General features: G+C 36.1%; 1 protein-coding gene, 1 long non-coding RNA gene, 1 other non-coding gene and 1 pseudogene across 7 annotated transcripts in view; 2 read left to right on the forward strand and 2 right to left on the reverse strand.

Moving 5' to 3' along the window:
* Positions 1 to 132,580: 132,580 nt before the first annotated feature.
* Positions 132,581 to 147,905, forward strand: LOC118896353 (annotated as a pseudogene).
* A 138,769-nt stretch (positions 147,906 to 286,674) lies between these two features.
* On the reverse strand, positions 286,675 to 286,747 carry TRNAE-UUC. Its single transcript has one exon. It is a non-coding gene; the product is annotated as a tRNA-Glu (tRNA).
* Positions 286,748 to 901,780: 615,033 nt separating this feature from the next.
* On the reverse strand, positions 901,781 to 906,905 carry DMRTA1 (DMRT like family A1). The gene is made up of 2 exons (XM_036856842.1): positions 905,983 to 906,905; positions 901,781 to 902,694 (listed from the first exon to the last, which is right to left on the reverse strand). The coding sequence occupies exons 1-2, from the start codon at positions 906,629 to 906,631 to the stop codon at positions 901,847 to 901,849; spliced, it is 1,497 nt and encodes a 498-aa protein (XP_036712737.1). The 5' UTR covers positions 906,632 to 906,905; the 3' UTR covers positions 901,781 to 901,846.
* A 209,892-nt stretch (positions 906,906 to 1,116,797) lies between these two features.
* Positions 1,116,798 to 1,153,433, forward strand: part of LOC118896650 — a 127,638-nt gene continuing 91,002 nt past the window's right edge. For 3 of the 5 annotated variants that reach the window (XR_005020232.1, XR_005020230.1, XR_005020229.1), the window contains exons 1-3: positions 1,116,798 to 1,117,029; positions 1,133,586 to 1,133,630; positions 1,135,850 to 1,135,961. This is a non-coding gene — a long non-coding RNA (uncharacterized LOC118896650). Of the gene's footprint in view, positions 1,117,030 to 1,133,585; positions 1,133,631 to 1,135,849; positions 1,135,962 to 1,151,296; positions 1,151,338 to 1,153,053 lie in introns of those variants that run through there. The other 2 variants (XR_005020233.1, XR_005020231.1) reach the window with 2 other exon arrangements.

Below are 1,153,433 nucleotides of genomic sequence, written 5' to 3' on the forward strand. Positions count from 1 at the left end.
TGGCATTATTTATTATTTCACAGTGTGGCTGGGAAATTTAATGAAGGGAAAAATATGTAACAGTGCTGAGCATATTGCCTGGTAGATAACATATACTAAATCAGAGGTTGGTAAAGTTTTTCTCTCAAGGGCCAGATCATAAATATTTTAGGCTTTGCTGGCCTAACTACTCAAGTTAGTCATCATAGCGTGAAAGCAGCCAGACGCGATGTGTACGGGAATAAGCATAGCTGTGTAACAATAAAACTTTATTTTAAAAGACAAGTGGGCTAGTTTTGGCCTGTGATCTGTAGTTTGCAAATCCCAGCATTTAACCAATATTAGTTTCTACCCCTTTCCCCAATCTATCTTCTCTGAAATTTAGGTTTTTCGTGTATATAATGTTGAAAATAGCACCTACCTAAAGTTTAATTTATTTATTGAGCATCTGTTGTGTACAAAGGACTGAGTCAACTGGAATGAACAACAGAGTGAATAAAATTTCCTTCTACCCTTGAGGGGCTTAAAGGGTAACAGAAGGTGATTAACTCATCTAAGCTTGGTTTTCTTAGCCAGAAACTGGTTTAAGAGTATTTACTTCTTTGAGTTGTTGGAGGATGAAATAAAGCATCATATTTAAGTGTAGATGCAGTACCAAACATTATGGAGAAATGGTATTGGACTTAACTTTTTTTTTCTATGAAGAACTGTAAAACTGGGCAAAATGTATGAAGAAACTGTTTTTAGACATTGGACAACAGAAAGCACAGGTCTGTGATGCCTGAGATAAGGAAAATACCATATTTCATTCCAGTTTTCTGCCTGCGACCACTATCCAAACTTCAGCCCAGAGAAGTGGAGCCCAATTTTTAAAAAGTTGAGCCCAATTTTTTAAAAAGCATTTTTGTTTCTTTTTAAAGCAGTGGTTTCACTGGGTAGAGACAAGAGAGGTTAGAGTTTGGGGCTGCTGATGTAGCTGGAAGTTACAGATCAGGTAACTGAATAAAAGACAGATGCACAGATAAGATGGCCTCAGAAATCTGCATAGGAGTCCCCTTGAGTTTTGGGGTGAATAGAAAGCTGTGTATGCACAGATCAAGATTCAGTGAGTGTAGGTAGTGGATACTTATTGGGTAACTGTGAACTGAACAGAATCTTGAAGGTTGCACAGGACAATGGAGTTATATCCATCTAAAGTAGAGGGACCTCAGAAACACCCAAGATATTCAAATGAGACCCTAGAAAAGTTACAATTTAAGAGTAGGGCTGGGGGCGGGGGGGTCAAGACGGCTGAGTAGGAGGATGTGGAGCTCACCTCCCCTCACAAACACATCAAAAATACATCTACAGGGTGGGAGGGAGGGAGACGCAAGAGGGAAGAGATATGGGGATATATGTATATGTATAGCTGATTCACTAAGTTACAAAGCAGAAACTAACACACCACTGTAAAGCAATTATACTCCAATAAAGATGTTAAAAAAAAAAAAATCTACATATGGAACAATTCTCACAGAAAACCAAGTGGAAACTGGCAGAAGATGACCAGAGCTGCAAGAAAGATCTCCACGTAACCAGTTAGGAGGGGAAAAAAAAAAACATCAGGATGGGACTGGTGCCCCTGGGAGGGGTCTTTAAGGGAGAGAAGGTCCCCGTGGGCATACCCTCGACCTGGGGAGCCTCCTTCTTTGCTGGGGACAGATAGAGGGGCTAGAGAAGCCTAGAATCTACTTGTGAGGAGTGCACACGTGCTGGCTTGCTAACAGGGCAGAGAGACGCCTGCACTGGCAGCTGCCAACTCACCACATTTCCCAGTCTGAAGGGGCGAATACCTCAGCCCCACTTCCTCCACACCACAGCCTGGGGCAAGAGCAGGGCAGAGGTTCAGTAGAGCTGCACAGAGACAGACTGGGGCACCCGAAGTGTGGTCCGGGCCAAACTGCAGAAACCATTGTCAGCACGTGCACAGGGGCAGCAGATGGAAACTGGGCTGACATTGTCAGTGCGTGCATGCACTGGGGAGAGCTAGGCAGATGTTGTCAGTGTGTGCACCAGGTGGTGCCACAAATACGTGCAGAGGCTAAGTGCCGAATCTCGGGCAGACAGGCCCTGGGAGAGGACTCAATCTAGCTGCACAGAAATAGCCTGGAGGGCCTGGGGTGTGATCAGGGGGAGCTCACTGTCAGTGCACACAGGGCAGGGGGAGGGTCTGGCTACGGCAGACATTGATGGTATGCACACCAGGCAGTGCCACAGAGATGCACAGTGGCTGGGCACTGAATCACAGGTGGACAGGCCCTGGGCAGGAGTATTTGGGGTTTGTTTTCCAGCAGGAACGCTCTGGCTCTGCCCACTCCGCACTGCAGCTTGTAGCTTTATCTGGGCAGGACGGGCCCTGGGAGGGTTCCGCCACAGAGGCAAGAGGCAACCCAGGTGGCAGCACAGCCACCTCACTTCCTATAGCCACAGTGCCCCAGCCACCACCCCCAGCCTACTCCATGCCACAGCCTAGCACTAGGTCTGGGATGAACACAATGGAGAAAGTGATCAAAAATGTATCTGAAGAAATTATGGCTGAAAACTTCTCAAACCTTAAGGAAAAATATGTCCAGTACAGGAAGCATAGAGGGTCCCGAACAAGATCAACCCAAATAGACCCACACCAAGATATATCATAATTAAAATGGCAAAAGTTAAACAGAGGATTCTACAGGCAGCAAGAGAAAAACAAAGAGTCAGTTACAAGGGGACCCCCCCCCCCATAAGGCTACCAGCTGATTTCTCTGTAGAAACTTTGCAGGCCAGAAGGAAGTGTCATGATATGTTCAAAGTCGTGAAAGGGGAAAACCTGCAACCTAGGATACTCTACCCAGTAAGATTATTATTTAGAAAAGAAAGAGCAATAAAGAATTTCTCAGATAAAAACTAAAAGAATTTAGAAATTCTAAACCTGCCCTGAAAGAAATATTGAAAGGTCTTCTCTAAAAAGAAAAGAAGCAAGAATCTATAGGAAAGGGGGAAATTACAATAGAAAAGGCAAATATATAAAAGGATTGAAGTTCACTTAAATAAGCCAGTACATAGATTAAAAAACAATTTAAAAGTTCTTATAAAAGTAATTATAATTCAATTAACAAAAGGACAAACATGAAGATGTAAAATAGGACATCAAAATCACAAAATGTGGGGGAGGGGAGTATAAAAATGTAGATCTTTTAGAATGTGTTTGAACTTGTATGACCTTCAATTTAAAGCAAGTAGATATAGTTATGGGTCAACATACTTGAAAACCAGGGTAACCACAAATCAAAAACATACAATAGATTCACAAGAACCAAAAAGAAAGGAATTCAAGCATACAAAAGAAAATCAAATCACACACACACAAAAAAAGAAGAAATGAACAAAGAACTACAAAAGCAACTGGGAAATGAAGTTCAAAATGGCAATGAGTACATTCCTACTAATTATTACTTTAAATGTCAATGGATTAGATGCTCCAATCAAAAGACACAGAGCAGCAGGTTGGATATATAAACAAGAACCTACAAGAGGCTCACTTTAGGGCAAAAGACCCACACACTGAAGGTGAGAGGTTGGAAAAAGATATTTCATGCAAATGGAAAAAACAAAAAAGTGGGGGTAGCAATCAGACAAAATAGACTTTAAAACAAAGTCTATAATGAAAGACAAGGAAGGGCATTATATAATGATAAAGGGATCAACACAAGAAGAGGATATTATATTCATTAATATATATACACCCAATATAGGAGCACCTAAATGTATAAAACAAATACTGAGACATAAAGGGAGAAATGGACAGGAACACAATAACAATAGGAGATTTTAACACTGCACTGACATCAATGAACAGATCTTCCACACAGAAAATCAATAAGGCAAGAGCGGTCCTAAGTGACACAACAGACCAGTTGAACTTAATTGATACCTACAGCAGGACACTATATTAAAAAAAGAAGAAGAAGAAGAACCAGAATATACATTATTTTCAAGCACTCATGGAACATTCTCTAGGATAGACCACATACAAGGTCACAAAACAAGCCTCAACAAATTGGATAGAAATTATTTCAAGCATCTTTTCTGACAACAAAGGCATGAAACTAGAAATCAATCAGAGAAAGAAAAACAGGAAAAGAACGAACACATGGAGACTACACAACATGCTACTGAAAAACCAGTGGGTCAATGATGAAATCAAAGAAGAAATCAGAAAAGATCTCGAGACAAATGAAAATGAAAACACAACCTTATAAAATCTATGGGATGCAGCAATAGACGTTCTAAGAGGGAAGTTCATAGTGATACAGGCCTTCCTCAAGAAACAAAAAAAAAGTTCAGATAAACAACTTAACCTACCACCTAAAAGAATTGGAAAAAGAAGAATGAAAAAAACCCAAAGTCAGCAGAAGGAAGGAAATATTAAGATCAGAGAGGAAATAAATAATATAGAGATAAAAAACAATAGAACAGATCAATAAAACCAAGAGCTGGTTTTTTGAAAAGATAAAAGACAAACCTCTAGCCAGGCTCACCAGGAAGAAAAGAGAAAGGATCCAAACAAAATAAGAAACTAAAGAAGAGAAATAACAACCAATATCACAGAAATACAAAAAAAATCATAAGAATACTGTGAAAAGACGCCAACAAATTGGACAACCTAGAAGAAATGGACAAGTTTTTAGAAACATACAGCCTGCCAAAACTGAGTTAAGAAACAGGTAATTTGAACAGACTAATCACTAGAAGTGAAATAGAGTCTGTAATTAAAAAAAAAAAAAAAACCCAAAAAACAAAAACAAACAAAAAAACTCCCTGCAAACAAAAGTCCAGGACTGGATGACGTCACTGGGGAATTCTACCAAACATACAAAGAAGAATGTATACCTATCCTCAAACTCATCCAAAAGACTGAAGAGGAGGGAACACTCCCAAATTCATTCTATGAAGCCACCATCACCCTAATACACAAACCAGGTAGACACTACAGAAGAAGAAAATTACAGGCCAATATCTGATGAATATAGACGCAAAAATCCTCAACAGAATATGAGCAAACTGAATCCAGCAATACATAAAAAGGATCATACACCATGATCAAGGTGGATTCATTCCGGGGTCACAAGGATGGTTCAACATATACAAATCAATCAATGTGATATACCACATTAACAAAAGGAAAGACAACAACCACATGATCATTACAAGAGATGCAGAAAAAGCACTTGACAAAATTCAACATCTCTTTATAAAAACTCTTACCAAAATGGGTATAGAGGTACCATATCTCAACATAATAAAAGCCATTTATGACAAACCCACAGCCAACAAAATACTCAATGGTGAAAAGCTAAAAGCCTTCCCACTAAATTCAGGGACAAGACAAGGATGCCCACTATCACCACTTCTATTCAACATAGTATTGGAAGTCCTAGCCACAGCAATCAACATGAAAAAGAAATTAAAGTTATCCAAATTGAAAAGGAAGAGGAAAACTGTCACTATTTGCAGATGACATGATATTCTATATAGAGAACACTAAAGTCTCCATGCGAAAACGATTAGAAGTAATAAATGAATTCAGCAAGGTAGTAGGCTACAAGATTAATATACAGAAATCTATTGCATACAATGAAATATCAGAAAGAGAAAGTAAAAAAGCAATCTTATTTAAAATTGCATCAAAAAAATAAAATATATAGGAATAAACTTAACCAAGGAGGTGAAAGACCTACACACTGAAAACTGTAAAACACTGATAAAGGAAATTGAAGATGATTCAAAGAAATTGAAAGACAGCCTATGCTCTTGGATTGGAAGAATTAATATTGTTAAAATGGCCATACTATCCAAAACAATATATAGATTTAATGCAATCCCTATCAAAATACCAGTGACATTTTTCACAGAACTAGAACAAATAATCCTGAAATTTATATGGAACCACAAAAGACCCAGAATTGCTAAATCAACACTAAGGAAAAAGAACAAAGCTGGAAGCATAACGCTTCCAGACTTCAGACTATACTACAAAGATATAGTAGTCAAAATTGTCTGGTATTGGCACAAAAACAGAAATATAGATCAATGGAACAGAATAGAGAGCCCAGAAACAAACCCACACACCTAAGGTCAGTTAATCTATGACAAAGGAGGCAAGAATGTACAATGGAGAAGACAGTTTCTTCAACAAGTAGTGTTGGGAAAGCTGGACAGCTACACGCAAATCAGTGAAATTAGAACACTACCTCACACCATATACAAAAATAAACTCAAAATTGTTTAAAGACCTAAATATAATATATGACACAGTAAAACTCCTAGAAGAAAATACAGGCAAAACATTCTCAGATAGTAGATTGTAGCAATATTTTCTGAGATCAGTCTCTCAAGGCAAAAGAAATAAAACCAAAAATAAACAAATGGGACCTAATCAAAATGAAAAGCTTTTGCACAGCAAAGGAAACCATCAGCAAAACAAAAGACAACCTGTGGAATGGGAGAAAATATTTGCAAATGATGTGACCGACGGGTTAATATCTAAAATATACAAACAGCTCATACAACTCAATATCGAAAAAACAAACAACCCAATCAAAAAATGGGCAGAAGACCTAAATAGACATTTCTCCAAAGAAGACATACAGACGGCCACAGGAACATGAAAAGATGCTCAACATCACTAATTATTAGAGAAGCAGAAATCAAAATCACAATGAGGTATATCACCTCACACCTGTTAGAATGTCCATCATCAAAGAGTCTACAAATAATAAATGCTGAAGAGGGTGTGAAGAAAAGGGAACCCTCCTACACTATTAGTGGGAATGTAAATTTGTACAGCCACTATGGAGAACAGTATGGAGGTTCCTAAAAAAACTAAAAATAGAGCTCCATGTGATCTTGCACTCCTACTCCTGGGTATATATCTAGAAAAGATGAAAACGCAAATTCAAAAAGACACATGCACCCTAATGTTCATAGCAGTACTATTTATAACAGCCAAGAAATGGAAGCAACCCAAGTGGCTTAAGAAGATGTGGTCAATGTATACAATAGAATATTACTCAGCCATAAGAAAGAATGAAGTATTGCCATTTGCAGCAACATGGATGGACCTAGAGAGTATTATACCTAGTGAAGTGAGACAGAGAAAGACAAATATTATATGATATCACTTATATGTGGAATCAAAAAATAATACAAATGAATCTATATACAAAACAGAAACAGACTCTTAGACATAGAAAACAAACTTATGGTTGCCAAAGGGGAAAGCAGCGTGGATAAATTAGGAATTTGGGATTAACAGATACACACTACGATACATACAATAGACAAACAACAAGGATTTACTGTATAACACAGGGAACCATATTTAGTATCTTGTAATAACCTATAATAGAAAATAATCTGAAAAAATATATATATACTATATAACTGAATCTCTTTGAAGTACACCTGAAACTAACACAATACTGTAAACCAACTCTACTTCATTTTTAAAAAAAGGAATAGAGAAAATAATAGAATATTAATGTGACAAGAATGAGGGATAAAAATAAGGGAAAGAAATAGAGACTGAGGAGGTTGTTATGAGTTCAAAAGACCCACTGAGGGGATGTTCGGGTCAAAATCAGAGAGAAGGAAAGAGTCATGCCGCTATCTAGGCTAATAGTTTTCCAGGTAGAGGGTGTAGCAACTGCAAAGGCCTAACACAGTGCCTGCTTTTTATGTTTGCAGAGTGAGGAAACTGGTTTATTGAGTCGAAATGTAAAGGCGAGGAAGTGATAGGGAAGGAAGTCTGAGAGGTTGGAGTAAACCTTGTGAGACCTCCAATCTCACAACAAGAATTCTGCTTTTACCTGGTGTAAGATGGGAAGCCAGCAGGGTTCTGAGCGGGGGATAGATGCATTTGACTTGTTTTATCAGCATCTCTCTCACTGCTGTGCTGAGAGTATTTTGAAGAGAGATAAAAGTGGAAGCTGGAGCACCGAGTAGGAAGCGATTGCAAGAATTCAGTGAGAGATGACGGCTTAGAGAGCCATGCTAGCATTAGAGGTTATCACAAATGACACCAGTGCCCCGCCCATATACCCTGGATCTTATATTTCAGTCCATGCTGTCCAACTTCTGCCAACATCTACATGTTTTTGTTGGAGGGCTGTCTGGGGTTGGAGCTAACTTTTACCACCCATGCAGAAGCCCAGAAATACCCAGTTTGTCCTCCTGGATAAACCCTTCCCCAGTGATAGGAAGAGTTGGTTTCTAAACACCATAGCTTTCTCAGTAGAGTCAGATGAATCTGAGGCATGTGTTTTTACAGGGGCTCCCGAGTTCCCCAGTGTGATTTAGAACCAGTTGCCTACTGTGGAAACTGGCTTGATAATGCACCTTTTACCAGCTGTCTTCCCTTTCTTGTCTCATTTCCCCACTCACTACTGGAGTTTCCTGGAATTGCATCCAAAATAAGCTACTAGCACTCAAATTGTCTCAGGATCTTATTGAGGAAGAAATCCAAACTAAGATAGACGTTGTCCTGGGAAGCAGAACTTCGGGATGGAATTCTAGAATTTGACAACTCTCTGGTTGGCAAAAAGGATCCTGATGCTGGCAGTAGGTGGGGTGGTGATAAACCCTGGATTGTTACAGGATACGGGTTCCTGAGACCCTCACTTGCAGTGAATTGGGAAGGAAAGTGAAAGTGGATGCACTTGCTTTTACAAATAACGCCAGCATTTCAGATGTGGGGTCAATGGTAATTACAAGGTCTAGGTGGTTGATTGATTATTAAGTGAACCAAAGGGCTAAAAGAAGAACAGCGGGCTCATGTCAGTTGCCTATTAATTCAGGCACCATATGTAAGCCAGAAGACCTTTTTAAAAGCAATGAAGTGACTTTCATCTCCCATAGCTGATGGTAGACTGCTGAAAATCAGAAGCAAGGCTTGATTACAAGAGTAGTATAATTACAAGAGTAGTATAATTACAAAGTAGGCTGAAATCACAACACTAGCAAGTCTCTGTACTGGAAGCAGGATCCTGATAGGGGAGAATTTGTACTCTGATGATAGGAATGGGAACACCTGACAGGATGCATCTATGAACCTAGAAAACTCAGCTTCCCATGAATCCCCAGGACTAGTAGAAATGGCCTACAACCTACTTCTTGCTAGAGGATAATAGCCTCCACTTGTCTGAAGCCATGCAAAATCCTCACCTGAAGCAGATGCTAAACAAGATGATGCTTACCTGCTTACCTTAAGATCTTTCATACCTTCTCTCATTTCTTCTAGATCTAGACCAATAAATAAATATTGGTTTATTTATAGACCAATAAATATAAGCTAAGTTGCATCATGGACCAATTGTGGAAGTCCTATCTCTGCTATGGGAGGAAAGAGACTATTACCAAAAAAGCTGCAGGATATGGATAATGTATTTGACACGAACTGGGAGAACATTCTAGGGATTGTATCTTGAAGGTGCTGGACCAGTGGAGACAGACTATCAAGCAGGATAGGGAACACTTACTGACAGGAAGTCACTCTTCTACGACTCGGGAATTAATGACTTGTCAAGAACACTTTGGAGCCAGTCCTAATAGGCAGGTGGGACAGTTCCTTTAAACTTGATAAAAAATGACCAATAGTTACTGGCACAAAAACAGAAACATAGATCAATGGAACAGGATAGAAAGCCCAGAGATAAACCCACGCACATATGGTCACCTTATCTTTGATAAAGGAGGCAAGCATATACAGTGGAGAAAAGACAGCCTCTTCAATAAGTGGTGCTGGGAAAACTGGACAGGTACATGTAAAAGTATGAAATTAGAACACTCCCTGACACCATACACAAAAATAAACTCAAAATGGATTAAAGACCTAAGTGTAAGGCCAGACACTATCAAACTCTTAGAGGAAAACATAGGCAGAACACTCTATGACATAAATCACAGCAAGATTCTTTTTGACCCAGCTCCTAGTGAAATGGAAATAAAAACAAAAATAAACAAATGGGACCTAATGAAACTTAAAAGCTTTTGCACAGCAAAGGAAACCATAAACAAGACCAAAAGACAACCCTCAGAATGGGAGAAAATATTTGCAAATGAAGCAACTGACAAAGGATTAATCTCCAAGATTTACAAGCAGCTCATGCAGCTCTATAACAAAAAAACAAACAACCCAATCCAAAAATGGGCAGAAGACCTAAATAGACATTTCTCCAAAGAAAATATACAGATTGCCATCAACATCATTAATCATTAGAGAAATGCAAATCAAAACTACAATGAGATATCATCTCACACCGGTCAGAATGGCCATCATCAAAAAATCTAGAAACAATAAATGCTGGAGAGGGTGTGGAGAAAAGGGAACACTCTTGCACTGTTGGTGGGAATGTAAATTGATACAGCCACTATGGAGAACAGTATGGAGGTTCCTTAAAAAACTACAAATAGAACTACCATACGACCCAGCAATCCCACTACTGGGCATATACCCTGAGAAAACCATAATTCAAAAAGAGTCATGTACCAAAATGTTCATTGCAGCTCTATTTACAATAGCCAGGACACGGAAGCAACCTAAGTGTCCATCATCAGATGAATGGATAAAGAAGATGTGGCACATATATACAATGGAATATTACGCAGCCATAAAAAGAAATGAAATGGAGGTATTTGTAGTGAGGTGGATGGAGTTAGAGTCTGTCATACAGAGTGAAGTAAGTCAGAAAGAGAAAAACAAATACAGTATGCTAACACATATATATGGAATCTAAGGAAAAAAAAAAAAAAGGTCATGAAGAACCTAGTGGCAAGACGGGAATAAAGACACAGACCTACTAGAGAAGGGACTTGAGGATATGGGGAGGGGGAGGGGTAAGATGTGACAGGGTGAGAGAGTGGCATGGACATATATACACTACCAAATGTAAAATAGCTAGTGGGAAGCAGCCGCATAGCACAGGGAGATCAGCTTGGTGCTTTGTGACCACCTAGAGGGGTGGGATAGGGAGGGTGGGAGGGAGTGAGACACAAGAGGGAAGAGATATGGGAACATATGTATATGTATAACTGATTCACTTTGTTATAAAGCAGAAACTAACACACCATTGTAAAGCAATTATACTCCAATAAAGATGTTTAAAAAAAAAAAGACCAATAGTTAATAAAGTGGAGAGGCTAAAACTGCCTTGGCAGAACATGGAGAAAAAAATAATAGAGGCTCAAAGATCAGGCATGCTAGAATGTCTATATTATATAGGGATATAGAAAACATCAGGTGACTGTATTAACTAGAAAGGCTCAGAAGATATTCTCTTTACTACAATGAGCAATGTGAGGGGGCCACCGGCATCACTGAGAAGCTCAATAGTGGCTCTTCCCTGTGGGCCAAGGTTGAAACCTAAGGGAAACTTTTATGGAAATAGGCTTTCTAGTGTCAGTGACTATGATAGGATTACAGAATAATAGAGGTCAGGAGATAACACTTAACTGTCAGAGGCCAGGTGGGTGCGATTACATATGAGCTTGAAAAAAAAAAGTCCTAAACGGCAACTAGGAAGTTCTGACCCATAGGGATGTGTGGTGATGGCTGAGACCATGGAGTTCCCAAGGGTGAGATGGCTGGGTAGCCAGTGAGGGCGTTGTTAATATACATAACAGATAAAGATCAAAAGTGGGTGAGCAGAAAGCAGATGATGTCAGTCAGAGCAGCAATAGAGAATCATAATCTGTTGCTCAATTTTCAGTCTTGAGCCTGTTCCAGATCCAAAGTCCACCAATTAAAAGGGAGGGTAGGACCTCCTGAGGAAAGATTTTGCAATGCCACTGCAAGTAGATATAGTAATGATTGTCCCAATTCTTTCCCAAAGGACTATGGCCATTTATCAGAGTAACTGTACACTGTAGAGAAACGAATATCCAAATCATTTAGGGGACGTGGGATATAGTGTATGAACAAACACTGGTACCAAAAAAACTCAAATCACCCACCCTTCTTAGAATGGGGGTGTGCAGAAGACAACTGGAAAATGAAGTCCTGGTCCAGATTTATCTCACAATGTGACCAATGGGTCCCTGAACTCACTTGTTATTTCCCCAGTCCATGAGTACACAGTCAAGATGGACATATTTGGCAGCTCATATTCTGTGGTAGATTAGGTTATCATTCAAAGAGATTTACCACTTCCTTTTCTCACCTCCATAGCAAAGTATAGTTGCCTTTGCCATAAGACTTGCTTTGGCAAGTGGGATATTAGCCAGCATGATACAAGCAGAGACTTGAAATGTTATTATGCAGTTGGACTTGTTCTCTTTCGCTTCTGCCATCACCCGGAGAAGAGGTTTTTCTATGTTGCTTCTGCCACTTCAGCCAGAGCAAAAGAATGAACACATGTGGAACAGAACCAAACCCAAGCCCAGCCAGACACACAGAGCTTGATGCACAGCTGCCCAACTCAGCCCAGCCTAAATCAGCTGACCCCCAGCCAACTCACAGACAAATAAGCAAAAATAAACAATTGCTATTTTAAGGTACTGAATTTTGTGGTGTCTTGTTGGATAGTGATAGACATAAGATTCCTAAAAATAGATTCCTAATATTAGTTTTATAATGTGACAATGGGCAGTAAATAAACTGTGGGAAAAAATGCTGATTAAACTGTCATATGAGGCTCAAAAAATGGTAACCTATGTTATGTGGCAGCAACATTTAAAACTGTTGCCTACAAAATATGTGCACAATGAGTAAGTATAACTAGAAGGAGAAATCAATGGAAATTTTTTAAAGAACGGGTGGTTGCTACTAGCACATTTGATAAGGTACTATAAGAATGAGATATGCTTAGAAAAGAATTGGCTACTTTGCAAACTGTCTTAGGGAGGCTACTGAAACCCATAAACTGCAGCATTGAAAATTTTAACTATTTTCCAACAAATAAAGGCTTTGTTATAATATCCTTTATAACACAACTGCACCAAATCCAGGAGTTTCCAGACAGACATACTTTCAGAGTAGTACCCTTTGTTAAGACTTGTGATAGAATTAGATTGGAGCCTTGTTGATTCTCTCAGCTCGATGAAAGAATTTCTAGAATGATTTAGGCAAGATCTCACAAAATCATGACGTGTCTAATAAATACATAATTGACTCTAGGAGGAGAATTATGTCCCCAAACAGAATTGTATGAGTCAATGTAACTCAAATATATTGAAAAAGTATAAAATTCTTGAGAAATCTGTATTTATTAAAACACTGCCAACATGGACTAAATGTTATTGACTGTTTGAAATGTAAAAAGACCTTTCAGTCTACAACTTTCTGTAGTCAAGAGGGAGGTTGAGAAAGTTGCCTAGCCACAAAAAAGGCATATTCTACAATGCTTTCTTCAGAAATGATAGATGAGGACACTAGAAAATAGCTTTAGAAATCTGAGCTAATAAGAGCCATGGAGAATAAAAGACTTGGAAGCCACTTCCAGGAAATAAAATCACAGACTAAACAAGCCACATCCTTATCCTAGGGAAAGGGTCCTGACAAGTTTTGTTCAGAGGGATATCAAAAATACTATGAACTAGTTAATTTGTGTTCCTATTTTTCCCTTTTCAAATGGGGATGTTTCTTGGGTCTTTCCTGCCCCTGTTTCACCCACTGTGTATTGAGTATATGTGGGTCACACAATTTTTTAGTTCATGATTCTCCAGATCAAGAGGAGCAACATCTGGATCATAAATTCCTGGTGACCCTGATGCCATGATTAACCAAGAGTTTGGGGAGTATTAAATGGGGGTAACTGTATTTATGAACAAGAAAACAGATTGTGGTAGATTCATTTATTCTGCCCCTTGACTTGTGGCACAGCTATGGGATTAGCTTGGCCAATGGGATATTATCAAACATGAAACTAGCAGAGGATGAAAATGTGCTTGCACAGATGAGCTTTCCTTCTTGCACTCTGCCATTGCCATGAGAGGAAGACTCTGTAGGGAAGCTGCTACCCCTCAGCCTGGCCTAGGTTAAAAAGACACATGAAAGAGACCTCAGCCCAACCAGCAGTGAGGGGCTAGAAACCCTACCCAAGAGCTCACAGAGTGTCTGCTTTATTTTCATGAGCTCTCACATAATATTGCCTCTAATAAGCCACTCACTTTCTGGTGAAGGAAGTTCAACAATACGGTCATGAATACAGAGTCCACTGGTTCTTCCATTAGTTAAAAAAAACCCTGCCACCTGATTAAAATTTTTAATAATCTCATAGAGGTATGATTAAGGGATTAGATTGGGCATAACAGCTTGTACATTTCTTGTGCTATCCTTTAAGATGTATTATATGCTTTGAACAAAAAGTCATTATATCTTGAGCCATCCCTGAAAATTAAGAATCAAGGCATACAAGTAGGAGTGCACCTCTCACCATCAGTCTCAGAGACCCAGTAGGAGAAATATGTTTCCATGCCCACAAATTTGGCTCTTCTAAATCCTTCTTGCCAGCAAGAGATGTGAAGGGACTTTTATCAGGGAACAGAATAAGCATTCCACTGACCTTAAAGCTATGACTACCACATGATCATTGGGTAGACCCCCATGACAGGGAACTATATCCAATCTCCTGGGATAAACCATAATGGAAAATAATATAAAAAGAGAATGTATATATGCGTGTAAAACTGAGTCACTTTTCTGTACAGCAGAGATTGGCACAGCAATGTAAATCAACTCTACTTCAACTAAAAAATCAATTTAAAAACAGATCATATCATGTGCAAACAGTGACAGTGTTAAGTCTTCCTCTCTGATTTAGATGTCTTTTATTTCTTTTTCTTGCCTAATTGCTCTGGCTAGAACTTTCAGTACTATGTTGAATAGAAATGACAAGAGTGGGCATCTTTGCCTTGTTAAAAGTCAAAGATTGTATGGTAGCTGGCCCTCAAGATGGCCTCCAGTAATTCTTGTTTCTGGTATTCACAACCCTTGAGTGTAGACTGATTTAGTGATTCACATCCCTCCCACTTGGAAAATGCACTTATCTACTCCCAAGGCTCTTATAAGTCTTTTATCATCAGCTCAGAATCCTGAATCTTTTTATCTAAATTGGGTTCAGGTGCAGATGAGGCAGCCAAAGTATAGCTCCTCTGGGTATGTGGACCTGTGAAACTAAAAAGACAAATTATCTGCCCCACATACACCCAACATCCAATAGCAAGACAGGCATAGAATAACTGTTTATGTTAGCTTTCTATTGCTGTATAACACATTACCACAACTTAGCTACTTAAAAGAACACACATTTATTATTTCAGCCTCTGCAGGTGAGGAGTCCAAGTATGGCTTAGTGGGACCCTCTTCAAGGCTGCTAACAAGGTATTGACCAGGGCTGAGTTCTCATCTGGTAGCTCAACTAGGGAGGGATCTGCTACCAAGCTCAGTCAGCTACTGGCAGAATTCATTTCCTTGCAGCTATATGACCTTAGGACTTACTTCTTGCTGGTTAACAGCAGGAGGTCACCCACAGCTCCTAGAGACTGCCCACTGTTCCCTATTACATGGCCCACTACATAGGCAGCTCAAAACAGGACAGGCTGCTTCTTCAAAGCCAGATGAAGAGCAAGAGATAATCTACTAGCAATATAGAGTTTTTAAAATATAACTTAATCACAGGAGTGATATCCCATAAATTTTTCATATTCTGTTGATTGTGACAAGTTCTGCTCACACTCTAGGGTCGAGTTTACAAAAAGGTATAAATACCCAGGAGTTAGGGATCATGGGACCATCTTTGAGTCTGTTCATTACAACAGCTATAGACATTTCTGTTCAAAAATGGGGGGAATGGTAGCTCAAAGCAGTCACTGGTTCATAGCAATTCCAAGTCCGCTAGGAAAATGTTGGTTAGGTCTCATGGCCTGGAAATAATTCTCCATGGCATTCAGCTCCACCGTCTGGGCTCTTGGTTCTACACTATGAGTTATCCTTCCTTTTTAATGAAAGGTAGGACAAGTTTGCAGCTGAGTAATTTTCTCTGCCTTCCTCCTACCAGTAGAGTTTCGAGATCCAGTGGCCTCTCTTTTATACTGTCTATTTTATACTGTCTCTGTCCCTGTTAGTCCAAGCTGGCAGCATTTATATAGATACATCATACAAGAGTTATGAGGGTTCACTGCATTACAAAAAGCCACACCCCAAATCTCTAACTTTGAAATAATTTGTACATAAAGCTAAGTCCATAGACCTTATTTTCATTTTACACATGGGTCAGTGATCTAAACTAGCAGGATTATCAGATGTTAGATTACATGGATTTTTCCATGTGTTTAATCATGGTTCCGGACTACCTCAAAGGTAGAGGGAGTAACTAGCACTTCAAGGATTTGTCTATTAGTTAAAGGAATAAGAATAGGACAATGTCTCACATACTGGTATAGTGATAATTTGTTCATCTCAATTTGTGGAATCATCTATTCCTAATCTTAATCAAATGTGTTTATAATTAGAGCAAAGACCATCTTGGTCATAGGGGAAAGGAGAGAATTGCAGATAAACAGTTGACCTTTGAATACTGTGGGTTTGAATTGCACCGGTCCACTTATATGTGGATATTTTTCAACAGTAAATACTATGGTACTACATGGTCCATGTTCGCTGAATCCGCGGATGCAGAGGAACTGCAGATAGAGAGGGCCGAGTATAAGTTGTATGCAGATTAACCACAGCATTGTTCAAAGGTCAATTATAGTGTGATACAGGGTTAGGCTTGGGCTCAAGATGCTTTGCGTTTTCATCAAAGACCTTGATACCATAATCTGGTCATGAGGTTTGGATCAGGATTTGAAACTGTTCCATAGGAGGCTATAAGGAGAAGGCACAGAATGAAATTCATCAGGGTTGAGCATGAGGACAGAATAATTCACTCGGGGGGTTTAAACCAATTGGGAATCAAAGTTAGCACTTCTGTTAGAAATGATTTAACATAATCCTACCTGAAGGCAGGAGCTTTTCTAATTCTTTGATACTAAGATCTAATGGGAAAGGGAAACTCTGAAAAAAAATTGGGGTTATAACTTGAAAGACTGTACATTTGGATTGATATAAAATTTTACCAATTCATTTCAAATGTACAAGTGTTTAAAATGTAGTATTAATAGGATTTGTGAGTATCTAAATTCTCAAATACCTGCAAATTAATTTTATAATATAACCGTTCATGTAAGTTAAAAATTTTTGAGGGATACAGGAAATTTTTGGAGGTGAGAGATATATTTATTACCTTCATTGTGGTGATAGTCCAAACTCAGCAAATTGTACACATTAAACATGTACAGTTTTTTGTGTATCAATTATACCTCAATAAATCTGTTAAAATTTTTCTAATGGACCCACACATAAAATTTTCCTCTACTCTTCTTGCATTTCCTTCTTCCTTCCTGAATGTCACAGACTTATCAGAGATCAAGGAAGTGGGGAAACCGTGGCATGCCAAACATGACCAGTGTTCAATGGTCTATTTAAAATTTTTGGATACATTTCATAAAGCACAGAAACATCTCTATTTTCTTATTTATTTTATCAGGAGGGCTTTGATCCAAGTAAGTTCAGTTTAGTCCAACTCACCAAGCATTAATCATCAGGCAGGCTCTGGTGAAGATCATAAGGATTGGAAGTTCCCTGTCCTCAGAAAGCTCAAAGTTCAGAAAAATGTTATTTTTTTAAAAAAACCTTATATTTCTTCTTTATTTGATGCCATAAGTCATTTCAGATGAATTATAAAATACCAACATAAAAGAGAAATTTAAAGTCACATTTAAAACCCCACCACTCAGAGGACTTCCCTGGTGGCACAGTGGTTAAGAATCTGCCTGCTAATGCAGGGGACACGGGTTCGATCCCTGGTCCAGCAAGATCCCACATGCCGTGGAGTAACTAAGCCCGCGTGCCACAACTACTGAGCCTGCGCTCTAGAGCCCACGTGCCACAACTACTGAAGCCCGCGCGCCTAGAGCCCGTGCTCCGCAACCAGAGAAGCCACTGCAGTGAGAAGGCCGCGCACCACAACGAAGAGTAGTTCCCGCTCGCCGTAACTAGAGAAAGCCCGCACGCAGCAACGAAGACCCAACGCAGCCAAAAATAAATAAATATAAATAAATTAATAAAAATAAAATAAAACCCCACCACTCAGAGAAACTACCATGATCAATTTATTATGTTTCTCATTTTTTCTATGCATGTATATATTTACAAAAAATCATTTTGTAGATACTATTTTATAACCTGCCTATGTCTATAATATTTTGGAATCATTTTTCATATCAATAAACATCTTTTCTACATTGATGTGGCTGCATACTATTTCATGCTGTATATTATAATGAGACAATCTATTGAACTGTTATTTTTTAAATCTAGCTACAGTCAGCGTTTTACTATCATAAACAAGCATCCTTCATTAGCCCTACTTTTTAATAAAACTGAAATCCTGGTTTTTAAAAAATGTATCATGTTGTTAAAGCTTTTACTATATCTTCCCAAATGCACTATTTTTCTAGTAATATTTGTAAAATTATCCAATCCTAGTATACTCATCATTACAAAGAAAAATGCTCAGAGTAGTATTTTCTGTAGGATGTTGGACAATCTCATCTGCTCTCACTCGGTGCTGCCCAGGAAAAGACTTTGGTTCAAAGAAGTTTGGGAAACATGATATTATTTCCCACACTGATATTCACAGCCCATATTAGCATTTCAAAGACTCTGAGAAGTCCAGCACTAAAGAAACACGTTCAATTCTGTTTAAGTCAACATTATTAGCCAGGGCACACTGTTTGGTGTAAAATTCACTGGCATGCTTTGGAACATCCCTTGCTGCTTTAGAAAATAATTTGAAAGTGCCCAGGTTTAAGCAAACTGAAAACACACTCAGATTTTTACTCAAAACAAGCATAATTTATATGATTTATTTAGTGATTAGCATTTGAAAGACAATTCAAATGGCAACCTTGGATAACAGTATTATTGGAATGTCTTTGTCTAATATTGTTTCACGTTTTATTGACTGCCTTATTTTAGAACAGCATTTTATTTTTACTATGTCTGAATCCGTATGGTAGCAAGTTGTATTACAATGAGATCCTATAGTATATCTAAAAATTAGATTGAGATCAAGTCTGGTAGCATGAATACTTCAATGGCTAAGTATAGTTCTCATATATGATACTTAGAAGATGCTCTAAAATAAATCCTAAAGTAAAATTAATTTCATGACCATTATATATTAACGCCCCAAAAAAGAAACAAGACATTAAAGCATAATCAAATGCTTGCTTACCATCTTCCACTTTGCTTTTGGATAACAACTTTTAGATGGAAATATAAGGATATATTGATCTTTTTTATATGTCAATCAAATATCTAGTTAAACATGAGTAGAACATCACATCCATATGTAAAAAACTGCCTTGCCAATCAATGTCTTCTTATACACAGGTCTGACATCAGATTTAAATATAATAAGGTATAAGACTGACAACTAATTAGTCAAAAGTGAAAAATAAATTGTCCTTTGTTTTCCTTTTCTTTTTTCAATGAGATATTCTTAGTTTTTCATTCACTCACTGCTAGTCCAATTTGTAACATTTCACTTTTACTGCAGTGCCTATGCCATAATTCCCTTTAATTTTTCGTGCCATTTTTCTTTTATTGGCATGCAGGTATATTGATGACTATGGTAGGAAACAAGGGTAAAATATCAGTGGATATACAGTTATATCAAGAGAATTTTTAAAAAGGAGAAAGGTAGTGCTTCACAGATTATGCTGAGGAATAACAACAATAACCAAAAAAATGAACCCCAGAAGAATATACAAACTTCGAATTTTTTGACATTTACTACTAAGACCCATAGCAGTCCCATGTGCCAACAAATGCCATTAAACTCCAGGATCTAGGACTTTCCTGGACCTAGCAGGATGGATCTAATCTACAGTGGAATTTAGTATTCTGTTATGACTTAAAACTGTCCTAGCAGTAAGACCTAGCAAAGGGACACTGAGTAGTCACATCAGTTCAGCAGTTCTGTGACTGGGAGCCATTCGGTGACAGTTCTTTAGGTTTGAAGAAATTGTGAGAAAAGTTCAGTAGTCTGGGAAGAGATCAAAACTGTCCCATCACCTTGGTCTTATAACACTCCCAGGGTTTAAAGGCAGCCATCAGGAGTTTTTCTGGAAACAGAAGCATTAAGTGATATGAACTCAATGTCACTGATATAGGACAGAGTCAGGGCAGTTTAATTCACATAACAGTGTATTGAGTTCTCTCCTAGTGCAAGGCACAGCACTAACCGAAGAAGATACAAACAACAGTTGGTAGTTGACACAATGCCTGACTTCAAACTGTTTAGTAGGAGGTTGGGACAAAAGATGAAGGAATTATTTTTTTTAAAAAAGCAAAACCTGGGCTTCCCTGGTGGCGCAGTGGTTGAGAATCTGCCTGCCAATGCAGGGAACACAGGTTCGAGCCCTGGTCTGGGAAGATCCCACATGCCGCGGAGCAGCTGGGTCCGTGAGCCACAACTACTGAGCCTGCGCGTCTGGAGCCTGTGCTCCGCATCAAGAGAGGCCACGATAGTGAGAGGCCCGCGCACCGCGATGAAGAGTGGCCCCCGCTTGCCACAACTGGAGGAAGCCCTCGCACAGAAACGAAGACCCAACACAGCCATAAAAATAAATTAATTAATTAATTTAAAAAAAAAAAAAGCAAAACCTTACATATGCCTTCAGAGAGGAACAACAGATATTGTGAGAGATTGAAGAAGGAAGAGTCCATATTTATGGCAGATCATGAAAATTTATTACTTGAGCTAGGCCTTGTAAGCAAGAGTATATATAATTTTGACTCAGAAAAAATGGGAAGACAGTATATAATGGTTTGGAAGTTCCAATGTACTGACTTAGGGGGAACAGGGAGAAGTTCAACTAGAGAGAAAAGGAGTTGAAAAATTGAAAGATAAGTTGTTCTACCCTTGTGAAGGGACTGAATGAAAGCTGACTGAAGGCTGACGGCTGCCCAGTTCAATAGGTATTCAGTAATAAAGTAAAAGGGTTTTTCCTATTGATTTTAGTTTGTTTTGCTTTGGGCAAAGACAATAAGACTATCTGGGAGGCTACTGCATCATTCTCAGCAAATAGTAATGAAAATATAAATCAGAACAGCCGAAAGGAAGTCAAGGAGAGAACAGAGATGAGAGGTATTTCAGATACATTATACTAGATTCAGCAAATAATTGGATGTGAGAAATGGGAGAGGGAGACACCAAAGATTGTCTTCACCTATTGTAGTGAATAATAGAAAATGGATGTTGAACGGAGAGCTGGAGAAGGAATGTAAGTTAAGACTAGGAGAAGATGGAGAATTCAAAAATAAGTTAGAGAAGGTGATTGTGCAGGTGATGAAAGAGAAACTTAGAAAGGTTAAGAGACAAACAGACTGGAGACAGAAAAGTTGGAAGGAAAGAAAGCAAAATACCATACATGATTGAACATATGACATATGATGGACACAGAAATGGAATAAAAATAAAACCCTTCACAATCCACTAGCATTTTTTGCACCTCTTGCTAAGGCACCACAGGCCTTAATCTAGAGGTAAATGGCTGCCTGCAGATAGAGGTGCCTCCCAGCTCCATCAAAGGGTATCATACCCCACCATCCACTTCCTTTTTCCCCTTCCTTTTAAAGTTCCGAATGCAAACCCACAGTGTGTGAACGACAGAACCAATCCCTCAATTCAGCCATATTCATTTTCCTCTGGCAAGATTTTAAAGCTGAAAATAGAAGCTTTCAATGGAATCATGGAATAAAAAGCTAATCTCTATGGCATCTTGTGAGCATGACACGCAGACTGTATTATGGTCATGAAAGACCTTTTCATACTGAACAAAGATGTGTTTTCTCAGCCACACTTATTGTGACGTCCTGAGACTGCATGCCACAAGAATATTTTTTGGTAGAACCTAATCATTTTCTAACAGCTGTGTGCTCTAAACACGTTTTGAAGGTTAGTACCTAAAAGAAAAGTTTTCACTTAAGTCTGGTAAATGTTACATTTTAGCAAAAATATCTTTAAATGTACATAATCATTTATTCTGGTTTACCCTGTATTAACCTTTCCTCAAACTAGGTGGCATTCCTTAAAGAACTAAATTATATTTATTAGATATTAGATAAATGCATGACATGGTCACGTAGGGTTATTCTGGCAATATAAATATGGAGAAAGAGAGAGAACTGAAAACTGGCAGAAAGCAATTCTGACGTGAGCTTATCAAGTTTATAAGTGTCATCAATGCCATTTACATGTTCTGTGGAAGAGATGGTCTGTTGTTTTAGGAGGCTGATTCTATTTATTAATTGAAAAAGCTTTTGATGGACTAGTAGAAAAGAGAACTTATAGAAATAGGAAAGGAACACACACAGAGGTATTTCAACAGAGCTACAAATTGAACCTTGAAATCCAAGTGCTTAATTGGCATTTAGTCTACCTGAATACATATTGAGGGCATGCAATCACCGAATATAATTCTAGCTTCAAGAAACTGTATATCCAAATGTTAAACACATACTCCCACTTACTTCTTTATATTTTTTACACTAATATTTTTGTTTGAATCAAATAATTTGAGTAGAAAGATTAAAATAAAATTATTTCTCCTGTTTGATCAAAAGTAACAATCTTGCTTTTCCTGTATTACTATACACACTAAGTAATATTACATTCAGGTTAAAAGAAGCCGTTTGTCCAAGGCTTTACAAAATACATTTTGCATATGGGAACATGAAGTTAACTCAATATTTGCATTTACTCAAAAATGCTATTATTGCATGGAATTTTATAATTCTGGTAAAAAGTACCCCAAATTCCACTCACTATTTCATATCATTTTCCACCTGAAGGCACTTCAATGTTACAAATCTACATTGGTCAGATAAATACTTTGAGTTGCTGAGCTGAAGAACTTCTGCTGAGGTCCATCAAACAACAGTACATCTGTTTTGTTTGCATGGAATAAAAAATTTTAATATGCATATATCTACCAAAGGTATTTGTATATTATATATTATATAATATAATAGGATATATATGAAAGGGTCTGGTTCCAGATTTATACAAGTATTCACAGAATATTTATCTGCCAGACCCTCTTCCAGGCAACGGGAACACATTTGTGAAAAAAATAATCTAAAATTCCTGTCCGCGTTGAAGATGATCAAGAGTCGACGTGGAAGTGGGGACTAGAAAAGAGTTAGGGATGGGACATGCTGGGGGTGGGGCTTGGAGAGTTCCATTTTAAAGGTGGGTCAGGACCATCTTGGGAAGGTTATTACTGGACACAGACTTGAGGATTGTGAGAGAGAGAGAGGAAACAGCCAGTGTAAAATTCCCATGATAGGAACATGTCTGGCATATTCAGCAGACAGTAATGAGTGGTTAAAGGAAAATGAGAAAGGGAGGGAGAAGTGGGAGAACACAAAGAGAGAATGGGGTGCCAGATCCTGTAGACTCTTTTAGGCCACTGTATTCTAAATAAAATGGGTGGGGGGCATGGCAGAGTGTTAGAAGAGGGGTGACATGATTTGACTTACATTTTTAAAGTTTCACTCTGGCTGCTATTTGATGAATTGTGTGGAAAAAAGCTAGTTTGCAGACAATTACTTGAGTGTGGATAAAAGATGATGGGAGCTTAGAAGAAGGTAGAATCAATGGAGAGTTGATAAGGGTGGGTTTGTGGATCTATTTGGTATGGTAGAACTTGCTGAAGGATTGGGTGGGAGGTGTTGGGGAAAGAGAAGATTTAAGGATAATATTAAGGCTTTTGTCCTTGGACCTTGGAAGGATGTAGTTGCCATTTACTTTCTTCGGGAAGATCTGCTTTCAGCATGTACATGACAAAACAAGTTTAATACATAAGAAAATGATACTTCGTTGAGGCTATTTATTGAAAATATATTAATTCAGCCTCAATTGATTCAGAATTTATGATGACCCATCAGTATTAGACTGGCCAGAGACTTCCTTTTTATCCTCTATAAAGGAAAGATTTGCAGAGAATGTTAATATTGCCTATAAAATTTTAGGAAAGGAAGAGGGAAACATTAAATTAACTTGGAAACTTTTTTAGAAGTACCCATTTATATAGGAAGATTTTTGTCTGAATGGAAATCCTTCAAGAAAGGCTCTGTGAAACCTGAGCTTGGAAGCACATATTTTTGTGTAGCTGTGAACAGCTGCTTTGCCTGAGTCAGCCATGGAGCTAATCTGCCTCCCCTAAAATCTAATACATACATAGGAAGACTAAATTAATAAAAAAAAATGTTCAGCCTCTCTAGTAATCAAAGCCATGTGAATTTAATCAATAACGCGATTCCATTTGACATCCATCAAATTAGTAAAAGTCTGACTTGTTCAAAAGAACATCTGATTATCAGGTTCAGGATTAATTGAGTGCATGCATTTGTCCATCCTCTCAGCCAAAATCCCACTGAAATTAGAGTTGAGATGTAAACACAGATATATAATGGCAATACCAAGGGTAGTGAGGGCCGTAAGCAGATACGAGATTTGACAAACTTCTAGAGGATGAATTTCAGATGGGATCATTTTTAAAGATATCCCATAATATAGAAAGCAGAAGTTCAGAATGTGCACATGAGAAGACATGAAGGTGAAAGACACCGTTTCCGTCAATGCCCTGGAGAGGTACCAACCTTGTAGTTGGCAGATTTATAGAGCAGCCATGAGCTGCGGAGCTGAAAGCAGTGTAATTAGTAATGAGCCTGTCTGCAGAACAGCTGGAAGAGCCCTGTCCACAATACCACCCTCTGTACAGAATGCTAGCCCGATGACATTTGGCCTCTGAGCAGAAACTAGAGAGCTCTTCTCCAAAGAAATGTGACAATACTGGGAGATAGTGAGGAAGAGGGAGTATGAATAAATTTAAAACAAAGTCCTATTATTTATTGAAAAATGGCATCCATGAGAGGGTATTTTATCAAACAGTGTATACTCATCTCAGAAATACCTAACCTAGTGGTTATCGAACTTAATACTCATAGAAAACATTAGGGGATTGAAGATTCTCAAACTTAAGGTGTTCATAAGATTACTGAAGGATCAAATTAAAAAGTTAACTACAAGCTCCAGAAAGTCGAATTCAGTAGGTTGGCAGTGGGACCTAGGAATATGCATTTTATTTTATTTATCTTTTAAATTTTATTTTATTTATTTTTGGCTGCGTTGGGTCTTCATTGCTGCTCGCGGGCTTTCTCTAGTTGCAGCGAGCGGGGGCTACTCTTCATTGCAGTGCATGGGCTTCTCATTGCAGTGGCTTCTCTTGTTGCGGAGCACGGGCTCTAGGCGTGCGGGCTTCAGTAGTTGTGGCTCGCAGGCTCTAGAACACAGGCTCAGTAGTTGTGGTGCACGGGCTTAGTTGCTCCACGGCATGTGGGATCTTGCCGGACCAGGGCTCGAACCTGTGTCCCCTGCATCGGCAGGCAGATTCTTAACCACTGCGCCACCAGGGAAGCCCCGGAAGGAAGGTGCATTTCAAATAAATACTCCTAGTTGACTATGATGAAGGTAGTGGAGAAAGAATACAAGGGAAACAAATAGCACGCATATTTTGCATGCTTTTTGTATGAGCATCTGCGTCCTCATCATTCTCTCTTTGTAGAAGGCATTCCCTATTACTCTGTATTTATTCATCTACCCATACATCAAGTCTTCACTTGCCTCCACTGAAAATCTCTCTCCTCTGAATGCCTATACTGCTTTCTTTTCTTTCCACCCAGACAGCAACTATGCACTTTTTAAACATGACCTGTATTATTTCATTGAAAGGTTGATACACTCCCATGTTTATTAGTATAGTCCCATGTTTCTCTTTTGCTCACTATATAGTGTAACTTAGCCAAGTGCTTTGAATACATTAGCAGTACCAATATTTATTCATAAATGATTAACTTATTGTCTTTATAGTCTAAATTAAGTTGCTACTTCACCCTTCCGATGCTATACTTTCCATCATATCACTTCACACCAAAAAAAAGAAAAAAAGGAAAAACAAATTCTGGAACCATGTTAAAATTTTTAAATATATCATTTTTAACATCTCCATTTATCATCTTTTAATGAATTTTAAATTAAGTAGCAAAGATGTTGAAAGATAAATCCTCGGAACCCATGAACCATAGTGATCCACATGTTTTTCCAAAGTACCTACTATGTATAGATATACAGAATACAACAAATTACCTATGCCCTCCCCAAACTTATAATCTAATATGAGAAAAAAAAAAACATCAAAAGATAAAATCCAACATTTAGCTCACTAATGAGAATTTAGAAACCTAAAGAAAAGCATTGGTGTATTTTTAATACAAATCTCATCTTATGAAGCCTGCTTTATTAGATTTTTAGATCATTTATAACCATAATGATCTTAAATTTGAAAATGTTTTATTTTGGTTTTTAAAAAGTTGATTGTTTAAATTGCAAAAGCAAAACATACTCATGTTACAGAACAGAGACCTTGAAGTCTAATAAGTAAAAGTGTTCCTCAAATTCCTCATCCTCTTCTACTCATTACACCCCTCTTCCCAGGGCAAACTACTATTAATAGTTCATGTAAATTATCCCAAAGTAGGTTTCTATACAGTCACAAAATAATGGTGATGACATTTATGGAGTGTTTGCTTTGTGCAGAACACCTGGCTATGTGTTTTTCCTTGAAGTATCTCATTGACTCTCATAACTACCCTGTGAAATAGAGACCATTAATATCTCCATTTTGCCAGTAAAGAAACTGAGACTTGGAGAAACTAAATAACTTGTCCATAAGCATGAAGCTAATAACCAGTGAAACCAAAATTAAAATCAAAATAGAATGGTTCCAACCTCTGACATCTCCACACCATTATGTAACTGCCAACATATATATCAGATCACATATAGGAAATAGATTAATGAAATATGCTTAAATGTATATAACTTTTGTTACACACATGAGATCATGTTATTTGTATTTTGCTATGGTTTGTGAGGATTAAATGGATGGGCTAAGTAAGTGCCAGGCATGGTACATGGCGTATAGTCTCAAATGGTCTCCCTTCTAACTTCTAAATACAAGGCATTTGACCTGAAGTTATTTCTGTTCGCTACAGCACCTGTCACTTACTAAGTGCTCAACAAATATTTCTTTCAGCTTTGCTTCACTGTTAAGACAGTCTTCAATTTAGGTTTTAAGGAAAACATTTTTCCTTCTCACTTCTATGACAGTTATTGATTTTGTTTGTGTACATTTACTTTTAGAAAATAAGTTAATCTAGGATCTCATGTTCTGAGTGTTAGCCTTGAAGCCAATTTACCACACACACACACACACACACACACACAGATATGGCAAGGAACTTAATGATAACATCAAGAAATGAGAACTGATGGCACCATGGTAATATATTTTTGATATACACATTTTAGCAAAAAATATATATATATATTCCAATATATATATTGGAATGAAAGCAGGAAGTTAAATGCCCATATGTTCTTCCAGGCTTTATTTTTTAGAGAGAAGGGGTAGATGAAGAAAAATTACAAAAATTGGAAATGGGTCAAAGTATTAAGTGAGATACAGGAATGGTTTCTATTTGTAGTACACAAAGAATTTGTAATTTTGAACAAAATAAAATAAATATTGGTGACCATGCTATCATATTACATCTTTTCAAACAAGTTTTGGCTAAGAACATTTTTTATATAAATTAAGATAAAACTGATCTGATCAAAGCTACAGTAAATGGTTGGTGGGAAGATGGGTGATAGGAACCTGCCCCTTTCGATACATCTCTAATGGAAGCTAAAGAGGTTTCTGGAAGACCACACTTCTATCCCATTTTCAGGAGATCATTTTTAATAATAGTCACTGCTATAACTGAGGAACAATCTGGTATTTAATAAAGGATGATTTTTCTTCAGTAAGATCCAGGGGTCTTAAATTTACTCACATGTATTATAGGGAATTTAGCCTGTCTCAAAGCGTGGTTCATGCACAACCTACAGCAGGATCACCTGCAGTGGTTGTTAAAAAGTGTCATTTCCTGGGCAGATGCAGAATATCTCAAGTGTGATCTAGAAACTTGCATTTTTAATAAGCATTCCATTTGAAGCTTATGTTCCTGAAATTTTAAGAAGCATTGACTCAGATTTTACAGTAGGATTCTGTTGCTAGAAGCCTCAAAATGCATTGAAAAAATGTTTAAATTAGGTCACATTTTTCTAATTTTTAATGCAAAAATAATAGAAATATGACTTTTGCCAGGAGTCTTCCTTTTGAATGAATGACTTCATTGAAATGCCTTTGTGTATGGATATAAAAGGGCGTTAATATACATTTTGATGCAACATGTCACAACTCCTCATGTCTGGATAATTTTGCCAGCAAAAGCAAGTATAGCCTTCCTTGAAGAAATTAAATGTTAGATTTTTCACACTTTGTTTTGGTTTCCATAACAGGCATCTTCTCTGCGCAGGGCAAATTATCAAGTCTTCACTGGTTTGTGTTTTCCTCTATGATAAGAAATTGCAGTTTTTGCCTCTCTTACTTTAGAATGTGTTAAATCAAGTCCAAATTTTTTGAGGAAACAGTATACAGAATGAATTTGAACTGAGTCTACCAGCAGAGAGGAAGCCCAAATTGAAGCAGAACTGAAATTATACTTTGATTTAGTTATCTCACTCTCCCCAGAAAAAGTGTTCCACAAATGGTGAGAAACAATGTGTCTAACTTAATTTTATTTCCTATTTAAGTTTCAGTTTGGTGGCATATGGGTTCACTGAAGGTTTGAACTACATTAAATATCCATATTAATTGCAGACATACAGACACTGTACTGGATGATGTTCAGGAGGTAAGGCATGATCTCTACTCTCTAGGGGTCAACAATCCATAACTGGAGGAAAAGCAGGACACAACATAGATAGTGAGAAAGCTTATAAAGGAGGCATGGGTAGAATGAGAGGGGATTTCATACAAAAGCAAGATTAGTTTTTGAATGCAAAAGGATTATCAAAGTCTTCAAGTAAAGTTGACATTTGAAATTTATTTCGAACAATTAGAAAATGGAATGAGAATCCAAAGTGTAGGGCTTTAGCAACTCTGCCTCCCCTGTAACATTTTTGGTTGTGCCATAGTCTCCTTGGTGGAAGAAAAGAGCCAAGCAAATAGAAAATTGCCACAATATTTTGCAACTCAAGGCAGTTACAAAAATTCTTAGACTAGGAGAATAAATTATACTATTGATCACTCATGGGGCCTCTTCCCATGTATCAATAGGCAGTAAGTAGAAAAGGTAAGGTAATATGGATAAAGCAGCATCTAGATGTTTACACTATCAGTGGGAGACACCGTAAGGTCTACAGAAAATCTATAAGCTCATAGGGAATCACTATTACAGATGCTCTCCTGTAAGTTCATCCTTTGCCTAATACAGGCCTCTCCTGAAGTCCTCCCAGACCTTTACGGAAGCAGGGCTTTTTTGATCATGTGTTTCTCCTCCCTGATTACTGTTTACTTTATATACATATGGTTTAGGTCATTATAAAAAACAATGACAAAAAAAGTAACCTGGAAAGGGGTTCTATCACCAGACAATGCTGGTGTAACTCAGTTTAAGCTGGTCAAACTCCAACTAAGATCTTGGCCTATCAAGCTCTCTTGGTAATATGACTGTAAACATTTTTCAGACTCCTCCTCCAGGTCTTGTCTTTTCTCCTACAGTATCTTTCTGACCTTACATTATCTCCTTAACTCACTGATTTGACATAATAATGCTAAATAACAACAACCAACTATAAAACCTTAGTAGCATAGGACAATATTCATTTATTTTGCTTATTCATCTGTGAGTCACATAGGTGTTGTACGATCTAGGCTGGGCTCAGCTGAGTAGCTGCTTTTAGCTAAACTTGCTTACACATCTCTCATCCCCCTCCTGGAACCAACAGGCCTAACTAGGGCACGTATTACTCACGGAATGGCAGAGGTACATGAGAGCAGGAGCAGGTAGAAACATGCAAGGCTCCTTAAGTCTGAGACTTGAAACTGGCATTCTGGCACTTCTAACTCATTCTCTTATTGAAAACAAGTCTCATTCTGTTATCCAAAGCAAATCGCAAGGCCAAACCCAAATCCAAGAGTCAAAGAAATATGCACTGTCCCTTTAGTAAGAGGAACTGTAAAGTCAGATGGCAAAATGTACAGATATACCCCACACATGAATGAGGTTTTCCACTTATACTGCCTTAACACACCATGCTTACTGGTAACCCATCGTATAGTTTGCTTCCTCCCAAAGAGAATGATCTTCTTCAGGGCCAAGTACTCTGCCATATTCGTCATCACAGTACCTCTAGAACCTCAAATAAAATCTGACATGTAGACACTAACATTTCCTGATAGACAGATGGCAGGCAGGGAGGAAGAAAGCTAGATTATCCCAAGCACAAGATATAATTGCCATTAAACAACTACCCTAAAGGTATAACATGATTCTATTTGCCAAGGTTTTTTTTGGTCTGGTACCACTTATTTTTTTGTTTTTACTTCCCCCAAAATATCTGAAAACAAGTTCTTAATAATACCTGAGATGATTAGAGATGAACAGACTGTACCAATAAAATTTTTCCCCTTAATTTCCTCCATGAAAACTTGGATTAAAATACTTCCTCACTCCGTAAGTCTTTTCCAGATCTTGGAAAGAGTAATTTCGATAGTCATTGCCAATGTCATTGGATATGAGGTATGGCAAGGAAAGGCACTCACTTTATCACTTGGCAGTGGTAAGAAATTATATATTTTTAAAGGCCACTAATGTAACTAGGTTTGGTGTATTCAAAGGTCAGGATTTGTTAAGAGAGTAGGACATTTAGGATTAAGAAATACGGATTTCTTTACAGGTCTATTTGAGTAAGCTTCTTAAAATTAAACCTCCTTAAGGCTCCTCCAAGCTTCGGTTGATTCCATATGTACAGATTTTATACCTAACGATGGTCAGTTCTTTGTATTTGTAGGGTAATTTTTTTAACCCAAAGAGTTCCAATTACTTAAAATTAGTAGTAATTACCAGATAATCAATACTACTACTGCCCAAGTTTAGAGTGTTGATGGTGTACCTGGCAAAGTGCTAGGGGATTTATATATATTATTTTTTTAATCCTTAAAGTAACATATTGAAGAAACATCTTTTATCCATCTTTATAGAAAAGGAAACTGAGACTTAGAGAACTTGTGACATGCTCAAAGTAACAGAAAGAAATACTAGAGCCAGAATTTAGACACAGATCAATATGATTTTAAAATTTGTAGGTTTTCTTTATAATACCTGGTTATATCTACATTTTAAAGCATTATTAATTATTTTAAAAATAAATGCCTTTTTTAAACCTATAGAATAAATCCTTGAAGTTGCAGGTAATGCTGAAGTTTCTAACTTGCTTCCTGTCTGACAACCTGTGGGTGCTAAGCTCACACATATTTGTTGGTATTCAAACAAAATGATAACTGCTTCAAAGTATTTGGGGTGAGACATACTGGCAAGGCAAAGCACACTGACAATACAAAATCCCCTGAACTCTATATATTAGACCACATATACTTTAGACACAATCTCAGGATTTCAGGTCACATGTTTTTCATGCCTTTATTTTTAAAGTTCTATTTATGTTTATTAGGAAAATAAGGGAAGGTATAACAGAATGAAACAGATCTGGAGAATATGATTTTATTTTAAATGGCAGATTAAGAAATCAAATGAATCATGACTCATCAATTCCCAGAATTCCCAGATGTCAAAAAAATTCTTTCTTTTTCTATTACTCTCTGTCCCCTTCCTTCCTTCTGTCCTTTTACTTTTTCTTTTAAGAGAGGAAGGGAGAGCAATCATTTGATTTTTAAAGTTCATTTATTTTAACAACATGGAGTTTTAAATAAATGCTGAAAATCATCACACACAATCCCTTTTTTTTCTCTCCCAACCCCTATTAAAGGTGAGGTGAAAATGAGATGACACAGGTAGACTGGAATAAACACCAAATAATTATCCTTATAATGAATTGTTAAAGTGCACAGAAAGGACCGTGCAAGTCAATGAATATGTCTTATCAACACAGTAAAAAGGCATTTAAAATTGAACTGTGATCTTTAGCCACTCTTGCTTCAGAATTGCAAATAGCAAAATCAAAAACACAGGGCAGGGAATGGCATTAAATTGGAATAAAGAGACAGATTGGCACTAACTATGTTCTTGTTTGTTTGTTTTTACTTGCATCAGGGCTGCCCTAGTAAGCATTTAATTTGTGTAAATACACACATTGGATTCAAAATAGGATTAATTAACGTGTAATCAATGGTGTTACAAGTGCCTGAGCCCACACATAAAATCAGGAATCTACACATAAAATGCAAACTGGAAAGGACCCAGATGGGAAATCTGAGTGGCAGAGCAGTCAGTGACTAGACAAAGGTTGCTTTGCTACACAGTGATGGAACCATCATCACATACCATCAAGATGGAGAAAAAATCCAAGCAGCAAATAAGCACACATTTTTTTCCTATGTGTTACTTTAATCCTAAATACAACTCCCAATGACACATATTACTAAGCAAAAAAAAAAATTCTATTTCTCCAAAGAGACAGTGAGTATGCATCAAAGATAGGATTTCAGCTATGTCTGTCTGACTTAGACTGCCATACCTCTCCAACATCATAATTCTTTTGGAACTTTATTCTCATCTTCCATTGTATTAGCAACCCCTTTTAAGTGGTTACTTTCTGCCAACTTGATGGCTGAAGTCTTAATTCCTTTATCTAGGATCCTATCGTGGATGTTGCATATGGAGAATTTCTGACCTGAATACTTAGTATCATCGTTCCTGGTTGCCTGATTTGCTTCCTATAATTGCTACTTTTATGCTGCCTATAAAAATTGAGTGTAATCAGCATTATACTTCTTGAATATGAGACTAGAAAACAGACTGGAACCTGAAATACAAAAAAACCAGATTCTTAAATGGGTGGTTATAGAAGTAATGATGAAAACAATAGGAGATGAAGAAGAAGTAAGCTACTTGAATGCATGACATGAGCTATGTAGGTATCACTTGCCTGAAATTCAAAGGGTAACTTTTCCGTTTACAAGTAGAAAAAAAAAACCCACTGTGTCAGGAATTTTCGAGATACGAAAATTCTCTGCTAGCAGATTCAGCTGTCCCCCATACCTCTGTAGAAGGTGATATTATCCCATTAACAGGTGAGGAAAATGAGGATGAGAGAGCTTAGTTAAATTGCCAAGGTTATGGGGCTAATAAGATAGAGAATGAGGATTTCTGAAACAAAAGTGTGTGCTCTAAACACCACAAACTGCCTCTCAACCAGTCACTTCTGTTGCCCAGTTTCAGGTTTCTTTTGGTCATGTATGCTACATTCAGATATGAAAATTAAATATAGCCACACCAAAATGAGAAAATAGCTTCTTACACCCAAATAAGAATCACAGAAACAAAAAGTTGGAAAGTTGGGATAATCATATCCTTTGTGATGCCCTTCTTTAATCTCCAAATTGTAGTTAAGTACCCTTCCTCTATTTATTCCTTTCTTACAGCATTCACCACTTTACACTCAGATTATCTGGATTTTGCCTTTCTCATTTTACCAAACTGTAGGAATCCAGAGACCAGTGAATTTAGGGTCTTATTCACCTAAAATTGTTTCTAGTAAATGAGCATCACTGCATAAATGCTCACTGACTGAACTAGTTGAATCACCCCCATTGGGATCTGTCTCTCTCTTCCATGGTTATCCTCTCATAAAAAAAAAGGCAAGGAAGTTAGGAAATTGTCATGCATACTAAGGTCCCCTTGACCAGAACAAAAGGGTATTTCTGCACGGCTTGGACAATGGGGCATGGGTACCCTGGGCCTGCCATCATCAAATATAACCTCTGCACATCTCACATAATCTCTGCAAAGGCTCTTCGAAAACCACAGAAGATACAGAGCCTCAAGGCTCACCGTCACATCACAGACAGATGTGAAATTTAACTACCAGCCCCCTGAAATAAGTTCATCAGCTCAGAAAAGAACAAATGAGACTTGACAACATTCTTGTCAAGAGAATTGATAGGAAAGGCCAGGGCTTTGCCACATGAGTACACACTGATTGCTGCTCGGGGCTTAGAGAACGATGAGCAAGTGCAGGCTCTTTGCTGGGAATGTTAGCATCGAACATTCAGAGAAAGAAAAGGGTGATTAGAGGAGAAAAGTTGTGCCCTCTTGGATGCCATTGTACCTGAAAACAAACTAACTTTTCTGATTATTTTCTGATGCTCATCTAAAATGAAAAAGAAAAAACCTGCACATTTTTTTTCCATTTGTGATAATGTTTCAGTGCCAAAGAGAAAATGTGATGAAAATGCCAAAGAAAAGAACTGTGGAATCTATAGCATTCATTGTGTTTATATAGAGATTATGCTTCTGGTTGTTAACAGTCTCCAGAAGGTAAGCAAGTACTGTATCCACGCATTTAAAATAGAGGAGAGCAGGCGCCATTCCCATTTTTCAGTAGGGCAGAATGATTTGGGGGTTGAATATAATTTCCTTTTCCATACAATAAAAACTTTACAAGAAGTTACTCTCTGAGTTCCTTTAATTTTTGTCTCTCTCCTTTCTAAAAAGCCTTCATTACAAAAAGCCACAGCCAAGCAATTTTGGTATTTCACTGCAAGATTTCAACCTGAAACTGTGATGCAATTAGAATCTTGGAAAGGATTAGCACAAATATATTCTTGCTTTTGTCTGTCTGCTCTGATTATGGCCACAAGTTACTCCCAACCTCTCCGACCCTCACCACACACACGTGCGCATATTGGAACATACACACACATCCATTATTTCAGGCTTGAGTATGAGTTTATGCTTGATGCACTCAGAGCAAAACATAATGTGTTCCATTTCTCAGGGCTGCAAATAAATCAAGTTGAGAAACACAGAGTAAATGCAGATATCAATAAATTATTTCAAGTAACTCCATTTACAATATCCCCAATATTATTGCATCAGGAATGCACCAGCTGTACTGGTTAAATGAATTATGGCACGGTCATGCAATGGGCTACTATTGAGGCTGTTAATAATGGTGTCTTAGAAGAATATATAATAACTTTCAAAGATGTCCATGATATATTGTTGGATGAATAAAGCAGACTACAAAACACCACCTGAAGTTTATTCCCAATTTTGAAACTACAAAATATGATTATTTTACTACTAGTCTCATTGGCAACTAATAGCAAAGAAAAAACATAGTCTAACCTGAAGCTCTAGAAAGTATGTACTTTGACAAAGGTTTGAAACACAAAAATACGTGTTTTTTTTCTTTGGGTGGTAGAATTCTCTTCTTTTTGCTTATCTAGTAAGCTAAAAATGACAAATGACAAACAGATGACAAACAGTAAGACTGCCTTTTTCCAAAATCAGTGAGTTTGAAGATTTTTTAAAATAACCTGACAACAAATAAGCTATATTGCGTTTTTTTTAATTGAGCTATCTTTCAGTTACTCAAGAGAAATTTCTTATTGATCTCATCTGCCTTAAATAGTAAAGTGATAAAATACATAACCTAGCCAAAGTCCTATTAAGCACCATCAATATGATTGTTAAAACAGACAACAAAATGCAGAATTTTCTATAATTTGGAGTGGTGAGAAGTAGGAAAGGAAATATGAGGCAAATGGAAATCAGTAAAAAATTTATCCCCCGACAACCTATTTTCCAAGTTTCAACTTCTCTGTGGATATTTTATTTTTTTTGTAATTTTTTTTAACATCTTTATTGGAGTATAATTGCTTTACAATGGTGTTTAGTTTCTGCTTTATAATAAAGTGAATCAGCTATACATAAACACATATCCCCATATCTCTTCCCTCTTGCGTCTCCCTCCCTCCCACCCTCCCTATCCCACCCCTCTAGGTGGTCACAAAGCACCGAGCTGACCTCCCTGTGCTATGCGCTGCTTCCCACTAGCTATCTATTTTATGTTTGGTAGTGTATATATGCCCATGCCACTCTCTCACTTTGTCCCAGCTTACCCTCCCCGCCTCCCTGTATCCTCAAGTCCATTCTCTAGTAGGTCTGCATCTTTATTCCCGTCTTGCCCCTAGGTTCTTCATGACCATTTTTGTTTGTTTGTTTTTTAGATTCCATATATATGTGTTAGCATAAGGTATCTGTTCTTCTCTTTCTGACTTACTTGTGGCACATGTATACAAGGGAATATTACTCAGCCATAAAAAGAAACGAAATTGAGTTATTTGTAGTGAGGTGGATGGACCTAGAGTCTGTCTGTGGAAATTTTAAAATGAAATTATTTCAAAAATTACATGAAAGACAACATGTAAAGATAAATCATTTATGGTTCATAATGTTTCTACTTTCATCTTTTGTGAGCAGGCTGAATTCTCATCTACTATGCTTTTCCATTGTCCACTTCATAATAACTAAAAATGACTAATACAGCTAGAGGGGAGTACTATCTGACACTAAATTCTCTAATTTTTTTTTTTCCTTCAGTAAATCTGAGTCTGGGTTTAAGTTAGTGCTCATGCTTATCTCGTATTCAATGGGCACTAAAAGCCAACCAAATAACGATGATAAATCATCAAAGCAACAAGAATAATCAAAGCTGCCATGACTTTACTCTGGGCTAGGCACATATATGTGTGTGTGTATACACACACACATATGTGTATATGTGTGTATAGGTATGTATATGCATATATATGTATATGCATACATATGTATAATCTTTATAATACTGCTGAGATATTTTTATACCTAGTAAAGATTAAAAAAAAAAACCAAAAAAAAAAAAAAAACTTGAGGCTGAGACTCATTCCAATTTACCCAAGGTCAACTAGCAACCCAGAAGTGGGACCTGAATCAAGTGGAAGTTTGTCTGATTCAGAATCTGTGCACCACACATTGATTTTCTACCTCACTTCAGGCTAGCTCTTTGAAAACAGAGACCTGGTCAATCACTAATTCTCCAAAGTGTCCTGTAAGTTTAATTAATGATTCTCCCTTAATGTGAAAATGAAGTTACACAGAAGATGTGATTGGATGTACATTCAAATTATAATAAACAGCTAAACTTGAGGAGGTCACAGTGATCATCAACCTAATTTTGCTGGTCCTAATCCATCATAACTTGGTTCAAAATAAGACCAATAGTCCTGTCCTGGAAATAGAATACATGCCGCAAGTGGATACTGAATGAAGCCATTCTAATTAGCAATTTAAATTGTGCATCTCTGTGAACATTTGCATTTAAGGTGGTTGAAATATAAATACAGCTGTTTGTGCTTTGGGAGGAAGAAAAGTAGAAAAAAGAAGATGAGGCAGGAAAAGAAAAGAAAACGGAGATTCATTTTTATTGTTTCCCTCTGCTTACAGCATCCAATTCATTAAAGTTTCTGAGACATAATCAGTTTTTTAAAAAATTCAGATTGTCAAAAGTGCAAAATAAATCAATGCTGATGTAACAAAACAAGTCAGAAAACGAGAAAAAAATGACATCTTTCAAGATCAACTGTTCCACAGAGTACAGAACAAGCTGGCAGTCTGCTGAACATCATACATTAACTAGCATAAGCACTCAAAAATATCTGACAGTCAATGCATATCAGAGTTAGGAGGCAAAAGAATCAGTCCTCCCTGGGGACTGATGTGTTGTGATAGCTCTGACGGTAGGAATTTCTTAGCCACATCGAAGGTCTTATTTTACTGTATCTACCATAGTGCACATTTTGTGTGTCTCTCCCAGAACAGTATCCACAGCCATAACCAGAAAAAAAAAAGAAAAAAAGAAAAAAAAATCACATAGAAGACTATGAATAAGAGTTCAAGATATCCAGAAAACCTGAAAATGCAAATCACTTTTGTCCATTTATGGATACTTTCCAGAATAATTCAACAGCAGGTATTATGGGCAGGGAAAAAAATTCTTAGAAACTAGATTAAACTTAAAGAAATGATCACTTTACATAATGTTTATTCAGAAGGCCATCATTTCTTTCTTTCCTACTATAAATCTATTATTTGCATTAATTAATTCTTTTTGGTTGTTTTTTCAATAAATCTGCATCAATCATCTATTAAATGTTAAACACTTTGATAGGCTCTAAAGCACTAGTGATGCAGTGATAAACGAGATTTTAACTATAAGGGACTCAGCCAAGTAAGATTTTTGATGCAAAACGTTGATTAATGTTGTAAGAAAAATGGTATCTTAGAAATTTGGGGTCAATAGCTACTGAATGAGGGTCAAGAAGAAAGAGCAAAGAATGAAATGGAATGTCCTCCTTGGGGACAGGAGGGAAGGAAAGAAAAGAATAAGGAATGGGAAATAGGACTATACAGAGGAATAGGAAGGGCCTAGCTCAGATAGCACTGATTAAGAGAAAAATCACATGTTGGAAACTAAAACAAGGGACACAAGAAGAGATGTCAGTGAGAGATAAAGGAAAGATATAAGAATGAGAAAACAAAAGAGGCAAGAGAGGGGACATGAAAGACACTTAATAAGGGAATAAAAGAGTCATGGTAAATATGGTAGAAGAAATTAAGAAGAAAGAAGAGTGTGAGATAAAGGAAAAGTTGAAGAAAAGGGACTGTTGATTGGGAATGAGACATTATGAGACAAAAAACATCCTGCAAAGATGTTGAACTAACAACATTACTGGCTCCTGTTCCCAAGGTTAACTGCAGAGAAATATAGAGAGAAATCCAGTTTAGGAAGAAAAGTTGTGTTAATTGGTTTTCTGAAGCTGTGACTCTCCGTTGGAGTAAAGGCAGCCCAGCATGGATATGGGCGGGTAATACAGGAGTTGTTGGCATTCTTTCTTGCTTTTCCTCCACCATTGCCTTGGGATAACTAGTAATTGTTTCCACAATAGAATTTCAGACCTATAGTGCAAATGTCAGCAAGAGAAAAATCAGGGAGAAGAAGAGCCCTATGTTTACTAACAAGTTCAAGGAATCAAGGGACAGAATGGCCTAGGGCAGTTGCTTCCCCATTTAGTACTCTTCAAATCTCCGGAGATGAGAATTCCCATTTAAGAATTTCCTTCTAACAGTGCTTCTGCCTGATGGGGCTGGGGATAAAGTACTGACCTGAGGAGTAGTTCTGTGGGAAGCGGAGTGATTGAAAGTGTTTTCCAAGGCCAGGTCTCTCTTAGGATCTCTCTTTCCAAGGTCCTAGGTCTCTCTTAAGGCACATTTGACACCTCCCCCTGCCCAGCTCATCTGTTTGAAAAATGAGCCCCCAATTTCTGCCCCGCCCACACACATTGCCTGCCATAGGGGACAATGACCTCAGGAGAAGATGGGCTCACAGATCTAAAAGCTAAGACATTTGAGGGAACAACAGTTTTGAAAGAAACACCATAAACTGGATTAGAGATTAGAGATTAGAGATATCAAAGCCTAAAATTAGAACAGGTGCATCAGAATTTAAAATAAGCTTAATAAGCATGCTAAAAATGATAAAAGATGATATTAAAGTTATGAAGAAAAATATATTTTAACAGAACCAGATAGAAATATTTGCTCTGGAGAAAGTATTGTTGATATAAGAAATACAACAGATAGCATTTTACTACTTATCCTACAAATGAGGAACAAATTAGAAATTTGGAGATAAAATTGTAAAACTCTCCAAGAAGGAAAATGTGAAAGAAAAAGAAATAGAAGATATAAAAATAAGGTTAAGAGATAGGAAGATAGAACAAAAGTGCTAGGATCCAGAAGACAAGAGATTCAGAAAAAAAGAATATAAAAGCAGAGAGAAAGAAATATTTGAAAAAATAAGAGAGTAAATTTCTCATAATTAAAAAAAGATAAGAAGACAGATTTGATGAGCCCATAGAGTGCCAGAGCATAAATCAAAGTTTTCTTTTTTAAACTCACTTGTAAAGTATAGAACACTTAAAACTATGACAAAATTTAGAATTATCTTAATAATTTCAAGAATGAAAAAACAGAGCACATACAAGGAATCAAAACACTGGAGGCAATAAGACAATGGGGTAATGTTTTCAAAATACTGAGAATAAAGAATTTGAATCAAGAATTTTATATTTGGCCAAACTGTCATTCAAACAGAGGGCAATGATAAAAAAAAAATTCTCAGCCATACAAGACTTCAAAATTTTGCCACATAAACACCCACTTGTAAAATAGTCTTGGATAAAGTACTTAAGAAGGAGGAAAAATAAATACAAATGATGCAGGAGATACATGAAGCAAAAGTGAATAAACATCTAGGTAATGTTTGTTGTGGTCTTTTAAAAGTAGATAAGACCAAGTGAAAGAAAAAAAATAGAAAATATAGTCATAAAAATTCCAAATCAAAACATAATTATCAGTACAATGGGATGGGAAAGAAGACCAAGAAATGTGAGAGCTTTCTAAAATTCTTGTCTTATTATTGAGAGGTTATAGATTTTAATTTTTTTTAATGCATGTGTGTGTGTAGAGATTTAAAAGAAATAAAGTGGGTCACTTCCTCTAAAAATTGACTGGGTGAGGTGAAGTGATGTCTCATTGAGAACCACCAAAGAACTTGGTCAAAATATATTTAAAATCTGTTAAAAGATACGGCAGAGTTGAAAAGGTAATTAGGAATTAGAAGATGAAGATCTGGGAAAAGAAAGAAACACAGAAAGATGAAGTAGGCATTTGGCACCATTTTTACCCCTGGAAATATCTGCCTACTTGAGAAGAGAGATCTGAAGGCTGAGAAGCACAGCAGAGCTTTCAGTAAATTTGGGCCCAACAGACCAAAGACTACAGAGTTCAGAGCCCACCAAGGAAGGTAAGGTAAAACCCATGCTTTGAGTTGGGAACTAAAAGAACTTGAGTTTAAGAGTGAATTGAAATAGACTGGACCACAGAGGGACAAAAGCCCTCAAATAATTTTCAATACCTACTTGAAATGAGGTAATCCATGCTTAGAATAACATAATCCCAACCAAAAAAAAGAGCTAATTTCTAGTCCTATTTGCCTTTGGTCAAAAGTAAACAAATTTCTCTGATGAAAGATAAAATGAACGTAGGATTTAAATTGTCTCTACATGTTTTATATGCAATATCCAGCACACAATATAAATAATCAAATGTGAAATTAGAGCTCAACAAGATCATAAAACAAGAGGAACACAGACAATAGAAAATCACCCAGAGGGGATCCAGACCATTATAAGACACATGATGATTAAAAGGATAGATTTAAAAGAATGCTGTCTGTAGAAGACCATAATAATAATAAATAATAATATGTGTGATTAAAACATAAATAAAATGGAATAGACTAGAACAGAGTTATAGTGTTTTCAAGTCCTTATGTTTTCTAGGGAAATGTAAAAGTATGCATTTATATTGAAGTAAGTATGCAGGCTGTGATATAATTATTGAAATAATTAAAGAGTACTAATTATAAAGATGATAAAGGACAATTGGAATAATAAAAATAATCAACCCTAAAGGAAATATGAAAAGAGAAAAAGTAACAAAAAGGAAGTGAAACAAATAGGTAGGTAATAATGAGATGATAGGTATAAACCCATCATATCACTACTCACATTGATAATGGTGATTACATTATATGTAAATGAACTAAATGCTCCAAACAAAAGGAAGGAATTGTCTGATGGTTTGTTTTTTTAAAAGAGTGTAACAACTTCTAATTATAGGAAAACATTAAATCTAAAGTTTAGAAACTTTTAAAGGAAAACTTTACATACCATGCAATCATTAGCCAAAAGAAAAATGGTATAATTGTGTCAATGTTATAATAGTGTTTAAAGTAAAAATTATTACTACAGATAAAGTGGAAAACGTGACTGAATACAATTCTAAACTTATTTGTACTTAATTATGTAGGCTTGAAATATATTAAGCAAAAGTTATAAAGTTAAAAGGGAAAATAGGTAAATATACAATGTGTAAATTTGAAATCAAATCAGAGATACATGAAATGAGAAATGTGTAAATACACAATCCCAATGGGAGACTTTAAAACACATTTGTCAGTAACTGCAGTTATAAGCAGACAAAAAATCAGTATGGATACAAAAGATTTGAATAATATAATTAACAAAATTGACCTAATCAACTTAAGTAAAACACTGCACCCAACAACTACAGAATTTATGTTTCTTTTCAAGCATAAGTATACCATTTACCAAAATTAACCACCTATTGGTCCATAAAGCCTCAATGATATTAAAAAATGAAATCATGCACATTATGTTCTCTTCACAATAGATCAAAACTAGAAATCAGTATCAAAAAGATCATTAGAAAATCCCCAAATGTTTAGAATACATTTTTAAATAACCAACCAAAGAAGAAGTCACAGTGGAAATCAGAAAAAAATTTTAACTGAATTAAAATGAAAATGTGACACATCAAATTTTTGAGATGGAATTATAGGAATAGAAGAAAATATAAAGCTTTAGACATATATAAATATATATATATAAGTTTCTGGAAAATATCCGTAATCAACTTAATTAAGTTTGCTTCTATTAGTTTGCTAAGAGATTTTTAATGGAAGCATTGCTGAATGTCAAAAAATTTCAGCATCATCAGACACATAATTGTATTTTCTCACCATTCTGTTGATTATATTCACAGGTTACTTAATGCTGACCATTACTTGTATTCCTAGGATAAACACTAAATGTAATCATTTTTAATATACTATTGTATTTGAGTTTTCAATATTTTATTTAAAATTTCTCATAAGTGAGACTAGCCTGCAATATTATTTCCTCTTTGTGTATTCTCTTTTATTTATTTTAAATTGTCCTTTCACCAGTTTGTGATTAAGATGACAATGTTCTCTTAGAATGACTTAGGGAAGTTTCTCATTTTTCTTTATGTTCTGGAATAACTCTGGAGCATTTCAATATCTTCTTTCAAGGACTGTTAGGGCTTCCCTGGTGGCGCAGTGGTTGAGGGTCTGCCTGCCAGTGCAGGGGACACGGGTTCGGGCCCTGGTCTGGGAAGATCCCACATGCCGCGGAGCAACTGGGCCCGTGAGCCACGGCTGCTGAGCCTGCGCGTCTGGAGCCTGTGCTCCGCAGCAGGAGAGGCCGCGATGGTGAGAGGCCCGCGCACCGCGATGAGGAGTGGCCCCCGCTTGCCGCAGCTAGAGAAAGCCCTCGCACAGAAACGAAGACCCAACACAGCCAAAAATAATAAATAAATAAATAAATAAAAAATTAAAAAAAAAACAAAAAAAAAAACTTATGATCTACTCTTAAAAAAAAAAAAAAAAAAAAAAAAAGGACTGTTATACCTTTCACATTTGGCTGCCTTTGGTGACAGTGAGAGGTGTCATATATTCAAATGTCATTATGTATCTATGTCTGTTTCTGGATCCTATATTGTTCTATTTGCCTATCTGTATACTCCTGTGTAACTATTGGGTTCACCAAAAAGTTCGTTCAGGTTTTTCTGTTACATCTTTTAGAAAAACCCCCGAATGGAATGAACTTTTTGGTCAACCCAATATTTTTATTGTCTTAAGGCACCTAACTGGAATGCAGTCTTCTAATCCATGAACATAGTGTGAACACAGTATCTTCCCATTTATTTAGACTTCTTTGTTTTGCCTAGTAATGCGGAGTCTCGTACATCTTTCATTAATTCCTAGATATTGGCTATTTTTAATAATATTTTAAATGCCATTATTATCTACTATTTCATTTCTGATCCTATATTCCTGGTATATAGAGAAATAATTGTTTGTCTATATTGGCCTTATATATAGCAATCTAAATTTACTTAATTCTAACATTTTATTGGATTTTCTATGTACCTTTTTTGCAAATAAAAATTTTGATTCTCTCATTGTAATACTTTTCGTTCCTTCTCTCTCTCCCTCTCTCCCTCTTTATCTCTGTCTTTCTTAACGCACTTCCTCAGATCTTCAGTATAATATTGAATAAAAGGGATCGTAATGGACATCCTTACCTTGTTAGTGACCTCAGAGGGAAGAGTGCTCGATATTTTACTGTGATGTTAGATATCAGGGTTTCTTTTTTTTTTTTAGGGTTTCTTTTTTAATAGACATGCTTTATTAGATCATTCCTTTCTATTCCTAGTTTACTGAGAGTTTTACCATGAATGGATACTGAATTTTATCAGATGCCTTTTGGTCTCTATTGAGATGACATTTTTTCTCTTTATTCTGTTAATGCAGTGAATTACATTGGTTAATTTTTGCATGTTAAACCGAACTTGCATTCCTGGATAAACCCCAGTTGTCATGATGTCTCCTTTACATGCATCTCTGGACTTAATTTTGTAATATTTGATTTACAGTGCTTCTATACTCATGGAAGATATTGGTTTAAAATTTTTCTTATAATGTTTGGAAGAATTAAATCAGTAGTCATCTGGATCTGATGATTTCCTTGAGCAGAGGTTTTAAGTTACAAATATTATGTTTTTCTTTAATCAGATATAATGCAATTCAGAATCTCCTCTTGTCAGTTTTGATACTTTTTTTCAAGAAAATTTACTTACGTCACCTAAGTTGTGAAATTTATTTTTATTTATGTGATCTGAATTGGTGCCACTCTTTGATGTAATTTGTGTATTTTTGTCAGCAGTCTTGCTAAGCGTTTACCAATTTTATTAATCTCTGTAATGAACCAAATTGAGGGAATTTAAAGTTTTATTTAAGTTGTATATGCTTTCTATTTAGTTGAGTCCTGATTTTATTTTTACAATTTCCTTTCTTACAGTGTCTTTGGTTTTGATTTGCTTCTTAAAAAATAAGCTAGATAGTTAATTCTCAACTTTTCTTCTTTTTAATATAGCCATTGAAAGCTATATATTTTTCTGTAAATGCAGATATAGGTACATCTACAAATATTGATTTGAAATATTTTATCACTTGTTCAAAATAGTATTTGAATTTTCATTGTGATTTCTTCTTTGAGCCATGATTTGTTTAGGGAATATATTTCTTAACTTCCAAACATTTGAGAATTTTCAGTTATCTTTTAGTTGTTATTTCCAGCTCAATTCTGTGGGCAAAGATCATATTTTGTAATTCCAAGCCTTGGAAATTAAGACTTGTTTCATTGCCACATATATGATCTATTAAAAAAATATGTTCCAATTGTGCTATAAAAAACCATATGTTCTATAATTGTTTGAGCAGTATTTTATATATACAACTGTGTATACTTTACTACTTATCATTTCTATAGTTTATGCTTACTGATTTTTGTGTGATTATTCATTCAGTCACTGGGCATGTATGTGTGTGTATATGTATACACACACATATGTATGTTACAATATACATATAAACAATAAAATCGACTTTAACATGTTTTTCAAATCTTATCCATCCTTCCTAAGTTTTGTCTGTGTATTCTATTAGTTAGTGTGTGCAAAGATAAATCTCTGACTATGACTGTGGATTTATCTATTTTTCTTTATGTCCTGTCAAGTTTTGTTTTATATATTTTAATACTATATTAATATTTGCATATATATTAATGTTTTGTTTCATCTTTGGTAGACACTGTTATCATTATGATACATCCCTCTTTATTTCTACTGCCTCATATTTGAAATACACTCTACTCTGATAACAGAAATACTTTCTTTTGTTTGCTGTTTTCATGGTATGTCTTTATTACATTTATTGATTCTTACACTTGAAATAGGTCTTATAAGCAGCAAGTGAGATTTTTCTTTTTTTAATTTGGGCTGACAAATTTTGGGTTTTAAATTAAACATTCTTTTACATTTAATGTAATTATTAATATATTTATGTTTAAATTTACCATCTTACTATTTGTCCCATTAGCTTAGCTGTCTTTCCCATTTTTTTCTTATATCTTGGTATTAATCAAGTATTCTTTTAATGATAACTTTTGCCCTCCCCAATCAATTAGGAGTACCTTAGAGATTACAACATGAATGCCTCATTTATTTGTGTCAAACATAAACATACAAAAATAACAATTTGTTTTTCTTCTCTGGAAATGTTGAAATTCATCTATGGTGTTTTTATAGTTCTGAATATCTTGGCATTTTGTTTTGGTTTGATTTTCTTTCACAGTAACCATTGGGCCCTTTTAATAGTTCCTAAAGATTTCCCTTTCAATATCACAACCAAAGATTTATATCTGGAGATTTAAATAATCTGCTTAAAAAATATTAGAAATACTGAAAATTTATATAGCATATCCACAGAATGGAATATTATACAGCTATTAAAATTATGAATCCTAATTAACATAGGAAAAGTTTTATAATGTAAAATTAAAGAATGTGTATGTGTATGTGTGTGTGTATTTGTCTGTATGTGCATAGATAGATATATGTAATAAAGTGAAAAATTGGAAGTAAATACCAAAAACATGAACATGATTATGTCTGCAAAGTATATATTTTCTTGTTAAAACTTTTCTGTATTTTTTATTCTGGGAATAGTCCATTATTTTATGTATACATATATTTATACATATACAGAGAGAGAGAGAGAGAAGGAGCAAATGAGAAACAGAATGAGAACTCAAGGAATTATTTTCCAGTCCCTAGCACTGAATCCACCAAATTTTTCTAAATTCACAACGCTGTTTTAAACTTTGCCCTTTTACCCACAAATATGGAGTTAGGTGTTTGGAGAAGAGCTCTAATTCACTCTTATACACATTTAGAACACTTGCTAAGACATCTTTGTGTGGCCATCACAGTCCAGCCTAATTTCCTTTCATAAGATCAAAAGCTTCCTCCCAGAAAGAAATCAAGCATTTACTGCAAAGCCCTTTTCCTCAGTAGCACTGAGAATGAGGTCTATGTAAGAGCACCTATTCAGCAGCCCCAGCAAGTAGGAGCGGTCCTGGAACTACAGCAGGCAGAGCTGAGATTTACGCAAGAGACTTAATCACATTCCAAGTTCATTAAAGAATCTGAGGCAAGTACAGGGTTACAAGAAGAAACACTGTACAAAAGAAAGTATCAATCTTTCCGTTCTATGGAAGAATCAAGGAATAAATAACTTTGGTTCATAACATCTAAAATGTGAAACAAATAATCATTTCCATTTAATAGTTCAAGCTATATAGATGTCCAAGTACATATTCTGACTCTTGGAAGTAAAGCCATATCTAAAGGGTTATTTGTTGTTGTTTTATTTATACCTTTCTTGAAATAAATCTCAGAAATATCTACAAAACCCCAAATCGACATCATAAACTTTAGTTCTCTTACAGCCTCTGCATATAGCTTGACAGTCCTTCAACTTCTAAATTTGCAGAACCAGCACTTCAAAATGATAGGTAAATAGAGCCACCAGTGACCCTCTGTGACAAGCCCATCCTTCACCCAAAGCATAGCTAAGGGAAGTATCATTGTGCCCCAAGTTTATGTATGCCAGTTGAGACATACATCAGAAACAAACGTCTTTCTCACATACTAGTTTTAGAAGAACAAGTATCAATTTAAAAGAAAAGAAAAAGCAAGAAATGAAGCAACCATCCAACTAATCTCAGTAAAAAAGCTATTTGGGATAATTTTTTAAGTTGAGGCTTGCATTTCCTTTAGCCTGGGTTTTCCAGATGACCATCTCATTCATTCACCTATTTGTAATGATAGTGCTAGATTAAAACCATATTAAGAAAGGACCCACTAATACAGGATAAACAGACACACCAATGGATGATAATAATGAAAATATGGAAATGTATAAAATACAAGTGGCAAGAATCAGTTTAGAAAAGACATATTATTCACACAGTGGGGAAAAGACAATTGGATAATTATTTGGAAAACAAACTTGAATTCCTGTATTATAAAATATTTTAAAAGGAATTCTAGCTGGATAAAAAATCTAATTATGAAATACATAAAGTATTAAAAGAAAATGTAGGTTATTCGTCTTGTAATTGTGACATAAAGGAGGACTATCTAACTATGACACCAAACATTTAGTGATAATATTGATAGGTTTGACTCTACAAAAATACACAATATTCTCTAGGACAAAATCCCCTTCATAAATAAACAAGTCATTTAGTAAGTTAGCTAACTATTCAGTTAGATATATCTTTCTACCAAGTGACATTTGAGGTGACTCAAAAATATATAAACATCTATGAATATTTGACTGTTTTAAAAATACACACATGAAAAATTATAGAAATAAAAAAAATGAGGCTGGAAAATAAGATGATTTAACAAAGTCACAAAACACACCAAAGATACTAATTCCTTATGGGCTAGGTACACTGCGCTGTCCTAAACTGTCCATTTCCTGAACAACATCTACTCCCATATATTTCAAATGATCCCAAATCTCTATTTGACTTAAAAGAACTCACACTTAAAAGAGGTCCAAGATGACACATAGTTAAAACACTGATGTCTACATCCTTACAATGCATTCTGTTTTGGCTAAGATAGTAACATGGTTTCGAAACATATTTCATGTAGGTTTAAATCTATATAGGGTTCTTCTAAAACTAATATCCGCTGGGGAAAAAGTGAGTGTTTTTATCATTTGTTTTGAGAAAAATTATTGCAATATTTTCAACCGTATGAGATAGAGTAAGAAAAATTGCTATAATAGATGAGAATAGCTTTCAATGCATATTTCAATTGTCTGCAGATAACTCGATGGTCCAAAGATACTTTAGAATACCCCAAAGTTCTGAGTATTTTGTTTTTCTTTGTCCATGTATTTGCATTATGAAATAATGCAAACACATTATATAAAAATGGGGAAAATAAAGGGAATTACATATAATTCTACGACATAAACACAACCAATTTCACTTCTTCTCTTCCAATATTTTTTCCCCTTTTTATCTGCTTGGATTTAAGAATTCCAGCACTTTACAAGCTTGTTTATAGTTACCTTTATGAGAGAAAGGATTTTCTGAATTAGCACCAGCTCCGTTAGAATGACCACGAATTCTAAATTAGAAAAAGTCCAAGGTAGTAAGGTTTTACAGCATCATTGAGAAAATCTTTGGCCCCCCAATGTATAATACTTTTGTACAGAAAACAGCTTATAGGATATGCTGAACTTACAACATAGAGGTTAAAATAGTTAACAAGAAATGTAATTAAGGTTTCCTGTCACATGACTTTTCCCCTCACTTCTTCTGCATGTTAGTGCTATCTGGACTAATTTTTAAAGAAACTTATTTTTTTATCAGGCAGCATGACAGATTAGTCACTTATCCAGGGCTAATCCAAAAAAATAATTTTTATGTTTTAAGTTCAGTTTCTTTTTCCTGTTTGCCTAGTTTGGGTGATATGATATGTGAAGAAAGCGAATCTTTTAAAAATGTGTATAGGCAGGAAAATCCAAGATACTACACTACAAAGCTTCTGAAACTTTTGGGCACTTAAACAGAATTCAGTCATCTGTGTGTGAGATCTGCATATAACTAGTAGTGACATTTTACGAATGCAACATGGTCCAAATGTTATAAAAACTGATTGTAAGGCTGTGTTAGTAAAATATTCAACTTGGTGTGAGTGAAATAACATGTTTTTTTCCCACAGAAGACAGTTATATTTTTTCCAATACATGAGGAACTGTATGCAATTTCTGACTTTGAATAGAAAAATATATATTTCTTATAAAATTGTTACTATCTTTTACCTTTCCAACATAATTTCACATGCACAGACACATGGGAATTGGGTAAACTGCATTACATTGTATGGGTATTTCCTAGAAATTTGACTCCCCCCAATTTTACAAGATAAGTTTCCTAGTGTTACCAACAAATTAGCTGAAATTTTTGTTTTTCTATTAAGAATTAACAATTCTAAAATATAGCCAATATTTTGTAACTATAAATGGAATATAAAGTGAATCACTATATTGTACACCTGTAACTTATATAATATTGTACATCAACTATACCTCAATATTAAAAAGAACAGTTCATTCGAACCGTCCTGTCATATCTTAGACATCAACCCTAATTGATTTGAAAACTCAATCAACTGAAAACCCAAAGACTGAGTTAGAACACCAAACCATGCATAAGTATGCAAATGCAAATTTGTCTTACTGACATCTTCTCACAATTCCTTATTCATAATCACTGGGAACCTGGCATCAGAGGGTACAGAGAAGCCCTGGCAAGAGCTGGTATGCACACTTCACATGGAGTTGCTGGGAAAAAGACATCAGTCCACTGTGGCAATGGCATCACAGGAGTTAGTACCCCTGGTTCCACCAGTGACTATCTGTAAATCTGATCTTGGACTAGTTCTTTCACTTTCTGAGCTGTGAGTCTATGAAAAAGTGTTAATGCAACACAGACTCAGGAACTATTCAAGCAAAAGAAAACAATAAAATATTAATGGCATCAAAAATTTTGAAAAATGAGAAGTCTTACCCCAAAATGCTTTTGGGGTAAGCTCTTTCTCAAGTAATAATAGATAGAGCTTGCTATTTTGGGATCTGTGAGCAGCTCTTGAAATGAAATGGCTTGACAGTATCTTTCTGGGCTGGTGGGCGGGGGGGGGGGGGGCGGTGTGGGCGGGGGAGGAGTTAATTGTCTTCCAAGTCCAAGAAGGTGAAAATCTTTCCAGAAATTATTTCCATAGCTCTTCTTTATCTTGACTCAGGCTCTTTCTCCCATTTTCCCTTTCTTTCTTTCTCTTTTCAAAAATCACTTTTACTTCAACTTATTTTCCTCTAATTCTTCCTAGTAAAAACATCCGTTAAATCCCTATTCTTCTCTCAAGCCTGACCTTGCACCCCTGATCCCACCCCTGCCCCACATTTTCCTGCATGATGAGGGGGCTGAAGTTCTAATTCTGGCCCATCTGCAAAAGCAAAGGAGGTGGGAGAGCGGATGTGGGATACAGAGAGTGAATCCTTCTATAATGATCCCTACCTTACGTACTGTCTGGATATTTTCCTGATATTTCTGTTATTCTACTTGACAAGCAACTATCCCCCCCAAAAAAGAAAAAAAAAAAAAGCTGTGTGAAGCAGTTAGTCAGAGTTTGAAGAATTATTAGTGACAGAAATGGAAAAGCCACCTACCCAGTTTTCTATTCTTCTTTCACTGAGATTCTGTGGGCAGTAGTGTTTCTCAGAACATACCTCAGAAAATCATGCAGGTAATTTCTTCACATTTAATACCATCAATTAGCTTCTATTTCAAAATGGATTTTCCTGCTTTCCAAAAAAGTCAATGCTCATTTACTTTGATCTCTTTATAGCTGTCCTTCCTCCTTAGCTAGAAAGTCTTTCCTTCTTGTGAAGTATCTGCCAACTTGGAAAGCTAAAGTACCCGAAACTGGCAGAGATACATTATTGTCATCCCTATGTTTCATTTTCCCAGAACTAGCATAGGGAAAAAAAAACAACAACCCTATTTTCACATGCAACTGACACTAGCTCAGTTGCTGAGATTAGCTCATGAGGGTGGGGGAAACGCGTACCAGTTCCCTTTCATATATGTATCCTTTTTATCCTCTTCCATCTGCAACTCAATGGTTAGAAAATGTGATGGGTTAGAGAAATCTGTTCATTCTGGTAAACTGTTTGGAGGTGTCAAGGCTAAGAATAGTCATGGGCTGACATTAAATAGTAGGGACACATGCTGAACTGGCTCACCCAAAGCTGGTGTCTACAGCAGCACACCAAATTAGAATTTAGATGGGAGACCTTTTTTAGAATATTCTTGGATCTGATTGCTCCAAGACATTTTAATTTAGAGATGCAATGTGACCCTGGGGGCATGAATTCCCATGGACAAGACTGATTCAGGTGCTCCTAAAAACTGTCTTTAAGCCAGAACATAGAGGAGAAAACGATCACAATAACCTCCCCTCTATCAGGAGGACAATTTCCACTGAATACAGAGCTCATTTAACGACAAGCAGGTTAAGCATCAAAGCCAATGCAGAAGAAATGATAATGCTTTCTAAAATTATGGAACAATCCTGTTCTTTGAAGTTGTCTAACTTGCAGATCTGTCTGAGAGTTTAGCTGATTCACATCTTGGCAACATCCATATTCAGCCTAGGTTAAATATATGTCTTAATCTATGTCACTATGATTGTCACGATTATGGTAAAAATATCAATTTCCTTTGGAAGCCATGCTTCACTTCCAGTCATTGCTCCTTTAAATCACTTGCACGTGTTTAAACTTAGATGGCCAAGTGGTTAAGCTGGTAGATTTAGAAAAGAACAGGTCATGCTCTAGATCACATTTGGGAAACTATTTGTCTGTGGATGTAACCGTTCTTCTACTCTGGAGATTTTCCTGACTTCTCTATTAAAAAATGAATCTTTCTCATGTGTTCAGATTTAACCAAACTGCTCTTTAAGTCTGTTTTCCTTCACAAACTATCAAACAAGTGTGTTCAAAGAGATGAGCTAACTCACAGACTCGCAGGGCAAGGAGCCTTAGGCTTGAGAGCTCATGTGGCATTCGAGTACATAACCCTGCCTCCAGGCAGGACCCTGCCAAAAACCTGTCAAGAGAACTGAAAGTGTAACCCACCTTCTAGAGCTGGAGGGAAGAAATTTTCAGTGATTCTAACGTTTAGACACCCTGTGCTGCCTGCCTACATGCCTAAGAGGGATCCCCCATTTGTCATTTAAAACTATTTCTTCACATTTTGTTCACCACAGAGTTAGAACACATAAACTTCTGATAATAATGCTATTTCACACATATTAGGTCAAATAACCCCCACTGCTTTTCCCCTTTTCCTCATAGCTCCACAGATTAATATTTTAGTCAACAGCATTGCTTTTTGCCCTTACATTGCTATGGTAAGAATTAGAAAAAGTACATTCCTCTAAGCAAAAAAAGTACATTCTGGATTCATCTATTCATTCTACAAACATTGCTTGAAAGTTCCTATGAGTTGGAGTAGTTTTAGGGACTGATATTACAGAGGTAAACAAAGAGAGAATTCCTGCTCTCTTGAAATGTAGAGTCAATCTAGTGAAAGGAGATAGACAATCAACAAAGTATACAAGTGAAAGAAAATAAACATGGCTATAGATGATAGCTTTTCTTAACGAGAAGGGAAAGCCCACGGCAAGTACAGGTTTAGGAGACAAAATCAGGATTTGGGGTTTGGACATATTGTTTGAAATGCCTGTTAGATTTCCATTAGATTTGTCAAGTAAACAACTGGATACAGGAATCCAGAGTTGAAGGAAGATATCTAGGAGATACAAATTTTGGAGTCAACTGTTGACTAAAATTTCACTTAGGATTAATTTACTTCTATCATTTATTTTGTAATAAGGAGCCTGTCATTTCCATTTCAACCAATCTCCCCATTCCGTACTTCATTTTTCAATCAGAACTAGTTAATTTCATTGTTTTATTCTAATTTTCTAATAAAATTTGACAAGCATCTACTGACTATATTTCATTTCTAAGCTTAATGAGAAATTTCACCTTCTGCCACATTATATTTTTACCAAAAGTTATTAAGTGTTGACTCTGTGTCTTGTATTTTATTAAGCATTTCCTATGTATCATGTCATTTAATTCTCCAAAACCTTTATAAAATAGGTATTACCACGATCTATGTTTTGTTATCAAAGAAACAGAGACATTAAGCAAGTTGCCTCGGGTGACACGGCCAGTGTCTTAAACACAATGTTATACCAGTTCTATAGTCTCCCAACAAGTGGCTATGTTACCTGACACCAGATCATCCCACTCTTTAGAGATATGTATTTTAAGTCTACGAATATCCACTGAGGGCTCTTTCAATGTAATGCAACATCTATAGAACTGAGCTCAAGATGAGCAGGCATCCAGAAAAGCACTTCACTGTCTACTGAAATGAAGAGGGGTAAAAAATTGTGCACTGCTAAGTGTCTTCACAGAATTATCTTATTTAGTCTTCACATTAAACTGGAAAGAGAGGTAATATGATCCCGAAGGCTCAAATCAGGTAATCAAACCAGCCCAATTCTTAGAAAATGTGAAAGCCTGGATTTGACTACCAGCATGTCCAACTCCACTGCCATATTCTTCCCACTGTGATAAGCTACTGAAATAACAGTTGGTCTTTTTAGTCTTCTACTGGAAGAATCTAAACACTGAGGTTGGTTGAGTGTGAAGATTAAAATGTTTTTCCCCACTACTATCATGAATTTATAATTAGCACCTGTGAGATAATAGAAAATATATATATATTGGTCTCTGTCCCTGGTTCCTGGCACAGAGCTCCTACAATTCTTGAAGTGATTAGAGCATCTTTTGTTCTAGTATTTAGTCTATGACTCTGTCCCTGACACAGGGCTCTAAACCCTTATAAATTCCTAAGGGTTAAGAGAACTAGGAACATCTTTTGTTCTACTGACGTGACTCTGGGTGGGTTCCTGGATGGCTCCTAGATGGGAGCTGCTCACCAGAAAGACCAAGCTGTGATTAGAAACTTGGAATTTTCAGCCCCACTCCTCATTCTCCAGAAGGGGGAGAGGGGCTGGAAATGAAGTTAATAATTGATCATGCCTGCATGAGGAAGTTTCCATAAAATCTCAACAGTATGGTAAGCTCCCAAGTGGGTGAACACATCTACATACCTGGAGGTGATGCCTCCCAACTCCATGGGGGCAGAATCTCCTGCGCTCAGGACTCTCCCAGACCTCATCTTATTTATTTTTTCGTCTGTATCCTTTAACATACCCTTTAATAAAGTACAAACATGTTTCCTTGAGTTCTATGAGCCCCTCTAGCAAATTAATCAGATCGGAGGAAAGAGTCATGGGAATCTTAGATTTACAGTCAGTCAGCCAGAAGCATAGGTGACAACCTGGACTTGTGATTGGCATCTGAAGTGGAGTGGAGCAGTATAGTGGGACTGAGCCCTTGACATGTGGGATCCAGTGCTATCACTAAGTGGACGGTGTCAGAATTGAGTTAAATTGTAAGACACCTAGCTGGTCACAGAATTGCTTGGTGTGGGAAAAAAATCCACACATTTGGTGACCAGATGTATCAGAAGTGAAGTTGTCTGTGAAAGTAAAGGAGGGGAAAAACTAAGGTTTTCCTACAAAGCACCATTTCTCTGCGGATGATGGAAAATAGCTACCACTTATTGAGGAGATAAGATATATATATTCAACTAGAAAGAAATCTCAAATGAAGAACAATTAAGTGATTTACCCAGTGTTGCACATAAAATTAAGGGCAGGACTTGGAATAAACACAGGTGTTTTGCCTCCAATCTTGTTTTCAACGCTGCCATATATGTGTATAAAAGAGCCATTTAACTCAGGTTGTACAGTGAAACAGAAAACCATGAGAACTAAATTAACCTTATTCTCTCAAAACCAACATTAACCTCTCTGCTCCTTTCCTCAGTTAGGTCCTGAAAGAAGCCTAGAAAATAGGTTCATTTCTAAAATGGATTAATTTGTGAAATTTATACCATATAATAAAATTATTTGGAATAGAAAGTGACTGTTTCTTCTTCCCCCACTTCTTAAACTTTCTTTCTAAAATAAATATACATATTATGCAATTCCACTAAATTATGATAATGCTTAGAATTGCTCTATTGCTGGGCTTTCTACTGTGAGGACCACTTCCAGGGAGGTTTATTTATAATGGGGTCATTTTGAAATCTCAGTAGCTAATCCCCTTGGATGGGTTCCAAGAAACACCTGCCTTATGATGAATTTTTCTCTCATGAATAGAATCCCAAAATATGCCAAGGTTGGGTCTAATACATCATTATTTCAAGATATAGAAACAGATGAATTGAGACTGAACTTTCATATGATAACTAGGACCAAAATTTTTTCCCCAGGCTGTGAGGAAGCAAAAGGAAACTGATTGTGGGAACAAAGTCTCTTGTAGAGAAAAGAAGTTATGAAAGTAGTCTAGAATAATTTATAGCAATATATAACTGCAAGTGCTTTTATTACACATTCTAATATTTGGTTCTGACAATAACCTGGTGAGATAAGCAGGTGAGGTACCATTACGTTCAAACCACAAATGAGGAAACGGAAGCTAAAAGAGATTAAGTGGTTTACCAAGAAGACCCCAAGATAGGATTAGAATTTATAAGAGATTTGATGGCAGAGGACACAGCAGACGTGAGATGAGCCTTCAGACTTCAATGTAGGTCTATCACTTATGGAAAGAGAATGAAGGAAGGAGGATTGGGTAGATAGACTCTTGAACTACAGCACAATTTCAAGAAAGTTTCAGCCGAAGACCTTCGATGGAAGAGCAAGCTCACTGTCTTGGGAGAATGGGTTGCCTTATCCTCTGTCTTTGGCTGAGAGCAACCCATAGAAAGCATGGCCACAAAGTGAAGACAGTGGTGGGTCCAGAGGGGCAGGAGCCGGAAATATTAATCAATTATGTTCCTCACAGCTGGAGATCTGACCAGCACACTTTCATGACTGCCACAATCCCCTATGCTCACCCAAACAGCAATTAGAAATGGTGGTCCCAGAAGTCTCCTGACATCTAGTAGAGTATTTTATAGTCTTTTTTTTTCAATTGAAGTATGATTGATTTACAATACTGTGTTAGTTTCAGGTGTATCACACAGTGATTTGATATTTTATACATTACAAAATGATCACCCAGTCTAGTTACCATACAGCGTTATTACAATATTATTGGCTATGTTCCCTATGCTGTACATTATACCCAAACGACATTATTTTAGAACTGGAAGTTTGTACCTCTTAATCTCCATCACCTATTAGACTCATCCCCTACCCCTTCCCCCCCCCCCCACCATTGACCACCAGTTTGTTCTCTATATCTATGTTTGTTTTCTTATATTTGTTTGTTTTGTGTTTTTGGATCCTACATGTAAGTGAAATCATATGATTATTGTCCTGCTCTATCTGATTTATTTCACTTAGCATAATACCCTCTAGGACCATTCATGCTGTCACAACTTTCAAGATTTCATTCTTTTTTATGGTGGAGTAATATTCCATTATATATACATGCCACATCTTTTATATCCATTCGTCTTTCGTTGGACACTTAAGTTGCTTATATATGTTGGCTATTGAAAGTAATGCTTCAATGAACATAAGGTGCACATATCTTTTCATTAGTGTTTTTTTCCTTCAGAAAAATACCCAGAAGTGAAATTTCTGGATCGTATAGTAGTTCTATTTATAACTTTCTGAGGAGCCTGAATATCATTTTCCATAGTAGCTGCACCAATATACATTCCCACCTACAGTGTATGAGGGTTCTCTTTTCTCCACATCCTTGCCAATGCTTGTTATTTGTTGTCTTTTTGATGATAGCCATTCTGACAGGTTTGAGGTGGCATCTCATTGTGGTTTTGATTTGCATTTCCCTGATGATTAGTGATGTTGAGCATCTTTTCATGTGTCTATTCACCATCTGTATATCTTCTTTAAAAAATAAAGTTTATTAAGGTTCTCTGCCCATTTTTAAATTGAGTCTTTTTTTTTTTTTTTTCTTGAGGTTGAGTTGTATGAGTTCTTTGTATAGTTTGGACATTAACCCTTATCAGATATATCATTTACAAATATCTTCTCCCATTCAGTAGGCTACCTTTTCATTCCGTTGAATATTTCCTTTGCTGTGCAAAACCTTTTCAGTTTGGTGTAGTCTGATTTGTTTATTTTTGCTTTTGTCACCCTTGCCTGAGGAGGTAGCTAAAAAAATATTTTAAAAACTGATGTCAAAGACTGTACTCTGTATGTTTTGTTCCAGGAATTTTAGAGTTTCAGGTACTACATTTAAGTCTTTAATCCATTTTGAGTTTTTTTTTTTTTAAATATATGAGAAAATAGTCCAGTTTGATTCTTTTGCATGTAGCTGTCCAATTTTCCCAAGACCATTTATTGAAGGGACTGTCTTTTCCCCATTGTGTATTCTTCCCTCCTTTGTGGTATATTAATTGAATACAAGTGTGGATTCATATCTGGTCCCTCCACTGTGTTCCATTGATCTATGTGTCTGTTTTTGTGCCAGTACCATACAGTTTTGATTACTGTAGCTTTGTTGTATAGTATGAAATCAGGAAGCAAGATACCTCCAGCTTTGTCTTTATCAAGATTGTTTTGGCTACTCAGAGTCTTTTGTGTTTCCACAGAAATATCAAAATTATTTGTTCTAGTTCTGTGAAAAATGCCATTGGCATTTTGATAGGGATTGCAATGAATCTGTAGATTGCCTTGGGTAGTATGGTCATTTTAATAATATTAATTCTTCCAATCCATAAGCATGGTATATCCTTCCAATTGTTTGTCATATTCAATTTTCTTTCATCAATGTTTTAGTTTTTACAGTACAAACCTTTACTTCCAAGGTCAGATTTATTTCTATTTTATACTTTTTGATACAGTTATAAATGGGATTATTTCCTTAATTTCTCTTATTGATAGTTTGCTGTTAGTGTATAGAAACACATTTTGTATATTAATTTTGCATTATGCAACTTAACTGAATTTATTAGTTCTAATAGTTTTTTGGTAGCATCTTTAGTATTATCTATATATATTATCATATTTTTCCTTTCCAATTGGATTCATTTTATATCTTTTTCTTATCTGATTTCTGTGGCTAGGATTTCCAATACTATATTGAATAAAAGTGGTGAGAGTGGGCATCCTTGTCTTGTTCTTCATCTTAGAGTAAATGCTTTCAAGGTTTTTTACCATTATATGATGTTGGTTGTATAATTATCATATTAATACATGGCTTTTTTATGTTGAGGTATGTTTCCTCTATACCCACTTTGGTGAGTTTTTATCATAAATGGATGTTGAATTTTTTCAAATGCTTTTTCTGCATCTATTGAGATGTTCATATGATTTTTATTTCTTCAATTTGTTAATATGGTGTATCACACTGACTGATTTGCAGATATTGAATCATCTTTCATCCATGGGATAAACCCCACTTGATCATGGTGTATGACCCTTTTAATAAGTCAGTTTGCTAATATTTTGTTGAATATTTTTGCATCTGTGTTCATCAGTGACATTGGCCTGTAATTTTTTTTTTGGTGGCATCTTTGTCTGGTTTTGGTATCAGGGCAATGCTGGCCTTGTAGAGTGAGTTCAAAAGTGTTTCTTCCTCTTCAGTATTTTAGAATAGTTTGAGAAGGATAAGTGTTAACTCTAAATTTTTGGTAGCATTCACCAGTGAAGCTGTCTGGCCTTGGGCTTTTGTTTGTTGGGAGTTTTTTGATTACTAATTCCATTTTATAACTAGTAATCAGTCTATTCAGATTTTCTGTTTTTTCCTGATTCAGTACTGGATGATTGTACATTTCTAGGTATTTATCCATTTCTCCTAGGTTGTCCATTTTATTGGCATATAATTCTTTGTAGTAATCTCTTATAATCCTTTGTATTAATATTTCTGTGGTGCCGGTTCTAACATCTCCTCTTTCATACATGATTTTATTTATTTGGGCCCTCTTGTTCCTTGGGTAAAGGTTTATCTTTTTTTTTTTTTAATCTTTTAAAAGAACTAGCTCAGTTTCATTGATCTTTTCTAAATTTTTTGTCTCTATTTCATTTATTTCTGCTCTGATATTATTTCTTTCTTCTACTAACTTTGGGTTTTGTTTGTTCTTCTTCTGCTAGTTTCTTTAGGTGTAAAGTTAGACCGATTTTTGTTTGTTTGTTTTCTGGGGTAGGCTTGTATTGCTATAAACCTTCCTCTTAGAACTGCAGTTGCTGTGTCACATAGATTTGTGTTTTGTTTTTTTTTTTTGGCCACACTGCACAGCTTGTGGGATCTTAGTTCCCCAACCAGGGATGGAACCTGCGCCCCCAGCAGTGGAAGTGCAGAGTCCTAGCCACTGGACTGCCAGGGAATTCCCAGGATCCTTGTGTTTCTATTTTCATTCGTCTCCAGGTATGTTTTTATTTCTTCTATGATTTCTTCAGTGACCCATTGTTTGTTTAATAGCATATCATTTAGCCTCCATGTATTTATGTTTTTTTGCAGTTTTTTTCTAGTGGTTGATATCTAGTCTCAACCAGTGTGGTTGGAAAAGAAGCTTGATATGATTTCAATCTTCTTAAATTTATTGAGACTTGTTTTGTAGCCTAACATGGGATCTATCTTGGAGAACATTTCATGTGCATTTGAAACTAATGTGTATTCTGCTTTCAGATTTAATGTTTTATATATACTTATTAAGTCCATTTGGTGTAATGTTTCCTTTAAGGCCAGTGTTTCCTTATTGATTTTCTGTCTGAATGATCTGTCCATTGACGTAATTTGTGTGTTAAAGTCTCCAGTTATTATTGTGTTACTGTCAATTTCTCCCTTTATGTTTGTTAATATTTTTAAAATGTATTTAGGGGCTTCTATGTTGGGGGCCATAGATATTTACAAATGTTCTATCCTCTTGTTGGATTTTTCCCTTTATCATTATGTAATACCTTGCTTTGTCTCTTGTTAAAGGTTTGTTTCAAAGTCTATTTTGTCTTATGTAAGTATTGCTACCCAGCATTCTTTTTGCTTCCATTTGCATGGAATTCTTTTTCCATCTCCTCACCTTTACTCTCTGTGTTTTTAGATCTGAAGTGAAATCCTTGTAGGCAGCATATATATGGGTCTTCTTTTTGTATCCATTCAGCCACAATATATCTTTTGATTGGAGCATTTAGTACATTTACATTTAAAGTAATTATTGATAGGTATGTACTTATTGCCATTTTGTTAATTGTTTTCTGGTTGTTTTTGTAGGTTTTTGTTGTTCTTTTTTTCTTCTCTTGCTCTCTTCCCTTGTGATTTGATAACTATCTTGAGTGTTATGTTTGGATTTCTTATCTTTTTCTGGTGTGTCTATTATAGATTTTTGAGTTTTGGTTACCATGAGGTTCATATATGATTATTTTAAGTTAATAATCTCTTAAGATCAAATACATTCTAATATCCATGCAGTTTACTACTCCCCCCCACACATATTTAATGTTTTCAATGTTATATTTCACATCATTTTGTTTTGTGTATCCCTTAAATACTTGTTGTGAATATAGATGATTTTACTACTTTTGTCTTTTAACCTTCCTACTAGCTCTGTAAAAATGATTGATCTACTACCTTCTCTGTAATTTTGCCTTTACCAATGAGATTCTTCCTTTCATAATTTTCATATTTCTAGTTGTGGTCTTTTCTTTTCCATTTAGATAAATCCTTTTAACATTTCTTGTAAAGCCAGTTTAGTGGTGCTGAACTCTTAGCTTTTCCTTGTCTGTAAGACTATCCCTCCTTCAAATAGCAATGGTAGTCTTGCTGAGGAGAGTTTCTTTGTTGTAGATTTTCTCCTTTCACTACTTTGAATGCAGTGTGCCACTCCCTTCTGGCCTGCAAAGTACTATTGAAAAGCCAGCTGATTGTCTTCTGGGAGTTCCCCTGTATGTAACTAGTTGCCTTTCTCTTTCTGCTTTAAATATTCTCTCTTTATTTTAAATTTTTGCCATTTTAATTACATGTCTTTGTATAGACCTCTTTGGATTCATCTTGTTTGGGAATCCCTGTGCTTCCTAGACTTGGATGTCTGCTTCCTTTCCCAGGTTAAGGAAGCTTTCAGCTATTCTTTCTTCAGATAAGTTCTCTGCCCCTTGATTTCTCTCTTCTCTTCCTGGGATACCTATAATATTAAAGTTAGTATGCTTGATGTTGTCCCAGAGGTCTCTTAAATGATCCTTAAAAAAATTTTTTTTTTATGTTCAGCTTGGATATTTTCCACTGCTTGGATATTTTCAGTCTTCCAGTTCATTGATCCATTTCTCTGTGTCATCTAATCTACTGTTGATTCCTTCTACTGTATTTTTTATTTCAGTTATTGTACTCTTCAGCTCTGTTTGGTTCTTTTATTTCTAAATCTTTGTTAAACTTCTCGCTATATTCATTCATTCTTCTCCTGGGTTTGTTGAGCATCTTTATGATCATTACCTTAAATTCTTTATCTGGTAGTTTGCATATCTCTACTTTGCTTAGTTCTTCTGAAGTTTTGTCTTGTTCCTTCATTTGGAACATATTCCTCCGTCTTCTCATTTTGCCTAATGCTGTTTTTATTTCTATGTATTAGGTAGGTCAGTTAATTTTCCAATCTAGGAGAAGTGTCCTTATGTAGATGTCCAGTGGGGCCCAGAAGCTCACTCTTCTCTGGTTACTACAGCTATACGCTTTAGTGGTGCCTCTATGTGGACTGTGTGGGCCCTTCTGTTGTGGTGGGCCCAAGTACTGTGGGCATCCTGGTAGGCAGGGCTGGCTTCTGGCCTGGTTGGTTGCCAGGTCCTGCCTCATGTGGTGGCTGACAGCCCTCTGGTGGGCAGTACTGTGTTCTGGCATGGTTGCCTGTGGGGCCCTGAGTGTCCCAGGACTGTTGCAGACCCACTATTGGGCAGGGCCAGGTTCTTTTGTGGTAGTTGGCTGCTCAACCTGGAGAGTCCTGGGACTGGTGCCAGCCTGCTAGTAGGAAGGTATGCTCCCAGTGCTAATAGGCTAGAGGGAGGACTCCAAAATGGCACTTGTAAGCACCAGTGTCCTTCTGGTAAAAAGAGCTTCCAAAAATGGCTGCTGCCCGTGTTTCCATCCCCAGGGGGAGTCTCAGTTGCCTCCTACTTCTCCAGGAGGCTCTCCAAGATTAGCAAGTTGGTTGACCCAGGCTCTTATGAAACTACTGTCTTTGTGCTGGGACTCAGAGCATGTGAGATTTTGTGTGTGCCCTTTAGGAGCTGGATCTCTGTTTCCTATAGCTTCCTGGCTTTCCTGAACATAAGCTGTGCTGGTTTTCAAAGACAGACATCTTGTATAGGTCCCCGGGGCTGGGGAGCCTGATGTGGGGCTCAGTTCCCTTGCTCCTTGGGGAGAACTTCTGAAATTGTGATTATCCTCCCACTTGTGACTTGCCTATCCAGGGTTGTGGATCTTGGCTATATTACGTCTCCATCCCTCCCGCTCATCTCATTGTGGTTCCTTCTTTAGGAAGGAAAATATTTTCTGCTAGGCTTGTGGAAAATATTTTCTGCTAGTTGTGGAAAATATTTTCTGCTAGGCTTCAGGTCATTCTCATAGATAGTTTTTCTGTAAATAGTTGGAATTCTGGTGTATCCATGGGAGGATGTGAGCTCAGGGTCTTCCTACTCTACCGTCTTGGCCACGCCTCTATCTCTAGAGTCTTTAATGTGAATGATACATGATACTAATAAATATTTTTGCTACTACAATCATGATTGTGAATACCGTCATGTAAGTTGTCAGATTCTGTTATTTTTTTAAAGCCAAGTCTATAATAGTTATGCATACATGCACCAAGTTGTAGAGTGGATCTACTGAAAAGTTTCAGATGTACAAAAACTATCTCAAATACAAGGGGAAAAAAATCATCTCCCATCATAGATTACTTTTGCCACCTCCCACTATAAATTGTGATTCAAATGTATTCTACTTGCTAGGTGAAAATTTTGATGGATACGTAACACTCTAGAGCCTATTTACTTTTGCTCATATATCTGTTTAAGTGAATTTATGTAACTGAGTTATTTAAAATGAAAGGTCATTCCTCATAAAAAATAGAAGGTATATTTATATTTACCAAGCACCACCTATTTTGGCATTGCAAGGAAACCCTTGTTTTGTCCTAAAAACAAGTCTGTAGACATATACATCATTCCTTCAAAATACACAGGAAGAAATCAAGGCTCAGAGACATTAACAACTTACTTAAGGTCTAACAGAGAATGCCAAAGTCTTAATTTGAATTTGATTTCACTGCCTGTCAAAAAGAGTGGCATTGTAGCCAATAAAATACAGATTAAAATACTATAGCTTTAAACATATCCATTTGATTGCTTAATGTTCTTTGTTACCTGCCTGATACAGATTTTTTTTTTAAGTGGACCATCAAGAGATGGAAATGGTTTAGAAGTGATACATTACCATGACTGCCTTTATAACATGGAAGAATCATTCTCCCTTCCCCACCTATCCCCACTTCTGACAAAAGGTCCTGATAGGAATTCTTCTTGGTATTATGGATCAAAAAGAATCCTACTGAATTATATTTTTGCTTGGACCTGGTTTTTGGAGATTCCAGAAGAAATCAGATAATTTTTTTAGTCTAATGGAATAAAAATTTTCTATAACCACAAACATTAGAAAGTTGGACAAAAGAAATCAAATATAATTTTCAGCTTTTCTCCCATGTCACAATATCCATGTCATTGGATGTGCTTGTTTTTGTGCCTATAATACCCTTTTCAATTTCTCTGCCATTAAAATCAGTCTCTAAGATTCAGTTTAAATCTATCTTTTTTCTTTCCTGTGAAGCCTCTGCACCATTCCTCAGTCCACCCTTCCTTATCACACCTGGAAGATGGCTGACTTTCTCTGTACAATACCCCAACTCTTCGTACAATACCTCAATTATAGCTGTCATCATACTTCTGTGCACTTACTTGTCTGCCTTAAGTGGCAGCCAAAGAATCCCATGGGGCCTGAAATTCACTTTTGCTCAGTTTTGTGTTTTTGGTGCCAAACATTGAACAAATATTTCTTCATTGAAGGCAAGACTACATGGTAGAAAGCAAACGACATGGAGAAATTCACTATAGATCTTAAGAATCTTAATAAAGTGATGCCCATTTATACCTAATCTTCTAATTTCCTTTTTACAAGTGTAATCATATGATTCTTTCAAGGAAAATTTGATGTTAAACTTTCATTCATTTTTATGTTATTATTATCAAAACATACCATAGAAAATAAATCATAATTACATTATATTCTCAAGATAACATTCAATATAATACATAGGTGATAGAATGATAGGTATCTAGATGGTAAAGTATTCCAAAAGTAAGGAATTAAATATTTTAGTAATTTCTAATACCCCCAAAATAACCAAAATTTTGAAAAATATTGACTCATATTTCATGTAAATAGAAACAACAGAAATGGTATACTGAGCATGGCTTTAGTATTAAGGAAACTTTCCTCTTTGCACTAACCTTGAACTTGTGTTGTCTTAATGTTTCCAAATATAGTATTCCATTAGAATTTTGCCTATGGAATAAAACTGACTAAATGCATCATAAATCTTCCATAAATTATAATACAGTGGTTTTAATTTTGTAGGAGATTCAATAGAACAATGTAAGTAACCATGTTTCATTCATCTTAGTATTATATAATTTATGCATCAGCATCTCTTCCTTAGAATTTAAACTTCTTGATTTCAGCCCTCCTTATAAATTTCCCAAAGGGTTTCCCAATATCTTGCACCTAACAGACACTAATATATGTTAACAAAACTCAATTACAGCAAAAATGAAAATTGAAAGAGAAAATAAATATCTTGAAAACAAATGAAAAAAAATCAATTTGTGGGTTCTCTTCTGCCAAATAAAAGCCACCATGTGTCTTAATATAGCCATAGAATGGTTTCATCACTTCTGCCCATCACTAAAAAGTCTGCATTAAGAGCATTAAGCCCATCTGAGTATTATCTTATAAATCTAGAGACATAGTTTAGAAAATTGCAGTGTCTTGCATTCTGATAACATCTTTGCAGAAGAACAAAACAAACTGGTCATTAGGAAAAATGAAATCATAAATCTTTCTGGGAATTAAAAGAAGGAAAATGTTTTATATTAATTCTTGAGAAAACATGACTCAGTGTAGTTATAAGTTTATGCATTCTAAATGTATTTGTATGGAAAACAGATTGTTATATGGTAAAAACAGATTGCTGTATAGTAGAAAAGCAACAGAGTTGGATAAGGCAAGTCTATCCATCACTATTTACCTATGTGATCTCACACATGTCCCTTAATCTCTCAGGTCCAGTTTCCTTTTCCATGGGTCTCTACCTCACAGAGTTTTCATATGGAACAAATGAGATAATGCATGTTAAACTCATGTGAACGCTAAACTAGAATACTCAGACGCTATTATTATATCGTGTTTATAAATCCCACATAAAGACAAAGACACACAGTATTCATAGAGAATTAAAATATATCCATTGCATGAGCATACGTGCATTCCACAAGTAGCACCCTGTCCTAACAGATTGCTGTCACATTGCATTTGTATCTGTAAGCATTACTGCCAATTTCACATACCTGTTAAGCAATCTTCTGTTATTACTTTGCAACACATCATCTATGTCTCTCTTTACTAACATAAGACCATTATCTTGCCATTCAGCAATGACAGATGATTCATCCATGATTCCAAATGACACATTCTTGATATATGGGGGGGAGAAAAAGAAACAACTTTGCTTCTTCTTTTTTTAAAAAACAGATATATTCTACCTGTGCCTTGGATTCAGTTCCTGAGAAAAAGTCACAAAACATATTCAGTGGCACAAACTACCTGGGATACATTATGTAGGGTAGAGGACAGAAGAGATATTTTCTTCACCAATTACTTGTAAATTTTAACAATATACACTATTCCACATGGAGAATTCAAAATGGTACAAGTTTGCACAGGAGAGGAACTGGGGGAGAGGAGTGAAAAAATTTGTTAATTTAGTAGCACAAAATAAATCCATGGTCCATTTTTCCAGTTTGTCATCAGAGAAAAATTGGAATGCCAAAGAGGCAAAAGGGGTTTTCCTACAGTCTTTGACATGGTGGTCTTACTTTCTGTCCCAAGTCAGTATTTGCTATCTAAGTGGGATTTTTTTGTTGATTTGTAAATTTATATATGAATATTTTATTATCAATTATAGCTAACTTGTATTGAATGCTTACTACGTACTAACCATAATATCACCTCTCATTAAAAAAAAACTTTACACAGCAAGTAAATACAAGTGAATAAGTCTTAGGTTACATAGAGAATTAGTGGAAGAGCATGGATTTGAATTGAAGCGTATTTGAATCCAAAACTGCTGCTCTTAACAACTACTTTATTTGGCCTATCAGGGAAAAATGGAAAGATTAAGTCATATAAAGCATGAAATTAATCAACACTTAAGGATACAATTAGCAAATGCCCTTCTTGAAGAGTTTCTTTAAAAAAGGGAGGGGTGCTTGTTATTGCCATTCCTTTGTAAATACTGACCTCATAAGGACTCTTAAACTTTGTGGGTACAAAGTCACCATCTATTAGCACATCTGTGTATGCAAGAAGAGACCCATGGGAACAAGAAAACAATACAATACATACAGCCCAATACATGGAATGAGGAAAACATGCTCAGGTTCCTATAGGAGCAAAGATGGCTGAACTGTCTGGTGGCGTTAAGGAAAAACTTCTCCAAGGAAGCCAATCCAGATCAGAATTTTGAAGGGAAAATTTTCTAGAGATGTGTAGTAGAAAGGGGAGGTTTGAGAAGGGAGAGAGCATTTACGGCAGAAGGAACGGAATGTAAAAGGAATGGAGGTATGAAAAAGCAAGGTGCATCTAATTAAGATGCATGGCATGAAGCTCCCTCAAACGGGAGTGAATGGAGACAAGATTTAAAAGATGGGTGGAGTCAAATCATGGTCTTGTACGTCATGTAAAGAATTTGGATTATAGGTTTCAGGCAAGATGGAGTTATTGAAGAATTTTATATAGGGCAATGAATTGAACAGACTTGTATTTTAGATAGATTATTTAAGTCTTTAAGTAGATGTAATGGGATCAAAGCCGCAGACAGAGAGACAAGGTGGCCAAAGGTGCTCAAACCTGACTAGATTTTAAAAGTAAATAAGTTCTTAAACATCGAGAGACCTAAAAGTAAAGCTTTTTAAATAGTGTTTTGAGCATATGAAGGACAATCTTATAATCAATTACTGCCTTGGAACCCTGTTGTTGCGTTCATATTCCTAATGCCAAAATGACAACAATGGTCTCAGGCACAATTGCATATTCATATTGTTCTTTTACCAGTTAATAAGATAAAATTCTCTTTCGCCATTATAATTCTCATCGGAAAGACATTTTTCATAGAATAAGGCTTTAGTTTCTTAAGTTATTTAATAAAATGAGACAGATTTGGTATCATGAGAATGATGTAATAGACAAATTATTTACATACTATTTTGATTGTCTAAGTCAAGTAATAAAAGAATGAAGACAGATTTTTAAATGATGAATTTTCAAATGAGAAAAAGTGACAAGAAAATTTGATTATCATGTAGCATATAGTATAAGTATAATAAACTCAAAAGAAGCAGTGCTGTAGCATCGGAGGTACAATTCCTAGTATCATACATACCAGTTAGAAGGTTATCAGTAAACACACAGTAAAAGAACTTTTCATTACATTTTGATAGTAATTAACTCTGTGATACACCATTTAGTTGGTAGACCCATTAAAATAATTTAGTCATTAAAGTACCATTGTTAAAAAGGTACCTAAAATGATCATGATGAGAGTGACTATGTTATAAATGAGTTTATTAAATTTAGAGTCAAAAGAATTAAGTGACAATAAATAAAACATGGAACTTGATAATACATTTTCAATAGTAAACTTTGGCACCTTGGTTTCCGCAGGAGAAAAAGGTCTGTGACACTAAATAAATGTTATCTCAAATGCTATTGTTTTGCTGTTTTGTTTGTATTTAATTTCTACATTAGTTTTGATTTGAAGTTTAATTACAAATTATAAGCACAAGGGGTTTATGCTTAGTGTTATGTGATAAAATTTTAAATAAACAGTTGGTGTTTGTTGAAATTTTTTCCTAAAAGTTGACACATATTACTGAAGTTTAAGAAACACTGCCCTGTATGAAAAAATGATGAGGGTTTACATTAATATATTTAGGGAAAGTTTGGTAATGATACTATACCATTGCTTGGGAAATTGAACAGATAAATTCATTCTTTTACCTCCAGCAAAAAATATCTCTCTTTGGCCACCCACAGTATATCTGCCACTGTTTTCAATATCAAAGATACAGAAATAAAAGTCATAGTCCTGCCCTGGAAAAATATAGAAGTTCCATATGCTGAATGTTAGCAATATGAAGCTTAGCCCATGTTGCTCCAGGATTTTATCCCAAGGTTGCCTCAGAAATCCCAGGTGATCAGAAACTCAAGAGAGTATTTTCATCATTTCTCTCTAAATCAGTGAAAAATTTTATCTGTTAGTCACTATTTCCTTTATAATATTAAAAATACAAAAGGCGATAGCCTAAAACAGCCTTCAGGCAAGTTGAAATATTTACTAAGCCCTAACACTTCCTCCAATCTTGAGTATTCCTAGGAGATACACAGGTAGCCAAGTACAGAAAATCACAGCTCTCTTATCCAGCCAAGCAGAGCTGATGACGGTGCTCAGATAAATGGATATTTGTCTCAAAAACTGATTTACTTTATGCTCACGTGAAACTTATGTTTATGTTAAATAATATTTACAAATATATTCATTAAAGTATTTGAATAAGAACTATTTTCCCTTTCTATTTTAGTAAATATGGGCTTTGATAAACATTTTAAAGTATAACAAAGGAAGAAAGAGGAGAGGGAAGAAAGAAGAAAAAGGAGGAGGAGAGAGGTAGGGAGAAAAGCCAAGGAGAGAGAAGGAAGGGGAGAAAGAGAGGAAGAGCCAGAGAGAGAGAGAGGAAGAGTGACACATATCAGGAAGGGAAAGTTCTTATATCTAAATAGACATATCTTGAAAGTGTAATCATATAAAATCCTCCTCATCTTCATCTTTGGATTGGCAGAGCAAAGACGAGTACAGTTATTTGTTTTAAGCTATCACTGGTGACATTTTCTTGGAGCTCATATCCAATCTTACCCGAGTTCTGGTACTTGTCACTTGCTCTTAACATCTCTGTTTTCAGTTTCCTGATCAGAAAAATGGGCATGAAAAGGAATCTAACTCATAGAAAAGGTGAGAGGATTAAGAGTTGATGCACGTAAAGCACTTCGACCACCGCCTGGCATGCATGTGGTGAGTATTAAATTTGTGTTTATTATTATCATTATATTATTTATTGAATGGCCATTGTGAACAGAACACCATCCTGGTGGCTAAACTGAGCTACTAGAAAATTGGCAGTCAACCCTCCTGCCCTCCAGGGACAAGACACACTGCTTTGGAACCAACAGTGTGATGAAATGTTTTATAAGGTAGCTCTAGTTGAACTAATTACCACCTACACCCACCTGTGCCATTTGGTTCCTTGCCAAAAAAATTACATGTTGTTATGTAGATATGGGCATACTCTTTCATAGGTTTGATTTAAAATAGTTGTTCCAGAGGCTTATCTGACTAGGAACTGCATCAGAATCTCCTGGGGAACTTATGAAAAATGTAAATACCTAGGTCCCACCTCCAAAGAAGATAGATCTAGAATCGTTAAAGATTGTACAAAAATGCCATTTATGGGCATATTACTCATCCTCAGACACAGAGCATGCAGAAAAACGGAAAGCATTCAAATTTACATGCTGAAGAATACCCAGAACATACATTCACTTTACTTAAATGGGAAGTAAATGACTCCATATCATTTTATGACTCACAGGGCACTGCCTGGCCCAGGCATCAAGAGGCAGCGGCTTCTAGTGAAAGCTCTGCAGCCAGGCAGGCTGAGTTAAACCTGGCTTCTCCACTTAGCAGCTGTATGAACTTGGCAAGTTCCTTAGCCTCTCTGTGTCTCAGACTTCTCCTATGTAAGAGAGGTATTATAATCATAGAGCTTATCTCATTGGTTGTTGTGCAGATTAAGTACAATAAATGTAAAATACTTGAAACACTACTTGGCATACAGTATACCCTCAATAAATGTCAGTTATCATTATTAATATCAGAAATTATTATTATTAATCTAAGTCCATGACAGTCAGTGTGTGCTTGAGCAGTAAGGGGTTTTCCCCTCTTCTACTTATATTTTCAGTAATGTATTAAATTAGAAGCCTTTCTTTTGTAGCTGTTCCTGAAAGTAAGCTGTCAAAAAAAAAAAAAAAAAAGAGTTAACATGGAAAAAAATATTTCAGTAGCTCAGGAATTAATCTTTCCAACACTACCTATATTCTTTTTAATCTGGCGTGTTTTAAAGCAACACAGGAGAGAGAAATGCTCAGCAAATACCAAGCATTTTTTATGGGCAATTTCAAAAAATCCAAAGAAAAACACAAAGAAATGTATCTAAAGGGGTGAAAGTAGAGGCAAAAATCAGTGGAATGGCAAAGAAATTAATCAATAAATCACCCTTTAGAATGAATTCCATTTTCTCTGTATAGATTTGTATAAAAGGGAAAACAATCTGTTTGCTAAAAGTACACATAAAGTCCTACTCATCCTTGCCTAATAGATTCCAAAGAATTCACATATACTCTTTGTTAATACAGAAAATTCCTAAATTAGTCTCTGCCTAAATTAACTAATGTGAATTGGAAATCTGGGGGTAGTGAGATTACACTCTGTATGAAATGCTCCTTCACAAACACCCTCCACACTTCAGGCCCATAAATTATTAATGTGCGTTATGGTTGTTAGGGGCAATGTATGGAAATGTATCCAGATTCCAAAATCCCAAATAAAAGTAAATGGTTAAAAATGAAAGAGAGAGAAGGAAGGAGACCATTGTATTGGTTTGGTGAGAGTTGACGCATCTCTACTACTCCATCAGCATTGATTTTAAAGATCTGAATGACATACAGATGGATGAATAATTCAGATTTCATTTATTAGTCCACTGACCCTACACATGGCTTCATAAAAATGAAAATAATGTTATTCTCCCTCTTCATCCTCTGTAGAATAGAATATGCATATGTAACTGGGTAGAATGTTTTTGATGTAGTTTGCTCCAGCACATTGTATACACATATATTTGCATGTAATACATTTTAAAGGAATGTTGAGACAATTTCAATAACATGTGCTATCACTGTAAAGGAGACCATTTTGCCTCCTACTGGCAGATGATTTAGGTCTGTGAAAAAACAATGCTGATTATCATGTAACAACTGGTTACCTGGCAACTAGAAACTAGACAGTGTAGCAATACAGTTCTATGTCCTTAATCTAGGATTGACACAAAGAGAATTGTCACCAATGCATTTGCAGGGTTATATCCTAGAAGATTATGAGTTTTCTCCCATGGACTGTTCTAAGAGTTTAAAGCCTTCACACTAAATTTTCTAGCTTGGGAAATAGAGTAGTTGGTGATGCTATCAACCAAAATAGAGATTCTAGGGAAAGGAACACAATTGTTCAGGGTAAGATAGACTAAGATCATTCTTTGAACAGGCTGAGTTTGAGATCTCTTTGGGGCATCAATGAGAAGACTATTAGGAAGCTGAAAAATTTTCTGTTATGGGGGCAAAAATATTAAATGTCTATATTGCTGAAACCATTCATTTGAAAGTCACTTTATATAAAGTAATATTAGGTAATCTGTTATTTCCTTTTTCGGTGGGTACTGTCTCACTACCTTCTTTGGGTTAGCTCCACTTAGCCAATGTTCAGTAAGTATTTTCCAATAAATTATATAACAGTATTAAAATTGAAGTTTTGGCTATGACCCTCTGACAATAGATACTAGATATCAAAGATATTTGTAATACAAATGTCCTGTAAGAGTTTCAAAACAGATGTGTGAAAAATATATGAGACTCTTAGTATAAGAGAATTCTTACCTCCATTATAGTTGTATAAAAGGGCCGAAACAAAAATTGCCAAAGAATTGTGCATGATGCTCTTTTTTTTGATAGGGTGCTACTCTGGTCTCCACTGACCTCCAGTGGGTGGAGGTATTGCCTTACAACATGGGTGGAGAGTTTAATATGTGTCTCCTACAGACCAATGAACTACTAATTAGGAGGCTGAATTAATGAGCTAGTGATAGCAGACTAGAGGACCAAGACTTATAAATAACTACACTCCCAGAACTTTCTGAAACAAAAGATGTATGAGTATTTCCTGTGGGCCAGACATGGCCTTTAAACCCAGCAGAAAGAAAACTGGTGGTGGGCTTGTCACATCCTATCCACAGGACACTTAAAGGACAAAAATTGTTGTCAACAGAGGGGTGTTAAAGGTATCCCCAGATTCCCAGGGAATGAGGAAGGAATAAACAAGACACTGAAGATGATTTTATCACCCTCAAAAGAGCACTGCAAGTGAGAATTCTAAGATAAACAATGTGCCTGTGGGGTACACCTCATCTAAAAAGTGTCAAAACTAGATCACCACAACTACACCAGGCAAATAACTATGTCCCAGCTCTCTTTACCTCATTACCCTCTCAGCTTTCACCCCAAAGAAGCCAGAAATCTTGATTCATAAGATGGGTAAGGAGAAGCAGAATGGTGAGCTAAAGGAAAGATATTGACATCTTTCCCCTGTAAAGGCTTCCCATTTGCAACAGGCCCAACATAGAAGAAAAGAGGAAAAGCCTCAACCTTCTATCACATTTGGGGTTATACTTTAACATGGGAGAGAACACTGTAATTAGGGAATTGGGAATTCTTTTCTGCAACTTAAAATTACTGCACACCTTTGTATTTCCTTAAAGTGAAGAGAGAAATCTTACTGTCTGCCCAAATTTTCATTCAGGGTCAGGAGCAAAACTAGTCCCAGTGAGCAGACATAAAGGAACTATGGAAGACCAGATAAGCTGCAGTGCTTGTGCAATGTCCTTGTTACCATGACAATCTCCTAACATGATCAGAAGTCAGAGGACTCTTGAGTGATCTGGTCTACTGCCCACCTCATGCCATATCTTCTGCTCTAGCTTTCCTGATTTACCCAGCCTCTGCCCACATACAAATGATACAAGATGAGTATTTTGCAAGCATGCCCTTTCCTTTTTTTCCCAGTTCCTATTAAAAAAATTCCTTTAGTGAATTTAAATCTACTTCCCTGAACCTTCTATCATGTTGCCCTTATTTTGCCTTTTCTAGTTACACACAATAAGTTAAGTGCCTCTTTCATCTGATTGCTCTTAAGGTTCTTGAAAATAGCCATCATTATACACTTTTTTTTCCCAGCCTACTATTCTCCACACTAAACAATTCTAGTTTCCCCTGCTCTTGCTCAGTTCTTTTCCCCACTTCCACAGACAAATGTCGACAGGTTAGGAAGCTTTCCACCTCTCCCCAAGAAAAATGAACAACACTTGTTCTGCAACTATGAGCTATAATGAACATTTTCATAAAATACTGATATACTCTATAAATTTAAGATTTTTGATAAAATGGTAGATCTCTGGAGTTAATAGTCAAACACTTGACTTCTTTATGAGAACAAACTACCAGTCCTTCTATTCTCATATTCTGTGTGGGACTTCCTAAAGTAATGCTCTTGGCCTCTTGCCCATCCCTTACTCATGCATCCCCAGAGGATGTGAGTTGCCAAGTTCACGAGTGATGACAATTGCTTCAGTTTTTATAACAATAATCTATTAATAGGTCATAAGCAGTGGTGATTAAGTCTCTTCCCTCTCTGCCCAATACAAAGAAAAAACAATGACTTGGAGAAAACAAAATTTTCCTAGGGATAAACTGTCCCAAGAAGTAGACTGACAATATGGCAAGAATGAGGAATGGTTGGTGGGGAAGAAAGAGACTGGAAATAACATTTAATGGTCATTTTCTAAACCATATTCTCCAAACAGAATTAACTGTGATACTTCTATCAAATTTTATTAAATATTGGTGAAGAACGAATGGGCATAATTTATTAGCCCCTAAAATCTCAGCCTTTGGTCCTCTGATTTGGTGTTTAGGAAAAAAAAGATCATGAATTGTATTTGGAGAGTGCTTAAGGACTTAGACTTCAGTAAACTTGGGCCACATGGGACTTTGACATTGATTGGCCATCATAGCTAATTGTGGCTAGTACTTGTTTGCTGAAGTTAGTTTTAATGGGTTGGGGTGCTTAGAAAATTCAAGATAATAAGGCATAATGTGTGGTCCTCAGCAACTCACCTTGAAATATACAGGTACCATTTTTATATAAGCAGCACAGCTGAGGCAGATTTAATTATATAGCAAAGAGAGTCTTTGTGTAGACAGGCTTTTTAAGAATTAGGAGAACAACTTTTTACTACATCTTTTTCTCAGTGTGATTTGCAGATGAGGAGGCCAGGACTGCAAAGGCAGTTGAGTTCTACTAATGCCACAGAGTACTAATAAGGCTCTAGGTTCACACTGCTAGTGCCAGGCCTAGGTAGAGAACACCATATCCACTGTCCCCAAATCCCTCCTACAGAGACAAAGTAAAATAATAAATTGGCAAGAATGAATTTTATAGCTTAATTTCTTTCATCTTTTAATGCAAAATCTCAAGACAATGTGATTTGGAATTTTAAAGGCTTGGACTCCAACTTCTAAGGGCTTAAACTTGCAACTTACTTTTTGAACTTTAATTTCGCTCTGGAAAATTTATAGTAAGAGTGAATTTATATTAAAATTTGGGGCCCCTCTATATAGAGGTTGTGGGGCCACAACCTCTATAGTGTTGGCCTTAAATTATTAGTATAACTTAATGTTGTCAAAAACTCATTTTAAAACTTATGTTGACCTATTCTGGACTACATGCCTGGGAATTTTGCAATGATAACTAAAGGGCAAGTGAATTTTCATTCCTGAGTATAGTGAAGTCATGATATGATTTAATCAATATGCTGTTCTAACCCATTTTTGAGATTTACAGAGGCAAAATTCACACCAATAACCAGAAGTTCAAGGAGAATCCTTAGAAGAACAACTGTTAGTATTAGGGGAGACACCTCATAGAAATGGAAGCAGAACTTACACTGGCTTAATATTCCAGACAAATGGTTTAAGAGAACCAAGAGCTAAGAACGTGGAAAATAGCTCAGAAGAGGACCACTTATCCCCCCATTCCTCAGGTTTCCATGTGGAGTCAATTTACTGAAGCAACACTCCTGACCACTTTCCAATGTCTTTCTTATCCTGTTACACCAGAGGAGTAAGGTACCTGGCAGATGAAAGTTACCCATGGGTCCACTTTTCTCAGTTCCTAGGATTTAATCTATGAAAAGACCCAAATATCAATGATTTGGTCTTTTTCATTCCCTCTCTGCCTGTGACCATGAGAACGTGATACTGGATAAATGTATCTTTTCTGGAGAATCAAAACTTCTCTCAGATGTGCTGTTTCTACAGCTAGAGGGAAAGTAGAAGGGAGTAAAGGATTAATTATAATATCATCTGATCCTTTTGTCTAAGCCAAAATGAGGGCAAAATAAACAAATAAAAAAATGAGAAACACGTCCTCACCAAACATGCAGTAAGAGAAATGATAAAGTGAGCTCTTCAGGCAGAAGAAAAATAACCCTCAGCAGGAAGCATGTAAATTCAGGAAGAAATAACAAGCAATGGAAATGGGATAAATCAAAATATATCAACTCAAAAAAAGTATCACAATATAATTAATAAGTATAATTAAAACACCTGACAACACAAATTGTGGGCAGCAGGTGGTAAATGAAAGTGAAATGTGTCAAGGTCCTAAAATTATCAAGGAAGTGGTCAAAGTAATCATTTTTATTAGACTGCATTAATAAGCTAGGATGAACATTGAAATCCCCAAGTTAGCCAGTAAAGTATTAGGAAAAAAACAAAACCAAAAATATTGCTAACAAATTAGTCAAGGAGAAAAACAGACTGATAAAAATATTTAAATACTAAAGAAGAAGGCAAGAAAAGACAAAAAGGAACATAAACAGGTAGCCTAACTAGAGATAAGTACTAAGATTGTAGGAACAGTAAACACACATGTAAGTAAATACTCAAGGACAAGTATATTATTATTAGACTGGATAAAAATGTCAAACTTTATGACATGCTAGTTATGAGAAAACCACCTTAAATATACAAATTACAAAAAATTGAAAATAAAAGGATATACATTAACCACTAATAAGCTTGTGTAGCTATAGTAAAATCAAAAACAGATTTGAGGCAATAAATTAGATAAAGGAAGACATTTCTCAATGATAAAGAAGAATGGTAGACCAGGAAGGTATCATTTTCAATTGCATCAGATAAATCATATACATAGGAATAGATTCAATGATAGATTCAGAAGACCTCTTCAGTGAAAAATCTAAAATATTATTGGGAAGAAATTTTTTAATCTAAATAAATAAAGAAACATAGGTTGGTCATGGAGTAGAAGGCTCAATATTATAGAGATATCAATTCTCCCCAGATTAATTTGTAGATCCAGTGCAATCCCAATCCCAATCCTGAAAGATTTTTTTGAAGACATTGACAAGTTGATTCTAAAACTTACATGGAAAATAAAAGGCCAAGAATAGCCAACATGGTGTTGAAAAAGAAAAAATCTGTAAGATTTATCCAAATATCAAGGCTTATTATAAAGTGATAGCAATTTAAATAGTATGCTGTTGCTAAATGCAGTTTTAAAAATACCAATGGAACAGAATAGAAAGATAAACAGACACATGAGCTAGAAGAGATAGTATATACACATACCCACATAAATATGGTACTCTTGTCTATAACATAGGTGATGCTACAGTGCAGTTGAGAGAAGATGGTTTTTTAGTAAATCATCTGGGTCAGTATATATTGAAAACTAAATTTACTCTCACACTATACACAACTATCAATTCCAGGCGGATCATAAACCTAACTGTGAAACATAAAACAATAAAGATTTTAGAAAAATACTTTCAAGAACTTGCATATGCTAAAATTACTTAATAAGGACACAAAGCACTAACTGTGAAGAAAAATGATAAATTGGACTATATTAAAAATTTGAAGATTTAATAAGACACCTTTAAGAGAGTTAAAATCATGCTACAAAGTGGGAGAGAGTATTTGTAAGACATATACTAACAAAGGATTAATATAAAAATATATAGAGTTCTGATAAATCAGTTAAGGCAATGGCAGAAATGTGCAAAAGACTTCACAAAAGAATATCTCTAAATGGCAATAAGCATACAGAATAGTGCTAAGTATGATTATTTATAAAGGAAAATAAAAATAACCATGAAACACTCAAACATTCATAGCCAACTGATTTTTAACAAGTGTGCCAAGATGATTCACTGGGGAAAGAGTGGTCTGTTGAATAAATGGGCTGAAACAACTGGATATCCACAGGCAAAAGAATAAAGTTGGAACCCTACTTCACACTGTATACAAAAATTAGCTCAAAATGGATCAAAGATCTAAATGGAAGAGCTAAAACTATAAAATTCTTAGATTAAAAACACATGTGCAGCTGGGGACTGATCAAGATGATGGAGTAGGAGGACGTGGAATTCACCTCCTTCCACAAACACATCAAAAATACATCTACATATGGAACAGTTCTCACGGAAAACTATCTGGAAACTGAAAGAAAGACTCCTATACAACCAAGACTGTAAAAAAGATTGATATGGAATCAGATAGGAAGGGAAAAGAAGTGATCAGCTTGGGACCTGTGCTTCTGGGAGGGGACTGAGAGGAACAGGGAGATCTGCCCTGGGGAGTAAGCGGTGCAAGCCACACATTGGGCACCCCAGTCCTGGCATCCACCACAGGGAAGGCAAGCCCCCTTGGTTGCTTGGAGGGCTGCCGGGACTAACAGGAGGGCTGTGGGAAGCCTGTGTGTGAAGAGTGCGTGAATGCTGCCTTGCTCCTGAGGCAGGGCAGAGAGGGTGGATTGAGGACTACTCCAGTGCCTGCCTGGTTTCCCATGACTGCCCTGGCACGTGCCCAGTCTAAACTGAGCAAATGCTCCAGCCCCGCTTACTTCACCTCACAGGTCCGCACTGGACTGAGAGCTTCCATGACTAGGGAGAGACCTTGGCCATGGGATGCAGGGGCGACTCGGACCCAGGGTGGCATCTGAGCACAGCAGGGGCAGCCATTGCTGGTGCTTACACAGGTGGCACTTCAGGGTTCGTCCCGATATCTGATGCTGGTTGGACCTCCAGAGCCTGCCCTGATACATAGCAAGAGCCCATGCAGGCCTTGCCTGCCTGGCAGCACGAATCCACAACAGGACGGGGGTGGCAGTGGCTGGGGGAGTGATTGGCTGTGAGGGAAATGGAGACTCAGAGGCAGGAGGGGCTGCCATTGCTGGTGCTTGCACAGGTGACACATTGGAAGCAACCCAGACCTCTGTCTGTGGCTAGCCTGATGCTGCCCACGTCCTCTCATGAGCTGAGAGCCTGATTGGCGCCCTCTTGCTCCAGTACTGCTCCCCTCTGGGACAAGAGTGCTGGTGCTGGGAGAAGGGAGACCACACTTACAGGGAACAGACCCAGCTTGCCTGACCCTCAAAGCTACTGCTCCATCACCTTGGGATCTGCCCCTGCCCCTGATAGGAAAGTGATGGCCACTGAGCAGAAGGGAGGCCCCATCTCACAGCTGGCTCTGGCCCTAGTTCCTCCATCTCCAGCCCCACCTTATACTAAGGTGAAAGCTAACAGCACACCCTGAGGAAAGACATGACTTCTGTTCACATCAAATCCAAATCTCCCACCAAAAGCACTGGGTACACACAGACTGTAGAGAGACACTCCCACATAAGGATACCCCTTCAAGGCTGCAGTAGGTAACTGTTTCACCTCAATTCCTAGAGAGAAAGTTAAGCAACATGAAAAAAACAGAGGGAACTGGTCTCAATTGAAAGAGGAAGAGAAAAATTCTGAAGAAATTAAAAATGAAACAGAAATAAACAATTCACCAGATAAAGAATTCAAAGCATTAGTAATAAGAATGCTAACTGAATTAGGAAAAAATAGATGAAAACAGTGCAAATTTAAACAAGGAAACAGAAAACATCAAAAAGAATCAGTCAGAACTGAAGAATATAATAACTGAGGTTAAAAAACACACTCAAAGGTATGAATAAAGAATGCATGCGTGATCTTGAACACAGAACAATGGAAATCACCCAATCAGAACAGCAAAAAGAAAAACAAAAAATGATAATAGTTTAAGAGACCTCTGGGATAATATCAAGAGTATCAACATTTGCATTATAGGTGTCTCAGATGTAGAAGACAGAGAGAAGAGGGTTGAAAATGTATTTGATGAAGTTATGGCTGAAAACTTCCCAAACCTGAAGAAGGTAACATATCCAGGTACAGGGAACACACAGGGTCCCAAACAAGATGAACCCAAACAGACCCATACCAAGACATATCATAATGAAAATGGCAAAAGTTAAAGTGAGAATACTAAAGGCAGCAAGAGAAAAACAGAGTCACAGACAAGGGAACCCCCATAAGGCTACTAGCTGATTTCTCTGCAGAAATGTGCAGGTCAGAAGGGAGTGGCATGATATAGTCAAAGTGCTGAAAGGGAAAAACCTGCAACTTAGGATACTCTACCCAGCAAGATTATCATTTAGAATAAAAGGAGAGATAAAGAACCTCTCAGACAAGAAAAACTAAGAGAGTTCATCAATACTAAACCTAACCTAAAGAAATGCTAAGGGGTCTTCTCTAAGTGGAAAAGAAAAGGCTATAACAAGAAATAATAATCTATAGGATAGGAAAAAAAACCACTAAGAAAGACAAATATATAGTAAGGGCTGAGGATCAATCACTTAAATAAGCTAGTATGAAGATTAAAAGACAAAAAATTTAAAAGCAACTATAACTACAATAAACAGTAAAGGAATAAACACAAAGATGTAAGATATGACATCAAAAACACAAAATATGGAGTGACGGGAGTAAAAAAAGTTAGCTATTTTAGAATGGATTTGAACTTAAATGACTATCAGTTTAAAACAAGTAGATATAGTTGTACATCAATATATATGAATCACATGGTAGCTACAAATAAAAAATCTACAATAGACATACAAAAACTAAAAAGAAAGGAACACAAGCATACTACTAAAGAAAATCATCAAAGTACAAGGGAAGAAACAAAACGAAGACATGAACAGAAAAGAACTACAGAAACAACTGGAAAACAAGTAATAAAATGGCAATAAGTACATACTTATCAAAAATTACTTTAAATGTCAATGGACTGAATGCTCCAATCAAAAGATATAGGGTGGCTGATTGGATTAAAAAAACAAGACCCTTCTATATGCTATCTACAAGAAACTCACTTCAGATCAAAAGACACAGGCTGAAAGTAAGGGTATGGAAAAAGATGTTTCATGCAAACAAAAATGAAAAGAAAGTAGGGGTAACAATATTCATATCAGACAAAATAGACTTTAAAACAAAAGCTATAACAAAAGACAAAGAAAGGCATTATATAATGAAAAAGGGATCAATACAAGAAGAGTATACTACACTCATTAATTTGCAACTAATACAGAAACTGCTAAATATATAAAGCCAATACTAACAGACATAAAGAGAGAAATTGACAATAATACAATGATAGTAAGGAACATTAACACCCCACTTACATCAATGAACAGATCATCCAGACAGTAAATCATTAAGGTAAAAGTGGTCTTAAATGACACAATAAACCAGTTAGACTTAACAGTTATCTATAGGACATTCCATCCAAAAGCAGCAGAATATACCTTCTTTTCAAGTGCACATGGAACATTCTCCAGGTTAGATCACATGATAGGCTGCAAAACAAGTCTCAACAAATTTAAGAGAATATAAATTATATCAAACATTTTTCCTATCACAGTGGTATGAAATTAGAAATTACAGAAACAAAAATAAGTAAAGCACAAACACGTGGCAATTAAACAACATGCTACTAAAAGACCAGTGGGTCAATGAAGAAACCAGAAAATACCTTGAGACAAATAAAAATGGAAACACAACTTTCCAAAAACTATGGGATGCAGCAAAAATTGTTCGAAGATGGAAGTTTATAGTGATAGAGGCCTATGTCAGGAAACAATAAAAATAGCAAATAAACTACCTAACCTACCACCTAAAAGAATTAGAAAAAGAAGAGCAAACTAAACCCAAAGTCAGCAGAAAGAAGGAAATAATAAAGATCAGAGAATAAATAAAATAGAGACCAAAAAAAAACAATAGAAAATATCAATGAAAACAAGAGCTCTTTTTTTGAAAAGATAAACGAAATTGATAAACCGTTAGCCAGGCTCATCAAGACAAAAAGAGAGGGGACCCAAATCAACAGTAAGAAATGAAAAGTAGAAATAACAACCAATACCTCAGAAATACAAAAATCATAAGAGAATACTATGGCTAAGGAAAAACACTCTTGGATCTTAGCTTTCCCTGTCAGGATTGTGGGCACTCTGTAACATCTTTGGTCATGGTAATCCAGTTTTCCTAGTAACTTTGCTAACGTTAATGCTAAGTGAAAGAAGCCAGACACAAATAGCCATAAAATGTATGATTCCATTTGCACAAAATGTCTAGTATAGGAAAGTCCACAAAGACAGAATGTAGACTAGTGTTTCCAGAGTCTGGGGGTAAAGAGAAATGGGAGTAGAGTTATAGGGTATTCTTTGGGGGTGATGAAAATGTCTGGAATCAGATAATAATGATTGTTGCACAACAATGTGAATATTCTAAGAATCACTGAATTGTACATTTTATAAGGGTAAATTTCATGGTATTTTAATTATATCTCAATTAAAAAAAATATAAAATAAAACCACAATCAAGGCCACAACACACCCATCAGAGTAACTGAAATTAAAAGGACTGACTACTGAAGTTGCTCAAAATGTGTTAACAACTGAACCTCTCACACACTTCTGGTTGAAGTGTAAACGTTAACAATCATGTTGAAAACTCTTAAGCTGCATTAACTAAAGCTGAAAAAATGCACACCCTATGACCCTGCAATTCTGTCAGCATAAATGCTACAGAACTATGGAAGTATGTTCACACAACACACAATATATGTTGCAAGGATGTTCATATCAGCACTACTCATAATATCCCCAAACTGGAAAAACGGCAAGTGTCTACCAGCAGCAGAATGGATTTAAAATATTTTGTGGCAATGTTCATGCACTGAAGCACTGTAGACAGCAATGAGGATGAGCAAACTACGGTTACATGCAACAACATGGATGAATGTCACAAACATACTGCTGAGCAAAATAAGCCATGCATCAAAGAATACTGACTCTATGATTCCATGAATATAAAGGTGAGAAATAGGCAAGACTTGCTTAAGGTGTTAGAAATCAGGATACCTCTTAGGGGCATGTGGTAATAAGAAAAGTGCAGCATGAGAGGCCTTCTGAAGTTATGGCAATGTTCTCTTTTTTGATCTGGGTGCTGGCTACAGGGATCGGTTAATTTTGTGAAAAATTTTCAGGTACATATTTATGTGTGGGGTACTCATCTTTATGTATATTATACTTCAGTTTACAAAGTTCAGGTTAAAAATAAAGAATGGAGTCAAGAGAGAAAAATCACATATACACGAATATTTAATATATATTAAAGTAGCATTTCCAATCACTTGATGACTTTTTTGGACCAGAGATGAGAACAATAAGACTTTATGTATTAAAGACTTCCCTCCAAATTGAATAATAATTTAATAATACTCTTGTAATAGCTGACAATTTCAAATGTTTTTAAGGATATTGCTCATATTTTCCTATTTGATTCTTTTACTACTATCTATGACCATGATATTCAATATCACTGATCTTCTCCTGCTAAAAACTTAGCAAGTCTCCAAACTGGATATGTGACTAAGGAGGCTTGATTTTTGTTAGTGACTCTATGCTTGTCCCTGGGGATTACCACAGTCTATTCTAGATTTTCTCATACAGCTCAAAATATTAAGGAGACTGAGATCAGAATTATTTGCCTAAGGTTTTAAGAACCTATGTGAAAAATTGGAAAAGAATTTACTCATCTCCAGTCTTGAGGGTGTTTCCATGATTTCTCAAATAGTAATAATCAGTATGATTCCATGTTAATCTATATATGTACAGAAGAGTTTAAAATTCCATTTAATCCCTGTCTTTATAATCAGCTACTACTTCTGATCATTCATGCTTAGAGTAAAGTAAATAATTTTGATATTTGTAATATTATAAGCTGTGCATCTCCTTACGGGGATAAAAAAATCTTTTTATTAGCTACTAAATTTTTTACGCTGGTAAGAGTCCACAACATTTTTCAAGGCTGAATTCAGTTCCAATTCCCTGCCTTCACATTAAAGCCTACATAAACTGCTCCATATGAATAGTTATTTAATATTTTATTAGAGTTTTAAATTTTACTATCCCCTCAGTAACTTACTCCCCTGCTTACTAACGATATGGTCAAGAAATTCTTCCCAAGAGCTAATATGAATTTTCCATTCTTTGTTTCCTACCATTCTAAAAAAGCTTGTTACTTCTTTCCTATGCCCCTGCCCATTCTTCTCTAACACCGTTCCTTTATGGTCTCCTTCCCATTTCTAACACCAACTGTTCCCATAAATTAGCTAGCAGAAGCTGCCCTAACTGAGCATAGCACATATGCTAAGATCATCGGCGTAGAATCAGAAAACTGGGTTCAGCCTAACTCTTATTATGAGTGTAATTAAAAATTTTTTTTTAATTTAATTTTATTTATTTTTGCCTGCATTGGGTCTTTGTTGCTGCATGCGGGTTTTCTCTAGTTGCAGCGAGCAGGGGCTACTCTTCATTGTGGTGTGCGGGCCTCTCACTGTGGTGGCTTCTCTTGTTGCAGAGCATGGGCTCTAGGCACACAGGCTTCAGTAATTGTGGGTTGCGGGCTCAGTAGTTGTGGCGCACGGGCTTAGTCGCTCTGCAGCATGTGGGATCTTCCCGAACCAGGGCTCAAACCCGTGTCCCCTGCATTGGCAGGCAGATTCTTAACCACTGTGCCACCAGGGAAGCCCGTGAGTGTAATTTTAAATTACTTAACTTCTGTCAGCCTTATAATAATCTTACAATAGAAATAATAATAGTATCTATTCTATAAGGTTATTGTGTAGATTATATGATACAGAGTATGAAGTAAACCAATGCTTGCTTGTACTAAAATCTCAATATAACACTATTGTTATAATAATTATAACCCTATTATTGTAGTAGTTAAAATGTTTTTGGTTGCAAGTCAATAAAATAACTAGATTAATTCAAAAAGGGGAGAGCAGGGCAGAGTATTTGAAGGACACTTGGTGGAAGAATTCGAAAATCAATGCTTTAGATACACAGCAATTAGGGCCACCCAGGGGCCACAGCTGCAGGGGTCTAGTGTCATCAGCATTAATGGCACACAACCTCAAATGTGCTCTAGGTCTTCATTCCAAGATTCAGATTCAAGGAGATAGCATCTTATTGCTCCAGCATGGTTCAGGATATTTAGTACTCCTGCATCCATGAGCCAAGAACAGGAATCCACAGACACCACCGCTAGAGATCCACTCCTATGTAGGAGGCCAGCACCAAGAAAAGGGGCATTGGGCAGCAGTGGAAGATTGCTGCTATCTTCCACTATTAAAACAGCCACTAACTACTACTCTTACAACTTCTACTACTGCTGATGGCTACATCTCCTTTTATTATTATTGGCAAGCCACTCTCACACTTCATCTAGAGTCAGTTAAAAGCCAGATAGTAAGTACTACAAAAATCCTGGTCCCACAAATCATGCAGGGTTGGGAATTGTCATTGCTGCCCTTTGTGATACCCTAAAGAAAGACAAGAAAATCACATTAAAAGATTTATTTGGAAGAATTTAACTTTATCATTTTTAAAAAGACATAATTCTATTCACAGGCTTGAGTGCGGCTAACTCACCAAACCTGAAAAATATGCATAACAATGATAACTAGCTTTCAGAGACTTTGTTATGCCCTCTAATTTGCACATTATTTCTGACTTTACCTAGCACACTCTAAACAATGTTAGATTTATACTCATTTCTGCCTCTACCTGGCACAGTATTGCAAATATGTGTTTATAAAAGGATTCAATTAAAGTAGATTTAAATGATCCAATTTCGATTAAATTATTTAAATCATTATTTACTTAAACAAGTAAATTGCCATGGCTATTGATGGCATTTCTTTGGGTAAATACTGCCAAGCACATTCAGGCAATATTTATCTGAATAAATATTGCTAAACAAACATTTACCTGAATATATAACTATAAGGTATAATTATAATTAGGAAACTATAATTAGGAAATAGGAAATTAACATGATTGATCTAGTATTGTCTTTACTATTTCTCCTAATTGAAGGGCACCTTGCTCGTGCACTAAGGAAAAATCCTCTTTTGATGGATTAATCCTATTAAGAGCAGCAGCTAAAATATAGGGGAAAAAGAATTAGCAGGTGAATAAGAAATTATTCACAATAGAGTATACAGATCTTCCTTGATTTGTGACGGAGTTGCATCTCCAAAAACCCAGTGTAGGTTGAAAATAGCCTAAGTTGAAAAAGATTTTAATACACCAATTACCGAATATCATAGCTTAGCCTAGCCTACCTTAATTTTGCTCGGAACACTTGCATTAGCCTAGTGTTAGGCAAAATCATCTAACACAAAGCCTATTTTGTAATAAAGTGTTGACTATCTCATGTAATTTATTGAATACTGTACTGAAAGTGAAAAACAGATGGTTGTATAGGTACAGAATGGTTGTTAAATGAATCAGTTGTTTACCCTCATGATCGTGTGGCCAGCTGGGAGCTGTGGCCCACTGCCTCCGCCCAGCAACAAGGGAGAATATCATACTGCGTACCCACTAGGCCAGAAAAGATCAAAATTCCAAATTCCAAGAACAGTTTTTCCCTGAATGCATATTGCTTTCGCACCACCATAAAGCTGAAAAATCCTAAGCCAAACCATTGTTAAGTCATGGACTGTCTGTATACATGTTGGTAATGGAAAAAGCATAGACTTTGCAGTCCAGCAACCCTGGGGTTCAGTCCTACTTCTGCCATTCACTTGATGTGAATTCATGAATCAATTCCAAAATGTGAGCCCCAGTTTCTTCATCTGGAGAATAGACACAATAGAACCTACTTCCAGTTATTACTCTGAGAGGACAATGCCTAAACAGTGATCAGGGTCTAGCACGGAGCATGGCACACACATTGATGGGTCACTTTTTTCTCCAAAGGAAAGTGGAAACCAACTTATTTTGCAATTGACAGAAGGTAAAATAAAATAATATGTACAATTTAACCCTTTCAGCAGCACAAAACAAGTTATGTTAAAATAACATTCAAGTTTTTTATTCAAAAATGTCAGGCATGGCATCTCGTTTGATTCCATAATGAGAATGCAAAGGTAAAGACGAATTTAAAGATGCAGATTAGTCAAGAGATTTGCTCAAGTCCAAATGGAAGTCTGGGGTCAAGTCAGAAACAAAAGCCCAAGACTCCTGACTTCAGCTGTGTGCTAGGATGTACTCTTTGCCTTAGCTCCAGGTGGCATCTATTCCAGGGTTTTGGGTGCTTGCCATACATTAGCCCTCCTATCTGTACTTGAATATCAGAGCCGCAGCAAACACAAATACGTAGAAAATCAAAGATATGCACTGTGTTCAGAGCAGACAATGTGTTTCTTGTGTAAAAAACAAAGTTAAAACTGTGTAAGCAAAAAGAACAAACAACATACTGAATAAAGGAATCTCAGTTTCTGGAGGAGAAAAAGAAAGATTGTGTATATGGAGGGAAAAAAAACGCCCTAGTGTAGTTTACCTTGCCAGTACAGCATGGGCCAATCACCTCTCTATTCTGATGTCTTTTTAATCACCCTATCCCATCCTGTCTCAATAGAATAGCTTAGTTACAACTAAAGAAGCCAATAGACTCTGGCTATGTTCTAGTTGAAAACATACAAAATGGGGAAATGAAGGAAAAAAACTAGGCTATTTCCCCAAAATATTTATGGAAATCATGCTGCACAGCTCCTCAAGAAAAAATAAAAGAGGATTATTCTTAGGTGAAAGGAATCGGGATGAGGATGAAAGAAAAATAAGCATAGAAAAGAAAGGCCTTTCACAGGATTTGTACTGCACATGTGCACTTATTTTATTCAGAAGGGTGTTGCTACAGAACCCAGCAGGGGTAAACCATTATTTATCTCTGGTTATTAGCCAAGCCTAAATTGTGTAACAAAAATAACAAAAGATTTTCTTTACATCTAATTAGACATAAAGGCTAGAACAATGTTCTTGTGAAAGGATGCTTTTAAGATGCTTTTTTGGAATTGAAATAGTAACAACATTTGTTTTGTGTGGTAAACAGAGCCTTTTGGCAGTGCAGTTGCTTTCATTTTGAAACTGCCAAGAATTATTTGCTTATCTATGGAATTTCAACTACTTTCCCTGCCTGTGAGTCATATGGATACTAATCTAGAATAATGGGGCTGCATTGGAGAACACTGGGGTTTACTGTGGCCATCAGGCAACTCCCCTTACACACACACACACACACACACACACACACACGTCAGGTACTCACATTACCCGACTAGGAGCAGAGGGTAGAAGACGAAAGAGAATGTAAAAGAAGAGAAAGAAGAAAGACACAGAAGTATCACCAAAGGGGGGAAAAAAAAATGCAGGAGAGAAAAGGAAGGAAGAGCAATGTCAGAGGCAATGACAGAATTCCTAGATGCAAAATTGAGGTAGAAGGGAAAAGTGTCAAAAATTAATAAAAAGGAAGAAGGAAAAGGGACAAATGGGAGAGGGTTGGTAGACCAAGGAGGAACATAGAAAGTGAAGGGAATAACAGGAAATAAGTGGGAAAAGGCTTGGAAAGACGTTATGAGGCAAGAATAACCTCATAGAACTTGGAAGGAACTGCAAAGTTGTCTAAATGATAATGGTATTTGACAGTATGATATGTTATTTATAGCTGTTTCCAGCTCTCTCTGAACACTATATAGGATTATCCAGATTTTCTGGGGTTTATCACCACAGGCATGTGGGATTAACAGCCTGATGAAGTAAAGAATTATTCTCCAATCCAGTTCTTAGGCTTGTATAGCACTCTTCCCTGAGTAGGGTACATAAAATGCAATAACCAAGGGAAAGGAAAAGGTGTATAGGTGTGTATAGACATTCCCCAACTTACAGTGGTTCAACTTAGGGTTTTTTGACTTTACGATGGTACAAATTTGATATGCATTCAGTAGAAATCATACCTTGAATTATGAATTTTGATCTTTTCCCAGGCTAGTGATATGCGGAGATACCCTCTGGGCGGCTCCCAATCAGCCACTTGATCATGGATGTCAACAACTGATACACTTGCGACCATTCTGCACCCATACAACCATTCTGTTTTTCATTTTCAGTAGAGTATTCAATAAATCACATGAAATATTCAACACTATTATAAATCACATTTTGTATTAGACAATTTTGTCCAACTATTGGCTACTATAAGTGTTTTGAGCATGTTTAAGGTAGGCTAGGCTAAGCTCTGACGTTCAGTAGGTTAGGTGCATATTTTCAACTTAGGATGGGTTTATTGGACATAATCCCATCTTAAGTTGAGGAAGATCTGTGTATACATTTATCTATCAATATCTAAAATTCTTTAAACTAGGCTTGAAATATAAAAAAGTACTAGGTTCAGAGAAATTCATTAACAAGTATTATTTAGCACCTACTATGTGTCAAACTCTGGGAATTCAGTGGAAAAAAGTGTAGACACAGCCTCTGTCTCCCAGAGCTGAGGGTCCAGAGTGTGGAGTGTGGTAAATGGTAAGTCACAGGAAGTACAGAGCTACAGGGAGCAGGTAACCAGAGACCCAACTCAGTTCAAGCGGAAAGTAATAAAACTGAGTCGAAAACTTAAAGATGATTGAGAACTAATCAGGCAAAAACAAAAAGAAGGGAGGGGTGTTATGAAGAAACAAAGGGAATGAATGTTCAAGACAGAAGGAGTAACAGAATGAAGGAGTGGTCTTTTTGCTTTACAAGAAGTCTCTCTCTATGCCAATTAGCACAACATATGATGCAAGTGTTGAGTTACGATGTTGTAGGGAAAGCAGAGCCATGTTGTGAAGGGACTTAACTTGTTTGCTGTGGATTTAGGGCTTTATAATCAGGACAATACAAAGCCACTGAAACATTGTTCAGTGGGAATTAACATTACCAAATTTTTACTTTCTAAATATCACTCTTTGGAAAGTAGATGAGGAGTAGGCAAGACTAGTGTCAAGAAGTTCAATTAATAAGCTCTTACAAGAACCCATATAATAGGAGAGGGTGGTCTGGACCAAGGCAGGAGCAATGAGGTGAGAGACAAGGATCTGGATTCTCAAGATACTAATTTGCAGAATCAATGAAATTTGGTAATTGACTAGAAGTGGAGAGATCGAGGTGATGCCCAGAGTCAGTGTGAACAGCTCGCGAGATGGTGTTGCTTTTCACTAATCTAGGAGTAAGGGATCAAAAAGAGAATTGTAAGTAAAGAAGTCAGAGGAATGTCAAACTTGACACCAAGAGGCATTAATCCTTAGTGATAGTTTTGTAAAATGAACTGAATAGTCCTGTGCGAGTTTCTCCCTTTATAGTCACATATTCATTAAACACATTCAATAAAGGTTTATTGAATGAATGATTGAATTCCAGAATGGATGTGAGGGAATAAACAAATGAATAAGTACATGAGTAAATGAAGTAGTAAATGGATGAGAGAAAATTCATGGAGGGAGGAAGGCAATGGGCATGAAAAGAATTTTTTCCTCATCAGCAGGGTGGTAAATCTTACACTCAAAATGGAGTCAGTCTTGCAATTTCAGGAAGTCTAATACTCAAGATGCTCAGTGCAGAGCAAAGATAAAATCCACAAGAGAAACAGTACTGAGGCCTGATGAAGCTCCATTTAAGAATGCAAACAGAAGTTTGCATACTTTATAGGTATTCATTTTTCCCAAGGAGATGAACAGTTATAAATAATGGTATCCTTGTTAATGCTTTCAAAGAAGCCCAGTTTAGACTTCAGATTCTGTCATAATGAGTGTTGACTTCTATCTTACTACATCCTTGGATGTGTACATGCTTATTTAATGATCCTTTTAGTATGATTTGTAAAAGACAAATAAGGTAGCAAAATGGTTTCATTTCACCCCTGGAATCAGAACTCTCTGGGAGTTTTAAGATCAAAACTGAAAACAAACAGCAAGATCTAATAAAAATTAATTATTGACTTGCTGCATTTTAGCACCTCTCTGGCCACACATATATGCACACACATATAAGTGAGAGTGGAGAAGGGGCGCCAGCTAGTGTATGCTAACTTACCAGATCATCACCTAAATGAGCTCTTCCACCCTTACACGGTGCTTTCAATGCAACTCAGACGAACTCATTTCTCACTCAATTGTAAGCATATTTAATAATTCAGAATGGAGACAGCTCTAGTACTAAAGGATAGGATGCTTTAGCTGATAGCAATATCAATATGTAAGGTAAGAACTTCTTAACCTGTCAGAATAGTGCATAATCTTAGGAGCTCATGACAGAACGTGTGGCTATGAGTCAAAGCAGAACAAACCTGATTATCCTTAGGCTTAAATTATCCTGTTAATTTCTATATAAGATGGAATTTTTATTAATATGGCTAAAATTCCATTCTTGGTTGTTTAAAACTCCCAGAAATAAAAATTTTAGTTCTTAAATTATTAACTATTAGAGAAAACATTCAAAACAGAAGAACCTAGAAAGGATTTACCCTTATTTCATCATGATACATTATTTAACCTTTACAGAACTTTTCCTCTTAATTTTAAAATCTTCTTATCTTGGGGAACTATTGGAATTGTTAAATGCTTTAGCACATGTAAACATTTAACAAACATGATACTGACCCATATAAAGTGTGCAATAAAGGCTAACATAACTGATTTTTAATCAGGCTGAACTCTATGGAAAACAAGCCAGGAACACTTTTTCCCCCAACTAGTTCCTTCAAACATGCTGGAGTAGATCTCTTTTCTGGTCCTAGACCACACCTTGAGTGATTCCTTCAGCTTTCTGGTCACTTTCATTTAAGAGAAAAAAAAATCACACTTTGGCAACTGAGAATTCACTTTCAGATATTACATAGCCTAGTCTAGTCTAAACCAAATCTGCAATTTCATACCCAGTTCAGTCTCTCCTCACATCACCCAGGCTTAGAAACCTCTATGGGAAGACAGGCTTTTACACTTCCTTGTTCTTGGACTTCTTCTTTCCTACTTCTTTTATTTGCCCCTCCTTTTCCTCTGGGATGCTATTTGGTCCTCTTCCTCCTGCACTATATTAGGACTCAGGAAGGGGTATGGGGGTGGGAAACAAGCATAAAGTGCTGTTGTAATCTGACCATTTGTTCCCTCAATGTGGCAGATGCCACACCTGCTTTCTTGCAGAACATATTCCCAGCTCTTTCATAGGCCCTGCAGTGACCTTCCTACCATCCAATTTCCTCAAGCAAGCAAAACAATAACCACCTGACCTCTTGCAACACCCCACTGTTCATCTCCTGCTTCCAGCAGATACTCTAGAGCTTCAGACTGCTGGAGATTCCTTGCCCAAGCAGGCTGTCCTCACAGGCACAGTTCCATCAAACTATCTTGAGTCCAGATACCTTTTAAGGTATAAAACTCATGTCTTCTTGTCAAACCAAAACCTGAAGATTCCATCTGCTTCTCACTGCCCTCCTCCCATGGCCTGCTGTCACAGACCACTCCACTCACTCTCCCAACTTGAGAATTCTCCAGGCAGGAGCCAAGAACCAGTCTCTTTAGTCACGTACACTCTCAAACTCTCAGAATGCATGTCAAGCACTTCTAAGAACTGCCTTCCTCACCCTACTCCTGTCTTAGATAAAGCAAGTAGATTAGTCTCTGTAGCTCGGCAAACACCCAGCTCGGGTGTGAGATGCCATTTTCTCAGCTTGCAACCTCCTCCAAAAACCGTAAGAGATTTTCTTGGAGACTCCTTCACTTGATTTGAAGGTAAAGGAGAAGAGAAAAACAAAAATACTTCACCCCTAAAGCTATTACTCCCGACTCTTACAAATTTTTTCTTCATTTTCTCTGTTTTGACTATATAGGTTGAACAGTGAGTGAGAGAAGAATTTAAATGATCTTCTTAAATCCTAGAGGTGGTTTCTCATCCATAGCATTATTAACACTCTGGATAAGATCTTTTTTTTTTTTGTTTGAGGAGGCAGAGCTGTACAGTGTAGGATATTTAACAGTGCCCCTGCTCCCCACTCACTGGATGCCAGAAGCTTCCCTTCCCCTTGAGGTATGACAATCAAATATGTCTCTAAACATTGCCAAATAGTCTTTGGGGGCAAAATCACCCCAGCTGAGATACACTGTCCTGGAGGTATGGTAACCAGTTGCAGCTGGGTGTTCTCTTTAGCATGTGGAGATATTTTTGTTTGCTTTGGGGTTTGACCTGAAACTTTGAGACGACAGAAAAAATCCATATAGTTATACTAGTTCCCCACCCCCTACCTCCATTAATTTAGTGAACATTCACTCTTTATTCACTAAATAAATCTTCATGTTCTGCTAGGTACCAGACAGTGTCACAGGCATTAAATGAGACAAGACTCTACATCTGGGACCTTACAGGTTGGTGATACTAGAAGCATCACAGAACATTCAGCAGATGGACAATATGATCGAAGTGGTGACCAAAGGAGACTACCTGGGCATCATTGTGTATGATGAAAACAGAGGGAAATTTGAAGCCTGGAAAGCCAGTTAGGAGGCAGTTGCCATAATAAAACAAACAAAAGAATTTTAAAGGGAGTAATGATCTGGGTGTGACTCCAGGTAATGAAGAGCAAAGAATAAAACAGAATGAAGTTGAAAAAAACATTGATGGAATTTTGTAAGTGGTTGTATAGATGGAAGTAAGAGAAGAAAGAGATAAATATCTTCTTTGGTTTCTTTCATGGGGATTATCACAGTTTTCCTTGCAGATATGGCATTGTTGGGATAAAAAAAGCAAAAAATGTTAGGCAGATGATTGTGGGGGAAAAACAAGAGTTTTCATTGGGTTTTTGGATATTCATATGCGGTAATTTTGATTTGAGGTTGGATTATTCAAGGCTATTCTGTATACAGAAATTGAAGGTGAGGATTTCCCTAGAAGAGATGCATTGGTCTTCACCTCATTTTTCTCTGAAAAGCTTAAGATAAACATAAGTGAACTGGTTGATCTTTCAACGATGTTTTGAGAAAAATGGCTCATTACCAACTCAGATTCACAAACTAGCATCCAGACCATCCAAAAATAAAACCCAATCTTTAAACCACCTCTGATGACTTTACCTAAGCAGAGTCAGCCTATCCTTCACAGATAGGAGACATAACTCTTCATAGGCCCGTAAGATGACAGATAGTTTAGAAACAAAGACTAATTAGAAATGTAAGAAGTTTTTCTTTTAAATAATATGGCAAATGGACAGCACTTGTTAAAACAACAAGGTTCCAAATATAGTGTAAAAATGTAACTCAAGTAGCCATAGGATTGCTTAGCTAAAAAATATTTAAAAATTAAAAATTTAATGGAAATAGAATTCAACCTATTTCTTCTTCCTGCCATTTCTCCCTTTGTTCAATTGCATTTTCTCAAATTTTAGATCAGGAAGGTTAAATTGAAGAAACTTTTGCTCTTTGGAAATGAACCTATTACCTCATTATCCCCTCACCCTTCTGCCAGTCATTCTACAGCTCCCATGATGGTTCCTTCATTTTTTATCTCTCTTTTGCTTCTGTAGAGAAGTCTAAGAACATTTTTAGGAGTTCTACAGTCTTGGGCTCAAATCTCAAATACACCTTTATAAAGTTATTCTACAAACTCAGGCAAGTCCTTCTCTAAGATTTCATTTCTTTAAAGTCAAGAGAACATTTTCCTTACATGGTTTTATGTTAATTAAATGAATTAAAGATATACATCACAAGTATAGAATTCATTGTAGTTGTTTTTTCCCCTCCCCTTCCCCTTCTGCTAAGTGATTTAGTAACAGGAGATATGAAAGGCATGATATGCCTATTTTGTATTTGCTATTATATATGTTAAAACAATAGTAAAAAATATATTTTTGGGTACTACAATCTGGACAATGTCAAACCTATAAAGCAAAAAATACATAAATATGTATAGAAAAGAAATGCAAGAATACATATAATTATTAACAGTGATTATTTTGGATGATAAAAAAATAGATATTTATCCTTTTCACTGTTCTGTTTCCCTGTCTTTGTATAATTAATATTTAATTTCCTAACGAAAAACATAAACTTCATGGAAAAAGAAAAGGAACTTTCTATAGTAAAAGAAATTCCAGTGTTCTCATTAATGAAAACAAAGTTTACTGCATTAACTAGTAACTCAGAGAAATACTCCTCACACTACATAAGATAATGTTCTTTCATAGTCCTCTACACTATGAGTGGACCAAGCCCCAGTGGTACTGATGGAATACACACCCTCAGTCTCTGTCTATGGCACTGACTTTGGGCTTTTTTTTTAAAAATGAAAATATTTTCCAAATCATAATAATAGCATTAATCTAATCAGATTTTAGTAAATCAACTATCCTTATACAGATGAATACTAAATAGTATGATCATTACTGTGGCTTAGACATGTCTTTTTTTCTAGCACAAGTACAGAACAAATCTCAATAGTCAGGAATATATATTCACCATGCTCCAGCTCAGTTTTGTCTTTATTCTGACTTCTGAAGAGTTACTCAAAGAGTCTAAGTACTGCAGCAATGGAAGTCTAATCCACATACCACTTTACAGTTTTAATTCAGAATCACATGGACCCTACTTAAACTATTGCCTCTCTCCTCTGCTACCCCAGCAGTGACCTTCAAAGGGAAAATGAAGACTTTAAGAACTTTCTTACTATATTGCAATCAGTCATTTGCTCATCTATCTTCTTATCATAATGCATTCTCCTTTAAGACAAGGGAGGTGTTTCAGACAAGGGAGATGTTTCAAACTCACCCATCAGCAGACAGGCTGCCTGAAGTCGTACTAAGCCCATAGACACCCCAAAACACACCACCTGATGCGGCCCTGCCCATCGGAGGGAAAAGATCCAGCTCCACCCACCAGAACACAGGCACCAGTCCCTCCCACCAGGAAGCCTACACAAGCCACTGGACCAACTTCACCCACTGGAGGCAGATACCAGAAGCAAGAGGAACTATGACCCTGCAGCCTGCAGAAAGGAGACCTCAAATACAGTAAGTTAGACAAAATGAGAAGACAGAGAAATATTGGGTGGGCCAAAAGGTTCTTTCAGTTTTTTCCATAAGATGGCTCTAGTAGCACTTAGTTGTCGTTAACTTCATTTGAAACAATTTTGTTAGATTGTATGCGACAGCTGTCATATCAGCGTGCATTTAAAAAAAGACTTATCAAAATTGGTGAATTTTTGTGCAGCTATTTTAATATTGAAGATGGAAAAAAAGCAACATTTTCAGCATATTATGCTTTATTATTTCAAGAAAGGTAAAAACTCAACTGAAATGCACAAAAAGATTTGTGCCGCATATGGAGAAGGTGCTGTGACTGATTGAACGTGTCAAAAGTGGTTTGCAAAGTTTCGTGCTGGAGATTTCTCAATGGATGATGCTCCATGGTTGGGAAGACCAGTTGAAGTTGATAGCGATCAAATCGAAACAATAATTGAGAACAATCAACTTTATACCACACGGGAGATAGCCGGCATACTCAAAATATCCAACCAGGCATTGAATATCATTTCCACCAGCTTGGTTATGTGAATTGCTTTGATGTTTGGGTTCCACATAAGTTAAGGGAAAAAAACCCTCTTGACCATATTTCTGCATGAGATTCTCTGCTAAAACATAATGAAAACGTCCCATTTTTAAAACAAATTGTGATGGGCAAAGAAAAGTGGATACTGTACAACAATGTGGAATGGAAGAGATCCTGGGGCAAGAGAAATGAACCACCACCAACCACACTAAACGCCTGTCTTCATCCAAAGAAGGTGATGTTGTGTATATGGTGGGATTGGAAGGGAGTCCTCTGTTATGAGCTCCTTCCAAAAAACCGAGTGATTAATTCCAACAAGTTGTCCTTCCAATTAGACCAAATGAAAGTGGCACTCAACGAAAAGTGCCCAGAATTAGCATAATCTTCCATCAGGATAATGCAAGACCTCATGTTTCTTTGATGACCAGGTAAAAGCTGTTACAGCTTGGATGAGAAGTTCTGATTTGTCTGCCATATTCACCAGACATTGCACTTTCGGATTTCCATTTATTTTGGTCTTTACAAAATTCTCTTAATGGAAGAAATTTCAATTCCCTGGAAGAATGTAAAAGGCATTTGGAACAGTTCTTTGCTCAAAAAGATAAAAAGTTTTGGGAAGATGGAACTATGAAGTTGCCTGAAAAATGGTAGAAGACAGTGGAACAAAAGGGTGAATATGTTGTTCAGTAAAGTTCTTGGTGAAGATGAAAAATGTGTCTCTATTTTTATTTAAAAAACCAAAGGTGCTTTTTGGCCCACCTAATATATTGCAGTTGAAGTAGCAAGGTAAAAACCCACAGGACCAAATAAATGAAGAGGAATTAGGCAATCTATCTGAAAAATAATTCAGAGTAATGATAGTAAAGATGATCCAAAATCTCAGAAATAGAATGGAGAAAATACAAGAAACCTTTAACAAGAACCTAGAAGAACAAAAGAAGAGGGACTTCCCTGGTGGTCCAGTGGTTAAGACTTCACCTTCCAATGCAGGGGGTCTGGGTTTGACCCCTGGCCAGGGAGCTAAGATCCCACATGCCTTGTGGCCAAAAAACCAAAACATAAAACAGAAGCAGTATTGTCACAAATTCAATGAAGACTTTAAAAATGGTCCACATCCAAAATAATAATAAAGAACAAATAAACAGTGATGAACAACACAATAACTGAAATTAAAAATGCACTAGAAAGAATCAATAGCAGAATAACTGAGGCAGAAGAATGGATACATGAGCTGGAAGATAAACTGGTGGAAATAACTGCCAGGGAGCAGAATGAAAAGAATTGAGGACAGTCTCAGAGACCTCTAGACAACATTAAATGCACCAACATTCGAATTATAGGGGTCCCAGAAGAAGAAGAGAAAGAGAAAGGGTCTGAAAATATTTGAAGTGATTATAGTTGAAAACTTCCCTAACATGGGAAAGGAAATAGTCAATCAAGTCCAGGAAGCACAGAGAGTCCCATACAGGATAAACCCAGGGGAAATATGCCGAGGCACATATTAATCAAACTATCAAAAATTAAACTGAAAAATATTAAAAGCAGCAAGGGAAAAGCAACACATAATATAAAAGGGAATCCCCATAATGTTATCAGCTGATCTTTCAGCAGAAACTCTATAGGCCAGAAGGGAAGGGCAGGATATACTTAAAGTGATGAAAGGGAAAAACCTACAACCAAGATTACTCTACCCAGCAAGGATCTCATTCAGATTTGATGGAGAAATCAAAAGCTTTACAGTCAAGCAAAAGCTAAGAGAATTTGGCACCACCAGACCAGCTTTGCAAAAAATGCTAAAGGAACTTCTCTAGGCAGGAACCACAAGAGAAGAAAAAGACCTACAAAAACAAACCCAAAACAATTAAGAAAATGGTTATAGGAACATACATGTTGATAATTACCTTAAATGTAAATGGATTAAATGCTCCAACCAAAGAGACAGACTGGATGAATGGATACAAAAACAAGACCTGTATATACGTTGTCTACAAGAGATCCACTTCAGACCTAGGGACACATACAGACTGAAAGTGAGGGGAGGGAAAAAGATATTACATGTGAATGGAAATCAAAAGAAAGCTGGAGTAGCAATACTCATATTAGACAAAATAGACCTTAAAATAAAAACTGTCACAAGAGACAAGAAAGGAAACTATATAAAGCGGCAGAATACACTTTCTTCTCAAGAGCACACGAAACATTCTCCAGGATAGATCACATCTTGGGTCACAAATCAAGCTTCAGTAAATTTAAGAAAATTGAAATCATATCAAGCATCTTTTCTGACCACAACACTATGAGATTAGAAATCAATTACAGGAAAAAAACTGTAAAAAAAACACAAACACATGGAGGCTAAACAATATGCTACTAAATAACAAAGAGATCACTGAAGAAATCAAAGAGGAAATAAAAAGTACCTAGAAACAAATGACAACAAAAACATGACGACCCAAAACCTATGGGATGCAGCAAAAGCAGTTCTAATAGGGAAATTTATAGCAATAAAATCCTACCTCAAGAAAAAAGAAAAATCTCAAATAAACAACCTAATCTTACACCTAAAGCAACCAGAGAAAGAAGAACAAACAAAATCCAAAATTTGCAGAAGGAAAGAATTCATAAACATCAGCACAGAAATAAATGAAATAGAAATGAAAAAAAAAAAATAACAAAGATCAATAAAACTAAAAGCTGGTTCTTTCAGAAGATAAACAAAATTGATAAACCTTTAGCCAGATTCATCAAGAAAAAAAGGGAGAGGACTCAAGTCAATAAAATTAGAAATGAAAAAGGGGAAATTACAACTGACACTGCAGAAATACAAAGGATCATAAGAGACACTACAAGCAACTCTATGCCAATAAAATGGACAATCTGGAAGAAATGGACAATTCTTAGAAAGGTATAACCTTCCAAGACTGAACCAGGAAGAAACAGAAAATATGAACAGACCAATCACAAGTAATGAAATTGAAACTGTGATTAAAAATCTTCCAACAAACAAAAGTCCAGGACCAGGTGGCTTCACAGGTGAATTTTATAAAACATTTAGAGAAGAGCTAACACCTATCATCCTCAAACTCCTCCAAAAAGTTGCAGAGGGAGGAATACTCGCAAACTCATTCTACGAGGCCACCATCACCCTAATACCAAAACCAGACAAAGATATCACAAAAAAAGAAAATTACAGGTCAATATCACTGATGAACATGGATGCAAAAATCATCAACAAAATACTAGCAAACAGAATCCAGGAACACATTAAAAGGATCATTCACCATGATCAAGTGGGATTTATCCCAAAGATGCAAGGATTCTTCAATATACACAAATCAACAATGTGATACACCATATTAACAAACTGAAGAATAAAAACCATATGATCATATCAATAGAGGCGGAAAAAGCTTTTGACAAAATTCAACACTGATTTTTGATAAAAACGCTCCAGAAAGTGGACATGGGGGAAACTACCTCAACATAATAAAGGCCATATATGAGAAACCCACAGCAAACATTATTCTCAATGGTGAAAAACTTAAAGCATTTCCTCTAAAATCAGGAACAAGGCAAGGGTGCCCACTATCACCACTATTATTCAACATAGATTTGGAAGTCCTAGCCATGGCAATCAGAGAAGAAAAAGAAATAAAAGGAATCCAAACTGGAAAAGAAGAAGTAAAACTGTCACTGTTTGCAGATGACATGATACTATACATAGAAAATTCTAAACATTCCACCAGAAAACTACTAGAGCTCATCAATGAATTTGGTAAAGTTGCAGGATACAAAATTAATACACAGAAATCTCTTGCATTCCTCTATGCTAATGATGAAAAATCAGAAATAGAAATCAAGAAAACAATCCCATTTACCATCGCAACAAAAAGAATAAAATATCTAGGAATAAACCTACCTAAGGAGACAAAAGACCTGTACGCAGAAAACTATAAGACACTGATGAAAGAAATTAAAGATGATACAAACAGATGGAGAGATATACTATGTTCTTGGACTGGAAGAATCAACATTGTGAAAATGACTCTACTACCCAAAGCAATCTACAGATTCAATGCAATGCCTATCAAACTACCACTGGCATTTTTCACAGAACTAGAACAAAAAATTTCACAATTTGTATGGAAACACAAAAGACCCCGAATAGCCAAAGCAATCTTGAGAAAGAAAAACGGAGCTGGAGGAATCAGGCTCCCTGACTTCAGACTATACTACAAAGCTACAGTAATCAAGACAGTATGGTACTGGCACAAAAACAGAAATATAGATCAATGGAACAGGATAGAAAGCCCAAAGATAAACCCACGCACATATGGTCACCTTATCTTTGATAAAGGAGGCAAGAATATACAGTGGAGAAAAGACAGCCTCTTCAATAAGTGGTGCTGGGAAAATTGGACAGATACATGTAAAAGAAGGAAATTAGAACACTTCCTAGCACCATACACAAAAATAAACTCAAAATGGATTAAAGACCTAAATGTAAGGCCAGACACCATCAAACTCTTAGAGGAAAACATAGGCAGAACACTCTATGACATAAATCACACTCACAGCAAGATCCTTTTTGACCCACGTCCTAGAGAAATGGAAATAAAAACAAAAATAACAAATGGGACCTAATGAAACTTAAAAGCTTTTGCACAGCAAAGGAAACCATAGACAAGACGAAAAGACAACCCTCAGAATGGGAGAAAATATTTGCAAATGAAGCAACTGACAAAGGATTAATCTCCAAAACTTACAAGCAGCCCATGCAGCTCAATATTAAAAGAACAAACAACCCAATCCAAAAATGGGCAGAAGACCTAAATAGACATTTCCCCTAAGAAGATATACAGATTGCCAACAGACACATGAAAGAATGCTCAACATCATTAATCATTAGAGAAATGCAAATCAAAACTACAATGAGATATCATCTCACACCAGTCAGAATGGCTATCATCAAAAAATCTACAAACAATAAATGCTGGAGAGGTTGTGGAGAAAAGGGAATCCTCCTGCACTGTTGGTGGGAATGTAAATTGATACAGCCACTATGGAGAACAGTATGGACGTTCCTTAAAAAACTAAAAACAGAACTACCATATGACCCAGCAATCCCACTACTGGGCATATACCCTGAGAAAACCATAATTCAAAAAGAGTCATGTACCAAAATGTTCATTGCAGCTCTATTTACAATAGCCAGGACATGGAAGCAACCTAAGTGTCCATCAACAGATGAATGGATAAAGAAGAAGTGGCATATATACACAATGGAATATTACTCAGCCATAAAAAGGAACGAAACTGAGTTATTTGTAGTGAGGTGGATGGACCTAGAGTCTGTCATACAGAGTGAAGTAAGTCAGAAAGAGAAAATCAAATACTGTATGCTAACATATATATATGGAATCTAAAAAAAGAAAAAAAAAATGGTCATGAAGAACCTAGGGGCAAGACGGGAATAAAGATGCAGACCTACCAGAAAATGGACGTGAGGATATGGGGAGGGGGAAGGGTAAGCTGGGACAAAGTGAGAGCGTGGCATGGACATATATACACTACCAAACGTAAAATAGATAGTTAGTGGGAAGCAGCCGCATAGCACAGGGAGATCAGCTCGGTGCTTTGTGACCACCTAGAGGGGTGGGATAGGGAGGGTGGGAGGGAGGGAGATGCAAGAGGGAAGAGATATGGGGACATATGTATATGTATAACTGATTCACTTTGTTATAAAGCAGAAACTAACACACCACTGTAAAGCAGTTATACTCCAATAAAGATGTTAAAAAAAAAAGCACAAACAAACCAAAATAAAGAACTGAAAAAAAAAAACAAACCCTAGGGAAGAAAGGATTGTTTATCCCTTTTAGAAAAAGACTTTTTAAATAAAAAAAAAACACAAAAAACGAAATGTAAAAAATTTATATGAGTTACCTAGAAATGCAGTATACCTACCTGAGTATGATTAGAAATCGAGATATTATTTCAAAATTAAGATATGTGTTGAAAAGTAAATTAAGCATATTTACCTTCCATGACTAAAATTGTAGAAAATAAAAGAATTTACTCACTCAAATAGGAAAAAAAAGAAATTAAAACAAGATTTGTTTTTTTAATCTGAGCAGACATCAGTGGCCACACACCATCACAAACTATAGGGGAAGAGCATGACCACAGCATTAGTACAGGCAAGTCACTAAACAAAAACCAAACAAACAGCAATAACAACAATCCTGGGAGGACTCAGATACAAAGTTGCTAGAAAATACTACCTAAAATGTCCAGCTTTCAGACAAAAAACTGTTAAGACATGCAGAGAAACAGGGAATGTGACCATACTCAGGGGAAAAAGCAGTCAATAGAAACTGTCTCTGAGAGAGTACAGATGTTGGAGTAAGAAAACAAAGACGTCAGAGGAGCTATAACTAAATATGGTCCAGATACTAAAGGAACCCACATGTAAAGAATTAAAGGAAAGTATGACAACCGTGATATAATAAAGAGAGAATATCAATAGAGATATAAATTATTAAAAAGACTCAAGGTACACCGTATGTTTTACATTGATTTAGATCTTCCTCAATTTCTTTTATTAGTGTCTTATAGTTTTCCACATACAGACCCTGTACGTATTTTGTTAGACTTATACCTAACTTCTTTATTTTTGCAAATTATTATAAAGGTCATTTTTTAAAGTCTCAAATTCCACATGGTAATTGATGGTATATGTAGGGTCACAGTTGACTTTTGTGCATTGACCTTGTAACCTGTGACCTTGCTAAACTCCTTAGTTTCAGAAGTTTTTGATAGATTCTTTGGGATTTCCTATATCCAAATAATATTATCTAAACATTTTCACTTTCATCTTTATAGTTTTGCTGAATATAGAATTCTTGGTTTACTTTTTCTTTCTTTCAGCACTGACTACATTTTGAACTTCATTTCTGGTGAGAAGTTAGCTGTTAATCATATTGTTCTGTATGAGTTGCTTTTCTCTTGTTGTTTTCAAGATGTTCTTTGTTGTCTTTGGTTTTAAACAGTATGACTATGACATTTCTAAGTGTGTCTATCCTACCTCAAGTTTGTTGACCTTCTTGGAAGTCTAAGTTGATGTTTTCTTCAAATTTGGGAAGTTTTAAGCTAATATTTTCTTTAAATAATTTTTTCCCATTTTCTCTTTATCCTCTCGTGGGAGTCCTTTATGCATATATTCACAGTTTCTCACAGGTCTCTGAAGCTCTTTTTCTTTTCTTAATTTTTTTCTCTTCTGTTCAATTTTGTTTTTCTTCAGGTTTGCTTTTTTCTTCTACCATCTCAAATCTGCTGTTGAGCCCCCTAGTAAATTTTTTATTTCAGTTTTATTTTTTATCTCCAAAATTTCCACTTGGTTATTTTGAATAATTTATCTCTATGGATAACTAATTTACTACATTAAAAGAATGACAAAAATATATAAAACATTTCAATAGATACACAAAAAATATTTGAAAAAATTCAATATCTATGCTAGATAAAAACTCTAAACAAACTAGGAATATAAAGGATTTTCCTCAAACTGTTAAAGCATCTGTTAAAAATCTATAGTTAATATTATATTTAATGTGAAAGATGGAATGTTTTCTTCTAAAATTGTAAACAAGTTCACTTTCATCATTCTATTCAACATTATACTGGAGGTCCTAGCCAATGTAATAAGGCAATATAAATAAATTTAATAAATCCATATTAGAAAAGAAAATCCCATTTACTTGTAAGCAATATGACCTTGTATGTAGAAAATACTAAGGGAAAAAAAACCACATTAGAGTACAAGAGTTCAGCAAGATCAAAGGAGACAAGATAAATACAGAAACATCAATTAACTGTTTATGTATTGGCAATGAAGCACTCACATATTTAGAATAGGATAACAACATGTATACCAAAGACTACAAGACATTGCTGAGAGAAATGAAAGGAGATATAAATAAACATTCCATGTTCATGTTCAATATTGTTAAGATGGCAATTCTCCTCAAATTGATCTATAGATTCAAAGTAATTTCTATTGAAACACCATCAGGCCTCTTTTCAGAAACTGACAATCTGTATTTAGACCTTATGTTGAAATGCAAAAGACTGAAAATAGCCAAAACCATTTTGAAAAACAACAACAAAGTTGGAGGACTTATACTTCCAATTTCAAAAGTTACTATAATCATACAGTAATCAAAATAGTGTGGCACTGGCAAAAGAAAAGATTTAATAAATCAAAGGAAAACATTTGGGAATCCAGAAGTAATTTCTTACATTTATGGTTAGTCGATCTTTAACAAATGTGCCAAGGCAAATTCAATGGGGGAAAAATAGTCTTTTTAATAAATAGTGCTGAAACAACTGAATATCCACATATAAAAAGATGAATTTAGACCCTTACCTCATACCAAACACAAAATTAACTTAAAATGGATATTATACCTAAATGTAAAAGCTGAAATTTTACATTTTTAAAAGAATGTGTAGGGAAGATATCCTCATGACCTTGGGTTAGACAAAGAGTTCTGAGATCCAAGACGCAGAGCATGATATATAAAGGAAAAAAATGATAAACTGGACATGATAAAATTAAAGCTTTTGTGCTATTAAGAAAATGAAAAAATTAGCCACAGACTGGGATAAAATATTTGCAAATAATACATTTTATAAACACCTTGTGTCTGTGATGCATAAAAATTACAACTCAATAATAAAACAATAAACCCAGCGAAAAAATGAGAAAAAATGTTGACTAGACATTATACCAAAAAATATATGAATAACTAATAAACTCTTACCACTTTTATAAGCTTGAACACCACACCCCTCAAGGATCTCTTCCTCTTCAAACTCTTCTTGTATATTTGTTTGCCGTATCTTTCATTAGCACTTACTATCTATCATGTATTGTTAGCTGTTCTTACATATGCATGCCCTGACTACCAGTCTGGTACACAGATTTGGAATGGTCACTAAACAGTATGTTATAAGTCTTTGAGAGAGCCAAGTCTGGTACAGTACATTGCAGAGGGTAGCTATTAAATACTGATGGTTAGGGAATCAGAAGACTGCAGAAGACCTTTAAAACAGATTCTTCCATGGAAGATCAAATGTGAAAACTTAACTCATACCTACTTTTTTCTTTTCCTATCTACGAAGAGGAAGTTTTCAGAGCTTCCTTTGCCAGTTCTTCTTAGCGTTAACAACTCTCACTATCGATCAGTATTATACACAGTTGGTCTAGTACTTTTAAGTTTTATTCCAGTTGATGTATGTTCCTTTTTTAAAATAGCAGTTTAATTTGGTCACTCGACCAAGGTTAATAATCAACTTCAAATTCTATTCTACCATGCTGAACCAGCTGAGACTACCTTCATTAAATTCACATAGAGCCTTGAGAAATACTAGACAAGAGCTAGATATTCTTTAAGTCCAATATCTCAAAGATAATATGACATCCTAGGAATTCTATTGGTATGCCTAGGTGTGTGGTCTATCAAATTAATAATTATTTTTTAATCACACAGTAAAAGACACTGCCTCCCTGAACTGAGTACAACTATAAAATAAATCACTAATCATTAATTATGTTTTGCATTATATACCAATTATTTGTGAAGAAGCCTGAGAGTGTTATAAATATAATCCCATTAGTTTTCTCAAATTTTCCGTAAGCTTGAGAGGTAGTCATTGTTATCTCTATATTTAACACATTGCTATACTAATAAAAACTAGGCTCTTTTACATTTTACAAAACACACTTACTTTATCATTCTACTTGTCCTTTTGTGAAATAGATACTGTTATCATCTTCTCTTTTCAAATGAGAAAACTGAGGTGTAATCACTTCCCAAGATCTTTGTAATCATTAATATTGACAAAAGCTAATCTTTACTTCTGAGGAAGTGTCCCTGATACAAAGGATCATCCTAATATAAAAAAGAGTTGAAGTACCTGGTTTGGTATTAAGAAATGGGAGAGTAAGGGGCAGAAAGGGAAACTTTAGGGACCAAGGCTAAGTGCTTTTATCAACTGCAATTCAGTCAAGGTCCAAAACTTGTTTTGCTATTGCTGTCTTTGCTCCTGGGCCTTCCCATCAAAATTTGAAGCTATATGCTTAATTCTTGACAGAACATTCTAGAATAAAGTATGAGCAAAATAGCTATGTTGCCTGAAATAGTCACTGACTATAGGGCCCATGTAGCAAGGTTTACAGCCTTCAAGCTTCCTAAAACTGTCTTCCTCTAAGTAGCTAGAACAGTCTTCATATTTGCCACTCGAAAGTCAAAAGGCTTCTGTCATATACGCTCTACCTCCTAGCCGAGATGAACAGATGCTACAGAATGCTACTGGAGCAAGCAACTAGGGTTGAACTTGCTACTAGTAACTAGTGAATCTGTCAGTATGAGTTAGCTCCCTCTTCATGTTGCTGACTTTTACACTAAGAACCCTGGCATTGCTGTTGGCATTATAACACAGTGCTACTTTGGGGGTTTTAATATTTATAGTGGAGTCTTAGTAGTTTAGGCAAATGTTAATTATTATATCTTGAACAAAAAGCAAAAAATTGAAGAAAACAATCTGATAGCATGATATCATTTGGCCAAAATAGCCTCTGGTTGTGCAATCCATAGGAACCATTGTCCAAGGAAGGAACAGGAAGACAGTAGAGAACAGTATGTAAACAGCTCTGCTACTACATAACTTGTGAGGTTGGTCAAGCCACAATTTATTAATCTGTACAACAGGAATACTATTGTTATCTATTGATAAAATATCCAATAAAATATTATATATATATAAGCTCACAAAAAAATTGATTGCAGTGATTAGAGGCAAAGGTCTGTGGTTAAGCTTCAGCTGTGCCACTTACTCATCATACCGTGGGCTTTATGAATCTCAATTTTCTCAAATGAAAAGTGAAGCTAGTCATGTCTACATGCCTCAGTTATCTGATTATGTTTTTATTTAGAGAAGCAGTTGAGACAATGCTGCCAAAAGAAATATACTGATAATAATAAAAATTTTAACTATGGAATTATAAGAATTTGTTCATCTCTTGGTATCTGATGGAATCTCTCACACCCAACCAAAACATTTACTCCCTGTTCTGCCACCATCCTCTCAGTGCCATTCCTGTTACCATCATTCTAGAGAGGAGGTGTCCTGTTCCCTTTAAATCAAGGACAGACATCCTAAGAAGTCCACCTATATTACAAAATCAGCATGGAGGAGCAGGGAAGCAGTGATAGCATGTATATTAGAGGATTTACTTTGAATTAATTATTTCCACACACTGTACTGCATCCTTAACAATTCATTAGGTGACCACCATGCCTTTATCTATACTCTTAGGTACTTTTGGCATTTACCACATATACCAGATGTTGAAGCATAATAGATTTGTAAATGGGTGAATATATTTTATGGGATTTTGTTAAGTACTGTCCAAATACATGCTAGCATTACTATCTATAATAACTTCATCAAAATGTTTATAACATGTTTTTCAGGTCACATTTACAATCAAGGTCGGGGGACTTTCATTTGTTCTTTCATTCACTAAAAATTATTTTTAAAGTGCCTATTGTGTTATGTATTTAGTTAATCTCTAAATACTCATTGATAAATAAAACAAACATGGTTCCTGTTCTTCTAAATTTAATAGTCTAGTGGGATAAAGATAATGAAGAAATGAAGCAAGTTAGTGTATGCATTGGTCAGGAAGGGTCAGATTATGCTATGTTAATGAGCAACCCCCAAATCTCAATGACTTGATACCAGCAAAGCTTTTTCCCTTGCTCATGCAGTTTTCTCTGCGCAAGTCTATAGGAAGGGTCTGCACACCTTTGTCACTCAGGGACTCAGGCTGACAGAGGCTTTATCTTATCATGTGCTTCCTACAATCTCCACAGCAGTGGGAAATGAGTGTGGCAAATCCCACAGTGGTCTTAAAGTTTCTGTTCATGTGTGGCTCACATCTCTCCTGCTTATGTTTCATTTTGCAAAGCAAGTTGCATACACATACTTAAATTGAAAGAGTAAAGTAGTGCAACCCCACAATATGCTCAGATGGAAGAAAGTAAAAAATATTCAGTGAATAGCTGTTATGATTTCCACAATATAAAATTTCAAATGAAGAGGGTCTAGAGACAGAGACTACAGCAGTAAGATAGGAAGAAAAACCCCTTATACATGGGCCGTCTGAACATTCTTCTGAGACTTGAATAGATAAGAATTCAGCCCAATAATGAGCAGAAGAAAGAATTCATGTAAGAATTAACCTGGGTAAACATTCTGAGGTTGGCAAGAGCTAGACAATTACAAGGAACAGAAAAAGGTTTGGCATAACTGACACATGATGGGTGAGGAAGGGACTAGAAAAAGGGGCTGGGATGATATCTTTTGTGGCCTCATATGCCACAGTTACGAGTGTCAAATCAAGGAGGGCTTTAAGCCAGGGAGCAGCAGCATCTGGTTTATGACTGCCATGTGGAATGTAATGCTGCAGGTCAAGAGTAGAAATTATAATGGTACAGCATTATTAAAAGTGGGAGGAGCCCACAGCAATTGTGGCCCGCCCACACTAGGTGACCATATATAGCTTCCACAGGGGATTACCCCTGGAGCACCTGGTTCCGGTGATCAGGGGGAATTGCAACACTGGGTCTCACAGGACACCTTCTACATAAGGCCATTTCTTCATGAACAGGAGACGTAGCTGATATACCTAGTACATAGAAAAAAACCAGATAGCCAAAACGAAGAGACAAAGGAATACCTTCCAAATGAAAGAACAAGACAAAACCTCAGATAAAGAGAGATACAGATGATTTACTGCATATCTAAAATGATAGTTAAGTGATACACAAAATTTAAAAATGTAAAATATGATGTCAGAAACATAAAATATGGAGTGGGTGATGTAAAAATGCAGTTGTTTTTAGAACTCATACATAAGTGACCATCCACTTAAAATAGATTGCTATATACATAGGTTGTTATATATGAACCTTTGGGTAACCACAAACCAAAAACCTACGACGGATACATAAAAAAATGAAGAGAAAAGAATACAAATGTACCACTAAAGAAAGTTTTCAAATCACAAGAGAAGAGAACAAGAGAAGAAAGGAACAAGAATATAAGAAAAACCAGAAAACAATTCACAAAATGGCAATAAGTACATACCTAACAAAAATTACTTTAAATGTGAATGGACTAAATGTGCCAATCAAAAGACATCGTGGCTGAATGGATAAAAAAGGCAAGATCCACATATATGTTACTTATGAGAGATCCACTTTAGTTTTAAAGACACACACAGACTGAAAATGAAGCAGTGAAAAGATATTCCATATTAATGGAAACAAAAAGAAAGCTGGGGTAGCAGTACTTCTATCAGACTAAATAGACTAAAACAGACTAAATAGACTAAAACAAAGACTGTAACAAGAAACAAAGAAGGGCATTGCATAATGATAAAGGGGGATCAATGCAACAAATATCAATAACAAATATGCATAAATATCTATGCACCCAACAAAGGAACACCTAAATGCGTAAAGTAAATACTAACAGGTATAAAAGGAGAAATTAACACTAACACAATAATAGTAGGGGACATTAACACCCACTTGCACCAATGGGCAGCTCATCCAGCAAAAATCAATAAGGAAACATTGGTCTTAAAAGACACATTACAATGTTGTGTTAGTTTCTGCTGTACAATGAAGTGAATCAGCTATATGTATACCTATATCCCCTCCCTCTTGGACCTCCCTCCCCCTCCCCATCCCACCCATCTAGGTCATCACAGAGCACTGAGCTGGGCTCCCTGTGCTACACAGCAGGTTCCCACTAGCTATCCATTTTACACATGGTAGTGTATTTATGTCAAACCTAATCTCCCAATTCGTCCCACCCTTCCCTTTCCCCCTGTGTCCACATGTCCAATCTCTATGTCTATGTCTCTATATCTGCCCTACAAATAGGTTCATCTGTACCATTTTTCTAGATTCCACATATATGCATTAATATACAATATTTGTTTTTCTCTTTTTGGCTTACTTCACTCTGTATGACAGACTCTAGGTCCATCCCATCTTTACAAATGACCCAATTTTGTTCCTTTTTATAGCTGAGTAATATTCCATTGTATACATGTACCACATCTTCTTTATCCATTCATCTATTGTTCGACATTTAAGTTATTTCCATGTCCTGGCTATTGTAAATAATGTTGCCATGAACACTGGGGTACATGTGTCCTTCTGAATTATGGTTTTCTTAGGGTATATGCCTAGTAGTGGGATTGCTGGGTCATACGGTAGTTTTATTTTTAATTTTTTAAAGAACAACCATACTGTTCTCCATAGTGGCTGTATCAGTTTACATTCCCACCAACAGTGCAAGAGGGTTCCCTTTTCTCCACACCCTCTCCAGCATTCGTTGTTTGTAGATTTTCTGATGATGCCCATTCTAACCGGTGTGAGGTGATACCTCATTGTAGTTTTGATTTGCACTTTTCTAATAATTAGTGATGTTGAGCATCTTTTCATGTGTCTCTTGGCCATCTGTATGTTTTTTTTTTTTTTTGGTGAAATGTCTATTTAGGTCTTCTGCCCATTTTTGGATTGGGTTGTTTGTTTTTTTAATATTGAGCTCCATGAGCTGTTTGTATATTTTGGAGATTAATGCTTTGTCCGTTGCATCATTTGCAAATATTTTCTCCCATTCTGAGGGTTGTCTTTTTGTCTTGTTTATGATTTCCTTTGCTGTGCAAAAGCTTTTAAGTTTAATTAAGTCCCATTTATTTATTTTCGTTTTTATTTTCATTACTCTAGGAGGTGGGTCAAAAATGATCTTGCTGTGGTGTATGTCAAAGAGTGTTCTTCCTATGTTTTCCTCTAAATGTTTTATAGTGTCAGGTCTTACATTTAGGTCTTTAATCCATGTGGAGCTTATTTTTGTGTATGGTGTTAGGGAGTGTTCTAATTTCATTCTTTTACATGTAGCTGTCCAGTTTTCCCAGCACCACTTATTGAAGAGGCTGTCTCTTCTCCATTGTATGTTCTTGCCTCCTTTGTCATAAATTAGGTGACTGTATGTGCGTGGGTTTATCTCTGGGCTTTCTATCTTGTACCATTGATCTAGATGCAAAAATCCTCAACAAAATACTAGCAAACAGAATCAACAACACATTAAAAGGATCATACACCATGATCAAGTGGGATTTATCCCAGGAATGCAAGGATTCTTCAATATATGCAAATCAATCAATGTGATACACCATATTAACAAATTAAGTAATAAAAACCATATGATCGTCTCAATAGATGCAGAAAAAGCTTTTGACAAAATTCAACACCGATTTATGATAAAAACTCTCCAGAAAATGGGCATAGAGTGAACCTACCTCAATATAATAAAGGCCATATATGACAAACCCACAGCAAACATCATACTCAATGGTGAAAAACTGAAAGCATTTCCACAAGATCAGGAAAAAGACAAGGATGTCCACTCTCACCACTCTTATTCAACATAGGTTTGGAAGTCCTAGCTATGACAATCAGAGAAGAAGAAGGAATAAAAGCAATCCAAATTGGAAAAGAAGTAAAACTGTCACAGTTTGCAGCTGACATGATACTATACATAGAAAATCCTGAAGATGACACCAGAAAACTACTAGAACTAATCAATGAATTTGGTAAGGTTGCAGGATACAAAATTAATGCACAGAAATCTCTGGCATTCCTATACACTAACAATGAAAAATCAGAAAGAGAAATTAAGAAATAAAGCCCATTTACCATTGCAACAAAAAGAATAAAATACCTAGGAATAAACCTACCTAAGGAGGCAAAAGACTTGTACTCAGAAAATTATAAACACTGATGAAATAAATCAAAGATGACATAAACAGATGGAGAGATATACCATGTTCTTGGATTGGAAGAATCAATATTGTGAAAATGGCTATACTACTCAAAGCAATCTACAGATTCAATGCAATGCCTATCAAACTACCAATGGCATTCTTCACAGAATTAGTACAAAAAATTTTACAATTTGTATGGAAACAGTAAAGACCTTGAATAGCCAAAGCAATCTTGAGAAAGAAAAACGGAGCTGGAGGAATCAGGCTACCCAACTTCAAACTATACTACAAAGCTACAGTAATCAAGACAGTATGGTATTGGTACACACTCTTTTTAATTGCACTTGGAATATTCTCCAGGACAGGTCACATGCTGGACCATAAATAAGTCTCAATAAATTTAAGAAGATTTAAATCATATCAAGTATCTTTTCTGAACTAAACAGAATAAAATGACAAAATTCAACATTCACTTATGATAAAATTTCTCAGAATGTGTATGGAGGAAACGTACCTCAACATAATAAAGGCCATATATGACAAACCCAGTGAAAAGCTGAAAGCTTTTCCTCTAAGATGAGGAACAAGACAAGGATGTCCACTCTCACTACTTTTATTCAACATAGTATTGCGAGTCCTAGACACAGCAATCAGACAAGAAAAAAATAAAAATAAAATAAAAGGCATCCAATTTGGAAAGAAGTAAAGCTGTCACTGTTTTCAGATAACATGATACTATATATAGAAAATCCTAACTATGTCATCAAAAAACTACTAGAATTAAGAAATGAATTCAGTAAAGTTGCAGAATACAAAATCAATACATAGAAATATGTTGCATCTCTATACACTAATAACAAATTGTCATAAAGAGAAATTAAGAAAATAATCCCATTCACAATTGCATCAAAAAGAATAAAACACTTAGGAATAAATTTAACCAAGGCGGTGAATGACTTGTTCTCTGAAAACTATAAGGCATTGATGAAAGAAACTGAACATAATGCTGTTGGAGGACGGAGGAAATGAAAAGTGCCCACTGAACTTAGTCACCTTGACACTAAAAAACAGTTAACCTAGAGGATGGCGGTAGGTACTTTGAAATAGTATGTGCATTCCTAAGTCAAGAGTTATGAATGGATAACTACTCTTGTGGGCACCAGGAACATATCAGTGAAGGTTTTAATCATTGTATGTGGACTAACAGAGCATAGAGGCCTCCTGGTCCTAATGATTATTAAACAATATCTATTAACTACAAAGCCCTTGATGACAGAGTGGTAATTTACTGCACAGTACAGTCATGGGTAGGGTCAGCAGAAGGATAGGAGAAACTGTAAGGACCAAAGGTGGTGTCCATTATGCTAACAGCCATACATAACACAAATAAATGCAAAGTTATACGGTGCTCATGGATTGGAAGAATTAATATTGTTACAGTTTCCATAAGCAATCTACATATTCCATGCAATCTGTATCAAAACACGAAATGACATTTTTCACAAAACTGGGACAAAAAATCCTAAAATTTGTATGGAACCACTAAAGACTACAAATAGCCAAAGCAATCTTGAGAAAGAATAAAGCTGGAGGTATCATATTTCCCGATTTCAAACTATACTACAAAGCTATAGTATCAAAACTGTATGGTACTTGCACAAAAATAGACATATAGATCAGTGGAACAGAATAGAGAGCCCAGAAATAAATTCATGTTTACAGGATCAATTGCTTTACAACAAAGGAGCCAAGAATATACAGTGGGGAAAAGCTGGTCTCTTCAATAAATGGTGTTGGGAAAAGTGAACAGCTACATGCAAAATAATGAAACTGGACTACTTGCTTACACCATACACAAAACAAAGCTCTAAGTGGATTGAAGACTGAAATGTAAGACCTGAAACCATAAAACTCCTAGAAGAAAACACAGGCAGTATGCTCTTTGCCATCAGTCTTAATAATATTTTTTTGGACATGTCTCCTCAGGCAAGGGCAACAAAAGCAAAAATAAACAAATGGGACTACATCAAACTAGAAATCTTCTGCACAGTGAAGGAAACCATCAACAAAATGAAAAGGTAACCTACTCAATGGGAGAAGATATTTGCAAATAATATATATGATAAGGGGTTAATATCCAAAATATATAAAGAACTCACACAACTCAATATCCAAAAACAAATCAGATTAAAAAATGGGCAGAGGACCTGAATAGACATTTTTCCAAGGAAGACATACAGATGGCCAACAGACACATGAAAAGATGCTCAACATCACTAATCATGAGGGAAATGCAAACCAAAACCACATTGAGATATCAATTCATACCCATCAGAATGGGTATTATAAAAAAGACAACAAATAGCAAGCATTGGCAAGGTGGTGGGGAAAAGGAAATCCTTGTGCACTGTGGGTGGGAATGTAAATTGGTGCTGATACTATGGAAAGCTTCCTCAAAAAATTAAAAATAGAATTACTATACAAATTAGCAATTCTAATTCTGGGTATTAAAAAAAGAAAATACTAATTTGAAAAGATATATGCACCCTTATGTTCATCGCAGCATTGTTCATAATAGCCAAGATATGGAAGCAACCTAAGTGTCCATCTATGAATAAATGGATAAAGAAAGTGTGATACACACACACACACAACCATACACACACACACACAATGGAATATTACCAGCCATAAAAAGAATGAAATCTTGCCATTTGCAACAACATGGATGGACCTAGAGGGTATTATGCTAAGTGAAATAAGATAGAGAAAGACAAATACCTTACAATTTTATTCATATGTGGAATCTAAAAAACAAAAACCCAAAACAAAACAGAAAGAGACTCAGATACAGAAAACAAAGTGGTGGTTTGCCAGAGGGAATAGGGGTGGGGAGTTGGTAATAGGTGTAGGGAATTAAGAAGCACAAACTTCCAGTTATAAAATAAATAAGTCATGGGGATATAATGTACAGCATGGGTAATAGAATCAATACTATTTTAATAACTTTTTATGGTGACAGATGGTTACTAGACTTACCATGATGATCAATTCATAATGTATATAAACATCAAATCAGTATGTTGTACAGGTGAAACTAATATAATGTTGTATATAAACCATACCTTAATTCAAAAAATGTTTTTAGTTAAAAAGAATAAAAGTGGGAGGAAATCCACCAGCAGTAGAGAAAGAAAAGATAAAATTTCCAGATAATTTTTGGTGGTAGAAACAATAGGACATTCAGATCGAGTAGCTATGTGAGTTAAGGAAAGGATATCTCGAGAATGACTCCTAAGTTACTCATCTGAGTTATTGTGTGGGAGGTGGTCTCATTTACAAAGCCGGGACAGGGAAAGGAGGGTTTTGTTTGATTACTGTTTTGTTTGTTCATTTTTTCATTCACTGGTTGGTTAGTGAGGGTGGCTGCATGACAGTTTAAGAGTTTGATTTAAAAATTAATTTTAAGAAAGCTGTGAGACGTTCAAATGCAGATCAAGCAGAAAGTTGCATATTCAAGTCTGGAGTCCAAGGGAAACATCCTGGCTGGTTGTATATATTTGGGAGTTGTCAGCATCTATGGGGTAATTAAGGCCAAGGAAACAGGTATCTCACAAAGAGAGTGAATTTAAGAAAGAGAGAGGGCTCAGAGCAGAGTCCAGGAGAGCTCAAATATTTAGAGGTCAGTAGAGGAAGCACAGGCAGAAGAGTCTGAGGAGACAAAACAATGTCCTATCGTAGAATCCAAGGGCAGTGTGTGTTTCGTTACGGAAGGGATGATAAATTATTTCAAGAGCTCTGGGAAAGTCAAATCAGATGAGGACAGAAACAGTAGCATTGGGTTTATTCATTCATTTGTCTATTCAGTTGAGGACAATATTTCTAGCTTTGTCTCATTACTTCATTTGATCAATATTTATTTTGTGCCTACTGTAGACTAAAAACGGTTCTACTTTCTCAGAATATGATGGCAAGTAAGACAGCCGTGGTTTCTGCCTCCAAGAAGCTCACATTCTGTTAGCACATACAAACAATAAACAAGGTGAATAAATTAGATAATTAACTAGATAGTAAACTAGCAAGTGCAATGAAGAAAGACAAATATTACAAAGTATTATCAGGCCAGCTGATTTAGGTCAAGGAATAGACAAGGAACATCAAAATGTATTGTGCCATGTAATTATAAACAAAGTTTGTTTCTCCTTGAGTTGGCTGATAGTAAATGTGATTTGGTTCAAAACTCCAAAAACAACGGGAGCAGAGACAATAGTAGGAGATTCATTTATTAACTGGAAGTAACTCTTTTAATGATCTTAGCATTGGTGCTAGCTCTGTGAGGAAAAGAAAGCAGGGTGTTAGAACGCAGTTCAAAGCATATATTTCATATCCATAAGATATTTCCACTATCTCAAAAGAACTCTGAGATTTCAGATTGATGTTAACATGTTTTCTATCAAATATTTCCGAAGAGAAGCAAATATATATTCTGTGTCATCTACGGTTGTGCTCCATATATCGATAATTAAGACGTGTGACAACTGTCTATATGTATGTGTTCCAAGAAGGCAGTCTGCCAGACAATGCAAGGAAGAAAACGTCATTTGTTCTATACTCTGACCATCCGCCTCCTCCCAAATTGGCTATTTCCCTCCCTGTTCCAGAGAAGACCATTCAGTTCACTGAAGAACCTGGAGATCCAGGGGGAGGGAGATGTGACAGTGAAGTCGCCTGCACTTTCTCCTTTGGTAGAGCAAGTTTGCAAAACTCTTCCCATGACCACCAGGTGTGAGCAAGTTTTCTAGGAATCTCAAGTTATACAAGGGCTTTTCTTCCAGGACAAATCTAGTCTTCCCGGATCCACCTGAACTATAGCAGAGTGTAGGGCAGCAGAGTTATTTTAGAAACTCTATCCTAGACCACTACCTGAAAGCAGCTGGGGTTTGAATTCAAATCTGTACCAATTAAAATTATTCTCCCAATTTTGTTCAAAATTGGGCAATATAAACTTCTCTGCCATTTAGTCTCAAGAAATGTCAAGTCTTTAATTTTCTTCATCTACTAAACAGCACTAACTCATAATAAACTTTACTCCCTATCACTTTCGATGATATTTACCTTCCTAGAGTAGATCAGCCATTTTAGTGTTCATCTGATCTGTTAGCATTGCCTATAAGGTAAAATACAAACTATACAGTTGCTGCCAAGATACTAAGAAATACCTATTCCTTATGGGCAAGAATTGAACATTAGAAGGTGCCTCGAGCTCATAAGGAGAACATGAATAGGGACTTGCTAGGATAAATATGTTCAAATGAAAGTCAAAGTCATTGACTCCTCTTGTCTCTTGTAAATATTTTCCTTCATACCACACCCTCTCAAGTAACCACATTGCCTGGAGGCTGAAATATTTATGTAAGACTAATTTAAGAAGTGATTTCTATGACCTATACATGTTTTCTATCCAACAGACATAGTTTTCAAATACTCTTATGTTATCCAGTTGCCTGTTTCCCATGAGGTGTGTTGGCTTCACAAATACAGTAGATTTTCTCAAGTTCCTGAAAACCAAATTGGTCTTTTTCTTTATTAAGTTACCCCAGAAATTCAAAGGAATGTGAACAATGAATTGAAATCCTAAGTACTAGACATCAAATTTTTTCCATTTCACCTAAGCCCACATCTGCATGTCCCCGTGGGGGAAATATGATAGGAGTGAAGTCTGCCATCACGCTTCCTTTTTTCCTCTGGCTTTCAACCAGTTCCTTTGAATATATCCTGTCATCCTATCACAGCTCTGAGAAAACCATAGCCTAGAATTATTTTATAATCTCATTCCTGTAAAATCTAAGTCACCAAGTGGTGAATGCCATCAATTCACCACGTACCAGTAGAAGATGGAGGGAAAACCATTACTAAAAATTAGAGCTTTTTTCTATTTGTTTTATAACCCACTAGTGATCTATAGTGTGAACTTCAAGCAGGGTGAGAAGGGTACCATACCAAGCAAGGCAGAACACTTAGGAGTACCTTAGAATCTAAACAAGTCATCTACCTTGCCCCGTGCATGACTGTCTCTGAGATGGGAACCAGACCAACAAGCTAAATGCTTCTTATTAAATCTTCATCCATGTCATCTCAAAATTATCTATTTGTATTGATCAATATTCTACAGGGCAGTAATGATGAAATTATAAACAATTTGATCAATATTTGCAGTTATCTAACCTCGTGTATAAGTACATATGATAAACAAGGAGTGAGAGGACCCCACTGCCCTAAAATCTCTTCTCCGCACTGCCTAACTATGTCTCATTCCCGCTTCTCAGGCATGAAATTCTACCAAATCAAGATTCATTTTGGTTAACAAGCCCATTTTGAAAGGTAAATAACTCTAACAGAATTAGCTTAACAATTAAGTCCTTTATGGAGAGTGCACTTGCTGCCTTAAATTACTTTCCCTCCTAAACTCCAGTTGAGATATCCCCAGAGTAATGAGTACTTTGATAGCAAGAGGCTTAGAAAACAGAAGAGCAGTTTTGGTATATGAGGAGAAAGGCTTTAGGTAAAGACATACTTAGGTCGAACTTAAAAATCAAGGGTTAGGGGCTTCCCTGGTGGCGCAGTGGTTGAGAATCTGCCTGCCAATGCAGGAGACACGGGTTCGAGCCCTGGTCTGGGAAGATCCCACATGCCACGGAGCAACTGGGCCCATGAGCCACAACTACTGAGCCTGCGCGTCTGGAGCCTGTGCTCCACAACAAGAGAGGCCGCGATAGTGAGAGGCCCGCGCACCGCGATGAAGAGTGGCCCCCGCTTGCCGCAACTAGAGAAAGCCCTCGCACAGAAACGAAGACCCAACACAGCCAAAAATAATAAATAAATAAATTAATTAATAAAAAAAAAAAAAAAATCAAGGGTTAGAGCAGCCAGAGGCGTGAGGAAGTAAGGACAGGAGTAAAGAGAAAGAAGTAGGAAGGCCCTCAAAACAAAGGATAAATACTTCAAAAATGTGTCCTGGACTCGACATACTCCCAGTTTTCAGTGTAATATTGCCTCTTGACTATTCAGATATGAGACGATAACAGTATAACGGTCTACACCAAATGGTAAAAGTTAAAATCAGCCTTCATGTCCTCACATGCCATAGAAACAGATAGATCATCTCAAAATTCATCAATTATGTGATTTTAAAAATTGCCATATAACTTTATATTCTAAATTTTGATAACAGCCAAGAGGAATAAAAACTTTGATATTTTCCTATAGCCTTCCTGATTTAAAAGAAAAAGAAAACCAAAAGGCCTATCAGTTTACGCAGTTGGGTTGTCAGATGTGAGAGTCATACATGGGGCATTGCCTTAATTCGCTGTCTCATGCTTACATTTCTCAGACCGTTATGCTAGTAAGCCAAGGCCAGAAATGACCATATTTTCACTCAAACACAAACCACCTTTCCTTGAATATTCTAGAGGCTAACAGGCCTCCAGAGAAGCTCTACACCCAGTACAGGGGAGGCTTAAGAAAACCGGTTTTTACCAGACTTAAGAGTCAAATGAAGGCATTTTATCTCTATTACTTACTCTGCAGCTCAAATACATCTTGCCAAGAGATTATTTATAGTTGTGGACACGAAATAGATGATCTGTGAACTGCCCGTGGCGAGCGTCACTTTAAGAATCACAGACCTCGCTGGAGGGAGCCGTGAGGGACTCTGTGGGCTGAGAGAGGCCTCCAGGGATTTCCGTTTTCATACCAGCTCTGCCCTCACAGCCACAGTGGCCCTGGGCAGTCTGTTACCTTGTTGCAGCTGTACTTTCCTCCATAGTTTGCGAGTTACTCAGCAGCCCTTGGGAGGAAAAACTAACTTAAATGATTTGAAAACAAAAGGTCTTCCAGAGTACGGTTGATACTATACAGCCAGGCTTTAAGCCCTTGATGCACAAGTAAATCAGTTCCCAACCCCTTTAAGCCCTTGATGCACAAGTAAATCAGTTCCCAACCGCTTATCCTACTCTATCACCAGCCATCGCCTGGCAGTTTTTACAAAATGCTCACATCTGCCGTCAGACCAAGTTTTCCCAGCCCTCTACAGTTGTAAAATCTGAGGATTTAAAAATTACCACCCGAGTCCATATCACAAGCCCATCAAAGAGGTAAAGTCTAGAATTAACAGTTTTTTTTAGGGCCTACTGACAGTGGCCACTCTGTAGCTTCCTTGAACAGTAGACCCAGAGCCAACAAGAGCCAGACCCAGTGGTTGGCTGGGAATCCCTACTCACACCAAGTGAGATCCGGAAATAGTTGTAAAGCTGATGTTTCAAGGCTGAGGCATGAATATACCTGTTCATGTCCTAGGAGAGCCCTGGAAACATCCTTGAAAGCTGATATATCCTTTATCATATCTGCCCAATATAGCCGACTCAACCTTCAACCCACTACCTTGACCTACATTCTTAACTATGCCAGTCATTCCATCTACCTTCACAGGTCCTCAACTTTGGTGCTGGGACAATTGCTATTTCTGCTATCTCTCTGTTTTCAAAGTGTATCACTGAGAAAGGAGCACGCTGAGTAAAAACCACGTTAGCTATTAGCGCCCCCCTAGTTTATCCCACTGAGATCTAGATCCTTGATTTCAGTCATCAGTCAAGTTTGCTCAATTCAAATACCCACCTATATCAATACCAGAGGTGACTGTTGTTTTTGTGTGTGTGTGCTGTTATTGTCTGTAACTAAGACTTCATGAAAATGATGAAGGAATTTGTTAAAAATATTACTTACATGCGATGAACACTATATGCAATTTATTGCCTAGCTAACTTGAGCATACTCATGCAATTATTACGGTGGGAGGTCTGGAATATACATTCAGCTCCTGTCTAATAAAGGTTCATGAAAACCCTTTGACAGAGTGTTAAAAAGTAATCTTAGTTCTAATCCAGCATGGTTTCCTCTCCTTGCAACATTCAGGCTCTGCTAAACCTCTTTTGTGGGCCCCATGCTGTGTTTATTCTTACTGGTTTGGGCTGAAAAAACATTTTATCATGATACTTATTCATAGTCTCTTTATGATGCCTGCTTACAGTTAAATTTAAGTACTAGCTTTAATAATTGTATCTCTAGGAAGCCCTTACTTCCCTCAACATTCTCTGAAGAATTATCTGCCACTAATTTGTCCTCATATTGTTTCCTTGATGCTGTAGTTCATCTCCTGCATCTGAGTGCCCCATGTGGTCAGTGTTTGGCATGAGTTCTGCATGTTGCTGAATGGGAACCATGACCATTTCTGATCACTTTCATGGACAAGATAGATTCTGGAAAGGGGTTACAAACAAAAGATATACTCACCCACTTTGTGTAAATAAAGCATGATGATTTCATCTCTATACCACCATTTATATCCATTCTGATTCTCCTTCTGGCTTGCTCCAACAATAAAAGCAATTCTCCAGCTTCTCTCTGGAAGGAGCTTGGCCACCCATCTAGCACCCCAGCTTTTGTGGCTTACATCCAAAGGATAGGCCCTCGAGTCACCTAGCTGTGATAGCCAACAGGGCTCAGCATTCTCAAGTCCCATAGGACCATATTGAACAAAAATGTAGTTTTCAAATGGGGGCACACAGCACCTCATGCAGCTATCTCCCCTTGGCTCAGTACAGAGGGATATCCACACTAGGTAACATCACTTGTAAATTTTCTGTGAACTTCAGACTTGGGTTTATTAGACTATTGGTCTAGCATGATTAGACTATTGGTCTAGGATGTATTAGACTGTTGAACTAGGATGTTTAGCCTTTGACTTTTCAGTTCCTGCCCAAGTTTGTTTTTTCCTTGAGGTAGTTAATGCATAAGCTATTAGAAATTAAGGACTTTTAGAAAGAGTCTAGATTGTTCACAATTTAAAGCAGCTTTACCAAATCTTCACAGATGCTATCCTATTTAAGGTTTCTGTAAGTATGTCTTTCTTTCTGACCCATGCTCTTATACCATCTCCTCCTCTTCCTTTAACCCCTGAGCTTCCCGTTTGCTCTTCCACAAAAAAAGACTTTTCCCCTACATCTATCTCTTTGGCTTCAGGTCAAAATCACTGACATCACAGCTGCCTACCAACATAAGCCCGTGTTACCCTCAGCTCTAAGCAATTCCAGCATCCCTGATGCTTGCCCCTAGAGACTTGGTTCATTATTCTTGCTTCAGGTAAAAATTTCTCCAGTTATAACTTCCTTATATTCCTCAAGCTTAACTTAGCTCCAGCCTTAGGGATCTCCTCCCTCTCCCCTCTCTCTAGTTTGTACTAAACTCATTAAAAATATCTTAGATTTCCTATCTTGTCTTCTAACATTTGCCTGAACTAGAAAGGAAAATAGTCTGTACAGTGCCCAGAAAGAGAACACAAAGGGGAACATTTATGAACATGTCCTTCACTTCATTCATGGGTGAGCATACCCTTAAGAACCAGCAAGCCTAGCTGGTGTTTTCGGTCCATTTGTGAACCGGAAGATATCATGACCTTAAGACTCCAGATATTTGCATTATACCACTTATTCTGGTTGCTCCTATCACCAAGTCTGCTGATTATAGGTTGCCTTCCTACACAGCTTTTTGACACTGAGCACATCAGCTGACACAAGGATACCAATTTGCTTGAAAGCTAAATTTCTCATTATAAATTTATGCATTAATCTGGTTTGTTCATCACTCTTGTATGAGTCTGGTTAGTGTAGCTCATCTAGAAGAGATCACTTCCGAAAAATATAAATATTCGAGTTTCTGGATGTGAATTTTTTTGGTCCCAATCTCAGACTTGTAAGGACTTAAAGGTATATAGTAATCAGGGTTAAATGCTCAGTTCAGCCATATTCTTGGGAGTTCCTTAACTCACAACTGGGCACTTAGGTGGTCTTATTCTCAACTTCAATTACCACAAAATTACACACACACACGATTTTTCTATAATTTCTTAGGCTCTTGTGAATGAAATTGTCTTTGAGTTTATCCATTTTTAATTCTTTGTCTATGACTAGTATTGGCATCCTTAAAATTAAGTCCTAAATCATTTTACTTTGCCAGTAGTTTGGTAAATTTGCAAAAGTCTTGGTTTCTTCACAAAGTTTTAACATGTCTCCCAACTTTTAAGCCAAGAACTCTTCTGAGGAGCCCATTAACATTTTTATTAAGAAGAAATCAATGCAATGTTTCCTGCTAGGAAGCACAATATATATATTTTTTTAGAATAAGAGAAAAATTACTTTTATTATTTTATTTTCTTATTACAATAGCAAAGCATGCATATCATAGAAACATTACGAAATGATATGAACCAGTAAAAGGAAATAAAGCCCATCCAGAAATAACTACTGTTAATGTCTTAGTGACCATCCTCTCAAAGTTCTCCTCCATCCCTGACACAAATACACACACACACACACACGTATCAAAAAAGGAAATGACCTGTTCACTTAGTACTCTACTGCGATGGGGCTGTCTTGTTCTCATTGTACTTGCCGTGCCTCACACAGAGTGACACTCTGTAAGTTCCCAATAAATATGTGATGAACGAATGACCAATCCTAAGGTCTCTTCTAGCTCTAAACCCATTTGATCTTTGTCATTCTTTTACTCTGTGAATCTTCCATGCATCCTCAATTTACCCTGTACTGGTTTTTTAAAAATTAGGAGACTTCAGTTTTTAGAACAGTTTTTGATTTACACAAAAATTGGGCAGATAGTACAGAGAGCCCCATATGCAGTCCCTCCCCGCCAGCACAGTTTCCCTATTATTAACATCTTGCATTAGTGTGGAACATTTGGTACTGTCAGTTTTTGTTTTTTTAACCATTCTAATAGATGTGTAGTAGTAGCTCACTGTTGTTTTAATTCACAATTCCCTAATGATATATGATGTCAGCTTTTCATGTACTTATTTAAAGTCTGTATTTTTATTTAGTGAGGGGTGTGTTCAGATATTTTGCCTATTTTTTAACTGGGTTGTTCATTTCTTATTGTTGAGTTTTATGTGTTCTTTGTATATCCAGTGATAATTTCACTGGATACAGAATTCTAAGTTGATGGCTTTTCCTTCAATACTTTAAATATTTCACTCCATTTTCTTCTTGCTTGCATGTATTCTGAAGAGAAGTCCAATGTAATTTTTATCTTTGATCTTCTACAGATCAGGATTCTTTAAAAATTTTTTTCTCTTTGTCTTTGTCTTTCTGTAGTTTGATATAGATTTTTTGGGTATTTATTCTCCTTGGTATTCTCTGAGTTTCTCTGGATCTGTGGTTTGGTGTCTGTCATTAATTTTGAGAATTTCTCAGCCATTATTACTTCAAATATATCTTCTGTTCCTTTTTTTCTTTCTTCTTCTTCTAGTATTTCCACTTCACATTTGTTCTACCTTTTGTATTTGTTCTACAGTTCCTTGATATTCTGTTCCATTTAAAAAAATCATTCTCTTTGCATTTCTTTTTGGAGATGACATATCTTCAAGCTCACTGATTCCTTTTAGAGTTTCCATTGCTCTGTTTACATTACCCATCCATTCTTGCATGTTGTTTCATTTTCCATGAGAGCACTTAATGCATTAATCATAGTTGTTTTAAACTCCCTATCTGATAATTCCAAAAGCTATGTTATGCCTGAGTCTCTTATGCTTCCTTTGTCTTTTCAGACTATGTTTTTCCTTGCTTTCTAGCATGTCATTTCCTTTTTTGCTGAAAGCTGGACATGATATATTGGGTAAAGAAACAGATAATTAGGCTTTTAGCATGAGCTGTGCTATGTTTAATATCTTCTGCAGCTGTAGGTGCCAGAGGCTTCATTTCTTCTGGTTTCCTTATTTTTTTCCTTCTCATGTTGTTTTTATGTCTCCCTAAACACTTCTTAAACAGAATCTGTGTCTTGCAGCTCTCGGTTGTATGCCACTGTAATTGTAGTGGAGCCCTGCTGGTCTAGTGATTGGATGTGGGTGGGGGGAGGTGTTTTATAATTTTATGATTAAATGTCAGTTTTTTAGTGGGCCTGAGTCCCTGGGCTGTGGCCTTCAGAAATGTTCCTCAGCCTTCTCCCTCCCCTTATATGAGACAAGAAGACTAGCGGGGGTTAGAGTTGGCTGATTTCCCTTTTTTTAGGTCAATTTCTTTTAATTAATTAATTAATTTAACATCTTTATTGGAGTATAATTGCTTTACAATGCTGTTAGTTTCTGCTGTATAACAAAGTGAAACAGCTATACATATACATATATCCCCATATCTCCTCCCTCTTGCGTCTCCCTCCGACCCTCCCTATCCCACCCCTCTAGGTGGTCACAAAGCACTGAGCTGATCTCCCTGTGCTATGTGGCTGCTTCCCACTGGCTATCTATTTTACATTTCGTAGTGTATATATGTCCATGCCACTCTCTCACTTCGTCCCAGCTTACCCTTCCCCCTCCCCGTGTCCTCAAGTCCATTCTCTACATCTGCGTCTTTATTCCCATCCTCCCCCTAGGTTCTTCAGAACTTTTTTTTTTTTTTTTTTTTTTAGAGTCCATATATATGTGTTAGCATACAGTATTTGTTTTTCTCTTTCTGACTTACTTCACTCTGTATGACAGGCTCTAGGTCCATCCACCTCACTACAAATAACTCAATTTCGTTTCTCTTTATGGCTGAGTAATATTACATTGTATATATGTGCCACATCTTCTTTATCCATTCATCTGTCAATGGACACTTAGGTTGGGAAGCATAATATATTTCTAATTATCTCTTCTTTTTAAAAAAATCTCCTGTCTTTCCTGATGATTGTTTAAAAACTATCTTTCTTCAAGGCATCACCAATTAAGTTAGATTTACCTACCTCAGCAAGCATCCTTACACTGGGCTTTTCTTTCTTAGCTGTGGATTTTTCTCTGATCCTACTTCATTTATTGATCTCTTTGTACATACAGTCTTTTGGTAACCTTTCATCCATCAACATTCTATCTACCCCTTTGCTGTCTTTGAGAAATGGTCAAAATTGGGCATCGTTGTGCTTGTGTAACTCATGTTTTACTATCCCAGCCTTGGCTTTAAATACTTCCTTTTCCTACTTCCTCTCTGTTCTCATCACACTAGTTTACCCTATGTAGTAGGAGGCAGATGTAAGGTCTGAATTACGAACTTACATTCAGAGAGAAATAGCTACAGATATTGCACTATGCTGGATGCATTTTCTCCATGGACACATATACCCCTCCCTCCACAAAACACACACACACAATGAAAGGTGAAAAGTGTTAGAGGAGTCCTGAAGGTAGCCCCACCCACATTCAGCTTTTAAGAAGACTTTTTTTTTTTTTTTTTTACCTCATTTATGTAAGCTACATTAAAGTTTTCTCAAGCTGTCCCTCAATAAACTTCTAACACATTCTCCATAATGCAGCCAGAGTGATCTTAGCTAAAACACTACATTGCAATATGATGATGATTCAAATCCTTTTTGACTCCCCTTTCTATACAAAGTGAAACTCTGAGACAAGCAGACAGCTGTTCCACATCTGGCCTTTTTCTGGGTCCCTTCTTTTCACTGGAGCTGCTTCTCCCAGAGCCTGCTTGCTCCATATATTCAATGTGAGACAAGCTGCTAGTGTTTCCAAACTGCCCTGCATCCTTATGAATGTTGTTCCCTCCGAGGACAGTTCCCTTTTCCCCTATATCACCCTGAAAGCTTATTGATTTTCACAGTATATTTTGTGTTCTTTCCTCTGCCTAATACTGTCCTGAATCTACAGCCACAGTAGTCCTTGCTTTGTGCCCCCAATCTACTTTATAGAGACTTATCAGGACCCCTATAACTCTTTATTATGTTCATTTGCTTAAATTATATGTCTCTCTTTTTAAGTCTCTATCCAAGTTCCTTGAAGGCTCCATAGATGCATGTAAATCATATTTTACCCAGAATGTATGACAGAATATCATCAGATATAGACATATTGCTCCAGGAAATTATATTTGATAATATTGTCCTATAAGGCAACTATCATTCCACCAGTCCACAGGCATGAATTCAGAACTTGTTTTTGAGCAATGTAGAATTTTCCCATCCTTTAACAATCTTTGTTCAATTCCCTCAGTGATCAAAAACCTTGATTAGTAAGGTAATTAGTAAGGATTATGATGTGGTCAAGGAGCAAAGATCTTCCAAGTGGTACAGGTGACACACAATCCAATAATCAACCCTGTGTTCTCACCAGTGAAGCAGGGTGATGCAGCACAGTCAACACACTAACAGGTATCACTCATGCACACGCACGGGTGCACACACACATGCACACTCTCTCTTTCTCTCTCTCTAAGCACTGGGTGCAGATTTGTCAATAAGCTGACATCAAAGTGCAAAGGGTTTAGTGCAAAGTGAAAAGGCATAATATTTATCAAAGTTGGATTCCTAAATTTAGCTAAAACTGTCTCAACTAACAAAGGGTTATTTGCCTGGCAAACCCCAAGTTAAAAAAAAAAATTGTTTTTTTTTTTTAACAGTCTGACCCCCTGACCATCTAGATATAAAGAGGATACAGAATAATGTATTGCTTTTTCTAACTTCCTTCAAGTATTCAGAGTCATGGAAATATTTCCCCAAATTATTTTTTGCACTACCCAACTTTCAGTTAAATTCAAGCTTGACTATAACCTTTTTAAAACCTGTTCTTATTTTCTTTGTAATTAAAGGAAAAATATGATCTTGAGGAGTAAAGACAGTGTTGTTTCTACCTTTGACTTCCACAGAATTAGTAGTGTCCTTGTATATTATATCACATTCAATATATATATACATAAGACATCTCATTACCACTTTCTGTTCCATAGACATAGATGAGAAGTTGCATAGATATGCATGCCTCTAAGTGTAATATAGATATACACTGATAAAAATTCAACTGGGACAGAACTCGAAAAAAGGACAAAATAAGCTAAATTACAACACATTTTCTTCTTTACTGTCCCAAATGTCTTTTAAAATATCAATTCTATGAGTACTAGTCTAGTTTATTCCATATAGATCATATCCCTTAGGGGTTTATTATTTAGGTTTTCTTTGTATTCATGGCATTTTATCCCAAAGTGGAGTTTTGTCAGAATATTTTCTTCTTTTCTTACTAAAAATTATCTCAGGCTCAAATTAGTAAATAGATTGCAAAAATTATTTTCCTAACTATTTAAATTATTTGAAGACCTTCAATATAAATTAACTGAGTAAATAAAATGAGCTATTACCATATAATAAAGATAATTTTTGTCAATCCCCAAATGGAATATGCATGACCACTAGAAACTGATACCTGCGAAAGAATTCCCTGATCCAATTAAATGTAAGTATGTAAATAAATTTTATCATGAAAAAGAGTCAGTTGTAAAAACAGGGGAATTTCTCCAGGCATTTCAAAGAAGGAACTTAATACAGGGAGTTAGTGCTTACAGACCTGATAGAAAGGCTGCGGGGAAAAGACAAAGGAAAAGACTGCTGGGTTTTAGGAAATTAGGATACAGTAGACGGTTAAGGAAATTGCCACTAATGAACTCAGCTGACTGTCGCACTGAAGCAGAGGTCTGCCATGTGCCCACTGTTGCCTGCTAATGAAAGTGACCTCCTTCCCCACTTCCAAATATCATGCAAATGTCTCATTGGCAGAATCTAACCTAGAGCCCTATTAGCCAGGGCTTATTGCTATTAATAGCCAAAGGGCCAGAAACAAACGCATAAGCTTTCTCCTGAGCAAGTCTGGAAAGTGTTACTTGATAAAAATACCATTTTTTGTTTGTTTTTTAATGTACAGATGTGGTGGCCATTTTTTTTTAATGGATGCAAATTCTTTGACACCTCTCCCATCTAGAGGTGTATTCTATGTCTTCTCCCTCCCCTAGAATCGTGGGGTCCTTAGGGCTGCTCTGAAGATAAAGTACGGGAGAAGTGAATTCATGAGACTTGTGGGGTTGGGCTATAAGACCAGAGAACTTCTGCTTGGCTCTCTTGGAACGCGTGGTCTCAACACTATCCAACTCAGAACACAGCCACAATGCTGAGAGGGGCTCTAGAGACAGTCCCAGATGAGCCCAGCTTTGAGTCACCCCAGCCCAGACATCGGATATGTGAGGAACAGAGCCTCCAGATATTTGTCCCACACTGTTCCACTCACCCCCAGCAATGTGAAGCTTGATATATATCATAGAACATCGACAAGCCATCCCTACAGTGTCTTGTCTGAATGTCTGACCCACCGAATTTATAAGCATTACAAAACAGTGGTTTTACACTACTAAGTTTGGGATGGTTTATTACTCAGCAATAATTCCTTGAACAACTCGTGAAAACATGTGAGAGAAGAAAAAATAATGAAGTGGATGGAGACTCAGAGACTGCAGAACTCATCTCGAGTATGCAAATTTGAAAGTTGTTAACAGGTAGCCTAACAGGTAAGGTTTATGCACAAAGCTATACAATTAGGCTTACAATCATCTGTTATAAATCTGTAGCATTTGTCTTCCTCCATTTTATTTCTTCTCCAGTTAGATAATCTTAAGTCTGGGCCCTGAAATCTCAGAGGGAACAGATCTGGTAGGTCTGGGTCTTCTTTACCCATTCCCATATCATCACCCAAATTACACAGATATAGTGTAATTTGGGTCTTTATTAACAAGTTACAATTTTCAAAGATACTGCACAATCTTGCCACATTAATGAACTCTCATCCACACAGTCCCAGAGGAAAAGAGGGGACAAAAATTCCAATTACCGAATCCATTTGCTAAGAAAACCGAGTTCCCTGTAAGTGGTGCCTATCATATTTTTCTAAACCTTTCCCTTGAGTTTGGCAATTCAGTTATACAACATTCTTATTGCTAAGTTTCTCTTCTGTTGCTTCCTCTCACTTTTGGTCCAGATGTTCTCTTTGATTTTTATTTCTTTGTTCCTTTTGCTGTGCTATTTAGAGTGGTGGTTTTTATAAACTTTTATGTGACATTGTATGTTATCAAGCACCTCAGGGATTGGATCTATTCATTTCTCCATTCTCTATTCATTACCACCTCTTTCTCTACATGTTTGAGTGTTACGTGTGTATGAAACTGTAGCTCGGTCCTATGGCAAGTGAAAGTACTGACAACATAGGTCCTTGTACAAGTTACTTCCTCTCTGATGAAGATAGAAATAGAATATACAAATAGCATGAAAAAATGTGTACGCGAGAAACACAAGTAAAGGAAAACGAATCTGCTGTACTTATGACACAGTAAGAATAGTTTTATAGTTTGACCAGGCTCAGCTACAGGACATAGTGGGAACTCTGCGGCTTCAATGATTGGCCCAAAAAGTACTGAGCTTGAGTTCCCTCTACTTTCTCCCCACTTGACTGAGCAACTAATGCATGCCAGGTAGTATGCTAGTCAGTCTGCATTTTTATTTACCTGACTCAGTGCTTAGCTTGCCACTTACAATATTGGCTAATTAACTAAAAGATCAAGCCAAGACAACAAATTTGAGGGTTTGTCCAAGGCAAGGGAAGACAGTTGGCTCAAAGGCGACAAACTGTGGAGTGGCAGTGCTACAGTTGTAAGTGACTGGTCCATTAAAAGCAGAATCCTGGTCAAGCCTTTCATATGCTGGCTACCTACTCTGTAATCAAACTGTGCTAAGTCTCTGCCTACAAAGAGTATAGGTATCACAGGAGAAGTATATATAAGATTCAGTGGAGGTACAAAGAACAGAAAAATCTAACCCCAGAGGGAAGGTGAATAAGTAAGGCAGGGATACAAGGTATCCAATGACCCAAGCAGCTGGATTATAGTTTAGAATAGAGCTACATTCCTCAAAAGTAAACTAGCCAATCTAAAACCCAAACAGATACTGATACAAAACACCATGGATGAATAGCAAAAACATTATGTTTAATAAAATAGGAAAGACGTAAATGAGTATATGTCCTAGGACTCCATTAGAAGAAGTTCAAGAACAGGCAAAACTAATCTATGGTGAAAGAAATCATAACAGTAGTTGCTTCTGCAGAGTACTGGCTGGAAAGAAGCACAAAGGAATTTTCTAGGGTGAAGTATTCTATATCTTGTTTGAGTGTTAGTTACAAGACAGGATACATTTGTCAAAATTCATTAAATTGTGAACTCAAGATCGTCTCAGTCTCTTAGTCTGCTTTATGCTTGGCTTCTCAGCCTCTCAGCCTTGGGCACTTATACATCAAACTCCTTGAAGATAAGGACAACAGCAAACATTTGGTTCATTTCAATGTATTTCCCTGCGCTCCAGTAACCGGGGCCCTCAAGTCCTGAAGGACGTGAAAGCTCAGCAATACCAGTAAACAGTTCATTTTGTATATTATTTTTTTTAACATCTTTGTTGGAGTGTAATTGCTTTACAATGGTTTGTTAATTTCTGCTGTATAACAAAGTGAATCAGCTATACATATACCTATATCCCCATATCTCCTTCCTCTTGCATCTCCATATATTATTATTATCATTTTTGTTCTACTGTTTTTGTCTTATCGAGACACAAGCCAGTCTATTCCATCCAGAAGTAAAGGTCTAAAATAGATTTTAATAAAACAGTGTTGTGCCGACTGAGGAGCCATATGGAAAAAGATAAAACTGAGTCTGTTCTTCACACTGTACACCTGTATGAATATTAAATGGATCAGAATAAGAAACTACATAGTAGGAAAAAACATGAATGCATTCCTTTATAAGGCAAGGGTAGATAAAATTTTCCTCTGATTCAAAATCTAGAAGCAACAGAGGAACGACCTGACAAATTTAACTACATCAAAATTAAAAACTAAAAAATTTGCATAATGAAACACTATATACAGAGTGAAAAAGTCGATGAGCTTTCTTTCCATGATGATAGTGCCCCAACCAACATGGTAAATGTTCCTAAAACTCGCTGGACTTTCTGTAAGACATATGGCAAGCACCAACCCCACAAAGTGGCACCGTACACAAAAAGGTAAGGATTTTCTATATGCCCAGGGAAGGAGGATTTATGACAGGAAGCCGAATTATTATGGTAGGCAGACTAAGCCAGTTTTCCAGAAAAAGGCTAAAACTATAAAGAATATTGTGCTCAGGCTTGAATGTGTTGAGCCCAACTGCAGATCTAAGAGAGATGTAAGCATTTTGAACTGGGAGGAGATAAGAAAATAGAGGGCCAAGTGATCCATTCTAAGTTTCACCTCTTGTTTTACTATGAAGACAATAAAATCTTGAGGTTATGTTCACTTCAAAAAAAAAAAAAAGAGAGATTAATGACAAACTTAGAAAAATGTTTGCAACTTAGAGTTTTGATATCCTTATTATTTCAAGCACTCTTCATAATTGAGAAGAAAATGATCAAGTTCTTAATACAAAAATTGACAAGAGATATGAAGAGAACACAGAAAAGGAAATTAAGATGCATCGGGGTGTGTGTGTGTGTGTGTGTGTGTGTGTGTGTGTGTGTGTGTGAAACTAATGCTAACTTCTCATTCCTAACTAGGGAAATGGAGACTTTTAACTATATTCTGTAGACTTAATTTTAGTACTACTATTAGTTTTTTTATTTTTAAACCATTATAGGTACTTGGATAAGTTGAGTAAGTAATCGTTTTAATGTTGGTGAGAATAAGGATTTTCAGTTTGAGAGACAAAAGTCCTAGAAATAAAAACCCTGCATCTCAAAATTGAATTAGAAATATTAATGTAAAATTAGTTCATCTCTTTTGTTTTAAAAAAGACCTGGAAGCAGTGGAAAGTGAGGTGCAATGAGCAACCCTAGAACCCAGATTGTGATCTCTAATTCCCATTCCCCACAAAAAGGAAGGAGGAAGTTCTTTGGGAAAAGATTGAAACCAAGTCCACCATAGCTCATACCCTCTTGACCAAGTAGATAAGTGGCAATTTTTCTATATAGAATACTTATAGCTAACAAACCCATGAGGAATGTTAGAATTAGAAATTCGCCATTTCACAAGGTCTAATGAAAAAACATTTTCAAACAATTGTCATGAATGCACAGTAAAACTATTAAGAGAAAAGTTGAAGTGACCAAGAAGCATTCAGCATTACCAAACATTAGAATACTGGACATTTTATATGTCTCTAGCTGTGAATTTGAGGTACACAGTACCATTTATGAGGTTTAGGGAAAAAATTTAATGTGATCCAGTCATGCCTTTATATCTAAGTTCATTCTGCCATAATGTGGATCATGCAAGAGCAAGTAAAATTGTGCCACTGTAAGTAAATCCAGTCGTAAAAGACAACTGGTCCAATTTTTTCAACAAGTCAATGGCATGTGAGAAAAAAGGGAAAAAGAGACTATTCTAGACTAATAGTTAAGGAGATGCTTAAGAGCCATAACAACCATATGCAATGAGTAAATCTTTGAGAAAAAATAACTAAAAACATATTTTTTATACCACTGAAGAAATTTTAACATGGACTAGGCATTCTAAGTTATTAGGGAATTATTGGGGTTTTTTTAGGTGTAATAATAGTATTATGATTATGTGACAAAATATCTGTTTTAAGAATATATACATACAGAAGTGGATTAAAATGACAAAATGCATTTACTGTCGGTGTTAAATACTATATCTATTTCCCTACATCATTTGTAGAAATTAAGTTTTTTACATGTTTTAAATTATGTGTTAATGACCAATGTAAGTACAAGTCTTTTTATAACATTTATTTATACTGCCTCAATTCCTAGCTAATCTTGAGGTGGGGTAGTTCATATTTCCGAATAATTCACAGGAGGCAGAAAAGAGATTTATAACTAACTCTTGTTAGAGTGTGAGGCATTATCATTTTTTATATCATATTCCCATTAAATAATTCATCTCTAGTAACTCTGACTTTTATCCATGAGTCACTGTATAATAGAAAAACCTTTTTCCATCTAAGAAAAGGGGCAGTGAAGTATGCTATTTTTAAAACAAGAAAAAATTGACAGTTTTCAGTGGATGGAATCAGAACTCAGGATTAATGGAACCGTCCCCAAGGATGGTCAAATGTGATTCTCTGCAGATGGCTGCACAGGATGACACTTCATAAAACATCATTTCTCTGCTAAGCTGCACAGCATCTCTGGTGCTTCAAACATATTGTTTATCTCATCAAGAGGAGCAGGTTCTAAAGGTAAGAACTGAACAAGTGCCATTGTGCAGGAAATGGAGCAGATGGCCCATCTATGATGGTCTGCCTTTACTTGATGAGAGGCTCATCCAATCCCAAACAGACCAGTTGCCAATTAAAAGAAGTCTTGGCTGAGGGAATCTGTACTTTCCCGTGACAGATAATCGGCTTATCCATTTTCTCAGACTCTGCCCACTATCCATTTCCATCACTGCCCTCTCCAGAAATGAAGAAGCCCCTTCTGACCAGTTCTGTGAAATATTTCATTGATACTTACTAATGAATGTCTGGATTTTACCCAAACTTCTTACCCCAGTTCTAGGCTACATTTTGTTTTCACACCCCTTCTAGTCTGATCACTAACAAAGAAAGGTGTCTGTGTTTTGTAAAAGAACTTCAAAGACATGGATTAAACATGAGATTTGTTTTGACTTCCTTCTACCACAGAAATGGGCTTTATTAACTGTTCTTTCTAAACACATTTTAGGATTGTAACATTTTGGAAGAATAGAATTTATTTAAATTTTCACAAGAATGGGTGTAAAAAGATATTATGATTAGCAGGCATATTTTAACTTTCAAAGTTTAGGATCCTGAGCTCCAGTGTTATTTAAGGAAAACAATATGAGTCTGAAGACCATCAAGATTAAATGTCTAGTGCCAAGAACCAGGAGTCTACCTTGAGGGAGGAGAAGGGAGTTTTCTGTTTATAAGAGGATCCTTTGACCAGGTCAGTCAGCTCATGATAGTTAGTAGACAGCCTGAGTAACATGGATCAAGGTAAGAGCTACATAACAAAGTAATGGGCCAAAAACTTGCCACATCTGAAGAAAACCTGAAAGAAATAGTAAACCAGAAGAAGAGGGCAGTGGTTTGGGTACAAAAAAGTAGGGAACAAATAATGTATGCATGCAGAATTAGATCAGCTCTGGAAAGAATTTGGCTCTGTGTTTTTTTAAAACTTTGGTATGCTTTTTTTCTCAAAGTTGGGGCATTTTCCTACCACACCCCATATCTGTTAGATAATAAACCCTCTGGAAGCAGACTCCATATCTATGTTGTTTGCCACTCTTTCTCTAATGCCTACCACAGTGCTTGATATCTAGCAGGTGCTCAATAAATTCCAATTCCTTCAATAAAGGAATACCTAGCACAGTGTAGAAACTGAGTAATTCATCTCTAAAATAATAAGTGAATGTTGCTAATACCCTGGGCATGACTAATCTGGAACACTATTTTTTGTTCTTTTTTGTGTTGAATTCAGGAGAAATAGGAGGGCTTCCTCTCTAGTATTCAGAACATGGAGCCTGGGATTAATTCTTCTGTAACCCAGGTATTGAAACCATTTCAACTTATAGCTGAGTGCTTGAATTGTTAGAAATTTCAGGGGAATCAAAAGTTTTTTCTTATAAAGAAACTTAAAATATTCTGATCCTGCATATAAATTTTTTTTTAAACTTTTTTGACTTATTAAGAAATAGGTCTTTAACTTCTCTTTCCTGTATTTCATAACAGCTTTCAAAAAGATCTCCCTGCCTCCATGCTTCCCTGCACTTCATCTTCCACATGCCTCCAGCATAACCTTGATAAAACTCAGATTTTATCAGGTCACTAACTCTTATGTTCCAAAATCCCTCCATGGTTCATAATTCATGCCTTAGCGTGGCAGCAAATGCCCTTCATCTTCTATTTTCAGCCCCATCCAGGTCAGGCCTCTTTACCCACAGATCCCATCCATGTGCAACGCTCCTGCCACACCACACGTTTCATCAACCTTGAACTCTTCCATAACTTTTCCCTTGTTCTTTCTTCTGTCTTATATGATTCTTTCTTCATTTTCATCCTGGCAGTATCCAACTCCTCTGTCAAAATCTAGTTTAAATGCCACCTTCTCTGTGAAGCTTTTCTTGACTCATCCAGATAGAATTAATCACACTTTCTGTGTTCCCATACCTTAATGTAGAGTGAACAGATGGAAGCAAAAGCTTGGGAGCCAGAAAGATCTCATTTCCAATCCTGGTTCCTCTGCTCACTCTGACCTTGGACAATACACTTAAGGACTCTGAACCTCCTATTTCTCTTTTATAAAGTGGGTATAATCATATCAACATGTCAGAGTTGCTGTAAAGGTTGACTGTGATCATGGATACAAAACTCTTAGTATAGGTCTTGGCTACATAGTTAAAACTCAAAGGAGGGTACTTACATTGCTTTTATCACCTTATTAGTATTTCCTCATTCATCACAATCTGATTGGTACTATAGATAACTGCATACCTGCCTAATCATTGATACAATGATTTCCTGGGCTTGGCTGGGAAAATGTACCACTATATCAGAACTGTTGATTCATGTGTATGAAATCATTTGTGTTAAATTAACAGCATAAATATATATGCTGTTATAAACTGTCCTCTCCATAGCTTTGCACATAATAGTCCCCGAAAAAGCAGCAGGACAGGAACTACCCCTTTTTGCCTCCTTTTCACCCCAAAGTATGAAATTAACATGACTTTGTAAAGGTTTTAGAAAATAATATATAAATCTACCTCTAACCTATATTTCTAACAACATAGCCGCTATAGGTAACTTGGGCTGAAATTGCATTGAGACTCCTGAATGATTCAGCGGACTCAGTTCAATTGCTACTTAAGTATGTGCTATGTCCAGGTCATTGGGAAAGCAGTGCAGAACACAACACAAAAAGCTTTCTTTCTAGTTCAATTAAAGTAAACAGTGACATGTGCCCTGTTGAAATAACAATAGCATCAAATGCACCTAAGATATCTAAACGGGATACATCTGTGTCACGCAATTGTGTAAGTCTCACCAGATCATATCTGTGCCTCTGGTCCCCAGGAGAAGCACTCCTACTCTAACATCAGTGTAATCCTTCCAGCTGTGTCACTACCCAGCCAAAACTCTTCTGTGGTTTCACATTTCTGACCTGCAGCACATAGTCCAAACTTTCAGCATGGCACAAAAAGCCTTGGAGAAGTGTGACCACAGCTATTTTCCTTGCCTTGCCTCCCTTGCCTTAGTTATAACTCCTATGTTCCAGCCATGGGAAAATTGTCTCCTTGGACTTTCAGTTTCAACTCCAACAGAGCAAAGAGCTTAGAAGTTATCATTCCTGTCCTTATAACAATTAAAACCTGGAAAAACTGAAAATTACTTTTCTTGGGACCATCAGAGAGAACTGAGGTTGCAGGGGAAACTATAATACTGAAAGCTGGAGAAATAGGCTCATCCAGAGACACACAGCCAAGATCTTCTTACCTGGATCAGAAACCCACTGGAGCCATAAATTGGTAGTAATACTTAAGTGGTATTTTGATGAACTGCTGGAGGCTGTGGGTGGACTAGCTGGAGAGTGAGAAACTCCTGAAGGCTGCAGTCTTAGGGGTTAGAGGACACACTTTCATGGGCTTTACTACCTGGAAACTCACCAGGTTCTCATCGTGAAGATCTGAGAAAGATCCCATCATGGCTCTGGCAGGGGGAGGGAAAGAGTAATTACTGTGAAATATGGCTAGAGATTTCTCCATAATAAAGATCTACACTCCAGGTGAAAAGCCTTCTAGAACACTTTTCCTGCTGGGGAAGTGCATGCCTCTCACTCCAGTCACTTCTAGCCTTCTGGTCTCACCTAAGAATATGAAAACATAGTGAACAGGGGACCAGGCCTCAAAAAAATAGATTGAGAATGCTGCAGCCAAGAAGAAAGAGTTGAAAGTGGGGTATTGGAGGAAAGCTACACCAACGGAAAAACACTTGTGAAAGTCACAGCCCCAAGACACAGGCTGTGCAAAACAGATTTAATCAAAAGATTATAGAATGCTCCCCCTTCCCCACAAAATACCACAAGACAAACAGGGCTCCAGTATAATAACAGTGGATTGCAGCTGAATGAGCAGCAAGACACAAACTCTGTAAGGTGGAGTACTTATGGAAGCCCAAAGTCAAATAGGGAGACAGAAATGCAGACACTAGAGGAATCTGAAGACTTTAGCACCTAAAGCTAGAGCAAATATTAAACACAACCGAACTCCTAACCAGCTTACATAAATTCTCAAACCAAATACCTATATACCTCAATTCCATTACCTATTATTTATGTTTTAACCTAAAACACATCTAACTTTCATCAGCAGCAAAATAATTATAAGATATATGAGAGAAAAAACAGTTGTAAGAGGTAAAGCAATCATCAGAACAAGAACTAGATATAGCATGGATTTGGGGACTATCAGAAAGGGAATTTAAAATAACTATGATCCATATGTTAAGGATTTTAATGACAACACGCAAGAACACATGGGTAATGTAAGCAAAAAGATGTATAATCCAAGAAGGAATCAAAAGGAAATTCTAGAAATCGCAAAAAGTAGAACAGAAATGAAGAAAGTATTTGATGGATTTATCGATAAACTTGGCACAGCTGAGGAATGAACTAGTGATTTTGCAGATAGGTCAAAAGAAATTATGAACTGAAGTGCAAAGAGAACAAAGAATTTAAAAAACAGAATGGAATATGTAGAAACTGTGAGACAATTTCAAAAGGTGAATGAACACATAATTGAACGCAAATTGAATTTTCCAAGTACCTTCAAAACTGATGACAGATACCAAACCACAGGTCCAGGAAGCTCAACAAGCACAAAGTAAAATAATGATAAACCACCTACCCCCATACACATGCACACACACACACACACACACACACACACACACACACTCCTAGGCATATCACATTAAAACTGCAGAAGACCAAATACAATAAGAAAATCTTAAAGATATCAGAGGGGGAAAAGTAATAACTTATGAATAGAGGGGCAAGTATAAGAATGACAGTGGACTTCTCATTGGAAATCATATAATAAAGAAGAGACTGGAGTGAAATATTTGAAGTATTGAAAGAGAAAACCTCCAACCTAGAATTCTACATTAAGTGAAATCATTCTTTATAAGGGAAGAAGAAATACGGAATTTCCCAGACAAGCAAAAACTGAGGGAATTCATCATCAGACTTGCCCTGAAATCCAAAAAAGAGATTTTCATGCAGAAAGTAGATGATACAGGTCAGAAACTTGGATCTCCCTGAAGACAAGAAGAGAGAGAAAAAATAATTTTGCTTTTCTTATTCTTAAAAAAAAAACTTATCTTTTAAATCAATTAACACCTATCCCTCTGAAACTATTCAAAAGATTTGCAGAGGAAGGAATACTCCCAAATTCATTCTACGAGGCCACTATCACCCTGATACCAAAACCAGACAAAGATACCATACACACAAAAAAGAAAATAACAGGCCAATATCACTGATGAACATAGGCATAAAAATCCTCAACAAAATATTAGCAATCTGAATCCAAAACTACATTAAAAAGATCATACACCATGATCATACACTTGATCTCACTATCCCAGGGATGCAAGGATTTTTCAATATCTGCAAATCAATCAGTGTGATACACCACATCAACAAATTGAATAGAAACCACATGATCATCTCAATAAAGGCAGAAAAAGTTTTTGACAAAATTCAACACCCATTTATGATAAAAACTCTCTAGAAAGTAGGCATAGAAGGAACATACCTCAACATAATAAAAGCCATATATGACAAACCTACAGCTAACATCATACTCAATGGTGAAAAGCTGAAAACATTTCCTCTAAGATCAGGAATAAGACAAGGATGTTCACTTTCGCAACTTTTGTTCAACATAGTTTTGGAAGCCCTAGCCACGGCAATCAAAGAAGAAGAAATAAAAAGAATCCAAATTGGAAAAGAATTGTCACTGTTTGCAGTATGATACTATACATAGACAATCTTAAAAATGCTACCAGAAAACTACTAGAGCTCATCAATGAATTTGGCAAAATGACAAGATACATAATTAATACACAGAAATCTATTGCATTTCTATGTACTAACAATGATAGCTAAGAAAGAGAAATTAAAGAAACAATCCCATTTACCATCACATCAAAAAGAATAAAATACCTAGGTATAAACCTACTTAAGAAGACAAAAGACCGGTATTCTGAAAACTATAAGATGCTGATGAAAACATTGAAGACGACACAAAGATGGAAAGATATATCATGTTCTTGGATTGCAGGAGTAAATACTGTCAAAATGACTATCCTACCCAAGGCAATCTACCGATTCAGTGCAATCCCTATCAAATTATCAATGGCATTTTTTCACAGAACTAGAACAAAAAAATTTTAGAATTTGTATGGAGATACAAAAGACCCCAGAAAGATAAAGCAATCCTGAGGAAAAAAATGGAGCCAGAGGAATCAGGATCCCTGACTTCAGACTATATTACAAATCTACAGTAATCAAAACAATATGATACTGGCACAAAAACAGAAATATAGATCAATGGAACAGGATAGAAAGTCCAGAGATAAACCCATGCACTTGTGGTCAATGAATCTACAACAAAGGAGGCAAGACTATACAATGAAGGAAAGACAGTCTCTTCAATAAGTGGTGCTGGGAAAACTGGACAGCTACATGTAAAAGAATGAAATTAGAACACTCCTTAAAACCATACACAAAAATAAACTCCAAATGGACTAAAGACCTAAATGTAAGACTGGACACTCTAAAACTCTTAGAGGAAAACATAGGCAGAACACTCTCTGACATAAATCACAGCAATACATTTTTTGATCCATCTCCCAGAGTAATGGAAATAAAAACAAAAATAAACAAATGTGACCTAATTAAACTCAAAAGCTTTTTCACAGCAAAGGAAACCATAAACAAAACGAAAAGACAACCAACAGAATGGGAGGAAACATTTGCAAACGATGTGACTGACAAAGGATTAGTCTCCAAAATTTACAAACAGCTCATGCGGTTCAATACCATAAAAACAAGCAACCCAATCAAATATAGGCAGAAGACCTAAATAGACATTTCGCCAAAGACGACGTACATATGGTCAATAGTCACAGGAAAAGATGTTCAACATCACTAATTATTAGAGAAATGTGAATAAAAACTGCAATGAGATTTCACCTCACACCAGTCAGAATGGTCATCAACAAAGTCTATAAACAGTAAATGCTGGAGAGGGTGGGGAGAAAAGGGAACTCTCCTACACTGTTGGTGGGAATGTAAATTGGTACAGCCGCCATGGAGAACAGTATGGCAGTTCCTTAAAAAACTAAAAACAGAGCTACCATATGATCCAGCAATCCCACTCTTAGGCATATGTCCAGAGAAAAACTTGGTTCAAATGTATACATGCACCCCAATGTTCATTGCAGTGCTGTTTGCAATAGCCAAGACATGGAATCAACCTAAATGTCCATCAACAGATGAATGGATAAAGAAGATGTGGTACATGTATACAATGGAATATTACTCAGCCTTTAAAAAGAATGAAATAATGCCATTTGCAGCAACATGGATGGACCTAGAGATTATCATGCTAAGTGAAGTAAGTCAGACAGAGAAAGACAAAATCATATGATATTGCTTACATGCAGAATCTAAAAAAAAATGATACAAATCAAATTATTTACAAAACAGAAACAGACTCACAGACTTAGAGAATAAGCTTGTGGTTACTGGGGAGAAGGTTGGGGTGGGGATTGATTGGGAGTTTGGGAATGACATGTACACACTGCTATATTTAAAATAGATAACCAACAAGGACCTACTGTATAGCACAGGGAACTCTGCTCAATATTCTGTAATAACTTTAATGGGAAAAGAATTTGAAAAAGAATAGATACATGTAAATGTATAACTGAATCACTTTGCTGTACACCTGAAACTAACACAACATTGTTAATCAACTATACTCCAGTATAAAAAAATTTTTAAAAAGATAACAGTTTTAAGTCATAAGAGTAACAATTTATTGGATGATCGTACCATGTGGCTAAGTGAAATAAATAAAAACAATATGACAAAGGATATAAGGGAGGAAACGGCAATACTCTGTTATAAAATACCTATACAACTTGTGAATCAGTATAGTTTTGAAGGTGGAGTTAGATTGTTAAAAAGTGTATATATAAACTGTAGGTCAATAAACAATTTGAAAAGAAGTATAATTGTAATGCTGAGAGGAGATTACTGAACATTTTATATGATTCCATTTTAAGACTAGAGAAAAGAGAAAAAAAGGAGGGAAAAACAAACAAGTGACAATAGACAAGAGATACAAACACAGTAGATGTTAACACAATTATATCAATAATTACTTTAAATGTGAATGGTCTAAATACACCTATTAAATACCTACATTGTCAAATTGGATAAACAACACAAGACCTAACCATATATTGTCTATTTGAAAACCACATTAAATATAAAGAGACACAAGTTAAAAGTAAAGAGATTGACAAAAACATACCATGCTAACACTAATCCAAGAAAGCAGAAGTAGCCATACTAATTTCTGACAAATCTACATTCAGAAAAAGGAAGATTATCAGGGATAAAGAGAGGCATTACATAATGATAAACTGATCAATTCTCTAAGAATACATAACAGTCCTAAACATGTACCTAACAAGAAAGCAGTAAAACATATGAGGCAAAAATTAATAGAACTAAAAGGAAAAATAGATAAATCTACTACTAGATTTATAGATTTCAACACACTTCTGTTAGTAATAGGTCAACTGGCAGAATAGGAGTAAGGATATAGCTGAGCTTAACATCACTGGGCCATAAAACACCTAACAAAAATAGAACAGAAACTATACAAACTATGTTTTCAAACCACAATGGAATTAAACTAGAAATTAGTAAGAGAAATATAGCTGGAAAATCCCAGTCATTTAAAAACAATAGACTTCTAAATAACACATGGGTCAATGAATGCTCAAGAGAAATTTTTATATATTTGAACTAGATGAAAATTAAAACACAATTTATCAAAATGTGTGGGATATAGCAAAAGAGGTAATTAGAGAAAAAATTATAGTGTTACAATCACATATTAGAAGATAACAAAGGTACAAAATCAATAACCTAATCTTCCTCCTTAGGAAACTAGAATAATTTAAGCATAAAGCATGGAGAAAAAAATAATAAAAATTAGAGCATAAATCACTAAAATTTAAGACAGGCAAATGATAGACAAATATCAATAAAACCAAAAACTGGTTCTTTGAAAATTTCAATAAAATTGGTAACAAAGAATAAAGAAGACACAAATTAACAATATCAGAAAGAAAAGAGTGTTCATATCATGTATATTAAAAGGATAACAAAGGAATACTATGAACTCTGTGCCCACAAATTGAATAACTTAGATGAAAAGGACCATTTCCTTGAAAGACATAAACTACTAAAATTCACACATGGAGAATTAACTTGAAAAAACGCTTTCTATTAAAGAAATTATATTAATAATTAATAAAATTCCGAAAAGAAAAGTACCAGGCCTAAATGGTTTTACTGGTGAATTCTACAAAACATTTAAGGAAGAAAGAACACTGACTCTCCATAATCTCTTTCAAACAATAAAAGCAGAGGGAAGACTTTCTAACTCATTTTATAAAGGCCAACATAGCCCTAACAACAAAACCAGATAAAAACATTACAAAAAAGAAAACTACAGATAATAACACATAAATTTACATGCAAAGTCATCAATAAAATATTAGCAAATTGAATCCAATAATGTTTAAAAAGAATTAAACATGACATCCAAGTAGAATTCATTTCAGGTATGCAAAGATGACTCAACATTCGAAAATCAATCAATGTACTCCATCTATAGCCAAAAGGCTAAAGAAAAAAAAATCACATGATCATATCAATCTACACCAAAAAAGGATTTGGTAAAATCTAACATCCAATCATGTTTTTTTTTTTTAAGTCAGAAAACTAGGAATAATAGAAGAGAACTTTCTCAGCTTGACAAAGAACTAGAAAAACCTACGTTCTGTGTCATACTTAATGATGAGAGGCTAGATGCTTCCTCCCTAAGATCAGGAACAAGGCACAGATGTCCTCTTTCACTGTTCTTATTCAATATCATAATGGAAGTTCTAGCTAATGCAATATAACAAGAAAAACATATGAAAGTTATACATGTTAGAAAGGAAGAAGTGAAACTGTTATTTGACATGACTGTCTATGTCAAAAATCCCAAAGAATCTACAAGAGAATGTTAGAATGAGCCATGTTGTATGGATTAGTGTTTGGCACATCAGTATGAACTCATGTTCAGCTCAGTATTGATAAGATGGTTACATATAAAAATATTTCTAAATATCTACACTGGTTAATTTATACATATTTTTTTTCTTTCTCTGTCAGCTGAGAAACCTAGCAGCAATGATGTCACAGTAGCAACAAGCGTACCTAGCACCCAGATCCTGATTTCTAATACCATTCTCCAATAAAAGGAACCAGGCATCCTTGGAGAAATGGCTGATGCTAGGATACAAATAGGAAACATACAAAATATACAAGATGAGCCTGGAGCATTGAGTAGTGTCAGAAAGAAAACATAATGAGAAGAGTAAACCAAAGAGATACAGGAGCCCACTGAAGGAACTCCCAGTGGCAAAGCTGGACCAATTTAAGCAACAAATAAAGGAGCATTGTATTATAATCCAAAGTATAAGATAAATTTCCATGGGTTCACACTGATTTTATATACATATATATGATTGATTAAGTGAGGATACCAGAAAAATCACCCATGCAAAATACTTTCAAATTATGTAGTTACTTCACTCTCAAGGAGGTGGAGTATAATTCTTCACTCTTTTAGTAGGGCTGTGCATAGTGACTTTCTTCTTAGAAGTACAGTATGAAAAATGGAGAAAAGGAAACAATACCATAGTGGAGAAACATAATACTGACTAAGCTAGATGATCAAGATTAATATAAAAAAATCACAGACATAATTATAATGTCTATCACAGATAACATCAGACAAATCCCAAATGGGGGATATGCTACAAATTGCCTAAGAAGTACTCCTCAAAAACTTTTAAGGTCATCAAAAACAAGGAAACACACGGTCACAGCCAAAAGGAGACTAAAGAGATAAGATTAAATATGATGTAGTATTCTGGATTGGATCCCAGAACAGAAAAAAGATGTTAGGTAAAAAATATGGAAATTAGAATAAAGTATTGACTTTAGTTAATGATTTGTCAATATTATTTCATTAATTGTGACAATTTTATCATACTAAGATATTAATAAGAAAATCTGGGTACAGGGTACGCATGAGAACTCTGTGCTATGTTCACAATTTTTGTGTAAATCTAAAATAAAAAGCTTATTTTAAAATACTTTAAAAATTATCTTTATCCTAACATAACATGTCCTTCTCATCTCTCCTTCTCATGATGTTTCCTTGGTCAGACATGAGCCTGCTTCTCCATTTGACAAAAATCTAAGACACTGCTTATTCTATAAAGTAATCTTCAACCTCTCCGGACAGTATTTGTTGTTTCTCCTTCTCTTGATACCATGGCAATTATATCATTACAATGTAATCGTGCTTATTCCTTCCCACACTAGGCTGGGTTGTCTGTGGTCTCCACCATGTCTTATTATTCTAACATTGTGCTAACAAAGTGCTGAACACAATGGAGGTTAATGTCTGTTGCCTAAATGAAAGACTGTGTTAGTAACACTTTTGAATTTTTAAAGCAAGTTCACATACATTATGTTGTATGTTCATCCCAACCACCTTGTGTGTTGACAGGCCACGATTTTTGCCATTTCAAGTGAGTAAATTGAGACTCAGAGAGTGGAAAAGTCTTATCGTAGTTTATTCAACATTTAAGTGCTGGAAAAGGCATTTATCTCAGTTCTTATGGCTCTACATCTACTTTCTCCTCCTATGTAGAGATAAGCCGAGGCTCTTCACCTGGCTTTAAATCCTGGTTCTGTCCACTTCTATCTCTTTGATCTTCGGCAAGTCATGAAATCTAGGTGAAATTAAAAACCTTTATATATTTTTAGTGGAACAAATGATAGTATTTACCTTATAGAGTTCTGTGAGCATTAATGATACATTGCTTGTAAAGAAACTTACTTGGTAAGAGCTCAATAAATTGCAACCACTTATACTATTACTAATATAAGTGAAAAAATAATAAAACTATTTTAGAATCAACGAATCAACCTTGCCAAAATATATATAAAAAAAATTAAGGCCACATTTTATTTTCTCTCTTTGGGCCAACACATAGGCTCTTATTGTTTTAGCTATCCTCCTTTAAAACACAGGTTCAATGGCAAGGAACCAGAGTTCTATTTGAGATGGCAATTTGGACTGCATGACCTCTAAATTCTTTTCTGTACATATATTCTTCCATAATCTTTATTTCCTTTGCAATCCCCCAAATAATGCAGCATACAATATCAGAGGTTCAATAAAGGATGGCTGACTGAGGCTTTCAAACTCCCAACACAATCACTTTCGTGTTGCCAATTTTGATTCAGTTTGTGATTTATGGGCATATGGAGTGTTTTGCATTCCAGAGTTTCCTCTTTTTAGTCATGATTTGCAAATGGATATAATAACCCATAAACTGATATCAGCATCAAAACAGCCATCCAACTCGAGTAATAAATGGCCTTTCGAGGGAAAAGATAAAGCCCATTAGGAAGGGCACAAACAACAAGCAAGGGAGTGTGAACAATAGCCTTCATAAAGTCAAGGTTTCTCAGTTCATTCCACACATCCTGTCCATTCTAAGACATTGTGTGTGATGAGTGCCTAATGCAATCGGACTCTTACTCCCCTTTGGCAAGGAAGGCCTGCAACAATAGACTAAACCTCAGCCCTGCCAACCCCAAACAGGCAAGCCAGTCTTCCTCATTCCAGATTTGTGGCTTGTCTCCACAAAGTAATAGTGATTTTCTTGTCTGTACCAATTGCAGGCTGCAGATGGGTAGCCTAATGCTGTAATGTCGGACTAAATTCTCCACAGATGAACTGGAAAATTTCCTTACTCATTCAGAAGTCTGCCAGCCAGCTGTCAGGTCTCCAGGACTCCCTTACTTGCCCAGATCACCAGCGAACAGACGGTGTTCACCACAATGATTAGACTGTGTTTTCAGTTTAAACCCTTTTCTCCTATCTAATGATTTAATCTATTCTTCTTTCTTCAAAGACTCTGGAAAATGATCATTGGAAATTTCCTAACCAGATGGATTCTTCAAGAAGGCAACTGAGAAAAGTAACAAAACTACCTTGGAGTAAGGGATTAAAAAGTGTATCTCTACGGGCTATTCACTGGCCATGACCTCACTCCATGTCCAATCATTCTTCCAAGGTGTCCAGTGAAGGACTCCCTTCTGTGCCAATAGAGACGGGGAATTGGGAAGCAGATGCCAGCTCACTAGCTACTTGACTGTCACCATCAATAAAGAACACAACATAATTTCAGGGGACTCCAAAAGCCAAGACGACATTTAAATAGAACAGGAAATAAGTGACAAATGGACTACAAAAGAGAAAGGAGGGAAGAATCTATTTCATTTCGCATTTAAAAAATTTGAGAACACTGCTCAGTCTAAAAAATGTCTTTTTTTGCCTTCATATATTTGAATTAATAAAGAGAACTTAGAGATCATCTGTGTGTGGGCTTTTGGGGTGGTTTTTGTCAGTTTTGTTTTGTTGTAGAGTTTATTCTTCCTTTAGCATTCGATCTGGGTACAATCAGTTCACAAACATCTAAGACTGCCTATTCACAGTGTCTTTCTCTATAGAGTGGGGATTCTGAAAAATACAGAAGTTCTTTCTGAATATGTTTCTCTCAGGGGTCTTCCTTGTCAATCATTAGTCTAAGTGATTCACTTACAGATAACCTTCCCAATGAGCATGAGCTTTGGGGTTAAATAGGTGTAGGTTCAAAAGCTGACTCTGTCATTTACAGTGCACAAAACATTTAGAAATCTATTTAATTTTTCATAGCCTCAATTTCCTCATCTTCCAGAGTTATTGTGAATTCTCTATGCATGCTGTCAAGCCACCTGTCAAAAACTCCCCAATGACTCTGGCTATTTAGAGTTTATCATGCCTGCTAAACCTGGTCCTGCTTTCCTTTCATTTCCATCTCATGTTACTCTCCTAACACTGCATGCTCAGGGACTCTGACCTACTTTCAGTTCCTTACATCTACCAAGGAGTGTCCCCTATCAAGGCCTTCTCATGTCCTGTTTTCTCCACCTGAATCACCTTACTCCCTGCTCTTATAGCTGGTTCCTTCTCATTCTTCAGATTTCATCGCAAGTTTCACTTTCTCAAAGAGGTCTTCTCAGACCACTTTATCAAATAGGTCCTCCTATCATGGTGTTCATTGGTTTTCTTTATAGCTTTTTACAGTTTACATTCGTATGTTGAGTGGGCCAAAAAGTGCCTTCGGTTTTTTAAGTAAAAGACACATTTTTCATTTTCACCAAGAATTTTATTGAACAACATATTCACCCTTTTGTTCCACTACCTTCTACCATTTTTCAGGCAACTTCATAATTCTATCTTCCCAAAACTTTTTATCTTTTTGAGCAAAGAACTCTTCCAAGTGCCTTTTACAGTCTTCCAGGGAACTGACAATTTTTCCATTAAGAGAATTTTGTAAAGACCGAAATAAATGGAAATCTGAAGGTGCAATGTCTGATGAATATGGCAGATGAATCAGAACTTCTCATCCAAGCTGTAACAGTTTTTGCCTGGTCATCAAAGAAACATGTGGTCTTGCATTATCCTGATGGAAGATTATGCATTTTCTGTTGACTAATTCCAGATGCTTTTCATCGAGTGTCACTTTCAGTTGGTCTAAGTGAGAGCAGTCCTTATTGGAATTAATCATTTGGTTTTCCAGAAGGAGCTCATAATAGAGTACTCCCTTCCAATCCCACCATATACACAACATCACCGTCTTCGGATGAAGACCGGCCTTTGGTTTGGTTGGTGGTGGTTCATTTTGCTTGCCCCACGATCTCTTCCATTCCACATTGTTGTACAGTATCCACCTTTCATCGCCCATCACAATTTGTTTCAAAGACGGAATGTTTTCATTACGTTTCAGTAGAGAATCACATGCGGAAATATGGTCAAGAGGTTTTTTTTCCTTAACTTACGTTGAACCCAAACATCAAAGTGATTAACATAACCAAGCTGGTGCAAATCATTTTCAATGCTTGATTTGGATATTTTGAGTATGTTGGTTCTCTCCTGCATGGTATAACGTTGACTGTTCTCAATTATTGTTTTGATTTGATTGCTATCAACTTCAACTGGTCTACCCGACCGTGAAGCATCATCCAGTGAGAAATCTCCAGCACGAAACTTCATAAACCACTTTTGACATGTCCAGTCAGTCACAGCACCTTCCCCATACACTGCACAAATCTTTTTGTGCATTTCAGTTGTGTTTTTACCTTTTTAGAAATAATAAACCATAATATGCTGAAAATGTTGCTTTTTTTTTCCATCTTCAATATTAAAATGGCTACACAAAAATTCACCAATTTGGATAAGTCTTTTTTTAAATGCACACTGATATGACAGCTGTCACACACAATCTAACAAAACTGTTTCAAATGAAGTTAAAGACAACTAAGTGCTACTAGATCCATCTTATGGAAAAAAAACAAACGAACATCTTGGCCCACCCAATATTTGTGTTTCTTATTACCTTTCTCCTTCATGGAGGTGGTGGGTATGACTGCCTGGAAGGTTCCCTTCCTCACAACTCCATTTCTTTGATGAATTAGCATCCATCCTTCCTTAGTGACACTACCCAGACTTCCTAGACTAGGTTAAATTCACTCTGTATATATTTCCTTAGTACCCTGTACTTTGCTTCTGGAACTCTCAAAACACTTCTAATTACTTGGCCATTGCCTCTCTTTCCTAATATACCTCAATGAGGACAGGGCCCAAGTTGTTTTGTTCTATGTCCATATTGCTCAAAATAGTGCCTGGTACCTAGAAGATGCTCAATAAATGTTAACTCTTACCTGTCCCCATGTAACTATTAGTAATAAATCCCAGGACCATCTTAATTTTCCCCTACAAAAATTGGGGAAATCTTCATGTTGATGCCCCCTTTACATGGGGATGCACAGTCTCTGCATTTTCTCTTTCTTTTCTCCATTACACTCTTCCACTTCAGAACTCTTGTGGGAAAACCTAGAATTACTTATTCAGACATTTTCCCAGGGTATTTGATCCAAAGAATGTATAAAAACAGAACAAAGCATAACGTGTAGAATGTGAGGTGAAAATGCCCACCTGATTTTGCTTTGTTTGGTCTAGGGAGCAAATTATACACATATGCAATTATACACATAAGCAATTATGGGGTAAATGAGACCCAAAGAGTTTGTGGGTAGCTTCTGATGATGTCTTTCCTAATTTTACAGTTCCATCTTGTCTTCTTTAGCATTTAGATTTTCCTCCTTTCTACCCCCCAAACTCTTCACACTAGCCTAGTTTTCACTTTCTGTATCTTCTAGCAGTGGGTACATTTCCCAAACCCCAGATCCAAGAAGGATACACTGGTTTACACTTCTCTACTTGAAGTGCTTTGCTCAGAAAAATCCTCACTGGTAAAACTCATAGCTAAGGGGATAGTTGTCACATGATCAATTCCAAAAATTGCTTCCAAAACTTTGTTTTTGAAGCTGGCATCTATAATGACATCTTTTCAGGGAATCCCCAAAGACTTTGGAAAGTTTCATGTTTATTTTTCAAAATGTTTTAAAAAATTAGTACAAACATAACCTGGCCTATTTGGAAGGCCAGTTTTTAAACCTTCCGCTTGCATTGTTGCAATTGATCCAAAACCAGCTATCACATACATAAGACCACTAAGTGTTCTAGATGTGTCAAAAATAGATGAAGGGGTATGGACATTCACAGACTACTGATAAAATTTTCAATTATTCTTCTGGAGGGCTTCTCATGTTCACAGTCACCCTCATCCTAAAACTCTGAGCTTTGCAATTAATAAAGTTATATTCTTTTTGATCAATTTATTATAATAATTAATAGCAGTAAGTATTGCCTTTCACATCTACATCTAGAGTTTTCTCAAAGAAATAATTCCCCTATTTAGTTCCAAGCAAAATTAAATTAACCTAAAGTTTGGGAAACTGTATGACAATCAATCACAAATACTATCTAGGGAACAACAGCAATCTTATAATGGAAAAAAGTTAATTATCTAAACATTTGCAGAATTTTAAGATGTGAGGATAATAGACCAAATTTACTGAAATGCAGCTGAGCCTTGAAAAGTTTAAGCTCTCTCAGAAGCATAAAACATATTTAGATTTTGGAGCTTAATCAAGATTGTGGAGCAAGAGGACATGGAGCTCACCTCCCATGACAAATACATCAAAAATACATCTCTATGTGGAACAATTATCACTGAAAACGAACTGGAAATTGGCAGAAGGACTCCTATACAACCAAGGCTGTAAGAAAGACATACATGTAATCAGGGAGGAAGGGAAGAAAAGCAGTTGGAGTCAGGGTCTGTGTCCCTGGGAGGGGACTCAGGAAGAGGGAGAATACAGAGGTGGACTCCCACCCTGGGAAGTGAGTGGTAAGAAGCACAGATTGGGCACCCCAGTCCTGGTGTCCTAAGATGAGCCCACTTGGCTGGCTGGACCACTGGGATTAACAGGAGGGCTGGGCAAAGCCTGGACTCCACCTGTGAGAAGCATGTGCATGTTAGCTTGCCCCCAAGGCAGGGAAGAGAGAGGGTCTGCTCTAGCAGTAATATCCCATCAGACAATATACACTTGAAAACAAAGGCTATAATGAAAATCAAAGAAGGGTATTATAAATGATAAAGGGATCAATAAAAGAAGATGATATTATACTCGTTAACATATATGCACCCAATACAGGAGCACCTAAATATATAAAGCAAATGCTAACAGTCATAAAGGGAGAAACTGACAATAATACAATAAGTGTAAGGACCTTTAACACCCCTAAACATCAACAGACAAATCAGAAAATCAATAAGGCAACAGTGGTCTTAAATGATGCAATAAACCAGTTGGACTTAATAGATATCTACAGGACATTCCATCTAAAACCAGCAGAATATACATTCTTTTTAAGCGCACATGGAACATTCTCCAGGATAGATCACTTGATAGGCCACAAAACAAGTCTCAACAAATTTACACCAGAATGAAACAAGAAATCAATTGCAGAAAGAAAAATGGGAAAAGAATGAACATGTGGAGACTAAATAATATGCTACTAAAAAACCAATGGGTCAATGAAAAAATCAAAAAGGAAATCAGAAAATACCTTGAGACAAATGAAAATGAAAACACAACACTCCAAAATCTATGGAGTACAGCAAAAGCATTTCTGAGAGGGAAGTTTAGAGTAAAACAGGGCTTCCTCAAGAAACAAGAAAAATCTGAACCTCGAGATTATCACACTAAGTGAACTAATTCAGAAAGAGGAAGATAAATACCATATGATATCACTTATGTGTGGAATCTAAAATATGACACAAACAAACTTATCTATGAAAAAGACTCAGAGACATGGAGAACAGACTTGTGGTTGCCAAGGGGAAGGGGGGTGGGAGAGGGATAGATTGAGAGTTTTGGATTAGCAGATGCAAACCATTATATATAGAATGGAAAACAATTGACACCACAGAGATACAAAAAATCATAAGAGAATGATATTAACAACTATGCCAACAAATTGGACAACCTAGAAGAAATGGACAAATTTCTAGAAACATACATCCTGCCAAGACTGAATCAAGAAGAAAGAGACAATTTGAATAGATCCATCACTAGAAGTGAAACTGAATTGGTAATAAAAAGAAAACTCTCAGAGGAGCTTCAAGATGGTGGAAGAGTAAGACATGGAGATCACCTTCCTCCCTACAAATACATCAGAAATACATCTACATGTGGAACAACTCCTACAGAACACCTACTGAACGCTGGCAGAAGACCTCAGACCTCCCAAAAGGCAAGAAACTCCCTACGTACATGGGTAGGGCAAAAGAAAACAGAAAAAACAGAGACAAAACAATAGGGATGGGACCTGCACCAGTGGGAGGGAGCTGTGAAGGAGGAAAGGTTTCCACACACTAGGAAGCCCCTTCGTGGGCGGAGACTGCGGGTGGCGGAGGGGGGGAAGCTTCAGAGCCACGGAGGAGAGCTCAGCAACAGGGGTGTGGAGGGCAAAGTGGAGAGATTCCCGAACAGAGGATCGGTGCCAACCAGCACTCACCAGCCTGAGAGGCTTGTCTGCTCACCTGCCAGGATGGGTGGGGGCTGGGAGCTGAGGCTCGGGCTTTGGAGGTCGGATCCCAGGGAGAGGACTGGGGTTGGCAGCGTGAACACAGCCTGAAGGGGGGCTAGTGCGCCACGGCTAGCCAGGAGGGAGTCTGGGAAAAAGTATGGACCTGCCGAAGAGGCAAGAGACTTTTTCTGGCCTCTTTGTTTCCTGGTGCGTGAGGAGAGGGGATTAAGAGTGCCGCTTAAAGGAGCTCCAGAGACGGGCGTGAGCCGCAGCTATGAGCATGGACCCCAGAAACGGGCATGAGATGCTAAGGCTGCTGCTGCAGCCACCAAGAAGCCTGTGTGCAAGGACAGGTCACTATCCACACCGCCCCTCCCGGGAGCCTGTGCAGCCCGCCACTGCCAGGGTCCTGTGATCCAGGGACAACTTCCCCGGGAGAACACACAGCATGCCTCAGGCTGGTGCAAAGTCACGATGGCCTCTGCCGCCACAGGCTCGCCCCGCATCCGTACCCCTCCCTCCCCCAGGCCTGAGTGAGCCAGAGCCCCCAAATCAGCTGCTCCTTTAACTCCATCCTGTCTAAGCCAAGAACAGATGCCCTTAGGCGACCTACACGCAGAGGCGGGTCCAGATCCAAAGCTGAACCCCGGGAGCTGTACGAACAAAGAAGAGAAAGGTAAATTTCTCCCAGCAGCCTCAGAAGCAGCGGATTAAATCTCCACAATCAACTTGATGTACTCTGCATCTGTGGAATACCTGAATAGACTACGAATCATCCCAAATTGAGGAGGTGGACTTTGGGAGCAACGATATATATATATTTTTCCCTTTTTCTCTTTTTGTGAGTATGCATGTGTATGCTTCCATGTGCAATTTTGTCTGTATAGCTTTGCTTTTACCATTTGTCCTAGGGTTCTGTCTGCCCGTTTGTTTTTTTAAATTACTTAAAAATTTTTTTTCTTAATAATTGTTTTTTATTTTAATAACTTTATTTCATTTTACTTTATTTTATTTTATCTTCTTCTTTCTTTCCTCCTTTCCTCCTTCCCTCCTTCCCTCCTTTCTTTCTTTCTTTCTTTTCTCCCTTTTATTCTGAGCCATGTGGATGACAGGCTCTTGGTGCTCAAGCCAGGCATCAGGCCTGTGCTTCTGAGGTGGGAGAGCCAAGTTCAGGACACTGGTCCACAAGGGACCTCCCAGCTCCACATAATAGCAAATGGCGAAAATCTCCCAGAGATCTCCTTCTCAACGCTAAGACCCAGCTCCACTCAACGACCAGCAAACTAAAGTGCTGGACACCCTATGCCAAACAACTAGCAAGACAGGAACACAACCCCATCCATTAGCAGAGAGGCTGCCTAAAATCATAATAAGGCCACAGACACCCCAAAACACACCACCAGACGTGGACCTGCCCACCAGAAAGACAAGCTCCAGCCTCATCCACCAGAACACAGGCAGTAGTCCTCTCCACCAGGAAGCCTACACAACCCACTGAACCAACCTTAGCCACTGGGAACAGACACCAAAAACAACAGGAACTACGAACCTGCAGCCTGTGAAAAGGAGACCCCAAACACAGTAAGTTAAGCAAAATGAGAAGACAGAGAAACACACAGCAGATGAAGGAGCAAGGTAAAAACCCACCAGACCTAACAAATGAAGAGGAAATAGGCAGTCAATCTGAAAAAGATTTCAGAATAATGATGGTAAAGATGATCCAAAATCTTGGAAATAGAATGGAGAAAATACAAGAAACATTTAACAAGGACCTAGAAGAAATAAAGAGCAAACAATGATGAACAACACAATAAAAGAAATTAAAAATTCTCTAGAAGGAATCAATAGCAGAATAACTGAGGCAGAAGAACGGATAAGTGACCTGGAAGATAAAATGGTGGAAATAACAACTTCAGAGCAGAATAAAGAAAAAAGAATGAAAAGAATTGAGGACAGTCTCAGAGACTTCTGGGACAACATTAAATGCACCAACATTCGAATTATAGTGGTCCCAGAAGAAGAAGAAAAAAAGAAAGGGACTGAGAAAATATTTGAAGAGATTACAGTTGAAAACTTCCCTAATATGGGAAAGGAAATAGTTAGTCAAGTCCAGGAAGCACAGAGAGTCCCATACAGGATAAATCCAAGGAGAAACATGCCAAGACACATATTAATCAAACTATCAAAAATTAAATACAAAGAAAAAATATTAAAAGCAGCAAGGGAAAAACAACAAATAACACACAAGGAATCCCCATAAGGTTAACAGCTGATCTTTCAGCAGAAACTCTGCAAGCCAGAAGGGAGTGGCAGGACATATTTAAAGTAATGAAGGAGAAAAACCTACAGCCAAGATTACTCTATCCAGAAAGGATCTCATTCAGATTTGATGGAGAAATTAAAACCTTTACAGACAAGCAAAAGCTAAGAGAATTCAGCACCATCAAACCAGCTTTACAACAAATGCTAAAGGAACTTCTCTTGGCAGGAAACACAAGACAAGGAAAAGACCTACAATAACAAACCCAAAACAATTAAGAAAATGGTAATAGGAACATACATATCGATAATTACCTTAAATGTAAATGGATTAAATGCTCCAACCAAAAGACATAGATTGGCTGAATGGATACAAAAACAAGAGCCGTATATATGCTGTCTACAAGAGACCCACTTCAGACGTAGGGACACATACGGACTGAAAGTGAGGGGATGGAAAAAGATATTCCATGCAAATGGAAATCAAAAGAAAGCTGGAGTAGCAATTATCATATCAGACAAAATAGACTTTAAAACAAAGACTACTACAAGAGACAAAGAAGGACACTACATAATGATCAAGGGATCAATCCAAGAAGAAGATAAAACAATTGTAAATATTTTTTCACCCAACATAGGAGCACCTCAATGCATAAGGCAAATACTAACAGCCATAAAAGGGGAAACTGACAGTAACACAATCATAGTAGGGAACTTTAACACCCCAGTTTCACCAATGGACAGATCATCCAAAATGAAAATAAATAAGGAAACACAAGCTTTAAATGATACATTAAACAAGATGGACTTCATTGATATTTATAGGACATTCCATGCAAAAACAACAGAATACACATTTTTCTCAAGTGCTCATGGAACATTCTCCAGGATAGATCATATCTTGGGTCATAAATCAAGCCTTGGTAAATTTAAGAAAATTGAAATCATATCAAGTATCTTTTCGACCACAATGCTATGAGACTAGATATCAATTACAGGAAAAAATCTGTAAAAAACACAAGCACATGGAGGTTAAACAATACACTACTTAATTACTAAGCGATCACTGAAGAAATCAAAGAGGAAATCAAAAAATACCTAGAAACAAATGACAATGAAAACACGACGACCCAAAACCTATGGGATGCAGCAAAAGCAGTTCAAAGAGGGAAGTTTATAGCAATACAATCTTACCTTAAGAAACAAGAAACATCTCAAATAAACAACCTAACCTTACACCTAAAGCAATTAGAGAAAGAAGAACAAAAAACCCCCAAAGTTAGCAGAAGGAAAGAAATCATAAAGATCAGATCAGAAATAAATGAAAAAGAAATGAAGGAAATGATAGCAAAGATCAATAAAACTAAAAGCTGGTTCTTTGAGAAGATAAACAAAATTGATAAACCATTAGCCAGACTCATCAAGAAAAAAAGGGAGAAGACTCAAATCAATAGAATTAGAAATGAAAAAGGAGAAGTAACAACTGACACTGCAGAAATACAAAAGATCATGAGAGATTACTACAAGCAACTATATGCCAATAAAATGGACAACCTGGAAGAAATGGCCAAACTCTTAGAAATGCACAACCTTCCAAGACTGAACCAGGATGAAATCGAAAATATAAACAGACCAATCACAAGCACTGAAATTGAGACTGGGATTAAAAATCTTCCAACAAAAAAGCCCAGGACCAGATGGGTTCACAGGAGATTTCTATCAAACATTTACAGAAGAGTTAACACCTATCCTTCTCAAACTCTTCCAAAATATAGCAGAGGGAAGAACACTCCCAAACTCTTTCTATGAGGCCACCATCACCCTGATACCAAAACCAGACAAAAATGTCACACAGAAGGAAAAGTACAGGGCAATATCACTGATGAAAATGGATGCAAAAATCGTCAACAAAATACTAGCAATCAGAATCCAACATCCCATTAAAAGAGTCATACACCATGATCAAGTGGAGTTTATCTCAGGAATGCAAGGATTCTTCAATATACACAAATCAATCAAAGTGATACACCATATTAACAAAGTGAAGAAGAAAAACCATATGATCATCTCAATAGATGCAGACAAAGCTTTCGACAAAATTCAACACCCATTTATGATAAAAACTCTCCAGAAAGTAGGCATAGAGGGAACTTTCCTCAACATAATAAAGGCCATATATGACAAACCCACAGCCAACATTGTTCTCAATGGTGAAAAAATGTAACCATTTCCACCAAGATCAGGAAGAAGACAAGGTTGCCCAATCTCACCACTATTATTCAACATAGTTTTGGAAGTTTTTGCTACAGCAATCAGAGAAGAAAAACAAATAAAAGGAATCCAAATTGGAAAACAAGTAAAACTGTCACTATTTGCAGATGACATGATACTATACATAGAGAATCCTAAAGACACTACCAGAAAACTCCTAGAGCTAATCAATGAATTTGGTAAAGCAGCAGGATACAAAATTAATGCACAGAAATCTCTTGCATTTCTATACACTAAAGATGAAAAATCTGAAAGAGAAATTAAGGAAACACTCCCATTTCCCACTGCAACAAAAAGAATAAAATACCTAGGAATAAACCTGCCTAAGGAAACAAAAGACCTGTATGCAGAAGACTATATGACACTGATTAAAGAAATTAAAGATGACACAAACGGTTGGAGAAATATACCATGTTCTTGGACTGGAAGAATCAACATCGTGAAAATGACTATACTACCCAAAGCAATCTACAGATTCAATGCAATCCCTATCAAACTACCAATGGCATTTTTCACACAACTAGAACAAAAAATTTCACAATTTGTACAGAAAACCGAAGAGCCAAAGCAATCTTGAGAAAGAAAAACGGAGCTGGAGGAATCAGGCTCCCTGACTTCAGAGTATACTACAAAGCTACAGTAATCAAGACAGTATGGTACTGGCACAAAAACAGAAATATAGATCAATGGAACAGGAAAGACCAGAGATAAACCCATGCACATATGGTCACCTTATTTTTGATAAAGGAAGCAAGAATATACAATGGAGAAAAGACAGCGTCTTCAATAAGTGGTGCTGGGAAAACTGGACAGCTACATGTAAAAGAATGAAATTAGAACACTCCCTCACACCATACACAAAAATAAACTCCAGATGGATTAAAGTCCTAAATGTAAGGCCAGACACTATAAAACTCTTAGAGAAAAACATAGGCAGAACACTGTATAAGGTAAATCACAGCAAGATCCTTTTTGACCCACCTCCTAGAGAAATGGAAATAAAAACACAAATAAACAAATGGGACCTAATGAAACTTAAAAGCTTTTGCACAGCAAAGGAAACCATAAACTAGACAAAAAGACAACCCTCAGAATGGGAGAAAATATTTGCAAACGAAGCAACTGACAAAGGATTAATCTCCAAAATACACAGGCAGCTCATGCAGCTCAATATCAAAAAAACAAACAACCCAATCCAAAAATGGGCAGAAGACCTAAACAGACATTTCTCCAAAGAAGATATACAGATTGCCAACAAACACATGAAAGGATGCTCAACATCACTAATCGCTAGAGAAATGCAAATCAAACCAACAATGTGGTATCAACTCACACTGGTCAGAATGGCCATCATCAAAAAATCTATAAGCAATAAATGCTGGAGAGGCTGTGGAAAAAATGGAACCCTGTTGCACTGCTGGTGGGAATGTAAACTGATACAACCACTATGGAGAACAGTATGGAGGTTCCTTAAAAAACTAAAAATGGAACTACCACATGACCCAGCAATCCCACTACTGGGCATATACCCTGAGAAAACCATCATTCAAAAAGAGGCATGTCTGGGCTTCCCTGGTGGCGCAGTGGGTGGGAGTCTGCCTGCCAGTGCAGGGGACACGGGTTCGAGCCCTGGTCTGGGAGGATCCCACGTGCCGCAGAGCAGCTAAGCCCGTGAGCCACGGCTGCTGAGCCTGAGCGTCTGGAGCCTGTGCTCCGCGGCAGGAGGGGCCGCGACAGTGAGAGGCCCATGCACCGCGATGGAGAGTGGCCCCTGCTTGCCGCAGCTGGAGAGAGACCTCGCACAGAAACGAGGACCCAACACAGCCAAAAATAAATAAATAAAAAAAAAAAAAAAAAAAAAGAGGCATGTACCACAATGTTCATTGCAGCTCTATTTACAATAGCCCAGACATGGAAGCAACCTACGTGTCCATTGACAGATGAATGGATAAAGAAGATGTGGCACATATATACAATGGAATATTACTCAGCTATATAAAGAAACGAAATTGAGTTATTTGTAGTGAGGTGGATGGACCTAGAGTCTGTCATACAGAGTGAAGTAAGTCAGAAAGAGAACAACAAATACTGTATGCTAACACATATATATGGAATCTAAAATTAAAAAAAAAGGTTCTGAAGAACCTAGTGGCAGGACAGGAATAAAGACACAGACGTAGAGAATGGACTTGAGGATATGAGGAGGGGGAAGGGTAAGCTGGGACGAAGTGAGAGAGTGGTGACATGGACATATATACACTACAAAATGTAAAATAGATAGTTAGTGGGAAGCAGCCACATAGCACAGGGAGATCAGCTCGGTGCTTTGTGACCACCTAGAGGGGTGGGATAGGGAGGGTGGGAGGGAGATGCAAGAGGGAGGAGATATGGGGATATATGTATATGTATAGCTGATTTACTTTGTTATAAAGCAGAGACTAACACATCATTGTAAAGCAATTATACTCCAATAAAGATGTTTTTAAAAAAAAGCAAAGAAAAGGGTCGTATGTGGGGTGATTCTAAAGGATGTAGGATTTCTTTATGAGGTGATGAAAATGTTCTAAAATTGACTGTAGGATGTTGCATATATCTGTGAATATTCTATAAACTATTGAATTGTATACTTTAAATGGGTTAATTGTATGGTATATGAATTATATCTCAGTAAAATTAAAAAAAAAAAAAAAGAACCAGAAGGGAAGAAGTAAAACTGTCACTATTTGCAGATGACATGATATTTTATATAGAAAACCCTTAAGTCTCCACCAAAAAACTATTAGAATAGATGAACTCAACTAATTTGCAGGATTCAAGATTAATATACAGAAACCTGTTGCTTTTCTATACACTAGTAATGAACTATCAGAAAGAGAAAGTAAAAAGCCAACCCTGTTTAAAATCCCATCAAAAAGAAGAAAATACCTTGGTATAAACTTGACCTAAGAGGTGAAAGACCTATACTCTGATAAGTATAAAACACTGATGAAGCAAATTGAAGATGATACAAAGAAATGGAAAGATATCTTGTGCTCTTTGATTGAAAGAATTAATATTTGTTAAAATGCCCATACTACTCAAAGTAATCTATAGATTTAATACAATCAATCCCTATCAAAATACCAATGACATTTGTCACAGAACTAGAACAAATAATTCTGAAATTCTCATGGAACCATGGAACACCTCGAATAGCCAAAGCAATCTTGAGAAAAAAGAACAAAGCTGGAAGTATCACCCTCCCAGACTTCAAACTATACTACAGAGTTACAGTACGAAAAACAGCATGGTGCTGGCACAAAAACTGACACATAGATCAATGAAACAGAATAGAGAGCCCAGAACTAAACCCACACGCTTATGTTGAATTAATCTATAACAAAGTTGGCAAGAATATACAATGGAGAGAAGACAGTCTCTTCAATAAGAAAACTTACTGGGAAAACTGGGCAGCTACATGTAAAACAATGAGATTAGAACCATTTACTCACATCGTATACAAAAATAAACTCAAAATGGCTTAAAAACCTAAATGTAGACCTGAAACAATAAAACTCCTAGAAGAGAATATAGGCAGAACACTCTTTTATAAAAATCATAGCAATTGTTTTTTGTTCTGTCTGTTAAGGCAAAAGAAATAAAAGCAAAAATAAACAAATGGGACTTATTGAAACTTAAAACCTTTTGCACAGCAAAGAAAACCATTAACAAAATGAAAAGAAAACTGACAGAATGGCAGAAAATATTTGCAAGTGATATGACCAACAAGGGGTTAATATCCAAAATATATAAACAGCTCATAAAACTCAGTATCAAAAAACCAAACAACTCAATCAAAAAACGGACAGAATACTTGCATAGACATTTTTCCAAAGAGGACATACAGGTGGTTAACAAGCACATGAAAAGATGCCCAACATTGCTAACTGTTAGAGAAATGGAAATCAAAACAATGAGATTATCACATCACACCTGCCAGAGTGGATATCACCAAAAAAGTCTATTAATAACAAATATTGGCAAGGATGTGGAGAAAAGGAAACCTGTGTATACTGTTGGTGGCAATGTAAATTGGTACGGCTACTATGGAAAACAGTATGGAGGTTCCTCAAAAAATTTAAAAAAGAACTACCATATGACCCAGCATTTCCACTCCTGGGTATATAACCGGAAAAAAAATAAAAACACTAATTCAAAAAGATGCACGCACCTCAGTGTTCATAGCAGCACTATTTATAATGGCCAAGGTATAGAAGCAACCCAAGTGTCCATTAACAGATGAATGGATAAAGAAGATATGGTATACACACACAATGGATTATCACTCAGCCATAAAAAAAAAATGAAATTCTGCCATTTGCAGCAATGTGTCTAGATCTAGAGAATATTATGCTTCATGAAATAAGTCAGACAGAAAAAAACCAAATACTGTGTGATATCACTTGTATGTGTAATCTAAAAAATAAAACGAATGTATATGCAAAAGAGAAACAGACTTACAGATATAGAAAACAAACTAGTGGTTACCAGTGGGGAGAGGGAGGGGAGGAGGGGCAAGATAGAAATATGCAATTAAGTGATATAAACTACCATGTATAAAATAGATAAGCAACAAGGATATACTGTACAGCACAGGGAATTATAGCCATTATTTTGTAATAATTTTAATGGAGTGTAATGTATAAAAATACTGGATCACTATGCTGTACATCTGAAACATTATAAATCGACTATACTTCCATTAAAAAATTAACCATCAAAAAACTGAGGTTTTGGTAACCTTTTTATATCTCTAAAAATTAACAATGTAAAATAAACAAGTAACAACATTCCAAGTAAAGCATCTCAGAAATCAGCTGTAGGGAAATATGCAGACCCTGCTGATATGGGACAGTATAGGGTTTCATTGCTGATTACAGCAATGAGCAAATATAGTTCTTTGAAAAACAGGTATTATTTAAGTTACAAAGAATTAGACAATATGGCAAAGCTAATTTAACATTTGCTTGTTTAAGAGACATTTTCCTTCCCTTCCCTAGCTGTCTTCTGTATATCACACCCATATGACAAATAGCCCTTGCCCTTCAGGTCCAAGATGCTGGATTTTAGTCCTAAAAGTGTGATACTGTGCAAGGCACTTAAACTCTCTGAACCTTCACTCCTCCTCATCAAAATAGGGTTAATAACTTTTCATAAGGTTTGTGGATTAAACAAGGTAAGGTATGCAAAGTTCCTGCCATATAGCCTGGCATGTACTCTCAGTGCCCAGTAAGTATCTTTCTTCCACCTTCATTTTAAGAAAATAGAAAATATGCATATCTTGTTACCTTATGACTTTAAATGTGCCCTCTTGGTCAATCCTCATAGCACTCCCTTCAATAGATAGATCTCAAACAAATTTCAGTATACCAACTCCAAAATGTTTTGCAGTGAAATAAACAGCCACCATTTAAAAGAGGGGTGGTGGGAAATAACATGGATTAACTAAAGCACAAGTGCTCAGTGGTCACCTGAGCACTTAAGTTACAAAAATGCAGTACCAAAAATAAAATGCTGCCTCTTCTGGCCATCACTCACAACAATGCAATTGCAAAGACAATTGCAAATTTGGTCACACATCAAGTGGAAAGTTAAAAAACTGGCCATCCAAGCAGGCCAGGTTAAGTTAGTATTAATTTTTAAAGTCATTTTGAAAATTAAAACATGAAACTTACCAGTCCTCAAAACTCTTATGGATTCCCTGAAAAGATGTCATCATAGATACCAAAGTGTGAAAACAAAGTTTCATAGGAACAGCATTTTGTATTTTTCTAAAAAGCATATTCAAGTCTTCAGGGGCTACAGCTAAAACTGAACTGTATCACATTTTACAATTAGCATCTTTATCCCTATTTAAAATGCATTTTAATGCAAGTAAAAATCACTGCTTTGAAGAAAGCAGGGTAAAAGGAATGATGAAAACACAGCTCACTTTATACTTTATTCCTATTTCTGAATTTATGTTTTGCTGTCTTTTTGCAATCATTGCTTGGGAATTTGGGTAATCCAGGATCATAATCAAACCTATGCAACTAAGCCAGGGATATGACAGAATGTATCCCCATGTATAAAGAAATAGGGAATGGTAGGAACTGTGGTGAACTAAAGAGGGGGCAACCTCCATCCAGTTCCCAGTTAGGATAACCACAGAAAACACATGAACCAGTGTTCCAAATCTTCTATTTTTTATTTTATGCGAAAACTAGAATTTCACATAAAACTTGATTTTCCAAAGATGCAACAATTTCAATTAAAAAAACAAAGCACTATGCAAACTAAAGAAAACATATCTGTGAGCCAAATTCACCTTCAGACCCAATTGTGACTACCAATATTTATGGACAATTGAGTTTGGGATAGAGAAGCATAATGGAAGTTGAAGGAGATTATGAATAGTTTAACTCACCCCATTCTTTCCTACACCCCATCTCTCCTGAAAATATTTAGTTAAGTGTATTCTTTATAGAACTTTCTTCTGTATTGACAGGGGTTTGATTTATTGTAATAATAAGATACACAATTCATGAAGATTATTTTATTTGATTGGCAGGTAGTACCCTTACCAATTTCCTTATTTCTGAATCGAGGAAACTAAAAATCTCAGAAGCTAAGCAGCTTTGTAAATGTTTTTTTAAAAAGATAATAGTTCGTTGGAAATAAGTCCCCCAAACTAGAATTTTAGCCAAGGGCTTTTTTGATGGCATCACTGTGACATCTGATTTAACCAAACACCACTCCCATGGGCCCTCCACTGAGGGGTAACTGTGACTTGACTTTATAAGTTGCCAATTGTTACACAAATTATCCTCCACCCCCAACACATTGCCATCACGGACATGAACTTTATTGCTGACAAATTTGGAATTTATACCTTAAGTGCATTTATCTTAGCTTAAGTCTATATATTTATATCCAGTTATCTGACTACACATCTCCACTTAGATGTCCAAAGAATTTGCAAACTCATTAATCTAATACTGTTTTGTGGTTTCCATCCCCCTGATATCCTCCAAACCCACAATCATCTGATTTTTGCATTGTCATTGTTTTAGTCCAGGCTTTTTTCATTTTCACCTGCCCTATTGGGAGGACCTCTTGCTACACATCAATCAGTTCCTACCCCCTCTTAAGTTTTATCTAAGAGGTCAGCTGAATTTTGTCAGTCCCCTATTTAAAATCCCACAATTACCAATTGACCTCAGATAATAAAAGTCCAAACCTGTGACCCCAGCCTACAGGGTCATTCATGGTCTGGCCTCAGCTCACTGCTCCAGCCTCATCACTCCCCAGTCTTCCCCATTAATCCTCTCTGCCTTGATCACTCTGAACACAAGTGTAGTTGGCCCGGGCATACCAGATTCCTGTGGGTCAGACTTACAGCGATGAGTCAACCTCATCTGAACTACACTGACAGTGGAGTGAGGGTGATTTTTCAAACAAAAATAGGGGATGCTATTACCAGAAAAAGACAGTGATTTCTCTCCTACTTGAAATGTATTTGGACATACAGACTCCATCACTTAACAATGGTGAGGCTTATCTATGGAATTTATACACTAGGTATGCCTGTAGATCCAGATGTAAAGTTTTAACATCGATGGTATCTGCTTTAGAAAATTTGCTCCCCAGATATGTCAGTTCTCTCTTGTCTCTTTGCCATTTGTAATGCAGCTCCCTCTTCCTATAATATACTTCCTTCTCTTTGATGGTCCCCCTTGTCTTCAAGATTTGGCTCAAGTGTCACCTTCTCAAAGGAAGCTTCCCTTCCTCTGATCTTAGATGTTCCTCAAGTGAGCGTCTCTAGCGCTTTGTGCTTAACGATCAGGGCATTTATATGAAGACAAGAACTAACCCTTATCATAGAATTCTGGCACAGGGCTTAAGGGTTCAATAAACATTCAAAGAATGAAGGAACAATAAATGGCCAATTTATATTTAATAAAAGCTAGCTACCAATCCAGTTTATCCCATGTAATTCTGTATCATTCACCTTCTAACAAAGAATGACTACTCCCTGCCCCACCTCCACACACATACACAGACACACACACACACACACACTCTCATGTACACACACATGCTCCCCGGCATACCCCATCTCCTCACCTTATCAGGGGTAAATAGAACCAAACTGCTGGGTGGCCCATAGAACCTACCTATCTCCACATGGGTTGGAAAATTGAAGTGTTTGCAATCCACAGTCCTAGCACAACAACATGAATGCACATGATCTCAGCAATGATATCTGGTGGTTTATTTTGACCGAGGCTTATTTACTCTAAATTGGATAAGGGTTGACATCTTACAGTTAAGTGGCTCAGTGATCACTGCCTGGAATGATCCTTATGTCTTGGTGTCTATCAACACATACAAACCACCCATCAAGTCACTAATTGGTACACTCCATAGAAGTCTCTAGAGAGAAGCTGAGAAACTAAGCGCTCTCTAGCTTCAGTGTACTCTTGAAGCATGCTTTCCCTGGAGATCAGAGCTGTCAAAGGGTACTTTGATCAGGGGAGACCATCAAGACTCCTCCTCACTTTCCGTATGTCAGGATTTTAACAGATACACAATATTGTACTAAATCCAATGTCATCACTTTGATACTTATGAGGAAGCAAAATAAAATGGGCAATTAAAAATCTATGAAGGTCAATTGATTTTCTCTACTAGCAATTATGCCTTATAATTGTTTGCTGAAAGAGGGATCGGCATTTTACAAAGCTAACGATTGGCTGGGATTCTGTGCTTACTGAACCTCTGTGGGTTCAGAGTTTGGGTCTGGATAAAAACTAAGAGGAGAGCAGCATTTGAGAAGCCTCTCCAAAGCCTTTCATCTAGAAGCTGGCTGGTTAGCTCACGAGGTTTCTGACATTTCCCCCCTTCCAACCAGGCTGGAACCCCACTGTAATCAAAATTCACAATGTTCCAGAACCTAGACTTTGGTCCTCATTAAAAACCCAACAGACAAAAAAGTCCAGGAGGACTGCTAGCCAAACCTTTTCACACGGCAGGGAAGGTGTGCATTCGGTTTTATTTTTAAGTTAGCAGACTAGGTCGGGACTCATTTTGAAGTCTGATGAAAGACTAAGAGCCCATGTTTCATCTTCTGATTAATCCAAAATTAAACAATTCAGAGATTTTGATCGCTTAGGCATTTTTTTTTAAACAAATGTGACAGATAATAAATAGCCTTCTCTAGTACACATAGAAGGACACAGTGTGTTTGCCGGCAGGCTCTTGATGGACCATTCTTCAGCTTATTCTAAGATCAGATAGTAAATCACAATTTCCTTTTTAAACACTGTTACAATATTCACCCCTTACTGAAACCAAAGTGTGTGTATTCTACTACTTAGACATTACTTACCTGCTGCTCATATTCCCAGTAATAACCTATCTTGACGTTTTAAAAACATTTTTGAAGAAGCGGGCACCTGATTTATGGAAGCCTTGTAGTACATAAAAGGGGAAAGGAATTACGCATCTTTGGCAAGGCTCATTAGCTGCATTTGAGTTAAACATACATCTTTGGAGAATAACAAGGTATTTTGCATTTTCCAAGTAGTTTTCCCCTGAATCAAGACTTGAAAATTAAAAAATTTTTAAAATAATAAATAATCAATCCCAAAGGAAATAAATGGGAACCTCAACACACCAAGCAAGATCATGGCTGTTTCAGGGAGAGAGAGGACTAGCCCTCTACATAAAGTGCCTGTCACCACCTGACTTTAATAGCCCCCCTTCTGTGACCACCGCAGTCCTCTTCACCTCTGGTCCCACTGACCATCCACCTCCAAGCACAGTAAGGAACTCCATCACTCAGGTCCCCACAGGAGTTTGTCTACATCCTTTTTACAACTCATCACAATGCATTGCGATTATTTGCTTCCTTGAACGTCTTCCCCACAGTCTGTCATCTCCCCAAGGACTAGGACTTAATTGTCTTCATTCCCAGCATATAGCAGAGCACCCAGCACATTTATTTGCGTATGCATTTGTTTATTTACACCTTGACTCTCTGTCAAAGAATATTTTGAGGTGCTTTATAGAACAGAGGTATTTATAATTCGAAGGAATAAAAGATAAATCCATAAATAAAAGAGCAGAGTAAAAATAAAAGGCAGTTAGTCAGTGCCTGGCACAGCTGCAAGAGTCTATCAGTCAGGGTCTCAGCAGAAATCTGATGGGACATTCAAATGGAATCTATTAAGGAGAGTTTGGTAAAGGGAATGTTTGCAAAGGTGTTGAAAAGTTTTAAGAAATGGAAAAAGTGGGTAGTGGAGTGCCTCTGGGAAGATAACAGAATCAACTCCACCAGTTTTAACTACTCTAGACCTGAAGCGTAAGGAGAGGAGTGGTTGGTTACTAGAACCCAGAGAAAGGAACTCTAAGGAAAGGCCACCTGATAGGAGCTGTGGACTTACCAAGGGAAGTAGCTAACCTGCAGTGTCCAAACCTGCAGAGTTCATGGAATAAGTACCTAGTCTCTCTCTCTCTTCCCAGTTTTAGATCTCTTTCTTGGTACCTCTCATGGGCCAAATCTAATGGAAGTCCAAGGACAGAGAGTCTCCTGAATACAGTCCATATGGGTCAGGTCCTAGAGTCCAAAGCTGTGTGCAGGAAAGAGGGGTAAGGAGAAGACATCTAACACATAGTACGAGCTTGCTAATTCGGTTACAGACATACTAACAACCAGCCAGGACAAAATGCGAAACATAATTAGTTCCAAAAATCAGAACATTTACCACTAATAATATGTCAGTTGTTTATGAAAAAACCTGAGATAAAAAGCTCCATGGGAACTGCTAAGAGTGACTTTCACTGAGTTCCTTCTTGTAGCCTATGCCTGGAGGCACACCGTGGGCCCAGTATACAGAGTAGTTAAGAAGTAATTTCACAAGGTCACCATAATGGGTTATAAAACTACCCGTTTCATAGCTTGATGATCTAGGGGTAAATGTTAAAGAACTTGGAGGAAACGTCAAACTGATGATCTTTAATGTAATTCTCCAAGAATACTGGTCACTTTGTTTTTAACAAAGATTTTGATAAAAGTTGAACACACAATTAACATACCCTGGCAAAACCAAGGGTTACATATGAAGGATAAATCTGCAGCCTTCAGTAATAAAATGAATGGAAGATAAGGCCAGTTCCTTTTGTGAAATGTAAGATGCCTAACCCAGATGTGCATCTGAATAGATGTCCAAGACACACACGCACGCACACACACACAAACACACACAGTCAAGCTGGCACAAGACTCTTTGAAAAGACTCCATAAACATTTGTTTTAAAAAGCAGATATTGAAACATGCAGAGAATGGGGCATACTTCCAGTTTGTGCTTTCTTCATCTTTGCTACCAAGTAGACCCCATTTTCTTCTCCTCAGTATATATCCTGACAGAAACTAGTTATTTCATTCCTTGTTACAGTACAAAGAAATAATGTCCTTCCTGATGTTCTAATCATCATCATAATCACTAAGTTTTAAATTGCTTACTAACTGCTGGACAGTCTACTAAGTACTTTACATGCATTAACTCTCACATAACTATTACCATCTGCATTTTACAGGTGAGGAAACTGAGGCACAGAGAGCTTCAGTGCCTTCCATGCATGGCCCTTGTCTATCTCTTCAGCTTTATCTAGCATTTCTCTTTTCCTCAATGTCTCCACTTGGAAGACATGGACCTTTTACAGTTCATCACACCTGCTGGTTTCATACCTAGGATACTGGCACAAGCTATTTGTTCTACCTGGAATGTTTTTCTCTCTCCCTCTTCTACTTAGTAACCACTCAACCTTCAGATTTTATCTGAGCATCACTTCTTTAGAGATGTTTACTTCAATTCCCAGATGAGACAAAATGCCCCTATTTTAGAATCCTATGAAACTACATACCTATACTTTATAGCATTTGTCTGATTGCATTTTTCTATTTTCGGCATAATTGTTGGCTCAATATCTCCCTATTAGACTGAGAGCTACATGAGGGTGAGCAATGTCTTTTCTGTTTACTAGTGTATCAGTGGCACCTAGTACAGCACCTGGAACAATGTAGGTGTTTCTGGAGCCAGCAGTGTGCTAGGTGTTGTAGATAGAAGATTAAAAAAGATGGACTTCATCTCTTTGCTCATATAGTGTTTAGCGTAAGAGGAAAGGTAATCAATAAGTAAGTGCAACGCCATGTGTAGTAGGGGTTAAAACAGGAGAGGTTCCAGGGAGAACCAAGATGTGGAGGGTTAAGGAAGGTTTCCCAGATACAAAAGCCCTAAATAATAGTGATCACTATGTAGGTGCTTTAGGTATAGTGATTCCCCCTGATGTTAAGAGGGAGGTAAATAAGGAAACTGAGGAGCAAGGAAGGTATATGACTTGCCAAGTTTGCTCAGCTAATTAGAAGGGGAGCTGGATTCAAACCTAGACAGTCTGGGTCACACTTCGGCGTTCTTAACTCCACCCTGCACCAAGCCTTTGAGTTGCCTAGGCAAAGGAGAGGCCAGAGACAGGCAGGGCTCCAAACAAAGGGTAGAGCAAAAGCAATGGCTCTGAGCAAAAAAGGACTTTAAGCTTTTAAGAAACTGATCAGATTGCATTTTTAGAAAGAAGAAGCAAAACCCCCCAAAACACTAGCTACAATGTGGAGACTAGAATGGAGCAAGGCAAGCCAAAAATAGGTTACCTTTTTCTCATAGCCACTCAAAATCCTTTGGGACCTGTGTTCCTTGGAAAACTGTAAGTGAATACTGCTCTGCATAAACCAGAGATGGGATTAAGCCTTGATTTCTATATGGGTCATCACTCCTTTTCAAGACCACAAACAGAAGGCTACATTGGATTAAACATTTTACCAGATACATGCTTTGGTCACAAAAATGGCCCAAAAAGGGAATCTGACTTGGTTCAGAACAAACCCATTTCCAGAAGTTCACACAACCTCAGTGTTTTAGAAGTTGAAAGAAATTTGATCTTATCAAGTCTATGTGTAACAACAAGGAAAAAATAAAAGGACAGTTACTACTAACTACTTCCCCTAAAAAAAATTCAAAGAGGATATAGTTAAAAAAACAGTGAGCTGCTTTTTCATCCTCATATCTTTGAAGGACTGTGCAGGGGTGGAGGGCGGCAGTGCTAGATCAGGCATTTTTGCACACACTACCCACAGGGAAATCTAAATCTATAACCATCATCATAAAATAAAACAAGACGCAAAATCAGAAAGGAATGAATGAAGGGCAAGTGATAGCCAAGGGGTTTACAATAATCAATTATTAAAATGCCTTAAAAGAGCAAAGAAAATGCTTATCAGATCAGCAAAGCACCTTTTAATAAATAATATGATTTGGGTTTAATTAATGGCCTAATTACAGTTTTACCCAATAGGCTTAAATGCTCCAAAGGAACAGTTTGAGTCTCTTTGGTAGATAATCTGTGTCTTAAAAAATGTTCTAATTACATATTTGCTTGAGTAAATAATGTGAATTTTACAAAACTGCCTAATGATATATTTAAGTGACTGTATTTACCCAAATGGCCTCTCATTCTGTACTAATGGAGTTGGGATAACCGTTCCTAGGAGACATGGGAAAGTAGGATGGCTCCAGCTTTCACCCAAACACCCCTGTTATTCTCACACTGTTCTCATTTTCTCTTGCCCCAAAACACATCACTGAAAGCATGTGACCCGCTTGTTCCTCATCAATTTAAATAGGAAAAAGAAATTCTTCCTCAGCCTTTTGTGTAAACACATTTTGCAGAAAGGGTACAGACTTGAAAAATGAGTATTAATGCTGTATAATGCTCCATTAAAAGTGGATAATGAGACTGTGACTAAGACAGGACATTCAAGGTTTAAGTAGCTGCATAATTTACCCTGTTCTTTATATAGTATCTTACAATGCGTTACAAAAAAATCAGACTATGTGTTGGAATCAGATTGCTGTGACTTAAGGCCACATAATGGTCTGTATTAGGTAACAGAAGTCATAGAAAAACTGTTTGAATATCCCAGCTTTGTGGGGGCATGTATCCATTCAAGACTTTTAAGTTGTTTTCATGTTTTAGAGACATAAATCTAGAAAAAGTGGATGGCTATCTATTCATAAAATTGCATGAAGGAACTAAGAGTTTCATTTCATAGTTCTCATAAAATCTAACTCTTAGCAGACATTCACTGCTTAAAATTAGGTGATCCTGTTTTGATTCACAAAATAGCATGTCTCTGGGAAGGAAACACAGTATTTACATTTCCAATCATGCTACAGACAAGGTGAGAGAGTTTACCAAAACACGTATAAAAAAGGATAAAGTAAATGGTTGAGAGAACAAGGGAATAAGGAAAACTAGATGAGAGAATAAAATGGAGGAATAAGATTAGCATCCTATCCCATGCATTCAGTGCCTGTAGACATTGAGCTTCCAAGAGGCCAAAGCAAAGCAGGAAACAAGATGGTTTCACAAATCAATAGAGTCAGTCAGCAAGATCTAAAATTGGTTCACGAGATGAAACTGACAAGGTGTACACAGTACTTTCAGCAACATCCCAATAGAAGATACAAGAGTGAGTTTCATATGATCGTCAATTACCATTGTAGGACTGAGTTCCATACTTTTAAAAAGGTAATACATAATAAATGTAACACTGACTATGCCCATCACAGCAGTGTCCCTCTTGAGTGATTCAGAAGGCATTCCAGTAATAGTAAGGTCTCAGGGCCCTCCTTATAGGCACTAATTGTGTTTTACTATAATTGGGCAAAATTGCTACTTGAGGGTTCAAGCTGATAGAGTGCCAGATTAACTAATTTTCACCTTAACAATTGTGTAATTATTTATTAAAATTTTGAATTCCTCTGCTGATGTCCTTTACGTTACTTCTTACCCTGGGCACTATCTCACAGAGCTCAGATGACCCCATTGCTCAGACCAGAAGACTTGTGATTCTGATTTGCGGAGTAAAGATGTCTATGGCGCGGACCCCCAAACTCTATAATCCCAGCGGTTTTTTATTCTAGTTCAACAGCATCTGAGGCTGCTTGTCTGCAGGAGGGTAGTGGCAGCACCATCTGTTTACTCTGGCCTCATTTGCCAGGATCAAGGAGGAAATTGAAGGCACTAAGCTGACTTTTTCAGAAACTTTGCAGTAATTGAAAAGAGAGGGTGATAAATGGGAGGGGGGCTGTTTAGCAGCTTAATTATAGTGGTCGCTCCATGGGCTGCATAATAAAGCTAAGGCGCATTTTTGAAATAGTACCAAGCTAAGCGCAAACCATAACTCCAAGAGCCTTGAAGAGGAGCCCATCCACTCAAGTAGTCATTTATAATTAGGATGTGAAACTCAGCACTGTAGTCATTGATTATTGAAATTGCCTTAAGGAGATCTCCAAAACAACTTCATCTCTTGATTTATCTCCTCCTCCCCTTTCTAAAAGTAGCAAATGGAATCCATGAGATTAGCCTCTTATGAGCAAATAGGCAGAGATTAAATGCAGCCAGGAGCTAATGCTTGGCAGGACCCAGAAGGGAGGTGCCAGGAGGACAAGGGTGGATCATCGGAGAATTGATGGGAAAGATTCTCTGCTCCCAGAAGAGAGCAGGCTTCAATGGTTTCTCTCAAGTTTTCTTGCACATTAGCAGAACATATGCTCTGCTCATGTGGGCAGCACCTGGGGGGAGCACATCAGCATCTGACTAAGTGGAGAGTTTCGAAGATTCTGTTTAGAAAATGAGACGTAGTATGACTGCAGAAGCTACACATGTCCTCAGCTTCTACAGAATATATTTCTTTGTTTTTTTTATTCTATGGCCACCAGAAGAAAAAAATACAACTTTACTCTGAAACACAAAGGAGAAAAGAATCTATTTTTTTAAAGAGGATGGTGGGTAGCTGGAGGGAGGGAGAAAAGGAGAGAAGAGAATGTTCTTTTCCAGACCTGAAATCAATACGTTTTATCAAACCCAAATCAAATTGTATATGCCAGAGTCATTAGACCCAGAGTCTACTTGTTAGGAATAAATATTTTGCCATAGGATTAAATCCCATTATGTCACAGAGGCTGAGTTTCTTCAGCCAACCAGAAAAACTGTGACAGGTAAAACCTGATAGCATCTATACAGTGGGAGATGCAGGAATCACAGAATCCCCAAATTTAAATGAGAAACCGTGCAGTTTTCTGTGTCCCAGATCAGAACTATGCCTTTTTGGGCAGTCCTGGATTGTCGAACTCACATTTGGGATAAGTCCTATTTGCCTCTGATGCCCACCCTGGCCCCTGCCCCCCCTGCTGCATGTCTCCCCACTGCTTCTGTGGTACTGTCACCACTCTGCTCACAGCTCACTCATTCTGAAACCCATCCTCTCAAGCTGCTCTTCCTGGCATTATCCCATTCCCCCTCTTTCCTAGCTCCTTTTTCACCATCAAACCTTGCTGTTTCATTTGCTATGTTCTCAGGAACTTGGTGACACATGAGTTTTATTAAATACGGAGATAAATCGTGAATGTGTTACACCCTCCAGAAAGCAGATTTATAGTCAACAGCAGCCTTAATGACATAACTCACAGAAGAGCATATTGGAAGCGTGGCAGTATGGAAAGAAAACTATCTGTAGTGTCTTTCAGCCTACTCCAGCAAACAGCACTTTAGTAGTTAGGGTGGCTTTGGCTGCAAGTAATAAAATCTGACTTGAATGGTCAAAATGATAGGGATGTTTTATTACCCCATATGAGGATCCTCAAGTACTGATTAGGTGCTCGGCTGCCCATCTCTTTGCTCTACCCAACTCAGCCTGTCTCCCAGCTCATCTCAGCTAAATTTTCTTATGTCGGCAAGATGCCCACCATAGAGGCATCCCACAATGACACAACCAAGTCCAGAAAAATAAAGCAGGTATCTCATCCTCCATATCTGTATTTATCAGAGAGAAAACATTTTACCGTTGCTCACCAGCAATATTCTCACATGTCATATGCTCCTTCCTAACTCAGTAATTGTCAAGGGCAACGTGTAAATTATGCCTGGCTTAGACAACTCACAGTAACATTTAGTCACTTGGGAGAGGGCAGGCTTCCCAAAACAAAATCAAGATTCTTTACGTACTGAACCCAATAAACTTAAATGTCAATTTGGTCTTGCATCCTTAATGTATTTTGCTTTAAATTCAGTAACCATATCCTTCCTTCTGCAGAAGGTTTTGCCACACTCTGAGCTGTAGAAATTTCAGTGTAAGAAAAAGGAAGGGAAGGAAAAGAGGAATCAGAAGACAAGACAAACAGTTTTGTAGAGTCTAAATTTTGCAGAGTCTAGAAGATTTTATTACATGATTGCCAGTTTCCCATAACCATTGGCCGTTCCAATAACGCAAAACTCAGAAGCTAGTATGTATCTTAGACCACAAAAATCACATCAGGAGCAAGTGAGTACAGGTGTGGTCCACTGTGTTGATGAGTCAGGAATTGGGAATGATATTTTACAGTGCTGACAAGTCAAAGCACCAATCACAATGAAGATGATGTTTTTCTGGAAGTTGAAAAAACTATAAAAATATATCTTAAGCCTTTGTTTCATTGATCCAGAGTGAAAAAAACCAGCCGTGTCCACTCCTCCAAATGTCAAATTGACTTTTAAGTGGATTCCAATGATTAAAAAGTGAACTGAAACCTGAAGGTTTTTTCCCTGAAAAGTAAGTTCTACGAGCACAATTGGCTAGATTCAGGGTCTCTGGCCTGCATCTCTTCATCTGCTCATGAACCTCACAGCACTCTGACCTCCATCACATGACCTTCCACAAACAGGCTTGTACCATGAAATATCAATATATTGCCTCAACTTATCTCAAATAGGGACAAGACCTTCCTCATCTTTATAGCACTCCCTAGTGCTTGGAATAGAGCTAATTAATAGCCATTAATCTAAATCTATTCAAAAACAATTGCTTGGTTTGAAAAACTGTATAAAACAACTGACTTGTTTATAGTGTGCTCTATTTAACAATATAGGGAAGGGATGTGTTGAGAGAGTTTCTTTGAAACACGTTAAAACAGAAAGTTTAAATCCTTAATGTTTAAACCTTTACTAATTGAAAAACCGAGACCGCCAGAATAAAGGTTGTGAAATAGTCATGTATTCCTTGTACTGAAAAATCAAGACACATTAGTGTATTAGCAATTCTGGATGAAAGGTTCACTTCTAGAAATCATGTTTCTTCTACAGATACATCTCAATAGACTAATATAAGTCGAGTGGGGTCTTCCCCAAGAGCCAACACTGGAGCTCTGGCTTGAAAGCTCTTCGCAACAGACAAGAGACAAAAGAGTAAAGCGGACCTCCTGTGCTATTCTCATCGCATTGCTGTTTGTCCAGGTAATACCACATGATATAAAGTAACACCTGTGGCCAGGAGAACACAACATTTTACTCAGTGGATTTCTGAACAATTACATCCTACTGGCTGGGTAAGTGTTCATCCTTTCCTACTCATTTTGACCAGCAATTTTGTCGCCTACAAAATTCAGGTGTAAGACTGACTTTTAAGGATATTGCTATGAGTAATCACCACCAAACCAGCTAAAATTTGACTTTAGCTTTCCTTGAGGAACTGCTTTACTTAACTGTTTGCCCTTCCTGTAAGCCATGTTTGGCTTCCACCTGAATTAAATAATCTGTGAGGCAAAAATACCTTCTTTTGCTTCGGCCTGCCACAGCACCTGAAATTCTAACCATTAGTATCATTCAAATTATTCAATTAAACAACCATTGAGAACTCACTACACAAGGGAAATACATTGATTAGTTGTGAGAAAGTTAAAAAAAAGTAGACACAAACTGTTTTATAGAGTATATAACCCACAGAGGCAAAGGATGAATAAGCAAATAATTATATTATAATTCAGTATATATATATGTATATACGTGTATGGATATATATATATATGCAAAAAATATGCTAGAGATTCAAAGCTAGAAGAGATATAATCCAGTTGGGAAAATCAGTTGGAAAAGCAATCGGGAAAATCTTTGTATACAAGAAAATATGTGCAAAGAATCTTAAAAGATAGATTTTTAACAGAACTAATAGTGATAGCATACAAGTATAACAGGCATGTGAGCAAAAGCAGAGCGACCTCTCCTTGGTTTATATGTTTCTTTCAAAATGGGCAATCCAAAATTGATAAAACCTAATCCAAGGATACTGCAGTGAACAGCCGACAGACAACGAGATTCAGCGGAAAGAAGGTAATTGACAGGGAGGTTTCAATGGTCAAGGGAAGCCTTTGAAAGGTCCAGAACATGAGGTACAACGGGAAGATCCTGAAGTTTCTGGGGGCGGCAGGAGATCACTGGTCAATGACATGGCGATCCCAAAATGAGTTTTGCCTTCTTTACCATTTATTCTTGGGCAGTCTCTAACCTCAATGTGCATTAATCTGCTTTGACAAAGCAAAAAGAAAATAAATCCAATGATGCACTTTGCTTGAGAATGTGGAATCTATATTGAGGCCAACCTTAGGGAAACGGGAAATCAGAGTGAAGGTTACAGCTCTGACAGCGACCTGGGCTGGCTGTGCTTTCATTCCTTTCTAGGTCACACTGACATGAGGCCCAGTGACAGCTTTGAAATCTGCCAAAGAAGTCAGCACATGCCAGGATGGAATGGGATTCCACACCCCTTTGCTTTTAGTAGCAAAGAACTCTCATCAGAAATAGTCTAGTGCTTTAAACAAAGTGCCACTTAGCTTAATCATTCTTATAATTCTAAAAGGCCTTTTGATAGCCACAAATGGGTAAGGAAACAATAAAATGACAACAGATAAATGTACTAAGGATATAAATACTAAATTAAAAGGAAAATTACAAGTAGACAACAAGTTCTACTCACTAATAATCAATAAAAAGCAAATTAGAACAACTGCATACCATTTTTCACTTATTAAATTAGCCATTTAAAAGTTATAATATCCTATCTGATAAAGAAAGCTCTTTGCCGTAGAGAAGGAACATGAGATACTGACATAAGGCTTTGATTCAGTAATTCAGTCTTCAGAAATTTATTCCAAGAAAGTATATTCTAACTATATTCTATTTGTAGATCATATTCACATTATTTCTAATAATGCAGAACCATAAACAACTTTAATATAAACCAAGGAGAATGATCAAATCTACTTAAAAGAGTGACATGAAAACTATGTGGAACATGGAAAATGCTTATGAAATATATCAAGATACAAAATCACAAGAGTATAGCATGCATACTGATAGTATCTAAAAGATACTATCTAAAAGATAGTATCTAAAACAATGCTTGTTTTACTTGACTGTAGGATTTACAAATAACTTTCTTTTGTCTTCTACATTTTCTCTAGTATTGACATGTTGCTCTAGTAATTTTTAAAAGCTGTATATTTTTAAAACTCTTATTCATGAATTTCTAACTGCCATTGGATTAAGAAAATTATTTCATCACAGTATTTAAAGTACCTGAAAGCATTCAATATATATTTGGTCGCATTCAATATATATTTGGTCCCATTCAGTTTTGCCAAATAAAGAAGAAGCTATTGCCTAAGAAATAGCACTTGGGAGTGAGTCTTGTTTCGCAGCGCTAACTGGCAAGGATCCAGTAGGTACCCACCATGCCTATTCCTCTCTTCGCAACACACTTTCCAGTCCCAGACACTTTCCCTGCTTATTTTATTAACCTCACTGTGTTTCAACAAATAAAGTTTGTAAACCTTAGGCTTTGTAGAGCACGTATTCTTAACTAAATCAGGCACAGGTTTCTGTGTTGTCTCAACTCTGCAATACTATAAACGTAATTGAGTCAATTCATTTCTGACCCATCACCTACAAAAAATATAAAAGATTATTTCATGTTAAGTGACACATGTAATGAGACAAAAAACTTGATTATAGTAATTTCTGACATCAGAATTCTTTGTTTTGTAAAAGAACTTCATTGTGATAGAAAATGAGACCTTGAATGTTAGAGATAGTTAAAGCGCTCTCCATAAGAAAATTAGAGGAGTTCGCAGTTTTGTTTTGAGCTTGCCAGTTACAAGGAAAGAGAAGGGAAAGGGAAAGGATAGGAGAAGAAAGGCGAAGCAGCAAGGTGGCAAAGAGCTCCAGTATTAAAGGAGGGGAGTGCTAGTGCGGTGAGGGCGGGAGGAAATCCCTGGTGATGGTGTGGCAACAAGGCATAGTTGTAAGACTTTAGCTGTGTGAGATATGACCACTCCCTGTCACCGACGGACATTCAGAAGTTGTGCCCTCTGCAGCAGCCTTCTGTTTGTGACTGCTGTGAGTGGCTCTCATTTAGTTGGACATAAAAGGTTTAGCGAAGAAAACATACATCCTTCAGCAGTGGCAGAAAATTGAGGATAAGGTGACCATGAAAGCATAAGCTCCCAGGGAACCTGAAGAAATTCTGGGAAGGGCTTCAGACTTCCACAATTCTTGGAACAAGGTTTTAATTAATTTAGAATTCCACAGACTCCCAGCTGACTTCCCCAGTAGACAAGTTAATGGCAGAGAAAAACCTAGCATCCAGGGCTTTAGACCCTAGGTCAGGTTTTTTGGGCCACAATTTCATGCTGTCTCTTAATTCCATTTTCTATTCATATCTGTTCTAAGAGGCCATAAAAACATAACTGTCATGGAACAAAAGACATGGATAGTACAGAGAAAAGAGAAGGAAATGCTCTTTTAACTGAAATATACTTTTTAGGTACTGAAGGATCCCTTCAAACACCCGCTATAGAATGAAATGTTAAATAGAAATGGAAATGGCAAAGATAAAAGATAAATTAGCCTTTTCTATTGCATTTGTTCCTCCTTCCTTTCTCTTTCTCTTTCTTCCTTTCTTTTCAGTATTTTTTCACTGCTGCTTGGAAGATGCTGGGTTTCCCAAGCCCCGAATCCATCATTAGAAGATAGGATCTAAAATAATCCACTACTTTCTGATCCCTAAGCAAAATACCAGGACATGCAAATAAGCATTTGAGAGAGTAAGAAGCTGGTGCAGCAGTTTGCACCATTCTTGTGTACATTTTCACTGGGAGTTCCACTCCAGCCCTGAGATTCTAAGATTCCCCAAGCTCTGCAATGGTCTGGACTGGGAAGGAGGAATTTGGGAGAAGAGAGGTCATCATCTCACCTACCTCTAACTCAGAGTTTTACGTTGAGGAAAAGCTTTGACAAAAGACTAGATCTCCAGGAATGACCAAAATGAAAGGAGATTTTTATATGTGGTCCTTCTTCTGACATAACAGCCAGCTAAATCAGTGAACCCGTATTGAGAAATGAAAAATAACACAGCATGCCAAAGGCAGTTACTCCTGATGGAGGGTATGACAGACAAATCTTCACTTTATTACTTTCCTGGTTTTTTTTTTTTCCCCACAGTGTCATCAATCTCTCCTTCCCCTGTAAGCCAGCTCATCTTCAAGAGCAGCAGCAAGCATGACAACAGCTTTTTCTCCCCCTAGGGTTTGACACTGTTGCTGGGAAGAGTTTGTACCTTATTTTACCTGTCACAGAGGAGATTACCTTCAGCAGTCTCATGCCTTTTGGTAAAGTGTGGTCCGTGGACCAGCATCATGGCTACCACCTGGGAACTTGTTAGAAATGTGGAAACTTGAGCCTCACGTTGAATCAGAAACATTTTAATAAGAACCCCAAATGATTTTGACGCATATTAAATTTTTAGATGTGCTTTAGGAAAAACTGGAAGGTTGTACCTCTTATCAATTCCTAAATTACCTGTGAATGAATAGCACTTTGAGTGGCATCATGAAGAAAGCATGGGCTTTGCAGTAGGTGTTCCTAGGGTTGACACCTGTGCTCACCACTTAGCAGCTGTGTGTCATTGGGCAAATTACCTAACAACTCTGGTTCTCGGTTTTCTCATATGTTAAATAATAAAAATAAATAAGTCCTACGAAGTTGTGAGTATTAAATGAAACAATGTATCTAAAATATATAATCTATGACTGGCCATAGTAGATAGATATTTTAAATCATCGACACAAAGTATGAGCTTCAACCAATATCTGAAGCTGATGAATGTCGTCTCATGAGCAGTCCTTAAGAGCTCACTTTCCTTTCGATAAAAGGACTGACTACTCAAAACATTCCTCCTAGCAGACTTGCATTGATCTTGAGATTCACACCTTAGTGCTTTGTATTCTTACGTGTTTTGTTTGTTCTGTTTTGCTCTGCTTGCTTTGCTTTCTGTTTTAGTAAGGGGTTCTCCAGAACAAAATTATGGTAGCACTAGAACAGGGATGTCCCAAACTAATAAACCATTCAGTGGTGATATGTACTCAAGACCCTATAAAAGGGAAAAATATGAGCTTAGTAGCCCTGAAACAGGGAAGAGATTAGCTCTTAATTCAGAAAACATGGACTAAGCACTGATTTGGTGGTATTATAAAAAATGGAAATAAAACAGTCTTTGCCCTCAAAAAACTCAGGCTGTAAGAAGGTAATTTAATAAATGCTATGGAAAAAGGAAACACATGGAATTTGGGGAGCTCATAGAAGGGGGCATGTAGACTACATTTCTAGGGTTAGGGATGGAGTGTTCTGGGAAGACCTCGCAGGTGAAGTGTCATTTAATGTGCAAAGTTATAAACAAATTGTTTACAAGTCTATCAGCTCACTCAGGAATAAGAAAAGGCTGGCTGGCTTTAAATCCTAACTCAGATGTTGAACAAATTATTAACCTTTCTATGTTCCTCTTCATATATCAGCATAATAGAAAAAACATTAGTGCATACATCCTAGATTAGTTGTAAGAATGAAATAAAAATATATCTATACTTGGTGCTTAAGAAATACTTGCTGTTTTAGTTTTCTTTCTGCATAAATTGTTTCAGAATAGCTATCCTATCTCTTACCAGAATTTCTATGTGAAGCAACTGGGTCAAGATTACGGTAGATTACTGTTAGAGCCCCCAAAGGGATAATATCTCATGTTAGTATATATGTATATATTTGTATATACGCACATTAATATATACATACATACACACACATACATACATTTACATGTATATGGAAAATATTTAAATTACATTAAGAAGAGGAAGAAATGAGGAGGTAGGTAGTGAGCAAAAGCCTCTGAGCAAAGGAGACCTCAAAGATGTCTCAAGGTCAACTCATCCGATATCAAACTATAAGTCCCCCCTGAAACTTGCTCTTCCATCATTTTCCACCTCGGTTTGTGACAACGTTCTCCAGCCACTGTCAAGTCAGACACAGGAGTTGTCCTTGAGATCTCCTTCTCCCTCGTGCCCTTATCACACCACTGAGTCCTGATGCCTTGATCTCCTAAATATCTCAAAAACAACCATCCCCTCTTAAATTCCTCCTTCACAGTGAACGTGGACCTCAGGGCTGGACACAACGTTGGTATCCAGTACACTTATCAAACCTGCTTTAGAAAATCAGAGAAAAAGCCCTGTGTCTCTTTTTTAGAAGGTATATATTTATGTAAACAACATGCACTGTGACAGAAAATAATGTCTGATGTATTTTAAAAACGTGTGGGGACTTCCCTGGCGTTCCAGTCGTTGGGACTTGGCCTTCTAATGCAGGGGGTGGGTTTGATCCCTGGTCGGGGAGCTGGGATCCCACATGCCTTGCGGCCAAAAGGCCAGAATATGGAACAGAGGCAATGCTGTAGCAAATTCAATGAAGACTTTAAAAATGGTCCATCAAAATAAAAAATCTTAAAAAAAAAAGAAGACTTATGAAAAAGAGATTAGAAAGGAAGGGAGTCGAAGGACAGCATTTAGGTTAAGGCTTGTAGTGGGCTGAATGATGGGCCCGAAGATCACATCCTAATCCCTGGAGCCTATAAATGTTACCTTATTTGGAAAAAGAGGCTTTGAAGATGTGGATTAAATGAATGGTTTTGAGATGAGATTATCCTGAAAGATCTGGAGAGGCCCTAAATGCCTGTCACAAGTATCTATATAAGAAACAGGTAGGAGGAGATTCCACACATACACACATAGGCGAATGTCCTGTGAAGACGGCGGCAGAGATTGGAGTGATGCCGTCATAAACCACAGAACACTGAAGACTGCCGGCAGCCACCAGAGGCTGGAAGAGGCAAGTTACAGATTCCCCGCCAGCGCCTCCAGAGTGAGCTCAACCCTGATGACACCTTGACTTTGGAATTCTGGCCTCCAAAAGTTTGAGAGGCTAAATTTTATTTTTTGCTACCATGTTGTGGTAATTTCTTACAGAAGCCACAGGAAATTGATATGGGCACCCCCTCATTTTATTGCTCTTTACTTTTTTGTGCGTGGCAGACATTTTTTTTTTTTTTTTTACAAATTGCGTGGCAACCATGCGTTGAGCAAGTCTATCAGCGCCATTTTTCCAACAGCATTTGCTCACTTTGTGTCTATCACATTGTTAGTTCTCACAGTATTTCAAACTTCTCCATTATTATTTTGTTTTGGCCATCTGTGATCTTTGGTTTATAACTATTATAATTGTTTTGGGGCATCACAAACCATGCCCACGTAAGACAATAAACTTAGCTGATAAATGTTGTTTATGTTCTGACTGCTCCACCAACAGGCCATTCCCTGTTTCTCTCCCTCTCCTCGGGCCTCCCTATTCTCGGAGACATAACAATATTAAAATTAGGCCAATTAGTAACCCAGCACGGCATCTAAGTGTTCAAGCAAAAGGAAGAGTCACACGTCTCTCACTTTAATTCAAAAGCTAGAAATGATGAAGCTTAGTGAGGAAGGCACATCAAAAGTTGAAATAGGCTGACAGCTAGGCCTCTTGTGCCCGACAGATAGGCAAGTTGTGAAAGCAAAGTTCTTGAAGGAAATTAAATGTGCTACTCTATTGAACACATGAGCTATAAGAAAGTAAAACAGCCTTATTGCTGATGTGGAGAAAGTTTTAGTGGTCTGGATAGAAGAACAAACCAGCCACAACATTCCCTTAAGCCAAAGCCTAATCCAGTGCAAGACCCTAACTCTCTTCAATTCTATTAAGGCTGAGAGAGGTGAGGAAGCCGTAGAAGAAAAGTCTGAAGCTAGCAGAGGTTGGTTTATTAGGTTTAAGGAAAGAAACCATCTCCAGAACAGGAAAGCGCAAGGAAGCAGCAAGTGCTGATGTAGAACCTGCAGCAAATTAACTGGAAGGTCTAGCTAAGATCATTAATGAAGGTGGCTACACTAAACACCAGGTTTTCAGTGTAGACAAAGCAGCCTTATAATGGAAGAAGATGCCATCTAGGACTTTCATAGCTAGAGAAGAGAAGTCAGTGCCTGGCTTCAAAGCTTCAAGGACAGGCTGACTCTCCTGTTAGGGGCTAATGCAACTGGTGACTTGAAGTTGAAGCCAGTGCTCACTTACCATTCTCAGAATCCTAGGGCCTTTAAGAATTAAGCTAAATCTACTCTGCCTGTGTTCTACAAATGGAACAACAAAACCTGAATGATCACAATCTGTTTACAAAATGATTTACTGGTTATTTTAAGCCCACTGTTGACTGCTTAGAAAAAAAGATTCCATTCAAAGTATTTCTGCTCATTGACAATGTGCCTGGTCATCTAAGAGCTCTGATGGAGATGTACAATGTAATTAATGTTGTTTTCATGCCTGCTAACACAACATCCATTCTGTAGCCCATGCATCAAGGAGTAATTTCAACTCTCAAGGCTTATTTCTAAAATACATTTCTTAAGGCTATAGCTGCCATAGATAGTGATTCCTCTGGTGGATCTGGGCAAAGTCAACTGAAAAACTCCTGCAAAGGACTCACCATTCTAGATGCCATTAAGAACATTTGCGATTCATGGGGAGAGGTCTAAATATCAACATTGAAAGGAGTTTGGAAGAAGTTAATTCCAACCCTCATGGATGACTTTGAGGGGTTCAAGACTTCATTGCAGGAAGTAACTACAGATGTGGTGGAAATAGCAAGAGAATTAGAAGTAGAGCCTGAAGATGTGACTGAATTGCTGCAATCTCGCAATAAAACTTTGATGGATGTGTTGCTTCTTACAGATGAACAAAGAAAGTGGTTTCTTGTGGTGCAATCTACTCCTAGAGAAGATGCAGTGAAGACTGTGGCAATGACAACAAAAGACTTAGAATATTACAGAAACTTAGTTGATAAAGCAGAGGCAGGGTTTGAGAGGAGTGATTCCAATTTTGCAAAGTTCTACTGTGGGTAAAATGCTATCAAACAGCATTGCACGCTACAGAGAAATCACCTGTGAAAGGAAGAGTTCATCGAGGCAGGAAACTTCACTGTTGCCTTATTGTAAGAAATTGTCACAGTCACCCAAACTTCAACCACCACCAGTCAGCAGCCGTCAGCATGGAGGCAAGACCTTTTGCCAGCAAAACGTTTATGACTCATTGAAGGCTTACATGATGGCTAGCATTGTTTAGTAACAAAGTATTCTAATTAAGGTATGTACATTGTTTTTTTTTTAGGCATAATGCTATTTCACATGTAATAGACTATAGTGTGAGCATAACTTTTATGTGTACCGGCAAACCAAAAAATTCACGTGACCTGCTTTATTGCAGATGTCTGGAACCGAACCCGCAATGTCTCTGAGGAGGTATGCTTTATAGTCCTGCAGAAGTAAAATTGGGGCCATCTGTGCACATTCAAAGAAATTGGGGGTGAGATGTGACTTCATTACAATATATAAAGTCCCTGGAAGTTTGTATTTGGTCCCATGCGGTTTTGCCAAATAAAGGAGAAACGGTTGCATTAAAAAAAGTAGCACTTGGGAGTGAGTCCCTTTCCCAGAGCTAGTTGAGCATCTCCAGTATTTATTCACCACGCTTCTTTAAATCTCAGCAACACACAACACACCTTCAAACCCCAGACACTTTCCTGTCTTAATTTTATCATAACCTGACTGTGCCCCACAAGCATGACTTGCGAATCTTTGGCTTTGCAGAGCGCCTATTACAAACCAAGGAAAGTACATGAAGGCAGAAAGGAATTCCTGTGTTAACTCTGCCACTGAACAATTCCATGAACTTAGGTAAGATTCCTAGTTTCTGGGTTAAGAAGGGAAGGGAAGGAGATTATTTCACTTAGGTGACACATGTAATGAGATTATAAAAAAAAATTATGGTAATACCTGGCATCAGACTCCTTCTTTGTGAGGAAACAACCTTTGCTTGAGATAAAAAGTGAGACCCTAAAAGTATCAGACAGTTAACGTGCTCAACATAAGACCATGAGAAAAGTTTGGGTTTATTTTTGATCTGGTGAGTGAGAAGTAAGGAAAAGAAAGAGAGAAGAGTTGGAAAGGGGAGTAGGGGCTGGAGATGTGAGTGGTTGAAGGGAAAGGGTCTTCTGGCCAATGACATGAGTCCCTTCCTTCCTGAGAGCAACGACATCCAGCCTCAAACTGCCCTAGTGCAGGTCATCTGCTCATGAAAACACAGCACTCCCAAGCTTACTCTTCTGACTCTCTCCCATGATACTAAAAATATGACATTAGGATCGTTTCAGGGTTCATCTCTGCAGCGGCCATTGGGATTTAGGGGCCAAACTTAAAAGGTAAGAAGCATTAGTTGATAAAGCCAGGGCAGCTGGGCTCCGAGGCCATACTCCTCCTTTCACACTAGTGATGCCTGAAGTTCCTTGAGAAGGAGGAGCACATATTTTATATTAAACAACCCAAGTAGTGAAGGCTAGCAATGCAAATGAATTTCAAACCATAGCCCTTCAATAAATAAGTGCTGTTGTTTGATATGGAAGGAGACGCAAGGGGACATAACACACTCGGAAGAGAGGAAGGGTCTCGGCAGAGGAAGGTACCGCGTGTCAAGAGAGGAGTTTCTGGGTGTGGAAGGCAGACCCCAGTGGCTTCACAGTGTTCCTCAACATGCCCCTACCAACAATTAGGCAAGGCGGAAAGCAGATGCGAATTCGGAAAATACTTGCAGAATCTGACCACTTCTTACCACCTCTGCTACCACTGGTCCCCTGGAAGCCACCATCTCCTCTAGCCCGGACTCAGCTGTAGCCTCACACAGGCCTGAGGGCTTCTAGCCTTCCAGCCCTAGAACCCGTCCTCAACACCGCCACCAGAGGGACGTCCACCTCTGTCTCGTAATGTTATTCCTCTCTTCAGAATCTTCCCAAGGCAGCTCGTCTCACTGCAAGCAAAGGTCAAGTCCTTATAGGTGGCTTCTGAGGCCCTACCCGCCCCACCCCCATTCTGACTCCATCTTCTACTACTTTTCCCCTCCGTTCTCTCAGCAGCAACCACAATGGCCTCCTTGCTGTTTTTCAAACCTCCCGCCTTGGCCCTAGCCCCAGCTACCTTCTCCTCCCAGAACACTCTGCACCCCACCATGGCCCCTGGAGAGGTGCACTCTTTTACCTCCTTCAAGTTCCATGATAGACTCTCACCTAGTCCCCGAGGCCGCCCCTCAGCACCTACATTAATGCTCTGCTGCCCTCTAACCCGTCCCCCGCACTTCCGGCTCCCGTCACCTACTCTTCATTTCACGCGTGTGTCACTGCCCAGACTGTTCCACGATTTATTACCTTTGTTGACTGTCTCTCTCCATCCCAACCCCTGGGAATATGAAGCTCTATGAGGTCAGGGATCTTTGTTTTATTCACTGATGCATACAATGCCTGGTATTTAGTAGGTGCTCAAAAAGTATCTAATACTGAAGAGTGAATGAAGGTAAATCAGGAAACTTTTCCATAATCAGCAAATTTAACACAGAAGATAATAAGGCAATGTTTGAAGGCATCACCATGCATCCTTGTGCTCTGAAACTAGCTTCAAGTAGAATTACTACTACTCATTCATGTATTTAATAAATATTTGATGAGGGCCTGCTTTATGCCAGGTGCTGTTCTCAGTTCTGAGGATGTAACAGTTGGCAAAAAACAGCCTCAGGGAGGTTCAATTCTAGTGGGTAAGGCAGACAAGATAAACAGGCAAAATACTTCGACTGTTAGATGGTGGTAAGTGCTAAGGAGATCAAGCAGGCAAGGAGGCTAAAATGATTCATATACTTTCTGAGAACCAAAGGAGATAGTAGACAATAATAGAAGTGTTTAGAGAAGTATTAGGCAATGTTGAAAATCCTACACCATTTAAAAAGTTGCATTTCTCCTATGGTCTGGTTTTACTCGAAGCAAGTTTTAGATGTGTCACGCACGCACCTCTCACAAAGTCACTGTCTAAGTGGCTATGGGATTGGCTTCGTGTTCACTGGGGACTCTCACTTCCACCCCACAGAGAGTGCCGTCCTTCCGACGGGCAGATGGGATGTACTCACCGGGCAGGTTCAGTAAGCAGGACCGCGCAGCATTCAAGGATCCCTACCGTCTCCAGCAATCCCTCGATGGTGGCGAATACGAGAGGCACAGCCTAGTGGCCCCATGAGCCACCTTCCAGCACTCCAGCCACTCCTGTGGCATCTCACGCTCACAGAGTGAAGTTCCACATCAGTCTACCCCTGCAAGGGCATCATTTTGTTCCAGGACTCGTGCCTACTGATTGCAGTTTCCTTAGCCTACCTTGAAAGAAATGATAAATGCTATAAGCAGAAAATCAATTGTGGGAGCTCTGGGCTTATGTATCCCTTCCAGCCCACTCAATCGTCTTCCCAAGCTACTTGCTGGCTAAGTCCTCATCCCCTCACTTTCAGAATTCTCCAAGATTCCTGTTCAAAGACTCTCTTGGGCCAATGAAAGTGAACAGAAGTGACATGTATCAGTTCCCAGAGGAAATGTCTAAGAGCTGTTTTCACCTGTTCTCTTCCCCTACTGCAGTCAACCCTGGACATCGTGTCTTACGATGGAGGCATCGTAAGATTATGAAGTCTCCCATCAGTCTAAGCCTCTAAGTAACTACAATAACTTATCTGTGGACAGGAATGTATGAGCAAAAATGACCTTGTGTTTTAAGCCACCAAGATTTCAGGGTTGTTACCCGAGAGTGACAATTCATCCTGAAAAAAGCCACCAGCAATCCTTTTGTGAGCACCTGGAAGTCTTTCCTCCCCACTTAGGGAGGCTAGCACTAAGAAATTTGGTGTGTCTAAGGAGAGATTCTGACATTTTTAAAAGATGAGGGAATTTATACTGATATATGAAAGAGTCGAAGTGCCTCGTATCTATTCTGGGGCTCTGATTACTAGAGAAGGTTACTTTGAGGGGCAATATAGAAATATGCCTCTGAAATCTCCTCTGATACATCCCAAGAGAATTTATTTCAAGTTTCTCTAGGAAGTGGGAGGCTAACCTCAAAGTTTAATTTTAAAAATCCAGAAACCCTCTGAGTAATGGAGAAAATGAAAACAGAAGAATTTTACTGGAGCACTCTTTGTTGCTTCAGCAGTTCTTAAAATGACCATGGAAGCAAGAACAATGACTGGGGGAACAGGAGGTCCCAAAGCAACAGGAAGAGCGATGGCGCCCACATGCGTGGCAGCGACATCTTATGAAGTGAGCTGCAGAAAGGGTGTCAGCTGTTAACACCTTCTATGGCTGGAGCAGAGATTAACCCCAGAGCCTACAGTAGACCTATATTTGCTCCAACAAGAGCTGATGAGCTATGCCAGGATCCTGCTTAAGGGGAAGGAGGTGGGAGGGCCTTGCCAGATATTTCACCATCAAGGTTCAGACTCAAAATAGGATTTTATTGTCACAGTGACTGCTACCTAGATTCTTGACAGTCTTCCCCTAGACTGGACTGGGAAATTAAGAATTCATGTAAAAGAGGATAAATGTTTATAGAATCATCCGGAAGGATCTGGAATCTGCTGTAATAATCAGGCACAAAAGTTTAAATGAAACAAGGCATTCCCCGCATCTTAATGATCCTAGGGATACACTGCATCTTTAACTCATAGCCTTTAATAACAACTACTTGGAAGCCAAACCCAACACCCCCCAGATAGGAGATGTCAACAGCAGTAAAATGGCATAAAACTGGAAGACATGGGATGCCACACCAAAACACACATTATAGTTTCAAGGACATCTTTATTTTCACAGTATTTTCTTTGAAGTTTATATAATAGTACATGGAAATTATCATCCAAATACCAAGCATACACTACAGACAGCTCTAGACTTCTCAACCCCCTCAGCCTGTAAGTTGCTTCGGGGTAGAAATGGGTGCAATGTCGAGAACAGTCATTCCAGGAATTGTCTGTGAGCTATGGCTCCCATCACCGCTCACAGGCAGCAGCCTGAATCTGCTTCACTTTAATCAGAAAAGATAGATGGAAGGGAGCCCACTTAGTTCATGGCTGCCAGCCCTCCGCATCTCCCTCCCACAGACACGCACACAGGAAACCTGGCAGCTCCCTTCTCCCTTCGTGTCTCTCTCACTAGGCTAAGGAGGAGACAGATGCAGGAGGGAGGGGAAAGCAAAGGCTGCCAGAGCACTTGCCACATTCAGACTTGCCAGTACCGCCCCACCCCCAGTGCCCAGTGTTCCTGCGGAGCTCTGGCCGGGCTCAAGACTGAGAAATGGGTCTGAGCACCCGAGCAAGGTGTCCCAAAGGACAGGCAGGCCCCAACAACAAGGACTTTCTTTGAAGCAACAAATATAGGAGATGACTTTACCCTAATTAAATCCTCTTATCTCTGAAAGAGAGAATTGGGAGTTAGGCAACATTTTGCACTCAACACAGAAAATCTGCCCGAAAGAGTTCAGAGATAATCAATGAAGAGTTAGGCGAAGAGGGAGTGAGAGAAGCAAATGGGGAAAATAAATTTTAAACACTGATGAACTTTTCCAGTGTCCCCACTGGGAAGAATCCCATTGGGCAACCGTGACACATGCCCAGGCAGGCAATTTTAATTGGCAAGACAACAGACAAACCTGGGATCATGGTCTACTTCCCTTACTAATAAATGTCCCAAATGCTCTCAGCACAAACAGTCAAAACAAATCCAGCTTTACTGTGACTTTTGTTGATAGGTGTTAACACTCCACTCAACCACACAAATTATGAGGCTGCTATACCAACGTAACCTCCTCTCTCCCAACAATCAAAAATGGCAGGAAAAATCTAAAGCAGAATCCTCAACCTCAAACACACACTCTAAACGGAGTGAAGAATATAGCCCCTCAAGTTAAGTGACATGAGGCAAGCTAGATGAGCAGTTCAAAGTTCTCACCTAGAGCTAGAGAACAGCCTTGTTTAATTTATTTATTTGTATGTTTCTTACATGGATGGACTATGCTTGATGTAATGGCTAATAAGTTGCATATGCTTTGTGCACTTACAGTTTACAAAATGGCAGAAGAGACAATAGTTATACGACAGGGTGATATGTCCTCTGATAATTGGTTCCTAGGGAAGCCTAAAACCATAAAGTCATAGCAGAATTATTCAATAGAGACAAAAGTAGAAACAACCCAAACATCAATTGACAAATCAATAAACAAAGGATTCTATCCTTTGTTGATCCATTCTATCCTTTGTGGTCTATCCAGGCAAAGGAATATTATGCAGCCATAAAAAGGAGTGGAGCACTGATACATACTACAACATGGATGAACACTGAAAACATTATGCTAAAGAAGCCACATATTGTATTATTCAATTTATATATGATGTCCATAATAGGAAAATCCAGGGAGACCTAAAGAAAATTAGTGGCTACCAGGGGCTGGAGGATGGGAGGCACTGCTAATGGGTATAAGGTTTCTCTTTGGGATAAAAATGTTCTCAAAGTAGATGATGAAGTGCTGCACGACCTTGAAAATATACTGAGAACCACTGACCTGTATATTTTAAAATGGTGAATTTTATGGTACGTAAATTCTATCTCCATTTAAAGAAACAGTTAAAGGAGAAAAATCTTGAAGCCTGTAGCCTTCTGTGAAGAAAGACCAGCCGGATCTGTACAGAATCAATGTTCCTTGTGAGGGTGTGTGTGAAGAGTAGGAGGAAGAGCTTTGGCTTCAAGATAAGGACAGTTATTTTGCTTCTCATGGCCATGGCTTCCTAACCTGAAAATCAGGGATCCTTGAATGGTGTTCTCAAGTTTAGAAACAACATGTACAAATCATCTGTGGTAAAGTTGATTTTCAACCAACAGTTGACTGAGAACATTACAAAATTTACGTTGAGAGATTCACAACTAAGATGAGATTTCTCTGCTCCTCGAGGCTACCAAAATAGTGTCCAGAGATGTGGTATCCAGTAGCATGATTACTATCAAACCAAAATAAAAAAGCAGAACTGTGATAGCAGGAATAAATGCACAGATCCTATTAAAGAAGGACTACTACCTCCTCACCATCACATGACAGCAATAAAATATTTTTTTCCTAATTTATGAGTATCTGTGTGTCTTGGAAACTCCCTAACATTATACCATTGTGATTTAAAGTCTCCTATAAATCCTCCTACATTTTGGAGATTTTATGCTTTGGCAAATTAATTAACTGAAAAGCAGAACTACAAGAACACTCTAAAGATGCTTCATATTGGAAAGACACTGATCAACTTCAATCAAGACACCAGATGTATTTCAATTGATTAATAGATAGATAATAGATTTTGCTTAAAAATATAGAACACGTAATTAGGAAAAAGATGTGTATACTTTACCAGTTATAGTTTCCTAATTTTTATGGTATACATAAAAACCCAAGCTGAGATGGTAACTTTGAGACCTCTTTGTAGCAAATATACTCATCACAGGGCAGAGTACAATTCTAGGTGCACAGTGGGAGCATGGTAAATACTTATCGCCATGAAAATGCATTACATAACAGACTAGCTTCTGGCCAAGAAACTGAAATGCATGTTATATGGATTGTTCTTTCCTACTAAGGAAGAGTCATCCAAAGCCCTCTATCTTCTGGCTCTTGCCTCTCTCTTTGACGTCGTCTCTTCCACTTTACTGCAAACTGGCCTACAACCACACTAAACACTCTTCCCATCACACAGTCTGTAATCAAAGTAATATTTGGAGTGCTCTAAATATGCCATGTCGTTTCTTGCTTCTATGCCTCTAATGATGCTTTTTCCTTGCCTGCATCTCCCCTCACCCCCATTTCTCTACCAGGTTAAATCTTACATGTCACCTAAGATTCACCTCTAGTGTAATCTTCTCCAGGAAGCCTCCTGATCTCCCCAGCCCTGCCCCTCAGTGAGGCTGAGGGGCCCCTCATACATCCTTATCTAGTAACCCGTCAGACTGTGTTATAGTTGTCAGCTTACTTATATGTCTCCCATCTTAGACTGTTAGTTCCTAGACTGTGGACCCATGGCTTTCATACTCTTAATACAGTATCAGGCATTGAATAAATGTTAACTGAGTTCATGAATAAATGAATGGATGAATAAATAAATCCATAGTTGAGTCCTAATTGTATTCAGCACTTCACTGCAACAATTTTTATTACCAACTTCTGAAATTTCCTCAATTTTAAAAGTAAAAGTCAAATAATTACATTTGATGAGAAACACCATTAGCTTCATTTAAATAAAACTCAGCACTATTATCACATGTAATTTATAGCAAAGTTAATCCAACTTATACTTAATGATATGAATAATTGTTATAGTGTCATAAGTTCACTGGGCATGAAGTCAGACAGTTAGCACAAACAAATATAAGTAATGTTGCTTTTATTTAAGCCAAGTAAATAATTCTTCCAACCCACTGAGGGACAAGAGAAAAGAAACTGGGCGAAGAAGGAGGCTATTCTGCCTGATTCCTTAATCAGGAGCTGAAGTTGTTTCTGAAACAGGAGCATCCAATATCCTGCACTTTCAGGAGCTAAGGGCCACAAAAATGTCATTCTTAGCCATTTGCTGGTTCACCCATTAACCCTAACACTTGCCCAAAGGAAGAATGAGAAGACGTTGGTAATTGCTTTAAATGTCTCTCCCCAATCAATCAATCTCCCCAGTGGGCTTTCTTTTTGAAGCTCAAAGCCCGAGAGTCCCTGGGTAGCATTCAGTGGTTCAAGAGGGGACAGTGGAGTCATTCTAGCATCAGGAATTGGCTGCTTTGATCTATGCAGAAGGAAATTAACCTCTCAACTAGAGAATTAGAATTCTCTAGAAAGCAGTTAAGCCATGGAAATCCTGTACTGAAAGAAGGCCTTAAACATCTGACTGCCCACGTAAGAAACCCAGGAATCATGAGAGAAAACAAAGGACCATTTTGCTCTGTCCTGATTGTCCCGCCTTCCATCCCAGATAAAGACTGCAATCGTATATTGGCTTTAATTCCATGTGTCATTCGTTTACTACAATCTCAAAAGTTAGTTATTACTATGGAGAATCTGCAGTGCAGGATGTGCTCAAGGTTATACTCCTAGTACCAGCTGCCTCCCAAGGAAGGAGTAAAAAGTCTTACTGGATCCCAGAGATTCATTTGGATCAAAAGAGGTTAAGAGAATGGAAGTTGGGGGGTTTTGTATAGTCAAAGCACAAGAATGGCTCACTCAGTTCTTGAGGGGCAAAAGAGAGAACTTTAAAAGTTGAGAGAGAAGGAGAGAAAGGAGGGAGAAAGCAAGAAAAGAAACTGAACATTTCCCCTCTGCATTAGGTTTCACAAACAAAGGTGTCAACCCACAACTGTGTAGTTAGAACTCATCACTGGGGGAAAAAAAACTAGTGTCACCTTCAGAAATATGTTGGTCGTTAGAAAGGAACCAAACCAATACATTTACTCTCTGTCCAGTAATATCTATATTTCAAATTAGGTATAGATCACTATCATTTTTCATACTTCAAGTTGATTTCAACTTCAACAAGATTTCTTGTTGAAATATGAGTTTAATAATTATGATTTGATGTGAATGAAATTCTTTTCAACATATTCACTGTAATTTTTTTGCATTCTTTTTATTAACATGAGACAGTCATTCTATTTAGCTTGTTTAAATTATTTTTAAATTGGCTTTATTGCAGACTTAGTATTTGGGGTATAATGTGGACTCCCACACATCTTAAATCATTCAGGATCCAATTAAATTATTTTGATATTCTAAAATTCTTAGCTCCCACTCACTCATTTCTTCTCATCCCAACAGCTAATCTCTTATTTATAACTACTTTGTCAGAGAGGAAGTCAGGCCAATTAAATAAGGCACTGGAAATGTAGTCAAATGAATCTATTCTGTTCCCAACTGACGTTCCACTTTCTGTGAACTTGGACTCTTCACCAATCCATCTGTGTATTCGTGTCCTCATTTGATAAAAAATGACTGGTTTCAGTGGTCTTATTATTCCCTTGGATCACTTGATACAAGTCTTATTAGACTGGAAACTCCTTGAGGGCCACAGTCATTTTTCAAAACTGCATGCTAGTTCTTTACCCTCTCCATGTATACCACCTGATCCAATACTCTAGAGGGCAGAATAGAGTTGACTAATTTGTTTGGTTTCCTTGGTTTGCTTTTTAAGACAAGTAAGTGTAGAGCTCTCTAGAGAGAGCTACTGATACAAGTTAGTCTTGCACAGTGCTTCTGACATAAATTGTGCTCAATTAGGCACAGATAACCATGACTGTTGTTTTACAAACAGCAACAACATAAGAAGTCGACTGAACAGTGGTGAAGACTGACACACTGGTTAAGAGATGCTCCTGGAATATATGCTAGATTCTACATTCTCCTGTTAGAGCTTCACTCTTCACATTGTATATTAAAGACTCCAAGAAAACTTGCATTTAAAAAGTCATGTTAAACTTTGTTTTACCACTAATTTTCTAAATTTATTGGACCACAAACGCTTTTTTACAAGGAATATAAGGAACATCCTAAGGAACAAACTTTGGGAAAACTTACCATAATGCAGATAGTTGAAGATTGACTATACCATTGACAATTTGTGCCTTTTCTGATAGCTTGGGAAGAGTAATGCACATTTGAAATGTTTTTTTTTCCCTAAAGAGCGAAATTTTATTTTATTTTGCAAAAGTAATAAAACTTTTAAAAATTGCAAATAAGGAAAAAAATTAAAAATCACCAAAAATCACACTTAAAGAAATCACACTTAGCATTTTGATCTATATCCTGTGAGTATATCTACATGTGTATGTGTGTATAAATTCCTTAATCTGACAAAGGATAGAGAATTTCCATCAGAAATCTACAGCAGATATCATATATAAGGGTAAATCAATGAAGCATTCTCTTTTAAAAACAGGCATAAAATACATTCCCCACTATTATAGATACTATTGGAAACTGAACTGTTAGAAAAAGATACATAACAAAGTTTGGAAGAGGAAGAGACAAAACTATCATTGCTGATAGATGATGATTGTCTATTTATAAATATCAATAAACCAACTGGTGAATTATTTTAAAAATTAGATAATTAAGCAAAGAGGCAATATTAAGATCAATATATAAAAATCCAAGACCCTGATAATAATTGGAAAGTGTAGTAGAAAAAGGAACAGTAGAAACAAGAATTATGAAATATTTAGGAAAAATTAAGTAATATTCAAATAATCATGTAGAAAATGAAACTTTATTAAATAATATAAAATAAAACTTGACTACTGGAATATTTCATGTTTCTGGGTAGGAAGATCCAATACTGTAGAGCTGTCAAGTTTTCACAAATTAATCTTTAAATTCATGTAAATTATAGTCAATATCTCAATATGATTTTTCAGGTACAGTTGCATACATATTCTAAATTTAATATGAAAGATTAAATTTTTAAGAGTAGTCAAGAAATTTTTAAAAAAGAATCGAAAGTGTAATATTTTCTTGCCAAACAGCAAGACATAGTATGTAACTACTGTAATTAGAATATTGCTATTTGGGTTGTAAGTTAAAAATAACTAAGTAAAGAGAACAAAACCCAACCTATGAATATGTGGGAAAATATATTAAATATATATTCAAAAACCTTTAATATTATGCAATTTAACATTTCAAACCAGTGGAGAACAAATAAATATTCAATAAAATTATGGAAATAATTGGCTATCTATATAAGGGTAAAGCCAAGATTTTCAACTTACAGAATTCATAAAAGCTAGTTTCAAATAGATTACAAACATAAATGTGGAGAACACTACAAAATAAATAGTAAAGAATATCTTAATCCCTTCAGATGTGATAAGCCTTCTTAAACACGAAGAGAAAATCATGAAGGTAAAAGCTAACAAAATTGGCCATTTCAAAACTAAAATCTTCAAGAATGATGACACTACATATATACTAAAAACAAGTAATTTACCAGAAGAAATTTTTGCATCTTGTATAACAGGAAAAGGACTAGTACTAATACTAATACATAAATAACCTCTAATAAAAATAAAACAAACTAATAGACTTACAGAGCAAAGAAAAAAACAGGTAATTCACAGAAGATGACATGCAAATAGCCAATACAGATTAAAAAAAATAGATGCAACACAAAAATTAACTTGTTAGGACAAAATTCAGCACCCATTTAGGATAAAAACTCTCCAGAAAGTGGGCATAGAGGGAACCTACCTCAACATAATAAAGGCCATATATGACAAACCCACCACAAACATCATTCTCAATGGTGAAAAACTGAAAGCATGTCCTCCAGGATCAGGAACAAGAAAAGGATGTCCACTCTCACCACTATTATTCAACAGAGTTTTGGAAGTCCTAGCCACGGCAATCAAATAAGAAAAAGAAATAAAAGGAATCCAAACTGGAAAAGAAGTAAAACTGTCACTGTAGATGACACGATACTATACACAGAATATCCTAAAGATGTCACCAGGAAACTACTAGAGCTCATCAATGAATCTGGTAAAGTTGCAGGATACAAAATTAATACTCAGAAATCTGTTGCATTCCTATATACTAACAATGAAAAATCAGAAAGAGAAAAATCCCATTTACCATTGCAACAACAACAACAAAAAATACCTAGGAATACACCTAACTCAGGAGGCAAAAGACCTGTACTCAGAAAACTATAAGACACTGATGAAAGAAATCAAAGATGACACAAACAGATGGAGAGATATACAATATTCTTGGATCAGAAGAATCAATATTGTGAAAATGACTATACAACCCAAGGCAATCTACAGATTCAGTGCAATCCCTATCGTACTACCAATGGCATTTTTCACAGAAGTAGAACAAAAAATTTTACAATTTGTATGGAAACACAAAAGACCCCAAATAGCCAAAGCAATCTTGAGGAAGAAAAACAGAGCTGGAGGAATCAGGCTCCCTGACTTCAGACTATACTAGAAAGCTACAATAATTAAAGCAGTATGGTACTGGCACAAGAACAGAAATATAGATCAATGGTACAGGATAGGAAGCCCAAGAGATAAACTCATGCATCTATGGTCACCTAATCTATGACAAAGGAGGCAAGAATATACAAGGGAGAAAAGACAGTCTCTTCAATAAGTGGTGCTTGGAAAACTGGACACCTACATGTAAACAAATGAAATTAGAACACTGCCTAACACCATACACAAAAATAAACTCCAAATGGATTAAAGACCTAAATATAAGGCCAGACACTGTAAAACCCTCAGAGGAAAACATAGGCAGAACACTCTTTGACATAAATTGCAGCAAGATCTTTTTTGATCCACGTCCTAGAATAATGAAAATAAAACAAAAATAAACAAATGGGACCTAATCAAATTTAAAAGCTTTTGCACAGCAAAGGAAACCATAAACAAAACAAAAAGACGACCTCAGAATGGGAGAAAATATTTGCAAACAAAGCACCCAACAGGGGATTAATCTCCAAAATACACAAACAGCTCATGCAGCTCAACATCAAAAACAAACAAACAAACAAAAACCCAATAAAAATATGGGCAGAAGATCTAAATAGACATTTTTCCAAAGAAGACATACAGATGGCCAAAAAGCACATGAAAAGATGCTCAACATTGCTAATTATCAGAGAAATGCAAATCAAAACTACAATGAGATATTACCTCACACCAGTCAGAATGGCCATCATCAAAAAATCTACACACAATAAATGCTGGAGAGGGTGTGGAGAAAAGGCAACCCTCCTGCACTGTTGGTGGGAATGTAAATTGATACATCCACTATGGAGAACAGCATGGAGGTTCCTTAAAAAAATAAAAATAGAACTACCCATATGAGCCAGCAATCCCACTCCTGGGCATATACCCAGAGAAAACCATAATTCGAAAAGATACATGCACCCCAATGTTCAATGCAGCACTATTTACAATAGCCAGGACATGGAAGCAACCTAAATGTCCATCAACAGAGGTATGGATAAAGAAGATGTGGGACATATATACAATGGAAAATTACTCAGTCATAAAAAAAGAACAAAATAATGCCATTTGCAGCAACATGGATGGACCTAGAGATTGTCATAGTGAGTGAAGTAAGTCAGACACAGAAAGACAAATATCATACTATATTGCTTATATGTGGAATCTTAAAAAAAAGTGTACAAATGAACTTATTTACCAAACAGAAGTAGAGTCATGGATGTAGAAAACAAACTTATGGCTACCAGGGGATAAGGTGGGGGGGGGGAGGAGGAATAAATTGGAAGATTGGGACTGACAATATACACAGTACTATATATAAAATAGATAACTAATAAGAACCTACTGTACAGCACAGGGAACTCTACTCAATACTCTGTAATGGCCTATATGGGAAATAAATCTAAAAATAAAAGAGTGGGTATATGTATATATATAACTGATTCACTTTGCTGTACACCTGAAATTAACACAACATTGTAAATCAACTATACCCTAACGAAAAAATTCTTTAAAGTTTTAAAAAAATTAAGAAAATAGGAATTTGGCTATGGATTCAAAATTTTCCAGTCCAAACTCTGCCAGGTGAAAAACAACAGCTAACTCAGTTTATACTCCCCAGTATATTTGTTCAACTTCCACTGTAACTCAATTGTTCACCAGGAAAGGCCCAGCTGATGACTTCGGGTATCTCTGTATTATAGTGAAGTTGCAGCTTTATAAAGTGAGAACTGTCATTTAAGATTCTTACCAGGGAGAGTAAAAATAAAATAATCTTTTTCAATTAAAAAAATTAACTTGTTAGATAAAACACAGTAATATGGATTCCAGTCAATGTTGAAAAGGAATACTATGTGTTTCTAATATAATTCCTGTAAAATGTTACACAGGAATACTATGAAGAACTGTATTCCAAAAAATTAAGTAACTTAGATGAAATGGAAAAATTTCTAGAAAGAAACAAACTTCAGAAACTGAGTAAGCTTTTGCACAGCAAAGGAAAACCATAAACAAAATGAAAAGACAACCTATGGACTGAGAGAAAATATTTGCCAATGACAATGGCTTAATTTCCAAAATATACAAACAGCTCATACAGCTCACTTTCAAAAAAGCAAAAAGCCCGATTGAAAAATGGGCAGAAGAGCTAAATAGACATTTCTGCAAAGAAGACATACAGATGGCCTATAGGTACAAGAAAGAGATGCTCAACATCACTAATTATTAGAGAAATGCAAATCAAAACTACAATGAGGTATCCCCCCCACACCAGTAAGAAAGGCCATCATCGAAAAGTTTACAAACAATAAATGCTGGAGAGGGTGTGGAGAAAAGGGAACCCCCTTACACTGTTGGTGGGGATGTAAATTGGTACAGCCACTATGGGGAACAGTAGAGGTTCCTTAGAAAACAGAGTTGCCATATGCCAGCAGTCGCATTCTTGGGCATATATCTGGAAAAGACAAAAACTCTAATATGAAGATACATGCACCCCAATGTTCACAGTGGCACTATTTACAACAGCCAAGAAATGGAAGCAACCTAAGTGCTCATCAACAGATGAATGGATAAAGAAGATGTGGTACATATATACAATGGATTATTATTCACCGTAAAAAAGAATGAAATAATGCCATTTGCAGCAACATGGATGGACCTAGAGATTATCATACTAAGTGAAGTAAATCAGAGAAAGACAAATATCATATGGTATCACTTATATGTGGAATCTAAAATATGACACAAATGAACTTATTTACAAAACAGAAATAGACTCACTGATGTAGAAAACAAACTTATGGTTACCAAAGGGGAAAGGCAGGGAGAGGAATGAATTAGGAGTTTGATATTAACAGATACACACTACTATATATAAAATAGATAAACAAGGACCTACTGTGTAGCACAGGGACTATATTCAATATTTTGTAATAATCTATAATGGAAAAGAATCTGAAAAAGAATATATATATAACTGAATCACTTTGCTATACACCTGAAACTAATACAACATCGTAAAACAACTATATTTCAACTTAAAAAAAAGAGCCATTGTTCTGATGATATCATGATCCTCTAGACTAAATTATGTCCAAAGCTAGTGTACTTCCAGGCTTTTCTGTTAGGTGAGGTAATGCATTTTCTTGAATAAAAAAAAAAAAAAGAAATTAAAAAATTTGAGTATGCTTCTAACAAGTAAAGCCCAGGCCCAGATGGCTTCACTGGTGAATTCTATCAAATGTTGGAAGAATTAATGCCAATTCTTCATAAACATTTTCAAAACATAGAAAATGAGAGAGGGCTTCCCTGGTGGCGCAGTGGTTGGGAATCTGCCTGCCAATGCAGGGGAGACGGGTTCGAGCCCTGGTCTGGGAGGATCCCACATGCCCCGGAGCAACTAGGCCCGTGAGCCACAACTACTGAGCCTGCGCGTCTGGAGCCTGGGATCCGCAACAAGAGAGGCCACAATAGTGAGAGGCCCGCGCACCGCGATGAGGAGTGGCCCCCGCTTTCCGCAACTAGAGAAAGCCCTCACACAGAAACGAAGACCCAACACAGCCAAAAATAAATAAATAAAATAATATAGGTCACAAATTAATATACTATTTAAAAAAAAGAATTGATGCTTTATTTAAAAAAAAAAAAAAAAGAAAGAAAATGAGAGAATACATCTCAACCCATTCTATGAGGTCAGTATTACCCCAATTTCAAATCAGACAAAGACATCACAAGATAAGAGATATTGGTCTATAGTTTTCTTAGGAATTAGTTGCAAAAATCCTCAACAAAACACTAGCAAACTGAATCTAGCACTATATATATAAAGGATTATAAACCATGATCAAGTGGCACTAATCTCAGGAATGCAAGATAGCTTTAACATCCAAAAAAATCAATGTAATATAACATATCAAGATAATAAAGGACAGTACCCATATAATCATCTCAATATATGACAAAAAAATATTGGGCAAAACCCAAATCCTTTTCATAATAAAAACACTCAGAGTATAAGTAGAAGGGAATTTCCTCAATGTGATAAAGAGCATCTACAAAAAAAATTCCAGAAACAACATACTTAGTAATGAATGACTGCATGCTTTTCCCCTAAGATCAAGAAAAAGACAAGGATGTTTGGTCTCACCACTTTCCTTCAAATATTTTAGTTAAGAATATTAGGCAAGGAAATGAAAAGGAAAAAAAAAAAAACCATTCAGATTGGAAAGGAAGTAGCTAAGTTATCATTTGCAGATAATATGATTTGGTATATAGAAATTCTAAGTCACTAAAAATCTTTCAGAACTAATGCATTCAGCAAGTTTTTTAAAAAGTCAATATACAAAAATCAGTTATATTTCTAGATACTTGCAATAAAAATCTGAAAATGAAATTGGGAAGACTATTCCATTTACAATAGGATCAAAAATAATAAAGTACTGAGGAATAAATTTAACAAAACAAGTGCAAAACTTATATTCTGAAAACTAAAAAAAAGTTGTTGAAAGAAATGAAACAACTCTGAAATTAAAGAGTTTAATTACAGAAATTAAATTATCTCTGTATAGAGATTAAAGACATCCCAGTTTCATGGAACAGAAGACTTAATATTTTTAAGATGGCTCATTCCTCAGATATTTTGATCTATAGAGTTAACACAATCCGTATCCCAATCCCAGCTGACTTCTTCACTGAAATTTGTAAATTGATCCTAAAATTCACATGGATAAATCATCCAAAACAATCTTGAAGGAAAAAAACAAAGCTGGGAATAAGAAAGGGAAGATGGCAGCACAGGAGGATCCTGAACTTGCCTCCTCCCACGGACACACCAAATCTACAGCTACACATGGATCATTTTCCTCTGAAAAAGATCTGAAAACTAGATGAACTGCTCTCCACAAAGGATAAAAGGACCACATTGAAACGGGTAGGAGAGACACAGACTTGGGTGTCAATTTTTATGACTTTGGATTAGGTAATTGTTTCTTAGACATGCCACTAAATGCACAAGCAACTAAACATAGGTAAATTGCACTTAATCAAAATTAAAAACTTTGTGGGTCAGAGAACGCTATGAAGAAAGTGAAAAGACAACTTACCACTCACAGAATGGAAAAACATTTGCAAATCATGTATATGATAAGGGACTTGTATCTGGAATATATAAAGAACTCTTAAAACTCAATAGTAAGGAGACAAAGTTTAAAATGAGCAAAGGTCAGAATAGGCATTTCTCAAAAAGATATACACATGACCAATAAACAACTGAAAATATGGTTAACTTCATTAGTCACCATATTAATGCAAATAAAAACCACAATGAGATACTACTTCTTATCCACTAGGATGACTATAATCAAAATGACAGATAATAACTAGTGTTTGTGAGGATCCGAAAAATTGCAGCCCTCATATACTGCTGGTAGGAATGTAACATGGTACAGCCTCTTTGGAAAACAGTCTGGCAGTTCCTAAAAAGTTTAAATGCAGTTACTGTATGACCTAGGGATTCCACTCTTCGGTACAAAGCCAAGAGAAATGGAGACATGTTCACATAAAAACTTGTACGTGAATGTTCATAATAACCAAAAGATGGAAACATCCCAAATGTCCATTAACAGATGAATGGATAAACAGAATGTGGTATATCCATGCAATGAAGTGTCATTTATCCATAAAACAGAATGAAGTATTGATTTATGTCACAACATGGAAGAATGTGGAAAACATTATGCAAGTGAAAGAAGCCAGACATGAAAAGTCACATATTGTATGATTCCATTTACATGAAGTGTTCAGAATAGGCAAATCTATAGAAATGGAAAGTGAATTAATGATTACCTAAGGTTTTCAAAGTTGGGAATAGGGAGTACTGGGATTTCTCCTTGAGATAAAATAGTCTAAAGATGATTGCAGTGATGGTTTCACAACTCTGAGTATACCAAAAACCATTGGATTGTACACTTTAAAGGAGAAAATTGCATGGTATATAAATTGTAGCTCAATAAAGCTGTTTAAAAAAAGGATAAGACTGCACAATAAACCACATCTCCCACTACATGTATTTTCTTAGGTGCAACTAGCTATAAAGCAATTTTCTACTATACTTCCTTTATGATTTGTTGAACATATGTATTTTTTTGTTTATATAATCTGAGTTCTTTATACATTTGATTACAAAAAAAGAAAATTAGAATAAATAACAATATCTATTACTGGAAGATAATATTACTCTTCTGTTCCATAGCGATTACTCTGGGAAAAAATTGGTCAAGAACAAAAGAAATAGGCTGAAATTAGGATATGTTACTGCTTCCAAGGACAAAGAAGTCACCATCTGTAACACACAACTTTACTTAGCAATAAAGAACTTGTTCCTAAGAGGAAAATACCTCTTGAGCTAAACCAAATAGGCCCCTCCACTAGGAGAGGGGATTTGGCCTCCCACTTGACTCGCCAGAAGTGGATTTCACAAGTCTACATGCAACCCAGAATTGAGCCACATTATCTACTCACAATAAAATTGTGGGCCTTAAGTACCCCATTTTATTCCTTCATCTTGCCTGCCAGAGCTTCTATTGATGAACCATATAATAGAGGAAAATGTGGATGACCTATGGCTGCTTCCTTGTCAAAAGAAAAGAAAAGAAAGAAAAAAAGAAAGGGTCTCCAATTATATACATTAGCCTTAATTTTGGCCTTTGGATGATCAGATAATGTTTCTGCCCATGAAATGAATTCTTGTGGCAAGCCCATGCTTTTCAATGTCAAAAATAAAAGCTTCCAATTAACTGTCAAAAGCTTTTCCAGCATCTGGAGACAGGAGTAAATTGGAGTCTTTTATATTGGTAGCTTTTGACATTATATTAAACAATCTTCTAGGGTTGCCATAGTCCATTCTCCTTTGTATATATCCCCATTGGTTTGTGTTTATCAATTGTTTTATTAAGCAATCTAATCTTTTAGCTCAATTTCTACATTTCTTATGTTGGAGTGAAATCAAGGGACACTTCTGCTACTGTGTAATAATCTTCACATCCTGTTTTCAGGAGAATAGGGCCTTGGATATCTCTTAGAGCGTATGAAGATTTTTGCCTCTTCTTCCCTTACAAAGTCACTCCTGCATGGGATTATGTACAGCTGTCTCAGCAGTGGTAACCATAGGGGTGCTGTGTAGACAACTAATCGGATATTGTAGGTTGCTGTAATCTGTTCCACAGGGAAAGGTAAATATCAGAGCTACTGATCTCTGCTTATGTACTTCTCTTCGAGTAAGATTTTCTCTTTAAAATAGAAAATGCTGCATGGAAACATTTTCCATTTCTCAGTATCTTCTCTACTCTCAACGCTTTTCTTTGTTTTACATTTTGAAAAGGTAATCAAGTCACATAAATGAGCTAAGGAGTTTTTATTTGCTCTTAACTCTAAAACTTTAAGAAAAGTTGGAAGCAGAGAAGCTTCTTTTTTATTCCTTCATATGTTAATATCTGGGGCTATTTTCTCATTTGATTTCTGGTTTTTGTTCCTCTTTCATAAGAATGTCTGCATTTACCAAATTTAACTTGTGTTCCTTTTGGATTCATAAAAGCATATTTTTCTTTAATCAAACTCTGTTCCTTCTGGGAAGCTAAATATCATTCTAGGCTGAGCATATTCTGAATTAAAAAATAGTGAAATCATTTGTATTTATTTCTCAAAATACTTAGCCCAGTTTAGAAAGTCTTTACTTTATTGGACTTGTTCATTTGAATTTTTTTTTATTATTAGGGTAATTCAAATATGCAGATGGCCAATCGTATAGACTGAGACAAGCTGGATCAATTGTACCTGGATGACAGAGGGGTGATTCATTTGGAGCAGATGAGCAAAGAAAAGCCGTGTGATGGCATAAATTTCTTGATGCCCTTCCTACCAGTCTCCAAGTACTTTTTGGCTGAGACAGATTTATAATTTTTTTTTAACCTGTCCTCAACCTTGTACAGCCAAAACAAACCCTTTAGGTGTATTTTTGTTATTTATTTATTTTAACATCTTTATTGGAGTATAATTGCTTTACAATGGTGTGTTAGTTTCTGCTGTAAAGCAAAGTGAATCAGCTATACGTATACATATATTCCCATATCTCCTCCCTCTTGCGTCTCCCTCCCACCCTCCCTATCCCACCCCTCTAGGTGGTCACAAAGCACCGAGCTGATCTCCCTGTGCTATGTGGCTGCTTCCCACTAGCTATTTTACATTTGGTAGTGTATATATGTCAGTGTCACTCTCTCACTTTGTCCCAGCTTACTCTTCCCCCTCCCCGTGTCCTCAAGTCCATTCTCTACATCTGCGTCTTTATTCCTGTCCTGCCGCTAGGTTCTTCAGAATTTTTTTTTTTAGATTCCATATATACGTGTTAGCATACGGTATTTGTTTTTCTCTTTCTGACTTACTTCACTCTGTATGATAGACTCTAGGTCCATCCACCTCACTACAAATAATTCAATTTCGTTTCTTTTTATGGCTGAGTAATATTCCATTGTATATATATGCCACACCTTCTTTATCCATTCATCTGTCAATGGACACTTAGGTTGCTTCCATGTCCTGGCTATTGTAAATAGGGCTGCAATGAACATTGTGGTACATGCCTCTTTTTGAATGATGGTTTTCTCAGGTTATATGCCCAGTAGTGGGATTGCTGGGTCATATGGTAGTTCTATTTTTAGTTTTTTAAGGAACCTCCATACTGTTCTCCATAGTGGCTGTATCAATTTACTTTCCCACCAACAGTGCAAGAGGGTTCCCTTTTCTCCCTTTAGGTGTATTAACCAGTTATTTACACCAAGTTACCAAGTCCTGTGGTGACCAGGGTAGACAAGGTCATGTGCAAACTGAGGTGCTTGTCTGTAGCAAAAGTAGTTATAGGTCCAAAGGCAGAGAAAAGTCCTAAGTACATATCAGAATAATGTATCTGAAACCTGAGAAGAATGGAAATTCTTCAGGAACTGAGTGCAAAACAGGTTAGAATTAGCAGATTAGACAAGAGGCCATGAAAAAGTTGAGGTGACACCTGCATTTGCACTGGGCTCTGGTTGCCACATTCTCAGCAGAAATGTGACGGTTTAAAGGGACTTGGCAGGATCAGCCTCCACCATGCCCTGGACTTCTCCTCAGTCCTAACAATCAGGGGAACCCTCTCAGGGGCAGCTTGGCTCCAAAGGGTGATGCAATGCCAGTTATTGTGGCTTACCCTCTGCCCCATCTTGCTTAAAAAAAAAAAGAAAGAAAGAAAGCATTTTCACGCACTTTCAGAGCCAATGTTCAAAGGTACTAACCCCTAACTCCAGCTTCCACTCCTTAGTCATTTGCATGTTGATGTCTGTGAGATATTGCTCCTAAATTCCGCATTTTAAATTCTTTGAGTTTAATTTTGTTCCCTTGCCCTGGAATTTTTCTTTACACTGACATTCTAATAGAGACTATGTCACTGAAGGTCTATTCAGTCTTCTATAACCCTCTCTCCACCCTTTCCTCCTGCCCCAAGTCCATAGCCATCTGAGATTCAACCTCCTTTCTCCTCTAAAAGTAAAACGAAAGTGTTAATTATGGGGATGGGAAAGTTGAAATGACTTAATATCTCTAATTATAGCTCCCCCTCAGGCCCCTTGGATGGAAATATGCAACATTTTTCTCTGGCATTTTAGGTTTTGTTTCAGAAGGCTAGTTCATTTCCTACCAGCCTGTATTCCTACATTATTCTTAACCCTAAAGTGCATGAAATCAGATGGGAACAAGAATCCCATCTTTCTACTTTTTATATAAGGCAGCCCTTTGGGAAAACCTTCATACTTACTAATTTTAGTTATGCCAGAATGCTCTAGATGCTTTTACATTGGATGGGGTTGTTGAAAAAGAAGATGATTTAACAGCTAACATTTATTGGATACTTACTAAATGAGTCAAACACTGCTAAATTCTGTATTCCATGGACTATCTCATTTAAGCCCAACACCAACTATTATCCTAATTTTATACATGAGGAAAGTAGGGTTCACAGAAATTAACCTGCCCAAGAGAATGAGGAAGCCAAAATTCAGGGACAAAAAACTGTGTAATGTATAATTAAGGGAATTAAAAAGGAATATTAAAAGTAATGCCCTTTCATAGGCATTGTTTCTACTACTGAGTAATAATGGTTAAGTTGCATAATGTGCTCAAGGTTCTCGTGTTAGTAAACTGGTAGCCTGGAAGCCTCTCTGCATAGACATAGGGTATGCCCCTTGATTTAAGGATGTCACTATACGGGGTCAAGGCATTGGCAGGCTTCCTTCTGGATGCAGTAAATGAAAGAGATCTAGAGGGCTTCTGGCAACAGGAAGAAATTCAGAGAATAGAAATTCTTTTCTGCAAGACCCATTTCCATCCCTGAATGCTCCATGTTCTGGATGTGGATCATACACTAAGGAATTGTAGCTGCAGTCAGGAGCACTGACCTAGTTTAATGCTTTAAGATTGGAGGTCTTGTTGAAAGAGTGCATGTGACTGAGCTGCCGTTACTTGATCAATCAAGAGGCGAGTTCATGCATGGCCTTCAGCACAGGGTATAGCAGAGGAAGCCCACAATATTTGTTCCTAATACCACTATCATTAAGATCACCATGGAACAGTGGTTAAGAGTATAGACTCTGGAGCCAGACTGCCTGGGGATTTAATCTAGTATGTACTACTTATTATAAAGTGTATTCTTGGGAAAATTATTTTACATTTCTCTGCCTCCATTTATCTGAAATATAGAGGTAATGACAGCACCAATTTTGTCAGATTGCTCTGAGAAGTAAACTAATACTTATGCTTGGCACATGTAGGCACTCCATAAATATTAGCTAGTATCATTATGACAATCATCACTATCATCTCTGTCCCAGGATCTAGAGGTGAAAGGAAGCCACTGGGTGGGGATACACTGAGTTCCAGCAGCAAGGATGGATATCTATGTAAGCAAACCCAGCCAAAGCCCATGCTTAGACTATGACACAAGGGGCTCAACACCTCATCTCCTTTTCCTTTGTTCCCATCCTACAGCAGACCCTCATTACTCCTTACCTGTGCTATTACAAAATCCCCCAGACCGGTCTCCCCAAGTCCAAACTCTTCCTTCTCAAACCAGTCATCGATATTACTTAGAATAAAGCAGAAAGCTTGATCTGCTATCTTATATCCTCCCTAAAGCCTGATACCTGTTGTACTGGATCACACACTATGGAGATCCTGAGTGAATGTTTCTTGAGATCACTGTGTGATTCCCCTTCACAGGATGGGAAATAGTGCCAGTAATTTAAAAAAAAAAGGGGGGGGGATACTAGCAATAGTAATAGTGGTGGCATATTAGTAGCGGTAGATTCCACTGACACTTTGCTTGACTGGTTCCAAAGTACTTTCACATGCTCTAGAGGGTAGGCAACCCAGATGACAACCCCATTTTAAAGGGAAAGAAACTAAAGATTGATTACAGAGGTAACATGACTTGGCCAAGGTGAGACGTCATTACATAATGAATACTGGGTCCCAAAGCCCCTGGGCTAGTTTCGCATTGTCTCTTTTCAGTAACTAGAAAGTAGGGCCATCTTACATTTCCTAATGAATTATACCCAGTGTGATTAGAATGTTAATGTTATCAGACATTGACTGAGTACTTTCTAAGTGTCAAGAACTGCGCTGAGCATTCTACATGCATTATATAATTCAATTCTCTCAACAGCCAGATTTGTTTCTTTTTCAAATAAAGAAACGTGAGATTTGCAGATATTAAGTCACCGGCCCCGGGTAACTCGGCTACAGCAAGTCAACAGAGAAAGCTGCCAGCACCTGTGCTCTCAATTACAGCCCCTCCTGCCTCCTCATTCCATGGTTTCTTTGTGTTTCTGACTGAGCCTCAAGCTGGTAACCTGAGGTCACCCTAGAGGATGATTTGAGCTTTTCCCCACATCAGGTGTATCTGACACAATAATTATGTAACAACTTAGAAATGCATCTAAATTATGTTTTGTAGTTTTAAAATCGGCTTAACCAAATTCATCTTTTCCATACTCAGATATTCATTTCTATTTTTTCAGCTGAGAATTCCTTAACTAAAAATATTAATTTCACTCCAAAAGGCATTTTGTAAGGAGTGTTTTTGTTTTGTAAAGCTTTTTGTAAAGCTCTTGATTCCTAATTCTTATTTGGGATTTGATATCAGAGTAATGACTTACTCTTCCTACAGGGGATGGGTGAGGGGGGCCATAAGGAAGTGAGGCTTCACCAAAGAGACCACATTTTAGCTGGACCATGGTATATGAACCATTCCTCAGGAGGAAAAGAAGGAAAAGCCATTCTAGGCCCAGGACAGAACATGTGTAAATGCTAAGACTGTAAAAAGGGTGTTGAGTTGAGAGGCCTGCAAGTATATAGGTGGATTGTAGGTGCTTCTGTGTAATGGCAGGAGGTGAATCTGGAAGTAGAAATAAGAGTCAGATTTGAAGGAACTTTTGTGTCATGTTGAGGAGCTTGAAACTCACCCTGTAAGTGAGGGGGAGCTACTGAAGGGTATTAGGCAGGAAAGTGACAATTCAGTTTGATTGTTGAATGATCATTCTATGCAATAAATACAAAGATTGGACTTGGGATGGCCTATAACTTAGGGCAAACAGGTCTACGAGGTTACTGCACACAGGTCCCCATTAAAGCAACTGTCACATAGATGTTTTGAGCTCTCATAAGTAAAATTATCATCCACTATTTCCCTTTCTGCTTTGACTACCAAGAAGTTCAAAGCCACATTTAATCCTCATTCATAGTAACTGTATTAGCCCTTTGAATCAGCCTATTTTGGTGCACCTCCATTTCATGGTGTATTAGTTTTCTATTGCTGCTATAACAGATTACAACCTATTTAGCAGCTTAAAACAACATAAATTTATCTCACAGTCTCCATGTATCAGAAGTCTGACACAGTCTCAATGGGTTAAAATCAAGGTATTGCAGGGTTATGTTCCTCATTAGAGACTCTGGGGAATAAGCTACTTCCAAACTCATTCAGGTTGTTGGCAGAATTCAGTTCCATGCAATCGTAGAACTGAGGTCCCAGGTTTTTTTTTTGCTAACTGTCAGCCAGGGGCTGTTCTCAACTTCTAGAACCTACCTGCATTCCTTGACTTGCGGTCGCCTTCCTCCGTCTTCAAAGCCATCAACAGCTTCTCCGACCTCCCCTTCTGCCGCTTCTCTCTAACTGATCCTTCTACCCTCCTCCTCTGGTTTTAAGGGCTCACATGATCACATTGGGCCCACCTGGACAACCCAGGATCATCTCCCTATTTAAAGGTCACCTGATTAGAAACCTTAACTCCAGCCTCAAAGTCCCCTCACAGCATACTTAATTAGTGTTTAATTAAATACCAGGTGATGGGAATCTTGGAGGGCACATCATTAGAATTTTGCCCACCAAACATGGTTTTAACTTTCAATTTCCATTTTAACAGTTTTAGTGACAGGCATCACGAATCCTTTTTAGAAAGGAATATATTTTTATTCTCCTTTATTATGTTTACTGTTTTGGACATAAAAGTAAATATTGTTACTGTAGAAAATTTGGAAAATGAAAATGGGAAAAAACAATTATAACCAGTTGTAATCCCGTCACTCAAATACAGCCATGATTAGTATTTATATTTTTCTTTCAGTCATTTTCTCTGCATATATTCATAAAAGTTGAAGTTCAAACTGTATATGCATTATTATAATCTACTTCTTAAATTAATGTCAGGTTGAGAGCAATTTCTGGTGTTTAATATTTATATGATTGCCACACAATATTACAGTGCATGAATGTACTGTACTTTACCCTATTTAAAACTGCGTGGGATGTTGCAAATTTTTCATTATAAATTACATTGAATTACACATTTTTACATCATTGGCATTTTGGATTTCTTTCTGGATATATACCTAGGTGTTGAGTTGGGGTATTATGTCAGTTTCTAAAAAAAAATTTTTTCTTATATTCTAAAATGTATTTGCAAACTAGTAAGTTTTTAAAATATGAAGTCAGAAGAAGCATCTGGTTATGACTACAAGTGTCTTTCATTTAGAACTCCGTTGCAAATATGCAAAAATATTTCTGCAGAGTTGTATTTTCCCAGAGTATGGTTCCCATTTCTGAATACATTGTAGCCTACTATAATAAACCTCAATATACAAAAATCAGTAAAGGGTGTGGTAGTCATTAGTGCTGCTCATCAAATATTTCCTGCTCTCTTTACAGGCATATCGTAAGAATGTACTTCTCTGCTTCCTTGGAGTTTGATGCAGCTGTGCTATTTGCTTTGGCCGAGGTAATGTAACTGAACATGTGTGTGTCGCCAGTCAGTGAAAGCACAGGGGCCAGTATGTGATTAGTCATGCATTCTCTCCCTCTGCCTTCGAGACTGGCAATGTTTCAGAGTGTGGTTACTCTACCAGCTTAGATTCTGGAGTTAAAATGAAGCAGAGCAGATCCCCCAGGATAGACATAGTGTGAATGAGAAATGAACCTTTCTTTTTTAAGTCACTTAAGATTTTAGGATTATTTGTTACATAGTATAATCTCTCCCATTTTGCGTAGATTGGATACAGATCCTAACCAATGGAAATTAGTACAGAGAAGTTGGCTCCTACCATAACAAAAATGTAGCATTGATAAAGAAACTGTGGTGAGAATACTGTCCATGGCACTGGAAGAATGGTGACCCATGTTATGGAGGAGCAGAATATTTGGTAAAATGTCATGTGTTATAACTCTGAAGGCATACTATACATCTAATAAACGTGGAGAACTAGGGGAGCAAGTTGCAAAACAAAGTGTTAGTAACATGTTTTGGCTGGTATTGGCTCTATATGACAAAGTATTATAGTGTAGAGAAGCTGAAGAAAGAACTAATTGGTTTACGAGTCATAATAAAAAGGAAATAGAAAATTCTCAAATTCAGGGGCTTGTAGTGTTAGAAGAAATGATACTTTTCATACTTAAACAGTAAAATATGTAATTGAGAGATGGTTTTTGAGCAACAAAGGCTGACTAAAACTCAGCCTTGCAGCGAATACTAAATTAAGGTTATGGCAACGGTGTTAAAAGCTAGTGTTGAAAGCTCTGAACAGATTCAAGATGTGTATTGGTTTTCCTGTTGCTTCTGTAACAAATTACTACAAACTTGTTGGCTTTAAATAATGTATATTTACTCTTATAGTTCTGATAGTCTTAAATGGGTCTTTCTGGGCTAAAATCCAGGTGTTTCTGGAGGCTCTAGGGGGTAATCCATTTTCTTGCCTTTTCCAGCTTCTAAAGGCTGCCCACATTTCTCGGCTTGTGGCCTCCTTCCATTCCCAAAGCCAGGAATGGCCCAATCTTTCTAATATTGCATCACTCTAACTCTGACACTGACTACTTCTGCTTCTCACTTCTGCTTTTAAGGACTCTTGTGATTACCTTGGGCCCACCTGGATAATTTAGGATTCCCTCCCTGTTTTAAGGTCAGCTGATTCACAAACTTAATCCATCTGTAACGTTAATTCCCCTTTACAACATAATATAGCATATTTGCAAGTCTAGGGATTAGGATGTGGACATCTTTCGGGGAACATTATTATACACACAGTAAGACCTAGAAAATGCTTTAAAATCACAAAATTGTTTAGGGAAAACAGATGAAAAGTGTGGTTCTGGACATCTGATAGACACAAGATACCCATATTAAAATCAAGAGAGTAAGAGCAAGAGAGAAATAGAGGGAGGCATGGGAGTGAGGAAGCAAAGACACTCAACAAAGATGAGTAATTATCTAGAAAGGAACTGTCATGCATTTTTGGTACATGAAGCTGACTGAAATCAAAGAGTCAGAAATCCAGTGATGTTTCTGAGTGAATTATATTGCCAAAAGAATCAGCCTGAACTAAAAGAAAATGTGATAGTTCATGGCTTAAAATAATACTGAGGCTTCAACCATTATTGGATCAGATGTAAGGTAAGAAGTGTGCCTAACCCCCAAGGGAGGTGTATTCCCTGACACCCACTTCAAATGTGGCCAAGAAAGATCATAGACATATGATCAAAGATCATAAACAGAAAGGGAGACTCTCCCAGAGGTCAAAGACCATGTAAGTAATGAGCCAGGGAGCCCTTCTTGCTCCAGGAGATGAGGCCTTGATAACATCCACCAGGTGAGGATTCTGACTTGCAATAAACCAGTGATGTGTATGCCTCCCAACTGTACACTTTCCAAATAAGAGTGTTTACTGAAATTATCTAGGTGCCATTTTACCACCGTCTATTGGGTGTCAGGAGGTTGGTGAGTAAGGAGGTTGATGACTTGCCTTTTTAACTTACATGTCTCTGGATCATCAGGAGCCATATCTGGACCCAGTGCCAACGTCTTGCTTCATTCTTGATATAAAATTACCAGAGATTCTAGACTTGGTGCTTGATGTTATGACTGGATGGAATTTGGGTGTCTCTCTTAGGGACCAGAGGGAAAGAGTGTATTTTACCTGGGGAAGAAGGAGAAAGACACAAAATTTTGATAACCAAAAGGGCAGACTGTGATAGTCATTAGTGCTGCCCATTCTCCTTTCCTTCTACCCATACAGAAGATTATCTTAGCCCTTTTTTGTTGGGTAGGACAATGAGAGTAGGTCCGGACATTGGTCCAACATTTCCAAGTCAGAACACTTAAATGCTGGTGTGAGATGCTCCTGAGTTCTCTTCCCCCCTGCTGGAGTGATCCTAGAAGCATGTGTGAAGATGGAGCTTCCATCAGCTTTCCAGAGCTTCCTGACCAGCCCACTTTGGAAAAATAGTATGAGGAATAAATATGTTTGTTATGACTGGAGAGTTATTTGTTACTGCAGCATAAACCTGCCTGTGCTGACTGATACAGAACACAAGGACTTTTTTTTTAACTGTGTAAAGGTTTATCCTGAGCTTTCTTCAAATACCCCCTAAGATATTTTAATAAGAATGCATGTACAGGCCTTCTATTTACACCTGATTTCAGGAATACACCTATTGGAGAAAGTAAACTATATCTTCGTTGCCTTCTTCACTTATGTAAATTTCAATATATTTAAATAAATATTTAACAGTGAGATAGAGATAAAGAATTTGTAAGAAAATCAGATTCATTATATCTGGGGTAACCCTGCCCTTCATTGTATCAGTTAGGCAAGGATTTAATGAACATTGATTATTGGCTCTATTTAATTGTGAAAAGGGGGTTTAAGGCTTGGCTCTGTCAATTAAGCACTTCTGAAGGCTGGGGTAGGACAGATGGAAAACCAACCCCATCAAGCAGTTCCAGGGTTGGGTCACAAGGGTCAGCAGTTAATTATGTTACATACAGAGAGAAAATCACAAATTACCCCAAATCACAGAGACTTAAGTCTATTAACAGACCCAACATGGTGAGGTTAAAGTCAAAAACAGGGAGAGAAGTTATAAAGCTTAAGTAATTGGACAATTGCAGCTAAAAAATATGGAGCAGGTGTAGCAAAAAGATGAGAAGGTACAAGATTCTTGTCATGAACAGAGCTGGGGCAAGTGGCTTCTCTGTTATTAGGTGCTAAGCACCTGGTCCAGAAGTGGGCTGGTTCAGGTAATATACAGTTTCAGACACACAGTATCCAAGCTTGGGATGTCATTAAAATAACTATGCTACTCTCTAGTAAAACAGATAAATTTCTACAGTGATTGTTTCAGATTGTCAACTAATATCCTGAAGACTTCTATGATTTCACTAGAAAAGACTGGTATTAATCTAAAATGAAAAATTAACCACAGAGAAACTGAAAGAAGTAGAGGATTGTCAAAAAGAGGAAGGGAAAAGGAGGAGGAAGAAGAAGAAGAGGAGGAGCAGGAGAAGAAAGGAGGAGAGATGGAAAAGGAAAAGAAATGAGTGTTAAAAAATACTAAATGAAAAGAAAAAGCTTCATTAGTTCTGGAGAGTCTAAGGACCACAATAGGCTACTGGGAGAGTCCAGGGAAAGGACCCAAATAGGACTGAGGCAACCAGAAACATAAGAGAGCTTGGGTTTGTTGGTAATGCAGGCAGTGAGATCTGGCCTGGATTGGAATAACCATATGTACTTGCATCAGTGTATCCAGAGCAGAGAAAGCTCAGTAAGAAATATCTCCCAGCTGAGCCAGTACCCAACTTGTCTTTTGGCTCCTATTTTTTCACAGCCAAGAAAATCTCTGGGTGCCGCCGAGCAGTCAAGCACCCCTTCCCATAGATGGGAGGAGGTTTATTACATTTGACACAAAAAGTAAACAAAGTGTTCTGAAGAAAACCTAAGAAAGTATGTTTAGTCCTTTCCAGAGGTGCCAAATCAATCTCCCCTTGAGAAAGCAAGGTAAAATTTTAAAAATAAAAACAATTCATCTCATGCTTACTTTGGGTAGGAATTAAAAAGAGTGCCTTGCTTTCCAACCAACATTTTGCCTCATCACTAAAGAGTACAGCAGTCTTAGGACAACACCTGAGGATTTATTTTAAAGCTGGCATAAAGCATTTCATTCCAAACCAATCCCATTTGAAATAAAATTCACTTGAATTCAAAAACTGAAGAGATGCAAACACAAAGTTGGCATTCCTTTAACATTTTCAAAGATAATAAAAGTACATAGCGACTGCTTTAACTTAAGTAAGACTGTCAAAATGTTGGTGATATTGCTTTCAGCTGTTTTCCAGGAGCATATCTCTTCTGAAATATTTTTCTCAGTTAATTTTTTCTGTTTAATAAAAGATTTTAGCATTAAAAGCTCTCCAGTCATGAAGACGTGTTCTTGGGAACATAAAGCTAATATTAAACCTCTCCTGATGACTTAAATCTTCAAAACAGCAGCCACGTTTTGTTGTAATTGCATTCTCACTTGCCCTATGTTCATTTTTACTTGATTCGGTTTGTGCAGTGAAAGAAGAACTGAAGTCAAAAGATGTGCCAAATATGCTCTCTGGGAACTAGATTTATCACTATGAGCCTCAGTGTGACAGAGAAGAACAAACCTGACTCCATATTGGATCTGTTCTTTTAGCTCTAACCCTTGTGCTCTGTTACCTGTGCTTAGTCATGCTGGCTCTGCACCTTTGTGAAAGAATGTTGCCTATAGCCTGAAATATACATGATAGCCCATTCTCAAGGCTCTGACCTTTAAGTGTATAACACTTTTCTATCCATACAGAGATAAAAGTTGCAGAACAAAAAATACCAATTGTCTTGTTGGAGGTTTATAGGAACATTTTGACCAGACCTACCTACACGGCTGCAAGAACAAAGGATTCCTGCACCAAGAAGTTTGCAAAGACCAGCCACTTCCCCTCCCCTTTTGGTATAAAAGAAGCCTAAATTTTAACTTGGGTAAGATGGTTCTCTGGGACACTAGTCCATCTAGATCTGCTATTTCTTGCCCCATCACCTAAATTTGCTATTTCTTGCCCCAACAACTCGTCTCTCGATTTATTGGCCTGTCATGTGGAGAGCAGCACGATCTTGGACTTGGTAACATCAGTTCTTCATCAGCAAAATAGGTATAATAATACCAGTTCTAGCCCCTTCACTCAGTTGTTTAGGAAACACGATGAATATAGCAAATTCAAACGCTTCAAAAAGAGAAAAGTACAATGGAAATTTAAGGCATGTATTATAATTGGTGTTCTTATGATTTCTCTTTTAAGGTATAATTTGTGTGACTGAAACTCCAATGCAAGGGCTCATAAAAGATCTATTGCATGTTCAGGCAAGTTTGTGTGTATCTGGGAAGCCTATGAGGCAGGCATCACAGGGAGCTTAAGGCTGTCCAGAGAACTAAGACCTTTAAGACACTAAGAAACTCAATTATTCATAAACACTGAGGCAAGAGAGGGTGGCTGGTGATGAAAAAGCTAATTTGGTGGCTTTCACCAGGGAGAAAGTAGGAAAAATTACTCTAATCATCTATCAATGCTTCTCAGACTTCAATGTGCTACTTATCACCTGAGAATCACATTAAAATACATATTCTGATTTGGCAGGATTGAGGCAGAGCCCGAGAATCTGCATTTCTAGCAAGCTCTCAGATGATGCCTATACCACTGCTCCACGAACTACCTTTTGAGTGGTGAAGATCTATTCTAGACTATTCCTAAAGGAAATTTTCACCAGGATCCTAGGGAATCTAGAAGATTAAAATTTTCACTAGTCATTTTAAGGAACTGAGAACACAATTTATGGCTACACTTCTGCAACATGTTAGAGTGGGTGGGGCATTATCCGCCATAGCACAGGAACGGGATTCTGGAGGAGAAGAAATGGTTTACTTGCTAATTCCAGAAAGAGCTGACATTGCTTGATTCCTGATATCAAGCCAGGTGATGACAAGTGGGAATTGCTTATATTGTCAGGGCAAACTATTACTACTCTGTAACACTGAAGCAGGGGACTGTCATGGCCAGTCAAGAGCAAGTGAGACTTTCCAGTGATACCCTGAGGATGATCATGAAGACGCATCGACTGAGGTTCCAATGATACTGATGAAGGGCATTGAGTAAGAACGTTTCTTGGTATTATTGTGAGCCTGGTGGTCTCAGGCTGATGTCATTTGGGGGAAATGTGGGTTATGCGATCATCTACATTTTATTGTTGTTACAATCATCCTTAGAATCAACGTCCTTATTATAAGAGAATGATATCCCTGAGATGGTCATTGGAAATAAAGCATTCCCCAAGCCAGTCCACTTCTGTGGGCAGGTGCACTTTCTCCTGTTTCTTTAGTGTGGGTGAAGCCAGAGAATTAAGTGGGGCACAATTTTTAAATATAAAAATCTTGCCTAAGTAGGAAAAACAATGTCCAGCAAGTAGAATATTCAAACAGATGCGCATGATATAGAATTTCAGCATTCTCATAGCAAGAAACAGTTGAGAGAGGGTGAAGGAGAGAGAAGAGAGAGAGGGAAACAGTGTGAGGGAGGGAGGGATGGGGAGAGAGAGAGAGAAAGAGAGAGAGACAGAGAGACACAGAGATAGAGAGAGGGAAAGAGGTGAAGAATTCAGATGACGAAGAAATCTAAAACAGTAAGCCATGAGAAGTTATCAACCTAGGTGCTTTCCTGTCACATACTTCACCTTCCCAAATGGAATATTCTGTCCTAAAGAACGTGCTCTCCTTTCTGTTTCTTTGTAACCATACATTATATCCAAGTGGCTTTCTACCATGGTGTCTCAATACACCAAATTGCTAGATCAGTGGAAAAAAAAAAGTGGAGTTATATCTTTTTCACAGGAAATTATGCATAAATCTATCTATCTATCTATCTATCTAATCAGTTTGATAGTAAATTTTACTAATGAATGTGTCCTACACATGAGCATTATTTATTCCTTTAACCAATATTTATTGACTTCTATGTATCCAGCACCGCGCTAGGCACGGGAGTTGCAGGAGTGGACATTAAAGACATTTGCCTGACATCATGAAGATTACAATACAGCAGATATGGGGGGAAAAAAGAAAATGAATAATAACATCATATATGCTATTACGGAAAAAAAAAAAAGGACCTGAGATAGTAGCAGAACGGTGGCTTTTAGACATGGTGGTCAGAAAAGTTCTCTCTGAGGAGGTAATGGTGACAGAGGACAGGCTAGAGAAGGAGAACAAGGAGACTTTTCTAAGAAAACGGAAGATATTTGTAGAAGCTTGAGGCGGGAGATTGGTATGTTCAAAAAAAACCAAAGCAAAGCCAATGTGGTTAGAGATACCCAGTAATATAAGCCAAGGGTATCACAATAAAGGATATGAGGGTTTATTCATTTGCTCCTTAATGCACTGAATACTTATTTACCACCTAGTCCGTCAAATACTCTGTTAGACAAACAAGCCCCTATGCAGCTTATGTGCAAGTGGGGGAGATAACCACTCATGATGTGTCATCATAAGTTGATATGGAAGAAGTACTAGAAGCCATTGGAATGTACAGGGAGTGGGGGAAGTGCTTTCCAAGATACTTCTTTTAACATACTATTATCCTCATAGTATACAATTATCTTGTGGAAAACCCAGTTATTTTAACTTAAAACAATATATACATTGAAACATTAGATATTTCAAATCATTTAAAAGGTTGAAATTATGCTCCTTACTTCCAATATTTCTACTCCAACTGGGAATATGTGTGAAAAGTTTAAAGGAAAGTTGAGATATACTGACCGATTCTTAAATTTTGCTCAGCATGAGACCTAGAAATGTCAGCCATTATTTTTAATTCCTCTGTCATTTCACGACTGACCCATTCATTGCACAGTTTACATTTTATGTGCAAATTATCCCACCTGCAACAACAGATTATAAGCCTATTGAGGGCAAGGATTCAGGATTCTCACCTTCCAAATGACTCAAGACAATGTTTTGAATAAATGAAGGTCCAGATAATTCGATTCATTCAGATTTATAAAATATTTCAAAATATCTCCAAGGTCCTGATAGATCATAATGTGTGATTAACTTGAAAGAACTTTCACTACTTTCTTTTCAAGTTAGGGATTCAGACCCCGGCTATGTTTCAGAGAGAAAGTGATTGCCTAACTACCCACCCTCTGCCTGAGCCTATGGAGGAATGAAAGCCAAACAGTGAAGCTTCCTCCACCAGAAAATCTAATACGAAATCACGCTTCTTTCCATCACCAATGACTTCAGTCATTTTATTCATGCTAATACAATAAAGTAGAGGCTCTTCAACACCACTTGGCACATAAATTGTATGATTCCTGTTACAAATCAAATCCATATATGGAGAATCTTTTTGGGCAAACCTATTTTGAGGACACATTTTGATTGTTAATAATTTTATCAAACAATTTTACCCTTGTATCTGAAGATTTTTTAAGGAATCTAAGTCCAAGGATGATTTTTGTTTTCCTCTAAACTTTGGTCAGAGTAATTCATACATACATGAAGGCAGGAATATTCCTGTATTATTACAAGCTGCATGAACACTCAGTTTGGACTTTGACTGGTCTGAATAAGATAAATAATATCCTTCATCTTTCGAACTTATATTTTTACTAAATATTGTAATCTTTTGCTCAAGCAATTGCACCTTAAAATTTCCATGTAGCCACAGGCAAACTCCTCAGCAAGGTTAAAACGTCTTACATTTTACAAGAAATTTATTTTGTAAAAGTAAGAAATGCGCATGCAAATTGGGGACACTATATATTGACTCTGCTTTTTAGGACATCAAGCAAAGCGAACAACTTTTGGCAAGTATTCTGGCATTTTGAAAACTACTCATTTGAATTTTGCCATGTTTAACATAGGTCCTAACTTCCAAATTTGTGAGTACCATTTCTCAAGATAATATATATAAAATCCTCAAATCTTGACTTTTAAAGACTCCCACAATTCCATAATTGCTGCAGAAACCAAGACTATGGGAAATCAAAGGGCTGTATGATGGTTGTCCTCCCCACCCCCCCCCACCCCCGCCAGCCATTTGAGTTTGCAAAGGCTATTCTTACGCTCAGGGCTAGCAAGTTTAATTTGTCAACTGAGGCAGTCTCAGGTCAGTAGTCATGCTCCAATTGGAGAAGCAATCACTCTGAAACCGTTCTAGCTGAGCAGCTAGCTCATGTTCCAAAATGAACTTCAATATTAACACCTTAGCTCCAGCCCTGGAGTCATCTGCACAAACTTCCTTGGTCCCCCTTCATTCACTCAATAATTATTTACTGAGCATCGATGATGTGCCAAAGAGTGTATATAGAACACACAGATGAAAACTGATGACCCCTTCTCCCAAGAGGCATGTACTCCAATGGAAAATGATGGTCTATTAATTAATTATTTCATCAATTCAACAAATATTTATTAAGCACTTATTATTTACCAGGCTTGATTCTAGACTCTGAAAATACAGCAGTGAATAAGACTGTCAAAGCCTCTGTCTCAGGAAGTTTACTTGTTAATCAAGGTGGACATAGATGGTAAACATATAAATGAAGTACAAACTCAGATATAGAAAAGTGCCATGAGGAAAATAAGAAAGAATGATGTGACGGTGAATGTGGATGGCGTTGCCACTTTAGATTTTAAAAGGGAAGACATCTCTGAATCAATGATAACTGAGCTGATACCTACTGAAAGTGAAGTCAATCTAAAATCCTAGGGTAGCGAGTTCTTGAAAGCAGGTGGACAAAAGAGGGCAGAGTGAAAGAGGAGAAGATATCAATGGGGGGAAACAACATATACAATGAAATAAATATGTAAAATAACAAGACATGTGCTGGGAACCACCAGTGGGTGTTGCAAGCCAACAATTAAAGGTTGAGCCTTGCATACCAGGCAAAGAGTTTAGATGGTAGGTGATGGGGAGCCCCTGACTCAAGGGATTTTATGATGGTCCTCTTTCATGCCTTGTCAGCCTGTTCCCTAGTTTTCTGAGATGGCTATAGGTAGGTTGACCATATACACATTTCAATTCCTCATGCTAATCCCCCATATGCTTTCTTCCCTACTATCATATCACACACATATTTTCAAATTAGCACTTTTGCACTAAATTGTAACTATCTGCTTCTGTATTTATTTTCTTCATTTATTTCCTTGAGGATAGGGACAATGCCTATTTAATTCTGCATCCCCAATGTCTGGCACAGCATTAAGCACATAACATAAGCTCAGCAAATATTTAATGGGAGGTGGATAGAAGAATGGGTGGGTGGCTCAAAGTTCATAAAATCTTTCAATTAGTCTCCAGGGATGAAATCAAGATTTTAGCACTATAGCATGGGCAAATAGCATTAAGATGACTCTGATATTATACTGAGAGTTTCCAATGTTTTTTAAGTCCACAGGTTTAGGATTAATTGCTCAGCCCCACCCAGCATTGTGATATTGCCCATGTTCAAAGCTTCCTCACTAGCTCTTTTTTTTTTTTAAACATCTTTATTGGAGTATAATTGCTTTACAATGGTGTGTTAGTTTCTGCTTTATAACAAAGTGAATCAGCTATACATATACATACATCCCCATATCTCCTCCCTCTTGTGTCTCCCTCCCTCCTCACTAGCTTTTGACCAATCTCACTGTTGGTTTTCTCTTGCCTGACCATCAGCTCCCTCTAGAGGAAAGTCTGGAGTCAGTACTTAGCCCTACTCATCTTCCTCATGCCTGTTTTCATCTATTTACAAAGACTGAGCAGAGCATCTCTAGCAACCATTCAATGACTGGTTAGATTCCATGTACCATTCTTCAGGAGAGAGAAATTCTCAATCTGTAACACATCAGTGTGTTACACACAGATTACTAGTCATTTCTCAGAGTGCCCCCTTCCGTAGATTACCCAGATATGAGACAGATGGGGAGAGGGGGAGGGAGAGGACAGAGACATACAAGGATGGAGGAAGGGAGGGAAGGATGGATATATGGATAGAGGGAAGAAAAAAGAACAAAGAGATCATGTTTTCTTATTCAGAAGACATATTTTTGTTCATATGGTCACATGTTCATATTTAGAAATCATTGCATATGACACAGTGTTATATAACCCGTATGCAGCAAGGTTCCCAGATCACAGGCCTCAGGAATAAACCCAGAGCGAATTGTGGATATGCTGTGTTGGCTACATCTGGACAGACCAGCAGGGCAGCAAAGACGGCACAATGAACTTCAGAGACGAAGCAATACTTGAAGAAGTGGACAGCAGTCCCTGAAGTTCAGACTCCAAATTAGTATTGAGTAATGGCTATTTTTTATCTCTGGATGGAACTGGATAGAGGAGTTCTAGATAGGAAAGAAATATACTCTCAGAGAGAGATAATTGGGTACCAATCTATTTGTGGAATATTAGTTGGAGGTTGAAAGGAAGGAAAGATTTGGTGTGCGACCCTGAGCAGTATTTAACAAAACTGTCTTTCTGTGTAGCCTCCAGGGACTTGTGATGGGTTCCCAGGGAAATAAAAGAGTGAATGAGATGGAAAAACTTCACAATATGGGCAACTTAGAAATATGAGAGGTCACAGCCATTCTGCTTTTAGCTTAATAGCCTAGTTTAAAGTAAAAGAAAAGAAAAATGTCTGCTTATCAGGTAAAAAATGATATGAGGATAAGAGAGGCAGGTTAAGAGGTGTTCAAAAAAATTATTTTCCTTCCTCCCTCCGTCCTTGTCTCATTGCCATCTGGAGGCTAGAGTAACCACACACACACACACACACACACACACACAAACACACACACACACACCTTCAGAAATAAGACCCTGAGGTGAACAACTACTGCATCTTTGGCCTCATAGAAGCAAACCTGACCAGTGGTAACCTCTCCTCAATTGCTTCTCTTAAATAAAGTTTATATTGACCAACTGAATATATGAATGAAAGAATGACTATAACAACAATTTAGTAAATGTCTATTTAAATCTGTACTTGATATTCTAAGATATCTTACTTATTTAATCCTTATCACACTTATAAAAAAGGAATTCTTACCTTCATTTAGAGATGAGGAAACTGAAGCTTATAAAAGTAAGTGGCTTGCCTAAGATCCCAACAGAGGAACTACAGAGTTGAGATTTAAACCCAGACGATTTGATCTTAAGTCTGCCTCCTTTTCCTTTATAACAAAGTTTCAATGTATAGCTGTTTTCACTCGGCCACAGCATCAAGTTTAGTCATTAAACACAAAGTTAGTTGCAAGAGTTATCAGGCATTGTTGGATAGCTAATCTAAGATCCATTCCCAAACATGTCTCAGAATATTTGAAGCCAGGAGTGGCCATATGCCTGAATTCTAACCAGTGATTTGCAAGTGGAAGTTTGCTGGGGGAATCTGGAAAACTTTGCTTTATGATAAAAGAAGCTTACTTCTCCAGCAGTACATCTGCCCCTCTACATCCTGCATGAATATAGGCATGAGGCCTGGAGCAACAAGAACCATCTAATGACTATCAGGAAAAGGTAAAGAAAAATGCGGAGACGTTGCCCCTGACACTGAACTGCTCAAACAACAAAGAGTAACCACCTACATCCTGAGTCCCTGCTATGTGAGAAAAGCAAACGATTTGTTTAAGGCACTGTTAGTTGTTATCCTTGTAATTACAGGTTAAAAAAAACAATGGATATAGAAGAATGTCTAAAACAATGTCTCTAAAGTATCCAGATTAGTGAGATGACAGAGAAAAACAACTTTAATCTTATTATAATAAACATCTATCCTTGCATAAAAAGCATATTTCCAAAGTCATAATTTCCTGCTCTTAAAAAGATCAAATATCATCCATGTTTAGTTGATCCTAAACTCTAATTAATATGAGTGACAAAGAAAATTTTTATGAAAATTGAATTATTAAGATAAAGACATTTACCCTGATTTTTCTAAACAGCATCTAGCGCATGGGTGATGCTCGATAAAGACTGAGAGCTAAAAGCTACATATCTTATTAGCAACATATCTCAGTACTATGATTTGGAAAAAGTTTTTTCTTTCACAAATCAATATGATGAAGAATCAGGCGGCAGGTGGAGGGTGTAAAAATGAATCATTTTTCAATAACTTCTTTTAGTGTGGAAGGTTTCACATGTCTAGACATATTTTGCTATTGAATACCACACTGATATTTAAGGGGTTGTTTTTCCCTATTGCACACAAAATTACCCTAATTACAGCAAAGCATTTTGCTCACATGCTGTCAATCCCAGGCAAAGAGTGAAGTCCATCTGTGTCCTTCTCTGTACTCCAGCCAGACATCCAGCATCCCACCTCAGTCACTAGGTATGGGTTGAGCAATACGATGTCTTCTCTCTGGTTTGAAGATGAACATCAAATTTCTTTTATTTTTCGAATTGAGTGGAAACATTACACATTTCCCACATGGCATTTTATTAAAAGTTTCACCTATTGCTTAGTAATAAAAATGTGAAGAATAACAAGTAACAAAACTTTGACTTAAAAATTAACATTTAGCGAGACAAGAATTTGAAAGCACTTTCATGTTCATGGTTTCTTTATCATTCTCAGGTAATTGGGTGTCAATGACTTGCAGACTTACATCCATGTCATGTTTGAGAAATTTTCAGAAAGATAAACCCAGCAGGATGAGAAAGCCCAGATACATAATCATATCGGGGATGCACCTGGAGCTGAGGAGACAAGGGAAGAAAGAACAAAGGACTAGAAGACCTGCTTGGCTTGGATGACAAGAGTCACCTGGGTAGGACAATTGTAATTGCTCAGATCAAATGATTTCTGAAAATGAGTTCAAGTATGTTTGATACAGCTCATGAGATGTTCCCCAATACATAAGCTCACCATTCTGATGTATGTGAAAAGATAATCTTCATTAGCAAAAAGGAAGAAATCAGATTTCAAAGTTTCCAACAGGTCACAGCATTGCTATTGAACACCCACTGTCATCACCTCACTTTTCTCCATCACACTTCATTAACCCTTGATCCATGTTTGCAATTACTTCAAGTAAGGATAGAACTCTATTCTGGGTTGTTTGTAGGTGAATAGGTTGCTTGTCTTTTCTCTCATGCCTAGTGGGATTAAGCAATTTGATATTTTGACTTGTCCAAGCAGTATTTGATGCTAGTCTGCTCTTTCCCTAACCAAATCACTGCTACCTCTCATTTGAGGCAATGTATTCCAACGACTCATTGCCTAAATGGTAGTAATTTCACTGGTGCAGCCCACTGACATGTAGGCTGGGCTGTGCTGGCTTTCCTGCAGAAAAGATTTTCTGGAATAATAGAAAGTGTTTGGGACTTGGTATTATCATATGCCTTGGGTTTAAACCCTAACTCTGCAACTTACCAGGTGTATGAATACAGGGGGGAGTACTTCACCTCTTTGAACCTCCCTCTCCCATTTATAACTGGGATCTTGATCCCTAACTCACAGGACTATTAAAACGTTGAATGAGAGGGTTTGTTACAGAGACTTATAGTGGTTTTAAAATAAACTTTCACTGAATCTGAGCTGTTTCACTTTCCAGTAACACCGAAACAAACATCAGGAACCCAGTAACTTCCTAGCATCCAGAGACTTAAATGTACCATGCATGAGAATACAGATTCTTTTATGTGTATATAGGCACTGTTACAAAAAACAAATGCCACATATCCACCTAATAGGACTGGAATGACTGACAGATAGCATCGACCTTCTCCCAGGAAATCACAGATTTTCAAAACAAGCACTTTTTAAAATTACATAAGTATACAGCATGAATCAGAAAAGCATGAGGCTGTGTTTGCTTGTTTTATCAATGCTTCATTTTCCACAGCTCCCATCTTCCTTTTATTGCTCGGCCAGCTACTTCCCTCCATAGAAGAGGAAGGCTACTGGGATGTTTGTTATAACTGTGTGCTTAAGGTTCTTTGGCAGATCACATGTTTTACTTAATTAAATAATGTTCCAATTAATTGATTTGTTTGTAGACATTCTTAATTTAGTAAACGCTGAGCAGAATGCTAAAAATACCATTATATTTCTGACAGAGGCACCACTAAAGTCTGATAATTGATAGCTTTGCTGTTTCCTCTGATGGCCTGAAAAGCTTTTAAAGCTAAATTCTGTAATCATGTTCATCTTTGGAAATTAGTTTTACGAAACCACACATTTAGTTCTTGCTGAGAAATCTCATTTTAGTCATTTTAACATAATTTATAATGCATAAACTAAATTAGCTTTTGTAGCTAAGCCAGCACATTTTTCTTTAATTTTTATCTCATCCTAATATATTTTTGACCTTGAAAACTGTAATGTCTGTTGGATATTGAAGCCTCTGAACAAAGAAAATCATTTCCATTCCATCACTATGGTTACACTTTCTTCGCTCTCCAGCACTGAACAGTGCTGAAAGTGTTGAATCTGGATTCCTCAGGAGGGCAAGGGGAACTTCATGTAATATCATTTAGTTCTGATTAAATAAACACATATACATAATGGAACCCAGGAAAGTAGCAAATTACTTCACTCTGTTTACATTGCATATGATATGACTGATGGTAAGGGGCAATATATCACCCAATGTTATTTTCTTCAGGTTCTGTTGTGTGTGGTTTTTCCCCAGGCAGTCACACATACATATTCGTCTCAGAAAACACAGCCAAAATGCCAGGCAGCTCCTAACACCTCCAGTACTCCTGAAGTCAAAGCGTTTTCAATCCTTTCTAAAAACAGAGAACTTCAAGTGTGAATCATACAGTTCCCTGTCCACGAGAGACGTGTTTCACATGGGCTTGTGACCTCTCCCACCATCCTCAAATGGCTCTGGCTGCCCTACAAAAGCAAGATAAGGAATTGGTCATTCAAATAAACGCTATACCTGCTGTCTCTGATAGAAAAAATATACTCTTTTTACACATGGCAACATTGGGTAAAATGTTGCTTGAATTTCTTTTATTACATAGCTGGTTCGCCATGTCAACTACAAAAGGTTTCCTGTATTTTCTTCTCCTTAGTAGTTCATGTGTCAAAAGTATCTTGAAGAAAACTGTTGGCAGTAGTCAATGTCTTCAAGTGGCCATAACATTTAAAAGAGTATATCCAACCAGTAGTGTGGCAAATTATATCCATATAAATGCAAATGGAATGTCTCATTTCTAAAATTCATACGCACACAGATTTCTAGCTACCTTGATTGGGTTGTGCAAAAGCAATGCAGAGCTATTAATTTCAGCAACAAATGATAAAAAAAAAAGTGAGGTGAGGGGAGGAAACACTTGACATTATGCAAAGGCTCAGTGTAGGAGAGAAATCTGCATCTTCAATAGCCTTCAGGTACAGGCACCACCATAATCATCTCTGTGGCCTACCATAGGGCTTGCCCATAGTGAATAGGCATTAAATATTTGTGGTATGGAAGGACAGGTGGATGATACAAAGGGCTGTTTTATAAGACTTAAAGAATCTTTGATGGTGGGATACAACACACTGACACGTGGATAGAGTAGATGAAAGGCAGAACCCTATATAACTTATGGCTCCAAATGAGAGAAGGCTGTCAGACAAGGTCATAGAGGGGGTTTCACCCAGTACAGGATAACAGCAAGCTGAAGCTAGAGCGGGCAGCTTGTGTATGGCAAATGCCATGTGGTTGGCTAGCTTTCCTGGACTCCCTGTGGATTGGCTAATTTAAATGATTCTGTGGACTCCAGGGCATAGGGGTTAATGGTCTGATACCTGGCCTCTGGGTAATTAGGGCTGGTGCATAGTGGCCTAGTGGCCCACAGTGTAAGAACCCGATAAGGAAAGCCGACTAATCAGCTGCTCAAGGAGGGGGACTGACTCACCTGTAGCCGGGATCTCAAAACTGGATCAAGATAGGATTTTTCTTTTTAAACTCTGTTATGTTCACCTGTCCGTAGAAGGAGAGAACCCAGTCGAAATTCAGGAAAGAATTCTGTGATATTTAAAAGCAACTAAAAGAAATCCAAATTGGAAAAGAAGAAGTAAAATTGTCCCTGTTTGCAGAGGACATGATACTATACACAGAAAATCCTAAAGATGCTACCAGAAAACTACTAGAACTCATCAATGAATTCAGTAAAGTTGCAGGATACAAAGTTAATACATAGAAATCTCTACAACTGTGCCTTTATTTCTGTTTTATTAATAAGTTCATTTGTAACATTTTTTTAAGATTCCACATATAAGTGATACCATATGATATTTATCTTTATGTGTCTGATTTACTTCACTCAGTATGACAATCTCTAGGTCCATCCATGTTGCTGCAAATAGCATTATTTCATTCTTTTTCATGGCTAAGTAATATTATATTATATATACACACCACATCTTCTTTAACCATTTGTCTGTCAATGGACATTTAAGTTGCTTCCATGTCTTGGCTATTGTAAACAGTGCTGCAATGAACATTGGGGTACATGTATCTTTTCATATTATGGTTTTCTCTGGGTATATGCCCAGGAGTTGGATTGCTGGATCATATGGTACCTCTATTTTTAGTTTTTAAGGAATCTCCATATTGTTCTCCACACTGTTCTCCACAGAAATAGAGTCACAGATGTAGAAAAAAGTCTTATGGTTAACAGGGAGGAAAGGGGGAGGAGGGATAAGTTGGAAGATTGGGACTGACATATACACACTATTATATATAAAATAGATAACTAATAAGGACCTGCTATATAGCACAGGGAACTCTACTCAATACTTTAATGACCTATATGGGAAAAGAATCTAAAAAATAGTGGATATATGTATATGTATAACTAATTCACTTTGCTGTACAGCAGAAACTAACACAACATTGTAAATCAACTATACTCCAATAAAAATTTAAAAAAAGAAATCTCTTGTATTTCTATACACTAACAATTAAAGATCAGAAAGAGAAATTAAGGAAACAATCCCATTTACCATCACATCAAAAAGAATAAAATACCTAGGAATAAACCTACTTAAGGAGACAAAAGACCTATACTCTGAAAATTATAAGATGCTGATGAAAGAAATCAAAGATTACACAAACAGATGGAAAGATATACCATGTTCTTGGATTGGAAGAATCAATATTGTCAAAATGACTATACTATCCAAGGAGATCTACAGATTCAATGCAATCCCTATAAAATTACCAATGGCATTTTTCACAGAACTAGAATAAAAATTTTAAAATTTGTATTGCAATGCAAAAGACCACAAATAGCCAAAGCAATCCTGAGAAAGAAAAACAGAGCTGGAGGAATCAGGCTCCCTGACTTCATACTATACTACAAAGCTACAGTAATCAAAACCGTATGGTACTGGCACAAAAACAGAAATATAGATCAATGGAACAGGATAGAAAGTCCATAGATAAACCCACACACCTACAGTCAATTAATCTACAATAAAGGAGGCAAGAATATAAAGCAGAGAAAATAAGTGGTGCTGGGAAAACTGGACAGCTACATGTAAAAGAATGAAGTTAGAACATTCTCTAACACCATATGCAAAAATACACTCAAAATAGATTAAAGACCTAAATATAAGACTGGGTACTATAAAACTCTTAGCCGAAAATGTAGGCAGAACACTTTTTGACATAAATTGCAGCAATATCTTTTTGGATCCACCTCCTAGAGTAACAAAAATAAAAGCAAAAATAAACAAATGCGAACTAATTAAACTTAAAAGTTTTGCACAGCAAAGGAAACCATAAACAAAACAAAAAGACAACCTTCACAATGGGAGAAAATATTTGCAAAAGAAGCAACCAACAAGGACTTAATCTCCAAAACATACAAACAGCTCATGCAGCTCAATATTAAAAAAACAAACAACCCAATCAAAAAGTGGGCAGAAGACCTAAATAGACATTTCTCCAAAGAAGACACACAGATGGCCAAGAGGCACATGAAAAGCTGCTCAGCATCACTAATTTTTAGAGAAATGCAAATCAAAACTACAATGAGGTACCACCTCACACCAGTCAGAATGGCCATCATCAAAAAGTCTACAAACAATAAATGCTGGAGAGGATGTGGAGAAAAGGGAACCCTCCTACACTGTTGGTGGGAATGTAAATTGGTACAACCACTATGGAGAACAATATGAAGGTTCCTTAAAATACTAAAAATAGAGCTACCACATGATCCAGCAATCCCACTCCTGGGCATATACCCAGAGAAAACCATAATTCGAAAAGATACATGCACTCCAATGTTCAATGCAGCACTGTTTACAATAGCCAAGACATGGAAGCAACCTAAATGTACATCAACAGAGGAATGGATAAAGAAGATGTGGTACATATATACAATGGAATATTACTCAGCCATATAAAAGAATGAAATAATGCCATTTGCAGCAACATGGACCTAGAGATTGTCATACTGAGTGAAGTAAGTCAGACAGAGAAAGACAAATATCATATGATATCACTTATATGTGGAATCTAAAGAAAAAGGGTACAAATGAACTTATTTACAAAGCAGAAACAGACTCACAGACTTTGGAAGCAAACTTATGGTTACCAAAGGGGAAAGGTGGCAAGGAGGGATAAATTAGGTGTTTTGGATTAACATATACACACTACAACATGTAAAATAGGTAATCAACAAAGTAAGGATTGTTGGGATTAACATATACACACTACAACATGTAAAACAGGTAATCAACAAAGTAAGGATTGTTCCCTACTGTATAGCACAGGGAACTCTACTCAGTATTCTCTAATAACCTATATGGGAAAAGAATATGAAATAGAATAGATATATGTATATGTAAAACTGAATCACTTTGCTGTACACCTGAAACTAACACAACATTGTAAATCAACCATACTCTTATATAAAACAAAAATTAAATTAAAAAAATAAAAATAAAAGCCACTAAAATGTCAATGAAGTGTGACAGGGCATATTTACCAAAAGGCAACCTGATCCTTACTCATGCTAACTATAAACATAATTCCAAAATAGTTTATTTGAAGTCTTTTGGCAGGATGATCAAGTTTTCATAACTTAGTTTTGGTGAGCAAAAGACCCAAAAAGGCAGCTCACAAATGCTTTCCATATTTTTAATAGCCTCAAATGTTTTCCCATAATCTTTCGGGTCAATTCTGTACATGGGCTGGAACATGTATATATTTAAAGCAAATGTAGCTGGAAATGTCCAAGTTCAGGAGAGACTGCCATCATACAGCATGATGCACCAGAGGCAGAATTCAAAAGCCAGCTGTGGCAGGCAGAATAATAGTCCCCCAGATATGTCCCTGCTCAAATCCCCATGGCAAAGGGGAAATCAAGGTTGCAGCTAGAATTAAGGTTGACAATCAACTTAATTTAAAAATAGAGATGTTTATCCAGGTGGGCCCAATGTAATCACAAGGGTTCTTAAAAAGAAGAGGGAAGGAGAAGGGGAGGTCAAAGTGATGAGATGTGAGGGCTCAACCTCCATTGCTGGCTTTGAAGAAGGAGGGAGGGGGCCATGGCTTAAGGAATGTGTGCAGATTCTAGAGGCTGAAAAGGCAAGGGAATGGGTTTTCCCTTGAGCTTCCAGAATGAAGCACTGCCCTGTAGACATCTTGATTTTAACCCAGTGAGACTCATGTTGGACTTCTGACCTACAGAACTCTAAGATAATAAATTTGTGGTTTTAGAAGCCACTGCATTTGTGATAATTTGGTTACAGCGGCAAATAGGAAACTAATGACCATCCAAACTCCCAAAGCATAAAACCACCACTTCCTTTTTTCCAGATTTTCTTCACGCCAAATTTTGTTTACCAAAGAAGCAAAACCTCAATGATTCGTCCGGGGACAGCTGATTTTTGCTTCTGTTGAAATATTTGCGTGTTTCATATATCCAGCCGTCCCTCAGTATCCATGGGAAATTGGTTCTAGGACCACCTGAAAATACCAAAATTCACGGATGCTCAAGTCCCTTATATATAATGGCATAGTATTTGCATATAACCTATTCACATCCTCCCGTATACTTTAAATCATCTCTAGATTACTGACAATACCTAATACAATGTAAACACTATATAAATAGTTGCCAGCACGTGGAAAATTCAAGTTTTGCTTTTTTGGAACTTTCTGGATTTTTTTTTTTTTTTGAGTATTTTTGATCCAAGTTTGGTTGAATCCCAGGTGTGAAATCTGCAGATACGGACACATAGGGCCAAATGTAATTCATGACAACCTTGTTCTGAAAGCATTTCTATTCATGTACCATCCTTTATTCTCAAATATTAACTCTCTTTCAATATTTATATTTAAAAATAAAACCTAATCTATTTTGATTTTTTAAAAGGTGACACTGGAGCAGAAGAAACTTGTTTCTCAGACCACAGTAGTTGACTTTGAGGACTTCAACTCTAATGCCATATAATACTCGAGGAAGAGAGCCATGTGTTCTGTATGTTAAAGTACAGGAATACCTCATTTTATTGTGCTTCACAAATATTGCACATTTTTTTCGCAAATTGAAGGTTTGTGGCAACCCTGCATTGAACAAATCTATTGCTGTCGCTTTTCCAACAGCATTTGCTCACTTCCTTTCTCTGTGTCACGTATTGGTAATTCTTGCAGTATTTCAAACCCTCCACTAGCCAAAAGATTACACCTACAGAAGGTTCAGTGATAGTTACCATTTTTCAGAAATAAAGTACTTTTAAATTAAGGTATATACATTTTTTAGAAATAAACGCTATTGCACACTTCATAGACTACAGTATAGTGGAAATATAACTTTTACATGCACTGGGAAACCAAAAACATTTCTGTGAGTCACTTTATTGCGATATTCACTTTATTGCAGTGGTCTGGAACTGACTGCAATAGCTTTGAGGTATGCCTGTAATAATTAATTATTTTACTTTCCTTCTTTGTATTCATCCTTGTATGCTCAAAAGAATACACCTAAAACTAAACCCCTCAAAAGTGGAGGATACCAGAATTTACAATGTGTTTTGAATGGAACACATTGAATAGTAAAGCAGAAGTGGTTTCAAGGTCAGGGTTAAAGAGTTAATGGGACATAGCAGTGGCTAGAAATATGCAAGGTGGCTATGTTGTCATAGCATGAATCCTTCATTGGCAGGCATTTCTCTAAACTGGTTACCAGGTTTATGGGTAAATATCAAGAAGTGCATAATCTAGAGAGCAGATCACTGAGCGGAGAGTGAGATCAAACTGCACGTCGATGCCAGCTTCACTCCTGAGTAACCATGGGCAGTTTTCAAGTAACCTCCCTCTGTTTCTGTGTGACCTTCCTCTGTTTCTACAGCTAAATCAAAATGCTTCTATACCTTGCAGGGATACTCTAGTTCCTTTACTTTCCACTTGTTTCCCGTAATGGAGTTTTGATTCTTTGATCTGTCTCTTCTGCTTTTTTCCTTTCTGAGTTCAGAAAGCTTGAGTATCTGACTTCCCTCTCCTTTTTCTCTCTTATCCTTCTAATCTGATTTTTAAATGCCAGTTTCAGTCAAGGATATTTCCATTTTCATACTGGGCTTGTCTTCATTTTCTTTTTTCTTGAGAGGAAAGTTTCTTTAAAAATCTACTTTATTACTGTTGTTTACTTTTGTTGTTGTTTTTAATAACAAAACTTTGTATCTCAGAGGAAGTAGCAATAATAAAATCTCTAGAGGCATATTTAGTCCTTCTTTCAGCATCTTTTCACTGAATGCTTACTTCATGATAAACTTTAGGGAGGAAAGATTAAAAAGATGAATAAGGCAGTCCCTACCCACAAGAAATTCACCAACTAATAACTAAGGAAACAACTATATTGTAGAAAATGAATAAATGAATGTGATCATCAATTCCTGAAGGACATGATATGATATGGGATGATGCTTTCCCTCTCCTTTCTTACCATCATTTTTGGACACCAAAGATAGTGCACCTCAGCACAAATTCCCTCAGTTGAAAGAGGTGGGTAAACAAGCAGGTACCAATCTCATCAGTGGCCCACAAATACACAAACTTCAAATATGTCATGAGAAAGGAGAACAAGGAGTACTAAAGCATGATAAGTAATCTCCTCTCCAGACCGTTCTCAGGACTCTCACAATCTCAAAGCACCCTTCGAAGTTAATGAAAATTCTGCCCAGGAGAAAAAACACGAAGAGGTTGATATATGGAAAAAAGTGAATTCTGACTGCTGGAACCTTCAATCGATAGGGAAACTTTCTCCACTTCACAATGAAAGAAAATGTTTTTTAGATCCTAGAGAATCATCATCTATACCTTTATTCCCAACCCTAAGCCGTTCCTCTCTCCATGCATTTTTTTCTTCAATTTTTCTCTTAGACAAGTAGGCTAATCATCTCAGGTCCATCTTCAGTTCCTCTCTTTATCTCACACTACTCTTTCAATTAGTCACTAACTGAAACTGATTCTACCTTAGCAATATTCAAATTTATCCCCTCCTTTTAACTGCTGAATACAGTTTCACTGTATGGATGTAACACAATTTATCCATTCTCTTGTTGGTGGTCATTTGAGTTGTTTCAGTTTTTGGTGATCATTAATATAGCTGCTATGAATAATTTTATACAAATTGTATAAAAGTCTTTTTGCGGACATACACTTTTATTTATCGTTGGTAAATACCTAGTAGTTATTTGATCATAACGTAAGTAGTATGTTTTGATTTATAAGAAACTTCCAGATTCCAAATTGGTAGTACCATTTTGCACTCTTATTAGCAATTCATGAGAATTCTATTTGCTTCACATCCTGGCCAACTTTTAGTGTTGTCAGGCTTTTAAAATTTAAGCCATTCTAGAAGTATAGTGATATTTTAATATTAATTTACATTTTCTTATGACCACTAATGTGCAGTTTTTCAAGTGCTTATTAGTAATTTGTATACCTTCCTTTTCAAAGTATCTAATTTACCTATTTGTTATTGAGATGTTGTCTTATTGTTGAAGGTGTTCTTTATATAGTCTGCATACAAGTCCTTTGTCACAATTTGTATTGTGAATATTTGTTCCCATGCTTACCTATTCATTTTCTCAATAAACATTTTCAATAAGCTGAAGTTTACAATTTTGAAGAGCAATGCATCAATTTTTTATTTTATGGTCGGTATTTTCTAAGATCACTTTACCCAGTGGTCCCCAGCCTTTTTGGTACCAGGGAAAGGTTTCGTGGAAGACAATTTTTCCACGGACCGGGGCGGGGGTGGGGGGGGTGGTGGTTTCGGGATAATCCAAGCATGTTACATTTATCGGGCACTTTATTTCTATTATTATTACATCGTAATACATAATGAAATAATTATACAACTCACCATAATGCAGAATCAGTGGGAGCCCTGAGCTTGTTTTCCTGCAACTAGATGGTCCCATCTGGGGGTGATGGGAGACAGTGACACCCGAAGTGTATTGCTTATGTCCAGTCTACTCCGTAATCTTATTTCAGTTGCTGTCACTGCAGAAAACCCTGCTTCACAAAGATAGGATGCTGGAAATGGAAGCAGGCTTTTCAGTGCTTCTGTGGCAATCTCAGGATATTCTGCCTTGACTTTAATCCAGAACGTATGGAGATTTGAAGTTGTCTCAAACATACTTCTAAGGCCACCGTCATTTGCGATCTCAAGCAGATGATCCTCTTCTAGCACAAAGTCGATTCACCTGGCTTGTTCACAAATGGGTCGCAGATCCATTCCTTCCCAGCTCCGGGCTTTTTTGTGGTTGGGAAGTAATGCTCAAACTCTTCTGAAAGCTTAGATAGGTGATCATGCACCAGCTGGGAGAAAGAAGGCCCTGGCTCAGTCTCTTTCAAAATCTCTGCTAATGTTTGAAACATGTCAAAAATCCCAATGTTCACTCGTCGCCCCCATAATTCCAGTTTGGCTTTGAATGCAGCCACTTTATCTGCCAACTTGAACACAGTTGTCGTTCTCCCCTGAAACGACAGATTGAGTTCACTGAGCAGGTTGAATATGTCACACAAGTATGCAAGTTTTGCGACCCATTCTGTGTCACTGAAATGTGCTGCCAGTGGTGACTGTTTTTCTAAAAGAAATCTCTGGAGCAGCTCTCATAACTCAAAAACTCTGGCCAGTGATCTACCTTTAGAAAGCCATCTCACTTCTGTGTATAAGAGAAGACGTGTGTGCTCTATGTCCATCTCCTCACAGAGCTGCACGAACAGACGTGAGTTAAGGGCATGTACTTTAATGTGGTTGATAATTTTAATCACATCCTGAAAAACACTGTTAAGTTCAGGTGACATTTTTCGGCTAGCCAGCATTTCTCTGTGGATGACACAGTGCGTAGACTCACATTCAGAAGCGACCTCTTTGACCCGAGTAATGAAACCAGAAAGCCATCCAGTCATGGCAGCCGCTCCGTCCATGCATATACTGACACAAAATGACCAATTCAGTTTTCCTGATACGTAATCATTCAAAGACTTGAATAGTTCTGCAGCTGTGGTGTTGGTTGGCAACAAAAGTGCACATAACATATCCTCATGCACATCCTCCTGAAAAATATATCGCACAAAAACAAGCATTGTTGCCTTGTTGGACTCATCAACCTGGATTGCGTGCCACACTGACTCATTAATCCTAACAATTGTGCCTCAATATCCTCTATTTCATCAATTCGTTTAGTTATGGTGCTAGCCAGAAGAGGAATATGTGCCACCTTTTGAACTGCAGCCTCTCCTAAAAGTTCATGATAAATGTCCTTAGCAGCAGGCAAGATCAACTCTTCACCAACAGTAAAGGGCTTCTTAGCTTTAGCAATGCAGTTAGCCACTAAGAATGATGCTCTCAGTGCAGACACATTTGATGAAGTGGTGGCCTTCAGTAATTGCTTCTGTTCTTCGTGTTCACATTTTTTTCTTTTGAAAAACTCCAAAGGCTTGTCTTTTAATGCAGGGTGTTTGGTCTCCATCTGGCAAAGCACTTTTGAAGGTTTCACGGCTTTGTTGGATAGCAGTTGCCACATATTATACAAAGCAGACTTCGAGAATGTGAATCACCTGTTGCAATGAACCCGTAATTTAAGTAGGACTCTTGGTATTTTCTTTTAAATGCAGCTTTCTTTTTGTTGGCAGTCTTAGAGTCTTCTGCTGTCTCATCATTGGGTCTTTCCCCCTTCTCAAAGAAGCTCTCCAGCAATGTTTGTTTTTTATTCATTTTGGCTAGGGTTAGCTTGTGGGCTTACCATAATTGTGACTGAGACAAGTGCACAGTGCGGGAAAGAGGCGCGAATGGAAGTGGTAAATAAAATAATGGGCAGGTCATGAGAGTACTAAAATAAGTGTCGGATTATGACTTAAAGTCTGCCACCAGATGCAGCTGTACAATTGAAGAAGATCAACTCACTTCCCACTATAAAGCCTGCCACCAGATGCAGCTTGTCACTTACCACTCACTGATAGGGTTTTGATATGAGTCTGCAAGCAATTGATTTATTATGGTCTCTGTGCAGTCAAACCTCTCTGCTAATGATAATCTGTATTTGCAGCTGCTTCCCAGCGCTGGCATCACCGCCTCAGCTCTACCTCAGATCATCAGGCATTAGATTCTCATAAGGAGCGCGCAGCCTAGATCCCTTGCATGCGCAGTTCACAGTAGGGTTCGCGCTCCTATGAGAATCTAATGCTGCCGCTGATCTGCCAGGAGGCGGAGCTCAGGCGGTAATGCAAGTGATGGGGAGCGGCTGTAAATACAGATGAAGCTTTACTCACCTGCCCACCGCTCACCTCCTGCTGTGCGACCCGGTTCCTAACAGGCCACGGACCACTACTCATCCGTGGCCCAGGAGTTGGGGACCCCTGACTTTATCCATCCCAGGGTTAAGAAAACATTGCATTAAGCTTCTGAATCAGATTCACAAATGTGAATTTGCTCTAATGTTTACTGACTTTTATTTATTATTGTATATTTATTTCATTCTTATATTTCCCATTCTTTTCCTTATAACTTTGTTTTTCCCATTTTTCAAAATAACTCATGCTTGTTGTAAAAGGTGAGCAACGTAAAAATGCATAAAAAGTAATAATTGCTCTTTTTCCTACTTCACAAAGAAAATGGTTAACCACTTAGTATACATTTTTATTTGTATATTTAGTTTATATGCTTTACTTCTAGACACATAAAACACGTCCTGTTGATATTATTTTATGTATTCACATAGGTATGTGTACGCTGATGGACGTAGAACTACTTATTTATTTATGAACACTTAATGTGGTATCTACCCTCTCACACATTTTGAAGTGCACAATACAGTATTGTTAACAATAGACACAATGTTGTACAGCAGATCTCTCGGACTGATTTATCTTGTATAACTGCTTTTAGTACTATATAATTTAAAAGTAACAACAAATATAACACTGAAGGATTGAAGGTCTCTTTTATACTATTATCATCAGACCTGGATGCCACTTTGAATTTTACAGATATTTTTATTTGTGTATGATTTTGTACATAAAATATTAAACTATGGTTATACTTCCATTCAGGGCTAACGCCTAAACAGTAGCCCATGTGTTGAAGGGCATCGTGATACCTGTGAAAAAATAAGTTGTCCTGTAGTATTTGAAAGTTGACAATTATGAAAACGGTGAAGGATGAAGAGAGATAGCTGGTATAAAATGTAAAGAAATCTTAACATTTCTTATAACAAGTGTCTTTATGAGTGAGAAGAAAGAACTTATAAATAATATAGCCATGAGCAAGTCAACCCATCTTTCTTTCATAGCGATAAATGTCATAATAGATTGGCGCTCTGCCTCTATTTTTATATATTCAATGTATATTTTTTCCTCCTCTATTCTTTGGGACTGAAATTACTTTAGAGGGTAGTTAGAGAAGATTGAGAGTGTTTTGGAATGTGTAGGAATAAAAAGTTCAGACTGCAGTGAAAACTTTAATAACTTGTGAATTATGTCATCTGTGAAATAACAATAGATGACAAACTCAGCTGTGAGGAGAATAAAAGCATCCTTTTCTTAAAAAAAGAAAAAAGCCAGTCTCCTCCTGCAACCACGATCAGCTTTAGATTTTCAACGTTCTTTGTGCAGTTTTAGTGCACCACGAAGTATATCTTAGGTATAATAAAGATAATATCTTTAGTAGAGTCTGGGGTTCAAGTACCAGTTTCTAAAGTGTTAAATCTGTTTTGGTGATCTCATGTTAGGAAGGAATTTAGATTGTATAACCCTAGATTGTTTTACTAATTTACAAATTGATTATCTCTGCCGCATGTAGACTAGATTTTCTGATAAACAAAGAGGTTTCTTATCAGAAATTCATCAGGTGTTACTGCTAATACTGCCCACTTGATATTTAATTATTTCCTCTCATATGACTAATAAACATCTCATACTTGACATCTCCAAAACATATCTCTTTACACCCCAAATCACCTTGGCAGAAGAATTCAGTGGCTCTTTTAACATTTCATTTTCAGAAATGTTTCCCTTTCTATCGAATATACAATTAAATTTTAAAAGTCATGTACATGGAATGTTCACTGCTAAGAGATTATCATCATTTTCTTTTAGATTTTAATTATCAGAAATTCTAACGGCTTACAAATACCTTTTCACTGGTTTATAGGTCTGCACTCAGTTTGGCAGTCAGATTGCACACAACAATTAGTGATACCCAGAGAATAAAACGTCTCAGTGAAATTTCAGGTTAGAAGCAATCTGATTGCATCATGTAATATAGTAAAAAAAATTAACCTTATATGTTGCAGAATTCTATTTGTTAAACATTCATTTACAAACCCATGTGAGCTTGATATTTTTTGAAATCTCAATCCAAATAATCTGTTCTCTGTTTTGAGTCTTATTTATTTTCTCCTTGGGAAAAATGACCCCTTTTCTTCTTTCTTTCATGAAACATAATAGTTTATGTTATGCGATTTAAGTTATAGTTTCTACTCTACAATCTTATGAGTAATTTCCCAAATTCAGTATTTTCTCTTGCTTACCTTCAAGTAGCCATCCATAAGATCCTAAAGAACAGTCTAAAAAGAGGTATACTATTTAGAAAACAGAGAAATATTATCCATAATCTTAATCAAATTTATAGAACTACATTTTTGTATGTTCCCTTCTTGTCATTTTTTCATATGAATCTATTTACATATTGTCACATTTGTATCCTGAGTTTTCAGTGGGTAATATTTAATAAGTGTTATAATCTTTATAATTATCATTTATAACTTCCTTTTGACTTAGCATTATCTAATGAGGCTAAACTTCACAATAATCACTTTAAACATTTTAATTTCTGTTTAATATTCCACATAGTAGATATTCTATAATTTAAGAAACAATTTTCCTGATGCTTGTTATTTAGATGCCTTCCAGTTTTCTCCATTATAAATTGTGCTCCAATGAATAGCTTTTAATATCTATGGAGACAGACAGACACAGTCAGAGAGAACGACAATGTGGTAAAATGTTAACATTTCGATAACTTGGGTGAAGGATACACAGGAATTCTTTGAACTATTCATGCAACTCTTCTGTAACTTGAAATTATCTTAAAATAATTTAAAGAGTACATTTGAATAAGTGGAATTATTGGACCAAATGTTATACATGTTTTGAAAGCTTTCTTTTTACATTGTCATTTTATACCAATAAGTGGTACAGCAGTATGTGAATATCTTTAATTGTAAAGATAATTTCCATGATATTTGTCTTGAGAAGAAGACTATAAATCTATAGTGATCACTGTGCTTGGGATCATGATTTGTAAAATATAAGCATGAGAAGAAGAGACAGAAATAGACTTTCATGGTAGCCAGGTGTTATGCATTTTATAGCCTTAAGTTTACCAGTTCAGTGCCAAAGAAATGCTCATTCATTCATTCGTTCTTCACATTTTGCATTTTCCCCTCCATCTGATGCTAGAAATATGGCTCACTGTCTCCTGGCCCAAAATAGGAGGATATCCTCATTTGAGATCCTTCTGGTGGCTGAATGCTTAACCGAACCAGATTCAAACCTCTGCTTAATGCAACCAAATTTGTATTTATACATTTTCCACTGGGTGCTGGTTTTTCCTGGAGTCCCCAGTGTTTTGCTATTACAAACAAATGTGGCAACTGTCATTTTCGTATTCACATACACAAGTAAATTCACAGAATAAATTCTTACAGGAAAGATTCTGACTTTAAAGGCTTGTATATTATTAGTTTGATTGATATTGTCAAGATGTCCTCCAAAGCAGTTGCACCAACTTACACACTGACCAAAAATATATGAAAGGGCCAGTTTCTCCACTCACTTGCTTGCCAATATTGTATATGTTAAAACCTTGTTCTTACAATTGAAAATATTTTTAAATATTGTTTTAATTTTTACTTCTACAATTCTAAGTAAGGATAAATGCCTTTCACTTGATATTTGAAGAGATCTAGAATTCATACTTCTGGATAGTTGGGCAGGTTCTGAAAAATGTAGTTTTTAGCTTATGAATTTGGAGCTGCATTTCTATTTACTTTAGCAAAAGAAACATTGTCAAATTAAATTAACAGAGTTATTCATGTTAAGAATACTTTGGGCACATCTCTTCTCTCTTTGACAAAAATCCTTATTTTGGATATGTGGATATTTCTTTGACTTTGGTTTCATAGAAGTGTGTGGGTGTTTTCCTTCCAAGAATAAGAATGAGTTCATTTAAAAATATTGAAAGAAAGATGGTGTCTTCCATACACAAAACCAATCTTTGAATTTTCTTGCTATCTTATGCTGAATCAGTGCACCAAGGCTGTGGAACAATGTATTAAATTCATTCCACCTCCAGGGATTTCCTGGAGGTGATTATTTTCTGAGAGAATTGTATTCCACTTGGCACATATCTTATTTTGGAGGAGAGGAATTCTTTTGGCTTTCTGTGAGTTAGATAGTTGTCTTACTTTTGTGAAATTTGAAGCCTCATCTACAAGTAATGATATCTGTTTAATTCTACCATATGTTATTTTGGTGGCAGATGGCTAGTCACCTAGAGAGTAAGCTAAAATGTGCAGGATAAAGATGTCATGGTAGTTAAATTGTAAATCTCTTAACAAAACAACATTTACAATTTAATACAGTCCATCACAACATTCTTAAACATTTATATCTAAAATGTACTGATTAGATTTTATGTCATTATTTATGGATTTCATGAAGTAACATGAAAAATATATTATTCATTAACTTTGGGTGGCAACTGTACTATGAATGCTGCTTTTCAATAAAATTTAATGGGGTTCATATCAAAAATCAGTGACAGGAACTATTAAGATTAAAGGTAGCATTTTGATTGGCAGGTGGAAATCAAATTCAAGAACCACATGTGGCAAATAAAGTGGTCCACTCTGATATTTTGAGGTGTCATATGTATGGCGTAGCATTTCGTTGTAATATCAGTGATTGTAGAGGAAAACATATTTCTTCTGAACCAGGAGGTTTGGAGATTTGCCATTTGTGAATACATGTTTACCTAATTAATACTTTAATTTTTTCTTCTGGTCAATGCCCTGTTTTAATGTTCTTCTTCTTTTTTTTTTTCCTGATTAGCAGGAACTTTCAAACTCCACACATTAGCTAATTTTTTTTTCTTTGAAAAAAGAAACATTGGAGAAAACATAACACTTATTGAGTGCATACAACATGCAATAGAAGGCACTGGACTTGGCACTTAACTCATTTTGTAGGTGAGATAACTAGGCCTCAGAAAGCAAAGGTAACTTGTCAATGATTCAGTATTTAAGTGGTGGATTCATGATTTGAACTCATGACTGTTAGATTTGAAAAGCCTACCTCTAAACGTTATACTATGTTACTTCAATCAGGTTAGCTAGTGGGGAAAGGTGGTCAATTGCCAGCTGTTTGAACAGATGAATGCAACTGTCTAAACTTACTGCATCTTGCAGTGCATTTCAGGAACCTACAGCTTTGTAATTGGGGCAGAGGATCACAGTGATTTTCTCTTTTATTAATCATCTGGGTGATGATGTCCCTGGAATCTTTTCACAAGGTGAAAGGGAATTTGCATTTGTTGAGGTTCTTCTACATAATGGTCATGCTATATACGTATGATCACATTTTAATCCTCATTTTAAATCTGTGAAGTAAAGATGGAGAAATTGAGGCTTATTAGCTTGCCCAAGGGTGATGAGTGGTCTAAGTGCAGCTGTAAATTCAGAGGTTCCCATCATGCCCATGGTCAATGTAAGGTTAACCAAAACATAACCGTGTTGTCTTATAGAGACAAACATTATAAAAAGGTTTAACTTTTTTTGTGCTTTTGACCCAAATCTAAAACATAATAAAGTTTTTAAGTACTTGCCTCAAATCTAAAAAACAATAAAGTTGTCACTATTTTCTATTTTTAAAACATTTTAACTTGAGTTCTCAAATGGGAAAAATGTGACATTTTTTCTGGTATCATAAGATTTTAGGAAATATAGAAGCAATGATCTTATGACTCTGCCTTTTCCCACCAGAGTGGACCTAGTTTTCAGAATCAAAATATCATTATTTTACCAGTGGGAGATTTGGGGAAATGTTTTAGGTAACAGAATAGCTTATTTTGACTCATGTCTCCATTATTCCACTTCAGATATGCCTCAGGTCAAACACATTCTTTTGAAACACTCTCTCTCAAATAAAATCCCTTTATAGAACACCCAAAGAAGAATCTGATGTCACATTTCCCTCAAACCAATACCAAGGAGACATTATATTCTTGTTAGAATATGTGTTCATGAATTGAAATGGGCTGAAACCATTTCAATGGGCTGAGACCATTTCAATGGGCTGAGCTTGAACACTAAGCATATTATTTTGAGAATTACCAAAAACTGCAAGCAAAGGAATTAAAAATTTTCAGGTGATTAGAATTTGAGCTTAATTTAGTTTTATGAATTTAAAAGAAAGAGATATTTGGAGATTTAAAAAATGACCTTGTCCTTCACATTAAAATATGAGTTAAACAATCCAGTTCAACGTGGTAAGCCTTGGAAATGGGAATCATGACCTTTCTGTCACTCAGTGCTGAAATATCCACAATAAATATAGCTTTTTTTCTGTACAGCCTCAGTCTATTTCCTTTGACAAGAATTAAGTGCTCTGTACTTGTTACGACATAATTTCTTTTGTGTTATGATTCCTGGTCATCTTGTGTGAAACTTATAGGATTTACGCTATGTTAAGTAGTTCAAAATGGAGTCACAGTAGCCAATATGAACCTCTGTATTAGTTGTTTTGAGACGTCCGCTGTAGTACTGTGACTGTTTTAGAGTGATAAATTAAGAGTGTTACTTTAGGTAAGTTTGATGGGCCATGTAATGTCACTGGAACAGAAGGAGCAACTGATAGAGTCAAGATCCCCTCCCCTGGGGTAACACTTACTCATTTAGAAGGAGCTTCAAAGAGCTGCAGAAAAAGTTTTTTTAAAGGTAGAAAGTGGGAGGGACAAGGTAGTCATAAACAAAAAAAGAGGATTATTTCAGGTAAGATCATCTTCCTTTGGGGGAAGGCAAGGGTCTATCACATGGACTACCTCACTAGTGCTGCCAGGAAATTCCAGACTGACTGGTTAAGATTACCTTTCTAGGAGAGGCTGAAACTATAATTAGGTTAGGTATTAAGTCTTGTTTTACTGACCTGGGGCTTAGCACAAGTGACTCCATTTTGGCCTGCTGTTTCTTTTTTTTAACACATGTTTATCCATTTGCACAACATTAGAGTGCCCTGTATTATTTAACACAAAAGTAATGGTGTATAAATCTTTGTTCATTTCATATGTGATCACTTCAGATGAGATGAGAATTCCTTGAAGCTGAACTGTCTGAAGTATATTCTGTTATCATTCATTTTCATTTTAGCATTTTGTTTTCTGTTGACTTATACCTGATAACCCCCCAAATGGGAAACAGTCTACTCAGGTATCAGCTTCATCAAAATCAAACCAAAATTCAGAAGACAATGTTATACATGGGGATTATTCAGCATGAATCTATATCAGAAAGAAATATCTGTTGGTAAGTAAAGGGAATCCCACAAGGAAATGAAAACATTTCACAAAAGTATTTCTCTCTTTCTATCCCTCCCTTTTACTCACTCCACTGACATCTTTTCCTCTTCCTCTCCCTCCAAAACTCTTCCTCTCCTTGATTCTTCTTTCTCCAGTGAATATGCTGTTTAAAAAAGTACAAATGCGGGCTTCCCTGGTGGCGCAGTGGTTGAGAGTCTGCCTGCCAATGCAGGGGACACGGGTTTGAGCCCTGGTCTGGGAAGATCCCACATGCCGCGGAGCTACTGGGCCCGTGACCCACAACTACTGAGCCTGCGCGTCTGGAGCCTGTGCTCCACAACAAGAGAGGCCGCGATAGTGAGAGGCCCGCGAATCGCGATGAAGAGTGGCCCCCGCTCGCCGCGGGGGGAAAAAGAGAAAGCCCTCGCACAGAAACGAAGACCCAACAGAGCCATAAATTAAAAAAAAAAGTACAAATGCACAATAAAAATTATTTTCTAAAATCAATATAGTAAGAGCTTCATGTCAATGAAATACATCCTATGATGTGATAAAATGTATTTCTTATTTGTAAATTCATTTAACCATCCTTAGTGACTATGTCATTTTTCCTTTCTAAGACAAATATTCAATTTTCCAGAAAATTCAATATTTGGGGTTCTTATATAACTCCATGCTGATTTGTTAAGGAAGATGTAGAAAATATACAATCCATAACAGGAGGAAAATCTATCTTATTGAATTTCAAAAGAATTTGAAGTGATTTTTTTCTCTCACTTTTTAAATACCCCAATATCATATTGGGAAAAAACCCACAATTAATCCATGAAACATAAACTATAGTTTGAAATTAATGAACAAACCTGGTGTACTCATCTGTTACTATTATTTTTATTATATTCAAAGCCTCAGCTTTCTGCCATATATTACCAATATTATCAATTATCACATTCTAATGTTTTAATCAGTTAAATAAGAGTTTTAAAGGTTAATAATATCAGTTTTGGGAGGAAAGAAGGCCTCATCTGGTTCCAATTTCACCAACAGTGCATGAAGCTCTGGTGAAATTGGAACTGGATAAAACCTACTCTCAAATGAATCTGGCAATATTTACCAAATTTGAAATATATATAATAAAGTATACCAAGATATTAGTATACTACTTCGATTATAGCTCTCTTTGTAAGAACAAATATAGTTCCAGTAAGTCACTGTAAATAGGGGCTTGTTAAGTGCATTATGATATGTTCACATGACATAGACACTACTGAAATGCTGTAGATAAGTATATGTTGATTTGAATAAAAACCTTCAGGATGCATTAAGTGAAAAGTTTGGTGTAGAAAAGTGAGTCTAGTATAAGCATTCTTTATGTTTTAAAATTGAGATACGCAGCTATATGCACAGAAACTGTTTCTGGACTTACAGAAGTAGCTGTTAATAGTGGCTCCCTTTGAGAAGAGAGACTCAGGGGTATGGGGTTGTGGGACAGTTTAACCTCTCATTGTATACTTCTCTGAGCATTTATCATATCTAATTATGCGCATGCATAACTTCGTTATTTTTTAACTATCAAAGAGGCTAGTGAAATTATAGGTCAAATAAACATAATTTGGAAAATATTAGCTTGTGGCTCACAGTAGTAAAACATTGCAGTATAAATCCAGGACTTAGTATGTATCCTCTATAAAAAGGAATCCTGATTTTACATTAGATACTTAGGAATTCTGGAGCAAGTTTTAGAATGACTGACTAGAATTGGATATGTGGAAGTCAGAAAAATTGTTCGGTGATGGGAAAGAATGGCCAATTACTAATGTGTTTGCTCAGGCCACAGCAGCCAGGGCAGTTCAATAGGATGCACGGGATCATGGAAAGAAGCAAACCTCCTGTTCTCCCTGCTATCACTGATGTAGACTCTGAGCCTCTGCCTCTGGGCCTCTTGGCAGGGCCCCATGGACTCTTGCCCAGGCACGGCAATCAGTGGTCACTTGGTCACATCGAAGTCTCCACTCTCCCTCTCTTGATACCCTCGAGCTCACTGTATGGATGTGTAGATCCCTTGTTACTGCAGTGTGGGCCCTGGTCCTGGCCAGGGTAGTGGCACAGCTGTCATCTCCTGCTAGCAACTATAACAGGGATGAGGTGGCTGGATTTCTCAATGTCCCTATTGAAATGGGCAGAAATGCACTTTTTCCATTTGTTTTGAGTTTTGCTGTTAGGTCCAGAACAGAGTTCACAAAACAATTCAGATGTCACCAGCTGTAAAGTACTCAAAATCTTTCTTCTCTTCTGACATCATCCCTTTTCTTCCCTCTACACTAAAAACTGAACTTGTATACCAAGATGTTCTTTTATTTTCAGTTTGAATTATATACTACCTAAGAGGTTAGAGGTGAACTTGAATTCTTGGCGTGTCAACTCTGGAAATGTGCCGTCAGCTTTAATACGTCTCTCATTAGATTTATTGCACTTTCCTAAAAATAAAATGGCAGATCTTTTTTCTACACAAACAGAATGGAGCGTATCAACAATAAATATGGCTTCGTGACTACCTGAAAACTGATATTCCCAAAAACTGTAACTGATTTTGAGGTTCAAAGCAGAAGGCTATTTATCTAGATAACAAGAAGACATCCCACTTTCAGCATAGGTTGATTTTTCCAAAATATTGTAGTTAAAAGTGAAAGACTCAGGAGTCATGAATCTGAATTCTGCCTTTTTCATTTGCTAGCTGCATAATCTAGTGAAAGTAAATTATTGAATATCTTTTGGTCTCACTTCTCTCACATCTAAGAGTTGGTGTGAAAAAAATATTATAATATTGTGAACTGTTCAGAACACACTACCTGGCACTTAGCAAGAGTTTTACAAACATGTAGAACTTGAATGGTTGGTTATTACTTTTTCTTAAACTCATGAATGGTAACACCTTACACAGGACACCATAGCTAGAAACACTTGAATATTCTCAAAATCCTTCCTTCCACCTTCTAAACTCAATCCATCTCAAAGGACTCTAGAGCCAGCTGTGCCTCTTTCTAGCTGTGTGAGTTTAGGCAAGGTAATTAAGTTCTTTGTTCTTTAATTTCTTCATCAATAAAGTGGAGATAATAACACCTAGCTCACAGAATGGTTGTATTAAATGAGATGATATATGTAAAATATCTGGTACAAAATAAACAATATATAGGTAATAATAAACCTGTAACATAATACATGAAATTATACTTTTTATGTAATATTAATTATGTATAGTTAATTTATTAATTTATACCTTAAATTATTTTATGATTAACAAATAACTATTATAGAACTAATAATTATAACATAACCATATAATATAAAACAATAAATATTGCATGTCTTTTCTATAATAATATTACTATTATAGAAAATATTAACACTGGTTTTGTGGGAAGGTTTATTTTAACAACAGATTCAATTTCTTTCGTTGATAGTGATATTCAGGCTTTGTGTATCATCTTGTGAAAAATAAGATAGCAAATTATAGAGGAAGAAGAAGTAGAAGGAAAACAAAGCATGAATGAGCAACAGTTGCAAAAATGCTGTATAGAGATGGGTCTTGGTGGGGGAAAGCAATTAACAGCCATATGGTCAGAGAGTTAGCTTTTTAGTTCACAGAGGTATAGTAATGGAAACTATTTCCAGATCATTCCAGATGCATGAATGGAAGAAAATGTAAGATTAAGTCAGAAGAATAAGAAGATATTGGAATATAGGAGAGTAATGGTATAAAATCTGAGAAAAAGAGAAAATGTAAAACTTTAGATGCCAGCCGAGAGGGAGTATATGAAGAGCAGTTCAAAGGAAATCTTTGAAGGACTAAGAAAAGTAATAAAAAAATAAAATAATGATCCTAGAAATAGAAATTGCAGAGCATTGACATGAGGAAAGCCTGTAGGGAAATCGATTATCCACGAAATGTTTGCATTTGTGGCTTAAAATAATGGTAAATAATAGGAAAATAGACAGGGATGGATTTATGTTTACTTTACAAAATATTATTACAAATATGAAATTTATGTGTGAAGATATATTATTATAAGTATGACTTGGGGAGGGGGTACAATGATTTTTATAATATTCTATCCCCAGAGTGCTTGCACCAAATTAATTAGCACCAATAAATGATGACTCTTTGATATTATTTATAATACCAGGCCAAATTTTATGAAAATAAAACTAAAGAAATCAATACAAGGTCCCGCACATCAAAAGACCAAGTATAGACATTCAGAACAGTGGAAAAGGCTTAGGAGCAACTTACACGAAAAGAACATTAGTGTTGTAGTGAGTGGACTTTAGGAGCTATTGACATATTTATGGAATGGATCAGTTTTATAATCACTTCTATTTGTGATCCAAATTCAAATTAAGAGAAAGCAAGAAAGTTGAAAAAAAGTTATACCTCCCTGTATCACTGATTCTCAGGCTTTCCATTTATGTGGGCATTTATTTCCAATAATGGTTTAGTTTAGATTTAGGCTGAGTCATGCTTTCTTAGTAACAACTGGAGTGGCATGGGTTTTTTTTTTCTAATATCAGCCCAAATATTTCCTAAAAGTTCACATACATCATTGTATCGTAAGAGAATTCAGTATTAGCACCAACCAAATATATTGGCATAGCTACTAATTCAGTCCTTCGAATTGTCAGGAATGTTGATGGTGTTCAGCTGTGATGCGTTGTTGCTCTCTCCACGCAGAACAGAGCTGAGTTTGCTGGGATTGGTGCAGGTCCATCTCCATCACAAAAGTCAGATTCTCTCATTCCCTTTTGATTTTGCCTCTCATCCTTGTAATTAAGACTCTTTTGATTTTGTTTGGCAACTCACCATCCGCAGAAAAGGAGGGCAAGCCCAGGAAACTGGCGCTTTCACAATTTCACAGGGTCCTTGATTAAACTCCGTTTAATTCTGAGAATCTTAATCAAGGTAATTATCTGACTGAGGGTGTCTGCATCTGCACTCGCTCCTCTGGTGGGTTCCTCCAACAGCTGGAAGGTGCTTTGGATGTGGCAGCTCTCCACAATGGGCCCACTGTGGAGGAACAGTGTGTGGGTATCAGCAGCTCTCTTTAGCATAGTCCTGAGTGTATGGCTATATTGATTTGTTTTTAAAACCTTCCAAGTGTGTACAAAGCAGGCTGCTTATTTTGTGCCAAAAGACTAGATTAGCTAATTTGTGATAATGCTGAATTCAACCCTTTAATATATTTCTCCATAATTCTCCTAATTCTCACACCAGAGCGCATTAATTACTTATCTAGCACAGTCACTACCTTTCCCAAAATACAACAGGAAATTCAATCCAGAGAAAGGTCAGATGGCATCAGTCATTTTGTGCCATTTCAGGTTTACCAAATGCTACACATTTTAACTTTGTTGACTAGCCAACATCGCAGAAAATACAAATTAAAATAAATTGTAATATTAGAAATGTTGTCAGGGAAATTTAAAGTTCTGTTAGTCAAAATAGTTTTGAGAATTAGTGTTATGTGTAACTACTGAGTTTAACATTTTGTTTTTTTATAGTGTTTTGTCCAAGTAAGTTCATCTGGAGTTGGGGATCCATAGATTTTCTTAAAAATAATCCAGTCTTTTCCCTTAGATTTATACCTCATGAGTGAATCTAACCAGAGCCATTATATATCTTCTCTTTTCCATTTCTTTCTGTCAAGGCCTTCAGTTCGTGGGTGGAGGAAAGCGGAGAATCCTTTAGTCATGACATTTCAGGAGAGGAAGGCCTTGGAGAGCCTCCGATTCAGCGTTTTTGTTTTTTGCCTTTTGATTTTGTTTTTTAACTTGTTAAACAGTTTGATAATAATAATTTGAGTGAACAACTGTGGAAATTTCTCATTAATTTCAAGCTTTTGGTATGGGTTATATAGATTATAAGCCAAATATTTAAAATGATATCAGTATAGTATCTAATAACATAAAGTTAATTAAATACCATATCCAACATATCCACAATGTATAAAATTATATTGTCTCTTCCATTTGTTAATTCACATTAAATAAATATGTAAGAAAAAAACAGTTTTGATGAAAAAGAAATGTAAACGGTTCTATTTTATATTTTGTGTGTTTAGACGAAACATGATTTTATCAAAATAGTTAAAAACTGCTTTCATGTCTTCGTGTTTGGAATTCTTAAGCAATTAAAAAAATATAACTTCCATATGTTATCTTAGATAACAAAATAATAGAGATCATGCTAGGTACTTTTTGCAAGCATTTCTCCTGTAAAAACATATTACCAATGTGAATCATTTTGAATTCTAATTTCTTATTTTATTTATAATGTATTTATTTCTCATAAATGAAAATTACAACAGAACAGAAATGTTGCTAAGTATTTTTTTAAACATTAAAGTTATCTTGATGTGCCATATAGGAATTTGCTAAGATGAATTCAATTTATGGATCTGGCAAAGATTATCTTGACATGAATTTCTAGTAGAGTGTCTCTCCTACATTTTTGTCTAACTGGTTGCTTTTCAATATTTGAGTTCCTCGTGCTACCTTTTTTAAAATAGTTATCTATTTTTCAGTACAAAAATATGCAGCTAAAAACAAACATTTCAAAATTATGTAATACATTAAAAAATAAGGTGGAAAGATAGGAGACATGCATGAGAGTAGTAGCTTCTGCGAGAAGGAAGATAAAAGCGTCTGGAGCAAGGGGAACTCTTGATTATTTTTAATTTGAAATAAAATATTAACTTCAAACAGATGTTACAAAACCTTAGCTATTATCAATTCAAAAAGACAAATACCATATGATTTCACTTATATATGGAATATAAAAAACAGACAATCCAAAACAAATGAACAAACAAAAACAAACACATGAATACAGAGACCATAATAATGGCTACCAGAGGGCAAGGGGCTGGGGGCAGTGCAAAATGTGTAAAGGGGATCAACTGTATGGAGACGGATGGAAACTAAATTTTTGGTGGTAAGCATGCTGTAGGGTCTTTGGAAATAGAAATATAATGTTGTACATTTGAAACTTATATAATGTTATAAACCAATGTTGCCTCAATTTAAAAAAAACCCCACAATATAGCCAATAAGCAGAAACAACCCAAATATCCATACCTGATAAAAGGATAAACAAAGTGTGACATATCCATACTATAGAAAACTACTCAGCAATAAAACAAAATGAAATACAAATACATGCTACAACATGGATGAACCCAAATCTACAGAGACAGAAAGTAGATTAGTGGTTGCCAGAGGCTTGGGGAAGGGAAGCATGGGGAATGACTTCTCATGGGTACACTTCTTTTAGGGGGATGAAGACATTCTAAAATCAGTAGTGAAGTTTGCACAATTTTCTGAATCTACTAAAAACCCTTGAACTGTACACATTAAATGGCCAAATTGCATTGGTATATGAATTATCTGTCAATAAAGTTGCTTAAAAAAACAAAAATACAAAAAACTAAAAACGTGATTCAGTTTGTTTTGAAAATCTACCTGACAGCTTTTTGTCACTCTTGGCTACAAGAAAATGGTCATGTTACTTTACATCTCTGTGTTTCACTGTATCACTCTACTTTACAGCATAATTGTAGAGATTAAAAGAGGTAATATTTGGAAAGGGACTATCACAGTACCTGGCCCAGGTAATAAATCAAAATATCAGTTCCTTGTCCTCCTCCTATTCTTATTCTTTCACTATTATGTTTACATAATTTTCTAAGTCTCTATGGCTTTTTTTCCTCCAATTCCTTCATATGGCTTTCAATATCTCCCTATTACTATTCCACAGTCCATTCCAGGTAGCTGCTAATTATCTTCCACCCATCACCTTGATAATCTCTTCTCTGTGAGCATTCCAACAGTCACTGCAAAACTCACTTTCTCTATACACAGTCCAGTGAATCAGAATACTTTGAAGACTAGTGTGTTTTATGTGCAATAATAAAAAAAGAAACTACAATTCATAAGTTGATTTTTATGTGTTCCAAACCAACAATTTTTCAAGTGTCCAACCATTTAACTTGGCTTTTCTCCTTTTCCACAACAGAGAGTATTGGTAATGCTTGAGGAACTGAAACAGTAAAATATAAGAATGCTAATGGAATAAGGGAAGTTTTCATCAGAGAGTCAATGTAACACCAGGATGATTTTTTTCACCATTGAAAGGCATATTTTATGTAATTAGTTAAAAATAAACTGGTACACTCTATTCTGTATACATTTTTACTACAATTATATTTAATAATAATACACAAAACAAAAATCATTCACATTACAGATTACTAGAGAAGTACTCTTATGTTTCAGTAGTGGTCTCAGAGAGGATATTTTTCCTTGTGTCTCATTTGTGAATTTTCAATTTTTCTATAACTGAGCATGTGTTACTTTTGTACAAGAAAAATTATGTGAATATTTAGAATAAGAAAATGGGTAGTATTTTAGATGACTTGTATTTAAGCACATTTGTGCACACAAAAAATTGAGGTGTCACTCATGAAAAATAGTGGGGGGACTTAGTACAGTGAGTATAGTTGAACTTGGGTACCAGTGTCAGCAGTTTTTGGTAGAGACTCCCCACAAATCTATGAGGCATATACTGACAATTCTTAGAACAAGCAATCAAGGTTATTTCAGCAAGCAGCTGTCTCACAAACACCTCCAGGATGCCTTTGAAGGTTGAAAGATGTTGATCAAAGCAAAGTCTCTTGTGAGACTTCAGAGACATTTCAGCAGGATATTAAAACAAAACGAGGGACCTGACATCAACTTAACTCCCCGCCCTGATGTGGTTTGTCCTATTGGTACCATGCCTCTGATATTATGCATGCACAAGGATTTAGATGACAACGCATTGCTGTCACCATAGCAAAAATAGTATAATAGCTATTAGCATATACTCCACGGTCCATAAATGTTTAGGAAAGAAAGCACCACTTTTACTAGGATTAACTTCTCTTTTATGAGGCAAAATGGGTACCTTTGAAACGTTGCCTTTCCCCAAGGAAGGGCTAAGGAGAGGTCATCCAGTAGCACTACAGAATTAATTTTGCTCCATATCAGCTTTGCACAGAGACAAACAGGAGACCCCCCATTGCCCGGCCCTATCTTGGCCTCCTGAAGAAAAAACTTCACTCTGTGTTAACTGGTAGGACTCAGCAAGGCAGAAAGACATTGATTTTAAAAGGCAAAATCTTAAAACTCCCTAATGAATAGATTTGCAAGGGTGAAATCCATTTTCCTACGCACACTCCATTGGGCACATATGAAGTTTTAAGAAATTCTATGAACAGAGTCTAATGTAGATATACATTACAAAGTTCTATCAAAGCCATAGCATTCCGAAAAAGCCAAGAACAGGAAATATATTTGAAGAATGAACAATCAGACACTTCAATGAGTTACTTCAAGACACATATAATAAAATGTTTAGTTCTTAAATTCTAATTTCTGTTACCTCTTCTCTCTCCATGTTGTTGTTTCCTTCAACAAAAAGATTAACTCAAAGTCTTCAATAAAAGAGGAAAATACTGGTTATCCTATTATTATGGATATGCTTAGCTTACTTACATAATACAGGGGAAAGGGGAAACCATATATATCCACTTTCTCTCTCTCTCTTTCACACATACACACACAAACAGGAGTATTTATGTGTACCAGAGAACTCTTTGATATATCTAGCCCTCCTTCCTTTTTTTCCCTTTTAATTCTTCAACATATGAGAACAGAATCAGAAAGGTGAAAGAGCTTGATTTCAGTTCTTGTTCACATAATTATCAAGGGAAATTGGACATTGTCTCAACCACCAATTAGGTAACCTAAACTTTGAACCTAAGGGGAATACAAGAATATAGTTGTGGCTTGTTACACCTCATGACCTAGAATTACATGGGATTGTCCATGTAATTTAGTGAAATCCAGTCTATGTTAACTAGACAGAGAAAGAAAGATACACAAAATAGAAGAAATTCACAAAACCTGGTGGCCTTAATTAATAGACAGTGTACGCACTGATGTGAGAAGCTGGGTTAAAGGTGGAGTTTTCCTTAGTGTTCATGTCTGGAAGCCACCACACATTGACGTTTTCTAATTGTGATTGTAAAATCCAAGACACTTCTTCATTTGGCCACAACTCGTATTTCCAAGCATCACACTCAACTCCTCATGCTTTTCCTAGAGTGAACTCTATGCTGTCCCAAACTTGCCCTTGCATTTTCTTGCCTGAAGGATTTGGAGTAATTTCCATTGTCCCCAGTGAAAAGTGCAAAGTGTGGAATTATTTCAGTCTGTCTTGTTAATGCACCTTGATCATGCCATTATTATAGCACTTAGTGCATTCTGATTTCTCTTAAACTGAGTTCTGTATATCTCTAAACTATAAACTTCTTGAGGGCCAGAACCACTTATTACTAGAAGTATTAAGAGAATGAATCCTGGCGTCACATAACCAGAGACAAACCTAGTCTTTGCAACCTAGAGGCTGTTTGGACTCGTGCAAAATTCTTAATCTTTCTGAGCTTGTTTCCTAGTTCATGCCTCAGCAATATATCTGATATGGTTGTAGTGAGGGTTAAACATGATGGTGAATTTAAAGCCCTTGTCACAGTGGCAAACAATAAATACTATTATTATTATCTATATCACCCCAGAGTGCCTAGCATAGGGTTAAGCTCATATTGAATCCTCAATAAAAATGTATGAATTATTGAATGAATGAATAAAAATGTCTTCTTTTTAAAATCACTGAAGTTCCTCACTGTTTTTTTTTTTTTTTAAATCTGTGGCAACTAAGAGGAAGCAACCAAAAAAGTTAGTTGTATGTGCAACAAATAAGTCTGTGGAAACATCCACAAACCAATGGGGAGCACTATAAGTGGTGAGCTGGATCAATTGTCTCCTGGAGGCACTTCCTTGGAAGAGCAAGGAAAAGCAAAGATATGCACAGAATATCATCCATCTGAGACAAGTTTATTAGTGTTCTCATTGACACTACCAGGAAGCCCACCTGCTAAGTCTTTGTCTGGGAACCCTCAGGGACTCAAATGGCCTCAAATTCACAATAACAGCCAGTGTACACAGGAAACTAGGTCATCAGCCTGGACATGGCCCTCATTCAGCCAGCCTGTCCTTGTTTGGACTGTAGTGCCACATATAAGAGAAAGGAAAATCTTGGCTTTATAGATGAAAGAAAATGATTTACTTATGCCTCATGGAAATATAGCTTTATGATAAAGCAAACACAGTCTAATGATTGAAAGTAAACTGGAATGGGAATTATCTATCCAAAGGAAACTGAGTTGTCCACAGATAAAGGAAAATCTTTGAAAGTATTTTTGTTTATTCATCTTACCTTAACTTTAAAAGTGTTCATGTAATTTCCTGTTATAACTAAAATAGGTATTCATGATATTTCTCAAGCTGGACATGGTGCTTCATTGTTAAAATTGGCTAATATAGTCCACCACCATCCTCAATTTATTGTGGAGAAAATGGAATAATTTTCCTAACTTAAAATGAAATGCTTTCAGCATAGTGGTGCAGCCACTATGGAAAACAGTATGGAAGTTCCTCAGAAAACTAAAAATAGAGATACCATATGATCCAGCAATACCACTCCTGTGCACATACCCAGACAAAACTATAATTCAAAAAGATGCAAGCCCCCCTATGTTCATAGCAGCACTATTCACAATAGCTAAGACATGGAAGCAACTTAAATGTCCATTGACAGATGAATGGATAAAGAAGATGTGGTACATATATACAACGGAACACTACTCAGCTAAGAAAAGGAATGGAATAATTCCATTTGCAGCAACATGGATGCAACTAGAGATTATCATACTAAGTGAAGTAAGTCAGAAAGAGAAAGATAAATACCATATGATATCACTTATATATGGAATCTAAAATATGGCACAAATGAACCTATCTACAAAACAGAAACAGCCTCACAGACATAGAGAACAGACTTGTGGTTGCCAAGGGGGATGGGGGGAGGGAGAGGGATGGACTGGGAGTTTGGGGTTAGTAGATGCAAACTATTACATCTAGAATGGATAAACAAGGTCCTACTGTATAGCACAGAGAACCATATAGAATCACCTGGGATAAACCATAATGGAAAATAAAAGAAGAATGTATATACATGTATAACTGAGTCACTCTGCTGTACAGCAGAAATTAGCACAACATTATAAATCAACTATACTTCAATAAAAAATTTTTTAAAAAATGAAATGCAAGTGTGAGTTGGAACTCCCTTCCTCTTGAGATATACAAAAGATTATTTGAACTATCAATACAACTCCATAGCCTGATTCAAGATTTCTGAGACTACCTGGGATTATGAGCAGCTGATCACCTCTATTTCTGGGCTCTTGCTTTTTTTGTGGGGTTTGTTTTTTTTTTTTGTCCCTGTGAAATCTCCATTCTGTACCACATTAACCCAGATGTAAAACTCTGCCCCTTTGCTGTTTTCTACAAGACTTTGTGATTTTATATTTACTGTTGATTTGGGCATAAGTAGGAGGGACCATAATATGCACTGAAAAATAAAAGAATGTAACATTTCATATAAAACACTCCTATTCTTGTAATAGGGAAGAACATCTGTCCTGTTGGAGGTTTACAGGAACACCATGACCTGATCTACTTGGTCAGCTGCAAGAACAAAGGACTCTGACACCAGGAAATCTACAACAACCAACTATATCCCCTCCCCTTTTAGTATAAAAGAAGCCTGAATCCTAACTTGGGTAGAATGGCTCTCTGGGACACTAGTCCACCATCTTCTCAGTCTCCTGGCTTTCCACATAAAGTTGCTATTTCTTCCCCAAACTACTTGTCTCTCAATTTACTGGCCTGTTGTGCAGTGAGCAGTATGAGATTGTACTCAGTAACATTCTTAAAAAACATTTCAGTCATACCACCTCTGAAAGCAGAGCCTGGGCCTCATCATCCTCAGGCTTTTTGCCATTCCTCTGGTTCCTGTCTCTTCCTGCTTCATTTTTTTCCCCATTTCCACTTTCTTTTATATAGAAAAAACAGACAAACAACAAACACCTACAAAATTTTTTATGAGATGAAGTCAGTATTGCATGCTGGTTGAGGCATGGACTGTGGGTTGAGGCTTGCTTGGTTCAAATCATAGCATTGCCTACAGTGGCATGACCTTGGATAAGTCACTTAACCTCTATACCTCAGTCTCATCACCTGTAACATGGAGCAGAAAATAACTCATATCTCATAAATATAGTTACAGTAATTAAATGAGTTAACATGTATTAGCACTTAGAATAGTTCTTGGCACAGAGTAAGCAACAAAATGTTTAGTAAAAAAATCATCTCCTTTGCTATTGTTGCTCGGGCTCCCTCAGCACCTTATCTTCAGTCTCCAGTGATTTATCAAAATATTTTCTGGCAAGAGAGTGGCCAAGATGGTGGAGTAGAAAGAGCCAGAGCTCACCTCCTCTCATGGGCACACCAAAATCACAACTACCTGCAGAACAACCATTGATGAAAAAGACTGGAACCTGCCAGAAAAAATCTTCTACAACTAAAGACATAAAGAAGAAATCACAATGAGATGGGTAGAAGGGGTGCAGTTATGATATAATCAAATCCATACCTCCCTGGATGGGGCAACCCACAAACTGGAGAATAATTATATTGCAGAAGTTCTCTCACAGGAGTGAGAGTTCTGAGCCCCACGTAGGTGCCCTAGCCCAGGGGTATGGCACTGGGAAGATGAGCCCCCAGAGTATTTGGCTTTGAAGGCCAGTGGGGCTTAACCGAAGGCCCCACAGGACTGGGGGAAATAGAGACTTCACTCTTAAAAGGCAGACACAAAAGCTTACATGCATTGGGACCCAGGACAAAAGCAGTAATTTGATAGGAGCTTGGGCCAGACCTACCTGCTGGTCTTGGGGAGTCTCCTGGAGAGGTGGGGGCGGGGAGAGCTGTGGCTCACCCCAGGGACATAGATACTTGTGGCAAACATATTTGGGAACATTCAGCCATGTGAATGCTGCTGCTGCTGCTGCTGGTGGCTGACACCTTGGCTCATTAGCGCCAAGACATGGCCCTATCCAACAACCTGTAGGCACCAGTGCTGGGATGCCTCAGGCCACACAACTAACTGGGTGGGGACATAACCCCACCCATCAGCAGACAGGCTGCCCAAAGGCTTCCTGAGCCCACAGTTGCCTCTAGACATGGCCCTCCCTACTGGAAAGCCAAGACCCAGCTCCACCCACCAGTGGACAGGAACCTGTCCCTCCTGCCAGGAAGCCTGCACAAGCCTCTAGATGAGCCTCACCTAACAGGGGTAGACACTAGATGCAAGAAAACTACAATCCCACAGCCTGTGGAATGGGTCTACTAACACAGGCCAGACACTATTCTGGGACCAACTGGGCCCTGGCCCTGTCTACTGGGAGGCCAACACAACCTTTGGGACACCCTGGACCCCATACACAATGGTATCAGGAACCGCTCCCCACACAACAGTCTGAAATGAGCTCTGGGATCCCTGGGCCCTGCAGCCAGACTCCAGGAACCAGCTTTGCCTGCCAGTAGTCTGGTACTAACTCTAGGACCTGGCTTCACCTGCCAGTGGGTGGGCAACAGCCCCAGAGCCTTTGGGACTCTGATTTCCTCCACCAGTGAGCCAGCACTATCCCCAGGGCCCCTTAGGGTTCCACCACCAGCCACCTCATAATGAGGCCCTGCTAAACAGCAGCCAGCAGCATCCACACAAGGCAGGGTCTGGCAACCAACTGGACTATGGGGTCAACCAAGCCTACCAGACTGTCCACACAGTCAGCCTGCCACAACAGAAGGACCCATGCAGCTCTGTTAGGGGGAACCCCTAGAGTACATAGCTTGGGTGATGAGAGGGGACTGCACTACTGGGATGCATAGGACATCTACATAGAAGGCCACTTTTCCAAGGTTGAGAAACTTAACTAACCTACCTCATACACAAAAATATGAATAGAAACATAGACAAAATTAGGCAGCAGAGGAATATGTTCTGATGAAGGAACAAGATAAAATCCCAGAAGAAGACCTAAGTGACATGGAGATAGGCAATCTACCAAAGAAATAGTTCAGAGTAATGATCATAAAGATGATCAAAGAACTCGAGAAAAGAATGGATGCACAGAATGAGAAGTTAAAAGTTTTTAATAAAGAGTTTTAGAAAATACAAAGAGCAACCAAACAGAGATGAAGAATACAATAACTGAAATGAAAAATACACTAAAAGGAATCAATAGTAGATTAATGATAGAGGAGAACTGATTAGTGAGTCAGAAGACATAGTAGTGGAAATCACTGCCAATGAACAGAAAAAAAAAAGAATGAAAAGAAATGAGGACAGTTTAAGAGACTTCTAAGACAACATCAAATGCAGTAATATTCACATTATAGGGGTCCCAGAAGAAGAAGAAGAGAGACAGAAAGGGCCTGAGAAAATATTTGAAGAGATAATAGCTGAAAGCTTCCCTAACCTGGGAAAAACAATAGTCATCCAAGTCTAGGAAGCACAGAGAGTCCCATACAGGATTAACCCAAAGAGGAACACACAAAGACACAATGTAATCAAACTGACAAAAATTAAAAATAAAGAGAGAATATTAAAAGCTGCAATAGAAAAGTAACAAATAACATACAAGGGAACTCCCATAAGGCTATCAGCTGATTTTTCAGCAGAGGCTCTGCTGGCCAGAAGGGAGTGACATGATATATTTAAAGTGATAAAAAGGAAAAACCTACAACTAAGAATACTCTACCCAGCAAGGCTGTTGTTCACATTTGATGATGAAATTGAAAGCTTTATAGACAAGCAAAAGCTAAAAGAATTCAGCATCACCAAACCAGCTTTTCAACAAATGTTAAAGGTATTTCTCTAGGCAAAAAAGAAAAAGCCACAACTAGAAACAAGAAAATTACAAAATGAGAAAGTTCATTGGTAAAGGCGAACATAGAGTAAAGGTAGGAAATCATCCACACACAAAGGTAGTAGGGACGTTAAAAGACAAAAGTAGTAAAATCATGTGTATCCACAATAAGCAGTTAACAGATATACAAAGAATTAGTTGTAAAATATGATATCAAGAAGAGTAATCATGAAGGGAGGAGAGTACAAATGCAGGGTTGTAAAATGCATTTGAAATTAAGAGACCAGCAACTTAAAACAATCACACATATATTCATAGACAGCTGTACAAAAATTTCATGGTAACTGCAAACCAAAAATATATAGTATATACAAAAATGAAAAAGGAATCCAAACATAACACTAAAGATAGTTATCAAATCACAAGAGAACAAAACAAGAAAGGGGGAGAAAAGACACTACAAAAATAAATCCAAAACAGTTAACAAAATGGCAATAAGAACATACATATTGATAATTACCTTAAATGTAAAGGGACTAAATGCTCCAGCCGAAAGACATAGACTGGCTGAATGGATACAAAAACAAGACCTGTCACATATATGCTGCCTAAAAGAGACTCACTTCAGATCTGCAGACATGTACAGACTGAAGTGAGGGCAGGGAAAATGTTATTCCATGCAAATGGAAATCAAAAGAAAGCCAAGTAGCAATGCTCATATCACACAAAATAGACTTCAAAATAAAGACTGTTATAAGAGACAAAGAAGGACACTACATAATGATCAAGGGATCAATCCAAGAAGATATAGCAACTGTAAATATATATGCACCCAACATAGGAGCACCTTAATATATAAGGCAAATATTAACAGACATAAAAGGAGAAATAAATAGTAACATGATAATAGTAGGGGATTTTACACCCCACTTATATCAATGGACAGATCATTCAGACAGAAAATCAAGAGGGAAACACAGGTCCTAAAATAACATATTAGATCATAACATACTTCACATGGAATGCTCTATTTATAGAGCATTCCATGTGAAAGCAGCAGAATACACATTCTTTTCATGTGCACATGAAACATTCTCCAGGACAGGTCACATGCTAAGCCACAAAATAAACATCGGTAAATTTAAGAAAACTGAAATCCTATCAAGCATCTTTTCCAACCACAACACTATGAGATTAGAAATCAACTACAAGAAAAAAACTGCAAAAAACACAAACACATGGAGGCTAAATAACCTGCTACTAAACAACCAATGGATCACTGAAGAAATCAAAGAGGAAATTAAAGATATCTAGAGACAAATGAAGACGAAAATGTGACAATCCAAACCTATGGGATACAGCAAAAGCAGTTCAAAGAGGGAAGTTTACAGCAATACAAGCTTACTTCATGAAACAAGAAAAATTTCAAATAAGCGACCTAACCTTACAACTAAATAAACTAGAGAAAGAAGAACAAACAAAACCCAAAGTTAATAGAAAGAAAGAAATCATAAAAATCAGAGCATAAATAAATGACATAGAGACTAAAAAAATAGAAAAGATCAATGAAATTAAAAGCTGGTTTTTTGAAAAGATAAACAAAATTGATAAACCTTTAGCCAGACTCCTCAAGAAAAAAAAAGGGCCCAAATCAATAAAATCAGAACTGAAAAAGCAGAAGTTACAACTGACACCACAGAAATACAAAGAATTATAATAGACTACTACTAACAACTATACACCAATAAAATGGACAACTTAGAAGAAATGGACAAATTCTTAAAAAGGTAAAATCTCTCAAGATGAACCAGAAAGAAATAGAAAATATTAACAGACTAATTACCATTACTGAAATTGATCAGTAATTTAAAAACTCCCAACAAACAGAAGTCCAGGACCAGATGGCTTCACAGGTGAATTCTACCAAACATTTAGGGAAGAGTTAACACTTATCTTTCTGAAACTATTCCAAAAACATTGCAGAGGAAGGAATACTTCTGAACTCGTTATATGAGGCCATCATCACCCTGGTACCAAAACCAGACAAAGATATCACAAAAATGAAAATTACAGGCTAATATGACTGATGAACATAGATGAAAAAATTCTCAACAAAATACTACCAAACCAAATCCAACAATATATTAAAAGGATCATACACCATGATCAAGTGAGATTAATCCCAAGGATGCAAGTATTTTTCAACATCTGTAAACCAATGTGATACACCACATTACCCAAATGAAGAATAAAAACTATATGATCATCACAATAGATGTAGAAAAAGTTTTTGATAAAAATTCAATATCCATTTATGATAAAAAACTCTCCACAAGGTGGGCATACAGTGAACATACCTCAACATAATGAAGGCCATATAAAGCAAAGCTACAGCTAACATCATACTCAACAGTGAAAAGCTGAAAACATTTCCTCTAAGTTCGAGAACAAGACAAGGATGTTCACTCTTGTCACTCTTATTCAGCATAGTTTTGGAAGTCCTAGCCACAGCAATCAGACAAGAAAAACAAATAAAAGGAATCCAAATTGGAAAGGAAGAAGTAAAACTGTCACTGTTGGCAGATGACATGATACTATACACAGAAAATCCTAAAGACGTCACCAGAAAACTACTAGAGCTCATCAATGAATTCAGTAAAGTTGCAGGACACAAAATTAATATTACAGAAATCTGTTGCATTTCTATACACTAACAATGAAAGATCAGAAAGAGAAATCAAGAACAATCCCCTTTACCATTGCATCAAAAAAAAAACAAAAAAAACTTAGGAATAAATCTACCTAAAAAGGCAAAAGACCAGTACTCTGAAAATTTTAAGATGCTGATGAAAGAAATTGAAGATGACACAAACAGATGGAAAGATATACTGGTTCTTGGATTGGAAGAATCAATACTGTTGAAATGACCATACTACCCAAGGCAATCTACAGATGCAATGCAATACCTATCAAATTACAAATGACATTTTTCACAGAACTGGAACAAATAAATTTAATATTTATATGGGAACACAAAAGGCCCTAAATAGCCAACAATCTTGAGAAAGAACAGGCCTGGAGAAATCATGCTCCCTGACATCAGACTGTACCACAAAGCAACAGTACTCAAAATAGTATGGTACTGATACAAAAACAGACACATAGATCAGTGGAACAGGAAAGAAAGCCTAGAAATAAACCCATGTATTTATGTTGACTTAATCTACTACAATGGAGGTAAGATTATATGATGGAGAAAAGACAGTGTCTTTAATAAGTGGTGCTGAGAAAACTGGACAGCAACATGTAAAAGAATAAAATTTGAACATTCTCTAACATCATATACAAAAATAAACTCAAAATGGATTAAAGACCTAAATGTAAGATTGGATGCTATAAAACTCCTAGAAGAAACATAGGCAAAATACACTTTGACATAAATCGCAGCAATATTTTTTTGGATTTGTGTCCTAGAGTAATGGAAATAAAAGCAAAAATAAGCAAATGGGACCTAATTAAACTTAAATGCTCTTACACAGGAAAGGAAACCATAAACAAAATGAAAAGACATTTTGGTTGGGAGACAATATTTGAGAATGATGAGACAGATAAGGAATTAATTTCCAAAATATACAAACAGCTCATACAGCTCAATATAAAAAAAAAAAAATCCCTCAAAAAATGGGCAGAACACCTACATAGACATTTCTCCAAAGAAGACATACAGATGGCCTACAGGCATAGGAACATCACTAATAAACATCACTAATTATTAGAGAAATTTAAATCAAAACTACAATGAGGTATCACCTCACTTCAGTCAGAATGGCCATCATCAAAAAATCTACAAACAATAAGTGCTGGAGAGGGTGTGGAGAAAATGGAACCCTTCTACACTGTTGGTGGGAATGTAAATTGGTACAGCCATTGTGGAGAACAGTATGGAGGTTCCTTAAAAAACTAAAAATGGAGCTACCATATGATCCAGCAATCCCACTCCTGGACATATATCCAGAGAAAAACATGGTTCAAAAGGATGCATGCACCCCAATGTATATTGTAGCACTGTTTACAATAGCCAAGACATTGAAGCAACCTAAATGTCTATCGACAGATGTGGTATACATATACAATGGAATATTACTGAGCCATAAAGAATGGAATAATGCCATTTGCAGCAACATAGATGGACCTAGAGATTACCATACTAAGTGAAGTCAGAAAGAGAAAGACAAATGTCATATGATATCAGTTATATGTGGAATCAAAAAAATGATACAAATGAACTTATTTACAAAACTGAAATAAACTCACAGACATAGAAAACACACTTATGGTTACCAGAGGGGAAAGGTGGGGAGGGATAAATTAGGAGTTTGGGATTAACAGATACACAGTACTATGTATACACATATACGTATTTACTTTATCATAGAAATCTTTTGTAACATATTGGTATCTGCTATTATTTTTTTCTGTCAGTGCTACTATACTACAATGAATCGATATTTACAGATAAACTGGTAATTAACCTAACACTTTATGAGTCTTAAATCTATGGAACATGATTCCATAGGAAGTATGATAATGAGAAAAGGGATATTGTATAATTTCTTTCCAAAAAGTTTACTTAGGGAACAAAGCTTTTCAAGTTCAAAGGCAAAATCAGATAAATAATTTTACTTTGGACTGTGCCACATAAACACTATTACCCAAAGCAAAAAGATTTTCTTGAGATGCTGAAATGAAGCTGTTTATAATTCCAGCAATGTATGGGGCAATGACCAAGACCCATAGGTTATTTAAACTTGCCTCTATAATAGAGTGTTTCCTTCAATAAAATGATAAGCAGAACTACTTAAGGTCATCTTCTGGGTAAAGGAACAGCATGTGAACAGTAGCTCCCAGGACATTTTAAAATAAAAACTGACACAAAAGCAGGCATTGTTAAAAGTAAGGGAGAGCGGTGGGAAGGGGGGAAACTGATTAGGGAAATACTAGTGCCAAATTATCTAAAGACCAAGACAAATTCAGCTGGGAATGCCAACCTCTAGCTGCGCCAATTGGCCATCAGCAACACCTGGGAGCTTGTTAGAAATGCAAATTCTGGAACCCCCTCCCAAGTGAACTCAATCATACATTTAGAATCTTTGTGGGAGGGATGCAGGAATCTGTGTTTTAAGAAGCTCTCCTGGTGATTCTTACATATGCTCAAGTTTGAGAAACAATGAGGAATATGCATTTTTGAGTTGCCCACATTCTCTAATATAATTTGAGTGAAAAATTCGAGAGAGAGCAAACTCAATTGTCATTTTGTTTTATTTTATTTAAAATGTGCTGCTTAATCTTTTAATTAAACTGAGCATCTCCTGCAGTTTACCTACTTTGGAAGTAAATTGGTCACATGGAAGATAGTAATTTCATGTGGAATTCTAGGATTATTTGAATAAATAAATTTCTGTCAAATTTAACATTACATTGGCAGGAAGTCCTGAGAAACTAGATGTCAATTTCTGTAGAAAGATGCTCCTCTTTATTTATCTGTGACATTTTTGGCAATCTATGTGGTATCAGGATGTATGAGAGGACTGAGAAGAGAGGGTCATTTTACCAAGGATTCTGTAGATGTTGGTCTTAATCCAGGTAGAGAGTAATGGGTGTTTTGTTAGTTCAATGAATAGTCCATTAAGGGCTGATATGGAAACTGAGTTTCCAACACCGAAAGAGATAGATTTTTATATATTGAATGACAAAACAAGAGTATACCAGAAGCAGGAGTTTCAAAATTTCTTCTTGGTAAAATCTAAGTTTGAATAAAATGGTATAGAAGTCATTATTTATTTAAAAAGGAAAATGTAGCCAAAATAAATGATTTTGAAGATGTGAATGCTTAGCATTTGTTAAGCACTAAACTAATGAATGTATAAATGATAAACATAATTAATTAAATTGTAATGAAATAGTATAGGTTATTGATTTCAAATTTAAAAGCTAACCAAACACTTTCATATACTAAAGCTTTCCATGTTTTCACAAATTTGGTTATACAGTCAATCTTTGCTGTACTGAAATAGTACTGTGTTTAAATCACAGTGGCTGTAGTGTATTAGATTTTTCTTTGGAATTGAGCTTTAACACATCTGTCAATCATCCTTAAGATAAAAAATGCAGAAAAGCACTCTCACATAATTTTTAAAATCAGTTTTAAAAATTCTAAAATGGCTCCATCTTTGGCCAGTGGGAATCTTTGAGTTGGCTCTTGAATACTTTTGACATGATCCCAGCAGTCTTTTTTTTTTTGGCCGCACCACATGTGGGTTTAGTTCCCTGACCAGGGATCAAACTTGCACCCCCTGCATTGGAAGCACAGAGCCTTAACCACTGGACCACCAGGGAAGTCCTGATTCCAGTAGTCTCTGATAAGCTTGTTTCCTAGTGTGACAAGTTTTCCTGCCCTAGACCTGGAATCTGCCATTTTTTTCCCTCTCAGCAGACCCGATTCCTTTCAATAGTGAATAGTTTTTAGAGACTATAACTGTGGTTAGGGATTGCTATAAACAATTTTTGGGGTAAATATTTAAATGATCAAAAGGGAATTTTTTAATTCTTTAGAGTTGATGTCAATTTGGTCTTCCTTGCTCACCTCTGAACTGGTTATTGTCATTTTTAAAGATTCCAATTTTATAAGAAAAAAATAAAGTATTTGTATTGTTTTATGAACATTTGTTAGCAAGATGGAATGTTTTGTTAGTGTTTATCAATTGTTTATATTCTTTTGTAAATTTCCTGTTCATGCTCTCAGTTCGTTTGCTGCATTCTTTCTCTGTATATCAAGAATAGAAATTTTGTCCTTCATAAATGTTTTTTAAAATGAAGTCTTATATGTTGGATCAGCATTCTGTCTTTCTAAGAATCAATTATTTATTAAACAAATATATTAAATAAATATTTACTGAATACCTATTCTGTGCCACACAACAAATATTTATTGAGCACCTACAAGGTCCTAGTGATACAGAGGTGAATAAAGCAGAAAATAATTCCTGTTCTTCTTGGGATTCAATTCTAATGGGAATATCAAAACGCTTATCATCTCAAAACTACTTGTGTAGGAAGGCCACTGTTATATACAGTTTTAAAAGTAAGTAAGAATAAAAATCTTTACTTTGGTTACTGTTTGTCTCTTTATTTTAAAATGGCTTATACCTAAATCCCAACATGATGTGATTTGGGATTCTTAATATTTTTAAGGGCTTGCAACGTCCCTGAATTCAAGTATTAGAATTTCAATCCTTTGGTTGAACTATTACTTTCTGTTTTTAAAACACACATTAGATAGGTTTAGCTCTTATTATACAAATATTATTACACAATTTTTATGGTGACATAATAATAATGAATATAATATTACTATGCATTGCCATATACATACATATGCTGTTCTATTTTGTAAATAATATTTAATATATTATTTGAAACTGTTATATTAGTTAACACTAGCAGAACTATAACATATGATGAAGCAACATTTATTGTGAAAAAAACTGCTTACTCAATCTAAAAATTTAAGAAACAGAAATCAGAAATGCATTTGTAGGTTTTTATCAAGCAATGAATCATGCATCTTGAATTTTCTTGGATAGTCATGATTTTTAATAATCTATTCCACTGATTCTAAAATTATATTCAAAATTGTCAAAAATCCTGAATCTGATCTTTAGACATAAAATATTAGCATTATTTGGAATCATTGTGAGGCTACTTTGGAAATTATGAATGTTTTATGGAAACAGATGCTTTCATTAAAAAATGAAAATTGACTGGATACAGTTCAGGATTAAATAGTTTAATGGTAGAAATATTTTGTTTAAAAGAAAGCCACGTAATTGTTGTAAAGAGACCTGGACTAGAAAGGAGAATGTTAAGAAATTTATAAAATGTTATTTGTTCAACCTCACTCTCACAAGCTGACCACCATGAATTACATTGAGATGTGTGTTACCGGGACATTTTCATTTCCAAATGAGTTTTAAGGTGTATAAATTAGCAGAGAATTGCTATCTGTGTATGACAGAAGCTAGTTGTACATCGAAAGCATATAAAATGATCCCCATCATATAGGTATTAGCAGATCATTTTTTTTTAGTTTTACTACCTAATAATATGCAAGTTGAATTTATGTTTGAGCCAAAAACATATTTAAATCCTCCGAGAATTGATGGAAAAAACTAAATATGACCCATTGTCATGAAGAATACACAATACTACAAACTGACAACATGGGATTATCTTAAATATTGAGCTTTTACTACTTTCTGTACGGTCATCAATTAAGATCTATTTTCATATGTGAGACTGCACAAGTCCATTATTTATACTAAAAGATAAGTGATGCTTTCTTCTCCAAATCTTCAGGCTAACAAAATTGTATGTTTTAAAGGTGTTTTCTTAATGCTCTGCAATTGCTTCAGGAAATTTGCTGCTTTCAATACTATCCCCCACCCCCAACCCTCCCCCCATCAAAACACAAATTTGCTCTATTTAAAATAAAGATGCAAAAATGTCACTTATTTTTTGAAAGTTCCCTGAAAACTGTAAAGACCTATACCATCTAATACCTAGAAGAGACAACAAAGTCTCAGAGGAGAAGCAAATATAAGTAAAGCAAATATTAACTATTTTTATAATGCCTCAGTAATGTTGGTTTTATCAAAAACATAAGAAGTGAAGACAGTAGCAGGCAGGATTTGAATTATCACTATCTAGTGCAGAGCTATGAGGAAAGGACTTGGAGATCTGTAATAGTAGAACGTTGCAATTGCCTAGGCAAATGATGATAAGGAGAAGAGAAACAGCAATTGTATTATCAACAGGGAGAGGGGAACAAGTTAACACAAACAGTAGGCAGGAGATGGTATTACTGTTTATCAGTAGGGTCATACTCATTGTAGAAATACTGAAATCCTTCCATAGCCTTTGGTACATAGCTACCGGCCCAAGCCCCTGACTTTTATACTCAGCCTACTCCCTGAAACCTCCAGATTTCCCTATGAACCAAAACAAAACAAAACAAAAAAAAACTGTAGTTTTAAGAAACTTTAGTAAGGGCATCCTGAGTCCTGCTTTAGCACTAAGGCATATATCTCTCTGATGCAATGATGCCTGTGTCACTCAGATCGTTAAATATTTTTAGTACCCTGCTGTCTTTATGTGGACTTTTCTATTTATCCTGCACAGCATTTGATATGCACTTTCAATATGAGGATGTGTCTGTCTATTCAATTCAGGAAGGTTCTCAGCTAGTATCTCTTCAATGATTTTTTTCCCTCTCCCTTTCTTCTGTTTTCTTCTGTAATCTCTATTTAAATTCATGAATCTTCTTCTTCATGTCTCTTAGCATGATTTTCCTGTTTTTAATATAGCATTATTTTAAATCATTAACACTTTAATATGCATCTTTAAAAGTCATTTTTGATTATTCTGTGATTTTCATTTTTTCTAGGGAGAATCCATCTTCTGTTTGATTTCATTGCTTCACTTGCAATGAGTTTTACTCATGTTTTTTGAATTGCTCATCAACAAGGAAACCTACTTCTCTTCCTCTTCTTCTTCCTCCCTCTTTTCCCAAACTCTACAATGTCTAACAGTTTTGTAAAGCTTCTACCTATCTCCCTAGGGGTCCCAATCCAGATGCAGTCACACCTTCGTAGCTCAAAGATCTTGATGAGGTGATAATCTGGGACACTGCAGCCACTGAGAGTTACTAGCTTGTCTCAAGTCTTTATCTGCCAGGATATGTCTCACTACCTTCTTGCTTGAGTTTTCAGCTTCATGCAGACAGTCATAATTCAGGGTAAGGTTGAGAGGTTAGTTTTCTATCTCCTTTAGTAGGTAGAGAAGGGAAACTGTAGCCACACATTTCATGTAGGGAGCCTAGATCCAGCCCACTTTGCCCTCACGTGAAGAATTTTTAACTTTCATTATCCAAAGGAATAGATCTCCTTACTTGCAAGTTTGAGGTTCTACAGACCTGCTTTTCGGGACAGATTATTACTCTTTGTGTCCCTCTTTCACTATGAGACCATAGCAGTGCTTATCTTCCCTTTTGGACACCAATATTTCATTTAACTTTTATCATTTTATATTTTATTATTTCTGTGGGCTTAGAAGAAGGGAAGATGGTGCTTTTATCAGTTACTGTTCCAGCAAGAAACAGATGGTATGCTCAAATTAGGATAATTCAAGGCAAGTTTTAAAAAGGGACCGCTGAAAAAGATGTTTTCAGGGTGTAGGGAATCAAAATTGCTACTGTCATATTCCAGAACACTGTCATATTTTAGTACGGAATAGGACCTTAAGACATGAGGAAAGGGAATGGTTAATGGAGGAAGAAGGAAAGAGGACAGCGTTTTTCTTTCTATGGACAAGGAAAAAAATTCAACTATATCTCCTCTCCTTCACACGTACACACAAATTTACAGTACACTCATTTGGGTGATTTTTGCAATTTGCATCTTACCTTACTGTTGGGCTGCACCCCGCCGGCCTGCAAGCCTCGTAGTTGCCCAGCCTCCAGACCGAAGAGCCCAGAGACAGCGACGGAGACATCAGTGGTTTACTGGACGGGGATCTTACATGAAAGGTCCTGGAGCGACACCCACCGTGTGCAGCAGGCGGTAGGCAGGACATAGCAGCAGTCTTCGCTTGTTGAGGGAGAAGGAGGTTACCACTTATAGGGGGAATTGACGTCAGGTGGGCTCCTCAGTTACCAGGGACTAATTAAGCCCTATAATTAAGGGAATTGGGTAGTGATGTGAGTGAAGCAGGGACTGGTTGAGCAGGGAATGTACAGAGAGCAAGAGAACAGCCACTGTGAATGGCCTGACTGTACACTTACCTCTAACACCGGCTTATGAAGAGGTCACATGTATGGATTCTTTATGCAATGAAACGTGAGGGAGAGATAAACTGTGTAAGCTTATGCAACTTTATCACTGTGAAGACAGAACAACCTAAAAAGTCTGAAACAATAAATACACAATATGCATTTGAGAGAATGCATGCAGACTTTTAGTCAAGATGACGCTGTACATTTATATTTTGTACGTTGGGCCAGATAATTTCTGTTTGCCACTCCTATGGTAGAAAGCAGGGTAAAGAACTGTGGAGAAGGGTTTGAGTGTTTCATAAATAAGCATGTGTGTGTGTGTGTGTGTGTGTGTAGGAAACAGGTGCCATTGGATTTTTTTCCCCCTGGCAGTAATGTGATATCCATACCTGAATGATGACACAACGGAGGTTGCTTTTCACCCAAACATTTTTAATGTCAGCTTTCCTCCCTTCTTTCTCTGATTTCTTTTCTTCACCCTTCCTAAATAGAGACTTGACTAGGTTTTTTTTAGTAATAGAAAATCCAGGACATAATAGGCAGAGACAGACCATTGGGCTTGGAGTGAAAGATTTGCTGTTTGCCTTTGGCCATCCAATTTAAGGAATTAAACTCTCTGAATATCAGAATCTTCATCTTTACTGTGCGGGTGTTTATGTCCACCATTTCTCAGGTTCAAAACCAAAAGACAATAGCATAGGTGAAACTTCAGATTATCATTAAAATGGGTTTTATTTTTAGAGAGGATCAGAGGAAAAGAAAGTATACCGTAGAGCCTAAGAGTAAGCCAGAAAGGGAAATGTAAGAGCTAGTACTCTGGCTAGGAAGAAGAAAAACACTTGGAAGGTAAAATGTCTCCAGCAAAATGTCTTCCTTATATTTACTCAACATGCCAGGCAACCTCTCACATTAGGTTCTTGGCACTGGCTTGTCCCTCTGCCTCAAATGCACTTCCCACAGATACTTGCTTGGTAAACTCCCTTATCTCTTTCAAGTCTTTGCTCAAAAATCATCATAATGAGGCTTCCACTAATGGCCTTATTTGATATTGCAGCTATAGCTCCCAACACTCCTAATCACTTTTCCCTGATTCCATTTTTAACCATAAAACTTATCACGTTGTAATATACTCTATAATTTACATGTTTATTATGTCTATTATTTTTTCAACACCTCATCATCCCTAGAACACCTGTGCTAGAATGCAAGCTCTATGTTGGCAGGGATTTCTGTCTGTTTGTTCATGGTTGTATGCCAAGCACATAGGATAGTGATTGGGACATAGAGTGTGCTTCTTAACTGTTTGCTGAATGAATAAATGTGTCACTTTAATAGTCTGAAGCAACCATATCCAGATTCCCCTGGTCACCAGCTGAAGAATGGCATATATCATAATTGGAAGATTAGATGGAACCTGACCACAGGGACCAACCATAGGGCTTTGGAGTTTTCAATGACTGAGAACCAAGTTAGGGAAGTTCTGTACATTGCTCTACTATACCTGTCTTCTTTTAATCCACCATCAAGGTAATTATATCCACTGTCTGAATGTACAGTGAAGTTCTTACAAAGGATTGCCATTCTGATGGGCAATCAGATCATGTAACATGAGGAAGACAAACACACATAACTTTACATTCCAAAAGACAGTAACGGGGGACCGACCTTCAAGATGGTGGAGGAGTAAGACATGGAGATCACCTTCCTCCTCATAAATACATCAGAAATACATCTACATGTGGAACAACTCCTACAGAACACCTACTGAATGCTGGTAGAAGACCTCAGACCTCCCAAAAGGCAAGAAACTCCCCACGTACCTGGGTAGGGCAAAAGAAAACAGAAAAAACAGAGACAAAACAATAGGGATGGGACCTGCACCAGTGGGAGGGAGCTGTGAAGGAGGAAAGGTTTCCACACACTAGGAAGGCCCTTCACTGGTGGAGACTGCGGGTGGCAGAGGGGGGAAGCTTTGGAGCCGCAGATGAGAGCACAGCAACAGGGGTGCAGAGGGCAAAGAGGAGAGAATCCCGCACAGAGGATCGGTGCCAACCAGCTCTTAGCCCGAAAGGCTTGTCTGCTCACCCGCCGGGGCAGGCAGGGCTGGGAGCTGAGGCTCGGGCTTCGGAGGTCGGATCCCAGGGAGAAGACTGGGGTTGGCTGCATGAACACAGCCTGAAGGGGGCTAGTGCGCCACAGCTAGCCGGGAGGGAGTCCGGGAAAAAGTCTGCAGCTGCCGAAGAGGCAAGAGACCATTGTTTCATGGTGCATGAGGAGAGGGGATTCAGAGCGCCGCTTAAAGGAGCTCCAGAGACAGGCGCAAGCCACGGCTATCAGCGCAGACCCCAGAGATGGGCATGGGATGCTAAGGCTGCTGCTGCAGCCACCAAGAAGTCTGTGTACAAGCACAGGTCACTATCCACACCTCCCCTCCTGGGAGCCTGTGCAGCCCGCCACTGCCAGGGTCCCATGATCCAGGGACGACTTCCCTGGGAGAACACACGGTGCGCCTCAGGGTGTTGCAATGTCATGTTGGCCTCTGCAGCCGCAGGCTCACCCCAAACTCCGTACCCCTCCCTCCCCATGGCCTGAGTGAGCCAGAGCCCACGAATCAGCTGCTCCTTTAACCTCGTCCTGTCTGAGCGAAGAACAGACGCCCTCAGGCGACCTATACGCAGAGGCAGGTCCAAATCCAAAGCTGACCCCTGGGAGCTGTGTGAACAAAGAAGAGAAAGGGAAATCTCTCCCAGCAGCCTCAGGAGCAGTGGATTAAATCTCCACAATCAACTTGATGTACCCTGCATCTGTGGAATACCTGAATAGACAACGAATCATCCTAAAATTCAGGCGGTGGACTTTGGGAGAAACTGTAGACTTGGGGTTTGCTTTCTGCATCTAATTTGTTCTTGGATTTATGTTTATCTTAGTTTAGTATTTAGAGTTTATTATAAATGGTAGATTTGTTAATTGATTTGGTTGCTCTCTTCCTCCTTTTCTTTTAATATATAGATACATATATTTTTTTCTTTTTCTCTTTTTATGAGTGTGTATGTGTATGTTTCTTTGTATGATTCTGTCTGTATATCGTTGCTTTTACCATTTGTCCTAGGGTTCTGTCAGGTTTTTTTTGTTTCTTTTTATTAGTACATTTTTTAGTGCTTGTTATCATTGGTGGATATGTTTTTTGGTTTAGTTGCTATCTTTTTTTCTTTCTTGTTTATTACTTTTTAATTAAAAATTTTTTAATAATCATTTTTTATTTTTAATTTTAATAACTATTTTTAAAATTTTATTTTAGTTTTCTTTTTTTCTCCATTTTCTTCTGAGCCATGTGGCTGTCAGGGTCTTGGTGCTCCGGCCGGGTGTCAGGCCTGTACCTCTGAGGTGGGAGAGCTGAGTTCAGGACATTGGTCCAGCAGAGACCTCACAGCTCCACATAATATCAAATGGCAAAAGCTCTCCCAGAGATCTCCAATTAAACGCTAAGACCCAGCTCCAGTCAACGACCAGCAAGCTACAGTGCTGGACACCCTATGCCAAACAACTGGCAAGACAGGAACACAATGCCACCCATTAGCAGAGAGGCTGCCTAAAATCACAATAAGGTCACAGACACGCCAAAACACACCATGGGATGCGGTCCTGCCTCCAAGAAAGACAAGATCCAGCCTCATCCACCAGGACACAGGCACTAGTCCACTCCACTAGGAAGCCTACACAACCCACTGAACCAACCTTAGCCACTGGGGACAGACACCAAAAAAAAAAAGGAACTACGAACCTGCAGCCTGTGAAAAGGAGACCCCAAATACAGTAAGTTAAGCAAAAAGAGAAGACAGAGAAACACACAGCAGGTGAAGGAGCAAGGTAAAAACCCACCAGACCAAACAAATGAAGAGGAAATAGGCAGTCTACCTGAAAAAGAATTCAGAATAATGATAGTAAAGATGATCCAAAATCTTGGAAATAGAATGGAGAAAATACAAGAAACGTTTAACAAGGACCTGGAAGAATAAAAGAGCAAACAAACAATGATGAACAGCACAATAAATGAAATTTAAAATTCTCTAGAAGGAATCAATAGCAGAATAACTGAGGCAGAAGAATGAATAAGTGACCTGGAAGATAAAATAGTGGAAATAACTACTGCAGAGCAGAATAAAGAAAAAAGACCGCAAAGAATTGCAGACACTCTCAGAGATTTCAGGGACAACATTAAACACACCGACATTCGAATTACAGGGGTCCCAGAAGAAGAAGAAAAAAAGAAAGGGACTGAGAAAATATTTGAAGAGATTATAGTTGAAAACTTCCCTAATATGGGAAAGGAAATAGTCGATCAGGTCCAGGAAGTGCAGAGAGTTCCATACAGGATAAATCCAAGGAGAAACATGCCAAGATACACATTAATCAAACTATCAAAAATTAAATACAAAGAAAAAATATTAAGTGCAGCAAGGGAAAAACAACAAATAACACACAATGGAATCCCCATAAGGTTAACAGCTGATCTTTCACCAGAAACTCTGCAAGCCAGAAGGGAGTGGCAGGACATATTTAAAGTAATGAAGAGGAAAAACCTACAACCAAGATTACTCTACCCAGCAAGGATCTCATTCAGACTCGACGGAGAAATTAAAACCCTTACAGATAAGCAAAAGCTAAGAGAATTCAGCACCACCAAACCAGCTTTACAACAAATGCTAAAGGAACTTCTCCAGGCAGAAAACACAAGAGAAGGAAAAGACCTACTATAACAAACCCAAAAAATTAAGAAAATGGTAATAGGAACATACATATCGATAACTACCTTAAAGGTAAATGGATTAAATACTCCAAACAACTATTCAGCCACATAGACTGGCTAAATGGATACAAAAACAAGACCCATATATATGCTGTCTACAAGAGACCCACTTCAGACCTAGGGACACATACAGACTGAAAGTGAGGGGATGGAAAAAGATATTCCATGCAAATGGAAATCAAAAGAAACCCTAAAGTAGCAATTCTCGTATCAGACAAAATAGACTTTAAAATAAAGACTATTACAAAAGACAATGAAGGACACTACATAATGATCAAGGGAATAATCCAAGAAGAAGATATAACAGTTGTAAATATTTATGCACCCAACATAGGAGCACCTCAATACATAAGGCAAATGGTAACAGCCATAAAAGGGGAAATCGACAGTAACATAATCACAGTAGGGGACTTAAACACCCACTTTCACCAATGGACAGATCATACAAAATGAAAATAAATAAGGAAACACAAGCTTTAAATGATACATTAAACAAGATGGACGTCATTGATATTTATAGGACATTCCATCCAAAAACAACAGAATACACTTTCTTCTCAAGTGCTCATGGAACATTCTCCAGGATAGATCATATCTTGGGTCACAAATCAAGCCTTGGTAAATTTAAGAAAGTTGAAATCATATCGAGTATATTTTCCGACCACAGCACTGTGAGACTAGAGATCGATTACAGGAAAAAATCTGTAAAAAATACAAACACATGGAGGCTAAACAATACACTACTTAATAACCAAGAGATCATTGAAGAAATCATAGAGGAAATCAAAAAATACCTAGAAACAAGTGACAATGAAAACATGATGACCCAAAACTTCTGGGATGCAGCAAAAGCAGTTCTAAGAGGGAAGTTTATAGCAATACAATCCTACCTTAAGAAACAAGAAACATCTCAAATAAACAACCTAATCTTACACCTAAACCAATTAGAGAAAGAAGAACAAAAAACCCCAAAGTTAGCAGAAGGAAAGGAATCATAAATATCAGTTCAGAAATAAATGGAAAAGAAATGAAGGAAACAATAGCAAAGATCAATAAAACTAAAAGCTGGTTCTTTGAGAAGATAAACAAAATTGATAAACCATTAGCCAGACTCATCAAGAAAAAAAGGGAGAAGACTCAAATCAATAGAATTAGAAATGAAAAAGGAGAAGTAACAACTGACACTGCAGAAATACAAAGGATCATGAGAGATTGCTACCAGCAACTATATGCCAAAAAAAATGGACAACCTGGAAGAAATGGACAAAGTCTTAAAAAAGCACAACCTTCCGAGACTGAACCAGGAAGAAATAGAAAATATAAACAGACTAATCACAAGTACTGAAATTGAGACTGTGATTAAAAATCTTCCAATAAATAAAAGCCCAGGACCAGATGGCTTCACAGGCAAATTCTATCAAACATTTAGAGAAGAGCTAACACCTATCCTTCTCAAACTCTTCCAAAATATAGCAGAGGGAGGAACACTCCCAAACTCATTCTACAAGGCCACCATCACTCTCATAACAAAATTAGACAAAGATGTAACAAAGAAAGAAAACTACAGGCCAATATTGCTGATGAACATAGATGCAAAAATCCTCAACAAAATACTCGCAAACAGAATCCAACAGCACATTAAAAAGATTATACACCCTGGGGGCTCCCCTGGTGGCGCAGTGATTGGGAATCTGCCTGCTAATGCAGGGGACACAGGTTTGAGCCCTGGTCTGGGAAGATGCCACATGCCGCGGAGCAACTGGGCCCATGAGCCACAACTACTGAGCCTGCATGACTGGAGCCTGTGCTCCGCAACAGGAGAGGCCACGATAGTGAGAGGCCCGCGCATCGCAATGAAGAGTGGCCCCCACTCGCCGCAACTAGAGAAAGCCCTCGCACAGAAACGAAGACCCAACACAGCTAAAAATTAATTAATTAATTAATTAATTAAAAAAAAAGATTATACACCCTGATCAAGTGGAGTTTATCCCAGGAATGCAAGGATTCTTCAATATATGCAAATCAATCAATGTGATACACCATATTAACAAATTGAAGGAGAAACACCATATGATCATCTCAATAGATGCAGAGAAAGCTTTTGACAAAATTCTACACCCATTTATGATAAAAACCCTCAAGAAAGTAGGCATAGAGGGAACTTACCTCAACATAATAAAGGTCATATATGACAAACCCACAGCCAACATCGTTCTGAATGGTGAAAAACTGAAACCATTTCCTCTAAGATCAGGAAAACGACAAGGTTGTCCACTCTCACCACTATTATTCAACATAGTTTTGGAAGTTTTAGCCACAGCAATCAGAGAAGAAAAAGAAATAAAAGGAATCCAAACTGGAAAAGAAGAAGTAAAGTGTCACTGTTTGCAGATGACACGATACTATACATAGAGAATCCTAAAGATGCTACCAGAAAACTAGTAGAGCTAATCAATGAATTTGGGAAAGTAGCAGGATACCAAATTAATGCACAGAAATCTCTTGCATTCATATACACTAATGATGAAAAATCTGAAAGAGAAATTAAGGAAACACTCCCATTTACCATTACAACAAAAAGAATAAAATACCTTGGAATAAACCTACCTAAGGAGACAAAAGACCTGTATGCAGAAAACCATAGGACACTGATGAAAGAAATGAAAGACGATACAAACAGAGAGATATACCATGTTCTTGGATTGGAAGAATCAACATTGTGAAAATGACTATATGACACACAGCAATCTACAGATTCAATGCAATCCCTATCAAACTACCAATGGCATTTTTCACAGAACTAGAACAAAAAATTTCACAATTGGTATGGAAACACAAAAGACCCCAAAGGGTCAAAGCAATCTTGAGAAAGAAAAACAGAGCTGGAGGAATCAGATTCCTGGACTTCACACTATACTACAAAGCTACAATAATCAAAACAGTATGGTACTGGCACAAAAACAGAAATATAGATCCATGGAACAGGATAGATAGCCCAGAGATAAACCCACGCACATACAGTCACCTTATTTTTGATTGGAGGCAAGAATATACAGTGGAGATAAGACAGCCTCTTCAATAAGTGGTGCTTGGAAAACTGGACAGCTACATGTAAAAGAATGAAATTAGAACCCTCCCTAACACCATACACAAAAATAAACTTCAGATGGATTAAAGGCCTAAATTAAGGCCAGACATTATAAATCTCCGAGAGGAAAACATAGGCAGAACACTCTATGAGATAAATCATAGCAAGATCCTTTTTGGCCCACCTCCTAGAGAAATGGAAATAAAAAGAAAAATAAACAAATGGGACCTAATGAAACTTAAAAGCTTTTGCACAGCAAAGGAAAACATAAACATAAACAAGATAAAATGACAACCCTCAGAATGGGAGAAAATATTTGCAAATGAAGCAACTGGCAAAGGATTAACCTCCAAAATTTACAAGTAGCTCATGCAGCTCAATATCAAAAAAACGAAGAACCCAATCCAAAAATGGGCAGAAGACCTAAATAGATATTTCTCCAAAGAAGATATACAGATTTCCAATAAACACATGAAAAGATGCTTAACATCACTAATCATTAAAGAAATGCAAATCAAAACTCCAATGAGGTATCACCTCACAAAGGTCAGAATGGCCACCATCAAAAAATCTACAAACAATAAATGCTGGAGAGGGTGTGGAGAAAAGGGAACCCTCTTGCCCTTTTGGTGGGAATGTAAATTGATACAGCCACTATGGAGAACAGTATGGAGGTTCCTTAAAAAACTAAAAAGAGAACGAGCATACAACCCAGCAACCCCACTACTGGGCATATACCCTGAGAAAACCATAATTCAAAAAGAGTCATGTACCACAATGTTCATTGCAGCTCTATTTACAATAGCCAGGACATGGAAGTGTCTTAAGTGTCCATCGACAGATGAATGGATAAAGAAGAGGTGGCACACATATACAATGGAATATTACTTAGCCATAAAAAGAAACAAAACTGAGTTATTTGTAGTGAGGTGGATGGACCTAGAGTCTGTCATACAGAGTGAAGTAAGTCAGAAAGAGAAAAACAAATACCGTATGCTAACACATATATATGGAATCTAAAAAAAAAAAAAAAAAATTCTGAAGAACCTAGGGGCAAGACAGGAATAAAGACACAGATGTAGAGAATGGACTTGAGGACACAGGGAAGGGGAAGAGTAAGCTTGGACAAAGTGAGAGTGGCATTGACATATATACACTACCCAATGTAAAATAGATAGCTAGTGGGAAGTAGCCACCTAGCACAGGGAGATCAGTTTGCTGCTTTGTGACCACCTAGAGGGGTGGGATAGGGAGGGTGGGAGGGAGACACAAAAGGGAGGCGATATGGGGATATATGTAAATGTATAGCTGATTCACTATGTTATAAAGCAGAAACTAACACACCACTGTAAAGCAATTATACTCCAATAAATGTGTTTAAAAAAACAAAAAAACCCCCCAAAAAAACCCAAAAGACAGTAACAGTTTACTTATTGTTTCATCCTTTTTAGGTTGTTTTGAATCCTCACAGTGATAAAGTTGTATAAGTTCACACAGTTATCTCCCTCATGTTTCATCATATAGAGGAGCCATATATGTGATCTATTCATAGGTCACTCAGTGTTAGAGGATGTGAGCTAATCTTTAAGCGTACTAAAATTAATAAAAATATGGAAACGTTAAACATGTTCAATGTAAGATGCTAATTGCAAAAAACTAGTGTGTGTGTGTGTGTATGTGTGTGTGTATGTGTGTTTGTGTATGTGTGTGTATGTGTGTGTGTGTGTGTGTATGTGTGTGTGTGTGTGTGTGTGTGTGTGTGTGTGTGGTTTGGGGTTGGGGGAATAGAGATAGCCATTAAACCACTGTGTATAAAACCTTAAATGAAGAAAACTAAGGCAAAGTCTTGAGACTATAGAAAAAAAAATTCTCAAAATTTGAACAAGCTGCACTGGGCAACAGACATTTCAGGCTGCAGCCACAATATCGAGCCCATAGAAGAAGACCCCCTAAGCCTGAGAAAATCCCAATAGTGTCAGAAACATGGAAGGAGTTAGTGACTCCAAAACAGATGTGTTTGCCTTCAAACTCTCACTGTATTTGGACCAAACAAGAAATTGTTCTTCCAGTTTCACAAGACCCCCTTTTCTTCAAAGGAAGGACTAAATTTAGGTTTCCACTACAGAAACGTGGAAATTTGTAAATAGTGCTTCTATGTATGTCCATTCAAAGTTACTCTCCATCCTTCCAGATGTTACCATTCCCTTAAACTGGATGTGAAAACCTGTCCCTATGGTGCAATGGAATCTGTGTAGTGGTACAATGCAGCTACCTGGATCTTGGGTCCTTCTGATAAACCCTGATTTCAATCCTGGGTATTAAAATATATTTTCTTATGTCTACTTACTACCTCCACTAATTAATGGGAAATATGGCTTCTAAACTTTTTTTCCCCACCACTGAACTGCAGTGTTTATAATCATTGTTTAAATGATCACCTCTTCTTGGAAAGAGGAAAAACTATAGAGAAAGAATTTTTATGAAGAATATAATATTTAAACGTTCTAAATTATCACCTCTTCTTTTAATTTAAAGTCACATGTTTTGTTTTTAAATATGTATTTCTGCCTTATCTCAGTCAATTCTTTTGTCTGCTACAATTGAGGTGGGCATGTGGGCCAAAGACCTGCAAGAAGCTGTCTATCATGGCCTACTTGGAAATTCACAATTGTGCCTTGAGTGACACAAGTGAGGAAGCTGGCTTCTTTCAAACCCATTATTTGGTTTCCAAATTTTAATGAACCATATAGAAAGAGCTGTAATCGACTAGTTTTCTACTTCTGGCTGAATTTTGAGTCATTTAGTGTCAGTTATACTGAGGCAAAGACAAGGACCCTGGAATGAATCATCCTCAGCACTAGATCTGTGTAGTGGCTGTGATTATCAAGTGATCTAACATTCTAGAGAAGACACGTATTGTAGAAAGGGAATTTTTGTAAGGGTTGTGAAAAGCTATGCACTTGGATCCTTTTATTTGCTTTAAGAGACATGAGAAAAATGGGGATCACTTTTGAATGCTATATTGCTCCAGGCATTCAAATTTCACACTAAAATTAGATTAGTCATAGATCTTTTTAAATATTATATTCTTCATAAAAATTCTTCCTCTATAGTTTTTCCTCTTTCCAACTTACTTATGCTTTGATCTGTTATTAAATTCTATTTTCCTTAGGGCTTTTTCTCATGATTTATTTTTCTATAGTAAATAATCACATAATGCATTTAGTTTATTTTTTCTTTTTGTTTTCTAAAATCAAATCTTTATTTCTGGGCTTCCCTTGTGGCGCAGTGGTTGAGAATCTGCCTGCTAATGCAGGGGACACGGGTTCGAGCCCTGCTCTGGGAGAATCCCGCATGCCGTGGAGCGACTGGGCGCGTGAGCCACAACTACTGAGCCTGCGCATCTGGAGCCTGTGCTCCGCAGCAAGAGAGGCCGCGATAGTGAGAGGCCCGCGCACCGCGATGAAGAGTGGTCCCCACTTGCCGCAGCTGGAGGAAGCCCTCGCACAGAGACGAAGACCCAACAGAGCCAAAATAAATAAATAAATAATAATTAAAAAAAAAATCTTTATTTCTTTAAAAATATATAGTATACACCTATATTTATATATAAATGTTTATATGCACATGTACAAAAATATATGTTTGTACATATGTATATTTGTGTGTATATATGTATATACACGTACATATGTATAGCCAAGGTTTATCATAAATAACTGGAGTCCTCTGGTCCTCTTTCCCACCTCTTCCCATCTCTACTCCACTCTGAAACCAATCTCATCACTTTTAGATATTTCTTCATGTACTTAATTGATCAATTCTATAAATATGATTAGACTGTAATACTTTGATTTTATAATATTAGGCATGACATAATTTATTGATACTCTATTACGGAAAATTAGGATTGACTCATTTATGACACCACCCTCTCTCTTTCTACACACACATACACAAACCCTTCTTCCTCCAAATCTCAAAATAATGATATCTAAAATTTTGGTTCAATCAGTATTTATCATAATAATATTAAACTATGTAAATATAATTCAGCATTAAACTATATAGTAAACTACAAATACATTTATTTCTTGCAAAACTTTATCTTCCTATAAGTTAAAAGTGATCTTTCTTTCTCCTGTGAAACTTTTCAACGGCTAGATCATAAAATATTCCTCAAGCTCTTTGACAGAAGAGACAAATTCTTTTCACTGGGGACAAACACATCAACAAACTAAAGGTTCCATATTCTTCTGTAAGATATCACTTCCAGAGGTGTCCATATTTCTGCTCCAGCTGGATTGATGGTTTGGCAGGACTTGTGCATTTATCCAATGATTTCTCTTCATTTTAGGAATTTCCTTTGCCCTTTTGTTTTTGTCACTGTTTTTTGCCCTGTTTTTGTGGATCCCATTTTCTTCTCTTTCTGGATTTACTCTTTCACTTTAGTGAGCACATGCCCACAGGATGGGTAAAAGGAAAGTTAAATTTTTGATTCTTTTTTTTTCTTTGGCCACATCGCATGGCTTGTGGGATCTTAGTTCCCCAACCAGGGATCGAACCTGGGCCCTTGGCAGTGAAAGTGCAGAGTCCTAACCACTGGACCACCGGGGAATTCCCTTTGATTCTTTGCATGACTAAAAATATCTTTATTCTACCATGATTAAATGCTTGGTTATACACAGAATTCTATTCATCAGTCATCTCACCCAGTAACTTTGATATAGACCTTACAGTTATTTTATTTTGGAAATTTCACTATAAATGAGCATTGCTAAAAAAATTAGGCATTCTACAAGTTTCTGTTGATTTTTCTTTTTTTTTGGTATGATTCAGGCAGGCACCTTGGTTATGCCTGCTTTAAAACTTCTCTAGACTAAAAGTGTTATAAATATGTGTATGACATAAATACTTGGGCATCAATTACACATGTAAAATAATCAAATGTGTTTACTTAAGTAGGGATATAGACTGAAATTTTTATATATAGAATATATGGTTATATTTTCTTTATCTAGGCAACTAACTCTACTGGCAAATTATCATAGAAAGAATAACTGCTATTCTAAATCCAACACTACTTTGGGTGTATATTCAGGTTTACAGTCCCTGAGCATGTGGGATCTGTGTAGAACTGACAGGAAATAGGCCATAGGCTGGTATACAAGAGATTTAGGAAAGTTGAACTGAATTTGAGGGGAGTGGCTAGGAAGTTAGAGGCTGGGTTGGGTGCCCTCAGTACCACCTTGATGATCTGCTAGAAGGATTCACAAAACCCAATGTATAGCTGTACTCATGGTTAAGTTTATTGCAATGAAAACAAAACCATCAAAGGGAAAATGTACACGGGGCAATTAGGCCTTTTTTATTGGCCTAATTCAAGTTACATTTCTGCCCCTACTGACCACAATGGCCCTGACCACTAGAAGGGTCTGCTATACCTAAAGAGCATTCCTGGAGAGAAGAAAATTAACCTTGGAATTCAGACTCTCTAAGTGAAATAATAAGGAAGGTTATGCTAGGAATACATATTCATGAAGAGAACAGAGATAAATCAAGACTATAGGATTAGGCCTACTCTGTCTAAAATATCTCAGGACAAATTTTCTTTTGTTTGGAATTCTGGGTCAGGGACTTCATTGCAGGCCTGCCTGAACTTGTCCTCCCAGTATTGAGGAGAGGGTCAGGTCCCAGGCCAGCTGTTACCCCGAGGTGGGTAAGAAGCCCAGGCTTTCCTATGAGAAGTCTATATTCTTGGTAGAAGCTTCTGAGCATGTGCCTTAAAAATCATAAGAATGCTTCTCAAACAGGATGAATGTCTACTATACTTTTGTTACCTTTATGATCTTTTAAGTTGTTTATCTCTATAATAAATCTGAAACATGTTTTGTTGCGTGATGTAGGAATCTAACTACTAAGAGGCAAGAAATTTCTACAAACATACAGAAAAAAAGTATTCTGAATACTTTCTTTTAGAAGTATTTTTAAATACGATTTCATATAGTCTCTCCAGATGATCTGAAAGAGAATTCTGTACAACTCTTTTGTAAGTAATAGGAAGAAATTACCCCATTTTGTTTTCGTATCACACAGCAAGCAAGTGTGTCTACCTCTTGGAAACATATTGAGGATGATTATTTCCAAATAATACTTGTTTGTGCCAAAGTGAGTAGATATTTTTTGCTCTACTTTCTAACAAAAAGAGCTGATAAATGCAAATTGTGTTTAGGTAGACATCAATATTTTGCTGGGATAAATGCTGGCAGATTTAATTTCTCTTGGAAAATGGTAATCATATGACATTTCTAACTGATTAAATAGAAATTTGATTATTTGGAAGTAATAGCAAAAGTCCATCTTTAATTTAATGCATTTTAGTGAGGAGTCATGCAGTTGCCATGCCAGGTTAATGGGAGTTTTCTTACCTGAATGACAAATCTAAGAATGCACCTCATAATATAACCATAATCGTCGAGATAGCTTTCCAGTCACAAAATCAGATATTTAGGTGGTTGAGCTGAACTCTCAAACTGCTTTCAGCAAGTAAATGTTACCGTAACTAGTCGTTAATTTCGCTTTTACTTTTATTTTGTTATATGTCACTTTGTTATTCCCCAATTTCCTAACCCAAATTACCCTCCTTGCAATGAGATTATGTGCTTTAAGAGTTTATTTCCAAACCCCTTTGACCTCTGTGTCATCCTGGATGCCACTCTGTGGTTGTATCTTTTCCTAAGTAACTTGGAGAACTGTCCTCTTTCTCACTGATGTTCAGGAAAGCAATTTCTCCTCTAATGTGCTACTGCAAAGTAGCTGGAGCTGGTTGCTGTGGGATGTTTGTGTGTTTGCGTGGTGCACATTTTTCCCCTGACGACTGCTGTCATATCGACTCACTTTGATAGTCAAAATAAGTCTTTTAAAATGTTTCTCTATACTCTCCAGACTCATCCAGACCTAAAACAATCAAGCTGACTTCGTTTGCATCTTGTAGCACCAGCAACATCAAGAGAGCAGACAACACTTCCAGCTTCAGGAATGATTACCGTTGTTGGAGATGTGAGAGCCTGATAGAATGAAGCTTCACTTTCATAAGAGAAATTGTCTCTGGAGGGCTTAGAGTAGCTCGGAAGGAGCTTGCCTGGGGAATCAGGAAGACACTATCAATGGGATAGACTCGAGGTGCCATTTCACAAAGAGCTTCTTTTTTTCTTTTTTTCCCCCACTCTCTCCACCCTCGCTGATGTTGGCAGAAATTCTTGCAAAGTTGTAGAATGAAGGTGAATAGGACAAAATTAGTAGATTTCTGTGAGTCATGACAGTTTCAACACAACCCCGAGCTGTTCTTCACGTTAAATTATAGTGTGGGGTATTTTAGCACGTATGGGGATGATTAACCACGAGGGAGGCTCACCTCCAAAGGTGGTACTTTATGTCATTGTGCAACGTAAGTTGAGAGAAATAGAGACGGGGGAGGGAGCCAAATGATTTGAATTTATACCATTTTCATATCTTTATCTTAATGTATGGTACAGACAGCAGACTTACTAACTTCAAACCTACCTATTAACAAAAGAGATCAGTAAGGAGACCTGGGCTTCACAATGCCAGTGCTCAAATGACCCTAGAGACCTTTCTTAAAGACCTGATATTAACTATGGGGGTCCTGACATGACACTTAAAACAAAACAAAAGGAAGTATCTTTCCAGAATGAAGCATCAAAATGATCTCCTATAATCAATGAAGTTTAAGAAGAAAGGATAATACCTTTACTACTTGAGATAGAGCTGCATTCAGATAGGAAGGAAGAATTTTTGTTTTCGTTGTATTAAGGTAGTGGAATAACTTTGCAATAGCAGTAGCTAACAATTATTGAGCTCTTACTGCATGCCAGATATTATCCTAATTGTTTGTACCAATACACGATAGACTCACATCCACTCTATGAGTTAAGCATGTACTTAGTATGTCCATTTTATAGACAGGGGAACTGAGGCTTAGAGAGATCAATTTCTTTGCCTAAGGCCACATTGTTAGTCAGCGGTGAGCCTTTGCAGGTTTTCCCTTCTCTTAGTGGGGAAAAACAAAAGTGAGAGCTGCCTGACTTTGGAAATGTAAGATCATTGACAAAATTGGGAGGCAAAACTCCATGGTTCATCTTGCTGCATTTAGTGTGCTAACTAAAATGGGGCCCTGGTTTTCTGAGGCAAGCTCACCATTATCAAGCACGTTTTTTGTTTGACTGCAGATGAGAAATATGAATGTATTTGTTTCTGTTTGCACCCTTTTCCAGCTGAAAACCTCTCTTTTTAGCTGTCAACAATGTCACTTCCACATTTTCATGTGATGGGTTTCTACTGCTGCTTATTTTGAAACAGAGGTGATAATTAATCTTCCCACATTCAAGCATTGCAAACATATTTCAATTTCAAATGAGATAAGACCCAAGCTGAAACGCCTACACTTGTGTTTTAGATAGCTTTGTACCATGCATTGTAACTGGCCTGGATTTTCTCTGTGGCAGTCACATCATCGATGATGAGTGCAGAAGTCTTATTTCTAACGGACAGCATCTGCAGAATAGGGAGCAGACACATTAGCAAAAGTTGGAAGGAAGAAAGGAAATGGGAATCAGTTTAATGTTAGTCATTTTGCTGACCCTATACATTTCTCTGATTCATCTACTTGTCTTTAAGTAGAAGCCTAATTTTGAAACGTACCTGTTGCATCCAGTAAATGCATCCTGTATTCAATGTCACTGATTTTGAAGTTGAGTCTGGTCAGTATAGAATCAGAGCTGTAAGAGACTTGTCAGTCATATAGTTTATATTTACCTGTATGTGTTTGGATACTGATTTCTGGACTAGGATTTTAGTTAACATTGGTTACAGGGGACTTCATACCACTAGTTATGATATATTCATCTCAAGCCGTAAGAGTAGAGAATAAAATTTTTAAAGGGTTACATTCTAATAACTTCTGTTTATGTATGTTATACATGGTTCAGTTTTTTCATGGAGTTTCTCTTGAAGAAATCACAAATCCCATCTAGAACCCTATATAACATGACTGTAATTATAGGTACATATTCCTAAAGAGGCCAGCACAGGGTCTTACACGCATCACACACAGTTCATAGCAGGCACACATTCTGGGTTCTCATATTTCACAGGCAACCATGACAAATCTATCCCTCTTTTTCTCACTCCCTTTTGTTTCCTCTGATCTTTTATGTGCTTCCTGGCTGGAAGTGGCTTCCAGGATATCTGCGGCCACTCATGAGTCAGGCAGGCTGCTTTGATAATGGTTGGGGTCCCAGCAACTTCATAGCACCTGTACCAGCAAGTGTATCATTTTCTCACTCTGAAAGTTATTATTACCAGAAATTCTTGAGATTTCCTGGTAAATACATTTTTCTTCATTTTATAGATATGTACACATATGTTTGTAGATTTATAAATATTGATTTACAAAAACAAAGATGTTCATTCACTTTAGCAACCATAACTGAGTGAAACAAAACAGAAATATTAAGCAAAGGAAAAGGGAAAAAAAAAGGCGAAATAAAAGTTGTGTACTGCCTTTCCTTACTTGACCTATAACCCAGCATTTCATTTGTCACATCCTGCTTCTAGACCGAGTTTTAAGATATTCATTTTAGTATAAAACATTATTAATAATTACCTATTTAGGTATTAGGTTTTAAATTTTATTTAAAAATAAATGAGGCAATTTTGAAGAAAAAAAATCCCCATTTAGGATTGTTTTTCTTGGCGTATTCTGACTTAGACTTCTTTTCTCTGTATGTAGAGAACAGTATAAGAAAAGGAACGATATGATGGTCCAGGAAACAAGAAAGGTGTAATTTGGAGAAGAATAAATAGTGAAGTTTGGTAATTACATGGTAATTTGAGGTACTGGTTTTGATCTAGGAAGACATTCTCAACATAAATTAGGAAATATGAAGATAAATCTTAGAACAGAATTGAGAACTTGAAATGTTAATTTAAAAATCTGTAATCTACAAGAGGCGACATTTAAGGACTAATAATAATGGCTAACACACATTGAGCACATTTTGTATGCCAGGGATTGTCCTAAATGCTTTGCATAAATTAACTCATTTAATCCACACAACAACCCTGGAAGGTAGATATTATTATTGTGCTTATTTAACAGACAAGGGAAGGGAGGAACAAAAGGTTAAGTAAATTCCACAAAATCACTTAGCTGGGAAGTGTCAGAGTCAGGGTTTCAAACCCATGCAATCTAGTCACAAAGCTTGAATTTCAGCCAGTACAGAGGATGGTAGAGAAAGAAGAGAGGTGGCTCACAGAATATTATGAGATAATTTCCACTGATGGGCCAAATGAAGTCAGGGAATTGGTGAAGAAGAGAGCAAAAGAGAGCATGCCTTGGAGAGTCATTAGGAAAATCTGAGTTGTGTAGTTTCTCAATATCCAAGATAGAAAAGCATTTCATAAAAGGTGAAATCTACAGTGATGGGGATATCAAGGAGAATGAAGACCTAGTGAGGTGTTCGTTAGTTCAGGTGATTAGGAGTACGGTCTCTGCAGGAGAGCTACTTCTGGAGCACCTTGGACTGAAGAACGGTGGCCTCCTCTATGGTCACACTGTCAATGATACAAAGTCTGCATTAGTTTCATAGAATTGAAGATTCTAATGGTTGTAAGCAATCAAAAAATAGCCTGGTTTAGTGGGAAAGTGCTGAAAAAGGAATGAGGAGATAATTACACGGCCCACTTCCTCACTTCTTTCAGTTTTCACTTAAATGGTACTGAGGCCGTCCCTGAAGACACTGAAGAAAATAACTTTCCCCTACCTCCTTATCTCCCTCTTCCCTATCTGCCACTTTATTTTTCTTCATTGCACTAATCACTCTCATATATACTATATATTTACTTGTGTATTTGTTTGTCGCTTTTCCCCACTCAAAGCAAGCCCAGTCGGAGAAAGATGTTGTTTTGTTTACTACTTTATCCCCAGAACCTAGAATAATGCCTGGCATAAAGCAGACACGTAATACATATTCACTAAATGAATGGACCATATAATGATTAGGCCCTGACTTAATGGTGTGGCTCATTGATTTGGGTTCTGTTTTTTCACAATCTATAAAATAAGGGGGATGCCTGAGATCATTTTTAAGTCTCTTCACTCAATATATTCACAATTCTAAAATTTCCACCCCCTTCTCCCCACCCCATTTTATTTCAGAAATGAGAGGCTGTATCCTGTTTCAGAAAAATTCGAGAGCCCGAAGGCTAAATATGGATCTCCTCAAGATGTCAAGATGCCTGGATGCGATCTCATGCACCTGTTGGTCCTGAGTCAGCTATGAAGAGTTCCGCACAATAGGAAGAGCCATCTTCTGCCCCTGTGTCTCAGGCGTATTGTTTCAGCATGGTTTAGTCAAGCTCAATTCTTTGAAGCTGGAGTTGTGATTCCTCTTCAGAAACTATTCATCACTATTGTTCAAAGTCATATTTGTAGAGTATAATTTTGTTTTTGAAGCAGAATTTTCATTATCGGGTGACAAATCCACTAACTCAAAGTAGTTGGGTACTTCTAAGCTCCCAAGTTTGACAACCTGAGTCGGCAAACTTCATAAAGTGCACAAGATTAAGGTGCTTTATTTTCTGGGACGTGTGCACTGGGTGCCAAAGAAGCCACTTTTTGTTCTTACGGTATTACAGGTAATTATATCATGAATGCTTTCCATCTTTCTTAAACAAATATACCCTCTGGGGGACTTCCCTGGTGGCGCAGTAGTTAAGAATACATCTGCCGATGCAGGGGACACGGGCTCGAGCCCTGGTCTGGGAAGATCCGACAGGCTGCGGGGCAACTAAGCCCGTGCGCCACAACTACTGAGCCTGTGCTCTAGAGCCCGCGAGCCACAACTACTGAAGGCCGCGTGCCTAGAGCCCACGCTCTGCAACAACAGAAGCCACAGTAATGAGAAGCCGGCGCACTTCAATGAAGAGCAGGCCCTGCTCGCCGCAACTAGAAGCAAGCCCGCGCGCAGCTACGAAGACTCAACACAGCCAAAAATAAATTAATTAATTAAATAAATTTAAAATATATATATATATACCCTCTGAAGAAACCAAGTTTCTATTTCCAGGACTTTCTGGATACTGTCTGGATATCCTTTCTATTTATGTGAGTGAACTTTAAGCAGTTGATTTTGCTTTTCAGGAAAGGAGTAAAAAAAAAGAGGGAGGTACCAGGGAACTGTTTTCTGGAAAAGGTATGTAATGCACCTACAATTATTTTTCTGCATAGGAGAGGCAAAGAGGGACGATGAGTGTGGTATTGCCAGGTGCTTTTATGTTCCTGTGAAGAACAGAGGAAAGTGGGTTACAGTCTAGGTCTTCTGGGTCTGGAATAAGTGTATTCATCTTCCTCAATCCATTGGCATGATGTATCATGATTTCTGCAGGGTATTTTTAAAACATTTTATTGGTTACTTAAGGACAAAGTAGAAAAGTGTGGACTGGGAGTTGAGGCAATTAGGAGGCTCTGCGGCAAGCTAAAAAATTTCACCTCAAGAATGTTTTTTAATAAATTAAGTCACTCAAATTCAAAAGCAGGGTATAAACAAATGAAGAAAGGATTCATGTCATCCTGGAAGAGGCTTTCAGTACTGCATTCTTTAAACCATTTTTAAAAACTTTAGTTTTGTACTAAAGACTTAGAGAACTATATTGTAATTATCTCCCCCTCTAGATGGTCAGTTGTTCAATAGATGAGACTGTCCCTTCTTCACATTGAAATGCCTGGTACTTAATACGAATGATTTTCACTAGATTCTACCCATGTGGACAGTCTGTAAAGAATGTGGAGCTCATCCTTCAACAGCAACCAGTTTTAAGAGGGACACCTGGCTACTGTCCATGACACTAGGAGCATCTTCATAGTCAATACACCTCTTCATAAACTCCCAGCAATTTCTGACATGTATATCTGTGTAAATATGAGAATATGAGGGAAATACAGCAAAGGAGAGAGATAAAAAGAATGGGCAATTCAATTTATGACTTCAATTCTTATGAGAATACTGGGGAAAATGACTATGTCTATTTGTAAAAGTCAGAAAAACAATATGATTCACTACCTTAACCTTTTTCACTAAAATAGAATGTTTTCTCCCTGTATCTGTGTTCAACTTCAACCAGAGAAAATTAATCTGAATGTCAAAATACAATTAAATGTCTTGTACTAAAATAAAATTGCTTATCAATAACATATCTTCAAAGGTGTGCTCTAAAAGGTGTTTTATTTCCACTTCATACCCCTTAGAAGCATTTTCTGGTGATCAGACAACTCATTTGGACCTTTTCTCTGCCTTTCTGTAAACAAAATTGGAAAATGAGAGAAGAGAATGAGAAGGCAGACTGCTATGAGAACAAGGGGAAATAGCATTAGGCAAAGTAGAAGGGAACAGTGTAAATCAATTAGTGGAGGGATATAGATGATTTATACTTTTAGAATATACCTCCTTGATTTGCATGAGAGTCCTGTTTGAACTCTATTACAACCAGTAAATAATTTCTTGCCTTAGATGCTTGTAATATATGGCCAAAGCAGCTAGAAACTATGAATACATAGTTACTCATGTGTTATCACTTTCTCCAATAAAGTCCTCAGGGTAGCAACTGTAAGCTTCCAAAAATCACAGCCCTTCCTCAGAAAGAACCCACGAAGAATATAAATTACATTTTTAGACTTTTAAATGGAAATAAGTGAATAATTCAATTCACCTCTAGATGGCTGTGGATTTGAGCTACCTAAGATTTTCTGGGTAGATACAAGCAATATTGCTATATATCATGAGAAATAATAATATTTTTGGTAGTGTTAATTATAGAGCACACAGGACTTACAAAAATTATACCTGGAAAAAAAAGAGGCTGCTGCTTTTGCTTTTCTGGAGCTTTTCAACAATCAATTTTGGATCAATTCTGAAACCTTTTCAAAACATTAAATACAGGAAAGAAAAAGACTGGTAAGATGGAAATGGATATCACAGTTTCCTTAATTTGAGGGTTCATATATTAATTTGCTACTAGATTTCCTAAAGATCATTCTGAAACTCTTATAGTATTTGTTTACAAGTACATAGGAAAACAATAAATGTCTCAAATACCATCTGCCTGTATCTTCCCTGAAGGGCTTTGCATATTTTCAGCAAGAAACAAGTCTAAGTATCTTGTAATTTTCACCAAAATGTTTCATAATTTCACAGCAGCCCTGCTAATGAAGTACAGTATGAGCCCTTATAATAAGCCAAAATGATTCCAAATTGCAGACAGTGCTTCCTAATATTGTGAAAACAGTGAGAACTGCTGGGGAGTAGGAGAGTTGTTTCCTGCTTTGGGCAGAGAAGAAGGCTGAAAGGAAATTTCATTTTGAAAGGGGAATGAGAAAGACTGATATGTGTATCCACCTTAGATGAAGTTCAAGGAACTCAGAAACTTGGAGTAATGAGTCTGAGAGGACTCAATATTAGCTTTGAGCACTGAGATCTAGCAACAATTTTAGGGATAGATACCAGATCATTTTCTCATATGTGGTATATGAACATCGATGTAGAAAATCAACATTTAGATACCTGAAGAAAGGAATATTGGAGATTGCAAAATTGAATCTGAAATTAATTTCCTGGTTTGCCACAGTCATAAATCCAGGCTTTCAACACAGAGGGGAGATAGGACAGCACATGGAAGCTTATTAAGTAAGGTTGGATTCATGGCATCAATATTAAAAAGTTACTCTGACCAAGTGGAAATGCAAACACAAGGACACTAATAGTTATAGCAGCTAGTGGCTCTAATTTACTGAGTACCTACTACGTGCCTAACACTGAGGTAGTCCCCTATACGGTGTCAAATTCTCATTACTCTCCTTCAGGGTAAGCATTACCATCTTCACTTTGCAGTGAAATCTGAAGTTCAGAGAATGTGAGTCATTTGCTCAATGACTTAAAGCTAGTATATGACAGAAGTAAGAGAAAGATCTCTGCCACATCTCATGTTCATTGTACACACCTGCCTCTGGGATCATCAAGCCACATGGGCATTTAGTGTTAATTACTCTGAGTGTGGAATGGAATATGTGTACTGAGAGTGAATGAGGAGGATATTTTTAGATGGCATTGGCTTCAAATTATATTATTTTTATAGTTATGTATTTATTTTAATGTGTATTATACAAATATCAATAGCATACTATAATTCATATCCAGGTATATCATTTTTTAGGACAAAGTAGAAAATAAGGTAGGGGCATTCTAATCCAGTTTACATAGAACACACGAATTACTGGTGTGGTACTGAGGGTGACCATAAATGTTCCAAGTGTTAATTAAATATAGTTTAGCTGAAAGTCTTCTGAGAAAGGTGATTTAGATCTATTTATCTATCTATCTATCTATCTATCTATCTATCTATCTATCTATCTATCTATCTATCTACCCATTCATCCACCCACCAATCCATCTATCATTTATATATCTATGCATTGTCTATCTAGTATGGGTTTTTACTTTCTGAATTTCCAAGCCCTTCACTGTGTCCTTTTCAGCAGTACATTAAAATTATCTTTAGTGCTAGTCAAATATAGCAAAATTCATGAAAGAGTGAGGGACTGATGTTTGAGCAAAACTAATCTAATCCAGTGTTATTCCAAACTCTGTTGATGTACCAATCAAGAAAATTAAATTATTATAAATCTATATAAATATATTATATGTAATGTAAGACATACAAAAATAGACAACATAATAGATTGTAATAATAAAAAATAAATGTGACCAATGGAACCTCTTTTCACCCTCCTTCCACCAAAGGTATGCATATACTACTTTCAATGCCACTGACTCTTATCTCTTCTATAACTGAGGATAGAAGATACTAATACGTCTTAGTAATTTGTATGTGTCAAGTAACACCATATACTCTATCATTTAAAAATACAAAAAATTATGATCCAGTCTTTTTCTCTGTCACAAATAGAATCACAATTAAAGAAAAGTTTTCTAAGTACCTCATTAGTGTTGAATATTCTAGGTTCTCATAGGTGGTGGGTTACTGGTGATAATTATTCTCTAAACTGAACAAAGGAAGACATTACAGTTGAAGTTGGAAATAAACATACTGAGCATGAGATGCTATAGTTTGGATTACTAAAGAAGGAAGCATAAAGTAATTAGGGTAAGATATTTGGAATGTGTAAGAACTATATACATCCCTATAATGAAATCATGAAAACAGAACAGCTTGAAATAGCAAGTAGAGCATTTAAATTGAACTTTCAAAAGGTGAAACATCTGTCCAAATTGTGCCAAAACCTGCCAATTCCATATTGGTTGGATTAGTGATTTAATAACAAATAAAACAATCTTAGAAAAATATTACCATCATCTTCAAATAACTATTGATCATCATCTCTATATAAGGATGTGCTTTCAAAACTAGGAAAACTCAATTAGCAGTTTCAAACATGTGAACATGTGAACTAACTGATATTCCATACATATTGTTATCAAATCAGAATAACTTTAAAATTCAAAGTGATTTTTTTTTTATACATTTTTTTAAAAATTAATTATTTTTGGCTGTGTTGGGTCTTCGTTTCTGTGCGAGGGCTTTTTCTAGTTGCGGCAAGCAGGGGCCACTCTTCATCGCGGTGCGCGGGCGTCTCACTATCGCGGCCTCTCTTGTTGCGGAGCACAGGCTCCAGACGCGCAGGCTCAGTAGTTGTGGCTCACAGGCCCAGTTGCTCCGCGGCATGTGGGATCTTCCCAGACCAGGGCTCGAACCCGTTTCCCCTGCATTGGCAGGCGGATTCTCAACCACTGCACCACCAGGGAAGCCCTCAAAGTGATTTTGTAATGTGCAAAATTTTTCTTAGACTTTTAAATGCACAATTCTCAGGGATAAATGATTTACTCTTTCATGGGAAAAGTTAGTGAAATATTCTGCCTGAGTCTGTGGTAGAAATTTTGCCCATGCCATTCTCCAAAATCACTGCAAATTCTAGTAAAAGATTAAGTACATGCCAGCTGCAGACTGAAGTGGTGAAAGAATCAAAAGCCCAAACAAAGAGAAAAGTTTTGGTTTGACGTATATACAAAACAATCACTACCATAAATAAAAAAGACAGTAGGCAGCACGAGGCAGAGTTCAATTGTAATTATGTTAAGGGAAATTAAATCTCTTCCATCTTTTACCAATGCAAACATCACTTCCCACATTCTTGAACCTAGTTCACTATTAAATGATGGTGATGAAAAGAAGGTATTGTATGTTGGAAATGAAATTAAATGAATAATGGTGTCTAAAAGAATAAATCTTGTCTACTGTTGATGAAAATGAACATAAAATACGGTCTAAGGAAGGATTTTTTAATCGTTCTGAAATAACACATGAACTCCTGGGTTCCGATTTGATTTGTACCTCCCTTTTCTCATACACCCTGTGCACATATCCCTTTATGTTCACAGTACTTACGGAATTAGTAGTATAAGTTTATGTGTCCGTATCCTGCATCAGAACATGACTCCTTGAAGCTAGAGCTATTCTGTCATCTTTGTATCCGTAATACACAGCATAGAGACAAATACACAGGAGAGTGATAAATACTGCATCAGCGTTGGGGAAAAAAGTCAACAACCTTTTGCTGCCAAAGCTTCAACATATAATATATGTTCAATGCATTAGATGGATTTCCCCAAATATATTTTGAAGAACTGAGAACTTAAAGGAAGGGGCTGGTATCAATCCATCTGGAAACAACTTTTGTACCAATCACTTAAAACCTATAAATACAATTTTTTTTATTTCGCTCTAGAGGAAAAGAGACTGACTTGAACATCTGTAATCAAACAAGGTGTCCTTGAACTAGACTAGTGTTTTTGGTGGTTTAATACAGTTAGGTTGCTTCTATTCGCCAAAGGCACTCACAGACAACTAAGAAGAGATAGACTAAACGAAGGTTTACAAAAGTCACTCAAAGTTCATGTCAAATAAGTCCGGTCCATCAAAGCAAGGGTATGAAAAAAATAAACAAGAAACAGAATTTCTTGTCTTAAATATGATCAAAACTCACAGTTTAGATGACAAGAAGCAGGTTGAAGTGTTTAAGTGGACTTGAGCTGCAATGTCTCAGACTGAGAAACCAGCCAAAGATCACAACTTCCTTCTGAATCAAGTACGATAGAGCTAAAGCCAGTTATAAAGGGTAAAAGTACTACCTATGAATTAGGTCTATTGTGGCAATACCAAAAAAAAAAAAAAAAAAAAAGAAAACCCTAACTCTACTGAAACAAAACATAAGCTATCATGAAAATGAAATCTAATTGTCAAAGACTCCAGTAAGTATAGAATTGTGACATGCTAAGTGCTATACGACAACGGTCCCCAACTTTTTGGCACCAGGGACAAATTTGCCCATGGAAGACAATTTTTCCATGAACTGGGGTGGGGGATGGTTTCAGGATGATTCAAGCGTGTTACGTTTATTGTGCACTTTATTTCTATTATTATTACATTGTAATATATAATGAAATAATTATACAACTCACCATAATGCAGACTCAGTGTGAGCCCTGAGCTTGTTTCCCTGAAACTAGATGGTCCCATCTAGTCTCACTAGATGGTCCCATCTGTCTCACATCTGGAGGTTATGTGAGACAGTGACACCCCAAATGTGTTGCTTATGTCCAGTCTACTCCGTAAGATGCAGCTTAATTGTCACTTGCCACTCACTGATAGGGTTTTGATAAGAGTCTGCAAGCAACTGATTTATTATGGTCTCTGTGCAGTCAAACCTCTCTGCTAATGATAATCTGTATTTGCAGTTGCTTCCCAGCGCTAGCATCACCCCTCAGCTCCACCTCAGATCATGAGGCGTTAGATTCTCATAAGGAGCGCGTAAACTAGATCCCTCGCACACGCAGTTCAAAGTAGGGTTCGAGCTCCTATGAGAATATAATGCTGCCGCTGATCTGACAGGAGGAGGAGCTCAGGCAGTAATGCGAGTGATGGGGAGCAGCTGTAAATACAGATGAAGCTTCACTAGCTCGCCCCTTGCCCGCCGCTCACCTCCTGCTGTGCGGCCTGGTTCCTAACAGGCCACAGACCAGTACAGGTCCATGGCCCGGGGGTTGGGGACCCCTGCCATACCAAAAAAAAAAAAAAAAAAAAGTAAAGGGGCTTATTTAGATTTTAGATATTCACAATGGGCCTGGTTGCTATCCCACAAGTCTTCTCAAAGTATTTTCAATGTAACAAATTAAAGGCTTTATATAACATATTATAGAAAAATTTTAATATAGTAATTATATAAAAATGGCTAATGTTAATTACCAATATTTCTGATTACAAAAGTAATGCATACTCTTTTTAGAAAAAAATGTTGAAATGTATAAAGAATAATATATACCCACTATGATTCTATTAACCATGGAAAATTCCATTAACATTTTGTTCACATTTATAATATCTTTCAGAAATAAATAAAAAGTAAGTACACATATATAATTTATATAATATTATATAATTTAAAAATCCTGCTGCATATTTTATGTCTGGCATTTTTTATTCAATATAAAATGGTTAACAATTTCTCATGTTATTAAAATGTTTAAAACATTATTTTTAATTACAGCAAAATATACTATCTGTATGATGATTTATCTATTCATTCTCTACTGGGGGAATTTACTTTCTTTTTTCAAATTTTTGCAATAATAACAACACTGAAATAAATGTCCTGATACAGTAAGTCCCCTACATACGAACGAGTTCCATTCTGAGAGCACCTTCGTAGGTCTAATTTGTTTGCAAGTCCAACAAACTAAGCCTAGGTACCCAACTAACACAATCAGCTATATAGTACTGTACTATAATAGGTTTATAATAATTTTTTAAACAAATAATACATAAAAATCAAACACAAAAAATAAAATATTTTTAATCCTACAGTACAGTACCTTGAAAAGTACAGTAGTACAGTACAACAGCTGGCATACAGGGGCTGGCATCTAGTGAACAGGCAAGAAGAGTTACTAACTGGAGGAGGGAGAGGAGGTGGGAGATGGTAGAGCTGAAGGATCGTCAGCAATAGGAGATGGAGGGCAAGCTGCAATTTCACTCACGTCTGACGTTGATGGCACAGGTTCTGGTTCCTTGCTGGATTCAGTTCTATCTATTCTCTTGAAAAAATGATCCAGTGATGTCTGGGTAATAGCTCTCTTTTTTTCTCATCATAGATGAGATGGTAGCACTGGATTGCATTCTGAATGGCTGCTGCAAACTTCGTGCACTGTCCTACATTTGGGTCTTGTACCTCAAAAACTAACAGTGCCTCCTCAAATGAAGAAAATCTCCATGCCATTTCCCGAGTCGTGAATCTCTTCGGTTCTTCAGCTACTTCTTCTTCTTTGTCTCTTTTCAGCCTTTCTCTGGGCCTCCAATTCCATCTTTTCGCCTCGCTCCACTCTCTCAATTATTTTCACTTTTGTTTCCAACATTATTGCTTGGCGCTTCTTAGCAGTACCAGCTATATCACCGCTGCTTTTATGCTTGCTTCCAGACATCCTGGGCTTGAAATAAAGATACTGTACTACTGAGAAGAGCGCGCGGTGGGCTGACGGCTGGGAGCCAGTCGGAAACATTCACCTTTAGTCAATTAAAATGGAGAAATTAAATAATCCATAGGAGGGAGCTTCAAGATGGCAGAAGAGTAAGACGTGGAGATCACCTTCATCTCCACAAATACATCAGAAATACATCTATATGTGGAACAACTCCTACAGAACACCTACTGAACGCTGTTAGAAGACCTCAGACCTCCCAAAAGGCAAGAAACTCCCCACGTACCTGGGTAGGGCAAAAGAAAAAAGAAATAACAGAGACAAAAGAATAGGGACGGGACCTGCACCAGTGGGAGGGAGCTGTGAAGGAGGAAAGGTTTCCACACACTAGGAAGCCCCTTCACGGGCAGAGACTGTGGGTGGCAGAGGGGGGGAGCTTTGGAGCCATGGAGGAGAGCGCAGCCACAGGGGTGCAGAGGGCAAAGCGGAGAGATTCCCGCACAGAGGATCGGTGCCGACCAGCACTCACCAGCCCGAGAGGCTTGTCTGCTCCCATGCCGGGGCGGGTGGGGGCTGGGAGCTGAGGCTCAGGCTTCGGTCGGATCCCAGGGAGAGGACTGGGGTTGGCTGCGTGAACACAGCCTGAAGGGGCTAGTGCGCCACAGCTAGCCGGGAGGGAGTCCGGGAAAAGATCTGGAACTGCCGAAGAGGCAAGAGACTTTTTCTTGCCTCTTTGTTTCCTGGTGCGTGAGGAAAGGGGATTAAGAGCGCCACTTAAAGGAGCTCCAGACACGGGCGCAAGCCGCGGCTATCAGCAAGGACCCCAGAGATGGGCATGAAAAGCTAAGGCCGCTGCTGACGCCAGCAAGAAGCCTGTGTGCAAGCACAGCTCACTATCCACACCTCCCCTCCCGGCAGCCTTTGCAGCCCACCACTACCAGGGTCCCGTGATCCAGGGACAACTTCCCTGGGAGAACACACGGTGCACCTCAGGGTGGTGCAACGTCACGCCGGCCTCTGCCACCGCAGACTCGCCCCGCATCCGTACCGCTCCCTCCCCCCGGCCTGAGTGAGCCAGAGCCCACGAATCAGCTGCTCCTTTAACCCTGTCCTGTCTGAGTGAAGAATAGATGCCCTCAGGCGACCTATACGCAGAGGCGGGTCCAAATCCAAAGCTGAACCCTAGGAGCTGTGCGAACAAAGAAGAGAAAGGGAAATCTCTCCCAGCAGCCTCAGGAGCAGCGGGTTAAATCTCCACAATCAACTTGATGTACCCTGCATCTGTGGAATACCTGAATAGACAACGAATCATCCCAAATTGAGGAGGTGGACTTTGGCAGCAACGACATACACATTTTTTCCCTTTTTCTCTTTTTATGAGTGTGTATGTGTATGCTTCTGTGTGTGATTTTGTCTGTATAGCTTTGCTTTTACCATTTGTCCTAGGGTTCTGTCTGTCCGTTTTTTTCTGTTTTTTTTGGTTTTTTTTTTTTTTTTGGTATAGTTTTTAGCATTTGTTATCATTGGTTGATTTCTTTTTTGGCTTGGTTGCTCTCTTCTTTCTTTTAAAAATTTTTTTATTACTTAAAAAAATTTTCTTTAATAATTATTTTTCTTATTTTAATAACTTTATTTTATTTTATATTCTTCTTTCTTTCTTTCTTTTTTTTCTCCCTTTTATTCTGAGCCATGTGGATGACAGGCTCTTGGTGCTCCAGCCGGGCATCAGGGCTATGCCTCTGAGGTGGGGGAGCCAAGTTCAGGACACTGGTCCACAAGAGACCTCCCAGCTCCATGTAATATCAAATGGCGAAAATCTCCCAGAGATCTCCATCTCAACGCCAAGACCCAGCTCCACTCAACTCAATAGAGTGCTGGACACCTTACGCCAAACAACTAGTAAGACAGGAACATAACCCCATCCATTAGCAGAGAGGCTGCCTAAAATCATAATAAGGCCACAAACACCGCAAAACACACCACCAGATGTGGACCTGCCCACCAGAAAGACAAGCTCCAGCTTCATCCACCAGAACACAGGCACTAGTCCCCTCCACCAGGAAACCTACACAACTCACTGAACCAACCTTAGCCACTAGGGACAGACACCAAAAACAATGGGAACTATGAACTGCAGCCTGCAAAAAGGAGACCCCAAACACAGTAAGTTAAGCAATCTGAGAAGACAGAAAAACACACAGCAGATGAAGGAGCAAGGTAAAAACCCACCAGTCCAAACAAATGAAGAGGAAATAGGCAGTCTACCTAAAAAAGAATTCAGAATAATGATAGTAAAGATGATCCAAAATCTTGGAAATAGAATGGAGAAAATACAAGAAACGTTTAACAAGGACCTAGAAGAAATAAAGAGCAAACAAACAGTGATGAACAACACAATAAATGAAATTTAAAATTCTCTAGAAGGAACCAATAGCAGAATAACTGAGGCAGAAGATAAGTGACCTGGAAGATAAAATAGTGGAAATAACTACTGCAGAGCAGAATAAAGAAAAAAGAATGTAAAGAACTGGGGACAGTCTCAGAGACCTTTGGGACAACCTTAAATGCACCAACATTCGAATTATAGGGGTTCCAGAAGAAGAAGAGAAAAAGAAAGGGACTGAGAAAATATTTGAAGAGATTATAGTTGAAAACTTCCCTAATATGGGAAAGGAAATAGTTAATCAAGTCCAGGAAGCACAGAGAGTAACATACAGAATAAATCCAAGGAGAAACACGCCAAGACACATATTAATCAAACTCTCAAAAATTAAATACAAAGAAAAAATATTAAACGCAGCAAGGGAAAAACAACAAATAACACACAATGGAATCCCCATAAGGTTAACAGCTGATCTTTCAGCAGAAACTCTGCAAGCCAGAAGGAAGTGGCAGGACATATTTAAAGTAATGAAGGAGAAAAACCTACAACCAAGATTACTCTGCCGAGCAAGGATCTCATTCAGATTTGACGGAGAAATTAAAACCTGTACAGACAAGCAAGAGCTGAGAGAATTCAGCACCACCAAACCAGCTTTACAACAAATGCTAAAGGAACTTCTCTAGGCAGAAAAAACAAGAGAAGGAAAAGACCTACTATAACAAACCCAAAACAATTAAGAAAATGGGAATAGGAACATACATATCGATAATTACCTTAAATGTAAATGGATTAAATGCTCAAACCAAAAGACATAGACTGGCTGAATGGATACAAAAACAAGACCCATATATATGCTGTCTACAGGAGACCCACCTCAGACCTAGGGACACATACAGACTGAAAGTGAGGGGATGGAAAAAGATATTCCATGCAAATGGAAATCAAAAGAAACCCTAAAGTAGCAATTCTCGTATCAGACAAAATAGACTTTAAAATAAAGACTATTACAAGAGACAATGAAGGACACTACATAATGATCAAGGGAATAATCCAAGAAGAAGATATAACAGTTGTAAATATTTATGCACCCAACATAGGAGCACCTCAATACATAAGGCAAATGGTAACAGCCATAAAAGGGGAAATCGACAGTAACATAATCACAGTAGGGGACTGTAACACCCCACTTTCACCAATGGACAGATCATACAAAATGAAAATATATAAGGAAACACAAGCTTTAAATGATACATTAAACAAAATGTACGTCATTGATATTTATAGGACATTCCATGCAAAAACAACAGAATACACTTTCTTCTCAAGTGCTCATGGAACATTCTTCAGGATATATCAAATCTTGGGTCACAAATCAAGCCTTGGTAAATCAAGCCTTGGAAAATTGAAATCGTATCAAGCCTTGGTAAATTCATATCTTGGGTCACAAATCAAGCCTTGGTAAATCAAGCCTTGGAAAATTGAAATCGTATCAAGTATCTTTTCTGACCATAACGCTATGAGACTAGATCTCAATTACAGGAAAAAATCTGTAAAAAATACAAACACTTGGAGGCTAAACAATACACTACTTAATAACCAACAGATCACTGAAGAAATCAAAGAGGAAATCAAAAAATACCTAGAAGCAAATGACAATGAAAACACGACGACCCAAAACCTATGGGATGCAGGAAAAGCAGTTTTAATAGGGAAGTTTATAGCAATACATTCCTACCTTAGGAAACAAGAAACATCTCAAATAAACAACCTAACCTTACACCTAAACCAATTAGAGAAAGAAGAACAAAAAACCCCCAAAGTTAGCAGAAGGAAAGAAATCATAAAGATCAGATCAGAGATAAATGAAAAAGAAATTAAGGAAACGATAGCAAAGATCAATAAAACTAAAAGCTGCTTCTTTGAGAAGATAAACAAAATTAATAAACCATTAGCCAGACTCATCAGGAAAAAAAGGGAGAAGGGTCAAATCAATAGAATTAGAAATGAAAAAGGAGAAGTAACAACTGACACTGCAGAAATACAAAGGATCATGAGAGATTACTACCAGCAACTATATGCCAAAAAAATGGACAACCTGGAAGAAATGGACAAATTCTTAAAAAAGCACAACCTTCCAAGACTGAACCAGGAAGAAATAGAAAATATAAACAGACTAATCACAAGTACTGAAATTGAGACTGTGATTAAAAATCTTCCAATAAATAAAAGCCCAGGACCAGATGGCTTCACAGGTGAATTCTATCAAACATTTAGAAAAGAGCTAACACCTATCCTTCTCAAACTCTTCCAAAATATAGCAGAGGGAGGAACACTCCCAAACTCATTGTATGAGGCCACCATCACCCTGACACCAAAACCAGACAAAGATGTCACAAAGAAAGAAAACTACAGGCCAATATCACTGATGAACACAGATGCCAAAATCCTCAACAAAATACTAGCAAACAGAATCCAACAGCACATTAAAAGGATCATACACCATGATCAAGTGGGGTTTATCTCAGGAATGCAAGGATTCTTCAACATAAGCAAATCAATCAATACAATACACCATATTAACAAATTGAAGGAGAAAAACCATATGATCATCTCAATAGATGCAGACAAAGCTTTTGACAAAATTCAACACCCATTTATGATAAAAACCCTCCAGAAAGTAGGCATAGAGGAAACTTTCCTCAACATAATAAAGGCCATATATGACAAACCCACAGCCAACATCGTCCTCAATGGTGAAAAACTGAAACCATTTCCACTAAGATCAGGAAAAAGACAAGGTTTCCCACTCTCACCACTATTATTCAACATAGTTTTGGAAGTTTTAGCCATAGCAATTAGAGAAGAAAAAGAAATAAAAGGAATCCAAATAGGAAAAGAAGAAGTAAAAGCTGTCACTGTTTGCATATGACATGATACTATACATAGAGAATTCTAGAGATACTACCAGAAAACTACTAGAGCTAATCAATGAATTTGGTAAAGTAACAGGATACAAAATTAATGCACAGAAATCTCTTGCATTCCTATACACTAATGATGAAAAATCTGAAAGTGAAATTAAGAAAACACTCCCATTTACCATTGTAAGAAGAAGAATAAAATACCTAGGAATAAACCTACCTAAGGAGACAAAAGACCAGTATGCAGTAAATAATAAGACACTGATGAAAGAAATTAAAGATGATACAAATAGATGGAGAGATATACCATGTTCTTGGATTGGAAGAATCAACATTGTGAGTGTATGACCCAAAGCAATCTATAGATTCAATGCAATCCCTATCAAACTACCACTGGCATTTTTCACAGAACTAGAACAAAAAATTTCACAATTTGGTTGGAAACACAAATGACCCCGAAGAGCCAAAGCAATCTTGAGAACGAAAAACGGAGCTGGAGCAATTAGGCTTCCTGACTTCAGACTATACTACAATGCTACAGTAATCAAGACAGTATGGTACTGGCACAAAAACAGAAATATAGATCAATGGAACAGGATAGAAAGCCCAGAGATAAACCCACGCACATATGGCCACCTTATCTTTGATAAAGGAGGCAAGAATATACAATGGAGAAAAGACAGCCTCTTCAATAAGTGGTGCTGGGAAAAATGGACAGCTACCTGCAAAAGAATGAAATTAGAACACTCCCTAACAACATATGGAAAAATAAACTCAAAATGGCCAGATCCTTTTGACCCACCTCCTAGAGAAATGGAAATAAAAATAAAAATAAACAAATGGGACCTAATGAAACTTAAAAGCTTTTGCACAGCAAAGGAAGCCATAAACAAGACGAGGAGACAACCCTCAGAATGGGAGAAAATATTTGCAAATGAATCAACTGAGAAAGGATTAATCCCCAAAATTTACAAGCAGCTCATGCAGCTCAATACCAAAAAAACAAACAACCCAATTCAAAAGTGGGCAGAAGACCTAAAGACATTTCTCCAAAGAATATATACAGATTGCCAACAAACACATGAAAGAATGCTCAACATCATTAATCATTAGAGAAATGCAAATCAAAACTACAATGAGATATCATCTCACACTGGTCAGAATGGCCATCATCAAAAAATCTACAAACAATAAATGCAGGAGAGGGTGTGGAGAAAAGGGAACCCTTTTGCACTTTTGGTGGGAATGTAAATTGATACAGCCACTATGGAGAACAGTATGGAGGTTCCTTTAAAAAGTAAAAATAGAACTACCATATGACCCAGCAATCCCACTACTGGGCATATACCCTGAGAAAACCATTTTTCAAAAAGAGTCATGTACCAAAATGTTCATTGCAGCTCTATTTACAATAGCCCTGACATGGAAGCAACCTAAGTGTCCACCAACAGATGAATGGATAAAGAAGAAGTGGCACATACATACAATGGAATATTACTCAGCCATAAAAAGAAACGAAATTGAGTTATTTGTAGTGAGGTGGATCGACCTAGAGACTATCATGCAGAGTGAAGTAAGTCAGAAAGAGAAAAACAAATACCGTATGCTAACACATATATATAGAATCTAAAAAAAGGAAAAAAAATGGTTTTGAACAACCTAGGGGCAGGAGAGGAATAAAGATGCAGACGTAGAGAATGGACTTGAGGACACAGGGAGGGGGAGGGTAACCTGGGACGAAGTGAGAGAGTGACACTGACATATATACACTACCAAATGTAAAACAGATAGCTAGTGGGAAGCAGCCACATAGCACGGGGAGATCAGCTCAGTGCTGTACAACCACCCAGAGGGGTGGGATAGGGAGGGTGTGAGGGAGAAGCAAGAGTGAGGAGATATGGGGATATATGTATAAGTATAGCTGATTCACTTTGTAATACAGCAGAAACTAACACACCATTGTAAAGCAATTATACTCCAATAAAGATGTTAAAAAAAAAAGTACTATAGATGTAACATGGAAGCCACAGTGTAATAGAGATCTCCAAGCCCTCAACAACACCTAGAAGTAGGTGCTCAATGCATTTTTTCCAGTATAATACTCCTAAAATCAGATATTATACCCAGAGAGTAACACTAAATTCCTCAATATTTTATGGTAAACATGGTAAATTATAAAATTCAGAATAATAATAAACAGATGCTATTCAATTTATATTTTTAAAACATCATATTACTGGCTTAAATAAAAGAAATGAAGAAATATTCCAACATAAAATAATCTACAATTCAAATGATTAGTGATAATCATTAGATTTCTATAAAACCAAGGTAAATGAGTGATTTAAAAAGAATGTATCCCTCTTTACAGTCTTTTTGTATTCTATTAAATAAGTATACTGTATTGAGTGTATCATCTTTTAACATGATAAGTCAATAGGGACACAGTAACAGCCTAAGCAGATTTGCTTCTTAGACCCACTTCCTTCTTAAACCCACTCAAAATTTACAGAAAATGAAGAAAATATACATCAAGAATATGTAAGTGAATAATATCCCCGTATGAGGATACTGGAGTAGGCAGAGTAGAGTATCATGGAAAAAATGCCAATAAAATTTTATTACATTCATGGAGGGTAATTTTAGGATTACCCAGGGTTATAATTCCTATTGTCTAGTTCTAGGAAGATATTCTTCTTAGGATGCAATTTAAAAAGTATGGACTTTGAAGTCAAATAGACATGATTTCAAATTTGACTCTGCTCAATCTACTAGTTATTTTATTTGTAGAAATTTGTTCAGTTATCCTGAGCCACATTTTCCCCATTGTATAAAATTTATTAATATATTTTGATTATTGATTCCTATTAGAATTAAAAGCACTAATGTGTGTAAAGAGCCTAGTAGAATAACTGATTCTTAGTAAATCTTTATTGTTAGCTCCCTTCTCTTTGTTACTGAAGGCAAGAATTCTACCAGAAGAAAACATACCATGTTCTACTCATTCCACCTAATTTATTTCATCCATGGAAGTAAAATGATTTCATGCTAAATATTATATGTTTTAAGAATTACCTTTCAAAAGATCAGGGTAGCAGGATTTTATCAAGAAAGGTTGGATTTCCAATGATAGAGGTAATTGTAATACATCAATCTCAATAAGCCTCAATATTCTATGCAAATAATCATAATCTCCAAACTCCATGTAAATCACACTATCCCCTTTAAGTCATGATTTGCTAAAGATCAGGGCTCGTATTATCTTTTGCTGTATCACTAAGTGGCACCTAGAATATATCCAAGATAATGAAACACAATATACAATATTATCCTCTTTTCTCTCTCATTATATCTATATATATATATATATGTATCTAGATTTACAAATCATTGATTACATTGAACTTTCCCCATATATTCCAGCAATGTGTCAGTGCATTTTAATAATAACCTAAAAGAAAGAGAGAAAAACTACTTTACTTGCAGTTTTATAGTAACTAATTAGCAAATCAGACACCTGAACTCAGACTCATTGTGTCTGTACTATAACATGCTGGTAGAGCCTAGCCGCAGGGCTGGAAACTTTGCCTAAAAGAAAGTGTAGATATTCCAGATTTGTTACTCCAGCCTTGGTGTCTTGCCAGGAAAACCTTTAAGCAGTTCAGATAGTTTAGGAAAAGGGCAGTCAGCTGAAACAATGCTGACAGAATAGGCCACTAAGTCCAAAATATTAAACACTGGGGTAAGGGTGAGTTAAAAGCCAGGCAAGTAGGTGAGGACAAATGTAGGCAAGAATCTGAATGGAGGACATTCATAGATACTAAACATCCAGTGGACGGCATGCGGAGTGCACGTTAAATAATGATTATGCAGATCCTGGTACAGAGGAAACATGTTATCTCAACCAGGAGGATTCCTGCTGGGACAGGAAAAAGTGTCTGGGCAAGCTGACAATTTCCTTCTATAGGAGGGGGCTTTGTGGTGTACGTATCTTGTTAGGGAAGCCAAATGTTCAGACACAACTGGGATGCTTTGAGCTGAGCATCTAGCATCAGGAACAAAGCAATTATGAAACCCACCTAAGTTCTCTTACCTTTATTTTCTGAGCCAGAAGTGCTTGGGGTGAAAAGATTGTCTGCAAGATTAGTTCCATTTCTAGGATCTTGAGGACTTACCTCTAGTTTCTTTATTTTCTTTGTTAAAGGTGGTTTACTTGACTAAAATCTCCTTGATGGCATAGACAAACTTCTCATTTTCACTTTTTACTGTGAGTGTCTTGTACGATGATGCCTAGTGTAGTCATTGCTGAAAACATATTATTAAATAGAATAATCATTTTTGACAAGGAAAATGTCCTTTTATCTCTTTTATTTTATGCATCTAAATAGAGGTCTTTGATTGGCTTGAGGGAGTTCAAAATAGCTTTTTTGAGTATGTTTAGGTTATTATAAAATAAAAAAATCCCTGCATTCATTTTTTATGTAGCATAAGTGCAAATGCTTTTTGGCATATGAAAACTACACTGGTACTCTGATACATAGGAAGAGCCAGTTCATTTATATCCTACTTAGTAACAATATAAATAATGAGATGCTAAATATTCACACACACAAAAGATAAAAACCTTAAAAGAGAAATTCGAAAAGAAGTCTTAAAGGATTTCTATTCTGCCTCTCTTAGAGAAAAGTGCTGTTTATTATGTTTGTAAATTGTTTTGGTGATGAAAATAGAGTTGGAAAAAGGATAGGGCAATGTACAACGTAGTGTCATCTCTTTCTGTGATTTATTTTCTTATAGGGGCAGGGGGGAAACAGGAGGGCAAATCATACAAATATTATAGTAATAATAAAAATATGATTTATTTCAATCTCTTTTTAAAATGCCACTCTGCTTCAATCAGAGAGTGAGATGGTCATGCAAACAAATTCGGAACTAGATGATACAACTTTTCAAAAAGAAATGATTGCTACAGGCTAAATAAATGCACACATTCATAACACAAGTTGTCTTGTGTTTTCTCTAGCTATGTACATAGAAATTTATGATGAAATATTACAATATAATATTTATAAGGCCAGACACTCAAACAGAATTGCTGAAATCACAGGACACTGCAACCTGGACTGCCGCCTTGCATTTAGGCAACATTTTGGGGCTTAAGATGGTTAATTTTATATGTCAACTTGGCTAGGCCATGGTTCCCAGATATGTGGTCACACGTGAGTCTAGATGTTTCTGTGAAGGTATTTTTTAGATAAGCTTAACATTTATTCAGCCAACTTTGAGTAAAGCAGATTACCTTCCATAATGCTGGTGGGCCTCATTCGATCTGTTAAAGACCTTAAGAAGACCGAGGTTCCCAGAGGAAGGAAAAATTCTGCCTACAGACTGCCTTTGGACTCCAGCTACAACATGAATTCTTTCATTAGTCTCCAGTCTGCCTGACTGCTCTGCACGTTTGGGACTTGCCAGCATGTTTCAGAATGGAATGACACATTTGAAAGTCACGTACACATTTTTCTGTTAACATTGGTTCTTGGATATGAAATCTCCCATTCGTTAAATTGACTCATTATCATTCAGAACTCCTTTCCTTTAGTGCTTTTGGAAATTTTGACTGTGAGCTCATCTTCAGCAGGAGTTATTTTTTTGGTGGGGATTCCTTACACTTTGTAATTTCAAATTCAAAGTACCCTTACAAGGCATTTTCCAAGTTTTCCCTTCAGAACCTAAGTGTTTTTACTGGTTCCAGACCAGTTTTTATATTAACCTTTATTCTGGGATGAATAGTATCAACTGAGACTTCAAACTGAGGCATAGCCTTGGCATTTTGATGTTTCTCAGTTGACCCTATTCCATCCTCTGTATGTGTAGGATTAGCCAATTTCTCTCACAAAACTTGCATTCAAAATGGTGCACAGATATTAAAGGGGACACACAACTCTATATAGTTCTTTTTGATAAGGGACATTTGAGAAGAATGAAGGAAACCTACCACACAGACACCTGGGGTTAGGAGCTCTAAGGCAGGGGGCACTACAAAGTGCTTGGAGTGTTGGAGGAACAGCAGGAGACAAGTGTGGCTAGAACATAGTGAGAATGAGTGTGAGATGGGTGAGACGATGTCAGAAAGGCGGTAGGAGCCAGTTCATGTAAGGTCTTGTAGGCCATCCTTGTGTGCAAGGATGAGAGCAGAGAGAGAAGATGGTGGCTTGCAGGAGGGTGGTAACAGTAGAAATGGTGAGAAGTTTTCAGATACTGGTTATAGTTTAAAGTTATAATTGGCTGTTGGGATGATTTGAGTTTTTAAAGAAAAGAGAGGAGATTTAATTTTAGGAGTTTTATAGCTATGTGACCTTGGGCTACTAACTTTAACTTTTGTAGGTATACTTTCTCATATATAAAATCCATTTCACAGTAGCTATTAGCTACATATAAATATAGCTATTTACATTAAAATTAAAACTAATTAAATAAAATTAAAATTCAGTTCATGAGCAGTATTAGGCACATTTCAAGTGCTCAGTAGCCACATGCATAGAATGTTTCCATCATTGCACCCAACTTTATTGGAATGCACTGGACTAGAATGTTTTTAAAGGCTTTTCTACTCAAAATTTGATAATTAAATAATCCTAGTGGAAATACAATGGACTTATATTGTTGCTATTTGTCAGTTAACTTATTTTGGCCAATAAGCAGTCTTGTTTAGGTTGTCAGTAAGTGCTTACTGAATTCAGTTGAGCCGAGACCAGTACAGAAAACCGTAAATGATACCTCTGACCTGAACAGAAGGCTAGCAGTTGCAATAGAAAAAAAAAACAAAAACAAAAAACCCCAAAAAACGGGTTGGGGGATGTGAGACATCAAAAAGAAGAATGGTCAGCTCTTGAAAACTGATTAGTTAGGAAGCTGAGAAAGAAGTAGAGGACAACTGGACATTTAAAACTGCTGTGGAAAGGAGAAAACAGGTCAGAAGAAAGAGCAGTAGTGGGTCAGACGGGAAGTTGCAGCCCTTACAGGGCAGGCAGGTACTCTGGTGTGCATAATAAGATACTTGGAGAAAGAGATTAATCTGGAAACAATTTTTGGTGTTTATGTATTTTTCTTCTTTACATTCCTGTGTATTCAGTTACTTCTCTACCCCTTAAAACACATAAGAAAATGTATACATTGTATAAATAATTGCTGAACTAAATTGAAAATGGATTGATTGATTGAATGCAACTATTTTTGCACTTTTTCCTCAAATGTACACAGAGTTATGTGTGGAAATATTTTAGTCCAGCAAACAAGGAAAAGCCTTGGAATCCTTAAACTAGCTTATGCATATTAGCAATAAATTATGCATTTCTAGTTGGCATCTGTTTATTAAATAATTCACTTAGTTTAAATTTTGTCTAAATATCTTTCCCCAATAATTTATAAAATCTCCTGTCAATGAAATGAAATAAACCAAATTCATTTTTTCTCCCTCCTTCCCTCCCTCTCTTCCTACTTCTCTCTCCTTTACTTCTATTCACCTCTCTGCCCTCCAAGATGATAATAGGAGGGGTCTGAGATATACCAAAGATGTTATTAATTTAGTCTGTGTTATATAACAGTGTCAGAATTGATAGAACATTTTAGATGAGTGAAATACATGATTTATATGTTTAAGAGCCCTGGGAAGTTTTTAACAGAGCTCTAATTAAACAAAAAAAGACTATTAACTCGCCTTCCTTCCTTTTTCTGCCATCCGCTCCCCAGTTCCTTTTACTGATATTGCTGCAAAAATTGAGGAAAACACTTTCTCACTGAGATCAAGCAGGGCTCTCTTGTAGTCCACTTTTATTGTCTTGACAACACAATTCTAGAATATATCATGTGTTTTTGGTCTTCAGTTACTTTGAGGGGAGGCACACTTGGTGAATTCGCTGTCAAGTGGTTTTCAAAGGAGCCACTGCTTGTGCCTGATAGAGACGAGAGTGCAGAAACCCAAATGGTAAATATTTAACAATGGGGAATTCTTCTTCCCTTGCTTGTACTCTGGCACAGATTTGTAATACTAATAATCAGCTTTAATTAATAGGTGGCTGTGCCTGAAGTCACAAGTCTCCCAACAACAAATTACATACACATCTTATTAAACCTTTTATTGCTGATGCCTCTTTTGCTGCAATAATGCACTCATCCGTCGATATGAACAACAAAAACATTGCCTGATCCATCATAGATGCTAAAAAAAATTGATTGAACAAGTGTATAAATAAATGAAGGCTGAACCCTGCTATATCTTTCTGAGTGATTGCATTCCATTGTTTATGTAATAATAATATTGCCAGGTTTGATGAGGATGATATGATAATAACAAGCAAATCCCCTGCATTTTAGATTGTATTGCAATTTGCAAAATCTTTTCACATATATTGAGTCAACCAATTTTCATAGAGAAAGGAGAGTTGAATTCACTTATTTTTTTACAGGTCATTAGTATTGGTAACTCCCATCCGGGTAAGTCCCTTTGTCATTGATTCTAGGACTTCTTTAATTATACTGAACTGTGACCATAATGATTTATCTTGAACTGAAAGGTACTGAGGAGCAAGGAGGTTTCATGACGTTAAACATGTAAGGTTTTACCTAAAGGAGGCATTAGGAGAAAAGAGAATATTGTCATCAAAATATTAACAGTCTACTTCTATGATGCTGTGTAAACACTATGCCAAAGAAATATATTCCTTAAACAACTTATATTCTACGACCAGGATCATACAACCGGGGGCAGACACAGAAGAATGAAAGAAAAGTTACTTGTGAAAGCAATAATTGTATACTTCAGTGTTCTATCTCTGGCAGTTTAATTAATATTTGGCTTGAGAGATAACTTGTTTGCTCTCAGAAGTTTAAAGCATCATTTCCTAAAGTGTATTATGCAGGATGGAAATCGGTGTAACTAAATGTGATCAACATGGAGATAGGCCCTCTTCAAGGAAGGACTTGTGTCTGGGTTACAGGAAGTTGTGGAGGGCAGACAGCGGTCATCAGACTCTCTCCAGTTCTCAGCGCCTTCAGGGCAGGCCTCAGCTGCAGAGAACTGCGTTCTTGGTCTCCCTCATCTGGTGACTGAGGTAGGACATTTCCCCTGGCACCCCGGAGCTCCATCTCAATGTATACATCGGGGAGCACAATCCAGGACACCAGAAAGATGGCTCCCTACTAAACGTTTGGGAAATCATCCAGGTTTTTACTGCTGAATTCTTAGAGCCTATAAATGCCCTTATGCATCAAGAATATCTGAGACCAGGCTCTGCTGTACAGCATTTCCCAAACTTGATAGTCACTTTTTTCCCCCAGGAACATTTCACCAGACTATTGTTCTGCAGAAAATGGGTTAGAGAATTGGCATAGCAATTCTCCTGGTCCACTGTAGGTTGATTTCTCAGCCATGAACGCAGATAAATATTTTTGAACATATTACATTTTGCTGTACCACCTGTTGGGGAATAATGAGTTTTCTTTCGCCCATTAAAAAAATTATATCTGATTTTTTTCCTATATCTATCTTTTGTAAGTCACAAGAGGACCTTCTTCATCTTATACCTCTCCTATTTCCCCAGGATGAATTCCGATACTCCTTAGGTGCTTCTTTGTACTTCAAGCACCCTCTAACTCCCTTCCTCACTCCTCGGTTGCAGCACTGCTGAACTATAGCTATATTTACATTGTCTTTACTACTATCATAACTTTAGTTTTTATTTGTAAGCTTTAATTTCAAACTTACAGAAAAGTTACAAGAATAGTATCAAAAAATCCATATACCCTTTTCCCAGATTCACCTATTGCTAATCTATTGCCCCATTTGCTTTCCACATGCCCACTCTCTCTTTCTCCATTATTAAATATGTATGTATATGTGTGTGTATATGTGTACATATATGTGTGTGTATAATTTTTTCTGAACCATTTGAGAGTAAATTGTTTACATTATGATACTGTACCTTATATATCTGAGTGTGTATTTCCTAAGAGTAAGCATTTTCTTACATACCCACAGTGTAGTTCTCAACTTCAGTAAATTTAGCATTGATCTAGTAACTTTCTCTTATTTGCTATCTGTATTCCAATTTTGTCAGTTGATCCAGTAATGTCCCTTAGAGCATGTTTTCTCAGTGAGAAGGCCCTTCCTGAACATGGAAAAATGAGCAGAGACAGGGATAATAATTTCATTGTGTATTTTTTTTTTAATATTGGACCCGGAGTGAAATCAACACCAACTAATATTCCTTGAACAGTTGGCATGTACTAGGCACTTTTACATAGATAATCTTGTTTAATCCTCTCAATAAGGCTATAAAGTAGCGGTATCCCCATTCAGCAAATGCTAGAACTGGAACTCAGGGAGTTTAACTGACTAGGCTAGAAGAGCAAATAAGAGATGGATAATCCATTAAGCTAGCCCTCGGGGACTTTGTCTCTTCATCTTTGAATATGACACAGGCTCTACAGGCATAAAAAAATTCAATAGTATTTTATTATTTGTTAAATCAACTGACTGAATGGACAGCTGGATGAAGAGACAGTACCAAGGTGAGACAATGGATTCTCGAAGTCCAAATTCAGCAATGACATGCAGTTAGAGGAGGTCTGTATGCCATTTTCTGTGTGTGTTGCAGTATTCTGGGATATAATGATGACACTTTGCTGGGAAAAATTATGTTAATCCTTGAAAATTCTCTACCAAATTTTGTTTCTTGATATGCCTTATATTTTACGAAGAATTACATTTCCTGGTCACTGGATTAATTTAATGTAATTGTCATGTTCTTGTTAGGACATGCTCCAGCCCTGTGGATAATGAAAGCTCACTAAATAGAAAACAATAAAATAAAATAAATTGGAATAGGGTTTAAGAAGGAACAAATTAATGAGACCCTTACAAGGGGTATAACTCCTCGGAATGGAGAGCCTTTTTTTTTGTAAGGAGGCATCATTAATTATTCTAATCATGTGTACTCAAAGAAGAATATTCAAGAGCCTTTTAAAGGAGGGTTCAAGCAAGTTTATATCTTATTTTTTTCCTAAAGAATCTAGAAATTCCACAAATCAGCAGCTGAAAAATGTGTGTGTGTGTGTGTGTGTGCGCTAAGGTAGTTTGCACAAAGCTCCATCATTATTGAGGAGGTGACGATGTTAGATTTGTCTCAACAAGGGATTAGTTTATCAACTGGAGCTATCTGAATCTCCAGAAATTCCCCTTCTGCTCCTGGATCCAATCTGGCTGCATATTTCCTTAAATGAGTCAGAACCTTTGCATTCTTTTCTTCCTGTTCTAACCTAGAGCTCTGTATGAGAGTGGAACTACAGTCATTTCTCTTCAACTGTTCTGAATACGAGTAAATTGAATTCAAAACCCCCCACTGTTGTACATCTCTGTAGCCTTGCCCCTTAGAAACAGCACTCAGGAGCTCTTGTTTTTGAGACTGTTCTTCCAGCATTCAGATTTAGGTATAGCAGGGGATGGAAGAAGCAATTTTCAGACTCCATGGTGGGCTGGATTAAATTACTCCACAGGCCATATGTCTCACAGACCTACTAGAGTGGATTAAGTGTTTTGCTTCCTCTTTGCATTTGAATATTTTTTCATAAGAGAAAGAAAATGTTAATGCAGACCTAGTAGGGGAGAGACAGACAAACAGACAAACAAATTCAGTTAGCAAAGAAGCATCCTGGATATTTCCTGTTGGTGCAGGTCAGCCAGGACCAGATGGATTTGAAGATGAAAAGGTTGAAGCAGGCCATTCTGGTTGGAATTCATTAACAATTAATACATGTTCCATCAAGGACCAAGAGTAACCAGCAGGTTTGGGTTTCTTAAAAGATTTGTTTGTTTTAAATTCCTTTCTATAGTTTTATGACCTAGACTATTAGAACTTAAAAATAAAAAACCTAATATACCTATAATTGCATATGGAGGAAAAACATAGGCAGGTATATGGAGTTAAAAAGACTTGGGTTGTAATTCAACAACCATATGAACTCTGACATGGTATTTAACACTGAGTCTTTATTTTTCTATAGTAAATTGGAAATAAGAATAACTGTCATAATTAACCTTTGCAGATATTACTAATAGAAAATTTGAATCCTGTTTTTTTAACTGTTGAACACAGGTTCTCAACTACAATCCTATATTTCCGCTTCTGTAGAGAATGAAAGTAAAGCCTTAGAACCTATGATGTTAGCTTCCTTCCTTTTTTTTTTTTTTTTAACATATTCACTGGGGTATAATTGCTTTACAATGGTGTGTTAGTTTCTGCTGTATAATAAAGCGAATCAGCTATACATATACACACATCCTCATATCTCCTCCCTCTTGCGTCTCCCTCCCACCTTCCCTATCCCACACCTCTAGGCGGACACAAAACACCACCTGATCTCCCTGTGCTATGTGGCTGCTTCCCACTGGCTATCTATTTTACATTTGGTAGCATATATATGTCCATACCACTCTCTCACTTCGTCCCAGCTTACCCTTCCCCCTCCCAGTGTCCTCCAGTCCATTCTCTATGTCCGTGTCTTTATTCCTGTCCTGCCCCTGGGTTCTTCAGAACCTTTTTTTTTTTTTTTACATTCCATATATATGTGTTAGCATACGGTATTCATTTTTCTCTTTCTGACTTACTTCACTCTGCATGACAGTCTCTAGGTCGATCCACCTCACTACAAATAACTCAATTTCGTTTCATTTTATGGCTGAGTAATATTCCGTTGTATATATGTTCCACATCTTCTTTATCCATTCATCTGTTGATGGACACTTAGGTTGCTTCCGTGTCCTGGCTATTGTAAATAGAACTGCAATGAACATTGTGGTACATGACTTTTTTTGAATTATGGCTTTCTCAGGGTATATGCCCAGTAGTGGGATTGCTGGGTGGTATGGTAGTTCTATTTTTAGTTTTTTAAGGAACCTCCATACTGTTCTCCATAGTGACTGTATCAATTTACATTCCCACCAGCAGTGCAAGAGGGTTCCCTTTTCTCCACACCCTCTCCAGCATTTATTATCTGTAGATTTTTTGATGGTGGCCATTCTGACCAGTGGGAGGTGATACCTCATTGTAGCTTTGATTTGCATTTTTCTAATGATTAGTGATGTTGAGCATCTTTTCATGTGTTTCTTGGCAATCTGTATATCTTCTTTGGAGAAATGTCTATTTAGGTCTTCTGCCCATTTTTGGATTGGCTTGTTTGTTTATTTGATATTAAGCTGCATGAGCTGCTTGTATATTTTGGAGATTAATCCTTTGTCAATTGCTTCGTTTGCAAATATTTTCTCCTATTCTGAGGGTTGTCTTTTCGTCTTGTTTATGGTTTCCTTTGCTGTGTAAAAGGTTTTAAGTTTCATTAGATCCCATTTGTTTATTTTTGTTTTTATTTCCATTCCTCTAGGATGTGGTTCAAAAACGATCTTGCTGTGATTTATGTCATAGAGTGTTCTGCCTACGTTTTCCTCTAAGAGTTTTATAGTGTCTGGCCTTACATTCAGGTCTTTAATCCTTTTTGAGTTTATTTCTGTGTATGGTGTTAGGGAGTGTTCTAACTTCATTCTTTTAGATGTAGCTGTCCAGTTTTCCCAGCACTACTTATTGAAGAGGCTGTCTTTTCTCCATTGTATATTCTTGCCTCCTTTATCAAAGATAGTGTGACCATATGTGTGTGGGTTTATCTCTGGGCTTTCTATCCTGCTCCATTGATCTATATTTCTGTTTCTGTGCCAGTACCATACTGTCTTGATTACTGTAGCATTGTAGTATAGTCTGAAGTCAGCAAGCCTGATTCCTCCAGCTCCATTTTTCTTTCTCAAGATTGCTTTGGCTATTCGGAATCTTCTGTGTTTTCATACAATTGTGAAATTTTTTGTTCTAGTTCTGTGAAAAATGCCAGTGGTAGTTTGATAGGGATTGCATTGAATCTGTAGATTGCTTTGGGTCGTATAGTCAATTTCACAATGTTGATTCTTCCAATCCAAGAACATGGTATATCTCTCCATCTGTTTGTATCATCTTTAATTTCTTTCATCAATGTCTTATAGTTTTCTGCATGCAAGTCTTTTGTCTCCTTACGTAGGTTTATTCCTAGGTATTTTATTCTTTTTGTTGCAATGGTAAATGGGAGTGTTTCCTTAATTTCTCTTTCAGATTTTTCATCATTAGTGTATATGAATGCAAGAGATTTCTGTGCATTAATTTTGTATCCTGCTACTTTCCCAAAATCATTGATTAGCTCTAGTAGTTTTCTGGTAGTATCTTTAGGATTCTCTATGAATAGTATCCTGTCATCTGCAAACAGTGACAGCTTTACTTCTTCTTTCCGATTTGGATTCCTTTTATTTCTTTTTCTTCTCTGATTGTTGTGGCTAAAACTTCCAAAACTATGTTGAATAACAGTGGTGAGAGTGGGCAACCTTGTCTTTTTCCTGATCTTAGTGGAAATGGTTTCAGTTTTTCACCATTGAGAATGATGTTGGCTGTGGGTTTGTCATATATGGCCTTTATTATGTTGAGGTAATTTCTATGCCTTTTTCTGGAAGGTTTTTTTATCATAAATGGGTGTTGAATTTTGTCGAAAGCTTTTTCTGCATCTATTGAGATGATCATATGGTTTTTCTCCTTCAATTTGTTAATATGGTGTATCACATTGATTGATTTGCATATATTGAAGAATGCTTGCATTCCTGGGATAAACCCCACTTGATTATGGTGTATCATTGTTTTAATGTACTATTGGATTCTGTTTGCTAGTATTATGTTGAGGATTTTTGCATCTATGTTCATTACTGATATTGGCCTGTAGTTTTATTATTGTGTGGCATCATTGTCTGGTTTTGGTATCAGGGTGATGGTGGCCTCATAGACTAAGTTTGGGAGTGTTCCTCCCTCTGCTATATGTTGGAAGAGTTTGAGAAGGATAGGTGTTAACTCTTCTCTAAATGTTTGATAGAATTCACCTGTGAAGCTATCTGGTCCTGGGCTTTTGTTTGTTGGAAGATTTTTAATCACAGTTTCAATTTCAGTGCTTGTGATTTGTCTGGTTATATTTTCCATTTCTTCCTGGTTCAGACTCAGAAGGTTGTGCTTTTCTAAGAATTTGTCTAATTCTTCCAGGTTGTGCATTTTATTGGCATATAGTTGCTTGTAGTAATCTCTCATGATCCTTTGTATTTCTGCAGTGTCAGTTGTTACTTCTCCTTTTTCATTTCTAATTCTATTGATTTGAGTCTTCTCCCTTTTTTTCCTTGATGAGTCTGGCTAATGCTTTAACAACTTTGTGTATCTTCTCAAAGAACCAGCTTAAGTTTTACTGATATTTGCTATCTCTTCCTTCATTTCTTTCTCATTCATTTCTGATCTGATGTTTATGATTTCTTTCCTTCTACTAACTTTGGGGTTTTTTTGTTCTTCTTTCTCTAATTGCTTTAGGTGTAAGGTTAGGTTGTTTATTTGAGATGTTTCTTGTTTCTTGAGGTAGGATTGTACTGCTATAAACTTCCCTCTTGGAACTGCTTTTGCTGCATCCCATAGGTTTTGGGTCATAATGTTTTCATTGTCATTTGTTTCCAGGCATTTTTTGATTTCCTCTTTGATTTCTTCAGTGATCTCTTGGTTATTTAGTAGTGTATTGTTTAGCCTCCATGTGTTTGTATTTTTTTACAGATTTTTTCCTGTAATTGATATCTAGTGTCATACCATTGTGTTCGGAAAAGATACTTGATATGATTTCAGTTTTCCTAAATTTACCAAGGCTTGATTTGTGACCCAAGATAGGATCTATCCTGGAAAATGTTCCATGAGCACTTGAGAAGAAAGTGTATTCTGTTGTTTTTGTATGGAATGTCCTATGAATATCAATTAAGTCCATGTTGTTTAATGTGTCACTTAAAGTTTGTGTTTCCTTATTTATTTTCATTTTGGATGATCTTTCCATTGGTGAAAGTGGGGTGTTAAAGTCCCTTACTATGATTGTGTTACTGTCGATTTCCCCTTTTATGGCTGTTACCATGTGCCTTATGTATTGAGGTGCTCCTATGTTGGGTGCATATATATTTACAATTGTTATATCTCCTTCTTGGATTGATCCCTTGATCATTATGTACTGTCCTCCATTGTCTCTTGCAATAGTCTTTATTTTAAAGTCTATTTTGTCTGATATGAGAATTGTTACTCCAGCTCTCTTTGGATTTCCATTTGCATGGAATATATTTTTCCATCCCCTTACTTTCAGTCTGTATGTGTCCCTAGGTCTGAAGTGGGTCTCTTGTAAACAGCATATGTACGGGTCTTGTTTTTGTATCCATTCAGCCAGTCTATGTCTTGGTTGGAGCATTTAATCCATTTACATTTAAGGTAATTATCGATATGTATGTTCCTTTTACCATTTTCTTAATTGCTTTGGGTTTGTTATAGTAGGTCTTTTCCTTCTCTTGTGTTTCCTGCCTAGAGAAGTTCCTTTAGCAGTTGTTGCAGAGCTGGTTTGGTGGTGCTGAATTCTCTTAGCTTTTGCTTATCTGTAAACGTTTTAATTTCTCTGTTGAATCTGAATGAGATCCTTGCTGGGTAGAGTAATCTTGGTTGTAGGTTTTTCCTCTTCATTACTTTAAATATGTCCTGCCACTTCCTTCTGGCTTGCAGAGTTTCTGCTGAAAGATCAGCTGTTAACCTTATGGGGATTCCATTGTGTGTTATTTGTTGTTTTTCCCTTGCTGCACTTAATATTTTTTCTTTATATTTAATTTTTGATAGTTCAATTAATATGTGTCTTGGCATGTTTCTCCTTGGATTTATCCTGTATGGGACTCTCCACGCTTCCTGGACCTGATTGACTATTTCCTTTCCCATATTAGGGAAGTTTTCAACTATAATCTCTTCAAATATTTTCTCAGTCCCTTTCTTTTTCTCTTCTTCTGGAACCCCTATAATTTGAATGTTTGTGCATTTAATGTTTTCCCAGAGTCTCTGAGACTGTCCTAAATTCTTTTCGTTCTTTTTTCTTTATTCTGGTCTGCAGCAGTTATTTCCACTATTTGATCTTCCAGGTCACTTATCCGTTTTTCTGCCTCAGTTATTCTGCTATTGATTCCTTCTAGAGAATTTTTAATTTCATTTATTGTGTTGTTCATCATTGTTTGTTTGCTCTTTAGTTCTTCTAGGCCCTTGTTAAACGTTTCTTGTATTTTCTCCATTCTATTTCCAAGATTTTGGATCATCTTTACTATCATTACTCTGAATTCTTTTTCAGGTATTTTCTCTTCATTTGTTTGGTCTGGTGGGTTTTTTCCCTTGCTCCTTCATCTGCTGTGTATTTCTCTGTCTTCTCATTTTGCTTAACTTACTGTTTTTGGGGTCTCCATTTCGCAGGCTGCAGGTTCGTAGTTCCTGTAGTTTTTGGTGTCTGCCCCCAGTAGCTAAGCTTGGTTCAGTGTGTTGTACAGGCTTCCTGGTGGAGGGGACTGCTGTCTGTGTTCTGGTGCATGAGGCTGGATCTTGTCTTTTTGGTGGACAGGACCACATCCAGTCGTGTGTTTTGGGGGTGTCTGTGAACTTATTATGATTTTAGGCAGCCTCTCTGCTATAGGGTGGGTTTGTGTTCCTGCCTTGCTAGTCGTTTAGCCTAGGGTGTCCAGCACTGTAGCTTGCTGGTCGTTGAGCATAGGTGGGTCTTAGCGTTGAAATGGAGAGCTCTGGGAGATCTTTCGCCATTTGATAGTATGTGGGGCCGGGAGGTCTCTGGGGGACCAATGTCCTGAACTCGGCTCTCCCACCTCAGAGGCTCAGGTGTGACTCCCGGCCAGAGCACCAAAACCCTGTCCACCACACGGCTCAAACATGGGAGAGGCGCCCTTGCTTGGAAACGTGCAGCTGAGGAGCTTGGCAAGAAACTTTGCCATATACGAGCAGTGAGGCAGGGGCTCTCCCGAGGCACTGGATCTGTCCTTTCCCTGTGTGAGAGCCCAAGCACTGAGGTCTTGCCCACGGCTTCCTTTCTTTTATCAAATTTAAAATGGTAGGATGCTGTGGGAGTGGGAGAAGGAAAGAAAGTGAATAAAACTGAGGAAGATTTTGAAATTTCTGGATGCTTCCGTTATTCTTTTTCTTTTAAAACACAAGAAAAGACAGTAAATGTGAGTTCATCATTACAAAGAAATAAATCTGAAATCACAACAAAGCATTTTCCCTGTGGCCCTCATGGCTTTCCAAGGTAACTGAGTCTAAAGAAGAAAACAGAAGCATATTATAAATAGAAACTAATAGACTAAATAGAAATAGAATTTGGATTTTTTAAAGAAAAACTCATATTGATGATATAATCGATTGTGTTAATGAGTGCTTATATACTTATAGAGAAAGTCAACCAACCCATTAAAGGACTGTCCAGTATGGGCTCCTCCAATATTAGCCCTCTGTTTAATACATCATGTTTCAAAAATAAACCTGATGATGTCATTTAGACATACCCTATCTGTGACGACCAGACATCCTTTGGTGGGGCACATATTAAGTCTACTTTTTGGATCAAGAGAATGAGAGGTCTTCCTAGGATTATATAAATAGAGAAGGATATTTGCATCTCCTGAATACTGTGTCTAGGGCTTCACTTTTGTCCCCCATACTAGCTCTCAGAGAGCATTATGTCAAAAAAAGCAGTATTTCTCTTCTGGTTCATCTGAAGAGATTTCCACACCTAATTAGTGGAAAGTGAAATAAACACTCTTCAAGGTCTCTTAGCCCTATGATGGGGTAAGCTGCCAGCCAGAGCGGTGTATGACTGACGACACAACTAAGCAGAGCGTTTAGACAACTGTGTGCACTAGGTTTTGCTTAGCAGCAAAGGAAGTACTAAATAAATTGAATTTTAAGTCATCTGCAAATTAGACCATTAGTCACAGAGGCAGCTAAGTGGGCAGAGACACGGACTGTGCATATATAATAATTTTTACTTTACTACCAAATATCCCAAATCTTCTTCCTTTGCTTTCAATTCTCACAACTGGGCTGAATCTAGAGGATTGCAAAATGCTATTTGGTTAACCCATTGCTTCCCAGTCTTTTTAATATTATAGCAAATACAGATATTGTGTATTAAAAACAGCACATATGGGCTTTCCTGGCGGCACAGTGGTTAAGAATCCGCCCGCCAATGCAGGGGACACGGGTTTGAGCCCTGGTCCGGGAAGATCCCACATGCTGTGGGGCAACTAAGCCCGTGCGCCACAAATACTGACCTGCGCTTTAGAGCCCGCGAGCCACAACTACTGAGCCTGCGTGCCACAACTACTGAAGCCCGCGCACATAGAGCTCGTGCTCCACAACAAGAGAAGCCACCGCAATGAGAAGCCCGTGCACTGCAATGAAGAGTAGCCCCCGCTCGCCGCAACTAGAGAAAGCCCGCACACAGCAGCGAAGACCCAATGCAGCCAAAAATAAATAAACAAATAAATTTATTTTTTAAAAAAGCGCATATTGTTCCAGATATCACTCATGAAGCAAGTTTGAATGCCACTGAAAGGGGTCATCAGTTGCAAAATGAAGTGTGTATTTTAAATGTGAAGATTTGCACTTGAAACAGTGCATGTTAAGAGCCCTGCCTGGCCTCTTACTGTCCCCTACACCTGAACCCAACTACGCATACCTCAGGTTGAGCACAGCGCTCCTTAGATTGGAACACAACTTCCTTTAGCAAAGTCTTGACTGCCTTGTTTGAGCGAAGATGGTTCACCTTCAGCATTGAGGTGCTGCAGTAGAGTCACGCTGTGTACACCCTTAAGGAACAGCGCGTGCTGAACCCAGCCTTACAATGCCTGCTGCCTGTGAGGACAGCAGGGTGCTGTTGGTCCACTATCCAAGAATTCCTTGATGAGTCTGTCTGTAACCAACCTAGGGTTTCTGCGGACCTCAGGCCATACCCAGAAGTTCCAAAGATGCACTGACTCAGTATCATGTACCATCCCTTTAAAGCATTTGCAGAGCACCAACAAGAACATGGATCCCTTTCAGGAAGCAACTGCTTTGCATCTTTCTAATTGCCACCTTAAAGACAGAGTAACAATGTCAAGAATTAGCAAGTAAAATCAGCTCTCCACTATCTGGTCTGTTCCATAAAGGATCTCTTGTACCAAACATTCTGTGTGGAACAAGAAGAATGGCAGCTGAAAAGCCACAGAACTTGAAACTGGTTCAGGTGAAGGAATATTTTATGAATTGCTTCTATTATATTATAGTAGGCAGTATGTCACCAGAACCTGACAAGGTTAGGAATAATCTCATAATTTACACTCTAGGAGAACTCACAAAAGCATTTTGAGGTTAAGAATTCATTGGAACAGAGAAATAGTTTCACTTATAGTGATGTGAGTTAGAGGGCTATAAATCTCCAGAGAAGTTAGCAGATTATTTTCCAGAGTATGTCAATTCACTTGGATGATATTTATTAACAATATTTTCCTAATTATAGGAAATTGTGTAAATAGAAATTAAAGTTAATTAGATATTACTCATAATTCAACCACCCAGAAGCAACTACCATAAATATATTGGAGCACATCTTTCTCATCATTTTTCTATGAATATACAGATATGTATACAAAATATTAAGATATATTGTTTGTAAGTAAAAGTTCTAGCCACCAATTCCAGTGTGTGGGGGGAGGGTTTCCACAACACCAAGCAATTCTCTGACACCAGCTGGGTGTCCTACAGTTCAACTCAATTGAGTTGACAGTATCCACTGAGAGAAAGCATCAGATTCCACAAGGTTAAGGGTTCAGTCCCATAAGACTGCCCCCACCCCTGCTTCAGATGCCAGTCACAAGGTCAGGTAATCACCTCTGCTTCTAACTGACCAGCTGTAGATTGGAAATTCCAATGACCCCTTTCTTGGTTTCAATTAATGTGCTAGAGAGGTTTGCAGAACTCAGAGAAACATTTTACTTACTAGATTACTGGTTTATTATAAAAGGATATAACTCAGGAACAGTCATGGAAGAGATGCAGAGGGCAAGATATGGGGAAAGGGCACAGAGCTTCCATTGTGAAGGAGAGTGGGGCTTCTCTCCAGTTGCCCCACTCGCCTCAGATATCCATGTGTTTACCAACCTGGAAGCTCTCCGAACACCATCCTGTTGTTTTTTTATGGCAGCTTCATCATATAGGCATGATTGATGAAATCATTGGCTATTGGCGATTGAACTCAATCTCTAGCCCCTCTTCCCTCTCCCAATGTTGAGGGGTGGGACTGAAAGTTCCAACCCTCCAATCACATGGTTGGTTCTCTGGCAACCAGCCCCCCATCCTTAGGTTACCTAGGAGCTTTATAAAAGTCATCTGATTAACATAACAAAAGAAGCCTTAGGAAATTCCAGAGGTTTTAAGAGCTCTGTGCCACAAACAGTGGACGAAGACCAAATATGTATTTCTTATTATAAATCACAATATCACAGTAAGCTGTTGTTTTTAATTAGTACATGTTGCAGATATCTCCCCTCCTCATTACTTTTATAATAGTGCTATGGACTGAATTGTGTCCTCTCCGACAAATTCAACATGTTGAAACCATAACCCACAATGTGTCTGGAGCTAGATAGGTCTTTAGGAGGTAGTTAGCATTAAATTAAGTCATAAGACTGTGGCCTTGTAAGAAGAAGAAAAGAAGAACGACAGATTCTCTCTCTCTCTCTCTCTCTCTCTCTCTCTTTCTGCCATGTGAGGATGCAGTGAGGTGGTTGTCTGCAAGTCAGGAAGATAGCTCTTACCAGAACCAGACTATGCTGGCCCCATGATCCAGACTTGCAGCTTCCAGGGCTGTGAGAAAACACATTTCTGTTGTTTAAGCCACTCAGTTTATGGTATTTTGTTATGGCAGCCCAAGCAGAGTAAGACATAGACTTCATTTGTATATAGTTTCTAGTTATCTTTGGTCATCACTTTCCTTTTCTAGTTCCTTTCCTTCCCTTCATACCTGACTGTTGCACACTGTCGTGATACTCAGGAACTGTATATGTTCTTTTTTTCAAAGAAAGAACCTTCCCAAACAGCATGAGGTGTTGAAAGGGATATCTTGGAACTTCCTTGAAAATGAATTGTGAGTATCTTCTAGATGAGAGTTATGATATAACACCTAAAACATGAGAATAAGTCTCCGAAATCATAGATTGTTAGTGCTTTTCGCTTTTAGCAGCATACTTGACAGATAAAAGGAAGGTGTTTATATGTCAACTTTAAGCATATTCGTTAGCTGAAGTATGGAGAAATTACAAAAAATATTATGGAACATGTGAGAAAAGAAATGAGAGTGACTTCTGATGGGAAATCACACATTTGTAGGACACAAACTGTAGTTCCTTGTAAAACTTTCAATAGTGCTTGTGAATGGTGGGCTACAGAGCCAAGAGTAACCCTTAACTATTTTATTTATTTATGATTTGCTTATTAACAGACTATTTTCCTATTTATATTTCAAGTAGTAACATGAATTTTCTTTCCTCAGTTTACATCAAATGGTGTTGAAGGGAAGCAATTTCCAAAATGTGCTGAGAGAATGGGCAAAGGAAAATCATGCCAAGATTTTAAAACACTCCAGAACAAAGTACAAAGTAAAATTTCTCCTTAGGATAGCAGATGCATTAGCAGTAGGCACATTAAATGTCTGTTCCTAGTGACAGGGTCTGTTTCTCAGGTATACATCATGAAAAATAGGGAAGAGAATGAACGTTGAAGGAAGTATGGAGAGAAGAACTAACTGTCTATAGGTCATAGTTTATGAGGAGTCCTTACTCTGGAACTGAGGCTCCTGAGGGAGATATCAGGCCATAGTCTGCAGTTCTCAAAAGTTAAAATGGGGGAAACAGAATCCCAGGTTGCTAAACAACTTTTCCAAGGTCACCCAACTAGCAACGAATCCAGAACCAGTATTAAACTCTTCAGATGCTTGAGTTTAGTTTTCTTTCCACTCCACACAATGACAACCATAATATTCCATATCTGCAAGTATGACAGTTTCCATTTGTAAGATTTCGAGTATACATTTACTGTATACACCTAATCCTTAAATCAAAATAGGAAGATAACCTAAAAATAAAGCTGACATTATTCCTTATTTCCAATCTCTCTTCCTTCTTTTGCTTTTTGGTCCCTAATTTTTATGCTAAAGACATTTATAGAGAATGTTACATTCTGGGGAAAAATATAATACCTCCAAATCCCTTAGTGAATATTCTTCATCAATTAATTTGGTTTCATAAGCACTCCAGAAGGAATACAAATAGCATCTGTATTTAGAACTGATTTTTTTCCTGCAGTGCCTTGGCAGGAGGGGGAAGTTGAAAGAGTGGGGTTATTTGGTAAAACTCTTTGCCCTTTTCTTTTTGTAAATGTTGTCTTTTTTGTAAATGTCAAGTCCAAATTATAGGTGAGTATTGGCAGAGTTGCACAGACTATCTGAGACCCATTACAGCCTCTGGCATTTGTGCTGCTAAATTTGTAATGAGTTGCAGGTGTTTGTGATTGAATTCTGTGTTGCCTTTGTGATTGGCTCACTGCTTCACAGTCCATTAAGGCTACGCTTTTTTTTTTTTTTTTCTTTTTGGTGATGTTAAAATTGTGGTGATACAAAAACTCCAGTTAAAAAATAAGGTAGATAGTAATAGTTTTAACAGAGAGAAAGGTCTGTATGTTTTAAACCATGTCGATTTTCACAATAATCCATGGGGACAGTCACCAGTTCAAGAATATATCTCAAATATAATGATAAGAGTTTGACATATATCATTGAGGATTGAAGTTGGAAGATACCATTTAGGCCATCTTCTACTCGAGCAGTTCTCAGCGCTTCAATGTGGATAAGAATTACCGGGAAGAGATCCTTCTTTAAAAAAGAGTTCTGTTGCCTCCTTTTCTTTCTCTAAGATTTAGACTCAACAAATGTGGGCATAGAGGCCAGCAATCTGTATATTAAAAACCAAGATCTTAGGTCATTCCTAAATACGTGTTTCATATATGACTCTTTCAGAAGCACTATACCTAGCTCACTTCCTTTGCTTTATAGGTGAGGGATGAAGACCAGAGATTATAGAAAAAAAGATCTATTTGTGTTTCCTGAAGATTTCATGGAAGAGGCAAGTTTAGTCAGATAGCGTCCTTCCCACTTCAGAATTATTGTTGTTTTTCTATTAGTTTAGATTATCCACAGACTTCATTGGGGCTTGTAGAGCTTAGTAATTATCCTGGATTAGTACAGAGGTAGCACATACTATATTTGGTCTATCAAGTCCCTATATATAATCTGAAATATATATTTATATATTTTATAGGTATGGGTGTGTGTATAGTCGACAAGGCAAATAAGATGATAATATAGAGTAGTTCATAGAATGTCTGATATAGAAAGGATGTCAAGTGTCATATGCTATTGCAAATATGGAGACTACAACTTTTAGATATGTGAACATCTTTCAGGATCTTACCCAGTTTCAGGATTATCACTAATAACACATTACTAGTAAGTATTTTATGAACACTTACTATGCTCTTTTGATGAGCATTTAGTATGTTTTATTCCAGTTTACTATCACAATAGCCTTATGAAGCTGGTACAATTATTTATTTAACCTTCTTTCAACAGGTGAGAAAAATGAGATTTGGAAAGTTTAAGTAACTTATCCAAGGTCAAAGAGCTAGTAAGGTGTGAAGCTTGGATTTGAACCTAAGAACTCTGATTCCAGAGTCAGAGCCCTTGAGAACCAATGCCCCAATGCCACCCTATCTTGGATATGTAGAAACATCACTACAGTATGGACCTACAGACAGCTGATTACCAGGGAGTGCTGCTTGATGAAACAAAAACTAAATAAGCACTATTGTATTTGCCTCATCTGATTCAGTACTGCATTTGTAGATCATGCCAGTGAATGCACAGCTGCAATATATATATATATATATATATATATATATATATATATATATATACACACTCATACCTGCAGTTTGATAAGCTGCAGCTCTGAATAAGATCAAGTATAAATAAACCTATTTATGTATGTGGGTATATGTGTATTTATCTATTTTTTATTTCCAGGATACGTGTATAAAACTAACAGAAACACTAACAGAAACACACCAGAACACAAATCATTTGCTGCATGATTTTCTTAACCCGTATTTTAATTTGGTGGTGCTTTATTTTGAATTTTAATTTTGCCTAAAGCTTGCTACCTTATTTAATTAAAATATTTACATAAGACTCATGTATATATGTCAGATACAAGCAGTGTTGATTGGGTGCTTAGTGCCTGATATACAGTAGGCACTCAATATTTGTTGAAATAAAGCATGTGTTAGGAAGCATAGAAAATGCTCATATACAATATCTGTGTTAGTCATGGTCCTGGCAGGAAACAAAGGCTCACCTAAGGGTTTAGCTAAAGCTACCCAAGAACAGGACTATTTACAAAGGTTTGGGCAGTGAGGTATTCAGGCACTAAAAACAGCGGGAAGACATTACTACCTGTGAAAGGGCAAGAGGAAGAAATGGAGTTACCAGTGCCTGATAAAAGCTGGGCTAAGAAAAGAAGAGAGCTGCCAGGCAGAAGCTGTTTCCATGGTCAGCTAGTGAAGAAACCATAGCCACACAGGGAAAAGGATGGGGGCCCGACAGGAAGAGGAAGTTCCTCTCATTGTTGAATCTCAAAGCTTAAGGGAAAATGAATCTAGGTGATACATATCATGGATGTCAGGCATGGCCAAGAGTACAGTGGAGAGGGGTACAAAATAGATCTGGAGTATAAGCTTTATATCATTTCATGCCATCTTTTCAACAATAATGTATCTTAGCAATTATCTCCATCACAAATAAAATTTTTATTTATTTTATATTATCAAAAATATGTATTATGCCACTCAATATCTAGATGTTGGGGAAAAATTCACTTAACAGGAAAGTCAGAAAGTCCATGCTCTTGCTGAGATTATCTTTTAGAAAATAAGAAGACAGAAAATAAGACAAATGATGGAAAAAAGTCATTTCAGATAGTGGTAAGTGCTGTAAAGACAATGCAGTATGGTTTTCCAATGATAGTTACTGGGAGAGGAGGAACTGGGAAAGAGATGACTTTAGACTGGGTGAGAAGGAAAGGACTCGCTGATGAGGTACTATTTAAGCAGAGACCTGTAGGATAGGAAGAGTCTATGGAGAGGACAGCCTTTTAAAATCTGACAGAAAAGTGTTCCAAGAAAAGGGAACAGAAAGCACAAATGCATAAGACAGGAACAAGCATGGTGGGTTATGTGAAGAACAGCCTAACAATGGCAGAGAGCAACGTGTTTGGTGAATATGGAGGAGAGTAACACAGGAGGTGGCAGACAAGATAACACAGGGCCTTGGGATGAGTTTGAATTGCATTTACAGGACAATATAATTCCCTTGGAGGATTCTGAGCAGGGAAAAGACGCTATCTGATTTACGTTTTTAAAAGATCCCTCAGGTTGCTGCACTGAGAATAGATTATTAAAAAAAAAGGCAAGAGAACAGGCATGGAGACCTACTAGGATCGTTAGCAGTGGATATGGTAAGGAGTCGATAGAAATGAGATGTATATATATATTTTTTAGTGTCAACATTCTTATGTGAATAGTGAAGAAATAGGGGGGTGGGGAGCAAAATAATCACTATGGCTTTGGTTTGAGTAACTGGGTGAATGACAGTGTCACTTACTGAGAGGGGGAGACTGAGATGGTCATGGGTGGGAAAATGAAAAGAATTGGTGCATTTTATGTTTGAGATGCTTATGAGATATCCATGTGGAGTTTAAAGCCATGGAGCTGGATTGGATTATCTAGAGAGCTGGACTGGATTATCTAGAGAGAGTGTGTAGACAGAAATGAGAAAGTTGAGCACACAACTGACTCAAAATTAAAGTACTTTTAATATATGGCATTCTTTTGGATACCTGAACTCAAATTGATGGCTAAGAAAGATTTTATTTTTCGCTAGAATGTATTCAGCCTATAAATCAGTGGTTTTCAAATTTATTTATTTTTTTAGCATCAGAAATACTTTGCAAGCCAAATCTTAAGGAAAACACTACATAAATGTATTGAAATGTTGAGTCTATAAAGCTGGGTATGTATGGGGGGTTATTATAATGTCCTCACTACTCTTGAATGTGTTTAAAACTCTCCATAAAAAAAAAAAAGCATGAAAGAAACTGAGTGGAACTGTCCTATTTAAAGCAAGGGATGAGAATCTCAGGCCCGTTTCCTCATCTCCTTAGCTGCTCTTCTATGGAATCCTTATAATTCCTCAGAATAAACTTTAAAGTTCCTGTCATTGATGAATACTTTTGAAATCTCTATGATAAATTAATTAGTTATGAGTTGGAAATACTGCACAGTCAATTACTATGGAAAACACTTTACAATTGTTATCTTATTAATGTTTAAGACCATCTTATATAATGGGTACTATTAGCATCCCCCTTTTGCAAATGGAGCAACTGTGGCTTAGAGAGGTCATGTAATTGGCTCAAGTTCAAGTAGCTGGTAATTGGAGGAGCTGTGATCCCAGCTCATGCTGCCTGACTTCACATTAATAACTACATTAATTACAGCAGTTGACACTCAAATTAACTTCAACAAAAAAGTAACAACCACAAATTCAATCAGTCCTTTATTTAGGATGAGAATTTTACAGTTAAGAAAAGTAAAGATGTTAAATCCTGTCTGTGCGTTTCTTCATGAACTTTCTCTGCATTGTGTTTCTCAGAGCCGCAAGCTTTTACTCTTTTCTCTTTCTATTTACCAAATATTAAGCATGGAAAATGAATGTCAAATAAAGTAACAGTGACTGGCATTTACTCCTAACTTAGTGACAGCAGAATATGGAAGTTCAAAGAAATGATTAATTAACTCAGTAATGCACCAACCATGTACAGTAACACCAATTCGAAGGCATTTTTACCAGGTTGCTTTTTCTTGACTAGACTATTATCACCTTATTTTAGCTGAGATTTATGTCCAAATCAGGGAAAACTTTGATCCTGATATTTTTTTGGAGATCAAAGTTTCACAAGTAACACTGAGCTTTACAAGGTCTCAATGCAATGCATACTGTTGTAAAGTATTAAACTAATACAAAAGAATAATTTGCATTGGTGCTGGGAAATGTACCTTAGATACATGCAGGTACTCCAGTGCTCTATTGTGAACAATAATCAAGTTGAAATATGGGAAGAAAAGTGAATCTTGTATGACAACACACTTCAATCCACTCTTTTTCTTTTTCTCTGAGCATTTTGCTCCTAGATTTTAAAAGACCAGTTTGCCTGTTTGTGTAAGTAAATTTGTTTGTGCATTTCATTGTTTTTTCTTAATATTTGGTGGGGAAAAGGGAAATGTAAAAGCTATTTTCTTGGTTTTTCTTGTTCTTTTGATTGCTGAATGATGTAGAATATATATTACTATTTTTTTTAACACAGGCTCAATTCATGTGTAAGACATCCAAGCAAATGCTATAAACATTGTGTCACTTCCAACCTCATAGTTTCAGCCAGCAGAATGACTTTTTTTTTTAATGCTATTCTTGTCTGCTTACATTCTTTTTTTTTTTTTTTTTATGTATGTATGTATGTATGGCTGTGTTGGGTCTTCGTTTCTGTGCGAGGGCTTTCTCTAGTTGTGGCAAGCGGGGGCCACTCTTCATAGCGGTGCGGGGGCCACTCTTCATCGCGGTGCGCGGGCCTCTCATTGCCAAGCACAGGCTCCAGACGCGCAGGCTCAGTAATTGTGGCTCACGGGCTGAGTTGCTCCGCGGCATGTGGGATCTTCCCAGACCAGGGCTCGAACCCGCATCCCCTGCATTGGCAGGCAGATTCTCAACCACTGCGCCACCAGGGAAGCCCCAGAATGACTTTTTAAATCATGGTGATCACAGCAGAACTTTGATTCTTCAGTTGTGAAAGGAGGTAGAGAAGCCCTTCCCATCTAAAGTAATTATATTATAACTCTATCTGAACACTGATTTTGAAATAAAACTACATATGAAATGATACCTTTCTAATTAAAATGATTCTGTGACCCTGCCCTTCTCTCTCCCCCTCTTTCTCCCTCTGTTTTCTTCACTCTGTTCCTTTCTCTTCCTTGTCCTCCTTCTATTTCTCTCACCCTATATCTTTCCATCTTTTCCCCTTTTTCTTTCTTCTCTCTCCATTGTGGTATAAGGTACTGTAGAAGCTTTGACAATTACAATATTAAGTCTTTCATCAATGTGGTATATGTATTCATTTATTTAGTTCTTTAATTTTATCAAATGCTTTATAGCTTTCTACATTTATATCTTATACTCTTCTGGTAGATTTATTCTCAGGTATTTGATAAATTTCATGCTATAGTAAAAAGTATCTGTTATAAAATTTTATTTGCTAACTTTTTGTTAGTGGTATATAAAATAAATTGTGTTGAGCAAACTTGTTAAGTTCAATAATTCATTTTAATATTGTGCTTGTGGATTTTTTTTAATTTTCTATACCCATCATATCTTCTGCAAATAATGAGAGTTTTATTTTTTCCCTCTCTAATCCTTATACCATTTGTCAGTTTGCTTGCTTGTTTGTCTTTCTTTACAGCATTACTGGGACCTCAAGTTGAGTATTGAAAAGGAATGGTGGTCCTGGGCACCTTGTTTTTTTCCTCTAATTGAAAGAGAAAGTATTCAATATATCCAATTAAATATATGTTATAGATTTTTGGTGTAGATTTTATAATATGTGATACAAATTTTTTTGTAGATTTTTAACCCGTATCCAGGAAATTCCTTTCTACTCTTAATTTTGTATGCATTCTCATGTTCAGAAAAATATACCAAATTTTATCAAATGTTTTATCAAGCATCAGAATTGGACTCAGCCTGGAAATTTAAAACCTGATAGAAATTCCTATAGTAGCCATCTGTGCCTCAACTCTTTTTGTGTGTAAATATTCTAAATTAAAGAAACAATTTCTTTAATAGTTGTAAGATTATCCAGATTTACCATATCTTCTAATTTCAATTTTGTTTATTTTCACTCTTAGGAATGTTTTTAAATTTTACATTTTAAAATTTATTACCATTAAGTTATGTATAATGTCATATTATGCTAGTTTTAGTAACTATAGTATTTTTAGTAATGTCCTTTAAAAATTCTCAATATCAGTCATTTGTATTTACCATTCTTTATTTTTCAATGATCAGGATTCTTGGGAGCATATCCATTTTATTACTCTTTACAAATATCCAACATTTGTATTTGTTGATTTTTCATTATATACTTTTTTAAATCAGTATTTTTATCTCTATTTCCTTCTTTCTAATTTCTTTGTATTTGATTTGTTTTATAATTCTAACTTCTTGAGTTGGATGCTTAGCTATTTTTTTCTGCTCTTTCTCTTTTTTAATATATGGATTTAGGCTATAATTTCCTTCTAAATGTAGATTTATATGCACCTTGATTATCATTTAATTAAAATATTTTCTAATTTTCATTTTAATTATCAATATTACAATTTAGAAATGTAGTTTTCAATTTCTGACATATGGGCATCTTCTGGTTATATGTTTACATTGATTTTAACTTAACGTATTTGGGTCAAAGAAAGTTTTCTGCATGATTTCAATTCACTGGAATTTTTCACTGGAATCTTTGACAGCATATTTTAAATATTTGGAAATATTTCATATGTACTTGAAAATGATATGTATAACTAGATCAACTTTGTTAATTGCAATGATCTAACAATCAAAATCCAAAAGAAGAAATTTGAAAGGTCTATGACCTTTACTTTTATCATTAGGAACATATGAAGATTTGGCCCTTGGTGTAATCCTGCTTGTAACACTAAGTCAAAGTTATAGGAGTATATTGGACCCAAGATAAATCCTACATACTAACTGAGCACCTCAAACTCATTTATTGAGTAATTTGTAATTGATAAGTAGGAAGTAGTTAATGTGAGATAGCTGACCCTGAGGAGTTTACGTGAAATTAGTTTCTATTTTGCTAAAGTACATCCAATAGTAATTCTTTATGAAAGTCTCCATAAAGAATAAACCATCTCCCAGGGGCACTTCCTTACTTTTTAGGTAAAATTGCCCATACTTACAGGTAAATGCTTCTGCTGCCCACTCCTTGAGAGACCAAACCTATAGGATGTTCTAAGCGCTATTTCTTACATCATCAACTTGTACATTTCCCCAGGGATTCTGATTATACATATTATCTATTACTTCTGAGTTTAGAATATTTATGGAAAAGTTCCCACCTCTCCAGAGCTATTCTTGTATGTTTTTGGCTATAGGTATTTTCCTAAATCTGATCCATATCTTTCTATATGTTAAGAACTTCTAATGTTCTAGGCCCACAAGCAGTATTCTCTATTTCTCAGCACTAAGCATTTATTAATTTTAAATAAGTATTCTTAATGTTAAGAACTTTGGATACAAGGGTAGGCCTGTGTACTCAGGCATCCATCTTGATTGATTCCTTAGCTTTTTTCTTCTTCTGAGTCTTTCCCAGTATCTCTTTTGATGAGAACTGAAGAATTTTCCATTTATAAAGACTAACTGTCCAAGGTGAAGTGCAGCATGGATGTGCTATCATAGTTATTCAAAGTGGTAAAGGGGATCATAATATGCCACCCCCCAAAATACCACTTTTCCTGTATTATTTTGAGCTTAAGGCCATTGAAAATCAACAGATGCAGAAAGAAGCCTTCTCAGGGCTTCCCTTATCTGACTGACAGCAGAAACCTCTGAGACATGAGGACTACCATAAATCCCCTCGCCCAGTGGAGTTTTATTGCTATGAAAAAAATGGAAATTCAGCACTGAGATGGGCCTTCACAAACAAACTTGACTAAATAACCCTTATCTTCCATTGGTTTCCCCCACATATTTGCTTTCCCACAATTTACTGACCCTAGAAGCTCAAAATCGTTTTCCTTTCTCTTGTCATTTCTCCATAGATTTATTGTCCTTTGTTAAAACGGTATATAAACCTCCAGGTCTGATTGGCTCTTTGGGGTTTTTCATTTCATTTCTGTTAGCCCCATATACATATGAAATAACCATGTTCCCCCTGTTAATCTGTATTTTGTCCATTCAATTTTCAGGGCCCCTGTTACTGAACCTAACAAGATAGAGGAAAAAGTTTTTTTCCTCCCTGTCAGTGATGTATCTATAGTATGTGAAAAGACAGGTAGCCCCTGCTTTCTGAAAGTTCACTTTAAGCCACTTTGCTTTTAGGATACACCTACATTAGTACCTGTTTTCACTAATCAAAAGAAAACTGAGTAGGGTTTCTGCTTTTACAAAAATGTCAAAAAGCAAAAATAGTGTTCAGTGTTTGTTTTGCAGTGAGCCATTAGAGAGGAAGCATGCCCTATGCAGTGAGAGTGGCATCACCAAGCTCCTTCCAGGGAACTACACTCAGCATCTCAGAATCAAGTCACCATTGCTTTGAACTGTGTTTGTGAGCATCTGTGCTTATCTTGATTTATTTTGTGTATCTGTTAGCAAGATGGGTCCTAAGGTAATTGCATCTTTGCTTTACACCATTTTGGCTTTCAGATAGTGGGGGAAAACTTTATAGGTATGCTAAGTACTTGCAGCCTCACAGAGTAGATGGCATAGTTATATTTCCAAATAGGGGCATTGGGGCAAGAAATATGGAATTTTTAGGCAAGGAAAATGAGGGAGGCAATGGAAATAAGATAGGAAATTAAATGACATATATAAGAGGTAGTGGAACCCATGACGTTTCTCACAGAACTAGAACAAATAATCCTAAAATTCACATGGAACCACAAAAGACCCCAAATAGCCAAAGCAATCTTGAGAAAAAAGAACAAAGCTGAAGGTATAACCCTCTCAGGCATTAGACTATGCTACAAAGCTACAGTAATCAAAACAGTATGGTATTGGCACAAAAAAATAGACACATAGAAATAGAACATATTAGAGAGTCCAAAAATAAACGTATAGTCAACTAACCTACAACAAACGAGGCAAGAATATACAATGGAGAAAAGACAGTCTCTTCAACAAGTGGTGCTGGGAAAACTGGACAGCCACATGTAAAAAACTGAGATTAGAAGACTTCCTCACACCATATACAAAAATAAACTCAAAATGGTTTAAAGACCTAAATGTAAGACCTGAAACCATAACATTCCTAGAAGAGAACATAGACATAACACACTTTGACATAAATCATAGCAATATTTTCTTAGATCAGTCTCCTAGGGCAAAAGAAATAAAAGAAAAAACAAATAAATGAGACCTAATTAAACTTAAAAGCTCTTGCACAGCAAAGGAAACTATTGACAAAATGAAAAGACAATCTACTGAGTGGGAGAAAATATTTGCAAATGATGCAACTAACAGGGGGTTAATATCCAAAATATACAAACAGCTCATACAGCTCAATGTCAAAAAAACAAATAACCCAATCAAAAAATGGACAGAAGATATAAATAGCCACTTCTCCAAAGAAGACATACAGATGGCCAACAGGCACATGAAAAGATGCTCAACATCATTAATGTTTAGAGAAATGCAAATCAAAACAACGAGATATCACCTCACACCTATCAGAATGGCTACCATCAAAAAGGACACAAATAACAAATGTTGGCAAGGATTTGGAGAAAAGGGAACCCTGTATACTGTTGGTGAGAATGTAAATCGGTACACCCACTATGGAAAACTGTATGGAGGTTCCTCAAAAAAAGTAAAAATAGAACTACTATATGACTCAGCATTTTTACTCCTGGGTATATATCTGGAGAAAATGAAAACATTAATTAGAACATATGCATACACCCCAATATTCACAGCACTATTTTCAATAGTCAAGACATGGAAGCAACCCAAATGCCCATCAGCAGATGACTGGATTAAGAAGATGTGGTATATGTATACAATGGAATATTACTCAGCTATAAAAATAATGAAATAATACCATTTGTAGCAACATTGGATGGACCTAGAGAATATTATGCTTAGTGAAATAAGTCAGACAGAGAAAGACAAATACTATATGACATCACATTTATGTGGAATCTAAAAAATAATACAAATGAATGCAAAACAGAAACAGACTCACAGACATAGAAAACAAATTTGTGGGGGGAGGGACAAATTAGAGGTATGAGATTAACAGACACAAACTACTAGATATAAAATAGATAAGCAACAATGACATACTGTGTAGCACAGGGAATTATACCCATTATCTTGTAATAACCTATAATGAAATATTACCTGCAAAAATACTGAATCACTATGCTGTACACCTGAAACTAACATAATATTGTAAACCAACTATACTTCAATTAAAAGAAAAAGAGGTAGTGGGTAGGTCAGTTTGGCTAGAACCAAGATTCAAGGAATAAGGGAGTGGAAGATGAGGCTAGTAAACTGGGACCAAGCTGTGTAAATTGAACCATGTCACTCCCTTGCACAGCATAAAACACTTCGCTTCATATAAGCAACAAAAGCCTTAACCTGTCCTTGCAATGATCTGAATAACCTGGTCTTTGCCAACTGCACAAAGCTGAACTCCTGATTTTCACTCTGTTTATTATATGGGCTCTAGCTCACAGGCCTTGTTTAGGTTCCTCAAACATGCTTTTCGTCAAAATATCTTCATGGCTTTGTATATGCTGTTCCCATGACCAAACCTTACTTTTAACTTTTTTTTTTTTAAATCAAAGCTAATTCTTCAGATCTCAGCTAAATTTTTCTTTCTAAAAAACAGTTTTTGATTCTTCCCTTCAATAACTTCAGGAAACCCTACTACACTCTCTGATAATACTCTGTAACTCTATTTCATAGTACTTAACAAACAATAATCGAATAATTGCTTCTGTAATAGTTCTTTAAGTTGTTTCTCCCCTGACAGAGGAACAGAAGCTTTGCCAGGGCAGGAACTGTGGCTGTTATAGTCAGTGAATGGAGATTATAGAGAAGAATTTGAATTCCAATTGAAAGGAACTTCTGAAGCATCAAACTCAAACCAAAGACATACTGATGACTTAGATAATAAAAGTAAACATAAAGATTTGAAAAATCAACCTCTTATTTATATATTTATCTCCCATGTAAAATTTTAAGTTAATTGATAGAGGTGATTCTTGTTTCATTTTCAGTTATAAGCCTGAAAATCTTTATAATTTATTTTTACGAATATGCTGTAGATTTGTGTACTACAAGACACTGAATTAGAAATTAGAGGGGCTTCCCTGGTGGCGCAGTGGTTGAGAATCTGCCTGCTAATGCGGGGAACACGGGTTCAAGCCCTGGTCTGGGAAGATCCCACGTGCCGCGGAGCAACTAGCCCGTGAGCCACAATTGCTGAGCCTGCGCGTCTGGAGCCTGTGCTCCGCAGCGAGAGGCCGCGATAGTGAGAGGCCAGCGCACCGCGATGAAGGGTGGCACCCCACTTGCCACAACTGGAGAAGGCCCTCGCACAGAAATGAAGACCCAGCACAGCCATAAATAAATAAAAAAAAAAAAAAAAAAAAAAAAAAAAGAAATTAGAACATCTGTATTCTAATTCCTATCATTAGCTGGATGATTACGTTACCTCTTTCATACACCTATATCATTGTCAGAGTGTGAGGTTTGAATAAAACCATGTATATAAGTTGTTTTGACATTTTAAAATATTTTATACTTTAGCTGTTATTGTTATCTCAACATTCTGAAGTATTTAAGAAATTGTAATCATTGTATTAAAAGTTGGAGTTTTGTTATCAGAAATTTCCTCAAACATTTGTGATTTGAACATACCCTCTGGAGGCTAATAAATTAATGGACTTTTATATTATTATTTTTAGTATATTCTTGATTCTTACTTAAAAGTGTCTTCTCCCACCTTGATACTTTCCAAAGAATGCTACCATGTTGCTATTTTTGATTGCTTGGGGTTATTTTTGGAGACTTCGGTATATATTTCTTGGTTGGATCAAGGCATACTCAGCTGTGAATGTAATGAGATCAATCCTAGGCATTCTCATATCAGGGTCCTCTTTTACAGCACCAGGTGTATTGGGATATCCACTCTACATCCAGACCATACTTCTGGTAACACACTGGTTTTTGATTAATGGATGTTGATAATGGTGAGTGTTGACCTGGGCCAACAATATTATTTTCAGCTAATTTTTTTCAGCTATTTGAACAAGATAAGGAGTGTGTTGCTACACATCAACAATAGCCAGAAGGAAAAAGATATGTTCTGTTTCTCACTAGAGTCACTTCAATGAGATGTCAATCAAAGTATGTTAGTCTAGTTGTCAGTACCCACATTAATACTGAAAGAAGCATTAAGCTATACAAGACAATAAAGACAAGCTGGAGAGGTACCAGCAAGTCATTGGTTTTAATCTTAGTCAGATTAAATATTCATTTTGACAAACTAAAAAAAAAAACTTAAAAAAAAATAACAGAAAAGCTGTTGATTTTCAGGTCATTCCTCTAAAGGATCAAGGGAGGAGGGACTGGCAACTATTCTCCTTAAATGCTACCTTAGTGTTGGTAGTTTGCAAATATGGAGCATTTATTGTTTGATTTTTGTGCCTTCCTTACAACCTAAGTTTGGCAGAAACCCTACAGCATATTCTCAGGGAAAAAGAAAAAAAACTTAAGACATTTCAACCATCTGCCAGATATACCTATCAAATTATTCATTTCTCAGGCTGCTTAAGGTTATTTAAATTCATAGCTTTTCAAACTACTGACAAGGTTTGCACACTGTGAAGAAAATGAATATTGTTAAGGGTTAAATGGACAGCTTCACACTTTAAATGCATTATATATTCACCCCAGGCACTCTCCTACTGATTTTTCTCTTTATTATTTTATTTTACGATCAGGGACTCTTCATAATTGTGGACCATGCTGACAATCTGCATGACAAAGGAAAGATTCAAACAAAACTGACCCAGGTATAGGACAACAGTTGCATTATACCTCCAAGGAAACAAGATTTCACATAAATTTTAGATATACAAACAGTGCTTTGAGAAAGAAAGGTACACAAAGTTGAATCCACATTCTGCCTTGCTGGGCATATATACCCTACTCTATGCAATTTGCATGACTTGACATGTAGACAGGCAAGATCACCTTTAGAAGTGGTCGTCATTAAAATGCAGGCTGTCTATCAAGAGAAATGGTCTCCCAGAAATCAATACCTTAAAAACCCTTGTGGCTAACTGTTCTGCCAGGCACTTTCAAATTTTTATAACACTGAAAATAGTGTAGAGTAAGTAGAGGTTTCATTTCTTTGATTTCTTTTTATCACATTCTGTCAGTCCTCGATCAAATTTCATAACTCAAAGACATACATTTACCACCAGGGGTAGTTCAAAGGGATGTTGATCTTTGATTTACAAAACCCCTTAGATTTACTCTGTGCTTTTCCTGAGAGGTTCTCCCTTTCCACATACCACCAGAATTTCTTATACAAATAAGAAAAGGCCTGCTGAGTTCAGGACATGGCTAATGGCTGAGCTGGACCTTACTCCCCCTGGTGACCAAGGGGTCATATTTCATGATCTTGCTTTTTGTTGATTGGTTTGCAAAATTGGTTTGGGGAGAGATTGCAAAGTATTGTAATAAACTTTGATGCAAAGGGGCAATCATGCTGTGAGTGTCTGACAAGTATTGCATGTTTGTAAATAATTACACTTGGACCACAAGATTTGGATTATGACGCCCTTATCATAAAACCTTGCTCGTTCCTGTTAGACACACTTGGCAAAAGACATTCTAATCCTGCTTCAGAACTAAATAAATCAGCTTAGGCCAGTTACTTAACTTTGCTGAGCCTTGATTTTTCTTACCTGTAAAATAGGGCTAATAATTCTCTCCAGGTCATAGAATTCCTGGGTACAATAAATGAGAAAATATATTACAAGGACTTGGATCCATGATTTTGTAGACTGTTGAAAATGAGAGTTGTGATATGATCATTGATATGATGATATCATTTTTCAAAATAATTGCTATAATGATAACTGATAGTTGTAAGGATAGTTCTCACCAGTTTCATGTAAAATAGAGTTACATTCTTAATTTATGAATTATGAATATTGTTCATTTATTAGAAGCCCTCAAGTTCAGATATATAGAAAGTGGGAATTGTTTTTATTTTTCCTTCTGTCCATAGAAACAAGATCACAATTATGAAGAGCCAAGTCTAGGCAAGCTCACACAAGTCTGAAACTAAAACACTGTCCCTTTGCACTGAAAACAATATAAAACTGTGTGGTTATGATAGCACTCATTAAACCAAAATACTCAAATTTTATATAAAATATGCAGTGTTATATTAGATATTGTTGTTTCAGTAAAATTTGCATTACTTAGAGGATAATAAATAAACAAAAAAGAGATTTCTACAAAGATTGGGGACATTTGGTTGCTTGCATAGACCTTGAAGTTCAGAGGCAGTAGAGCATACATGGGTTCTGGTGTCAGATGTTCAGAGTTTGGATTCTGGCTCCATCACTTGAAGGTGATTATGACCAGGAAAAGATTCCTAAATATTTGTTTCCACATCTACAATAGGGGGATAACAATAGCTTCCATCTTATAAGGTTTTTTAGAGGATTATATAAATTCATATGTATAAGTGTATGAAAGATAACTGACAGCCAATAATAATAATACTAGTTAACCCTGTATGTTCTTCCTCCACATGCATTGCCTGATGGATGTTTGATGACATTTTTAAAACTAAAGAATGTATCAGTTGAATATTCTTAAAATGCTTAGGCCTGGGATTATGGTTACTGATTGATCATCTTCAAGATAATGAGGAAAGAACAAATAAATGTTCTCTTCCACACTTGAGCCTTAACAATAATCTTGATATAAAGCAATAAGGCTTCTGTTAGATACAAATAGGATTTTCTAAACCTGGAATACCTCGTACACTGAAATGGATTATTGAAGGAAATAGTAAAATGTATTACTTTGAAGAACTTAAAAAATGAGTTTGTTAAAGGTGAGAAGGATGCTTTAGAAGTTGATTATACCTGCAGCCCAGCAGATGAAAGATTAGACTATCTTACTTTGCTTTTTACAAGTCATCTTCAGCAACATGGAGCAGACTGAGAAGACTTAGACCCTAGACTATTCTCCCCCATATCCTAGGGCAGATACTGTGGACACAGACCTATGTGTAGATTCTGGAAACCAGCAGTCAGAGGAGAATGTATGGAGTGGGGAGCTTTCTCCCTGATGCAACTGGCATTACGTGATTGCAGGCTGGAACGGGAAGCAGTGTTTCTATAGTACTTATCCATTTTATCCCTCCTTTATCCTCTCCAAAACTATAAACAGCTTATAAAAATACACTCAATTCAGCAAGATAAAAGCAAACTAAAAATAATTATGTGAGCCTTTCTGGACTTTGGGGAGATGAAGTTGGTAGAGAGAGTCAGGGATGAGATTACTGCAAACAAATATTGGCTGTGTGGTCCTGCATAATTGATCGAAGTGGATGCTAAATTTTTCTAAAGGCTATCAAAAGGTAGAAAACACAGTCAGTTACATAATTCAGGTATCCAAAAAATACAAACAAACAAGCCGATAAACAAAAAATAATGGATTTCAAGTAAAATATAACGATTCCTCTTTCTAGGTTCAAACAACAGCCTTCTATTGCTCACAGAAATGGATTTCACAGAGTTGGCTGATTCTTATAATGCCCTTCAGTGCTGGCTAATGGTGGACAAAACAAGTGCAACATAAGCTACCAGGCAAGGGTTGGTCTGTCAGTGAGTACCAGGGCTCCAGCATCTGGCTGGGATCCAGAGGCCACACTCTCTTCCCTGGTCAGGGGACTCTGATGAACAAAGTAAAGATGCAGACCTAATGGCATTAGGGAATTTCTCAGGTGAAAAAATAGGGACTAAGGTAGAGGAAAGAAGACAGAAATCCAGTTATCCAAACTGGGGCACAAAATGAAATGAAGATGCCGTCTGAGGAACAATGCCTAATTCCAGTTAGAGACCTGAGAGACAAGGTCAGAGTCAAATCAGAAGTGAGAGATTCAGGATGTGTAGTTCCCAAACAGTTGGTTGGGAAGGATTTATTAAGTCCATTCTGATTCAAGTGAGAGTAGTGCTAGAATAAACTTAGAGGTTGAGGTACAGCAACCCTAGCTGGAAGGCATGACAGAGTATTATTGTAAGATATTATGAGAGTACTTGTTCTGCCTTTCTTTCAAAACAAATCTAAAATCTCAGCAGACTCAAATAGAGAATATTGTAAATGGACATGAACACATTAAAATTTTTCAGAAGGCAATTTGAAGTTATTCCTTTGTCATTAAGCTTGTTTTGACTACTTGTTTTGAGGCTCTAATAACTTTGATACAACTCCAAGATGTGCCACTCTTTTCAGAAACCCTGTAACTTCCTCATATCTACACTTCTCTTATGATTTCAATTTGCCTTCTAAAGCCCTTTAGTCTTTCTTTTTGCTATTTCATTGCTTCCCTTCCCTACTACTTATTCTATAAAGTATTGCTTTTTTACACTTTGACCATATTATTCTTGCTTACAATATAGGACAATAAAATTTATTATTTAACCCAGGTGAAAATATTACTTCATCTGTTTTCTACCACATTCTATATAGTTTTCCTCAATATTTTAATTATCCTCCGGTGCTTTAGTGTATTGTGGCAGGCTGTGCAGAAATTAAGTAACACAACCCAGTAGGTACAGTGATAAAGAAAAATAAGTTTATCTAACGTATTGAAAAAATATTTATCTCTTCTGAGGACTGATCTAACAAAAACAAAAAGGAAAACTCAAATATATATTTTTAAATTGCTGTCATCACATAGGTGGCACTGGTAGCAAGGGAAATCATTTTGTGCTTTAGAAAACAATGGTCTGCTGCTACTTTTTCTTTCTTGGGTAAGAAAATTCCCCTGAAGGTATACATATGAGGGTGAAGTTCAATAACATTTGGAGTTGCCTGACTTGGTGTCAGTTTGAAACTTCAGATTTCTAAATAAAATTGACAAAGTCATTTATAGAAACTTCACATTTTTATCCTTGGGACTAATAGCAGCAGGGAATAGAAGCATCTAACCAGCAAGATAGAAAGAAAGGTCCCATGATACTTTGTGATTTTTAAATGAAAATAATAGAAGATGAAAGCAAATCTTTGTCTTGTTTGTGATGCCTAATAATTATGCTTGAGGGGATAAAAATACTCATTGAAAAAAGAAACATTTAAAAACCTGATAGCCTAAGCTATGCCGATTCAGGCTTGACTACAATTCTTTGTTAATCCTTTTAGAAAAGGACCTTCTCTCAGACCTCTCCCTGAAAATGGCTTGAGGTTGAGTTATTTTTATTTTCTGGTAATTCACTTATTCAATATTGAGCAACATTTTACAATTACTATTACTATATTCAAGGAAAGCAGTGGAAGATACAAGAAAAAGATACGGTGTCTATTTTGTCCGTAAATGAGAAAATATATTCTTACCTTTGTAACCTAAGTACTTAGCATGTTATTTATAAAGTAGGCACCCAAATTTTGTTGAATTTTAATGAAGAATCTCAGTCTGGTAAGAGAAAGGAATAGTTGCAATATGCTAAGAAAAATCTGTAATAGTATGCATGAAACACAATGGATGCACAGAGAAAGAAGTTCACGCTCCTACTCAGAGAAGTCAGCCCAGGTAAGAGAATAGTTGAGCTGAGTTTTACAGGAGGTGTAGGTGTTTATCCATGAGTTAAGGGAAGGGGAGAACAGGCCATGATATGCAAGATGCTTGTATTGTAAATCCATCTTGTGTTGTTTATATCATTGACTTTTAAAATTTAGAAGGTCATCTTCTAGAATAAAGTGAAAACAAATGATAGCTTATCATATTTGGAAAAAGATGAAAGATGTTTAGAAAAAGTAAATGTGCTTAACAAGTAATACAATATTCAAGGCAGCAGGAAAAACACAAACCAAAACAAATGAGATGGCATTTGCAAGTACTGACAAGACTTTTAAAATCATAAATCCAAGATTGGTTGAAAAAATCAATAAAATGGAAAACATTTCTGGAAGACATTTTGTCAAGCTAACTCATGACACACCTTAAACATATTTGACCCAGCAATTCTACTTCTAGGGATTTATATAACCCAGGTATGTACCAATATTTATATAACAACGGCATCATTAAATATTTATTTATAAAAAAGTAAAAGCACACCAACTATCCAACAGTAACAATGGTCAAGAAACTTGAATACGTCATCTAAAGAAATACTACCCAGAACTTGAACATTATGTCTTTTAAAACATTTGATGTCAGAGAAGGTTGCTCAAAATATAACATTAAGTATATAAAAAGGATACACAACAGCATATATGTAATGACATCGATGTATTCAAGCAAATGTATCTATTGCAACATCCACTCTATTCAGCCAACAGCAATGGTCTTGATTTTGGATTCATGAGTAAAGATTCGGTTCCCCCAGCAGCAAGATTACCTTGCGTTACGAAAGGACATAAAACAGGCAACGCAATAAACCCTGTATACCTAGAGACCAACGATTCTCCCTTCATTCCACAAATTATTTCCCTCCCTCTATGTACATACCATTTCTCCAATCAAGAGGTGGAGATATATCCTTTCTCCTTGAATTGGGCTGAACCTTTAACTGCTTTCTGGTATTCTGGGATTTTGAGTCTAAGCATCATGAAAACCTGGCAGTTTATGCTTCTTCCTTACTGTGACGTGACTGCTAAGAAGCTACATGGATAGCTTCATGTCATGAATCAAGGTGCCAAGATCATAGCCCCAGCTGAGTTTCTGGGGAATATTAGCATCAGCCATGTGGATGTCAATACTCCAACCCCAGTTGAGCTGTCCAGGCTGATGCTAAAAGGAGCAAAGTTGGGCTTTCCTCCTGCCCTGTCCAGATAGCAAATAAATGGTGCTGATTTAAACCACTAAGTTTTGATACACAGCAGTAGAAAAACAAAACAAGAGACAACGGCATAGTGGAGTTGAGATCTAAATTCCCTTCCACGAGACTTTTGAATGTCCCATCCACTTCAGCCACTTTGCATTTGGGATCCACATGGATACAAATTCTAGACTGTTTGGGTATCAGTCACCTCATTTCAGGGATGCTAACAGACCTGTGGTGCCTTCAGCTTTTGTGCCTTATAGTTATGTAGTCTCTTGAGGAATACATGATTAACTTCCATTTACTAGTACAACCACATTTCATAAATATCATTACTCAATAAACAATCTGGGCAACAAGTTTCAGGTGTTTGGAGATCCTGTGCATGCTACTTTGGACAGCTTCTCATTTTTCTGGGATCTTAGTACATTCCAAAAAGTTCCTTGAATTATCATTAAAGGGAGTATTCAATCAAAGGACAAATCCTCAAGTGTCACGAGGTAAAGGAGGTAACTGCCGTTTATCCTTTCTTTCCATCTATCTAACTGTATTTATATTAGGCTCCTTCAGGCTTTCACTGAGTGACCTCTCTATGACAGAAAGCCAGATTCATTTTTTCAGGAGGCAGTCACTTCTTTTTTTGACAACTTGTGTTTCTACACTGATTACCACGCAACAGTAAAACCCTCTTGGGTTGGTGCCCGGGCTATTCCTCCTACCTATAAATGGTGAATGGGTTACCAGATTGGTAGGTTAGGGAAACATGTCAGGGATGCATCACACAGCCTTTCTGCCCCATTTCTCTAAAGAGCCAGGAGGACAGCAGGAAGCATTCTGCTCTGCTCCTCCTTGACGGCATTTGTCAGAATAAGCCATGCTACTTGGGAAGGCCTGTGGTGATACATTGCTGCCTGTGACTGTATAGACATGTCTGTTTAATTATGGGGTTTCTTATTAGGAAGTCAAATATTGTCCCATATCTAGTCAACATTCTTCAATATAAAATTTATGGGGGTGACCATATATGTTGTTGTCTGTACTCAGAGACTTTTGAGAATGAGCGATGGTACCAAATAGAATAAACAAGTGTTATTGTTTAGGCAATACCAACTTTAGCACCAATAAAGCTGATAAATATATTCTGTCTGATTTGTTCTTGTGGTTTATTACTTAATTGAGTCAGGCCTTACGATGGGAAGAATAGTGCTATTTTTTGGATCCCTTAAAATCCTAAAATTGATAATTTCTTAAAATTTTCTAGCTTTCAGAGCAATGCCTTCCAAAAGTGAATTATTTAAACTAGTCAGTGTGAAAAAAAATCTGGAAAATTATACTGTCAATATTGCTTTTCTTCAAAGGGTAAGATTTTAGGCTAATTTCAATATGAATGAACTATATATATTGAAATTATATATATATAAATATGTATATATATGGAGAGAGATATTCTGTGTTTGAATTTTTACAAGTATTTCTTTGATAATCAGGAAAAAGAAATTAAAGAAAAAAGTCTCATGATAAGCAATGAGTATGCTTATTATGTAACAAGCCTTACATTATCTCACTTAATCCTATTAAGAACATATGAAGAAGATCTCATTTCCCTGTCTTATTAATAAGGACACTGAAGTTCAAAGATATTGTGCCCAGGTAATGATGAAACCAGAATTTGAATTTAGGCCTATTTGGGTCCACAGTCCACGTGGTTAATTGTGGTGTTTTGCTGCCTTACTCTTCAGCTCATGATGGCTGATAATTAAGTTGGGAATTGATAGCTCATTTCTCATTTCACTCTATGTTATATGGCTGGTTCCTGTGTGAAGATAAGTGCACCTGAGCTCAGGTCTCAGATCAGCAGTGAGCATTCATTTCTAATTACCAAGAATATCTAGTATCATATTTTCATAGTCATAGAACAATTCCTTCATATCTAACATCCACACTCCAATCTCAGTGGAAATTTTACTATGTCTTGCTTTCTATTTAGTCCTCATAGGATTGATTTACATGTCTTGGATATAGGATTTTACATATTTAGCTGTTTCTCAATTTTGTAATATTCAGCACATTGTCTGTTGGTTTTGTTTTGTTTCATAACTTACTGTAGAATCAACAAATGTGTGGATGCACATGAGTACAAGATTGATTAAGCACAACGTACTACATTCAATCATGTGTGCTGACAATTGGAATTAAATTTCACACCAAATCTTGTTTTCCATGTAATAGCTCACTTATCTTTTTAAGGGAAAATTTACTTATGCTGAAAGATCAGCTGTGAATTAATTAGATTTAGAGAGGCCAGAATGAAGGCCTACGGAAATGACTGTGTGATCTTTTACCTATACTACAGATGTTATTCATTCAACTCTAAACATATTCTTCTTAAAAATATATGAGTTTTATTGAAAAGAAAATGAACCTACACTAGGAAAATATGTATTGATTTTTAAATATTAGTGTTTTAATTGGCATTGGAATACTCTTTGCTTTGGACTCAAAATAGGAAACTGATCTTACTCTGAAGAGTTGCTGTGTAGTGATCAGCTCTGAAAGAAAGTGGTGAAAATCAAGAAAAGCTGCTAGGAGGAATGAGGTTGAATGAACGCAATATCAATAACATGAATGCTGCCCATTGGAAGGAGGGCATTTGGGGTGCCCTTCTAGTTTACCTACTGAAATTCTTACTTAGTCAATCTACACCTTGATTTTATCCATTATGAAGTAAAGATGATAATAAGGAATGCGTTCCGTAGGAAAACTTTAAAGAAAACAGAATTGTTTTGAAAGTTCTTATGATCATATATAGCACAAATCTTCATGAATATATTGATATTAATTTTTGAAACAGAAATAATACGATAATAGCCACCCAAAGATTAAGTCCCTTTAACTAATTTGTCCACTAAGTTTAAGTATGGCCAGTTGTTAGACATTTATAAAGTTCATATAAATTTCCACTAAAGATTATGACTTGCATACTTTGAAATATATTTTTCTTTAAGTGACAACTTATTTCTCTATTTAGTAAACATATTCAATGCACTTAGTACAGATAAAGAGAGTTACTTCTTACCCATAGGAGTTCATTATCTTGTTGGGGGGGTAAAAGCATCACCCTGTCAGGAAAAAAATGGATTCCTTATGAATGAAAATTGCTTAGGTTCTCTAGGTTGAAGCAAAATGAAACGCTTTTTTTCTAGAATGATTAGGTAACTTGTGAAAAATTGATAAAAGGTTTTTCTCTTGTGCAATTCCTATTTTTAAAAAACTCTAAGTTGCCTATGTTCAATACAAAACATCATATATTAAAGTAGTAAAAGTTCATCTAGTGCCAAACACTTTTTACAAATGTTTTGGCACAAAGAGGTAGGGAGTAGATGGTTCACAGCAAGGGGTCAATGTTTTTTCCCCCTTGACTCAAATTGAGTTGGTGTTTATTGTTTAATGTAGAATGTTTTTAAAAATATAATGAAAAAATGAAAGCATTCTCTTTTCCAGAGCATTTTACTTTAGTCTTAGATCTCAACTTTAAAAAAAACCTTGACATAAAAATTGTATTAATAATTCATGGACTATATTAATGGCTGAGTTAAAACTTTAACAAGTTGGTGTTACAAAACTGTCAAAAACGTAACAGCCCTGCCTTCTTTAATTTCAACTGCTTCTGATGAAGCGTAGGGAAATGCCTTATTGGTGTGCAGTGTTACCAATTATCTGACAGAGCCAGAGTGTATTTCCAGCTAATCAGAAATAAGAGTGCAGAATTAAATCTCCCGTGTGAAACTCATCATTTACATATTTATGATTCAGAAATGATAATAAGGCTAATGAGAAACTCACATACTGCCTTTAAAAGTCAAGTCAATCTACAGTTAATTTTCAACAGATAAAGCTCCTCATACATGGTTGCAGAAAGATGATGTCTGTTGATAACAATTTATTTTAATTAAACATTACAAGTTGTATAGACATATCCATACATTATATAAGGGGGTTTGTTTTTTAAACTGCCACCTTTGGGCTAAGACTGAGATACAAAGTTAATGGAAATGGGTGTAACACAAGGAGTTTATACAAATAAAATGCTTTGGGGAAAATGGTGATAAAATATGCCTGCATGCACACACCTAACCCCAGCACTGCTTTATATGTGTCTGCGAGGATCAGAGAGGAGGTGACCATTTGTAGTTTGTGAGGGCTCTTTAAAGCTGTTGAGAGCTTGGAGTTGTGTGTTGCATACACATTTCTGAGTTGAGGCAATATGTCGTATGCTATGATTATGCTCATTAAGTGGCACTATCTTCAGAGCCAAGGCATTTGAATATGCTCACTGCTGCAACATCATTAACTAAAGAGATGACATGCTCCCACCCTTACATCCACTCTCACTAAGAAATTCCTTATACAAGTCATTAATTTGCTGATGTTGGCAGATGACCCTTTCTGTGTATAATATGGGTTTTAGTTCTCTGTGGGTGTTCTTATTTGTGCAAGTATTTGGGGCACTTTAGCAGATCTTATTTTCAAAGCATACGTTTTTCCTCTGAGGTGGCTTTAAAATAAACTTGAATTGAAAAGTTTTAGTACCATAAAGTGTGCTTATTTCTATTTTACTTTCCTTTTAAGCTCATTTCCTAAGAATTTTTACATTGAATAACATTGCCCTGTGAGAAAGAACAGAGACTTAGTGTTTTTCAGCTCTGTTACAGCGCTGTGTAACACCTACTGTTTTCAACATCATTATGATGATGATAACATAACAATAACAACAAAGAATAACAAAAGCAATAACAATAACTTATATAGTCATGGGAAAAATAGAGGACAAATATAGCTCTAGAAAAGGAAAACGTCATCATATCCACATTGCTGTATTGGTTTTCTATTGCTGCATAAGAAATTACAACAAATAGTGGCTTAAACAATACACATTTATTATTTCAGTTTCTTTGGGTCAGAAGTCTGAGCACAGGCTAACTTGGTTCTTTGCTCAGGGTCTAACAGGCTGCAATCAAGGTGTCTACTGGACACCTCTGAGGCTCATTGTCTTTTCCAAGATAAAATAATTATTGGCAGAATTAAGTTCCTTTTAGTTGTAGGACTGAGGCTGTAATCTCCTAGAGGTTATCTACAGTTCCCTTCTATGTGGTCCTGCTCCATAGATGGCTCACATCATATCAGCTTGCTTATTTGAAGTCAACAGAGGAGTCTACTGCTCCAGTCCACTAAGACAGTGTCTTATGTAATGCAACATCATCATAGGAGTGACATTCCATCATCTTTGCCATATTCTATTGGTTAGAAGCAAGTCATAAGTCTTGCTTTCACTCAAGAGGACAAGTTTGTGAATCACTGTGGGTGACCTTACAATGTGTCCACTTGTCCATCACAGTCACTGAAAGGCAGCACAGAACACTAATTGAGAATATAGACCCTAGCTTACACATGCTCAAATATCAGCTCTATCATTTACTAACTACGTGACATTTGCAAGGTACTTAACCATTGTGTGCCTCATTTTTTTCACCCTTAAAAGAAGGCTAATGATGAGATCTGTACCTAATATTGTTGTGAGGATTAAGTGCATTAATTCATTTTAGACACTTAGAACACTGCCTGGTACATAGTAAGGTCTTGATAAATATTACTGTTGCTGACTATTATGGTGGAGTAAACAATTCTCATTTCCATATTCTTTAGGGAAGACATAACACTACACACATATATATATATGTATGTGGAAACCTTCCAGTGAAATGACAAAAGTCATACTTTACCACTACATTTTTTCCCTTGTGCCTACCAAGATATCTATGATTTTAATCATTGAGTTTATTATTTGTGCTATGCCCTTGTATCTTGACTTTTGGAGGTTACCCCATGAATAAAGTTTATGCCCTGAAACCTCATTTGCTCCAAACATAGCAATGCTAGATAAAATTAAAAACAGACAAACAAACAAAAAACCAACAACAAAAAACAAAACCAAAAATGACCCAAGTGGAGTAAAAAAAAAAAATTCATGCCTAAGATAAAAGACCTGGAAAATGTTAAGCAGCTGTCAAGGAAGAAATGACTCTATAACTAGAAGCAGGAAGAGATACGTAGAGTATGGCTATATGGACCAAAGGTGACTGAAAACATTCTACGTAAAACAGGGCTGAAGTTAGGCTAGGGTCTTGAAATTAGGGACTGAGTTTGGACTTCTCCTGCCAACCTCAACTATGATGGCAGGTGAGGAAAAACAAATCTATTTTTTATATGAGAAATGAGCTAAAACATACACAGACACACACACACAAGCTAGACAGGCAAAAGGAAATATGGAGAGACCCCTTCCATCAGAATCTAAAAAAAACTTGCTTGATGTCTCTGTGCTTGAATCTGCAACCTTCCCAATAACCCACAAGGCAGTAGAAAACTGGAATTATAAGGTCTGGTTATGGAAAGGGGGACTGGAAGAACTGTGGAAACAACTGCAGAATCACCTGGCCATTTGGAATAAGCACAGAGGGAAAGAGAGAGAAAAAATTATAAATAAAAACAAAGGCAAATAGCCTCCACCTAAAATGAATTTACAAACAAAAATGTTAAAATACACTTAGAAATATAATACCAAAAAAGATAAGTAGAACATGAATTTACTGCAGCGAAAATTAATTTCACACAAACATTTTTAAAAAGTATAAAATAAGCATTTTATTGTGGCCAGTGAAATAAAAGTAAGACATGACTTCCATAAAAAATACAAAAATTTGAAAAAAAAATACAGATAGAAATTAGACTAGAAAAGATTAATAGAATATGAATTAATTTAAAATATTTGAAAATAAAATTATTTATTTAAATAAAAAATAAAAAGGATAAAATTTAGAGTTAACACAGTAACAAGAAATGAGTGAACTGGAAGGTATACCTTAGTATTAAGGCTTTTTAAAGAAAAAATATAAAGAGATTTTTAAAAAAGCAAAGGAAAATTTTTTTTAAATCACAAAAGAACATTTAAGAGACATGAAGGATAGACTGAGAAACACCAAAATTTGTCTAACAGGATATTTGGAAATAATGAATGGCAGAAATAATGACAGCATATATTTGAAGAAATAATTATTGGGCTTCCCTGGTGGCACAGTGGTTGAGAATCTGCCTGCCAATGCAGGGGGCATGGGTTCAAGCCCTGGTTTGGGAAGATCCCACATGCTGCGGAGCAACTAGGCCCATGAGCCACAATTACTGAGCCTGCGCACCTGTGCTCCGCAACAAGAGAGGCCGCAATAGTGAGAGGCCTGTGCACTGCGATGAAGAGTGGCCCCCACTTGCCGCAACTAGAGAAAGCCCTCACGCAGGAACGAAGACCCAACACAACCAAAAATAAATAAATAAATAAGCCTACACCTTTAAAAAAAAAATTAAAAAAAAGAGTAAAAGTGACAATAATAAAGGCAATAATAACCAGAATTTATTAAAAAAAAAAAAAAGAAAGAATTATTGAGAGTTTTCTACACTTAAAGGGAGACATGAATTTCTAGTTTAAAAGTTCATTTCAATTGCAGCTCTATATACAATAGTCAGGACATGGAAGCAACCTAAGTGTCCGTCAACAGATGAATGGATAAAGAAGATGTGGCACATATGTGCAATGGAATATGACTCAGCCATAAAAAGAAATGAAATTGAGTTATTTGTAGTGAGGTGGATGGACCTAGAGTCTGTCATACAGAGTGAAATAAGTCAGAAAGAGAAAAACAAATACCATAGGCTAACACATATATATGGAATCTAAAAAAAAAAAAAAAAAAAATGGTCATGAAGAACCTAGGGGCAAGACGAGAATAAAGACGCAGACCTACTAGAGAATGGACTTGAGGATACAGGGAGGGGGAAGGGTAAGCTGTGACAAAGTGAGAGAGTGGCATGGACATATATACACTACCAAACGTAAAATAGATAGCTAGTGGGAAGCAGCTGCATAGCACAGGGAGATCAGCTTGGTGCTTTGTGACCACCTAGAGGGGTGGGATAGGGAGGGTGGGAGGGAGGGAGATGCAAGAGGGAAGAGATATGGGGACATATGTATATGTATAACTGATTCACTTTGTTATAAAGCAGAAACTAACACACCATTGTAAAGCAATTATACTCCAAAAAAGGTGTTAAAAAAAAAAAAGTTCATTTCAAGTACCAAGCTGCATTTTTTAAGGTAAAAGTAAGTCCATACCAAGGAACACTATAGTAAAATTATATAAAGTCGAAACAAAAGAAACAATCTTGAAGCTGAATGGAAAGGAAAAAAATAAGAGATAACTGCGAACAAATGGGTATCATTAGCAACAGTAATTTCTAGAAGAAAATGATGTATTTGCTTTAAATAATCAGTTAACTATTTCTTTGGATTTAGTCTGTGTTCTAATTAATCTGTATATCTTTTGATATGGTTACTATTATTATTCCCATTTTACAAATGAGGAAATTGAGGCCCTGAGAAGTTAAGAGACTTTCCTAAACTTATATAGAAGTTAAAAGGTAAAAGATATTTATCTTATGTTTTTATAACCAGCTTAATTATTATTTGAGAGTAAGGACTATATCAATATTTTCCAAGATCATATAACAGAAAGAATTTAGCACCCTAAGTCACTCAAATAACTCTTGGAAATTGCACTTAATTAAGAAGATGAGTGAACCCAGAGAGAACGCACAGGATGTAAGAACAGAAGCATAGAGCTTGACAAATGATGTCAGTAAATTTGCTTAACTGTAAATTTGATTTACAGTCAGATTTTACTGACTGTAAAAATAATAACTATTTTCTGAATTTAAAAAGGTAAAATAAAAACTCTGAAATATTAAGATGTGTTAATTGGGATGATAGTTATAATGGAGAGTTAAAGCATAGCAAGTTTTACTGCCACTTTGGGAGGAAGACAAAAATACTGAATAACAGTTGACTTTATTAGATAAATATGTCAAGAATATATATTAAAATTATATTCTAAAAAATATATATATTATAACTTACATATATTATGTATTATAAATTCCTGGTAATATATGGATAAAAGAAGATTATGGGTTGTAGAAAACAGTACTAATAGTGGCAGAGAAGGAAAAAAAGAAGGGTAAACCCAAAATGAACAATAAAATGGTGGGAAAAGTTAAACAATATCATCACAATAAATGTAAATGGATTATATACACCTACTAAAGTATAAAAAGACTTTTTAATAGGAAAAAACTTATCTAGCTATTACCTGCTTTAAAAAAATCACAACACAAATAAAACCACATTGAAATGTTCCTAACAAAAAAATGGCAAAGGATATATTGAACAAAAACTGTTCAGAAGAATGCTATTTGCCAATAAAATAATAGGCAAAATTAAAATTAAGGCAAAATGTTAACACAGATTAAAAAGTATATGGCATAATAATCAAAATAAAATTTACATAGAAGGTGTAAAAATCATAAAATTTTACGTACATAACATAATTAAGAAATCAATAAAGTGAAAATTTTATCAGACACCAATAAACCAAGCAGTTAAAGAAAGAAATCCTTAAGCTCAACATATTTTTATACAAAACTGACTATAATTTTAAAGAAATGATTCTTCACAAAACACGTTTTTAACTGTAAGGCAATTAAAATAGAAACCAACACTTAAAAGATGGATTTAAAAAATAAGTTCTGCTTCAAAATTTTAAAAGCTTTCAGAAATAACTTACAGTTTCTTTGAAACTTCACTTCCTTGAATGCTTTTTATAAATCTACATGTAGTATTTTATATTCTTTTTCTTTTTTCAGTTTCATCTTGTTAAACACTTGGTCCTTTTGTTTCAACCTGACAAAATCATCTTAGATATTAACTCACTCTATAACCAGTGTAAATTTTATTCCTCCATGATTGGTGTCAGTTTCTATATTAATAAAAATCTCTTCCATACACTCCTTTGAATCATTTATAAAAATGATATCAAAAATGAAAAATGTTAACAGGAAGGACAGAGACTTAAACTAATGTATCTAATTAGTGATGGAATAATGCATTAACCCTTTCAGATTATAAAGATTTGTATATTAATTATCTCTTTTTTATTCTCTGATACTGCATAAGATAGGAGTAATATAGTTTCCCTTTTAAGACTGTGCCCAATTATGGCCCTAAACTTTTTTTACTTATCCATAACATGACCAAGAAAACATTGATTAAAAAGGAAAAAGATTTTGCTAAAGGCTTAAGGGAGAAAAGAAGAAATAGACAATAATACATGCATCTTCTGACATGCAGATATAACTTGTTTTTTGAGGCATACAGATTTTTCTTTGTTGACTTAGGATATAACAAAAAAAAAAAAAAAGAGAGAGAGAGAGAGAGAAAACTTTCCAGAGTACTGACTTTCCAGTTCTTTATTTCCTTACTTGTAGGATAAATACTAATCATAAATTTCACCTCTAAGGAGTATCCTCAGACATCTAGATCCATTAGTAAAGGTCAAGAAAGAGGGCAATTTTATCCCCCTTACAATTTTGTGACTGATGTCTCTAACTTTGTATACCTCATCAAGATAGCTATATCTTAAGAGATCAAAATAACAATAATATTCCAGAAGAGTTCCACTCATATGGTCATGGAGGAAATTATTCCAGAAATACAGTGCATTATTTAGGTGTTAAGGAGTTTAGGTACCAATCCTCACTGTAGTCAAGCACTGCAGTGTGAGTCAGAGCAAGAGCAAGATTTTCCCCTCTCTGGGCCTAAGTTTTCTCATCTCCAAATCATGGGGTTGGGCTAATTTAGGTATAAGCCTTCTTCTTATTCTAATCTTTTGCTGGGCTATGATCTTCCCCACTGCACCCCATCTGTTCAAAGCTTGGCTCCCCATAGAACTCAGAAAAACATTCTCTCTATATATCTCAGCTATCTAGAAAAATTTTTTCTTTCTTCTTCTTCTTCTTTTTGTAAATATCTCTTGGCAGGAATATCTCAATTTTTTCTGATTTAAGCTCATGGTCTTCTTCCTTTAGTGGCTTAGGTCTCCCTTTTCATGGGTGTCCCAATTGTGTATCTGGTTTCTCTGCAGCTATGTTTAGTCGGTTGGCTTTTTTACTTTCTTGATAGAGAGTTAATTCCTCTCTGGCCTCTCAGTCTTTGTGAGGCAAATAAAGATTTCCTTTTATTGCTTGAATTTTCATGTAGGATGGCTTCTGCTATTTCTCTGAGCCTCTTGAAGGTAGGTTTTTAGCCAAATGCAATTATTCCCCAGTGCAATCGGCTACATGACCTCAATCTTCTTCAAGCATATCCTTAGCCTACAGTGCTCTGCTGACCCTGCAAAGCTTTTATAATCCCTTCTCTTAAATATGCATTTCCAGAGGTAAGTCATTAACTTTCCACTCAAATTGCTGTATCAACAACTTTTGTTCACAGACATTAAAGGATACCAACTACCTGACATAAATGTTCAAGCCCTTGTTGCAGTAAGGTGATATCCTATGACATCTGTGGAATTTTACTGCCTGGTCATCTCCCTCTTCAGTATGCTATGAATTGGTGGGAAACATAACTAAATCTAAGAAAGTCAACTGTCATTTGGAAGATTTGTATAATAGATTCTAAGTTAATATATTAATAAGTAGCAGCTATTTTTTATTTGCTAGTGAAATACACACCTTGTCTTAGAGGGGTAGTGACATTTTAACTTGTTAATTAAGAGTAATTACACAGTAGAGGGAGAAAAGAATGACAGGATATAGTATGAAAGTAAGAATAAATATGTTGTGCTTAGAACATTTAGAGAAGTATTACATGATGAGGTTAAAATGATAGGCTGGTAAATATTATCAAAGATATAATCTTACAGAGTTATAGAGAAAGGCAAGCTTTTCCTTTGAGGAGAGTAACATAATCAGGTTTGTGTTCTAGTATGATCATGAAGAGGATAAACTGGAGGGAAAGAGACTGGAGGTGAGATAAAGTTAGGAAATGTGAACTGAGGTAGTAACAGAGGAGAGGAGAAAAAGATGCTTTAGGAGTTGATAATCACCAGATATGGAGATGACAAAGAGATACCTAGAGGAATTGAGAGGGTGAGGTCATGTCTTATTGGTTTTTTGTTTTGTTTTTTTTGATTTGAGGTTTCTTTCTATTTTATTTTTTAATTGGGGTATAGTTGCTTTACAATGTTGTGTTAGTTTCTGCTGTACAGTGAAGTGAATCAGCTATATGTATACATGTATCCCCTCTTTTTTAGATTTTCTTCCCATTTAGGTCACCAGAGAGCATTGAGTAGAGTTCCTTGTGCTATACAGCACATTCTCATTAGTTATCTGTTTTATACATAGTAGTGTATATATGTCAATCCCAATCTCCCAATTTATCCCACCACCACCACCCCAGCACCCCATTTTCCCCCCTTGGTGTCCATACATTTGTTCTCTACATCTGTGTCTCTATTTCTGCTTTGCAAATACGTTCATCTGTACCATTTTTCTAGATTCCACATATATGCATTAACATATGATATTTGTTTTTCTCTTTCCGACTTACTTCACTCCGTATGACAGCCTCTAGGTCCATTCACATCTCTACAAATGACCCAATTTCGTTCTTTTTAATGGCTGAGTAATATTCCATTGTATATATGTACCACAACTTCTTTATCCATTCATCTGTCGATGGACATTTAGGTTGGCACATGAAAAGATGCTCAGTATTACTAATTATTAGAGAAATGCAAATCAAAACTACAATGAGGTATCACCTCACACCGGTCAGAATGGCCATAATCAAAAAATCTACAAACAATAAATGCTGGAGAGGGTGTGGAGAAAAATGAACCCTCTTGCACTGTTGGTGGAAATGTAAATTGATGTAGCCACTGTGGAGGTTCCTTAAAAAACTGAAAATAGAACTACCATATGACCCAGCAATCCCACTCCTAGGCATGTACCCTGAGAAAACCATAATTCAAAAAGACACATGCACCCCAATGTTCATTGCAGCACTATTTACATGTCTTATTGTTTAGTAAATGAGTAGATGGTGAAGTTGTTAGCATAATTAGAAAATTGAAAAGAGGTGCAAGCTTATGGGAACCAAGGGAAGACATGATTTCAACTTTAGCAGTGTTGAATTTAAAACTGCAAATAAAAATGTGAATATTAGGAGAAGGCTGAGATGTAGAGGTATGGAGTTTGAAAGGTGGTTGAAAAACAAAGACACTCCATGTTAATAATTGTGTTTATAAAATGAATGACAGTCTTTATGGATACAGAGTTTAGATGTCACTATTATTAGCAAAGTCACTTACATTTACTTCTTAAAATCAAAGACAACTAAGTCTGTAAATGCAGTAATTGTATGTTCATTTGACTCCAAGAATGTAAACTTTTTCTCTAAGATCCGTATTATTAAAGTGTCCTCAGCATGCTCCAATAACACATTTGCATGGTTACGTTTAAACACGTTGCTTAAAATAAATTAATAAATATAGTGCGTGAGGACAAATTATACATTAAAACTATTAGACAACATATAAGACCAAGGTACTCTTAATTGCTTATTGTTTTTCAACCAAGAAATTCTGTCTTTAGAAATTTTGATTAAATTTGACTGAAATGTCTTAAGTGAAAAATGTAGTGTTTCTTCCAATATCTGATTTATTTATCTATTTTTAGATTGGCAGGGAGTTTCTGTTTCTGCAGAGCACCTCAGATCCCTACACTCAGTCTTGATGATTTCTTTGAACGTGTGCCTATTCTATTTTTCCACATTTCTTCATTCTATTAGATCTCAATATTTTGCCTTTTATAAGGAGTAGTAGCATAAGACTTAGTGTAAGGTAACTATCTACTGATTTTTTTGACATAACAGAAATAACATTACTAGATATGTAGCATATTAATATTACTAATATCATTAATTCACACTCTTAAAAATTCCTTTGTGATTCCTTTCCTCAGAAGATTTACAGCACTCATTCCTTCATATAGAATCCTGATACCACACACTTTTGGTTCATCTTCTATTATCCCGAGCTTGATAAACCATAACCACTCACCCAAAATCATATTCATAATATGTTTATATCAGCCAGAAAAGTATATATTTTTAGCTACCTTTTTTGGTTTCACCTGAGTCTTTCAAGATATACTCAGAGGGCCTCAAGTTCACACCAAATAAGCCCATTAAAATATGTCCAAAAAAGACAAATTTCCTCCTTGAGAAAAATTCTGGGAGTGACCTCTTAAAAATAACACTTTCTCTCCTAGTTCTAACATTACAAATTATTTATCAGTCTCATCGTGTGGCAAATTATAGTGAATAAAAATTTTCTCAATCTATGAAATTCTATTAGGTGTTTTTTCCCCTTAAATATGCTCCAAAACTAAAAAATAAAACATGGGTCGCTTAAATGATTCATTTTGTGGGAATGAGATATATTGCAAGAAACATTCTCTAAGCAATTGATAACAAAAATATAAAAGTGGTTATTTCCTTTCAAGAAAAAATTCTATGTTTCTTAAAACTGTGATAAAAGATAAAATATTTTAGAGTTGTGACAGGGATGTTTATTTAGGGAATAACACAGAAACAGGAACTGTCTATTAGAAAGTGTAGAGTCCAGGAATAGAGCAGATGTGAGAAATGGTGAAGAAGAACGCACTGAAGAGGGAACAATCCTGACTAAAATCAGTGGTGCTATTGTACACTGAAAGTATTTTGACTTTGTGCTGTCCCAACCACTTGAAGTATTTTGTGGTAGAAGGAATCAGGATTATACCCTGGCATGAGTATTATTTCCTCTAGGAAAGATGGGGACATCATGGATGAGTTTTCTCAGTATAAGAGGGTTCTGCACCTTGGAGAATCTTGTCAATCTATCGAAGAAAAAATACTAAAGAAGACAAATTTAATGAAGACCAAAACCTCTATGGAGAAATATAATTCCCCAAATCCATAGGAACAATCTAAAAATAAGAGAGAGCCCATTCTCAAAGAAATGATAGCAGCAAGGAATAACCCTGGAGCCTCAAAGATGAAAGCTCAGATAAAAATGGAGTGTCGAAAACCATTTTCTCACAAGGAGTTATCCATGGTACTGACTACCCCATGGCAAAATCCCTTAGGATTAGAGATCTTAACTTTTCCAGGAAAGCTGTCTATTCTAATGCTCATTCTGCTTGGACTTGACTAACTCTAAAACCATCTAGTTTACTTAAAACTTATTTTAATAATATATTCTTGTGTTGAGCTTCTATTTTATCCCAGGTATGTATGACTTATTTTTAATTGTCATAATCTTATAAGACTAAGATTATCAATAACAAAATGAAGATTTAGTTTATAAAACTTGCCAAATATTATACAAATACTGACTGTATGCACTGAGATTTGAATCTTGGTCTATCTGGACTTAATCACGTAGTCTTATATGGTACAGCTTGCTTTGCCTTGAGAGAACAGAGAGCTGGGATATAAAGGGAAGGAAAAATGCATTAAGCTAGTCATAAATTTTAAGGTCAATTAAGACTTTCTGTTATGTAATATTTACATTTTCTGCCATATAAGAACTGGAGAATTCCTTCACTCTTAAGAGACTGAGACCATGGATAACTATCACAAAGTGAGATACTCTGGGCAGTGATTTATGCATATGTTTAGAGTCACACTGAGCTCTTGTTTTATCCAGCATTTAAGTCTAGAAGAGACAGTCCACTGAAAAGTGGAGAAACGTAGACACTTTGGGGAGTGAGGGGCAAGCTCAAATGTACATAAGAATGAAACCCTACAGATCTGATGATATCAGCAGTACCAGACACTTTTGAAGGGGAAAAGTAATGGTTTGCTTAGTTGTTTAAGACATGCTTGTTCTCATCTGAGGACATTTTTAATAGAACTTCAACTATTCCCAAAGTTGAAACCTACAGTGGCTAAAGTAACGATTAGTTGTCAAGGTCTCTCGAGTATACAAGATTTACCCAGAAATCTTCATATGTAATTCCAATGAGAACTTTTGCATTTTATGATTACAATACTCATCATGATCAAAATCAGTATAATCTGTAACATTTTATTAAATTAAATATCAAATTATGAAGAGCAAAGTTTGAGTTATATGTATTTTATTGCATTAATATTTCTTAAGATATATGAATGGTAACAACCTATGTGTTATCATAAATACTATACATAGCAGGATAGAAGAATTTGTACAATTTTGAAAAATGTGTTTTTTAGCCAGTTGAGAGATACTCAAATCAATAAGTTCAAAGCATGTTTTTACTTTATAGTTTACATGCATATTCAATCACTCCACATCTAAAAAATTCTTTAAAAATTATTTACAAAAAGATATATTTTCTTATCCTCAACGCTATAGATAGGTGGCCTATTCTTCCTAGTTTGGAAAGTGAAATCATTTTAGGCTATAATGTATATTTGTGAGGTTTGAATACTTGTTGAAAATAATGTATGTCTCAAATTCTTAAGATAAGGACATAAAGTTTGGTCTATATTAGAGGTTTTTATAATAATTTGATGCTGTATTTCAACACCTAGTACTGTGCTGATTAGCACTCTTTATAGATATTTAACATAATGGGGTGAAGTTAACTATTTTAGAGTAACAATGATTCTTTCATCTTACTGCTATTCTTTTTTAAGTTCAATCTGTGTGCTATGGTAAAGTGGAAAAGATATTTTCGCTCCTCTAGAAATAAGTACCATATTCCATGGTACCATGAGGCGAATTAGTTCAAAATATTATTTTTCTCTATAAGCTTTAATGCTATGCTAATAAGCAACCAAATGTCTCGAGTGAGCCATTAAAGTTATTACCCGTTTTATTCATTCACCATGTATAGGCTAGGCAAAGAAAGAGGTCCAGAAATCTGCATAGGTTTCGTTGAATCTTTGCCTGGATAGAAGTCTGTACAGTGTTGTAAAACCCAACACTGTTGAGTAAGAATAACTTATGGGGAAATACTTAATAGGATTGCTGTATGGAAAACAATTCCCAGAGCAAACACAGAGCAGGTAATCATTTATGTTCCTCCCAAGCCAGAGTGGAGAAACATCACTGACTTTACACAACAGAAGGCCACATGAAGAAGTGGGGATGAATTAGCCTAAGATGAAGACTAAATTTGATCTCCCCAAAACAAAACATTTCAAAATTTGTGAAACATAGCTAAAGAAGTATTTAGAAGGAAATCTATAGCATTTAAAGCTTAAATTATAAAAGGATCATCTTAAGATGGCTGATTTAAAATTTCACCTTAGGAAACTACTAAATAAAGGTATTTTAACTACAAAGAAATCAAAGAAATCGAAAACACAATTCAATAGGAAAAAAAAAAAATCCATGACATCAAAAGTTGATTCCTAGAAAAGATCAATAAAACTGATAAATCTCCAGTCAAACTAATTTGGAGGGAATTTTTTTTAAATCCACAAATTTTAAAAATTAGAAATGGAGGAAGAGACATAGCTATAGACTCTACAGACATTTAAAAAAAAAGTAATGGAGGGAGGAATTAAAAAGGGGCATAAAGAAACTTTTGGGGATGATGCATATGTTCTTTTTAAAAATTTTTTACCGGAGTATAGTTGATTTACAATGTTGTTTGTTTCTACTGTACAGCAAAGTGAATCAGCTATAAGTATACATATATCCCCACTTTTTCAGATTCCCTTCCCATTTAGATCACCACAGAACATTAAATAGAGTCCCCTGTGCTATACAGTAGGTTCTCATTAGTTATCTATTTTATACATAGTATCAATAGTGTATATATGTCAATCCCCATCTCCCAATTCATTCCACCCCTCCCGTTTCCCCTCTTGGTGTCCATATGTTTGTTATTCTGATAACACAGGTATATATGTGCTACAAAACATCAAATTGTAAACATAGGTATGTACCGCTTATTGTATGTCAATTACTTCTCAATACAGATGTTAATAATTTGTTATTCCTATACATAAAAATATTACTGGACATATGTTTTGGTATGTGTGTATATGCATGCACATGTATATGTGAGTGTTGTGTATGTCAATAAATACACATTGCAGTTTTACTAAGAATTACTTGTAGCATTTACTTCTGAATGATCTTTCTCTATCATTACCAAGAATACATGCTATCTCCTTAATTATCTTTATCTTATATTACAAGGTAGTGACATAGCTTGGATTTCTAGTTTTCTGATCTGAAAATCATCAGCGTAATACTGCAGCATATATATGATTAAAACATTAAATTTTTCTTCAGTAAATAGAAATTTCATAACTACATATGGCTGCTCCAGGGAATAATTTATATTTATTTTGCACTGACACAAACAATGCTAATTTAATCAATGAAACACCCTTTGAGGTAGTTATTTTTATTATCTGATTTTACAATTAAGGATTCTGAGACTTAGAAAAGTGAAGTAATTGTATGAGCAATTACACATAGTTTATAAATGTTAGCAACTAAGTCTGGTTGACTGAGGGTCTGCATCTTTATTTATCTACCAGCCTATACTGCCGTTACTGCCATGGAGGATGCCTGTAGTTGGGTATTTTAGCTCAGGTTGCAACATGTGGAAAGAAATTAAAATCATGGAGTATTAATGGAAATTGATCACATTCAAGAAACATTTACAGAATGTCTGCTATATTCCATATATTGTGCTAGACCAGAGAACCTAGAAATACTTTTTCATCTGGTTAGGCACAGAATGAGTGATAAAATGTTCAATACATATATACACAAACTCTTTGTTATTATTTTATTTGTAAACAGAAATAGAAGTCGATATTTGGACTCAGTATGAGGAAATTTGACATAACTTTTCCTGGTTGCTGGATTTTTTGTTGCCCATTTTCACTGCACGTTTTATTTAATTAGTTGATATAAATGTACTTGTATTAAAAATTGCTTCATTTCTTTTCTTTATTGTTATTCTCACCTCGTGGTACTTCTGAATTCCATACTAGTTGTGACTGTCATTTATTTATTTATTTATTTATTTATTTATTTATTTATTTATTGTTTGGCAATAATTGATTAATTTTATTAGTTTTCATGTCAATAGCATACTTTTCCCAATACATGTAATTGTGCTCGATCATAGTGGATTATCATTACAGAAGGTCACATAAGTAAATATGTTACTCCAAACTAGCACATATATATACATACATACTGGATTAATTTAGTCCATTAATATAAAATCATACTTGAGAAAATGTACATGAATACACAGTATTATATTATAACTTAATCAAATGGTTAGTTCATTTTTTTTTTTTTTGGATGACCACAACAAAAGCAACACTTATTGCAATTACCAAACATGAAACACACTCATACTGTGTCATAATATTGACATTCAGTCCAGTAATCCTCCACTGTAACAGCTCCTTTACTTTGCAGTGAAAATTGATTTGTATATTCTTTGCCTCTGAGTCCTTGTGGGATTTTTTTTTTTTAAATTCAGACAGAAAGTCACAAAAATTATACTCATCCTCATCAGTTCACTCAGTCCCATGTAATTAATTTTTTTTCATCTTGATCTTTTGTTAGCACTTTTATGAGTTCATCAGTTTTTCATTAGAGTTCTGAAAATGCTTATTCATTCAGTTCAGCAGTACAGTCAGTTACCAGAAACCTGTACTTGTCAGAGTCTTTTCCATGAATTTCTTGAAGATGAAAGCCTTTTATAGGAACATATTTGCAAAAGCATCAGAGTACACCGAGAACTGTCTGTAAATGACAAAAGACTTAAAAATGACCACTGTTAAAGATTTGATGAAAGTTCATAACAATGCAGTTGACAAGAAAATTAGTTATTTCTGAGATATACATTTTAAAGTAATAACTAGGATTATTACTTATAACATTATACCAGAACATATAAGATTTTTAGAAATTTCATGTAATGTCTGAAACATTTATATTAACATATTTCCATACATATTTCCATACAAATATAAATATAAGATTTTTAGAAATTTCATATAATGTCTGAAACATTTATATTAACATATTTCCATACATATTTCCATACAAATACAAATATAAGATTTTTAGAAATTTCATGTAATGTCTGAAACATTTATATTAACATATTTCCACACAAATAACCCAATGAAAGTTTAGTATTAGTTGTTTTGTTTGTTTGTTTTTTTATACTGCAGGTTCTTATTAGGCATCAATTTTATACACATCAGTGTATACATGTCAATCCCAATCGCCCAATTCAGCACACCACCATCCCCACCCCACCGCAGTTTTCCCCCCTTGGTGTCCATATGTCCATTCTCTACATCTGTGTCTCAACTTCTGCCCTGCAAACTGGCTCATCTGTACCATTTTTCTAGGTTCCACATACCTGCATTAATATACGATATTTGTTTTTCTCTTTCTGACTTACTTCACTCTGTATGACAGTCTCTAGATCCATCCACTTCTCCACAAATGACTCAATTTCTTTCCTTTTTATGGCTGAGTAATATTCCATTGTATATATGTACCACATCTTCTTTATCCATTCTTCTGTCGATGGTCATTTAGGTTGCTTCCATGACCTGGCTATTGTAAATAGTGCTGCAATGAACATTGGGGTGCATGTGTCTTTTTGAATTACGGTTTTCTCTGGGTATATGCCCAGTAGTGGGATTGCTGGGTCATATGGTAATTCTATTTTTAGTTTTTTAAGGAACCTCCATATTGTTCTCCATAGTGGCTGTATCAATTTACATTCCCACCAACAGTGCAAGAGGGTTCCCTTTTCTCCACACCCTCTCCAGCATTTGTTGTTTGTAGATTTTCTGATGATGCCCATTCTAACAGGAGTGAGGTGATACCTCATTGTAGTTTTGATTTGCATTTCTCTAATAATTAGTGATGTTGAGCAGCTTTTCATGTGCTTCGTGGCCGTCTGTATGTCTTCTTTGGAGAAGTGTCTATTTAGGTCTTCTGCCCATTTTTGGATTGGGGTGTTTGTTTCTTTAATATTGAGCTGAATGAGCTGTTTATATATTTTGGAGATTAATCCTTTGTCCGTTGATTCGTTTGCAAATATTTTCTCCCATTCTGAGGGTTGTCTTTTCGTCTTGTTTATGGTTTCCTTTGCTGTGCAAAAGCTTTTAAGTTTCATTAGGTCCCATTGTTTATTTTTGTTTTATTTCCATTACTCTAGGAGGTGGATCAAAAAAGATCTTGCTGTGATTTATGTCAAAGAGTGTTCTTCCTATGTTTTCCTCTAAGAGTTTTATAGTGTCCAGTCTTATATTTAGGTCTCTAATCCATTTTGAGTTTATTTTTGTGTATGGTGTTAGGGAGTATTCTAATTTCATTCTTTTACATGTAGCTGTCCAGTTTTCCCAGCACCACTTACTGAAGAGACTGTCTTTTCTCCATTGTATATCTTTGCCTCCTTTGTCATAGATAAGTTGACCATAGGTGCGTGGGTTAATCTCTGGGCTTTCTATCTTGTTCCATTGATCTATGTTTCTGTTTTTGTGCCAGTACCATATTGTCTTGATTACTGTAGCTTTGTAGTATAGTCTGAAGTCAGGGAGTCTGATTCCCCCAGCTCCATTTTTTTGCCTCAAGACTGCTTTGGCTATTCGGGGTCTTTTGTGTCTCCATACAAATTTTAAGATGATTTGTTCTAGCTCCGTAAAAAATGCCATTGGTAATTTGATAGGGATTGCATTGAATCTGTAGATTGCTTTGGGTAGTATACTCATTTTCACAATGTTGATTCTTCCAATCCAAGAACATGGTATATCTCTCCATCTGTTGGTATCATCTTTAATTTCTTTCATCAGTGTCTTATAGTTTTCTGCATACAGGTCTTTTGTCTCCCTAGGTAGGTTTATTCCTAGGTATTTTATTCTTTTTGTTGCAATGGTAAATGGGAGTGTTTCCATAATTTCTCTTTCAGATTTTTCATCATTAGTGTATAGGAATGCAAGAGATTTCTGTGCATTAATTTTGTATCCTGCAACTTTACTATATTCATTAATTAGCTCTAGCAGTTTTCTGGTGGCAGTTTTAGGATTCTCTATGTATAGTATCATGTCATCCGCAAACAGTGACAGTTTTACTTCTTCTTTTCCAATTTGTATTCCTTTTATTTCTTTTTCTTCTCTGATTGCCGTGGCTAGGACTTCCAGAACTATGTTGAATAATAGTGGTGAGAGTGGATATCCTTGTCTCGTTCCTGATCTTAGAGGAAATGCTTTCAGTTTTTCAGCATTGAGAATGATGTTTGCTGTGGGTTTGTCATATATGGCCTTTATTATGTTGAGGTAGGTTCCCTCTACGCCCACTTTCTGGAGAGTTTTTATCAGAAATGGGTGTTGAATTTTGTCAAAAGCTTTTTCTGCATCTATTGAGATGATCATATGGTTTTTATTCTTCAATTTGTTAATATGGTGTATCACATTGATTGACTTACGTATATTGAAGAATCCTTGCATCCCTGGGATAAATCCCACTTGATCGTGGTGTATGATCCTTTTAATGTGTTGTTGGATTCTGTTTGCTAGTATTTTGTTGAGGATTTTTGCATCTATATTCATCAGTGATATTGGTCTGTAATTTTCTTTTTTTGTAGTGTCTTTGTCTGGTTTTGGTATCAGGGTGATGGTGGCCTCATAGAATGAGTTTGGGAGTGTTCCTTCCTCTGCAATTTTTTGAAAGAGTTTGAGAAGGATAGGTGTTAGCTCTTCTCTAAATGTTTGATAGAATTCACCTGTGAAGCCATCTGGTCCTGGACTTTTGTTTGTTGGAAGATTTTTTAATCACAGTTTCAATTTCATTACTTGTGATTGGTCTGTTCATATTTTCTGTTTCTTCCTGGTTCAGTCTTGGAAGGTTATACCTTTGTAAAAATTTGTCCATTTCTTCCAGGTTGTCCATTTTATTGGCATAAAGTTGCTTGTAGTAGTCTCTTAGGATGCTTTGTATTTCTGCAGTGTCTGTTGTAACTTCTCCTTTTTCATTTCTGATTTTATTGATTTGAGTCCTCTCCCTCTTTTTCTTGATGAGTCTGGCTAATGGCTTATCAATTTGGTTTATCTTCTCAAAGAACCAACTTTTAGTTTTATTGATCTTTGCTATTGTTTTCTTTGTTTCTATTTCATTTATTTCTGCTCTGATCTTTATGATTTCTTTCCTTCTGCTAACTTTGGGTTTTGTTTGTTCTTCTTTCTCTAGTTTCTTTAGGTGTAAGGTTAGATTGTTTACTTGAGATTTTTCTTGTTTCTTTAGGTGTAAGGTTAGATTGTTTACTTGAGATTTTTCTTGTTTCTTTAGGTAGGCTTGTATAGCTATAAACTTCCCTCTTAGAACTGCTTTTGCTGCATCCCATAGGTTTTGGGTCGTCGTGTTTTCATTGTCATTTGTCTCTAGGTATTTTTTTATTTCCTCTTTGATTTCTTCAGTGACCTCTTGGTTATTTAGTAACGTATTGTTAAGCCTCCATGTGTTTGTCTTTTTTTACGTTTTTTGCCCTGTAATTCATTTCTAATCTCATAGCGTTGTGGTCAGAAAAGATGCTTGATATGATTTCAATTTTCTTAAATTTACTGAGGTTTGATTTGTGACCCAAGATGTGATCTATCCTGGAGAATGTTCCGTGCGCACTTGAGAAGAACGTGTAATCTGCTGTTTTTGGATGGAATGTCCTATATATATCAATTAAATCTATCTGGTCTATTGTGTCATTTAAAGCTTCTGTTTCCTTATTAATTTTCATTTTGGATGATCTGTCCATTGGTGTAAGTGAGGTGTTAAAGTCCCCCACTATGATTGTGTTACTGTCAATTTCCTCTTTTATAGCTGTCAGCAGTTGCCTTATGTATTGAGGTGCTGCTATGTTGGGTGCATATATATTTATAATTCTTATATCTTCTTCTTGGATTGATCCCTTGATCATTATGTAGTGTCCTTCCTTGTCTCTTGTAACATTCTTTATTTTAAAGTCTATTTTATCTGATATGAGTATAGCTACTCCAGCTTTCTTTTGATTTCCATTTGCATGGAATATCTTTTTCCATCCCCTCACTTTCAGTCTGTATGTGTCCCTAGGTCTACAGTGGGTCTCTTGTAGACAGCATATATATGGGTCTTGTTTTTGTATCCATTCAGCCAGTCTATGTCTTTTGGTTGGGGCATTTAATCCATTCACGTTTAAGGTAATTATCGATATGTATGTTCCTATGACCATTTTCTTAATTGTTTTGGGTTTGTTTTTGTAGGTCATTTTCTTCTCTTGTGTTTCCCACTTAGAGAAGTTCCTTTAGCATTTGTTGTAGAGCTGGTTTGGTGGTGCTGAATTCTCTTAGCTTTTGCTTGTCTGTAAAGCTTTTGATTTCTCCATCAAATGTAAATGAGATCCTTGCTGGGTAGAGTAATCTTGGTTGTAGGTTCTTCCCTTTCATCACTTTAAGTATATCATGCCACTCCCTTCTGGCTTGCAGAGTTTCTACTGAGAAATCAGCTGTTAACGTTATGGGAGTTCCCTTGTATGTTATTTGTCGTTTTTCCCTTGCTGCTTTCAATAATTTTTCTTTGTCTTTAATTTTTGCCACTTTGATTACTATGTGTCTCGGCGTGTTTCTCCTTGGGTTTATCCTGTATGGGACTCTCTGTGCTTCCTGGACTTGGGTGGCTATTTCCTTTCCCATGTTAGGGAAGTTTTCGACTATAATCTCTTCAAATATTTTCTCTGGTCCTTTCTCTCTCTCTTCTCCTTCTGGGACCCCTATAATGCGAATGTTGTTGCGTATAATGTTGTCCCAGAGGTCTCTTAGGCTGTCTTCATTTCTTTTCATTCTTTTTTCTTTAGTCTGTTCCGCAGCAGTGAATTCCACCATTCTGTCTTCCAGGTCACTTATCCGTTCTTCTGCCTCAGTTATTCTGCTATTGATTCCTTCTAGTGTAGTTTTCATTTCAGTTATTGTATTGGTCATCTCTGTTTGTTTGTTCTTTAATTCTTCTAGGTCTTTGTTAGTCATTTCTTGCATCTTCTCAGTCTTTGCCTCCATTCTTATTCCGAGGTCCTGGATCATCTTCACTATCATTATTCTGAATTCTTTTTCTGGAAGGTTGCCTATCTCCACTTCATTTAGTTGTTTTTCTGGGGTTTTTTCTTGTTCCTTCATCTGGTACATAGCCCTCTGCCTTTTCATCTTGTCTATCTTTCTGTAACTGTGGTTTTTGGTCCACAGGCTGCAGGATTGTAGTTTTTCTTGCTTCTGCTGTCTGCCCTCTGGTGGTTGAGGCTATCTAAGAGGCTTGATGGGAGGCTCTGGTGGTGGGTAGAGCTGACTGTTGCTGTGGCGGTCAGAGCTCAGTAAAACTTTAATCCACTTGACTGCTGATGGGTGGGGCTGGGTTCCCTCCCTGTTGGTTGTTTTGCCTGAGGCAACCCAACACTGGAGCCTACCTGGGCTCTTTGGTGGGGTTAATGGCAGACTCTGGGAGGGCTCATGCCAAGGAGCACTTCCCAGAACCTCCGCTGCCAGAGTGCTTGTCCCCACAGTGAAATAGAGCCACCCCCCGCCTCTGCAAGAGACCCCCCAACACCAGCAGGTAGGTCTGGTTCAGTCTCCCCCAGGGTCACTGCTCCTTCCCCTAGGTCCCGATGTGCACACTACTTTGTGTGTGCCCTCCAAGAGTGGGGTCTCTGTTTCCCCCAGTCCTGTCAAAGTCCTGCAATCAATTCCCACTAGGCTTCAAAGTCTGATTCTCTAGGAATTCCTCCTCCCGTGGCCGGACCCCCAGGTTGGGAAGCCTGACGTGGGGCTCAGAAGCTTCACTCCAGTGGGTGGACTTCTGTGGTATAAGTGTTCTCCAGTTTGTGAGTCACCCACCCAGCAGTTATGGGATTAGATTTTACTCTGATTGCGCCCCTCCTACTGTCTCACTGTGGATTCTCCTCTGTCTTTGGACGTGGGGTATCCTCCTTGGTGAAGTCCAGGGTCTTCCTGTCAATGATTGTCCAGCAGCCAGTTGTGATTCTGGTGCTCTCGCAAGAGGGAGTGAGAGCACGTCCTTCTACTCCGCCATCTTGGTTAATCTCCCTGTCATTTATTTATGAATGTAGTGTCTACAGAGTCCTCTGATTCCTGCTGGTTCTTGTCATTCATACAGAGAGCTCACCAAAATCAGAGGTAAAAGCATTCTTGAATATGTGAGTCAAAGGAAGCATATTTCAAAGTCAGTTTCTGAAGCACCTGTATTAAGGTCTCTTAGGGTGAACACTAAAATGCAGATTCCTGGCTAACCTCAAATTGACTGAATCAGAATCTCTGTTTGCAATGGCCAAGGAACCTGGATTTTATCAACCTCCCTAGGTAATACTATAATCAGTGAGGTCCAGGTCAGAGAAGCTGGCCTCAGGAACCAAAACCTACTGACCTCAAAATACACTGTTATCAACAACTCCCTTATTTCTAAAAGCTACTTCTACGATGCTACCTTTTTAGATCTTGTTTCTAGAGACGTCTTCTCGCTTTCTCTTTTAATATTTATGTCATGTAGATGCAACCCACTAATGATTAACCCAGTCTAATGGCTTTTGTCACTTTTCAGAAATCAAAAGCATTGCCTTTCAGTTATAGGTTATTTTTAAAGGCCAGGAGAAAACAAACAGTTTAATTCTCCGAAATCAGGCACTCGAATATCCCTTCATCACTGATCCTCCCCTCTGAAAGGACTTTTCTTTGTGAAATTTCACAATCATGACAGAGAGCCGTGAGATCTCAGATTTGCTTTGAACAAGAAACTTTTCCTACAGCCCCTAATTAAAAGGAAGTTTCAAACCTACAAATTAACAGTTTTAATATGCTGTTCCTGGTGATTAACTGCTTCATTTTAACAGGAATTCACTGTTAACACTGCAACTGTTTATTTTAACGGCTTGATTTTTAAATTCCAATAGGAGTAAAACTAGTTCAAAATGATTCCTGTAATTTTTACCATTGGCCTAACAACCTTTATGTAGAAAATTTTCTTGAATAACATTATTTTCCTTTCAGGAATTTTATCTCCTTTACCTAGAATAGAATAGACTTAGAAGCAATATCTCTTTTTTTTCCCTTTTCTTTTTTTGGACTATACTTTAAAACTATCTTTGCATGTTACTACGCCTCTGAAAATGGGGTGAGGAGAGAAGTTTTAATGAAAATCTTCTTTTTAAATCAAACATTTACATATGTATTTTTTAGACAACATATTGCAGTTTTTAGAAATAAACTTTAAAAATTGAGCCACAATATAACCAATTTATAACAGTAGATATAAAAACGTGATAAATCTCTCAAAAAATCTAAAATAAATACATAAGGCCAGCTTTATAGAAGCTGACTTCTGACTTACAGAGTTTTGCTTATTCAATTGTATCCTGAGAGGACACAGAGTTCCTAATTATCAAGGATGATATCAAATTCACAGATAATCCAAAAAATTCCTCGTAGTCTCTAATTTTAAAGATTTCCTTAAAGAAACCCTTCTTCAAAGCTGCTAATCAGCAGCCAGAGTGACTGACTTACAATGCATCTCAGATAATTATATCTTACATATTTATACCAAATGTCATTTTCTACTATCCATTCTTTCCCATTTTAATGTCTCCGTCATTTTTAACCTATTTCCACCCACATCCTACCGGAAACCAATCTCATTCATTTCTAGTTTATTCTTTCTGTTTGTTTCTGTTTACTCTTTCTGTTCATTTCTTTATATAAAAAAAAGCAAATATATATTTACATATTTTATACATATAGGTATATGTAATATACCTATATGTATGTTTATACAATTATACATATATGTTTTATGTGTGTATATATATATTTTCTAATTTCTTTCTTATAAAAAATGTAATGCCATAGATAGTCTTTTGCTGTTTTCCCCTAAGAATATGTATCTTGAAAACTTCATATTAAATAAACTTATGGTTACCGGGGGTTAAGAGTGGGGGAGAGATAAATTGGAAGACTGGTATTGATACATACACACTACTATATATAAAAGAGATAACTAATAAGGATCTACTGTATAGCATGGAGAACTCTACTCAATATTCTGTAATGGTCTATATGGGAAAAGATTCTAAAAAAGAGTGGCTATATGTGTATGTATAACAGATTCACTTTGCTGTCCACCTGAAACTAACACAACATTGTAAATCAACTATACTCCAATAAAAGTTTTAAAAAAATAAATAAAATGTATGTTGATATTAGAAAAAAACTCCTTCATATCAGTTCACAGACCTATACTGTATACTTTTATATAAATAGTTGCATTGTACTTTGTAATGTGTACTATAGTTGATTCAACCACTTTTCTATGTATGGCCATTCATTTTATTTTCAATCTTTTGCAATTACAAACAATGCTGTAATTAATAACCTTGTGAATATATATGTTTCCATATTGTTGGCAGTATATCTTCATGGTAAATTAAAAAGGTGGAAATGTAGGGTCAAAAAGGAAATGTATGAGAGAGTCCTTCCTACAACTACTCTAACAAAAAATTACTAATTTTTAGTGATTTTATCAGCAATTTACGTTTTAATTTTTGCCAATGTGATGTCTTAGAAATATCTCATTATAGTTTTTATTTATATATATCCAAGTATGACTGAGGTTAAACATCTTTTCATATGTTTATGAGATATATATATATGTGTATATATATATATATATATATATATATATATATATATATATATATATATATATATATAGTAAATTGTTTGTTCATGTCTTTGCCCATTTTTTTTTCTGTTGGGTAGGTCTGTTTTTACCTCACTGTGTAAATGTTCTTCACATAGTAATGATATTAGCTCTTTATATCTGTTATATTGTGCTAAAAATTTCTCCTAGTCTTTCTACTTCCTTTTGCCTTTCTTGACTGTGTGTTTTGCTATGGAAAGTTTTAAAAAAATATATTTTATATAGTCAAATACATCAATCTGTTCATTCATTGAATCTGGATTTTAAATCATAGTTAGAAAACTATCTTCTATATCTATGTCATCAAATAATTCATCCATGCTTTCTTTCAGTACTTGCGTAGTTTCCTTATTAATATTATACTACATTTAGATCCCTGATTTATTTAAAGTTTATTCTTGTGTATTATGTGAGGTATGGATCTAATTTCATCTTTTTTCAATGGCTAATCATTTGCCATGACTTTAGCTGTGTTTTTGTTTGTTTTTTAAGTCCATCTCTATATCAGTGGCATGAGATGTCAACATCATTATATATTAAATATCTATATGTACTTGAGTTTATTTATGGACTTTTTATTCAATTCCACTCTTTTCTTTGTCTATTCATGCACAAATAACATACTGTTTGGTTTTATTGCATGTTTTCAGGTTTAGGAGGCTAGCATACCATCACAGCTTTTTGTTTCTAGTGTTTACATGGTTATTCTTGAATGTTAGTTTTTCTATGTCAATTTTAGTATCAAATTCTCTAGTTTGAATCAAACTTGTTAGTATTTTTATTTGGAATGAATTCAACTTATAATTAACATAAGGATGACTTTGCATATGTTATCTCCATGTCTTTCAATCAAGTTTTTCATAAAATTTTTGCACTCTTACTGTTAAGTTTATATTGAATAATTTAATGGTTGTGTGCTGCTCTTATAAACTTATGATTTGCCTCTGAAGTGGAGGATGGTTTTGTGGGACTGAGCCCCTAACCTTTGGGGTCTGCACTAATTCCATATAATAATTGTCAGAATGAATTAAATTGCAGGGCACCCAGCTGGTGTTCACAAAGAAATGAAGAATTGTTTGGTGTGATAGTCCCACATATTTGGTGTCAGAAGTGTTGTGAGGATAGACAAACATAGATTTTCTTTTACTTATATACATGGAAAGTCTAGAGAACTTTATAGTGCTTCATTTTTAAGTATGAATACAAAGCACAGACCAAAATTCACTTTTAAAAAGGCTCATATAAAAATGACAATAACATAAATAAATGGAGAAAAAACAATGGTAGGGATAGAAGAATATCATAAATAATTATAATTAATATCCTCATAGAGACAGGAAGATATTGTATCCATGCAATAAGAACAGAAGTTATTGCAAAGGAACAATCAGAGAGTAAAACATAGCCCTGGAAAATTAAAGTATGTAGGCAGAAATATAAAAATTTAATGAACAGTTCAAACTATATGGCTGAGAAATAATCCTAAAATGGAACCAGAAAGGCAAAGGCTGCAAAATAGGGCAGAAAAGTGAAAATCAAACAGTCAATGTAGGAAGCACAATATCTGATTAATTGAAGCTAGAAGAAGGAGAAAACAATGCACCTGTTAGGAGGTAAATTATCCGAGGAAGTAAATTTCCATACTTAAACACTCTGGGTTATCAGAATAAAGAAACACTATGATGAATGAAACTTTAGGACACCGGAGATAAAGGTATCTTTAAAAATTTCAGAGAGATTGGATTCATTGCTTTTGGTTGTTTTGTTTAGTTTGAGTAAAGGGAAATGATATTATCATGCAACTTTGGTGCTCTGATGACTGCTCTGTCTATATATTTCCAATTTCAGGTAGTTCTTACTGTTTGCAGTCCCATGAAGATCCATCCCCCAAATACCTAACATTGCTATGTCCTTTGTCACTTTTGCTCCTAGAATAAGAATTTGAGGCTGTGTGTGTGTCCTGAATAAAATTACCATGTACATATTATGCTTGCCAAACACAATAGCAAATGTATGGGGACATATGGCATTGTGATAGAGTGCAGGCTTAGATTTGAATCTCTGCCCCAATTCTTACTGAGCCAGTCAATTACTTCCATGAATCTCAGAATAATAATACGTTCCTTGCCTTAACTCACAAAGCTTTCAAATGAACTGATGACCATAAAAGCATTTTAAAAGAATTCTATATAAATATTCTGTTATTCAAATAATATAGCATATGTTAATTTATCTTAAAAATATTTTCACCTTAAAAGATCAATCCATAATAGATAAGACAGGGGACTGCCCTTCCCAAATCACCCTAATCCCAAATTAGACGTTTATATTTATACATATGTTGCTTTATCAGCCTGAGTTGTTAGGACATTGTTTTAGTCACCACACTGATTTTTTTTTTCCTTTTTCCATTTCTTTCTGTTCTGTTAACCATTTTTGTAAATTTCGGCTAAGCTGGTACTTCCTTATTGATGCTATATATCCTACACTGAGAGGATTTTACCTCATTGTCCCTGACACGCAGCTAATAGTATGCTATCTCTTCCTTTTCCCAAATTCTGACCCATTAAAAACAATGAAAAAAGGGCAACACTATAACATTTTGTTAAGATGAGTCAATTCTAATATTGGAAATGATTTTGTGTGAGATAACAGAAAAACTATATATTGGTTTCTGCCCGCTGGCACAAGCTCCTGAAACCCTTATAAATTCCTACGGGATAAGAGCGCCAGGAGCATCTCTTGTTCTATTAAGGTGACTCTGGATGGGCTCCCGCATGGCTCCTGCATGGGAGCAGCTCACCAGAAAGCCCAAGCCATGATTAGAAGCCTGGAATCTTCTGCCCCACTGCCCTATCCTCCAGAGAGGGGAGAGGAGCTGGAAATGGAGTCAATAACTAATCATTCCTAGTTGAGGCAGCCTCCATAAAACCCAAAAAGCATGGGGTTCGGAGAGCTTCCAGGTTGGTGGATGCATTCACCCCAGCAAGATGATGCACCCCAACTCCATGGGGACAGAAGCTCCTGCACTCAGGACTCTCCCAGACCTTGCCCTATGCATCTCTTGCTCTAACTGTCCATCTATATCCTTTAATAAACTGGTAAATGTAACTAAGTGTTTCACTGAGTTATGTGAGCCTCTCTAACAAATTAATCGAACCCAAGGATGGGGTTGTTGGAACCTTGTTGGAAGTGCTGAACTACAGCTTCTTGGTCAGAAGTACAGACAATGACCTGGACTTTTGACTGGCATCTGAAGGGGTTGGTTGTGGACGAGGGAAGGTTTGGTGGGGACACACTTGTGGGACGGAACCCTTAACCTGTGAAATCTAATGCCATCTCCAGGTAGACAGTGTCATAATTGACTTAAAGTCTTGAACACCCTACTGGTGTCACAGAGTTGTTTGTTGTGGGGAAAAATCTCCACACGTTTGGAGACCAGAAGTGTCAGAAATGAAATGTTTTGCATAAGTAGTAAAGGAGACACACAGAGAAGAAACACACAGTGGAGAAGAACTAGGTTTTTCCCTACATAGGAAGGAAAAAGACTGGGTTGTTTTTCTATTACATTTTGTTTGTAGTCTATCCAGAAGCCAAACATATCCTGACATTTTTATAAAAGATTCAGTATAATACAGCTTTAATGTCCAGAAGATCTCAACGTTGTCACTGGTTTTTACATTGGTTTGTAAAGTAGACTTTGGCAGCTTGGGTGTTTGTTTTCTTTTTCTCCCTATGGAGCAGTTTTCTAGATATTTCTGGATAGTTTCTGTTTTTGATGGTTACATTTACTTGGCCAATAATTATCAGTGTTATTCTTGAAAGTGAATGTTTCATATAATGTACTGGCATTGTTTCTACATAGCAATGTTGACATATATCTGATCTAATAAATTAGCATAAGCATATAGCAGGAATATTTGTCAATAAAATGAATTCATATTCTAATGTATGGACTGACATAATTTTTGTAGAAAATATCAGACATTATATTTTTATATTCAAAACATTAAGCCCCAATATCTCCTTTTCTTATTTTCTTATAGCAAAATCTTGACTTATGTTAGAAATTGCCATTCAAAGGGGGAGAAGGAAAGAGTCACAGGAAAATGAAAGGAATGGAACATGAATATCTTTATGATGAGTATGGTAATCTTATATTTTTGACCCAGTTAGATACAGAATATTATTACTCAAGTTAAGTTCAAATGATATTTGTTCTCTCTTCTATGAAAACTGAAGTCCATTCTTCCAGAATAAGTCCTCCAAAAACTACTTAAATGATCAAAGCATCAAACATAAAGAAAATCTTTATGTTTTATGTTTAAATCTTTTTTATATAAACATAAAATCTTTTATGTTTATATATCAGCCCTATAAAAATATAAAAACATAATGAACATTAATATTATTACAGATTTACTATTAGATATAGGACAGTTGGGGCTAGATTAAAGGACATAATTTAAAGTTGACTCAGAACTCTCCTTCCTGAGGAAGTAGGTCAATATTCCTATCAGAAAGTAAGTACTCAAGAGCAGGGATTTTGGTCTATTTGGTCCAGGGCCCAAAACATTACATAAAACATAGCAATCACTCAATTAACAATTATTGATTTACTAAATCACTAAATCAATGAAGCACTGGGATGAATAAAAAAAATTCATGGATTACAGGTCAAAACATTAGCAGAACTTACCAATTATCCTGTAATTTGGAGGATCAATACTGGAGTTCTGACTGAGTTAAGGTGAGGGCCTTTTCATTTGGACCCCCTTTTCAGAGGGGGTTAACAACACTTGGTGGGATCTGCACCTGCGGTTGAAAGCCAAGAATAACTCTATTGAGCCTAAAGTCCTTGAGTTGTAGAGTTTCCTTTTACATGAAACTTTCCCACTCTGAATGGCCACATTTTGATTTTTCCCAATTGAGCATAGTCTTCTCTTAATGGAGCAGGCATTCTCCAGTTAAAGAGGCAACAGCATGAGGGAGAATGCCAGTTTCAGACATGGAGAGACCCAACATAGATCCCAGGTCACACTGACTCAGCAATTTAGACTATCATACAAATAATATGAATCACAAGTACATTTTAATAGCACCAGATTTTCACTATCAGGGAAATGGATGACAACATAGACAATAAGACCTGAAAGATTAAATAATGAGCCAGTATACCAATACGAAAAGGGAGCTATTAGATTTACAGACATATATATTTGTATGAATTTTGTATGTACGTATGCAGAGTCCTTAAAATCCCCTTCCTTCTTCCTTATATTTCCAAATATCTGATTAAGTATTTTTCCCCCCCAAACCTCAATGGTTTATTGATAAATTTCTGTATTGAAAATTGTTTAAAAACAAAGCTATAGCCTGTTCTTGGTATCTGGGAATCTGTGTCTGAGTGAAAGCAATTTAAAATTAAGAGTCTAGCAAATTACTTTCGGGAATTCACTAGAGAACATGACTTCATATGCCTGATAAAATACGATGAAACAAATAATTCTAAAGCATAAGTATTGCATTGGCAAGGTAACATTGAGTCAGGTTCATAAATCTAACAGTAAATCAGGGATCCATCATTTAAGTATGTGCCCTTCAAATTATGAGCCATTTAATATGTAAGCATGTTAGTGCAAATGGGACCAAATGGCAAGGGGCTTTGGAAGTGTAAAATCTGTTGGAAAGAAATTTATTTTTTATGATGTAGGTGAACTATTGTTAATGTGACAAATTTGCCTGGCATGGAAATATGGCTTTTTCTGTGGACATGAATGTAAAATTGGAGGTGCTGTGAAGTTTACCAATAAGCATCTGTAACTATATTGCTGAAACTTTCCAAATATTTCCCATGTCAATTTTTATATTCTTTCCTTTATTGTCCAAATTCATCACTCTGACAAGAGTCAAATAACTTTCTTTATCACTGTCTTTCCAATCTCAAGCAATATATGCATCTGGAAAAGTCAGTCATTCTCACCGATCTATATTCTCTAAAAAAAATCTTTCACAATGAGGTTGACATTCCCAATACAGATTTTGTAACTACTGTGTAGTCTCTGTGACTTTTCACTGTGAATACCAAAAAATGTTCGTTTATAAGCAATCTTTAAGATTAACAAACAAGAGTTGGATTAACTAAGTTACATAAATCTTTATGGGAAAGCAGTGGATTCTTCTGAGAGCTTGACCTGAAAGTGAAAGTAATTTAACTATGTGCATGCATTTCCTTCTACATGGCTGTATTTTTATATATGGCTACACATAGACATTCTCTTTTAAATATATTCTCAGAAATGAACAAGGCCTTCTATTTAAACAATTCAACACATCCATGACCATTCAGGAAATGATAGCCATTTGAGTATTATTTCTTTAAAAAGATTTTTAACTAAATGACCCTTAAGGAGTCTTGATAAACTGCAAAATAAATCAATGAGAAAATACGGGTAAAACTAATTGAAATTGTATAGGCACTAAAATACAAGATGGCTTATTCTATGAAGAAACTATGACTAGATTTTGTTTTGAGTTTTTTTTTTTTCTCTGTGACAACTGTCCAGCTCTCTTGTGAAACAATACAAGTACTCTGTATTCAAAGTCAAGAAAAAGGCTCAAGGAAGCTATAACCCTGTATGCCAGATTCCAGGTAACATCTACAACTAACTTTGAAGCATTGTAAAACTGATTCATAGTAAAAGAGCAAGATAACTGGAGTTGGCATGATTCATTCACCAGTTTAATTCCTTTTGTGAAAACTATTCTTTTCCATTACCATGCTTTATTTTAATTGTAAATACAGACCATTTAAAATTCAACAAGTATTTATTGTGTTTACCACTTATCAGGTACTATTCTTTGCACTGGTGATACTTCAGTGAAACAAACAGATAAAAGATCTCAGCCCTTGTGAAATTTTGTACTTTCACAAAAGGAGGCAAACAATAAAATACAATGAAGAACCTGGGGCAGGACAGGAATAAAGACTCAGACGTAGAGACTGGACTTGAGGACATGGGGAGGGGGAAGGGTAAACTGGGACGAAGTGAAAGAGTGGCATGGACTTATATATACTACCAAATGTAAAATAGATAGCTAGTGGGAAGCAGCTGCATAGCACAGGGAGATCAACTCAGTGCTTTGTGTCCACCTAGAGAGGTGGGATAGGGAGGGTGGGAGGGAGACGCAAGAGGGAGGAGATATGGGTATATATGTAAATGTATAGCTGATTCACTACGTTATAAAGCAGAAACTAACACACAATTGTAAAGCAAGTATACTCCAATAAAGATGTTAAAAAAAAAATACAATGAGTATGGTAAGTGAGATTAGAGTGCCAATGGCTTGGTCATGCATTGAATCCACTTTTAAACAGAGAGGTACAGGTAGGGTACTACTACATTGCTAAATTCACTTATTAGTTCTAGTAGAAAACATTTTTTGGATTTGTTAGGATTTTCTACATAAACAATGCTGTTATATGTGAATGAAGATAATTTTACTTCTTCCTCCTTAATATTCATAACTTCTATTTCATTTTCATGCTTATTGCACTGGCTAGAGCCTCCTTTATGATGCTGATTAGAAATGATGACAGTGGATATCCTTGTTTTGTTCCTGTAAGGGATAAAGATTCAATATTTCACCATTAAGTTGTTGACTCTATCTTTCCTGAAGAAGTTGCCTTCTATATTTGGAAAACAATCTTGTTATGCATCTATAATGTTAAATTTTAATGTTAAACTAACTGTTAAACTAACCTTGCATTCCTAGGGTAAATCTACTTGGTCATTATGTTTTATATTTTTATGTGTTTCTGGGTTCCATCTGCTAATACACTGTTTAAAATTTTTATACCCATGTACAAGAGGGATGCTGGTCTCTGATTTTCTTATCTTGTAATATTTTTGCCACATTTTAGTGTCATGTTTGTGTTGGATTCATAAAAACAGGTTGAAAAATACTTCCTTATTTTGTATTTTTGTAAGAGATTTTGTGAGATTGGCACTATTTCTTGGATGTTTGGTAGAATTCACCAATGAAATCATATGGCTTTGTAATATTTTTTATCGAAAGTTTTTATAATGAATTCAATATTTAAAAGATACAGGAACATATATATTTTTACTGCTTTTTATTTCTCTTTCCCTCTAGGGTTTAGCCTTTAGCTAAATTTCCAAAGTCCTCAGTTGCACTGTCTGAGAGAAAAGAGAAGGGAAAAGAAAGAAGAGAGAAATAGAAATCATTTTTTTGGTTAGGAGCACAATCTGTGGTAACCTTGACCTTGAATCTCTACTGCCCACCAGCAACTGGAAATAATTTCTTGGAGAACTAGTTCTAAAATCCAAGGACATGTGTTTAATCAGTCTAGCACGGCTCTACAGGTGGCATTCTAGACTTTCTTTATTCAAGACATAAAGAAGATTAGCTAATATGTTTGCCCTCTGTATAGAAGCTGCACAAGGGAGCTACCAGAGATAAGACAGACTCTCACAGATATTTTAATGTTTCTGTAGGACTTATCTTTAAAAGAACTCAGCATATTTAAAATAATGAACCAAAGAAAACAAGCAACCTAAATGGAGCTGAGGAACTTCATTGAAAATAATCAAACAAGGCTGATGCACATCATGTGCTTTGTGCCTGACTCTTGGGTCTTACTCAAAACTGGCAGTGCAATTTTTCTCTTCCAAGCTTGACCCACTTGTGCAGGGTGCTGATAATTATTTCAGTCTAAATTCTGTATTTTAAAAGCCTCCCAAATTTTGCATAGTGCTGCATAAGACAATCATTAAAAGAGATACAAGTTTAAGTGTAAACTTTTTATGGGAAATCAAATAACTTATACGATAAAATGTCTGTGTTTGAAGTTTGTATTTAAGATGGTCTGGGGCATCCATCAGTTGAAGTGTATGGTCCTTTATTTTCTCAGATTAGCTACTAAGCCAGGAAAAAGTTATGTACTATATTGATTTTTCCTGTAAAACTAGCAAAAATTATTTCTTATAGAGGGTCATTTATTTTTAAATGGGGCATAACAGTTGTTGCAAAAGGCAAAAGTTGACTTTGAAAAACTAAGTGAAAGGAAAAGAAAACTTCCAAAAGCACAGAACTTAAACTACAATTGGGAAACTAAGTTTTCCCAGTTAGTAATTAAAAAGTTATCTACACAGCCCTATATAGTATTTTAAAATCAATACGCCCCCTATTTCAACAGATTAATAAGAATATTGAAAAAGGCTTATTTTAAGTTATTCAAAATTATTTTGTCTGTAACTCAGTAATTATAAACATTACACAAGAATATAGAGCTGTAGCAATAAAATCCAGTGAGAAAAGACATGATAGCCATTAGTGAGGTAGCAACATAGTGAGTCATGTAATGTATATTAAAACTGATCACTGGTTATTGGCCAGAAGTTCAACAGTTTCATTCATTTTAATTCTTTGCTATTAAGAAAAACTATGCTAAATATTCCAAAATATTCCAAATTACCGAAGGGTCATTAACTCAAAAGTTATCCACATGATGATTACTAAGAAAAAACTTACTTAATGAATACAGAGACATTTTAATTAAACCCTTTGAAAAATAGAAATGAGGGATATAAATAATTTAATAGTAGGTAGATGAACTAAGATAAAGTCAGTGAAAGAAAAAAATGAAATTGGTTATTAAGAGTTGTGTCCTCGACTGACAGGAAGAGTCAGCACTAAAAGCTGATTAGTGTTCTTAAGATTAATAAAATATATTCCCTAGCAAAACTAAAAGGGAAATATGAATGCATGCTGTATCGTTCATCATTCCATAAAGTTATTATTTTGGGAAAAAGTAACAATTATGTATAAGTGTTTTATATATATATGAACATATGTAGATGCAGGATACATAAAGTAAAAAATTGATTCTAATTTGAAAAAGTTAAGATATACGCCAAGCAAAAATAAAAATCTCTACTAGCCTACAAAAGTTCTTTGAAATATTTTATAGGATAATAATAACTAATAAATTATTATTTAAATAATAGTTATAAAGTTTAATAATTTTAGAAGTGAAGGCCCTAAGACTTTCATGAAACCCATAATTCCTCTGACATACGTATTATTCCAGACAGTAATAGATGAACATTTTCCTCAAATTAGTAAAATTGTGAAATTAAATATAGGTAAAATTGTACAAATTTGCAAATAAAGAATTACCATTCTCATGCTTTTCATTTTCTAAACATATCTTAATGTAAAAATAAGCTAAATAAAATCAGCAATAAATTAAATTTATAGTGAACCATGACCAAAGAAGTTTATTAAACTTTTGAAAAATAATTTTTATTAAGAAAGACAGTAATGTAATTTATATATCTACACTTCATGAGAGAAATAATGATCTTTATAGAGCCTGAACAAACTTCCTGATTAAAAAACAAAACAAAAACAAATTAAATAAATTGTATTGAACCAGGGATGGAAAGATCTTAAACAAAATGAAGAATATCCTCAAAAGATCCAACTTTGTACTTAATAATGAATGAAAAGATATCTTCCCACTGAAACCAGGATCTAGAAAACATTAAAACCCATATCATGATGACTATGGAGGAAATAATAAAAAGAGAGATTTTGTATACAATAGGGAAAAATACAGTATTATCAATACACAGATAATTGTTTACTTAGAAAACTCAAGAGGATCAACTGAAAACAAGCTTGAGATATGACAGAATTAAGTAAGATACATAATACAAAGAGGTGAAAATAGCAAAAAATAAAATGCTGAAAAGGAATATTTTATGTATGGATATTCATTATTTTATATAGCCATAATAATTTAAGGAATAGATCATCAGTGTAAGGATAGAACTATAGATAATTGCAATAGAAAAGAATATCCTCCCCAAATGCCTAATATATTAAAAGGTAGTAAATATTAAAGATATTACTTCAAATAAGTGAATTCTAGACTATATTTTCAATCAATGGTTGAGAAAATGAATTAATTATTAGGTAAAATAAAGTGATATTCTTATTCATACCATATAATGAATTTTCTGGGTTTACTAATTATTTTTTTAATGTAGACATATAAAAAATTAATCCACAAAATATGTAGAAGAAACATAGTTTTTATTCATTTACTATCAAAGTAGTTACAGACCTTCTGACATAAAAGGAAAGAAACTTTAAATAAAATATTTTATAGACTTGAAGACACACAATTTTAAAAATTGTGTCCAAAATACCAAAATCAATCAGATGGCAGTGAAAAGTGGGTATTTTTTTCACATGTTAATGGATAATGGCCTTAGAAAATAATGCTAAGGATATGTTTGCCAGTTTGCAAAATAAATTTAAAAAGAGCCAATTATTTGCTAAAAAAAGAAATATTAAAATATGTTGGCATTGTTCACCTATTAACTTGCAAAGGTAAAAAGCAATAAAAGGCAATGTTTTCAAGGTATGTGAAATATTGTTTTTTATCAAAGACTATGATGGTTAAATTATACATTTATCTTATATAATCCTCTCATAAAGCCTACCTCTAAAATAGTAATATCTTCATTTTAGGTGAAGGGAAGCAGTTTGGTAGAGTTTAAATGATCTACTCATGGTCACGCAGCAAGATGCAGAACAACATTAGGACCCATACCTAACTCCAAAGTCCTTACTTTTCTATATGCTTTCCTCCGACCCGCATATTTGTTCTCTTAATTAAAGCACAGGGAGGCAACAATAAAGTGGTAGGGGTTTCTGATTTGAACTGCTAACTGTAAACCATTCTACTTCTTCTTTATTCTAAAATATTCTTTAGAACAATCAAAATAACAAATAAAATGAGGAAGCAAATTCATAACGTGGAAAAACCATGAAGAATGCCATAGCTGGTCAGAACCATGAGGAATTCCTGGAACCTATGACAGTTAATTAGATTTATTCAGAATCCTATGGAACTGAGGAGGCTCCAACATGATAGAAATAAAATGGGAATTAAAATAAATACAGTAAAGTAAAATAGTGAGTACTCTCAGAAGAAAAACAGGATATCTTCAGGATTTAAGGTAGCAGGGCATGGGTGAGGAAACAGAGTCATCAGTTAAGGAATTAAAGGGTTATGCATCTAAAACAGATTTCTCCTATGTGCATCTAGATGTTAAAACATCAAGCACAGCCAGCTTTTCAAATGAAAGAGGAAATCCTGACCCTGATTACTTTCTGAGGATCTGCTGAGTAGAGAAATGTTAGGTCCAGAGTTAAATAGCAGCCAATACAAAAGACTGAGAATTTCTTCACTCCCCACACCAGCTAATTTGACACCCTCAAGACTTTTCCTTTGGCCACATATTATGCACTTGCCCCCCCAACTTTCCAACCACTAGAATTGGGACCAGGATATCTATTACAGATGTAGCCCTCACTAAGAATGAACCAGGGAATTTCATGTGAGCTTGGGGAAATATCCTCAAACTACCAATACTGATCAGTACAGGCCTTTACTTTTAAACATGGCACTACGACAAGAATCACCAAGTTTTTGAGGAAATCAGCATCATGAAAAGGAGAGATAACCAATCACAGAAAAGAGAAAAATTAATATATGGAATGAGTGTATATTAAGGAAATAAAAGATATATGTATGCAATTCAAATCCATTGAGATTATTGAAAGGTTGTCATACTGACAAAATTAAGTTACTATTATACAAAAAAAAATTAGAACATTGAAAATTAAAAACATAATAGGTGAGATTTTAAAAGTAAATAGACAAAAAACAAAAAATTTGAACAACATCTGTAGAAAAAGTGAATAAAGGAAGTGGAGAAGAGGGAATAAAAAATAAATAATTTCCCTGAGCCGAAAAAACCCTCAAGCATGGATGTTAGTGGTGGTGTTGAAGGAGATCTACAGACCTAGCGCAGACATTTAAGAATTCCAAAGTTAAAAAGCTTCATAGTAGCTTCCTATGAAGACAGCAGGCAAACAAAAGGTGACTATTGTCAAAGGGATTAGAATTAGACTAGCATCAGATTTTTGCTTTGTAACTCAGGATGTTTGAAATAAATGGAGAAATATTTTTAAATTCCAAAAGAAAATTGTAAATGTAAAACTTTATAGACTTCAAAAATATCATTCACTTTTGGGAGTAAGAAAATAACATATTCCAACTTGGAGGTTTTAATTGAGGTCAAGAACTACTGGACTCATAAAACACAAAAACGCAGTGTTGAGCAAAGAAGCCAGAAAAAATTAGAGTTGAATATACATAATGGTTGAGATTGTGAGTGTAAACCTTAAGACAATCAATAAAATTTACATCTATAAAAGTAGAAGCATATTGAAAATATAATAAAGACCAGAAATTAAAACTCCAGAAGAATTCAACAAAATATGGGATATTGGAAGGAAATGGAGAAAGTGACAGCTTGCAAAAAGTATTTTTATTTGGAAGGAAATGTTATAGTTGCTGATTAGTTCACCATGTTGATAGAGAAATATGTTTAAATGTTAAACAAATGTTTAATATAAATGTTACATAAATAATGGTGGAGTCACCATATTAGCACTCGATTACCGACCTCAAGATTTTTTTAATATGAGAAAAAATAAGCTCTGTCTTTTAAAATTACTTATTCTTATATGCAGTGGAACCTCATTCTGACCAATATATTTTCTACTTGGGCGAAAAAAAAAAGCTCATCATGGGTTTTTTTTTTTTTTTTTAACATTTGAGATTTTAGCTTCAAACTTCTATTTATTTATTTATTATTTATTTATTTTTTCACTTCTATTTATTTTTTATGATTACCTTAAGATGTAATAGGAGGTCATTTTTTCCCCTACTCATTGTTTATTGTATTCCATTTTCCACTAGATATATATTTCTTGCTAAAATGCATCCTTTAGTAATATTTAAATATCCATTTTCTTTGCATTTCTGAAAAAGACCTGTATTTTCTCCCTCACTATTAATGATAGTTTAGTTACCATTATTTCTATAAATGTATAAAATTTTAAGTTAATTTTTTTATGACAGGAATTTGAAGACAATGTCTTCTTAAATTCAATGTAACAAATAGGAAAGTTAAGGTCAGTATGATTTCTGTTATTTAAATAGTCTGTTACTTCTCATTAGGAAGCTTTCATAATTTTTCTCCTTTACTACAGGGTTCTAAAATTTTGCTATGATATGTATAAGAGTGGTTTTTGTTTATCTGGTTTGGGACTGGTTGCGCCCTTTCCAATTGAGGATTATGCTTTTTAAACAACACATTCTTTTTTTTTTTTTAATCTATCTTTTATTTTTGGTAAGGACAATTTAAGTTCTACTCTCTTAACAAATTTCAATTTTATAATACAGTGTTATCAATTATAACTGATAACTGTAAACAATATATTTTTACAAGATTTATGTTGGAAGAGGGATAACCAATAGGCTTAATTCTTCTTGAACTGGAAGCGCATCACCTATACTTTCAATAAGTGGATATGTGTGCTCAAACTTCCATCTGAAAAATGCTACAGTTTGACTTTGTCCCCAAGTAACCTGAGCTGATGTGGCAAGCAGCCCAACTGTACAAACATAGAAATTCTGAATAATACAACAATTTTCAAAATAAATAACTTCCCTAAAATAAAGTGAAATTCCAAGTGCTGAAAACAAAGAGCAAAATCAAAACCAGTTCAGAAAGTGAGCAGGTAATGCCAGTGGCCCTAGGGGTTTTGGACTTATCTATAGACCCTAGATCCCTAGAAAGCAGAACACCAGAAAGGAATCCCTAAGATAAAACTTGCAGCTCCAAAGAGCTGGAGCACCTGTGAATAGGGACTAGAAATCTTGTTCCCTTCCTTGGGAATCAACACAAATTCTTATATCTTTGAGCCACAAAAATCATCTCTGAGGAATCAAGTAGAACCTATTAATATGTAGAAGGAATTGTAAGGTTAAAAAGTAAAATGTAAGTGAATTCGGGGTCACTGACTCCTTCAGAGTCAAGGCAAACAAAGGAAGTGCACTTTTTATTTCTGGGCAACATACACTTGTATTAAAAGAAAAATAAAGATGACCTCACAATAACAATATTAAAGTTTAAACAGGAAAAGCAATCAACAGCTGAAAGTTGCAGTAAATACAGCAAACAAAAAATTAGTATCCCAGGAATGGAATATCAGAATGTTCTGAAAAAAAGTCTAAAAAATGAAAGTGATCTTGATGGCTAATGATCTAAAGCATCAGTGTTTTATATTGTTTAGTGTTCAATAATTATAGACCTTCTCCTGTGACAAAATTAAATTTTGTTTTCATCTATAAAAATAAAATAAACTTTCACAATTATTACTTCTTAGAATAGTGTAAAAATAATATTAAAATATTGTTAAAATGGCCATACTACCCAAATAAATCTACAGATTTAATGCAATCCCTATCATATTACTGACATTTTTCACAGAACTAGAACAAATAATCCTGAAATTTATATAGAACCACAGAAGACAAAGAATTTTCAAAGCAATCCTGAGGAAAAAGAAAAAAGCTGGAGGCATAACCCTCCCAGACTGCAGACAATACCACAAAGCTACAGCAATAAAAACAGCATAGTACTGGCACAAAAACAGACATATAGATCAATGGAACAGAATAGAGAGCCCAGAAATAAACCCAAACATCTATGATCAATTAATCTTCAACAAAGGAGGCAAGAATATACAATGGGGAAAAGAGAGGATCTTCAGCAAGTGGTATGGGGAAAGCTGGAGAGCCTCATGTAAATCAATGAAATTAGAACACTCCCTCACACCATATACAAAAATAAACTCAAAATGGTTTAAAGACCTAAATATAAAACATGACACGGTAAAGCTCCTAAAAGAGAACATAGGCAGAGCACTCTTTAACATAAATTGTAGCAACATTTTCTTGGATCAGTCTCCTAAGTCAAAAGAAATAAAAGCAAAAATAAACAAATGGGACCTAATTAAACATAAAAGCTTTTGCACAGCAAAGGAAACCATAAACAAAACAAAAAGACAACCTACAGAATGAGAAAAAATATGTGCAAATGATGTGACCAACTGGGGCTTAATTTCCAAAATATATTGTACAGCTAATACAACTCAATATTGAAAAAACAAACAATCCAATCAAAAAATGGCCAGAAGACCTAAACAGGCATTTCTCCAAAGAAGACATACAGATGACCAATAGGCACACAAAAAGATGTTTAACATCGCTAATTATTAAAGAAATGCAAAACTGCAATGAGGTATCACCTCACACCGGTAAGAACGGCCATCATCAAAGAGTCTAAAGATAATAAATGCTGGAGAGGGTGTGGAGAAAAGGGAACCCTCCTAAACTCTTGGTAGGAATGTAAATTGTTGCAGCCACTATGGAGAACAGTAAGGAGGTTCCGTAAAAAAATAAAATTGGGTTACCATATGATGCAGCAACCCCACTCCTGGGCATATATCTGGGGAAGACAAAAACACTAATTCGAAAAGATACATGCACCTCAATGTTCATAGCAGCACTATTTACAATAGCCAAGACATGGAAGCAACCTAAGTGTCCATCAACAGATGAATGAGTAAAGAAGATGTGGTGTACACACACACACACACACAATGGATTATTACTCAGTCATATACAAGAATGAAATATTGCCATTTGTAGCAGCATGGATGGACCTAGAGAATATTATACTAAGTGAAGTAAGTTGGACAGAGAAAGACAAATACATATCACTCATATGTGGAATCTAAAAAATAATACAAATGAATTTATTTACAAAACAGACCCACAGGCACAGAAAACAAACTTATGGTTACCAAGGGGGAAGGGGGGCAGGAGGGATAAATTAGGAGTGTGGGACTAACAGATACATACTACTATATATAAAATAGATAAGCAACAAGGATTTATAATAACCTATAATAGAAAATAATCTGAAAAATAATATATATATATAAATAACTATATCACTCTGCTCTACACCTGGAACTAATTCAATATTGTAAATCAACTATGCTTCAATAAAAAATTAAAATTAAAAATATATTTAAAAATCAATGTGAAGGTGTGGTTCAAGTATTTGTAACAAATCTTCTTAGGCTAAGTAAAATAGAAAATTACAGAAGATTATCTTCATGTTTTTTGTTCCAAGGAAGTGAAAACAATATTTTCCTGAAAATCTTAACATAGTATTCCCCTTTACTAATATGTACAAGTAGCTAGATTAAATTATCTGACCATGAATAGTAAATAAAAGATGGCTTTTGAGTCTGACAATTGGTTACATTTTATGAAACTCCATCAGGTTTTTACAAAGCAAGGATTTTTCTCAAAGATTTAATCACTTTCTGTTTTTCTATTTGGTATGTCATATTTTTGTATATATATGTATAAGTATAAAATATTTAATGATAAAGCAAATTGACATATAAGCAGAGTGGCTTGTATAACATTAGAAGGTGTTTAATAAATGGGAAGTCAATCAGGTAATATATTCAAATCAAATTTTATTTTCTGCCAATAAATTAGTTAAAATATAGATTTCTAAACAAGGTATTTCTATATTTTTCATAAGATAAATGAGGCAAGAATGAATTTGGTTGATTGAAACAGCTAGAATATTCAAATCAGAATTGGTCATATTTGGAGGGTAGCAGGTTGAGTGCCTCCTTTTTTCTAAAATCAAGATATACAGTAAAGGCATGTTTAATCATGATCCAGAACACACACCGACAAACACACATACATGAACTGGAAACTAATTTTCATAACACTTTACCTATCCTTATATATATGATACCCTAAAAAATCTTTCTTCTATTCTATTTCATTTTATTATAAATCCTTGCATGCTGATTGTAACCACCTGATTGATTTTATGATCTACTAATAGGCCTTAAAAATCTGTTTTAAAAACCACTAATCTAAAGTAAGCTATTCATTTTACAGAGAGAAGAGTAAAATCTTTGACAAATAAACTCACTGTTTTGAGAACTCATGCCAGAATTCAGTAAAATCCAGTTTTTATTGTTATTTCCTTTATCTTTCTCATAATGTATTATTCTGCTCTGTTTGAAAGCATAACCGTAATATATGTAAGTTAATTTGATCATTATGTGGAAAAATTTCATAATACATTTCTGAAATATAAGGGCTGACCTCTTGCAGATTAATAGTGTAAAACTGCATTTTGTGGAAAAGTTAAGTCTTTTGCATTTTGAACTATAGCCAGTCATTTCAGAACAGAGTTGAAGTCACTGAAAGTTACATTCCAGGAAGTCTACAACATCAGAGGTCAAGCCATTTGCTTTTTGCAGTTTAAGATTGTATGTCTTAAAGGATTAATCTCCAAAATATACAGGCAACTCATGCAGCTCAATATGAAAAAAACAAACAACCCAGTCCAAAAAATGGGCAGAAGACCTAAATAGACATTTCTCCAAAGAAGATATACAGATTGCCAACAAACACATGAAAGGATGCTCAACATCACTAATCATTAGAGAAATGCAAATCAAAACTACAGTGAGGTATCACCTCACACCAGTCAGAATGGCCATCATCAAAAAACCTACAAACAATAAATGCTGGAGAGGGTGGGGAGAAAAGGGAATCCTCTTGCACTGTTGGTGGGAATGTAAATTGATACAGCCACTAAGGAGAACAGTATGGAGGTTCCTCAAAAAACTAAAAATAGAACTACCATATGACCCAGCAATCCCACTACTGGGCATATACCCTGACCATAATTCAAAGAGTCATGTACCACAATGTTCATTGCAGCTCTATTTGCAATAGCCAGGACATGGAAGTAACCTAAGTGTCCATCGACAGATGAATGGATAAAGAAGATGTGGCACATATATACAATGGAATATTACTCAGCCATAAAAAGAAACTAAATTGAGTTATTTGTAGCAAGGTGGATGGACCTAGAGAATGTCATGCAGAGTGAAGTAAGTCAGAAAGAAAATGCATCCAATATGCCTCAGGGCATGGACAATCCCCATTACTACTCCTGTTTCATAATGGTTTTTATACTTGATAATAACAAAGAAGGATGACAAAAGAATTTATAAGAAATAGATAAAATTAGCAATGGGGATATTATTGAAGATAAAATATTGAGCCTGTCAAATAATGAGTAAAATAAAATGACAAAATAAAACTTCAGTACACATAAGAATATCATGTTACAGATACAGTAGGAAATCTAAATTGAGAAAGAAGATAAAATAATAAAAAATGACAGAAATAAACCTATAAATAGGTTGATATCACCTAAGACAAAGAACAATATAAAAAGAAATGAACAAGAAGAAAAAATGGAATGGGAAAAATTGTTTAAAAGTTATATAACCAAACCTGCTAAATGAGCAAATTAAAAGAGAATGAAGGACAGGAGGGCAAATACAGAAGCATAGGAGGACCCTAGGTGTTTACAAAGTTATGGACCAATAGCCGTTGTGTAATTGTCTTCCAAACCTGATGACTCATTACAAGTTTTCTCTAAGGAGAATCTTACAAAGGAAAATCAGCTCATTTAATTCATTTAACTTTTTCCTTTCCTTTTTTAAGAATAAACTATTTCAAAGAGAAATAAAAGTTTGTTTTCCTCATAAATATAATGCATTCCAAATGTAAAAATGTTAAATAACAGTAAGCAAATTTTTTTCTACTGATATACCAAAAATTACTATCATCCATATTTGCTTCAGATCAGTATTTTAAAACGATATAAAACATTAGAGCTAAGGCTAGAGGTCTGCCTGAAAGATCTCATTTGCCTCGCTCAAACTTTAGAAATAACCAATATTTTACAGTGGTTATATATTTCTTTACAACATTTGCTTTCAATTTTATTATAGTGACAGAGATATTAATAACATGTAATATAGGGATTTGTTGTGATAGCTTTTTGAAAACGTATATAAATGTAACTATATGCTATTCATTATTTTGTAACTTGAACATTGTTTTAAAATGTATCCATTGTTTACTTATTTATCTAGGACATTCACTTTAACTAGAGTCTTCTATCTTGATATCTGAACATGTTATTTTATTTACCAATTTCCCTAATTAAATCATTTACATTATGTATATAAGATACACACATATATACATATATATTTGTACGTATATACATATACATATATACCAAAAAATGCAATTAACCTTTTCTTTTTTGCATTTTCTCTTTCTCATTAACAAGAAATTCTTTTGATGAACAAATACATACGGAATTGCAGGTTCATAAAGAACTTGCCTCTTCCTTTTACTAGATAGCACCAAATATTTATATAAAATTCTCACCAATTTACACACTCCTACTAACAGTTCCCAGAACTGAATGTTCCCAGTTCCTCACATCTTCATTGATATTTAATATTACCAGTGTTTTATATTTATGCCAATCTGCTAGATCTGACAATGTAAATTATTTTTTTTTAACTTGAAATTTGCTAATTATTAGCAAGGTTGAGCATCTTTTCATATGTTTATGATCATTTAGAGTTCCTTCTCTGTGAATTGAATGTTCAAACGTTTTACCCATTTAAAAAATTGGGTTGCTTGCTTCTTCTTACTGATTTGAACACATTTCTTATATAGTCTAAATAGTAATCTGTTGTTAATGAAAGGCATTATACTTATATATCTTCTGCTAGTATGTGGCCAGTCTTTTACATTTTTGTAAATACATATATATTCTGATATACATGATCTTATAATTAAATACTTATAATATATTTAAAATATGTTATTGTTATAAAATAATTCTATCATATTTTTATAATAGTTTTAAAGTTTCACTTTTAATATTTATATCTTATTACATATGGAATTGATTTTTATGTAGGTGCAGACAAGAAATGTTATTTTACTGTGCTATTTTAATTTTTCTTGTGTCTGTAGGTTTGTTCATTTTTCTTTTCTTCCTAACTTATTGATTTGAATATTTAGATCACTTTCCCCAATATTTCTTATTTTCTGATAAATGATAAGAAGAAGAAAAAGAATTATTTCTGTCTTACTTAAGCTACTGTATTTTGGAGTTTCTTTTTACAGCAGTATCTTATGAATGCTAGATAACAGCATTACTATTATTGGTAAACTTCCTTGTGTGTTCTAGCCTGATCATTTCCAATGTTTCTCAGTTGAGAGATGAACACTCAAGATAGTGTATCTTGACATTTTTCTTTATTATTTCCATGCTTTTAAACTGTAAACTATACTTTTTGTGTGTGAGCACCTGACAAATCTATGAAATCAAGTGAAAGAAGATATGTTAAATTCTTTATTATTTTATTATATTTATATGGGAAACTTCATTATCCCTTTGGTACTTTGAAAGGACAGAGTGTGTTGTCTATTTGACACACGACTGTCTCTCATTAGTCTGTGCCTGTGATTTCAGCCAGCCTATAATTACTGATGGAAATGACTGAACTATCATCATCTGAAGTCTAGGAGAAAAGTCAACTCTAATTGTAATTTGGTCATAAGTAAGGACTGTATTTATGTCACCATTATTAAATATATGTACTTTTATTATGACAGTGAAATTCACTTTTCCCTCACTTAGTGGTGGAGCAGCCCAAAATGCTAGGTACCTTGAATTTCCTAACTAACAACCTCTGATACCAATTCAGTTAGACTGCCATTCTAGGTATTAAGCTGGTGCAATCATAAGGCTTACTTTGCTTCTTTCTCTTTCCTTAAGGATCACAATACTGCACTGTTTAATTGCCAAATCCTGGAAATAATTTTTTTTGGATATTTTAGTTGTTTCATATGTTTTAGTTGTTTAGTTGCTTCATGTGTTCTGTTTAAGATGTGTCTTGTTTAAGAATCTTTTATTAAACAATAGTCATGAAGATCATCTCTTATGTTTCCTTTCAGGTGCTTCATTGTTTCATACTTTTCATTTGTATCTACAATTCACTGTGAATAAATTTTTGTGTATTGTGTGAGGTAATTTTTTTCCAAATAAATAGCCAACTAATCTAACATCATTTATTGAAAAGATCATGTTTATCCACTGAATTGCAGTAACACCTTTGCCATAACCAGGTGACTGAATATATGATCCTGGGAGCATTGGTCCATTTGTCTATCCTTGCACCAGGAAGAGACTATTTTAAATATGTTAAGTATTTAATCTGATAATGTGAGTCCTCGAACTTTATTCTTCTTTCAAAAATTGTATTACCTATCCAAGATTTCTTAATTTACAAATTCATGTTAGAATCAGCTGGTCAAGTTATACACACACACCTGCAATGAATCTATAGGTAAATTTGCAGAGATTGACATTTTAACAATATTGATTCTATCAATACATAAACCTGGTCTACTTGTCTATTTATTTATTTCTTCTAATTTAGTTTACAGTATGTTTTTTAATTACTTGCTCCATCCCTTGCATTTTTACAAACTGGTAGCTTTATCTAAAAGCTTGATTATCTTCAAGTTAAATTTCACTACCTTAATTTTAAGAACAATTTTTTATATTTCTTATAAAAAATTGTGGAAGTAATATACATTTGCTCTGATCTATTGAGTATGAGGAAAATAAAAGGTTTTGCAGGAAACTCACTCCTGTCGCAGAAAAACAACATTTATCCATTTATCATAACGTACAAATCTTTGGTGTCCTTTCTCATACAAATTTAGACTACTATATAGTCAATCTCTGTTGTGCTTTTTTATACTAATAGCATCATGTTAATCACGTTACTATTGAATTTGCTTTTGTTGCTGAAAAATAAAACATGAGTATTTCTGCAGTCAAGAGATTAGAGCTATGGCATTTTTTCTTGTATATCTGCAAAATTCTACTTCATAAGAAAGTTGTACAATATAATGAAACATTTTCCTACTATCACTTTCTCAGCATTTTGGCTAAGACCAACTGAAACATTTTCCTGCTTATGAATGTTATGCTTGTTTACAATTCAAACATAATGTGCATGTCAGGATGATTCTTTCTACGTCATTATTTTGTGGTTGCTGTGACATCAAAGGCCTACAATTCCATACTGTTTACAGAGAGTTGATTTTCATAGTTTCTGTCTATATATGGTTACATATTTCTTTGATTTGAGTAAATGGAATCCTGAAACACCACTAAAAGTTCAACTATTTTATTTCACTGCTTGGTTGCATTTTGTATTTCTTTGTTTCTCTGAAGACATTTTAATATATTTCCATTTGGCTCTGAGACAGCTTAATGCCTCCATCCAGACCCTTACATCATTATTTTCTCTAATTTGAATAAACAAGAGTCTTCGCTCCACTGCACGTGTCACTAAGGTTGTAGCTAAGTTTTTCATCAATCTCTTTATAATCTGATTGAATTCTGTATTTTCTCCATGTTCTTATTTCTTGTAAAATATGTATATATTCCAGCTGAATATGTTTTGTGAATTTAAGGTCACAAAAATAGTTTTACTTGGAGCCTACTCAAATGAAACATTTGCTACTTCACTCCCTGCAATGAGGAAGAAGTCTAGCCTCAATGGTTTGTCTTAATTACTCTGAAATCAACAAATCTAGAAAACATTTATTGTTGTCAAGATTTAAAATTCTTACTCATGAACAATTTAAAAAATAACAGAAATAAAAAAGAAATATTTTAATATTTGTGAACTAGAATGTTCAGCTTTTGAACGAGAAAAGGCATTTGCAAAGATGTAATGAAGTGTTTGTTATTTAATAAAACATATTGATATAACTCATCCAATTTTGTAATAAAATAAAAATTCGTGCTATAAGTTTGGCTTTAGATAATAGTAAACTTTAGATTTTTCTTTTTGCTGCATAAGTAGGCATGATCATTAAAATAACTATTGTTTTCATACATACCTCCAAATAGTTTATTATATTAATTAATATTATAAAAAAATTAATAGTTTATTATCTATTTATACTAGGCATACAATGGGTATTGAGCTATGTAAATCTGTTTTCAATGCAGATGAATCAAACAGAAAGTTCATGAAAATAATCAACTATAATATTCTCTTTAACTACTATTTTAAAATAGCTTTTGGGTTTCAAGTCGTGTTATATGTGTCTCACTTCGATTTCATTCTTTCAGTGGTATATGGAAGATAAAAATTTAGGGTATGGGGACATAAAGCTCTCTTAAAGTAAAAACTAGGGAATTAAACCTTGGATTCATAATTCTTAGCTGAAAAATATTATGCACCACCTCTTTGACTTGTATAATGATGGTAGATCTAAAATTGAGAATTTCTCAAGATTCTCCAGAAACTGATGGTGTCACGGAGACAGCTTTCCAAAAAACTTTGGATCAGTCAACAACTACTAGATATGTACCAAAATGACAGTGACATTCTTCCTTGTCTCTTTCTCTTCCTTTTTTGTGATTATATTTTCCTCACTCTATTGGTTTAAGGTTTGTATTGAAAACTTCTTTTGGGGAGCAGGAATCGGGGGCAATTGATATAGATCTATTTGGTACCTGTCATTTAATAAACTGGGATCATGTAAAGATGCAGATTCTGATTCAGTATGTCTGGGGTCATACCTGAGATTCTGTGTTTTAACAAGCTTCTAGGGTGTACAGATACTACTGGTTCATGATCACTTTGCAGAGCAAGAATCTAGAAAGAACATTGCATTTGGTATTGTAAGTGTTAGTAGCAAAAACAGTGAAAGTTAGAGTTAGTACAGTTTGAAGTTCCTATATTAAATTTTACTCTCCTATGCTAATACTATTCAGGCAAAATATAGCAAATATAAAAAGGAAACTAAAAAGCTAGACATGGAAGTATTCCTTTAACTAACTAGAATTATATCATGATTCCACATAACAAGAGTTACTCTTACACCAGAGAATCTTGCCCTTGACATGTTCTTCCTAATTATTGTATTAATCAAGAGTGACTAACTTCTTGCCAGAAAATATTGCTTCTTTATGAAGCCCTCTTAAGGTAATTATCTTGCAATGCAGTAAACTCTGTCTTTCAATAGGCGATAGAATATTAATGATCAAAAAGGAAATAGCTCCAAAATTTAATTACGTTTCAGAATTCTGACGCTGATTCTGTTTAGGTTTGCAAAACAGATGCAAAATATCATTAAACAAATTGTACAAGAACCAAAAAAAAAAAAAAAAATCAGAGAATGAATTCAATACAAAGTCATGAAGTTAATTATAGTATTATGTGGCTAAGCATTACATCTTATGGAGCTATAGATATCTCTGATCTGTCTGATGATGTCCTAGAAAGTTAGCCATTCAACATATGCCATAATTGAGTCCACAAGACCAGCTAAAGAATGAAATAAGGAAAATAGTAGGCAAATTCATAAATTTTCTATTTATATTTCCAACCACAGACACATTCTTTGTTTAACTAACAGGTTGTGTATGTATAGGCCATTAGTGATCATTAATCTATGAAACAGTTCTTGAATTTCACGAGTTGCATTTCACATCAGGGAGTCAAGATTATTCACCACTTTCATATGCTAACACCTGTGATCAAGGCATGAAGGCTGATAAACTAGCATTTAGCTCTTTGTATAACCACGTAAGCAGAAGGATAAGTCACGAATTTGCCAATTGCTCTCCCCTACTGAGAATATTAGCTGATATTCATAACATATGCACATGAAGGCTTGAAAATTTTTGTATCCTCCCTCATCGCAAAGCTTAGAGTATTAAAATGCTGGTGCCCATAATCAAATCCAAAAGAAGAAACTGGACTCAGTATTTAGGATAGCATCATTTCTTCACTGCTCTTTATTATGTATGGTAGAGTAGAGGCTCTGAGGAAACCAGGCATTGAAGTTTGGCAAGTTAACTCTATAGTTTTTCTGAATTAAAGGAGAGAACACTCACTTTTTTTTTTCTAAAATTTTAAAATAGGTGAAATATGCATAAACATTGCAGGTATGGTGTCTGTTCCTCCATTTCATGGAAAATGTGGATTTGTTTGTTTTTACCAAAATTGGTATCTTTATATCTACATTGCTTGTTTCATGTTTTATATAAGACTCTAAGTAGAACAACATCACTGCTTTTACTAAGACAAGATGGTGGAGTAGGAGGACCTTGGGCTCACCTCCTCTCACGGGCACACCAAAATCACAACTAACTCTGAACAACCATTGATAAAAAAGACTGGAATCTACCAAAAAAAGATATTCTACATCCAAACACATAAAGAAGAAACCAGGAGATGGTAGGAGGAGCACACTCCCGATATCATCAAATCCCATAACACCAGGGTGGGTGACCCACAAACTGGAGAATAATTATGTTGCAGAAGTTCTCCCACAGGAGTGAGAGCTCTAAGCCCCATGCCAGGCCTCCCAGCCTAGGGGTCCCGCATCAGGAGGAGGAGCCCCTAGAGCATTAGGTTTTCAAGGCCACTAGGGCTTAACTACAGGAGTTCCACAGGACTGGGGGAAACAGAGGGTCCAATCTTGGAGGGTGCAACCAAGGTCCTGTGCACACCAGGTCCCAGGGCAAAAGCAGTGACTCCATTGGGGCCTGGGCCAGACCTACCTGCTGGTCTTGGTGGGTCTCCTGGGGAGGCAGTGGGCAGCTGTGGCTCTCTGGGGTCATAAAATACGGTAGTGGACATTGCAGGGACCTACGTGAACTCTGGCTGGGGGCAGACATTTTAGGTCCTTGGCACTGAGACCTGGCCCCACCCAACAGCTTGTGAGCGCCAGTGCTGGGATGCCTCGGACCAAACAACTGACAGGGTGGGAACACAGGTGCACCCATCAGCATGCAGGCTACTTAAAGACATCTTGAGCCCAAAGTCACCTCTAGACACACCCCTTGACACAGCCCTGCCCACCACCACAGGGTCAAGGCCCAGCCCCACACACCAGTGGGCAGGCACCAGCCCCTCCCTCCAGGAAGCCTGCACAAACCTCTAGACCAGCTTCACCAGTCAGGGGGCAGGCACCAGAAGCAAGGAGACTAAGATCCTGCAGCCTGCAGAACTGAGTCCAAAAACACAGGTCAGAAACTCCTCTGGGAGCAGGTGGTCCCTGGTCTTGGGGTTATGAGAGGGGAGTGTACTGCTGGGGCGCATAGGATATCCCACACAGAGGGCCACTTCTCCAAGGTTGAGAAACATAACTAATCTACTACATGCATAAAAATACAAATAGCAACTTAGACAAAACGAGACAGCAAAGGAATGTGTTCCAGACTAAGGAATAAGATAAAACCCTGAAAGAACAATTAAGTGAAGTGGAGATAAAGAACAACCAAACGAAGTTGAAGAATACAATAACTGAAATTAAAAATACACTAGAAGGAGTCAATAGCAGAACAAATGAGGCAGAAGAACGAATCAGTGAGCTGGAAGACAGAGTGGTGTAAATCGCTGCTGCAAAAAAAAAAAAAAAAAACAATGAAAAGAAATGAGGACAGTTTAAGACACCTCTGGGACAATGTCAAATGCACCAACATTCACATTATAGGGGCCCCAGAAGGTGAAAGGAGAGAGAAAGTGCCTAAGAAAATATTTAAGACATAATAGCTGAAAAATTCTCTAACATGGGAAAGCACAGAGAGTCCCATATAAGATAAACCCCAGGAGGAACATGCCGAGACACACAGTAATCAAACTGACAAAAATTAAAGACAAAGAGAAAATATTAAAAGGAATGATGGAAAAGCAACAAATAATGAACAAGGGAATCCCCATAGACTAGCAGCTGATTTTTCAGCAGAAACTCTAAAGGCCAGAAGGGAGTGGCACAATATATTTAAAGTGATGAAAGGGAAAAACCTACAACCAAGAACATTCTACCCAGCAAGGCTCTCATTCAAATTTGATGGAGAAATCAAAAGCTTTACAGACAAGCAAAAGCTAAAAAAAATCGCACCACCAAAGCAGCTTTACAACAAATGGTAAAGGAACTTTCTAAGAGGAAAAGGAAAGTCCACAACTAGAAACAAAAAAATTATGAAATAAGAAAGCTCACTGGTACAGGCAAATATATAGTGAAGGTAGGAAATCATCCACACAAAATTATGATATCAAAAACAGTAATTGTAATAGGAGGAGAGAACAAGTGCAGTATATTTGAAATGCATTTGATATTAAGAGATCAGTAACTTTAAACAATCATGTATTTATATAGACTGCTGTATCAAAAACTCACCGTAACCACAAATGAAAAATCTATAATAGATATACACACAAAAATGAAAATGGAATCCAAACACAACACTAAAGATAGTCATCAAATCACAAGAGAAGAGAACAAAAGAGGAAAGGAAGAAAAAAGACCTACAAAAACAAATCCAAAACAACTAACAAAATGGCAATAAGAACACGCATATTGATAGTTATGTTAAATGTAAATGGATTAAGTGCGCCAACCAAAAGACATAGACTGGCTAAATGGATATAAAAACAAGACCCATATATATATTGTCTACAAGAGACCCACTTTAGATCTAGAGACAGATACAAACTGAAAGTGAGGGGATGGAAAAGCTATTCCATGCAAATGGAAATCAAAAGAAATCCAAGTAGCAATACTCATATCAAACAAAATAGACTTTAAAATAAAGACTGTTACAAGAGACAAAGAAGGACACTACATAATGATCAAAGGATTAATCCAAAAAGAAGATGTAACAATTGTAAATATATATGTCCCAAAACAGGAGCACCTCAATATATAAGGCAAATATTAGCAGGCATAAAAGGAGAAATTGACAGTAACACAATAACAGTGGGGAATTTTAACACCCCACTTACATCAATGGAGAGATCATCCAAACAGAAAATCAATAAAGAAGCACAGGCCTTAAATGACACATTATGGACTTAATTGATATTTATAGAACATTCCATCCCAAAGCAGCAATATACAATTTTTTTCCAAGTGCACACAGGACATTCTCAGGATAGATCACATGCTAGGCCACAATGCAAGTCTCAAAAAACTGAAATTATATCACATATCTTTTCACTATGAGATTAGAAATCAACTAAAAGAAAAAAACTGGAAAAAACACAAACACATGGAGGCTAAACAATATGCTACTAAACAACCAATGGATCACCGAAGAAATCAAAGAAGAAATAAAAAAAATATCTAGAGGCAAATAAAAATGAAAACACAATGATCCAAAACATATGGGATGCAGCAAAAGCATTTCTAAGAGGGAAGACTATAGCCATACAAGCTTACCTTAGGAAACAAGAAAAATCTCAAATAAACAACCTAAACTTATTCAACTAGAGAAAGAAGAACAAACAAAACCCAAAGTTGGGAGAAGGAGATAAATCATAAAGATCAGAGCAGAAATAAATGAAATAGAGACAAAGAAAACAATAGAAAAGGTCAATGAAACTAAAAGCTTGTTCTTTGCAAAGTTAAACAAAATTGATAAACCTTTAGCCAGACTCATCAAGAAAAAAGGGAGAGGGCTCAAATCAATACATTTAGAAAGGAAAAAGGAGAAGTCACAACCAACATCACAGAAATACAAAGGACCATAAGAAACTACTACAAGCAACTATATATATGCCAATAAAATGGATGACCTAGAAGAAATGGACACATTCTTAGAATGTTACAATCTCCCACAACTGAACCAGGAAGAAAGAGAAAATACGAACAGACCAGTTACAAGTACTGAAATTGAATCTGTGATTAAAAAACTTCCAACAAACAAAAGTCCAGGACCAGATGGCTTCACAGGCGAATTCTACCAAACATCTAGAGAAGAGTTAACACCTATACTTCTGAAACTATTCCATAAAATTGTAGAGGAAGAAACACTTCGTAACTCATTCTATGGGGCCACCACCACCCTGATACCAAAACCAGACAAAGATACCACAAAAAAGAAAATTACAGGCCAATATGACTGATGAACCTAAATGCAAAAATCGTCAACAAAATACTAGCAAACTGAATTCAACAATACATTAAAAGGATCATAAACCACGATCAAGTGGGATTTATCCCAGGGATGCAAGGATTCTTCAATATCTGCAAATAGTGTGATATACCACATTAACAAATTGAATATTAAAAACCATATGATCATCTCAATAGATGCAGAAAAAGCTTTTGATAAAATTTAATATCCATTTCTGATAAAAACTCTCCAGAAACTGGGCACAGAGGGAACATACCTCAACATAATAAAGGCCATATATGACAAACCCACAGCTAACATCATAACATCATACAAGACATCATACAAGACAATGATGCCTACTCTCACCATTTTTATTCAACCTAGTTTTGGAAGTCCTAGCCACAGCAATCAGAGAAGAAAAAGAAATAAAAGGAATCCAAATTGAAAAGAGGAAGTAAAACTGTCACTGTTTGCAGATGACATGACAGTATACACAGAAAATCTTAAAGACACTACCAGAAAACTACTAGAGCTCATCAATGATTTCAGTAAAGTTGCAGGATACAAAGTTAATATAAAGAAACCTGTTGCATTTCTATACACTAATAAAGATCAGAAAGAGAAATTAAGGGAACAATTCTATTTTACCATCACATCAAAAAGAATAAAATACCTAGGGACAAACCTACCTAAGGAGGCAAAAACCTGTACTCTGAAAACTGTAAGATGGTGATGAAAAAAATCAAAGGTGACACAAACAAAAAGAAAGATATACCATGTTCTTAGAATGGACAAATCAATATTGTTAAAATGATTAACTACCCAAGGCAATCTATAGATTCAATGTGATCCCTATCAAGTTACTAATGGCATTTTTCACAGAACTAGAAAAAAAATTTTTAAAATTTGTATGGAAATACAAAAGACCCCAAATAGCAATCCTGAGCAGTCTTGAGAAAGAAAAGTGAAGCTGGAGGAATCAGGCTCCCTAACTTTAGACCATACTACAAAGCTACAGTCATTGAAACAGTATGGTACTGGCACAAACACAGAAATGTAGATCAGTGGAACAGGATAGAGAGCCCAGAAATAAACCCATGTGCCTATGGTCAACTAATCCATGACAAATGAGGCAAGAATATACAATGGAGGAAAGACAGTCTCTTCAATAATTGCTGCTGGGGAAACTGGACAGCTACATGTAAAAGAATAAAATTAGAACATTCTCTAAAGCCATGCACAAAAATAAACTCGAAATGGATTAAAGGCCTAAATGTAAGACTGGACACTATAAAACTCCTAGAGGACAACATAGGAAGGACACTCTTTTACATAAATAGCAGCAATATCTTTTTGGATCTGTCACTTAGAGTAATAGAAATAAGAACAAAAATAAACAAATGGGACCTAATTAAACTTAAAATATTTTGCACAGCAAAGGAAATCACAAGCAAAACAAAAAGACAACCTATAGGATAGGAGAAAATATTTGCAAATGATGCAACTGACAAGGGATTAATCTACAAAATATACAAACAGCTCATGTAGCTCAATATCAAAAAAACAAAAAACCCAATCAAAAAGTGGGCAGAAGACCTAAATGTCTTCCAAAGAAGACATACAGATGGCCAACAGGCACCTGAAAAGATGCTCCAAATTGCTAATTATTAGAGAAATGCAAATCAAAACTACAATGAGGTATATCACCTCATACCAGTCAGAATGGCTATCATTCAAAAGTCTACAAATAATAAATGCTGGAGAGGATTTGGAGAAAAAGGAACCCTCCTACACTGTTGGTGGGAATGTAAATTGGTGCAGTCACTATGGAGAACAGTATGGGGCTTTCTTAAAAAAACTAAAAATAGAGCTACCATATGATCCAGCAATCCCAATCCTGGACATATATCCAGAGAAAACCATAATTCAAAAAGATACATGCACCCCAATATTCGTTGCAGCACTATTTACAATAGCCAGGACGTGGAAACAACCTAAATGTCCATCAACAGATGAATGGATATGGAAGATGTGATATATGTACAGAGTAGAGTATTACTCAGTCATAAGACAGAATGAAATAATGCCATTTGCAGCAACATGGATGGACTTAGAGATTATCATCTAAGCGAAGTAAGCCAGACAGAAAAAGACAAGTATCATATGACGTCATTTATATGTGAAATCTAAAAAATGATACAAATGAACTTATTTACAAAACAGAACTATATTCACAGACATAAAAAACAAACTTACAGTTATCAAAAGGGAAAGAAGGGTGGGAATAAATTAGGAGTTTGGGATTAACATAGGCATACCACTATATATAAAATAGATAACCAACAAGGACCTACTGTATAGCACAGAGAACTACACTCAATATTTTGTAATAACCTATAAGGGAAAAGAAACTATCAATCTATCTATCATATATATATATATATATATATAAATAACTGAATCACTGTGCTGTATACCTGAAACTAACACGATATTGTAAATCAACTATACTTCAATAAAAATAAATAAATAAAAAGAAAAAAAACAACAACATAGGATGCATCCTATTAATAAATGTGGGACTCTTCAATAATGGATGTAGAGTTATTCTGTGGAACAAATCAAGTAAAACCTATATTTGCTTGATTGCAAAATTTAAACTCTTTAGTTCTATAAATCCCTAGTTATTTATAAACAGAATAATTAAATCAATTTATAAATGGTACATTTAAAATTATATATTGCTTTTATTTTTACTTACATTTATTGCTTACATTATGTTATAATGCTTATATTACTGGGATGACTTCAATATATTTTATACAAATTTAACCAGTTATTTTGGTATACATTTCTATGAATAGAATAGTTACGACTGGATATCCATATGCAAAATAATTAAGTTGAACTCTTATCTTACAACATATACAAAAATTAACTCAAACTGGATTAAAGACTGAAAATAAGACAAACTATAAATTCCTAGAAGACAACATAGAGGAAAAACTTCATGTTAATGGATTTGGCAATTATTCTTGGATATGACACTAATAGCACAGGCAACAAAAGCAAGAACAGACAAATGGGACTACATCATACTTAATTTCTGTACAACAAGGGAAACAACCAATAGAGTGAAAGGCAGCCTACAAAATGGGAGAAAAGATTTGCAAACCATATCTCTGACAGGGTGTTAAAATCTAGAATTTATAAAGAACTTCTACAACTCAACAACAAAAAAACAAATAATCCAATTTAAAAATGGGCAAAATACTTGAATAGACATTTCTCTAAAGAATATATGCAAATGGCTGACAAGTATATGAAAAGATGCTCAACATCACTAATCACCTGGGAAATGCAAATCAAAACCACAAAGGGATATCACCTCACACTCATTATGATGGCCACTATCAAAAAAGGCAAAATATCAAGTGTTGGCATGAATGCGGATAAACTGGAACGCTTGTGCACTACTGGTGAGAATGCAAATTGTACAGCCATTATGGAAAACAATATGGAAGTTCCTCAAAGAATGAAAATTAGAATTATCACATGATCCAGCAATTCCATTTCTGGTTATATATTCATAAAAAAGGAAACAAGATCTTGAAGCAATATTTTTACACTCATGTTCATTGAAACATTTGCAATTAATACATTCACTGAGCAATTTAAATGTCCACTGAGATGAACGGATAAAGAAAATGCAGGATATACATACAATTGAGTACTATTCATCCTTAAATGATGGATATACTGTGGTATGTTACAATTTGGATGAATTTTGAGGACATTATGCTAAGTAAAATAAGCCAGTCACAAAAAGAGAAAGAGTGCATGATTCCATTTATGTGAATTATCTAAAGAAGTCAAATTCTTAGAAACAGAAAGTAGAATGGTAGTTGCTAGTGGCTAAGGGAACGTGAAAAAGGGGAGTTGTTCAATGGGTATAGAGTTTGTTTTGCAAGATGAAAATGTTCTAGAGATCTACTGTAGAATAAGATGTATATATTGTAATTTACTGTACTGTACATTTAAAAATGGTAACGATGGTAAATTTCATGTTACAACTTTTTTTTTTAATAAAAAAAGAAAATAGGAAAATTCTTTCACTGTAATCAGATGGATTTACTTGGGGAAACTGAAGGAAATAAACATTAACCTCTAAAAAGTAGACTATTGTTTCCAACAGAGAAAAGAGAGTGAACCTTCTACTGATACACCTATATTCTTTAATTAAGGAACTAATAATGGAAAATAACAAATGTTATATAAAACAATGAGCGAGGTAGGACTTCATAGAAATCCAAATGAAACATTATACAATTTAAAAATATTAAATATTGGACATATTAAACATCTGTGCATACTGAATAATTAAGGTGATATTGGAGTTTTATAACTCTGAAGAAATTTGAATTCAATATTTTTTATGGTGCTCTAAATTCCTGTGTAAGCAAAGAGATTCGTGGCAGTTATTTAGAAAATACAAGCTTTTCCTCTTTGATGATTTTTCACTTAGTTTAGCTCAAAATGGATAAAGAAATTGAATTATTCATTTTCTCCTAAAATGCTGTGAGAATACAGAGAGACTTTAAATAAGTGATTTAAACAAAGAATGTGGAAAAATTAATAGATTTAAATTTATAGCATACAATTATAGAATGGCATATGTGAATTTTAAGTAATAGGGTACACATTCATTAAAATTATTTGACTCCAGTAATATTCAGTTAATGGGTCTTTAATGCTCCATTTCATCAGGACTAGGAAGATAGGAAGAGATAGGAAATAAAGGATAAATTTTACTGTATTAATTCTTGTTTCATTTGACTTCTGTTTTTTCTCTGTCAAAATTTTATTCTTTTAATCAGTAGAAATCTGAGTTTATAATGACTACCATTATAAATTAATATGTAAGGGTGTATACTTTTTCCTTGGAATAAAAACCAAAATTGCTTTGATATTAAAACATTTCAAAATTAATTTTTATGCATAGTGAAAGAGATGATTAAACACTATTATTTCACCAAACTGCTAAATGCACTTAATTGGATATACTGTATAATAATAGTTGAATGTATCTATCTTTTGACATTAAGAAATCTTAATTTATGATAATTGTTTACCTTTTGCCTCTGCTTACATTTTCCTCTCTTACATGGAGAGAGAAGATTAAAGAAACTTACATTGTAGCTTAAGTCCTTATGTTTCTTTATAGAATTAAACGTTTTATGACTTTTTAAAAAGATTTACGCCACAGGTAAATGTGTCTGGGTCTTGTTTCTTATTTTAATGAAGGAACTGGGGAAGTGGGTCTACTTGCCACCCATGAAGTCATATTCTTTCTAAGGTAAACCTGCTTTTGTTACTTTCTGTGGTCTTGTCAGAAGGGATGGATATATAAAGAGGTCAACCCCCTTCTTCACACTTTATCATTTTCCTATCGCTCTGTCCCAATTTCCTTCATTTAAGGGAACAGGAGTTCGTATTTTGGGTGATATTTCCCCCTTTCTGGTGGGAATGACAAGTAGCTGAAGAATTCTCAGTCCCAGAGGTTAAGTACTAGGGTGTTTGTAAGATAAACATGATAGTAATGGTTATGATTAAATATTTCAGGGCTATCTGGTCAAATTAATGGTAATTACAGATGCTGGACTACTAACAAGGCCAGAGAGAAAACTATACATTTAACTTCATTAATAATTACTAAAACTTCTTAAATTTATATAATGTATTCATTACAATAATAATTATGCACTCAACTATATGTATCACATAAACATTACATTTAAAAATTATCATAGTATATAAATTCTATAACCCTAGTGTCAATTTTTAGATTTTTTCAGCTCCTGTGGAATGGTTGTTATTTATTATTAGTGGTAGTATTAGAAGCAATATTGTTGTTATCATTATCACCTACTATTATTAGCACCCATCTCCACTCTGAGCTCTGGCTTTGTCATTATGTACGTCCTTAAATAGGTTCATTTAAATACTAGATTAAAATGACTCTTGCACCATTTACCATGGTTCTTCTTTAGTGCTGGCATCTCACATTCATTTTTTCACTTTTTTTCAGCATCTTCTGATATATCTGTAGGTAAATTCTTGACCATGTGACTGGTCTTTGTACCTGTCACTTTGTTTCTTGGTACAGGCATCCTTTGGTTCTTGTTTGTTTCACAGACTTTTTGACCTGCTGCATTAACCTAGCCTTGTTTTTGATATATTCCTTTATTCTGACTTCCCTACCTGCTTCTGACTCAAAGATTTTTTTTTTCAGAAATCAAATCTTCATTTCTTGGGGATTTCTCAATTCTTCTTTGCCCGGAAGCTTACCCTGCAGTCATCACTGATAAAACGAGCTACGTTGATTAAGTGCCTACTGTGTGCCCAGTAGCGAGATAAATGATATATACATACAAATAAAAAATTTACAGTTTTCTGCTGCCACCCTCAGCATGCAAGACTCCCTGATTCTAATGAGCTATGTGTTTGGTAATAGATTTCATCATTTCAATAGTTGCCAAGCGTCTTATGCTTCTACCTACCAACAAACCGTTTTTCTTTACTATATGCTAGCAATAATTGTCTTCAGTGTCAATCACTCTGTCCTGAATCACTAACTACATGGTATTGTTATTACCATAATTATTGCTATTATTGCTATTGTATGTCATTTCTGAATGCAGAGGGGAATTCTGAAGAAGGAATATTTTGAAAAGAATGGTACTGACACTTTCACTAAAAGGAAATGAATTATGCTAAATGTGAGTCAGAAATTTTGAGTCAAAAAAAGGAACAAATTGTTTGTGTGCCTTGTTAGAATTTTTCTTGCTAGTAATTATAGTATCATTCCTTTTCTGAGCTGCCTCAGAATTAATAAGATGAACCTGTTAGAACCCCGTGGCTATATAGTCCTCTCCCTGTTGCTGGCCAGGTAAACTGAAGAGATCAGGTATATAGCAGTCTGCACAAACCAGACCCTAGACCCTTAAATTTCCAGAGTCCACTCAGAGCTAAAATAGCTAAAAATAACTCATTTCAGGTTGTAATATTTTGCCATTTGACAAGATGCACACTCTCTAGGAACATGATTTTCAATGAAGACCTTCGTACTAGATGATATGAAGATGACAGCAAGAGTGAGAGAGGGAGAGAGAGAAAGCATATTAACTTCTAGGTGTTTTTAGGAACATTTATGGCTCACCCAGTACTAATTATAATATGATTTCAAATGTGTTAAGTTAACATTTCATGAAGTCCTTTTCATATGCCAGCCTTAGCAGGTCTTATTTTTGCTTCCTGCATATTTTCAGGCACCGAGATAAGTAGTTCATATTGCTTCTTTTCCTTTTATAACTTTTTAAATATGTGTGCACTCAAACATTATTTCTTAACTGGATCTGTATCACTCCCCTTCCCTCTTTAAGCTCAGATATTTTAATTGTACCATTTCCAATACATTCATAATACAAATAGCATATGAAATGTGTCAGTCTTCACATTGAATTTATAAATAAGTCTGGTCACAGTCAAATAATTTCACACATTGCCCAGCATAAACGTCAATTTAAAATATGAAGCTCATAAATAAAATGAAAACTGTTACCCCGTGGATCTAAAAACAGTTATTATGTCAGAGTTAATCTTTACATCAGCTTATGGTCTTCCTACACACTGCTTTAAATGTGAGCCCCTAAATACCAAGGGTCCTTCCTGCATAATAAATCTTACTATGTTAACTCATTTGCAAATTTAAATTGGGAAAACATCATCATTTACCTGAATGGAATTTAACCTGTGGAAAAGAAGATAATTGTATTTTTGTAAAGGATGAAAAAACAACATGAGATGATACATTTTCATTGAAAAATAAGCAAGGCTGTCTGTCATGAAGTCTTCTAGAGTGCTCCACAAAAATCATGGAAGCCTAACCACAGCCTGCTGACTCTTTTCAAGGATTGGGAAGCAGATCTGGTAGATCCCAGACTTTGAACCAAACCACTGACACCTGACACTCACTGTAAAAAGTATGTAAAACACAATTGGAAAACAGAACTATACCAATAGATGTTCAATTTATAAAGGGATCTGCAGGGTAGGTACATATTTTCAAGGGAAAAGCACTATTCTACATTTTCCCAAGGAAAAGTAGAACTAAGTATTTTTTAATGCCACCATGGAGTTTGCATTCCCTATGCAGGAACAAACGGGGGAATTTTTAAATGTGCTGATGGGGAGTTGCCTATGTGGCAACCCTGAGTGGCCTCATATAATGAATGTCTATATAATTATTTTTACCAAAAAATCTTTTTTTTTAAGTCTCTTTTGTTTATTTCTATAATAAGAGCTACATTTTATAAATAATATCAACAGTGAATTTTTTACCTGGGGTTGCTCCAGTGATGTTTGCAGAAGGTCTATAGTTTTTAATTGTTTGGAAGCGCATGGATGTCTCTCTTAGCTTTTCAAATGATTATAGCTGGATTAGTTGTAACAATTTTTGTTATGCAAATTTCCAAAGCCACTTTGATTTTTAACAGCTATGAAAATGTTTTGTTGTTGTTGTTGTTTTAGTGGTGGTTGTATTTCTTTTCTCCTATTTAGATGCTTAAATAACTATTATTTTCATGAATTGTAGAATTTCACCAGATTTTCCGCTAAAGGTTATAAATTATTAATTTTGCCTAGAACATTATAATCCCCCTCCAAAATATCCCATTATGGTTCTTTTTCTAAATTCTGATTACTTCTGTGCCTCAATATCCTCATCTGAAAATGACATAGCACTTACTTCATGGTTTTTTTGTGTGTGTGTGTGTGAGTTAATATACGTAAAGAATTTAGAATGGTAAGTAATTTAACTGTTGTTTTAAAACTGTTTCTTCTGACTTCTCTTTTAGGAGTTTACTCTAAATGCACAGTTAATATTAATGTTCTCTCAGTGTTTGTCATCTTCTGTCATTTATTGAGATTTCTATGCACCAGATACTTAGGCAGTTTGCATAATTTTTTATCTGTATTTTCCCAATGGTCATATCAAGTAGGTATAATTTCCATTTACTGAGAAGGAAACTTTAAATCATGGAGACCTTAAATAAGTTGCCTGAGGATAAATGGTTAGTAAGTGTCAGAGCTACAACTCAAACCAGGTTTGAGCTGATCTCAGAGCCTGGGTTCTAGATTCTAAGTGTGTATTTTATCATCACTTTGTCCTTCTTTAGTCAGTGTGTGTGTGTGTGTGTGTGTGTGTGTGTGTGTGTATTATCTGTTTCACTGACCTAGATTTCTTCAGGATTGGTTTTACTATACAGTGTTTCTACTGATGATCACATTTATTCCATAGGTGAAAAAAACGCTGTTTTTATCTGTTTGTATTTCATGGAAACAAGGATTTTCCCTTTCCTGGAGAATAGAAAATGACTATTTTCTAAAATCTTGCTTTCCACAATTACTAAAAAGATGTCACTCATTTTTCTACTGTCTTTGCATTTTTATATGGTTGAAATTGTTCATGATTGGTGCTAGATTTTGTTTCTTCTGCTCACTCAAGCTTCCTTGGAAAACAGGCTCTGAGGGACATGGCTCTACAATCTTGCTCATGATTTATATTTCATGACCGTACAAGCTCTCAGTGCTAAGGCTGGGTGAAAGGGTTAGGGCTACTGGAGGTATTTTTGAAAGTACAATTTAAATTTAATTCTATTGTTGGTGGGAAAGGTTGGAGACAGGAGGAGAGTCACAGTGAATTTGCCTCCACATAATGACCTAAAGCTCAAATCCAGTCAACCAGTCAAGGATCATCAACAGCATTTTGCCTGGATTTGGGATCGAGGAGTATGACAAGTGATCCAGAGCATTTAGTGTCTTGGATTTCAGACACTTGATTTTCAAGAGGATTTTCTTCTAAGATTTCAGATGAGAGCTGAGTGGTCTTCTAGAATCACTGTGTTCGAATTCATATGGACTGTGTGAATAATACTTGATTGATTCTATTGTATATCATCAATTCTAAAAATGGGAGGGATTCTTAAAGCAATAATTCTCAAATTCTTGACCATAAAGCCCTGGCCTTAGAATGATCTGAGGAGATACTTCTACTGAATCAGAATTTCTTGAGTTGAGCTAAAAAATCTTTTGAAGTTACCCCAAATAATTCTATGGCACACTGAAGTCTGAGAAAGAAAAATATTCTTTAAGGACATGGAGTATACTCAATTATTTTCTCTCTAGAGATATTATAAAAAATTTTTTTTCAAATGTTTAAGGGTTTTACAAAAAAATGATTACAGAAATTCTTACTCTTATATTTTCCAGGAAATCTCAACAGGAAAATTTTTTAGTAAAATGTTGTGAAGTACGAGAAAATAATGTTCAATACCTAAAATGGAATCTCCTCATTTGCCAACAATAATCACTTGTAGAAATAAACCAAATTCTTTGACCTCTCTCAAAGGAATTAATTTCTCTTAATGTTTTCTTCAGTCAGCCAGGTAGACAAGAGAAAATCAGGAGAATTAAAAGAGTTATTAATCTTTTTACCATATTCGTTTATCATTCAAACAATAAAAAGCAATTAAGATTTTCAGTCTAAAAACAATTGACCTATTAGAATCTTAAGAGCACTTCAAGTAGGTGCGTTTTTTATGTGGAAATGAAGTTACATTGTGTCTTAAAACATCTTTGTTTTAAAATATCTTTCTCTGATAAATTATATGAATTCTATAAAACTCTATTATAGAATGTTTTCCACATTTTGTAAGGTAGGTATGTATTTCTGTAGCTATTGTGTTAACTAATAATTTATTAGAAACCAAAGGGCTTTTTTAAACACTCTTGATCTGAGTAAATATATATATACATGTATACGTATACACATACATATATATACAGATATGTTACACATTATATAATAATATGAGAATAATTTATAATATTAACAGAATGATATAATATAGGACAATGAAAGCAAAATTAAATATATTTTGTTTCTGAATTTAGGTTTTAATTAAAGGACAGAAATTTGACCTATTTGGTAATGATTCAAGGCTTTATGTAGTTTTTTATATGATTTTTAACACAAATTTTAAACGTGGCTGTTCAGTAAAAGATAGTGTACAGTTTTAGGATGACTTCTATGTTAGAAGTCAGAAAACATGGGTCCTTGTCTCACTCCATCACCCAGGCAAATAACTTCAGGCAAGTCACTTTAAATGTTCAAATTTAATGTTAACCAAAATTAAAGAACTTTTAATTAATGACTTCTAAGGCTCATGCCAGTTTAAAACTGAAGAGTCTTTCATTCTAATTCTGACTTCCAATTGTGAGAGACAGGGTGACAGTTTTAGCATAGTGAAGAAATACACGTTTTATGAGAACAAAGAATTGCTCAACATATAAGGAAAATAATGACAGATATCATACCCTATTAAGAGTATTCATTTAAATCTTTTAAAGCATTTTTGATGGTTCTTTTTACTACCACATGTTTATATATTTGTCTAATGCCTTAAACTAACAAACTAAATAAAGCAAAATTTTTCTTGCTCTGTTAGGTCTAGGTCATGGTGAACATTTATTTTTACATAATACAGAGTGCTTCAATTGTTTTTTTTATAACATCTTTCCCCAAAGTGTGCTATTAAAAATTTCAAATATTCACAAAGTAAGAGAAGTGTAAAATAAATATTTGTATACCTACTACCTAGATTCTATAATTAATTTTCACAATATTTATTTTATTCTATAGCTTTCCATTTATTCATCTCTCTAGGCATCGCTCTGTCATTATTTGTCTTGCAGTTTTGATGGCTATGTCAAAGTAATATGCAGTCATCCATACACTGGTGGGGTTCAGGGCATGCTACCCCCAGTACAGCACCTTGGCATACTGAATATCTTAAGTTAAAGGAGTTTAAGAAAATGGCAGAAGCAGGAAGGTCACTTTGACCTTCCCCTTCCTCTCCCTTCTTCTCTGAAAGCAGGAGATAATTGTCCCAGATGAGATGCACCCTCCCTGTATTAGGAGGAAAGAGATACCCTTATCATCAGAGACAGGGAATTTAGGGCTGCAAAGGTTCTATAAACAAACCTTGTTACTTTTCCACTATATCCTACCCACAGCCCAAACCTCTTTGTCTTGACAATTCTTTACATATTTTTTGTTTCTTTGTCTAAAAGGTATAAAGCTCTTGTTACTTCTTGGGGGTCTTCATTCTCCTGTGAATGTTCCCATGTACATGTAAAAATTCACTAAACTTGTATGCTCTTCTCCTGTTAATCTGTCTTATGTCAGTTTAATTCTTAGGCCCAGCCAGAGTCCCAAAGAGGGTAGAGGAGAATTTTTCCTCCCCTATATCACCATCACTTTACCCTTAAACACTTCAGCATCCATATAGCATTACCTAGATTTCAATATTTGTTTACTGATCATTTTTTTTCTTTAGAGATGGGGGAAAAATATATGTGTGTGTATTTTTGTGTGTATCTATTTCCCTGTTTGTATTTTAAAGTGCTGTCTTATTCAATATAACTCTTAACGTGTTCGCTTGTAAACAAAGCAGCTAATAATTACGTTTTTTTTGCTTTTGTTTTAAAAAACTTGGGTGACTATTGGTTTTCGTCTCTCCTTCCTAGGACTTTACAGTAGAACTTTCCAATGCAAATTGCATCCAGACTATCCCAGGTTTGAAAACTGTGAAAATTCTATAGTGTAGATAGCTGAAATGAGGAAGAGAAAGAGGAGTATGGGAGGAAAACACTGAGCCACAGGCATTGTTGACATAAAGAGGGAGAAGGAAGATCAGTTAGAAATGAATAAAAATTTGTACCCCTCGTTCATGAATAGGAAATCAGGAAGTTCTCTACATGGTTTGTGATACGTACAGTATGAGCCTTGTCTCATTCAGAGACCTTAGCTGCAACCACAAGACCCTCTCCAGCTTATAAAAACATAAAATGAACTTATTAGAGGGTTTTCTATGTTTCACAGCTTCTCTGGGAACGTGGCACCAGAGAATCGCCACCCAAGTTTATACAACAAAGAAGAGTACACAAATATTGCACTGCCTGACAACTTTCAGATACAACAGCACTGCTACTGAATATTGGCACTGCAGCTTACATAGTGGACATTGAGCACAAAAAGCAAAATATGGCACAATTTACAGCACAATCTCTGCCGTTGCTGGTTTTGAAAGCTTAAGTTTATTGCCCATACTCTGCCTCCCATATAACGCAATGGATTTTTCACATTGATGTCTTTCAAACCAATGCTTACGTCGGGTGTATCTGATTGACAAAATCTAGGTCACATGCTATGCTCCAAGGGTAAGAATGGCTGCGACAAAGAGTTACCTAGCTTCTACATTGGTAAGGTAGAACTTATAATATGGGAAATTGCCACAATGTGAAAAGCCTCTTCAAAAAACATGGGTCAAATGTTCATTAGAATCATCATCATGATACCACTTTGTCCAGAAGTGTTTTCTTGAAGGAATTCCTATTTGTTTTCTGAAATCAATGTATGTTATGCTAGTGTCTTTCTGCTAACCTGCCAATTTGGTAATTCCTTTATAATGCTGCATGCCTCTGTCCTCTCACAAAATCCTGTGTTCCTCACCTCTTTTCTTTTGGAAGTTATATTTGAGATGTTTATTGAAATCAGATATAATTATACTTTCTCCTAAAATTCTCAATTCCCAGTTTATTTCACTAATTTATATAATTACAAGTAATAGAACAGATCAGTTTCTTACAGTGTTTCTGTAATTGTGTTTTCTTCCCTCCCTCCTTCCCTCCCTCCCTCTCTCCCTCCCTTCCTTTCTTCCTTCCTTCCTTGTCCTAATAGCTTTGGGGTTTATCACATAATTATAATGTTACGGGGATAAACCAAATATTTATGAATGTCACTAAACAAAAGAGGTGATACAGTCCTTGGAATTAGTCATATTTATTTTACCCCCATGAATAAATGTGGTAAAATGAGATAATTTGACATATCTGAACACTGAAACAAAGCTCTATGGTTATTATGAAATAATAGCTCAAAAATCTTGATGTTTTAATTTTATTCAGAAGTTATGAGCTGTAACAAATGACTGAAATGCTTCCAACTAGGGTGCAGGGGATTATCTTCATGGAGTATGGTAAGATGTCTCATTTTTATAAGAAGGAAGATCTAGTCACTGGATAAAAGAGGGGATTTATTTACATTTGTGAGGTTTTGAATAATGCACCATGTTTACAAAGGTTTGATATTTGAAACAAATCACAAATAACAGAAGTGCTACTATAAACATTTTATATTTTGGAAATATAAATAAGTACACTAGAGCCAAGAAGCAAAATATCAAAATTAATTGCTCAAAGGATTGGATGAAAAGGCATGTACTTTTTTTCATGGAGTTGCTGGATCGATGATTGGTCCATTTTCCTTTTGTTCACAGAATTTAAAAAGGAGAACAGATGATAGTTACTAATCTCACTGAAAGTGAGTAGTTCAAAGATTATGAAAGAGTAGAGGAGACATCAATTTTAAAAGAAGACTATTAAAGGTATTTGTCATGGAGTCAAACAAACTCAGATCATGTCACAAGATCTTAAAGATACTGATCAATGGATGTCACAAGATCTTAAAGATACTGATCAATGGAAAATCAAGCTGAAGTCTTCTTGATATGGGAAAAAAGTTAATGTTGAGAACTGAGACTTAAAAGATGGCTAGGGTTCTTGACTCTCAATAGATACCTGTTAAAGGAACACTGTTATCTTGAAGCATAATTTTTATCTATTGAAATTATTTATTTTAGAACATAAGGGATGACACTACCTGTATCTTTTGTGTATATTTATTCCTTTTTCATAGTTCAATGATATGCTTATGATCAAAGGAGAAAGCTATTGATTTATGGAAAATGGGACATATTAATTATATTTTCTTAAGTAATCAAAATTTTCTGTTTCCTACTCTATAAAATTATTAAAATTGTGCAATATATTTTAATAGCCACTAATTTTTTAAAATAATTCATTTCAGTAACAGCTAAGAAATCAATGTGAACATAGGGTATTAGATTTAACACTTGTGTGTACATTTCTTAGGAATTTACATATTTTGTTTGTGTTCATTAAAAGAAGTCTCTGCACATCAACCTCAAAATGCCTCTAATTTTTTTTTTTTTTACTAGAATGTCAACCATGTTAAAAGACTGATATGTCAACTTATGCTGACCTAGGATACACTGGAAAGTTATATCCTGCTTTAAGAAGCATTTACCTATTGGTCCTTCATGTAATTAAAGAGAGACACAGACTAATCTGGTGAGCAGTCACTTCAGATATCTGATCATCCTCAAGCTACCAACAAGTCACAGGGGAGACAGGTTTTATGGCAACTGAAGAAACACCATCCACTAACATCTCCTAATGTCATCCCATCATATTTATTATTTCTGTTAACTTAGTGGAAAGGAAATTAGCATGACCTTTATTGGTGCTGTTTTCCTTTTCTTTCCTTTCCTTCTTTTTTTGTGAGAGGGTAATTCCCACATTGTCAGAAAGAAATGTTAAATAAATTAACATTTATAAATTAACATAATAAATTAACATTTCAAAATAAATTATTTTGATATTGCAATCATTGTCTGTTGTTTTGTAAAGGTTTCTCCATAGTACTTGATATTACAGACCTTTGGCTATTGGAATTTGACCAACACCCACCCATGTTGTACAAGGACCTTCTTTTCCTGGATCCTCTATGGAAAAAATGAAAAACATTCTAGGACATTGAAAGTGGAGGTTCTGACTGACTCTGTTGGTCAAATAAGGAGTCATTCAAAACATTAAAATAGTTTCATATAGACATAATACTGGAGCAGAAAAGACTTCAGACCCCAATTCTTCAGTGGGTAATTGTGATTACTTCTCTAATTTCCTCCAAGTCCTCAGAGGCATAGCTATGTTCTATCTGCTAATTCTTAGAAAATATAAAGTGAAACAAATTGACTATATATAGTAGCTGAAATCTAAATTATATTAGTTTTGAATGGGGTGTCCTGTTTATATCTCCACTAAAACTGTAATCATTAGGAATGAGGAATTTTCTATCCCTGGTCAGGGAGTCATGTGTTCTGGGTTCTGTTAATAATAAGCTTTTTTTTTTTTTTAAGTTTTTTTTTTTTGATGTGGACCATTTTTAAATTCTTTATTGAATTTGTTACAATATTGCTTCTGTTTTATGTTTTGGTTTTAAAACAAGCTTTAAGACGTTGAACATTCTACTTGGGACTTCAAAATCTAATCTGTCAAAAAAGGATTAATTCGGACCCTTAGATCTCTAAGTTTTTTTCTTAATTAAACACTCTGTTTATTTGCTCCAACAGAACCATTAATTCATTGAATATTTACTGAGCATCTACTATACACCAAGTACTCTTCTAGAGTCTAGGGATACAACAGTGAATAAAAGAGATACTTCTATTTTAAAGAAGCATAAATTGTATTTGGGAAAAACTATCCTACTTAGTTTTTATAGTTATCAATGATATTCATTTTAAAAAACATTGCATTAAGCTCCATTTGTGTAAATGAAAGTTGTTTTCCATTTTTATTTGCAAAGTATCTACAATTTTTATCATCGTAACTATGATAATAAAAATTTGAGATACAGCAATATGTCTCAAAACCTCAGCATCGTCTGTATCCTCTTCTTCTCCCTGCCCTGCATATGAAATTGATACCGCCTTCTAAATTATGTCATCCTAACACTGAAGTGTTTCTTTATCCTGAAACCAGTTACAGCATTTCAGTCTTGTGCCATCACCGTTTATAACTTCAAACCTTCCTTTTCCTTCTTGCTATTTTTGACCTTTACAAATCTAACATCCCAGTTGGTCTCCTTGGCAGTTCATTGCGCACACTATAACCTGAAGAACATTCTTAATGCTTAACCCTAATTATGTTGTTTTCTAATGTAGAAAGCATTAAGCTTTCTTAATTTCCTTCAAGATATAGTTCAAACTTCTTAGGTTGGTGAAGAAAATTCATCCTGCCTGGAAGTCACTGTGCTATTAGCATTTCACATTATCTCTGTTGGAAGGCTGGAGTTTGGCTTTATGAATAAAAGAAAGAACAAAATTATATATTTATTTGCTGAATCATATGTAGGAACTTGTGTAGAAGTGTTATTTCTTTTGGGAATATTCTAGGGACGTGGTTCTAAAATTTTTCTTGTCATAATGACTTTAGATTTTTTAAAAGTTATTGAGAGCTTTGGATTATGTTGTTTATATCTATCTGTATTTAAAGTATTAGAAATTAAAACCTGGATATATTGAAAATATTGTTATTAATTCTCTTAAAAATAACAATACTAAATCCATTACATATTAATGTAAATAACATTTTTTAATGAAATTAACTATATTTTCCCAAACCAGAAAGTAAAAAGAAGAATGAAATTGTTTTACATTTTTTTTCAGAGCTCTAAAATGTTTGGCTTAATAAGCTAAATTCTCATGTCTGTTTCTACATTCAGTGTGTTGTGATATGTTGTTTTGGTGGAAGATCATTAAGAAAATCTGGCCTCAATGGATATATAGTTGGAAAAGGTAGGAGTATTCTAAGCTTTTTCAGATAATCAAGAATATTCATTTTTAATACCTCATTAAAACTCAATTATTAGTAGGTTCTTACAGGTTAATGATAATATGGAATCTGAAACCATACCAATAACCTTTTTGTGTAAAAGTGAGAGTTTCACAAAGAATATCAATATTACTATGAAAATAATTTTTACCTGATGAACTGCCTGAAAGAGCCTTGAGAACCACTATATAGGAAATAAGAAATAAACCGATGTATCCGTCAGATTGACTGAGACTATAGTTTTCAATTTCAGAAAAAGTCCTAGTTCCTCCACTTATATGCTACATGACCTAGAGTGGCTTACGATGCCTCTCTAGGCAAGACTTCCTTCCGCCCCCTAAAATAGGGATGATAATAATGGTATTAATTTTAAAATATTTTATGATATTTAAATGATGAGGTCATGCATATAAAATGTGTGGCAAAGTCGTTGGTCAATTGTAAATTCTCAGTAAATGCAATCTATTATTGTTTTAAGAAATAAAAAAATCAGTACACTATTGAAAATTAAACAAGAATGTAAGTTAAACAATCTTATGTATTTGATCTATATTTTGGAAGAAGTTTTCAGCCTTCTTGGCTAAGAACTCTGAGCTCCAGGGCATCTTTGGAATAAATAAAGCTTCCAGAGCATCCATATGGCCCAGAGTAGGACTGAATTATCACAATAAAAAAGGCTCAGTGAAACAGAAGTCTTAGGATGCCTGCAAAGATTTTGCCTCAAGTAGTAACAAAACAAAGCAAAATATGTTTATGCAGTTATAAGAGGAACTAACCAAGAGAATGAAAAAAAAAATTCAACCAAATCAATCACAATGGAACTGAGTTGGACAGTGTTTGCCTTGTTTGAGAAAAACATTTTTCCATCCTTTCATTACCACATGCAGTGTATAGTCCCATGTGATTAACAAAATCATCTTGAAACACTGGCATGCCTTGGCCACAGATGAAAAATTAAATGGCAAATTTAAATTCCCGCCTCTCATCTCATTTAAGAGAGAATGTTGTTGCACTTGGATTCGGGTCTGTCTAATCAGGCGGCACATTTCCCATCACGTCTAACACCTGGCTGACTCCCGTGTGCCAACTGTGCCCAGTGCAATGATATGTCTGGAAGTAATTATTTCTATCACCCATGTAAGGGCAGGGGATATGAGACTCATCACATGCTTACCTTTTACACAGACTTCATTTTTCATTTTAAATGTCTGTGTGAGTTGGCCCATGTACACTCACCTGAGTTCCTAAAAGAGAAATTTCCCCCCAAATTGCAACTGGAATGAGAAGTATCAGATAAGGAAAGTACCCTCACCAGTTACCCAGTCTTTCCTACAAAGCACATGTACACATATAATTTTGATACTGACATTTTTTTCTAAGTGAACGAACAGCTAAATTCATGCTATAATGGTTTGCCATACTCCTATGTTTTGAGATGACATTGTTCTCAGGATAAAATGTCCTGTGAACAAGAAGCCACCCATGACATTGGTTGATGCTTCTTATTAGATTTGATCTAATTTTGGTGTGTGTGTGAATTCTCTCTTTCTCTAGTATATACATTATAGAAAGATACTAGATAGATAAATTGATATAGATATGATATTTTTAATCTAATTGTACAAACTTAAATCCTCCACAGTGACATTATAATCTTCAAATACTTTTCCTTCTGCTAAACTTTGTGCTACAGACATCGATTAAATCATCTTCTCTTTCAGGACCCTTGGGTATTTAGATTATGATATCTTTGGAGTCTTGTTCTGGCATTCAATCAATGCATGCAAGAGAATATGTTGTATCATATTTAGCAGACTAAGCTCTCTGAGGAAAGGATTAGTGAATAGTTACTGAGTACATTTTAAAAGCAGATTTTCTCTGTAATATCTATGTCTATTCTTGGAACATATAACCAGATATGTTCAAAATACAGATGCAAAAAGGAGAGATATCCTAAATAAAGTATATTCATCTGATCTGCATATTTTGAAAGACTCGATTCTTCCCTGCTTTCACATTTTATTTTTATATTTTAATTGGAGCTTTGCATAATTTAAAAGTGAGATGGATAATCAATACAAAGATCAACTCAGCACGAAATCTATGCATGAGATCACTAAGGTTTTCTTGGCTAAATGCTGTAAAAACTTGTTCAGTGTCTCCAATTAACATAATGTATTAAAATATATTTTAATAATAATATATAAGGAAGTATAAGTACATGATATTGAAGGAAAATCATAGGAAGAACACCACAATCTTACGTGAAACTAAAAAGTGATAATTTTACATAGCAATATTCAATTATATGTATACTGATAAATTGGAATTCCAGTAAAGAAAATACCAGTCCCTTGTAGCCTCCTAGCACATCCCGTTTCTCATCTGGTGTTCTCTGAATCTTTCAGCTACAGAGCCACTCATCCAAAAGCACTCTCACCTTAATTCATTTTTAAAGAGAGAAAGTGGCCTCCTGTTTGAGGCAGACATATAATAGGGGCATTCTGCTGTTAACCACATAGGGGGAGGCCATTTTGACATTAGCTAACATCTTCTCTGACCATCAGAATTCTTATATTCACTGACAAGAGAAGGAATTCCGTGACAACAAATGGCATCAGCTGACTTTCATCTCAGGACTCATATTTCAGGAGATTTGAGTAGTGAGACTGCATTCCAATTTGAAGTAGATGCCCCTTCTTTCACACAGAAAAAAAATATAAATGATGAAATTTCATTTTCTGTTTATAAAATCATGGTATAGAAGGAGAATTTGCTTACCAAGATTCTAATATTGTTGAACTTGCATACAAAATACAAGTTCGATGTATCAAAAATTTTGTAATAATAAAAATTAAAACATAAAGTAATGAAACTGAAAACAGACCAGTAGAGAAAATAAACACATGAGAAGTTGGTTCTTTGAAAACATTTACAATAAATTAAAAACCTTAAAATTATAAGCCATGGGCTTCCCTGGTGGCACAGTGGTTAGGAATCCGCCTGCCAATGCAGGGGACATGGGTTCGAGCCCTAGTCTGGAAGATCCTGCATGCCGTGGAACAACTAAGCCCATGAGCCACCACTACTGAGCCTGCGTTCTAGAGCCTGCAAACCACAACTACTGAGCCCGTGTGCCACAACTACTGAGCCCACGTGCCTAGAGCCCGTGCTCCGCAACAAGAGAAGCCACCACAATGAGAAGCCCGTGCACTGCAACGAAGAGTAGCCCCCACTCACCGCCACTAGAGAAAGCCTGCGCACAGCAACAAAGACCCAATGCAGCCAAAAAAAAAAAAAAAATTATAAGCCATGCTAGGAAAAAACAAAAAAACATACAAATCACCAATATCAGAAATAAATGAGTGGTCATCTCCACTGATTCCATGAATATTAAAAGGGTAAAAAGTAATATTATGAACAACTCAATGCCCACAGATTTGATAACCTAAATTAAATGGACCAACTCCTTGAAAGACACAACCAAAACTCATACAAAGATGTCTGAACAGTTCTCCACCTTTTAAAGAAATTGAATCAATTATTAACAGTCTTCCAAACCTACCAAAGCACCAGCCCCAAATGGGCTCACTGGTGAATTCTACCAAACATTTAAGGAAGAAATTGTATCAATTCTCTATGGTCTCTTTTGGAAGATAGAATCAGAAGGAAAACTTCCTAACTCATTCCGAGGCCAGCATTACTCTGATATCAACACGAGAAAGAGACATTACAAGAAAAAAATACTACAGACCAATAACTCTCATAAACGTAGACGCAAAAATCCTTAAAAATGTTAATAAATTAAATCCAACAATGTCTAAAAATAATTATACACCACAATCTTGTGGGATTTTTCCCACATATGCAAGGCTGGTTCGACATTTAACAATAAATTTATTTAATCCACTAAATAAACAGGTAAAAGAAGAAAAAGTACCTGATCATATCACTAGATGCAGAAAAAGCATTTGACAAAATCCAGCACCCATTCATGACAAAAACTATCAGTAACCTAGGAATAGAGGGGAACTTCCTCAACTTGATGAAGAATATCTACAAAATGCTTAAAGCTAGCATCTTAATTAACAGTAAAAACTAAATGCTTTCCTGTTAAGATCAAGAATAAAACAAGTATAATCCCCTACACCACTGCATTTCAACAGTGGAAGTCCTAGATAATACAATAAGACAAGAAAAGGAAGTAAAACTTCCCACAGGTTGGGAAGTAAGTAATAAAACGGTTTTTATTTACAGATGATATCATTTCTCTGTAGAAGATCCCAAAGAATCAGCATTCAAAAATCTTCATGAAACTAACAAGTGATTATAGCAAGTTTGCAGGATACAAGATTAATTTACAGAAGACAATTGTTTTCTTATATGCCAGCAATAAACAATTAGAATTTGAAATTAAAATCACAGTACAATTTAAATTAGCATCAAAATATGAAATACTTATAAATCTAAAATCTAAGTATGAATCTAAGAAAATATTTGTAAGTTCTATATGAGGAGAACTATGAAATTCTGATAGAAGAAATTTTAAAAGAGCATAATAAATAGAGAGGTATTCTGTACAGATGGGTAGGAAGACTCAATATTGTCAAGGTATCAGTTCTTCCCAACTTTATCTATAGTTTCAGTGCATTCTTAATAAAAGTTCCAATAAGATTTTTTATGGATATCAACAGTTTCTGAAGTTCATATGGAAAGGCAAACAACTCAGAACAGCCAACACGATATTGAAGGGCAAAAACAAAGTCAGAAGACTGACATCATCCAACTTCAAGACTTACTATACAGCAACAGTAAACAAGAGAGTATAGCATTGATGAAAGAATAGACAAATAGATCAATGGAACAGAACAGAAAGCCCAGGAATAGACCCACTCAAATACAGTTAACTGAGCATTAACAAAGGAGCAAAGGCCATTTGATGGAGAAGGGCAATCTTTTCAACAAATGGTACTGAAACAACTGGACTTCCATCCTCCAAAAAAACAATCTAGACATAGATTTTACACATTTCACAAAAGTTAACTGAAAATGGATCATAGACCTAAATGTGCAACATAAAACTATAAAACTCATAGAAGACAACATAGAAAAAATCTAGGTGACTTTGAGGTGATGAGTTTTTGGATAAAACACCAAAAGCATAATTTATGAAAGAAAAAATTGTAAGTTGGACTTCATAAATATTGAAAACTTTTACTCTGTGAAACACAATGAAAGTACAACTTACAGACTGGGAGAAAATCTTTGCCAAACACATATCTGATAAAGGACTGGTATCCAAAATATACAAAGAACTCTTAAACTCAGCAATAAGAAAACACACAATCCAATTAATAAATGGACAAAAGACCTGAACATATAACTCACCAAAACATATACAGATGGCAAACAAGTATAAGAAAAGGTGCCTGATATCATATGCCATTGAGCTGCAAATTAAAACACCAAATATATACCACTATACACCTATTAGATTGGCTAAAACACTGACAACAGCAAATGCTGGTAGGGGTTTGGAGCAACAGGAACTTGTGTTCATTGCTAGTGGAAAGAGTCACTTTGGATGGCAGTTTGGCAGTTTCTTACAAAGCTAAACATACTCTTACCATATGATCCAGGAATTAAGGTCCTTGGTACTTACCCAAATGAGTTGAAAGTATATGTTCACACAAGAAGCTGCACATTAGTGTCTATAAAAGCTTTATTCAGAATTGCCAAAACTTGGAAGAACCAAGATATCCTTCAATACATGACTGGTTAGACAAACAATGGTACATCCATACAATGGAATATTATTCGGCAATAAAAAGAAGAAATGAGCTATCAAGCTATGAAAAACATGCAGGAACCTTAAATACATATTTCTAAGTGAAAGAAGCCATTCTGAGAAGGCCATATAACCATATATTCCAACTGTATGATATTCTAAAAAATGCAAAACTATGCAGACAGAAAAAAAGTAACTGGTTATTTGTGGTTTGGGTGGAGGGAGGGATGAATAAGTGAAGCAAAGGGGATTTTTAGGACAGTGAAATTACTCTGGATGGTACTGTAATGGTGAATGCACGTCACTAAATATTTGTCAAAACCCACAGAATGTACAACACAAATTGAATCCAAATCTACACTATAGACTTTAGTTAATAATAATGTGTAAGTATTGCCTCATCAATGGTAACAAAGTGTACCACACTAATGCAAGATATTAATAATAGGGGAAACTGTCTGTGTGTGGGGTGGGAGGGTTTGGAAGTATCTGTGAATTCACTGTACTTTCTGATCAATTTTTCTATAAACCTAAAATGGCTCTAAAAAATAGTCTATTTATAAAAGTGTAGTAGCTTAAATGTCACATTACTTAAGAAGTTAAAGGATTATACCCCAACAAATACTTAATTATACATTCCAGAGCTCTTTATAACAGAATATGAGATCCTGAGGAAAACAGTATTTTTTTCATATAACATCTTTACATGAAAAGAGTAAGCTTAACTGTAAATCAAACTACTGCCAAAAAAGTAAAGGCTTGATATTTACTATTGTCAATACAGAAGAAAAGGGCACAGTTTTACAAAATACACATCATAATATTTTAAAATTATTACTACTCTTTATGGTGAAACACTTTCTCAGAAGAATATGTTTAGTTTGATAATCTAAAAAATTGGAAAAATGGAATTAAAAACATCACATACAGTGTATAGAAAAGGATTTAGAAAGTAAGACAGACATTTATACCTCTAAATCTTTCACGCAAATGCAGGGCTCTATTTTAAAGAAGCATCAGGTAAAACGGTATAGATTCAAGTATAACACATTTTCCCACAAATTACTGAGTTTCCTTTCTACCTATTATGGGCCAAGAGAGATGCCATTTACTGAGAATTTAATTTATGCGTCTCTAACGTTAAGTAATTTAATATGATTTTTTTATTTCATTAGCACAAAAATGCTGAAATATGAGTTTAGTTGTTTCCTTTAAGGAGATGAAAAAGTTCAATGAATTTGTGTGTCTGAGATTTGAATTTAATTTATTTGACTTTAAGAGGCTGTATTAACCATTATTCCCTGCCTCTTCAGTAATTTACTTATTTAACTAATAATGACTAACCTTAGATGATTTATGTATAAGAAATTACATTTTTGGAACTTGCCATGGATTAAATTTTTTTGTACAAACCTCAGTCAGTGAAGCTACAAATCCAAATCAGGTTAAGAGATTCTAGCAACAACCACTATTTTAAAATAAAGATAACAGGATTTACAAGAAACTTGGTTTCATATCATTAATCTTATGAAGGATATAAAATTGGGTCTGTAATTTGACCATACACAAAAATCAACTGCAGGTGGATTAAGGAGTTGAATATTACATTTTTAAATATGTCAACTTTTAGAGGAATATAAAGCAAATATATCTATTTTTTTGTACTTAGGGTAATAGCCTAGTTATCTATTGTTATACAATAAACTAAAATGTAGTGGTTTAAAACAGCAGTTTATTATTACCTCTCACAGCTGTGTAACTCTCACTTGAGGTCTCTCATGTGGCTATAGTGGATGGACAGATAGTGAATGGGTTGAAGTTTTCCGAAGGCTTGGTTTGGCTGGATACCTAAGATGGTTCACTGATTTGGACAGCAGCCACTCTGACTTTGGTAGGAAGCTCAGTAGAAGCTATCTCCCAGAGTGCCTACAGGTGGCCTCTCCTTGTGGCTTAGGCTTCCCAGAGCCTAGAGTCTGGGATCTTAAAGGACATATCTCAAGTGGGAACATTTAAGAGACTCATTCTGTGTCCTAGCCAGAGAAATCCCAGATTGTCAGTTTTGCTTAGAAAGTCACTAAAGTCAGCCTACATTAAAGGGCAGGGGAATTACATTCCACCTCTTGATATGAAAAGGATGAGATCACAGTACAAGACTGTTATGTGGAATGATATTTCTTGGTGTGCTAATCTTTGGAAAATGCAGTATGCCAAAGATAGAGAAGAAGTACTTAGGTAAAATAAATGTACTAATCATAAAATAATACATACACCGCCATTAAAATGAAAAATTTATGTTCATTATGGTACAATCAGTTTGGAAAATAATTTGTTATTATCTTGAAAATTTGAACTTTCCAACATACCTACCCTACAACTCAGCAATTCTTTACTCAGGTATATACCTTCAAAAGATACTTGCACATTAATAACTAGGAGATGTGTCCAAGAATGTAAATAGGAGCCTTGTTCATAATGGAAAAAACCTTGGGAAAAACTAAATGTCAGCTATTAAAAATGGATAAGTAGGGCTTCCCTGGTGGCGCAGTGTTTGAGAATCTGCCTGCCAATGCAGGGAACATGAGTTCGAGCCCTGGTCTGGGAAGATCCCACATGCCGCGGAGCAACAAAGCCCGTGAGCCACAACTACTGAGCCTGCGCGTCTGGAGCCTGTGCTCCGCAACAAGAGAGGCCGCGATAGTGAGAGGCCCGCGCACCGCGATGAAGAGTGGCCCCCGCTTGCCACAGTTGGAGAAAGCCCTCGCACAGAAATGAAGACCCAACACAGCCCAAAATAAATAAATAAATTTAAAAATGGATAAGTAATTTGTGATATATTCTTTCACACAACAAAATGTTATAGTAGTGGAATGGAGGAATAGTCACATTATTATAGTATTGAAAGAAATGAAGTTAGTCCCAGAAGACTACATAGTATAATCTCAAATTTATAAAGTCCAAAAACAAGCAAAACTAAGGAACATATTACTAAAAACGTGAATAATAATATTTTAATGTAAAAATTTTAAAATAAAAATCAGTGTAAAAAAGTCAATGATAAATAAAATATCAAAAATTTAAATACAAACAAAAGCAGATTATGCAGTATCATGTCTAGCCATATTGAAGCTTGAGGCAAAGGAAAATCTTTAAATTGGTAAATTAGATAGTAAATTGGTAAATCCCACCACTCCCTTTTCAAACACAATTCAGTCGTGTCAAGCAAATTTTAAACTGTGCATTAACTTTTGACACAGCAAACTTGCTCCCAGGAGTCTGTTATAAAGAAATGTTTGCATATGTACACAAAGGTAGATGTACACTGCCAGTCTTTGCAGTAAGTATTCTTCAATATGGAAGAAAATAAATCATGATACATAAAACCAATAACTTATGATATAGAAAATAATATCCAAAGATTATTATTAAATAATAAAGTCCAAAATATGAATTACATCTCCTACTTATATTTATTTACGCATATACAGAAAAATTAACTAGGAAGATCTACTTCAAACTTTTAACAGCTGTTACCCTTGGAAAAAAGATTGACAAAGAGTGGGAGAGAGAGCTATTAGTGACGAATGTTATTAGAAATTTTTACAAGGGGAAAATATTACTTGATAATTAAAAAGAATAACCCTAAATTAGTATTATTAGAAATAATGTAATAGAAATTGCAAAAATGATTGTAGTTAGGGATACTGAATTAGAAGTAGTATTTTTCTTTTGCTGATTACTCGAGATCAAATGACATTTCATTAAAACCATATTATTTACTAAATCCATGTTTTACCAGGTTCAGTTCTATAGGAGAAAAATTCAAGATGGCTTTTGGCTAGTTGAAACTTTTAAAAGTGAACCAAAACTGTTCTTCAGTGGTTGGATGGATTTAATAACTTTGACAAAGGTCTAAATTCTGGCCCAGGAGGTGGGTCCCGTCACTCTCCATCAGTATTTGCACGTCTATGCTGTTAATGAGATTAAATATAAGCATGAGAAGCCCCCACTTTTCCTATTTAAAAAAATCAAGCTTTTAGCACATTATAATTTTTCCTCCTAAATTATTTCGGCCAAGGAAGTCAGAGTCCTAAATCGGAGGAGGGAAAAATCTCAGTGATTTGAAGTACTTTCATAATATTGTTTGCTTTAGATGAATACATTTATAATTTCAATTATTCCTTAAGGCTAATAATAATAATAACAACAATCTCATAAATTCATATTCCAGTTAAAATTCTAGGGGTTGAATTGATACACTTTTAGTATGATAGAGGAAAATATATATAAAGACATAAGTGGGAGAAAATAACATGAGAATCTCATAATAAGACAGAAATCATTTTATTCACTCAAATTTCTTGTGGGAAAGGAGCATATTTAAGCAAGTGTTGTGGAAAAGGACATCCCAGTCTAAACGTGTGGTAGAAATTGGGACCCCAATTGTTTTACATATACGGGGAGAAGGAAATGTTTGTTTCTAAAGCAAGTCAGGGAGAAAAATAGTAGGAGGGGAAATGGGGATTGAATTAGTGCGATGAGAAAGACTATAAGCTATATTATACAGTCATATGCAAAGTCACTTTTCTTGGTGCTCTTTGAGCACCAAGAAAGAAAGATATAAGTGATTTCATAGAATTACAGAATTTACAAGATTGTGTAATGTCAGTTCACATCAAGTTAAACTAGCTCTCCAAAGGCCAGGGGATTCCCAGTCAGTACTTGAGTTATTATGCTATGAAAAATGTTTATCTACTATACATATATATAATTTTCCATCTTCCTAGCACTGGAAAATTCCAAAGTTATATGTCCATATATAATTAAAATAACTACATGATTCCTGACCATCCCCAAATATACTTAGTACACAAATATAAGTAAGTGTTAGCTGAAGTCTACAAAGTCACATGGTAAGAAATGAACCCAGATTAAATTGAGGTGATTAGAAAGAGAATGTAGTGAATGTCTATGATACGATTTGCTCTTTCCTGAGGTGTTGGTATCTTCCTCTCTGAACCTTGACTATTTCATCTGGATAATAGAATTCTACCCAAAGGATCAACACCTTGCCCTGGAGTCTGGAATAAAACTGAAATGAATGAGTTATCTTCAGGGTTCAGCACAAGTTAGCAAGTTTAGGCGATGTGCTAGAAACATTTAAGTTGTCTCAGATGGTCACAAAGTTTCCTGGAACCAAGTTGATTACTCTTAGCCTCCTCCAAAGCCTCTTACAATGTGTCCAGGTCATATTTTATGCCACATACTAGGCATTCATGTGCTACGCAATAACAAAAGTTTACACTTCAAGCAGCTGAGTTTGAATTACTACTTTGCCATGCACCCTCTATGTGACCGTGTACATTATTACTTTACTTATCTAAGTCTCAGTTTCCTCATCTGCAAAACAGAGAAAGATTACCTATCTTACAGGGATGTCGTAATAATTAAATGCAGTAATTTTATAAAACTGTTTTACACAGTGCCTAACACAATAAGCATTAACTATTATGTGTTTGGCCAAGTTATGGCTGGTATACGCAGCCTATGAAGCCATCCTTTCCTATTTCTCTATATCAGAGGCAGTCTAACATTTTAGAAGTACCATACTAAAAATACATTTTATGTCATAAACCTTTATTTATGTATTCACCTATCATATTTGTCTATCTATCATCATTGTCTTTACCTATCATATTTTATAATATTCTCTGTGTTTTTAATTTTCTATTGTTTATCCATCCACCTATTTACCATTTACTTATTTAACTCATATAAGTCAAATTTTAATCTGTACATACTCATTCTACCCTTTCCAGATTCCTAAAAGGTGACCCCGGCTGTTCTCAGGCTCATACTTCCATGTCCATCCAGCTTCATGCCGACATACGTAGAAATAAGGAAAGGAGGCCAGAGAACAAATAAAAATGTTTAGTTTGGAAACATTTTCCTTGATCTTATTTACTGTATTTGGAGTGAAGTTTGTGTTGATCACATTTACTTCAACAGCAAAGAATGTTTTGTTTCTTTTAACTCCATTGTTACACTTGGATAGAAAAGGGGAAAGACTGTACCTCTTATTTTTTCCATACCATAAAGCTTGAATAAAGTCTAAGCACTCATAAGTGTAGATCTGGGGTTGGCCAGCTGTTCCCTGCATGTGGATAGTTGTAATGACTCCCTGGGTTCCCTCAACCTAAAACAGACTTAAAAAAAATGCTGTCATATGAACGTGGCACCTGCCCTATCACATATGTCTCCAGCCATCTGGAATGCCACGTAACCAAGTCCTTGACTCAATATTTTACTTACTCCAGTTTTGCTGCAAGAGTTTAAAAATAAACTCTCAAAAAAAAAGACTTTCCTTATGAGTAGTACATATTTTCATTTTTGTAAACTATGGGATGCCATCAAAGATGTCATGACCCATAAAAATGTATAAAATAACATTTATATCTTAATAATACTGAGTATATAAATAATACTTGTGATGTTTTCAGAAAGAGAGTACTTTATATTTTTCAAGGGTATTCTAGGCTCTGAAATATATTTTCATTATCTCTTTGCATAATTTTTCTTTAATTTCATGAAACACCCTTCAGGTAAACTTTTTGACTTATCAAGAAAATATCAGTTTCTACCTACAAACAGTGCAGATATTGATTACTTTAACACTTCAATGAAACATAATTTTTGAGGACAGGGAGTGCTTATAAAGACAGATAGAGATAATATGCCTGAAATTTTACTAGCTCTAGCTTGTGTAATTATATTTTTATTAGTCAAGAATTCAATGGGGATATCTAGCATTTATATACAAATTAAGAAATACAAATTTCTGTTACATTCTTAACTATTTTTGTAGCACAAAGCATACTACAGCATTTTAACATGATTTAAGGGAATTATAGTTTTACTGCTTTGAGCTTAAATAAGAAAAAAAAATCAGATAGCTAAAAATTACGTTAACTTATCGGTCACATTATTTTTTAAAAAATCCCTCAAAATTATCCGAAAATGTCTTGTATTTGTAATGTACAATTTTTCTGTTTCAAAAATAAACTCTCAAAAATGGATATTTGATTTTGTGTTAATGAAAGTTTTCTTTTGGTTCAAAGGAAACATTGGTAGTAGCATGAACACCTGAAAGTACAGCAGGCATTATAATGGGGTGGATGTTGCTGCTACAGTTGTAGTTAAAATGGGTGCTTGTCAGCTTCATACTAACGAATTAGCAATAAATAACATGTATTGTAACTCTAGGAGGGAATATACTATTGTCTAGTACAGATAAATACATATAATATAAACTGTGTGCCTGAGACAAAAAATACTGCAAATCACATGCACTATACAGTTATACACTCTCTGCAGCAATACTGCAACCAGAGAACAACACGTATTTTTAAAAGTTACCTTCAGTGAAACACTCCTACTTCCATCAATTTTATCTCAACCAATCACCATATTCTGTGGATGGCTGTGCTGATATTAGAATCCTTTCTCTTTCTCTAGTCAAAATGTTTTATATATTTTTTGTCATTTTATTAATTTCCTGCTTTGGGAGTAATTTTACTGTCAATTCATGAGAACTTTGAAATGTCATGAAACTTTTGGAAAGTAGAGTACTAACAATTAAAATTTAACCCAGAAGTACTTCTGACAGTATCATGTGAATGTGCAATCTCTGCATATAACGTAAGTGAAGGCAAGGGGAAAAAATCTGTAAAATGAATAGAGTTTTGACAGCAAATATACACACTATACAGCACATACTTATGTATGTCATAGTAGTAGCTTCTGTAACATACAAATGCATTGGAAAATGAAATGCACAGAGACATGAAGCTATGAGGTAGTGCAGACTGTCATTTTTCATGTTAACAGAGTATTTTGTCAGCCTTATCCAGCAAAAACTCTGATGTACGAAACAACATTTCTAACAGATCTGTCACCCTCTGTCCTTCCTTTTTATTTTGCATACACATCTCACAGTTCTCTAAAGGGTTTGTCTCCCCATTTAGCCCTTCATGAAATCCCTGAGCTGCCTTTTTCATCTGGAGCCTCCGTGCACAACTGTGAATACTGCATCTTTCATTTCACCTGATAGGTGAGGCTTCCCCAAATCCCGGGTACTGTTAGAGGACTTGAGGAATCCTCTGTAAGAAGGAAATCATGAGAGCAGAAGGAAATATCTGCTCTCAAGAGAAGTCCCTGAAGAAAAAAATCAGTCGCGTGAATTAAAAAGCTTTTGATGAATAAATAATTCATATGCAATCAATTAATTAACCAATTTTCAAGTCAGGCTTAGTATAGCATTCTAGAGTTAGCTAGCATTGCATCAATCAAAATGTAATCATTTGGCTTTGCTTCATATGATTTTCAAATACAAAATGACTGTGCCAATTGAAGGCTACCATTTAAGAGATGATAATAGCCAAAACCAGGTAGTTGGGCATTTGCTTTCCAATGTACAAACCAAGGACTAAAACAAGTATTTCTTCATAAACACTATGACCACTGTATTTAATAATGTTGACATTTACGTAAATGGATTGCAGTGTAGTTGTCGAACATATATTGGGATGATGCCATAATCCTGTTTTAATTAGATGGATGTTGTGAGCATAGAAAAATCACAAGCTGCACTCCCTGTGGTGATGCCATACTGGCAAGGAATCAATCACCACGGCTCTGGTTGCCATAGAAACTGATAGCTTCTGCACCACCATCTAAGTGGCAAATGATTGGTGGTATACTCATAACACAGGGAGAGCAATGAGTTTTTCTATCCTGTCCAGCAGCTGTGCCAGAGAGTTAATTAAAAGCAGAGAACATGAAACAAATCTAAATCTGTGAAGAAATGAAATGTACAGTACAAATTGAATTCCCGTGTCGAACAGAAATTAATATGCAGCGCAAACCACAGAGCTGCCTGAACAAGCAGCAGCTGGGAATCTTGGGAAATGCTGCCTCTGAGGCGGTTAGAGCTGAAATGTGGAGAGGGCACCTCCTTATCTTATTACCTAAACAAGCACTTTGTTCAGTATTTGTGTTGACTGATGCATGCAAATTGAAGCCTCAAATGTTGAGTTCCCGTTTCTAAGCAGGAAGGACAAAGCTTAACTAAGATTTAATTAACAAACGGTTAGCAACTGCAGTTTATCAGCTGTGAACACAATGTAAGTAAATGTTTCTACTTCTGTACTAGAGTTCACCAGACAACCTCTGTGAAAGTCAATGTGTTTTTATTGATAAGCCACAAATTCGGAATTCGTATTTCAAATATTGCAAGCCGAGGACCAAGTATCTGAAATGCTTTCCTAAGAAGTAAGAGAAGCTCGACATAGAAATAAAGTTTATTTTCTTGTTTCCATAGAATGAGCTACAACAGATCAGGCATGAAATATTTAACTAGAGAGAATCATGATTTCTTGGTTCAGTCCACATCCATTCTAGGATTTCAGTGGTATCATTTGGAAAAGTTAGTGTTCCAGTAACCTGTTCTCTGTGTGAAGCCAACCACTCCCACTGGGCAAGTAGAACAACCCAGGGAACCACACCGTGTACCTCTACAACTGTCAAGTATGTGTGTTTATAAGAATTAGAGGAAAGAATAACATCTTAGATCATGCAATTTACCCTTCTCCCCCAACTAGGACAAAATCAGGAAGTGAGCATGGCTAATTATGGAACAGCAAAAAATGGAGAACTTCAGAGTTTATATCATTATGACACATTTATATGCACTTAATGCTCATCTAATGAACTGCTAGAGTTTTTCTTTTATCAAGATGTATTTTCATCTAGTTAGTCCTCTATTTCTAATGGCAATTGAATTGCTTATCTAAGAAGTATTTACCCAATTCTTCCAATAACCCATTTTAAGTATATTTTCCAGGGTGACAGAACAAGAAAGCAAACACCATGCTTCCATATTATACTTGCTTATGATGGATACATCTGTATGAAACAGATTTTCATATAGTTAAGAATTACTTGGTTTGAAAATATATATATGTCCATGGCATATGGAGCAAAGTTCTGAAGCAGCTTTTTCAAGAGGAGTTTTGTACACTTTGCAGACCATGAATAGGTTTCCAACAACTGGTCGAATCAATGCTATTTTAAGAGAAAGACTTCAATCTGACATAAGATGGGAGAGATGAATGAAAATGTTATTGAAATAAAGGGAGGAGGAGTTTCCAATATTATTCTAACTGTATCATTTTAAATATAGTCAAGTTAATTATACCACGCCTATTATAATCTCTGAGTAGAATCACTAATAATCATTAGTAGGAAAACCATCTGATGTCTTCATGGAAGTGAGTACCTGAATACATGAAAAGAAGAATTTTTTAAAAGTACATAAAGTGGGGGCTTCCCTGGTGGCGCAGTGGTTGAGAGTCTGCCTGCCAATGCAGGGGACATGGGTTCGAGCCCTGGTCTGGGAGGATCCCACATGCCACGGAGCAACTAGGCCCGTGAGCCATAACTACTGAGCCTGCGTGTCTGGAGCTTGTGCTCCGCAACACGAGAGGACGCGACAGTGAGAGGCCCGCGCACGGCAATGAAGAGTGGCCCCCGCTCGCCGCAACTAGAGAAAGCCCTCGCACAGAAACGAAGACCCAACACAGCCAAAAATAAATAAATAAATAAATAAATAAACTAATTAAAAAAAAAAAAAACCATGAATGGGAAACCCAGAGGATGGTACACCGTGTGATCGGGAAAGGTTTCTAAAACACGCACCTCATTTTAAAAAGTACATGAAGTGTCCAAAAATACTGAAATATGGTGTTAGAATGTACAAAATAAAAAGTTTAAGTAGTTAATGTGTAAGGCTAGAAATTTGTATGGTAAATATATCTTTAAGTAGACATTTCAAAATGGAGTTCAAAAAATTTTAATGCTGATCAAAATATTCCTTTAAATGCACAGATGTAGGAAGTTTCAAGGTAAATGTATATTTTCAAATATTCTATGTGGTTAGAACCCATTATATCTGGTGTTAGGGTCATATAATGGGATTTTATGAATCATGAAATAGTAATCTCTGTGGTTAATAACACTAAGGATAAAATTCTTGAATCCATATCCCTTTTCCCATTGTCATTGTCCTGACTTATGTCTCTAAAATCTCTGATTTGAATTTTTATTATTGCCCCCTAACTGATATCCTTGGAGTGCCATTTTCATCTTTACATGGAGAGGAGGGGATTGATATGTTTCACTTGATAAACCTCTACAGGGTGTTTTTTTTTTTTTTTTTTTTTTTTTTTTTTTTTTTTTTTTTTTTTTTTTTTTTAATTTTTATTTATTTATTTATTTATGGCTGTGTTGGGTCTTCGGTTCGTGCGAGGGCCCTCTCCAGTTGCGGCAAGCGGGGACCACTGTTCATCGCGGTGCGGGGACCGCTCTTCATCGCGGTGCGCGGGCCTCTCACCATCGCGGACCCTCCCGCTGCGGGGCACAGGCTCCAGACGCGCATGCCCAGCAGCTGTGGCTCACGGGCCCAGCCGCCCCGCGGCACGTGGGATCCTCCCAGACCAGGGCTCGAACCCGCGTCCCCCGCATTAGCAGGCAGACTCCCAACCACTGCGCCACCAGGGAAGCCCTCTACAGGTGTTTTAAGAATTGTGTTTCATTTTACCCACCATACCCAGATGAGAACAAGGACTCTAAAGGAGTGTATTCCAACCCGTGCATTTACCAAAATCAACTAGAAAACTTGAAAAAAGATAAGAGAGAGAGAGAGAGCTTGAGTGCTGGCTGGCAGATCCCCAGGATACTGTAAATCCTGATCTAGTGGTTCTGCATAGCACTGAGCATTCAAAATTTTAATAACTTTCACAAGTGAATCTGAAGAGCAAAATCACTTTAGAAAAAGAGACAAAAATTTAGCCCTAACCAATTCTGACATCTATTGATCTTTCAACCATTTTTATTGATGACCATTTCATCTGGGGAGAGTTATGGTGAGGTCCCATAATTTGTATAAGTGATACTAATCTTGTTACCTTCTTAGTCAATTTTTAAAACCATTTTGGTGTGACTGACTTTATGAGAATAATAGTAAGCAAAGGATCTTTTCTTCATAAAAATACACATAAATTTACAAAGAATTTACAAGATTTTACTGACTCCCCAGAACCATCCCTGATAAAATAATCCCTCCTTCATATACTCTAGGTTACATATATGGCCTTCTCAGAATTTCTTCTGACTTGCACTTTGCGTTATACACTTAGTTAAATTTTAGTTGCTATCATTATCATTGTTATTTAATATATGTAAGATCCTTTATATAAAGACTTTAGTTACAAATATCTTTAGATCTAAGTTATCAGGAAATAAAGCTTTGTTTCTCCTGAAAAATAAATCATATGCATTTGTAAAAGAATGTTAATTAAAGTGCAACCATTTTATTCTCAGTGTCAAGTGAAGCCCCCAAAGTGATATAAGCCATATACTAAATTGAGGTACAAGACCACTATGAATGACTTGCAAAATAAGTCTGTAGAAAACCCGTCCTGCAACTCTGAGCTTCCTCTTCACAACAAGGATATAAATAAGTTGGGAAGTAGGATGTTAACGGGTGATTCTTTGAAGAAAGTTGGTTGTGTGTGACCCCATCCCATAAGTGGGTTTCTCCTCTCATTTCTATTCAAAATAGAAAAACTTAAAGGAGACCTTTTGGAGAAAGTATAATGTTTCCCCTGAAGTGTGGAAGCAAAAGTCAACTGATATCCTACCAAGCCTAGGAAGTCTCAAGGATGAGACTGGAAGACTAATCATTCTCACAATAGAACAACAGAGAGATCGCCATGTCAGGCCAGATGTTGTCAGAGCAAATTATATATGAAAGTGTCCTGTGGAGCAGATGTAGACTACATACCACAGAAACCTGGTATGGGGCTGTCTTAGAGACTGACCCAAAATATTGCATAGAGGGGCAAGGAGCAAGGTAACTTAGATATTTCTTGAATGAAAGAATAAATACACTGACTATAATACATATGTCCCTTCTCCAGCAATGCAAGGGTTCTGAAAACCCACAAAATGTCCCACAAGAAAATGAATCATTTTAAAACACCTGTGAGACTCAGAGAGCTTGATACATAATTACAGCTTTAGTCAAGTAAGAAATTCTTTGTGCTTCTCTCCTTTTGTCCAGCATCTGTACCTCAACAGATCCTGAAGCTAGATTTACCTCTAATATTTAAGGGGTCCAAGAAACATCATATGTCTAAAGAATTATCTATGAATTAAAGGAAAAAACTCTTAGATAAAATATGTTCTGTTATTTTAACTGACAAATATACATTCCTAAATATCTGAGGGATCAGAGTTGAATTTAGAATTCTTAATATCCTTTTAGTCCATTGCTAGAAACTGGCAGAATATAGAAAGCCCACCATTGGTCTCCTGATGTATTGGGAAAGCATATAGCCTGTCTCTCTTCTCATCTTACCCCAGCTCCTTTCAGCACCATGAGGAATCTCACAAATACACATACAAATACCCAAGACCAAACGTCCATCTTTCATCCTCATTGCTACAGACAACTGGACCGCGGCCACCCCCCAATCTAAGGCGTGATCACAGCAGCAGAGCAGCCCTCTTAGGAGGGCTACCCCTAGGGAAGAGCCCTGCACAGACCATGGGATCAGGCTTGGCATCATTTGGGCAAAGAATAACAGGGTCCTGCATACTTCTAGCATAGTGAGGCTAGAGGATGCTGGTTCTTAAAAAGTATTCCTCCTTGCTCTGGATAATCTCTCTGTCCCATGTGGCTGGACAAGACTAGGAGATAGCCAATAACGGGACTCTGTAAAACACAGGATCCAGAGTAAGAGCTCCCATTCCTGTGTCTAAGGGAAAAACTGTCTGGAAGAATCAATGACCATTATTAGCATGATGAAGAATAGAAACACACACACACACACACACACACACACACTCACACACGGCAGAGAAAGAGAGCAGAAGCCAACCATGCCCTCTTTTCCACTGTGTGGAGCTGGCCTACGGCTTCTGCAAATTAGTGAGAGGAGTAGCTTTAACTTTGGGAAAATCTGACATATTCCTTTAGGCATTTCAATTGCTCGATTAGTGCTTTAAATTACTGACTGGGGGACTTTTTATGACCTGGTAGTGATTCAAAATTAATGAGACTTGTCCCAAATTTCATTCAGGGGAAGAGAAAGAAATTGCCCCACAGGAAAAAAAAAGAAAACAACATGTTGCGTATAAGTGAACTTACAAGTCCTGCTTATTCAATATAATTATTACAACTTTGTTCCTATAAACAATGAGAATTTTGTAGTTAGTCATACATTTCTTTGTTTTGCTTTTTGGGAATCTCAGTCAAGTATGTATACTAGTTATTTACTACATAGGCTCTTACAGACTATGCTTGCATATTACCTTTTTCTCTGGTCTTATGTTTCCATCTATATTATTCTTCGAAGGTTGTTAATATTTCTATTTTATTTTGTAGTGCATGTATTTTCATAACTGGCCCAAATACTTTGTTTATATATAAACATTTATATATATATATATATATATATATATATATATATATATATATATATATACACACACACACACACAATTTTTTTCTGATTTGGTTATAAAACAAAGCAAGATCAGATCAGAACAGACTGGGCCATGGGAACTTGAGGGCCACGAGCACTGTCTAAAGCACCATGGAAAATTCAGGTATCATTAGGAGGATGATGCTATCTAAAGAGACCCCCTTTCACTAATTGGTTGTGTGTGACAGGTAAAAGATAAATTATAGTCAGCATTTTAATTTATTCACTTAGCAAATATTTGTTGAGTGCTTATTCTGTGTCAGTTATAGCATGCAGACAAAACAAACCTGGCCTCTCCACCATTGAGTGAGAAGGGTAGTGGCAATGCTGCTTTATTTTTTCTATGTACTACACAAGACTCCACATTTGGTTTAATGTTATCCGGTTGCTGTCATGAAATCCTAACCATTTTTGAACATGGAGAATTTTCAATTTGTACTGGGCCCTGCAATTTATGTAGCTGGTCCTGGACAGTGGCTGTATGTTCTAAGTCTTTGCCAATCTACAAATTCCCCCAAACACTCCCATGTCTCATCTGGATCTGGCATTCACACTTTTTATGCCTGTGAATGGATTTAGGCTTCTTAAGACACAACGCTGGCCCATTAGTGTGTCCCTATCAGGAATAAAAAAGAACAGTTTGAAAATTTACACAAATCCTCTCCTGTGTCAGCAAGACTCCAGAGTGACTTATTTAAATGATTATTTTGTAATGTGCTTATGTTTAAGGAGAACAAGTCTCATGGGAGAAAGAATTGTGTGAATTGAAAAAAACTGTTAAGTAATCCTTAGTAATCTGCAGATATGACACCATGTATTATTCTTATTATCCTTTTGTGACTTCTGCTTGGTAGGGCTCCTTTCTAGCTATATCCTTTAGCACAGAAACTCGAAACCTTAGGGGGCATTAATTTCTCCTTCACAGTTCTCTGCTATTCAGGTTTGTTTGTTTGTTTGTTGTTTATTTATTTATTTGCTATTCAGTTTTTAACACATACTGGGCACCCACAAAACCTTTAGTCTTGTTACCTGTGTATGGATTCTTCCCTTGAATGGCCTAACATTTACCTTTGCCTCCTTAGTACGTACTAGAGGCAGGGCCTGAAACCAAGAATTATTTACTGAGTGATTGAAATAACTTCTCATGTTCAGGACTCAGGTGAGCATTTTACATGTGCCATTTTATGGAATTATATAGAAATTATCCCACTCTGTAAGCTTTTATAAAATTCAGAAAGTTGTATTTGATCCCTGTAATGCTCTCCTTGATACCTTTGCAATGGGCGTTTTCTTTGTGATGCAATTCTAGTATATTAAGGCCCTTGAGGTAGTTCAGAAACTGCTCCTTCTGCATGGGGGTTCAGACATCTACCTTAGACTGTTGCACCATATTAAGATGTTCATTTAAAACTTAGGTCAGTCACTGAACCAGGCTGAGTTCTCTGGAAGCACAGCTGACATGGAGTTTCGGGTGCAAGATGTTTATAGGGGATCGAAACTGGTGAAGGGCTTGGGCAGAAGCAGGATTAGTGAGAGAAAGAAGTCAAACTGTAATGTGCCTCAGCCAGCCATACAGAGAGCTTTGGAGGGAGTCTCACTTGTGGTTGAAAAAGCAGAGCCTGTATATCATCTCACTCAGTCACTGGAGGCAGGTGGCCTTGGGGTGGGCTTGCCCTTGAGCAAAGTGGTCTTTGCGCTGAGGCAGACCCAGAAGTTGCAGAAAGCTGAAGGCTATCTCCTGACTGCTCTCTGTGTAGCTGGGCAGCAAGTTCTTCCTTGAAATGAGATCTGGGTAGTGCATCCCCATGTCTATCACAGATTTTCATCATAATACCTCCTGGTCTAACTTACTAGATTAAACAATCAGAATAATTAAATTCTGAAAAATTAAAATTCTATTGTATAGTGAAGTGAGGTGTTCAAAACACGTGCACCATCATGAAAATTAGAGCAGCAATTATATTCTGTAAAGCACTACAAAAAAGGTTTCACAATATATTTTTTAATTCTAATTATGGGTCTTTTAAACATTATGTTATCTATTTACCAACAGCCTGAGTGAGGAAACTTTGAATAAAATATTATTGTATCACTGACAATGCCATTATTCTCATGATCCTGGGTGACTTTTGCTAGACCTTATAGACTCTAGACAATCTTTTTTTGTTTCAAAATAGAACTGTTGCTGGCTTTGTTAGTCACAAGGAGATGTAATATTTCATCATCAATTTCATTAGTATTTCTATTACTCTATTACTTTTTTCTTATCCTCCAAAGGGTATTATTTATTATGTTCTATAATTAATTTTTTAAATTGCTTCTTTGAGTAACTTTTTTATACAAAACCTCCAAACACTTTAACAGAATTGACTTTTTTTTTTTTTCCATAGCTATATACCTAGTACATAGAAAAGCTCCCAGTACAATTTGGGAGGTAAATAAATATTTAAGTGACTAAAATAAAAATGAATGAGTTGGCAACACCCCGGGACAGTCTTAAATAAAGATGTGAAACAAGTACTGAAATGATGGTACAGTACAACACTGAACATTCAAAATGCCTTAAATTCTCCAGCTCTCTAAACAGAGAAGACACTCAATAAATGGAGCTCACACAGTGTTAACACATATGAAAAAGGCCAATGTGTGTGTTGGGAGATGTTAACCTTATGCTAAATATGATTTATCAACACACTGTTGTTGTAAGAACTAATGCTGGCCCAACCTAATGAAAGCACAGCATTCTAAAAAAAAGATAATGGTGGTGCCATGTTTCTTTTCATTAGTTTGATCATATCTGAGGTCAGTTGCTTTAGGTTTTGACAAATGTGAATCAGTTTCTAAGATAGGAAAGTTATAGGGCAATGAGAGAGATGTAAAAAGATATTTCATCTGGACTACCTTCTTCATCTTCAGAAAAAAAAAAAAAAAACCCCTATATGTTGGCCCTCTAATTCCAGGAGAATCCCAAAGGAAATAAAAGATGCAAAAAAATTTGGATAGATCATTGTACATAAGTTTTCATCCTAGGAATACACAATTAAAAAACTAAAACAACTTACACAGATGATGATAGGAGAGTGTTCAGTAAGCTAGGATGAGATGCAGTCACTAAAAGTAGTATTTTTAAAAGTTTTACAGGCTTTAGACAAGGCGTGTGATACATTTCAATGAAAAGTAATCTGTCTCAAACGGTTATTAACAATATAAGTTCAAAATATGCATCTCTCTCTTTCCATAACCAGAGGGAAATACACTAAAAATTTTAGAAATGGTATTGTTTTTCTTCCTTTTTTATTATGTTTTCCACAGTAATGATTTTTTTTTTTTTGGTTTATATAATCAGGAAAAGAAAGCTTATGTATAAGTCAATTATTTGTATCTTTTGCTCCTTTCCCCTCATTGCAAAACTAAAATTTACAACTTATTTCCTGACAAAGAAAAAGAAAATATGCTTGGGGATTAAACATATGTGCTAATTCAATGTTTTTATTTTCCACTATCTGAGTTTCCTAAATAATATTATTGATTTCAACATGTCTGCTTTCAAAATTTGTTCAATTAAGCTTACTTAAATAAATTCAGGAAGAGTAAGGCCAAAATCATATGACACAGGACAAAAGGAAAAAAGCCAAGAAGCAAATAGGGTGAGGAAAATAAAAAGCCTAAAAAGAAATCTTATTAGCCAAATTCCAGTGGTTGAACCAAAATGCCAGTATAAGCTTCCTGATAGCTTGCATGAAAAAGGCAACAGCACATTATTCTAATTAATTAATCATTAGGAAAGTATTAACTTATCAGGAGGGACTGGACATATACTTTGAATATGTTTTCATATTAATTCATTCATGTATTTAACAAAAGTTCATCGACTATATACCACACTGTAAGGAATTAAACTAGAGGGGAAAACAAGTATAGGCAGTACAATTGCAAGTGAAGGTGGGGTTATGGCAGATGAAGGAGAAAAGTCCAGGCCTACAATCCTCATAAACTTTGTCTCTGAGGCACTGGTCTTTGTGTGCATGTTTATAAGATTTGTGTTATAGGGTCCTTGAAAGCTGTTTGATATACACTCCTTGATATTGGAGCTTATGCCGATGATATACCTAGTTATTATAAGGACTATATGTTTAATGTCTGTCTTCCCCACTTTCCAATGCTTTGCCCTCTCTCCCCACACAACCTAAACTCTATAAAGCCAGCAGTTGCATATTTGCTCAAGCTCTATCTCTAGAGCTTAGAACAGCAACTTGTTCCTTAGTAAGACTCAACAAATATTCCTGTAGGTATTGATGAATTGATTTAATGAATGACTACAATCTTCTCTCTAAGGCTCAGATTTCAGCATGATTTTCTTAATTTATAGTTATAACTGTTCTTTCCTTTTAATAACACTGGTTTCCTTAACCACAATTGGCTGGATACTAACATGCAGAGGGCTTTTGGGGGTTATTTTCTACTGGCTGCTCAAATTTGAAAATTGTATAGGTCATCTCTATATTGGTTAGTGTAATTTTAAAAGGAGTGTTGCATATTTTCATAAGAAATCCTCCCTTATAACATGTCCCATTTTCATTATAATCTATAGATTGAATTCCCCTTGATCCCTATGGTCTCTAGATCTATACAAATAATATACACGTTTTAAGATGTCAGAATAAAATGTAAAAAATATTATACCTCAGTATGCATCATTAGCTTTCAAATATTTTCTGAACATAGGAGTTCTTCCATCAAAAGAAATCCAGTGGAAGACTCTCATATCGAAAACTTCAAGAGCATCTCTCATTGAAAGAGTATAAGGACAAAATATGTGATCTCTTATCCCTTATTCTCTTCTCTTTTTCCTCCCCTTACTCCCCTACACAATTTGGTAGCCTTTGGTGGGTCTGTTCAGAAACCTATGGCTTCTAAGAGTTAGAAAAACACTGTAGAATGTAAGTTTTGATTGTTAATGTGAAGTATTTCTTCTGATGAGAAGGTTGCACCAACATATCTGGCATCAAAATCATGTTAAAATCTGTCCCACAAAAAGACAGCAGGTTCTAACTCAACTACTGCCGTATTTAGAGATGTGTGGAAATAACTCATTTTAGATGTTAAAGAGAAGCATTTTGGCTCAGAACATTAAGCAATTGGACGACAATTCATGAGCTCAGGTTTTTAAGTTTTCTTTTTGCTGACACGTTTGACACTGGGAGAATCACTGCTTCTCTTTACCTTGGCTTACTCATCAATAAAGTAGCACATGATTATGCTGACTCACCTCATTCTCACAGAGTGTTTATTCACTAGCACTGATAATGCACTATTCCGTCTAAGAAACCAATGAAAAATATTGCAAGGAGCAGGTAAAAGTTGTCACATTTGTAGCTAAATAATAATTTGAAGGAAAATTACAAGAGCTTCAGGTATATAAATAAGAACAAAAACTTTGGCTAATTTAGGTAAGATTTAACAAAAAATAATTTTCAGTGAAGATGAACAAAGTAGCTTGGATTAGTTTTAATTTTACTGTAAACTGAAGAGACAGCCAGAATTAGGGTTGGGGCAGGAGGTGTGAGGAGCACTTGGGATGTGTGCTATAATACTAATAAGATAAGTACATATGGCTTTCAAGACCTTGAAAAGAAAGAGGATATTTTTGACTTGCTGGAAGTTTGAAAGAAAAAGGTCTGGCTAGTTCTGCGTACTGGAATGCAAAACTGATTAAAAAAAAAGTCTATCACTGTAATCTGACATTAGGATGTTGCTTTTGACTAACTAGTAAATTCAGCCCCTTAATTCTCTGCTTGAGAATGGATAGCTATTACAGCCGTAACATAGAATATGAAAATAATAATAATAATAAACAACTTACTAACTAAAATGGCATTCTTTATCTCATATTTAGGTAATCACACTTTATGCCCTAAGCAACAGTTTAGCACTTTGTTCTTAGCCATGTATACAACAATTTTAGATTAATAGCTGAATTTTCTTAGAGAAGAACTTGAACTTCATAAAAGGTCACTCTCTTTAGTTCAGAATGTTTTCCTTACATTTCAGTCACTTTGCATTTTTATCAGTTCTCCCACCTGAGTGGCTCAAATCATTTCACCAAATGATCTTTTCAGATGAGGTGAGTCAACCATTTTTGGGAAATTCATTAGAATGGAGGCCACTAGAGCACCATTTGCTCAGTTGAAGTACTATTCACACAGGCTCAAGGAGTTAATGTGCTTACTAAGTGCTCGCAAAATAGTTTATTCCCCCAGAAAAGTCTCTCCCCGAAACTCATCAATTCCTTTAACATGTTAGCAAAGCAAGGATTAAAAGACTTGAAGCCTAATCCACTGGATAAATTACAGATTGTTCAAGGTGACATTTTTTACTTTAAGAGCAAGGTCTGGGAAGACACTGATTAGAAGGGGAAAATACAAAATCTCGAAAGAAGCAGAGATGGATTAAAGCCTTGACTTCGGTCAACTTCAGTCATTCAGCACATGTTGACTAGTGTGTGCTAGGATGAGGATGCAAAAGTGACCAAGATAGAGTCCTTGCCCTGAAGTAGTCTGCAAGCAAGTGGGAAAGACACTTTAACCTTAGACAGTAGCTCAATTTCCTTCTTCTAAAAAATGAAGAAAATAGTATACATCACAAGTTACTATAGTACAATAATGAAGAATGCGGGTGATAGCTAGAGTCAGATAGTCCTGAACTTGAACCCAGATTCTACCCATATCTTGACTCAATATGACCAAGGGCAAGTTACTTAACTCACCTAATCATGAGATTCCCTGTCTTTAAAATTTGTTATAGCACTACTTAGCTGAAATGGTTATTGCGTAAATTTGATTTGCTAATACACAAAGTACTTAACACGGTGCCGGGCACACAGGAAGGTACCTGTGTGCTTCCTGTGTGACTGTACACACAGACAATCACACTTAGATACTCATTGATTTTATATATATTTAAATCTTTAAGTCATGATAAAATATTATTGTCCCTCTTACACTTAACATATAGACAAACTATCAGTGTTAATCACTTATAGCATACTTATAAAAATCACTTATGAGCATACTTATAAAAAATACTTATAAAAATAAGTACTTATAAAATACTTATAAAAAATACTTATAAAAATCACTTATGAGCATACTTATAAAAAACACTTTGAAAGATAAAAGTTTTATACAAAATGAAACATTCATAGTACGGACAAAAAAACCTATGATATTTAAAGGACACGAGTTACTTCGGTTATACAATTCAGTTACTTCTAAAGCCGTATGAACAGGAGGTGAAAGCAATGATCACCTGCTATTTCCCTACCATTGCTCACACACAAGCTTCAATCTTGTATAATTACAATTATTTTCCCCTATAAAACAACAGAGTAGTTTGTTAATAGGTCAATAATGAGCACCCATCTGACATACACATGGAATAGAAATACTTCTTATGGCAGATAAACCCTAAGATTCCTCCAATAAACCCCAATTTTCCAGCTCATGATATCCACACCTTTGTCTAATCCCATCCCCTTGAGTGTAGACAGGAACTGTGACTTGTTTCTACCCAAGAGAATACAGCAAATGTGAAGGAATTTTGCAGATGTGGTTAAGGTCCTACATCAGTTGATTTTGAATTAATCAAAGGAACATTACCTTGGGTGGGTATGACTTTTTTTTGTTGTTGATAGTTGCAAGTTCTCAAAAATGGGACTGGGAATTCCCTAAGGTCAGAGACTCTTTCTCTGTTGCTGGGCTTGAAGAAGTAAGCTACCGTGTCGTGAGAGGGCCTATAAAGAGGGTCTTGTGACAAGGAACTGAAGGTGGCTTTTAGAAGCTGAAAGCAGCCCGGTCAACAGCCAGAAAAAAAAGTGTGTTCGGGAGACTCTTAGTCCTACAACCACAAGGGGATGAATCCTGTCAAGAATTGAGGAGCAATTGGAAACATATCTTTCCCCAGTTGAGCTTCTGATGAGACTGCAACGCCATAACACCTAGACTGCAGCCTGATAAGACACTGAAGCAGAGAACCAAGCTAAGCTGTAGTTACTCTTCTGAGCTACAGAAACTGTGAGATAATACATATGTGTTGTTTTTAAGTTACTAAGTTTGTGGTCTCTTTTATACAGCACGGAAAACTCATATGCTCCTGTGGACAGAAAGGTTTTGAATTCAGGGCTCAGAAAGACAAGACAATCCTATAATAAGTGATGGCATTCCTTTATGTACTGAGATCATTTACTCCCTGTTGAAAGGGGGAGTCTTTCTACTTAGAACAGGAGATAAACTGAGATGGGATTCACCTCTCTGTAATTTCCTGGGTAAAGAAATGATCCACTTGAGATAAGGGTCACTGGAGTAGTCGAGAGTTTTATTTGTATTGCATCCACTAACTATACCATCAGGAAAAATTGCCATTAATTTTAGAGGGAGTGTCCTATACTGACTACTTTCTTAGTGAAGGAGGAGAAATTCTTATTAATTTCTCCCTCAGAAAAAAAAGGGGGCAGAGAGAGAATTCCTAGATATTATCCAAAAAAAATATTAGGCATGTGACTATATCAGGGATGTGACTATAAAAGAAAAAATAAGATGTCTGTGTGTAGGTGCTTTGGTGTAGAAAGTGCTTTGGAGGCATCATAGTCCTTTGCAATCTGAGAGAAATGGAGTGGGGGTTGTTTGTGTGAAGAGAAAGGAAGCAAAACAATTTCATGTAGGTCTGTGGGAAGGGCCATAGGGGCATAATTGGGGTTTCAGATGAATCTAGGGGCCTAACTGGCTGGACACCACATTGGGCCACTTTTGAATCTGTAAAACACAGGGAAACACAACTGCTCCTCTTGCAGTCCATATGTGGAAAATTTAACCATTTACAGAAAATATAGACTCATGATAGATTAGAGATGAAAAGGCACTTAAGGGTCCTTGAGTCTATTTCTTTCTTCTGCTGGTGAGAAGACTAAGGACAAGAGGTGGTAAATGACTGCTCTGTTGTCATTCAGCAAGTTATTACTAGAGCTGGAAATGGAACAAATATATATCTATACCTATACAATAGGTATATATTTAATAGATATATATATACACAATGTATGGACTACATGAATTAAATATATATTTATATATATTTTGAATTAACTATATACTATTTTAATTTAATTATATATTAATTTAAATAACTTATATAAATATATTATTATTATATAACTGTATGTTAAATATATATATTTAGCCCAAAAGGTACTTTACACATAATTTAGTCCAATAGTCCCATGCTCTGGTTTTATAGATTGGGAAAACTGAGAGCCTGAAGAGTTACATGACAAAGCTGCTGTCTCCAGACATGTAACACAAATAATTTTGCAAAATGAATCAGAAGCAATTCATTTAGGCTGCTGTTTCATTTCTCCATTCTACTTCATTCTACTACTATGAGCACACAAATATTCACAGGAATTTACACATATTGAGACTCCTCTGCGGTATCCTGATTTCTCCTGTTCCATCTACAAAACTCCTGTGGTACTAGATCATCCTTTAACTCATCAATCTTCTTTCTGTCCCCTCATAAATCACAACTTACCTGCCCCCATCCCAGTCCTTCTGAACATTTTGTCAAGTCGTTGTTTTCTAATCTGTGAGGAAGTCATTCTAAAGTGTTAAAGGATTACTATTAACTCTCCCAGAAATATATGCATTTTCAAAGCAATCATGAACATGCCATGCCTCAATTTCCTGAAATAACGTCCAATATTAGAAATTTTACATTGTTGGAAAAGTGTTTCTGGAGAATATATTTGAAGCTTTTGGACAACACCATAAAATGACTTAGAAATTTTGATAGAGCTAGTTGCTAGGAAGTTACTTCAAAAGATAAACTGGAAGTAAACTGGGTACATGGCAATAACATCTTTTAAAAAAACCAATGCTTTATAAGTCATAGGCACAGATACTTTCTGCACCTTTCTATTTTCAGTGTAGAACCTGAACTGAATCTAAAGTGCTTAGCCTGGCTATGGAAAATCCCAGGGTATGTGTTGTTTAAACCGTTTTGATGGTCCCCCGCTATTTTTAATGATATTTTTTCCTTACCTGAACAACCCAGAGGCTGAGCAAACGCAACCCAAGTCCTATGGTTCTTTTTAAACTCAGCTCCATTCACACCTCTCTCGCTCTGCTTCTTCCCACCCCCTACTCAGTTGCCATGTTCAACAGCACTTCAAAGGTGTGGCTGGCTTCATTTCTGGGCTTAGATTCTGTTTAAAGAAGAAGCTAAATTGGAATCAGTTTATCACCTTTGGCTAGGATTTTTAACAGAATTTAAAACCGGAGAGGAACCCCAGCCACATCTAAAATGATACCAAGTGTATCAGCTGAGTGCTTGATCTTCAAAGGAAGCTATAGCCCTGGATAAAGCTCACTTGTCACTCCTAGCACTGCAGCTTGAGCCCTCAGATGCACAGTTTCATGGACACCCAGGGTATTTTCAGTATTTTTATTTTTTTAAAAGGGGAGAAATTAGGCTTATTTTTACATATTTTTCTTTATATGATGATGCTTTTACTAAAATTAAAGCAAATGGAGAGAAATGAGTACTGGAAGATACACAAGCACAAAAGTTCCCAAAATTAATCTTCTCTCATTTACTTGGAATCAGGTCAGCAGTGGTAGTACTGAGAGCATAAACCCTAACCATCAAATAATCTTAGAGGGTAGAGAAAGCACAAACCACCACAGAGCTCCTTCACCTAATGGGCTGTGGTATGAGGGATGCAGTCAGTTGAAAGCAGAACCATTGTTTTGAAAACAGCGTAAGTCTTATTCCATATCTTCCTTCTGGTTTCAAGCTTTGCTTAACATATATCTTACATTTAACAAAGCTGCTATATGCCCTATAATCAGCGGCTTGAATACAGTATTTTATCCTCTGGAAGTGTCATGATACAGGTGTTCTCCATAGGGTAGGACTGGAAAACTCCAAGCAAAGACAGTAGCATAAACAAAAGTACAGTGAGATGAAATAATGGGGTATATTTGTGGAACTGCATGCATTTCAGAAATGATGATGGAGGTAGAGGTGACCCGCTAGGAAGGAGGCTAAGGAGCAGGGAGAAGAATCTTATTACTCAGTTTAGATTGGCTGACTGAGTATGAGGAATGACTACAAGGTAGGGGCAGCATATAGAAAAGAGAGACTCAGGGATCATGAGAGCAGTTTGAGAGTGTAGTAGGCCAGAAGAAAATGCAGCTAAGAGGATAGTGGACATAAAATTCAGGAGAGACTTGAAGGTAAACCAAGTTCAAGGGATGACTGAAGAATATAATTATACAATGGACAGTGGTGTCAGTATTCAGGGATATGAGAAAGTGAGACAAAGAGAGAAGTACTGAATAGGTGAAGTCTGTTATTTTAGGAAATTAAAGCTGAAAACATGGAGACTATACCAGGGTGATCCATTTATTTAGAGTTTAACACATGGAAGACAGGAAAGCTCCTCAAATATGCATTTGTTAGACTGCATGGTTCAGGGGAAAGCCCATGGCTTTTAAAGCTTGAAGACCCATGTTGCTTTTCCATCTGTACCTCTGTATCTGTGAGATGTTGGAATGTTGAGCATTAGTTTCCACATGTATAAAATAAATAATAATACCACTTACCCTATAGAATATTGTGAATATTAAGTACATTTACGTAAAATACCTGGCACAATTTTTGGCACATATTGGGTGTGCAATAAATGTTAATTTTCCTTACTGTAGAAAATCTACTTGAGGTATGTTTGCATCCTGCAGAGCTTAAAAAAGGATTTTGTAGTAAAACAAGATTCAACATCATGGGCAGTAATGTATAAATACCAGAAGAGGAAAAAGAGCCAGGGACCACATTAAGGGTAAAGCCAATTGTGGCTGAGCAGGATAGAAGTTAGCAATATTAAGCCTTAGTACCATCTTGAGAGAGACATGAGCAGGGCTGTCTCCTTGATAATTAGGGCCTATGGTCCTTCTAGGTTGATATAAAATTTTTTTATGAGCTTACCCTTCTATCCTTGTAATATGGTGCTATTTGAAAAAAGTATTTCCTGCTTAACCCAGTTAGGAGCAATTCAAGTAATGATTTCAGCCATCAAAATTTTGCACCAGAATGCCTTGTAATGCATTTTGCAAGCTTAATCTGTGAAAGTAATTAGTAAAACAGCTTTATTTTAATGTCATTCAATTAAATCTAGATCTCATTATTTGTGTTCCTACTAGGTACTAAACACCATGTGGGGTGCTGTGGGTAAAAGATGCATGAGATATATCCCATTTCTGCAAAGACCTCATGTTTTAGCAGACTATTTCTACTCATGTGGATTTTTCTCAGTATTGACCCATGGGATATATTAACTTTACATACTACCATGTGCCATACTAGGGCAAAGGTAGAGTTTATAAAACTAGACAAAATGTCCCAGTCTACATTATTTTTCAAAACCATCCAATGTCCTTTCTTACTGGAAGTTTATCTTGTCTTAAACTCTATCTGAATGTCAAAAATAAGATAGAATGAAACTTCCAGAATCAATACTTATTGTCAGTGCAAGAAGTTATTTTACTAGGCTCCAAACATTCTGGTATCAAGAAAACATTGTTTCAGCAATATAATATAGTCTTCAAAGGCAGGTATAATTTCTTGCTCAACCTTCTCAACAGCAGGGCTAGACTTTTGAAGGTATCTCACCAAACTTTGCTCAGTAACCCTTCTCCAAAGCTGGTAGGTAGAGTGATAAAACTCTCTCTCTTACCTTTAAATGTGCACTTTCCCTCCTGGCAAATACCCTTGAATTCTTATTTTTAATCTCTCATTTCTCACACCCAAATTGATGTCTAATGATGCTAATTTCTAAATATTTCTTGAATCTATGTGTCTTCCATCTCTACTCTCTCTAACTATACCAGGCCCTTATTTATCATCCAAATCAATGTAATAGCCTCCTAAACCAACTTTTCCTCTCCTGTTTTGCTTTACTGGCAAAGTAATCATTCAAATAAGAAACTCTGACCATGGAATCAACTTACTAAATAGCTTCTGTGGAGCCTTATTGTCTACAAGATAAAATCCAAGTCTCTTTCTTTAGAATAAAAATTCTTCCATAAACTGACCATAAACTAACCCCTGCCTACATGTTTGGCATTTCTTCATGGCACTCCCTACTTTACTTTAGCTGCAACACTAAAAACCTTCATGCCCTGTGACATTTCACTGCTCTCTATCTGTGCTCACTGTCAAAACTCAGCTTGAAATACCCTCTCCTTATCTCCTACTTGTTCACTTGACCACCTTCTACTCATATTTCAAGAATAAGTTCATGTGTCATTTCTTCCAGGAAGCATTCTCTGATAACCTTATATCAGGCAGGGTCAAATCCACTTCCTCTGAACTTGAATAGCTCTCTGTGTATCCTTTTATCATAGTACTTATTATTGAAGTTACCTGTATGGACTCTGAGCCTCTTCATGTCAAAAGCCATATGTCCTTAGTCTTTGTGTCATCATCTTCTATTGTGCCTGAAACATGATCATCACTCAATAAATATTTCATGAAGCATACCAATTATCCCTGCTTTTCCAAAATATGCACAATATATTCATCATGGTTGCCATTTTCCTATGAACATGTCTCTCCACCCAATCCTACTTAATAAATTTGACAACTCTATCTAACCCTGATACACATGATATTTTGAGTGTTGGTGTTAGCTTTCCCATCTGCTCAGATTTGGTTGTTTATAACTATTTGGTGTTTTCTAGTCCTTCATTATTTTTATAATTTATTAGTGAATTTTATTCCAGGGTCATCTGGTTTCTTTGGTAGCCTGTGGAGAGAGATTCAACAAAAGCCACTTAAAATCTAAGTTAATTACAGTCTCTGTCTTAATTACAGACATGCTATGCATTTTATTAACTCCTTCAAAGAATCTTAAGTATATGAAAAAAGGAAACCTTACTTTTGTAATAATTATGCTAATGTTATCTTGATAAGTTTATCTATACTACCCAGGCCCCTAATGGCTAAAATCTTTGTTGCAAAATAATCAGTGACCAGATGCTAGGTGTTTTGCTATTGGTTTACCTTTCTTGAAATCATTGCTGAACATGAACTTAAGCACAAACACTTATGAATTAATGCACAGTATACAACTTTCTTAATTTCACCTATATATCAACTCTCTAATTTAGCCTATACTGATTCTTTCTTACTGCTAACAAATCTTTTGTGGCGTACAGAAAGACAGATAGTACCAATAGATACTGGCTAATAGTTTTTAGTTTTTGTCTACATATACTTTGATCATCTAAGTGTAACGTAAACTTCATTTGAAATGCCATACTGCATCTTCTACAAAAACTAATCAAAAATATATTAAGGTAACCAATACTCGTGGTTAGATCTCATGGGAGATTTCTTGAATTGGAGACCTAAGTAAATGTACCTTAATTTAAGCGTGAGTGTAAGAGAGGGACATCTGGAAGAACTATCCCCATACTGCTTTCTAACACATGAAATGAAAGCATGCTTAAAACTATTCTTACTTGATAGACAAAAGCATAAACATATTACAATATGACTCCGGTAATTAGGGATTTGGACTTTTATATTTACTACCTCCATTTCAAGTGGAACTTCCTTTTCATTTAAGATGGTCATAGACATCAGAAATGGTATTTATGCATCAATTTTTCTGGTAACAGTAAGTTATTTCATATAAAGCTGACTTATTTGACCTAAGCTTTTAATCCAATCTTTCCTGTGGGATAAAAAATGTTAGGAATATACTATGAAGCAACTTAGTATTTTGCAAGTATTTTCACTCTCAAAAAAATCTGACCAAAGAGGGTGCTTCTGAGTTAGTCAGTTTGAATAATAGTATTTAAAACTACTGTAAGGCATGCAAAATAGAGCTGAAAATGTAATAGGTAATTATATTCACAAGGATACAATGATTTTACTCCCAACCTCATGGCCTTCATCTATAGATCTAATTCTAATTCACAGAGGAAAAGTATTTCCCTGGCCTATCACAGTGCACATTCCAATAGTGACCTCAGTGAAGAGAGGAAGACAATAGGTAATACAAGCAAAAGATTCTAAGGGAAGAAACTTTGGGGGAAATTCTAGCCAGCTGTGCATTGGAATAACAAATACCCACCCTAGAAACCAAATAGTTTATACAGAATTCTGACAGATGGAAAAAATAGAATAAATAACCCCAACACTAAGATTATGACAATGACAAATATTAGATGGCTTGCTTAGTTGAAGCTCTGTGATTTGGGATTTGGCATGCCATGTTCCACTGCTGCATAGTTATGGAACATTAATGTTTTTTGGGGTGACATTGACAGCATGATGGGAAAACTTAGAGGATGATAACGGTCCCTACTGTATTATTTATTATTACTTACCATACATTTCAATTAAGTAGGCTTATGCATTTGGACACAAGAAAAGAACCTGAAATCTCTAAAGGACACCTAAAACCAAATGGATAAACACAAGTTGGAATGTGTATTAGGTTTGCTTTTATATGGATTGACACATATGAATCAACAAAAATTCAGACTAACCAACATTTCTCATGTCCATGGATTTAAGAGGTACACTTTATGCTTTTGATAATCTGTGCTAAAATACAAACTTACTAAAGAAAATTTGGTTTTTATATAAATAATCATAAAATAATAATCTTTTATAATCCACTACTCAGCAATAACTGCTAATTTTTTAAAAGTTTTTGAAATGTAACATACATGTGAAAAAATATTGTGAAACAATTTCTCACAAGTTCCCAACCAATAACTGATGCTACGAGTAGACTGCACAGCTCCCTCATTCTTTGGTAAGGGGGCAGGAATAACTCTAAGGGATGTGTATATACTGGTTCTTAAAGTGTTTCCAGTAGAATTAATTATCACCCGAAGCTTCATAACAGATACTTTTTGGCAATTTTCCTTTCACTTTCCTACCCACAATGGTGGTTACTTCATCTTCTAAATAAACTACTAGCAATTGAAACCTTGTATCAAAGTCTGAGTGACCCAAAACTAAGACAAATGTAATATAGAAAATTGAAAATAGATACATTGGCTCTATGAGAAGATGAATAAAACTGATGCATAACTTGAAAGACTGACAAAAAAGGATACAAGATATAAATACCAGTATCATGAATTTAAGAGGATATTTCTATAAATATTACAGATATTAAAAAGATAATTGTGCAATAATATGAGAAACTTTAGGACAGCAAATTTTTCAGTTTAGATGAAATGGATAATTTCCGAGAAAAATAAGCTTAATAAAATTAGCACAAGAATAAATAATCTAAATAGTCTTGTGTCTAAGGTGATTGAATACATAAATAAAAACATTTCCCCCCCAAAAAACTTTAGGTATGTATAGCTTCACCAATAAAAGTTTACATATTTATATTTTAAAAATTATGCTTCAGAAAAATACAAAGGTAATACCTTTCCAATAATAATATAAAAATCTGACTAGGGTATTTCCATAAAGAAAAATTACAGATGAATAACTCAAATGAATACAGTACAAAATATCTCATGCAAAATCCAGGTATACTTAAAAAGTATATCAGGATTAAATTGGATTTTCTCCAGGAATGCAAGGTTAGCTTAATATTTAAAAACTAACCAGTGAAAGAGTCTAAGGGGAAAATCAGTTATATGAATATAGGCAGAAAAGCAATGGTTTGGTTCCAGGACATGGCGTATTCACATGTGTCCTGTATAAGTCAGGGTACAAGACATATGGACCCATGTTCCAAGGATTTCTACCTCAGGAAAAAAAAACCCAAAAAACCCTGCAACATGGGTTACATAATTTTATGCTGTGTATCCAACATTTGTAAGCTGAACAAGTTACTTCATCTTTTTCTTTCTTAGTTCTCAACACTGTAAAATTGCAATCCACAAAATCTGCCACTCCCTGAACTCACAACACATCATTTTAAGGATCCAAATTTCATAAAAGATATGTTAAGACATTTAATACATATACTTACATATACTTTTTTTGCTGTAATCTAATTTTTATTAAAGTCTTGATTATGATTCATAGAGATTAATGATGTGGTATTCAAAATATTGTATCAGATAGTGCAATATTATATGGAGAAGAGTTATAGCTGGAAATATAATGGTTCAGTTCTTGAGTTCTATGAGTGTGCAAGGGTTTCAACCAGAATTTTAAATTCAGCAAATAAGTACCATCTTTATTAGTGTCTTAAATTTCTTCCTTTGCCAACTGGAAGCAAGCTAGAGGAAGCCGGCTGAAAATGAGTCAGTGTAAATGCCATGAATTTTACAAAGTCTGATTTTGTTCTCCTTTATGTTTGACATAATAAATCCTAGGAAAATTGCAGTGTTTTAAAAAACTTATATGTAACCCGAACAATTAGACTTCCTATAGGTATAGTTAGTTTCTTGAGAGGAAAGAATTTCAAGATTTCCTCTTTTGTTTTAAGACGTGTATAAAATAAAACTTATAAATGTAATTAACAAATCTGCAAGTATTGTTTGCAAGTCTTCTAAGTTCATAGCAATGTAGATGAGATAAGGAAGTAAGCACAATACTCTCCACCAGACACTTATTTACCTCCTTGGTTTTCACAGTATTCTGTCATCTGTCTATAATACCACACATGCTCTATGCTTTATTCATTTACCTACATGCCATCTCCCCTTTTAACCTAGGAATACTTCATAGATACAGTGAATTAATGTTCTTGCTCTTAACCGTTCTTGACTACCAACTTAGTGCAGAATAAATACCAACATATTTATTTTGAAAAACAAGTGAAGCAGGATTTTCTATTTTTTTAAAATATTAAACCAAGATGTTCTCTTTGTTCCAATGCAATGGAGCCAGTATATGATCTGATTAGAATCAGGTCTTCAAATAATTATTAACTAAACTATGTTTAGTTAAAAATTACTGTGTCCTCTCTTAACAGGAAGAGCAGCAGAAGCAAAACCATGAACTCTGGAAAAACTTTGTTTTCTTTTGTTTTTGGACTGTGTACCATCAGGAAAATTTCAAGAAATTAAAAATATCAATAAACCATGCTTAAGTAAACAATCTTGCAACTTATTTAAATAATTCAAGTAATGGAATAATAAGTGTGTGAATTTGAGCTGAGTTGTTAATATTTGTTGCAAATATAAATTGAGTCTAAAAGGTAGGTGAGAACATAGACAAAACATATAGTTGGGAAAGACAATGAACATTTTGGGGATACTGAGTACACAAATTAAGAGGAGTAGACTGAACATGTAGGAAATAGTTAAGTAATCAACTTGGAATGGTGGGTTGGGTCATTTTTGGAAGGCAGCTATGCTCACCACTATACCACCAATGCACACTAAAGGAAGTCCATACTCATTTTTGAATGCTGTTGTAGGAAGTGACAAAACCATTAAAACATTTTGAGAATAGTAATACACATAAAGCTGAACTTAGTAACTTTAATCCAGAGAAATGTGTAGAATTTGTAGAGCACAGAGAGATTGAGAGCAGAAAAAAATCATTTTATTTAAATCATAAGGTGGTAGTGAACTGATTTAAAATTATGGATATTACAACAGTAATGAAGAAATACTAAATACTAGACCAAGAAAAATTGACTAGGCATAGTCAATGGGATAAAAAGAAGAGATGTATTATCTACCTAACTATATTAAAACAGTGGAGTAAAGCATTATAAAATACTCCTTTTATGATTTAATACGTAATTAAAACAAGCTGTATATTTTGATATGATTTAGTACCTTATTCACTACTGTATGTAATATGTCAGAGGATTCAGTCATTTCTGTTTTCACTTCAGAGCTTTTCAATAAAAATGTATTTTTCAATATTTTATTATTAAGTATATAGATATGTAGTAGACGTTGTATAAAGCACTATTTGTTGTAGTAATCCATCACAATCTTTTCATTACTTTGTTGCTATAAAGAAGAAAACTTTGGGGAAAAAGGAAAGCCTTGACAGTCTCTGGCCTTTAGAATTACTCAACCTAGGAAATTATTCCCAATGTCCCCCTATTTTGTAGCCTACTTTTGAAGTAATTCCCTAAAGATTTCTTTCCTTTTTGAGCTCTGCATATCATTTCATTTCCTGTCTTCCTATGTGATGGGAAAACATCCTTCACTTTAAAAAAGAGCTATTTAAAACTACAGTTCATCCAAACATGATGTGTGAATTTGTAGTGTACTGCACACATAAATGGGGGAAAAATAGCCTGGAAAATCCTTGTATAACAGGATTTGTTCTTCTAGTCTGCCTAACTTGTGCACTGGAACCTTATCATAAATTTCAGTTGGATCCACCATATCAGTAATTCATCCTCTCCCATTCTTATTCCTCACTATCCCATTAAAAAAAAGAAAAGAAACAGATTTTACCGCTGAACACATAATACCCAATGAGACCTGGTTACTGGAAGCCAGCCTCATGGAGGGAAGGGTGATTGCTCAAGCAGCATGAGCTCTCCCCTTGCCCACACACTGATTTTCCTTGCCTGAGGACATTTTAATGCTAACAAAAATGCTTTAGTGATTATAACTGAACCCTTGGTACAAATTTTGTAAATATGATGTATGCATAAAGAAAATGTATGTAAAACAAACTTCCAATATTGCTGAATTAATATGTTGGTGAGACCTCAACCAGACGTTGAGGCCTCAACCAGGCCTATTCTGACCCCAATGATACCTTCTGTCTTGTGTCATTCACCTATTTCTGTGTTGTTGCTTTAGTTTTTATGGCCCATCCTAAGGCACAATATAACCTAATCTGTACTATAGAACAACCATCTATGGGTATCACAGCACCTGTAAATATTTTTGTGACTTCTCACTTTCTGGATGTAATTTAGCAATGCTTGCACTATATATACACAGTTTTCAACAAATGCATCTCTAGAAATTTAGTTATTTTTGTTGCAATTTTCCTATTGGGGAGATCTTTATAATGCTTATGGATTTCTTCAATGGCTTATCTTCCTTGGGTGGCTGTTTTTTATTGTGCCACTTGACTTACAATTCAAAATTTTTTTTTCTGACCTCCACTGTCTTTTACACTTTTTTTTTTTTGGAATAGTAGAATTTTTAGCAACATATCTGATTTTCTCATGGTAAGATAACACTACTTAGATGACCAGTACTTTAAACATTTCTTTCAGAGGGCAGAAATAATTCACTCTGATTACTCCAATGTCCTACTTTCTTTTCTAGATTATGAACTCTTTGAGAACAGGGTATTTATATTTGTATATTTATATCCATGGCATTAATGCAGTGCCTAGCAAGTAATAGGTATTCAGTAAAGATTTGTTGAGTTGATGAATGAATTTATCACCAGTTAATGTCCTGTCCATGTTGTGGATTTCACAATCACCCAGTTGGAGAAGGATGGTTGGATCAGATAACCTTCTTGGATTTCTTTTTCTCCTTGTCTGATTCCATGATACTGTGCATATCTTAATCATCAATATGCATATAAATATTCTGTTCAGCTTGATGCAAAAAGGTTCTGTCTTTCTGAATCATAAAGGTTGGTATTTTTACTTCAGAATGACTTTTTTGACAGCTATACACAGTTTTGGATATGGTCTTAATGCCTCCTACTGGCAACTCATAAGGTTTTTTTCCCAAAAATCATAATCCTACTAATGTTTGCAGAATCATAAATATATTACATTTACAGTTAGAGTATGACATTTTTAATGTGAATGGACTCTAAAATAGCCACAGGTGACCAGTTTGATATTTACAGTCTGTGGCATTTCCAGAGAGACAAATCTTTGTTTACAGACTGTCTGACAGTATGACTTCTTCAGATGAGGTAAACATCATCTGTGGTTCAGCAGGAAGTGCACACCATACAAAGGTCCTGCGCAACTGCTATTAGATGATCATTGATTATGCTTTTACTATTTTCAAGGTCAAGGAAAAGTCTGGCTAGGCTTATACAGAAGACAGCAAACTACATCCTCAGTAGAAAGGTCTTTGAAAGCCTTTTCTAGCTTTGGCAGTGACGTACTATATGCTGCAGGCTTACCATGTCTCTTTAGCAGGTCATTTTTTTTTTTATGCTCAGCTGAGTAGAGCTAAGATCAGTTTTTAAATCACATTGCCATATTATCCATCTCCACAATTTGAGATTAGGTGGATAAATTGTTGGCCTTTTTTTTTTTTAATTAATTAATTTATTTATTTATGGCTGTGTTGGGTCTTCGTTTCTGTGCAAGGGCTTTCTCTAGTTGCGGGAAGCGGGGATCACTCTTCATCGCGGTGCACGGGCCTCTCACTATCGCGGCCTCTCTTGTTGCGGAGCATAGGCTCCAGACGCGCAGGCTCAGTAATTGTGGCTCACGGGCGCAGTTGCTCCGAGGCTTGTGGGATCTTCCCAGACCAGGGCTCGAACCCGTGTCCCCTGCATTGGCGGCTGATTCTCAACCACTGCGCCACCAGGGAAGCCCTTGTTTGCTATTTTTATAAAAGCCTTTCAGTTATACAACTTGGGAGGGAAAAGAGGTAACCCTCTTCTTTAAAACCCTGAAATGTTGGGTTATAAATTAAAATTAAATTAAATAACGTGTGTAAAAACTCTACACTCTAGAGAAAAAGACCTATTTTATATTTGTAGGGGTATGTAAAAGGAAAAAGATAAATGGAATAACAATAAGGAATGCCTATTGAAAAATTAACTCTAGAAGAACAAGCAGTTTTTCTATTTTAATCCAAACACTAACATGGTATAAAACCATTTAAGATACATATGAAATGTGGAAAATATATTAAAAGAATAGCATTTGCTTTCATTATTATTATTGTTATTATTATTATTACATTTCCTAGTTAAATATTATATTTTTTGTGTAAAATGTAACCAGTAGAGTAAAGTGAGTGAAGGGTACATGGGATTTCTCTGTACTCTTTGAAACTTTCAGTGAATCTATAATTTTTTCAAAATAAGAAATTCCAAAAAGGAAAACAAGAGTCACATTTGTGGTATCAAAAGGCAAAAATATAACACTGATTATATTATGAATTTTGCTCACCAAAATTCTGAGAAATTTCTTAGTTTGCACTTTTTACATAGGGTAAAACTAAACTTTTTTTTGGAATTCACTGAACAACGATTAGGTATTTAACATAAATTGGAAATGATGGTGATTAAACAAGTTAAAGCCATGTTTTTTTTTCTTCTTAGCAACAGTGGAATAGACTGCTTAGTGGTCTACATTGAATAAAACTGTGAAAGAAAGGTTTTTCACAATTCCTAAAAATAAATGAGAAAAATAGTGTACAAATTGAATCTTGTGACTATTGGAAGGAATTAATGGGGAGGAGTTCTAAAAATCAGAAACTAGTGCATTCACTGGATGTTGGACCCAAAATTTGCTTGACAGATGGTTCAGATAAGCATGTTTAGAAAAACTACCCTTTAGATATCTTCAAATTTATTTTAAAGGTTTAATGTTTAAATTATTAAACAAGAAAAATTATTATATATTAAATTCAGAGAGGTAGAAAAATATGACAATGTAAACTAAGGGAAACAAAAGAAATGAATTTATAAAGAGAAGGAAAATTAAATTCACAAATTTGAATGTAGAAACAGTATAATTCATAATTACAACCAATAACTTGTTCTTAAAGTAAACATGCAGTTAAATGGCTAACTTACTAAAAAACACGAACTATTTTTTAAGTAGACATGGTAATTGTAAAGATCATTTGGAAAAATAACGTGGAAATAGGTAGAAAAACTCTAAAAAAGAACCTCGGTCATATATTAACAAATAATAGAATGTTGTAGTAGTTCAAAAACTTGGTCTTCTTGTGTTAAAAAAAAATTAATTGAACTAAATAGAAAATCCAGTGACATAGTTTGTTAAAAAGTATTTAATATATGATAAAGTTGGCTTTTCTATTAGTGGTGAAAAGCTGGTTCACTAAAAAGAAAAAAATATATATGTATGTATCTATATATGTTTATATCCTTGAGACAACTGGTTATCCATGTGTGAAAACAAACACATCTTTATCACACTCTGTATGCCAAAACATATCCCAGGTGTTGCAGAAATTTAAATATAAAGTAGTGGAACTATGAAAGCAGTAAAAGGTAAAAAAAAGGGCCATTTAATATTCTCAGAATGAAATCCCTTAAGCCATAAACAAACAATAAAATAGTAAGACTGACTAGGTAAAAACTGAATACGTATGTATAGCAAAATTGTTTAAAAACAAAGTCAAAAGGCAAAAGACAAACTAGGAAAATAATTTGTAATGTATTTTGCAGATAAAAGGCTCATATTTTAAAAAGAAAATATCTTTCAATATCTGATCCATAGCTTCCTTGCCAACATCAATTTCTAACACACTTGCCGTTGCTCGCTCCTTTTCAGTCTCACTACTCCTTATTTTCCTTAAACATTCCAAACACCCTCCTATCTCAAGGCATTTGAATTACAGTCATGTAATGACTTGGTATCTTATATTTCCAGGGAAATGGTTTCAGGACCCCCCACTTGGATACCAGAGTCCATAGTGATGCTCAAGTCCCTTATGTAAAATGGCAGAGTACAAAGAATACAGTTGGCCCTCCCTATCTGCAGATGCCCAACCCGCGCATATGGGGCCAACTGTACTGTTGCCTCCAAAAAGAATGTGCTCCTTTCAGATATCCACATAGCATGTGCCCTCATATCTTTGTTTCTGTTTGCATATCCTCTCCTCAGATACTTTCCTGATTATAGCCACATTAGCACCCTTGTCACTCTTAATTTCCCTCTGTTATTTCTTTTCACAGCACCAGTACTTCTTGACATTATTTTATTTATGTGTATGTATGTTTGTTTGTATGTATATGTATATGTATTGTCAATCTTCCTATTCTCAAATTTCTTGCTAATAAGAACATCATGCTTTTATTTATCATACTGGCAAAAATTAAAATTCTGGTGGCACACAGAGTTTTAGAAGATATAACACAACATTTCTTAGGGAATGATGTAGAACACTATCAAGTTGCATTCTTTTACATTTCACTGAGAAATTATAGATCTAAGAATTCATACGACTAATAGAATCACATATATATATATAAATATATGTTGAATTTAGTATTATTAGTAATAGTAAAAATAGAAACAATCAAAATATCCATTTGGGGCCAAGTGAACAAATGACTAAGCATCGAAAATGTTATGTCACATAGCATTTTAAAGAATGAAGTAGATTCACAATTCTGTTACAAAAAAGAACAGGTATAGCAAGGAAAGCAATATAAAATCCAATGTGTATAATTTGGTTACGTTTATGTAAGAAACAAAAAACTGAAGTTGATAATTACCACATTGCAGGGAGTGGAACAAGGTGTCTGAGGTAGGAGTAAAAGACCATTTTGCACTATTTATTTTATCATTTTATGCATCATTGAAACAACATCAACAACCACTATGAGAGATGCAGAAAGACGAGGGTAGAGTACAGGTTAAGTTTGTGCAGGGATCAGGCTGGTGAAGGGGCGGATGTTTGACAACAAAGAACCTTAGAGGTCATTATAAGATGTCTGTCTATGTGGAGGGATGGGAAACCATTGAAGGGATTGAATTTGACACAAACCTCCTAGCCAAATTTGGCAGAGCCAGGGTTTGAAACCACTTTTGTCTAACTCTTCTCTACTTCCAAAATAAGATTATTTAAAGGGGTTGAAAAATATGATTTGAAAACTATGTAAATAAACTTAACTTACCTAACTTTACATGGGCATGCTATATTGGGTTTACCTGGTGGTATCATATGTACATTGGAGAGTAGATTTTCTGAGAAGTAAAACAAATCCTTTACATTTAAATGTATAAAACACAGATTATGCGTCTAAATTAAAGATACCTTTAAAAGTTAAGTACATTTATATAAACCTTCTTCTCTCAGATGGGGAATTATATTTGTAACCTCTCCAACTTGGTATATATTTATACAATATATTCATATCTATTTTTAGTTTGATATGTTTCGAATTTTGTTTAAAGTGAGTTGTAATGGGGACTGCCGGTACTAACTTGCAGGCTTTAATTTTTCTCTGTACTCCGAAAATATATAAGTACAAATGGAAAAATGTATGTTATCAGAGTAAATTTTTAAAGATAAATGAATGAATGAATGAATGAATGAATGAATGAATAAATAAATAAATAAATAAATAGTTCTGTGACAGCTGCTATGGGCAATTCTAATATTTTGCTTTGGGAAACTCTAATTGTTTTCTTTATTAAAGTTAAGAAAGTAGTAGGTAAGGCTTCAAAGAAAACCATTAGCTTTTTTGTTTTTGAAGTAATTTTATTCTATTACTACATTTCATTATGGTACACCTTTACTGACTATTGAATAAAGGTGATGCTAGAAGATATGTTTTTCCAAAATTATTTCTCCATCAAAGATAGTTTGAAATTCCTTTGATGTTCATCCTTTCCATTTCTATTTGTCTTCTTCCTAAAGTTACACTTAGATTATTAAAACAGCTTTCTAATGGGTAGCCTTGCTTCTAGTGCATTCAACTCATCCAAGCCTGCTAAAGCTCTATTTTATTTCTGTGCTAAAGCATCTGAAATTATGCTTTACCGTTCAAATGGTAGAGTCTCAAATCCTTCGTTTGGCAGAGAAAAGCTTTAATATTGTGAGTATTAATATAACTGGATTACCCTATATACAGATAATTAGAGGAAAATGGTCCCAATTTGTGGGGTCTGAGTCCTGGAACTAGATCTTGACATTGGGAGTGGGGCAAAAGCTGAAGGAATTGAACTGGAAGCAATGGAAGAAATTTAGACCAGAAGGCCAAACTTATTATGCCTTCTCCTCCTAAAAAATCAACAGACACCCTGCCAGGGGTCAAAGTGGAAGCATGGAGGGAAAGGACTAGGAGTAGTTAATTAATATAAATTGTTCTGAAATGATGGTAGGGATGGAGGCAACTTTCAATACATTAATGAGATTGTTTCAGTAGGTTAGTGGAGAGTTCCAGTGGGAAATCCAGAAATCTTAGCAGATGGTCAGAAACAAAATCATTTTAGAAATAAATACTATTTTTGAGTAGCACTTCAAGATCTGTATTTTATTTGTCCTTCTCTATTTATATGTAATAAAATAGGAGCTAATATTTATGAAATATTTATGGAAAATATTTATGTAAGGTTAGTAACAATACATTAGGTGCTTTGCATGCTTTATTTCACTTCCATCCTCAAAATAATCAACCCTATGAGGTAAGAACTATTATTATCACCAGTTCATGGATTACAGAACAGAAAAAGTAAATGACATGTTGAAGATAACACTGTAAGTAAGTGACACTGTTGGGATTGGAAGCCAAGCTTTGCTGACACCAGAGGATATGCTTTGGGCTCCTACACTGCTTCTCCCACCAGTAACTGTTGCATATTCCCAGTGCTATATAGCTACAAATATATTGATAGAAGAAGAGAAACCTGAAAGCCAATGTCTGTATTGATTATCTAGAGAGCTGCAGTTGCCTTTCTGAATGGGAACTGAGACTAGATCTGTATTCTTCAGAAAATGACCTACTCTCTTTAAGGAACGGTTTGTTTTGTGAACTCTCCTTTACCCTCAGTCCAGTTGGTGCCCTAGGTTAGAGAATTTCCTCCAGGGTATGCTATTTGACTGGCTAGATCATACCCACCTAGTTCATTTCTTTGTGACTAGTCTACTTAACACTTGCTAATGTTTTAACAAATGATTTATTTCTGTCACTTGAGACATTTTAGCTATCTTACAGAACAATCTATTTTAGGTAATGAACAATAAAGATGTTTACAAAGTAACTTTTCCTCTGGCTCTTAACCAAAGGAATCTGAGACAATTTTTCTTTCAGTTTGTGATGGCAGAACACTTAAAATAGAAAAAAGAAAGGCAGTTTAGTAATACTCATTTAATTTGCTCCTATTTAATATTCTAATAAGAAAGGAAATATTCTTCTACCTATAGTGTTTAGGTCTCTGTATTTTAATATTGTTTTCAGTGCTTACCTTATATATGGGGGAATATTTTAGCTATAATTTATACTCCATACAATTACAATCTATTAAGACCCAACCTAATCATTTCATTACACTGGATTATTTGGTTTTAGTCTGCTGAGCATTAATGCAGCTTTTATGTCATTGGTTTTCATACCCTTATAATGAGCTCATTTGTTTTACTACACAAAATTATCTTCTTATTGATGTGCTGAGGTAGATACCTACAATGGAAGATCATCAAAACAAAATGAGATTTTGTGATTCAACTCTCATGTTTTGATTTCTTCCGTGATTTTGTTATCTCAGGCTGGCTGCAGGTGTTTTTGCAGATAAACAATTGGATTAATTCAAAACCCCTAGAGCTCCTCACCCATTACACATTCACAAGTCAATAGTGTCAACAAGGTAAGAATAAACTAAATTAACCAAGAGATTCTGTTTCACAGATCAAAAAGACAATCAAATGAGAAAAGGTATGTGAGTGGGGAAATATATTAGGGACTAAGAGCTGTGTAGAATTAAACCCTCAAATGAAAAGTTTGAAATCGGTCTAATATGCCTTGAGATGCTTTGGGAAGAAAAGGAGATTTCTGAGAGGATAAAAGAGATACTTGAGTGACAGCACACTATTTTACATATTACCAAAACCCTCTCCCAAGGACAAAAACAAAAGTGGACTGTTAACATAAATGCTGATGCACTCCCTCTATTATATTATCATATTCAGCCAAATGTATGCAGATTTGGAGGCCAGCCAGAACCATTGTCATTCCCATTCTCCAAAACAAAAATACTTGTTCCTAATCAGTTTACCACACAGACTTTTTGTGTCCTTTTTCTACCTCCGTTTGGGACAGAAGACCCTGAGATTTAGAGCACATGAAGGGGAATGAGTAAAATGATGAGTTTATAGTTTGTAGGAGGAAAGAAGCAATATGGATTATGTGTAGGTGGTGGTAAAGATTTAGAAGAGTGGCAAAAGTTTGGGAAAGCATCTCAGCCAAGGTAATTAGAGGACGATGCAATCAAGCTAAGGTAAACAGATTTCCTGGCTGAACTCAGGGCTCAATGAAATCTTTAATTATATCTGGTGACACTAAAATCTAGGTTTTAGTGGTTTTCCACAGCAGTGATCTGGAATGGGGAGGCAGAAAAGGTAGATAAACAAAGAAATATGAGAATTAATATTATTGGATAGAATCCGGCTGAAATGATGAAACATAATTTTAGGATGAAAATGAGATACAGAGAGAGTAAAATGGGGAGTGGAGGTGAGGAGAAGACAATGAAATACTGGGAGAAAATACCGGGAGAAAATTTGAGAAAATCTCAAAATGAGATCTCTAAACATCCTCTATTCCATAAAAGCAACAAGAAAACTGGCCCCCAAAAAAGCCAGAACAAACTATTTCAGAACTCTAGAAATTAACCAAAGGCATGTAGTAACCAGGAGAATATTTATTCAAGAAAAATTGCTCCGTCTCAGTAAGAACTGCCAGCTTTGTGGCATTTTAGCTTCCTCTACTCCCATCACCTGCTCTCTCAACATCTGCTGTGGAAAATCAACAGAGCAGCCACTGGAGGGGGCAGAAGAGGGCTAGATCTATTTCAAAGACTCATTCTCAAAGAACTGTCATTATTTGGTTTGTCTGATGGTTCCCCAGAAGATCCCACTTGCAAAACTATTTATACTGATATGACTTGGAGCTTATCCAGTACTGAACAACTGTTTCTCTGGGGGGATGGTGTGGGAGGGTATCTGTCATAAAAAATTGCAGGTAACTGTTTAACTTTGTGGTCCCTTGGGGTAGTTGGGGCAAACAATAGTATAAACAAAAAGCTTAAAAGTCAAAGCTGGAAATGAGATGTCCATAGGGCTTTGAAAAGCTCTGAAACATTACTGGGAATCTAGAAGACCACATACATGGGTAGAGCACATGCCCCAGGCAGTGTCTTTCCTTCTTAGGAGAGTCATATGAAGGCCCTGAGCGCTTATCCCTGGTTGAGCTTTTGCCTCTGCACAAGCAGGAAGTGAAGGCAAAGATAGAGTCGATAAACACCTGGCTGAGTGTTGAAGGTATGCCACTTGGCAAATATTTAGTGCATTTTGCCAAAAATGAGTTGTTCACATACAGTGGGGATCTACTTCTGGACTCTGTCACATTCCATTGATCTGTGAATGAAGAACAAAAAGCATTGCTCACCACCCAGTCCTACAAAGGTTTAGTCCTAACTTACTATGGTCGCTGACCAGCAGGGCACTCTGAGGGGAAATTAAGACAGTAACCAAATGAGGCATTCTGTGCTTTGGACAAGCAGACCCCTTAGACAGTCAGATGTATAATTCAGGAAGAACTTTTAATGAACCCAGATTCTTGCATCTTCTCATACAAAGAAAAGCACTAAAATTGTTAACTTCAGATAACTGTTCTTTGCGATTAGCAGTAATCTTTTACCAAGATGTATGCTTGTCTGTACTTATTCCTTAGCAAAAAAAAATCTTATATAAACTGGCTTCTACCTTACCTCTTTGGACCATTTTCCTCAGAGCTAGCTAGGTGACTGGCTCCTGGCCTACAGCCATCAGCAAGACCCTGAATAAAACTTAAACTCACAACTCTTATGTTGTGTGCTATTCTTTAAGTCAACAGATCTGTATACCTATCTTTACATTGACACCACACTGTTCTGATTACTATAGATTTATAAATTTTTCTTTTTTCTCAAAGGTTGTTTTGCTGCTATTATTGTTATGTGGGTATTTTTCATTTCCATATGAATTTAGAATCAGCTTTATTCTATAAAACAATATTTTTTAAAGGAATTGCATGGAAAATATAGTTTTATCTGTAGAAAATTGATATCTTAATAGTGTTGAGCCTTCCTACCAATGAACAAGGGATATATCTTCATTTATTTAGGTTTTAAAACTTTTCTCAGAAATGTTTTGCATTTTTCGGTGTCTAAATCATTCACACATTTTACCAGATTTATCCTTAATATTTTAAATTTTATGCTAATTTAAATGGTATGTTAAAAATTTCAATCTCATATTGTGTATAAATACGATTTGTGCAAAGTGGTCTTTCTGTTTAGCACCCTGCAAACCTTGTTAAATTCACATATTGGTTCTAGTAGCTTTTTTGTACATTCCATTGGATTTTCTATATAGAGGATCATGCCATCAGTGAATCAAACCAGTTTTAATTCTTCCTTTTCAGTCTGGATGTCTTTTATTTCTTTATTTTCCTTCCCTGTTTGCAAGGCTAGAACATCCAGTACAATGTTTAATAGCAGTGGTAAGGCTGAATATCATTGGCTTTTACTGTCTTAGGGAAAAAACTTTCAATATTCCACCAATAAGTATAACGTTAGCTTTTAAAAAAATTAAAAAATTTTAAAATGTCAAATATGGAAGGCAGGTCCACGGAAAATTATACAGTATAAAATATAAAAAGTAGAGTATAGTGTAAGAAGAGGCTCTGAAAATCAATAGTCACTGAAATGAGTATCATTTCTGTTAGGTATAAAAATTCTCATTTACTTATGTGAGAAGACATTAGTGTTATTATTGATATTGAGGATATGATTTTGGTAACGGAGGGACAATGAATAGTACTGATAGAAAATTTGCTGGCTGGGAAACCCTAGGCCAGTTAAGTAGCCTCTGTACCCAAATTTCACCATTTGCAAAATATGAGGATTAGATGAATTAAGACTAATAATTTGCTAAGAACAGTGCCTGGCACATAGTGTTATGTAAATCAATCAATATTTATTAGTTCTTGAAGCTTAGCATTTTCACAATTTATGTATAGCCTAGAAACCAAGGATTAAGTATTTATTTTAAACAACTTATAAAATCATAAGCCAACAGGGGAATAATGTTTATCTATATTCCTCTCTCCAAGAGATAGTTTTGATGAAGATTTCCCCAGACATGAAAGATAATTTTGCAGACTAGCATGGGCCAACTGATTTGGTCAGAATAGGCTAGGTATGTTATAATACCAAACAACCTTCAAATATTGGTGCTGAAAACCTCAAAGGCTGATTTCTGAATTACATTTCATCTCTAGGTTACCAAGGGGAATGTGCTCATCATAATCACTTAGGGAACTTGTCTAAAGAAGCAGGTATCATCTTAAATATTGCTGGTTGCTGTGCTAGAGGTAAAGAAAGCTCTGAAAGGTTTTACCCTGGCACATCATTCAGATCAACTCATTGGCTAAAATTAGGGGATCTGGGAGTTCAGTCATCTATGTTCCCCAAGTGAATGAGAACCAAATAGCTGTGAAGAGCATTAATAAATATCACAGATGCCTGGTGTGTGGACTGTTGGGTAGGGATGAGAATAAAGGAAGGAAGTAGCCAATACGATTAAGTGGAATGACTGCTTTAGTTCTGGATTTGTACAGCCTTCCTTTTCCCACTCCTATACTACCACCAGCACACACACTCACATATACTTGATGCAAGGCAAGCATTCTCATTCAATTATCTATGTTTTTTAGAGAGACAGAAAAAAAGAAAGGCACCAATTTTAATCTGGCATTTATTTGTGCCCCTAGATCAGCCAAAGTTTGTAGCTCTGTGGACTGGAATTATTGTCACAGCAGTTTACCATATGGTATCATCAGTTACTCCTTGATTTATCTAACAAAATCTATAGAGCCTTTATTTGTCTAATGGGCCAAGGTGTGACTACTGGAGTATCAAACTGCCTTTGCATTAAAAAAATCTAACACAGAAGTGGAAAGGAAGTAGTTTCATTGAACTGAGTTTAAAAAAAAAAGGAAGGTTCTATGCATCTACCAGCCTCATCTCCCATTATGTGTCCTAGCATGAGACCTCGTACCTCCTCAGGACCCCTAATCTCCCTGATCAGGATGCATATGGCCCTCTCCTGAGGTTGCGCCTATTTTAGATAACGCTTACATATTTCGCTTTGTTTCAGTTGTGTAAAAGCTTTAGAGAAGAGAGAAGGAATTTCTCACCTGTCTAGGATCCTGAATCCACATAGGGCCAGGACCAAGTTACTAACACACTTTGGGGACATATAACAATGGATTGGTCACTATCGCATAAGCACAGATGTGCTGCTTTATCTCAAACGTTGCCCTTAGTTACAAAGACATTTTTTCTCAAGCATCTTTCATGAAAACAACTACTGGAGGCAGAATTGGTCCTATTTAATTAACTTCTTACTTCCAATCCTCAGGCACAGGAGAAAATAATGAAAAATCACCATGAAACAGTTGGTGACCACCTAATCAATTTTTGCAATATTTCTAAATGTTTTATTTCTATGTAAGCACTTTTTCCCTTAGCATTTTGGTTATCAGAGAAATTTAATTCTATTAAAATAAAGGAAAAAAGTAGAAAAAATGTTATATTGTTTACTTTTTCATTGAATTGTCTACTTAGTTTATTTTTATGCTTCCCATTCACTATAATTCTATTTGATTCAGTTGCTATGTTTCCTATTTTTTATAATACTCTGAATTCTGCTCTACCCCACTTAATTTTCATGCAGTTATCTTTCCTCTCCAAATAGCCATACTGTATCATTAACAAAAGGCAGCAGAGTGAAGAAAATTGATGTTTTTACCTCTCCTCTTAATATCAGAAGGCAACTTGTATTCAGTTTACTTATATTTGTTCCTTTTTCATATTTATCCAATGGAATTTGAGCAGAAGACTATATTTAATGAGCTGAAAACTGATTCTGAATATACTTACATTGGAATAATACATAGTACTCAGGTTCCATGACAACATTGGTATGGCAATGTATAATACATTATTACTGTTTTTATTTGTTTGTTAATTACACTGATACATTGATAAATTGTACTATGGCCCTAAGTCCATCTTTTCATCTTCCCTTTCTCTTTTTGCTGTAGAAATTGTGATGAACAACAAGAGATATGGATCAACACTTTAAATAAATGAAACCCTTGGTACTAGTTATTATTTTGAATTTGTAGTTCTTGTAAAATAAAAACATTTCACAGTATTTCACAGAAACCTCAAATACTTGATTTTTTTCCTACAAATTCTTCTAATTGTTGGTACTTCAAGTTGGTATCTAAAAACCAAAAACAAGCTATACCTCCATGTGTTACGTAAACTCTAAAGACAAGAGTGATATCAAAATAAACTAACCTTTCAAAGCAAGAGAGTTGTCAGGTATGTACTATATATGGGGACAAACTTCCACAATTTTCCATAGATGGGAACTAAATTACCATTTCCTTGTGTCTGCAAAACTTGGAGTAGAAGCAGATCTTTTAAGATAATTGTGCACAAAGTTCCCCATGCTAGTAATATAAATTGAGGGAAGACTGAGGGAGGGGTAATGGTAATAAAATTAAGGTGGCCACACAGAAACTTATCAAAAGATTCAGTTAAGGTTAATATGGTTAATTTCAGAATGTGAATATGATTCTGAGAATTAAGGTGCCAGGAGGCAGTGTCAATAGTTTTGGGAAAAATTCTGCATATGAAAATAATATTGCCAAATGTAGATACAGAATACAATTGTAAGCATGAGATTAAAAAGAATATGTTTTTATTACATCAACTGAAATTGATCGTGTTGTTTCATGAATCCATGGTTTTTTATAATCTATCCCTCTGGCTAGATTCTCTCCCCTGATTTATCCACAAAAGGAACTTACGGGATTCCCTGGTGGCGCAGTGGTTTAGAATCCGCCTGCCAATGCAAGACACAAGGGTTCGAGCCCTGGTCTGGGAAGATCCCACATGCCGTGGAGCAACTAAGCCCGTGCGCCACAACTACTGAGCCCGTGTGCCACAACTACTGAAGCCCGTGTGCCTAGAGCCTGTGCTCCACAACAAGAGAAGCCACCGCAATGAGAAGCCTGCGCACCGCAACGAAGAGTAGCCCTCGCTCGCCGCAGCTAGAGAAAGCCCGTGCGCTGCAGCGAAGACCCAACGCAGCCAAAAATAAATAAATAAATTAAAAAAAAAAAAAAAAGAACTTACGTTCAACAGGAACTTACATGCACCTTCCAAATCATTGAAATATCAATCTTTCTTTGGAACTTCCCCGAACCCAGGTTAGAATTGGTTTCTTCCTAAGTTATGCTCTCACTGAATTGCACTTACTTGTTTACATATCTTGCTTGTCAAACAGTGAACTCCTACTTGAGAGCAAGGACTTTTTCCATTTTCTTTGTATATGTATTGCTGGTCCTGGTAGATATTAGGTATGATGTATATGTGTGCTAAATGAATGATTTACATGATTTTAGTCATTATAATTCATGCTAACCTCTTTCTAGTAGGAAATAACAATCAAGACCAATTGTCTCCTTTTAACTCTTCTGAGTTAAGATGCCAGAAGCAAAATTTTGCATATTGTGTTGGCAGAAGGACACATATCCAGGTCATTTAAGACACTTTGACAAGACAATGGGATAAGAGGATTGGTGGTGGAGAACAGATCACATGAAATTAATGAAAGAAGGCGATGAGGAGGAAAAAAATAGCACAAACCTCCACCCAGTTGTAGATGTTTAGTTCTACATGGAAGAAGACAATTAGGAGAGTAAGTAAAGGAAACAGCAGGCTTGGTTAAAGTTTTGCACAACAAACAGAAATCTACTGTTCTTGAAAGACCAGAGAGGAATATTATTTGGACTTCTACTCAATGTGCTTCCTACTCTAAGTGCGATTGCTGACAAAATTGGGAAAGTCTCTCTCAGTGACTTTTTCTTAGTAAGCGTTTTAGACACTTTTCTACCAACTAACCCACTATCATCACTGCTCTATAATTATTTCTTCCAGTAGTCTGTGAGTTACTTGAAGACAGCACCCTGACTTTAGCTTTATTTTTCCTTGCCAAAGAATCATTATTTATTTGGATACATACACAGAGTTTTGATTATTTTTTAGATAAATATTCTTTTCTGTATCAGCTAAATGGGGCCTGGTCCTATTTACATGAAAATCTACGTAGAGCATTATAATGCTAAAAAATTCTGTTGGTTTCATGTTAAGAGTATCCAGTGGTAATGCAATAACGAGAAAAACAGAAGACCTACTTATTAGGCATGACTGGGAAAGTTCTGGAAATATTTATAAAAATTGTTGCAAACTTCTAAGAACTCATCTTAGGGAAATAAGTCAAAATAAGAAATAAGGAAAAAAGCTATATTCTCAAAGATGTTCACTGAAAAATTAATAGTGAAAGTTGTAAACTAAATTTCAACAAAAGAAGAAATTGATCAATTATTCCACATTAATGCAATGAGATATTTATATAGTCATTAAAATGTTACTTATAAAGATTTCACAGACACATAGGAAAGAATTATTATAAAATTTAAAAGGAAAAAAGTGAACTGATAATTGCAAATGCTATATGATTGCAATTATGGTATATATGCACTAAATGGAAAAATGAGTGAAATAAAATATTATTATAGTAATGTTTTTAGGGTGGTAGGATTATGACTGTTTTTAATTTTTAAAAATTATCTTTAATGTTATAGTATTTAAAATAAAGTCAAGAGAGAAAATTTGAGGGTTTTTTTTTTCCTCTTGGGCATTTATGTTGACTTCAGATGACCTTAAAGGACAAAAAGCAGTTCTTATAAAAACTCACAATATAACTCATGTATTCAACATTTCTTAAATATTTGCTAGAAACTTCTGTGTCCCTTGAGCATTTCTATTTTTTTTTTGTACCAGTGATGTCTAAATATAACACAAATCTAACAGTTTTGTAGGTCAGAAGTTCAATACCTCAATATCTCAATACCGCAGCTCAGCATCATCCAGGGCTTCAGAAAATCAATGATATATGAATATTGTCAATGGCCAATTGAAATATGTTGTGGTGGCAGTGACCATAACAGGCAGCTGCTGTCATCATCACTGACGTTTTTTACAGAGGTGCCAAGGATTGAAACAGCTTGGAAGATTTAAGTGCTTTGGTCTCTGAAAAGAGTGCTTCACAATGAAGGCTTATGGCAAGGTCGGGGTTAAGCAGCAAGTGCTTGGCAGTTACAAACAGTGAATACTGAGGCGGTACCTAATGGACGGCAATGTAACATTAAAAAGCCCATAAAAATGGCAATTTGGGAATTTGGTAGAGCAGAGACTCTGGCGAATGCAGTTAAAGGACACTCACTCATCTAAAAGCAGTCCTCTGGTGCCAAAGACTTGCTTCACCTTCAAGGTCATTCCCCTGAAAAATATCTTCTATAAATATTGAGAAATCTGCCATTTCTGTAAGCCACTCAAAACTCCAAGTAAAAACCAAACTATTTCATCTTTAAATGATTTTCATAATCATGCAAAAAGTAAATGTTTGGAAAATTCTTCTACAAGGAAAGATGAAAAAATAATTAAATGTGAATGATTAGGTTACAGTATTTGAACTCCACCTCTAAATTGGACTCCGAGGTATAGGGAATAAGTAATTTATTAGTCTCTATTTTAGAAATTTCCTCTAATTAGACAGAAACAAGGCACACGGGTTGTTTGGTGGTGGTGGTGGTGATCTGTGGGTGTCTATGTGTGTGCTTGAGAGTGCACATATGTGTCTGTTTATACCTGCAGGCCTCAGGTTTAACAGGCAGGACCTATCTATACAAGAGAGGGGCCAGCATTACTATTTTTGCTTTTAAAAGTTCCAGATTCTTCTTCCTAGCTGCCAGGATCACATTTCTTTACATTTACAACAAATTTTCAACACTTACTCCCCTCGTCAAACCAACCCCTCCCTTTGCTCTTCATGTCACCTGCTGTAGTAATTGCTGGCACTGCCATGCTTTTATTTACTAGGAAGAAACCTGGGGTTGTGCCCATGGAGAGGAAATTTTAAGAAATGTGATAAAAAGAGAAAGATCAGAATCCTCTAAGCATCCTGGAAAGTAAGGCATTTGGAGAAACATTGTACCCAAATCATTGTGGGCATCAACCTAATTATAAAGACATTAAGGACCTGGGGCAGCAGTGAGCTGCTTTCTCAAGGGCAGCAGGAGCCTTCTGCTGGGAACAGCCCTACGCGGTCTCACAGTTCAAAAAGGAGGATGAAAAAAAAAACACACGTGGGAACCTGTGGAAAGAGTGAGCTTTAGTACTTTGTCTTTGAACACTCAGACTAAGGACAAGGACTCACACGGCAACCAAATGTATTTTCTCTGCTTAACTACCTCTTTTCAGCCTGATAGGTGCCTACTGTCTTAACTAGGCACCTCACTCCACACAGAAAAGAAGGCACAGCAGTGCTGCTTCATGTTATATATTCTGCTCAGTCCCGTTTGGGTAGTAAGAGCTGTTTTTGATACTAAAACTGATTTGTATCTTTTTCTTTTTCTTCACCTTGGCTCTACAGTCTGCTAGATGTCTGCAGTGGTACTTGCCTCAGCAGAAGGGCCATACCTCACTAGCCCGACAACTCTTTACATATGCCATACCAGGTATAAAAACAATTGGGATTTTGGGATTTAGCTCTCTCACCATAACCCTATAAAACCTGACAGCCGGATGGTCAAGTACATTCAAATGACCGCAGCTAAACACAAAGGGGAAAAAAAAAAATATATATATATATATATATATATATATAGAGAGAGAGAGAGAGAGAGAGAGAGAGAGAGAGAGTGTGTGTGGATGTGAGGGAGACTGTTTCATTCAAATTTTAAAATGCAGCTGGAAAACCCCCTCAAAACCTGTGAAAACACTGCATGGCAAAATCTTCCCCACTTGTAATAAGCTCAGCATTCGCAGACAGTTCTTAGGTGAGGAAAAAAAAAGGAAATGAACTTGTTTTTGATACACATTTGTTCTGATCTGAAATATCTTGACGTACACTTAACAGCTCTCACTATCTTTGGCTTTGGGTCACACTCTTATCTTAATCCCTCATGTCATTCAGTGTTCTGCAAGGGAAAGCATCCATAATTTCAGATTGCATTAGAGAACACCAGGCCTCTAGTGCGCGTACAATGCAACATTTCTCCCTTGACTTTTGCAGATTGCATCACCTTTTAGAGTTGACAGTAATTTGCAGGAAGCAGGAGAGAGATTGGGCTCAATGTTCATAAAGAATGAATTGTGCCCATTTAGTTATCCAAATACTTTCAAAGTGAGACACTCTCCTTCCTCACAGGTGTTAGACATGTTATCATGAGAAAGCTAGAAGGGCTGTAAGCAGCAGTTAAGCCTCAACTAATCATTTTTATAAGAGCTAAATTGTAATGACAGAAAACAAAAGAGGGCTAAATATAATGGCAGAGAATATTATGTTGTATCTCTCTGTGTTTCAGAATTTTACTCATCCAAAGTAGTTCAGGGGTTCCCAAGCTTTTAGTACAATCCACTTTAGGCATTGATAGACAAGGATAAAGCCATCTTTCACAGACGTTTTAAATTAATGCTTTAAAAATGACTTGAATGTTTTAAAGTACTACCTAGTGATTAGATGTTGTGTTTATGTGTTTTGAGGACTATATTTATATATTCATACCTGGTACTAGGAGCTAGGAGCAAAAATAAATTGGCACAGGTGGGAAAGGAGTAAAAAGATGAAAATTAACAGTCAGTTCTAGTAAGAGAGAGGAAATCAAATAGCAAATTGGTCCAATGGGAGTACCCATGAATGAGTTGGTTGGTTATAGTAGAACTTCCTATCACCCTTGGCAAGGGCTATCTTAGAATCCCTGTTTTCTCTTTGAACCAATTTGAAGAAATCATTCTTTTCATTTGGGTACTCATTTACAATGTACCTGGACAAATTTCTAAGAAACCAGGAGAATGCAAATGCTTCTCTGGTGATGATGGTGGTGACTCACTTACTGACTGTTAAACCACCCCATAGCTGCATGGATCTGCCATGGTGTCATGATGGTCAACATTTTATATACACCTGTGTCCCTACCTTGGTTCATATAAGTTGACTTCATGAATGCTGACTGTTAAAGGCAGTAGAGTGCAGAGACTATGAGTACAAATTTGGAGCCAGACTTTTTTGGTTCTAATTCTAATCCTGCTAATTACTAGTTGTGTGACCTTGGGACAATTATTTAACCTTCCTTTGTCTCAGGTTTCTTGTCTTAAAAGAACTATGTTAATTGTACCTACTTTAGGATTGCTGTGAGGATTAAGTGGTAATTTCTAAAATTAGCACATAGTAATAACTATGTATCTGTTAGTTTTTATTCTTCTTCATATGACCTGGTAGATTGTATTTGCAAATTGTTGGTAGGATATATCATGGTATCTATGAAAGAAGCAAAATCTTTAGACAATGAGAAAGGAAAGAAGAAAAAGTCTATGGTGGACCTTGACTTCCTAGGCCAAAGAGTTGATTCCATTCAGCTTTGTATTGTGCCAGCCTCCTTTGCAATACTGCTTCGTTTGCCAAATCATGAAAAATATTAATTACTGCTTTAAAAAATGTACATGCCTTTAGAGATTGTATACATTTTACTTTTAGAAGAAGTGAAAATTTTATATACTTATATAAAATTTGTATTTCAATTTTACATGTATTACTATGCACACATATACATCAAAGTTCAGCAAGATGTTATTTTGCAACTAAACTAGAATTTGACATTGGGCATTAATCTTTGTCCAAAAATGTTACAGAAACCTGGATGAGTGTAGATAAGGAGCAAGGATGGTAATATTTGTTTACACCAGGAATCTAAGTTTTTGCAGAAAATATTTCAGAATTTTGAAAATATCTCTTGAGGTACACTTATTTCAAGATTTTTTAAAGTTTGGTGTTAGAAGTAAATGACCTAGAACCATAACCAAATTAGTTTTTCAAGCAAAGGAGCATGAGTAGAAATACGGGAGTTTTAGTGTCTCAAGAGGGAAATAAGGTAGAATAATTGTAAGAACTAAGATAACCAATCAAAGCAACTGGCCATTTGCTGTTGTATCTGCTGATGCTTATGGTAGAAACTGACTTAAAAACATACAGAAATAGAATAACTAAGAAGGTAAGAAGTAGACCTCTGAGACTTGGAAAAGAAAACACGAAGAAACAAAAGAAAAAATGAGTAACTAAAACACTCATGATAATCCGTGATCACTCTTAATTAGGAGAAAAATTAATTAGGGGAATAAGTCAAGCTAACTAGATATCCCTACTATAAGGTGAAATGTATGAAAGCAAAAATAAAACTTTAAGCTTGTTCATCAGTGATTTGCCAGTTAAGGCGTGTAAAAAAGGTGAGATACTTAGCAACTTCAAGAAGGTATTGAATTATCCTTAGGAATCATTAAATAACATTTTCCTCCCTCCCTCCCTCCCCCTTTCTTTCCCTTCCTTCCTTCCTTCTCTCTCTTCCTTTCTACTTTTACTGTCTTCGCCTCCCTTCCTCCCTCCCTTCCTCCTTCCCTCCATCCCCTGCTTCCTCCCTCCCTTCCTTCCTTTCCCTCTCCTTTTCTTCTCCCAAAGAGTAGAAGAAAACATTCTGGGGTAAAATGACATTACTGAATAGACTATAGTTTTCCAGAACCTGCAATCACTGGAAGTTCCACAAAAGCAGACACTAAGTTTGCTAAAGACAATTTTTTTCATGTGCAAGTCCTTAGGACTCTGGTGAGACTAGAAATAGTTTTTATTTGGAATTATACAGCAGGAAGTGGACTTTTTAACCATTGAAAAATATATTTGAAAAAGTGGGAGGAAATCTCAAGGTGGTTTTTTGATTTATAAACAGGGATGTTGAACTTCAAGTGTTTAAAATAATATTCAATTCTGCCAAGTGTCTCCTAAGTCATTTAAAATTTTTGTTTTAGATCTTTGCACTGCAATTCTCTTCACCTCAGGCTTTCCAAAGGCTGCTTATTCATTTCATTCAAGTTTCAAATTGAAATCATCTCCTACCACAATCTTTTCTGATCTTATAACCTAAGGGTGTATACCCCATCCACTCCAAACTCAAAAATAGAGAAATCCTGATTTGCCCTTGACTTTTCTTGTTAATATGGCCCCTTAAATAATGGAACTAAAAATTTTAAAACAAATTAAAAATTAGATTGAACAAGGTCACCTGATTGTTATTTCACCATATATTTAAAAAGTGGGCCTGTTTTCTTATCTGGTCTAAATATTTCAGAAAGGCAAAGATAAAAGAAAATGAAAGAATAATATACATATTTTTTTAATTGATTAATTAATTAATTTATTTTTGGCTGCGTTGGGTCTTTGTTGCTGCGCGTGGGCTTTCTCTAGTTGTGGCGAGCAGGGGCTACTCTTCACTGTGGTGTGTGGGCTTCTCATTGTGGTGGCTTCTCTTGTTGCAGAGCAGGGGCTCTGGGCACACAGGCTTCAGTAGTTGTGGCACGTGGGCTCAGCAGTTGTGGCTTGTGGGCTCTAGAGCACAGGCTCGGTAGTTGTGGCACATGGGCTTAGTTGCTTCGCGGCATGTTGGATCTTCTCGGACCAGGAAGATCCGTGTCCCCTGCACTGGCAGGTGGATTCTTAACCACTGCACCACCAGGGAAGTCCCATGAAAGAATAATATTAATTTCACATTATTCCTAGTTTAAAATGAGAAATGTTCCAGAGGGTTTAACCCCATAATATCCTGAAAAGCTGCCCCTTCCTGGTGTCACATCAAATGAATGTAAAACTGAAAGCAGAAACAATCTGTAACTTCATTTTGGGTTGATAGCTGAAACTTATTTTTCATTGCAGAGTAACATATGAGAAAAAAAATCACGATATTATATATATATATTCTATTCATTCTATACAAGCAACTCTGCTTCAGTTGTTAATAGACTGTTATGTGATTCGAAGATATCAGAGATAGTGGTCACCTTGCATTATAAATTTTCGTATGCTTTTATGCCAAGAGAAAAGAAATGAGGTTTTTAGTTGATGTTGCAATATACTGGATTCTTTTTTTAGTTAAGTACCAGGAAGCAGTGGACTTTCACTCTAATGGAATGAATTAACAGGCTGTCCATAATATTAAATCCTGGGTTTGAGGGACCACAACGTTAAGTGTCTAAAATATGCTCAATGACTGAATGAGTTTCCTGTGTGGAATAAATGATGTTAGGCTAAATCCATTTTTTGCTTACAGGATAAAATATTGTGTCTGACGAAATTAAATTTCCTCCATAGCCCACGCATTAGCATAATGTGGATTTTCCAAGCTGCATATATACATGATAAGCTTTAATGAATGAAAGTAAGTACAGGTTATTTCAGTAGCAATTCTCCAGTGCTTTCCAGAAGTTTTGATGGCAGATCAGCTCCATGCAGCTGAAAAAAATTGTTGATGATGACCAAGTGGACTGTAAGATGAAAAAGTGGTCACAGAAAGCTAAAAGATGTCCAGATGAAGATTTTTACTTTATTCCAATTTATATTATATATAAGAACACCAAGATATTAAGTTAGATTATTTCCTCTAAGATAGGACCCATGAAAAAAAAAAAAAAAAAAAAAAGATAGGACCCATGAAGACAGTTGCTATTAATGCAAATCAGTCAGAGTCTAGATGTAGGGAAAAAAAAGGATGGGTGGAGAGATCTCAAAGAAATGTGGGAAATAAAGAACCTCATAACAAATTTATTTTCAGAATAAACTGCAGGGCAGAGCCACAGAAAACAAAGTTGAATATTTATGTTTTTACCATATTTCATTATAGTCAGTGATATATCTCTTTCCTGAGAACCTATATTTTAAAATTAGGTTTATTCAGGTATAATACATAGGGAGTAAAATTCAGTCTTTTTGTGTGTTCATTTTAATTTTGACAAATGAGCGCAGTGGTGTTATGACCACTACAATCAAGATGTAGAACATTCTCATCATCCCCAAAATACCACTGTGAAGTCAGTCCCTTCCAGAATGTCACATAAACATAATTACAGAGTAGGCAGCTTTCTGAGTCTAGCTTCTTACACTTATTATAATGTACTTGATAGACATCATGTAGTTGCATGTATCAGTAGTTCATTGCCTTTGGTGCTGAGGTGAGTTGTATTCCATTGTATGGATGTACCACAATTCGTTAATCCATTCATCAGTCAATAGAAAATTGGAGTGTTTCCAATTTGGGGCAATTATAAATAAAGATGCTTTGCACATTTGCATGGAGGATTTTTTTTTGACATATGCTTTCATTTCTCTTAGGTAAATATCTAGATATTGAGCTTTTGGGTGTTATAGTAAGCACATGTTTTACTTTATAAGAAATCATCAAACTGTTTTCCAAAGTGACTATACCATTTTGTATCCCCACTAACAACGTATGTGAATTCCAGTTGCTCCATATTCTCATCATAACTGATATATTCAGATTTTATTATTATTAATGTTATTTTAGCCAGTCAATAGTATCTCATTGTGATTTTAGTTTTCACTTCCCTAATGACATGATGATGAGTACCTTTTTATGTGCTTATTTATTTTTTATGTTTATTTGAAGTATCTGTTAACATTTTTTACCTAGTTCTATTCTGTCATGTGTCTTCTTGTTGAGATGTAGTAATTCTTTTTGTATCTTGGATACCAATTTTTTACGAATTACATGTTTTGCAAACATTTTTCCTGGTCTGGAGTTTGTCTCTTCATTTTCTTAGTAGTGTCTTTCAAAGATCAGGAGTTTTTATTTTGATGAAGTCCAATTTATCATTCTTTTTTTTAAAATGTTTTCTGCTTCTTATGTTACACATAAGCAATTTTTGTCTAACCTAATGTGAAAAAGATTTTCTATGCTTTCTTCTAGAACTTTTATAGCCAAGTTTTATATTTAAGTCTATAATTCATTTGACTTAAGTTTTTGTATATGGTACAAGGTATGGATTATGGTTCATGTGACCACAAGGGCTCCAGGATTCTCCCCAGGGATTGTCAGGGTCTCAACAAATGCATGGGCCATGAAGAAATCAAAGTGTTTTAAAAAGATGTAAAAATGCTCCATGATGTGTAAAATTCTCATCAAGTGGATACAAAATGGCAAATGCAGATAGTTGTATAACTGATGCATGAGGAATTAGACATATTCTGTTAACACAGTTCCTAATTTCTCTTTTTCTTAATTTTATTTCGATTCCTAGTTATATTCTCTGGGCAGAAGTACTTCAGGTCAAAAATTCAGAATTGAATGTTAGGGAACTGAATCCACAATTTGCACTCTTATTGATGCAAACTGTCACAGTGGTGATAGGAACTTCAAATCGTGATCCTGCCTGTTGGATTTTCAGTCAAGACACCGCTGATACACAAATTGGGCCTAGTATAAAATTTACCTCACTGGATTGTTTGGCTGTTTTAATGACAGCACATAAATTAAAGTGCTTGCAAGCTCTTTTAAGGACAATATACTTGCTATTTATTTTATAGAATTTCGTATGTTTTTTTTTCTGATTTCAAAAGTAATTCATGTTAACTTTAGAATTTAAAAAAATGAAGTACCTAAATTTCTATTATCCAGAGGTAATTTGTGTTTACTTTTTGTGTATATTCTTCCAGTATTTTCCTAAGTATTTATATGAATATGTATATTTCTCATAATAGAATATGATCCCATGTTTGTTTAATAAAAGCAAACATATTTATGTATGTGCACATGTGTATAAACTTGTGCTTGATATTAATGCATTATACTGTTTTTTGTTTTTATAATTTACAACCTTTAGTTGTTAGCACTCCTGTATATGAAAAATCCAAGTAATGTAAATTCACAAAGAACCAGATGTTATGAACTTTTTAGTCCTGCAGACTCCGAATATGTGTTTTTTCTTCTTAGGAAAAAATTGATTTAGGGAATATTTTGATTACTCTTCCAACAGTTTCTAAATCACAGTGTACTTAGAATTTCTAACTAAATCAGAAGCTTACATCACTTCAATAAAAATACTCTGTGTTAGGATGGCTTTCATTCTTTGCTTTAGGTGTAACCTTGGTGTCTTAAGTATGGCTTCATAATAGAGTGGCTAGCCTTGTAGCCTGTCTGGAAAGAAGAAAGGAAATCCCATGGCTACAGGTAATCTACAGTCTGTTCGTGTACATGTTTCCAATTCATTTTGCCAACAGTAGGAAACTAATGCTTGGTCTAGAGTAATGCAGATGGTTACATTTCCTCATGGAGATAAGAACTGTGTTTATTCTAGTGGAACATGACTAAATTACACATCCAGCAAGCTGAAAATTTTTGTTGCTTTTTGTTGATTATTTAGTCACATAGATATTTGTAAATCACACTCAGACTCAAAGAATTTTCAGTTTTTATACTGAGATGATAATGTTGAAAAAGGATCAAATAGTATTTTAATTCACCATCATAAGTCTGCTAATAACGTCTTTGTTTTCTTTTAAAGTTCTGATCAACACATAAAGTTCTGAGAGTAGAATATAATCTTATTTGTTTAATAAAAGCAAATATATGTATGTATATGTATATAAAATATATATATAAAATATAAAATCACTGTAAAATTGCGGTATGGGTTGTAAAATTACAGTATGGGTGAATTGTGAGTTATGGTGAATTAAGAAATTCATAGAACAGTTTTGGAATCAAAACTTTTAAAATCATTTAAAGTTTCTTTTTCATAATTATGGACGTAATTGAAAATTTTAATATGAAGATTTATTTTGTCTTCTGACTCACTGTAAGACAATATGCTTCAGTGACTGACGAATTTCGATTTGCTAGTCTTTCAAATAAACAGGTATTAACATTGCATTTTTCAGCAATAAATACAACAGAGGTATGAGATGAGAAAAAACACTCAATTATGTACTTAATTTTAGTTTAGTTTACCAATGGGACTTTTTTCATCATAAAGTTGCTTGAACAATTGGTAATGGAATTATTTAAAAGAGTTAAAGACAGAACCCAATGAAATCTAGTAAAATCAGAACATTTGAAAAAATTTCTTCAGTGAGACAATCATATTTTGTGATATATATAAATATTAATTAATTATAAATATTATAAATTGCATTATGAATTATAAATGATAAATATTAATTGATTAATTTTTATCCAAGGTTGCCTTTTTCAAAAAAATAATAGTTTCACCATCACTATCTGGAAAGCATTATTTTTATGAAAGGGAGAGTGCAGTTACTGTGGCTACCTGTGACCAGTTCATAAGGAGTCCTGAATTAAAGCTAAAAAACTGAAAGACCATTTACTCAGTCAAAGCTCTGATGAAGGAAAAGGGATATACTCAAGCACCAAAACAGATGATAGGGCTACAACCATTGCAAAGCTCACTTGATGAAGCAGGGGACTAGACACAAGCTTTGTAGATGGGGGAGATGTCTGTGGATGAATTCATTCATTCATTCATTCATGTATTCATTTGTTTATGTATGTTCTACAAATATTTACCAAGCGTCTGAGTCTGATATATACATAGGAATGTGTTTGGTGCTAGAAATTCAGAAACAAATAAAACACAGCCCAAGGCTTCAGAAGTCTCACGATGTAGTTTGGGATACAATAAATGCAGTGATAAACATAAGACAGCTGTTATAGAAGCATGCAGGATGTGAATCTCCATTCATTTGTGTCTTGAATATCAGACCTCCTAGTTCTAACAGAAAATTACACATATGCATTTGTGTCTATTCTCATACCTATACATTTCTCATTATTACCTATAGAAGAGTACCTATTGCCTTTAACCATCATATTTTTTTGAATCTTGAGAATACAAAATTCTAGTTACTGCATTCCACTTGCCTATAGTTAGGTGGAGCCATTCAGGGACGAGGACTCAAGATGGTAAGTTTTCACTGGAAAGCCAGTGAGATAAGGCTTAATAAAAGATCTTGAATCCAGATTGTATTCAGTAAAAATCATAGTATTCTCAATATGGCTTCAACATTAAGGACAGTAGAGGGTTGTGGCTCTTTAATACAGTATTGGTCATGATGCTGAAAAAATATTAGGAAGAACTGAAGTATGAAATTGTATAATCTTACTCCCTAAAACTATCTTTCTCACTTTATCTTTATCCCACTCTTCACACACACATAATTACCCAAATTGTTTAAAATGTATGAAAAAGTATGATCTAAAAATACCATTCAGAAATTAATAAAATTTAAAGTTGTGGTATGGCATAATTTCAGTAAATGTTGTTTCTGGGGAAAACAATTATGGGGATTCAGAGATGTACAGGGAACAAAAAGAAAAAAGAGCCTTCTGCAGTCCCAGTCCTCGGGGGAAGTTCAGTGCAATAAACATATATTTAGTGTCCACTGTGTATCAGTCATTTTTATTTAGATAGGGAGACATAAGTGTATGTATACAAGCCTAGAAACCTCAAAGAGAGAAGACATCAAAGGAACAGAGAAAATGAAAATGAGAAGCAAGAAAAAATAAAGTAAAAGGGGTAGATGAGATTAAAGACCATAGAATTGAGAGAATGGAAAGGGAAATTAATAATTAGTATCTAATAATTTAGGCAATGAACTAGATTATTTCACAAAAGTTTTATATATCATGTTAAGAATAGCTATACTTTTTCTTCTAAAAATAACATATGTTGGGCTTCCCTGGTGGCACAGTGGTTGAGAATCTGCCTGCCAATGCAGGGGACACGGGTTCGAGCCCTGGTCTGGGAAGATCCCACATGCCGCGGAGCAGCTGGGCCCGTGAGCCACAATTACTGAGCCTGCGCGTCTGGAGCCTGTGCTCCGCAACAAGAGAGGCCGCGATAGTAAGAGGCACGCGTACCGCGATGAAGAGTGGCCCCCGCTTGCCACAACTAGAGAAAGCCCTCGCACAGAAACGAAGACCCAACACAGCCATAAATAAATAAATAAATAAAAATAAAGCATGATACAAATTAAGCAATGTGAATACCATCAAGCTTTCAAAAAAAAAAAAAAACAACAAAAACATATGTTAACTATAAAGGCTTTAAGCAATACTGAAGTAAATTTCCAAAATCCCACAACTTATCAAATGTAATATTTGATGATAATCTTCCCAGAAAATTGTGTGTGTGTGTGTTTAAAGTAAGTTAAAAATAGTGATAGTTTTAGAAAATAAAATTATAATATAATTGACATTTTTCAAATAAAAATAAATGTATTTTTTTTAGTATTTCAACAAGAAAAAGGAACAAGTTTACCCGGAAAAAATGCTGTACTTTGGATTTATTTTCATGAATGGAAATATTAAGTACTGCAAAATTAGAGAAATTTAAAATAAAGAAAATAATATTTTCTTCTTCATTTTAAAGAAGAAACTATCTTTTTAAAAATTAATATTATAATTTTTCCCTAATTTTAATTACATCTTTCCACACTAGACAGTTTCTATTTCTTCTCCTAAATGATCAGGGCATTAGTACACTTACCTATTTTCTAAATTCCACTTTCACTAGAATTTCAACATTTATATTACTGATTTTACAATGTCTGGCATCCCAACATTTATATTCAATTCTTTTGCCATAATTCTTCTGGTTCTTTCTTTGTTATATATTTAAAGAAACAAATAATTGCCACCAAGATTTTAACATTGCTTCTTCATTCTTGAGTTTTTAATTTTTATTAATTATTAGCCTGATTTTTAAAATAGGCTCATGGGTACTTTATATGATGAATTATTAGATGTTTAAGAATATTATCTGCCATCTTCAATAGGTGAAAAATCACAGGATCACTATCTACATCAAAACATTGCATATTATTTTCTACTAATATTTGATATTGAATGCTATCGTGAAGAAATTTAGAACAATTTTTCTTCTTTATTATAATTAACTTTTAAAAAATCTCCTTTTCCCCCATTAATGAAGTTTATTCATTATATTAAGATATGCTTTACTGTAAGCTTTAGTTTAGTGTTTATTTTCCTGTCTTTCTTTAAGTCAATAAAACTTTTTTCCAAGGGATATTTTACTATTTTTTTTTCTGTTTCACATTTTCTATTCAGGCACGAATATGTAAATGTTGGATCACCTCTTTTTTGTCTCCCACATTTATCATCTTGTCTATAATAAGTTACTTTCATTTACTTTCCTATTTGTTTTGCACGATTTTCTTCAACATATTCATCTTTATTTTGGTGTGTGTGTGCGTGTGTGTGTGTGTGCGTGTGTGTGTGTGGTAGTTGGGAGATATAGTAAGGCATAGAGTGTATCTGGAGTAGTACTTGGCTATAAAAGAGGATACTTTATTTTCTTACCCCAAGGATACATTTTTCCTCAGTTGGGATTTATTACCAAAAAAATAAAAAATAAAATTGACAAATTTTCTATGTTATGACCTTGCCAATGCTTCACATCCTCTCTGTCTTTCACCTTCACCTCTATCATCTCTGCTGCCTGAGAGGCTGGGACAAAAACAATAGAAATGATTTACTGGCATGCCTACTTCCTTACCTCCCTCTTCTTTGCCACTCTGCTGTTAATCTGTCTCTTCAAGGTCAATCTCTACCTGTCTCAAGGTAGACCTTATCACCTCAATTTACCTCCATTTTTTCTCAGTTCAATGCAATATGACTTTTCTCACCCTTCCACTAAAAGTGTTTTCATTGAATTATAATTCTAATTCAAAAATCTAGTGAGCAATCTTTAATCTGATTCTTATTTGACCTAGTGTACCTCTAAATAAGAAAACGAAACAGAAGAAAATAAAAACATCTCTATCCTATATTTATGATCTTTTTTGGGGACAGTGGGACAAGGAATAATGACTTCATTCAGAAAACCAGCAAACTGCGAAAATGGTGGACTTGTGCTCCAATGAACCATCTTGCCTGATTTAGAATTCAGGCTCCTTTTTTACTAAAAGAGGAGGGAGTAAAGTCAAACACTTTCTGGTTCCCATCAGCCTCCAGAGGGGAATGTGTTAATTTCTTTCTCCCTGCAGTCATTCACAGGTGGCCCTGGTCAGGATGTTAACTTTGTTTAGCTCACAGGAATTTTAGCTTAATGCTCATTACCTGGGAAGCAGGGTTCCAAGAGATGAGCCATTATGTATAATTTAAGCTTATAGGCAACATCCCTTTAGTGATTAACTTGTAATAGCATACAAAAGGTTCCTCCCTATTACAGTTCTCCACTGTCAATGTCCACTCCACAACCTTGTGGGAAAAGGAACAAAGACCATTCTGCTGAAAGGAGGTGATGAATATTCCTTAGAATCTTTAGTCAGTCCTTTTTATCTACAACTATTTGAACCTGATGAAATCTCCTAGCACCTTGTTATCTAATTCGTAATCAAACGTGGGGTTTTGGTTCCAGTTCCCAATACATATACTAAATTCCTGTGCTACTTATTTGGACAAAATTAAACAAATCGGTTGCCCCTTCTCCAGCTACAATGGAATTACCATCTACTTCAGTTGGATAGGCAGACCTGTTGGAAGCATAGTATAGTGCCCAAAGTTTTAATATAATTAGCAACTGCTAGGTCTTTTAGCATTTATAGATTCTCCTACCTGGGCAGACACCTGTCATGGCCTACAATACCATATTTTAAAGGGGCTTAATTTAATCCTGCTTCCGGGAGCCACTGATCCGTAGCAGGTTAACTGGCAAGGCCTTATCCCAAGTTAAATGTCTCGACATATTTCAAGTGACGTTCCTTTTTAATGTATGATTCATTTTCTTGGATTTTCCTGTTGATTGTGGTCTTCAGGATGAATGTTGTTCTAATGCCTTAATTCAAATCAAGGGATAATTTCCCTAAGGAAGGCTTTAACCACTTCAGAGATTTTCTGTCCATGGAATATGCTTCCACCCATCCTGAAAAATTGTCCACACAAACATTAGCGGGTTATCTGAAATTTCTTGCTGTTCGAGGCATTTGAGTAAAGTCTATTTCAGTCTGCAGTGGGGCAGGTTCCTCTGTGTTGAGTCTCCATCTGAGGAGTTCTGACAGCAGTCTTTGGGTTATTTTTAAGACCTTGGGGGAGAGAGCTCTCTCTCCTTTTCTGGGATTTTCATGAGCTCATCTGTAGGCTTAAAGCATTCTGGTGGGACTCTGATGTCAAACTATTCTGGTGAAAAACTGCAGGGTGAAGTCTATCAGAAAGTTAATCAGCTCATTCCCCACTGTCAATTTTACCTGGGGCTCCTGTGCGGAATTAGGTGCCTCAAGTCAAAGGGAGCCCCTGGGCCTCTTCGTTCAGTGTTCCTCTCTCTCTACCATATAAAAGGCTCTCATCTTTTGTTGTTCTTCTTCTGTTTTAGCCTAGGGCAATCTGTTTTCCAGCATCCCTCCTCCTTACAGTAAGCATTTTTCCTTCCCCAGTGGCAGCTTACTTCTCTTCAAGTTACCCACCTTCTGGGAATCCAATGCTGCTTCCAAAAAAGTGGAGTTTCATTTTGCATCTTTTTTCTTGTTGTTTTCCTCTGTTGAATACTTTAAAAGCAACATCTACCAATTGAGAAGGGTTCAATCCAAATGTACCATCTTATTTTTGCAACTTTCTCCTGATAGCTGAGGCAGTTTGCCCAAAAAGGTCAAATTTACCATTCTAATATTTTCAGGGGCCTTGGGATCTGCGTTAGTGTGACATCTGTAGGTCTGAAATCCTTTCCAAAAATTCAAAGAGGTCTTCATTTGTTTTGCCGAATTTCTTGCTGTTCTTGAATATTTTTCTAGCTCTTTTGCTTTGGTTTCCCTTTTCAAAGCCCTGCCAAGATGTTTTAATAAGTAGTACTCTAATAAGGACCTTCTTCCCTCACTGGGGTCCCAATTTGGTTCAGCTGTGGGTGCTGCCAAGTGGGCCTCCGGTGTTGAGGATCCTCCCTATAAGGAGAGTTGCAGTCTTATGAGGGTTGTGATCTTTCCAGTTAAACAAGTCTGAGAAACCCAGCCAGCTGTTCGTTTGCATTTAGGCCCCCTATGGGATAGTGGCATAAGGGAAATTGTCCTGCTCTGGGAGTGGCACCCAGCCCAAATTGGGTGCCCTGTCAGGTCTTAGATGGTGATACCAGACCAAGTCCCTGTGGCCCAGAAACTAACACAGGAGGGGAAGTCCTGAGCCCCAGTGTCACGAATTGGGTCTGGATAGGAACAGATGGTGGTGGAAGGGGTGGATATATTGGCATAATGGCCAGAGTGGCTGGGACAGCTAGCTCAGCCAGAGGTGTTAAGGTCTGAAGCAACATATCCTCACTCTCATTCCCTTCCTTTCCTTTTCTTATTTCCTTGATAATAGTACAAATGCTTGCACATAAAGGATTTCATCATTCTTCCCTGCTTTTTCACAAAATAGCTATAGAGTCATTCAAAAGCCACTGTAAAACCATAGACAGCAATTGATCATCTAACCATGAAAAGGATGCCTTTTTACTTTGGCATCAGCCAACTGGGATCGCAGTGCAATTGAACAAAAACTTGACTACTGCTGTGACAAACAATTTAAGATAATTACTAAAATTATGACTGATATCATTTACCAGGATATATCAGAATTTTAGGAATTGCATATAATTTCTAGAATATGCATATTAATAATGTTTACCCATATGATACAGTCTAAGAAGTTTTATCATCACTCATTTGACAGTGCCTCCCATGCAATTCAACACACCAAATAAGCCCAACTAGTTTAATATTCCTCTCTCTGAGATGAAGAGAAAAAAAATAATTTGAGGTGTTCCAGGGACCTTCCGGAAAACCGCAAAGTTAGCCAGAGGTCAAATGAACCCCACTTAGAACTTGATCTTTGGGACGTTTGTCAAAAATATCAAAAAGTTTTAACCAGTGATAATAAAAGATCTTAATGGCAAATACAGATCACTTAAACAAACTCACAATTAATCAAAAGCAGTTCAATATTTTAAGAAAACTTTGTCCTCTTAGAGAACCAAATTCAGATTTTATACCACTTTACCTTTAAGATTTATTTCCTTAATTAAGTTCAATCTTATCTTGGAACTTAGTTTAGTTTCAAGTTATGAAAATCTGGAGACGAATCTAGATTGACGTTCCTAAAACATTATTCCCATAAGGTTTACCCCCAAAACTCCTTACTTCATTTACCTCTATTATATTTACTTAAAAGCTTTGTCACATTGTTATTTTTCATGCTGACAAACTTTGTAATGGGAATAATAACGTATTATTTGATTTCTAGTAAACTTAGGTACAATAAAAGTATTACACTTAATGTTGATGACTCTAAAGACATTATCTGTATCAAAACAAGCTTAAGCTAACTTTACCACCAGATACCAGTATTTAATTCAATACTGAGTATTTCCTAGATCACATGAACCTGAAACTCATTCTGGCCAGTTTCTTTTATATTTGAGTATTTATATATCAATAAGTACTTAACTTCCTTTAAGCCAATTAAATAGAGCTCTTTTACAAATTAATTTTGGCAATGCCACACATCTATAACACATGTACAAACACACAAACAAGCACATAGTTTCCATTCCAAAATTTTAACCATGAATCAGGTACAACAATGTAAAACCCATAAGTTATAAAAGGTTGGATTCAAATTGGGCTTTGGTAGATGGGACAAATCAAGGTCACCTGTCTACATAGCTAACCCCTTTTTACTAATATTTATGGAAAAGACACTTCTATTTCTATTTGTACCTTTTGGTGATTTTAGGAACCAAACAGAACTCTTCTTCCTTGGAATGTCCCACTCTTAGACAAGAACAGACTGGTTTTTTTTCCCTGTTCCTTTCCCCCATTTGATATCAGTAAAAGTTTTAAGTATCACAAAACTGATTTGGCTGTAAATAGAGAAACAGTACCACACAAAATGAAACAAAAACCCCAAAGAACAGACAGAAAATCCTAAATAAGACCCTCAAGTTTAGTCTTGGGGTTTTACATATACCAGCGACACAGGAGACCATAAACAATGTAATTAACACAGCAAAAGTAGCAGTACACGGTGCACAGGGTCCCAAGATAACCCTTTCTAAACCCCCTGTAGAGAGCTCAACAGGTACTGTAGCCACACATTATTACAATAAGATATCATCTTCCTCTCACCCATGGGGTCATAGCTGTAATCAGATCCCTTATCCAAAAGGTGCCTCAGAGGGCTTTCTTTAGGGATAGTTGAAACATTCACCCTTTTTCAAGACAACCAAAACACAAACAAATGCTAGCATTCAAAGAAACCAACGAACTGGTTCAGAAATAGGGTAGAAGTCAATAAAACTCTTTCCTCTCTCCAACAGGGTACCCCACAAGACAAATTGGCTTATTCCAGAGAAAAAGCCCCAAACGGAGAATAAATAAAGTTCCCAGCTGTACATACTGGAGTGACTTACCCTACTATATGGAGCCTGACAGCTCCCAGATGCCAATTCCTTGCTCCAGCTGCCAAGTGCTGGGGCAGCTGGTGCTGATTTGGGGAATTTTGGAGGGCAGATCCTCATGACAAGTGGTCCCGGCATCTGCTAGGGCCTTACCTGAAAATTCCCCAACCAGGGCTGGCTGGCTACAAGCAGCAAGGCTCCTGGCTGGCTTTGCCAAAATTTGTTGCCTAGCCTAAGCTTGTACTGCTCGCTGCACTACAAGCTTAGACTCGGTAACAAAAGATGGTGGGCTTGTACCCCAAAGAACCGTCTTCTATTTATGATCTTAATAGCACCAATATCCTCTAATCACTTAAAACTGAAACCTAAAATTTATTTTTGATTCCCAGCTTTCCTTTAGTTCTTCACATTCAAAACCTGTTTTCCCAACTCTGACAATTCTAAATATTTCCTGTTACTTCTTATCCAACAGGCAGACTATCTTTAAAGCAAGAGTTAAAAGCAAATGTGTATACATGTCAAGCATGCATGCCTGTATGTGTGTGTGTCCATGCACACACACACAGAGCAAAGCTCAGGGATGATCGATGTGCCCAGAACTTTGCAAGCAGAAAACCTAGAAAGTTAAAATTCAGCATAAAATTAAGTTTTGTACTTTATAGTTGAGAATGGGTGGCTTTTTTCTTACGTATCGGGAGAGGAATGGTGCATCATGATCTTTTCAGTTCCTAGTGTCTGGGAAGGTGTAAATTTAACCTGTTTCTCTCAGTCTTCATAAAGGATATCTTAGATGCTCTACATTTTTCACCTGGAAAGCTCCAGCAGAATTTAATCTATTTCAGTCATTGTCCAGATGGCTTCCAGACTCTATAATTATAGCACTATGATCCTGTTGTGCTGATGTTTAAAATCTTTTAATTCCATCCACTTAATGATAAAAGAAAAATGCATAACACATTACTCACATCTTTCTTAATTTGACCTCTGTCTACTTTTCCTGCCTTATGTGCATGTATACCATGCCTCTGCTAATCAAATTATTTACAATTCTCCAAAAGTGCCCTGCTTGTTCTCTTCATCTTTTGTAAAATTTTCCTCTATCTGGAATGTGTTTGCACTATTTCCTGGAACTCCCCCAAGATTTAACATTTTCAATTTACTGATTTTGAAATTTCTTCATTTCATTCATCCCACACATGCAAAACATAAGCTTTTCGAGTTCTTTGAAATCAGAGTTGAGAATTCCCTTCTCCATTCTGCTTTATATATATGTTTCTGTTATATAGTATATTGGTTTCTTACTGCTACTGTAACAAATTATGACAAACTCAATGGTTTAAAACAACAGAAAGTTATTATCTTACAGTTCTAGAGGTCACAAATCTGAAATGGGTTTCACTGTGCCAAAATCAAGGTGTTGGCAAGGGTATACGCCCTCTAGAGGTTATAGGGGGAGAATCTATTTCCTTTTCTTTCTCAGTTTTTAGGGGTCACTTGTAATCTTGGCTCCTGGCTCCCCCTTCCACCCTCAAAGCCAGCAGTCTAGATTCTTCAAATCCCTCTCTGACTCTGACTCTCAGCTTCTGTCACCAAACATTTTCTCTTCTGACTCAAGACACTATCACCTCCCCCTTATAAGGACTCAATCTCAAATAGCCGCCTAGGCTATAAGCTATAGCCAATCAATAATTTCCATTCTTTGCTTCCAAATTTTCTCTATATAAGTCTTGTCCCTATGGGGGAGCACTTCTAACCACTTCTGGTTTCTCACTGCCTGATGTGAATCTATTTTTGCTCAAACAAACTCTTAAACATTTTAATACACCTCGGTTTATCTTTTAACATCTCTGAGAGCTACATTCATCAAAATTCCTTCCAGTGCTTCTAAGAATTACAGATTCATGGGTCAGAGCTCAGATTTTCTAAATAAAATCTCTGGACTTGAGGCCCAGGAATCTTCATTTTAACAGATTCCACAATAATTATTACACAAACTAAAATGTAAAAATATTACCAGAAGTCAGAGGCTGTGTACTATTTTTCATCATCTTACCTTGAGTTTCTAGCACACTATCTGATGCATACCAGACCCCAATAAATGAATGATTAAACGACTGAATGAATGGATGTTTTAGATAACCTTTAAAATTACTTTCAACCACAAAATAGACTTTTTGATTATAAGGTGAAAGAGAGAAAACATAACGCTTTTTAAAAGAACATAGATTAGGCAATTTCTAAATTACCTTCCAGCATAAATTTGCTTGTATATATAATTCATATAAAAGGAATCTTCAGGATAGTCCAATTTGATAAGGGAGACAGCAAAGCAATACTCCTGAATAAGGTATAGCCATCTCCCAGCATTGTCATCCTCCCCTCTGGGAAATTTAGAACAGAGTCACAGAGCCACCTCAGACTGATGTGTTTACTTTTAAACACTTGGGCAACAAATAATTTTATGATGAAGCTAGAGCTATGTATATGAAAGTGATTTGAAAATCATACAGTAATGGATTAAATATAAACGGTTATTAGAGTTGAAACAGGTTTTAAGCTTGAATTCCTTCTTTAATTTTCCCCTGTTCAGAAAAGCAGTGATGTTGCTTCCTGAGACAGCGACAGAGGTGTGCTGCTCAGATCTCCTTTCGAGATAGAACTTGCTCTCCAGCTGTAAGGAGAGAAGTAAGTTGGTAGCTTCCAACTACAGCACATTTAGTATCTACCACAGCATTAAGAGTCAATGCCATGTTCTTCCTGGGAAGCTCCAGCCAGTGTCTAAGCATGACAGAATGACTATGCCTTGGCCATTTCTGACCAACTTGGGACCCCTCTAATAGGCAGTCTGCTTGGGAGTTCTCCATTGGTTTGGCTGAGACTGCCAGATCTGAATTACAGTGTGAGGCTCTTCTTGCTCAATTTTTCTTTCTCTTCTCTTTCCTTCCACAGGTGTCTAATCTTCTTCATAATCTGCGGGGTTTCCCTGCTCAATCCTGTTTTCTCACACTTTATCTTTCACAGGCATTATCTCTGTACCCCCACCCCCCGAGAAAAACTCTTGTGCACTTAACTTTGTCTCAGTGTTTGTTTCCTGAAGCATCCAAACTGACATAGTTTCCTACCTGAAATATCCCATTCTACTTTCCACTTTAGCTAATCAAGCCTCATCTTAATTTCTGAATTCTGCATAATTCTGGGCCTGCTTTGTGTATGTGAACCATGTGTAGTTGGATAGGAGCCTGTACTCTGAAGGGCCATGGTTGGTTTAATGCTCTTCTGTTGCCATCTTGAAATTCTGAATATTTTTGAACATAGGATTCCAAATTTTCATTTTGTACTGGGACCCCAAGTGTATGTAGTCAGTCCCACATCACATTCTGCATTAAAAACTTTTAAAAATAAGACTAAAACCTAGTGTATACTATTTTCTCATGAACACCTCAGTTCTTTGAATCATTTGTTTCATCTTGGTTTCTGACGTTGATGCCTCTTTTGTAGTAAAGTTTTATCATTCTTTCCATTTATACTTTAATTTCCTTGGGAAAATGTGTACTTGTCTTTTTCTCTACCTAGAAAGTAACTTCAGAGATCACATTTGAGCTTACTTCTTATTGCACATAGAATTGTCAAGTAAACATACAGAAATGTCTGTAAATATTTTCTAAATCAATGACACAAAATGCCCTTTATGTGAAAGGAGAGAACACAGATTTAAACAGTGACAAGCTTAGATGTGCTAATAAAATAAAACTTGATGCTCTATAACTCATCTATTCTTCCCACTATTTCATGGAGTAGTATGAACCTGTTGCCCAACTAACTAAAACTCTGTTTTCTCTGATTTAAACACTCATATCAGTTAAATACAGCTCATTTGAGATAAATTCTCAATCATTAAAAGTTCTGTTCAACTTTTCTTTGTTTCTCCCTCTGGGAGAATTCACTTTGTCCTTCTGGAAGTAAGAGAATAGCCCTGATAAACCTAAATAACAACAACAACACAAATTTCTATGCGCCAGGTACTATATTCATTTTATAGTTATAATCTCATTTATTCTTCATAAAAATTCTATGAAGGTGTTGCTATTGTTAATCTCTCAAGGGAATGAATTATGGTTTAGAGAGTTTAGGCAACTAGCAAAAAGAATTGGGAAACTGCAACCCAAGTCTGATTGCCCCAAGACCACAGTCTAAACTAGTATACTTTCATCTCAGACATAAAGTTTTACATGATATTCATCTAGCAAAAGGTACAGCTTTCTCCAGAGATGTATTTCTTTCCAAACACAAGTGGGAAAAACACTTTGAACTGCCCATTGGAGTCCACATGTGTGAGAACCTAAGACAAAACTCAAATAGGAAATTTAAAAGAAAGGCATTAATTAATTGGGCAAGGGATATTTTCTACTTTCAGACCATCAAAAGCACTACATTTTCCCCTTACACTTCAAATTACCTGATTGACTTATCTACTAAAGACAGACCTAATCTGAACAAATGGCCATAGCCCTGAGAGCTTCCAAAGCTGATATGCAAAGATGGCTGGGATTCAAGGCAATGCAGAATGTGCTGCAGGAAGCTTTCAAAGTACAAATTAACCCATTTATTATGTCTGTGATAAAGTGGCATGTTTTCTTTGTATAATATTTCTCATGTTTTCCATAAACCATAGTTTAGCATCCTTTTGGAAGATTAAAACTAGAAGTCATTCCTAGTGCTAACAAATATTTTGGTTGAGTGGTATAACTGCTCTACTGGGCCTCACAACTTGGCAGCTGGTCTCTTCAATTACACTTTTTAAGTAGGACAAAACTCTGAAAGAAAGCAAACTCTTGATCCTAAGTCCTGCAATGGGATTGGACATGCTGTGCTATCTTCCCAAGGCACATTTCCTTAGGCAAAAGTGTGTCTTTGCAGATGGTTACTTCTGGCCACTTACTATTACCACAAACAATTACATTCTTTTTTCTGGTTCCTATAGGCCAGCTATCTAAAATTAAATTAAAATGTACACATTTTTGTAAGGAGAACAGACAATTTAAATAGACCATGATAACTAATCATTCCTTCTGAAAAACATGCTGCGGTCGGCATAGTTTCAGTGAAACCTCAGTAATGGTGCTTCAAGTGTCATGATTTTAGTTTTATTGTTATATAAAAAAATCCTCAGATTGAATTGTTTCTTTTTTATATAATAGGGGAAAATAGTAGTTCACCTTTTCTTGGATTATATATCTTCCATTCTATTCTGAGTAAGTGTTGGCTGTTTTTGTCTCTGCCTTCCCATCCTCCCCAAGTTAGAATCAAAGATACTTTCTATATGCATACTTAACCCTATCCAGTATGTGGAGTACAGAACTATTTTGCTAGTCAAAATTTGTCAAGTATTGGCGATGTCACATGGTGCAACCAACTAGTATTCAAAGCACTCCTGAACAATGCAGTCCACAACCAAGTATGTTCTTGAATTAGTCTACATGTCAGAGATCCAGACCTGATGTTTCTGGGATGAGCTATGTGCAGATGTATGTCGAACAAGCCAGTTTTTACTCATCTAGGTGTCATGTACTCGTGATTTTGGATTTCAATTTTCCCAAATTCTTTATTTATGCCTTTTAGTGCCTTCCTTGATTATAGCTCTTACATTATAAATTATACTTAATACCAGACCTCATGCATTTGCTAGTGATCCAGAGGTGTCCCAGAACATTTTTTTTTTGCCAAAACTAATGAATATGAGCATTTTAAATAATTAATTAATTAATTAAATTTATTTTTGGCTGTGTTGGGTCTTCATTGCTGCACGCGGGCTTTCTCTAGTTGTGGTGAGCAGGAGCTACTCTTTGTTGCGGTGCACGTGCTTCTCATTGTGGTGGCTTCTCTTGTTACGGAACACGGGCTCTAGGCACATGGGCTTCAGTAGTTGTGGCACGCAGGCTCAGTAGTTGTGGCTTGTGGGCTCTAGAACACAGGCTCAGTAGTTGTGGCACACGGGCTCCGCGGCACGTGGGATCTTCCCGGAGCAGGGATCGAACCAGTGTCATCTGCATTGGCAGGTGGATTCCTAACCACTGCACCCCCAGGGAAGTCCTTTTTTTAAAAAATAATTAATTAATTAATTTTATTTTTGGCTGCGTTGGAGCATTTTTATAAAGTGGGTGGCCATTTTTTATGGCAGTCCCTGGAACTACAAATTGGATCCAAAATGTAGCTTGATATTTTTCACTAATTTATAGTTCTAATAGAAATCAATTAAGAAACAACAATTAGGTTGAAACAAGGACTGTATCAATACATTCAAAAGAATCAATTGATTCTATTTTTCCATAATGTCACACATTTTCTTTTCTCGTATGTGGTCATTATCCTCATATATTTTTTGAAGTACAAGTCCCTGAGCAAGAAATCCACTATTTAAACTTTCATCAAGTTATCAAAACTTCTTAACAATGAGGGATAAAGGGAAAATGAGTCTTACATACAACTTGTCCCTATCCTTACCACTTCCACACTCAGACAGTTTCAAAGACTAAAAGCATTTTAAACTTCTGAAAAAAAAAATCAAAAGTTTTTTGCCCCAGTTTCAATTGTTTTGTTCACTTACATATTTTCTCTCTTTTATTCTTTACATTTCATCTAATTGTTTTTTCCTTCTCATTCTTACTCTATTCCCTCTACCTCTCCTTCCTCCTAGATGTGCTTCCTTTCATTTTAATAGTAAGTGTCAAACAACATGCCATATATGTTGGGAAGTGCTGAGAAACTAAGTCCACAAAATTTCTGGGTTAGAAACATGCCAACAATTTACAAAATGTTTAAAAAATATATTTTCCTCTTTGAATTTTGTTTTATTATTGCTCATGATGCAAAATGAGAAACATCCAACTCCTCTAAAAAGTATTTTATGAAAAAATAGTCAACTCAACTTTAATGGGCAAAATTTGGTTCCAGTTTGTTCTTGAAAGGTTTTCCCAAAGTTAAGTTCAACACCATAGTCATTTCCTAATTCTGCCCCAGAAGGGTGATAGGTTGTTTGTGTAAAGAGCATGGATCTTTTCCCTTCTCAGCTGACTACCTTTGGCAAATAATCTTGTCTAGATGAATGTTATAGACCTGGCAACATTCTAATGAGCATTAAGTGAGATGACACAAACACAGTTCCAAAAAATCTAGACGTTAAATACATGTTCATATCTCTCACCCTTATGTAGTCAACTTGTCTCTATGAGTGTTACTGATAGGGTTACAATAATTAAGGCGGAAATGAGGGCTATTTATTTATTTATTTACTTATTGTCTGAGTTGTATAACTTTGATTTCATGGTTTCAGATACAAAATTCATTATTTGGATATTGCTTTAAAATTCACAAAATCACTTTACGTATCATCTTTCTCATTTTATTTAAATAGAATTATGAAGTTGAGTGGGTAAATATTATGACTTACAAATGGAAGAAGTGGGTCAGAGTGGTTTCATTGTTATAGCTAGTGGTTGACAAGCTGAATGCAAAAGCTAGGTCTTTTTTTTTTAAATTTTTATTGGAGTATAGTTGCTTTACAATGTTGTTTTAGTTTCTGATGTAGAGCAAAATGAATCAGCTATTCATATACATATATCCCCTCTTTTTTGGACTTCCTTCCCATATAGGTCACCACAGAACATTAAGTAGAGTTCTCTGTGCTATATAGTAGGTTCTGATTAGTTATCTATTTTATACACAGTAGTGTATATATGTCACTCCCAATTTCCCAATTCATCCCACCCAACTCTTCCCCTGATGGTATCCAAATGTACATTCTCTACATCTGTGTCTCTATTTCTGCAAAAGCTAGGTCTCTTGACATCTATTCAAACTGTATTTCTAACATAGAGTGTATAATTAAATTTAAGAACAATGTTTATCATAACATATGGTAGACAGCACTGTTTCATGGTGGCCCACATAACATAATAATTAAGAGCATGGACTCTAGATCCAGATTTTGAGTGTGCAAGCCTCAGCTCTGCCAATTAACTTATGCTTTTGTGCTCCTAGTTTTCTCATTTGCAAAATGGGTATAATATTAGTTACTACTTCATTGGGTTGTTATGAAAATTAAGTGACTTAATGTATGTAAATTGTTTAGCATAGGACTTGGCACATAATAATTGGTATATGTGTTTGCTGTCATCATTATTATCACTGCATAAGCTGGAAAGAATTATAAGAGCAAATCTGATGGTGAATAATAGAAATCCATCAGATACGGGATATAATCAGATATTTCATTTTTATTTACTTCTCAGTGAAAGATGTATATTAACCATATTTTACAATTGAGTAAATTTATGGTCAAAAAAGTAAAAAAAACTCATTCAAGTTCATGCAACTAATACGTGTTTGAAAAGGGTTTAAATGCAAATCTTTCTTCAAAGCCCATGTGCCTTCCACTCTAACACAAAATGTCTCTTAATCTAGTATTTTAGTTTTCACATGAGCAAAGGAGAGTCAAGGGAGAATAAATGATTCCTAGGAATGATGTCTAGTTAGTAACTAGCTTAAACTAGGACCCATAACTCCTAAATCAGAGTTCAGTGCTTACATGAAACCCGGCTATGACCTAAATAACTGTTTTGTTTTGTTTTGTTTTAATTGTCCATGATCTCATGTTACTGTCAGTGCTTTATTGTAGAGAATAAGGAAAGAGAAGCATTTTTTAAAATTAATGAGGCATTTGTTCTCTTTATGTACAAATCCTAACAAAACGACAGGCAGACTGATACATAATTCATAGAAGCTAACAAATTACAGTGCATTTGCAAAAATGACCTGTTCTTTCCTACTTATTTTCTGCATGGTACATTAATGTCAAAAATAACATAGTGGTAAATATAGACAGCGTAGTACAACAAACAATATTGGAATAATGTACTGATATAACCCATGCCAGAAATGCTAGCAGAGCCATTAGAGGGCTCACACAGTTTGAAAATGAAGTTCAAAGGTCAACCAAGCTTTTATTTCAGCAAATATTATTTTATGCTTTATATTCTTTTTACAGCGAGGATTCAATTCTTTATTACTAGAAAGACCAATCAGATATTACAAATTCTATTCTTAAATCCTAGCAAATGGATGTTGTTTAGGCTTTCAAGAATCACATGAACACATTAAGTATACAGACTTATACCACTAAGCTATGCTTCCATAAGAACTGCAAATTACTGTAACCCCAAGTATAACATTCAAAATGGCAGATTTCCAGATCTGACCCTGGAAGAGACTGTGTTAGCTGACAGGGAAAGGACTGCAGGTGAAAAGAAAAGCTTTCTTTTTTCAAGGTTAAAGGGAACAGTTTCACCTTCATCATTGCTTTTCAGTTCTGGGATGAGAACCCACTAACGGCCTAGATAGATTATGGATACCTCAGACAAAATTACAGGCTCTGAGACACTGAGGAAGAAAACCAAAATAAACACAAATAAAAACAATCAGATAATAAAAAAATTAAATTATAAGATATTTGGGGGCCTTGGAAGCATATATTAATAAAGCTTATAATAAAGAGAAAGCAGGCAAATTTTTTAAATATTATTATTCACATAATATTAGCCTGCATAACATGTGGTTGGAGAAATGCCAACTGATATTTTAAGCTGTAAACTAGGATTCTTCCATATGTATGGCACTTGCACGTATGGATATTCATTTTACTGTTATTCTTCTCCATTAGTGGTGCTTATCTCGTGAATGTGCTTCTTTTTATTTAACATAATATTCCCCAGACAGATCAGAACTAAGAGCTTCTTGGCATTAAGAAGACAGAATGGTCACAGATTACATCAGAATTCAAATACTAAAGACAGCAGACACCATATATGTGTGCATTAAATGCATGGTAATTGTTAGATGTATTATTAAGAATGCTTTAAAATAACAAAGACACAGATTCCAAAATTCAAAACTCTAAGCTTTGTTTGTCCATATCCATGTTCATAAACATGCATTGCCTGGGAGTATATGAATATCTTTTGAGGCAAAATCATACAAATAGAATCAATCAATATTAATTGGTGTTTTTGATAGTCAAGAGAAAGTGCTATGTGACGTGAGTAAATAATGACATAAGGGCTTCCCTGGTGGCGCAGTGGTTGAGAATCTGCCTGCCAATGCAGGGGACACGGGTTCGAGCCCTGGTCTGGGAAGATCCCACATGCTGCGGAGCAACTGGGCCCGTGGGCCACAGCTGCTGAGCCTGAGCGTCTGGAGCCTCTCCTCCGCAACAATAGAGGCCGCGATAGTGCGAGGCCCGCGCACCGCGATGAGGAGTGGCCCCCACTCGCCGCAACTGGAGAAAGCCCTCACACAGAAACGAAGACCCAACACAGCCAAAAATAAAAATAATAAATAAATAATAAATAAAAAAATTAAAAAAAAAATAATGACATAAATTTTCTTCCCTCCTCATGAGGGTATCTACCAGTCCTTCGGGCCGAGATAGCATATGTGTTAAAAATAGGGTCTAGTGAAACCAGGACCAGCAACCAGAAATCCGACTGCTAGATCCTCTAAGGAAAAAAGAATGTTGCTTTGGAAGTTAGCTAGTGTTAATCTGCGGAATGTTTAGTTTAGCAGAGCAATTAGAGGACTCATACAGTTTGAAAATGTTGGGGAGGGTTCTTTGGGTGAGATAGTGTATTAGTTTCATACCTTGCTGTAAAAAATTACCACATATTTAGCAGCTTACAAACAATATACATTAATTTTCTTACAGTTCTGAAGATGAGAAGTCCAAAATGCATTCATTGTATAGGCTAAAAATTGGTGTTGGCAGGGCTAGTTCCTTCTCAAGGCTCTAGGGGAGAATCCACTTCATTGTCTTTTCCAGTTTCTAAAGGCTGTCTGCCTTTCTTATCCCATGGTCCCTTCCTCCAACTTCAAGGCTCATCCACAACAATCTCTGCTCTGGCATCACAACTCCACTCTGACTTTGATCCTCTTGCCTCCCTTTTGTCAGAACCTTTGTGATTATATTGGTTTTACTTGGATAATGTAGGATAATCTTTCTATCCCAAGATCCTTAACTTAATTCCACCTGCAAAGTTCCTTTTGCCATGTGAGGTAATATATTTACAGGTTCCAGGGATTAGAATGTGGACATATTTAGGTGAACATTTCTCTGTCTACCAGAGATGAAAATGCATGCACAGTGGTATCAAATTAAGTGCCCAAGTCCTATACTATGACAATACTCAGAGGCTCTGGAAGTCATGCTTTTTGAGGGACTGTCATTTTAATAATAAATACTTTTCAGTAACTGATACATGTCTAACAAAGTGCTCTATGCCAGAGATAAGTTGTGTAGATCCACTTCCTGTTTTTAAAGAAACTTCAGTCTAGTGTGGGTTTCTAAAACCTTTTTGACCATGATCCACTGTAGAAAATACATTTTTCTTTACAATGCAGTTCACATTTACTTCATGTGTATATGGGTGTTGGTGAAACAATTTCATAAAACAATTCACAGCCTAGTAGGAATCTAGCATTTTCTCTACTATCCTTTTCATTTAAAGAAAAATGTATTGATCATCACCCTTTATTGTGCTTTTATTGACAAAAGATACAAGTAACTAAATGTATAAAGTATCTACTGATTTTATAGGTAAAACACATAGATACATGTATCAGAGTGTAATAAAATATTCAGATACGTTATTTAAGGTGAACCTTAAAATGTGAGCAAACGTTGGCACTCAGAGCCAATGGGTGGAGTAGTCCAAGCAAAGAAGGCAAAACCTAAAAGTATTACCCAAAGTGGCATAGTCAGGAAACTTCAGTCCTAAGAGTTCAAAATGGCTGAAAAATAGGGTATAATTGGAAGCTTGTAAAGAGATAAGGCAAACAAGTAAGTTAGAAAGATGAACTAATCATGGGTCTGTTTGAAGGCTTTCATTCATTCAGGCTGTACCAATTGTGAGGTCCAGTTAGATCTAGATTGGGAATAAATGATGAATGAAAAGACAATGAATTTGCTCTCAATGAATTTAAACTTCATCATATGGGCAGTGGTTATGTCACCAAAAATTTGTATATAGAAAAAAAAAACATAATGATTTTTGTGTTTTAAAGAAACCTATAATTGAGAATGGATTTAGTGTGTACAGGTGAAAACTTTTGTCTAGTGAGAAATAGAACTAAGGCTATATTAGTGGCATGGTATCTTAGAGGGGATAGATTTTTAAAATATTAATAAGATAGAATTTATAGGATTTAGAGATTGGATATGAAAGCTTTGGGAGAGGAGAAATGGATGATAATTTCTGTATTCTTAATTTTAGTGACTGGGTGTAAGGAATCACCGATCAATGAAGAAGGACACACACATTAAAAGCAATTTTAGGATAATGGATACTAAGTCAATAATAAAAAAAATCAAATGGATACATACAGGAAATGGAAGAATATATAGATCTGGGCTGCAGGAGAGCAGTTGGGGCTCAGATTGTGCACTGTTAAACTATAGGTGGCATTTTAACCAATGAAATTAGGATAAATCACCCAGGAAAAGTATGCAGAGAAAGGAGGGAAGAAAGGATAGATTCACAGATAGCAGCATTTAAAGGATGAGCAGAATGGGATATTTCACAGGTAATCTTGTAATGGGAGTGGAATGATAGTAAATAATATAGTTGTGTGATTAAAAAAAAGAAGAGTTTTGAGATTATATGGAGTGGTTGAAAGTGGATACAAGAGGTCATAGAAGATAAGAAGTGAAGAATGTCAACCCAACTTGGTTATCAGGATATCTCTGGTAGCATTAGTTGAAGTGAAGTCTCAGAATGGTGAAGGCGGTGGACAGATTTTAGTGGACTGAGGAATAAAGGAGTAAAGAGTGTGAAAATGGTCACTGCAGCCTACAGTTTTCCTAAGCCTGTTCTTGAAGGAAAGGTAAGAGGGAATTGCTTGAAGAGGGCACAGTATAGAAGGTTTTTGTTTTTAAGAGGGGGGCAACTTTGAAATATTTTTTGTTTTAGGAAGAAAAATGTGGGAGTCAGATTAGAAGTTTTTAATGAAGTGGATAAATAGGTACAATGAGAGCAAGAAGGACAGAATGTAAATTGTGGCCAAAATAACCCCTTGCCCTTCCTGTTATAGTGTATGCTATTTGTACAGTAAAAACAAAATATCTTAACTGACTCTTACATTTTAAAAACCTGAGTCCAGTTGATTGTTCACAGCAGAACTCGAGAGTTTTCCACTTTAATTTTTGGTTCTCTTCTCCTTCTCACTTGTAAAACCACCAAGGGCAATTAACATAAACAGGCCTGTGATACTCCTGACTTTGCAAGATAATTGACACAGCAGGAAATGCATTCTGGGGCAGACAGTTCCTAGAGGAGTGGGTGGAATCCTAATGGGAGACTGAGGAAGAGTAAGTAAGTTAATAATTCCAGTCTGTATATAGCTCTCACATCACTAAAGTCTCAAAGTTATTTTTAAAAGGCCAACAACCTGAAGAGACATTTTTCCCTTTACTTCAGTTTCTTCAGGGACCTGGGCTTTCATTTATTACTGTTGTTTTTGTCTGATAGTGGTGTTTATACAGACTTTCTAAAATAGTCTAAAAGCCAACCTAATTGCTAGCTTTGCATAACTCTCCAAGTTACTATTTAAGCAATAATGACCTTCAGACTGGATATTTTCTTGGTGTTAATGACCAATGGAAAGCTTTGGTGGTCTGAGGTAAAGCTAGGGGCCTTTAATAGAGAACTATCATTAACGGTCAGAAAATGCCTAACTGGTAGGTCATTAGTGTGATTATAAATCATAGCAGTGTAAATAAAAAGGCAAAAGTTACAAGCTGAACATCAAGTTGCCATGGATACTGTATTTTTCTAGATAGGGCAACCCAGAATACTAACCAAAGGAAGACAATTCTCAATTCTTATTATTCCATTTAGGGTTATAATTGCTGTTTGAATACAAATATTGGTCCGTAGACTCTGAAACAACTAACATTCCTACTGTATGAAGGTAAGAAGAACCTTTGGACTGAAGGGGACCTAGGGAGATAATTCATTCCAATTTCTACTATTACAATTATGACAAGCTGAACTACATTAACATCTTCTTATGTTTACAGGTATCCAAAGAAGGAAAGTATAGACATCTGAAGTAGGGGTGGATCCAGTTTTTGTGGAGTCTGAGGCTCACAGAATTTGAGTATTACTTTTAAAAGAAAAGAAATCCAAATTACTAATATAAAATAACCATTTTGCCAGTGCCCTGGACACAAGAAGAAATGTGACAGAGGCAAGCATTTTACTGATTGCCATTAAAAAGTCTTACTCTTGCAAAATATACAAAATCATATGACTACATAACATATTGCAAGGGTCCTCCCCAATGTAGAAGATGAAGGGCTTTTTCAATCTAAGGTGATCTCCTGTCAAGAATCCTAGAAGTTTAGACAGAGAAAGAAGCCAATAAATTATCCAATGCAACACCTGCACTGTAGATGAGGAAACTCAAAAACGTTCAAGTGAGGAGGCTTAAGCTAACCAAGTCCTCTAACTCATACTTTTCTGCCTCCAGGTACTTTAAGTCTTACTGGCTTTTATAGGAGGGAGACTAACTGGAACCTAGGTGACATTCTTTGGGAATTTCTGATGAACCAGTGAGGCAGATTAAAGGGAGCATATGTGCATGAAGCTTCTTGAGGAAATAAAACATCCTGGAAAAAAAAAGAGCTAATTGTTCATTTTAAAAACAGATTGTGTGGTGGAAACCACTAGCTGTTAAACTAAATTTCTTCTCCCCTTCTTTTACAGTAAATGAATTGTGGCTGGAACATCTCCTCCCAAGTAGACCAGCAGGTCTTAGCCCCCTCTTGCAGCCAGGTTTTGCTCTGATTGCTGAGGGTCAATGGTAAATAAAAATATAGAATTTCTCTTTTAATTTCAATGCATTGTGACATGCCAGTGTAACTACTTGGTTTGAAAGAGGAGAATCTGGATACTTCTTATAGTAAATATTTAAAGACTATCTATTTCTTGTTTAAAACTGCTAATAAATAGATATTTTCCTTGGCCATTTCAAAACATATTAGTAAATGATTAAAATCTTAGAGTATGTAAATAATAAAATGTTTCAGAGAAGATCAATTGTAAAGGCATGAGTGTCCAATAAAAGCCAACCTGTGACACTGCAAATAGTTTATTAAATCTTTCTTATTAATTTTTTGACAATCTTGGTTTTAATTTTTAGATTATCACATTGGTCCTGTTATAATTTATTAATAAAATGACTAAATGAGCCAGAAATATTTCCAAATAACATTGTCAAAATCATCTCTCTTTCCAGTCAGGTATAAAAGATACATGCATTTGTATGATCGTTTCACTATTAACCCCAGAATTATTTTATTTTATCATATAAATTGGTATTGGTGTATATATATTATATACATTATATATACTGACCACTCTCTCTCTCTATATATATATATAGAGAGAGAGAGAGAGAGAGAGGGAGATTGATTTTCACTTCTTGATCAAAATTCAATTTGTTTGAACAGCATTTCTTGATTAAATAAATTTTGATATTGACCTTGAGAGAAGAAAGTCGATAACTGCATAATATGCCTCCAACCATAGCAACCAAATATTCAGACTTCTGTCAGCTGCACATCATCAGACTAGCATGGATGCCCATGAGACTGGCAGTTTTGCAGGGCTTGTCTAAAGGGAAAAGGGTTATACAGACTTATGAAAACTCTCAGGAGAAAATGAGAATTAAAAAGGTAAGAACCGATTCTTAGATGCCTGAGTAGATCTCCTAATGACTAAAGAAAGCACTGTGATTTCCAAAAGGAGGATTTCCACAAATGTCAAGTTTCTACGCCCTCCTCTTCTGCAGTCTGCTTCCTGTAGTTTTGAAACTAGAGCATTTCTGAATGTGACTTTTTCTGAAATCAGACTTTTGGAGAAATTATTACCATGTGCCTTCTCAGTTTTACATTCCAATCTAATTTATTACCTATTCCACTAACTCTTTTCAGAGAGGAGGTAACAACCACTGAACTCGGATCAAAAAGAATATTTTTCACCCACAAGTTCATCAGAATTAAAAGTCAAGACTTGTACAAAATAGTTCCTTTGAACATGATGTTCTTTACTTATTCGGGATTAGCGTAAAAACTAGAACTGTCTCCTGGTGATATGAGGTAGTTACTTTTGATCGCTGTTGCTTAAATTGCAATGACATTTTCTGAAGTTCTAACTCCAAGGATGCTAACCTGCGACTGCTGGGTTCTGTCTGAGAAAGCACAATACAGGACATCAATAGAAGTAAACATACGGGGACCAGTTAATGCAGAGGGTAACACAGCCCCCTTGACACCCTAAGGATATGGGTTTAGAACCAGTTGAGCTCATGACTTCAAGAAGGCTAAGGTCAGTCCCTGTCTGTTTTCTCCCCATTGAAAACCATGCCATCATTCAGCATAACTGACAAGTTACTTCTGCAAGGGGACTGTGCAATAAAATAGAATTTTCTCTGCATTTTTAAAAAAACAATATCAAAACACCCAAGCAATTCTGATAGTTTTGGGTGCTGACTGTATTATAAAGTCTCTGAATTATATTTCAAGCTTGACTTGGCTTCTTACACTTTTCTACAGCACTCAAAACAATTAAAAATATTTGGCATGTCTCTGGTATTGCATCTGGTGATTTGTGAACACTCTCAGACACTTGAACACTGTCTTTTGGGACCCTAAAACATGACGATGATACCAAATTTTCTTTTGGTTTGTGGGAACATTTACTGGAACTTGATAAGAGATATGTGTATAATATTTGTATGGCACTAAAAGAAAACTGAGATATTGAAAATAATAATATATCTCCAAAACAGTAGATCATAATATAAAATATATATTCAGACTGGAAAAATCTAGATGCTTAATTTTGGAATACAATGCTCAACCAAGCCAGCTTTCCATAGCGGTATTTGTGAAAATTATATTTTTTTCTAAATATAATCTCTACATTAGTCTTTTGGGGGAGGGTACCCTATACCTGTGTACATAAGATTCAGTGCTTAAATAATATGTTTTGGGTGGATTTTCTTTAATGACAATATTTTATTGATAATATTTCATCATTTGACTCATATCCTTATGAAAATTTTTATCATTACTTTCACTAATACTTTCTTTAAAAGCCTCCCCCTACCACCTACCATTTATTTCTTCATGTTCATTTCAACTTGTCCTTATGCTCAAATAGTAAAATACATAGTATGCTCTTAATAAATAACAGCCATAAACAGGGCTTCTTGTGGTTTTAGAAACATGACATCTTATCTCAAGGGCTTCTTTTATTCTGTTTTCATTTCATTTTCATAGAATGGCTTCCTATCTCTTCATATCTCAAAATCCTTAGCAAAATACATTTTCAAGTACAAATGTATTTGTATTACTGTCTTCCTCCCTCATTTCTTATGCAACTTGAAAAAAAAGTAAGGATAAGTATGTCACCTTTTATATAATATATTCCCACATTCTGCCATAATTTATGATATTTAATAGACATTCACTAAATGTTTATGGAAAAAATAACGAGATAGATTAATGAATCGGCATGGGAAGTTTATAAGAAGACAACTCATGAGTATATTTTGATCTCTGTGTAAAATACTGGGCAGGAATGAAATATTTCTTAACATTTTTTCCCCCAAATTCTATCTAAGGGGATATTTGAGGCCATGAAGTAAATTTACTGGGTAGAGTTGCATGTAGAGATATAAAAAGTCATTAAAGTTTTTGTAAATGGAAATGGATCCTATACATCAAAAAAATTCAAGTACTATTTGATGGGATTATCACTTACACAAGATACTGGTAGCTGACATGAGCCTGTAGTTTATTTTCCAAGGACAAGGTGCTAATTAATATTTTTTAGTGATGATGAAATGCAAATATTTGAACAGAAATATTTTCTTGGTATTTTCATATAGACATTGATCAAGTACTTTGGAGAAAATTTTTCTCTTCAATATGAAAAATTCAATGCTTTTGTAGCCAATGTAATCTGGTATATCATTGTGGAAAGCTAAATAATGTCCCCCACCAAAACCCACATCCTAATGCCTGAAATCTGTGAATATGTTACCTTATATGGCAAAAGGGACTTTGTGGATGTGATTAAAAATCTTGAGATGGGAAGATTATACTGGATTATCCAGGTGGGCTCAATGTAATCATAGAGGGCCCTACAAGAGGTAGGCAGGAGATCAGAGAGACAGAAGGTAACATGACATAGAAGCAGAGAGAGATTTGAAAATGCTATGCTGCTAGCTTTGAAGATGAAGAAGGCGCCATGAGCCAAGGAAGCTGGTGATCTCTAGAAGCTAGAAAAGGCGAGGAACCTAGGCAAGCTGACACCTTGATTTTAATCCAGTGAAACTGATTTAAGATGTTTGACCTCAGAAATGGTAAGATAATAAATGTGCACTGTTTTAATCCACTTAGCTTGTGGTAATTTGAGAAACAGTGGCAATAGAGAACTAATTAATACAATCATCATGAGAATTTTAACATACTCTTGGTAAGCATTTTACATTGAATATGTTCCTGTATATGTTTGTATATCATTCTTTCATTTTCTAGCAGTAAACTTTGTTCAGTGTTACATACAATTTTATGAATAGGCTAGAAGCATTTATTCATCCATTCCACAGGTGAAGTATACCTGGGTTGTTGTCAGGGTTCAGTTATTCCAGCAATAGTTCTGTGAATCATCTTATATGTTGATCAAGATGCACATGTGCAAGGCTGTCCATCTTTGCCAGAACTATACTGTCATAATTTCTCTGAAGTTTAAAAAAAAAAAAAAAAAATATATATATATATATAGAGAGAGAGAGAGAGAGAGAGGTATGAGGAATTGGCTCTCGAGATTATGGAGGCTGAGAAACCCCATATTCCACCATCTGCAAACTGGAGATTTCCGGAAAGCCAGTAGTGTAATTTAGTCCAGAAAACCAAGGAAGTCAATGTCTGCATTGGTATAAATCCTAGTCCAAGAGCAGAAGATGAGATGAACTGTCTCAGCTCAAGCAGTAAAGCAAGCAAAAAAGCGATGAATTTCTCCGCCTTTGGTTCTGTTCGGGCCCTCAAGGGATTAGATGATGCCTACCCACATTGGGGAGAGCAATCTATTTTGGTGAGTCCACTAATTGGAATGCTAATCTCATCTGAAAACACTCTTACAGATACACCCAGAAATAAGGTTTAACCTGGGCACCCCATGGCCACTCAAGCTGACACATAAAATTAACTATCACTAAGTGTTTCAATGCATCTATATTGAAATGGAATGAAATGACGCCTTTATAACATTGACTATTTGGATCCTCTTTACTGTACCTAATAAGCTTTTATAATTTTCCATACAGAACTTGTATATCTTTTGTTAGATTTATTCTTAGGTCTTTTTATTTTTGACATAAACAGTATACATATTTTTTCTAACTTTGCTCCTAGCATATAGAAATATACTTGAGTTTGAAACCAGCAAACTAGATAAACTTTCTTATAAATGCTAATAATTTATTAGCAGTTTATTTAGGAGTTTCTATATATACAAGAATATAATCTGTCTTTTTCCCTCTTATTTCTTATTCTTGCCTTAATAAGGTGGCTAAGAATGGACACGGTGAAAACAAGAAACTTTATCTTGTTCCCGATCTCAAAGGGAAAGCTTGGAACACTTCAACTTACATATGATGGTACTGAAATAGCTTTTGTTTTATTGTGGAATAATTTGAACGTAGAACAAACAGGTTTTTATGACAGATCTGATATGGCAGTGGGTAAAAAAATCTAATAAAACATGACTCTTTAGCTTGGTGTAATGTAGTTACTAGCCTAGGAAGACTGGAGGAAGGTATAAAGTCAAGAGCTCAGTTTAGGGCAAGCTAAGTTTAAGACGTATATTAGGGGCTTCCCTGTTGGCACAGTGGTTGAGAGTCTGCCTGCCAATGCAGGAGACACGGGTTCGAGCCCTGGTCTGGGAAGATCCCACATGCCGCAGAGCAACTGGGCCCGTGAGCCACAATTACTGAGCCTGCGCGTCTGGAGCCTGTGCTCCGCAACAAGAGAGGCCGCGATGGTGAGAGGCCCGCACACCGCGATGAAGAGTGGCCCCCACTCACCGCAACTAGAGAAAGCCCTCGCACAGAAACGAAGACCCAACACAGCCATAAATTTAAAAAAAAAAAAAAAAGACATATATTAGAAAGGCAAGTGGACATGTAATCAGTTAAATATATAAGCCTTGGTTATAGAGGAAAAGAACAAGTAATAAAGAGAAAGAGGTGAATCATTAATTTTTTAAAGGCTATTAAAGCCATAAGATAGCTAGAAATACCAAGACATAAAGAGTAGATCAAGAAAAGATTTAAAGAAATTTGGCCTGAAGCACTCCACCATTAATAGTTTGAGGTGAGGAAGAGAAGCAAAAAAATCTGTAAGGAGTGGTTAGAGAGGTGGCAGGAAAACCAAAAGAATGAGCAAAGTATCCCTGAAACCAAAAGTAGAAAATACTACAGTAAGAAGGAAATTTGCTTAAACTCCAATCATTACTATACAAATAATGCTTCAATAAACATCCTTACATCTATATCATAGCTCATCCATAATAGCTTTTTTGGTAGACAAAAATCTTATAAATAGAATTTTGAGGAAAAAGCTACATTGATTTAAAACATTGATGGGTACTATTATACAACTGCTATCAAAAAAAAGGTATCATACAAATATACATTTCTATCCCTGGTATAAGAGAATACACATAGGGAAATACACACCTTGCCTCAGATGCTTTTCAATAAAAGAGAAACTTTGGGAGGTAATCAAAGACAGAGGCTGAAGTGGTTTGCCCATTTACTATCCCTGCTTAGGTTAGCTATCTCTGCTTTCAAATGAGCCAAAGAACTGCACCATTAAACAGTCAACTCCAAAATTCAACTTATGACCAGGCACATAGTTGGCTTTCAATGAGACTTTTAATAGTAAGCAAAAGAATCATTTTGGAAGCCAGCAGGGAGAGGGTTATTATGATTATCTAAGAGATCAGACATGGTCAAGAGAGCTTCAGATAAATCACATCCACTTCCAAAGCTATATGTTTCTACTCTTCAGACATCTAATTATCACTCTCACTATTTTTATTTTATCCACATATGACCTATACTCCTAGCAGTTTAATATGTTTAAAGTCAATTCAGTTTCTCTTTTGCTTATATCTGTGTTAGAAGGAAAATGTATATCACTATTGTGAATAGAGAGAAAGTATCACTTGCCATTAAAGGTAACTGCAAGAATAAATATAATCAATACAAGCAGTGTTATTAAGTTTCAGGTTGATGGTATTGCCGGCCAAAGGCTTTGAACCTATGGCCCATAAAAAGGAAATTACCAGAGGTATATTTGTTTCTACATGGTATACTTATAAAATTGTAAAGGCGTGGACTGAAAAGTTAAAGTCTGAGTTTTAACTCACCATAGATTGCACGATTTATTCAGAGCAGTATCCTAGTCCACTAACCAAAGAAAAATAAGTCTCAACTCTTATTTTTCCATTAGAATTGTAATTGCTGCTGGATATGAATGTTAGTCCACAGAACTTGAAGCAAGCTTATCTGTCTATCTCATGAAACTATAATAACAAAAGTTTTGGTCTAAAATGAGCCCTGGGAGTCAGATATTTTAAACCTCTTCCTATTTTTCTAGGAAAGGTTATACTTACACCATGTTATTGTCAAATGCCTCCAGAGAAGGACTTTAAAAATTCATTTTTATATAAATAATTTCAGAATAATTTTATAGCTGAGAAGGGAGTCCAGAAATCATCCAGTGCTTCACTTTTCAGGTGAAGAAAGCAAATCTGTAGATATGCTGGTGGATGCCCGAGAGTGGAAGAGGGACACACAGTGTGCTCAGACTGCAAGTCTATTCAGAGCTAGCATTTCCTGGACATAGAACTCTACCTTAAACATCCTTTTTGTGTATTTTTTCATTTATCTCAAAGTCTGAAAAAAATCTACTTTGATTTAATTGCTTTAAAAGGGAATAGGCAGATGATTATATACTTGTATTAATTATGGAGATATTCACCCTAGTAAGGAAATTTAAAAGATAAGGACTATAGCCATGGGAGAACACAGAGAACAGATGGAGTGACATAGAGCCTAAGAAGAACTTCATGAAGATGCAGATGCTTTCCATTATGATTTTACACACCGAGATGTTTCCTGTCACACCAAATATACTGGCTTATTTCTTCACAAACAGATTTTGTGTGTGTGTTTGTATGTGTTAACAGCACAGACAGGCTATGAAGAAAAAGACAACATTCTTTATAATATGAATTATTCATTATTTTATATAATAAATATGTATAGAGTGCTTATTATGTTCTAAGCATTCTTTTTAAGTGCTGGGTAGACTGCATTCCATTGATCAAATCAGAAAGATCAATAGTAAGTCAAGGTTGTCTATTAATTTCACCTTTGGTGAGTCAAGAAAGAATTGTAAAAACCACTATAATAATTTATAAAGTCAGTAAATGAACTGGTGCAGGCTTGGTTTGCCAATGATGCTTAGAGGACAAGGAACTCAACGGGCACAGTAGAGTATGAAAGAACTTTGGTTAAAGTCTCGTAACAGTCATATCTCACATACTACATTTTTTTGTTTGTTTTACCTTAACCTTATGCCAGTTGAGAAACAGCTTTTACTGGGATGGAGTTGCATCAGCTGTTATGACTTCTGCCTCTAGCAGGTCCCATAAATCTTTCAAATTTCACACCTAGTAAATGCAGCTAAAACCAAGTAAACAAAACAATGCCCATGAGAATTGTTTGTTTTGTAACTTGAAGCATAAAATGTCTCTTTTGAAGCCTGACCTATTTTTACAAGGGTAAGAATATGTAGCCTTCACCTTTAATATTGCAAACAAATCTCCACATTCCCCTGCTGGAGAGAATCAGCATTTTAACATTGATGAAGCTTTGTGCTGAGATGCAATCTCCATCTGATAACTGCTCTGTCTGATACCAGTTGTCTTTTATTTATAGTTGCACTATCTAATCTAAGTAGTTTTGCTTCAGAACACAAATGTAATAAAAATAAAACAATCCCCAATTTTTTTCTTATATCTCTATTGCTTTTCAGTTTTCAATTAAAAGTTTATTTGTAGACAATTCTTAAAGTTTTTAGTAAACTCATTCCTGAGGAAAATAGCACAGAACCTCTCAATTGAAGTTATAAGTAGTATAGAAAACAGACATGATACAAAATATAATTCAAATTACTAAAAACATTATGAATTGACAACTTCTATATACATTAGAGTCACACATGAACACCCAATTATTGTGTGTGTGTGTGTATGTGTGTTTTCATTGCAAACTGCCTAATGTCAGAAACCAAAAGAAAGCTAAGAAACACTAATTCCACACTCTGGTTGAGGTTTATTCTATCAGTGAAAAGAATCTGTTATTATTCTTATTTATTTATTTATTTTTGGTGGCACTCAATCAGTTAATGGTTGCTTCAGGGAGGATACTGTGATTTCTGTCTTCATGTATATACAATGTATTAATATATCAACTGCATGAGCATAGAAAAATATTAATGATGGTTTTCACTGCGTGCTACATTATGAAGGCTTTTTCTTTACATTGTTTATTTGCCAATTTTAAACAATGGAAAAGTTTGACTTATAATCCATATTAAAATATTATATTTTACATTTTTATTGTCTCTTATGATGGAGCATAATTTAACTCATAAAAATGAGCAATTTGTTTCAAAAAAGGAAAGACTAAAGATCCAATGTAACAAGCATTTATAGATTGCCTCAATACTGCTCAAATATGGGAGACTTTGTAAAGTGGGAGAATCATAATCCCGGCTGATGTTTCATTATTTATTCAAGTCCAAGGGTAGCCCATATTACATTGTCATTGCACATGGGTTTGAAGCTTTGCATTTTTAAAATAATTTTGATCACTCTTTCCTTCCAGAAAACACATTTTCTTCCCTTGACATTTCTGTTACCTTATGTTTTCCATTTTTCACAATTGTGCTTCAGTTCTGTTCATTAAGTGTGGGAGTTTCTTTGTTACTTTTTATTTTTTAACATATTTATTGGAGTATAATTGCTTTACAATGGTGTGTTGGTTTCTGCTGCATAACAAACTGAATCAGCTATACATATACATATATCCCCATATCCCCTCCCTCTTGTGTCTCCCTCCCACCCTCCCTATCCCACCCCTCTAGGTGGACACAAAGCACAGAGCTGATCTCCCTGTGCTATGCGGCTGCTTCCCAGTAGCTATCTATTTGGTAGTATATTTAAGTACATCCACTTTCTCACTTCATCTCAGCTTACCCTTCCCCCACCCTGTGTCCTCAAGTCCATTCTCTACGTCTGCATCTTTATTCCTGTCTTGCCCCTAGGTTCTTCAGAACCATTTTTTTTTTTAGATGGCATATATATGTGTTAGCATATGGTATTTGTTTTTCTCTTTCTGACTTACTTCACTCTGTATGACAGACTCTAGGTCCATCCACCTCACTACAAATAACTCAATTTCGTTTCTTTTTATGGCTGAGTAATATTCCATTGCACATATGTGTGACATCTTCTTTATCCATTCATCTGTCGATGGACACTTAGGTTGCTTCCATGTCCTGGCTATTGTAAATAGAGCTGCAATGAACATTGTGGTACATGACTCTTTTTGAATTATGGTTTTCTCAGGGTATATGCCCAGTAGTGGGATTGCTGGTTCATAAGGTAGTTCTATTTTCAGTTTTTTGAGGAACCTCCATACTGTTCTCCATAGTGGCTGTATCAATCTACATTCCCACCAACAGTGCAAGAGGGTTCCCTTTTCTCCACACCCTCTCCAGCATTTATTGTTTGTAGATTTTGTGATGATAGCCATTCTGACTGGTGTGAGGTGATACCTCATTATAGTTTTGATTTGCATTTCTCTAATGATTAGTGATGTTGAGCATTCTTTCATGTGTTTGTGGGCAATCTGTACATCTTATTTGGAGAAATGTCTATTTAGGTCTTCTGCACATTTTTGGATTGGGTTGTTTGTTTTTTTGATATTGAGCTGTATGAGCTGCTTGTAAATTATGGAGATTAATCCTTTGTCAGTTGATTCATTTGCAAATATTTTCTCCCATTCTGAGGGTTGTCTTTTGGTCTTGTTTATGGTTTCCTTTGCTGTGCAAAAGCTTTTAAGTTTCATTAGGTCCCATTTGTTTATTTTTGTTTTTATTTCCATTTCTCTAGGAGGTGGGTCAAAAAGGATCTTGCTGTGATTTTTCATAGAGTGTTCTGCCTATGTTTTCCTCTAAGAGTTTGATAGTGTCTAGCCTTACATTTAGGTCTTTAATCCATTTTGAGTTATTTTTGTGTATGGTGCTAGGGAGTGTTCTAATTTCCTTCTTTTACATGTAGCTGTCCAGTTTTCCCAGCACCACTTATTGAAGAGGCTGTCTTTTCTCCATCGTATATTCTTGCCTCCTTTATCAAAAATAAGGTGACCATATGTGCATGGGTTTATCTCTGGGCTTTCTTATCCTGTTCCATTGATCTATATTTCTGTTTTTGTGCCAGTACCATACTCTCTTGATTACTGTAGCTTTGTAGTATAGTCACAGTCCATGAGCCTGATTCCTCCAGCTCCATTTTTCTTTCTCAGGATTGCTTTGTCTATTCGGGGTCTTTTGTGTTTCCATACAAATTGTGAAATTTTTTGTTCTAGTTCTATGAAAATGGCCACTGGAAGTTTGATAGGGATTGCACTGAATCTGTAGTTTGTTTTGGGCAGTATAGTCATTTTCACAATGTTGATTCTTAGAAATGAAGGAAACAATAGCAAAGATCAGTAAAACTAAAAGCTGGTTCTTTGAGAAGATAAACAAAATTGATAACCCATTAGCCAGACTCAACAAGAAAAAAAGGGAGAAGACTCAAATCAACAGAATTAGAGATGAAAAAGGAGAGGTAACAACTGACACTGCAGAAATACAAAGGATCATTAGAGATTACTACAAGCAACTGTATGCCAATAAAATGGACAACCTAGAAGAAATGGACAAATTCTTAAAAAAGCACAACCTTCCAAGACTGAACCAGGAAGAAACAGAAAGTATAAACAGACCAATCACAAACACTGAAATTGAGACTGTGATTAAAAATCTTCCAACAAACAAAAGCCCAGGACCAGATGGCTTCACAGGTGAATTCTATCAAACATTTAGAGAAGAGCTAACACCTATCCTTCTCAAACTCTTCCAAAATATAGCAGAGGGAGGAACACTCCCAAACTCATTCTACGAGGCCACCATCACCCTGATACCAAAACCAGACAAAGATGTCACAAAGAAAGAAAACTACAGGCCAATATCACTGATGAACATAGATGCAAAAATCCTCAACAAAATACTAGCAAACAGAATCCAACAGCACATTAAAAGGATCATACACCATGATCAAGTGGGGTTTATCCCAGGAATGCAAGGATTCTTCAATATACGCAAATCAATCAATGTGATACACCATATTAACAAAGTGAAGGATAAACCCATATGATCATCTCGATAGATGCAGAAAAAGCTTTCAACAAAATGCAACACCCATTTATGATAAAAACCCTCCAGAAAGTAGGCATAGAGGGAACTTACCTCAATATAATAAAGGCCATATATGACAAACCCACAGCCAACATCATTCTCAGTGGTGAAAAACTGAAACCATTTCCACTAAGATCAGGAACAAGACAAGGTTGCCCATTCTCACCATTATTATTCAACATAGTTTTCGAAGTTTTAGCCACAGCAATCAGAGAAGAAAAAGAAATAAAAGGAATCCAACTCGAAAAAAAGAAGTAAAGCTGTCACTGTTTGCAGATGATATACTATACATAGAGAATTCTAAAGATGCTACCAGAAAACTACTAGAGCTAATCAAGGAATTTGGTAAAGCAGCAGAATACAAAATTAATGCACAGAAATCTCTTGCATTCCTATACACTAATGATGAAAAATCTGAAAGAGAAATTAAGGAAACACTCCCATTTACTATTGCAACAAAAAGAATAAAATACCTAGGAATAAACCTACCTAAGGAGACAAAAGACCTGTATGCAGAAAACTATAAGACACTGAAGAAAGAAATTGAAGATGATACAAACAGACGGAGAGATATACCATGTTTTTTGTTACTTTTTAAAAAAATTTTATTGCTGTAGAGTTGATTTACCATGCTGTGTTAGTTTCAGGTGTACAGCAAAGTGAATCAGTTATACATATACATATGTCCACTCTTTTTTTAGATTCTTTTCCCATATAGGCCATTACAGAGTATTGAGTAGTGTTCCTTGTGCTATACAGTAGGTTCTTATTAGTTATCTATTTTATATATAGTTGTGTGTATATGTCAATCCCCATCTCCCAATTTTTCTCTCCCCTGCTTATCCCTTGGTAACCGTAAGCTGGTTTTTTACATATGTGACTCTACTTCCGTTTTGTTACTAAGTTCATTTGTACCCTTTCTTTAGATTCCACATATAAGAGATATCATATGCTATTTGTCTTTCTCTGTCTGACTTCCTTGACTCAGTATGACAATTTCTAGGTCCATCCATGTTGCTGCAAATGGCATTATTTTGTTCTTTTTTATGCCTGAGTAATATTGCATTGTATATATATACCACATATTCTTTATCCATTCCTCTGTTGATGGACATTTAGGTTGCTTTCATGTCTTGGCTATTGTAAATAGTGTTGCAATGAATATTGGAGAGCATGTATCCTCTTGAATTATGGTTTTCTCTGCATATATGCCCATGGGTAGGATTGCTGGAACATATGGTAGCTCTATTTTTAGCTTTTTTAAGGAACCTCCATACTGTCCTCCATAGTGGCTGTACCAATTTACATTCCCACTAACAGTGTAGGAGGGTGCCCTTTTTTCCACACCCTCTCTAGCATTTATTGTTTGTAGATTTTTTGATGATGGCCATTCTGAACGGTGTGAGGTGATACCTCATTGTAGTTTTGATTTGCATTTCTCCATACTGATGTTGAGCATCTTTTCATGTGCCTCTTGGCCATCTGTATGTCTCCTTTTGAGAGATGTCTATTTAGATCTTCCACCCATTCCATTTTTTGATTGGGTTGTTTGTTTTTTTGATATTGAGCTGTGTGAGCTGTTTGTATATTTTGGAGATTAATCCCGTGTCGGTCCCTTTGTTTGCAAATATTTTCTCCCATTCAGAGGGTTGTCTTTTGTTTGTTTGTTTATGTTTTCCTTTGCTATGCAAAAGCTTCTAAGTTTAATTAGATACCATTTGTTTATTTTTGTTTTTATTTTCATTACTCTAGGAGGTAGATCAAAAAAGATCTTGCTGCGATTTATGTCAGTGTGTTCTGCCTATGTTTTCCTCTAAGAGTGTTATAATATCCAGTCTCACATTTAGGTCTTTAATCCATTTTGAGTTTATTTTTGTGTAAAGTGCTAGAGAATGTTCTAATTTCATTCTTTTACATGTAGCTGTCCAGTTTCCCCAGCACCATTTATTGAAGACGCTGTCTTTCCTCCATTGTATACTCTTGCCGCCTTTGCTGTAGATTAATTGGCCATAGGTGAGTGGGTTTATTTCTGTACTTTCTATCCTGTTCCATTTATCTATATTTCTGTTTTTGTGCCAGTACCATACTGTTTTGATGACTGTAGCTTTGTAGTATAGTCTGAAGTCAGGGAGCCTGATTCCTCCAGCTCCGTTTTTCTTTCTCAAAATTGCTTTGGCTATTTGGAGTCTTTTGTGTTTCCATACAAATTGTACAATATTTTGTTCTACTTCTGTGAAAAATGCCATTGGTAATTTGATAGGAACTGCATTGAATCTGTAGATTGCTTTGGGTAGTATAATCATTTTCACAATGTTGATTCTTCCAATCCAAACACATGGTATATCTTTCCATCTGTTTGTATCGTCTTTGATTTCTTTCATCAGTGTCTTATAGTTTTCTGCTTACAGGTCTTTTGCCTCCTTAGGTAGGTTTATTCCTAGGTATTTTATTCTTTTTGATGTGATGCTAAATGGGATTGTTTCTTTAATTTCTCTTTCTGAACTTTCATTATTAGTGTATAGAAATGCAACAGATTTCTGTGTATTAATTTTGTATCCTGCAACTTTACCTAATTCATTGATTAGCTCTAGTAGTTTTCTGGTAACATCTTTAGGATTTTCTATGTATAGTATCATGTCATCTGCAAACAATGTGAGTTTTAGTTCTTCATTTTCAATTCGGATTCCTTTTATTTCTTTTTCTTCTTTGCTTGCCGTGGCTAGGACTTCCAAAACTATGTTGAATAAAAGTGGCCAGAGTGAATAAAAGACGACATACGGATGGCCAAGATGCACATGAAAAGATGCTCAACATTGCTAACTATTAGAGAAATTCAAGTCAAAACTACAAGGAGATATCACCTCACACCAGTCAGAATGATCATCATCGAAAAATGTGTAAACAATAAATGCTGGAGAGGGTGTGGAGAAAAGGGAACCCTCATAAACTGTTGATGGAAATGTAAATTGGTACAGCTATTATGAGAACAGTATGGAGGTTCCTTATAAAACTAAAAATAGAGCTACCATATGATAGAGCAATCCCACTCTTGGGCACATATCTGGAGAAAAACATGATTTGAAAGGATACTTGCACTGCACTGGTCATTGCATCACTGCTTACAATAGTCAAGACATGGAAGCAACCTAAATGTTCATCGACAGAGGAATGGATAAAGAAGATGTGGTACATATATACAATGGAATATTAATCAGCCATTAAAAAGAATGAAATAATGCCATTTGCAGCCATGTGGAGGGACCTGGAGATTATCATATTAAGTGAAGTAAGTCAGACAGAGAAGACAAATATCACATGATATCACTTATATGCAGAATCTAAAAAAAAATGATACAAATGAACTTATTTACAAAACAGAAACAGACTCACAGACTTAGAGAACGAAATTATGGTTATCAGGGGGGAAGTGGGGGGGGTAGATTGGGAGTTTGGCATTAACATGTACACACTGCTATATTTAAAATAAAATGACTTCCCATGACAAAAATAAAACATCAGTGACTCAATAAAAAAATAATAAAATCTGTATCTTCTTCTGCAACTCTGCTAAACCTCCATTCACCTAATTGCTCAATATATAGTCTCATTAATTATCCTTAGCTCCTTCCAAATTTTGCTCACTCAGCAACCCCCTGATACCTTTAATCCTACTTCCCAAAGAATCCCCAATCCATCCACTGTTTTCCATCCTCATTGCCATGCCCCAAGTCCCTAGTTCAGTAATTTATTTCCTAGACTGCACAAATAGACTCTAACTGATATCTTCATATCTATTCATCTACTTGTGATTACTTCCCAATCTTTACATACTGAGTCTCCACAACAGTGCTAAAACTATCTTTTAAAATTGCAAAATAATCTCATAATTTCCCTGATACAAACTAATCAAGGATTTCCCATTGCCTTGGAATAATTTCAGAATCTTTAACATAGATTATAATATTCTGTATGGTACCGATGCTACCTCCTTCCCCAGCCTCATGTCTAACGTCCTATAGGTTGGCTTCTCCACCTCTGCTCTACTGGGTTTTTCTTAGGTTCTTGAACATACCAGACTCTCTCAAGGTCCTAGGCTTTTATACCTGTAGGTCTTTTTTCTCCTGGATAAATACTTATCTATTTAAGTCTTACCTATCTATTTAGCTAGCTCAAACTCATTTGATAAAGTTCAATTCAAGTATTCATCTGCCTATTCAGGCAAAAATTGATGAGCATCTTTATGTATCATGCACAGTCATAGATGCTGGGAAAATAGTGCTGAGCAAAGGAAATATGGTGTCTTTTCTTACTCACAGGCCTAGGTTTTAACAGCCATATCCATGAAATGTTGTGAATATTTTTCCACAGCAACCACATGCTTAAAATAATTTCATTAATTATATTTTTATTATTTACTTAATACATGTCTTTTCTACTAAATGATGAGTTCTATGGACACAGAGATCAATTGTTTAGTATACATTCAAGGAATAGTTTTTAACTGACACTTACCAATATGCTAAAAGAAAATATCCAGATGATACCCAAACTCTTTGCCATTGTATATAAAGCCACTAAAGTCCTGACCATAAATTTTCACCTGTCTACTAAAACTCCCTGAATTCTAGCCATAAATTACATTTAGTTTCTTAAACCCACCTTGTGTTTATTTCCAACCTTTACACAAACCATATCCTTTATCTTGAATGCCCCTCTCAACTTATTTGCTTGAATTCCTACTTTTTTTTTTTCAGCCTCTACTTCATGGGTACATTCATAAAGCAATCCATAAATTGTGAATTTAAGTTGTTTAAGAAGCCATGAATATAGAGATAATTCTAAAGATTTGGCTGGAAGAGAAGAGACTAAGATGAAAGTAGTGATCTCTTGATATTTGCATCATATTCTAGTGCATGGTAGACAACTATGTGAAGAAGGGGAGAAGTTGCTTTGGGTAGATGAAGTAGATGTCAAAGATGGTAGTTGGAAGTGCCAAAGGAGAATGAAAAAAGGGTTCCTGGTTCCTGTCCTTGAAGAATCCACAGTATAGTGGGAGATAGAGAGTGGCTAATATGTAAAATTATGGTCATGTAAAAAATGATATATGTTGGAACTTCCCTGGTGGTCCAGTGGTAAAGAATCTGCCTCCAATGCAGGGGACGTGGGTTTGATCCCTGTCAGGGAACTAAGATCCCAAATGCCTCAGGGCAACTAAGCCCATGCACCACAACTAGAGAAGAGAAAAAAAAACCCACACACCACAACTAGGGAGAAGCCCACGCACCACAACAGAGCCCGTGCGCCACAACAAAAGACCCCACATGCCTCAATGAAGATCCTGCATGCTTCAACTAAGACCTGACACAGCCAAAAATAAATAAAATAAATTTTAAAAATGATATATGTTAAAGAAAATATAAGAAAAAAGACTAAAACATACATATTTCTGGGTTATTAAAGAAAGTTTCATAAAAATGACTCCATTAGATGAGTAAGATATATGTGAGAGTGATCAAATTTGAGGAATAGAGGTGAAGCAAAATAACCCAAAATTCCTAATAGTGACTGAGTTGAGTGAAGAACAAGGGAGGAGAGAAGGCCTGAAAGAAACACATTTGTAGAATAAATTTGCATTCACTCTCTATTCAGTTTTCTGGGGCCTAAAGCTTATATAATTATGAGGCCATCTTTCAGAGAAAGAATATAAAATTGCAATACAAAATTAGGTGTAAACCAAATATTCATTACAATGAGAAAAGAAATTACACCACTTACAAATAACATGAATGTTGCAAAATTTAGCAAATAACAGTATTTTTCAATAGTTTTTTTATTCATGGCATAATTTACATAAATTAAAATATGCAAATTGTAGTAGAGAGTTTGGTGAGTTTTGACAAATGTATATACTTAAGTAATCACCAATCCAGTCAGGATATAGAACATTTCTATTAGTTCTGAGTTTCCTTATGCCCCCTTCCAGTCAATTCCCACTCCCAAAGGCAATCGCTGTTCTAATTTCTACAATCATAGATTACTTTTACCTGATCTTGAACTTCACAAAAGAAATCACTGAGTATAAACTTTTTATGTATACGCATAATCTATTTTGCTCAAGATTAATCCATGTTGTTGCATGTATCAGTAGTTTGTTTTTAAAGCTGTGTTTATTCCATTGTAATAATGTGCCACAGATTTCTTACCTATTCTCCTATTAATATGAAACATTTGCATTATTTCCATTTTAAGGTGTTATGAGTTAAGATGCTATGAACATTTACAGACTTAACTACAAGCCTTTGTTGTAACACAAGTTTTCATTTAACATGAGTAAAAACTAATGGGCTTTCATTTAACATAATTGAAAATAATGGGTCATGGAGGCCAGTTTATGTTCAATTGTACAAAAATCTGTTAAACTGATTTTCAAAGTAGTCATGTTATTTACATTCCCAACAGAAATCCAGGAGTTCCAGTTTTTCTAAATCCTTTCTCTTCTTTTAAACATTGAGTACTACTTAATTTTGTTTGTAATTTACATTTCCATGATAGTTATTGATGCAGCCAATTTGTGCATAAAAAGATTATGCTCAACATCAGTAGTATCATAGAAATGCAGAACATTTTAATTTTGTTAAATCCAGTTGATAATTTTCTTTCATTGTTAGTGCTTTTTTGCACTGTTAAAGAAATCTTTCCCTACACTGAGATTGGTTATTCATTCTCCCATTGAGGGGATATTTAGATTGTTTCTATATTTGAGATATTATGAATAGAATTGCTGTGAACATTAGTACATGGTTGTAAAGACTTTCATACATTTGTACATTCATATACAAGTCTTTGAAATGACATAATTATTCATTTATCCTGGGTAAATTCCTAGGAAGCAAACTACACTTCACCAACTACTTTTTTCTGTGAAATATTTATTCATGTCCTTTTTAAAACTGGGTTGTTTATCATTAATTTCTATATATTCTTCCTGTAGTATGGAATCAAGTACTTTTTGAGATATATGTATTGAGAATATGTTCCCTAAGTCTATGGCTTGCTTTTTCATTTTCTTATCAGTGTTTTTGATGAGCAAAACATTTATTTTGGTGAAGATCAATTTATCTATTTTTTCTTTTATATTTGGTGACTTTTTGTCATATAAGAAATTTTGCCTATAACAAAATCAAGAAAATATTTTTCAATGTTTTCTCAAAAAGGTATACACATTTAGATTTTATGTTTATGACTATGATCCATCTCAGATATTTGTGTATGTTCTGAAGTAAGTGTCAAGATAAACATTTTTTCCCATATGAATATACAGTGGTTCAAGCAGAATTTGCTGAAAAAAATTTCCATTCTGATTGGAATATCATGGAGCATTTGACAACAATCAATTTTCTATATAGGTAAGAAGGCACTTATGGACTCTTTATTCTTATTGATCTATTTACCTATTAGACAATATAACATTGACTTAGTTATGGTAGGTAGTTTCTTTTTTAGTATACAACTTTAAATTTACTCAACAAAATATGCAATATTTGGAAAGATTTTTTAGGCAACTCTAGGAAAAAAATGTATATTGAAAAAAATACTACATTTATTAGAAAAATTAGAGCCAAGAAACTGATTAAAGTATATGAATATGTACATTCTGTTTATGATCTTTCTTAATGCTCAGAAAATTAATATAAAATTTTTGACCACTTGCTTTAATTTATACAGATACAGTATTATTATAAATTATTTTATTTTTTATTTTCTTATGGAAACATTTTCTATTGAGAAGTTGCCAAACTGTTATTCAGAGTGTCTATACCACTTTTATTCCCACCAGCAATATATGAGTGGCCCAGTTTCTCAATAACCCTACCAGCGTCTGCTATTTTCACTATTATTTTTAGCCATTATAAGTGTGTAATGATATCTTATTGTGGTCTTAATTTCCAAGTATATGTCATTTTTATTGAAATGGTATTCGTATCTTTTGCTTATTCTCTAATTGGTTTGTTTAGTTTTCTTACTACTGAGTTTTTAGAACTCTTTTTATTCTAATACTAGTGCTTTGCCAAATATGTGGTTTGCAAATATTTTCTCTCACTCTCTAGCTTGTATTTTCATCCCCTTTACAGAGTCTTTTTCAGAGCAAGCCTTTTAGTTTTGATGGGGTCAAATTTATAATTTCTCCCTTTTATCAATATTACTTTTGGTGTCAAGTTTAAGAACTTTGCCTAGTCCTAGATTATGAATATTTTTCCTATTTTTTCTAAAAGGTTTATAGCTTTACATTTTTATATTTTACATTTAAGTTCATGATCAATTTCGAGTTAAGGTCTAAGGTTTATATTGAGGTTCATTAAATTTTTTCTTGTCTACAAATTTTCTATTGCTCTATTTTGTTAAAATGGTTATCTTTCCCCCACTGAATTGCTTTTTCTCTGTTGTTAAAATCTGTTGGGAATATTTGAGTGGGCTCTCGGCTGCGTCCCACTAACACCTGTAGGAAAGGGGAAGTGAAGTGTATTAGTGATTAGCCACAGCTCACACTAACTCATTAAGTCTCATTCCTAACTTGTGGAGGTATACAGGCTCAGCTCACCTTGTACTCTGCTGACACACTACCCTGATGGGGGAATCAAAACACTACTTGCTTCTGCTGCAGACTGTACAAAAGATAACTCCCTGCATGCTCTGTCAAAACCACCCAACTGGGAAAATCAGAGTGACACTTCTTGCTTTCATAGAGGGGATAAAATATCTGCTTCCCATTCCCCCCACTGAAGTTATGTTTTTCCATTTATGTTTGGGTAGGATAGGGTAATTATTGCCCAAATGTTTTCTGTTCTGTTAGGCTACCCTTTTCCACTTCCATTGATTAGAAAGAAAAGTTTTTTCTTGGAGCTTTTTCTCTCTGTGCCTATTGGTGGTTATGCTTCCCTCCTGGGATAGAAGGAAGGCAATAAGGTAACCCAGAGAACTCACTGCCTTGTGGCTGGTCAACTCCTTTAGTCCCTAGGAAGTCCGCCTTCTTTTTTTCCACTGGTAAGAGTCTTACTTTCCTTATTTGTGCTTTTATGTCCAGGATTTTTTGTCGTAAGAGGGAGGACCTGGGAAGAATGGTGCTACTCCATCTTAGAACTAAAGTCCTCCAAATATTTGTTTGAATATTAGAAAACATTTATATTGTCAATATATAATATGGCAATATATATTCAATATTTGTTAAATGTAAAAATGCAATTTAACGTTAATATATGATTGTATTTCTTTTTACATAAAAACAGACATTTGAAAGGGATACTTTGGCTCAATCTTTTTTGTTAAACTATTATGTTTAGGAATTAGTTCAGAAAGCTTTGTAATTTTATCATTTCTATATTAAATATATTTCACATGTGATAAGTTTTACCTTTTCTTATGATTCCAAATATTGAGTCTATGAGGGCATTGATTGCACATGTACTTCTCTTTTTTTATGATTCAAAAGTCATTTTTTAATTTATTTTATTAAATTAATTTATTTTTTATACAGCAGGTTCTTATTAGTTATCTATTTTATATATATTAGTGTATATGTCAATCTCCCAATTCATCCCACCACCACCACCACCCCCCACTTCCTCCCCACACATGTACTTCTATTATAAATATAGGACTCCTCTAAAACATGCAAATATCTCTGGCAATCTTAAATTTATATTACCTGAACGTGTCACAACATATGGTAAAATCACATAACTAAAAGTCATAGTAGATTCCATCTGAACATATATTTTAAATTATTCCCTGTTCTTTTTTTGTTGTTGTTCTTGTTGAAATGCTTTGGGAAACAACCTTATGCATACAAATAGGAGAATTAGATTCAATTTTTCCATGTTAGTATTTTTTAAATGTAGATTTACTTGCCCATTTTAAAGTTTACATTTATACCATATTAATGTTTTGAAATTTTCCTGATCTTTTTAATGAACTTTTACTGTGATATTTTTCATCCTGTAGGATTGAGGATTTACATCTGTTATGTAATTGTTTTTTCACTAGCTGTTGTTCTATTTATAGAACATTGCAAAAAAAATTGGCAATTCTTAAAATAATCTTTAACATTTGCAATCTCAATGATACATTTGCCATGATGCTATTATATGAAACTATAAAAATACCTAGTTTAGTAAGTTATAAATGATTATAAAACCTCTATGGACCTCTTATGATTTAAGTAATCTCCTAGGTCACATTCTGGATCCCAGACTAGCTTCATATTCATTCCTTATTTTCTAATTGCAGGTTCAGATGTTTAAATGTATTTATCTTCTATAGAACTAGCTTCCTTCTTCCTTGAGGCTATTGAAAATAAGCTCTTTTCCATATAAGGGTATTACCACTAACCACCAATGGAAAATAGGGAATAACAAAAAGCTCAACATGAGACAAGTTTCCAGAATCTTACATAGCCATCCCCACCTCCTTTGCTGCTCTTGTTGTTTCTTCCTTATTTTCCTCTTTGAAAAAGCACAGGAATCATTTGTTTCTTGTTTTCTCCATTCTATTACTATTACTATGGGAAAAATCGACTTCTCCTCTTCCTCTCCAGAGCTCCTCAACGCTTAAATTTGCCTTTCCTCTAACACAACCAAAAGTTACTGAAGAAATCTACTATTATGGTTCTTTGCTTAGATGCTACTAGAATTACAAAAGTGTTTTCAGCAATCTCAGCTACTCTTTATTAAGAAAATAAGTCACCCTATACAATGCGTTTTTAAAAATCCTATTAATATTTGCAATGTTTGGAAAACAGAGGATGTGGCATTGGTGGTTGGAGAGTTATTGCAATGCATCATCTGCTCTCCCTCATGATAATAATTCTGCCAAAGATTTACCAAATGGAATACCACATAAGGAATCCCAACTTTTAAAAGCTAACAGAAAAACTGTAAGATACTGATGAAAGAAATCAAAGGTGATGCCAACAGATGGAGAGATATATCGTGTTCTTGGATTGGAAGAATCAATATTGTCAAAATGATTATAGTACCCAAAGTAATCTACAGATTCAGTGCAATCCCTATCAAATTACCGATATCATTTTTCACAGAATTAGAAAAAAAAATTTTATAATTTGAACGGAAGCACAAAAGACCCTGAATAGCCAAAGCAATCTTGAGAAAGAAAAATAGAGCTGGAAGAATCAGGTTCCCTGACTTCTTCAGGCTATACTACAGAGCTACAGTAATCAAGACAGTATGGTACTGGCACAAAAACAGAAATATAGATCAATGGAAGAGGATAGAAAGCCCAGAGATAAACCCATGTACCTATGGTCACCTAATCTATGACAAAGGAGGCAAGAATATACAATGGGGAAAAGACAGTCTCTTCAATAAGTGGTTCTAGGAAAACTGGACAGCTACATGTAAAAGAATGAAATCAGTACATTTTTTAACACCATGCACAAAAATAAACTCAAAATGGATTAAAGACCTAAATGTAAGACCGGATACTATAAAACTCTTAGAGGAATACATAGGCAGAACACTCTGACATAAATCACAGCAAGATCTTTTTTGATCTACCTCATAGAGTAATGAAAATAAAAACAAAAATAAACAAATGGGACCTAATTAAACTTAGAAGCTTTTGCACAGCAAAGGAAACCATCAACAAAACATAAAGAAAACCCACAGAATGGGAGAAAATATTTGCAAATGAAGAGACCGACAAGGGATTAATCTCCAAAATATACAAACAGCTCATGAAGCTCAATATTAAAAAAACAAACAACCCAATCAAAAAATGGGCAGAAGATCTAAGTGGACATCTCTCCAAAGAAGACATACAGATGGCCAAGAGGCACATGAAAAGATGCTCAACATCAGTAATTATTAGAGAAGTGCAAATCAAAACTTCAATGAGGTATCACCTCACACTGGTCAGAATGGTCATCATCAAAAAATCTACAAACAATAAATGCTAGAGAGGGTGTGGAGAAAAGGGAACCCTCATCAACTGTTGATGGAAATGTAAATTGGTACAGCTACTATGAAGAACAGTATGGAGGTTCCTTATAAAACTAAAAATAGAGCTACCATATGATCCAGCAATCTACTCCTGCACATATATCCAGAGGAAACCGTAATTCGATAGGATACATGCACTCCAATATTCATTACAGCACTATTTACAATAGCCAGGACATGGAATCAACCTAAATGTCCATCAACAGAGGAATTGATAAAGAAAATGTGGTACATATATACAATGGAATATTACTCAGTCATAAAAAAGAACAAAATAATGCCATTTGCAGTGACATGGATGGACCTACAGATTATCATACTGAGTGAAGTAAGTCAGACAGAGAAAGACAAATATCATATTTTATTGCTTATATATGGAATTTAAAGAAATGTTACAAATGAACTTAGTTACAAAACAGAAGCTGAGTCACAGATGTAGAAACAAACTTGTGGTTACCGGGGGTAAAGGGCAGGGGAGGGATAAATTGGGAGATTGGGATTGACATATACACACTACTATATGTAGAATAGATAATTAATAAGAACCTACTGAATAGCACAGGGAACTCTATTCAATACTCTGTAATGATCTATATGGGAACAGAATCTAAATAAAAGTGGATATATGTATATGTATAACTGACTCACTTTGCTGCACAGCAGAAAGTAACAGAACAGTGTAAATCAACTATACTCCAATAAAAAAAATTTTTTTTAATCTAACAGAGTCACATTTACTATGAAGTTAAATATTTTCAAACACTTCATCTACTAACATGCATATGTCCTTTCCAAGCTTTGACGATGTCACAAACCATGTTCTCACACTGTTCAGTATTTCTAAGATTTATAAAAACAAAACACCTGAATGATGTTCAGTTTAGACTGCTAACTCTTTCCAACTGAAAACATTAACAAAACAATATAATTTACCATATCAACATGAAAATCATTTGATGCAGAAAAACCTTTGATAAAAATGCAACACCCATTCATGATAAAAACTCTCAGCCAACTAGGAATAGACAGAAATTATCTCAACTTGGTAAGGAGCATGTACAAAAAGACTAAAGGTAATATCATACTTAATGATGAAAGACTGGATGCTGTTCTACAAATATTGAGAACAAGGCAAGAATAGTCACTCTAGCCACTCTTATTCAACATATTACTGGAAGTTTCAGTCACTGAAACAAAGGAAGAATAACAAATAAAAGGCACAAAGATTGGAAAGGAGGAAATAAATCTGTATTTGCATATATGACATGTTTGTCTATGTAGAAAATCTGAAGGAATATTAAAAGAATACTCCTTAGAACTAGTAAGTGAGTTCATCATGACTGTAGGATACACAATCACACAAAATATTGTATTTCTATATACTAGCAATTGGCACTTGGAAAAAATTATTAAAAAACATATCATTAAAATTACTCCAAAGAAAATGATGTACATAGCTTAATAAGATACATTCAAAATATACACACTTAACAAAATTTGTATAGGGTTTATATTGTAAAAATTACAAAATTCTGATGAAAGAAATAAAGGAAAGCCTAAATAAATGGAGAGGCATAATGCAGTCATGAATGGGAAATAAAATAATAAAGATATAAATTTTCCTCAAATTAATCAATAAGTTTAATGTAATTTCTATATAAACATGAGCAATGTTTTTTGCAGACATATAAAAGGTGATCAAAATTTTATATGGAAAGAAACAGGACCCTGAATAGCTAAAACACATTTGAAAAAGAAGAATAAAGTAGGAAGAATAACTCCACCTAACATTAAAGCCTATTAGATAGCTACAGTAATAAAGACAGTGTGATATTTGTAGAGAAGTAGACACATAGATCAAGAGAACAGAATACAGAAACCAGAAATAGATTCACTCAAATATTTCCAACTTATTTTTGACAACTGAGCAAAAGCAATTCAATGGAAACAGGAGAGGCATTTTAACAAATGAAGCAATTGGAAATCCATAGCCCAAAAAAGTGAATCTCAATCTAAACCTCAGATCTTCACTCAAAATTGATCCTAGACTTAAGTGTAAAACTATAAAACTTTTAGAAAAAAACTTTTAGAAAATCTTTGGGAACAAGGAAGGTCTAGACAAAGAGTTATTAAACTTGACACCAAAAGCAAGATCCATAAAAGGAAAAAGAATGATGTTTGACCTCGTTAAAATTTTTTAAAAATTTGCTCCATAAAACACGCTGTGAAGAGAATGAAAAGACAAGATACAGACTGGGAGGAAATATTTGTGAACCACATATCTGACAAAGGACCAATATCTAGGATATATAAGGGATTCTCAAAACTCTATACTAAATACAGACAAACCATCCCATTAAAACATGGGCAAAGACATGTCATACATTGGTGGTGGGATTGTAAAATGGGGCAGCCACTCTGGTAAAGAGGATGTTAGTTTCTTAGAAAACTAAATGTTTGCATATGACCCAGTAATTGCATACTAGGGAGTTTATCCCAAAAGAATCAAAAGTTATATTCATGTAAATACCTCTACACAAATGTTTATATAAGCTTTATTTGTAATAGCCAAATACTGAAGACAACTCAGATGTCCTTCAGTGGCTGAATGGTTAAACAAACTGTGGCATATTCATACCATGGATTAATATTCAGAAATAAAACAAAACTGTTGATACACATAGCAACTTGGATGAGTCTCAAGGGAATTATGCTGAGTGACATAAACCCAATCTCAGCAGGTGACATCCTGTATGATTCCATTTATGTAACATTCTTGAAATGACTAAATTACTCAGATTGAGAACAAATTAGTGGTTGCCAGGGAGGGAGGGGCATGGCTGTGCCTATAAAAGTTCAGCATGAGGGATACATGTAGTAGAACTGTTTTGTATCTTGACTGTGGTGTATTTAATTGTACAGAACTAAGACACACACGTACACACACACACACACACACACACACACAAGTGCATGTAAAGCTGGTGAAATCTAAATAGCATCTGTAGATTTTATCAATGCAAATTTCCTGGTATCTAGTTATGTAAGATGTTACCTTTGAGAGAAACTGAGTAAAATGTATATGGGATCTCTCTGTATCATTTCAAATAACTGCATGTGAATCTACATTATCACACAATTTTTTTAAAAAAGTAAGTCATCAATCAATGTGTAAAATTAGATACCATTTTGGGTGACGGGAAAAAGGTTAGAAGTAAAGTCAATGAAAACCAATGGTTATCTGTAGGAAAAAATTATTTGTACCTTTTAAATGTCCCCCATCTATCTTTTCTTCTTGGCTTATCTGGATTAGATACCATGCTCCATAATCATAATATTCCCTTGCTTATACTTTCACCGTTCTTGCACACTCTCCCTTCATCATTTTCATCTTTAAAAATTCCAGTCTTGGTTATATCCAACTCTTCAAACACTCCAATACACTTCACTTCTACTCTTGAGACAAAGATTATGACTGGATAAAAACACACAACCTTAATGATTGGATTCACTTTATATTTATGATCAAAAACTGACATGGGCCTGCAGTGCTGCCTATACACCCTTCTATATTTCCATTGTTTATTCGCTCTCCTGACCTTCTAGTTATAAATTTCATATCTTTGATTCTCTTCTCAAAAGTCAGGAGCCTCTTTCCTGCTCCTAATTTGGCAATCTTCTTTTTCACTTCCCTTAGAAAATGAAAGAAATAAGGAGAGAAGTTCCACACATTCCCAAACCTGCTGACATGCCTTCATTTGTTTCTATTTATTCTTATGATAGAATATCTGATCACGTTTCCGAGTCCAAAATGCCATCTGGGCATGGTTTGCATTCCCTCTTGACCACTCAGACTCCAGCTCAAAATTTCGAATCTACTGGATAATACAAACATGCCATACTATTTATCTTCCATAGAGAAAATACTCTTCCTTGACCTCTACATTCTCCTCAAATTACTGACCTATTTCCCTACGGTCATTTAGAGAAATAGTTCTCAAAAAGTCATTCCTTCTTCTCCAGTTGTCCTCATTTAAACCTATCTAATTAGATATTCTTACCCATTACACATACAAAATTACTCTTATTAATATTATCAATATCCTCCAAATTTCCAAACCCAATGATTGGTCCTTATTTTGAAATACCAACAGCATTTGATACTATTAACACTGTAATTTAAAAAAAAATACATTCTTATCTTGACCTCATAGAAAATAATCTCTATTGCTTTTTTTTTCTGTATCACAAATCACTTCTTATGTTTCTTTGCAGTTTCTTCTTCCTCTTCTCTTATCACAAAATGTTGGAGCTTTCCAGGGCTCAGTCCTGGGATCTCTTATATTTCTCTATCTATATTCACTTCTAAGTGACCTGTTCTTGGCGTTTATATGACTTCCAAATGCCATCTATATGACTCCCAATTTATATCTTCAGTCCTGATTTATCCCTTAATTCCAGACATAAATACAATTCCCTCCTTTATATCTTCTTTTAGATATTTATTAAACATCTCAAACTTAGCATGTACACAAATGAATTCTTGATTTCCTCCAAAAATCTTATTTCTTTTTAGTCCTTCCCATATAAGTAAATGGCATCTCCATTCCATCTTGTTCAGACCAAAATTCTGAGGCATCATTGGTTCCTTTCTTTCTCCTATATTCCACATCAAATCCATAATCAAATTCTATACTCTCTACCTTCAAAATGTATATAGAATCTGACCACAACTTACAAACACCAATTCTTTTTCTAAAATTCTCTTCCAGGCCACCATCATCTTTTATCTGCTTATGGGTAACCTCCAAATTTTTCCCCTGTTCTTTTCTTTGTTACTATAACCTATTCTCCACAACACAGATAACAATGATCCTTTTTAAATGTACATCAAATTATCTTTATTCTCAGGATAAGAGTGGACCAAAATCCATGCAGACCTTCAGCCTGGCTTCACATTATATCACTGAGATTTTAAGGTTCATCCACCAGCATCACTTAGCCTAACTAGAATAAATAGCAAGTTTCTCTACACTTAATCAAATAAGCAGACACAAATTTAAGACTATAGATACAAAAGCCAAAATTAACTCAATGAACCTATGTTGAACACTCTATCCAAAAATGGAAAATATATTTTTTCATCATATATTAAACATCTACAAAATTTGATCATATTGTAAGTAATAAAGATAATCGCAAAAAGTTCAGAACATTAAATTCATACATTTACTGGTCTGATAATTACAAAAGAAAATTTTTTTAAAGATGACTAGAAAATACCCAAATATTTTGAAATTAAGAAATACATTTCTAAGTACATGCTTGGTCAAGGAAGAAATTATAATAACAATTAGAAAACATTTTGAGTTGAATTATAATGAAAATATTATATATATAAAACTGGTGAGGAGTGACATCACTGAAAATGGAAGAGTAGGCAACCTCAGGGCTGTGACCCTTCACATGCACAAAAAAACTAATAAACTAGGAAAAGCTACCAGAATCAACCTTTTTGAATTCTGGAATTAGGCAAAAATTTACATCATGAGAAAGCTTAGGGAAGAAAGAAGCTGCTGCACTGCAGTATGAGATCATAGTGGCATTTTAAATTGCCTATCCACCATCTCCCACTTACCAGATTGGTGGCAGCCAGTAGATAGCAGTCCATACATGTGGGGCAGATTGCTAGTGCCAAGGGAGCAATATGGGCCCTATTCTCAAAGAATCGAGGTTGTGTGTTTTGAGCTACCTGGTGGTTCCCTCAAGGACTGGCATAATGGCTTGCCTTTGTTTCATCTGTCTTGAAGTTTTCCCAGGACTGGGGTGGCTTTCCTGGTGGTTTTTGTGAGAAGCATATGAAGGCAAAAGCACTGGCTGCAGCAGCCTGGGACAAGAAATAACTGTCAGGACAAGAAATAGATTCCCAGATAAAAGCCTGAAAAGGAAGAGGGTGGGAAAAGAGATATGTGAAAGAATAAGGACTTTTAAAAGCTCACTCACATACTGGGGAATGGAGAAGTCCATGCGCATAAACAGGGCTGAATGCATGTTCAGAAAAGGCTTGAGAAGACCCTAAGCTTTTACCTCTGGCTCGCCTTAGGTTCCACACAAACAGGAAGTAAGGCTAAGGCAGAGTTTCGAAAAGCCTGGCTAAATGTTGAAGAAATGAACCAAGATTGAGCCAATCTGTAGAGATTGGGAGAGGAGTTTTTCTTTTTCTCTCTCTCTCTTTTTTTCTCTTCTTGGCTCCAAGCCTTTAGGGAAATTGAAGAACACTAGCTGACCACTCAGTTAACAGAACACAGACTTCAGTGGCCACATATAACAAAGACTGCAGGGTTTGCAATACACTGTTTAGAAAAAACACAAAACAAACAACAAAATCAACAACCTCTCACATACCATGTACAAAAATCATTCCCAGTTGTATTATAGGCCTAAACGTGAAAGGCAAAATTGAAAAACATTTAGAAGTTAATGCAGAAAACATTTTTGTTACCTTGGAGTAATAAAGGATTTTTATTAGACAAGATACAAATACTAACAGAAAAGACCAATAAATTAAATCTTCTGAAATTAAGAACTCTTGCTCACCAAAACACAATATAAAAGAATGAAAATGCAACCCACAGAATGAGAGATGATATGTGCAACACATATAACTAAAACATATTTATATCCAGACTAAAATTTTAAACAATAATCAACAACAAACTCCTATAAATGAACAAAACCAAAAGAAAAAAATGGGCAACAGACTGACCTGACACTTTACAAAAGAGGAATCTAAATGAACAATAAATATAAGAAAAGGTAGTCAACAATATTAATAATAGAAATCATAACTACAATATGGTATACATATACACCCACAATTTTGGCATAGTTTACCAACTGAGGTCAGAAATGTAGATCATCCTCACAGTGCAGCTTTAAATAGCTGTAAATCTGAAAACAGCTTGCCAGTATGTATTAAGTTCATGTGAGCATATCACACGACCCAGGCATTTGCATGTGCTCCAGGATCCTTGTACACAATTTTCACAGAGCGTTAGTAGTGATAGCTTAATGCTGGAAATAATCCACATGTTCATCAATAGTACAAGAGATAAATAAACAGCTATCTTTTGACACAGAACTACTTTTCAACAGTGAAAATGAGCTACATCCAATAATAGTAGATGAATCTTAACAATATAAAATTGAATGACAGAACCAGTACATAAAATGAATATACCAATGATCTAATAAAGGTCAAAAAGAGACAAACTTAAATTAAATTATAGAAGAGTGCATATAGATCTTAAAACTATACAGAAGAGTAAAGAAATGACTACTAATAATGACGGAATAGTGTATGGTGTTTATTTGGATGTTCACTATCACACTCTAATTTTAAGTGTATGTAGTAAGTTCTAAGTTTTTGTTATATAGTTTATATTGTAGGGTAAGAAATATATATGTAATATATTTAAAGTCGTTATCAAAATGCGAGAATGGCTCTTGATGTTAAGAATGCAACATTCTGCTCTTGCAGGCATACTGTCCAGGCATTAACATGCAAGTGAATAGGGCATCATGTGGCATACACGCCCCTGGGCAGCTGCTCTGGCACTGCTCAACTATATAATATAGATGCATATGGAACACCTGGAAACTAAGAGGAGTGTGAACCTTTGAGAAAAAGTTATGTTTCCTAAGCACTCCCAAGTGTGAAGGGTTCATTATTATCTTGTAAGTAAACCATACCCCAGGCTTCCACGGCCTGAGGATATACCTAACATAGTAACATTAGTCAAATAAATGCAAGCCTTGCTGTTTTATATTTGGTATTTATCCAATCCATCTCTCTATCCATAATTGATGGAAAAATCATTTTTGGAAACTACATAAGATATTATTTTTAACCTCAATAACAGTTATTGCATTATGTGTGGGAAATAACATATCAATAAAGAAAATTAGGAAAATAGAGAAAAGCACACAGAAACCTAAATTACAAGGTAGTCCCAGTATCCAGATTATTAGTCAAGTAGTACGTAACACATGTATCATGGATATATACTTATATATTATGATGATGATTATATAAAAAGCCTTTGCATATTAAAAAGAACAACTCCTTGAAATTGACGAGCCTTTCATTTGCATAGGGTTTTTCAATGCAATTTTTCAATTTAATATTTTAATGTAACCACTTCTATCAGAATTTTTAATTATAGTCTTTATCTTTGGTGTCATGTTTTGAGAGCCTTTGCTACCTCTAATTTACAAAGCTATCCATAGTTTCATCTGGGATGTTCATAGGTTACATTTTTATGTTTACATCCAGTATACCTGGAATTTATTTTTATTTATTTGTTAATGAAAGGATTTGATTTTATTTTTAACTAAGAATAGTAATCAATGATCCTAACATCATTATTTAAGTAACCTATCCATTTCCTACTCATTTCAAATTCTATCTTTATTACAGTATAAACGCTGATGTTTCCCTTTGCCTTTGCGTGAGACTTAACACATTTTTCCATTAATAAAACTCCATTGTTGCTTGAATACAATAAAGTTTTAATTATTAGAAGGCTATAGTACTTTTAAAAATGTGACAGGTCATTTTATTAAATTTTTCAGTTCTTTCTTGACTATTCTCATTCAGTTTGTTTAATAGACATATTTTACAATCATATTATCAAGTTCCCCAAAACTGCCTTTGTGATTACCTTTGCTATTATATTTACATTTATGATTGTTTTAAAAGAGGATCACTTTCTTTTTGATTTTTGTCATCTTTCCTTGATTACGGTATGTCTCTTCTTTTTTTCAAATACTTTATTAAATATCTTACCTTATACTTTTTAATGTTAGTCATAAATAGTTCTTGACGAGCTTACTGGTGTTATTTTACACCTTTGCTTGTTTTTAGATATTGGATCTCTTACCCTTTTAATTTTTCCACTTGATTTTCTAACAAACTATTGCTTTGAAATTATTTTGTATGAACACTACTTTTTGAATGTTTACTTTCTTTATAGTGCTCAGGTTATTTAGTATTTTATTTAGTCAAGCTATATTTGGGCATACATATCTTTCTATTAAATTTATAGTTTTTAGATAGATACCTTCAAGAAAAAAATTCAGCTTTTTCCTCAATTTAACTGTTTTCTATTCTATTCTATGTATATATCCCATACATTACCCATTATATTTTTATTATATTTTACAGTATTATTCCTTTTCTTTCTGTTAACAACAGAAATCTGTATCTTGGCCTTTATTGTCTGTTCTCCACATTTATCATTTTCTGAATTTTGTCTTAATCCCTTTATTTTTTCCCAGTGAATTTTTTATGGAAAAACCATCAACAATTACATTATCCACTTATTTACCTCTTTATCTCTCTTAATTCACTGCATCAGGCTTCCCCCCGCTGCATTCCACCAAGATTGTCCTCTTTAAGATGTCAGTGAGCTTCTTACTACTAAATTTTATGGAAATTTTTTTGCTTATCTTACTGTTCCTCTCGGCATCATTTGAATTTTAACATTCTCATCCTTCTTGAGTGCTATTTTTATGATCATGATTATTATTATTATTTCAGTGACTCTACATGCCTAATTTTCTTACTTTCTCTCTGAGTACTCCAGGAGTCTACTTTAGCTTTTTTCTTTATTTGTAACTTAAATGTTAATCTTAGCCTGAGTTTTCTCCAAAAAGCAAACATTGGGCTTGCATGCAGGTAGTTTAATTTGGGAAGTAATCTTAGGGAACAGGAATAAGAGGCTGGGATGAGTTAAACAGGGAGGGAAAGAAAACCAATATAATGATACAGTACTTAGTGGTTCAGCCCTGTGAGCAAATGAGGAGGAATCTTTTTAACATCCTTTGAGGCACTCAAGCAAAAGAAGCCTCAAAGTTGTTACACTCAGGGGATAGAAGAGGCGACAGTCTATCCATTAGCTCTCTTCTTGGTCAAGGACTGCCCCATAGGGTATAACTTGGTTGAACTTTCAATTTTGTTCCTCTTATGTAAGTGCTGAGCATTCCCACAGGCAGTCCATTCTCCTTACTCAGAGAAGTCTTATGACAGAAATGAAGAGATGAGTACGTGTAGTTGAGCTGAGTCAGGTAACACTTCCCAGAGCTAGTTGTGGCAGCAGAGGCAATAGCTTATAGAAAAGGTAGACTGAACACATGTGAGGTGGGGACAAAGAAGTGCATGATACAGTATTCTAGTACCTCTTCTATTCTTGTTCCTACATTCTCCTTTAAAAACTCTCAGTTAGCCCTTTACTGTTAATTAATACTTCTTTCTCTACCCTTTCATAAGTTCCAGAACTTATGCCACTTCTTATTGTACATATGTTCATAGATATTCTACAGATGCATGAAACTAATATTCAAAATTTAACTCACCATCAATTAGTTGAGTACTAAGTGCCAGATTTTGATAAGAAGATGTGAATAAAACAGACACAATCTTTGCCTGCAAAAATGTATATTTTAGTGGAAAAGATATTCAGTTAAAACAGTAATTAAAGTATGGGAATGTAAACTGTTAGGAAGGATAACCAGGAGAAAGGGTGAAATAGGATAAACTAGGATATTTTATACAGAAAAAATAGAATCTGTGAAGAGCCAATGTCAAAAAAACTATTGTTAATTGTTTAATAGGTGAATAGTGGTGTGGGCAGTGGGTGTGGGTAAAAGTGAACAGAACTGATCATTATTAGGAGTCACTTAGTAAGACGAATAAAGCTCAAAAATGAATCTTCTACATGGTCTTAATATATCAATTAAGGTTATTCTCATATGCAAATAAGATTATATCATTAGGGCTTCCCTGGTGGTGCAGTGGTTGAGAATCTGCCTGCCAATGCAGGGGACACGGGTTCAAGCCCTGGTCTGGGAAGATCCCACATGCCACGGAGCAACTGGGCCCGTGAGCCACAACTACTGAGCCTGCGCGTCTGGAGCCTATGCTCCGCAACAAGAGAGGCCACGATAGTGAGAGGCCCGCGCACCACGATGAAGAGTGGCCCCCACTCACCGCAACTAGAGAAAGCCCTCGCACAGAAACGAAGACCCAACACAGCCAAAAATAAATAAATAAATTAATTAATTAAAAAAAAAAGATTATATCATTAACTTGCACTTCTTGCCCATTATCTTCAGAATGAAGTACAGACAACTTATAAAATCTGTGAAGTCCATAGATGACCTGGTCATTGCTTATTCCTTTTTAACTTTTAACCAGGTGCCTGTCCTGGTACCATCTATACATCCATTCAGATAGAACTATTTTCATATCCCTGAATGCAAAATATTTAATCTTCAGGGATTTTTGTACATTTTGTTACTCTGTCTTTATAATAGCTTAATTCATCCAACTCTCTGCCCTCTATACGTCACTTGATCTTGAATATTTGCCCTTTAGATGTCAGAAAAGATATTATGCCATCACTTCCTAAATATGGGTTAGATACCCATTCTCTATCTTCTCATCACATCTGGTATTTTTTCCATCCCAATACTCATCAAATTCCATTGTCTCTTACCTGGCTACTCTCTATTATGTATATATGCTCTGTGATCAGAGATCACAATAATTTCGTTAATTTTTGGAAAAATCTAGAACAGTGTATGATAGCAGTTTTAAAATAGTTGTTAAGTGTTCTTGAATAAATGAGCTTCTTCTCAGTGTTGTTATTCACACCACTTGTTAATTTTCAGTAATATTGATTTAGAAAGTTAGGCTTTAGAATGCATTTGGAAGTTGTTAGGACATGCTTATTTTATTATGCTCTTTCTTTTTATCGTTTATGCCCATTAGGGTATTTTTGGACTCTCAGCAAAGGTCTCTTTTTCATCTCAAGATTTCCTGTATTTTATTTTTGGTCCTCTATACTGAGAATCTTACATTAATTTTTTTTACTATATGGGAAAAATCACTATAATTAGTGTAAAACAAACAAATGACAAACTCAGAAAGCATATTTAAAACTCAATCAAGAGTTTTCTGCAAATCAATGAGAAAATAGTTAAGAAACCAGTTAAAAATAGGCAGAAGATATGAAGGTTTGTTATAGAGAAAAGCAAATATAGATGATTTTCAAATGTATGAGAAAATATCTTATATGATTCATAATAGGAAATGCAAATTAAGATTATAAACTAACACTTTTTCACCTATCAGATTTTCAAAACTAATTTTTATTTGTGAAAAAAACATAAATTTATTTGCTAAGGTTTATTTGGTACTAAGAGCCATAAAAATATTAATGCATATATTCTTTGAATTACAATGCCATCAGAAGTTGGGATACTGAGTCTGAAACCATGAATCTAAAATATACCACAGAAGGCCAACTAATATTTTACATTATTAAAATGAAATGTTAGCTCAATAATATTCTATAGGAAATAGGGATTGAGACCTTTAAAATATATCTATGTCCATTAAATCATATGACCACCCACAGAATCTGTCATTTCTACCTCCATGTTTAATATGGTTCTTTTCCTTGCCTTTGCTTTAGTTTAAGGCCTTATCATCTTGCTCTTGAAAAAAATGTAATAGCCTACTCTTTCATCTCCCTATCTTAGTTATCCTTCTAAAATATAGATCTAATCCTGCTTTAACATATTGTTCATCATTGCATAATAGATAAAGGCCAAATTCCTTTGTATAGCGTTCAAGACTCCACAGTTTGAATCTCATTTTCTGCCATCAAGCCTATTTTCTTGAGTTACAGTGCTGTTTCAAAGAAGGGCATCATTCTTTTCTGCTAGATGACTGTATATCTTTTCCTTTGCTTAGAGTTCCTTTATATCCTCTATAAATTGCATGGTTCTACTCATCTGTTACTATCTCTTCACTCTCCTTCTACAGTTTTGCACACATTGATACCATAACATTATATCATAATTGTTTTTTACTGAGCACTTTTTTTAAATCGAAGTATAGATGATGTACAATATTATATGTTACAGGTGTACAATATAATAATTCACAATTTTTAAAGGTTATACCCCATTTATAGTTATTGTAAAATATTGGCTATATTCCCTGTGCTCTACAATATATCCTCGTAACTTATTTTGTACATAATACTTTGCACCTCTTAATCACCTACCCCATTTGCCCCCCCATTGGTAACCACTAGTTTGTTCTCTGTATCTGTGAGTCTGTTTCTTTTTTGTTATATTCACTAGTTAGTGTATTTTTCAGATTCTACATATATGTGATATCATACAGTACTTGTCTTTCTTTGTCTGACTTACTTCACTCAGCATAATGTCCTCCAAGTCCATCCATGTTGTTACAAATGGCAAATTTCATTCTTTTTTATGGCTGAGTAGTATTCCATTGTATATATATACCACATTTTCTTTATTCGCTTATCTGTTGATGGACACTAGGTTGCTTCCATATCTTTACAATTGTAAATTATGCTTCTATGAACATTGGCGTGTATGTATCTTTTCGAATTAGTGGTTCTGACTTTTTTGGATATACACCCGGGAGTGGAATTCCTGGGTCAAATGGTAGTTCTATTTTTAGTTTTTTGAGAAACCACCATTCTGCTTTCCACAGTGGCTGCACCAAGTTACATTCCCACCAAGACTGTACAAGGGTTCCCTTTCCTCCACATCCTGGACAACATTTCTTATATGTGTTCTTTTTGATGATAGCCATTCTGACAGGTGTGAGGTGATATCTCATTGTGATTTTGATATGCATTTCCCTGATGATCAGCGATGTTGAGCATCTTTTCATGTTCCTTTTAGCCATCTGCATTTCCTCTTTGGAAAAATGTCTACCCAGGTCTTCTGCTCATTTTTTAACTGGGTCACTTGTTTTCTTGGTGTTGAGTTGTATGGGCTGTTTATATATGTTGGATATAAACCCCTTATCAGTCATATCATTTGCAAATATTTTCTCCCATTCAGTAGGTTATCTTATCATTTTGTTGACGGTTTCCTTTGCCATGCAAAAGCTTTTAAGTTGAATTAGGTTTCATTTATTTATTTTTGCTTTTATTTCCTTTGCTTTAGGAGACAGATCCAAAAAAAATATAATTCTATGATTTATGTAAAAGAGTGTTCTTCCTATGTTTTCCTCTAGGAGTTTTATGGTATCCGGTCTTACATTTAGTTCTTTAATCTATTTCAAGTTTATTTTTAAATAATGTGTTAAAGAATGTTCTAATTTTTTCCTGCTTCCTCACCCTGCTCTAATTTCCTTGATGAGAGGGATATATTTTACCTATAATTTTATCTCCTTCACTGACACAGATTAAATGCTTGTTGAATAAATAAGTTTTTTGAAATGAAAAACAGGTATTATAGCCATTTTACTATTTTGGCATTTTACAGCTTTATTAATATATTCATGAAGTATATTAAACTGCATATATTTAAAGCATATATTTTGATGAGTTTTGGCATATGTATAAACTCTTGAAGCACTTAGCACAATCAAGATAATCTACATTTTCACCCTAAAATTTTCCTCATGCCTCTTTCTAATTCTTCCCCACTCTATCCTCTCTATCATCCCCAGGGAACTACTGGTCTGCCTTCTGTCTCTCGATTAGTTTTCAGTTTCTAGAATTTTATCTAAATTGAATCATATATATGTACTCTTTTTTGTTTGGCTTCTTTCTCTCATATTTTTAAAGATACCTCCATGATGCTGTATATATCAATAACTAGATTCTCTTTATTGCTTCTTTTTATTTTATTGTACTGATATACCAAAATTTGTTTATCCATTTACCTGTTGAAGGACATTTGAGTTGTCTCTAGTTTTTATATACTATTTAACAAATGAATAAATGTATGTCAAACATAATAGGCAATTTGCATAAAGTCAAAAGTTTAGAAAATAATAGGGTAAGGACTCAATCCCAGGTCTTGTAACTTTAAACATTCTGGACATGCATTAAAATGTATTATCACAGGGAAACTTCAAGCACATTTTAAATGTTACTTTGACTTTCATTCATGTTAGACTATTGTGCCTGTTTTAAATAATTCATTATTTCAAACATTTCTTGTTATTAAAAACAATAGCATGTAAATTTTAAACAGCACATAAATTCAATATGTATCATAGGAGACATAAATATTAAATAAAGTCAATAATTTTATCCTCAGAATATAGGAACCTTTTTAGGGAAATAACAGTTATCTTTTGTGTAACATATTACCCCCCAAATTAATATATCCCACATGATACATATTGATTATCTAAAACAACCATCATTTTATTTGTTCATGATTGCAATGATTGGCTGGACAGGGCTCAGCTAGGATGGCTTAATTCTTCTCCATGTTGTGCCAGCTGAGCTCACTCAAATGTGGCTACGGTTTGGGCTGAAGGATTCAAGATGGCCTCATTCATGTGTCTGACCCCTTAACTGGCCTGGTTCACATGCTATACCCTTATGTTCTTTCATTCTCCAGGGTCTCATTTTTAGAGTGCCTTTCAATCTCCAGACCTATCATCATATGGACTCTCCAGCAGTCTCCAATAGGAAGATAACAGAGGTTTCCATGAATCTTAAGGCCCTGGCCCAGAACCAGCATAACCTTAGTCCAACTGCATGTATTGTTCAAAGCAAGTTATAAATCCAGCACAGATTGAAGGGAAGGCAGATAGATGCAACCTTTCGATGGAAGAAATGTCATATATCACTTTGATGGTCATCTTTGCACATAATCTATCATAGGAGGATTGATGGAGTTCTACTAGCAAGGAAATGGATTCATGGATTGTGTTATACTAACAAACATATATGAATAAATACATCTAAATGAGCACTGCTCCTTTTAACGTACTCAATTTGAATGCAATACTTTAAATTTTAGCATCATATCAATTTTCAAAATATTGAGAATTATAAAGTGTTGTTTCCTTATTAGGACCCTTCATTGTGTGATTAAACCAAAGCAAGCAATTAAGGAATAAGACCCTCCCAAATAAACAATGTGAAGAAGAATATGCTTCAGAGAAAGACTCAAGAGAAATGTGATCGTATTTGTTGCTTTTTAAAATTAATTAATTAATTGTTATTTTTGCTAGATGGAGTAAATGTCAGATTTGGGCATTTTTGTTGAAAGAGTCTAGCAACAGGGATAGTCTTCTCTGACTTAATCTTGTCCAATGAGGAGTAAAAGCAAGATGGTGACAAGGAGAAAAAATAACCGTGCATTTCCCTATTACACTCTTGCTCATCCAACTATGTAGTTTCTGCCTTTATCTGTGATTTAAAGACAAATCAAAGAGTTAGCACCCAAAGGAAGACAACCAGAAGAAAAGAACCAAAAGAGCTAGGAGTAAAGAACACAGCCAGAAATGTTTAGGAAAACTAGAACATGGTATCAGAGGGCAGAAATGGAGATATGAAAGAATACAAATACCTCTGCCATTTTTTTCTTAACATGAAGGGGAATCCTTTACATATTTGGAACTGATAGCACAAAATATTTTCAGTTTCTATAGTTTCTCTGCTGAACTAACATTTGCTGCTTTTTTTTTTTTTTAATTTTATTTAATTAATTTATTTATTTTTGGCTGTGTTGGGTCTTCGTTTCTGTGCGAGGGCTTTCTCTAGTTGCAGAGAGCGGGGGCCACTCTTCATCGCGGTGCGCGGGCCTCTCACTATCACGGCCTCTCTTGTTGCGGAGCACAGGCTCCAGACGCGCAGGCTCAGCAATTGTGGCTCACGGGCCTAGTTGCTCCGCGGCATGTGGGATCTTCCCCGACCGGGGCTCGAACCCGTGTCCCCTGCATTGGCAGGCAGATTCTCAACCACTGCGCCACCAGGGAAGCCCTGCTTTTTTTTTTTAATTAAACTTTTTTCTGGAGACCTAATGTTAAAGGTGCTAGCAAGGGAATAGTACCAATTCATACTCATCCCTTATGGCAATCATTCTCTGCAGTCCTATGTAATGGAAATATATTGGCAAAGGCAATTTCTCAAGAAGAGATCTAGGATCTATGGAACTGAGAAAATTTATTCAAGTAAATACCTGAAATGTGGAACTGAAGAAATATATTTTAAACTAAATTTAATTCAAGACATCTAAATTTTGAACTATTTGGGTAAAATTTATCGAAAATTTATTATATATTTTTTTGTTTGTTTTTTAATTTTAAGAAGGATTCTATGATCCTGAGAGATGTAAAGCCTCTCAAGCTAAGGATAATGATCTTAAGTATCCTCTTCAAAATATATAGAGAGCCCTGAACTGACACCCCTACTAGCTTACGTTGAAATGTTGCATACAAAGGAGATTCATATACTTCATTTATTCTTAGAGTGAGCTTTTGAACCAAAATCAAATTTAAAACCCTTGTAAATATGCCCATCCATACAAAAGGCAGAAATATTGGCATATAGAAGATAAAAATTTGCAAGATGGCACAATGCCTAGAGAAAAACATTAGAAAATCTGGGCTCATCCCCAACTTCATTGCTGCCTTTCCGCATAACCTTGAAGCTTATCATTTAACTCTTTCAAAGCCTTGTTTTCCCCCACTCTATAAGGTGACACTTAAACGAATTCATTTTATTCATATATAACTGAACGTACATAGAAAGTCTTATAAGGATACACAAGAGCCTGGCAATATTGGCTTCTTCTGGGGAGGGCTCACTCGTTGCTGAGTAACAGGGATGCAAAGGAAATATTTCTCACTATACATTTTTTTACTCCTTTGGCATTTTGTACCCTGTGTATGCGTTACTGAGAAAGAGAGAGCAGGGGGAAAGAAGGAGAGGAGAAGAGAGAAGAGGGAAGGAGAGGGGAGGGTGAAGGAAGGAGGGAGAGAGGGAGGGAGGGAGGGAGGGAAGAAGAAAGGGAGGAAGGGAAGACGGAAGGAAATTTTGTACCCATTTATTTTCACAGATAATCCCAAGGCCTTGGCTAACTGATATTCATTTCATTCATAAAATATTCATCTTATTTTGAAAAAAATAAGATGTTTATAGTATGCCTTCTCCTTAATATCATTTGGTATGACTTTTTCATCTTACATTTTAAGTACTGCCTTGCTCATTTTGTGGTGTGTTTTTTTCCACTCCTTATCATCCACACTTAACCCAAGAAACTGGGTAAGCAGGTGCATGGCAGTAGTCTATGAAGTGATCACCATAAATGAATAGGAATGATGTCAGACTACTATCTATTAATACAGAAGCATCTCTTCTCTGTTAATGCAATGTATAGGGATTCCTTGGAATCCTGCATAAGCTTGAGTAGGGAATTAGACCTGCATCACTTCTTAGCTCTTAACTTCCTGGTCATGTTATTCCACTTTCAAGTACAAGCTGACTCAGATCCACTCATTTAAGGGTAGAAAGTAAGGATAGATGGACATAAGGCATATTTAAAAGGAGAACTTGACAATATAGAAAACAGAGAGGTGAATCAACATATGCTGCCTGTTTTATGTTTGGATGCCAAGGGGAAAGAACAGTGGTCCCTCTAGCAATGAGGAAAAGTAGGAAACATTTTATCAAGGTTACTGATTCAGCCTGTGGCCTCTCAATTCAGCTGGGTATGAGAGATGTATGGTTACTTGGAAGGAAAGATTGCAAGGAAAGAAGTCTACTGGGGACAAGAATTTTAATGTGCACAAGCTACTATACTTCAAAGACAAGCACCAAATTCAAAATGTTGCTGCACTGAGGTTCACATGTGTCTATAAGGTACAAGTTCAGTCATCCTCAAGCTTTTGAAGAGGAAGCAACAGGGGGCAAATCAAGGAACACATCAAAGTGCCTGCCCTGAATTGCTGGGGAAAGGTGAAACTGCAAGTGGTTCTGTTAATAGTGCTCTGGGTGCTGAGGCCACAGCCAGTAGACTGCTTGGAATACAAAGGGCTCTTCTCATTAACTTTCTGCTTCTCCTTTTGAAACCTCCCAGTGGGCAGCAGAGTTCTGTCAATGAGCTTGCACCCTTATCCCTTAACTGAGAATCACTGGCTGTGCAGTGACTGCAATTTCATGTGTTGATGCCTCACTAGGAGGAAACATATTGTTGATATTTTTCATGAATTTCCTTAAGAAATTTTCAAGATGCTTTAGACAATCCTTATATTCCATGTCCTGAGAAAGACTCCAAACCCTTCCTTGAACTATCACCCATGATTGTTGCAATGGTTCATGCAATTCTGTTATTTCTAGGCTCTTAGTCTGTGCAGTGCACATTTAAAAGTGTGTTGAAAGGTGGCATCCAGCAATGTGACCATTTTTGAAGACTTGGACTACTCAATAAAGCTTCATGTGGAATGATGAGAGGTCCTTAAGGGCCATAATAAACGACGTGCTTTTGATTTGCAGCTTATTCATTTATTATTATTGTATTCATTATCCATTTCCTGAAAACCCACTGTGTGACTCACGCTATCCTAATCTTTGTTGATACAGAAGTGAATAAAATGAACACAGTTTTTGCCCTCAAAGAACGTGGAAAAGTTCTGATAAGTTAATGACAGCATCCCAGTCATTCCATACTGACAAGAAGGTTGCATGTTTTCTAAATATTCCAAAGTGTTCAGTATCATCTCCCTGATATCTATATCTCTAGTTTATTCTTCTCTCAATTCATCCACCTCACCACTCCCCTCACATCAGATTTCTTGAACATTTGTGATCATGTTTTGCCTCAAGCTGAAAAGAAAAAAAAACCCAGTAAATTCTCATTGACTATAAGAAAAAATGTAAATGCTTTAGTTTTGCCTACAAATTAATGGCATCGTGGCTTTTAAATTCAAGATTTCTCACTGTATGCTCTAGAGGCAATGGAATACTTTTTCTTCTCTTTCATCTCCTTTATTAGTGCTGTATCTTCTTCCGGAATGACCTTCCTTGTGTGTCCTTATGTGTCCTTGTGACACAACCCTTAATCATCTGTCCAGACTCAGTTCAATTTTGCTCTCCTCTTTGCAGATTTCCAAATACTTCTCCCTTCCCCACCTGAGAGTATTTGCTTCTGTACCTGTATCCTCATTTCACTTTAAAAGATAAACCCACATCAGTGTTCTACCAGTTATTTTCCTGTCAGTCTTCACCATTGCCTACTGAGCACCTTGTGGTCACAGTTGCAATAGCTTACTCCTGTTTACAAAATTAATAAATATTAGATTAATTAAATATATATGTGTTTTATTGACTGTAACTATGTTATCAAAAATCAATCTGGAACATTATCAATTATCTCCCAAACCTGTAAGTTTTACTTATATCAGTAAAATCTATGTATAGTAAAATAGAATAAACCAACATATTTAAGAAGCTATTGTACAAAAAGCACTGTTAATTTCTCAAAGAAAGTCTATTTCTGAAATGTGTTAAACATTCTTCCTCCATTTCAGAGCAGAAATCTTTTGTTGCTCTCTGAATATTATTTCTTTTAGAGATAAATTTTAAAATATTCCTTTCTCAAATTCAGCAATTAAAATTCAATGTAAAAATGGTTCTATTTTCCTCTAATTTGGATCAGGAACATACGTTCAATACTTCCCAGATCACTTTTGCCCTTGTTCTGCTGACTTTTTAGATTTCCCTGAGGTGTTTCCTGAATTCTACTTCAGTTGAAGGCTAATTCTACAAGACTATGATGCAGTTTCAATTGAGCAACTATTAGAATAGGAATAGAGAACAGTGTTCTTAGGCGTGAAATCTTTCTATTCTACAGTTCTCAGAGTATATACGACACACATGGTTCCTTTAAATAAGAGAATCTGATAAAAATGCTATAATCCATATTTACTCAATTGTCAATCACCTATACTGATAGAGGGTAGTCAACAACGTTTAAAATATAATTGGCTTTGACACTCAACTTATAAATTACATAATATTCTAATTCTATATAAACCATAGTATATACTTGCATAGGCTGGCTTACTTTCCCCCGTAGATAGTTTATAAATATTTGTTAAACTGATATAAAATGCATATTATTTTGACTTTAAAACATTTCTTTAATGTTATCCACATTAAATTTAGTAATATTTTTAATTGGTCTGCAGCTAAACATACGAAATTCTTCATTGTCAATAAACATATGTTGTTGATTATTTAGATTTAACATTCAGTGATTTTTAAAAAAAATTTTAATAGAAAAAAGGTAACTTCTCTAGAGTTTTTTATTATTACCTAGATACAAAGGGAATGGCAACACTTAATGAACCTCTACGATATAAAGCTTGTAGCACACTGCGATGACTAAAAATGCTATAAAGTATTTGAATATGTCTTTGTGAGAGAGAGAAAGGATCTGTATTACAGTTAGTTCTCAGCACTTCCTTTTCATGTCTTCCTATTAGATTTTTTGTATTTTATTTCCATCCACGCCATATCAATTTTGAGGAATGTCAATGAAATGATAAGTTGTTTTCCAGTCAATCATACGAATTTTGAAGGAGGTGTTAACAAAAATGCCAAACTACACTTTTTAAAAATATATATGTGTATATATATATATATATATATATATATATTCTTTCTTTGTAGATTGAGTAGTCTATTTGCCATAGGATGTTCATGGTAACCATGACTACACTGTGATTTCAACTGTCCAATATCTGCTCATCTCATCTCATTCTCTTCCTATTTACCTCAAGGAGATGCAAAAAGCCATTCTGATATAACAGTGAAAATAACAAAATACTATAGTCAGAGGGATTTTAAAAATAAAGGGTCCTCTTCAATGCTCTGTATCCCAGGGATTGTATGAAGAGTAATAAAAACTCATGGCTTTCAAAAACGATAAAAAATATTACCATAAGAAAAAGAAAGCAATAACACAGTATCTAAACCAAATGATGAATAAGTTGACACATTCAATGTATGGACCAAAAATAAAAGCAATGCATCAGAAAACAAAGGAAAACAAAACTAATATCATTTTCAGCATATGAGAGCTCTTCCGGAGCCTATCAACATAGGCAAAGGAATCAACTGATTTTTTTTAAAAGCCGCAAAACAGCAAAAATAACCAAAAAAGCAATTTTCAAATAAACCAGTACACAATAGACTCCAATTCACAGAAAGAACTCCTTAAGGAATGATACAATTTTAAAGCAGAGTCCCTTGAACATCTCATAGTTTAATTTAAACACTGAAAGTGAAGTCAAAGTAGCATCAGGCTTAAAAACTATTCATATAATGGTTGAATCATTTCACATCCCGAACCAGCTCATACCTGCTTTTACAGCCCTGTAAATACCACCAAATAACTTAGTGTCTTGAAACACTCTTCACTAATCCACTTGGGCTCATATTCTATATCTTTTACTGGTTCTGTGACTGTGGGTACATGATTTTAACTATTTTTGCCTCAGTTTCTATATAGCTGTATCTCTTTATATGTTATACATACCTCTGATTATAAAAGTAAAGTATGATTCTGTTCATGATGGCATAATTATCTTACATTTGACTCATATTAATTTCTTCAAACATTTAGAAAAGATAAAGTTTGGTTCAAAAGGAAAGAACATATATTTAGACCTATGCCAGAGTTAGTAAGTTAAACTATAGGATGCCAAATCACATTTGAATTTCATATAAACAACTAATTTTTAGACATAAGTATGTCGCAAAATATGACATGAGACATCCCTATCTAGTAACCCTATTTACACCAGAAATGGAGCGAGAATGAAAAGCAGTTAAATGGGATGAAGCCATGGGTCTGATGGCCACTATTGTCTGGAAGTAGGTGGTATCAAGGATTTTAGTGCCCACTGGATAAAGGTAAATAAAAGTTTCAGGTAAAAGCAAGGTCAAATTCATTTAGCATAAGGAGGGAAACACAGAGTTCAAAAATAATAAGCCAAAATGATCCCTATCACAATTAGCCTCCAACTGCAAAGTAAGTGAAGAAATGTAATGCTGAGATAAAAAGACCACAAGATAAATAATTGGTATATAAATTCTATCAGAATAAAATTAATTTAGTTTAACAGTCCAAAATAGTCTAAACTATTTTAGAATAACTGTTTCTTAAAATATACACACATATATATGTATGTACACATACATAAATTTTATTAAAAAGGAATAGGAAAGTATTAAGAACAAAGATAAAAGAAAAAATAGATGTTAAAAAAGAATTCATTATGAATGTACTAAAGTGATTGAATTGTACACTTTAAGTGATTTGTATTATATATGAATTAATAGTTCCATAAAGCTGTTAATAAAAGAATCAAGAACCTTTCTAAATATATTGTAAATTATATTATGTATGTACACATATTGTGTGTATAGTGAGAGAGAGAGAGAAAGGAAAAGGGCATACTAGTGAACTAAAAGAATATTCCCAATATGCATGACAAAACATCAAAGACCACTGAGAAATGAATTAAGGTTGTCAGCTGACTTCTCAAAAGCAATAATGGAAAAGGAGACAATGAAATAGTATCTTCAACATTCTGAGAGAAATAACGGTGAACCTTGGACTCTATATACATACATATCTGCCTAAAGAAATATGCGGCAGATAATGCTCAGATTTCACCAAAACCTTGCTCCTTCTCCTGAGCAAACAACTAGACTGTTTCCCCCTTGTGTGCTAGAAATAAGGTGGAACCATGTCTGAGTTCTGGTTAACAAAAGGTGGATAGGGCTTATATATACCACTTCCTGGTATAACATGTGTTTAAATAATCCTCCACTCTTCTTTTCACTCATGTGCTTTCATGAAGTGAAGAACTTGGACATCTTAGCAAATGTTAGAGACACAAGATAAGAAGGAATTCCCAATCACTAAATGGAAAACTGCCTGCTAAATACCCAATTCTGCTTAATATGAATGAGAAAAAAACTTCTATGATCTTAAGCCATTGAAATTTGGTGTTTTGTTTCTTATAGCAGCAGATATAATTAAAACGTATTAGGACAAACAAAAGCTGTGTTTATATCCAAAAGGCCCACACTAGGAAAATATGAAGGATGTACTTCATTGGGATATAAAAATAAGAGTAAGCAAAGGGCAAGAACATCCATAAATAGGTGAATAAATCTCTTCAAACATTAATTGTACATAACAATAATACCTGATATAGAAGTATAAAGACTTCATTTAAACAGTGGATGAAATATCATATCTGTGGGCGGGTGAAAATTAGAAGAAAAGCATCTGAAAATCTTTGTATTACTGAAAAGGAGGACAAAGATATTATGATTTATATTGTTAAATTTGCATTTTAAACATACTAAGGAAAATAATAGACATAACATCTAAAAATTCTATAGAAATAAAAGAAAAAAATGGAAGGAAAGAGAATTACAAAGAAGGAAAAATAGCAATCAAATAAAAAAGGAAGAGAAAAACAAAATTGACTCAAAAAAGAAATAAAAAGCACACAATAAAGTAGTAAAATATATTCACATGCAATTGTAGATACAAGTTTAAGCATAAAGATTTTAAGAAGGAATTTGTTGAAATCCATCTATACGTTATTTATGGAATGCACATAAACACAGTTTACAAAAATAATAAATGCCAAAGTATGTGGACACATGTATATCAAGCAAATGCTAAAGAGTATTTTATGAGAGATAAATTGATGGTATGGAAAAAAGCCAAATATACTTCAATATAAAAAAAGTTTTTTAAAGTGTTGGTGAGGAGATCGAGAGATGGAACCTTCATACACTTCTGGTGGAAATTTAAAGTGGTACAACCAAGTTGGAAAACAGTTTGACAGTTTCTTAAAAAGTTAAATATACACTTACTATATCACTGAAACATTCTACTCTTAGGTATTTCTTAATTAAGAAATTAAGATGCATTTCTTAATTAAGAAATGAAAGCATATGTGTATACAAATTTTATTTGTACTAGCCAAAAACTGGAAACAACATAAATGCCCATCAATATATGAATGGATAAACAAATTGTGGTATATCCACACAATGAAATACTATTTAGCAAGAAAAAGGAATAAACTATTGATATGCAAAACAGAAAAATAAAAGGAAGAGTACTATGAAGGGACAATTTGGTGATTATGCTCAACAGGGTTATGAAAGTTTGGCACAGACTCATCTCTGTGGAAGCATAACATTATTCTTAGGCACTAAGTGACAAATTGGTTGTGTGTTAAAACTACAAAGATGGGCAGGCGTGTGAGAAATGTGTTAAACAAAGACTCAGAATAAGTGAGTAGAAAAAACATTCTATATTTTTAAATAGCATCCAAAACTGTAAATTATACAGGAATATATTAAAAGATGTTCAAGCTCTTTATCAAGATAATTATAATGAAAAGATGTTAGGGAAAACCTAAATTAATAAACAGGAAACATGTTGTTAGACAAAAGCCTCAATATTATAAAGCTGTCATTTCTTTTCAAATTATTCAATAGGGTCAATGTGCTTCAAAAAAAATCCCAACATGTTTTTTTAATGATACTTGATAAGTTGATTCTGAAATTTTTATTAAAAAGGAACAGGCTAACAACAACGACAACAATTCTGAAGTAGGACAACTCCTACTGAAATCCACAGTAAATAACTGAGTATATTATTAACGAAGAGTCCAAAGAGTCAATTGGTGAAATAGAATAGAGACACTATAGTCAAAACCATTAATTTATGAAAAGTTTGATTTTGACAGAGCAGCCTTTGCAGAACAGTGGGGGAAATGATATACCATTTACTAACTGGCAATTGAAAAATTATATATCCTTACCTCACAACATACTCAAAAATATTTTCTATATAGTAAATATTTAAGTGTGAATGGACAAAAGTATACAAATTTAGAAGACTTTGTGTATACTTACACCTGCGCACACCCACTGACTTATAATCTCATGAATCTCATGATAAGGAAGAATTTCTTAAACAGGAAACAAGAAAGGAAAACATGAAATAAATAGTTAACACCTTTTATTAATTTAGGTGTTCTTGAACGTTTTTGAACTATAATTTTCTTGACAAAGAACTTGAAAAACTTTTACCATATTTATTCTAGGGTATTCAATGCTATTGGAAAATATAGGTTATATTTTCTTTTCTATAAGTGTATTTTCTACTGTTTGTTGTGATATAATGGAAACTAGAAAAAAGGAGCACAAATTTAATACAAAACAATCAAAAGAAAGGAAATTATAAAAAAGAGCAGAAATTAAAACAGAAAAAAAGCATAATGAAGGAGACTTTAAAAATCTGAAGCTAATTCTTTGAGATGAATAATCAAATTGATAGACCTCCAGCCAAACTAATCAGGATAAAAGGAGAGAAAATACAGATTACCAATAGCAAGAAAGATAAAAAAGCTGATTATTGTTAATATGTCTATTTTCCTTAGTTGATATGTACCTTCAACTCATTTCAAACCAAATCTAGCAGATTTACAACAATTATATATCTATGTGCAGGCAATAATATAATTTTAAAATATATAAGACAAAAATTAACAGAACTAAAAGGACAACTAGAGAAATTTACAATGGAGTGTGAGTCTTTAACTTACATTCCTGGATAGTTGATAGAATAAATAGAAAAGTAACCAGTAAGAGTACAGAAGACATAAAACACCATTGATGAAATTAACCAATATAAAAAAAATCAATTAGTGAAAGCATAAAGACATTTAAAATGTAGTTTTAAAGATTTACAATAGCATAAAAATATTCAGTACCTTGAATTAATCTATCAGACTGAAAATTACAAATTTTATGAAAGATATTTAAAAGGAATCAAATAAATCAAGGAATAAATCATCTTCATGGATTGGAAGATTCAATATTGCAAAGATTTCAATTATTCCAAAATTGGCTTATAAATTCAATACAGAATGGCTTTCACTGCTATTTCAGAGATAATATCCATAATATTAAGGGCCAAATGGATATAAAGTAAGAGGGAGAAGGATGTGTTGAGATGACTTTTAAATCTAGGTGGCTAGGAGGATAGAATGTCATTGCCGGATATCACATGTCCCTCTTCAGACTTTAGGTAAAATACTGGCAAATAGAATTATTCAAATACTTTCTTTTGAGGTTTTCATAAAAAAAGTCAGAATTTTTCTGAGAAATTTTGGAGTGAGACAAGGATTTTGACGTAAAATCTCCAAAAATTGCTGCCCCATTGATAAGTTAGTAGAATCTGGTTACAAATCCAATCCATATTTATGGCAGGTTTTGCTTTATAAAACATGCCATCAATCTAAATTGACTACTTCATTTTATTAACACTTCAAATAAGGAATTGAATCCTTCATGAGGACTTTGCTAACAGAACACACAATCTAGTTGTATCGAGGAATTTGGAATTTTCAAGTAGTATTACATCTGTGAACAGGCAAATTTTTTTAAATTAATGAAGAAAACTATGGTTGTCTGCCCAAAATGCAGACGGCCAACAGGCACATGAAAAGATGCTCAACATCACTAATTATCAGAGAAATGCATACCAAAAACACAATGAGATATTACCTCACACCTGTCAGAATGGCTATCATCAAAAAGAACACAAATAACAAATGTTGGCTGGTGGTGAGGATGTGGAATAAAGGGAACTCTTGTACACTGTTGGTGGGAATGTAAATTGGTGCAGCCACTGTGGAAAACAGTATGGAGGTTTCTCAAAAAACTAAAAACATATGACCCAGCAATTCTACTCCTGAATGTATATCAAAAAACCCCCAAAACACTAATTTGAAAAGATATATGCACCATGATGTTCATAGCAACATTATTTACAATTGCCAAGATATGGAAGCAAACTAAGTGTCCATCAACAGATGAATGGCTAAAGAAGATGTAGTATGCATACACACACACACACACACACACACACACACACACACACACACACACACACACACACACACACAATGGAATACTACTCAGCCAGGAAAAAAGAATGAAATTTTGCCATGTGCAACAACATGGATGGACTTGGAGGGTATTATGCTAAGTGAAATAAGTCAGACAGAGAAAGACAAATACTGTATGATATCACATATGTTGAATCTAAAAAATACAACAAACTATTGAGTAAAACAAAAAAGAAACAGACTCAGATATAGAGAACAAACTAGTGGTTACCAGTGGGGAGAGGGACATGGAGGTAGGGGATTAAGAGGAGCAAACTATTATGTACCAAATGAGCTACAAGGATATATTATACAACACAGGGAATATAGCCAACATTTTATAATAACTATAAATGAACTACAACCTTTAAAAATTGTGAATTATTATATGGTATACCTGTAATTTATATAATATTATACATCAACAATACTTCAGTAAGAAAAAAAAGGAAAACATTGGTTGATAGAATCCAAACAACACTGGCCCTATCACCAAGTTATGAGAGGACACTGAGGAAGTTGTTAAAAATTGGAGTTAGGCTAACAGATTTTTGGAATCTATTTATGCATATATCATATCCATCTAGCACTGTTGTTTTTGACCTCTAAGTAGCAAGTAGGCCAGAGCAACTGTAGCTTTATTGTTCACAAATCCTTTCCACCCATAATTCATGGAAATATATCTATATATTTATATGTGTATGTAGGTATATGTATATGATATCTATATCCATATCTAATGTTTTCCTGTTTACCCAATATATATTCAAGGTACTTTGAATATAATGCTTTGTAATTCCATATTACTAAATTCATAGTACTTTCTGTCATTATACATTTTCTCTATCAATGATATCACAAGGGTTAATCCACAATAATTTTTCAAATCATTATGATTGAATTTTCATGATTGAAAATGCTGGGAACCAAAATCTAGAATATAATTATAATAATAATTGATCATATTAATGAGAAAATTGTTTGGCAATGAATAATTGCAAATTTTATATTAATATGTAATCATAATGATTGATGTACAATCTCTTAGGTATTATAGTCTATAAAATTCTTCCCCATATGCTCTCTCATTGGATTTCCAGCCTACCTGGTAAGTTTTATTATAATTTTATAAATTTTATTATATACAAATGCAGAAAACAAAGTTCAGAGAGATTAAACAGTTTGCAAAATATCACATAGTTTCTAAGTCTCTGATTTAAAGCCAGGTTCAAACTAAATATTCACCCTATGATTTCTTTGCTTTTTTTATTGTGTGCTTCTATGATGTAATGAAGATATTGAACAGGTCTTTAAATTTTATCTGCTGGAAAATTAACACTCTGTCATGTCATGACATTCGGATCCTTTAAATTTAATTTTAACCCAAAAATGGGGTTGCAGAGGGTAAGTAGATTGGTTGGTAATGGTGACATATTCTGATCATTCTGTAATTTTAACAATCACCAGTAGCTCTGGTTCTCTCTTGGTCTTTTCTCCACACTAAAATATCTGAGGCTCTTGGGATGCAGTAAAATTTGAATGTAGAGAGAAAATGGATTTGTGTGTGTGTGTGTGTGTGTGTGTGTGTGTGTGTTATTCACAATGCTCTGTACAAAAATATCCTTAATGAAAGAGAATCAGAGTTTGTCACATCAATACAACAAAACAGAGCATTTATGCAAATATCTCCATTGAGTGTTTCCATTATCAGACTATTCTTCATTGATTCAGGCAACAACAATATCAACTTGATACCATAACAACTCAAAAAGGACAGCTTTTAAGTATGCTTTTCCTTGAGCAAATAGAGCTCAGTGACTTGCTTTTTTTATTACAAGATATTCCTAGACCCTCTCTATATCCTACACCTGCTTCCATTCATAAAAATAAAGGTAAACTAGACCAAAGGGAGAGAAGATACAGAATACATTCCCTTGCCTCATTCAGTATGGCATGTCAGCAGATAAATGTATGCAATATCAGTTCTACAGTTGGCATAAACATCAGCTCAGTTATTTTATGGTGAAATTCTCCTGTAATTCTTAGATTCATTTTAATCCGTTTATTGAGGCGCAAGACACTGTGAGCTATAAAGACTTCATAAGACATAGAAGACAGTAAGCAAGTGACTGGATTATGGTATAGTAAATCTTATAATAGAAAATGATACGGCACAAAAAGTAGAGTGATCAAAGTTATTTAAGGAGTGGGAATCAGTGTTTCGCAAAAGAAGATATATAGGCTGTGTCATGAAAGGCCAGAAAGAGGAAGCTTGGAGGCACTGAAGTTAAAAACATAATCTAAATCGCTTGTGTTCTGGGAACTGTACATAATTCACTAAGCCTGGTATGTATGTGTCGCCATGACAAGAGGCAAAGTCAGAGAGACCAGCAGAGGTCAGATCACAGAGTTGTATGGTGGACTTAGGAATTTAGAGAGGGCAGAGCAGATTTTGAGAATAGTTATTTTAGATTTAATGTGGAGAATAAAACAGAGATAAGGAGAAAAAGGAATTTAGAGAGGGCAGAGCAGATTTTGAGAATAGTTATTTTAGATTTAATGTGGAGAATGAAACAGAGATAAGGAGAAAATGGAAACAGAATCACTTTGACTGTTTCAACAGCACAAGTAAAACGTATTGTAGGCAGTACGTTTAGGCCTGAACTAAGGCAGTAGTCATGGGTATGAGAAGACTGGAAGGAGACAGAAATACCAGGACTTAGAATCATGAAATAATTCAGGTGTTCATGTAAATAGTGTTTGTAGATTTGAGTTTAAATAAATTTTGAGTTTTCTTGCTTTCTTGTTTTGTAGTTGTTATTTGTTTGTTTTACAGTATATTGTGGACAAAATTCTAAAGGGGGTAAAGTTTGACCTCACTTCTCCTCCTCCAAAGGCTTCTTTTCTACAGATTACCTGGAGTGTCCATTCTTAACGTCAGTTGGCTCTCATCCAGAGCCCTTTGTGTAAGAAGCTGGATATCAACAACTGTAATATGGAATACAGAATCACAGTTTCCTTTGTTTCCAGAACAGGTTATGCATGTGCTGAGGATAATTTCTCAGAGAAAAGACTAATCTGTTGCTATATTCAGTTGAGGTGTCACAACAATAAAACTCTGGTATTTTAAAGCAATGGCAATATGCTTTGAGGGATATAGGCGTATGTTACTATTATTAGCGATTGTTCCAGCCCCACCAGCCTATAAAAGGATCTATTTACTCTTCAATTGTCCACTATGCATATTTTCTCAATGTAAGTCAGTCACTGGTAATTATAGAAAACTAAATTTAGTCTCTAGAGTCAACTGAGTTTTCAGAATAAATACTAACAAACTCAAAGCTATGGCTTTTACCTTACATGGGAGAGAAAGAAAAGAGAATATTTATGAAGGGTCTACTATGTTCCTACTATATTCATTAAAAAAACCAGGGTAATTCTATTATTCTCAGCTTATCAAAGGGGAAATTGGGGCCTACATGGATAAAATTTTTTCTAGGTTGTACGAATAATAAAGCAGTGAAATTTGAAGCTTCTTCAATGGCAAATCCATTTCCTTTTCATCAAACATCTGTGTGGAAACCCAGTGTATACACTGGGTTTCCACACAGATGTTTGATGAAAGCGGGCATTGCCCGCTTACTTGCTTTTTTCCAGTTCCCATCTGCAGGCTATTCTTGGGATCATCTGGCTCATGACATCTCCATTCTGATCTTCTCAACCTGCCCCTTCAATCTCCCCATCCCACAATCTGATGATCTTCTGTCTAAGGATTGCAATCTTTGCTTCTTACAGTTCTGGAGGGTTGGAGAGTTGGTACAAAAGGGGAAGGAGAAAATGCTATCATTGTATGCCATCATTACCCATATTCCTCCAAGATTCTCTTTGAATCCCCTTCCTCTGGCTCAGTACCTTTTCTGCTGATAAAGCAGTGTCACACTACAATCTGTACACCAACTATCCCGTTTCAACTATCTATGATAATGCCTAAGATGAAATAAGTATGAAGTCTTGAACACAAAAGCATTTATATGGAAACAACCTAAGTGTACATCAATGAATGAATGGATAAAGAAAATGTGGCATATATATACAATGGAATATTATTCAGCCATTAAAAAAACAAAATCTCAACACTTGTGACAACATGGATGGATCTTGAGGACATTATGCTAATCTAAATAAGTCAGAGAAAGACAGATACTGTATGATCTCACTTATATGTGGAATCTAAACAACAACAACAAAAATGAGCTCATAGATACAGAGAACAAATGTTGGTTACCAGCAGTGGGGGCTGGAGGTGGGCCAAATGGATGAAGGGGATCAAGAGGTACAAATTTCCAGTTTTAAAATAAATAAGTCATGGGGATATAATATACAGCATGGTTACCCTAGTTAATAATAATACTATATTATGTATTTGAAAGTTCCTGAGAGAGGAATTCTTAGAATATCACAAGAAAAAAATTTTCGTACTGTGTATGGTGAAGGATGTTAACTAGACTTATTGTGGTAATCATTTCACAGTACATACAAATATCATATCATTATGTTGTACACCTGAAACTAATATAATGTTATATGTCAATTATACCTCAATAAAAAAGCCTTTATGTATAGTTACTAAAATAAATGGTGTAGTATTAATTAACTAGGTAATCATATGCTTAGTTTTTTCCAGTTCAAGAAACATATTTATTCTGCTTACCCAAATGAATATGGGAATGTAGATAGCTGCATAAATTTACTGTCAACTTATCTATTTTCATGCCTAAGTAACCTTTTGTTGAAAACAATGAACTGAATTTTAGGTACGATAGGATCAGGCCCACTCAAAATTAATCAAACAAGCTGTTGATCATTTTTACCCCACTGAAAATATGCATGATCTTCAGGGATTTATACATCCTCTAGGAACTCAGAAAAGTCATAATGAATGTACTTAATGAAGGATAATTAAAGTATAAGAGGCAGAAAAGGATGACCTACCTGATTCTGAAATAAAACTTATCAATTATTTGAAGTAGTTTATAATTATTTTATTAGATTATCAGATACTCACCTAGTCAACTTTATCTTTTATATTGCCTCTTCATTCCTTAATTTATATATTTTAATTAATTAATTAAATCATTTAACAAAAAATAAATGCCTGACATATAGCAAACATATGTTTCCTATGTATCAAGAACTGTGGTAGGGGTTGGTGATAGAACAATGAGTAAAACAAGCATGGTGTTCATCCTCACAAAGGCTAAAATCTGGCCAAAGGTTGGGGGGAAGGGGAGGGTGGGATAAACTGGGAGATCAGGATGGACATATATACAGTACCATCTGTAAAATAGATAGCTAGTGGGAACCTGCGGTACAGCACAGGAAGCTCAGCTCAGTGCTCTGTGATGACCCAGATGGGTGGGATCGGGGAGGGGGTGGGAGGGAGATCCAAGAGGGAGGGGATATATGTATACATATAGCTGATTCACTTCATTGTACAGCAGAAACTAACACAACATTGTAAAGCAATTATACTCCAATTAAAAAAAAAGAAATGATGATGTGAAAACTATGTAATTATAATTGTTAGAAGTGTCATGATGAAAACAATCACTGGAAGCAATAACAGGTAAAACCAAATCTATATTATGGCTGTTGAATTGGGCAGTTTTATGTGTCAAGACTGTGATGTGTGCTAAGATATCTCAGAGATGAAAAATCCTAGTCATGCTTTTACTATAACAGACAATCAAATAACTAGAATACTGAATAATCAACATGAGGCTAGAGTTATGTATTTGATCAGGCAGATACTCATAAAAAGAATACCTCATTGAGAATGCGAGGAAAGGGATCCCTGATGGGCTTTCTGAATGAAGAGTAGTATTTAGTCATAGAGGGAAAACTTAACAAGAGGCACACAGGTAAGGCAAGGCACAGTAAAGAGTGAACTATAGCACAAGTGCTATTTATGGAATTGACAAGTAGCACAACTGGAGAGGTAGGCAGAGTCAAAAAGAGTAAGATCCTTGATGTCCTTTGTGATTGTGGATGCCAGATGTTATTGGTCTTGCTATATAATCAGAGTTGTACCATGTGTGTTCTAATACATAGGTCCCAGAGGCAACTTAAAGATGGGTTTTTCACAATCACTTTGAATTCCCTAAGATATTTATTCTTATCACACACCCATCTTGGTATAGCAGAGATTTCATTGCAGGGAGATACAAAGCATTTGCCAGTTCTTTCCCTTAAATGTAACAGCTACTTACTGCCACCATGTGGAAGTCTTTAAGTTTATTTAATATGAATATCTAACGCGTTCTAATACGTAGGTTCTAAAGAGATAAGGGAAAATTCAGTGGGTTTTTCAGGGAGGATCATCTGTGTCCTCCCTGAGCCTTAGATTTAAATCTGTGGTATTACAGCATATACTAGGCTATTGCTAAGTCTGCATTATAGTGTGTTGTAAGTGAATTTGTGCTTAAGGTTGAATTTGTCATGCTATTTATTGTCTTGTTTTCTTATCATTTTATATTACTTAGATTCTTCTATATACTCTAACATTGCATGCTTAGCAATTACCCATTCCAATATTCTGCCTCTCCTGTTTTTCAAGTAAAAACTGATTTCTTGAAAATCATTATTTAGTACTATCTGCTCTAATATAATTTAATTCTGTTTTCTTTCCTGTGAAGACTAAACTATTTAATTATAAATTCCCTTTGTCACATCCTGTGTCATTTACAATCCCTGTTGGGGGAGAAACACAGCTAGTTGAATCTAGCTAGGTGCTCTGTGACCGTAGGTTTAATGTCTTGAAGGTTACCAGCCCTACCAGCAATTTAAAAAGCACGTAGATAAAAATAAGACCTTTCAAGGCCTAATACTGTAAGTTTATATGGTCTGTTTATTCTAGGGCCTGAATCTTACAACTGCAATCAAATTAAGTCTACCCTGTCTGGGAATCCCTCTACATCAATGCAGCCATGGCTGCACATTAGAATCACTGGGAGCATTCTGGTGCAGGCATTAGTGGTTTCTAAACATTCCCCAGGTGATTCTAATATACAGTTAGAGTTGAGAACCACTGTTCTATATAATTCTTTAATTTAGGACATTATAAAAACAACAAAAGATGTGACTGAGATAATTGGGCTCAAAATATTGAATGACACAACATATGGCTCAATAGTTAATGAAAATCTATAAATATAAGATGCAATAAAATATGAACTTCCTACTGTTCTTTCCAAGAAATTGGAGAAACCCCTTAGGTAGGTGTAGCTAGGGGAAATAATTCATTTTCAATATATTTCTAATTTATCTTATGATTATATTATTCAGATTCTAACGTATTTCTTCACTGAGTTTCAGGATACTCCAGTATCACAGAAGTTTACAGTTGGAGAATTAGTTCAGTACATTAAGGCTCTCATTTCTACTAAAAATTTTATCTTTCTGCAATAATTCCAAGTTTTTATTTTAACTAACAGAGGGTTCATCTACCAGTGAGGTCTGCTTTCTCCAAAATGAACTTCAAAAATGTTAGTTCCTCCTCTTATATAATTGAGGCATCTTTGAGCATATGCTGCACATACATTTCACATTCAGTGCCCTTGGCCATACCTGGGGTACGGGAGGAGGATCTTATAATAGTTCTCCCTTTTGCAAAATCGTAACTCCTAAATTTCATGCTGAAAGTGAATTTTCTTCTCTATCCCATAGGATGAAACATGCTTGCCATGATACTGTCTATGTAACATAATTTTGAATCACCCATGGCTTCAGATATGCAAACTCTCACTCTTTAACTATTTTATGGTAAGACTGATACGTATGGGATAACCACTAGATTTTTCCATTTCTAGCTGAATATTAATATCAAATAATATGTCATTTGTCTTTGGAATATATACTTCTTGCAGTCCTTTAACTCCTCCTCCCATCTATTTATGTCATTCCAGCTTCATCTTGATATATTCAAAAATTTCTGGTAAACTAATTCACATAAAATATTAGCAGATAAGTAAAGCATTCCTTCTTCCAGTGGCATAATGGACTCTTATAGAACAATGAAACTTTGATTATCAAAAGAATGAATCCCGGAAAGTACAATGTGTGCTTCAGAATGAGAGTTTGGATGGAGCAAGGAAAGTAAATATTTTGTAATGAGATTTCACTCCCCAAACTTCTCAGATCACTTGTGCTTGAGTGATAAGCACAAGCCTTGCCCTGTGCTAACTCAGAGTTGACTTCTCAAACATCTGTAGATCATCTAAATATGACACTCACTGAGAATCCGTAGCATACGGCCCTGCTCTTATGGACAAATGTGTAAAAAGATAACTCAAAAACCTTGTGACAGTTGTAGCTCAGATTTATATGGGTGCATGTAAGCACATAGGTATGCCATCTAGAGTTAGGAAAAGATTCTTAGGAGATTACACTTATAGTGGATTTTAAAAGACAAATAGAAACTACTCCAAAGAGGAGAAAGGATATCCAGGTGGATGAATCAATAAAGAAAAAGCAGAGATAGGGAAGTATGAGAGGACATGCTACCTTTCAGGAGCTACAAGTGCTTTGGCATTACTGAAATATAAATTGCAAGACAGAAAGTTGCTAAAGATGAGGCTACCTACCAAGGAGCTTTAAAAAGTCATTGCCATATTATAGGACTTGAAATTTAACCTCTATACAAATTATTTTCAAATTGTCCCTGTAAAAACCTCTCCAAGTACATCAGCAAACTAGTGAATTGTGTTCTGGCCCCACCTCTTTTTCAACTAGAGCAGCTCAGTTTCTATTTAGTGATATTTATCTACATTGACACCTAATATTTTACTTAATCAAAGACTTGTGAAGCTAAAACAAAAATTCAAACCTATGCTGTATACAATAAGAAGCCAGATTTTTTTAAAACCAGCAGATTATCATGATCAGATTTGGGTTTTAAGTCGAACTCTTGTGCATTATGAATTTAAGGTCAAGATAAATGGATGGGAGATCAGTTAGCAGGTGAGGCATAGAATATTAAGTGACTTGCCTAAGTGGCTAAAATTACAACAAAAAAGGTTAAGACTAATTAGTTGATTAATTACTTGATTATGTCCCTAAAATATCTCCTTTCCTTTGTTTGATAAAGGATATGTCCCTAGTGAAATCAAAATTAGAGCAAGATAATTAATATACATTTTAATACAGGTGTTTCTGTTTTTACAGTTCTCAAATTATCAAACATCCCTTAACCAGTAACCGTACTAAGTGCTTGTCTTTGATTCCTGTATTTTCTTTCACAGAGTTGTTGAAATACTATTTGGTTTATTCTAAAGGGCTTGAGTTGTAGTTGCCTAGGGCAATGGGAGCAACTTGGCATGTATCTCCAGTACTTACTAGGCTGGCCCTGGTTCTTTTTTTTTTTTTTTAATTTATTTATTTATTTATTTATATTTTTGGCTGTGTTGGGTCTTCGCTTCTGTGCGAGGGCTTTCTCTAGTTGCGGCAAGTGGGAGCCACTCTTCATCGCGGTGCGCGGGCCTCTCACTATCGCGGCCTCTCTTGTTGCGGAGCACAGGCTCCAGACGCGCAGGCTCAGTAGTTGTGGCTCACGGGCCTAGTTGCTCCGCGGCATGTGGGATCTTCCCAGACTAGGGCTCGAACCCGTGTCCCCTGCATTGGCAGGCAGATTCTCAACCACTGCGCCACCAGGGAAGCCCTGGCCCTGGTTCTTTACCTGGCTCAGAGGTTCCAAACAGCAACTGAGAATAGCCCCAATGCACAAGAGCTTTTTAAGCTTCTCTTTGTGTCAGTTTTGTTAATGTCCCATTAACCAAAGTCAAGTCACATAATAAAGCCCAGATTCAAAAGGCAGAGGAAAAGATTCCATAGCTTTACAGGAAGAACAACAAAGTCACACTGCAAATGGAGACGCATTCAAAACTGAGAGGAACTTGTGGCCGGTTTTTTTGCATTCTGTCACAGAGTATGTTTTGTCCAAATATTTCATTTGAAATTACTTCTTTACAAACTTTCATATAATTGTCTCTTAGACGTTTCTTCAGAGTACCTAAATATCCCTTGATATGCAGGTAGTAATATCACTAGTGTGGAGCCACTGATATCCACATACTATTTGTTCTGACTTGAAATGGCTTGATTTCTTCACATCTTGTCCAGTCTCTGTGTGGTTTCCACAGTGGCTGCCCTTAAATCAAGGACCATCAACAGGCAGAGAGAAAACTTATTCTTTTTGAAACTAGCTAGATTATGTTTAGATTGAACCCGCAACCTTGACTTCATCAAATACTATGCTCAAAACAATTGAAATAGCTGTGCTAAACTGACTATAAATATAAATTATGAATATCATAATTCTTGATTATGATTTTTATATCTTTATTCACAATCACAAGACTGCATTCATACAATATTCTTTAAAAAAAACCCAAAAAACTCAAACTGGTTTCTTTACTAAGATCTTAGGGAAGTCTCTTACACATTTTGTTTTCAAATTATACCATTTTCTAAATATATAATCATCTAATTTCTTCCCCTTGCCCTCAACCAAATTTATGAATTCATGCATATGTTAAATGTTTATGGGATTATTAACTCATTGAATATTGGACCTACAAAAATCTTAGGTGTGATATAATCCAAAATCTTAACTTTCTGATGAAGAAACTAAGGTTTAAATAAGTGACTTATTCAAAGTCACATAGATACTTACGGAAGATGAAGAACTCTAACCTGGCTTTCCTGTTTCCTTCTCCAGAGCTTTTTTTTTCTAAAGCACCAGGCATCTTCTTTTGTTTTCAGTGGTATGCCCAGAATTAATGTAAGCATCAAGAGTGATTTGTTGGTAGTATAGTATGAAGATAGATAGATAGATAGATAGATAGATAGATAGATGTCTATGTATATAATTATGTAATAAGTTAGTCTCCCAATAACCAACTGTATTGTATATACTCTGGTTTTCCAACAGAAGATGCCTTCAAGGCCTGGATAAATTTGATGTTTGTTTTGTTTGCAGTTTATAAAATTACTCATTGCTTTTAAGTTACATATTTAATCAGATTATAAGTCTTGTAGGATTTTCTAATACAACAAATTAGACTTTCTGTACTCTAGGTATTAATGCCTATTCCAGGTAACAATCCTCAAAGTGTCTCTGGTCCAATTCTTATTGAATGCCTCATCAGAACAGTGATAATTGTGAGGATTTTTTTAAGAACATGTAGGTCAGCTATCTCTCTAGATAATCTATGATTCATTATTGAATCAAGCCATACCAACTAAAAAGTAAAGGCTGGACCATCTAGTGTTAGAACCCTGCAGAACTTCCTTCAATAATTTGCACTTTAGTGAGATGTTCGATTTCTTAGAGAGTTACTATAAGATGCCTTCTTGTTGTACTTTGTCAGATGATCGTACCCTTTTTGATGGGCTTTGTAAAAAAATTTTAAAAAAAGAAAAAGAAAAAGAGAAAAAAATTTTAGAGCTCCCTGCAAGAAAAGGAAATGATATAGTTCTTTGAATGACTAATTAGAACCATGTAGCTAAAAATGCTTCCCTTGCTTCTCTTTTTCACTTCGACTTTCAGGAAACTGAGAGCAAAATATGTGACTCAGCTATATGATTTACATAAGTGCTTAAGACCTGGTTTTATTTCCACAAACTTGATATCTTATTTGTAGTTTTAATTCCTATAGGCTGTTCTAAGCTCACTACAGAACAAGGCAAAACTTAAAAGTGTGGAATGAATAAATGAATGGATGCATACATACATAAATATCTGTTTTTAATAATTAAGATATCCGAAGTATTTTCCTATGTTATTAAGCTGTATCTTCTCCACTGTGTTATAAAATAAGTACTATTACCATAGTAAACTAGAGTTTAAAAGAGTTATGTCGCTGCTCAAGTTCAGATCAGTTTAAAAAAGATCAACACTAAAACCCAGGGCTACTGATTACAATACAATTCTCTTTTTATTGTGCCATGGTGCTAATAAAATTTTCTGTGAATTAGATAAAATCAGCTGCTAAGGCTGAATGCTCTCACTAACATAAATCCTCAGCACACCACTTTGAACAGGAGGTCTAGTCCATCAGTTTCTGCTCTCTCTGCATAGAATTAGATATATTTTAAATTTCTGTAGGACAATGTATAAGGTGAATTTTATTATGCAAGTTCTATAGCTAAACTTAATTTTACAGTGTATGTTTCTGAACATTTCAGGAGAAAATACGCTACTAGCACAGTTTTATTCTTAAAGGAAAGTACATTAAATTATTTTGTGATTTTTGTGCAACTTACCGATTTTCTCTTTAATCTCTAATCTTTTATTAGAAAATTACATCTGTCTTTTAGTTTAGGCATAAGCTTCTTGCTGATTAATAATAATAATAATGGTGATGGTGATGATAATAACAGTAGTTACAGTTTTCTATGTGTCAAGCATTTATCATGTATTTTCTCATTCAATAATTGCAAATTATCAATAGGCATGATATTAGTCATTTTAAAGTTAGGCAAAGGAAACCATAAACAAAACAAAAAGACAACCCACACAATGGGAGAAAATATTTGCAAACGATGTGAACGACAAAGGATTAGTCCCCAGAATTTAGAAACAGCTCATGCAGCTTAATATCATCAAAACAAACAGCCCAGTCAAAAAATGGACAGAAAACCTAAATAGACATTTCCCCAAAGAAGACATACAGGTGGCCAACAGGCACATGAAAAGATGCTCATCATCACTAATTATTAGAGAAATGCAAATCAAAACTACAATTAGGCATCACTTCACACCAGTCAGCATGGCCATCATCAAAAAATCCACAAACAGTAAATGCTGGAGAGGGTGTGGAGAGAAGGGAACCCTCCTACACTGTTGATGGGAATGTAAAGTGGTACAACCACTATGGAGAACAGTATGGAGGTTCCTTAGAAAACTAAAAATAGAGCTACCCTTTGATCCTGCAATCCCACTCTTGGGCATATATCCAGAGAAAAACATGGTCCAACAGGATACATGCACCCCAATGTTCATTGCAGCACTGCTTACAATAGCCAAGGCATGGAAAAAACCTAAATGTCCATTGACAGAGGAACGGATAAAGAAGATGTGGTACATATATACAATGGAATATTACTCAGTCATTAAAAAGAATGAAATAACGCCATTCGCAGCCACGTGGATGGACCTAGAGATTGTCCTACTGAGTGAAGTAAGTCAGACAGAGAAAGAGAAATATCATATGATATTGCTTATATGTGGAATCTAAAAAAATGTGATACAAATGAACTTATTTACAAAACAGAAACAGACTCACAGACTTAGATAATGAAGGGAGAGATAGTTAGGGAGTTTGGGATTGACACGTATACACTGCTATATTTAAAATGGATAACCAGCAAGGACCTACTGTATAGCACAGGGAACTCTGCTCAATATGATGTAACAACCTAAGTGGGAAAAGAATTTGAAAAAAAATAGATACATGTCTGTAAAAAAAAAAAGGTTAGGAAAACAGGTTCAGAGTGGTTACAAAATGTTCTGAGGAGCTCACACTAGTATACAGAAGAGCAAGGATTTGTGACTGTGTGTGTCTGATTCTAATGTCCAAATTCCATATATTACAACTACTAGTACTACCACCACCACCAAACATTACATAATGCTTACTCTAGCCAGATGCTGTCCTAAAAGTTTATGTACATTATGTGTATTTATGTATATTAACTTATTTAATTCTGAACATAATCTAAGATGTATCCCCACTTTACAGAAAAGGAAATAAAGACTCAGAGTTTAACTAACTCATGCAAAATTACAACTATTTAATTACTCAACCCTTATTCTATCCTAAGCATTCTGCCTTCAGAAGATACGCAGTTATCCACTATGGTAAATTCTCTTTCTACTGCAGTTACTGCTTCTCTAGTTTGTTTAAGAATTCTTTATTTGTGATGGATTTCCAGAAAGGAGCGTGTTCTTTTCATGATATAGGGCCCATTTAAAGTTCATCTGATGTGTTTACCCCTTCTTCATTTTTTCTTGTCCAGTGGTGATGACAACTTTATTTTTAAATATTGTAACCATTTAATGGTATAGAGGCCCGAAGGAAAGAACTTGGAGAAGTACACAACTTCTTACATACTTTTGTTAATAGAAAAATACTCTCTGTAATACTATGTGTGATTTATTTTGCTGAAATTTAAAGGTCATACTTCTTGTTTGGCAAAAAAAGTAGGTTTCCAGTGTATATTCAAGCTTCACATTTAAAAAAGTATCTCCAAGGCAGAAAGTACTCGAAACACTGTTGAAAGTTGATGGGCTGTCACTTAAATGCCCCAAACTTTGATGTGAAGGAAGTCGTGGATTAATTTGATAGCCAAGAGCACAGGATATCAAACATTGCCTAGGTAAGATTTCAAATGATTCATATGTTATTTAAGATTCTGTGGCTTTGAAAGAGAAGTTTCTTTACATAAATTATAATTTTGGAAATTAAAATTTGCCACCTAAAATCAATCCATGATTCCTATTTTTTGTAACATCTGATCTCTTTTTATTTCTTGATTACAAATAATTTAAATTATGGAGGAAAGGATAAGAATTGACTTAAAAGTTGAGCTACAACCGCAAACACAAAAATGCTTATTACAGTGATACAATTATATAAGCAAATATTGAAAAAACTCTGGAAGAAAATTTGCTAAAGTATAAAATGAGATTTACACTTTTTTAGATGGTAGGACTAGATTTGATAATTGACTGTTTTCTTCTTTATACTTTTCTGGTATATTCATTTTTCCTACGATAGATGTGTATTATATTTATAATCAGAAAAATGTTAATGCTTTTTATTTTAGAAGAAATGAACATCTAACAGGCTGAATTTTACAACTGCAAGCTAACAGTCTATATGCTATTTCTAGAACCAGATCCTTTAATATTTTAAGTAAAGTGACAATTTCATCTTGATTTCACACTGGAAAATAATCATATAACTCCTTTCTGAATTTATTTTTAAATTAATATGTATTATAAGATATTTTAAGCATAAAAAACTACAGGGGATTATAGGCACCCATGTACCCACTACCAAGGTATAATACATGTTAATATTTTGCCATATTTACTTTACTTATAATAAAATGTTACAGATAGAAATGATGCCTTCTGCCTCCTCTCCCCCATTCTATTTGTCTCCTTTATTGTTTCTCTAGGAATTTTAAATGCATACTTAGCTTTCACAATCTAATTAGAATCCATATTATACCACTTCAATTGGTATGTAGATGCTTAGCACCAAATAAATTCCCTTGCCCTTTCCACATAATGGTGTACTTGTCGTATATGTTATGACTACATATGTGGAAAGCCCCATCAGATAAGGCTATACATTTTGCTTTCAACTGTCAAATGAATTTAAAGAACTCAAAAGGAAAATACGTTATTAAATTTATCTGGTTATTTTTTTTTATTCTGTTGCTCTTCATTCCTGATTTTCCATGTGTCCTTCTGGTATCATTTCCCTACTGTCTAAAGATTTTCCTTTATCAATTGTTTTTGAACAGGTGTAATAACTACAACTTATCTTAGTTGTCCTTCATATGAGAATATTATTTCACCTTCATTCCTGAAGGATATTTCACTGGATATAAAATTATGGCATAACAGTCCTTTTCTTCCAATACTTTAAAAACTTTGTACCACTTCCTTTTAGTCTCCCTGAGATATCTGTTGTTATTTGAATCATTGTTCCCCTGTTGGTACTATGTCATTTTTCTGGATGCTTTAAAGATACTTTTCTTCATTGTGTGTCTTCAATATTTTGATAATGATATGTCCAGGAATGAATTTCTTTGGATTTATCCTGTTTAGGGTTCTCTCAGCCGAATGAATGTATAGGCTTTTGCCACATTTGGGAAGTTTTCAGCTATTATTCTTCAAAAGATTTTTAGCATAATACTCTTTTTCTCTCCTTCTGGCACGCTGATGGCACAAATTTTAGTCTTATTATTATTGCTCAACAGTTCCCTGAGACTCTGTTCATTTTTAAAGATCACTATTTTTCTCTCTTGTTTAGATTGGATAATTTTTATTAATCTATCTTTAAAGTCACAGACTATCATCTTCATTTTGCTATTGAATCCTTCTAATGAGATTTAAAAAATTTTTGGTTGTATATTTTTTTAGTTAGTGACTTTCCATTTGGTTCTTCTTTATATCTTCTATATTTTTGCTGTTACATGTTTTATTTTAAATGTTTCAAGGGTGTTCATGGTTGCTCACTCAGCATTTTAAAAATAGCTGCTTTAATGTCTTTGTTAGATAATTCCAACATATGTATAATATTGTCCTTGGCATCTGTTGATTATTTTTTGCTATTTAGGTTGAGATTTTCATGATTTTCTGTATGCTAAGTAATTTTGAATTGTATCCTAGACTTTCTGAATAATATAAGAGTCTGGGTCCTGTTTAAATTCAGAGGATAATGTTGATATTTCTGCAGGCACTTGACATGGTTAGGTTCAGGCTACAACGTCCAACTCAACTCTGTGGGCTACATTTCAAAAATCACTTCTGTTTTAAAAAATTTGCCCTGCTATTCTGATCAGTCCCCCACTTACGTCATCCAGAGTTCAACGTAGAAACTGTGTGGAGGTATATGCATTAATTCAGTTTTCCAATTTATATGCCAGTTAAGATCAGATCCATACATTTGCAGGTCAGGGATACTGTGAGTTTTCTGGCTTTGGGTAGCTGGATGCACTTTATGTTACAATCAGGAAGAATGTGAAAAAAGGGGAACATGTTTGGTTTTGTGTAATGAGAAGTTTAACAAGTCAAATTCAAGTCATGAAAGCATGAGAACATGAGTGTGTTGAAGAGACATTGAAGAAGAAATATTCATTAAGCATTTGGAATTAAAAATTTGTATCACAGGAGAAATCAAAGTGTTACTCCTATCCTCAAAGAAGGTAGATTTTTGGAAGTGTAAAGAGTAATTTTTTGTATGCAACCCTCCATGTTAACATCTATGATTTGGAGCAAATATTTTCATCTGCACTTCAAGTGACTAATTTGTAAATGGCAGCAGTAATATATATCCAATGTTCCTTTTAGGTCTTAATGAGAGGCCCTATATGTTTGCCAATAATAATTAATACACATTTCTTTGACTTAACATCTTTTGAGGAAAAGAAGCATCCTGTTCTGTTACAACTGTGCTACTGCTATGCTTTTGAACCAAATGGTGCATAGCTTTGTAAAGGCTGAAGGAGTTACTGATTATGAATCTCAAGGGCCCTTGTTCAAATTTGGCTCCTTTAAAGTGCAGGACACACACACATCCAGCAGGCAGAGTTATTGGATGGAGACCCTGCTGAGTGGTTAAGTCTCTGCTTGCTATGTTTAAGCCATTTTGGCAGGCACAACGGTCTTCTTTTCCTTCAAAAGCCTAAATTTGTCCCATTTGGATAACAAATACTAGGCCTCTATCAATGCAGAGAATCATCCAATCATGCTTACTGGCAACAACAAAAAAAAACATACAAAGGTGTGAATCAATTTGAAAATTATGAAATTTCAGTTATAATCGAGTGCCTATCTCATTTATTTTTCAGAAGATGTTTAAAAGATTCACTATGCAGGAAGAATGACTAGCCTAGCTAATAATAACTAATAACTAATGTATATTAGCAATGAATATTTCAAAATCTAATATTTTATTTGGTTTTACACATTTCTGTATGGAAGTTAGGAAAGTCATCCTCCAGAGTGATGAAAAAAATTTTTTTTAAATACAAATCTTGCCCATACGAATTCAGTAACATCTCCATAAGGTACCCTGGATAAAATTCATGTTTCTTTGTATGGTATATAATCTTTCTATTTAAAGGTCAGCATTATCACCTATGAGTTTGTTAGACATGCAGAATATCAGGCTCTTCTTCACTTTTGTAATTATGATTTTCATTGGAACCTCAGGTAACTCACACACATTAAAATTTGATAAGTGCTATAATATAGTACTCTTTATAATCTTCCCCCAATCTGATACTTCTTGCCTGATATCTAGTACCGTTTCTTCATGTTGAAACCTTCATGAATAAACCTCACCACTGACCCCCCCAGCTGACTGAGACAGGTAATGGAGAATCCATTCTTTCCATTTCTATTACTGTTTCTGTCTGGTATTGTTAATGCACTGTGTGTTAGAGAACTTTTACTCAAAGAGTTTAAGCACAAATAATGTTTTCCTAGAAGCCAGTTATGCTTGAATCTTAGCTCCTCTTTCTCAGTAAGATATTTTAGTAAATACACTCAAAACAGAGAGTAACAGCTTGCATTTACTAAGCACTTACCAGAAGCCAAAAGTGGCTTGGGTCTCACTGATTTTCCTTGGACAGAGCTAATATGTAACTTTTTGCTTGTTTCTTTTTTAAAACCTGAGCTCACACTGATAATTCCATTTCAAATTCAGGAGTAGAGACTTTCAGTTAATCTCATCAACCTGTATATCCTTTCTTCCAGGCTGAGAAAACTAAGAAACAAGCAAAATAACATAATTATTCATTCATTTTATTCCTTCTTACGCACACAATAGTCTCAGAATAATAATACTACCACTACCACCTATAATTACTGGAAAGTGTTTAAGAATTTTTGTTCTATATTTTTATTTTCAAGATGTACAAAATTATCCTATCATGAGGTCATTTGAAATAACTTCTCTCTGTGTGGTGATGCCAGCAACTTGAGAGATAGGCTTATTTAATTCACTGTGCTTTCATTTTATGGATTGCTTGTATACACTTAATTTTGTTTTAAAATTATGCAAAATATTTATACTGTTCCAGAGTCGAATCTACAAATCAATTAGACTCAGAGAAGTCTAACTTCTTTTTAAGCCCAACCACCAATTTCTCCTCTAATATATAACAATTTTCTCTCTAGTAGAAAACCATTTCTGGTTTGGCTTTGGTTTATCACCCTTAAAAAAAATGGAATGCTCCCTTCATATGCAGACACACATTTACATCCTTCCCTTTCTTAGATAAACAGTAGTTTATTATACACATACTTGTACATCTTATTTTGTTAACCTTTTCACACCTGATTTTCTGCAATGGGAAAAATAGGGATTTAATTCCTTAATTAATTAGGTTGATGTGAAAATTAGATGAAATATGTGCAGATAGAGCCTAGCCTAATTGGCATATAATAGTCATCCAATGACTATTAGTATAAGTTGAATATGGAGTGAGACTTTATATTTGACAGAGCTTATGAGAAATTAGAAGGAATAAGTAGTAACTTTGTCCCCATATTTGGTGTATTGTCTTGACAAGCCTGACAAGGGCTACAGGGTATAGCCCCATCTGATTTTAAAACTGAAAATTCTCAGGAATCAATCAATTCAAGTGTGGATTTTACAAACTGTATGGTAGTAGATCAAAAGAATAGCAAAGGATCTTCTCTATCCGGTTTCTGCAGTACTTCTTCTGGCCAAGTCATAACCTTTAATCTGGTAAGATATGCATCATGAGGCATTATCAGACTACAGCTGATTTCTTGGCAATAAGATGAATCTTTTCTTATTTTCAGATAAGCATGCTTCTATCCCACAGACATCACTGGCATTCTCTACTTCACTACGCACTTGATTTCAAGTATTCATAGCACCCATATTTCAAATAGAGTGGAAGAAATGAATGAAAGAAGGAAGGAAAGGAGGGAGAAGAGGAAGGATTAAAACATAGGAAGATAGGTTGAAGTGAGGCTAGAGGTACACTGGTGAATGAGACAGATATGGTTCCTACACTCAAATTTCTCATATTCTAGTGGTGACTACACAGGAAATAAAGTGAAGAGATTATGCCACCATCTTTCCCAAAACCCTCTTGTGACTTTGTATAATAATCAAACTAAAATGCACTATTACCGTGGCTTTGAGGTCCTACCTTTCCTGGACCCTGCTCAATTCACTGACATCAATTATTGTTCTCTTGTTCCCTCCACTGCAGACATACTGGTCTTGCAAACGCAACACATCAATCTCATTTCCACTTCAGTGTCTTTGCACTTGCCTAATTTCTCTTCTTTGCATGTTCTTTCCCTAGATCACTACATATAACACTTCTTCACTTCTGTTGTAGGCAAAACAATGCACCCCACTCCCAAAAGATGACCATGCCCTAATCCCTGGACCCTGTGCAAATGTTACCATACATGGCAAAAGAGATTTTGAAGATGTAATTAAGATTAAAGACTTTGAGATGGAGAGTTTATCAGAGAAAGATGTGATGATGGAAGAAGATCAGAGAAATGTGATGTGATAAGACTTGACTTGTTGGCTTTGAAGATGGAGGAAGGGAGCCATGTATCAAAAATGTGGGTGGCTTCTAGTATCTGGAAAAGGCAAGGAAGTCAAGTCGACTCTAGGACCTTCAGAGTAATTCTGCTCTGCGGACACCTTGATTTTAGCCCAATGAGACCCATGTCAGACATCTGACCTACAGAACTGTAAGATAATAATCATCTATTGTTCTAAGCCACTAAATTTATAGTAATTTGTTATAGCAATAATAGAAAACTAACACAACTTTATTTATGTCTCTGAATAATACCTCCTTAAATAAGCCTTGTGTAATATATCTACCTACAATAATCCCTATTCCAATTGCCCTAACTCTATCCAACTGCCCTGTTTGTTTTTCTTCTTAACAACTAGCACTACCTGAGATTATATTATCTGCTTATTGTTTTTCTCTCTCCAAAAACAGAAGACAAGCTCAATAAAGAGAGTGATTTTGTTCATTATTCTAGATACCATCCACCACCTAGAATAATGTCTGGCATATGTGAAGTAGCACTCAAAAATCATTTATTAGCGAGTGAATGAATTTCAGCTCTATAATAATAAATGTAAGGTACTCTAACAGTGTGTAACACGAGGTGTGTAGAGCTATGCCATTGTGGTTTTAATATGCATTTGGCTAATGGTAATGTTGAACATCCCTTTAAATGCTTATTTGCCATCCCTTTATCTTCAACAAAATATCTGTTTATGACTTTTGCCCATTTTCTATTTGGAGTGCTTTTTTACTGCTGAGTTTTGAGAGTTTTTTTTATATACTCTAGGTTTTTTTTCAATACGTGGTTTGCAGATATCTTTTTTCAGTCTGTAGCTTGTGCTATGTATCCTCTTAACAGGGCGCCTGGCAGAACAAAAGCTTTAAATTTTGATGAGATCTAATTTATTAATTTTTCCTTTTGTGGGTAATGCTTTGGTATCAAGTTTAAGAGCTCTTTGCCTAGCCCTAGAACCTGAAAGTTTTCTAGTTTTTCTAAATATTGTATAGTTTCATATTTTATACTTAAATCTGTGATTCATTCTGAGTTATTTTTTTGTATAAATTGCAAGGATTAGGCCAAGGATTTATTTTCCTTTCCTTTTGTTTCCTTTTCCTTTCCTCCATCTCTTGCTTCCTTTCTTCCTCTCCTCCCTCCCTCCCTCTCCCTCCACTTCTCTCTTTCTTTCTTTCTTCTCTTTCCCTATGGATGTTCAATTTTCCCAGCACCATTTGTTGAAAATGCAATATTCCTCCATTTAGTTGCCTTTGTACCTTTTTCAAAAATCAGTTGGTCATATGGACACCAAGAAGGGAAGGGAGGGGGGTGGGATGAATTGGGAGATTAGGATTGACATACATACATACACTAATATGTATAAAATAAATAGCTAATGAGAACCTGCTGTATAGCACAGGGAACTCCACTTCACTGTACAGTAGAAACTAACACTGTAAAACAACTATACCCCAATAAAAAAAAATCAGTTGGTCATCTTTATATGGGTCTATTTGGGGGTTCTTTATTCTGTTCCATTGATATATGTTCTGTAATAATAAACCAATAATATTGATTATTGATTTGTAAGTAATATTTAATTACTATATGATCATATTCTAATTTTTAATAGAAGCTACCTCTGTAAGATGAGCCTGATTTTAAATTTACTTTTTGCCTTTGCATTTATTTGCCACAAGTTTTAAGAAAGCATGATTCATTCATTCTACAAATATTTATGGAGTGCATATTTCCTCTTAATGTTTCAGATACATCATTGAAAAAGATGGACAAAGTTTCCTGACATCTCATGGCTTATATCTGTTGAAAATAGGTATAAAATTAACAACAATCATTATAAATAGGTAAGTTATATTGCATGTTCAAAAGTAATAAATATCAGGTAAACTTAAAATCAATAAGAAATAATATAAAATAAGATGAATATCAAGTTAAGAAGAATTGTGAAGGTTGAATTAGGAATTGGGAAGTGATGTGCTAGATCTTACTGTTATAACAAACAACTTTTATAAACTCAACAGTTTGCAACAGAAAAAATATTTCTAACTCATGTTACATATGATCTGTAGCAGTAGTGGGCCAGCTCTGGCTCTGCTCCACATGTCTTGCTCATTCCAGTATCCAGACAGAAGGAATGCCATTTTTGAAGCAAGTGGAGGAACATAAAAGCAATCCTCCTACAGTACGTGTGTATATAATCGGAGAAATACTCATTCATAGCCTAATCTAGGACACTAATATACTAGAATCTATCTTCTTGGTCGCAGATATTAAGTTTCTTCTCTTCTGCATTCAGTCATTCACTCTGTCTCCAGTAAAGATATCTTGAAAATCTTATCTAGCTACAGCATCAGCCTTAATGTCCACAATTTTAATATAGTTTCTATGTAAGTTTTGAATATGCCTTTTCTTGGTTCAGAGACAGATGAATAAAATGAAAAGTTTTCTCCCCCTCCCCAACATATAACGGAGAAACAAGGACATGATTATGACAACAAACACTTTCTTTGAAAAAAAGTAAGGATGAGAGGCACATTGCCATCACTGGTATGTAAAAATTATGAAATCCTTCAAGATAGATATTGCAAGAACCTGGTATGCTGGAGGTAGGGATTTTTTTGGGAAAGAATAGTTTTGCTCCCTTGGATGAACTCCTGCATCTATTGTTCTCCTTGAATCTTTCCTCTATCCTCTGGAAAAATTTCTTTTTCATTATGCTACTTGGCCACATCTGAAGAGGACGATATACACTGCATTGGGCTGAACAAATTTTCAATCTGGTTAGGCATCCAGGGTTATTTTCATATTTGGCAATAATTTAATTTTAAGCTAATGGTTCATTTGGTAGTAAAACTCACTGAAACATTCTTTAGCTTTTTACCTATTTGATGGTAATTATTTCTACATGCTGTTAGCCACACCCCAAATTAATTTTGAGACATACACTACTCTATAAAATTCATTCCCATTATCTTTAATCTATCAGGATACTATGAAAGAATCTCACCATTATTTTTTCACTAAGCCATTTTAATTAACTGAAAAGATTTATCATGGGTTACCTTAATTTATTCAGAAGTTATAGCAAAGAAGAAGACTGGCATGCTCTTAATTTGATCTTTACTTCAATGTTGAGTCAATTTGTCTTAGTTGCTCAAAGCATTTCTCATTTTTTTCTTACCTGTTGGTTATGAGATATGCATCTTTTCAAGCTGTAGTCCTGGAAATTTTAGGATTCTTTTTCCCCTTTCATCATGTTTGCCTACCCATCAATTCTTTTCTGAATATATCTCTGTCTTGAAACATCCTATCAGATGAGCTGATAGCAACCACCTAAAGCCCTACATTCATCAAATTATTACCTACCTTCTAAATTATAATAGGTGGAAATTTCCAAGTGTTCTGTTACTGGATAGCATGGGTGCCACCTTTTGAACCTTCAACAAGAGCTTCCTCATGACCTGCATTTGGTCCAATGTATCGTAGAATTTTTCTTATGCCAGAACCTCACTTCTAGTTACAACTTTCTGTATCAGTCAACTTACACTACTTTATATTGTAGTAAACCATATGGCTTACAAGAGTAAAGTTTTAATTCTCTCTCATATTTCATTAGATCACAACATCTGTAATTTGTTATAGTTTTTCTCCAATTATTTTCTTTATTTCAGAATTTATTTCCAGGCTTAAATACAATACTAATGGCAGAGGGAGAAAGTGTAGAAGCTGAATATTTTAGTGGATATAAAAGATTCTCCTAGAATGTGATAATACATTATGGATTTTCCTATTCTATTTGCCAAAGTGAGACACCTGGCCAAAGTCAAGGTCACTGGGACAAGAATGTTTATTTCTCCCACAAAGAGGCACATGTGAATGGATAAATGTGTATAGTTTTCTAAAGTTGTGAAAGTAAATGTTTTGGGAAAACATAATTGGCTCTACCACAGTGGGAAGGGGTGGGTGCAACTTTAAATGGAGACTTAGACTAGGACTCATTGAGAAGATAACATCTGAACAAACCTTTGAAGTAGGTGAGAGTATCAGCCACATTAATATCAGATAGGAGTCACAGCCTATATGAAGACCCTGAGGGCTTGGTATATAGTAAGATAATTAACTGAAGCTAAAAGTTGATCAGCCTACCAGACCACGTGCTTACTTATATACTTTGTTTATCACCATTCACCTTCATCAGAATATAAGCTCTAAAAGGACAAGAGGTTTGTCTATTTTTTAAATGTTTCATCCAAAATGCCTGCAATTTTCCTGGCATACAATGGGAACTCAATAATTATTTGTTGAGTAGATAGATAAATGGAGACATCTGTGATCTACTGCCCTATAACACAGCAGTCCCCAAACTTTTTGGCACCAGGGACTGGTTTCGTGGGAGACAATTTTTTCCCTTTGCGAGGGAGGGGTGTTCAGGTGGTAATGTGCGCGCTGGTTCAGGCAGTAATGCAAGCGCTGGGGAGCGATGGGGAGCGATGGGGAGCAGCAGATGAAGCTTTCCTCCTCGCCTGCCCCTCACCTCCTGCTGTGTGGCCCGGTTCCTAATAGGCTGTGGTCTGGTACCAGTTCAGGGCCTGGGGGTTGAGGACCCTGCTATAACACATTTGCAGAGACTGAAAGCTCTTTAAGGTCAAGTTATCTGTTATCATTTTTTAAAATATTTTATTTTTATACAATTTTAAAGGTTACTTTCCATTTACAGTTACTACAAAACATTGGCTATACTCCCCATGTTATACAATACATCCTTGAGCCTATATTACACCCAATAGTTTGTACCTCCCACTCCCACACCCTTATATTGCCCCTCTCCCCCCTTCCCACTTGTAACCACTAGTTTCTCTATATCTGTGAGTCTCCTTCTCTTATGTTATATTCACTAGTTTGTTGTATTTTTCAGATTCCACATATAAATGATATCATATCGCATTTATCTTTCTCTATATGATTTACTTCACTTAGCATAATGCCCTCCAAGTCCAACCGTGTTGTTACAAATGGCAAAATTTCATTCTTTTTTATGGCTGATTTGTATTTTATTGTGTGTGTGTGTGTGTGTGTGTGTGTGTGTGTGTGTGTATCACATCTTCTTTATCCATTTATTTGTTGATGGACACTTGGGTTGCTTCCATATCTTGGCAATTGTAAATAATGCTGCTATGAACATTGGGGTGTACTGTATCTTTTTGAATTAGTGTTTTTGTTTTTTTCAGATATATACTCAGGAGTGGAATTGCTAGGTTATATGGTAGTTCTATTTTTAGTTTTTTGAGAAACCTCCATACTACTTTCCACAGTGGCTGCACCAATTGACATCCCCACCAACAGTGTACTAGGGTTCCCTTTTCTCCAAATCCTTGCCAACATTTGTTATTTGTGTTCTTTTTGATGATAGCCATTCTGACAGGTGTGAGGTGATGTCTCATCGTGGTTTTGATTTGCATTTCCCTGATGATTAGCAATGTTGAGCATCTTTTCATATGCCTTTCCTCTTTGGAAAAATGTCTATTCTGTTCTTCTGCCCATTTTTTAATCAGATTGCTTGTTTTTTTGACATTAAGTTGTGTGAACTGTTTATATATGTTGGATATTAATCACTTATCGGTCACACAATTTGCAAATATTTTCTCCCATTCAGTAGGTTATCTTTCCATTTTGTTGATGGTTTCCTTTGCTGTGCAAAAGCTTTTAACTTTAATTAGGTCCCATTTGTTTGTTTTTACTTTTATTCCCTTTACTTTAGGGGAGGGATCCAAAAAAATGTTGCTTCAATTTATGTCAAAGATCGTTCTGCTTATCTTTTCCTCTAGGAGTTTTATAGTATCTGGTCTTACATTTAGGTCTTTAATCCGTTTTGAGTTTTATTTTGCATATGGTGTTACAGAATGTTCTAATTTCATTCTTTTACATGTAGCTGCCCAGTTTTCCCAGCACCACTTATTGAAGAGACTGTCTTTTCTACATTGTATATTCTTGCCTCCTTTGTCATAGATAAATTGAGCATAAGTGCATGGGTTTATTTCTGGGCTTTCTTTCCTGTTCCATCGTTCTATGTGTCTCTTTTTGTACCAGTATCATACCGTTTTGATGACTATAGCTTTGTACTATAGTCTGAAGTCAGGGAGCCAGATTCCTCCAACTCTGTTCTTCTTTCTCAAGATTGTTTTGGCTATTCGAGGGTTTTTTTGTGTGCATTTCCATACAAATTTTAAAATTATTTGTTCTAGTTCTCTGAAAACCATCATTGGTATTTTGATAGGGATTGCATTAAATCTCTAGATTTCCTTGGGTAGTATGGTCATTTTAACAATATTGATTCTTCCAGTCTAAGAATCTTTCCATTTGTTTGTGTCATCTTTAATTTCTTTCATCAGTGTCTTACAGTTTTCTGAGTACAGGTCTTTTGCCTTCTTAGATAGGTTTATTCATAAGTATTTTATTCTTTTTGATATGATGGTAAATGGGATTATTTCCTTAATTTCTTTATCTGCTATTTCATTGTAAGTGTATAGAATGGAATAGATTTCTGTATATTAATTTTGTATCCAGCAACTTTTCCAAAATCATTGATGAGCTCTAATAGTTTTCTAGTGGTGTCTTTAGGATTTTCTATGTATAGTATCATGTCATCTGCCAACAGTAACAGTTTTACTTCTTCCTTTTCAATTTGGATTCCTTTTATTTGTTTTTCTTCTCTGATTGCTGTGGCTAGGACTTGCAAAACTATGTTGAATAAAATTGGTGACAGTGGGCATCCTTGTTTTGTTCCTAATCTTGGAATGCTTTCAGGTTTTCACCATTGAGTATGATGTTAGCTGTGGGTTTGTGATATATGGCCTTTATTATGTTGAGGTATGTTCCCTCTATGCCCACTTTCTGGAGAGTTTTTATCATAAATGGGTGCTGAATTTTGTCAAAAGCTTTTTCTGAACCTATTGTGATGACCAAATGGTTTTTATTCTTCATTTTGTTAATGTGGTGTATCACATTGATTGATTTGCAGATATAGAAAAATCTTCACATCTCTAGGATACATCTCAGTTGATCTAGGTGTATGATCCTTTTAATGTATTGTTGGACTTGGTTTTGTTGAGAATTTTTGCATCTACGTTCATCAGTAAAATTGGCCTGTAATTTTCCTTTTTTGTGATATCTTTGTCAGGTTTTGATATCAGGGTGATGATGGCTTCATAGAATGAGTTTAGAAATGTTCCCTCCTCTGCAATTTTTTGGAATAGTTTCAGAAGGATAGGTGTTACTCTGTCATCATTTTTTTAAAAAACTTTTAGTTCCTGAAACAACGCTAGCCATATAAAGGGCATGTAGTAAATGATTCTTGGATTAATAAATGAGTAACACATGACAATAGGTCTTAGATGAAAAAAGAAATGTACATGAAATCTTCTAATGGTATTAACTTGTACTTTAAGAGGAATTTTCCTAAGTATTTTTCTCTGATTCAAATAACTTTTTAGAAATACTCCTTCCAATAGAGAATGGAGTTCATGGTTTTTGAAATAATTATGGCAGTCTTCAGGTGCATATGGCATATAAAGATTAGAAGGCAGCATTTGCATAAAGCTATGAAGGAAAAATATGAACATTAAAATGTGCCATGTCTAACTAATTATAGAGATTAATTGTAACTGTAGAAATTAAACTATAATTTGGGTTCCAGGATTATCCCTTGAGTTTCATTACGATTAGCATGACTCACCCATAATTGCTTCTACCAACATGGTTTTGCCAAACTGCCAGACAGACAAGCCTATTGGCTTGGTTTAAATCCAGGTCTCTTACAGAAAAATGACCTAGAGAGCTATCATTATTTCTACTCTAAAATTACCCTGGAGATAATTTTAGTCTTATTCAATTACTCCTTGACTCTCATGTTAAGGAAAGTAGTTTGGAAAAGGCATACTTAGAATATTCCTGTATCCTTAGCTTCTTGAAAGTTAGAGAATTTTTATAAAATAATTTTAAAATCCAAAGTGTTATAGCTGTGTGCTTTTTATAAAGATTCACTGAGCCATGCACTCTTGATTTATATATATTTATATTTACATACTTTTATATATCTAACCGCACTTTAACAAAATATTTATTTAAAAAACTAAAGTATTATTTATATGTAGATTCTTACTTAGAAAATCAAAACATTGAAAAAATACTACATCAAAATTTGAAACTAATAGAAATATGTGTCTATTCTAATTCCTTCTTCTTTAAAAATCTATTTATCAGTCTTGACTTCCTTGTTTTACATTAAATCAATAACACGAATAAATTTTGAATATACCCTAATTTTTTCAAAAGGGATTTAGTTCTCCTTTCTTTGAATGCTTTCTTGGCTTTCTACATTTCTTCTTAGCCTCTACTTCAGCCTAGTAAAAAGGTTTTGGTACAATTTATAGATCTCTTCATAAATATAGTCAGCTTTTCCTACTAAAATGAGGAAAAGAAATTAAACCAAAAGTTCAATATTGGGACAAATCATATTTTATTCTCTATATAGACTATTTGCATTTAATTTCCATGTGAAAGCAGATATACTTAAATTTTATAAATCAACATTCTATATTATTTGAGGATACTATATAGATTTTTCTCACTACATTCCAAAATCAATTTGTCAGCATGGGGGGAAAATGCCACATGACACACAGATTGAAAAGACTACAAATGACTCCACCGGGGGAATAATGTTTAAATATTGTCTGTAGCTATATAAGTATCTCTAAGTGAGAGACTAAACAATTGGCCATGTAAAAGGGCTGACAAGAAAACCATTGCATTTAGAAGTTAGTTTTAACTGATTGGCAACGTTTAAAGTTGTAAAAAGATAGAGTTTAAGGACTGAATTCAAAAAGGGCTGAATTCATCTGACTGCACTGTGGCAATGGCATAAACATGCAACCTCTTATTCAGGCCAATAGCTAAGTTCCCATTTCATGAGATAGACATTCAAGACAAAGAAGAAAGAGATGTGTTAAAGATCAGACTTTTAAATTTCAGATTACGTAGTGTCAGTCTAGTGATGTTAAAACATCCATTTAGAATAACTCACAGCGTAACTGTAGCATATTACAAAGTGGAATCATGAATATGCAATCAGCAAATGGTTCTGGAGCCTGATCACCATCTCTGTCAATTACAGCAGTCACTTTCTGTGATGGTACCTTGGCACTTTGACAGTGATTATACCTTTACATGATGTATTGCAGATATTATGCTTCAGTTGTTTACAAATAGAACCATATCTTACTCTTTCACTGTAAGAAGAGTATTTTAAGTAAGGAAAATATTCCTAGTAATAAATCTTCCACTTAAGTCACTCATACATAATCATACTGGGAATATTGTAAAATGCCATTACCACATGGCAAAAGCAACCCCCTAAAATCCGTCTTTTTATTATTCCTAAAAGTGAAGTAATATGGAGATTTTTCAAGTTAAATGAAAAGAAACTGCATGAAGGATTAATTTACAACACAGTGCCCATCCCTCTAAAGGTGCACGCTAGTCAAAAGAGAAATCCATTTTAAATATGAAGCAAAATTCTAAGACAGAGGTACAGGTGTCAATCACGGCAAAATTATCTGTATGAGGTATTATAGTTTGACCTGTTCAGTTATTCTACCAAAAATCACTATTTGCTTATTTGTAGGTATCAACTTTGTCTCAAAATGCAACTTTAGTGGTTTTCTTAGATTATGATTTCCTCCAATGTCTGTTGTCTAAATTTCAGGTAAAAGTATGAGAGACTAAATTATCAACTAATTCCTCAATTTGCCACTTAATTTTATCTGCATATCCATATAAATAAAATGCTAATATTTAAGGCTGCTACAGGGTATGCAAACCTATTTAGATACCTCTAAATATCTACATTTTTACTATCCAATTGATAATACATATGAATTTTAGATGTAATTTTTGTAATTTTCTACCTAAAGTTTTATAGTTTCAACACTTATGTTTAACCATTGATTCAGGAAGTTCAGGAATTCATACTTATGGGATAGTAAAACAAAAATAAACTGTGGAAATCATATTGTTTAAATCACTTTACAATTACCACCTTCCTGTGCAAACATTTTTAAGGAAAGAATAAAATTTGCTATACGTCCCATGGTGTGAGTCAAAATCAGATCTTCAAATCAGAACTCTGGTTTCACAATCAAGTGTCATTTTCACCAAACCAGTCTTTTTTATATGCTTAATGTAATAGCATGAAGAAATAGTTACTAGAGAGGGAGGGAAATAAAAGGGGGGAAGTAAACTATGGGACTGTGTCTTCTTGGTGAAACTAAAGCCTTAGATTTAAACATAGAACTGTGGAATGATCTAGATCTTGAAATGTCCCCCTCACAATAATGGGATATTTCTCCCAAACAAGATGAACTAATCCCTGGTACAGGACATTAAACAAAACCTTATAAAAAAGAACAGGGTACAGAATTTCTAAAAATAAGTACTACCATTTCGGCTCAACTTTTTCCGTAACATTTCTCCACAGTCCACCTCCATTAGGCTATAGAGAAGGTCATATCACACAAAATAACCACTCATAAAATAGTGTTCATTTTGGGGAAATGGTTTCATATCCAATAAGAAGAGAAGAGAAATAAAAATTACCAAGACTGTTTCAGAGAAAAGAGATTATGAAAGCTGTTGTGAAAATATGAGCAATATAAAGAAAGACTGGTGTAGAAATTCTGCTCTGTAGGTATGAAATAGGGAGAAAAAAAAAAGAACATAGTATACACAGTATGCAAAAGGTAGATGAAGTGCCCAGCTCTGAAGAAAACATTATGAATTCAAAGTTACTTCTAATCACTTCAAAATCTAGAACAATTTAAGTTTGATTCAATAATATTAGATTTCAAACATGAGATTAAAAACTATATTTGAGATTGCAGATTTCCAAAAACATAGAAAGTCACCAAAGAACAATAATCCCAAACTGACAAACAAATTTAGAAACAGCAATGAACAGCATAGTCACTATTGAAACTGAGATCTTTTCATAGAGGAAAAGATTGAGATAACTCCATCTGATGTAGGCAAAGATATTAAGCCACTCAGAGAGAATCTGTTAAAAAGGAATTTAGATAGCCTTAAGGAAAATAGGTGTGTCTGAAGCCGAAAACTCATCAAATGCAATGGGAGATACATTCAAATATTGATGAAAAGCTTACCTAAAATGAGAAAAAAACTAAATCTATAAATCAAAACAGTACAGTATTTAAGGAAAATGTAAAATAAAACACAGAATATCAAGATGTTTTATTTAAGCTACTGTTGAAAAGGAAATAATCAACAAAAAGAATAAGACAGACTAGCATGAGAGTCATCTAGAATTCATCAATGCCATATGACAAAGCAATATTTACCAATGATGCTCATAATAATATACTTGAAGTCCTGGCTAGTCCAATAAGAATAAAAGTAAATAAAAATTATATCGATTGAGAAGTAAAAAATAAACCTCTTTCTTTGCAGATGACATAACTGTCTATGTAGAAAATAAACAAATGAAAAAACACCCAACTCCGAGAACTAATAAGTGAGTATAACAAATTTGCACAACACAAGATTAATATTAAAAAGTTAACTGCTTTTCTACATACCAGCAATGAGCAATTGGAACATCAAAAAAATCTAATGAAATATCATTTACAATAGCACAAAAATTAAATATTAGGTATAAATTTCACAAAATACGTGAAGTATCTATACGTGAAAAACTATAAAACTGTGATGAAAGAAATCAAAGATCTAAATAAATGGAGAGAATATCCATGTTCATAGAATGAAAGATTTAATATTGTTAAAATATCAGTTATTCCCAACTTGATCTATAGATTCAGTGCAACCTCAATCAAAAAGCCAGTAAGTTTTTTCATACATGTTGACAAACCAGCACTAAAGTTTATACGAAAAGGTACCGAAATTCAAGACTAACTCTTAGGCTACAGTAATCAAGACACTGTGGTACTGACAAAGAATAGACATTTAGGTCAGTGGAACAGAATAGAAAGCCCAGAAATAGACTCATACAGATACATGCAACTGATCTCTGACAAAGGAGCAAAGGCAATTCAAGAGAGAAAAAAGTAGTTTTTTTAATAAGTGGTGCTAGAATAATTACATATTCTAGTGGGAAAAAATAACCTAAATACAGACCGCACAACATTTCACAAAATGAATCATAAGTATAAACGTAAAATACAAAACTGTAAAACTTGTAGAAAAATAAATATGAGAAAATCTAGGTGACCTTTTATCTGGTGATGAGTTTTTAAATACAACACCAAAAACATGACACAATGAAAAAAAAATTGCTAAGTTGGACTTCATTAAAATTAAAAAAAATCTTCTGGCTTCAAGATGGCGGAGGAGTAAGACATGGAGATCACCTTCCTCCCCACAAATACACCAGAAATACATCTACATGTGGAACAACTCCTACAGAACACCTATTGCACGCTGGGATAAGACCTCAGACCTCTCAAAAGGCAAGAAACTCCCCACGTACCTGGGTAGGGCAAAAGAAAAAAGATAAAACAGAGACAAAAGAATAGGGACAGGACCTGCACCAGTGGGAGGGAGCTGTGAAGGAGGAAAGGTTTCCACACACTAGGAAGCCCCTTTGCGGGCAGAGACTGCGGGTGGCAGAGGGGGGAAGCTTCGGAGCCACGGAGGAGAGCACAGCCACAGGGGTGCAGAGGGCAAAGCGGAGAGATTCCCGCACAGAGGATCGGTGCCGAGCAGTACTCACCAGCCCGAGAGGCTTGTCTGCTCACCCGCCGGGACGGGCGGGGGCTGGGAGCTGAGGCTCGGGCTTCGGTAGGATCCCAGGGAGAGGACTGGGGTTGGCTGCGTGAACACAGCCTGAAGGGGGCTAGTGCGCCACAGCTAGCCGGCAGGGAGTCCGGGATAAAGTCTGGAGCTGCCGAAAAGGCAAGACACTTTTTCTTGCCTCTTTGTTTCCTGGTGCGCAAGGAGAAAGGATTAAGAGCACCAGTTAAATGAGCTCCAGAGACAGGCGCGAGCTGTGGCTATCAGCACAGACCCCAGAGATGGGCATGAGACGCTAAGGCTGCTGCTGCAGCCACCAAGAAGCCTGTGTGCAAGCACAGGTCACTCACCATACCTCCCCTCCCAGGAGCCTGTGCAGCCCACCACTGCCAGGGTCCTGTGATCCAGGGACAGCTTCCACAAGAGAACACATGGCGCGCCTCAGGCTGGTGCAACGTCACACAGGCCTCTGCCGCTGCAGGCTTGCCCTGCACTCCGTACCCCTCCCGCCCCCCAGCCTGAGTGAGACAGAGCCCCCGAAGCAGCTGCTCCTTTAACCCCGTCCTGTCTGAGTGAAGAATAGATGCCCTCAGGTGACCTACAGTCAGAGGCAGGGCCAAATCCAAAGCTGAATCCCAGGAGCTGTGCGAACAAAGAAGAGAAAGGGAAATCTCTCCCAGCAGCCTCAGGAGCACCGGATTAAATCTCCACAGTCAACTTGATGTACCCTGCATCTGTAGAACACCTGAATAGACAACGAATCATCCCAAATTGAGGAGGTGGACTTTGGCAGCAAAAATATATATATATTTTTCCCTTTTTCTCTTTTTGTGAGTTTGTATGCATATGCTTCTGTGTGTGATTTTGTCTGTATAGCTTTGCTTTTACCATTTATCCTAGGGTTCTGTCTGTCTGCTTTTTCTGTTTGTTTGTTTTCTAGTATAGTTTTCAGCTCTTGTTATCATTGGTGGATTTGTTTTTTGGTTTGGTTGTTCTTTCTTTCTTTTTAATTACTTTAAAATTTTTTCTTAATTACTTTTTGTTTTAATAACTATTTTATTTTATCTTTTCCTTTCTTTCTTTCTTTTTTTCTCCCTTTTATTCTGAGCCGTGTGGATGACAGGCTCTTGGTGCTCCAGGCAGGCGTCAGGGCTGTGCCTCTGAGGTGGGAGAGCCAAGTTCAGGACATTGGTCCATGAGAGACCTCCCAGCTCCATGTAATATCAAACGGTGAAAATCTCCCAGAGATCTCCATCTCAATGCCAAGACCCAGCTCCACTCAATGACCAGCAAGCTACAATGCTGGACACCCTACGCCAATCAACTAGCAAGACAGGAACAAAACCCCATCCATTAGCAGAGAGGCTGTCTAAAATCATAATAAGGTCACAGACACCCCAAAACACACCACAAGATGTGGACCTGCCCACCAGAAACACAAGATCCAGCCTCATCCACCAGAACACAGGCACTAGTCCCCTCCACCAGGAAGTCTACACAACCCACTGAACCAACTTTAGCCACTACGGGCAGACACCAATAACAACGGGAACTACGAACCTGCAGCCTGTGAAAAGGAGACCCCAAACACAATAAGCTAAGCAAAATGAGAAGACAAAGAAACACACAGTAGATGAAGGAGCAAGGTAAAAACCCACCAGACCTAACAAATGAAGAGGAAATATGCAGTCTAACTGAAAAAGAATTCAGAATAATGATAGTAAAGATGATCCAAAATCTAGGAAATAGAGTGGAGAAAATAAAAGAAACGTTTAACAGGACCCTCGAAGAACTAAAGAGCAAACAAACAATCATGAACAACACAATAAATGAAATTAAAAATGCTCTAGAAGGGATCAATAGCAGAATAACTGAGGCAGAAGAACGGATAAGTGACCCCGAAGATAAAAGAGTGGAAATAACTACTGCAGAGCAGAATAAAGAAAACAGAATGAAAAGAACTGAGGACCATCTCGGAGACCTCTGGGACACTATTAAATGCACCAACATTCGAATTATAGGGGTCCCAGAAGAAGAAGAGAAAAAGAAAGGAACTGAGAAAATATTTGAAGAGATTATAGTTGAAAACTTCCCTAATATGGGAAAGGAAATAGTTAAGTCCAGGAAGCACAGAGAGTCCCATACAGGATAAATCCAAGGAGAAACATGCCAAGACACATATTAATCAAACTATTAAAAATTAAATACAAAGAAAACATATTAAAAGCAGCAAGGGAAAAACAACAAATAACATACAAGGGAATCCCCATTAAGTTAACAGCTGATCTTTCAGCAGAAACTCTGCAAGCCAGAAGGGAGTGGCAGGACATATTTAAAGTGATGAAAGGGAAAAACCTACAACCAAGATTACTCTACCAGAAAGGACCTCATTCAGATTTGACGGAGAAATTAAAACCTTTACAGACAAGCAAAAGCTAAGAGAATTCAACACAACCAAACCAGATTTACAACAAATGCTAAAGGAACTTCTCTAGGGAGGAAACACAAGAGAAGGAAAAGACCTAAAGTAACAAACCCAAAACAATTAAGAAAATGGTAATAGGAACATACATATTGATAATTACCTTAAATGTAAATGGATTAAATGCTCCAACCAAAAGACATAGACTGGCTGAATGGATACAAAAACAAGACCCTACATATGCTGTCTACAAGAGACCCACTTCAGACCTAGGGACACATACAGACTGAAAGTGAGGGGATGGAAAAAGGTATTCCATGCATATGGAAATCAAAAGAAAGCTGGAGTAGCAATTCTCATATCACACAAAATAGACTTTAAAACAAAGACTAGTACAAAAGACAAAGAAGGACACTACATAATGATCAAGGGATCAATCCAAAAAGAAGATATAACAATTGTAAATATTTATGCACCCAACATAGGAACACCTCAATACATAAGGCAAATACTAACAGCCATAAAAGGGGAAATCGACAGTAACACAATCATAGTAGGGGACTGTAACACCCCACTTTCACCAATGGACAGATCATCCAAAATGAAAATAAACAAGGAAACACAAACTTTAAATGATACATTAAACAATATGGACTTAATTGATATTTATCAGACATTCCATCCAAAAACAACAGAATACACTTTCTTCTCAAGTGCTCATGGAACATTCTCCAGGATAGATCATATCTTGGGTCACAAGTCAAGCCTTGGTTAATTGAAGAAAATTGAAATTGTATCGAGTATCTTTTCTGACCACAATGCTATGAGACTAGATATCAATTACAGGAAAAAATCTGTAAAAAATACAAACACATGGAGGCTAAACAATACACTACTTAATAACCAACAGATCACTGAAGAAATCAAAGAGGAAATAAAAAAATACCTAGAAACAAATGACAATGAAAACACAACAGCCCAAAACCTATGGGATGCAGCAAAAGCAGTTTTAATAGGGAAGTTTATAGCAATACAATCCTACCTTAAGAAACAAGAAACACATCAAATAAACAACCTAACCTTAGACCTAAAGCAACTGGAGAAAGAAGAACAAAAAAACCCCAAAGTTAGAAAAGGAAAGAAATCATAAAGATCAGATCCAAAATAATTGAAAAAGAAATGAAGGAGATGATAGCAAAGATCAATAAAACTAAAAGCTGGTTCTTTGAGAAGACAAACAAAATTGATAAAGCATTAGCCAGACTCATCAAGAAAAAAAGGGAGAAGACTCAAATCAACAGAATTAGAAATGAAAAAGGGGAAGTAAAAACTGACACTGCAGAAATACAAAGGATCATGAGAGATTACTACAAGCAACTATATGCCAATAAAATGGACAACCTGGAAGAAACGGACAGATTCTTAGAAATGCACAACCTGCCGAGATTGAACCAGGAAGAAATAGAAAATATGAACAGACCAATCACAAGCACTGAAATTGAAACTGTGATTAAAAACCTTCCAACAAACAGAAGTCCAGGACCAGATGGCTCCACAGGCGAATTCTATCAAACTCTTACAGAAGAGCTAACACCTATCCGTCTCAAACTCTTCCAAAATACAGCAGAGGGAGGAACACTCCCAAACTCATTCTACGAGGCCAACATCACCCTGATACCAAAACCAGACAAAGATGTCACAAAGAAAGAAAACTACGGGCCAATATCACTGATGAACACAGATGCAAAAATCCTCAACAAAATACTAGCAAACGGAATCCAACAGCACATTAAAAGGATCATACACCATGATCAAGTGGGGTTTATCCCAGGAATGCAAGGATTCTTCAATATATGCAAATCAATCAATGTGATACGTCATATTAACAAATTGAAGGAGAAAAACCATATGATCATCTCAACAGATGCAGAGAAAGCTTTCGACAAAATTCAACACCCATTTATGATAAAAAAAAAAAAAAACCCTCCAGGAAGTAGGCAAAGAGGGAACTTACTTCAACACAACAAAGGACATATATGACAAACCCACAGCCAACATCGTCCTCAATGGTGAAAAACTGAAACCATTTCCACTAAGATCAGGAACAAGACAAGGTTGCCCACTCTCACCACTGTTATTCAACATAGTTTTGGAAGTTTTAGCCACAGCAATCAGAGAAGAAAAAGAAATAAAAGGAATCCAAATTGGAAAAGAAGAAGTAAAGCTGTCACTGTTTGCAGACGACATGACACTATACATATAGAATCCTAAAGATGCTACCAGATAACTACTAGAGCCAATCACTGAATTTGGTAAAGTAGCAGGATACAAAATTAATGCACAGAAATCTCTTGCATTCCTATACACTAATGATGAAAAATCTGAAAGTGAAATTAAGGGAGAAACACTCCCATTTACCACTGCAACAAAAAGAATAAAATACCTAGGAATAAACCTACCTAAGGAGGCAAAAGACCTGTATGCAGAAAATTATAAGACACTGATGAAAGAAATTAAAGATGATACAAATAGATGGAGAGATATACCATTTTCTTGGATTGGAAGAATCAACATTGTGAAAATGACTATACTACCCAAAGCAATCTACAGATTCAGTGCAATCCCTGTCAAACTACCACTGGCGTTTTTTACAGAACTAGAACAAAAAATTTCACAGTTGGTATGGAAACACAAAAGACCCCCAGGAGCCAAAGCAATCTTGAGAAAGAAAAACAGAGCTGGAGGAATCAGGCTCCCTAACTTCAGACTATACTACAAAGCTACAGTAATCAAGACAGTATGATACTGGCACAAAAAGAGAAATATAGATCAATGGAACAGGATAGAAAGCCCAGAGATAAACCCACGCACAGATGGTCACCTTATCTTTCATAAAGGAGGCAAGAATATACAATGGAGAAAAGACAGCCTCTTCAATAAGTGGTGCTGGGAAAACTGGACAGCTACGTGTAAAAGAATGGAATTAGAACACTCCCTAACACCCTAAGCAAAAATAAACTCAAAATGGATTAAAGACCTAAATGTAAAGCCAGACACTATCAAACTCTTAGACGAAAACATAGGCAGAATAATCTATGACATAAATCACAGCAAGGTCCTTTTGACCCACCTCCTAGAGAAATGGAAATAAAAACAAAAATAAACAAATGGGACCTAATGAAACTTAAAACTTTTGCACAGCAAAGGAAACCATAAACAAGACGAAATGACAACCCTCAGAATGGGAGAAAATATTTGCAAATGAAGCAACTGACAAAGGATTAATCTCCAATATTTACAAGTAGCTCATACAGCTCAATATCAAAAACACAAACAAGCCAATCCAAAAATGGGCAGAAGACCTAAACAGACATTTCTCCAAAGAAGATATACAGATTGCCAACAGACACATGAAAGAATGCTCAACATCATTAATCATTAGAGAAATGCAAATCAAAACTACAATGAGATATCATGTCAGACCAGTCAGAATGGCCATCATCAATAAATCTACAAACAATAAATGCTGGAGAGGGTGTGGAGAAAAGGGAACCCTCATACACTGTTGGTGGGGATGTAAATTGATACAGCCACTATGGAGAACAGTATGGAGGTTCGTTAAAAAACTAAAAATAGAACTACCATACGACCCAGCAATCCCACTACTGGGCATATACCCTGAGAAAACCATAATTCAAAAAGAGTCATGTACCACAATATTCATTGCAGTTCTATTTACAATAGCCAGGACGTGGAAGCAACCTAAGTGTCCATCGACAGATGAATGGAGAAAGAAGATGTCTCACATATATACAATGGAATATTACTCAGCCATAAAGAGAAACGAAATTGAGTTATTTGTAGTGAGGTGGATGGACCTAGAGTCTGTCATACAGAGTGAAGTAAGTCAGAAAGAGAAAAACAAATACTGTGTGCTAATGCACATATAATGAATCTAAAAGAAAAAAAAAAAAAGGTCATGAAGAACCTAGGGGCAAGACGGGAATAAAGACGCAGACCTTTAAGGACACGGGGAGGGGGAAGGGTAAGCTGGGACAAAGTGAGAGAGTGGTAGTGTATATATGGACATATATACACTACCAAATGTAAAATTGATAGCTAGTGGGAAGCAGTCGCATAGCACAGGGAGATCAGCTCGGTGCTTTGTGACCAGCTAGAACGGTGGGTAGGGGGGGTGGGAGGGAGGGAGATGCAAGAGGGAGGGGATATGGGGATATATGTATATGTATAACTGATTCACTTTGTTATAAAGCAGAAACTAACACATCATTGTAAAGCAATTATACTCCAATAAAAACGTTAAAAAAAATCTTCTGTGCAAAAGATACTGTTAAGAAAATGAAAAGCCATAGACTGGGAGAAAATATTTGGGAAACACATATCTGATAAAGGATTTTTACCCAGAATATATGAAGTAATAAAACACAACAGTAATAAAACAAACAACCCAGTTTAAAAATGGACAAAAGATCTAAACAGACACCTCACCAGAAAAGATATAAAGATGACAAGTAAGCATATGAAAAGATTTCCCTATTTCTCTAGGATACTGCAAATTAAAATAACAGTGAGATACCACTTACACACCTATATAAATGACTAAAATCCTAGGAGCTGACATTACCATTTTCTGGCAAGGATGCAGAAGTGTCAAGAACTCTTAATCATTACTGGTGGGAATGCCAAATAGTAGAGCCACTTTGGAAGACAGTTTAGCAGTTTCTTACAAAGCTCAACATAGTCTTACTATATGATCCAGTGATCATGCTCCCAGGTATAATTGGTGTGAAAACTTATGTCTATACAAAAACCTAAATGTAAATGTTTATAGCAGCTTTATTCATAATCACAAAAAAAACCCCTGGAAGTAATAAAGATATCCTTCCACAGGAAAATGGTAAAACACACTGTGCTATATGCATACAATGGAATATTATTCAGCAATTTAAAATGAGCTATCAAATAAAAAAAGGCATGAATGAATTTTAAATGGATTATGCAAAGTGAAAGAAGTCAATCTGAAAAAGCTGTACAATGTATGATTAAAATTATAACATTTTGGAAATGGCAGAACTATATAGAAACTAAAAGAACAGTGAATATCAGTAGTTCAGAGGGGATAGGATGGATGGATAGGTGAATCACTGAGGATTTTAGGGTTGTGAAATTATGCTGTATGATACTATATATTTGTATAATATCTGCAATGACTGTAATTACTCTATACATTTGTAAAAAGCATGTTACAGCACAAAGAGTGAAACTTACTACATGCAAATTAAAAAGAAATCATTTAAAAGATTAGGGTCTCCCAAAATGGAAAGCAGAATGTTACAAAACTACCTGTATTACAAATGTATAAAGCAAACTTACCTAATGGAGTGCAGGAATAAAACACTTAAATAACTCTGGTAATGAGTGAAATTTGTAAAAATAAAGACAAAAGAAACTGTACATAAGTCCTGTACTCCTGTTCATTAAGTTGTTTCCCAGAAGGTTAAGGTTAATGATTCCAATAGCTATACCTATATACTGAAATTGAACAAATAGCTAAATGGATGGTGAATGGTGAATGCCAAGTTTCTCATTACTGGAGAGGAAGTTTACAAATAAGGAAGGAGTAGGCTCAAATGATCCGTATAGTAATGGATTAGAATTGAAGGTATCAGAATGAACTCATGTTTAGTTTAGTATAAAGATATTTATATACTGAGACATTTATATATATATATGTATGTGTATATATATATACATGAATTAGTATAAACACACAGATTTGCTTGCTTTTTTTAGCTGAGAGGTCCCAGAAGTAATGGTACCCCATAGCAACAAGTACGGCTAGCATTTAGATCTTGATTTCTAATACTATTCTCCAGGAAGGAAGGGAGGGAGGAAAAGGAAATATTCTCCTCTAAGGTTCTTAATTACATATGAGGAAGTAAAACGTTATTTTAATATAGGCTGTGATAGATTAACAATGCATATTACAAACCCTAGAACAAACAATAAAAACATAAAAGAGATATATTTAAGAAACTAATAATGGAAATAAAATGGAATACAAAATTCTAAATCCAAAAGAAGGCAGGAAAAGGTGGAAAAAAGAACAGATGGGACCAATATGAAATAAATAGCAAGATGGTAGATTTGACCAACAACCATATCAATAATTAAATTATATGAAGAGTATGATAACTCTGATTTAAAGTCAGATGTTGTAAGAAAAATTAAAGAAGCAAAATCCAACTGCATACCCTTTAAAGACGCAAATAACTAAAAAGTAAAACACTTGACAGAACCAAAATGGATACATCAACGAATAGAGAATTGCAATGATAAATACATTCATATATAAATAGATGTAATAAAGAGAGTAGAATAAATTATTAATAATTTTTAGGTGGTAGATATGGATATGTCAACTGTAGTAGAAGTACTGGCTCTTGTTTTATTACTTTGTTATAACTTTGAAAATTTTAAAATAAAGTTAGAAAAAACAGTCAAACCTAAGTCTCTGATAGAAATAAATGTGTTACTCAAAATGCATATACGAAAATTCATGAAGATTTAAGTCAATGGTCTAAGCTTCTACTCAAGAAGTTAGAAACAGAACAACAACGAATTTAGAAGGAAGAAACAATAAAAATATGTGGAAGAAAACTAAAAATTAGAAATACATATTTCTATATACAAAATAAAAATAAAAATCTCATCAAAGCAAAATTTAGTTCTCTGAAAACATTAATAAAATTTATAACCCCCTGGCTACATGATCAAATAAAAACCAAAACTCAATATAAGAATAGGGACATCACTAATAGACTCTTAAAAAAGAGTTATACTAATAAACACAAAAAAAGAGATAAAATGGAAAAATTCCTTGAAAATCATGATAAAAGAAAGCTGACACACAAAAAGACAGAACATTGGATGGTCCTATATCTGTCAAAAAATTGAATCTACACTACCTAGCTTCCTACCAAAATGTTTCAGGCCCAGATGACCTCCCTGGTGATTTCCCTAAATAATAAAGTTAGAAGTAATAACAACCTTACACAAACTCTTTCATAGAATAGGAAAAGAGGGAATATTTTGTAATCCATTTTTGGGCCAAAATAACATAGATCTAAAATGTTGACAAGGAACTTACATGAAAGGAAAATTATAAGTGAATATCTCTCTTGAGAATAGACCCCCCCAAAAAAAAAATTCCTGTAACTATACCGTCTGTATAGGTAAAGGGTAAAACATCATGAGAAAGTGGTATTTATTCCAGGAGTGAAAGAGTTAACATTCTAATATTAATAAAATAAACGTAATTCACTACATTAAAAAATAAGGGACACATAATTATCTCAATAAAATTCAATACCTTTTCATGATTAATACATTCTAGAATTTAAAAGAAACTTCATTTAATTTAGAAAATGAAAAAAATCATTTACAAAACTTATCAGCTAACATTACATGCAATCATGCAATACTGAATACTTTCCCACAGTATATAGAAATTAGACATGGATGTCCACTATCTATCCTTCTATCAACATTGTATAGATGACCTAACCAGTCTAAGAAAAAATAATATAAACTATCAGGTTTGGAATATGTGGTAGGTTACATTAATGGCCCAAATTCTTCACTATTCCTCATATCTGTGCCTTTTGCATGTAACTTTCAGGTTCTCAGCCATTCTGGGCAGGAGAGTACACCCAGCCTTAAACATTGCAATCAGCCATGCAATATGCAATATGCTTTGTCCAGTGGGTTATTAGCAAACAAGTCACAAGCAAGGGGTTTAGACATTGCTTACACAATTGAACTTGTTTTCCTTTGTACCTCTACTTTCACATGACAATTTGCCCGAGTTATTCTGTTGGTTGGATGTGAGAAGCATAGGGAGCTGAACAGTAGCACACCAGCTGATAGCTTACACACCTCCACAAATAGCCAGCCAACTCATCATGTGAGCTAATTCAGCAAAGATGAGAGAAAAAAAAAGCCTAAATCTCTGATTTTCAAACTCATAGTCTAAATAATTATTAGGCAAGAGAGTTTCAAGGCAGCTTTCTATACAGCATTATTGAGGTAATACATAACTAATACGGAGAAGGAAAGTAAGAGTATTTTTATTCCAAGATGATATTTCAGTATGCAGAAAACCTAAAGAATCTACAAACCATTATAATTCACAAATGGATTAAGGAAGTTGGCTGAATCTAAAGTTAATATTTAAAAAATTGATTGCATTTGTATATACCAGCAACAAACATTTGTTAATGAAAATTTTAAAATATCATTTATAATACTACAAAAATACACATACTTAAAATGATTCTAATAAAAGATGTGAAAGACTCCTATACTGAAAATTATGAAACATTGTTTAGAGAAACTAAAGAATTCTTAAATTACTGGAGAGTTCAATGAAGGCTCAATATTGTTAAAATGTCAAGTAACCCAAAATTGATCTATAAATATAATGCCGTTGTGGTCAACATCTCAGCAAGTTTTTGGTGTTTTAGGTTGATGAGCTGATCATACAATTTATGTGAAAATGCAAAAGTCCTAGAAAAGCCAAGTCAATCTTTAAAAATGCAGATATAAGATGTCTTACAATCCTAATTTCAAGACATTGTAAGGTTACATTAATTAAGGAGTTAGTTGCACAATGTTAGACATATATATCAATTGAGAAAAGAACACCTAGAAATATATCCACACACATAGAGTAACCTGATTTAGTCACCTGATTAGTAGGGGAGAGGATGGCCTTCTCTATAAGTTACGCTAGAATGACTCGTTAACCACATGGAAAACTTATGAACCTTGAGACTTATACCATACTCAAAAATTAATTTGAGTTTGATCTTAGACCTAAATATAAAACTAAAACAATCAAACTTCTGGAAGAAAACATGGGAAAATATCTACATAACCTGCGTGCAGGCAAAACTTTTTGTACAGGAAAGAACAACAGCAAATATAAAGATAATAAACTAAATTTCATTAAAATTAAGAACTTCTTTTCCTCAAAATCATGATTAAACAGTGAATAGGCAAACCACAGACTGGGAAAGATATTAAAATACAAGTATCTGATAAAGGGTTCGTATGAGGAATATGGGACTTCCCTGGTGGTCCAGTGGTAAAGAATCCACCTTACAATGCAGGGGAGGCGGGTTCGATCCCTGGTCGGGGAACTAAGATCCCACATGCAGCACAGCAACTAAGCCCCCGCGCCACAACTACTGAGCTCACGCACCTCAACTAGAGCCCGCGTGCCGCAAACTACAGAGCCCACGCACTCTGGAGCCTGCAACGCCACAACTAAAGAAGAGAAAACCCACACACCGCAACTAGAGAGAAGCCCGCACACCACAACAAAGAGCCCACGTGCCACAACGAAAGATCCCGCATGCCACAACTAAGACCCAACGCGGCCAAAAATTTAAAAAATAAATAAATAATAAATCTTTAAGAAAGGGGTTTATATGAATAATATATAATACAATCCTACACAGCAATAAGGAAAAGACAAAAAAACCAAACTTTAAAATAATGAACAGGTACTTAATAATGTACAATTTTCAAATGCCCAAAAAGAATATGAAAAGGATATGAAGCTAATAGTAACATCATTACTATTATTACTCATCGCAGAAATGCAAATTAAATATAAACTGAGATTATAATTACATTCTCACCAGAATGTTTAAATAAAAAATAATGACAATATTAAGTGACAGTAGAGATGTGGAGAAAATTTAAGTCTCGTACATTGCTAGAGATGGGAAACATTTTTACAGCCATTTTTGAAAACACCTTGACATTATCTACTGAAATAAAATGCCGCCTACTGTGTGATACAGCAATTCCTCTCTCTTTGATATGTACTCAGATAAATCTGTGCATATGTCCACAAAAGGACATGTATAATAATGCTGAGAGCAGTTTTATTCACAATAGCCAAAACCTAGGAACAATTCAAATGTCCAACAACAGGAAAATAAAGAAATTGTATTTTCATACAAAGTGATATTGCACAATAATATTAAGAAGAAGAATCTACTGATAGAGGTTACATATAAATGGATCTGTAAAACACTAGGTGTGCAAAAGCTAGACACAAAAGAATGAATATTTTGTTATTATAAATTCTTATGAATTTGAAAGGCAGGGAAAATAACCAAGTTCTATTTTGTTATCCTGCCACCAGTTAGTGGCCCTATAGCAGAACCTGGCTCTGGATTCTCAGCCTCTATTAGCGTCCAGATCAGCAACTGCCCCCTTGGAAAAGTGGCAAGAAATCTTCAGATACTTTGCCACTCCCTGGAGAACTTTCAGCTCTTCTCTCTTATTTCAATGGATCCTTCCCTAAGTGGGTCTTTTGTTCCTAAATCCTATGAGACTTTGAGGAATTCAATCATATGTACAGGCCCCTCTGTCTGGCCTACTCCAATTTTAAACCAACACTAAAGATTAGAATGACTTCAGAGAGATGGGAATCCTTAGTTCACACCATAAAATATCTTCCTTCTTCATAAATTTTACTTTTCTAGTCCTCATTGCTTCCACAGCTGACTGATGTTTTAAGATTTTCTTCAGGATCTTCTAGTTATTTTCATTGGGAACACATTTCCTCACCTTCACTCCTTCTGAGAATTCCCATACTTAACAATACAAAAAGCGTGAAAGCATTTGTTTTAATACCCAAAAACGAAACTATAACGGCCTCTATCCCTTCCTAAGGACACCTGAGCCTGCATAAAGAGATATCTTTCCAAGAGAACTATGTAGGAGCTGGACCATACAGAAATTGAAATTTTCTATAGCAGTCATTTATAACTAGGAATTGGAGAGAATACCTTATTCCAAAAATAATTTGTTGCATCCAGTTTGGTGAACTGTGTTTAGGGAACTGTTACAAACAGTTTTCTGTAGCTAAAGATAGAAGATTATGACGAAAAGTACTAAGAAATCCAAGTGACAGCCTGCAGTTTCATTACAAATACCACCTGACTGAATTATTTTGAGGGGCCGTCTGTCTTCAGTACTCATGCATGCTATATCTTAGACTGAAGTGGGAGAAAATTAGGGAACTTTCAAAATGAAAACTGATATCATAAATTACAGCCCAGAAAATAACAAAAAGAGCTGTCATGGCCTTTGGCAGCTTTTCCTTTAACTTCTGCAGAATCTTTTGTCTTCAACCTTTGAGCCTTGCTATTGTCTCTATTGTACTCAAACCAGGGCTTTTTTCTCCAGTGCAAGTGCTAGAAAAGATACATGATGATTTCACGCTGATTAGAGGGGAACTTTCATGTACAGATAACTCTCGAAAGACCATAAATTGTGCAGATTAGAATATATGAAACTAGGAAAACTAGGAATGACTATTAGTGAAAATAAAGTTATATCATCATACTGTATGATAAGCATATGAAAGAAACACCTGATCCATTAACCTGCCATCAGAAGGCCAGTTATGTAAAACTATGCCCAAATGTCCAGTCTTTGGATGGGTAGAAATCATAGGGTCTCCAACTATGTATTTGAAAGAGTATCCCAAAAATATAAGAAAATGTTGTGATTAATAATTTCTTAAAGGCTCATGTGATAAGGTTTTTAATTCAAGGTATATAATTTGTCTGTTTTATTTTAAAACATGTCTTTTGTTCAAGCCTACAAAATAGACCAAAGTAAAAGGGAAAGTATGTATTGTTGAAAAGGTTGAGATATCATTTTATTCATTCATTCATTTATGCATTTATTCACTCAACAATCATCTATCACATACATCTACGTACCAGGCATGGTAAAGAATATAAGATGAAGAATAAATGCCATAAAAATAGAAAGAATTTTGGTGACATGCTACACATACTGAAATGGGTTTGTTTTATTAGTGAAAAGTCTAGGATGCAAAAGTATAGTGAAGTTGCTTACCATCAAATATAAAATATTTTTGTTTAAGAGAAAAAAGTCAAGGGACTTCCCTGGTGGCACAGTGGTGAAGAATCCACCCGGTGGCGCAGTGGTTAAGAATCCACCTGCCAGATAGCTAGTGGGAAGCAGCCACATAGCATAGGGAGATCAGCTCGGTGCTTTGTGACCACCTAGAGGGGTGGGATAGGGAGGGTGGGAGGGAAACGCAAAAGGGAGGAGATATGGGGATAGCTGCTTTACTTTGTTATAAAGCAGAAACTAACACACCACTGTAAAGCAATTATACTCCAAAAGAGATGTTAAAAAAAAAAAAAAGAATCCACCTGCCAATGCAGGGGACACGGGTTTGAGCCCTGGTCCAGGAAGATCACACATGCAGCGGAGCAACTAAGCCCGTGCGCCACAACTACTGAGCCTGCGCTCTAGAGCCCGCAAGCCACAACTGCTGAGCCCACAAGCCATAATTACTGAAGCCTGTGCACCTAGAGCCCGTGCTCCGGGACGAGAGAAGCCCCCGCAATGAGAAGCCCGCGCACGGCAACAAAGAGTAGCCCCCACTCGCCGCAACCAGAGGAAGCCCTTGCGCAGCAACAAAGGCCCAATGCCACCAAAAATAAATAAATAAATAAATTTAAAAAAAAGAAAAAAGTCATTTGTTTTTATGAATGATTTATAAGAGTTGAGGTAGACTAACCGAGGTATTTTTAAATGAGATAGATAAGTTCAGGGAAGAAAGTAAATAAATACATTGCCCCAAAACACATACCCTGGAAACTGAAAAAAAATATTGATATGTGACCATTTTCCAGGACTGTATGTATGTATACACAGATATACAGTGGATGTATGTATATACACATAGAGAGGTGGAGATATAGATGACATCTTCACTGGCTGTAAAGAGTTGGGCTACACCTGTTTTCCTTTAAAAATATGTAGATGTTAACTCATTGTCTAAAATATTGCTGTAAACGAGTAGAAAGTAAAAGACTAGACTTCTAACAACCCCCAACACAAATCCCTTTTCTTCCTGTATACCTGGAGAATTAATTTAAAAAAATATTCCTTAACGTTTCAATAATGTAAAGAAGAAATGCTTCGGTTTGCAAAATTTAATGTCTAAGTTTCCTGGATCATGATGTTCTTTTTTGACCTGAAAATCTATTTAATCATTTCAGGGAATTATTTATTATTTTATTTAAGCTTTGAGCCTATTTTACTTTCCTTCCATTTGTTTAGATCTCTAATCCAGGGTAATAATCTATCCAATATTGGAGTATATATTTTATTAGTCTCCCTCTAATTTCTTGTGTTTTAAAATATGTATTCAGTGGGCTTATCTTAAAACTTCTTCCTATAATAATAATTCAACTTCTAGTTCCTTGATGTTTCTAATTTATTTTTAAGTCCTTTAATGATAAAGTTTTTCTCAAATGTGTTTCTTTAGGGAATCTATTCTTTGTAATTTAACTATATACATTACCTCAACTTATTTCCTTTTTTGAGAATAAGTTTTCTTAAATCATGCCCTTTCAAAGCACTCGAAGTGAATTTTCCTTTTTCTGAAGTTATATTTTCCTCTAGACTGAGCCTTTTTTCCTTATAATGGTATGTTCCTTTCTTCTTTTTTAAATTTAAATTTTTACTTCACTTTATCAATATTACTATTATTATTTACAGAATATTTCTATATTGACAATGCCATTTCCCTTCATCTTTATCATGCTTGAGCAGCTATGTTTTCTCTGGTATAGTGTGAGTACATTCTCAACTAATTTTGTACTGCATTTGATGCCTGTTTTGCATTTTTTTGAATTTCAGTTTGAAGACAAATATGGCTTCTTTCTATTCATTTTTCCTATCCAGAGGGTATATAGATATGCTTATCTGAGAGTTGCCTTTTGTGGTACACTGTGAGTTCTGAGGTATTATTAAATTCTGAGTATCAATGTTCACCCCCCCTTGGTGAGGGAAAGGCCTCTTAACCCATTTGGATGATAGGACAGGGTGGATAACTATTGGTTGGGCTTTTCCCCTGGACAATAGGGGCACTGGATACTTTCTCTCACAATAGACTTAGCAATTTTTATATATTTCTCCCTAGCAACCATTTCCAACACTCCCCAGTGAAACAAGGGGAGAGAGAAAACTACAAAAAGAAGTTCTGTTTGTTTCTCTGCAGTTTTGGAATATTCCTGAGTAGATATAAGATTTTGTACTCATCATTTCAGCTACAAGGAAGCAAGAGAGCCCTGTAAGCCAAGCCACGCTGTGTTCTTCAGTTCTGCCCCCAAACCTAGGTCTTATTCCTTGCCCAATTCTTAATTACTGCTGCTGGGGAATTTTATTCTTTTTTCTCCTTACTTTGGGGTATTTATTTTGTAGGTATTTTGGGAGGGGGATTCATCCTTGAAATCCTTTCAAGAATTCTTTTATTCAAGACATTACAAGCAAAATAAAGATTTTTTGAAAATGGTTAACAACATGTTATGAAAGTAAAATGACATATCAATTACTAAATATTTATATTAGGAATAATTAAACACAAAAATACTATACAATGGAGTTCTCATGTTAAGAAACTACAGAAAACTTTTAATTGAAAGAGTCGGAGAACATAGTCTACTATAGTATGATTTAGTCATCTTTCAAAAATATCAATCTCCTTTCCTCTCAGAGAAATGAAAGGCTACAAATGACCATATACAGAATAAACGAAAAAGAGTTATAATACAAACTCCCTGAACAAAGGCAGAACATGTTCATCTTTCTAAGGTATTATAGCACTCTGAGCATGTGGGGTACTGAACTAGCAAGACCTAATGGTGAAATAAAGAGAGGTAGGAAATGCTATGTTTGTGAGTTAAATCTGTACAAGGGTTGTAGAGAAAACCTTTAAGAAGAACAAAGAGCTACTATATAGATTAACGTATTTTTCAACTCTACTGCATTCTATGTTATCAAATGATGTTTGACAAGGGAGAAATCTTAAATTATAAAATCAAAGGATATTTTAAAATACTCAACTTAGTGTAAGACAAAAATGAATTTGAACCTTATCTGTGTGACCCTGGGTATTTTGTTTATGCTTTCTGAGCATGTGTTTCAGAGAGGGTGAAATGGAGATAATGATGCATATCCTACAGAAATGTGGTAAAAATGAAGTATGGTATAAATGTGAAGATCTTAGAGCAATGCTGGCATATATAATCAATAAAGCATATCATGTAATAGTAGTAAGAGTGGTAGTTGGATTACTGGTAACTATAATTACTTGTATTAATATTATTCTACCACCTGAATAAAGTCAATTTTCATTTTTTTTCCGATTCTGTTAGCAATGATTAGACCTTGACAAATGAACAGTGTGAATTACAATGCTGCAGGTATGGGGGTAGGGCTAGAGTTCAACTAATTAAAGCACTGTGTTTTGTAGACCATCTTTGTGTAGAATACAAATAATTTAACTACCAATAAATTTACTATTTAAAATAAGATTATCAGTCAAAAATTAGCTGGAGGAAGTAAAGAGATAAACTAAAATCTACTCTGCATCTAAGCAGACTTCGCCCTTAAAAAATCACATGTCATCCTGGATATTTCAATCTTAATGAGGATGCTTCCTTGGAATATCAAAAAAATCAGAAAGTAGAACTAAGTAGCACTCAGCTTTTGCATGTTTACAAAGACATTATATCTATTTTCAACATTATAAACTAGATGGATTGAAAACAGTATATACCACTGAGTTAGCAACCATGCTTTTCATACCCATTATATAGTAATATGAATGGAAACCATTTGTTTTGAAACTCAGGACAGAAAGTCAGCCCTCGGCAAAATTGTGAAAGAAGTTTTTCTTGCTTTAACCTCTTCCCTTCTAGTTTTGGCCAATTCCACTATTTTCTATTTCTCTATAGTTCCTCAGTATTTAACAACCATTCATTCCAATGAGCTGCCCCCAGCCTGCCCTTCCTAACTCTCTAGTTAAGATTCTCATAATACCTGTTTTCTTTTCTCGTAATTTCAAAACTTGTTTGTTGAATAGATAATTCTCCCGGGGCCTTGCAGCTGATTTCAAGATAACAGCTAGTTAATTAAATAATTTGTTATCTGTTTTATTTGTTATTCATCTTCACCTCACCCCCTTGTAAGCTCTACGATGTTAGGAAACTTGTCTGATTTTTTAGGACATAAGTGACAGCACTTTGCTTGGTAATTTTACATTTATTATTTCTTTTTATTCTTACATTAAACCCATGAGATAAATTGCTTTATTATTCCCAACTGTTATATACATGTGAAAACCAAGACTCAGAAATATACATATATAATCTCAAGATCACAGAGACACTAAATGATGTAGCTATGAACTTAACAAAAGGCTGATTCAAAAGTTCATAGATCTTCTACTGAAATACGGTAGTAACTCTAATGTGTTCAAAGGATGATATAATACACGAATGACTTTGATCCACATGGCAGATAATTCAGTGTTATTTCGTGTTTTTTTTTTTCATCTTGCTGATGGCCAATCATTTCTTTAACAATAGTCTAGCCAGTGTATATCCAGATATAAACATTCGGTTTCTTATATACTGATCAGAAATTCCCAGTGCTCATTTTGTTTTTTTGTTTTTGCTTTTCTGTTGTTAATACCATTTCTTTCCATTTCTCCAAATACTATGTATTTTCTACTAATATGTTCTTATGAGGGAAGAAACACTTTATGTTCACTTATTAAAATATTATTATGCTAGAAATGCTGGCACTCCAAATCTTTTTAAACTAGAATAAATGAGTGTGATGTGGAATAACATTTAAAATTTCAAAATGTTTTGCATATTGATTAATACATGCCAGAAAAACAGAACTGTTTTGGCTGGAAAAGTAAAATCATAGATATTTTGGACATTCCCCAAAATAAATGCCTCACTGCCTTTATCATGGGCAGAATAAAATATGATCACATTTACTTTGGAAAGGAGAATCTTTCTTCTCACTTGAGAAATTATAATTTTTTAAACCATAGCTGTTTTTTTTCCCCCTTCAGTTCTAAAATCTTAATCTTTCCATTTTTTACCAGCTGTTTCTGAAATGGGTACCCAAAGGATTCTACATAGTAGAATTTACATAGTAAATGGTTTTCATGTTTACAGTGGCACCAGTAGATTATGGTGTTAATATTATTTTATTTCCTACTGTCACTATTTGTTATCATTTTAATAGTATTTTGTCTTTGGCATTAATCTCACAAAATACCCACAGAGGTTTTGGGGGTTTTGTTTGTTTGGTTTTCTTTGGTTTTTCTGTTTGCCAGCAAACCATTCACTCTCTTACACTTCTCTTAAAAATAAAAATCAACTCAAACAGTACTTAATATGTATACACATTTCCCGTATTAGCCTCTTTATTAAGGTAAAATTTATACAGTGAAAGGTAGAAATTCTAGGTGTTCAATGAGTTGTAATGAATATTTACCCTTGTAACTAACTGTCAATCAAAATATAAGACCCATGGAATTTCCCTCATGCTGCCTTCCAGTTGATCCCCATAACACACAGGCAGCTACTATTCTGATTTCAATCAATGTAAATTAGTTTTACCTGTTTTTGAATTTCATATAAATGGAATAAATGGAGAACTCAATATCCTGTCCAGCTTCTTTCACTCAACATAGTATGTTTGCAATTCATCCATGTTGTTGTGTGTATCAGCAGTTCCTTCTTTATTTATTGCTGAGTAAGTATTCTCCTATTTATAAACATTTGATTGTTTCCAGTGTGAGCTTGTAGGAAATTAGAATATACCACCCCAAAGTATACCACTTTGGCATAATTATTATTTTGAGCTGGAGGCAAATGAGAATCAACAGATATAAAATGAAGCCTTCCCAGAGCTTCCCTTATTTCACTAAAAGCAGAAACTTCTGAGAAATTAGGACTGTCATAAATTCCCTCTCCTGAGGAAGTTTTATGCTTATGAAGAAGATGGAAAGTCAATGCCTGTTGAGATGAACTTGCACAAATAAACCTTACTTCAGTAGTCTACCTCATAGTTTGCCACCATTGGAAGTCCAAAATCCCTCTTCCTTTGTCTTGTCATTTCACTACAAATTTATTTCTCTTTTCTCAGATGGTATATAAGCACCAAGTTCTAAACATACCTTTGAGTTACTCGTCACTGAGATTACTCCCACATATGTGTGCCACACTCGTTAATAAGTTTTGTTCTCTTTTGTCAATCCCTCTCTTATTAGTCTAATTTGCAGGGCACCAGGCAAAGAACCCAGAAGGGTAGAGGGGAAAAAAGTTAAGTTTTTCCTCATATACAGGCTATTTTGTCTAAAGTTGTTATAAATATTTTTATATGAATCTTTTGGGGCATGTATGTATTCTTTTCTGGTAAATACCACATTGTGACTCAGAGTCCAGGTATACGTTTATCTTGAGAAACTTCCAATGAACTGTCAAAAGTGGTTGGTCTATTTTATACTCCCACAGGCAATATATGTGTCCCAGTTGTTCATCACCAGCATTTATGTTTGCGAGTCTTTTGAATTTGAGCCATTATAATTGGTGTGAGAAAATGTCTCATTGTGGGGAGTAAATTACATTTCCTTGATGACTATTTATATTGAACACATTTTCATGAACTTACTGCAATTTGTATACTTTCTTTTACAAAGTTTCTTGTATATTTATTTGGGACTGTTGGACTGATCATTTATCTAGAAATATCCTTTTTATATTCTGGTTACAAATGTATATATTTGGTTATTTATATATTTGTAAATATATAAATATATATATATAAATTTTATCCAAGTCTGTGTCTTCCCTTTTCATTGTTTTAACAAAGTCTTTGATTAGTACAATTTTAAAATTTTGAATGGAGTCCAGTTTACCAATTTTTTATGGTTAGTATTTTCTGTGTCCTCTAAAATATCTTTACATAATCCAAGTTCAGGAAGGTAGTCACCTATGTTTTCTTTTAGAAACTTTATAGTTTTAGCTTTTACATTTAGATACCCTGTCGTTCCAGCACTAATTATTGAAACTCTTCTCCTTTCCCTATTGAATTACCTTGGTTTCTTGCCTTTGTATAGAATCTTTGTTCTGTTCCATTGATCTTTTTGTCTACTCATAAATCTATATCATACTGGCCTAATTACTGTTGCTTTATACTTAGATTTGAAATTTAGGCAGTTAACATCTTCCTACTTTATTCTTGTTTTTTTTTTTTCAAGTCTGTTTTGGCTACTCAAGATCCTTTGCATTTCTGTATAAATTTTAGAAACAACTTTCAAAACCATGTTAGAATTTTGATTCAAATTGCACTGAATCTACAAATCAATTTGGGGATAAACAAATCTTCACAAAATTGACTTTTCTAATTCATAATATGATATATCTATCCATTAGTTAGATCTTTAATTTCACTTCAGCATTCTTTTATAGTTTTAATTGTATAGGTTTTGTAGATCTTGTATTAACTTTTTCCCTAAGTACTTTATATTTTTGATGGTACCTTTTTAAAATTTCATGTTCTAATTATTTGCTGCTAGCATATATAAATGCAAATGACTTTCATATCTTGACCTTGAGTCTTTTGACCCTGTTAAATTTAAGTATTAGTTTTAGCATTTTTTATATACTCAGGATCTTTCACATAAGAAATCATATTGTCTGTGAATAAAAACTATTTTAGTTTCCCCTTTTCAATATGTATTTCTTTTATAATTTTGTTATTGCTTTCATTTGCTGGTTGTGACCTCTAGTACAATGATAAATATAAGTATTGAAAGAGGACACATCCAGTCTTGGGGAAAAGCATTCAATAATTTATTATTAAGTGTGATGTCAGCTGTGTAATTTTGTAGATGTTCTTTTATCAGGTTAAGAAAGTTGCCTTCTAATTCTAGCCTGATGAGAGTTTATAAAATGTGAAATTTTGTTAGATGCTTTTTATAAATTTTTTGGTATTATCATATGATTATTCTCTGTTATTCTATTTACTGGTGGATAATATTGATCCATGTCAAATGTCTAACCAATCTTGCCTCTTCTGAGTAAATTCTACTTTGTGATAATGTATTTTACTTTTTAAATAGTTTTTTGATGTGGACCATTTTAAAAGTCTTTATTGAATTTGTTACAATATTGCTTCTGTTTTATGTTTTGGTTTTTTGGCTGCAAGGCATGTGGGATCTTAGCTCTCCGACCAGGGATCGAACCCGCACCCCTGTCATTAGAAGGCAAAGTCTTAACCACTGGACTGACAGGGAAGTCCCTATGATAATGTATTTAAAATTTTCTTCTGTAAGATCTTTTGCCATGAGTCAAGTTTTCTTGGAATGTAAATTCCTGGTCTCAAACTTCTAACTTTAATTAAGCAATATCAACTCTGTTTTCCAACTTGGTTCCAGAGAGCACATAACTTTGCTTAGTACATCAGAAAGAATGACGCTCACCACATCCCATCTGCTACCACCACAACTTTCCCCACCACTGAAATTAGGCAGGACTATATTACTAATTTTTGACCATTGGGCTGGGAGGAGAGGTCACCTGTGTCATTTTCAAGCCAAAGCATAAAAGAGCTTATGCATGATCTTCTAGCTCACTTCTCCTCTGCTCTAGAGGGTGCAGTTACTAGATAGTGGTGTTATTCTTAGACCACTTTCCAAAAATCTGTGCAGAGCAAACCCCTCAAATGGCTTGCATTATATATGTACCATCAACAGGAAATAAACTTTATTCAGTGAAGTTACTGTAGCTTTAAAGTCGTTGATTACCACAGAATAGGGCAGCGTATTCTGAGTAATACATTATGGAACTTTGGTACATAACATTCCTATCACAAATGAAATTAAAACAATTGATTTTTGCATTGATAGGTGAAGGATTTTTATAACACATTGGTCAGAGATGCACACTGAATAAATATCAATAGCAGAAATGAGATCAAAGCATAATGATAGAAATAAAAGTCATATTTAATTGCTAACAATTGTGGAAGTTTATAAATCTCACATTTGATGCAGTAGTAAAGGAAATTGTCGTCAAAAAAAAAGCAATATAATTTTATTTATTATTTTATTCAACATATATTTATCAACTACTGACTATATTCTAGACCAGGGGTACCGGTCCATGGCCTGTTAGGAACCCAGCCACACAGGCAGGCGAGCAAGTGAAGCTTCATCTGCCGCTCCCCATCACTCACATTACCGCCTGAACCATCCCCACCCTGCAAGTCCGTGGAAAAATCGTCTTCCACGAAACCGGTCCCTGGTGCCAAAAAAGTGGAGGACCACTGTTCTAGACTTTTCTATTAACAAAATAACAAAGTCTGTGTTCTCCCTTATGACATACTTCGTGATATAAATATTAATACGTCTGCATTTCAATGGAGCTCAGTAATCACGTATGGGGACAATATAAATACAAAAAAATCCACTCATAACTGACTTCACTCTCCCCCCACCCCACCATATTTTTAAAACTTTCACCATTTTATTCCTTTACGCCTTTCTGTAAGCAATAGTCCTAAGGCCCAAGTAACTGACCAAAGGATAAAGGGAAACAGCAGCTAGCAGTATTTCACTATGTAATCAGTTCTTTAAAAAGACAAAAATTGATCGTAAATTATAAACCTGCATTAAAATGACCTGATATTTAGAGGCAAACATCTCAGCCATTGGGAAAGAGTACAAAAATTAAGTATAGGGCTTCCCTGGTGGCGCAGTGGTTGAGAATCTGCCTGCCAATGCAGGAGACACGGGTTCGGGCCCTGGTCTGGGAAGATCCCACATGCCACGGAGCAACTAAGCCCGTGAGCCACTATTACTGGCCTGCGCGTCTGGAGCCTGTGCTCCGCAACAAGAGAGGCTGCGATAGTGAGAGGCCTGCGCACTGCGATGAAGAGTGGACCCCGCTTGCCACAACTAGAGAAAGCCCTCGCACAGAAACGAAGATCCAACACAGCCAAAAAATAAATAAATTAAAAAAAAATTAAGTATAAACTTCCATAAATTTTTCCTTCTCTAACGACCTTCACATGAATCAAACCAGTTCACCGGACACCTGAAGAGAAGATAAATACCCCTGGTTAATAACCAACTTGGGTCAATGTCTGGTTTTAGTTTTAGCTCTAATCTATTAGTGGAAAAAGGAAGGCAATGATTCCAGGAAAGAAATGCCCAAAGGTAAGGATGACCCTTTCTTTGTTACTGTTCTTAATTTGTTTTATCATTAATATAGTTTAAAGGTAAAGAAGGTCACCTGGACCTGCCACAATGCTAGATAAGGAAAACGGCTCAAAATACGGCAAATGTAAGATTGCTGAGGCTATCTAAACACTCTTGCTTCCAGTTTTTCAAATTATAGACACTGTTTCTGCATTTGATTTTGTTAGCTGCCTGGGTAAAGATACTCTGCACGTATATGAAATCTATATTGTGCCTGTCTATCTGTGAGCCATCAAATGATGTTGAACTTGCTAATTCATGGACTATTTATCTTGACGTTTACACTCCAACAAAATGATGGCTGTTCAATTATACTACAAATGAGTTTTGCCAGCCAATTGTATGGCAGATGTTATGTACTCCCAGAACAACTGTCAAAAGACCAAAGCAGCATATCTAACAAATCAAAATGTACTGTACTGAGTTATATTTCACAGGCAGCACCGTTTATCATCTAGCCATGGGTTTTGCATTATGATGGGAGGGGTAGCATCACTGAGTATAATATCCAGTCAGAAATCTGCTTGTCAGAGTAAGTCAGATTAAAAGAGATGTAACTGAGTATACCCTACCTGGAGTGGAAACAGGGAACTGTCAATAAACATTTATAAAATCCTTCTAGTTTGCTAAATGTTATGTATTAGAGCATTCACCAAGTAATTCGGTGATGGCAGATGGGAAGAGGAAACACCCATCTTCTCTATTCATATGGTGACTGAGCTATAGTCGATGAAACATATTTTTCCCACCATGTTTATGATATTATAAAGGTGGAGAAAATGCCTTTAGCTGGATGATACCGTAACTTGAATCTAGGAAGCCTGCTACAATAAACTTGTTCTATGTATTGTTTAAACTTTTCTAAGCTTGTGGGAGCATTTTATTATACCTAACACTTAATGCAAATAAAACTTGCCAGAGAGCTCTGCTGTGGCCCTCTTTTATGTAGTATGCTGGTATCATGCCAAGGTTTTTAATAGGGAGAGAATATAAGAACTCTTAAAAGTTTAAAGCCCAATAATCTAGGAACTAAAATCTGATTAAGTACAAAATAAACTTTCTACAATTAAATGATTCGGTGGCAGATAAAATGGAAGCAGAGCCCAAGAAGTAACTCTTACCAATTTAATTTTGCATACTCCAACAAATCTGGATGATGTCTCTTTGCTTAGCACAGAAGTATTGAGGCAAATATGGGCCCTCATTTCTTTCAGCCAGAATTACATTCCCCTGAAAAAAGATCAACTTGGCTTTCTTACTGGGGGCAATGTGAAAGGTGTTTCTATAGGACCCCTTCCATAGCTCATTTCTATATAACATACTTGTTTTATGAAGAGAGAAGTGATTTATAGGCCACTAACGTGGCCTATACATCCAATCTATTATATCCCTAGTTTCTGATCAGTTTTCCTAACTTTAGGATCAGACAAAATAAAAGCCTTGTTTAGCCAGGAGACATAGGCTGTCTACGGTTTTGTCTCCTCTGGTATTTCCTGTAGTAGGAACCTCATGTCTGAAACACAAGCATCTGCCGACTTAGAAAATCAGACTGGCAGGAAAATGGAGCAGCTAATAGTATAGATGAGGAAAGCTGTCAGATTTTCAAGCATTTATTTTTAAATTCCAAATCAAAATGATGAAAATGTATTTCAGTCAAACTCTTACCTTGCCTTCCTTATTCCTCTTTTTTCTCACGCATGCTTCTGATATATTATTATTTTATGACAAGGACATAATTTGCTAGCTACTAATTTTTATAACCTGAAATTATTCTGGGATTATGAGAAAAAGAAGTTACTTTTCTAACTTCACCGAGGTACAAGGTACTACTTGAGTGAATATTAATAAAAACATTATTTTCCTGATAATACTCATGAATAAAACTGGCATTTATAAATCATGTTCTTGCCAAAAGAAATCACACCTTCACAAGCATCTTACATAGGCCACTGCATTTCTCTGAATTTACTAACCCACCTAAGTCTTTTCCTACCAGATAGTGGTTTTTTTGGTCAACTTTAGTTCATATAAACATGAAATTATTGATAGCTGTGATCTCCTTTTCCTTTTCGTTCTTCCCCCTTCACATAGTATTGCATAAACAGTAATAAATATGTATAATATGCTATGTATTATGACCATGGACTCTAGCATAAGGCAACTACCATAAGACAGCCACTTAAACTTGGAGATAAGTGATAAAATCTATACCCTTAGCCAATTAGTTTGAGGACACTCTACCATTCAGTCTTAATCTACCTTTGACTCACCTGATATTGGATATATAATAGGCTACAGGGCAGTACCATACGCTGGGGTTTACAGAAAGTAAGCACAATCCCTACCACTGAAGATTTCACACCTAAAAACTTTAAATATTAAGATATAGTCTAAGCAGTGAATCAAACTGGGTGTATATTCCTGAAGCACAAAATTTTCTCAAATTTAGGAAATAATGGTGCAAATTTGAGAAATTAAATAATTTCACTACCAAATACTTTAAGACATTATTTTTATATTAAAACCAGTGTGGTATATTTTAGCATAAGAAAAAGGATCTTAATGAAATATATTATCTAGAGGTGAGACAGAGACATTATTTTTATAAAGCTCCACCTATTGTTGTTGTTTTTTTATTTATTTATTTTTTTATTTTTGGCTGTGTTGGGTCTGTTTCTGTGCGAGGGCTTTCTCTAGTTGCAGCAAGCGGGGGCCACTCTTCATCGCGGTGCACAGGCCTCTCACTATCGCGGCCTCTCTTGTTGCGGAGCACAGGCTCCAGACACGTACGCTCAGTAGTTGTGGCTCACGGGCCTAGTTGCTCCGTGGCATGTGGGATCTTCCCAGACCAGGGCTCGAACCCGTGTCCCCTGCATTGGCAGGCAGATTCTCAACCACTGCGCCACCAGGGAAGCCCCCCACCTATTGTTTTGATGCACCATCTAGTGTAGAACATAAAATTCAAACGAACATTTATGATCAAACACAAAACTAAGAGATTAACCATTGATGGAGAGCTGAACATGATATTACACTGCCAGGAGAACTGTCCTGTTGGAAATGTCTAAGGAGAGTTGACTATTGAACACATTTCTAAACACATCTACTAGCACAAATTTGATCCAGTTAAATAAATTCTTCAAGACAGAGTACTTAAGACAGTTGGTAAAGTTAGAAGAGTTCAGACTTTGGTGTGAGACAAACCTAGGTTTAAATTTTTTCTCTGATTTACTGGTTGAATAGCCTTAGTTAAATTATTAAGACCTTCTGAGCCTCAGTTTCCTTATCTTTAAAATAGGAATATACTGCCTACTTCGAAAAGTCGTAAATGATAATTGAATAAGATAATGTTAAGTGGTCTATAAGTTACTCTAAAATGGTTCAACATATACAGTGTGATAAAATCTTATCTGTATGAGTTTTAACCTATATCTTAGGGGCTGTTAGTTACCCTAATCAGCAAAATACATTTCAGTGTATTTTGGCTAGCTAGCATTTGATCAAAGGTTTCTGGAAGATTTTCATTCAACAGAGTGACCCTGTGATGAGGTTTTCTTTCCTTCTTAACTTTTCCATCTTTTATGCCTGCTTACAAATGAACACTGGTCAAATGTGTTCAGCAACATAGTAGAGGTAACTTAGAAATAAAATTCCTGCTTATTACCTTCAATGAGATTACAAATTCATTGAAAATCACAGATCTAATTCCAAGATCAGCTAAATAGTAAATAATTAGACACTGGAATAATATGATTGGGATGAAAATAGTACAAATAGTATGTAAGGGTTCCTATTTAATTTCAAACACTTTTGCTTAATTGTGTATTCCAAGCTTTGTTTGAAGGAAATCAATCATGCGTTTTGGAAGTTTTACCATTTTGTTAATTGACATAAGACAACAGATATTTAAAAAGCTCTTTTTTACTCTTAAAGTGTGTGTGTGTGTATGTATATATAGCATATTCTTCTACATATGTGAGGTGTAATGGACATGTATAACACAAATTTATCTAAGATCAAATAGTAGAAACATAACCAAATACTCCAAGTATCAGGTACTAAATGTTTGTTTCCATTATAATGGTAAATTTATAATAATCAGAGCTGTTTTAATGGGTCATCAAGAAAAAGAAGCAAAATATCTTCTCCCGCATGCCTCAACAAAGATACCCCATTCCACAACTAAGACTGACACAGCCATAAAAATGAAATAAATAAATAAAATATTTTTTAAAATAGAGATTTTTTTCAAAGGATATACAACCATGAGCTCCAAATATAGATTAAATCACTTTTAAGTATTATTAATTATTTTTCTCAAAATTCTCACCCATTAATAAGAGATGGGATCCATCAGGAAACATAGAGAGAAAGAAGTAAAACAAATACTAATACAGTCATCCCTCTTAAATTTTACCTTGTTTTACTTCCAAATGTCTCTTTGCTGTCTACACTTGAAGTCCCCAGACAAGCTCATACTTAGCAAGTCCAAAAAGAAATCCACTCTCTTATTCCTGCAACCCTGAACCTAGGATTCATCTTAGACTCCTTTTCAAAATCTCTAAATCTTGTTCCATTCCATGTGCCTAAGCAGTCGCCAGGCCCTGTTGATCCAGCCATTTTACATCTCTGGAATTTTTTTCTCTGCCTTATCCCACCTTGCCACTATTCTCTCAGACCTTGATTGGATTACTATAACAGTTCTTTAACTTACCTCTCTGCCTCAGTCCCACCATCCATACTCCATTCTTAAACTATTGCAAGAGGCCTTAAATCCTTTCATGTCACCCTGAGTTTGACTTACTATTAACAAAGAGAAATGTATCTGGCAGTCACCAACTATACCAAATGATTAAAGGTGGCATCAACAATAATGGGATATAACCTCATAATGCAATGCAATAAAAGGCATTTCACCTGGTAGTTTCCTTGCCAAAAATATATAATTGAAACCTAATCGGGGGAAATAATCTTTCAAGTTCAAAATGTGGGACCCCTATAAGAAAATTAGCTTTACTTCCTCTCCCCAAAAATCAATATCAGGAAAAAGTCTAATCACTATACTGCAATCTGGTTGTTTGCCAAGAAAAAGGGGCATACGATTTGTTTTCCTTTTTTTTGTTCCTTAGTCTCAAACTATTGAATGTGAATTTTATTTTGTTAAAGGTATTGGGTTAAAAATCTTCAGAGATATGCTGGGTGTTTGGCACGCAATACTTGTTTGGAAGAAATGCATCACTGGTAGCTTCTCATGGGCAGAATGCACTGCAAGCATTACCCACAATGAATGTTCTGTCACGGGGGGACTGGGCAGGGGCATCTGTTAGAGTCTTTTATGACAGATCAGTATATAGGCAATGTTGCCAGCAAGGGTTTTTCTCCATTATAAAACAACAATCTTCAGTAGAATTAGAGTCACTAAAAGCAGGAAAACAGCTTGCTTTATGAAAGATGCTACCTTTTCGGCAGCCAAGAAATCACCGATCTGATGTTAAGTTCCTGCTATTAGTCTTTCTTCAGCTGTGCAGGTGGCAACCGTTCCATGTTCCAGTTCAGCTCCCCAAGGTTACAGCTGTGAACTTGGGTAATGGCTGTGTTTATTCTCTGCCAGCCTTAAAAGTCTTCAGGGTAATGCTTTTTTTTTTTTCTTTTTCTTGCTGCTCATTGAAAAATGCCTTCTGGAGCAGATGTGCCTCCCCTCATCTTCTATAGTTTCTGTGTTTGGGGATAAGTTAAACATCTTTGTTTTGTTTGTGGCCTTATTTTTTAACTGCTAATGACATAGCCAATTTTGAAGTTAGTTTCTGTATATCTGATGCCTCATCTCTTGTCTCTAATAAAAAACATTCATGGTAATCTTGATGTCAAATAGCTTATGCCCTGAGCATCATAAACCATTGTTGTTTACATTGTAGTCTATGTCTGCTACTGCCACACCAGCCTGGGTTATAAAATTTGGATTACAGAGACCATAATAACACTTATTTTTACTGCTTTGTATAATTTTCTGATATGTTTTTCAGATCCTCCAGCTCCTGCAAAGCAGCCTTCTCTAACCTAGTTATTTCTGGGAGGCTCTAAGCGGCATCTCATAGTTGCTCTTGAATAAATCCTATCATTATATGAGAGGCACCATTTCTTTTCTCTCTGGTTTTGGCCTCCTTCAGGTGCATCAAGTATCTTCATCTTTGGCACAACTCCCACCCCTCTGATGTGCTATAACCCCCACAGATCTCCAAGTAATTACAAATATATTCTCTGGAGTCCCAATGCACCAAAGTCAAGATGTCTACATAAAGAATATCTCCCTCATTTACTCCTTTCTGCCTTCATTTCTACCTGCAATTACTAACCCTCACTACTACCAGAAGGCTAGCACCGTGCTAAGACTGGAGATAGAATAATTAACAAGAATGACATGGTCATGGTTTCATGCATTTGATCTAAAACAAACTGTGTTATAATTGAAGGGTTATACCATGCATTTGACCTAAAACAAATCGTGTTGTAATTGAAGGGTTACAGAGTGTGATGAAAGCAAGTATATGGGCCCAAGCCCAAGGGCCAATGGCCCAGAAAAGGCCTCCCTGAGGAAACTGAGAACCCAGAGAGGAATATAATACAGCTAGGTGAAAAGGAAAGGTAAAGTATTCCAAATAGAAGAAAAAGTACAAAGCCAACCTGTCACTGCATCTGCATGAAGTCTGTAACCAGCTTTTTAATGCAATGAGGTGCATATGCCAATATTTCATAGATTTTTTTTAGTAGATGCATTATTAAATTTCCTTTTGCAATAAAAGAAAGAGTTATAAAATGAACACCCATAGTCTTATTACCCATTTGTCAGTCTGATCTATCAATTACTGAATATAAGTGTATTAAAATCTCTGCTTATAATGGTGGAAATGTCCATTTATTTTATAGTAATTTCCCATATGTTTTAAAGCTATGTTAGAACATGAATTCAACTTTGAATATTTATGTAATTCTACTGAAACTAGTCCTGCTTATTCAGTAATGAGTTTTAACTTAAATTTTCTTTGTCTAAAACAAATATAGCTGCATCAAATTTTATTTTAATTTTGAACTTTTTGAGTCTTCATGTTTCAGAGGCACCTAATGTAAAGAGTATATTGGCAAATTTCCTTTCTTAAATTAATCTGGAAAATAATTGTCTTTTCCACTATAATGCTTAGTCCCATTATTATAACTACTGATAGATTTATACAAATTTCTACTGTTCTATTTTGGGGGTTTTCTTATGCCATCTTTTCTATATGTGTTTTTTTTTCCCTTTGTTGCTTTCTTTTGAATTTTTTCACGTTTTTTGTTCAATTTTGTTTTCTATTGTCATTTTTGATGGTACCCTCTCTATTCTATTTATTTGGTGTTAACCTTTGATAATTTATTATACGTACTTAATTCAATAAAAAAAATATCTTATATCTCTATTTTCCATAAACTACCCATGAAATTACAAAGATGTTAGAATTCTTTAAGCTGATCATCCCTTACCCCATTTAACGACATTGCTGTTAAGTATTTTAATTTTTTATTTATATATAATTAAATGACAATTATGAACATATTATTGTGATCTTATGTAGTCAAGGTTTGTTTTTTACCAACATATTTATTAATATTTTTGCTCACTATTTCTCTTTGCATCTTAGAATTTCAATCTGAGAACCATTTTTCTTCTGCCTTAAGCTTATTTTTCATAATTTTTGTTACTAAGAATCTATTAGAAGCCAGAAGTTTTTATATTCTAAAAAATGTCTTAATTATGCCCTCGTTTTTTTTGTTTTTTTTTTTTCTTTAAACATCTTTATTGAAGTATAATTGCCTTACAATAGTGTGTTAGCTTCTGCTTTATAACAAACTGAATCAGTTATACATATACAATAGGTTCCCATTACTCTTCCCTCTTGCATCTCCCTCCCTCCCACCCTCCCCATCCCACCCCTCTAGGTGGTCACAAAGCACCGAGCTGATCTCCCTGTGCTATGCGGCTGCTTCCCACTAGCTATCTATTTTACATTTGGTAGTGTATATATGTCCATGACACTCTCTTACCCTGTCCCATCTCACCCCACCCCCTCCCCATATCCTCAAGTCCATTCTCTAGTAGGTCTGTGTCTTTATTCCCGTCTTGCCACTAGGTTCTTCATGGCCTTTTTTTTTTTTTTTTTTTTTTTTTCCCTTAGATTCCGTATATATGTGTTAGCATACTGTATTTGTTTTTCTCTTTCTGACTTACTTCACTCTGTATGACAGACTCTAACTCCATCCACCTCATTACAAATACCTCCATTTCATTTCTTTTTATGGCTGAGTAATTATGCCCTCGTTTTTAAAAGATATTTTACGAGGTGTATAATTCTAAAGTTGAAAATGAGCTTTCCTCAATACATTTAATGTATTTTATTAGGTTGAAAAGAAATTAACTATCAATATAATTTGTCTATTATATAGAATCTCTTTCTTTTCTCTTTGGTTGGTTTTATGACCTTTTTGTCTTTTTGATTTCTCACTGTGATTTGTCTAAATATGGATTTCTTTTTATTTACTACAATGCTAATATATTAGGCTTTCTGGACTGGAGGTTAGTGTCTTGCCACAATCCTGGAAAAAATCACAGCCATTATTTCATTAAATCTTGTTTCCATTCTACTCTCTCTATCATCCTGGACTACGATTAGATAGGTGTTCACCTTGCTTACTCCACAGTGTGTTCTGTTTCCTTCTGTGGTAGAGTAAGTGATCATTCTTGTCATTCATGGATCTTTAATTGTGAATTTGTCTACTCAATAAAACTTATTTGTAGCCCTAAATTCAATACACATGGCACTTTCATGGTCATAGGTGGACATGCACACAGTGGCAAAAATTTTGAGTCACCTGACAAACACATTCCCAGCTGAGGTCCAACAAGTTGGTGCTCTGCCTTCTTATTTTGCCTTTCCTACTGAAAACAAGTGTCCAGTTTGTAGTCTGTTTAGTGCCAAGTTTTGTGCATTTTTGTGCTTGTGTGTGTGTATGTGATTTCACAGTTTAAGATGGTCCCCGAAAACAGTACTGAAGTGCTGTTTAGTATTCTTAAACACAAGAAGACTTCGATGTGCCAATGAAGAGAATATGTGTGTTAGATTAGTTTCATTCAGCTGTGAGTGATAGTCCTGTTGGTCATGAGTTTAATGTCAATGAATTAACAATATATATTAAATACAGTGTCTTTAAACAGAAACACACATGATAAAAAATGATGTACCGATTGGTTGATGAAACATTGTGACTAGAGGCTCACAGAAACCTAACCTATCCCATTATTTCCCCTAGAAGCAATAGGTCAGTATTTGCTAATTCAGTGTTCACGGGTAACATTATAGAACATAAATACCATGAACAATGAGAATCTATTTTATTTATTTATTTATCTATTTATATTTTGCTGTGACTTCATATTCTTTGGACTTTATCTGTTGAAATATTCCATGGAAAAGTTATATTCCTCCAAAAATGGTTTTTATTTTCTTCTGCTAGTTGCCTGGTAGCAATAGAATCCCAGTATGGCTTTAAATAAAGCTATTTGCTTGAGGTTTTATTACTAAACATTTTAAATGAATTCAGGCCACACAACTTTGTGAACAACTATTTATGTTTACAGGTTCTCAATAGATATTTTTTTGACTTCTACTGTGGACTATGTTGGGGAATTCATCTTTCCTTTTGTTAACATTTGCTCAGAAGGTGTAGCACTTTGGAGGTCCCAGATTTTTGTGACAGCCTGCTGTTCACTTTCCTGGTTTAGTCAACAGATTTATTATCTTCCACAATCTGCATAACTGCATAACTATTGAAATTGAATCTCAAGTTATCAACTTTGGCAGAATCCCTCCAGAAACATTCTGACTTTGGTAGTTGTTTCTATCCCAGGATTCTCATTTCTGCTTCTTATTTTTCTTTGTAGATGTGTTACTAAGTATAAGATAAGGGACTAATGTTAAAAAAAGATTAAAATAAAATTTTTTGCTTTTTTCTTTATTTTCCTCAGGAGATACACTCAGTATGGTAGAAACACAATTCCTATTCTCTGGAAAGTTTATAATTACAAGCTAGGGCCGAAATTTTAGAGTAGAAAGAGTTGTCAGCATAGACTGACATATCCCAGCAAATCCTTTTCCTGATGCTGTCTAGCTATGTGACTTAAGGCAATTTCTAAATTCTTTCATTTCCATTATCTATTTCTTCAAAGTGAGAGGGATTGGCATATCATGTGAGTTGTTATGGGCCATCAAATGAGATAATTCAAGTGAAAACATATATCATCATGCTGCTATATGTTTGCATATTAATTGAAGGAGGAAGTGTGATCCAATAAACTCCAGAGATTTAGAACAAGAAATATTTGAATGTTTATCATCTGGGAAAACAACAAAGAATAAAGTGAGTGGTCATTTGCTTATTTCAAGGAAGTTAGATAAAAATCTCACTTCTTTCAAAGACTTACATACAATCATACACTTTATACCTAATTTGTTTTTAAAGTAAGGAGAATCAAATCATGAATATTCTTCTGCTCACCTTGTATGAAAGTTGCTAATTCAATATTTAAATTTAAATACCTTTCTGTTGGCTGTGATGGTGACTCAAGTTTTTGTTAGGTTAACAGTAGCAATAGTTGTTATAGTTAAGTCTTGTGTTTACTGAAATAAGGATAGTGAATGTCACTGCCAAGTTTGCATTCATTATTCAATTTTTTAAAGTTCAATACAAAAAGAATAAATTTACACTTTTGTAACTAGAGTAGACTAGGCTATAGTACATTTAGAACCAAGTGTGTAAGGTGAGTCAAAACAGAGTTTATGTCATTGAGTCAAAACAGAGTTTATGTCATAAACTCATCCAGCCAACGTGAGTTTCCCTAGCTAGAAGACTTTCCTCCATGTACTGATTCAGGGAACCAGACCCTACCTTGTGGCTTCAACATCTCTTAGAGATTTGTTGATACTCAAGCCAGCAGGAGAGAAAAGACAGTAGTCAGTAGGCATACCTTCTTCTTAAAGCCTCTGAACTTTTCTTACTCACAACACTTCTGATTAAATGTGTGGTATTTTTCCCACCTCCAGAAAATTCTCAAATTCTTCAAACACCATCTGAGTGTACTACAATTAAATTCAATTCTGACACTAACTACAGGGAGTTAGTGTGGATCCTACAGGTTAATGGTTCAGCCCCACAAGACTCTCCCAACTTTAGATGACAGTTTCAAGTCTGAGGTTGTCAACCACACTTCTGATCGACCAGGTGTAAATCAGGGGTTCCCATGATTCTCTCATCAGGTATGATAATCTGCTAGAATGGCTCCCAGGTATACACTTTCCATTACTGGTTAATTACAAAGGACACAACTCAGAAACAGCCAGATGAAGGAGATGCTTAAAGCAAGGTATGGGGAAGTGACACAGAGCTTCTATGCACTCTCTAGCAACTTGATATGTTCACCAATCAGGAAGCTCACCATATCCCATCATTTATATGTTTTTATGGAGGTTTCATTAAGCAGGCATGCTTGATTAAATCACTGCTCATTGGTGATTCACCCAATCTCCAGCCCCTCTTAGGCTGTGGGGCTGAAAGTTCAGAGATCAGGGGTTGGAACTGAAAGATCAAGCCCAATTACATCCCTTGGTCTTTCTGGCAACCAGCCTCATCCTCAAGCTAGGGGCACACCAAGAGTAGACTCATTAGAACAAAAGGCACTCTTATCATCCTACCACTTAGGAAATTCCAAGTGATTTAGGAACTCTGTTAGGAACTGAGGACAAAAACCAAACACAAGTATCCTCCATTTATGCCACTTTGCTTTTACGAAAGACCTGTGTTAGTATTATGTTTTCATTTACTGAAAGAAATCTGAAGGGGATTTTTGCTTTTACATAAAAGGCAAAAAGTGAAAATAGTGTTCAGCATTTGTTTCACAGTGAGCCTTTATAGAGGCAGTTGCACCCTGAGCAGCAAGAGTGGTACTGCCAAGCTCCCTCCCCAGGAAGTACACTCAGCATCTCATCAAGCCATCAGAGCTTTGAACCGTGCCTGTAAGAATCTGAGTTTATCTCCATTTGTTTTGTGCATCCCTTAGATGTGTCCACAGGTATTGTCTTCTTTGCTTTACATCACTTTTAGCTTACAAATGGTTTCACAGGAATGCTCTACTTTTGGATAGTGGGGGATGCCTATATATATTTCTTATTGCAACACAAAGCCCTTGGGCCAAAAATGGTGCATGTAATGTCTACTCATTTTTTGTTTGTTTGTTTAGAGCCCAGTGATATGGCCAAACCAAACTGCAAAGGAATCTGGGAATTTTACCCTGTGAGATCTGTGTATCTCAGAAGAAAAGAAATTGTGTATCTTGGAACAGCTGGTATTTTCTGCCAAACCAACAACAGGTAATAGCATCTGAAGTTAAAGCAAAATTATCTTTTACTCCAACATCTGAAAGAGCACTAAACTACTTCTCTATATAATCCAAAATTTAAATTAATGTACAATATACATTAATTATTAGGAAAATCGAGTAGGGTAAAAAGTAAGTGTTCTTCATTGTCCTTAAATTCCTGCTTAGGTAGCACATGCATAGTAAGTTTAGTTTATATAATCTATGTATTATAGCCATGGTTTTTGAATAATGTTCATCTGTTAGCTCAAAGAAAAGGTTCTGAATATATGCATTATAGAAATTACTTATATACATGATTATAAGTTCTTAAAGAAAAACTGCTTCATTGATGGAGTTCACTGATCCAGGCTGTATGTGAATAAAATACTTGAAATGGCTCTAATGCTTGGTGGCAGAAACCTAAATAAAAGTCCATTTAAATCGAATGCCAAGCACCATGATTGGGCACAGATTCTTCCTGGGAGAAAAGAGATGCCGTAAGATAGCTAAAGAAACATGTTTTAACAATGGCATGTCGCTTTGTCAGGGATGTCTTTGTAATGACTAAGAAGCAGGTTAATAGGATGATTAGACTGAAGGCTAAATGTGACAGAAGTACAAATCACTTTCCTCCTGTCATTCCTCAGACATATGTGGGTGGCAAATACTATCTCTGTTTTGTAGATTGAAAAATGAAATAGTTTAGGTACTCAAGAGACATTTTATCAGCACTCTGAAACTCATTTTTGCTCCCTATGTAATTGGAACCTAAAACTGGTAGCTGAAACATTTACCATCTGAATTTTCTAGATAAATGCCAAAATACCCATAAATTTATCAATTTTTACTTATTGCAGTAAGATAGAAAATGGAAAACACATTCTTTAAAGTTCCATGTTAGTACTGCACAATTCTGCATGAAATTAATGGAATTCAAAGGGATTTACCAAACTAAAACCACAGTGCTCAAAAGTCAAGAGTTACGTAAGTTACACATTCTAATAGCAATGATTTTCACTCTGCCAATTGATGGGCTGAGGTTTTGGGATCCTTCTAGCCTCATTTCTGATCACTGTAATCTTCTCTTGGACCCCTCCTAAGGTTGTTCTCTTCTACACTTTCTCACCTAACCAAATTTATCTTAATCTTAAAATTTATGACTATTAGTAGCAATCTTCTGAGTTGGAAAGAGAGCTAGAATACTTTTTCATAAGCATTATATGATACATATATTTGCTATTCTAAAGGGGATTCTATTCTATACTTTGTATCTGAGATTTACTGAAGGTTTACCAAAATTCTGTGAAACCCAAATAAATTTATACAAGTAACCAAAAAGTCACTTGCTTTTGTCAATATCTCTAGGAAAATAGAAAGGAATTTCATCAAAAGTGATTAGTTTACTCTCACTTTTAGGGATCAAGTATATGACTGCAAAAGTTTAACAAAAAAAAGTGTGTTAATAGCAACTTATATAAGGCAATTTTAAAACAAATTAAATTAATTAAAACCAAATTACATTATCTTTGTTAGCCTTCATATCCCTTCTGAAGCAATTAGTAATCATCCATCTTTATGTAAGAGATTATGCAATTTAGTTTTATGATAGTTTCTGTTCAATGTGTTTCATGAATATGCAGTTTATAAATCTGACATAATTTTGATAAATTATACATTGTTTTGTATAGAATGGAAATTGTCAAAATGAAAACGTTTTCATATGTGTGATAAATATTTAGCCCTCAATATTAGTTTCATCTGCTTAAAGATCAATTAAATTATTTTCATAAGTAAATGAATCTTTAATTCACATAGCTTTCTGGATTCCATAGCTACTTTTTTCCAAGCAATACTTATTTCCTTCTTTTGTCCATTGCAATTAACTCCAACAACTTAAAGTTTTACTTATTGCAAACTATGGATGTTCTACTTGGATTCAATTAGCAACATTTATGTCTTAGATATTTATTTGTCCTAATTTTATAATTTTTTTATATTGTAATGCTAATTTTATAATTTGTGTTGAAATTCTCTATCAGTTAAGCATGAAAAACTAGTTATCGTTAACTGGTTAATGCCCATACGTCAAGTGATTCAATATTGATTTTAAATGGATTTATATGTACTGTTTACCTTTTGGTATTTTCTGTCATCATCGCAGGACTTGACTGTCACACAGTCCATGAAGAATTTAGAGTAAACTCCCCCTTAAAAAATACAAAAGAAATAAAATTTGATTTTGTATTTCTATGTTTTATCTTCATTTCACTCCTTGATGAAATCTCTAAACTCATTACCATGATGCACTTATTTAGATTTGCCAACCATCTCCTTACCTTCTTTATCCAGAGTGAGCAAAGTCACTCTTCCTTCTAACTACAGCCAGAGGTAGCGCTTAACTTGATGAGATCATAGAATAGCTTGTCGGCAAACTTCATGGCTCAGTCACAAAGGATGACAAACATTTAATAAATGGAGAGTAGGAAGATGAACATCATCTCAGCAAAAGATGGAGATACATGAAAGATAAAGTGTGTTAAAAGTAATGATGAGAATTTAGGCCTAGGGTATAATGAGGATAATAACAAGAGCTGAAGTAGTTTTACTTTCAAATATAAGGAATAGTGGTGTATATCTAATATCCAGCTATAGTATAGGAAGGAAGAAGGGAAAGAAGGAAGAAAGGGTGGAAGAAAGGAAAGAAGAAAGAAAAAACACAATTGTGGATGACTTGTTTGGATCTAATTAGCAATATCTGTCTTAGACATTTATTTGTGTTAATTTCATCATCTGTGTTGAAAGCCTATAATTGGAAGGAAGGGGGGAAGGAAGGAAGAGAAAAAGGAAGAAAGGGTAAAATTCTGTACCCTGAAAAGAGTTCTTCCAAGTCAATAAAATCTTTGTTGCTAAGTCTTATGGTGGTTCAACTCCCATAATCAAGGATCATCAAAATTTAGTAACATAATCTTAACCCATTCAATGAGACCAGTATCACCCTGTTACCAAAGCCAGGCAAAAACATCACAAGAAAAGAAAAATACATACCAATATTCCTCATTAATACAGATCAAAAACTTTCAAAAGAGCACTAGACAACTGAATCCAAAACACATGAATAAAAAAAAAAGAATACAAACTAACAAACTAAGACCAAGTAGACTTCATTCAGAAATGCAAGGTTAGGTTAACATTCAAAATTCAGTTAACCTGATATATTATAATATGTAAGACAAACCCAGACAATTCTCTCAATAGATGTGGAAAAAAACACTTGCCAAAATCCAAACCATTCATGATTTGTTTTTTAAATCTTTATTGCAGTATAATTAGTTTACAATGGTGTGTTAGTTTCTGCTGCATAACAAAGTGAATCAGCTATACATATACATATATCCCCATATTTCTTCCCTCTTGCATCTCTCTCCCACCCTCTCTATCCCACCCCTCGAGGTGGACACAAAGCACGGAGCTGATCTCCCTGTGCTATGCAGCTGCTTCCCACTAGCTATCTATTTTACATCTGGTAGTGTATATATGTCAAAGCTACTCTCTCACTCCGTCCCAGCTTACCCTTACCCTTCCCCGTGTCCTCAAGTCCATTCTCTACGTCTGTGTCTTTATTCCTGTCCTGCCCCTAGGTTCATTAGAACCAATTTTTTTTTAGATTCCATATATATGTGTAAGCATACGGTATTTGTTTTTCTCTTTCTGACTTACTTCACTCTGTATGACAGTCTCTAGGTCCATCCCCCTCACTACAAATAACTCAATTTTGTTTCTTTTTATGGCTGAGTAATATTCCATTGTATATATGTGCCACATCTTCTTTATCCATTCATCTGTCGATGGACACGTAGGTTGCTGCCATGTCCTGGCTATTGTAAATAGAGCTGCAATGAACACTGTGGTACATGACTCTTTTTTTTTTTTTTTTAACATCTTTATTAGAGTACAATTGATTTACAATGGTGTGTTAGCTTCTGCTTTATAACAAAGTGAATCAGTTATACATATACATATGTCCCCATATCTCTTCTCTCTTGCATCTCCCTCTCTCCCACTCTCCCTATCCCACCCCTCTAGGTGGTCACAAACCACCTAGCTGATCTCCCTGTGCTATGCGGCTGCTTCCCACTAGCTATCTATTTTACGTTTGGTAGTGTATATATCCATGCACTCTCTCACTTTGCCACAGCTTACCCTTCCCCCTCCCCGTATCCTCAAGTCCATTCTCTAGTAGGTCTGCATCTTTACTCCCGTCTTGCCCCTAGGTTCTTCTGACTATTTTTTTTTTCTTTTTTTAGATTCCATACATATGTGTTAGCATATGGTATTTGTTTTTCTTTCTGACTTACTTCACTCTGTATGACAGTCTCTAGGTCCATCCACCTCACTACAAATAACTCAGTTTCGTTCCATTTGATGGCTGAGTAATATTCCATTGTATACATGTGCCACATCTTCTTTATCCATTCATCTGTTGATGGACACTTAGGTTGCTTCCATGTCGTGGCTACTGTAAATAGAGCTGCAATGAACATTTTGGTACATGACTCTTTTTGAATTATGGTTTTCTCAGGGTATATGCCCAGTAGTGGGATTGCTGGGTCATATGGTAGTTCTATTTTTAGTTTTTTAAGAAACCTGCACACTGTTCTCCATAGTGGCTGTATCAATTTACATTCCCACCAACAGTGCAAGAGGGTTCCCTTTTCTCCATACCCTCTCCAGCATTTATTGTTTGTAGATTTTTTGATGATGGCCATTCTGACTGGTGCGAGGTGATACCTCACTGTAGTTTTGATTTGCATTTCTCTAATGATTAGTGATGTTGAGCATCCTTTCATGTGTTTGTTGGCAATCTGCATACCTTCTTTGGAGAAATGTCTATTTAGATCTTCTGCCCATTTTTGGATTGGGCTGTTGTTTTTTTGATATTGAGCTGCATGAGCTGCTTGTATATTTTGGAGATTAATCCTTTGTCAGTTGCTTCATTTGCAAATATTTACTCCCATTCTGAGGGTTGTCTTTTGGTTGTGTTTATGGCTTCGTTTGCTGTGCAAAAGCTTTTAAGTTTCATTAGGTCCCATTTGTTTATTTCTGTTGTTATTTCCCTTTCTCTAGGAGGTGGGTCAAAAAGGATCTTGCTGTGATTTATGTCATAGAGTGTTCTGCCTATGTTTTCCTCTAAGAGTTTGATAGTCTCTGGCCTTACATTTAGGTCTTTAATCCATTTTGAGTTTATTTTTGTGTATGGTGTTAGGGAGTGTTCTAATTTCATTCTTTTACATGTAGCTGTCCAGTTTTCCCAGCACCACTTATTGAGGAGGCTGTCTTTTCTCCACTGTATATTCTTGCCTCCTTTATCAAAGATAAGGTGACCATATGTGTGTGGGTTTATCTCTGAGCTTTCTATCCTGTTCCATTGATCTATATTTCTGTTTTTGTGCCAGTACCATACTGTCTTGATCACTGTAGCTTTGTAGTATAGTCTGAAGTCAGGGAGCCTGATTCCTCCAGCTCCATTTTTCTTTCTCAAGATTGCTTTGGCTATTCAGGGTCTTTTGTGTTTCCATACAAATTGTGAAATTTTTTGTTCTAGTTCTGTGAAAAATGTTGTTGGTAGTTTGATAGGGATTGCACTGAATCTACAGATTGCTTTGGGTAGTATAGTCATTTTCACAATGTTGATTCTTCCAATCCAAGAACATGGTATATCTCTCCATCTTTATGTATCATCTTTAATTTCTTTCATCAGTGTCTTATAGTCTTCTGCATACAGGTTTTTGTCTCCTTTGGTAGGTTTATTCTTTTTGTTGCAATGGTATATGGGAGTGTTTCCTTAATTTCTCTTTCAGATTTTTCATCTTTAGTGTATAGGAATGAAAGAAATATCTGTACATTAATTTTGTATCCTGTAACCTTACCAGATTCATTGATTAACTCTAGTAGTTTTCTGGTGGCACCTTTAGGATTCTCTGTGTATAGTATCATGTCATCTGCAAACAGTGACAGTTTTACTTCTTCTTTTCCGATTTGGATTCCTTTTATTTCTTTTCTTCTCTGATTGCTGTGGCCAAAATTTCCAAAACTATGTTGAATAATAGTGGTAAGAGTGGGCAACCTTGTCTTGTTCTTGATCTTAGTGGAAATGGTTTCAGTTTTTCACCATCGAGAACAATGTTGGCTGTGGGTTTGTCATATATGGCCTTTACTATGTTGAGGTAAGTTCCCTCTATGCCTACTTTCTGGAGGGTTTTTCTCATAAATGGGTGTTGAATTCTGTCAAAAGCTTTTTCTGCATCTAATGAGATGATCATATCAAACCATTCATGATTTGATGGTTCAAATCATGAATGAAAGAAACAACAACGAAATTTTTTACAAAATTTGGAATAGAAGGTAACTTTTCCAACCTGATAACAGGGCTTCTACATTAAGTATGAGCTAACCTCATACTTAATGGATAAAGACTGAATGTTTTCCCTTAAATTCAGATACAGGGTACAGATATCTATTCTCAAATCTTCTATTGGATATAGTGCTGGAGTTTTTAGCTTGAGCAAGTAGGCAAAAAAAAAGATAAAAGATGTCAAGATTGGAAAGGAAAAAGTAAAACTGATTTTATTCCCAGATATCATTATCCGGTATATAGAAAATACTAAGGAATCCACATACAAAAAAATATTAGTTAATAAAAAAATACGTCAAGGATGCAGGATACAAGACAATATTTTAAAAATCAATTGTATTTATATGCACAGGCAATGAATAATCTGCAAATTAAATTTAGAAAATAATTTCATTCATGAGAGCATTAAAACAATAAAATACTTAGGAATAATTTTTAAAAAGAAATGCAAGAACTACATACATAAAAATTTTAAAACTCTTCTAAAGGAAATTAAAGAAGATCTAAGACATTCTATCTCTTCATGAATTGAAAAATCAATGTTGCTAAGATGGCAATCTTCCCACTTGATCTATAAATCGATGAAGGTTCTATCAAAATTCTAGAACAAGTTTTTGTTTTTTAACTTGTCTTTTTATTTTGTTTGTTTATTTCCAGGTACTAACTCTGCTTCCTTAGGATGAGCATTTCAAGTGCTTCCCAGTAACATAGCTTTATATCCTAAGACAGGGTAGATAAACTTTTTCTTTAAAGAGCTAGATAGTAAGTATTTTAGGCGTTACAGGCCATATAGTCTCTATTACAATTACTCAACTCTGCTGACATAGCATAAAAGCAGCCATATACAATATGTAAATTAATGACTGTCCGTGAATTACAATAAAATTTATTTATGGATACTATAACTTGAATTTCATACAATATTTATAAGTCACTGAATAGTACTCTTTTTTTAATTGAAGTATACTTTATTTACAATATTATATTAGTTTCAGGTGTAAAGCATACTGATTCAGTAATTTTACAGATTATACTCCATTAACAGTTGTTACAAGGTAATGGCTATAATTCCCTATGCCATACAATATATCCTTGTTGCTTATCTATTCTGTACATAGTAGTTTGTATCTCTTAATCCCATACCCCTAACATACCCTTCCCCCTCTCCCCACTGGTAACCACTGGTTTGTTTTCTATATTGTGTGGCTATTTCTGTTTTGCTATATACATTCATTTGCATTATATTTTAGATGTCACATATGAATGATACTATACATTGTCTTTCTCTGACTGACTTATTTTACTAAGGATATTATTCTCTAAGGCCATCCACATTTTTGCAAGTGGCAGAATTTCATTCTTTTTTATGGCTAAGTAATATTCCATTGTATATATACAGCACATCTTCATTCTCCATTTGTCTGTTGATGGACACCTGGGTTGCTTCCACATCGTGGCTATTGTAAATAGTGTGGCTAAGAATATTGGAGTGCAATGTACCTTTTTGAATTAGTGTTTTGTTTCTTCCAGATATATACCTAGGAATGGAATTGCTGGATCATATGGTAGTTCTATTTTTAGTTTTTTGAGGAAACTCCATACTGTTTTCCACAGTGGCTGCACCAATTTACATTCTCACCAACAGTGTACAAGGATTCCCTTTTCTCCACATCCTTGCCAACATTTGCTATTTGTAGAATTATTTATGATAGCCATTCTGATAGGTATGAGGTGGTATCTCTGTTTTTATTTGTTTTCTCCAACAGTTAGCAATGTTGAGCATCTTTTCAAGTGCCTGCTCACCATCTGTATGTCTTTTTTGGAGAAATGTCTATTCAGGTCTTCTGTCCATTTTTCAATTTGGTTGTTTGTTTTTTTGATACTGAATTGTATGAGCTGTTTATATGTTTTGGATATTAACCTCTTGTTAGTTCTATCATTTGCAAATATTTTCTCCCATGCTGTAGGTTGTCTTTTCATTTTGTCAAAATGAATCTTTTGTTGTGCAAAAGATTTTAAGTTCGATTAGATCTCATTTTTTAAATTTTGCTTTTATTTCTTTGCCTTAGGAGACAGATCCAAAAAATAGCTATGCTTTATGTCAAAGAGTGTTCTGTGTATGTTCTCTTCCAGGAGTTTTACAGTTTCAGGTCTTACATTTAGGTCTTTAATCCATTTTGAGTTTATTTTTGTACATGGTGTTAGAGAATGTTCTAATCTCATTGCTTGAGCTGTAGCTGTCCAGTTTTCCCAGCATCACCTATTGAAGAGACTGTCTTTTCTCCATTGTAAATACTTGCATTCTTTGTCATAAATTAACTGAAGATAGGTGTATGAGTTTACTGCTGGGCTCTCTATTCTGTTCCATGCTCTATATGTCTGTTTCTGTGCCAATACCATGCTGTTTTGATTACTGTAGCTTTGCAGTATAGCCTGAAGTCTCAGAGATTGATACCACCAAGCTCTATTCTTTTTTATCAAGATTGCTTTGGTAAGCTGGGGTATTTTATGGTTCCATGTGAATTTTAGGATTATTTATTTTAGTTCTGTGAAGGATGTCATGGGTAATTTGATAGGAATTGCATTAAATCTGTCAATTGCTTTGCATAGTATGGCCATTTTAACATTATTCATTCTTCCAATACATGAGTATGGGATAGCTTTCCATTTCTTTGCATCACCTTCAATTTCCTTCATCATTTTTTTCTAGTTTCCAGAGTATAGATCTTTCACCTCCTTGGTTAAGTTCATTTCTAGGTATTTTATTCTTTGTGATGTAATTTTTAAACAGGATTTTTTACACTCTCTTTCTAATAGTTCATTATTAGTGTATAGCAAAGCAACAGATTTCTGTATTTTAACCTTGTGTCTTGCAACTGTACTGAATTCATTTATCAGTTCTAATAGTTTTGGGGTGGAGACTTTAAGGTTCTCTATATAATAAACCATCATGTCATCTACAAATAGAAACAGTTTTACCTCTTCCCTTCCAATCTGGATACAGTTTTTTTTTTCTTTTCTTTTCTGATTTCTGTGGCTAAGACTTTCAATATTAGTTTAAACAGAAGGGATGAGAGTAGACATCATTGTCCTGTTCCTGAATTTAGTGGGAAAGCTTTCAACTTTTCACCATTGAGTATGATGTTGGCTGTGGGTTTGTCGTAAATGGCCTTTATTGTGCTGAGATATGTTCTCTCTATACCCACTTTGATAAGAGTTTTTATGGTGAACGGATGTTGAATTTTGTCAAATGCTTTTTCTGTGTCTATTGAGATGATCATGTGACTTTAATCCTTCCTTTTGTTATTGTGGTATATCACATTGATTGATTTGTGAATGTTGAACCATCCTTTTGTCCCTGGAATAAATCCAACTTGGTCATGGTGTATGATCCATTTTATACATTGGATTTGGTTTGCTAATATATTGTTCAGAATTTTTGCATCTATAATCATCAACAATATTGGCCTGTGATTTTCAGTTTTATAGTGTCTTTGTCTGGTTTTAGTATCAGGGTAATGGTGGCCTCACAGAACGCATTTGAGAATGTTCCATTCTCTTCAGTTTTTTGAAATAGCTTGAGAGGTATTAGCTCTTCTTAATATGTTTGGTAGAATTCCCTTGTGAAGCATCTGATGCTGGACTTTTTCTGCTGGAAGTATTTTTATTACAAATTCAGTTTCACTACTAATGATAAATCTTTTCGAATTGTTTGTTTCTTTTTGATTCTGTCCTGGAAGGTTGTATGTTTCTAGAAATCTGTCTGTTTCTTCTAAGTTGTCCAATTTGTTGGCATATAACTGTTTGTAGTATTCTCTTATAATTTTTTGTACCTCTGGTATCGGTTGTTATTTCTCCTCTTTCATTTCTTATTTTGCTTATTTGGGTCCTCTCTCTTTTCTTCTTGGTGAGCTGGCTAAAGTTTTATCAATTTTGTCTATATTTTTTAAAAACTGTCTTGGTTTCATTGAACTTCTCTATTAAAAAAATTTTTTTTAATTTATTTCCTCTCTGATCTTTATTATTTCCTTCCTTCTGCTGACTTTGGTTTTTGTTTGTTCTTCTTTTTCTAATTCCTTTAGGTGGTAGGTTAGGTTGTTTATTTGAGATTTTTCTTGTTTCTCAAGGAAGACCTGCATTGTTATAAACTTCCCTCTTAGAACTGCTTTTGCTGCATCCCATAGACTTTGGAGTGTTATTCCATTTTCATTTCTCTTGAGGTATTTTCTAACTTCTTTGATTTCTTCATTGACCCCTTGGTTTTTTAGTAGCTTGTTGTTTAGTCTCCAAGTGTTTGTTCTTTTTCTATTTTCTTTCTATAATTGATTTCTAGTTTCACACCACTGTGGACAGATAAAGTGCTTGATATTTCCATCCTCTTAAATGTACTAAGACTTGTTTTGCAGCCTAGCATGTGATCTATCCTAGAGAACGTTCCATGTACACTTGAAAAGAATGTGTACTCTGTTGTTTTTGGATTCAATGTCCTGTAGATATCTATTAAGTTCTATTGGTCTATTGTGTCATTTAAGAGCACTGTTGCCTTATTGCTTTTCTGTCTGGATGACCTGTCCATTGATGTCAGGGGGTGTAATATTGCCCTATTATTACATTGTCAATTTCTCCTTTTATGTCAGCATTTGCTTTCTGTTTTTAGGTGTTCCTTATTGGGTGCATATATATTAACAAGTGTAATATCCTCTTCCTGTATTGATCTCTTTTAATTATATAATGCCCTTGCTTGTCTATTGTTTTAGTCTTTGCTTTAAAGTTTTTTTAGTCTGATATGAATATTGCTACCCCCACTTTCTTATCTTTTCCATCGGCATGAAGTATATTTTTCCATCCCCTCACTTTCAGTCTGTGTGTAAGAAGCTCTAAACTGAATCTCTTATAGGCAGCATATACATGGGTCTTGTTTTTTTATCCAATCAGCCACCCCATTTTTTTTATTGGAGCATTTAGTCCATTGACATTTAAAGTAGTTATTGATTTGTATGTATTTACTGCCATTTTATTACTTGTTTTCCGTTTCTTTTTGTAGTTCTTCTGTTCATTTATTCTTTTTGTTTCTTCCCTATGGTTTGATGATTTTCTTTAGTAGTGTGATTTAGTTCCTTTCTAGGTTTTTGTGTATCCATTGTAGGTTTTTAATTTGTGGCTACCATGGGGTTCCTATATGTTGACCTATAACTATACCTACTTGTTTTAAGCTAGTAGTCATTTAAGTTCACATTCTAAACGATCTACAGTTTTTACTTCCCTCCCCCACATTTTCTGTTTTTGACATCATATTTTACATGTTCATCCCTTAACCCTTAACTTTTTACTGTAGTTATAATTGTTTTTGCAATTTGTTTTGTCTTTTAAACTCAGTACTGGCTTATTTAAGTGTTTGATCCTTGGTTCTTACTATATATTTATCTTTCCTAGTGGGACTTTCCCTTTTCTGTAGATTCTTACTTCTTTTCCACTTGGAGAAGACCCCTCAGCATTTCCTTTAGGGGAGGTTTAATATTGATGAACACTTTTAATTTTTGCTTGTTTGAGAATTTCTTTCTCTCTCCTTCTATTCTAAATGATAGTCTTGCTGGTTAGAGTATCCTAGGTTGCAGGTTTTTCCCTTTCAGCACTTTGACTATATTCTTCTTTTGATTTTTCAACCATTTAAATATATTTTAAAAATATTTAATATATATACAGATCTAACACAAACAGTTGGTGGGCCAGATTTGGTTCATTTGACTACCCTATCCTAAAACACAATCGTGATTCCATGATAATCCTTTTCTAAAAGCATAAGAACATACTGTTTTACAAAAGTGTTCACCTATACTTTTTGCTAATGTGTGCAAAATACAATAGGAAGTTATAGGATCTTGACACTTTTAAACAAGGAAAGTAAGTTTTCACCGCAGCCTGTATCAGTGGTACAGAGTAAGCAAGTTAATTCTATAATTCCACATACATCTTGGAACTGGATTCACTGACTGTAATTTAGACTTGGCAATCCCTGCACAATAGACTTATGTTCATTGATATAAAGAAACCAAGGGACTGGATGGTGCTTAGAGATGATTTTTCTGAAACACCTAGATAGTTCTTTTGCAGCTCCCCCAGTGTTTTTTAAATTTTCTAGCTTTATGACCACATCTAAAATTTTGCAATGTTTTAATACCCGACTTAGTTAAATGTCTGGCTCACAATTTTTTCTTTTTTAGTTTTCAGTAAGTATCTATTCAGAAAGTCCTCCCCACTGTTATCTTACCCTCAAAAACACCCATTTGATCTTGTAATGCCTATACATATTTGCTTCTAGCTTTTACATTATTTTCATTTTAAAAATTTTATTTGGTGAGAACATTTAAAATGAAATCTACACTCTTAATATATTTTAAGTGTATAATACAGTATTGCTATCTATATACAAAGTGTTTTACAGAGGTTTTACAGAGTTATTCTCCTTACATAACTGAAATTTTAAATCCACTGATTAGCAACTTCCTGCTTTCCCCTTCCCTTAGTCCCTCACAACCATAATTATATTACCTACTTCCGTGAGTTTTACTATTGTAGACACCTCATGTAAGTTGAATCATGCAGTATTTGTCCTTCTGTGACTGGCTTATTTCACTTAGTTCAATGTCCTCCAGATTTTATCCTGAATGAAGACCACAGTCAGCATATAATACTGACAAAAGTCCAGAGATTTCTGGACTGAGGAACCAGAAGATAGAGTTAAGGGTAACTAGACCCTTGGAAATTTGAGAGCCCCAGAAATAAAGAGCACTAGTGAATGTTGCAAATTACCTATACAACCTGTGCCCCAAATTCTGGCTGGCCCCTGAACTATGTATGCATGGAGTAGATTCAAACAACTCAGTTAAGGATAGAAAAACTGAACTGTGATTTAAGTTGCCACCCACTGTAGGAGAGAGGAAAAAAAATTAACACTCTTCTGAGGAATATAACACAATCCAGATTCTTCTTAACACAATATTCACAATGTCTAGAATATAATCCAAAATTAATGAAAACACAAAGAATCAGGAAAATGTAACCCATTCCCCAAAATAAAATAACCTTGACTGACACTGAGATAACTCAGTTGTTGGAATTATCAGGTAAATATTTTTAAGCAGGTAAATATTTTTCACCTTATACTCAGTGAAAATAAAGGAAAAATATATCCATGTTAATGAAAAGATAGAAAAATTAATCACAAAATAAAAATCATAAAATAGAATCAAACAGAAGTTTTAAAAGCAAAATATTAATTTAATTTAATTTAGAACTTAAATTTAAAATTCAATTGATGGGCTCTATAGAATAACGAAAATTATAGAAGCAATATAGAACTTGAAGATAAATGTATAGAAAATAAAATCTGAAGAACAAATAGAAAATAGATTGGGAAAAAAGTGTCAGAACCTGAGAGTCATATGAAATAATAACAAAAGCTACAATATGCATGTAGTTGTAGTTCCTGAAAAAGAGGAAAGTGAAATGGAAGAGAAGATACTTGAATGAATAATAATTGAAAATGTCAATAATTTGGTGAATGATATACTTACAGTTGACAATGTTTACATTTTCCTTAGCACAGAATACTAACTACATTCTGAAATGTTGCTTTTTAGCATCTGTGAAAACAACAATTCCTTCTCCTTTCTTACCAAGATAAGAAATGTGTCTTTGATGAATTAATTTGTCATGGAGAAATCATATAATTAAGCTTTAAATACCTGAGGTATTTGATTGTCAAAATTTTCTTTGACTAAATTGAAAGGAAGTCAACATATCTATGAATGCCTTAAAATGATATTTAGTAAGAATAAAGAAGGTTATGGTTATGACCAAATGTCTATAAATTGAAAATGCTTGTCTTCCAGAAAAGTAAAGTAAGACTTGACTGCTTTTCAAGCAGATATTGTAGATTATAGCACAGAAACACTGTAATGCAGAAATTGGTCGGTTACAAATATTTATTATGTAGGGGAAAGATAGTATAAACTAATATTTTTAAATATATAGTTTATTCTTGACCTCGTGTTGGGCTTTTTTTTCTTTAATTCTCTGTATTTTAATCCATATTTTCCAGGAGATAAAAATGAGATTTAGTGAGCATAAAATAGCACAAGTAGTGACAGAGTTAGTCAATCTGATTTTAAAGTTTCTCATTTATCACACCTAATAATATAAAGAAGAAGAATGAACACACACCTATTTTATATAATGAAAACAACAAGAACAACAAAAAAACAATTTAGCAAATAATATCATAGATAATAGAAAATTGTATGCCTAGAGCACCATTTCAAAACCTGATTAAAGCAAGAAGCACCTATGGCCTCCTAACAAATCTGTATTTCTGCATATTTTCTTTTTTTAGTACTGCTGCCCAAGAGACACTACAGTAGTCTCTACAATACATAAAAATATATTAGGTGATATGCCTGAAAGTTAATCCACTACTATAAAGCATAGTTATACGCTTTCAAGGATTTAAAATTACTGATCAAAGCAGGAATAAATGTATTTAAGGTACTTAATTATCTCATATGAAACATTTTCTCAAGCACTTAAATCACAAAGTAATCAAGACAGTATGGTACTGGCACAAAAACAGAAATATAGATCAATGGAACAGGATAGAAAGCCCAGAGATAAACCCATGCACCTATGGTCACCTAATCTATGCCAAAGGAGGCAAGAATATACAATAGAGAAAAGACAGTCTCTTCAATAAGTGGTGCTGGGAAAACTGGACAGCTACATGTAAAAGAATGAAATTAGAACACTCCCTAATACCATGCACAAAAATAAACTCAAAATGGATTAAAGACCTAAGTGTAAGACTGGACACTATAAAATTCTCAGAGGAAAACATAGGAAAAACACATTTTGACATAAACCACAGCAACATCTTTTTTGACCCACCTCCTAGAGTAATGGAAATAAAAACAAAAATAAACAAATGGGACCTAATGAAACTTAAAAGCTTTTGCACAGCAAAGGAGACCATAAACAAGACAAAAAGACAACCCTCATAATGGGAGAAAATGTTTGCAAATGAGGCAACTGACAAAGGATTAATCTCCAAAATATACAAGCAGCTAATACAGCTCAATATCAAAAAAACAAACAACCCAATCCAAAAATGGGCAGAAGACCTAAATAGACATTTCTCCAAAGAAGACATACAGATGGCCAACAAATACATGAAAAGATGCTCAACATCACTAATAATTAGAGAAATGCAAATCAAAACTACAATGAGGTGTCACGAATGGCCATCATCAAAAAATCTACAAACAGTAAACACTAGAGAGGGTGTGGAGAAAAGGGAACCCTCATACACTGCTGGTGGGAATGTAAATTGATACAGCCACTATGGAAAACAGTATGGAGGTTCCTTAAAAAACCAAAGATAGAACTACCATATAACCCAGCAATCCCACTACTGGGCATATACCCAGAGAAAACCATAATTCAAAAAAACACATGCTCTCCAATGTTCACAGCAGCACTATTTACAATAGCCAGGACATGGAAGCAACCTAAGTGTCCATCGACAGATAAATGGATAAAGAAGATGTGGTACATATATACAATGGAATATTACTCAGCCATAAAAAGGAATGAAATTAGGTCATTTGTAGAGACGTGGATGGACCTAGAGAGTGTCATACAAAGTGAAGTAAGTCAGAAAGAGAAAAGCAAATATCGTATAATAAAGCATATATGTGGAATCTAGAAAAATGGTATAGGTTATCTTAGTTGCAAAGCAGAAACAGAGACACAGACGTAGAGAACAAATGTATGGATACCAAGCGGGAAAAGGTCGGGTGGGAGGAATTGGTAGACTGGGATTGACACATATACATTATTAATACTATGTATAAAATGGACAACTGATGGGAACATGCTGTATAGCACAGGAAACTCGCCTAGTGCACTGTGGTAACCTAAATGGGAGGGAAGTCCAAAAGGGAGGGGATATCTGTATGTGTATGGCTGATTCATTTTGTTGTGAAGTGGAGGCTAACATAACATTGTAAAGCAATCATACTCCAATAAAAATTAATTTAAAAAAAACTATTCATTCCCTGGTATTAATAAAACCATTTAAAGTTATTTCTTTTTCCTCTAAAATATTTCCTAGAAGTTTGGAAACTTACTCTTACAGAGACTCTGAAATATTTCACTGTTTAAGAGGGAGCATTTCCAGTGCCATTACCGGGAAAACATGGTAATATTTGGGCAGAATGTGCTCCGTGATAGTAAGTTTATACATGACTAGAACACAAAAACAATATTTAATTTTCATCTCTAAGTTTAGTGAAGTGGAAACCATGCAATTTTTTCTGTCAAATGCTTACTAGCTTTCCTAACTCTGGAGTAGTTCTTCCATAAAATGGGCTATATAACTATAAGGGGAGGTATAAGGAGGTAGGAGAAAAACTAGACAATTGAGCCATGAAATTCTCTTTAAGAAGCTGAACTTTTATAAAAGATTTCTTTTGAATTCTAAAAAATTTTGTGCAGATGAATATTAATGTGCATGAATATCTAGTAATTTTAAAAATATATCACTATTCAAAACTTTGTACAGGAAGCTACCTTTTAAAGCAAGAAATTTTATTCTCAAATTTTAAAAGCATCAGTGTATTAATCAGAATCAATACATTACTTTTAAAACCTTAGTCCCCAAAATATATTTAAGTTTTTCTCCTTCTTGAGGAAGCCACTTTGAATATATATATATTTTTAAAGAATATATAACGTGTGACACCAAGATTGACTGGTCATGGGATACAGAAATAAGTATTGCAAGTAAGTCTTCATGTTAATGATCATAAAGTGATGAAGGCATACCCACATTAATTATATGCCAACAACTTTCCTATTTTTTACTTTATCAATATCAGTTAAGATTAATATTATGCAATATAAGGATACACATAACACTCAAGAATGAAATGGGATTCTAGGAAGTTGATGGCAATCATGTCATAGTTCTTGAATATCCTTGAATCCAAAGATAAAAATAGACCAAATAACTCAATAGAAAACCAGAATCCCATGGACAGCCTTTATAATGAAATTAGGCAATGAGATATCACTATAAACCCCAAGATAATGTGAATAGGAAAAAAAACCCAAAAATAGCCAGAAGCCCTACCTAGTATCAATGTCTCTGGGGGGAAGCAAAGAAAGCAATAGAGAATCTAATAGATCTGAGAACAGTAGAAGCCCAAATAGCCTATGTACTAAAAATCATAACAGATCAATTCATATGCAGAAACTAAAATTAAGAAGAGGTTTACCTACTGCAAAAGTGAGGAAGTGGAGGGGTTTATGAGAAGCTATGAAGGGTTTGGAGCAGCCTCACAAATTGAACATCCAGGGTTCACTGCACAATAGCAAAATTCTTTAATAAAATGATATAAAACATGAAAGAACAGAAACCAGGATTATAAAAATTCTAAAATAAGATGACAGACCACAGGATATAATTAGAAATAAAAAACCATTTCAGATATGTAAACCAAACTAGAGGGAATGCAAGAACAAATAAATACAACAGATTAAAGTTGTAAGATAAGTAAACAGTGAAAAAGATGAAATCTTAAAAATAAAAAAATTGAGAAAAAATTTTAAAAAAGGATTTGAGATACATGACAATTGCTAAAGATAGTAAAAAAAGAAAAAAGAAAGAGAGCGAAAGATAGAAAAAGAGAGAGAGAAGTAAAGAAAAAAGAAAGTCCAAAATGGGTAACAGCAGTCTCTGAGGACAAATACCAAAACAAGGGAACAGAATAAATACCAGCTCAACTAAAATTAAAGTAACTTTTCTGAGCAATTAGAAAAAAATTGAAGTGTCATCAGTGAAAATGACTGGGTAGAGAACTCCAAAATCCCATCGTTCCACAAAAGAAGTGAATAATTGGTGAGGATTGTCAGAAGTATCTTTACTGGAACTTAGAAACTAATCAAAGATTTCCAGCAACCAGGCAAATGTTTAATGAAGAAAAGCACGAAACAGTTGAATCTCAATAAAAATGATTAGTAGAGTTTTAATTTGCATCGGCCCCATCATCCACTCTCCAGCTGTGCAGCAGCCTTGAAGATAATAGCCTCTATTGTCAGTGGAGATTATAGCTTCCTAGGGAAACAGGGAGGGAGCTAGATGAACCTTACTCTCAAAGAATTTTGGCTCTTCATTTTGAACTGTCTTGTGGTTATCTGAAGGGTCAGCTCAAAGGACTTGGCTTTATTTCACTTAACTCTGAACTTTCCTAAGACTGAGATGGCTACTTGGAAATGTGTTTGTCAAAACCATTTAAAGGCAAATGCATTAGCCGTTGCCACTTGGGTTAACAGATACAGCTGGGGTAAACAACAGACAAATCTAAAAGTGTAGGAGGAAAAGCTATGGAATGAGATATTTCTGGGAATAAGGGCTATGAAAAGCTCCCACATACTACTGAGAATCTAGAAGACAACAGAATGCCCAGGGCTGGTGTATGAAAGGTGTGCCCCAACAATCAGAGCATAGCTGCAAATATTTGGATTTTTTGTTTTTTCTTGTTTCCAGGTATTTAGGGAAATTGCTGTCAAATCACAAGTTGACTACTATGATAATGAAACAGGAACTTCAAGGACTATACACAACAAAAAATATAGACTTTACAAAATTTGTGTGGGAAATCCACTAAACAAACAAACAAATGAAAAACTACAACAAACAGAACAGCAGCAACAAAAATCCCTGGGGAACAGGAGAATCCAATTTTCAATACAAAAATTATGAGGCATACTATGAAACAAGAATGTATGACCCATACACAGGGGGGAAAAAGAAATTAGCATAAATTATCCTTGAAGAAACCCAGACATTGAACTCACAAGATAAAGATTTTAAGTCAAGTATTTTATACATATTCATATTGCTACAGAAAAGCATGGGAAAAGAACTAAAGAAAATAATGAAAACAATGTCTCACCAAATAGAATACCAACAAGAGACAGAAATTATAAAAAGGAACCAAACTGCAATTCTGGAATTAAAAAGTATGATAACTAAAACGAAAAATTCACTAGAGCACTTCAGCAGCAGATTTGAGAAGACATAAGAAAATATCAGCTAACTTGAGGACAAGTAAAATGAGATTAGGAAATCAGAGGACCAGAAAGGAAATAGAATGAATTAAATGAACACAGCCTAAGAGATCCGTATGTCAACGTACTCATAGTGGGAGTTCCTGAAAGAAGGGAGAGAGAGAAAGGTACAGAAAGATTATTTGAAAAAGTAATGACTGAATTTCCCAAATTTGATGAAATACATGAATCTGCATATCCAATAAACTCAATGTATTTAAAGTAAGATAAACTGAAAGAGATCAAAATTGAGATACATTATAATAAATTGTTAAAAGCAAACAGAAAGGAAGAATCCTGAAAATAGCAGGGATCCTCCATACGATTAAAGCTGATTTCTCATCAAAAACCACTGAGGCTAGAAGCTGTGGGAAGGCATATTCAAAGTACTAAAAGAAAAAGAAAAAGAACCTGTCAAACAAAAATTATGTATCTGGCAAATACATCTTTCAAAAATGAAGGAGAAAGACATTCCCACATAAACAGAAACTGAAAGTTTGTTGCTAAAAGACATGCCATCAAATAATGCTAAAAGGAGTCCTTCAGGACTTTTTTTTTTTTTAATGTTCATCAGTGATATTGGCCTGTAGTTTTCTTTCTTTGTGACATCTTTGTCTGGTTTTGGTATCAGGGTGATGGTGGCCTCGTACAATGAGTTTGGGAGTGTTCCTCCCTCTGCTATGTTTTGGAAGAGTTTGAGAAGGATAGGTGTTAGCTTGTCTCTAAAAGTTTGATAGAATTCACCTGTGGAGCCATCTGGTCCTGGGCTTTTGTTTGTTGGAAGATTTTTAATCACACTTTCAATTTCAGTGCTTGTGATTGGTCTGTTCATATTTTCTATTTCTTCCTGGTTCAGTCTTGGAAGGTTGTACTTTTCTAAGAATTTGTCCATTTCTTCCAGGTTGTCCATTTTACTGGCATATAGTTGCTTGTAGTAATCTCTCATGATCCTTTGTATTTCTGCAGTGTCAGTTGTTACTTCTCCTTCTTCATTTCTAATTCTGTTGATTTGAGTCTTCTCCCTTTTTTTCTTGATGAGTCTGGCTAATGATTTATGAATTTTATTTATCTTCTCAAAGAACCAGCTTTTAGTTTTATTGATCTTTGCTGTTGTTTCCTTTATTTCTTTTTCATTTTCTTCTGATCTGATCTGTATGATTTCTTTCCTTCTGCTAACTTTGGTTTTTTTGTTCTTGTTTTTGTTCTTCTTTCTCTAATTGCTTTAGGTATAAGGTTAGGTTGTTCATTTGAGATTTTTCTGTTTCTTGAGGTAGGATTGTATTGCTATAAACCTCCCTCTTAGAACTGCTTTTGCTGCATCCCATAGGTTTTGGGTTGTCATGTTTTCATTGTCATTTGTTTCTAGGTATTTTTTGATTTCCTCTTTGATTTCTTCAGTGATCTTTTGGTTATTTAGTAGCGTATTGTTTAGCCTCCATGTGTTTGTATTTTTTCCAGTTTTTTTCCTGTAATAACTATTTGTTGATGGCCACAAAATAAATAAAGATGTAATTTGTGACAATAACAACATAAAAGGGAGGCAGCTGGATATGAAAAAAGTTAATGTGGGCTATTGTAATGAAGATGGTATTAACTCAAACAGTATTGTTATAAATTAAGATGGTATTTGTAATCTCCACAGGAACCACTAACAGTATAACTAGAAATCATTTAGTACAATATGAGAAAAATAATCAAAATGCCAACTAGAAAATAATTATCTAACACAAAAGAACGTAGTAAAGAGGCATTGTGGGACAAAAAAATATATGACAGAAAGCAAAATGGCAAAAGTAAGTTCTCCTTTGTCTGTAATTTTATTGAATATGAATGGATTAAACTCTACAATTAAAAGATTGAGATTGACAGAAAGGATTTTTTTAAAATTTCAACTATATATTCTGTCTATAATATACCCTCACTTCAAATTCCGTGACACAAATAGGTTGAACATCAAAGAATGAAAAAACATATTTCATGTAAATAATAACCAAAAGCAAGCTGGAGGAGCTATACTCAGCTCGAGTGGGTTGTTAATACCAGAAAATCTAGATTTTAAGTAAAAAGTTGTTACAGGATATTACATAATGATAAAAGTATCACCCTATCATGAATATATAATGATTATAAATATGTATGTAATAACAACAGAGCTTCAAAATATATGAAGCAAAGATTGACAGAACTGAAAGGAAAAATACAGTTCAACAATAATTCTTGTAGAATAAAACAACTAGATAAACAAAGAAATATAGGCTGTGACTCCTAAGAAACAATCATACCTAACAGACGTCTGTAAAACATCTCACCCAACAACAGCATAATACACATTTTTCTTAAGCGCACATAGAACATTCTCCAACATAGAACATATTTTAGGCCACAAAAAAAAAGCCTCAGTGAATTTAACAAGATTGAAATCATACAAAGTATCTTTGTGATAACAATTAAATGAGTTCAGTAATCAATAATAGAAATTTGGGAAAGTCACAAATATGTGGAAAATAAACAACACATTCTTAACCAATGGGTCAAAGAAGATATCAAAATAGAAATGAGAATATACTTTGAGATGAACTAAACTGAAAACACAATATATCAAAACTTATGAGATAGAGTGAAAGCAGTGCTCAGAGGGAGATTTATATCTGAAAACACTTTCATTAAAATCGAAGAAAGATCTGAAATCATTAACCTAAACTTCTACCTTAAGGAACTGAACAAAGAGCAAACTAAACCCAAATCAAGCAGAAAGAAGGAAATAAAAAGATTAGAGCAGAGATAAATGAAACAGAGAAGAATGATAGAAAAACAAAAAAAAAAGTTGATTCTTTGATCAGAATGAGTATAAGGATATTACTACTGACCTTATAGAAATAAAATAGATTATAAGAGAATACTATGAATGCTTGTATCCCAACAAATTAGATAACCTAGATGAAATGGACAAATTCCTAGAAACATACAAACTATCAAAACTGACTTAATGAGACACAAAAAATCTGAATAGACCTAATAAATAATAAAGAGATTGAATCGATAATCAAAAAACTTCAAATAACGAAAAGTCTAGGACAAGATGCTTTTAACAGTGAACTCTACTGAATGTGTAAAGAATAATTAACACCAATATTTCTCAAATTCTTTCAATAAATAGGAGAGGAAAAAACTTCTATCTTATTCATGAGGTCAGTGTTACCCTGGTTACCCTGACCCCAAAGTCAGAAAAAGACATTAAAAAAGGAAACTACAGACCAATACAGCTTATGAATATAGATGTAAAAACCCCTAATAAAATACTAACAAGCTGAATTCAGCAGTATTTAAAAGAATTTTACATTATGATTCACTGTGATCCACTGGATCCATTATATGATCCATTATGATCCAATCTTCCCAGGAATACAAGGGTGGTTCAGTATTCAAAAATCAATTAACATAATACACCACATTAACAGCATAAAATTTTTTAAAAACCCACACAGTTATCACAAATTGATGCAGAAAAAGCATGTGACAAAATCCTAAACCATTAATAACAAAAATATTAAGTTATAAACATATACAATATGATTAAAAATACAGTAAGTCCCCTACATACGAACCTCAAGTTGCAAACTTCCAAAGATGCGAATGTGTGTTCGCATGTCCAAACACGTAAGTTAGTTCACACGTCTGGCTTACATTGTCATGTGCGTGCATCCTCTACAGGTGGTTGTGCTTTTGTGTACTTTACTATATAGTTCTGTATAGAGTACAGTAGTACAGTATCTTTTTTTCAAGCCTAGGATGTCTGGAAGCAAGCGTAAAAGCAGTGGTGACGCAGCTGGTACTGCTAAAAAGTGCCAAGCAATAACGATGGAAACAAAAGTGAAAATAATTGAGAGAGTGGAGCATGGTGAAAAGATGGTAGGCATCACTAGTTCTTATAACATGAATTGTTCAACCAACAACATGATTCTAAAGAACAAGGACAAGATCATGGAACATGTGCAGTCTGCTGTGCCGATGATGTCAACAATACTATCGAAGAAGTGTGGAAAAGTGATGGAGAAGATGGAGAAACTTCTCAGCGTGTGGATGCAGAATCAGCATCAGCATCGAGTCCTGCTCAGCTTAATACTGATTCAAGAGAAAGCTAAAAGCCTTTATAAAGACTTGAAGAAGAAACATGGGGAAGAATCAGAGGGCACATCTTTTAAGGCCAGCCACCGCTGGTTCCATCGGTTCAAGGCTAGAGCCAACCTTCACAATGTAAAAGTAAGTGGCAAGGCAGCGAGAGTGTAGGTACAGTAGCTGCCCGGGAATTTCCTGAAACGCTTCAAGAAATTATTGATGAAGGTGCGTATTTACCCGAGCAGGTTTTTAGTGTGGATGAGACAGGATTGTACTGGAAGAGGATGCCAGACCTAAGTTACATCAGTAAGGAGGAAAGGATGAAGCCAGGCTATAAAGCAGCAAAGGATAGGCTACTCTTTTGTTTGGTGGCAATGCTTCCGGCGAGATGAAGCTGAAGCCTCTCTTAGTTTATCATTCAGAGAACCCAAGAGCCCTTAAAAACATAGCCAAGGGCTCTCTTCCTGTTATGTGGAAGAGTAACCGCAAAGCCTGGGTTACACAGGCCATTTTACAGGACTGGTTCTTCCACCACTGTATCCCAGAGGTAGAGAAATATTGCTTGGAGAAGGATGTCCCATTCAACATTCTTTTGCTGCTCGACAATGCTCCAGGTCACCCCCTACTCATGGACGACTTTCATCCCAACGTCAAAGTAGTGCATCTGTCACCGAATACTACGTTGCTCATCCAACCTATGGACCAAGGAGTTATAGCAACTTTCAAGAAATATTATTTATGTCACACTTTTCATCAGGCAGTAAAGGCGAGTGGTGAACCAGGAACAACCTTGAAACAATTCTGGAAGGACTATAACATCTACAAGGCCATAAAAAACATTGACTGCTTGGCATGAGGTTACAGCTGTCACCATGAATGGGGTTTGGAAGAACGTTTGCCCTCAGTTTGTTCACGATTTTCATGGATTTGAGAAGGTGGATGAGGAGTCCAAAGAGGTCTTCAGCAACTTAGTGACCCTCAGCGCAAAGCTGAAGCTACATCTGCAAGAGGACGACTTCATTGAACTCCTTGCTGTGCAACACAAGGAGCTTACTAATGAAGACCTGATGGAACTGGAAGCCCAGAAAAAGGACAAAGAGAGACAAGAGGAAGAAGAAGTAACTGAAAAACTGATGAGATTCATGATGCAGGAAATGGCAAGGGGATTTTCTTACTGTACTGTCAGATTAAAAATGTTTTCTTTATTTTTTGTGTGTGTTTGTTTTTTATGTATGATTTGTGTGAAAAGTATTATAAACCTATTACAGTACAGTACTATATAACCAATTTTGTTAGTTGGGTACCTAGGCTAACTTTGCTGGACTTACAAACAAATTGGACTTATGAACGTGCTCTCAGAATGGAACTCATTCGTATGCAGGGGACTTACTGTAGTGGAATACAGTGGACGCTGGAACAACACAGGTTTGAACTGAGCAGGTCCACATAAAGTAGATTTTTTTGCAGTAAATACATACTACATTACTACATGATCTGAGGTTAGTTGAATCCATACATGCAGAATCTCAGATACAGAGGGCCAACTGTAAAATTATAGGCAGATTTTCCACTGTAAGGAAGGTCAACACCCCTAATCTCCATGTTTTCAAGGGTCAACAGTATTTAGGAATAAATTTAACCAAGAAGTTGCAAGATCTATAGACTGAGAACTACAAAATATTGCTGAAATAAATTTTAAAATACCTAAATAAATGGAAAGACACCACACGTGTTGATGGATTTGGAATATTTAATATTGTTAAGATAGCTATTCTCCCCAAATTGATGCACCAATTCAATGCATTCCATATCAAAATCGCAATTGCCTATTTTATAGACATGGACAAGCTGATCCTAAAATTTATATAAAATTGCCAGGGACACAAATTAGCAAAACACTCTTGAAAAAGAAGAACAAACCTGGAGGATTCACACTTTCAGATTTCAAAACTTACTCTAAATCAACAGTAATCAAAACAGTATGGTATTAGCATAAGAAGAGATATATAGATCAATGGAATAGAATTTAAAATACAAAAAATTGGCATCTATGGTCAACTTCTTTTTGACAAAGGTGCCAAGACCATTCCATTTGGAAAGAATAATATTTTCAACAAGTGGTGCTGGGAAACCTGGATATCCACATGCAAAAGAATAAATTTGGATACATACCTCACACCATATGCAAAAATTAACTCAGTGTAAGAGCTGAAATTATAAAACTCTTAGAAGAAAACACAGGGTAAATATTCATGACCTTAGATTTGACAATGGACTCTTAGATATGACACTATGGACAAAACCAACAAAAGAAAAATCTAGAATATTTGGACTTCAACAGAATTAACTTTTGTGCATCAAATATCACTATCAAAAAGGTGAGAAGACAGCCTTCAGAATGAGAGACAATATCTGTAAAGATCCAGAATATATAAAGAACTCTTACAATTCAACAAGAAAAAAAAAAAACAACCAGATTTTAAAAGGGGGAAAGAACTTTAATAGACATTATTCCAAAGAAGGTATACAAATGGCCAATAAGAATATGAAAAAAACCCTCAATATCATTAGCCATTTAGGGAAATGCAAATTAAAACCACAATAAGATATCACTTCATATCCATTAGAACGTTATAATTTTTAAAATGGAAATAAGTGTTAGTGGGAATGTATAGAAATTAGGAACCTCATACATTGCTAGTGGGGATGCCAAATACTGCAGCTGCTAAGGAAAACGCTTAGGAAATTCCTCAAAATTTAACATTAGAATTAACATGTGACCCACCATTCTATTCCTAGTTATATATCTAAGAGAACTGAAAACAGGTGTTAAAACAAAAACCTGTACACAAATGTTGATAACACAATTATTTATAATAGCCAAAAAGGGGAAATGACCCAAACATTGATCAACCAATGAACAAATACAGAAAACATTTTATAGGTACATATGGTGGAATATCATTTAGTCATAAAAAAGAATGAAGTACTGATACATGCTCTAATACGTGTGAACCTTGAGACATTATGCTAAATGAAAGAAGTCAGACATAAAATTCCACGTATTGTATAATTCCATTTATAAGAAAGTGCAGATTAGTCAAAACCATAGAGACAGAGAGCAGATTAGTGGTTGCTAGGGGCTATGAGGAGAGTAAAATTAGGAGTGATTGCTTAATGACTATCAGTTTTATTTGGGGGGGTGATTAAATGTTCTGGAATTAGATAGTGGAGATGATTATAGATCTTATCTTCATGAATTTACTAAAAAATCACTAAATTGTATGCTTTAAAATGGCTACAATGATGAATTTTATGTTAAGTGAATTTTATCTCAAAAAAAATGGAAATTGCACATTAAAAGTACACAATGGCATACCTGAAAATACTGAGGCACGACAATCAACATTGAGATATCTTCTAGTAAAATTAGTTGACTTGAAAAGAAAATTCTTTTGGACATACAAATATGAAGAATAACTTAATTAAGGAAAAGAAAATATAGATTCTCATCAGGTTTTTTAATAGCAACATTTTATGTTAGAAGAAAATTGAGTGAGGTATTTAAGTTACTCAAGGAAAGAAAATGTGAGCCCCCAATTTTGTAACCAGCAATAGTGACTTTCAAGTGTAAAGGACACAAACTGTTTTCAACACTCAAGAACTCAGGAAGAGTTCCTGTGAACACTTCCTGAGTAATCTACTTTAGAATGAGCTTCAGACAACAGAAAAATATCAAAAGATATCAACAGAAGACCTGATGATGAGCATTACATATATATTTATTATAGGACTAAAATTAAATGAGGGTTAAAAGAATCTAATATATAATAATCTATATGCTCTAACAATGCATATATAGCATAGTTATAAAAGTTGAGTCCATTCGGGTAGTTTACACTTTACCAGAAATTTGCCCATTTCACTTAAGTTTTCAAATTTATTGACATAAAGCCAGTTGTACTAATCTCATGTATTTTAATGGTTGCTGAATACTTATTTTCATCTCCTTTTTAATTCTTAATATCATTCACTTGGGCTTGCATTCTCTATCCTTTTCTCTTTATCACTCTTGCCCAAAGTTTATCATTTTTATTAGTCTTAGCAAAAAACCAGCTTTTACCTTTGATGAAACTCTGTTGTATTGTCCCCACTAATTTCAACTCTTATCTTTACTGTTTCATTTCTTATACTTTCTTTGCTTTTGTTCCTAGTCATTTTTAAAAATTTCTTGAGTTCAATGACAATTTTTAGCATTTCTCTTATTCCAGTAAACATTGAAGGCTATAAATTTCCCTCAAAAATCACTTTATCTCCTTCTCAAAGCTTTGATAGGTATTTTTTTAACTATCATTAATTTTCCATTATGAATTCTTATTGGGGCCTGCTCAGGCTCCAGACTTTTTTCCCCTGTGATGAGCATGTGGGCCATTAAAATCCTGCCTCTGGGTCTCCATGGATTATTGATATCTCCAGAGATAAAGCTGACTCCTGCATTCTCTTAGCCCTATGTATTATTTCTTGGCATTTGTGTCCTTTGAGGATTTCATTTGCATTCTGCCACATATTTGAAATCATTATATTGCATTACACATTTTATAGGTACTTTTTCAGAAGTTTCTCTGTGCATATCATTCATACTATTACCAAAAATAGAAGCTCAGCAGTTACTTCTATAAATATCTGTGATACTCTGCATTTCTGAAGGGCAGAGGTTGTCCCTAAATCATCCTTTTCCTCAGTTTGAAGGCCTAACACAGTGCAGTATATTTTGAATTGTGAATAAATGAATGAATGAGTGTCCACTTGGAAGAGCTTGGCAAGTAACTAAAATTAAACCAAGAAAATCTATATAATATTATCAACTAATTTCGCTTATTTTACAATATAAACATATGATTTAAATTCTCTAGCATCATTTTAAACAAAAATTCTAGGATCAGATTTTATTAGAAGTAGTTTTACATAGTAAAAATGCAAACCTGTCTAATTTCTTAAAATACCTTAAAAGGGGCAATAGTCACTCTAGTTTTAGTATCTTTCCAAAGGGACTAGACCCAAATATCACAAAAAGAGTTTTTGAAGATTATTCTTTAGAAGTGCAATTTTAGTTGTGAATTTCTGCCTTTACCAATAATAAAACATCAAAAAGGGACGAAAAATACCCTGACCAGTCAAGCAAATAAAGCGGGATCTTTTTCCATGGCTTCAACACAAAGTTTATTTAAAACACACACACACACACACACACACACACACACACACACACACACACATCATACAGGACATAGACATAATTTCTTTGTTGGAATCTGCCCAAGGTACAAATTTAACTCCTTTATGTTAACCTAAAACCATGGGACTTTTAATGATCATGATTCTTTATGAATAATCTAAGAGATGGGACCTCCAACCAGCGCAGTTCACTAATATCCCACTGACGCTGTGAATCACCACTGACTCAGATACATACTCCCTAGTGAATCCCTCACAGCACACTTCCCTTAGCTTTTAAAATCTGACAGATCAATTTGGTACGATTGCACAGGTGGAATATTTAGGTTTAAGTTCTTTTTTTCATGTTCTCCCAGTCCTTCTCCCCTTCATCATCAGAGTCATTCTCCATGCTACTAAGAGTGTCTTTTAGAAAAAAAAAAAAATCTTTTATTTCATTCCCTTCATTCTTATATCCCTTCTTCCTTTCTATCCTTTTCTTACTTCAAAATACTGTATCTCTTTTTCACTTTCTCCATTTCCCTCTCTGCTGTTCTTTACGGTGGTTTGGTGTTTGACCTGAACTTTTCGCCTCTTTCGCTTATCAAGGTTCAATTTAATCGACTTGGTGAGAGGTTATACAAGTAAGATGTCTTCTAAATCTTGCTTCCTGTTGTCAGGCTGAAGGAGAAAAACAGGATAAATCTCAGCTTCAGTTGTTAAAAGGTGTAATTTCCTTAGGATCTTGAATTTGATCCCTTCAAGTTTTGTCCTACAGCACATTCATTTCACTTCTAATTGATAAGTCTCCACCTTGGTCAGAGTTCAATTCTTCCAAGAACCCAGAATAACTTCTCTACTTGATGCTGTCTTTGGTCACTATTTATGCTCTCTCTTGTCAAAGTCACAATGCACTTGCTTCCATTTACCACATTTGGTCTTTCGTTTCCATGCTGAGCAACATTTTCTGGATAGGACGACTCTATTTTTTTTTTCTCCTGCAAGAATAGACACTAGGGATCTAATTATGGTAGTCACAACTCTTCTAATAGATATGTTAGTTTTGAGCACGATGTATGATGTTGCTAGGAGTCTGCAGAGAGAACTGAATTACCAGCTCTGTCCTGCTGCTGTTATTGTTTCGGTGCCACATCTCTGCAGCTGTTCTAAAGAGGGTTCGTTCTAGCTAGATGATGTGTTTTTTTAAAATATTTTCTTATATATTGTCATTATCTAACGTTATTTGAACATCTACCATGTACCAGGTATTGTTCTAAATACCTTACAATGTTATACCATTTAATCTCAGTGAAATTCGTAAAATTGTCCATCTGCAGAAGTGGAGGCACAGGGAGAAGTCTGAGGTCACATGTTATATGAACCCTGGTTAGTCTAAACCCAAGTCCTCACTCTTAATCATCATTTTACAGCTGCCTGCTTGGATAATCATGATAAGCTTGATTTCGGGAATTTTAAATAGCAAGTGCCAAGTGCTTTATTATTTGGTTAGTTGCCCTTTTTAACAGCCCTGAGGAATACAGAAAATATTGTCATTTAATTTTATGGCTGGTGAAAATTAAGCAGTTTGATTTAAGATTTCTTGATGTTCCTCAGTAATGACTCCCAGTCTGACTGCTCTACAGACAAGCAAACATTTTAATTCTCCAAATAGCATGATGTATTTGGACTTTATTAATAGAAGAGTATTCATGGCATCATTATTAACACAGTATTTTAAAATTTTGAAGGAAAAAGCAAAAATTAGGGAAGTCTAAGGAAAAGTATATGCAGTTATTCAAATAGTCTTATAAACTTACAAATACAACTGTAAATAAAAACAAAAGAGTGAAAATATTCTTTATGCAGAGAATTCCAACATATATTTAACTAGCACTTACAGAGCACCTACTATTTGCTAAGCATTGTGCAAAGTACAATGAGGAGACTGGCATCGATTATAAAGGAACTCCTTTCAGATAGAGGGCTTTACGAATGTCACTTGTGTATATACCTGGTTATGTTCAATCCCCTCTCAGGGGTATGGTTGATGATGAAGAGAACTCAAAGAATCATCACAGAATGTCATTTAATAATAGACCATAATGTCCTCTTGAATGTCAATTCTTGTCTCAGTAGCCTCATAAATGGGAATGGAAGAAACACAAACATGGATAGAATAGGAAGGAAAGCAGTTAAATAAAAATGGAAATTTCTATCATGGCCAAAGCAAACATAAAGAAGGTCAGATTCATTAAGCCCTCCATTAACCAGCTCTGCCAGAGTTGCTCCCACTTCCCCATTGTCAACTTCCTGTTCGACAATAAGAATAGACTTTTTGACAAGAGATCTCATCAGCATCCTCCAAATCCTTGAACTTATGTTTATTTTAAGACTTAGAGTGTAAGAAAGAGAGAGATTTAAATCCCAGCATTATTTAGAATTAGCAGTTGAGAAGAGGACTTTCAAATTTTCCTCTCAAGATCCCTTACTTCTATTTGCTGCCATCCTGGAAGTCTTATAATGACTGATCAAGAAATGATTCACAAGGTCACCTATTCCCAGAGAATCAAAGGGCAGGGCAGGAAAAATGCTACTCTCCCCAGTTAAGCCAACCACAAAGTTCCTGGAAAGCTTACTGACAGCTTAATCAAATGGTTCTGGTAGTTTTAACTGCTTGAACTGTTTCAGGCTTTTCCTTCAGTAAGGAAATGGAACTTGGACAAGCATGAATTTGCAGTATCGTCATTGGCAAAGGAAATGCCAGTGCATTTGTTAGTGCAGAAGAATTAAAAATTCCTGAATACAATTCATCATCTACGTCTACCCAAAGAAAGGCAGGTGGAGAACTCAGATTAGAAGCTGAGAGAAATGGACAATTTTTTGTTTTAAAGAAATAAAACAAAAATCTGAGTTTAAGCCTTAGTCAACCAGGAGTTTATTACTTTCTGTCACCTTCCTTGTTTCTGGAAACAGAGAATTTAAGACACACACTGTCATCCAGTCCAATTATTGACATAAGGCTGTCATTCCACAATAACCCTGGTAGACAGTTTATCTAGAGTCTCTATGAACATGTCCAGTGATAGCAAAGTCCATCATGGAAAAATAAATATTCATTCCACTGCTTTATAAATCTAACAGTTTAAAAAATAAATAAGGGCTTTCTTATTCTGAGAAACTTCTGTCTTAGTAGTGACCCTGGACGTACTTCATATATGAGACTGACCTTCACATATTTTGAGACAGCTGTCAGTCAAACTCAGCTATTCCACTTCTCTGTGGTGAAAATCCTCAATTCTCAGTGTTAAATAACATATTTCTTTAAGATATTGTTCAAAAATCTTTCACTACTCTGGCCATCCCTTGAACATGACTTTAATGGTTAATGGCTCACAAAAATGTGGGGTTCTGCAAAGTAAGAAAGATAAAAGCAACCTCTCCCAGCCAAAGGCAGTCATGGCACTACCAGACAGGTCTTGGTGCTGCCAGAAGCTGGCCTAGAACTCACAGAAAGACTATGGCATTGTTCTCTTGAACATAAGCAATTTCACAGAACACTCACATAAGACAAGGCCACTCTGACCATGATGGATTAAACCAAAAATAAGACCACTTTGTAGACTTTACACAGAAGTGACCATACAACCTTTATCCTAATTAATATGAGTCCCTGCAGGTTTTCTTCTTCTTTACCAAGCTTTAGTCTCACTTCATTCCTCCTACCTTCTCAATAAAAATGACTAAGATACCCAGTCATAATGTTGACAATAGGACAAAGGCAAGGCAAAAAAAAAAAATTGACACTGGATCTGAGAAACGAAGATAAGGCAATACTATTGGGTTGGCCAAAAAGTTCGTTCGGGTTTTTCTGTAAGATGTTATGAAAAACCCGAACGAGCTTTTTGACCAACCCAATAGTATTGTACTACCATTACCTCTACTATTACTATTACTAATAATAACAAAATAATAAAATTAGAGTTAATATTCACTAAGTTCTTGGTCTGGATTACAGAAGGCCTTGTGTGAAACAATTTACCTACATTATCTCTTCAATGTTCATGATTTATTAAATACAGTTATACTCATTTTACAGAGTAGAAAAAAAGTGATGCTTGTGAAAGTAATTAGCACAAGATCACTAAGTTAATAATTAAGCATTGGAACCAAGATCCAAAATCCACACGCCAAGATTTTATTCACTCAGTTGTAGGCAGTGAGTAGGGCTGACATTTTTGATGTGATTGTGTCTAACAAAAAGAAAGATGCCTTTTGAAATTTGTCTGACCAGAGGATGTACTTATTACAAATGCTCAAAAAGGTACATGTGTGCCAACTATGAATCCTCTTAATACAGGAAGAATCCATGCCAGACTTGGCTCAAACATCCCTTCTTTGAAGAATTTCCTTGAAGTTTGGGTAATTTTTATTATTTCTATTAACTCTCAGTTCCAAATACATCTGTCAATTCTTATATGCCAAGTACCAACTAGGAGATCGTTCTGTATCAGCCAAATTATCATTTTGTTCCATCTCTCACTAAGCTCCTACTGCCTCATCAAAAGTTGGAAATATCAGTATCCAAGTTCTACTGGATAATCAAGGTTATTATTTGTCCCCATGATCTCACTCTGACAAGGAAGATGATGATGTTTTATAAAATCTTTTCCAGCTCACTTTTGGAAATTCAAATAATCTGCTTGGTGATTTGTTACTGACTAAAAAACAAAGATTATAATCCAGTCATGCTTGTTAGCAAAAGCACTTACCAATTACACATTTTCCAACATAAAAATTCACAGAATCACAAATATTACAAAATTATAAAAATAATTAGCAACTCTTCAATGAACCAAAGACACGGGGTGAAACTCCGAAACAAATGTTAATAGAAAACTCCAGGTCCTTCCTAGAAATACAAAAAAGGTAATCTATGTAGTTCACCCTTTCCCAAAAACGTCAATAAACTCTGTTAGTAATTTCAGAAAACAGCTAATGCAAACAATGTCAATTTCTGAGGAAAAGAAAGAACTTAGTTGTTTAGTTACGAAGATACCAACAATTGCTTGGCTCCAGTTTTATTCCAAATGATATCAGGATGAAAGCTTTGGGAATTGAAATCATTTTCTCTGAATAGTCCTGGATCACGTATAATACAGGGCAGTTTCAGGGCAAATGACTCCACCCAGAGACTGAAAACAGCAATACAAATTAGCATGGCCCACAGGCCAATGATCCATAAGAAATAGGAAATAACGCTATAGGCAAGTGAGACGTGATTTTGTTAAATGGTGAAAAGAGTGCCATGCTAAATATCACGGAATGAGAGGTATGGAAAGAGTCTTACATATACTTATTTGGCTTTATAATTTTTTTTACTGTATCTCTTATCCATTTACTGTAAGCTGGATGAAGATAGAGAGCAGATCAGCCTTGACCACTTTTGTATTACAATTCTTTAAGAGAATAATTAAGAGAATGAAAGAATGAAAATCTACCAGGCCATTTGCAACGTACATCTGTTACACTGTGTGCTCAGCATTCACTCCACATTTATCTCATAGCAGGACTTCTATTTTCCCAAGGAATGCAGAGACTTTCTACTCTTAGCCCACATGTTTCAGGTGAGACTAACAATACCGACCCTTCATGGTTAATTAAAGGCATGTTATGTGATTCAGTGCAAACTCATCAGCATACTCCATCTATCTATCTGTAGTAATTTATTCGGGAAAGGGCACATGACCCAAAAGAGATTAGTGAAACTAAATTCCAAGGATCTGGAACTTTTAGGCTAGGAATATTGGTTGTAAGAAAACCTATATATTTTTAAGACTACCAAATGGTAAGTTCCTCCCTGAGAATGAAGTTAACATAGACTAATAAAGAGCTGCTAGAGATAGATAGTGGTTACTTACACACACACACAGACACACACACACACAGGAAAGAAAAAGATACAGGGAGAGTATTCTGTTAATATTTCTTTGTTTTGACCATTCTTGAAGCTTGGCTTCCTGAACAGGTAAATTACCTTTTTATGCTCAAATCATTTTGAATTGGGCTACTTTCATTTATAACTAAAAGAGTAAATAATATACTCTTCTTTGTACATATGGAAAAACTAGAGTTTAAAGAAGGGAAGTACCTTGTACTTCCTTAGGTTTAATACCTTGCAGTGAAAGAAATGTAACTAGAACCATGGCTCCTAACTTCCAGATCTTTCCACCATGCCAGGCTGCCTTTATTAAATAATTCACTATGCTTATTAAAGGCTTGGAAGATTAAGAAAAGGGATACTTATAATTTTATATTTCAATCAATAAAAATTTTTCTTTGGAGAAGAACCAAAAAATGACTTCTATAAGATGCACCCGTTTTCCTCAATTATGGTCCTCCAAGTTGAAGACAGAATTTGAATCTCTGAGTTCATTTGGCCAGTTAGCTTTCTGTTGAGACTGCCCAAAGAGGAGCCAATTGTGTCCAAAGGGTAGTCTAAGAAATAAATTAAGTAAAATTACTCACTGAAATTTGTATTACCAGAAACAGCACTTGTCCATCCGGCAGGTAATTTGTAGTAATGTTTAGTAATTAATAGCAATTTCTAGTAATTAATGCTGAGCCATTTCTTCACTCAATATTGGCTTCTCTTAGTGAACCCAGTACTAAGAAAAGTAATTAGTGGTTGATGGCCATGTCTGGTATTTAAATGCTTTACTAAGCAGAGGAAGTACAGAGTTAAGGAAGAAGTAGCTAATGTACAGGGTTAGATTGCCTAAGTGGTTTTGTACTGAAATAAATATCTCAGATTACATGATTAACAAATATTGGGGTTTGAAAGGAAAAAGAATACATACCTGGAATGCATTGGACCTTTAATGGATATGAATTTCCATTTGATATATTGCCTTTTGGGTTAACTCCAAACACTCTATATTTTCTAGAGGGATAAAATAGCTTAAATCTATTGAAAAGTTCTGGGAAGGATATTTAAACCCATTACGCTAATTGTCATTGTGATAGTTAATGGATCAATAGATCAGAATAGAATTCCTCTTGCTAGAATGGAGTTTCCTTGGCAATGTACTTTCATTTTGGTAGATCAAAGAGTAAACTTGTAGCCAGTATTATATCTATGATGTATTAAATATTATCCAGTTGTTAAAGGGTTCTATAAAATCACTGAATTGACTTAATTCTAAGCTCCAATTGGCTTTAAATACCATTAATTTATTTCACATAAATGTATAAGACTTCAGTAGTAAGTTTAAGTTGAGGGTTTGCACATACATATGTCATAATATGTAAATATTCAAAGTCAGGTATTTTATTTTCTTTTTGAAGTGCTGACCACTGGGCCTACCTTCATCTCTGTTTCTATCTTCTTGGTCCCTCCCCCATTTTCTGCCCCTTTTCAGTCTATCTGGCAACTGTAGCATCTCATGGGGTATTGTTTATTGTTGTTTCATGACCTACTTCTCAGACTTTTTTCTCTTTTGCAAAAGCCCTTTGAAATGCTACAGATATAAAAATTTAAGTGCTATAATGTTCAACAATCAATATCTAACCTTGAGAAGTCTGGAAGTTCCTAGAAGAACAATTTTCCCATCTAAGCATTCATCCCATCTAAGTAAATAACAAGGAATGTATATATTAGTAATTTAAAATCCCAAATATTTTCAAGCACATAGAGATGAAGCAATCACTATATAATAGCAAGTGTGAGAACTATTTTGATTTAGTAATTACTGATGGATGTAAAACCTTTTCTTCTAGATCCTTTTCATAATAGGAGTATTTGTGGTTTGGGTAAATCATTGAAATTGTCAATCTAATTTCATTCCGTCTCTAAATATCTGGAAGAAAACAATATTTTGGCACCATCAGTAAACTAGGATGACTTTGACAGACAACCAAGGATGGAGAGCTTCATTCCTAAGCCCTTGAAGTCTTGAATCCTCCTGGGTTATTGATCTATTTAAATGCATAGTGGTTGAGCTATCATTAAAATGTAATGACCTCTTCTGTCACTGAAACCAGAAAACTATATTTGGGTCAGGAGAAATCTAGTTACATAACCGCCTTGAAAGGTAAAAAAAAAATACATATATTATTTAAAGCATAGTTAGTTCTACTAAAATTGTGAAGCAAGGGACTCTAGTTTCTAGTCTCTGCCTACTTTATACCTCCTCATTTACAACTCTCTTTCCTTTCCTCCAAGCAGAGTTATCTACACTGCTTTAACCCAGCTAACTCCCTCCCACATTACTCTCTTCTTTTAGCAATACTATGTATTTTTAAACAATTACTCCTTTCTCTTCACAGCAAATAATTTGGAATAATGTTCCATAATTTGACAGCAATTCCTAGTAATAATAGATCATTGTAGTGAACAAAAATGGGCTTTATGGACAGACATACTTATATTCAGATCCCTGGTCTCAAGTCTGCTAACTATATGGCCTGGGAAGACTGTTTTCATCTCTTTGAGACTCAGTTTCTTTCTTCCTTTCCTTCCCATCATCTTTCCTTCTTTCTTTCCTTCCTCCTTCACTTCCTCTCATCCTCCCTCCCTTCCTCTCTTCCTTCCTTCCTTTTTCTTTCTTACTGTAAAATGAAGATAAGATTCACCATTTTGATGTTGCCTTGAGGTAAAAATGAGATTAAATCTGCAAAAGTACTATGCTCAGCTAATGTTACCTAACTTTTCACATTTGTATTCTGCTAGGTATAAGTTAAGGAAAAACTGAACTAGTAATACTAGGTAACATTTATTGAGGGCTTACTACATATCAGGGATCCATCATGGCCTATTTTAAATGCTGCCCCTTTCTAAAATATTTAATAATATCCCCAGTTAGTATTATCTCTTTTTCCTTTGATAACTTTAATATCTTTTGTGTGTTGTGAATTTATTCACATTTGTATTTGTGTACCTTACTCTTCTTATGAGAATATAATTTCCTGAAAATAATACTCCATTTTGGACATCTTTTTATTTCCTGTGTAATCACACAATTTTAATGTAGATTGTATTAAGTCAAAATAAATCAAGTTAAATTTAAAGAGATTAATAAACAATCTCATGCTGAAGTATAACTTCTTTCACTCACATACACTAACACACATGTGAATACATCTTATGATGGTGAAATTTAAGAATCAAATATTAGTTGCTTAGTTGCTAAAGAGAATGCTTTGGATAAGTCTGATTGGTGGAGCAGTGTCCTAATTTACATTCCACAAATTACTTCTCCAACTATTACAAGTCATACTCTTCAATTCGCATTCTAAGATGTCAACCTTGGTCATTATGTTCTCTTTGTTTTTAAAGCACATGAATCTTCTTTCAATTAGCACAATAAATACACTTCAAAAATTCAGTGAAAGAATTATAGATAGAAGAGCTTTGCTATCATTATAAAACTGTTATTGAAGTTACAATCCAGAATATTGTCCAGAGCATTTTATAATGACTCTCATAATAATGTCTTAGTGTTCGGAGTCAGGAAAATGTTAGTTTCCCAGGAAAATGGGTCATATTCCTATTTTTAGCTAATAAAAATCATGCAAGACTTTGTGTTTCTCTACTTTCTTTTGCTAAAAGTCAGAGCTATCGTTCATGCTCAAGAAATTTACTCCCCTGTCCTCACCCTATCAGGTAGCTCTTTTTCTTTTACCAGTGTTTTAATGTTTTGTAATCTCTTTGCCTTCTAGTAGAGTATATCAAACCTTTTTGTGGAGGTGAGCAGAATAAAGTTAATAAATAAATGAATGCAATACTTACTCTTCCATATGTCCACCTTCACTGTTAGACTGAGTGCTTTTAAACTAATGTGGTAGAGGCTGTGTTGAAGGATTTGTTGCCCAGCTCACAGGAACACTTGGCAAACAGAACTTCTGCTGTCTGTCCCTTCCAGAATTGCCTTACTGGCAGACCACCACATTATCCAAGGTCACCCTTCTTCCTAGAGCATCCCACAAACAATGACCAATCATTGAAAGTCTAAAGTCCACGTGTTCTCAGTATAATTGGGACAAGTCTGAAGGAACATTCTCAAGAGTGCCCAGTGTGACTGGCCAATTTTATCATTGGGATTGCATCACAGAGCAACTTCTCCTTCTGCTTAATTCTGCTTCTTTACCCTCTCTTCTACAAGTTTTGATCCCAAAGGCAATTCTTGGTAAAAATTTCTATACACCAAACTCCCTTTCTAAGAGTGCTTCTCAGGGATCTGAACCTCTAACAGTTGCTACAAGGAATAGACAAAGAAAGCAGGTTCTAGGATTGGGTTGTAGAGCTTGATCACTTGCCTTCTGGATGGCACCATCACCAGTGGTTCATGGTACATATAGATACTGGAACAAGGTGCCTATTTAATTGTTAAAACTTTCACTGGCATTAAATTGGAACAATGTGCTGCTGTAAGGGAATGTATTAGCTGGTCCGATGTATTAAGAGTTTGACAAATATTGGTGAAATAGTAATTACAAAACAATGGCTTTGGATAGCTATTATGTTCAGTTGATGTTCTGAACAAGATAACAAAAATCTAAGAACCATTAATCTAACAGAAAGCTACGTGTGAAAGCAAGAGAGAGCTTTCTTGATAGCATACGAAGAAGCTCTAATTTTCTACAGAGTGAAGGAAGATAAAGTTGAGTACCACGCCCAAAACTCCCGATCAAAGAAGGCCTGCTTTCCCAAGGTCAGGGTCCTTGCTGGCAGAGTATGAGATACCACCAAATAAGCTGGAGACATTAGGGATGATGTCCATGAATAGCTATAATCTTCAGATTCCCCCAAACCTTCTGAGTTTGTGGAAGCATCCTAAAAAATCTCTATTTAAATCTAGTATTCCCCTCTTTCTTGAAGATGATTTAGACAACGTGTGTTCCCCACTCCCCCTTCTTGGCCAGCGGTCTATAACCAGAGTTAAGTTACAATGTAAGCCAGCTAGGGATGTGATGAGAGATGCATTGCTAGTGACTCTGTCACTTGGCATTACAACCTGGAAGACCTTATGGCATTCAAGGTATCAGTGATGATAAAAGATGTCATGTAGAGATGATGGCAGGCACCAATGAGAGAATCACAACATAGATTGCTTGGGGTCTGGAGCAAGGTCATGCCATCAGAATTATGTGCCTTTTTATAAAGAACAATTGGCATACCAATGAGCCTGGTATAGATGGCGTGGATGACAATGGGGCACCAAATGACAATTGAGCCACAGCTGCTGATCATGAGCTGGGTACTGTCAAATCCACTAAGTTGTAAGGTCAGAAGACTCCTGCAACTATCATTGAGGATTTTAAGTGCTAAATCCAGTATCAAGCTTGAGCAGGATCAGAGGGTCCATGCAAACTATACAAGCATATTGCCAAGGCCCCTGTGTCTTCCACCAGTGTTGTTCTATGTTCCAGCATATAGATCTTTCCCAGCTCATATCTATAGCAATATAGGGGATTCTTATACCCAACATATGGAGGAAGACAAAGCACAAGGTTGGTTCATGAAAGTGTCAGTTCAGTATATGAGTACAATCTGAAAATGGACAGCAGCTACATTACAGCTTCTTTTATTACATTGAAAAAGAGTGGTGAGGGAAAATCCTCCCAATGAACGGAGTCTCAGATGGGGCACCTCGTTATACATTTTGTGTAGAAATAAAAGGAACAAAGTTTAGAATGTATATGGATTCAAAGACAGTAGCAAATGGCTTGGCCAGGTGATCAGGGGCCCAGAAGAAGAAACAGAAGAAAATACAACAAAAGGAGTTCTGGGGTAGAGGCACGTACAATGAAAACACGGAAGAGAGCATGAAGTATGGAGATTTTTGCATCACATGATAATATTCACTAGAGAGCAGCCATCTGGAAGAAGCACTGAACAACTAAGAAGACATAACAATTTGGCCAGTGATGCCAAGATCTATCATTGGCTACCCCATTGTTGGCATTTTGGTCACATGAAATGGCCAAGGGTACAAGGATGGAGACTCCATATGGGTCCAACACCTTAGAATTCACTTAGCGTACCAATGTTGATCTAGCTACTGTCAATACCAAATATCCAATTGTCATCTATAGAGTCCAGTGCTGAGTCTCCAGTACAGCAGCATCCCTCAAGAAGACCAGTTGGACTCTTGGTGACAAATTATTGGAAGGATAAGTAACTTATTTTGATATGAATAAATGTATCTTTTAGGTATGGGTTTGCCTTTTCTGCCTTCAGGTCCTCAGCCAGTGCCACTATCTGAAGATTTAAGGAATGTCATGTACTGGATCCCACGGAACATAATGACTTTCCAGGGAACCCCATTTATAGCAAAGGAGGTACAAAGCCAAGCCCGTGACCATGGGATGAACTAGTCATATAACATATAGCACCATTCAGAAACTGGTAGAACATGGTAACTGAAGTGCCAGCTTGGAGGATAGAACACAATTCTCTAAGCTATGGTATATGCACGGAATCAATACCATTTTATATATAGCTGTGCCCCCAGCAGAAAGAGTACACTGGTCTAGGAACAAAGAGCTGGAAGCCCAAGTGGCATCATTTAAATCATTCCCAGTAACCACTCGGGGATTTGCATTTCCTATACCTTTAATTCTGGGCTCTGTAAGTTTAGACGTCTTGGTTCCCAAAGGGGATCTGACAGGGGATACAGCAAAAATCCCATTGAATTATAAACTGCGTCTGCTATCTGGGCACTTTAGGATCAGAGGAAAAAAGAGCAATCACTGTCCTGGCAGGGGTAATAGACCGTGATGATCAGGAGCAGGGGTGTGATGCACAGTGAGGATGGAAAGGATATGTTTGACGCCCACGTGATTCAGCTGGGTACCTCTGGTGCTCATTTGCCTGTGACAGTTAATGGACAAATGCAACAATCCTAGCTTTAGAAGGGTATTGTGACCAGGGGCTCTAACCCTTAAAGTTGAGTTGAATATAGAATGATAAAAAAAGGAATGATTGGTATCAACTGCCCTCTCCCCCACCCCACCCCCAAGTCACACCCAGTTGCAGTAGCAGTAGCTACAGCTTCCCACTAACCTTCTCCTTCCAAGCTTCCCCCATGAAGATATATCTAGCAGAATTATGACAGCAGCTTCCAGAATTTTTACAAAGAAGACAATCCAAGGAGGCAAGAGATGGACTGTGGTAGATACTGATGTGTTGCTCAAATCACCCTTCAATAAAGAATTTGTTCCCCTAGCAGCTGAGAGTGCTGATAGTAGTCAATTTTCAGCTGTCTACGTTCAGGGATTACTTCAGCTGCAAAGAGCCTCCTTGACTAAAGGGATGACCTTTCTCTAGGTAGCCTGCATCTAAAACTAATCGATGAGGATCTATAAAGGTCAGGCCATTGGTCTAACTTGGAACAACTCTGAGGGCACTTCTAATTCCAGAACTTCCCACGTTATCAACTGTGGTTGTCATTGAGCCTGCATCATGGTTCAACATATTTTTCCTCCTAATCACACTTTTTTTCCCCTCAGTTCCACAGGTGTTCATTGCAAGAGCACTCCATAATAAACAGCCTGCATGCTAAAGTCCATCTCAGAATTTGGTTTCTGGGGGTACCCAAGCAGTACACATGCAAATCAAAGTAGTGATTTGTACAAGTATCCCAGTTGAAATATATCTGATTCATTTAGGGAGTAAGAGCTTGGGTTAGAGTCCCATTGTATTTTTTAAATCTTTTACAGGATATATAAATAGGTAACAAATCAATGACAAACTCTTCAACCTTCTAAAAGGTTCCATTTAATGACCAACATTCTCTTTAAAGTAAGTAAAGGCCTTATGTGTTTTTGATAAGCTTGAAATACACTCAGAATGAGCTTAATGTTAGTTTAGATGGCTATTATTTTGAGGGTTTTTTTAAAGGCTTTTTACTGTACTTTCCCACCCCCAAAAGGGCAGGACTTAAGAAGTTTTAATGTCTCTAGAAGATCAAACTCATTCCTGAAGTTTTGATTTTGCACCATTTGAATAAAATATTAAAAGATTATCCAATTTGATTGTAAAAAAGTAAACTTCCATTTACAAATTCCAAGCACTTATCAAATATATTACTATTTGAGGTATAGCAGAAGCCAGTTAGTTAAAGATACAGATTCTGGACTCAGTCTCAGACTTTGAAAACCAATGCCATAGGCCATTTCATTTCCAAAATCTTATCATTGGATAAATTCTGTTGTAATGAATGACTTTTCCATTTTACTTCTTTTTTACTTGTAGGTACATTTTAGTGAAGTAAAACATATAAAGAAAAGTACACTCATATAAAGTGTGTGTTTGATCAAATTTCACAAAGTAACACAATTTTAAAAACATGACCCACATAAGTAAATTGACCATAACCAGTATCTTTCTCATGTACTTTCCCAGGCACTACTAACCCTCTCCAAAGACAGTCTCTATCCTTATATCATCAAGTAGTTCTGCCTATTTGGAATATCATATAAAAAGAATCTTGTAGTATGTGTTCTTTTTTATCTGGCTTCTTTTACTCAATATTATGTTTCTGAAAGTCATCTATACTGTTGAATTTGTCAATACTTTGTTCATTTTCATTACTGTATAATATTTCTTTGTATATATATTCCACATATTTTTCTTATCCCATTCCCATTTTGATGTTTTTGGGGGGTTGTTTTCAGTTTTTAACTATTATTAAAGAAAGCTGTTACTAACATCCCTGTACATAAAATACACTCATTAGTCATGGATATATACCTGAGAGTGAACTCACTGAATTATAGGGCACGGAAAGTTTGAACTTTATTTACATACTGAGCATTTCTGTTGAATATTTTTTCCAATAAAATTGTTCAATTCTACACTCATACCAGAGTTCCAGTAGTTCCACCTTTTCACCAATAGTTGGCATTTTCAGTTCTTTTAATTTAGCTATCATTTCAATAAAATGATAGTCCCTACCACTAAACCCACAAAGTGTCTATTTTATGTACTGTGTCTACAATATTTATCCCTAACTGACTTTTTATTTAAGTATATGTCAGTTATTTGAAGGTGGAAACACATCACATAATAAAATGACTAACACAGATTAAATATTTATTATCTGCATGTATTTCCTAAGTGGTCTAAATGAGACATGTAATAATAGTAATAAAAACAATAAGGACAACATTTATTGAGCACTTATATGTGCCAGACATTTTTCTAAACATAATTTATGTTTTACCTCATTTAGTTTTTACAGTAACCTATTTTACAGATAACAAAATCAAGGCACAGAGAGGTTACATAACTTACCAAAGTTCACACAGCAAGTAAATAGCAGAGTCAAGACTTGAACCCAGAAGTCTAGATACAGGGACTGAACTCTTATTATCTTCATTGTACATCATATATTGTACATTGTACATCTTTCATTGTACATTGTACCTTCTAATTTAAGGCTTAGAGAGAGTTAAGTAAGTTTTCCATGCAGCCAGAAAATGATAAAGCTAGGGCATGAATCAAAGCAGTCTAGCTACAACTTCTAGCTGCTCTACCACTCCCCCCTTGAGCCATGGTAATACCAATAGTATTTATCATACAACCCAATACACATTAAGAGTAGTAAGTTCTACCGAATTATTGAGTAACTAAAAAATGTATATACATAACATGGTGGAAGTCCCTATGGAAGGATAGTAAGAATGAAGGAATTAAGAAAGACAAGGGAAAGGAAGAAAACACTTTTTTATATTGCACTCACTAAGATTTAGGACAGGGATGGCCAATAGACTTCAAAGCTCCAATCATTTGACAGTTACTGTCTGGAGCTCTAAGTTGAAGATTCTGAAGTCTCACTAAAGTTTACGAAGAAAAGAATTATTGCTATAATCTACGGGAGCAGGGTCCAGGGAATCACAGCAGCACATATTCTATGTAGGTGCTATATTCTTGTTAAGAATGATATATTAGAAACTTTTACAAACATTACTTTAAAAATTTTGCATAAGGATCCTGAGAGGTAGATTTGATTATTCCCATTTTTCAGATGAGGAAATTTAATGAAGTCAATGAAGCCTTGGTCTCTACTTATGACCTAATGATTGAATGAGGAAATAGTGGCATACCAATCAGAACACTTCTAATTGCACTTTCAATGGGAACAGATGACTGGGTGACTGTCCTAGAGGTTCCACCACGTTACACTATCTAATGATTATCTTGCTATCATTGTCTGTTTTTGTGGCTGTCCCTCTTCCCAACCCTAACTCATATTCTTGGTCCCAGGTAATTAAGTTCAAGTGCAGGCAGATCCCTTTCAGTTTCCAGGAAAGCATGGAGAGACTTAAAATGAAAATATTTTCTGCTGCTTCTTCTCACAAAGCAAAGAAAGTTTTCCAGAAAGTGAATCTTGTCAATGGTTACAGCTTTTCTGACAAAGGACCACTGGTGTGCAGTTTTAGGATAAAATAGTAGTGCTTCCTAGGTCACATAGGCATCTAGATTCTGGTACTTTATAAGTTTACAAACATTTTCTTATCTGTGCTCCATATGACTATTATCTAGTACCTACATAAATCACCTTTCATTTTTGTGCAATAGATAGTCAACTATTTCAGAGTAATTATCTCCTCCTTGACGGTCGCACGAATTTTAAAGAGGTAACTTTTGCAAGAATGGAAAACCTTTGTTCCCAAGCCACTACCCCTTAGTACTCAGTAATCCTGGGCACCAGGAGTATAACAGAGCAATTAACTTCTGACAATGGTATAAATTTAGCCTTGTTAAAACAAGGATTATTAATATTCCCTTGGGTTATCACCCTGACCTAACTTACCCAAGCATAAAGTACAGTAAGACACAGACCTGTAATTTTGTGGCTCACATAAAATGCCCAAGGAAAGAGGAAAAAAGAGAAAGAGAAACACAAGAACATAGTATAAGAACCTAATAAATAATTATAATAAAAAAGTGAAACATATTAATCACATTTTAAAGAGCTAAAACTTTGCATTTTATTTTAAAACCAATAACTGCAACAATCCTATAATGATTGTGATAACTTCTTAGAGTCTATGATAACATGGTGCTCATAATATATTGGTCATTAAAATACCAGAAGCCTCAGCTCTAGCTTATCTCTGACTTTTTAAAAATAACACTCTCTGGGCTTCTCTGATAGAAAAAAACTTCCAAAAATATTTAATTGTGTCATTGCAATTTAGTACCCCTATCAGTCTTGGAGGCAGTGTTATAGATGAAGAACTATGGCTCTCTTACATTTTATTAAGAAGCAAGATAAAAAAAAAAAAAAAGCAGCAGCAGCAAGATAAATCTGACACGTCAAGCAGAGAAATGGAGATATATTGGGAAGAATGCCGGCTTTTGAGACTTGAATTCAAAACTAAGCTTTGCCCCTGATGTGCTATGGGACTTCAGCAAGTCTCAACTTCTCTATACTTCTTTGTTTCCTCATCTGTAAAATAGAGAGGAGGAGGCCTACATCATAAGGTATGTATCTTTACCCCAGAGCATGACATATATTAAGTAACTAACACATTTGACAGAGTAATTACATTAGGCAACTGTATAAGATATTAAGTATCCAGCACATAGTAGGAACTGAATAAATGGTTGCTGCTATCTTTATTATGTATCAATTACTACAATTTACTGGTGTTGGATAGTCAGCAATGTTTTTTTAAGGCAATGAGTAAAGTTTTTCAAACAGTCAAATCATGCACACAAAGGAAAAAAAATGAGAGAAAAGATCAGGTCAAAATCAATCACTTTATGTGTATATTGCTATAAGCTAATTGTTTAACTCATGGTTTTTACCCCCATTTAATTTTTTTTCTGCTTTTTCCCACCACAGGATCAGACTGTTAATGCACTTAATGAGGCAAACAACATAGCAGTATATCTGAGCAATTAAAGCCCCTTCGTTCAGACAGCAATAAAACCTACAATTGTCTCCTTTCTGCCAGGAAGAACAACTTTACAGTTTATTGAACGAGAGAGATTTTGATGGGGCTGTAACTCTTCTCCTCAAAAGTTCTCTGCACTTTGCTGTGCTGTCCTTGCCTAATTCTCTCAAAAGATTTTTTTTAATGGGAAGGATTACAAATCAATATTATCAGGGCATATCCAGGTTCAGTACATTCTCCAAGCGTAAGTGTTATTTGCAACAATCTCAATGAAACAGACTTTTCTCTCTGCTCTTCATCAAAATTTGCACTTTTTTTTTCCTTTCTAAATATGAAACAAACAGGGTAGCATCCAGGGACAGCCATGTTTTTTTTACTCTATTCTAATGTTGCATTCTTTCCTAGCAGGCAAGTTGTGCCCCCTTACCAAACTCTCAGACTAGCAAATCCTCACCTCCACTAAGCATAGTCTGCCTGGCATATGTGATAACAGAAGAATGAATATAAATTGGCTTCCTTTTATTTTGAACTTTACCATTTATCATTTACTTGTACCAGGTATGTACCTTTTGGAATATATGTGCAGTCCTACATTCTCTGACTTAAAGGAGTTCTGCAAAACTACAAAAGAAGCTCAGAAGTGTGCCATAAATTGATTAAAAGTTTAGAGATTAAGTTAATGAAGCTGAAATTCTGCTTCCAATTAAACAGGCTGAAGGAGTGATTTTACAGTCTTTGAGTAAGGAATGTTTCAGAAAATGGTGACAAATTCCTTGGTTCTCTAAGTACATAATAAAGGAAACAGGCTTAAATGGCAGAATAAAGGACTTGGTAAAGGTTGCTAATAATGAAATTGATACAGCCACTACGGAGAACAGTATGGAGGTTCCTTAAAAAACTAAAAATAGAACTACAATATGATCCAGCAATCCCACTACTGGGCATATACCCTGAGAAAACCATAATTCAAAAAGAGTCATGTACCACAATGTTCACTGCAGCACTATTTATAATAGCCAGGACATGGAAGCAACCTAAGTGTCCATCGACAGATGAATGGATAAAGAAGATGTGGTGCATATATACAATGGAATATTACTCAGCCATAAAAAGAAACGAAATTGAGTTATTTATAATGAGGTAGATGGACTTAGAGTCTGTCATACAGACTGAAGTAAGTCAGAAAAAGAAAAACAAATACCATATGCTAATGCACATATATGGTATCTAAAAAAACGGTACTGATGAACCTAGTGGCAGGGCAGGAATAAAGACGCAGACGTAGAGAATGGACTTGAGGACACAGGCAGGGAAGGGGAAGCTGGTATGAAGTGAGAGAGTAGCAATGACATATATACACTATCAAATGTAAAATGGAAGCTGCTGCATAGCATAGGGAGATCAGCTTGATGCTTTGTGAGGATCTAGAGGGGTGGGATAGGAAGGGTGGGAGGGAGGCTCAAGAGGGAGGGGATATGGGGATACATGTATACATATAGCTGATTCACTTCGTTGTACAGCAGAAATGAACACACATTGTAAAGGAATTATACTCCAATAAAGATATAAATAAATAAATAAATAAATAAATAAATAAATAAATAAATAAATAAATAATAAAAAATAATGAAATGGGTTCTGTAAGGATGGTACCTGAAGTTACTTGTAAGTGAACTAGGTTCTACTTGGGGATTTGAGTAGATGGGTGTACACTGTTACCTTCTCAGGTCACTCTTTAATCCTGTGGGTACAGTATCAATGCAGAGAAGAATAAGAACAAGAAGAATATGGGGGGAAAGAGAAGGAGAGGAACGAAGAGGAAGAGGAGAAAGAGGAGAAACCGAACCAAGCTTCTTCTGCAATTAAAAAAAAAAAAGTCTGCTTCTTTCTGTGGCGTGATGAAAAAGATAACAAACCACATTGAACTCTCTCTCTGATGCACTAGCTGAAGCCTTACTGTCTTCAGTAAGCAAGGCATCTTAGACATCCTATCTCAGTCCATTTATAGCACATGCTCAGCTCTCCAAGAAGCAAGCAGCCTAACTCACTGCGATATAAAACACCCCACACAAAGAAGAAAATGAAACTCATCATCACTCCTCAGGTTGAAAAGAGCTAGTGGCACAGAAAATTATATGAACATTAAAACACACGCACATACACACAAAGAGCATGTGTACACACAAAGAGCATGTTTACGCACATATCAATTAATACCAAGTCTGGATAGGGGATACGCATCTAGAAAGCAGAAGTGCCTGAAATTACCAATCAAAAAGTAGCATCATTGAAACCTCTCTCCCCTTCTAAAGATAAACAAACAATTCAATACCAGCTTCGTAATGACCACATATTTTCAGCCACAGCAGGTTGCTGCCTAGTCCCCGCAGGAAAATGACAAATGAATGCTGTTTAATATTTTGCTTGAACAGTTTTTTCTTTCAGAAAACTATTTGCAATACGATAATGAGAAGAGCATAGCTGCAGAGAGTAGCATTTTGTAAGGATGACTACCTTTCTGGGGCATATCATCTGATACACACTTTGTTTATCCAGAGTGAATTCAGTGGTTAAAATGATTAATTGAACCCATTTTGTGTTACTCATACTAGCTCTTGAAAAGGAGGTGATTGCTATTTTTTCTTAGTGACTCATACAAAGACCCCAGCAGTACACTGGCAATAACAAAATGACATTTCTAAATTTAGTAGTTCATAAATCTTCTAAGATGCCAGCCACATCCAGTACCCCCTCCCCCATGCTCCTCTTCCAGTACTTGCTCGTATGTGCAGAAGACCTAAATGTGCATGGAGACAAGACAGAGACTTCCTCAGGGCACATCTCTCTGTTCCTTTCTTAATACCTACCAACACCTCTGTGCACTCTGGGAGGAGCAATATGTATATTTCCCAAATGACAGCTTTATTAAGATGTTAAATTTGTCTGGCAAAAACATATATAGAATATGTGCATGTTTCCAAAGAGTCCAATTCAATGAATTATTTTCAAGGGGCACTGTGGAAACGAGCAAATTTCCTCCTGTCCTCCTATGTTATCTATTCCATAACATGAAATATGTAGTAACTTCACAGCCTCAAGAAATGAAAATTTTTTGCCTCTATCATTTTCTCTGGTTTACATAAGGCATTTACCAAATGTATCATGCTCTCCTGATGTCGTTTTGCCTCTTGTTCTAAGATGTCAGGGCTACTAATGTCCTCCAGGAATTTTACCAAAATATGACTCACATAGATAGTGTGCAAAAAAGAGAATATAAGAGACTTATAGTTGGTGCACTCAACATTCATATGGCTAAAAGAGAGATTCCTGAGCAAAGTGACATACAGATATGGACCTAGAGATTGTCATACTGAGTGCAATAAGTCAGACAGAGAAAGACAAATATCATATGATATCGCTTATATGTGGAATCTAAAAATAGGGTACAAATGAACTCATCTACAAAACAGAAATAGAGTTACAGATGTAGAAAATAAACTCATGGTTACCAGGGGGTAAGGGGGGGAGGGATAAATTGGCAGATCGGGATTGACATATACACACTACTATATATAAAATAGATAACTAATAAGGACCTACTGTATAGCACAGGGAACTCTACTCAATACTCTCTATGTGGCCTATATGGGAAAATAATCTAAAAAAGAGTGGATATATGTATATGTATAACTGATTCACTTTGTGCAATGTTTTGCACAACATTGTAAATCAACTATACTCCAATAAAAATTTTTTAAAAATAGTTAGCTACTTTTAATCCCTCCTTCTCACAACCTCTTCACCCTGGAGTAATTCCCATCATTGAATGTAAGAGTCCATTGTGTGTCTTTCCATCTACGTGAAATGACTTTCTACAAATGGTAAATATATAATAAACTTTTTGCCTTTCCTCCATTTTTCTTCACATCTCTTGTTAAAAATACCTCATTCTTGAGGTCAATGACAACAACAAAATTGTCATTTAAGAGTAAACGCAATCAACAGATGCAAGATGAATATACCAAAAGGCCGAAATCAATAAGATAATTCTTCACAAAATACTAGCTTCTCAGTGACAAAGCTGAGGTATAGAAACATGAAAATTACAAGAAACCCAGAACTTTATTCAAAGTAGGGAATGCACATTTTGTGACTGTATGGAAGGGCAGACATTTCCAAACAAACTTTCCCCACTCACATTTGCTTTCTCTCTCTTTATTTAGTATTATGCTTGTACCATTCTTCTTAGTTTACCAACTTCTGACTCCTCCTCCCCCAAACACTTCCTTCTAGAAGGAAGTCAGCTGCATTAATTTTCTTAGATAATAACTGTATTCTCTAGTTAATTTATATAAGTTTTTCTGAACAAATAAATAATTCCCTCTAGAGTAGAGATAGCATTGTATTGAAAAATGTAAACATCTAAGAAATAAAATTTTGGTTGACGTAAGTGATCAGAGTAAACAAAACTTTCATCTCTCTTTGATATGCCATATATCTCCACTGGTAGAGTTTGTCCTTAAGACAAGGGATTCTGAGTTACTCTATTTGTGTTGCCTGATGTGCGTACCATTTATATTACAACAAATAGAATGTTCTATATTTTGGAGCAATTGAGCTGAACAAACAATTCTTGACTTCGTGTATCTGAGTTAGTAAATTTCAAAGACCCAGGATGTGACACATTATGCCTGGTTACTGACTCAGCTAAGTATTTCTACAATGAAAATAAAGGCATCTGAGTCAAGTGTCCCCTCTGGCTTAAGAAAATAAAGTAATCAGCTTTCCAATTGGGTTAAAGATAATGGTTACTCCTTGATTGGGAAGAAATGAGGTCAGATTCTATTTCTACAATCAGACGACTTCCAGTCTCCCTTCTGAAGATCCACTGGTGATAAACAGAACTTCCAATTATGTTTAAAGATAGGTTGTAGAGAAGGAGAGGTCCAAAATCTGCCTCTTTAAGATGATTGTTTGCTGAAGTTTGCTACTGAATTTACGCCAACAATTAAACTAAAATTAGCACCACTTCCCTCTATTCCCATTTTCTTGATCTTAAAACATGAAAAAAAGCAATGTTACCCTGAATTTTTCTTGTTGTTCTTACATCTGAAGATGTACACATCTACCCTATTTTTTATGGCTTTTAGATATTGATGGATCATTTAGAATGTAGGCACCATGGATCAGATTCCTTTGCAACAACTGTTTAACCCACCCCAATCTCAAAGCAATTTACCAAATAATGGATTGGGTACTAGGAGGGGAGTGACTGTGTAATTTTTTTCTTCTTTTTTTCTGTTTATAGTCTACGGTGGTTCTGGTTCCTGTTGTGAAGTAGTAATTTGGCTCTTCATTAACTAGTAACAAAAATCTTTCATACTTCCCTCCCTTTCATTCTCCCTGAGACAGAAAAATTGCCGGTTGTACGCTGGAGATAGTATTATTAGCAAAACATCCATATGGTCTCTTTATCAAAACAGGACTTTAAAGGGAGGTAAATTTTTATTCAAGAGATTTCTGTGTAAAGATGGTAATCCGTCAGCTAGGTGTGTATGCGGTAGGGAGAAGGAAGCACTGACTCAGGTCTTGGGTGCTGATGGAAAGCCAATGTCACAGGAAACAATGATATGACGAACAGGCCTACATTGATTAAGTTGGGCTATTTTCACAGCTAACTTCAGTAAATGCAGGCAGCAGAAAAACTAAACTGTCAGTCCAATTCTACCCCCTGTCCCCAGATATCAAACTTGGCTCTAGAATTCTAGGAAAAGCAGATGCTCACTCTGCCCCTGATACAAAGTCACTATTTACTGGCATCAGTACAATTTATTTAGGCTACTCCAATCCCTGTAGACTCAAAGCTTTCAGAATAACCAAGGAAATAGACATGGCTTGTCATGACCCAAATCCTCAATAAACAGGAAAGCAAAATGCCTTTCTACCAAACAGATGTTGCAAAGCAAATGAGTGAAAGCAGTGTAATTTTGTTTTCCCTTTTTTTTACTACCCATGGTGGATCCTCCTGTGTCACAGAATTTCTACACCTGCACAGTGCAAAAAAACGAGGACTTTGATCTACTATAGTTTTAATGCACATCACAGAATTTTCTTCCTCTTAAGTAAGTTATAGCCATTTCATCTTAAATATGTGAAATCTGAGATAATTAAAAAGTAGCCAAAGGAGCTACTCAAACTCTAATCTCTTTCCTTTACAAGAAATGGGACCAACCAAACTCTCATTAAATTAACCATAAAGAAGCAAAAAAGATGAAAGCTCACAATACTAAAAAATAAGACTTTAGTCAACCTCATGCCAGTATCTGGGCAGCTGGAGTGAGAATTAAGTTCATAACATATCCCTGCTTTGTGCTGTAAAACAGAGACTACCTGGCATGGCTAGGGAAGAAGGGAAATTATAATGCTTCCTATCAATAAAAAAAAATAGACATAGCAGAAACTTTAAAAATAATCTAGAGCAGCAACTCACCCTTGTGATAAGCAAAGTGGGGCAGAGGGAAGTTAGTGATCTGCCTGTGGGCAAACATTTACTTATAAATAGAACTAAGATTGACAAGAAAGACTTGAAAGAGCAAAGGCTCTGGAGTCGAAACTCTCTTTGAATACCAACTATGCCTTAAGAAAAGTTACTTAAACTCTTGAGCATAAATCCTCTAACTGTAAACAGAGTTATTTATTAACACCTATAGTATAAACTTGAATAGTTACAGGATAAAACAGGATAATGCACTGTCTACAGAAGTTATTCATAACACAAAAAAACTTGCCTTCTTCAAATTTAAATAATGAGAAAAAAATGGATCAGAGCAGAGAAAAGTGAAGTCCTCATTCAGAAAAACCTGACCAGAGTTACCAATCACATCTAAAAGTGAGAGCAGTTTTTTGGTTCTGGATGGTCAGTCCAAAGGCACAGAAAAAGAAGAGACTTAAGCAATTGTTGGCAGTGACCATTCATGCAATGCCCAAGAAAAGAACACCTTGTCAGGCAGACCTGAAAAGTTGATCCCCTGGACAAATAAACACATGTTATAGAAAAGGATAGAGTAGGGTCCTCAAAGCCTTATTTATTAAGCATTTAAATCTTACAACCAAATTCTCCTTTTCTGGTAGGTTCCAAACAAACATCTGCGCATGTGTCTTCCCACTGTAGTTTGGTTACTGAGAAAAATATCCCAGTAAATTAAAACACTCATACATTACCTTCATGAGAACTTTGTTAGCGTGTCTATATTCTTGAATCTGATCAAATTGGGAATTGTAATGAAAATTTATTTCAAGGGTGAAAGGCAAGTCCACCACTATGAAAACACAACATTTGAGGTCAAACTATATGTCTCCATAGCCTGCTGGTGTTTCCCCGATAACTCCGCTCTGAATTTTCATGTACCATACAGTTTTTTATTTGTAACTTCTCTAATAATTACTTTTAAAAGTTATGTTGGAATGATTAAGGATATAATATATTTAAGGCATCCAATGCAAAGCCTTGGCACATAATACATCTCAATAAATGTTCTCTTCCTTTACATTTTTAATCCAATGCACTTTCTTCTGTATTACTCTTATTCCAAGCTTGAGCTCTATATGTAAAATTAATACAAATTAATGGACATAATTAAATTTTTAAAGATCTAAAAATAATTCATTTTTCTAATAATAAATACATTCAATATGTCAGACAATGTTATCTGTTAAAGATTCAATAAAAAATAGGATGTTCTAGATGCAAAAATCCTCAACAAAATACTAGCAAACCAAATCCAACAATACAGTAAAAGGATCATACACCATGATCAGAGGGATTTATGCCAGGGATGCAAGGATTTTTCAATATGCATAAATTAATCAATGTGATACACTACATTAACAAATTGAATAATAAAAACCATATGATCATCTCAATACATGCAGAAAAAGCTTTTGATAAAATTCAACATCCACTTATGATAAAATATCTCCAGAAAACAGGCATAGAGGGAACACACCTCACCACAATAAAGGCCATATATGACAAACCCACAGCTAACATCATACTCAATGGTGAAAAGCTGAAAGCATTTCCCCTAAGATCAGGAACAAGACAAGGATGACCACTCTCACCACTTTTATTCACCATAGTTTTGGAATTCCTAGCCACAGTAATCAGAAAAGCAAAACAAATAAAAGGAATCCAAATTGGAAAGGAAGAAATAAAACTGTCACTGTTGGCAGATGACATGATACTATACATAGAAAATCCTAAAGATGTCACCAGAAAACTACTAGAGTTCATCATTAATTTGGTAAATTTGCTGGATACAAAATTAATATACAGAAATCTGTTGCATTTCTACACAGTAACAACAAACTACCAGAAAGAGAAATTAAGGAAACAATACCATTTACCATTGCATTAAAAATATTAAAATACCTAGGAATAAACTTTCCTGAGGAGGCAAAAGACCTCTACTCAGAAAACTATAAGACACTGATGAAAGAAACTGAAAACAACACAAACAGATGGAAAGATATACTGTGTTCTCAGATTGGAAGAATCAATATTGTTAAAATGGCCATACTACCCAAGGCAATCTACAGATTCAAAGCAAACCTTATCAAAATATCAATGGCATATTTTACAGAATGAGAACAAATAATTTTAAAATTTGTATGGAAACACAAAAGAACTCAGCCAAAAAAATCGTGAGAAAGGAGAACAGAGCTGGAGGAATCACACTCCCTGACATCAGACTATACTGCAAAGCTACAGTAATCAAAACATTATGGTACTGGTACAAAAACAGACACATAGATCAATGGAACAGGATAGAGAGCCCAGAAATAAGCCCATGCACTTATGGTCAATGAGTCTACAACAAAGGAGGCAAGAATATGCAATGAAGAAAAGACAGTCTCTTCAATAATTGGTGCTGGTAAAACTGGACAGCTTCATGTAAAAGAATGAAGTTAGAACATTCTCTAATACCATATACAAAATAAAAATCAAAATGGATTAAAGACCTAAATGTAAGACTGGCTACTATAAAACTCCTAAAAGAAAAGACAGGCAGAATACTCTTTGACATAAATCAAAGCAGTATGTTTTTGGGTCTCTCTCCTAAACTAAAGGATATAAAAGCAAAACTAAACAAATGGGACCTAATTAAACTTAAAAGCTTTTGCACAGCAAAGGAAACCATTGACTAAACAAAAAGACAACCTACTGAATGGGAGAAAATATTTGCAGATGATATGACCAATAATGGATTAATATCCAGTATACATAAACAGCTCATACAACTCAACATCAAAAAAACAAACAACCCAATTTTAAAATGGTCAGAAGAAGCGAATAGACATTTTTCCAAAAAGGACATGCAGATGGCCAACAGGCACATGAAAAGATGTTCAACATCACTAATCATCAGGTAACTGCAAATCAAAACCACAATGAGATATCACCTCACACCTGTCAGAATGGCTATCATCAAAAAGAACACAAATAACAAATGTTGTCCAGGATGTGGAGAAAAGGGAACCCTGGTACACTTTTGGTGGGAATGTGAATTGCTGCAGCCACTGGAAAACAGTACTGCAGTTTCTCAAAAAAGTAAAAATAGAACTACCATATGACCCAGCAATTCCACTCCTGAGTATATATCCAAAAAAAAAAAAAACCCAAAAAACACTAATTTGAAAAGATACATGCACCCACTGTTCATAGCAGCATTATTTACAATTGCCAAGATATGGAAGCAACCTAAGTGTCCATCAACAGATGAATGGATAAAGAGGATGTGCCATACACACAACACACAAACACACACACACACACAAACACACAATGAAATACTACTCAGCCATAAAAAAGAAGGAAATTTTGCCATTTGTAGCAGCATGGATGGACTTGGAGGGCATTATGCTAAGTGAAATAAGTCAGACAGAGAAAGGCAAATACTGTATGATATCACTTATATGTGGAATCTACAAATACAACAAACTAGTGAATATAACAAAAAAGAAGCAGACTCACAGATGAACAAAACAAACTAGTGTTTATAAGTAGGGGAGACAATATTGGGGTGGGGGAGTGAGAGGTACAAACAAAATAAATTCTTAATATGTAATCGTCAGGTAATAAAAAGGGTGGATTTTTTTTAAATAGGATATTTCTTTGATCTGAAATTTCTCACTCTCTACCTAGTCTCTGAGTGATAGTACCATGTGATTATTGCAATAATAAAAGCAGCAATGTTATAACAGACTGGGCTCAGGAGTAGAGCCTAGCCTTGGAGAAGAGTAAGAACTTCCTGTAGGAAGTGATAATTAAAATGTTTCTAACAAACAACATGAAGATATGGAGGAAAACATTTGGAGTAGGAGAAGGAAGAGAAAAAAAGGAGTAAAGAAAGGATAATATGAGCAAAGACCCAAAGGTGAGAAATAGTACAGGGAACTCAGGGAATTTAAAATTATTCAGGATGATTTGAGAGTTGGGGACTTATCCTGAGAGAATAAAGGATTTTAAAGCAACACAGTAACATGTGAGTTTCTTAAAAAAAAAAAAAAAAACTCACTGGCTACAATATGATACTTGAATGGAGAGAAGTAATGCCTGAGACAAGGAGACTAGCTAGTAATTTGTTGTACATCAAAATAGGAGATGATAGGGGGCTTCCCTGGTGGCGCAGTGGTTGAGAGTCTGCCTGCTAATGCAGGGGACACGGGTTCGAGCCCTGGTCTGGGAGGATCCCACATGCCGCGGAGCGGCTGGGCCCGTGAGCCACAACTACTGAGCCTGCGCGTCTGGAGCCTGTGCCCCGCGACGGGAGGGGCCGCGATAGGAAAGGCCCGCGCACCGCGATGAAGAGCGGTCCCCGCACCGCGATGAAGAGTGGCCCCCGCTTGCCTCAACTAGAGAAAGCCCTCGCATGAACCGAGGACCCAACACAGCCAAAAATAAAATAAAATAAATAAATAAAGTAGCTATAAAAAAGAAAAAAAAGTGCTTTAAAAAATAGGAGATGATAAATTGAGGACATGCCATTGGGTGTAGAGGAATATGGCCAGATTTGATAAACATTTAGTTGGTAGAATCCCTAGCAGTTGATAGATTTTGGTTATGAGACTAGAGACAGGATGACTTCCAGGACTTTTGTTTTGGCAAATGTTTAGATCATTTCCTTCATTAACACCAGGAGCAGAGTAGAAAGTGGAGAAGTAGAAGTAGGGGGAGAGTGTAGATTATGGGTCAGCTTGTGCTATCTGTTTTTGAGACCTGTAGAATAGATTGATGAGAATTGTCTGAGATAAAGATTTTTTAGTTGTCAGAATACACTAACACAAGTTTGGAGAAATTCATTCATGGAAAATATGTGTAGTAAGGAGAAAAAAACTAATTATAAAATCCTCAATATTTAATAACATGGTAAATAAGAAATATATTCAGTATCTGAGCCAATGAACCTATATCAAACCCCCATCTCTAAAATAATTTTCAAAAGGGTATAAAAAGGTAAGCCTCTCTCTATTATTGAAGTGTCACTGGTAAAAGCTATGACATCATTGGTGTAACAATTTAGTTCTAAAAATAAGGAAGTCTGTTTAAATTTACTTAAGACAAGAAATAATTTAAGATTATAGTGGCATGTGTAGTAAGCAGAATAATATCTCTCCCCTCCCGGAACCTGTGAATATTTTACCTTACATGACAAAAAGGGACTGCAGAATTGATTAATGTTAGGGACCTTGAAATGAGAAGATTTTCCTAGATTACCCAGGTCAGCCTGGTTTAATCACATGACTCCTTAAAAGTAGAGCATCTTTCTTGGCTGTGGTCAGCAAAAGCGATGTGATGATGACTAAAGCAGGTTCAAAGGGATGTGACCGTTTCTGGCTTTGAAGATGGAGGAAGGGGACTATGAGGGATGGGAGCTGGAAAAAGCAAGAAAATGGAATTTCTCCTAGAGCCTCCAGACATGAACACAGCCTAGATAACAGGTTGATTTTAGCCCACCAAGACCCATATCAGACTTCAAACATACAGTACTGTGAGATAATCTGAATTATTTAAGCCACTAAATGTGTGCTAATTTTTTATACCAGCAATAGAAAACTAATATAGCACAGTATAGTCGTGATGTTGTATATTAAGAGTACATTACACTATAGGTTACAAAACCTACTTTTGAACTTTCCCTCCCTTCATCTGTCTTACTGGCAAACTCATTTTCACCAATCAAAATGTGATTCAAGCACGAATCCGCCCTATAAAGTATTTCATGACTCTTGCAGACAGTACAATTACCTCTTTCTCTATATTACTTTTGTGTTTTGAATATACATCACATTGTACATATTTGGGAATACTATTTGTTTATCTCTACACTTGAGATTAATCCTATGAGCGTAGGTACATTTTAGAAATTGTTTTTAATATCCTAATGGGCCAGAACATTAACTATTATATAGTATGTGCTTCATAAGTGTTTTTGAATTGAACTACTTATTTGTTCATGTTAACTTGGGTTAACATGAACAAATCTCTCAATCTCTTCAAGCCTCCATTTTCTCGTCTATAAATAATAAAACTGACATTCATGGCTGCTCGAGAGATCAAATCAAATAATATATATGAAAGGATTAATGAAAAGGGTAGTAGTATACAAAGTTCATTATTTTAAATATATATAACCCTTAGCGTCTAAAACTGGAATCAGATATTTGTATCAATAAGCTCAGGTAAATTATTACTACCTTATTTAACAGTACCAAAGAAATAAAATTTTATCTAATAGTGGGACTTTTAAAAGCACAATATAAAGGACAATGTTGAGGACTAATAATGTTTTTCAGCAGTAGGTTTTTCATGCATAGATATCTGGACCAAATGAAAAAAATAATAATAGTGAAAGGCTTTGCTATACAAAGTTAATTTTCTGAAGACAACTTAAAGAGTAAAATATCCCTAATGGTATATAAAGAACCTGTAATAAGAGCAAATGATCTAGTGCAGATAATTGCAACAATCAACATCAAACAGGGAATATTTTGCTAACTATTAATTTAGACAGCATTGTCAATGTTGATTCATATAACCTGTGTTCCATCCATTGTTCAAGAAATTAGCTGTTTTTTTAAAGTCCTCTTTTCTCCCATTTCCTATCAATGGATGCCAGAATACAGAATTTCAGGTGCATTGTTGAGAAATACTTTGTACGGTTGTCCATTTTACATTTTTAGTGAGGACTCTATCAGATTTATTATTCAAAAGTGCTATAGTCATCCAACCGCTTAGGGTAGATTCATTTCTGGTCTTACTTTCTATCATATATACAAAGTCACTTATCTCAGAATAACTAATCTTCCATTTTCCTCCACTCTACTTTCTTCATAAGGCATATTTTCATTGGTAGTAATGTTTTCATGTTATTGTTATCTCCTGACTATAAAAATGAAATTACATGCCAATGGAGCAAACTTTTCACTCTGCATGTAAAAGTTAATGGCTTTTAGAACTCCATGCGTTTCAATCAGGTGGTTTTGTAGCTAACATTAAGTTGGCTTCTTGGATTGTTGACTTAGAATGCCGGCTACCCAATGCAATGATGCCAATTCAAGTAGAACACTGAAGTGATAATTATCATTCATCAATAACTACCTATGAAGAAACTATAATTACAAAAGAAGGTTTAATCTTTCTCCAGCTAAATGTACACTTAATAAGAAATATAACATGTTACTGTTTCACAGTGACTATTAGTTTTATGAGATATATTAATGTTTAGAAACATTGCATAGATGAATATTTTTTTAAATGAAAAAGAAACTACAATAGAGCATTTACTAATAATCTTTTAAGAATATAATTTTGGATTTTATGGCTTCTGTCTATTCTAAAGTTTTTACTTTATATATCTCTTTCAAAGACCTTAATGACAATTTTCTCTGCTCTCATCAAAGAACTTCATGGAAATTGCATAGTCAATTCTACCATACCTCTCAAAAAAGTTTTAGAACTTGGCCAACAGATCTTGTTGACTCCTCAGAGAACTGAGGAACCGATTTCTTTGTAACCCAAATGGCAAAAAAACAGATATTGCATAATTACTGACCTGTTCTAGAAGACAGTAATTGATCAATAGATATTCAAAGTTAATCAATGGAAATCTGACTAGATACATACCATTTTAAAGAAATGGACTTAGGAAAAGTAGTGAGTCAGTTATTCAGACATAGGGTTAGGTGATTGAAGGGTATCAAGAAGTTCTAGTAGGGACTAAAAGGAAAGGAAGGATGTGATAAAACCAATACATGTTTTGTGTTTGCTTAAACTCAGTCTCTCTAATGCACAATGTAAATACAAAAGATGAGTACAATTTACATGTGAGTCCTGTTATTCTTGTTTTTGGACAGGATGTTGGTTATTAATATAAGAACAGTCTCAGAAAATTATTTAACTCTTCACATTTCATTTTTAGTATATTTTTACATGTCACTGAATAAAAATATGAAATTATTAAATTAGTTGACAATTATTTTTAAAAGCTTGTTAAAATAAAGCAAACATACTACAAAAATGACATTAAAATTCTTCTTCCCTTATAATTACTTTTGTACTATCAATCAGTGCTCTATAAAACTACTATTTACCTGTATTTTTCATTTCCTTCACTTAAAAATAAAAATTTAATATGATTAATCATAAAAAGGGCTAGGTTTCTGTTGAAATTGGCTATTAGGATAGATGAGGATAGGTCCTGGGGGAAATTACTAGCAATGAAGAAAAGGGAGGAAAGGTAAGAGTTCCAGCAAAAAGGAATGAAAGAGCGAATAGGCCAAATAGAGGACTGTGTGAAAAGCAGAACCAGCGCTGGTCTCATGAAGCATCCTATAGTCAGCTGAAGCAATGGTAAATGAAAGTCAGAATGGGATGTGCACTAAGGTTCAAAACCATCAGAGAGAGAGAAAGAGAGGGAGAGAAGACAGAGAGAGAGAGAAAGAGAAACGAGAAGAAACATAAAAAGTAAACCACTAGAAAATCTTATTAAACAACGATTATAAGGTTAGATACAGTAAAAAAATGGCTTGGGGATTCAGGTGGTTCCCAAAATTACTATATGGAGCCAAATTCATAGTGTAGCATAAATTATCTAGCCTAATTCCCAGACAGGAATGGTCTTTGATGTATCCCTTTTTAGTAAAGGGCTCCATCTAAGCATCAGATATTCAACTGTATTTGTCACCTGGATTCTCCCATTCTAGGTTAACAATATCTGAAAGGGACCATTTCCTTCAGACTTTACAGTCAAAGGAAACTTTCATGAGAGTGGTTAAAACTATATTCTGGAAGGAATCATAAGCAGTTTGCCAGACAGTTAATACCCAGTGAGCTAGGGTTCATTAGAACAACAATTCATCACTAGCAATATAATAAACATCCTAGAGAAAAATCCGGCAGTTGTTTGACAGAGGAAGCTGCAGGTAGATTTTGGGCACATTAAGGGTAGGGGGAGTATAAATTGAAGGACAAATTTCAGTTGTGTAGCAAACTGTGTAGACTCATACACATAACCCATATATGTAGACATATATATAATCACAAACTGAAAATATATACAGTTAAATTCAGGTATTAATTTTAATCTCTATCCAAGATAGGATAACAAAATTATCTCCATCATCATTCTGTTTAAATCACTTTTTCATTACCTTGGTTTTGCATTATTCATGAATCTGCTTCAATGATCCATATGGTTCCAGTTTGTATTCCAATCATCACTTCCTTATTATCTCAGCTTTTATACATAATTTTTAGTGTCTCTGCCATCATTTTGCTCATGTTCACATTTTCTCTTGATCAATTAAATATCTGTAACATTAGCTACTGTTATTCTTAGGTTTCTACTGCACAGATCTAGGCAACACTAGTGTTTTTAAAAATGTGTATTCTTCAAAAGTGTTCTTTGCAAATGCCAGCTACATATTTAACAGAAATGGTTGTCCCCTTACCTTTGCAAATCACCCTGTGCTTTCTTTGAAACAATAGGGATGGATCTGTAGATTACACCATTGTTCAGCAAATAAAGAACAACTGAATACAATTCACAAAAATAAAGAATAAAAAACTTCTTCTCTACTGGGCAGTCAACATTAATTTTCTGTTATTGGCTGTTTTACACTATAATGCCTTCCCACACCTGTACTAAAGAAGGCAGCTTTACCTAAGAGTTATGAATATGGACTACTGGAATCAACAAACGCTGATTGTGAATTATGGCTTTGCCACTTACTAGCTGTGTGACCCTAGGTAGATTATCAAATTATGAAGTCTCATTAAACTCATGTGTAAAAGGAGATAATAATTCCCATTACCAAATAATCTGTGATGGAAATTTTATGAAAAACCATATGTAACTGTCTTAGCACTGGGGTTGGTATATACTAAGTCTTCAAGAAATGATGGCATTTGTTATTTTTTTGTTCTCAGTGTTAGATAATTTCCACCCATTATGTAAGGACTATATAAACAAGGAAAGTTACTAGCAATTTACAAAATTAGTGAAGTAGCATCATATAACCACTGCTCTATAACCAAATACAAACTTGAAGTAAAGTAAGATCCCTACTGACATACATTTACATAAAATCTGAACTGAACCCTAATGAAGCAGGTATAATAAAATAATAAGCCATAGGTACCTAGAGGAATACTAATCACTAAGGATATAAGTGTGCTAGAGAAAACTTTGGCATTTAGGATGACAGCAGGTGCGTTTTTAGCCATGACAAGGCAAGAATAACTTGAGTGCTGTAGCTTACAGAGGTCAGCCATATGATCTCCATGAACTGTGGGTTATTGGTTTTAGGCATTCTTTAGGAATTCATAGAAAGAAAGAAAACTTAGCAAGCTGCTACAGTCACTTTCCAGAAGAAAAGTAATAGGATCTACCACAAACTACGGGCTGGTGTGCTTCTACAGGCAGAAGCCGTCAAGTTGGCTTTTCCTGCCCAGTGCCCTACAGTTACACAGAATTAATGTTAGCATGGATATTCTTTATTATTAGAATAGTTCACTCATCTCATACAGGATAGCCTTTCAGTCTGCAATAGATTCCTACATCTTGAGAGATCTCAAGATATGCAGACAGATAAATGTATTTTCATAAATGAAATTGTTCTTTTGCAATCACAGATATATCCATTTCTTTTGAGTTTTTCACTAAATTTCCAAATCAAAAATGAAGTCATTAAAAGAACTTTCTGAAAAACAGCTGATAAAATTGATGGGATAAAAAATATAAAGCTTTAAAAGTGACAATTTATTATAATTTTGTTATGATATTAAGAAAGTAATTTAAAGAGATAGAACACTTTGTCACATTCCACATGGTGATACAGGGAAATATATATTACACACACACACAAACACACACACACAATGTATACTACAGATACCTATACTATACCTATAGTATGCTATGGATATTCTATATCCATAGTGTATGCAGGTATACGTGTGTGGGAGATTATGTCTATGTGTATTTGAAGTATTAAAAATCTGAGAATTTTAATTGTGTCACTCAAGAAATTTTAAGTTCCCTGAAGGTTAGATAAAGTTTAGAAGGGCTGCATAAAGAAGTAAGATTATTACCTATTTTTTCTTTCACTGTGACCTCAATCCATTGTCTGAGATTAGGATAAACTTTCAGGTGCAATGATGTAAGTACACATCAAGTAAATACATTATGATTACACTTTATTTCTCACCATCCCTAGAGATGTTCCATAAAATTCTTAGGATAAGACAAATTGAAAACTGTTGGTTATCAACTTAGGTTCCAGAAATACTGCAATGTTATTACCTAGTTTCATTAATTTGTTCATTTATTTTTAAAAATTTCAATGAATGATATTATGTTATAGAATTTATGCTAGGTCAAATCTAGAAGTAGATAAATAACACAAAAGACCTCCATCAAATACATCTTAGTCTTCTAAGAAAACAAAAGTAAATTGTGTCACCACAGGCTGTGACAAGTGACATAATAAAAGCATGCAGATACTGAGGGGAGTCAGAGAAATGGCTTCTTCCCCAGACTGGGCATCAGGAAAAGTTCACAAGCTGAGTTGAAGAATGAGTAGGAATAAGTGGTGTGGAGAAATGGGGAAGGGCTCTCCAAGCAGAGGAAAAAGCAAGTGGGATATTGCAGAAAGCACTAGGCATTTGAGAAACAGCCAATAATTCAATATGGTAGAAAGAGTGCATGTGGGAACTCCGTGAGAAATAAGACTATGGAAATAGGAGGAATGTTCTTGCATATTTAATGAGCTACTCATCCTAGGATGAGCAAGAGCAGAGTTCCCCACGCATTAAGAAGCATTTTACGTGAGGGAGCATAAATCAGTATTTATGAGTATAGACTCCAGAATCAAACTGCCTTGTTTGAAATCTTGGCTCTACCACTTACTAGCTGAGGGGCCTTGAGCAAAAATTTAACTCGTCATGTCTCACAAAATCATCTATAAGATGAGGATAAAAATACTACCTACCTCATAGACAAAAACAGCACCTACCTCATGATTTAAGATACAAAAAGTTAGCAGTTGTGAAGCATTTAAAGGAGTTTCTGACATAATAAACTGCTTGCTATTTTTATAAAGAGAACAAGGTTCAGAGGAGACAGGGCTTTTTAATCCAACTTGTCATGACAACCAGTTTCACAGGGTCAGAATAGATAGTGAAGCCTTCTTGACATATGGGTAAGAGAACTGGGGAGGACTCTGCTCAGAGGGAAGATAACACTGAAAGATGAGTGAGGTGTTAACTCTTTAATGGAAATGAGTGCATAATGTTTATGCCTTTGAAAAGGAAATGATATGGAGACAATGTAAAGAAAAATAAGAAATCTAAGTCACAAAATGGAAGAGGACACAGGAAAGAGAGAACAAAAATCATGACTGAGCCATTCTGGTCTTCCCCAAAGTCTATTCCTAGTCCTCTGCCTGTGAATGCAGTCTCACTCTGTCCTGTACCTGCATTAGGCATAGAGTAGTAGAACCTTTTAAAAGGCTTCCCCAAACCCCAGAAGGACTGTTCCCTGAGAGGGTTAATAATGCCAGCTCTGGATTTACTGTGAGCTGGGATTGGGCAATGCAATACAAGCACTTCATGGCAAAGGGTTAAATCTTTATTTCAAAAGTTAAGAATATAGAATATTTGTTGCCATCATTAATTAGAGATGCTAAGATAGAAATATTTACATATTTTCATACACACACAGAGGCTGTAATACCACAATTCAATTCTCGCACTAACTATCCAAAATTAGAGTAGATTCCACAGGTTAAAAGTAGAGTCCCCAACAAGACTGCCCTCATTTCAGATGCCAGTTGTGAATTCAGGAGTCCTCAGGCCTCTGATACTTATGACTAACTTGCCACATATTTAGGGGTTCCCACAATTTCCTCAGGTTTGATAATTCACTAGAATGACTCACAGAACTCAGTAAAGTGCTATACTTATAATTAGACTTTTATTATAAAAGATACAAATCAGAACAAGTCAAAGAAGACAAATATATGGAGAGGTCTGAGAAAGTCCTGAGGGTCCTCTCATGTGGAATCAAGACATGTCACCCTCTTAACACATTGATACCACCTCTCAACACCAACCAAGGAGCTCACCTAAGCCTCAATGTCCAGAGATTTTATTAGTTTCATTATGCAGGCACCAGTGATTAAATAATTGGCCACATGACTGATCTCAACTTCGGCCCCTATCTTCTTCCCAGAGGTTGGGCTGATAGCATGTGGTTCAAAGTCCCAGTCCTCTGGTCACATGGTTGGTCTTTCTGCCATGGCCTGCCCCCATCTGCATCAACTTGGAAACTTAGCAGCACAGGCTATCTAAGATTCCATTATGAAACATCCCATATGCATAAAATCAGTAGTCAGCTCAGGGGCCCATCATGAACAACATATATACTCTTATCACTCAGGAAATTCCAAGGGTTTAGAAGCTCTATCCCAGAAATCTGGTACAAAGACCAGACAAATTCTTTACTTCACAATACACACATACATATGTGGATATACAAATACTCATGTGCATATAGACATATTTATATAAATGGCAAGCAGCTAAGTACTTGATAATGTTATATATACTGTTACAGATACTGAGAGAAAAAGAAACAGTCCCTGCACTTAAGGAACTTAGGGTTTGATTACTGAGCTAGGGTGAGGGTAGCATAGTGCCAGTATCTAGCAATGTTAGGTTATAGAAGGAAAAGGCAAGCATCAAAGGCTGTGTGCCACACAGCAGGTGCTCACTAATACAAACATTTGCCTGGAGGTCTTGTCATTCTCACTCTTTCTCTAGCATAACCATAGGCACAAAGGAGACTGAGGACAGAATTTCACTTTCCCAGTAGGCTTGCTCTCTTTAACTTAGCTTCTTTTTATAAGACCAGGAAAATTATAACCCTTTGAAACACTAAAATTTTGATTCACTTGGAAGCTTTTATTAAGATATAATTAATAGTTAGGAGGAACTTTACTAGACATTTGGAATGAATTGAACCATTGCCTAATTATCATACTAAGAAAATCCTTTTAAAAAAAGGCTTGGGTGTCCAAATCACTTAGGAAACTTAAAAACACCATTTTAAGTGAATTGTTGTTGTGCTTGTATATTGAAGCTCTCCCAAAGATGTATAAACAGGAAACTACAAGACTAAAATGAATACTTTAAAACCATTTGCGCACTGAGTTCCTTGTTAATTGTGCAATTTTATATATAGTAAAAATTTTAAAAAGCTTAAGTTTTTCATGAGATAAGCCCTTTTGAATTTGAAATTCTATTTCATTGCACTGTGCTTTTAATTTATTGGTACTATGTTAATATATCCACTTAACTTTCAACATTTTTTGCAAATGCCTTGTATTTTTAACTCCCCAAGAATCTCTAAAACAAATGATAGTGCATAGGCAAGGCACTGCAGCTCCACTTGTCTAACCACAGATGAAAAAAGGCATTAAGAGGAGAAAATAATCATTAAAGGATCTTTTACAGTTGGCTGAGGGATTGTTATGATTGGGATGGGAGGGACATTAACTTGCACATTACTCAAAGCAAAGTATAATGATATATTTTACAAGTTAAAGAGGCTTTGCATTCTACCAAGATCATTTTCAACAATACAGAAGAAACAGCTGAGCAGTTTCATAGTCTCTTTTTATCTAAGTGTATTGGATTTAAGCATAATTGATCCCTAATAGGTTTTAGGAGTTGGGTACAAATGCCCACCATGAATGTAGAATCTATTCAAATATGCCAGGTTTTTAATTGCACACTTCTACTCCAAAGACCTGTTTGGTCCTTAGACCAGAAATCCTTTTCAAACAGAGATGCCTGCTTGATAACTATGGCAAAAGTTCAGCACAGTTCCAGTCTTTGATAACAATCACAACATAACCTCATTGAGGGGCGCTGAACAAATATTAGGTTAGAAGCCAGGAGGCTTACTGTTAAACTCCTCCTTGGATCTTTTGCTCCAGGTTCTCTGATGCCACACACAGAAAGGGAATATGATCACAATTAGTGGTCCTCGGCACATAATCCTTTCAAACATAATTGGAATAATTCAAACATCACAAATCCTTATTTTCTGGTTCAAGAATATCTAGAGTTTCTCAAATGCGATTGTGCATGCCCTGTACAGTGCTTTTTTTCACTGATGTCACCCAAATATCATGCTCCTTTACTTAGGAAATCAAAGTTCAAAGAGATAAAGAAACTTGTTCACCGTCATTGTTCTAGTAATGAGTAAAGGTGGGAATTTAACTCACAGTTTCTGACACCAAAGCCATTGTTCTTTCTCCTACATGAAGTTTCCATCCTAACTGATGCACAAAATTATACTTTATCTAAGGTTAATCTACTTTACAACCAGTAGACAAATGGGATCATCTTCCTCTATCTCTAAAGGTTGGTTCTATTCTGATTCTGTTGTGGTTGAAAGGTTTTATTACAGCTGTCCTATGAGTTTGCCCTGGTCTGAAACAATTCAAGCAATCAGCCGCATGTTCAGTTAATGAGTAAAGTTTAAAGGGGTGCCTATTATATGCAAATCTTCGTTCCAGTCTCAGTGAGAGGAAGACATACACATATATATACACACACATATATGTATAAACAGAATCACCAATCATATACTTATACACAGTTATATATACAAGAATTCAACCATGGCATTGTAGTAGCATAGAATTGGAAGCAATTCAATCATTTTCTATGCACTACCAGCCTTCCCCAATCCATCCTACAAGTTGTTGCAAGTTCAACTTCTGAAAGCCTAGCTCTAGTAACTTTTAAGCTCAAAAGCTGTCATCCTTTACTTTATTTCCTTTGCTTCTCCTCCCTTACTAAATAATTGTAAAATTCCTCATTTACCATCTAATGGGCAGTGTCTTGGGCCTTAATTAGTTAGTTAGTTAGTTAGTTAGTTAGTTAGTTAGTTAGTTAGTTAGTTAGTTAGTTTTAAGCCTGTAGAAAGGGTGATAGTATTCCAACAATGTTTTGGATGGCCCCTCCCCTATGACTCAGTTTTTTACCAAGTATCACTCTATTGTTCAGGCAATTTAGAACCTATCAGGGAAGGTTAAAATATAACTTATGTTATAATCAGGAGCTTTTTTTCTTATGCCTTCTCAGATTTCCTGCTCAAGGTGAATTAACAGATGAGAAAAATATTTCCAATTATGGTGATTATTCATGGGAGTTGTGGAGTGGAGAAAAAACTGGAATAGGCACTTCCCTCCTTTAAACCTGGATTCTTAATGTCAATCATGCATCCTTACTCATAGCCCATCAGACATGTCTTCATTTGTCTGAATCACAGCTGTGAATAGGGTTAAGTTTCTATCCATAGTGATTCTGGGACTCATAAAAATCAGGAAATGTAGATAGATCAATATATCAGGATTCATATGCCTAGAGCAGAGGAAAATGGTTCCATTGTCCTCACATAGGAAAATAAGCCTGACTTTAAACTACCAAAGTAGCACCTTTCTGTACCAAAATAAACTCTTGGAAATAGGCAAGTCAAACATAGTAACTAGAGACTCAGAAGGAGTAGAGAAGAAAAGGGAAATGTGACCTAACCTCACATGCCTGCATAGGCTGCACAGCCAAACCAAAGGATAGCAACCTGCTACTATAACACTTATATTAGCATCACCCCTTATATTTTACAAAGTATTTTATATACATTATCTCAATCTGAATTTCTATTGCATTTTGATAGCACTGTGATATCAGAGATGTTCATATCCTAGCTTCCAGAGCCTGTGAATATTTTTGGCTACATAGCAAAGGGCGATTTTGATTGCAGATGGAATTAAGGGAGACTTCTTTGGATTATCCAGCTGGGTCCAGTGTAATTCCAAGGGTCCTTAAAAGTCGAAGAAGAAAGTAATGTATAATTGATTCACTTTGCTGTACATCTGAAACTAACACAACATTGTAAATCAACTATACACCAATAAAAATTTTTTAAAAAGAAGAAGAAGAAGAAAGTCAGAGGGAGACACAACTACAGAACACTGCATCTGTAGAGATGCAGTGTTAATAGCTTTGAAGATGGAAAAGGGGGACCACAAGCAAAGGAATGCAGATAGCATCTAGAAGTTATATAAGAAAAGGAAACAGATTATCCTCTATAGCCTCCATAACGGAACAGAGCCCTGACAATGCCTTGATCTTAGGTTAGGGAGATCCATGCCAAACTTCTGAATTACAGACTGTAAAATAATAAATGCATGTTGTTTTGAGACAATACATATATGGCCATTTGTTCAACACCCTTGAAAAATCTTTTATGTACATACCCCTATTTTAACATCTGTATTCATACCATCTCCCTTCTACTGCTTATGTATTCCTTGTGGGTAGGGTTGCCTTACTCATTTTGTCATATTTCAACCTAGAACACTTAGCACAGTATTTAATAAAGAAGAGTATAACTTATATAACCTCTTGCTTTTTAGTCTGTGGTTAATATTTTACTTTGTGAGTCAAACTTTCAGATTTTTGTTATCATACACTGGTGTTTACAAATCAGCTCCCACTTCTGTGAGTTTTGAGATGACCAAGCCCACATTTCATTCATCCATGCCTGGCCATATAAAAGAAACTTAAAATATATTGGATAAGGAAGGAAGAAAGGAAGGGAAAAGGAAGAAGGAAGGAAGGGAGGAAGGAAGGGTGCAAGCTATGAAATTAAGGCATGACCAGAGACATGACAGTAAATATTTAAGAAAGTTCAAGTTTACAGCTTCACATATTAACAATGCCTACCTAGTCCAGAGTAGGTGTTATTTACATATTTGCTTAATGACTGTCTAAACTTGCTTAAAGTTTTGTTAAACGAATGTATATCAAATTTTCTTAAGTTTATTTGATTAGCACATTCAGGAATACTGCACATTCTATTATTGAACTTTTAGCTTTTTACAAGTGGATAACAGATCGGCCAAAGATTCCTAAGCAACATGTATAATCAGGCAACAGAATGACAATATTATGAAAATTGGAAACATTTTACATCTTCTTATAAGGACAATTTGCACTTCACCCTTACTTAAAAATAAGAGACTTCAATCTTCTGTTGAAAGTTGGAAAAAATCACCTAGGAATTGTCAGTTTTAGCATGAAAATTCCAATATAATGTGAATCATTTGATGCCCCAAGACTGCATGACAAATTATTTCCTTAAAACTTGAGAACTTTTAATATTATCAGCAATGACCATGTAAGACCACTTTTAGCCTTGATACCTGAACGAACTCCTGCCTCTTAACACTAACACAGATCCTGATAAAATATTTCATAATCAGATATCCTACTTTATAGGAGATTACTGCACCAAATTGTTCCATTGCTTTTATTTTCCTATTAGTCTCACTTCTCCTTGGGTGGTTTTGTTTTGTTTAGCATGCAAACTGATTTGCTCCTTTGAGTTGCTGATGTTTTTTAACCAGATTTATAACCAAGTTTAAACTGATCAGAGATTTTTATAAAACAGAACTGTTTATCCACTAGCTGCAACTATATTTTCCTTTCTTCATGATTAAAACTTTGAGAGCCATATGCTCATTCTTGTCTAAGTCATATCCTCTTGGGTTTTGGCCTTAGTCTTTCCTGCTGTTGGCAAACCAAAGGGAATGCTTGCAATATGTAGGTCTGCCCTCTATTGAAACTTATAAACCAAAGGGGACACTCACTTTTAAAGGTGGATTTAGTTTTAAATTACCTTTCTAAAGTAGGTAATTCTCCAGGCTCGCTCTAAGACTGATCTGCCAATCCAGCCACTTTGTCAGAATTAACATGGCTTCTCAAATTTGAGAACCACAGATGGTGAAGGCATATAAACTTAGTGGTAGGAAAACAAGCTTCAATAAGGATTCCTAAGCAGCATAAATTATGAATGTATTCCTCACTTATCTTTTAATTGCAGGCACAAGATGCAACTTAAATGATTTACTGAAGGAAATCTACCCCTAGATATACTTGCCCTAGTCCATTCAAGAGGTTCTGAACACTAAGAGAGAGAACCTATTTCTGTCTAAGTAGGTCACAGATCTTAATACTATTAATAAGTTGAGCATAAAGTATTTTCTATTAATAATTTATTTTATCACTGTGGTTCCTTCAGTCTTTCTATACCTCTGTTCTAGTTTCCATTTTACTACAGTATTTACAGTACTCACAAGCAAAGTTATGCCTTCCTCCTTTTGTTTTTTGACTCATAGTTTTCTAATTTTGCTGTCTCTTATTCAAGCAAAAATGAGCAATTGACCCTGAAAATGTTTAAATATTACCTTTCCACATGAAAATGGGAAAAAAGAACGTTCTCTTCAATTAGGTTTGGCATGCTGATTTCTCTTCCTTGAATTTTAACTCTCATTTTATTAGCCAAACAAAATGTTTGCCCTCTCTTATCAGTTTTTTAAAAAGCATAGCACTGAGGTGTGGCCAAGGTGGTAGAATTGGAAGACTCTGAGCTCACTTCCTTCCACCAGCACACCAAAATTACAACTACTTACAGAGAAACTATCTTTGTGAATGACCTGAAGACTAGCAGAAAAGATTTTCCACACCTAAGATGTAAAGAAGGAACCACAACAAAACTGATAGGAGGGGTGGAGATGCAGTATAGTCAAAACCCACACTCCTGAGTAGGCAACCCACAAATAGGAGGAATAACACAATTACAGAGGTCCTCCCCAAGGAATGAGAGGTCTGAGCTCCACATCAAGCTCTCCAGCACAGGGGTCCTGAACCAGGAAGACAAGCCCCCAAAACGTCTGGCTTTGAAAACTAGCAGGGCTTACATTTGGGAGAATCAGTGAGCTATGGGAATCAGAGGCTTCATTCTTAAAGGGCAGGCACAAAATCTCACATACTCTGAGTCCCAGCACAGTGGCTGTAGTTTTAAGGAAGCCTGGGTCAAACCCACTTGCTGATACTGCAGAGCTTTCTAGAGAGGCAGAAGGAAACTGGGACTCTCTCTGGGGACAAAGACACTAGCAACAGACATTTTGGGGAGCTCACACTATCCGAAGGACACTAGTGCTGGCAAATGCAAAGTGCCATTTTAAAGTCCTCCCTTTAGCCTATTAGCACTAGGGGCTTACCCATCCACCAGTGGGCCCGCAGCAGCCCCGTACTCCCCAGGCCTCACAGCAGCAAACTGCAAGGGAAGCCTATCTCACCCTCCAGTGGGCCTGCAGCCACCACAAGAGGCAGTTCCTCACAGCCAACCAGGCCAGGGCCAACCAGCCATGCCTGTCAGGGCACCCACACTGTTCAGCCCCACTGTAGCAGAAGGGCTCATGCAGCTCACACAGGGGTCACTCTATAGGCCTAGTAACCATAGGGGAGCATGCTACTGGGTTCCATAGGACATCTCCTACTTAAGGCCACTTCTCCAAGATGGAGAGACAAAATCAACTGACCTAAGACATATAAATTAATATAGACAATTAGGCAAAATGAGGAGACAGAGGGATATGTTCCAAACAAAGGAACAAGATAAAACTTCACAAAAAGAACTAAATGAAGTAAATATAAGCAAGCTATTTGATACAGATTTCAAGATAATGATCATACAAATGCTCACCAAACTTGAGAGAAGAATGGATGAACATAGTCAGAATTTCAACAAAAGGTTATAAAACATAAAGAAGAACCAAACAGGGCTGAAGGATACAAAACTGGAATAAAAAATATACTAGAGGGAATCAACAGTAGATTAGATGATACAGAGAAACAGATCAGCAAACTGGAAGAAAAAGTAGTAGAAATTACCTAAGATGAACAGAAAAATGAAAATCAATTTTTAAAATGAGAATAGTTTGAGACTTTTGGGACAACTTCAAGCATACTAACATTTGCCTTACAGGGATCCCAGAAGGAAAAGAGAGAGAGAAAGGGACAGAGAACTTATTTGAAGAAAAAATAGCTGAAAACTTCCCTAATGGGAAAAGAAACTGACATCCAGGTCCAGGAATCACAGAGAGTCCCAAGCAAGATGAACCCAAAGAGGTACACACCAAAACAGATTATAATCAAAACAGCAAAAATTAAAGAGAAAATCTTTAAAACAGCAAGAGAAAACACCTAGGTAGGTACAAGGAAAATCCCATAAGAATGCCAGCTGATATTTCAGCAGAAATTCTGTAGGCCAGGAGGGAGTGGCATGATATACTCAAAGTGATGAAAGGAAAAAAACCTACAACCAAGAACACTCAACCTGGCAAGGTAATCATTCAGATTTGAAGGAGAGATAAAGAGTTCTACAGACAAGAAAAACTAAGAGTTCTCCACCACCAGACCAGCTTTACAAAAAATGTTAAAGGGACTTCTCTAAAAAGAAAAGAAAAGGTACAACTAGAAATATAAAAATTATGAAAGGAAAAAATCTCATGGCAAAGGCAAACATATAATAAAGGTAGTGGATCAACCCCTTATAAAGGAAGGTTAAAAGACAAAAGTAGTAAATCATGTATATTCACAAAAAGTAATTAAGGGATACACAAAATAAGATGTAAAATATGACATCAAAAACATTAAACGTGTGGGAGAAGAGAGTAAAAATGTGGGGTTGTAAGAAAGCATTTGAACTTAAGAGATCATCAACTTAAAATAATCATAAATGTATGATATCATATAAACACACTTAAAATAATCATATATGTTTTAGTTGTCATAAACGAACCTCATGGTAACCACAAACCAAAAGTCTATGACAGATACACACAAAAAAATAGAAAGGAATACAAACATAACATTAAAGATAGTCATCAAATCACAAGTGAAGAAAGCAAAAGAAGAAGAATGGAACAAAAAATAACTACAAAAACAACCAGAAAACAATTAACAAAATGGCAATAAATATATATCTATCAATAATTACTTCAAATGTAAATGGACTAAGTGTTCCAATCAAAAGACACAGAGTGGCTGAATGAGCAAAAAACAAGACCCATATATATGCTGCATACAAGAAACTCACTTCAGCTCTAAAGACTCATAGATTGAAAGTGAAGGGATAAAAAAAGTTACCTCATGCAAACTGAAACCAAAAAAAGCTGTAGTAGCAATACTTACAACACTAGACAAAATTGATTTTAAAACAAGACTGCAACAAGAAAAGAAGGACATTACATAATGATAAAAGAATCAATCCAACAAGAAGATATAACAATTGTAAATAAATATACACCAAACACAGGAGCACCTATTACATAAAGAAAATATTAACAAACATAAAGGGAGAAATTGACAGTAACACAATAGCAGTAGGGACATTAACACCCCACTTAACATCAATGGGCATCATCTAGACAGAAAATCAGTAGGTAAACATTGGCCTTAAATGATACATTAGACCAGACGGAATTAACAGACATACATAAAACATTTCATCCCAAAACAGCAGAATACACATTCTTTTCAAGTGCACATGGAACATTCTCCAGGATAGACCACATGCTGCTAGGCCACCAAACGAATCTCAGTAAATTTAAGATTGAAATCACATCAAGCATCTTTCAGGACCACAATGGTATGAGACTAGAAATCAACTTCAGAAAAAACTGCAAAAACCACAAACACATGGAGGCTAAACAATATGCTACTAAGCAACCAGTGGGTCACTGAAGAAATACAAGAGGAAATAAAAAATACCTGTAGACAAATGAAAATGGAAACATAACAATCCAAAATCAATGGGACACAGCGAAAGCATTCTAAGAAGGAAGTTTAAAACTAGCAGTGCAATCCTACCTCATAAAACAAGAAAAATCTCAAAGGAATAATTTAATATTATGTCTAAAGGAACAAGAAAAAGAACACAAAAAACCCAAAGTTCATAGAAGGAAAGAAATAATGAAGATCAGAGCAGAAATAAATGACATAGAGAATTAAAAAAGCAATTAAAAAAAGATAAGAGAAACTATGAGCTGATTCTTTAAAAAGATGACGTTGATAAGCCTTTAGCCAGACTCATCTAGAAAAGAAAAAGAGAGTGGGCCCAAATAAATAAAAACAGAAGTGAAAGACAAGTTACAACCAACACCACAGAAATACAAAAGATCATAAGAGATTATTACAAACAATTATATACCAATAATATGGACACCCTAAAAGAAATGGACAATCTTTCCTAGAAAGGCATAATCTCCCAAGACTGAATCAGGAATAAATAGAAAATGTGAATATAACAATTACCAGTAATGAAACGGAATCAGCAATTAAAACAAACAAACAAACAAACAAGCTCCCAAGAAACAAAAGTCTAGAACCAGGTGGCTTCACAGGTGAATTCTACCAAACATGTAGAGAAGAGTTAACACCTATCCTTCTCAAACTATTTCAAAAAATCACAGAGGAAGGAATGCTTCTGAACTCACTCTATGAGGTCAGCATCACCCTAATATCAAAACCAGACAAAGACATCACAAAAAAGAAAATTACAGACCAGTATCACTGATGAATATAGATGTCTCCTGTGGTTTAGCTATATCAAGTTACTTAAACATTTACAAGACAGCCATACTTTTTCATATCTCTTCTTCCTTTACATGCCATCCCCTCTGGGAGGAATACTGACTGCATCAGTTATATCTATTTCTGTGTAACAAACTACCACAAACTCAGAGACTTAAAAAACAACATACATTTATTATCTCACAGTTTCTGTGGATCAGGAGTCCTGACATGACTTTATTAGGTCCTCTGTTTAGGGTCTTACAAGGTGCAAATAAGGTATCAGCTGTTGCATTGGTCTCATTTGGAAGTCTGAGTAAGAATTTGCTTCCAAGTTCACTGACTGTTGGTTTAGGTCAGGCCACTGAACTGTTACTTGGACAATACCAGTGCAGTTTAAATGTCTTATTTGTGTGAAGAGACAAGCCCCGCTCAGTCATCTCTTCTCTATCCCCTCTCCCTCTAAACTCCAAGATTGTGGATAACAAACCAGACACATAACCTTCTCTCAATGTTGCTTCTTCCTAAGATGTTAAAGATAAATCTCAGAGTTGCCTGGTAGAAGGTAAGCAAAGAGAAACTTTGGACTCCTGGACTCTCTGCTCAGGCACTGAGCCCCAACTCTCTCCAAATCTGCCTGAGCATACACAGAGGAGAGCCTAGCCTTTAGGCTCACAAAGTATATATTACCAGACAGAGTGGCTATAACATCAGGATAAAATGAACACCCAGGGAAGATAATTAGGTACATAAGGATTGCAAGGACCATAAAAGAAAAACACAAACTGAATAAACCATATGAACATTGGAATGGATGGATCAATAATTTAAAATAAGTGTCATCCGTTAGGAGATGAGTGAAGATATTAAAAATATAAGCAAGAACAAGAAATCTTATTTTAAAGCTGATGGAAATCATGACTATAAAAGCAGGTAAAAGAGGATAATACAATTTAATAATAAATATGTGAATTGGGAAAAGATTATATTGAAAATACAAAAGAAAGGAAAATGAAGATAAAAATAAAAAGAGGGAAGCTATAAAATAAAAACTAAAATGTATGGAAAATAGAACTAAAAATGGCAAGTTTTTTTTTTTTTGACATAGAAATGCCCATATTGAGAACACTCTTGATAAAAAAGCCTCAGATAAAAGAATGATGTTGTAAAGTTTCTGTTATCCCCAAAATAACAATAATCATAAAAGTAAAAATCAAAGAACAGTGGAATAGGTGGTCATCTCATGTGCCTTCCTAATACCTTATACAAACCTCTATCACAGGACTTTCCATCCTTTTTCAATATAATCTGTTCATGTGCATGTCTCCTCTGGTAGTCAATAATATCTCTCAGAAGAACAAGCGTAGGTATATTTTACCTTTGCCTTCCAAAGTTTACCCAAAGGTATTATAATCTATCACAAACCTCGGCATTTAATGGGCGATCTCTGTATACTGGTTAAATGGAGCTGAACTGGTTTTTGTTTACCTCTCTCAATTCTACTGCTCTTTTACTTTATCTCTGTGGCCTTCTGGTTTTCATAACTCAAAACTTAGTTGACTTCAACTAGCTATTTTGCTCTGTCTAGCTGTTTGCTCTGCAATTGGTCCTAAAGCTTCCCCGTTCACCTGATCTTCCAACCTATTACAATGCCTGATGATGACAAATAGATGCATGGCAGACACACAACCCAGACTTGTCACCCAGTTTTCATGTGCCCATGTGCTGGCACTGACATTTAGAAAAGTGTTAATTAGGAGACTGGATAGAGAGAAGAATGAAAGGAATGAGAGAATGAAAAACTCTATCAGACACACTATACAAAGTATTGGAGGAAAACATGCTGTCAGATAGCCTTAGGAATAAAGCAGCCTCTTCCTTATGTAGACCGAGCCACAAAATAGAACATACAGGCACACCCTGGAGAAAGTTTCTGGGGGGACAAATTGGAAGGAAGTCAACCTATTCTTTAAAATTTTCAATAATTTCCCTTGCTGTTGATTAGGAGATAGATGTAGAATTCTCTCTGTAGTTAACTTTGTATTTGAAATTCTCACATTGCTACCATCTTTCTAGGCCAATTAAGCATACCTTTATCATGCCTCCTGGTGGGGTTATTCAGTATGTGCTAAATGGTTTAATTAAAATCTGTCCTATTTCCCTAATGCCCATTTGGAGGAACACCTTTCTCAAAACAGCAATTAAATATATAACAATCCATTACTTGGGAAGAAAAAAGAATCACCATTGTCCCCTAAAGATAAACAAGCAGACTTTCAATTATCTCATTTTATATCCTACTTTACAAATATATAATGGCATGTTTCTTTACCTTTCTAACTATATTGGCCAAAGTAATCCCCCAAGTTGGGAATTTTGATGTCTTATAATAGAAAGCATCCTGCTACTATCATTAGAGTGGATGGGGAAATATGCAATGGTAGACATAGTGATGTTGTCAATGGGAAAGATGTATGGTATGGTGGAGACAGATTAGGTTTTATAGATGAGCCTTCACTAAATCTCACATTAGGTAAGCACTCTGCCAACCTCTTTATAAATAGCATTGCAAATCCTTATAAAGTTTAATATTATTATTCCCCTTTTATAAATGATAATAATGTGGCTTGGGGAGGTTTAGTGGTTTCCCCCAAAATCCATTAGCTATTACGTGGAGGACAGAATTTGAACCCAAGTTTGCCTGACTCAGAATCCATGTGCTCCATAAACACTCCCTTCTTCCTTTCCAGAAGAAATCAGTGGAAGCTTTAAGTGTAAGTCACATATTACAAACTTTGGCTGAACTTTACCTTACTTCTTTTTCCTAAGATCTGAATTTAAGTCTCTGCCCTTTCACAAACTAAGGATGTGGCCTTAGGCAAGCAACAGCACCACTCTGGACCTCAGAAAGGGTGGGATTTTCTTACCTTTACATTGTAAGTTTCCTCCACAGGAAACAGCATAGCAGTGAGAACACGCTTATGGATGCTTACAGAAATCAGCAATGTGTCACAGACTACAGCCCATACAGAAGGGTATATAGAGTCACTAAGCTAGAAAATGGGCCTTAACCTAAAGGACAAAAGAGGTCAGATATTATGGTTGAAGCAACGTCCTAAGGTATTCAATCCTTATACTGTAGTAAGGAGTTTTAGCCAAATTCTTAGCTTTCCTTCCCTAAACAAGGTCCTGACACAAGATGGTTTGAAATGCTTTGCAAAGTTTAATAAATACTCACTTCTTGTGGCACTACCAAATAATGTCTAATGTAGACTGGCAGAGCAGCACTAGTGAATCCTAAATAGCTAACCATGTGTGCTAGATCCATTATGTAGGGAACAGAAGACTTAATTCTCCAAGGCTGGACTCTCATGCATTTTCTGCCACCAATAAGTTCACTATAAATGAAAGAAAACATTAAATTTTAAACCTATGAATATCTTTAAATGGCTAAGATAAACCAAGAATTGAGTTGTATTTGTACTTACTAAGTCTGTTCAATGATTGAAAATCATTGGAAAATGGTATTCTAAATTCAATGATTAATTTACAATCGTTCTGGGAATCTCTACTTTAGTTGTTTCTTCTGTGTCCAATAAAGCAATCCTTGAAGATAGGAACCTAGAATTCTCTCCACACAGGAAGCAAAAGCTCAGACTTTCTGGTATAGCTCATACTGGGCTCCTGGAAATGCATTTTTAACAGGCTTGGTGTACAAAGGGAATTGCTGTTAATCCTAAAGCACATTAGTTTTCCCCACATAGCATTCTTTAAGTCAATAATCAGGAACATAATGAAAAACAGAGAGAAGGGGTATAGAGGATGCTGCTTTGGGATCTGTCTTGAACAATATATATTTACTTATACAGGATGAAATTTATATAGATTTAGAAATCTTTGAGTTAGAAATTGAATTTACAAAAGCTGAGGCACAAGGAAAGGAAACAGAACCAGGAATTTTCTTGAAAAGGTTACCTGAACAATTTCACTAGGGACTTCCCTGCTGGTCCAGTGGTTAAAAATCCACCTTCCAAAGCAGGGGACGCAGGATGATCCCTGGTCGGGGAACTAAGATCCCACGTGCCACAGGGCAACTAAGCCAGCGCGCCGTAACTACTGAGCACGCGGGCCACAACTAGAAGCCCGCGTGCCGCACTACAGAACCCACGTGCTCTGGAGCCTGCATGCCACAACTAGAGAGAAGCCCGCCAGGCCAGCGAGGAGCCCACACACCGCAACAGAAGATCCCGCATGCCACGACTAAGACCTGACACAGCCAAAAATAAGATTAATTAATTAATTAATTAATTAAAAAATAAATGTAACAGCAAAATGGGAAAAAAGACAGCATTTGAAGTGGTAGGGAGGATTCAGCCAGGATCACACAGAATCCTCTCAGAAAACCAAATGAAAGGACCACTTCAAATAAAAACATCTCCCTAACCTGACTCTGCTTTCATGGGCATATCAAGGCAATAGCATCTCTCATACCAAAGTCCCACTTACTTTTTTTTATTGACGTATAGCTGAGTTACAATATTATATTAGCTTTAGTTGTACAGCACAATGATTCAGTATTTTTGCAGGTTATACTCCATCGTAGGTTATTACAAGATAATTGTTATAATTCCCTGGGCTATAGAATATATAATTGTTGCTTATCAATTTTATATATAGTAGTTTGATCTGTTAATCCCATACCCCTAATTTGTCCCTCCCCCTTCTCTGTCCCCTTCAGTAACCACAAGTTTGTTTTCTATATTTGTGAGTCTGTTTCTGTTTTGCATATACATTCATTTGTATTATTTTCTAGATTCTATATATAAGTGATATCATACAGTGTTTATCTTTGTCTGACTTCTTTCACTTAGCATAATATTCTCTGGGTACTTCCACGTTGCTGCAAATGGCAGAATTTCATTCTTTTTTATGGCTAATATATTCCATGGGGTGTGTGTGTGTGTGTGTGTGTGTGTGTATCACATCTTCTTAATCCATTCATCTGTTTTATTTTTAATTGAAGCATAGTTGATTTAAAGTATCATGTTAGTTTCAGGTGTATAGCAGTGATTCAGTTAGACATATATATATATATATATATATATATAAAAGAGAATCTTCAGATTCTCTTCCCTTACAGGTTATTGCAAAATATTGAGTATAGTTCCCTGTGCTATACAGTAGGTCCTTGTTGGTTATCTATTTTATATACCGTATTGTGTATATGTTAATCCCAACCTCCTAATTTATCCCTCCCCCCAATAATACATCATCTGTTGATGGATACTTGGGTTGCTTACATATCTTGGCTACTGTAAATAGTGCTGTTGTGAACATTGGGGTGCATGTATCTTTTCAAAGTAGAATTTTCATTTTTTCTAGACATATACCCAGGAGTGGAATTGCTGGATCATATGGTAGTTCTCTTTTTAGTTTTTTGAGAAACCTCCATACTGTTTTCCATAGTGGCTGCACCAAGTTACATTCCCACCAACAGTGTACAAGTTACTTTTTTCTTTTTCTTTTTCCTTTCTGCCATTTTCAGCAGTAGCTCATGGGCTTCAGCCCTGTACTATGACCTGATTCAGGGTCAAACAACTGTGTTGGAGCATTAGTAGTGGTTAGAACTGGTCTCTCTTCTTTAAAGCACCAAGTAGTTCCCTCCAATGTTACTGAACAACCTTTTCCTCACCCCCAACCACCAGCTTTTCTGCACAAATGTATTGTAGAGAGGAGAGTGCAATTAGAAATCAGATAATTATCCTAAGAAAAAATTGCACTCATTACATATTTTAACACTACCCTTCATTCTAAATAGTTAATTATGGATATCAAGCATTAAAATAGAGAGCCTCGCAGCCTGTACAGAAACTCTTTTGAAGAGATTGTTTTCAGGAAAGTGCCAAAAGTGCCTCATCTTCTCCCATAAAAGCCAGAGAAGACAATGACAGTCCAGCTGCTCGGCAAGGATTGCTCACCCTTTCCGGGCTCCCAGAAGTTTCCATTCAACATAAAGAAATTCATATTTTTATTGCCTCATATTCTCTCAGCAGGAAGAAGAATTTACATTTCTTAATTAGATTTCTTTCTCTCGGCACAAGAAATTGCAACTATCTCACTAGATACTGCTAGTATCTCACTAGATACTCTACTGCTTAGCAGCCCCCAAGAAGCACTTGTATAACTTATTTATAAGGTAGGGTGTAGGGCAAAGTTTTTCAGTAAAGTCCAAGGACTACTTACATTAGGATTGCTAAAATGCATTGTAAAAATGCAGTCCTAAGCTGTTCTCCAGAGCTACAAAATCAGATTCTCCAAGGGTGGGATTCAGAAATCTGCAGTTTAAAATTTCTGTATGCTTTTCACTTACACATAAATTTGAGAATTACCGATTTAACAGAAATGTCATAGAGTTAGGAACCCATCCAGGAAACACTTTAACTGTTTTTTCCTAGGTTGATCAGTATGAAATGGTGAATTCTACCCATGCTCTTTTTTTTTTTTTTTAAATGTATATATTTTTATTTATTTTTGGTTGTGTTGGGTCTTCATTGCTGCGTGCAGGCTTTCTCTAGTTGCGGCAAGCGGGGGCTACTCTTCGCTGCAATGCTCAGGCTTCTCATTGCGGTGGCTTCTCTTGTTGCAGAGCATAGGTTCCAGGCACACAGGATCAGTAGTTGCAGTATGCAGGCTCAGTAGTTGTGGCTCGTGGGCTCTAGAGCACAGGCTTAGTAGTTGCGGCACACGGGCTTAATGGCTCCGCAGCATGTGGGATCTTCCCAGACCAGGGATCTAACCCGTGTCTCCTGCACTGGAAGGTGGATTCTCAACCACTGCACCACCAGGGAAGTCCTACCCATGTTCTTTTAAGTTCTAAGGGTAGGTTATTTGTAAGAGATGAACCTGGAATTCATACAGTTAGAAGAGCCCTGAACTTTTTAATTCAAGAAGGAAGCATAGTCAGTAATATTGTAATAGCTTTTTATGGTGACAGATGGTAACTAGACTTATCTTGTGATCATTTTGTAATGTATTAAAATATCAAATCACTATTTTGTACACCTGAAACTAACATAACATTGTAAGTCAATGTACTTCAATTAAATAAATATGTAAATAATTTTTTAAAAAATAAAAATAAAAAAAAAAGAGATCCTGCTCCATTTCAAAGTTCCAGTGAAAACAGGCACTTTGAAATGGAGCATTTATCAAGTTTTCAGGATCTGTCATTTATCAAGTTTTGGAGTTTAGTGATGGGACCAAAGCTTGGCTACCTATTTGGAAGTTCAGGGTTGCATTTATATACATAAAAATCTCTTATGTTGGTAGTTGCAAAGATGTAATGGGCCAATCTAATTATAATTTTTGCTCTATATGCTGTTTAGGTACTTGTAATTATAGGAAATAATTATATAGTTCTTCAAAATATTAAGAACTAAGCTGGAAATTCCAAGCTTTTCTCTATTGATAACTGCCCCATATACTACAGAGAACTGAGCTGATTGAGTGTATACTATCTCCATTTTCCATATGAGGAAGCAGAGAGGTTTTAGAAACCAAATAATTTTTCCTGACCACATTTTTATCGGTGACCAAGATAAAATTTGAGCTCAGATCTGACCATCTTTAAAGCACGTTTTCTACAGACAGAAAGAATGAAGAAAACAGATTACCAGAAAGGAAGGAAAAGAAGCAGAGGAGTAGATATAAGAGAGGAAGACCCCAAAGAAGTTTCCATTGTAGGCTTTACTGAAACTGAGACGTTTCTAGGAGAAATTGTTGTAGTAAGCCAAAATGCAGAGAATAGGGGCTACAGTATATTCCAGAGGCAAGGTAGTTTTCCTGTAAAATACGTTGTAATGGTGTCCATAAGTATCTGCTATCCCTTAAGAAAGAGTAGAGCTCTGGCATCCGTTCTGGCATGAACCCTATATGGCTACAGTAACTTACCAGAATGCCTTTACCCATTAGTGTAACAGAGAGAGAACAGAAATATCCACTAGCAAGCCACTTTTGCAAACAGAGCTCCAAGTGTCTTACAACAAAGTTCTTTTCCTATGAATAAGGTCAACTGGAGACATTTTGGCTCCTATCACAACATTGTCCCTAAATGTTTTCAGTTAAACATTTTTTCTTTCTCTTGACTAAAAACAGTTACAGAGCCTAAAAAAAGTAGAAATTCTTTTAAAATGTAAGTCTCCAAATAGCTGGAATCTTTATACATATAAATTTTCATTATGAAATATCAAAGATTCTGAAGCTAGCAATCAGAGCCCATGACTTTTTCTGTATCTTTAAGAAAGGCTAGAAGTACATGTGAATGCTTCATATTTCAATAAGGCTATATACCTTCTTCAAAGTTTTTTCTTTTAGGCTTTGGGGGTTGGGGTAGAATAATTGTAATTTAGAGGAAAAAGATGTATGAACTTGACTCAGTGTAGCTGAATAAGTCTTAGCCAGAAAATTACCCTCCCAAACTTTGCATTAAAATTTTATAGAATACCAATAGTATTTTTATAAAGAAAAGATCTTTCTTCCTAAGAACCTTCATGGTATTCATGAGAAAAGTTTCTATATTGACAATTTTCAAAATATAATGAAATGGGAGTCACCAATAGTATCAAGCTTAGAACTGGGGACTCCGAAAAGAGTCTAATCTAATGAACTATGGTCAGGCCCAAGGAAAGGATGTCCAAAGAGACACTTGTTTGGGGGCAAAGTGATTACATAACTGACCGTTCAGGAGCTAATTCACAAGCAAATATGTCCTTCTACTGCAGTGGGCTCTTTCTCAGTTCTCAGCAATCCTAAAGTTCTTCTTGGTTGCATTATTGGCTACATGAAGAAGGCAGAAAGGGGAGATATAAGGAAGTCAGGGGAACAAGGATCTATCAGCTCATACTCCAAAAGCATGACCCCTCATTTATATATGTTATATATGGGATTTCCATAAGATTTTTTTAAAGGGCTTCCATGGTGAGTGTGGGTATATCAGATTAATGTTAGAAATGCTTGCTCTATAGCACCTCTGGGTTAACACCTTCAGTATTCTAGCCACCTCACATCAAATTCTGTTGTTTCTGTCCAGTTAACTGAGACATTGTTAAGGAGCAATCTCTTTCTTAGTAATGTCTATTTGTCCTTCTTCCCCCTCCCCTTATTGAACACAACTGTGTTCAATATTTTACAATGAGAGAAAATGTTCATACAGATACATGCTAACATCAAGTAGAACTACTCCTTGTCCCTCCCCCAATGAGAATACTTTCCTATCATCAACAAAACTTCTTTCACAGTACTTTTAAAAGAGAGCCTGGAGAGAAAAATTGGAAAAGGGGATAACAAAGCAATTCTCATGAGGAAACAAACAGGCAATATATTTGATTAAATATTTATATTTGAGAGTTACAAAAAATCTAACTAGAAACCATAATGAGGTAGCATTCTTCACCTATCAAATTGACAAACAGCAGCAAATAAAACTGAAAACATCAATTTTACTATGAAAAAAATTAATTTGGAGGACAAAGTTTAGTGTGAGAACCAGTGGGTATAATCTAGGAATTAGGCAGAATTCCCCTTCCAGTTACATGTAATACTGGACCAGGACATCTATATCCATTTGTCAGGTAAAATCTTTCTTCCTTCAGGCAGTTGTATCCCAAAACAAAAAGAATGGAACTAATCTGAACATGCCTAATTCATTCTCTCCAAATTCATCTAGCAGAGTAAGTCACTCCACTTCCCCAGGTGGGTAATTAATAAAAAAGCAGATAAAGGCAAAAAATATCAGGATTTGGGGTAAGAATCTCCCTCCAAAAATCCCCATACAGAAAAGTTTCACCCTTTGGTCTATGTCTATGATGGTTTCTGAAAATTCACTAATCCATTAGCAGAGATTCATGCCTTTGAATTAAGATGCCTTAAGTAGAGTTTCTTTTTGATTTAAATGACCCTCGGAGGCAAAATACCACTAACTCCTAAAATGTTTACTATATTGGCAGAGATTAGAATAGCTTTAAGGAAGAGAGGGCTCACAGAGAATGACTCATTTTTCCCTGGGTATCTCCCATGTATACATGAGGAATACATGTTAATAAACTTGTTCCTTTTTCTCTTGTTAAAAAAAAAGGAAAGAAAGAAAGGGATCAGAGTAGAGAATGGAAAAGGGGACAAGATGACTGGTAAAGTTGTAACAACCATATCACAGAGCTGGGTCAGGAGCACTAGTTCCAGTTTTGCTTGGTTTCTTAAATCAGAAACTCAGTGATCTCAGCTGTAAAAATTAGTGGATTGAACACATTGAGATCTAGGGTTCCATCCAACAGTATCAATTATGGTGTAACTGGAAGTAAATATAGATGGAACTGTAGTCTGAGTTGCTGAGGGTAACAGAAGAGGGAGAAACCTGAAAGGAATGCACATGATAAGACAAAACATAACCTACTTTCCATTTCCTAAGAGAGTCCCGGCTGCTTAAAGTTAAATACAGATTTGTTTCTATTTTGCTTCACCCATCAGTACAAAAATACAATATAAAAATACCATCTTGAATGATACAGACAACTTACTCTCTTATCACCAAAATATAAAACTTAGGGAAATGCAAGTAAAAATTTTTTAAATGTACACGCTAAATATTTTTATAGACATACATATTCTACTCTTAAGCCAGGGTCAAAGTAGAATTCTCTTCAGTCCCACTTCACTTACAGGAACAAAAAATAAAAGACCAAGAGAGCAGACTGTGATAGAAGATTCATTATACACTGAAACCTGAATCACTATAATTACACACAGTTCATAAGCGCAAATGGTACCCATTTCTTGGCAGATGAAAAAGCCGAGTGATGAGAAATATTGCTGAGCTAAACATGGCTGTTTAATAAGCCACTCAAATCAACACTCCTGTTATCCCCTGCCACACACACACACACAAATTATATCTGTAAGCCTAATAAAATCTCATTTGTTTTTCCTGAAGGTCCTATGAACCACCTGGTGCCTCTCTTTGCACTTCTTAGTCTCTATTAACTTATGCCTGAAATTAAGCCTTTTATATGATCATTATTTCCACTGGCTTTAAATTATTAGGTCAGTGCATGCATTTGGAGCCAGCAGTCCAATCTGAAACTACTAAGAAAAAACTATTGAAAATAGAATGATATTAGCAATTTTAGATTGTAAAATTTAGACTGTAATTAGGCCTCTGGGTTTTTGTAATGACAGCTTATTGGAAATACTGTACAATGCTAAGTTATATTCACAAAACACTTGTTCCCAGTTTCAGATTTTTATTAGAAACTTCTTGTTCCTCTGGTTGCTAAATCTATAAACTTTTCAGCATGTCAATATCACTACATGTCAATATAAAATCTATTCTTAGCTTTGATTTAAGTTTAATGATATAACTGATGAAAAAATTTGCATAGAATAGCACAATGAATATCTTCAAATTTAAAATACCGCTGCTCAGGAGTAAAATAAGTTTAGTGACAAGAAAACCTGAGAAACGTCTCAAGAGATAAATTTTGTGGCCTTTTATTATTAAGTGATTTTAGAAGAGAAAAATTAGTAGCCAACTATCTGCTGATAAAGCCTTTAAAGAATGGATTTTAGATAACTCATTATGAAGCAAAGTTCTTCTTTTCCATACCAAGGAAAAACCCACTAAGGAAAAGTTTTGTAAGTAAAGCAAAAAGGGTTGCCTCTATCACAGGCTCAGTTATGGTGCCTCTATGGGAAATTGCTCAAGGGTAGCAGGATATGCCAAAAGTAATTCCAGATTCTGTCGATGTATGAGCTGGAAAAGGGAAATGGTCTACTGTCAAGTATATTTGTCAAGTCACCAAAGTTTCGTTTCATAATCTCTATTCTGTTCTTTTTATTTTTTCACTGTGCAATGCCCTCTCATCTGGGAATTTGGATGTCCTATGACCTCTTCTGCTCTAATCTTCCACCAATCCTTAACATTCAGGAGGAAACTGACATAACTATATAACTACAGGCTCATCTTTGGCATCTTTTGTAGTCCCATCTGTTGCTGGATCATCTTTCTGTAACATCATTACCTTATTCCTTTCCAGAATATGAATTTATCCACAGAGAGCTCATTGCTTCCCAAGACTGCTCATTTCTGATTTAGATAATACTAATACATTTCTTTTAAAAAAATTATTCCTTGTTTAAACCAAAATCTTCATTCCTGTATTTTTCTCCCATAGGTTCTAGTTCTGCTATCTGTTTTTCACACAATAGCCCTTTAAAAATATTAAAGGTCAGATGTTCTGTATCACTGAGTTATTTTACTTTGCTCCACAACAAAAATCAATAGTTCTTTATACCATTTCTCATATAAGACACTGATTATTGTTACTGAGACCCACCATGGTTTCTACCTAAAGGAGAAGAAACTATGCAAATTTGAGGTAATAAAAAAAAACTGAAATTGAGTGTGGGAGGTAAGGGTGAATGGGTGAGAGGAATCCAGGTGAGATAATAATTCTGAAGAAACATTAATGTTAAGAATATGTGGTCAAAGAAGACATTCTTAGAGAGACCTCAATGGAATCAGTATAGAGTTATTGCTTTTTTGGAAAGTATTTAAAAGCAGAGACACTGTGGTTAGAACCCTCAGTTTCAACTGCAAGGTCCACAATAGCATAGATGTGTGATGTTGAGCCAACTTCACCACATCTTTAAATATCATTATCTGAAAAAGTGTGAAAACGGTAGTGAATCTGAAGCTTAATGAGATAATACATGTAAATTTTTCAGTAGTAAGCTCACAGTAGCTCAATAAATATTAGTTTATGCTTTATATTTTCACTGGAACAAAATTAATAGTTTTCCAGTGCAAATTAGATAAAAAGGAATCTATGATTTTATCATTTTGACTGGGAAGAGAATGTACTATCTGGAATGTTATCAAATATGTTTCCAGAGTTCTGTAGTTAGAATGTTTGGCTAGCAAAGGGAGATACTTAGCATTTACTAATATCTTTTGGAAAGCCTGGGAAGGAAGCAATTTGAAAAATGAATTCAAATGACTTAGCTGGAGTTTCGATCCCTAATGATTATAAACATGATTTTGAGGTATTAACTGTTAAAGATAGAGTCACAAGTTAGTAGTAGTAAAATAAATGCTATTTTCCTGAAACACAAAATTGTTGGAAGGCATTATCAGCAGTAGGTGCTGATGGTTGAAATGTGAAAATTTGTTTAATCACTAGAATGGCTAAGAGCATCCAAGTTTAAGATGATAGATGATAGATTTATATTTAATGTAAATGTACATTTATATTAAATATGTATATAATTGTTAAAAGGTTAAAAATTAAAAGAATTTAAAAATAAAATAATTGGGTATTGGAACTTTTAATATTTACCTTACAGAAGAGCAAATTATAAGCACACTGTATTTTTCATTTCTCTGTTTCCATTAGATATTTGGAATATTGACAGGTCAGTGAAGAATTTAAATTCTAATAACCAAATATTTGCAGTGCATCTACTGTGTACCAGGTACCTTACAATGTGCCTTACATAAATCATTCATTTAAATTTCCCCCAAATCATGGGATATAACTAGAGTTGCACCATTTGACAGATGAGGAACAATGACTCACTGAGATTGAGTAATTTGTGTGAAACTTGGAGCTAAGAAGGTAAGCTTGGAATCCAGGTCTGAGTCTCAAACTTATGCCCTTATCATAGGTTTGGTATAGTTATTCTAATCAGAAGCAGTAAGACTATGGATATTCATATGACCTGAAAAATTATTCTCAGGTATTCAAGTCCCACTTTTGCATAATGTAACAATTTATGACTGATTTTGTTAGAAATATTTTGAAGCTCTTGTGATATTTCAAAGTTTTATTACATAAAATACTGACATGAATGCATTTCACAGGTGTTTTCCAAACAGTTCTAAGTACCTTGCTAGATCCATCTTAACTGTCTTTATATGCTTTTTATGAGGATTCTGAGGAAAAGGGCTCTTTCCCTATGATGCAGAATATGCAAGATCTCTAAAGTGACTTTACTAAGGAGAAAAAAAGACAATAGAATGCTTGAAACAGAGCCCTGGGTTCCCTGCTTCACTGCAAACTGCCCTTTATTTTTACAAGACTATGTTGTGTTTTTTGTTTCTTTACAGGAAAGGCCACTGAAAAGTTGTATTTCAGATACTGAACTCTACTCAGGACAATCAGTGTTAAGAGTCCCTGGGAGCTGTAGAAATAACTCAAACTACAGAGAAGTTAATTTTGGGTGCCAGGGGTGTAGAGGATTTTAGTTGCCTCTCTCATAAGTACAGTCTCTTGTCTCACTTTATGTTCTACTTCTTTTTGAAACCCTGATTAATGTAATATTAGCATTTTTAATTTTAAATAGCAGCATTTTCAGTTCTCTATTAAAAGCTCTATAATTACTAAAATTGGAATCATATGCACCATTCAACATATCAGTCATGCAGGATTATCTCAGGAGGCTGCCTATTTGCAAGGTAAGTGGTTTAATAGACATGGCAGATTTCCAGGCTATGTAAATACTTTAATATGATAGGAAGACTAGATATATTTGAAGTGCAGACTTCCTGGTTACCAGATGATCATAGAAACTATATAGATCTTTTTTATTTAACACGTTGGCCTTAGAGAAGCCATTTCATTCATTCTAAAAAAAACCTTTCCTTCCACCTTAACTGAAGTCACACATTAATAATTCCATGGGTAAAACCTACATGAACTAATAACCAAACATTTTCTGTGGATCTACCATGTGCCAAGTACCATGCAATGTGCCTCATATAAATCATCCCATTTAATCCTCTCAACAACCATGGAATATAACTCAAATGAGGAAAAATCACTGAGATTAAGTGTAATTTACTCTCAAAAATAGATTTGTAATTTGAAAATCTGTGATAAATTCTTAATAATCTTGCATTTAAAATTAAAGACACATAATGAAGTAGGGTAGTTTATTTTGACAAAAAAAGAGGGAGAGAGAAAGAGATGGTTTCAGTAACATGTAATCTAGATTCCACAAATTTAATTAATTCATTCAAGTGCTATTTTTTGAGCAAGCATTTCAAGTCCTTCCTTGGAATACCAGTTTCCCTGGAACTAAGATTATAACTTATTTACACTTAATATTTTGGGGGTCTATCTTCCTTATGTCAGTTTCTTTATCTGATTTACAGCTCTTACTTTTGGAAGTTTTGTTACCATTTGCCTCCTTGGAGTGTTTACTCTTGCTTTTGCATTTGACATTTACAGATTTCCTTGTAAATCCCCTCAGATGTGTCTGGTTTTCTGTCTGAGCCAAACAGGCAAGTAGTCAGCAAAACAAACACACAAACAAAAAAGTCCCTAATGTTAAAGGAAATGAGTAAAGACAAGCTATTTGTGATCTGACCCTTCCTGCTATGAATGAGGGACCTGAGTCATTCTCATTTGCTCTAGACTGCTGTACGAAATTCAGACTTTGCCAAAGGAAACAGAAAAACTGCTGCCATGTTCCATCTCACCTCAACTGCAGATGAATGCAGTTATCCCTGTGAATTCCATGCACATTGATTACGTTTACTGCATAACTTGGAGTGGAAGATCTACCAGATTAGAAGATGACCATGTGCTTTGGAACAGGCCTGTAAATAAGTGTCTGACCACTGGTCCATAATATGAGCATGGTGCTCCCTTTTCTCATCTTAAATTCCTTGAAATTATGCATTACACGTCTGCCCACTGCTTCATCATAGTGTGAAATAACTTAACTGGAAAAGAGAATTTAATAATAATCAAGCACTTGGAGGTCTGCAGCTTAGCAGTAAAGATGATGTGAAATCTGTTGATAGTGAGTCTGGGTTCCTGAGCTGTGAGGTTAATGTTTTAATAACATTTCTAGTCAAATGGCAACAGAGTTTTCACTTTTTCAGGTCTGTTTCTTCTGAAAACAACAGTGAAGCATTCCATTCAATCAAATAAAAGTTAGAAGGGTATATACTGTGTATACTTTGGTAATGGATACCAAAAATAATAGCTAATATTAATTCAGGACATTATCTTCCAGGCAACATATTAAGATCTTTTCATGCATCATCACAGATAAGGAAGCTACTCTTTAGAACGGTTAAGTAACTTGCCCAAGTAATATAGCTGAGAAGAGACAGAACCAGGATTTGAATGTAGAACAGTTTCTCTTAAGGATCTGGCTTCTGAACTGCTACTCTAATAATGTTTTCCTAAAAAAAAAGCAACCACTAAGGTTACATTTTCTGCCTACAAGCTCATTTTCAATGAAAGAGATGGATAAATACAGACATACAGAGGCAAGCAAAAACATTAATGAAGACAGCAAATTATAGATGCAAAAAAACTAAAACAAAAGAAGCAAAGTGTAATACAAAAGAAATGAAGGAAGGATAAATCTTTATGGGGGAGTAATATTCATTCTGCCTTACATGGGGCCAGGAGAAGTTATTCCACATGCTCCTAGCTCCCTATCATGTTTTTAAGCTATTCATTTTCCTTCATCTTACATGAACCCCTCTTTGTGACAGAAGCTGCCAATTATCTCTCAGAATCTGTTTTTCCTTCTACAGAAATAGATATCTTGATGTTTTATTTTGGCACATGGCCACCTGGAATACCTAAATTTCAATGTGAATCAATCCCGGCTTATGGAATGTAAATAAAAGTGTATGTAAAACTTACAGAAATTTTTCTTAATGGGAGGAGTATGCCCCTTCACTTTCCTCCTTTTTGGTAGCTAGAAAGTGGAGCTGAACCCATATCTTAGACCATGAAGTGAACCTGGGAGGAGAGGCTACATTTGGAGGAGCAATAAGATCTGTGAAGTCTGACATAATGGATTGCTCTATTTTCCCTAGAAAGTAGGGCAATCTATTATTACTACCTCTAAAATTTTACCTAAAAGTAAAATAAACTCAATCTTGTTTATTCTTGTAATAACAATAATCAAAATCTTGTAATTTCAGCTTTCTGACTCTCATACTGAACCAAATTCTATCCAATCTACCCTCCTTCTTTGGGGTTCATGAAATCAGGGTTTATTAACTTATCACTCTTCAATACTAATTAAGTTCTTAATTAGTTCCTTATTTATTAAGGGCATGGCATCTGGCCCTCATACTTTCTCTCCACCCTAACTCTCACCATCACTATATATAACTTCAATGTTCCTAGACTTGATCTCCTTGGTACAACCCTATTACTTACACTATACTTAAACACTATCTACCTATCTTCCCTAGAACCATCCTATGAGAAGGACTGAGAATAGCAATAAGCACAAGCAATTAGAAAATCCAGCTCTTAGATCTTGGTTTCCAAACACCATTTTCCACTAAAAGGCATGATTATCCTTGAATAAATGGCAAATTTCAAGGCTGTATTAGATAACATGCACCTGTAACATCTTGTGCCAGAAAGCAAAAAAGAGCTCAAAGAATGATGAGGCCATGTCAAAAGAACTTTGAAGCCAGCTTCAATGGGCTCCCCACTGTTAAATGTTCTTTTTTGGGTATCAAAATATAGTCAATCTTCATTACCCACAGATCTCATATCTGTAAATCTGCCTACTCACTAAAATTTATTTGTAACCCCAAAATCAATACTCATGACACTTTCACAGTCATTCACAGAAATACAAAGAAACACAAAAAATTTTGAGTTGTCTGACATACACGTTCCCAGCTGAGGTCAAACATGATGGCACACCATCTTCTTGTTTCAGCTCTCACACTGTAAAAAAGTATCCTTTTTACAGTCTATTCAGTGCCATGTTTTTCAAATTTTGTGCTTTTTGTTGTTTAATTTACTGTTTAAAAAGACCCCCAAGTACAGTGCTGGCATGCTGTATAGTATTCCTAGGTACAAGAGGATGTGAAATCCCTTAAGAAGACAATGTTGTGTTAGATAAGTTTTGATCAGGCATGAATTATAGTAATGTTGGGTGTGAGTTCAATGTTAATGAATCTACAAAATATATTAAATTAATTCCCTTTAAACAAAAACAAAAAAACCAAGATTACTGATTGATCAGTTGATTAAAATGTTGTAATCAGAGGATCAAAGGGACATAACCTTGTATTTCCCCTAGGAGTAATGCTTAAATACTCACAATTCAGTGTTCATGGTGACATTATGGAACACAGAACTACCACAGATAATGAGAATTAATTATAAATAATAATAGCAATGCATTATAACCTATTGAATAAAATAGAAAATAGAAATAATAAATAATAAAATAGAAAACCATAAATCCATATAAATATAATTAAATAAATTAATTGAAAGTTTGATGAAAAAGGGGATATTTTCATAGTCTCTACCAGAGATTGTTTTCTACCAGATATTTATCGATTGAAAGTCGGCACAACCTGGTAGGATGAGATGCCATGAGAATGTGGCATCTCTTCCGTGATATTCCTACAAAAGTTGCATATTCTGTATCTAATCATGAGGAAACACCAGTCAAGCCCCAAAGTATCAAGGTTATAAAATCAAGGAAAGACTGAGGAACTCTTCCAGAATGAATACTAAGATGACATGACCATTTCATGCAGCACAAAATTCTGGACTGGGTCACTTTGCTATAAAAACACTATTGGGACAATCAGCAAAACTTGAATGGAGTCTGGGGATTAGATGGTAGTGATGTATCAGTTCTGATTACCTGATTTTTGTCTGTATTGTGGTTATGTAGGAGGACTTCTTGTTTATAGTAGTCAGGAGTGATTACAGCATCCAGTTGGCAACTTACTCTCAGATGGTTCAGAAGAAAAAAGTAATTTGCACTGTACTTCCAATTTATCTTTAAGTTTGTGATGTTTTCAAAATTAAAGTGTTTTCAAAAATAGACATTGGTTTAAGTTGTTAAAAAACTACATATGCTATGTCTTCTACCAAAAAAAAAAATACTACACCATTGTCCATTTTGTCTTTAGTAGGTCAAGGAGCTTTATAGTCTGATGAACACCACATGGTTTTTTCAGGCTAATGTGATCATGTAAATTAACTTATACTGAATAGCATGATAATGTGCCCAATTCCATATAGCAGTTGGTTGGTCTATGATCCCACACTTCATAGGCCATTTCTGAGACCCTTTCCTTTCACCTTTTAGCCTCCTTTTTTATGTCTCGGTACTTTTATTTGAAGTATGTTCATTCATCTGAGAGGGACATTTCTATAGAAAATTCTGAAATATATTAGTGCCACATGGAATAAGAGAAATTCAGTGCTTCCCTGATACAAAGCTTTCAGTAGCAGCCCCAGCCTTTTTTTTCAATTTGTACCTATGAATCCCAAATTCATAGGCTTAGTGATCAAATTTCTTAACTCTCTACTTTCTTCACTGGACAATTCAATGTAAACACTCAGTAGTCAATCTATATGCTCACAGTAGTGTCTAACTTCTATTTCTTAGGTATATGGGCTTTGCTCCCAGGGGTCACTTGCAAACAGGATCCACGTAAATGTAAAAACATTCATATCAACTAGGTTATTATTAGTGCTCCATTTTGAAATAAGAATCCTATGCTAATTTATTTGAAAATCATACCATCCCCAAAACATTTATTCAGACACATTCCCCAAAGAATTTTTTTTCAGTAACCAGGAAATATAAATGGCATTTGTATCAAGTGTAATCATAGAATCTCTGTCAGTTGGGCATCAGAATTTAAATCTTAAAAATAGCAGGTGACTGATGTTAGGAGTGACACAGTTCTCAGGTCTTTTGATTCTTTCACATTCTTGTCTAGTGGATTTATTTCTCTCTATTCATTTTTGCCATAGGAATGCAATTTTCAAGGTCCTGAATTTCTTTTTCATGAACAGCGATTGGTATTCTTAGTCCTAAAGGATTGTTCAGTGAAATATTATTTGATTTCGGTGCTCCTTTTGTCATTGAACCTAATATGTATGACTAATTTTACTGTTTACTTAAAAAAATTTATGCTACAAAAAAAATTAGAGTGGCATATATTAAACTCTAAATAAAAGAATTACCATCATGTATAGTATAGCCACACCCTGCTATATTTTGAAAGCTTGTATTTAAGTTATGGGAATATAGCTTAGTGTTTCTCAGTTTGGGCTGCAGTTGAAAATTCCTTTAGGGTGCCTGTCCAGCTCACAGTGACCCCTTTTTCTGATAGATGTGTCTTTATATGTGATTGTGCTTATCATTTATTGAGCCAGTGGAGCAAATTGGACCTAAATTTAGCCAAACCTATTCTTTCTCTTATAAATTTTGGAATTGCAACTGAGAACAAAATGCCAGTCTTGGCTGGACTCATACCTGGGGGAGAAACTTGACAAATGCAGAGTGTCTGTATAAACAAAAAAATCAGAGAAATCAAATTTAGGGAGAATAAGGCTGATATTCAGTGAGATTCAGAGGCAGGGGATAGGAACAGAGCAGAGCCTCCCAGAATCCTGATAGATAGTTGTGCTTGGATTCTACAAGATTTCCAGGATCTTTTTCTCTTTTTTTGGCATAAGCCAGTTCAATTTTTTTTTCTACTATTTTTAAACATGGAGGATAGAAGTCAAATTATTTATAGCCCTTGAACTTCAGATCAAATGGTGATATCAGAGAAGTAAAAACTCTGTGAAAAAAGATTCAATTAAACCAAATCCCTGGCCACCCAAGCCTAGTCCATGAAGTCTGCTGTAATATTAAGAAGGGCATTAAGACTTCAGCGTTGAAAGGCTGTGTGATGAAGGGAAGGAGTATAAGAAAAATGGTTCTTACTCAATTGTTCACAATAGATATCACAACTCACAACATTTCACCATAAGAGAAAAAAATTCCCACATTTCTAAGATGACTACACACACACACCACACACACACCCACACACACATATTAATCATAAGAATACACTGCATATTATGTACGTATCTCTATATATAGTCTGTATAGTATTTATGTACGTATATAGGTATATATAGAAAGTATATATATACATGTTGTCATCTTAGAATATGTAAGTCTATCTATATACATACATATTTTTGGAATATATGTATTTATACACATTCTATAAGATATTTATAACTATATATTTATAATTATTGTGACCATAGGGCTTGGTTTGTCCAAAACCATATCAGTTTATGCCACTGTCTAGCATAATTTCAAATAGCATGCCATGAACCCATAAGAGGTTTGGATGATGAATGTTACAGTCATCCAAGTTCACATTCATTTTAAATTGTACAAACATAATATAGTTAGGAGCGAATTGTTATGTTGCACATTTAAAACAAAAATAAATCAGTTAGCAGTTTAAATTTGTAATAATTCTGGGTAGCACAAATTTTATGATCCCAAAGTTATAAGAACTGGAGTCTCTCATATCTTCCAAGTTCCTTCATAGTCTCTCCATGAGGTACCATAAGGACTCTTAAAATATAAAGAGTTAATCTCCAAAGATATTCATCCAAAGGTATACACAAGTTACAGGATGCCAGTTACAAGTCCTGTGGCATTAGACTAAGACTGGTTCAGTAAGAGATGATGTACCAACTAGCCATATTATAAGGAATAGAACTGTGGTTTCACTAGATGATTGGTTTCAAAGATTTCAAATTTCAGAAGAACTTTTTGTGTGAAATTTCTAAATAAAAGAAATTGTGCACTTACATAGAGTTGCCAAGTTTTGATTTTGCCAAGAAAGGACTTCACAAAAATAAATACCACCTCCTTTACATCTTGTTATAACAGGATAGATATTTTCAACTCAAAACAAGAAAAATACATCATTTATCTCAACAAAAGCACATTGACATACAAAGAATAATGGTAGAAGTAAAAATCGTTTTTTTCAAATTTCAACTCTAAAATAAATTATAATATAATGACTTTATATGATATGATACATAACTTGTCTTGACGTAAAGTTGCCTGACTACATTTAGCAGCAGCATAAAGTGGTACTTAGATGCCAAAATTGCTCACAGTTTATTTATTACATCATCAAATTTTGAGTTTTAAAGTGGTACATGTATTGACAAAACATTAAGCAAAAGTCACCTCTATTTATAACAATTTAGGAAAATCTGGTAAACGGTACTAGTTTATTCCATCAATTAAACGGTGAAACTAAAACACTGTCGTAATTAATGAAGCTTTAAATAAACTCTTGAAATCAGGGAGTGTAAGTGCTTCATATTGTTCTTTTTCAAAATTATTTCGATCATTAAACTTCCTTTGCATCTCCATATACATTTTAGAATTTTTTTAAATTTCCACAAAAAAAAATCTGCTGGGATTTTAATTACTATTGCAATGAATGTATAAATCAATTTGGAAAGAACTGCCATAATAACAATATTGAATTTTCAGAATTATGAACATAATGTACTTTTCTATTTCTTAGGCATTTTAAATTTCTCTCAGACCTATTTTATAGTTTATAGCAATCAGATTTGTACATATTTTGTCAAATTCACCTCTGAATGTTTCATATTCTTCGTGCTACTATAAATTGTATTATTTATTTAATTTTAATTTCCAACTGTTTGTAGCTAGCATATAGAAATACAGTTTTTATTTGTAGAACTTGTATTCTACAAATGTGCTGAACTCATTTATTGGTTTTAGTACCTTTTTTCTAGAACCCTTAGGATTTTCTAAATTGATAATCATGTCATTTTTAATAAAGAGAGTTTTACGTCTTCATTCCCAAACATTATGCCTCATGTTACTTTTTCTTGCCTTATTATCCTAAAAGAGATGTAGAAGTAAAAAGGAGCTCCAGATTGGGGCAGAGAAGAATTCTTGAGTTCTAATTAGATTAGAACTGAGCACTAATTAGATTGGGCTGAGCACTAATCTACGCCAAAGTGTTAGGAAACTACATTGTACCAGGAAAAGAACAAACAAAGAGAAATAAGCAGAATAATCCTTTGGGCTCACACAGCTCTGTTTACATCAGCCAAAGTGGAAAGACTTCCTAATACAGGGGACATTGGGTAGAGTCCTCAAAATGTAATGGCATTAAAAGTGAGCCCAAATTAACCTTAGAATAAAGCCTCCTATGGACTTGCCCCAACAGTCTTAAAACCAAGACTCAAAAGGATCAAAGTAATTCCATGTAATTAACTACAATCTAAAACAAATTCAAGAGTATTTAAAGGAATATCTCAACATCCAATAATGTATAGTTCATATTATCTAGTATGTGATAAAAATCACTAGGCATGTAAAGGAGTGGGAAAATATGATTCAAAATCATAGGGAAAAGTCAAACAATTTAAACAGTCCCAGGAATTTCACATAAGGTAAAATTAACAGAAACAGTTATTAAAACATCTATTAAAAATAAATTTGACATATTCAAGATGACAGATGAAAATATGAACATGATGAAAGAAAAACTGAAGATTTAAGAGCCCCAAGTAGACCTTTTAAAGATGAAAAATATAATAACTAAAGAGAAAATACACGGGGCATGATTTACAAATCAGAGACTTGAAAAAAAGGAAATCAGTGAATATGAAGGTATATTAAAAGAAATGATCCAAAATTTAAAACACAGAGGAAAAATTAAAATACTGGAAAAAATGAACAGAATATTAACAACATGTGGGTAAGTATCAACTTGTATAATATATGTATAATTGGAGGAACAAAAGGATAGTAAAGGGGAAGGACAGAAGAAAGCATTTGAAGAGATAATGTATAAAATTTGCCAAATTGTAAGAAAATTAAAAAGATACCCAAGAAACTCAGGCAGAAGAAATATTTTTTAAAATCGTATTTTTCTCTTACATTCCCACTTTTGGTAATATTGTTTATTTTTTCACATGCTATAAATTCCATAGTACTTTGTTTTTATTTCAGACAGAAAATTACCTTTTAAAAATTAAAAAAATAATAAAAAACAATAAATACAATAAACATATTTACCTGCATAGTTACCATTTCTCACACTTTGCCTTCCTTTTTGAAGACATTGTCTAGTTTGACAAACTTACTTTTTATCTTGGCACTTTAAAGATGGCCTTCCCATTGTCTTGTACCTTGCATTGCTTTTATAATAAACCAATGTAATTACTTATCAGTGTTCTATTGATTGGTGTCTTTCTTTTTCTTGATTGTAGTTAATTACATGTCTTTTTTTTTTAAGATTTTCTTTTAATATCTTGTTTTCAACAATTTGACTACAAGGTGTCTAGGTGTGGGTATCTTTATGTTTATTCTGTTCAGTATTCTTTGAGCTTCTTAGCTTGAAGGGTTAATATTTATCATAAAATTTGAAATATTCCTCAGTCATTATTTCTTCAAAATTTTCCTTCCCCAATTTCTCCTCTATTTCTCGGATTTCAAATGCATACATGTTGGACTAATTGATTTTTCTTTTTTACAAATCACTGAGGCTTAGTTCATTTTTACAAGCTTTTTTTCAGTTCTAGAATTTTAATTCTTTTTTACAGTTTTTATTGCTCTCTGAAATTACCCATCTGTTCATTTATTATGTCTATTTTCCCTTGTATCATTAAAATATTTTAAATAAGTGCTTTAAAGTCCATTTCTGCTAACATTAACATTTCTGTTATCCTATTTTATTTATTTATCTTTCTTGGCTTGGATCATATTTCTTGAGTAACATTTCACACAGGTATAACAATTTTTACTGCATTCCAGACACTGTGAATGATACATTGATGAGTGTGGAGTTTTGCTGTTTTCTTTTTTTAAGTTTTGAGTTTTGTTTTTGAGAAGAGTTAATTTACCATCAGATCAATTTGTTTTTTAACTTTTTGAGGAGGTTTTAGTGTGACCCACACTCAAGGGCTTGAGTAACTCTATTCATAATACATATCTTTTCAGAGGTCTGAACCAAATCTCAAGGTCTCTCCTTGTTGGCTGGTCAGACCTCCTACATTTTCCAGTACTGTGGTAGCACTGGAATTTCTGTTTATCTAATAATTCCACTAGTTCTTCTCCACCATGCTTTACAAAAATTTTGTTTGTATATGTGACCTTAGTGTTCATCCAAAGGATTAATGCTACTGCCATGACAATTTTTGGACCTCTTTCTCTGTGTACCTGACTTTTCTGGGACTCTACCCACACCAATATGAGCTCCTTCAGCACCTACAAATTCATATTTCTAACTTCTCAGTTCAGTGAGACCACCAAAATGTATTCCCCTGCACTGTGGTCCAAAATGTACCTCCAGGGTGAAATCCCGTGTGATCACGTCTATCACCCTTTTCTTAGGAATCGTAGTCCTCCACTGCCTACTGTAAAATGCGTGAAACTCAAGCTTCTTATTGTTTTTCCAGTTTTATATAGATGTTTATGTCAGGAAGCCTAGACTAGTGTCCATTATTTCAGGATGGTCAGAGCAGAAGTCCACCTAAAGGCAATTTTAAATCGTGGGATAGATGGCTTGTTTTCTTCTCATTTCCAAATTGAATTCCAAATTAATCTCCACAGTGAGACTGATTGTTACCTTTTTCAAGCAAAGAAGATTTAAAAGAAATTATTTCAAAGGGTATTTTATACAAGCCCCAATCTTACATGATACTTTATCTTCAGTCTCCCTACAACTGCTAGTGCTGATGTTAACTTCAGTTAGAGAATTTGGCGTTTCCATATCTTCAAGCTCCAAATCAACAACCTCTCAGTCAATGTGGATTTCAGACTGCAGATTGAAAAAACTGCTCTTAGAAATGCTACATTTTCTTTTCTTTTCTTATCACTTTCAGATAGATCTTATTTCAAAGCAAGCTCATTTCATGTAGTTGCAAAGGCCTAGAAGAAGGATGAGTTTAAATCATGGTTGTTCAGACTTCTGGCTGTGTGATCCTCTTGGTTCCATTCTTCTTCTATGTGTCAGCATCACTGCCTAGTTGACTTCCTTTATGGTGACAACAAGACTGCAGCATTTGTAAGTTTTACTTCTATATACCACACCATACTAGAAGGAGAAAAGTTATTTGTATAACAGTATTTCCATAAAAATTATTGAAATGGAACCCAGTGATTGGCTTAATCTAGATCATATGCTCCATCATTAACCAAAATAGATTCCCAAATGAGGCTGAGTGCTCTGGAAAAGAGAACAGCAGCTGGATGCTTAGGAGGCAACTGTTTATTACAGTTGTAGTCTGATTTTGTTTAATGTTATATCATAAGCATTTTTCCAGTCTTCAAAATTTTTGGTTATCATATTGATACAATAAACTATACTTCATAAATTCCTATAATCTTGTGAAAACTAAATTATTTTCTTTTTTTTTTTATCCTGACCATGTCACTATGAAAGAGGTTAAAGGAAGATATTATTAACTCCCCCCCCAATTTACAGATAAAATAATGTCATAATATGTTTAAATGGTTAGGCCAAATTCATGGAGAGACCAAATTAGTAGAATGCCAGTTATCACACCAAAATTTCATGCATCAAACTATCTCTACTCTAACACAGCTATCTATGTTATGGAAAAGATAGATAAATTCATAATTTTAGTCAGATTAGTTAGATTCCAAATAAGGTAAAGAGTTTCAGATTTTTTCAAATGAATGAACACAAGATATTATTAATCAGTCAAAGGGCACATAATAAAAATTCATTTGTAAAGATTAATTTATTATATTTTAATTTATACTTTATAATGTATTACACTACAAAGATATAAAATCATTTGTCCTATTGTTCTATTAATCATTACCTATATATTATTATGTTCTATCAGATATGCATCACTCATTCCTCTGAAATTCTTTCTGTATCACTAATTTGATACTTAGTACTTCTTCCCTCCCTGGCCTCTTCTTTACTCTCTCCTTCCCTTTTCTCTTTCCTCCCCTCATCCCCACCTAGTACCTCACTGCCTCAAAGACATAATAAACAGGTGAGAGAGAAAGAGTGGAGCACTAACAATTCATAAAATCCAATCACAACATCAAGTAAAAGTATTACTATAATTATATCCCAACCATAACCATATCTAATTTTTTGCCAGAACACGTCACAGCATACTACAATATTCTATCTCAGTTACATACATATTTCTTACATAAGTTTCATCACCTTATCCTCAAACTTATTCCTAAAAGTCAAGGAAAAAATAAATCAGATAGTTTATACAAAGTACTTAGTACAATGCTTGGACAAAATAAATACCTAATGAATATTACCTATCTTCAATAAGTGTTATAAGAAAACTACATACTTCTTAACTAATTATACCTGAAACAATCAAAAAAACCTAGAATAGAAATTTCAACCAAAAAAACCTCACCCAATGAAAAGCTATACTGCGTCCTATTCTTAAGTGCTACGTGGTCATCTTGGCTTGTGGATGGCACTATTCCTCACAGAAATTTTGTTTTTCCCTTTGTACTACCCTTTTCAGGAATCAGGGCTATCCCTGTTTAGGAATTTCAGGGGGAAAAAAATCCAATGAGTCCTATGATTGGAGCTGTGTGAGATACAACTGAGGAATCTGAATTGTGTACAAGAAAGAGATTTGGTGATCAGAAGAGCTTGAGAAGTAATATTCTTAAACTATAATCAGCATTTTAAAAGAATGAGGTTCTACTGGTCTTTTTGAGCTGTTTGATTCATCCTATTACTTTATTCAAAGATAAGAACTGCTGAAAATTGCACATGATGAAATGTTTTGCATGAGGCCAAAGACTTGGTAACCTTAAGTAAGATTAAAGAGCTTTTCTCTGGAGGATCAAGTTAGACATACCCTGAAGTGTTTTCCTGGTCCTCTGACCTGAGACAGAGCACTCTAGCTCAGCCTCCCACTGGGCTGCTGGTTACCACCCCTCACTGTGGGGCAGAATTAATTAGTGTCTCGGAAGCTCTTCCAAACTACTGTCCAAAGGACATACATAACAGTGGCCCCTCAAGCATAATCATCCTGTCAACCTTTTACCACCCCACAGCCCAGTTACACAGCTGATGTTTTAACACTTATAGTCCTGCAGTAAATTTAGCACAGCAACATGCCAAGTGTCATTATTCTCCAGAGAGACCATATTTAATATTTTCCTTTGCAGATTAGCAGCACTAAATTTACTTCTTCTTTCTTGCTATTCAGTATAGCCTTGTATTTGGCATGCGACCTTAATAGAAATGTTTTCCTAAGCATTTGAAACACAAACAGCATCAAAACAATTTCCAGGCAGGGCACCAAATGAGTGTCTGTCGGAACAGGGAATCACAGCTGCAAAGGGACTGAAGACTACTGCACGTACACCATCCATCATGTTTCTGTCTGAGGCACAGAAGTGAGGAGAGTTTGTCGCCTCTGCTGCTCCTGGGAGTGTAGAGCCTATCAATCTAGCCATTTCAGCCATGTCTGCTAAGCCTTTCACTCTCCACTCACGCTGAAGATCTGGAGCCTTTCTGCAGATGATCCCTGCCCTTCCATCTGCTTTGGCATCTGTGCTAGGAGCAGAAGCAAAGCTTCACAGCTGTGGTTTCCCTTGCCCAAACCTCCAGGACCAACTCTGCAGATGTTCTAAGCACAATATAATTGGGATATTCTTTCAACCGCTGCTCACATATTCCTTTGAGTAATGCAGAGAAGAAAATAAAACCTATCAGAAGTAATCATGAAAAGAGAGGTTTCTCCTCTCTATCCAAAGAGCCACAACAAATTACCAAGGCAAACAATTTACCAAGATTTCTGCTAAGGATGATTCAAATCATTGATAGTCTCCCGTGGAATGAGTAGAAAGAAACACTCTACAGTACTGAAGATACGAAAATAACTAAATCAGAGCAACTCAATTTAGAACTTTTTTATTCTATAATTTGTTGTGTGTGTGCATGTTTACAGAAATATACATGCTATTTTAGAAACTTGGAAAAATATGGACAACTATTTAAAATAGGGATTGGAAAATTATAGCCTGTGGGACAAATTTAACCCACTGCCCACTTTGATAAGTTTTCTTGGAAAACAATCATGCCCATTCGTTTACCTATTGTCCATGTCTGTTTTCTTGCTACAACCAGAGGGTTACTTAGTTGTAATAGAGACAGGATGGCCATCAAAGCCTATAATATTTATTATCTGGCCCTTTAGAAGAAAAAATATTATCTATAATCTGATAACACAGATATAACCACAGCTACATTTTTACATAATGATTTGTCTTTTTAGGCCCTTAAAGAAGGGAAACACACCCTTCTCTGAATCCACATTTTAATTCCTCCTTAAGAAGAAGAAATAATCAGATTCTAAAAACAGATCTATGTTTCCTAGTGAATAAAAAGCCAGCAAATAGCAGCAGAATCAATCTTCCTTCTTCACATGGGTACTATCTTCTCTGCTGTTTCCTGTCTTCCTTGGAGACTGTCCAACGGTAAAGTCTAGATTTGGACTGAGGCAGAGAGTGAAAGCCTCTTAGGTTTTCAGCCTAAGTAGTTTACTTTGGCCTAGGCTAATAAAGAACACTTTATCTTGGAGCTGTGGACCCAAACCTAACGTCACAGTTTAAATTCAAAGAATCAACTCAACTGTGCAGAAACTTTTTCTGGTTTTTTTCCTAATACATAGTATCAATTTTTTCAAAAATCCTCCACATCCTTATGACATATGCATCTTGAAGTTAGCAATTAGTAATATGTAAGTTCCAATAATTTTGATATTTCTTATACACATTTTTGAGCTCCCATTAGGAAGAAATTGCAAACAACTATAATGAATCATTTCAGAGATGAGTATGGGTTGGAGTGGAAAGATCTATTCCCAACTACTTATTCTATTCTAACTACTTATTCTAGCTGTAAATGTAAACCTTGTCTTATACTACTATAGCAAGAGCTTTCTAAGACAACTGTCTTACTCATTTTTGTGTATCCTCCAGTAACTAGACAAAGTTAGCAACCAATGAAATTATTCCAATCAGCTTTATGACTGGAGGGTACCACACTGCTCTTTAACCAGTACACACGCAGTAAACACTTGCTGACAATGAAGAACAAATGCCTAATATTTTCCTGAAACATAATCATATTAAAATTTTTTGCTTGTTTATTTTTCAGGTTATAATTTTGAAAACTATTCTACATATCCTATGGAGGAATTTTCTCCCTCAACTAATATGTCCAACTCATATGAACACTTTTACAAAATAATCATTTTCCTCTTCCCATTAAATGATATTGGGAAATGACTCTTAAAGCCTGGTTTAGTCTTTTCCTGAACAACAAATTCACCATGTTGCCAAAATGATGATTTATTAAAGTGAAAATGCAAGATCTTATGCACCACGGCATAATAGATTTTTGTGCTGCTGGTCATATTACTCTTGTCTTATTTCACTCACAGTCTAGTACTTTACCATTGTTAGCTAAATAGCTAGAATAGTGTATGTACCCAAACAAAGATCACACTTCCAATATTATGGAAATGCATACAATTAATTACTAAATATCCATGAAACCAGTAAACTGTTAGATTTGACAAAGAATAATTGTTTCATTTGTTTCTGATAAAACATGCTTGTGGAATTGAGAAAATGCTCAATAAATAATGACAGATCGGACTTAAGATGTTGTGGAAATCCTGAAGGTTAGGCATAGAAAATACACAGAGATGAAAGTACACTATTTACTCTTGGTTTTATCCTCCTATATTTTTTCTGTTAATATGCATTAGTTATATGCACAGTTAAGTACAGCCTAAAAGAATTCTAGAAACTGTTAATTTTATTAAACCATTATTGCACAAGAATTTTTACAGAACTTTTTCATTAAAGCTTTTGAATTGAAGGTAAATAAAAGAGATTAAAGAATATTTTTAAAACAGTAAAAATAATAACATTTAAAAATTAAAAGACGGACTTTATTATAAAAACATTTATCTTTAGAGGAAGAAATAAAATATTAGAGCTTTAAGCGTAGTAGAGGAAAGAGGAAGAGTGATCACTCCTTCCCACACCAACAGCTCTCTAACCTTCTCCCACTTCTCTTGGAATCATTCTCCATGCATACAAAGGACAAAATGGAACTGCCACAGTAATGGTCCGAGCACTATGAATGTGGTCTCCCTTCAAGCATGGCTCAGGGCTTGCCCATGCCTAAGGTTTCCTTAGTCAGGAATCACCTGGTTACATGGAAAATAAACACAGCTATACCAGCTAAGTAAAACGAGGGGAGGTAGGATGTGGTTGGAATATTGCAGGAAGATCTCAATGAATCCCAGAGAGAGGGACAGAACTAGGAATTGGAAATTAGCTGGAACCGAAGTAGCCACTCTCTGGGTCTGTATGCCCTTTTTTTTCCCTGCTTTTCTCTACATGTCTCTGCTTTATTCTCTGCAGACTGGCTTTTTCTGATCTACTTCCTTATAGCCACCAGACTGTGTCAGCCCTGGCTCATTTAAGTGCCCTAAAAAGAATGAGCAGAGTAACCGTGCCTCAGATCCAAATTCCTGGGAGGGAGAATCTAACTGACCGCTTGCAAGCCAAAGGGTAATCTCCTGCTGGATTAGCTGTGGTCAGGGACTCTAAGTCACTTAGTACCAGTGTTGTCCCTCCACAGGCTATCAGGACAATTTGAGCTGGGCTGAAAATTGACCTAGTTTTTACTACAGGCTGTAGGTAAAAGAGCACCATAGATTCCACCAGGTTAGCCAGGGCCTCCATAAACCCAGCTCCAAGAGGATCAGAACCTTACCCAACTCCATCTGTGTGCACAGATTAAAGTGTTAAATCTAGCATTGTTCCCAGAATATTGACTGTTTGAAGAACTATATACTGTGACCAAGGAAACTCTTTTCTGAAGACTCTAAACAATAAATACTTAATTTTTGACATCTTATAGCATGGGGTTAGAGTGCTACTTATATCAGTAAACATCTGGATAGCAGGCCTTAATTTCTGTTGCCAGGCTTACTTTACCCATGATGCCAATTCCCTCAATTAACTCCATGAAAAACAACATAATTTTTTTAAAAAACCTCCAAATAATCAGAAATCAAGGATTATCACCATTTTCACATTATAATTCTGATACAAACTTTCTTAAGAATTTACTATATCTCTTCCTCTTCTTATTCCCTCTTCCCTTTCATTCTCTTGTCTCCCTTCCCTCCCCTTCCTGAACAATTCAGTCCAAAAGCTATTTGGTGGAACCAAGCAAGGTAGGCATCCACATGCTGAAAGAGAAGTGTTAGCAGCCTGACACGGTATGCTGGAACAAAAGAGGGATAGCTATGTGCAAGAGAATGGCCCAGAACCAAGAAGAGAAAGGAGGGCATCCTAGGGTGAAGCTTAAGTAAGGTGAGGAGGGTATCCACTCAAAAGACAGTGGTGAAAATGGCCTGGTGTTCAGAGCCTTTTCAGGTGGAAGAGAGTGTATGTTCAAGTGGAATGGTGCTGTAGGGATATTGTGCAGATCTCAAAGCCCAAGCAAGGTAAGGAGGGCATCTAGATGCAAGGTGAAGTAGACAAAGTATTAGCAATGGCAATTTGGATAAATCCTTGAATACGTAACCAAAATGAGGAATGCTTCAAGTAACTATACTGAGGACAATGGGAAACAATTTTCTCACTGTCAGAGAAGAAAGGAAAACTAGAATAAACATTGTGGTATCGGATTTAAATTGCAGATATTGGAGTTAACAGGTGGTTTAAAATATACAGAGATAGAGATATATAAAGATATACATGGATAAATAATTTATAGTTAGGTAAATAAATATCTGTACGTATAAATGTAATATTCTCTGTTTTGTCTATTGAAAGGGACAAACAGCAGTACCCTCAAAAAAGAAGTATACCTAATTAACAGATTTGGATTTCTAAAAGCTATTCTACACTATAAGAAACCATGGATCCCTGGAAAAATAGCTGATTCCAGGATGGGAGCAGGCAAATATAAGATGACTCTGAACAATCATTTTTCTGTACCAGAAAGTAAGGAAGTGCTCAAGAAATGATGAAGACAAGTCAAAGTATACAGAACCCAGATTGAAGAAGCTCCTATTGAACAAATAGGAGCAATGTGAGCATCAATAAAAATCATAGTCACAGATCATAAACCATTGGATGAAATAGTATCCCATAAATCTATAGTGATATAAAAGCATAAAAGAATGTACTGAAATTTGGTGAGAACCAGAACTTTACATAGCCTCAAAGTACTTCTTCACAAACTATCTAGTAATGACAAACAGCAAAATGGTAAATTTACAGTGGAAATTCTTTCAGATCCCACCCTAATCTAGTAATCAAAATGAACATCACATGCGATGGGACAAATAGAAAATGAGTTCCACACGATGGGCTGAAAAGAACATAGCATTACTTCAATGATATTCCTGCCAAAGACAGATACTCTGAATCTAATTCATGAGAACACATCATAAATCCAAACTGTGGCATATTCTACAAAACAAATGTCCTGTAATCTTCAAAATCAGGAAAATTAAGGAACGTATGAAAAAGAGTTCCAGATCTAAAGAGACTAAATAACAAGACAATTAAATACAAGTGTTTTATTGTTGTTATTATTATAAAGGATATTATTGGAGCAACAGGTAAAACTTGAATGGGAGATAGGATTTCAGTAATAAATAAATGCTAATTTTCGGATTTTGATCACTGTATTGTGGTTAGGTAGGAAAAAATCTACTGGGAGATATGAATATCTTTAAGCTCCCAGCATTGCACAGATCTAAGAAGCAGGAAATTAGAGATACAACAGAAACAAAATACACATAAATAGTAATGAAGTCTGTATTCCAAGTATTAACTAAATACAGAAATTTAAAATTCTGTGCAATTAATAAAAGAAAGCATTTATTAGGCACTTTTAATACAAGGCACCATAGTATATTTATTATACATTCTCCCAATTTCTAAAAAAACAGCAAAGAAAGATTACAATTTTCCACATTAAAAAACTGGGTCACAGAATGGTTACTTGCCCAAGATTATATCACTTATAAATGTTAAAGCCAGTGACGGCTAGTAAATGTTTAACAACCGGTTCCCTAGAGGAAAAAAAAACACTCTGCTTTGTCGCATTTGCCAATTTCTGTCTCGTAATCAGTCCCACCAAGACTGATTTCAAGCTACCAACAAACATAATACCGCTGAGCAGAGTTAGGAAGAGATGCACACAGCATCCTCTTGCAAGCCAACGCAAGCCAGCTTTCAGGACAGCTCTGGTAAAGGCTAAAATCTGAAAATTGTCAGGTGAAGACCAGAGACCACCATGGCATAATGCCTATATTTAACTCTTAAACTAGAGAAGAAGAATCATTTCAATATAAAGCAGGGATGTAATTTTAAAAAATAAATGAAAAGAAGACCTAAACTGACCAGAATACTTGGCTAGAGATTTTACCAATCATTAGTGAAAAGGAATGAAAAATTAATTTAAAAATCACACTATACATGATTTCTCACACACACAATTATATACATTAAATGCTTTATGTTATATGAATATATGTGATATTTGCTAGTGTGTGTGTACATATAAACATTACTGTATATACATATATATGACATTGAATTTTATGAGATTTGTTGATTATGATAGATATATACAAATAGATTAGATAGATGTAGACAGAGATAAAAATGAGATCAGTGCATTTTATGTTATACATTATACATTATAGATTATATTAAATTACATATTGTATGTATAATATATAATAGACATATGAGATTGTTTGGCATACCTCCCATCCAATCTGTGGTAGTTATTTTATCAATAGCTGGGACTTCTCTGGATGTTTCTGTGCAGGTGTTTTTTTGGTTTTGTTTTGTTTTTATATCTTTATTGAAGTATAATTGCTTAACAATGTTGTGTTAGTTTCTGTTGTACAACAAAGTGAATCAGCTATAAGTATACATATATCCCCATATGCCCTCCCTCCAGAGCCTCCCTACCATCCTCCCTATCCCACCCCTGTAGGTTGTCACAAAGCATCGAGTTGATCTCCCTGTGCTATGCAGCAGCATCCCACTAGCCATCCATTTTACATTTGGTAGTGTATATATGTCAATGCTACTCTCTCACTTCGTCCCAGCTTCCCCTTCCCCTCTGTGTCCTCAAGTTCGTTATCTACATCTGTGTCTTTATTCCTGCCCTGCCACTAGGTTCATCAGTACTGTTTTTTTAGATTCCATATATGTGCGTTAGCATATGGTATTTGTTTTCTCTTTCTGACTTACTTCACTCTGTATGATAGACTCTAGGTCCATCCACCTCACTACAAATAACTCAATTTCGTTTCTTTTTATGGCTGAGTAATATTCCATTGTATATATGTGCCACACCTTTTTTATCCAATCATCTGCTGATGGACACTTAGGATGCTTCCATGTACTGGCAAATAGTGCTCCAATGAACATTGTGGTACAAGTCTCTTTTTGAATTATGGTTTTCTTAGGGTATATGCCCAGTAGTGGGATTGCGGGGTCATATGGTAGTTCTATTTTTACTTCTTTAAGGAACCTCCATACTGTTCTCCGTAGTGGTTGTATCAATTTACATTTCCACCAACAGTGCAAGAGGGTTCCTTTTTCTCCACACCCTTTCCAGCATTTACTGTTTGTAGATTTTTTTGATGATGGCCATACTGACTGGTGTCAGGCAATACCTCATTGTAGTTTTGATTTGCATTTCTCTAATGATTAGTGATGCTGAGCATCTTTTCATGTGTTTGTCGGCATTCAGTAAGTCCTCTTTGGAGAAACGTCTATTTAGGTCTTCCACCCATTTTCGGACTGGGTTGTTTGTTTTTTTGATATTGAGCTGCTTGTATATTTTGGAGATTAATCGTTTGTCAGTTGCTTCATTTGCAAATATTTTCTCCCATTCTGAAGGTTGTCTTTTCATCTTCTTTATGGTTTCCTTTGCTGTGAAAAAGCTTTTAAGTTACATTAGGTCCCATTTGTTTATTTTTGCTTTTATTTCCATTTCTCTAGGAGGTGGGTCAAAACGGATCTTGCTGTGATTTATGTCATACAGTGTTCTGCCTATGTTTTCCTCTAAGAGTTTGATAGTGTCTGGCCTTACATTTAGGTGTTTAATCCATTTTGAGTTTTTTTGTGTGTGTGGTGGTAGGGAGTGTTCTACTTTCATTCTTTTACATGCAGCTGTCCAGTTTTCCCAGCACCACTTATTGAAGAGGCTGTCTTTGCTCCATTGTATATTCTGGCCTCTTTTGTCAAAGATAAGGTAACCATATGTGCGTGGGTTTATCTCTAGGCTTTCTACCCTGTTCCACTGATCTATATTTCTGATTTTGTGCCAGTACCATACTGTCTTGATTACTGCAGCTTTGTAGTATAGTCTGAAGTCAGGGAGTCTGATTCCTCCATCTCCATTTTTCTTTCTCAAGATTGTTTTGGCTATTCGGGGTCTTTTGTGTTTCAATACAAACTGTAAAATTTTTTGTTCTACTTCTGTGAAAAGTGCCTCTGGTAATTTGATAGGGATTGCCTTGAATCTGTAGATTGCTTTGGGCAGTATAGTCATTTTCACAATGTTGATTCTTCCAATCCAAGAACATGGTATATATCTTTCCATCTGCTTGTATCATCTTTGATTTCTTTCATCAGTGTCTTATAGTTTTCTGCATACAGGTCTTTTGCCTCCTTAGGTAGGTTTATTCCTAGGTATTTTATTCTTTTTGCTGCAATGGTAAATCGGAGTCTTTCCTTGATTTCTCTTTCTGATTTTTCCTTGTTAGTGTGTAGGAATACAAGAGATTTCTGTACATTAATCTTGTATCCTGCTACTTTACCAAATTCATTGATTAGCTCTAGTAGTTTTCTGGTGGCATCTTTAGGATTTTCTATGTATAGTATCATGTCATCTGCAAACAGTGACAGTTTTACTTCTTCTTTTCCAATTTGGATTCCTTTTTTTTTTTTTCTTCTCTGATTGCCACGGCTAAAACGTCCAAAACTATGTTGAATAATAGTGGTGAGAGTGGGCACCCTTGTCTTGCTTCTGATATTAGAGGAAATGCTTTCAGTTTTTCACCATTGAGAACGATGTTGCCTGTGGGTTTGTCATATAGGGCTTTTATTATGTTGAGGTAGGTTCCCGCTATGCCCACTTTCTGGAGAGTTTTTATTTTACAAGGGTGTTGAATTTTGTCAAAAGCTTTTTCTGCATCTACTGAGATGATCATATGGTTTTTATTCCTTAATTTGTTAATATGGTGTATCACATTGATTGATTTGCATATACTGAAGAATCCTTGCATTACTGGGATAAACCCCACTTGATCATGGTGTATGATTCTTTTAACATGCTGTTGGATTCTGTTTGCTAGTATTTTGTTGAGGATTTTTGCATCTATGTTCATCAGTGATATTGGCCTGTAGTTTTCTTTCTTTGTGACATCTTTGTCTGGTTTTGGTATCAGGGTGATGGTGGCCTCGTAGAATGAGTTTGGGAGTGTTCCTCCCTCTGCAAGTTTTTGGAAGAGTTTGAGAAGGATAGGTGTTAGCTCTTCTCTAAATGTTTGATAGAATTCACCTGTGAAGCCATCTGGCCCTGGGCTTTTGTTTGTTGGAAGATTTTTGATCACTGTTTCAATTTCAGTGCTTGTGATTGGTCTGTTCATGTTTTCTATTTCTTCCTGGTTCAGACTTGGAGGGTTGTACTTTTCTAAGCATTTTTCCATTTCTTCCAGGTTGTCCGTTTTATTGGCATAGAGTTGCTTGTAGTAGTCTCTCATGATCCTTTCTATTTCTGCAGTGTCAGTTGTTACTTCTCCTTTTTCATTTCTAATTGTGTTGATTTGAGTCTTCTCCCTTTTCTTCCTGATGAGTCTGGCTAATGGTTTATCAATTTTGTTTATCTTCTCAAAGAACCAGCTTTTAGTTTTATTGATCTTTGCTTTGTTTACTTCATTTCTTTTTCATTTATTTCTGATCTGATCTTTATGATTTCTTTCTCTCTGCTAACTTTGGGGTTTTTTTGTTCTTCTTTCTCTAATTGCTTTAGGCGTAAGATTAGGTTGTTTATTTGAGATTTTTCTTGTATCTTGAGGTAGGATTGTATTGCTATAAACTTCCCTCTTAGAACTGCTTTTGCTGCATCCCATAGGTTTTGGGTCATCGTGTTTTCATTGTCATTTGTTTCTAGGTACTTTTTGATTTCCTCTTTGATATCTTTAGTCATCTCTACGTTATTTAGTAGCATATTGTTTAGCATCCATGTATTTGTATTTTTACAGTTTTTTTCCTGTAATTGATATCTAGTCTCATAGCATTGTGGTTAGAAAAGGTGCTTGATAAAATTTCAATTTTCTTAAGTTTACCAAGGCTTGATTTGTGACCCAAGATGTGATCTATCCTGGAGAATGTTCCGTGTGCACTTGAGAAGAAAGTATTCTGTTGTTTTCAGATGGAATGTCCTATAAATATCAATTAAGTCCATCTTGTTTAACGTGTTATTTAAAGCTTGTGTTTCCTTATTTATTTTCTGTTTGGATGATCTGTCCATTGGTGTTAAGTGGGGTGTTAAAGTCACCTACTATTATTGTGTTACTGTTGATTTCCCCTTAAAGGCTGTTAGTATTTAGCTTATGTATTGAGGTGCTCCTATGTTGGGTGCATAGATATTTATAATTGTTATATCTTCTTGGATTGAACCCTTGATCATTATATAGTGTCCTTCCTTGTCTCTTGTAACATTCTTTATTTTAAAGTCTATTTTGTCTGGTATGAGAATTGCTACTCCAGCTTTCTTTTGATTTCCATTTGCATGGAATATCTTTTTCCATCCCCTCACTTTCAGTCTGTATGTGTCCCTAGGTCTCAAGTGGGTCTCTTGTACACAGCATATAGATGGGTCTTCTTTATGTATCCATTCAGCCAGTCTGTATCTTTTGGTTGGGGCATTTAATCCATTTACATTTAAGGTCATTATTGATATGTATGTTCCTATTACCATTTTCTTAATTGTTTTGGGTTTGTTTTTGTAGGTCTTTTCCTTCTCTTGTGTTTCCTGCCTAGAGAAGTTCCTTTATCATTTGTTGTAAAGCTGGTTTGGTGGTGCTGAATTCTCTTAACTTTTGCTTGTCTGTAAAGCTTTTGATTTCTCCATCAAATCTGAATGAGATCCTTGCTGGGTAGAGTAATCTTGGTGGTAGTTTTTCCCTTTCATCACTTTAAATATATCTTGCCACTCCCTTCTGGCCTGTACAGTTTCTACTGAAATATTAGCTGTTAACCTTATGGGAATTCCCTTGTATGTTATTTGTTGCTCTTCCCTTGCTGTTTTTAATATTTTTTCTTTGTGTTTAATTTTTGTTAGTTTGATTAATATGTGTCTCGGCGTGTTTCTCCTTGGGTTTATCCTGGGTGGGACTCTCTGCGCTCCTGGACTTGATTGACTATTTCCTATCCCATGTTGGGGAAGTTTTCAACTTTAATCTCTTCAATCTATTCAGATTCAATCTGAATCTATTTTCTCAGACCATTTTTTTTTTCTTCTTCTTCTGGGACACCTATAATTCTAATGTTGGTGCACTTAATGTTGTCCCAGAGGTCTCTGAGACTGTCTTCCATTCTTCTCATTCTTTTTTCTTTATTCTGCTCTGCATCAGTTATTTCTACCATTCTATCTTCCAGCTCACTTATCCGTTCTTCTGCCTCAGTTATTCTGCTATTGATTCCTTCTAGAGTATTTTTAGTTTCAGTTATTGTGTTGTTCATTACTGTTTGTTTGCTCTTTAGTTCTTCTAGGTCCTTGTTAAACATTTCTTGTATTTTCTCTATTCTATTTCCAAGATTTTGGATCACCTTTACTATCATTTCTCTGAATTCTTTTTCAGGTATTTTGCCTATTTCTTCTTCATTTATTTGGTCTTGTCGGTTTTTATCTTGACCCTTTGCCTGTAAGATATTTCTCTGTCTTCTCATTTTGTCTAATTACAGGATTTGAGGTCTCCTTTCCCTAGGCTGCAGGGTCTTAGTTCCTCTTGCTTCTGTTCTCTGTCCCTGGTGGTGGGGTTGGTCCAGTGTCTTGTGTAGGCTTCCTGATGGGAGGGACTGGTGCCTGCGTTCTGGTGGATGGAGCTGAGTCTTTTCCCTCTGATGAGCAGGGCTGTGTCAGGTGGTGTGTTTTGGTGTGTCTGTGAGCTTAGTATGACTTTAGGTAGTCTGTGTGCTGATGGGTGGTTTGTGTTCCTGTCTTGTTTGTTGTTTGGTGTGAGGCGTCCAGCACTGGGAGCTGCTGGCAGTTGGGTAGAGCCGGGTCTTGGATTCAGATAGAGGCCTCCATGGGAGCTCTTGATGATTAATCTTCTCTGGGGCTGGGAATTCTCTAGTGGTCCAGCATCCTGGACTTGATGCTCCCACTCCAGAGCCTCAGGCCCAACTTCTCGTCGAGGGACCAAGACCCCTGCAAGTCACTCAGCCCGGCAATAAAGGGGATTAAAAACAAAAAAAAAAACTAACGAAACCCCAGACAAATGGTGAAAAGTAAAATCAAACAAACAGAAACAAGGAAACACGCACACACACAAAGGAAACAAAAACAGAACCAAATAAATCAAATAACAAGAGAACAACCAGACAAACAGAAGAACCCAAGAATGAAATCAAACAAATAGGAAGAAAGCTGACAAAAACCCAAAACCCAAAAACAAAACAAAACTTGTCACTTGTCAAACATTTATTAAATACCTACTTTGTGCAAGACATGGTATTAAAGCACCCCAAATTTGTTATGAACCATGGCCCTTGTTCTCAAAAAACTTATTATCAACCCAAACTTCAAAGAGTTACTTATTATGATGATACAAATTCATCACCCCTAAACCTTCCTGTATTATTTTTTAATCCTATCATGAGCTAATAGAATTTGTCATTTGCTGAACCCTATGCTATGCTATTTGCCTAGTATGTTATATGCATCGCCTCATTAAAAGTCATATGGCCACATTTGTGGTACATGCTTTTATACCCATTTAACAGATAGAAGAAAGAGACTGAGAAATTGATGAACTTTTCAAGGCCTGTCTGGCTAGAAGGCTTAATTCATTATCATTGTCCTTTTTCAAGTAGTTGAATGAATTAACGTATCCTTAGGAGTGAGGGCTAGGTGATAGAGGATTGTAGAGGATACTTTTTCATATCTTATCTAGGAAATAGTGGTCTTTTGTAAGAAAAAATGATAGAACAGCTTTAGTGAAACATACAAAAAAGATTCCTTAGTTATAGAGCAGAGGCAGTAGGTCCATGAAACCAAATATTTAGAAGGAGAATAATGTTTAACTGCTTTGTTTGGAATATCTTAATGAACAATGTGATGGCACTGGATGATTTCTGACCACGTCAAAGGAGATTTTAGCTGACTGAACTAAATTAATCTTTTTAATTCTGACCAGTTAATAATGGCCAGTTAAGAAATCTAAATAATTAAAATAGCTTTGCTTTTACCTAAACCTTCATATAAACCACCTAATTGGCTCACTGAAGAGTGGACATTATGATCTGACGGAAAAAAATCAATCCCGTTAAATTCATTATCTACCTTTTTGCCTGAAACTGGATTAAGCCGAAAAGCTGATTGATTCTGGATCAAGGATGATTTAGGCTTTAGAAGTTAGATCTCCAAACAGAGAATCTGAAATAGGCCCTAGGGAATGAGAAGAAGCTGTCACTTTTCACTAGGATTAGAGAAAAAAGTGTTAGACGACACTGTTCTTAAGAGACTCAAATAATTTTGGCTGCCCCAAAGGGTTTTAGTCTTTGTAGTTTCATCTGTCTCCTTCTTAGTAGTGGTATTTATTGAAATAAATGCATGATCCTAAGTCCAGGGAATACCTGAAGTCTGCGGTTATGTTGATCTATCTTTGATTTCACTAGAGTTTCCCATTATGTTTTAAATCTTAAAGCATATGTATATAATATGAATAACATTGTAAAACATATTTATAATATGTATAGTATTTTGGAAGTAAAATATACTGCATGTCAGTCTAAGCTTATGACTATTCCGAAGGGAATTACTCTAATATTGTTGAGTTACTCAAAAGAAATTTTCTTTTATAATAGAGCAAGCAGATACCTGTCTGGTTAACATGGATTAATGGTGCTGAGTTATTTTGTCATGTAATCATTTCATTTTGTTTTTTTTAAGAAAGCAATGCTCAAGAAGAAGTTTAGGAAATACAGATTTTAGTAAAAATTTTTAAAAATGGAATCTCTTAAGAAATTAAAAATTTTCATTTACACTGATTTAACCAATTGAACTATCTACCAGCAGTAACAAAAATAATATAATTTGACATACTTACAACAAAACAAATAGTTTACTGCAACAAATAATACGGAAATGTTGCTTCCTATATCAGTCAGAATAGGTATATCAATGCTGTGGTAATAAACAATGCTCAATCTTAGTGGCTTAAATAACAAAGGTTAATCTTTCGCTCACACCACCTTTCCACTGTGGGTAAGTGGGAGACTCTGTGTTGTAATCATTCAGGGACCCAGACTGACGGAGTAGCCACTTTTTTGAAAATTGTTGATCTCCATGCCAGAGGAAAAAGGAGAGCTCTAGAAGGTCTTACACTGCTTATTAAATTCTTGACAATAAGCTTGAATTATTGCCACTAGAATAGTGGCATGCATTACTTCTACTCACAGCTCATTAGTGAAAACTCATCATTCTTCTCTCCCTCTCCTTACATACTGCTAAAAAAAATTAGGAGGGGAATTATACTAACAGTCGGGAAGTGGTAAGAAATTAGTGGATGTAGAAAATTGTAACTGATGACTAATACACTCTACTTGCTACCAACTATTTGATTCATCTTCCTCCTTGCACGTGAAATAACTTACTTCCTCTCCAAGAAAGATAAGAAAAAAGCACCACTCACTCCTTCAAGCTCAAAGTTGAGATCATTAGTTGATACATGCTTATCTCTAAAGGAGGTTTGAATGTGGCTTCTCTAGATCTAGGTCCTATGAACTAGAAAGAAAAGTTTTATACCATCAAAAACTAATATACAATTGAGGAATCACAATAAATATTTCCATTCATAAAAAGAAAGATTGGGAGGTGCACAGCGATTTTACTTCTCTGCTGAATGTATAAAATCCCACTGATCAAAAATTTTAAGACCTAATGTCCTAGGAATGAAGAATGTTGCTTAATTAAGTGCTTAATCTGCTTCCTGGAGCTCTCAAATTTCATATTCTTTATGACTCTTGGCTCCAGGCTCTTGGGGTTTCCTATTTCTCTGTTATCCTCCTTGGCTACCTTTGAAAGAGCTATGGAGAATATGCTGTAGTTGGTGGCTGAGCAGGTCTCTTTGCCTGCTTCCTACCTGTAGAAGTTTAAGGCCCAATGGGTCATTTTAGCTTTTAAGCAATTGTAGTCTCCTTTAGTCCAGATTGATGGGGGATTTTTTTCTGATTTCGTTTTTGTTTTTTTCTCAGAATATCAGATGAAGAAATATATTTGGCTTTTTAATCTCCTTGATTCCAGTAAGAAACATGCACTGGTAGCCAAACTTACGGTTCTCTTTGTCATATCTATTTACTTTTCTTTTTCAACTTAATTGTAGTTATCTTGAGCCTAAGAGACTTTTGGTGGGAGAATGTCATTTGTTAACATCTTTTCCAGGGGGCAATTTGTAGAACTGCTAGGATTTCTTCAATACTTCATTAATTCATTCAACCTGTCAATTCATTGAGAGGTATAAAAAATATCTGATCCTTACCACAGGCTGAGATTTGATTGGCCTTTGTCGTCCAACATATTTTATAAATTTTAAAATTATTATTTTCTTTTACAGTTGCTTTTTTCCAGTGCTACAAATCCCCCAGTTTTGGACCTGTCCTAATCTTTTTCATTCCTGCTTGCAAACTGGTCATTTTTCCTAATTATTCTTATAATACCCTGTCAAATGCCACCAATAGCAACCACCACATACTACTGATAATCTGTTTTTCATGTAAAGTAACAAGTTCATTAGGTACATTATCTGCATTTCAGGTCAGTACAGTTAACATTTTAACCAAATGCCATACTTTTGTATAACATAAAGTACCATCTTTCTACTCTTCCATATAATATCACTCTTTTCTCTTTACTACCTAGTCAAAACCAGTGCCATGCATTTTAGGTTTTATTAGAGCAGTACTGTACTTCTAGGGAAATTGTTTATCAATAAGGATAACTAAGCTATTTTGATGTAAGAATCACACTCCAAATTTCAGAGCTTTTAAACAACAAAGAGTTCTTTCTCTCTCTCTTTCTCTCTCCTTTCTCTCCCTTCCTCCCTCTCCCTCTCTTTTTTTTTCTCTCTCTCTATCTCATGCTACATGTTCATCATGAGTCAGCTGGGAGACTTTCTCATTTAGTGAAGGGGTCACCATCTCAAACACTGTCCATCTTTGTCGATTCTGAGGGTCACAAACAGTTAAATGCTCAGCCCAGAAGGGACTTCCATTCATTGGTCAGAATAAAAAAAACACCTGATCACAGAGAAAATGTGCTCTAAATAATGGAGAAAAGAAATATTTGTTGAACATTCTAATGACATTCACACTCTCTTCTCTCATATCTTGTATTCAATCTCTTCACAAATACTGTTGCACTTTGATTTTAAAAATGTCTAGAATCTGACTATTTTTCATCACCTTTATCACTACTAGCCTGGCCCTGTATTGTTTCAATAGCCTCCTGACCTTGTCTTTGAAACATCGTTATATAATTTCCCTGGCTAAGGAAAATCCTTGGATAAACTTTGAGTGTTTCTTAGGTGCTAGGCATTACTCTAGCCACTGGGAGAAAGATTGATGTTAGAGAAAGGGGAGCAGAACACCAGGTACAAAGATGAAGAAAAAAGTCCCTAACCACTAAGAGTTTGTAATAACGAGTAGAAAGTATATGACTTCAAGAAGAAACATAAACTTGAAAGGAACGTTTGGAGACATTTATTAGGTATATAATGCAAAGTTGTAAATTTCAGAGTTAAAGAGATATTTCTCATTATTTTGCCCACTTTTCTTATTAAATAGGTGAAGAACTCAAGGCTCAAAACATAAAGTTACCATGAAGTAGATGCGTTCTACTGTGGGGTGTGCTGGGATGATGTTTGTAGGCCAGTGGGGAAGGAGAAAAAAGTAAGGTCAAGGAGTGACTTGAATTAGAAGAAATGATACAACTTTGGTATAGGAAATACCAGCCGAAAAACAGAGTGAAGACAGAATTGCTTCAGGCTAGAGACAATATACAAGGAAGTCAATGTCGGAGAAAGGATGTGCCATCAGGAGATGCAGTTATCCATTAATCTTTACAGGCACGTGGGTGCTATTATTGTGTTATAGTTGGTCAGTCCATAGGAGCATCATGCCTAGGGGTATAGGCATGTACTTCGGTCTGTCTTGCGGGATAAGGGCAGGACAGGTTAGGAACTAGGCAGGGATTTAGAACTTGGAGCTAAGTTCAGTAGGATTTCACTGTTAGCAAAGCCTTTGAGCCTAGCAGTCTCAGTCATAGTAGAAACCAAGCTTAGGATGGAAAGGCCTCCGTTTCTGAGGATACTTAAGTAATAGCTGCCTGAATCATGATTGGCTTAAAGGACTCCTAGACCCAAGTCTGCAAGTTGAAACAAGGAATTGAAGTTTGGGAAGGCAGTGACTGACAAAGTGATTTTTCGCAGATTATATAAAGAGTTGATGGGATCAAAGGAGCAAAAACCTTGATTGTCTGACTATAATTTATCTTAGTTATTTTCTACTATACCATACTTTTGAAAAGATATTTAAAAGAGAGAGACAACCAAAGCAAAGGAAAAGGCAAACTAGAAATGATTAATTTGTTTAACTGTTTCATGACATTTTCAAATATTTTAAATATGAAGGAATTGAGTTCCCAAGGGTTTCAGGGTTTTGCTCTAGGCAGGTCACATCACACAGATGATGTTGCTAAGATACGGCTAGAGCCTGACTCTTCCTGCTTGCCAAGACAGAACATCCACCTATTGTGCTTCCTCTCCCAATTTTAATTATATGTACATATGTTCTTGTTTTGGTTTTGTCTTTTTTTCTGTCTGAACTCATCATTCCTGTGTTTGGACCCTATTTATTACTCTGGAATGTCCTTGGAGTGGAATGTCCAAAATTCCATTATGGGATTTGGGCTCAAATATATATTTGAATTCAACCTATTTGTGCAAATTATTTAAATTTTCTGATGCATATTTCTCAAGTAGAGATAATAATACTGTTAGGTACTGAGGAGTGCCACAGACAGGAAGGGGCTCCACTGTTTAGGAGGCAGTGGTACCAGGGCAACCCTTCTGGTTTTTCCCCACATCTTACTCCATTCACAGAGAAGCAGTAGTAGGTGAGTTTTCTCACTTGATTGGAAAAAGAACACTTAATCTGCAAAATCAGCTTCTTCTAACTTTTTCTTGGTTTGATTTACATGCTCTTTTCATGCAGATTTTCATCTGTTTACCAGATCAAAAGGAACCCCACAGTCTATACTCCTGCAGTGAAAGATGGGGGTGGGGGTTATCAGGGAGGAAACTGCAGCTGATCAATTACTGTGACATGTTGAGTAACATGGATCTGGAGAAAAGGTATAGAAAGACCATATTGTTCCTGGGTCCAAGCTGTACTGTATGATCACCATGCTCCCCACCAAAACTGATATTTCAATGTCTATTTGATTCCTTTATCTCTAAGGATATACAATTTAAAGGACAAAGGGCTGTCAAACCCTAACAAACTTTCAGGGTATGCTTTTAAGAAAAACAAAGTTTATGAAAAGTATCTAGCAAAGAAGTTGGTACACAGTTGGTGTTCAATAAATTATATTATATTATTATATATGTTTATATCTTTCCCATCATTGTTTGTATATAACTTCTACATTAATATTAGCGCTGTTTGATATTTGTTAGAAATTACAAGGAGAAGGCAGAAAGAGTACATTAAAACCTTGATTAGTATATCTCTTTTTATGCCAATTCCTGTTTAGACAGTATCTGTAAAACATTTGCTTTTTCCTCTGCCAAATAAGTAGGGCTGGTCCTGTCTGTCTTAGAATTAGTGTAAGCTAACTGGTAAACTAAAACTAGCTGGTGAGCAGGAACAATATTGTTACTGGAAGGGGGACCCTTTCTAAGGCCCCAGAGTGGGCTCTTGTCTAACACTTGGAAATGAATTGTCCGAGGTACTGACAAAGCAAAACACTTTACTGGGAAGGGGCGCTGAGGGGTTAGGGAACCCAGGAGAACTGCTCTGCCATGTGGCTTGCAGTCTCAGGTTTTATGGTAATAGGGTTATTTTCCAGGTTGTCTCTGGCACATCATCTTGCTTGTGCCCATTTTTGGTCTGACTCAGGGTTCTTCCCGGTGGTGTGTGCATCTCTCAGACAAGGTCAATTCTAGCACGAGGGTTTCTGGGAGGGTGGCAGGACATATTACAGACTGGCATCTTGTCCCTGCTTTTGGCCCTGCCAAATTCTCCTGGTTATTGGCAGCAGCAGGCAGCACTGTGCTCCTTATAGTGACCTCCTTTTGTGAGACAACTCAAGTGGTTATTATCATGCCTGGCCAAGGCGGGCAATTTCTGTCAATGGTTCCCTAACAATACAGATTCAGGTATTGTATAAATAGTACCTGTGATTCTTAAATCTACAGTTGTATTAAGTACTTGGTTTACAAATTAAAGAAACAACTCAAGCTAACTTAACAAAAGTGGAAATATTTTAGAAGGTCCCTGGAATATGTCATGGAATTCAAGAAAAAGATGGAGAACCAGACCCTGGGAACAACAGCAGAAGGTATAGGTAACCTTTGATTCTAAGTTATGCTATCATGTGGTCCACTGCCCTCTCCCAGTCAATTTAGCAGTGCAATTTCTCTTTTTTGGGTCTTATTGTCTTGAATCATGTATCTGGCACAAGTCAGTAGAGATGTAGTCACTAGCAGCTTGACTCTGTGACTTATATGTTAGACACCTCAAAAGTTGTTTACCATAAGTCTTTTTTAAACAAAATTTATTTATTTATTTATTTGGCTGTACCAGGTCTTAGTTGTGGCACACGGGATCTTCATTGCAGCATGTGGGATCTTTAGTTGCGGCATGTGGGATCTTCAGTTGCTGCATGCAGGATCTTTTAGTTGTGGCATGCGGGATCTAGTTCCCTGACCAGGGATCGAACATGGGCCCCCTGCATTGGGAGTGCAGAGTCTTAACCACTGGACAACCAGGGAAGTCCCCTCCCATAGTCTTTAAAAGAAAGAGATTATTTGAAAATAACCTGATAAGATAATTATGGAGGAAATTATTAATGGATTCTTTATGTTGCTCAGTTTGTCTTGTATGAAGATCCTAGTGGCAAATTCCTGTTAATGCATAGATTGCAGAAAAACCTTATTTCTTTTCATCAAATGGATTGCTTTTGTGACAATGAGACTATGTATCATATCTTGTATTTTTCTTTGCCTTTATTTCTGCGAGGTTCAGAACGAAATCATATTCTCTCATTTTTTGTAGCCCTCTTCAGTCAGAAGTTTTGACGTTTCCCTACCACTGCTGTTTTCTGATTCTTGTTTTTTTTCTGATGATATATAATTTTGGTATTATTACCATCATTGAATAAAGTATTTCAAATGTGTTTGGGAGCAGATATCATTGAAACAAATAGAAATCAAAAATGAAAATGTTGAGGAATTAATATATTGCATTTTATAGATATGCTAAATTAATCAGTTATATTTATTTACCATGATCTCTTTGTAACCTATATAAAGTCAGCTAAAGTTGAACACCAATCCTACCTCAGTAGCAGATTGTTAATAAAAAGCTCATATAGTTATAGGCCCAAATATTGTTTTTCCTCTGTTCTCTAGTCTTTACTGCAGTCCCTTATATCTTTCTTGATTCTATTAATTAAACTGGCTATTGAGTCTTGGGTGTTATTCTCCATTTAACTCTGGGCATTGAAATATAGCATATTGGTTAAGAGAATGAACTATGTAGTTAGTCTGATTTAAATTCAACTCCTGGTTTTGATATTTGCTAGTTATGTCACCTTGGGTGAGTTACCTAAATTTCAGTTTACCTATCTATAAATATGAGATGTTAATACCCACCCAATCAGGTTGTCATATAGATGAAAATAAAATATTTCATCTAAAGCATTTAGCATGACATAATGCAAGACCTAAGTAAATGGTAGCTATCATTATTACTATAATGGTAAAATTTTTTTTACTTCTACTGTAGATTATTCAATTTCCAGTTATTTTGGTAATTTCTAAGGCTTTATAGGTTTTTCTTCAATTCTTAGTGGTTCATTTAATTTCTCCACCTCTTATTGTGTTGCTTGGTACTGATTTTGTTGTTGTTTTCAACAAAAATGATATTAAAAAAAAAAAAGAAAAAGAGAAAGGGGAAAGAAGACAGAACAACAGAAAAGCAACGTAGAGACAGAAATATTTTTTAAAAAAGGAAAATATATTAAAGAAAAAAAAAGACAAACAAAACCCCAGAGAAATGGTAAAAACAAAATGAAACAAACAAAAACAGAAACAAGGAAACACACACATTTAAAAGAAACAATAACAGAGTCAAATACAACAAAAAGCAAGAGAACATCCAGACAAATAGAAGAACTCAAAAATGAAATCAGTTAGGATTAAAACTAACAAAATCACATAACCTAAAAACCAAACCAAAGCAGTGTGCCAACTGAAGAATAAAGCAAGGAAACAGAACCAATAAAAATGATTAAAATAATAATAAAATAAAATTAAGTAAAAAGGGAAAAAACACAGGACAACAGAAAAGCAAAGTAGAAATGGAAATATAAAAAATATATATATTAAAGCCAAAGAGGTAAAAAATATAAGGGAAGAGAACACAGAACAACAGAAAAGCAAAATCAAAATAGAAATGTATAAAAAAATAAGAAATAAAAATATGTTATAAAACACGGAGATCCCAAAAGACTAAAAAAAAAAAAATTAAAACAACAACAAAGAAAAAGAAACCAACAAAAAACAAAGCTAGAACAAATAACAGAATGAATCAAAACACAGTAAAATTAATAGTAATAATTATGTTTCCCTGGGGTCTCCGCTGTAAGTGTCCTTTCTGTAGGTGTTTTTGGATGAGAATTACATTTAAATAGTGGACCCAAGTTGACAATCATTCACTTTGCAAGGCTATCTCTATTTAAGGTTTTCCTTCAGAGTCAAAGAATAACTATAACTCAACAACTTTTTGACGTCCATGATTTTTACTTTCTGGCTACCATTTAACTCTTATTGATATCTTTCATGCAGATGCATTATATGTTGTCATCAAATGATCTTCCAGCTCAGGAATATCAATTAATTTTTATTTTGTTTTGTTCCTTTTTTTCAGAATCACAGTACTTGGAAAGTTAGAGGAAATAGCACAAACAATTTATCAGACTCTGGCTTGAAAATCAGACTCATGTTTGTGGTCAAAAGGGCAGCCATGAATTGATCAAGTTAAGTCTTCAGATAGTACAAGCTGCTGGTCATCCGAATTTTTCTCAAGACTGTACCACATGATTACAACACTATAAAGTCAATTCTGGACCCCTGCCTTCAATTAATCTCAGCTGATTACATTTTTCTTCTGTTTCAGGTTAACAGCTCTGGTTCTCCTCTGCTTTTTGCTCTCCCTACTATCCCCAAACATGGTAATTATGGACTGCCTCTTAATTAGTGACATCTAGAGAAGATTATGATATAATTCAGTTGGTAAATGAGGATATTGAGGCTCAGGAAGTATAAGACACCTACCCAATGATGGACAATGATAGAGCTGAGTTTATAATTCTCAGTTTTGAATTGAGTTGTGGGGTCTGGAGATTTTTACATCTGAATTTCTTCCTTTGGAAAACATCAGTCTTTAGCAATCTTCAGTCAAGTTTTATAGTAACATGGCAAAATATCTTAAAGTTACTGGTCATTTTTAGTAAATGTCTTTATGTTCTCAGTATTATTAATAACAGGCTTGTGCTGTAATAAACAGAATTAAGAAAATAGCCCTGATTCTATCATTGTGCATCTTACTTTATAGAATGTGTCACATAGTTATAGACACATGTAATACAGGTTAAGTAAAGCCCTTTGGGATAAATGAAGAAAATACTGTTCTACATATGAACGAAATTGTCAAAGTGTAGCTGTGTCCTTACTTTCATTTCTTGTACATTCTTTATAACTTATGATCTAAGGAGAAAGGGTGCTGGGAACAGAAGCAAAAAAATAAAAATAATTTTTAAAAGTTGTATAAAACAAGGGAGACAAATAATAAAATGAAAACTCAAGGGAAAAAGAGATGGAGTCCCTGTCAAGTTCTTCTGTGGAATGGCAACTCCCACACACAACAGCAATGAAGAATTGGCAGGGCTGCTCTTAGTCTGTTCCTGTGGTACCTTCTTTACTGATTCAATTTCACAATATCAATAATGGTAAATAATATAAAATACATTTCCATGCTTCAAGTTTTTATGTGTAAATTCTCTTAATCACTATAATAACTGAGTGAGGTATTATTTTTCCTAACTTATAGAATACACAATGAAAATCAGAGACGGTAAAGAACTTCTTTAAGGTTTTAAATGAGAAAGTGAAAGAGTAAGAACTTGTACATGGAATCTTATGAAGTCAAACCAATATCTGTACACCAAGGATTTTTCTCTGCTCTGCAACCCTATAAACCCAATCAATAACGGGGGAGTTGGAGAGAGAAGTATTTATAGCCATATAAGAGTTTATACCAATCTCAACAATCCAGCCTCAAGGCAATGTCTTAGTCAAAGGAACACAGTTTGGAAATAAAAGAATTTCCAACAATTTAAAATCTTTACTTCCATTTTTCTAGTGTAATGAAGAGGACTTCAAAACCATAGTGATACTTCTTTCAAATTTCTTTTTTGTTTCTGATGAATTTTTTCATACTGCTGTTGCATCAGAACTCCCAAAGTCTCCGCAAAATTTACTCTCAGCCTTAACCCACACACACATTCTCCTCTTCCCTTTCTGTCTTTCCTTCTTATTCTGAATTTCTGAGCTCTGAAGAGCTTTGCATAAATTATCTTATTTACTCCTAACTATATTATAGCAAGATAAGTATTAGTCTCAGGGAGGGTGACTTGCCCAAAGCCTTAGATGTAAAAAATGTAGCTGTATCTAATTTCAAAACCATAGTCTCTCCAGTATACCACACTTCCAGTTTTATATACCAAGAAATCCTAGAAACTACTACAGAAAATCTGAATTGTTGATTTTCAGATGTTTTCCCTTCTGAATAATTGACTTCGATCTCATACATGTATGGGCTAATGTCCTTTAGCCCAAACTTAAGGAAAAAGAATTAGAATAACCAAAAGATGCTGGTTGACATCATGAACATCACTGGAGCTTACACTGATACTTTACATGAACTGAGCTTGATAGCATACACAGAACAGACAGAAATCTCTACATTTTATATGTAAGAGTGACTGTGAGATTTCTGAGGTTTAATGTTAAGGTCACTAATTAAACAGGATGCTGAAACCCCTTCAGAATCTTGCTTATGAAAAAAATGGCTTATGAACTAGCAGGAAAAAAAGAATTAGCATTTATTTTCCTACCATTTCTTAACCTTTCGAAACTTTTTCTGACTTATTTTCTAGAAGGGTATTTTGCTAAAAAGGTAATTATTTCCCAATGTAAATATCTGTTGACTGAACCCCAGTTGTTCTTGTCATCATAGTTGTCTTGGTCTAAGTTAAACATAATGGTTTAGGGATTTCAATGATTCTTAGCGCTCTAAAGATTGCACATAATGGAGCCCAAGTGATGCTGCATTATTGGCAATCATCCTGGAACTAATAACAGCAGTTACTGGGCCTATAATCTCCTAGGAATTAACAGACAAACTCTTTTTCTCAATTTGCAGGACATCATCATTACCATTAAAAGGAAGCTAAGATGATAATGTCCCACTGTAACTCATACAGTGGGCAGTAAATGGTTGTAAGTGAAAGTGCTGAGACGGCAGTCCTGACTCAACTCGGCCTATAGACTTAAATGTTCTCCCTTTTGGGCTGCTGCTTGGAAAAATTTTAAAGTGACAGAAAATAGGCACTCAAGAGATATGGGTTTTTGGCTGGTTTGTTTGTTTCATGGGGATGACTCCCTTTCTAGTGGCCCTACAGAAAGTCAGTCCTTTACCATTCAAATGACAGGATGTCCTGTGGGCCTGCTTGTTCAATGATCTATAATAATAACCAAGGATTTCAGAACAAAGGAATGAGACTATAAACGCAAAGCGAGTAGAAAAAGCAGGAGTCTTAAGGGAGGAAGAGCTATAAAAACTACCCACGATAAGGTGAAACAAGGGATGTGCAAGGTGCAAAGTCGAGAAAGTGACAGAGAAATGTAATTCAAATCAGTAAACATTTGTTGAGTCCCTACTGTGTTGCAGGCATTATGCTATGCACTTGGCCTTTATGATCCCTTCCTACTTGGAGTTTACACCTATCTGAGAAGATAAACACATGTGACAAATATTTTTTAAACGCAATAAAATGAAAAGTACAGGATGCCATGGGAACAAACAACAAGGAATTCTAACCAAATCAAAAAGAAGTCAGTACCAGGAATTCCCTGGTGGTCCAGTGGTTAGGACTCCGTGCTCCACTGCAGGGGGCACAGCTTTATCCCTGGTGGGGGAACAGCTTTATCCCTGGTGGGGGAACTAAGATCCCACAAGCTGTGCAGCGTGGCCAAAAAAAAAAAAAAAAACAACAACAAAATCAGTACCAAGCAACACAATAAGAGGTGGAGAAATTAAATGAACCACTAAGAATTGAAGAAAAACCTATAAAGCCTTAGAAATTACCAAAATAACTGGAAATTGAATAATCTACAGTAGAAGTAAAAAAAATTTTACCATTATAGTAATAATGATAGCTACCATTTACTTAGGTCCTGCATTATGTCATGCTAAATGCTTTAGATGAAATATTTTATTTTCATCTATATGACAACCTGATTGGGTGGGTATTAACATCTCATATTTATAGATAGGTAAACTGAAATTTAGGTAACTCACCCAAGGTGACATAACTAGCAAATATCAAAACCAGGAGTTGAATTTAAATCAGACTAACTACATAGTTCATTCTCTTAACCAATATGCTATATTTCAATGCCCAGAGTTAAATGGAGAATAACACCCAAGACTCAATAGCCAGTTTAATTAATAGAATCAAGAAAGATATAAGGGACTGCAGTAAAGACTAGAGAACAGAGGAAAAACAATATTTGGGCCTATAACTATATGAGCTTTTTATTAACAATCTGCTACTGAGGTAGGATTGGTGTTCAACTTTAGCTGACTTTATATAGGTTACAAAGAGATCATGGTAAATAAATATAACTGATTAATTTAGCATATCTATAAAATGCAATATATTAATTCCTCAACATTTTCATTTTTGATTTCTATTTGTTTCAATGATATCTGCTCCCAAACACATTTGAAATACTTTATTCAATGATGGTAATAATACCAAAATTATATATCATCAGAAAAAAAAACAAGAATCAGAAAACAGCAGTGGTAGGGAAACGTCAAAACTTCTGACTGAAGAGGGCTACAAAAAATGAGAGAATATGATTTCGTTCTGAACCTCGCAGAAATAAAGGCAAAGAAAAATACAAGATATGATACATAGTCTCATTGTCACAAAAGCAATCCATTTGATGAAAAGAAATAAGGTTTTTCTGCAATCTATGCATTAACAGGAATTTGCCACTAGGATCTTCATACAAGACAAACTGAGCAACATAAAGAATCCATTAATAATTTCCTCCATAATTATCTTATCAGGTTATTTTCAAATAATCTCTTTCTTTTAAAGACTATGGGAGGGGACTTCCCTGGTTGTCCAGTGGTTAAGACTCTGCACTCCCAATGCAGGGGGCCCATGTTCGATCCCTGGTCAGGGAACTAGATCCCGCATGCCACAACTAAAAGATCCTGCATGCAGCAACTGAAGATCCCACATGCCGCAACTAAAGATCCCACATGCTGCAATGAAGATCCCGTGTGCCACAACTAAGACCTGGTACAGCCAAATAAATAAATAAATAAATTTTGTTTAAAAAAGACTTATGGTAAACAACTTTTGAGGTGTCTAACATATAAGTCACAGAGTCAAGCTGCTAGTGACTACATCTCTACTGACTTGTGCCAGATACATGATTCAAGACAATAAGACCCAAAAAAGAGAAATTGCACTGCTAAATTGACTGGGAGAGGGCAGTGGACCACATGATAGCATAACTTAGAATCAAAGGTTACCTATACCTTCTGCTGTTGTTCCCAGGGTCTGGTTCTCCATCTTTTTCTTGAATTCCATGACATATTCCAGGGACCTTCTAAAATATTTCCACTTTTGTTAAGTTAGCTTGAGTTGTTTCTTTAATTTGTAAACCAAGTACTTAATACAACTGTAGATTTAAGAATCACAGGTACTATTTATACAATACCTGAATCTGTATTGTTAGGGAACCATTGACAGAAATTGCCCGCCTTGGCCAGGCATGATAATAACCACTTGAGTTGTCTCACAAAAGGAGGTCACTATAAGGAGCACAGTGCTGCCTGCTGCTGCCAATAACCAGGAGAATTTGGCAGGGCCAAAAGCAGGGACAAGATGCCAGTCTGTAATATGTCCTGCCACCCTCCCAGAAACCCTCGTGCTAGAATTGACCTTGTCTGAGAGATGCACACACCACCGGGAAGAACCCTGAGTCAGACCAAAAATGGGCACAAGCAAGATGATGGGCCAGAGACAACCTGGAAAATAACCCTATTACCATAAAACCTGAGACTGCAAGCCACATGGCAGAGCAGTTCTCCTGGGTTCCCTAACCCCTCAGCGCCCCTTCCCAGTAAAGTGTTTTGCTTTGTTAGTACCTCGGACAATTCATTTCCAAGTGTTAGACAAGAGCCCACTCTGGGGCCTTAGAAAGGGTCCCCCTTCCAGTAACAATATTGTTCCTGCTCACCAGCTAGTTTTAGTTTACCAGTTAGCTTACACTAATTCTAAGACAGACAGGACCAGCCCTACTTATTTGGCAGAGGAAAAAGCAAATGTTTTACAGATACTGTCTAAACAGGAATTGGCATAAAAAGAGATATACTAATCAAGGTTTTAATGTACTCTTTCTGCCTTCTCCTTGTAATTTCTAACAAATATCAAACAGCGCTAATATTAATGTAGAAGTTATATACAAACAATGATGGGAAAGATATAAACATATATAATAATATAATATAATTTATTGAACACCAACTGTGTACCAACTTCTTTGCTAGATACTTTTCATAAACTTTGTTTTTCTTAAAAGCATACCCTGAAAGTTTGTTAGGGTTTGACAGCCCTTTGTCCTTTAAATTGTATATCCTTAGAGATAAAGGAATCAAATAGACATTGAAATATCAGTTTTTGGTGGGGAGCATGGTGATCATACAGTACAGCTTGGACCCAGGAACAATATGGTCTTTCTATACCTTTTCTCCAGATCCATGTTACTCAACATGTCACAGTAATTGATCAGCTGCAGTTTCCTCCCTGATAACCCCCACCCCCATCTTTCACTGCAGGAGTATAGACTGTGGGGTTCCTTTTGATCTGGTAAACAGATGAAAATCTGCATGAAAAGAGCATGTAAATCAAACCAAGAAAAAGTTAGAAGAAGCTGATTTTGCAGATTAAGTGTTCTTTTTCCAATCAAGTGAGAAAACTCACCTACTACTGCTTCTCTGTGAATGGAGTAAGATGTGGGGAAAAACCAGAAGGGTTGCCCTGGTACCACTGCCTCCTAAACAGTGGAGCCCCTTCCTGTCTGTGGCACTCCTCAGTACCTAACAGTATTATTATCTCTACTTGAGAAATATGCATCAGAAAATTTAAATAATTTGCACAAATAGGTTGAATTCAAATATATATTTGAGCCCAAATCCCATAATGGAATTTTGGACATTCCACTCCAAGGACATTCCAGAGTAATAAATAGGGTCCAAACACAGGAATGATGAGTTCAGACAGAAAAAAAGACAAAACCAAAACAAGAACATATGTACATATAATTAAAATTGGGAGAGGAAGCACAATAGGTGGATGTTCTGTCTTGGCAAGCAGGAAGAGTCAGGCTCTAGCCGTATCTTAGCAACATCATCTGTGTGATGTGACCTGCCTAGAGCAAAACCCTGAAACCCTTGGGAACTCAATTCCTTCATATTTAAAATATTTGAAAATGTCATGAAACAGTTAAACAAATTAATCATTTCTAGTTTGCCTTTTCCTTTGCTTTGGTTGTCTCTCTCTTTCAAATATCTTTTCAAAAGTATGGTATAGTAGAAAATAACTAAGATAAATTATAGTCAGACAATCAAGGTTTTTGCTCCTTTGATCCCATCAACTCTTTATATAATCTGCGAAAAATCACTTTGTCAGTCACTGCCTTCCCAAACTTCAATTCCTTGTTTCAACTTGCAGACTTGGGTCTAGGAGTCCTTTAAGCCAATCATGATTCAGGCAGCTATTACTTAAGTATCCTCAGAAACGGAGGCCTTTCCATCCTAAGCTTGGTTTCTACTATGACTGAGACTGCTAGGCTCAAAGGCTTTGCTAACAGTGAAATCCTACTGAACTTAGCTCCAAGTTCTAAATCCCTGCCTAGTTCCTAACCTGTCCTGCCCTTATCCCGCAAGACAGACCGAAGTACATGCCTATACCCCTAGGCATGATGCTCCTATGGACTGACCAACTATAACACAATAATAGCACCCACGTGCCTGTAAAGATTAATGGATAACTGCATCTCCTGATGGCACATCCTTTCTCCGACATTGACTTCCTTGTATATTGTCTCTAGCCTGAAGCAATTCTGTCTTCACTCTGTTTTTCGGCTGGTATTTCCTATACCAAAGTTGTATCATTTCTTCTAATTCAAGTCACTCCTTGACCTTACTTTTTTCTCCTTCCCCACTGGCCTACAAACATCATCCCAGCACACCCCACAGTAGAACGCATCTACTTCATGGTAACTTTATGTTTTGAGCCTTGAGTTCTTCACCTATTTAATAAGAAAAGTGGGCAAAATAATGAGAAATATCTCTTTAACTCTGAAATTTACAACTTTGCATTATATACCTAATAAATGTCTCCAAACGTTCCTTTCAAGTTTATGTTTCTTCTTGAAGTCATATACTTTCTACTCGTTATTACAAACTCTTAGTGGTTAGGGACTTTTTTCTTCATCTTTGTACCTGGTGTTCTGCTCCCCTTTCTCTAACATCAATCTTTCTCCCAGTGGCTAGAGTAATGCCTAGCACCTAAGAAACACTCAAAGTTTATCCAAGGATTTTCCTTAGCCAGGGAAATTATATAACGATGTTTCAAAGAGAAGGTCAGGAGGCTATTGAAACAATACAGGGTCAGGCTAGTAGTGATAAAGGTGATGAAAAATAGTCAGATTCTAGACATTTTTAAAATCAAAGTGCAACAGTATTTGCGAAGAGATTGAATACAAGATATGAGAGAAGAGAGTGTGAATGTCATTAGAATGTTCAACAAATATTTCTTTTCTCCATTATTTAGAGCACATTTTCTCTGTGATCAGGTGTTTTTTTTATTCTGACCAATGAATGGAAGTCCCTTCTGGGCTGAGCATTTAACTGTTTGTGACCCTCAGAATCGACAAAGATCGACAGTGTTTGAGATGGTGACCCCTTCACTAAATGAGAAAGTCTCCCAGCTGACTCATGATGAACATGTAGCATGAGATAGAGAGAGAGAAAAAAAAAGAGAGGGAGAGGGAGGAAGGGAGAGAAAGGAGAGAGAAAGAGAGAGAGAAAGAACTCTTTGTTGTTTAAAAGCTCTGAAATTTGGAGTGTGATTCTTACATCAAAATAGCTTAGTTATCCTTATTGATAAACAATTTCCCTAGAAGTACAGTACTGCTCTAATAAAACCTAAAATGCATGGCACTGGTTTTGACTAGGTAGTAAAGAGGAAAGAGTGATATTATATGGAAGAGTAGAAAGATGGTACTTTATGTTATACAAAAGTATGGCATTTGGTTAAAATGTTAACTGTAGCGACCTGAAATGCAGCTAATGTACCTAATGAACTTGTTACTTTACATGAAAAACAGATTATCAGTAGTATGTGGTGGTTGCTATTGGTGGCATTTGACAGGGTATTATAAGAATAATTAGGAAAAATGACCAGTTTGCAAGCAGGAATGAAAAAGATTAGGACAGGTCCAAAACTGGGGGATTTGTAGCACTGGAAAAAAGCAACTGTAAAAGAAAATAATAATTTTAAAATTTATAAAATATGTTGGACGACAAAGGCCAATCAAATCTCAGCCTGTGGTAAGGATCAGATATTTTTTATACCTCTCAATGAATTGACAGGTTGAATGAATTAATGAAGTATTGAAGAAATCCTAGCAGTTCTACAAATTGCCCCCTGGAAAAGATGTTAACAAATGACATTCTCCCACCAAAAGTCTCTTAGGCTCAAGATAACTACAATTAAGTTGAAAAAGAAAAGTAAATAGATATGACAAAGAGAACCGTAAGTTTGGCTACCGGTGCATGTTTCTTACTGGAATCAAGGAGATTAAAAAGCCAAATATATTTCTTCATCTGATATTCTGAGAAAAAAACAAAAACGAAATCAGAAAAAAATCCCCCATCAATCTGGACTAAAGGAGACTACAATTGCTTAAAAGCTAAAATGACCCATTGGGCCTTAAACTTCTACAGGTAGGAAGCAGGCAAAGAGACCTGCTCAGCCACCAACTACAGCATATTCTCCATAGCTCTTTCAAAGGTAGCCAAGGAGGATAACAGAGAAATAGGAAACCCCAAGAGCCTGGAGCCAAGAGTCATAAAGAATATGAAATTTGAGAGCTCCAGGAAGCAGATTAAGCACTTAATTAAGCAACATTCTTCATTCCTAGGACATTAGGTCTTAAAATTTTTGATCAGTGGGATTTTATACATTCAGCAGAGAAGTAAAATCGCTGTGCACCTCCCAATCTTTCTTTTTATGAATGGAAATATTTATTGTGATTCCTCAATTGTATATTAGTTTTTGATGGTATAAAACTTTTCTTTCTAGTTCATAGGACCTAGATCTAGAGAAGCCACATTCAAACCTCCTTTAGAGATAAGCATGTATCAACTAATGATCTCAACTTTGAGCTTGAAGGAGTGAGTGGTGCTTTTTTCTTATCTTTCTTGGAGAGGAAGTAAGTTATTTCACGTGCAAGGAGGAAGATGAATCAAATAGTTGGTAGCAAGTAGAGTGTATTAGTCATCAGTTACAATTTTCTACATCCACTAATTTCTTACCACTTCCCGACTGTTAGTATAATTCCCCTCCTAATTTTTTTTAGCAGTATGTAAGGAGAGGGAGAGAAGAATGATGAGTTTTCACTAATGAGCTGTGAGTAGAAGTAATGCATGCCACTATTCTAGTGGCAATAATTCAAGCTTATTGTCAAGAATTTAATAAGCAGTGTAAGACCTTCTAGAGCTCTCCTTTTTCCTCTGGCATGGAGATCAACAATTTTCAAAAAAGTGGCTACTCCGTCAGTCTGGGTCCCTGAATGATTACAACACAGAGTCTCCCACTTACCCACAGTGGAAAGGTGGTGTGAGCGAAAGATTAACCTTTGTTATTTAAGCCACTAAGATTGAGCATTGTTTATTACCACAGCATTGATATACCTATTCTGACTGATATAGGAAGCAACATTTCCATATTATTTGTTGCAGTAAACTATTTGTTTTGTTGTAAGTATGTCAAATTATATTATTTTTGTTACTGCTGGTAGATAGTTCAATTGGTTAAATCAGTGTAAATGAAAATTTTTAATTTCTTAAGAGATTCCATTTTTAAAAATTTTTACTAAAATCTGTATTTCCTAAACTTCTTCTTGAGCATTGCTTTCTTAAAAAAAACAAAATGAAATGATTACATGACAAAATAACTCAGCACCATTAATCCATGTTAACCAGACAGGTATCTGCTTGCTCTATTATAAAAGAAAATTTCTTTTGAGTAACTCAACAATATTAGAGTAATTCCCTTTGGAATAGTCATAAGCTTAGACTGACATGCAGTATATTTTACTTCCAAAATACTATACATATTATAAATATGTTTTACAATGTTATTCATATTATATACATATGCTTTAAGATTTAAAACATAATGGGAAACTCTAGTGAAATCAAAGATAGATCAACATAACCGCAGACTTCAGGTATTCCCTGGACTTAGGATCATGCATTTATTTCAATAAATACCACTACTAAGAAGGAGACAGATGAAACTACAAAGACTAAAACCCTTTGGGGCAGCCAAAATTATTTGAGTCTCTTAAGAACAATGTCGTCTAACACTTTTTTCTCTAATCCTAGTGAAAAGTGACAGCTTCTTCTCATTCCCTAGGGCCTATTTCAGATTCTCTGTTTGGAGATCTAACTTCTAAAGTCTAAATCATCCTTGATCCAGAATCAATCAGCTTTTCGGCTTAATCCAGTTTCAGGCAAAAAGGTAGATAATGAATTTAACGGGATTGATTTTTTTCCGTCAGATCATAATGTCCACTCTTCAGTGAGCCAATTAGGTGGTTTATATGAAGGTTTAGGTAAAAGCAAAGCTATTTTAATTATTTAGATTTCTTAACTGGCCATTATTAACTTGTCAGAATTAAAAAGATTAATTTAGTTCAGTCAGCTAAAATCTCCTTTGACGTGGTCAGAAATCATCCAGTGCCATCACATTGTTCATTAAGATATTCCAAACAAAGCAGTTAAACATTATTCTCCTTCTAAATATTTGGTTTCATGGACCTACTGCCTCTGCTCTATAACTAAGGAATCTTTTTTGTATGTTTCACTAAAGCTGTTCTATCATTTTTTCTTACAAAAGACCACTATTTCCTAGATAAGATATGAAAAAGTATCCTCTACAATCCTCTATCACCTAGCCCTCACTCCTAAGGATACGTTAATTCATTCAACTACTTGAAAAAGGACAATGATAATGAATTAAGCCTTCTAGCCAGACAGGCCTTGAAAAGTTCATCAATTTCTCAGTCTCTTTCTTCTATCTGTTAAATGGGTATAAAAGCATGTACCACAAATGTGGCCATATGACTTTTAATGAGGCGATGCATATAACATACTAGGCAAATAGCATAGCATAGGGTTCAGCAAATGACAAATTCTATTAGCTCATGATAGGATTAAAAAATAATACAGGAAGGTTTAGGGGTGATGAATTTGTATCATCATAATAAGTAACTCTTTGAAGTTTGGGTTGATAGTAAGTTTTTTGAGAACAAGGGCCATGGTTCATAACAAATTTGGGGTGCTTTAATACCATGTCTTGCACAAAGTAGGTATTTAATAAATGTTTGACAAGTGACTGAATGCTCACAAATATGGAAATGAAATTTATGTCCATCTTGCATTTTTCTTACCAATTTTTGTGTGGGTGTGGCATTTTTACCTTGAATCTATGGATTTCATATAGGTTTCATGTGGGTACAGATAGGAAAGTGCACATATGAGAGGAGGGATTGATTGCTTACTTTGGAGCTCTGTTTTTATTTGTTGGCTTTGTAGTGGTGGACAGCACAAAATACTTTCTCATATTTAGAAGTTAGTCATACCACAACCCAAACTTTGGGGTTTCTAAATTTATTCTCAATTGGCAAAAAGAATATTTTCATTTTTCAAAAGAACTTAAAATGCTCAACAGTTGCAAAACAATTCTCGGAACATTTTAATGAGTCAAATGTAAATATATGTAAATAAATTAAACCCACACAAATTAACTTTCCATACAAGTGCTTATAATTAAGAGAAAAGATAAATTTTGGTTTTGCTTAGCTTTAGTTAGCCAAGAGAACAAATTATGTCCAAGATTATCCTGAATCTATTATGTGGAAATGTAGAAATATCACTCATTTCCTTGGGCTTCCACTGGGAGTATAGCTCCCAAGCTAAGGACAAATCCAACCTGCAGAAGTTCCAATCCATGTTTTAGGTTTTCTTCCCCTAATTCAGTGCAGCAGCTAATGAGAGAATAGCCTAATCAAGAAAGCTAACCATAAGAGGTAAAATCAGAAAGCTTATGTATAATCCCAACGCTCTCTCCTCCAAGTTGCTATTGTATATTCCTAACATTTTAGGTATCCTAGCTCTAGGCAAATCCATCCTCAAGGTAGCCAATATTTGTCTGTTCTTTATTTTTATACTAACATAGACATCAATTTTTTTAAAATCTTAATCTCTAATACTATCATCCTACCTGCAGATTTCTTCTCAACATTCACTTTGCTTTGTCCCTCCTTACTTTGTGACTTCCTAAGAAACTCCTTCCTAAACTAAATCTAAACTCAGATTACATAAAAAAAAATTCCCCATAAAGGGCAGCTCTTCACAGTAGTTAATGTTTTTCACACAATCGTTAACAAAATGACTAGGGAGAAACAAATCTAAGGCTCCTTCTTAATACAGAGTTCTGGGTCATTGCAACAGTTTCAAAGCACAAATGATGGCATCAACACCGAGAAGAGACAATCCTTCTATTTGCTGGACAATCCCTGTGGCTTCCTCTCTTTCTTAGGTAGCCTAGAGGCACTCTTGCTCTGCATAATACTGGTGTTAGTAGGCAAACTAACCTAGACAATTGTGTGAGTTCCCAAAGTTCAAAGCTCAACTTTTATTGACCAAAAAGTTCTTTTTATTACAGTGTGGATCAGATGCTCTCTGCTCCCTCTCCCAGCTTCTCTATAGAAGTGGAAATCAGGATAGGTATAGGGTCCCTCTCCTGCAGCACCTTCCACTGGGTATCTAGCTACACTCCAGCCAAGCATACCTCTTTATGGGATGAGAGCTTAGGAGTCCTGATGACTCTTTGCTTATGGCTTCCTCAATAAACCATACTTAACACTTTTGTGGTGTCTGTCCCTGTCTTCTGGTTTTGCAAATACTTTTCCCATAAAGATCACCGAGAGTAACATCCCATCTAATGCAAAAGCTGTCTACAGCATCTTCAACAGATTTCTCATATCTTCAATGACTTTCTATTTTCTATTCATTCATTACAAACAAATTATTAAGTACCCACAAGTGCTTAGTAAGGCCCTGGATTAGTATACATCAATTAATAATATAAACACAGTCCCACAGCATTCAAAATCCTCTGTGGTCTGAGAACAATCTACGTTTTTCAGTTTCATCTCTCACTAGTGAAAACAGACTAACATATACAAGCATCTATTATAATCCAGGTACCATATATTAAAATTTCATAGTACTTAAAATCATCCCAATAATGTTACCGTTCTTGTGGGCTGATTCTCAGTATCTGCTTTGTTTTTTCCAACCCCAATTGCCAAAAAACTAAACAAAACAAAACCCTAAGGTTTTAAAGGTCATTTTCCTTATGTGTTATCACTTACCTAATAAGTGGCAAAACAGAATTCAGACACAGGTTTGCCTTCTTCCAGTGCCATGAGCTTCCTACTATACCATGTAGTGATGTAGTGCCTATGCCTGACAAAGTAGGTATTTGATAAATATTTTTGAATAAGTGGATGAATAAATAAATAAAATAAAAAAGACAACATCATTTTCCCATTTTAAAACTGCTTTTGCTCTGAGACTTTTGGAAAATTCTACATTACTCTCTGTACAAAAGAAATTATAGTAAACATATGTTCTCCAACTATTTCTGAGACATACATTTAAAGATCATTTTTCTCTAGTTTTTCAGTGATCTCAGAAATTGTTCTCAAACTCTGAGAACAGAATTCCCTGCATTCCCATCTTCTACCTTTAATAAATGGATTGCCAACTACCACAAAACATTAGTTTTAAAGCAAATAAAAATGCTACTTGACTCATAGGTTGGCTGATCTGCAGAAGTGTGAAGGCAATGTGAGGCCACTGATGAATTTTATTTACTGACTTAAGGAAAAAAAAATCATCACTTAATTTATAAGGCCTGACCTAGATGAAACCCCCAAGAGCCAGGCTCTTACTTGAGAATGCACATCAGTGTCTTCAGATTCGATTAGTGTGATTTTCCAAGACATAACCACGGCTCCCAGCAAAGTGTCCAGCCACTGGAAACACAATCAATCATGCCAGACATCATAAGCTTAATGCAAGCCCCCTGAGTGCATCATAGAGAGACAAGGGGAAAACAATGAGGGAAAAAGAGAAAAGGTAAAGCTTTGCTAAGTAAACATAATTCACACACAGAATTTCAAATTGCTCTTCTCCCACTCAGTGGAAGAAGCTGTCTCACTGATGATAAACAGTGGAGACTGATACCTGAGCAAATATCCTCTAGAGATATCCTTTGACAAGGTAAGAGGCTAAACAAAGAAAAAAAATCCAAGACATACCTTCTCATATTGGCATATAAATAATATAGTCAATACCTTAACCTTTCCCCCTCACAGCTGTAAAGCACTTTGAAGGGCATTATGTTACAAGTAAACAAATTAAGTGAATAATTTGTAGTTACAGGACTTTATGGGAACAGAGCTGGAACTCAACTGAAGTCTCTGGCTAAACGTTCAGAACTTTGATCTCTCTATCATGCAAGGTCCTAAGATATACAAAATACTGTACTAGCTTGGTATGAGTACAATTAGAGAAGTGTAAATTTCCTGCTGACAATGAGCCTATACCTAAAATGATGGACCCTGAGATCTGGAAGGCACTGACAGATAATACACCCCAGACTTTTGACATCTTGTTGATGAAGAAACTAAGGTCACATAAATTACAAGATTTATTTAACGTTACACAGTTAGTCTCTGTCTAAAAGTCTGGTCTAAAATTCAGTTGTTCTAACCCTTCACTCATTTTTTTCCCTACTTGACAATGATAAGTCATATGCCTGGGCTAGAGTAGAGTGATCCTCGCTCAAGGCAGATCTGAGGTGTGGATCTATCTGCTGAATGTTGTTAAGGAGTACCGCTCAACCCATATACACTTTGATTTACAGGAAGGCTGAAGACCCTCCTGGATAGAATGATGCAGTCACATCCTCATCTGGACTTTGATATCACAATGATGTCTAACAGAAACGATGTGCGTCCAAAGAAGCTAAATTGCCAGAAGAGACTGAAGAATGCCTCCTCCTTCCAATCACAAATCAATATCCTATGTGAAGAAGGTATCAGGCACAATGAGCCAAGGTGAGTAAAAGGCTTAAAGATAGAGAATGAAGCACTTCAGGAGTGAGCAGTGGCTCAGATTCACTTTGCAGAATGCGTTTCATGCCCTAAGGATCCCCCAAATTACTTGAGAGAACACGGAACTCTGAAATGGGGACTAGATTCCTATTATCACACAAACAGTAGCCAATAAGATTCAAATAATATTGCTAATGTGACCTCGTTACAACCTCCCAAACTAGTAATCCTTGAGTAGCTTCAGTTTACTTTTTTTAAAAATCTAAAATAAGACCAGGACATACTTAATAAAAGAGTAGGCAATGGCTCAAGAGACTTGGCGTCATGGAATTACAGGGTGGTTTCACTGTGAGCTGAGCTGATCAAGGCTACAAGTATCAGAAAGACCAGTTCATAGACTAAATGGTAAAGTTAAAGAGCAAGACCTAATAATGGAACTCCATAAGCTTCAGTATCTTTTTTGTATTCTTGGTCATATCAGTGAATTCTGACTTTTAACTCAGACTAGAAAATATCCTAAATCTTCTAAGATTTCATATATAGGCCTTTTTCTTAAAGCATTATATCACATAATTTTTAAAGAAAATTTAAACATCAAGACATCTTCTGAGATGATTAGAGAATTCCTGGGGAATAAAAACTAGGTCTGGCAATTGCATGAGATATATGTATTAAATACTACTCGGTGAGTTATTTATTTCTAGTCTACCTCTACAACAAGACTTTTAAGTTTAGAGATACAGCGGTAGGAAATAATTTTATAACTGAAGAAAATATTGGAGATAATCTAACTCATTTGTTTTCAATCTGGAGTGGGTACCAAAATTATACACAAAACTCTAGAAGTATCTATATGTCACCAAGTCCATGGAACCTGATTTATAAAAGCCCCAATGATGATTTTGACATGCTTCTCTGGTTGAGTAGCCTTTATTGAATCAGTCCTCCTTCCAACATACTACCCACAGCAAATGAGTAAACAGACATAGCTTGAAATATCTTAAATGTATGCCAATTTTATTTTTGTACAGCTCTAATTATTTGAGGATTCTTATATATGCTAATTAATGTTCTATTTTCATGTATTTTCTAGCTATTTATCTTGGATTAAGAGCAATACAGAAAAAGTCTATTCCCTCCACTTCAAGTCATCCCAACTTTTAAAATTTACACATGATCAAACTGTAATTTGCAAAAGTAATCTGACTAAAGTCAGAACTGTAATTAAGACTCAGGTCTTCAAACCTTAATCCACTGCTTCATCCACTATGTAGGCTGAATTCTAAATTTTCTCTCACCACTAAAATGCTATTCCTCAATGCTGTAGTTCTCAACCCTGTCAGACTCAACGCCCCTTTAAATAAGACATTTTTACTCTCCTAAAATGAAATTCATGGATAATACAGTCTATCTACACACATAACTTTTTTTTAAAAAGCAATGTAATTATGATAGAAATTAATATATTTTAAAATATTGTGTATTTCAATATAAATGTTTGGGCATAACTATACTATATTAGTAGAATCACTGGGAAGCTACAGATGCCCAGTGACTCAGGTATATTGTAATATCATGAGCAGCACTGCAAAGAGTGACATACTTTTTTAAAATGATTACTAACTCCAGGCAAAGAACAAAATGAAACACAACTTTCCCCAATTTTCACAATAGTAGAATTCCCAAAAATCACTTATCTTTAAACTATGCAAAATTATTTTGCATTTATATATAAAATGGGTTTGTTTCTCAGATCAAAAATTATAAACAGGTGTTTTGTGTACATTAATATCATGTGGAACATTCTGAAGTTGTGAGGGAAGAAATACAACTTATCATTTAGGTCTCTTGAGCACTAAAGGTATCTGGCATCCCAAGAGCCACCCACTAAATGCCAGCAGTGCCACCTCTAATAATTAGAACAATGAATGTTGTCCCAACAAATTTTCAAGGGAAAGGAACTACCCTCATAGAAAACCACAGTATAAGTGATTATTATAAGAAGTACAAAAGATCTCCCAATATTGATTCTACATAAACTTATATCAATACTCAAAGAGAATTTAAATATCAGCAAATATCTATTTTTTCATGAAAGGAAAATTTAATGGACATTTGCAGGCAAAAGACACAAAGCAGGTTGGTGAAACTCAAGCCTCCTGACTTAAGCCTCAATCCTCATCCTCAATAGTAATTTGTTGAAATAAGATTGGTGGTATGTGCCAAGTATTTGGGGGCTTTTGTTAAAGAAGATTTAGACTATTGAAGTTTGACATATTTCCCATTTTTATTAGTGAATTATTGTTTTATATAAAACTTGTTAATAAAGTTGGAATTTCACATTACTAGTATCACTGTATATCCTGATTTGCCTTCCACACTAGCAAAAATATTATTAGTAATGCCAACTTTACCCCTCCAAATGTCCCCATTTTCATAATAAATTACTGTTTATGATTACCTCACTCCCAAATATTATGTTTGCTCTAAAACTTGTTGAATAGCTTTACTAACTGACTAAAACTTCTGATAACAAATCATTTTGATGAGTGTGAATTGTCTCCTATTCAATTTGCTTTGTAACATCAATATCCTTCCTTAAAATCTAGTCATGTTCTGCAAACTATGAGTTACAAAAAACAAAGTGATTGATGACCCTGATGTTAGAGAATGCCTTCATTTGAGCTAACTGATCTGCAGAATTTACATTAGGAAATATTAGGACAACTGGCCTTGGTTACTCATTCTGCCTCTGGTTCAGAGGCTCAACATTTCTTCAGGATTACCTGAAAAGAAGGGTCTATTGGCCATATTCTAATTGCAAAAATGTATTTATGATTAGATGCAGAGGGTTCTGGTAAAGGAACTCTGTGCATGAAACGTAAGCAGATAAACACCTATGAGAAGTAGGAAAGGAGAACTGGGACGATCATCCTTCATGGTGCATTATGTGTGATCATTTTGTTATGGAGGTCAGGAGAAATTGTCCTCTGTGAAATTAAATTATGATTTGTTGTATTACTGTTTCCAAGTTCAGCTTTCCAAATGCATCAGTTTTCTGGGTCCCATGTTTACTAAATTTGAGGAGGCAAAAACTGTTCCCAATCCACCATACCTCTTCTCTTTACTTGATACTAATAACTTTAGCAGCCTAAATACACATGGTGTGTGTATTAGTATTCACTTGCTGTTACATCAAATCACCACATATTTATCAGTTTAAGCAATATAAATATGTTATCTTACAGTTCTATAGGTCAGAAGACCTATACAGATTTCACTGGACTAAAATCAGTGTCAGTAGGGCTGTATTTCTTTCTGGAGCCTCTCGCAGATAATCCATTTTCCTGCTTTTTCCAAATTCGATGTGAAACACATTCCTTGGTTCATGGCCCTCCTCCTCTCTTCAAAGCAAGCCTGCAGTGGATTGAATCCTTTCCATATTGTATTGATATCTCTCAGACCATTCTTCTGTAGTCACATCTCCCTCTGCCCACAGTTAGGAAAGATTCTCTGCTTTCAAGGTTTCATGTGATCAGATTGGGCCCACGCAGATAATGCAGGATAATTTTCCCATCTCAAGGTCCGAAACCTTAGTTACAGCTGCACAATGGCTTTTGCAACAGAGGTTAACATACTCACAGGTTCTGGGGATTAGAATGTGGACATCTTTATGGGGCCATTGTTCTGGCTGTCATAGAATTAAACCAAGTCAAATAGTCTAGATAGAAGTCCTGCCTTCAATGGTATGGAAAAAATTGCATCTCCTATTCATTTTATAAAATAATATTAAATGTTGCCATAACTTCATTGGGCTTATACCCAGAATTGCTGCACCTGAGCTATCGGCTAGTAGGTGTATTTTCCTGGGTGTAAAATTACTTAATCAATAAGAATATTAAACTGGGATATGAAATGAAAACTGAAATATATGCCCTCTCAAAAAAAAACATTTAAAAAAATTCCCTCAAACATTTGATAACATGTTCTACAGAATTATAGTATATTAGAGATGGGTATTAAACCACAGAAATTATATACACAAACTCATTTTAAACATGTAAAAAGCAAGACCAAGGGAGATGATATTTCTTACTTGACAAAACTTACAAAATGGAGTAATTCATAACAGAGTAGGAATTAGAACCAAGGTAACCTAAGTCTTAGTAAGGGTTCCTAAATTCCTACATATTTTTTTCCATTGGGCAAATCAATTTATTTATCAGTACTAAACTAATTATATAAGGTAATGTTTCAAATCTGAATATTTCCTTTAGATCCCTAAAGTCATTAACCTGGGACAGAGGAGCGCTGTGTGTGTGTGTGTGTCTGTGTGTGTGTGTGTCTGTGTGTGTGTCTGTGTGTGTCTTCAGTGTTCAGTATTATTTTTGCATGAAATAAAATCCAAGTCAGAGCCACAATGAAATACGCCCATCTGTCTCCTACTGATTTGTGACTCATCCTAGATCATATTAGGATTTTATTGCTCAATAAACAACACTAAAATTGAAGTTTATTGGAACTGTGATGGTTGGACATTTCCAATCTGTGTGTGGAAGACCCAAGCCAATGCCAAACTAATATGTTAGAAGAAACAATTAAAAAGAAATTAATTCTGGTAAATGATCATTGATTCTGATGTGAGCCAAGAGTTTAGACATACAGATAAATTTATCTCCTTTCTGTCTTATTAGTAATCCATTCTAACTTTCTATCTCATGGTAATTCAAGTTTATTATCTTAGTTTTCACTAATATATGAATAAAATGCATATATTTAAGTCAAACATGATCAGATTCCATAAATAATTGAAACAAACATACAGATAACTCTCTAAAGATTAATTCCATCCCAACTAGATGATTTTACATTGAAATCTTAAAGTGTCATTATGTCATTCATCCAAAAGTCAATGTGTGACAGTTAATATGACCCTACAAGCTATTTTATTTCTAAAAACAAGAGATAGTTTGCCAGGAACAACAAAATGGGGTGGGGGTGGGAAGCAGAAGATAAAATACATTAAGAGTGGTTCCAATAAGAATAAGAGGATTGAAAAAGCAAGAAATAGGTCTGAGAAAAAATAACCATCTGGAAAAAGAAAGAAGACTGTTTAAATCTGTGTGGATTTAGTTAAATCAGTACAGTAGAGATGAATAAAAATTAAACAAGATGCACAGAAAAAGAAAATCCAGATTTAAAAGTCTAAAAGAGAAAAATAGGAATAAGTTCCTAAAAACAACTATAAAGTACCAAGAACAGAAACACCATGATTACTCAAAACAGAATTCATTTTGTTTGCAATTAATAATTGATAGATTGTATTCTAATTTTGGTAATATTGTAAAGAAAAAAAAAAACCCTTTATTGTGCTTAGTCTCAGCCCTCAAGCATGATTATAAATACTCTCTTGCGCCCAAGAATAAGAAATAATGGCCAAGACTAATGAAGCTATAGGTTCCTTTTTGCACATTACTCCTTTTTAAATATATGTATCGACTCTATTGGTACTCTTTTTTTAAATTTAATTTTATTTATTACTTTTATACAGCAGGTTCTTATTAGTTATCTATTTTATACATATTAGTGTATATGTGTCAATCCCAATCTCCCAATTCATCCCATCCCACCACCACCACCACCCACCCCCCGCTGTCCCCCCTTGGTGTCCATACGTTTATTCTCTACATCTGTGTCTCTATTTCTTCCTTGCAAACTGGTTCATCTGTACCATTTTTCTAGATTCCACATATATGCGTTAATATATGGTATTTGTTTTTCTCTTTCTGACTTACTTCACTCTGTATGACAGTCTCTAGGTCCATCCAGGTCTCTACAAATGACCCCATTTCATTCCTTTTTAATGGCTGAGTAATATTGCCTTGTATATATGTACCACATCTTCTTTATCCATTTGTCTGTCGATGGGCATTTAGGTTGCTTCCATGACCTGGCTATTGTAAACAGTGCTGCAATGAACATTGGGGTGCATGTGTCTTTTTGAACTATGGTTTCCTCTGGGTATATGCCCAGTAGTGGGATTGCTGGGTCATATGGTAGTTCTATTTTTAGTTTTTTGAGGAACCCCCAGGCTGTTCTCCATAGTGGCTGTATCAATTTATATTCCCACCAGCAGTGCAAGAGGGTTCCCTTTTCTCCACACCATTTCCAGCATTTGTTGTTTGGAGATTTTCTGATAATGCCCATTCTAACTCCTGTGAGGTGATACCTCATTGTAGTTTTGATTTGCATTTCTCTAATAATTAGTGATGTTGAGCAGCTTTTCATGTGCTTCTTGGCCATCTGTACGTCTTCTTTGGAGAAATGTCTATTTAGATCTTCTGCCCATTTTTGGATTGGGTTGTTTGTTTCTTTAATATTGAGCTGCATAAGCTGTTTATATATTTTGGAGATTAATCCTTTGTCCGTTGATTCGTTTGCAAATATTTTCTCCCATTCTGAGGGTTGTCTTTTCGTCTTGTTTATGGTTTCCTTTGCTGTGCAAAAGCTTTTAAGTTTCATTAGGTCCCATCTGTTTATTTTTGATTTTATTTCCATTACTCTAGGAGGTGGATCGAAAAAGATCTTGCTGTGATTTATGTCAAAGAGTGTTCTTCCTATGTTTTCCTCTAAGAGTTTTATAGAGTCCGGTCTTACATTTAGGTCTCGAATCCATTTTGAGTTTATTTTTGTGTATGGTGTTAGGGAGTATTCTAATTTCATTCTTTTACATGTAGCTGTCCAGTTTTCCCAGCACCACTTATTTTTTTTTTTTTAAACAACAGCTCCTGTTTATTCTTTTATTCTTTTTATTTATTTTATTTATGGCTGTGTTGGGTCCTCGTTTCTGTGCGAGGGCTTTCTCTAGTTGTGGCAAGTGGGGGCCACTCTTCATCGCAGTGCGTGGGCCTCTCACTATCGCGGCCTCTCTTGGTGCGGAGCATAGGCTCCAGACACGCAGGCTCAGCAATTGTGGCTCACAGGCCTAGTTGCTCCGCGGCGTGTGGGATCCTCCCAGACCAGGGCTCGAACCCGTGTCCCCTGCATTGGCAGGCAGATTCTCAACCACTGCGCCACCAGGGAAGCCCCCCAGCACCACTTACTGAAGAGACTGTCTTTTCTCCATTGTATATCCTTGCCTCCTTTGTCATAGATTAGTTGACCATGGGTGCGTGGGTTTATCTCTGGGCTTTCTATCTTGTTCCATTGATCTATGTTTCTGTTTTTGTGCCAGTACCATATTGTCTTGATTACTGTAGCTTTGTAGTATAGTCTGAAGTCAGGGAGTCTGATTCCTCCAGCTCCATTTTTTTCCCTCAAGACTGCTTTGGCTATTTGGGGTCTTCTGTGTCTCCATACAAATTTTAAGATTTTTTGTTCTAGTTCCGTAAAAAATGCTATTGGTTATTTGATAGGGATTGCATTGAATCTGTAGATTGCTTTGGGTAGTATAGTCATTTTCACAATATTGATTCTTCCAATCCAAGAACATGGTATATCTCTCCATCTGTTGGCATCATCTTTAATTTCTTTCATCAGTGTCTTATAGTTTTCTGCCTACAGGTCTTTGGTCTCCCCAGGTAGGTTTATTCCTAGGTATTTTATTCTTTTTGTTGCAGTGGTAAATGGGCGTGTTTCCTTAATTTCTCTTTCAGATTTTTCATCATTAGTGTATAGGAATGCAAGAGATTTCTGTGCGTTAATTTTGTATTCTGCAACTTTACTAAATTCATTGATTAGCTCTAGTAGTTTTCTGGTGGCATCTTTAGGATTATCTATGCATAGTATCATGTCATCTGCAAACAGTGATAGTTCTACTTCTTCTTTTCCAATTTGGATTCCTTTTATTTCTTTTTCTTCTCTGATTGCCATGGCTAGGACTTCCAAAACCATGTTGAATAATAGTGGCAAAGTGGACATCCTTGTCTTGTTCCTGTCTTGGAGGAAATGCTTTCAGTTTCTCACCTTTGAGAATGATGTTTGCTGTGGGTTTGTCATATACAGCCTTTATTATGTTGAAGAAGTTTCCCTCTATGCCCACTTTCTGGAGAGTTTTTATCATAAATGGGTATTGAATTTTGTCAAAAGCTTTTTCTGCATCTATTGACATGATCATATGGTTTTTATTCTTCAATTTGTTAATATGGTGTATCACATTGATTGATTTGCACATATTGAAAAATCCTTGCATTACTGGGATAAACTCCACTTGATCATGGTGTATGATCCTTTTAATGTGTTGTTGAATTCTTTTTGCTAGTATTCTGTTGAGGATTTTTGCATCTATATTCATCAGTTATATTGGTCTCTAATTTTTTTTGTAGTATCTTTGTCTGGTTTTGGTATCAGGGTGATGGTGGCCTCAAAGAATGAGTTTGGGAGTGTTCCTTCCTCTGCAATGTTTTGGAAGAGTTTGAGAAGGATGGGTGTTAGCTCTTCTCTAAATGTTTGATAGAATTCACCTGTGAAACTATCTGGTCCTGGACTTTTGTTTGTTGAAAGATTTTTAATCACCGTTTCAATTGCATTACTTGTGATTGGTCTGTTCATATTTTCTATTTCTTCCTGGTTCAGTCTTGGAAGGTTATACCTGTCTAAGAATTTGTCCATTTCTTCCAGGTTGTCCATTTTATTGACAAAGAGTTGCTTTTCATAGTCTCTTATGATGTTTTGTATTTCTGTGGTGTCCGATGTAAGTTCTCCTTTTTCATTTCTAATTTCACTGATTTAAGTTCTCTCTCTCTTTTACTTGATGAGTCTGGATAAACGTTTATTAATTTTGTTTATCTTCTCAAAGAACCAGTCTTTAGTTTTATTGGTCATTGTTACTGTTTTGTTTCTATTTCATTTATTTCTGCTCTGATCTTTATGATTTCTTTCCTTCTACTAACTTTGGGTTTTGTTTGTGCTTCTTTCTCTAGTTCCTTTAAGTGTAAGGTTAGATTGTTTGAGATTTTTCTTGTTTCTTGAGGTACGATTGTATTGCTATAAACTTCCCTCTTAGAACTGCTTTTGCTGCATCCCATAGGTTTTGGATCATCGTGTTTTCATTGTCATTTGTCTCTAGGTGTTTTCTGATTTCCTCTTTGATTTCTTCAGTGATCTCTTGGTTATTTAGTAACGTATCATTTAGCAGCGATGTATTTGTGTTTTTTACGTTTTTTTTCACTATAGTTTATTTCTAATCTCATACTGTTGTGGTCAGAAAAGATGCTTGATATGATTTCAATTTTCTTAAATTTACCAAGGCTTGATTTGTGACCCAAGATTTGATCTATCCTGGAGAATATTCTGTGTGCCCTTAACAAGAAAATGTAATCTGATGTTTTTGGGTGGGATGTCCTATAAATATCAATTGAATCTATCTGTTCTACTGTGTCATTTAAAGCTTGTGTTTCCTTATTAATTTTCTGTCTGGATGATCTGTCATTTGGTGTAAGTGAGGTGTTAAATTCCCCGACTATTATTATGTTACTGTTCATTTCCTCTTTTACAGCTGTTAGCAGTTGCCTTATGTATTGAGGTGCTCCTATGTTGGGTGCATATATATTTACAATTGTTATATCTTCTTCTCGGTTTGATCCCTTGATCATTATGTAGTGTCCTTCCTTGTCTCTTGTAACATTCTTCAGTTTAAAGTCTATTTTTTCTGATATGAGTATTGCTACTCCAGCTTTCTTTTGATTTCCATTTGCATGGAATATCGTTTTCCATCCCCTCACTTTCAGTCTGTATGTGCCCCTAGGTCTGAAGTCGGTCTCTTGTAGACAGCATATATATGGCTGTTCTTTTGTATCCATTCAATGAGCCTGTATCTTTTGGTTGGAGCATTTAATCCATTCACATTTAAGGGAATTGTCGATATGTATGTTCCTATTACCATTTTGTTAATTGTTTTTGGTTTGTTTTTATAGGTCCTTTTCTTCTCTTGTGTTTCCCACTCAGAGAACTTCCTTTAGCATTTGTTGTAAAGCTGGTTTGGTGGTGCTGAATTCTCTTAGCTTTTGCTTGTCTGTACAGCTTTTGATTTCTCTGTCAAATCTGAATGAGATCCTTGCTGGGTAGAGTAATCTTGATTGTAGTTTCTTCCCTTTCAACACTTTAAATATATCGTGCCACTCCCTTCTGGCTTGTAGAGTTTCTGCTGAGAAATCCGCTGTTAACCTTATGGGAGTTCCCTTGTATGTTATTTGTCATTTTTCCCTTGTCACTTTTAATAATTCTTCTTTGTCTTTAATTTTTGTCAATTTGATTACTATGTGTTTCAGCATGTTTCTCCTTGGGTTTATACTGCCTGGAATTCTCTGCATTTCCTGGACTTGGGTGGCTACTTCCTTTCCCATGTTAGGGAAGTTTTTGACCATAATCTCTTCAAATATTTTCTCAGTCCTTTCTCTCTCTCTTCTCCTTCTGGGACCCCTATAATGTGAATGTCAGTGTGTTTAATGTTGTCCCAGAGGTCTCTTAGGCTGTCTTCATTTCTTTTCATTCTTTATTCTGTTCCACAGGCGTGAATTCCACCATTCTGTCTTCCAGGTCACTTATCCGTTCTTCTGCCTCAGTTATTCTGCTATTGATTCCTTCTAGTGTATTTTTCATTTCAGTTATTGTATTGTTCATCTCTGTTTGTTTGTTCTTTAATTCTTCTAGGTGTTTGTTCTTTAAGTCTTCTAGGTGTTTGTTAAACATTTCTTGCATCTTCTCGACCTTTGCCTCCATTCTTTTTCCGAGGGCCTGGATCATCTTCACTGTCATTATTCTGAATTCTTTTTCTGGAAGGTTGCCTATCTCCACTTTATTTAGTTGTTTTTCTGGAATTTTATCTTGTTCCTTCATCTGGTACATAGTCCTCTGCCTTTTCATTTTGTTATCTTTCTGTGAACGTGGTTTTCGTTCCACAGGCTGCAGGATTGTAGTTCTTCTTGCTTCTGCTGTCTGTCCTCTGGTGGATGAGGCTATCTAAGAGGCTTGTGCCAGCTTCCTGATGGGAGGGACTGGTGGTGGGTAGAGCTGGCTGTTGCTTTGGTGGGCAGAGCTCAGTAAAACTTTAATCCACTTGTCTACTGATGGATGGAGCTGAGTTCCCTCCCTGTTGGTTGTTTGGCCTGAGGCAACCCAACACTGGAGCCTATGGGCTCTTTGGTGCGGCTAATGGCAGATTCCAAGAGGGCTCACGCCAAGGAGTACTTCCCAGAACTTCTGCTGCCAGTGTCCTTGTCCCCACGGTGAGCCACAGCCACTCCCTGCCTCTGCAGGAGACCCTCCAACACTAGCAGGTAGGTCTGGTTCAGTCTCCTACGGGGTCACTGCTCCTTCCCCCTCGGTCCTAACGTGCACACTACTTTGTGTGTGCCCTCTCAAGAATGGAGTCTCTGTTTCCCCCAGTCCTGCTGAAGTCCTGCAATCAAATCCCGCTAGCCTTCAAAGTTTGATTCTCTGGGAATTCCTCCTCCCGTTGCCAGACCCCCAGGTTGGGAAGCCTGACGTGGGTCTCAGAACCTTCACTCCAGAGGGTGGACTTCTGTGGTATAACTGTTCTCCAGTTTGTGAGTCACCCCGCCCAGTGGTTATAGGATTTGATTTTATTGTGATTGCACCCCTCCTCCCATCTCATTGCGACTTCTCCTTTGTCTTTGGATGTGGGGTATCTTTTTTGGTGAGTTCCAGTGTCTTCCTGTCGATGACTGTTCGGCAGTTAGTTGTGATTTTGGTGCTCTCACAAGAGGATGTGAGTGCATGTCCTTCTACTCTGCCATCTTGAAATAATCCCAACTCTATTGGTACTTAATGAACCAAATATCTTTAAGACTTTTGCTAATTTGAATTAAAGTAATGTACTATGCCTTACTGTACCTTCTGCTACAACTAATAAATAAACATCCTTTGGTATTGTAAATCATTTACTCAGCAGCCAAATTTCTGCATTCATTTCTAATTTTAAATCTACTTTTACTATTTCTCAACACATTATTAATAGAATAAGTCTGTCTTCAAAATTCCATTTGATATGTCCTTTCTATAATCAACCTCTTCATCGACCTCACTGGACAGTAAAGATGGAATCACTTTAATAAAAACATATTCTGGTTTCACAAGTTCTCGCCTCTACTTGCCCACATAAAACCTCCGTTTTTCCTTATAGTACTTCCTCTTAGTACCGATAATGTAAATTCAAACTAGTGAACAAGCTACAGCTACCACACAGTGTCCTTCAAGTTCTTCAATGTTCTTTTACCCCTTTATCAGTCCTTTCAACCTTAGTTCCTTGAAGATGCTAAATTTTACCTATTTATAGAAATGGTAATATCTTCTGATAATGGTTTTTATTTCTGTAATTGCTTACTTCTTTCTTCATTATTTTCTAGCATTTCCAGCTTCCTTTTCATCTTTTTTCTATGAGTTTACTGCCTCTCCTCTTTATCACTGTCTCTCTTTACTAAGTCTTTTTAAATGACTTCAGGTTCCAGTTCCAGTCATAATACTTTCTACCCTTACAATGCCCTTGAATACAACTAAAACTCAGGAGACAATTCATGGAATATCTATGTTAAGATTCTGAAAGGTAAATTGTAGCAAGTGGACTAGTAAATGAAACCAGAACTCAAAGTGTCACTGAACCAGAAGTTAGTTTTTTCTTTCTCAAATATCTCCCAGCCTGAACTCAAAGGCAGCCCACAAGCTGGAAACACATACCAGGTAAAGACAAAGAATCTCAAGTGAAGCCCTATGTTTCATGTCAAAAGACAGAAAGAAAAAAAAAAAAAAGGATACTAAGAGTGGAAGAAGGAGTGGGGAAAAAAACCCTGGACTTTTTGTTTCTTCCTTTCTCTCACAGCCCAACAACCAGGAAATCTCATGGCAATGCTAACAGTAATGGCAGTGGTTTCTGGACAAGCACAAACCACCACAAAGAGTGGAAATCCTTCTCTTAGAGCAGTAGAATTGTGATCTCAAGAGCATCTGAAAAATCCCACTGCTTATTCCCCTTTATATCTTCTCTCCTCAGGGCCTCAGATGCAGATACAGCTTCAAGAAGTGTATGACGAAGCACGTAAACTAAAGCCCTGACTTTCTAGCCAGAAGACCAGAAAAAGGAGTACCTAGGGGCCAAAAGATGTAGGGGATATTAGGTGGAGAAAAACATCAAGAAAGTGACTCTGTAAAATTATAGATGAATTCCTGGGCTCAGCCTTGAGCTGTACCTGGGTGGAACTGACCCTAAGGAGCACATCAAAGTTTTAAGAACATAACTATGGGATAAAATACTTCCCAGATCCAAGACTAGCCACAAGATAGCAAACATATTAGATAGACCCAATTACTATTGAAAGATTTTGAAAAATAAGCTGACATTGAACAAACAGTTTACAGAAGGTAGGTAAGGACTTGCAACCTGAACTTAGCTGGGTCAAATGCATGTTAAAATAAGAACAAAAGCAAAATCTATATTCTCCAGAGGATTTAAACAAGATCTAGATTCACATAACAAAATTCAAAGTGTATAGAATACAATCCAAAATTATTCAATATATACACAAAGAATCAGGAAATTTCAATGTATGTCAAAGAAAAAGATAATCAGCACATACCAACCCCGAGACAACAAAGATGTTGGAATTTTCAAAGACTTTAAACTTTAAAACAGCTATTATACCCATGCTCCAATAAATAAGAATGATCAGTCTTGAAATGAATGGGAAAACAGAATGTCTCATCATAGAAATAATAAGTATAAAAAGAACCAAATGGAAATTTTGGAACTGAAACATAAAATAACCAAAATTTTAAAAAAATCAAATGGTTGGCAGACTGGAGATAACAGGGGAAAGAGTCAGGGGTAAAAAACAAGATGTGGCTGGACACTAGAGTATTAAACTGATACCAAAATTGCAGTCAAGGTATTTTCTCATCTTGGTAACTGAGTCTTGGATGAAAGTAAAAAGGCAGTAACTAGCAGCGAACCAAAGCAAAATTCATCTTGAATTCTCAAATTGCAAAGTTATATCAACAGAAAAAAGGGTAGGAGTGGAGAGAGACATTGATTACAAAGGGTAAGCACAAGGGAATTTGGGGAGGGTGATGAAATTGTTCTGTAGCTTGATGGTGATATTTACATGGCTCCAAGCATTTGGTAAAACTCATAGAACCGTACACCAAAATGAGTTTTACTGTATGTATATTCTAAAATAAGTATTGAGGAAAAACGATACTTGGACAATTCCCAGTTTTTGTAAATTAAACAATACCTTGATAACAAATCATGGTTAACAAATAAATAATAAGGGAAATTATAAAATATTATCAACTGAACAGTAATAAAAATACAAGATATCAAAATCTGTGAGATACAGCTAAAGCACATTTAGAGGATTACATATGACTTTAAATATTTGTTTTAGAAAGAAAGATCTGAAGTAAATTATCTAAGAAGCTAGAAGATGAAGAGCAAAATTGAAACTTAATAAGTAAAAGAAAGGGAATAATAAAGGTCAGAGCTGAAATCAATGTAATAGAATATGGACAAACGAGAAAAATCAATGACACCTAAAGCTGGTTCTTTGAAAAGATTTATAAAATTGATAACCCTCTAGTTAGATTGATCAAAATTTGCACTTAAAATAGATACATTTTACTTGTGGTAAAATATACCTCAACACTGTTTTAAAAGAAAAAAACTTTACAAGAATTAAGCAATTATATTATTTGTAAATTGCACAGAGGTTCACCCCAGAATTGCTATACTAGAAGGAGAAATAATCTTTTTTTTTTTTACATCTTTATTGGAATATAATTGCTTTACAATGTTTTGTTAGTTTCTGCTGTACAACAAAGTGAATCAGCTATATGTATACATACAGGCCCATATCCCGTCCTCTTGAGCCTCCCTCCCACTCTCCCTATCTCACCCCTCTAGGTTGTCACAAAGCATTGAGCTGATCTCCCTGTGCTATGCACCAGCTTCCCACTAGCTATCTATTTTACATTTGGTAGTGTATATATGTCAGTGCTACTCTCTCACTTCGTCCCAGCTTCCCCTACCCACTCCCATGTCCTCAAGTCCATTCTCTACATCTGTATCTTTATTCCTGCCCTGCCACTAGGTTCATCAGTACCATTTTTTTAGATTCCATGTGTATGCATAAGCATATGGTATTTGTTTTTCTCTTTCTGACTTACTTCATTCTGTATGACAGAATCTAGGTCCATCCACCTCACTACAAATAACTCCATTTCGTTCCTTTTTATGGCTGAGTAATATTCCATTGCACATATGTGCCACATCTTCTTTATCCATTCATCTCTCGATGTACATTTAGGTTGCTTCCAAGTCCTGGCTTTTGTAAACAATGTTGCAATGAATATTGTGGTACATGTCTTTTTGTGAATTATGGTTTTCTCAGGGTATATGCCCAGTAGTGGGACTGCTGGGTCATATGGTAGCTCTATTTTTAGTTTTTTAAGGAACCTCCTACTGTTCTCCATAGTGGCTGTATCAATTTACATTCCCACCAACAGTGCAGGAGTGTTCCCTTTTCTCTGGAAGGAGAAATAATCTTTAATTATTTCAACAGATACCAAAATTTTTTTGATAAAATTTAAAATTATTCCTGATTTTTAAAAATACTTTAAGGAATAAATATTTTCTTAACATTATTAAAAAATATACTGCAAACTAAAATTCAGCCTTAAGATGGAGTGATGATAGTCCAGATGTATTAACATTCATTTTGCAAAATTTTATTCATCTTTCAAGATCCACCTCAGATATAACCTCCCAAATGATTTTTTTGGTACATCTCTTGGCATTTTCCCAAGGATTTGCTATTATTTCTATGATAATAATATCATTTCTATTTTGATTTGTTCATTCTATTGTCTGTCTTCTAGATTAGAATATAAATCCCTTAAAACCTGAGGCTTTATTTTTTCTTAATAATTTTGATTTCCAGAGTCTATAAAATAGTATCTAGCCTACATTAAGTGTTTAACACTTATCTCAGATTTTAAGACAAAAAGCATATATTATTTTACTTACTTTTATATCCTGAAAAGTAATAGTTACCCTTCCCATTTCAGAAGTGAGGATATATATCATTACAGAATTTTAATAAATTGCTCAAAGATACTCAACGAAAAGGAAGAACTGCAACTCAGTTTTAGATACCTACACAAGTCAAATACTCTTACTTGAATAACACACTATTAGGTTCTACTGTTGCTGTAGCAAATTTCAAAAACTCAATGGCTTAAAATCACACAAATTTATCATTTTACAGTTGTGGAGGTCAGAAATTCAAAATGGATCCTGTTGTGGTAAAAATCAAGGTTTTGGCAGGGCTGCATTCCTTTCTGGAGACTGTAGGCTCTATTTTCTTGCTTTTTTCAGCCTCTAGAGGCTGCTCACATTCCTTGTCTTGTTTTTTTCTTCGGTTTCAAAGCCAGCAATTGCCTGTCAAGTCCTTCTCACAAAGCACCACTCTCTTGCCCCTCTTACACATTTAAGGACCTTTGTGATTACATTGGGACAATCCATATAATCCAGAATAATCTCCCCATCTCCAAGTCAGATGAATAGTAGCTTTAATTCCCCTATTCTATGTAACTGAATATGTACACAGGTATAGGGTATTAGAACATGGACTTCTTTTGGAAGACATTATTCTGCCTATCACATATACCTTCTTAACATGATCCAGTTAAACTTTATGAGTTAATGAGGAAAATCTGAAATGTGGTAATAGTCCTGAAAATACATAACACTTTTAATATGTAATACCTCAGATTCTAAACAGGTAAATAAAAAACATACCTATGGAAAATTCTTGAAAAAAATCATATTTCCTAAACCACAATTTACATCTAAATTGATGGCTAAAAATAAACATTATTTTTTACAGGGTTATTACCAAATTAAGTGGAAAAAAGAAAACAAAGCAACAATGTTCTTTAATTTAAAATAAGCAATTGCTGAGGACAGACTTTACAATCTTAGCGGTTCTCAATCTATTCTCTGGAAACCCTAATAATTCACAATCTCTAGAGAGGTTAAAACTGAATGAGGATCACCTTTTTCCAATTTGCAGAGGGGAAAGTAAGTTATTTGGAGAACTAAATATTTTTTTCCAATTTTAACTTTTCTCTCTTAAAAAAATCTTATAAACCTTTGGGCACCACACTTCCTCTAGTAAGCACTAGCATACAAGGAAACCACCAAATAATTAGAAAAGAATGTTTTTTAATAACAATAGTAAAATAATTACTACAAAGAGCAGAAGGTCTTCCTTAGTTTTATATCTTGTCTTTCTTATTTTGACATGTTTGTAGAGATTTTCTATGACATTTTGGGGAGAGAATTAAAAAGGCCCTTATAATGGTTACTTTTGTGCCTTTATACCCCTTTATATAAATAGTTACTCTTCAGGCAGTTTAAGATTATATTATGTTATCAGAAATGCAAATATACATATGCAGTGGTAATTGTGTCACCTCTCTCCTTTTACATTCACACCATACCTATGTATCAGATTCCATACCATACTTATATGTCAGATTTAATTTTCCCATATTCCATAACTCCCACAGATAACACTTGATCTACTCAATGATACATAATTATATACATACATGGCTGTTACACATTGCTAATAACATAAAAATAAATCTGTATGCTTTTCTCTATACACAAGTTTCCATATATACATCTGCATATATATGCATTTCCCTAATACAAGTTTCTCCTCTAAAAGCCAAATGTAGCCATTTGCCCAGGGATGAGTTTACTAATATCAGTAAGAGGAATAGAAATAGAAAAAATAGTTAATATTCACCTACTTTTGCTCAAAATAAAATATTACAGCAAAAAATATGTTTCAAATCCTGGTATTGTTGAAACAGATGCTTGGCACACTTCACAATTTATATAGGGATGGTCTAGAAAGGAAGAGGAAGGAGGAAATTTCCCACCCCTTGCAGTCCCAAGGAATTTGGGGTAAGATGTAGGAGGAGGGTAACACTTAGAAACTCCAGGGGAAGTACAGAGGTGGCCAAGAATACACAGGTACTAGCAAGGTAAGAGAGTAAACCTCTACAAGTTTGCACACTGACATTTCCAACCCAGCACCCGGGCATCAGAACTAAGGCAGTATTGCAAGGGAGGTAGACAGGTAAAACTGAAACAGTCCTTCTGTCTTTCCATGGCCTATGTGTAGAGACCAAGTCTTTGCATATGTGGAAAAAAGAACGTTAAAAAAAAACCTCCCTAGACCCAGAGAAAAGAGGCTATCTCTTGCGGGGACTTCAAGCTCAAAGACCAATGGTGCCAGAGCCCTGAGCTTCACCTGGAAGATTACATGTTTATCCAAATAGCTAAAAACACTCAGTTGCAATGTAGCAGGAATCAGTCCTAGGAGCAGACCTACAAAGACTATCTAAACAGCAACAGGATGATCAGAGGGCTTCATCTTCTCTGCTGCCAAGTTGATGCCATCAGCCTTCCTTTCCATATATATCCAAGCACTTCCTGGCAATGGAGCAAATCTAAAAAGACTGAGTGTTTTTCCTGAGGCACCTAAGAAAAGTTTGGGTTATATAGAAAGTCACTGACATTGTTGATTACAGTGAGATCATAAAATGAAACTGAATTTCTTTCTGTTATCCAGTGGATTACAGCTCTTATGGAAAACCAGAGCAACTGCAGATGATTTAAAAACCTATATATTTATTTCATGTGAGAATTACTACAGTGTGAATAAATTGGGAGCCCCAGTTTGTTCACTGATTGTCTTGCTTGCAGGTCTTGACTTTTATATGCTTCCACATCTGTCACAATACTACCCACAGAGTAGACATTAATGCTTGAATAGTAGAAATACATATATCCTACCAGTATCCTTGTGGAGCTTTAGTCTAACAATGGTCCTCAACAAAGGCTGGTAACTAGCTTCCTAGAAGGTATTGGAAATGTGAGGAAATGTTTTTGATTTTCACAATGGCTAGGAAGTGCTACAACATTCAGTGAGTGGGAGCCAGGGTTGCTAAATGTCAAAAATTGAGAAGCAACATTCTGCACTTAAATAGAGCACTGTCTCACCCAAATTGCCAGTAGAACTCCCACTGAGAAAAACTGAGAAATGGAGGCACTATAGTAAGAGATGTAGGACAGACAAATTACAGAAAATACAGAGAACAAGAGAGAGACAAATAAATTACAGAAAACTCCTTTACTCACTAATGTGCACTATTGCTAACTTTTGATCTATAAGCAAATGGCTCTCTTAAACTCACTTAAAAGCTCTAAGGAATGCTGCGTGGCATGGTGGGCAGTGGTGGCAGTGGTCACAGGGGAGAGAGGCAGAGATGAGCAGATGGTGGAGATAATGAATGTGGCAGGTTAACTTCTTACCCTGTAAAAAAAAAACCTCTGGATAAAGATGGTAGCCTTCTGACTTTAGTGGAAACCAGGCGGAAGCTTTATAATAGGTTCATGTTCCTACATGGCAACAGAAGGGTAAAAGTCATTAAAAGTATTTAAACTCACCCAGAAATTTCCATACTTTGAGCCAAAATGTACATAGAAAGACTGTTGAGATCTTTTTATATTTCCTTTTTTTAAACCACATGTTTAAAACACATGAAGTAACTCTTCAAAATTTGAGACTGACATTTGCTTCAGAAGCTTCAGTGTGACTGACTTCCCTCCCTCAACTTTATATGTTCAACTACCAGCAGTATCAGGGGGTGTGAAAAATGACTCAGTTCTAAATAACATATTCTGGAGCTATGGAATATTCTCTATTATGCTCATCAAATATAAACATTTTACTCTCCAATAAATATGAACCCATAGGAAAATAAAAAAGGAGTTTAATCTTACTTTCTCAACCAGCCTTGCCAATCAATTTTAGTAAATTATGAACAGAACAAACACTAAAAGAGAAACTAAAAGAGATTTTCATCTTCTGAACTAGGATAAAACAGCCATGTGCCTTTAGGTTCTTGTTTTCCTTATGGTTTCTTTAATTAGTCTTTATAATCCTGCACTGACCTTGAACTAGTTTTTTTCCTTTCTGCAAGGTGTTTGGTTGTATATGAAAAACAACTGCATCCACTACAAAAATAAACACTAACTCATGTAATGAAAACTTTAAAGAAACAGAGATGAAAGGAAATAAAAAGGTACATAAAAAGATATTGAACATATTTTGATCCCTGTTTTACATTTCCTCCTTGTTTTCTGTGGAGTTTATGCAGGATCTCAGAGAACATTAAGAAAAAGTGTTTGCATTCTCTCTGCATAGGAAAGTGGGAAATAGTAGAAGGCAAGACCAACTGGCTTGGAAGTCAGCTTAGTAACAAATGTTGTTCTAACCAATTCAAATTCTGTCACTCAATTTGCTGTTTAAAACTCATTTGAACTGAAAAGTAATCTCCAGAACTGTATTAATAAAACTGACTAAAAGAAGAAGAAACAAATCTCAGCAGGGAGATATTTGTCTTGTTTTGGTCACTTAATATTAAAACATCTACAAAAAATCACACACACACACACACACACACACACACCCCACAAAGCCAAATTGTCCTCTTCACTTAGATAATATAAGAACCTTTGAGACAGTTACAGAAAGATAGAGAAGATGAAAAGGCAGAGGGCTATGTACCAGATGAAGGAACAAGAAAAAACCCCAGAAAAACAACTAAATGAAGTGGAGATAGGCAACCTTCCAGAAAAAGAATTCAGAATAATGATAGTGAAGATAATCCAGGACCTCGGAATAAGAATGGAGGCAAAGATTGAGAAGATGCAAGAAATGATTAACAAAGACCTAGAAGAATTAAAGAACAAACAAACAGAGATGACCAATACAATAACTGAAATGAGAACTACACTAGAAGGAATCAATAGCAGAATAACTGAGGCAGAAGAACGGATAAGTGACCTGGAAGACAGAATGGTGGAATTCACTGCTGTGGAACAGACTAAAGAAAAAAGAATGAAAAGAAATGAAGACAGCCTAAGAGACCTCTGGGACAACATTAGACGCAACAACATTCGCATTATAGGGGTCCCAGAAGGAGAAGAGAGAGAGAAAGGACCAGAGAAAATATTTGAAGAGATTATAGTCGAAAACTTCCCTAACATGGGAAAGGAAATAGCCACCCAAGTCCAGGAAGCGCAGAGAGTCCCACACAGAATAAACCCAAGGAGAAACACGCCAAGACACATAGTAATCAAAGTGGCAAAAATTAAAGACAAAGAAAAATTATTGAAAGCAGCAAGGGAAAAACGACAAATAACATACAAGGGAACTCCCATAAGGTTAACAGCTGATTTCTCAGTAGAAACTCTGCAAGCCAGAAGGGAGTGGCATGATATACTTAAAGTGATGAAAGGGAAGAACCTACAACCAAGATTACTCTACCCGGCAAGGATCTCATTTACATATGATGGAGAAATCAAAAGCTTTACAGACAAGCAAAAGCTAAGAGAATTCAGCACCACCAAACCAGCTCTACAACAAATGCTAAAGGAACTTCTCTAAGTGGGAAACACAAGAGAAGAAAAGGACCTACAAAAACAAACCCAAAACAATTAAGAAAATGGTCATAGGAACATACATATCGATAATTACCTTAAACATGAATGGATTAAATGCCCCAACCAAAAGACATAGACTGGCTGAATGGATACAAAAACAAGACCCATATATATGCTGTCTACAAGAGACCCACTTTAGACCTAGGGACACATACAGACTGAAAGTGAGGGGATGGAAAAAGATATTCCATGCAAATGGAAATCAAAAGAAAGCTGGAGTAGCTATACTCATATCAGATAAAATAGACTTTAAAATAAAGAATGTTACAAGAGACAAGGAAGGACACTACATAATGATCCAGGGATCAATCCAAGAAGAAGATATAACAATTATAAATATATATGCACCCAACATAGGAGCACCTCAATACATAAGGCAACTGCTAACAGCTATAAAAGAGGAAATCGACAGTAACACAATAATAGTGGGGGACTTTAACACCTCACTTACACCAATGGACAGATCATCAAAAATGAAAATAAATAAGGAAACAGAAGCTTTAAATGACACAATAGACCAGATAGATTTAATTGATATATATAGGACATTCCATCCAAAAACAGCAGATTACACGTTCTTCTCAAGTGCGCACGGAACATTCTCCAGGATAGATCACATCTTGGGTCACAAATCAAGCCTCAGTAAATTTAAGAAAATTGAAATCATATCAAGCATCTTTTCTGACCACAACGCTATGAGATTAGAAATGAATTACAGGGAAAAAAACGTAAAAAAGACAAACACATGGAGGCTAAACAATACGTTACTAAATAACCAAGAGATCACTGAAGAAATCAAAGAGGAAATAAAAAATACCTAGAGACAAATGACAATGAAAACACGACGACCCAAAACCTATGGGATGCAGCAAAAGCAGTTCTAAGAGGGAAGTTTATAGCTATACAAGCCTACCTAAAGAAACAAGAAAAATCTCAAGTAAACAATCTAACCTTACACCTAAAGAAACTAGAGAAAGAAGAACAAACAAAACCCAAAGTTAGCAGAAGGAAAGAAATCATAAAGATCAGAGCAGAAATAAATGAAATAGAAACAAAGAAAACAATAGCAAAGATCAATAAAACTAAAAGTTGGTTCTTTGAGAAGATAAACAAAATTGATAAGCCATTAGCCAGACTCATCAAGAAAAAGAGGGAGAGGACTCAAATCAATAAAATCAGAAATGAAAAAGGAGAAGTTACAACAGACACTGCAGAAATACAAAGCATCCTAAGAGACTACTACAAGCAACTTTATGCCAATAAAATGGACAACCTGGAAGAAATGGACAAATTCTTAGAAAGGTATAACCTTCCAAGACTGAACCAGGAAGAAACAGAAAATATGAACAGACCAATCACAAGTAATGAAATTGAAACTGTGATTAAAAATCTTCCAACAAACAAAAGTCCAGGACCAGATGGCTTCACAGGTGAATTCTATCAAACATTTAGAGACGAGCTAACACCCATCCTTCTCAAACTCTTCCAAAACATTGCAGAGGAAGGAACACTCCCAAACTCATTCTATGAGGCCACCATCACCCTGATACCAAAACCAGAGAAAGACACTACAAAAAAAGAAAATTACAGACCAATATCACTGATGAATATAGATGCAAAAATCCTCAACAAAATACTAGCAAACAGAATCCAACAACACATTAAAAGGATCATACACCACGATCAAGTGGGATTTATCCCAGGGATGCAAGGATTTTTCAATGTACGCAAATCAATCAATGTGATACACCATATTAACAAATTGAAGAATAAAAACCATATGATCATCTCAATAGATGCAGAAAAAGCTTTTGACAAAATTCAACACCCATTTCTGATAAAAACTCTCCAGAAAGTGGGCATAGAGGGAACCTACCTCAACATAATAAAGGCCATATATGACAAACCCACAGCAAACATCATTCTCAATGGTGAAAAACTGAAAGCATTTCCTCTAAGATCAGGAACGAGACAAGGATGTCCACTCTCACCACTATTATTCAACATAGTTCTGGAAGTCCTAGCCACGGCAATCAGAGAAGAAAAAGAAATAAAAGGAATACAAATTGGAAAAGAAGAAGTAAAACTGTCACTGTTTGCGGATGACATGATACTATACATACATAGAGAATCCTAAAACTGCCACCAGAAAACTGCTAGAGCTAATTAATGAATATGGTAAAGTTGCAGGATACAAAATTAATGCACAGAAATCTCTTGCATTCCTATACACTAATGATGAAAAATCTGAAAGAGAAATTATGGAAACACTCCCATTTACCATTGCAACAAAAAGAATAAAATACCTAGGAATAAACCTACCTAGGGAGACAAAAGACCTGTATGCAGAAAACTATAAGACACTGATGAAAGAAATTAAAGATGATACCAACAGATGGAGAGATATACCATGTTCTTGGATTGGAAGAATCAACATTGTGAAAATGAGTATACTACCCAAAGCAATCTACAGATTCAATGCAATCCCTATCAAATTACCAATGGCATTTTTTACGGAACTAGAACAAATCATCTTAAAATTTGTATGGAGACACAAAAGACCCCGAATAGCCAAAGCAGTCTTGAGGCAAAAAAATGGAGCTGGAGGAATCAGACGCCCTGACTTCAGACTATACTACAAAGCTACAGTAATCAAGACAATATGGTACTGGCACAAAAACAGAAACATAGATCAATGGAACAAGATAGAAAGCCCAGAGATTAACCCACGCACCTATGGTCAACTTATCTATGACAAAGGAGGCAAAGATATACAATGGAGAAAAGACAGTCTCTTCAATAAGTGGTGCTGGGAAAACTGGACAGCTACATGTAAAAGAATGAAATTAGAATACTCCCTAACACCATACACAAAAATAAACTCAAAATGGATTAGAGACCTTAATATAAGACTGGACACTATAAAACTCTTAGAGGAAAACATAGGAAGAACACTCTTTGACATAAATCACAGCAAGATCTTTTTTGATCCACCTCCTAGAGTAATGGAAATAAAAACAAAAATAAACAAGTGGGACCTAATGAAACTTCAAAGCTTTTGCACAGCAAAGGAAACCATAAACAAGACGAAAAGACAACCCTCAGAATGGGAGAAAATATTTGCAAATGAATCAACGGACAAAGGATTAATCTCCAAAATATATAAACAGCTCATTCAGCTCAATATCAAAGAAACAAACACCCCAATCCAAAAATGGGCAGAAGACCTAAATAGACATTTCTCCAAAGAAGACATACAGACGGCCACGAAGCACATGAAAAGATGCTCAACATCACTAATTATTAGAGAAATGCAAATCAAAACTACAATGAGGTATCACCTCACTCCTGTTAGAATGGGCATCATCAGAAAATCTACAAACAACAAATGCTGGAGAGGGTGTGGAGAAAAGGGAAACCTCTTGCACTGTTGGTGGGAATGTAAATTGATACAGCCACTATGGAGAACAATATGGAGGTTCCTTAAAAAACTAAAAATAGAATTACCATATGACCCAGCAATCCCACTACTGGGCATATACCCAGAGAAAACTGTAATTCAAAAAGACACATGCACCCCAATGTTCATTGCAGCACTATTAAATAGCCAGGTCATGGAAGCAACCTAAATGCCCATCAACAGACGAATGGATAAAGAAGTTGTGGTACATATATACAATGGAATATTACTCAGCCATAAAAAGGAACGAAATTGAGTCATTTGTTGAGACGTGGATGGATCTAGAGACTGTCATACAGAGTGAAGTAAGTCAGAAAGAGAAAAACAAATATCGTATATTAATGCATGTGTGTGGAACCTAGAAAAATGGTACAGATGAGCCAGTTTGCAGGGCAGAAGTTGAGACACAGATGTAGAGAATGGACATATGGACACCAAGGGGGGAAAACTGCGGTGAGATGGGGATGGTGGTGTGCTGAATTGGGCGATTGGGATTGACATGTATACACTGATGTGTATAAAATTGATGCCTAATAAGAACCTGCAGTATAAAAAAACAAACAAAACAACTAATACTAAACTTTCATTGGGTTATTTGTATGGAAATATGTTAATATAAATGTTTCAGACATTACATGAAATTTCTAAAAATCCTATATTTGTATTTGTATGGAAATATGTATGGAAATATGTTAATATAAATGTTTCAGACATTACATGAAATTTCTAAAAATCTTATATTTGTATTTGTATGGAAATATGTATGGAAATATGTTAATATAAATGTTTCAGACATTAAAAAAAAAAAAAAGAACCTTTGATTGTTCTATGTACAAAGATTAAAAAAAAAAACAAAAACAGTGCCCAGTCTTTATCTAGTGTCTACACTATATCTACCCTAAAAGCATTAAAGGAATACTTTCATCCAGAAAATCAAAATCCATCAAATTTATTAACTTCTGCTTCTTCACATTTTATCTTTGAGAAAAGAACATGTTAAAATAAACCTTATCTCTTAACAAAGAGTGTTGACATATGAGAAATTTGATCAACAGTGTTTCCTGCTGGAAATTTAAGGCTTAGAAAATTCCAAGATATTTATGAAGCCAAAACATTTATTTATGTATTATCATTAGTCTTTCTCAAATGAACTAAGAAGTAAGTTTAGGAATTAGTGACAAAAGAAATGTTATTTTTATTTTGGTGAACCTTTGTTTCAGCAAATTAGTCTGTGCATAAACTCAAAGAGGGGAAAAATTTATTCTCTCCTGAATAACAGTCCAGAGCTGAGCTAAAGATAGGAGTTGGGTGAATTCTCGTTAATCCAGGAACAATTCCATTTGCCACTGTCTGCATAATTTAGGTGGACACCGCCACTTCAGTCACTTTATAGCCCATGAAAGGAGAATAAACAGATTGTAAATCATGTTCCTTTTTAAAAGACATAATTTGGAATTTACACACATCACACCACTAATATCCCATTGGCTGGGGTTTAGTCAAATGCCCACACCTAGCTATAAGGAAGGCTAGAAAGAATAGTGTTGAGCCAAGCACCCATGTGGCCAGGTAAAGTTAGATGGTCAGTTATTGAAAGGAAGAAAGCAAGTTTGGATATATGGGAATAATAACTGTCTCTACAGAACAGTGATTGCCTCCAGAAACTTGGAGTCTAGGGTAAGAGAAAGACTTTCTTTTTATTGCATCCCTTTTGTATTTTCATACTGCATCTGTGAATATTACTATATTTTCAATTTGACTCCATGTGCCCTTCATTTCATTATTTCAGTTAAAAATTTGTTCTTTAAAATAATTTAAGAGACTTTTAAAGAGTTAAAAAAGTAAATTAAAACATGTAATGGCTTTTCCCAAAGAGCTTTACATTCTTGACACCAGCTAAAGTGTGATCTTTAGCCCTAAAATATACAAATGTACATGCATGTGCTTTAAGACTATTCATGCACTTTTGAACTTCTTTGGTAAAATAGTTTAGAGCACAGTCTGGAGGCAGGCTGCCAGGTTCAAAAACTGGTATGGCTATAGCACCCATTAGCTCTGTGACCTAAGACAAGTCACTTAACCATTCAATCAGTCTAGCTTCCTCACCTATAAAAAGGGTTAATAATATTTGCTATTATTATTATTGATAATTATCATTTATTGAGATATTGCAGCAAACATAGATAATTGTTTGCCCAATAACTACTTCCCCCTTCCTTCCTTACTCACAACCTCAATTTTATTTTATATGGCAAAGATTGCAGTTCAAAGTATTAACCTCTTTGCTACTCTTGGATTTGAACTTAAAATATTTGACACTGTTCAGGCCAGTGACATAAAGGTAGAAATCACTAGATTGGCATACCAATTGTTAAGTTATTATCATCTGTCTTGAAGCTAAAATATATTTTTTAAGCCCTGTAAGCATTGGAAACCACCTACCAAATATAACAGAAATTTATAGAGCTAGGATAAGTTATCTGGCTACTCTACTTTTGTTGTACTGATATTTTAAAATTCAGATTGTGGCTTGTAAAAAAGAGACACTTCTCATAAGATCTGCAATTGTGTCTATATAACTTCTAAAATAATCAAGCGTTCTTTCATTTAATATGTCAATACTACATATGTGAGTCAGGTTTTCATTTACCCTAAAAGTTTATTGGTTACTCTTTGAAAGCAAATCATTCTTGGTTTCCAAAAGCAACAATATCACATTTTAAGTATCTACCAATAAAACCAATATTATAGGACTAGCATCATGTTATTTTCACATTTCTTCAGGTAAATATAAAACTTGTTTTTCATATCCTCTTTCCCTAGTATATCATTCTTATTTTTCCCAGACTGAATAAGTTCAGCTTTTCCTAAAAGGTAATTTCAGTCCAAATATAAAGGATATTATAATTTAGAAATTCAAAAGAAAGAAAAAAAAGAGACAAAGTCTTTCTAAAAAGGAGAAATGCTTAGTAAACTTAGATCTGATGAAAGATGTTTTGTTTTAAACTCTCGTGTTTATTCTCTGTTTTAGAAATTAGGGATAAAGAAGTAAGAAAAATATACACAGGTTTTCCCCACTACCTGGAAAGTAAAGCATTCCTATGAAACCTTTTGCAAACTGAAATGGCGTAAATCGAACAAGCAATTTACTATAGGGCATATCTTGCTAATAAATGCACAAAACAAATGAAGCTAAAACACAGACACAGTTCTAAGCTTCTGTGGCTTGATACTGAGATGCTGAGTGTAGTTCCCAGGGAAGGAGCTTGGCAGCGCCACTCTCACTGCTCAGCGTGAGCACTGCCTCTATTAACAGATAGGCTCGCTGCTAAACAGACACTAAACACTATATTCAATTTTCCCCTTTTTTCCTAAAAGTGAAAATCCTCTTCCTATTTCTTTCTGTTATCAAAAACAGGTACTAACGTAGGTCTTTTGTAAACGTGAAGTAGTGTAAAGCGAACTTCTGAAAAGCAGAGCTACCTGTAGTTCCTACCCTCATAAAGTTTATATTTTAGTGTAAGATAAAAGAGTTAAATGCTTAATTACATCATAATTTAATTACCATTGTAGTAACTAAGTAGAGAAAGTATGTGGTATCAAGGGAGACTATTAAAAGCAGCCAGAACCTAGGAGCCAGAGAAAGGTTTGATAAGTACATGATATTTATTTTTATTTGTTTTTAACATCTTTATTGGAGTATAATTGCTTTACAATGGTGTGTTAGTTTCTGCTTTATAACTAAGTGAATCAGCTATACATATACATATATCCCCATATCTCCTCCCTCTTGCATCTCCCTCCCACCCTCCCTATCCCACCCCTCTAGGTGGTCACAAAGGACTGAGCTGATTTCCCTGTGCTATGCGGCTGCTTCCCACTAGCTATCTATTTTACATTTGGTAGTATGTATAAGTCCATGCCACTCTCTCACTTCATCCCAGCTTACCCTTCCCCCTCCCCGTGTTGTGGACTTAAGTAAATGATATTTAAATTGAGACCTCAAGGATCAGCTGAAGAACAGGGTAGGGAGGAGTGGGGCAAATGTTCCAGAACAAGTCAGTAGTATGCTTGAGAGCAATGATACAGAGTAGAGCACAGTGTGACTGAGGAACCAAAGAGCTAGATTCCAGCAGCAAAGAGGCAAGTTGTGTGGAATAATTCTTATTTGGAATTTATTTTAGAATTTATACTAATTAGCACTTCACCTATTGTGATAGTCAATTTTATGTGTCAACTTGACTGGGCTAAAAGATGTCCAGATAGCTGGTAAAACACTATTTCTGGGTATGTCTGTGAGGATGTCTCTGAAAGAGATTAGCACTTGAATCAGTAGACTGAGTCAATATCTTTACCAATGCAGGTGCTCATTATCCAATTAGATGAGGGCTTAAATAGAACAAAAGGCAGAGGAAGGGAGTACTTTCTTTGATTGAGCTGAGACATCCATCTTCTACTGCCCTTGGATATTGGTGTTCATGGATCCAGGGCCTCAGACTCCAACTGGTTATTATGCCTTAAGGACTCCTGTCCCTCCAGCTTCTCAGCCCTTTGCACTCAGACTGAATTGTACCACAGGCTTTTCTGGTTTTCCAGTTTGCAGAAGGCAGATCCTGGGACTTATTGGCCTCCCTAATCACATGAGAGCCAATTCCTATAATAAATCTCCTCTTACCTATATCTATGTTCATCTTATTGGTTCTGTTTTCTGGAGAACTCTGATTAATACACCTATATTATAGATTATCATTTATCATGATTGCCATATCAGTCAGGATAGGCTAGTTTACGCTGAGTAACAAACAAACACCCAAATCTCAGTGGCTGAAAGCTATAGATTTTTACTTCCTATCCTCACTAAATATCACCACAGTTAAATTGGAGACCTTGCCCACTTTGTGATCTAGCCTGACAAAGCTGTTAACTATCTGGGACATTGTAGGTTTCTGTGGCAGAGAGCAAAGAAAGCTCTGAAAGGACTCAAATTGACAATAAAATGCTTGACCACAAAACAGCACAGGTCACTTCTGCTTACAATTAATTGGTCAGAACTGGACATGTAGTCCCACCCAATAGTAGGGTGCAAAGAAGTTCAATCCTGCCATGAAGGCAAAAAAAAAATAGAAATACTAGGTAATACCTGGTAATGATGACCACATCACTGTTTTGTTTTGTTTTTTATGGCTGTATCAATGATTTTAAGTAGAGGGTTAAAACATATATATTTACAAAAGTTTAGGGGAAAAAAGGACTAAGTTAAAAAAAAACAGAAATATTAACAACAGATACTTTATGGTGAAATTATGCATAGTTTACATGTTACTTTATATACTTCTCTGTATCTTCTAAATTTTCTCCAATACATATTTTATTAGCTAGGATTCTTTGTAAAGAATAGAAAAAAACCCCTCAAATTAAGAATGACTGAAACAATAAGGAAATTGTTCAAAAACTGGAGGCAGTCATCAAGGGATGTTAGAACATTCCAAAATGTAAGGCATCTACAGTTTATCCTAATTTGTTGTTCAGATGTGCATGGCTTCCTTCCCCTAAGGTCATTTCATAGTCCAAGATGTTTGCCAGAGCTTCAGTCATTATCTATTTTGAAGGAAGCGGCAAAGAGGAAGGGGAGCAGATCCTCCCTTTAAGGATGCTCCCCATACATTAAGCATACTACTTCTACTAAAATCACCCTTAGCTACCTTAACTGGAAGGGAGGCTCAAAAATGATGTTTACTCTAGATAAACATATACCACCCAATATCAGATCTCTTATCTCTATCATCAATTTCTTTTTCCAGTCTTTCTCCCACACTTCAATCTGAGATATCTTTCTCAAATGGCTTATTTTTAGTGGTTCAGAAAATAGCCCCAAATCATTATCTTTGTATACATTCCTCTAATCCTCCTTGTCTTGTCTAATGATATAACTATGTATACACTACAACTGTGATACACCAAAAATATAATCTCCTTTATTTTCAATAAAAGCATTATTCTGCTTTGGCAACTCCCTTCCACTGATATTAAAAAAATATTTTAAGACTTAATAAATTAGTGTAATCCAGTTTAAATCAGTCTCTTTCAGGGAAATATTAGGATAATTTACAATCCATAGTCCAAAATGGACTTGGATGAAGAGAGAAGATATACCATCATGGAGGGGCATAGGAGTGTTTGATCCTGAAACTGTCTTCTTTTGCTGCTCCATTTCATCTAGTATTTGGGCATTGATTTCTGTCCCTCTAATATCCACTGCAGTGTCTACAGCCGGTATAAATAATCAGCCTTGATCTTGGCATGGGCAATGCCAGATAATTGCTCCCAAGGCGCTCAGCCACCTTCCTTGTTGACTAGGTCTTCACCTTACATCTAGCTGGCACTGTAGATCCCCTGAAGCCAGGCAGTTATTCCAACTTAAGCCATTTAATCCTATATCCTCTCTGAAAATGGCTTATAGTGTAACTCTACTTTCATACCTTCTAGAATTTTATTTTTAATTTATAAAGAGAAGCTTTGGAATGTACAAATCCCTTTCTCTTCCACCAAATCTTAGTTTACAAGGCCATGGTGTCACTAGAAACTCAAAAAAATTGACTTTAAATCTCACAGCTGGGTTTCCCTGGTGGCGCACTGGTTGACAGTCTGCCTGCCAATGCAGGGGACACGGGTTCGAGCCCTGGTCTGGGAAGATCCCACATGTCGCGGAGCGGCTGGGCCCGTGAGCCACAACTACTGAGCCTGCGCGTCTGGAGCTTGTGCTCCACAACAAGGGAGGCCGCGACAGTGAGAGGCCCGCGCACCGCAATGAAGAGTGGCCCCCGCTCGCCGCAACTGGAGAAAGCCCTCGTACAGAAACGGAGACCCAACACAGCCAAATATAAATAAATAAATAGATAAATAAATCTCAGAGCTAAACAATGATTTATTTATTTGGGGCACCATGTTCTTAATACATTGCATGGAGAAAGTATAAGGTGCAATTATTTAAGGGGAATTAAAGATAAATCATTTTAATAATTTAAAAATATTGTCCCACTATATTCATCTCATGCCATAACTCCTACATATAATAAATGCATCTTATATTTTTGAGCATTTATTCTGTGCCAAACACTGCTTTTTAAGTGCTTCATAAGTAACAATCTAATTAAACTTCCCAACAACCTTACGATTATTATCATTCCTATTTTGTAGAAGAGGAAACTGAAACACAGATAAGTTAGCTGCCCAAGGTTGCACAGATAATGTTCAGAGCCAATCTGGCTCCAGAGCATGTAATACCACACTGCTTTTCACTAAAATATGTTCCATAAACATAAATACCATCTAAAGGCTGATGTGTTCTAAATTTAAATATCTAGCCTTAAAATTTCCCCTAAACTTCAGACTCAAATATTAAGTAGTTCCTTCATTTTCACTTGGATCTCTAATAGTCATCTCAAAAATAGCATATCCCAAACCAAATACAGTTTTCCCTTGGTATCTGCCTGTGGTTCCAGGACCCCCAAGATCCGCATATGCTCAAGTCTTTCATATAAAATGGTGTAGTATTTGCATATAACCTATACATATCTTCCCAAAACTTTAGATCATCTCTCGATTACTCATAATACTTAATACAATGTAAATGCTGTATAAGTAGTTGCCAGCACATGGCAAAATCAAGTTTTGCTTTTTGGAAGTTTCTGGAATTTGTTTTCCAAATATTCTTTGATCTGAGGTTGGTTGAATCCACAGGTGTGGAACCTGCGTATATGAGGGTTGACTGAACCTGGTTTCTATGCACCACCCCCTCCTGCTCGCACCTGTTCCTCCCATCATTCTCATTCCAGTAAATAGCTTCATCATTTTTCCAACTGCTCACACCAAAACAATAGGATCACTCGACTTTTTTTTTTTCTCACACTCCATGTCCAATCTATCAGGAAATCCTGTTGGCTTTATCTTCAAAATATATATCAGTACCTCCACTGCTACCACCTGAGTAACACACCATCATCACTTTCCTGGGTTGTTGAAAAACCTTGTACCTGGACTCTGTTTCCACTCTGCACCTATAGTCTATTCTCAACATAGCAGCCAGCACAATCATTTAAAACACATAATTCAGATCATTGATTCTCTTTCACTTAAAACCTTCTGACAGACTTCCATATCACTGAGAATAAAAGCAAAAATCCTTAAAATTGATTGTGGCCAGGCCCCACTGCTCTCCATCTCACCTCATTTTCTGCCATTCTCCTCCTCATTCACTCAGCATCTCATTCATCGCCTCTTTCCTCATTCAGCTCTAGACCCCTGGGCTTCCTTGCTCAAATGCACTAAGCATGATTCTGTTTCTGAGTCACTGTGCTTGTCCTTCCCTGGCCCTGAGAAGCTCTTTCCAGATATCTGCTGTCTTCCTTATTTCTTTTGGGTTATCTATCTTGGATAATGTCACTTTATCCAAGAGGCCTTCCTGACCACTCTATACGACATAGCAATTCACCCCACCCCTTCCATGCCTCAGTGCTTTCTATCGCCCTTTCTCTGCTTTGTTTTTTGTCAACCTACTTATTACCATCTATATAATATATCATATCTGTTCATTGTGGGCCTCTTTACTCTAGAATGTAAGCAGGAAATGTAGCTGTCTTGAACACAGCCATAGCTAAGAGCCTAAAATTTACCTTGCACATGACAGGTATTCATAGAAAAGTTTGGTAAATAAATTAATGATGCACACAGTCATAGAGACTACTTAGAATTTCACAAATGTGTTTTATATTCCTTTGTCTTTATGTGCTCTATTCTCTATGCCAATAATACCCTTTTGCACTTCTTTCACTTAGTAAACTCCTGCTTATACTTCAAAACTCACTTTCAGAATTGCTTTCTCCCAGAAATTTTGTCCATACTTAGAGAATACTCTTCCATGATACTAATCGTCTGCCACTGTCTTTGTTGATTCACTTGAGTGAGGGTCTTTTAGTAGATTATAACTTCCTTAAAGGCAAGGATCCTCTTTTATATAGTTTTTTAACCCTTGTGATTAACATAGTTCAAGAGACTTAGTAGGTGCTCAATCCATATTTCTTGAATGAATGTATATGATCCCAAGAGTTAGGGCCAGAATGTAAACCTCTCAGTACCTTTTGCTCTAAGTACAATTAAAGCATTCTGAGAATGAAAGTATCATTTATGGAAATCCACAGCCAAAGAACTCATCTAGAGAAGCAACCGAACCACAGAACAACTTACTTTATGACTTTGAAAGTTCCCTGACCCACTCAAATTCTGGATTCATTCTATACCTTTAACAGTCTGCTCCAGATTTATTCCTCTTTTTGTCTGCTGGTTTGGTTTGGTTGGTTTGATTTTTCCAAACAACAATGCGTTTGTATTCCCATGAGAGTTATTTTTCAGGGATAATTGATTTGAATTCTTCCCTTTTGGCTTATGCAAAAAACTGCAGAAATCTCCAAGTTTCTAGTTTTCCTGACCGTATACCAACCTTAGTGTGTCAGGAATAAAATTAGATATAACAATATCCACAGATTTAAAATATTATGGGTTTCCCACAGTCACCCATATTACCTGTGTAGGAAGGCTTTTCAAAGACCTAGTTGTTTTCTTATTGGATAGTCAAGAACAATTCAAACCCACTGAAAACCTATGGCTGTTTGACTGTTTGATTATATAGCAATGTTTATGGTGACATTATGGGACATAGCACAAGTGCAGCACAAACGAGGCACTCAATAAATAACTCTTTACAGCCACATTATTTTGGTAACTCTATCTATACTTATAGTTTCCTAGTTGGTCAGGAGAAGATGATAACTCAAGAGACCTCTCTTACCATAGGAGAATTTCATAGAGAAATTCAAAGTCATGCCACTATTTTCTTAACCAAATTACTAATAATGTAACATGTGTGTAATATGTAGGAATTTAATATTCTATGGAATATCAGCCATCCAAAGACCCAGATTCAAATCTTGTTCTACCAATTATTATCTATGTGATTGTTAGCATTTGCCTTTTATAATTTCTTCATCTATAAAATTTAAAAGTTGAAATAAATGACCTCTAAGACTTCCCACTATCAAAGGATCTGCAATGCAATGACAAGTAATAGCCATAACCAATTACCATGGATTATAAATTGAGAATATATTGTGCTATACGTTTTCAGATAAAGTTAATTTGGCATCTTCGTGGCTCCAATTTTTACCTCTCTTTTTTGTTAACTGGAAAAAATAATGACCATCTAGTAATTATTTTTCATCAAATTCTTTTGATTATGGATTTATTTGCATCAATTAATTGGAAGAATCAAGTGTTCAATGAAATATTTTATGTCTAGCAACATAATGACAAATGGTCAATTAAATATATATGAGATGTTAAGATCATATCAAACACATATTTTTAAGAATTCAAGCAATACCAAGTGATACCCAGAAACCTCAAACAAACAAAAGAGCAGAAAATCACCTTTATAAAGCCAGATCCTTTTGGAGAATAACAGTCTAAAAAAGATTAGGCCAGAATAACAAATCAAGTGTTTCTTTGGAAGAACTAGCATATTTATTTAGACAGCGACAAAAAACAAATTGTAATAAACCCTCAAGCTGCCTTAGGTCACAGCATGTGGCTTATAACCTAATCTAAGAAAAGAATTTGACAGATTCTACAGGTTAGTCATGATGGAAATAATTTCATGATTTAGGTGACAAGTCCTTTAATATTTTCACCATAGATAAAGTAGAATGGAGAGATATATTACACTGCCTATCATGCTCTCAGTCTGATTTTATTCTATAGCTTCAGTTTCTTCTCTAGTTTTCTCCCTCCTTGTTTGATTTTGTTCCCATTGGAACTGAACAATAAATCACCTGGTTTGCTTCCCAAAAGGCCTGGATAGGATTGAAATAAGATTCATATCAATTTCCCTGGATCTGTGACTGAGAAGGCATTGAAGCTAGGGAGCACTCTGCCTTTATGCATGATTCAACTAGATTCTATGATTTTTGTGGTGAGAGTCACACCAGATAGTTCATGGAGTCATCTCTATCACCAGCTATGTGACCTTAGGCAATATACTTAACCTCGCTGAGCTTTATTTTCCTAATGTGAGAAATGACGATAAAAACTGTACTTTATTTTTCACAAATTTATTGAAACTTAAATGAGAACATGTCTACAAAGCACTTAATAAGCTACCTGGTATTTATTCTTTCAACAAATATTTACTGAGTTCCTACTATGATCCAGGATCTAAACTATAGAAAGCTCTCAATCAATACAAACCACTGTTGTTTATTATCAGCAACAACATTAGCCCATCAATGCCAGTAGAGAAACATTCCAAATAATTATTCATATTGTGACTTCAGGAGTCCCTTTGTTGGTGAGAGAGGGGTGGTAAGTAAAAAGTTACTTTTAACCCACTTAAAAAGGCATGCCTAGAGGAACGAGCTATGATGGTGCTTTTTCTAGATCTGTTTATTAAAATTACCTGGATTAGTTCTGATTTTGAAAGTAAAAACAGGGATTTGGTGCTCCATAATTAATATTTATTCATTTGATAGATTTTTAAAAGGTATATCAGGCTATTAGAGAAACAAACAGAAGTTGTCTTAAAAAAAGATATTTTAAATCTAGTAAGGGAGACAAAACAGGTGTGTAAGAATCAAAGTGTACAATAAATGCCACATTGATGATACAACGTGCTAAAGAAGAAAGCTACATAATAGTGTATACTAAAAATAAGCCTTATAATAGCTTTAGTCTCTATGAATCCAATCTAAACTTGAAGCCTACTACTGAACCGCCTTACCTCTCACACAATGTGACATCATAAATCAAATCAGTTCTTCCAAATGGAATTCCCAAAGAGCAAATAGAGGGCCTCAGAACTGCCATTCTTGGAAGCTGCTGGTATTCAGACATTTTATGACTTTCCTTTTTAAACTGATTGTGAAGCCTCCATTTTAGTGAATTTCTTTGGTTCTGCTCCTCTTTCTTTGTAACAAAAGGATAGTTATTTTGAGTCAATCCCTTGGCACCAAGTGAAAAGAGAACAATCTTGTAGAGGAGAATTAGACACATTTAGAAGCTAAATATGGCACTCCTGTTAAGCAGTCCTGGAAAATTTCAAGGCAAAGGGATTCATAAGGAAATTGTAGTTGGGAGGAGAATAACAAGCATCTGAAAGTCAAAGAATAGGATGAGTGGAATAGTTACAAGTGCAAGTATAGGATCAGATAATTGAGGCAAAGTGTGTGCAGTGCCTTGAGCTCTTTAGAAGAAAGTACCACAACATGGAGAAATATTATTAGCTAACGCTGAACTTCCCCAATATAATCAGCAGCTGAGGAAAAGCACAAGAAAAGATCACAATGTAGCAAAAATTCATTTAAACTTCAGGGCATACAATTGTTTAGAAAAAGCATTCAAAATACCCTAGGTAGGTGAGAAATGGGTAGTTACACAAGTCATTTGCCCCACTTGCAGGTAAACTGTGACCACAGATGAGAACACCTTAGAGCAGTTTATTTTGCCTACACCCAAAGACGTGATCTCCACTAGATGTATAGGCACCATATTTGTGGAAAGGTAACTGTACGTCTCAAATCATAGGTAGCTAGGGAATATAAATTAAATCATATACAAATAGATTTTAAGACATTTCCTCCAAAAAATATTTCTAAATAATAACATTAGAATTTAAAGCTCTATGAAGTACTTCCATAAATAAATCCATGCTAGCTGTGTCAGAGTCTATGTTATTCCTAAAGATATAATGCCATTTCTTGTTCAAACTCTTGACGCTAAATCCCAGGTCACTTAATTTCCTCCCTCTAAGGTCATTCTCAATATCTTTTCTTTCTCTGGAAGATCTCTTATATCTCATGATTTAAATTACAATATATTTTCTGAGAGTACATCTCTAGTCGAGACTCTACTTCTAAACAAAACATAACCATATATTTTCCACTGCCTATTCCACTTATGCTCCCTCATGGCTTACAGGTACCTCATGCCCAATATAACCCAAACTGAGTTCATGAGCTTGACTCCCAAGCTTGTTTGTCCTCCAGTCTTCATCATTTTATGAATAGGTACCATTATGCACTTATCTTCTCAGCACAGTCCTCGCAGTCATCTTTGACCTCCTCTCTACAAAACCATCCTATCCCCCTGCCCTATCTAATTAATCACCAAATCCATATCTTCTACTCTCTAAATGTTTTTAATGTGTCTATGACTGTAATGATAATAAGAGCAAATACTTACACAGCATTAACTCTGTGACAAGCCCTGTCCTAAGTACTTTACGTATATTAACTCATTTAATCATGTCGGTAACCCAATGAGTAAGTACTATTGTTACTATTTCTGTTTTACTAAAGAGGACATTAAGGCAGAAAGAAAGAAGTTAAATAATTTGCCCAAGGTAGCCTAACTGGTCTGGTGGAAACCAGGATTTGAAACCAAATAATCTGGTTTCAGGTTCCAGGTGGAATATATATACTACATATGTTGAGTCTCAGAAATATAATTGAAGACTCTTCCACAACAAGTATATACTTTCAATCTATCTATATCTATCGGTTCAGTAATACAACTCTCTCTTTAAAAAAAATCACCTTAGTAATTCATGTTAAATACTCCGTCTTTTTGTTCCCAACCTCATTGACCTAAATCATCTTTCATTTTTAGCCACTCCAAAATTTCATTATAACCTTTCACGATTCAAGCCGTCCCCTCCAGATTAGTAGTTTTCGTCCTTTAAAATTTCTTATGTCTTATTATTCCACAGCACATGCCATCTGAATTTTACCTTCTTCATGTGTCTTTTCCAACATACCTAACTAGAAGAATTTACCTTTTTTGTCAGTGCTACAGAATATTCTCACAAAACAAAAGGAAAGAAAAACTGGAGTGCAAAACAATTGTCTTCTTTCCCTGTTAACTTGGTGTTACAAACTAAGTAGTTTCAGATTTGACATATTAGGTTAACACAGGGACACAGAATGAAGAGGAAAAATAAGAGACCACAAATGGGAAGGAAGAGAAAATTCCTATTTAGAATGAAATTAATATGATCTTTAAAAGGGAGAATGACAATAGGATAGAAGAAAAAAAAACAGACAAATGTATAAATAACTCTAAATACTGGTTCCATTTTCTGTTTCATGAATTCTACCTCACTGTTCAAAGGCCAACTCAAATACAACTTCTCTGAACTTACCACCATGATAGCAACCTCAAGAATTCTCTCTCCCTCATCTACCTCCTAAAACATTTTATGCACTTTGGACTTACTTTTTCATTAGAGTATGTTTCAGGTTACATTATATATGGTGAGATGCCCACTTGCCTGATCCCACTAGACTTGTCAGCTTCTTCTCCCTTCGTGCCCAGGACAGTGTTGCAGAGTGCAAAGCATGTGGGCTCTAGAAAAGAACTAAGGTTAAATTACAGTTCTGTCACTTACTAGATGCAAGATCTTCTCTCAATAACCTAAACTGTACAGTGGAGGTTACAATAACCCTCAGGGTTTTGGGGGAAATTTAATGAGATAGGTTGTATAAAGTTCCTGATATACTGTAGACATTCTGTAAAGGGAAGCTATTAGCTTTTTCATTGCAGATATACAATAGGTTCTATCAAGAACAGGAGAAGGAAGGAAGGAAGGAAGAGAGGGAGGGAGGGGGGGAAGGAGAGAGGGAGAGAGGGGGAGAGAGGGGGAGGGAGGGAAGAAAGAAGGTAGGTCTCAACTCCAGTCACTCAATGTTTAGCACAGGGCTCCATTCTTTGATGAGGTTGAGCTAGAAGAGACGGGTACTAGATAGGAAGAGGGACCTAGATATAAACCTCATTCTGCATCATATAAACCTCATTCTGCATCATAAGTCCAAGACTTCACTGGGATAAGTGGGAAAAAGGGAGTACTGAAAATGAGGAGTCAATATCCAATGTTTGTTGGTGGTGAAAGAAATTGAGAAGAGTAACACAGGAGCCTGGCTGTGCAGATTGCCTTCCAGATTCTGAGTATATGAATTAATTCCAAGGTGGTGGTGGGTGTAGTAAAGCTATAAGTATGTATATCCAGATAGGCTTGGAAACTAAGGTCTTTTTGAGCCTGTATCTGGGAGCAGTCTAATGGATATAACTGCAACATGAGTCTGGGGGAATCAGGCACAGGAGAAACAAGATAAAGACTTAAAGCTGAGGAATCTGTGCCAGAATCAGGTATTATGAATTCTGATAATTCATGAGATGGAATCAGAGTATAGAAAAGAATTCCATTTTTATCCATTATGGAAAATGAACCCCTTTAAATGCTTTTGGTCATTTCTGAATACTCGGGGAGTGCCAGAGATCTGACTTCCCAGCCTACAGAGTGGGAGTCCGTTTAAGCATCAAAGAGGTTTCTATGTTCATCATGGTATCAAACTAGAATTCAACAGCGTTGCCATAAATGCCCCAAACTTTCCCAAATCAGTCTAGGATTAAACCAATAGACACTCCCATATAGTAGTACCAGATAACAAGGAGCACTAAACCTCTCTGTAGCCCTAACAATTGCTGAGGGATCTGGCACAGCCTCAGGGCAAGTTCTTGTTACTTCTCCCAGGAGGAGTTGAATAATTATGTTGAACATCACAAGTGGGTGTGAAGAAGTGTTTGGAAGGGAAATGACACCAAACAGCTGAAGGGAAAGTACTGATGAAACGGTTGAAAAGAGATGTAGAAAAGCAGTGAAGCAAGATGAAATTGCAATTCTCATAAATTTTCAATAGCAATTGGCATAAAATTTTTTAATATCTTTGAAGTAGAATACTTAACTTGAGGTCATGAAATGAAATTAACCAGCTCCCCCAAACTGAAACTGAATATGTGATCAACTACTCATTCGCCCTGTGGCTGGAGGAAGGCAAATGAAAATGCCAAGACATGATTAACCAAACTGAATTGGGTGGGAAGAAGACACTTGCCCATTTTAATTTGACTTGTGGCTTAGCCACTGCATGGGGACCTTTGCACTGTTTTTCTATTTTACAGGAACTTCTAGAGAACAACCCTCGCAGCTGTGTTGATGCTTTTTTTTCTAAAGGGAAATATCAGAAGACTGTCTCTTTAGCACTATTTTAATTATGCTCTGCTTGAAAGTATTGTACATGTGTGAATCTTGTGATCACGACCTTAATTAGGATCATATTTAGATTCAGACTCAAACTGGACTGGATAATCATTTCCATTACCTTGTATTAGATATGAGGAATCAAGTTCATGCCCGTTGTACTGGAAGTACTATATAAATACAGGATCTTATTAGTGTCTTGTTCTCTCCACTTCTGCCTGTTTCTTTCCCCTTTCTGAAACCTGATATTATGTGCGTTTAGGAAGCAGCAAGAAAATATGCACCAGTAGTTTTTTTGTTTTGGGGGGGGTGGTGGACAGGGGGAATAGAGACCACAATTTCAAAACATATCTCTAGTTTGACTGTTCTCTAGTGAAAGCTGCATCCTCTTTCAGGTGGCAGGTGCTGCCACTGAGATGCATTGTTTTCACAAGTCCTATTCGGCCCAGCATTCTATTGAAATAAGGGTCATAGCTTTCCTTGAAATACTGAAGTATTTTACATAAGGAAATTTGATATGGCTAGAAAATAATTGCTTCTGTCTTGAGAAGATGTAAAGAATTATGCTGCCTGTGATAATCTACTCAGGAAAATATTTCTCTAGCTTAAAAATCACACATAACTTGTAAGTGGTCGCTGGCTCTGAGGGGTTTTTTGGTGCATTAATATATTATTTTCCTTTTAAAGGTAATGAAAAATGAGTTCTAGGGGATTATTTTCTTGCTATAGAGAAGACTGATACAAAAGAGAAGTCCAGTAATGCCCCTCTGTGGCAAAAGCATGGCATAGCTAGCTTCCTTTCACAGCATGAAGAAGCAAAGCCATTTCAAGCTCACCTGGTCTCTCCATTTATGAATTAGGTGTTTTGAAACTGAACAGCTAAAATAGAAGCAATCTGCATTAAGCCCAGGGACGTAAATGATTAATAAGAATATATTATATTTAAATAAATCTAACCACTGCAAAAAGCTTAGCTTATATATATTCAGAAAATACTAACAGTGGCAGAATTTTAAAAGCATTTCCTTTTAATATAAGAACAGCTAACTCAGTACTTAGAGAAACCAATGTTCTTGACCATGAAAAAAATCTTTAAAGGGTTACTGATGATATATACAGTGAGAAATAGTAAATATATTCCTTCTTTGTTCATTCCTTAGAACCTTAAATACTAAATCCTTAGAACCTTAAATGCTAAATATGTAACAAAAAGAAATAGTAGAACAGGATGATAATTCCCTTGGAAACATCATGGTGTAGTCCCATAAGGTCAGCTTTATTAGTGAATATACAGAGGCAACTCCAGATATCCCATTATTTAGGATGGAGAATATTAATGGCTTAATCATTCTGGCTTCTCATTTTGTCCTTTTAAATGGTCTCCCTTGAAGAAGGAATGAATGATGAAAAAAGGAAGGAAGGAAGGAAGGAAGGAAAGAAGGGAAGGAGGGAGGGAGGGAGGGAAGGAAGAAAAATAAAGAAAGTGAGGAAAAGAGGGTGGAAGAAAGAAATATAGGCTGGTGGTATGAAGATCCCAATCTCTTTGGCTTTCTGTATTTCAAAATATAAAATACGTGCCTATATAAAGTGGGCACTTGGAGAGGAGAGAAGATGGCGGAAGAGTAAGACGCGGAGATCACCTTCCTTCCCACAGATACAGTAGAAATACATCTACACGTGGAACTGCTCCTACAGAACACCCACTGAACGCTGGCAGAAAACGTCAGACCTCCCAAAAGGCAAGAAACTCCCCCGGTACTTGGGTAGGGCAAAAGAAAAAAGAAATAACAGAGACAAAAGAATAGGGACGGCACCTGCACCAGTGGGAGGGAGCTGTGAAGGAGGAAAGATTTCCACGCACTAGGAAGCCCCTTCGCGGGCAGAGACTGCGGGTGGCAGAGGGGGGAAGCTTCGGAGCCACGGAAGAGAGCGCAGCCACAGGGGTGCGGAGGGCAAAGCGGAGAGATTCCCGCACTTCCCGCACGGAGGCTCGGCGCTGAGCAGCACTCACCAGCCCGAGAGGCTTGTCTGCTCAGCCGCCGGGGCGGGCGGGGCTGGGAGCTGAGGCTCGGGCTTCGGTCAGATCGCAGGGAGAGGACTGGGGTTGGCGGCGTGAACACAGCCTGAAGGGGTTAGCGCACTACAGCTGGCTGGGAGGGAGACCGGGAAAAAGTCTGCAGCTGCCGAAGAGGCAAGAGACTTTTTCTTGCCTCTTTGTTTCCCGGCGCGCAAGGAAAGGGGATTCAGAGCGCCGCCTAAACGAACTCCAGAGACTGGCGCGAGCCGCGGCTATCAGCGCGGACCCCAGAGACGGGCGTGAGACGCTGGGGCTGCTGCTGCCGCCTCCAAAAAGCCTGTGTGCGAGCACAGGTCACTCTCCACACCGCCCCTCCCGGGAGCCCGTGCAGCCCGCCACTGCCAGCGTCCCGTGATCCAGGGACAACTTCCCCGGGAGAACGCACTGCGCACCTCAGGCTGGTGCAACGTCACGCCGGCCTCTGACGCGGCAGGCTCGCCCCGCCTCCTCTGTACCCCTCCCTCCCCGCGGCCTGGGTGAGCCAGAGCCCCCGAAGCAGCTGCTCCTTTAACCCCGTCCTGTCTGGGTAAAGAACAGACGCCCTCAGGTGACCTACACGCAGAGGCAGGGCGAAATCCAAAGCTGAACCCCGGGAGCTGTGCGAACAGAGACGAGGAGGGGAAATCTCTCCCAGCAGCCTCAGAAGCAGCGGACTAAAACTCCACAAACAACTTGATGTGCCTGCATCTGTTGAATACCTGAATAGACAACGAATCATCCCAAATCAGGAGGTGGACTTTGGGAGCAGGATATATTAATTTTTCCCCTTTTCCTTTTTTTTTGTGAGTGTATATGTATATGCTTCTGGGGGAGATTTTGTCTGTATAGCTTTGCTTTATAAAAGCTTTATTTTACTTCACTATATTATAGCCTCTTTCTTTCTTTCTTTCTTTCTATTTTTTCTCCCTTTTACTCTGAGCCGTGTGGACGAAAGGCTCTTGGTGCTTCAGCCAGGCATCAGGGCCGCACCTCGGAGGTGGGAGAGCCAACTTCAGGACACTGGTCCACAAGAGACCTCCCAGCTCCACGTAATACCAAACGGCAAAAATCTCTCAGAGATCTCCATCTCAACATCAAGACCCAGCATCACTCAATGACCAGCAAGCTACAGTGCTGAACACCCTATGCCAAACAACTAGCAAGACAGGAACACAGCCCCATCCATTAGCAGAGAGTCTGCCTAAAATCATAATAAGGCCACAGACACCCCAAAATACACCACCAGACGTGGACGTGCCCACCAGAAAGACAAGATCCAGCCTCATCCACCAGAGCTCAGGCACTAGTTCCCTCCACCAGGAAGCCTACACAACCCACGAACCAACCTTAGCCACTGGGGACAGATACCAAAAACAACGGGAACTACGAACCTGCAACCTGTGATAAGGAGACCCCAAACACAGTAAGATAAGCAAAATGAGATGACAGAAAAACACACAGCAGATGAAGGAGCAGGGTCAAAACACACTAGACTTAACAAATGAAGAGGAAATAGGTAGTCTACCTGAAAAAGAATTCAGAATAATGATAGTAAGGATGATCCAAAATCTTGGAAATAGAATAGACAAAATGCAAGAAACATTTAACAAGGACGTAGAAGAACTAAAGAGGAACCAAGCAATGATGAAAAACACAATAAATGAAATTAAAAATACTCTAGATGGGATCAATAGCAGAATAACTGAGGCAGAAGAAAGGATAAGTGACCTGGAAGATAAAATGGTGGAAATAACTACTGCAGAGCAGGATAAAGAAAAAAGAATGAAAAGAACTGAGGACAGTCTCAGAGACCTCTGGGACAACATTAAATGCACCAACATTCGAATTATAGGGGTCCCAGAAGAAGAAGAGAAAAAGAAAGGGACTGAGAAAATATTTGAAGAGATTATAGTTGAAAACTTCCCTAATATGGGAAAGGAAATAGTTAATCAAGTCCTGGAAGCACAGAGAGTCCCATACAGGATAAACCCAAGGAGAAACACGCCAAGACACATATTAATCAAACTGTCAAAATTAAATATAAGGAAAACATATTAAAGGCAGAAAGGGAAAAAAAAAAATAACACACAAGGGAATCCCCATAAGGTTAACATCTGATCTTTCAGCAGAAACTCTGCAAGCCAGAAGGGAGTGGCAGGATATACTTAAAGTGATGAAGGAGAAAAACCTACAACCAAGATTACTCTACCCAGCAAGGATCTCATTCAGATGTGATGGAGAAATTAAAACCTTTACAGACAAGCAAAAGCTGAGAGAGTTCAGCACCACCAAACCAGCTTTACAACAAATGCTAAAGGAACTTCTCTAGGCAAGAAACACAAGAGAAGGAAAACACCTACAATAACAAACCCAAAACATTTAAGAAAATGGGAATAGGAACATACATATCGATAATTACCTTGAATGTAAATGGATTAAATGCTCCCACCAAAAGACACAGGCTGGCTGAATGGATACAAAAACAAGACCCATATATATGCTGTCTACAAGAGACCCACTTCAGACCTAGAGACACATACAGACTGAAAGTGAGGGGATGGAAAAAGATATTCCATGCAAATGGAAATCAAAAGAAAGCTGGAGTAGCAATTCTCATATCAGACAAAATAGACTTTAAAATAAAGACTATTACAAGAGACAAAGAAGGACACTATATAATGATCAAGGGATCGATCCAAGAGGAAGGTATAACAATTGTAAATATTTATGCACCCAACATAGGAGCACCTCAATACATAAGGCAAATACTAACAGCCATAAAAGGGGAAATCGACAGCAACACAATCATAGTAGGGGACTTTAACACCCCACTTTCACCAATGGACAGATCATCCAAAATGAAAATAACTAAGGAAACACAAGCTTTAAATGATACATTAAAGAAGATGGACGTCATTGATATTTATAGGACATTCCACCCAAAAACAACAGAATACACATTTTTCTCAAGTGCTCATGGAACATTCTCCAGGATAGATCATATCTTGGGTCACAAATCAAGCCTTGGTAAATTTAAGAAAATTGAAATCGTATCAAGTATCTTTTCCGACCACAACGCTATGAGACTAGATATCAATTACAGGAAAAGATCTGTAAAAAATACAAACACATGGAGGCTACACAATACACTACTTAATAACGAAGTGATCACTGAAGAAATCAAAGGGGAAATCAAAAAATACCTAGAAACAAATGACAATGGAGATACGACGAACCAAAACCTATGGGACGCAGCAAAAGCAGTGCTAAGAGGGAAGTTTATAGCAATACAAGCCTACCTCAAGAAACAGGAAACATCTCGAATAAACAACCTAACCTTGCACCTAAAGCAATTAGAGAAAGAAGAACAAAAAAAACCCCAAGCTAGCAGAAGGAAAGAAATTATAAAGATCAGGTCAGAAATAAATGAAAAAGAAATGAAGGAAACAATAGCAAAAATCAATGAAACTAAAAGCTGGTTCTTTGAGAAGATAACAAAATTGATAACCATTAGCCAGACTCATCAAGAGAAAAAGGGAGAAGACTCAAATCAATAGAATTAGAAATGAAAAAGGAGAAGTAACCACTGACACTGCAGAAATACAAAAGATAATGAGAGATTACTACAAGCAACTCTATGCCAATAAAATGGACAACCTGGAAGAAATGGACAGATTCTTAGAAATGCACAAACTGCCGAGACTGAACCAGGAAGAAATAGAAAATATGAACAGACCAATCACAAGCACTGAAATTGAAACTGTGATTAAAAACCTTCCAACAAACAAAAGCCCAGGACCAGATGGCTTCACAGGTGAATTCTATCAAACATTTAGAGAAGAGCTAACACCTATCCTTCTCAAACTCTTCCAAAATATTGCAGAGGGAGGAACACTCCCAAACTCATTCTACGAGGCCACCATCACCCTGATACCAAACCAGACAAAGATGTCACAAAGAAAGAAAACTACAGGCCAATATCACTGATGAACATAGATGCAAAAATCCTCAACAAAATACTCGCAAACAGAATCCAACAGCACATTAAAAGGATCATACACCATGATCAAGTGGGGTTTATCCCAGGAATGCAAGGATTCTTCAATATACGCAAATCAATCAATGTGATACACCATATTAACAAATTGAAGGAGAAAAACCATATGATCATCTCAATAGATGCAGAGAAAGCTTTCGACAAAATTCAACACCCATTTATGATAAAAGCCCTGCAGAAAGTAGGCATAGAGGGAACTTTCCTCAACATAATAAAGGCCATATATGACAAACCCACAGCCAACATTGTCCTCAATGGTGAAAAACTGAAACCATTTCCACTAAGATCAGGAACAAGACAAGGTTGCCCACTCTCACCACTATTATTCAACATAGTTTTGGAAGTGTTAGCCACAGCAATCAGAGCAGACAAAGAAATAAAAGGAATCCAAATCGGAAAAGAAGAAGTAAAGCTGTCACTATTTGCAGATGACATGATACTATACACAGAGAATCCTAAAGATGCTACCAGAAAACTCCTAGAGCTAATCAATGAATTTGGTAAAGTAGCAGGATACAAAATTAATGCACAGAAATCTCTTGCATTTCTATACACTAATGATGAAAAATCTGAAAGTGAAATTAAGAAAACACTCCCTTTTACCATTGCAACAAAAAGAATAAAATATCTAGGAATAAACCTACCTAAGGAGACAAAAGACCTGTATGCAGAAAATTATAAGACACTGATTAAAGAAATTAAAGATGATACAAATAGATGGAGAGATATACCATGTTCCTGGATTGGAAGAATCAACATTGTGAAAATGACTCTACTACCCAAAGCAATCTACAGATTCAATGCAATCCCTATCAAACTACCACTGGCATTTTTCACAGAACTAGAACAAAAAATTTCACAATTTGTATGGAAACACAAAAGACCCCGAATAGCCAAAGCAATCTTGAGAACGAAAAATGGAGCTGGGGGAATCAGGCTCCCTGACTTCAGACTATACTACAAAGCTTCAGTAATCAAGACAGTTTGGTACTGGCATAAAAACAGAAATATAGATCAATGGAACAGGATAGAAAGCCCAGAGATAAACCCACACACATATGGTCACCTTATCTTTGATAAAGGAGGCAAGCATATACAGTGGAGAAAAGACAGCCTCTTCAATAAGTGGTGCTGGGAAAATTGGACAGGTACATGTTAAAGTATGAAATTAGAACACTCCCTGACACCATGCACAAAAATAAACTCAAAATGGATTAAAGACCTAAGTGTAAGGGCAGACACTATCAAACTCTTAGAGGAAAACATAGGCAGAACACTCTATGACATACATCACAGCAAGATTCTTTTTGACCCAGCTCCCAGAGAAATGGAAATAAGAACACAAATAAACAAATGGGACCTAAATGAAACTTAAAAGCTTTTGCACAGCAAAGGAAACCATAAACAAGACCAAAAGACAACCATCAGAATGGGAGAAAATATTTGCAAATGAAGCAACTGACAAAGGATTAATCTCCAAGATTTACAAGCAGCTCATGCAGCTCAATAACAAAAAAACCAACAACCCAATCCAAAAATGGGCAGAAGACCTAAATAGACATTTCTCCAAAGAAGATATACAGATGGCCTACAGACACATGAAAGAATGCTCAACATCATTAATCATTAGAGAAATGCAAATCAAAACTACAATGAGATATCATCTCACACCGGTCAGAATGGCCATCATCAAAAAATCTAGAAACAATAAATGCTGGAGAGGGTGTGGAGGAAAGGGAACACTCTTGCACTGTTGGTGGGAATGTAAATTGATACAGCCACTATGGAGAACAGTATGGAGGTTCCTTAAAAAACTACAAATAGAACTACCATACGACCCAGCAATCCCACTACTGGGCATATACCCTGAGAAAACCATAGGTCAAAAAGAGTCATGTACCAAAATGTCAAAAAGAGTCAAAAAGAGTCATGTACCAAAATGTTCATTGCAGCTCTATTTACAATAGCCAGGACATGGAAGCAACCTAAATGTCCATCGACAAATGAATGGATAAAGAAGATGTGGCACATATATAGAATGGAATATTACTCAGCCATAAAAAGAAATGAAATGGAGGTATTTGTAATGAGGTGGATGGAGTTAGAGTCTGTCATACAGAGTGAAGTAAGTCAGAAAGAGAAAAACAAACACAGTATGCTAACACATATATACGGAATCTAAGGAAAAAAAAAAAAGGCCATGAAGAACCTAGTGGCAAGATGGGAATAAAGACACAGACCTACTAGAGAATGGACTTGAGGATATGGGGAGGGGGTGGGGTGAGATGTGACAGGGTAAGAGAGTGTTATGGACATATATACACTACCAAATGTAAAATAGATAGCTAGTGGGAAGCAGCCGCATAGCACAGGGAGATCAGCTCGGTGCTTTGTGACCACCTAGAGGGGTGGGATGGGGAGGGTGGGAGGGAGGGAGATGCAAGAGGGAAGAGAAATGGGAACATATTGCATATGTATAACTGATTCACTTTGTTATAAAGCAGAAGCTAACACACCATTGTAAGGCAATTATACTTCAATAAAGATGTTTAAAATAAATAAATAAATAAATAAATAAAATAAATAAAGTGGGCACTTGACAGAGTTCTCTGTATTATTCAATCCATTCCTAGTTTCAAAGAAAACCAAAAAAATGTAGCCCCTCAATCGGCAGCAACATGTCCAGCTAAAGCTTTGGGGATTTGATTACTAAAAGGAATAAGGGACAACAGATGTTGGAAGACAACTAGCCATCATCACAGGGAGGACACACACACACACTGATCCACCTGTGGTATATGAGACTGTCTGTGGTCTGTCTCTGCTCAACTATGCAGTTTCCCTATCAGAAAGGGAGTGGGGTACTGGAGGACACAAGCTTCACACGTAAAGTGCACGATGTCACTCTACAATGGCAAGAGAGGCCCTCCGTGATCTAGCCTCTGCTCACTTCCACAGTCTAGCCTATCACTTCACCTACCCCTTCTCCCAACCCTCATAACACAAGTTTCTTATGTGCCTAAATTTTCTCCAAATGTAACAAAGCATTCCACACCTCTAGTCCTCTGCTCATAAATTTCTTGTCCCCTAATTTCTCTTGATTAATTGATAATCTTCATTGACAACTCTGCTGAAGTGTACTATCCTCCAACAAAGTACCTCTGTTCTGCAGACTAAACTACAAGACCCTTCTGTCTGTTCCCTTAGTATCAGTCAAATCATTGTCATTAATGCTGAACATTATAAAGATGCTCCTCTACTTGACAAACGTTCAGGTTACAAGGACTCAATAATGTGAGAAAAGGGATACAACAAAAGAAAATAATGCTAACTTGATTCATTATCCCCATGTTATAAGTGACTGTACTCTCAATTTAGATGTGGCCTTTGGATAGTGTTCTGATCTGTGGCCTGTGCATTGCACTTGAAGCATTATTCTGTTATGTATTTATTTATAGCGAAAAGTAAAATCCAAAATACAAACATCTATATTTACAGTTTTATAGGATAAAAAAGAAACAAAAAGAGTTGAGGTCAATCCAACCAACATTTACATACAGGAACAGATGAGTCTCCTAAGAAGAGGGTAGAGTAGGGGATAGGAACCCAGGCCTGAGGCACACCATGGATGGAGGTTAGGTAGAGAAGAAAGAGCCAGGAATGGAAGGAGTGTGAAGAGGGAAGGACATTGCAGGAAAATGACTACAATGTTCCCATTATCCTGTTATCCTAAAGTTTCCCATGGTTTTGCCTCCATTCCTTAAGTTTGTAAGATTTTATTTCCTCATTTTTCTCCAGTGCCATTGCAAAAGAGGAAGTTTTCTTCTTGTTTTACGGGGAAGAAATTCTTTGGTTTATCTCATTTTTATATTTCTGTTTACTTTTCTGTTAAAATGAAATTCTGATAAAAAAAATTTACAGTTCTTATGTAACTGTAGATATATATATAAGTCATTTTGAACAAAACTTATTAGTGTGTGTGCAGCACTCTGGCATATGGCCCACCAAGCTGAAGTGTCAGGTGTAGCCACTTTGCACTGGGAACTCTAGGCCAGGTGCAAGGCCTCTGCACTAGAGCAAGTGAAACTAGATGAAGTACAAAGGAAAAGGAAAAAAAGGAACTATCCATGGCTGTACCTCTTTTGGAATCAATCAAATAAAGAATGTCCATCCAGAGAGACAGAGACTAGATGGCAGAGTAGAAGGACATGAGCTCACCTCTTCTCATAAAAACACCAAAATAACAACTAACTACTGAACAACCATTGACAAAAAAAATAAAAAAATAAAAAATGCTAGAAACTACCAAAAAAAAGAATATCCTACATCCAAAGACAAAGAAGAAGCCACAACAAGACGGTAAGAGGGGTGCAATCGCAATAAAATCAAATCCCATACCCTCTGGGTAGGCGACCCACAAACTGGAAAATAATTATACCACAGAAATTCTCCTACATGAGTGAAAGTTCTGAGCTCCACATCAGGCTCCCCAGCCTGGGGGTTTGGCAATGGGAGGAGGAGCCCCCAGAGAATCTGGCTTTGAAGGCCAGCAGGGTTTGATCGCAGGAATTCCACAGGACTGGGGGAAACAGAAACTCAATTCTTGGAGGGCACATACAAGATCTTGTGAACAGCAGGACCCAGGGAAAAAAGCAGTGACCTCATCAGAGCCTCGGCTAGACCCACCTGATGGTATTGGAGGGTCTCCTGGAGAGGTAGGGGATAGGTGTGGCTCACTGCAGGGACACTGGTGGCAGTAGTTCTGGGGAGTACTCATTGGCAGGAGCCCTTCTGGAGGTTACCATTTTCTCACCAAAACTTCACCAAACCCAACAGCCTATAGGCTCCAGTGCTGGGATGCCTCAGGCCAAACAACCAACAGGGCAAGAACACAGCCCCACCCATGAGCAGTGAGGCTGCTTAAAGTCTTCCTGAGCACACAGCTTCCCACTAAACACACCCCCTGACACGGCCCTGCCCATGAGAGGGACAAGATTCAGCTCCACCCACCACTGGGCAGGAACCAGTCCCTCCCACCAGGAAGCCTGCACAAGCCTATCAGATAGCCTCGCCCACTATGGGGCAGACAGCAGAAGCAAGAAGAACTACAAACTTGCAGCCTGTGGAACAGAAATCACAATCACAGAAACTTAGACAAAATGAGACAGCAAGGGAATATGTCCCAGATGAAGGAACAAGATAAAACCCCAGAAGAACAACTAAGTGAAGTGGAGATAGGCAATCTACATGAAAAAGAATTCAGAGTAATGATAGTAAAGACGATCCAAGATCTTGGAAAAAGAATGAAGGCACAGATCAAGAAGATACAAGAAATGTTTAATAAAGACCTAGAAGAACTAAAGAACAAACAGAGATGAACAATATAATAACTGAAATGAAAAATACACTAGAAGGAATCAATAGCAGAATAAATGAGGCAGAAGAATGGATAAGTGAGTTGGAAGACAGAATGGTGGAAATCACTACAGCGGAACAGAATAAAGAAAAAAGAATGAAAAGAAATGAGGACAGCCTAAGAGACCTCTGGGACATTAAATGTACCAACATTCACATCATAGGGGTCCCAGAAGGAGAAGAGAGAAAGAAAGGACCTGAGAAAATATTTGAGGAGATAATAGCTGAAAACTTCCCTAACATGAGGAAAGGAAATGGTCACCCAAGTCCAGGAAGCACAGAGAGTCCCAGGCAGGATAAACCCAAGGAGGAACACACCAAGACACATAGTAATCCAACTGACTAAAATTAAAGACAAAGAAAAAATATGAAAAGCCAACAGGGAAAAGCAACAAATAACATACAAGGGAATTTCCATAAGGTTATCAGCTGATTTCTCAGCAGAAACTCTACAGGCCAGAAGGGAGTGGCACAATATATTTAAAGTGATGAAAGGGAAGAATCTTCAACCAAGAATACTGTATCCAGCAAGGCTCTCACTCAGATTCAACAGAGAAGTCAGAAGTTTTACAGACAAGAAAAAACTAAGAGAATTCAGCATCACCAGACTAGCTTTGCAACAAATGCTAGAGGAACTTATCTAGGCAGAAAAGAAAAGGCCACAACTAGAAACAAGAAAACTATGAATGGAAAAGCTCACCGGTAAAGGCAAACATACAGTAAAGGTAGGAAATCATCCACACACAAATATGATATCAAAACCAGCAATCATGAGGAGAGTACAAATGCAGGATATTGGAAATGCATCTGAAATGAAAAGACCAGCAATTTAAAACAATCTTGTTTATATATAGACTGCTATATCAAAACCTCATGGTAACCACAAACCTAAAATCTACAATAGATACACAAAAAAGAAAAAGGACTCCAAACACAACACTAAAGTTAGTCAGCAAATCACAAGAGAAGAGAACAAAAGAGGAAGGGATGAACAAATGAACTTACGTAAACCATATTTTCTCTGGAATCTAATCTTGTGTAACTAAAAATAATTGTCTAAATTGAAATATTCTATTTAATGACTATTTCCCTTACTAAACTGCAAACTCCTCAACTCTCAATTCATATCTTATTCTTTCTTTCTCAGCACCTAGCACAGTCCCTAGTTAGCAGAAGCATTTCTAACTATAAACGCTTTCGTGGAATCTCAAAGGGGTCACATCAGAAGAACTTATCAATACATAGTAGCTTCACTGTCTTTCTTCTCACAGTATCACGCATGGCAGTTTCCAGAAGAGATTTGTTCTCCCTGAGTTCAGATGTCTCATAAAAGTAGAAAGCTGAAAGTCAATAAATTAAACTAAGCTTTAAAATGCACTAGTGAGGTTAATTTAGTAGTATAATTTTCTAATATTAATACATTTGTTTCTACAAACGTGACTCTTGCTTCCCTAATGTAGGAGAAAGTACTAAAATCCCCAGACTCCCTCATAGCCACATAAACACATGTGATCTAGGCACCAACCATAAGGTCATCCATGGATGACTTTTCATTAATACATGAGCATGGTGTGGGTAGCAGCAGAGGCATCTGGATTTTGGAGGATCACGAGATACAAGTTGAATTCCTGATGCAAAACTGGAATCATCGCTGGTATCACCAGTAGTTGCAGAAAGATCTAATTCCTGGAATACACTGCTTCACAGTGCCCACAGTATAGTCAAAGGTTTCCTCATCAAGCCCAGTTGAGTATAGAATATTGTTCGTAAAAGTTTAGCCTCAAGTCTGTTCCTCCAGAACTCCCAACAACTCTGAAAATCTTTTAATGTGTGGTCCACAACCACAGCATCAGCATCCCCTGGGAACTTAGGAATTTAAACTATTGGGTCCCACTCTAGACCTACTGAATCAACAAAGGTGTTTGAATGAATCTATTTTCTATTATTTGCAATTAAGAGCCCTGATTGGCATATCTAGCAATCATTACTTGCCTTTGTCAGGAGAATGCATTTTGCTAGGCTACCTAATTAAAGGCCTAAACTACAGCTAAAGGGTTCACATGGCTTGGCAGATTGAAAGCAAAACTAGAAAGAGATCAGGATCTCTCTTACCTAGAAACAAATGAAGACACCTTTCTTTTCAATACCTTTTATTCAAAATTGAGTCTGTAAAATGAAACGTTTATAAAAGGCAACATTATCATGTTTTTTTGTTTGTTTATTTGATTTAATTACTCAGACTTCTTAATGAAGGGATGCTTTCAAATTTTATGATTACTTGCCTTCTAAAGCACTTGGCTTTGTCTAGAGTCTGGAAAGAATTATTTCATTCAATCATGTTTTCCTATTGTGGAATCTTAAAATTTTGAGTAAAAAGGTAAGGTAATTTTTATAATATCCTAAATTTTAAAATCTAAGTATGTTTTTGGTTAATATAGGAAAGAGACAGCTATGAAGTTCCATCCAAGGTGAAAGGTGAAAGAAGAGCCATTCTGCCTAAAAACATCATCCCACAGGCTTGTTACTGTGTCTTAAATTCTTATAAAATATCAGGCTGGAAGAGATTTTACAAGTTAACTTACTAAGCCATCTTTACAAACGTATTCACTCTACATCCTTGTCAGTGTTAGTCCAGTCTAATCTAGCACTTTGATTGAGAGGAACAAATTATCTTGTGGAGGCTGCATCCTATTTGGACAGTTCTTATTGTGAAAAAGTTCTTCCTTATTTTGAAATGCTGTCTTTCTGAGACTGCTCACTGATCTGACTTCTCCCCCTCTGTTTACACCAAAAATTTCTAAATGATAATTTCAATATTTTTAGATGATGCCTTTGGTACATCCTATTCTTCTCCCTAGGCCATACGGAATCTGTTCCCTGAAGTTCAGGGTCTGAACTTTCTTCATGCAAGAGTTTAAAGTCTCTTTGTGTTCAGTCTCTTTTGAATGTGTTTCAGTTTGTCTAAATACCTCTCAATACATTATCACTGCAAAAATCTAAACATTCTTAAGAAAAGTGGGCCTATACCCATCTGCGTCCTACATTCTATTTATTCAATTGATGCATCCCCTAAGCCTACATTAGCTTTGAGGACATCCACATCACTTGTTGATTTCTAGAAATATGACTGTCATCTAATACCTCTAAGCATTTTCACACATTCTACTCAGAAGCCTGCAACTTCTCCATCCTCTGCAAGTGCAGCTGTATTTCTGGTTTCTGACCCAAGAACAGGACCTCACATTTACCCCTGTTAAATTTCATTATTTTTTTCAGCTCAAATTGTTTCAGCCTGTCAAGATCTTTTGTGATCCTAATTCTGCCATCCAACACATTCTTTATCCCTCCCAGCTCTGTCATCTGCAAATGTGATGAGACTTCCCTCTATAGTTTCATCCAAGTCACTAACTCTAAAATGAGTGAATACGACAAGACTATACCACACAGCCTGGAGGTTATCAACAGAAATTTCTCTCCAGGTGGATGTTTATCTATAAATCAGGTCATTTGGTTAATATTCTGTCAATTATTAGTTCACTTAATTGTAAGGACATTCTATTCATACTTCTATTCCTCAAGAATACATGATATGCTTTGCTAAATGAATTACTGAAGTACAAATATTCCACATCAAATACTTTATCACCAATTTAGTAACTCTGTTACAGAGAGAGATGAAGTAAATCTGCTTCATCTGTTTGGTGACTGCATGGTGATCTGTAGTGACTATCATTTCCTATCACTTGCTAGGATTCTAAGATTAAGGAATTCTTCCAGTTAAATTATTGAGTCTCATGACAAAAGTCTATGAGCTGAAAGGAGATAGCCCAGTCAGTAATCTTAAATCTTTTTTAAAGATAAATCTTAACCTATTTTAAAACAGTAAAACCTATTCTTTAAGTAAATATATATACATATATATTTATATATATAAATATAAAACTTATTTTATAAAAGGTAGAACTTTTCTGAATAAGACTGGTGTTGGGGATGAAGTACCCTGAGCCTCAGGCTTCCCTGAAAAATCCCTAGGAAGTCACAGAACACAGTTTTAAAAGCACTGCTTTAAGCCATTTTTAGCCATTTAACCAATATAAATTAGTTTTTAAGTCAGCTTTCAAAAAAACAGGTAGTTGTAAGAAGTGTCTTAAAACAAAATTACATTTTGATAGAACAGAGGAAAGGGAATATGGGCTAAGATCTAAAAACAGGGACCATGTCTAAACTCTCCAGTTCTTTAAAGGATTGGTAAGGTAAGATTCCTCTGAATTCTCTGACTGACCACATAAAGCCAGCAGTCCAGCATACCCCTTCATATTTTAGCCACAGACTTGCTTCACAGATGAAGGAAGAGTGTTCATAAAACTACAATGCAAACACGTAATGCAAATCTTTGCATTCACACTAAAAGAAGAGCTTCAATTAAGACTATAAATGAATTGGAATTGTTTGCCTGTAACTGCAGAATATTTAAAGATAATTATATACTTTTTAGAATTCAAAGACAATCTTTTGCAACAGTGACATAACTCTTTTATTCAATAGACATTTATTGAGCATCTAGTATGTGTCAGGCATCTAATTAGGTACTTTTGAAAATGGTAGCATCATTCAGCGTCACAGAACCAGTGAGACACACATGAGGATACTGAGACTCCAAGCAGGTAAGTCTCTTGCCCAAATTCACAAACTAGTAAGAAATGCTAGGACTTAAACCCAAAAAAGATATGGTCCCAGCTCTTAAGAAGTTCCCTGTATAATCAAAGAGATGATTATGTAAATAAATAATTACATAGATTATTGCATTTATAGATTCATACTGACAGCTCTCCTATTTTAACCAGGGCTTTCTTCGCCATGCTTGAGAGAAGCATGGAAAATGGAAGAGAGAGCAGGAAATCTGTTCCCACACTTAACAGAGACAGATGTCAGTTGCCATCCTATAAACAAAACAGAGGGTACGTTTCCTTCATGTTCTATGTGTTTGAAGTACTGTCACCTAATAGGCAGCTGTACTGAAGTATGCTCACAACATATGCTTTTAAAATGGTTTGCCAGAGAACTACTTTCGATATTCCACTCTTACACATCTTCAAGGCTTCTGCTAATGTTGTGGTTCTGAAAATGCTAAAGAGACATTAAATCATGTTTATGTCGATGGCAGCTCTTAAGGCCTTGGTTAATTTTTTTCATGGCAGCAAAGGCAAAGAAACAGGACCTGCACTTGGCATCAATACATCCCTGGCTTCCTTACTGTGCCAACAAGCCTGACTTGCAGAATTTGTAGTGGTTTTCAGCTGCTGCAGACCACCTCTCTGCAGCTCAGCAGATGGTTAGAGCAGTAGCTAAAGCAACAGAGGCCATTTTAAGTTCCAAGAAATGTAGCAGGTGCTGCAGGTTTCAAAAGAAAATTATTCCCAACTTTGCATTTCATCATTTTCTTTTCTCTTCATGTGTGAGAGATTTTCTCCCTATCTCTTACCTCTGTCTACACCCAACATAGTAGTAGAGTATGAACTTAAGAAAAGGTTATAAACGTGCAAGAATAACTGCATATCAATGAAGGAAAATACTTCTGGGTATCTTAAGCAGAATGCTGTGTGTTAAGGCGTTTTCTACCTGGGGCTTATGGTATTTCCTCCTATGAATGCATAATTTCACCTTCCCATGAATCCAGAGTCTGATGTGGGAGGAATCTCACAGGATTTGAGATCAGAAGTATTTTAATGAGTAAGTACAGGAAAGTTTGGGAAAGTAATTTTAAAGAAATTAGATATAGAATTAAGTTCATGTAACTAGTATTAGGACTCCTGAATTGCCCCCTCTTCTGTACATGCTATTCTCAACCAAGAGAATTGTCTTGGTACTACTCTCTCCTGGTTTTCCTCCTTCCTTTAAGGCCACTCCTCCCCAGGATCCTCATTTTCCTGCCCCTCATTAGTTTTAATATTATATAGGGTTCCACCCTTGGGTCTCAATGCTTGGTGTTCTATGAGTTCTCCATGGGTGACTTCATCTAAATTCCTGGCTTCAACTATTACCCATATGCTGATGACAGCTAGGAAAGTCTTTGTTCCAGTTCTACCTGATCAGCCAACTCAAATCAGTGAATCCCAAGTTTAACCAACACCTTCTCCTCCTCTCCCCACGCCAAATCTGTTTCCAGATCACTGTATAAGTGATGTGCATCAGCCTCCACCTGGTCCTTCAAGCCAGAAACCTGGAAGTTAGACTATACTTCTCCTTCCCTTCATCCCAAACCAAATACATCACCAAGGTTTGTCACTTCTACCACTGAACTATCCCTGGAAAATTTTTTTTGTAGTTTTCATTTCTACTGCCTTCCCTCAGGCCCTCATCACTTCTTGATTGGATTATGCTACTAGCCTCCGAACTTGACTCCCCTGTTAGCAATTTATTCACTTTCTATTGTATCTAAAATCCTATCCAAACATGTTATTCTCCTACCTTCTTTCCCAGTTTCCCCTATGCCTCGTAATCCAGTCATAGTCAACCTCCCTTCCTTCCTTTCCTGACATTCATGATGTATATACTTAAGCTATGCTGAACTACTTATAATTCCCTTAAATTCTATTTTAATATATATTCCTACACTATTTCTTCTGTCTAGAATTAGGCATCTCTCTTCTAGATAGCCTCACCACTCAGGAGTTCTTCCATCACAGTGGTTAACTCTACATACTGGAAGAAGACTGAATCACAAACTGGTAAACCACATGGGTTTTGGGGATGGACAGATCCTAATTTAATCTTAACTGTGCCTCATACTAGTTGTGTGATATTGGGCAAGTGTCCTCACCTTCTCCATGCCTCTGTGTTTCTCATCCACAAAGTGGAATTAATAATAGTTCCTATAGTTTGGGGTTACTGTATAGCTGAAATGATATAACAAGAGTAAAATATTTGGAACAAAGCCTGGCATATTCAAAGTGCACAGTAAGCTCTTGTTATTATTGTAATGATTGGTTTACTTTTTGTGAGTTCCTTGAAGGCCAAGTGCATGACCAACACCTCCATACCACAGTGCCAGGTGACTACTCAAAAGATGTTTCCATGAATGGGTTAAAATGGTCCTTAAAAAAGTGTCTGTGAAACTCATCAAGGATATTCAAGCCTCTTTTTACAAGAAATATTGTTAGCTTCTTTCGTTTACCACTATTTTCATAGTAGATCCTAAAAAGTCTAAGATGTTTTCATAATTTTTCAAAATGGATGTTGTCTCAGGAAAATTGGACTGAAAAAAATGTCTGGATATTTCTTGAGCCCTCATTAATTATTTTTACTCTCTTATTGCCTAGCAACTTAACCCAAATTCCTAGAGTTAATATGTTATGCCTTGTTTCATCATTTAGCTCATAATTTATTTTTTAAACATGTATCGTATGCTCTGGTCACTAAATACCCCATTTTGGAAAATATTCTTCCCTTCTAACCATAGTCTTTATGATATTATACAACTTAGATATTGAATAAGAACATGTGGCGAAGAGTGGTATTTGAGGGTGATAAACTCACTCTGTAAAGGAAGATGACCACACTCAGCTCCTAAAAACATAATGTGAGACTGCATAATATAAAAACATGAGTTCCCTACTAATAATATACAGTAAAATTTTAAAAAGAATAAAAATAATAATAAGTGCCTCCACACACAGCCAAGCATATAGCAGTACATGTTAACTGAACTCAAATCTAGAGCCCTTGCCCCCCTGAGTGATTCTGTGAAAAGTCTATGTCCAAATCTATAGCAATAATAGTGTTCACACATTGCATGTACACCATTTATTTGTCTTTAAAGAGCTTATTTCAATTGCTGAAGTCCACTCCACCGAAGGTACTCAACAGAACACAATTTGTCTAGTATTAGCCTTCATTGTATGTAATTAAAGTGTTGATGCTGAACTGTTGGTGTTTATCACATTAGCTGGAAAGGAAACAGACCTTTCCATTAGGATGTTAGATTGGACTAATCACTGATATAAGGAGCATCATAAACTAACACCCTGTTCAAAAACAATCTATTGACTAAAACATTCATTTATTGAGCAAATGCAGAGGTTCTACTGTGCTCCATGATAGTCTAATTAAATCTAAACTATGTAAGCTAATTAAGATAGCTAGAAAAATACATATTTCAGATTTATTAAAAGATAATTTTGACAGTATTTTAATAGACATCTTAATACGAATTCCTCCTCTAAACCTGACCTAGATAATACTATTCTTCATAATAATCAGTATTCTCATTTACCCACTACATATGTAGAGCTTCGCCATCAATAACCTTATAGCACTGTAATTAGAATGATGATGTTGGTCCAGTGGATGACATTCAGGAGAGTTGATCAATCATATTTCATAGTTGCCACAGTTCTTCATATTTTAATGCCTCTACTGCCTTTGCCTGAAAGGCCAACTGGAAAACTCATAGTCTTACTTCAATACTCAGTTCAGCTCTTATCTCTTGTGAAACTTCTACACCTGACTAAAGCTGAGTTAGTACCTTTCCTTTTTTTTCACTCTTTCTTCTTATCTGAGTTAGTGACTGCTGAGGCATTTTGCTCCTATTTCAATTGTAGTACTTATACATTTTACTATTTATTTGTCTCCCAATTAAACTGTTTACTTATCTTTGTTTGCCTCATACACAACAGAAAGCCAAACACACAAAGGGCATGAAATTAATAATTTTGAACAAATAATCTATCAATGATTACACTTTTTGTTAATAACAGACTTTATGTTTCAGTGTAGTCTTAGGTTCACAGCAAAATTAAGTGGAAAGAGCAGAGAGTTCCCATATACTCCATATCCCATCACATGCACAATCTCCCCCGTTATCAACATCCTATACCACAATGGTATCTGTTACAATCAATGAACCTACATTAACACATCATTATCGCCGAGAGTTCATAATTTACATCAGGGTTCTTTCTTGGTGTCGTATATTTCATGGGTTTGGACAAACGTATAATGACATGTATCCACCATCGCAGTACCATACAGAATAGTTTCACTGCCTTAAAAATCTTCTGTGCTCCATCTGTTCATTCCTCCCTCCCTCTTCCCACCTCCATAAACCACTGATCGTTTTACTGTCTGCATAGTTTTGCCTTTGTCATAGAATGACACATAGTTGGAATCATACAGTATGCAACCTTGTTCCATCGGCTTCTTCCACTTACTAATATATATTTAAATTTTCTCCATGTCTTTTCATGGCTTGATAGCTCATTTCCTCTAAGCACTGAATAATAATCCATTCTCTGGAAGTATCACAGATTATTTATCCATTCATCTACTGAAGAATATCTTGGTCACTTTCAAGTTTTGGCAATTATAAATAAAGCTTCTATAAACCTTCTGTGCTGTTTTTGTGTGGACATAAGTTTTCAATTCATTTGGGTAAATACCAAGGAGTGTAATTTCTTGATCATATAGTATTAGTATGTTTAGTTTTATAAGAAACAAACTGTTTTCCAAAATGGCTGTACAATTTTGCATTCCCACCAGCAATAAATGAGAGTTCCTCTTGCTCCACATACTTGCTGGCATTCAGTGTTGTCAGTGTTTTGGATTTTGGCCATTCTAATAGCTGTGTAGTGGTATTACCTCATTGTTTTAATTTACAAGTACCTAATGATATATAACGTGAAGCCATTTTTTACATACTTTTTGCCTTCTATATATCTTCTTTGGTGAGGTCTCTGTTTAGGTTTTTTGCCCATTTTTAATTGGGTTGTTCATTTTGTTATTATTTAATTTCATGAGTTCTTTTTATATTTTGGATAATAGTTCTTTGTCAGATGTGTCTTTCACAAATTTTTCTCGCAGTCTGTGGTTTATCTTCTCATTCTCTTAAGTCACTGTGTTTTTATTTAATTTTATAAGACTTCTGTTGCATACTTCCAGAAATGTAGCCTCATAATTGAGGACTTTGAGGCTGTGCCATTCTAACGTATCATGGATCTACCGTCAAATCACTATTCCATAACCAAACAGTTCTCAATAATTATAATTTGCATCTTTATCAACTTCATAATTTGGAGAGTCATTTCATAAATATATAATCTCACTCCCATCTAAAGTATTGATCAAAAGAAGTGGAGGACTTAAAAAAACAGCCACAAGCTTTACTGGTTGCAGGTAGCTTAGCATCAGCAAGCCTACTAGGTTCCCTTCCCTTCAGAAGTGGCTACGTTTTAGCTTGTTAGTTATGTATTTGGAGATGCTATTCCTCCCTCTGATGAATTTCTACATGAATTAATCAAGCATAACATATGGGATGTAATCAAAATGCATCTTTACCTTTTACTCCTACTGCCCCTTTAAAATTTATTCAGGAATGGAAGTTTTTTTCCCTGACCCTAAATTAAAAATCTCTAGGCCCCACAACTTCCTACAGTTATACAACCACTTTAAGTCCAAAGCACAGTCTAGATTCAAAAATCAGAACATCCTGTCCCATATAATAATCAATACACTGAACTTAACTTAGAATAGAATTGTCTCCCCTCCTGCAAGCAGAGCTGACAAGCCTTGGAGAGGGGGAGTAGTAGATTTCTTCTCACTTTCTCTAATTCTTTTCCCACAGTATGTTAATCTTGACTTCAGGCCTCTATATTCTTGTGGCATAGAGAAAAAGAAGGGAGAACAGGTTAGGAATAGACTTACTAGAACTGGCACGCTCACACCTGAGCTTTGTGGCATCTGGATCTGTGGGTTGCTTAAAGCTGACTGCATCATGGGACACTTTTGTTTACTGAGAAATCCTACTTTATCTTCACAAGGAGATATGACAAAATCATTCATCATGAGGGATAGTTACAGCAGCAACTAAGCAAAGCAAAGGCGGATGAAATAATGCTGTAAAAGGTCTGTATGTGTCTAGTGCCTCCTTTTACTAAGACTTTCTTTGGCACATCTTTAATTCTATACATTTATCTGAAGTATACTCTGCTTAGAAGCAAATGATCTTTGATATGTGCAATTTAAGAGATTTTCACAAAATAAAAGAGTCTCTAACAGAGTCATTTTCAATGACTGTATATTTGAGCTGTATATGCAAAGATTTATGTACTTTTTTACACTAAATTATACTTCTATAGGAAAAAGTTTATTTCAGAAGTCTCTCAGTTTCAACTAAATTTCATTACAGGTTATTTGCTTACCGTTAAAGCAGAAAAAATTCTCCCAATCCAAATCAATAAATATAGACCTTGATTATTGGCCAAAAAGGAGACAAATGATCCCTTCCCCCAAGGCTACTTTGGACAAAGATTCCTCCAAAAGACCTGGTTTAGTGTTTCAATATAAGAAATTCAGTGGCAAATGTCTGAAGGCATTAATTCCCATAATGCTTCACTAGATAAGAAACAAGCTCCAATATCCTTAACCAAATAGTCACTGTGTAACACACACCAGATACTAAATTCAATTTTCTGCTTGGGTAAAATGGAATAATAGTTGGCCTCCTGTTCCTATGTATGACTAAGACTACTGATGACACTCAAAAAAGAAATGTTGAAACTTGAAAATAGAGAGATTATTGATAATTTAAGAGATCTATAAATTTTAGATATCTTCAAGTAACTAGTCCTCGATCAAAAAAACAATCATAGCTGATACTAACTTTTAAATTCCAGGCATTCAAAAGCATTCTATAGCAGGCCAATTCAACAATCTCCAAATCCTATGTTAGCTTTCAAAATGTTTAGGACATTGCCGGTGAACTATAAACAAAGCAAAACGTAATTTTAAAAAACCAAAACCTATTATCCTGATCAGAAGAAATGTATCAGAATAAAATTAGTCACATAAATAAATTCAGAAATTTGCATATGCCAGCTATAAATTCTCAAAGACATTGTGTTAATATTGCTCATCTATGTACATGCTGATTATATTCAGCTTTAATTTGGAGTTCAGGAAGTGATAGAGACTGCTTCTTATAAACTCAGATACTTTTTATTTTATTAATACAGCACTTTTAGCATTGGAGGATAAAAAGGAGTACGGGAGTCATAGCTATCTTTGCCTCCATACACTCCAATCTTGTTATAGGGTTTGCCTATAGCCAAAATGCAGCTGTACAGCTAATTTCAGGCCTACCAGCCTTGACAACATTCTCTTTCATAAGCATCTGGTGATTAACCATATGAAAAAGTGTTATTGAATTCCAGATGGAGTTGACTTCTTCATATGGCTCCAGACTAGTCAATTTAGGAGCAGATATCTATAGTGCTACTGACTACTGAATCACCTGTTTCTTTAAAATTAGATGATGCTGGAGTTTTTTAATGCAAGAGAGAAAAGAGAATTAAGAGAAAAGCGAATTAAATCGAAGCCTGTTATTCTTTTCTATCTGTTAGAAGTAGCTACAACAAAGACAATACAGAGTTGGCTGGCACTCTCCAGCACTGACCTTAGACAGTCGTACATTTACACACATGTTCACAGAGAGAATTCCTAATGAAACAATAAATGCTCTACTACTTTCTTACTATCTTGAGAAGATGAGTATGTGACCAGAGAAATTTCAAAAGATATCAGTGATAAGATAAAAAGTAAGTGTTAATCTGATCAAAATAATTAAACGTTTTTCCCTCTGGGGAACTCAGCATACATTACTCAAAATGAATGCTTTCCTAAATAATTAGTCTATTTCTTCCAAACATCAACAAGAGTGGTATAGCTGATTCATTTTGTTATACAGCAGAAACTAACAACAACATTGTAAAGAAATTATACTCCAATAAAGATGTTAAAAAAAAAAAGAGTGGTAAAGGCAATGAGACAGCAAAAGAAAAGCAAGGCATTAAAATATTTTTTAACCTCCTAGAATAAAATAATCAATTCACACACTTATAACTGCTAGATTTGTAACCCTACAATTTGAGAGATCTTATTTTTACTAAGAATTTATGCAATATTTTCTGAATAAAACTTTACATTCCAAGTAAATTTCAAAAATGCCCACAGACTCACAGAATTTTGAAGTTATAAAAATTTTTACATTCATCTTTGTTCATCTCTGATCTACATTACGATTCATATTTTAGAGTAAACGTAACACTTTGACTTCAGGCCAGATCTTCATACTATAATAACACCCAAAACACCTATAAGAGAATACCTTTTCACCATAACTTTTTTTTTTCTTTTTTTTTTTAACATCTTTATTGGAGTATAATAGCTTTACAATGGTGTGTTAGTTTCTGCTTTATAACAAAGTGAATCAGTTATACATATACATATGTCCCCATATCTCTTCCCTCTTGCATCTCCCTCCCTCCCACCCTCCCTATCCCACCCCTCTAGGTGGTCACAAAGCACCGAGCTGATCTCCCTATGCTATGCGGCTGCTTCCCACTAGCTATCTATTTTACATTTGGTAGTGTATATATGTCCATGCCACTCTCTAACTTTGTCCCAGCTTACCCTTCCCCCTCCCCGTATCCTCAAGTCCATTCTTTAGTAGGTCTGCATCTTTATTCCCGTCTTGCCCCTAGGTTCTTCTGACCATTTTCTTTTTTTTTTTTTTTTTAGATTCCATATATATGTGTGAGCATACGGTATTTGTTTTTCTCTTTCTGACTTACTTCACTCTGTATGACAGTCTCTAGGTCCATCCACCTCACTACAAATAACTCAGTTTCGTTCCATTTGATGGCTGAGTAATATTCCATTGTATATATGTGCCACATCTTCTTTATCCATTCATCTGTTGATGGACACTTAAGTTGCTTCCATCTCCTGGCTATTGTAAATAGAGCTGCAATGAACATTTTGGTACATGACTCTTTTTGAATTATGGTTTTCTCAGGGTATGTGCCCAGTAGTGGGATTGCTGGGTCATTTGGTAGTTCTATTTTTAGTTTTTTAAGGAACCTCCATACTGTTCTCCACAGTGGCTGGATCAATTTACATTCCCACCAACAGTGCAAGAGGGTTCCCTTTTCTCCACAACCTCTCCAGAATTTATTGTTTGTAAATTTTTTGATGATGGCCATTCTGACCGGTGTGAGATGATATCTCATTGTAGTTTTGATTTGCATTTCTCTAATGATTAGTGATGTTGAGCATCCTTTCATGTGTTTGTTGGCAATCTGTATATCTTCTTTGGAGAAATGTCTATTTAGGTCGTCTGCCCATTTTTGGATTGGGTTGTTTGTTTTTTTGATATTGAGCTGCATGAGTTGCTTGTATGTTTTGGAGATTAATCCTTTGTCAGTTGCTTCATTTGCAAATATTTTCTCCCATTCTGAGGGTTGTCTTTTCATCTTGTTTATGGTTTCCTTTGCTGTGCAAAAGCTTTTAAGTTTCATTAGGTCCCATTTGTTTATTTTTGTTTTTATCTCCATTTCTCTAGGACGTGGGTCAAAAAGGATCTTGCTGTGATTTACGTCATAGAGTGTTCTGCCTATGTTTTCCTCTAAGAGTCTGATGGTGTCTGGCCTTACATTTAGGTCTTTAATCCATTTTGAGTTTATTTTTGCTTAGGGTGTTAGGGAGTGTTCTCATTTCATTCTTTTACATGTAGCTGTCCAGTTTTCCCAGCACCACTTATTGAGGAGGCTGTCTTTTCTCCACTGTATATGCTTGCCTCCTTTATCAAAGATAAGGTGACCATATGTGTGTGGGTTTATCTCTGGGCTTTCTATCCTGTTCCATTGATCTATATTTCTGTTTTTGTACCAGTACCATACTGTCTTGATTACTGTAGCTTTGTAGTATAATCTGAAGTCTGGGAGCCTGATTCCTCCAGCTCTGTTTTTCTTTCTCAAGATTGCTTTGGCTATTCGGGGTCTTTTGTGTTTCCATACCAATTGTGAAATTTTTTGTTCTAGTTCTGTGAAAAATGCCGTTGGTAGTTTGATAGGGATTGCCTTGAATCTGTAGATTGCTTTGGGTAGTATAGTCATTTTCACAATGTTGATTCTTCCAATCCAAAAACATGGTATATCTCTCCATCTGTTTGTATCATCTTTAATTTATTTCATCAGTGTCTTATAATTTTCTGCATACAGGTCTTTTGCCTCCTTAGGTAGGTTTATTCCTAGATCACTATAACTTTTAATTTGAAATTAATCTTAAAATTGAAGTGGATTTTCTTTAACTCTCATCTTTTATTTTAAAAACCATTACTAAAAACGTGTATTAAAATAAATCTACCATAAGTCAAAGCTTAAAAACTAAAGCCAAGTGCACTTTAAAAGATCTGTGTAACATGTACTGATCAACAGAAATAAGTCATTTCTTTATTAAATCTATAGCAAACAATAACTTTCTTTAACTTTCTTATAGATTCTAAGTCTATATACTTACTAAATAGATAATATTCACTTGCTGCTCCACCATTTAATTTAAGAATGTGGTTAATGGATTTAACATGCACAATGTAGTAAACACACCTGGTACAACTGACCTCCTGTCATTGAATATGCAACCATAAAGTACACACAGATAAGAAAAAAAAAACCCAGGCAACTCACATCAGCAATGGTTTCAATGATTAGTCAACGGAACTGCCTCTCAGATGGGAAGAAAATCAATCATATTTTTCATACAACCAATTTACCACATGTTGAAATACTTAATGAAATCCATTTGTTATATATGACTAATTATGCAATCCCATCTTAGAAAGACATACATAAATCGAACATTTCTAAAGAACTGTGCAAATATGCTGAAATAAATATTAACAACATATAATAAAACAAAATAATACCTCATTAAATCCTGACCCACAATAATCTGAGATAATAAATAGCACAATTAAGTCTCTCCAGTCATTAAATTAATTTATCCCCATATAAATAAAAATACACACAAAAACATTGCTGACAGTCTAGGCTCTCTCACAAAGACAAAAATGTCCTGAAGGAACCATTTATAATAGCACTTTTGGGAATCCAAATCTATCACTCCATATCATTTTAACTCCTACTTCTGTATTTTTCACCCCTTGATTCTGTCACCCTAAAATATCTCCTTCCAATGCCAACGATCCAGATCTTTCAAGGACCACCTCTTCTATGAAACTTTCTATCATATTCAACTCCCAGAAAACATACACTGAAGAATTTGAATGTTAAAATAATAATAATGTTTAAAATTTCTTGCACACTTTCTGTTTACCAGACCCCAACTTAAAAGCTTTATGTGCATAATTTTATTTTATTCTTACGTCAGCCATACAAATAGATGCTTTTAATATACCCATCTTACACTTTAGGAAACTGAATCTTAGAGAAATTAAGAGACATGCAGTGTCACGTAACTAGTGATTGGCAAAGTCAGAATACTAATGACCCAGATTAATCATTTGATTTACACTATCTTAAAGTGCAAACTAATAGTTTTTTGTCTAAACATCATATCTGCTCAGAGTATTAACTTTGGATCTTTACATCCCTCACAGCATCCAGGACGTTGATTATTGACATGTAGTATATAGTTAAGAAATACTTCTTGCCTCATATTGAATTTAGGTAAGGAAAGGTGAGAAAAATGGTCTTACTTCTATAAGCCCTAATACACCCTTCTCTCTGGTCATTCTAGCTGCAAACTTCTTAGCATTTCAAATTATCTTGTTTGTTCCATACTTTTTTATTTGATTTTGAACTAAAGTGAGTTAAAATTCACTGTCAACTGAAACCATTTCATGTCCAAGAGAGAAACAGAAATTATGTGTTTTTACAAGATATAAAATTGTAATAAAATAAGTATAGTCTAATTTGCACTTGGCGTTGGTTCAAGACTTTGGTACATACAAACAGGAAACAAGTTAGCACTGTAGTTAAGAGAACATTCTCTGGTATCAAACTGTCTGCTTTCAAATCCCAACTCTACCCTAAGTAGTTAAGTGACCATGGAAAAATTATTTACCTCTCTAACCTGCAAAAACGAAGACAAAAGTATCTCTTGTCTTACATCTTAAGATTCAATGATTCCACATATAAGTGATATCATACAGTATTTGTCATTCTCTGTTTGACTTATTTCACTAAGCATAATATTCTCTAGGCCTAGCCACGTTGCTGCAAATGGGATGAGGTTGAGATACAAACTACTATGAATAAAATAGATAAGCAACAAGGATATATTGTATAGCACAGGGAATTACAGCCATTATCTTGTAATAACTTTTAATGGAGTATAATCCATTAAAAATAGTGGAGTAAAAATATTGAATCACTAGGCTGTACACCTGAAATTAATATAACATTGTAAATTGTCTATACTTCAATGAAAACTAAGGTTAACTGAAGCCAAAAAAAAAAGATTCAGTGAGATGATTTATGTATAGCATCTATCACAAAGTAAGCTCTCAACCACTATTATTATCATCAGTATTATAGCACATGTATATAAAAATGTAATGGAATATAGTGATGTTATTTGTTGAATTAAGCACCAACTTGCCTGCCTTATGCATGAGCCACCTTGAATCCTCCAGCCCCCAGATGAGCTGTCCCAACTGATGCTAAATAGAACAAAAAATTGTTCTATTTGTATTTGTTTTATTTGTATTTGTATTTCAATTTGTATGAATATACCACAGTTTATTTATACATTCTGTTTCTGATGGACATTTCAGTAGTTTCCAGTTGTGAAGTATTACAAATATTACTGTGGTGAACACTCATATACATGTTCTTTGGTTAACATGGGCATGCATTTAGGGCTGTACCTGCTGGATCACTTTTATTATTTTTTTCTTCCATTGTTGCATTGTGACAATGGATATCCTGGGGTTTTTTTTTTTTTTTTACTTTTTCCAGCTTTATTGAATTATAATTCATGTTACACATCTATTTCTCATTTTTTTCTCAAAAATTCCTTATTAAATTTCTAATTTCAAATGACAAAACTAAAATAGGATTACTTGTTATGTGACTCCCCCAAATCCTATTTTTGAAAGTAATCTCTGTAGTTTACAAGTAGGCACATATAAAAGACTCTTTTAAAGTAATATTTTACTAACAATTTCAAAATTAATATGCTCAACTTTACTCACCCAGGGCAAAACTAGTGGTTTAGAAGATATAGCTAGAAATTTGCTTATCTATTATTTATTTTGGTTTCCTTGTTTTATTTTGTCTTATTTTTGTTTTTGTTTTGCAAAATAGCATTTAACTTCAATTTCTTTGACCATTTAATCACATGTATCCCAATAAGAAAATATTCATACAAACTACTAACTAAATTTCATTTATAAGCTTTTGTACTTTGAATTCTCGGTAGGGAAAAAGTAGCATGCTTTTAATGCTATAGATTTTGGCATCTTTTTTTTCCAATGAACATATTAATGTTGCCTAATTTAGACTATATATTGAATTGACCTATCCTAACTTAATAACTGAATTACTTCTTGAGAGAGCTTATCTCCAAATATGGTCGCACTCTGAGGTACTGGTGGTTATTGCTTCAACATATGAATTTTGTAGGGGAAACAGTTCAGCCCATAATACACTATACAGACATCTCTCCAAAAATATACAAATTGCCAATAGGCACATGAAATAATGCTCAGCATCACTAATCATAAGGAAATGCAAATCAAAACCACAATGAGATGCCACTTCACACCCATTAGGATGGTTATTAGAAAAAACAAAAACAAAAATGAAAATAACAAGTGTTTATGAGAATGTGGAGAACTGGAACCCTCATGCACTCCTGGTGGGAATGTAAAATTGTACAACCACTGTGGAAAACAGTATAACAGTTCCTCAAAAAATTAAAAATAGATTTACCATATGATCCAGCAATTTCACTTCTGATAATATACCCAAAAGAATTGAAATCAGGGACTTGAAGAGATATGTACACCCATATTCATAGCAGCATTAGTCACAAAACCCAAAAGGCGAAAGCAACCCAAGTGCCCACTGATAGATGAATGAATAAACAAGATGTGTATATATAGATATATATTTACATATTATACAATGGAATAGTATTCAGCTTTTAAAAGGAAGGAAAATCTGGCACATGCTACAACATGGATGAATCTTGAGGACATTACGCTAAATGAAATAAGCCAGTCACAAAAGGACAAATACTATGATTCCACTTATATGAGGTACCTAAAATAGTTAAATTCATAGAGACATAAATAAAATGGTAGTTGTCAGGGGCTAGGGGCAAAGGAAATGAGGAGTTGTTTGATGAGTCAGAGTTTCAGTTTTGTGTGAAAAGAATTCTGAAGATAGACGGTGATGATGGTTGCACAACAATGTGAATGTACTTACTGCCATTGAACTGCATGTTTAAAATGGTTAAAACGGTAAATTTTATGTTATGTATATTTTACCATGGTTGAAAATATTTAATCTATACAGCAAATATAAGAATCACCCAGCAAATATACAGTCCTATTTGGATTTTTCAGACAAGGTACAGGGCTCAAAAAAGGTAAAGTTGATATACTTAGCAAGTAAAAGAACCAGATTTCAAACACAAGTCTGTCTCCACTAGAGACGTGCATGCTCAAATAGACTACACCGACCACACTTTCTCAACATGGTTTAAATATCTGTTGGAGAAAGCGCTGAAAATTATTAAACACTTTGCAATATAAAGGAGTCTATTAAGAAAGTTCAATGTATTAATGCTGTATTGATCAAAAATGTTACTTGAGCTCTTTCTGTAATGACTTTCCTTCTGGAAAGCAATGATACACCTCACCTGTACTAGATAGTTTACCATTTCATAGAACTAGTATAAAGTTTTATATATCAATATTAAGGAGAAAAATACACCCCACTGTTGCTAATTTCCCTTTGGAAATTAGCTTTCTACCTCCAAAATCCTTTGGAATTTGGCTTTCTACCTTCCAAGAGAGAGGAGTCACTGAACTGCTTAGGAACCTGAACTGCAAAAGAGCCCATGCTTTGCCCCAGTTTGTAGAAAAAATTAGTGTTAATGCTTATGTAAGATATCTGGAATGCCAAGCTTTGTGCTTCATTTTCATACTAATAATCCAGACTTTTCTAAGGCTCCAAGGTTAGACTCCCAAGAGAAATTGTTTCTTTAGCCAATTTCTGCTTGACTTCATAGCTTATAAAATAAAACACCATCTGAGATACAAGGAGAATAAAATTAATAAAACACAGGACTAGAGCCTCATATCAATGTGTTGAGGATTTATGCACATAAACTGCCAAGCACAGGTTTTGAAACAGACCCTATAGACTTCCAGTTGCCATAGTAACTGCACATTTATATTGAATGTAAAAGTATAAACAGATGAGCACAGTTCAGGTAAATCATCAGTGATGCCATTGTTGGCCTCTGAATGGCAGAAATAAGTAGTACATGCTGTCACTCTCTAAAATAAAATAATCATAATCATAATTTATAACCCTGACTTCTTGATCTGTGAACATCATCCCCTTAGAAACTTCTTTCAGTGCTGCTTGACTAATTACTTGTAAAGAGAAAGTTCTAATAAATTATCAATAATTTTGTTATTGAAACAGGTTGGAGAATTACACAGCAAACAGCAAATAGTGTAAATATGGCAATTCTACCAAATGTTTGCACTTTGCTATGTCGTTTTCTCGATCCTAATCTGTTCTTTCATTTACCCATGAAAGAAGAAGGGTATGGTGGCAACTAAAACAATTTTTTAAGTGCGAGCCCCCCTCTGAGATGGTTACAGGTTATTTTCAGAAAAAAATAAAAGGAAAAGTATTTCAATTGGAATAATTAAAGGAAGGAAATGTTGGTGGAGACAGATACTAAAGAGCTGTAATCATTAAAATACTTCAACACAAAACTAATGTCCCTACAGTGGTTCTTTCTTTTTTCGCAATTATATGTTTTTACTAAGAGCTCTAATTCCATATTTAGAATTATTCTAAAATCTTTTGGAGAGACGGTATAAAATAAATAACCCAAGCCCTTTTTTTGGAATGGGAAGAACAAAATCTGGGGGGTGGAAAAAAAAACATGCTAACATGCTTGCTGTCACAACATTAGTTAACTTCAAAGGTAAGATTTAGATACCACAATCTAAGTATTTCTTCTTTTAGAAACCAGATGAGAATATGGAACACTTACTCTTTTTTTTTGGCTGTGCAGCACCGCATGTGGGATCTTAGTTCCCCAACCAGGGATCGAACCCGCATCCCCTGCAGTGGAAGCGCAGAGTCCCAACCACTGGACCGCCAGGTAAGTCCCCTGGAATATTTATTCTTAATGGTATGAAGTTGTTAGAGACGGTTATGTTTGATCATACAGCTGAGAATGAGAAATTTCCTAATTGTTTTGTTTCCTACATAAGTAGGAAAATATTGCTAAAATAGTAGTACAGTTTATGAATGCACGTGATAACAATAAAAAGAGCCACTAGAATGCACTCACTCATTTATTAGCAGGCCTTCAAATCTTATGCAACGACATTCTTACTAATAAAACTTCTGTCACTTATTGAATACTTAATATGAGCTGGGCAGTTTGTTAAATGCTTATATACTTTAAAGTTCACTGATTAAGAGCATAAATTCTGAAGTTGATGTTGAGTCCAAATTCTTATCCCACTGCTTGTGAGTTATATAATCTCTAAGTCTTAGTTTCTTTGTTTACAGAATGAAGATAATAATAGCACTTACTTCAGTGTTCTTCAGAGTGTTTTTATAAGGCACTAAATGAAATACCCATGTAAAATATTTAGTTACAGTATTAGCAGTGTACAAATGTTAGTAATTTTATATTATTATCTCATTAAATATTTATGACAACAGCAAAAGCTAGATATGATTATCCCCATTTCACAAATAAGAAAACTGAGACTTAAAGGATTTAAGTAACTTGGTCTAGTACTAGAGCCAAGATACAGATATTGATATCTATCTTGTTCTAAAATCTATGTCTTTAACTGCCATGCATACTGAATCAATGTGGGAACTAATGTTTTGAGATCTGGTTACACTTCTTATCCTTTCTCTATAGTCTTGAGGAACTCCTTTGGTCAATCCATAAGTGTTTATTAAGCTTCCACAATGTTCTAATGCTTTTCTACATATCAAAGTGATACAAAAGAAAAACAATTCATGACATCATGGAGGTTACAATTTATCTGAGAAGACAATGTGAAAAAAATTCAATCAAGAATTTAACTGCATGATCTCACATCTAAGATTCAGGATTCAATTACGGAAAGCAGAGGTTTAGGTGTACTGGCATCATCAGAGAAGGATTCATAGAATTAAGCTGAGTTTTAGAAGACGAATATAGATAGATAGATAGATAGATAGATAGATAGATAGATAGATAGATAGATAGACAGACAGACAGACAGACAGACAGACAGACAGATAGATAGATATTCTTAGAGAAAAAGGAGGACATTTTGAATGTAAGAAACAGAATGAAGAAAGACATCAGAGTGCTTATTGAAAAATAATTTGGAAATGGATTTGGAAGCCCTAAATTATGGAGCTGGAAGTGAAACAAAATGACTAAATCAAAGATGTAATTAGGACTTCCCTGGCGGTCCAGTGGTTAAGACTTCGCGCTTCCACTGCAGGGGGCATGGGTTCGATCCCTGGTCTGGGAACTAAGATCCTGCATGCCACACAACGCAGCCAAAAAAAAAAACAAAGATGTAATTAATAGGAAAAATATAATAGAACTTAGGAAAAGATTTGATAAAGAAGGTGAAGATAAGATACAAAAACGGCTTGGAATATTCTCACTTGGAACATGAGAAGAAATTTCATGTACCAGAGACAAAAGTAGAGAAACTGAAAAACACTTCTGCTGTGGATGATATTTTCAGTTTGAAGCTTATTGTATTTGAGAAGCTGCTGGAATAATTTTTGGCTCATTCTGAACATGGTTGTAAAACAAAGAACAACAGCATAAGTGATAGCCAAGACCTAGAAAAAAATTTAATAGTATGCATGTAATGATAATTAAAGAGATAATATAGTTTTCGTCACTTTGCAAGAAGATTTAATAATCTTGGGAGAATATAGTTGGTTGGTAGAGATATTAAAAATAAGAGCAGTCAAAATCCAAGGTAAGCAAATTGCAGGCAGAAAGGAGGAAGATGACAAGAAAAGTATAGTTTTACACAAGCCAAAGAAATGCTACTAGGATATCAAGGATGATTTAAATAGAGCTTTATCAAGACATTTCTCTTGTAATATCTGTACTCCCCATTTATGAATCTGAAAACAGATACTTAGAATAACTTCATACAGTTTGAATACAAGGGTTTAGGTTTCAAAATTTATTTATAGTGTTTCTGTACCGTCTTCTGCAACCTTGATTAAACCTAGGTCTCTGCTACATGAACAAATTTTATTCCTTCATTTGGAGATCAAGGAAAATCATACAGTCCTCAATAAAAGTCACAGCAAGCTACCCAGAAGATAGTAGGTGTTCAACAAGTTGTAGTAATATTCATCTCTGCTTTTATATAAACGAAAATAAGAGAGCTGATTGGGATAGTTATTCTGGAAACAGGTACAAATGAGATATACGTATCTGTTTCAGCCTAAAAAATTTTCAATTTTCTACGTCTAAATTTGGGCTGGTGAAGTCTCAGCAGATATTTTATATACCAAAAACAATCCCCATTGCAACGTTAAGGACATTTATATGTCACTGAATACATGAAGTGCTACAATATTATCTCATATTTATCCTTTATCGTCCATATGCAGAATTGGTTTTAATGCCCTTTCAATGTTTATGCCCTCAAATGTCCTCCTCATTCTTTAAGATTAATCTTTAACACTCCTGAGAAGACACTGTAGCCAAGGTGGAAGTTCAATTATTTTTTCCGTGAGAGCTTCTCACCCAACCTAAGCAGTACTCTTGCCCTCTGCTTTGGTATTGCTTAGTATAGACAGCAATTTTAGCCCTGACCTTATGTTTAACATACAGTTAATTCACAACGTACATAATAACAACATATATATATGTGTGTGTGTGTGTGCATGAGTGTGTAACAAGTTTCACAGAACGATACATTCCCATAAACTTTATTTTCCGTAAAAATGCTGAATTTACAAAAAGATATTGTGAGGATAAAGAGAATGTCCCTGTGAGGTACAAATTTCCCCCAAACTCTTCTCTATCACATATCTGCTTCAACTAGGCAAATAATAATTTTCTGTATCACAAAAGGGTTTTGAGAAGTATACTTATCCAAGTCCTCCAAAGATCAGAGTACATCAGAACTATTTTCATCTGAGTATCTTTATTGTTCATGCAATGTACTTGGGTTTCTGGTCAAACAGAATACTTGAGCTTTTCTCCTTAGAGTATGTATTGAATTCTAAAACTGTGCTCCTCTTTACATCAATGATGATCTGACTACTTTTAATTATGAAAAAAAGGACACTTTTGTGTGTGACCATAATTTACTTAACTTAGCTAGCAGCCTTATAATGACCAATTAGAATCATCAACTTTCAGAAGACCATTTAACAACAAAATCAATACCCTCTATATAAATGATGTTTTTCATTTCTTCTGTTTTTTAAATTCCCAAAGAATAAACTTCAAAAATTTGTGTATATTCCCTTTGACACTTACGTTCAAGTTAACAGATATGGCTTGAGGCCAATTAAGGCCAATTAGAAGCATTAACATTTGGACATGTATGGTAGAACTTCTTAGCATAATCCCCTACATGCACCACGTGCTCAGAAAACCTTTGCGAGAAGTAAAAGAAAGGGGTTTGTTTTTATATATATACAGATTAAAGTACTGTATAATAAATGATTCTAGAAATGAATCCTTTTAGAAGACTGGTTTAATTTTTGTTTTTTTGTTATGTTTTCTTCATACAATGTGCTAGTACCAGGATGTTAAATAGAACAGGTTTTACAGAAAAATTCACTTGATTTATCTATACATGTTCCCTCTCCCAAACAGAAGAGATAGAATATACGTATTTTGATTTCTGGGACTCTTTTATTTTAAGACCAGCTAAAAGAGAAATCACATAAAATTCTAATTATTACTAAGGTTGAATCTAATTACTACTAAGGTTTGTAGATACAGATTTTCTCAGCGTTAAAGAGTTGAGTTCAGGTGCGTATCTGCACTTTCAAAGCCCCAGAGAGAATCAGTTTAAGAAAAAAAACCTCAAGATAACATTCTCTCCTAGTTCTTAACATAGGGATAGAAATTATAAGCATATAAGTATGTATATATTTGATTTTATCAAAATTTCTTAAAATTTAGAAGAGCTCTGATTCTTGTTCTATTTCAAATGTCTCTTTAACCCCTTCCTCTCCCATCCACACCCAAAGAAATGACAAAATTCTAGATTTTCTCTATAAAGGGAAGTATTTTGTCACCAAAAAAAAAAGGGGGATAATCAAATCTTGGAAAAGTAATAAATTCTTGGATATAAAAATGTTTAAAATTAAGAAGTAATGCAAAAAATTGAGCATAATGCCTGATATGTAGTTGACTCATTATTTTCCTTCTCTTCTCGTGAGTCTTTTAAAGATATTCTACAGTAATACATGGAGCTAGAATTTTGTATCTGTGTGTTAACAGATAATTTTTTAAGAAATCAACAAATGTTAAAATCTCCCAAGGATGTCTTAGGAAATGTAAATCATATTTTTGCACATCTCAAAGCATTTGGTAGAATCACTCTTTAACCTCTTAATGCCAAAAGAGCATTATCATAGAATCATTGTACTGGGAACAAAGAGGATGGATGAATGGGAAAAGATATCACTAAGAGCACAACTGAGTACAAATGTATAAACGATGATTGCCATAATGAACATTTGCCTAAGACAATCAGATAAACACCCACAACCTACAAAATGTGCTCTTCTACCTCCAAACTGTTGGATGCAGGCTTTCAAATTTCCTATTATCTTTAAAATCAGATATATACTATGCAATCTTCTCTGCATAGCATTTGACAGGTATCCACCTAACTCCCTCAAGCCAGAGAACATTGCCTGACAACACAGAATTCTGAAACACTAGTGTGTATTTAGAAAATAAATGCTTAACCCACCGGTATGGAAACCAGAACTATGGAAACAACTTACTCTATTGTACATTCCCACAAGTTTGTAAATTTGACTTTATATCACATGGCAACAAAATTCACTCTGTTCTTCCCAAAGTAAATACAGTTAGAATTCTTAATCAGCATTTTTGAAAGCCTAAACCTAGCTCACATATTTAAAGATGCAGACATCCTAAAGTTACCATAAGCTAAACTGGAAAAGTCTTGTCCAGGGACTCTTTAGCTTTTGCTACATGCAGAACCAATAAGGATCTACTAATGCTGTTATCAAATGCAGTCCTTATCAGCACTAAACACTTGGCTTGGCATTTTGATAGTAACATCTTAAAGGAAGTAGACAAGATGGGATTTTCCTTTATATAGTAATGAATAATAAAGAAGAAGCTTCTCTTATTGGGTTAGCAACTGAGAAAACTACAGGAAGTTTGTGACCTAAGAAACATAAGAGATGGCATCCATGATAAATTCTCACACTGGGAAATAAACACACTAAATAGCTGTTTCTGAATTTGTGCTGTAATTCCAGATGAAGGGCTGTTCATTCCTGTGACTATTTCACAAGTGATATTTACAGGCCCTGCAATGCTAATACAGAAAGACTCGCCAGCAGTGTATTCTACTTAAACTCTAGATTATTCCAAAAAGGAAACTAAGGAAAGCCTAATTCACAACTCACAGAATAAAGTAGTAAAACTTCCCTCCCTCCCTCAGACAAGGAGCACTATGCAGATATGGTGGTAGAAATGGGACTAAAGGAGGAAGAAAACTGTGGCTATCTCTTGGCCACAGCAAACCTGTCTTCTTTCACCAGCCTGCTTTTCTGCATTTTCCTTGGCCTTTTACTGTGCATTTCTAGCGTACGGCTTTTCTTGCTTCTTGCTAAAATTTAAAAAGGAGGAAAAAGTGTTGTCCGCTGATTTTTAAATCTTTCTCTCACTGATATGTTGAAAAAAAGAAAAAAAGCTGATCACTCATCAAGAGTTGGCAGAAGGAGTTCTTCTGCTTTTACAACTACTGTATCTTCCAGCAGTTTAGTGAGCAGGTGTCCCTATAAGCACCATAACAGATAAGGAAACAAGTCCAGAGAGGCTAAAAGATTTGTCCAAGACCCATGACGAGCACAAGGCAAAGGCATGTTTCCACTCACATTTTCTGAAATCATAACTCATATTCCTTCCACACCACTACCCTCTCCTCTCAAAAGAATGGTACTACACAAACAAGAGCAGTCAGTGTGGTTTTTCTAGTGACCAAAACTCCCAAAGAAACCAAAATTTGCAAAGCTACCCCTGCTTACTTTATCTAAAGTACCTCCCTCCCATCCCCACTGTTCTCAGTCTCAATGCTTTACTTCCTTCTTGCCACTTACCACAATGTATAATCCTTTTTCTGGTCATTTGCTTGTCTATCTTATACATTAGATCATAATCTCTCTGAGGGTGGGACAAGGTCTTGTTCATTGCACTCATTGTGTTTAGTTTCTAGCGCAATGCCCAGGACATAGTGGAGTTGTAATAAATGTTTGTTAAATGTGTGAATAGTTAAAATTTCTTCCTAATTTACACAGAAAAATCAAGCAGAGTTCTTTATGATATTATTTAGAATCAAATCCTCCAAGCGCAAGAATTATTCAGTATGAATAAAAATCGTGGATTTTAGAACCATTTAGAGCTTTAGAAGACCACTTAATTTAACCACTTTGTGTAACTGATGAAGCACTAAATCCCAAAGAGGTTACTCAGCTTACCCAGTCACACCCTTAGCCACAGAGCTGGGACTAGAACTGAGTGAGAGTTTATCACCTTTATTCATTTACATGTACCTTGCATTACTGAAGAAAGGGTCTAGGGAAATTGACTAATAATGTCCAAACAAGGCAGAAGTTAGTACCCTGAAACAAAGTTCAACAGCAATTTTTCTTGTCGCTAGAAACATTTGATTCAGCTTCCAAATAATAGTAATTTACATAAGAAAATATGGTACATTGCTGATGAAAACATGCATTTTGCCTCATAACTTACTATACTGTGTTTCAGGATAAAAGACATATTTTAACATGATTTAGTCCCTTCCTCACACACACACACAAAAATCCAGCATTTCTGAAATAAATCATTTGGAAAAGTAGAAGAGTATATCAAATAAAGTCACAGATAGGGTCTTTATACAACTTTCCAATTGCTGCATCAACTCAGAGAAAATACCCTCTAAAATAAATGAAAATAAATAAATACATAAATTTTTTAAAGTGTCTTCTGAGTAACCTATTAAATACCATCTTGGGTACTTACAAATAACATTTTCATCTTGCAATGCAAGCTGCTTATAAATATATACCAAGGATTATTAATATTATTTTAATTTTATACTACTGTATAACAAAAGGAAAGAAAAAATGTCCATACTGAAATCACCTGTAATTCACACCACAGCAAGTAGTTATTACAGCCCATATGGAGTGAAGATCACCCACTGCTGAAAGTTCCATGAGAATGTAACAAGGTGACATACTGGAGTTAAGTGTTGTATGCAGGGTGGCAGCTGATTTCATAGAGGCGCAGAACTCACTATATGAAAAGGATGTACAGAAGCCACCATGCCGACAGGGGTGAAAACTGAGGAATCAGACAAATGTTGCTGATTCAAAGTTGTTCTCCTACAATAACAACCAGCACCAAATGAGTTGCCATGGTGGAGAGCAAGCTGTGCTCTGAGACTAATTGCTGCACTTGTTAGAGTGTGCAAGAAGGTGTTTATTTGTTTTACATGTGTTTGGTGCCAAGACATCCCGGGGATCTGGAGCTGAAGTGGAAACAGAATGACAGTGTTTAGAAAACTAAACACAAAAACAAAAGAGAAAGAGAATTTTTTTTCTGAAAGTGACTTGAGCGTTATATCCTGTGTGATTAATTCTTAAGTCTCCTTCACATCAACCCATGGGAGCTCACGCTGGAATGGAGTGTATTAAGTCTGGGATGCTTTGAGGTTGTTATTTTATTTAGATGGTGAATTATTCAAAGCAGGGAAGATCAGTCTAAGAGCTACCAAATAAAAGGGTATGAACTCTGGAAAAGGAAGGAAGTGAAGTACAAAATGTGGGTGTTCAAACAGTTCCACCTGAATGACAAAGTTTAGAATATGTAATACGGGGAATTTGCCACACTGTATCTTTCCAGCTTCAGAAATAATAACTAGATTTTGACTGACATTTTTAAAGGTTTAATGATGGAAATACTTCTACTGAACAACCCTGTTTTTCTTCTCTCATACTTCATAGGCCTCCAGAGTCTTCCTTTGGACAGAAATTTGCTACTCCAAATCTAAGCCCAAAATATTTATGGAATATGATTTAAAAGTATGTTAATGCCTCCAACCAGTGAACATGGTAAATATTAAAACCAGTTATTGTTACTCATTATTTTTCTTGTGATGTAAAGATATTTGAGCACTAATAAACTCCTCAAGGACAAATTTAATACGCTTATATTTTTCATGTTATGTGGATTGTTATTTAAAATTGAGGAATATGGGGCTTCCCTGGTGGCGCAGTGGTTGAGAATCTGCCTGCTAATGCAGGGGACACGGGTTTGAGCCCTGGTCTGGGAGGATCCCACATGCCGCAGAGCAACTAGGCCCGTGAGCCACAACTACTGAGCCTGCGCGTCTGGAGCCTGTGCTCCGCAACAAGAGAGGCCACGATAGTGAGAGGCCCGCGCACCGTGGTGAAGAGTGGTCCCCACTTGCCGCAACTAGAGAGGGCCCTGGCACAGAAACGAAGACCCAACATAGCAATCAATCAATCAATCAATAAATAAATCTTTAAAAAAAAATTGAGGAATATGAATAATATTCATTATGCATCATACATAATTTTTGAAATACCTGTTTTACATAAACTGTATTACCAAAAATAAAAAAAAGTCAAGCTAATTCAATTTTTTTAAGTTCCCTTTAAATAACCTCAAAAATGTATATGAAAAAATTTTTGCTTGGTTCAATTCTCTCTTTTTCTCTGTGTATCTCTCTTTCTTACTCTTTCCTTCTCAGGTATTTGAAAATTTCTCAAAAAGGAGGAAGTGGTAACTTTCATTTCCCACACAAGTACAATAATGCAAATCTATACCCACCATAGATAAAAAATTCATTTTAATGTCATTTACTTTCTATTTTTTACTGCTTCCTGCCAAATATAATGTGACTGGTTCATTAATGTGCTGTGGAAAACATATGTCAAATTGAGATTCATGCAAATCATCAATCCTACACAAAAAGCAAGTTTCATATCCATGAAAATCTTACAACTTCTCCAAGATTAAATTTATATTTAACTTTGAAACTATACTCATTTGATCTTTGAAAAATATACTCTTTATTCTCTCTAAAAAGCATTAATTTCATGTTTTTATCTGGTCTTCTGTACAAATAAGAGAATACGTTTACAAAAACAGCCTCATGGCGAAGAAACGCCAGTTTACTTACTGAGGGAATGAGCATTCGTCTCCGGTTTAATGCAAAATACATCAAGTAAGTCAGTCACATATTATTAGCCCAACTATTATGATTACATGGGAGATATTCTGCCTCACCAAAGTTCCTGAAACAAAAGAAAACTAGAAAAACCAAAAAATCAACCAGTTTATGTAGGGATTTGTGTTTATGTGTATACTTACGATGTTTACCCTGATATTTATAATTCTAATCCAATATCACAGGGTTCACCCCTTGCTTTCTATATTCTCTGTTTTCATCTCTATGCTGTCTTCACCCCCTCCACCAAGCTCTCAACTCCAAGAGCAGTGATGTCACTCAGAGGAATGCTGGTCACTGTCCCCACTGACAGCTCCAGAGTTCTGACTCAGAGATTTTGCCTGTGGGAAGAACAGACTGTAAAACAGATGGCTCCTAATCTCTCCTAAAGGAACTGGCTACATTTGCAACTGAACATGGAGAAGTTTTAACCTGAGGGTGCTCTCAAGAATAGCGGAGATTGGAATGGGAGAATATATTTGCAAATCATATATCCAGTAAAAGGTTAATATCCAAAATATATAAAGAACTCATACAATTCAACAAAAAAGCAAACAACCTGATTAAAAAATGAGCAGAGGATCTGAATAGACATTTTTCCAAAGAAGACAAAGAGTTGGCAATCAGGCACATGAAAAGATGCTCAACATAGCAAATTATTAGGGAAATGCAAATGAAAACCACAATGAAATATCACCCCACATATTTTAGAATGGCTATTATCAGAAAGGCAAGAAATAACAAATGTTGGAGAGGATGCGGGAAAAAGGGAAACTTCATACACTGTTGGTGGTAGTGTAAAATGAAACAGCCACTATGGAAAACAGTATAAAGACCCCTCAAAAAGTAAAAACAGAATTACCATATGATCCAGCTATACCACTTCTGGGAATTTATCCAAAGATTATAAAAAAATTAATTTGAAAAGATATATGCACCCTTATGTTCGTTGCAGCATTATTTACAATGGCCAAGATATGGAAAAAACCCATGTATCAACAACAGATGAACAGATAAAGAAGATGTGATGTATAAATATATATAATGGAATACTACTCAGCCGTAAAAATAGATGAAGTCTTGCCACTTGCAACAATATTGATTAACTTTGAGTGTATCTAAGTGAAATAAGTCAGATAGAGAAAGACAAATACTGTATGATATGACTCATATGTGGAATATAAATAAATAACTTAAACAAGACAAAACAAACAAAAACAAACACATAGATACAGAGACCAAAGCAGTGGTTACCAGATGGGAAGAAGGGTAGGAGGAGGGCAAAATGGGTAAAGGGGATCAACTGTATACTGATGGATGGACACTAAACTTTTGGTGATGAGCACACTGTAGTATTTACAGAAGTCAACATATAATATTGTATATATGAAATTTACATAGTGCTATAATCCAATGTTACTCCAATAAATTTAACTGAAAAAAGAATGGTGGAGGTTGTGGTGAAAGGAGATTCAAAGGTGAGGAGATTCATGGATCTAATGAAGATACAGCCTAGACTATAGACTGGCTTGATCATAGGAGATAACTGAGCAATAAGACAGCTAGGAAGAATCCTCCCGGGGTCAGAACAAATATCAAACACTGACTTCAGAAACTATTCCATCCACTGAAGGAGACATAGTTGGATTTGATTAGTCTATAAAAGAATATATGCCCAGGTTATTGTTGAAAACGAAGCAATGAACTGGAAATCAGTCAGGTTTAATAGCTAGGTGTGGTCAGGAAAAGAATGAAAAGAGTTCTACCCATACCATCATTATCCCAGGGTGACTGTGGTCATATCCAAACCTGTACCTCCCTGAATAGCAACCCTGGAGGGTTAAAACTGGGAGGCTGGGGGGAAAAGATATCACTAAAATAATCCCACCAATTACTAAACAAACAAATGAATAACAATAACAAGCCTACAAAGTGGGGAGGAGAAAACCCATACTTGCTACAATGTATTATAAAATATATTACTATTATATATTTATATAATATAAATTATATACATACTTATATATATAAAATACAGTAATATATAAAATATATTACTACTTGTTATTCAGTACAATATATTATAAAATATCAAGTTTCCAAAAACAAATTAGGAGGCATGCAAAGAAACAAGAAAATATGACCCGTACACTGTGGGGGGCAGGGGGGAGTCAGGCAACAGAAACTACCTGTGAGAGTAACCAGATGTTAGATTTAACAGAAAAAGATTCCAAAATAGCCATTATAAATATGCTCACAGAATTACACTCAGAATCAAAAGAAAACATGATTAAATAAATAGAAGAAGGTAAGATGACAATGTTGCATCAAATAAAGAATATCAATACAGATACTGAAATTATAAAAAATGAAAGAACCCAATGGAAATAACAGAGTTAGAAAGTACAATAACTAAAATTGTAAAAATTCACTAGAGGGGCTCAACAATAGATCTGTAATGATAAAAGAAAGAATTAAAAACTTTAAAATAGATTGATAGACATTATGCAAGCCTAAATAGAGAGAAAACAAGAATAAAGATAAATGGAGACTCAGAGAAATGTGAGACAACATTGAGCATCAAGGTACATATAGTGAGAATACCAAGAGAGCAGAAAAAGACATGAGAAGAAAACATATTCAAGAAGGTGTGGCCAAGATGGCAGAGTAGGAAGACCCCAGGCTCACCTCCTTTGAAAGGCATATCAAAATTACAACTATTCACAGAGCAACTATCTATGAGAGTGACCTGAAGACTAGCAAAAAAGATTTACCACAACTAAAGATACACAGAACAAAGTATAATGAGATGGGTGGGAGGAGAAAGATGTGATATAATCAAGACCCACACCCTGAGAAGGTGACCCACAAATAGGAGGATAATCACAATTGCAGAGGATCCTCTCAAGGAGCAAGGGGTCCAAGCCCCACATTAGGCTCCCTAGCCGAGGGGTCCTGCACTAAGAAGACAAGGCCACAGAATGTCTGGCTTTGAAGGCCAGCAGGGCTTCATACAGGAAAGCCAGAGGTTTGTTAAAGGGATGAACAAAATCTCACATGCTCCAAATCCAGCACAGAGGCACTAATTTGAAAGGATCCTGGGTCAGCCCATTTGCTGAACTTGAAGAGCCTCCCAGAGAGGAAGGAGGCAACTAGGACACCCCCTGGGGACACAGATGCTGGTGGCAGCCATTTATGGGAGATCATTCATCCAAAAGGACACTGGTGCTGGCAAATATTATTTTGGATTCATCTCTCTAGCCTATTAGCAACAGGAGTTTACCACCCACCAGCAGACCAGCACCAGTCCTGGGAACCCCCAGGCCGAGTAGCCAGCTGCAGGGGAAACCAGCCCTGCCCACCATCAAGCCAGAACCAGCCCAGGTCCTCCTGGGCCCTGCAGCAAGCCACACCAGCCAGGCCCTGCCCACCAGCAGACGGACACCAGCCCCACGACCCCCAGGCATGCAGGACCCCCCAGCTAGCCACCCTGGGACCCAGCCCTACCAATTAGTGGGCCAGTAGCCACAGCCAGAGGCAGGGTCTGGCAGCTAATTGGTCCAGGGCCAGCCCCAGCTACTAATGTGCCCACAGTTGACAGCCCCACCAAAACAGAAGGGTCCTTACAGCCCATATAGGGGGCACCTCTAGAGCATATAGCTCTGGTGACCAGAGGGGAGTGTACTGCTGGGCCCCATAGGATGTCTCCCACATAAGGTCACTTTTCCAGATCGGGACATGTAACCAACCTAATACATAGAAATAAACACAGAGATTTTGGCAAAATGAGGAGACAGAGAAATATGTTCCAAAGGAAGAAACAAAACAAAACCCAGAAGAACTAAGCCAAGTGGAGATAAGCAATCTACCTAATAGAAACATCAAGATAAATTATAAAAATGCTCAATGAAGTTGGGAGAAAAATAAATGAACACAATGAGAAGTTTAACAAACAGTTAGAATATATAAAGAAGAATCAAAGGGAGCTGAAGAATAAAATAACAAATTTTTAAAATGCACTAGAAGGACTGTAGTTTAGATGACTCAGAGGAAAGCATCAGCGACTAGGAAGAAAAATAACTGAAAATCACCCAAACTGAGCAGAAAAAAGGTGAAAAGAATGCTTTTTAATGAGAATATAGTTTAAGAAACCTCTGAGACAACATCAAGTATACTAACATTCACACTACAGGAGTCCAAGAAGGAGAAGAGAGAGAGAAAGGAGAAAGAACTTATTTGAATAAATAATAGCTGAAAACTTCCAAACCTGAGAAAGGAAATAGACATTCAGGTCCAGGAAGCATAGAGAGTTCCAAACAAGATGAACCTAAAGATGTCCACACCAAGACATATTATAATTAAAATGGCAAAATTATTTAAAGATAAAGAGAGAATCTTAAGAGGAAAGCAACTGGTTATGTACAAGAAAACTCCCATAAGAAAATAAGCTAAATTTTCAGCAAAATTTTGCAGGCCAGATGGAGTGGCACAATATATTCAAAATGATAAAAGGAAAAAACTTAAAACCAAGAACACAATACCCAGCAAGCTATCATTCAGATTTGAAGAGAGATAAAGAGTTCTACAGACAAGCAAAAAGCTAAAAAGGTTCAGCACCAGTAAACCAGCTTTACAAGAAATATTAACAGGGCTTGTTTAAGTGGAAAAGAAAAAACCCAACTACTTATAAATCTAGTAGGAAGGCTAAATAACAAAAGTAGTAAAATCATCTATATCCACAATAAGTAGTTAAGGAATACATAAAAGAAAAAGATGTAAAATAAGATGTTAAAAACATTAAAAGTGGGTGTTGGTTAACAAGGTAGGGTTGTTAGAATGCATTAGAAGGAAAGAGATCATCAACTTAAATAATCATGTATATACATGTTATTATAAATGAACCTCATGGTAACCACAAACCAAAAACCCATAATAGATATCCCCTCCCAAAAAAAGAAAAAGGAATCCAAATAGAACACAAAAGATACTCATCAAATCACAAGGGAAAAGAGCAAAATAAAGGCAACAAAAAAGAACTACAAAACCAACCCTAAAACAATTAACAAAATGGAAAAAAGTGCATAATTATCAATAATTACCTTAAATGTAAAAGAACTAAATGCTTTAATCAAAAGACCTAGAGTGGCTGAATGGATTAAAAAAAAAAGGACCCATATATCAATATATGCTGCCTACAAGAGACTCACTTCAGAGCTAAAGAAATAAACAGACTGAAAGTGAAGAGATGAAATGATATTCCATGCAAATGGAAACAAAAAGAAAGCTGGCATAGCAATATTCATATTAGACAAAATAGACTTCAAAATAAAGACTGTAATAAGAGACAAAGAATGACATTAAATAATGATAAATGGATCAATGCAACAAGAAGATATAAAAATTATAAATATATAAACACTCAATAAAGAAGTACTTAAATATAAAAAGCAAATATTAACAAATAAAAAGGGAGAAACTGACAGTAACACAATAATAAAGTTAGGGACTTTAACACCCCTAACATCAATGGACAGAGCATCCAGACAGAAAATCAATAAGGAAACACTGGCCTTAAACTACATATAAGATCAGATGAAGTTAATGGATACATAAGGAACACTTCATCCAAAAGCAGCAGAATACACATTCTTTTCAAGTGCACATGGAACATTCTCCATAGTAGATCACATACTAGGTCACAAAACCAGTCTCAATAAATTTAAGCTTGAAATCTTATCAAGCTTCTTCTCTGACCACAATAGCATGAGGCTAGAAATCAACTACAGAAAAAAATTCTTCAAAAAACACAAACACCCGGAGGCTAAACATCATGCTACCAAACAACCAATTGGTCACTGAAGAAATCTAAGAGGAAATCAAAAAATAGCTAAAGACAAATGAAAATGGAAAAACAATGATCCAAAATCTATGGGGCACAGAAAAAGCAGTTCTAAGAGGGAAGTTTACAAAGATACAAGACTACCCAGGAACAAGAAAAATCTCAAACAATCTAACCCTACATCAAAGGAACTAGAAAAAGATGACCAAAGTCCAAGTTAGTAAAAGAAAGAAAAAAATAAAGATCAGAGGAGAAACAAGTGAAATAAAGACTAAAAAACAATAGAAATGATCAATGAAACTAACAGCTAGTTCTTTGAAAAGATAAGCAAAATTGATAAACCTTTAGACAGACTCACCAAGAAAAAGAGAGGGTGCAAATAAATAAAATTTAAAAATGAAAGAGAAGTTACAGCCAACAGAACAGAAATGCAAGGGATCATAAGAGATTACTATGAAAAATTATACGCCAATAAAGTGGACAACATAGAATAAATAGATAAATTCTGAGAAACATAAAATCACCCAAGACTGAATCAAGAAGTAGAAAATATGAGCAGACCAATTACCAGTAATGAAATTGAATTAGTATTTTAAAAACTCCCAACAAACAAATGTCCAGGACCAAGTGGCATCACAGATAAATCCTATCAAACATCTAAAGAACACTTCACACCTATCTTTCTCAAACTACTTCAAAAATTGAAGAGAAAGGAACACATTCAAACTCATTCTAAGAGACAAGCATCACCCTGATACCAAAACCAAAGACACCACAAAAAAAGAAAATTACAGGCCAATATCACTGATGAACACAGATGGGAAAAGCTTCAACAAAATATTAGCAAAACAAATTCAACAGTACATTAAAAGGATCATACACCATGATCAAAAGAGATTTATCCCAGGCATGCAAGAATGGTTCAATATCCACAAATCAATCAACATAATACACCATATTAACAAATTAAAGAATAAAAATCATATTATCATCTCCCCAGATGCAGAAAAAGCTTTTGACAAAATTCAACATCCATTTACGATAAAAACTCAACAAAGTGGATATAGAGGGACTATACCACAACATAATAAAGACCATTTATGACAAACCCACAGGTAATATCATACTCAATGGTGAAAAGCTAAAAGCTCTTCCTCTAAGATCAGGAACAAGACATGGATGCCCACTGTCACCATGTTTATTCAACATAGTTTTGGAAGCCTTAGCCAAAGCAATCAGACAAGAAAAATAAATAAAAGGCATCCAGGTTGGAAGAAAATAACTAAAATTGTCACTGCTGGCAGATGACAAAATACTATAGATAGAAAATCCTAAAGACACCAGCAGAAAACTACTAGAACTCATCAATGAATTCGGTTAATTTGAAGGATACAAAAATAATATACAGAAATTTGTTGCATTTCTATACACTAACAATGAACTATCAGAAAGAGGGATTAAGAAAATAATCCCATTTACCATTGCATGCAAAAGATAAAATACTTCAGAATAAATCTAATCAAGGAGGTAAGAGGCTTGTACTTGAAAAATATAAGACATTGATGACAGAAATTGAAGAAGACACAAACAAATGAAAAGATATACTGTGCACATCGAATGGAAGAATTTGTATTGTTAAAATTACCATATTCCCCAAGTAACTGACAGAGAGAAAGCAATCCCTATCAAAATACCAAGGCCATTTTTCACAGAACTAGAAAAAATAATCCTAAAATTTGTATGAAAACACAAAAGAAACTGAATAGCCAAAACAAACTTCAGAAAGAACAAGAAAGCTGGATATATCATGAGCCCTGATTTCAAACTATACTACAAAGCTACAGTTATCAAACAGAATAGTGAGCCAAGAAATAAACTCACGGTTATATGCCCAATTAATCTACAACAAAGGAGACAAAAACATACAATAGGGAAAAAACAGCCTCTTCAATAAATAGTGTTGGTAACACTAGACAGCTACATGTAAAGAATTCAAGCTGAAGTACTTTGTCACACTATATACAAAAATAAACTCAAAATGGATTACAGAACTAAATGTAAAACCTAAAATCCTAAAATCTTAGAAGAAAACACAAGCAGTACACTATTTGACATTAATCTTAGCAATATTTTTTTTTTTGGATATGTCTCCTTAGGCAAGGGAAAAGAAGCAAAAATAAATAGGACTATATCAAACTAAAAAGCTTTTGTACAGTGAAGGAAACTATCAACAAAGCTAAAAGGCAACCTACGGAATGAGAGAAGATATTTGCAAATGATATGTCAGATAAGGGGTTAATATCTAAAATATACAAAGAACTCATACAACTCAAAATCAAAAAAAATACAAACAACCCAAATAAAAAATGGGCAGAGGGCCTGAAGAGACGTTTTTCAAAGAATACATACAGATGGCCAACAGACACATGAAAAGATGCTCAACATCACTAATCATCAGTGAAATGCAAAACAAAACCACAATGAGATATCACCTCAAAACTGTCAGAATGGTTTTTATCAAAAAGACAATAAATGACAAGTCTCGGCAAGGATATGGAGAAAAGGGGACCCAAATACACTCTTGGTGGGATATAAATTGGTACAGCCACTATGGAAAATAGTATGGAGGTTCCTCAAAAAAATAAAAATAAAACTACCAAGTGATCCAGCAATTCCACTTCTGGGTATTTTCCTGAAGAAAACATAAACACAAATTTGAAGAGGTATATACACTCCATGTTCACTGCAGTATTATTTACAATAGCCAAGATATTGAAGCAACCTAAGCATCCATCAACAGATGAGTAGATAAAGATATTGTGTATGCATATGTGTGTGTTTGTGTGTGTGTGTGTGTGTAATGGAATATTACTCATCGATTAAAAAAAAATGAAATCTTGTCATTTGTGACAACATGGCTGGACCTAGAGGGTATTGTGCTAAGTGAAATAAGACAGACAAAGAAAGACAAATACTGTATGGTTTGACTTACATGTGGAATCTAAAAACCAAAACAAACAAACATAACAAAACAAAAACAGACTCATGGATACAGAGAACAAACTGGTTACTGCCAGAGGCAAGGAAGATGGGGAGATGAGTGAAATAAGTGAGGGAAATTAAGAGGTACAAACTTCTAGTTCTGAACAGAAATCTAATGTACAGCATAGGGAATACAGTCAATAATACTGTAATAACTTTGTATGGTGACAGATGGTAACTAGTCTTATGGTGATCATTATGAAATGTATAAAAATATTAAATCACTATGTTGTACACCTGAAACTAATGGAATATTGTAAGTCCATTATACTTCAATAGAAAAAAAAGAACCTAATCAGAAAGATAAGATCAAGGTATCTTCTGTTGTCATAGAACAGGAATTGTAAACATTTACTAAAAAGGGTCATATAGTAAATATTTTCAGCTTGCAGGCCATACTGCCTTTGTCACAACCACTGAACACTGCCATGTATTGCAAAAACAGTCACAGAAAATACTAAAAGAAAAGATATAGGTAGCTGTGTTCCAATAAAATTTTACTTACCAAAAATAGGTGGTGGATTGGATCTGGTCCAAGGCCATATGGACTGTATAGTCCCCTGTATAGACTATGCAAATGTTATAATCTTGAAATTGTATTAAACATATTTAAATTGTTTTCAACTTTTAAAAAAATATAACAGATAAAATTAATTAAGCTTAAAAATAAATGTAAAACATAAAATAAAATACAGAACACATGGTAAGTTATCTCTAATCTTTCTGACAGACTTTAAAAAAATGTTACTAGAGATAAAGAGAGACATTTTATAATGATAAAAGGGTTAATCCATCAGGAATATATAAAAAATTATCAATGTATATGCACCTATTAACAGAGCACCAAAATATAAAAGGCAAAAACTGACAGAATGAAGGGAGAAACAGATGATTCAATAATAATAGTTGAAGATTTCAATATCCCACTTTCAATAATAGATAAAAACAATTAAGAGAGAAAACAGAAGCTATGAACAACACTATAAACCAACTAGGTCTAACAAACATCTATAGAACACTCTACCCAACAACAGAATATATATTTTTCTCAAGTGCAAATGAGACATTATCCAGAATAAACCATATGCTATGCCATGAAACAATAAATTTAAAATGACTAAGTATGTTCTCTGAACGTAATGAAATTAGAAATCAATGACAAGGGAAATTTAAGAAAACTCATAAATATGTAGAAATCAAACTACACGTTCTTAAAGAACCAATGGGTCAAAGAAGAAGAAATTAAAAAGTAAATCAGAAAATAGATGATTGAAAATAAAGTCATAACATATGAAGACATATTGGATTCAGTAAAAACAATGTTTAGAGGAAAATTTATAATTTCAAATGTCAATATTTTAAAAAATAAATATCAAATATCTCAAATCAATAATCTTAACTTCTACCTTAAAATTTTGGAAAAAGAAGAGCAAAGCAAGCAAAAACAAAGTTAAATACTGGAGCGAAAATTAGTGAAATAGAGAATAGAAAATTAGGTTCTTCAAAAAGATCAACAAAATTACCTATTCTTTACCTCGTTTTACCAAGAGGAAAAGAGAAAAGAATCAAATTACAAAAATCAGAAATGAAAGAGTAAACATTACTACCAAACTTACATAAATAAAAAGATTATGAAGAAATACTGTGGGCCTTCCCTGGTGGTGCAGTGGTTGAGAATCTGCCTGCCAATGCAGGGGACATGGGTTCGAGCCCTGGTCTGGGAAGATCCCACATGCCGTGGAGCGACTAGGCCCGCGAGCCACAATTGCTGAGCCTGCGCGTCTGGAGCCTGTGCTCCGCAACAAGAGAAGCCGCGGTAGTGAGAGGCCCGCGCACCGCGATGAAGAGTGGCCCCCACTTGCCGCAACTAGGGAAAGCCCTCGCACAGAAACGAAGACCCAACACAGCCATAAATAAATAAATAAATAAATAAATAAATAAAAGAAATACTGTGAACAGTTTCACATCAACAAATTAGATGACAGAATAGAAAAATTCTTAGGTAGTCACAAACTACTAAAATTGACTCAAGAAGAAATAGACAATCTGAATAAACTTTTAAAAAGTGAAGAGATTCAATCTATAATTTAAAAAGCTAGTCACAAAGAAGCCCAGGCCAATATGGCTTCACTGCTGACCTCCACCAAATATTCAAAGAGGAATTAATACCAATTCTTCACAAACTCTTTCAAAAAAATGGGAGAGCGCACTTCCCAACTCATTTTATGAGGTCAATATTACCCAGATTCTAAATCCAGCAATGAAAACTGAAAAAAAAGAAAAGAAACCTACACAAGAAAATAAAACTACAGTCCAATATTTCTTATGAATACTGATGCAAAAATCCTCAACAAAATACTAGCAAACCGAATCCAATGACATATGAAAAGAATTACACACTATAGTCAAGTGCGATTTACCCCATCATACTAAATTGGTGTCAACATCTGAAAATCAATTAATGTAATGCATAATATTAATAGAATTGTAAAAATCACACATCATCTCAATAAACACAGATAAGCATTTGACAAAATCCAACACCCTACACTGATAAAAAACATTTGACAAACTAGGAATAGAAGGGAACTTCCTCAACCTGATAAAAGACATCTAGAAAAAAATCCATAGTTAACATCATACTTAATGAAAAACTGAATGCTTACCCCCAATATCAGGCACAAGACAAGGTAGCCACTCTCATCACTTATATTTAACCTCATACTGGAAGTTCTCACCAGATCAATTTGGCAAGAAAAAGAAATAAAAGGCAAAGGAAGAAGTAAAGGAAGGAAGCAAAGGAAGAAGTAAAACAATATCTATTCAAAGATGTCATGATCGTACATAGAGAAAATCCTTAAAAATCCACTAAAAAATTAGCAGAATGAGTTCAGCACGTTTGCAGGATACAACATCAATATGAAAAAATCAACTGTATTTCTATATGTTTGCAAAAAACAATCTGAAAATAAAAATAATAAAATTCCATCTGTAATAAGATCAAAAGGAATAAAATAGTAATAAAATTAACAAAAGAAGTGCAAAACTTATTCTCTGAAAAGTATAAAACATTGTTGAAAGAAACGAAGATCTAAATAAATGCGAAAGCATTCCATGAACATGGATCAGAAGACTTAACATTGTTAAGAAGGCAATATATCCCAAATTGATCTACAGAGTCAGTGCAATCCCTATGAAAATCCCAACTGTTATTTTTTTTTTTTTTAGAAATTAACAAACTGATTCTAAAATTCATATGGAATTCCAAGGAGTCCAGAGTAACCAAAACAATCCTATAAAAAAAAAAAATTTAAAAAAAGGATAAAGGAGGATTCATACTTCCCAGATAGTGTGGTACTGGCATAAGGATAGATATATAGATCAATCCAATAGAATTAAAAGTTATGATGAGAAAACAGCTATTTCAAGTTGCTGCCTAGGCATTTTACAGTCTGGACATTTAGATAAGGACCCAAGCTTGGGATTCGCACCACAAGTTCCCACTTTGCTTTTCCTGTCACCTTTTAAAATCAACACTTAGAGTTGAGTCTGCAAAAAGTTAGTGACCTCCACCCTAACTACCTTATAAGTAACAGGTGCTTGCTAGCTGGGACAGAGAACTATACTTCCCCCAGCTTATTGTGTGCCCCTCTCCCACTTTCTGGGATCTGTAAGTAATACATTTTGTGACTTTACTTCTTTTGTGTGAGTGTATTGAAACTGTGCCTTCAATCAAAATGGCCCTGGGGTTTTCATTTCCCCAAAGTGGGAGCTCAGGTGCTGAGAGAGCTACCTGCCAACCCCATGTGGGTGGCTTGTGGTTCCTTATTCAGCAGGAAATAATCCGCACATTGTTTTTTTTTTCCATAGGGCCCAAATGAGTTAATGACCTTGACTCAAGATCCTCTTTGGAAAACAGACATATTCTATATGTCTCTATGCCATTGTGCATGAACAGATGAAAACTGAGTTGGAAAGTAGTTTTAGAAGTCCTTGGAGGGCAAATTATATGATGAGTTGGATTTCTATCTCATACAATGTACAAAAATTAACTCTTGTCTGTCATGAAAAGGGTATTAAGGTTAAGTTGACTCATGATTGATAACAGTGTATTATAGTTGAGAACGTTTCCTAAGTGTTTGTATCTGCAATAAAATGGGTATGATTTTTTCCAATGTAATAGTTTATAACCCATAAAAGAGATTATTGATTTACTAGATTAGATTTCAGTGAGTGGAAATGTATGATATTCTCTTAAACTAATCAGATTCTTAGCTATCAGGAACTTAGCATTTGGTACATAATTAAAGTAGCACTGAGATAGTATTGCATGTTAAATACATAGGAAAAAAATAGAGAACTAGCTTTATAAATTCAAACCTACAAAGTTAACAGTAAGGTCCTTATTCCCCATAGAATTTCTTCTTTATTTCTTTGTGGTTTTTTATCTTAGAATAAAATGCACTTTGAATGCAATGATGGAAACTTTTTCAACCATGGTGGCAAAGTCAACTCTAGCATAATGGGTCTGGAGTTATACCTCCTGGGTGCAAATCATACTTCCATTATTCTGCTAGCTAAACAGTCAGGAAAGTTGTCTCATCATAAAATATGACTATAATAATAATTTCTACTTCATTAAGTTATTGATAGGATAAGATTACTGGCACATATTAAATGCTCAATAAATATTAGCAATTGATATTTTCCCTAAGTTCCTTTAAAGTTCACCAGAGAAAAATATTTCTCTGTATCCTTATATATATGTAAGTCTGATCTAAACCAGAGTAATATTATGACTAACTTCATTTAATAAACACAAGGAACAAACATCTGTTTTCTCTGAAATTTCAGTTCTTTCTTGCTTATTTGTTATGTCGAAGGTGATAGGAAGGCATAGAGTATGACTTCTCTTCAGTTATAAAAATCCTTTTTACAGTGACTCATTCAACAAATATAATTTGAACACTTACTATGGTTAAGGCACCATGCAAAGTGTTAATATAGGTTGCTACAATTTCAAGGCTGTACATGTACAGTTTTAATTGATCTTGTATTTAAAATAATATCAACAAATAAACTTCGAAAAAGTACTTAAAATGACTTTAAAATGTGAATTAAAAAAGACAAATTATATATTGTAAGAAAGTGAGCCCACAGAAACAGACTGTTCCATAAACCAGAAGTGAAATTCTGGTCAGTGATGCCCCAAGCTGTTATTCCAAAAAGATATCTACCATACAATAAATGTCATTGGCCTTTAAATGAAGTTCTGCCATTTGTCATACTTTAATTATACTTCTCAGGCAATATTTTTCCTATCATTATTTTCCCCATTGTTATTATCATAATCATAATCATTGTTATAATTATCATTATCCCCATTAGCCAAGTATTTTAGATATTCAAAATTTCTTCATATCGAAAACATATTTTGTTCAGAGAGGCAAAAATATAATCCAAGTAAAAATGTCAAAAAGTATTTGGACCATATTTCTCTAGCATAATTTAGTCCTCAAATCAAGACCTCCTAAATAACCTCCTAAAATCACAAATCAAAATGTCAAACAGCTTCATGTAGTAATCAAACTATGCACAAATATGCCTGGTCTCATGTCTCCAGGTCAAAAATAGGATTGTATTACCCATCCCCTGCTTTTAAGTTAAACATAGTAATAATGTGTTTATGCCAATGAAATGTGAGTCAAAATGATGCCTACTACATCCAAGCAGAAGGGTTTACAAGCCAGCACATGATTCACCATAAGTCAGACTACAGCTAATTCATTTAAATAGCCATTGCTAAATCAAAAGAGATCCGACTAACATTAGCTACAATGAAACCAAATATATCTCCCATTTTAACAAACATAAAAGACTACAAGTCCCTGAAAAACAGAAAACAATTTTCAAATGGAACTACAAATACAAACCTAATTCTGTGTTGTATGCACAGATACTGCTAAAACAAAGTGATTCAGAAAGTTTTAAAATAATAGAATAGCGAAAGGCATACACAGATATAATACAAAAAAAAAAAAAACAGGTATTGTGATATTACTATCAGATGAATCAAATGAGGTAGAATTCAAGCCACTGTATTAGAAAAGTCAACAAAAAGCCAAAAAGGGCACTTTATCAGTCTAAAGGATACAAATCACAATGAATCGTTAATATCTACACATCTCACATGACAACTTTTTAAAGGATAAAATAATACAGGAAATATAAGCAAAAATTGAAATATATTAGTAGTAGGACATTATTAGGCCGCACACAAAAAACACGATAAATATTAAAAAGTAGAGAGAATACAGACAATATTCTCTGATCAAAAAATAGAAAATAACTTTAAAACCAGAAACAAAAAGACCTGTTCACTTGGAAATTTAAAAAATAAAATTTGAAAATCTTGTGTCAAAGGTGTAAATATATATATTTGATGTTTATTAATAGTTGCATATTAATGATTGCATATTAATTTTTAATTCATTTGTATTATTAATGTTTTATCATTTTGTTTTACATTGTTTATATATTTATTTTAATACCATTAATAATTTTACTTATTAATAATTATAATTAAAATATATAACAAACCACTAAAATAAAACTTGGGACAATTATTCTATTGTTTAAAAAGCAGTCATCGTAGGCAAGGCCCCTCTAACTTGTACTCAAAGTTCAGAAGCCATAGAAGAAAAGATTAATATATTTTATCATGTAAAGATTATAATGAAAAATAAACACTCTGCAGTACAAAAAAATCACCCTAAGTCAAAATTAAGAAGAAAAACATAAATCCCCAAAACAAAATTCTAACCTCCCTAAAATAGAAAGAGTTCCTAAGAAAGTTTATAAGAAAAAGAATAGCAATCCAATAGAAAAATGAATACACCAAAAGTACAGACAGTTCATAGTTCACAGAAAAAGAAATAAGAAAATATGAATGTCCCCTAAGCATCTGAAGAGATGTTTAACCTTATCATAAAAAAATTCAGATTAAAACTATATCGATATGATTTTTATCCAAAAAACCCAAACATTTTTAATCTATTAAAGTCCAAAATATTTTTGACACATTGTATTAATGATATTCATAAACTGCTGCTAAGACCACAAAATAGCTTAACCTATTGAGAGCAATTTGGCAAAACCTTTCAAAATTATATATTAATCTAGACTCAATTTTATGTAATTTATCCTATAGATACCATTGTACACAAGCAAAACAACAAATACTCAGTCATCCAATGCAACACTGTTTGCAATCACATAAAATTATCAATCACACAGATGGCCTTCAATAGGAGTCCACTTAACTTGTTACCCATCCATAGACTGGAATACTATGCAGTTAATTTTTAAAGTTGCACAGGAAAAAAGCAACCTCTTTGAGTTTGATATGAAAATATCTCCAGTATACATTTTTTTCTTAACATCTTTATTGGAGTATAATTGCTTTACAATGGTGTGTTAGTTTCTGCTTTATAACAAAGTGAATCAGCTATACATATACATATATCCCTATATCTCTTCCCTCTTGTGTCTCCCTCCCTCCCACTCTCCCTATCCCACCCCTCTAGGTGATCTCAAAGCACCGAGCTTATCTCCTTGTGCTACGTGGCTGCTCCCCACTAGCTATCTACTTTACATTTGGTAGTGTATATACGTCCATGCCACTCTCTCACTTTGTCCCAGCTTACCCTTCCCGCCCCACCATGTTCTCAAGTCCATTCTCTAGTAGGTCTGCATCTTTATTCCCATATTGCCTCTAGGTTCTTCATGACTTTTTTTTTTTTTTTAGATTCCATATATATGTGTTAGCATACAGTATTTCTTTTTCTCTTTCTGAGTTACTTCACTCTGTATGACAGACTCTAGGTCCATCCACCTCACTACAAATAACCCAATTCTGTTTCTTTTTATGGCTGAGTAATATTCCATTGTATATATGTGCCACATCTTCTTTATCCATTCATCTGTCGATGGACACTTAGGTTGCTGCCATGTCCTGGCTATTGTAAATAGAGCTGCAATGAACATTGTGGTACATGAGTCTTTTTGAATTATGGTTTTCTCAGGGTATATGCCCAGTAGTGGGATTGCTGGGTCGTATAGTAGCTCTATTTTTAGTTTTTTAAGGAACCTCCATACTGTTCTCCACAGTGGCTGGATCAAATTACATTTCCACCAACAGTGCAAGAGGGTTCCCTTTTCTCCACACCCTCTCCAGCATTTATTGTTTGTAGATTTTGCGATGATGGCCATTCTGACTGGTGTGAGATGATATCTCATTGTAGTTTTGATTTGCATTTCTCTAATGATTAATGATGTTGAGCATTCTTTCATGTGTTTGTTGGCAATCTGTATATCTTCTTTGGAGAAATGTCTGTTTAGGTCTTCTGCCCATTTTTGGATTGGGTTGTTTGTGTTTTTGATATTGAGCTGCATGAGCTGCTTGTAAATTTTGGAAATTAATCCTTTGTCAGTTGCTTCATTTGCAACTATTTTCTCCCATTCTGAGGGCTGTCTTTTCATCTTGTTTATGGTTTCCTTTGCTGTGATTAAAAATCTTCCAACAAACAAAAGCCCAGGACCAGATGGCTTCACAGGTGAATTCTATCAAACATTTAGAGAAGAGCTAACACCTATCCTTCTCAAACTCTTCCAAAATACAGCAGAGGGAGGAACACTCCCAAACTCATTCTACGAGGCCACCATCACCCTGATACCAAAACCAGACAAATATGTCACAAAGAAAGAAAACTACAGGTCAATGTCACTGATGAACATAGATGCAAAAATCCTCAACAAAATACTAGCAAACAGAATCCAACAGCACATTAAAAGGATCATACACCACAATCAAGTGGGGTTTATCCCAGAAATGCAAGGATTCTTCAATATACGCAAATCAATCAATGTGATACACTATATTAACAAATTGAAGAATAAAAACCATATGATCATCTTAATAGATGCAGAAGAAGCTTTCAACAAAATTCAACACCCATTTATGAGAAAAACCCTCCAGAAAGTAGGCATAGAGGGAACTTACCTCAACATAATAAAGGCCATATATGACAAACCCATAGCCAACATTGTCCTCAATGGTGAAAAACTGAAACCATTTCCACCAAGATCAGGAACAAGACAAGGTTGCCCACTCTTACGACTATTATTCAACATTGTTTTGGAAGTTTCAGACACAGCAATCAGAGAAGAAAAAGAAATAAAAGGAATCCAAATCGGAAAAGAAGAAGTAAAGCTGTCACTATTTGCAGATGACATGATACTATACATAGAGAATCCGAAAGATGCTACCAGAAAACTACTAGAGCTAATCAATGAATTTGGTAAAGTAGCAGGATACAAAATTAATGCCCAGAAATCTCTTGCATTCCTATACACTAATGATGAAAAATCTGAAAGTGAAATTAAGAAAACACTCCCACTTACCATTGCAACAAAAAGAATAAAATACCTAGGAATAAACCTACCTAAGGAGACAAAAGACCTGTATGCAGAAAACTATAAGACACTGATGAAAGAAATCAAAGATGATACAAACAGATGGAAAGATATACCATGTTCTTGGATTGGAAGAATCAACATTGTGAAAATGACTATACTGCCCAAAGCAATCTACAGATTCAATGCAATCGTTATCAAACTACCACTGGCATTTTTCACAGAACTAGAACAAAAAATTTCACAATTTGTATGGAAACACAAAAGACCCCGAATAGCCAAGGCAATCTTGAGAAAGCAAAACAGAGCTGGAGGAATCAGGCTCCCTGACTTCAGACTATACTACAAAGCTACAGTAATCAAGACAGTATGGTACTGGTACAAAAACAGAAATATAGATCAATGGAACAGGATAGAAAGCCCAGAGATAAACCCATGCACATATGGTCACCTTATCTTTGATAAAGGTGGCAAGAATATACAATGGAGAAAAGACAGCCTCCTCAATAAGTGGTGCTGGGAAAACTGGACAGCTACATGTAAAAGAATGAAATTAGAACACTCCCTAACACCATACACACACAAAAAACTCCAGTATACATTGTTAAATGAAAGAAGCAAGGAGCTATCTTTTGAATCATATAAAAGAAGTGTGGGGATAAGAATAAAATTTCATGCCTATTTCCTTATATTTGCATATAGAAACTGTGTAAGTATACCAAAGAAACTAATAAAGGGGACTAAGAAAAGGAAGCAGTTTTGTTCTGTTTTATTGTATGTATTTTTATATTGTTTGACTTTTTAAAACAAGTACATTTTAATATGGGGAAAGCACTCAACTGGCTAGTTATATACTTCATTGAGCTAAAATGGTTGTCATTGCCAAAGAGCCTTTACACTCCAAGCAATTTTTTTTTGCATAATTATTTTTTGTTTTACCCTCTGCTTGCAATTTTCATAGAACTATACAACTCTGCGGGAAGTAAACGTCATAATTTTTCCTTTTGGTCTCCAGATTTTGAAAAGCAACATTTCTATCTCAGAGCCCCAGCAGTGATCAATGCTATCAACCCTACATGTCCTTTGAAGTACATCCAGGTCTCAGCCAGGAAGGTAATCTTAAATGGCTCTATATTTGTAGAAGGGACAGGCAAAGCATTTCAAAAAAGTCCAGGATGTGGTTTCATGTTTTTGACATCAGCCCACCAGGTTTTCCTGTCAGGCGTAATGTGTGTGAAAATGTTTTATCCATATCTGACATTTCTCAAAGTGACTTCATCAGTAGTGCGCCTGGAGAGCCAAATGAAAGCTTGTTCAGCTAGAACTTGAGGCAAAGACAGTAGCAAGCCTCAGGCAATTCCTGCTCTTGGAATGTTAAAGGTCAGTGTTAAAAGTTATAACATATTGTTATCTAACATTAACACTTCTGCTGATGTATTCCCAAAAAACTTCCACTTTGATGTGCCTGAATCAAAGTTTGTTTCATGATCTGGGTTCTTAAATGTGTCCCTTCATAGAAAGCAAGACATCCACGGGTTGTGAATTAGTTGGTCCTTTGGTTCTGAGCACAGGTGACATGCCAGACTTTGAAGAAAAGATTATTTTTGCTACGACTCTAATTGTCACTGATTTGGTGCTCTTTGACCTACTTGCTCACACATGGCATTTTACAAATAAGTGTGTCACGTGAAGGGAGCACAATCTCACATAGCATTAGCACGGTTCAGTAAGATGTTTTTTGTTTTTTGTTTTTGTTTTTTTTTAACTTAAACCAGAGGAGTAGCAGAGCACACACAAACTCTCAAACTCTTGTTTGTATCACAGAGGTAGCTGTGCTTAGGCCAGGTACAGCTATATTGTACACAACATGGAAAAGCTCCAGAGAAGGAATCTGACTCCACAACCCTCTATATAGAGAAAAAGGAAATAAAACAGTACTACAAGGAATGCACAGGCTCCCAAAAACCAACATGGCTTCCTGGTGAGGGACGTGGCCCTGTTAGAAATGATTGGAATGGGGAAGGGGTTCAGCCTCTAGTATCATTCTGTTGTTCTCTAGAACAACTCAGACCTGCTGAACCAGCTTCTTGATGAACTACCAAAAGATGGGAAGAAATGTGTTTCCATGGCTATCCAGGACCATTTTCTCTCCTTGAAATGCCTGGAGCATATTAGCTATATTTTATGTAACAAAGCACTGTGTAGGCAAACTTTTGAGAAATGTGGCCATCTAGATCAGGGCCTAGTCTTTCTGTGCTGTCCACCTCCGTCATTCCCACATCCCTCCCTCTCAGACTAGGAAGACCTTCTGTCCTTCCCCCGTGAAGCCCTACTTTCAAAAAGGGTGGGAAACATGCTTTACTCCTGTTCAGCACAATACCCCAGACACAAGAGGCATGCAATAAATGCTTCCTATTGATTATGAAGATAGTGCTCACTTGTACAAAGCTTAAGTGATAATTATTTCCATCCTTTTTTTTTTTCAGTCACCATTCTGTTAATGAGATTGCTCAAGTTTGAAAATTTTGAAGAAAGAGCATTCAATCTGGATAGCATTTAAAAAAAGAAGAGATGGCAAACATCAATTGGGTTACCTGGAGGAATTTTTATATATTTGCATAGAAATGAAATAATAATGCATACTACCCCTTTTGCTTTTACTTATATTTTGAAAGAGTAACTTTATGTAAATTAGTAGCTTAGTCTGCTCAGGGGATTTGATTCCTTATAAATACAAATAATAATATAGTCTTTACCTAATTCAATCTTATAAGAAATGGGGAAAAAACCTCACATACTAAATGGGCCAGGGTGCTTTCCATTTAGTTAAAACAGCTCTAGTTAAAAATGTGTTTTGTTTCTAGACAGTAGTTTGGTGTTTTATTCTGGCTTGCCAACCTGATAAAACAGTTGGGCATGCTGGCTCTGCTTTAGCACATTTATTGCATTATTCAGCAAGAAAACAGAACTTCCTCTGCAGGCAAACAGTTGTATCTGTGTATTTTCTTCATCAAGATATTTAATTTGGACCTGTTTTAAAATATAATCTAAATGTAATTTTTAAAATATAATCCAAATATAACATATATATTTGCCCATTAATTGTAAAATTATATTTATATTCTGTACATATACACATATACTTATTGATACACACATATATACACTCACATATATATATAAAATGTAACATATATACTTTAGAAAGACAGACAACATGGATGAATGTAAACTACTTTTGTAGTTACACTAATCTAGGCTGAAGTTTGAGTTTTATACCACACACCAGTTAAGACAACTTGGGAGTATTACTTAAGCTTTTTCAGGTTGTTTGCTCATTTATAAAATTGGTGTTAAGTATTCTTCTCAAGATATTTGAGAAGATTAATGCAATGTAATGAAATGTCTAATATAAAGTGCTCAGCATAGGTCAAGATGGCATCTGCCTGGGGTGCCAATCAATAAGGAGAGCTGCCACGTCACTGGAATACATTGGAAACATGGTACAATTTAAATCAAGTTCTGGAAAAAGGTTCCTTGTGTAACTGGACATTTGTGGTATTTCAATTCCCACAGAAGTAGGCAGCGCCCTTAAATGGAAGCTTTAAAAATCAGTCCTTACAGAGCTGACCCATTCTGAGGAAGGTGTAAACGGCACAGTGCAAGTATTGATATGAGAACACCACAGACTGGAGAGTAAATAGCTGACCTCACCTAAGGACGTCATATCTGCAAGTTTGAAGCACAGGGTTGTATGATATAGTGCTATTTTCCAAAAACAAATGAGTTGTTTTATCATCTAAATTGTAAATCTTTAAAAAAATTCATAGGTTTCATTTGTAGAAGCTTAATGCTACTCATTGTTGAAGCAATGTAGTCGTCTTCTCTCCTATTTTTTAATCTACCTCCCTCCCTACCCAACAATCCTCTGAGCTAGGTATCATTATTATCATCCCAATTGCCAGATGAGGAGATTGGGACATTTTACAGTCAGCTATGTTGCCCAAGATAGGTCAAACAGGAAGGAGTAAAATCGAGAGTTAACATCAGGACCTTGCTCTTAGCTTTGATGTCACCCAATAAATTTTGCGGTTCAGAAAATCAGAAAAGGAAACTAAAGAAAGAACAAAAGCCCCCAAAGAATAGGAAACATTCTGCTAACAGAAAAGACAGATAAAAGAAAGTTCAAATATAATCTAAACAAAATTTGAAGCTCCCGTGCCTTTGTCCACGCGAGGTGCCTCTTTCCTTAGAGTTTAAATGACAAAATGAATGCAACAAAATACAATTCCAAACAAGTTAAATGCTGTGGTAATTGGTTTAATGAAATAAATTCCTTATTTCGAACATAAATATTCTATTTTCATTAACAGGAAACAAGTTTCTAACTGCCAAATTAAATAAATATTAAGTATACATTTTTTAAACATCAGATTTAAGGAACTCCATGTTAATAGCCTGGCTGTGCCCCCAAATTCCTGTTTATGGTCTGGGACACAAGAGCTGTTTAGTAAATATTAATTTCCTGCCACCTAATTTTTTTTCCTTTAAGGTCATTTCTGTATTTATCCATATAGCCCAGAATACTGTTTTGCGCATGTTGCTTACTGAATCAAAAATTCAATTAACACCTCTGCATAAATTAAGAACCCCTTTCTGGCTGCTCAGTTCCAAAACTCCTGGGAATAGTTTTAATACTGAAGGCTTTTGTTTGCTATGGGAGAGAAAGACTGGAGAGAAACATTTCTTGCTTGTTCAGATCCATTACCAGAGAAAGAGTGGAAATGGAATAAACACCAGAGTAATTCCTTAACTTCAGCCGTTAACTTGGTCTACAGAAATTAAATTAGCATAATCTAATGATGATCTTAATCACTCTCATATATCCGAAAGAATATTTTTGTATTGGATGAATGATGTGTTTCCTTCTTTGTTATTTTAAAAATGTTTTAAAGCCCAGAAAATAAAATAGGATAATGAAATGCATTTACACTCCTTGAATTGGATTAAAGATGTTTTTAAGACACAAAACATTAGAGATTATGTTCAAGCACCTATGTTACACTCCCCACTCCCATTTCCCTCCATTCCTACTTAGAAGGAATGGAGGAACATGATTTCTTTACTATAGCCAATCCATATGCTTGTACTTTTATTACATATCTACCCATAAACAATTTGTAGCATGTTCTGTATTTTTAATTTTCATAAATAGAATTAATTTAATTTTCATAAATGGAATTATCATAAATGGTATACATAATTATTTCATGAGTTCTTTAACTCAGTACTTTGTCCTGAGATTTATCTGCATTGATACATAAAGATTCAACTAGTTCACTTTAACTACTGTGTAATAGTTCAGGTCTTCTATTATTATTTGGCCAATTTTATTGATTCATAATATTTATATAGCCTGGATACTCATCCTTTGTGTGATAAATAAATATAATTTATCTTTGGTTATTTTGTGCATTATTATTTAAAAATTTTAATTTTACAACAGTTCCATTTATCTGTCTTTTGGGATGTATGTTTTGGGGATGTTGGTAAAGAAATATTTCCATACCCCTTAGATATAAAGATAGTTTCATATTATCCTCTAATAATTCCAAAGTTTTGTTCTTCACATATGGGCCTTTATTCTATCTGGAATTTATTTTTGCAATGGGGCTGTACTAGATATGTTCCTTTATACTTCCAGATCAGATCTGTTTCTCCATTCTATTCTGTGAACCAAGCTGTTGATGTGTGTGAGGCTGACGTGTATGAACACAACAACTAGCCTCCTTTGCCTCTGGCTTCCCACTGGGTTTACTCGGTGAGGAGTCCCAGAAGGAGATCAGACAGAAGGAGGAGAGTAAGGTCATGACTCTATGCAAGGAGTGGAACATCTGAAGAAAAATGACTCAAAGTGTGTATCTCACCTCATGGTTTGGAAGTTAACAATTTTATTATTATTCTTTGGTGATAATTTTTAGGTTTTTCAGTATGCATGCATAAGAAAACATTTTTTTCTAATAAGCCCTAAAATCATTCAACATCTGTTTTTCTCTCAAAAAGACAAGAATCTTAACAGTAGGTTTTACCCACCTACAAATACCTATTCCTCCACTAATAATTTCCACTTTGTTGTTGCCTAGACCTATACTCCCACAATTTTTTTTAATTTTTAATAAAGTAGACATATAGGGCTTCCCTGGTGGTGCAGTGGTTGAGAGTCTGCCTGCTAATGCAGGGGACACGGGTTTGAGCCCTGGTCTGGGAAGATTCCACATGCCGCGGAGCAACTAGGCCCGTGAGCCACAACTACTGAGCCTGCGCGTCTGGAGCCTGTGCTCCGCAACGGGAGAGGCCGCGATAGTGAGAGGCCCGCACATCGCGATGAAGAGTGGCCCCCGCTTGCCGCAACTAGAGAAAGCCCTCGCACAGAAACGAAGACCCAACACAGCCAAAAATAAATTAATTAATTAATTAATTTTAAAAAAAATTTTAAAAAAAAGTAGACATATAGTAACCAATAATATTTACTGACATATTTTAACTTTTTAAATTATTTTCTTTCTCCTGACTACTGCACAGCTGAAAATATTTTAGCTATTATTGCTTCTATACAATTTCCTTAAATCTCTACTCCTAGAACTCCCATAGGACATATGTGGGAGCCTCTCAATCTACTTCCCATCAGCATTTTAAATACCCATTTATCTTTTTCATCTCTTCATCTCTTGGTGCTAGGTTCCAGATGAATTTTTAGTATAATTTTCCAACTAACTCTCATCTCTGTACTTTCTACTCCCAAGATTTTTAATTGGTTTTTACCATATCTGTTTTGTAGAAATACATATCAGTCTGAATTTGTTTCATAAATTAATTTCCTTTTAACGAATTTTCCTATTTTTATATCTTTGAGGCTCTTAAATATATCTATTTTAAAGTCATCTACAAATCATTCTATTATTTGAATTTCATAGACATGTACTTGTATCTCAATTGTTCCTTGAAATGGCTGTCTTGGAAGTAGATTTCCTCATGTGCATTAGAATTTTAATTTGCATGCCTATCTTTAGGGGTAGTTCATTTTTCTTCCTTTCTTATTCCCAGTGTTAATTCTTCCCTGTCTAGCAGTCTTGTACTTGCCTACATTGCACCCTCAAGATCTCCAGACCAGAACCATGCATTACCCTGGCACCTCAAGGATCCTGTTTCACATTCATATTGGAGTGATATCAAAGGCCATAACAGAGCATGATCCAGATCTTCGTTACATGACTGTTTTCACTTTTCTATCATCCCAACCAAGGTACAACTCTAGGCAATCGTGGCAGCCTTTTTCAGCCTGCTTTCCTTGGCAATTCCTATGTCACATTTCCCAAGTTTCATTCATCAATTTTTTTCTCCCACTACCCATGAACAGAAGGCAATGCTGGTTGATATTAGTCCAAAGCATTCGAATTCCCATTGCCTTTGACAATTTGGGTTCCTAAAGACCAAGATACATGTACCTTTAGCCCTCTGTTTACTACTGTCAGATCCTATTCTATTTCTTATCTATGGAGATATTTATCTTGTTTTGGGGCAAGGCTATGCCTTTTTAATTTTTAAATAAATGTATTTTAAATGTGTCACTGTTATGTGTATTCAACAAGAAGGGTAAAATGGTTTAAGCTGTGATTCATAGCTGCTTTTTGATAAGATCTTAAGACACACCAGTTTTAAATCGAAGTAATCTTAATGCAATAAGACCCCCAGTGTGTTCCACCCATGGAAATAATCATAGCTTTCCACATTTGTCTATGAAGACTAAAAGGACTAAAAATTATAAGACTTAATTTATCTTTATATTTTTAGAAAGTATTAAGAGTATGTTAGGGGCTTCCCTGGTGGCGCAGTGGTTGAGAATCTGCCTGCCAATGCAGGGGACACGGGTTCGGGCCCTGGTCTGGGAGGATCCCACATGCCGCGGAGCAACTGGGCCCGTGAGCTGGCGCATCTGGAGCCTGTGCTCCGCAACAAGAGAGGCCACGATAGTGAGAGGCCCGCGCACCGCGATGAAGAGTGGCCCCCGCTTGCCACAACTAGAGAAAGCCCTCGCACAGAAACGAAGACCCAACACAGCTATAAATAAATAAATAAATAAATAAAACATCTCATTGTCTTTAAAAAAAAAAAGTATGTTAGAAAATGAAAATTTTCAAATCAAAGAATCAATAATTTATAAATTTTGGAATATGAAATATGAAGCAAAGTATCTGCTTTAGTTTTGAAAACCTGAAAGTAAATGACAAAAACTCAGAATTTCATCAGTCACCAAATTATACTATTCCTGATTATTTAATGTACTAATAGTAATCTTTTCTACATGGAGGTCAAGTTACATGTGTGGTGTGTGTGTACATGTTTTGCTAAAACAGTGAGAAAAAAACACAATTAGTTGGCAATTTTAATACCCCACTCTCAGTAATTCATATAACTACCAGACAAAAAATCAGGAAGGGATAAAGAACTAGACAACACAACCAACCAACAATATCTAATTGACATATATAGAACACTCCACTAAACAACAAAGAATACACATTTTTTCAGGCATCCATGGATTGGCATGAATATTATTTAAAAAACAAAAACACTGAGCTGAAGCAATAGCTAGAATTATTTGACCTGCAGAGATCTTGGCATTGACTACTCAATCATTGTGTTTCTAGGACTGAAATAGGTGGGAAGTCTGATAAAGTCACACTTTATTTGTATAAGTGGGAAAATCCTAAGTCTGATGAAACTAAGTCTTTCTTGAATCAATAATAGAGAGTCATGGCTTCTCAACAAATTTCTAGTCTTGAACCTGTTATAGAAACTGAGGATGGATCCCCTTGAGTAGTGACCCTGCTGTACTTCTAATAACTTAAACTGTAAATCTTTCTCCCAGCTTTCTCCAAAAGGACCTGAGCCAATTTACCAGGTGACTGTACATTGGGAAAAGAGAAATATTTTTCAGTGTTTATTGGATAATGGCTATTCCCTTGGAATCCAAACTGCCACTATGATCCAGCAGGCTGGATAAGGTTTAAAAAGAGGAATGAGGTCTAATCATTAATGACATTTTGGCTCAAGTCAGTCTCATAGTGAGTCCAATATGTACCCCAAATTACCCAATGTTTATTTCCTCAACTCTGGAAAGCACAGTTGGTCAAGACATACTCAGCAACTGGGAGAATCCCCAAATTGGATCCCTGACCTGTGACAGTTAGGTTTCCTATGTATTGAGAATGATTAAATAGAAAATGTCAAATGGAGATCTTTAGAACTTACACTCCCCACTGAAGTAGTGAAACAAATGTAATAGCACATCATGGAGAGACTGCCAAGGTTTCTGTCCCCATTAGAAGCCTAAAGATTCCTAGCACATCCCCATTCAATTCACCTATTTAGCCTGTGGGTAAGGCATATAGATCTTCAGGACTGAGAGTCTACTATTATAAAATTAGGTAGTAACTACAACTGCAGCTGTATTTCCAGATGTGTTTGCTTTGTTGGAGAAAATAGACACTGCCCCTTTTCTCCAGTTTGAGCTATTGATCTCAAACATACTTTTACTCTGTACTTGTTAGTAAAGCCATCAGAAACAGTAATGAACTTTAGTATCCCTCCTTAGGGCCCTACCAACTCTCCAGCTATCTTCTGTAGTTTAGTCCACTGGGAACTTGTTTCTCTACTCTACAGGACATCAAGCAAGCCCACAACATAAATGATATGCTGCTGATTGGACCTGGTAAGCAAAAAGTAGTATATACACTAAATATCTTGTTAAGATATATGCATGCCAGAGAATGGGAGAATAAACACCACAGAAAATCAGAGATAGGTCATATATGTGAAATTTCTAGGCATCAATGGTCTAAGGTTCTGCCTAAGGTTCTCATCATCAGTGGTGCATGTCAAAATTTCTCTTATCAAATGGTGAATGTGTTTCTGCATCTGATACCTGCTACCTCTTAGAGGTGGACCTCTAAATTTTGGTTGCAAAAGATAAATGATTTGGGCATCTGACTTCAACCTATTTACCAAATTACCCAATAAGCTGTCAGTTTGGAGTCCAGATCAAAAGAAGGTTCTGCAACAGAACCAGGCTTCCATTCAACCAGTCTTGCCACTTGGTTCACAGGACCCAGCATATTCAATAGTGCTTGAAGTGTCTATAGCAGTTGGGGATCCTAAAGGAACCTTAGGCAGAACCTTACAGATAAATCACAGTATACCTCTTTCGGATTTTGGAGAAAAGTTATACTTTCTCTGCAGATAATTATTCTCAACTGAGAAACAGCTTCTGCCTCCTTACTGGGTCCTACCTGAGTGCTAACACTTACTACTGGTCATTAAATAATGACGTTTCCTGAAATACGCCTATGAACAGGGTGTCGTCTGCCCCAAAAGCCCTCAGTGTTCAGTCAAGTGGAAGTAATAGATAGGTTTTTCTCCACAGGTTTTGAAGTCACAAGTAAGTTGCACAAAAAGTGGCTCAAACTTCCATGGCTTGAGTACTCCTGTCGCACTGCCACCTCTCTTTCTCTCTAATGTGAAGTTGTCTGTGACAGCAGAATGAGAAAGAACAATTTGGTCTTTGTTCACCGACAATTCCCCACACTATTCTGGCGCTAGCTGAAGTGGACAGCTGCAGCACTACAGGTGTGGCCCTGAAAGATCGTGGTGAAAAAAATCTTTTCAATGGGAAGAACTTCAAGCTTTCATTTTGCCTGGAAGTAGAGATGGATAGAAGTACATATCTAGAATGAGTCATGAGCAGTGGCTAACAGTTTGGCTGCATGGCCAGCAACTTGGAAGAAACAGGATTGGAAGAAACATGAAGAAGTATGATTTAGAGAAGATATATGTGGAAAGACTTCTCCAAATGGGTACAAATATGAGAATATTTTTGTCCCATACAAATGTTCACCAAACAGCAACCTTAGAGGAGGAGATCTTAATAAATATATGCATAAGGTAACCCATTCTTTTCCCATTATTTTATTCCCAATTGGCTCATGAAGACAATGACCATGTAAGGAGATATGGATCTTATGTATGGGCTTAGCAACATGGATTTCCACTCATCAAGGCCAATTTGGCTAGAGCCATTGCTGAGTACGCAACCTGCCAAGAGCAAATATCAACACTGAGCCCCTAAAGTGGCACCATTCCCTGAGGGAACTAGCCAGCCACCTGGTAGCAGTTGATTATACTGAATCACTTCCACCATTGAAGGACCAGCTTTTTGTTCTCACTGGAAAAGACATATATATGCTGGATATGGTTTTGCCTTTCCTACCCTCAATGTTTCTGCTAAAACCACCATCTGTGGGCTTACAGAATGCCATATTCACCCTCACAGTATTCCATACGACATTGCTTCTGACAGAAAAAAAAACATTTTATAGCAAATGAAGTGCAACATTGGTCTCATGCTCATGGACTTCTCTGGTATCATTATGTTCCTCTCATCCTGAAACAGCTGGCCTAATAAAATTATGGAATGGCCTTTGAAAGACTGTTGCGGCACCAGCTGGTGACAGCACTTTATGGGGCTGAAATAATATCATCCTGGATGTAAGATATGCTTTGAGTAAGCTATAAATATGTAGTGATGTTTTTCCTATACCCAGAATTCAGGAGTTTAGGAATCACAGGACAGATATGGAAACAGCTCCTCTCATATTAACGATAATGATGCAATAGCAACAGTTTTGTTTCCTTTCCTTACAGCTTTTTTGGGTTTAGAAGTCTTACTTCGCAAAGGAGAAATGATTCCACCAAAGAATACAACATTGTATTGGAACCTGAGACTACCATTGGCTACTTTGAGCACCTCATACCTCTGAAACAAGAAGAAAGGGTGAGGAAAATATTTCCAGCATGCAGGAGATCCTCCAGAGTGTCACTTAGTCTTCCCATATTTTGCGGTAAAAGTTAATGGAAGCTAGAACAACCCAATAAAGGCAGGACTGTAATAACACAGACTCTGCAAGAAAGAAGATTTGGGTCATCCACCAAGTAAGGAACCACAATTGACTTATACACTTGCAAAGAGTACAGAGAATATGAAATGGAGAGTGGGAAAAGTTATAAATACCATCTTAGATTCCATGACCAGTTGCAAACATGAGGGCACTGACAGGAGAATTTATTTCTTCCTTGCTTCTAGGGGTGTGTGTGTGTGTATGTGTGTGTGTGTGTGTGTGTGTGTGTGTGTGTGTGTGTGTGTGTGTGTGTGTGTGTGTGTGTGTGTGTGTGTGTGTACCAATTTTCCCTCTCTCCCATTTCCTTACTCTAATGTAAGATTTACTAATAGTGGTTATAATAGTACCTTGGGATTAAAATTATAGGATATTCAAAGGGGGATCTGACTAAGCCAGAAGAGGAATGAGCATCCCTCAAACATGGGTAAGTCACTTTGTATCCTCTTTTAGGGAGAGGACTAGCATGTTCTTATTGTACAAAGAATCAATTTTAGGTGAAATAATGAATTTGTTTTTGCCTTTATTTGGAGGTAAATATGGCTGCTATGGGTGAGTATGAATGCCATGTTGACAAGGGGTGCACTGGACTGCTGACCTTGCTGATCAACAGTGGCAGCAGGCCCACCACCTGGTACCTGCTTGCAGACCCACAGCATTAGAAGCTATGCAGAGGCACTAACTTCCTTTATACCCCTTCACAACACCTTCCCTTGGGACCATTTGAGTGACTTGACATGCTGGACCTCACAGATTTCCTGCAAGTTTCTACTTTTCCCCACTTGTCTACACATACCAATGCTTTAGGCAGATTAGTTAGTGACTCTTTGATCTGCCTATTTCCCTCTTCCAAACTTTGTCTTCCCAGCTCCTTCTGTTTGTGTTCAGTCGAATTCCTAAAATAAATCCCTCATTTCCATATATACTTAAAGGGACTCTGTTTTCCTGGCTGAATCTTGACTGATAAATGTAGCATGAACACAAAGCTGCTCATTTACTCCACATACCCCTCAAAAGAATCCAAAAAAAAAGTGCAATAAATTATGAAAGAATGGCTCACCTATGAAATGAAAAACCAAACAGCAACAAACAAACTGGATCTAAGATTGTATATTTCTCTGGTGATGTCTGCCTTTGGGGGTTCCAAGTCCGTGTATTAAATGCAATTACAGTACCCTTCTTTATGTTCCTCTAAATTATCTATGTAACTTTTGCCTCCTATGCCCCTTACAGTCATTTCTGTCATATGCTAGCTCTTTAAACGTTTTCATTTCTCCTACTTTTAAAAATCTTTCTCCTAGAACCCTACCACCACCACCACAATCACTTAGCATCTGATGCCTCTTTGCTTATATCCCAAGTTTTAGAATCACTCCTAGTATATGGCACACAGAACTGATCACACTACTTTAGCTAATATCTGACGAACTGATATTTCAGAGTACATGGTACTATCACCTCCCTCCTTTTACATATTTTTTCCTAGTAATGTAACCTAAATTTCAATTGACTTTTAGAACAGCCATGTTACATGGTAATCTCATAGTGGATTTACCAATAAATAATACTACTTTTTTCTCAAAAAGTTGTTATAAATCCAGGTCTCTCTTCCTTCTTATCTATGTGTGCAGTTGATTATTTTTAACCCTAAGATCTTGAATGTTATATCAGCTCACTGGAATGGAAGTTAGAGGGTAAGAATCAATCATTTAAAACTTGATTCTGTCAACCAAAAGATTAGCTGCGATCCACAGATGTGTGCTGTCCATGAATAAGATAACAATGAATTGTATATCTTTATTCCTTCATCTAACTGATGGACAGAAGTTTTGTAAAAGGTCAAGGACAGGAATCTAAAACACCTGCTGCTTGACTTGGATTTTCTAGTCAACATTCTTTGGCACACCTGCTCAACTTTCTATACATTTCCTCCTAACTGTATCAACATCTAGTCCACTTTTTTTACTGAACTTGTCTCTAGGATGGATTTTAATAAACATTTGATATTTTAAAGAACCTTTTTGACATAGATGTTTTGATAAGGCCACATTTGTGTACCTATTTTAAAATTATGTACATCCTCATAGGACTACATAATGTGGTCATTTTTGACTTGAGGATACTGTGACACAGTCTTAAAAAAATTAAAATGTCATTTTTTAAAATTACCAGTTAGACAAAACTGAGAAACAGACATCTTCATAGTTCTCATATTTGTCATCTTGTTTTTCCCTGAACCCCCATCATTAGCATGGAGTTCAGAAAGGGGAAATGCCAATGAATTTCTCTCATTTGAAAATGAGAGAAGCAAAACCAAAAAACAAAAAACCAAAGCAAAAACCAAAAAAAGGTATTTTAATGTTTGGCACAGCTGCTCTGAAGTGCTACATCAAAATAACTTCAATTTTAGAGGAGATGATGCCAAATAATTAAGGGTCTAGCTTTGCAACGCAGGCATTAATAACAAGATTAAGTGGAGATATGTGGGGGTGGGAGGAATGGATGTGAGCAAGAACTTTTCCCACTAGCCTTGACCTAAAGGATGAGCATCTATGCTTAAGAATCAGGCTGCCCTGAGGAAAGCTTTGCCTTTATGAAGCTGATGATGCACTTCATCTCATCCTGTGCTTGGGAGAATGATTCTCTTTACAGTGGTATACAACAAGGTGCTTTATTCCAAGCTTCTCTTGTATTCTGAAGGCTTTTCACTTTCAAAAACAAACAAATGTCTAAGGAAAATGCATTTTAAAAAAGAGTTGAATGCATAGGCCACTTCATAAGTAGTTTTCTTAGTTCCAAGTTCACAGCTAGGAATGTCTAGAGGGGAAGGTCTTAAAATCCCCAGAATCTTTTTGTTTCAGCAGAAGTTGAAGAGAAAAAATAGCAGATTTGACTCACATGTTCCTCAATTGTCCCCCCAACCCTAACCCATTTTCACAGAATAGCTAGGTGAGAGCTTACACCATGAGATCTATGCACTGAATCAAAGGAATTCCAAAAGAGCAACTGCGGGAAGACTGGACAGTAACTCTGATCTAGAGGCCATGAGAAACCAGGGTGATTTCCACACAAGACTCCATTCAAGCAAACAAAACTTCCTCTTTGCCCACTTCTTTCACCATAGACCTGGAAGTTGCTTACCTCTCAGACAAACAGAATGGACTTGCCTAAACATACAACATGGAAACAGATGTTCTCCCTCTTCCTTCTCACCCCTAATTAGTGGCTTAGGAGTTCAGACCTCAAGCAGCATGGATGAGCAAAAACTGCAATATTACAAAGAACTCACTGAAGTACCAACATTGTCAAATAGTACCATCACTGGTTGGTTGGTTATTTTTGTACACATGGGTAACAGACTGTGAGCAGCTAGAGGGCAGGTCTTGTATCTTATTCACCTCTTTATCTTCTGGTCTAGTGCAATGCCTGGCACAAAGTAGGTGCTTAATAAATAGCTGAATAAATGAATTTCTAAGCTAATATTTTTATCTTTCATTAATTCAGTCAGTGGAAAACGATTACTTGAGCACCTATTTATGTACCAGATACTAGACAAAGCTGTGAGTGGACAAACAGGCATGAATCCTTCCTCAGGCCTTATAGTCTAATTGAAACTGGTGAAGTAACTTCCACTCCTGACGATTGACACCATTATTTTAACCTTAGGGATGTCGGACAACACTACTACCAAACCTCAATTTCCTCACATTCGATTTAGTGGTTGGACAAAATAATCTGTAAGATTATTTAAGTTCTAAACTTATTGTAAAGGGTATGAAATGTATAAAGCATTATGTAAATTAAGTTTTAAAATTATAAAACATTTTTAAAAATTTGAATACTGCCCCAAATGGATGTTCTCCCCAATTCAAAAAGCAAATGGATACATGCACATCATTATATAAACCACATAAAGAATCCAGCAACTCTAGCACTGTTGTATTGTTATATCAGATCTCTACTGTATAATGTAACTTCTTTGAGGGCACATTTTACATTCTGTATCCTCTAATAGCATCTAGTACTTTTTAAAAAATAGGATTCGATAAATGAATTAATGCAATGGAAACATCTTAAGAATCACCAAGGATTCCAACCTGATTGGCCAATGGCATTTAGGAGATTCAAGAATCCCATGAAATTGTATTCAAAACTGTGTCTGTAGGCCATTTTGCAGAGTTCTTTGGTTTTATCAGAGTCTCAAAGAGATCTACCATCCAAACTGAATCCTTCACTCAGTATATATTAATTGAATATCAACTACTTGCCAAGCATTGTACCATGTTTTAGGCTTAGAATCTAAAAGTTTTTTTTATAAATAATGAATATTGATTGTATCAAATCTTTACAAGATCTGCTTTCTCACACTCACACCATTAAAAATAATGCATATTCTATTAAAAATATTTACATCTTAAATCAGCATCAGATACTATGCAGTTATCTAATATGATATTTGCTGGTAAAATGTACTTTAGAAATATTGATGTATTTTTTATCTGGCTCCATGGAAAAGCCTTTATGATGATAGAACCAATAGGGCTTATGTGTATAATAGATAGATAGACAGACAGGTATATAAACACACACACATACACATAATTTAAGAAATCCGTAGTAAATCATGCTGTTCAAATTGTTTAAACCATCTCTAATTCATCAATTATTTTACACCACAGCTGGGTTTCCATTTATTCCTGACAATAGAATAGAGCTACTGTCCTTTAAAAACTAAATGATGACATATAAAGAAAACTTCATAAAACTGTTTTGTTCTCAGGGACTTTCCACTGACTGAAATAAATAGCTTTCAAATTCTCTAGATGGAGAACAAAAGTAATTTTAAAATCTCAAGAAAACCTCTAAATTTTAATGACAATTTTCCCCCTTTGGAAATATTTTCTCTCTCCTCAATGCAGCAAGCATTATCTATCTAGAGTCAATCAATATTTATATGAGCAGCTATTTAAGTTTTCAGAATAAAATTATTTTTACCTTTGAGAATGGCTGCCATATTCCTGCCACAAACATTTGGAAAGGGATATTCCCCCAGATACAAGCATAAGCATACTTAAAGATATAAATCCTCATCCACAGTAGATGTTCTCTTTATAATATGAAAATTCAAAATAGCGTGATCCAAGATGACCATTTCAAAAAATGGTTACCTTATACTATTAGGAAACCATTTGTTTCTAATTCCTATACTCTACCAGAACTTAGTTGCAATTAGTGATAGTGGCCAGGAGATGGAGCATTCTCATTTCCTAAGATTTACTTCATAGGCCTTTGTGTATCTCACAATGTTTACTTTAAAGAGAAATGTTTTATTAACAGCACTTATCACAAATGGCAGAGACGAATGAAAAATAAGACATTCAGAAAAAAATAAGGAATTAAATTTCTCAAAAGTTTAACTTACAACTAATCACTTATATGTGAATAAAATACTTTAAAATACTTTGAATAAGCTTTTTCTCTCCTGTGTACAAGAAACAGAAGGAGAAAAAAAAAAGTTTAAAATAATTATTTAGAATTACCTCAGTTTTTCAATTATTCCTTCTGCTTCATGTTATATAACGCTGGACTGCTTTATAATGTATGTTATAATTATAAACTCCATTTTTTTCAATGAAATAAAAACAAGTATAGTTTTAAAATAAGAATTTTATAACTGATATCTTAGGGAAAAAATTCATTACAGTAAACATATTCCCTGAAATGGCTTTATTCAAGGCACAAAGAATGTTTAAATGTTTCTTTCACTTAATAAATGCTAAAGAAGAGTCTTTAGATCTCAAATCTATTATACTGCTCGTAAAAGAAAAAAATATATATAGCATTTTGAAAGCCCGGTAATCCACTCCCATACATAGTGAACACATTAACAGATGTGGGTATGTGTGGGTGTGAGGGTTATATTGCATGCTTCTAGAAATATTCCAGAACGGGAGGTAGGCAGACGCATTACATGTTGTTCTGATTTGGCCTTGAATACAGTCTGCCACCAGTTGCTGAATCTTTGATGGGAAGGTAAGAAGAATCCCTAATCATCCCTGAAAAGGCATAATCCAAAGCTGGCCGAAAAGGCAATGCTGGTGCCAACCCAGGAGTTAGGTAGGGAGACATGAAACCAGACAGCCCTCTTCCTGGAGAGGAATATGCCAGCCGTAATGGACTGATACCTAGTCTAGGATTTAAGCTGTAGAGACTTGAATCACCTCCATAAGAAGCAGAAGTACTGTGAAGGGGAGAGAAAGCTGATTTATTTCCTAGAGTTCCAAAACCAATTCCTGCTAAACTTAAATTCGAAGCTCTCTGAAAAGCTGTATTTTCCAATGCTCCTGAGCTTGCTAGGTCCCTGGTGTCTGCTTTGTGTTCTTTCCCATTTAGGACCTGTTCAATGGCTTGGACCACATCCCCTTTGCAGAACTGCAGAATGCCTTCTAGACGGCTGCGTCTGTAACTTGGGAAAATCTTGGTAAGGATATCAAGAGGGTCTCTTGGTCTAGAGGACACAGTGGGAAGGCTGACTGTGGTATCAGTGAAGTCTTTGGCCCACTCACTTTCATTTCCTGATTCCAAATCAGAGGATGACAGGGACCTGGGACTCTCTTCACCTCCTGACTGCTCTCCAGGATGAGGAGACTGCATGCTATCATCCTTGTTTGGGTTTTCTGAAATAGATGACCTGACGTTTTGTTTTCCAGTGACATCATTAGACTTAGGAGATGATCTCGGGGTAAATTGATGGGATTTAGACACCAGTTCTTCTTGTCCACTCTGGCATGAGTCACATTTACTCTCTTTTTGTCCTGGGGAAGAGGAAAAAAAGGAATGAAATAAAGGGAAAACTTCCGAGAACACAGTACTGCCCACTCAAAATTAATGCTGGATAAAATAACTTGTTTACTCATAGTGTATCAATAATACTTATTAATCACTGTAAGAGATTTTAATGAACAAGAATTATAAAAGATCATTTGGAAAGGCAGGTTTTGGAACAGTGGGAAAATGCTATTTATTATGTCATTTCAGGATCACAAAATTATATAATATACAAATGCTGTAGTTATTTAGGAATCAGAAGATGAAAGTCTATTGTTACCCCCAAACTGTTAACTTAACACCAATATTTCACACTATTTGCCCATTTGGTGATTGAAGATTTTCCTAAATGTTACCCAAGTTTTGTTGTTATCCGCGGGAGGGTTTTTTTCCCACAATGACCCTATGCAAAAAGAACTAAATAGAACAATTGTTTAGATAAGAAATCAGAAGAAGGAACAATCTTAGTATGAAAATGAATATTCTATTTAGTCACTAATGATAAATTTCAACAACTATTTTTTTAATGCTCACATTTCAGGTTGCAATTAAGTTACCTGAATAATGTGAGAAAATAACAAAATTGTTGATTTCATTTCAAATCTAAACCAATAATGACAACTGCTGTACCAATCTCAAATCATACCAGAGCTTGCATGTTTCATTTTATGTGAGAGACAGTACAAAGTTGGTATTTTTTCATAATCCTCTGTGAAATATGGACTTTCTTTTTAAATCTCTAGGAAATATCAATAAAAGAGTTTACAATCAAATTGTTTCTAAAATAAAATTATTAACTACACTATTTTCACTACTGCAATCTGTGTATATTTTCAAAGTGTCTTGTAAAAAACCATTTTGGTCGTATGCTTTAAATCGCAACTCCTTTCCAATATTAAGGGCAATTTTCCAAAAATGTTTTTACACTAAAACCTGATTTTCTACCTCAACATGTTGAGTATATGAATATTAATAAAACAATACTATCTTTAAAAACCTTTTGCAAGGCTAATGCCAGGAAAATAATAACAAATAATTTTATTTTGGTTTACATTTCCTATAGATATATTTTATCTCTATTTCCATTAGAAAGAGTAAAATGTCAATGGGGTACTCAGAGTTTTACTGTCAAACTTTCTTTTTGTACAATGTTTATGAATGTAACAAAACATACATTGCCTAAAGCAGTGATTTGCAAACATGATTTGCAATACTATGTTTTCTCAAGGAGCGGTCCTACATTCTAAACAAATATCTACAGCTTATTTTAAAATTAAAGTGTGTACAATTTAACACTTTGAGGGTTAAAATGCTGTCATTACATCAAACATATGACAAAAGGTGCTGCTCCTGCAAAATCACAAAGACTCTAGTATTTTCACCTTAAATAAAACAATAAAACCTATCTAACGAAGTAAAGATAGATTAGCCTTGGTCTGCCATTCCATTTTATTTATATATGATTCACCACATATGACCCCCTGAACATGTAAGGTATCAAAATTTCACCTCTACAGTAATTTATGCATAAAATAATTTTTGTTATTACATTGTATTTATGGAATACAATATAATGTAATGGAATACTGATTGCATAAGACTATCTAGAAAATAAGCTATCTTTAAAATACTGTGATATCATTTACATCACCTCTGTTCCCTCAACTCCTACAGCTGGTCTTACTTTACTTTTATCATTGTATGCTATGTCTTGTACGGTAGTTTTGGGACACACATAGTTTTCCTTCTTTCGAATATAATGTTCTTTTGTGTAGGAAAATCTTATTCACCTCTGCATCACTGTTAGTCTTGGTCTAGTGAATAAATAGACTACTACAGTTCATGGATATTGTATAAGAGGAGGCAGTTAGTTTAGAAGCAGCTTTTCAAAAAAGAAGGTCGACTGAGGCAAACAATAAAATAAAATAATTGACCCCATAAAATAGCACCCACCCCCAAAAAATCACATAAATAAATCAATGCCTAGCAGAGAGCTGTCAGTCAAATCTCACTGTCAATTTAGTTTGCAGAATTTTAATTTTTACTTCTTTTTATAGCAGGTTTGCTTAACAGCTTCGTTCTTCAGCCCTATTTCATTTTTCATGAGAAATGTTTAAAGCCCATTTTGTCCACTGACATAAACTAGAACATGGACAAAAAGGTGACCCAGGTGAAAACAAAATCATATATGCCTTACTTAAGTAGAGAGAGACTCTTTTCAAAAGCACAAAAGTACATGCTGTGATCTGTTAAGAGCTGCAATTTTCACAATTCAAGGAAGTGTTCTAATTAATAACTTACTATATCATTATCTTATAATTTCATATGATACAACCAGTCTCAGATTTATACAAAAATACCAAAGTGACCTACTTCTAGGACTAAGAAATTCACTAAAATACAGTGAGATTTACATTAGCATGAAAAGTTAAGTTGGGATAACCCTAGTCAAAAAGAAAATCTTTTTTACCTAACACAGGGGGTGAAGACAATTTGCAGTCAATAAATAAGAGGAAAAAAAAACTTCTTGGATAAGAAATCGCTAAGGATAAGATCCCCAAGGATAAGAAATTCTTGGAGTTTGAAATTCATACCAATGTTTTTACAAACCTGATTTTAGAAAACCTAAATTTCTTTCCTATGAGAAGAGGTGCAACTGCAAATGTTAGAGTTTCCTACACTTTTGGAGGCTGAAAAGCAGTTGAAGAAAAGGGATAGAATGCTTAAAAATTTTAAGGGAAGGGAGTAAAAATGCTTTGGTAGATTTCAGTCTCTTCCCCACTTCTAGTTGGTTTGTCCCAAAGGTAAAGAACTGTACTCCCAACCATAAGTGAGTTTTCCATGCAAGATCAGATGAACTCTGGTTGTACAACTGAAAATAGTACAGAGCAAGCTCAAAACGTAGCTCCTCTCATTAAGCTTTTCACTCAATGCCCGCTCTCTACTCTCACAGAGAAAATCACAGCAACTTGGGCACAAACTCCATTCCTAGAATGAGTTCCTCAACTGATCACTTGCACTTGACTTTTTCATTTCTTTATCCTATCACCTAAGCTTTAGGTCCTAAGGGAACAGAAAGCCCTTCTGAAGTGAATGTGTCAGGTCTCTAACACCCTTACTAACATTCATATCGCAGAGCAGTTTCCGAGAACTTAAATGCTTCTTTTAAACAACTTTTCTTGCCCTCCTCCATGCCACAACTGCTTATTTCAAAGATTTTTTTCTTCAAAACAACCGTTTTCCTTTTGCAAAGAGCAAATGTAAGATCTACTCACCTTGTTTTTCCTCTGTATAATCTGGCTGGAAAATCTCAAAAGCAGGAGTTGCCAGACCACTAGCCTGTCTCGAGGCACTCAGTCCCAGTGCACTCGCCGTCGCAGGGCCGCTTGCTGTGGTCTGGGGATTCTCCGTTCTGCTGCTGCCTCCTCCGGATGATCGACCCCCGGGCCCTGAGGGTCCAGGGTACAGAAGCCTCTGCAGCGCCCGGGCTTCGCTCTCCTCCTGGGCCTGCTGCCTGCGCAGCGCCACCTGTGCTGCCATGACGCGCTGGCGCTCAGCGATCAGGGTGCACTTGGCACACGCGCAGTCCCGCCAGCGGCAGAAGCGCTTGTGGCCCTTGAGGGCTGACACGACTCCGTGGTTGCGACAACGGGCGCACTTGGGTGTCCGTGGGTAGCCGGCCACGGCGCCCACCCCCCTTTCCACTCCGGCAGGCGGCGGGCAGCCTCCGCTTCCCGCGGTGGCGGCTGCGGCTGCCCGCAGAAAGAGGCTGGACGGGCGCAGGAAAGTTGGAGGAACAGGTATCCCCGGGGGTACCGGTAACACTGGAGACGGGGGCGGAGGGGCCGCTGCCACCAGCCCCGGGGCCAGGTGGGGTGGGCCGCTGCCGGTTCGGTCTCTACTGCCACACTGTGACTGCTCCATTTCCGAGAAGTGTCTGGTGAGGGCTCGCCACAGAAGAGTGCGCTGTCCACAGCTAACCCTGCTGGGATGCGAGGGCCGAGAGGACCAGCCTTGGTCCCGCTGCTTCCCACCCACACACCGACAGAGTCTGGCACAATTCCCGTGAAGAACTGGGGGACAACCGATCCCCACAGCTGGAAGCTCTAAGAGGCGCAGATGCCACTGAGCCTCTTAGAGTCCTGGGGCGCTAAAGTAATGCCCGGTGCTCCGCGCGCCTTCTCCTTCGGAGCAGGAGAAAGCAAGACTGCAGAGGCTACCCCGCCCACCGGGTCTACTGGCCAAGGGCTGAAACCCGGGGAGGGAGGGCCAGGGGCGGAGAGTGGGGACCTGACCGTCTGGGAGGAGAGGCGGTGGGAGACAAAAGAAACTGTCCCCACACACATACACAAGCCCCTTTCTCCCACCTGCTTCCCCATTTATTCCTCAGTGTATATTTTTTGTAAGATAACCTTCACTCCCTCCCCCCATGCCTCTTACTACCCTTCTTAAATTAAGCAAGATTTGAAGTTCTTTCCCCAGTTCCTCGCTCTTCTTACGAAAGTTTGAAGATCTGGACATGGAGTTCTCCTTTTCTTTCCTTTTCCCAGATGAAGTCTTTAGGATGGTAGCATGGCCAATATTAATGAGAAAGCACAGCTTAACAAGCTGCAAATATCACCCACACCTGAAAGGTGCCTTATTTTAAACGGGTCTTAGGGCTGCGTCAAAACAGTGGATAAGTATTTAAGGGACCTGATTCACATTCAGAATCTTCTCATGCATTATGTTTATTTAGAGATGCAAATTTGGATTCTATATATCGTTATATTTTGAAATGTTATTACCCAAAGAAGTCTTTATGAATTTCTTATCTAGAACTATTTATACATAGCAACTGTGTTAAAACTATTTCAAAAATACTTCACGTTTCTGTTGTACAGTATTGGGGAATGTCATGTAGACCATTCTTTAAACATGCTATCATTAAATGCACTCTTGAAATATGCATTTAATGCCTTTAATTGTAAGAGAAGATCATACTGCTTTTAAACCAAAAGACCATTTGAGGCAGAAAATTCATGAGTGTCTGTTCCTTAATGAAAAGAAGAGTCAGGGCTCTATCAGTTTTTCAAGATAATAGTCAACTGCCTTGACAGGCAATTGATATTTTAGCACTAAGATGGCAAGTAATAATGACATTTTTACCATTCCACCTATTTGACGTCCAGGGCAGACACTGCTAATCAATCTGGGCTTTCTCCTACCTGCCCACTTCACACCAACACCACCATCACCATGCTCCCAATATGGGCATCCTGACATTCTATCATAGAAGTTTCCCACCCTTCCTAAGCATTGGAACTACCTAGGGAACTTTTAAAAGATACAAATACTTCAAACCAAGTAAACTGATTCTTTTGGCTGTGAGTCTTTTAAACTCTCAAAGTGAAGATTATATACAACCAAGGTTTAGAACTGCCACTCTAGGAATTCCTAACCTCTGCAGATTCTGTAACACCCAAAGTTTCTCACACCTCTATATCTTTGCTCAAGCCACACTTACCTAAAATCTAGTTATTCCCTTACCGTGGAACTCACATCCAATGTATGAGTAATGAGTTTTCAGTGCTATATGGATCATTAAAGTACAGTGAATTACCTAGTGAGAAAACAATTCCTTTTTTCTATTATTTTTAAAGACCTGATTACATAAAGTAAAATGCTCAGCTTGGTGTAAATATGACATTTTAATTTGTTAAGCCTTATCAATTATGCTTTTTAACAAAAAAAAAATTAAAAGAACCTCAGCAAGTAACACTGTTTACCTGGAATTTAACACTATTTTTCTATTTTTATTTGATTTTCAAAGTTATCTTCCAATTATGGCAAGTGATATTGGTTTTTATTCAAAAAAGTGAAAATAATTCTTAAAGTAAATATATTTAAATAAAACGGATGTCTACTGACAGGGAAAATGACAAAATGTGTGAAAGACTGAAAACAAACTTTTCTGATAAAAATAAAGGAAATCGAAATAAATTGAGAGAGAGAACATTTCCATGGGTCAGAAGACTCAACATTCTTAATAAGACAGTTCTACCTAAATTGATCTATAGATCAATTCAACCTCAATCAAAATTCCAGCAGACTTTTTTAGCAGAAATTGTCAAACCCTCTCTAAAACTCATTTGGAAATGCAAAGGAAAGATGTGGCATAGCCAAAACATCTTGGGAAAAAAAAAGGATAAAGTTGCAAGGCTAACAATATCTTATTTCAAGAATTATTATGAAATTATGATAATCAAAACAGTGCATTACTGGTGAAAAGATAGAAAAATCAACCAATGTGACAGAATAGACAGTTTAGAAATAGACTCACCCATAAATAGACAACTAATTTTAGACAAAGATGCAAAGACAATTCAGTGGAGAAAGGACAGTTTTTTCTCAGCAAATTTTGCTAGAACAATTGAACATCTGTATGCAAAAAGAAATTTAACTTTGATCCATACCTCATGTGACTTATAAATGCAAAGATTTCTTAGATACACCACCAAAAATATGATTCATGAAAAGAACAAATTGATTAATTGTACTTTATCAAAACTAAATACTTTTCTTCTTCAAAAGACACTATTAGACTGAGAGAAAATAGGTGTAATACATATATCTGATAAAGGACATGTATATACAATATATAAAGAAATTTCAAAACTCCGTAAGAAAAAAACAAATATTTTTAATGATTTGAACAAACATGTCACCAGGGAAGATATATGGATGGCAAATAAGCACAACAAAAGATTCTGAACACCACTAGTCACTAAGAAAATACAAATTAAACTTACCATGAAGTACCACTACACATCTATTAGAATGGCTAAAACTTGAAAGATGGACCATATCAGGTATTGACGAGAATGTGGAGGAGCTAGGACTTTCAAACACTGCTGGTGGGAATGTAAAATAGTACAATCACTTTGCAAACCAGCTGACAATTTCTTAAAAAGTTAAAACATGTTCATATCATATGATCCAGTCATTCAATTCCACTCCTAGGTATCAACCCAAGAGAAATTAAGCACATGTCCATAAAAAACCACAAAATTTCATATTAGCTTTATTCATATAGCAGGAAACTGGAAAAGCCCAGATGTCCATCAACAGTTGGTATAACCATGTAACGGAACAAACAAAAGTACATTGATATATGCTATGACATGAATGAATCTAAAAATAATTATTCTGAGAGAAAAAAAGACAAAATGAGTATATACTATGTAATTTATATAAAATCCTAGAGATCTAGAGTGACAGTCAACACATCAGCAGCTCCTGTGAACAGGCTGTGGAGGGGCAGTGAAAGATGGGCAAGAGGCTTTACAAAGGACCAAAAGAAAACTTGTGGAGACGACAAATATGTTAATTATTTTCATCATGGTAGTTGGCTTTACTTGTGTATACATACATCAAAATTTACCAATTGTGTATATTAAATATGTGCAGTTTATTGTACCTCAATTATACTCTGATAAAGCTGTTATTAAAAAATAAAGCTCCTTGTTACCTCTGGAAGAAGAATGGCATAGAATAGCATTCTGAGCAAAGATAATCCTAATCTTATCACCCAAAGCTAAAGCAATGATTTTAAAAACTTGTATTTCTTCTCGAACACAGTGGAAAGCCTGACCTCTTCTCCTCTCATAATAGTACTTTGTGCTCTTTTTCTTAAATTATGTATACTTTTTTTCCCCCTTTTTACCCCATCTAACAGCAACTTAGTACTGTGACTATTGTTATAAATCACTAAGATGTTAACAGCTGTAATTTAGTAATGGCAACAGTTTCATCAAGTGAAAAAGTGATAAGAAGAAACATCATTTTTAATTAAACTGTATACAAGTATCACAAATACGTCATTTACAAATTTATTCTAAAGAAAGTAAAAGAAAAAAAGACTAGTCTGATAAATGGGAAACGTAGAGCATATCAGAAGGAAGGAAGGGAAGCTAACAGAATTTCTCCCAAGCTCAAAAACATGTATGCATCTCCTTTTTAAATTATTATTCATTTTTATTCCAATTCCTTGTTCATTTTAAACTCTTATAGTCAACTGCCATTTTTCGTTGGTTCACCACGCCAACCACTCAGCACAGAGATGTGGAAGTGTGAATCAGCAACTGAAAAACAGGCCTGGCTCTTAGCTTTATACTAAGCTATAAAGATCTTAGGCAAGACACTTATTCTCTCAGCTTCACTTTTCCCACTGGCAACTGAAAACATTAAGTCATATACAAGGATATTTCCAAGTCTGTGAGTCATTTCATTTGCCAAGTCTAGTCTGAAGTTATTTTTCATTAATGTTCTTGATCTCTGAAGAACATCATTACTACCCCCACTAAGGCCTCAGTCAAAGCATCTCTCCTCCTGGTAGAATATCTTGTGCTAACGTGTGGTAAAGGAAAGTTAAAGAGGACATGCTTAGCTTGTCCTGGCAAGAAGACTGGGGATTTGGAAGGAAAGGCTCTAAATTGCTTATTCTTTTGTACATAAACATATGCAGTTCACTTCACGGCTTCAGAATATATGTGAGCACACCTTATATAGCCCATCTGCTCCAAGGCTTCCCAGAACCATGCTGGTATGCTAATATTTTTTGTCGGTTTTGAGGGGAAGTTTGAACTGAACTTCTCTTTCTCCAGGGCTCTTCAAAAGGCAATTGAGTGTTATCATGATTGAGAGGCCACAGCCTGCAGAGTGACAAATTTCAGCCCTTGGACTATGGCCCATCAAATGGCTAGGCATCCCGGATCTGGGAAAAAATAGGCCTCCTCTGGGACACAGTCTTTCCTGGAGTATTGTTGGAGGAACGATGAACATATTTGGTGATATAAGTAATTGGCCAAGAAATGTCACTCCCCCCAAAACCAATATCTACCAGTAAAGGCTCCCTTCTGAGAATACCCCACAGCTGGGGAGAGATATATAATTCATTGCCCCAGAGCTGTAACTCCCCACAGCACTGTACATCTTAGGAAACAGGACTTCCTTGGAGGACATCATCTCTAATCCCTTGGTCTAAGATAGCAAGAAGCCAGTTGGAGATCATACACATTATCCCCCCACTATCAAGGGGACAAGGACTATAAAAGTGAGTAGAACTGTTTTCTTTTATTGCTTTATGACCCTTTTTATACCAGTTGAGGATGCTTACCTGTCATGAAGAACTCAAGAAACGAACAAAGACAGGGAACAGAGAAGTACCTTTTTTTTTTTTCTATATCCATTTCTATATGCCCAGCATAGTAAACACTCAATATATCTTTGAAAATAAATAAAGAATGGATGCCACAAGACTTATTTGTCAGTTGGCTGAAAAGGCACTAATATCACATTACTTTTCCTTTGTACTCTGAAATTTTTGAAAACTATTTCCAGTGCACTAAGAAGTAATCTTTTCCAGTTTTAGCTCCATGGTGTTTACACAAGCTGGAGTGTAATTTCTTTTTAAGTATGGTTTATTGTTTCCTTTGTTTTCTGTACTTTTGCTTAATATTAAATAAGGTATTCTGACATTTTTCTTAAAGAAAAAGTCTTATGAAACTCTACAGTTATACTTTCATGCCACTGTAACTGTATTCCAATGTTTTTCAAAATGTTTAGATCTAAGAACACATAATTGCTTATGAATGTGATGAATTTAATGTGTCAGTGCATTTGCTTGTAATCTTTTTTCTTCATACAAAAAGGTTATGATAATATTGTATACATAACACTTTTAATTTAATATTGTGATACAAACATTTTCCATTTTAAATAGCTTTTGCAAACATCATCTCTAATAGCCATATAATTTTCCATTATTTAGTCATACAATAATTACTTAATTCTTCTAATAAAGGATATTTATAATGTGTCATTTTTTCCATTTTAAGTAAGAAGGGGATGAATACGTGAGCTTGAAAATGTTTTCTAAATTACAAATTATCTCTTTAGAATAAATTTCTATAAATAAAAGTACATAATTAAAGGTTATGGATATTTTTTAAACTTTTGACTTACGCTACTAACTTTTTTCCTGAAGAGCTCATATGAATTTGAATTCTAATATGCAGTTCATTTCATCATTATCCCATGTATTTTTTTCTTTTAATGGTAGTGGTTTTTTTAACTAGGAAATTGATGCCGCTTTCTCCTGAAATAACAGTGATAACCCAGAGTTCCATTAGGAAAATAATTCTACATGGTTTCAGTTCATAGAAAGATAATTACCATTTTGCAAATCTCTGGTTGAGTATGACTGGGGGGAACTGAAGCAAAACATTGCAAAAGTTCCAATCATTGTAACATACCCTGATGGTTCTTTGAGTAAATTACATGGCCTTTTGTGAACTTGCTGATTGAAACAATTCTTTATAAAGGAGTGCTATTGACTTAAAGACTGTAACAAGAAACGTTGGTGCCATTGTGGTTAATTGAATAAGCACATGTTCAAAAGCTATGCTCTTTATTTAGTTTACTCTAATAGATCTAAGCCTACTGTGTAAATAGGGCTCAGAACTTATGAAACTCTTGTTTTTTAACTCACAGGATATTTAAAGGAAATTCATGCTCAGGCACTGAGATAAGCTTTGTGACTTGTCTTACACTGAATAGAATCCACCTTCATAAATTAATGTATGTGGAAACATTTCCTCAGAATTCAGTCTTTAAACAGACAGCAATACAGTTTCACTCAGAAAGTACGTGAAAGCCCTTTACGTGGCTGTTAAAGATCATAAAAGAATGAATAGCACATATTAAATGGTAAAGCCTTTTAGTAAGAAGTTGAATTAAAAATTGCATCCTTGTTAAGTTAATTAAAACAAGTCATTAATCAATAAGTCTTCATAAAAATTCTACCACCTTAAAGGATCTTGGTATATGAAGACCATCTCTCTTTCTCATTATTATAGCTACCCTTTAAGAGCTGGTTATTGTGTGTTATGCACTATGCTCAGGCCCTATATATATTATGTCATTTAATTCTCATGATCAGCTAATTGAGGCCAATTATATTATCCTGGTTTTACAAACGAGAAAATTATAGTTTTAAAAAGAATAAGTCCTCAAAATACTCTAATATTCAGACTCCTTTACACTCATGCTTCTCCCCAGAAGTTAGGCTAGCTTCCACTGTAATAGAGACTCACAAAGCAACCTGTTAGGTAGAGTTGTTCGTAATACAGTTACTCAGAAGAGGCGCTTACTGGCTAAGTCATAAGCAATCTTGAAAATGCAACTATTCTTTCAGTTAACAACAGTTCCATTTTTAAAAAAAGGTATGACATTAAAAAGAGAAATTCAAAATTCCAGTTTACATATCTTCTTTTAGTAGAGTTTAATGATGGAATTTTTATTGCTTTCCCCTTTCTTTCTCACATCCTACCATGTAAATAACAATAAGACAGAAATCAAGGCAAAAATTTTTGCTATTATTTATTTATACCATTAGAAATTTGAAACATGTTTTCCTTTTATTTTCAAGCACCACTAAAGTCAGATTAGATACTAACGTCTACTCCTGTCAAAACCTGACATTCTATTCAAAGGTGATCTTTTCCTCTCAAGGTAACTATTGTGAGACCTTGCCATTCAGCATTAGAAAAAAAATAATTAAAGGTTTCATAAAATAAAAATTGACAAAAGAGAAGTTCATATGTGCCCTTTTTGGAAAGCAAAATAGTTAACAAAAAAAGATACATTTTAATGAGTTAGTTCCTACTGTATTCCAATAACTGAACACAAACAAGATACGTAAGTCAATTCCTCAAATATCCTCAAATCCCTATTTATTCATGAGGAATTGCCGCAGGATCTAGAAAGTAGTTTTTTGTTCATTATTGTTATAAAATATGATGAAATTAACTTTGAAAGATGTTATACATGTCTGCTTTTTGCTCTTCTATCTTTTCCTGTGCCAGAGTCTGTCTTCTGGAGCTTTCATTAGAAGTGTTCCAATTAAAAAGCAGTGTGAGTAAGAAAATGGCTTCCATTCACAAGGATTCTAAATAAGAGGTAAATTCAGTAAATCAGTTCCTCCCTGGCTCCTAGCCATTCACATCTTTTGGTTTTGAAATTCATGTCTTTGTGAGCATAAGGTGGTTGTTATGAGGTGTTGTCAGGCCTCTGACAGAGTTATTGTGCATGGTAGGAGGTGGCAGTTTTTGATCAATGTCTTCAAAGTCAAAGCTTGGAAAATAATAGCTGCACATCAAAACCCAGTGCCATATGCAGTTAACATTGGGCTCTTTCAGGTGGCCCCAGGGAATGACTTAATTCTCATGTTGAGCTTTACTTTAATTAGTCATCTATAATGGTGTATTAAGATTTACACGAAGACTTGTAACTTGAGATTCAATGTCAAATGAGGTTCAGGAAAATCATTATCAGAATAAAAATAAAGAAACCTATCTATTTATTCATGTTCTCCTCCCATTTTTCCTGAATCCCAGACTGACTGCATTTCTGTTCTTAAGACATCTTTTATTGACCCAATACCTTTGTAAGAATGCCCATGTTTTTTAGGTCATTTATGCAATTATTTCATGATATCCTGCCTAGTTGATCAAGTTACTGATTTTAAACCTTTTTGTTGTACCTTTTTCTATATTTTTATTACTTTAAAAAAACGTCTAGACAGGAATAAAGATGCAGATGTAGAGAATGGACTTGAGGACACAGGGGGAAGCGTAAGCTGGGACGAAGTGAGAGAGTGGCATGGACTTATATATACTACCAAATGTAAAATAGATAGCTACTAGGAAGCAGCCGCATAGCACAGGGAGATCAGCTTGGTGCTTTGTGACCACCTAGAGGGGTGGGATAGGGAGGGTGGGAGGGAGATGCAAGAGGGAGGAGATACGGGGATATATGTATATGTATAGCTGATTCACTTTGTTATAAAGCAGAAACTAACACACCATTGTAAAGCAATTACACTCCAATAAAGATGTTAAAAAAAAAAGTCTTAAACATTCACAATTGCTTTAAAATGAGGGGTTTTATGTTGTTTTTAGTTTTTTTCTTCTAGAACATACAGTTATTGGCAACATTTAAGAAGAAAAAGCTATTTCATTCATATATCCATTTGAATAGCACAACTGGCATGTATTATAGAATCATATTAATCATATATATATACATATATATGTGATTTCTTAAAGAATCTATAGAGTCACAGGTGGAAAATACACAATAAAAAGTCAGATAAATCCATAGTTAAGAGTTAAATGTGCCATATGTTTCTCTAATACTGAGGCACAATGGGGTGCACTAAGAAACTCATTAAGTCAATGGAAATAGCAGCTGGGCTCTATCGAGATGTCTATTCACTTCTGAAACAGAAAAACAGAAAAAGAGTGGACACATTCCACTTCTCAGGTTTGAACTGATCATGTTAGCTTGGGGTTAGTGCAATGCAAAATGCTAACGTACCTTTCCTCTCAATATCTAATTTGATAAACTTCATTTTAATAGCTGTTTGTTTATTTTTCCCAGTAAGGCAAAGATATCTATCTCCCCTTACTTTCTGAATTTTTCTCATTAAAAAAAATTTAAAGCTCTGCCAAAGCACCCAAATAGTACAGTAAAGCCATGCAGCAGACACAATGAGCCTGATAAATGACTTTAACAGTAAAAAAAAAAGTCTTAATATCTCTAGTTTGATTTTATGGACTTCAGAATGAAATGAACGCCATAATAATACAAATTGCTCCCACTAAAATTTTGTGTGATTTGGGAAAAGGCCTTGGTTCCCAAGGCACTGGCTTTCTCCTCTATAAAATGTAGTTTTAGATGCTTTTTTTTCCTGTCAGTTACTTTAAGAATTGGACAAAGTCTATGAGAATCTGAAATATATGCACATGTGAACACAATTTTACATAGCATTTCAACCCCCCGGTTAGACTGAGCGCCATAAACGATTACTAGTCTCTTACTAGTTTAAAATTCTATGGTTCTATGCTAGTATCAATATAAAACCTCCTGACTCATAAAACAAATCTGCAAAACTGAGACCAAGTCTCTGAAGTGCCTAAAGTCTACTACGGGAGGAAATGAACGCAGAACTATAGAATCTTTAGAGTTCGTGACCTTGCTGTTGATTAGTTTTCTCTATTGATAGATTACAATTCATAATGTCTATATTCATGTTTTAACAAAAACAATGTTCTGAAACAGGATGAGAAAATAAGGCCAAAAAAAGTAACACCTCCAGCCATTTTGGTTCAATAATAATAATTCATATTCTTGAATTCATTTTCTTCTTATAGTATCTTCAGAATTCTCACGGAATTGAAAAATGTTTAATAACTAAGGGGACAGAACAAATATGTTTTCCCTACTTGGTAGTCACCACACTGCAAGTGTTAAACACCTCAGAGACCATTCAAGTCTTCATGAATCAATAATGAATTCAGAAGCACAAGGCTTATCAAGTCTAAAGGCAAAATCCATATTATTATCAGTACGGGCTTCTATCATTTGAAATCCTAAAACAGGTGAAGTAAGGTTCTATAGTCTTCAAAATTCCAAGCTTCTCAGGGGTTCTCTCAATATTTCCTGTATCTGTAAAAATTTTTTAAAACTCAATTGAGTGGAATGAGTTTTAGATACTACCTACCCCAAAATTATTTAAGCTTGTGTATTTTTAAATATATGTCCAACTTTATTTTAGCTGAGGGAAGTTTCTGCCCTATTCAAGTATCTGCTCTCCTTTTCAGTGAAATGAAGTTTATCAAGCTTCACACACTATTCAGATGAAGAGACATGTCTCTGTGTCAGTAGTTTGAGACTGTCAGATTCTCAACTGAGATATGGATATTAGAAATTTGATTTGGGATGGAAAGCAAGAGGAGAGATTCTGATTGGGGAAAAGCAGGTATCCCCTCTCTTCACGCTATCTCTTTAGTCTCTTACTCCTGATTGATCTCATGCCATAAGCCACAAATATACTCACGTATCTGCTATCTTGCAAAGTCCTTTTTCAACCCTCTTAATACACCATTCCTTCTTACTCTTTCACAGCCAAATCTCAGAAACAGTCTGACATTTGTCTTCATTTCCTCATCTAGTATTAAGTCCCTAGTCACATCAAACAGGTCTTTATTCCCTCTGTCCACCAACAACATTTAGTAAGGTCACTAATGACTCCTATGCTGCCAGGTCAAGGACTCTTTCCATTATTCACCTGCTTGACCTCTCAGCAATATTCAACACAGTTACATGTACTAAATATTCTCCTCTTGACTTCTATAACACCATAACTTCCTATTTTTTCTCCTACTTCTCTACTTCTTCTCAATCTTATTTGCTCATTCCTCTGCTCTTCCTTTTTCATATACAAGCCTGTTATAGTTCATCTGTGTGATTATAATTATTTAATGCCTATCTCCTCCCATAAGGATGGGAAATTGGGCAGTTTTGTTTCCCACTGTTGTTCTCAGTGTCCTGATCATGGAATAGATAATCAATAAACATGTATTAGAGAAATGGAAAAGGCCTGGAAGGAATCATGGTATGACAGGTCTCCCAGGCATATGGGATCATTTTAGGGGACTATGAAAAACAGTTCATTTCACTACAGAGACCACGATGCAGGTATTTTTTACATTGCTCTTTAACTCTTCACCCTGCTTAAGATGGCTACCTTAATTTTTATATAAATTTTCATTAATTTATTTAATTAACAAACATTCATCAAATATCTATTTAATGCCAATAACCATGTTAGGTAGTTTACTTATAGCATCTTATTTAATCCCTATAACATTCCTGTGAGATGGTTACCATGCCTGCTATTTTGAAATAACAGATGTACAAAGTTGATATATAAATCCAGATTTGCCTTAAACGAAAGTTCATGCTCTTTCTACTATACCACCTTACTTATTTAAGGTCATTGGCAAGGAAGGAAGGCAACTTAAGGGTTAAGGGTGAGTTCTTTCACAACCCGCGTCAGCTCACCTAACAGACGTCACTCGTCCTTATAACATGAATCATTCAACCATCAGCAAGATTCTAAAGAACAAGGACAAGATCATAGAATATGTGAAGTCTGCTGTGCCAATAATGTCAACAATAATATCGAAGAAGAGTGGAAAATCGATGGAGGAGATGGAGAAACTTCTCAATGTGTGGATGCAGGATCAGCATCAGCGTCAAGCTCCACTCAGCTTAATGCTGATTCAAGAGAAATCTAAAAGCCTTTAAGACGACTTGAAGAAGAAACACAGGGAAGAATCAGAGGGCACATCTTTTAATGCCAGCCATGGCTGGTTTCATCAGTTCAAGGCTAGAGCCAACCTTCACAACATAAAAGTAAGTGGCAAGGCAGCAAGTGCAGATACAGTAGCTACCCAGGAATTTCCTGAAACGCTTTGAGAAATTATTGATGAAGGTGCATATTTACCCAAGCAGGTTTTTAATATGGATGAGACAGGACTGTACTGGAAGAGGATGCCAGACTGAAGTTACATCAGTAAGGAGGAAAAGTTGATGCCAGGCTATAAAGCAGCAAAGGACAGGCTAACTCTGTTGTTTGGTGGCAATGCTTACAGCAATACAAAGCTGAAGCTCTCTTAGTTTATCATTCATAGAACCCAAGAGCCCTTAAAAACATAGCCAAGGGTGGGGCTTCACTGGTGGCGCAGTGGTTGAGAATCTGCCTGCCAATGCAGGGGACACGGGTTCAAGCCCTGGTCTGGGAGGATCCCACATGCCGCGGAGCAACTGGGCCCGTGAGCCACAACTACTGAGCCTGCGCATCTGGAGCTTGTGCTCCGCAACAAGAGAGGCCGCGACAGTGAGAGGCCCGCACACCGTGATGAAGAGTGGCCCCTGCTCGCCGCAACTAGAGAAAGCCCACGCACAGAAACGAAGACCCAACACAGCCAAAAATAAGTAAATAAAATTTTTAAAAAAACAAACAAACAAACAAAAACATAGCCAAGGGCTCTCTTCCTGCTGTGTAGAAGAGTAACCCCAAAGCCTGTGTTACACAGGCCATTTTCCAGGACTCTTTTTGCCACCACTTTATCCCGGAGGTAGAGAAATACTGCTTGGAGAAGGACGTCCCATTTAATATTTTTTTGCTGCGAGACAATGCTCCAGGCCACCCCCCATTCATGGACGACTTTCAACAACAGCAAAGTAGTGCATCTGCCACCAAATACTACATTGTTCATCCAACCTATGGACCAGGGAGTTATAGCAACTTTCAAGAAATATTATCTAGGTCACACTTTTCATCAGGCAGTAAAGGCAGGTGACGACTCAGGAACAACCTGGAGACAATTTTGGAAGGACTATAACATCTACAAGGCCATAAAAATACACTGACTGAAGATTACATTCTCTTTCCCACTTTTCATCTGAGCTCTTGTAACCTCCTCAGACTAAAACTGTCTTTAACTTTTAATTTCTGAGCATCCACATGAGATATACAGAACAGAAAGAATATCAATCAAAAATTAAAATATAGTAATTTATCCTTCAGTAATTTAAGAAAATAAAGAGAGGCAGGGGAGGTAGATTAATTAGGGATCAGTGAGTGTAGAATAATATTGAGAGTTGTGTCTCTAGGCGCATGAGCCATTAATATCACAATTTTAGAGAAATAATATTTACTCCTTATTTTTAGTAGCCTTATAATTCCTCATTCTAATAATCACGACAAGATGTTGGAATTTCGTGATAATCTTCTTTTTCTTCTCATTATACTTAAGCTGATCAGGATAATCCTTTTACATCTGGAAAGCCAAAGACAACTGTGACTATTTTAGCAAATGAAAAAGGAAGAGATTGGTTCAAGGTGGCGGAGTAGAAGGACATGCTCTCACTCCCTCTTTCGAGAACACCAGACCACAACTAACTGCTGAACAATCATCGACAGGAAGACACTGGAACTCACCAAAAAAGATACCCAACACGCAAAGACAAAGGAGAAGCCACAATGAGATGGTAGGAGCGGGGTAATCACAATAAAATCAAATCCCATAACTGTTGGGTGGGTGACTCACAAACTGGAGAACACTTATACCACAGAAGTCCACGCACTGGAATGAAGGTTCTGAGCCCCACGTCAGGCTTCTGAACCTGGAGGTCTGGCAATACGAGGAGCAATTCCTAGAGAATCTTGGAAGGCTAGCGGGATATGATTGCAGGACTTTGACAGGACTGGGGGAAACAGAGACTCCACTCTTGGAGGGCACACACAAAGTAGTGTGTGCATTGGGACCCAGGGGAAGGGACACTGACCCCATAGGAGGCTACCTACCTGCCAGTGTTGGAGGGTCTCCTGCAGAGGCGGGAGGTGGCTGTGCCTCATCGTGAGAACAAGGACACAGGCAGCAGAAGTTCTGGGAAGTACTCCTTGGCATGAGCCCTCCCAGAGTCTGTCATTAGCCCCACCAAAGAGCCCAGGTAGGCTCCAGTGTTGGGTCACCTCAGGCCAAACAACCAACAGGGAGGGAACTCAGCCACACCCAAAGCAGACAAGTGGATTAAAGTTTTACTGAGCTCTGCCCACCAGAGCAACAGCCAGCTCTACCCACCACCAGTCCCTCCCATCAGGAAACTTGCACAAGCCTGTCAGATAGCCTCATCCACCAGAGGGCAGACAGCAGAAGCAAGAAGAAGTACAATCCTGCAGCCTGTGGAACAAAAACCACATTCGCAGAAAAACAGACAAGATGAAAAGGCAGAGGGCTATGTACCAGATGAAGGAACAAGATAAAACCCCAGAAAAATAACTAAATGAAATGGAGATAGGCAATCTTCCATTAAAAGAATTCAGAATAATGATAGTGAAGATGATCCAGGACCTCGGAAAAACAATGGAGGCAAAGATCAAGAAAATGCAAGAAATGTTTAACAAAGATCTAGAAAAATTAAAGAACAAACAGAGATGAACCATACAGTAACTGAAATGAAAAATACACTAGAAGGAATCAGTAGCAGAATAACTGAGGCAGAAGAACGGATAAGTGACCTGGAAGACAGAATGGTGGAATTCACTGCTGTGAAACAGAATAAAGAAAAAAGAATGAAAAGAAATGAAGATGAAGACAGCCTAAGAGACCTCTGGGACAACATTAAACGCAACAACATTCGCGTTATAGGGGTCCTAGAAGGAGAAGAGAGAGAGAAAGGACCTGAGAAAATATTTGAAGAGATTATAATCGAAAACTTCCCTAACATGGGAAAGGAAATAGCCACCCAAGTCCAGGAAGCGCAGAGTTCCATACAGGATAAACCCAAGGAGAAACACGCCGAGACACATAGTAATCAAAGTGGCAAAAGTTAAAGACAAAGAAAAATTATTGAAAGCAGCAAGGGAAAAACGACAAATAACATACAAGGGAACTCCCATAAGGTTAACAGCTGATTTCTCAGCAGAAACTCTGCAAGCCAGAAGGGAGTGGCATGATATACTTAAAGTGATGAAAGGGAAGAACCTACAACCAAGATTACTCTACCCGGCAAGGATCTCCTTCAGATTCGATGGAGAAATTAAAAGCTTTACAGACAAGCAAAAGCTAAGAGAATTCAGCATCACCAAACCAGCTCTACAACAAATGCTAAAGGAACTTCTCTAAGTGGGAAACACAAGAGAAGAAAACGACTTACAAAAACAAACCCAAAACAATTAGGAAAATGGTAATAGGAACATACATATTGATAATTACCTTAAATGTGAATGGATTAAATGCTCCAACCAAAAGACACAGGCTTGCTGAATGGCTACGAAAACAAGACCCATATATATGCTGTCTACAAGAGACCGACTTCAGACCTAGGGACACATACAGACTGAAAGTGAGGGGATGGAAAAAGATATTCCATGCAAATGGAAATCAAAAGAAAGCTGGAGTAGCAATACTCATATCAGATAAAATAGACTTTAAAATAAAGAATGTTACAAGAGACAAGGAAGGACACTACATAATGATCAACAGATCAATCCAAGAAAAAGATATAACAATTATAAATATATATGCACCCAACATAGGAGCACCTCAATACATAAGGCAACTGCTAACAGCTATAAAAGAGGAAATCGACAATAACACAATAATAGTTAATAGGCTATTAATAATAGGCTGACTTTAACACCTCACTTACACCAATGGACAGATCATCCAAACAGAAAATTAATAAGGAAACACAAGCTTTAAATGACACAACAGACCAGATAGATTTAATTGATATTTATAGGACATTCCATCCAAAAACAGCAGATTACACTTTCTTCTCAAGTGCACACAGAACATTCTCCAGGATAGATCACACCTTGGGTCACAAATCAAGCCTCAGTAAAGTTAAGAAAATTGAAATCATATCAAGCATCTTTTCTGACAATGCTATGAGATTAGAAATCGATTACAGGGAAAGAAACGTAAAAAACACAAACACGTGAAGGCTAAACAATACGTTACTAAATAACGAAGAGATCACTGAAGAAATCAAGGAGGAAATCAAAAAATACCTAGAGACAAATGACAATGAAAACACGATGATCTAAAACCTATGAGATGCACCAAAAGAAGTTCTAAGAGGGAAGATTATAGCTGTACAAGCCTACCTCAAGAGACAAGAAAAATCTCAAATAAACAATCTAACATTACACCTAAAGGAACTAGAGAAAGAAGAACAAACAAAACCCTAAGTTAGCAGAAGGAAAGAAATCATAAAGACCAGAGCACAAATAAATGAAATATAAACAAAGAAAATAACAGAGATCAGTAACACTAAAAGCTGGTTCTTTGAGAAGATAAACAAAATTGATAAACCATTAGCCAGACCCATCAAGACAAAGAGGGAGACAACTCAAATCAATAAAATTAGAACTGAAAAAGGAGAAGTTACAACAGACACCACAGAAATGCAAAGCATCCTAACAGACTACTACAAGCAGCTCTATACCAATAAAATGGACAACCTGGAAGAAATGGACAAACTCTTAGAAAGTTATAACCTTCCAAGACTGAACCAGGAAGAAATAGAAAATATGAACAGACCAATCACAAGTAATGAAATTGAACCTGTGATTAAAACTCTTCCAACAAACAAAATTCCAGGACCAGATGGCTTCACAGGTGAATTCTATCAAACATTTAGAGAAGAGCTAACACCCTTCCTTCTCAAACTCTTCCAAAAAATTGCAGAGGAAGGAAAACTCCAAAATTCATTCTATGAGGCCACCATCACCCTGATACTAAAACCAGACAAAGATACTCCAAAAAAAGAGAATTACAGACCAATATCACTGATGAATATAGATGCAAAAATCCTCAACAAAATACTAGCAAACAGAATCCAAAAACACATTAAAAGGATCATACACCATGATCAAGTGGGATTTATCCCAGGGATGCAAGGATTCTTCAATATACACAAATCAATCAATGTGATACACCATATTAACAAACTGAAGAATAAAAACCATATGATCATCTCAATAGATGCAGAAAAAGCTTTTGACAAAATTCAACACCCATTTATGATAAAAACTCTCCAGTAAGTGGGCATAGAGGGAAACTACTTCAACATAATAAAGGCCATATACAACAAACCCACAGCAAACATCATTCTCAATGATGAAAAACTGAAAGCATTTCCTCTAAGATCAGGAACAAGACAAGGATGTCCACTCTCACCACTATTATGCAACATAGTTTTGGAAGTCCAAGCCACGGCAATCAGAGAAGAAAAAGAAATAAAAGGAATCCAAATTGGAAAAGAAGAAATAAAACTGTCACTGCTTGCAGATGACATGATACCATATAGAGAGAATCCTAAAGATGCCACCAGAAAACTACTAGAGCTAATCAATGAATTTGGTAAAGTTACAGGCTACAAAATTAATGCACACAAATCTCTTGCATTCTTATACACTAATGATGAAAAATCTGAAAGAGAAATTATGGAAACACTCCCATTTACCACTGCAACAAAAAGAAAAAAATACCTAGGCATAAACCTACCTCGGGAGACAAAAGACCTGTATGCAGAAAACTATAAGACACTGATGAAAGAAATTAAAGATGATACCAACAGATGGAGAGATATCCATGTTCTTGGATTGGAAGAATCAATATTGTGAAAATGACTATACTACCCAAAGCAATCTACAGATTCAATGCAATCCCTATCAGATTACCAATGGCATTTTTTACAGAACTAGAACAAAAAATCTTAAAATTTGTATGGAGACACAGAAGACCCCGAATAGCCAAAGCAGTCTTGAGGGAAAAAAACGGAGCTGGAGGAATCAGACTCCCTGACTTCAGACTATACTACAAAGCTACAGTAATCAAGACAATATGGTACTGGCACAAAACAGAAACATAGATCAATGGAACAAGATAGAAAGCCCAGAGATAAACCCACGCACCTATGGTCAACTAATCTATGACAAAGGAGGCAAGGATATACAATGGAGAAAAGACAGTCTCTTCAATAAGTGATACTGGGAAAACTGGACCACTACATGTAAAAGAATGAAATTAGAACACTCCCTAACACCATACACAAAATAAACTCAGAATGGATTAGAGACGTAAATGTAAGACCTGGCACTATAAAACTCTTAGAGGAAAACATAGGAAGAACACTCTTTGACATAAATCACAGCAAGATCTTTTTTGATCCACCTCCTAGAGTAATGGAAATAAAAACAAAAATAAACTAATGGGACCTAATGAAACCTACAAGCTTTTGCACAGCAAAGGAAACCATAAACAAGATGAAAAGACAACCCTCAGAATGGGAGAAAAGATTTGCAAACGAATCATCAGACAAAGGATTAATCTCCAAAATAGATAAACAGTTCATGCAGCTCAATATTAAAAAAACAAACAACCCAATCCAAAAATGGGCAGAAGACCTAAATAGACATTTCTCCAAAGAAGACATACAGATGGCCAAGAAGCACATGAAAAGCTGCTCAACATCACTAATTATTAGAGAAATGCAAATCAAAACTACAATAAGGTACCACCTCACACCAGTGAGAATGGGCATCATCAGAAAATCTACAAACAACAAATGCTAGAGAGGGTATGGAGAAAACAGAACCCTCTTGCACTGCTGGTGGGAATGTAAATTGATACAGCCACTATGGAGAACAGTATGGAGGTTCCCTAAAAAACTAAAAACAGAATTACCATATGACCCAGCAATCCCACTACTGGGCATATACCCAGATAAAACCATAATTCAAAAAGACACATGCACCCCAATATTCATTGCAGCACCATTTACAACAGCCAGGTCATGGAAGCAACCTAAATGCCCATCGACATCCGAATGGATAAAGAAGTTGTGGTAAATATATGCAATGGAATATTACTCAGCCATAAAAAGGAAAGAAATTGGGTCATTTGCAGAGACGTGGATGCATCTAGAGACTGTCATACAAAGTGAAGTAAGTCAGAAAGAGAAAAACAAATATTGTATATTAACATATACATGTGGAACCTAGAAAATGGTACAGATGAACCAGTTTGCAGAGCAGAAATTGAGACACAGAAGTAGAGAAAAAACGTATGGACACCAAGAGCAGAAAACGGCAGTGGGTCGGGGTGGTGGTGTGATGAATTGGGAGATTGGGATTAACATGTATACACTGATGTGTATAAAATGGATAACTAATAAGAACCTGCTGTATAAAAAAATAAATAAAATTAAATTTAAAAAATTTTTTTAAAAATAAAGAATACTCAGATGAGAAGAATGATTATCAATTGGGAATAACATAAATCAAAAAGACCAAGTTCATACCTGACTCTGTCATCCACCAATACCATAACTTAATAGAAAACAATAGCATAACTTCCCTCAACCGATGTCCTTCTCATGTAAAAATGGAGAGTTACATAGAAATTAAATGAGATAATATATGTCAAAGTACCTAGAGTCATGCCTGATACATATAGGCATTCAGAAAATATGAGTTGGCTTAATTATGCAGACAGTGCTAGTCATGCTATTCCCTCTGCATGCAACACAGGGAATTCTTTGCCATATTCTCTAAAATGCTAAAGTCTGGTAAAACTAGAAATATCAGCACCACAAAAGAACATTAGATGTGAATAATCTACATTTAATTATATAAACTTTTGGAGACTTCTAGTTTCCATTCTGTCAGGTAAAGAGGTTGGAAGTCATTATTCCACCCTAACAAATAAAAATCTGAACAAACTGAAAAATCAGCAACTCTTCTTAGATCCATTAGAGAAATGAGAACATAGGGCAAACTGCTTCCCCCCAGATTGGAGAGATAGACAGGTAGAAACAGAAAATCACAACTTACTAGAGCAGAAACCCATGAAGAGAAACTTCCCTGGGAAGCAGTACAGAGTAGAAAAACCTAAACTGTAACTGACAAACTGCCAGTTGTTGTCTCAACATGGACAAGTCTTAGAGTTAAAAACTTCAGAGGGGCCTGACACTTTTGTGAGTTCTACCGCCAGGAGCCCTACCAAGTTCTCAGTGAATGTCAGAGAAAAATTCCCTCCTGCTTCCAGCAGGGGGAGGGGGAAAGTAACCATTTTGAAATACATCAGAGCATTCTATTCTTAACAAGGCCTGACCTCAAGAGAATTTTAGCAGAACCTAAACTACTGGGGTAATATCAGAGTGTAACCAACCTAGGAGAAGGGAAATATGCAACTCCAGCCTCCTTTAGCCATCCTGTCCCACCTAAGGGGGCGCAGGCATGAAAAACACTTGTGAAGATCACAACACAGAGGTACCGCTTACTAAAAGACTGAGACCTAATTATAGGACTATAAAACTTTCCCCCTCTTCCCACACCTTACCACCACATTACCAAAGGCCTATTTACCACAGTTCCTTTCATCTAATGCATTATGTCTGGCTTTCAACAAAAAAAAAAATTGCAAAGATACTAAAAGGCAAAAAACACAGTTTGAAGAAACAGAGTAAGCATCAGAACTAGATGCACGTAATGGCAGGGATGTTGGGATTATCACACCAAGAATTTAAGTCAACTATAATTAATATGCTAAGGACTCTGAAAAAAGTAGACAACATGCAAGAACAGATAGGAAACGTAAGCAGAGAGATGGAAATTCTGAGAAAGAATAAAAAAGAAATGTTAGAGGTCAAAACCACTGTAACACAAATGAAGAATGCCTTTGATAGGCTCATTAGTAGACTAGACATGACTGAGGAAAGAATCTCTGAGCTTGAAGACATGTCAATAGAAACTGAAAAGCAAAGAGAAAAAAAAGGAACAGAATATCCAAAACTGTGGAATAACAATAAAAGATGTAACATATGTGTAATGGGAATATCAGAAAGAGAAGAGAGAAAGAAGAAATATTTGAAACAATAATGACTGAGAATTTCCCTAAATCAACATCAGAGACTAAACCACAGACCCCAGAGGCTTAGAAAACACCAAACAGGATTAACACACACAAAAAAAAGCAAAAACAAAAACAACCATACACTTACATATCATATTCAAACTGCAGAAAGTCAAAGATAAAGAAAACATCTTGAAAGAAGCCAGAGGAAAAAGACACCTTACATATACAGAAGAGCAAAGATAAGTAAGGATTATATACAAATTCTCAGAAAGCATGCATGCAAGCAAAAAGAAAGTGAAGTGAAATATTTAAAGTGTTGAAATTAAAATAAAAAACCTAGAATTCTGTATCCTGCAAAATTGTCCCTCAAAAGAGAAAGAGAACTAAAGACTTCCTCAAACAAATACTGAGGGAATTAGTTTCCAGTAGACCTGCCTTCACGGAAATGTTAAAAGAAGTTTTTCAAAGAAAAGACAAATGATATAGATCAGAAAATCAAATCTACATAAAGAAAGGAAGAGCATTAGAGGAGGAATAAGTTAAATTTTTTTAAAACTTTTATTTTTTTATACTTAATTGATCTAACAGGTAATAATTTGTTCAATAGCAGCAATGTATCTGACTAGTATAGCTTATGTATAAGTGAAATGAATGACAGCAATGATTCAAGGGATGAGATGGAGGAATTAGGAATATTGTATTATTAGAAGGTACCTGAAATACCCTGAAGTGGTATACTGTTACTTGGAAGTGACCTGGATTAATTATAAATGTATACTGCAAACTCTATGGCAACCACCTTTAAAAGATTTTTAAAAAGTTAAATGAATATGCTCAGAATGGAGAGAAAATGGAATCATAAAATGTTTAATTAAAACCAGAAAGGCAGAAACTAGTTTAAGGCAAAACAGGAACCAAGAACAAGGGTAATACATAGAAAATGGTAACAAATATGGCAGATATTAATCCAACTATGTCAATAAATAACTTTAAATGTCAATGATCTAAATACTCCAAAAAAAAAAAAAAGACACATTATCATACTGGATCAAAAAATAAGAGCCAATTATATGTTCTCTACAAGAAATCCACTTTAAATATAAAGACATATAGATAAAAAGTAAAAGGATGGAGAAAGATATACTATGCTAACACCAATAAAAGAAAGCTGGAGTAGCTATAGAAATAAGTATAGTCATCCCTTGGTATCTGCAAGGGATTACTTCCAGGATCCCTTGCAGATATCAAAATCCACAGATGCTCAAGTCCCTTATATGAAAGGGTGTAGTATTGATATAATGAATACAGTTGGCCCTCCATATCTACCTGACTTCCATCTGGGGAATCAACCAACTTCAGACCCATCTCTGGTTGGCTGAATCCCTGGATGTCAAACCCACAGATGTGAAACCCAGGAATACGGAGGGCCGACCGTACATTCATGCTGAATGTTTCTTCAATGCCAATTTAATTGTTTTTTAGTACTTTAAAAGACTACTCAAACTTCTGCTTCCCTCCTTGCTGGAATAACAAGGACCAGATTTACCCTACCTCTTGACATAAAGCAAAGATAAATGAAACTTTAGTTTTCAGACAATGGACAATAGGAAGAGGATCCAGAAGGTAATAAAATAATTAGGAGAATGAATGTTTATTAGAGTCTAGGAAAAACTATTTGAAAAAGGACGACATAGTCAAAAGTCTCAAAATTCAAAGAAGTTAAGTGAATTGACTAAGATGTCTTCACTGATTTTAGCAAAAAGAAAAGGGGGGAGGCATTCTTGAAAAATCAGGGATGAATTAAGCAAAATACCATATCTACTTTTCACTCCTAGTTTTACCCTGACCATAAATGCTACTATCATTAGGTTGAAGAAAAGGAAGAGAGAAATAATCATTTGTTGGAAGGTTGTGGAAGCATCACACTAAGATATCGATAGATTAGGATCTCAGCATTGTGGTGACATCACATCTTCTTGAATGCACCCAGTTTCTATCAGAAACCCAGAAGGAGCTAAACAACTCTGATTCTGCAGTCACAGAATTTCACGATGTTACATAGAAACATATGTTCCCATCTACAGCCTATTTTCCTGTGATTGGGAGAAACTTTAAGCTCTTTCAAAGTTCTTCTCTATTTCATTTTTTTTTAACATCTTTATTGAAGTATAATTGCTTTACAATGGTGTGTTAGTTTCTGCTGGATAACAAAGTGAACCTGCTCTACATATACATACATCCCCATATGTCATCCCTCTTGTGTCTCCCTCCCACCCTCCCTATCCCACCCCTCTAGGTGGACACAAAGCACCGAGCTGATCTCCCTGTGCTATGCGGCTGCTTCCCACTAGCTATCTATTTTACATTTGGTAGTGTTCTATTTCATTTTTAAATTATTTGTGGTGTCAAACACAGGTCCTAATACATAGTATGTGGTCACTGAATGTCTGTTGAGTAAATACATGAGTAAAAGAATAAATTAAGTAGACGTCAGTAATATTAAAAATATTCACTACAGTGTTCAACAATGTTTTATTGCTTGGAGTTTTGCAGACATATTATTTTCCTCATATTTAACCATACTTCAAAACATTCTTCTGAATCAGCAGTTAGGTTTCATAAAAAATACATCAGAAAAACGCCCATTTCCCTTGTAATATACCAATCATGAAAGGTAATAGTTTCTCCTTTTTTCTCTAATGGAGCAATATGACACTTCATTACCTTTTTATTTCATTATGTATATGACTCTGGCTTTGTGATGCCAGTCTCTCCCTCAGACTTCAGAGTACATATCTCCCAGACCAAAATGAAAGGTTACAATGACCTCCCAAATTTATTGAAGCTTACCAGTACAAGTCTTCAAATGCATCTTACAAAAACAATGTTAGAACTGCTTAAAATTAAACAATACTATGTTGAAACCCATGAAGGGAATTAAAAATAATATAGTATCCACTGTGGGAGGTGAGAATGATTTGTAAACATAGGTAGAAAGGCAAAGAATCATGAATGATTCTTGTTTTGGACATCTTAGTGCTAGTCAGTATTATTATTGCAGCAATAATACTTTATTCACTAGCTAGTATAATATTTAGTAATGGCATTATCAATATTAATCATCAACAGAGCTATACTATATCCCCTAGCTACTTATGTAGTTTGAGATTTTACAGTCCCTTCTTTGTCAATAACATAATGAATCAGTTGAGTTTGATTCCTGGCTTTATGATTTATGGTCAGACTTCTGTCAAGTAGCCTAATCTACCTAATTATCAATTTCCTCATCATTAAAATTGAGATGAAAAAGTATTTTTATCATTGCGTATTTGTGAAGATTAAATAAGATAATATATGTAAAACAGGTTTAAATGTAATATATGTTCTCTAATTCTATCTCAATGCAATTTTTTTTTTTTTTTAATTTTCAAGTTTCTACACTCGGTGCTGAATTCTTAAAGAGATATTTCCCCCAAAATCATAATGTAGGAATTACTGCTTTTGATTCTTCAAAGTAATGAACCGGCACACAATTTGTCTTGCAGGAACTTCTGTGAGTCAGCCTTTATTTCATCAGTCCTCAAACTATTTTATGCCTAATGTTACAGATTTCTTTGTCAACTCCCACAAAACTCTCTACAGTCCTTTTCAGCCAGCTAGCTATCTTTTTATTCTATTTTCTCTGATACAACTCATCTTTATCAGTTTCAGTACCTGAAAACTGATTATAATTCAATTTAGAAAATTTAGAAACCAAAGAGGAACCAAACAGGAAGAGAGCTTGAAAAAAAAAATGCTAGATGGGAACAGTAGGGAATATTTCAAGTTGATATTTTACAACCTGTTTTACTGCTATTCACTTGCTGGTGATGGTAATTCAAAGGATAAATAGATCCAATTGAAAGAGACCACCTGTCTACTAAATATCAGATATCCAAAAGCTTTTAAGATCAGTCAGTTTTCTTTATCTTATCTTATTTGATACCATAGAACAGAAATTCTTAACTTTCTTATGATCAGAAAACTTTCTGAAAATAGAAACTATGAAAATTCAGGCCAGGAAAATGCACACAAAAAATTTCAGTGTTCATAGGTTCCAAGGACCCTCTCAAGCCCATCTATGGATTCTCTAGGGCTGTACTGTAAGCAGATTTTGAATATAACAATATACCTGAAAGTTGTCCTATTACTTTAAGATTTATATTTTCCCATAAGCAGGTAAGTAGTTTGCATGGAACAGATGCCTGCACAAGGCCAGATGTAGCCCCCTCCCCATGGACATCCATCAACTTACAAAACATTCATGTGTGCACCCACGTGAGTCTGTATGTTAACTCCTCCCAGAGCATCCCTCTGGTAGAATGGACTGTGAGGCAGTCTAGCACATTGCTTAGATATCCCTAAATGCAAATATCCCTTAGTAGACACTCCAGTTGTTCTGTAGTTACAATCTCTTCTTCCAAAGACACTGGGTTGAGTCCATTTTCGTGTTTTTAGGTATTCCTATTAAATTGTCAGGAAGAGTTCTCTCTTTGGAGTCCCACACTAACCACAAAGTAGGTCATCCCAACAACAATCCCAACAACTACCAAGAGAAAACACCATCAAAACTAACGATGGCTCTATCTGTCATGCATTTTACATACGTAATTTCTAGTTCTTCTAGTTCTTCAAAGTATTACCGTCATCATTTTACAGCTGAGGAAATCAGACCTCAGAGAGACCGAATGTTATGCCCAGTACCAAACATAAAACACATACTTTCCATTACATCACAGCCAAACAAACAAAAATAGCTCCTTAGGAAAAGTATCCTCTCAATATGCACCACAAAAACTTATATATCCTGGCCAAATGCTCCTAGTGCTCACAAAAATAAGGCATGTGAAAGACAGGGAGTGTCAAATATGTTGTCTCTCTCAGTCATGGTTCACTAGCACTGACCCCGTCTTTCTCTCTGGATATCTTTCAAAATCAGCAAATGGCAGCTACTGTTTCAGACTTGCAACAGTGTCTTGGGCTGCCACCTTGTTATTTTAAGCTATTGCCTCTACTGCTCATACACTCAAGTCTAGCAGGATTCTTTGCTTCCTCTCCCTCATCTGTCCCTCCTCCCCCCCCCTCCGGTGCACCTCCACCTCTTCACTACATGACAGACTGACAGACATAGCTATGCGTACCTTGTTTAAACATCTGCTTTATTACAATTGAGTGACTGCCCTAATGGGTAGGCAGGGTTTTTTCTTATCTTTCACTAAGGAATTCAGATGGTCCGATTAGAAAGCTGAACTGCTTGGAGGATCCTGTCAGATGCCTCTTACTTTCTTTTAAGACCACCATGAGTGCCTAGGCATTCCACTCAGACAATTTTCAGTAGTGGAACAACTGTCTATTTAGGTACCTGGCTATGTCAAACATGCATTTAGCCAAGGATTCCCACTTCCACACCCAAGGATTAGTTTTTTCTGAGAAATCATTGGATAAAGAACCATTTATTCTGTAAATGTTATGAGTATGTTAAGGGTCGCTTACTATAATTGTATAATAGAATGCTGAGAAGAATAACTATTGGTAGAACTCAAATAAAATCCAGAAAAACCTACAGACACAAAAAAGAAAAAAAGCCAAAAACACTAAGTATATAAAACAGAAAATACAAAGAGCAAAAGTTTCATAAAATAGCCTATAGATTTTGTTTAATGTGTAACTATTCTAAAGGTTCCTTGTAAAAAACAATTTAAAACAGAGAATATTTTGTGTTCAAATATCAGAGATAATTTTGGATTCAGTGATACAGATGAATATAAGTAAAGGTTTCCAAAAAAAGACTTCAAAAAATATACACTTTTGTACTCCAGTTAGAATCTTTCAGAAAAGAAAAATATTACTCACTGCGAATTCATGTGAAGTTGTTATATTCTGAAAAAAAAAAAAATTGTATCAGAGCATTCTAGAATATTACGTGAAGAAATTGAGGCTCAGAAGAAAGAGTAGCTGGAAGTATTGACAGGAAATGAGTAAGGATGAAGTAAAGAAGGGGACAAAAAAGAGAGTCAGTGGTGACACTACCAATTATTTTATGGGGTGTCATTTATCTTTTTCCCTCAACTAAATGCTCTCTAGTCATCCTTGGTTTTTTTCTATCCTTCTATTGTATTAAGCTCATGGGTTTTGATAGAGTCTGTTTTCTCCACCAGTGACACTATTCCTCTAGATCTTCCCTCATGTGTTTCCCCCATATGTAGTTGTTTCCTCACATTAAGCTGCATCTTAAGCAGCTAATGTCATTTTTCAAAGAGGACTTTTCTAACTATGCAATTTAAAGAGCTCCCCGGCCACTCTCTATCACATAGCTCCCTTTTATTTTCAATATTTTATATTTTCTTCACTTTTTTCCTTTTTTAAGCCATTTTAGAAAACCTGTCTCATTCACCACTGTATTTTCACCACTTAGCACATAGTAGATGCTCAATAAAAGTTTACTAAATAAATCAAATAAAGATAAAAGTAACAAAAAATCAAATAAAGATAATCTTACTTATTTTATTAATGGTGGCGCAATTACTCCCAAGACACAAAGCCCCTCCTAGAGCTAAATCGGTGAATGTACCTCCTTTGGTGAATGCACCCTCATGTCTTAAATTGAAGATAACAGGCTATAAAACAAGTATGATCTGACATACTTTTTCAGTTTCTGGAAGAGATTCTGGAGTATGGTTCACTTCCAACACAGAGGACCCAGATCTAGAAGACTTACAACATAGTTTATTGAAGCACAAGTTCTTGCTTCACCTGAGTGCAACCAGATCTTATAAAGCCAGAGATAAGGGATGAACCTGCCTCCACCCTATACTGCCTTTCAATGGACTAATTCTACCCACTATGATACATCACCCAAAAGATACCAAGGTCTTGCCAATTTAACCAGAGAAGTTACTCATATTTCTAAGGGGGAAAAAGATTAAATGAGTGGATAGATCATTTGAAAGTATTCCTTCCAGTTCTTCCACCTGTGGGGACTGGATCAGAAATTACTTTCCCTCAATGGAAATGTGAGGACATGGAATAAGGCTCTCCTTTAATGAATACTGGCCATTCCAGAAACAGTTAATGGATATTTTATTGAAAAATGTAAACAAAATTTAGAAAAGTTAGGAAAGGAATCAAAGATGGAATGTAAGAAATGTCTCTATCCCCTTATCTGTAAAAACAAGAGAAGGCAAAGGGATAGAGGTGAAACAAGAAACTCTCACATATATAATCATATCCATACAAAGTACATGAAAGTGTCTCACAATTTCCTTTCATGCATATTAATAACTCTGAGCTTCTTGAGGATAGGGGCCAAGTCTTTCAACTTTTGAACTCCTGCCCTTTCATTCCTACTGTCTGGAACATCATAAAGGCTCAATAAATCGTTGAATTGAGCTAATTATATTTGAGAGTAAGATTATAAAGGCTTGCTTCGGACCTATTGAGTTTCTTCAGAGAGCTAAAAAAATAGATCATATATTCTGTACCACTTTGGGGGACATTTGCAAAGTGGGAAATTCAACAAAGTATATGGAAACATTTCTTAACAATTCAGGCTAATCACAAATACAACTGCTTGCTTATTTATTGCATTCTACAGGGATATGAACTTATAAGTATGACTGGAAGTGCATATGTAAGGCAGAGCTACTCTCCTAACTCAAGATGACTTGTGGAAAGAGTGTAATATATCCCTTCTGGAAACCAACAAGGAAAAACCCTGAGACACGGAGCCTTTCTTGCTCCAAGAAATGAGGTTTGTCAGAGAAAGAGCCAAGACACTGCTAGATGTCCAGCCTTTCTTCCAGTTAGAATGAGGACTGTGTCCTGCGCTTGTCTTTGTGGCACTACGCCTTCAGTGGGGCTTTCAGATATGAGATATTCAAGGTGTGGCATTTTTGGTGCTTTCTGAACTTTGGAACTTCATCTTGACCTTCGTCTCACATGCTCAAACTTTCTCCCAAAGCTGCATCTCTACATGAGAGTACACGACTGTATATGTCACATAGTCCACTGCCTGTTCATCAGGAAATTACTGAGGAAACTGAAGTGAATATTTGTGTTTATATTGGAACAAATGAGAAGAAAAAGTGGTTGTATCTTCTTGATATTTATTTTGTCAAGCTTATTGAAGTATAAAAAGTACACCAAAGTGTCTGAACTCTTTCTTTGAAACATTAATAAGCTGCGAGCTTCTCAAGGATAAAGATGAGGTAAAATGTACTATTTGTTAGTGTACAAGTCAATAAGTTTTGATAAATGTATACAGTGTTGTGTACCTATCACCACCAGGATCCAAATATGGAGCATTCTGACTGACTCAAAAATTTCCCTCATGGTTCTTTGCAGTCAATGCCCTAACCTCATCCTTAATATCTGGCAACCAATTATCTGGTTAAAATCCCTATAATTTTACCATTTTCAGAATGTGATGTAAATCAGCACACAAGGTATGTAGCCTTTTATGTCTGGTTTCTTTTACCTATCACTGCTGTTAAGATTCACCCACACTGCTGCAGAGAATATCATTATATAACTAAACATCATTGCATAATGATAAAAGGGTCAACTAATCAAGACATAATACTAAATATTTATATACCTGGTACCTAAATACATGGGTTTATGAACCAAATCTAATAGAACAGCAAGGAGAAACAAACAAGTCTACAAATAGAATTAGAGATGTCTATGCCCCTTCCTTCAAAATCATTAGAAGTAGACAGAAAATCAGTGATAATATAGTGGACTTAAATGATGCTATCAACCAACATGAACACTCTGCCTAATAACAGCAGAATTCACATTCTTTGCAAGTGCACATGGGGCTTTATCAATTAGACCATATTCTGTGCCATAAAATAAGTCTTAAAATGTAAAAGTATTCATGTCATACAACATATGATCTCTGCCTACAATGGAATTTAATTAGAAATCAATAATAGAAAGATACCTGGAAGATCTCCAAATATTTTGGAAAAAATTAATACACTTCTAAATAACTCATTGGTCAAAGAACACTTAAACAGAGAAATTTTTAAATATTTTAACCCAAATGAAAATGAAAACATAACATATCATAATTTGTAGGATGTCATCAACACAGTACTTAGGAGGAAAATTTATAGCACTAAATGCCAATATTAGAAAACAAGAAATAAATGACTTCAGATACTACCTTAAGAATCTACAAAAGGAAGACAAGATTAAACTCAAATAAGCAGGAGAAAGGAAATAATAAAGATCAAAAAGGGAATCAATTAAATAGAAAAGTAAAAACAACACAGAAAATTACTGAAATTAAATGCTGATTCTTTGAGAAGATCAATATCACTCCAGATTCTACAGATATTAAAAAGGATAATAAGAGAACATCTGAGCAGGAACAGATGGCATTACTGGTTAATTCCACCAAATATTTAAGATAAAGATAATCCTATACAAACACTTCCAGAAAGCTAAAGAATAATTTTTTTTTCTACTCATCCCTTGAAATCAGCACTGTCCTAATATCCAAACCAGACAAAAACATCACAATAAAAAAAGAAACTATAGACTAATAGCCCTCATGAACATACATGCAAAAATTTTAAGTAAAAGTCTGGCAAATCAAAACCAAAAATATATAAAAAGGATAATATATTAAGTGAGATTTATCCTAGAAATGCAGTAGTGGTTTAACATTCCAAAATCAACCAAAATCATACATTAACAAATTAAAAAAGAAAAAAACATGATTATCTCAACAGAAGCAGAATAAAATATTTGGCAAATGTCAACATCCATTTCTAATAAAAACTATTCAAGAAATTAGGATTAGAAGAAACCTCCTCAAAATGATAAAGGACATCTACAGGTAACAACATAATGGTGAAACATTGAGTATTTTCTTCCTAAGATCGGGAACAAGACACTACCATTCAGCAATGTACTGGGAATTTTAGCCAGCGTAATCAAGCAAAAACAGAGTGGGAGGGAAGAAAGAAAGGGCCTCCAGATCTGAAAGGAAGAAGCAAAACTGTCTATTCACAGAGAACAAGATCATCTGTGGAGAAAACCCAATGGAATCTACAAAAAGGTTACTAGAATTAACAAGGAAGTGTAACAAGGTTGTAGGATACAGAATCAATACACAAAATCAATTGTATTTCTACAAACTTGCAATAAATAATCAGAAATTGAAATTTAATAAAATAATTTTAAAAGAATCAAAAATATTAACTACTTAGGGGGAAATGTGACAAAAATATGAAAGACGTGTACACTTGAAAACTATGAAACATTTGCTGTGAGAAATTAAACAGTGTCTGAAAAATAAAGGTTCATAAGCCAGGTTTGTCACTCAAAACACTCAACGTTATTAAAATGTCAATTCTCCCCAAGGTGATCTATATATATTCAACACAATCCCAGTATGCCTTCTTGTAGAAATCACCAAATTGACTCAAAAGTTCATACGAAAATGTAAAGGAACTAAAGGAGCCAAGATAGCTTTGAGTAAAAAGAACAAAATTGTGGTAATATCTACTTGATTTCAAGATAAATTATACTTCATCAAAACTAAAAAGGCCCACACTTCAAAAGACTTTGTTAAAAGAATGAAAAGACCCAACCACTGGCTTGGAGAAAATATGCAAAGTGTACACTTGATAAAGGACTTGTATCCAGAATAAATAAAGAATATCAAAAATCAGTGAGAAGTCAAATAATCCAATAAAAAATGGGCAAATGATCTGAACAGATGGTTCATTAAGTAAGATGTGTAGATGGTAATAAACACATGAAAAGATGCTCAACATGCCATGAGGGGAATCCCAACTAAAACCACAATTAGATATCACTACATGCCTAATGGAATGGGCAAAATGAAAAAGACTCAACATACCAAGTTTAGCAATGATGTTGAAAAACTAGAATTTTCATACACTTCTGGTGAGAATGTAAAATGGCACAACTACTTTGGAAACCACTTTGATAGTTTCTTAAAAAGTTCAAGATACACATACCATATGATCCAGCCATTCCACTCCTAGGTACGTGATCAAGAGAAAACATATGTCCATACAAAGTCTTATACATGAACAGCTATAGAAATTCCATTAGTAATAGCCCCAAACTGGAAACAAACCAAATGCCAATTAACAACAGATAAGTAGATAAACTGTGGTATATTTATATAATGGAATATTAATCAGCAGTAAAAAGGAATACATTATTGATACATACTACAGCATGAATTAATCTCAAAATAATTATGTTTTGTGAAAGAATCTAGAAGCTATCCCTCCAACCCCAAAATAAGTACATGCTGTATAATCCATTCACATAAACTCTAGAAAATAGAAACTAATCTGTGATGACAGAAAGCAGGTCAGTTTTTTCCTGGAGAGGAAAGAAGAGAGGGGATTGAAGAAAGATATTACAAAGATATAGGAGAAAACTGGGGTCGGAGGGATGTATATGTTCTCTATCTTGACTGTGACTATGGTTTTACAGATATGTTCATATGCCAGAACTTATCAAATTGTACACTTTAAATTCTTGCAGTCATAAATAAATAAATAAATTTATTTTTTAAAAAATTTCTTGCAGTCTTTTGTATGACAACTTTGCCCAAATTTTATACATACACACACACACCAACAAATGGAGTCTACATTTATGGAGTTTGCATTTATGTTCTCTAAAATAATACATAGTTGTAACTATTTAAAATACCATTTTAGGGACTTCCTTGATGGCACAGTAGTTAAGAATCCGCCTGCCAATGCAGGGGACCCGGGTTCGAGCTCTGGTCCGGGAAGATCCCACATACCGCGGAGCAACTAAGCCCACGCGCCACAACTACTGAGCCTGCGCTCTAGAGCCCATGCTCCGCAACGAGAAGCCACCGCAATGTGAAGCACGCGCACCACAAGAAGAGTAGCCCCTGCTCACCGCAACTAGAGAAAGCCCGTGCACAACAACGAAGACCCAACTCAACCAAAAAATAAAATAAATTTATAAAAAAGTAAATAAATAAATACAATTTTAAGGTCTTAAAAGAAGTCATTACAGGGCAAACTATCTCAAAATAGAAAATGTCATGTACAAAACTAAATGTTTATAGAAAGTAGAACAGGATATAGAAATATGAAAATACTCTAAACTACCAATGCCTTATAAAAATAAACTCTTTGCCTTTAAAGTCAAGCACCTGTAAAGGCACTTATGGCAAGAAAAGAAAAAACAATTTTATTCAGAATATTCCACAAATGAAATCAATGTCATACCTTTTAGACTAGGATGTGGAGGACAAAAACATTGTGACTTCAGCAAATACCTGTTTTCCTCCTCTAGACTATGGGGAAAATTAAAACTAACTCATGGAATTGAAACTGTTAAAGTGTTTATGTAATATGCCTGTTATAGTCTGGTAAAATAACCAATATTCAGTAAACATTAGTTCCTTCCTCCATCTCATTAAGAAAATATAAAGTCACACTTGCATAACCACAAAGAAAATGTTTGTGGTAGCAAAAGAAAATTGTGTAATATACATTTTGTTAATCCAACTGCAACCTCTGAATTAAAGGAGCAAATTTTGCACAATATTCTAAATAAGACTGTGTTTCTCGAAGTTAAAATAAACTTCAAGCAAAATCCCTTTTGAAGTCCATATAATCTCAGCTCACAGTAAGAGAGAATATTTGTAGTGGAAAGCTGAAAAGGACTATGGATAAAGCCCTAGTTCTCCAGGGCTTTTTAGGATCTACATCTAAGGATATCACATCAGATACCAGAGAGAGAAAAGAAAATTTTTCAAGTGAAAAAGAAGAAAGTTACATTTGCATAATATTTTAAACAATCTAGCATGATCTGACCTTGGTGTAAGGTTGTATTATTTGAAGAAAAAAAAAAAGTAAGCTCACGACAAATTTTGTTAATAACAGAACATAGCTCAGACCTAGATACTCAATGAGGGAAAATTTATTTAGTAGGAAAATGAGCCCAAACTGCTTGGAATTTCCTGAGTAATAAATACCTGAGATATTACTGAACCTGTAAAATTCTAAATTCAAGTTTTAAATTCAAGTATCTTAGAAAAGAAAAACAAATGTGTATGATGGGAACAGTACATGTAAGTTCATTCTACTGAATATTCTTAAAAGCTTTTATTCAAGGTAGTTCAGAGTGTGTGTGTGTGCGCACGCACACACACACACACAGTGGCCTTAATTCAGCCTCATATTATGACAGGCACTACTTACCTCATCTGTGCCTCCAAATCTTTACTGCAAATATAGGTTGTAACTATCTACTTCCAATATCTCTTCCTTAGCATATAAAGAAATCAATTACTTGTGGCGTTATCTTTTAAAAAGATACAAATGTTGGTTTACAAAACCAAACTCACTAACAGAGAGTTTAAAAAGAGTAATTATCAATCCATTTTCACTGGTCTTTCTAAAAGATGAAACCCCTAGCCTGGAGTGACTAGGATGGTGTTCCTCAAATTGAGTAATATAAACTCATTCTACAAACATGAGTTTGCCTAAGTATAAGTAGAGCTCTTGTCCAGTCTATGCCCTGAGATTTCAGAAAGGACGTCTATGTGAAAATGTCTTGAGTGAATTTAATCTATTTATTTTTTACTGTAATTACTATTATTTTGCATTTGTTTATACTATCATTTTTTGTTTTTAATTTACCAAACTTTTTCTTTGCTTGATTTTTGTCTCCTTTCCACCTTCAGTTGCTGTGATTACATTTTGTGTAGTCATTTGTTTTACTCTTGACTTATTTAAAAATGGTTTTAGTCCTTTCCTCACAATATTTAGGTTTAAATTTTAATCTGCATATTTCCTTTAACAATATCTAACTGTCATTATTTTCTTTCTCCTGAATAAGAAACTTAAAACTTTACCACTAGACATGTTATTACATTTTTTTCTAGTATATATATTTGGTTTCAAAGTCTTTTTAAACTTCACAAAATTACCCATCACTATTGTTATTTTTATCAATGCATCTTTCTATCGACTCATATGCTTCTTGTATCTTGTTGCTTTTTCTCTATTTGTCCTGAATCAGATGTTTTATCAATTATTTCAGTAACAGCCTGTTAGTGGTCAAATCTCTTAGACTTTATCTGAAAATGTCTCTATTGCTGCACTATTCCTATATAAGTTCAGTTGTGCACAGAATTTTAAACATTTGGAGATATTACTCCATTTTCTTTCAGCTTCTTTTGCTGCTTATGAGTGTTCCAAACTGAGTATAATTGTTCTTTTGTAGGTAACCTGTCTCTGCTCAGTTTAAGATGCTTACTGTTCTTGGTGATGGATGTTATACATATAATTTACACATATTATATATCTAATATACATATTAAAAATCCTGCTTGAGACTCAGTGTACTTCCTCAATCTGATGACTTTCTTTAACACTGGAAAATTCTCAGCCAGTTTTTCAAAAATCTCCTTTCTGCCATTAATTCTTCTCAATCTTTTCTTGTATCCTTTGTATCTCAATCTATCCTTTTTCTCTCTTTCTGTGCATTCTGGTAAGCTCCTCAAACTTATTTTCAGTTCTCTTAATTCTTGTCCTAGTTTTGTCTGATCTGCTATATAATTATTTTTGAGGGTGTATTTTAACTTAAATTTCAAAAACTATTTCTAGAAGTTCTATGTGGTTCTTTATCAAATCTGCCAGTTCTTTATATAGATATAAATATATAGATATAGATATATAGATCCTATTACCTCACTGTAGTTTCCATCCTGTCTTTCTCTCTTGGATTTTATTTCCAAATCTCTTCGAATTCTTACATTTCCTTAAGTTCTTTGAGGTGGTAATCTTCCTATTTGTGTTTCTACTGAATCAACTTTACAGTAAACTGTTTCCTTGTGTGGCTTGTATTTTGTTGTTGTTGTTATGAACTCATCTTAATCCATATTACCTTTTCTATGAGTCTTGCGATTCTGAGTTGTAGAAACGTTTCCATTTTGTATTTAACTCAGCTATTAATCTCGGGAGTTTCACTGGTCAAGGAAAGAATGCTAATTTCTCAGCTTGAAACTGCCATACAACGCAAGTAGTGTGAACGTGGGCTTTATCTGTGGATAATGCTTGGGGTTTCGATTATTTACAGAAGAATTATTTTCTCCTCATCCTTATTTCTCTGTTCCACTGAGGAGTTTTTTTAGGGACCTTTTAAAAGTGCAAAGCCCTTTATGGTTCCGGCTTTACACTAGGGTTTTAGTTGCAACTCCCCAACTCTTGTTAGCCAGGACCACATTCCTTAGTGTTAAATCCCTAGTCCCTGGACTTTACCCTTTAGGTAGACCACAGGTGCCATCTTGGTCTGTCACAGTACCAACTAACACACTGGGCTTTCTGGCTCTGAGTTTGTTTTTTATTTCTAGCCCCCGTGAATTGCCCATTATTTCTTTTAAGCTTGACTAGAGTAATGTAATGTAGAGGCAGAGCTAAATATGTATTAGCTTAGTTTGTCATGAGACTGAGAAGTGTTCTGAAACATCTTTTATAATCTTACTTCTTAATATCTTCTGTTTTCTTGTTTCCATCCTACAACTCTTGATCTTATCTAACTTTATAAGGTCATCCTTATTTCTCCCACAAATTTTATTACTAATAATTAAGTACGTGATAAAGACACTACAGCCAAGCCACAGAGCGCACACTGCAGGCTCCACGTGTGTCCTATTTGCCTTCCTGGGAGACTCAACACTCCATCCACCCGGCCCAGGCCCCGGCCCCAGCAGCAGCCCTGGCCACAGCTTGGCCACAGCCCTCGGGCGTCCCCCAGGGTATTCAAAAGAGAACATTTCCTGACAAGGGCTTAGGTGAAGGGGCCAGCTCTCCCATCACAGGCTGCCGGCCTTGGGCTGAGTCGGAAAGAGAGAGCAATGTCCTGAGGCTTCTCCTCAGGGACCGACAGCCACAGTCTCCTGGGAAGAATTCTAGACCCCTCACAGCCGCCCGGAAAAACAGCTGGCCCCAAGGATAATAGTTTGGGTTGCTGTTGCCTTGGACCTGGCAGACATCGGCTTGGGCCCCAGGGGTTCCTCACCAGAAGTCCGCGGCGCTGCCCCTTCGGCCTCCATGAAGGCTATGGATTTGCGGCCGCAAACGCGCAGTTCACTCGCCGACTCTGGTTTGAGGAGTCACTCAAAGCCGTTGGGGCAGAGCCCGTTCCCACACTTGGCAGGGCTCCTGAGGCGAGGCGGCTGGTGCAAGGCGTCGCGGGTTGCTAGACAGGTGGCAAAAGCCAAACTCTTTACGGACAAGCCTAGAAAGCGAGGCCGCTACCACGCGCTGCACGCAGGCGTTTCTCATTCCAGGACTCCGCAGCCAGCCTGTGGAACGCCCGAGATCCCGCGAGATCGGGCTTCCAATGGGAGACGTGGTCACTTCCTCTTTTCTGAGAGACGGTCTATAAATATGTATAAAGCTTACATGTTATTTCTGAATGAATACGTGTATTCAGAAATAATATACTTTCCAGACACTATTCAATTTGTCTTGTAAAAATATTTACGAACGCTTTATGGATGAAGAAAACCGTGGAGAGGAATGAAATGCCTGAACAAAGACTACCTTGAACTCTTTGGAAGAAGAGACCTTTTCAATACATATTGAAGTATTTCCAACTGGCCTTAAAACTACTCTCGCAAGAGACATCTATAGGTTCTTTCTCAGTAATGTCCCAAATACAGTGACAAAATTAGAATATCCTAGCTTTGAGTTCAAATCCAAGTCCCAAAGGGTCCACTAAACCTGTCCCCAAAATGACCCAGGGAAGGCTTCATCAGGATTAAATTCAGGAAAACTTTCTTGCCACGCAAAAAAAGGATATAACAAGTTGTAAAAATCTGGCCTTTGCTGTTTACTACCCCTCAACCAGGTCTGAATTCTGTGCTTTCATATATAAGGGGAAAAAAATCTTCAAAAGGGACTTTCTAGAAGTGTAACTGTGCCCTTTTTTCTAGTGTTTTATTTTTGTTTATATGTATAGCAAAACATATCTCCAAGGTTGGGTCTTTCCGGAAATCTTAATGCTATTAGCCCTTTTTGGTTTATGAGAAAAATAAACACAACTCTCATATTTGCAGGGCAAAGCCATGGTAGCTAGCCTGAGATTTGGTGGATACTTACACTGTACCTCTTTGTTTCCGTAGAACTGAGAGATCTGAAAAATCACCCAGTGTTCTTAACAGCTGGGAGGGATTGGAAATGGGACAAGTCTATCTAATCACAATTTTGGAGCTCACTTCACAACAAGGAAGGTCGCATATCTATGTCCCTAGCAGCTATGAATGTAGGTCTGTTGAGATTTTTTGCAGATAACAACAGGTAAGAACCCAGATAAGGCTTTAGGTGCAGTGGTAACAGAGCTGCCCTTCTGGGCATAATGGGCTGCATGGGACTCTTTCCCACTGGTAACAGCAGTATCTGAATCACATTTTGTCTTTTCAAATAAATATAGATTTCCTTATGTAATCTGCCCTTTTTCTTAATTTCTTTTTTTTTTCTTTTGTTACACAGTAGTGAGAGTTTGAGGTTAAAAACTGATACAGCACTTATCATTACATCTTAATTTCAGTAAAAAGAAATGAGAAGGTCTTTATATAAAATACACCCATTTATTTATCTTTCAATGCCACTAGCATGTTTTTTAAAAAGATCTTATTGAAAAAATTATTTGTTTCTCAATCTACCTTTGTTCTAATGCTAGTAAATCCCAACTATACAACATAATAGTGTGTGCGTGTAATAAATAACCAAAGCAAAGAAATATAAATTCAGCCTATTGCTTGGATCATGTGTACTCAGTACATTTGATGTCTGCATTCATTATTTTATTAATCCAGTCATGTATGCTTTCAACAAATATATACTAAATGTGGAACGTGCACCTGAACTTACTGGGTGTTTGTTAGAGATAAAAACATTTCCAACATCAAGGACCTTATAATTTCAGGAGAGACATAGACAAGTATACTAACAATTACCAAAAATAAAAACTAAAAATATGATTTCTAAGATAGAAACATCCTTAGGATTCTCTTCAGGACAAATAAAAACATCCTTCGATTCATCTTGAGGACAAAAGAGCATGTTGATAAGCTTAGTAGAAGAGGTAGCAATTGAGAAAGATCTCAAAATTCGAAGTCTTGTGTGGAGCATAGCTCTCAACTCAGCCAGTGTCACTCCTCCTGAAGAGATTTAGATTTGTGTGGGGTTTCCAGTTGTCACAACGTTTGGGCCCAGTCCTACATATGTTTTGTGGAAAAGGGCCAGGTATGTAAGATGTCAGTTTTAATATTTTTTAATATTTGGACATTCTTATAGATAAAAACCCAACTTTTAATCATCTGAACTTTAAACTCAACTCTGTTTTATATATAAAAACAAAAATAATTTTTGCATAATTTATTCACTGAATTTTCCAGAATTAACATGACTGTGTAAATAGAGGAAAGATTGGAAAATGTATTTTGGAAATTCTTCCAAGGATAGTCCATCATTCCATCAAAAACAGCACTACTTGTGACATTGGTGAACCCAATATGACACTCTGTCTGCATTAGCAACTGTTTCATTATAATTGAATCTCTGTGTATATATGTATGTATGTATAATATCTTCGAAATGTGATGTTAAAAAAACACTTTTGACAATATTCAATTCAAAACTGAAAATCCAAATTTATTTACTAATATTTGATGCAAGCATCTGACTATGTCATTATATCTTCAAATAGATAATCCCTAGCATATATATATTGAAATATATATTATTTAAAACTCTTTTTAGTTCTCCTATATATTACTGTTAGAATTTTATATTGACTTTAACTTATGTTGAGTTATAACTACAAAAAGTAAAATGCACAGATCTTGAATGTATATTTCGATGAGTTTAACAACTATAAAATCCATACATTTAATACTCCATTAAATGATAGAACATTTCGATCACTCTACTCACCTCATGTCTCTTTATTCTCAATCCCCTCCCTTTTCCACTCCCAAAAGCAACCAGTGTTCTGACATCTAATCCAATTGATTAGTTTTGCCTGCTCTTGAATATCATACAAATGGAATCACAAATAATGTACTCTTTTGTTCCCAAATTTACTCAACATGGTGTTTTTGAGATTCAGTTGCATTGTTTTGTGTATCCATAGTTTGCTCCTTTTTACTGCTGAGCAGTATTCCATTTTATAAATATTCAAGTTTTGTATGTAGGCAGATTATATTATCTATACATTTTATTTCATGATAGTAAAGGGGACCTTTCAAATATTTGTTATAAAGGAGGATGGGGGTGGCAATTGGGTGTGATAGACTGAGAACCAACGGTATAGTGGTTAATAGCACAGAATGTATAAAAGAATCATCTAAGGTTGGAATGCATTTCCTGATTCACTTGCTCTTTGACAGCAATTCATCTAAACTATGTAAGCCTTGGTTAATTCATCATGCAAGCTAGGGATTCTCATAATCCCTACCTCACTAGGCTGATGCAAGGATTAAATAAAATACCTTAAGTAATGTATGTATGCCTGACACACATTTAGCACTCAATTCTTTGAGCATATCTTACGGTAGAAAGTGGTCCATTAAGTATTTGGATGACTTTTAAGACTTACCTCTTTCTGAGTATATCCATCTGCAATCAAATATGCCCACTGACTAGATTTCCAAACTGGCCACTAGTAGGATTTGGTTACTTTCCTAGAAGGAAGTTTACAAAAACTTCTACCTACCTCATACCAGCATCACTGGGTGCCTGCAGCTCAGATTACATTTTTGAAAGGAGATGCCTCTCCTATTATGAGTCAAACTGGAAGGCAAGGTGGAACTTGGAAAACAGGAGATAAGCTTAGGCTAGAAGTGACAAAGGGATCCCTGAGGTCACAGGTGGCATAGCCCCAACTCCTATAGGGATTTGAAAATGAGATCAAACCAGCCATAAATAATTCCTTTGCCTGGAGGAACCTCTGAAAAATATATATCAGTCAGGGCTCAAAGTCAGGACTGACTTTCTGGTGGCAGAGTAGGAGCAAGAATAGTTTTGTGTCTCTTTAGATGAGTGGCTTTTGCATAAATATAAGACTCGCAGAACATGTACAAAAACAATGTTGAAAGCTACTTGCCACTACCTCAGAAAAAAGGGGAATGATGGGGAATACCCTTCACTGAAAGGGAAATTAAAGGTGCTAGTTTTTTATTCACTTCAAGCAGTATATTATACAATCTGGTACTGGGGAAGGGGTTGAGATTTATTCCAAGAATTTTAAGCTTTCAGAAATCTGGGCCCTTTCTCTTCTGGCCCAAGGACAATCAGAAATTCCATCAGGGGTCCAAGAAGGTACAGCAGGAGAAGTAGCACAAGTGTATGACCTATTGCTTCAGAATATCCTAGAAAGAGACTGACAGGCACTTTTTCCATACTGAGCCACCTAAATCTAGCCTAATTCTTTTAGGGTGTGGTAAGATAGGTAGGGTTCGAGCAGCCTAATTACACATAGATGGTAACCATTATTTAGAGGTTGAGCTGACTGTGCTGACCAGGTCAGAGTTGAGGCCACCAGGGAAAAATAATCCATACACTCATTTAAAACATATGGCTAATAGCTAATTGTTCACATAGAACTGACACTTAAATTCATAGAATTGTGACAAGTTCAAATTGGTGTAATATGGTTACATTGCAGAGTTTTACACAAAAGCCTAAATGTATTCTCTACTTTAGAGCAGGGTTTGTCAAAATTTAGCAAGCATTGGAATCACCCAGATGGCTTGTTAAAACATGGATTGTTAGGCCCCAATCTCAGAGGTTATGATTGAGTAATACTTGGGCAAGGCCTGAGAATTTGCATTTCTAACAACAAGCATAACAAGGTCATGCTGATGCTCCTGGTCTAGGGAACCACACTTTGAGAAACGCTGCTCAGAGGAATGCCTGTGGCCAAAGAAAGTCTTGTTAAAATGTAACTTTTTCTTGGAGGAAGGAACAATCCTGGGAACTCCTTACCAAATCAGGACCTCATGGGGAAAGTGGACTTTCAGATCCTGGATAAGTTCTAAGCAGAAATAAAATTTAGTCTGTGCTCGAGTTCTTGTGATACTAAGCACCTTGCCTCCTGATTTCACCTAGTCCAAGCCTCCTGCTTCAACTAAGTACTGCAGGTCACCTCCTGAGAGTTACCAAATTCTGTGCCTGTCTCTCTGGGCTAGGTTATAAATCTGGCTCTGGGGCTGTAGAACTTGGTTTCCAATGTTCTCCACCACCCCTGGGAACCATTATTTAAGCCAAGGACAGTCACTCTAAAGAGAGCACTTCTCCATGAGTAAATCTTAGGCTGAGTTAGCTAAACACAGAAAATCAGAACAATTCACAGTGTCAAATCTTTACAGTGGATGAGAAAAAGTAGTGAATATGCTCTGTGAAACAATTTTTTTCTTGAATTAATTGATTTAGAAAATAATATAAGGTAATAAAAACAGACTTTTTTTTCAGGATGATGGGAAAATATCTCCTATGCTGAAAAATGTCTCTATTTTATATAAAAATATAGATCAAAATAGTAAGTCTCCTTGGGAGAAACAACATGCATTCATAATTTCTTTTTGAAGGGCACAAATAATCAAAGTCAAAGATGTTATTACAGTAATTTTTTCTTTTTACACTAAGCCTTCAGCATCTACAACTGGAATTGCTTGAATAAATGGAACCATCACCTATGCATGTGAGAATCTGCATTCAAGAACAAATTATATTGGCTTTGGGACAAAATTAAACAATCAGTAATTCTTCGAACCTGCCTCAGTCTCCTCTGCCCCTATCTTGGAAGGCAGTTAAAGATAATGTTTATCTTTCTTTTCTTATTACCTGGAACCTATGTTCCACCTTTCAGGATAGAAGCTACATTTGCCAAGATCAAGATTCACTTGAACTTTAGGCCTTTTGTAATGTTGGCAAAAAAGTAACTTCCTATTTCCTATCAATAAAAGCCAACAAGGCTACTGAGGCAGATACATATGGGTTGAATTTCCTTTCAAAAATAAATATTGGTTTAAATCTTAAACGAGAAAAGGTTGGGCTAACGCATCAAATTAGATTTCTGCGACATATGATGAAGCCACCACCATTTCCCTGTTCCGCTTTTACTCTGCCTACTAACAATCACCTCCTGAACAAAGAGAGATATGCTTGATTCTTTCACAAAGAATCTGGAATATATCACTGGCTTTTTAATGGAGAATGAACTCTTTTATGGCCAAAAGAGGCCACTGAGTATACAATAGACAGCTTTAAATTTGATCCTTCTTACCAAGTCAGGACAAGGTCAACCAGAGAAGGAGTTGTTGATCATGACGTTAAAAAAAAAGTTATAAATCCCTAGCTTGTAACTCAAGGGACTGTATAAGCTAATCTTTGAGCTAACCATAGAAGGAATTTTTAAAAAAAAACAAAAAACAACTATTTTCCATTTTGGGGAAAATATCCAGAAAAAAAGAAAAATCCCCTAAGTCACTAGAGTAACTTGTTCTTCATTCTTTAGTGTTGGGTTTAGGATTTTTAAACTGAAGTTATATTTTCTGTTATACTCCCTTTTCTCAAATGTTGTCCTACAGATGTTTAGAAAAAGCTACAAAGCCTGAAACAATAATCTGGAAGATTTCTTTTCTTTTTGAAAAATTCATACCACCATTTCTACCCTTTAATTTTCTACTATCCATTCACTACCCCAGCACAGTTTACGTAAAGACAACATACAAAAAACCTTTTGATCTTTCTTTCCTCATGCCCCAGCCAGTTTACCTTACCCTGCTGAGGTGCAGAGCAACGAATGCAAGATTCAGAATTGAGAGGACCATATTCAGGTCCTGGCTCTGCCACTGACTACCTAGGTGACCTGGCCCAAGTTGCTCTGTTGAAAGGAACAAGTAAAATGTTGTCTGCATACTGTTCTCATGAATACAAAGTGCTATATATACATATTATTACTGCTACCAAATTGAATAAGAGACTGTACCTCTGATGGAAGCCATGACATACAAATTGCATCTGCCGCTTTTGGAGCCATGGTCAAGAAAGAATCACAGAAAGTTACAAGTGGATCATTTATTTTTACTGGTGAGGAAACTGAGGCCTGGAGATGTTAAATCACTTACCAAGGTCATCAAGCTAGGACTAAAACCTTTATGTCTCCCCCTACACCACTTTACTGGACACTCGTCTGGCTAACTGGTTTCATGGAAGAAGGATAAAAAGGAGAGGAGGAAGAAATGACTTTGCAGGACAAGAAAGAAGATATGTGTGGAAGGAGTAATAGAACATAACCAACAACCCAGGGTTGTCGGTGCTATCAAGGCTGAAGAACATCTAGGTACCCATGGCCTAATGAAGAGAAAGGAGATATGGTGGGAGCAAAGAAAGATGATTACCTCTGGAACGTCAAGGTAGGATAGAGAAGAGGAGATGGAAAATCTGTAATCTATGAGATGCGTGTCTGAAAGAAATCACCTTGGTAAAGAGGCAGAAATAATAACTGAGTCTGTCCAATAATATCAAGAGCAAATTTGATATTTCAAATACACATATCACATATTTACCTTAAGAATCAAGCAGTCATAAAGCAATTATACTCCAATAAAGATGTTTAAAAAGTAATAAAAATTTTAAAATTTAAAAAAAAGAATCAAGCAGTCAAAGTTGCTAATATTCTCTCTTCTGTACACACTAAGAGTCTACTAATCTTCTGAATCAAAAAAAAGTAAAATTGTTACATTACATTTGAGGAAATAACTTTCTTAAAGCAAACTTAGGTGAATGAAATAGAACTAATTCTCAGCTGTATTTAGACCCTTTGGGACTTGACAAACCCTTGTTTGCATACTTGCTCCAACCCTTACTTTAGAACCTTAGACAAGGTACTTAATCTTTCTGAGCCTCCATTTTCGTATCTACAATATGGGAATGATAATAAGCCTTTGCAGAGTTTGTACAAGTGTTTTGATAAGATTACACTGCCAAGCAAAGTGTCTGGTATATAATGAGAATGCTGGGTGTGCTTCAGAAATTCTAGGTCCCTTTTTAAGTTCAAGAAAGAAATGATCCTAGAGAGAGAAAAAGAATCCAAGCTCAGATTCTTAGGCTATTAAGCCAAAACTATTCCAAGCTGTGTTTCAGTTTATTATAAGGGAATAAAGAAGGATACCAAATTTTTAATATAATGTGTTGTTTACAATATAACAGTCATTGTATTAAGCACTTTGAATATCATCTCCTTAAATCTTCACCACAAATTTGTGAAGTTGACATTATTATCCCTATTTTAGATGAGGAAACAGACTCAGTCTAAGTAATAGTAGGTTATCAGGAGTAAAGTAGGGATTCCAGCCAAGGTCTGAAGAGAGAAAAACCACATCAGTATTTTCTTGTCTTTACCTCATGCTATATGTCCAACTGTATATAGAATCACACGAGTGGTATTAAAAAAGTTTTCTTTTGAAGAAAAGTCTTAATTATATACTTTTACACAAACACTCTCACAGTTTCAAAACTCTCACACTCTTCAAAAACCAGTTTCAACTTTTTTCTGAGTTTGAGCTGCCTGCGTCTGCCTGTGGCAAAGGGAACCCTGCAACTGAATCTCAGCTTCTTCCACTTTCAGCTAGATTTTCCTCCCTGGATTGATGTGAGATCATTATAAGGCAATCAGTGCCAAAGATTTCTGTCAGTGTTCCACTGCCTTGGCTTAAATAAACATTTCATGTAAACGAGGGGCACCGGGGAGGAAGGGGCACTCACTCACTCACACAGATGCACTGTTGCACAGACACACAACCTCACAAAGACACACTTTGTCATGGTTCGCTTGGAAAAATCCAAATGAAAAAGGAGGAGGTGGATGAATAATAAAGCAAAGGAGAAAAGGGAACTAATTTAGGGATAATGAGTGCAAGACTGCCTCAATAAAGAAGAACAACCCTGTGTCATTAGGTGGCAAGCTTAGCCTTCGGGCAAGATTACACTTCGAAGCCCTGCTCCAATTACCTGTTTTTAAGCATAAGTGAAGGGGAAATATAAAGGAGGGGGGAAAAGACTTTTTTTCCCTAAACTGTAGTAACATTCAGAGAGAATTAACTGTTGCTTTCACAAAGAGGCTCTTCTCACGATTACAACTATGAAAGGTGAGAATCCACCATCCGCATGTGAAACACGCATTTGGTCAGCAGATAGAACGCCATTTCTTCCAATAGTCCAAAAACAAACTGAGGAGCAATGAAAGAGTGTCCCCACATTTGCATCTTGCCCCAACATCTGGGAATTTCAGAAGCCTTTGAATAAAGCAGCAAGCCTCCATCTGAGGTGACCTGCTCGCAGCATGGGTCAGTTCATGAGAATGAGGCTCTTTTGCCACTAGGACTAATGACAGGGCTGCAAAGCCCGCTGATGAGAAAGCCCTGAGCCTGGGACAATGCATACAAAAGCCTGGTTAAGGAGCGCTTCCAAAGTCATTCCTTCCTCACCCCACCAGCAACCACTATGTATAAAGTTAGGGGTGGGGTAGAAGGATAAAGATGATCAAGGAAAGGGAACCATAATAAGAGGTTTATCTCTGAATGACTCAAATTTCTCCCCTTCCCAGATATCAACTCTATTACAACTGATTGCCCTATCTAATCCCAACCTAATTTGGGGGGTAATTGTTGGCTTTTACAAAGGTAAGCAGGAGATATTCTTTTCACAGTTGCCTGCTTTTCTCAAGTGTCCTGCTTCCTAAAATCCCCTTTAATAAGGATTACTTGCATGTAAGTCAGCTTCCTATTTTGATGCCGTAACAACAGTGTTCCTTGTAATCTGGCTAAGTACAGGCTATTTTTAAAACCATGTAGGTAACAGGTGTGAACTTCCTGCCTACAGGTGAAATTGGCAGCTGACCCCCAGATTCCAAAATATGTGTAAGCATTACCTCCAGGGAGGGTTAGGACTCATTTCCTTTCCTCACACTGTTTCCCACAGGGAAAGCAAAGTTTGAGAAGGAAAATCTTTCAGATGCCCTAGATATGCTCGTCCTTGCCTTGTGTAGAAGAGGCAAAACGGAATCACCTTAGAAAGAAAGATTTCTCCATGTGAATGTGTTTGTCAGCCTCAGATAATCACATAAACTATAAACCAATATATGTTTTTCAAGGTTAAACAGTAAGGTTTATTTCGTACGTAAGGACACTCCTTCAAGATTGGGAGAGGTAGCTATCTAGCCTAATACATAAAAACAAGCTAAAAGAGTCAGACAAAATGAGAAAACATAGAAATATGTTCCAGAAGAAAGAGTAAGATAAAACACCAGTGGGGAAAAGAAAAAAACCAAATGAAACAGAGATAAGTAATCTTTTAAACAAATATTTTTAAATTCAAATGTCAAATCATCAGCAGATCCTTCTAAATTATAAAAAACAAAGGTCTTATAATTGCTTTTTTATAGTTATTACTTGGTGAAGCGATATTAATTCCAAAATATGGTTTAGGCTGGTGCTTCTCAAACTTTGGAGCCTATCAGAATCTTCTTGAGAACTTGATAAAAACAGAGTGCCCAGGCCTACTATACTGGGTCTCTGATGCTTTATTAGTTCTCCAGGTGACTCTGATATACACCAGCTTGAGAAATTCTGGCTTAGACAAATGTTAAGTACGTACTTAGGCTGACTCTACCCACATCTCCTAATGGTGTAGCCTCTTAGACTCCTGGCTCCATCTGTCTTATTTAGAGCAGAACCCCCCATATGTTAAATCAGTCTGCCCTTAATTTCACAACCTCACAAACCATTCTAGGAATGGGGAAAATGGGCCAAAAATGAGTCAAGATGGCAAGTGCCTTTTATCTACTGTGTACCTGTCCCTGATGCTCCCAAGCCTCTATCTCCAGTCCTGGTCTCTTTCTCTGAAGATTAGGTTCTATATATCTACTCTACCTGGATATATGGTAGGCTCCTGAAAGAGCATGTGGAAAGCCAAGCTCTTCATCCCTCCCCTCAAAAGCCTGCTCTTCTACCTGTATTCCCTATGCTGAGATATAAAGAGGATATAATCATTATCCTTACATAATCTTTTAATCATAAAAAGGCCATTTAAGAACACTTATAAATCAGTATAAAATTCCAGTAGCTTACTAATTTGTAAAGAACTTATGTTTACAGCTATTAAGAACCAGTTTATAATTTTAACTCACAAGATAAGAACATGGGAGAATTTCTAAAAACTCTCTGGGCCCCATTTTCCTCAGCTCTGAAATGGGACAATCAAACCTATATCACCAAACCTTAAAGTAAGTAATAAAATGAGATAATTTTTATAAAGCGCATAAGTGGGCATAGTAGATTCTAGTCAAATGTTAAGATAGATGGACTAATTAGTAAATTATTGATTCTAGCACAATAGTTATGACTCAGGACATTCAAGTAAAGGAAACAGCAAATCCACATCTCCATAGCCTAGGAATGAAAGGGAAAATGGTGTGTGCCATGTTTTTTCATTGAAGAAAAAGGGTGTTCCCTCTTGTCATTCAAGGTCATATCTGAAGAGAATATAAGAGAGGTTGGAATCATATGCCTTAACTAATAATTTTAAAGTCAAAGTAGCAATATAAGTACTTTGCTATATCCTATTACATGAAATAAACTAATACAAATATAGTAGGCCATGCTTCATTCATTCTAAAATATAAGCATTCTTTTATTAAAAGACAAAAAGAACTAGAAAAAAATCACTAGATTACAATGACTAACAATTTTCACTCCAGGTATATTATTCTATGATACTATATTTAATCATTAATAACATCCCTACATAATTGCTATAAATGTACTGCTTATTTTTAAATTTTCATATGCTTTGTTTTATTACCAGTATCTTCTCTCCCAGACTATTAGAAAAACATTAAACTTAAATACTCTCAGTGGGGAAAAAATTCCCAGGAATATATAGTATTACATTTTACAGCTCACAAAATTTTAAAAGCAGGCAGTGATAACAACTAAATAGGCCCCTAAAAGAAGAATTGGTACACAGTGTTCTGTCTTCCCAAGAGCAAGATGATGGCTGTGGCCCTGCAAGACATACCGAGATGATTAACTGAAAACAAGTGGAGATTTAGACTCTGTGTCATGAGACATACATGGATCCAGAAATCCTTTTGTAAACATAGGGAGCAAGTCCGAATGCACTTTAAAAAGTAGGATCTGTTCTCCATGAGGACTAAGTCACTCACTGGTAGTTTGTTGGGTACATAATAAATCATATTTAGGTCTTTTAAACATATAGATGCCCAGACACGTTATGATGAATCAAAAGAAACAAAAAAGAAGCACTTGTCAAATGTCATCTATGTGCCATATGCTTTGTTTACTAATATCATAGGACTTCATAACACCCCTGCCGGGGGAATGTTATTAATCCCAGCTTGATAGGTAGAGAAGCTGAGCCTCAGTGAAGGCAAGTAACCTTTCCAAGTTTGCACAGAGAGTTTGTGGCAAAGCTGAGACTCAAACTCATGTTTGCTTGACCCCCAAATCTGTTCTATTTCTACAATGTGACTCCAACTTATCAGAATTTTTTCTAATTACCTGTTTTTCACATTTAACTTTGTTTTCTTACCTCTATATATCTATTCTGAACCTTCTCACCCAAACATCACTTCCATTCATTCTATCATGAACAAAAGCGTAACAAGCAATTTACACTTAGAGAGCAAAAAATTTAAAACTACTTTATGTTATTAAAAAAACTCATGTTACAAGATGTTTTCACACAAACTATCATGTTTTTACTTCACTACAGAAAAGGAGGCTAAGGGATGACAAGTGTCCCTCCCAGAGAAGGAGAATAAGTAGTAAGAAGGGAATGAAATCAGTATGCCTATCACTTTACAAACATGGGTTTTTATCTTCCCAACAACCTTACAAGTAGTAACCGGTATATCTATATGAAAGAGGTAAGGAATTGAGGCTCAGAGTGACAAAAGTGATTAGTAATGTCAGTATTTTTTTTAACATCTTTATTAGAGAATAATTGCTTTACAATGTTGTGTTAGTTTCTGCTGTATAACAAAGTGAATCAGCTATATGTATACATATATCCCCATATCCTCTCTCTCTTGCGCCTCCTTCCCACCCTCCCTATCCCACCCCTCTAGGTGGTCACAAAGCACGGAGCTGATCTCCCTGTGCTATGCAGCTGCTTCCCACTAGCTATCTATTTTACATTTGGTAGTGTATATATGTCAATGCTACTCTCTCACTTCATCCCAGCTTACCATTCCCCTTCCCTGTGTCCTCAAGTCCATTCTCTATGTCTGCGTCTTTATTCCTGTCCTGCCCCTAGGTTCATCAAAACAATTTTTTTTTTTTTTAGATTCCATATATATGTGTTAGCATATGGTATTTGTTTCTCTCTTTCTGACTTACTTCACTCTGTGTGGTAATGTCAGTATTTGAAGCCTCATTTGTCATTTTTCAGTACCCTTTTCTCTTGTCATGTTACCTTGCCTTTGAGCCACGTTTAACCCAAAAGAGACACACAAAAGGAAAAAAAAAAAAGCACAGTGCCGTGAAAATGTTTAGATAGACCAATCTCAAAAGATGCCTCCTCTTTCAAAACATTTCTGATCCTCCCTCTTCGTCCCTCCTGTGTTAACTATTGTGTGTTATGCACTTGATACATGCTACAGGATCCACAAAAATAAATAGCACATTTTTCCTGCCCTCAAGGAGCTTACAATCTAGGAAGGTGGGAAAAGATTACAACTAAATTGACTCTAATGTCTCAGAGCATACATCCAAATAAATTGAATGAATTAAAATATTAAATGCAAACTGAAAATATAAACTGGAAAAAATATGACTGAGCAATCATAAAATGAGGAAAGATTTTATGAGCTTAAAACACATGGAAGAACACACAGAGGGAAAAAAGCTCTAATGTCTTTCTTTTCATGATATGTAATTTATATTCTTTTGTGAAATTCCTCTCCATAATTTTTGCAAATTTTTTCCTTTGGAGTATTCTTTTCCCTGTTGATTTGTAAGAATTCTTGATATTTTATAAATACACTCACATTTTGTATGCCTTGTATCTTAGATATACTTTTTCCCAAATGAACATTTTCTTTGGACTTTTGATGATGGGTTTTTTATTGGATTTTTAATACTTGTGTTATGTTTAATCTTTTATATTATTCTTCCTTCCTTGGCTTTTATTTTATTTAGAAAGGTCTTTCTAATCTTGACACGAAATAATAGGTTCTCATATTTTTCAAGTTTTTGTAGAATATTTTTCTACATTTAACATTCTAATTAATCTGATAGTTATTTTGGTGTATGTTGGAAGGTAAGAATCCAATTTAAATATTTTAAAACAATTATTCACAATTATTGCATGAAATATAGTTTCCCGTTGATTTGACTTGCCATCAGTACTATATGTTCAATTCTTATATATAGTAAAATCTCTTACGTTTCTATTTTGTTCCATTGGCAACTTCCTCCTCCTTTCTCCTTTTCCTCTTTCTCCTCCACCTCCTCCTTTCATTCTCCTCCTTTGTCTTCCTTTTAAGTACCTCACACCATTGAAAGTTTTTGAGCAATAAAGTAATACAACTAGTCCCGATCTTTAGAATGATTCATTTAGGGACACTGTGTAGCTTGTACTGGTGACAGAAAAGACAGAAAACTACACCACTCTGGCTTAGGGTAGGGGCAGTGAAATGGAAAGGAGGGCAATAAATGTGAGACACCCTGGAAAGGAAAGCTGCTTGATGGAGCAATCATTTAGAGGTGGGGCATAAGAGAAAAGAGACAGTCGAAATGCCCCACAGACTTCTAATGCAATTGGCCAGAATGGTAGTAGTATTAATAAGAAATTGGGAACCCAGAAGAAGAAAACAGGTGGCTGGAGGAGAGAGAGAATAAGATTTGGAAGGGACTGATGATTGACTCCACCTTACAATCCTGACTGAATAAATCCTAACCTGAGCTTGTGACTTTGAGATTAGTGTCACGTCAACAGGTAAAGTAGCATTCAAGATGCAGAAGAAAAGCTTGCTATGCCTATGACCTAACTGAACAACCATTAAATTAGTAAGAAAAATATTCCACACACTCTGAGAAAATTTCAGTGTCATTTTACTTCCCTGCAGGAATGGGAAAAGATACAAAGGAAATAAAATGCACGCTACAAATCATGATATTACAGAGTTTAGTCTTAGTTTTTCCTTCCCTCTTTGCTATACAAAATACTCTGAGACAAACCCAAAAAAATGTAACATCCTGTTTTGAACACCACTAAGTTTTGGGGAACTAGTTGCTTCTCTTATTTAATGATAAGCAACAGTCTCTATACAAATTATTTCTCTTGAAAGGTTGTTGAAGCTACTGAGATTATCAAAAGGGCCATTTGGAGAAGGGGCATCTGAAGCACACTTTCAGCTTCAAAACCATTCACTTCCACCAGGGTTCTCTACTTCCTGGGTAATTTACATGCCACTGAATCCAAAGTTCCTCAGTGAGATCTCTCCTTCGTTGACCAGCTGCAAATCAAGGTGAAAGGATAAAGTGGGATCAGCGGACAACGGGGAGAGATAAAAGCTTGACTAACTAAGGCTTCGGATGAAACTGTTATCTCCATTCGGTGAACCAGATGTTAACATTCCATCTCATTCATAGAGAGTTCTTTGATTGATTTGACAAAGGTTTGGAGGAATGTAATTCATTAGTATGAGGGCTTTGTCATGGTTCAGTAACCACTAAGCTCTCTTCATTTTGTAATCCTGGGCACACCTATGTAATGGTCCCTGATTTATTATAGTTACATTGTTTTGTGTTTAAAAGAGAATTCTTTATTTTCACTGGCCCGTAGATGAAAGTATGAGCTTTTAACTTTTTTCTTTTATTCATCTCAGTTCTCTGATATTGACAAATTTCTCCACTTTTGAATGACATCCTTTCTTCTCTTCTTCCTTATCTATAATCCTTGTTCATTCTCATCATATTTTTTAAAATTTCTATTGGCTTTCCCTTCCACCTACTACCTGATTCCTCCTTCCACTTTCACCAAGACATTATGACAAAGAAGGAAACAATAATAAAGAAAAACTATAGGCAGGAGGTCTAGGCCCTGGTGCCAGCTCTGTTCCTAATTAACCATGTGACCTTGAACTAATGCTTTCACTTTTCTGGGAATATTAATTGAGGTGGTGAGACTTGGCCCATTTCATCTCAAAACCTCTGTTATTCTGATTCAAACAATATTAACAGACATTATCAAGTCAATATATACCCTAAGTTTTCTTTACTTGCTGCTGTGAATCAGCGAATGAATAACAACTGCAACGTTCAATATGGTAATCACTTACAACATGTAGCCATATAAATTTAAATTTAAGGTAATTAAAAATAAAATAATTTTAAAATTTAATACCTCAGGCCTACTAACCACATTTCAAGTGCTTAAAAGCTACATGTGGCTAGTGATTACCATACTGGACAGGGCAGTTAATACAGAACATTTACACCATCTTAGAAAGTTTACTGGACAGCACTGAGTTAGCGCAACCTAAGTATGTATGAAACACCATGCAAAATCAGACATAGAAATTATAATCACTGCCTTCAAAAATATTGCAATTAGGAGAAAAAATACAAACATATTCACAGTGTTTTAAAAATATATATATTGCTTATGGCTGCATTAGAGAGGATGTCAAAATATAGGATATGACCTGGTTTCTTATCAGATCTCCCTTGGCTTCAGTTCCCACATCTGTAAAATGAGGAGACAATACTGGAACACCTGTACCCCCTCTTCTGGATTTAACTAAGATTCTATGATTCTTCTGGATTTATAAGTTTATATGATCGTATTTAGTCTAAGAAATCATTAAAGAAATGGTAGGACTAAGCTGGGCCTTGAATGATAAATGAGGTTGGGAAAGGCAGTGACATGAGGAGAGGTGTATGTGGAGGATGTGAATTAAAGACAAGCTGTACCGAAATAGGTTTAAGTCAACAAAGAAGTTCTCCTGACACTGATAGTTTTGAGGAAGACTTAGGGACCATCAGTTAGGAATGGGACTTCCCACTTAGGCTGGGAAGTTTAACTCTAAACTAAAATCCTGTTCAACTCTAAGTGTCTTAAATTATGAGAGTATAAATTGAAGTATATGTGTAGAGTAAGAGTTGAGGGCCTATGAAATGAAGAAGGGGCAGAAATTATTTCTCAGGTTATGATATCCAAATCAATAGAAAGTTAGCTTGGATCCTCCTTCCCCAACCAACAGGGTGGTGCATGGGGGGACCATGGAGAAATGCAATTGGAGCAATCTTAAGGACAAGGAATGTAAGAGGACCATTAAGTTCTCTCCACTCGATTGAGGAATATTATATAAACATAAAACCACAATGCTTTGGCTATTTGAAAATCTTGCAACTTCCTCAAATGAATCTGAGCTTCAACTTAGACTGGATTGGCTCAGAACCTCTTGAAGCAAAGCTGTGGTCTCAGGGCTGAAAACATGATTAAGTCATTCCAGAGAGCAAAACAGTATACTTTCCCAAGAGTGAAGGAATGTGTTCCCTGCCTACTTAGAAGGATGTTCTTTCAACATGTCTACCTTCCTTGTGGGAACAAGTTTCAGAAGTCTGTAATCTCATCAAAGGGAGCCAAGTGGCAGAGACTCTCTCCACAGGGGGAGCTAATCATCAAGGCTTCCTTTCTTTTCTTCCAGGCTTTATTCATTGTTGTCCTGGGGACTAGTTTCCAAGCTATTGAAATTTCCCTTGATCCCTCTCAACCTTCAATCAGATTTGAGGAAGTGAAGATTTCCCCTGGATTCTTTCTTTTCAGCTCACCCTTTTGAATTAAAGGGTTCAGTCAGGTCTTATCACAATACATGGTCAGCCTAGCATTTGACATTTTGCAGTCTTAGACAAAAGTCTGAAATGAGGCTGGATGCAGAGGTCCCAAAATGGTTACCTTCATTAAGCAAATTTTCCTTCACATCTTGGCAAATAGTTCTGGATGTAAGGTAATCTGATGCCTTCAGGATGTACCAGGAATCTCCAAGACTGAACCATGTAGAGTAGGCTACACCCCAGCTAAATGATTCAAAGTCAAAACCCTCGGTTTAAAAGAAAGGGAGCCCTTGGCAACCTCAGGAGTTTAAGCATGTTTATTAGAGAGGTCATCGGGTCTGTACACTTTTATTCCACAAATCTACAGGGATGCCCTAACAATCATTTTTGTCCTTATAGAACAATGTGGCAATCCTGACTTCTTTTGTTGTCTTTCCTTTGCCAAGTAACCAGAGGGATATGGAGACGCTCTTTTTCAAAGCCTATGGGAGAGCAATGGCTTCTCAGCTCAACACAGATGAGTACTTAATAGGTAAGTCTTAGTCCTGCTTACCCAGTACAATGATGACTAGGCTTTGGCTTTCCAGTCACACACATGTTGGAGAACCAGACTGAATGTCCTCAGGATCCATGAGATAGGCTTCTGGGAGCATGGGTGAAGGAAAAGAGGAACGCTTTTGAATTAAAAGGCTCAGCTTTTTAATGTTGTTTTGATAAACTTTTACTGTGCTATAGCCATTTTGGTAGCACTTTCAGGTCAACGGTTGACTCAGTCATCATCTTCTCTAGTCAGGGAGCAAGTAGTTGCCCAGAAGCGTGGCAGTGCACATTCTGTTCCCTGTTATAAAGGAAATGAGGGCTTGTATCGTTCTGACATGAATTATCCTGCACTCTGCTATAATGTCAGTTATATTACGACACGGCCAAAACAGACCAGACATTGTGTGGCTTCAAAGGTCTTCTTATTTGCCTTTTCCAGCTCCCACTTAGGGGAGGTAGTAGCTGAAACCTGAGAAAGAGAAATGCTTCTAAGTTGGTCGGAAGCCTGCAGGAACCACCCACTTAAATACCATCTTTATAACCAGCCCTAAGAGACTGTAACACTATACCAGTCACACAATAAATGTTAGCAGTAGTCAAATGATAACATTTCCTTTCCTTCTTATAGGTTCCCTAATACTAGAAAGGCAGCCTGTTTGGGGTACACTTTCTAAACAATGTGTTTAAGACATATTTAAATACTTTTATTTACAAGCACCAGAAAACAGCTGTTCAGCTCCAAATCGTAGATCATGGAGAGTGCCAGGAAAATAAACACAGAACCACGTAATGATTCTCATAAACAGTTGAATTTATCCCTTGGCAACTTTTCACAACCCCTTTAGCAAACAGGGTACCCATGCATGAAAGAGAAAAAATTAAGGCACGTGCCCTTAAGTGACAGGTTTTAGCATGTAATAAGAAAGGCAGCCTTTTCATTCTCCCCACTCCTTGCTACCCATCAACCCCCAACTCCTAGTGCCATTTGAGAAATCAATCAGTACACAGATTTAAACAAATCTTACTCCCTCTAGAAATTCTTTTTTGAACCTCAGGATGAAGTTTTCCTCCCGGAGAATCCTCTGAAGATTCACTCCAAGGGCACTAGGGGCTTGTGGTGCAATAACACCACGTCATTCTCTTGCTTTTCAAACAAAAGATGGGGACTTCTAAGGGTCCTTTGTAGCACTATATGTGAGAGGCCAATACCGCCTCCTGGATTTACAAAAGTCAGCAGGCATTGTGTCTGGTGTGTGTTGTAGAGATTCTGTAGTTAGGTTATTAGGGCTCCTGAGCTGCAGATATTAGCCTCGCTTCCTGGAGAACACATAGTTTCAGAGCGGACAAGTAGCTCACCAATCATCCTAGTTTCTGAATTTAACATAGGAAAACTGTGAAGGATGGCAGAATATGCCTCTCCAAAATATAACTGTAGGAGTTCAGGACATGCCACCCCAAAATATTCTGCTTTGACATATTGATCATTTTGAGCTGTAGGCACTTGAAAAACAGCAAATGCAGGGAGAGGCTTTCTCTGAACTCACCTTATCTGCCTAAAGACAGATCCTCCAAAAGGAACCCAGTTATTATAAATCCCCTCCCAGGGAGATTCATCAACCAGGGAAGACTGACTCTTGTCACCAGTGAGGAGACTAGAAGTCGACATCACACCCAGACAAACTTTGTCACAAACCATCATACCTCCTATCTAAGGAGGACCCATTCTTCTAAGGGCCCATTCAACTTTCCTACAAATCATTCACTCTCCCCTAAGAGGCCTGCATCCCCCCCTCCCTTTTATCTATTAAGATAATATTTAAGCCTGAATTCTAAGCCACCTCAGGGATTTACTCATTTTTCCCTGTATAGTTCCCATATATAGATGAGGTATACATATTAATAAATTTCTGTTTGTTTTTTCTCCTGTTAATATGTCTTTTATTACAGGGGTCTCAGCTAAGAACTCAGAAAGGTAGAGGGAACATTCTTTTTCCTTCCTTACAGTTGACACACAATTCACAGGAGAAGAGTTTTTCCACCTACATGGAACTTATCATACTACATACTAGAAGTATCTAATGGCACCAAAATTCTGGACAAGTGCAATGGCAAGAAATATCAGGTGTTCCATCACCCAAATTAGCACTAATGCCAGTGAAGGACAAGGAATAACAAAGGTGTAGAATGTGTGAACTTGGGCTTCAGCTGACCTATGCTCACTTTATTAGGAAGAAGAGTCAGCTTTTACAGTACTTAGAATTTTCCCAGAAAATCTATGAATTATCTTGAGTGCACATTTGCCTCCAACAAAACCCTAGAACTAATATTAACCACTCTGAAAAAAGCATCTTCTTGCATTCCATTGATATTTTAAGATTCTCTAGTCTAGGCTAACATGATATAGTGACCACCTTACTGATGAATTAGGCATTATCAAGTGTTTGAGCCCTCTGTCACAACATGGTTTGGGGAAATCTCTGAATCACAACCAGGATACCATTTAGCTGAAAGAGGATTGTCACTGATTCCATGCAAAACACTTTGTCCTTCCAGTGTTTTCATCACAAACACAACCACAACCCAATGAGGTAGGGATATTATCCAATTTTTGTGGATAATGAGCTAAGACATATAAAGAAGCAATGAGCCTAAGGTTGCATAACTACTAAGTATGAGAGCTAGGGATGCTCCTCAATTTAGTACTATTTCTACTTCCTCAGAAAGGCCTCAATATACTATACTTGAAAGTTCAGATTGTTCCTGACATATGATAAATACATGATAAATAACCAGTACATGTTATTATGCATATATTTAATGTTAATGTTTCTCATTCTTTCTCTAAGATCCCATTTCATTTATGTACCTACTTTGATGTTTTTTTAATGTAACTTACTCATTACATAAGCTTTTAGATGGTAAGCAGGAAATTATTCTGTATAAAATTGTTTACCTCATTATTCCTAATAAAACAATGTTATCTGACATTTATTAAGACCCTGATAATTATGTCATTTTCATACCATTTCTATGCCTCAAAACTACACTTATATATGTGTGAATGGGTTCAGAGTTTATATGACTTGCCCATAATAAGTGGTAGAATATGAACTTAGGTCCACCAGAGGCAACAGTGCTTAAGAGGCTGCATGCACTTACACCTCACAAGTTTATGTGGCTAGGAAAAGTGAGTCTATTATTTAAAATAGTGAAATGAGGAAAGGAAGTGTTTTGAGTGGGTAAAATTGTGAGTTTTATTCAGGCATGCTTATTGTATGGTGATGGTTAGACAATCTAAAAGAAATGCCTAGTAGGGCATTCGGAAGACCTGGAGAGATTAACAGGACATCTTTAGGACACATCCTGGATGAAGTTGAAACTCTAAGATGTTATTCGTTCTTAGTGGCCAACATTTATTGAAAAGAAAGAAGGCTGAAACAGACTTAGAGAATATCCAAAGTCATGGAAATGTTAGGAAACGAAAATATCATTTCTTGGGTGCCTACCATCTGCCATACTTTGCCTTATATGCCTACTCTAGCTCAATGGTTCTCAGACAGGGGTGATTCTGCTCTCCTTTCAAGGGACATTTGTCAATGTCTGGATACACTTTTGTCATAACTAGGCTAGTGAAACTGGAATCTGAGCAGAGGCCAGGGATGCTGCTAAACATCCTACAACACACAGGACAGCCTTTGACAACAAAGAATTATCTGGCCCAAAATGTCAATAGTGCTAAGGTTGAGACATTTTGCCTTTAGCTGTAAAAAACAAAACAAAACTATGAAAAGAAAGGGAAACATTTATCTGGCATTTTGGGGGCAAGTTGTCACAATAAGAAAGAACCTTTCGGGGAGAATGACTTCAGGGTAAGCAAGCAACATTTTCTACTACAGAATTATATTTTCTGTTAAGAGCATATCCAGGGCTTTCCCTAAAAAGACATAAAGGAAAATGAAAAGTGTCAAATAAAAAGAATTTGCATAGAAAGGACTAAAGTTTGGTGGGTTTGGTGGGATGGTAGGTAACAGAGAAAGAGAGTGAAAACAATTTAAAAAAAAAGGCCCTGAGATTATAGATTGAGGCTGATGGTGTGCATTCTAATTCAACACATACTTATTAAACTCTGCAGCAGACAAGGCATATTCTCACTAATGAGCTTGTTATGGGTTGAACTGTGCCACCCCTAGCCCTAAATTCAGATGTAGAAATCCTAACCTTACCCCAGTAGCTCAGAATTTGACCTTATTTGGAGGGCAGAGTCTTTACAGAGGTAATCAAGTTAAATAAAGTGAGGTGATTAGGGTGGGCTCTAATACCATAAGATGGGTGTTTTTAGAAAAAGAGGAAACATGGACACAGAGATATACATAAAGGGGAGAGACACAGGGATGTAGAGACATAGGGAGAAGACAGCCTAAGAGAATGACTTGCAACAGATGTCTCCCTCACTGCCCTAAGAAGAAACCAATCCTGCCAACATCTCTATTTCAGATGTCTAGTCTCCAGAACTGAAAGACAATAAATTTCTGCTGTTTAAGCCATCAGTTTGTGGTACTTTATTATAGCAGCCCTAGCAAACTAATACAGAGTTGGAGAACACAGTAGCTTTTCACTTTGATGGTAAATCTTCTTAACAGGATATCTGAAGGAACTGGTTTCTTTTGCACTAGTCTTGGATAAAGCCATTAAGCATACATGTTAAACAGAGTTAGGCGAAGGCACTTCCCACTTGTGGCCACTGTTCTATGAAGATTGTGAGAAATAGTATAAAATTAGTAAGTTACTGCTTAAACACTAAGGCAACTGAATGAAGTTTTACATTTTCCCCCTGTAATCAGGATTTTAGCAATTTGGTACACACAAAAAGTCTGAGCATCCTAATTTAAAACCTGACTCCACAAATGAACTTGGAAATACTAGATAACTCCTCTGAGTTTCAACAATTCCTATACCATAGAAATAGTAGCTGTCCTTGTCCTAGTTCTTGGCACAGAATGCAACTATAAAAAGTAAGTATAATTATTATATTCAAAACCTAACACAGTGTGTGGAAGTATGTGGTATGAGCCTAACAAGTGTACATTTGTCCTAATTAATTTTATTTTTTAAATGTGTTGAGTACTTTTGCCAGACCTATGGTAGCACCTTCACTTGTCTACATTATCTCATGGAATCACCATAAGCCCATGAATCACCATAAGTCTATGACTATTATGTTATCCCCATTATATGTGAGGAAAAGCTGAGGCTTAGGAGGTTAAGTAATTCAGCCAAGGTTACTTAGCTAATAAGTCACAGAATCAGGCCAGGAAAAAACAAGTCTATCTGAATGCTTAGCCCATAGTTTAACCACAACTTGGGTGTCCCTCTAATTGTTTTCTTATGGAGAAAAGGAAAGGGGAGAGTGGTTATGTAACTGTACCTGGAACTGTAACAAGTGCAAGCTATCAGGAACTGTGGTGTTTTTCTGAGTGAACACAGTTTTTTGACATTGGCTTGCCAAGCCCTGCTTCTTACATGCTGAGGTCTAATAAAGGTGACCTGGTATTTAAGCCTTGGGAGAAAAAATACAATTAGTTTTGGTCAAATATGGGGATCGTCTCCTATGACATTTCCCAAACAACCAGCCTAGTACCTTGGTGGGTTGGGGTGTGTGGAGTTAGCATTTGAGCTGAGAGAGAAAGGTCTCCTCCTGCCACCCCCTCACCTTCTGGTGCAAGGGCACAGCTGGTGCGCTGGCCTGTGTTCCAGACAATATGCTTTCCTGACCTTAGGCTTTGGTCCACATGGCATTGCCTCCCCATGTCAAAAAGGAAAAGCTGTTTTGTTTTGTTTTTTTAAATTAGGTTCATATATACATAGTGTTGACAAAGGCATTATGGGAGTATTGCTACTCCTATAATGTATAAAAGGACCGTTTGTTAAATTGTGACTTAGCAAGATGCCCCTTTGGAGAAGGGAGATGGCTTCAAGGAGCCAGGAAAGCGTCTGCTTGCTATTTGCTCAATACTAATCCCCCAAAATCCACTGCCTGAAACCAGACAAAAGACAAATTACATGGCTGTTGAGGAGTTTATTTTTCCAGATGGCCAACCTGAGCAATAGTTCACTGGCAAATTAAGTCTCCTAATACAGAGAAATCCAGCCCAATCATGCATTTAATAAAAAGCACAAAGTGTGCTTCTCAAACAAATTATTTGGAAACATGGAAGGTGCTAGAGGAAGTGTATAAAAGGGAGTCTTTGTCACATATTGAGTTTCATCTTTCATGTTTGGTCAGTTGTTAAGAAAACAAAGCTGTGAAATCTACTTTCCATTTGTCCCAGTGACTCCTGTTTATATTGGTCTAATTCTTCACAGACAACTACTTGCCTCACTACCTTGAAAAGGTCAAGCTATTTCTGTTTCTGGGTTCCCAATGATCTGATCTTCCTTCTTTAATACTTTTCTATGGCATGGAAATATCTATAGCTACAGAGTTATATGATATATAGGACATATAGGTTATATAATATATATATACATATATATATCTCCTCAATGTGTATATATACATATATATCTTTTATATGATATATGGAACAATAGGTTAGGTAGGAGATGTGTGTGTATGTATATTATATATATCTCTCATATATGGGCCTATAGAGATATAGACATATAGATATATGCTAGGGCTTTGATTGCATGGGGCAGAAAGTGAGGGAGTAAGCTGGAATAATGACAGAAAAGAATAATCAATCTATCCTAGTGTTTAGCATGTTTAGTTAATAGAATCATCTGGTTCAATCAATTTGATTTTTAAAATCAGGGTTATATTGAGCAGCAGAAAGTACAGGGATGGAGGAAAATTGTTAGGAATTAAGATTCTAGTTGTCTTCAAGATAGTAATATTGATAGTAATAGTGACAGCTCTCGTTTAATTAAATAAATGTGTGTCAGGGAGTAGGTTAAGCACTTTGCATATATTTGTGCCATTTAACTTCACTGCAACACTATGATATTGGAATTTCCATTTAATCAATGAGTAAACAGGCTTAGAAGGTTGTTATCTTGCTAGTAATTGGTGGTGGAATCAGGATTCAAAAGCTATCAGGCCTACTTCAGGGATCTTATGCTAAACTACTATGCTCTTACTTGTTTACTCATTCATTTATTCAACAAACATTTACTGAATACCTGCTCTATGCCAGGCATTATCTAAGTATTGGGCATTCAGAAAAAGACACTCTTCATTCTTTGAGCTCTTCATCTGTTCAGGGAGACCGTCTAAAGTGCAGTGTGGTGATATATGTGCCTAGAAAGGAGTTGAGGAAGGGTGCCAATGCCCAAAGGAAAGTGATCCCTACTGACCCTTGCGAAGGGGAGATGGAGAGAGCTGAAAGGCAGAAAATTAACATCCAGAAAACCTATCTTTCTTCTGCCTCAAAACCAAGAGATGTTTTAAACAGGATTTGTCTGCAAAAAATACTTGTCTTAATGCTTTGCTTTCCCTAAGATTCCATTTTTAAATCCCATAAAATAACACTATTTAAGATATAGGGAAATCTGTTCTATCTTCTCTCTGTTCCAAGTTCACAGCCTCTCTTTACCTTGTAAGCCCTCATCCTCTATTTCAATACTTTCCTCATGAATTTCCTATCCTTCAGGTTAGTCCCTGTGCTGCTCAACCTCCTTCCTGCTACCAAGGTGAAACCTTTCAATATGAAAACCTGATCATGCCATGTCCCTGCTAAATATCCTTCAGTGATTCCCTGTGACCCTTACTAGGGTGTGCAATTTGGTTCTATAACTTCAACTCCCTACATGCTCCACCCACACAACATTTTAACAGCTATTTATTCAGTGACTACTTATTACAGCCCATCTCTAATATTCACAGAAATGCAGGATATTTATCCTCACTTATAAATGAGGGAATAGAGTATCATAGCAATTGAGTGACTCAAGTTCATTCTAATAATAGATGGCAGAATGACAACCAACACCTGTTGTCTTCCACATGACAGTGGACACTTTAAAACAAAAAAAAAAACCTGCATCTTTTTCTTTTTTTTTTTAAATAAATTTATTTATTTTATTTATTTATTTTTGGCTGCGTTGGGTCTTTGTTGCTGCACGCGGGCTTTCTCTAGTTGCAGAGAGTGGGGGCTACTCTTTGTTGCGGTGGGCGTGCTTCTCATTGCGGTGGCTTCTCTTGTTGCACAGCACGGGCTTTAGGCGTGCGGGCTTCAGTAGTTGTGGCACGAGGGCTCAGTAGTTGTGGCTTGCAGGCTCTAGAGCACAGGCTCAGTAGTTGTGGCACACGGGCTTAGCTGCTCCGCGGCATTTGGGATCTTTCCAGACCAGGGATCGAACCCATGTCTCCTGCATTGGCAGGCGGATTCTTAACCACTGCGCCACCAGGGAAGTCCCCAAAACTGCATCTTTTTCATCTCCATGTTACCAACTGTTAGCATAATGCCTGATAGTGAAATTGGTGAATAAATGAATAAATGGAAACATTATTCAACCAGTTCCACTGCATAGAAAAATTGGTTGTCAATTCCACATTCCTCCCATTTTATTCTTAAAACAACTGCATTTCATAGACTTCCTCAAATGCCTATTACAAAGTAAAACCAGCTTTTGGTTCCTTCCCTTGCTGGTTCCAAGTGGGACTCTCCAATCCACTTAGACTCCTCTTATCCACAGTTAGATAGCCAAAGTATGTGTGATCATTCCAGTCCTTTGTTATTTACTGCATGCAAAATGCTGTCAAAATCTCTGAGGTGTTGGTATCGTGTAGAGCCAGACTACCTCAATCCATATTCCAGCTCTATCATTAAGTTATATAACTTTTGTGTATAAACAGCTAAGTGTGTAGATTCTTCATTGGAACGTATAGGACAAATTAAAAACGGAAGATGCTGCAACTGCCCTATTGGGATGTATAGTAGTGCCCACCTTTCTTCTAAAAAGTTTTTAGAAGAATAGATGGGTTAATATATGCAGAGCACTCAGAACAATAGCTGGCACAGAGTGAGCATTCCAACTGTGTTTTCTATTACTAATATAATTACGTTTTATCTTTATGCCCATGCTGTTGTAGGTAGTGTAAACATTATTATTTCAATTTTACTGACAGGGACATAGAGAAGAAATTAATCATGTTCCAAAATCATTGAATTCTAATAACTAGAAACCCATTTCCATGGGGCTTTTGACCACATGGTATACAGGAGTGAAAGGGGTACATCAGTGGTACAAACAATGAAGGTGTCTCTCTCTTGTTGGCATGGTGAAGAGGCCTCAAATGGGAACACCAGAATTCATCAATTAGGCCTTTCTTTTAGAGTTTCGCCAGTTGTATTTCCACTCTATTCATTGAGTTCAGGCCCTGAGGATCAAATGAATAAAAGAGTTTGGGGGAAAGTATTTTATTTTATAAGTGGTTTCCATTAATCACAAAATAAATTATGAGTATGTAGACAGAGATCACTGTATGTCATTCCCCCTACCCAGACTAATGCTATTTACTAAGCATTTTATATACATTGGCTTATTTAATCCTATTTTACAGATGAGGAGGCTGAGAGACTACAGCTCAGTATGAGTGAAAATAGGACTCAAACCCAGGGCTGCCAGACTTGCAAACCTGTGCCCTTCAACAGTCTTCTATTGAATATATAATTATAAAAACAGCTCAAAGCCCATGTTCTAGTGCAGAGAACTGAGCAGCATTATATTTATAGTTCTTTTTTTTTAATATAAAGATTCTATAAAGTGACAGGCTTCTCTCTGACAGTGGGCCATATGCCATGTCCTGCTTGATCTAACCTATAATAGTCATGATACAGTAGATTTTTCAGATGCCTGATATAAGACTACCAGTTTATGCTAATTCCTAAGCTAATAAGAATGTTCAAAAGAAAATCAGAATGTCATTTGAAAGGAAGAATATGATGCAATGATTTTGCCATTACATCATCAAAGACATTCTTTACATTGATGAGGGAAAGTGCCCACTATACACAGAATGATATATGTGGTCAAATTATAGAAGACTTAGATGATTTTTTCAGCCATTAATATATCCAGAAAACCAATTTTTTTCAACAATAATTATGGAAACCCAGGGCATTTCCTAATAATTAAAAGCTTTCCAAGAACTACAGACATAAAAAAGGACCATTCACCCCAGTTGCTCAGTAATCCTTTACAAATAAATGCTCATTTCCAGAGTCATTTTGTACTGATAGATTTTCCTTAGGGAATAAAAAAGATAAAAGTCCTAACAAAGAACACATGAAGACTCTTTTGAACTGTAGGTAAAAATGCAATATATGTCCAGAAAAATCAATGCATAGTACTGAAAACTAACTTTCATTATCAAAAACTTATCATTTCAGAGTTTGAAGGTGACTCTGAAGACAAATTATCAAATCTTCATCCCTTTCCTCCTACCCAGTCTGCCCACCACCAATAAAACATGAATCTATCTTCTGTATAACATTCTTTACATGAGGTTTTCCCCTTCTGTAGTCCTAGTGCAGTAACCAATATTTGATACTTGGTAAGAACTGGTATTACATCTTGAGACTTTTGGATAAGGAATAGGAACTCAAATGCACCCTAGGAGATTCCACTGGCAGCAGTGCTCATTCTTGTCATTTAATAGACAGACAAGTGTCCTCTCAAATTGATATTGTGCCTTGTCTTTTCTCTGTGTTTCTTACCTTCTCATCCTAACCTACCTATCAATCATGGTTCTCTCTCCAAAAAGCTTTTTATGATTATCCCAAATCCACTATATGCGCTCTCTGAATTTCTATAATATTTAAAGTCCAATCTTCCACAAAATACATTATGTTTATTAGATTAAAAATTGTTTCCACTGTGTTTAATAAAGTCTTATCTTTTTCTTTCATTCTTCCCTCATAACCCTCAGTATGTATGCAGCATCATACAGGGTGAAGAGAGACTCTTCAATAAATACTTAAAGTTGGAAATTGTGATTTGGTGGAAAAAGACCCATTCAGTTATCTTACCTAAAAGCCATCATAGTGCTCAAAATTCTCACACATAAACCATTTCTTTGGCATGTCCTATTAAAGTTATGTAAAATCATACATTTTCATGAAGAAATAAAGAACCCCATATTATTCTCAATCATTAAGACTTCAGTAGAGGTGCATTTGAAGACCCACAAGTCACTGATCAACAAAGCCCTAGGTAATTGAAACCATAAGCAATCATTATAATAATTAAAAACTAATAAAATGCATTTGAGTGCCATGCCAGAAATAATTTTGGTTGCTTCACATGCATTAACTCATTTCATCTTTACCAAAATGTTATGAGGTGGGTTCTATAATTAAACATTTTATAGATGAGTGAACTAATGCACAAGGACATTAACTTTTAGAGAACGAAGAACTATCAAAGTTCTGGACTCTTGAGTTCTCCACCAAAGAGGAGAGACTTGGGTGATACCAAGACTGGTTAGAAAGCAGCATAAAATCCCTATGTGCTTACCGAGGGGTGTAAGTCCTGCTGTTTACTTTATAACTTTATCTAGTGCTTAACAATTTTGATTGATTTTCATTCAGCCATCCATCTAACCAGCAAATGCTTACTGAACATTCACCATGTGTCAAGCTTTATGCTACATAATGAGGCATTTTAAAAAATAAAACCTAGTCCCTTCTCTCAGGGAGCTCATTCTTATGGTGTAGCAAACATTTTTTCAAAAACAAAGTTTAAAGGGCTTCCCTGGTGGCACAGTGGTTGAGAATCTGCCTGCTAATGCAAGGGACACGGGTTCGAGCCCTGGTCTGGGAAGATCCCACATGCCGCGGAGCAACTAGGCCCGTGAGCCACAACTACTGAGCCTGCGCGTCTGGAGCCTGTGCTCCGCAACAAGAGAGGCTGCGATAGTGAAAGAGGCCCGCGCACCGCGATGAAGAGTGGCCCGCACTTGCGCAACTAGAGAAAGCCCTCGCACAGAAACGAAGACCCAACACAGCCAAAAATAAACATAAAAATAAATAAATAAATAAAAGATTACTATTTTTAAAAAAAACAAACAAAGCTTAAAATAAAGGCATATAAATTAAATCCAGGAGACCAGTTGACTGGTTCTTCTGTCTGAGGGAATCATGAAGACAATCTATATGGAGTTAATGTTTTAGAGTGTTTTGAAGGATGGGTCTGAATTCTCTGAGGGAAGAAAAGAAAAGTCAATCCAGGAAAAATAAAAGGCAAATCCAAAGGCTAAAGAGAAGAAATTATAAAGTATGTTCAGAGAAATAAAACTGAATTGTAATGTCCATGGAAGGGCCTGGTAGTTGATGACCATGGGAAGGAAGCCTTGGTATTCAAGCCTTCAGGATTCAGGAGCTTGGTATCCAATCAGGTTTCAACCTGATTCTGTGCACAATGGGAAGTCATCAAAGTTGATAATCAAAAAAATTAATTCTGTATTTTAGAACGGCTATTCTAGGAGCGGTGTTGACTGTAAGATGGAGTTTAATAGAGTAGAGTTAAGGAGACTGGTTAAAAGGCCAGTGCATTGAGATAACACACTGAACTAAGACAGTGAGACTGAGGAACAGAAAAGGCCAGGAACTGATGTGAAAATTTTTTTGAGTTAAAATTAGGAGCACTGGATGGCAAACTTGGAGTGGTGACTTAGACATAAGCAGTAGTCAGTTGAATATAATTCTTAGATTTCTAGTGTTTATGACCAGTTAATGACATATACTGACATGTGAAACACAGTTCAAGCAAGCTTGGAAGAGGAACATGAGTCATAATTACACAAAATTGTTATGATAGCTTTTTATGTTATCCTAGATGCAGATTCAAACTGCTATCTCCACTTTTTTAAGAAAAAAATACCATTTATTTAATTTAATATGTCTGGCAATTTCAAGATAATGTATTTTCCATTTTTAAACATGATTTATTTTATGCTTAATGTTGCATTAATTTTTATTTAACAATTATTTATTATTTGTATCCAGCTCTATTGAAGTATACTTGACAAAGATTCTATATATTTAAGGTGTACAATGCGGTTTTGCTATATGTATACACTATGAAATGATTATAACAATCAAGCTAATTAACATATCCATCACTTCACTTCGTTATAAATGTCCTTTGTATGTGGTGAGAATGCTTAAGATCAACTCTCTTAGGAAACACTCCCAATCTCATTTTACAAGGCCAGCATTACCCTGATATGAAAGCCAGATAAGGACACTAAAAGAAAACTACAGGCCAATATTCCTGCTGAATATAGATGCAAAAGTTCTCAAGAAAATACTAGCAAATTGAATTCAATAGCACATTAAAAGGATCATACACCTTGATAAAATGGGATTTATACCTAGGATGCAAGGAAGGTTCAACACATGTGAATCAATAAATGTGATATACTACATTAACAAAAGGAAGGATAAAAATCATATGATTATTTCAATAGATGCAGAAAGAGCATTTGACAAACTACAGCATTCTTGCATGATAAAAAGTCAACAAGTTGGGTATGGAGAGAACATACCTCAACATAGTAAAGTCCATATATGATAAACCCACAGCTGACATCAAATTCAATGGTAAGTTGAAAGCTTTTCCTGTAAGATCACGATCAAGACAAGGGTGCCCACTTTCACCCCTTACTTTCAGCATAATACTGGAAGTCCTAGCCAGAGCAATTAGGCAAGGAAAAGAAATAAATGGTCTCCAAATCAAAAATGAAGAAGTAAAATTTTCTCTGTTTGCCGATGACATAATCTTATATACAGAAAACCCTAAAGACTCCACAAAAAAACTGTTAAAACTAACAAATGAATTCAGTAAAGGATACAAAATCAACATACAAAAATCAGTTGTGTTTCTATACACTAATGAATTATCAAAAAAAAAAAAAAGAAATAAGGAAAACAATACCATTCACACAAGCATCAAATACAATAAAATACTTAGGTATAAGTTTATCCAAGGAAATGAAAGATCTGTACAAAGAAAACTATAAGACACTGAAGAAAGAAACTCAGAAAAGACACAAATAAATGGAACAATATCCCATGTTCATGAATCACAAGAAATAATACTGTTAAAATGTCCACACTACCCAAAGGTATCTATAGATTCAAAGCAATCTTTATCAAAATTCCAATGGCATTTTTCACAGAAATAGAAAAAGCAATCTTAAAATTTGTATGGAACTACCAAAGACCCCAAATACCCAAAGCAATCTTAAGAAAGAAGAACAAAGCTAGAGGCATCACACTTCCTGATTTCAAACTATACTACAAAGCTATTGTAACCAAAGCAGTATGGTACTGGCATAAAAATAGACATGTAGAGCATTGGAACAGAATCAAGAGCCTGAAATAAACTCATGCATATATGGTTAAATAATATTTGACAAGGGAGCCAAGAAACGAGAGTCCTTTCAATAAATCATGCTGGGATAACTGGATATCCACATGCAAAAGAATAAAACCAGACCCCTATCTTACACCACTCACAAAAATTAACTAAAAATGGATTAAAGACTTAAATGTAAGATCTGAAACTGAAGCTGTAAAACTCCTAGGAGAAACTTAAGGGGAAATGATCCTTTACATTGGTCTTGGACACCAAAAGCACAAAAGGCAAAAATAAAAAACTGGGACTACACAAAACTAAAATGCTTCTGCACAGCAAAATAAACAATCAACAGAGGGCAAAAGCAATCTATGGCAATCCTAAGGAATGGGAGAAAATATTTACAAATTATATATCTGATAAGAGGTTAATATCCAAAATATATACAACACAATAGCAAACAACAATTATCTTAGTGAATATCTAATTGCTTCTTATATTTACAACTTGGAGTATTGACCATTAGCAGTGTGATGAATTATCTAATAACAAAGGCACATGTGATTACAGCTACTCCTTACATAGTCTTCTAGAAACACCAAGTTGTTCAGAGTAGGATCCAGTTATAACATGAATGAACCACATCTAAGAGACTGGGCCAATTCTATCTTCCCAAGTATTTTTATGAATACTTATTCCCTAAACAGGACAACTATTGAAATCTTCAAACAAACCTGCTATACAACCATTCAGCTGTCAACATACAAAAATTATTCGACAACTTTGTTAATATAGAGATATATATTTATATATGTATGCAAATGTACATATATACATTGTGTTTATATTTATATATGTTTATACATGTGTGTATACACGTTTAAAACAACACTCTGTGGGGAAAGATTTCTTTTTTTTGGATCATTTATTTTAGTGGTTATATGAATACTGTATTCTATCCCCATTATTCCTGGTATTTGCTTAATGTTAAGATGCCAAATCATTATCATCGGTGGTAGAGACAAACTGAATATTATAATCTTGTCAGTAGATAAAGCTGTAATAGGGAAGAACAAATCAGACTCCATATTGGATCTGTTTCTTTTACTTTAAACTTTATATTCTATTGCTTCTGCTACAAGTTAATCTCTAAATGGATTGTTGCCTATACCTTAAAGTACACATAATGGCCCATCTCCAGGAACCCTGCCTCCCATGAGATGAATGTTAAGCTAAAATACCTTAGTTTAACCTCACAGGAAACATCTGACCAGGCCCACCTCTGAATGGCTACAGGAAAGAAGAAATTAACACATCTACCTCTGAAGTATGGCCAGAAACAGGAAATATTTGCAACAATTTATCACCTTTTTTACTTTACCTCCTCACCTCCCCCTGTTTGTTCTATAAAAGAAGCTAGCATCCAAACCCAGGCAAAATTGTTCTTTGGGACACTAGTCCACCATCTTAGCAGTCTGCTGGCCTTCCAAATAAAGGCACTATTCCTTGCCCCAACAACTGGTCTCTTGATTTATTGGCATGTCGTGTGGTAAGCGGTACAAACTTGGACTTGGTAACAAAGCAACCTCTTTTCTGAGACTATTTCTACACTTCTCTTCCAATCCAAGAGCTATAAAATTTGTGGGAACATTATTCCCGTACTCAATTATATGTACAACAGAGTTGGCCCCATGAATCAATGATATTACCTAGTTTCATACTATTCTCTACACAACTTTAAAATACTTTGTCTAAAAAATGAAATTTATGAACTTTATTTCCAAAAGTTCAGAAATTTGCCTTTTCCTATCAGACAACTATGATGAAATAAGTAAGTGATTGAAGAAAAAAGACGGAACAAAAGAATAATCTTCATTGTGAACAACAAAATAATCCTAAAAGGCAAGTGTAAGCAAATGCTCATGGTTCTTTTGTCTTGTTTCTAAAGATGTAACACTTTTGGAATCTTCTTGGGATTTTCAATCTTCTTTTCTCTCACCAAACAAAAACAAACACAAACAAGGCGCCTATAATCTATGCTTTAATTTTGAGGGAAATTGAGAGAGTAGGATAAAAATTCTTTTACACAGATATTTCACTGTGAAAGACATTTTGATGTATTTATTCAAATTGAATGTGTTTTCTGTAAACAGCATTATTATCTCCTGGTGTTAATACCTTACAATGATTTAAATTCTGTGTAGTTCAGTAACATTCGCAATCATTTGCCAGCCAGCCAACACAGGCACTTCGTTTTTCAAAGAACAAAATGTGCTCTGATAATCTTTACACTGAATTGTTCACCTGATAGAAAATGAAAATATATACCTGTATCTTTTTGTGAGTTTCCTGTGGCTATTTCTGTTCTGGAGAAACTGTCCTGAGTTAACCAATAAATTGGCAACCCCACTAGCACAGAAATACTCCCCTGGGGTGATTTGAGTTAAATTAGCATTGCTGGTAAATGCTTTCAAGACTTTACAATTATGGCCAGATGAACACATTCCTCATACAATTTCAGGATTAATATTAGTCTCCTAACAACCTAGAAACCAAGATCATAATTACCAACTGCCATTTCCCCCCATTGTCCAGGTAACTGGCCCTCAATATATGACCAATTTGAAACCTGGGAATCTTGGGAGAAAGCATCAGGTCTGCTGTTGGGAAATTGAATTCAAGTGCAGCCCTGCTCCCTGAACACTCATATTCTTCTTTTCTCTTTGTGCTATTTGTTCGTCTCTATTGTGCAGAGCTATCATTTGTGCACACATTCTGTGTTAGATTTTCTACCCGATTGAGCTTGAAAAACCAAAGCTTAAGTACTAAATGTTTCCCTAAGGCCTGAATGGACTTAAAAGGACATAGGTGCAAAAAAGAAAAGAAAGGAAAATAGGGGGAGAAAACACGGCTTGTTAAGTTGTTGCAATAATCTCGTGCTGAGAATAAAGACCTTCAGAGTTAAGAGAATGAAAAACACTCTTCTAAATAGATTGCTTGCTTTTGTTGCACAGGTGGCAAGGCCTGGAAATATAAGATACGGGGAACAGCAGGGCAGCCTGCTAGCATTTCATTAAGCTTAGAGAATAGCAGGATTGTGGAGTGGTTTCTTCCCACTTTACAAGAGACATAGGCTTCTTGACAACTTGGACTTCAGAGTGCTGGTTTGCCGGTATGGAAATACTCTGAGGAAAGAGTACATCTCCCTACATTTTGTAGAGATTTACGCCCTTTCCCCTTTTTTAAAACAAAGCCTTTTCACATGGGGCATGGATATGTGATCATCACTGCTTTGGACTTTCCATCATTTAGTTACTGCCATGCCTTCAATATAAAGTCAGGATCAGAGATAACACAACTTAAGAGAAAATGCTACCTCTGAACACTGCCACTCAAAATTATGCAAGGGTAATGTGCCATGGCATTGGGCAATCCCTTGGTTCAGGAACTAAATCACTCCTCACAATAAATGAACAATAACTAAAAAGCTTCTTCACAGCAAAGAAAACAATCAACAGAATGAAAATGCAGCCTTTGAAATGGGAGAAAGTATTTGTGAAAAATACATCTGATAAGGGGTTAATTTCCAAAACATATCAGGAACTCATACAACTCAATAGCAAAACAAAAAACAAAAAACAAAAAAACCCACAAATAAGCCAATTTAAAAATGGGCAGGGCTTCCCTGGTGGTGCAGTGGTTAAGAATCCGCCTGCCAATGCAGGGGACACAGGTTCGAGCCCTGGTCCGGGAAGATCCCACATGCCGCAGAGCAACTAAGCCCGTGCGCCACAACTACTGAGTCTGTGCTCTAGAGCCCTCAAGCCACAAGTACTGAGCCTGCGTGCCACAACTACTGAAGCCCGTGCACCACAACTACTGAGCCCATGCGCCTAGAGCCCATGCTCCGCAACAAGAGAAGCCACTGCCATGAGAGGCCTGTGCACCGCAAGGAAGAGTAGCCCCTGCTCGCTGCAACTAGAGAAAGCCCACGTGCAGCAACGAAGACCCAATGCAGCCATAAATAAATAAATAAATAAATAAATAAATAAATAAATAAATTTAAAAAATGGGCAGAGGACTTGAACAGACATCTCTCCAAAGAAGACATACAAATATCCAACAGGTATAAGAAAAGTTTTGACATACATACACTAATATGTATAAAATAGATAACTAATAAAAACCTGCTGTATTAAAAAAAAAAAGTTGCTCAACATTATTCATTATCAGGGAAATGCAAGCCAAAACTACAATGAGATATAACCTGACACCTGTTTGGGTGGCTATTATCAAAAAATAAAAAAGAACAAGTGTTGGCAAGGATGTGGAAAAATATGAACCCTTGTACATGGATGGTGGGAAATTAAAATGGTGCAGCCACTATGGAAAACAGTATGGAGATTCCTCAAAAAACTAAAAATAGAACTGCCATATGACCCAGTCATCCCATTTCTGGGTATATATCCAAATGAATTGAAATCCGGATCTCAAAGAGATATCTACACTCCCATGTTTATAACAGCATTATTTACAACAGCCCAGATATGGAAACAACCCAAGTGTCTGGGTGAATAGGTAAAGAAAATATAGTATATACACAGAGTGGAATATTATTCTGCCTTAAAAAAGAAGAAAATCCTGCCATTTGCAACAACATGGATGAACCTGGAGGACATTATGGTAAGTGAAATAAGTCAGTCACAGAAGGACAAATACAGCATGATTCCACTTATTTTAAGTATCTGAAATACTCAAACTCATAGAAGCAGAGAATACAATAGTGATTGCCAGGGGCTGGAAGGTGGGAAAAATGGGGAGTTCTTGTTTAATGGGTATAAAGTTTCAGTTATGCAAGATGAATAAGTTCTAAAGATCTGCTGTACAACATGGTGCCAATTGTTAACAATACAGTATTGTGCCCTTTAAAATTTGTCAAGTGGGTAGATCTGGTTAAATGTTCTTAACAAAAATAAAAACAAAAACAAGAACAAAGGGACACAAGGAAACTTTAAGAGGTGTTGGATATGTCTATTACCTTGATTATAGTGATGCTATCACATATGTCTAAACTCATTAAATTGACACGTTAAATATGTGCAGTTATATATTAACTATATCACAATAAAGCTGTTAAAATATAAATGAACAATAAAAGAAAAAGAAAGAATAATTAATTTTGTTGAATATGAAGAATGGAGGGAAATTTAAATAAATACATAAATGTTGGCTGCTTTCATTGTTGAAGAAAGTCATCAAGAGGATGTGACTGCTGGTTAATCCCCAGGCTGGACACAATCAGAGGCTCCTCACTCCCTCCCCTGTCCTTGAAACTTATGTTCTGCCCACAGTTCCCACAGTAGGAATTATTTTTGAGGACACAGCCTTAAGAGAGTAATGTGTTGTTGAGACCTTCAGGATGGTATAAGTGACTTATAACTCAGTTAAGGTCTCTATAATAAACTTTTAAGATTCTGGCAGGCAGATGCAAAGATCTACTCATCTTGTGGCCTGAGAAAATCCTCACGTGTAAATCCCCTTGCTTATTAAAACTGCTACCTACCAATCTGGAGTGGTTTGCCTCTTTGTCTCTCTTTACCCTCTATGTTCCAGGGACCAGGGTGTGAACCAACATTCATCTGTCTTGAGCACAATGTCAAAACTAACCCGAGTTAAGTACAACTCATAAGTTAGATTTCCCAGCCTTAACTAAAAGACTTCTAGTAAGATCCTTAATATCATGCACCACTGATTTTTAATTTGGTGGTTATTTCCAGTCTGGTTAAATGTTTGTGTCTCATGTCACTTTATTCTCGATACAGCCATTTCCAGCTCTGAGAGTTCAGTCCAAAAATGGGAATCCAACTTGGGGAACTGAAGTAACAGCTAATAGTTAATATTTATTGAAGGCCTAACCAAGTTCCAAGAAGTTTGTAAAATTATTTTCAATGCAGCATTTTATTTAATCCTCACAACAACTTTATGAAGTGGATACTCTTAACTTCCCTATTTTAGGAGAAAACTAATGCTCTGAGAGGGTAACTTACCCGAAGTCACAAGTGTTTGCAAATTCAACACCCAGCCGCACCCCTGTCCCCATGTTTACCCACAATGTAACAAACCCTTCAAACTCCAAATGCTTTCCTGCATATCACAAAGTCATACATACCTCTCTCCTAATTTTAAAGTAACAAAGCGTCTACAAATCACGTGTGTTAGTACATGAAAAAAGGAGAGGGCAGAGAGAAACGAAACTCACACTTACTGAATACGACAATTAGCTAAACTTTGTGATAGATGTTTTCTATTTATTACCTTATTTAATATTCTCCCCGGTGCTTCCCTGGTGGTGTAATGGTTGAGAATCTGCCTGCCAATGCTAGGGGACACAGGTTCGATCCGTGGTCCAGGAAGATTCCCACATGCCGTGGAGCAACTAGGCCAGTGTGCCACAACTGCTGAGCCTGTGCTCTAGAGCCCACGTGCTGCAACTATTGAAGCCCACATGCCTAGAGCCCTTGCTCTGCAACAGGAGAAGCCACTGCAGTGAGAAACCTGCACACCACAACGGAGAGTAGCCCCTGCTCGCCGCAACTGGAGAAAGCCCGCATGCAGCAAAGAAGACCCAACACAGCCAAAAATAAATAAAATAAATAAATTCATAAAAGAAAAAAATTTTCTCCCCAACCCTACCATATAGGGAGTATCATCTCTACTTTGAAAAGAAATAAACTAAGGCCTAAATATTGTAAGGTTAAGTAAAGTGCATGAATCCTCACATTCCACAGAGAATCAGAATGTGAAACCAGGTCTCTCCAACTCTGTCTTTTCCACTTACTGACCTCCCTCTCTAACCAATCCAATTCTACTAAGCCATTTTGCTTCCTCCCCTCGGCTATCAGTCCTCTCTCAGTAGCACAATCACTTGTTGTCAAGTGCAGGAAGATAATTACAAAAACTCATTGAGTCAGAGAAATTCCTCACTCAGTTATCCATTCATCCAATCATTCATTCAGGAATATTTATTGAGGACTTACTATCTGCCAAGTACCAAAGCAGGTGGGTCACCTACATTAACTCCTTAAGCCTCAGAATGACATTCATTTTATTTATGCAAAACAGAAGCTTAGAAAGTTGATTATCTGTCCCAAAGCCACACAACTAATACCATGTTCCATCTACCATGTTGCACTGTCTCCTTTGGAAAAATAGACCACATCTAAAGGAAAAACCCTGTATGAACACAATGTCTCCATGTGGTAAACTGTTACAGCAGCACGTTATGGATGAGAAAAAAAAGTGGCTCAGAGAAAATAAATCAGTTTCTTTAAACAGGCATTTAAAGATCTGGTGGAATGCGGGCATTATTGCTCTGAAGTTTCTAGTTAGTTGTTAAATCCATGTTCTTCAGTGTTTACTGTCTTATATATAGTTCTTCAGGCTGTCAGAAAAATAATAATTTGAGGAAATGCAGAAGCAAAATATGAGATATTTTCACCCTTATTCCTCTCCAAAGAGTGATTAAATACATGATTCAAGGGGCAATGAAAGTTTAGGTCAAATAAAGCAGAAGATTGTGACTTTACATATATATGCTAGTGTAACCTTATTCCAGATGACTCTCTCTCAAGAAAATATGAGGTCCTGATTCAAAACATCTGAAGCTGGTCCCACTTGGAGGGTGCCTCCCTACCCTATCTTTCATTTACTTACTCAAAATTAGTCATTAAGTATTTACCATATGCAAAGCACAAAGAATCCTAAATATTTTCTTGCACTTAATGCCCCAAATAGACTATGATGATGGTTACACAACTCTGTAAATACACTTTTAATAAATCATTGAATTGCACACCCAAAATGGGTGACTTCTATGGTATGTAAATTATATCTCAAAAAATGTTATCCCTTTCTGTTAGGAGTATAGGATAGAAGATTTTAGAGAGACATCGTTGCATAGTGGAAGAACATAGACCCTGGAGTGAAAGAGATTTGGCTTAAATCTTGTCTCAATTTGGTAGTCTTGGGCAAGTTAATTAACTTCAATGAGTCTTAGATTCCTCACTGATAAAATGAGAAAGACAATGAATATCATCACAGAAAAATTGTAAAACTGAAAGGAAGTAATATATTGATGAGTGCCTACTAGAACTAAGGTATAAATTTTAATAAGTATTCATTTTAAGAGTTGATAATGTACTTCCTTGGAATGGAACTATAAATGGATAGAAACCTTGAAGTCTGGCATTCTCTTCACTGCTGCTAATGCTTGCCCAAGCCAACAGCAGTTCTTAGACCTCAAACGTGCAGTATTCCTTACTTCCTTTAACTATTCATGTCACTCAAGCCATCAGTTCCATACATCTCCTTTTCTCACTTTTAAAGAGTTGTTTGCAGCAATGCCCCCTGCTGATTCCTCTAGTTGTTGCTACATAGCTTCCTAATGTTGGGTCAGGGAAATGTGTCTATGTAACACCATCCTTTGAGAATTACACTGATGCCCAGCCACTTCCAGCCATTCCCCATAGCAGGGCATAGACCCACTGACTCTGATTCAGATGAGTTCTATACATAGTAAAGGAAGCTTCCAGTGGTTGCAGTATAGGACCAAGAGGTTCTGACAAAAGTCATTCACATTTTTCTTGGGAGTTTACCAGCCAACTTTTCTTTCTATGGCTCACAGGGGACAAAGTGTAAATTGTGTCTTCCAAATTTCGCCACAAGAGATATGCAAAGAAAAACTAAAGGAGATCTTGAGATGCCTTCATTATTAATATCCAAAGCAAATACTATTCAAATGTCAGTTTATGATCCAAGAATTATGGTACAGTTTAGAGAAAGCCCCTAACCAACTTAAGTAATATTCTTTCCTGAATTTTTGGCTGGGCACATTTTACTTACCCTGCTGTGCTAGGATCCTAGGGATTGGATGAGTCAGTGACTTCATAGCCAAATAAGTGATCCTGATAGCTAAAGACGAAAGGACGTTTTTAAGGAAGAGGGCTATTCTACACATATACTATACAAAGAAACTTTAGACTCTATTTTCCAATCTTTTTGAAAGCTATTATAACTTTAGAATTTTTTTAAAGTTCCTGCATTTGCAACCACTGAGCACCACCTTCTGTAAAATTGCTGCAAATGTATAATGTTGGGAAACATAAGACAAATTATATTCCTACCTTCTCATTTGTGTAACCCTGAATAAATATATGGATCATAAAAATTAGTTTGAGTAAAACTATACTGTTAACCCAACAGCTTTGTGACACAGATATGATTATGTTTGGTCTTTCTGATTCATGGGATCAATAAGGAAGGCACTTACCCTACCTCTACTGCCTTTTCCATTTCTTTCAGTCTTATTATGCTTAAGTCTTTCTGTTGCCCAGATTCTGCTTTCAAATTTCGTTTTTCTTGGGACTTCCTTGGTGGCGCAGTGGTTAAGAATCTGCCTGCCAGTGCAGGAGACACGGGTTCGAGCCCTGGTCCAGGAAGATCCCACATGGGGCAGAGCAACTAAGCCCGTGCGCCACAACTACTGAGCCCACATGCTACAACTATGGAAGCCCACGCACCTAGAGCTCGTGCCCCACAACAAGAGAAGCCCACACACCGCAACGACGAGTGGCCCCGGCTCTCCACAACTAGAGAAAGCCCGCGCACAGCAATGAAGACCCAACGACCTAACACAGCCAAAAATAAATAAATAAATAAATTTATTTATTTAAAAAAAGTTTCTTTTTTTCTCAAAAAATATTTTCTTTCTTGTTGATCTCATGTATTCTTCTAGTTTCAACTAGCACTCAAAGCTTGATAACTACAAATTTAGATGTTTCACACCTAATTATTCTTTTGATTTCTTTACTCATACAACCACTTGCTTATTAAACTTTTTAGCCTAATAATGCTAGGTGTATCTTAAGTCAAGCATGTCTTAAATTAAACTGATCATCTTGTCTCTCTTCTCCCAAACGTGATTCTCTTTCGGTGTTCTGAATTCTTATACAGCATTTATTGATCATTAAAATATTTTATCTTCTCTCCTATATATTTTGTTCATTTTTTTTCTTTTTTGAGTTATAATTAACATACAGTATTACATTAGTTTCAGATGTACAATATAGTGATTTGATATTTTTATACATTATGAAATGATCACCCCAATAAGACAAGTTACCATCCATCACTATACAAAGGTGATACAATATTATTGACTATATTCCCTATGTGTATATTACATCCCCATGGCTTATTTATCTTATAACTGGAAGTTTATACCTCTTTATCCTTTTCTGTATTTTCTCCCACTTTTCAAGCTGGAAACTTTAGTGCCACCCTGATTCTCTCTTGTCTCTTAATTAAACATCCATTTAGGAACCAGTTTCTTTTATATCTATATCTGAAATTTCACTGGACTCCATCTTTTTTCCTAGTCCCCTATTCTCATTTATGCTCAAGTTCATCACTTTTCTCCTAAACTATTAAAGAGCTCCTGCCCATTTATGCTGTTTGCAACTCCACTTTCCTCTAATCAGTCCTGCACACAGCTACCCAGTTGATCTTTCAAAACACAGAAATGATCAGGACAATTCTGGGCATAAAAGGTTGTAAAACTCAGAATACAGTATGAAAGGCTCTTCACAATCTGCTTAAATGTGCCCCCCCCCAGTCATCTCCCTGTTATCACCTTCTTACTCCTCCACTTGTCACAATTGCTTTCACTACATTCTCTAACCAAATTGTGCATTTGGTAGGACATTGATGATAGCATTTTATCTGCAGATGTGGTGGATTAAGGATGACTACAAAACTTCTGGAAGTCTCTTTCCCTCTCCTTGATTTTTGGCAGGCAGTAAAAGGATGCTGTACCAGTTTGTGGGCCCAGGACTTAAGAGATTTCCACTTCCTATCTCTTAGAACGTTTGCTCTTGAAGCCCAGCTGCCATGCTGTGAGAAAGCCCAAGCAGTTTTGTAGAAAGGACTCCAGCTGGTGGCTCTTGTTGATCTACCAATCAACAACCAGTCAACAAATTGACAAGCCACCCAGTTGAAGCCACATTGAATAGAAATAAGCTGTTCTTCTCAAGCCCTGCTCATATTACAGATTCATGAGCAAAATAAATGATTATCATTGTTTTAAGCTAACTTTTGGTGTATTTTGTTATACAGCAATAGTATACCTGAAACAGCACTAAATACATTTCCATTTTCCTCTGCCTGATTAACGTCTTCTCATTCTTTTTTTTTTTTTTTTAAAGGAATTCCTTTATTTTTATTACTTATTTATTTATTTATTTATTTTTGGCTGTGTTGGGTCTTCGTTTCTGTGCAAGGGCTTTCTCTAGTTGCGGCAAGTGGGGGCCACTCTTCATCGCGGTGCGCGGGCCTCTCACTATCGCGGCCTCTCTTGTTGCGGAGCACAAGCTCCAGATGCGCAGGCTCAGTAGTTGTGGCTCACGGGCCCAGTTGCTCCGTGGCATGTGGGATCTTCCCAGACCAGGGCTCGAACCCGTGTCCCCTGCATTAGCAGGCAGATTCTCAACCACTGCGCCACCAGGGAAGCCCCGTCTTCTCATTCTTAAAGATACAAACCAAATGCTACCTCGTTTAAGGGTATAAAGCCTTCCCCAACCTACTAAAGCAAAATCAATTATAATTATAATTTCTTCTGTGCTTCTCTGGTCCTCAGTACATACCCAACTGTAGTGACTAATGTCCACCTCCCAAAAAGTAATGCAAATTTCTTGTGAGTAGGATTTCTGAGTATTAATCTTTGTATCCTAGTACTAAAACAATTGAGTTACTTGAACTTTCAATGTGGAATTCCTATACTGTGCTAACTTCTACTTCTGATTTTATTTTAGTTCAACAAACATTTGTTAAACACTGTGTACCAGGCAGTGTATTTTTATTTTTTTATTTATTTTTTGTTCTCCAATATTTTTAATAAGTTTGAGATAACCTCACAGTACATGATTAGTTAATAATTTATCTTCAGTCATTTAATGATCATCTAGAATGTGCTAAGGACCACATGGAATTAAGAATTATGTGTATATATCTATGTATCTATATCTATATGAATATGAGGTTAACTTCTAGTTTTTTAGCCAAGAAATGAATCTTTATGCCCTTGAAAAGACAGGTACAAAATTGTTTTTAGCAGCTGTGTTCCTAAGAGCTAAAACCTGGAAATGGCCCAAATGTCTATAAATAGTACAATAAAAAATATATAGTCATACAATGGAACACTACACAGCAATGAAAAAGAATGAATGGCTGCTAACTTAAAAAATGATTTGATTCCATTTATTGGGTTGGCCAAAAAGTTAGGCAGTGTATTATGTGATAGGAATATATTGTGAATAAGCTGTGGCTTCTTGACATCAATAAACAGATATGTCACTGATTTATCCCAAATCACCTTCTCTGTGCTCGATGGCCAACCAAGTTCATACCAAAGGGTTCAAACAGATTCAGAGATCTTACTAGAGGAAAGTATCAGCTCTTTCTGCTAGCCTCCTGGACTTCCAGGAAGAGCAGATGGTGAGTGGCCACATGTCTTGGGAAGAAAAAACAACCCAAACTCCAATTACACTCTTAAAAGTTTCACAAAAAAATTAAAATTGGCCAAAGGCTCATTTCATATATCTGATATTTGAGAAACACAATGCAGTAGACATGTTAAGCTTTTGTTGCTCTCAATTCTCTATGCTCTGGATTAAATGTGTGGTCCTGAAAGTACTGTCTCAAATATCCAAGGAATAACATACATCAATTAAGATTTAATATTATGTCCCCATATTTATAAGGAAAATACAACCATTTGAATAAAGTTGCACTTTTATAAAATCTTTATGCGCTATCTTCTGTGTGTAGACTGTTAGCTCCTGGAGTACACGGACATTGTCTTATTTGTCTATAAACCTCAATACCTAGCGCAGTGCCTGACCATGTAGTAGGTGCTCAATAAAAGAAGATAATTAATTAATTAGCTAATTTGGTCTAGTAAATATGTAAAGAGCAATAACTTGACCTTCAGTTCAATGTCAGTAAAAATGCTGTCCCTGTTCAGAAAATTGTGTATTTCTCTTATCTGACAAATAGCACTACATATTCCAATGGTTTTCATTTTTTGTTTTAGTTGTCAGAAAATTTTGTGCTCTACCATAACTTTTGCAGGAATGTCAAAAACACAGAATTATGAGGAAATTACAGGGCATTCTTATTCATTCATGAAAGCGTGCATAGGTAAACATTGTTAGCCTACTTCTCCTTGCCAGATGTACTTGAATGCATTAAAATTGCATTTCACTTAAAATAATCCATACTTCTCAGTGTGTTCTTCCTCCCTTTTCCATAAATTCAGGTTAATGAGATTTTTTTCATATGTATAGTCTAATTTAATCTGGCCTTGGGAATAGAGTCCAGAACAGAAGTAAGAACTCTAAAAACCAATGTGTTAAATACTTTTCGGAAGAAAGTGTTAATTCAAAATGTCTCTTTTTAGGACCAGATGAACCTATATGACCAAAGTTGTATATCTGCATAGCTTGCCTGTGCTCCACATTATAGGGACATGGAATGGGTTGTACGGAGTGGTCTCCTTAACAAAATTTAAAGACTTGACATCAGTAGTTTCTTGTATAGTACTAGCAAGCTCTTTTTTCAAGGCAAAAGAACTCTTCCAACAGAAGCAAGTAAGAATTTGGTCTCTAAGAGGCAGACAGATGGTAGTGCTGGTCCTCTACAACATTAGTCTCACAAAGCATAAGGCTAAAAATAATTCTGATGTTAGCAGCTGTATATAATTCAGTACTTGTGGTAGCCTACTGATAAGGAATGATAATCTCTTCTCCCTTATAAAATGGATAAATCTAAGTTTGTTTGCACAGACTAAGGTTACAGAGAAGGCCTGAAGTACAGAGGGCTCATAAGCCTATTTAGTTACAGATATGATCTTTAACTTTCCCCAGCCTGAGAAGCCAAAAATAAACATTTCATAACTTTTAATGTGTAGTTAGCAAATATAGCTGGCCATGGTCATGTCCCCACAGCCTGGAGTCCTAGACACAGTCAACTTAGCTGGACGCCTGTGGCCACCTGTGTAGAGCCTTCCCCTGTAGTCACAAAAGAACAGGGTCTTTTTTATCCGCTTAGCTCAGTTGCTATAAACACTTGCTGTATGCTGAATGACTTCTCAGATCCATCCAATCCGATTTGCACATCATTAGTCTGCGCAGGGTGAAATGGATGTCTTTGGATATTTAATTTTGTTAAATACTAAGACCTTTGTAAGTGAAAAGCCCTTCATATAAAATATTACATCAGGGTTGGCTAACATTTCTGTTTCATGAATCACTGGTACCTCCAAGTTGTCCTTGAAATTTCAAATTCACTGTAGACATTTCCAGATACATACAGTACTTCTCTTTTTTTGTTTTATTTATTTGCGTTTTGATTTGGATGCCAACTATGCTATGAAAGAATGTACAAAATTTAGCATCAGAGCAAATGCCCTTCACGTACATCAAAAAAGGAAAAGAGGAAAATGCTAGTCTAAACACCAGAGATTCATCAGAGATCTGTGCTTTACCCTGACTTGCCACACTATTCAGGGGCCATCACTCACCTTTTCTATTTCTCATTGGCAATGGCCATATTATTACCTGATATAAGCCTCTACTTTTTACATGCATTCAGGTTTGAATTAAAAACTGATAAATAAGCAAAAAGCTACCTGTACTTGTAAACTTTTCATTTTGACTTTTGACAGAGCTCATGCAATAACTGCTTATGATTACAAATAGGACAGATGATTACTTTTTAAAACTAGATGTTAATTAGAACAACCAACCATCAGTGCTTTAAAAGCTGCCACTATGATATTATCATAGTGAGGTGACTTTGATGTTTCATGGCATTTTCTACGATGATGCTTTCACTGCTGCTGCTCTGGAATCCACCTTCACTGAGATGTCGTTAAGGTAATGAATTGCTACCACAGTAGTTACACAACAGAAAAGAAGCTTGACAGTACAAACAGTGTCACTATCATTTCTTGGGAATATCCCAATATCATTTTTCTCATGAAATTTTCTTGCTGCTAATAGATTATAGCTGTGGAGCCAAACACATTTGGAATACTTACCAAATTTCAGTTTCCCATTATTCTGCCTGCAGTGTTTCTATTAGCAGATTTTACCAAGAAATTTCAGATGCTGCAGATGCTTTCAAAAGATGACCTATTTTGCACCTTTCACAACCCTTCAGTCAGAATTTTTTTCATGAGGTTGAATTTTTGTTAAGATTAAAGAAAAGTGAGGTTCTTTGATATATACTGAATGTATTTTATGGTAAGAGTTTAAGATACGTGTGTGTCTCACTTAATCCCCAAAATAGCCCCATAAAAGAGGTTATCAACATCCTTGCTTTACAAATACAGAAACTGAATCTCATGGGGGGCCCTGTTAATTGCTTTCTTCCAGAAAATATTTTAAATAACTTACTGAGAATGTGCAAGAAAGGTAACCACCATTCCACTGAAAATTACCAAAACTGTGGAAGAATATTTTTTAATTCAAAACATTGTTGAGAAACAAGAAATGGAAGGAATTCCTGAATGATAAAAAGTCAATGGGACTATATCAGAAAATCAAAACCAGAGGAAAGCACAATTTAAAACACACAGAGGTGAAAACAGCTGCGGAGCTAGGAGTGGTTGAAAGATCTTCAGAGCCAGAATCAAGAGGTGCAGATTGTCACATTTGGCCCTGGAGAAAGCAGCAGGTGAGTGTTGGGAGAACTGAAGAGGACAGTGGCATTTGCATGCAAGTTAAATCCAGGATTATGAGCACTGAGATGAAAGAAGCAGGGCATTACTCCAGGTAGCTTCATGCCCGGAATAAAGCTAATGGCCAACCCAGCAGCATGTTTCACACCTTTCCCATGGTCTGTAAGCAACCTAAATAGAAATATTGTCCATAGACAGGTGAAGCGGGAATTTTAAACATAAGGATGATTGTATAACTAGGAGCCACTAAGCTCAACATTGTAGAGACAATAATTTTCCTTAAAATAATTATAAATTCAGTATGATCCCAACCAATTTCATAATAGGACTTTCATGGAACTAGACGAGTCTATTTGGGACAATTGAGATGACCTGCCATAACAGATATCAAAACATACTTTAAAACTCTGAAAATGCAAGCAGTATATTAGCACAGGAATAGACAAGTAGATCAACAGAACAAAATGGAGAGTCCAGAAGAAGTGTGGGTGAGTGAACATGTGTGTATGTGTACTAATGCATGAGAGAAAATGGAAATTTAAATTAGCAGAGAAAGGTTGTAGTATTTAAAAAGAGAGATTTTAGAAAGTGCCTGAGGCTCCCAAGGGGAAAGGCCAGGCGAGGAGGCCGGAGCTACAGCCGGAAACTGCGCTGGACTCAGAGGCCGCGATTGTTTACTGATTATTTTCACCAACATTACTTGGCATAGTTGGCAGGATTTCAGAAAAACCCACCTGAGGTCACCTGGAATCTACCTTGGACTTGCGTTCGGGACCAAGCATAGGCCCTTTGAGCCCCCTAGCCTCAATCTGACGTGTACTTTTTAATAAAACGAAGCTAGAAGAAAGCAGGAAACTGCGCTTCTAAAGCCTACCAGCTCCCAGACAGGCAATCACCCACAGGAACTCTAGCTGGCTTCTACAATTGGTATGGAGCTAATACTTTCAAGTACTTATCTAACCCCAAAATGGCCAGGATGGAACTTTTTTGACGTTCCAAAACTGATTTTTGCATGCACAATTAAAGAAAGCTGACTTGATAAAACATCTTTAAAAAAGTGCAATTAGTCCTTTAAATTTAGATTAAGTTGGAACACTATACACAAAACAAATTATAGAATAATTAAAGTGGTAATGTAAATAAAACTATTAAAATTTTAAAATAGAATAATGGCTTTTAATCTTAAGGAATGAGAAGGCCTCACACTAATGAAAATAATTAACGGATCAACTGTATAAAAATCTTAAAACTTCTTGGTGGCAAAGATCATTATGAACAAAAACAACAACAACACAATAATAATTATAAAAGACAATACTGAGAGAAAATATTTGCAAAAAGTTTAAGAAACAAGTAGCAATTATCATTGTATATAAAGAGTTCCCATGTTATTAAGAAGAGGCAATCCTCTTATAAGATGTTGGATAAAAGATACAAGGAAAGAATTCATAGAAAAAAACACTGTACACTACATATGTATATAAAATTATGCTAAACCTTCATAGCTACCAGGAAAATTGAAACTAAAACAATATCACTACGTAATTTTTACTCAGGTTATAAACACTTTTAAAATTTGATAATGCCCATTTGGGGGAGGATATGAAGAAACAGCTACTTTCATAAGCCACTGGTGGAACTTTGGAGTCATAAACCATTTTTAGAGGGTACTTTTGTCACTATCTATTAAAATTTAACATTTCTGTAAACCATATGCATGAATTTTACTTCTATATATTTAGCTTACGGAAATTCATATTTGCCCAAAGATACATGTATAAATTCATTGCTGTATTTTTTAAAGCAAATAAATCAAATCTATCTAATTTCTGTCACAGAGTAACTAAATAAATCATGCCTTGTCAGTTCTATGGAATACGTTGTACTTAGTAAATAATGATGTCTATCTATATAGACTGACATTAGAGAGTCACCAAGATAAACTCTTAAAACAGTAATCATATCTCAAAATGTGTGTGATAAGATCTCATTTATATTTTTCCAATGTATGTATGTGAGTCTGTGTGTGTAAATGCAAGAAATAGTGGATTAGTTTGAACTAACGTTTTGGTGGAAGAGAAGTGGCTGAATTTGAGAAGGGAAACATCTTTTATAAGGTATACAGCAAATATTTAAATATCATCTCTCTGTAGGCAATTACAAGCTAAGGTACATAAACTTTACCCTACAGACCCAAAGTAAGCCTTTGAATATCAGCTAATAAAAATTCTCTAATTTTATAGGCTTCACTTAGCAAAAGAATTTCTTCCTCCCTATACCTTATGGAAATTTCATAAAAAGAAATTACAATCTTTTTACAACACCTAGATGAAATCTAGGTGATGAACAATTTTGTTTAATACATATCATTTGCAGTTCAACTAATAATTCAATTACATGAAATCACTTTTTTTTACTTTCAAAACCAAGAGAGTAAAAATATTAAAAAAAAAAAAAAAGAAAAGAAAACATTGGTCTGGAGGTTTAAAAAAAAAAAGACTGTAAAAACGTAGCCATGAAAATGCCTCTTTTTGCATTTTATCACAACGTTTTACTAGACCTTAAATCGTTTTGGCATTCACTCCATAGATAAAAATTCTAGTTTTACTTCAGTTATTTGGATATTTGATACCAAATGAGTTTAAAGTATGAATAACAAAAATAATTACTGTAAACTTTCTATTTTGGCTGGGAAAAACATCATGTTCATATGTGGCAAGATTTCCCAACATAGTCTAATATATAGCTAGCTGATGCATTAGGCATTTTTCTACAGACAATTTATTCACCAGCATTATAATGTTTAAAATGGGGTAGTCTTACAGTTTTCTTTTAAAAAATTAAAGATGGAGTCGTCTCTTTATTTGTTGTAAGTCTTCAGAACTAAAAATAGTTGAAAATAAATTCTTATATCATTCCAGCATCAGTATTCAATGTTAAATAATAACTGGGAACAAAACAGAGAACAGCATTCTCTTCCATTATAAAATCTTTTCAAGAAAGATTTTCCTTCTTTAATTCTAATCAGAAGCCATAAAATCCTCTTTTTGTTTGTGTGTATTAGCTTTAAGGATCTCCACAATGCTCATATAATGACTGGAATAAGGAGATGTGTGGGAGCTTAAATAGAATTTGTCAAATTATTTCTCTTTTTGAGTTTAGATTTTTGAGCTCCTTGTAAAGGATAAAACTCATTTCAGTACTCTTTACTGGATGTTGGTCTTTGGAAGCTTCAATGAATGGGCCAGAGGCAAGAACAGGCTTGTTTATAGAAGGCAGAAGTGGGAGCATTTTGCATTTATATTAAAGCTATAGGGGAGGAGCTTCAAAATGGCGGAAGAGTAAGACATGGAGATCACCTTCCTCCCCAGAAATACAACAGAAATACATCTACATGTGGAACAACTCTTACAGAACACCTACTGAATGCTGGCAGAAGACCTCAGACCTCCGAAAAGCAAATAACTCCCCACATACCTGGGTAGGGCAAAAGAAAAAAGAAAAAACAGAGACAGAATAGGGATGGGACCTGCACCAGTGGGAGGGAGCTGTGAAGGACGAAAGGTTTCCATGCACTAGGAAGGCCCTTCACGGGCGGAGACTGCGGGTGGCGGAGGGGGGAAGCTTCGGAGCCATGGAGGAGAGCGCAACCACAGGGGTGCAGAGGGCAGAGTGGAGAGATCCCCGCACAGAGGATCGATGCCAACCAGCACTCACCAGCCCGAGAGGCTTGTCTGCTCACCCGCCGGGGTGGGCAGTGGCTGGGAACTGAGGCTCGGGCTTCGGAGGTCGGACCCCAGGGAGAGGACTGGGGTTGGCTGCGTGAACACAGCCCGAAGGGGCTAATGTGCCACAGCTAGCTGGGAGGGTGTCCGGGATAAAGTCTGGAGCTGCAGAAGAGGCAAGAGACTTCTTCTTGCCTCTTTGTTTCGCGGTGCGTGAGGAGAGGGGATTAAGAGCGCTGCTTAAAGGAGCTCCAGAGACGGACGTGAGCCGCGGCTATCAGCGCAGACCCCAGAGATGGGCATTAGACACTAAGGCTGCTGCTGCAGCCACCAAGAAGCCTGTGTGCAAGCACAGGTCACTATCCACACCTCCCCACCCGGGAGCCTGTGCAGCCCGCCACTGCCAGGGTCCTGTCATCCAGGGACAACTTCCCCTGGAGAACACACGGTATGCCTCAGGCTGGTGCAATGTCACGCTGGCCTCTGCCACCGCAGGCTCGCCCCGAACTCTGTACCCCTCCCTCCCCATGGCCTGAGTGAGCCAGAGCCCACGAATCAGCTGCTCCTTTAACCCCGTCCTGTCTGAGCGAAGAACAGACGCCCTCAGGTGACCTATACGCAGAGGCGGGTCCAAATTCAAAGCTGAAACCCAGGAGCTGTGCGAACAGAGAAAGGGAAATCTCTCCCAGCAGCCTTAGGAGCAGTGGATTAAATCTCCACAATCAACTTGATGTACCCTGAATCTGTGGAATACCTGAATAAACAACTAATCGTCCCAAACTGAAGTGGTGGACTTTGGGAGCAACAATATATGTATATATTTTTCCTATATCTCTTTTTGTGAGTGTGTATGTATATGCTTCTGTGTGTGCTTTTGTCTGTATAGCATTGTTTTTACCATTTGTCCTAGGGTTCTGTCTGTCCGTTTTGGGGTCTGTTTGTTTTTTTTCAGTATAGTTTTTAGCACTTGTTATCATTGGTGGATTGTTATTTGGTTTGGTTGCACGCTTCTTTCTTTCTTTCTTCTCTATTTTTATTACTTAAAACATTTTTTTATTTTTAATAATTATTTTTCATTTTAATAACTTTCTTTTCTTTCTTTCTTTCTTCCTTCCTTCTTTCCTTTCCTTTCTTCCTTTCTTCCTTCCTTCCTTTCTTTCTTTCTTTCTTTCTTTCTTTCTTTTCTTTCTTTCCCCCTTTTATTCTAAGCCATGTGGATGACAGGGTCTTGGTGCTCTGGCTGGGCGTCAGGCCTGTGGCTCTGAGATGAGAGAGCCTAGTTCAGGATATTGGTCCACCAGAGACCTCCCAGCTCCACATAATATCAAATGTCAAAAATCTCCCAGAGATCTCCATCTCAATGGCAAGACCCAGCTCCACTCAATGACCATCAAGCTACAGTGTTGGACACCCTATGCCAAACAACTAGCAAGACAGAAACACAACCCCACCCATTAGCAGAGAGGCTGCCTAAAATCATAATAAGGTCACAGACATCCCAAAACACACCACCAGACGCGGACCTGCCCACCAGAAAGACAAGATCCAGCCTTATCCACAAGAACACAGGCACTAGTCCCCTCCACTAGGAAGCCTACACAACCTACTGAACCAACCTTAGCCACTGGGGGCACACACCAAAAACAAGGGGAACAATGAACCTGCAGCCTGAGAAAAGAAGACCCCAAACACAGTAAGTTAAGCAATATGAGATGACAAAGAAACACACAGGAGATGAAGGAGCAAGGTAAAAATCCACCAGACCAAACAAATGAAGAGGAAATAGGCAGCCTACCTAAAAAAGAATTCAGAATAATGACAGTAAAGATGATCCAAAATCTTGGAAATAGAATGGAGAAAATACAAGAAACATTTAACAAGGACCTAGAAGAACTAAAGAGCAAACAAACAATGATGAACAACACAATAAATGAAATTTAAAAGTCTCTAGAAGGAATCAATAGCAGAATAAATGAGGGAGAAGAACGGATAACTAACCTGGAAGATAAAATAGTGGAAATAACTACAGCAGAGCAGAATAAAGAAAAAAGAATGAAGAGAATTCAGGACAGCCTCAGAGACCTCTGGGACAACATTAAACGCACAAACATTCGAATTATAAGGGTCCCAGAAGAAGAGAAAAAGAAAGGGACTGAGAAAATATTTGAAGAGATTATAGTTGAAAACTTCCCTAATATGGGAAAGGAAATAGTTAATCAAGTCCAGGAAGCACAGAGAGTCCCATACAGGATAAGTACAAGGAGAAACACTTAAAGACACATATTAATCAAACTATCAAAAATTAAAAACACAGAAAAAATATTAAAAACAGCAAGGGAAAAACAACAAATAACACACAAGGGAATCCTCATAAAGGTAACAGCTGATCTTTAAGCAGAAACTCTGCTAGCCAGAAGGGAGTGGCAGGACATATTTAAAGTGATGAAAGGGTAAAACCTACAACCCAGAGTACTCTACCAAGCAAGGATCTAATTCAGATTCGAAGGAGAAAGTAAAACCTTTACAGAGAAGCAAAAGCTAAGAGATTTCAGCACCACCAAACCAGCTTTACAACAAATGCTAAAGGAACTTCCCTAGGCAGGAAACACAAGAGAAGGAAGAGACCTACAAAAACAAACCCAAAACAACTCAGAAAATGGTAATAGGAACATACATATCGATAATTACCTTAAATGTAAATGGATTAAATGCTCCAGCCAAAAGACATAGACTGGCTGAATGGATACAAAAACAAGACCCATATATATGCTGTCTACAAGAGACCCACTTCAGACCTAGGGACACATACAGACTGAAAGTGAGGGGATGGAAAAAGATATTCCATGCAAATGGAAATCAAAAGAAACCTGGAGTAGCAATTCTCATATCAGACAAAATACACGTTAAAATAAAGACTATTAAAAGAGACAAAGATGGACACTACATAATGATTAAGGGATCAATCCAAGAGGAAGATATAACAATTGTAAATATCAATGCAACCAACATAGAAGCACCTCAGTACATAAGGCAAATACTAACAGCCATAAGAGGGGAAATCGACAGTAACACAATCATAGTAGGGGAATATGACACCCCACGTTCACCAATGGACAGATCATCCAAAATATAAGGAAACACAAGCTTTAAATGATACATTAAACAAGATGGACTTAAATGATATTTATAGGACATTCCATCCAAAACCAACAGAATACACTTTCTTCTCAAGTGCTCATGGAACATTCTCCAGGACAGATCATATTTTGGGTCACAAATCAAGCCTTGGTAAATTTAAAAAATTGAAATCATATCAAGTATCTTTTCCAACCACAACGCTATGAGACTAGATATCAGTTACAGGAAAAGATCTGTAAAAAATACAAACACATGGAGGCTACACAATACACTACTTAATAACGAAGTGATCACTGAAGAAATCAAAGAGGAAATCAAAAAATACCTAGAAATGAATGATAATGAAAACATGATGACCCAAAACTTATAGGATGCATCAAAAGCAGTTCTAAGAAGGGAGTTTATAGCAATACAATCCTACCTCAAGTAATAAGAAATATCTCAAATAAAAAACCTAAAATTACACCTAAAGCAATTAGAGAAAGAAGAAAATAAATACCCCAAAGTTAGCAGAAGGAAAGAAATCATAAAGAGCAGATCAGAAATAAATGAAAAAGAAATGAAGGAAACAATAACAAAGATCAATAAAACTAAAAGCTGGTTCTTTGAGAAGATAAACAAAATTGATAAACCATTAGCCAGACTCATCAAGAAAAAAAGGGAGAAGACTCAAATCAACAGAATTAGAAATGAAAAAAGAGAAGTAACAACTGACACTGCAGAAATACAAAGGATCATGAGAGATTACTACAAGCAACTATATGCCAATAAAATGGACAACCTGGAAGAAATGGACAAATTCTTAGAAAAGCACAACCTTCCAATACTGAACCAGGAAGAAAGAGAAAATATAAACAGATCAAGCACAAGCACTGAAATTGAAACTCTGATTAAAAATCTTCCAACAAACAAGTCCAGGACCAGATGGCTTCACTGGTGAATTCTATTAAACATTTACAGAAGAGCTAACACCTACCTTCCGAAACCCTTCCAGAATATAACAGAGGGAGGAATACTCCCAAACACATTCTCTGACGCCACCATCACCCTGATACCAAAACCAGACAAAGATGTCACAAAGAAAGAAAACTACAGGCCAATATCACTGATGAACATAGATGCAAAAATCGTCAACAAAATACTAGCAAACAGAATCCAACAGCACATTAAAAGGATCATACACCATGATCAAGTGGGGTTTATCCCAGGACTGCAAGGATTCTTCAATATACACAAATCAATCAATGTGATAAACCATATTAACAAACTGAAGGAGAAAAACCATATGATCATCTCAGTAGATGCAGAGAAAGCTTTCGACAAAATTCAACACCCATTTATGAAAAAAACCCTCAGAAAGTAGGCATAGAGGTAACTTACCTCAACATAATAAAGGCCATATATGACAAACCCACAGCCAACATCATTCTCAATGGTGAAAAACTGAAACCATTTCCACTAAGATCAGGAACAAGACAAAGTTGCCCACTCCCACCACATTATTCAATATAGTTTTGGAAGTTTTAGACACGGCAATCAGAGAAGAAAAAGAAATAAAAGGAATCCAAATTGGAAAAGAAGAAGTAAAGCTGTCACTGTTTGCAGATGACATGATACTATACATAGAGAATCCTAAAGATGTTACCAGAAATCTACTAGAGTTAATCAATGAATTTGGTAAAGTAGCAGGATACAAGATTAATGCACAGAAATCTCATGCATTCCTATACACTAATGATGAAAAACCTGAAACAGAAATTAAGAAAACACTCCCATTTACCATTGCAACAAAAAGAATAAAATACCTAGGAATAAACCTACCTAAGGAGTCAAAAGACCTGTATGCAGAAAACTATAAGACACTGATGAAAGACATTAAAGATGATACAAACAGATGGAGAGATATACCATGTTCTTGGATTGGAAGAATCAACGTTGTGAAAATGACTTTATTACCCAAAGCAATCTACAGATTCAATGCAATCCATATCAAACTACCACTTGCATTTTTCACAGAACTAAAAGAAAAAATTTCACAATTTGTATGGAAATGCAAAAGACACTGAAGAGCCAAAGCAATCTTGAAAAAGAAAAGCAGAGCTGGAGGAATCAGGCTCCCAGACTTCAGACTCTACTACAAAGCTACAGTAATCAAGACAGTATGGTACTGGCACAAAAATGGAAATATAGATCAAAGGAACAGGATAGAAAGCCCAGAGATAAACCCACACACATATGGTCACCTTATCTTTCATAAAGGAGGCAAGAATATACAATGGGGAAAAGACAGCCTTTTCAGTAAGTGGTGCTGGGAAAACCAGACAGCTACATGTAAAATATGAAGTTAGAACATTCCCTAACACCAAACACAAAAATAAACTCAAAATGGATTAAAGAACTAAATGTAAGGTCAGACACTCTCAAACTCTTAGAGGAAAATATAGGCAGAACACTCTATGACATAAATCACAGCAAGATCCTTTTTGACCCACCTCCTAGAGAAATGGAAATAAAAACAAAAATAAACAAGTGGGACCTAATGAAACTTCAAAGCTTTTGCACAGCAAAGGAAACCATAAACAAGACGAAAAGACAACCCTCAGAATGGGAGAACATATTTATTTGCAAATGAAGCAACTGACAAAGGATTAATCTCCAAAATTTACAAGCAGCTCAAGAAGCTCAATATCTAAAAAACAAACAACCCAAACCAAAAATGGGCAGAGACCTAAATAGACATTTCTCCAAAGAAGACATACAGATTACCAACAAACACATGAAAGGATGCTCAACATCACTAATCATTAGAGAAATGCAAATCAAAACTACAATGAGGTATCACCTCACACCTATCAGAGTGGCCATCATCAAAAAATCTAGAAACAGTAAATGCTGGACAGGGTGTGGAGGAAAGGGAACCCTCTTGCACTGTTGGTGAGAATGTAAATTGATACAGCCACTATGGAGAACAGTATGGAGGTTCCTTAAAAAACTAAAAATAGCACTACCATATGACCCAGCAATCCCACTACTGGGCATATAACCTGCGAAAACCATAATTCAAAAAGAGTCATGTACCACAACGTTCACTGCAGCTCTATTTACAATAGCCAGGACATGGAAACAACCTAAGTGTCCATCAACAGATGAATAGATAAAGAAGATGTGGCACATATATACAATGGAATATTACTCAGCCATAAAGAGAAACAAAATTGAGTTATTTGTAATGAGGTGGATGGACCTAGAATCTGTCATACAGAGTGAAGTAAGTCAGAAAGAGAAAAACAAATACCGTATGCTAACACATATATATGGAATCTAAAAAAAAAAAAAAAAAAACAAACGGTTCTGAGGAACCTAAGGGCAGGACAGGAATAAAGACACAGATGTAGAGAATGGACTTGAGGACATGGGGAGGGGGAAGTTTAAGCTGGGACAAAGTGAGAGGGTGGCATGGACATATATACACTATCAAATGTAAAATAGATAGCTAGTGGGAAGCAGCTGCATAGCACAGGGAGATCAGCTTGGTGCTTTGTGACCATGTAGAGGGGTGGGATAGGGAGGGTGTGAGGGAGATGCAAGAGGGAGGGGATATGGGGATATATGCATACATATAGCTGATTCACTTTGTTATACAGCAGAAACTAACACAACGTTGTAAAGCAATTATACTCCAATAAAGATGTTAAAAACAAAACAACAACAACAACAAAAATCAATATGGTGTTGGCCAACTACACTATATCTATGTAACTTGGCTGTGTAAAGAGTCTTTCTTAACTGTTTTCAGTTTCCGTAACCACTTTTTGGAATTTATTTCTTATGTTTCCAGCACAAATTACTATATGCTCAGTAGAAAACAAAGAAATCTCAGAAACCTGCATTAAATCACCTGCAGTAGGAAACAACCTAGATTGAGCCACAAAAATTTATCAGGTGGCCAATACTCAGTATAGTTTAAAGACAAATGAATAGAGGAGAGGCTGAGGAAGCAAGTGTATAGAATATTTAAGGCTTTTAACCTGTGGGAATGTCAATTAAAGTTCAGAGGAAAGTAAATATTATAATTAATACCTGTTAAATGCTTTTGGCCTCTAAGCTCACCCTGCCAGATGATGCATAATAATTAGAAAACATTGCATTACCAGCTGGCATCAAAGGATGAAATGTGTAAGAAAGAGCTTTGAAAACTATAAAGTTATGAAACAGGGTAGCTGCTATTTCCATTATTAGTATCAAATGATACACGAAGTGGGCAAGCCTTTGAAACTTCACCGATAAATATTTAGTGATTTATAAACTTTAAATACTGTGTACAAACCATAACTAAGGGGATATATAGATGATTCTTCCCACTAGTCATAAATGCACAAGTCAAATTTTAAGATTTTACTGAGAATTATCTTTCTAACTTAGAAAGATATTAATATTAATATTAACTGTGATATTAATGCCACCAATTTATTTTCAAATGTAAATTCCTCACATAATTAACATGAAGAAAGACTATACTTTCCTACATTCTTAATATAAGTTTAAGGGGAAGGGAGACTTCAAATCAGTACCATGTATCTATCATGTTTATTTGCATTTACATATTTAAAAACAAAATGAAAAATTAATGATCAAAGAGCTTCAAATATTGCCATGCAACCAGTAAATACTGGATGTGGGATTTGAATGAAAGGTCTATTAGAGTCCTTAGTCCAACATGCCTCTCCAACATAAATTTTTTTTTCAAAATTACTACTCACTGAAATTAAAACTCCACACAGATGTGTTCTATAAGAGCTCTGAGGCCAATGAAAGATGTAGGAGAAATGGGAGGCTGTAAGCTGCCTGCGAAGTCTTTACATCTCCGGCATTAGTCCGTTAAAGAGTAGGTCAATAACTGGTTGCAATTGTTAGATTTGTTTATTGAGATGTTTTCCTGTGTAACCTGTTGACCAAAGTACATCATTCCATACTCAGCAGTTACACCAGTTCTACTGACTTGCTTATCCAAAGTGCTCGTAATGGGTTTGCTCCACTCAATCATCCACCCATCCAATCATCCAAGTACCTTCTATGTACCAGGTACTTTGCTAGGAGCTAGGGATACAAGATTGAATAAATCATATTACCTGCCTTCATAAAGTTTATATCCTAGCAGGAAGACATGTCTGTATACAAATAACAACTAAACAATAAAATAATTTTTATAATGGAGAATAGATCTGCCTAGAAGAAGGAAGAAAGTCTTTGATCTGAAAATTGATGGATGCATTTTCAGGAGTGTGCCAGGCATTTAAGGCAGAGATATGATAGTGTGGTTGTTTGAGGGGAAACAGAAGGTAGTTCTACATGGCTGGAAAGTAAAGTGCATGGATTACAGTATATGGAAAGCTGACAGGTCATAGAGTCAGAAGCCAGATGACTGTTTAATTTACTCACATGTAAAAGGCAAAAACTAATTGGTCTATAGAAAATCCTGGGTACTTCTGGGTAATATTTTGAAATAACAAAGGCATTTTGCTAGACCTCCATAGATAAATATGGGAGCCACAGAATATGAAAAATAAGCAATAACTTTTATCAGCCGTGAAAACTAGAATTTTACCTATCTGTCAGAAGTATAAGGAATTTCTACTAGGTACAATGTGGAACAAACGAGAGAGAATACAATGGTGAGGAAATAGAAGAAACTGTAACTGAATCCCACTCTATAACCCTGGACTATAAGGAGTTAGAATACATCAGGCCAAAGCGGTAGGATGGAGTTTCCTTCGGAGTCAATGGCCAGGAGGCAAGAGGGCTAGAATGGCAGATCAAAGTCATTCTATCAAGAGGAAAAAACAAGAGTAGGGAAAAGTCAAAAAATGTATGAAGAACTGTATTCTAAAGGAGGAGAATGACTTTAAGAATCAAAGTCAGTGAGTATCAAGAAACAAGAGAAAAATGCAAGGAAACTTTGGATTAATGTTCTCAATAATATTAAATAAAGTAAGCAGTCACAAAAACAGGTTGCTTTCTGAGAGCAGAGAAAACAGCATGGAAACTAAAAACTCAATTGTAAATTTACCAAATACAATGATGATAATAAGCAACATATACAAAAATGCAGGCAATGCAATTAAAAACTATAAGACAAACTCTAGAAATTTTTCCAGAACTCAAAAATAATTAATAGGTAAATAAAATAAAAAGTAAAGAGATTTGAAGATATCTGTGTATACTGGAAACAACAGAGCACATAGATACTGAGCAATAGTTAAAGAATAATGGAAAAATTCTGGAATGAAGCAAGACGTGACTCTAGATAAAAAGGTTTTTACCAAGTAAGAGTACTTCTTACCTAGTAAAATGTCAAATTCTAGACGCACACAGAATGGGAACAAATTTTTTCATCTTGTATTTTTTAAAGTCTTGTATTATTAGAGATCTATTACAATAATTATTGTATTATTAAGATATCTATTCTACAATCACCACAGCAAAGAAAAGAAAGTATTACCTAAATAGGGGCAAAAAAGGAATCAGTTTGGAATCAGAATTCTCTTCTACAGCACAAAATATACCAGGTATCAATGGTTTGAGGAGAAAATGATTCTAAAATAAGAATTCCATGTCCAGTCAACTGGTCTTGCAGGTTCAAGAGTAACTAAAAGTTATTTTAGACAAATAAGGAAGAGAGCGTGACACCTATATTCTCTTCCTGAGAAATTGCTCAAAAACATACTCTAACTAAGGGATGAATTCACATAAAGAAACCAACTATGGAAATTTCATAATAAAAGAATTGATAGTGATAAAATAACCCAATCAAATACTCTCTGTATTTATAAATATGGTTAATCTTGTAATTAGAATATAATTATTAATAAGTCCTTAAACTTCAAAGTAAATAGCAAAATGATATCTAAAAGTTTAGTCTTGAAAGAAATAATACTAAATTGGACCTAAATCCCAGCTAACATAAAAAAATTGAGGGTAAAGGAAGGAATGAAATCATTACATGTCAAAGTTTTCATCATATTCAAGACATATTATTACATAATATTTTATTCTTTATATTTATAATGGAAGAAATACATTCAATTATATGTACTCTCAAAACTTTCTCACAAAGAAAAGATGTTGTCTATAACTTTAGGAAAATAAAAAATAACTGCATATTTAAAGGAATTAAAAGAAAAACAGAAAAGCAAATAAATACTCTTACACTTTTTTACATTATCTTAGTGAAAACAATCTCCTAGAACTGTCATATATGCTGATTTTCCTCTTTGCTTCCATATTTTCAAACACTACGTGAATCAGCCTTAAAGAATTCAGAACATCATGTGGCATTTATGTTTTTCTTTCTCCCATAACCTATGTCATAAACTATCCATAAGAGTAATTTCTGTACAAAAAATTAATAAATAAAACAACATTCTGATCAAGTGAAGCATCACTGGAATTTAAAGGACTACTTTGAAATTCCATTATGTATTCTTAAGGAAACAATGCTGTATCAAAAAAAAAAAAGATGCTAAAAAGCAAAAGCTACAAAACGTTAAGAGAATAGGTTATATTGTTTTAAACGGGTAAGGTAGTGAAACAGATGAGAAAGCATGGTGGTGGAGTAGAGCATTTATCCATGGTGGTATATTCAACTGTACAGAACATATACCTTGAAATCCTAGGTCTCAGTTTGAAAACCGATTATAGTTACTTAAAAAATGATACTTCTTGCTCTGGGAATTGAGAATCACTAGCTACAGCGACGTCATTGCATGACTTGTGACATCAGGACTTAATGCATTCTGTACCATAACTCTTCCCACAGGTTCTACTTTCGTTTGTCTAGAATGTTAAATACAACGTCATAAGTGAATCAGTTGTCTGCATCTATTCATCATAGACTCATTTGTCTGTTTAAAGCTCTTTTAATTTGTAAAGGAAGAAATTGCTGTTTAAAAATATAAGCCACAGCTCTGAGGCTTAGTTTTCACCTCTGTAAAGTTAAGATGTTGGATTAAATGACCCCTGAGTCATTTAATGACCCCTGAGCTCCCTCTGAGCTCCAAATCCTATAATTCTACCATCTGGTCACCTCAGGCTTATAGTGTTCAATGAAGTACTTACCATGTAGACTAACTGAAAAGTATTTATGAATAACTAAAGTCAAGGCACTTAAAAATTTAGATTTTTAAATAGCATAAGCCTAATTTTTAGAACTAGCTATACCAGGATTTCCCATTCTTCTTCTCTTCCACAAAATAAGGCATATCTCATATTAAATAAACATACAGTCTGTTCAGTAAACTTGTTTAAACTGTAGGTGGCAATTTGTCAAAATATCCAAATCTAAGGCATGAAGAAAGAACTTGAGTTTTTTACGGAAACTATAGGAAAAAAGAATTATAACTATAAACACTATATCTTCAGGTAATTAACTTGATTAGATCACAGTTACCTTTGTAATAAATATGCCAAAACATGGCAACTCTCCATCAAATTATATTGTGCTCTATTATATTGGTGTCAGGCATGTTTTAACTTAAATATCAGAAGCATATACATAGTAACTCATTTAAATTGCTGGACCTAAAGATTCTATTACATTCATGATCATCTACTGTGCTCAGAAAATGTAACTAATATCTTCCTTAAAATAACATGTCAAATGCCAGGAAAATTTGACTCTACCCCACCTCCACCACCTCCCTGACACCCACATTAACTCAAATCACCTAAGCACCATATGGTGTAATGCAAGTGTTAATGAGATGTCAAGTTGTGCAGTTGAGACTGGTTACTTTGATGATCCCATGTTAGACTCTTAAAAGTGAAACTAATTAGAGCATACCCTGAGTGTGAATTTCACTAGGTATAGAGGGGGAAAAGAAAATTTTACATATTGAGACCGAGTTAGACTTTATGTCCAGAGCTTTTGGAGCCTTTAGACTCTGTGTAAAAATTTAGAATGCTTCACCAAAATTGAGATTAAGAGCAAGAACAAGATTAGAAACCTTACAGCTCGGGCTTTTTGTGTTCCAAGGACACAGAATTAGTAGGTACAAGGAAAGTAAGATTGTGGTTATGGTTTCACAGGTGTATGCATATCTCCAAACCCATCAAATTGTATGCATAAAATACGTATCCAGTTTTTTGTATATCAAGTATATCTCAATAAAGCTGTTAGGAAAAAGAAACTTTAGAAGATAGGTTTATTTTATGGTACTCATTTTGGAAAATCTGGAAATAATAGAAATAGACAAGAAATTTTTCTTTCTTCCTGTTTGTCTAGGATTCATCTTCATGACTTTCTCCCTTGCTTTTGCAGGAAGAACAAAGCATTTCAAGGAGCAAGAGCAAAAAAGAATGTTTCTTTCAAGGTTCAATATGATTAATAATATTATAAATTGATATTTGTATAGCACTTTACATCTTAAAAACTACTTTTGGAGGATAGCCAATATCGGGAGTGAAATGGTCAAAAAAACCCACAAAAACTCTGAGCTGTGGATGTTTAATAATTTTTTTTGCAAAATAGTATGACATTTTCCCCTGATGGGAGACAAATTAATTATCAGGTTGGTCCCTAAACAAGACGCTATTTTTCTTTCTGAAAGAGATATGTAGACTTTCCAACTACTGCAGTGGGACAACCAACAAAAACAAGAAAATTAGGGGAAAGAATGCCATTCTTTGTTAAAAAGCATAGTCAGTCAATATGCAAAACTTAATGGAAAAACCACACCTTCATCAAAACGAAATGATAAAGATTTGAACTTCGGACAATAACATTAGCAGAATCTGAGAATAATCTGCAAAGAATATTATGATCCAATGAAGAAAAGAGCTATCAAATTCCAATGGAATTAGAAAACAGAAAAGAATATTAGCACCTAGGAAACAATGAACCCAAACCAAAAGAGAAACACTTCCTTAGTCTCAATTACTGAACTTTCTCTCCAACTTTCTATCTTTCTTTGTGAAAAAGAGCTAGAATATGCCAAAACTCCACTTCACAGTAGGATAATGTATCTATGCATAAGCTAGTTGTGTCATATATGTAGTTCCCATTATGCAGTGTGGTTTTCTTTTTTTGGTGTTCTGAGACCAATTTCTATGTATGTGTGTCTGGGGGGTGGGGGGGGGTGGGATTCCCACACCAACAACAAGCAGTTCTCTGACACCAGCTAGGGATCCTACAATTCAACTCGATTCTGACACTATCTATCCTGAGATAATGTCAGATTTGACATGTTAAAGAGTTCAGTCCTGTAAGAATGCCCCCTGCCCAACACTTCAGATGTCAATCACAAGCCCAGGTTATTAACTGTGTTTCTGACCAACTGGCTATAGATTGTGGATTCCATCTACTATACTTGAACTTCAAATGCCAATTGCAAGTCTAGGTTATTATCTGTACTTCTGACCAACTGGCTCTAGAGCAGAGGTGCCCATGACCTCCTCTTTGGGTTTGATGAATTTGCTAGAGTAGCTCACAGAACTCAGGAAACCCATTTACTCAGTATCACAAGTTTATTATAAAAGGATATAACTCAGGAACAGCCAGATGGAAGAAAAGCATAGGGCGAGTATAAAGAAAGGGCAAGAAGATTCCATGCCCTCTCCAAGCTTGCCAATCTCACATAATTTCCATGTTTCACCAACTGAGAAGCTCTCCAAATCCTCCACGTTTGGTTTTTTATGGAGGCTTCATTACATAGGCATGACTGATTAACTCACTGGCCATTGGTGATTGATTCAGCCTCCAGTCCCTCTCCCCTCCCAGACGTAGGGGGTGGGCCTGAAAGTTCCAATCACCTAATCACATGGTTGGTTCTCCTGGCAATCTCTTGGCACCCTTATATGGGGTCCCAAAGTCACCTTATTAACATAACAAAAGACACATTTATTGCTCTTCTCACTTAGGAAATTCCAAGGATTTTAGGATCTCTGTGCCAGAAAAGGGGATGAAACCAAACACATATTTCTTATTATAAATCACAATATCATACTTTCCTTAGTCTAATTGACCCTTTTGTTATCTTCAAAGCGTTTTGAGTTAAAGAATTTCTTCAACTATTTTTACAGATGGATGTGAACCGAGTGGACCTTGGGAGATTCTTGACAGTTAAGATTTGGTATCCTGAGTGGATAAAGCATCCATAATGAAGTTTAATTCTCTCTGAATATTTTACATTATCACAAACATAATCACATTTTATATTCACAAAATTCATGTGGAAATGATGGTACAGATATTATTAATTCTACTATATAACAATACTATTAAAGTGACTTGTTCAAGCTCATATAGTTTGTAAGCATCATAACCTATTCGATACAAACTGTTATAAATCTAGAACTAATTCTAAATCTTAAACTCTCTGCTCTGAAAGCCTAAAAATTTCTCAGGTAAAAGCAGTTCAAAGGCTCTTCATTCTTCCGTTTAATTTTAAACACCATTGTTCTCAATGCCAAGCCAAGTTTCAGTGAGCTTTTTTTTTTAACTGCAACACTTAAATTTTCTGATTTTTATTTTATTTCAGATAATTTTTTGCATAAAAACAAAACAAACGCATAGAACAATCAGTGGAATTTATATATTCATATGACAGAATTTGCCCACTGGTTTTCTCTGTTGACATACCAGAAAAGGCTTATGTTAGGGAAATGCCACCACATAACACATCAAAAGGGCCAAAATTTCAACAAATGAAAATTCCACATGTCGACAAAAACATGGAGAAACTACACAGTTCTGAAAATTACTTTGGAAAAGTGGGCAGCATCTACTAAAGCTGAAAAAAGTAATTAATTCCTTGCTGGGTATCTAAGGGAATCACATATGTAAGAATACCAAAATACATGTATAAGAAATTACACAGGTTTATTCATGGTAGCACCAAACTGAAAACAATCCAAATATTCAAGGGTGATCCACAAGCCATATCCAGCCTGTCACTGATTTTGTAAATTACTGGAACACAGCCACATCTATTATTTACACATTGTCTATGACTGCTTTAATGATACAATATCAAAGTTGAATAGTTGCAACAAAAACATGTAGTCCACACAGCCTAAAATACTTACTCTCTGGCCATTTATGGAAAAATTCTACTGAATTCTGATCTTCAGTATACTAGCCTAAACATTTTTTTGGTATATTCATATAGTGGAATACTATGCAGCAGTGAAAACAAATGAACTACAACTACATGCAACAATATCAATAAACCTAACACACATAATGTTAAGTCAAAGAAGACAAGAAAATAATTACTGGTCTGACTCTATTTATGTAATTTTCAGAAACTAGCAAAACTTATCTTTGGTGACATTGGATTCCTTTGGGAACAGGAAGGTATTAGTGATTAGAGGGGTTATGATGGGACTTCTGGATGATGGAAATGTTCTGATTTAAGTGTTTTTAGAAACATATTTTAGTAAGTCATTGAGATATTATTTTATATTTTGGGCACTTTATATTATATTTTTCTGTAGAAGTATAAAATTTTATATATTAATTTTACCAAAATGTAACCAAATTAACAGTCTTCCTTTCACGGAAGAAGTACATTTCTCAGCTACTTGGGGTAGAGAATCAGAGCCCCCCACCTCCACAGGGATGTGGTAGGCAGACTAATGACACCCCTCCCCCCAATGATGATCCTAAAATCTGGAACCTGTAAATGTTAGCTTAAGGGAGAAGGGGACTTTGTGTATGTGATTAAGGTAAAGAACCCAATCTAATCACACAAGTCTTTAAAAGTTGAAAACCTTGCCAAGCTACAGTCACTAATAAATGCTATAAAGAAGAGGAAAAAAGGATACATGCCAGATTTACTGGGGAAGAGCAGAAGGCCTAACTCAGCTAGGATAGCCAAGGAAGACCTATCTTGGAAATACAGTATGAGCAAAATGTTGAGAAAAGGCAGTCAGCCAAAATCTGGGAAGAACTGTCGCAAGTCAAAGGAATAGCTAGTACAGAGATTCTGAGACGAAGACAAGATCTAAGACCTCTCAAGTCAGAAAGATGAGTGTGGCTGTTGTGAATGGTGGGAAGTGAGGTCTGGGAAATAGCAGGACATAGGTCTGGGTGAGGCCTTTCAGTCCATGGTAGGGATTGAATTTTATTCTAGATGGACTGGGATGACATTCTGCAGTTTACATTTTTAAAGATCATTCTCACTATAATGTTTAGAAGATGGGTTAGGATGGGAGAGGAGGAGTGAGGGGAGATGGGTGAAAAAGATATCAAATGGTTGAAAAGCTCCAGGTGAGAACTGATGGTGGCTTGGACTAGAGTTTTAGCAACAGACATCATAAGAAGAGCAGGATTTGAGATAATTCTGGAGGTACAGCCAATAGGATTTGCTGAGAGATTAGGTGTAGATTATACGGGAAAGAGAAGAATCAGGAATAACTCCTAGGATTTTGACCTGAGCAATTGAATAGACGATGATGATGCCCTTGGTGGGGCATATTTGCAGACAAATATATTGGTAATTCCATTTGGCCATATATGTTTGCTTTGGCCCTTGAAGAAGTTTCCTACGTAATCCGAAATTTCATTTTATGTTATCAGTCATGTGTTCTTTAATAAGCCTTAGTCTCTTGATGAATGGATTCCCTTTGTGAACCATTAACCAAAACTACTAATGCCTGCCAACACCAAGCTCAACAATGGAAAATGCCATAGTGACCGTGGAGTAAGCTGATCACTACATCAACAAAAGCCAAAAGCTCAAGTCGAAATATGAACCACATCCAATTTTCAGGAGGCTGTGGCTCAACAACTGCCCCTGAAGTGGATTCCAAATAAGCTGACCCTGCCCTGGCACGCTGAATAATTGGTTACATCCTAAATCACACGGAAGGTAAAAGTTGTTGCCAACTGGATTTGAGACATCCTTAAAGACAGGTGTCTATTAACTCCATGCAGTTCTCCAGATAAATCAAGGACTTAGCTCATGTTGTTTTCTTCTGAAGTATTCCTTGACCCTTCCCTATCCTCTGGCTGGGTGAAATACCCTTTTCCTATGTCATCTCATAGCACCCTCATCATAATATTTAATTCACTACCTGTTTACTGTCTACTCCCCCACTAGACTGGAAATCCCATGAGGGCAAGAGCTATGCCTTATTCACCATCCGAACAGAGTTTAGAGAAGAGGATATTGGCCCCCGGGTAATGAACATTTTTATCCCGTTGGAAAAACTATCCCTGCAAGAAGAACAGTGACTCAAACAGCTTACCTGGGAAAAACCCTCAAATGATTTAAATCAGCCCTTCTATTTTGATCTCACACAAATCAACCTTCTGTTTAAATGTAACTTCCCTTGGAGTTTTTCCTATTAGAAAATAATCCTCTAGTCATGTTGATTTGAAAATGCAAGTTACATTTCTCATTTTTTTAAAATTCAAGCATTAGTTAATCCTTGCAAAATGGATTCACTTCGAAAGGGTCATCCAAGCCAGTTTCTGATTTTGCAGACAATGAATACCACCTTGTGTAGATCCTTTGGGAGCCAGTGGCCTTTCCTGGTAACAACTTGACCTCATTGCATCTCATTCAATTTAAACTTTAACCCTATGAATTGGCATTTTGTCGTTGTTTCATTACTGATTTACAAATAGATAGTAAAATATTTTCTTGTTAATTATTGGTCAAAACAAGCATTATTTTCCTTTAATTGTTTGATTTTTTAAAATTTACTGCCTTAGTAATTTTATTAGGTATTGGGCCAAGAATGTGTATAGCAAAGTACATTTCCAATTTTTTTATAAGATTGAGGGATAAAATTCCATTTCATGTATAAAACAATGCAGTCTACACAAAGTTCATCTGGAAAATAAGCATTCCACAAAATGATTAATGCTTATATCAATAATACATTGACTGAATTTATAATTAAATCTACTCTTCTATTGTAATATAATATTTATAACAAGGTATGGGTGAGCCAAAAACTCATCTCTTCCATTGGCTGTGTTGCTTCACAAGCGGAGGGGTTAGTGATTTTTAGACATCTCTCCTTTGGTCATGTTTTGTAGCCCTTAGAAATGTGCCACATCATAAAATGAAAAATATAATAACTGAGGACTTCTCCACTGCCACTGTTCCATGCTGCCTTCCAATCCTATCGCCCCATCTCACACACACACACACACATACATACACACACACACACCCTTTCCCAGTCTGTGACAATCTTTACAAAAGTACTTAAGGCAATCAACATTTGTTTAAATGTGTGGGCATGGACTCCTTGCTCCCTGAATGTTTAACTGAAACAGGCTGTGATCACAAATGCCAAAATTGTGATATTCCTGGTTGCCTTGCAAAGCTGCCTGGGCTAAGTGGAGTTGGACATCATTTCTACTGGATCATGATTTCTCAACGCTCTTCTTCAGGAAGAGAATATTTGGAATGGGTGTTAAGCCAGAAAGATTCATCTAAAATGGTAGCAGCTGTGCTTTCTCCTTTAAAGGATTCTGGCCAGAATTTTCTCAAGAGCTTTCAAACACAGTAAAGAACTTAAGTTTGCATTTCCCAACGATTTTTCTTGAAGGAGTTCATTTCTCATGATCCATTTTCTCCATCACACCTCACCTCCCAAACTACTGCCTGTTTTGAATGAGATATTGGAAAGCTAACTAGCAGTGCCTAAGAAGTGCATGAGCTCCCTCTCGTGGGTCTTGGAAGTCACTTCTGAAACTTGAAGCTCCAGCCACTCAAATTGAACGTAGGTGAATTTGAAATTGTCTTTGTCTCCAAGAGAAGGTCTAGTGTCTTGTCCCATCCTCACCAAATATCTCACCAAATGAACTATCCCCATTTCAAGCTATACTTAGTTGCTCTGGGAACTTCTCTTGACTCTTTGAATCAATCCTAGAATCATTGTTGTGCATTAAAAAAAAAAAGTTTTAGAAACTTGGTTGTGACAATGCATGCCTGCTATTTGCTTTACTAAATTTACATTTTATAAAGTACACTCATATAACATTATTTCATTTGAACTGCACAATAACTCTGAAAATGTGACATTACCATTCTCACTTTCAGGTTTGGAGTCAGCAGGGCACAAACATAAACCTAAATCTTTTTTTTTTTAATGGTGAATTTTATATTATGTGAAGTGTTATCTTTTTTTTTTTAAACAAGGACATTTTAATTAATTAATTAATTTTTGGCTGTGTTGGGTCTTAGTTTCTGCTCGAGGGCTTTCTCCAGTTATGGCGAGCGGGGGCCACTCTTCATTGCGGTGAGCGGGCCTCTCACTGTCGCGGCCTCTTTTGCTGCGGAGCACACGCTCCAGACGTGCAGGCTCAGTAGTTGTGGCTCATGGGCCTAGTTGCTCCGCGGCATGTGGGATCCTCCCAGACCAGGGCTCAAACCCGTGTCCCCTGCATTGGCAGGCAGATTCTCAACCACTTGCGCCACCAGGGAAGCCCCAAACCTAAATCTTTTGGCACAAAATCTAACATTCTTTCCATCCCACCCAGTCCCTGCCCTTCCACATTTGCAGTCTTGCCATTCCTCCTCCCAAGGAGAGATTCTTTTTCAAGTTTCAAAGTCTCAGATCACTGTTCCAATAACTCTTTCTTCGAAACTTTCATGCCAGATATATGATTGAAAAATTAAAACAAAAAATCTGGCTGGGAAGCCAGATGTTTCTAACTCTTAAAATATTCATTAGTTAATGCTAATACCTCTCTCCACAGTAACAATATTTTTGAACAGGAATTTAAGATAATTTTGGTAAGTATGGGACTGCATTTGAGGGTGAAGTATTTGGAAACAGAGTCTCTCAAAAATTCAAAACTTAAGGTTTCCAGTCCTACATCCTTTTTTGTTTGATTATGCAGAAATAACTATTGAATTTGAGGGAAACTAAGTGGAAATATCATTTATCCAAACAAAGCCATTGACTGAATTGTAATCAAATGATAAATGATACCTGCTACACACCATAAAATGTATTACAAGGCTCATTACAGAGAGGTAAGTGACATTGTACTTACCCCTTATTCCCTCAGTCCAGTTCATGTCTGCTTACAGACAGAAAGCAGTGTTGAGTCTGAAAACTAAACTAAAGTCTGAAGAGTAAACTCTTCCATTTACTAATTGTATCCTTAATCTTAATCTCTCTGAGATTTAGTTTCCTCATTTGTAAAATGAAGGTAATAATAGAACCTACCTCATAGGGTTGTAGGAAGGATTAAATGACACGATGTATAAAAATACTTAACAGTATCTGGCACAGATTAAGTAGGCAACAAAAGTAACTCTTACTAGTACTGTTAATATTACTAATCCATGAACTCTGTGAATGCCTCAGTTCTTGCTGCTTTGGTCCCATTCCTGATGTCCAAACAGCTTGCCTAGTTTTGACCTCTCTCTGCACACATCCATTTGCCCTGGTCTCTTAACTCTTTGTTCTTGATCACTGTTGTCTTTTCTTATGTACTTTCACCCTAAGGAATGATGGCACAAATCGCCCCACTGAACCTCTCTGCCAAGCTGGCTTCCATTGCCTTGATCACTGGCCCTGCCAATCTTCTCCAGTATAGCTGAAGCTCCTAATCCTCACTGCACATGTATAAACTTATGCTGCTCCTATACGAAATCAGGACAAGGATCTGGGCACCAACTTGAATCCCAAGTCTCTGCTTAATAAACAGCCCTTTGCAGTACTGCTCAAACACTGGCCAACCAATTTACAAATCAGCTCAACAGAAACCCAACAACACAAGGTGTCATGTAACCATTCACTGAGTCCTTTATTCATTATTTATCTATTTAAGTACAACTGAAGACTAAAGAGCCTACTGCAATCAGAGTGATGATCATCCCTACTTTCTTCCTCCTTATCTCCACACTTGCAGCTCAAAACAGCACAAACAGATACAGGAGTGAATGCCTAGTACTCAGATACACATGGGAAAAGGGAAAAATTTCACAGATACAAGAGGATGCTGTGGACTTGTCTGATACAGAAGGAAAGATAAAACCCTAGGAAAAGGGGGAACACAAAGCAGAAACTTCAGAAGCATCAAAGTAATAAGAGTTAAGATGCGAGAAAATGGGGGTGGGTGCTGTGAGAAACAAAGAGGCTGCATTTCTGCATTAAAAAACATCCATTTAGGGATCTTACAGATCTGCACAGTGAGGCCCTACATACTTTTTAATAAATAGGAAAGAATCTACTAGATTAAAGCAAGCAATGACTACTTTCTCATGTTAGTATCTCCATTCTATCTGGTTTGGATTTAATCCCCAGGAACATTGACTAAATAGCTGCTTGGGCAGGATCACCAAGATATTTCTACACCCACGTTCATCGCAGCATTATTCACAAGAGCCAACAGGTGGAAGTAACCTAAATATCCATTGATCAATGAATAGATAAAGAACACATGGTACATACATATAATGAAATATTATTCAGCCTTAAAAAAGACAGAAGTCCTGGATTAACCTTGAGGACTTTATGCTAAGTAAAATAAGCCAGCCACAAAAGGACAAATGTTGTATGATTCCACTTATATGAGGTATCTGAAGTAGTCAAACTCACAGAAACAGAAATATAAATTATTTCCAGGGGCTGGGGGAGAGGGAAATGGGGAGTTGTTGTTCAAGAGTTATAGAGTTTCAGTTTTACAGATAAACAAATTCTGGAAATCTCTTGCACAACAATGTGAATATATTTAACATGACTAAACTGTTTTAAAGATCTTAACCATTTAAAACTGGTTAAAATGGGGTAGAGGAACCAAGATGGCGGAGTAGAAGGACGTGCTCTCACTCCCTCTTGTGAGAACATCAGAATCACAACTAGCTGCTGGACAATTATCGACAGGAAGACACTGGAACTCGCCAAAAAAGATACCCCACATCCAAAGACAAAGGAGAAGCCACAGTGAGACGGTAGGAGGGGTGCAATCACAGTAAAATCAAATCCCATAACTGCTGGGTGGGTGACTCACAGGCTGGAGAACACATACAACAGAAGTCCACCCACTGGAGTGAAGGTTCCGAGCACCACATCAGGCTTCCCAACCTGGGGGTCTGGCAACGGGAGGAGGAAATCCTAGAGAATCAGACTTTGGAGCCTAGTGGGATTTGATTGCAGGACTTCGACAGGACTGGGGGAAACAGAGACTCCACTCTTGGTGGGCACACACAAAGTAGTGTGTGCATTGGGACCCAGGGGAAGGAGCAGTGACCCCAGGGGAGACTGAACCAGACCTACCTGCTAAAGTTGGAGGGTCTCCTGCAGAGGCAGGGGGTGGCTGTGGCTCACCATGGGGACAAGGACACTGGCAGCAGAAGTTCTGGGAAGTACTCCTTGGCGTGAGCCCTCCCAGAGTCTGTCATTAGCCCCACCAAAGAGCCCAGGTAGGCTCCAGTGTTGGGTCGCCTCAGGCAAAACAACCAACAGGGAGGGAACCCAGCCCCACCCATCAACAGTCAAGCAGATTAAAGTTTTACTGAGCTCTGCCCACCAGAGCAACAGTCAGCTCTACCCACCACCAGTCCCTCCCATCAGGAAACTTCCACAAGCCTCTTAGATAGTCTCATCCACCAGAGGGCAGACAGCAGAAGCAAGAAGAGCTACAATCCTGCAGCCTGTGGAACCAAAACCACATTCACAGAAAGATAGACAAGATGAAAAGGCAGAGGGATATGTAACAGATGAAGGAACAAGATAAAACCCCAGAAAAACAACTAAATGAAGTGGAGATAGGCAACTTTCCAGAAAAAGAATTCAGAATAATGATAGTGAAGATGATCCAGGACCTCAGAAAAAGAATGGAGGCAAAGATCGAGAAGTTGCAAGAAATGTTTAACAAAGACCTAGAAGAATTAAGAACAAACAAACACAGATGAACAATAAAATAACTGAAATGAAAACTACACTAGAAGGAATCAATAGCAGAATAATTGAGGCAGAAGAACAGATAAGTGACCTGGAAGACAGCATGGTGGAGTTCACTGCTGTGGAACAGAATAAAGAAAAAAGAATGAAAAGAAATGAAGACAGCCTAAGAGACCTCTGAGACAACATTAAACACAACAACATTCGCATTATAGGGGTCCCAGAAGCAGAAGAGAGAAAGGATCTGAGAAAATATTTGAAAAGATTATAGTCAAAAACTTCCCTAACATGGGAAAGGAAATAGCCACCCAAGTCCAGGAAGTGCAGCGAGTCTCATACAGGACAAAGCCAAGGAGAAACACGCTGAGACACATAGTAATCAAACTGGCAAAAATTAAAGACAAAGAAATATTATTGAAAGTACCAAGGGAAAAACAACAAATAACATACAAACGAACTCCCATAAGGTTGACAGCTGATTTCTCAGTAGAAACTCTACAAGCCAGAAGGGAGTGGCATGATATACTTAAAGTGATGAAAGGGAAGAACCTACAACCAAGATTACTGTACCCAGCAAGGATCTCATTCAGATTTGACAGGGAAATCAAAAGCTTTACAGACAAGCAAAAGCTAAGAGAATTTAGCACCACCAAACCAGCTCTACAACAAATGCTAAAGGAACTTCTCTAAGAGAGAAACACAAAAGAAGAAAAGGACCTACAAAATCAAACCCAAAACAATTAAGAAAATGGTCATAGGAACATACATATCAATAATTACCTTAAACGTGAATGGATTAAATGCTCCAACCAAAAGACACAGACTGGCTGAATGGATACAAAAACAAGACCCATATACATGCTGTCTATAAGAGACCGACTTCAGACCTAAGGACACATACAGACTGAAAGTGAGGGGATGGAAAAAGATATTCCATGCAAATGGAAATCAAAAGAAAGCTAGAGTAGCAATACTCATATCAGATAAAATAGACTTTAAACTAAAGAATGTTACAAGAGACAAGGAAGGACACTACATGATGATCAAGGGATCAATCCAAGAAGAAGATATAACAATTATAAATATATATGCACCCAACCTAGGAGCACCTCAATACATAAGGCAAATGCTAACAGCTATAAAAGAGGAAATTGACAGTAACACAAAAATAGTGGGGGACTTTAACACCTCACTTACACCAATGAACAGATCATCCACAATGAAAATAAATAAGGAAACAGAAGCTTTAAATGACACAATAGACCAGATAGATTTAATTGATATTTATAGGATATTCCATCCAAAAACAGCAGATTACACTTTCTCCTCAAGTGCACATGGAGCATTCTCCAGGAAAGATCACATCTCGGGTCACAAATCAAGCCTCAGCAAAGTTAAGAAAATTGAAATCATATAAAGCATCTTTTCTGACCACAACGCTATGAGATTAGAAATCAATTACAGGGAAAAAAACGCAAAAAACACAAACACATGGAGGCTAAACAATACGTTACTAAATAACCAAGAGATCACTGAAGAAATCAAAGAGGAAAAGAAAAAATACCTAGAGACAAATGACAATGAAAACACGATGATCCAAAACTTGTGGGATGCAGCAAAAGCAGTTCTAAGAGGGAAGTTTATAGCTATACAAGCCTACCTCAAGAAACAAGAAAAATCTCAAATAAACAATCTAACCTTACACCTAAAGGAACTAGAGAAAGAAGAACAAACAAAACCCAAAGTTAGCAGAAGGAAAGAAATCATAAAGATCAGAGCAGAAATAAATGAAATAGAAACAAAGAAAACAATAGCAAAGATCAATAAAACTAAAAGCTGGTTCTTTGAGAAGATAAACAAAATTGATAAACCATTAGCCAGACTCAACAAGAAAAAGAGGGAGAGGACTCAATAAAATTAGAAACGAAAAAGGAGAAGTTACAACAGACACTGCAGAAATACAAAGCGTCCTAAGAGATTACTACAAGCAACTCTATGACAATAAATTGGACAACCTAGAAGAAATGGACAAATTCTTAGAAAGGTATAACCTTCCAAGACTGAACCAGGAAGAAACAGAAAATATGAACAGACCAATCACAAGTAATGAAATTGAAACTGTGATTAAAAATCTTCCAACAAACAAAAGTCCAGGACCAGATGGCTTCCCAGGTGAATTCTATCAAACATTTAGAGAAGAGCTAACACCCATCCTTCTCAAACTCTTCCCAAAAATTGCAGAGGAAGAAACACTCCCAAACTCATTCTATGAGGCCACCATCACCCTGACACCAAAACCAGACAAAGATACTATAAAAAAAGAAAATTACAGACTAATATCACTGATGAATATAGATGCAAAAATCCTCAACAAAATACTAGCAAACAGAATCCAACAACACATTAAAAGGATCATACACCATGATCAAGTGGGCTTTATCCCAGGGATGCAAGGATTCTTCAATATACTCAAATCAGTCAATGTGATACACCATATTAACAAACTGAAGAATAAAAACCATATGATCATCTCAATAGATGCAGAAAAAGCTTTTGACAAAATTCAACACCAATTTATGATAAAAACTCTCCAGAAAGTGGGCATAGAGGGAACCTACCTCCACATAATAAAGGCCATATACAACAAATCCACAGCAAACATCATTCTCAATGGTGAAAAACTGAAAACATATCCTCTAAGATCAGGAACAAGACAAGAACGTCCACTCTCACCACTATTATTCAACATAGTTTTGGAAGTCCTAGCCATGGCAATCAGAGAAGAAAAAGAAATAAAAGGAATACAAATTGGAAAAGAGGAAGTAAAACTGTCACTGTTTGCAGATGACATGATACTATACATAGAGAATCCTAATAATGCCACCAGAAAACTACTAGAGCTAATCAATGAATTTAGTAAAGTTGCAGAATACAAAATTAATGCACAGAAATCTCTTGCATTCCTATACACTAATGATGAAAAATCTGAAAGAGAAATTAAGGAAACACGCCCATTTACCATTGCAACAAAAAGAATAAAATACCTAGGAATAAACCTACCTGGGGAGACCAAAGCCCTGTAGGCAGAAAACTATAAGACACTGATGAAAGAAATTAAAGATGATGCCAACAGATGGAGAGATATACCATGTTCTTGGATTGGAAGAATCAATATTGTGAAAATGACTATACTACCCAAAGCAATCTACAGATTCAATGCAATCCCTATCAAATTATGAATGGCATTTTTTACAGAACTAGAACAAAAAATCTTAAAATTTGTATGGAGACACAGAAGACCCCAAATAGCCAAAGCAGTCTTGAGGGAAAAAAATGGAGCTGGAGGAATCAGACTCCCTGACTTCAGACTATACTACAAAGCTACAGTAATCAAGACAATATGGTACTGTCACAAAAACAGAAACATAGATCAATGGAACAAGATAGAAAGCCCAGAGATAAACCCATGCACCCATGGTCAACTAATCTATGACAAAGGAGGCAAGGATATGCAATGGAGAAAAGACATTCTCTTCAATAAGTGGTGCTGGGAAAACTGGACAGCTACGTGTAAAAGAATGAAATTAGAATACTCCCTAACACCATACACAAAAATAAACTCAAAATGGATTCGAGACTTAAATGTAAGACCGGACTCTATAAAACTCTTAGAGGAAAACATAGGAAGAACACTCTTTGACATAAATCACAGCAAGATCTTTTTCGATCCACCTCCTAGAGTAATGGAAATAAAATCAAAAATAAACAAATGGGACCTAATGAAACTTAAAAGCTTTTGCACAGCAAAGGAAACCATAAACAAGATGAAAAGACAACCCTCAGAATGGGAGAAAATATTTGCAAACAAATCAACGGACAAAGGATTAATCTCCAAAATATATAAACAGCTCATGCAGCTCAATATTAAAGAAACAAACAACCCAATCCAAAAATGGGCAGAAAACCTAAATAGACATTTCTCCAAAGAAGACATACAGATGGCCACAAAGCACATGAAAAGCTGCTCAACATCACTAATTATTAGAGAAATGCAAATCAAAACTACAATGAGGTATCATCTCACACCAGTGAGAATGGGCATCATCAGAAAATCTACAAACAACAAATACTGGAGAGGGTGTGGAGAAAAGGGAACCCTCTTGCACTGTTGGTGGGAATGTAAATGGATACAGTCACTATGGAGAACAGTATGGAGGTTCCTTAAAAAACTAAAAATAGAATTACCATACGATCTAGCAATCCCACTACTGGGCATATACCCAGAGAAAACCGTAATTCAAAAAGACACATGCACCCCAATGTTCACTGCAGCACTATTTACAATACCCAGGTCATGGAAGCAACCTAAATGCCCATCGACAGACGAATGGATAAAGAAGAAGTGGTACATATATACAATGGAATATTACTCAGCCATAAAAAGGAACAAAATTGAGTCATTTGTTGAGACGTGGATGGATCTAGAGACTGTCATACCGAGTGAAGTAAGTCAGAAAGAGAAAAACAAATATCGTATATTAACGCATGTATGTGGAATCTAGAAAAATGGTACAGGTGAACCGGTTTACAGGGCAGAAGTAGAGACACAGATGTAGAGAACAAATGTATGGACACCAAGGGGGGAAAGCCGTGGGGGGTGGGGATGGTGGTGTGCTGAATTGGGCGATTGGGATTGACATGTATACGCTGATGTGTATAAAACTGATGACTAATAAGAACCTGCTGTATAAAAAAATAAATAAAATAAAATTCAAAAATTAAAAAAAGAAAAGGCTAAAATGGTAAATTTTATGTTATGTGTTTTTCACCACAATTTTTTTTTTTTAAAGAGCTGCTTAAATCTTCTTCTAGCATTCTGTGTGTGTGTGTGTGTGTGTGTGTGTGTGTGTGTGTGTGTGTTTCTTTTGGCTGACAGTAGTGAGTAAATCACAGTGGTCAGCCACCACAACTATCCCAAGCAATAGCAACCTGTCATAATACCTTTACTTAGGTGATGAAGTGGCAAGAGAATCACCCGTGGAGATAACCCAGCTGGAAGAAATGAAGGACGACCCTCCCTTTTCTCCCTCTGCAGAGAACTTACAGGTACCCACTGTGGACCAAAGATAGACTGCCTGGTGCCAAGTTACAAGGATTAAAAGCATGTTCTATATAAGGTTGCAGCCCTCATTACTTATGATAACATGTGAAACTCCTTTGTGAATGGTAGAGTATTCCTGTCTTGTACTATATTCTCCATCAGGGTCTAGCCTCCAAACTTTCTAGTATGGCCAGTGGAAAATTTTAGACATTCATCCACCCAAAGCCTTTCTTTGTCTCTCTCTGTCTCTCTCTCCTCCACTTCTCTCTCACCCTTCTCTCTCCTCCTCTCCCCCCAACCCCTCATTCGCGCATATGCACACACGCATGCGCGTGCACACACACACAACCACCCTATCCTATGATAAAGTTTAACATCTCAGGAACTTTGAAAAAAATTGTATTTCACCATTGTGATTATCTTGCTGATAACTTTATAACTTTGGGACAGTTAATCTGAATAATGGCTCTGCCCATTTTTGGTGATGTTGTTGCTATTCGTTCTAAGGTCAGACATGCTTATATTCATTTTATGTAATGAGACATATTCAATTTGCCCAACTTGCATGTTTCTTCTTGAGTCAAGACAGCAGGTATGAATTTAACTCATTATCAGTATAAATCACAAGTTGGAATCTTTGGAAATGCAAAATTCATTTTGTAAATTTCTACTAGCTGTATTTTCCTGTCTTTATAGAGCCTCAGCTGTAAATACTGATATTTTCTGACTCTCTTTTGGGACAAATTCCATTTTTGGATTAATAACCTCATAGCACATGGCAGCTTCATCAATTCTTCATAAAGTACAGCTAAGAAGCAGGTACTCTGCAAGGCCCTTTACAAACATTACCTTTTTTTATTTCTCAATGAAAAAATTCCTCAATGAGTCTATGAGACAGATATTATCATTATAAACTTTAATTTATAAATGATAAAATTAAGACTTAGGGAGATTAAATAGCTTGCCCAAAGTTACACAGTAAGTAACAGCAAAGATTTTGACCCATCTGACCACACACTCTATGCTTAGTTACTTCTTTACTGCCCATGCACACAATATCTAAATCCTTGGAGAAATCCAGATTAACTCATTATTAATTTTACCAAAACAACACTATAATCTCCTCAGTATATTTAACGTGCCCTGAGGCCTTCATTCATTCGTTTGTTCACTCATTCATTCCTTTATTCATTCCATAAGCATTATTCCAGGTACTGGATGTACAGTTATGTACATACAAAGACCCTACTTTCATGAACATATGGTCTAGTCCATGTTCAAGGGGGTTTAAAATCTGCACACATGAAAAGGCTTCTCACAGAGAGGGGCAGAATGCTGTCTGTCTTTCACACTAGGGACAGAGAGCCGGTGCAAGACAAAGTCCATATGCTTCACTGTGGAAGAAGAAAAACGTTTCCTTTATTTCTATTCGGATCAAGGTTTACAGACCCAGTTTACCTAAGTTACATGAATTTTCACAAATATTCTCAAATATGTCCTATGATACAGAGTTAGTCATGCATGCGTGTATGGTTGTGTCCAAACTTTCCCTTTTAAAAACACATACTCTGACATCTCAAACATCTTCTGCAGCTGTGATTATAACTTTAAAGATCATTGTCCTAGGAGTATGGTAGGGATTCTTTTCTCCTAAGTGCTTCTCTTTTCATTTGCCCATTCATGAGCTCAAAGATACTCCATACACAGCAAACAGGCTTTCACAAAATATGTCATAATTAGAAACGAAGCCAATACCTTGACAAATGGAGATTTATTTTCTCATCACAACAGACTTTTTTCTAAATTACAGTCTCCAAGTGGCAAAACCTGAAGAGGCATTGCTGGTAAGTTCACAAGTCTTAAGACTTTAGAATCACCAACTGGGCAACTTCCATGCCCCATTTAATGTGCAGACTGAAAAATCCTGGATATACCTTTGTTTTACTTAATAAGGGTTGATTACCTTTGCAATTAAGCCATACAGTTTTTAGGCATTGCTCTGAAAGAGTACCCATCTACTTACTGCCACTTAAAAAGTCTTACTTTCGGTATAATAGCCTTTTCGGTTAGTTTCAATTGGAAAGAACAGACAATATCTCACAGCACCATTTAACACAAACTCAGTCTGCGAGTACACCGAGGAACAAGCAACCGTCTCAGTTTGCAGTTAATGAATCAAAGTTTAAGACGACAAATTGGCTCGCTGAGTCAAAATAGTTAATTAACTTTTAGTCAGGAATATTCATCCTGCTTTCCTGGCATAAACAAGTCTCATAAACTCTGTTTACTTACTCAAGTGTTTTTCTTCTCTACTCATCCCTAGGCATCATTCAGAGTGCTTAATATATCATGTCAGAGTAGCTTCATAATTTTAACCCAATTTTTTATGTTTTCAGCCTCCAAGACAAAAAAAAATTACACCTCTTCATCATTAATTTAGGTTCTGTAAACACTGGAGTATAAATTAGAAAAAGAAAGAAAGAAAAACCTCCAACATTAAATTCTGGAGCCTCCATGATTTTGGATGCTAATTGTATCAGACTTTGTGTTTCTTAAAGTAAACACATTAATTCTAAATGTTTGGTTAGTTCAGGCTGTTTAGCCTGTCAGGTAAGGCTGCAGATTAATGTTATAGGAGTAGCTGGCGTGTCCAATTAGCAAAGAGGTTTAATGGCAACCACTCCATACCCTCTTGCCTCTGGTACTTTTCAGATGCACCATTTCCTTAAAACAACGTTTTACATATTAGCTAATTAGAGAACTATGTCAACATCTTTGATGAGTATACACCTGAACAGCCGTTACATTATATACTCTCTAGCCACTCTTCCAAAGTCACCTTTTGCTAATTTTCCCCCCAATTATTATGTTTCTTCTGGAGAGAACTCTCATACTTTCACTGAGAATGGCGTCTATTTGTTATCTTCTGTCATTGGCCTGTGTTTTCTAAAGGAAGACTGTCTGCTACAGTGAATGCTTGCATTTAACAGCTACTGACACTAAATGCAGTTTACAGTTTGTTCTTTACAGTGTTGCCACAAAGTTTACTTTTTTTCTAACTCCGCACCAGATTTCTTAAACCTCAAGTCATCATCATTTTATGAGATGATTTTTCCAAAAGCAAATTACAGGTTCATGAATTAAGTAAATGTTGGTCGAGACATGGTGCTTGTTTTTGGAAGTGACTCATTTGTGTGTGTATGAAAAGTCAGGTTAATGTCTTTTTCTGTACATTTAGGGATAGACATAGCATACTAGAGACGGCAACCCTCAACTAAAACATAAATTAGTTTCAAAAAGTTTATTCTAGGTTGACATATTTTCCCATAGGTAAGTTAAACATATTTTAGTTTATGTAAGTATTTGACTTATGTTAGTTCAACATATTTTCCCATGAAATCAACCCTAAACAAGATTGATATTGTTTAATTCAACAAACCTGTATTGGGACTCCTACAAGGCATCAGGTGAGGTTCTAAGAGCCAGGTATATTAAGATGAATAAGACAGAGTGCTGTCCTCAAGGATTTGCAAGGTAACAAGACAGAATTTATTTTTATGGGAAATCCATTCAAAGCTCTTCCTTGGAAGTCTAAACATGTATCATCCTTCACTCTACTCATAGACTCCTCATATCCCTCCGCCTACCACCTGGAGCAAAGACTCTCCCAAATAAAATTCCAGTGTGGTGTGATCAGTGCACAGAGTGTTAGTGAAGCAAAAAGGGTACTGATCAAGATGGGGAGGGGTGATGAGGGTATGAATGAAGAGGAAGGTTTCCTAAAGGACATGATAGCTCAGTTGAGTTGTGAAGGATGTAAAGAATTTATTAAGCCACTGATCTTCAAAATGTATGGGCTTCATACCAACAGCGTCAACGTTATCTGAGAACTTGTTAGAATTATTCATTACAGGGCTCCACCCCAGAGCTGAATCAGAATTTCTGAGGGTGGGAGTCAGCCATCTGAGTTTTAAGATGGTGATTCTGATGCACCGTAAGGTTTGAAAACCACTGTATTAAGGCAAGTTTTCAGGCAGTAATGCAGGAGGAGGGGCTGATGATTTTTCATGGAGTGAATTGTTAAGTGAACACTTGGACTCATTGTAGTAGATCTCTCAGCTGCTCTGAGGATGGGTCGTTAAGAGCTCCCAGTTGCATTCTTCTGAGAATTGGTCTCACAACATTTGGGAAGGAGCTCACCTGGGAATGGCTGGGAGTTACTGCCCTTTCCAAAGGTGACCCACTGCCAATGATACACTGATATGGAGATATAAGAGGCTAGGCTGCTCACCTCAAGGTAGAAAAACTTGGTGGTATAATTCATGCTCCAAGAGCTCCCCATAGGATCAGCTGAACCCACATCTTGGCCTGACTTCTTTCCCTGTCCTATTCTGCTTCCCTCACTCCATTCCAGGTTTCTCCTGAAAGCAGTTCCTCAGTCAAACACCGGCACAAGAATCCCCATCTCAGGCTGTTTCCAGGGAACCTAACCCAAGACAGTGGTACACAGCAGAGGAATGCCTGGAGAACTTTGGGTGGTTGCATTGACAGAGCATAAAGTGTAAGTTTGGACTGGTGAGAAAGGAAGCTGGAAGGGTGGGAGGAGCCAGTCTCTGAGGGGTTTTGGGCAACACTTCATAAAAGCATCAGAATTCACTCACACACACACACACATTGAACTTCAATACATACAAAGTACTGATGTGAGGAGAGAGAGGGAACTCACTCAGAATCCCACCTTGAATTGCAAGCAAAGTATCTTCCCTATTTACAGTAAATAATAATTTACTTCCCACCTCTCACCAGGCACCAGAAATAAGGAGACTCCTAGATGCAAGCCACAGAGGTCAGGGGCTATGTGATCATTTGTAGGGACAGATTCTTGGTGATATGGAAGGGAGGAAGGACTGGCAAAGTGAAGAGCTGGGGTAACCCTCTAAATAATGAAAAATTGTAAGGGAATAGACACTGGGATGAGGATGGCAACCAAAGGAATGATATTCAATAAGGGCCAATCGTGGGCTTCCTTTTTCCTTCTCTGTCTTCTTTAGCTTCTTCTTTCCTTGACTCTGGGGGCTCCTGCTAGTGCAAACTACAAGGACCACATTTCCAATCGAGGGGATTTTAATGGTTAAACACATTCTTTTCTTCTAAGTGTTTCTGCTTCCCTTTCTGCTCCACCAGTGATTGCTTCTAACCAGGATCTCTTTCCAATCTGTTCCAGCGCAGTATGGGAATCTGGTCAACACTCCAGGCTTCTCCCCTTCTCCTGTCACTCAAATGAGCACACATACCTTTAGAACACATTCTAAAGGTGTTTGTTTTGTTTTTTTCCTGTTAGAACAACAAGAAAACAGGCCAGGGAGATGCACTAGATTATTATTTTGACATTTTGATTGTGTGCCTCCCCCAGCATCCATTTCCTCTTCTTATAGCAGCAATTCTCTGTTTCCTTTTAAGAGTCCACACTGCCTCCCCTCTCAATTCATTTGTCCTGAAAGGGTCTCCATTACTAGTTCCACCAAAGAAGCGGGCTCTATCCTGAAAACAGGAAAGGATGGAGATTCTGCAGCTTTCGTGCCCCAGCAATTAGAGAGAATGAGCTTCCAGAGACTGTACAAGAATGCTGAGCATAAAGGTAGCACTGGAGGTGGAGGAAAACTGCTTGATCCCTGATTTTAGCAGTGTCTGAAGCCACATCTACCCTGGATTTTTCAGCACTATGAAATAGTAAATTCTCTTTTTTGCTTTAAACCTCTTTGAAACTGTTCTCCTAGCTCTTTCAACAGAGAGTCCTTACTGACCTAAGATGTCTTCTATTTTTCAGAAAGTATATATGACTAAATCTAATCTTTCTTCAGGCTTCACTTGCTGAAGGACCTTTAAATGTCTTCATCTTCCTTCTTTCATTTATACACAGTAGCCCAAAAATGTGTCCCAAGGAAAATAAGTTTGGGTTACTGTGCCATACAAAATGTAAAAGGAAAGAGATGCTCCATGGTCACAGAAATGTGGAAATTACTTCCTTCTGCAAAGTTAGATGGGTTTCTTTACTGCAAGACTTCTCAGAGTCTTTGACATGTGATTTATGTGCTAAATCTCCAAGGGAGGGTCATAGTATGTCTAACTCCCCCAATGTGTGTGGCTGTAGAAATGTTATTTTCATGGAGTAACTATAGGACAAGATTACATGAAATACATTTCAGAAAATGGGGATCCAGCTGGAATTCCAGACTTTTTTTCTATGCCAAACTGCTTAGCATTTAGGGGTCCTTTGATCATTCCATCTGGTGAGTTCCCAAAGAGCTCTACACGAAAACAAGGTTGGAAGACAGGGTGAAGGAGAATGCTAAGCAAAGGAGAGGGATAAGTAAGGGTGCCCCCCACCACCATAATGTGGAAGAAGGTTTCATTGCCCTTGGACAGCTTGTAGGTTTCCGATGTAATATGGTCATTTTTATCTTCATTGTTTCACGTGATGTATGTTTGTTGAACTTAAAGAGTATATGTCCATGAAAACTTCTAAAACACACTAACAAAAAAACAAGAAACAGAAAGAAAAAACCTCTACCCAGAATATAAAAAGTACTACGCCAGTTAATTATCTCGAATACATCTGAGCAGAACAGATTTTAGAAAGTCACTTTTAAGGTTTTGGCTGTACTTTCTAAAATGTTTTTGATGGGCTTTTAATGTTTTAAAAGTCTGACAGCTGCTCCTGAAAATGAAATACTGTTTGTCAGCAAGCTACAGTTAACTCATGTCAATAAATACATAATTTGTTCCCTTAGAAAGCAGTTGAAAGCATTCAATGACTTTTGAGCAAAAAGAAAAACTGGGTAATTTGTGGTGGGAGGGAGAGGATCAAATCTTACACACCATCTCACCCCAAGCTCTCTGAAGGCAAGAGAGAGATCGGACACATGAGGGCAGACTATTCTGGTGTCGCCAGTGAAAGGGATCAAATTGCAAATGATTCTCTTTTACCGCCTGACAGTGAAAATAGGCCACAGTATGAAAACCTGATTCTTCCATGTGGCCTTTTGCATTTACTTTATGTATAGCTGATTCACTTTGTTATAAAGCAGAAACTAACACACCATTGTAAAGCAATTATACTCCAATAAAGATGTTAAAAAAAAAAAAAGAGACATATCATCTAAAGCGTCTCTCTGAACTTCACGCTTCCATACATTAAGGGATATTCTTACTGTGGATAACATGAAATTCAGACATTTTCTTCCAAGAGCTTCTCAGTCAAGATGATGCCTCTTCTAACGATGCTCTGATGCAGCCAGCAGTTTGCTGGACCAGGTCAGAGATTGCTCTATTTTCCTCCAGCCTTTGGTGTTCCCAGTTGCCTGTGTATCCACTCCACAGTTAGACTCACAAACACACACAATCAATCTGGTCAGGAAAACAGAAACCGCTGTGACATTTCAAAATACAAAGGACTTGGGAATTCCCTGGCGGTCCAGTGGTTAGGACTTGGCACTCTCACTGCAGTGGCCCAGGTTCAATCTCTGGTCAGGCAACCAAGATCCCACAAGCCACGCAGTGTGGCCAAAAAAACAAAATAAAAACAAAACAAAACAACAAATACAAAGGGCTTAATACAGGGAATTGTTTACAACAGGTGTTGGATGACTAAAAGAGGAAAAGGGGAGCTCTGAGTTAGCCCAGGCAGGAAGCAGTTACGGCACTGGAAGAAGACAAGGAAGAGAGGCGTTTACAAGAACCTATGAGCTTGGACCAGGAGCCTTTGGAGTTGGTGCTCAGGCCTCTAAAGAGGGGGTGCACCGTTTGCTATGGCTGGTACCCCTGAGTGGGTATGAAGACACATGTTCTTAGGGTGCTGAAAGTAATTAGAGGTTGGAACAAACTTTTGCTGCTAGGGCCTTCTACTCTTGTACTTCACACTGTAGAAATAGGTAAAAGGGGAGAGAAGTCCTCTCCCTCCTCTTCCCACTTTCCAGTCTCTCTGTAGTGCCCCTATTGGCAGATCCTAAAAGAGAACCACCTTGGCAAAGAAGTCATAGGAGAGTTGACTTGGAGCTGAGAGAAAATAGGTAAATAGCCAGCCTTACAGCAGACTTCTCTCCTCCATAGCTAGCTCCAGGCTCTACTCTCTACCCTACTGGTCTAAATATAACCAAGAGAATAGAAGTAAATGTCATTATAGCCTTCCTTAAGCACCAAACATTAAGTGACTTGCCCTAGGTCACAATGTTGGTTGTCATAGTCATGACAAATTCCCCTAAGGGAAAGGTAACTGACTTTAGGCAAGTTGCATAAACTCACTGGCATTAGTTTCCTCTTCTGGGATAATTACTTCTACCTTGGATGGTAGGATCATGTGTACAAATAGATAATATGAATAAAGGGCTTAGTACAGTGCCTGTTCCATGATAGATGCCCAATAAATATTAATTGAATTCCTTCTTTTCCTCCCTTATTCCTCATCCTTCCTTGTGGAATAAAAGGCTTTATACCTTATAACTAGAATCTCAGGCATCAGTAAACACCTGTAAGGTCATTGACAGGGAAATGTTTCCTCTCAGCTAGAGAGGTTTTACTAGTCCATCAGGTCAGATTCTTAAGAGTTTCAAGGAAGAGATATACAAATTGCTTCCAAGGATGAATTCATTGTAAGGATACATGGGAAATAGAAAGGGAGGTCTTAGAAGAGCAATTTCCTGCTCAGGAATGTGTGGCAAACTTCATAAGACACCAGGAAAATCTGCCTGACTTTGCTAGGGAAAAAAACCTTTGCTTGAGTGACCTGACTTTTCTTTGCTTAACAGGCATTTGTATTTCCCCCAGATTGTGAATTCAAATGGGTCCTTTTGCCCCTCTAGGTATGAAGCATTGCTACTGAGCAGAGTTCACAGCAAGTCTTCTCAAAGATTATTGACCAGGAATTCCCTGGTGGTCCAGTGGTTACAACTCCATGCTTTCACTGCCAAGGGCCCAGGTTCAATCCCTGATCAGGGAACTGAGATCCCACAAGCTGCGGGTGTGGCCAAAAAAAAAAAGTAAAAAGTAAAAGTAAAATTTAAAAAAAAGATTATTGACCTCCCAAACCCAGTCTACCTGGGGTTGATTCCAGCTCACGTACCTTCCCCTGTATAATCACTGAGCTAAGGTAGCAAGGTTCAGACTGATCTATGAAAGGTCCTCTCCTAATCCATCCACCACAAAGCAAAAGGCTATCTAGGCATTTTTCCCACAAACTAGACTTCATTGGCTCTTTCTGTCTATCCAGATAATAAAGAAACATTTTCTACTCCTTCCTTATAATTACCCTGTCCCAGAACTATTTCTCATTGAACAAGGCTTCATGAAACACTATGAGAAACAGTGCACTAAGAGTCCACCAAGATAAGTGAGATTTCTAGGAAAGCAGATACTTTGTCTTTCAACCATGTCATGATATGGATCTCAGAAGTGGGGGACAAAGGAAAAGAGAAGGAACTAATGCCTAGATTTCTAAACTGAAGGATTAAATGACTGTGGTATTATTAACAGAAATAGAGAAAACAGTGTTAGGGCTTGCTTGTGATGAATGAGTTGTAGAAAAGTTGAAGAAGGTACCTGTGGAGTGTCCAAAATGTGTTTAAGCATGATGTAGAGATAAGAGCTTAAAATCAGAGAATGAATGAGGGGTTTTCTGCCTTACCTTGTTTTATGTTTAGTGTAAAGATTCCTAAGCTTTTTGGTATCATACGTCACTTTGAGCATCTAATGGCAGCTATATACTCTACACTCAGGAAAAAAAAGCAAAGAAAAATGTACAGGTGTACATTTTTGTATATATAGCTAAATTGTATATAGACTTTTAGATTTTCAGAACTCCCAGGTTGAGTTCTACCATCTCACCCATGTAATGAAAAAATATAAAAAAATATAAAAGTCCAAGCCCTGAACCTGTACTGTACTAGAACTTAACATTTCCTCTTCTTGTAGTTCACCTTCCTCACCCCCAAACAAGCTAAAATTCTATGTGTGCCAAATAGCTTCTTGCCTAGCAATGCTTTGGACAGTTAGTGAGAAACAAAGCTGGGCAACTCAATGATAAGAGTTTCTAACTACTACAAGCAAGATAACGACCCAAAGTGTTCATTTTCTCAGTTACTGTAATTCTCCTTTTCTTGTTGGATGGCCGAGTGCTCCTGAGCAAGCCTTGGGGCTAATTGTATACATCCTGGCATGTACAGTGAACCCCAAACCTAGAGGCAGCAGCTAGCAATTATTTTCCACTGATTAATGTGCAATCATAAATTTGCAGGCTTGATGGTCCAAAGAGGATCCCTGCTATGTGAGATAATGAATAGGAAATTGTCAGCATAATTAGCCGAGTCAGATCTTGCAAGTCTACCTGTGAACTGAAAGTAAAGAAACAAACAAAAAATGCCTGTCCTTTAATAGAATTAGAGATTGAAAGATGGGATGTGGAGAAGGAACGACATAGTCAAAATACTGTTTTTTTCCATTTTGGTTTAATTTAGCTCACTGGCCATTGTGTCTATACAGAATCTAGTGCTGTACCTCTCAGATCCCCCTACAAAGTACCAGGATTTATTCCTATTACTCCAGCCACTAGAAGTACTGCTATCTCTGTAGTCAACCCTCTGCAGAATTTGCCCTTAGCTAGAGTCAGCTGCCTTGGCCAAGGTCGACAGCTATATTACTAAGGAGGGAGCAGGGAAGCCCATATTCAATGACTGGAAAATGCCAGATTATAAAGGTCTGGTCTCTCTTGCCAGAATAAGACACAAATCAGAAGGGCCAACCCATCTTCAAAGCTCCCTAAGGGGTTGGCTAAAGTGTTGCTTGAGACTGCATTGTGGACCGACTTCTCCCTCTGCCCATTCCTAGCTCTTTCCCTGAGAATACTCCCTAGTAAACTTCCTATATACCAATTGCTATCTGAATATGCTCTCCAGAAAATCCAACTCGCAGCAGTGTCAAATCATAACATCAGTGTCAGAATTACAACAAAGAAATGCCCTTAACAAGGGCATTCAATTCAGTTTAACAAATATTTTTGTATGCCTACTGTGTACAAGGCAAGTCTACCAAAGTAAGTTTTCCCTTGAGATTTTCCCTTGAGAATTTTTTCATTGTTTTTGTTTATTTGTTGTTTTGGTTTGGTGTTGTGAATCAAATATACATAGACACTAACTTGTAAGGTGATTCTTCTGAGTAAATTTACCTACTTCTGGATTTTCTCACAGTCTAAACTAAAATAAATACTAGTCTTTAAAAATACATTAGAAGTCATTAATATTTCTATGTTACATTTGAGGTACATAATTATGTGTACAGCTTGACTATAAATTCAAATAGATCAGAGGAGGGCATAAAAGGACTTTATACATCACCTATATAGGTGATATTTGATATAAATATCATTATATATTGTCAATACAATAAAGGACAACAAAATCTCTATTAACTATAAAGACCTAGAGAGGTGAAAGGAATGAATTATACATGTGAAAGGATGACTCACTTTTCAAGTGTTATATTGATATAGTTCTAAATGATTCAGGTGGATCCACTTTATGCAAATCTGATACATGAAAACTCAGACTAACATAAAGGATGGAGAGTGATTTTAAAATGAATGTGGGACTGATGGGATAAAGATAATGGAGTAGGAAGATTCTGAGCTCACCTCCCCACCACAAACACAACAAAACTACAAATACGTATAGAGTAAAGTTCTCTGAGAATGACCTGAAGACTAGCAGAATGGCTCTCCTACAACCAAGCTGTAAAGAAAGAACCATATGGAGTATGGTAGGGAGGGAGGAGAGGTGATTTAGTCGGGACCCACACCCCTAGCAGGTGACTCACAAGAGGAGGGGGATATCACAGGCTTGGGGATCCTCTCTGGGGAGTGATGGGTTCCAGCAAGATATTAGGCAACCCAGCTGTGGGGTCTAACACCAGAAAGACAAATCACCTTAGCTGATTTGAATACCAGTGGGGCTTAACAGAAGGCTGTGAAAAACCAAGACTCCTCTCTCAATGAACGCATGCACAGACTTGCTTGCTCCCAGACTTGGCACAGAGGCAGCAGATTGAAAACTGCCTCATGCTCTGGCCGTCCTGCCAGGACAGCCCCACATGCCCTCGAGCCCACACTGGCCTCCTGCTGCAGCCCCTCCTGCTCCAGAACTGCTTCCTACTAAGGAGGAGGCTGCCATAGCCAATGTGTGTGCATGCATCAGAGAAGGAGTGGAACCAGCTTGGGCCCCAGCCCTGCTGCCTAATCAGGGCAGAAACTGCCATTGCTGGTGTGCACACATACACAAAAGAAGGAGCAAAACCACTTCAGTAGAGCAGCTCCAAGCCCTTGGGCCCTGGCCATGACCCAAACCAAAGTGGAGATTTTTGCTGAGCCCAGGAGAATCCCTGGCTCACACCTGGCTCTAGCTCTAGCCCATCCATCTCTAGCCATACCTCCCACCAAGGCACCAGCTGCCAGCACACCCCCGGAGAAGACATGCTTTGTGCTCACTTTGGATCCAGCTCTCCCACCAAAACACCTGGGAATACACAGACTGCATAGGAATGCTCCCACACAAAGACATGCCTTCAAGACCAGGATAGGTAACTATTTCAACTAATTTCATAGAGACAAAAAGAGAAAGCTAAACAAAATGAGAAGACAGAGGAACATGTTTCAAATGAAGGAACAATATAAAAACCCAGAAAAAAAACCCTAATTAAACAGAGGTAAATAACTTACCTGATAAAGAGTTCAAAGAAATAGTGAGAAAAATGGTAACTGAACTTGGGAAAAAATAGACAAACACAGTGATGACTTCAACAAAGAACTAGAAAATGTTAAAAAAAAAAAAAAAAAAAACAGCCAAAGCTGAAGAACACAATAACTGAAATGAAAAATACACTAGAAGCAACAGTTTTCAGATATAAGAATACTAAATTAATTAATTAATTAAATTACATCAAATTATATTAACCTAAAAAAATACACTGGAAGGAATTAACATCAGATCAGGTGATACAGAAGAACATATAGGTGATCTGGAAGATAGAATAGTGGAAATCACTCAATCAGAACAGCAAAAAGAAAAAATAATTTTTTAATGAAGATAATTTAAGAGACCTCTGTGACAACATAAAGCATACTAACAGTCACATTATATGAGTCCCCTCAAAAAAGACACAGACAGAGAAATGGGTAGAAAATGTATTTGATGAAATTATGGCTGAAAATTTCCCTAATCTGCAGAAGGAAACTGATATCCAGGTATAGGAAGCACAGATAGTCCCAAGCAAGATGAACATAAAGAGACCCATACCAAGACACATTATAATAAAAATGGCAAAACTTAAAGATAAAGAAAAATTTTAATGCAGCAAGAGAAAAACAAAGAATCACATACACGGGAACCCCAAAAGTCTATCAGCTGATTTTTCAGCAGAAACATCATAGGCCAGAAGGGAGTGGCATGATATAGTTAGAGTGCTGAGAGGAAAAAACTACAAGCTAGGATACTCTACCCATCAAGGTTATCATTCAGAATTGAAGGAGAGATAAAGAACTTCTCAGACAAGCAAAAACTAAAAGAGTTCAGTACTTAACCAACCTTAAAAGAAATGTTAAAGGAAGGATCTTCTTTAAGTGGAAAAGAAAAGGCTATAATAAGAAACAAGAAAATATAGGAAAGGGAAATTCCCACCAGTAAAGGCAAATATATAGTAAAGGCAATAGATCAACCACTTAAATAAGCTAGTAAAAAGTTAAAAGACAAAAATTGTAAAATCATCTATAACTACAATAAGCAGTTAAGGGATAAGCATGAATATATAAAATATGACATTAAAAACACAAAATGTGATTTCTAATCTCATAGTGTTGTGGTTGTAAAGACACTTGGTATGATTTCAATTTTCTTAAATTTACCAAGGCTTGGTTTGTGGCCCAGCATGTGATCTATCCTGGAGAATGTTCCATGTGCACTTGAGAAGAATATGAATTCTGCTGCTTTCAGATGGAATGTTCTATAAATAACAATTAAGTTCATCTCATCTAATGTGTCATTTAAGGCCTGTGTTTCCTTATTGATTTTCTGTCTGGATGATCTGTCCATTGGTGTAAGTAGGGTGTTAAAGTCCCCCACTATTATTGTGTTACTGTCAATTTCCCCTTTTATGGCTGTTGGCATCTGTCTTATATGTTGAGGTGTTCCTATGTTGGGTGCATATATATTTACAATTGTTATATCTTTTTCTTGGGTTGACCCTTGATCATTATGTAGTGTCCTTCTTTCTCTCTTGTAGCAGTCTTTATTTTGAAGTCTATTTTGTCTGATATGAATATTGCTACTCCAGCTTTCTTCTGATTTCCATTTGCATAGAATACCTTTTTCCATCCCCTCACTTTCAGTCTGTATGTGTCCCTATATCTGAAGTGGGTCTCTTGTAGACAAAATATATATGGGTCTGGTTTTTGTATGCATTCAGCCAATCTATGTCTTTTGGTTCGAGCACTTAAACCGTTTACATTTAAGGTAATTATTGATATGTATGTTCTTATTGCCATTTTGTTAATTGTTTTGTATTTGTTTTTGCAGGTCTTTTTTCTTCCCTTCTTTTGTTCCCGTCTCTTGTGATTTGACTATCTTTAGTGTTGTGCTTGGATTCCTTTTTCTTTTTTGTGTGTGTATCTACAACTACAAGAAAAAAAAACTGTAAAAAACACAAACATGTGGAGGCTAAACAGTGTGCTACTAAACAACCAATGGATCACTGAAGAATTCAAGAGGAAATTAAAAAATACCTAGAGACAAACTGATACGAAAACATGATGATCCAAAACCTATGGGACCCAGCAAAAGAAGTTCTAAGAGGGAAGTTTATAGCAATAAAATCTTACCTCAGGAAACAAGAAAAATCTAAAATAAACAACCTAACCTTACACCTAAAACAACTAGAGAAAGGAGAACAAACAAAACCCAAAGTTAGTAGAAGGAAAGAAATCATAAAGATCAGATCAGAAATAAATGAAAAAGAAATGAAGGAAACAATAGAAAAGATCAATGAAACTAAAAGCTGGTTCTTTGAGAAGATAAACAAAATTGATAAACCTTTAGCCAGACTCATCAAGAAAAAAAAGGGAGAGGACTCAAAGCAACAAAAGTAGAAACGAAAAAGGAGAATTTACAACGGACACCACAGAAACACAAAGGATCATAAGAGAATACTACAAGCAACTATTCGCCAATAAAATGGACAACCTAGAAGACATGGACAAATTCTTAGAAAGATACAACCTTCCAAAACTGGACCACGAAGAAATAGTAAATATGAACAGACCAATCACAATAATGAAATTGAAACTGTGATTAAAAAACTTCCAACAAACTAAAGCCCAGGGCCAGATGGCTTCACAGGCGAATTCTATCAAACATTTAGAGAAGAGTTAACATCTATCCTTCTGAAACTCTTCCAAAAAATTGCAGAGGAAGGAACACCCCCAAATTCATTCTATGAGGCCACCATCACACTGATACCAAAACCAGACAAAGATACCACAAACAAAGAAAATTACAAGCCAATACCACTGATGAACATAGGCGCAAAAATCTTCAACAAAATACTAGCAAATTGAATCTAACAATACACAAAAAATATCATACACCATGATCAAGATCAAGTGGGATTTATCCTAGAGATGCAAGGATTTTCCAATATCTGCAAATCAATTTGTGTGATACAGCACATTAACGAAAGATAAAAATCACATGATCATCTCAATAGATGCAGAAAAAGCTTTTGACAAAATTCAATGCCCGTTTATGATAAAAACTCTCCAGAAAGTGGGCATAGAGGAAACCGACCTCAACATAATAAAGGTCATATATGACAAACCCACAGCTAACATCATGATTAACAATGAAAAGATGAAAGCATTTCCTCTAAGGTCAGGAAAAAGACAGGGATGCCAACTCTTGCCATTTCTATTTAACATAGTATTGGAAGTCTTAACAGCAATCAGAGAAGAAAAAGAAATAAAAGCCATCCAAACTGGAATAGAAGTAAAACTGTCACTGTTTGCAAATGACATAAGACTATATATAGAAAACCCTAAAGGCTCCACCAAAAAGATACTATTAGAACTAATAAACTAATTCAATAAAGTTGCAGGATACAGAATTAATATACAGAAATTATTGCGTTTCTATACACTAATAATGAACTAGCAGAAAGTGAAATCAAGGAAACAATTCCATTTACAGTCGAATCAAAAGAATAAAATACCTAACAACAAATTTAACCAAGGAGGTGAAAGACATATACTCTGAAAAGTATAAGACATTGATGAAAGAAATTGAAGACAATACAAATAAATGGAAAAATATCCCATGTTCATGGTCTGAAAGAATTAATATTGTTAAAATGGCCATACTACCCAAAGTAATATAGAGATTGAATTCAATCTCTATCAAAATACCCATGGCATTTTTCACAGAAAAAAAAAATAATCCTAAAATTTGTATGAAATCACAGAAGACCTCAAATAGCCAAAGCAATCTTGAGATAAAAGAACAAAGCTGGAGGTATCATGCTCCCTGACTTCAGACTATACTACAGAGCTATAGTAATCTGAGCAATATGATACTGTGTCTGGCACAAAACAGACACATAGAACAATGGAACAAAATAGAGTGCCTAGAAATAAACCCATGCACATATGGTCAGTTAATCTACAAAAAAGGAGGCAAGAATATACAATGGGGAAAAGACAGTCTCTTCAATAAGAGGTGTTGGGAAAACTAGACAGCTACAAGTAAAAGAATGAAATTAGAGCATTTTCTTACATCATATACAGAAATAAACTCAGAATGGATTAAAGATCTAAATGTAAGGCCTGAAACCATAACACAGGCAGTACACCCTTTGACATAGTTCTTAGCAGTATTTTTTTTTTTTGGATCTGTCTCCTCAGGCAAAAATAAACAAATGACACCTAATCCACCTCAAAAGCTTTTGCACAGTGAAAGATATCATCAACAAAATGAAAAGGCAACCTATTGAATGGGAGAAGATATTTGCAAATGATATGTCTGATAAGGGGTTAATATACAAAATATATAAAGGATTCATATATCTCAATACCAAAAAAGCAAACAACCCAATTAAAAAATGGGCAGAGGACCTGAATAGGCACTTTTCCAAAGAAGACATACAAATGGCCAATAGGCACATGAAAAGATGCTTGACATCACTAATCATAAGGGAAATGCAAATCAAAACCACGGTGAGATATCACCTCACATCAGTCAGAATGGCTATCATCGAAAAGACAAGAAATAACAAGTGTTGGCAGGATGTGGAGAGAAGGAAACCCTAGTACACAGTTGGTTGGAATGTAAATTGGTAAAGCCACTAAGAAAACTGTATGGAGGTTCCTCAAAAAATTGAAAATAGAACTACCATATCATCCAGCAATTTCACTCCTGGGTATGTATCTGAAGAAAATAAAAACACTAATTTTGAAAAGATATAGGTACCCCAAAGTTCATAGCAGCATTATTTACAATAACCAAGATTTGGAAGCAACCTAAGTGTCCATCAACAGGTAAATGGATAAAGAAGATGTGGCATATGTATACAATGGAATATTACTCAGCCATAAAAAAGAATGAAATTTTGCCATTTGCAACAACATGGATGGACCTGGAATGTATTATGCTTAGAAATAAGTTAGGGCTTCCCTGGTGGCGCAGTGGTTGAGAGTCTGCCTGCTAATGCAGGGGACGTGGGTTTGAGCCCTGGTCTGGGAAGATCCCACATGCTGTGGAGCAACTAGGCCCGTGGGCCACAACTACTGAGCCTGCACGTCTGGAGCCTGTGCTCCACAACAAGAGAGGCCACGATAGTGAGAGGCCCGCGCACCATGATGAAGAGTGGCCCCCACTTGCTGCAACTAGAGAAAGCCCTCGCACAGAAACAAAGACCCAACACAGCCAAAAATAAATAAATAAATTAATTAATTAATTAATAAAAAAAAAAGAAATAAGTCAGAGAAAGACAAATACTATACTATCTCACTTATATGTGGAATCTAAAAATTAAAACAAATGAATGACTATAACGAAGCTGAAACTGACTCACAGATAAAGAGAACAAACTAGTGGTTTCCAGTGGTGAAGTGGTGGGGGTGGGGCAAAATAGGGGAAAAGGATTGAGGTACAAACTACTAGGTGTAAAACAAATTAGATACAAGGATGTAATGTACAGCACAGAGAATATAGCCAATATTTTACAATAACTTTATATGGAGTATAATCTATAATAATCTGGAATCACTGTGTTGTATGCCTAAAAATTATATAATATTGTACGTCAACGATACTTCAATTTAAGAAGAAATTGCGAAAGGGTTTTTGACACATTTCATTAAAATATGTCCCAAATTTTAGGGACTTCCCTGGTGGTGCAGTGGTTAAGAATCCGCCTGCCAATGCAAGGGACATGGGTTCGAGCCCTGGTCCGGGAAGAACCCACATGCCATGGAGCAACTAAGCCCATGCACCACAACTACTGAGCCTGTGCACCACAGCTACTGAAGCCCACATTCCTAGAGCCCATACTCCAACACAAGAGAAGCCACTGCAATGAGAAGCCTGCACACCGCAACGAAGATTAGTCCCCACTCACCGCAACTAGAGAAAGCCCACATGCACCAACAAAGACCCAACACAGCCAAAAATAAATAAATAAACAAATAAATTTATTAAAAAAGAAATATGTCCCAAATTTTAAAATATACATATATTCAACTTTTTATCATCATATTTTATAGATCTCTCTTTTAGTATTTAAAATCCTCCCTTTTGAAACAAGAAACATTTCAAACAAACAACCTAACCTTACACCTAAAGCAATTAGAGAAAGAAAAACAAAAAGACACCAAAGTTAGCAGAAGGAAAGAAATCATAAAGATCAGATCAGAAATAATGAAAAAGAAATGAAGGAAACAATAGCAAAGATCAATAAAACTAAAAGCTGTTTCTTTGAGAAGATAAAAAAAATTGATAAACCATTAGGCAGACTCATCAAGAAAAAAAGGGAGAAGACTCAAATCAATAGAATTAGAAATGAAAAAGAGAAGTAACAACTGACACGGCAGAAATACAAAGGATCATGAGAGATTACTACAAGCAACTATATGCCAATAAAATGGACAACCTATAAGAAATGGACAAATTCTTAGAAAAGCACAACCTTCCGAGACTGAAACAGGAAGAAATAGAAAATATAAACAGACCAATCAAAAGTAGTGAAATTGAGACTGTGATTAAAACTCTTCAAACAAACAAAAGCCCAGGACCAGATGGTTTCACAGGCAAATTCTATCAAACATTTAGAGAAGAGCTAACACCTATCCTTCTCAAACTCTTCCAAAATATAGCAGAGGGAGGAACACTCCCAAACTCATTCTACGAGACCACCATCACCCTGATACCAAAACCAGACAAAGATGTCACAAAGAAAGAAAACTACAGGCCAATATCACTGATGAACATAAATGCAAAAATCCTCAACAAAATACTAGCAAACAGAATCCAACAGCACATTAAAGGGTCATACACCATGATCAAGTGGGGTTTATCCCAGGAATGCAAGGATTCTTCAATATATGCAAATCAATCAATGTGTTACACCATATTAATAAACTGAAGGAGAAAAACCATATGATCATCTCGATAGATGCATATAAAACTTTTGACAAAATTCAACACCCATTTATGATAAAAACCCTCCAGAAAGTACATAGAGGGAACTTACCTCAACATAATAAAGGCCATATATGACAAACCCACAGCCAACATCGTTCTTAATGGTGAAAAACTGAAACCATTTCCACTAAGATCAGGAACAAGAAAAGGTTGTCCACCCTCACCACTATTATTCAACATAGTTTTGGAAGTTTTAGCCACAGTAATCAGAGAAGGAAAATAAATAAAAGGAATCCAAATGGGAAAAGAAGAAGTAAAGCTGTCACTGTTTGCATATGACATGATACTATACACAGAGAATCCTAAAGATGCTACCAGAAAACAACTAGAGCTAATCAATGAATTTGGTAAAGTAGCAGGATACAAAATTAATGCCCAGAAATCTCTTGCATTCCTATACACTAATGACGAAAAATCTGAAAGAGAAATTCAGGAAACACTCCCATTTACCATTGCAACAAAAAGAATAAAATACCTAGGAATAAACCTACCTAAAGAGGTAAAAGACCTGTACTCAGAAAACTGTAAGACACTGATGAAAGAAACTAAAGACGATACAAACAAATGGAGAGATATACCATGTTCTTGGATTGGAAGAACTAACATTGTGAAAATGACTCTACTCCCCAAAGCAATCTACAGATTCAAAGCGATCCCTATCAAACTACCACTGGCATGTTTCACAGAACTAGAACAAAAAATTTCACAATTTTATGGAAACACAAAAGACCCTGAATAGCCAAAGCAATCTTGAGAAAGAAAAACAGAGCTGGAGGAATCAGGCTCCCTGATTCAGACTATACTACAAAGATATAGTAATCAAGACAGTATGGTACTGGCACAGAAACAGAAATGTAGATCAATGGAACAGGATAGAAAGCCCAGAGAAAAACCCATGCACATATGGTCACCTTATCTTTGATAAAGGAGGCAAGAATACACAATGGAGAAAAGACAGCCTCTTCAATAACTGGTGCTGGGAAAACCAGACAGCTACATGTAAAGAATGAAATTAGAACACTCCCTAACACCATACATAAAAATAAACTCAAAATGGATTAAAGACCTAAATGTAAGGCCAGACACTATCAAACTCTTAGAGGAAAACATAGGCAGAACACTCTATGACATAAATCAAAGCAAGATCCTTTTTGATCCACCTCCTAGAGAAATGGAAATAAAAGCAAAAATAAATAAATGGGACCTAATGAAATTTAAAAGCTTTTGCACAGCAAAGGGAACCATAAACAAGATGAAAAGACAACTCTCAGAATGGGAGAAAATATTTGCAAATGAAGCAACTGACAAAGGATTAATCTCCAAAATTTACAAGCACCTCATTGCAGCTCAATATCAAAAAAACAAACAACCCAATCCAAGAATGGGCAGAAGACCTAAATAGACTTTTCTCCAAAGAAGATATACAGATTGCCAACAAACACATGAAAGAATGCTCAACGTCACTAATCATTAGAGAAATGTAAATCAAAACTGCAATGAGTTATCACCTCACACCAGTCAGAATGGCCATCATCAAAAAATCTACAAACAATAAATGCTGGAGAGGGTGTGGAGAAAAGGGAACTCCCTTGCACTGTTGGTGGGAATGTAAATTGATACAGCCACTGTGGAGAACAGGATGGAGGTTCCTTAAATAACTAAAAATAGAGCTACCACACAACCCAGCAATCCCACTACTGGGCATATACCCTGAGAAAACCATAATTCAGAAAGAGTCATGTACCACAATGTTCATTGCAGTTCTATTTACAATAGCCAAGACATGGAAGCAACCTAAGTGTCCATCAACAGATGAATGGATAAAGAAGATGTGGCACATATATACGATGGAATATTACTCATCCATAAAAGGAAATGAAATTGAGTTATTTGTAGTTAAGTGGATGGACCTAGAGACTGTCATACAGAGTGAAGTAAGTCAGAAAGAGAAAAACAAATACTGTATGCTAACACATATATATGGAATCTAAAAAAAAAAAAGTCATGAAGAACCTAGCGGCAGGACAGGAATAAAGACACAGACGTAGAGAATGGACTTGAGGACACGGGGAGGGGAAGGGTAAGCTGGGACAAAGTGAGAGAGTGGCATGGACTTATATATACTACCAAATGTAAAATAGATAGCTAGTGGGAAGCAGCCGCATAGCACAGGGAGATCAACTCAGTGCTTTGTGACCACCTAGAGGGGTGTGAGGGAGACCCAAGAGGGAGGATATGGGGATATGTGTATATGTATAGCTGATTCACTTTGTTATAAAGCAGAAACTAACACACCATTGTAAAGCAATTATACTCCAATAAAGATGTTTTAAAAAATTTAAAAATGAAAGAATAAAATCTCCCCTTTCTATCCCTATCTTCTGTATAAATTTCATCACTGTTTTCCTTTTTTAACTATGATATTGTGATTTATAATAAGAAATATATATTCGGTCTTTGTCCCCTTTTCTGGCACAGAGCTCAGAATTTTCTAAGTGATGAGAGCAATAATGATGTCTTATGTTATGTTAATAAGGTGACTTTGGGACCCCCACCTAAGAATGGGGGCTGATTACCTGGAGAACCAACCATGTGATTAGAAGGTTGAAACTTTCAGTCCCATCCCCTGACCATCTAGGAGGGGAAAGGGGCTGGAAGTTGAATCAGTCAGCAACGGCCAATGATTTCATCAATCTTGCCTATGTAATGAAGCCTCTGTAAAAACCCAAAAGGTCAGGGTTTGGAGAGCTTCCAGGTTGGTGAACAATGGAGATTTTGGGAGAATGGCGCACTCTGAGAGGGCATGAAAACTCTGAGCCCTGTCCCATAATTTTCCCTATGCATGTCTTCCATCTGGCTGTTCCTGATTTATATCCTTTTGTAATAAACAGGTGATCTAGTAAGCAAAATGTTTCCCTGAGTTCTGTGAGCTGCTCTAGCAAATTTTCAGACCCAAGGAGGAGGTGGTGGGAACCTCTGATTCCTAGCCAGTTGTCAGAAGTATAGGTAATAACCTGGACTTGCAACTGGTGTCTGAAGTGGGGGGCTGGAGGACAGTCTTGTAGGACTGAACCCATAGCCTGTGAAACCTGATGTTATCTTTAGGTAGATAGAGTCAGAATTGAATTGAATTGAGATTCTCGGACACCCTGCTGGTGTCCAAGAATTCCTTGGTGGTTTGTGGGGAAACCCCCAGCATCCCACCCCCACTCACAAACACACACACACACACACACACACACACATTGGAATTGAGTCCAAGAACTTTAGAGATTAACCTATTCATAATACTCACTCTCCTGCCCCTTACCAGCAGTGTGACCTTAAAAGGATATTTGTCCAACCAAAGCCTCAATTTCCTCTTTTGTAAAATGGAGCTGGAGATAGCTAGCTGAGAGCTATTGAGAAAAACTAAAAAGAAATGTATGAGAAAATGCCTCACAGTCTTCAATGGCTATTATATATTGTCAATAATGTAAAATGTTTGATAAAATTTTCCACACAGAGATTTAAAAAGGAATATGTTCAAATAATGCAGTGATTTAGGACACATTCAAATCCCTTATAGCTTGCATGACTATATATATTTTAACACAAAGAGAGTATTATTTTAAGATAAACCTTTTAACTCTGTATTTATAAATAATGCCCCGATACAGAACAACTCATTATCCCTCTTCAAAAATGGCTTAAAATAAAGGAAACTGCTTTCAGATTAAGAATATCTGCATGAGTCTGCTCTTCTCAAATACATAATGTTCCTTTTAAAGTTTGGTGCTGAAAAAAAAAAAGTCTTCGTGAGAAGAGGCAACAGCCTCACTAAGTACTCCAGTATTTTGTAATATAAGGATCTAGCAAGTGTAATAGGCCTTAAATAATCTTTTAGAAGAAATTCTGTACAGTGTTTAGTAAATAATTTTGACTACTGGGATCATTTGCTTTAAAGCTGAATTTGCTGAAAAGCCTCAGGCACAATTTTAACAGTGTCCCAAAGCACTGTAATTGGGCAATTAGCGCTTAATGACAGAAGAAAGGTGCAGCTCTACTCTACATAAAATTGAAAGAAAGGTACTGCTTGAACTGTTCAGACCACAGAGGCATGCATTTCCCACTGTCAGCATTACAGGGGTTTTGAAGTTATTTTTTAATGTATAGCAACAAACACATATTTACCTAAGGGCAATCAGTCAACATTCAGAAGCAAAGGTGCACAAATAGGAAAAGAGAGGCTTTGATTTTCCTGTTCATTGAGAAGTCAAGTTGAGTGCATAGCACATTTATGTGTTCAGTGAGCTTGCTTTTACTTTTTCCTAGTCCTGTTTCATGCATGATACTAGGATGAAGTGCGTTTTGGAGCTCTATAGTTTTAACACTTTTAGGACTTTTCTCCTTTACGAGGCCAAGATTTCTGTAAAATTTAGGAACTTTAGGAAATGGCTTCTTAAATTCAAATTTTACTTCCACAAGACCTATGTGGAGACATTTTGAAATATTCAATTAAACAGACATTCACCCAGTGCCATGCACTCTGTGAGGTACTAGGAATGTAGAAATGACACGATGTATGAGCAAGAGGCTTTCTCTCTGGCGTTCTTGGCAATGGGTTTTTATTATAACTACAACCCTTTATACGACTAGTTCATACAAAATTAAGGTTATTCTTTTGTAAGACTGATGTGAAATGACCTTTCATGGATGAGTTGTTCTTCTAAAAAGTGACATCAAACAGAAGCAGTAATTCATATAGAGATAATAAAAAACAAAAGAACTACTTTCTTCATGAGACAAACTGATTCAGAAGCAGAATTCAGACTAGTTCTGGCTTAAAATCCACCCAATCCATGCAAGGACTAACAGGATGGAAAGATAGACAGAAATGGGCCCAAGGTGATATTTAATCACACTGATAAATATTATTAAATAAATTCAATTTACCAACATAAGTATAAAGGAACAAAATGGATTTTTAAGTACATTTGAGAACTTAAGCATCCAAAGAAAGTCCAGGGAGCCCAGGGTGCAATCTCAGCTCTCATTTACTAATAGTATGCCTCAAATATTTGTAAGCCTCCATTTCATCACCCATGAGTTTGACATAGTAATGCCTGCCCTTTATTCACAACATAGGTCATTAATATGAAAGCCTTTTATGAATTATAAATGCCTTACAAAGGTGGGGAGGTAAACTGGCTGTCATTAGGGGTGTCTTCTTATAAAACTACATGTATTTATTTGAAACAGTACAAAGTTCCCAGACACATAAGTCCTCTTAGGAACGTACTCAACCTTAGTTCCGCTGAACCAAACTTCAGATGGTGCTGACTGTGCCTGATGAAGAAAAGAAATGTGCTGAATTTTAAAAATAAAATCAAGACATTAGCTGTCCAGACCTATTTTGAGACAAAAAGTAGAAACAATTCCTGATTAGAGAACATGTGCTTAGAAACAGAAAATAGATGCCAGAGAACAAACACAGTACTTCTCTAATCCAAACCCTTCATGTTACTCTTCAGGTGGAGGGTTCAGGTATTCATTATCCAGCTGGGACCTAGAAGGACATTCATGAAAATATATTCCTTGGCTGTATGCTTTTTGAGCTGCATTCTAATGCCTATATCCATCTCCCTAGAGAGTTTTTTTTTCTCATTATTAGGTTTTTTGAACTAATTTTGAATTGAAAGACTGCTTCGTTTTCTCTGAATGACTAGGTAAAGTAAGTATGAATGGATGTATCCCACGGTGAAAGCCAATGTATTGATCACACCATCCCTTGAAATTCAGACCCCTTTCAAACCAAACTGTAACATAGCTTTATGTGATATCAGGGCTAAAACTCAAGATTAAAATTTGAATTGTCCTTTCAATGACTGTCTCTGAACACCTAAACCAGCAGTTCATTACCTAAAATCTATGGACTTTGGGGGAGGAAGTGTGTCAAGAATGCTTCAAAATAACCTGTAAAATATTTCTAAATATGAGCATTTTTCTGGGGAGATGATCTGTTTCTATCATTAGGCCCTCAGGATGATCTAAGACACACAAAAAAGGTAAGAACTACCACCTTAGTTTAAACAAGAGTGAGGATTTTAAGCCTGTCTAAATCTCCTATAAAGAGAGGAGCTTCAAGATGGTGGAAGAGTAAGACGTCGAGATCACCTTCCTCCCCACAAATACATCAGAAATACATCTACATGTGGAACAACTCCTAGAGAACACCTACTGAACGCTGGCAGACCTCAGACTTCCCAAAAGGCAAGAAACTCCCCATGTACCTGGGTAGGGCAAAAGAAAAAAGAAAACACAGAGACAAAAGAATAGGGACGGGACCTGCACCAGTGGGAGGGAGCCGTGAAGGAGGAAAGGTTTCCACACACTAAGAAGCCCCTTCGCGGGTGGAGACTGCGGGTGGCGGAGGGGGGAAGCTTCGGAGCCACGGAGGAGAGTGCAGCCACAGGGGTGCGGAGGGCAAAGCGGAGAGATTCCCGCACAGAGGCTCGGTGCCAAGCAGCACTCACCAGTCCGAGAGGCTTGTCTGCTCACCCGCCAGGGCGGGGGGCTGGGAGCTGAGGCTCAGGCTTCGGTCGGATCCCAGGGAGAGGACTGGGGTTGGCGGCGTGAGCACAGCTTGAAGGGGGCTAGTGCGCCACAGTTAGCCGGGAGGGAGTCCGGGAAAAAGTCAGGAGCTGCCGAAGAGGCAAGAGACCTTTTTCTTGCCTCTTTGTTTCCTGGTGCGTGAGGAGAGGGGATTCAGAGCGCCGCCTAAACGAGCTCCAGAGACGGGCACGAGCCGCGGCTATCAGCACGGACCCAGAGACGGACATGAGACGCTAAGGCTGCTGCTGCCGCCACCAAGAAGGCTGTGTGCAAGCACAGGTCACTATCCACACCTCCCCTCCTGGGAGCCTGTGCAGCCCGCCACTGCCAGGCTCCCGTGATCCGGGGACAACTTACCCGGGAGAACGCACAGCGCTCCTCAGGCTGGTGCAACGTCACACAGGCCTCTGCCGCTGCAGGCTCGCCCCGCATCCGTACCCCTCCCTCCCCAAGGCCTGAGTGACCCAGAGCCCCTGAAGCAACTGCTCCTTTAACCCTGTCCTGTGTGAGCAAAGAATAGATGCCTGCAGGCGACCTACACGCAGAGGCGGGGCCAAATCCAAAGCTGAACCCCAGGAGCTGTGTGAACAAAGAAGAGAAAGGGAAATCTCTCCCAGCAGCCTCAAGAGCAGTGGATTAAATCTCCACAATCAACTTGATGTGCCTGCATTCTGTGGAATACCTGAATAGACAATGAATCATCCCAAATTGAGGAGGTGGACTTTGGGAGCAATGATATATATATATATTTTTTCCCTTTATCTCTTTTTGTGAGTGTGTATGTGTATGCTTCTGTGTGTGATTTTCTCTGTAGAAATTTGCTTTTACCATTTGTCCTAGGGTTCTGTCTGTCCATTTTTGTTTTGTTTTGGTTTGGTTTTTTAGTATAGTTTTTAGCACTTATTATCATTGGTGGATTTGTTTTTTGGTTTGGTTGCTCTCTTCTTTCTTTCCTTCTTTCTTTTTTATTACTTAAAAAAATTTTTTTAATAACTACTTTTAATTTTTTTAAATTATTTTATTTTATTTTATTTTATTTTATGTTCTTCTTTCTTTCTTTCTTTTTTTCTCCCTTTTATTCTGAGCTGTGTGGATGACAGTCTCTTGGTGCTCCAGAGAGGCATCAGGGCTGTGCCTCTTAGGTGGGAGAGTGAAGTTCAGGACACTGGTCCACAAGAGACCTCCCAGGTCCACGTAATATCAAACGGCAAAAATCTCCCAGAGATCTCCATCTCAACGCCAAGACCAAGCTCAACTCAACGACCAGCAAGCTACAGTGCTGGACACCCTATGCCAAACAACTACCAAGACAGGAACACAACCCCATCCATTAGCAGAGAGGCTGCCTAAAATCATAATAAGGCCACAGACAACCCAAAACACACCACCAGATGTGGACCTGCCCACCGGAAAGACAAGATCCAGCCTCATCCATCAGAACAAAGGCACTAGTCCCCTCCACCAGGAAGCCTACAAACCCACTGAACCAACCTTAGCCACTGGGTACAGGCACCAAAAACAATGGGAACTACAAACCTGCAGCCTGCGAAAAGGAGACCCCAAGCACAGTAAGTTAAGCAAAATGAGAAGACAGAGAAACTCACAGCAGATGAAGGAGCAAGACAAAAACCCACCAGACCTAACAAATGAAGAGGAAATAGGCAGTGTACCTGAAAAAGAATTCACAATAATCATAGTAAAGATGATCCAAAATCTTGGAAACAGATAGAATGGAGAAAATACAAGAAACGTTTAAGGACCTAGAAGAACTAAAGAGCAAACAAACAGTGATGAACAACACAATAAATGAAATTTAAAATTCTCTAGAAGGGATCAATAGAAGAATAACTGAGGCAGAAGAACTGATAAGGGACCTGGAAGATAAAATAGTAGAAATAACTGCTGCAGAGCAGAATAAAGAAAAAGAATGAAAAGAATTCAGGACAGTCTCATAGACTTCTGGGATTACATTTCATGCACCAACATTCGAATTATAGGGGTTCCAGAGAAGAAGAGAAAAAGAAAGGGACTGAGAAAATATTTGAAGAGATTGTAGTTGAAAACTTCCCTAATATGGGAAAGGAAATAGTTTATTAAGTCCAGGAAGCACAGAGAGTCCCATACAGGATAAATCCAAGGTGAAACAAGCCAAGACACATATTAATCAAACTATCAAAAATTAAATACAAAGAAAAAATATTAAAAGCAGCAAGGGAGGGCTTCCCTGGTGGCGCAGTGGTTGAGAATCTGCCTGCCGATGCAGGGGACACGGGTTTGAGCCCTGGTCTGGGAAGATCCCACATGCCACGGAGCGACTAGGCCCGTGAGCCACGATTACTGAGCCTGCACGTCTGGAGCTTGTGCTCTGCAACAAGAGAGGCCGCGATGGTGAGAGGCCTGCGCACCGCGATGAAGAGTGGTCCCTGCTCGCCGCAACTAGAGAAAGCCCTCGCACAGAAACGAAGACCCAACACAGCCAAAAATAAATAAATAAATAAAATTTAAAAAAAACTTAAAAAAAAAAAAAAAGCAGCAAGGGAAAACAACAAATAACACACAAGGGAATCCCTATAAAGTTAACAGCTGATCTTTCAGCAGAAACTCTGCAAGCCAGAAGGGTGTAGCAGGACATATTTAAAGTGATGAAGGAGAAAAACCTACAGCCAAGATTACTCTACCCAGCAAGGATCTCATTCAGATTTGACAGAGAAATTAAAACCTTTATAGACGAGCAAAAGCTAAGAGAATTCAGCACCATCAAACCAGCTTTACAACAAATGCTAAAGGAACTTCTCTAGGCAGGAAACACAAAAGAAGCAAAAGACCTACAAAATCAAACCCAAAACAATTAAGAAAATGGTAATAGGAACATACATATCGATAATTACCTTAAATGTAAATGGATTAAATGCTCCAACCAAAAGACATAGACTGGCTGAATGGATACAAAACAAGACCCATATATATGCCGTCTACAAGAGACCCACTTCAGACCTAGGGACACATACAAACTGAAAGTGAGAGGATGGAAAAAGATATTCCATGCAAATGAAAATCAAAGGAAAGCTGGAGTAGCAATTCTCATATCAGACAAAATAGACTTTAAAATAAAGACTATTACAAGAGACAAAGAAGGACACTACATAATGATCAAGAGATCAACCCAAGAAGAAGATATAACAATTGTAAATATTTATGCCCCAACATAGGAGCACCTCAATACATAAGGCAAATACTAACAGCCATAAAAGGGGAAAGTGACAGCAACACAATCATAGTAGGGGACGTTAACAACCCACTTTCACCAATGGACAGATCATCCAAAATGAAAATAAATAAGGAAACACAAGCTTTAAATGATACATTAAACAAGATGGACTTAATTGATATTTATAGGACAGTCCATCCAAAAACAACAGAATACACATTCTTCTCAAGTGCTCATGGAACATTCTCCAGGATAGATCATATCTTGGGTCACAAATCAAGCCTTGGTAAATTTAAGAAAATTGAAATTGTATGAAGTGTCTTTTCCAACCACAACACTATGAGACTAGATATCGATTACAGGAAAAAATCAGTAAAAAATACAAACACATGGAGGCTAAACAATACACTACTTAATAACCAAGAGATGACTGAAGAAATCAAAGAGGAAATCAAAAAATACCTAGAAACAAATGACAGTGAAAACACGATGACCCAAAACCTAAGGGATGCAGCAAAAGCAGCTCTAAGAGGGAAGTTAATAGCAATACAATCCTACCTTAAGAAACAAGAAACATCTCAAATAAACAACCTAACCTTACACCTAAAGCAATTAGAGAAAGAAGAACAAAAAACTCCCAAAGTTAGCAGAAGGAAAGAAATCGTAAATATCAGATCAGAAATAAATGGAAAAGAAATGAAGGAAACGATAGCAAAGATCAATAAAATTAAAAGCTGGTTCTTTGAGAAGATAAACAAAATTGGTAAACCATTAGACAGACCCATCAAGAAAAAAAGGGAGAAGACTCAAATCAATAGAATTAGAAATGAAAAAGGAAAAGTAAAAACTGACACTGCAGGAATACAAAGGATTATGAGAGATTACGACAAGCAACTATATGCCAATAAAATGGACAACCTTGAAGAAATGGATGAATTCTAAGAAACGCACAACCTTCTGAGACTGAACCAAGAAAAATAGAAACTATGAACAGACCAATCACAAGCAGCGAAATTGAAACTGTGATTAAAAATCTTCCAACAAACAAAAGCCCAGGACCAGATGGTTTCACAGGCAAATTCTATCAAACATTTAGAGAACAGCTAACACCTATCCTTCTCAAACTCTTCCAAAATATAGCAGAGGGAGGAACACTCCCAAACTCATTCTATGAGACCACCATCACCCTGATACCAAAACCAGACAAAGATGTCACAAAGAAAGAAAACTACAGGCCAATATCACTGATGAACATAGATGCAAAAATCCTCAACAAAATACTAGCAAACAGAATCCAACAGCACATTAAGACGATCATACACCATGATCAAGTGGGGTTTATCTCAGGAATGCAAGGATTCTTTAATATACACAAATCAATCAATGTGATACACCATATTAACAAATTGAAGGAGAAAAACCATATGATCATCTCAATAGATGCAGATAAAGCTTTCGACAAAATTCAACACCCATTTATGATAAAAATCCTCCAGAAAGTAGGCACAGAGGGAACTTTCCTCAACATAATAAAGGCCATATACGACAAAGCCACAGCAAACATCGGCCTCAATGGTGAGAAACTGAAACCATTTCCACTAACATCAGGAAGAAGAAAAGGTTGCCCACTCTTACCACTGTTATTCAACATAGTTTTGGAAGTTTTAGCCACAGCAATCGGAGAAAATAAATAAATAAAAGGAATCCAAATGGGAAAAGAAGAAGTTAAGCTGTCACTGTTTGCAGATGACATGATACTATACATAGAGAATCCTAAAGATGCTACCAGAAAACTACTAGAGCTAATCAATGAATTTGGTAAAGTAGCAGGATACAAAATTAATGCCCAGAAATCTCTTGCATTCCTATACATTAATGGTGAAAAATCTGAAAGTGAAATTAAGAAAACACTCCCATTTACCATTGCAACAAACAGAATAAAATACCCAGGAATAAACCTACCTAAGGAGAGAAAAGACCTGTATGCAGAAAACTATAAGACACTGATGAAAGAAATTAAAGATGATACAAATAGATGGAGAGATATACCATGTTCTTGGATTGGAAGAACTAACATTGTGAAAATGACTCTACTACCCAAAGCAATCTACAGATTCAATGCAATCCCTATCAAACTACCACTGGCATTTTTCACAGAACTAAAACAAAAAATTTCACAATTTGTATGGAAACACAAAAGACCCTGAATAGCCAAAGCAATCTTGAGAAAGAAAAACGGAGCTGGAGGAATCAGGCTCCCTGACTTCAGACTATACTACAAAGCAACAGTAATCAAGACAGTATGGTACTGGCACAAAAACAGAAATATAGATCAGTGGAACAGGATAGAAAGCCCAGAGATAAACCCACGCACATATGGTCACCTTATCTTTGATAAAGGAGGAAAGAATATACAGTGGAGGAAAGACAGCCTCTTCAATAAGTGGTCCTGGGAAAACTGGACAGCTACATGTAAAAGAATGAAGTTAGAACACTCCCTAACACCATACACAAAAATAAACTCAAAATGGATTAAAGACCTAAATGTAAGGCCAGACACTATCAAACTCTTAGAGGAAAACATAGGCAGAACACTCTATGACATAAATCACAGCAAGATCCTTTTGACCCACCTCCTAGAGAAATGGAAATAAAAACAAAAATAAACAAATGAGACCTAATGAAACTTAGAAGCTTTTGCACAGCAAAGGAAACCATAAACAAGACAAAAAGACAACCCTCAGAATGGGAGAAAATATTTGCAAATGAAGCAACTGACAAAGGATTAATCTCCAAAATTTACAAGCAGCTCATGCAGCTCAATATCAAAAAACCAAACAATCAAAAATGGGCAGAAGAGCTAAATAGACATTTCTCCAAAGAAGATATACAGATTGCCAACAAACACATGAAAGAATTCTCAGCATCATTAATCATTAGAGAAATGCAAATCAAAACTACAATGAGGTATCATCTCACATCGGTCACAATAGCCATCATTAAAAAATCTACAAACAATAAATGCTGGAGAGGGTGTGGAGAAAAGGGAACCCTCCTGCACTGTTGGTGGGAATGTAAATTGATACAGCCACTATGGAGAACAGTATGGAGGTTCCTTAAAAAATTAAAAATAGAACTGCCATACAACCCAGCAATCCCACTACTGGGCATATACCCTGAGAAAACCATAATTCAGAAAGAGTCATGTACCAAAATGTTCATTGCAGCTCTATTTACAATAGCCAGGACATGGAAGCAACCTAAGTGTCCATCAACAGATGAATGGATAAAGAAGATGTGGCACATATATACAATGGAATATTACTCAGCCATAAAAAGAAACGAAATTGGGTTATTTGTAGTGAGGTGGGTGGACCTAGAGTCTCTCATACAGAGTGAAGTAAGTCAGAAAGAGAAAAACAAATACCACATGCTAACACATATATATGGAATCTAAAAAAAAAGGAAAAAAGAAAAAGAAAAAAAAAAGGTCATGAAGAACCTAGAGGCAAGACGGGAATAAAGACGCAGACCTTTTAGAGAATGGACTTGAGGACATAGGGACGGGGAATGGTAAGCTGGGACAAAGTGAGAGAGTGGCATGGACATATATCCACTATCAAATGTAAAATAGGTAGCTAGTGGGAAGCAGCCGCATAGCACAGGTAGATCAGCTTGGTGCTTTGTGACCACCTAGAGGGGTGGGATAGGGAGGGTGGGAGGGAGGCAGACGCAAGCAGGAAGAGATATGGGGACATATGTATATGTATAACTGATTCACTTTTTTATAAAGCAGAAACTAACACACCATTGTAAAGCAATTATACTCCAATAAAGATGTTAAAAAAAAAACTATAAAAACTGCATTTTTTTATATGCCTTTTATCCTGTAAAGGACAACTTGGCAAACAATCTGCATAAGCTGCTGCTCTTCCCTTATGTAAGTATTTTTTTAAACTTTGGGTTAACTCTTTAATTTCAAGTGATGCTGAAAAATTGTGCACTAAACTCAATCAGTCAGCAGTTCTTCAGCCAGTATATACAACCTGGGCTCTAACTCAAGACATTGCTCATCTCAGCCCTTGTTGGCAGAAAGAAGTGAGTGTGAAGGTTCTCTTCACCCTAATTTTAAGATTAAAAGATTTTTGAAATGATTTCTCTGATTGATGCTTACTGTCATTTTAATGAATTTTTAAAATTATAAGCCCCTTACTCCCCTAGCAAAGAAATCATGACTGTAATGAAAGATTCCAATTAATAAAGCTGTCTCCATTGCTTCATATTAACACCGTTAAAGCATCTATGAACTAAAGTTAAAATAAAATTCTCTGGAATTGCAGCAGATGAAGTCGTTTTGGATTAAGAAAAATATTTCTCTCCCTTTCAAAGGCATTTCCTTCTTTGCCTGTACATGGAATTTCATAGAACCTGAAAATCATTATCATAACTCAAACCTATGAGTTTTAAAAAGAAAATATTTTAAAATTAAATATAAGGAAAAGTAGCTCTACAATTTAATGTTTGTCTTTAGAATGACAGACTGCTATAGCCATGGTAGCAATAACTAACATTGATATAGGATTTTCCTGTGGGAAAATCTTTTTCCAAAATTTTATGTCTACTTTATGTTCACCATAAGAATGTGATATTAATGTTATCCTATATTTCAGAAAGGAGGAAATAGATTCCCCCTGTGTCCTGATCATACATCCTCAGAAAACTTTCTCACTTGAATGTTCCTGTCATCAATAGCTTATTCCCCTCAGCAGTAATTCATTAATACAGTAATATAGTCACTTAGGAGAGAGAGACAGAAGAAGGAGGAGGCGGAGGAGGAGAAGGAGGAGGAGAAGAAGAAGAAGAAGTGGGCAGGGGAGTGGGAGGGGAGGGGGATGGGGGAGGGAAAGGAGAAGAAGAAAAAGAGGAGGAAGAAGGAGGAGCGGGGAGAAGGAAGGAGAACAAGAGGAGGAGGGGTGAAGATGAAGCAAAGGAAGAAGAGGAGGAAGGGGGTGGGGAAAGAAAGAAGGGAAAGAGAGAGAGAGGATTACATAGGAAGGAAGGAAAGAAGGAAAGAAGTGAGAATGAAGAGAAAATCCTTCCTGAGTGCCAATGCTGCTTTAGATTCCCTCCTATCTCTCTCTTAATCTTCAACCCAAACTTTTTTATAAGTGTAATTAGTATGCATGGTTTCTTGGTTCTCCCATCTTCTCACCCTTCAATTCACTCCATCCTGGCTTCCATCCTCACCACACAATCAGAACTATTCTTACTAATGTAATCACCCATCTCTATTTAACAAATTCTTGGGAACTTTTCAGTCTGCAACATCTCACAGAACCCTTCCTAACATTTCCAACATTTGACTTATGTATTACCATTTTTATTAACTTCTGATTGCTACCTTTGCATCTTGTTTGAGATTCCCTCGTTACTCTTTTCCTTTAAATGTTTACATAAATCAGGAATATACCCTTAGAACTTTTCTTTTCTCATTGTTCTCTTCTCTTTCTATAAACTTTATTGAGTAATCTTATCTATTCTGATGTTTTCAACCATTGTCTTTTTTTTTTTTTTTTTGGATACAGTTTATTTCAGAATTTAAAGCAAACACATCCAGAAATTGCAGTCAGAATATTCAAATAGAAGCATGTGAGAAATTGTAAATATGACTACATGGGTATCTCTTACATGAGATCAATAGAAAACTAAGTATATATTTTTTATTATCACAATGTACACATAGATTGGTTATTACATCAATAATTCTACTCAAGCAGGAAAGAAAACTCAGAAATTAGGACAAAATTAATTGTAAATGCTCTGTAAAAAACAGGTATTTATCAGACTTATATGGATAGCTAGATATTTGGTTTCCATTTCTTATGATAATGGTAAAATAAATGAAAATCCTTATTTAATGAAAGGTAACCATAAAGTAGGTGTATTTTTTAAAAGGGGCTAGGGCTTCCCTGGTGGCGCAGTGGTTGAGAGTCTGCCTGCTAATGCAGGGGACACGGGTTCGAGCCCTGGTCTGGGAAGATCCCACATGCCTCGGAGCGGCTGGGCCCGTGAGCCACAACTGCTGAGCCTGCGCGTCTGGAGCATGTGCCCCGCAACGGGAGGGGCCGCGATGGTGAAAGGCCCGCGCACCGCGATGAAGAGCGGTCCCCGCACCGCGATGAAGAGTGGCCCCCACTTGCCGCAACTAGAGAAAGCCCTCGCACGAACCGAGGACCCAACACAGCCAAAAATAAATAAATAAATAAATAAAGTAGCTATAAAAAAAATTAAAAAAAAAATAAAAAATAAAAAAAAATAAAATAAAAAAAAAATAAAAAGGGGCTAGAAAGATTTTGAATTCAGCATGTAGTTTCTGGGATTCTTTCATGCAGATGGTACATGTATGGTTTATGCATAATATAGAGAAGGTATATGCTTTTGATACTGTGTATTTGGGAAAAATCAATGTGCTACAAAATACAACAAAATGTTCCTGCATGTATATAATTCTGTGAAAGGTGAACAGATAGTTGGTTTTTCAAACTTGCCTTTATTAGATGTTGTTAAGGTTTTCTAAGAGGGCTGAATTAACATTTTCTCTAAAGCCAATTTCACTTGAGAAGGGAAGGCTCATAAAGTTAAGATGTGTTATTGAAATTACAGATGTTAGTGTTTTAGGTTATGTGTATGTGGATATTACAAAGGGCTTATTACTTTGACACCTGGGTAGTTGTGTGTGTGTGAGTGCATGCACACGTGAATGTGTGGGTGAAGAAAAATGATGTCTCCTTCTGGGACCATACGCCCAAACAATTTTAATAATAGCATATATAAGAAAATTTTGAACACTTAAGACTTATTAAAAAATCTGTCTTTGATCCCCAACTGGGTCATGCTGTATGTAGACATTTGATATTCTGCAGAATAGTTTTCAAATTTTAAATCAATTTCTTTAAAAAAAAGTCCATATATCCAACTGTCTCTTGACTGTTCTTACGTGACAAACTTAAAATGTCTAACATAGAGCACTTGGTTCTCCTTCAAATCTGCCCCTCCCCTAATCTTCCTTGTCTCAGCAAATGACACCAAAATTCATGGAGTTGTTTCTATGCATTTCTTAATTAAAATTTTGTGTATGTGTCTGAAGAGGAGTGGTCTGTTGTATAATCACTGGAAGTTTGTCATGTGTGTTCCCAATTTACACTATAAAGTTCCTCTTAAGGGGGATCTTTGTATGAAGACAGAATGACTACTAGAAAGTTTTTCATGAGTGGTGCTAGATTATAAAGACCTGGCATAATCACATGTACACTAATATTTATCGAGTGCCTACTAAGTGCTCAGCACTCTTTTAAACACTGAGAATACGTCTCTGAATTGATGTACCCCAGCTCTGCAGAGACAAAACCAAATGGATGAATCATATAATCTGATGAGGGTCAACTCCACTACTGCAGTTTCCTACTGGGGACACACAAAACAATTGCCAAATTCCTTTCTATCACTAAGAGTGTCTTATTTTTGGTAGAACCAATTTAAAAAATTAAAAATAAAATGAGTCCAAAATAATTCAAGCGATCTTTAAGTCAATATGAGCTAGCGAAGCTTATACAACATACATGAATATACATGCATGAGGAATTCAGAGGAAATAAAAGAATTGAGTCAATTGAGTCATTAGTTAAACAAACACATATTGAGAACTGGTTAACCAGTTGCATACATTTGGTATGCTCACCTACCAGAATAGTCATGACTGTTCCTTGCTTCTTTCACTCAACACATGTTTACTGACTGTTTATTGTGGGCACCAAGCTAGGGGCTGGGCATAAAGGTTGCATCAGACACATCCTTGTCCTCCTGGATTTCATGTAGGATCCACTGGGTCTCATGAGAGGACCATTTTCTAAGTCATTTATATTTTCTGGAAGCTGATATTTCTTGTTGCTTATAGGATGACCACCTCATACGTGTGGTCGCAATTATACATCACCATCTGCAAAATACAGGTTAGCCACCCTGGAATCAGGTCCCATTTCAGCAAAGTTTTTAAAAAACTTGGCCTTGTGAATTAGCTGCCTCTTTCGTAAGATCTCTGGGCCTGATCTTGTGTCCTGACCTGTGAGGTGAGGTAGCTTTTCTGTTCTTCTCTGCTACCCACTGGGAGTTTTAGAATTTGGATTTCCTGTTGTTCTCAATTCTCACTGCTTAAACCTTCAAGCCCTGGATGGGGGGCAGGGTGAGCTTTCAACTGGGGGGACCGGAAAACGGAGCTTTGAGCTGAGCAGTGACCCCAGCTATGTAGCTCTTACCTTAATAGATTTCAGTTTTCTCTTCTGCACAACAAAGAATTTAAGGAATTTTAGGGATCCCTAACAACAGCAAGCGGAAGTATGAACCTCTGAGTCTCAGATGGTCTGTAGAGCCAGGGTTGGGGGATGAGGGGTGGGGAGGTGAGGAGACAGCTTGTTTGTTCCCATGCTTCCCTTGTAGGTGTGAGTACATGTCACGTGCCTACGATGGGGAGAGTGTTGACATTTTCACTAAAACCCTTCCCCTCCTCACGTCAACCACTGTCTTTTGATGACTCCCAAATCTTTGTCTTCATCCCTAACCTTCCTCCTGAATTCCTACACAACTGACAACTATAAATTAGACACTTTCATCTGCTCCACAATCAAGCTCAATATGTCCAAAGACAAACTCAGTTATTTTCCTCATCAGACTTTCTACTCTTGCCATATTCCCAATCTTTATGAAGCACACCAACTATCGAACCATTTGTCCCAGTAGGAAAGGATCCTGGACCCCTCCTCTCCCTCATCCCACATTTAATCAGTCATTCAGTCCTGTTGAGTCTATTGTCGTAAGTATGTAACTTATCTTTCCCCTCCCCACTATCTTTGACCATGGCAACATCTACCTACCTACTCTCACCAATTGCCTATCTATGTTTCACAATATTAACAGAGTGATCATTCAAAAAAATATATTCATGACAATGGACACATTTAAAATCCCTGCGTACCCCCCACTAATTTTAGAACAAAATCTTGTCTTTAACACTATAAAGTCTTGCCTACCTTTCCAAATCCATCTCCCACTCTTTCTTAACACACCTTGTGAACTAAGCATACTTTATTTCCCTGATTATATTATATTTGACCTCATCTCTGTGTCTTTGCACATACTGATCCCTCTGCCTAGAACTTTCTTCTCCAAATAATAGAATTAAGAAAACCATCATTTTATAATCCTTAATGAAATAACTGATTCAGGCAATGGTCATCAATGGATATTAAAACCATTAGGCATAAGATTGATGGGGAATAACACACTTTCACCATCTCAGTTTACTAATATACTAAAAGTGAGACAACCAGACATTATTTGATCCCAGATGTGATGTGATATGAGGTCCTCAGCACTGTCTATGAAGAATTCTTGATCCCCCCCAACAAGAAACACTAAATCTAAAAAAACACTTTAGTCCTAACTTCCAGCCGATAGAAATAGACTAATAAATTTTAAATGACATCATGAGAATTATTTAACTAAATTTAGAGAGTAGATAGCTTGGGTTCCCCCAAAAGCAGACCTTGAGACTAGGTTTATGGTTTATTTGTGGAATGTCATTGGCAGAGAAATGAGGAAGCAAAACAAACAAGGGAAGAGAAGGAAGCCACTAATAGGAGTATAACTGAGCAGGTTACTGCTGCAGGTAACTGGGGTTCAATCCCACTAAGGAACTCTGAAAGACAGAGTAGAACCTATCTCAGAGTTATCCCAAAGTTTAGGAAGCTAGATCCTTTATCCACTCTCTTCAGTCATTTGGTTGAAGGCCGCTTGGGGTGGTGGAGTGGGAGTGAAATGGAACAGGACCCTATGGTCCTTGCCCCCCTTGTCCTCAGCCTGCCTTTTGTCTGTAGAAAAACTTTAGCCAAAGAATAAGTTTAATCAGAGAGGTGAGAAAATGCAGAAACAAAGGAGAACAGTCAAACGAGACCAAATAATAAGAGTTTAGTCATTAAGTAAAGTCAAGGACTTTTCGTTCCTCCTCAAGGGCTATAGATAATATTCTGAGCCATATCCTGTGAGCTGTCTTATAGATACTGAAACCCCCAATAGGTGGAAGAAGTTAACTACATCATGACAAGACTGTAGTCATGACATAAGCTGCCACAATTCTGAGAACTGGCCTCAAAGAAATGGGAACAAACTGACCCTGGAACTAAAGACTAACTGTACTTAAAACAATCAAGATGACGCTGGTCAGACCACTGCATGACCAATTTCAAGATGACTATCAGAGCTGACTGTGCTGTTTCTGCAAGTAGCCCCCTCCCTCCATCTATAAAAGCTCTTGCCCACTGACTGTCAGTGGGGAAGTCGGCCTTTAGACAGGAGTCCACCCTCCCCCACCTCCCTGCCAGTCTCCTAAATAAAGCAGACTTTCCTTTCCACCAACTTGCCTCTTTATTGGCTTTTGAGTGGTGAGCAGCCGGGCCCCCATTTTCGGTAACAGGAGGAGGGTGCATGGTTGATGGTGGGAAGAGGCAAGAAAGCCCAAAGGCAGAGTCACAGTTAGCTGCTTTCTTTTGGAGGCTATTGGGTCAGGATGCACGAGAATAATGAGTGCCAAAGGAATATGAGGAGGACACTAACAGCATCTGCTACAGTGAAATAATCTATAGGACAACTGACCAACATAACCATGAAAAGGGGAGCGAGGAAAAGCCACTATTCCAGACTAAAGGAGACTTTAAAAAGACTTCAGTGAAATAACCAAGTCAGCAAGTGGTTTGTTTGGATCCTGGTTTGAACAAACCAAAGGCATTTTAAGTCAATCAGGAGAATTTTCAGATGTTTTTCAAGACATATTCAGGAAATGTAAGTCCCATTTTGTGATACAAACAATAAAGACTCAGTGCTTAAAGTGAATGTAGTACTATTGCAGAATTTTCTGCAAGGAGTTAAGTTGGACGATACAAGCAAGAACATTTCAGGATGAAACATCAACATTATAAGAGAGAAGAAGATCTACAATTCTGTTGTGGAAAAAGAGAGAAAGCCTGTTACTTTCATTGTGACTATAGTCCCCATGGCATGATCATACATCACGGTCTGGAGAAACTTGGGTTTCATTATGAATTGATCTTTCATAACTACAGTTCAAAACACTAGGAAGTGGAGTGAGCATATTTGCTGCAAGTGACTAAAATTAGGGTTCGTGTATTTGTTTGTAAATATGGCTCAGGACTCAGACTCTGAAACAATTTTCAATTCCTGTCTCAGGCTAATAACAAAGGAAATCATCTCTTTAACGAAAATGCCATTGGAGAGCATGTATAATTTTGTGATACTCTATAGCTACCAAGGCACCTAGGAGAGCAAAGCTCTCTGACCAATTCCTTTATAGAAGCACAGTCTAAAGTGTTTTGCCATTTCCTGACTCTAGGCACAGAGATAAGCTGGGCCAGCTGCTGTGTTCCAGCTAACCACCACAAATGACCACCCTGTGGCCAGCTTTGCTGAACGCCAGTTATAGAGTCGCAAGGTTATTGAAAAAACTCTTAAAAAGGGAGAGAAAAAAGAAAACCTACCCACTGATTCCAAGGCTTTTTTTCCCACACAACATGCCATATCTTTGGTGTCTGCAACCACAATAACAAAGGTTATTTGTTTATGTACATTGGCTTCCAAGCCAGCCCCCAAATCACAAATAAATATTATAGATGGTAGACAGCAACACGGTTATTAAACACTCTATAAAGAATTGTTGCCTTGGGGACTTCCCTGGCAGTACAGTGGTTAAAGTCTTCGCCTTCCAATGCAGGGACGCGGGTTCAATCCTTGGTTGGGGAGATAAGATCCCACATGCCTCGTGGCCAAAAGACCAAAAAAAAAAAACAGAAGCGATATTGTAACAAATTCAATGAAGACTAAAAATGGTCCACATTAAAAAAAAATCTTTAAAAAAAGAAGAATTGTTGCCTTGAAACATCCTGCCACCAGGAAGGTTTTCCAAGGAGAATCTCTTGCCTGGCTATGAATAGATAACAGCTGGTCAGATTATTACTCTACCTTACAATTCACAAAAGCCCTAAATGATGTACATCTAGCCTCATCTCTCACCACACACACCTCCTCTCTAACCTTGCATTCCATCCTTAGACCTTGTGGAATTTCTATGAATTCTTTGAACGTGGCTTGCTCCCTCTCATCATCTCTTAGGCTGTTCTTCAGTCACCTCACTCAACGAGTAGCTCTGATTAACCTTTAAGATCTCAACTTTGCTGTCACCTCCTCCATGAAAGCCTGCATACACACCCCACCCCAAGTTGGATAACTCCTGTCGGTTCTCATCACTTCCCCTCTCATAGCACCCAGGATGCTCTTTGCTTGTCCCTCTTTAATTCAGATGCCCACAAGGAGAGGAACTATATATAACTTGTTCAACACTGTATCTACAACAATTAGTGTAGTGCCTAGGAAACAGTAGCCACTCAATTACTATTAATATGAATGAATAAGTGAATAATTAATTGATTTTAAAAATACAGAAAATAAAATAAAATAGAATTTTGACCAAAAAACAAAATATGATCTAGAAATCCTTGCCTTGGTTATATACAGCCTATGATTTACTTATTTCTTTTAAAATGTTGCATCTTAATGATGAGGGTATTGAGGAGAGGGTGATGCATCACCTCTCTGTCACCACCTATGCACAGCATCATGAACGTTAATCATAATAACTCACACCATGGAAGGTTTTCCAGGCAGTGCTCCAAGTGCTTTGCACTTTTTTGCATTCACTTACCTGATCCTCACAACAACCTCATAACAGAGATACGAATATTACATCCTTTACAGATGAGGAAAATGAGGCACAGAGAGGTTAGTTAACTTGTAAAAAGGTACACAGCAGGGAGACAGGATTTGAATTTATACATGGATTAGATGCCAATAGGAACCATCTCAATTAAATATTAAAAAAAAGGTTTTAGCATCAGGGAAATGAAAAACACAGGTAAATTTATCATGGATTTGGTCCACAATTGCCATCCTCCATCATGTTTAGAGCAGAAAACGGATCTACATGGTCCACTGATAGCAGCCAAGAATTTTGGACATGAAAATCCCTCTCAAAATAAAAGAAGCTACAATTTCAAAATACAATTTCCAACTATAATTTCAACTTTATTTTACTACTAAGGAAATAAATCCAAAGAGTGTTTAAATGCTGAGTATTCTTTCTCGGTCCTGAGGTTAAATATTGATACTGACTATTACAGGAAATTAATATAAACACGTGCCTTGAAGAAAATGTTAAGAATAAGAGAGAATCAGTGTAAAATACGTTCCAAGGATTCCAAGCTTTGCACCGTGCTATAGGAATAAAAAGTCACAGAAATTTGGGAATGTACATGAAAGTCAAACAAGAATGGATACTGCCAACCTTCTCAGAGCCTTTAATATGTTATTCATTGTGAAATCCCATACATAATATGCAGTGTTTCCTAAGCTATTCTTTTTAATAGATCTGTATTGGAGTATAATTGCTTCACAATACTGTGTTAGTTTCTGTTGCACAACAAAGAGAAACAGCCATAGGCATACACATGTCCCCATATCCCCTCCCTCCTGAGCCTCCCTCCCATCCTCCCTATCCCACCCCTCCAGGTCATCGCAAAGCACCGAGCCGATCTCCCTGTGCTATGCTGCTGCTTCCCACCAGCCAACTATTTTACATTCGGTAGTGTATATATGTCGATGCTACTCTCACTTCACCCCAGCTTTGCCCTTCCACCCCATGTCCTCAAGTCCATTTTCTATGTCTACCTCTTTACTCCTGCCCTGCAACTAGGTTCATCAGTACCAATTTTTTTTTTTTTTTAGACTCCATATATGTTCATTAGCATACGGTATTTGTTTTTCTCTTTCTGATTTACTTCATTCCGTATAGCAGACTCTAGGTCCATCCATCTCACTACAAATAACTCAATTTTGTTTCTTTTTATGGCTGAGTAATATTCCACTGTATATATGTGCCACATCTTCTTTATCCATTCATCTGTTGATGGACACTTAGGTTGCTTTCACGTCCTGGCTATTGTAAATAATGCTGCAATGAACATTGTGGTACATGTCTCTTTTTGAATTATGGTTTCTTCAGGGTATACGCCCAGTAGTGGGATTGCTGGGTCATATGGTAGTTCTATTTTTAGTTTTTTAAGGAACCTCCATACTGTTTTCCATAGTGGTTGTATCAATTTACATTCCCACCAACAGTGCAGGAGGGTTCCCGTTTCACCACACACTTTCCAGCATTTATTGTTTCTAGATTCTTTGATAATGGCTAATCTGACAAGTGTGAGGTGATACCTCACTGTAGTTTTGATTTGCGTTTCTCTAATAATTAGTGATGTTGAGCATCTTTTCATGTGCCTCTTGGCCATTTGCATGTCTTCCTTGGTGAAATGTCTATTTAGGTCTTCTGCCCATTTTTTTAACTGCATTGTTTGTTTTTTTGATATTGAGCTCCAAGATCTATTAGTATATTTTGGAGATTAATCCTTTGTCTGTTGTTTCATTTGAAAATATTTTCTCCCATTCTGAGGGTTGTCTTTTTGTCTTGTTTATGCTTTCCTTTGCTGTGCAAAAGCTTTTAAGTTTAATTAAGTCCCATTTGTTTATTTTTGTTTTTATTTCTGTTACTCTAGGGCATGGGTCAGAAAAGATCTTGCTGTGGTTTATGCCAGAGTGTTTTTCCTATGTTTTCCCCTAAGAGTTTTATAGTATCTGGTCTTACATTTAAGTCTTTAAACCATTTGGAGTTTATTTTTGTGTATGGTGTTAGGTAGTGTTCTAATTTCATTCTTTTACATGTAGCTGTCCAGTTTTCCGAGAACCATTTATTGAAGAGGCTGTCTTTTCTCCATTGTTCTTGCCTCCTTTGTCATAAATTAGGTGCCCATATGTGCGTGGGATTATCTCTGGGCTTTCTATCCTGTACCATTGATCTATATACCTGTTTTTGTGTCTTGATTACTGTAGCTTTGTGGTATAGTTTGAAGTCGGGGAGCCTGATTCCTCCAACTCCGTTTTTCCTTCTCAAGATTGCTTTGGCTATTCGGGGTCTCTTGTGTTTCCATACGAATTGTAAAATTTTTTGTTCTAATTCTGTGAAGAATGCCATTGGTAGTTTGATAGGGACTGCACTGAATCTGTAGATGGCTTTGGGCAGTATAGTCATTTTCACAGTGTTGATTCTTCCAGTCCAAGAACAGGGTATATTTCTCCATCTGTTCATGTCATCTTTGATTTCTTTCATCAGTGTTTTATAGTTTTCTGAGTACAAATCTTTCACCTCCTTTGGCAGGTTTATTCCTAGGTATTTTATTCTTTTCGTTGCAATGGTAAATGGGAGTGTTTCCTTAATTTCTCTTTCTGATTTTTCGTTGTTGGTGTATAGGAATACCAGAGATTTCTGTGCATTAATTTTGTATCTTGCAACCTTACCAAATTCATTGATTAGTTCTAGTAGTTTTCTGGTGGCATTTTTAGGATTTTCTGTGTATAGTATCATGTCATCGGCAAACAGTGACAGTTTTACTTCTTCTTTTCCAATTTGTATTCCTTTTATTTCTTTTTCTTCTCTGATTGTTGTGGCTAGGACTTTCAAAACTGTGTTGAATAAGAGTGGTGAGAGTGGACATCCTTGTGTTGTTCCTGACCTTAGTGGAAATGCTTTCAGCTTTTCACCATTGAATATGATGATTGCTGTTGGTTTGTCATATGTGGCCTTTATTATGTTGAGGTAGGTTCCCTCTATGCCCATTTTCTGGAGAGCTTTTATTATAAATAGGTGTTGAATTTTGTCAAAAGCTTTTTCTGCATCTATTGAAGTGATCATATGGTTTTTATTCCTTACTTTGTTAATGTGGTGTATCACATTGATTGATTTGCGTATATTGAAGAATCCTTGCATCCCTGGGATAAATCCCACTTGATCATGGTGTATGATCCTTTTAATGTGCTATTGGATTCTGTTTGCTAGTATTTTGTTCAGGATTTTTGCATCTATGTTCAACAGTGGTATTGGTCTATAATTTTCATTTTTGGTGATATCATTTTCTGGTTTTGGTATCAGGGTGATGGTGGCTTCATAGAATGTATTTGGGAGTGTTTCTCCCTCTGCAATTTTTTGGAAGAGTTTGAGAAGGATCAGTGTTAGCTCTTCTCTAAATGTTTGATAGAATTTGCCTGTGAAGCCATCTGGTCCTGGACTTTTGTTTGTTGGAAGATTTTTAATTACAGTTTCAATTTCATTACTTGTGATAGGTCTGTTTATATTTTCTAATTCTTCCTGGTTCAGTCTTGGAAAATTGTACCTTTCCAAGAATTTGCCCATTTTTTCGTGGTCATCCATTTTATTGGCACATAGTTGTTTGTAGTAGTCTCTTATAATCCTTTGTATTTCTTCAGTGTCAGTTGTGATTTCTCCTTTTTCATTTCTAATTTTATTGATTTGCGTCCTCTCCCTTTTTTTCTTGATGAGTCTGGCTAAGGGTTTATCAATTTTGTTTATCTTCTCAAAGAACCACCTTTTAGTTTTATTGATCTTTGCTATTGTTTTCTTCATTTCTATTTCATTTCTTTCCTTCTACTGACTTTGGGTTTTCTTTGTTCTTCTTTCTCTAGTTGTTTTAAGTGTAGGGGTTAGATTGTTTATTTGAGAGTTTTCTTGTTTCTTGAGGTGAGATTGTATTGCTATAAACTTCCCTCTTAGAACTGCTTTGGTTGTGTCCCATAGGTTTTGGGTCGTTGTGTTTACATTGTCATTTGTTTCTATGTATTTTTTTATTTCTTCTTTGATTTCTTCAGTGATCTCTTGGTTATTTAGTAACGCACTGTTTAGCCTCCATGTATTTGTGTTTTTTACAGCTTTTTTCCTGTAATTGATTTCCAATCTCATAGCATGGTCAGAAAAGATGCTTGACACAATTTCAATTTTCTTAAATTTTCTGAGGCTTGATTTGTGACCCAACATGTGACCTATCCTGGAGAATGTTCCATGTGCACTTGAGAAGAAGGTGTATTCTGCCACTTTTGGATACAGTGTTCTATAAATATCAATTAGATCTACCTGGTCTATTGTGTCATTTAAAGCTTGTGTTTCCTTAACTTATTTTCCGTTTGGACGATCTGTCCATTGGTATAAGTGGGGTGTTAAAGTTCCCTACTATTATTGTGTTACTGTCAATTTCTCCTTTCATGGTTGTTAGCATTTGCCTTATGTACTGAGGTGCTTCTATGTTGGGTGCATAAACATTTATAATTGTTATATCTTCTTCTTGGATTGATCCGTTGATCATTATGTAGTGTCCCTCCTTATCTTTTGTAACAGTCTTTCTTTTAAAGCCTATTTTATTTGATATGAGTATTGCTACTCCAGCTTTCTTTTGATTTCCATTTGCATGGAATATCTTTTCCATCCCTTCACTTTCAGTTTGTATGTGTCCCTAGGTCTGAAGTGGGTCTCTTGTAGACGGCATGTATATGGGTCTTGTTTTGGTATCCATTCAGCCAGTCTGTGTCTTTTGGTTGGAGCATTTAATCCATTTACTTTCAAGGTTATTATCTATATGTATGTTCCTATTTCCACTTTCTTAATTGTTTTGGGTTTGTTTTTGTGGGTCTTTTTCTTCTCTTGTGTTTCCTGCTTATAGAAGTTTCTTTAGCATTTGCTGTAAAGCTGGTTTGATGGTGCTGAATTCTCTTAGCTTTTGCTTGTTGGTAAATCTTTTGATTTCTCCATCAAAACTGAATGAGGTCCTTGCTGGGTAGAGTAATCTTGGTTGTAGGTTTTTCTCTTTCATCACTTTAAGCATATCCTGCCACTCCCTTCTGGCCTGCAGAATTTCTGCTGAAAAATCAGCTGATAACCTTATGGGGATTCCTTTGTATGTTATTTTTTGATTTTCCCTTGCTGCTTTTAATATTTTTTCTTTGATTTTAATTTTTGTTAGTTTGATTAATATGTGTCTTGGTGTGTTTTTCGTAGGGTTTATCCTGTATGGGACTCTCTGTGCTTCCTGGACTTGGGTGACTATTTCCTCTCCCATGTTAGGGAAGTTTTCAACTGTAATCTCTTCAAATATTTTCTCAGACCCCTTCTTTTTCTCTTCTTCTTATGGGACCCCTATAATTCAAATGTTGGTGTGTTTAGTGTTGTCCCAGAGGTCTCTGAGATTGTCTTCAATTCTTTTCATTCTTTTTTCTTTATTCTGCTCCTCAGCAGTTATTTCCACCATTTTGTCTTCCAGCTCACTTATTCGTTCTTCTGCCTCAGTTATTCTGTTATTGATTCCTTCTAGTGTAGTCTTCATTTCAGTTACTGTGCTGTTCATCTCTGTTTGTTTGTTCTTTAGTTCTTCTAGATCTTTGTTAAACATTTCTTGTATTTTCTCAATCCATAACTCCATTCTATTTCCAAGATTCTGGATCATTTTTACTATCATTACTCTGAATTCTTTTTAGGTAGATTGCCTATTTCCTCTTCATTTATTTCATCTTGTATGTTTTTAACTTGCTACTTCATGTGTGATGTATTTTTTTGCTGTCTCCTATTTTTTTTTTTTTTTTTAATGAGTGGGATTGTGTTCCTGTCTTACTGATTGTTTGGGCTGAGGCTTCCAACACTGGAGTTTGTAGGCTATTAGGTAGATCTGGGTGTTGGTGCTGAGATGAGGAACTCTGTGAGACCTCACTCCGATGAATATTCCCTGGGGTCTGAGGTTCTCTGTTAGTCCAGTGGTTCAGACTTGGAGCTCCCACCGCAGGAGCTCAGGCCCGATCCCAGGCTCATGAACCAAGATCCCACAAGCCGCCCGGGGAGGAAAAAAAAAAGAAAACACTAACAAAGTAAAAACTAAAATTAGACTAGGAAACTAACAGATATGTTAGGAAGAATATAAAAATTAAAATATAGATAAATCAACAACTGTAAGGTACATCAGTACCACAATAGTAAAAAAGAGAAGGAGGGAAAAGAAAAAAAAAGGGGGGGGGGGCAGGGGTGAAGGCCTTGGCTATGGAGAGCTGGGCATAAGCAAGGGTGAGGTTTGGGTGGTGGGCGGGGCCTATGCTCAGGACCCACAGGGCTGGAAAAGGCCCTGGGGGCTGTGGGGGGTTGGGCTTAGGCTCAAGGAACAGAGGGGTCCAGGCGTGCCCCCCACCCCTGGTCTCAGAGGGCAGGGGACCTCACCTGGGAGCCCAGCAGGCTTCCCGGGCTCATGTGGGTGGGGCAAACGACCTCCTCTCCTCTCCTGCTCCTCTAGTCTGTTGTCTGGGTGGGCCCCTCCGGGTGGGCCCCTCCCACCTTCCTCTCCTGATCTCCCCGGCCTGCTTCCTATGCCCCCAAGGAACTACGCAGCCTGGAGGGGGCTTTGAGGGCAGGGGACCGGCCTGGGAGCTCAGCAGGCTCCCCAGGCCCAAGTGAACAGGGCAATCACCCTCCACTCCTCTCCCTCTCCTCCCAGATGGCTCCTCCCACCTGCCTCTCCTGATCCCCCCAGACTCAGGGTTGCCGATCCTGTCTGGCCTCCACTTCTCCTCCCCCCTCAGTCCCCCTACGTCCTACCAGTTCATTTTGGAGTTCCTCCCATCTCCTTGGGCGTCAGAGTCCCCCACCAGTGGCCGGCAGGCGCCCTAGTTGTGGGGAGATGCTAACTCTGCGTCTTCCCACACCGCCATCTTGACTCCACCTCTTCCTAAGCTATTTAATCATCAACTTTCTTCAGGAGTGTTGTCAGGATTCGTGTGTCAAGGAACTTATTGGGGGAATTATTGGTCTCACAGATGGCATTATTCTTATTTGCAAACACCTACAATGTTAGCCATTACAGGATCATCGTCTGGTTTTTACCAATTAAATATAGTATCAGACAGAAATGGTATAAAAAACCAACTATGAATTGCTACGAACACTGAAAATTGGGAAAGATATTATAACCTATTTGGTGCAACCTCCCACCCAGGGTGAATGATACTATGAAAAATTGAGGTTTGGTTCAACTTTTCCATGTAATAATCTTACTATGAAGGATTAAAAGTTCCAGAGTAAAATGTTTCTCTGCAAGGAGATCATCACATATTCCACAGAAATAATTAGAGGCCACATCAGCTGCCTCACTAAACTAATTATAAGGGGAAAAACCTAGGGTGACAATATAATGAAATATGAATTTCTATTATTATATTCCTTTAATTGGACTAAATAGGCTGAACAGTAGCTTTGTATCCTGTAAAGAACTTATTCCAGGAAAGTAACAATGACCTGGGAGAACGTAGGAGGCACATTTCAGGTCTCTAGCAGTCCATAACTAATGAATGTTTAATAAAACCCATAATTAACCAATATCTAAGCTGTAAGTCAGGAACATGTGCTAGGCAAAGACATGGAGAACCAGTCAAGGACACAGCACAGGAGAATTTAGGTGGCAAAATTATGGAAAATTAGCATATAAATGGTCCTTCAAATAGATACCCATTCCTGCCATTTTACAGATGAAAATAGTAAGGCCCAAAGATAATAGATGACTTACCAAGGTCACAAGGCATGTCAAAGGCACAGTCAGAACTATTAGGCTGAACCAATTGCAATTGCTGGTATTTATTGGTTTTGACCTAAAAAAATGCTAAAAGAAGAAGGAGGGAGAGGAGGAAGGCAAAGGGAGAGGAAGAAAAAGAAGAAAAGAAAAACTCCCCACTGCTAGCCCAGGCCGCTTTTCCACAATATGCCAGGTCTTTGGTGTCTGCAACCACTTTGCACTGAAAAACAGGGGGGTTTGGGGGTGGGGCAGAGAAAGATCTGGGATATTGGGTCTCAATTACCGAAAAGAGCCTTCACCTAAATATGAAAATCGACTCTAAGTATTGGGAAACTGGAAGAAATAAAGTCTAAGACTTTTCCATTTAAAAAATAAGATAACCAGTGGAGCAAAAAATAAATTGGAGAATGAATGTAATTAAATATCTGGCTCAAATAATGCACCAGTTTGCAAATCTTAAAAAAATAATAACCTTTAAAATTATTTTGAGTACAATCTAAGGGTTGGTAACAGTAGTTCATGTTTCTTTTGAGCTTCCCTCCAAGGCTCCCTGGCTCCACCTAGTGCCAAGCAATCAAAAATTACACAACAAACATGACTTGGAATTCATAGCATACACTGCCACTTTCTTCTTTTCCTTAGAAAAGCAACCTGGGGAACTATTAACCTCTTCTCCACAAATAGAAACTGTGAAGTGTTTTAGTTCCTTGCAAACCTCAACGTTTATGACAACCATAGATGCCTGGATATATCTACACACTCATATCCTGAAAGAAATTCAGCCCAATAGACAGTTCATTCTTTCATTCCACAGGCTTTATTGAGCGCTTTCTTTGTATTGGGCACTGTACAATGGTCTAGGATGGAAAACAAGACCTAACAGCCTGGTAGAGAAGAGAAACAAGGAATCAAATACGAGAGAGTATAATAGGGGTTTATCGCCTGAATTGACTTTTAAGAATGACAGGAGGTATCCAAGTGAAGACTCAAGGGAAAAGGCAAGCCTTGCAGAATTAACAGCCTTGTGATAGCTTGTAAGCACAGACTGGAAGGCTTTCAGGGAACTGATTATAGCAGGAGGCTCTGAGAGGCACAATGGTGAAAAAGTAGACTCTGAAGCCAGAATGGCCTGGTTTAATCTTGATTCTCCTACTTTACCCTCCTGTGCCTTGGTTTTCACATTCATCAAACTGGGATAGTAACCATATCTCTCACACAGGGTAACTGTTGAGGATGAAAGGAGTTAACGCACGGAATGCACTTAGAAGAGCACCTGGCACATAGCAAGTGCTCAACATTTATTGGCTGTAACTATTCCGGCTGGAGTATACGTACTTATGGACTGGAGAGGGAGGCAGTCACCAAATGATGCACAAACGGGAGCTGAGACTCTTTCTCCCTCCACACATGTTCTGCAGGGGAGCCAGCCCAGACATGCTCACAAGCAGACACTTACTTCCTTTCTCTAAGGACACCATGGGGAAGTCTAGAGAACCAGCTACCTCAGAGGTGATCACTTTCACCTTTCAGCCCTAGTATGAAAGAAAATGCTGCCAGCACCTCCCTACAGCCCTTAAAGTTACCAGGGGCTCAGTGGTTCAGCGGTTACATGAGACTAAGAGTCTCAGAGTAGAGAAATGTGTGCTCCCTGCAGCCTCCTCCATGTCAGGACAGAGGATGATTGACAGGGTGGACAGAGAATGTAAGAGAAAGATCATGGCTCACAGGCACTATCTCATGTCTGTCTGCCTTCTTCTGATGTGTCTCGCATCTCTTGGTACATTCTTGTCTTCTACCCGCCAAGGGACTATGGAGGTAAAGAAGGAAGAGGAGAAGAGAAGAGGAAAAAGAAGGAGGAAGAAGAGGAGGAGGACAGAGACTAATATTTATTGACTGCTTATATCCTAAGCATCTTCTATGTATTGATATTAATCTCATTTAATTCGCACAACGTCCAATGAGATGGTACTATTATTCTTCACATCTTACAAATGAGAAAACAAACTAAGGCCCAGGGTGATTAAATAATTTACCCAAACTCACACAGCCGGTATGTGGTGAAGCTGGGAATCTAACATGTCTAAACCACCACACTTACAGTCCTCCATGTACCCTTGCGCTTTCTGAAGGCTGTCAGTATAATGGACTGACTAGGCTTGCCTTCTTCATGAGGTGTTCCATGCTCCAAAAGTCTCTCTCCTCCTCCCCACCCAGACCCCTGTCTAAATAGTTATTCTTTCAAAATACCTAGGTAATAAAAACTATATATATACATGCATGTATTATATGTGTGTATTCGTGTTTGATTAAATTGACATTAAGAAAAAGAAGAGTTCTAATTCTCTCCCAGCAGTATACATCATAACACGCTCATGCAGGTGCACACACCCCAACACTTAATCCTCCCAGAAATATCTGACTTTTGAACGGATTGTTAATTTGAATTATTCCTGAATAAAACATAAAGAAATCTCATTTTTTCTTGAGAACCTCACACCTTATTTATTTATTACTTATTGGCTGTAACTAGTTGGGCTGGAATATAAGTGCTTATCTTCATTATCCGCAGACAACGAATACCCTTAAGATCAGAACCGTCCTCCACTATCAAATATACATTTATCAGCCATTTACAACTTCATATGCAATGAAGTTCATGTGTTACTTCTCCTGGGGATTGCCTTATAAGCCTCAACTTTACTATAGAATAGTAGTAGTTTTCCCTCCCTAATAATAGTAGTTTTTCCTCCCTCCCCCCACTACAAGAATTCAAGACCTCTCTTAACATGCACAATTGTTTCCTGTAAGGACCAAAAGGTCAAACTTATGTGAGGGTAAAGAATCAAATTTGGAAGGAAAGAGAAGGAGAATAGGCCGAAATTCAAGAGAATGATAATTTTTACACTAAGAATTTTGTACTTGACCTTAAGAATCTCTCTATATTACTTTTTCTACTGATAGAAATAGAGATTTGTATTATAAGAGCATTTCAGATCTCTCCAAAGTTAAGCTATAAAAATAGAAAAAGGGAAATGGAAATAAGTATCAAGAAGCATTATGTAAAAACAATAAGTTTTACAAAAATCATTGTAATGTAATCAATGCAAAACATCCATTTTGCAATATGCGAGATCACGCTCTTAAGTCAACCAAACACATATCAAGATACCTTTGTTTTGCAGGCACTGCTACACACTATCAGGGAGATCCCAGGAAGGCAATGACTAGGCAGGCTTTCACAATTGGTTTCTCACTCTAAATTTAATTTGACTCATCTAGTGCATTATCTACATGTTTTCTCATTTCTCACTCTGTTCAAACAGCCTGAGTCACCATTTTGATTTAAAATTTATAAAAGAAATGCTGTCTGTAGACACCTAGCAACTTGAGTCATTGATGTTTTTACAGGTAGGCTTTCTTAGATAGAAAAGCAATATTTAGATGCCCGACAACTTGAGTCAGAGATGTTTTTATAGCCCATTTTTTTAGAAAGACAAAAGATTTAAGGGGTTTTCCCTTAATATTACACAAATATCTTTAAAGCCTTTGGTGCCCTGCAGCATGACCCCTTGGACTACCTCTGATATCAGCCAAGCAGCAGGGGACAGCTCCATACAAGCTCAGACTCAACTCACCTATATCCCTGTGCATCTTCCTACTTTCTGCCTCAGAACCTTCACTGACTCTGGGCTGTACAGCCCAGAAGTGCCCCTGAGCCCCTGGGGTCAATCCTCAAATAAGAAAGGGTCGTATACTGGGTGATCTAGGAATTCAAGGAGGGTAGAAAGGCATCACCTGAAGGGTTGCCTAAGGTGAAACTTGCAGGCTCTCAAGAGTTTTCAGGGGAATCTAGGCCCCCATTGATCACAGCTGCAACTTCGATAACACGTCCTCATATTGGATTTCCCTCCTTCCCTGTCTTAATCTTGAAATCACTTCCCAAATAAACTATTGGGTTGGCCAAAAAAGTTCATTCGGGTTTTTCCATAACAGCTTAAGGAAAAACCGGAACGAACTTATTGGCCAGCCCAATACTTGCACAGAAGACTGTTTCAGGCTCTGCTTTCTGGGAAGCCAAAACAAAACAAAATGATTCATATTTTAATTATAAAGTGTGCAAGTCTTAAGGTCTAGTTAGTTTTTGAAAAATTGTAAGCCGAAAATGCTGGTGATCTGAATAAACCTCTCTTCATACTGTATGGTTATCCAAACAATTCACAACAAGTCAAATTGAGAATTATTAAGCTAGATAAACAACAATTACTAATTTTAAAAAAGCAATATTAATAGGAAGTGAAATGTAAAACCAGTGTCAAATCCATACTATGATAACTAACAATATGTACTTCTGGAAATTCCAGTTACCTGGGAGCTTTGTAATTGCCAAGACAATGTGTTGGCCAAATATGTTCAAAGAAGGAGAAATTCAAATCTTTGATGAACTTTATTAATGCACTAGTGCTTATAAAACCAAATTTTAGAAATACCTTAATACCTCCCATAATAGTTCACTAGTAGGTAAAGCTTAGCCACATGTAAAGAGTAAGAACTATGGAATTGTACATTACTCACTGACTAAAGAACAGACTTGGATTTTTGGATTAGTTCTCAACCCACAAACTCAGGGCATAAGAAATCTTTTCATTACACAAAGCTATCTACTGTGATGGGGATTTGTCCCAACGGAATTTGAGCTATTATAAGTTTACACAGGGGCATTAATTAAATTGCTTGTTTTAAGCAGGGGAAAGTATCTTCTGAACTGTAAAAAAGATAAAGATTATTCTTAGGAAGCCTTCTTAGGAACAAATTTTTGTTCATTTAAAACCATCAATAACTGAAAATAACTTCTGAGGCAAAGAGGATTCCCCAGAAGGCTGCTGGACAAACAAATGCTTTGTCAATGGAAATGCAGGGCAGGTTAGTGTGTGGAAATGATCCACAGACCTTCCTCATTAACAGGGTTGGTTTCATTCATTCAATAATGAGTGCTCTGCATAAGCCAACATCTTGCTAGGCACAGGAAATAAAACAATCATGTCCCTATTTTCACTGAATATACATTTCTAGTGGGAACACAGAAAATAAACAAACATAAACACAGAGCTAGAAATTACGACAGGTGCTAGGAAGAGACCAAATTTAGATGAGGGTCAGGAAAGAACTCTCCAGGGAAGCAACATTTATGCTAAATCCTATAAGAATGAGTAGGAAGGAGTTAGCCAGATAAAGAGTAGAATGAGAGGTCCAAAAAGAACACTCATGTGCTAATTTCACAAGGCAAAAAAGAGCTCACTTGGTTTATGGAAGATTTTTTTTAAATTAATGAGTAGGAACATAATAAGCAAGGCCAAGAGTGGCTCATGATGAAGCTGGAGGGGTAGGTAGAGACAGCTTTGTGGCTCCTTGAAGGCCATATTAAAATGTTTGGACTTTATACTAAATGCAGTGAGGACTGTAGAAACCATCTTGTCTAAACTCACGCCAAAAAAAGCATGGGGGCATCAGCAGCTTCCTAGCAAAGAGCTAATCACGTCATCTCTTCTTGACTGTCAGGGAATTTACTGTTAAAAACAGCCAGTTTTGATGCTGGATAGCGTAACTAACAGGAAACTCTGCCTATAGAGATTTAACGTTGTGTGATTTATCTCCATCTAACAGAACAGGGTGGTAAGAGGGATCCAGGGCAAGCCAGTAGATCTGCAAGCGAGAATGAAAGCGGTGAGATGTGTTTAGCTCCCGGGACTGAGACAGATCAGAGTGGAGTAGTGACACTTCTGTCCAGAAGACAAGACAACTAGAGCAAGGGCCATGCCCCAGGTCTGGGGTAAGGTGAGAGGAGTAGAGAGGGAAGGATCTTAACAGTTACTTAGCGTCCCCCGGACACGAGGCGCTGTGCGAGTTATCTCGAGATTTCACGTGATCTTCACAACCACGCTCACCTCCATTTTACAGATGAGGAAAAGGAAAGAGGCATGAGGTCGTCGACTCTGAGGACACAGCTGGGAAGAAGCACTTCACCACCAGAAGCAAAAGGTTAAAAAAAAAATTCCTTTTCACCTAGATCTTTGTCTTATCTTTCTAACCCCCTCAAAATGTCTGCCTAAAGCGGACGGTCCGTATCTGGTCATTAGTTGATGAATTGACCAGATTGTGGCGGCCAGTAAACAATGAGCTCATTAAAAACCACCTGTAAAACAGTTGGGCCGAGGGGATTTTGTTTGATAACGGTGAAAGGTGGGGCTGGGGATTTGGCCGCAGAACCTGGCAAGGGCCAGCGTATCTCCCAGGGCCAGAGCAGGGTTGCTTTCAGGCTGAAGGCAAGTCCGGCTGCAGGTGGGAAGGCGTTGAGAATAACAGGCTCCCCTGCGGTTACTACATCCTGTAGTTCCTTTCAGTTCGCCTTTAAAGAACACAGGCAATAAACTGCCACTAGGTGTCCTCAAAGTAAAAATAATTACGGCTTCAAAAGTACCTGGGCACCTTTAAGAACGAACATGACTTACTTGTCCGGGTTCTTTGACTCCTCGGCGCTAAGGGATAGTGTGGCATTTAGTAGTTAAACAGGAACATCTGACTGCTGTAAATGACATGGAGTTCTGTAAAGAAAAGGACATTTCAGCCGCTGACTTTCATTTCTAATTAGGGCTTGTATTACTCTGCTTCAGAAAGGCAGGTCAGGGAAACGTCAAGTGGGCAGTGGAAACACTGTTCTTGCCCAAACCTACCAGTCTTCTGGAGAGCTCCGCAGAATAGAAAACACCTGGGGACCAGCTTATCATTGGCTCTGAGCTACTGAGCAATTTCAAGACTACAGAAACTGCTCTGGAAGATTTTTAAGGTCGAAACAGCTTAAAATTTAAATTAGGTGAATTGCAGCAATTGCTTTTTGCTAAAGCGGCGGCTGCAGTAGCCTTTGTTTTCTTTAGTTCTGGCATGGGCAAAAAGCACACTTTAGCAAAGTATGTCTGTCCTCAGCCCGTCTTTTAAAGGAACACAGACTCCCCTTCTCACCATTGGTCTCTGCGGGCTCAGCGTACCCTTCCTCCTCTCCTTCCCTCCTGCCCAGTTCTTTTTCCCATTTCCACCTCTTCTGTTTCTCCTCTTCCATCTTCTCCCTCTTTTAACCATTTTTTACACACAAAAAATCAATTTCCTGATAATGATCTTTTATACATTCAGCATGAATAAGTATCTGGTTTTAAAAGTCAGGAAAAAAAAAAAACAACACAAGAGGAAAGGAGGAAAAGAAGACTAGAAAACAAGTATCTCTATATGTACCTGTCCAAAACTTAAGAAGGAGAATTAGGCTTCCAAGGGCTGGGGGGTGGTGATAGAAGCCATAGAGGGTTGCCTCCCTTCGTTTTCCCTGCTTCAGATGCTGGACTCCTGTATCATGTTTTAGGAATTTCTAATCTGACCACAGCCAGGTGACTCATACCCAATGACTGACTGTTTAGGCTTCTACAAAACACCTGGAAAGATAAAACTAACCTAGAAAACAATCCTCTCCATGTTAGCCTTTCAGAGTGGGTAGGGGAATTTTCAGCATTTATTTCCATTTTGTTCACCAAAGAATCACAGGCCTTAATCTTGATTTCAGACATAGTTGCATCTGACAGTCAAAAACAATTTCCAAATCAAGTGATAAACTGGCATGGGCTAAAGCTTGCTTCTGCCCGGGGAGGGAAATAAAAATGAGTCAAAGGTGACCTTATTTGGGGCCAGATAGAACGGAGGTGACTATGGTGGGCGCACCCTGTCTGCTGGCAGAAGCCAGCTCCCTGGCTCCTCAGACCATCCCTCTCCTCATGCACCTCACTGGCCCCACTTTGCCTCTCAGGGACACATCTTCTTCTCTGTTTCCCTCAAGGCTAACTGAGGTGATCTTTATGACTAAAGTCTTTCTGAAAGCAAGCCATAAGGGAAAGAGAAAGTGGGGTCCACAGAGTCTGATTCAAAACCTAAATGTTAACTAAACCCATATAAACAACCATATACCAGCACGCCTCTTCCTTTTGTATAAGAATCAGAAAGGAAAAGGAATCAAGAAAATACTTTTCTGAAATTCAGAAGTGCTGAATTTAGAAACCCTGGAGGTAGAAGAAAACCGTACATACAAACAAATAACTACCTGTTTAACCCTTGTTTCTAAGATAACAGCTAACATTAATCAAGCACTTAAAATATTCCTGGCTCTGTGCTAGGAGCTCTACAAACATTAAATAACTTAATGCTCTCAACAGCCCTACAAGGTGTATATCACTTTTTAAATTGAGACATAATTGACATATAACATTGTATAAATTTATGGTGTAAAACATAAATATATACATTTATATATTGCAATATGATTGCCATTATATATCATTATTATATCCATCGACAGGAAAACTGTTTCTCAGAGAGGTTTGAAACAACTTTTGAAGTGAACAGCAATTTCCTCTGACATAATTTGACTGAGGCCCTCATACTGCCTGAGAGCCCGAGGAACTTGGGAATTAGGACAAACTGTATAAGAATTTAGATGGGAAATTAGGCCATTCATTAATTTTGAGATCTTCAAAAATGAAACTGATATTTCTTAATATACAAAGGAGGGAAACATACTCTCTGACCGTCCCTTGTTCTTTATCTTTTTTAGAAGATTATCCATATTCTTTGCCAGTAAACTCCATTCCCCACTCAAAGCACCCAAGGGTACAGAGCTAGCGGGCAAAGGCCCAGGATTTGAACCCAGGGAGATACAGTTCAGAGCGTGGACTCCAACTGACTCTGCTCAGCTGACTTACCCTGTTAGTTCCCCTCATGCCACTGCCACTTGAGACCAAGTTTGAAGTGTAGAGGACTGAAACTTTTAAAAATCTGAGTACTCTTATGTGAATGAAGGGGAACAACTGAAAGGACAAAGGAATGGAGGAAAATTCACTCAAATAGCCGACTTTCATTAGAAACCAGCTTGTCTGTAGTACTATATCCCATTTGCAACACGTTGCCTGAGGTTATTAACTTCAGTGCCACTCAGTGTGCTCCAAGGACCTGTGAATGAGAAAAGAACAAAAATTTGGTAGCACCACATCATCCAAGCAGAAGATTCTATATGTTCAAAAATATCTGTCTGCCACGGATTAGAAATAAAAACAATTGGTCCTTCAAGACAAACAGTTTAAGAAGCATTAATTTATTTCACTAGGATCTTGGTAGGTGTCTCCAGGTCTCCCTTATAAGGCTTAAGAATCATTCAGCAAAACCTAAACTTATTGTCTGCCTCTCCAACTTGAACCTAAGTTCCCCAGGAATGAGACTTTGTTTTGTTCACTGCTCTATCCCTAATTCCTGATGTTCAGTAAATCTTTGTTGAATGATTGAAATACACTCATTTCCCAGTGGGAAACACCCCAAGTCTTGTCCAAGAGTTGCTCTGGACCACTTTGAGAGTGGGTCACAGGACCCAAGTGACTGCAGTCCTCTGTCCCCAGCCTGTCTCCTTACCTTCCTGCCATACATACCCTGTCACTCAGCCCAGACCTTCACCCCCGCCGGAGGAGAGGTAGGAGAAATTATTTCCATTTATTTTCCCAGATGAGCATCAGAATTATTTGGGCACATTTTCCAAAAAGTCCTGTTGAGATTTTGATTGACATTACTCTTAATATATACGTTAAAGACACACATCTTTAGGACATTGAGTCTTCTCACTCATGAACATATGTCTATTTTCTTGTCTTCTTTTATGAAGCATATTAAAATCTTATAGTTTTTGTATAGTTTCTGCATATTTATTGATCAGCTAATTTTAGGATGCTTTATTTTTATAGTTGCTATGGTATATGGGGGTCTCCCCACAACCTTTTATTTTCTAATTATTGGTATAGAGGAAGAAAGGAATCGTTTTGTGAATGTTTATTTTGTATCAATTCACTTTAAACTTTTACTAATTCTAAGAATTTTTCACTTATTATTTTGGGCATAGTATCATGTTATCAACAACTGATCATTTTATCTTCTTCCATTTCTTTCCTCTAGTTGTATCCCTTTTTCAGCTCTTTTTCTTATTGCATTCAACAGAGTGAATTCTTCTTAAATAAACCTTATAAAATAAAGTAAAAATAAGAAGCAACCGTTTTTCAGCTGAATAAAACTTCAGAAGATGAATCATAAGTCATAGCAATTTTTTTTTTTTTTTTTGGCATGCTGCACAGCATGTGGAATCTTAGTTCCCTGACCAAGGATCTAACCCATGCCCCCTGCGGTAGAAGCATGGAGTCCTAACCACTGGATCACCAGGGAATTCCCATGTCATAGCACTTTCAGTGGCAAGGAAATGTTATATTCAGTCAAATCGTCACTCTACACCTAAGGCAAATGAGGACCAGAGAGAGTAATTTTCTTTCCCAGGATATTAAGTCTACTTAAGGGGAAGGAACCATTTCCTGATTCCACTAATTTCCTGATTCCATAATTTCCAGTCATGTGGAAGACACAACCTGTCTTCCACATGATTCCTGTTTTCACACATCATAATCTTCCCCTCCACACAGCTTTCTCCAAGTAGGCCCTGAAGAACTTGATCTGAGAGTGTAAATAACAATTATAGTAATTTACAGGAATTTCTTGTTATGTACACCTGATTAAATTATAATAAACTTGTACATATTCCTAAAAAATTCTCAGCTAAACACTGCTATAAGTTGTATTTTATCACAAAATGATATTGCCCCTGTGTACTTATTCATAATTTCTACCATTTTTATCTGCTTTCAAGGAAATATTGGGGCAAATATTTCTGAACTGCCTAACTATGTGGTCAGGAGAGGAAATAGGACACCAGAACTGGGTAATGAGCATTTATTCTGAGTATTTCTAAAGTCCTAGGCACCTGATTGACTAGTGTTTTTCCAAATTTTTTTCCCTAGGTTTATAGTTACTCTGTGAGATATGACATGCAACATACATTCAGCATTTCTCCCAAGCTCAGGTTCAAAACCATCTGTCCTGCTCTCCTGCCCAGTTTAGAAGTGCCTCTGTGAACATGCAGTTGGAGTTCAGAAAGACTGTTTAAGAGTCCATTTGTTTATGGAAAAGAAATTTTTGAAGGAGCAGGAGAGGTGCTGCCTTTTGAGAGTCCCAGCTTTCAGCATGTTAGAAAAATTCTTTTAGGATTGGGAAAGTGATTTCATTTTCAAATTTTCACATTATTTTTGAAATATACCTTTTTTCATAAGTTTCTAAGATCTATTTACATGCAAAAAAATCTAAATTTTAGAGTTTTACTTTGAGAACTTTTAGCTATCACCAATTAGCTATGTCTAGAAGTCCCCATCTTTCTTCTTTAAGAAATTAACATTTTCTAGCTGGGGACATTAGTATTTGCAGCCTGCAGCACAAACACTAAGTCCTTCATAGTGATGCTTTGAAATTATTTTATGGGATCCAACTAAACTCTAAAAAAGTCATGTCTGTACACTTTACTAGGATCCACACTGATCATGAGTTAGCCTTAGTTTTTTTAAGTTTTGTTTTGTTTTCCTCTAGGGTTGCATGCTTCAAAAAATTTAAGTTTGAGATTTTTATTTCACCTATCAACAGTATTTGATTGTTTTAAATGTGTCTCTTTAATCTAAAAATGACTATTTAAAATAAAGTTGACTCAATTTTCTAATGATAATCACTGCAGATAAAATGTGACTTGATTTTAAAATAATGAACTAATACAGACTGCAAAATTAAAAAAAGAAGAAATTAACATTTTCTCACTATAAGCTGACAGGAGGTAACATTTGGTACTTGAATTTACTTCATTATTGCAAGATCCTTATGTTCCCCAAATCAAATCCTTTTTCTAATCCATTTTAGTACATATATGGTTACAACATAGTGAGAAGAAAAGAACTTTTAAATAGTTGTCTTCATAACAGAAGAAGACTATATCATATGACTATTACAGAAGGATCACAAGAAGCTACTTCAACCGCTGATTTTACTATGATCAACTAACTTTAGAGGAAAAAAATCATGCTTCTGGGAGCCATAGTAATTTTCCAGTCTTAAGAATTAATTGACTCATCATTCGTTTACCCATTCCTTCATTCTTAAGTGTATGTATTAAGCGCTCACTGGGTAGGATGTAGGCCCACAGCTAGGTATTAGAGAAACAGAGGTATAAACAATATGAAGTCCTTCTCACACCACCACCCCACCCCATGGGGTTTACATTTTAACAGCAAAGACAAACAATACATAGGTAAACGAATGTGTAAGTAGTATCCACTTTTATGAAGAAAATAACAACAGAGCTACAGTGGAGAGAGTGATACTATAGATAAGGTGGCAGAGTAAGGTATCTCTAAGGTAGTGACTTTGAACAGAGGCCTGAAAGAAGTGAAGGAACAAGCCAAGCCTCAGCAATATCTCAGAGAAAAGGTTCCAGATGGAAGGAATGATAAGTGCAGAGATCCTGAAACTGGAGTAATGAAGGATGTGTTAGATTTTTTTTTTTTTAGGGGACTTAATCCTTTCTGTTTTTAGTAATATTTTGTCTATATAATCTTACATTTTTAACCCAGGATTGATGCACACAACCAAAAGATTTTCACAGGGCACCTGCTATGCCAGTACCAAGCTGATTAGAGATGCAGACTCTGAAAGAACTTAATAGTAGTCTCTGTAAATTGGAAGAGATCTTAGGATTTGAGCTCTGCCACTCAACCAGAATCTCTGAAACTGTGAAAATGTGCTCTTTTTTGAAAATGTGCTCTTTTTTGCGTTGTGTGATTTAATTTTTTTTATGGAACAGCGGGGATATCACTTGCAAAACAGAAATTGAGGTTTATCTTTCACAGTTTAAAGTAGTCCAGTAAGTCATAAATCAACTGGTCATTTCTCTGTTTAATGATTTACCACCTTATCAAAGGCATCTCCTTGTTAGCTTTTTATGAGGCTTATCATCTAGAGCCAGCATCCAAAATTAGAGGCTAATAAATGATTAGCTACATGTCTAGATGTGCAACAGCTGACTGAGGAGTAATAAAAGATCCCTCCCCTCTTACCATTCAGCTGGTGATCAGTCTGTGTCCACTGGCACAATCCTGTAAAGATCTGGAAATCATGCTGCTACTGTGTTCAATACAGGCAGCTGGGAGAAAAGCCTCTTCGAAGTGGCTTTGGAGAAGCTCAGTAAACTGATTTGACTACTTATACTGATCACACTTAGAAGTCTCAAACCTCTACCTCTCTCTACCATCTGTCTGTAGACAGAGGCAGATATTGATATTTTGATTTTTATTTATAATTTCAGTAATCATGGGCTTTTCAAATATGCTGTCAAATTTCACCCATCTTGCTTCAGATTCCACTAATTTTGGAAGTCCAAGTAATGCTAACAATAGGTGCAAAAAGGTCATCTTCTTAAAGCAAATCCTTTCTTTCCTGGTAAATTTACAAGCAGATTATATAAAAATATTTGTAAGAGGCAAAAGTGTTTTATATTCCATTAGAAAGTAAAAGTTTTTGTATACTTCAGAAGTATCCTTTCTAGCCCAATCTAGATATGTAGGTATGTCCTGCCTTGGAGGATGATTGATAGTTAGATGATAGATAGATAGATAGATAGATGTAGATAGATAGATAGATAGATAGATAGATAGATAGATAGGTAGGTAGATAATGGATGGAAGGAAAGGAGGGAGGGGTGGAAAGGAAGGAATCTATAGATCACTAGGACTTAGGGCCTACTGCTCAGGTTTGCAGGTCTAGAAACTTGATATGCTTGATTTTCTCAGGATTGATGAGCCTCCTGGAAGCTGACTCAGTCTAACAATCTCACACAAGAATATTTATAAAAATTTTATATTCAAAGTCATTTAAAAATGTCCCTAGAAGAAATCTCCTTGACCAAGATCTAAGGCCAACCGCATGCCTTCTTATGGAAAGATGCAGAAGATGTATTCAACAAAACAGTTTGGTTGGTAGAGAGAGAATTTGAACCTAAGGAGTTGGTATTCTCTAGCAGAGGTCACTATTGTTACTATAGAAAGAACAGAAAACAGAGCTGCTAAAGTAAGCAAGCTGACGGTTGAGGCAGCCGTCAGCTTGCTCTACATTTACAGTCATCACATGCAAGATTCAGTCTGCAGATCTGAGAGTACAGAAACTCAGTGCAGATGGTACAATCACAGAAGATCAAAGAAAGAATAACTCTTGCTAATGTAATTCATAATAGATAGGTGTATATGCTGGTTATTAGCACTCTTCACAAAATATTCCCGGTTCCCCACTTTTCTGGTACATGGTAGGGTTGTGTTTCTCCACCCCATTGATATTAGACATGCTCATTATTTTCGCCAAAAAATAATATAAATAGAAGTGAAATGTGTCACTTTCAGGCTGAAGCTCTAAGCGGCAGGGTGTGATTTGCCACTTCCTCTGCTTGGTTATTATGTATGTACAGGTTTTGATGACTGCAATGACCATGCCCCATGACAACCTTTGTTGGGCTCGTGTGTGAGAAAGAAAACATAATTACTGGGTTAAACCCCGAGATACTGGGGTTGTTTATTACAGAAGCATAACCCAACCTATCCTATCTGTTGTGGTATATAGCCCAGAATTAAAAATTATTTTAAATTAAGGCACACCTTGTTGGATTCAACGTATATTGACAACCCAACTAATACACAGAAGCTGTCTTGGTGTTTCTATAATCAGAACAAAGGGGCCTAGAGAGTGTTGTGAGATGCCTGGAAAAGCACAAGGAACTATGACTGCACTGTAATAGACCATACTCTTTGGTGATTGCATTAGACCTGCCTGCCAAACACCACAGTTCATTCATTCAGTCATTCACTTAGCAAATATATAGAGAGTGCTTATTGTATACCAGACACTGTTCTGGATCCTGCGGATACAACCATGAAAATATTGAGACAGCCCCAGACCTTACAGATGTACTTATTATCTTAGCCTCTTTACTCACATTCTAGATTCCATGAAGATCATGTACTTTTCACCAACACATAGTACTTTATCATAACCGCTTAGGCTGCCGCTTACTTGGTCTAAACATATGCTCTATATCAGTGCTTCTCAAACTACTGGGTTTCTTTTTTTTTAATGTTCATTTATTTATTCAAAAAATACTTTTTAATTGAAATATATTTGATATATAACACTGTGTAAATTTAAGGTATACAACATGTTGATGTGAGAGTTTCTTTTCTAATCCATTCCAGACTAATTCTTTTGTAAAATACAGAAAAAATACAATAAAACTAAGTTACTAGAAAAATATTTCATGAGGTTGGATGTCAACATAATGTAAATAAGCTATAACAGTTTCTAAATGATTACTTGCAATTTCTGTACTTATCTCCTTCCAGGTGGGCCAAAAATTTTCAGACAATTGCTGGTCTATGGACTACACTTTGAGAAGGACTGCTCTGGACCAGCAGGTAGGACTTTTAAGCAAGCTATGTTTTCTGTATTTATTTGTGAAACCATCTGCCTTTTACCAAAGTTATAAAGTTTTATATGCTGAGTAACCTCTTCAGGTCAGTTCCCCATTGCCCATTCAGTTCATCACTTGTATTATTATTTAATTAATATTTTAAAAATCAACTCACTCTTCCATATGGATACATTTTTAAATGTCTACTCCATGTAAATGGAAAACCAGTTTCACTTGCCATCAGTAAAATGTAACTGTACAAAGAAGTGCTAGGAATAGGTAGTTATTCAAGTCTAGGGAGATGTGGTTGCCTGCTCTGAGAAGATTTCAAATCTCACTAATGTCAAACGGAAATTTCCTATTTGACATAATTAGAAAAGTGAGAGGAAATTAAAAAGGAGGCATTATTCACTATGTATTTCAATGCTATGTAATGCCCTATTCATGTTCCATCTAAAACCATTTTAAGGACCAAACAGTAGTCTCATAATCAAATGGGTAACTGTGATTAAGCATGGGTGTCAAATATCACCACTTCCTTTCCTTGTACCTGCCTTACGGACCACTAATGCTGTGAACCATAGGCTCACTTCAGCTTCTGAAAATAATATTTTCCCCAGATGTAAATAGTATTTATGAGACTTTGGAGTGCTATTGCAGCATCTGGCACACCGTAAGTAGCCAACTAACTTGTATTTCTTTCCTTCTTCCATTAATAATCAGTTTCTTTTCCTGATGAAAAAAAAATGTGATTAATGACTGAAATTCCCCCTTAGGCTCCCTTGTAGCTACAAGGAGAGAAACTAATTCTTTCCCACTTATTTTTTTACTGTTGTAATTATTTAATCATAATCCACAACCATTATATTGGTGATATTATCCAACAGACCTCAGAGATTTGGCTTGCTCTCTGTTTTCTTATAGCTACAATTCTATCCAACTTAGAGCATTACTTTCACTCACATTAGGGAGCAGAGACTCCAAGGACAGAAGAAGAGTCATTCAACCAGTTGTTTATTCTCTGTGAATTACCCCCAACTAAAGGCGAGATCAGGGCTACTGTAAGCACTAGGTCAAGCTGTGAATATGCATAGGCTAGAGAATTAGATATGTGTGATATTCCCACAGACGTTTGACTATGAGCTGAATCTTTATAACAACAGAAGAAAGATCCTTCCACAAGCATTTCTTACCTAATGTTGAACTTTTGTCACAGAATTTTTTTCCCAACTAGCTGTTTCAAATAAATGCTAACCATACAGTGTCTCTTCTCTCCCTTCAGGATATACAAACCACAGAATTCCGATGACTCACCCCAAAATAGCTTATGAATATGCCAGGGGCGGAAGGGCATGCTGTTTGGTTCTTTAAAACTTCCTGCCAAACTGAAGAAGCTGAGAAACTGAACATACACAGATATTTGGGGACTAACTATGAGTAATAATGAGAATTTAATCCCTTTTAGTCTTCTGGGTTAGTAACAGCTTGCCTAACATGTCCGGCTACATCCTGTTTGCTACATGTGACTCCTCAAAAAAATAATAATATAATATTAATAGCACAGTGTTTCATTGTTAAGACTGCTGTTATCTATGTCAATGGTTCCCAAACATTTGCAACCATTTGTAGATTAAGGTCACATCTTGGAAGAATGGCTTTATGGAACAAACATGTTATCACTATAACTTTGAAATTTAAAAAAAAGGATTCAATGTATGGAAGTTTAAGACTGTATAAGCCCTTACAAAGGGTTTGAATCTCAGTTCTTTCACCAGCTATGCCACCTTTAGCAGTTACTTGACCTCTCTAAGTCCTAATTTCCCCGTATGTAAAGTGAGGACAATAATAATGTTATCTATATTTAGGACCCTATGTTGTAGGGTGAGGATTAAACAAAGGCATGTATGTAAATAAAGGGTACTGCTAAGTAAATAAATTATCTAGTGCTAATAATGAATCTGAAGACCACAGCCATTAAGTGACCTAAGAAGGGTCATACGCTCATCAGTACAGTGCCAGGACAGAGTATTTTAAGACTGTAGTTAAAAACAGTCTCTGGAGCCAGTCAGCCCAAGTTCAAGTCCCAGTTTTCCTAGCTGCTACCTGCATCACCTTAGGCAGGTCACTTTTCTGTGCTTCAATATTCTTATCCATTAATTAATATTCTTATCTTAATATTAAGATAATAATAGTACTTTTCTCGCAGGGTTGTTGTGACAGCTTAAAAAGAATACATGTAGCAGTGCCTAGCACATAATAACTAATCAACAAATACTACCACCCCCAAATTGGGAAGTTCTGGTTCTTCCAAAAAAAATTTTAAGTAAATTAAATGTCAACAATGACATTTAAAAACTAGATCCAGAAAAGCAACCCAAACTTTAAAAAAAACAAAATTAAACATTTATTTGATAGAATTTACAAGGTATCAGAATATTTGCAGATGTCTTTTCAGGTCAAGCTACCTGTCTTCTTCAACCACGTTGATGAGTCATATTTCCCTTTTCCTATAGAGGAAGGATACAAAACAAACAAAAATATTTCAAACAACAACTCCAATTGCTGAAGAATCACTTTAATTGGAGTTTGAAAAGAATGCCAGCATCCAGCTGCCCTTGACATTTGTGGAAGAAGCTTTGTGCAATGGGAAGAGCATCAGACTCCCCTTTCCAGTCCGGGCTCTGCCACCTGACCAGCTACAGTAAGTTTCTCAACCTCTTTTATAGAGTTGCCATCTATAAAATGGGGGTAATAAACAGAGACCACCTTATTATAAATATTATAGATTCTCTTGATGCAAGTTAGCAACATCCCCACCCCACACAGTAGGTGCTTAAGACATATTTGTTTAAATAATAAATAAGATACAAATGAAAGATTTTAGGATTTATTGTGTCCAGTCCCTGACACCACTGTATCCCTACTCCCACCCAATTAGTACCTAATTTGAAAATCACAGATCTAGGCCCAGCCATTGATGGCCTCCAAGAGTCAAATGCTTATAATTGCTAGCTCCTTAATAAAAAGGTTAAAATGATGACAGTGGTATAGATAAAGAACATCTCCCCAACTCATCATTTGTTTTTCAAGTAATAGAGTACCTTTGCACTGTCTGGAAGTTCTGCAAGTGATTTCAACCCCTAATTGAAACCAAGTGGTCAAAGGACCTTAGAAAGCATACTTCCTACACTCAATAGACATCATTTCCAAAAATGAGAGAAGAAATATCCACATGACCTTGGTACTCCATGTGTCTCTTGAAGCACCATAAGAAATGAATGGGAATGTTTTGTGATTTGGGAATTGGATGGGAGTTTGGACAGGTGTGGCCCCTCACAGCTCCTCACACCTTCCAGGAGAAAACTTGCTGAACAGATCTCTGCTTAGAAACTTTAAGGAACACCACAATTCAGACTACTCTCTCTGATCACGTCACAGCCAAAGATCAGATGGAGACTGTTCTTCAGGGTTGCACATGTTTGCTGGCACAGCACTCCTGCTGCGTCAGAACCTCACCTGACACTGACTCATTATTGGATGAAATGCCAAGGCCTAATAGTGTTGGTTATATGTAACTTGCCACTTGCAGCCAAGTATTCCAAGCCCTTTCAGAAATGGTCCACCAACTTGCTTCCCCACTATACCCTGAAATATGTGTATGATCATAGCCACCACAGACTCCTGAATTCTCTTGCCACCATGAATTTACTCCTGTCTCTTCTGATGGCTCTCTTCCCCCATTACAGCCAGCCTTTGTATCAAACCTAATGCAGACGCTGGGAGGCTCTTCTTTTTGGTCTCTCAATAAATATTTATTCAACTCAATTTAGTCACACTTAGAGATAACAGGCAGCAACGATTACCACATTTCCTAAACGCATCTGAAAACTCATTGCCTAGGGTCAGGGTGATAGGGGGTTGTTTCCTTACAGAAAAAACAGTTTTCTCAAATGCACTGCATGCAGCTTCAATACAGGTACTGTGTCTTATTCAAGCTTTATAAAAAATTCAACACATCTGTCATAGCAGCTTAAGGCTCCAAGGCAGAAAATCTGGATCAGTAACAAAATTCTCCTGAAGTAATAGGTGGTTCACAGACATCAAAGAAAGAGTCAGACCTGTCATGAAATATGTACTGGACAAAAATAGCATAGAACCAGCTCTTGATTCTTGATATTTCGAACAGTATGTCCTCCCATCTTCCATGTGGATTCCCTGTCTTATTAGTTTGTGTACACTCTGTGCCTGCAAAGTGCTAGGAACATAAATACATATTTTGGGGTTTTTTTGTTACAGAAATAAAAATGAATTAATACAGGGTTGCAAGAGAGCAAGAAAGGAACTGAAAAAGGAAGCAAAAAAAAAAAAAAAGACGAAACCTGTGACTAATCAACATTCATTCCATAAATATAAGCACTTTGGTATCATTTTTGTGTGTATTAACATCTTAAATCTAAAAACGAGCTTATGAAGCTCAATGCTGTGTCCAACCTGGACAAAGCTAAACTCTTATCTGTCCTCTGCACCTGTAACTGCTTGACTTAAAAATAGTTTGCCCTTTTACTTTGCTTCACGGTCAGCTGCACAGCAGAAGGAATGCCTGAGATCACATTGCTGTTGTGACTAATCTCTACAAAGAATAGTGCAGGAGATGAAAGGGAAACCACCTCCAAAGCCCTCAAAACCAGAAGCAGGGAGCCCACCAGCCCAATGTGGAGAGTCACAGTGCAGGGATGTCGTGATGTGACTTGCTGAAAAAAAGAAAGAAAACAAAGCAAAGAAAAACACTGAAAAGGATTTGGCCAATATGGGATAGAGATAGTACAAGAAAAGAAAATAATTGGCCAGTTTCTGAGAATTTTTCACTTTGAAGACAGATAATACAATATCTTAGTATAAAGTTTAAAATACATTGCCCCAATCAGTTAACTCATTAGTACGTTACACAGCCTCAAAAATTATCATTATGAATTTTATATGGTAACATAAAAATTCATCTATTTGTTCTTCTGATGAATATTTATTGACCTATGTGTTGGCTCTGCTTCAGATACTGGGTGTACATGAAAGGGCAAAACAGCTAAACATCTCTTCCATATTGGACCTAACATTCTAGTATAATGCACATAATATAATGCTACATCAAGGCACAGGATAAAATCCAGGGCAGCAAAAAGGAAAGAACATGAACTTGGTGGCCTGGCAGATACAGTTTTAAATCTCAGTTCTGCCACTGACTTGCTGTATTAATGTAGCAGTTTAGCCTCTCTCGCTGATTCTCTTTTCTACATTTATAACGAAGGGGGACATAAGAGCTATCTCATAGTATTATTGTAAAGATTAAATGAGATAAAAAGCCAGTCAGAACCGGATCTGACAATACAGTGTTCTAGGTGTCCAAAGAAATCCTCTCAGTAGAGAATATCTCACACACACACATACCCACATGCACACACATGTGCACACAGCCTTATAAAGTAATTTTTAAAAAACTAATGCATTGCTGAGTATGGGAAAAAGTCAGGGAAATCCTCAGAGGCCAGAAACAATGAGAAAACACACAGGCCAGAAACAATGAGAAAACACACAAGCACAAGGTGCTTGAGACAGCATTTGTCTTGTGGGCATCTGCCAACACACAGTGGACCCCCGATCAGAGAACCAGTAAAGTGGGGAAAAAAACCTAAATCCAGGAGTCTCAGAAGATCACACCTTCAAAGGGGCATTAGATATTTCCTGTCTTACCCTTAAATCTGGGTGAAAAAATGTATATCTACCCAGAAAGTTACTAGCCATAATCCTGCCCTCACACAGATTTAGGACCTTCTGGTCACAATACCATTTGGACCTTAAAAACAAAAATAAAGCTGATGATTTAATTTACAAGATTCCTGGGTTGCTGGTACCTCTCCTCAGTCCTCCCCCTCTACCCACACCTGACAGAAGTAAATATAAATTCTTTCTAGAGGAAAGCACATTAAACTCGGTCCTCAAAGAGTTCCCACAAATAAGATGGCAAGGCACATGGTGTTTACACACAATAAAACCAGCCACTATAAATGAAGGTCAGTAGAAATAATAAATTTTAACAAGTAGTCAAAATATTAAATGTGTGGTAAACATTTTAAAGAAATAAAATACAAAAATATATAAAAGGAAATGAGACTTAAATTACCAGGCAGATCTTTAAAAAATAAAATTCCTAGAAATGAAAAATATAATCATTGAAATTAGAAATGCACTGGGGGAAGTGGCCAGGCAACACATGGGGACATGTTTATTTTTGTAGGCTTGTATCATTGATCCATGCTTTTTTTAATTGTGATTTTTTAACAGCTTTAGTAAGGTGTAATTGATATACAAAAAACTGCACGTTTAATGTTATACAATTTGATGAGTTTGGAGATATGCAACACCCATGACATCATCACCACAATCAAGGAAATAGACATATACAACACCTAAAATTTTCTTCTGTGCTTTTATACTCTTCTTTTTTCTTCTGTGGTGAGAACTCTTAATATGAGATCTACCCCCTTAACAAATTTTGAAGGGCACAATACTGTGTTAACTATAGGTGCTATGTTGTACCACAGATCTTTAGAACTTATACGTCTTGCATAACTGAAACTTGCTACACATTGAACAGTAACTGCCCATTTTCCCCACCCCCAGCCCCTGGAAACCACTACTGTATTTTCTGCTTCTATGAGTTTGACTATTAGATTCCTCATATAAGTGGAATCATGTAGTATTTGTCCTTCTGTGACTAGCTGACTTCAGTCAGCATAATGTCCTCCAGATTCATCCATGTTGTCACAGATGGCAAGGTTTCTCCTTCTTTTTTATGACTGGATAATATCTATTGTATGTATATACCACATTTTCTTTATTCATTTATCTGTTGATAGACACGTTGGTTGTTTCCATATCTTGGCTATTCTGAATAATGCTGAAGTGAACATGGAACTGTGATCCATACTTTTTCCATTGAGATATAAAATATAATGATTCCTTAGAGCAGGGGTTCTTAAGTGGGGTCCATAACTCATAAAATTCAGGGAGTCTGTGAACTTGAATAGGAAAAATTTACATATTTATTTTCATTAACTAGGATCTAGCATTGCTTTCAATTTTGAGTGTAAACAACAAACCATGGTAGTGATAATAATAACTTTGACTTTTTACCAATATAAATCTCAGATATTTTTATGTCACACAATAATTATTGCAGATATCACAAAATATTTTTTATATTCATCTCATCAGAATCATATTACTCACTGTAATAGACCTATATACTTCCCTGTTACTTAATGCATTAATTTTAAAGAGTGTACATATTACTATATCACAATGTTTATATTTTTTGATAACTATATTTTAATATAATTGGCTTCTTTTGTAGTCTTTTGTGTTTTATCCTATCTGTTTAAAAAGTTCATTATTTAGAGAAGTCCCTAGGCTTCATCTGACAGCCAAAGGTGCCAGTGGCACAAGCAAGGTTAGAATAATACGGCAAAAACAAACTCAGGGAAAAAATGTTATGACCATCTGCAAATTTAAATTAAAATGAGCTCCCTTTGTATTTTTTAACTCTAAAATTGGCCCTTAAGTATAGCCCTTTGACAAATTTTACTAAGCATATTTTTGTTTTGGCTTTCAAGTTTTTTCTTTTAATTTATTTATTTATTATTTTTGGCTGCATTGGGTCTTTGTTGCTGCATGCAGGCTTACTCTAGTTGCGGTGAGCGGGGACTACTCTTCCTTGCGGTGCACAGGCTTCTCATTGAGGTGGCTTCTCTTGTTGCGGAGCATGGGCTCTAGGCACTCAGGCTTCAGTAGCTGTGGCTCGCGGGCTCTAGAGTGCAGGCTCAGTAGTTGTGGCTCACAGGCTTAGCTGCTCTGCGGCATGTGGGATCTTCCCGGACCAGGGCTCGAACCCGTGTCCTCTGCATTGGCAGGCAGATTCTCAACCACTGCGCCACCAGGGAAGTCCCCTGGCTTTCAAGTTTTAATGTAAATGTTTGTCACAATTTTAATAGTGAAAGAGGAAAGGAGTGAAGAAAGAAGAAGTGAAAGATTGTTTTGCAATTTATCAAGCTATATGCTCTTACCTCCTATCTTACTGAAAAAGAAAAAAGAATATTTGAATGTCTCTACTTTCTCTTAGTTATTTTCAAATCACTCAACCAAGAATTTATACTGGAAATTAAGCATATATATTTTCAACCTCTTGAGGAAGTAAATTATTTGTATTTACTACCTGACATTTAAAATATAATTTAGTTTTCAGATGTTTCTACACAGGAGTCTGAGTTTGGGTATTATATAATTTGACAAGGCTGCTTTATCTCATTCCATCTTAGATCCTTCATAAAATACAGAAATAAAATTCAAATATTTCCTCTTCACACTGATATTTTACCCACTTCAACTCCCTCTCTGGACCTTTTCTATGGCATTCTATCTTAGTCCTTGGAGTTCTCTCTGTTTGTGTCTCAGGTTCATTAAACTCAACTGACCCACCACGCCCCAACCAGAACTTCAAAAGAAGCCATGAACAGCAGCACTTGTTCTAGCTGGAAGATCATCTTGAGTCCCTCCCTGTTTACTCTTGAAATGTTTGGGCCTCCTTTCATCTCCAGTTCTCAGATTCTGGCACAACAACCCAGCTCTGACGTCAGCATCTAACCCTCTGGATCCTAGGCTGTCACTGAAATTTTTATGTCATGCCATTCTGATTCTGTAAATCTGCTCACACAGCTAATCCTATCTAGGATGAGCCTTCAAATTCCCAGAGGACAGGGATTTGAACATCCACTGCCTCTTTTCATATAGCCCAACCAGATCTAGAAGGATCTATACCATTAGCCGCAGTTGAAACAGGACTTTTAAATGACCCCCTGTATAATATCATTGGTCCTCTCCTGAAACTCAAATAAAATCAACCCTCTTGTTACACTTTCAAACCTATTTCGGCAAAATGACATATCCAGTACAACAGGAAAGTGGCCTTTTCTGAAAATTTTCTTAGGGGATAGAGAAATACAGTGACACCTCACAACCCAGAGAAAAACTTCCAAAAATGTTTTTTACACATCTCTCTCCCCAAGATCCCCACATCATACAGCAGTAGCCCTCTCTCTCTCCCTCCCTCTCTCTCTCTCTCTCTAAATCTCTGTCTCATTGCTGCTCTCTAAATTCCATGAAGCCATAAAACAGAAGAATAAGAAAGATCTCTATGAACTCATGTGAAGCAATTTCCTAAAGATATTGTGAAGTGACTAACAGTACAATGCGTAAGAGCATATATAGTATGCTACTTTTTGTGTAACGAAAGACAAGGAAGTAAGAAATCGTACATATACCTGCATATCTTTACAAAAAGAAACAAGAAAGGAGAAACCTGAAAATAATGAAGTTGGTTACCTACAAGGGGTGAGGGGAACAGAGTGGAAGGGACATGCAAGGCAGTGACATTTCCCTGTGAATTTCTATTTTTTTAGTTTTGACTTGAAATTATGTTAATGTTCTACATACTCAAAGAATGAACATACATATTTTAAAAAGGATAAGGAGAAAAAAACTAAAACTGAAAGTAAACTGGAACAAATGAACTCAATCTTATTTCAAAAGAAAAACATAACATTATAGGGATGGGATGGCAAGGAAAGAACTACTCCAAGTAAATTATGATCAGTGTTTGACCCTCAGTCTTAAACAAGGCATAAAGCAGAGGATGGAGAACAGTAAACACATTTTTGAACTCTTTTTTTAAAAATTTTTTTGGAGTTTAGTTGATTTACAATGTTGTGTTAGTTTCAGGTGTACAGCAAAGTGAACTCTTTTTAATAGGTTTGTTTTTAATGGTATGGGCAAAGAAATTCTGAAATTATTTTATATATATTATAGGACTTATAGCAAGTAAAGAAATGTATCAAGGTTGTTGGTAGCCATGGTTTTCTCACTGTTGAAGAAAGGACAAACTAACATAGAATAGAGAAGGCAAAACCCTGTGAGAATGGATCTGAATTGGTAGTATCAGCATGGACTTAAGATTTCTAATATATATACTTGTATATGCATGTATATGTGTCTGTATACATATTTATGTATGTGTATATACATATACATATAGCATGGGCATATATGTCTATATATTTGCATATATATCTTAGTCATGTTCACAGAAAGGCTTAAAGGCAAGGTTATCAGAGTAGCAATGAACACCTCCAGGGCCCAGATGTTAGTCTCTAACACCATTCCCCACTAAAGAGAACCAGGAATTCTAGTTTCCTTGACACCAGACCACTCAGCTGCTCAAACTAAAACTTTTTAATTAACTTTTAAAAAATGAACAGTTATTATTAATGATTAAAAATCTCCAAATGCTATGTTCTTTTGAAAGGTATATAAAGACCCTCAACCTTTAATATTTTTAAATCAAATAAAATTCCTAGAGCACTTTGGCAAATAACTTGTTAAAATCTTTAAAGAACCCTATTTCATAATTCAAAACAGAAATCAGCTTTTGATATGAATTTACTGGGTTTGGGGATAACAGAAATTTCAATATGCTTAGAGACATACTACCCTGTCTATATCTATGTCACCAAGAAGCTATCTAGGAAATTAACTTGTAAATTGAGTAGTCTTAATGTGGAAAACACATCTATCTTTTGCTTCGACAGACATTTCCTAGATTAGGTAGAAGTTATTCAGGAAGATCTCAGATCTGTCGGTTAAATCAGAGGTTTGTCATTAATGCTTTTCCTGATCTCCTTGAGAAAACTAAGTGAACATTTTTTTTAATCCAAGAAAGTTGACCCTATAAGGAGGTTCCAGTTGTACACCCTTTGTTCACCCCAGGCAACCTCCTGTTTTGCATCCTATCTCACTTAAGTTTTTTGGCACCAGACTTAGAGTTTTCTTTGTCAAAAATAGTTAGCAGCCTTAGTAGACCAGTACATTTTGATGAGTGGCTTCTTATAAAGGAAATAAGAATATGGTCTTAGCCTGATCTTCTTGTAATGAGGTGTGGCCATGGGTTCCTTCCTGGGACCTATGTTCAGATGGTATCAGCAAGGAGCCCTGTGAACCCCCACTAACGCATCAGCAAATGACTCAACCTGCTTCCTATTGATAAGGTCAATGAAGAAAGAGGTGGCCAAAGCCGCAAGAGGGAAAAAAACCCCTCCATTTGGGAGCCAAGGCACCATCCTAGGCAGTTAAACCTATATTCAGCCTAGGGTCTGACTATAATCAGCTTGCCAACAGTTCAACAAGCATGGGTGTCCTGAGAACTCAAAACAGGAAAGAGACCTGGATATCATTCAGTTCCTAGTTCATTCTTCAGAGATCAAAAGTGAGGTTGCTCAAATGAATTGCTCAAGACAAAACAGTGACACACCTAGGTCTAAACCCTAATCTTTGGTCTAGATTCTAGAATTTTCTCTGAAATGGAATTTGTGTGGTGATGATTTTTTACGTAAGCTGCTTTAATCAGCTAATGGAAATAATGCACACAAGTTTTGAAATGTATATAAAGAAATTGTTGAAGTAAAATTCCCAATTGATGAAAATCATTAGAGATGAAAAAATTATGTGTTGTAAAGAAAATGAAAAAAATTTAAAGCATAGCATGTTAGCGTTGAAAGAACAGTGGAGAGTTATCTGCCTCAGCGATTTTACAAGGGGTTTTTTGTTGTTGGGTTTTTTGAGGTTAGTTTTTTGAGGGGAGGGTGGAGGAGAGAAGTGTTCTGTTGTTATATTTTGGTTTTGTTTGTTTAGATTGTTTTTAAACAGCGGCCCCTGAGGCACCTTGTCATTCCTAGGAACTCAATCACAGTTTGAAAACCCCCATCTATTTAGGTCCCCTTGTTTTACTTAAAGGGAACTGAAGGCCAGACACCAGGGTCGCTCAGTAAGAAGCAAAGACGTTTACTTAATGAAGTAACGAAATTAAAAAACTTTCTCAATCCATTATTACTATGCTGCAAAGGGGAGGCCAGGAAAGGACGAGAAAGGGGAGGAAGTCGGGGAAGGGGTCCATTCCCGCGCCCCGCGCCCGTGGCCCAGCCCTTGGCGGGGCGTTCAGCCCCTAACTGAGGCCGGCGAGCCCCGGCCCGAGCTTGGCGTAGACACGCAACCACCGAGCGGCAGAGACCGGCGACGCCGCGGGACTCCGCGGCCTCCAGGAGATGCAGAGGTGGCCTCTAGGCCCGAGATCCGCTCCGTGGCTCGGATGGGAGGAGCGCAGCAAGGTGAGGGCTCATTCGTGGAGCAAGCATCTGTAGAGTGAATGCGGTACTGCAGGAGGTTGCAAAAGCAACGGAAGATCTGGTCTCTGAGGGGATGGAGTTTATAGTGGAGTTAGGATCTGTGTGTGCGTGTGTGTGTGTCCTCAGAAGCAAATAAATGCTTGGGAGAATGTTGCTGAGATGTCCCAGAACTGGCTGGTGTATATGGAAATCCTGCTGGATTGACAAGATGCAGTACAATCTTCAAAGGTGTTTTGTAAAAAGTGTCTGTACATTACTAGGGTTTGAGAAATAACAGCTCGACTGCCTCACAGTTGTTTCGGAAGAATGATTTCAAATGCCTTGGATCTGAATGTTAATCCTAATCCTAGGGACCATGAGCTAATGGGATGTTCTAACTTGGGAAGTGACTGTGTCTGCATTAGTTAAGTTACATGAAAGAATCATCAACTGGAGGGGTCAGTTAAAGAACCTGTCAGGCCCAGTGCTCTTTTTTCCAAAAGTTAAATATTTAAACCAGTCAAAACAAACATTCGTTTATCTTAGAGTTAATACTTTCTCAGGTATATTAATGACTCATTAATCGTTTATTTCATACAACAAATTTTTATTGACTACCGTGTTCAAAACAACGTAAGAGATACAAAATAGGACTACAAAAGGGTCTTCTCACAGTTTGCTAGGGAAAGATAGTACTAGACAGCCCATTCACTTGTAAATCAATGCACCATTATGTGCCAAAGTGGACATAAAAGTTAGTATGTGATAAAGTTTCTATCAGAAAATCAGTAAAGAAAGGAAACGTTATTTTTTATATGCTATAGAGATGAAACAAGTCCTGTCAGTGCCTCCCGTTACACCATACTCCTAAAATTAATTCAGAAGGCATAAGGAATTAAACATTTTTAAAAATCATAAATCAAAACAAAGCAAATTTAAGTATATATTTATTATCTAAAAATGGGAAGGACTTCCTAAGTAAAATCTTTGAAAGAAACAACAATGAAAAATATTGATAAGCTTGACTGGAAAAGTGTAAAACTTCGCTGGAAAAAACATGAAATTAGAAGAAAAAAACAAAAATGTTTAACAACATAAGGTACACAAAAAGGTTATATTTTTACTATAGACAAAGTTTTTACAAATCAGTAAGATGAACCCTGAAATAGAAAGTTGGTCCAACATCATGATAGGCAAAGAATTACAATTATAGATAAAAACATTTGAAAAAGAATTTTCAAAAAAAACATTGAAAAATAATTCATTCTCACAAAAAGTTAAAGGGAAGATGCAATATTTCAGACATTTTCTTTTAAAAGTTACATGTTAATTTTTTTTTTTAATTTTATTTATTTATTTATTTATTTATTTTTGGCTGCGCTGGGTCTCCGTTTCTGTGCGAGGGCTTTCTCTAGTTGCGGCAAGCGGGGGCCACTCTTCATCGCGGTGCGCGGGCCTCTCACTATCGCGGCCTCTCTTGTTGCGGAGCACAGGCTCCAGACGCGCAGGCTCAGCAAGTGTGGCTCACAGGCCTAGTTGCTACGCGGCATGTGACATCTTCCCAGACCAGGGCTTGAACCCGTGTCCCCTGCGTTGGCAGGCAGATTCTCAACCACTGCGCCACCAGGGAAGCCCACATGTTAATTTTTTATACTAATGAAGTTATATTAAAATAAGTACTCATTTTCTGGAAGTTGAATTGGAAAACAATTTCTGGGGGATAACTGGGTAACAGATTCTAAAAACCTTACAAACTTTCATACTCTTGAACACTATTTCTTGAATACTATTTAGGAACACTATTTCCTAAAATAGTAATCCTATTTGAAGAAATCGAATTAAATAAATTTTATAAAAATTAAAAAGCAGAACTTTTAAATTGACCTTCTAAAACAAAATGCAATTAAAACTAAACATTTTGCAACTTAATCCCAGAGACAATAATTATTTTTACTATAATAGATCACAACTCTGTCCTCATCACCATCATCATTATCACTATCAAAATATTATCATTAGTATACATGTTTCTTCAAAAGTCTTTTATATTTTCCAATAATTTCTCACATTTTTGCTTAATTATAATAAGTGAGATATGTTGTTTAAAAATATATGAGAGAAGTAAATTTGAATATGGATTGAATATTAAAAATTATTGTTAATTTTGTAAGTTGGGATAATGACATGGTTGGTACATGAAACATACTCTTTCAATTAGCAATTCATAATAAATATTTATGGATGAAATAAGACAATGTCTGGAATTGGCTTAAATACTCTCACCCCTCCCCCCAAAAAAGTGAGTGTCTAAATGAAACAAGATTGGAAAAATATTGATAATTCTTGAAGCTGGATAATAGGTTCATGAGAATTTATTCTACTTTTTCTCTTCTTCTGTGCATGCTTTAGATTTTTCACAATAAAAATTTTTTTAAATGTCAGTGGAATGGTTACTAATAACCATTGGAACTAATAAATATATTTTACAGAGAGAAAAACACTGTCCTAGAGAAATCATACAGAATGACACCTTCTAAGGCAGCAGAGTTTTTTCTCAGTACTGTTTATCTTCTTAAAATGTAAAATATCTCTAGCTTTTTAGTTATCTCCCTTCCTTTGGACCCCTCACACATTATTTTCCTTTTTAGTAACGTACGTGTTATTAGTACTCTGGTACATGAGTACTAGAAGTGGGTCAAGAACCATGGTGAAAATCATTTTTTAAATCTCAATAAATCTTAATGCTGCTTCTCATATTTTTAGACTTTTACATATAAATATATAAATGTATGTATATATTTTATATTATATATTTTCAAAGTATATAACATTTAGATGTTAAAAGCATATTTTATGTAATATAAACATATGTATTTATTAAATTTTTATAGATTTATTTTGAAAGTTATATTCTTTATTAAATAAGTCGATATTCCCATCAGTTATAGATAGAAATAAAAATTCATTCATACAACAGTCAATGTCAGTATGCAAAAAAGTACCATCCGAAAACTGCTCCTACCATGCTGTTTCCTGTAATATGTTTCTTGTTGCCAGAGTTGGGGACAAAGTTTGAGAGAACCGTTAAGATGGAATGGAATGATACTTCTCTTGTGTTATTTCAATTTTTGTCTTTTCTTCCACCATAGATTTGAGATGGGAGGCAGCATAGAAATATATTATTATAAAAGATGAAACCTCTTGCTCAGGAAAATCTCTCATCACTTCCAAAGTGATAATGAGATTTCTGCTTACATATGGCAAGCCTTGTTTCGGTCAGTAGTCTGCCCTGTCCTGGAGTCAGTCTTAAGCTAGTTAGTCTGTTTTAGTGGCGGACTTGCCATGCATGATCTGCAAATACAATGGGATTTGAGGCCATCAGCCTTGTTTGATTTTTCCACATCCTTGTGATTCTTACTCAGCTCTGAAGTCTTGACTCTATGACCCAGCCTTCTCCATCCTTCCCTGTACCTCCACAGGCCTTGACATTTATAAATTCCCTCCCTACTGTTTGTACTTTCAATTTCCCCCAACAGACCTTGATTTATCATGCTTTCAGTTATTCCCCTCTGCCTTCACCTCGTTCCAATAAATCCTACACCACCACCACCCTGAGTCTTTCTAGCCTCCCTACTTTCAGGCCCCTCCCCCAGCCACTCTAACCACAACCCAATAGAGATCAACATGGGTATCTAATGCTCCCAAGGCTACAGAGTTGTGATATCTCATCTACCAGCTCTAAACAAGTGATTCTCACAATAACGCCACTTTGACAAAGACTTATAAAATAAATGCTGATAATATGTATTTTCTGCGGTGTTTTTACCATCACCTTGGGCAGAAGGAAAGGATATGGGCTTCATTTACAGTTGTGGGGACAATGAAGCACCTTTAGAATTTAGTGCATTTCAAAAGTATGACTTTCCTCTTACCCACTAAGTTCAGATATTGCTTCGTGGTAATAAGGAAAATGAGTAAAACTTAAACCTGAAGCTAAAACCAAAAGTTTCATTTGAGTCAATAATTTCTAACATTGCCATAACCAAATATCACACTAGAAAAGTTGATCAGATTTTTTTTTAAAGTTTAATTTGAATTTTATTTTTTTCCCCCAGTTTGCATTCAAACATTGTGTAACTTAAGATACTTTTCAGCTACTCACTCTTCCATGAAGTGTGTTCTCCTTGTGGCCTAATGACTCTGTTCAATTCAGTAAACATTTGCTAGGCATCAATTATGTTCAAAATACTGGAAATGTAAATGTGTCAAAATAATCATAGCTAACAGTTCTTGACTACTTACTCTGTTCTAGGCACAACAATTATCATGTATTATTTTATTTAATCCTCACAGCAACACTATGAGGTAAAGGAGCTGTTATTTTCAACTGCCAAACTAAAAATTACCTCTAAAATTACAAAACCTTAGACATACAAATTTAGATGTATTCTAAAGTATTATATCAAAAAATATATTTATTAAACTGACAAATGTGAAACACAAATAGGCAAATATGTAATCTTAGAGGAAAATGTGTAGAAGACTACAGCCCACTTCTCAGAGTTTGAATTCATGAACGGTCCTTGCCATTGATGTCATACTATAAGGCATTTCATTGTTTGTTAGCATTTCTTCCAGGAGTTTGGAAAGGTGTGAGGATAGAGAAAAAAGGAGAGAGTAGAATTCAAAATTTTTCCACAGCTACACCCTGGTGAGAAGTTCGTTAAGGGACAATTGGAAATGACAGATTCAACTGAGATTTTGAATTCCCATAGTCTCCAAGATCCAGATTTACCTATCAAATTTGGAAATTGAACTACAAAGCACTCACATTTTTTGACCACTTATAAAAGCTAAAGGCTTTTTGTGCATTATCCCATTTAGTAATCACAACTATGGAACGCAGTATTTATATTCCTATTTTATAGATAAGGAAACCAAGATTCACAAAGCTAAAGTAATGTGTGCAAGTTATCAAAGTTGTGGTCTTAGAGGAGGGTAGCAGAGAAGCCTCAAGGAAAGACTGAGTTTTGAAGTCAGGTAGATGTGGGTTCAAACTGGAGCTCTGATATATTCCTGCTGTGTAACCTTGGACCAGTTCCTTACCTTGTCTGAACTCTGCTTCTTTAACTATCAATATAAGGAACTATAGTACCTATTACATAGGCTTGCTGTAATAATTAAATGAGGTAACATATGTACAGTAGATTCTCAATAAATGATAGCTCTTCAAATTCCTACCCACTGTGATTAATGTAATAAGGGAAAATCCAGGTCTGCCTCAACTGGGCCAAGAATCTCCCTCAAATGGCAATCACTATGCCCTAGAGGAAAATGTAGAGAATGACAGAAAAGAGAGTGAAATTTATATGAGGAAAGGATAAAGGTATGGGCAGAATAACGAGGGCCAGAGAAAGCTGTTCATATTAAATGATACCATATCAGGAATTCTTTGGTTTTAAACAACATAAACCACAATTTCAAAGGAGTTTATTGGCAAGATATGGGATGAAGTAGCTCACAAAATCAAAGGAAACTTGATAACTAACTTCTTGCAGGATAAAGAAGGCAGGGAAGGCAGGACCTGTCATCGAGGCAGGTTGGATAATCTCTTCAGGACATGACCATGGGAATGAAGCCTCCAACCATTTTCTTTCCTTAAGACACTCTCTAAGATTCAAAATCCTAAGAGACAGTGTCAGTTAACCTATCTTGTGTTACTACTTGCCCCCTTGGTTAAAAGAGTCCAATCACCTTGCATGACAGTTTTGTATACCTCAAATGACAGGTCATAATTGGGAGGCATGATTCACCAGGGAAAGTTGGGTTCCTGTAAGAGAAGGAGTAAGGAAGGCTGAGTTGGCAAAAACAACAGGGTCCATGACAAATTATATGTGGGTGATGGGAGAAAAGGTGTAGGAGGAAACACAGTTCTGGGCAAACCTCTTTTATACCATTGATCAAAATGCTTTACAAGTGTTCCTTTATCTCAGTCCCCCATGACATTATGAACTCCTTGTGGGTAAGGGATTGCTTTGAATATTTGTCCTCAGTACTTGTCACATAGGGGGTTCTCCTGCAAATCTTAGACTCACAAGAAGTTTCCATTTCACCGCACAATAGTGTTGTAATGGGACCATTATGGGTTAGGTCTCATTAACAAAGGAAGAATATTCATTTACATGAATCCTGCATATAAAAGTCAGGATTAGATGATGAATCAAATTAGTTAAAGTTCAGTTTTCAGCCTTTAGAATTTGTGAGTAATGTAGGTGAGGGAGGGGAAAAGATCTTAAAATTCTAGTAAACAATAGTAACAACCTTTATTGTCTACTTTGATATGCGCAGCGTTAACTTTATTCCTGGCTAGCTGGTTTTTTTAAAAAAGTCAAAATCTCGTTTAAAAAACAGATAAGATGCAGACAGAAAGATCCTGGCCCTTCACGTCCATCCCTGACAGGGCAATAACATAATTTATCCAACACCACACTCCAACAACCTGCAACTCGGAAATGTTTTCTCACAGGAGCATGTGTGTATATCGATTTACCCATTCCTCTTGCCAGGTTCCCTTAAGATATATTTCAAAGGCTCAGAGATACCGTCTAAAACCTTGGGATGTATTCTAAAACCTGGGCCTTAAAACCCCCATGGCTCACGTGGGACTCAAACTCATGTTTATTAGCATTGGACACTAGCAAGTGATAACACCCTTGGTGATATTTGTTTTGTTAAAACCTGATGTAAATAAGTTTTAGAGTCAGAGTTTAAAAGAAAATTTATGGAAGATTATTAGAAATTGTTATGACTATTTTTATTTCAAATAATTAATCACAAAGTGACCTTTAAATTTTATGTAACTAAGTAATGAGTGGATTTTTCTAAGAAACTAGAAGTTTTTGGTCAACTGTAGATGATATGTAATGAGCTTGGGACTATATCTATGTTTCTCTGTTGTTGGTGTATTTATCACCATGGCTCCAAAATGTACAGGGAAAGACTTTTAAACCAAGAAAGTAGGAAGGAAACTCTCCCTTTAATGTCATCAAACAAAATCATTAAAAACCTTCCAGAACCCATCCCAATATCCTTTTTCATCTTCTGCAAACATAATCATTGGGATTTTGTAAATATTTCCTCCTAAGAAGAAAATATTGTTCATTAGAAGTAGAGACATTCATTTTAAGGTGGAAAATTCCAGTTAATTAACAAAACATCAATTAGGTTTCCACAATGTCAATAATGAAGCTAAAGGGCATTAGCCCTTATCACAAAGTTGTCAATAAAAGGTTTGTGTGATATTAGGACAAAAAGGGAAGTGTTCAAATAGTGGTACTTATCACCTTGGATTTCTAGGGGGCTATAAAATGCTCCTGCTACCTTATGCCTCCCCTTCCAAGTGTGAAGCAGATAAGGAGAGTGTTCCTCTCTCTTACTGATTGCAGGCCTGAAGCAAAATGGCCAACTGACTTTGCTGGGCTAAAAAATTCACCTCTAAACTAAGGGTAACATTGTAAGTCTTTACTATCTTCAATGGTTAATTTTATGTGTCAACCTGGCCCAGCTTTTTGGCCAAACACCGGTCTAAATGTTGCTGTGAAGCTGCTTTTTAGGTGTGATTAACGTTTAATCAGTAGACCTTGAGTAAAGCAGATTACCCTCCTAATGTGAGTGAGTTTCATCCAATCAGCTGAGGGCCTTAAGAGCAAGGACTGAGGTTTCCTGCACAGAAAGGACTTCTCCTAAGGCAGCAACATAGAAACCCTGCCTGAATCTCCAGACTGCTACTCTGTGGAATTCAGACTCAAAGATGTAACATCAACTCTTATCTCAGTTTCCAGCCTGCTGGCTTGCCCCTCACAACCATAAAAGCCAATCCATTCATATATAAATATATATAAATTTAAATATATAAATATTTAATTAAATAGATATAAATTTAAATATATAAATTTTATATATATATATATATATAAAATCCTAATATGAAATATATATTATTTACATATATCCTATTGGTCTGCTTCTCTGGAGAACCCTGACTAATATACTATCTTGGTGTGTTTCCAAAGTTTTAATGAATGGAAAACAAGTGACTCTTTTTAATTTAAATAGCTAAAGTAGAGGAATTTTTCTGATTTCATATTTTATAAATCTATAAATAGCACCACATTTTCTCTCACTTCCTTGTTTAAAACCCACAAATGGCTTCCCAACCCCCACAAGGCCCTGTGTTTTCTGCCCCAGACAGAAGGTTCATCTAACAAGGTTACTGGCATCAAGCATTTACACAAATCACTTCCTACTCTTGGGCTTGAACAGTCAGTGGAAAAGAGGATGCCCCAGTCTGTTCCCTTGTGAACACAGAATTAAAACAGCTGGGAATAAACGCTCTTAATAGTTTCAGAAGAGTATCTAAGTGAATTGTTCTATTCCTTACCTGATATTTCTGCCCAGACAACTGGGGCCTACGCGCCAGATCAGATTACTTTCTGCGCTGAGAACTGCTGGCTGCCTAGTGAGAAGGTTTTAGCCATTGGTGCTCATTTCTCCAAACTCCCTTTCCATAACACGATCTGTTTCTACAGTACGACATTCCCATAGGTGTGATGCAATACTTACTGTCCTGTTTTCCTAGGGTACACACCCTGATCACTTTGATGCTATTTGAAAAACACCCTGGTACCTATAAATAAATAGAAAAGACATCTTGGTCTCATTAGCAACACATTTAAAAATTATCTCTTAGGTTACTGCCACAGAGGGTATAGTACATCTACTTTAGATCTATTGTTACATTCTTCAGTTTGAATGGAAAATGTTTCCTGATACAGTCCCTGTAATCTGAGAATAATGTTCCCATTTGGGATCTAGTGCTCCCTGTGCTCTGCTTAGGTCGTCCTATTCCTGAATAATTTGGCCATGTGGTTGTTCCCTGTGTCTGAGTTATATAACACCCTGTCCTAAACCTGTCTAATAATCCTCTGTTGTCAACACGTTTGGAAGAACTTAGGTTATTCCATTCCCACCCCTCACCAAGCATAGTACAATGTTTACCCTCTGAGACAGATACTAATAAAATGTCCCATAACAAAGCAAAAATCTGTAGAAATTTCCCAACAAAAGATTAGTCCTAAAATGAATGTGTGGAAAGTTGCAGCTACATAAAAATCCATCAGGGTGGTTGTACCACAATACCTCAGGGCCACAACACACAGACACACAGACACACACACACACACACCAGGACAGTGACCACCACCACCACTACCATCACAACAACGATGAGGAAAAGGGACAAGGAAAAGGGGATAAACCTCACATAATTCTAATCAATTATAATCACAGGAGGAAACCTTGACCTAATTAAGTAAAATCTGGATTGTGCGGCTGTATTAAATATATCAACGGAAGGAAGAAGAACTATATAAGACCTAGAAAAAGAGAAGTAAAAAGTAAGAAGTGGTCAGTGTATCTCACGCATCATCCAAGGGGGAAATGCCTTGAACTGTGGGCTTGGAAATTCCATTCCTTTAGGCAGATAATAAAGATAATAGTTTACACCATATAGTTCCCAGTCTGTGAAGAAAAAGTTCTAAGCACTCTGCATTTACTAACTCATTTGATATGCACAGCAGCCTATAATAGGAACTATTATTTTCCATATTTTCAGATAAGTAAACTGAGGCACAAAACTTTCATTTATATCACTTGCCCAAAGCCAAGAGTGGAGCTGGACTTGAATCTAGATAGCCTGACCCCCGAATCTACTCCTAATATTAGAATATAGTAAAAAGGGAAAAGACTGCTTCCCTTTCTCTTTGGGAAGAGAGAAGAGCAAACTAGCATTGTTGAGGACCTGCTAATCGCTGAGGATTGTGCCAAGAGTTTTACATACATTGTGCTGGAAACAACCCTGTGAGTCAAACCATCTGATCCCCATTTTACAGAGGTAGGACCTAGGCCTCAGGGAGGTCCCTGTAGAATCAAATACTTTCTTGGAGATCATTGAGAACTTGTCAAAATCAAAGCTAGTGTGTTTGTTCCCTTTCACTCATCTTGAAACTAAGCAACAAACAAATTTTGTATGTTAAACAGGCCTTCACAAGGAATGCAATCTTGAGATTGTGGTCCATTTGTTCATCTGATATGGACTAATGGACCAGTTGATAAAACACACACACACACACACACACACACACACACCATGTGAAAGAAACAAAAACAGGAAATTTAGTTTGGCTGTCTTCTGAACTGATCAAGTTGAGTTGAGCATGACAGTTTAATAGACCTCATTCTACTTATTATGTGAGTCAACAGAGAGTGTTATGTTTAATAGAAAAAGAAGTCTCCAAGTCTACAGAATTGAGCACATTTAGAATCTCTACAATTGTTTGGTTAGCACCATAAAGACTCATTTAGATGTAGGACAGAAGATCCAAAATTACAATAGAGTCAGAGCTGGAGCTAAGATCACCATCCACAGTTCTCTTTGAGTATGACTTATCCAGAGACGTTTCCTTTAAATAAATTTACATTTTCTTTTAATGATAAAAGTAATGTATTTCATAGGAAGATCTATGGAAAATAAATATAGAAATTTAAAGACCCTAAAACTCACTGTCCTATGGTAATCATGTCTGAGGCTGAGACAGGACTTTACAATGCGTGTATTGTAGATAATATTTGGATCACACCATATGCACATTTCTGTGTCTTTTTTCACTTAATATTTTATCTGAAATATTTTTCTATGTTATTAAACATTCTTTTAAAGGCTGCACAATATTCGTAGCACAAATATACCACAGGGTATCTTCTACCGCTGGACATTTATGTTGTTTCCAGATTGCACCATTATAAATCAATGAATGGAGGTAGCAAGAGCATTAACACATTACTCTGAAAATTGATAAATAAGGGAAAGAATCAAGCACGTATCATGCCTTTCCTGAGTGAATTATTTTAGGGTAACCAAATTGTTGAAGAGGAAAGGTTTTTCTTTATAGAAAATTTCCAGTTTAATTAATGCAAAAGAATTAGCAGAATTAGAAAAATACCATTTTGTAAATTTTAAAGAACATTGGGGTGCATGTATCTTTACAAAACAAACTAGTGGTTACCAAAGGGGAGAGGGAAGGGGGAGGGACAAACTAGTGGTATGGGATTAAGACACAAACTACTATATATAAAATAGATGAGCAACAAGAATATATTGTATAGCAGGGAATTATAGCCATTATCTTATATTAATTTTTAATAGCATATAATCTGTAAAATACTGAATTACTATGCTGTCTACCTGAAACTAATATTGTAAATCAACTATATGTCAATTTAAAAAAATCTAATGAAATAAATAATGTAGGCAATTATCATTAATGAATGTTATAACTAGCAATTATGTAAAAAGTCAAAAGGGAACTTGATAAAAAGGCTCACCAGAAACTACAAATTGATCTTAGCATCAGTAAAAGTGGGGCAACCAGAAATTTTGCGCATGATACAGCAGGAAGTACAAAACACCACACATACAGTACTCTTGCCAAAAAATAAAAATGAGCCTGACTCTAATCAGCCTCACCCTAAGTACAAGTTTACAGGAAATAAGAGGGCTAGAAAAAAAAATGAATGAAACCATGAAGCAAACATCAGCTAAATCGAGAACGTGGGACATTCTACAGGACAGATGACCTAGTTTATTTCTCAAATAAATAAAGGGGAAAGAAGAAGGGGGGAACTGTTATACATTAGAAGAAACTTGAAAGACATAATATCAACATATGTATTGTGCAGACCTCTTTTGGATTCTAATGTGAACAAAACAATTATGAGAAAAACATTCTTGAGACAATGAAGAAATTTGAACATAAATCCATTCAATTCTCTTAGACTTAATAACAGCCTTTGGATACTTCTTAAAGCTTTTATCATACTGAAGTATTTACAGAGCAAATAAGATGCCTTGGATTTGCTTTAAAATACTCCTGGAGAAAGAGAAAGAGAGACAGGGACAGAGACAGAGAGAGCAGAAACAGATGAAACAAGACTAGGAAAATATTACTAATTGTTGAAGCTGGATAATGGTACATAGAGATTCGTTGTAATATTTTCTCTACTTTTATATTGGTATAACATTTTCCGTAATAAAAATTTTCCTAAAATATTGAAGTAAAAATCTGTGTGTGTGTATCTTTGTTTGACATTTTTACTAAAACCACAGACTATATTCCTAGAAAGAGAATTATGAGGTCAAAGGCATGAACTTCTTTGAGGTTCTTAGAAAAAAAAAATTTAAGGGCTCTGCAGAAAGTCTGCACCAGTTTATTAACCCCACCAATATGTATGCGTCCATCTCACCAGACCATCACCAAAATTGAATATATATTTTGAAACATTCATTCTATTTTGATCGATAAGGGGTATCTTGTTTTAGTTAATGCTTTTCTTAAGAAATGGGTTGAAATCTTTTAATTAAAATTTTTCACTTATATTTCTTCTTCACTGAATTGTCTGGTTATATCCTTTGTTCATTTTTTTTATTGCAGTCAGTGATTTTTGTCTTTGATTTGTAAGGGCTTTTCTTTAATATGAAAAATAGCAGCTCTTCTTAATCTGCTGCCAAATATTTCTCATTTATTTGATTTTTATTTTGTTTATGTTTTGAATTTTCAGAAGTAAATTTTTATGTAATCACATCTATAGACTTTTGTCTGTGCTTTCTTTCACTGTCTTTATGCTTAAAAATTCTTCTCCTCTCCTAAGATGAGGTAGATTCATTTTCTTATAGTTTTTTTTAATGACTTTGCTTTTTCTTTTTCTTTTTAATTTATCTAGATTTCACCTTGGTGTATGGCTTATGGGGTCAATTGGGATCTTTATTATTTCCCAAATAATAAGCCAATCATTTCTTTTTTTCATTAAAAAATTCTTTTTTCAGGTTTAGTATACCCTGACACGTAATAAATCTCTTCATATAGTACTCTTGTATGTTCCTGGCTTTCTTGATAACACGGCTCCCTCTTACTGTTGAATTTTGTGCCGGTACCATATTATTATGATTTTGTACCTAGTGAAGAGACTTGTTAAACAAACTAGGATAGGAAATGAGACAAACAAGGAGAGGGCAAGAGATTATTATAATGGGGACAGTAAATTTTTATCAGATATAGTGTATCATCTATATCATCCAGCATTTTATTAGCATCTACACAAAGTCTATGTGCTCTAGAAAAGAGAGCAAAGATTCTGGAGTCAGTGTACAGAGATTCAGAATCTGGTTTTATTTATCTACTGGCTGTGTGTTCTTGGACGAAGCCCTTAACTTCTCTGATCCTGTCTCCTCTGCTGCAAAATGAACATAATAACATCTATATCATGTAGGTGAGATATTCTTGTAAAATATAAAAAACAGTGTGTTTTTTAAATTAAATGTTGATAATGCCCAGAATACTGTTTTTTTAAAAAAAAGTAACAATGATTTCATTGGGAAGTTGCTGAAGATATTTGACAAGTCTTTTTCAGTAATTTCTGCAGTAAAGATGTCCACTTTTATTATTTATTATTTTTGCTGTGTTGGGTCTTCGTTTCCGTGCAAGGGCTTTCTCCAGTTGCGGCGAGCGGGGGGCCACTCTTCATCGCGGTGCGCAGGCCTCTTACCGCCGCGGCCTCTCCCGTTGCGGAGCACAGGCTCCAGACGCGCAGGCTCAGTAGCCGTGGCTCTCGGGGCCAGCCGCTCCGTGGCATGTGGGATCCTCCCGGACCGGGGCACGAACCCGTGTCCCCTGCATTGGCAGGCGGACTCCCAACCACTGCGCCACCAGGGAAGCCCAAGATGTCCACTTTTAATACAGATGGAAATTATATAACTTGCCAGCTGGTGAGTTAAAAAAAACACACACACACAAAAGCTTTTGCTTAGCTTTTGGGAGCTCTGCATCATTAATGGAATTAAACATTTTGCAATTAATTTCAATTCTGTATGGTCAATTTGACTGAAGTATGGGATAGACTAAAATCTAACTTCATTACTTTGTGCCTCTTTGGCAACTACCAACTTGGCTTCACCTGCATAATGAGGAATTCTAAGTAGAAGAGAAAAAAAAATCCCCACTGCAGTTGTGAACAAATAGGGCACAGATATTGTGCTTTAAGTGATCCTTAAAAATACTTTCAACAAGTGAGCTCTGTGTAAACTCTCTTCTCTTCTCTGGTATCGGAAGCTGTGATCTGTGCCTTTAAAAAGATGGAGGAGCGCGCAAACCGTGCCTCAGTGCAGCAAGGAGGGATGAAACAGCTGGGGCTTGGGGAAGCAGCCAGGCTTCCATCAGTAATTTGGAGCGCTTGCCCTCCCTCCTGCTGCGTTAACAACTTTGCGGCTATGTACAGCTGTCAGCCCTGCTCTCATAATGATCAGTCCTCAGTTTTACCCACGCTGCCTTCTCTTCTCTTCTGCCCAGCCAGGGGCGGATTCCTAGCTGGCTTCCCAAACTTCTGTCCTCACTTGGTGTGCCTGGCTTCCTCCCTTGTGTCAACAAGTTCCAGCATGTGGAACACGAGTAAGAGCAAGCTTTCAATAAATATCCTTGGTGAGTAGAACTGAATTTCAAATAAATAGCAGAAAAAGTGCTACTAAAAAGGTGAAAAATGCCAGTCTTAAAATGGAATAATGCAGCCTAATGCAGCCACAGCCAGCAAATTTTATGATGGTTGAATTCTAGTGGAACATAGATTTCTTGACTGCTCATATTTGCATTTCTCTCAAATCAGAGAGAAGAGGTTCAAGTGAAAATAATATGTACTAAACTAAAGCAGGTACAAATAACTTCTCAGCCCAGCTTGGCTTTTTTCACTTTTAGTAATGAAATCTCCAGAGAGATTTATTAGTCTCAATATGAATGCAATTAAAAGGAGAGAATAATGGTGTAAAGGTTATATATCTTTAGGTGTGAACTATCTTGGATATGGATATCTATATACCATCCCATACTTTAATTCATTCAGTGTATGCCTTGTTGATCTAACTAGATTCATACTTACATGCGTAAGATTTAGTTGAATATAAACAAAATAGTCATGTGTATTCTACTCTAAAATCTCCAAGCATAGACCAGAGCCCCAAATTGACTACAGTCCAACTAAATAAAACCATATTCTTTATTCTTTTTTTTAATCATCTTTATTGGAGTATAATTGCTTTACAATGGTGTGTTAGTTTCTGCTTTATAACAAAGTGAATCAGCTATACATATACATATGTCCCCATATCTCCTCCCTCTTGTGTCTCCCTCCCACCCTCCCTATCCCACCCCTCTAGGTGGTCACAAAGCACCAAGCTGATCTCCCTGTGCTATGCAGCTGCTTCCCACTCACTATCCATTTTACATTTGGTAGTATATATAAGTCCATGCCACTCTCTCACTTCGTCCCAGCTTACCCTTCCCCCTCCCCATGTCCTCAAGTCCATTCTCTACGTCTGTGTCTTCATTCCTATTCTGCCCTAGGTTCTTCAGAACCTTTTTTTTTTTTTTTCAGATTCCGTAAATATGTGTTAGCATACGATATTTGTTTTTCTTTTTCTTACTTACTTCACTCTGTATGACAGACTCTAGGTCCATCCACCTCACTACAAATAACTCAATTTCATTTCTTTTTATGGCTGAGTAATATTCCATTGTATATATGTGCCATATATACACATATCCAGTCATCTGTCGATGGACACTTAGGTTGCTTCCATGTCCTGGCTATTGTAAATAGAGCTGCAATGAACATTGTGGTACATGACTCTTTCTGAATTATGGTTTTCTCAGGGTATATGCCCAGCGGTGGAATTGCTGGGTCGTATGGTAGTTCTATTTTTAGTTTTTTAAGGAACCTCCATACTGTTCTCCATAGTGGCTGTATCAATTTACATTCCCACCAACAGTGCAAGAGGGTTCCCTTTCCTCCACACCCTCTCCAGCCTTTATTGTTTGTAGATATTGTGATGATGGCCATTCTGACCGGTGTGAGATGATATCTCATTGTAGTTTTGATTTGCATTTCTCTAATGATTAATGATGTTGAGCATTCTTTCATGTGTTTGTTGGCAATCTGTATATCTTCTTTGGAGAAATGTCTACGTAGGTCTTCTGCCCATTTTTGGATTGGGTTCTTTGTTTTTTTGATATTGAGCTGCATGAGCTGCTTGTAAATTTTGGAGATTAATCATTTGTCAGTTGCTTCATTGCAAATATTTTCTCCCATTCTGAGGGCTGTCTTTTCATCTTGTTTATGGTTTCCTTTGCTGTGCAAAAAGGTTTCAAGTTTCATTAGGTCCCATTTGTTCATTTTTGTTTTTATTTCCATTTCTCTAGGAGGTGGGTCAAAAAGGATCTTGCTATGATTTATGTCATAGAGTGTTCTGCCTATGTTTTCCTCTAAGAGTTTGATAGTGTCTGGCCTTACATTTAGGTCTTTAATCCATTTTGAGTTTATTTTTGTGTATGGTGTTAGGGAGTGTTCTAACTTCATTCTTTTACATGTAGCTGTCCAGTTTTCCCAGCACCACTTATTGAAGAGCCTGTCTTTTCTCCATTGTATATTCTTGCCTCCTTTATCAAAAATAAGGTGATCATATGTGTGTGGGTTTATCTCTGGGCTTTCTATCCTGTTCCATTGATCTATATTTCTGTTTTTGTGCCAGTACCATACTCTCTTGATTACTGTAGCTTTGTAGTATAGTCTGAAGTCCAGGAGCCTGATTCCTCCAGCTCCATTTTTCTTTCTCAAGATTGCTTTGGCTCTTTGGGGTCTTTTGTGTTTCCATACAAATTGTGAAATTTTTGGTTCTAGGTCTGTGAAAAATGCCATTGGTAGTTTGATAAGGATTGCATTGAATCTGTAGATTGCTTTAGGGAGTATAGTCATTTTCATAATGTTAGTTCTTCCAATCCAAGAACATGGTATATCTCTCCATTTGTTTGTATCATCTTTAGTTTCTTTCATCAGTGTCTTATAGTTTTCTGCCTACAGGTCTTTGGTCTCCCCAGGTAGGTTTATTCCTAGGTATTTTATTCTTTTTGTTGCAATGGTAAATGGGAGTGTTTCCTTAATTTCTCTTTCAGATTTTTCATCATCAGTGTACAGGAATGCAAATTAATGTGCATTAATTTTGTATCCTGCTACTGTACCAAATTCATTGATTAGCTCTAGTAGTTTTCCGGTAGCATCTTTAGGATTCCCTATGAATAGTGTCATGTCATCTGCAAACAGTGATAGCTTTTCTTCTTCTTTTCCCATTTGGATTCCTTTTATTTCTTTTTCTTCTCTGATTGCCATGACTAAAACTTCCAAAACTATGTTGAATAATAGTGGTGAGAGTGGACAACCTTGTCTTGTTCCTGATCTTAGTGGAAATGGTTTCAGTTTTTCACTATTGAGAACAATGTTGGCTGTGGGTTTGTCATATATGGCCTTTATTATGTTGAGGTAAGTTCCCTCTATGCCTACTTTCTGGAGTGTTTTTATCATAAATGGGTGTTGAATTTTGTCGAAAGCTTTCTCTGCATCTATTGAGATGATCATATGGTTTTTCTCCTTCAGTTTGTTAATATGGTGTATCACATTGATTGATTTGCATATATTGAAGAATCCTTGCATTCCTGGGATAAACCCCATTTGATCATGGTGTATGATCCTTTTAATGTGCTGTTGGATTCTGTTTGCTAGTATTTTGTTGAGGATTTTTGTATCTATGTTCATCAGTGATATTGGCCTGTAGTTTTCTTTCTTTGTGACATCTTTGTCTGGTTTTGGTATCAGGGTGATGGTGGCCTCATAGAATGAGTTTGGGAGTGCTCCTCCCTCTGTTATATTTTGGAAGAGTTTGAGAAGGATAGGTGTTAGCTCTTCTCTAAATGTATGATAGAATTTGCCTGTGAAACCATCTGGTCCTGGGCTTTTGTTTGTTGGAAGATTTTTAATCACAGTCTCAATTTCAGTGCTTGTGATTGGTCTGTTCATATTTTCTATTTCTTCCTGGTTCAGTCTCGGAAGGTTGTGCATTTCTAAGAATTCGTCCATTTCTTCAAGGTTGTCCATTTTATTGGCATATTGTTGCTTGTAGTAATCTCTCACGATCCTTTGTATTTCTGCAGTGTCAGTTGTTACTTCTGCTTTTTCATTTCTAATTCTGTTGATTTGAGTCCTCTCCCTCTTTTTCTTGATGAGTCTGGCTAATGGTTTATCAGTTAAGTTTATCGTCTCAAAGAACCAGATTTTAGTTTTATTGATCTTTGCTATTGTTTCCTTCATTTCTTTTTCATATATTTCTGATCTGATCTTTATGATTTCTTTCCTTCTGCTAACTTTGGGAGTTTTTTGTTCTTCTTTCTCTAATTGCTTTAGGTGTAAGGTTAGGTTGTTTATTTGAGATGTTTCTTGTTTGTTAAGGTAGGATTGTATTGCTATAATCTTCCCTCTTAGAACTGCTTTTGCTGCATCCCATAGGTTTTGGGTCATCATGTTTTCATTGTCATTTGTTTCTAGGTATTTTTTGATTTCCTCTTTGATTTCTTCAGTGATCGCTTGGTTATTAAGTATTGTATTGTTTAGCCTCCATGTGTTTGTATTTTTTACAGATTTTTTCCTATAATTGATATCTAGTCTTATAGCCTTGTGGTCGGAAAAGATACTTGATACTGTTTCAATTTTCTTCAATTAACCAAGGCTTGACTTGTGACCCAAGATATGATCTATCCTGGAGAATGTTCCATGAGCACTTGAGAAGAAAATGTATTCTGTTGTTTTTGGGTGTAATGTCCTATAAATATCAATGACGTCCATCTTGTTTAATGTATCATTTAAAGCTTGTGTTTCCTTATTTATTTTCATTTTGGATGATCTGTCCATTGGTGAAAGTGGGGTGTTAAAGTCCCCTACTATGATTGTGTTACTGTCAATTTCCCCTTTTATGGCTGTTAGCATTTGCCTTATGTATTGAGGTGCTCCTATGTTCGGTGCATAAATATTTACAATTGTTATACTTCTTCTTGGATTGATCCCTTGATCATTACGTAGTGTCCTTCATTATCTCTTGTAATAGTCTTTATTTTAAAGTCTATTTTGTCTGATATGAGAATTGCTACTCCAGCTTTCTTTTGATTTTCATTCGCATGGAATATCTTTTTCCATCCCCTCACTTTCAGTCTGTATGTGTCCCTAGGTCGGAAGTGGACCTCTTGTAGACAGCATATATACAGGTCTTGTTTTTGTATCCATTCAGCCAGTCTATGTCTTTTAGTGGGAGCTTTTAATCCATTTACATTTAAGGTAATTATCGATATGTATGTTCCTATTACCATTTTCTTAATTGTTTTGGGTTTGTTATTGTAGGTGTTTTCCTTCTCTTGTGTTTCCTGCCTAGAGAATTTCCTTTAGCATTTGTTGTAAAGCTGGTTTGGTGGTGCTGAATTCTCTTAGCTTTTGCTTGTCTGTAAAGGTTTTAATTTCTCCATCAAATCTTAATGTGATCCTTGCTGGGGAGAGTAATCTTGGTTGTAGGCTTTTCCCTTTCATCACTTAAATATGTCCTGCCACTCCCTTGTGGCTTGCAGAGTTTCTGCTGAAAGATCAGCTGTTAACCTTATGGGGATTCCCTTGTATGTTATTTGTTGTTTTTCTCTTGCTGCTTTTAATATTTTTTCTTTGTATTTAATTTTTGATAGTTCAATTAATATGTGTCTTGGCATATTTCTTCTTGGATTTATCCTGTATGGGACTCTCTGTGCTTCCTGGACTTGATTGACTATTTCCTTTCCCATATTAGGGAAGTTTTCAACTATAATCTCTTCAAATATTTTCTCAGTCCCTTTCTTTTTCTCTTCTTCTTCTGGGACCCCTATAATTCGAATATTGGTGCATTTAATGTTGTCCCAGAGGTCTCTAAGACTGTCATCAGTTCTTTTCATTCTTTTTTCTTTATTCTCCTCTGTGGTAGTTATTTCCACTATTTTATCTTCCAGGTCACTTATCCGTTCTTCTACCTCAGTTATTCTGCTATTGATTCCTTCTAGAGAATTTTAAATTTCATTTACTGTGTTGTTCATCATTGTTTGTTTGCGCTTTAGTTCTTCTAGGTCCTTGTTAAGCGTTTCTTGTATTTTCTCCATTCTCTTTCCAAGAGTTTGGATCATCTTTACTATCATTATTCTGAATTTGTTTTCAGGTAGACTGCCTATTTCCTCTTCATTTGTTTGGTTTGGTGGCTTTTTACCTTGCTCCTTCATCTGCTGTGTATTTCTCTGTCTTCTCATTTTGCTTAACTTACTGTTTTTGAGGTCTCCTTTTCGTAGGCTGCAGTTTCATAGTTCCCATTGTTCTTGGTGTCTGCCCCCAGTGGCTAAGGTTGGTTCAGTGGGTTGTGTAGGCTTCCTGGTGGAGGGGACTGGTGCCTGTGTTCTGGAGGATGAGGCTGGATCTTGTCTTTCTTGCGGGAAGGACAGCGTCCATTGGTGTGTTTTGGGTTGTCTGTGACCTTATTATGATTTTAGGCAGCCTCTCTGCTAATTGGTGGGGTTGTGTTCCTGTCTTGGTAGTTGTTTGGCATAGGGTGTCCAGCACTGTAGCTTGCTGGTTGTTGAGTGGAGCTGGGTCTTAGTGTTGAGATGGAGAGCTCTGGGAGAGCTTTCGCCGTTTGATATTATGTGGAGCCGGGATGTCTCTGGTGTACCAATGTCCTGAACTCGGCTCTCCCACCTTAGAGGCACAGGCCTGACACCCGGCTGGAGCACCAAGACCCTGTCAGCCACAAGGCTTATGTCTTTTTTTTTCTGTCTTCGATTGCAAATTATGTAGAAGGCAGTATATCTTCCATGTTCTTGAATATCGTCTTGTTGCAGCTTCTCCTTTGTCTTTGGATGTGGGGTATCTTTTTTGGTGAGTTCCAGTGTCTTCCTTTCAATGATTGTTCAGCAGTTAGTTGTGGTTCCGGTGCTCTTGTAAGAGGGAGTGAGCGCACACCCTTCTACTCCGCCATCTTGAATCAACCTCCCATATCCTATATTCTTATGCTTACGTCTTGAAATTAAAAGTCCTTCTTAATTATATTTTCATCTAATTTCTCAAACTCCTATTAAATGCTTACCATGTGATAAGCATAGCTAAGCATTTACCCATACATTTTCTCATTTAAATCATACAGTAACCCTGGGAAGTTGGTATTATCACTTTAAATTCACCAACAAACACAAAGCTTAGAGAGATCAGGCAGCTATAAAGAACAGAACTGAAATTTTAACTTAGGTCTTCTGATTATAAGATTTTTCCACAGCTTAGTGTTCCTTTCCTAAACTTCTTGCTAAGTTCAGTTGGTAACTGTGGTTGTAAGGTATCGTCACCACTAATAATAATAACAACAAACATACAAAAAGAAAGTATCATTATAGAATACACTTTATAATATAAGATATTTTGTTCCCTCATATTTAAAATTGGGTCATGGATTTTCAAATAGAAAGTCTCCAAATCCAACCATTCTCATCATCATGTGAAAGCAGAGTAAAGGCAAAAGCCCAGCAAAGGCAAAGGCCTAGACCTTAAAGATAAACAGACACAACAAAATCTGGCTCTGCCTTTATTCACTATCTCTGTTTCTCTGGGTACAGTCACTTCACCTCTCAGAACCTCAATCTCCTCATCTATCAAATGGAAAAAGTAATTTCTCCCACAGGCTATTGACTCAAGGATTAAATTAAATAGCATATAAATTGCCCTAGTGTATGCCCAGAAAATCTTAGCTGATGTGGTAGACTTTCCATTTTCTAGGAGCAAGTTACCTGATTTGCAGAAAAACGTAGCTGATATGGTAGACTTTCCATTTTCTAGGAACAAGTTACCTGATTTGCAGGAAATCGTAGCTGATATGGTAGACTTTCCATTTTCTGGGAGCAAGTTACCTGATTTGCAAAATAAAGATAGATCAAGTTAAAAACATACATTCACACACATAATATATTATGTGTGTGCATAAATATGTGTGTCTGTGTGTGTAAATTAGGAGAAGACACATGATAGTTGTAGAATATGATGATAATTGCTGCCCCTGGGACCATATATGCAGTGCATTGACCTACAACTCCAGCCCCGCCAGTTGCAGCTTTGTCTGCTCAGCCTCCACCACAACTCCTTCCCTTCCTTCAATCTTGCTATCTCCCCACCCCACTGTGCTCTCTCTACCAATTCTGGTTAAGGCTACTCCTCTATTTTATAATAGCAGCTGGCTAGCCTGTCCAGTTATACAGCCATGGAGGTGATTAGGGCCCAAGTCCCCTCTGCACTCAACAATAGTTAATTTGCACACATGATACAGAGCTAATATGACTACGTTTACAGATTATTTGGGATTATTTGTGACCTTCCAACACCTTGCCCCACTCCAAGCCTCCATACAGAAACACACTTTTCTCTCAGTTAATTTATATTTGACTCATATCTTTCTACACCTTGCCTTCCAAGTGGCTTTTCAGCTTATGTCTCTAGACCCTTAATGACAGGGAAATAACTTCCTCTTGAAGATGCATCCTATTTAGATATTTTGATAACTCTGAAAATTTCCTTTCTCATGCTAAGACAAACTCTCCTTTTGGATAATATTAATCTGAGCTTTTCTTCCCTTTAATGATCCTTAAAAAAAAACTCTCACCCAATCCCTTTTCCATGAAGTCAGCTCTTCAGATAAGATTCTATATAAATCAGGTTGTACCACAAAGGCATTATGCTAAGTAAAAGATGTCAGTCTCAAAAGGGATCCCATACTGTATGGGATCACATACAGTGTGATCCCATTTATATGACATTCTGAAAAAGGGCAAAACCATAGGGACAGAAAACACATCAGTGGTAGCCAGGGGCTAGGATCTGGGGGAGGGAGGGGAGTGGCACTAGTGTCTGACCAGAAAGAGACAGCGTAAGGGAATTCTTTGGGGTGTTGAAATTAGTCTGTATCCTATTGTGTTGGTGTGTTAGTGATTATAATAATCTATGCATGTATTAAAACTCATAGAACTGTACACCAGAAAGAGGTGAATATGACTACACGTAAATTTTGAAGAATTACGTATATTGATCTCTTACTACGTGTCAAGTGCTTGTCATGATTCTTTCATTTTAATCTTCAAAATAACCCCACAAGATAGGTCATATTATTATCGTCCCTGTTTTACAAATAAATAAACAGAGGCACAGAGAGGTTAACTAACTTGCCAAGGTCACAAAATTTGATAGAGACAGAGCTTGGATTTTAACCCAAGCAGCCTGACTCCAGAACTGAATAGCTTCACCACTGTCCTATTCTGGCTCTGCAAAGAGAGTATATATCCTCTATCATATATCCTCTATCAATGAAACTACATGACCTCTTTGACAAGTAGAACATCAGCTAGAACTACATAAACACAATTAGCTTGAAAGTGGAGCAAAGCATGTGCCACCAAGACAAGTGTATTTCTTGGCCACAAAAAGTCTTAATTGCTGTTTTAATAACTAATATTTAAACTTTGCAATTTCCAGTTTCCTTTGAAAGAAAATGCCTTTTTATTAACACACTAAATAAATTTCAAAATCAACTTTCCAATGCCTGTGGACACTGGTGTGAAAATCTTTAAGTGTCCCTTAAGAAATTCTGATTCTGATGCAAAGAAAATAGAATATATCAATAGGGAGCTCAAATAAATTGTTTAAAAATTCAAAAATCTTATTCCACTCCTTCTCCCTCCCCACTTCCCCAAAACTAAATCCTTCCGGATATTTTTTGGAACTAAAACCTCTTAGTAATGAGACAAACGGATAAATACACCCACGTCTGGTGCCTTGTGGTCATTCTTACACATTCATTTAGGTCTTTCAGTGCCTGCAGTCTACATCCCCGCAAACTTCATTCCATACACTTTGCAAAAATAAAGCTATCCACTGCAGAAGTGATGCATGGCAAGCCTCATAATTCAGAAGCAGCAGCAGCTGGAAAGAGAAAACAAAGGGAAGAAATTATGATGGCTTTTAAAAACTGAGTTACAAAGAATGCCTAAATTTGGTAAGCACAATCTTGAGATAATAAATGTTGCTCGGTTTTGATGCAAAGAGTTGGTTAAAGAAAATCTGCTTCTGGATTTTTAATGTTCAGTTCTTGTTCATGATGGATTTAATCATTTCAGTACTATGCCCAAGACAGATTACATACACATTCATGCACACATTCTCTATCTCCAGGTAAGAATGATCTGAGGTCTATGTGACATTTCTGCCTTAGATCCACTTTCCCTGAAATATTCAAGAGTTTAATGGAGCCATCCTCAGCCCACTATCATCATCCTCCAAACACCTTTAGCCCAAACCCCCTTAATATACAGAGGCAGTTCTTCTAATAAATTCTACTATACCTTATGTAACCTACAATTAAATTTCGTGCAGAGTAACATCAAAAAGGAACCAAAGAGAGATCAGGGCAACACAGAACACATTATTTGAATTATCTGGTTGTCTTCTACAAAATTCCTTTAGCCATATTTATCTTTCAGGGCTACCATTAGAATCAAATAAGATGATGCTGACCTAACAAAGTTCTTGCCATGTAACTAGACAAGTGGCAGTTATAATTATGATCAAGGAAAGAAATCCTGCAGATGGAACAGTGTTCATCTATGGCCATTTGCAGCTTTATTTCACAATATTTCCTTAGGCAAATTTCTCTACTCCTTGCCTCAATATCAGGTTTGATCTTGTTATAAACTCATGGGCTTTTCAGTGTTAATTACTAGTTACCAACACACCTCCTATGGAATACAATGGTTTTGGGGTTATGAAATTAGGCTTGCTAGAGAAATGTTTAAGAGATGTGAAATGACTTTGCAACTTGATGCAGCTAAGCAGGGAGATTGCACAATCTTAATTCACAGGCGCAAGCACACACACCCACACACCCAGGAAGTGCGGGGGGTCTTGTGGAAATCAGTAGCTTATCTATTATGTGCACTCCGGAGCTGTAAACAAGACCATGTGAGGACTCAGCTAGAATGCTTCCTCTGAGTCAGTATTAAACAAACTTCCGAAATGTTAGAGAAGGAAATAAAGCCACTGTACCCTAAAGACACCCAGGACAGAGAGCTGGGGATGTAGAAGTTGTGTTCAACATTGTCAGAGACTGACTCAATACTTAAAGTAAGTTTTGTAATAAAAACAAAATGCTGCTTAATAATCAATAGCTAGTATGAATTAGAATAGGTTGTAATCTCCATATGGAGTGTCCTATCAGAATTTACATGACTTAATATGTGGAATGGCAAAAATTTTTTAAACCTTTGGTGTTTTATTCCACAAGAATGATAGCACAATTTTCTATTTGGTAATAATAACATTAGTGTAATGGTCTCAGTATAATTTTGGTTCAGAATGAATCAGAGGCAAAGATCTCATCAATGGTGAAAAAAATAAAACACCAGGAAAGCAAAGATTTTTCACAGACAGCATAGCCTGACACAGTGGAAGAGACACAGATGTTGAAATCAGAAGTAATTTGACTCTGCATTTGCAAGTTTTGTGATCTTGGGCAAGTTACATCTCCTTATTGAGATTCCATCTTCTCATCTATAAGATCATGACATTCATGAGGTTCTTATTAAGATCAAATTAGATATTAGCTGAGTAAGCACTTTGACAAATATGAAGAGCTCTACGAATATGAGAAATTATGATTCACTGCTTTAACCTGTAAATGCCCTCAGGTCAACAAAACAGAGTTAGAAAGAAATCAAGTTTAGAATACCCTGGAATTGTTTTTGCTTGAGGTAGATAATGAATACAATTTACATCCCTTTTGACCCGTAATACGTTTTGGTTTTAGGAAGGAAAAGAGGGATGTCACCTATAACTGGAAATCTGCAGTTATAGCTGGATACAGAGAACACAGCTCTTACATATAATTTTATTTGAGTCTTACAAGACTGCATATAGAAATCACAAATCACAAAATAAGAGGAAATAGTTAAAGCATTTTAATCCTTACCAATGTCCACAAAGTAGGATGTTTCATTAAGTGCTGTCTGGGTGCTCAGACAGTAAAGGACATTACCATTTCCGGCAACCCAAGGCTTGACCTCACACTTGGACTTCTGAAGGTAAACTTCCGGAGAGGAAATTAAATACAGAGAACCTCTTCCAGTTTGGAATACCAGTTCTGCCAAAAACACTTAAAGAAACATACAGATCTAAGTTAATTTTTAAAATTTTTACCCTAAAAAATATTAAAGCCACCAGAAAGGTCAATGTTTTTTAAAAAATTTATTTAGACTAGGAAGTGAAATCAAAATCAAACTATCCAAAATGTTTTTTTCTCCTTACCTATGTCCCTATAAAAATAGGCTCTAAAGTAAGATAGTTTCCTTCTTCCCTCCCTGCAATATTTTTACTTAAACCCTAAACTCCAGGCCTTAAAAATGAAAATATTCAACTGAAAGGAAAAGGAAGAACTATAACCATCATAATTTACATATATGATATATATAGATCAAATTAAACATGAAATTTATTCACCCCATTTTTATTTCACAAGCTACCTAGGATCATTCAAGCCTACTTTCTTCTCTAAGGTGTGTGTACCTTCTGGGTTCAGTGGATACTCTGAAAGGTCAAATAGAGTCCATCCTTTGAGCAGATGAGATGCTGTTCTATTTTTAAAAAACCTCTAGAGAAGGAAATTCCACAAGCTTCCCCAGTTACACATTCCAGTGTCTATCAAATCTCACTGTCTGAAAATTTTTCCTTTTCTCTTATCTAAATCCCTCATGCTGTAACCTAAGCCTGTTGCCTCCTGTCTGGTCCCTAACGGAGATGGTCATCATCCTTCATAGATCAACCTCCTCACACAAGGCTCTTCTGAAATTCTGTAACCAGAAACCACTTGATTTCTAACTCTCTTTATCACAGCTCTTTATCATTGTCGTTACTCACCTATCATTTTCTTCCAAGTTTTCTTCCTCCAACCTTGTATTCACTTCACAAAGCCTTTAAAAATAATTTTTTAAAAAAAGCAAAAGAAATGAAAATTATTCATTAACTTTACTACACTAAAACTGCCTATTTTATTTTTTTGTTCTTGCCCCTATGTAGATATACATACATCATTGTAACCATAATGTGTAATTTTATTGTATTTATTCCAAGTTTTTAAATTACTCCTTTAGTTTCACAATCCAGAACATGCCTAGAATGAGCTAGCTTATCATTACAACTTTAATGATGTTGGTTTAAAGTTCATGATTTGAAGAATTTCCTTCTTCATTCAATAGAATTAAATGATTACTAAGAATTGAAGCACTCTGCTAGGTTCTAATGAGTCAAAGCATTTAACATTCAGTCCTTGCCCACAAGCAGGTCATAATAATACACATAGCCAATTAATTAGAATGAAGAAGATCCTATGTGGATTATTCCTGCATCTACCTATACCATATATATCTATATAAACTTATAGGGTCAACTGAGAGAGCTGGACATCAGGGGAGGGCTGACCCTGCAGAAGGCAGGATGGGGGAGTCACCTGGCAAGTGATCTGAAGGAGCAGGAGCTGTGGGTAAATTGCCACAGCTTTCACCATCTAGGCCAGAGCACCTAGGAGAGAATACTTAGTACTATCCAGAGTTTAACTGGGCCTCTGTAGAAGGATGTTTGGTGAAAGACTGAACTCAGTGGCAAGGTAGTGCCCAAATCTTTTCTGAATTATAAGAGCTTTGGTTACCAGAATGAGAGGGCAAGTTTGTGCAGCTGAAAAAAAAAGATGGTTAATAAGGGTCAGGTGATCTGGGATAAGTCTGACTTGAGGATTCACTTAATATTTGATGAAACAATCTAATATCATCAAGAGAACAAAAACCTGAAAGGAAAAACTGGTTGCAGTACCATAGTATCCTTGAACAATCACTCTTCAGGTCTGGTCCTCAGTTTCTTCATCTGTAAAGGTAGATGTTGTTTATGGTATATTCCATGATTTATATTCCAGGAAATAGCATATATTAAAAACAATGGGGGCTTCCCTGGTGGCGCAGTGGTTGAGAGTCTGCCTGCTAATGCAGGGGACACGGGTTCGAGCCCTGGTCTGGGAAGATCCCACATGCCGCGGAGCAACTGGGCCCGTGAGCCACAACTGCTGAGCCTGCGCGTCTGGAGCCTGTGGGGAGGGGCCGCGTTAGTGAGAGGCCCGCGCACCGCGATGAGGAGTGAAGAGTGGCTCCCGCACCACGATGAAGAGTGGCCCCCGCTTGCCGCAACTAGAGAAAGCCCTCGCACGAAAACGAAGACGTAACACAGCTAAAAATAAATAAATAAATAAATAAAAAGAGTAGCTATTAAATTTTAAAAAAACAAAAAACAATGCGTTGTATTTCCAAAAACCAAACATACAATTACTTCTTTAAAGAAAAAAATATTGGGACTTCCCTAGTGGCGCAGTGATTAAGAGTCCGCCTGCCAATTCAGGAGACACGGGTTCGAGCCCTGGTCCGGGAAGATCCCACATGCCGCAGAGCACCTAAGCCCATGCACGACAACTACTGAGCCTGTGCTCTAGAGCCCGCAAGCCACAGCTACTGAGCTCGCATGCCACAACTACTGAAGCCCACGTGCCTAGAGCCTGTGCTCTGCAACAAGAGAAGCCACGCACCACAACGAAGAGTAGCCCCAGCTCGCAGCAACTAGAGAAAGCCCTCACGCAGCAACGAAGACCCAACGCAGCCAAAAAATAAAAATAATAAAAAAACAAATAAAATTTTAAAATAAAGTATAAGAAGTAGAAAAATATTTTTTTAAAAAAAGAAAAAAAATAGATGCCCATTTTCACCATATCTTAGGCTTAGATTTAAAATGAAACACAGACTATGCTCTCAAGAAGTTTAGTTCTTCAAGAAGTTTTAAAAATAGAATCCTCGTTTTAAAATATTAAGGGAGCTTACAGCTTAATAGATTCTGATTACAGAACAAGAGTCCAATCATTCATCCATGCAACAAACAGGTGTTGATCATTACCTGTACCAGACTCTGTGTTAGATACTAGCAATACCTTAGAGAACAAAATTCAAGGTCCCAGAAAGAAATAGATGGCATACTTGAAACAGATAATTAAAGAGTTTAATGAAGGGTCTATTTGTAAAGGATGTGGACAGCATTAGGGGAAACAAGCATCCTGAGTCTAGCAACAGCTAAGAAGAGAAGCCAAGTAGCCAAAATGTATCACCTATAGGCCTAAATCATCAGAGAGAGGAAATAGTGATGAATCCAAGAGCTGTAGGAGAGGACTGCCTGAAAAGCTATGACCTTTGGTAGAAAAACACAGCTACCACTAAGCCTTTCCTCCTGCCCTCTGATCTCTGCTTAAATGAACTCAATTGGAAGCTGGAGGGCAGGAGAGCCGAGCTGATACAGCTGTTAGAAGTCAGCCTCCCAGGACACAGAGCAGGTTGAAGAATATACAGTACATCCCTGCTTGTAAAAAGCATGTTGTCTGCTGGCAGAGAGATATTAAATAACCAAATAAAATAATTTGAGATAATCACAAGTGATCTGAACAATTTAAAGCAAGGATGTGACTGAGGAGGTGAAGGCCCCTCTGAGGGGATGATATTTTTCCTAAGAATTTAAAGACAAGAAGGAGCCAGCTGTAAAGATTAGGAGGGGAACATTCTAGGCAGGGGGAATAGCAAATGTCAAGGTCCTCTGGTAGAGGGACTCTTGAAGAGTTTGAGAATTGAGGAAAAGGCCAAGTACTTCTGAAGCACGTTAAGGCAGAGAAAAGTGTAAAAATGAGGTCAGAGTAGTAGGTAGTGCCCATAGCTTGTGATATGTCAAGGAGGTCGAGGAGGTCATGGCAAGGTGTTTGGGCTCTGTTTTTAGTGCAGTGGGCAGCTATTGAATGATTATGTGCAGGGGAGCAACATCATCTTGTTTACATGTTCCAAAGGTCACTTAGGCAATGGATTGAAAACTGATGTTTAAGGGCACAAGAATAGAAGCAGGAAAACCAGTTACTAGGGTATTTCAGATGTCCATTGAAAGTTGATGGTGATTTGGACTAAGATGGTAACATGGGAATTAAAGAGAAGATAATGTACTTTCAGAGGGATTTGAGGTGGAGGATGAAAAAAAAGAAGAAAAAAGGATGACTCCAGATTTTTTCCACTCATGCATGATGCACATTTTGCAAGTTATATAAATAATTTGCATTTCCCTAAGCATACAATATTCATGCCTACTTCTCTGCCTGCAAATTTGTAGTTTTCTCTTTCAGGAATGTTTCTCCTCTCCTGGTCCATGTATCTAATCTAGATAATTCATTGTTCAAGAGTTAGGTCTAGGATTACTTGACTCAAGGAGCTGTCCCTAATACCCTAGACTGAGTTGGCCTTCCCTCTTCAAAGCTTCCCACAAGGGAATTCCCTGGCAGTCCAGTGGTTAGGACTCCATGCTTCCACTGCAAGGGACACGGGTTCGATTCCTGGTCGGGGAAGTTCCACGTGCCACACGGTGCAACCAGAAGAAAACACACACACACACACACACACACACACACACACACACACACACAAAGCAGGTGCACCAGTTATTAAGATACTGTTTCTCAGCTCTGCTTTGTGATGCACTGCAAAGCTTCCCACAGCAACTTCTGCATGCAGCACTTATCACCTTCCTGTTGACTTGACTTTCTCTGCCACTATAGGAACAGAGATTTCTCCTGGATAGGGACTATGTTTTATCCATCTTTTAAACCTGTGTGCTCATTATGACTTCTGACACCTGAGTGACTTATTAAATGAATGAAAGAATGAACTATAAAAAGACAGTTTGGTGGAAAATGAGGTCACTTCAAACTGGAGAGGTAAGGATAGCTTTCATGGAGGAGTTGACATTTGAGTTAGATATTGAAACACAGTCAGGATTTGGACATGCAAATATAGGAGAAATGCTATTCTAAAGAATTGTATGAGTAAAGGAGCATAGTGAACCAGAATGTTTGAAAACCAGTTCAGTTTGGCTGGAATATGGGGTCTGCTGTGGGGAAAATTTTTTAAATAGCGTGCATTTGTTAGACTAACAGTCTAATGAATCTGTTTTTATTCTACAGACAAGGAAGAGCCACTGAAGTTTTTTTAAAGAAATACGTGACAAGGTAAGAGCTTTATAATAGTAGAGTCTAGTTCTAGATATAGCTGAATACCTGTATTAACTGTCCCACAGATAACAATTATGAACTTTGAAGCAGTATAAAAAACAACAATTACATGAATATACTTGAGAACAGCCAAAAGGAGTCCAAGATGGAAGTGGTTCAACCCTTGAATGAAGGCAATTGCATTGGGTGAGCTTTATAAAGCTTTTCTTCAGAGGACATTTCTTACTCCATGTGGTGCAGGGTGGCTTTCTGACTTGAGGAGTCAGAGAAGGAATTCAGGGATGCCAAAGTGACTGGATATTGAAGAGAAAGCCCTGAAAGGGGGAAACCACAGAGAAAGCTCCAGAATCTCCATATAAACTCTTTTCAAATCCTTGGCTAACCACTTAACTGTGCACACATGGAGGAGACTCCAAATAGCCCAGCAGAGAGCAACTGTTGAAAGGCTGAACAACTGATTTCAGCTGATGCTGTGCTTCCACAACAAGATCAACATTCTTGTCGACCTTTGTAACAGACCCCAAAATCTCTACAACAAATTATCTTCAATGCTTTGTATGTAATTTAAAAACACTAGGAACTAGGAAAAAAGGAAAATATGACCTATAGTCAAGACACAAAGTAGTCAAGACAAAGCAAACTCTGAAATGACCCAGTGTCATAATTAGCAGAAAAGGACTTTACAGAAGCTATCATAAATATGTTCAAAGACTTAAGAGAGATTATGACTGTAAAGAGTGAACAGATGTGGAGTATCAACAGGAAAACAAAAGCTATTAAAAAAAGAACAAAATGAAAACTCTAGAACTACTACGTATAATATCTGGAGTGAAAAATTCCTGAATGAACTTAAAAACAGATTATAGATTTCGGGGGGTGGGGAGCAGTGCAAAGAACTTTAAGATCGATTTGCTAAAAGAAAAAAATATTGAAAAATAATTGAACAGTGCCTTCATGACTATGGAATAATATCAAGAGGTGTACATCCATATAATTGAAGTCCTCCATGGAGAGGACAGAGAGAATGAGGGAGAAAATATTTGAAGAAATGATGGCCTAAAATTTACAAATGTGTTTAATATATTAACCTACATATCCAAAAAGCTCAATGAGCCTTAAGCAGGATAAGTATAAAGGAAACTATACCTAAGCACATCACAATCAAACTACTGAAATCCAAATATAAATGAAAAATCTTGAAAGCACCTAAAGTGAAAAGAACATATTACATACAGAAGAAGAATGCTACAAGTAATGCCTGGCTTCTCATCAGACACAATGGAGACAAACACAGTAGAACATATATAAGCATGGAAAATTTTTTTAAAAAGGAAAAACAAAAAATCTATCAAACCAGCATTATATAATCAGTAAAAATAGCCTTTGAAAATGGACTTTTTGAGATGAATGGAAATAAAGAAAAGTTATTACCCAGTAAGTCTGCCCTAAAAGAAGTTATTCACATTGAAGAAAATTATATCAGATGGAAACTCATAGTTAAAGAGTGAATAGCAATAGAAATGTTAAATATGGGTAAATATAAAAACTGTTTTCTTTCTTCTTCCTTTAGTTTATTTAAAAGAGAACTGAAAAATTTAAAACCTTCCAAGGAGAAGTTTCAGCACGTGAAGATAATAAAGAAAAATCTCAGGAGGACGGCTGTATACCAGATGTAGAGATAAAAACAGACATGTAGAAAAACTTCCAAACAATCTATTTTTAACCATTTTCTAGACTACTCAGTGGACCCTCTCAATTGGCAGCTTAAGTCCTTGTAGAAATTCTATTCAATTCTTTGCTGATGGTTCCTCCCTTTTACTTCTCCATTTATTTCTTTGGCATATAACAGGGAAGCAGCAAGGAGAAACAGCATAAAATAGGGTAGAAAATAGTGGATAGAGCCATAATGGGGTTTAAGGACCTTTTTTTAGCTTGAGTTTTCTCAAAGGTAGTGCCTCAGGCAAAAACTTGTAAATAGGGAGCAGGAGTGAGGGACTGGGAAGAGTGAGGAATAGTGGACAAGCAAATACACAGATTCATTATTAAAATCACTATTGCAGACAACTGGCCCTCAGTCCTGCCTGGACATCTTCTAAAGAGGATGTAGAATACCTTTTGGAATCGTTTACCTGAAGATTGATGATTTTTATCTATAGCTCATATCCCTCATTAATTGAGATTTACTTTGGGGTAAATAAATTCCTATATACTTCCAGACTGAACATGCCTGCTCAAACAGAGGGCTTCCCAGAGGCAACTACGGCATTGGAAAAACCTGAAGGCAAAAGTGCAAAACATCCAGTACTTGAAAAAAGATGTCAGCATGAGGTAAGCCAAACTATCACTACATGTGCACTGACATCAGAGACAAGGCTAAGAGGATGTGAGTCAGGAATCCAGAAGAAATTCATACAGTCTATATCCTTTGTACCACTCAGATACACCTATGCCCTGTAATAAGTCCCATCTGCCTCTAGTCTTCAAGGTGATGGTCAGCCACAATCTCTACATGTGACTTAATAGATAAGGATTAATACAGTAAACTGCAGTCTTCACTGCTGAAACTGGTCTTGAAGTTATAAGACATAATTGTCTAGATTTCTAGCCTAGTGGAATGATGCAGACCTTCATCTTTGAGCAGGCTGAGCCGTTGGCTATCTTGCTATTGTCCGGCCATGGTTGCTGAAATCGCCATTCACTATCATCAGTGGGTGTGTGAACACCAAGGAATGCTGATGATTGACCCACACCTTGCCAGAGCCTTAGCTATCTCAAATTGCCCAAAGCTTCAGTTTCTGACATCTTCTCATCCTAATTCACCCCCAGTGAGAGTCTAGTACTCTATGTCTTAGCTTTGATTCTACCAAAAAGCAAAGCTTCTGTCAAGGAGATAATCCCAGAGCACAAGTGGGGGACCAGAGATAATGGGGGAAGGGGAAAAAGTCTAGAGAAAAGTACACTTTTCATATCACAGCTTTGAGACACTCTGGCTTAATTCTGGTGTCTAAGGAACACCAGCTCAGAATGTCTCAGAACTGTCTGCTAGAACACCTGGGGAAAGCTTTTACCAATAGGTTTTCATCCCTCAAGGATTGAGGATTTCCCTCAGAGCTAACTTTCATAAATTGGGGAGCTCCATGTGTGAGCTTAACAAGTAGGATCCCATTCCCAGCTGTGGCATTGGAAAAGTCCTAGAGCAAAAAGTGAAAAACACATCATGTTCATCTGAGATGAGATTCTGTTGAGATGAGTCAAATCCAGAATTACCATTGCATCCAGGCTGGAATCAGAGGTGAGACTGAGATGTGAGTTAGGGTCCCAAAGGCTCTGGTACAGCCTTAAGAGCTTCTCAAGGAATTTGGACTGAATTTGGTAAAACATAGCAAATATCAAAGACTTTTAAGTAGAAGAGAGACACAATTATGTTTTTATTGCAGGAAGATTACACTGGAGATACTGAGGAGGATGCATTAGGCTGAGGATGGGATGGTGAAGTATGGGAGACCATTTTGGAGACTTAACCTACAGCTGATTGTGCAGTGTCAGTGAGGATGGGTAAAGGATAGAATTAATGAACTATTTGAGATAATGAATCAATGGGGAAAAGTTGAGAAAAATTCACATTGATAATTTGCTCAAAGATACTATTATATCAGTTTTTAGCCATTACCTGTCATTTAGTAGGGAATAGAGTTTGTTGATGGAATCAATGTGGTTTCAAACTTAGGCAAATGAATGGATCATGAGACCAATCATAGTATATGGATAGAAAAAAATAAACTCATGTGTTAACTGTGGTTATATCCAAGGAGGTGGCTAGAGGAGGAATTGAAACGATTTTGCACTTTCATTTTCTAAATTATTATCTTTGTGGCATTTTTATCTTTCAAAACGAGATGATAGGAAATTTGGGGTGATGATTTCGAAATGTGCTATCTCAGAATCACATACACTCACTTTTCCTTATTAACATTTTTAAAAATTTTATTGAACTTTAATTTATTTACAATGTTGTGTTAATCTTATTAACATTTTTAATATGAGGACTACTTCAAGAAAGCCAGATACTTCACTGATAATCAAACTGTTGATTGGAATTCTGTGGAGCATTTCATAAGATGACTTAGCATGAGATTTCTGTGATATTTGTTTTGACATTTGCATTACCTAATTTCTGAGACTAAATCCCACATGTATCTTTACAATATAATATATAAGCAATAGCCGCAGCAGAAAGTTAATGGTACAGAAGTTGCACTCATTTTGCTAAGAACAACAAATTTAAAGGAAGAGAAATATTTTATTATAAAGCCCACAACTTCTTTACATATATTGGTGGGATTCATTATACATAAACATTTTTCATACCATTTGTTATCTGCAATCTAATATCAGCTTTTCTGCTCGATTAAGGCTTTATTATAAATATATGCACATACATATTATATGACCTCAAGAAATTTGAAAATCTCTCACCTATACCACCTGCTCTCTTTATCACCATGTCAATTTCATGACTGACAACCAGGAACAGGAAGTAAATCTGTAGAAAATGCAGCAGAGTAAGAGTTAAAAATCAGTGGACAGACCAAATAACTTTGGAATGAGTGGAGTCTCTAAGACTTGAAGTGAAAGGTATTGCACATAAGCACTCTACTGTAGTTGATAAAGTTGTTTCCACAAGAATCCTAGGTTAACAATTCTGATACTGCTCTACATGTATGGTGGAATAAGGAGATGGTGGGAGCAAGGTTTCTCACTGCTGGAGTGGGAGCATACAGATTAGCAAGAGGAAGCTAAATGTACAAAGGGTAATGAATTAGAGTTGGAAACCTAAGTATGAACTTATGTTTAGGTTACTTTTGATACAGGTGGTTAGATATAGAAATATTTATATAGGTGTGTAAAATACAGCTTAGTAGGCACACACACATTACCTTGCTCTGTCAGCTGAGAGGCCCTAGAAGCAACTACACCTAGTAGAACCATGCCTAGTGACCAGATCTTGGTTTCTAATAAAAGGAGACTAATTAAAGGAATCAGGGCTCTTTGGAGGAATGGCTGATTCTAGTGCTGAGGTAGGAAATATGCAAGATAAGCCTGGAGCTTCTTGTAGTGCCAGAAATTAAGAAAGCTTTTTGTTTTTTTTTTTAATCAAAAAACACCTATATTGAGAGGAGTATGTCAAAGAGATACAGGACCCAACTGAAAGAGCTCCCGGTAGCCAAATCTGGAACAATTTGAGCAACAAAATAAATAACCAAAGTATAAAATAAATAGCCATAAGTACATACTGATGTAAAGAAATGATTGAATAAATAAATAAATGGGGAAGTAAAGTCTTCCATGCAGAAGAATTCCAAACAATTTATGTAAGTACTCCATCCTCAAGGAGGGGGAGAATAACTCCACATTCCTTTTTAATTATTTTTAAATCTTTTGAGATTTTTTTTTTAATTTCACCTTTTTGAGGTATAATTGACATCTTAAACTGAAAGATATTTAAAGTGTACATCATGGTGATTTGATATATACATACACTGAGAAAGGATTCCCCCCATCTAGTTAATTAATACATCCAACACCTCAGGTATTTATCATTTTCTGGTTTTAGTGAGAACATTTAAGTTCTACTCTCTTAGCAAATTTCAGTTATACAATTTAGTACTACCAACCATAGTCACAATGTTTTACATTAGAGCCTCAAATCTTACTCATCTTATAGCTGAAAGTTTGTACCCTTTTACCAGTCTCTCTCTATGTCCCCATCCCCCAACCCCTGGCAACTATTTTTCTACTTTTCTGTTTCTGTGAATTTGACTTTTTTCCCCCATTCCTTAAATGTGGACTGCACATTGTGACTTCTTTCCAAAGAGTACGGAAAGGGGGAAAAAAGAGTAGCTTGACAGTGAACAAACCTGACAAACACGACCCCGGCCAGGTAATCAAGATCAACATCAACAGTGATATGTCATTTGATAGTATGTAACCTTGATATGATGTGATGAAAATGGTACTTTATTTCTGTGGTCTTCCTCCCAAATTCCATAACCTCAGCCCAACCCTGAAAAACAACACCAGGCTAATTTTAATAGAAGGGCATTCTATAAAATATCTAATCAGTACTCCTTAAAAACTGTCAAAGTCATCAAAATCAAGGAAAGTCTTGATTTGTCACAAGTCTTGTCACAACCAAGAAGAGCCAAAGATGCATGACAACTAAATGTAATGTGTCATTCCAGATGAGATCCTGAAACAGAAAAAATATATTAGGTAAAAGCTAAAGAAAGCAAATAAAATATAGACTTTAGTTAATAATAATGTACCAATATTTGTTTGTTAATTGTAATAAATGTACAATTCTAATGTAAGATATTATTACTGGAGAAACTGAGTGTGGGGTTTATGGGAACTCTTTGAACTATCATCTCAATTTTTCTGTAAGCCCAAAACTGTTCCCAAAAAAATCTATTTAAAAAAATCAGCAGATACTGAAAAGGCATTTGATAAATTTAAGTATAAATCCTTTTTCATTAAAATAATAATTTTTATTAAAAAAAATAAGATACTTCCTAAACATGATATACTAGAGAAATTTAAAACTCAGAAGCTTTGAAAGAACTCACAGAGCAAATTTTATGTAGATTAAATAACTTACAAGTTTCAAAATAGTTCTCTCAAAGGAAAAGATAAAACCTGAAAAAACATATTCAAAGTGAAAACAATAAACAAGGATTGATATTCTAAACTGATATGGAGGCTTACAGATTTACTTTTTAAAGAATACCTCTGTTTCAAAATGGGCAAAAGCCATGAGAAGGCAATTGAGAAAAGAGGAAATAAAAGTGCTTTAAAAACAGTGGGAAATTATTGGGTTGGCCAAAAGGTTCATTCGTTTTTTCCCATAAGATGGCTCTAGTAGCACTTAGTTGTCTTTAACTTCATTCAAAACAATTTTGTTAGATTGTATGTGACAGCTGTCATATCAGCGTGCATTTAAAAAAAAAGACATCAAAATTGGTGAATTTTTGTGTAGCCATTTTAATATTGAATATGGAAGGAAAAAAGCAACATTTTCGGCACGTTATGCTTTATTATTTCAAGAAAGGTAAAAACACAACCGAAATGCTAAAAGAGATTTGTGCAGCATATGAAGAAGGTGCTATGACTGACCGAACATGTCAAAAGTGGTTTGCAAAGTTTCGTGCTGGAGATTTCTCACTGGACGATGCTCCACGTTCAGGTAGACCAGTTGAAGTTGATAGCGATCAAATAGAGACATTAATTGAGAACAATCAACATTATACCACGCGGGAGATAGCCAACATACTCAGAATATCCAAATCAAGCACTGAAAATCATTTGCACCAGCTCGGTATGTTCATCACTTTGATGTTTGGGTTCCACATAAGTTAAGCAAAAAAAACCTTCCTGACCGTATTTCCCCATGTGATCCTCTACTTAAACATAATGAAAACGTTCCCTTTTTAAAAACAAATTGTGATGGGCGATGAAAAGTGGATACTGTACAAAAATGTGGAATGAAAGAGATCATGGGGCAAGTGAAATGAGCCACCACCCACCACACCAAAGGCCGGTCTTCATCCAAAGAAGGTGATGTGTATATGGTGGGATTGGAACGGAATCCTCTATTATGAGCTCCTGGAAAACCAAACGATTAATTCCAACAAGTACTGCTCCCAGTTAGACCACTGAAAGCAGTACTTGATGAAAAGCATCCAGAATTAGTCGACAGAAAACGTATAATCTTCCATCAGGATAACTCAAGACCTCATGTTTCTTTGATGACCAGGCAAAAGCTGTTACAGCTTGGCTGGGGAGTTCTGATTCATCCGCCATATTCACCAGACATTGCATGTTTGGATTTCCATTTATTTAGGTCTTTACAAAATTCTCTTAATGGAAAAAATTTCAATTCCCTGGAAGACTGTAAAAGGCACCTGGAACAGTTCTTTGCTCAAAAAGATAAAAAGTTTCGGGAAGATGGAATTATGAAGTTGCCTGAAAAATGGCAGAAGGTAGTGGAACAAAAGGGTGAATACATTGTTCAATGAAATTCTTGGTGAAAATGAAAAATGTGTCTTTATTTTTACTTAAAAACCAAAGGCATTTCTGGCCAACCCAATATTTTGTCCCACTGCTACTCAAATAAATAAAAATTAAAGCATAAAAGAGATACAATACTATTCTATTAAATTCCAAAATTATATATGATCATATATAATATATTGAATATATATATATAGTAGGTTACAGACAACCAAACAGTAGTCTCTTCAGACAAATGCTGAGGAAAATGTCCATGGATACATAAACTTTTCGTATATGTTTACAAGAGCCTGAAAATGTTGTTCACATATGACTCTAATAGTCTATCCTTGGAGTTGGTAAACTGTTTCTGGAAAGGGCTGGAGAGCAAATATTTTAGGCTTTGTGGGCCGCATAGACTCTGTTGCAAATACTCAGTTCTGCCCCTATAGCGTGACAGCAGCCATAGACAATTCTGAAAGTTAATGAGAGTGTCTGTGTTCCACTGAAACAGACAGTGCACCAGATTTGGCCCATAGTTTGCCAACCCGTGCTCCTTCCTAAGGAATAACAAAAGTGAAAGAAAATGCATGAAGCAAAATTACGTGTACTTTATTTGTGAGAAAAATGTTAGCAGAAACAGGCATTAAAATGTTAAACAGATCTTTCTCTGGATAGTGGAATAAGGACTTTTTCCCATACTTATTCCTACAATTGCACTGCTTTATGTATCAAAAATAAGAAAAATCCTAAAGCATCTTCTTTGAATTTGTATTTTATCAGTAAGCTAAAGATTCCCAGACCAGTTTAAAATTTGAAAGTATTCTTTTCTGTTGTTTACATATATTCAAAAAAGAAATATTCTGGATAATATTCATCCAATTCTCCATAATAATAGGCTTCTTTTGACATTAAGAAATTATATTTTAAAATATTACTTGCTTCTAATCAATTCAAATTATGATTCTGAATCTACTTCTAGTTATTCATGAAATGCTTCACTTCTTCCGGAGCTTCTGATACTTTATGGGGATCGCCTAAAGCCACAATATTGGAAAATGTTGCCTGTTTTTCTAAAGCTCTTTTTAATGATTCGTGTTCTAATAGCCTCTGTTTAAGTGACAAAAGAACCACTGTTGTTAGGAGGGATGTACAGTGCATTACACAAGTTTACCCTGGCAAGCCACAGGCCCTGATCTGCAATTCTGTGTCAGCACTTTGCAGTCCCACTAATATGGATACAGATGGGTGTGTGAGCTGCTCCAGGCTTCTCATGGGGCCAATGAAAACATGGAAAACAAAGGCCTTTATAAGCTCAGTGCTGACCACAGTCCCTACAGTATTGCTAAAACCATATTTTTCTCTTTGCTTTCCATATACAGAATACCTCTCACCTGAGAGAAATCCAATTTCATTCACAGCCTAGGACCTAAGTTTGTTGTTCTAGTGAAAGTCATTGCTCCCTTCGGAAAAGGGAGCATGAAGCCTTTTTCAGCCTTTCTCTACGAACTTGCAAAACAACTCACTAGCTCTCTGAACACAGAGAATGCAGACCACGGACAGCTAGTTAGCCTAGAGCAAAGGCATACAGTTGGGTTGACACTACATAAATTTAGCAAAATGAAAAAAATGAAACCGTTATCTGAGACCATTGGAGCGAGAGAAAGATGTGCTTGCTCAGCTCCACCGGCACCACGAAGAGCCCCACCCTGGCCACCACCAAGGTCGTCATCTCCTGTCCTTCCCCCCGTCCATTATTCTCTCTCAGAAGTGCATGTGTGCTATTATAAGAGTTTGTGACTAGATTAGGTTTGGATTGACTTGTTTTTGTCAGCTTCCCTCACTAGAAATAGGCTCTTTGTGAAGGCAGACACCATAGTCTGGGTTTTATTGTTGTTGTTGTCGTCATTGTGTTCTGTTTTCCGTATTAAATCTATGATAAATATGTGATGAATGCATAGATGAATAGCAGGCTAATTTAGTGGAAACACTAGATTACTATGGATTACTGGATTACCGACAATGTGTGTTCTAGTTTGGCTGGACCAACTAGTTATTAATGTGGTTCCCACTGTGATAATGCTGTGTAACACCCAACCCAAATCTCAGTGACCTACATTAGAAAGCATTTGATTTGCTCACAAGTCTGCAAGTTTTCTGCGGATCTGCTCAGCTTGCTTACAGTCAGGTTTGGGTCAGGTTGGCTTCACATGACTCTTCATTCTGACACCAGCAGCTACTTGGAACATGTTTTCCCAGTAAATGGCAGAAGCACGGAGAGCATGTTGTTTTCTGAGCTTTTTTCGTCCTACTATTCATGTGCCTTTCAGGCTCACCCACATTATGGGTGACCCAGCCTACGCAGGGTGACTCACCATCCTGCCCTACTGTCTTTTGTAGAACAGTTTCATCATCCCAAGAAAAAACTCTCTGGCTATTACCACCACTCTTTTGGACTGCAGTGCTTTGTCCTGAGGTTGATTTTTAACCCCAGGCTCTTCAGAAACTCACTTGAACACCACGACCTGGTACCAGTGGTCTGCCTCATATGTCCATCTCTGCTTTAAGAAAGTTCCTTAGTAAACTCTTCACAATGTAACTCTGCTGCTTAGGCAGAACTTTCAGTCCCTCATAATTTATCTTCCAGTTTCCAACTATAAAAACAGTGTATTATCTCAAATCAGTTCTTAGACTACTGGGCCCATCCCTTATTCTAGCCAAAACTTTTCTCTTCTAACTGTATCATCTAGCTCTTGCCAACTTCTCTATCCCCCATCTCACACCACTCTCTCCTTTGCTCACTATCCTCCAAATCTACTTCTTTTTGTTCCTTCAGTCTGCCGAGCCCTCTTATTTTTAACCTCCAGGCCATTCCACTAGGTTCTTCTTCCAGTTCCTCAAATGTCTGCTCATTCTCAAATTTCACTCTCACTCTCCAATATCACTTTTTGGAGATGTTTTCTCTGGCCATCCTATCTAAAACAACTTCCTCCCATTCTCAGACTTATCATGCTCTTTATTTTCCTCCAGAGTCATTTATCCATTTCTATATTTACTGATTTATTTTGTGTCTCCTTTAAAAAGAGATAGTATGTCTGCCTAGCTCAGTAATAGTCTCTGCTGCTCATACAGTGCCTGATACATAATAAGTGTCTAATAAATATGAATAGAATAAAAAATAAAACTTTGGGCTCAGGCCTTCCAAAATCTTCAGAAGTTTGAACTCTAAGCAGGAAACGTATGAACACTTGACTTAGTTGCCTTTTAGTGCTGGCGTCCTAGGCCCCCGGTTCTGTGACCAGATTTTTTTGCCTGGGATTAGAATACTGACATAGTATTCTAAAGTCTCTTACCTTGGGCATTCATCTTAACTCCAAAGTTCTGGATTCCAGACTCTGTTTTCAAGAAACAGGGACCTAGAGTATCAACTGGTCTTCTCTCTTGCTTTCCCCGAACTTGACCTCTTATGTGCTATTATAATAACTGCTGTTCCTACCTGCTTTAGATAACAAACACAGAATTGACCCCAAAGCTGCCAAAGTCCTCCTTGTCTGACTGAACTCCTGTCCTTATCATCTCTTATCCCTGTCTTTCCTCTCTAAATCTTCCTTCTTCTGTTTCGACCCTGATCATGGCATGACTGTGAGTGTAAGGAAGGGGTTAATGTGACACATTTTTAAAAGGTAATCATTCCAACTCACAGTAGCCTCTCTATTAAGAGGCTTGTGCAAAACACCTAGTACATTTGTCTCATTGGATACAATAAACCGCCACATCAGCAATGAGGATTGCTTGCCAACTCTAATATAGATAGGAGCTAAATCTGCAACGTTTTCAGCATTGGGTGCTTTTAAACAACTTTTAGATACAATTGAGACCATATATAAGCATTGACAATGGGTATGTCTTGAAGACTCTCCTCTGTAAACCTAATTTTACCACCTTCCTTAAAATCCATTGTCCATAAAGCATTTAAGAAAAGCTACTGTGAGTTGCCTGGATATTTTCCAAGCTCTGGATACCAGTTAGTCACATGGAATGTGGAATGGGCTAGACATCTTGGAATTGTTCTTCTTAAACTGGTGTAAGCTATTGACCCAATAGCTTTAATAATCATTATTTGTTTAACAAGTTCCTGTGAGGAAAGCTATGCAGTTGTCTTGTGAAGTAGCTTCTTAAAAGGCTTTTATTTTGTCTGGATATGATAAGGATCATTACATGGTATGTCTAACTGATGACTTAGTGCTCTTTCAGTGCATAGAAACTTCTATGGGAAAAAGAATTAGACAATAAGTACCAATGACTTAATACATGCCATGTTTCCAATTCAATTTACTTTGATAAAAATCAAATAATCCCCAGGAACACAAATATTTATCTACAGTCATTGGACAGTCTGTTAAAATTGGCATTCTTGGTCCCTCCAAAACATTCATTTGTCCTTTATACGACCCACACATTGTCAAGAGGTTAATAATGTTGAAAAATTCCTGTGGTGTTCTCAGTTTTTGTGCTATCTGGCAGAGAAACATCAGAATCCTCAATTTTCTTTTCAACATAGCATGTTCTTTATTCACAATCAATGCTCCTCTGTCTTAATCAACAAAATAGGAAACAGATTTTAAAATTCTAAAAGCACTGTAAATTCATAGCATTTTTCCTTTGAAGTAAATGTTTTATAGGACTACAATGAAACATGAAAAGAATTCATATGATCAGAAGGCTTAACAATTAAGAGCATAATAATCAGTCCTCAGTGGAATAGTTCAAGGTTTTAAGGGCAACCAGGTATTATTAAAGAGTTTGATAAAGTGATTTTTAAATGTGCTAGTTTTTATAGAATATATTTCAAAATATGATTCAACCCTAAATACAATTATTTACCACATTTCCTAGGTGCAAAGATTATTCTTTCCTACTTAGACATTGTTTTTAAGTATTAACATTTTACCTTGGTTCAATTACCCCAGCACCAAGGTAAAATGTACCTGAAAAAGAAAAGATAAGTTATCTACTTTAATAAAAGCATAGCAGATAAACCCTTTTATTGAATATGTCAAGTACATGTTAAATGATAAAATATTATAGGACTAACTATAGAGGACACCTTCATAGTCTCATACCTAACGTGCTTTCAAACAAGACTTGAAAAAAAAGGAAAATTTATAATTTTTTAGATATGGCAATTAAGATTAGTCACCAAGGTCAAAAGCATAGGTGTGTTTCATTTTCTTCAGTAAGTTTCAGGTGCTTAGAAAAAAATTACCACTGGAAGAAAACTTCTCAGATCAGAACCTCAGGAAAGAAAGTTAGAGCCCAATTCTAATCCATCAGGGAGATGGAAGCCTCTATAAACAGTATATTATACAGATTCCCATTAGTCTGTATGATAAGAATGTTGCTACTAAAATGTAAAGCAATAGACCACCATTTCTCTTAAAGTGACTTGTAGCCTAGGGATGTTTCCATTGTGATCTCCTGTCCCCAACTTCTTTCTTGGACCTTGAATCCCCTCCACCTTTATCTAGCTTACCCTGACCACCCTTCCTCTCTACCGCTATTTTCCCATCTCCCTTACCTCCTTCAAGTTGATCGTGCCCAGTGAGCCCATCCTGATTAACCCCAACCAGCCTTGTTCATGTCTATCCCACGTAAGCACTACAGCTTCACTCTCATACACTGCTCCTCTACTCAAAGATATTTTACCTTGGATCTATATTCAGCAGTTACCATATGGGTGTGTGTGAGATCTGAATTCTGAAGCTGTTCTGCCTGTGCTCAAATCCCAGCTCTGCCCTAACTACTGTGAGGCAGGTTAACTAACCCCATTAAGCCTCAGGGCCCCCATCTGTGAAGTGAGGATTATAACAGAATTTACCTAATAGGGATATTGTTAGGACAAAATGAGGTAATGTGAGTAAAGCACTCAATTCAGTGCTGGTTGAGAGTAAATACGTAATAAATACTGGTTATTATTATTATATTTATTATTTCACCAACACAAAGACAATTCTCTTCAGTGCAAAGGCAAAGTATTTTATATTATTTTGTATCATCCTGTAAGTATGGTGACTGCACTGTTTGAACTGAAATCTGGACAAATGATCCCGCAAATCATGTGCATTTAAGCGGCAAAGGAATAGAAACATTGAAATGAGAACAGTACCAGTTGATTTAGGGTGGGAAAATCACTGTATGTATAAGTCTTGTGCTTTGCTTTTTTAATAGATTGAGTCCTCAGATAAGAGCATGTCAGGTCTACACAGGACTGACTTGTTTGGGGTGGGATTCGGAATTTACAGCAAGTTAGGACAAGTTGTTTTCCTTCCAGCTTGGGATGCATAAATATAGACACCTGTGTGGCATACTAGGCTATTGCTCTTAAAGAAAACCTTATCTTCACTTCCCACAATTTGTTTTGAGGACAATATCAGGAGAAAAACCTTCCCAGTACCAAGGTTGAAGAGACCAGCAGATGAAACAGTGGGGAAATAGACTTACTATCACTTGAAAACTGAATCTGGAGGGAAAATGTTGGTAGAACTGGAACCCCTGTTGACAAAGAAAATGGTCCAGAAGGGCTGTGGTGTCTAATGTCTTCAGTAATTGTGTGAAGACAGACTTGACACTGATTGTTTTGGAAAATCCAAGCTTAACTCTTAGAATCTCATCTATTTAGTTGCAGCTTTGTCAATATTTGAAATCTGTGTTTATAGTATATAAGGACCAGGACCTTTTAAAACCCTGCCATTCATATACCCTGAGAAAACCATAACTCAGAAAAAGTCATGTACCACAATGTTCATAGCAGCTCTATTTACAATAGCCAGGACATGGAAGCAACCTAAGTGTCCATCATCGGATGAATGGATAAAGAAGATGTGGCACGTATATACAATGGAATATTACTCAGCCATAAAAGGAAACGAAATGGAGGTATTTGTAGTGAGGTGGATGGAGTTAGAGTCTGTCATACAGAGTGAAATAAGTCAGAAAGAGGAAAACAAATACAGTATGCTAACACATATATATGGAATCTAAGGAAAAAAAAAAAAGGTCATGAAGAACCTAGTGGCAAGACGGGAATAAAGACACAGACCTACTAGAGAATGGACTTGAGGATATGGGGAGGGGGAGGGGTAAGATGTGACAGGGTGAGAGAGTGGCATGGACATATATACACTACCAAATGTAAAATAGATAGCTAGTGGGAAGCAGCCGCATAGCACAGGGAGATCAGCTCGGTGCTTTGTGACCACCTAGAGGGGTGGGATAGGGAGGGTGGGAGGGAGGGAGACGCAAGAGGGAAGAGATATGGGAACATATGTATATGTATAACTGATTCACTTTGTTATAAAGCAGAAACTAACACACCATTGTAAAGCAATTATACTCCAATGAAGATTTTAAAATAAAAACAAAAAAACCCTGCCATTAAGGTAGCACGAGAGAGGCAGACAGACGGACAGGGACAGACAGGACAGAAAGAGAGACAGAGAGAGGCATGTAGCTGAAGGGAACAAGAAAACAGCTCCAACAGGGCCTGGTTGTAACAGCATGGCCTCCTGTGTTCTATAAAGGGAATTGCCAGATAGACACACCCCCTAGACAATTATAAGTACAGCAATACATTCCAAAGTTGAATACAAATGCTTTTTATTATCTTCTATCTTAGAATCCAGGCCTGTGTTCCCAAGCATTTTGGTGGATAATTGAAAAATAACAACATAACAAATTTCTTTCCTTGAGTCCCCATTTCTCTCAGGGCAGATGAGCTATACTACCCAAGGCAGACACTCCATGTAGCCAAGGACAGTTGTGTCTCTCAGGTAATCCAGTGGTCTTATCCTGATGGTTGTGCCCTTTTACTGTCCTTCCCAACCTTGAATGAAGCCAATACACATGCACTCACGGGAACAGAATAGCTAAGTATGGTCTTTTGTTTTCACATTCCTAATCTTCATAGTCTTCACACTCTTCTCCTGACTTTGCTTTATTTTCAAGGTGAAATATTCATATCCCTACTGTATCTTATTTTGATAGCTGAGTTATTGCTATCTCTCACATTGTGCTTTTTAAAATGTCACTGCTAGTAACCAGTTAAGACTTGGTATTGGAAGGAAAAATATCCATCCTGTACTGGGGTGAGAACCAGGGGCTAAAAGGTAAAAGCATATGGTTTGTTATCTACTCACCACCAAATACAGACACACCATAATTTATGGCAGTATTATACAGAGCATAAAATTAGGGCAGACAATATTGGAGCCAGGGCTAGGTACCCAGTTTTTTCATTATGCTACTTTCTCTACTTTAGTGCATGCTTGAACATCTCCATCATAAAAAACTTCAAAAATTTATAAGAGATCAGTGGGACAGTCTCAGAAAGGGGAAAAAAGTGATCTGAACGATACCCTCTGATTTCAGATTACTCTAGGCAGCACTCCTATGCTTAGCAGAGCTCCTGTGTTCCTCCCTTCAACCTTGGGAAGCTCATGGGAGGAAGAAGGGTATTTATTTTTAGTGTGAGTTACTTCAGTGAGAGAGTGCCCAATTGTTTTGTTGAGGTGGTCCAGACATGAAAAGCTATATATTTGATTTTCAAACTAGATGGAGGCAGGGTAAAGTGTAAAGACTTTGGTGTTAGACAGACTAGATTAAAATCCTCCTATCCATACAATTTATGGGAAATTACTAATTTCTCAGACTTTTTATCCCTTGTAAAGTGGAATTCATATCAGCCTCACAAAGTTATTATATGTAAAGTGCATACTAATACATCTGGCAAATAATAGATTCTTCATGTTTATTTCCTTCCTTCCTGCCATAGTTTCAGTTGCTTATCACATAACATATTTAAGAAACACCAAAGACTTTCTAGATATAACTTTGAAAACATTTTTAGTTCTCCAAACACCAGTAAGATCCAGGCATATCCAGTCACTGAACATTATTAATAGAAGGGCTATTAATAGATGAGGAACCCATATCTTTAGAGAGATCCTTCACCAGATTGTGTGGTGTATTATAAAGTACAATGAACTCTCTGTTAGGGACCTGAATTCTCATCTCCACTCTCTCATTAAGAAGCTGTTGCCTTGGAAAGGAACACCTAACCATCTCTTATCCTTAGAGAAGTTGTCAAAAGCATTTTTAAGTTCTCCATTTTCTAAAACATAATAATGGGTGCAGAGACTGACTAAAATATGTGAAATTAATAATTTGATATGTTACTATATTAAATAGAGATTACTTCGGTTTTCCTCAGATATGAAAACTTCCCTTATTAAAGTTTGACAAAGTAAAAGCACTATACAAATGTGAGTTTCCAACTCTGAATCAATGGCCTTGGCCAGAAGCCACTGCAAATTGTGACGTTGTGTGATTATTATTGCTTTTACTATGATGAAAGCAGCATCGTGAATTTAATGCAATGCATTGAGCAGCTGCAAATTAGCTAAAGTCCAGCACAGAGAATAATTAAGAGTGTGGGATCTCAGGTGTCAGCGACAGCAGGCCCCCGGCCTGGCCCTGCACCTTACCATAGCCTTGGCAAGTCACTTCACATTTCAGAACCTAAGTTGCCTTGTCTCTGAGATAAGACATATCTATAGGGCTTCCCTGGTGGCGCAGTGGTTGAGAATCTGCCTGCTAATGCAGGGGACACAGGTTCGAGCCCTGGTCTGGGAAGATCCCACATGCCGCGGAGCTGCTAGGCCCGTGAGCCACAACTACTGAGCCTGCGCGTCTGGAGCCTGTGCTCCGCAACAAGAGAGGCCACGGTAGTGAGAGGCCCGCGCACCGCGATGAAGAGTGGCCCCCGCTTGCCGCAACTAGAGAAAGCCCTCGCACAGAAACGAAGACCCAACACAGCCAAAAATAAATAAATAAATAAATAAATTTAAAAAAAAAAAAAGAAAAAACTCATAGCTAACATCTTACTAAAAAAAATAAATAAATAAAAGACATACCTATATTTAAAAGTTGTTAAATGAGAAAATGCAGGTAAAATGTTCTTGGCATTTAGGAAGTGCTTGAGAATCTATTTTCTTCATGAATTTCCACTTTTAGAAATATTATACCAGCTTCTTATCAATAACAATTTTTCTCAGAGTTAAAATTCAGACTTTTACTTTTCATGTTTATGAGTCACTCATCATTGTGTGCGTGTGTGGGTATGTGTGTGTAAGAGAGAGATAGAGAGATTACACATGTATATGGCTTTTAAAATGGCAAACTCTTAACAAAATAGCAAGAGGACAGTATTCAGTATGGCTGGGCAGTCATGGAGGCAGCATGGGACTCAAGAGCAGCCTAAAGAGATTTAAACATTAGGTAATTCTCAGTAGGAAACTTTCTTCCAACCAAAGCCACAGATGTCTCTAAAGCCCTTCCCAACACAGACCCAGTCATAGCCAACTTGTGCAGGCACATTGGTCAAGACAATTTGCAAATCATCCTTGAATAACAGGAATCACACCTCCAGCATATCACATATCTAGATAATTCAAAACTAAGATAAGAAATAGCCTGCACAATACAATACATGTAAGTACAGTTGAAGAGTCTGTATTTGAGAAGATACATTTGGAACAATTGCCAAAGGGGACAGAATTCTCCTAAGTGGAAAAATCAGCATTGATTAAAGAAAGTGACCCCTAAAACCTGGACAGTGCAGGATGTGACCCAGCACTCTGACACTGACACAGATCAGCAGGTGAATCAAAACCCAAATGACAGGAAGAAGCAAACACAAGCCCGGAACAACCCAGACCAAGCATTCCTCCAACCACATTTATCATCATCCTAGTGGAGTAAAACAAAGGACAAGGTATTGTTAGTATCTAAAACAGTTTGTAGTGTATGCTAGCTTTGCTATACGTAAATTAAATGTGCAAATAAATATATTTTTTCCATTATTTAGGTTGAGTATTTCTCAAAGATGGCCAGTAGTTTTGTTAAGAAAAATCAGGCTACCACACAACATTTACAGAGAAACATGCCCGTGACAGAAGGTGAACAAGACAGGCCTTAATCCTCTTCAAGGGCACCACCTCTTATGCATACACTATAAGTATTGATTCTGGATATTATAATTTTCAGGCCTCTCACCGCAAGATGGGATTTAGAACAGTTATGTAAGTTGACTATCTTTATTTAGGGGCTCAATATAATTGTTGGTGCTCCCAGAGCAGAACAGACACTAGGGCTTTATTGATTTAGAAAGAAAAGATTATGTTACTGTCTCCATGTGAAATTGAAAAAGTGAATTATCTACCTTCACACTTCATCTGTCTCATAAGGCTTCCTCAATGCTTAACGCCTTATTTTTCTTCTTCCTTTGTATCCTCACAGTTTCCTTCCCCAAAAGCTATTCATCTTTTCCTCACCTCATATCAACAAGGAAAGCATTTAACTGATGAGGCTGGTTGCCCCAGTTTACTATGTGTTTTAAAGACAGACCATGGAATCCCCACAATGGAATCCGTGCCAGAAAGACAACTCCACCCCCACCCCCACCGCCTCATCCCTGGAGTGAGAAAACCCAGACATTTATCTGGACCTGCCACTGCCCTTGCCTGAGAAAGCACCAACCGCCGAGACAAGAGAGGAAATGCTGCAGACAATAGCAGAAGCTGCACAGTCCACACACGCTCAGCTTTTCACCACACCCATTGGTGGAATTTGTTACCAGTAAACATGCATTGCTCTAAGCACCATTATTTATTACAGATGAAAGAGAAAAATCAC

This window comes from Balaenoptera musculus, chromosome 6 (genome assembly GCF_009873245.2).
Source record: "Balaenoptera musculus isolate JJ_BM4_2016_0621 chromosome 6, mBalMus1.pri.v3, whole genome shotgun sequence".
NCBI classification, from domain to species: domain Eukaryota; kingdom Metazoa; phylum Chordata; class Mammalia; order Artiodactyla; family Balaenopteridae; genus Balaenoptera; species Balaenoptera musculus.

Bases quoted from the DNA above. Each gene is read 5' to 3' on its own strand.
- DMRTA1 (XM_036856842.1), bottom strand. From the start codon at position 906,631: ATGGAGCAGTCACAGTGTGGCAGTAGAGACCGAACCGGCAGCGGCCCA. The intron at 902,695-905,982 runs GTGAGTAGATCT...CCTCTTCCCCAG, and splicing joins TTATACAGAGGAAAAACAAG to GACAAAAAGAGAGTAAATGT.